At 46.1% G+C, this 1136211-nt stretch overlaps 10 protein-coding genes, 2 non-coding genes and 1 pseudogene across 36 annotated transcripts; 9 read left to right on the forward strand and 4 right to left on the reverse strand.

The window, feature by feature from the left end:
- Positions 1-16908: 16908 nt before the first annotated feature.
- BBS9 (Bardet-Biedl syndrome 9) lies at positions 16909-401172 on the reverse strand. 2 transcript variants are annotated; one of them, XM_066354391.1, is made up of 24 exons: positions 400863-401172; positions 398643-398876; positions 368205-368327; positions 364164-364314; positions 359649-359713; positions 354991-355104; positions 297031-297205; positions 288958-289042; positions 282282-282465; positions 281532-281661; positions 237774-237955; positions 232145-232221; positions 228349-228402; positions 223337-223439; positions 220984-221088; positions 218580-218594; positions 212945-213085; positions 208425-208520; positions 202345-202517; positions 198320-198472; positions 94410-94592; positions 79049-79271; positions 17549-17662; positions 16909-17343 (listed from the first exon to the last, which is right to left on the reverse strand). In XM_066354391.1, the coding sequence occupies exons 2-24, from the start codon at positions 398713-398715 to the stop codon at positions 17312-17314; spliced, it is 2751 nt and encodes a 916-aa protein (XP_066210488.1). In that variant the 5' UTR covers positions 398716-398876; positions 400863-401172; the 3' UTR covers positions 16909-17311. The 2 variants fall into 2 exon arrangements, with proteins under 2 accessions (XP_066210488.1, XP_066210489.1); XM_066354392.1 differs by lacking the exons at positions 398643-398876; positions 400863-401172 and adding an exon at positions 379462-380196.
- On the forward strand, positions 286613-287817 carry LOC136384150 (protein C1orf43 homolog pseudogene; annotated as a pseudogene).
- On the forward strand, positions 309341-309416 carry TRNAS-GGA (transfer RNA serine (anticodon GGA)). The gene has a single exon. It is a non-coding gene; the product is annotated as a tRNA-Ser (tRNA).
- Positions 382156-398646, forward strand: RP9 (RP9 pre-mRNA splicing factor). Its single transcript, XM_066354416.1, has 6 exons — positions 382156-382456; positions 391389-391419; positions 392851-392980; positions 394159-394250; positions 397442-397503; positions 398305-398646. The coding sequence occupies exons 1-6, from the start codon at positions 382305-382307 to the stop codon at positions 398501-398503; spliced, it is 666 nt and encodes a 221-aa protein (XP_066210513.1). The 5' UTR covers positions 382156-382304; the 3' UTR covers positions 398504-398646.
- A 111-nt stretch (positions 401173-401283) lies between the features above and the next one.
- Positions 401284-455416, forward strand: NT5C3A (5'-nucleotidase, cytosolic IIIA). 7 transcript variants are annotated; one of them, XM_066354410.1, is made up of 10 exons: positions 401381-401518; positions 438431-438485; positions 443706-443804; positions 444924-444993; positions 446309-446355; positions 447060-447145; positions 450313-450402; positions 452526-452688; positions 453383-453583; positions 454781-455416. In XM_066354410.1, the coding sequence occupies exons 2-10, from the start codon at positions 438450-438452 to the stop codon at positions 454880-454882; spliced, it is 894 nt and encodes a 297-aa protein (XP_066210507.1). In that variant the 5' UTR covers positions 401381-401518; positions 438431-438449; the 3' UTR covers positions 454883-455416. The 7 variants fall into 7 exon arrangements, with proteins under 7 accessions (XP_066210506.1, XP_066210507.1, XP_066210509.1 ...); XM_066354412.1 differs by having other exon boundaries at positions 401392-401518; positions 438434-438485; XM_066354415.1 differs by lacking the exon at positions 401381-401518 and adding an exon at positions 432471-432554 and having other exon boundaries at positions 438434-438485.
- LOC136384326 (U6 spliceosomal RNA) lies at positions 413009-413113 on the forward strand. Its single transcript, XR_010747599.1, has one exon. It is a non-coding gene; the product is annotated as a U6 spliceosomal RNA (small nuclear RNA).
- A 5664-nt stretch (positions 455417-461080) lies between the features above and the next one.
- Positions 461081-495721, reverse strand: FKBP9 (FKBP prolyl isomerase 9). 2 transcript variants are annotated; one of them, XM_066354006.1, is made up of 10 exons: positions 495320-495721; positions 485835-485980; positions 485220-485409; positions 484417-484562; positions 482029-482218; positions 475196-475341; positions 471126-471312; positions 466876-467021; positions 465318-465481; positions 461081-462421 (listed from the first exon to the last, which is right to left on the reverse strand). In XM_066354006.1, the coding sequence occupies exons 1-10, from the start codon at positions 495550-495552 to the stop codon at positions 462245-462247; spliced, it is 1725 nt and encodes a 574-aa protein (XP_066210103.1). In that variant the 5' UTR covers positions 495553-495721; the 3' UTR covers positions 461081-462244. The 2 variants fall into 2 exon arrangements, with proteins under 2 accessions (XP_066210103.1, XP_066210104.1); XM_066354007.1 differs by lacking the exon at positions 495320-495721 and adding an exon at positions 495016-495148.
- A 4004-nt stretch (positions 495722-499725) lies between these two features.
- On the forward strand, positions 499726-522515 carry LOC136384107 (retinitis pigmentosa 9 protein). The gene is made up of 6 exons (XM_066354180.1): positions 499726-499990; positions 506214-506244; positions 509517-509646; positions 518613-518704; positions 520889-520950; positions 521908-522515. Exons 1-6 carry the CDS (start codon positions 499839-499841, stop codon positions 522104-522106), a joined length of 666 nt encoding a protein of 221 aa, XP_066210277.1. The 5' UTR covers positions 499726-499838; the 3' UTR covers positions 522107-522515.
- Positions 522516-532640: 10125 nt separating this feature from the next.
- On the forward strand, positions 532641-555333 carry KBTBD2 (kelch repeat and BTB domain containing 2). Of its 5 annotated transcripts, XM_066353817.1 has the most exons (5): positions 532641-533144; positions 536529-536568; positions 545052-545550; positions 550742-550907; positions 552642-555333. In XM_066353817.1, exons 3-5 carry the CDS (start codon positions 545381-545383, stop codon positions 554175-554177), a joined length of 1872 nt encoding a protein of 623 aa, XP_066209914.1. In that variant the 5' UTR covers positions 532641-533144; positions 536529-536568; positions 545052-545380; the 3' UTR covers positions 554178-555333. The 5 variants fall into 5 exon arrangements, with proteins under 5 accessions (XP_066209914.1, XP_066209913.1, XP_066209915.1 ...); XM_066353816.1 differs by lacking the exon at positions 536529-536568; XM_066353818.1 differs by lacking the exons at positions 532641-533144; positions 536529-536568 and adding an exon at positions 533547-533716.
- A 10424-nt stretch (positions 555334-565757) lies between these two features.
- AVL9 (AVL9 cell migration associated) lies at positions 565758-609520 on the reverse strand. The gene is made up of 16 exons (XM_066354407.1): positions 609213-609520; positions 603469-603589; positions 601173-601258; positions 598955-599026; positions 596317-596406; positions 595432-595498; positions 593844-593884; positions 593089-593127; positions 590066-590135; positions 589233-589768; positions 582816-582954; positions 581501-581716; positions 578324-578441; positions 574846-574899; positions 574279-574367; positions 565758-571002 (listed from the first exon to the last, which is right to left on the reverse strand). Exons 1-16 carry the CDS (start codon positions 609303-609305, stop codon positions 570887-570889), a joined length of 1947 nt encoding a protein of 648 aa, XP_066210504.1. The 5' UTR covers positions 609306-609520; the 3' UTR covers positions 565758-570886.
- Positions 609521-617220: 7700 nt separating this feature from the next.
- Positions 617221-620935, forward strand: LSM5 (LSM5 homolog, U6 small nuclear RNA and mRNA degradation associated). Its single transcript, XM_066354205.1, has 5 exons — positions 617221-617313; positions 618779-618874; positions 619500-619527; positions 620265-620337; positions 620697-620935. The coding sequence occupies exons 1-5, from the start codon at positions 617268-617270 to the stop codon at positions 620727-620729; spliced, it is 276 nt and encodes a 91-aa protein (XP_066210302.1). The 5' UTR covers positions 617221-617267; the 3' UTR covers positions 620730-620935.
- A 32408-nt stretch (positions 620936-653343) lies between these two features.
- Positions 653344-1089972, forward strand: PDE1C (phosphodiesterase 1C). 13 transcript variants are annotated; one of them, XM_066354399.1, is made up of 22 exons: positions 653345-653870; positions 704236-704322; positions 789997-790047; positions 812478-812649; positions 896699-896725; positions 1001451-1001564; positions 1003220-1003402; positions 1004613-1004679; positions 1010499-1010615; positions 1012321-1012461; positions 1018266-1018366; positions 1021199-1021327; positions 1022902-1023003; positions 1023539-1023659; positions 1030871-1030952; positions 1032630-1032750; positions 1034949-1035124; positions 1042463-1042681; positions 1048883-1048960; positions 1075128-1075196; positions 1081024-1081084; positions 1089539-1089616. In XM_066354399.1, the coding sequence occupies exons 1-21, from the start codon at positions 653471-653473 to the stop codon at positions 1081035-1081037; spliced, it is 2571 nt and encodes an 856-aa protein (XP_066210496.1). In that variant the 5' UTR covers positions 653345-653470; the 3' UTR covers positions 1081038-1081084; positions 1089539-1089616. The 13 variants fall into 13 exon arrangements, with proteins under 13 accessions (XP_066210491.1, XP_066210496.1, XP_066210495.1 ...); XM_066354394.1 differs by lacking the exon at positions 1081024-1081084 and having other exon boundaries at positions 653344-653870; positions 1089539-1089972; XM_066354398.1 differs by lacking the exon at positions 1089539-1089616 and having other exon boundaries at positions 1081024-1081271.
- Positions 1089973-1106549: 16577 nt separating this feature from the next.
- PPP1R17 (protein phosphatase 1 regulatory subunit 17) lies at positions 1106550-1123696 on the reverse strand. The gene is made up of 5 exons (XM_066353933.1): positions 1123618-1123696; positions 1117554-1117669; positions 1114474-1114632; positions 1112385-1112537; positions 1106550-1107406 (listed from the first exon to the last, which is right to left on the reverse strand). Exons 2-5 carry the CDS (start codon positions 1117633-1117635, stop codon positions 1107327-1107329), a joined length of 474 nt encoding a protein of 157 aa, XP_066210030.1. The 5' UTR covers positions 1117636-1117669; positions 1123618-1123696; the 3' UTR covers positions 1106550-1107326.
- Between the last annotated feature and the right edge of the window lie 12515 nt (positions 1123697-1136211).

A 1136211-nucleotide genomic window follows, 5' to 3' on the forward strand; every position in this document is an offset into this window, starting at 1 on the left:
GGATTGGGGAATTAAATACTGTTAAAAATGAGCAAAACTGAATAGACCTGTGATGACAACTCTGTAAAAGTACGTATGGACAAAGGATGGAAAAGGGGGGGGAAATGTCAAAAGGAAATACATATTCTATATTCTGTGTATCTCCATAAATATTCCAGAAAACCACACAGATCAACGAGATGAGCACCTAAAGCCACCGGAATCTATGCCTGTAGCTCAGCTATGAGACGGAGGATAGTACACACTTCTCACTACGTCCACGTAGGTACATAGACGGCCCAGCTTGGGAGAGCCGGGTCAGAAAGGAGGGAAGGAAACCAGGGGTGGGAAAACAGATACAACAACCCCCAGGAGAATGTCTCCCCAAATAGGAAAATACTGAACACAGGTAGGAGTTGTGGTAGATAAAGCACTGTGACTGACCGATTGAAAAAAAAGGAGTTTGAAAGTCTGCAAAACAGAGGCGGGAATCTTGGGAAAGTCCTGGTTCTGAAGGAGAAGAGGCCACTTAAAAAAGACAGCCTTCAGATTTAGTCTTGAAGAAAAAAATAGGAAAAGAACTTCAAATTAAGAATACTTCAAAAACAAAAAGAAAATCATGACATCAGAAGATACATCACCACCATCCCCCCAAAGGGAGGACTTTTTAAGAAACCGTACTTCATAAACAAACAGAAGAGGAAGCTCTTGAATTAACCTAAACCTTCGCTTCCTTCTCTGTCTACCTGTGACAGTTATTGTTAGTTCAAGAAAAAAAAAACACCTCAAAATGAAGAGTCAACATCACGATACCCATACAAATGTCCTCTCTGAAGACTATAGAACATAAATATCAAAACCTTTTAGTTGTATAATAGCAACAGCAAAAAATAATATCCTTTGGAATAAACTTAAAAAGAAATGTGCAAAAGCTACATGAGAAAAACTTCTAAAGCACTCTTAGAATATGCAAAAATATTCTTGAATAAATGGGAAGATGTCTCATGCCAGAAAGGTGTTCAAAAACTGCTGGGACCTCAAAAGGACTCATGGGCTCATGGGAAGGGACTGTCACTTGCCAAATTTGGGGGCCTCAAAACAAATAATGGTGACAAGTATAAAACACTGGAATAAAAAAAAAGAATGAAAGAGTCCATGGTGAAATTAAGAAGAGAAGACAGAGGAATGGAAAAGTTCTTTACAAAAGAACGCTAGCTAATCAATGTAGAAGGAGTAACAGGATTATAAATATTGCCATTTTGCAACCAGTAATGTAATAATTTATTGAGCCCAAGATCATCCCATTAAGTAAAATTTCAAGAGGAACAAGGACATTCACACAGCCCCAAAATATCACCCACAGCATATACATAAATTATTCAGGGGCAAGATGTCTTTGTGATGAAGGGCAGACACCTCAACCAAGTCATCGGATTTAGCGCCCTCAGTAAGGTGACAAACTGGCATCTGACTCTTAACTGATCTGTCTATAAAAAGTATTTTTTTAAAGGCTATAGTCATCAGGCTAAGGAGATTTTGTTTTTGTTTCGTTTGTTGTGTGTTTTTTTGGTTATTTTATTTCCCTTTTTTTTTCAATATTTTAGTTAAATGATTAATCATTCAAATGCTTATAAATAAAATTTTAAAGTTTACCTCTTCCTTTTTCTTCTTTAGGGCGGCAGAAGAGTATGAATAATCTAAGGCATAACAAGGTACCCAGGTATTAATTCTTGTCATTCGGGGAGGGGTCGACCTAGGCACTTCTCACATGGAAAGTCATGCCACTTATGTGCACCCTTTGTCCATCAGTCCATTAGGGGGCTAGAACAGAATCCAGCCACAACTACTTACTTCTCATCATTCTGAAGGCCGGAAGTCCAAGGCCACGCCAGCCAATCTCGTGTCCGGGGAGATCCTGGCTCCTGGTTCCTGGGTGGCCTCTTCAGGCTGTGGCCTCACGCAACAGAAGGGGCAAGGGAACTTCCTTGGGCACTAATCCCATTTGTGGGGCTTTGGCCTCATGCCCTAGTCACCTCCCAAGGGCTCTACCTCCTATGACCATTAAACCCCACTTTGGGGATTAGGGTTTCAACGTATGAATTCAGGGGGACACAAACATTCGATCCATCGCACCTTGTGACAACAAGACTGGTTTGTGTTCTAAATATTTGTGATTAAACAACTTAACTGAAAAATCATTTTGAATGTTTGGCCGAAGCAATCAGGGCATGTGAGTGCTTTTCCACCAGCTGTCTGTCACGTCTCAGGTTGGTAAAGCCCTGCCGGGCCCAGGAATCGGTGGACAAGGGGCCCCTGGGTCAGCGCCAGCGCCAGGACCTGCTGCTCTTCCTTCCAAACTTGAGGCAAAATTATTTGCAATACTGACCAGGTGGTGGCGCAGTGGATGGAGCGTCGGACTGGGATGCGGAGGACCCAGGTTCGAAACCCTGAGGTCGCCAGCTTGAGCGCGGGCTCGCCTAGTTTGAAAATTATTTGCAATATTTATTTGTAATGATATGTCTGTATCCTATGTTCATCCATTTCAGAACTGACCTTGTAATCCCACACTGTGGGTTTTGTTTGTGATCTATTCAATACTTTTTCATATATCTGCAGGACAAATTAGGTGAGAAAGTGAGTAAAAACAGCATTTCTAAGCAGGCATGTCCGTCTACAGTGTCAATATTTTAAAGGAAAGAAATGCCAACTTTATTCATTTATTTTTAAAGATCCGAACCTACACACTGACTTAAGAGATCTGATAAGGGGGAAATGGTTCACCTGCTTATAACGGAGAATGAAGAGCCAAACTTGGGCCACGCCCTTGGACTGCAGAGATGAGAGATGAGCAGACCCAGATAACTCATTCTCAGCATCCTCTCGAGCTCCCTGGGCGTTCTTCCGCCTCTGAACACATTTTCATAAACTTGTAAACTTCCCTATTTTTCAAAACTTTGTTAAATTAAAAGCATTTTAATCTTTTGAGGAATGAAACAAAGGACGATTAAGAAGAGGATGATGCGCTTCCTAATGGATGCAACTTGAAACCCTGGCAAGCCTTTCCCATGTAAACATTCCTCGGCTCTGAGCTCAGTGGGTCCAGGGGTGAAGCCGGGGGACACTCAGACTCCACGGGGAGGGCGGGTCTCTGCTGATGGCGGCCACACCAGCGTGGCTCTTGCCAAAGCCTAGAGTTCCATCGCGAGGCAGCTCCGAACCTGGGAGAAGGAGCCCCAAACTATTCCAAACAAGGCACTGGCTGCCCGTTGACTTCTGGTTCTGCAGACAGCGGAGAAAAATAGTGGTGAGGACATGGGAGGGGAAGCTTCCAGAACGCATCTGATGAAGGATACCGGCTGGAACAAGTACCGCCAGTCTTTGGCTTTGCCCTTGTGAGGGAGAGGAAGCAGGCAATGACTCCATCCCTGGGGACACTCTTACCTCCAAGGGAGGGTGGCAAATTAGACACTACCTCCCTCTTCCAGCAGAGCGTCACTTCCCTTAAAAGAACACAGTCCTGATGCCCTCAATGGAAATGGAAAGAAATGCTCAGCCAAACGTCGAAATGGAAGAAAACCCTCTTTAAAAAATCACTTTGTTCATTCTTTGCCGCTGGTGACAATCCAACCGGACATCTCAAAGTTAGCACGTATAGCCTCAAGCTTAAAACATCCGTATTAGGAAATGAGTTTCTCCTTGTCCACAAAGTTCTAAGAATGAAAGAAAGGTATTTTTTTTCTTTCGAAGCAAACTGAGTTTTTGTCGGTTCTTGACAGAAATGGAGGAAGCTTCTTATAATGTTCTGAACGTTCATCCTCCGTACATTAGAGCTGTCAAATTCCAGCTCAGATGAACCTTCTTCAGGATGGACCGTCTTCACTCCTTCGTCATTGCCTTATGCATTCTGCATTTCATCGTGTGAAGATGTGTTTCTCAATGTACAGAGCATCCGTGCATTGCAAAGCCCCAGCTCACAACCCACACAAAATTCATTTAAATAAACATGTCACCAATTTAGGAGTGGGAATGATAGTTACGCTTGAGGGTGGGTGGCTGGCAGGGTGCGAAGATGCTGACACGGGCTAATTGACCTGGGAACCGTTTACATGAGTGTAGTCTCTTTGTAACCATTCGCCGTGCCATGATGTCATGGTTTTTCTGTGGGTTTTTGGATATTTTTTTTTTGCACTTCTCTGTGTGTGTGTGTGTTACCACAGTAATAAACTGTTGACAAAATGTTTGCAAAATACCAACGAAACAAATCATGTCGCCAACTGACAAGCAGGTTAACCACCATGAGTTCCTCGTGTCTCAGACCCATGTCCAACCCTCTCTCCTATCTCTCAGGGCTGTTGTGAAAAAGAATGAAGACAGTATTGGGAGGGGGCTTTGTAAAACGTGAGATAATCTATAAACGTGAGTATTGTTCTTGGTGCTGAGCTCACAGACGATGGGTTTCCCAAAGGGCTATGCTCTCAACTCCGCGGGACCAGTATGTCCATGAAATCTATTTACAGCTGTCCATGTGGACAGAGACAGAAGGAACACATGATTTACACGTTGTTATACCACAGTTAGAACTCCTATTGCCCAACCTTTCTCTAGCCCACAGTCCCAAGATAGATTATTTTGCAACTAATTACTTGCAGATGTGAAATCATTTGAAGTGTTATGAAAATAGCCGAATAGATCCTGGACGGGCCAGAGCCAAGGACGGAGTGGACGGGGTAACACAATCGTTGTTCTTCTCGGCGCGAGGCCGTCCTCTGAGGCTCTCAGCTCTGTCTCCGTTTGGGATTCTACCAGGGAGGAAGTCGAAACTGTATCTATCTCATTAAAAAACAAAATCCAGCTGGTGTTTCTCTTTCAGTTATTCGCATTCTCGACACTGAAGATATAACTTTAACCCTTCCGTTGTTCTCCAATCATTATTAGCTTTAGTCATCTGAGAAGATGACAGATTCTTCAAGAACAGTGAGACAGAGGGAGGTATAAAGTTACTTCAAACTAGAGGGAAGCAGGGGAAATAACGTAGCCCCTTCGAAACAACGAGTGGGAAGAGGGGAATTCTGACGGGAGGAGCTCACGGCATGGGCTTTTTCCTCTCTCTCTCTCTCTCTCTCTCTTTCGGCAAAATATTTAGCCAGAGTTAGCAACCGCTCAAACAGAAGGCGCGGTTATTGCTTTAAGTGATCATCAAGAAAGAAAGGAAATTTCTTTTGAATTTCAAGGGTGAAGGACAGAGCTTGAAAAACACATCCTCACACGTGAAAAAAGAACAAACTAGAAGGAAAACATTTTGCTTGAGACATCATGGGGCCAGGCGCGCCCTGCCGGGGCATAATCTAAGGACAAATAACCCATGCAGAGGCCTGACTCAGGGGCGTCGGACTCAGCGAGGGAGAAGGGGATAGGTCGTGAATAACCCGATTGCCCATTAATTCCTGACCAGGTGGCTCGTGTTCATCTTCCAGTAAATATGTATTTAAAAGCAGATATAGAGGGACCATAAATTTCTGAGCTCTAGCTACCGGAAAACATCTCTCTGTTGCTTTATTATGTTGCAGATAACTTTGCTTATAAATAAATTATTGGACACTCCAAAATAAAACAAACAAAAAAATCCCTTTGCCTATAACAGAAGAAAAAGACAAAAACAAACAAACAAAAATAGTAACTCCAAAATTCAGAGGAAAAATGTATTGAACTGCAATTCTACTAATGGAGAAAATGTTATTCAATGAAAATATATCAGTCAAGAGCACTTTCTGGAAGAATTATTAGAGGATATCTTTTAGAAAAGTAAAAAACAAATCTAAAACACAAATCTAAGACAAGAGGAAAATAGGGGGTATGAGAAAAAGCAACAAAGAAATTAGAAAAACTAATTGGTGAACTTAAAAAACAACTCGAATGAAAATATTAGACATGACAATGGTAGAAACCTTTTAATAAATCTTTTTTTTTTTTTTTCATTTTTCTGAAGCTGGAAACAGGGAGAGACAGTCAGACAGACTCCCGCATGCGCCCGACCGGGATCCACCCGGCACGCCCACCAGGGGAGAAGCTCTGCCCACCAGGGGGCGATGCTCTGCCCATCCTGGGCGTCGCCATGTTGCGACCAGAGCCACTCTAGCGCCTGAGGCAGAGGCCACAGAGCCATCCCCAGCACCCGGGCCATCTTTGCTCCATTGGAGCCTTGGCTGCGGGAGGGGACGAGAGAGACAGAAAGGAAAGCGCGGCGGAGGGGTGGAGAAGCAGATGGGCGCTTCTCCTGTGTGCCCTGGCCGGGAATCGAACCCGGGTCCTCCGCACGCTAGGCCGACGCTCTACCGCTGAGCCAACCGGCCAGGGCTTAATAAATCTTTATTGTAGCATCGGGATAGTAACTTGAAACCCTCCAATAATCACGGCCGACCCACTGAGCCTCAGACTCTTTCTGATTCCAATTTTCCAAGCCATCTTCATTTTCTGTCAAGAATTGTCATGTGAGATGATGACCCCTGTGTTTCCACCCTGTTGCACACCTGTGGAGCATCTGCAAACTCCTGTCCCTCGTAGAAGCACTCTGCTCTGTTCCTGCCCCGACCGGGGCCATTGCCACACTTTGACCCGGCTCCTTTCCAGCTGACTTTCCTTGCCACGGCCCCTCCCCTTTAGAAAGCGACCTTTCCCCCGACCCAATAAAGGTGTAGCTCAGAGGTAAGATAACACTGAGTGTTGTTTTGTTTTGTTTTAATGCTCCGGCAGCCCTTTTGGATACCCTCAGTGCCCCTAACTTGGGTGGGTTGTGACCGAGAGCTGGGACCCCAATAATCGGCCTTTCATTTAGGGTGGGTTTCCAGGCATCTACCTGTCGACTCCAATGCAGTCTGGATTGATCTTAAATTAAATTACATCATTGTCTTTGCTCTTTTTAAAAAAAAGTCTTTATCATAGCTTTCTATTCCACTACATATACTTTGAGCATTTTAGACCAAAAAACAATATATGCCGGGTCAGGCTCGTTCTGGGTTGGGGTCCTCGACCAGGGAGAACATTGAACGTCACCCACTCCCCACTGTTCCCCAGTCAGCTCTGCCCCCAAACCCATCAGTGGAGAACAGCCAACCGCACACACCTGTACTTCTGTTTCCGGCATGACCAATGAGTAGGTAAGTGGCCACTGTGCCACCTCTAAGCCAGCGCTCAGGACCACGCCTGCAGCTGTAGAACTTCCCTTGACACCATTCTTTTTTTTTTTTTTTTTCTGAAGCTGGAAACAGGGAGAGACAGTCAGACAGACTCCCGCATGCGCCTGACCAGGATCCTCCCGGCATGCCCATCAGGGGCGAGGCTCTGCCCACCAGGGGGCGATGCTCTGCCCATCCTGGGCGTCGCCATGTTGCGACCAGAGCCACTCTAGCGCCTGAGGCAGAGGCCACAGAGCCATCCCCAGCGCCCGGGCCATCTTTGCTCCAATGGAGCCTTGGCTGCGGGAGGGGAAGAGAGAGACAGAGAGGAAGGCGCGGCGGAGGGGTGGAGAAGCAAATGGGCGCGTCTCCTGTGTGCCCTGGCCGGGAATCGAACCGGGTCCTCCGCACGCTAGGCCGACGCTCTACCACTGAGCCAACCGGCCAGGGCCGACACCATTCTTTAACCAGACCATACGGCCCGATCACCCAGCCTTCACCCGACAGGCTTGGAATTCTGAGCTTTTATTCGCAGCCTGTCCCAGAAGCACACCTACCGGGCGCTTACACATCAGAGTCAACCCTGAGCCTCTCCGACGGTGCTTTCAGAATGCCTCTGAGCTGTCACCTGCGAACACGCACTGAATGTTTTACCCGACACCACCTCGGGTTGGACAGACACGCACAGCTGGGGCCACGGCACCAACATGAGCTACGGTGGCCCGTGTGGGCACCTGACAGGTGTCAGTGGAAAAGCCTGGAAGTTCTCTTTTGTGAAACCTAACAGGTCAAGAAGTACGCAAAGTATTTTAGAGCCATGATGCAATTCTGTCCTCACAGCCACCGTGTGAGCCTCGCTTCACAGATAAGGAAAGCGAGGCTCAGAGATGAATAGAGTGATGGGTGAGCTGGAATCCTGACCCCAGGCCGCCCCGCTGCAGAGCCCAAGCGAGATCCCCCTCCTAACCCCCCCTCCACCTCCCCTCCTCACTCATCACGTGACTGAAGCGTGAGCCCGCACTGCCACCTCCTGACTGACAGCCAGGTGCGTCTGGGCAGGGGGAACTGGGGACAGCAGGGGCCCCGTCGGCCTTCCTTAGTGGACCTGGGGCCCAGGGTCTGGTGGGGCGGCGTCCCAGGTGGGGTGGCCGGGCACCTGGGGACCAGAGGAAGCTGTGTACTGCCTGTGTCTGTCTGTGTTCACTCCCAGACGGTCCTCGGGACTGGACCTGGGCCGTGAGGAGCAGGCCGGGGCGACAGGTGAGCAGAGGGTGGCGAGGGCTGGGCAGGGACCAGCTCTGACACCTGAGTCACAAAGCCTGCCTCACACGGGGAAAAGGTGGTCTCCGGGCAAGAAGTCTCCCTTCTCCTGACCTCAAAACCGCATTTTCCAAGATAATGATATGAAGACAGTTTTTACTAGAGGAAAAGAAATCATTTTCCCTTAGCACAGCAGTTAAACTTGGAGGGTCCACGCCGAGGAACAGCACAGTATTATTCCTTTATTACCTGACGAGGAAGCTGCACCAGGGACCTGGGGAAGGCACGAGGAAAACCCGTAAAAACGGCAAGATAAATACAGTTGGGTTTTTACCTGGTAAAGAGCTCCCCGTTTAGCCCCATCTCAATATTTTTTAAACCTGAAAAAAAAAATAAAGTTCACTTACCAGCTTTACCATGCAAAACAATCGTTCCCATGGTTCATGAAATCTGTTGGCTGAGTAACACGGTTTTTCCTAAGAAACATTTCCAAAATGCATTCCCTAAAATATACTGCTCAGAAAAATTAGGAGATATTTCAAAATAAATATGAAGTGATTAAAAGAAAAAAAGCATTTGCGTTTTTTTTTTTTTATTAAACAAAAACATCAGAAAAGCCAACGACAAGTCAAAAGGAGTTGTTCAGTTATGCAAATGAGATGCAAAACCAACTTTATTTCATTGGTGAAAATGCACCGTACAAAAGGCTGACAGTATGGGAGCATCTGCACGGTCCCTGATCCCCTAATTTTTGTGAGCAGTAGATATCTGACAGTTTTCTCGAAAGGAAAGGCAATCAAATGAAAAAAAAACTTTTAAAGTATTTTAAAGTCTTTTTCAAAACACAAGAAATCGATATAAAAGTGCCCTCTGGTATAATAGTCAGTGACGATGACTGTGCACTGCCCCGTGGGAAAACAGGCCAATCACATCCGCAGTGACAGTTGACGGACAGTGGGGTTTCACCAGGCCCCGCCCCCGTGGGGGAGGGGCGCAGTACTCGGACAAGGGGCCTCCCTCCGCCGCCACCTTAATCCGCGGGCCTTGTTTGGTTGGGTTAATCCCACGCTGGGCCGCCCGCCCTCTGGGTCGCACAAGTGCTTTAGAACGGCCGACCGTGCCCCCAGCTGAAGGGCTCCCCTGATCCCTTGTCACCAACCAAAGAAATCCTTCCTAAATGAAAATGAAAACATTGCTGCCACAGCCACCAGGGCTTCCCACCCGCTCGAATTCACCCCAAAAGAAACTACAAATCAGTTCAACGCGCTCACTGACACCTGTCTGCATTTGCACTGTTTTGTTTTTAAATAAAGACTACGTGTGTGTGGAAGGTGTGGCCTTGTTAGAAGCTGTATATGTTAAAGGCAACACAGGAGGGACCCTAGTGATCATGCTCCTTTCTTGTTGCGGACGGATGGCAGCGATGGGAGAGGAAGCGTGGTGGCCTGGAGTCCGGGGACGGGCAGTGGCAGTTCTGAAGCCCAACACTTAAGCCCAAACGGGTCATTCAGAGATTTAAAAAAAAAAAAAAGGCCCTGGCCGGTTGGCTCAGTGGTAGAGCATTGGCCTGGCGTGCGGGGGACCTGGGTTCGATTCCCGGCCAGGGCACATAGGAGAAGCGCCCATTTGCTTTTCCACCCCGCCCCCCTCCTTCCTCTCTGTTTCTCTCTTCCCCTCCCGCAGCCAAGGCTCCATTGGAGCAAAGATGGCCCGGGCGCTGGGGATGGCTCCTTGGCCTCTGCCCCAGGTGCTAGAGTGGCTCTGGTCGCGGCAGAGCGACGCCCCAGAGGGGCAGAGCATCGCCCCCTGGTGGGCAAAGCGTGGCCCCTGGTGGACGTGCCGGGTGGATCCCGGTCGGGCACATGCGGGAGTCTGTCTGACTGTCTCTCCCCGTTTCCAGCTTCAGAAAAATACAAAAAAAAAACAACAAACAAACAAACAAAAAAACCCCAAGCACAGGCAGATCCGGAGAGAGGACAAGGCAGAGAGGCACGAAAAGCCAGAACAAATGACAAGCCATGGCGGCACCCAGGGGTGGGAGCGGTTACTCTGGGGCAGGGGGCTGCAGGGGACCACGGGCTTGCAGGCACTGAGACCTGTACCCGGCAGGGCGGCGCCTGAGCCTCGGCCTCGGGATCTGTCTGACCCCGCTGCTCATCTACAAGCAGAAAATAATGCTCACTCAACCTAGCCACTCGCGTTCCGATTCTGAATCCATGGAGAGAAGCTTCCCCTCTCTGCGCCATGCGGTGGGCAACGCGGTGAATGGGGACACTGCTCAGTGACGGTCCTCAGGGCACTTGCTGCTGCTTTCTGGGTGCAACCGCTGAGCAGAGGGCTGAACCGTCACTCGGGCGTGGAAATCTAGGGAGTGCCAAGGGACAGCAGTGACAGGAAGGAGGGACTCAACCTTCCAGAGGACGGCACAGGAAACACTGAGCAAACCCACTTTCTGGTTTGAGCACACGCCCCCTTCTCCCCCCGTCACATCTCGTTAGCGTCCGGCACACAAGTCTGGCCCGCAAACCATTTCTTCTCTACAGTTTGCAGCCTAATTTGTAGGCAAATCTCTCCTTTCCCCCAACATGAAATGTAATACTTCTCTGTGACGAGGGCAATTTGTTCCATCTCTGCCCCAATTAGCAGCTGTGCTTCCCTACCCTGGTCGCCCCCTTGTTCGCTGGAACATCCCCACAAGGGAACAGCGCCTCTCCCCCGGAGCCCTCTCATAATCCCCATCATTGGAGCAGCAGGCCGGGCACGCTGACGAGAATCAGGATGGCACCCGTGGTATGGAGCGAGTCATGGTTGAGTTCTTCTCTGCAAATCACACGCTTCCACCTCCTACCCGGCGTTTCCTTACTGTCTGAAATTACATCAAGCTGGGCTTTGGTTTGAATTAGAAGGGAGGGGGCTCTTAGAGAGAAGGGGCTTCTGAACTGGTGCTGGAAGAGTCAGGAGTCAGGGCCACCCTCTGGGAGAAACTGGACTCCAAGGCCAAGTTGCGGGTCTCCATGTTCAATGTGCGAACACAGCCGCCCACTCCCACGGAGCGCCGCTTCCCTGGTGGCCAGTCCTCCACAGCACCCATCGCGCCTCCTCTGTGTCCGAGCTGTGAGAGGTGCATGCGCGATCAACAGGCCACAGGTCCACAGGGAGGACGCTTGGCCCTTCGGAGAGAGCGGGGCCACCAGTGGCTTCCCCGAGAACGGACGCTCAAGCTGAGCCCCAAGAGATGGAAGAAGTGTGTGGGAGGAGAGTCCAGACGGAAGGTGGAGCCCACTGAACGACCCAACTTTCAGTCCTTAGGGGACTGGGAGCCCCAGTGGGCTGTCTGTCTCCATCCGATAAGTCTAGCCTCACTGCCTTCCTCCTCGCTGGGCGCCAGCGACACGCACCTTCTCTCCTGTCTTCTAACCCTCGGACCCCACTACTCTCACTCTCGCCCCTGGTGTTCCGTCTTCGCCCAGGAACGGGGGCTCTGGCACAGTGACTTCTTCAGGGGAGCGTTCCCAACTTTCCACTCAGATCACGTCCCTGTACTTATGAACAGGGGCTCTGTCACCCACGCGTTTCACCTCAGCACCACCCATCAGTCATCATTCCATAGTTGCCTTTGAGATTCTTCAACCAAAGCCTATTCCCCCACCGACTGTAACCCCATGAGGGCAGCGACGGGGTTTCTTTCTGGTTTCTGATGTATTCCTACCACTAAGCAGAGTGCCCGTCATATTTGTGGGATGAATGAATGAATAACTACATGATTGAATGAATACATGTGGAGGAGGGGATGTTGGGACTGAAGCTAGAGAAAAGTCATGAAGAAACTTGGATGCACCAAGGATGTGAACTTGAATTTGATACTGAAAGCTGCGGAGTCCATGAGAAACAGGCGAGGAGTAGCTGCCCACACAAGATCCACATGAGACCTCCAGTGCGCGTGCGCATTCGGGCCCATAGCGGGCCAGCGAGCCGAGATTCCTCACTGACACGGGGGTGGGAAGCACTGTGGTTTAGTAAACCCAATCGAGTTTGCTCAACAGGCAGTAAATACAATTTTCTGTGAACCATAATTATATATGAGTTTTATTTTTTTACTCTAAAGATTTCCCCCGGAAAAATAAATTATGCTCTGATTTTAAAAAAATAAAAAAACAACAAGCAAACAAAACCAAAAAACAGCATTTGACTCACACTTTGAAGTTCCCTTCACCTACCTTTCTCACCTTGTCTTCTGTCCTCTTTCGATTTGAATTAAACCCTCCACACATGTAAACATTAAATGGATTTACTTTCGTTACGCGGCTTGGAGCGGTTCTCACATACGTCTGCTTTGCTTCGCTTACGACTCCGCCATTCTGTTTCTGTGGGTTTTAATCACTGTTTGGCAAGGGATTTTTCAGATGTAATTAAAAGCAGCTAATCACATCAAAAATTTAAATGGAAAGTTTTCTAAACCTGTGGCACATGACAAAAATAAAATAAAATGTAAATAGTATCAATGTGAGAACCGCTAAGTTTCACAAAAGAGAACACGCACGGTGTAAAAGGTCCGGAAATATAAACTGTTGGATGGAGAAGGCCCAAATCTGAAACTGGCCTTTTAAAGTCTTCTAAATATTTACACAGCAATAAAATACAGAGGGGGTTTGGAGGAACTCGGAGGTAAGCACAGTAGCAAGTGTAACTGTTGAAGTGTAATTTGCTGATAATGGAAGAAAAGTTACTTATTTAAGGGAGATTCGATTGAAGACACGGCTTCACAGAAATGTAACTTTAACATTAAATAAGGATGCGTCACCATAATATGTCACCTGTGAGGCTTAAGTATCTTGTTTCTGATGAAGTTTGAAGGCAATGTTGTAAAATACATGAAAGGGAAAGGAGCAGAATGGGACCACCGGGGCCCCCCATGCATGGCCAGCACCCTACAGTGGCTTTCTGTCTGTGGGTTCAGCCCAGCCAGCACAGCGGCCTTCGCGAGGGGCTTCTCACTCTTTCTGCACATGCTGGGGGCCGAGGGTCAGACAGAGTAGCCCTCTGGCTCAGGTCTCACAGAAGCCGGTGGCAGAGCCGGGAAAAAACAACAAAGAAAACGAAGATCGGTTCTGGAATCATTCCCTGAATGAGAGCTTACGTGTGAAGATCTTAGCGCCAGCCGACGGGGGTCCATACGCAGGATTGAAGGGTCGTTGTGGAAACCATGTTCTCCGGCTCTGGAAGCACACGCCCTGCCTCACACAAAACGCAAGGTCTCCTGGTAGGTGTTTCTGCCCCTTTAATACACGTAAGTCTTAGAGGTCGGCGTTTGTGCCGCTGGTCGGGCACAGACTGTGTTCGACAGGTTGCACGAAGGCAAGGACTTGGCTAAGAACAATCACCCAGTTAAACGGGAGCCCACCAACTCTCCGTCCTTGACCCCAGCCCCACCTCCAGCCCTGGCAGAGGGCAGACCCCCGCCTGCCTGCCCGCCTGGGTGCTCTGGGCACAGGCTACAAACACGTGTGACAGCGCATTCCACTTGGCCACCTGCTTCCCCCCCGTTCTGAGGGCAGGCAAGAGGACTTGCTTCTCATTTCATGTTCCGCTGTTGGCTGCTTAGGTATAGTAACGTTAGTAGTAGTACTGATTCTTTACATTCACCTTGTGTCCTGTAACTGTTCAATTCCCTTATCCTAGTAGCATCTTCTGAAGATTATATTGTCTTGTGAGTAAAAAGCTTTATGTACTTTTAGGTATGAGTCATCTCACAAATTTTGATATGTCATATATTCTTTATCATCGAACGTAAATCATTTTCTAAGTTCTCTTGTGATTTCTTCTTGAACTCATGGGTTACTTAGAAGTCTGTTGTTCAATACAAATCTTAAATATATAGAATTTTCCAATTATCTTTTTATATTTCCTATTTAACTCTGTTGTCATCAGAGAACACATTCTGATTGAGTTCAATACTTTCAAATTTGCTGAAACTTGTTTTATGGCCAAGTATATGGTCTAACTAGGTGACTATTCCATGGGTGGTTAAAATAATGTATGTTCTGTCATTGTTAGATGTCGGTGTTCTATGGATGTTAATTGGGCTGATGGCGAGGTTGTTCATATCTTCTATCTTCTTATTAATTTTCAGTTTGTTCTTAGGTCCGTTATTGAGAGGATTGTTAAAATTTCTACATTTTAATTGTAGATGTCTATTTTTCTTTCAGTTCTTTCAGGTTTTGCCTCATTAGTTTTGAAGTTTCATTACTAGGTTCATAGACATTTAAGAAGCTTATGTCTTCTTAATGTATTGGCCTTTTGTTATTATTAAATATTCATCTTTATTTCAGCTAATATTCTTTGTTTTGAAGCCTACTTTGCCTGACATTAATTTAGCCCTTCCAGCTTATATATTATTAATGCTTACACAGTATATCTTTTTCTTCCTTTACCTTTTAACCTAAGCATGGCTTTATATTAAAATTTTGTATCTTGTAGATAGTATTTCATTAGAACTTGCTTTATTATTCAGTCTGAAAAAATGTCACAATGAATATAATTACCAATATGATTGGGTGTAAATCTACCAACTTTCTATTCGTTTCCTATTTATCCTATATTTTCTTTGATTCTTTAATGTTTCTTTCCTTGCCCTTTGAATTAGTTGAGTATTTCTTAGTACTCTAGTTTATGTCCTATATTGCCTTCTATACCTATTTGGTGTTTTTTAGTGCTTGCTCTTGGGTTTAATATATATATTAAATTATATAAATATATATATATAATATATCATTATATATCTTAAACACATTACAATCCACCTTCAAATATTATATCACTTTATTTATAATGTAAGAAGTTTACAACCACATATTTTCAATTTTTTCTCTATCCTTGGTACTAAAATATGTTGTGATTTGTGCTACAAATATCCACTTTTCTTTCAAATAAAAAATGAAAAAGAGTTTTTTTATATTTATCCACACTGGCACTCTTCATTTCTGTCTGGAATCATTTTTCTCTCAGCCTGAAGAACTTTAAATATAGTTATTGTAATACCAACCTGCTGACAAAGAACTATGAACTCGAGGTTTGTTGGTCTGAAAATGACTTTATTTTGACTTGATTTTTGAGCCATATTTTCCCTGGATGTAAAATTCTCAGTTGACAGTTTGTTCTTTTAGCACATAAAAAGTGATGTTCCATTGTCTTTCTGCTTGCATTGTTTCTTTTTTTTTATTTGTTTGTTCATTTTAGAGAGGTGAGGGGAGAGAGAGAAAGAGAGAGAGAGAGAGAGAGAGTGAGAGAAAGCGGGGAAGAGCAGGAAGCATCAACTCCCATATGTGCCTTGACCAGGCAAGCCCAGGGTGTCCGACCAGCGACCTCAGGGTTCTAGGTCGACACTCTCTCCACTGCGCCACCACAGGCCCGGCTGGCACTGTTCCAGGTGAGGAGTCAGTCATCAACTCTCTTTTCTCTCTATCACTGTTTTTCAGCAAGCTGATTATGATATATCCTGGTATGATCTTATTTATTTTTCTTGGTGTTCACTGAGCTTCTTGGACTTGACCCCTTTTTTCTTTTTTTTTAAGATTTTATTTATTCATTATAGAGAGAGGAGAGAGAGAGAGAGAGGGAGAGGGAGAAGGGAGGAGGAGCAGAAAGCATCAACTCCCATATGTGCCTTGACCAAGCAAGCCCAGGGTTTTGAACCGGCAACCTCAGCGTTTCCAGGTTGACGCTTTATCCACTGCGCCACCACAAGTCAGGCTTGTCCCCTTTTTTCAATGAAACTGCAACAAATGGTCAGAAGTGTTGTGTGTCTGCAACTACGGGCAGTCAGGCAGCCACGACACCTGTTACTGTTCCCCATAGGCTGCATAGTACTAACCCAGTGGTGGATTCTGGACTAAGGTCTAGAAGTTGTCCGCTCCCACCCGTGACAATTAAAAATATTACATATTTGGCTGCACATCCTAAAAAAGAAGGCTAAAAATAATAAATAAGACACCCTCTGCAGTTTACGACATTTCACAAAAGAAAAACTATGTACCAATTCCCCTTGTCCTGACTGACAGGCACTCCGAAACTGGCATATACACACTTCTGTTTAAATAAATCAGCCTTGCAACTGTGATTTTAACTGAAATTGGCACAATCTCTTTTATTTATTGCATACAACAACCTTACATTTTAATTGTAATAAAGGGCAAATCCCTTTTTAACCTGGATTTTGAAAAGGTGTCATTATGAGGTAATGAAGACGATCTCCACAGACTAGCTTCCTTGAAAATATTTTAACATATAACAGCAGAAAACTTACCTTCTTCTACTTTTGGCCCGAGAGAGTAAAGCATAGGAGAGCTCTGGGCTTTCTTTCACTTATAAAACAGTCCCATTTGAGTCTTATTGTGGAATAGTAAAGCCTTCCGTTCCTTCTTGTTGCTTTCCTTTGAAGAAATTATGTAGAGAAATCACCTATATAAACCTCTGATTACAAATCAAATCCAAGATATCGTTTGACAATGAGATGTTTTATTAAACTTGAAACACGTGCTATATAAGGATTCTGTGAAAAATAAGGGGTACCAAACTATTTTGCATCTAGGTCTCTGCATTATAAAATCTGTCCCAGAAAGATGTCATCTCACTGTATCCTGTGGCCACAAACATCTGGATGACCATAAAAAGCAGCGACGTGCTCTTCTGGTAAGATAAGTTTCAATGGACTTGCCCATTGTAGAACAAGTCCTCCTAGCGAAATATAAAGTCCCAGTCCCCATCTCCACATAGTGGCATCTCCAGACAGGCGAGCTAGATGAAGCGCCCTGGCCAGCCCTACGTCTGTGCCCGGCGCGAGGTCCAAACAGGATCAGCCCTGCGAGAGCCATCTTCCCCTCCACTGGACAACTCTACTTGGACTATTCCGAGACTCCTTGGAGGGGTGAGACTTCTAGAAAAAAGAGAGTGAGAGAGAAGAAAAGGTCTGAATAGTGAAAGGAATATACAATTGAGCAAATTGAGCTGCACCAGAGCTGAGGGGAAGTAGGAAGAAGCTGGGAAACCAAGCAGCTTTGCAACACGTTCTCTGGAGTAACGACACCAACCGTCATCACTGGACCTGACGTGTTCTCTGTGAAAGCCACCCGTTCTCTTACCGGGCCTGGGCGGCTCCGCAGTGAGGTGCTTGTGGCTGGTGAACAGTTCAGCGGACTCTTCTTGTTCTACCGATCTCTCCTCTAGGTCTGACTCTGGGATCGGAGTGCAGCCACCTAGTCGAAACAAAACGATGACAATATTTGAGGCAATGTGTCAGCAAATCTGCCTCTTCACACTGCAGTCACAGCTTTAAAAAAAAAGAAGGACCAATCCTAAAGATAATAAATGATGCGACGACAGTCTTCAGGAGCTGCCTGAAAAGAATAATCTTCAATGTCTGTCTTTGGTGAAAATAAAGGGAATGAGTTATTGCCCCCAAAGACATATTATACCGACGATCGATCACTTAGCAACAGCGGCGGCGGCGTTGTCTATAAGCTTTTTAATGCAGGAGCATCAGAAACTATTAAAAAAAAAAAAGCGCATTGATTGCAAGGGAAATAAACCTTCCCTGGGCAGAGAGGAAGCCGCTGGTGCCCTGAGACAGGGACCGTGGGGGAATATTTCTCTGGAATTCAATTCTATCCCTGAATCCCAACATTTATGGCACAGATACGAACACCTCGCGATTCAACGGCAAAGCCGCACACTGTCCTGGGGATGCTTTCCACGCCAAGTCAACTCCCGGCGACTTGAGGATGGGCGGCTCCACGGCTCTTGTGAAATATTGGGTGAAAGTCCCCAGATCCTACCCACCAAACTCTTATGTGGGACACTCGTGTGTGGATTTCCTGACTATATCGACAACCTGACCAATTGGCCATCATTTTCTGGACACATCCTAACATGCTGTGTACTGTATATATGTTTTTCCAATGCCATCCTTCTTGTTAATAAAGTGTGACCCCCCCTTTTGTTTTCTGAGATTTCTCACAGATTGAATCCTAAGCCTCCATACTCAAGTTGGGTTTTATGGGGGAGGGAATCTTTAAAGAAAGAGAGGGGACACCGGCAGCACTGGTCTGTAAACCGTGTCACCCAAATGAGAGGGAAGTGGAGAGACCGCGGGGCCGAAGGAAAATACACCTCGCCATTCATTCCTCTGCATCAACTCTGAAGAAGAAACTGACCTCGAGGAAAACGTGAAAGAAGAGCATTCCCACACTCTTAAATAAGTCTCAGTGGCAGCCTCAGAGGTTCCTTGACAGGAAATGTTAGAATTATCCATCAGTGCAATGGAACCAGCCCAGCTCTATCTGAAAGTGGCCAGGGCCCCATCCTGAAGAACCGGGCTGATTTTTTTTTAATTGAATTTATTGGGGTGACATTTGTTCACAAGAACCATACAGGTTCTACCAGGCTTATTTTTTCATCTCTTTCCCAAGCCTGCAGACCAGGGTAACAATAACCATCATTATCAAGAACTTTCTAAATGCTAGAAACTCTGCCCATATTATCTGATTTAGTTCCTACAAACCACAGCAAAAAAACAGATATTGTTCTTCTCAGTTTACAGAGAATAGAAGTAAGCGCTCACAAGATTTGGGGACGGGCCGAGGTCACACATTGCTGCGGACTAAGACAGAACTCGCACTCGAGCCCGACAGTGCCTCAAGCCCATGCTGTCTAACCACTCACTACATGGCTCCTGGCTGCCACATCAGCCAAAGAGGCCTCGGGCGTTAGAGGGCTGTGTTTACCTGGGGACCACTGAGGACGGCTGCCGGGGGCACCGCTTCGAGTTCTGTGAAGGCCCAGGCAGTCTCTGAGGGACCAGGGCCTTTGGACAAGCCAAGAAATAGCACCCGTCTCCTCCGGGACCCTCACCCAACTGATGAAAAAGAAATAGGGCGCATGGGGGTGGGGGACAGGAGTGTCTGTGAGACTAACGGCGGAGAGGAAGAGAAAGAAGGTGCTCCCTGCAGAACAGAGCCCTGATCCCAAGAGAACAAGTCAGAGAACAGCTTGGTTTCTCATTCCAAACTCACACTTTGGATGAAGTCACTTCTGCGTTCCCGGGGTGGAGAAAGGAAGGAAGCAGGTGAGGCCAGGAATACTGTGCTCACGCAGCTACCTTTTGCACACAAGGAAACTTGCGGCATGGGGAAGGAGTGTCATCAGCCAACAGACGGAAAGAGCGCAGAAAACCACAGCCGCATGATATCACCTGAACACACGGTGTGTAGCACACACGAGCCAACTGGCAACAAGCGAGAACTGGGCACCTCCTGACCTGGAACTCGTAGAATGTGGACCTACTGTGTGCTGGTTATTCAGCTTTGAATTCTTAATGGGTTCACTCACCCAGTCCTCGAACAGCCCTGTAAAGAAGGGTTCATTGGCCCCATTTTATAATTGTAAAAGTATTGATGTTAATTTGTAGCTTTTTCTTCTGCTGTCCCTCCCTCATACCCTCTTGCCCCAAAGTTTCCCTGGGCCATTTTGTGCTTCCTTGCCTCAGAAATCCGCAATGGGCTCAAATCTAAAGTAGCCTGAAAATCCTTTCCTTTCTGGCCCCTGGTGTTTGTAGCCTTGAGCTCCCTGAAGAAGAGAACTATCTCTGGGAGTTAGGTAAGCACCGGTATGCTAGCAGATGTGGAACCAGCTGGTTTTCAAGGGGAAAAAAAAAGAAAAGCGAAGTGCTAATCTGTAGTGTATACCCATTTCTGTGGTGTAAATACTCCCATCCTGGCCAATTTCAAGCGACCACTGTGACTCTACCCAAAGGAGATGTGCAGGAACACCCCCTCAAGTGCATTCTATAAACATAAGTAAGAGTAAAATGTAGTAAAATAATTAGCGAAGAGTTTTGAGGTGTATTACCTTTGCTTTTGTGGTTATAAGTTTACATAATTTAATATTTAATCATGGCTGAATTTATCAACTGGCTCACAGAATTCCTAAGATGCATGAGCTAGCGTGAGCCAACTCCGGCTCTGACGGTGGGCGTGGTGTAGGGGCTTAATGTCATGTTTCCAGGCCTCAATTTTAACTGTGGCTCAGCGTTTACAAGACGAGTGACCCTCTGGAGCAAGTCATTTCACTTCAATGAGACCCGCATTTCTTATCTACAAAATAGAGGGTATGGCAAAGCCCTACTTCATAAGGGAGAAAAGGATGAGTGTCTATACATGCCCATCACACTGAAAAACTCACCAAGTTCTGACTCTTTTCTGGTCAAAGTTAGGGACACTGAAAGCAGAAGAGAGGAAGTAGGTCAAGATAGAAGTCCCTGAAGGTGGCACTCTGACGGGGAAGGGTTCATACAAGCAGGTAATTCCCATGGGGCCACAGACACAGCTCTGCAGCAAAGACAGGAAGTGCCTGAACACCGGAAACACGTGGGGCCTCTGAGGTGGACCGCTCCGGGTGACTCACACCCTGCACCTTGGCCTTCCTGCTACGTGGTCTGCGGAATTCTAATATTTTACTCTACTCCAGGCGAATCCCGGTGGTCCAGCTTACCTGCCTCACCTTCTACCTTGTAACCCAGGGTGGGCCAGATGGTAAAGATGTTTTTTATGTTCTGCAGACCACCTGGTCTCTGTGGCAACTACTCATTTTTGCCACTCTAGTGCAAAAGCAGCCATAAACAACATGCGAACACGAAAGGGCATTAGCTGTGTTCCAATAAAATTTTATTTACTAAAACAGTGAGTTGACAAGTAGTTAGTCCCCTGGCCTAACTCAAGGCTCACAGAAAGCTACTCGTCACACAGTATCCTAATTCTAAAGGCCCTACAGGCATCTAACACTGCCAGATCATCTTGTAGTAGAATGAGGAGGAGGAGGAGGAAGAGGAGGAAGAGGAGAACTCGTTTAAAAGCCTACTGTTTGCCCTCATGCTACAAATGCTCTTTCTGTTTGGACAGTGATAAACTTTTAAAAATAGAGTTTACCTCCGAGAACAGTTTTAGATGCACAGGAAAATTTAGCAGATAGTACACAGAATTCCCATTCATCCTCTACACAGGGGCCCTATTGTTAACATCTTGCATTAGTGTGGTACATTTGTTATGATCAACAATACAATACGGATACATTAGTATTAACTAAAGTCCATAATCTATTCCGATTTCCTGAGTTTCACCTAAATCCCTCTCTGTCCCAGGACTCCATCTGGAATATCACGTGACATTAGTTGCCAAGTCCTCCCTGGCTCTTCTTGGTTGGGACAGTGTCTCAGACTTCCCTTGCTCCTTACGGCCTGGGCAGTGTTGATATCGGTCAGGCATTCTGCAGAATGCTCTTCTACTGAAATTTGTCTGATGATTTTTCTCCTGATTAGACGGGGGGAAAGTTTGTAAGGTTTCTTTTCATAAAGGCTTAGGGTTTACAGTATCTTAGGACAGTCTCCAGGTGTTCCTCTTCCTCCATCCAAAGGGAAAGCCAAGTGGAGAGGCCGTTGCAGGGAAAGAGGACACGGCGAGGCTCCGCTGGACTGTGACGCTCCCAGGAGCGGACCAGGCTGGATCTAGATCTAACTGTAGGACCGAGGGCAGGTTATCAGCCACTCCATCTGTAAAAAGAGGGTCTTACTCAGAGGCCTTTCGGGGGATTACGAGACGATGGACAATCGGCACAGTGCTTGGCACACAGCGCGTTGGATCATCTCTGCCTTGTATTAATTTCCTTGGCACAGCTGCGCTTCCTACGCCATTTCTGTGGAACCAGAGAACTGGAGCTTTAAGTTTAACCACCTTCATTCAGTAGCTACCAGAACAGAGGCTCAGGATAGGGCAGCTGATGCCCCTAGTACCCTTGAGCTCGGTCCTGGTTCTCCTGCTCCCCGAACCATTACAGCTTTCTCAGCACCTCTTTTTCCAGAAAAATCTCCATAGATGTGCTTGCGCTTGTACTGGCTGACCCTTCTTTCGATGAGACAGGAGATCTAGAGGGTTCACAAGCCACTCTTTGGGTAGGTTTTAGAACTTTGCTGACTTATTGTCTTGTAATAAGTGACCTCTGCAATTAATTGGGTGCATTCGGGGAGGAGAAAGTCTTTTCTTCTCTTTTCTTCATCCATTTAAGAGGAATGAACACGGAGACACCGAGAGTCACAAACGACCGCAGAGTCCAAGAACCTTCTGCTCGCATGCCTGAATGCCACGAAGAATTGAAAACAGCGGAAACCTCAAAATATTCACCAGCGACATTTTTCTCTTAATCGAGATTTACTTGACGGATAAAGTGTTTTTTGAGGTTAGCTTTCAGATTTCATTTCAAAGGTTTCTGATTCACGGCCAGTGTGGGGATGGGGAGCTTTAAAAAGAATATTTCGCTATCTTAAATGTGAAGAAATTCCCCGAGAGACTACACGTAGTTTAAAAATGCCCTGTACATATATTCAATGGAAAAGTTTTATTGTTGCTATTCCCGCCCCCATGACTATGCGCGCACACGCACACGCACATGCACACGCACACGCACACAGACCTGTACGGAGTTCTCCTGATAATTCTCCTCTAGTCTGTTCATTTTTCTAGCTTTTTCTTTTAATATATATTTTTTAGCTCAAGGAGAGAGAAGCTCTGAAAAGCCAAGCACCTGGCAAAATGGAGGAATGGAAGGAAGGGGAGTGGGCAGCAGTCAGGGGACGACAGAAGATGGGGGAGGAGGTGATGAATCATCGACACACTCTACTTTCTGTGCACACGCTCCACGTAAAACATTTGGGGTGACTGCAGGTGTAGATGATAACATATTAAGGTATAAAAATGCTAGCGGTTTGAAAAATGCTGACATGTTCCAGTATGTTCGTACCTCCTAATGCAGATCAGGAGGGACAGCCAGGAAGAATTGAGGGTAAAACACAGATAGGGACTTAAAATCGCAAAAGGGCCGGAGGAAGAGTGGGCTGTGCTCCCGGGTCAGTCCTGCACTGACCTCTCCTTCCAAACGGGACCTCAGACCTGAGGGCCCCGTCCGCCCCAAAACTCAGACGGCATGTTTCCTTAAGAGCATGCCAGAATTTGGAAAGCTATGCTTGTTGGAACTTTTTTAGTGTGTGTGTGTGTCTGTCTGTCTGTCTATCTGTCTGTCTGTTTTGACCTTAAGGGCCATTTTGGAGAGCCAACACTTATGTGAAATTGGGTTTACGAAGGTGCTGACTGACAGACGCTTTTCAGAAAAAAACATATACACAAGATTGTTAATAAATACACCAGGCACAGACCTCATCAAAGGAGGTAAAGCCCTCGGGAATAGAACGTATCGGGGACTGTGTTCTCACCACAGCACGGCAAATCAGGCTGATATCATATGACCACAGCACGACCCTCACGGAAGGACAGGAGGGCGCGTGTCCAGACCTTCTCCTCCCCACGTCCACTCTGCCCCCGGCTTTGCCGTGAGGTGGAGGCGCGCCGCCCTCAACCCGGCCGTTCCACAGCCCCAGTCTCAGCAAGGCCGGCGGAAACGCCTCTCCGAGCAGTCTCTGGTGTCCAGTTCCGACCTACCACACTGGTTTCTCCACATCCTCTTTAGATCCAGTCTGGAGCTTTGCCTTCTTCCTGCATTTGCAGAGGCGACGCTGGCCACACTGACAGGAGCTTGTCCACGAGTGACAGAGACAACACTGCTTAACCACCAAGAGGCAGGCGGAGGGCGCCCCGTGGAGCGCGTGAGACTTCAGTTCCGCCACCTAATAACAAACTCCAATCTCCCCCCCACACACACACACACGGCGAGAACTTAAAATGTGTTCAAGACTATGCATGTACCTATGTTTGAAAATATTTCCACTTCACACCTCGCAGCAGAGACCAAGTGTGTAAATAAAAGGGAGTCTAATATATTTTAAGAGGTCTAGCATGTGTCTCAACAAGTTTTAAAATCCCCATAAAGGCTGGATACTAAGTCCCTTGGGGTATACGGGCTCCAGTCAGAGGCGGGATTTAAGAGCAGGGTGCCCCTGGCATGAAGATGTTTCCGCCACTCGAATAATGGTAGGTGTCCAAGTATTCTTTTAACTGGACCACTTGGTTCAGAGGATTAAGAAATACAGGAACATAGCTGTTTTCATCCAATGATAATTATGTAAACACAATGTACCAAACAGAAAAAGAGCCCTATTTACAAAAAAAAAGCGAGTGCAGTCCATAAATCCAACAGATTGGAATGGGTCCAGGGTAACAATCTGTCCAGATGTCAGTCTGTAAACAGGGCTTCATAAAGCGAATTCCCCAATTAATTGTTGGCGAGAGTGATCTCTACACGACGTTAGTGCATTGTGACCCCCCCCCCCCACCAGATGTAGGTGGATTGTTGTCTGGCCCCTAAGCACGTGAATCACTTCTGATACAACGGAACTGGGGGGAGGGGCGCTGGGGTCCGCACCGCTTCTTTTGATATGGAGAGAAGGTGCTGTAAAATTACTGCTTGGGAACATGGGAGATTTGCTCCCTGAAGGAAACGAGAGCTATCTGATTTATTTGCCTTCCATCTGTTTTTCTAACACATTTAGTTCTTAACCTGGAGCACTTGGAAAGGCACACACCCAGTAAGAATAGAAACATGGAACTTAAAAAAAAACAACTACTAGTCACTGTGTTGTTCAAGTCTCCCATCACAGTGTTCCCACATGTTAACAAGGCCGTGAAGTCCTCCAGACAGAAACACAAGAGGATTGCCAGCCATTGTGAGAAGGTGGGGAGGCAGAGAAAGTTGGGGTCTGCTTTTCCTTGCCAACTGGTCAACATCTGGAGCACCCTACAACAAAAATGCCAGATCTACTGCCTTTCCGCGAGGTCTGGGCTGATAAGCACAGGGTTTTCTTGTTCAGAGAGAAGGTGGGGTGGTTTTTATTTTCCATTTTGTTTCTAAATCTTAAGGGAATCCACGGTACAACTGGAAAGAGACATCATTTTAAGACATTTCCATTTCAAATACTTTCCTAACTCCCTCTTCAGAGACCAACTCTCTCTCAAAAGTACACACATACAAATAAAACATTACAGCTACAGTTGAGAAAGAAAAGAAGCCAATGGCTCTGCAATAATAATTTCTAAAAAAAAAAAAAAAAAAGAAATAGTAAGAGCATACAGAACTCCACTTCGCCCGGACACCACGAAAGAGAGCCAGCGTTTGTCACGGCCTTCCTCATGCCTCGAATGACTACTGTTACTTCCCCAATGATCCCAGCAACAGTTCTTCCACTTGAGTTTCTTCCCATGACCCAATTAAAAGCCATAATCTTCACCGAACTGTGCTGCTTTTAGTAAGGACAGGGCCTAGGTGGTGATTATGACCTGGGAGTTCAGCTGGGTAACCCTGGTTATACACACGTTGGGGGAAAAGAGAGAATACAACTTCTCTTGCATGTGATGAAGGACCTAAAAAGATAACCAGGACTCATTTTAAAGCAACTCTTGGATTATCTAATGATATATTTCTAGAATAGCCCATCGAACAAGGTCATGTTTTGCAGAAAAGGGAGCTGTACACAAGGTGATAAACTAGCCCGTTGATCACGGGACATCCTGAAAGGTAGGGGACGTCGCAAGTGACACTGTGTCTTAAGCAAAGCCACAAAAGTCTGGGCCTTGGTTTCCTTTCCTCTGCAATGCAGAAAATGTAGCATTTACTTTATGAGAGATGAGGGTGAAATTAGTGAATGGTAACAATATGGTTATCACAGAGCCTGGCACTGGGAAAGCCCTCAATAAATTTTAGCTATTATTTTCAGTACCGACCCCCAACATGCAGTAGTCATTACACTTATGGCCAATTACACATGAAACAGCAAGTCATGAGGACAGAATAAATTTACATTTGACACCTTAAAAAATGCTCGGGTGGAAACTGAGGACCAGTGGGAGAATGCTTCCAGCTGGCCCAGTGGCCGAAGCCAAAGCTGTCCACAGGGCGTTAAAACAACTCGCTTGAAAACAGTGCACACATTCATTTTAAGATGCAATCACGCCCTGGCCGGTTGGCTCAGCGGTAGAGCATCGGCCCAGCATGTGGAAGTCCCAGGTTTGATTCCCGGTCAGGGCACACAGGAGAAGCGCCCATCTGCTTCTCCACCCTTCCCCCTCTCCTTTCTCTCTGTCTCTCTCTTCCCCTCCTGCAGCCAAGGCTCCACTGGAGCAAAGTTGGCCTGGGCACTGAGGACAGCTCCATGGCCTACACCTCAGGCGCTAGACTCCAGTTGCAATGGAGCAACACCCCAGATGGGTAGAGCATCGCCCCCTAGTGGACATGCCAGGTGGATCCCAGTCAGGTGCATGTCTCTCTGCCTCCCTGCTTCTCACCTCAGAAAAATAAAATAAAAAAAAAAATAAATAAATAAAGCAATCACTGACGATCTATTAGCATCGATAACTGCTCTTCCGAGATCTCAGTGGGAATTTCTGTAAGGGCCACGATGGCGGTGACGGTGAGCAGCGCTGCGCAGTCACACACACACTGTGTGCTGTTTACCAGCATGGCCGCTCCTACTGAGAAACGCCAGCCCACACAACGATATGACATAAACGGACAGAGCATTAAGATAAAAGGGCAAGAACAGGGGTAGCTCTGCTTTCTCGTGGGAAATTGGAGCGGCCAGCAGATGAACCTTAAAGAGGAAGTGTGCTGGCCCACTGTTACTAAACATAGGAGGCGGCCAGGGGGCGGGCGGCGGGGGCTGGAGCAATGTATTTAAATGTATGCCTTGGATGAAGCAAACACCAATTATTTTTATATGACTTTAATTCACCCAGTGAACACTTTATGGGTGTTGGCAAGTCCTTCTGGAAAAGGAAGGGGTTGTTAGCGCAGAAGGAGTGGGTGGCACCGCTCGCCAGCGCTCTGAGAATGAACGCTTCACAGAGAGTCCTTGCGTTCAGACCTCAGCTCTAACGATAGGGAAATGTTAAGGATCCTTTAAAAATTCTCAAGTATGACGGTCACGTATATAGTCCTCTCTATGTTAGTTTCCAGATGGTCCGACAGCCTGCACGATAAACAAATAAGCTTCCCACAGCAAAATAAACTCAAAAAGGGAAGCAGTTAATTTCTTTTCCCCTTACACAAAGAGTAGGCGCTTAATATATACTTGTTGACTTGAAAAGGAATTCATGAAACTTGAGGAAATACAGCCTTTAAAAATGTTGTCTTTGAAGAATGTTCTACCACGGCACTCCAGGATTGGGGGGCTACGGCCTGCTCAGGTCCCAGCCGGTAGACCGGGCAGTGCTGGTCAGTTCCTGTGTGCCACCCTGCTTCTCAGAGAACGTGCCTCCTCCACCCCAGCACATTCTCGTACGATGCGAAATGAAACCTCTCTAGCTCACACCTCGCTCTTAAAATCCTCCAGAGGCTTCTAGAACGTGCACTCTGGAGCTAGACTCCCAGCCCCACCATTATTAGTCTTTTTTTTAAAAAAAAGAACTAATTACTTAATGCTTCTCTGCCCCAATTTAATTATTTGTAAAATGCAGATAATAATCGCACTCAGCTCACAGGGCAATTATAAAGACTTAAATGGATTAATTTATGCAAAGCATTTCTAATAGCGCCTGCAGTAGGAGTTACATGTGTCAGAATACTAAGTATTACTATCATCGTCGTCACCCTCACGGAGGCTGAAGGAAAGGAGAATGGTGACTGTCAAGAGCACAGAGCACAGCAGCTAGAGCCACCTGACCTCCAAGAAAATGAGCTACGTGTGAGTTAAGGAACACCTCACTTAGTTCTCCGGTCTGGCAAAACACAGGGCCCTGCAGGTAATACAAGCCTGGCAAAGAAAGAACAAAGGATCAGCCAAGATCTGGAAACAGCCCAAGGGTCCGTCAGTGGATGAGTGGATTAAAAAGCCGTGGTACCTATACACAATGAAATACTACGCGGCCATGAAGAAGAAGGAAATCTTACCTTTTGCGACAACAAGGATAGACCTGGAAACTATCATGCTAAGTGAAATAGGCCAGGCAGAGGAAGAAAAATATCATATGACCTCACTCATTTGAGGAATCCGATGAACAATGTGAACTGAGCAATGAAACAGAGGCAGAGGTGGGATCAAAGGGACCAGAGGGGAAGCAGTCAGAGGGAAAGGGGAGGAGAGGATGGGACCAGAAAAGGGAAAGAGATTGGTGAAATTATATATAAATAACACAGCGTTATAGAAAGCAGGACAGCAAATCCTGGAGGGAAGGGGGATGTTGAGGGGAACACGGGGGTGGGGGGATGTACTTGGTGGGACACTTGAATCTATGTAAACACAATAAATTAAAATAAATAAATAAATAAGGAAACTGCAAAAAATAAAAATAAAAAAGAACAAAGACTGTAGTCTGTATAAATAACAGAGGAAAACAATCGGCATCCGATCAGGAATAATCTACTATCTTTCCACCCACCTTCCCGCATCTCCCTTCATTTCCTTGCTCCTCTTGGACAGCAAAACTTCTCCCAAGGCTTGTCTGTATTTAATGTTATAAAATCTTTGCTTTTCCTCTCTCGTACATCCCCCAGGGCAGCCCTCACCTCGGCCACTCTGGGGAAGTTGCTTCGGTTAAGGTCACTAATGACCTCCGTGTGGCTACGTCAACTGGCTGTTCTCAGCCCTAACTCAGCCGACCCAGTCGCAGCATCTGACAAGGCCGGTCATCACCTCTGAAACCCATTCTTCACTGGACTTCTGGGAGACCCGGCTGCTGATGTCTCTTACCTCCCCGCATGCCCCTTCCTAGTGTCCTTGGCTGGTTCCTCATGTCCCCAAACCACCTACAAGTACACAAGTTCAGATGGCCATCTCTCAGTCTTGACCCTCACCGCTTTTTTTTTTTTTTTTTTAATTTTATTTTTCCAAAGAGAGAAGCAGGTGGAAGGCAGATAGACTCCCGCACGTGCCCGATCAGGATCCACCTGGCATGCCCACTAAGGGGCGATGCTCTGCCCATCTGGGGTGTTGCTCCACTGCAATTGGAGCCATTCTAGAGCCTGAGGTGGAGGCCATGGAGCCATCCTCGGCACCCGGGCCAACTTTGCTCCTATGGAGCCTTGGCTGTGGGAGGGGAAGAGAGAGATAGAGAGAAAGGAGGGGAGAAGGGTGGAGAAGCAGATGGGCACTTCTCCTGTGTGCCCTGGCTGGCAAATTGAACCTGGGACTTCCACATGCCGGGGTGACGCTCTACTGCTGAGCCAACCAGCCAGGTTCCTCACCACTTTTCTTAACTCAATCCCTTGGTGACCTTATCTGGCCTCAGGGCTTGAATAACATTTTCAGGCTGACAACCCCTAATTCCACAGCTCCAGCCTGGCTTTCTGTCCTGCACTTCAGACTCACATATCCAAACACATACTTACTCAGTATCTCCACTTGGACATCCCAGAGCACCTCGAACTCAGCACGTCCCAACCCACACCTCTGACCTTCCCCGCCTGCTTCACTCCCGGCCCTTGTCACATCAGCTGCACCCCTCCATGGGTCTGGCCCAACACTCTTCAGGTCTTTCCCGCCTCCCTTCTTCTTCCTCTCACACATCAAGGCCACTGTGTTAGGAAAAGTCCACTGTTTCTACTTTTGAAATATACCCAGAGCAGGACCATTTCTCACCACGCTCACCACCACTACTACTCTGTACAATCCACCATCACTTCTTACCTGAATTGTTACTAAATTACTCACCTGAGTAACCTACAACTTCCCACTTCTACCTTTGACCTCCCTCCCCCCACAAGACTACTTTCAAAACAATAGCCAAGGATCCTTTGGAAATGTAAGAGCATCGCATTCCTCTGTTCAAAACGGCCCTGCCCACATTGCTGGGAGAATCAACCCCCGTCTGGCAGAAGGCGGAGCAGGACCTGACCCCTCTGCCTCTGCCTCACTGGCCTCCTCGCTGTGCCCGGGACACTCCGGGCCACCCTCTGCCCGAACACTCATGCTTCCCATCTCTGCACCGATAAACCCCTCCCTTTCTTCAAGTCTTTGCTCAGAAGTTGCCTTTCAACAACTCAATTTAAAATTTTCAATTGGTGACTGCCCCTTTTCCAACAGTCCTTTCTTTTCCCGTAGTATTTATCACCTTTTAACACAAACACGTATTATTTTCTAACATTCTGGGTCGTTTAACTATCATGCTTGCTTCCTGACTCCCCCTGCTAGAATAAAAGCTCCAAATTCACCACGGTATCCCAAGCCCTCGAATAGTGCCCAGCGCGCAGTAATCCCGTGCTGACTTGAATGAATGAAGTGAGGGAAAGAGATTAGGTAGGAGGCAATGGAAACCAAATTCCCTTGTATTTCCCACACCCTTCCATCGGCTTTTCTGCGGGAGGCTGGAAAGCAATGACAGCAGAACGTGGTACAGAACCTCTTGGTCCTACCCCCCAGCTCGGCCGGCTGCTCTGGGAACCGAAAAGGGTTCTTGGAAAGTTCCTTGCCTGAGCCGATACTCATCTTGAAGAAATGAATGCTACTGGGTGATAAGGTGCGGAGAATCTGCGAGACCGGATAGGGGCGGCGTGAGAGGGCCCGCCCAGGAGAGAAATCAGATCCCAGCAGCGGTTTCTGTGAGGGCTGAAGTTGAAAAGAACTCACAGAGCACTTGTAACTCTAGTTCTTGATAAAGTTATTTGTGGAGGAGGGAACTGCGAGGGAAGGCACAGAGACATCTGTCCGCTTGGGAAACGTCTCAGAACGGGTGAAAAAGGATCCACCTTATTTCCACGGGGGCATCAAGTTATGGCCTGGAACGGCTTATTTTTCCCAGGCTACTTCAAATCGAGACGTGTTTTTAAAAGCAGGCCCAATGAAAGATTAGATAAACAACTGGACAATGTTTTTTACACTCTGGTAACATAAACATTTCAAATTCCTCCCTCACTCCTTACCAGCATAAATCTCTAATTCCAGAGAAGGCCAGCTATCCTCAAAGTTTAACATTACTCGGAATTATTCACATTTTACCTCCATTTCCATATTATACTTTTTTTTTTTTTTTTTTTTTGGCAAGGAAAAGCCAGGTTTCATCCAAACCCTGGTGCTATGACCGTCTCTTCCAGTTGCGAAACCACCCGGACCAGCCTGCGCTGCCCCTTGGAGGCGGAACCCAGCAAATCCCCCCCAACGGGTCTCTTTCCTCTTCCTTCTTCTCTCTCATACATTGTGAGCTTCCCCTTGTCCAGTCCAAGACTTTATAAACACAGTGGGGAAACCTGAAGCGGTCTGCATACAATGAAGCTACAAAAGCAATGTTAAAATGGTGTCGAACACACAAACAAGATAAGCGGAAATAGTTGGTGAGGTGAGAAGATGCCAGGGAGGAGAGCTCGGTGGACCAGGAGGCTCCCGGCTAAGACCTCACCGGGACAGGCCGCTCTGCGGGAATGCCACGGAGAAAGAAAGGAATGAAGGGAGGGCACGGGCGAGAGTGAAAAGCATGAAAACACAAGAGGGCACAAGGACAGCCTGCCCACAGTGCAACCCACGTGGCGGAAGGCTTGGGAATGGCAGGAAGTGGCGAGGGGAGAGGAGGAAGGACGAGGCTGATGGAGCCATTCCACTTGCATCCTGCTCCACAGTTTAACAGTCCCACTTGACCTGGGTCCTCACGACAACTCTGAGTGGTCAGGTGGGTCAAATCCGCACCCCACATCCCAGGGAAGCCACCCACCATTTATCACTACTATTATTTCATGTTGTTCTAGAAACTAAAAGCAATGTAGTAGGAAAAAGAAAGAAATGCATGCATTAGAAAAAGATTAAATGACCATAATTTCCAGGTAATAAAAATACATACCTAAAGAAATTAAGAATATGAAATAAACTATTCAAATAGATGCGATATTAAAATATATAATATATAGGCCTGACCTGTGGTGGCGCAGTGGATAAAGCATCAACCTGGAAATGCTGAGGTCGCCGGTTCGAAACCCTGGGCTTGCCTGATCAAGACACATATGGGAGTTGATGCTTCCAGCTCCTCCCCCCTTTCTCTCTCTCTCTCTCTCTCTGTCTCTCCCTCTCCTCTCTAAAATGAATAAATTAAAAAATTAATATATATAATATAAATATAAAAAATTGATGATTTCCCTCTATATTAACAATATCCAGTTAGAATATATAATGGAAGAATTATTATATTCAAAAGGATACCAACTAAATTTTTTGTTAAAAACAGTAAAAATAACTAAAAAGGAAACGCCAAGGCCTACAGGTAGAGAACTAAATGTTTATGGATGAACATAAAAGATTTAAATACATGGACAAAATGAAGTACAATTCAATAGAAAAAGATATCAACTGTCCACGAAGTGACTTCAAACCTTAATGCAATTCTGCTCTAAGTCTCTAAAGAGTTTTTAATTTGAGAGTATGACACTACCGTTCATAACAAAGAATAAATGGTTGAGCAGAACCAAGAAATAGTAAATAAAACAATGAGGGGTATTTGTTCTGCCAGTTTTAAAGTCTATTACACAGTTATGACAATTATAGCAGCATCACCATCAATGGCAGAACAGATGGAGAGAAAAATGATCCAGCGCAGAAATACTAGAGACAGTCCCATTTATATAAAAACATTTAGTATATTTTATAAGTGTATTTCAAATTAGTGAGAAATCATGTATTATCTAAAAAATTGTGCTGAAATTTTGAGTAAAATATTTCAAAATAACTAACGTTAGGTTATAGCAAATAAATTTCAGATGACTACTGAAATGTAAAACTATAAGAAGAAACAAACATCTGAAATCAATAGAGAAAAGATGAATATATTTGACTACCAAAAGGAAGTCATTTAAAAATAAATCCAAACAGACAAATTACCTTAAGCGAAATTAAAAACAAAACAAAACTTCAGAAAAAATATTTGCAATATGTACTAACTAACGATAATGAGTTAATTTCCTTTAGAAACAAAGTGCTCTTTGAAACAATAATAAAAGGTGATATTCTGGCATAAACATGGAAAAGCATGAAGAAGTAATTCACAGAAGGAAAAATATAAAAGGCTAGTAAAAACTAAGAATGTAAATTACAAAATTTCAAAAACCGCCATGACAAATCACTAAAATATTTTTAAAGGCAACCTTAATAGTCACCACAGATTCAAAATCAAAATTCCTGTTTCCACTTTTGATATCAACGATGAAAAAGAATCAGTTTAAAGAATACAGTATCTATGATAAGCATAGAAATAATAACTACAGCAATAGCTAACATTAATCAAGAACTTCTAGGAAGCATGTGTTATTCTAAGTTACATATGATAACATTTAATACAAGGTAATGGTAATGCTTTTATTATTTCTATTTCACAGAGGCACACAGAGGTTAAATCACTTATCCATGGTCACACAGCCAGTTAGTGCTGGAGACATAATATAAACCCAAGCAAAAATATGGCTCGGTCCAACTTCTTAGTATTCGGCCTCCCCAGACATCTCTTCTTATAAAATTTCCTCCTGCCCCAAGCCCGGAGCCAGGCTCCAGCTCTCAAACCCCTAACTGTCCCCTGTCTGTTCCCTTTGAGAGCTCTTCACATGCAGTCTGGCACCTTTATTTGTGCATCTCCTCTACCACAGTCTGAGGATTTTATCTTACCTTGGTTTATGTCTCCCATGATTAAGCACAATCAGCAGAACGGCAAGAGTTTTCAGTACATGTTCTACCCAATAAGTAAATATACATAAAATATATGCATAAGGAAATTAAAGAAACTGACTATCAAAGATCAAAGGAAAGAACTCATATAGAAAGGGAGTCAAGGACCAAGGATGGACAGATGGATGGATGGATGGATGGATGGATGGATGGATGGATGGATGGATGAGTGGATGGGTTATCCATTCATCCATCCATCCATCCATTCGCCTAACTACCTACCTATCAGATATGGACTAATACCACAGTATTAGCCAAAAGACCAAAATCAAAACAAAAATAAAAACAGGAGTGAGGAAGAAAAAAAGAAGTCAATACTGGACTCTGCCACTTGTGAGACACTGTGTTAAATACTTTCATATAAGGTATGTCACTTAAGGAGCCAATGAGGATATTCCCATATTGGTGGGTTGAAAGGTTCCCTTTGAGTCCTACAAAGCCGGTGACGCTAGTTTGAGGAAAAACAGATTTCCTTTTCACTGGCATGAAGGGCCAAACTGTAGATACCAGCATAATGATACAAGAAGGTATATCTAAGAGGACCTAAAATCATATAAATAAGGAGGTAGAAGGGGCAGGCCAACGTATTACCAAGCCTTGGTCCCGGAGTCTTGTCCCAGAGGTGGGCCCGTACAGCAGCAGGCAGGAGCAGGTGAGGGATGGAGCTCCCACCAACAAGACAGACGGCACCCGGGGGTCACATCAGGAACCTTCTACAAGGCAACGCAAGAACTGGGAATGGGATGAGGCTTACTACGTTTCATTTTAGAAACATCATTGACAACCAAAGCCCCACGTTCTCTTCAAGTCCCTGTAAATATATAGTGTCCAGTTCAGCCCCTGAAGGCCTCCCGATATCCCGTATTGCATGTCTGCCGAACTGAATGAAATTGAAACAAGCCGCATGTCAAGAGAGGAGAGATACAACCTACAGGGACAGAGGTGCCCAGAAGCACTGGCCACCTAAGCTTGACCTTGTAATCATCAGACTCATTAAAAAAAAAAAAAAAAAAGTCTGCAACAGCTCCACTTAGCTTTCCAGGGTGAAGTCCAAAATCCTCACACTCTGGCCCTGTCTGGCCTCCACACCGGCCTCATGCCAGCCTCCCCGCCCGGGCACCACCTCCCGCCAGAGCCCCACTGGTCCACGCAGGTTCCTGAAACTCATCCTGCCATCCTGCACCTCCGTGCCCTTGTGATGGGAACATCTCTCCCTCCATCCTGGCCTAAACTCCTGCTTATTTTTCCCCAACCTGCTCAAGTATCTGAGACGTCTCCTTTGATCCCTGACCCTGACTATGCTCGACTCAAAGACTTTGGGTCCCTATTTGGTGTGAGGTAAATAGAGGTGGGAGATGGGTGGGAAAACCAAGGACACAAAAGGGTAAGTCACAATTTTACATCAAATCTTATGAAAAAGAAAAGCACAAGAACAAAGAATCACAATGTGCCCCAAAGGCTCTCTGGGAGGCTCACTGTAAATATTGTGTAAAATATTGGAAGGAAAATTGCCCAGAGAATAACAAAAAGAAGAAAATATGAAAGAGAAAAGAAGAGTATATTAATCTGTTAAGAAAGTGATAGGGGGTATTTCTGGAAATCGGGCTATGTGTGTGTGTGTGTGTGTGTGTGAGTGTGAGTGTGTGTTTAAATTCAAAGTGAAACACTATATGCTATGTATTTTATGGCTTTTATTTTGAAAAAAATAAAACCCTGTAAGGATAGGATGAGATCATATCGATGATTCTGGAAAGGTTAGAATATCATATAAATGTTAGTGACTGTCATCATTCTAGAACCAGTAAAGGCTCCCCCCCAAAAAAAACCCAAGATAAACCCTCCTGGCAGGTGATACTTCTAACTTTCACAAAAACAAAACCAGTCATTTATCAGCCGGGCCCTGTTTGTTACCAGCGAGGGCTGTTGGGTAAGAAGATCTAGCCAAAGTCTCAGAGTCGGCAGGAACAATTGGTTCTTTATTTGATATCTATTTGTCAAGCAGAGATACAACTAGACAGGCCATAAAACAAACCTCTGTTTTTACAGAAGGGAAGGCTGAGGTAAAGTGGCTTTTTATGTACATGAAAATGGGCTTAATGTACCAGGGCCATGATGTTTGTAGAAATAAATTAAAGACTCGGGACATGGAGGAACCTGCCATTTTGCCAGTGAGAACTTACTCTACTATCATCTCAATCTACCAGAGAAACTAGAGTCTTTCCCCCAAAACAAGTACAAAATATCCTGGCCCCAAGTGGTCCGTTTAGAACTGAAGAGACGTTCCCTGTCACACACACAACTTTCCGCCACTGGCCGGCAGACGTTTTCTGGGAAGGCTGTGGCCAGCGCCTGCTTGTGGGAGACAATTTGGAATGGCCACTTGCCAGGGTTACAAACAATCTTTCCTTTCCCCAAAGCTTCTGCTCTGAGAGGCCTGGTTCACCACGCAGGGGGTGAAGCCTCCAGCCCTCGGAGTTACTGAATCACATGGCGCAGGGATTGTCATGGAAACCCTCAGCTTATAAAACTTAAAAAGTCCCAAATTACCTTAGCGTCCTGGCTGGATATGTCCCTCTGTAAACATCTGAACTGGCATGATTTCTGCTACACCCCTTCATCTCTTTCTAGAAGATGCAAATGACTGAACCCCATCTGCCAGTTTTATCTGTAAAAAATGTTCCCCTTGGTAAAATGATCCTTCCACAACCTCCCTGGACACTCTGGTTTAGGCTCTCGCAGGGTTCTTTGATGTGTCCGCTGGTCCTATGAGCAGCATATGGGTATCCACCACTTAAAGAAAAACAGACTCATCTGGGGACATAGTGAGCAGCAATCATTTTGCATACATAATAAAATAAGCAATCTTACTTCCTGATCACTACCCAACTTCTTTTCTACCTAACTTCCACGGACTGACTTCTCAAGTGTCTACAGTCACGTCCTGTGGAGGCTCAACAATACACATTTAAAAACCATCAGCTCCTTCCACTGTCCCCTGCTGGGCAGTGCAATGCCACGTGGTTAGCTTTCTGTTCACAAGTGATCACCTAGTAGACCCATCATGAACTGACCACGTTACCTGGGTGAGCCGAGCTTAGTAACAGAAAGCCGTCTGCGTGCTGATGGAGCACACACTGCAGTTAAGACTCGCGGGGCTCCGTTCCAGCCCACTGACGCACGGTCTGGGGCAAGGCTGTGGAAGCCTCTGTTCCGCCATCTTTAAAGCAGAGGAGTAACAGGACCTTGCTTATGGACTTTTGAAAAGATTGAAGGAGACAATCTACCTACGAATATGCCAGGGATACAAATATGTTACAAAAATGGATGATGAATGTTAGCAACTGTTCTTCTCGTCATGAATAAATTAGTTAAAAAACAGATGACAACTGAATAAACCTTTTTGTTGCATTAACAATCCAATTGCGAGTACAAACACACCAACAAATGTTCTTCAGTAAGAACATATCGGCTATAAAGCAAACACTACGGCCCGAACTTTTCCGGCTGCTGTTCTGTCCCAGATGAATGAAATCCATCCAGTTGAACATAAACTGCTTAGTTTTTAAAATTTTTCAACAAACATTTGCCTTAGACTTTGAGTGAAGAGACTCAGGGAATTGGGTAATTCTCTAATCTGTCTTGAAAAACTTGGCTGACATTTTATTTACTTGTTTTTTTTTTAAACCACCATCAAGGGTATTGGGCAGCTCAGTCACACTCTCTTGAAACGGCTTCCGAAGACTGCTTGTTGTCCAGCCTATCTCGTAATGTAACTTCTCTTCATCTGATCATTAAAATGACAGTTAATCTCCCAGCCACTGTTGAAACTCTTTTATATTTGAGGCTCACATTGATGAAAAACAAACCTCAGGACAAGGCTGGGCCCAAACATTCCAAGGAGTGATAGTAAGTATATTGAAACTCTTAACAATTTAGAAAACAGATTTCCCTTCTGTGATACGAATAAATAAGACCAACTTGAGAGGGTGAACGGCCTGGTGGCCCTGAGACCTGGCCCTCTTGGGAACCAGACGAACAAACATGCTCTCATCTACCGTCTCAGACAGAAGAGGGTCTCGTGTCCTGGCCCTTTGACAGCTCCCAACGAAGTGTTTCAGAGGACGGAGCGGTTAGTCTTTGGAGGCCCCTGAAGGGTAGAATGAGTTCCAAACAAAACACTGAAAAGGATAGCCCCTCAAAAGTCTCCCGCTTTTATTAGGGATTTCACATAGGAATACCCAACACTAAGATTTTCAAGCTGTTAGGACGTAGGGCAAAAAGGAGCGAGCTTTAGGGCCTTCTGGACAGAGAGATCAGACAGCCCTGCAGACTGGCAGGGAAACAACGGAGCTCGCAAAAGTCAGCCGCCGCGAGCCAGGCTGAATTCCCTCCTTTGAACACTGAGGATTTTCACGTTCTGGTGCTTTTAATGCAGACTTCCTTCAGGCTTTAATCCAGTGCTTCATACTAGTTTTTGCATATGCTTTTTCTTTGCTAAGTGTATTCTGAATCCAGATGGAAGACTACAGCATTCCCCTTTGTCCCAGATGTAGGAAATATGAAAGCTTATATTCTGATATGGGACAGATTTTAACAGCTCATGAATCTCAGAACATGGCTGAGATGAATCCTTCCTAAAAGGCAATGTAACATAAAGAACAGAAATTTCTACCTGCAACCCTGTTAGTATTTTGTTGCAGGCTGTGGCACAAGACCATGTGCAGGGTAAGTGGCAACACGCTCTACTTCTTATGTGATTTCTGGTTCATCTTCCAGGACTTGCCAAGACTAGGCTTCCATTTTTTAGCAGAAACATGCAGAGAAAAAAGATGATCTTAAAGGGCCAGCACAAGCAAATGACTGCTTTAAAGGACAGAAGCAATCCTGACGCCATCTTGCTCCATCCCAGGCCACAGCTGAACAATTATTGCTATTTCGGGGATCCAGCAGGTGTTCTGTTTGGGAGCCGTCCTGCACGGTGGGGTAGAATGAGCACCACAGCCAGGAGGTCAGCCTCCTCGCCTCCCACCAGCTCCACTTAGCACTGGCTCTGCCACCTGGACAAATTGCTTAAAATCTCTAAGCCTGTTTTCTCTATACTTTGGTGGTAATATCTTCCCTCCGCATTTTAGGGTTGACGTAGAAATCAAACATGGTAACTTATGTGAAAGTACTGTAATAGCACAAGATAATTACAAATAAACAGAGCCCTAGGGTAACAATACATCAGAATCAAGCTTTCAGCCTTCTTGAAAAGGGGACATTTCTCCAAGGCTTTTGACGCCCCGAGGAAACGTTTCTTGCACAGTGATGGAGTCCAGGCAAGTTACCGCTCTTAGTCACATTCTCGAAAACTGCAGGAAACCCTGAGCCGACAGAGTGCGTACCATCAATTCTTCTCTGGCCTCCTCTACTCAGGAGAGCTGGGGATATTTATCCTTTTATTCATTTCATTTAAAAAATATATATATATTTACCAGCCTGAAGGCCTGGAGTTCAGAGGAGTTAATCATTCTACCGCCTGCCCTGTTCAAGTTAGATAAGATTATCGAACAGGAGAAGCCAGAGAAGTCCCTGCCCACCCTTCACCTAGGTAACAGCTTCTATAACCATAGCACACCGATCAACCCCTTCTCCAAGGAGCTTCAGCTGCTTTCTCTGTTTGTTCAAGTTTTAAAATTTTGTATTTTTTGTCTTATATATAAAAGGACTGTTACTGTTAACCTTTAATGCAAAAATATCTTGCATTCACATATGCTTTTAATCTTGAGAAATGCTTTTTCACACATAGGGCGATACTTATGGTAGAGAAAGTAAAAACAAATTTAAAAGCAGAATATAAAGCTATGTTTTAAGATAAGTATGTATTGGCTATATGATTAGCCTTACTCCTTTCATTAGAGATGATATTTAGAAACCAAAATCCAGGCACCAGGAATGCTCAGTCCTGCTGGTATGTCCTTGATTCTAGGTCTTTTCAGCAGACAGACCAAGGGACTTTTACATATACTGACCTTGGCCCATGCACACACACATCTGTTTTACTTCTGTATCTACATATCTGTATATACAGACATTTATATCAAAATCCACGAGTTCATGCTACTGTCTGGTATTTCAGTCCAATGCTATAGGGTTCCCCTTCCATCATTCTAACCTCTTCATTGAATATTAGTACACACATAAAGCAGTTTCAGAATTGACAACCCATACCTCCATGAGAAAGAAGTTCATCAACTTGAGCACAGGCTTTGTGTGCAGTTCTTTTTGCCCTTGGCCTCACAGTATCCAGTGAAAACACTGCTTTCCAAAATTACTCAGGTCGGTGTTTTTCCTTCCACTCCCTTCAGTGGGGGTGTGTTATTAATTCACAATAGAGTGAGGCTCACCTGTTACATTTGGCATTACATTTTGAGTCCCCCCCCCCCAATCCTGGTCTTATTTATCTGCTTCCAGAGTGGGGAGGAGGGAAAGGCAATGGGTTGCTATGGTTCCCTCCTGCCCCTGCTCGCCAGCTCCCAGCTCCCCGGGCTCGACCTCTTCACCTTCCAGTCTCTGCTTTCTCCTTCCTATGCGTCTTTTGCACAAGTGAGCAGACGTGCGTGTATTTTCTTATATTCCTCCTCCTTCCTTGAAGGGATGATTACCACAATACTATGCAGTACAGTATTTTGCTTTGTTGCCTAACAGTACCTACTGTTCAAAGTGTTTTAGAGTTAAGCTCTCATATGAAATCAGGAAAGAGATTCTGAAACTGAGGGAAGACGGGATATGTGATGACAATGGCAACACAGCCACGGACCTGTGAGGGAACAGTCACAGGGATTCCCTTACACGCTCAGTTCAAGAAATGCCTCTCCAGCATACACTATATTCCAGGAACTATGAACAAGCTTCAACATATTTAACCTTAAGGGACTTGAAGGAACTGTACAGCCTAGAGTGGAGGGTGTTGAGTAGAAAGGCAAGGAGTGTACGGGGGTAAGTGCTGTGATAGGTGTGGGGCTACAAGGACAAACACAGACCGTGGCTGGTCAGTGGGAGGGAGCACGTGGGGACCTCAGCATGAGCTTCTAGAGGTGACACCAAATGCAAACACCAATAAGAAGGGGGGTAAGGAAGTGGACACGTAAGTGCCTTCCAGGTAAGGCAGGAAGAGGCAGGTGGCCCAAAGAGGGAGCCATGCCCAAATATGTCGAGCACAAGGAAATTCAGCTTGTTCGTGTCATGGAGTGAGAGGCCCGCAGGGAGCAGTGAGAGGCAAGGCTAGAGGAGAAGGCCATGATGAGACAGGAGGTCACTAAGGGCCATGATTGTGGCGAGGAATTCAGATGTGATCCTGTAGACAACGGGAGCCACTGAAGTAAGAGTTTTCTAAGATGCAGAAAAGTGTATTGAAGGAGAAAGACTGGGGAAAAGAGAGCAGGCAGCTGTAACAGGCAAAGCTGGCCACAGTGGTGGCCTGGAGTCCACGGTGGGGATAGAGATGGTTCAAGACAAGAGCCGGAGGCATCCATCCAATATGTGGCAGGAAGTTCCAGTCCGGAGACAGGACATACAAAGAAGAGTAGGCTAGTGGTGGGGCGGGATGTGGACGAAGACTTCAGTTTCTGAAAATGTTGAGCTTAAGGTACATATGTCACATTTCAGTGAGAAGTGAGAAGGCCAATTCGTGGTTGGGCATACGGATCTAGGGCTTGGGAGAGACTGTGGTGAGGATACAAATCTGGAAGTCATCAGCATACAGAAAGTCACTAACGGCAGTTAAAATCAGCCAGTAAGTGAGAAGAGAGCCAAGGACTGAACCTGAGGAATATCAACTCCTCAGGCTCAGCAAAGACACAGAGGCCCACAAAGGGAGCTGAGAAGGGGCAGCCAACGAGAAAACCAGGGGAGAGGGGCCTCATGGACCAGGATAAGAAGACTGTGTCAACGTGGAAGCAAGGGCCAGCAGCACCAAATGTTGCTCAAGGTCCAGAAAGATGGCAAGGCATGCTTTCAGAGGACTTTGAAAGGAGAAAAAAAAAATGGTGATAGTTACTAAGAGTTTTGGGATCCAGGGACATACATGTGATATTAAACGTCCATACTTGTAACAAAGAAGGGAAAGACTCAGCTGAGGGTGGATGCAGCTGGAGAATGAATGAATTTACATATTTTCAGGTCACCTAAAGAGCACTGTATCATCAGATGGAAAGAAAAACCATAAAGACAACATCTCGGGTAGGTTCGCCTATGAATTTAACAGAGAACAGACCAAATCTGACTGAGGGACCCCTTAAGTCACAAACATCTAATTAAATCTATTCCAACATAACGTCAAGCCTCCATTCCGAAGGGGAGCAGAACTTAGTATCACTCCTGTCTCCTTTCCCTTTCATAGTCCTCACTTTCCTACCGAATCACCACCTGGAGGGAACTTACAACCTGGAGAGATTTAGTTCCTCATATGGTTATTTCTCTTATGTTCTTAAATTGCAGGTTCTTATACTCTTGATATCAAGAATTTAGTATTTGTTTTGATCATTTTCTTTAGAAAAATATGTCTCTAATTTGTCAAATGTACATTCTTCTTCAATGAAATTTTAAGCCAATTTAGAATATTTCATTTGAAAATTTTGTCTTTATATGAATAACACATGTATTTTATAACTTTTTGGCAAAAATGTACTGTACACATATAGTAATGACTCACTAATTCACCTTGTCAAAAAAGAAAAGAAAAGGATAGGACCTCGATAATAACCAGAGCTATAAAAATAGCAAACAAGTGTTTGAATTTGAAAAACTCTAAATCTTTTCTCTCTGCCTTCCAAATCACAGACACTACTTTGAAATACCAAAGAAAACAATAGAGGAGCTCCTCTTTAATTGTTAGTTCAGAAGGTCCTTATTAGTAATGTTTGGTTCTCTTCGTTAAATGGGAACTTCAAGGTTGATGTTACTTTCAAAATTTCTCTCTTCCAGAATTAAAACATATATACATGCATAGATCATAAATATGGAATATGTATATGGAGACAAACACATACATGTCATCACATGTATATATGTGTGTGTGTGTATATATATATATAGCAACCTAAGATCTTTCAAAATTCACAAAAGTGCAGACATCTTTTTCAAAACAACTCTGCTGCTAACCTGTAGCATTTCTTGATCACCAACCTAACATTATACGAACATCTTAACAACGATGAGAACCAAACTTTCTCACTGGCAATATCAATGTGACCTCCATATATATATACAGGAATGTGGCATGCATAAAGTGCCGTCTGTCACCCACAAGGCAGAAATGAGCAGAATCTATGTCTAAAGGAAACAAATCTAAGCAGATATTTGGAGATAAAACTGGTCTAGATGTTATCTGCAGACCACACTCCCTGTGCTTTTTTCCCCAGTGATGAATCATCAGATCTTGGGACACAGTTCCTTCTACTTCCCACCTGGTACCTATATAAACAGATACTCCATAACTGCTAAGAAGTGCTCTGATTTTCCTCTGGCTATATTTTAAAGTCATCTTTACAATAGACACTTCATCCAAGGAGCTGGGAGCCTTACTGTTTTGTATTGACCTCGCTCTGCCTCCGACTCTGCTTGGACGCTAGCTGCTACGCGTGTCTACCAGTCAGCCCTGAAGATGGGCTGTGGAAACTCAAGTGATGACATGCGTGTCATATGCCCTCACTGGCCAGAGAATACCCACAACCTGGCAGCTCTGAACTCAATACAGAATTTAAAACCATCCCTGCTATCTTCATGTATTGTGAGGAAAAAAGAGAAGGGGTTCAGAGAAAGAACGGAAGAAAAGGAAACCATAGGATAACATTTTGTTGACTGTGATTGGTGGACAGTAAGGAGGAAGTCGTTGGTTGCCACCAACGCATCTTCCACCAGCTCACAAATGCTTTAGTTGGTAAACAGGTTCTATCTCATTTCTTTCTCAGTTCCAGTTTCCCAAAACTCTACTAAGCAAGTTGTGTGACAAGACCAGGCTTCCTCATAGCGAGCAGGCGAACGTGATCATGGGTCAGAAATGAAAGCTCAAAGTCAGAGAGCCTGCAAAGCAGGGTTAGTTGATAGGAAAGAGGCAGTTCCACATGGAAACACTTCCTGTGTGACAGGAAGACCAGAGGACAAGAACATTCACTCAGTATCTACTGTGAGCCAGACACTAGGGTAGGGGACGTTGTGTATGTTATCTTTCTTGGTATTTCCACAGCCTTCTGAATTAGATTTATAGCCATCCTTTTAGAAATGACACTGGAACAAATGATATGCAATTGCCAGGTGAAGTCTGGATTTAAACAGGTTCACCCAATACCAAACGTAAGCTATTTCTATTTCCCCGATAGCCTCGGCTATCATACTAGGCAAATATTTCCTTCTGGCGTTATAATCTATACTGCAGTTCTACAGCCAGAGGTTCTTAAATGTTAGCTCCAAAAATTAGTACAGATCTTTTCCTTTTTTACATCAAAAAGAAGGATTATCTTCCAGCACTGTGTTCAGTTTGGAGAAATGGACCAGATCTGCTTTCCATCTCAAATGCCTGATAAGGCAACATAGAAATACTTGTGAGTTTGCTGTTCTGATCATGTAATTAGCACACATTACATTCCACCTCCTTTCCAGAAGAAACTGATCAGGGTTTCAAAGTAACAGCCAAGAATTTCTTTGTGTAATCTTCCACGGCACTTTCAGAACATCTGACGTAAAAGGAATAAATCGTTCTCAGTCATAATAATTTCTTTTTTTAAAAAAAAAGTCATCATGAATTGAGCATTTCCCACAGGCCAGGTCCTGTGCTGTCTTCCATGCATTATATCAAATGGCTCTCACAATGCTACTATTGTGCCAGCTGAGGAGACAGAGGCTCAGATGGGTTAAGTTACTTGCTCAAAATCACATGTCAAGTAAGTGGTGGATTAGAATGCAAATCCTTGTCACCTGCCTTGATGCGTCATGCTCCAAAACCACAACACATAACTTCTAACTAATTAATGTTGCTTGCCTTATGCTAAAATGCCTTCTGATATTAAAATACAAGAGGTATTACAGGTAAGAGTTACAAATATGATAATAGAGGGGTACAGGGTGAATAGTATAAGAATAGATCCAATAGCTTAAATGCAAGACACCTAGAAAAAAGTACAGGCAGTAAACTGTCTGACACTGAGCTTAGTAATATTGTTTTCTGATATATATCTCCTTAGGTAAGGGAAACATAAGAAAAAATAAATAAACGGGACAAAATCAAGCTATAAAGTTTTTGTACAGCAAAGAAAACCATCAACAAAATGAAAAGACAACACACTGATTGGAAGAAGATATTTGCCAATAATACATCCAATAAGGGCTTAATATCCAAAACTTATAAAGAGCATCTTAACACCAAAAACACAAACCATCTGATCAAAAATGGGCAGTGGATCTGAATAGTCATTTCTCCAAAGAGGACACACGGGTGGCCAATAGACATGTGAAAAGATGCTCAACATCACTAATCATCAGAGAGATACAAATTAAAACCACAATGAGATATCACCTCACACCTGTCAGAATGGCGCTCATCAGTAAATCAACAAACAGTAAGTACTGGCGAGGCTGTGAAGAAAGAGACACCCTGTGCATTGGTAGTGGGACTGTGAACTGGTGCAGCCACTACGGAAAACAGTATGGAGGTCCCTCAAAAAGTTAAAAATAGAACTACCTCACGATTCAGCAAATCTACTTCTGGGTTATTTATCCAAAGAAACCCAAACCACGAATTCAAGGAGACAGATGCACCCCTATATCCACTGCAGCATTATTTACAATAGCCAAGGTATGGGAGCGACCTAAGTTGACGACTGGATAAAAAAGGTGTGCTACATGTATGTGATGGAATACTACTCAGCCATAAAAAAGAACGCAGTCTTACCATTTGAGGGTGTGGAGTGAAACAAGACGCACAGAGAAAAATGAATGCCGTATGATTTCACTTATATCAGGGATTTAATAAAACAATATAACTGAACACACAAAACAGAAGCAGACTCCTAGATTCGAAGAACGAACTGATAGTGGCCAGAGGGGAGGGGGTCAGGGGGACTGGGTGACAGAGGTGAAGGGAGCAAGAAGTACAAACGGGTAGTTACAAAACAGTCAGGGGGATGCAGAGTACAGCGTAGGGAATACAGTCAATAACTTTGTAATAACTGTGTATGGTGCCAGGTGGGTGCTGAACTGAACGGGGGAATTATGTGTTATATAAATGTCTAAATGTCAATAAATTATATCAACATCTAACCAGTATGCTATGTACCTGAAATGAATATAAAATGAGAATACACTGTAACTGAAAAAGAAAAGATTATACTGTAACCAAAATGCAAATCAAATAAAGCGACTTCTCTCTCTTTCTCTCTCTCTCTCTTCCTCTCTCTCTCTCTCTCTCTCTCTCTCTCTCCTTTGCTGGTTGAACAAACAGGGGAAGAGCAGCATAAAAGGAGAGAATCTTTATCTTCACAGCAAGACACAGTAACATAATGAAATATATAGTTTTTAAATTGATGAATTCCAGGCACAATTTCTTTTTCAACCTTTCAAAGCTAAAATGAACACAGCGTCAGTTCCAGTAAGTATTCAGTCTTACTGGCAGCAACAGAGGGAGATGCGAGGTGTTAAACTGGCTTCCTGGTCAGACACTCCAGCCCCGCGAGAGGGCCGGCCGTCGACATTGTTCAAAGAGGCTCTCCCTGCGCACCTCCTGACTCGCGCGGAGCGCGCAGATCGGCACAGGCGCCGTATCGCGCTACGACCAGACATCCCTTCCCTTCTCCGGCACGTCCAGTCCACACTGCAGCTAAGCCGCCGTCCACGTGCAGCTCGGTAGGCACGGAGGCGGGAGTTCTTCAGAGAAGAATCCATTCTTACACTAGGCTAACATAAGAAGTTGCTTTTGTGCAGAGAAACAGGCCACATATACACACCATTTGTGTGGCGGCAAAAGCACCACGCCGTCTCCTCTTTAAGGCAGAGGGTAGCTATAAAATGCGCCGTAAAAAAAAGAGAAAGAAAGAAAGAAAGAAAGAAAGAAAGAAAGAAAGAAAGAAAGAAAGAAAGAAAGAAAGAAAGAAAGGTGATCAAAATGCAATTTTGTAATCAATATCTTGATTTCTGATAGGAATGATATTAGAAGTGGCTCAAAATAGAATGTCTTTTTCCCCACACACGTGATAACTCCAGTGTTCGTGGGGATGGTCAATTCGTTTAAAAGCAGTTTCTGAGGATGATGTCGCCAAAGGGTGACAATAAATTAAAATGAAATGATTGTTACGAACCCTAAGACTAAATCCATTTTTAGATCTCAGGTTTCCATGGTCTTGACCTTGGTTGAAAGTTGATGTGAAATATGGAAATGTCTTAAAATCTGGGAGCCTACCTCTAGGTAAGTGCTGCCTACATACATATATTATAGTCTTGCACATGATTTTTTTTTTTTTTTAATTTCTCTGAACTTGCCAATTTGACACCAGAGATGACACGACACACTGGAGGACAGTTCTGACAGGGCTCCTGATTTACACCCCTTGGACCCAATACAACTGCCCAGGCCTTCGCAACATCAATCAATACACCCCATAATAGTAATTACGCTTTGTTCATGCTCTGTACTGCATCATTATGTCATCAAAAGGCACTTAACTTTTTTTTTTTTTTTTGGTTGTGGAAAAAATATTAAGAATGTCTCCTTTCCCTTTTCTATGGCTCCCATCACTAAGTTTCCAAGATGTCAGGCTTTCAAGGTTTTTGACGCTTCAAGTTTAGTGTAGAAGTCAGTCTGTACCATCCAACAGGAGGAGGGGAAGACAATTATTAGTCATAACTTCTGGGAGGATTCCTTCAGGAGAGAGTTCTTTCCAAAATGCATGTCTGTTATCTAGAGCGACTTGTAATTAATGAGCTACTCAAAAGGAAATTAAACATCCCTTTCTTTTCTTTCTCCGAAGAGGTATCATTTGACCAAAGGTTCAGTCTGCACACAGGACAGAATGCCGCCTCCCCCAAATGGAATGAGCTGCCTGCCACTAAATCAAGGTTGTGCTCTATCAGAATTACAGTCTCCTTAGTCGAATCTCCAGTTAGAAGAAGAAAACGTAACACTAGCTATATAGTCCTAGTTGGAATTTGATGTTATTTTGAAGTCACACGAATTTCAATGGCAACTTTATTTATAGTCAAGGGTTATCCCTGAAGGGTCAAGACTGTATAGAATTGCTAAGGGGTCAAATTAATAGCACCCACCCTTTAATAGAGCAGAGACAGTTCCTGGCAACATGGCTATGAGGAGTCACTGAACAGGCCACACAGCCATCAACAGAGAACCTTGTCGTATTTGTATTATCAGTCTGAGTCCTTGTTCTTACCCTAGAATGTTATGCTTGCTTATTTTTTAACTTTACTGAGAGATCGTACTGTGATATTTTCCTACATGGAGATCACAGACTAAAGCATTTTTTTCTACTTCTTCATACTTGATCACATCTTGTTTTCTTCCTGCCCTGCTTCTTTGTTGTACTGCTTATGTCAGCTTCGTCCTCGCTCACACCTACCCTCATCACCTTTCTAATTTTTAGGGAGAAGTTTCTATCTTTAGGTGGTGGGCTCAAGTTGTATTTTTATTCTCCAGCTCATCTTCCTGTTATATTATTCCTAAGTTCTTCTCTCAGATTCCCCGAACGATCAGTGTTCTGTGAGCTGAGAGCGTGTGGCTTCCACTCACTCCGTGGCCCTTGCCCCGGGGGTCCGGGAAAGGCAAGGGGAACAGTGAATACTGCCCCATTTCCTTCTCCTTCCATCCCCTAAGCCATCTTGGTGGAACAGTGAGCAGACGTAGGACTCAGAAACGCTGTCCTTGTGACCACGTGAGACTCATGCATGAAGAAGCAAGAAGTAAGACAGGAGAGACATCCCACCCATCAGCACGGGCATGGGGCGAGGGGGCCTGCACGGGATGGGGGGGGGCATGGGGAGAGGAACCCCACAACCATGAAGCATTTACAGGGGTGTCGTCGGTTCCTCCTCAGTGTCGCAGGGGCTCACTAAGGCCACACAGACTGGCGAGACTGAAAAAACAAGACGCAGGATTAAAGGACAGAACTGAAATGTATGTTGCCTGGTATTTGCTGCAATAGAAGTCTTCAGAGGAAGAGTTCCCAGAAAACGGCGGGAGGAGAAAAAAGCCAAAGGGAGGAGAAAAAAGCCAAGCGGGGTCCATTTAGCACGAGAAAGAAAAAGACACCTGGGGGGCGTCAGACCCCCCCCCCCCCCCCCCCCCGCGGAGCAGTGATGGGCCGGTGCTGGTGAGTTACCGGGTGTTTATTCCCACTGAGGCCGGGACCAATGGAAATGCACTTAAATTGCAACAGGAGAGATTCAAGTTAGACATTAAGGGAGAAGGCCTTTCTGAGGAGCAGGCTGGTGAGATAATGGAACGCGTAATTGAGGACGGTGGGAGCCTCCCCCGAGAGAGGCTGAAAAAAAGAAACATCTATCTCTCCGCGGTGGTTTTAGGTACAGAAGGGCCAGGAGTATCAGATTTATCTCCCAGTCCTAAAATACTAGCACTTGATTTGATGCGGCAGACTGAACCACGGCGAGCAGGAAGGGGGCGGGAGAGTGAGGCAGCAGCCCCGTTTATCTGGCCTCGGTCGGTCGGATGAACGCAGTTCTCGGAGCGCCTGAACCAAGCCTTCCCCCAGGTGTGCCTCCTTTCATAATAGGTCACGAATGAGTCTTGTGAGGCTTTTGCAGAGTTACAACAAGTTTGGACCATGCTCCTTCGTTCGGGAAGTACAGAGATTGTAGAAATGTCTTCATTCCAGAAAGGCAGCCGTCAGATTGCGATGTGGAGACTGAAGTCGGTGTGTTATAGTGTTAGCACCAAGAGTAATCCAGTCTGACAGCTGGGCTGCTGTGGAGACAATCCACTCCTCTGTGTCATCTCAGAGCCAAGAGAGACACACACCCATCAATCCAGGCGGCCCTGAGCAGGTGCCGCGTGCAGACTCCATGCTAACAGCCGGGGCGCCGAACACAGACTGTAATCCTCAAGGAGCCCGCAGCACAATGGGTTAGCAAATGCTGATCTCTGTAACACACTGCAACCCATGCAGGGTGTGAAGGACACAAGGGGGTGGGGGAAGGGGTGCAACTCAGGGAGAGAGGCAGGAAAGGCCTCAGACCCTATTCGAGTGGCAAAGGACCACAGGAGTCACTCAGCTGGGGCAGGCAATGGGAATCCTAGGCAGAGGAGCTAGCTACAGGCCAGGGGACAAGGACCGAGGACAAGGCAGGTGTGAGGACAAGGGGGAGCATGCCTCCTTCTTCTGGGAGCTGCAACTAAGACAGAATGGTAGAAGCATAAGTCACCGGTGACAAGTGACAGTAAAAGGTCTGGACACACAGAAGCCAGGTCATGAAGGGACTCATGAGCCATGACAGGTAACCAACCAGGAATTTATTCTGAAGGCCATTGGAACTCCAAGCTCTGAAGGGACAGGGCCAGACCACGTGTCTGGATGGCCTGCACCGTGACACGAGGACACTCTGCTGGTGGCACGTCGGGCCGCTGCGCCTCAGTATCTGGAGGGTGTTTGGGTCAGCTGAGCATTCAAGTCATTACCAGGCTGGTGAGCCTTCTACTCCAAAGCCACAATCCTGTTTTTATTGGGTTAAGCTGCCGTCTGCAGCTTCGGGCAGGCAAGCCGGCTGGCTCATCCTGCCTCTATGCCCGACAGCTAAGTGATGAGGTCATAATACTGTGGGCAACTCTTGGCATACACTCCTTAAAGGGAAAAAAAAATAATCAAGGTTGGCTAACTCCATTCTTAAAGAGCAGCTCATATCACTTGTACCCTCCTGGCACCAGGGAGGAAGAAAGAAAATGTCAAGAGGAACAGCGTTCTACTTTATCATCATCAAACGTCTTGCGGTTTCAGAGCAATTATCATTGTGCTTTACCCATCAGCTGCACAGTGTTTATGCCCGGTCTCCCTTGGACACAGAAATGTTTAGGAAATCAACTACGAAGATAAGTGTGGCCATTGGGGACAATTCTCTGGCTGACAATCATTTTCACCAAAAGCAAGGAGCCGGGTTATGAATCATCTGTGACCACTTACACTTAAGCTGCATACATTAAAATTTAATGGTTTCGACGCAAGAAGCCGGTCATAAGTCAGCACATCAAGGCACTAATGTGTCGGGCCTAATTGTGCTTAGATGAAGTGAGTCAGGAAGGTGGGCCCGCCAACTGTACTTTGCTATAAAATGAAAATTACGAATCTCTAATCACAAGTGAGGATTCTTTTTTCTTTTTCTTTTTTTACAATTCATAATTCATGATTTCATTAGCTTTAAATTATTCATTTTCTCAAATGTTATTGCTGCAGCCTTTTAAACTTTTCCACTCCTCTGCTTTCAAGTGATAAATGGCTGGGAGCTGAGCAGTCTTGGGCCTCTGAACACAATAAAGTGCTTTTTCAACACGCTGCTGGCTTCTGCTCCCCGCGACTCCGGATGACGAATGCAGGTTGGCTGGTCAAGGTTGGGGCTGCCATCTTTCATTTGGTCTAAGAGATAACGGGCTCATAAAAAAATGTCCTACTTCAAGAATCATCATTTTGAATAAAACCTGAACTTTGAAACAAGGGCTCCTCTGTGATCTGCCCGCTCAACCAACCCCATCTCCTGTCGTCCCCCAAGTCGCCGTGGCCTCTTTCTGCCTCCTGTGAGCCCTCTGCATTTCCTGTTCCCCATCTCGGGGACGATGGCAGCCTCGCTGCTCTGCCTGCTCGTCTGCATGGAGCAGCTCCGAGGCTGACCTCGGGTGACCTCTCTTCAGAAAGGCTTTCTTCCCCGAGTCCCCTCCCCCCGCCGGTTCCCCTGCTCCTGCATTCCCACTAGCGACCACAGTCTGCACTCCTGGCTGCTGGGGTGTGTGCCCTGTCCTCCTCCCCACGAGGACAGATGCTTTGTTATGGCACTGTCTTCTTTGCGGGTCACCACAGCATACCCAGACTCCAGCACGTAAAAGGCACATGGTAGGTACTTCAGAAAGACCTGATAATGAATTTTTACTACCAAGAGATAATGAAAGTATCTTTAACTTGAAATCCCTTCCTCAGTTCAAGAAGCCCAGTTTGTCCCCTGGTCGCCTCCCATCTCATCACAGACTGACTTCACGAGCCATCAAAGGGCGGTGTGTACGCAGTCGGCAGGGCCACACAAGCCGTAGCCTGGAACCGGGGGCTACGGTGGGGACAAGGGTCCACCACAGACTCTTACGGAGAGAAGGATCCTGAGACCCTAACAGTGAGAGGTAAAGAAGAGGACACTGGGGTTCAGAGAGGTCGGGTAAAACTGTCGGCCTGTCTGTCAGCACCCTGCACTGCACAGAGGAGGCCCCGCTGACCGCGGCATCTTCACGAACAAGAGAGCTGGGTAGCAGCCCGGAGCACAGTGCCCTGGACGGAGTCCTTAGAAATGCCACAGACAGGCCCCTCCTCTAGGGTGGAGCAAGAGGGCACACCGCGCAGGACCGCCCACCTCCGCCCAGGAACGCCCACCGCCACCCAGGACCGCCCACCGCCACCCAGGACCACCCACCACCGCCCACCGCCACCCAGGACCGCCCACCGCCGCCCAGGACCACCCACCGCCGCTGCCCTCCTGGCTCCAGTCTCCTCAGAACAAATCGGTAACCAGATCACTCCGTGCAAAGGACGGATGCTAAATGCAAAAGGAAAGGAGCTGAACAGGTCAGATCAACAGAGGGCAAGTCTGTGAGTTACTGAAATAAACTTTCACAATGAAAATCAAAGTCTGACTGGCACCTCCGAGCATTTTCGCTTCCTCAAATTAAGTGAGGTACTGTATCTGGTTAGCCTGCAGTGTGTTACCACCACAGGGAAACCTTAGGTTCGGGTATTTAATATGAATTAATGGTGATGGCCTTTTAAGTAATTCAAAAAGCTACTCAAATGGAAACTGAGTGCATAATGACTAGACATTCTTGGCAAATGCAAATGAGAAAAAGTAAAAGATCCTCAGATAAGCGGTCCAATTAGGCACCTTGGGATTCTTGTGAGATGATTTTGCAAGAACTCCAGACAGGGTTATCATAGTTTTTTGTTTGTTTGTTTTGTTTGTTTTTTTGAATACCAATATGCATTTCATAACAGCTCTTTGGAATACTATTATTGGCATTTATAAGACTTGGAGCCAGGAAGAGGAAAGGTAACTAGTCTTAGTATAAAATTTCATGCCTAAAACGATACAGTCAGAAAGAGGGGCTTAAGTAAATATCTGTGAAATAACTGATGAGCAGGAAAAAGACCGGAGGACAGAAAAGCTTAAATTTCAACTCCCAGTCCCATTACAATCCTTTCGACGAGGCTGGTCTTCTCTTAGACAGGCTTGTACTTCTCATTACTTACTAAAACAAGATTCTGGAATGCCTAGTGAAGTCATTCAAACTGCCCTTTTGTACCTTAGGTGGCTAACGTGGCAGGATAATTTACAGAGGATACATTATGTTAGACCTTACAACAGTTCTGTGATGTTCTCGGATGCCTGCTAAGGACTCCGGCAAATTGACACCTCTAAAGTCATTTTCCTGGCACCCCAACATGAAGTTAGTGCCAGTTTTCTGAATGTGAATAGCTCATATGTCATCCCATTATGCCACCTGGCCTCGGACCAGCACACCTTTAAAATAGATTTATTTAGGCTATAAACTTACAGGACAGTGCCTCTGTCTTCAAATATATTACATTGAAACAGCTGGGAAAATAAAACCACAATTTTCCAATGCCGAAATCGCTGAGGCCAATTGGAAGTATGTAGAGGGCTATCAAATTCTATTACAGATGCAAATTTAAACGATATTTTGTAATGTTTTAAAGAAAAAAACTCACAAGAAGCCAAATTTAAGACTAGGAAAATTCTTAAGGGTTTGTTGTCCTGTGCTTCACCTGGAAGGTCAGTTAAATATTATTCAGTTCGGTATGCAGTAGGGGTTCCATGACTTTGATTAGAAAGGAGTTTCAGAGAGGCAACATATTAATCACGTTCTGTCAATTAACTCATTCATCCCTGTTACCCTGGAAGACACTTGTTACCTATTGAATCTCTGTAGATTGTTAATGAACTCATAAGAAACTAGGCTGTGTCTCAAAAAAAGAATTCCTAGTGACACTAGGAATCCAAATGTGTACTATGATATAACATCATCCTGGGACATGTGTTACCAGTTGTATAACCAAAACAGTGGTCACACATTTTGTGTCCACATGGGTTTATGTTCTAACTTAGGACGCGCACACTGCAATGAGAACCAGAGAGAGGAACGTGAAGTGTCGATGGAAGTTACTGACAGTATTAGGATGAAGCGTATGAAATTGCTAATATTTAATCCATATGAGTCAGAACAATTAGCAAAGGGTAGAATATTCAGGGAAGGCTTCCTGCAGGAAAAGCAGGCATGAGATAAGCATTCAAATTCCACATGGACAGAACTGACCCATGCCTCCCTCAAGCCTTGCTTTCTGCCCAGGATGCCTTCTCGATGAGGGGTCCAGCGGCCAAGGCGAGCGAGCAACCCAGGAGCCCTCCGCAATACCTCTCGCTCCCGCTCCACCCTTGTCTCCAGCCCGTCCCCAAATCCTGCCGACTTCCTCTCCTGAAAGAGGTCCCGTTTCTCCCGGCCCCTCCGGTCTCCACTGCACCTTCCCAAGCCGCAGCCTCTCTCGTCTCTTGCCTCCGTAGTATTGGCCTCGTTTTGTCACTGAACATACCTGTATGACTGCACTAACTGAGAAAATAGGCTCCCTTGTGGTACAGACCATGTCGGTTTTGCCTGCAACAGTACCAGGAATGTGAGGAGGAATAAGGGGAGAAACTGACCTAAACGGAGCTAAGGGTTCAAGACGAAGAGGAGTGGGGGGAAGAAGGAACGACTCGGCCAGATTATGAAGGGACTAGACCTAGAACAGAAAGCTTGGCATTGTTCTAAATAGGAGTGGGCTGACGTGTGACCCTCTAAAGCAGCGGTTCTCAAAGTGTGTGCCAGGGCACACTGGTGTGCCCTAGAAGATTTCCAGGTGCGTCCTATGGTATTCCAGAGAAATATGTGCCTGTTGGGGACCAAATAATGAACAGGGTTTTTGGAGTTTAGATTTTTGGGGGACAGAGGTGTGGGGAATTGGCTATAAGCTGACAGTCTGCCCAACTCCCTACCTCACTTACCTGATTAGGTTGCAAAAGGCTGTTAAGCTGTGGTGCTGGATTGTTTACACTACCCCCCATGTTCCCCAGAAAGACTGGAGGCAAGTTTCTTCTATCCTTTGTTTGGTGTAAAGTTAAGATGATATGTATGGTGGGGGTTTTCTGCACACAACGCAATTAAGAGTAAAAAGAGAGGAATTTTTCAATGTATTGATGAGGAAATGAGAGTTTGCCTTTCAAATATATGCCCAAACATTGAAGAAATCGCTAGGACACATAAGGCTCATGTTTCTCATAAAAACAAGAATGAAAAAACTCATTCATGCCAGGACCTGCCGAATTTACTAAATCTTACTAAGAATGTATCTATATATATATAAAAAGATAATTTTTGTCAGTTTTTTATTTTTTTAACCCTTCTTTTTTACAAATTCTAAAAAGCGTAACAAAAAATGTAACATAAAATTTTTTTAATGTCAGAATAAATTTAATTTTGTCATATTTATTTCATTTAATTACCATAAAACATGCTTGGACTTTATATTTTTTCTTTAATATTTGACTTATTATAACATATTTCTCAGAAATTTATATATACTGCACCTATAATTATTTATAGGATTTTAAATGTGCCCCAACTTCAAAAACTTTGAGAACCACTGCTCTAAAGAGGCCCTGGCTGGCTGGTTCAGTGGTAGAGCATTGGCCTGACATGCAGGAGTCCTGGGTTCGATTCCCGACCAGGGCACACAGGAAAGGTGCCCATCTGCTTCTCCACCCCTCCCCCTCTCCTTCCTCGCTGTCTCTCTCTTCCCCTCCCACAGCCAAGGCTCCATTGGAGCAAAGTTGGCCTGGGCGCTGGGGATGGCTGTATGGCCTCTGCCTCAGGCGCTAGAATGGCTCTGGTTGCAACAGAGCAACGACCCAGATGGGCAGAGCATCGCCCCCTGGTGGACATGCCAGGTGGATCCCGGTCGGGCGCATGTGGGAGTCTGTCTGACTGCCTCCCTGTTTCCAACTTCAGAAAAATACCAAAAAAAAAAAAAGAAAGAAAGAAATAACAGGGTGGGCAGAAAGTAATGGTTTGTTCAAGACAGTGCTTATATGTGCTATGTCTATAGATGGAAGAAAAAGGTTGAAAAACCCATAATGCTTTATTTCCATCAATGACGAGGAATAAATACGTGAAAGAGGAAATGTTACAGAATGTATAAGACCCTCAGACAGACATCCGCTCCCCCTCCATCCTCACGTGCAGCCCTCAGCAGCGCACGACCCCGCTGACCTCGGAAACCTGCCCCTCCCGGCAGCCACGGGGCTACCTCCCCACCTTCCTCTTACTCATCCCCTGGCTTCTTCCCCCCCGTTTCCTGCGTCGGAGCTTCCTGACCTCCGGACGCTGGAAGGCCTCAAGGTTTAGATGAGAACCCCTCTTTCCTCTCTCCATATCAGTGAGCCCATCCCGCTCCGAATGCCGACAGTCTCTCTGCAGTCCGGGGCCCCCCGCCCCCGCCTCCGAGCCCCAGGCCACTCCACGTGGACAGGTGGATGCCCTGTCGGCCTCTCAGGTGAAACAGATCCGAACCGGTCCCCTCCCCCGCCCGCCCGCACACTGCTCCCCCTCCCTCGCCTCCCCTCACCTGTGCTGCTACCTCCTCCTCGGTACTAAAGCCAGCATTCCAGGGGCCGTCCTCGCTTGCTTCCTCCCTCGCCGCAGCCCCGACACGCGCCCCATCACCGGGGTCCGTGGTTGCTGGCTTCTACAAATCCTTACACCTTTCCGATTCCACCCCGTTGCCACAGCCCGTCACTGGCATTGCCGTCTCTCACCTACACTTTGACAGCAGTCCCTCTTCCTGTCCCCCGGTGCCTAGTCCAGCCGTTTTCCAGATCACCGCCCACCCGCCGCAGTAGCCACAGCAATTCTTTAAAACCCACATTGGGTCACGTCGTTTCCCTGTTGGAAGCCATTCGATGGTTTCCCACCACTCCCAGGACACGCTCTAACCCCCTCGCCGAGGCAGGCAGGGCGCACTGCATGAGGGCGTGGCACTCCCTGCCAAGCCTGCCCATTCACATCCAGCCAGGGGGGCTATGTATCTTCCCAATACACCAAGCCCCTTGTCCCCTCGGGGCCTTTACCCACCCACCCCGGCTTTATTAAGGTGCAATCGACAAGTAAAATTCCTAGATACCTCAAGTTTGCAACGTGAGGAGCTGACCTATGAACACACTGTGAAAGGATTCCCCGTTGAGTGAGCGAACAGGTACGTCATCCCTAGTTTCCCTTTGTGTGTATGTGAATATGTGAGTTCTACTCTCTGAGCAGATCTGGCCCTTACCCCCTAGTCCTCCAGCGGAGGTCTTCCCCACGTCCTGGCCCCTCGCCTCCCAGAAGCCTTCCCCAGTCACGTGCCTACAGCAGCTCCACCCAACTCCCAGCCTCCTGCTTGGTTCACGGCAGGGCACGCACTAAACCTGAGGTCCCTGCAGAGCTGTGCACCTGTGTGTCATCTGGCTCTGCCTCCAGCACGTGGGCTCCACAAGGACAGGGCCGCTGTCCCCCGTCTTAATCAGCATAGCCTAATGTCCAGAATGGTGCCTGGAGTATGGTGCTATACTTTTTTTAAAAGTATCTGTCAAATGAACAACAAAACCAGTGCTACATCACGGACAAAACACCGTTACCCCCTTTTTTAAGAACTTCGCATGGGTTCATTAAGCTCCCAGCATTGCTCCTGGGGCCAAAAGATGAATTGTTTACAGATGCTGCCGTTCAGCATCATCCCAAATTTGTAGTTAAGAGACCACAGCGCCATCAGTGTCGTTTCTAAGTCTGGCGGGGAAGGAAAACAAGGCGGTCTGATATCAGGAAACCAAGGAGAACCGGGCAGAGTCGAACGACGGGCAGGAGGCGGCAGCGACCACCAAAAAAGTAGAAGGTGCGGTTGAGATGCTTCTGAGGCTACAAGGTCCCTCGGGAAAGAGGGATGCAAGAGAGGGTGCAATCCACGATCAGCTGTCTTTGGGACACCCGTGACACGGCAGGCGCGAAGCCGAGGGTACGGCTGTGGGTGTCACAGACCCGGCCCCTGTCCTCACGAGGCTTCCAGTCCGGTGGGAGGACCATGGAAGACGCCCACAACAAAGATGTCATTGTGCACGGTGCTTCGTGCTGTGCAGAAGAGTCAAAGAGGCCAGGAGCAAGGATAAGAGGGGTCACAGAAGACCTCTTCCAGGACAGTGACCTCTGACTTGAGGCCTGAGGACACATGTCAGTTAGCCGGTGAGCACGGGTCCCAGCGGCAGGGGGGATGTCTAGGGGTGGATAGAGCACAGGGGCCACGGCAAAGGGAATCGGACGCACAGACCAGAGGCGGGAAAGCGCCTGAGGAGGGGACCCGGGTGGCAGAGGCCGAGAGGGCACAGGGGACCGTGCAGAACTGCCGGAGAGAAAGGGATGCAGGGAGAAGCAGCAGAGTCCTGGAGGTCAAGGGCGCAAGTCTGAGTCTGTCCTCAAAGCAGGCGTGTCTTCTTCTGAGAAAGAGCCGAAAGACAAACGATGAGTGAAAGTAAAAAGGATTTTTTAACTAAACCGGGAAGCAGGGGAGCAGAGGTTGCCCTGGACCAGACTCGTGCTGACCTGCGCGGCCCAGCAGGAGCGCCACCTTCGGCCCAGTTTGAGGGGAGAAGAGGTCAGGACTTGAGTGAAATCGCAAGAACTAACTGTTGCGAAGGAGTTAGGAAATCAACCAAAAGCAAGTAAATAAAACCAGAATGAGCGGAGGAAGGGCAGCGTGAAAGGAGAAACACCAAAGTCGGGGTAGTTTGATGATTAATTCTAGCAACAGTTTCTAGTTCCATTGTATCAATAGATCCGAGAAAAGCCAGAGACTGACTTACTCAGGGCTGGAAACTGACAAGGGGCTGAGGGTAGAAACCCACAGGGCTGCCAACGGGGGAACAAAAGGGCGAGTGGGAGGCAGATCCAGGTGGAGTGGGTATACAGAAGTGGGGGAGCAGAGAGGCAGGGAACCCAGGGACAGGAAACTGGGAACAGGAGGAGACGTCTGCATTGATCCAAATCAATGTCACAACCATGTGTTGAACATCCTCGTGTTCCAATTCTCTTAGACTCTAGGGATGCGGAAATGAATGACAAGCCTCTGCTCTCAGAGATGTCACAGGCTAGTAGAGTCACAGGCTAGTAGATGTCACAGAGAGTAGAGTCTATTCAAGAGAGCAGACATTTAATAATGGTTGATGATGTAACACAAAAATAAGAATCAACTCAAAGATACACTGAAAATAATACAGAAACTTCTTCTGGTATAAAATGTTTTTAATGATCACTATAGATTGTCATCAACTTTATTTATTAGGAAAACTTCTCAAAAGTGACTTGGGCTTTTTTCCTAAAACTGAAACATGTTTTTCATTTGAAAACTGTAACACCTAAATAATAGTAATAGTAATAAACTAAATTATATTATGTAACCAAACAATTATTTTACCTACTCAAACAAGGAATCGGTCTCAAATAATAAAACATACTATCTTTCCGCTTCACTATATGGAAAAAAGAGATTTTAGTCATAACGAAAGCACAGGCACTCTCTCCCTGTCCCCTGACTGATTTTCCTGCACTGCGTTACTGGTGTCTGAAATCCATTTCCTTGGGACTGCCCCTACCAGAATGTCTGCCTCACGAGGGCAGGGCTGTGTTTATCCTGGTTACCATGGTGCCCCTAGGACAGGGGTCGGGAACCCATGGCTCACAAGCCAGATGTGGTTCTTTTGATGGCTGCATCTGGCTCACAGACAAATCTTTAATAAAAAAAATAATGTTAAAAATATAAAACATTCTATGTATTACAATCCATTCATTTTCTACCACTCATGTTCATGGTTGCAGGTGGCTGGAGCAAATCACAGCTATCCTCCAGGACAACACCAAATTTTTATTGGATAATGTGTAACATACACAGGTCATTGTGAGGTCAGGAAGTAAACTTCCCTCCTTTTAATCAAGTAGTCAGCTAGCTAATTGCAGAAACCCTTTTGACAAAGAAGATGGCTAAAAGAAAAAAAGATGAGGAATATCATACTTTTTAGCAGGAATGGGCAGAGGAATTCACTTTTGTAGACAGAGCAGGATCTGCAGTGTGTCTAATATGCAATGATAAACTTGCATCGATGAAATGGTCAAATATAAAGCAGCACTTCAACACATGCCATACTACATTTGCATCGAAATATCTAGTGGGGGACAGCAGGAAGAAAGCATGTCAAGAGCTACTATGCAGAGTGCAAGCTAGTCAGCAGCAACTCCGTGTTTGGACCCAACAAGGTGACTGGAATTCAGCTAGCTTTGCTGGTGCTTTAGCAATTGTGAGAAACGGAAAGCCATTCACAGATGGGGAGTATGCCAAAACATTCATGCTTGATGTTGCCAATAAAATTTTTGACGACTTTTCAGATAAAGACAAGATAATCAAATGAATAAAAGACATGCCTCTGTCGGCAAGAACTGTTCACAATTGTACCATCGTGATGGCAGATCAAATTGAGGCAACACAAGTGAAGGACATAAATGCAGCACCATTCTTTTCTCTCGCTTTGGATGAGTCAATACACATAAGCCGTTTATCCCAGTTCAGCGTGATTGCAAGGTATGCTGTCGGTGACACACTACGTGAGGAAAGTCTTGCTGTTTTGCCTATGAAAGAGACAACAAGAGGAGAGGATTTATTCAAGTCTTTCACTGAGTTTGCTAAAGAAAAAATCTACTGATAGATAAACTTATTTCGGTGTGTACTGATGGTGCTCTGTGCATGGTGGGGAAAAACAGAGGATTTGTAGCGCTTCTTCATGAACATGAAGAGACACCCATCCTAACTTTTCACTGCATCCTACATCAGGAGGCGCTTTGTGCTCAGATGTGTGGTGAGTAGCTTGGTGAGGTGATGTCACTGGTCATTCGGGTGGTCAACTTTATTGTTGCCCGAGCTTTAAATGATCGCCAATTTAAAACACTGCTGGATGAAGTTGGGAATAATTATCCTGGTCTGCTTCTGCACAGCAATGTGCGTTGGTTGTCAAGAGGGAAGGTGCTCAGCCATTTTGCGGCTTGTCTGAGCGAAATCCGAACTTTTCTTGAAATGAAAAACGTCGAGCATCCTGAGTTAGCTAACACTGAGTGGCTCCACTGAGTGGCTCCTGAAGTTCTACTATCTCGTGAACATGACTGAACATATGAACCAGCTCAATATGAAAATGCAAGGCATTGGAAATACAGCCTTATCCCTTCAACAAGCAGTGTTTGCATTTGAAAACAAGCTGGAACTCTTCATTGCCGACATTGAAACAGGTCGTTTACTACACTCTGAAAAACTGGGAGAGTTTAAAGATGCATGCACAGCAAGTGACCCTGCTCAACATCTTGATCTCCAGCAGCTAGCGGGCTTCACATCTAATCTCCTGTAGTCATTCAAAGCGCGCTTTGGAGAATTTCATGAGCACACTCGTCTTTTTAAGTTCATCACCCATCCACAAGGGTGTGCAGTGGACAGCGCCGACCTGAGTTACATCCCCGGTGTCTCCGTCAGAGATTTTGAGCTACAAGCTGCTGATCTGAAGGCTTCAGACATGTGGGTGAATAAGTTCAAGTCACTGAATGAAGATTTGGAAAGACTTGCACAACGGCAAGCAGAGCTGGCAAGCAAACACAAGTGGGGAGAAATGGAAAAACTTCAACCCACGGACCAGCTGATTGTCAAAACTTGGAACATGCTTCCCGTCACATACCACACACTGCAGCATGTGAGTATTGCTGTACTGACAATGTTTGGCTCTACGTATGCATGTGAGCAGTCTTTATCACATCTAAAGAATGTTAAGACCAACCTACGATCACGAAGGGATGGGAAGTCTCAATGCCTGCATGAAGCTTAACCTCACCATGTATCAACCAGACTACAAAGCCATCAGCAAAACCATGCAACACCAGAAGTCACATTAATGGTAAGAAGTACTTTATTCATCATTGGTTAGCAACAGCATAACAACGTTATTAAAAAGAATTCAGAGACTTATTGTACTTTAAAAGTGTTAGTCTTACATAAAATGCACACATTTACTTGTATTTAGTGTTAAACATATTGTATGGCTCTCACAGAATTACATTTTAAAATATCTGGCATTCATGGCTCTCTCAGCCAAAATGGTTCCAGACCCCTGCCCTAGGACCTAGAACAGTGTCTGGAACTTAGTAAGTACTCAGCAAATCTCACCTTGGCTTGGTACATGGTGCATTTTTTCGATAGAAATAATGCATAAAGTGTGTAATTTATGAATGTATAAAGTGCATGCATCACAAATGATTTTTCTGAGAGTTGAACATGTTAGGTTTAGAAAATTACCATGGTAATTTTGATAGAAACGATTTTTTTTACCTTTTAAAAAATCAAAATGTCACATTAGGTCACTTATTTGCAAAAGTAAGTACATATACATGTACTGTCTGAATGTCCATTCCACTGACGCAGGATGCTGCATCAAACTTCATTTTTTCACTGAAGTCCACCCAACTCTGACACCCGAGTCCTTAACATCTGCCATTGTATTTGCTCAGAACGCGGTGCCAGCAAGCTGGAGTGCTGAGCCCCTGCCCTGGGCTCACCAGGGCTGTACATTTACCCTTGTTTTATGGTTGCAGTCATTTCCAAGCCTATTTTTAACAAATGCAAAAAAAAAAAAAATCTAAAGCAACTGACATGCAAACACCTGTACTAAATAAAAATCATCCTATCGGTATTAGCATAAATCACGGCTTCTGAAAGCTAGTGGGTGACATCAGTTTATTTGTGGGTAACATTTTCCATATGACACTGCAGTAGGGCTCAGAAAGCAGTCTTGAGAGAAACACAAAAATTCTAGCTACCAAGACATTTATCTTTAAGTAAGAAATTAAACATTTTAAAAACAAAAAGCTCCATTTGTAAAAAAAAAAAAAAGCATACACAGTTGAGACATAGGGCACAGAGGAACACAGGTAAAAGGGTTTGACTTCTTAAAATTTGATATTCATCATTTTGAGAGCAACCTGGATCAAGAGGACAGTGTTTCATTGTAAATTTTAATTGTTTAAGAAATACTGGTCCTGGCCAGTTGGCTCAGTGGTAGAGCATCAGCCTGGCATGTGGATGTCTTGGGTTCGATTCCTGGTCAGGGCACACAGGAGAGGTGACCATCTGCTTCTCTACCCTTCCCCCTACTCTCTCTCTCTCTCTCTCTCTCCTGCAGCCATGGCTCTATTGATTTGAATGCATAGGTCCCAGGCACTGAGGATGGCATCCTGGAGCCTCTACCTCAGGTGCTAAAAATAGCTCAGTTGTGAGCATAGCCCCAGATGGGGGTTGCTGGGTGGATCCTAGTCAGGGTACATGCGGGAATCTGTCTCTCTATCTCCCCTCCTCTCACTTAGAAAAGAAAGAGGAGGAGGAGGAGGAGGAGGAGGAGGAGGAGGAGGAGGAAGAAGAAGAAGAGGAAGAGGAAGAGGAAGAGGAAGAAAAGAACTATCTATATTACACATAAATCAGAAGGGTTGACTATTCCAACAACTCATTTGAATAAACACACTAAAAATGGTGGGGGGTTTTGTTTTGTGTTTTTAAACTTTGGTATGAAAAGACTGTTTTAAAGGTTGGCAGCAGGGGCCCAGCTTCATTCAGCCTGACGGTTCAGAATGGAGGGGCCTGGTCTTTACTGGTCGGGGCTGGGCAGTGGCACAGGCAGCGAGTTCGTCCCATTTCAGGCCAAATCCATTGGTCAGAATTAAAAATGACTGAGCCATGGGCACAGGCCAGTGGTTGGGTCTGCCCCATCTACAGGTCAATATTCTCATTATACATAGCTCTTCAGTGCTTTCAACGAAAACAATGTAATATAATAAAATAAATTTTAATGACTCTCATGTAGGTAACTGATTGATGAATTGCTTTTTAGTACCCAAAGTGCTTTACCCAGGCACCCTAAAATCTCAAGGAGAATAAAAACAGTAAGTACAACTGAAATAATATTCATGAAGTTACACTGAGAGCAGACAAACTTCCTTACTGTTAGAGGTGGAATTCGCTGTCACGGGCCCCAACCGACAGCTGAGGGAGGGAGACGGGCGGCGTGTTTATCACAGTTTTGAGAGCGGGTCACACCTACGTGGCACACAGAGCCCCCCGCAGTGGCAGGAGGTGGGGGTGCGAAGGAAACCAGGAGGAAAGCTGGGACACGTGTATGCTGACTCTGTAGAAATCCCTTCGGACCAGCAGCCGCTGGGAACAAGTACCTTTTCTGTTTATCCTCAGATTTGACGATCACACAGCCCAAATGTCCACAGTATGCGAGAAAAGTTGTTTTTGATAGACTACACAGCCTCAGAGACCCTACCTTCCTCCGGCTGCTCCAGGGTACTGAGAGAGAACTCCTTTGGCCGACTTACGCAATTGTTAGGGGTATTGAAAAAAAAATTACACAGTTCGGGGTCCCACTGCAATGTTTCACGTGACGCTAGTCCCAAGAAAAGGCAGCTCACTTCACAGCTGGGTGAGGGTGGAAAAGGAGCACACTACAGGTCTGTCCACACGACACGATGAGAGAAACAGAAATAGTGATGTCCTTTAAAGCTATCTAACACAGGGGTCCCCAAACTACGGCCCGCGGGCCACATGCGGCCCCCTGAGGCCATTTATCCGGCCCCCCGCTGCACTTCCGGAAGGGGCACCTCTTTCATTGGTGGTCAGTGAGAGGAGCATAGTTCCCATTGAAATACTGGTCAGTTTGTTGATTTAAATTTACTTGTTCTTTATTTTAAATATTGTATTTGTTCCCTTTTTGTTTTTTTACTTTAAAATAAGATATGTGCAGTGTGCATAGGGATTTGTTCATAGTTTTTTTTATAGTCTGGCCCTCCAATGGTCTGAGGGACAGTGAACTGGCCCCCTGTCTAAAAAGTTTGGGGACCCCTGATCTAACATATTCTCCTGCCTTCGGGCACGGGCTTCTCCCGGATTATCTTTAGACCGCTGAGCGTCCACATTGCTTTAAACATCTGCAGGGAAGGAGATTCCTCACACTCCCCTGCTCTTCTCTTCCTGTATGAGCCACCCTCCTTCCAAGAAACGGGCTTTGCGCATTGCATTGTAATTAGTTACCAGCAGCCTGTCCATCAACAAGTATTTGCTAAGTACACACAGGGAGAGTGTTCTTCTGTTAGGTCTTTGATGGCCGACCTTCCCCCAGAGTTACTCCTAATTGCTTCTCCTGTCAGATGCAGCTCTAATCCCGGATTCAGATCCTATTCCACTCGCCTTCCATTCAGCCCATTACGGACCCCCTAGTACAACGGGCAAGAACCTCTTAACAACTGAATACTTTCTTATGCAATCTAGTTTGATGTTTTGAAACAGCCTGTTGTTTCAAAGCAAGGAGGTACTATCGCAATATTTCCGGCTAGGAAACGGTGGCTCGGAGAGAGAAAGTAGCGGCTTGATTGCTAAACGGCTGAGTTGGCCTTGCTGCGGTGGCCGCTGCAGCTCCACCTCCACTGACCGCCTCACCCTTCACCCCCTCTGAACCCCCCACAGAGCATTAGGAAACTACTGCAAAGCTCATGTCGCTGGGCTTCATTAAATGTTCTTTTAAAAATAAAAATCTCCATTTATTCCCAACTTATATTCAGGTTGTAATTATTTCTCTTCTCAAATACTCCATCGACTCAGTTTACTTATAGTCTGGATTATTCCTCTACCTTCTCAGAGCTCCCCATTGACCATGAATGTGGAATTTAAGATTATCACCTTGGCACCACCCCCTACCTTCAACCCTCTCTGTGCATCTCTTTTAAAGAGAAGGAAAAGAAAAGACATGCAACCCTGACCATAGCCCACTCCTTCTTCCACCTGCCTCCCTGACGTGTTCCTTCCAGTTATCAAAGGCTCTCTTCTCGTCCTTCTACTGCCGGGGAGTCAACCTTTTTATACCGACCGCCCACTTCTGTATCTCTGTTAGTAGTAACATTTTCTAACCGCCCACCGGTTCCACAGTCATGGTGATTTATAAAGTAGGGCAGTAACTTTACTTTATAAAATTTATAAAGCAGAGTTACAGCATGTAATAATAATTACTTACTAAGTACTTTATGTCAGATTTTCGCTAAGTTTGGCAGAATAAATCTTTATAAAACAACTTACTATAGTTAAATCTATCTTTTTATTTATACTTTGGTTGCTCTGCTACCGCCCACCATGAAAGCTGGAACGCTCACTAGTGGGCGGTAGGGACCAGGTTGACTACCACTGCTCTACTGTCTCCGATAGTACTGAGAGCGCCTCTTCTGAGAACTCCTTGAACGTCACTCCTCCCACAGAATCCACTTGTCCTGGGCCTGTGGTTCTGCAGTGAAGCCCCAAACCCAGTGCTCCCCTCCCTGGGCCTTCACTCCCTCAGAGCTTTCCTCTGATTGCCAAGTACTGACCCCTGAACCGAGGGTACCAAATCCACTGTTCAGGCTTCCATCCTCCCCTTCAGCTGAAATTCCTCAGACCTGGCCGCTGACCCTGATCTCTCCCTGGATGCCCCTTCGTCATCGCAAGCTCACTCTGTTACACATGAAACATGCTCTCCATCACAAACGAAACTCAGCCCAGTTGATGGAGGACCTGTATTCTTCCCTATTTCCCCCCTCCCTCTATCCAGCATACAACCATGAGATTGGTATTCCTCAAACACTGCTTTTTATAAGTCAAGCGCAGCTTAAGAACCTGTAACAGCTCCCATTACATTCTCATCTGCTCAACCTCCTTTATGCAGCTTCCGAGTTCCCAGATGGGCTAGAGCTCACTGATCGGGCCACCTGAATATCTAACCTGAAACTTAACCAGTTTACTTACCCACATCTCCCTGTCATATCCCTAATTCTGTCTATAGTATCTGCCATGACCCTTTCTAAAAGTCCAAAATTTCAAGACTTATCCTCTCAATCAAAAGATCCACTGATTCATCCTAAAAATAGAAGGCAGGTAGCCTGACCAGGTGGTGGCACAATGAATAGAGCATCAGCCTGGGATGCTAACGACCCAGGTTCGAAACCCAAAGATGCTGGCTTGAGCATAGGATCATAGACATGACCCCATGGTCACTGGCTTGAAGCCCAAGGTCACTGGCTTCAGCCCAAGGTCATTGGCTTGAGCAAGGTTTGGTTAGAGCCCCCTGGTCAAGGCACATAGGAGACAGCAATCAATGAACAACTAAGGTGCCACAGCTACGAGTTGATGCTTCTCATCTCTCTCCCTTCCTGTCTGTCTGTCTGTCTCTCTCTCTCTCTCTCTCTCTCTCTCACTAAAGAAAAATAAAAATAAGAAATAAAAATAGAAGGCAGACCAATGCTGATTTCCTAGGTTTGATACTGTATGACAGTTACAGAAAATGTCACCATTGGTGAAAGCTGGCTGAAGCGTACCTGGGAGTCGTTGGAATGTTTCTGTATCTTCCTGTGAGTCTATATGGTGGTCATCAACTGTACACATGCCAGGCATAAGTGGGGTGCTGAGATCACAAAGAATATAATACATATTCTAACAAATATATCCACTTCCCCACACTACCCATCGCACCCCTAGCCCTGGGCAAACACTAATACAATCTGTCCCCACAGATTCACCTATTCTGGACATTTCATAGGAATTGAATCAAATAATATATGGCCTTCTGGGCTGGTTTCTTTTACTTAGCATGATATAGATATTTTCAAGGTTCACCTATGTTGTGGTTCTTTGGATTGCTAAAGAATATTCCTTCCACTGTAAGGATATGCTACATTTATTTATCCATCCATCACCGATGAATACAGTGGTACCTTGAGATACGAACATACCAACATACAATTTTTTAAGATACGAGCTGCAACTCGGTCTGTATTTTTGCTTGAGATTTGAGCGAAGTTCCAAGATATGAGTTATGATTTGGAAGCTGCCACTAGTTGGCGCGTTGGCGCATGGGTCCAGTATCGGCAGTTTGATATATGAGTTGACTGACTTACGAGCTCAGTTACAGAACAAATTAAATTCATATCTAAAGGTACCACTGTATTTGGATTTTTTCCCACTTTTTTGCTATAACTTTGCTAGGAACACTTATAACTTGTTTTTAATGATAGTACTAACAATTAAAGAGGAATGTTAATACAAGGAGACTATTGGTAGGTCGTTTTAATGGTCTGAGAGGAAAGAAGGGTGTTAAGCAGGTGCCAGCAGTGTGGGTAGTGAAAGAGATATATCTGGGAGATGCCATTGTCAGGTCTTGGTGACGAACTGAACACGGTGAGTAAAGGAAACAGAGAGCCAGGGTCGTCTCTGGGGTCCCTGGCCTGGGCACTGGGGAACATCCTCCCCTGAGACCAGACCCACAGGAGGAGAGGGGTTTCACTCATGCATATGGAACTGGAGAGGCCTGTGGGGTACTGAGCGAGACATGTGAACCCGGAAAGAGAGGCCAGACAGAAAGGTACAAACTCAGAAGCACGTGGAAGTCAGGTGGTAGTTTGATGAGGCTGCCCAGGAAAGCATGAAGTCAGAACACCAACAGCCAAGAGACAGAAAAAGGAACAAGAAGCCACAAGGCAGAGTGGAAAAGACAGGTCTGAGAGGACAGGGACCGTGTCCAATAGCAAAGGAGAAGCCAAAGATGAGAAGGCTCTAAGGAGGAAATGGTATCACTGTCCAACTCTGCAGAGCAGCCCAGCAGGCTGTAGGTAAAGGGGTCACCAGCTGTAGGTAGACGGGTCACCAGGTTTAGCAATTATGAAGTCACTCATGAAAAGGAGAGAAAATGACTCAGAGATCAATAACTTGCATGGTGTGGCCGCCTTTCAGAGAGGAGACACTGAGACGGACAGGGGGCAGGGTCCATAAACTAGCTGCACACATGTATGCAAAGAATCCTGTGAAGGACTTGAGTGTTCATCTATCTGAACTGAAATGCAAACAAGCCCCGTAAACACATGTTCATTGCCCTTGAGTAATTGGCTTCCTGTGGGAAATAAAGAGCCATTAATTTTCCTGATATATAGAATTGCCCTTGTGTTTGCCTGACCAGCATTTCTGATATAGTTATAGTTGTTTTTGTATCGGCATTTTCCATTACAGTCCCTTTTTTTTTTTTCTTTTTTTTTTTCTTTTTTTGGTATTTTTCTGAAGCTGGAAACGGGGAGAGACAGTCAGACAGACTCCCGCATGCGCCCGACCGGGATCCACCCGGCACGCCCACCAGGGGGCGATGCTCTGCCCCTCTGGGGCATCACTGTTGCGACCAGAGCCACTCCAGCGCCTGGGGCAGAGGCCAAGGAGCCATCCCCAGCACCCGGGCCATCTTTGCTCCAATGGAGCCTCGCTGCAGGAGAGGAAGAGAGAGACAGAGAGGAAGGAGAGGGGGAGGGGTGGAGAAGCATATGGGTGCTTCTCCTGTGTGCCCTGACCGGGAATCGAACCCGGGACTTCTGCACGCCAGGCCGATGCTCTACCACTGAGCCAACCGGCCAGGGCCCATTACAGTCCCTTTTGATAAATTACATACATTATTTGTAGGAAAGTATACAGAACAGATGGGAGAGGAGGAGGAGGAAGAAGACGCTCCCGTGCCACCTGAAACTCTGCCCCCAGGATCATTACCTCCAAACACACACGTGACGTGGTTTCTATGCTTCTGGTCAACTGACTTAGAACGGCCTGTCCTCTCGCCGTAGCTACGTATCCATCTCTTCTTACCTCCTGTGTTTTTGTGACTTCATTGTTTTATATTAAAATCTCTTCTTCAGCTGAAATGTATTGTGACACAAGGTATGTAGGCTAGGAAATCTGTTTTGTTTTGTTTTGTTTTGTTTTCCCTGCAAAATGGCTGGCCAGTTCCCAGTACCAGTTTGTCACTAATCCATCCTGTCTCTCCCCACTGCTTTGAAACACCACATGAGCACAAGGGGTCTGAGTTCAGGTTAGCCGGTTCCAAATGTTTACACATATAATTGGGGAAGGCGTGGATCCGTCCTACTTAGAGAAGTCTAATGATCCCAACTGTAGCCACAGAAGAGCCAAAGCCTAGCACAAAGACATTCGCTTGGAAAGGAACTGGCCACTTATACCATTGTCTCCACTCAAATCTGCTTCATAATTAACAGTAGATGAATTGCCCCTACGAAACATTTCATATTATTAGTTCATCTCTCATCGACTGGGATTGTTGCAAACAAACATCAATTGACTGCAGAGGGGAAACTGCAAATCTTGTGAATGATGCAAGGTTTAATGCAGTCACAGTGGTGCTGGAGACTGCCCTGGTCACGTGCAAGGACAGCGCGCAGTGACCGCCTGGCCGTCAGTCCAGGTAACTGTGAAGAGAAGAACACTGACAAGAAGACTGACGTGACAGATGTTTCTGAAGAAAATGATTTGCAAAGCAAATGATTCAGAAAGATCCCTAGGAAAATGGTTGGTGCACTGGAACACATTTTCCTAAAAAGGACACTCTCTGTAAAGGCGCCTGTCTGAGCACGTACGATCACGCCAGAAGCAAAGCAGAGCAGAAGCCCCACACGACTCTCCTGGCGCTGTCTACGAATTAGCACATGATTTTAGGCATGACGAGTTTTGGCAAATATATGATAAAGTACGCTTCCTGTTCTTTTTAACTTTACTCACTTTTCAAACAAATCTTTTGTTTTACCAATGAAAACAATGAAATGTTGGCCTCAAGTTCAGTTAGGCTTTTTCTGACACCAATTAGTCTCCAACTTGCCATCCTTTAGTCAATTTTGTACTTTTTAATTGGTGCATTAAACTTTCTTTTTTAATAATTGCAACATTGTCCTTTACTGTTACTGTATAACAAATATTCTGAAAAGGCAAATTTAACACTCTTCTTTTTGAAAATTTCCTGTCTGATCTTACATTTTTACTCTTCTAACTCTAGAATGCCTCTGTCAAGTCGCCACAGGTACCTTTGAGATTCTGCATCAGTATTTATAATTATTAACAGGGACTCATACGTAGTGAGAATTTGCTGTATGTCAGGCACCTATTCAGCATTTTCCAAGTGCTACTGTGTTTAATTTCCCCAACAACTCAATGGTAAAGTACTGTTACTATTATTCCTCTTTGTAGCTAAGAAAACCAAGACGTAGACAAGCTATAGGACTCATCCTACCCATACAGTTTGTAAAGAGCCAAGCCAGCTCCGGAACCCATGGACTTCTTATGTCAAAGTCCACTTCAGAACAGTATTTGCCCATTTTGAACCTGGCTCCTTTAAAAAAAAAATAGACGCAGTATCATACTCTCTGTCAAAGAAACCGATTCAGAAGGCACTTAGTAATTTTTCCTGTGGTTTTTCCTATATTAAATTCATCTAAATTTTCTTAACAAAAGATTTCAAACTTATAAAAATTCAAATAAAGCCTGACGAGGTGGTGACACAGTGGATAGAGCGTTGGACTGGGACACAGAGGACTCAGGTTTGAAACCTCAAGGTCGCCGCCTTGGGCATGGGCTCACTGGCTTGAGCAAGGGGTCACTGGCTTGAAGCCCAAGGTCGCTGGCTTGAGCAAGTGGTCACTGACTCTGCTGTAGCCCCTAGGTCAAGGCACATATGAGAAAGCAATCAATGAACAAATAAGGCGCTTCTCATCTCTCTCCCATCCTGTCTGTCTGTCCCTATCTGTCCCTCTCTGTGCGTCTCTCTCTGTCTGTCACACAGACAAAAATTCAATTAAAGTATAAACCCCAAAGCTAAACCATACTGACAACCCCAAATGTCTTATCCAGCATCAAAGAACTAAATTTAAATTTTGTTGAAATGAGCCGTTTGGAAGGAGCCTCAAAATAGCATCTAATCCTTGAAGCAACAGGTCATTGATTCATTTTAAAACATTAGACAATGGAAATTTTAAATATTTCTCCCAAAAGGACAGAATAGATACCTTATTCAGATTCATACTCTTTTGTTCTCCTACCTACTCAAGACAGTAGAGATGCACAAAATACTAATTATTGGGTGGTCCACACCACATCTCAAAATAAGTCTTCTAACCCATGTCCACAAAAAGGCTCACCTTACTTATTAAAGCTTCTCTGCTCCCCTTGCCCCCCTCCTGGCCCAGGAATCCGGTAGCACCGAAGAAAATACAGGGGAAGCTATGGTCCACTATGACTTCCGGCTCATTTGATCACTTTAAGAAAATATCCGCTTGAGACGTGTGAGCCTGGATTATCTTTAAACCTTTCTCCTGGCCCAGCCTGCTCTGCCCACCCTGCTGTGGGGCCCACACCGTTTGCTCTCCAAGCTTCCATCCGATGGGCCGTCACTAATTCACACCAGCTCTTGGTGAGCAAAGCATCATCACCTAGACGACGTAAAGTGTGAAACCCATACAGAGACGGGAGAAGCTCTAGTGTTCACGAGGTTAGAACGTTAGTCTCCAAATATCATGAGTTAGGCCCACCCGGACACGCGGGAGGTTTTGCCTATGTCCTTGACAGCTTCAAGTCTTCGCTGTACTTGGGGCCACTGAAATACTGTCCTAGACACTGAGGTCACAAAAGGAAGTCTCAGCCCCAACACCTGCATGGACGAAGCAGGTAAGCACATATGTATGAGGCCGGCTAGGCCACTGCCAAAGGCACTCACATTCAGATTTTTAAAAACATGACCCTACGGCAGGGGTCCCCAAACTACGGCCCGCGGGCCACATGCGGCCCCCTGAGGCCATTTATCCGGCCCTCGCCGCACTTCCGGAAGGGGCACCTCTTTCATTGGTGGTCAGTGAGAGGAGCATAGTTCCCATTAAAATACTGGTCAGTTTGTTGATTTAAATTTACTTGTTCTTTATTTTAAATATTGTATTTGTTCCTGTTTTGTTTTTTTACTTTAAAATAAGATATGTGCAGTGTGCATAGGGATTTGTTCCTAGTTTTTTTTATAGTCCGGCCCTCCAACGGTCTGAGGGACAGTGAACTGGCCCCCTGTGTAAAAAGTTTGGGGCCCCCTGCCCTACAGTCCTCTGGGACTCTTGCTCTACTAGAGTCCAAGGGAAAAATGCATCCTGCTGAGATGAGGAAAGAGACACGGAATGGAAGTGTGACACTCCAGCACGGATGAAGCACCTGAGCTGCAGATGAGAGCCATGCAGCAAGAAGAATTCATCCAGAAAAGGCGAGGCTACATCTGGAGAGGGACCCCGAAGGCCGGTCAAGGCTGGCAGGAGAAACATCAGGCTGAGAAGCCCATAAGGTCATTCCGAGTGGGGAAGGTTTTCAAACTCAGGACGCCAGGGAGGACGCTGACATCACGGCCTTTACCAAGAAAGTCACATCCACGGTGCTGGGCTCATAAAGTCATGAGGCTCGAAACCCCAAAGGGTTTTTATTCTGACATGTTTGCCCATCTGCAATTCAATAAGGAAACGCGGTAAAAATTACACACACTCCCGCCCTTTCTTACCAACCACGAGGTCACTGCACCTTCCCGTGCCTCGGTGACCTCAGCGGCTAAGTGAGGGAGGTGAACACGATGACTTCTGAGCTCCCGCTCAGCTATTAAACAAGCTCGTGTCTGTGAAAAGTACTTGTACGCTTACGTGTCCAGGAATCCAGCGCTTTCTAACACGCCGCTTCCCTGCATGTATTCTGAGACAACTCTGCTGGCTAAACTAACACTGTAAGTTGCACAATGACTGCCTTGAAGCAGAAATAATTCATTGTATTTGTTATCTCTGTGGTGATGGTATCGTGTCCCCCATGGAGAAAATAAAAATCAGGCATGAAACAAAGACACCTCTTTAATATATTCCTTCTAGCAAAGAAAAGAGACAGCGTGAAACTATTTCAGCCCCTCTTCTCCCCCGCTGCAAGGACAGTTTGAGGGGACAGGAGGCCACACCAGGAATAGCTCTCCCAGGAGGAAGCCGGGGCTGGAAATGCACGTGTCCTGTCACCGTCCGTGTGGTCAAGAAGCTGGGCTGGGGGGTACAGAAGGCTCGGACTCCAGACCCAGCCCTTCCGGTGGCCATGGAGGCCTGGGCAAGATTTTTAGCGTTTCCTAACTGTTTTCTGTTTGTAAAACAGCAGAATTTCTATGTTTCTCCTACCTTAAAAAAATGTGTGAAGTACAGAAATCAGTGTGTGAAAACGGAGGGTTCTAGGGCGGAAAGGCTGGATGGGTTGTGGCGCATGGCAACAACGGGTCACCAACAGTAAGAACCCTCCCTGTCATGATCAGATCAGGGCGCGTGGGAGAGTCGCTCAGAGTCCAAGAGCGGGTCATGGGCAAGTAAAAGTGAGAGGCTGGGGCCGTGACAGCGAGGCGCCTGTGCGCGCAGCCTCGGTCTCCCCAGGGGCAGGAACTAGGTCGGAATGGGCATGGAAGGCACAGGCCTGATGCGCAGACTCCCGGCTTGTGAACAAACACAACTCTCTTCCTTCGTTTCTCCCTTCCTTCCCTCCCCCCTCCTCTCCTCGGCCCCTCCCTTCCACACTGTCACAGTTCTGCACAGAGGCTTGCACAGAGGGAGCACCGTAATCAGTGCACGTGACTGAGGGAGGGGCACCACTGTCCCTGGGCGCGCACGGGACTGAGGGAGGAGCACCGCTGTCCCTGGGAAGCACGTGACTGAGGGAGGAGCACCACTGTCCCTGGGCGCGCACGTGACTGAGGGAGGAGCACCGCTGTCCCCGGGCGTGCACGTGACTGAGGGAGGAGCACCGCTGTCCCTGGGCGTGCACGTGACTGAGGGAGGAGCACGCTGTCCCCGGGCGCGCATGTGACTGAGGGAGGAGCACTGCTGTCCCCGGGTGCACACGTGACTGAAGGAGGAGCACACTGTCCCCAGGTGCACACGTGACTGAGGGAGGAGCACCGCTGTCCCCGGGCGCGCATGTGACTGAGGGAGGAGCACTGCTGTCCCCGGGTGCACACGTGACTGAAGGAGGAGCACACTGTCCCCAGGTGCACACGTGACTGAGGGAGGAGCACCGCTGTCCCCGGGCGTGCACGTGACTGAGGGAGGAGCACCGCTGTCCCTGGGCGTGCACGTGACTGAGGGAGGAGCACGCTGTCCCCGGGCGCGCATGTGACTGAGGGAGGAGCACTGCTGTCCCCGGGTGCACACGTGACTGAAGGAGGAGCACACTGTCCCCAGGTGCACACGTGACTGAGGGAGGAGCACGCTGTCCCGGGCGCGCATGTGACTGAGGGAGGAGCACTGCTGTCCCCGGGTGCACACGTGACTGAAGGAGGAGCACACTGTCCCCAGGTGCACACGTGACTGAGGGAGGAGCACCGCTGTCCCCGGGCGCGCATGTGACTGAGGGAGGAGCACACTGTCCCCAGGTGCACACGTGACTGAGGGAGGAGCACCGCTGTCCCCGGGCGCGCACGTGACTAAAGGAGGAGCACGCTGTCCCCGGGCGCGCACGTGACTGAGGGAGGAGCACCGCTGTCCCCGGGCGCGCATGTGACTGAGGGAGGAGCACACTGTCCCCAGGTGCACACGTGACTGAGGGAGGAGCACCGCTGTCCCCGGGCGCGCATGTGACTGAGGGAGGAGCACACTGTCCCCAGGTGCACACGTGACTGAGGGAGGAGCACCGCTGTCCCCGGGCGCGCATGTGACTGAGGGAGGAGCACACTGTCCCCAGGTGCACACGTGACTGAGGGAGGAGCACCTCTGTCCCCGGGCGCACGTGACTGAGGGAGGAGCACCGCTGTCCCTCCCTGGGCGCGCACGTGACTGAGGGAGGAGCACCTCTGTCCCCGGGTGCACACGTGACTGAGGGAGGAGCACCGCTGTCCCCAGGTGCACACGTGACTGAGGGAGGAGCACCGCTGTCCCTGGGCGCACACGTGACTGAGGGAGGAGCACCGCTGTCCCCGGGCGCACACGTGACTGAGGGAGGAGCACGCTGTCCCTGGGCGCGCACGTGACTGAGGGAGGAGCACGCTGTCCCCGGGCGCGCATGTGACTGAGGGAGGAGCACGCTGTCCCCGGGCGCGCATGTGACTAAGGGAGGAGCACCGCTGTCCCCAGGTGCACACGTGACTGAGGGAGGAGCACCGCTGTCCCTCCCGGGGTGCACACGTGACTGAGCGAGGAGCACCGCTGTCCCTCCCGGGGTGCACACGTGACTGAGGGAGGAGCACCGCTGTCCCTCCCGGGGTGCACACGTGACTGAGGGAGGAGCACCGCTGTCCCCAGGTGCACACATGACTGAGGGAGGAGCACCGCTGTCCCTCCCGGGGTGCACACGTGACTGAGCGAGGAGCACCGCTGTCCCTCCCGGGGTGCACACGTGACTGAGGGAGGAGCACCGCTGTCCCTCCCAGGGCGCACACGTGACTGAGGGAGGAGCACCGCTGTCCCTCCCAGGGCGCACACGTGACTGAGGGAGGAGCACCGCTGTCCCTCCCTGGGCGTGCACGTGACTGAGCGAGGAGCACCGCTGTCCCTCCCAGGGCGCACACGTGACTGAGCGAGGAGCACCGCTGTCCCTCCCGGGGCGCGCACGTGACTGAGGGAGGAGCACCGCTGTCCCTCCCTGGGCGTGCACGTGACTGAGGGAGGAGCACCGCTGTCCCTCCCCGGGCGCCCGGGGCCTCTGCCCAAGGCGCTGCCACTGGGCCCCGCTGGACGGGGACATGGAGAAGAGAAGGCAGACGTACCAGCCAACCCAGGGCGGAGTCTGTCTCTTGTTAAGGTCTCCCTTTTTTTTTTTTTTTTTTTTTTTTTTTTTTTTTTTTTCATTTTTCTGAAGCTGGAAACAGGGAGAGACAGTCAGACAGACTCCCGCATGCGCCCGACCGGGATCCACCCGGCACGCCCACCATGGGGCGGTGCTCTGCCCCCCAGGGGGCCGATGCTCTGCCCATCCTGGGCGTCGCCATATTGCGACCAGAGCCACTCTAGCGCCTGAGGCAGAGGCCACAGAGCCATCCCCAGCGCCCGGGCCATCTTTGCTCCAGTGGAGCCTTGGCTGCGGGAGGGGAAGAGAGAGACAGAGAGGAAAGCGCGGCGGAGGGGTGGAGAAGCAAATGGGCGCTTCTCCTGTGTGCCCTGGCCGGGAATCGAACCCGGGTCCTCCGCACGCTAGGCCGACGCTCTACCGCTGAGCCAACCGGCCAGGGCAAGGTCTCCCTTTTATATATGTCTCCTCCCTCAAGCCTGTGTTTTTCCGATTGGCAAGGGAGGGGGAGCCATAGACTGAGTGCTGATGACAGCGGATATTTCTCATTTACTGCCTCATTGGGCCTAAACATTTATTTCTTAGGAAAACGATCCTGCAAAAGTGGGCAGAATATGGACAGAGGCCGAAGGACCAGTCGGAGGATGTTAACAAGGGCAGGATGAAGAGGACCTAAATTGTGACACGCTGTCCCCACTGTTTCTAGGCAGGAGAGCGTTTCTATTCTGCAATGCCATATCAGAAATACTCTTTTGGAATAAAGGGTTCTATCTGCGTATGATTAAGGTAAAAAGAAGTATAAAGACCATAGAACACAGAACCCTATGACCCTAAACCTGCTATCCCCACCCCCACCCCACCCCACCCCAGATTCAGAGGCCGAATCACACCTGTAACAGCGGTAAGAACTACAGTGTGAATTTTCAAAGTGTGTCTGTTCCGAGCACTGTCCTGGATGCTACACAAACATCTGAGGCCCTGGGGACAAGGGGGGATTCTTGTATCAGAAACAAAGACTCTGGGGAGTTCACTGACACACGCCAGGGTCACATACGTGCTGGGCACAGAGACAGGACCCAGACACTGGCTGGCCTGCGTCCGGAGCCTGTGCGTTTCAGACCAGGCTAGGCTGGCTCCCTGTCTTGTCTTTTCGGGTTTCTGCTTGCATTCCTTCGTACTTCTAGAAATGCTGATTGAGGGGGAAAGGCCGCAACAGGAAGAGCGGCAGTGTGGGCAGGAGGGGGGGGCCCACACCACTTCCCATCCGATGGTTTCCAGAGGACCGAGGTGCTACAGCTGCTGCGTTTAATACACCCACTTACTTGACACTGAGAAGAGGGAGAGAGGGCGGGGCTGCTGCCTCTAAGGGGCCATCTGTCCTTGCTGCCCGTGGTCATCACTGACTGCCCGCAGAGGGCACAGCTGGTCCCTCTCACCCTGGCCCGCTGGCGCCTCGCGTCCTGACCCCTGGTTATTTTCTTCGTCTCTCCCTCCTTATTCTGATGACCGCAGGCCAAGCTGAAGGGGCGGGACTCATCTGGATAACATCCGCGGCTTGCATTATGCTATTTTCATCTAAGAAATATGGTATCGCGAGATCACATTTAGTTTTCTTCTCTAATCCACTTTTTATTGGTTAGAAGCAAGAAAGATGGATCATCTATTTAAAAGCAGAGAAAAGAAGGGGGGAAAAGCATGCTACTCTAGAAATGTCTAACACACAAATATTCCAAAATTATTTATCTAAGTTGGTTACCCTGGGATATCTGAGGGGAGACATGAGAGAGTTTTTCTTTGCTATCATCACTTTATATGAACTGTAGACCCCCAAATACAACCGCAGACACATCCCTTTAATCTGGGGCAAGCGTGGTGGTCCTCAGGCGCAGGGGCAGGGCTCTTACCTGGCATGACCATGGTCGGCGAGGCCGCGGCGTCGGTGCTGAGGCAGAGACGCCCCCCTTTGGCTAATCTGTCACAGAGCAAGGTGATGTGTTTCTTCAGTCGGCTTGTGTCTTTGGGTTTGCTCAGCTGGCAGCTGAGGCTCAAAGCCTGCTCCTTGGAACTCTTCGATAGGCAGGTCTTCAAGAGATGTGAGACAGCAGCATCCACCGTTTCTTCCCAGCCCTGGAGGCAAAAGCCAGTTTTGAATATACGCAAAGATGGTAAGTGAGCCAAGTAGGCACTTAACGGTTAACTGAGTTGTGAGATGATTGCTGTTTGGAATACTCCAGACCAGTCTGGTTTTGAAGTCTAGCTCTGCATGCTGTTTGGCCTTGAGCAAGCTACTAAATTCTTCTTAGCCTCAATCTGATCTACAAATGAGGATATGGACAGTCCGCGCCTCCAAGGGTTGGGGTGACTTGAGAGATGGTATATGAGAAGCTTTAGCCCTGTGCCCGGCATGAGCCACCGGTAGCAACAACGACCATCTCAAGTGCAGGTGTGTCGGGGGACCTGGAGGTTGGAGCTGTCAGGATTACAGGTCATTTTGCCTGATCTTCCTGCTGAAGGGTCTGGAACTAGTTGGCGCAGGGAGAACCTCTGGATATCACGGGAGAAAGTTGAATGACGGGGAAACCCTGATGTCGCACTCAGCTCTTGGTCCCATGGTCTCGGGGTCACAGGCAGAGGCCAGAGGACCTTATTTCAAGATGGTTTTTATGAGACACAAGCCTGTCCAGTCTTCACTGTGTCACTTCACTATGACAAAATGTGACACAAAGAAAGGAGCGTCCACTGATCCCACTTTAGCTGCGAACAACGTGGCTGTTGGGCAGGGACCTCAGGGAGGCTGGTATTGCCGTCAGGTATTGTCACCAATGTGACTCCGTCTGTACCCAGGGTCTGGTAAACTTAGAGCTCCTGACAACCAAAGTGGACATGTAAAGGAGGACAGTGGATGAATGGATTCCCACAGAGCAGTGCAGAATTGTCCTAGCCCCTCCTACAGAGCTGAGCCTGCGGCTCGGAAAGAGAGAGCCCTGGGAGACTTCGCTGCTCTTCCCACTTCAGCCTCAGCCCCATCAGCGGCGCCACCAGCTGCTTTTGAACACGCACATCGGGTCAGGTTACTCCTACACGTCAACTCCTAAACCCAGGTGCCGGTGGAGCATACGCAGCACCTGCTGCCCCTGGGCCTGCTCATTCAGTTCTCATTCAGTTCTCCTCCTCCCCCTTGCGCCCCCACCTGCACCCCCCACCGGGCCCCTGCACCGGCTCTCCCACGGCCACGCTGCTCCACGCTGTATCTGGCTGACTCCCGCTGACAGCCCAGCTCGGGCACCACCTTCCAGGGTCACATCTGTGGGCCCCTTTCAGGGCTCTGAGACCCCACACATCCCGTTCCGTCACAGCACTCCTCCCCCGGGCTGTGGTCACGACCTACATGTCTGCTTCCCCCGACAGTGCAGATCCCCGCACCCGGGCACTGTGCTGAGCGAACAGAGGGCCGTCAAGACACGTTCGCGGGACCGAGATGGTGAGCGTTGAGACGGATCTTACACTTGGGAAGACCTCTTGAAGATCTCCAGTCAAAGCATGTGCGATTTGACCAGGCTCTCGTATACAACAATAGCAGTCATCCATCGAGGTGGGGCTGCCTTCACACCCGAAGTTACTACTTTGGGAGGCAGGTCATTACTTACAGGATGTGTGTAACTAGCAAAAAGCTATCCCTACCCTGAGCCAAGATCAGCCCCACTCTGGCCTTTACCCTCCAGAGCCACACAGAATAAATCTAACCTCCCTTCTGTATGACAGCCCTCTATATCTGTGAAGACAGCGACCCGGTACCCTCTTTTCCAGAATAAACATCCCCAGTTCCTCAGCTCTCCCTTATATAAACATAGTTTCAACTTTTCTCTCTATCCTAACCATTCGCCTCTGAGTGAGCGCCAATTTCAAACACTTAAAAATTTATACAGCTAACTAGAGAATACCAAACTGACCCCAAGATACCAGGCTGGCGATGAAACTGCGTGCGGGGAGGGACACGGCTGTCCTGCTGTTCCCCGGGAACTCTCCCAGCCAGCCTGGCCTCCGGTCGCCTCGGCTCTCTGGGCACCCACACCGGACGCTCTCGATCCACAATGAACGGACAGATCACTGACCCCGGGCCAAGCTCTCCTCTCTCACCACACTGTTTGCTTCTGGGCTTAGGCATAGCTTTTTAGACCCAAGTGTACTCTATGTATCTACTCAAGAACTTCCAACTGCTTTCTAAAATCAAGCTTTTTTTTTTTTTTTTTTTTTTACCCTATGGTCCCATGACAGGTACTACTGGGCAAACTAAGAAATAAATTAATTATTTTACGTTGGTCTTCAAAATCTTTTCAAGAAGAGTTGAAGACCATAAAAAACAGCTTGCTACCCCAAACCATTAGAGAACCACTAGTTACTACAAAGACATCTCTATGCAACTAAACTAGATAAAAATCTAAACTAGATAAATACCTACAATTGAATTTGCATTTCAGTAACAATGGGAAGATATAAATTAAGACAAAATGGCAGCCCTGATGTCATGAGAGAGAACATATTTTCGAGTTGACTTTGGAGCAACTGACAAAGACCTCTGGAGTATACATATGAACAATCCTTTATGTATAATTTGGCATTTGTGTGCTCTGTGGTCATTTCAGCATTAAAACAGTTCCTACTATTTTATAGACTATTCATCTAAGCATACTACTGTTTTCAGAAGGAGGTCACAGTAGCCTGTTGGATCATTTAAGTAGATATGGTATTAGTTAATATAGAGGTACTACAGTTTCCTTCCCTACTGCCAACTTGCAGATCAAGTAGAAAACCGTGTCATGTTTAGGGATTTGGCACGGATATTTCTTTACTCTAATGAGGCATGATGTCAATACTTCAGAAAGGTTGCTACTAAAATACAGGGTTCTTATTTGGAGGGCCTGAACTGCTACATAAACTCAAATATGGTAATGAAAAGGAATGTTTACGAGACAAAAAAAAAAAAAAAAAGAGCTTTTGTAACAAGAGTTTCGTTACATAAAAACGCAACGTGATAATTCACTGATGAAGCACGGAGCATACTACCTGATGAAATGCGAAACCAAACTGTGGGAATGTAGAATCTCAAGGGTGAAAGGCACCTGGAAGGTGGGGTACTACTGTAACCACCCCACGCCTCTGACACACAGAGCACAGCGGCAACGCCAGCAGCAAGCACAAGGGTGCTTCAAACCGGCGGACTCTCACCCTCTCTCTCTAAGCTAATGTTCTGCATTTGACCCGGACTCCCGCTCTGACCTTGATGCCTTAGACAGCGGAACACAAGGTAGATGGCCTGAATTATCATGAAGCTTGATCTAGGGGAGCCATATTCAGTTTTAAAACAAAACGTTGGTGATGTCCCACACAGCCGATCCCCTTGACAGAGCAGTACAGGTGGCTTCAGGCATGAGCATGACTCGGTAGCAACTTACAAAAAAATCAAGACTGAAAAATCAGATTGATCATAAAGATTCCAGATGAAAGCTGGGGATGGTAAATTGGATCATTTGAACCAGTCATCCCACTGAGATTAACTAGGAAAATTCATAAAAATAATCTCTTTGGAGCTCCAGGAAAGCTAACAAGATAGTCATTACCAGGTCAAGATTGTGATAACGCTGTGTTCTTAACAATCTCAAAGATCAAAGGATGAACTCAGTAAAAAAATGTCTACCAATACAAGAATTCATGGATTTAAGTGAAGTAGTAAAGCAAACATTCATGACAAGAAAATGACTGCAAGACCATACTTTCTTCACGTGATCTTAGCCAAAAGGCCGAGAAGCGACGGGGACCATACTTTCTTGCAAAGCAAAAAGCTAAAGGCTTTCCAGGATGTAAGACAAGAAGCTACAGATAGAAGAAGTGTGTTATATTTTGTTACTGAGATACAAGCACACAGATTACTACCTTATGCCAAGCAATACAACTGAAGCAGGAAAAAATTGCCAAATCCCTGGAATAGATTTGGTTGATTAATTAATGTATCACACGGGACTATTAGTAGAGCAGTAAACATCAATTAGCCTAAAATTTTCTGCTAACTCTGAACAGAAGCTGCTGAACTTCCAACAACATGTGATTCAGCTGGGGGCAGCGGCGGAGGGGAGTGGCAGGGGACAGAAGGGAGCTCCCCGCGACTCAAAAAGGGACATTTTTAGAACGGGTGTTTTTCGGAAGAAAATTCATGAAAGCAGCGGTGGCGTCCTCCTAAAGGCTGCGTCAGCAACGCCCTTCACGGCACACGGGCGGTGCTGCGTGGAGAAACACGGACCGTGGTGGGTTGGCCTCGAAAGAATCAAACCTTGAATGTGAAGAAGTGTCAGGAACACGTTAACTAATTTATGTGGTTCTTATCTGTCTGCTTTATTCAGACACGAGAGTAACTTATGAACTCTATGACTAAGTAGGTCTAAGAGAGCGCTTTCGATCATTACTAAAAACTTTAAGTGATTGAAAAAAACAAAACACTACATCATAGTTGAATCGGTCGTGTTTTCTTTTTCCTAAGTGGTCCATGAACTAATGCTGTAACTCACAAGAGATGGCATCTTGCTGTTGAAATACAGCAGGGACGCAGGAAGAGCCCCGAGTTCTTAGCTGACTCATGCTCGCGCCCAGCATCCCATCAGCACTCTATGTACAACCAATCGCCACGAGAATCTGAAGATACGCCAGGTGCCCTCATCCCAGCTGCACACCTGTGACGAGTCATTTCCGAATGCCCAACGCCGCACGCGCAGTGCAACTCCCTCAGGTATGGTTTAGCACCTCTGTTGTTAGGATCCTAGGAGTACTTACAGTAGTGTTTCGACCTTGCAGATGGCAAAGATAACCAAACATCAAAACCCTGAGTCTAAAAATGATGGTGAAGACGCCCAGGAGAGGCTCTGGCTTATTGAGACCAAATAGGCAATGTAATTTTCAGTTACTCTGGGTAAGAAGTAGAATTTGGATATGTCTTATTGAAGAACAAAAACCTTAGGATATACCTTATTAAATATTTTTTTTTCATTCCAGTTTATGATGTTTCAGTAAATCATTTATAGTAAACCATAGCTACCTAATGAAGTCCAGGTTATGTAGTAAGAAAAAATAGAGAGAGTGAAAGATACACCTGAAAAGTAAGAAGAAATTCCATGCATCACAGCTGCTCAGATGCAGACACGGCCCTTCTCTCAGCCTAACACGTGTGGGAGGCAGGGGGCCTCTGGTTCTGAGGCCTCTGAGCTGTCAGATTCCTCAGTGCACAAACCGTGTTTCCAGCAAATTCCGGGCATGCCTTCACGAGCAAGGCACTGCAGGGCCAAGTCCACTCACTTTCTTAATCTCCTGCTCTTCCTCCGCAGCCCGTGTGTACTGGTTCAGGAGCGACAGAATGCGAACACAAGCCGAAAGCAAATCTGAACGGCCACTCTCGCCTCTCTTCAAAGAGGATCCAAAGCTCAGAGAGTTCCATAATCTGCCTAAGGATGCAGAGCTCAGAAAAGTATTTGCTCAGAAAGGGGGTTATTTCACCCCCAGCCTGACATAATATTCTATTCGACTGACACGCCACAATTTGCATTTTCCAAGTATTAGCATTTTAGGTTGCTTTCAGGAGTTCCTAATTACAGACGTAAACATCATGGTACCAAACGGGCTTGACTGAACTACTTTGAGTGCATTGGCTTAGATTACGAGAGGCAAGTGTTGGGTTCGTTTTGTGACCCACATTTTCCCAGAAGACCGTCCGGAAAGAGTGTTTATCAGAAATAGGCAGGTCTGTCTATGTCACTATATATCTGTCAGCAGCAGCACTATTACCTAATTTGGCTAAATCAATTCAGGTGAAGTATACCTAATAGTCATTTTCACTTTAGTACATTCATCATCAATAGAACTGAAAATGTGTGTGTTTACAGATTTGAATTACAGGGTGTGAACTAACGTATGTATAAATATGTGCGTGTGGTGGTCTGACTGTCGCAGGGGTCCCCAAACTTTTTACATAAGGGGCCAATTCACTGTCCCTCAGACGGTTGGAGGGCCGCCACATACAGTGCTCCTCTCACTGACCACCAATGAAAGAGGTGCCCCTTCTGGAAGTGCGGCGGGGGGCCGGATAAATGGCCTCAGGGGGCCACATGCATTCGTCATCCACACGGGAGAAATCAGGTTTTGCTCTTAGAGAACCCGAAATGTTCGCGGTTGCTCACAAGGAGCAGTGCAAAATCAAAGTAGAATGCTTCCTTTAAAAAATGATTTAAAATATATAAGTTGTTGAAGGAGGATCTGTCATTATATGAAGCGTTATAAAAATACATGGGGTATCAAGCAATCCCCAGAGACCTCTATCTGACTCTCTGCTCAGTTTAAGCTTTAATTCCGTGGGGAGATAGGAGAATCTAACCTTATGAGAAGACCAGACAAGCACAGGGACCATTTTAGAGTATAGAATGAGGGTTAGATTATGTCATACTCACAAGTGAAATTCACAAGAGAATGAGAGCCAGAATAAATAGGGAGGAAGTGAAAACCGATCTGCCTCTTAAAGAGGGTGGTGGAGAGGTAAACAGAGGACACTGTTCGAGGTGAAGAAGAAAGCGCTCTTAGCCCCAGCCTCACGGAAAGTTGTGTGCCCATGGAAAGTCGGCTTTCCCAGAACGACGTGGGGGGGCTGGGGAGTCGCAGAAAATCACTTTTAGGAAGAAAGTCTGGTGGAGCCAAGTGACTGGAAGTCCTGACAGCCTGGCACTGGAGTCCGAGCTGAACCAGGGTCAGGGAGCCACAGAAAATGCCTGAGCACACGTGTGACCAGAGACCAGTGGGCGGGGCCCGGCAGTGACGCGCAGGGCACGCCAGGGAAGAGACATGCGCAGAAAGGCTCACTCAAAGGCCACGGGAAGCCAGGCAGAGTGGCACGGGTGTGAGCCAAGGGGGGTTCACAGAAACATCTCCAAATGTGTAACAGGCCCAGCGACTGATGAGACCATGAGGTGCAGCTGTGCGTGTTGTGGCAGACAGAGCTCTGGTTTCAGGGGACCGCGTCACCAGTACCCGTGAGTGCATTTCTAAAAGAATGCAAGGTCCCAGAAATGTCAAAATCTGCTCTTCATGATTAAGAGTCTCAAACTAGGTTGTGGAAAGGTATTTTAAGGAAGTTGAACTGATACAGGATACATACACTTGCAGTGTGGAATCCAATCGGTAAGCAGTAGGAGGGTGATGAGGGTCACTGTTTTCTTCACTCTGGCTGTATCAATTTTACTTATTTAGCTATTCATCTTTATTTCAAAAAGGATTTGAGCTAGCATACAGGAGAATGACGCTCCAATTAATCAATTGTTCTTTTTTATTGATTTTTTAAAATTATTTTTATTTGTTTATTCATTTTATAGGAGAGAGAGAGAGAAAGAGAGAGAGAGAGAGAAGGAGGGAGGAGCAGGAAGCATCAACTCCCATATGTGTCTTGACCAGGCAAACCCAGGGTTTTGAACCGGCGACTTCAGCATTCCAGGTCGACACTTGATCCACTGCGCCACCACAGGTCAGACACTTTTTTATTGATTTTAATTTATTGTGTTTACATAGATTCTAGCGTTCATTTCTTCAGTCTCCTATCCTTTAACGCATAAAGGATATTAAATGTGCCCGTATTTGATCTACACGAGCCAAGTTTAAGAACTTACACATCGTCGCTTATACACTGGATCCTACTCGGTTCCAGTTCTGATGGACTTCGACCATTTCCATTTTAAAACAGCAAGCGAGTCATCGGGCAGGCTCTGGGATCTGTTACACAAAGTCTGACAAAGCAAAAAGGGTTGCGCCTAACCAGCAACCACACGGCGGAGAGGGTCGCCATTATGAACATAAACCTCATTCTTTTCTTGTTTATTTTGCTGGGCTAAGATCATGGGAATTACCAAAATATTCACTTTCTGCACTCTGTTCCCACAGACGGTTACGATTGTGATGCTACTTGAACACTCACAACAGGCAGGCTTCATACTGACACCAGACTTCCTCCTTTTGTTTGCCTTTTAAGAAGAGGTCATTAATAACAGTAATGATTAGCCATCTCCGTCATCACTCACTCCAGACAGGCAGCACAATGGCCCTTACATCAAATCTGACCTGTGACGCAGAAGTCTTTAAACCTTGTAAGTGAGCCTTGATAAGTCTCTCCACACAATAGGACTTCCTATTATAAACATCTGTTTTCTCACATGAGCCATGTTGAACAGGTTAAAAGTAAGTTTCCCTTTCCCTATCAGTTTGCAAAAGAAATAATCAATCAAAAAGTAAGGCTGAAGGTTCAAATCTCCATCTTTACTTTCCCAGGGGGGTTTTTAACATTCAATACTAGAGAAGGCAACTATGAAACCCTTAAGAATGCAATATGTCTTTTCTGCTTAAAATAGTACATAATATCTACTGAAGATATTACACGCATATTGAGAGAAAAGACCAAATCAGGCAAAATGCTGTGCAATGTGCCAATATTCCTTCCAGCTCTAGGACTGTATGTCATCGGGTTCCCAGACCAGTGCACTGTTGCTCTCTTGTCATTAGAGAGTCCTCTGGAGACACGTGGAACACAAATGAACGTTCGGAGCAGAAGTCTGAAATAGCCCATTTGGAAATACCAACACTGCTCCTCCTGGCTGTCTTGCCATCTGCTGGACTTCATGTCAAAGAATCTTAGTCATCTAAGCTGTTTACTAGGAAAATGAGAAGCAGATCCACACAGAAACCAGGAAGGGCAGAGAGGAGTCATCCACATACCAACGCCAAGGGATAGCGACTTCCTCCAAGGCTGCATTCAGGAGGATTAGGAGGCCATGTGCGGGCTCAACAGGAAAGAATCCGTGACAACTGCAAGGCCCACCGAGGCCGTATGAAGACGGAGCAGCAGCACTCTTGCCAGCTTCTTGCCTCCCCTTTACATATAGATGCACACCTCCCCCTAGAGAAGCTTCTTGCTCCTGGGAGAATGTCTGGTTCTTGTGCATATGACCAGGCTGGTCTCAGAACACCAGAAGGAAGGGCTTCTGATGCAAACACCACGGGGTCACGTCATGCCAGTTCCTGCGCTACTTCAGTAACTTGTTAAAATATGCTGGAGGTGGTGTTCACCCCACTGACCAGACCCTTTCCCTCTTGACGACTGAGAGTATGCAATAGAATTTTCTACAATGATGAAAACGTTCTGTATCTGCCTTGCTCAATGTGGCAGCCACTCACCACATGTGGCCGTTGAGTAATTCAAATATAGCTTTTGAGAGCGAGGAGCTGAAATTTTATCCCATTTTAATTTATTTAAATTTCAACTTAAATAGTCACATGGGGCAAGTGGCTACCATATTAGAGGGCAAGTACTATGTGTCGACAGCTGAGTGTGAGTAGGAGCTGTCTGCTTGCAATGTTGAAGTAAACTCACACAGGCTGGGGTGTGTTTTGTGTACTGAGGACGCTAAGTGCCTAGAACAGTGCCTGAAACATGGTAGGTAATGTATATTTGTTGAATGCATAAATGACTGGATAAAAGACCTGTCCCATTAATGAGGCCAGTCCTGAGGTATAGTCTTACAGCTTTGGGCTTCTGCATCATAGGAAGGGAGGTGGATAATAATCTCAATTAAATACTCTCTCAGACTCAAACCAGTAACATAGCCCTCACTGATCTAAGAAGAGACAGTGTTTTCCGGAGAGCTTCTGTAGCCAGTGTGTCAGGAAAGGCTGGTTTCAACTCTGCCTTGAGAATTCAAATACTCTGAAACACCTACAGTCCCTGACCTGAAAATAAGAAAATAAGTTGTCTTAGAATTGCCCTATCAAGTACTCTGAGAGAACATTATTTTGGCCAAAACTTCCTCATCACAGGAAGACGGTAGAGACAAGATCATATTATCGAATCCACTGTGGAACTGAGAGGTTCAGAGCTCTTTTTTGAGATGCCAAATAGAACATTTACTGTTTTTCTTAATGCAAAAGGGAATATGCCTACTAAAACACACTTGGCATATATAACTTTCAGCACCTTAAAAAAATCACATATAATAGTTTGCAACAGCAACAGTTATTTGCTCCCAAAATAGTATTAAGAAGTGGCAACAATGGAGAAGCATTACTAAAGACACAGATCAAAGAAAACGATGGTATATCCCAGGGGTCCCCGAACTATGGCCTGTGGGCCACATGCGGCCCCCTGAGGCCATTTATCTGCCCCTGCCGCACTTCAGGAAGGGACCTCTTTCATTGGTGGTCAGTGAGAGGAGCACATTGACCATCTCATTAGCCAAAAGCAGGCCCAGAGTTCCCATTGAAATACTGGTCAGTTTGTTGATTTAAATTTACTTGTTCTTTATTTTAAATATTGTATTTGTTCCCGTTTTGTTTTTTTACTTTAAAATAAGATATGTGCAGCGTGCATAGGGATTTGTTCATAGCTTTTTTTATAGTCCGGCCCTCCAACAGTCGGAGGGACAGTGAACTGGCCCCCTGTGTAAAAAGTTTGGGGACCCCTGGTATATCCTGTTCCATTGGGATGGTACTTAAAATATCTGATGGCCAGGTGACTCAGTGGATAAGGCGTTGTCCCGGCGCAGCGAGGTCCCTCCCAGGTTTGATGACCAGTCAGGGCACATATGGGAAGCAATCAATGAGTGCACAATGAAATGGAACAACTAGGTCAGCAAGTTAATGCTCCTTCCCTGCCCCCCTCTTCCTTTCTCTCTCTCAAATCATTGGCCAAAAAAAAGTAAAATACTTTAAAAACAAAAAAAATGAATAAAAAATAAATAAAATAAATACTGATAATATAGCGCGAAGAACATGACTTTCATTAGCAATGATAAGGTCTAGATATTTTTGTTTTGTGAACCTAACGTCATTAAGAAAAAAATACTCCAGAGTTGACTACGGCAATAAAATACAGCAAACCATCACGTGGTGCCGTTTAAAACGTAAATTCAACATCTGAGCACTTTCTTCTCCCCCTCCACACTTCTGGGGACATCTGACGTTGAACGGAGAGTCTCTGCTGAAAATGTTGTCCACATGTCAGAAGTTCTCCCCTCCCACGTGCTCTCTGCCATCCACCCTCAACCAAACCGTCTAAATTACATTCAGATTTTTGTGGTATCATAATAACTTCAATATGGGATATATTTTCAACATTCTGGTCAGAGACTCCTTTCTTCCCCGCCTCGCCCTCCTTCCAAGTTATTTCAGGCTTGCATATTTCATTTTCACATCTCGGTGGGATCCCCATCACATAACATTTATTTGTGAGGTCTAAAGGCATAATGTGGAGGATTGTGAACTAGCATGTCAAAACCACATACTGCAAGCGTATGTCTCCAAGAATGAAAAAAGGATTCCTTTTTTCTCGAGATATAGAAGCTGTCTCAACAGTCTAAGTCCAACGTGAATACCGCAACCTAATTAAAGATGAAGAGCGTAACAAGCGGTATTAAAACGTCCTTTTCGATTCATTCTTCTCCAGGTTATGTTTTTATCAAATGCCCTGTCTCATTAATGACTTCAATAGACATAATGAGTACACACACCTTCTAATCGCACCAAATTCAGACAAGCGTTGCAAGAATTCCCCCTACATGTTTTGGGAGGTATAACAGCAGGAACACAGAGGCAGAATAAGACAGGAGTTTTGAGAAGATGCTAATTCCATTCACCTGCCTAGAGGGATGGATGTATTTATATGTTCCAGAAAAATGAGGCTATTTTCAAAGACCTCTAATGTGGGAAGAAGTCTCTCTCGGGATGCAATTCCTATATTTGAGAAGGCTGACTTCTAGGAAAGTCTTCCTCTGGGTCTACCATGCTTCAGGAGCATGTGAACTGTCCAGTCACCTGGGGACCCTGCTTAGAAGGGCCCTGCACTTGCTTTAATGCTTGTTGTCACCATCTTGAAATTCCTAATAATTTTCTCTTTGAACTTGAGCTTTATATGTGGAGCCCGACGGGACAGCGAAGCGTGTGTGGGAAGGAAAGGCATGCATAAAAAACTGCCTGCGTCCTCCTCCTTCCCGCCCAGGGCCCCACACAGCCCCACACGCTCCGGGTTCCCAGGGTCCCATGCTGGACGGGAGACTCAAAGCAAGTATGAGGAAGGCATGACGCATCTGGACTGGTGAAGCAGGGGCACTGACAGCCCGGGGCCCTCCCCTTCGAACCGGAACTTGTTTTGAATGAAGACAGGAGGCAAGGGATTCAAACAGAAATGGCTACGGAAGCCCAGGACAGACCCGTTCCTGCCCTGTGTTATCCAACCACTACCCTGGAAGAGGTCCCGCCGCAGGCAAGGGGCAGGGTGAGGCGGAGCCCCTCGGCCTCGGGGCCCTTCCGCGCTCACCAGTAATCGGAAGGAGAAAGTGTGGGCCAGGCACGCATGTCGCTGAAAGTGAAACATCGACAGGGAGGTTTTGTGCAGATCCCACAGCTCTGTGAGAACGAAGGACACACGCGTGCGTGGGCTATAAAACAGGAATTGCGTCATTGTGATGATTCCGCATATGAGTTTAATGTTCTTCTATCTGTATTAAAACTGGCATTGCCCGTTATAAAGATTAATGGTAAATGCATGCTAACAGTTTAAAGTTTTCATCTTTCTATATTTGGAAAAACATAAAATAGCAAATAACACCATGATGAGAGAAAGACCGCGGAGAGTAAAAAGCTCTGTTTTCCAGTGCCTGTTTAGCCCTTTTCCTACTTTTTTTTTTCGACAAGGGAGTTGCATTTCCATTTTGCACAGGGCCCTGAAATTACACACTGGGCCCTGCCCTGCTTCTAATGCGCTGTAACATCCACTGCATCCACCTACAGTCACGTCTCGGTCGGTAGCTTCCCCCCCCTTTTCTCCATTCATTCACCCGACAAACACTGACTGCACTGGGGTGAGGCGTCATGCCAGACACTGAAAATACGAAAATGAGTGAGATAGCATTCCCATCCTCAAGTGCAGCTGAGGGGACAAATGGCCATGGAAAGGTAGTAGTAATGCCTTCCTTGCATGACTTTTAGTATGAACTATAAAAAATACACGTAAACTGTACGAACCACTTCCAACAATGGTTAGCACTCTATTCAATGACTTCATTAGGTCTTATCACTTACTGGGTAGGTCCTGTTAACGTTTGCATCTTACAGCTTCAGAAGCGGGGACTTAGATCAGTTGAGAGACTGGGCCTAAGGAGTTTTGTCACGGAGGGCTGGAGCCAGGCACTAAGGCCACCACTTTCTGGCGACTACATCTAAGCTCACAAGTGGTAGTTATCCTTCTTGTTAATATAATCCTAACCACTGTATTCTCTATTTTTTTTATTGCTACACGGTCTACATTTCCCCTTCTCAGAGGTCCATTCTAGCTGTAATTTTATCTATCTAAAGAAAAGTGTACTCTTAGTTTTTTTTTTCCAAATTACTTATTAGTATTTCGTTTAGGATATAAAATATACCTTGATTTTTTTAAAAAGTTATGACAATCTTTTGACCCAGATGTAGAAAATTAGATTCAACTGACAAAGCTTGTTATTTTCCAAATCACATTTATGATTGTTTGCTAAAATACCGCATTACTGGTTAAAAGCTGGTTAAAGACTTTGAAAGCAAACAGAACTGGGTCCAAAGCCGGGCTCCACCCCACTAGTTTCGGAAAAGGACTTAATTCTCAAAGCTGCTAAATTTTCCCATACATGAAATGGGGATGAAAATAGTAACTTAACTACCTTACGGAGCCATGTGTATATAAATTTAAATAAGATAATCCTTCTGAAACATTTAAAATAATACCTGGTGCCTAACTAGCATTTTAAAATGTTATTTTTATAATGATTATTTTTAGTGCCATGTTCTCATACCTATGTAAAATAAATTTGAAATGGCTTTTTTCTTGAAATGGTTTCCTCCAATACAGTAAGTTCAAAGTTCTCTCATTTCCAAGAGGTATATTATTTGTTTCTAATAAAATCATACAAAGGGTTCCTCCCAAATGGCAGCTGATAAGTCATAGATACTGCTATACTCCAACGGATCTGAGATGTTTTTACTTAAATAATCCTTTACCAGAAAACTCCAAATACGAATCCCCATTTTCTCCCTTTCACTGTAAGCTGCCTATTCAAAGGGTCAAGGGTGAAAGAGTTTATAAACTATATATAAAGAACTATATAGTGGTAATGAAATATTCCTGTCATTGAACACGACAATCTCAGTAGTCTCTGAATCAGGGGCCGGGAACCTGTTTGGCTGAGAGAGCCCTGAATGTCACATATTTTAAAATGTAATTCCGTGAGAGCCATACAACGACCCGTGTATGTTACGCATTATCCAGTAAAAATTTGGTGTTGTCCCAGAGGACAGCTGTGATTGGCTCTAGCCACCTGCAACCATGAACATGAGCGGTAGGAAATGAATGGATTATAATACATGAGAATGTTTTATATTTTTAACGTTATTATTCTTTTTTATTAAGGATTTGTCTGCGAGCCAGGTGCAGCCATCAAAAGAGCCAGTTATGGCTCGCGAGCCATAGGTTCCCGACCCCTGCTCTAAACCTTGAAGTGACGCTTACATTTAAGAACACTGAGCAAATTAAAATGGCTGAACTGTTGTCACTGGCGGAAAAGGCTGGGGTCAGCCACCCTGAAGCTTTGCTGCCGTCACCCTGGCCGTCGGGAGACCGTTCCCCGGTTCTCAGCAGTTGAAAAGCACGTGAAAAGGTGACTGGACAGCACATAAAAATGGATGCTAGACCTACTTTTACAACAGCCCTAGAAAAATAAAAAGCTTTTACGGTATTTGATATTTTTATAATGATTAAAAAAAAAAATGAAGGAGCCCTGGCTGGGTGGTTCAGTGGATAGAGTGTCATCCCAACACACCAAGGTGGCGGGTTCAATCCCTGGTCAGGGCATGTATGAGAAGCAACCAGTGAATACACAGCCACATGGAACAACTAAGTGGAACAGCGAGTTGATACTTCTTTCTTTCTCTCTCTCTCTTGCTCTCTCTGTCTCTCTCTCTCTCTCTCTCTCCCCCATTTTCTCTCTCTCTCCATCAATGGAAAAATAAAAATAAATAAATAAATAAAAAGGAAACAGAATTTGGCTTAAAATAAAAAAATAAAGCCATCGTTTGACACCTGACAGAACACGATGGCCGTGTGCTATCTTCCTAACACCATGATCTTTTCAGTCACCATGCTGTCACCGCCGCCCACTCGTGGGTCCTTACCAATTCTTGCGTGTCCTGCTGCAGAGGCAGAAAGGCCGCCTCCAGCACGGCCGTCTGGTCAGCGCTGAGCTTCTGCCAGAGTCCCAGCAGCAGAAGCACCAGGCGGGAGGCGCTCTGCAGCCGGGTGAATGCCTGGCGCAGGCTGCCCTGTGTCTCCTCCACGGCGTCTGCCAGAGCGATCACCTGCGGAAAGCACAGGCTTCGGTTAGGGCTCGTCTCACCATCCTTGGGCCCTCCACAAATTACATTTGACATGCTCTTGCTTTCCTTTCTAACAGCCTGATGAGCTTTTGTCTCCCAAACACTAATGTCAAGTAATAAAAGAGTTACCATTCATCTGTTCACTGCCTTCTTTTTTTTTTTCTTTTTTTCTTTTTTTTCTGAAGCTGGAAGCAGAGAGGCAGTCAGACAGACTCCCGCATGCGCCCAGCCGGGATCCACCCGGCAAGCCCACCAGGGGGCGATGCTCTGCCCCTCCGGGGCGTCGCTCTGTCGTGACCAGAGCCACTCTAGCACCTGGGGCAGAGGCCAAGGAGCCATCCCCAGCGCCCGGGCCAACCTTGCTCCAATGGAGCCTCGGCTGCCGGAGGGGAAGTGAGAGACAGAGAGGAAGGAGAGGGGGAAGGGTGGAGAAGCAGATGGGTGCCTCTCCTGTGTGCCCTGGCCGGAAATCGAACCCGGGACTTCCGCACGCCAGGCCGATGCTCTACCACTGAACCAACTGGCCAGGGCCACACTGCCTTTAAAAAAAAAAAAAAGGCCACACTGCCTTCTTTAAAAAAAAAAAAAAAAAAAAAAAAAAAAGGCCCTGGCCGGTTGGCTCAGCGGTAGAACGTCGGCCTGGCGTGCGGGGGACCTGGGTTCGATTCCCAGCCAGGGCACATAGGAGAGGCGCCCATTTGCTTCTCCACCCCCACCCCCTCCTTCCTCTCTGTCTCTCTCTTCCCCTCCCGCAGCCAAGGCTCCACTGGAGCAAAGATGGCCCGGGCGCTGGGGATGGCTCCTTGGCCTCTGCCCCAGGCTCTAGAGTGGCTCTGGTCGCTGCAGAGCGACACCCCAGAGGGGCAGAGCATCGCCCCCTGGTGGGCAGAGCGTTGCCCCTGGTGGGCGTGCTGGGTAGATCCCGGTCGGGCGCATGCGGGAGTCTGTCTGACTGTCTCTCCCCGTTTCCAGCTTCAGAAAAATACAAAAAAAAAAAAAAAGGCCATACTGCCTTCTTTAAAAAAAAAAAAGGCCCTGGCCATTTGGCTCAGTGGTAGAGCATCGGCCTGGCGTGCGGAAGTCCTGGGTTCGATTCCCGGCCAGGGCCCACAGGAGAGGCACCCATCTGCTTCTCTACCCCTCCCCCTCTCCTTCCTCTCTGTCTCTCTCTTCCCCTCCTGCAGCCGAGGCTCCATTGGAGCAAGGTTGGCCCGGGTGCTGGGGATGGCTCCTTGGCCTCTGCCCCAGGCGACAGAGCGATGCCCCGGAGGGGCAGAGCATCGCCCCCTGGTGGGCAGAGCGTCGCCCCCTGGTGGGCGTGCCGGGTGGATCCCCGTCGGGAGCATGCAGGAGTCTGTCTATCTTTCCCCATTTCCAGCTTCAGAAAAATACTAAATAAATAAATAAATAAATAAATAAATAAATAAATAAATAAAAATAAATGCCCACAGTAACTCCAAATCCATATGGCTGGGAGATAAAAAATACCCACGAAATCGGCTGACTGGGGACGTTGTTCAGCGTCTGCTTCACCATCGGGTGACCTTCTACAGTGTGTGATGATATAAGTAACCTCTGGTACAGTTAGTACAGTCTTTAACACTAGCCACAGAGATGGATCGATTGTAAAAATTCTTATAAAAATAACTGCATTTTCCTTACAATTTAAAATGGTAACTTCATTATACCCTTTTCAGAAAATAACTATCATCCTCTGATTATTATTCTTTCTATGTTTCATGGTTAGAATAGCAATATTTCTTTATTATAGCCAAAAGGTAGATAATGTTCAAACATCTAGCCAGTCAAGGAATGTGTCTGTCGTTTTTAACACAAATCTCAGGCACCCGCCCACAGGGACCTGAAAGAAAAAAAAAAAAATGTTCGGGGTGTGTTAGTTTTACAATGCCAAATCTACTTAGGATAAAATTGGCAGGAGTGAGTAGAATTGGCTTTATTTTTTATCCTTTTGAATAATCCGGTGGAAAAAAGAACTAAAGCAACAATTACATGGAACATCCAAGACTGCCTATTGGTGTTTTATTTTATTTTAATGTCTTGGTGGATTTTGTGCTCATTAAAAGTAATGAACTGACTGGCCCAAAGACTCCCGGCGTCTGACAGCCCCCAAGACGGGCACAGCACAAGCCAGTGTGAGCTCCTCTCTACGAGCTGAGGAACTGGGGCTAGGAAGAAAGAGTTTCACAAGTCTAGCAGATGGTCCGTTCGGTGGTATTTCATGGACTATTGACACTGACCCAAAGGGCTTGTTAAAAAAAAAAAAAAAAATCATCATCATTCCAACAAGAAAACTCTATAGCTGTGTGGTCTCCAAAGTTCCACAGAGGGAGAGGTGCTGTAAGGGAGACAGTCCTCAGACTGTCCGGGAGACACTGGGATAGACATGTCGGCTCGAGACAGACAGAGCAACGGAAGGGCCTTGCCCGACCACGCCAGGCAGCCCGGGACTCCCTGCCGCCGGATCAGGGTTGGCGGGAGTTGTAAAAGGTGATTGCGGTTCACACTCAGCCCCCCTGGGAGGATGGACCGAGGTCAGCTGTCCAATCGAGTACCTTGCTTACTACGTGCCTAGTACGGTGCTGCTTGCCGCTGTGTTCCAAAGACGGGCATGTATCTTACAGCCCAGGAGGATCTCATAATGTGCTGGACAGGCAACCTATGTACCCAACTGATCAGTGGAAAGAAACGTTACTGTAACAATGTCCTAACTGTGCGGAACAAAAAGTGAGTGTGAAAGGAGTTACAAAAGGGACAAATGGTTGTGGGCCAGAGTTAATATCCCTGGGGCCTTTTTCTGCTGGAATGAGGCTTGGAACTCATCCCTCCCCCATGACTGCAAGCAGTCCCCTCGAAGAGACAGAAAGAGGCCACTTTCCTTAAACCAAAACACCTGGAGTCGTCTGCCTCCCCCAACCGCACCCTGATTACAACTGACTCCCGGTGAAGTCTCAGTTTATATATATTTTTTTCTTCCTGTGAATGTTACCAATTAAGCCTCAGCGTGGGGGTCATGATATTATGGCACAGATACTTGTTGTCACTAAGAGCAAGGTCATCCACACCTCCTGAGGGCCAGGTATGTGCCAAACCTGCAGGAAGTACTACAGGGCAGTGGTCCCCAACCCCTGGGCCGCAGACTGGTACCGGTCCGTGGGCCATTTGGTACCGGTCTGCAGAGAAAAAAATAAATAATTTACATTATTTCCGTTTTATTTATATTTAAGTTTGAATGATGTTTTATTTTTTAAAAATGACCAGATTCCCTCTGTTACATCCGTCTAAGACTCACTCTTAACACTTGTCTCGTAAGTTCGACAATTATATTTAAAAATACCACAGTTTTTACGCCGGTCACATAATTTTATTTTATTTATCTGTCCCACCCTAAAGGCTGGTCCGTGAAAATATTTTCTGACATTAAACCAGTCTGTGGCCCAAAAAAGGTTGGGGACCACTGCTACAGGGCCTTCCATGGTAATAGAGCTCATCTCTACCTTCAAAGAGTTTATAATGGAGAAAGGAAAATCGGTCCAGGAGGCAAATGCTCACCATGCAGGGAAGACCCTATAGACTCGAAAAAAGAATGCCATCAACATTAGGATTAGGATTATTCACGATTCTATAAGCAGAGGGTTATTAATCGTATGTTCACAGGATTGTTATTCACTGGACAGATTATTATGAATAATAATGAATTGAGCGGAGACTGCACACCATGAACCCCGCTCCGTGCCCTACAGGTGTCAGGCCTGCGGTCATCACCCCCCCCCCACTGTGACGTGGTTGGTGTGATCTCGACTTGACAAGTGAGGCCTCGGAGGCTTGGCAGGTGTGATCCGCCAGCGCTACACACCGGGTGTGCAAACCGTGCCCTGGCGGAGGGAGAGGGGCTCCGGCCTGCATTCGTGCCCCGCTGTCTCCGTCCTGAAATTCCTAACAATTTTATTTTTGAATTCGTGTGTTGTCAGTGGGACACTGGAGCACGCGCACGAGCAGAGGAGACATGATGTTCATTAAAGCTTCGAGTGACCTGCTCTTGGATTAGCATTTGAGATGGGCATCACATAACATAGAGAATAATGGTCAAATTCGTGCTAACAATTTAAAATTTTAATTTTTCCTTACTTGGAATGACATTAGCTAGAAAGTAAAAGCTAGCACCGGAAGGTGTGAAAGGGAGACCGCTGAAGAAAGGAAAAGGCTTTCTATTTTAGTCGCTGTTTTAACAGCACTCTCTTCCTGCCTTTTCACAAGGGCCCTAAACGTTCATCTGACACTAGGAATGGCAAGTTAAGTAGAGGCAGCTTGAGCATGAGCTAGTGAACGAGAGGCCAGGACCCGGACCTTGGAGGCTCTCACTCCAAAGCCCGTGTGAGCCCCGAGGTCCTCACGGTTCAGGGAAGGGCCCAGGGGCCTCGCTACGACTGCGTGCAGGGCCAGCGGCTCAGGATAAAGAACCAGCTCTTCAAATTTCGGGAGTGTTGTGAGCCAGCTGTCACATAACCATTACAAAATAATAATAATAATAAATTACATAAACTTGAAATTAAATAAATTACATTAAAAGAGAGGCAATATGTACTCCAGACTGCCTCCTAATGATTTTACTATTGTCTAGGCCCCTGACATTTATTTATGACTATTGTCCCTGCAGGTTGGAAACAGAAATGGCTGCCGCCCATTTCTTCCCAAGTTCTCGCTCTGTGACCTCGTGCCGGTCGCCAAAACCAGCCATGGTGGACGTATTTACAACATGGAGGTGAACAAATGGACAAAGCCAGCCTTCCCACCCACCCCGTCCTCCCCACAGACCCCGTGGTTCATTACTTGCCAGCACGCCACTTAGAAGCGGCACCTGAAATCTGTCCTCAAGCATAGATACTGGAAGTGGGGGCTTTAAAAGTGATGGAGACAAGTTCACCAAATGCATTAGAGCAGAAAAGTAGAGGCTGCTTATTCAGAGAAGAACAAATACTGCAGTGTGGGAAGAGAGTTCAATGAGACAAATCAAGAAGGTAACGTAGGAACTGCTGTCAAAGAACCCCAGTGTCAAGAGGAAGAACACGCGCTTCACGCCGTAGGTACCGGGGAGCCACGCAGTGTTCTGAGTGTGGGCACGACCGGATGGAGGTGACACTCTAAGCAACTGTTGGATCATACTAGACATTGACTGGGACTTAAGAGAGGCTCTTCTGCACACTCCTCACTACAAAAGGCAAGTTCTTCCCAAGTGTAACAGCATGTCGGTCCGTGGACCCGCCCAGCTTGCTAAACACAGCTGCGGTGCAAGAACAGCTCAGAGAGACAGCAGCCCGAGCCACCAGATCTTTCCTGAGCAGGGCCCAGAACACATCAATCGGGAGAGGCACCTCTTCTCCGAGCCTGGGTCTCTCCCTGCACGAAGTTCTGGGCTGCGGTGGAAAGAGTCTGCTATCCCCAAATGGTCACAGAAAACTGGGAAGGAGAGGGATAAACAATTCCTTATGTAAATTACCCCCAAGGAAAATCTTCCTGACCCACTGGCCAGCATGAAATACTAAACAGATCTCCATGTTCTCAATTTGATTTTCCACGTAACAGCCAAGTTTACTCTGTCCTGCACGAGAGCCAAATGAACGCAGCAGAATTAACACAGTAGAAGGGGCCGGGGACACTGGACGCATCAGGGCTCAGACCTGACCGAGGCCTAGAGGCTTTGGCCGCTCACCTGGCACGGGGGAGGCGAGGCCAACCAGCTATGGGACTTGAGTCTGAGGGAGGGGGACCATTCGGGGCTCGTCACTGACTGAGCGGGACGGGTGTCCCCCGGGGTTCCTCGGAACACAGTGAGGGAAGGGCGGGGGAAACGATACATGCTAACGACGTCAAGCACAATGTGTTGATGGCCTTTGTTTTGCTTTTTCAAATTGAAGGTTTCCAAATAAAATGGGGACCCCCAAGGACATCCCTGTCCCACTGCCATATCAGTTGATGCCAAAGTAATGAGGCCAAGGCCCAGGGAGCTGCTTGCAGGAAAAGGCTCAGCTCATAAAGTGAGTGTGAAATTAATCCCAAATACTTCCAGCTGCCAAGATAGGCTCTGAAATTGGTTACAGGAAAGCAGCAGCAGCAGCAACAACGGCAGAGTAGACATGAATCATGCTAGGTGAACACAGACATGTCCAATTTCTTCACCTAAACTCACCAGCAAGCCCACCTCCCACTCTCCCGCGTGGCACACCAAGCCCGCCGCTCTGCTCTCTGGCTGCCGTGGGCTGCACTCCTGCTGCCACGCCCAGATGCGCACCGGGGCCCTCATGACCACCCTCTGTTGACCCCCTCCCTTGGCAGCGGCGACATTCTGATGAGGAACCAGAAGCTGACATCTCTGATGAGCTTGCAGCTCCTGTCAACACACCGTCCGTGGTCATGAACTAGGGACAGGGGCGGGGACTCCATTCCTGTCTTCCGATTCCCCGCCGGGTGCTCTTTCTTCTGCAATGACACGGTAAATGTACAGAGGTGGCCCTAAAATAATCCAGTCGGATTTTATCTGGATAATCAGAGATACTAAGGAAAAGTTTACCACTAACGCATCAGATCCGTCACAGGCTTACATGCACCAGTTAAGGGTTCCCATTGTGGGGGCTTCTAACACGAGGTCAGCGCAAGCTGAAAACTCCAGGTCGGCTTCTGTCCGAAGTTACGACATAAAGGACATCAGTTCGTCATTTGTAAAGGATGGGAAGTTAATGTAGTAAGTTTTCTTTCTCTTAACAAAGGGGATTTTCTTATGTTCCGGACAGCTCAGAACCATGATGCCTCTAGGAAACAGCCATTTTCTAGGCCTGCTCCTTCCGGGAGACTGCTTTTATTAAAGGGACGATTTGTTTATTTTCTGTAACTCTCAGGTTTCAGTGTTTCCTAGCTGTCGGAGCTGGAGGCTGTTCTCTCATAATAACTTGTCAGCAGTTACCAAGGGCTTCCTAGGACCCCGGCGCTGTGCTAACCTCTCGACGGGGATTACCTCCTTCCGTTCTCCAAACAGTTTCACGGGGTAGATACCATCATTGTCCCCCCCCCCCCTTTAAAAATAAGGAAGCAATTGCAGGAAGGGTCATGCAGTTAGTTAGCTAGTAAGCAGCAGGGCCGGGGTTCATCCCCAAGCAACCTGACCTAAGACACGTCGCCACGTCACGTGGCCGTCATTAATCTTCAGCCCGCACGTTGGTTTCAACACTGGCGACACGAGGAAAAAATGCCACCAGGAGCTTCCCAATGGGAGGTCTCAGCTTTGCTGACCTTCCGATACCCCACGTGAAGTAAGATAAGTTTATTTTATACAAGGCCGGCACGGGTGAACAAGTTAAGAAAAGGGAGCCCCTGTGAGGAGGATAAGCTTACAACCCCCCCCCGGGGGGGCGAGTGCCATCGGCTACGCTGGGGTGGGCGATGGTGTGTGGCTTGAGGAGACGGAGCCTCTGGTCCCGGCTTCCCTCCCAGGTAGCTTCAGTTCACTGCCCTTTCCTAGGCTCTAGTTTTATCAGCTTTCTAATGTCGAGGTGGGAAATGCGATCTCTAACATCCGATGTAGCTATATAAGGGGCCACACGCAAAGACTTTTCTGCTGCTTTCGGATGATTGGCTGTTTCGAACTATTCGTGACACTTCTTGGCCTCTATTTTTTTTTTTTTTCTGAAGCTGGAAACGGGGAGAGACAGACAGACTCCCACATGTGCCAGACCGGGATCCACCCGGCACGCCCACCAGGGCGACGCTCTGCCCACCAGAGGGCGATGCTCTGCCCCTCCAGGCGTTGCTCTGCGGTGACCAGAGCCACTCTAGAGCCTGGGGCAGAGGCCAAGGAGCCATCCCCAGCGCCCGGGCCATCTTTGCTCCAATGGAGCCTTGGCTGCGGGAGGGGAAGAGAGAGACAGAGAGGAAGAAAGGGGGGGTGGAGAAGCAAATGGGCACTTCTCCTATGTGCCCTAGCCGGGAATCGAACCCGGGTCCCCCGCACGCCAGGCCGATGCTCTACCGCTGAGCCAACCAGCCAGGGCTCTTGGCCTCTATTGACACACAGAGTGGGCTTCTTATTGAATGTTTGCTGATTTGATACATACAGTAACAGTAGGGACAGTTTTCTGTGGCTAATACACAGACTTATATGAAACAAACGAGCGAAGCAAAAAGATGGACAATACCAAGTGTTGGCAAGAACATGGAGAAGTCGGAACCCTCGTCCATGGAGGGCTGGAATGCAACCGGGTGCGGGTGCTGGGAAACAGTCTGGCGGCTCCTCAAAAAGTTAAGCACCGAGTCACCGATTCCACTTCAAGGTTTATGCCCAGAAGAAATGAAAATGTACGTCCACTCAAAAACGTGTTCACAAATGTTTAGAGTAGCAATATTCTCTGAAATAGCCTGAAAGTAGAAATAACTCAAAATGTCCATCAACTGACAAACAGATTAATTAAATGTGGCCTATAATGGAATATTATTGAGCCATAAAAACAAAGGAAGTACTTGTCCATGCTACTATGTGGATGAGCCTTTAAAAATTATGCTAAAGAAGCCAGTCACAAAGGACTGCATCTTGTGTTATTTATTTATATGAAATGTCCAGAAGAAGCAAATCTATCAATGCAGTAGGTGGACGGGCAGTTGCTTAGGGCTGGGGCTGAGGGTTGGAGAAGTGGAAACAGGAAGTAGCTGCTGATCCCTGTGGAGTCTCCTTTAAGGGGGATAAAAAATGGTCTAGAGTTAGGCTATGGCAATTGTTGCGCAGCCCTGTGAGTACGCGAAACATCATCAAGTCGTACACTATCGATCGGTCAATGGTAACTATAGACACTGTATCACAGCAAAGCTGTTAAAAGTAATAAAAGAAGTCAAAGTACCGTGAAAGTATAATTCATGTCAGGTAGATAAAGAAATACAAATATAATGTCTACCGGAAAGTTCTGTTCGTTTCTATCACAAGTTTCGACATGTAAGCACATGTTTATTTGGCGTATGTGTGCCTCTCTATTTTTATCACTTAATGTATACATACTGACGTAGCAAATTAACTAAAACAAAGTTGATTCACATTAGTCTTATGTGTGAAGCAATAGTGTACCCATGGCTACTGATAAAGTTCATTTACGCCACTGTAATTTTTACAAATTTCAACAAGGAAGAAATGCTACAGAAGCATGTCTGTCGCATCCACCATATTCCCCGGACTTAGCACCCTCAGACTATCACTTGTTTTTGTCCTTACAGAATTTTTTGAAGGGCAAAAAATTCAAAAATGAAGAAGATTATCAAACAAGCACTGGTTCAATTTTTCGCATCAAAAGATAAAACATTTTTCAAAAATGGGATATACAAATTGCCCTCACGCTGGCAAAAAATCATTAATAATAATGGCAATTATATTATTTAATAAAGTTTACTGACGGTAAGAAAAATTTGTATTTTATTCCAAAAACAGACAGAACTTTCCGGTAGACCTTATAAAAGGCACCGCCACTTACGCGATAGTTTTGATCCATGAGCGCTGGCTGTAGCTTAGGATGACGGCACATGGGGCTAGCATCATTTTGAATGATAAAATATTCATGTCACTTTGGAGTCAATTAGCTCCAAGTATGAATAGGGGGTAACGCTACTTGCTAGCTACACAGGCTTTGGAGACCTCTTGCCTTTAAGAGAATACTCAGCAAAAGCTTGTGAACAATCCCTTCTATTCATTTTCCTGTTCGATGAACCAGGACACTGACAAAGGAGGACCTTCCTCCTGGTCCTTGAGGCACACGACCAACCGCCTCCTCTGCAGGGGAGGCTGACTCCTCTGCACTGGTCTTTTGCCCTCTGTACAATCACCTAATGGGACAGGGCTCACTGAGTAGCCAAGGGTAACCAGGTTGCAAGGTAAAACGTCATGAGACCCTGTATCAAAGATATTACTACTAAGAGCTATGTAAGTTACGTATCGGGCTCCCTATTTTACTCCTTTGTAATTTCTATTCAAACGTGCGCAGCGCAGACACACAACTTGGCCTGCTGCGACCTGTTCTCTAGAAACCCTCTGAGGCTTGTCAATCAGGGAGCTAGACGTTGTTTAATTTTCTTTTGTACCTTATTGAAAATACTAGAAAACTTGGGTGATCTGAATAAAAAAGTTTATAAAGTACACAATGAGAAGAAAGAAAGAAAAATAAACTCATACCGAGCCCAGAAAATTTCAGTGTAAAAACAGCAACTGATTAAGTTCCCAACGTGCCCTCGGTTTTCCAGGACTTGGTACGCAGTGAGGATCCCTTAAATGCTGGCTGAACTGGTGAACCTCAAGATCAGTCCACCTAAAAATCCAGCCCAACGAGGAGACACAGTGAACTGTCTCTTAAATCCCAGACACACTCAATCAGGCACTGTCAGGCTCCCAACTTGAATGGAACCCAAGTGATGTCACTTGGAAACAACAGACCTACCTCAATATATCTGTCATCTACTTAAAAAAAAAAAAAAAAATCTCTCCACTTCGCCTTTAGCTACAGCTGCCTAACACCAAGCTACAGACAGCTCTAATGACGGCCGCAATGAATGTGTTCTTCACATGACTGCCCTCTGGTTAGAAAGACACACTTTTAGCCTAGGAGAGATCTGGAAGCAGGCAGGAAAGAGGGCGCGCTTCCCATTCAAGGATGTTATTTGTGAAGGCATTTGCTGCAGACTCCAACATGGCAAAAGCCGTGCAATGAGGAAGAAGAAAAAATTTCCTGGGTCTCAACTTTGACTTTGGCTGAAAAGATGCAACTTTTATCCAAAAGAATCGTTCTTTTCTCCAACAACAATGAAACAGGCTTCAAAACGAAGAGAGAAAGGGCATGGGGATGATTAAAACGCCAGATGAGCAGGGAAGAAGTGTTTCATTATCTACGTGCAGAACCCAGAGGGAGATAAAAGGGAACCCTGAGTTTTTACTTCAAAGGCCTAACGAGAATCTGATTCTTAACTACTTTTGCTACTATGTTATTTTGTATAAATAGGACGGGGGACTGGGTTGCTGTTCTACTGCAACTCACACGAAGTAGAAACCTAAAGTTCCCCTGTAACCTGCATTTAGCTGACATTCCTCAACCCAGCCCAGGATTAGAATACATTTGAAACCATGCTACCATTTTGGGTAGCTATTAAAACAACAGGAAAAGTGTACCCATTCAGTCCAAAAAAAAAAAAAAAAATCAGTCACACAAGTTATTTGTCTTCATAAAACGAGACCTGCCAATTGGCTTAACCGCCTGATGCTTTGGTGGAACACCAGGGTATGAACGTTGTGACTCTTAGAAGTCGTAATGGCTTTCCTGGCCTTGGATTCTAATTTTCCTTGACACCAATCTACGCTTGCGGAACGCCTTGAGAATTCATATAAAACTGGATTTAGGAAAACAAATTATTCCTGAGAAATTTCTTTATACTATATACTGCAGGACCTTTTTTTTTTTTTTTCTTTTTTAATGTTCTGCCCAGAAGAATATAAAAGGTAGGCAGTGCTGGAATATAGACTTTGGCTGGGACTTTTAAATATATATATATATATATACCATTGATACATAAAAATGTTAAATGAGAAAGACAATAAATCATTTACAAGTGACACAGAGACAAATTTTGCTATTTCTGCAAAGTTTATTCACCAAATAGACATGTAACTTAAATCAGCTGGAAGGAAACAAACCCCACTGCTTGGTTAACAGAATATGAAAAATACATCTGATCGCAAACCTGATTACTGTTTTTACACCCCCGTCACCCCCGCTGACCAAATTTTTACCCCTTCCCATAAAATGATCTACCTATAGCCAAGTGAAACCCCAATTTAAAAAAATAATAAATTAATGGAATCAGGTTGTAAAAAGAAGAACGAACGTTCTCTGGGCCACGGTTACTCGCTGAACAGATCCCTGTTCGAGCTGTAACCTACGGCTGGCAATGGCGGAGCTCGTTTTACCAACCCCAGAGAATGCCACAGTTATCACCATCCAAAAACAACACGCACGGGTCTGATCTGAACCGTTTCTAAGTTTAGACTGGTTCGGGCCACATTCCCGCATGAAGACATGGCAGTGATTACGCAGCACCCACACAGCCTGGAGCGCCGTGTCCAACCCTCGGAGGGAAAGGGTGGGTGTTCGGAGAGTATTCCTTCAGCTAAGACACATGGTCACACGTGATTGGCTCAGGCATGCTATGGCCCACGCCAAAAAAAAAAAAAAAGGCGCCAAGAGAGACTGGAGACCCCAACAGCGCCAACGATGTTATTGATCATTGCCTTGGCTCCAGAGTTTAAGAGGTAGATGTGACCTTCTCACAGTAAAGTCAATCTGTCAATCGGTAGAGTTTTCCTTTCTATGAATCTTCTTTTTCAGAGAGTCTGTTTCTCTTGAACACCAGTGGGTTTTACTAATTTTGCTTTTTTTTTTTTTTTTTTTTGGATAAAATATATAGTTACACCATTGCTCTCTGGTAGTACTTTGGCAAGACATCTATAGGCCTGTGTGGCTCAGACCAGATGGAAATAACACAAAAATCAAAGAATGGACTGCCTGGTTTCATATGGAGTGAAAGTAGGGTAAACTGTGGGTATTTCTATAGTCACAGGCTATTGGGACATTATTATCATTGGGAGTGGCCTTGCTGAAGAGACAGTGTGCCTGGTGTCCACTGTGAGGTCAACGCCTCCAGGCCAGGGACTGTGTCATTGCTTGCTCTGCCCCTCCCAGAGTCTCATGTGTCCAAGGACTGTTGTACTGAAGCCAATGGAAAAGCCTGATAGGTCAGCAGCCCAGAGGGTCCATTAAGATGGCAATTCAGAGGAGCACTTACTTGGGCAACGGAAGTCCATCCTTACCTTCCAGGTGAACAAGACCAAGGGCCACCATTTTGGAAAAGTGTGTCCAGGCTATGTTATTTATTGGGTCTACCATAGGTAGTAAATAACTAGGATCTAAATTCATACCTTCTGTATATATTACATTACAATGAATCCCTACATTCATTCAAGTCTTTATCGCTAAGTTTATGTAGCGAGTGTTTTACAGTCTGTAGTTTAATATTAAAACACATTATCATAGACAAGGTCATATGATGTGAGCATGTGAGTCATTCATCTTGAGCTTCCCTCTAGAGCAGTTTCTCAACCTCTTGGTTAATGGCATTTTGGACCAGATAATTTTTTTTGTTGGGGGCAGGGGTGGAGGGAAGAAGCACGTCATGGGTGCTGTTGGAAGTTGGGGAGCATCCCCTCCCCACAGTTGTGACACCCAAAAAAATGCCTCCAGACATTACCAACCGTCTCCTTGGGGGCAAAATCACTCTGGTTGAAAATCGTGGCTCTACAGTCCGAGTCTGTGCTCAAAACAGCTATCCTTCTGATCAGAAACAAAGCCCACAGGCTCACAAGCACTCAGGCTGCACGCCCTGACTGTCCCCTGTGGGACACGCTCTCGTAGTTCACAAAGGTGCCCTCACCCCTGTCAGCACTTCCTCGTGGGCCCAAGCCTGAGTCCCTTCGTAGGGTCTCCATTACAAAATGGCATGAATGGCGATGGAAGGAGTTGACTTCGGATGGAGAACACACACTATAACCTATAACATAGAGACGATGTATTCTAGAATTGTACGCCTGGAACCTATATAACTTTATTAACCAATGTCACCCAAATACATTCAGTAAAAATTAAACAAAAACACGCAGCCAGATTCAAACACAGGCCCTTCTTGGCCACAGCCCTGTCCCTCGTCCCTTAACTGCACGCACGGTTTCTATAAAGCCATGGCTCTCTGCAGCTAGAAAATTCACTTCTGCAAATTTTTCACTTCTTTTTTTTTCATTTAATTCTGCCTTTTTTTATTATTTCAGTGAAAAAAAATATACATTCTGGAAAGGTAATAAAATATTTTTCTTATGAATAGAAGGCTAAGATTGAATTACCCTAATACAAATAAAAAATATTTTTCTTCAATTTTTTTTTGACAAACATCAGTTGAGCACTGACTAGGAGGTAGGAGCCATACAGACTGCAATGCAGGATAAAGTGTGTCTCTTTGGGGGTCCGAAGTTGGGGGGGGCACGTTCATATACATTTGTGAGATGGTGACATTTTTCATAATTATAAAAGTAATTTTAATGACTATTTTCAAAGTGATCTTGAGCTGTAAAACTAGCCAAAAGATATTAAATGTCTATGTACATTTCTAATACACACTAGAATTAAATAAAAAGGAAAAAAATGATGATGGTTTTAGTCCTGGGATCAATATTCTAGGACTCTGTTAAAACAAAACATACAAATAAAAACAAAAACAACAGAAAGAAAAACAAAAGAGAAACATTAAAATTTTGCCTTAGCAAAAAAAAAAAAAAAAAAGAATTAAAAAAACTACAAGCAGAAGCAAGCCAATGTGGTATATATTAAAATGAGATCTCTTCTTGAAACGTCCAACTTTGGATTTCATTGAATGAGAGGTCCCTCTAAACCCAATACATATTTTTTTCCTTCGTTCGAAGTGACTGAAATAGACTATACAAAGAAGATAGTATCTGATGACAGAGGTATGACTTATAAGCTAGTTTTAAAAATAACTCACTTTCCAGTGTACTTAACTAAATTAAAGAGGTGGCACAGTTTAAACCACAATCCTCCAATAGAGTCCAGTTACCAGAAACCTGAGTCCATTTTCAGAGAATAACAACAACCAAAAGGAAAAAAAAAAAAAAAGATTATCCTCACACCAATAACTGATTCACACGGCCCCTTTCTGTTTAAGTTCTCGATATTGATATGCAAAAATGTGGTAAAGAGCCAAATTTGGATAAAATAAAGGTATCACATGGATCATCCAGAGAAGACACTTTCAATCCCGGGACAGAATGTCATCTTGGCACCTGCGGGTGTGGGGGAGTGACGAGAAAGACTTCAGTTTAGCTTGTGAACCCTCGGGAAACAATTCCTTGTCTCAGCTCTCCAGTTTTATGTGCACTATCAGTTTCATGCTCCCAGGGACACCGTGGAAAAGTAGGTTGTAGCCATCTTCAGATCAGTTATGACTGGATGGTTAAAACACAATATTCTGAAAGTTTATACACAATTTTGGGGGCCCTGTTCAGCGTAAAACTTCCAGGACAACAGATACCCTTTCTGGCGAGAATCTGAGAATGAGAGACTGACCAGTCGCACTTAGTTTATCCACACTCAGGCCTGCGAGATCGTTTCTCTGGGTCAGTAACAGCCATTGACTGACTAGAGCAATAGGAAGGTCTAGTCATCAACCCTATTTTGATAAGGTGTTAAATATCCAAGTTTTCCTTCCACTTACTGAAGAAAAAAATAGTCCATTTCAGCAGCAAAGACTCAGCATCAGATTCATTCAAAAGGGGGGTGGAGTGGGGTGGAAGGATACAAATATCTAGGCCAATCTTCTATCAGTTGACCCTTCACTCAAACAATTTTAATTTCTTTCAAGAAGACAAATTTTAACTAGGAATATCCACTGATAAAGTTTTCCAAAATGTTCTAGACCAAGGGTTTTTCAATAGTCTGTCATTACGGGAATGTCAGGTGGTTATTTTGACTTAAAGAAGTCTATCCCCAATGCTAGCTGGGATCTCAGATATATTCATCACTCATATATTTATCAACCAGTAGTAATTAATGTTCCACTAAAAATCAAGCAAACTTCATATCCTAATTTGAAAACTAGTCTCTAGAGGTCTGATAAATTCCTTTCCTCCGGGGAGAAAGAAACTCTAAAATCAAAGAGACTGAGAGGAAAAGACTTGAGCAAACATAGAATCAGAACTCTAGGACAAGATCCTAAGACACCCCATCACACAACAGTGATTTACTTACAAGCGTCTCCATTCCCTCGATTACCTGTCCTCTGAAAACAGGGACAATGTCCTTATTTACAGTTCACACTGGTCAGTACATTCATCTGAATTCAACTAGTCGGATTTGAAAAGACCTTCAAAATCATTTGTCTAAGGCCCAGAGAAGTTCGGCGAGTTGACTAAAATCACACAGGAGGTTAGAAATAGAACCAGGGCACACACACAGCCGGCTTTCAGAATTTACCTACACTGCCTCATTAACTACTCGCAACAACCTTGTGAGTCACGTGGGGCAAGCACCTATGTTCTCATTCTATGAAGAAAACAATGCAGATTCCCCAGGTCACAGAACAGGTTTAAAAGGGTATTCAGTTTGGAACATCCAGGCCTGAGCTTTGGTCCTGGCAGCCCAGGGGACGTCGGGCGTGCCACCCCTTGCCTGCAAGGCGCACGTGTTCCGGAAGACGGGAAGGCACCGAAGGAAGGGGGACAGAGGAGGCATGGAAAGTGACTGGCATGGGGCACAGGCGCAGGTGGCCAGAGGGAGGAGGCGAACCTGCTGACAGTAAGTCTCTCACAAAATGGGGTCACCGTCTGGCTTTGATTTGCTTTTCAATTTTCTTAGACACTTGGTAATTTTCATCGCTGCCAGGGTTTTATACTCTATACAGCTGATTTCATGTACCGTTTATAGACGATCACATCTCTGACACTGATGTTGACTTTCCCTGTGATCACTAGGCTCTGCTATTGAACATTACGTTGAGATGGTTTCCTTACCTTAAAAGGGACAAGCGGAGGCAAGTGAAAGGAGAGCCCTGAGCCCCCACCCGGATCCTTTCCCGGGGTGGGCGCCTGGGGCTCCCTGGTGGTTGAGAACAACACAACTCACAGAGCGGAGAGGCCCAGACGCAGCAACTGGCCATTCTGGCTGGAGCTACTGGGATGAGAGGGACCAAAATGTAGGCAGGGGGTGGAAAGGAGAAAGAAGCGGCCCGGGCCACTTCCTCCACCGGCAAAAACCGGCCTAAAAATCACCTGCGGTTTTAGGACGCAGGCCGTGGGCTTAGCAGGCTGAACCCCAGTCTGGCTGCGTAGCTCAGCAAGTCATTCCGCTTTTCTAGGCGACTCTTGTTGATCTGACGTAAAAAAGAAGCAAAGTGGCCCTGGCCGGTTGGCTCAGCAGTAGAGTGTCGGCCTGGTGTGCGGGGGACCCGGGTTCGATTCCCGGCCAGGGCACATAGGAGAAGCGCCCATTTGCTTCTCCACCACCCCCTCCTTCCTCTCTGTCTCTCTCTTCCCCTCCCGCAGCCAAGGCTCCATTGGAGCAAAGATGGCCCGGGCAGTGGGGATGGCTCCTTGGCCTCTGCCCCAGGCGCTAGAGTGGCTCTGGTCGCGGCAGAGCGACGCCCCGGAGGGGCAGAGCATCGCCCCCTGGTGGGCAGAGCATTGCCCCTGGTGGGCGTGCCAGGTGGATCCCGGTCAGGCGCATGCGGGAGTCTGTCTGGCTGTCTCTCCCCGTTTCCAGCTTCAGAAGAATACCAAAAAATAAAAATAAAAATAAAAAAGAAGCAAAGTAATACTAGCTTGCCTCATGGAGTTATTACAGGGGCCAATAAAAAGAACGAGTGTAATAGTTTTTAGTAAACTGTGAGATGCAATATAAATGTTAGCCATCATTATACTACAGGAATAAAGAACATCTCCAAATAGTCTTAATGCTCCAAACTGAGGCCCGCTACTCAATTAATTCACAAGGAAAGAATATAAAATCAGTAGCTTCTCTGGGGGGGGGAATAACATCTGAAACAAATTACTGTTTAAGAAACGGGGATACCAATGTATTACGACGTTGGCCTATGTCCTTATCCAAGGAATCCTATTTAAGAGTAAAGATTTGCTAGATTATACAGGAGTAGAGGGGACACTCAGTCAGTAGTCACAAGGTGAGAATCAAAGGATTTTCAATATTAAATAATTTTATTGAAAGAACGCTGCTGTCTGTCACACTGGTGTTGAATTTCAATTTCTAAAATAATGCACAGTCATTGGCTTTGGACACGCACACAATGGGAGACATGGGGTAAAGCCACTACCCACCAAATCACAAACTCAACTTGTTCTCAACACAAGCCATTACTGACTGGCTCAGACAACGAAGCATGTTTTCTTGGCTGGTGAGAGCAGCTGTGAGTATTGGCTCTGGTCTTAAGCAACTGGAGAGAATTAGGGGGGGAATAAAGGCTTCTCATGAGAATTCCCTTTTTCATCTAAACAGCTCCAGGGGACTACCTCTGAAGAGGCAGCAGGCTTGCTGAACAGACTGAGAAGATACTGGAAGGGAACTTGGGGCTCTTCTTTGGCATCTACGAAAATAACAGGAACAAGAAGAAGCGGGCTTCTGCTTGAGGGGAGGGAAGAGCAGGACCTTCACACTGTCTCCCAAAGCTCATGGTTCTGAAACAAACCGACGCCTTACAGCCCTCACTTCCAAGAGTCGGGCCAGGAGCCGTGGGTATGTAAAAATACGAAATGACACAACCTCGGAGGAGTTTAGTCTAGCTTTAAAGAGTGATTTTTAACAGAATCCCTTTTGTGGTCAGCGACTCCCTAAGTGCACTAAAAATAGCATTTGATTTGAACCAATTTCGTTTCTTTAGAGCGTTACTCTCAGGAGCACGCCTGTGCAGCCGCATTGGAGCATCCCGCCTGCTGGCCTGTCCCCACCTCGACCCTTCCTCCCCAGGGACACACTCTGGGGCTGTCCCTCGCCCACGCATCCACGAGGACACCGCTGACAGCCCACGGGAATATTATGAACGTAAGGTGCTGTGACAGTCCCTTCATTCCAAGATTGCTCCTGATCATAAACTGGCCAGCGAGTTAGCCTATCCTGATTCAGACGGAGGGAGGAGACCCTGGCCCCACCTCAACTCTGGCAGGCAGTCTCGGACGGCGAGGCTAAATTATGTCCCTGAACTGCGGAGAGGACAGGGACCGCTTTGGTTGTCCGCCCTCAGCACACACCACCACCCCCTGAAAGAGCATCAAACAGATGAATTTCCAGAGTTGGGAAATCAGGCTTCAACCCACCCTTATGCGGTCATAAGAATTACACCCCGCCGCTCGTGAGTCATAGGGCACTGGTTTCAATCAGCGAGCGAATCCGTCCCCTCCCAGCGCCCAGCGCCCCTGCAGCAAAGAACCTGCAAAGACCAACAAGCTGCACAGAGCGAGCCCGTCCGTCGCCTTCTTACGGTTCGCACCCTGATCAGCCCCTGGGCTTTCGGTTTGAACGTATCAACTCATTTAACCAGGTCTTCCCACTCCTGTTGAAGTTCTTCTTCACGACATCATACCACGTCCACCCTATACAGACCCAGGGAGAAAACTCCCCTCGGACCTCAGTGTGAGTGAAGCCGCTCTTCTATTGATTGAATAAACCACACAACAACAACAAAACCCCAGCAAACAAAAAACAAAGCAAACGAAAACAAGACGAAAAGTATCCCCCGTTTCTTTAAAACATTAAGAATCTTTTCAACGGCTGTGATTTCAACTGTGCATTGATTAGAAAGAAGTCAGATGGGCTGGCCATGCCTAGCGACAGAGGACTTTTTATATATTTCTATCCAGACTCCTTGAGGCTTGTTGAGAAAATCTGCTTTGATTTAACCTACTTTTCTCTAGACTGCCAGGGTACTACTAAGCTGACTCTACTGATTAGGAAGTATGATTCCTGGCTGAATTTGATTTAAGCGGCTCATGCCAGGTTGGGCGTAATAAAAGGAGTCTTGATTCAGCTCAATTAATATCAGCAGGTATTTAGGCCTCAGTCCAATAAGTCTCATTTCATAACTTTCCATATAACCGTAACACGAATGCCAATGACTTGTTGATCATTTACTATGTGCCTGACACTTCGACTCAAAAAGAAGGTTCCTGTCTTTGAAAGCTTCAAGGCGACACTCCGTAAAAGCCTGTTAAGTTGACATCAAACTAGCATCTATGAGACCAAGGAAAATATCACCTGGTACTGAACCCGGTGGTAAACTTTAGAGTGTTTCCTATAAATGACCTTGATGAGCGTAATAAATGAAGGCTGGAGTTGTTCGGAAAGACTCGTTGGAGATCGGAGAACCTAAATTAGTTCTGTCCAAAAAGACTGAAGTGGATTCCAGGCAAAGTCTACATGCCAGGGAGAGCTGAGGCTCTGTGTTTTCATGGGCCAGTGACACCACGTTTTCATAAACCACTACAGAGAGCCATGTGAAAAGGCAAAAAGTTATAAAAAGTTTAGAAAAATTCAATTATGGAAGGGCACCATGAATCAGATCAAAGATCTGAGCTTGTTGATTCTGAAGCCCAAGAAGGGAGCCCCGCCTTCCCATCCTGGGCCAGGTCAGTATAGAGGGTATGACTCTCTACACAGTATGGGGATTTTCTGCTCAGGGTCAAGAGCCAAATGATTTTAAGCCAGGGTACCAATTATCAAACATCCCAGTCTATGGTGAAGCTATTTCCCTGAAAAAAATAAATAAATAAAGATGTTTATTCTTCATTTGGAATTTGTGACTTACTCAAGCCATGACACTGAAATGTAAAACTGCCCCTTTTCTTGATCTCCCTCCAGAATCTGGCTGGGCTTCCTATCAAGATGGCGGAGCGGGGAAATGCTGTGCTCACCTCCGCCCAGGACCACATCGAAATTACAGCTAAATTACAGAACGACCGTCATTGAGAACCACCTTGAAGGCTAGCTGAACAGAACTCCTCTAACTGAAGGTATAAAGAAGAAGCCACGTCGGAACTGGCAGGAAGGGCGGGGCTGCAGAACGGGGCAGGTCCCGCCCCCAGCCACGTGTGGTGGCCAAGATTCCGGACGGATATCTCTGTGCAGAGGTCTCCTCCCTGGGGGAGCCAGGAGTCCCAGCCCCGCACAGAGCACCCTCAGTGCCAGGAAGACAGGTCCCCAGAGCATCCGGCCGTGAAAAGCAGCCTGGACTGCTGAGTGAGAGGGAGGCTACCGAAGTCCCAGACACGCTCTCCAGGGGCCACGCCCAGACTCACTCGCTCACGGACGCTCCAAACTCCAACGCTGCTCAAACAGTGCCAGGGACCCACAGGGAGGGACTGAATTGACCGGCTGCAGGTGAGGGCAGGAGGGGCAGGGGTCAGGGCAGCTCTGGGGGGGGGTTGGGGCTGAATGACATCATTTGTTCCTGGTTGAGCCCTCCCCCACCCAGATGGCATCCCAGGCAGACGTGCTGGCAGGTGCCACTGGTCCTTCGTGACTCCTCCCCTCACTCAGCGGGCACAGTCCGGCACCACTGCTGAGTCTCCATTAACTTGGCTCACACCGCTCCCCCCACGCTGGTGATCCCCCGAAACCCCACTCCACCCTCCTGGAGTGCCAGGCCCGAGCTCGTCCCGGGCTTTTCCACCCAAGCAGTCTTCGTGGGTTCACACCGTGTACTTTCCTGGAATCGCTCAAGGTCTACCCCAAAAGGCCGTGGCTGGCCTCCGCGTGCCCTGTACCCCGAGCCCCCAGCCCTCGGCAGCGGCAGCCAACCTCAGTTGGCACCTCCAAGCCCAGCAGAGGCAGCTACCAACCACAGATCGCTGTGTAGCTCCTACCAGGTGGCCCCTGCTGGGCACAGGCAGTGGCTGACTTTGGCCTGAACCAGCGCCCCTCCCAAACGGTTCCAGAACCAACACACTCGGTGGCTGGCTTCAGACCACACAAGAGCACCACCCAACCAGCTCCACAAATGACATGGGGCAGACTCGGCAGGCCCCCGAGCCCTGCTGGGGGGCGAATCCTGCTCTGCGGGGTCAGCCCCCGAACAACGGCTCTCTGCTGTAGTCACGGCCAGTCCTCACCGTCAGCCTCCCTGAGGGTCAGTCCCACCCGAGACACGCCGACAGCAGGAGGGCACATACAAGGGACACTCCCGGAACACCCAGCTCAAGTGACAAGGGACACTGCACCTCTGGGACCCACGGGACACCTACTGCAGAAGGTCATTCTGCCAAGACTGGGAGACGCAGCAGATCTACTTAATACATAGACACAAACACAGGGAGACTGCCAGAATGGGGCAACAAAGAAACAGGTCCCAAATGGAAGAAGAGGAGAGAGCTCCAGAAAAAGTACTAAACAAAATGGGGACAGAATTCAGTTTACTAATCTACCCTTAAAATGGGAACGAATAACACACTTTTATCCTAAGGAAATACATAAACCCCATTTCCATTCCCGAACGTCCCGGAACAGAAATGGTGAAGTGCGTACGGCCCCAACAACAGGGAGGTCTTAACCTCTGCGAGCCACTGAGGCACTGATGATGCCTTCAGTCCCGAGGTATCTACTGAAGTCGACAGAACCTGCAGAGATAGGGGTTTAATACCATGTCATTTCAACCCAACTGGAAACAATGTGGTTTCTAACATAGTTTCGGCAGACAAATTTAAGGCTGACTAACTCCTAAATTGAAAGAAACATTTTCTAAAATTAGTAATTAGGGGAGGGAAAAGACCAGTATAATTAGAAGCTCTAAAACTTACTACTAAACATAATATTACTTCCAGGATATCCCTTTTTGTCTCAATTATACAACTGGATTTTCTATTTTGAGCCATCCTTCATGGCATCTCCTCTATGTTATTAGTTAAACTTAAAAAATAGGCCACCACGGCTTTTGGCAACAGAGTCTTTTTAAAAAAAAAAAAATCTGGCCTGACCAGGCGGTGGCACAGTGGATAGAGCGTCCGACTGGGATGCAGAGGACCCAGGTTCGAGACCCCGAGGTCGCCAGCTTGAGCACCAGCTCATCTGGTTTGAGCAAAAAGCCCACCAGCTTGAACCCAAGGTCGCTGGCTCCAGCAAGGGGTTACTCGGTCTGCTGAAGGCCCGCGGTCAAGGCACATATGGGAAAGCAATCAATGAACAACTAAGGTGTCGCAAAGTTCAATGAAAAACTAATGTTTGATGCTTCTCATCTCTCCGTTCCTGTCTGTCTGTCCCTGTCTATCCCTCTCTCTGACTCTCTCTCTGTCTCTGTAAAAAAAAAAAAAAAAAAAAAATCTGGGTTAAAAAAAGGAGAGAGAGCCTGACCAGGTGGTGGCACAGTGGATAGAGCGTCGGACTGGGATGCGGAAGGACCCAGGTTCGCCAGCTTGAGCGCAGGCTCATCTGGTTTGAGCAAAAAGCTCACCAGCTTGGACCCAAGGTCTCTGGCTCGAGCAAGGGGTTACTCGGTCTGCTGAAGGCCCGCAGTCAAGGCACATATGAGAAAGCAATCAATGAACTAAGGTGTCGCAACAAAAAACTGATGGTTGATGCTTCTCATCTCTCTCCGTCCCTGTCTGTCTGTCCCTGTCTATCCCTCTCTCTGACTCTCTCTCTATTCCTATAAAAAATAAAAAAAAAAGAAAAGGAGAGAGAATTACAAGCAAAGACACGTCATGCTGAGCCTATGCGAGCATCACCGATGAGTTTCTGCTCCCGTTCAAGGCGACACGGGAGGGGCCGGCAGGGAGACACCCCCCTTCTGCCACCCAGCACCTGAACATACTGGGGGTGTCTCCGTTTCCCCAACTCTCACGTTTCAGTCTCTGAAATGAGAACAACCTGCCCTGTCCAGTCTCTTCAAGAATATATGAGAACTGAGAAGACATTTGTTTTTTCAAGAACTTTGAGGTCTGTGATAGGAAAACTAGTCAAGATCTAGTGCCAGCCTCTGCTCACCGCATTCTCTGCTCTACCTGCTCCGGCTGATGCTTTCAGTGGTCGTCAACCTGGTCCCTACCGCCCACTAGTGGGCATTCCAGCTTTCATAGTGGGCGGTAATGGAGCAACCAAAGTATAAATAAAAATATAGATTTAACTATAGTAAGTTGTTTTAGAAAGATTTATTCTGCCAAACTTAACAAAAATCTGACATAAAGTACTTGGCAAGTAATTATTATTATATGCTTTAACTTGCTGTGACTCTGCTTTAAAAATTTTATAAAGTAAATTTACTTCCTTACTTTATAAATCACCATTACTGTGGAACCAGTGGGCGGTTAGAAAATGTTACTACTAACAGAGATACAAAAGTGGGCGCTAGGTATAAAAAGGTTGACTACTCCTGCTTTAGATAATGACATAATACTTCAAGACAGGGACACGAACAAGCCGATCTCTTAACAAAAAGGGCGCTAACCTGTGGATGCACTACCCTCCCAAATCTGCCATTAACAAGGCCAGTGGGTCCAAAACCTCGACATCTTATTTAACTCAGAGCTCCTCTTTTAGCCCCTGCATGAAGTAAGACACCCAAGTATTTTCAATTCTGCCTTCGAAATTTCTCCCCAGAGTTATTTCTCCCTCTCCACTCCAACCACCACTATTCTCCGCAAATCACCTCGTGGCTACTGAGGCAGACTTCATCTGAACTGAACAGCAGGGGTGGGGGGATGGGGGGGTTGAGCACCCGATTCCGCCACCTGGAGGGAGCCGTGATCAGAAAGCTCTTCCTCAGCTTAGCTACATATATATATAGATAGGTATGTACGCACGTTTACATGAATGGAAACAATGTTTTAGATGCTTTGTGTATTTTACGCAACTCTGTACAACAAATATCAATCACACCACATGATCTGCTTCTAAAATATCATTTTCTGTCCCTGCACTTCCTGCTTCTCTCTGCTGACTGTTTCGCAGGCATGTCAAGACTGTCGAAATGAAAGCTGGCAGTCATAACAGCAAAGCATCTAGCTCTAATGAATCATGTTATGATTGGTGCAGAATGAAAAAATAAACACAAAAAAACCAGAATCGTTGCTCAAGTAAAAAAATAATAATAATACAAATAACTTAACATCTTACTGAGACTGTACCTAAGTCAAAGCTTCCAATGAGAACACTTTTTATTGTGAGATAAAACTGCATTTAATGTATTATTTTTTTTTTATATTTCCCTTGATGGATATTTGAAAGACTTACTTTTCCAGCTAAAATAGTTTTAACTCTATTGTGCTTTGCATCAGCTGCGATATTCTATGCAATAGAGTTCTGTGGGCATTCTATAAGAAATGTATAAAAATTACTATGGCCTTGCCAATGCCCCAATAGGGGAAACAACAATGGCTCCCGATTGCTTCCTGAATGAAGAATAACATTTGAAAACTGGTATGCTCCTGAAAACCCTGGCTTTTCCTTTCGCCTGCTGGTTGGGGCTTCCAGGGTCAGGAAGTCCCCTGAAACTGAAAGCAACGTCTTGGGTGTTGCGTGTGTTTTTCTGGAGGAAAGAGGCCAAAGCTCTCAGAGACCCACGGGAGTCTCTGCCCTCGGCAAAGGTTCACAGGCGCGATGTGAACCTTCCCCTTTCACCACCGCCCTCAGATTTAATGGCCCGCATCCATAATTATTTCCCAGAACTGGAATTTCCAGCAGGCTCAGGAAAACCTACCTTGCTGCTTGAAGCAAGGGACACACAATTCCCTTCACTTGAAACGCTGGCCCCTCACCGAGCTTGCTGTGAGAGCCCCACCGTGGCCACTCCCTCCTGCCGGGTCTCACCCACTCCTTCTCGTCTCCCGGTTATATCCAGGTTCCCAACCTTCAACTCGAGAGATGACTCGGCTAACTGGTTGAGGACGGAGCCAGTCCCCTTGACCTCCTAATGTGGGCAAATGTATTCACCGGGGTTTTCTGTTACACATTCCCCAGGGAACCATGCTACAAGGACTTTCCACGACAAGTACTCGGCTAAAACAGGTAACTTTACGGGAAAGCAACTGTGAGCGTTCAAGCTAGGTGTTTGCAGGCAGAGGAGAACGTACACCTCCCCCTCACCCTTTCTGTCACACCGTGTCATCATCCGGCTCTGCTCTGACGGGACGATCTTCATCTCGTACAAGAATAAAATGAATCCCGATAACAATGTCTTTCCGTTTGCCCGTCAGTGACTCATGTTAAAGTTCATAAATAAAAAGAGCGATCTTAAATGCATGAAGCCGATGTTGCTTCTCTTCCTTCGTCGTTACTTCCATTTCACTGCGTGGCACGCTATTTGAGAAATCTAACAGGCAGCCCAAGCTATTTTTAGGAGCTTAGCAGGATATAAGTGACAAATTTCCACATCTTGCACCAAATGTTTCCGACTTCTCCATCTCTTCTGAGAAACAGAGTGGGCCGATGAGTGAACTGACGGCCTGGCCCAGAGAACAGGCGAAATGTTAAACAAAAGACCTTTTGTGTTTTTTAGCAACTGTTTTAACAAGTAATAAGTCCTGTTTACCATTTCCTGGCTTTTTTCATCTCTCAGAAGACTTCTCTCCTCTTCCCCAAAACAGACAAACAGAAAACACAACACGACGCACCCTGTGAAGGTTGGGACTGCCGCCCCCTCCCCGTGCCCGGCATCTGCTCCTGTGTTTGCACAACTCACAGCCAGCACCGCCTTTTAGTGAATTAGCGAATGCTTCGCTGGAAGCCCCCTGCTTACATACAGGCCATGATTAAAATGCCCCGAGTCAGCAGCAAATCTATGGTGAACAGGCTAACGCTGTCCTTGCTCAGTCACGGTGCTTCCCGGCTGCAGGACGCTGTGAATAACACAACTGGCAGCCTGCCATTGGCCAATTAAAGCCCCGCCCTCAGGAGAAACTTTCCTACTCTTCTTAAAATGGAAGACCTGCCATTCATGAAAACTTTTTTTTTAAGAGCAGTCATCTCTATTACGAGATAGTAAGGTTATGGTTGGTGCCTATATATGTGTGAGTATGTGTGTTAATTTCTGCCTGTTTCAAAGCAATCAGTTCACAGTACAAACTAGCAAGAATAAGGAGGTATTTTAGGAAGCGTACATTCAAAGGGGCTTTTCTTTGACACACACTTTCCAAGTAGAAACTTACTTTTAGGGCCTATGGTTCTCCACAGTGACAGGTTGATTCAATCAGTTGTGGCTGGGACAATTTCACAACCACAGTGACGATGAAGGTTAACATTTATTGGGTGTTCATTATAGGCCAAGCCCTTCCCAAAGTGTTTTTGGTGTATTACTCACTTAATCCTTCCAACAGTCCCCTTGAGACCTAATGTGTACTATTATTATCACCAATTGATGGAGGAGAAAGCTGAGATACTGAGAAGTGAGATCATACGCCGAAAGCCACGGCGCTGGTCCGTGGAAGGGCCCACTTGAACCTGGGCAGCTCAACTCCAGAACTCGTGTTCTTTGTCTCGAAGCCATAACGGGTCCTCATGGAAAATAACTTGCCAACTTTCAATCTCTCTATTTATAAGAATCTAAAACGAACAGCTATCAAGACTAAACATCAGTATATGAGTTTTTATTGACAATTCCAGTAGATACTCGAGTCGTACTTTATTCGAAAACTAACAAAATCTCCTGATGAGATATAACTTGTTTAGGTTTGAATGACAAGACCCTTGGGGTTGGGCTTTGTATTAGCATGGGCTTAATCAAGAAAACATAAACCACTTTGAAATCGCAAGTCAGGGGGTTTTGACGCAGGGTCCCTCGGGGACAGAGGAGCTGAGAAGCGAGGCAGGGCGTGGGTGGTAGGTAACCTAGAGATTAGCCACAACAGGAAGACACTACCGCCTCCCAGGCTGGAGGGATGAAATGACAAGAGACAGACAGACTACGCAAGCTTTTTCCAGAGGGAGCTGGAGCCCCGGGGGAAATGCAGCCACTAATGAGATGCTGCCCCAAACAGGGGAGAGAGGGGAGGGACGCTGACCCGAACATTCCTGCCCCCTCTGGTCTCCTCCCAGCGCCTCCCAGCTGACCGGGATGCTGAGAGGTGCAGCCGGCGCCCTCTGACACAGCAGAGCCAGGGAAGTGGCTCGGTCACCACCCCGGTTGCCACTGTCACCGACATACACAAAGTCTAGTCCACGTAGTATCCAAGAGTGAAGACTTCCTGAGCAAAAGGCCCGTCAATGCATCAAAAACAGATTTCTCACATTTTAACTGTATTAAAGAGAAAACAAAGTAATGGCTGTTCATGTTCTTTTTGAAAGGCCAACAAAATTTTATAAACCTAACATTAACTCTTTTATAGACGTTGCATGAAAAGCATCCTATTATAAGAACCAACTATAGATGCCACCCTTAACTAGGGCTTTCCTTAACAGAATGCTTTGCTTACTAGCGCCCACCTCTCTGTCTGTAGTGTCAGACTCTCCGGAGAGTTCCTTCGGTTACAGAACTAGACTCTGTGCTCAAGAAGATCTTAGAAAATGGGTATTCCAATTTCTGGAAAATTTTGGCCAGTGAGGTCTTTCTTTTTTCTCAGGGGTTACAATGTGATCAGCGGTAGACATCGATGCTGGCCTATACAACAATCATGCCAAAATAGTGACCCGCCTTGCAGAATAGTGACCTGCCTCCCCAGCTGTTACAAAGAAGCATGAACCTATTCCCAGATCCAAGGGATAGAGTGGAATGTTCTAAGTCTAAGCAGGAAGGAGAACCAGAGATTTTTCCCCCACCCTGGGAACGTTTGGCAATGCTCTGGTCATCAGGCTAGAAGAGGGGTACAGAGATTGCTGGTACCCACATAGTAAAGGCTAGGGATACTTTTACTAAACATCCCACGGTGCACAGGGCAGCCCCCACACACAAGATACAGTATCTGGAAACCATGGGCTAGGATTGTTCTGAAAGTGACCTTGAATCAGCAACAACTTGACCTTGAACCCAGTATCAAGTAGGAACTTGTAAGAAATGCAAATTCTCTGGCTCCACCCCAAATCCGCTGAATCAGATATTCTGGGTGTGGAACCTCACATTTAACAAACTCCTCATGATCCTGACACATGCAATCATTTCAGAGTCACTGTTCGAAGGCCCAGGGAGTTGGCCATCTTGGCCCAGGGGCCTGCCACCTGTCTCTATAAATTAAGTCTTCTTGAAACACAGCCACCATTTACACTTCGACTATTGTTGCTACGGCAGCAAAGTTGAATAATTGCAACAGAGACCAGATGGGCTGCAAAGCCGAAAATATTCTCCAGCGCTTTACAAAATAGTCTGCCAGCCCCTGAAGCCAGTCATGGTAATTTTACTATTCGTTCCAGTTATTGGCTTCAGAATGGACTGCTCAGGGAGGCATGAGATCATTAGAATCGACAGGATTAGAGAGGAATATTGCTGGTCGTGAAGGTGGAGCTCTGGGAAAGCATTCTGTATTCCTAAGCGAAAGAGACAGAAGGGGACATCCTCATTTTTACTCTATCATATTGTCTGGACGTGATGGCTGGAACTGCAGCAGCCATCTTGCAACCAAGAGGAAAACCAGACAAAGGGCGGGGACAATACTCCAAAGACAGAAGAGGTGAGAGATGAAAAGAACCTGGTTTCATATGTTAATTTTTTCTCCCCCTCTCCCCCCTTCCCCAGTGGGTCTGCATTACATGAATAATAAGGAAAAAATATATAAAAATGAGAGGCAAAAAGACTGGATAACACCTCTAAATAAATAAATAAAAGGCTGAACTCAAACAACCGTAGGAATTTTTAATTACCTTAAGTCTATCTTTTAGTGCATATATGTTTGGATCCATAATCCATGCAAATTTTAAAGCGAAAACAATTCTGGTTTGAAACAAATTAAACTTCCTCCACAACAATAGTGAAGAGTAACTGTTTCCTTTTCCACTGCAACCAGAGCAATTTAAACTAACAGGCCACATTTGCAGAAACATAATCAAAGGTTCACCGCAGGGAGCGCACACACACACACACACACACACACACACACACACACACACACAGCCCATTCGGCTGGAAGTCATTTTCCCCCAGAAATTGACAGCAACTGAAGAGACCACAGTTTGGGTTTCAATCAATTCAGATCTGTGATTCACCAAATCCAAATGCATATTCAAAATCTTCAAAGTGTAAAGAACTTCATCTTCCACACGATACGGACTAGTCCTGCACCTGTTTAGATAGTATACAGGGGGTCCTCAAGTTACAACAAAGTTCCGTTCCTGCGACAGTGACGTAACCTGAATATTGGTGTTAAGTCGAAACACACCCAAGCCTAACATAAACAGAACACATGTGCTTTTAACAGTCCAAAAGGGCGTGGGCGAGTGTCCTGGGGGACTCCGACCGGACTTCCTCGCTCACAAGCCGCGATACTGCGTGTTCTTCCACTGTGCTCAGCCGAACTGGTCCACCCACGGAGTCCATAAGTACGACGCTAATGGCGTAAGCCAAAACTCTCATGTCTCAATTTTTTAAAGTTTTTATGGGAGTGAACCTCGTAAATTCAAGGTGTCATATGTTGAGACTGTCGTAACCCGAGGACCTCCTGTATTATAATGGGCCTGGCATTGTGCTTGTGTCTGGAGACCCGAAAACAAGTAAGACACAATCCCCTGACTTCAAGGAGCTTTCCATCTGGTGGGGAAAATGATAAAAGACACACAGGGAACAATAAGACAAGGAGTCGTGGTATAGAAGTGTGCAGAAGGTTATAGAAACACTGAGGAGGGACAGACGTTCTGATCAGTGTCAAAGTCATGAGTGAGAAAAAGAATTACGGAAACTAGTAAATACCATGATTTTGGAAAACTAGTATTATTATTAAGTGTTGCCTACAGGAGACTGTGAAGCTTGTATCACAAATTAACTTAAATGTAATTATTTAAAGCACATTCTTCTGGGGGCAAAGTTTTTGATTTGCAAAACATGCTCTTCCTCAAAGGTCACGGCACTTGGAGGTTACCCTGTTTAGTTTCTCAACATACACCTTCAGGGGGAAGGCATCATCTATCAAGACTGACAGGAACGGTCCCCGGTTCACCAATGACGAAGTCTTCCCAAGTATGGAGAAGACTCCATCCCAAAGCCAGAGCTCAGCAGGGCCTCGCAGGGGCCACAGGCCAAAACCAGAGCCTGGGGTTAGACCGAGTCCAAAACCCGGCAGAATCGAGAACTATAGGAACACCCAGTTAGGGCCCCATGAGGAAGAGATGTGGGATGAATCATTTCATTACACGTTTGGGCAACTGGAAAAGACATTTGCTGTGTGGTTACGGTCACCGACACCGTTGACAATGTCTACCATGTGGTGAGATCTACAGGCAGTAAAGTTTCTATGTTCAGCAGAGGAGAAAAGTAAGGGTGGTTAGGAGGGTGGGACTAAAGCTACTGTAGGGGAGGACCCAGGTTGAGAAGAAGCCATTCGACCCAAACAGCTCACACGACGAACTATGCCATGAACTTCAACTGTGAACTCTGCTTGTCCGTGTGTCCTGCAATTACCCTCTCTACTCAAGGACCTCTCAAACAGTTAACTAATCCCAGGCTGGCGAGGGCGGGTCTGTCTGTAAACCCGAGCCAACCCACGTTCCGGGGGCATCATGCCTTCACCTTACATGTGCGAGGTCACCCAGCTCCACGCTCACTTATTGCACTTGGCCTGTTTATTAGAATTAGATCCAGAGTCTGCTCTGAGAGATGTTTTCTAAAGTATTGTGTAAGAAATCGGCGCTACATTTTTTTTTTTTTCCTTTCTGGAAAACGGTTCTCCTTATGAATTCTGCTTCGCTATTATCCACTCTAAATATCAAAAAGTAAATAAAACTTCCCCGTGATCAAGGACTAGGCCTTCATCCAAGATTCTCATCTGCTCCTCATCTACTCCTTTGCTCTCAAAAACTTAATAAACTCACCTGGACGTCTTCACAGTGTTTTAGATGTGCCTGTGGCATCTGAAGAAATGAAAACATCATTTCCCTGCACGGCCATTATTTATCTTTGAGCCGTCCCCCCCCCCCCTGCACCTTCTCACTTTCTTCACTCACTCACCCTCGGAGCCCCCAGAGAGAGGAGAGGGATGTGTCTCTCTCTAGAAGTGGCTGAATGAGTCGAAAGGCCTTGGGGAGAAAGCGGGTGCTGTCCTCAGAAACGGGCGGAGAGCAGCCCTGGGGAGTGGGGAGTGGAGATGTTGGGACCTGTGGTCAGAGGCCACCCAGACGGAAACCCTCTGCCGGGACACCATCTCCAGTCCGCGCAGAGCCCTGCCGGCCCATGAAATCAACGTCACCGGCAGGGTGGCAACGCGTGGTGTTTGAAAACTCCACTTAAACTGCAAGTTTTCTAAAACGGTTCAGTAGCTCTGGTTTGTTGACAACCAACATTTTGCAAATTTGGCAAGAAAACCCCTCTCACCCCAGCTGCCTCCGAGTTCCTGTCCCTGGGCACCGTCTCCGGCTTGGCTGGGGGGCCCTCCGCAGTGAGCACTGCCGTGGCCTCGGGCCGTGTGGGCTGGTGGCGACCACAGTGGATGGAAAGGTCAGGAGACCAGGGACCACTCCTGCTTCTGATACTAATGAGAACACTCTTTCAATCTTCTACACACCGACTTCCACTTCTCTAAGCTTCCCTCTAGCTCCAGTCGGGCAGCTGCTCCAAGCAGTTCTGAGCACCTGTTAGGGGTCAGCTGAGCCACAGGGGATGCAGGTCACAGGCCCCACGCTCCAGGAGTTCACAGTCTAACCATTCTCTGACTCTATACACAGCCAACTTGCCACCTTTTAACTAAATAAATAAATACTGCTGAAAAATCCAAAATCAATTCCAACATCTCATTTTGGCCAGCTCTTTGAAAACTTCTTTTCCACCAACTTCCAAACAAGCGAAGTGGTAACATCTTTAGAATAAATGCAAGACCACCACACCCCTCTTTCTACCCTTGTCCCACAAGGGCCGTCTCTTTATAAACCAAGTGAAAAAGAGGCTGGAACAGGAGAAACAACTTGGATAAAAGTCAATTTGACGATCAGCCACTGCAGCAACAAAGAGTGGCTTTGAATTGGCGCTAATGAAAAACACACTTTTTAGTGATACCAGCTAAAAATTATAGATGATTCCTCATGGGAAGAGGTCGCATTGTTAAATGATTAATGGCTAACACACAGGACGACAGCCTATACCAGCGTGTGGCACGACATGACAGGCTCTTCTAAGAACGTCATCAGCTACCTCCCAGCTGCCGCCTGTTCATCCCTTCTTTTCAAAAGCCTATGCCGAACACCTCCCCCCGCCCCACGCCCCCCAGGACTGGTTGCCTACGATAGTTCCATCGAGCTGCCCAGCCCCCCACCGGAACGCAGCTGACCCAAGAGTTCTCTCGGAGCCTTCCTGCGTTGCCCTGTGAGCTGGTGCGTGACTTCTCCTCCGCAGCAGATTTTAAATTCTTTGGGGGTAGAATCTTACCACAGTCCGGGGTGGGTCCACACCCACCGCTGTTTCCTGCCTCCCTGGCGTCCATCCTCCAATTCCTGTTGTGCTAAAATACAAGTCCCAAACCACTGCGAAAGGAGGGAATCGTGAGTCAGCGTAGACATCACACGCATCGACATCGACGGAGGACAGCAACGGACAGCAGGGGTCCAAAGCCAAGGGCGAGAGGGGGAACTTCCTTTGGGAGATCAGGAGAGAGCCCGGACGGCAACAGGAAAGACTCGCTTTTAGAAGGTCTGGGATGATTTAAAAACAAATACACTTAGGTTCTAATTGTTTTCACTCTAGAAAAAATTAGTTGAATGACCTGTATCAAAATCACTTATTTGAGAAAAAAGGATGCTGGTATTATTCACTGTTTACAAAAATCTAGAAAGCTCATAGTAAAATAAATGTGAAATTCTAGGGAGGAAAGTAATCTTGTCATCCTTTATTGTTATGACAGAGCAGACTGGTGCCACCGTGCGGGTTAGTGAGACAAGTCTTTCTCGAGGACATCCACGGCCCCCGGGCACCGCACAGGTCGGAAGAGGAAGGAGACACAGCCTCTGCCCTGAGCGGCTTACATTCCAGTTCCAAGCTCAGCAGATGTTCTCTCAGAACTAACGCGATCTCACACACCAACATCTGCCAGTCACGGTAATGAAAGCAGGCCCCCGAAGTGTGCTCACACACCTGGAGGAAAAGAAGATGCTATTGTAAGAAAGTCAGGACAGCACAGCCAGCCGGTTTGTCCAAGGACACGCTGAGGAAAAGCGCTCTCTGAGTTACAAACCAGGGGGGCGTGCTCCCTGGAACCACAAAGGGTCAAGCAGCTTTTCCTTTCTTTATTCTTTTCTAACAGCTGGGAAGGTTGTTCGGGAAGGTGCCTGGTTCCAAAAAAAAAAAAAAAGTTACCCTTGGGCTTTACTTAATTTCGCGAAAGGAAAAAGCGGTTCAGATGAGACTTCACATTTGTACAGCTCGTGTAAATCGCCTGATATTTTCCCAATTTGGTCAACCACTGCATTTTGCATCCTAGTTGAGGAAATGCCCCCCTCCCTTATCAACTTCTCTATTGTTGCCCATTTAATTTGGTAACGATATCCCTTCTGTCTGTAAAGAGATAGGACTTTGTGAAAAAAATACCATATTTCCCCATGTATAAGAAGCACTCTTCTTCGAAAAATACGGGGTCTATAAACTGAGTGTGTCTTATACAGTGGTTGTAGTTTTTTTTTTTACTTGCATTTCCCACTTTTTCTCATGGATGAAGAGTTGTATGAATTTTATGATGAATAAAAACTTGAGTTCAATAACTTTATGTAATACTTTTTTTTTTTTTCAAATTTTGGGCCCCAAAATTAAGGTGTGTCTTATATGTGGAAGCCTCTTATACATGGGGAAATACAAAAGATTATTTACCCAAATAAAACTGATGTTGATTGGAAAAGCAGATTTTAAAATAAAACCCACCCTGACCAGGTAGCTTGGTTAGTTAGAGCATCCTTCCAATATGCAAAGGTCGCTGATTCGACCCCTGGTCACAGGGCACATACAGAAACAGATCAATGTTCCTGTCTCTCTTGCTCTCTCACTCTCTCCTCCTCCTCTTCTTCTCTAACTCAAATCAATTAAAATATATATAATAATATAAATAATTAAATGAAGAAAGAAAGCCCGAGGTCCTATTATCCAGAATGTACAGGGATGTCTGCACACACTGAATCCAGCGACCGCCCCACGTCCGCACCAGAGGGACACAACTCACACGCCAGCCCTCTCCGGGGCTGCCATCGGCTGTGGCTCACACTGCGTTTTCCTGCCCACGTGGGGGGAGAGGCCTGCGCTGAGACATTCTGAAACCCTGTTGTCACCAGTCCCTCCCTTCTGCCTCAGCTCCCACCAGTGGACCACTGGCAGGGTGATGGCCAGCCTGACACGACTGACCACAGCACAGTCACTCTATCCGACTGGGTCGGTGGTTATCCGTGCCACCTCCAGCGTTGTCTGAACTCAGGTCATGAACGATTCCAGCACCTGTCACGGTTTCCTGGGGTCAGCCTTCGCAGCGAAAGGAACCGACTAGTCCGGTTCCCACAAAGCGCAGGCAAGTCCCTGGGCGTGGGACACCCTGAGCCGGCTCACCGTGGGCACACTGCCCCCAGTCTCCCTGACCTTCCCCTTCTCTTCTCCCTCCTCCACTACTTGCCATAATATCCGGGGAAAGAACACGTCTATCATCCTATAACTACGTGTTTCCCCTAAAAGTGAGTAACACAACCAGTGGTGCATTCAGACTGCAGAGCATCGTGTCTGAGGTCTGACCGCTTATCAGCAAAGGAAGGGGCAAAATCTTTTTCGAGGCGGCCGTCTCACTGCTTAGGGAGGTTGCAGGCTCGGGACTGGTTTGCCTTCCCTGTCACTGGCTCCCCCCACCCATTAATGGGAGCTGGGACGTTGCCTCTTCGCCGCTGTTTCGCCCGGGTGCCCTGACTTCTCCGAACTGCTAGCGTTTCTGCACATGAGAAGAGGCACACCACCTATTCTCTCTCGGCACAAGAAACAGCTGGTTATTCATTCCCTGCTGGTTCTCTTCTTCAATTTCTTTTCTATACGTTAAGGCTGATACAATGCGGCGTGCAATTTAAAAAAATAAAACCGAAATTGAAGTCCAGCTTAGTAACCTGAGCAAATTAAATTCAGCATCTCCTGGATTTTATACTATTGACTGAATTATACGTCGTTGCTAAAATGGCAGACAGGGTGGGCAGAGAAAGCCGTGGGCGGAAAGAATGTGTTTCTGAGCCTCAGTTCCCTCTCCTGATAATAGTACAGAAGGGGCTCATTCTGAGAATTAAACAAAACTAAACAAGAACTGGTGCACGTGCTTCATCATAGTAAATGTTAATGAAATCTATCCTATAAAAACTGAGAGTGGATCTGTGGTGGCGCAGTGGATAAAGCCTCCACCTGGAATGCTGAGGTTGCTGGTTCAAAACCCTGGGCTTGCCCGGTCAAGGCACATATGGGAGTTGAAGCTTCCTGCTCTTCCCCCACTTCGCGCGCATGCGCTCTCTCTCTCCTCTAAAATGAATAAATAAATAAAAACAAAACTGAGAGTGACATCACTAGCTCTCCACATTTATAACCTATCAGAACAATCTGAAAAATATTCATCTATCCTCCCGTGTCCCAGTGCGAACAAATGATCGAACGGATGGGACCGAATTTTCAGCTGGATTGCTTTAGAAGTGCTGGTGGGAAACGAAAGCTTAAGAAAACTATTCCTCAAATGATAAAGAAGTTTTCAGTTCCATAGCCATTACAGATACAGTATTCTCACTCTTATCTAGTAGAAAGGAAATGTGCTACTACTGCTGTTTTACAGAAGAGGCTGAGTCAGGGAGAGAGTAGAAAGTTAACGTTCTGACCTACACCTCTAGCCCTTTCACATGACCCCGGACTGTCTGAGAGAGCCCCGTCGTTTTCGTGGGGCTCGTGCCTGTCTTCACCTCCTTTTCCTCATAATGATGTCTCACTCGAGTTACACAAAGTTAAAGTCATGTTTTTCAAGTATTTTAGGTGTTAAAGTAATTCCGTTCCAAAGCAGGTGGCTGAATTTATAAAAAGGAGTCCCATCAGACATTATATAAACTTGGGTATGTTATAATATAATAATATATAGATATAATTTTAATCAACAAAACAAGAATCGTGGCTTAAAAGCATGAAGCGTGTTTAAAAATCAGCACGTCTAAAAATACTTAAGGATATTATTTATACCATAAGATTTGTCAAACTCAGAAAACAATGAGCAAAAAATCCATGTAGAAAAATACTGTGTGTTTGAAAACAAGTTTTTGTACAGCCACATAAACTATAAATGTCAACTCCGCATTTCAGAGAGGGCAGGGTCTATAGGGAAGTCACATTTTAAATTTTAAGTTGACTCTCTTCATAAGTGACCTGGGCATCTTTACAGCTGTACAGCATTTAATGTGCCGCCTTCTATAAATTAGGCTCTACTGCTTTGGCTTTAAAGCCTAAAATTCTTGAAAACCATTATTGTAACATTGTTTACATCTGGTTGCGATAGCCCTATTTCGCTAGCTGAGGCTTGTTCCAGTATAGAGAAATTCGATTAACTTTATTTCAAACAAAAGTAAAAGATTAAAGGCAACGGTTAGAACACATCATGGCTCCCGGAGAGGCTGTGTAAACTCGCAGTCTAGAATCTCAGAGTTTTTAGGAGCGGAAGGGATCGCTGTAACAAGGAAATACTTTGGAACCCATTTCGCTCAGTGCTCCAAACAATACAACTGTTTGGTTTTGTTTTTTTTTTCTTTCACAAGGTCCTTAACTAGAACTGGGTCTACAGAGCCAGGTACAGGCACACATAAACTTCCTTTGCTATCTCACGCTGGAATATACAACGCCAGCACAACTGGTTACACGGGGCAAAGCTAAACCTTTGGACAGCTGTGTTTTGGTCTCTACGACTCCAAGCAACCCGGTTGGTTTAGTTTCGTTAATTAATTGATCGCTTGTTCGTAGGCTCGATCCTCCAGGCAGTGACGACCAATACAAGGGGGGCCTAGACACGACCACTCCCTTTAAGAAAGCTCAGGACCCCCCCACCCCCCCCACAACAAATCTGTTCCTCCTCACGCCGACCCTGCGGCTCCCCAGGTGGGGCGTTGGCCCAGGTCTGGCATCTGCCCATCACACACAGCACGCACCCTTCTATCACCCCTGCTCTCCTGGCTCGTCCCTGCAGTTCTAAATCCTAAAACAGCTTAGCATGCAAATTAACTCTGCTGTGGACCTGCTCGTTCAGACGTTCCTTAAATGTCTCCTAATAAAAACTAAATTTTTTACAATTTTTTAAAAAGTGGACAGAACCTGGGCTTCCCGGGTGTCTCCTGAAGCAAACCCAGAGGGAGATTCCACGGTGCAAGAGAAGCTTCCGCGTGGACCTGCCTTCCGCCTTTCTCGGGAACCGCCTTCTGACCTGTTCCAGGTCATGTCCTCATTTGTATGGCTCGGGATGGGAGGAACCCACTCAGCATCTTTTCATGTTTCCCCATAAATCTGTATCTAAGCACAGATCTTCTTTTAAAGTGGAAAGGAACTCAGAGCTCATCATCACTCTGTCACTGCCAGAAACCGTGTGAACAAGTCTTCAACATTCACAGGTTCAAATTGAGCTCCGGCGACTTTCTAAGTCAATGTACCGTCACCATCTCTACTTTGGCCCTCGGAGTTTTTAGACGCATGGAGCTCTAGTCATCCATAGAAGAATATTTCTGTATCCATAATTGCGGCAACTTACGAGTTAAACTTACTGTGTGCCATCTTCCAATGCCAAGCCCCACGGGGGACTCTATGACTTCACTTCCGACAATGACATTATATTTCTTGCCAAAAAAAACTTTACATATTTCCTTAACCAAGGAAATGATTGCAAGGAAAGCTTTGATTGACTTCAAATGCAGATGCAAAACACATCTGGGCTGCCAAAGACAGCCAGGATTATGGATACAAATTTGGAATATTTTCTATATTTAATAGCATGGAAGCATTTCACAATAGAAGAGGCAAATAAGCAAGTATTTTCCCAACAAAATGTTTAAACTACTACAGTTTAAGTTTTTAAATTTAAATGGACTCATTATTTAACAGTCAACCTAGTGTACCTACCCCAAGGAAAATCTACACATTCTCATGTTTGAGTTTAATAAAGATGCCATAGTGAAAAATGAAATTACAATGACCTTTGTTGCAGAAAGAATCTGCTTCAGAAAACTGCCCTGTACCAGCACTCAGGAAATATTTACGTGGTGGGCTCTCTCGGGAGGATGCCCACGCCTTCCTCCCCCCTCAGGGGGGCATCTTTACTCTTCTCTCCTAAACTGTAGGGGTCCCCAGGAGACCTGCAACCAGGGGAGCGGTGGGCAGCGGCAGCTCGTCCCGTCCCAGGCTGACCCCCTGAACCTGTCCCCGAGGCCCCCTTTTCTCTGCCTCCCCAGGGAGCCGACAGCAGCCCACCCTGGCTCACTGCTTTCCCGTGACGTTCCTAGGAGCCAGGCAGCCCCGCCCCGGCTCTCTCCTGCTGCTGCTTCTACCCTGAGCCCTCCCTTCATTGCACTGACGCAGCTTTTCTTAACGTACTCTCAGAATCACCTGGGTTCATGTTGTGAAATCTTTTCGCACAAAGTCAAGAACCGACGCTCTACCGGCGGCCCAAGGCAGACCTACCCCAGTCCGTGTTGTATCCAGTGACAACACCACAGACATGCAGAGGAATATAATAGACTACTATAAACTATTACACACCAATAAATGAGAAAATTTAGAAAAAAAATGGATAAGCTACCAAAAACATACAAGCTTTAAAGACTAAATCATGAAGAAATAGAATATCCGGAGAGGCTGGTGACAAGTAATGAAATTGAATCAGTAATTAGAAAACTCCCCCAAAACAAAAAGTTCAGGACCAGATGGCTTCATAGGTGAGTTCTACTATATACCTTTAAATAAGAGTTAATACTAATGCTTCTCAAATTATTTTTAAAAGCTGAAGAGGAAGGAATGCTTCCAAAGTCGTTCTACAAGGCCAACATTACCCTGATAACAAAATTCAGACAAAGACACCACAAAGAAAGAAAATGACTGGCCACTATCCCTGATGAACATAGATGCAAAAACTCTCAACAAAATATTAGCAAACAATACATTATAAGGATCATACATAATGATCAAGTGGCATTTATTCCAGGGATGCAAGGATGGTTCAACATTCATAAATCAATCAACATGAAAGACCACATTAATGCAATGAAGGATCAAAGTCACATGATTATTTCAATACATGCAGAAAAACCATTTGACAACATTCATCAACACTTTATAATAAAAAAAACTTTCAACAAAGTGGGTATAGAAAGAACATGCATTATTGTAATAAAAAAATATTTATGTTAAACATTAGAGTTCATTTGTTCATTCTTTCAATAAGTATTTATCACGTGAAAAAGACAGTGTGAGGTGCTGGCGACACTCACATGAACTAGAGAGATATGCTTCCTGCATTCATGAAGTCTTCTGTCTGAAGCATTTACCATTAATTCATTTAAACAAGTATTGGCCAAGCATCTATGATAAACTTGGTACTGTGTTGATTCATTTAAAGATATAAGAAAGCTAACATAGTATCCCTGCCTCTCTTTCTGTGGGATTGGAAATTAAAAGCTCGTATCAATGAAGTTCTCAGAAAATACAAACTTATTTCACCAACAGTAAATACCACAGAATGTATACACTATTTCTGAATCCTCTTGGTAACAACATATGTTATATGAAGTTATATGAAGTTAAAAAGCAAAACAATAGCTTTTTAGGCAAATCTTTAAAACTCCAGCATCATGGCAAAGAAGAAAAAGAAATTAGCATTCTATTTCATGGGTACATGTCACAATGCTGATCTCATTTTTTCCTATTTAGAGGAAACAAAATAATGATTATCTCCTTAAATATATAAAAGATTATTAAATACTAGTGTAACTTTTGTTTGTTTTTCTTTTCTTTTTTTAAATCAGATCATATGGAAAACAGATTCTGTGTCGAAACGTTTAAATTGGCTTATGCTAAGCTCAGGGGAGAAGTAGTTAATTGTCTTAGAGCAGAAGACTAGAAAGTATAAGACTTGAACATTTTTCTGAGAGTCTTACAGACCCTCCTGAGAGGAACACGGAAATTATCTGAAGGGTTTTCTTTGTTTTGTTTTGTTTTTTTTACAGAGACAGAGAGAGAGAGTCAGAGAGAGGGATAGACAGGGACAGACAGACAGGAACAGAGAGATGAGAAGCATCAATCATTAGTTTTTCGTTGCGCACTGCAACACCTTAGCTGTTCATTGATTGCTTTCTCATATGTGCCTTGACCGCGGGCCTTCAGTGGACCCGAGTAACCCCTTGCTCGAGCCAGCAACCTTGGATCCAAGCTGGTGAGCTTTTTGCTCAAACCAGATGAGCCCACACTCAAGATGGCGACCTCGGGGTCTCGAACCTGGGTCCTTGGCATCCCAGTCTGACGCTCTATCCACTGCGCCACCACCTGGTCAGGCTCTGAAGGGTGGTTTTTTTGAAGGATTTTTTTAAATAACAAAAAGCATCAGAGACCTATGCTTCCAAATTGAGTATTTTGATTTAAATAACAGATATAAAGTTAAGAATAATTTTTAAAAATCGCTCCACTGCTGTGGAAAACTGTTTGATGATTCCTTTAAAAGTTAAATATAGAATTATCACGTGACTCTAAACCGCGCTCCTAGGAATATGCCCAAAAGAACTGAAAACAGGTACTCCGACAAGCTCATATATACATGTGTTCATATCAGCACTAGACACAACAGCCACAAAGGCGGAAACAACCCCACTGTCCGTCAACAAATAAATGGATCAACAAATTGATACAGTTGTGGCGGAAACCTGAGACGCTCAAAGCAGAGCAAACCCGAAAACGGCTCATAGGCTTCACTCGCTGGAGCAGGACAGGCTGAGTATCTGCTTACACACACTGGCCACAGGCCAGTTCTTTTCAAAGCCTTTTGATTTCTTCATCGCTGAGTTTCTCGACGTCGGCACTACTAACGTCTCTGGTGACGCTTGAGTGGTGGCTGTCCTTGTCACTGCGGGACATCCCCGGCTTCTACCCACAGGTGCCAACAGCATCCTCCTCCCCCCCAGCTGAGACGAGGGATTGAAAATGTTCCCAGACAGGGCTAAATGCCGGGGCTGGCGGCCAAAATCCCCTCCCTCAGGGAGAACCACTGCCCTCGAGAAACTTCCAGAAGGATGCACTAGATAAAACTTAAGCGAACAGACCGAGGGAACAATGCCGCCAGGCTGCGGCTGGGGCGAAGGGCGGCCGCTACGGCTAAGGGCAGGGGGATCTCCAGGAGGGGCTGGGTTCCTTTCTGGAACGCTTTTCTCTTCTTGCCTCCTCAGCTGTCAGCAACGGGCCTTCGCAATGACCGTTTTAGTGCCGGACTCCTGATCTCCCAACTCCACTCCCGCTGCTGCTAAAAAGCCTGTTAAATTTCATTTTCTAAATAAAAAAAAAATTTTTTTTTTTTTTAAATAAAAAGACTGTTGCAGAAATGAGGAAAGCCCTGACACCTGGCACTCTTCACCAAAGCCGTCTTTCCCAGACACTGGGCCGAGGAGCAGTTGAATTAAGGACAGGGACAGCAACCTTCCAGTAAAACTCCCAAGCCCCAAATAAGGAGGGTGCCGCCGGTCAGGCTTCTGCTGTGAGTAAAAGCTCGCTGGGCCCGGAGCACCAAAGAGAACTGCCGTCACATACTCAGGCTGTGAGACTGAGACCTGTCTGCCTACCCCAGGGACTCCCTCTCCCAGAACGTTTGCACAGAAGTGCAAGTCTATTCCCCCTGGGCAAACACCTGTTTGGGAACAAGAACATGTCATTAACAGAGACCTGTTTCTTGACGCCCTGCGCCAAATTCAGTGTCACCCTTTTGGTTTCTGTCAGAACTCTGTTTCTGCGTCCCAGACAATTAGCTATAATCCTGAGCTTCTTGTTACTCATTTCAGCCTAAAAGCAGAGAAGCGTTTTTCACAAAGGGAAATGGATACGGAACAGTTCATATAAACACCTCTCAAAAATGGCAAGCTAATTCTACAAATCCTTCGACTGGACTAAAATTCTAAATGCGGGTTGCATCGTATACTGGCATTAGATGCTCTCGAGGAAGAAACTCCTGGATCAAACAAATAAACAAACATACAGGTACAACAGCACAGCCTTCCAAGAGTGGTGTTTTTAAAGGTAAAGGAGCTTGTTCCATCGTTCGCTTTTTTCTCTCATTCTGAAAATCAACTGTACAGATGTGTTCCATTTACCTTTTCTTCAACTGAGTTTTACATTCCTTCCTAGATAAAGAGTGACATAAACAGTTTAAGCCAAAACCAGACATTTTCTATAACAAGTCCTATTCAAAAGGGAGAGAGAGAGAGAAAATATTCATCCAGGCCAGACAACTGTCCCTTTTACAAAGTGCACCTGGAATCTCCATTTAAACTGTCTCAGGCTGAGCTCAGAGGAGAACCAGCAAATTGTCTGAGAGTGAAAGACTAGAAATTAAAAGCCTCCCATCCTCTGATTCTGCCACTTGCTATGTTATTTTGACAAGTCACTTAACCTCTTTGGACTTTTATTGATCTATAAACGGCAAGTGTCTGGCAAATGATAGGGTAATTTATGTGAAGGACACTTTAAGAGCCTTGGCTGAAAGTTGTCAAATAAAAGTTAAATTGTATTTTTAAACTCTAAATAGAGATATTGGGGGGTCTTTAAATTTTCAGACACAATGTTGTTCGAGTTTTTCCATGTGTAAATCTTTCGTGTTTCCAAACAAATTAATCTTAAGTTCAGAATAATCACTGTCTAAGGAAAATACAGAATAATAGCCTAAGATGCATGCTCTCCATATTTTCTGTGAAACATTTAATTACAGAAATTATATCTTATTCCATCAACAAATAGGTTTCTTAAGGCACCTGATCTCATAATGAATAGAAATTAGTACGGTGACACTTCTCATCAATTAACTATACTGGAAAGGCTTATCGAAACAATAATGTTAGCCAAGATTCATGAATCCTGATTCTTTGGTCTAAAGAAAGTCTTAAAATCTTGCCCTCAGGGCAAGCAGAAGACAGACTCCCCCCCCAGTCTGTCCCACCCCATTTCTCAAAGTGTATCAATAAGAGACCAGTTTTGTAGCGTAAAACTCCTCTGAACAAGCGTAAGCTAATTTATTTCATTCTTGGCATTCCTCTTGTACCTTAGGAACATGCGTGGCCTCTTGCCAATAACTCTCAGTATTACAAAGCTAATTGCTTCTGTGACTCATTAATCAGTGTGTCCCATGGATTTTCCAGAAAGATGACCCTCTGTGTAAACAATGTCTGAAGAGGCCCACAGAAGCCAGAGAAGAGGGTGTAGGGATATATCCTAATCTATCTCTCAAAAGACTAGCTTTAAAATACTTCTGGAGTACGCCTAGGGCGCCCCTGGAGAGGCTGGATACGCATTCTCCACCAGGCACCATGGAGACCAAGGCTCTGCCCTTGTACTCACTAGTCACCCTGCTAATTAACAGGATGACTTGTTCGTTCCACAACATATTAAGAAAAATCACATCATGATCAAATCACTTTTAAGGATAATTGGTAATCCTTCTATTTATGTCCTAGTAGTTTTGTTTAAAAACTTGAACTGTTTGGATGACGTTACACCTTGCCACTTTTTATCAAACCATCTGACACTAGAAAATGCAGGGGCATGATTTCAACGCCTTAGTTGTTCATTGATTGCTTTCTCATATGAAGGGCATGATTTCACGTATTCCTACATTCACGGTTTTGTCACCCGCGATAGCAATCCTGAACTTTCCGTGCTATCTGGAAGAGACATGTATTTACCCATATTTAAGACGCAGAAAACAAATATTTCAGGCGAGAGGGGGGAAAGAAACAAGGGAAGTCCTCGTTCTGGCTCAAGTTTTGCTTTTGTAACTCTAAAACCCAGGATGATTAAACCCATCTCCTACAAAGTAAAAGTCTCCCAAACGCAGCATAGAAATGACTCTTTTAGACTAACGTCCAGCAGCACAGGCACAGGCTGAGGAGGAAAGATTCCGAGTGAGGACACCATCTCCTTTCTTTTGTTAGGCACTTTCTTTCCATTCCTAATTACAGCAATCTAGCCGCCACTGTGAAAATGATGTTTCCTTAATTGAATGCATATTTTTTCCCTTTAATATGGAATTAATTCCAGTACCTATGATGGAACTCAAAAGCCGGTCGGAAATTTGAAGTTACCTAATAAGTTTAAACTATTTCAACTTAGAACTTAACAGTTTTAAAGTACTCAACCATCTCTAAATCAGCTCCAAGATAACTTAACTTAGCTGCTCTCCCCTCTGGGCACAATAACTCAAAATATTTATCTCTATGATAAACAAAAATTGTTTACCAGAGAACACGGATATTAATTACATAAACACTCACCACGTCTTGGATTAATGGGCTGTTTGTGTGCGTGTTTGACCCCGTGCTTCTGCTCTGATGGAGAATTGTTCCTCAGCACAAAAATTTCATTATCTCCACATATTCCAAATACTTCTGAAATTGGTTGCTATTAAGTCTATTAAAGGCAGACACATTGTCTTACTCAATAGTACTAATTAAATAAATGATTTCCTCTTTCTTAATATTGTAACAAAATATGCTGAGCCAGATAAGCAACCACTTATCACTAACGGCTCTGTGAAAACAGAACGCTGAAGAGGTCAGCCTGGATTGTTGGGTTTTTTCTTTTTTTCTTTGTCTCTCTCTCTTTTTCTTTCTTTCTCTTTTTTTTTTTTGTCTTTTTTTTTTTCTCTTTCTTTCTTTCTTCACAAAGTAAGTCAAATTTTCTTTGCTTCTTCCACTGCGCACTTCATTTGGAAACAGGACTCTTACATTTCATGCATGAAATTCAGAGAAAAAAGTTAAAGTGACTTGAGGTGACGTACCTGGAAGCTACTTCTAAATAAAACTTAGGTCAAGGTAAGGACTCAGAGTCCCATATCAGCAGCCTAACAAAAATAGATTTGAAGACAGGATGATACAGTAAATCCTCAGAAATATGCAAGAATCTGGCAACTCTGGTGGCTGGACAGTTGGTCAGGCTCTCAGCTGTGAAAACATTCTAGCAGGACTTGAGAAGCAGACCTGACTCTCCCATCCGAAGTGCAATAACTATACTGGATAAGTAATGCATCGATAAGATGCATTTGCTGAGGCATCTTATCGGTGGGGTTTATAATCTATTGTCCTGTTCTTCACACAGTGCTCGCCCTTTCTCCTGAACACCTTAACCCTATTCCCATAGACTTACTGAAATACTTGATCTCCATGGCTGTCCCCTCTATAAGGTTCTAAGGTCCCAAACAACAATGACCATACATTATTAGTTATCATTATAACAGCTACTGCTGAGCATCTGATAACTTCGTATCATGTCATTTTAATTACAGGCTGTTTATAAGCTGCTCTCACAGCTCTTTATACACCTATTGTCTAATTTTTATAGCTCCATGGGGGAGAGCCTGTTAATTATCCCTACGGGGATAATTTTGCTGAAACAAAATCTAGGAAAAACAAGACTAACTTTGTCAGACCACCTTGAGTAGAGGTGGGACGTGAAGGTAATACTCTGAAGTAGAAAAACAAAAAAAGGAAAAGGGATAATGTGTCAGAATGATCTTTCTGGAGTTTTTTCCCTCTTTCTTTCTGACTTTGTTTGAAGTGTGAACAAATGAGCTGGTCGATTCCACCGGGAAACTGAGGGAGGGCAGCCGTGGTTCGGAAGCTCTTCCTCACCGCGTCAGTCAGAGACACGGGGTTACCATGGCAACGGCCAGCCGCAGAGGCCACCACGCTGTGCGCTTTTCTCTTCCCTCCCATCATATCCACCAGCGGCTCCCAATCGGGCATCGCCACGCATATTTTAGAGAGGAGAGGCTGTTCGAGAGGGTGACGCAACTTGCCCCACGTCCTCTCACCACGAGCATGGCAGCCAGGCCACGTCTGTACATCGGGTACCGCGGGTCACCAACGGCAGCTGGCACGGCGTGAGCACCCTGCATTCCTTGTCCCACTTCCCCTTCACAGCCTGAGGGGCCCGAGATGATCGGTATTGTCCCCACTATCAGAAGAAAACTGAATCTCAGGGGAACTGTCACTTGCCTGTGGTCCTGCAGCTCACCAGAACTGCCCTGACACCAGGAAGATGAGCCTTCATGCTGGGTCCTGAGTTGTGAAAGGCCAGAGGGGGCCCTCCTGTGTGTATTCCTCCCCACGGGTACAACAGTCTAGAAGGCCAAGGGGTTGCATCAACCAATAGCCCTGAGTTACACCTGACCAGGCGGTGGCCCAGTGGATAGAGAGTCGGACTGGGATGTGGAGGACCCAGGTTTGAAACCCTGAGGCCGCCAGCTTGACCGCGGGCTCGTCTGGTTTGAGCAAGGTTCACCAGCTTGAGCTCAAGGTTGCTGGCTCGAGCAAGGGGTCACACGGTCTGCTGTAACCCCCCAGTCGGGGCACATATGAGAAAGCAATCAATGAACAACTAGGGTGCCTCAACGAAGAATTGATGCTTCTCAACTCTCTTTTTCCTGTGTGTCTGTCCCTATCTGTCCCTCTATCTCTCTCTGTCACACACGCACACACAAACACACACACACACACACAGTCCTGAGTTCCACTTCTAGCCGTGGTCTCATTAGCTCAGAATGTCCTGCCCAGGCTGCCCCAAGGTCAGCTCTAGGGCCTCTGTAGGCCTCATCTCCAGACCCTTCCCCAGAGCTGACTACATAGCAGGTGTCACACACTCATATACTTAGGCCCAATGTGTGGACAAGGGGTGGTTCTCTGGGTGGGAGAGAGAGAGCCTGGACTGGTGGGCTGGCCTATGAACACCTGGCATTGTGGGATGGGGCAGCCTGCAGACCTGGGGTATAGTATATAACCATGAACAGCCATGCTCTAGGGCAGAACTCCAAAGTGTCCAAGAATCCAAAGCCAAACACGACCTTCCAGATCATTATACAGGTGTATCTGTCAAGTAGGAGAAACTGGCTTGATTTATGGCTTTGAAGAATGTTTCAGCACAGGGTATGTGGTCATCATTTGTGTCCCTCCCTCCGGCCCCACACTGTTAGGCTGGGCTGTAGCTAGGCAACAGCAGCACTGACGCTTGAGAACCAGCCCGTCGTCCCGGACACCTTTCCCCGGTGGCTCGGAGAAGTCCCTGTTGCGGGCCCCGGTGCTGGCTTCGGCTGTCCCAGGATCAGCTGGGAGGTACTCTGGAGAGGCGGAAGCTTTTCTCATCCCACGTGACATGGCTGTGACGACTGCACAATTGTTCTCGTATCTAATTGCGTAGCTTCTGTCCTCTCTCTTCCTATTATGCAATCCATTGTGCCTACTCTTGCTAGAGCGTCTTCCTATCGTAATGCTCCTACTTCATACATTATTATGTTTATTCTACTGTGTTTTGAAATACATTTTAATAATATTTAATAAATATCATTTACTGAGCACTTACTATGCTCTATAGATTGCATTCGGAGTTTTGTGTCCATTATTTCACTTAACAGTCCAACAACCTCATAAGGAAGGTATTGCCCCCCACGGGAGAAATGAGAACACTGGGGCGCCCGTGAGCCCGGGATCCTTCCCCATCTCAGACAGTGGTTAAGGGCCAAGTCCACAGTGAGGGCGCCCAGGTTCCTACGAGCGAACCGTAAGGGCTCTGTGCGCATTATGTGGATCGTTCAAAGGACTGTGGGTCTGGGTGACGGAGCAGAAGAGCTAAATGCAGAAAAACAGCATTCTGGTGGAAGGAGACACTTGGAAATAAACTCAGTTCCATACACTAGCGTGTAAGAAAGAGGGGCTTCTGTTACCGGCCAAACGGGGTCCAATTTGAGTTCTCGGTCCCCGCCGCAGAAAGGGGGCGGGCGGAGCACAGGCAGTGGGGCGGGTCTGCTTCCTGCATTAAAATGCTTCTTTCCAGAGTCTGCGTGAAGGTCCTGAAAACCATCTTTGCCTTCTAACACAGACGCATTCCGTGCCTCCCTGCTGACTCGCATCCCTGAGCCCGCTGCCCACCCGGCGCCGAGGCCCCTCTGGGACTCTGGGCCCTACGACTATCCCAGCTGCTCGGCTGGGCCCAGGAGGTATTTCTGGGTGAAGCATGCTGAGTTTCAAGCAGAAATTACCCGTATCAGCAAACCGAGCGGCCGGCATACTGGAGACTGCCCGCGGCACTCCTCTGCTAGTGACCTATTTGCTGTGGGTGGTGATCATGTCCACCCTCATTTACCGCTGACCTCAGAGAAGCCCCAGGGCAGGGAATAAACAGTGTGTCACAGTCCTCCCCGAAGCCACCATTCAGGGCTGACGGCCCCTCCTGCTCAAGTGGGGGCGAAACCCAGTGGACAGCGCCAACCACCACAATCAACTCAGGAAAAGCGGAGTCGAGGTTCAGGCATTCCTCCTTTTCTCACCCCCTCCTTCCCTCAGGCACCGCACAAGTGTTTACTGAATGGCAGTGGAACAAGGGGACCTGACTGTGGCCACCTGCTTGGCCACCTGAGATCTGTGTGACCTTGAGCTAACTACTTAAATTCTCCAGATGTGAATTTATCTCCAAAATGGGGGCAGTAATAATCCCAGCCCCATTGCTCTGTGGAAGGAGATGAGATTTATTAAAATACAGAAAGCACTTCAAACAGATGGATATAAATTACTTGTTCACTGACTGTTAGCTATTTCTCTTATGACGCCATGCCAGGCCCGCTGTCAGATACGCGGGAGGGAGGGAGCAGGGAATGAGGCGCAGGCGGGTCCCGCCCCCTGGAGCCCTCAGACCTGCGGATCTGGTCCCAGTCCTGAGGCTGCACGATCAAACCGCCTCACATGCCTACTCTTCAGAAGAAATGACTCTATTCAGTGCCCATTTCTGGTTTTCCATAACAATCGTGGTTATCATACAAAATCATTCCAACTTGACTGAGTGCTTGCCACAAGCCCAGACTTTAGGCCAAATGCCTCACCAGTATTACCTCACTGAATCCCGAGAACAATACCATGAGCCTGGGACCAGCATCCCCGTTTTACAGCTCAGGAAACTGAGGCATGGGGAGAGGAAGCAACGCCCAGTATTCAAATTCTGACCTGATTCTAGAGCCGCTGTTCTGAAGCCCGGCCCCACCCTGCCTCCAGGACAGCCGCTGTGAGATGACCCGCGAGCCCCTGAAGCGGGAACTGCTGAGGAAAAGCGCCCTTGGACTCCACCCCAGTCCCATAAGCCAGGCCAGCCGCAGAGAGCGCACAGGACACCAGGAAGGTCCCACAGCCACGGAGGGAGAGGGGCCGGAGCTGGGAAGTGGCTGGTAGTCTGAGCAGAGCTGAGCTCAGGGTGTTTGGGGGCCAAGGGAACAGTCTGGCTGTGGCACAAACGCCCAGCCGAGCAAGGCCAGTTTTCCCATATGGCGGGCAACACAGCAGCTATCGGGCCAACAGAGGCCAGAAATCTGGCAGCCAGGAGTCGCAGTGATGGAACATCAAAGAAAGCAGGAGGCCTTCCACATCCAGCCCGCTGGCCAGGACTGCGGGACATGTCCACTCGGCGCTGAAAGGGAGCCAGCCCAGAAGAAGGAGGGTGTTTAACTGGGTACCAGAAAGAACTTGGCCGCCCACCCCTTTCCCCACACCACATTAAAATGGGGGTTCTTCAGCCCTGGCCAGTTGGCTCAGCGGTAGAGCGTCGGCCTAGCCTGTGGAGGACCTGGGTTCGATTCCCGGCCAGGGCACACAGGAGAAGCGCCCATTTGCTTCTCCACCCCTCCGCCGCGCCTTCCTCTCTGTCTCTCTCTTCCCCTCCCGCAGCCAAGGCTCCATTGGAGCAAAGATGGCCCGGGCGCTGGGGATGGCTCTGTGGCCTCTGCCTCAGGCACTAGAGTGGCTCTGGTCGCAACATGGCGACGCCCAGGATGGGCAGAGCATCGCCCCCTGGTGGGCAGAGCGTCGCCCCTGGTGGGCGTGCCGGGTGGATCCCGGTCGGGCGCATGTGGGAGTCTGTCTGACTGTCTCTCCCTGTTTCCAGCTTCAGAAAAATGCAAAAAAAAAAAAAAAAAAAATGGGGTGGTTCTACTGAGAAGAGACGCTGGACACCACGTAGGCGACACAAGTCCGGCAACCACGCGTAGCCACTTGTCCTTCTTCATGACAATCAGCTCAGACTCTTCAACCTCTTTGGGAAACTCCCAAAAGTAAGGTCTCTATTGTGACTAGGGCAAAAGCTATCGAAAGTCAGCATTGGATTAAAGATCACAGTTCTCTAGCGCAGTGGTCCCCAACCCTTTTTGGGCCACGGACCAGTTTAATGCCAGAAAGTATTTTTACGGACAGGCCCTTAGGGTGGGACAGATAAATGTATCACGTGACCGAGACAGGCGTCAAGAGTGAGTCTTAGACGGATGTAACAGAGGGAATCTGGTCATTTTTAAAAAATAAAACATCGTTCAGACTTAAATATAAATAAAACGGAAATAATGTAAGTTATTTACTCTTTCTCTGCAGACAGGTACCAAATGGCCCACGGACCGGTACTGGTCCGCGGCCCAGGGGTTGGGGACCACTGTTCTAGTAGACACACTACCCAAAGCAGCCATCTAAGATCACCAGCCTACATATCTTACAGATATCAAAGAAATATTTAACAGATCAGTGGTAAACTGCAAAAAAAAATAAAATAAAAAATACTGTCAATATATCTAGCAGCAAATTAAGGAAGATATTTAGGGGAGAAGTCATTTTGGAAACGATCAGTTGACGAACCTTCTAACAAGTATCCAAACCAGATCTAAATTTCCTGTATGTAAATTACTTCAGGGCAATACTGAAAAGTCAATTCAAGTCATGACCACTGAAAATGGAGATTTGACTTGTTATTATGATTTAATTTATCAAGTATTGCCAGTGCTAAGTATAGCGAAGTCTGTCCTCTGAAATGCCGGCTCTGAAAGGCCGTCCTTCCCTGGACGTCGGCTGCGTTGTGAGGGGTCCACCCTGCCGGCCGCTTCAGGAATGAATGGTGGCTCTCGGGCCTCTCGTTACAGTATCAGTCCGCGGCCATCTGGCCTAGAAGTGACAGGAGAGGGCTGCCAACTAGGAACACAGTGGAATATTCTGGTCTGTCTCTTCTTACACATCTTTAGCAAGCTTTGTTTTCCTGTTTCTCCCTCCTTGATAATGTGTAAGAAACACAACCCTAAAAATATCTGCACGGCCTTTTGGACGGATGCTTCCAAGGTTTGGCCGGGCACTGTGATAACGGGACACGCTTCCTGGCTTATCTTACAAACTGGTCAGTGTCTCCACCGCCCACGTCTGCTTTGTCCTCCTCCCTCAGCTAGTCGGCGACCGTCCCTTGGAGACAGGGCTCGCCCCCTTTGGCCCCACACAGGGTGACGTGAGCCTCGCAGTCGGCTCCGGCTAAATGTGTTCCCCACATGCGCGGGCCTCGTGCAGACGCCAGCTGGAAGGCCGTGGCGTCCTCGACACCGGATCCGAGCTGGGGACTGGTGCGCCTGCCGCACGCCCGGGAGCGGGGAGGCCAGCGGCCCAGGGCTCCTCGCTCGCCCTGCTCACCGCTGGCCCCGGGAGCACGGCAGGAAGCAGCCGGCCCTGAAAACACCGGGATCGCCTGTCCGGTGGCCCAGAAAAAATGCACATGGACAAGGAAGAAGGCAGAGGTTGAGCCGCTCTCCTGTTTAATCGTCTCCTCCCTCTTCCTGGTCAAACACTGGGTTCCCAAGAACACCTGGCTGCCTGTCAGACGGGAGCCTGGGGCCGCGCAGGGCCCCACGCAGGGCCCCACGCAGGGCCCCACTCAGGACCCAACGTTTCTCGGCCTGCAGACATGCTCGCGGTTACGACGCCTAATGCCACGAGGGAATTTTCTCTTTCAAGAAAATAGCTTCAATATTTAACTTTACTATTAATATTTAGTTATATATTAAAACCTAATATTAGTTTAATATTTAATATCAATGTATTAACCAATTCTGTAGACTCAGAACTGTACCCTGGTTTTACAGGAAGGAACACACGAACCTTTAGGCTCATGTGACTTACTCTTTGCTCACAAGGACCGCCTTCCAGGCGTCCTTTACTCAGGGACTGTGACTTTGTCTCTATTATAAAAGGCTTTGCTGTTGCTTTTGTTCTTCTTGCTTCTTTAATCGCAAGCAACCATATTTTAGAAGTCCCACTTTCATCTCAAAATAATTTAAAGATGAGGTTTTAGGTCTTCATATATTATTTAAAGAATGAAGATACAATTATACATTATCTGCTTCAAAATATATATTAATACCATGTAGATGAGTTTAAATAACTTCAACAAAATAATGAGCAATTCGATAGGATCTTCCAACGACATGAGAACCACCTAAATACCTTGCACCTACCTCGCCTTCCTTCTCGGTCTGGTCACAGACACCTTGTAACAGAATTTTTAACTTTACTTTTTTTTTTTTTTTTTTTTTTTTTTTTTTCTGAAGCTGTAAACGGGGATAGACAGTCAGACAGACTCCCGCATGCGCCCGACCGGGATCCACCCGGCACGCCCACCAGGGGCGGTGCTCTGCCCCCCAGGGGGCGATGCTCTGCCCATCCTGGGCGTCGCCATATTGCGACCAGAGCCACTCTAGCGCCTGAGGCAGAGGCCACAGAGCCATGCCCAGCGCCCGGGCCATCTTTGCTCCAATGGAGCCCCGGCTGCGGGAGGGGAAGAGAGAGACAGAGAGGAAAGCGCGGCGGAGGGGTGGAGAAGCAAATGGGCGCTTCTCCTATGTGCCCTGGCCGGGAATCGAACCCGGGTCCTCCGCACGCTAGGCCGACGCTCTACCGCTGAGCCAACCGGCCAGGGCGAATTTTTAACTTTAAACATCAACATGCGAGTAATTTACTAAGTGGATATGTACCATTTCTGGTATCAATGCAATATATGTGCTTTCACAAAACTTCCCATTCTGCACAATTGCCTCCTGAAAATAACAGGGCTTACGGGGAAAGCACTCAAAACTTAGGGAACTCAGTAATCAGAGCACTAACTGAAACAATAACCAGTTGTTAGTTTGGGGGGGGAGGGGGTTGGAAGTACATTTATTAAAGCTGGGGACGGTGAAACGAGGAAGGGCTTAGGGCAGAGGAAGCCACAGGAGAGAGCCGAGAGAGGGCTGCCCTCAGTTCGCTGGAAAGTCAGGGAAAGGGGGGGTCTTGGAGACAGGTTAGCCTGGGACAAGCCACCGCGGCCCACTGTCCCCTGGTTGCAGGTCTGGTGGGGACCCTTTGAGTCTGCGAGATGCACACCTGTGGGGACAGGAGAGGAGAAGGACAGGTACAGGCTGCTCCAAGGAGGGAGAGCACCGAAATCATGACCAGTGACCGTTCTAAAGGCAACATCAGCACAGCTTGAGTGCCAAGGGCGTTTATGTCAGCCGTGGGTCGGTGGAGGCTTTACAGCCTCATCCTTCCCCGACAGGATGCAGGTCCTTACCCGGATTCAGTCCCAACAGAGACCAGATTCACCGCAATGCAGACTCTGCCCTAGGGACCCAGCCCAGCATACAGCCTCCTCCCTCCGCTCCCTCCTTTCACTCCCTTCCCTCCAAAACACACACACTTCTTTTAAAACATGGGGAAAGATGGACGATATAATCACCGCTTCCCCAGAGAACTAAATATGGTGGGAATGCAACAGTTCTTAAAATAACTAGACCAGCCACTACTTGCTCTAAAAGTAAGACTCTTCTGCAAGACTTTCTACTTATATCTTGAAGGCTTCATGTACTGATAAGGCTTTGTCTATAGCTGGAAGAAAGCTGAAAGTATGTTGTAAGAGAAGAGGCTGCACTGGGAATCTATGTTCCACCAGTGACAGACTCCAAAACATAGACGAGAACTCCTGTAATAAAAAGGCATTTGGCTTGACCTCCCATCCTGCGATGTTCTGGGCTCTTACTTAAGATCACTAAGCCTCGACCCTGGCATAAATCCAAGCCAGCACTCATTAAATACACATGTTCTTAGAGCCAAGACATCTGTGTGTTATAATGACACACAAGTTACAAAGGAGTGTTTACATCTCACTTTAGTATAATGTGAACATTTAGCTTTTGCAAATCAGCTTGCTACAATGACTAGTCCTTATTTAAAAGATTTATTCTATTTCCTATTAAAGTCCTTAGCAGCGTGCAACAAATTTATATGACCTGATTCAACTGTTCATTACTGCAACTCCAAACGTGCTATGAAGATAAGACAGTAGCTAAACATGTTGAAAAGCAGAAACTTACATAATCCATATCATATAAAATAACCGCATTCATATTAAACCACTTTCAAGTAACTTACTTTATTTTTATCTCCTTGAATAAAAGAAGAATAGAGTTACTGTTCTCCAAAACTGACAGTTAAAAACAAAACAGTCTCAGAGTAGACTAGAATGATCTCCCTGCTGTAAGGAGCTATCGAGGTGCACGCTGGTTTGGATTTGGGGGGTCACCTCCCCCACCCCCAATCCACAGACAGCCACAGGGGTAGCCAGATCTGTTCAGTGGTCCTGGTGAAACACAGCTGTGCAAGGTCCTATCCTGACCCAATGTACTGCAGCACGGTATCACCCTTCAAAGGCAGGAGCTGACGTCCTGGCCAGGGTTGCCTGAGGGGGAACGAAGAGGAGAGTAATTATCCTTCAGACCTGAGGAGTAATTATCCTTCAGTCACTGCAGAGGTCAGAGAACCAATCCAAACAGCTCATCCGTTCAGACACCTTCTCTAATTTTTTAACTACTTCTATTTGTGATGAGCACAGTTTGAACTCTTTATTTTGGTAACTCATGAACGTCCTGCTGATGATGTCTCTTCTCAGGCATTCACTTTATTGCCCTAAACCTGTCTCAAGTAAAGCTTCTTTGAAAAAGTGATAGACCACGTTCACACGGAAGGGGTCTGGTGTCGTAGACCCCATTTGGGCTTGATCAAAGGTCAGTGCTTGCTAACAGGACTATAAGAAAATGCCTCTCATATGGACTCCTTGAAGGTCTAAATGGAGTATCAACGAGTTATTTTCAGGATGTTTTAAATGATGGAACATGTATGTTTAAGTATAATATGGCTTCCAAAGTCACATGTTAAGTCTCTTTGTAGCAATATCGATTATTTCACACTGAACAGAAACCTTTATATGTAGCTCTGGGTGGTATTAATAAAAACATGTCAAAACGGTATAAGATCCTTGAAGACACACAATATTTAAAGCCTGGAGTCCACAGGGAAGGATGATACAGGGGATCCTCTTCCGTTCCTATGACAGCGACGTAACCTGAATTTTGGTGTAAGTCGAAACATGCCCGAGCCTAACACAAACGGAACACTTGCACTTTTAACAGTCCAAAATGGGGTAGGTGAGTGTACAAGGGGTCACACCAACCCCCCGACTCATGCACTGCATTACCGCGTGTTCTTCCGCCGCGATCAGCCGAACTAGTTCACCCACACAGTCCAGAAGTAGGATGCTAATGGCGTGAGCCGAAACACTCACCTCTCAATTCTTTTCAACTCAAAATATCATGTGTCAAGACTGCTGTAACCCCAGGGCTCCTGTATACGAGCTCCCAGAACAGGAGCAAGGGGAATGGAAGACAGGAGACCAGGATTTGAGGGAATCCCAGAGACAAAACTAGTCCTCCCCCAGCCAGGCTTCCGAAGACGCAGGGACGCAGTTTCCGTTTTACGAGCCAGCGGACATAACGACCGGCAAGTCTCCTTTCCTGTCTCCATCTTTTGATCGAAGCCAAATCAAGTAACCCTGGGGAACAGCTACAGATTGAAAGACTTGGTGTTCAAGGCATGTGGCTTAAGAAAAAGTCCATTTTTCTCAAAAACAACCTCCAATTCATAAACTCTTGATGATATTGCCAGTTCTACTACAAAGTAGTCACAATTTTTCACAAAAAAAAGCAGATGATCTACCCATTTACCGCATACAAGGTGTGACAGGAGATTAATAAAACCAGGCCCCTAGGCCAGTCACGCATTAACTTTTCATACTGACAGGTTAGATGCTAAAAATCCTTTATGTTTCCAATAGACTTCCATAGTTTTCGAAGCGATTTCTCAGAAGTTTTTTTTTTTTAATTTTTTTAATTCATTTTAGAGAGGAGAGAGAAAGGGAGAGAGAGAGAGAGACAGAGAGGGAGAGAGAGAGGAGAGAGAGACAGAGAGAGAAGGTGGGGAGGAGCTGGAAGCATCAACTCCCATATGTGCCTTGACCAGGCAAGCCCAGGGTTTTGAACCGGTGACCTCAGCATTTCCAGGTTGACGCTTTATGCACTACGCCACCACAGGTCAGGCGAGAAGTACTTTTTTTATTTTATTGCTGCCTATATCTACATAGTATGAAAACGGAACAGGACCAATCCAGGTGAAAGAGACTATCACTCTAACCAGACCTCAGTTAACTATAGAAATCTGATAAATATCAAGCTAATGAGACAAATATACATGATCATGTCATCTTTAATGTATACCTTCTTTTAGGGACAATAATCCTCAAATTTGGTGTATTTACAGTAGAGCTTTACACCACTGCTGTTGATTTTAAGGTGCTAAATAATTTTTCTTTCCCCATCAAAAGAAAGTAATAATTTTTTCAGATAAAAAGGACTTGCTTCCATTTTAATCAATTGTAATACGTTAGCTCGTGACTTTAAAAAAAAACTTTCTAAAGACAATCAGGTTATCAATTTTCACTGCTTCTCATTCCATGACAAACACAATAACTTGATGAGGTTTCCAAAGTACTTCAAACACATGGCACTGACGCTTCCCTGAGAACATTTCAATTTTTAAAAGGTCATACTTATATTCCACATACAGCTTACACGCCACAAACCACACGGCTCCCCTTCTGTGCTTGATATACAACCTGGATAATGCAAACCACTGTTATCTTAATCTCTTTCCTGTTCTTTGATGAACATAATACAATAATTAGTATTAAAAGCTTTTAGAGCAAGAGTTCACAGACTCAACTGCCAAGGTGACTGAATGTGGAAATTTCTCAGACTGTGTATGTCGGCGACAGTTGAAAAGATTCCCTACCACTGCTGGGCAATTTCTGTGGGTTGAGTTGAGACAACCTAGAATGCCTTTTAACACATCTTAAACTCTCTGAGCTCCTCAAAAAATGGAGCGAAGTCCCCATAATGGGATCTTAGGAAACAAAACAAATCGAAAGGTAATGAGATAAAACAGAAGTCACCCAAGCACACACAAGCTCCAACTACAAGGGGTGATAAACCCAGGAATACTAACCTCCCGGTACTAGCGCAGATGCCAGAGCTATACATGCAAAGCAGCGGGTGTTCAAGCGTCAGGCTTTACTAACAAGAATACTCAAGCTCTCACAAAGAACCAATCTAAAGAAATACAAGTATATTATGTGGTAACAATCCAAAATTTCATTAAGTTAATTCCTGCATTTCCAGAAGCTCTTATGGGGACTCTCATGTATGAACAGGCACAAAGCATTGCCCCACCATCATAACTTCACTGAAAATCTACCTGCTGTCCTACCTTAGTGTGCGCCACACTCCCATGCACCCTTGCGCCGACAGGCTTCGGGATTGAAGAGAGCTTTTCCTTCTCTTTGGTGACTAACAGTTCCTTCTGTTCTCATCCTTGGTTGCTGACCTACCAAAGCACTACAGAGTGCTCAATACCCTCTGAGCACCTACCAATGGCATGGACGAAGGTCTCAACATTGTCTTTTGGAGATAGTTTTCAGTATTGATATACGTAACCCTAGTTAATTCATTTTAAATGCTCCCCAAATATCATTCCGGTTTCTACTCTTACAAGCAGCCGACGGGAAGTTTTCAGGGCTCCATATGCTTACTAGATACTTCTTCCTATCAGACCTTTTAATTTTTCTCAGTTTGACATGTGTGAAATATAATTTCACTGTGGTTTTAATTTACATTTCTTGCATTGCTACCAATGAACTACGTTTATCACCAAGTATCTTTTTATGTGTTTTTGGCTACTTACATTTCCTCTTTGGGACTTTCCTTCACATATCTGTTCCCCATTTTTCTCCTGGCTTTGTTTTCCTTATTTATATACAGTTCTTGACATACTCCTTTGTTGGTAGAATGGACCAAAAACATTTTGTCTAAATTCTGTTCATAGTTTCCCTCGTTGTACAAAAGTTTTATAGTTTAATGTAGCCAAATTTGTCAACCTTTCCTTTTGAGGACGAGCAGCGCTTTTTATAGCTCCTGTAAGGAGATCCTTCCCAACCCTGAGGTTAGAAAGATATGTTTCTCTCTTGTAAAAAAGCTCTACCTTTCACATTTAGGTATTTAATTCAATTTAATTTTTGTTGTTTTATGGTGTGAAGTGAGGAACTAAGTGTCATTTTTACATAGGGATAGACAATTAGTTTAGTGCTATGGTACTTTAAAGAATGAAACAACACAAAACTTTTATTGTGGGCCTTGTCACAAGGCATTGCAATGTATTTTTTTTTTTTGTATTTTTCTGAAGTTGGAAACGGGGAGGCAGTCAGACAGACTCCCGCATGCGCCCGACCGGGATCCACCCCGCACGCCCACCAGGGGGTGATGCTCTGCCCATCTGGGGCGTTGCTCTGTTGTGACCAGAGCCATTCTAGTGCCTGAGGCAGAGGGCATGGAGCCATCGGCCATGGAGCCAACCTCAGCGCCTGGGCCAACTTTGCTCCAATGGAGCCTTGGCTGCGGGAGGGGAAGAGAGAGACAGAGAGGAAGGAGAGGGGGAGGGTGCAATGTACTTTTTATGTGTGCGTTTTTTATAGTAGATTGGGATAGCTAAAGAGAGCCAATGTCTTTTTCATCTCTATATTTCAAAACCTAATACCACACTCTGCAAAACTACTGAACATACTGTGAAAGTTCAAGAGCTCTTCGTAGAGAGACTCTGAAAATATATGAACACTGTTACCTAAGGTGCTTTCACTTCTCTTTTTATCTTTTTAAAAATAGTTTTCACTCTTCAATTACAGTGGACGTTGCATCTTAATTTTAGTTTGGTTTCCAGTGAGCAGCCGAGCGGTCAGACACTGACATAAGAAGCACTCGTTCCTTGTGTGTAGTAAGCCTCCATATAAACCAATCCCCTTCTCTAGCTAAAGAATTCATATGAAATTCAAAAGAATTTTCCTAAAAGAAATCGGGGTAAGTCTTGTAGGTACCACTCCGGTATTTTTCTGAAATTCAGCAATTAAAACGAATGGTTTGACAAACATTCAGGCACATCCACTTAGAAATACTCTGGAGCTAACCTGACACCACACTGGGCTCTGCTCAGGGAGCCCTGTCGGCCACTGTTTGGAAGAAGAGCAGTGTGGGAGCTGAGAGGTCAGCTGCCGGCCTCTCACCACACGCCAGCCTCACCCTGACACCCCCGGGGGCAATGCCAAGGCAAATTTCAGTTAGTCCTAACTCAATGTACCTTAACAAAAATGGCATTGAATTAGGTGGTTTCTAATTATCCTGCAAGAAAAGGAGCAAATGTTTGAGATGGGCCTGAAGCAGAGACAAGATTGTGATGGACAGACACGAATCCCACAAGGCTGGTCCTATCGACCACTTAAAATCCGCAGACTGTTTCTTTGTTCTTTATCTGATTCCTGATGTTTTTGGATCATCTATTAAAACTTTCCTCACTTATGGTCAAACATCACCACTAAATTCATGTTCAATAAATCCTGTCACAGTCATAAGTCAAGTTACACAAAAATGACCTGGGACCGGGACCACTAATGCCTTAGAACTTCAGTGTTTGCCTGGCATTCCAGGACTAAGTCATTTCCGGGTCATCTGGAAAACACTTATCTGCCACTTTGTAACAACGGGGTACTTACTAACATGGATATCTGTGAAGAACACAGTCTGCATCCCTTTAAACAGCTCACCACTTGGTTAACAAATCAGATGTGTAAGCAAATGATTGCAACACAGTGTCACAAATGTTCGAGTCAAAGTGGCTCTAAAAATCTGTGATGGCAAATTGGGAGTTAAGGGTGGATGAGAGTCTTAAATGGATACATCTTAAATAATGGTAGCAGATCTAATGCCTGTGGTTTAGACTAAAAACCAAATGACTTTATTATTTCTAATATGATAGTTTGACATTGTAAAATTATGTAACTGTAAGTGTCCATTATACAATCCTCAAGAAACTAACCTTCTGAGCAATGACCATCTGAAGTTAGGTGTTAGGTGGTTCAAAGTTGATACACTGACCAAAGGACCATTACATCAGCCATTAGTAATAACAAAGTAAAAATTTTAACCAATAGGCATCTTTCTCTAAGTACACTACTCCATACCTGCAAAAATATGATCTTGGTTCATAGCAATAATGACAGCAGTGGCCATATTGTCTTGTTACAAGGTTGCCACAGGAAAGAGTTGAGTAGCAGAAAGACAGTAGGTGATGGCAAATCAACAATTCTTGCTTATATCAGGTAGCCCCAAATTTCAGTGGCTCCGGGTTCAGAGTTACAATCTACTTGGCAGTTAGGAGACAAACTCTGAAGAGGCACTTGCGTGGCACTTCTATAGAAGACTGAAAAGATGCCTTTTTTCCCTGTAAAGGAATTGAGGAAGGAGGCTGAAGGTCACAGGAGGTCTAGAGCCACCTCTCCCAAGTGAACCCTCGGTACCACCTCTGACCCCAGAGAATGCCCTGATAACTCTTCACAGGACCTTCGCTTCCATGTGATGAATGGCCAAATCACACTGACAGTTCTGAGCACTTGGGTTGCCACACATCGGAAACAGAAGGGACAAAAAACTCGGTGCAACAAAAGAACACACGAAATCCTCTTGGAACCAACGGAATGACTTTGATGGAAAATATGACTCCATAATGAACATGCACTGCTATTTTGTGAAGGACATATTTACGATTATGATTGCTAAAAATCGGGCTAACTGGCTCCAACAGTTGCAAACACAGGATGTTGTCAACGTACTAAGCTTGGCTTTTAATTCAGTATGCTGAAGCATCTGCATTGCAGGGGATGAACACAGACTCTTTGAAGGTATTACTCTTTTGAGAGCTGTGTGATACGTGCTTAATGGTCTGGTTCCTTTCAACAGAGTCCTCAATCTAACCCTCTCCCTCCACATATTTTACATAAAGGACAAGAATAGGGGCAGACTTTTATTAAGGCTCTTTCTACAAACAGCGTGTTCCACTCATTATTCCTTTAAATCTTTGTATATACTAACACCATCCCTCATTAACGGATGAGAAACCGGGCCGTAGCAAGTATCAAGAAGTTGACAAAGTCGCCTGACCAGGCAGTGGCGCAGTGGAGCAGAGGACCCAGGTTCAAGACCCCAAGGTCACCAGCTTGAGCGCGGATTCACCTGGTTTAAGCAAAATCCCACCAGCTTGAACCCAAGGTCGCTGGCTCCAGCAAGGGGTCACTTGGTCTGCTGAAGGCCCGCGGTCAAGGCACATATGAAAAAGCAATCAATGAACAACTAAGGTGTTGCAACGCGCAATGAAAAACTAATGATTGATGCTTCTCATCTCTCTCCGTTCCTGTCTGTCTGTCCCTGTCTATCCCTCTCTCTGACTCACTCTCTGTCTCTGTAAAAAATAAATAAATTAATTAAATTAAAAAAAAAAAAAGAAGTTGACAGAGTCATATAGCCAGAAAATGTGAAAGACAGAAGGTTTGAATGAGTCCGAGCATCTGATAATTCCAGGGCTTCCTCCCCTTCACTGGCTATCAGAAGGCCCTCAAGAAAGATGTGCAAGTGCAAAGAACACCAACGATGACCTTCCGAAAATGCGGTATTTATATTATGCCCAGGTTTTAGGGTTGTCTTATAACGCAATAAAACAGCGTGCCCGCCAACGTGGACAGAGGAACAGAAGTGGGTATTCGTTTCACGTGGTCTTTACACAGGATGTGACATTTCCTAATAGTCCTTGAAATGGCTTGTGATCGAGGCTAAAAGGAAGTCACAAAGCCACAACACTCTAATTAAAACATTTCCTTTGAACTTAGTATTTTCTGCATATTTCATGAGGTCAAACCCACAATATTACTTTAAATTCATATAATATTATGTCATGACCATCACTGTACATTTTCGACTCCATTACTTAGGAGCCAATGAGTCAATGAACAGCTGTGTCGTTTCAGATGAAACCTGGTTTGATTAGATTACCTGGATTTTCTACTGGTTTTTGGCGTATTTATAAACGAGTAAATAAATCAACTAGGTTGCTAGATGGGTCTATAAACTAGATAAAAACACAGGTGAAACAATAAAATCTCAGTTATTATTCATGAAGCATTAAAAAGCGGCTCTCGTTGACTCCGCAGCAGACTGGCAGAACGGTTGCTATCCGTCTGAGAGCTCGGACCCACGCCACGGTTCATACTCTTAGCTACAGGATCTAGTCATTTAAGTCATAAAAATTACATGCTAAGAAAGGATGGCCCACCAAACTGTCAGGTAGCTTTTAGCACTAGGAAGCTATCCATCAAGTTGTTCTAACGATTTTAGCAATCTAATAGTATCCTAGTTATTTTAGCAATTCAATAGTATCCTAATTTGTCTACCTTAGTGAATATATTACTGAAAAGACAGAAATATATGCCAAAAATAACTACAGCAACATAATAAGTTTAAAAAGAAAGATTGCAATTCAAAAAAAAAATTTTTTTTTTTAAAGGAGAGGTAGAAGAATGTGGAGCTGTTCCGATATGTGCCCTGACCAAGGATCGAACCAGCAGCCTCTGCGTTTCGGGATGACACTCCCACCAACCAAGCTATCGAGACAGGGCTTCATTTTTATTGATTTTTAGAGAGACAGAGAGAGGAAGGGAGAGAGTGGGGAGGAAGGAAGGAGGCATGTATTTGTTATTCCACTCAGATGGGCATTCATTGGTTGCTTCCCCTGTGTGCCCTGACCAGGGATCGAACCAGCAACCTTGTTGCTTCAGGATGGCACTCTAAACCACGGAGCTGACTGGCCAAGGCCAGAATACTGCAATTTTTTTGACCAAACAGGAGATAGCGAATCATATTTGGCAATATGTATCAAGAGCTTTTTAAATGTTTACATTCCTTGGCTCAATAATTTCACTTCTAGAAATTTATTCTAAGGAAATAGCAAAGATGTGATCAAAGGTATATGAATAAGAATGTATGCTACTATTGATAAAAATAAAACCATGAAAAATATAAATGTTTATAGATTTAAAATGTTTGAAAATGATACAGTATGAACAATTATTATAAATACATTAAAAATCATGTTTTATTATTACATATGATGCTTAAAAATCAGTATTCAAAGCTATCGATACATATACAATATGAATTTGTTTATTTTCTTTTAATAATTTTTTTAAGACTAGAAGGCAAGGCATTGGATCAACTTTTTGAATAGAGGATAAAATTATGGATGATTTGATTTTCCTCCTTATATGTTTCCAAACTTTCCAAATTTGATACGATGATTATTTGTAAACTAAAATAGTATTTAAGAGACTACATTTACATCAGCCTCCTATTAGCTTCTTATGTCATTACAGTTGGCAGCAACGAGAGAAAAACATCTACTATACAAAAGAAGTCTCTTCTATGAATGCGAAACAGTTGTCAAACAGGGCAAGTTGATCTAGAGAGCTCTTGACATAATTGTACCTCTTTAGGCTGCACACTAATGCTCGGAGCACTAATGGAACGAAACCAGAATGGCATGAATAATACATTACGTGCTCCAATCAATGTTACAATGCTACAAGCTGATGGAATATAAATACTCAGAGTAAAACAAGAAGAAGAAATTTCAAATGCAAGTACAGGACAACAATCCAGCTGACATCTCTACTGCATCAGGGTTCAGGCAAATTATAGCAACTCTGCCCCCCAAAAAGGCAAAAATCGATAACAACTGTTGCTTTGTCCCTGCCACACTGTGTTCTACCAAAGATGTATCAGAGCAAGACATTCTACAGATAAAGGTCAATTATCGATTAAACACATTTATTTTCCCATGCGATGCATAACCCTTCACAAAAGACTTGCTACGGTGCCAGGAAACGCAGAATTTTAATTGCCCGTCTCTGCAATTCGTATCAAATCAGATGCCGTGTCTGTTAAAACCAGGAGCAGAACTGAAACAGATATGGAAGAGCTCATGGTGGCGCACATCAGCCGTCTCCCTGAGTCAGGGGTCTTCCAGCGAGTCACCCTGGAGGACGTGATTCACAGCTTCCAGTCTCCGGCCCAAGCGGCTGGGTGACTGGTGAAACAGCTTCAAGCAACTCATGAGCCCTGTCTTACTCACGACAAGTCAGTTCCTCTTCAGCTGAGGGTCTGAACTACAGAACAGATCAGTGCCTGACGAGGGAGTAAGGAGAGAGGATACGAGAAGGTAAATGACTCCTTAGCGCCAAAATCACGCTTAAGGCAATGTGTTCCACATAGGTTACAAATGGGGGGAGGGGTGGAAAAACACGCTCATCGTGCCTAGGTTTCCATGGAACACCGCAGGTTTATCATAAAGGAAACAGAAGATAGGAAATCACAGCACCATGGAATTACACAGCAAAATGAAGAATTCTGAGAAGAATTTAAGAAAAAAAAAATTTCTGACACAAGTACTGGACAAACTGGAACGATTTTCTTGGGGACACTAGAAACCGTTTTTCCTTTGGTGATTTTACAAGAACAAATACAACATAAGGGGCGCTCCGGTTGACACGGTAGCTAGCAAGCACTGCTTGATTTGGTCTTGTCTCCCATTTCGATGTCAGTCCTCTTGAAAGCGTACAAAACGATGCCCAGTTTCAAAGCGGTGCAAAGGACGAGCGTTCACCAACTACCCACCGCACGTCAGGAGTCATTCCCACCAGACATGCGGCTCTGACTTTGAATGGGAAAGCCACATTAAACAGAGAGAGCTGGACCTTCAGAAAGATTTCCGACAAAATCCAAATCTATCCCTTGTCTTTGCAGGTGTAGCTATGTGAAATTTTAAAGACCATATGCTCTGGTCAACTTACAAACCAACTAAAAATTATTAAAATTATATATACATTTTAAACTGTATGCTTTCAAATCTTTCAAATAAATGTTTTATTTGGCAAGTAAAATCACTCCCCTAAACAGCTACTGTACAACTACTATGTTAAAGGAGAATCAAAATAGAAAGTGTAAAGTATTTGTAAATTTATAAAAAATAATAAAGGCAGGCACCTACTGGCCAACAGTCTACCTTCCTGGTACTTCGTTATAAACTCTACAGACAAAATTTAATCGCATTTTTTTATCCTGAAAAGTAAGTATTAATAGTCCCATTTTACTTTAGCAAAAACTGGGGCTCAAGGTCATAAAAACAAGTGGCAGGATCCTAATAGAAAGTCCCACGGCTGCCTCCTAAGCCTATGCTATTTTCATCAGCCAAACTGCATCATCATAACACTTAAGTGTGTACGTAGGCAAAGCTGTACTCAAAGACAAATTCATAGCCTTCTGTGCTTGCAGCGTTCTGGAAGAATAAAAATAAGTTATGCAAACATTCAAGTAAAATGTATGAAAAAAAGAGCAAAGCAAACCACAGCAGGCAAGAAAAAGGAGAACAATGGAGTCAGAGATAATAAAGCAGAGGATAGTCAATAAATAATAACAGTTCTGGTTGAGTTCCTTTAAGTCCCAAGTCACACTACTTCTAAAATATAAAGTGGAGAAATGAGGGCAACACAAAATTAGGAGTGATAAGAAGATACAACAAATAAGTGTGGCATTTTTTAGAAATGGAGACCTACACAGATGCTGATGTATTTGCAGAGTCTGCCTGTAGTTCTACAGAAAGCTAATAAATGCTCTGCAGAGAAGGAAAAAAAAAAAAAAGGAATGAAAAACATCTAAGGAAAAAAAGTGAGCATCTAAATATGAGAAATGCAGGGCTACCCAAAGTGAATAGGTTATTTCCAGCATGTCTCCTAGTCTTAAATGCTCCAAAAGAAGCATTATTTGATAGTGGGATCATTTCAAAAATATACTCTTTAAAAATATTTCAGTATAGCCTGACCAGGCGGTGGCGCAGTGGATAGAGCGTCGGACTGGGATGCGGAAGGACCCAGGTTCGAGACCCCGAGGTCGCCAGCTTGAGCGCGGGCTCAAGTGGTTTGAGCAAAGCTCGAGCAAGGGGTTTCTTGGTCTGCTGAAGGCCCACGGTCAAGGAACATATGAGAAAGCAATCAATGAACAACTAAGGTGTCGTAATGCACAACGAAAAACTAATGATTGATGCTTCTCATCTCTCCGTTCCCGTCTGTCTGTCCCTGTCTATCCCTCTCTCTCTCTGTCTCTGTAAAAAAATAAATAAATAAAATTTAGTATAGAAAAACTGCACAAAATGTACTTACAAAGCTAACAATGATATAAAAAAAACCCAGCAAGTAATGCAACAGAGAAAAATCTATTGAAAACCACGATAAGACCCTGTAGAGAGTAATTAAACAACTGTGTACCAACCACAACAAGAAAACGACCACAGTTACCATAGATCTGTACCTTGAGTGTTTTTCTTTTTTGGTATTCACTCCCACTGAAAATGGTACCACGGAAAGCAGAGGTTTAAGTAGTTCACCCTTCCTCAGTTGACACTGGAAGACAAGATAGTGTTGCAATTTTCCATCCTCAGCTGGGTTTCATTTGCATGAGGAATGCGGACCCTATAAAGCCAAGTCAATCATGCTCCCCCATTTGAGGGGGTGGAGGAATAGAGAAGCTAATTCTCTCCTGTTTTGCTTTTTTTTAAAAAGTGTCTTAACTACTCCCTTTACTTTGGGCTGCAAGAAATTCTGGAACCCCATAAAAGACTGAGGTGCGCGAAGAGGACGAGGTGTGAGGAGAGGACGGGGGTGGCCCATTTTATCTGCCCTGGAACTGTCAACCAGGGTGGGTCTCCCTCGGCATGCAAACACGTTTAAAGCACAATAACATGTTTAAAAAATAGCTGAGTTCATGTGGACTCAGTAGGAGATAATACCCCAGAACCACAGGTGTCAGAAATCAGTAATGCGCATATGCCTGCAATCGAGCCCAGTATTGTGTCTAATCTGTGCGTGGGAGTGTCTGCACACCCTGCTTTTCCATGACAGTCTGGGGTTGTACCTGCTGTCTTGGTGCAATTGTTAATATCGCCCTCTTTCCTCTCCAAAATGTCCAGTTTGGACCATCACTACATAGTCACTCTAAGTGCATACCAAATAGCACCATTATCTGTATAAAGCCTCAAGGGTTGTTTTTTTTTGGGGGGGGAGGGGGGGCTGATGGGGTGGTTTGGAGAAGAGACCTGATACCAAAGCCACACATACACCCCTACCTCCAAACCACAGCTCTGCTAATTATGTGACCTGGGAGAGGTCTCTTCCTCCCTCATCCTCAGTTTCCTCCTGCATAAACAGGATAATAATCGTAACTACATCAGGGTCATTATGAGAATTAAATAAGAAAATATCCTACACTTAGCATAGTAGCTGGTGTTTAGTAAGCACTCTATAATATGAATACTATAATAAATCATGATAATGTGACTATTTTAACAACTGTCTCACAAAGTCCCAAGTTTCTTCACATATAAATTGAGAATAACAATATCAAAATACTGAGTGAGATGAAAAATTACATTAGAAAACCCATGAAGTGTGCCTAGCACGGTGCCAGGTACACAATACACACTCAATAAACGTGCATCCCTTCCAGTCCCTAGATCCACCACAGCTAGCTGCAGTGCTAATGGCCCACCACCACTCTGCTAACGGCCCTCCCACCCTAGCCCACTCAGCCAGGGGTAGATACATCTAACCTAAAGACATGCCCCATTTATCTCTAAGGATACACTGTAGAATTTCCCAACTGTCAAGAATTGTCACAGGTCTAGGATTTTACCCTGTTGCAAACTAACACATTGTTCTGCCATAGTTTCACGGATGCTTGCAGAAGATTCAAGACTCTTGGGTCAGAGGCAAAGGATTTTATTACTGACAGCAAGAGAGGAGCCAGAATGCCAGCGTGTATACTACTTCCCCGGGCCCGGATTCCCACAGGCGATGTGAAATGCACCAAGTGGCAATGGCATCTACATAGGCAATGGGCTGGGTTACAGGGGAAGAACCCAGAGCTTGGGGAACCTAAATGTTTTTTAGCAGTCAGTAAGGAAGGAACAATTACCTTTACTGTACTGGACAACAAACAACCTACCCTTGGCTCCAGAGGGAGCTATTACCCCTATCATCCAAGGCCATTACCTGTAAAAAAAAAAATATCCATGAGAGGAGAGCCCAGACCAAAGGCAGGAACACCTCTGCTCGCAAGATACGCAGAAACACGTGACACCGTGCCGAACTGTCTCCCAACACCAACCATGCACGCGTGGAATGTGCCCCCCTCTGCACACACACACACAGTGTTCTGTGCTTCTTTGCTTCTTAAAAGCTTCTTTAGAGAAGAACTTCTCAGAGCCTTTAATAACCCAGCGTGGCTCAGTGGATCTTCAACTCAAGGAGGATACTGAACACAGTGTTTTAAAACTCATGTTTCACAAAACACCTATTACGATCTCCCAGGAGAATGCTCCTTGAATCACAGACTGGGAAAGTCTGGGGAGGGTGTATTTCATGTCCCCGATCTCATCCTTCTCTCTCGTACATGGTTAGCTCATATTTTCCCGTTTGTTTCCTAAAACCTCAAATCCACAGGGAACTGTTTACATAAAGAAATGCCTTTAAAAAAAAAAAAAAAAAAAGTATTCAGTTATGGAAAGCAAAAAAAAGTACTGCAGGGCTCCCCTGTGCCAGGGAACGCTGAAGAATAACTGTGATAATGGAGGAGAAGAGCTCGTCACTGGCAGGCACACGCAGCCAGTGCTCCGAACATAGCCGCTATTATACACGTTGGCCACTTTTATCACGGTGCGTGTGTACAGACCCCTCTTTGTTGTCGCACACTGGAATCCTGCTCCGAGCGGGCTGGTGTGACTGCAGTAACATCGGGTCATGACTAGTGATTTTTCCTTCTCTAATTCTACTACCGTACATTTTCCTACATGCGATGTTTCCATTCTCCTCGTGCCAATATTTTACTCCACAAACTGGCCCTCGTGCGCCCCGAGGTTTATTTTCATCTAAGATTTGATAAATGTTACTCGGAGCCGGTCCTCATTTTTGTTTTCTCTTCATGTAAAAAGTTAGTTCCCCATTTGTTTGGAAGAACTAATTCAAAGTCTCTGTGTTTGTGTTTTCTTCTTTAGTTTAGCTTTGTTTTGGGGGGGGGTTTTTTCCTCCCTGAACAGGATTGCCACCGGAAGGTCAAGCTGGATCTCATGAGCAAGTGCCCACAGACCTTGGTTTAATTATCTGAAGGTCGACATCAAAAATAAAATCTGAGGTCCCCTTGGTAATTCAAAGCAAGGGCAATGTCAAGTTAGCCTGAGTAGGTTCCCAAAAGAGGTTTCTTAATTCCCTGCTTCTTCCAGCTTCTCCTCCCGCTCCCCGGGGGAAAAAGACCTGGCAGGCAGGCAGGCTGACAGTCATGTCTACAAGACAGCCATCTCTTCGTCACCCTGCTCCCGAGAGTGTGCTGTTTGTGTTATCATCATGCTTTGGATTCAACTAATGACCAACCACTGGACACAGAGACGTCCAGGAGGAAAGCCTGGACAGCTGGAGCAGTAAGCAGTCTCTAATTTTCGGCACGGGGTAGGGAAGGGAGACGCACTTCTCCAGCTGTACCAGAGGGGTGGGCGAGAAAATGACACGGAAGTCAACGTCATCTCGTGTTCTTCCGTGAGCCTATGCTAGCAGGTTAGGCTGTCCCTAGTACATGTTTGAGCCCCACCCCCATCGCTCAGCTTCTTGTCTGTAAGTAGAATGCAATCCCCCCAACCCCGTATTTCGTAGTTTAGAGAAACTAATGAACACTTATAAAATATTAACTTTATACCAAATAAGTCATGGGACTTTTTTTTCTATAACATAATGATGAATATCCACCTTCACATCTATTACTCTTACAGTGACCAAATCTCTAAGTCAAGCTATAAAAAAAAAGTAAATAAGTAAAAATAAAAACACTTCAACTACTCTGGCATTCTAGATCTTTCTTGAATAGCAGCAAAGCAAGAAAGTACATTTCCATTCCAAAACTTAAAAAAAACAAATCTTAGCCATCACTGTGAAGAAAGAAACCCCCAAATAAGAAACTTCCTTAAAATGTGGTCTGCACACTGAAATTTTCTACAAAATTGTGTTCAAAACCTCTGCTCAAAACATTATTACATGTACTAGTTGTAGATACTTTTAAATACCTGTTTCCAATAATACAAACTTTTTTAAAAGTCAGTCCTGAGGAGCCGTCTCACTAGCATAGTCCTCCCAAGTTACAGGAGAGAGAAAGTTGCCAGGCAGTTTCCTGGACTTTGCATCAGAATCACCAGGGAAACTTTAAAAGAAAAAAAAGTGCCTTCACCCTTGACGTTCAGTGGATCTAGGGTGGGGCTCGGGAGTCCGTATTCTTAAATGCTCCCTTCTAGATGCAACAACCCCAGGAAAGATTCAGAACTGCTCGCGGGCGAAGGTCGTGTTTGCTGGTACGTTCCAACAGCGCCAAGCCGCAGCAGAAAACCGTGCCTTGGAAAAGGGCGGCTCTCTCTGTTGTGAGAGCAAGGAGCAGTTTTCTCTCCCTTCTTTCGAAACGACGAGGCACTCACTCCGTTTGAGTGTTCTTCCGCCCCTCCACCGAGTACCTTTCTGTGCCCACGTGTTCTTGAAGCACAGAATCGTAAAATAAATCGGATTTAAAAGTAAAAAAAGCATACATGTGCACGGCATATGTGTGTGTTTCTCCAGCTACAAGGTGATGAGAAAAACAAAGGTGATGAGTAGGTCAAGTCAGACCAAGACTGTGCTGCTGGAGGCTGAAGCCGAAACCCAAACCAAAACGAAACAAACAAACAAACAAAAATGCCACTTAGTAGCTGAAAAGTTAAAGAATGCATCTGTTAAACCAAATCAAGAAATTTTGTCAATTTTACTGAACTTACTTAGCTTTACTTGCTTTATTTCAAAAAAAGGAATAAAAGTACTTTTAATGTTCACCAAAGAAAACACTTTGGTCCCAGGTGTGTTTTTAACCATGTCATGGCTGCCCCCTGGTGGCTGCTTACCCCAATTACAAGCTTTCTAAAGGGAGGCTTACATTGTCTTGAAAGAGTAATACTTCCAAGTTTCATCTTTGAAGTAAGACCAGAAACTAAAAGTTGGTTTCTAAATGTCCTCATTCTTGTAAAGTGAATAGAGCCAGCCCTTTAATTTATTTCCTGGGACACCTTCAATTTTTGAAATGTACTGACTTTGAACCGTGTTGCTTAAACCATGTGAGATATTTTTATGCTTCTCTTGTTTTTCTGTGTTTGTACATCCTTTACACACCGTATAAAAGATCCCCTTAGCTCCTGCGAGCCACCAGCAGCAGGGCGTGCCCACCGTGGGCCCTGACCCTGCGTGCCTCCCCGACTGGGTCCTTTACACACCGTATAAAAGATCCCCTTAGCTCCTGCGAGCCACCAGCAGCAGGGCGTGCCCACCGTGGGCCCTGACTCTGCGTGCCTCCCCGACTGGGTCCCGTCCCCCCAGGCCCAGGGCTGCTCCAGCCCCAGTGGCAGATGTCTTGGCTGTGGACCCTGGTCCACGCCTGTCACTCTGCAGCCGGACTTACCCTACAGCCAGGCCTGCCACGTCCTCAACCCCTCGGCAGGTAGCATCCCTCGTCGCTCTAACCTCGCTGTGGTTTCCTGCCTTCTAATCTCCTTGCTCCTGAATCGACAAGGTCTGGATTTCAGGCCCGCATCCAGACAACCGCCCTCCCCTTCTGGGCACGTGGCCCTCGCTTCTGACGGAAGGGTCCTTGAGTTGATCACCCTAAGTCCTTTCCCAGTCAGGATTCCTTCGGGAATATCCATACGCCAGACTTAATTCCCATGGATGTGCTCGTATACAAAGTGAATAGTTACATTTATTAATAACGTTTTAAAAATAAAACTTGATAGCTCTTTTCTCTGGTAATCAGCTCCTATTTTCTCTGTGGGATGCCGAATATAACCTTTCATGCTTCTTTTCTTAAATTATCATATTGTAAGCATAGGGAATTCTTATTTCTTTCAAAGTAGAAATTTAAGTCAGACACTCAGAAGTAATAGAATTTCGGTGGACCGAAAACAAGAAGAGTTGGGTATCTATTTTCCTACTTAAGCAAATACTTTTAAAATAACCAAGTGAAAGTTTTCATCATTGTGTGTGATCACATTCTAGTAAAAAAAAAAAAAATACCACTCTCTCCAAAAGTGGGCTACAAGTTAGAAAGAGACGCTTCTTAAAGTAAATCACCAACAGAAAGAAAAATCAGCTAATCTGCAATAGTAAATATTTATTCCTTGTGGTACACATCAAATACACAGTGGTCTGCATCGGAATAATATTTATTCACAGAGTGAGATGAATGACTTACGTGTTACTGCCAAGCAGTGTGCCCCATTTTTTTCCGAGAGGCAGAAACTCAGCATACAAACGTTACTGGGGCCACGAGCCCCTAAAGGAACTGTATTTATGAAAAGCTAGAGTAGCTTCAACTACATATAATGACATAAAACACGTTCATGATATTTTTTCTTTGTACATAGAAAAAAGAACTTTCCAAAGAATACAGACCTTATGACCTCCTTTAAGAATGTTTCTATTTTTTATTTATACTTCCACACAATACAACACATTCACAAATCTGGAAGGAGAGATGCTAAATTTAAAATACGACTTCTTTCTGGATGGTGGGGATTAGGGTAATTTTAATTTTTATTTCCTCCTCTTGACTTACCTATACTTTCTGGTACGTAGTACTTACGGATTTTTTTTAAAAAAAGTTTTATTTCAATGGAAATAAAGTAAAAATATGCCACGCTAACCTGTCAGTGTCATTCTGGGCTACCACCTGTCCCTTTTTCAAGAAAGGTCAGTATTGCTGAGTAACTAGAGAAAGTGTTTCTGGCGTCAGCCGCTCCCCCCCCCCCCCCCCCCGTAGGACCCGGAAGCCTGGTTCCAGGCCCCCTATTGCTTGTTTTCATTGTTTTTTGAATCTGAAATTCCTCTGTGTCTCCACATTCTAGACTGACTCAGGAAAGACAAGAGTCTATTTTGCAACAACTGGCTTTTGCTGCACTCTGCTGGAACATTCTCTGGTGTTCTGCACAAAATGATCAATAAAGAGACTTAAGTCTCTGCTCCATCTGGTTACAATGTTCTCATGGAGGTTTACACTTTCCTGTGGATACGTGAGTATGTTCTTTATCTACTGAAAGAGATACTGTTCACAGACAAACAGGCCAGGGATCACTGTGCCCACGTGGTAATAAATAGAAATGCATGCAATGGTTGATTACGGTAGTTGGAGGTCATATTTTTAAATGTGTATTTTGTACCTCCTAAGAGACAGAAGTTCTTCTCGTCTCTTCTAAACAAATTCAGAGATCTATCTTTAATTGTATAAATTCCCCGGCTGCACCCAAACTGGACTCGCATTTTGTAGGATCATTAGTTACCTTAAAAAATGAAAATAAGAACCCTTACCAAATGAGGGCAGTTTTCCGGTGTGTCGGGAAATGGTAAAAGGACTACCGCCTGCTTTGTCTAAGGACCAGTGCCTCCGGTTTTAACCTTGACCCCTTACCCCACCCCCGCCCCCAACACACACCTGCTCCGTCAGCACTTAGCATGAAGCTCTCTCGGTGGAAAGTAAATCCGTTTGTGCAGCTCGCACTGCAGGACGCGGTGTTGAGAGGGGCCTCGGTGACACAGACACAAAGGGACAGCGCTGTGGCCGCGTGTCCCAATGCTCTCCCGGGGGCAGCGAGGACCGCTTCCATCTCAGCCCCGTCCTGGGAGCTGCACACACCGGTGTTGGCAAGAGTCCCGGCATCCACAAAACACCCCCCCCCCCCCGATTTTTACTAATACCTGCTAAAATCATGTGTTGGCCTCTGTGCCTGGAAAGAAAAGTCTGGAATGGCCCCATCTCTTGACTTCATAATCTGTGTTAATCTCTTGAAGAGGGTTCACAGGGAAAGTTTACGTCAAACATATTTCTTTGGCCAAAAAAAAAAAAAAAAAAGCGGCGGCCTCCTCAGCACCGTGTCCCTCTCAGTGGGGCTCCCTGCCGCACTGTCACATGGGGGCCACGGCCAGGGGACAGAGGGGCGAAGGCCTCCACGTGGACGCCTGCCAGAACCTTGCAACAGCACCATCGGAAGTCCAGCCGCACACGACTGCCTCCACGCGCCTGGCGCTGGGCCGGCAGCAAGCCCAGGACTCCTGGACAAGATGCTCGGGGTCCTGGTCTCCACAGATGACCTGCTACAGGACAACTGTGTATTGTGTGAGAAAACAGAACATTGGGCCTGAAGAGGGAAAGGAGTCCACAGCGACGAAGCACTCAGAAGAGCCAGGCCCTGCACTGGCCCTTCCACCCCCTTCTCTCGTGCAATCACTCGATGCCCGTGAACAGAAAACCATCCCCATTTCACAGAAGAGGAAACCGAGGCTTAGAAAGCTTCAATCACGTGCCCCTGTTAACAGAGAAGTTGGCACTGAAACCCACATCTGTCTGACCCCCAAAATCTCTTTCAAGTCCAGCAACCTGCCATAGAGCGGCCAGGTCTGGTCCCCAGCACGGCTCCTCACCGTCGGGGGGCTCTGGGCAGGTCCGTGAACCTTGGGGGCTTCTCTGCCTTCTCCTGTAAAGCAAGGGAACGAAACCAAGTTTCTAAGACTCCCTTCAACTCCTAAATCCATTACGCTCTCTGCTACAAGTGTCAGTGTATTCTCTCTGCCCCTGGTCGTGTTTAATGATAGATGCCAGTTATCAAATAAAAGGCGGCCAAATAACAAACTGCTATGAAACTATTTGGCAGGGCCTCAAAAACTTTGATCCTTAATATTATTTATCATTTATCCACAAGTTTGCCAAAGATCAAAAACAAACAAAAGGAAATCTCTAACGTAACGTGTGAATTCGAATCACGAAGAGTGTGTCCCTGTCACCGCACCGTCAGGACCGGCTTCCCATTTTGTTGCTGCCTTGTACCCTCTAAGCTCCTTTACACAAGGTGACCGTGCGTTTCGCTGGAAAATGATTACACAGAAAAAGCGAACGTTTTGCTACTTAAAACGGAAATGAGCTCCTCATTCCCACAGTCCTTCACTCGCTCGTCTAGGCTTGAACCACAGCATGGTCACTCAACAAGCAGGCAACAGCCTGGAGATCTGTTTTCCTCCATAAAAGGTACATCTCGTTTCACCGTTGATGGACGATTTCCACTAAAACTCCACATCCACAGTTAACATTTTAAATCACAGATATCTTCATTAACTAACAATGAACAGGGGGGGGGGGCCTGTTGCCCCCCCCCCATCCTCCTGAAATAATGTGTGTGATCCAGAAGAAGTAAAGCAGCAAGGGGCAAAGGGTTACTTAAGACTTGACTGCAGCGTGAGCTTAAATTATAGGTTTTAAACAAGATGTGAGGACCAGTGCACATGAAAAAAAAAACAAAAAAAAAAAAACAAACACCAGTGCAATTTTAATGGAATGCAGAACAAATTAACTTTTTAACATTTAATAATACCCAATTGCATAATGGGATTTTGCTAAGTGCTGGGGGGCGGGGGGTGGGGAGCAGAAAATAAAAGTAACACTGCAAAGCCTGCTTGTTAACTAGTTTGAGCTAAAGGCATTATTAGCCTACTAAAAGCTGCAGTAAATGGGCACTTTGTGACATGAAAGACTCGGGACTCTGCCATCTGATTGGCATGTTTTGTTTGTTGTTTCTTTTTAAAAGAGGGGAAAAGATTAAAACCCTTTCAGGAGTTTTGTGAGTGTGTTCCCAGAATTCCTTGTCCACGCTTCCCCGGGCTGGGAACGGCTTCTCCCGCGACGCTGCCTTCCGCCCTGTTAAGTCAACCAGAAAGGTGGCTACAGGGTGCTTTAACCCCAGCAGCGCCGCCATGGCATGCCCGCCCAGAGCCCAGAACCCGGGAGCCTACAGTTCAACCTGGCCTCGTGCTCGTAAAGCAATAACCACAGGGCATGGGGCCAGCCTTTGTGTTCATCCAATTAATTGAGCGAGAATGGTTTCCACTGTGAAAAGACCCCCATGACCTGGCTCTCGGGCTTGACAGAAGACGAATGGAACACACGCCCAACCTTCAGAATCGCCTGGCAAGAAGATCGTGCCACACTGGCCACGCCCTCTGCCTTCCAGCGGGGAGGGTCGGTGATGTGGTCTGTTCTTGTTCCTCGTCCTGGTGCTGACCCCGTTTGTAATCAAAACCCCGCTGAAGCCTCCAGAGGAACCAATACTGTGTAACTTTCAAAAACACTACGAGCTAATCTTAAATTTCCTCCGAAGATGCCAGGGGCTGTATTAAGTCATCCATCCGCTCTGTAAACTCTGAGGCGCCCACCATATGCCAGGCAATGTGCCTGACAGACAGAACGAGACAGGCAGGGTCCGCCCCGCCCAGGACCTGGGACCTGGTTTGGGACCTGGTTGCTGCACCCTGTCCTGTAGGCTCAACCAACCGGGCTTCACCCTCGGTGAGGGGGCAAGTGCCCAAACTCAACACAGGAACACAGCAGGCCAGTGGAAAACACCGCTTCTGTCCGTCTTCATTATGTGCTCTCTTTCCTGCGCCTTAATCCTTTGGTGGAATTCCCAGAACTTGGCTGAACGAACAACTGGCCATTACGAAGAGAAAATGGTGCTAAGACTTCTAAAGGTTGATGGTGAAAACCCACTCTGATTCGCCAGAAAACCTCCTTTCTCACAGTGAGGCATTTCCCCACACATTCTTAATTCCCGTGGTCTGGGAAGACGCTCAATGGTTCTGCACACCTTTGCCTTCGAGGCCAAATAAGACCTCCGACAGGCGGCCACAAGCAGTTGTCGAGGACGGGCTCGGGAGAGGAGGCCTGCGTGGGGCTGCGATCTGAGACTGCTTTAAAAGAAGAGCTTCCACATCCAACAGAGGGTTGGACTAGATGACTCGGTGGCAATGCCTTAAACCTAGAAGCATGGAATTCTAAAAGTGGGGAGTATCCAACCTGAATTCATTACAACATCCCCAAGTGTGTTTATTTGTAGGGTTTTTAAACCCCGAGAAGAAATCCCCCCCCCAGTGAGACAATACTATAAATTGTGATTATTTCACAAATCAGTCCTCAAAAGACTCTTTTAGCCCCATTATATGCCAAAATGGAACTGAACCAGTATATGTTTAAAGTGAAAAACGAGTAGAAAATAATTGACTTATGAGGGGTTAGCACACTATTCACCATAGAAGTTTAACACAGCTGAGTGGACTAGACCCAAGATCTCACAACTTAGGCTGTTCAGATGCGTGTCTATCGCAGCTGCCGGGGTACACGTATCTCCCCAGCTAGCCTGGGAGCATCCTGGGGAGAGCAACCATTTCTAACACACTTTGCAGCCCTCCCAACAACCCCACCCAGCATCCCTCAGGAACATTTCACAAAAATAGAGAAATGACAGATTTTCCTAGGAGGAAGCCTGGAAGCATCAGGGAAACAAATGCCCCCACTCTTTCTGACCCACGAGAGGAAAAGGGGCCCGTGGGGTCTCCATGTCATTTACTTTTCACTGAAAGGAGACAGCTGACTACCTCCCTCACTCCCTCCTCCATGTAACTAAGAATGGCCATTTCGCCTGACCAGGCGGTGGTGCAGTGGATAGAGCGTCAGACTGGGATGTAGAGGACACAGGCTCGAGACCCCGAGGTCGCCAGCTTGAACGTGGGCTCATCTGGTTTGAGCAAAAGCTCACCAGCTTGGACCCAAGGTCGCTGGCTCGAGCAAGGGGTTACTCGGTCTGCTGAAGGCCCGCGGTCAAGGCACATATGAGAAAGCAATCAATGAACTAAGGTGTTGCAACAAAAAACTAATGATTGATGCTTCTCATCTCTCTTCATTCCTGTCTGTCTGTTCCTATCTATCCTTCTCTCTGACTCTCGCTGTCTCTGTAAAAAAAAAAAAAAAAAAGGCCATTTTCACCTGTAAGATGTTCACAAGTTTTTATAAATAGGAAAGAAACCCCACTCCAGTTTAAACTCTGGAATGATGGGGACGATGACTGGCCTGTGAACTGCCGAGGCCTTGGTGACTTGCTCAGTGATTTGGTACACAGCAGGCACTCAGTATTTGTTGAACGGATGAAAGACTAGTGTGTCCAAGCAATAGCTTTGCACAAGCCCCCCGGGATCTTTACCAGTCAGTATCGTATTCAGAACCCTAAAGTGACTATAACTTCTCTGCTATCATTCATTTTTCTAATTTTTTATAAATGTGGGTAAAAAAAAAACCACTCCCTTGCCCTTGCTGGGTAACTCAGTTGGTTCGAGTGTTGACCCAAAATGCCAAGATTGTGGGTTTGATTGATCCCCAGCCAGGGCATGTACAAGAATCAACCAACGATGCATTAATAAGTGGAACAAGAAACCAATATCTCTCTCTCTTCCTCTCTCTCTCTCTTCCTGCCTCTCTAAACCAATAATAATAAATGATTAAAAAAACAACTTCCCTTCTGAACTTTATGATATGAACAAAAAGGCAGCACTAACTTGATGACAAATGGTGCCAGGAGACAGCAGCCGCGGAGGTTACGAGCAGCAGGCAGGACCCCCAGGACGGGAACAGCACTGGACACCACAGGGACATGCAGGTCTGGTGTGGCTGGGGCTTCTGGTCGTTCTCTTTTTTCCCAAGAGTCAAATTTTTAAATGTCGAGTGTCCTGGTTTTTAATTTGGGCAACTAATAGATGTTCTCCTAAAAACACTGTGTCAGCCAGTTCTGACGTCTGATCAAAGGTGAAGACGATTTATTCCTAGCCTGTTTCCCCGAAAATAACACCTCCCCCCGAAAATAAGAACTAGTGCAACTTTTTTCAAGCTTAGGAATATAAGGCCTCCCCTGAAAATAAGACCTAGCGCGTCTTTCAGAGCAAAAATTAATGTAACACTGTCTTATTTTCGGGGAAACAGGGTTATAGATTGTTGTCCATGGAAATAGAGTCACAAGAAATTCTTGATGGAATTCGGAGTTTGGCTGGTTATGCTGATGCTTGTGATGACGTGACTACAGTATATTAATAAATGTTGATTTTTTTTTTTTTTTTTTTTTTGGTCAACAATAAATGTGAATTCTCGTTCATGGAAAAATCAGACATCCCCTGAAAATAAGACCTAGCGCGTCTTTAGGAGCAAAAATTAATATAAGACACTTGTCTTATTTTCAGGGAAACACGGTAGTTCTTGCTCAAGACAAAGGGAGAGGGCGGAGGAGACCGCAGGCAGCCTCCTCCTCCGAGAGCTGGGGCGGGGCTAGGCCGCCAGGCGGGGGCGGGGCTAGGCCGCCAGGCAGGGGCGGGGCAGGCAGGGGGCGTGGCAGGCAGCCTCCAAGGCCCCTCCCCCGCGAGGAACGAGGGCAATCCATACGCTTTCCAAACACTGAACTCTTCAGTGAAGCAATACCTGGAAGGATAGTGTCGGGCCCGGCGGGGGAAGGCTGACGTCAGCCTCTTGCTCCCACAGCCCCGGGACTCCCCGCAGCCACTCTCGAAACCAATGACCGTGGGGTGGACTTCTTGGGGTGAAAGGGAAGGAGACGACATCTATAGAAGGCAAATCCCAGAAGGAAATGGACTCAGAGTCACAATTTAAGTAAAAATATGTTTTGTCAAATGTTCCACTGTCGAGCACCGTGGGTCAGAGCCAAAGGCAGGAGGACACCTATTAGTCACACGAGCGGAGACGACAGTTCTGCCCGGACTCCCCACGTTCAGAAAGCACAGGTCAGAGAGCGGGCGCAGCAGGAGGCCCAGTGACAAACTAGATGAAACACCACGTAGAAACTGCAAATCAGGTGGGGGTTCTGTGCTTGAGTCTGCCATCAGCGTCAGAGCTGAGAAAGACGGACTCATCCCAAAGGGTGGCAGAGAGCAGGACCACACGACAAACCCACACTGAGAAGCGGACTCTCCCACACACTGCGGGAGGGAGAAGAAGCCACCACAGCCTTCCGGCAGGGAAAGGGGGACTGGGAGCCTTCACAAATACACAGGGACCCCGGCTCCTCAACTCCACGCATGCAACTGATCCTGAGGAAACGGTCGTGAAGGAGCCACCTTCTTCCTCCAAAGATGTTCACTGCAGCATTCATTATAGGAATCAGGGCATCAAAGCACCCAACTTACCCCACACGAGGAAATTGGGTAAGTTGATTTTGACAGAGGCACACTGTACCATTCTGATAATATTTATAATGACACAGAAAACATGCCTGAGATGAAACTCAGAGGAAAAAGAGGACTATAAGACACATCTTGTAGATAATGATCCCAAGAGAGAAAGAGGAAGAGGAACGCTCTCAGGGGGGATTATGGGTGCTTTTTGCTTTTGTGTTTTGCATTTTTTAATGCAAATTTTCTACCATAACAGTATTTCATATAATTCTTAATTTTTTTTAAAGGTACAGAAAATAAAAGCATTTATGACTGTTCTTTTTTTTTTTATAATTTTATTTTTTTAATGGAGCGACAACAATAAATCAGGATACATATATTCAAAGATAACAAGTAGTCCAGGTTATCTTGTCGTTCAATTATGTTGCATACCCATCACCCAAAGTCAGATTGTCCTCTGTCACCTTCTATCTAGTTTTCTTTGTGCCCCTTCCCCTCCCCCTTTCCCTCTCCCTTTCCCCCCTCCCCCCGTAACCACCACACTCTTATCAATGTCTCTTAGTTTCACTTTTACGTCCCACCTACATATGGAATAATGCAGTTACTGGTTTTTTCTGATTTACTTATTTCACTTCGTATAATGTTATCAAGATCCCACCCTTTTGCTGTAAATGATCCGATGTCATCATTTCTTATGGCTGAGTAGTATTCCATAGTGTATATGTGCCACATCTTCTTTATCCAGTCATCTATTGACGGGCTTTTTGGTTGTTTCCATGTCCTGGCCACTGTGAACAATGCTGCAATGAACATGGGGCTGCATGTGTCTTTACATATCAATGTTTCTGAGTTTTGGGGGTATATACCCAGTAGAGGGATTGCTGGGTCATAAGGTAGTTCTATTTTCAGTTTTTTGAGGAACCACCATACTTTCTTCCATAATAGTTGGACTACTTTACATTCCCACCAACAGTGTATGAGGGTTCCTTTATCTCCACAGCCTCTCCAACATTTGCTATTACCTGTCTTGATAATAAGAGCTAATCTAACAGGTGTAAGGTGGTATCTCATTGCAGTTTTGATTTGCATTTCTCTAATAACTAAAGAAGATGAGCATCTTTTCATATATCTGTTGGCCATTTGTATTTCTTCCTGGGAGAAGTGTCTGTTCATGTATGACTGTTCTGAAATAGGTTTCTGTAAAAAAATTTCCATGTGGGTATTATTTATTTAATTGTGTTTACATAGATTTTTAGGGTCACCCCGAATGCCTCCCCCTCCCCTCATTCCCCTCCACATCTCCCTTGCCCCCCTCCCTAGCGCCCTCCCCCTTCCCTTCAGGTTTATCCCATCCTATCATCCCCTTTTCCTCTGGTCCCTTTGATCCCTCCTCTGTCTCAATTCCGTTCCTCAGTTCTCATTATTCCTTGGATTCCTCAAATGAGTGAGGTCATATGATATTTTTCTTTCTCTGCCTGGCTTATTTCACTCAACATAATAGTTTCCAGGTCCCTCCATATTGTTGCAAAGGGTAATATTTCCTTCTTTTTCGTGGCCCCATAGTATTCCATAGTACAATATATATGTACCACAGCTTTTTAATCCACTCGTCCACTGACAGACACATGGGCTGTTTCCAGAGCTTCACTATTGTGAACAATGCTGCCATAAACACGGGGGTGCATTTCTTTTTTCTTCAGTCGGTGATCATGTGGGCATCATTTAAACGCATTTCGCTATATAACCCAATCAAAAGTCAGCCATTCCTTCTCCCTCTGTGGTCCTCTCCCCTCTCCCGTGTCTCCCAGCAAGCGCAGACATCTGCAGGCCTGAAGCAGGCAGAGAAATGGCTACTAACGGACCTAAATCTCCAAACAAGCTTAGACGGCCGGGCCGCTCACTTCGGCCACCTCCTGAGTCCGCTCTGGGAAGGTGGGTGTTTGCTTGGTTTGGATTTAACTCACCATCAGTACGGGGGCAATGGCGGTCCCCATCTTTAGCTATTCGTGCCAGTATTCTGTTTGTTTACATGCAAATCTTTGCTCTTTCCAATTGGGCTGGGGTGGTCCTCTGAGGCAGGACTGTGTAGATACAGTTTGGGGGTGATTCCTTGTAAGGCGCTCTGCAAACAGGGATGCCGACGGATTTCACGAGTGAAGATGCTGTTCGGGAGTTATTAAAGGGTCGCCCTTGTACTTTCTGGGCTGGGGTGGCATTAGCAACTCAGAAAATTAGCAATAATCTGGTCATTTGGATTAAAGCCTTCAAAATGTTCTTCTTCATTGCCTTGGTAATTACTATACATATTATGAAAGTCTATTTTAAGGATCTGTGATTTAAGGGGGGACATTGAAAAATGACGTTCAAAACAAAAATTGGACTCAACCGAAGTCTCGCTAAGGGAATGGCTGAGTAAATCATCATTCATGGCCCCAAAGGCGCCTCTACCTTGACAAAGCCGGAAGTCAGAAGAGCCGAGGGAGACGGTCCCTCAGGCACTGAGTGCGGGAGGGCCCCCTGGCTGCCTACATAGCTGCTACTGAAACGTATTTTATCTGCACCAGTACCTGGTCGGAGGCTAGAGGAACTGCCATCTGACTCATCACCTGGTGTTCAATATGAGGAATTCAGAAAAACTAACGCATTGCAAAAAATGGGCTGACTGCTTTTCTAGGTCCTGGGTATCCGATTATTGCTGAACATTCCCTATTAAACTATATCAAATACTGCAGTCGCCAGCTTTACATTTTATAGAAAACAAATTTTATTTTAAGAAGAAAAGCCAAACTCAAGGAGACCGCTGTCAAACCAAAAACGAAAATGTGGAAAGATGAAGTACCTCATCTGAACCTGTGACTCAGCTCATGAAAAGCGCATAAAAAAAGAAAAAAAGAACAATCAACCTAACTGGAATGTAAAAAATAAGTTACCTCAAATGATACACAGCATAAACCGTTCAAACTCTTGCAACTTAAACCAGAGAGATGATGACGTCTATCCTTGTTCCAAGATGATAATTGCTTTTTAAGCACAAAGGGATTAATAATAAAAATTCCGCAGTGACAAAGCAGAGAGTGACGAAACCACCCCGTCGTTACAACCCGATCCCGGCAGAGGAGGGCCAGCGCGCTGCCCACAGGACCGACCGCAAGGACGGCTCACCCCCAGGAGCGGGGATGAGACACGGGGGTTGAAACATGCAGGCGGCACAGTGCGTATCTCATTAGCAAAATAATGTCCTGGTTCCAGAGGGGAGTGTTGGCAGCAACAGAAAGTATGCCTTCAGGGGATCCCTAAAACATGCCAACTCTCCTGTGGCAGAGCCACCGTGCCCAGCAAATGCGCACTGAGCACCTCATCTGTGCCACACCGGGCTCCCTGCTCGGCCCAGTGGTGAACCATGTTTGGTCTGGCAGTTAATTCCACCCTGGAGACAGATTGAAAACAGACTGAAAATCCACTTTGGCTAAAATGTACATTACTTATCTGCTATAAAAGTTTGGTGTCCTGGAAGAAAAATGACGTGGAAGCCGGTTATAAGTTTTGGGTTTTTTTTCCAACAAGGAGGGTTCTAGTACAAAAAATACATTAGAATAATCCATTCTTGAGCTATCCAGCTCCTATCAGTCACTGTTACCATCAATTAAAACGATGTTCTTCTGATAATACATTTCAAAATTAATGTCTGATATATCTGCTCATATTTTACTGCAGAAGCTCCATTCTCAAATAGTTAAGTGATCGTCCTCAATGGCAAAAGACTAAACTAAAAGGTAATATTCACCTATCCTCCTAATTATTGTCAGTATGAGAAAGTCATGGCTCATTAGGCTATAAACCATGTCACAGATACCTTTATGTGCCTCTTTCAATCACAAAGCTTATACATAGTAGTCACTCAATAAATATTTGATAGAATGATCCCTTAACCTGAATCTCTTCATCTCTGAATCTCAACGACCAAATACCGTATTCTTTCTAACAAGCTTTCTTAATTATTTCCAAATATTTTGACACCTCACATTAAACATTTGTGGACTGAATAACATTTTCAAGACTCAAGAACTGCCACAAGATACACTTTCTAGACTAAACTTACCGGAGGTAAATTAAGCACACATATAAGTTTATATAAAAAGCAATAAAACTACCTCACTTTTGTGCTGTTTCTTGAAACCTGATCAAAATCTGAGGAGAAAAAAAAAGAATAAATGGATTTACTTCAGATAGCTTTACAAAGTTATAAAGCTAGTTCCACAGAACCAAGATTTCATCTGTCGTTAGTGAACCTAACAATAAGGTTTATGGACCAGCAACAGTGTTGAAATCTTGTCAAGAAATATTTTACATATTAAAAAACGATGTCAACCCTTGTTCTGCTCATGACTAAACTTGATACAATCAAGAAAAATTAGTTTCGGATGTGGGATACTTTGGGGATTTGAAGTAGTTTGCTAACTAGGAAGCTAAATCCAATTACTTTCCTGAAGATTTGGCATCTTCAACTGAAAACCAATATTCCAATTAACATTAGACAAATATCCAAGCTTATCCACATGTTCCAGGCATCCTTTCTGGCCAACAAGTAGGCTGCATTTCTGTATTTAATTATTCCCTTATGTATACATAGGGCCTGCATTATACTAGAAGTACATAAGGCCAAAAAAAAAAAAGGGAAACTTTTCAATTCTCCTGTGGTCCGCTCCTCCATGTGCATGATCCAAATTTTATATATAATTCTGTCTTCTCTTCTAAGGTAAAAATTTGCCAATACCAGTTTTTATTAAAGAAAAATGTGATATTTCAAACTACGTAAATGGAATTAATATCGAAGTCACTCCCTAAGTCACTTCCCTGTACCCAAACATTACAGATAAACAGAAAACGGCTTCATCATCAAACACGGCCTTTAGCTTGCCTGAAGTTTAAAAGCAATTCAGGATATTCTGAGCTAGATTAAGGGTCCCTTATCTTGCCAGGAGCAGGGCAGGCGGGGGTGGGAGGGGGTGCATGGGGAATCGCTAGGCAGTGGGAACAGAGTTTCAGTCCTGCAAAAGGGAAAAGTTCTAGAGATCGGCTGTATAATAACAGTGTGCATGCAGGTAACAAAACTACGCAGCACACTTAAAATCTTGTGAATAGGGTTCATCTTATGTAGTTTGTTTGTTTAAGTGGCTGGAGTAATAAAATGGGAGGTGAGAGAGTAGGGAAAATACAAGTAGTTCTCATGAGACAGGTGTGTGTACCGAGAAGAAAGGATGGGTCACATCTAAAAGGGAAACAGAACCCAGCCCTGGCCGGTTGGGTCAGAGGTAGAGGGTCGGCGTGCGGATGTCCAGGGTTTGATTCCCAGTCAGGGCACACAAGGGAAGTGACCATCGGTTTCTTCTCCACCCCTCCCCCCTCTTTCTTTCTCTCCCTCTCTCTCTCTCTCTCCCCTCCTCACCTCCCACAGCCAACACTCCATTAGAGCGAGTTGGCCCTGGGTACTGAGGATGGCTCCGAGGCCTCTGCCTCCAGGCCTAAAAATAAAAATGGCTCTGGTTGCAACAGAGCAATGCCCCAGATGGGCAGAGCATTGCCCCCTGATGGGCGTGCCAGGTGGATCCCTGTCAGGGCACATGCAGGAGTCTGTCTCTGCCTCCCCACCCCTCACAATAACTAAATAAATAAATTAAATAAAAGGGAAACACAAAGGGTCCGGGATAAACTGCAGTATAAATGGCAGGGAAGAAACAGAGAAAGGAAGAGATAAAAAATGTAAGAGCCAGAATAAATGGCTAATTAATTAGTATTCCAGAAGCTAGTGGAAGGTCAAAAGGGTCAAGTGAAGACCTAATCTTAAAAAGAGGAAGGAAACTTTATCCTCTGAGACAGGAAGACAGGAAAGGCTTGGTGACACAATGACAGAGACATGTGGGGAGGTTGGGACCTTTGACAAAATAGGATTCCGGTTGATTCCTGGGAGTAAGAGGGCGGGTGGGCAGTGACTCAAGCAGACTGCTGACTGGCTCCGAGAAGGAGGAGAGGTGACTGACCAAGGTGAAGCCAGACTTTCAGGCAAATGGATTTGGAAGCATGTTTCCATGAGGTGGCTTCCCAAAGGAAAGGAAAGACAAGAACAAGAGACTCACGGCTATGTCAGTTGAAAAGACTGGTACTAGAATCCATGCCCCAAAGTAGTGGTTCTCAAGGTTTATGCCAGGGCACACTGGTGCACCCTAGAAGATTTCCATGTACACCCTATGGTATTCTAGAGAAATATGTGCCTGTTGGGGACCAAAAAATGAACAGGGTTTTTGGAGGTTAGATTTTGGGGGGACAGAGGTGTGGGAAATTGGCTGTAAACTGACAATCTGCCCAACCCCCCACCTTACTTGCCTGATTAGGTTGCAAAAGGCTGTTAAGCTGTGGTGCTGGATTGTTTACACTACCCCCCATGTTCCCCGGAAAGACTGGAGGCAAGTTTCTTCTATCCTTTGTTTGGTGTCAAGTTATGATTTGCTAGTGGCCCACTCTGCCCTATAAATAAGTCAAGATGGGTTTTGGGGCACACTTTGTTCTTGCCAGCAGCAACTACAGGGCCCTCCCGACCCCGTATTTTCTTAATTCCATGTATTTTCTTAATTCTGTACCATTCCCACTCGGGATCTGGAATTACTAGCTGCGCTGGTTCGCAGCATGTGCCAAGATATAAAAATAAATATAGTTACTCTATTATACTATTTCGTTACAGAAATATCGCTCTTTTTATTAACACATTATATTATTTTTTAGATAAATACACCCAAATAAAATGAATAGATTTCTCAAAAAGAAGTATGATATTAAAGAATCTGATTCTGGAAGTGAGCAAAAGTTAAGTGTAAATAAACTAGGACTTGAAGGCTGATGGGCAGAATTTAATTTATAGCATTTTCCATCACTTAACACTGAACAATACGATTGGATTAGAAACCCATTCATGGGAGCTTCAAGTGATTTTGGTTTAACATTAACAGAAGAAGAAGAACTGGCAGCTATATCCATTGATCGTGGATTGATGACTAAACAAAAAATTGTCTCTTGAAGCCTTTTGGATTTCTATAAAAGAATATGTGGCAATATCTAAAAAAGCTTTGAACATTTTACTACAATTTTCAACATCCTATTTATGTGAATTAGGATTTTCTACACTCAACACAAGAGTAAAAAGAGAGGAATTCTTCAATGTATTGACGAGGAAATGAGAGTTGGCCTTTCAAATATATGCCCAAACATTGAAGAAATTGCTGGGACACATCAGGCTCATATTTCTCATAAACACAAGAATGAAAAGCTTAACACATTTGCACCAGGATCTGCCAAATTTATTAAATCTTACTAAGAATGTATCTGTATATATAAAAAGATAACTTTTTTGTCGTTTTTTAATTTTTTAACCCCTCTTTTTACAAATTCTAAAATGCATTACTCAAAAACATGTAACATAAAAATGTTTTTTAATGTCAGAATAAATTTAATTGTCGTATTTATGTCGTTTAATTACCATAAAACCACGCTTGGGCTTTATATTTTTTCTTTAATATTTGACTTAATTATTATAAGATATTTCTCAGAAATTTGTATATAATGCGCCTACAATTATCTGTAGAATTTTAAATGTGCCCTGACTTCAAAAAGTTTGAGAGGTTGCCTGACCTGTGGTGGTGCAGTGGATAAAGCGTCGACCTGGAAATGCTGAGGTCACTGGTTTGAAACCCTGGGCTTGCCTGGTCAAGGCACATATGGGACTTGATGCTTCCAGCTCCTCCCCCCCCTTCTGTCTGTCTCTCTCTTTCTCCTCTCTAAAATGAATAAATAAAATAAAAAAAATTTAATTTAATTTAAAAAGTTTGAGAACCGCTGCCCTAAAAGAAGCAAGGGGCAGGAAAATAACAAGCCCAGCCCTGACAGAGTGAGAGGGTGCTTTCTGCTGCCGCCAATGCGAGCTGAGCGAACCCACTCGCCTGGCCGCCCTTGCTGTTCATGGATGACGCCTTCTCTTCTTTCACACACTCCTTTCCCCGCACCTGTCTGGAAAACAGTCACGGGGTCTTTCTCCCCCCCCTCCCCCCCCGCTTATCACTGCTCTGTGCACTGATGAACGAGCAAAGAAACAGTCCCAGCTGCCCATCACCCGAGAGCTGACAGGTCACCAGGAGAAAAGAGGCAAGTACTCAAGTAACGATAACGTCAGGCAGAATAATACAAGTCAACACCACACCAGAGGCTTAATCTCAGGGCTCCTCAGGCAGAAAGCAGAGAGAGTACAGATAACTGGGAGGGGCGCAGGAAATAAAGAAAGGCTTCAAAAAGGGGGTGGACTCTGTAGGAAGCTTCCAGAAGGGACATTGGGGGGTAGGGGACGGCGAGGTTCAGGCAGTGAGACGGAAATAAACAAAGGCATGATAAAAAATAATGCATGGGATAATTTTGATCAAAAAAGAATAGTCTAATAGGAAAATAAAAAGATGCTCAACATCATTAGTCATTAGGAAAAATGCATTCAAAACATAATGAGATATCCACCAGAATGGCTATAATTTAAAAAACAGGGACAAGTGACGGGGATGACGGGAAGAAACGGGAACCCTCATCATACATCGCTGGCGGGAATGTAAAACGAGGCCACACTGAGAAAAACAGCTCGTCAGCTTCATAAAAACTTAAACATAAACTTACCATCCGACCCAGCAATTCTGCTCCTAACAATCTACCAAGAGAAAAGAAAACATAGGTCCCCAGAGAGACATTTACATGAATATTTGTAACAGTATCATTCGTTTATTGGTCAAAACTGGAAACAACCCAAATGTCTATCGGCTGACGAAAACCAACGTGGTGTGTTCACACAGTGGAATACCATTCAGCAACAAAAAGGAGCATACGCCTGACACGCTACAACACGGATGAACATCTAGGTAAACGGACCCGAATCCAAAAAGCTACTTATTGTATGATTCTATTTATAAAAATACCAGAAAAGGACCCTGGCCGGTTGGCTCAGTGGTAGAGCGTCAGCCTGGCATGCAGGAGTCCTGGGTTCGATTCCCGGTCAGGGCACACAGGAGAAGCGCCCATCTGCTTCTCCACCCCTCCCCCTCTCCTTCCTCTCTGTCTCTCTCTTCCCCTCCCGCAGCCAAGGCTCCAACTGGAGCAAAGTTGACCCAGGCACTGAGGATGGCTCTATGGCCTCTGCGTCAGGTGCTAGAATGGCTCTGGTTGCAACAGAGCAATGCCCCAGATGGGCAGAACATCGCCCCCTGGTGGGCATGCCAGGTGGATCCTGGTCAGGCACATGTGGGAGTCTATCTGACTGCCTCCCTGTTTCCAACTTCAGAAAAACACACACACACACACACACACAAAAATACCGGAAAAGGCCAACCCAAAGAGACAGAAAGTGGATGAAGTAATAGTCTCTTGGTGTCAGGGGTGGGAGAGGGGACTCCGTGTAAGTGGGCACAAGGGAGCTCTTGGGGGCAATGGTACCGTTCTAAAACTGGATTGTGGTGGTGGTCGCACAGTTCTGTAAGTTTACTAAAAATCATTAAAGGGTACATTTACAGTTGGTGAATTTTGCAGTATGCAAATGATACATCAATAAAGCTTTTTTGGCGGGGACAGAGTATAGGCTACTGTGACTGGCATGTAGGTTTAGCAGAAGTAAGAGTTAAGATTAGAAGGAGGAGGGCTCCAGTCTTCAGAAATCTTTGAATGCCAGTGTGCGAAGTCTCCACTCACTCCGACAGACAACAGGGACTCCTGAAGGTCTTGGAATTGGATAGGACAAGAACAAGTGAATAAAAGTACAGACGATTCCACTGAGATTAGTCTTATCTGATGTGTCAGACAAGGAGTTGACACATTAGATCTTCAGGCCAGGACCTGTGAGCTTCCGTGAGCTCACGGCCTCAGTTTAGTAGGGGCCAATCCTCTCACACGTCTCCACCTCGAATCCCAGAGGTGGGACCAAAGATGGAGGGCGGACATAACCCAGTGAACATCTGTCGCCTCCCTGGGACAAACGCCTCCAAGAACATATGGCCGCTGAGCCTATCATTCTAACTGGTGAGTCAACTGAACAAGAATATTAAGTACTGGCCAGAAGCCTGTCCTAGATGGGGGGAGAGAGAGGCAGAGCATCAGTATTTGGGTGGGAAGAGATGGCTGCATCTGCCTGAAATCTAATATCCTGCTATAAGAGATTTGGAAATCACATAAAAAGAAACTGAAAAATAGAGGGTGATCCATCAGGGAAAACAGCAAAGTCAAATACCTGCTTATTTCGCTGCACAACATTCTATTAATGATTCCCAGATAGAGTGACAATGTATTTAAATCCACTTCAAGTCCATCGGTCAAAGTTCATTTCTTTTAATTAAATTAAATTGCTCTTTACCTACCATGACCTTGTTCCTGGATATACAGTTGGGTCTCACAAAAATATCTTTTTAAAAAGATATCACCTGGATTTGTCCTTGGTCACACTTGGCACTTACACACAACACTCAGGACACGACTGGCCCCCTGTTTATTAATATGCGGAGAAACGCAGAGCAGGGCTGATCAAACTGCGCAGCTGCTCACAGATACTCATATAAAGACTTGCGATTTGTTTTCCTTTTCATCTCTCTAGGCCTTTCTAGGAAACTGGCTCGGTTTCCCTTTATTTAAAGACAGAGAGGAAGGGGGAGGGAAGGACGGGGGAGAGGAGAGATGTGAGGATGGTGATCATTGTTAATTCACAATTCAAACCATTCAGAACCCCATTTACAGAACACTAATACAAAAGGAATAATTGTGCTGGATGGGAGTAAGCAGGAAGGCAGATAACGCGAATGAAAGAAAACCTCATACAATTACAGATAATTGGGGGCCACTTATATATTTTTCTCTCATCACTGACACAAAAAGATAAGATTTTCATTTCCTTATAATGGGCCCATAAATAGCTTTATTGTAATATTAGAAACATCTTGTTTCGGAGTGTATCTCTCAAAAGACTAATTTTTTTAAAAAGGATCAAACAACAAATAGAATGAAATTTTAGCAGAAGAGTATAGCCCCCTGATTACTTTGGCTTAGAATGCCTTATATCAGCCAGATGATCAAATTTCTGAAGCTGATAAATTCACCAAAGCAAAACTCTAACATTGAGTTTACAGTCTAGGGACCTGTTCAAACGAACACTAGCAAGCAGAAAACTTAAAACTGATTGAGGAACATGCAGATAAAGAAATATGCATTCAATTTGTAAAAAAAAAAAAAAAAAAAAATTAAAATAACCACATATGCCCCAGGGAAGTAAAGCATACCAGATGGATATTAAAAGTAGAATGTTTTTTTATACACTAATAGGTCTGTTCTCCCTTTGATTTATGTACAACACCCATTAATGTCAATTAGCATTACCTACTTAAATCCAGGGAAGCATAACTCCGATGTTATAATAATACTTTGCACTTACACATTTTGTTTGAAACTAATTCAGTTGCACAACGCCCTGTAAAGTAGATCACTATCATTAGAGCCCAGCAAACAAATGTTGACTGGTCAACAACCACACCCCAGTCTCGTGCTAACACTAGAAGGCTCCATTTGCTCCTGAAATTCTGAACTGCCAGAAATGTAAGATTCTAAGTCCCTTGCCCTAGCTCTTATGAAGATCCAACAAATTACGTATGGAGAATTTTACTAGAAGATAAGAGCCATGTCGGACGGTTCCCAGAGAGGTCCTAAGGGGTCCAAAGGTGGAAACTGAGGAAGAGACGCTGACGCCCAGAGCGGGTAAGTGACACGCCCAAAGTCAGAGAGCCAGGGGGAGCTGGGCCTAGGACCCCGGTCGGCTCACACAAACTCGATGCGCTCTCTTTTTACTTTTTTACAATACCTGAAGACACGGTTTCTGTGAGGAAAGGCTTCTGGGAGTCCCCTCACCATCTAAGAGAGCTTCCCACTTGCTTGCTACGCACATCCAGCGAGCGCAAGTCATTGGGGCAGTGACAGTCTTATCGTAACCAAGAATTTTTAAAAAACTAAAATAAAGAAAATAATCAAGAAAAGAGGCGTTACAAGAAACAGTATGAGCTGACAATGCTCTGTAGCTAGAACTGTACTGTCCACGAAGGCAGTCACGAGCCACGTGCAGGTCCTCAGCACCTGACATGTGTCGCGAGTGTAAAATAAACCATGTTGTCAAGACTTACTATGAAAAAACATAGACTATGACATTAATAATGTTTATCTGATTACCTACTGAAATGATCATGTTAATTTCACCCGTCCCATCTTACTTTGCTAATGGGGCTACCAGAAAACTCAAACTCACATCCAGGGCTCACCCTTGTGGCTTCACGTCCACTTCTGTCAGGCTAGACCGTAGGGCCACACACACTGATGCACGCTGAATCCATCCGTGACGTGCGTGGAACAAACATAGTTTGGAGTTACATTCCAGGTTGCGCTCTGACCTGGATGAAGAAAAATCTTGAGAGAACTTTGTACGCGTCTCTCGTTTGGCTAACGGGACCAGTGAGATTAAGGGCCAGCAAGACCATGCCCACCCTTCTGCTTATATTCATTCAAGAACACGCTGCACTTATCTAATTGCTCTCTTTTGAGTGAACAGAAGTAAACTAACTCAAATATGGGATGATAAGCCCAAGTTCTAAGCATTCGGAGAGCAGAGAAATGAGCTTCCGTGGTCTACCCAGGGGAGAAGAGAAAGTGCTGTCTTTGGAAAATACCGATGAAGACCAGGTGTTTGGGGCCATACCCCTGTTTTCAAAAAGTTGCAATTTCCTTCAATTGTAGTCAAACACAAAAACTATAAAATTGGTTATCTTAACTATGTATTTTCAAGTGTACAGTTCAGTACTGCTAAGTACATTCCCGTATCGTAAGAAAGATTATTTTTGTGCTTATCAAATTATGAGAATAACAACATTAAAGGAACCTGTTTAGGAATATAAAGGCATCTAAACCAAATGGACACCATTTTCAATTTCTGTGTTCCTTCCAAACCTCTGCACACCTACCTGTTTTAGATCCATCTGCTTCATTATTTGTTACAACCTGTCTGCTTCTGTCAATTACTAGAAATGTTTTATATTGTTCCAGTTTTTTAAATCATGACATGAAATGCTATTATATCAAATGGCAGTACTATAATAACCTAATCATTTTCCAGCTATGAAAGGCTGGTCCCTAATTTCTTGCAAAGGTGATTAATATTATAAATAAACAACACGATGACGGTTCTCTCTTTCCCTTGTGAACTGTTTTCTTAGAAAAATATCCAGGAGTAGAATTACGGGGTAAAAGCATACCCGCTTCTTTTTTTTCCTACCCATCCTTTCTTATTTATTTGTCTATTTATTATTTTGGCCATCCCATCCTCTTTTTTTTTTCTTTTTTATAACTTACATCTCCCATTCATCACCAAACATGTGGTTGCAAATTCCGCGCCCCCCCCCCATTTCTGACCTGTTTATTCTCTCCTTCAGAGAAAGAACTTCTCTTTAGCTCTTAAGTGGGTACAAGAAAAACAAATGCGCCGACATCCCACAGCCCTGCGCCCTCCTTCCCAGTCTGTTAGCAGCTTGTTTCCCGAGCCATGGCAGAGAGGGAGGCAGGCCTCCCAAAGGTTTCATCACAGATTCCTTTGTGTTATCAGCCAAAATCATGCTCATTTTAAAAAGTCATGGACCAAAAAGCTCTCAGACTTCTGCGTGATTTAAAATGATTTTTATATATCAATTCCATACAAATAAACAGAGTGGAAGGAAGTTTTAAGTACAGAAAAAGTAACAAATAGCAAGTCCAAACCACAGGACCTCTGTTTAAAATTATGCCTGATACAGCCTCTGTTTTGCACAAGAGAAACTTCAGCCAAGTGCCTTTCTAGAACATTAATGACTATCAGTCATTACATCACACATATGTCATCTGACACAACTAAACTTTCAGATTAGTAAACATTTTTCCTCTCCTACAACAGAGGCTTACTGTTCAAGTGGAGAGGAAAAAAAAAATCTCAGTACACATAAAAGCATCACAACACAAGCCAAACCGTAGGGTAAGGCTAAATTTCCCCAATGTCAGTTCACCCAATCAGTCCTGCTTTGACCAACAAATGTACGTGAAATTTTTACAACATGAAGAGAACTTATTTTCCAAAGCTCTTCTGCCAACTGCAATAAGCATTAGCATATGATGGCAAGAAAATAAAAAAGAAAGAAAGAATAAGAAAAGAAAACCTGAACTTCAGTATAAGTTAACAAATTAACAAAGTCGCCTCTTCCTCTGATACTCAAGTTTCAGACGTAATAGATGCTTACATGCTTTGGGGGACACCCCAGAAGATGGTGTTACCTTTCTGATAGGGGTAAACACAATAAATATTCGATGATTATAAATATATACCTTGCATATATACAAAGACTTTGCATGAATCTTCTTTTTCTTTAACCTGACTGGTTTTGCTAGAGAAAACCTAGGATGTCCGTGCTCCACCTGGAAGTGATTAAAATACAAGTGCTCCCTGAGTCAGGAAGGCTTGGACTTCAGAAGAGATCACTTCATATCTGTAACGCTGAGCGAGCACTTCTCTCCACGCAGTCTCGAGGTCTTCGTTCATAAAATCGGAACGATAACGCCACCCTCGCAAAGGGATTGTATCAAATAAAGTAATAAATAAAATTTACCTCAGACTCAGTAGGTGCTCAACAAATATGAATTTCCCTTCTCTTCCCTTACTTCCTTTCTCAGATCCTCCAAAAATATATTCAGATGGCTGACAAGGCAGTACTCCAATTAAACAAAATGAGAAAATTTGGTTTTGTCACCGCTGGGAAAAAGGAATTCTTTTTTTTTTTTTTTTTTTTTGTATTTTTCTGAAGCTGGAAACGGGGAGAGACAGTCAGACAGACTCCTGCATGCGCCCGACCAGGATCCACCCGGCACGCCCACCAGGGGGCGACGCTCTGCCCACCAGGGGGCGATGCTCTGCCCCTCCAGGGTGTCGCTCTGCCGCGACCAGAGCCACTCTAGCGCCTGGGGCAGAGGCCAAGGAGCCATCTCCAGCGCCCGGGCCATCTTTGCTCCAATGGAGCCTTGGCTGCGGGAGGGGAAGAGAGAGACAGAGAGGAAGGAGGGGGGGGGGGGGGTGGAGAAGCAAATGGGTGCTTCTCCTATGTGCCCTGGCCGGGAATCGAACCCGGGTCCCCCGCACGCCAGGCCGACGCTCTACTGCTGAGCCAACCGGCCAGGGCCAGGAAAAAGGAATTCTTGACACGCTTACTTTCTTTTCACATTATGCCTCTAAAGCTAGAAGGTGAACGTTCTTTCAAAAAGGAAGCCTTTTCTTTTCCCAAAATTATAGCATAAATTATTGAAATTGCGGCGAGCAACGGGAAATCTACATTCGCTGTGGGTCAGATCCTCCCCAAGTTAAGAACGAAAAACAGCTTTTCCCAGAGTGACCACGCTGGTCCCCTCTCCCTGCGTCAGCTGGGGACTGACCCCAGTCAGGGTGCTTGGGAGATGCCACCAGGGGAGCGTGAAGGGACAGCAGGTGGACACTACCTGACAGACAAGCGCAGAGGAGTTAGTGACAGTGTGGGATGTGGGTGTCAGGCCCCTGCCCATCTAAGATACAGGATTTAGGACGTGAGTTGCCGTGAGACGCGGGTGGCTGACCCCTTGTGTACCAAAACGCGTAACGATTGATGGTGGGTCCTGACGCCAAGCACCCACCTGCTGGAAGTCTGAACAGAGGCTGCACCCCACATCATGCCCAGAGACTACTAACTGCAGGATGGTGTCCCTAAATGAGATCACCCTTGTCACTCACAGTCAGTGAACCGAGATGCCTTTCCCAGAAAGCCGCCTTGGAGCTGTGCAGGGGCCGGCACTGGGGGGGGGGGGGGGGGGGGGGGAGGGGGACTGCCACGCCCCCTTTCCTTCGCTCCGCGGAAACTTACAGGTGGTGTGGGGGCAGGGCTAGGAGAGCCATCCTGTCTTCAAACTCTGTTCTGTCTCTGAACTCTGTTCCGTATCGAAACCCTCCACCACACTGTCCTACTCGTCAGAAATCAGTGTCCTGACAGAGCAAGGACCACCTACATTGTTTGCGGTGTCCGCAGCCAAATGAAAAGATGGGGCCTCCTGCTGGAGAAGTATTAAGAATTTCAAGATGGCTACCCCAGAGCACGGAACCAAACCCAGGGCTCTCGGGCCAGCACGGGCCGCACACCGGCGACACCACCCGCGCAGGGATGAGGTGCGGATCCACCAGGCGGCTGGGGAGCAGGTTCCTTCTCCGAAACGGCTGGCAGACTAAGCCAGGAGCGAGTATGCAGGCAGTCCCGTTCGCCGCAAGACATCACGGACGCTCTGTTCGCTTTAAACTTCACCTGACAAACCTAACTAATTATGAAGTCCATAGACCACACCTGATTATAAATGACTAAGGTTTTAATGACAACAAAAATTCAGGTTTGTAAGTCAAAAGTACAGAACACCTAAGTTCAAAGGTTAGGTAAAGTAGTAAAATAATCTCTTTAAACATTTCGCTGATTTAGTAGCGAACTGAATTTTTGCAAACTAAGAGCAGCAGGCCAGACTGAGAAATGCCCTCAATTCTCCACTCCCCCAACAGAGAGGCACGGCTCTCTCCCCACCGCTCTGATCCAGGCCGGTGAAAACCGACGGAGAATGAGGAGACACGGCGAAGGCAGAGGCTGGGAGAACACGGTGTGTTAGCACCAGAAGCCCCCATGGGAATAAGGCCAGGCCAGCGTGCTGGGCCAGGGGAGACAACTGGCCCCACCATCCCACCTAACTGTCAGCCAACTGCCAACGAGCAAGCGCATCCTCGGTCATCCGGTCCCCAGCTGAGCCACCAGCGGACCAGAGATACAGGCATGAGGCAGGTCACAATCAGCCCAGCTTGGCCCAGATGATTCTAACTGCCCAGGTGACCCCAGAGACTCATGAACAGTAAGGAACTGCTGTTGTTTCAAGCCCCTAGGGCTTGGGGTGGTTTGCCACACAGTAAAGCTGTTCGATGATACAGGGAGTTTTCTCATCCAGAAGGAGAAAAATGGATTATGCAATAAGCAGGGGCCGAGACAACTCGCTCACCATTTTTGGTGAGGAGATTAGATTCCCAGTAAATTGCATAATGCATTCCATGTGGGTTTAAAAATGTATGTCAAGAATGAAAGCAGGAAAATGTTAGGATAAATTATGGGTCACATTCATGGACTCTGGGCACAGGAAGGCTTTCCTGGACAGAGACACCTGAAGAAAAAGATAAAGTAACACAAAGTAACAAGAAAAAAGCTGAGCTGCCCCACAGAGAGGGCACACAGATGTAAATCACGCAAAAAATACAAATTCTCATTTTTTAAACGCTCAACCTCACTGGTAAGCAAACAAAGAGAGAGTGAAAGAACAATCGCACTACCTTTCAGTTAAAAACTGCAAAGATCAAAACAATAATACAAAAAAAAAAAATCTCCTTATACTGCTGATGGAACTCGGGTGCACTTCTGCAAGGCAGCGTGCGTGTGTGTGCTTGTGTAGTATTTCTGATGAAGCAACTCCTAGGAATACATCCAGATGAAACAATCAGGGATTCAGGGAATATGGCCACTTGCCCTCATATGATGCCCCTCCCTTTTGGGGATCCCCTGTGGAACCAAACATTTCCCAAGACAGACAGGTGAGCTAAAGGAGTTTGGGGACCCCTCTGAGGATACAGGATCTTCTCGATTCTCAGCTGAGGTCTAGATTTGTGAGGCTACCGGAGAGCAGAGGTTTAGAATGATGATGTATAATGATAACCTCTTCTGTCTGACCAATGAATAGCACCACTTCTGAGTGGGCAGACCTTTTTAGTCAAATAAACATGAAGAATAGTCCCCAGAACTGTAGTTACATTTGTTGAGAGCTTATCGTGTACCAAGCACCATTCTAGGCAATTTATGTGTTTACACATTATAATACTCACAACCACCCCAGGAAGGGGACACCATGCTACAGGTGGGAAGGTTTTGTTCTATTTGTTTAAGGAACTTGCCCAAGGCCCCAGAGCCAGGAGTGGAATTCATGCAAGCTGACTCCACATCCAAAGTTCCTAATCACCATAGTAGGACACGTCAGATATGCCACTTCAAACCCTGGAGCATTTATTAGCATGTATTTAAAGATGTAATATCGGATATCTTACTGTACCTTTAGAAGCAATGGCTTTTTCTTTTTTTTTTTTTTTTTTTTTTTTTTCTTCTTTTCATTTTTCTGAAGCTGGAAACAGGGAGAGACAGTCAGACAGACTCCCGCATGAGCCCGACCGGGATCCACCCGGCACGCCCACCAGGGGCGATGCTCTGCCCACCAGGGGGCGATGCTCTGCCCATCCTGGGTGTCGCCATGTTGCGACCAGAGCCACTCTAGCGCCTGAGGCAGAGGCCACAGAGCCATGCCCAGCGCCCGGGCCATCTTTGCTCCAATGGAGCCTTGGCTGCGGGAGGGGAAGAGAGAGACAGAGAGGAAAGCGCGGCGGAGGGGTGGAGAAGCAAATGGGCGCTTCTCCTGTGTGCCCTGGCCGGGAATCGAACCCGGGTCCTCCGCACGCTAGGCCGACGCTCTACTGCTGAGCCAATCGGCCAGGGCGCAATGGCTTTTTCTAATGGGCTCCAGTCAAAGGCACCGTCACCTGCCTCCTAGGTCACTGGAGGAGCAGAGGCCCACTCCACAGGCTCACTGCTTAAGCTACTAGCACCCCGAGTTTCTCCTAAACACCGAGGACGCAGGACTCACAGTGCCTGCCCTGCCTGGCTTTACCCAGTTCTGTATCTGGTAAACTGACCCTGGGGAGACCAAATGTGAATGAGAGCCGCTCTCACTGGGTGCAGGGGTAGGAAGCCAAACGTTGACCTCAGACCCTACCTACAAGGGCACCTTCGCTAACTCCGTTATGAATGAGCAGACCACACAACCAGCTCGCGTTCCCGCCCACTCAGCAATGCCCGATCATTCGTGTATGAAGCGCCTTGGGCTTCCCTTTCAGTCTGTCTTAAGAACTTTATTGGATTTCACTGTAGTTCCGGGACCATCAATCACCAATACGACCCCCAAACCTCCTCCAGTTCTACATGTCTATATCCTAGACTAGCTGCTAATCGGGGATATGATATGACTAAAAGTTTTGCCTTCCACGAGGAAGAATGCAACAATTATATAAACAGGAAATGAGGAGACTGACTTCTCATGCTTCTGGGTGTGTATTAATACCGGAAAAGCCCAATTAATTCTCATCTCACTGAAAATATGAAGGGGGTTGCCCTCAACAGCATCCTATGTGTACAGATGTATGTCAACAGATGATTATATCCAGTTTCACTATGGCACACACATTCTCACACACACACAGGAAAGATTTCCTCAGTCAAGAATTTGCAGCTATAAAACCTTCCTGGCTATGACAGTTTACCTTATTATTTAGGAAAGAGAAGAGAGTTTCCATGTTATAGTGGCTTTTGAGGGTTTTAGAATAAACCATCCTGAACTGGAAGAATTCTCTGCTGCTCTGTTCTCTGTAGAGCTACCCTGTCACAGACATTCAATTGCAAGAGATTATCAGTGGCAATAAAGCATTCATTCATAGGACAAATATTTATTAAGCACCTATAATGAGGCAAGAAATATTGTGCTAAGGATGTGGTGGTGAATAAGACAAAACAAAAGGTCCCCGCCTTCAGAGTTTACACATTAGCTTCAAGATGTTGGTACCACTTCCCTTTTCACATAAGCCCGTTTTCTCTGCTCCAGTGGATGGTGACATTATTGCATCTAGCAGATGCCTGCTGATACACGGGGCAGGATGTCAATCTCACTGCTCAGCTCACAGTGCTTGTCTTACTGCACCTGGGGGACTAATGTGGCCCTAAGCTCTGCAGAAGGACGAAGAGGAAAGTTAAAAGCTCCTGCACTTGAGAAAACAAGGACTCTGTAGAGGTGGCAGGTTTAATCTTAAACCAGTACATTGGAAAAACACTTTTCCAAATCTAGTGACAGGCACGCAACGGAGTGACGCCTTGGAGAGTCCAGCCGGGCTCTGGCACGGCTCATCATTCCATGGGCTGGGCTAACCCAAGTAACCCAGTAAACCATGCCCACTACCCACGCAAAGTGTACAGGTAAGAGAAATGTACACTAAACAGAAGGTATGGGTTAGCGACGCATGTCACAGGTCTGTTTGGTCCCAACAGAGCGGCCTACAAGGGATTTTTCTCAGTGTTACACTCAACATTAAAACTAGTATTAAGAGTTATCCTTTAGAACCCTCATCCACTGTTGGTGGGAATGTAAAGTAATATAACCATTATGAAAGAAATTATGGTGGTTCCTCAAAAAACTAAAACTAGAACTACCATATGACCTAGCAATCCCTCTACTGGGTATATACCCCCAAAACTCAAAAACATTGGTATGTAAAGACACATGCAGCCCCATGTTCATTGCAGCATTGTTCACAGTGGCCAAGACATGGAAACAACCAAAAAGCCCTTCAATAGATGACTGGATAAAGAAGATGTGGTACATATATACTATGCAATACTACTCAGCCATAAGAAATGATGACATCAGATCATTTACAACAAAATGGATGGATCTTGATAACATTATACAGAGTGAAATAAGTAAAGCAGAAAAAACTAAGAACTGCATGATTCCATACATAGGTGGGACATAAAAACGAGACTAAGAGACATGGACAAGAGTGTGGTGGTTACAGGAAGGGGGGGAGGAGAAGGAGGAAGAGAGGGGAGGGGAGGGGCACAAAGAAAACCAGATAGAAGGTGACAGAGGAAAATATGACTTTGGGTGACGGGTATGCAACATAATTGAATGACAAGATAACCTGGAGATGTTTTCTTTGAACATATGTACCCTGATTTACTAATGTCACCCCATTAAAATTAATAATAAAAGAGTTATCCTTTAACAAACTGTGATTTGTCCATACTACAGAATATCTATGTTAGTGAATACTATGCAACCATTACAAACAGAAAAGGGTATCTACACATTAATATGGAAACAGCCCCAGTACATTCTGTTAAGAAAAAGGAAAAAAGAGGTAGACCAATACATACAACTTATTACTATTTATGGATTATTTTAGTCTCACAAAAGAATATTTCATTTGTAAATGCAAAAAAAGAAGTCTGGGAAGACACAGAAACACAGAAAAGTGATTACATTACCAAGGAGATTATGAAGAACCAAGCTGGAGAATTTAGCTTTGTGTATAGTCTTGTAATTTTCATTGGAAAGTTATGTTTGGGTATTAACAATGTCATTAAAAATTGACTAAAACAAATTTTAAAAAGGGAACAATATTGCACCATAATTTTGATGTGAATATTTATTATAAAAATGAAACTTAGTCAAATTTCATATAGTATTCATATCTTTCTTTCAAAAACTTGTTCATTCTCTTTTTTAAGCTAAAAAGAATGGAGACTTTAAAATATAGATTCAGGTAGAAACCCATGGTTTTGATCATCTTTTCTGTAATAGTATATTGCATGGGAAAAACGCTACCCTGAGGCTAAGCAGAAAAGATTTAAAAAAAAAAACCCAGCACTTTAAATGTATAAAGACAAAGGAAGCCTCATGATATAGAAAATATGGGAAGCATTAAATCAAGCATCCTCGTCAAATCCCTTCAAACACCCTCTGCCACTGTGTCCACCAAGAGTTCCAGCCTCATTAAAGACAAGTCTCAGAGTAGCTGTAGCCCCAGGTTGGGGAGATATCTACCCAGGAGGTCTGGCAATGAGGTAGACCAGTCAACAAAGAGATACAGAAGAGTAAAGAGGGAAAGAAGAAAATAATGAAAAACAAAATGTACTGAGGACAGAAAAGTAAGGGACGGAACACGCATTGTGCCTGCTGGGAGTCGCACAGCTGCTCCTGCACGAAGAACTAGCTGTCTGTACTTACAGAGCAACTGACCAACACTCCCACACACATCGTGGAACAGGATCTTTATAAAAACATGGTGACTATTTTCCCCACTTTATGGAAAGAAACTGAAGTTCTTAGAGGGTCAGGGAGTTACCAAAAGCCACACAGCTAATAAGTGACAGAACTGGGGACTGCGCACTCCAAGTCCAATGCTCTTCCCAGAGTGCCTACGGCAGCTATAGACCGTCCCTCAAAACGCTGATTTTTTTCCAAATAACCATGAAAAATGTCAAGAAGCAAATGTATTATCAATATAGTTATTGATGTTTACATACTAAGATATTTTTCTTCCTCTAGGGAAGTCAACTCAAAAAAATAAATAAATAAATAAATAAATAAAACCTGATTTGTCCATGCAAAATCAACAGAACGTGGCAGAGGAAAACTCTCGCTGTTACACTTGCCTGTTTGTACGTCCCGTCTAGCAAGCTGTCCAGATGCTGGAGGGGGGCAGGTGTCTTATCCTTGAATCTTGTTAAGAGCCGGCGCTGGATGGCCCGAAACTGCACTGCTCTTTCAGCTAAGAGTTCTTCTAAGTTCTCACCGTTGACCCGTAGCTACGACGAACAATTTCTTAAATTCAGGTTAAATGTGCAAAACAAAACATACTGAACGTAAAAATACAGAAAATGCCAATAAAAGAATAATGAAAAACTTGAAACGTATCATAGAGTTAAAAGAATTAAAAGAGTGGTATTTGGTACATGAATATATAGCCAATACAGTATAATAGGTCAAATGAAAATTTAGTAATGACGCCCATTATCACTGGGGAAAAGATATATTAGTTAATAAATGTCTTGTGAAACTAATTAAACACATGAGGGGGAAAAGTAGGAATTTCTCCCCTAGTATTTACTGCAAAATCAGTTACAGAAAAATCAAGAGCCTAGACACAATCAAAGTATCACAAAAATTAGAATTTTTAAAAAATTTCAGCATGAGAAAGAGCCTTATCAGTATACTCAAAAGCCAAAAGCCACACACACACACACACACACACACACACACACGAGATAAATAACTAAAAAAATTAATTCTATATAGTTAAAAAAAAAAAGAAAAGCATTATAAGTAAAGTGGTAGGACAGAAAGCAAACTGCAAAAAAACAGCCATAACCACGTCAACAAAAAGTCATGCCCCTAATATCTAGAGAGCAGCTACAAATCAATGAGAAAAAGACAAAAGCTCAATACAAATCATTAAGAAAAAGAACAGGCCCTGGCCAGATGGCTCCGTGGTAGAGCATCGGCCTGGCGTGCGAAGTCCCGGGTTCGATTCCCGGCCAGGGCACACAGGAGAAGCGCCCATCTGCTTCTCCACCCCTCCCCCTCTCCTTCCTCTCTCTCTCTTCCCCTCCCGCAGCCGAGGCTCCATTGGAGCAAGGATGGCCTGGGTGCTGGGGATGGCTCTGTGGCCTCTGCCTCAGGCGCTAGACTGGCTCTGGTCTCAACAGAGCGACGCCCCAAATGGGCAGAACATCACCCCCTGATGGGCGTGCCGGGTGGATCCCGGTCGGGTGCATGAGGGAGTCTGTCTGACTGCCTCCCCGTTTCCAGCTTCAGAAAAATACAAAAAAAAAAAAAAAGAAAGAAAGAAAAAGAACAACAATCCAATAGAAATATGGGCAAAATTTACAGAAAAGTTAACACAAATAACCTTTCAGGCACACAGCCTATGACCTTCCAATTCAACTTCAAAGAATTTGTCTTATGGGCATGCTTGCAAAAGCTAAGGTCCATACAAGAATATCCATTATAGTATAGTTTGTTCTGTTGTTATCATACTAAGATATCATTAAAAAATCAAAATACTCATCGATAGAGGAACAGGGTAAATAAGTAAAGAAGACTACTTTCCAGGACTACTAGGTAGATATGCAGGCTATCCAAAATGTGCTGAATGAAACAAAGCAAAAAATATACAATAATACAGAATAGTATGTATGATGTGCTAGCGATCATGTATACCAGGGGTTGGGAACCTATGGCTCACAAGCCAGATGTGGCTCTTTTGATGGCTACATCTGGCTCGCAGACAAATCTTTAATAAAAAAAAAAATAGTAACATTAAAAATATAAAACATTCTCATGTATTACAATCCATTCATTTCCTACCGCTCATGTTCATGGTTGCAGATGGCTGGAGCCAATCACAGCTGTCCTCCAAGACAACACCAAATTTTTATTGGATAATACATAACGTACATGGGTCGTTGTATGGCTCTCACAGAATTACATTTTAAAATATGTGGCGTTCATGGCTCTCTCAGCCAAAAAGGTTCCCGACCCCTGATGTATACTTTGTAAAAGTCATAAACTAGTTCTGAAATGATATATTCAAAATGTTCAGAAATCAAACATATTGTACTTTACATTTCTGATATCAAACCAAACTTCCTTATCTTTTCAATATATGTTTTTGCTGATATATGATTTTTTTTTATTAGGGAGAGGCGGGGAGGAAGAGAGACAGGCTCCCACATGTGCCCCGACCTGGATCCACCCAGCAAGTGCCCTACTGGGCAATGCTCTGACCATGTGCGACCCCTGCTCCGTTGCTCAGCAGCTGAGTTATTTTAGTACCTGAGGTGAGGCCGTGGAGCCATCCTTAGCGCTCAGGACCAACTTGCTCAAACCATTTGAGCCATGGCTGCAGAGAGGAGGAGGGAGGAAGAGAGGGAGGGAGGGAGGTAGAGAGAGAGAGAGAGAAAGAGAGAGAGAGAGAGAGAGAGAGAAATAAGGGGGAAGGATGGAGAAGCAGATGGTCACTTCTCCTGTGTGCCCTGACCAGGAATCGAACCCAGGACTTCCACACTCCGGGTCAATCCTCTACCACTGAGCCAACCGGCCAGGGCTTTCTTGACTTCTTTGGAGACTTGCAAGGTGTACAACTCTCTCGAGTTGTCGAGTTGGCCCACGTCCACTCAGACACATACCTTCTGCTTTTTTCACAGCCACCCTGGCCTCTTTCCTTTTCTCTACCTGAATTAAACTTGCTTTATTTTCACTCCAATTCATCCTTGAAATCTTTCCTGAGTGAGTCCAGGACCTGGAGGTCGCCTGACAAGCAAAGGTCCCGGAACATGCCAGGGCAGGGACAGCCCCCAGCATAGAAGTGGCCCCGTCACAATTAATACAGTCCTGTGGACACTCTTCCCTAAACGACTAGACCCCAGTTTTTCCCAGGGAAGGAGGACTTTCTTAAAATATATCCTAGAGAATGGCAAAAGTAATCAGTCCTTAAAATTCCTAAATATATTCCCCAAATGATCCATTTTGGTGCCACATTTGGTCAAAATACTGTCCTATAACATATCAGCATATATAAAGGAAACCCAAATTAAGTTCAACTTTATTTGATAATGACATGTTATTTTTAATTGGCTTATATGCATTGAATTTTCCCCTTTATGTTTACACTGCACTAAAAGAAGTCTTTATAGCTTGAAGTCAATGTCTTCAGAATGTTGAAAGGGACTGAAATTAGGTAGAACAGTCATGTGACTGGCAAGTTACATGACATATTCCGTCTCACACACCACAGTTTATAAACTGAAATGCAAAACCCTATCAGTACCTTAAAAAGTAGTCATTCTAGGAATCAATGCGTCCTTGAATGATGTTCAAAATTCTTTTGAAATTCCCCCCTTTGTAATTGCCTATAAAGTCTATTTATAGGCAAATAAGTAAGTAGAGCCAGGTGAATTTTTTTTAATACATGGAACTTTTTAAAACAGTGTCATTGTTCAATTCATTCACAAATCATGGCTCTAAACTATTCCCAAATATCAAATCAATCTTCAGAGGGTGAAGATTTGACAACATCAAGATACTCAAGAGAATCTAAAACAGGCCCTGAAAGTACCCCCCAAAAAAGAAATACAAAAATATTCAGGCAACAAAGTCGCTGTCAGACCTCATTTACTTAGACATTCGGTCACTGAGCATTTAATAAGCGCCCGCTGTGCCAGATACTGGATAATATTTTATGTGGTTAACCTTCGTTCAGATGCAAAAGTTCTGGTAGGCTTATTAAAAAAAAAAGGAAAAATCACTTGACTTTATAATCACACCTCGTTTATGGCTTGCTAGAATTAGTTAGCCAAATGGCTGCCGATAAGCTCCAACAGTTTCAGCACCGGGTTACTGGGGTCAAAGGTTAAGTGCCCATGTGGAAGAACTCAAATCAGCTCTGCTCTGAGGCCAGATCACATGCTTAGCTGCAGGGGGCCAGTCTTCAGGGTCTGCAACCAATCACACACTGGGCAAGCGGGCAGGGACAGACTCAAGAAATCCACCAACCGCCAGAGAAGAGCCACCTGACACGTGGACTACCAGCATGCACCTTACAGTTCTTACCTCTGCAGCGCCTCTTTCTTTCCTGTACTGAAGAATTATAAACAGCGTGGCTTCTAATCATACACACCTCAAAATGATGATCGATCAACTCAAAATATTCTTGAAGGGGCATGGGTCCAGAAAAAGAACACGCGAAATCTTTGATTCCCTGCTTTTCAAAATGTTCTTGAAGGCGGATAATAAGCTCATTTGTTATGAGCCAGAGGTCTTCAAATTGTTCACTCTGAATGCGGTATCGTTCTAAGAGAGAAAAGAAATGAAGAAAAATGCTTGGACCTTAAGAACGGGCAGTATAGTCTCACTACAAGGAATGGCAAGCTCCAAGACCTCAGGGCAGAGAAAGGTCAGACAGACACCAGGAACTAAGAAAAGTCAGACATGGACCAGAGTGAGAAAGAAAGTACCCTAGGGTGGGGCTGAATGCTAGGCAGAGGCCCGAACACACGGGGAGACCCACAAGGGTGGTGTTGTTATAAACATAAAAACCTGAGGCTGGAGAGTGGCATGACATCAGTTATGATTGTTTGTTTCTTTGTTTTGATTTCAAGAGCTGCCGAGTAGAAAATGCACTGGGAAAGGGCAGGCAGAGACTGACAGGACATTATAACCATAATCCAGGTGACAGAGGGGGGTAGATGTAGCAATTAAGGGCAGGACAATAGGGCGGGGAACCATTTCTCAAGTCTTCTCCTCTTAACAAACTTTAAAATCTAGTAAATTTTTAAATCTGTGCCTTCAGTACAAAGGACTTTATCCCATCCTCAATGTCATCCTCTACACAAAGGGAAAAGTGAAACATCGCTTACAAGGTTGGCATGGAGACAGAACATAAGCTGTATGGGAAAAGACGTGTACAGATGCAACTTATCTTTGAATTATAAAATTTAAATCAAGCACAATTAGATGTTCAAAAACTATTGGTCGAATAAAAGTGAGACTAAGAGACATTGATAAGAGTGTGGTGGTTACGGGGGGGGAGGGGGGAGAGGGAGAGGGAAAGGGGGAGGGGGAGGGGCACAAAGAAAACTAGATAGAAGGTGACAGGACAATCTGACTTTGGGTGATGGGTATACAACATAATTGAACAAGATAACCTGGACATGTTATCTTTGAATATATGTATCCTGATTTATTGGTGTCACCCCATTAAAAAAATAAAATTATTAAAATTAAAAAAAAACTATTGGTTGAAAAATTAAAACTGATACAAAAAGTATGGATTGAAACAAGTAAAAAAAAATCTAAAGCTCAATGAATAATCCAAATAGAAATAAAATTCTAGATACCCAGCAGCTACTTGCTGTAGACTGAATGTGTCCATCTCCCACGTGTTAAACCCTAATGCCCAATGTGGTGGTGTTTGGAGGTAAAGCCTTTGGGAGGTGATTAGGTCATGCCGGTGAAGCCCTCATGAATGAAGTTAGTGCCCTTATAAAAGAGAGCCCGGTGAGCTCGCTTGCCCCTTTGCTAGATGAGAACACAGCAAACAGACATCTCTGAACCTGAAGCAGCCCTCGCCAGATACCAGCTGCACCAGAGCCTTGAGCTGGGACTGCCCGGCCACCAGAACTGTGAGAAACAAACTTCTTTCAAACAAAAGCCACCCAGTCTACGGTATTCTGTTATAGCAGCCAAATGGGCTAAGATAATACACTACTGTGACCAAGTCTAATGCATGAATGTCACCAAATAATAGAACTGTAAAAATAATAAACATTTAAATAGATGTAATATTTTCTGTAACTCTTTTGGCTTCAATTATTCTTATTTCCATCAATACATGCAGGGAAAAAAAATAGAACTAATTTTTTTTTTGCAAGAAAAAGTTTATAATTATACTTGGGATTCAGAAATAGAAACATAATTATTTTTAAGTTGATTTTTTTTTTCAGATTACCACAAATCAACAAGAATGAATGAGTCAAAGATTTATAAGGCATTATTTTGATTATTAAGCATTTTCTCAGTATTTGTGTTCCAAAATGGTTAACATTGTCCTGGACACTTTCCAGAGTATACATTTCATGGAAAGGAGAAAGAAAAACCTATTTATAATATAACATGAAAGAAGAAAGCTGTATTTTGAAATACACCCTTACAATACTGGTAATTAAAACAGCTGCCAAAATGAACATTGAATTTTCTTTTTTATCTCTTTTCTTTTGCATCTTGTAATAGCAGCTCAGTGGAAATAATCATTCCAGCCTCCAAATGAAATAAATTTGGATGATTGGAGCCCGGTCAACTGCCATTCCACGCTACTACAAATGGAGAAAATAATGGATTTAACTAAGCAGGGCACAAGAATGCATCACGTCAGTGTCTATTCATGTCAGAACATCTGAAGTTCATCAATATAAATAATGTTTGTATTCATGTCATAAACAAAGCATCAGTATAATTTATGCTATTTGGAAATTTTAAATTGTGAGATGGAAAGGCAAGATGAATGCTTTTTAAACCAAAAAGTTTGAGAAAATACTATAAACAATTTCAGTAGATATTAGTAAAATATTCTAAATATACAACCTGAGAAACTATAGATGAGTTTCTCTAAGTTTACTTTTCAAAAGGCTTTTTCCAAGCTGAATTGATATCATTTAACCATTGTCTATTGATAATGTAGCTAAGAAAGTCTAAGGTAAGTACCCAACAGTGATATATTGGTGGATCACTGCACATATGAAAGTGTTCACAGGGGCTTGGGTGGGTTTCAGGTGACTTAGGATTTGATCATTATACTTATCCCTAAATTTTTTGGCTGCACTGAAAAACTATCACAAAGCCCCTACTATAGAAAATTCCCAGCACAGAATAAAATTGACTGATTTCTAAAACCCCACGCTCTCCCAAGCATCTGAAGACACCTTTTCCTCTTTGTGGAATGCCCTCCACCTAACGATCTAGTCACCCTTCAAGATCCTTCACAAATAAAACCTCTCAGGGAACCGCATTCCTCTGGGCTTCAACAGCACCTAAAGTGGGCTCTGTAAGCACCACACACTATATTACAGATTCTCTGCCTGTCTGTCTGTCCATCGGTCCAGGAGTGCCACGGAGCCAGAGGGGTTTTTATATCAGGTACGTGTGAAATGAACAGAGATGAAGTCAAGCCTCTCCCAGTCTTTGTTCTGAAGATATTTAGTTAACATGTCTCAAAATGACCTATGCTGTGGAACAGAAAACAGAAAGCAGCAAACAAACTCATGGACACAGACAAGAGTGTGGTGGTTACCAGAGGGGTGGGCCAGTCGGGGGAGGGCGAAGGGGGCAAAGAAAGCCGACTATGTGGTGACAGAAAGAGACCAGACTCTGGCTGGCGGGCCCCCCACAATTCAATATACAGATAACTGATTACAGAATTGTGCACCTGAAACATATACAGGGGTTGGCAAACGCAGGTTTACAGTTGTGAGTATGTGAAACAGTTTAGTCTTGTATTTATTATGGTATTATTTTCCATATGAACAACCATAAACATTCTGCCCACCCCTGGAATGTATTAACCAATGTCACCCCAATAAATTTAATTTAAATAAATATATAAGTTTTAAAAAAAGATAGCATATACTTTTGACAGATAGAAAGAAAGAAAGAAAGAAAGAAAAAGAAAGAAAGAAAGAAAGAAAGAAAGCCACCTCTCGTGGCCCATCCCTTATTCCCGCACATGACTGCAGTGTTTTCAGCACACCTGAAATCAGAATAATCAAGAGACAAGCAAAGGATGTTTAAACTCGACCTTAGCTCCATCACTCTCTAGCAGCTCCATCACCCTCTAGCAGCTCCATCACTCTCTAGCAGCTCCATCACTCTCTAGCAGCTCCATCACTCTCTAGCAGCTCCATCACTCTCTAGCAGCTCCATCACTCTCTAGCAGCTCCATCACTCTCTAGCATATAGAAATCGTTCAGGCTAATCTTTCAGTATGTTAGTTATCTCTCCATTTCAAAGGTCTACTTGAAGCTACATAAATTCTCTGTTTGAACTGTTTACCCCTGCTTGTGACGCTGAGAATATGTATTTACTCAGCACTCGCTGCTAATGACCAGTTTAGCAGGGTACAGAAATCTACGTTGAAAATCATCTCTCTAGAAGGTGACAGAGGACAATCTGACTTTGGGTGATGGGTATGCAACATAAGTGAATGACAAGATAACCTGGACTTGTTATCTTTGAATATATGTACCCTGATTTATTAATGTCGCCCCATTAAAAATAAAATTATTAAAAAATAAATAAAAATTAAAAAAAGAAAAAGAAAATCATCTCTCTCAAATCTTGTAGAAAATTCTTCCACTGACTTCTAGCATCCACTGATTTTTTTTTAACTTAATTTCGTTGGAGTGACATTGGTTAACATAATTATACAGGTTTCAGGCGCCCAATTCTATCTACAGCATCTCTCTGTGCATGGAAGTGCGTGTCCACCCTCACTGCCACAAGTCTCCTTCCATCACCTCTCCCCCCATTCCCTTCCTCCTCCCCCATCCTGCCCCCGGCAATCACCACACCATTGTCTGTGTCCCTGAGATTGTTTTCTTTCCTTTGTTGCTCTATCCTTCTACCTCTCTCACCCAATACCCACCACCCAGCCCCTCCCTGCTTTAATGAAACTTAAATGTTTTCTTGATTCCTGTTCCTTGAATAGCTTGCTTTTTTCCTTTTTAACTCTGAGAATATGTTCCTGATCATTAGTGCTCTAAGATTTCACAACAATGGTCTGGATGAGTATATTTTTCTCATTCATTGTGCTAACATCAAACAGGCTCTGTCGATATCCACAGGTGTGACAGCTCATTTCCTTGGAATCCCTGTTCTTCTCCCCACCTCACAAGCCTCTCCCCCAAAGTCAGACCTTTCCTGATGAGCTTGTCATCAATGAATCTGTAGTCCCTCTGAACTCTTGACTTCAACATCTCATTCATTCTCTGACCACCACCTTATGGTCTTCTGATTTACTCACTCTATGATTTCTATTTCACCTCTTAATCTCATTGAGACTTATGATACATTGATTCCATTAATTTTCCACCATGTATCACTTTTCTCTAATCTTTATTCCTCTTCTTATCATCTTAGATTTGGTAGCCCATTATTATAAATATTCTGAGTTTTTCTTTGAGCAGTTTCAACTATTATTCTCATATGAAGTAAACAAATCAATAAAGTATATTTAAATCTGAAATTCAAACTTGAGTATATAATTACTACTTTTCATACTACTGAGATTAGTCTCAGCACATGTCATTCATTCTCACCTTTTCTTTTGGACCTGCCAATGTCCAAAAGAAAAATGTAAGAATATATACACACAAAAAAAATTAGTTCCATGACTTATACACATAGATAAAAGTGAAGTGGTTACCAGGGGGACAGAAATGTGGGGGAGGGGGAAGGGGAGTTGAGTGAGTGTGAAGGGGGGTAAAGAGTGTAAAGAGGAACAAACATAAGGTGACAGAAAATAATTTGACTTTGAGTGATGGGTACACAACATAATCAACAGTTCAAATGTTATAGAGATGTTCACCTGAAACGTATGTACTCTTATTGATCAATGTCACCCTATTAAAGTTAATTTTCTAAATAAACTTTAAAAGTTAAAAAAAAATTAGTTCCAAGCCTGACCTGTGGTGGCGCAGTGGATAAAGCGTCAACCTGGAAACACTGAGGTTGCCAGTTCAAAACCCTGGCTTGCCTGGTCAAGGCACATATGGGAGTTGATGCTTCTTGCTCCTCCCCCTTTCTCTCTCTCTCTCTCTCTCTCTCTCTCTCTCTCCCCCTCCTCTCTAAAAAATGAATAAATTAAAAAAAAATTTAAAAAAAAAAAAAAAAAAAGAAAAAAGAAAAAAAAAATTAGTTCCAGTTTCCAGTAGTCCCCAAAACCTCGTTCACATGTATCTATCTCAAAAACATTGTTCAATTTTTTAAATTCCTCTCTCAAACTCTCCTCATCCCCAAAGGTATTTATTTATCTCTAATGAAATAGGATCCTATCTTTATAACTTTTATTATGTCCTATGTACGTAATACCATGGCTCTTAGTTTTCAATGTTTAGTTGAACTACATCACCCTTTGCAGAAATCTTTGATAATGATGAGTGTACTTGACGGAAATTTTCAAAGTCACAACACCATGGTCTTACTCACGCGAGGTTTTGGAAGCCAGAAGAGTAACCTGGGAACCTCCTAGGAACTGAAAGCCCATTATATTCACCTGGTCGTCTTCTGAGGGACTGGCAAAACCTACAAAAAGAAAAAAAATCACCTCGCAGAACCATAAGGCAAAGCACTTAATGTTTGAAATAGGAAGCTTAGTTCATGACAAGTGTTTTTAATGTCACTAGTTATGTTGGAAGCCCATGTATGAACTATATTAACTGATTTCCATACTAGCTTCCAGTGGTTACAAGTTCTGCCTCACAAGAACACTCTGAAATCATCTCATTTCCCTCCTCCTACTGGTTCATTCTAGGTCTAAGGCAGGAAATGCCCACGATGACATCAGAGCAAAAGCAGGGACACTTAGTGACGAGCAGAGTTGTATGAAAAGGATGTCAGAACCAATTTAAAGAGACAACCATTGGCCAAAGATGAAAATATTTAAGTATCAAAAAAGATAGTAACTGCAATGAAGTAAAACACATCAAATATAATTAAAGGCATGTGTTTATAGAGATACTAAAAAAAAAAAAAAGCCAAGTGCTCAGTCTTAGAGGATCCTGAAGAATCAACTCATTATTTTTAGAATCAGTAATAAACACAGCAAATCAAGCATTTAGACTGATGATCCTTCTCAAAATCAAGAACAACAATGACTCCCAACAAACAAGAAAAAATAAGCTGAGCCCTCTGGTTGCCCCAGCCTACTACTGCCTAGAGAAAAATCTCTGGGCCGCTACACAGGAAGGGGGAACCGAGGTGCGAGCCAGCAGTCTCCCCAAACAGGGGAGACAGAGATGGGCGTCCGGAAGGGCCAAAGCTGCAGCAGTTCACAGGGCGGGGCATCAGAGAAAAGAGAGCTACAGGAAGAAATCGCCAGAGATGGGCAGAGTGCCCCTTGAGTACACATCAGAATGCTAGTCAGTCTGTGCCTGCAAGGAACCTCTGCAAGGCCAGGGGGCAGGGGAACCGCCCAGAAAGATTACAGGAAAGGGCATTCATGACTCCACGCAGAGCCAGGAATAACCCGTTCTCACTGCCAGAACATAAACCAGCCCAACTCACTGGCATCACGAAGAATCCATAGAAGGGTCTGGCCTCCGTAGAAGGTGAAATCTGCCCTAGAATAAAATGTTGCTCGCATCCTACCTAACAGAGCTTAAACGCAACGCCTGAAACAATCAAACTTTCTCAAGTGACTTAGATGTGTCTCAGAAAAAAAAAAAGCTCAAGACCATTTAGAGAAAAACGACAATACTCAACACACACCCGGATAACATTCCGAAGTTCTATTCTTCATTCAAAAAAGACTGGACATGCGAAGAAGGAAGAAATTACAACCCGTACATAGCAAGGAGCAAATCAATCCGAACTAACTCAGAAAGGACACATGACAGAATCAGGAGGCAAGGGCATTTAAACAGTCATCAAATTGTCATATGTATATGTTCAAAGAAGTTACATTAGAGACATGGAAGGTATCTTTAAAAGGAGAAAATGACCTATTTCAAACTTTGAGAGATGACAACTACACTGTCTAAGATGAAAACTACACTGGGTGGGATTCCCGGCCCATGACACACTGCATGAGAAAATAACTTGAATGTAGAGCAATAGGAACTACCCAAAATATAGCGCAAGGGGGGAAAGAGATCGAAAACACAGAGCATCACTCAACTCCGGGACTCAGTGACAAATATGTAAAATTTTCCCTCAGGATCCATTGGTTTTGTGCATTTACTTTTCACAAGTACTTCTCACTCTTGGTTTACATAGGACTTCTATATATTGATGTCAAATAAAATTGGGTCAAACTTGGCTCAGCGGTAGAGCGGCGGCCTAGCGTGCGGAGGACCCGGGTTCGATTCCCGGCCAGGGCACACAGGAGAAGCGCCCATTTGCTTCTCCACCCCTCCGCCGCACTTTCCTCTCTGTCTCTCTCTTCCCCTCCCGCAGCCAAGGCTCCATTGGAGCAAAGATGGCCCGGGCGCTGGGGATGGCTCTGTGGCCTCTGCCCCAGGCGCTAGAGTGGCTCTGGTCGCAATATGGCGACGCCCAGGATGGGCAGAGCATCGCCCCCTGGTGGGCAGAGCGTCGCCCCATGGTGGGCGTGCCGGGTGGATCCCGGTCGGGCGCATGCGGGAGTCTGTCTGACTGTCTCTCCCCGTTTCCAGCTTCAGAAAAATGAAAAAAAAAAAAAAAAAATTGGGTCAAACTTATAGGGGTTTTCTTTGTTTCTTTTTGGTTATCCATTTCTAAATTTCACATTTCTTTTACAACAAGAAAAATTAAGTTATTGAAATTATACCTGTTTCTGTTCACAAAAAAAAGAACTGACGTAAACTAATAGGAACAGATGTAGATTAAAAGTAGATTTATTTCTCCTCTATGAAGCTCATTAATTTTATCTCCGTTAAAAAGTAGATTTTCAATAGCAACTTTGCCACTTATATATATGAAGAGTGAAAAGTACTCAGTGAAAAGTGAAAAAGTACGCAGAGTATTTATTTTAAACAGTCACAGGCTTCTAGCATGTTCAACGTGAACATAAGTCTGGGAACTCCAAAAAGAACATCCTGTACCACATAATTGGATCTTGAGGGAAACTGTTAAAAATCTGTCATTGAGTCCCATTCCTAAAGTGAGGGAGAATCAAATATATGCTGATAAGACACCTACGATCTCAAAACAATTGAGCCCCAAATCAGGAGACAAATGGATGAGTTATCTAAGGTTTCCCTAGCTTACAGAGATGGTGTCTGACCAGAAGCATGCATTTTTATTCTATCTCTCTGGGTTCCAGCCATCTACAGTAAATATCAACCACTCAAAAGCCAGGGTCTTAAAATTTTTTTAAAGGCACCAATAAATAAGGTGTGTGACACAGAATTTCCTACTAAATTTCCAGGATAGTATAGAAGATCCAAAGAATTAATACATTTACATACGATGTTATAAAGGTAGTGACTCTTTTCTGTCTTTTTGATAATCCAAATTTGTTATAATAAAATTGATTAAGAAAGAAAGGAAGGGAAAAAACAAAAGGTACAAACTATTTGCTAAACACACACATACATACACACACACACACACACACACGTATACCCACACTCAATTCAAACTAAAGAATAGATCGATTGTAATAAAAAGCATTCCATTTTGAAGGCTTTTCATAGAGTTATACATAAATAAAGCTTTTTAAACACTTCAAATTAATGAAAAATAAGTTCTAAGCACTTTAAGTAGTTAATAGCACAAAATTTGACTTATCATAAATTGCTAACCTTGCGGCAAATGCTCTTTGTGTTCTAAATCCTACCCACTAAAGTGAGGGTGAGAGTGCGTCTAACAGTCAACAGGGACCATTTTTAATGAGAGATTTAAAAGGGTTGATTTAATTCCCAGATTTGTTTTTTTTTTTTAATTCCACCCCATCACCAAGAATGTGAATCGATGGGCCACATTAGAAACCCTGGCTACAAAAGATGCTTTATCCAATCAATGCCTCTCTCTCTCTCTTTTTTTTTTTTTTTTTTTTTTTTTTTTTTTTTTTTTTTTTTTTTTTGCATTTTTCTGAAGCTGGAAACAGGGAGAGACAGTCAGACAGACTCCCGCATGCGCCCGACCGGGATCCACCCGGCACGCCCACCATGGGGCGATGCTCTGCCCATCCTGGGCGTCGCCATGTTGCAACCAGAGCCACTCTAGCGCCTGAGGCAGAGGCCACAGAGCCATCCCCAGCGCCCGGGCCATCTTTGCTCCAATGGAGCCTTGGCTGCGGGAGGGGAAGAGAGAGACAGAGAGGAAGGTGCGGCGGAGGGGTGGAGAAGCAAATGGGCGCTTCTCCTGTGTGCCCTGGCCGGGAATCGAACCCGGGTCCTCCGCACGCTAGGCCGACGCTCTACCGCTCTCTCTCTTTTTTTTTTTTTTTTCCTACGCTACTCAGGAAGAAAAACTGACACCTGGAGAAGGTCACACCTTCACAAATGACCCCCAATGTCCCTGGGATACTGAAAGCTCTCTATACGAAGCCCCTTCTAGACAATCAGAGTCAGAGACTGAACACGCGCCCCCTCCGGCTGCTGACGGCAGTGGAACCATAAAGAGCACCCGCTTATGAGATTACTTTTCCAGGGCATAGGACTATACTTTTTAAAAGGTACCTAGCCAAAAACCTGCTATGAAAATGAATAATAAATATTTACATTCCAAGCCAAAAAAAAAAATTCCACAGTCAAAAAAGAAACATTTGATGTTTTCATTTCTGAACACTGAAGCAAAAATAATGATTATAACTAATTTTAATCAAACTTAAAAGGCACACCTTATTACCCTGTTGATATAAGCTATTCGCCTTTGAACAGGCAAGGAGAAAATCCTGGAGGCATTTTTATATTCGGACTTAACAATTATCTGATAATTACCCCATCATTACCTGCTGGTAAAGGATTCCATTCTGAATTCTTAACATTTCTGATATTACAGGCATGTTACTTCAAAAGTCCTACCTGGAAAGAGACTAAGGAGGCTCACTGGAGGTTTGTTGGTATCAATAGTTAGTTTGTGGCTTGCAATTTTTGAAGGCTGACCTGGTAGGCAGATTAATTTCAGGGGAAGTCTAAATTTACTTTGGATCACTCGAGGAATGCCTGAAATAAAAAGGGAGGGATGTAGAGTCACAGATTTGACAAGTAATTGGGCAAAGAAAAAGAAAACCTAGGCCGCTAACAGTCTGAGCAGCGACATCTCTTAGGTTCAAAGCGCGCTGCCCGCCTGTTTCATTCAGCCAGCATCACCGAGATCACGGCGCGTTGTTATCGTAATTCACGCATGGGCGTTATTATCAAAGAGGGCAAAGCAGAGCCAGGGGATCGCTCTGTGAGGGACAGAAATGTCTAACCACGAGGCAGTACACCTGAAACCAATATAATTTCGAATGTCAACTGTAACTTAAAAATTTTAAGCATGCAGAATTTTTTTAAGTGCAAGACAAAAATAAAATCTTAAGGAACACAGGCATAAAGTCTGCCTTTAATAGTAATGTTATTTTAAATATCATCACAGTTCAACACTATTATACACACACACACACACACACACACACATATATATACCCACAAACATATATATAGAGCAATACACTATATAGTTATATACATATAGTGTATATATATACAATAGCATATATAGTGTATATATAGTATATATAGTGTGTATATATATAAATAATATACTGGGGCAAAAGTAGTTTTAGAGTTGTTTGTATGGAAAATAATACAATAATTAACGAATAATAATGGAAGAATAAGCTCTGGGGTTTGTGTACTTACAACTGTAAACCTTCTTTTGCTTCACCCTGTATAGTTATACAGTTATAGTCAATTACTGAGCTATCTTTAAACTAAGACCTTCAAAGCACTAGCCCTAATTTAAGACTAGCAGCTAAAATGAGTAATGAATATGAGCTTTAACACCAGGAAGACACTATATAACTATATCTACTAATTTCTCTACCCCTCCCCCAACTTTTTTAAGCTTTAGCTTTTTTTACTTATTGAAAATTCAAATTACAATGAATAATTTACAGTCAGTTCTGAGCAGGAAAGCAGAATGTGCTCTATTGAAGTGGTACTGAAGCTTATGAGATTTTATGCATTAATATTAAAAACATTACTTTCATAGAATTAGATTTTTCTCAATCCATTTAACTTTACTAAGTGACATTTTGAAAGGCTTCCTTAGTCACTCAATTGTCCAATTTTTTCATTATGTACACAGGCATATTGAAATACGTAACTTAACAATAAATAATAACAAAAAGTTTAATCAGCATTAAAAGTTTTTTAAAAATCAATTCCTTTCAATATTTTTACAGTGAATGAAACTGAAACCAGAGCAAATTAGGTGCTCTTACTTGTAAATCTAGAGAAGCAATCCTACAACTTTAGTTTTCTGCCCTTTTAGTCAACGAGTCTATTTTTTATCGGGTGAGATAAAAATAACATACAGAAACCTATATGTCCGTGTACTGCTGGACTCTACTTGGCAGGTCCACACATCAATTCCGTTATTTCTTTACAGTGCAGTCAAGGAGCACCTCAAAATTAGCAAAGTAAGAGCAGTTCAAGTATGGGGACATGAGCCCAAAGTAAGATTCCCTACAATTAGCGATAGATTTTGTTAAAGCCAACTGGAGTTGAGTGGCTTGCTCTATATCCAAGCTGGGAGTATACTTTTCAGTATTATTTATTCACTGGGATAGTGAGAGATCATCAGCAAGGGAGACATGTTGATATATGAGGTCAATTAAATATTTTTTCAGAGCATGTGGACCGTATTTGTCATTCTCTTCAACATAATCTATTATCCATCATATTTTACATAGCTCAATTTTTTGCTCATAACCAACAGATGTTAAGTTCACTCGTCCTGGAATCCTAGATGCAAATTATAACTGGTGGCTCTTCCGAAAAGTCCCAGGGTATTATTTCCGGACAGTCTGTGAGATTTTAAAGGCATGTGTATTTGTGCTTTACAATGATGAAATATTTTGACTCAAAATATTTTAGCAGTATGATCTAAGCTACTGCTCAAACCACAACTATGAATATCACCACAAAAAATAATATTATGAAGGGTTATTTTTTTCCAACTTCATATGATATATTCCATATATCCCCAAATTGTAGAAATATACCTACTAATATGATTCCTCTACAATATATAAATTATAGCCTCAAATAATGGATGCAGACTGGAAAGAACAAAGAAACTGAAACTATTTTATTTCCTTCATTTTTAATGAACAGAATAATGGGAAAACATATTTCAGCTTCTGAGAATTCTGATATGCCCAGAAACAAGCTATCTTTATTTACCTTGAACAAAAGTCTGAGCTAATTGTTTAAACAAAATTTGGCTGTAATGGTTCTTCTAAACCTATACTTCTAAAACTGTGGCTTTATTTCACTTGAATTGGGTACTGATTGGAAAAAAAAAAAGCATGATCAATATTAGCCTTACATTACTGAGTCTATATCTGAACATTGCTACTAAATCTTCAAGAACCCAGAGCTAAGGACACTGGTGTGTGTGTGTGTGTGTGTGGGTGGGTGTGTGTGCATGCACGCGCGCATCTGTGTTTCAAAAATTGAAATAAATAGACTGCAAGCACTAATAAGCCCAAGAAGGGAAATACATTATAACTCCATTCACAGTTTAGTTAGGTCAGTTAATATCACACATTAGGGCAATGGTGTGCAATTGCTAAGGTCTGCAGAACCCCTCCAAAAGTTCTTTTTCTCCAGGAATTATGAACCTGTTTCACAGGACATTTGGAAAACATTATTTTGAAAAATGATGACACTCATACTTAATAAAATGATGATGGCCATTTTTTAAATGCTGGCAGCTTGAAAAGTTTTACCATTGTGGGGGGGGAGGGAGAGGAGTGTGAAACCTTTAGAAACCAGTTTGAAGAAACCGTATCTTGAAAAGAATAAATCACAATGCCAGTATTTTATATTACTTCCCGTCAAATTAAAACCCAAGCACTTCAAACCACGAGCTCTAGTATTTAGTCGTGGGGTTCATCAGAGGCACACTTCTATTGAGATTTACGTTTCCTTGAGAGTCTGTCAATCTGGCTCCCAATTACTCTTCAGACTACGACTGTATCCGAGCACTCGAAGCCAGAGACACGGGAGTGTGTGTGGGTGCGTGCACGTGAGTGTCTGTAACAAGGAAGGTAAGAGAGAATTACACATAAAGACTTTCCAACTGGCTTTCAACTCAGCTGAAGGAGCCTAATTGGTCCTAACTTCGCCTACCATCAGTGATATTTTCTCTGTGTAGTTGGCAAACAGGCTTATTCAACTCTGAATGTTATGCTGAGAGAAAAGAAAAAGGTTGGTCATTTATAACATCCAAATATTGGCCTACTCATTCATTCATCAGACTGGCTCTGCACTGCAGTTTTCACCAAACATAATCACCTCCTCTTCAAACACTTCCCTTCCTAGCCTACCAGAGGAAATGGAGAGTTGCAACCACTACGGTGCAATTAATCACAAAATTATTTAACACTTAGAGAGAAAAGTCACATCGAAACCACTCCTGACAGACCAATTTATCCAGGATAGAGAATTCTAATTACACCTGGCACACCCAAGAGCCCAGTATCACTGTCAAGAGGGAAGCCAAAATGTGCTTTAAAAAGTGAGAGAGTGAAAAGAACATATATATCAGAGTGGAAGGACTAAATCAATGAATCACACTTCTACGGAACGCCTGTAGCGCTCTTTCCAGGGGCCTGCTAGAGTCATTTCATACTGAAAACAAGGAACCCCAAAGCAGTGGTGATGTCTGGTAGCCAGAACTTCCTCGACCCCTTCCTGTTATGTCTGGCTGCGTCCTGTGCTCCATCTGTAATCATGTTTTACACTGTCCGTGTCATGTAACCTTAATGCAGAAATAACGGAGACTCACTCTTATGGGACAACAGAAAGCCTCGCCTGCTCCTCTCTCTGCCCGTGTAAAAACAAGACTGCTTATCGGCCTCGCAGCCTGAACGGATCGGGCCGATACAATGGACCGGCCTTTGAACTGCGAAGCCTTGTGTGTAAAGTGAGAGTGAAGTGGTAACACGTTGTTTTCCTGCCTACTAGCTGAAGCTGAGTATTTCAACTCCACTCCCTAAAACTTAATTATAATTTTAGATCATAAGACATTATTAAAACCAGCTTTAGCTTTGCATTGAAATACTAAAATTTCCATATATTGTGATTTTTTTTCTCCCCTAATGGTTGGGAACTAAATTTAGAGTTAGAGGGAATAAGTTACTTTCAATAATAACCTTTTGCTGATTTTTTTTAAAACTTAAAAACAAACCATTTAAATAATAATAATATAGTATTTTACAAAAGTCAGCACAAATCTTATCAGTTATATGCAATCTTGAAAAGTAAAATATAAATATTCATTATTAATAATGGGTTCTTTACATTTGTTCTGAAGACATTGCTTTAAAAAAAGACACTGCCTTAGGCAGGGTTTCCTGTGTGAAATACAGATTTGGGATTAGGGGAACTGAGATCTACATATTAAAATTCTTCTACTATTATTAATAATAATAATAATAATAATGGGTTCTTTAATAACCCAAATTCTAACTTGACAAGTTTATGTTAGTAAGCTAATCACATACTTCTATTAAAATATTTCTCATATCAGTACATTTCCACCTCCCAAATGCTAAGCAACTCAAGTTGTGATCCCCAAAATTGTACGAGTAAATATTGCCATTAATTTAAAAGTATTTTATATATTTAATACTAAGTGATTAATATTATCTAATATTTATTTTTAAATATCTAATACTAAGACAAACCACCAAATAAAGTCAGTGCCTAGGAGAAAAAATAATCAAAGCAGAAGATTCAAAGAATAGTAGTCATTTATCCTATTATTGCATACTTCACATGTGAGTGCTTGAGCCCCGCTCTCGAAGAGCTCATAATCTGCTAGGGAAACCGACGAAACAAACTTAATGAGATTCATACTTTGATAATTAGAGTCATAAACAAAGGTTTCAGGGAGTGCAAAATGGGTAACAATTAACACTGACCCAGGCAAGTTCAGGGGGTCAGATTCTTGATGACATTCCCTCATAAATTCTAAACAAGACAAGGAATAGGGCCACAGAATGAGTACTCATGGCATTCTGACCAGAGGCAGAGGTGGGTCTGTTGGGGCATATAAAAAAGACAATTTAGAATTCAGTGGCAAACACCTTCTGTTCCTTACCATTTCTTTATTTCAGTAAAATAAGATAACAGAGCATACAGGTAAATCACCAGTGACTTTACTGAAATAACTTGTCAATGACATATGACTTAAAAAAAAATAGTCACGGAGCCTCACTCTCATCATTCTGAAACAATCAAGACTGAGTGGAAGTCTCTAAGAGACGAAACATCTAGTATTGTCTCCATAGCCAAATCAAGAAATTCAATCATCCCTAAAGAGATTTCTATAATTAAAATAGCATTCCGTAAAAAGAGTTCACTCATGGCCATAATACCAATTCAATTTGTTGACCACATTTCAGTTCAGTATTCATTTTGTTCTAAATTATCATCTTACCTTCAGGATTTCGCTCTATCCATCAGAGGCAACGCAAAAAAGGGTTAGGGGAAAAAAGAATGCAACAAATTACTGGTGGTGAAATTACAACATAAATTTAATACATTTCTGCTTAAAAATATAAATTAAAATCTTTAAGATTTTCACTGATGATTTCAATGGCTCTCTGGTAAAAATGCGTTGTTGATCCACAACTGGAGAGTAAAACATGAATAAATGAAATCTAATCATAGATCTGTAATTCCATTCTCAGAAGTCCACGGGAGTGTGTTATTCCAGTGTAAATGTGGCAAAAAGAGGTAAAGATACATGACCCAGCCAAATAGCAAACCAAACTCAGTATGTAAATGGCATCAAGAGCATTAAATGAATTGCTGGAAAAAAAGTTGAGTGAAAGGCCAAATACGTAATAATAATTTTTCCAGTTAGTCTTGCTTATATGATCATTTCAGTCAGTAGATACTGCTATGAGTGGGGAAGGGTGGGCCCTGTCTTGGTATTCTTTTATTTTCATAGACCTTTTTTTTTTTTACTGTAATTTCAAATTAACTTTCAACCAATTTAGCAATAATTTATGATCTTTTAAATTCTGACTATAGAAAAGTGTAATAGCTAACAATGGTATGTTCAACAATAAGCTCACAAACTTATTTTACAACTTTGTAATGCATTCTTAAGCATTTTGTCCACTTTACTAAGTTACCCATCTCTCTGACTTTCAAACAGCATCATGACTTTCCCTTGAGAACGAATGAAATAACTACTTGAATTGAGGCATCAACGTCTCTACAGCTGCATATTCAAAGTATAATAGGGTAAACGGTATAATAATGCCTACGATTATTGAGATGCTCAATTAATGATAAATAATCTAGAGACTGTAGCCAAATATTTCTTACTCTCAGTTCATGGTTCAGAGTCACAGTGAATATTTCAATGTTCTTTCAGAAACATCCCACTAAAAAGTCCATCATTCTTTGATCCCTTAAAGTTTTGTATTTCTTTCTGAAGCCGGACTCCTCAAAGCCATTGAAACATAAAATAGTATGTAACCTCAAATTTTGAAAATATACATAAATGGTTAAAATGGTCACTTCTGACTAAAAATAATATTTTTCAAAAATTTAAAGCAAAGTAACTTACAAATCAGAAGAAATAGATTTTGAAAACGTACTAAAGTTATAAAACCATCTCAGTACACAGAATTAACACATAAGCCCAAAAATTCACTTAGACAAAACAAAAATTATAATGATAAAAAACATTGCTAAAATAAGCAAAGTGGGCATTAATCGAGGGAAAACTGTATGCAAATGTTTTTTAAAAAGAAATGCAACACTGCTGAAATACCTTACTGTCAGTTACACTGAATTTAAACATTATTTTTAAAAGCACTGATGAATTATTCTTACTCTACCCATTAACTAATTGTCAAACTGTTACTATAAAAAAGCACCATACAGGAAAAAACATAAAATTAACCCAATTAAGTTGAAACTTATAATAACTGAATCTCAACGGGACTAAAGACAGCCTTTTCCCACTATTTTCCCAGCTTTATTGAGGTACTACTGACATATATGTAAGTTTAAGCTATACAACGTGATAATTTATACAGGTATATATTGCAAACAGATTACCACAGTAAGGCTTGTTAACATCTTCATCTCACGTAATTACTATTTTTTTTGTGTGGTGAAAACATTTGAGATCCACTCTCTTAACAACTTTCAAGTATATAATATATGTAGTATTGTTAATTGCAGTCACCATGTTACACATTAGACCCCCATAACTTATTCTTAGAACTGGAAGTGTGTACTCTTTCACCAACATCTTTTTATTTTACACACCTCCCTTGATCCCTGGCAACCATCATTTTATTAAAGATAACTTTTTTAATCTAAAAAGAGTTTCTTAAAAAAAAAATAGATCAAATTTTAGTAGATCTGTTCTTAAATATTTTAACATGTAAGATACTAAAGAGTATTAGTCACTAAAATAATATCTAATACTCTGAATACTGCCCTAATGTTAGAGTAATCCATAACAGTCCTTTTCATTAATTCAGACGAGGCTTTTCTCATTAGTTCAAATAGATAAAGTCTGACTAGAAACCCTTCTCTTAGGGAGAATAAAAATATATCATATTTACTATTAATTGAAAAGATAGAACCAAACATACGTACAGAAATCAGCTAAACAGACTTATCGTTATTCATAACACACAAATCTAATTTGGACATACAATTTTATTTAACACTAGAAAAGAATATTTTTTCACTTAATAACATTTTACCATGTGTTTTTCCAGCTTATCACTTAAACATTTAACTCATAACTCCCACAAGTGCAAAGGAGTGATTAGTCTTGTAAATTCCCGAACAACTGTACGTTTGTTTACCTGTTGGTCTGGAATAGGAAACAACGGCATTTCCTTCCAGTTCAGGCGGCGCATAACCTCCTTTCAGACAGACGGAAAAGGCTACTGTTCTCGTCATCTCTGGTTCTATAAGCAACGTGAAATGTACGTTAAATCATCTGGACAACTGTTAACAACAATTAAAATTAGACGTATATCGCACGCCGGCTAAGTAAACACTTTGCATGGATCAAGTCACTGAACCGTCACAACAAACTTATAAGGTGGTGGTATTACTGCCCCCTCCCCTTTCTTTTGCAGGAGGACACTGGCTGCAGGGAGATGATGAGGCTGGCCCAAGGTCAGATAGCTAACGCTCGGCTGGAAACATGGCGTGCCACACCACGGCTTCTCTTTACTGAGAAGAACAGCGAGCAAGGTACGCAAAGGGGCAAGAGACTGTGGAGTGGGGGCCAGCACTCGACTGTGGACAGCACGCAGACCACAGAAGTGGGGGGTGGACATGGACATCGCTACAACCGCGGACTCCGCAGACTGCACAGCCATCTACACTCAGGTATCTGACCTCCAGTCTGCATGAGAGAGCCACAAGAGGTTTGTCACTGGAAAAAGAAATTGTTCAGAATGTGTTTTAAAAACATAAATTAGCCTGACCAGGCAGTGGCGCAGTGGATAGAGCGTTGGACTGGGATGTGGAAGGACCCAGGTTCGAGACCCCGAGGTAGCCAGCTTGAGCGTGGGCTGCTCATCTGGCTTGAGCAAAAAGCTCACCAGCTTGGACCCAGGGTCGCTGGCTCCAGCAAGAGGTTACTCGGTCTGCTGAAGGCCCGCAGTCAAGGCACATATGATAAAGCAATCAATGAAAAACTAAGAAGTCGCAATGCGCAACGAAAAACTAATGATTGATGCTTCTCATCTGTCTCCATTCCTGTCTGTCTGTCCCTGTCTATCCCTCTGACTCTCTATCTGTCTCTGTAAAAAATAATAATAAAAAAAAATAAAAAATAAAAAAAATAAAAAATAAAACATAAATTAGAAGTATTGTGAAAAAATAGGAAATAAAGTGAGAAACCGATGGTTGGACATCACCTACAAGGTTACTTCAACCAATCAACCGTTCCTTCAACTCACTCAATGAATACTGAGTGTCCGCCGTCTGCCAGGCACTCAGGTAAGGGTTGGTTATACAAAGGCAAAAAAGAGAGAGATGTTCTTGACTTCCAGAATAAGACAAAGATTCCCCAGCTCAACAGTGGCAGTAAACAAAAAAAGAAAAAGACTCAAAAGATAATTCAGAAATCACTTTAACACAACTAATGACAACTTAGATGTAAGTGGTAGGGGATAAGAGATCCTAGACAAAGAATAAGAGTTGTCATTTACGACCTGTCTGCTATTTCAGGCATTATTGCAGATATCGTACACAGATTTATTTTTTTAATTAGATCTTCAAAACAGCCCTACAAGAAAGACATCATTCTCCCCTTTCTGCAGATTAAAAACACTGAGGCTACCAGTAATTACTAAGGTAGTTTGCCCAGCGTTACACGCAGAGCGCGAGTCCGGGCCAGGATTCCAACTCAGGCCAGACTCCAAAGTCAATATTCTTTCCTCAAACATTACTGATTCAATAAATAGCTCACAAGAGAAACACCAATAAAGAAAGCCTTCCAAATTATAGTGTTTAAGTACAATTACAGGTCCACCTAGTGAAGGGAAGCGCTTGGAAATCTGTAATTACTTCAGAACCAACAACCATTCATTGAATGTCCATGCCTGATGCTTAATAGGGAAAACACCATAAGCAAAATAACACAAGCATGAATCTCAGGAAGACACCAATCTCTCGATTCAGACAAGAAATATATTCATGAAATAAACACACATAAAATGTTTAATTAAAAAGAAATCTTGGCCTTGGCCGGTTGGCTCAGTGGTAGAGCGTCGGCCTGGCGTACAGAAGTCCCGGGTTCGATTCCCAGCCAGGGCACATAGGAGAAGCGCCCATCTGCTTCTCCACCCCTCCCCCTCTCCTTCCTCTCTGTCTCTCTCTTCCCCTCCCGCAGCCAAGGCTCCATTGGAGCAAAGATGGCCCGGGCACTGGGGATGGCTCCTTGGCCTCTGCCCCAGGCACTGGAGTGGCTCTGGTCGCAACAGAGCGACGCCCCGGAGGGGCAGAGCATCGCCCCCTGGTGGGCAGAGCGTCGCCCCCTGGTGGGCGTGCCAAGTGGATCCCGGTCGGGCGCATGCAGGAGTCTGTCTGACTGTCTCTCCCCGTTACCAGCTTCAGAAAAATACAAAAAAAAAAAAAGAAATCTTCACACCACGATAGACTTTAAGCTAAAACAAAGCACGTCCCCAACAAAACACTCACCCATCAATTCAAAAGTGAATTGGGCACTCGACAACATTAATGGCGGCTGCACATAGACCGATAGTCTGGCTCTCTGCAATGCCACTCGGTTCTGCAGTGTGACCTAAGGAAGTAGAAATTGGTATTAGTTGAAAATTACATTCTATCCGTATTAATAAAATACCACAACTACTTAAAAAAATTACCACAAATAATTAGGAAACATCGTCTGAGAAAAAAATATGAGTAGCCACAAAACATAACATGTAACATAAGGAGTGTATGTGTGTGTGTGTGTGTGTGTGTGTGTGTGTGTGTGTGTGTGTATTAAAATGTCCTACCCTCCACAAAGAAGTGAAACAGATTTTTCTCTAAAGAAGATATAGGAAAGTCCAAAAGCACATGAAAAGATGCTCAATATCTTTAATCACTAAGGAATACAAATTAAAGCCGCAATGAGATACCACTACCCAGCTACCAAAATGTTATAAACAAAACAACAAACAGAAATAAATGTTAGAAAGCAGATGGAGAAACTAGAACCCTCATATACTGCTGATGCAAATGTAAAATCATAAATAAGTAAGTAAACAAAATACAGTCTTTCCATACAATGAGATTCTACTCAGTAATACAAAGAAACGAAGTACTGGTCCACGTTACAATGTGGACAAACCTTAAAAGTAGTGTGCTAAGTGAAAGAAGCTAGTCACAAAGAAACACACTTTGTATGATTCCATTTCCATGAAAGGCCAGAATGCCTAAATCCAAAAGGACAGAAGACAGACTTGCAGATGGAGGAGGGTATGAGGTAGGGAGTGGGGGGGATGGAAGGGAGCAGGAAGTGACAGCTAATGGATATGGGGCTGTTTTTATAGTGGATGAAAATGTTCTAAAATTAAATTGTGGTGATGATTCCAACTCTGCAAATATGCTAAAACTCATTGAATTATACACTTTAAATGAATAAATTGTATGGTATAAGAATTATATCTCAATAAAGCTATTTAAAATGTTCCATCACTGCCTGACCTGTGGTGGCGCAATGCATCAAGTGTTGACCTGGAATGCTGAGGTCGCCAGTTCAAAACCCTGGGTTTGCCTGGTCAAGGCGCATATGACAAACAATCAATGAACAACTAAAGTGAAGCAATTTTGAGTTGCTACTTCCCGCTCTCTCCCTCCCTCCTCTCTGTGTAAAATCAACAAATAAAATCTTTTAAAATGTTCAATCACTACTGCATATCTAAGCTGGGTAGATTACCAAACTAGTGCTCTTGCTTGATGATGCCAAGAAAAACCTTCGCACTCCGATGAGAATCAACAGGAAAGAACTCAGGTTTGCCTGGGAAGCAGGCTGGGGATTGGGGGAGAAGGCCAGCACCTCTCTCTGTCCCTTGTGAAGGAGATTCTATAGAAACCATCAGGCCTCATTATCAGGGGCATCATTTTCAGGCTAGCAAAGAAAAGGTTTAACCATCTGGACAAGCTCTCTTTGGGTTTTGTTTCCTAAATGTCCCAGGTTCTCTGAAGAGTCTCCTTTGCATGAGTCCATGCGCCTGGTGGGGTAAGCCAGACCTACCACAGCAGACCTGGGTATTGCTAATGCTCTTATAGCTCTTCAGGTCTGATAACCAGAGTTGAGAAGCACTCTCTACCTGGCACTTTTGCTGTGAAACAGTTCAATCTAGTTGCTAGACTCTAGTATACAATACAGATGCAATTCATCACAAACTGACATAATGCAAGGGCATACTAATTTTTAAGAAAAGTAGTTTTGAATTTTCTCTTTAAGTAAAAGGCATGTATCACTTATTCCTTAATTTTATACACACACACACATTATAGAGAGAGAAACCATATATAGCAATATACTTTGGATACTGCATGAACTGACCCACAAATACCACACACATGCAATTACATTCAGTAAATGTCTTATATTAATTTTAAATAACATGAGTATGCTGTATAACTTTAAGATAAGATAAAAATGAAAATTTTGACTTGTAAAGTAAAATTTTTAAAAGACAACTACTGATGCAAATGAATACAAAAAGCACAACAAATGAACAATTAATCCTCAATTGTTATTTTATAAGCCCTGGTAATACATGTGGACTCTGCATCCCACAAACAAAGCCTCTTTGCTGATGTCTGACCATTATAAACACAATACCTTTTTAGTAAAACCCTATGCATGTGCCACAGACAACATAGTCCACTGAATAAACAGAACACATTTTAAATATTTTCTATTAATACTATTATAATGATAGCCTATACATGTATTTTACATTAAATTAACCTTACTAATCATAACCATTAGCAGCTTTCTCTATTCACAGAACCACATTAATGAATTATTTATGTGCATTATCTCATTTAATATTTACAGCATGGTAAAACAGCTACTATTACGATATACTATTTTGACAGAAGACAAGATGGCGATGGAGTAGGCGGACATACCAACTTCCACCTCCCAAAACCAAAGAGGATTACTATATACTATTTTATAGAAAAGAAAACTGTGGCTCAGAGAAGCTAAATATATATATTTGCCCAGGGCCATTGTGTTTATAAGTGGAGGAACCACAGTTTAACTTCTGTCCACCCAAATCCAGAGCCTACACTCCATCAGCCGTGCTTAAGTCTCAAAACAACTCTGCAAATAAAAAAGTATCCCCACTTTACAGTTTATTAAAACCAGAGGTTCAGAGAAGCTAAATCACTGCCCAAGACCATCCAGCCAGTATGTGCGAGAGAGTTGAAAACTTAGTTTAAAGGTGAAAATGAAAAACCCTCCGAGTCGGAACAAGCCATTTGTGAGAGAACAGGTACCCTGACTCTGCCTGGCCTAATCTGTGTGTATCAGACAAAGGTCACACAAGTCGGCATCGTCGCAGAAGTGTTCGCGTTCGGTTTGGAGGCTCTATGATGACAGCTCTCATGCACGGGTTTCCTGAACCCCAACAACGGGCCAGGCACTTTCAAAAGTGAATCAAGGAGATGTGTGACGAAAATAACTACAGTAACAAAGAAGAGTTGTGTGCGAGCCAAAAAAAGAGTGAAAGACTTGGCTAGATCATAAACCTCGTATTTTAGGAGCAAAATAATTATAGAATATTAAGGGAAAAATATAAAACATTAATACAAGAATTTTCCATGCTATTTTCTGCTTCTAACAAAATGAAATAGGATCCCTAGGAAATATAATTCCGAGTTCTTATCCTAGATCTAGAACTGCGACTCCAGAGGCCGGCTCCGAACACCCCCCCCTCTCCGAGCTGCCTGGAAGAGGAGGTCGTGTGTCATGCGCACATACTCAAGGTAGCCACATCTTCGCTCCCTTGGAACCTATGGAAACATTTTCTCAATTAACAGGATTTATGATGATGGAAACTTGCACGGTTATATATCTTGGCGGCTGCTGTTATAAAAAGCTGTAAGGAGCGATTTATAGCAGAAATTTGTATCAAAACTGTCAGACAGAACCAGGAAGTCATTGTGCCTGCTGGGTGAGTCCAGCGGATTGCCTGCCACCTTTGTGTGTTGTCTCCTTTGCCACGCTCTTAGAATGGCCACAGGGAAGTCCTTCTCACATACGGTAAATTCCACTAATGAGGGAAGATTTTCCAGGAGCGTCACGCTATCCTTTTCAGGTGGCTGCCACACAGGAAAGCCCAGGCTCCACGGGAGGGGGAGAAAGGTAGGTTTTACCCGCAGCAGCGCGTAGAAGCTGGCGGGAAATGAACATGAGCAATGCTATCTGGTTTGGAAACAAGACATTTTCGCAATTTACAGCGTGTGCCTGAATGATTATGTGTATGTGTCTGAACAATATCAGTAGATAGATATAAAAAGGGTTTCCCCACAAAAATAGTCTATAGATCATTCCTGGAACTCGGCAGGGTTTTTTGGTGTGTGTGGTTTTTTTTTTCCTTAAGTGTTTGATTTCTTGCCACTAATGCTTTTCCAGACTCCAAAGTATTAATGAGATAGAGCCTTTGATTGAATAGGGGAGAAGCAGGCTGGGGAAAGACCACCCTTGTTTCCAGTGGCAAGAATCCAAAAAAATTAGCTTAGGAAACTGTTAAAAGATTGGGCTCCCTTCAACTTCTACCCAAGATCCCCACACGAGGGCCACCCGCTGGGTCCAGTGTAAGCGAACACAATTGGTAAAGCCTGGGTACCCTGTCAAGCTCCTCCAAGGACAGCAACCCATAATCTAAGAAAATATAAAGCCCTGTCCAAGTTTTGACTAAGCGAATCGCCAAGATCCACAACTTTCCCTGGCTCCAAGCTCCGGGCAGTGATAAATATTTTCAACTTAATAATGTGCTGACTGATGACCACACTTTCATCTAAAGGCCTTAAGAGGGTTCTACATTTGAGTTCTAGTCTAAAACTCTACAATGACAGGACTAAACATTTTAACCAAAACCACATCCTTCATATTCTATTTTTTTAGGACTATCAATTTGTCACTACTCTACTTTGTGGCTTCTTCCTTTAATATTTTCTTGCTATAAATACACCTCTTTAAAGCTAATATTATGGCAGATGGATGACTGGGAATTCTTTTCAAACACATATATAATCATACATGGAAGAAAGATATTATTATCACTCATATAATTCCCAAGCATATATATGATGCTTCAATCAACCAGTTGGTCTAATGATGACAATGGTTGGTCTATGGTGATGACATAATTCCTTTAGCATATTTAAAATGTTATCTTTGTTTCTAGAAAAAAAGACCATGGATCATACAACACATTTAAATAATGGTAGAAATAAGTCATAATAACTGTTTATATTATGTACATATTGCTGTGAATACAGTTATCTGTTTTATGTTCGTAGAAAGCAATGAAGGTTATCGATTCACCACCCTGAGGAAATTATACAAATTTCAGGTGTGTGTTTGACATTTCCATAGGCAATTTTCAGAGTGAGAACAGTGACAAGTGTGATGAAATGTGTAAGGTTGTTTGCACATTACAGTCTAGAGCTCGGTACAATACCTTCACTGTGGCGGAAGGGACAGGGTCAGCTCCCACTTCAGCGTCAGGAGCTTGCTGTGAACACACAGGAGAAAGGAAGAAAACAATGGTCTCAATATCACATTCGATGAGCGACTACATGGCAACAGATACACTCCCCGCCCAAATCGGGAGCTGGCTGTGAAGGGCTTACCACTCTCACGACAGACTGAGAGAGCCCACGTCCTTCTCCGAAGTCTTCACCCGGAAAGTCATGAGTTAATATTCATAAACCCACCTCCTCCTCCACGTAGTCTATTATCAAGCTATTCTATTGCCAAAATTATTTAAATGCTGAAACTAATTCTATTAACTCATTCTTTATAGTACATGGAAGAAGGCCTTCTTCACGTCTCAGTTGAACATTATGCCACTCTTTTAAGCCCTTTTATTTCTAACATGCCGAAGGTATGTTTTCTTCTTATTAATCATATGAAACCATATCTAAGACACGTAACTGATAACATAAAGACAGAGTGGTTTTACACCTAGAAAGTGAAAGTAAAAGTATGATTTTTTTTTTCCTTCACTAGCTCATATTATAAACTCATTCACTTTTTGAGCATCAGCCCAGGTCACCTGCTACTACCTCTTAAAGAGTTCAGAGTACAATATAATGGAGCAGACATCTCCTTATAATTTATAACTTATTTTTCAGAGTGGCAGAATAAAACAAAGGGGCAGCACATTTTCCAGTAATGCCCATGTGAATTCCTGGGGAACAATGAAGGTCCTAAAATCTCCATCCAACCAATGAATAGATCCACTGTACTTGAACTTAACCTATTTGAAATGTTTTAACTAAAAAAAGTTAAGCCATGTCGAAGCAATGGAGATTGCTATGATATAATGGGCATCAACATAATTAAGAGTTGGGAGGTTCAGATGCTGTTTACGACTCCACGGGAAACCACATGTGAACACGAATCCGACTTCTCCATCAAGAAGATAGGCTAGCCAAGCTTGCCCCTCTATAAAAGACCCCATTCTAATATAAATTACATTATTTCTTAGATGCCTGCTTTCATATTAATGATTCAAAATAAAACATTAAGCCAGGCTTTTTGCTCTAGTATTACTTAAAATCCAGGAAATGTTTTACATTTACCTGTCCAAAGACCTAGAAAAGAAACAAACAGCTCCTGTTTCCTGCTCTTTCCAATCCATTGTCTAAACACCTAGGTACTCCGAGGGCAGCAGTCCTTTGGGAAATAAAATTATAGCCAGAGAGAAATGGCCATACAAAGACACCATGGCACCGGAGCCACATAAATCACTGGACTAATGTTTTCCAATGGAATGAATACGATACTCTCAAGAATCTCTTAAGAAGGAAAAAATAGCGAGACAGGGAAAATGAAGCTGGAAAGAGACACCTACTTAAAAGGAAATGGCACTCCAGGTTGCCAACAGGGAACTATACATTACAATCTAGCGCTATTACATAAGGCCTTTTCCTACAAGGATCAAAAGTTGCTAAAGAACAGAAAGGGAATTCCTCATTCTGAAGAGCTTATGTTTAAGAGAACCTAAGAAAAAAAAATTTATATAAGTTGCCCAAAGGAAAAAAGGAATCATTCCCAAGGCCAGAGAACGTGTGTACATTTGTCAGCTAACTAAGCAGAAATGTTCCGCTCAGACTACACCCTTCAGGTAGAGTGAGAAATGGTGTGTGCTGAATGGCCAATGTTTAAAACAGTGCCTCTACTATGCGACCAGCTGGGTGAATGTTTCTTTCATATGTGGTCCTATTTTTTTTAAGTGTACCCAACTTACTATACGATGGCAATGTTAACGTGATTTTTATCATGACTTGGGTTGGCCATTAATACTGAAATTAATCTGTGAAAACTTATGACAACTACTTACTATATTATGCTCTGATTCTCAGATATTAAAATCACTTCCTAGACAAAATGATATGATGTGAACTCCAAATACAGTAAAACCAGTGGATTCGATCATTTGTCTAAACTGACCAATTTTTGGTATAAACACAGATAAAATTAACAGATTTTTCCCAAAAAGCAGGTAGTGAGGCATAACCAATCATAATCTAACAAATGCCTACAGAAGATTAAACAGGGAGATAGGGTTATATAACCAAGGATAGTCCCCCTTTCATCCTCCTTGATTCTCAGTTTTGTTCACTCACTTATAGAACAAGTAGATATTGAGCACCTATATGTGACAGGTTCTAAGATATGGCAGGAAATGACACAAGTAATGAAATATAGATGGTGGTGGTGGTGGTGATGGTGGCGGTGGTGACGGTGATGGTGGTGGTGGTGATGGTGGTGTTGGTGGTGGTGACGGTGATGGAGATTGTGGTGGTCATGATGGTGGTGTTGGTGGTGGTGATGGTGGTGGAGATTGTGGTGGTGATGGTGATGGTGGTGGTGGTGGTGATGGTGATGATGGTGGTTGTGGTAGTGATGGTGGTGGCGGTGGTGATGGTGATGATGGTGGTTGTGGTAGTGATGGTGGTGGCGGTGGTGACGGTGGTGGTGATGGTGGTGGAGATTGTGGTGGTGATGGTGATGGTGGTGGTGGTGGTGGTGGTGATGGTGATGATGGTGGTTGTGGTAGTGATGGTGGTGGCGGTGGTGATGGTGATGATGGTGGTTGTGGTAGTGATGGTGGTGGCGGTGGTGACGGTGGTGGTAGTGATGGTGGTGGCGGTGGTGACGATGGTGGTGGTGGTGATGACGGTGATGGTGATGGTGATAGTGGTGGTGATGGTAGTGGTGGTGATTATGGTGGTGATGGTGGTGGTGATGGTAATGGTAATGGTGATGGTGGTGGTGATGGTAGTGGTGGTGATGGTGATGGTGATGGTGGTGGTGATGGTAGTGGTGGTGATGGTGATGGTGATGCTAGTGGTGGTGATGGTGGTGATGGTGGTGGTGATGGTCATGATGGTGGTGGTAGTAATGGTGGTGGTGATGGTGGTGGTGATAGTGGTGATGATGGTGGTGATGGTGATGGTGATGATAATGTTGGAAGAATTAAAATGTAATTTTATGATGATGATGCTGGTTAATTATCACAACAATTCAACAAAGGAGATTATATTATTACTCTCATTTTACAGATGAGAAAATTCAGACTAAGAAAACTAAATACCTTGTCCTGTACACACCATCACCCTCACCATCACCACCAATACCATCACCACCACCATCACCATCACCATCACCACCACCACCATCACCACCACCATCATCACCACCACTACCATCACCACCATCATCACCACCACTACCATCACCACCACCATCACCAGGACAGAGATGGAGGAAGAGGAGGTAAGAATTCCTGGCCCAACTGTTTACTCTTAAATAAGCACCCTCATCACAGCAACATAATGTATTAAAGTCTGTAAATTATCAAACCCTGCACTAGGCCTTTCATAAACATTATCACATTGATCCGTCAAAATATTTTTGTGGGGTCAAGATGTATTATTCATTTGAATTAAAATGATCTCAATACTCTGGTACTGAAAAGGTAAACTTTAAAAAAAGTTAGATCAGAATGATGATGAGAACCCCTTCTACTGCCCCCCTCCCTTTTTTTAGACAGAAGTCTTCCTAAGGAACTCCTTACTACACTAAGAGAGTAGAAATGTTTATTTCTAGAAAGTAACAAAGATTAAAAGTTGTTATCTCCTTAAAGCTTCTATCTGAAGACCCATAATTTAAATCAGTCATTTTGACCACAGCTCATAAGTCTATCACCATCAAAAACCCTTCCCATGTCTGCAAAAAACACTTACAGGGACAGAATCTAAGGTCGGAGAAACCATGACAGAAACTTTCAAGTCATCTTCTCTCTCAGTCATGGGCCAAACACCTGTAATTTGGAAAAGGAAAAAGAAAGAAAAAAGATTTAATCATAAAGTAAAACATGCTGTATAAATTGTTAAGGGTATCTATACCATATCATGTATCAAAAAGCATCTCCATAAACATATAAGCTGAAGAGCCTGACCAGGCAGTGGCGCAGTGAATAGAGTGTCGGACTGGGATGCGGAGGACCCGGGTTCAAGACCCCGAGGTCACCAGCTTGAGCACGGGCTCATCTGGTTTGAGCAAAGCTCACCAGCTTGGACCCAAGGTCGCTGACTTGAGCAAGGGGTTACTTGGTCTGCTGTAACCCCATGGTCAAGGCACATATGAGAAAGCAATCAATGAACAACTAAGGTGTCCCAACGAAAAACTGATGATTGATTGATGCTTCTTATCTCTCTCTGCTCCTGTCTGTCTGTCCCTATCTATCCCTCTTTCTGACTCTCTCTGTCTCAAAAAATATATATATAAGCTGAAGAAACTAATGCATTACAGAATTACAAGACTAACGCTAATTCTTCCCGTGCTACAATATTTTAAAGAAAAATTTTCTCTTTCTCCAAAGATATTAACTAGGATGTGACCCACTGACAGACCAGCACTGGGAATTTCACTGCCTGCCCCTTAACTCCTGGTGGAAGCCCAAATTGGTACAACCCTTTCCAGTGGTAAGTCGTTTTGAAGTTATTACTTCTGAAGGCTAGTAATTCTGCTTGGGGCTGGTCTGTTAAGTCACAGGATATGTACACCTTACACTTTGATAGCTGTAGCCAACTCACAGACATACCCAAGGAGGTTCTTTGCGGCTGGCATTTATTTATTTATTTATTTATTTATTATTATTATTTTTTTTTGTATTTCTCTGAAGCTGGAAACGGGGAGAGACACTCAGACAGACTCCTGCATGCGCCCGACCGGGATCCACCAGGCACGCCCACCAGGGGGCAATGCTCTGCCCCTCCGGGGCGTCGCTCTGTCGCGACCAGAGCCACTCCAGCGCCTGGGGCAGAGGCCAAGGAGCCATCCCCAGCGCCCAGGCCATCTTTGCTCCAATGGAGCCTCGGCTGCGGGAGGGGAAGAGAGAGACAGAGAGGAAGGAGAGGGGGTGGGGTGGAGAAGCAGATGGGGGCTTCTCCTGTGTGCCCTGGCCGGGAATCGAACCCGGGACCTCTGCACGCCAGGCTGACGGCTCTACCACTGAGCCAACCGGCCAGGGCCGAGGCTGGCATTTATTAAAAACAAAAATCAAACAACCTAAATCTCTACATTTCGATTAAAAGGGAAATGGTTAACTAAATTATGGTATCTCCATGCTGTGCAACTGGTCTAAAACCCGAAGTTATAAATAAGACTGCTGTCCATCTTTATATACGGATAAGAAAAAACTCCAAGATATGCTTATTAATATAAAAGCAAGACGTACCACAATGTGTTTAATATGCACATATTTGTATAAAAATAATGACAGAGACATGACAATTTTCTTAAAGAATGTACAAGCACTCTTGATAAAGGTAACCTTTAAACAGCCTAGTGGCACAGCATCTGGAGTTTACCCTGTTAGCACTGCTTGAATTCTTTTCGCCATATTCATGTTATTTCTACAACTTAAATATCACAATTAAAAAAAAATGGTTATAGTGCATAATAAGATATGATGAACAAGTGACAGAGACCCTAAATTAGAAACATAAATAATACTTATGCAATGCATGTGTGCACGCATGCACACATGCTCATATATATGTGACAGACCGCCAGCTGCACCCCTAAGTCCACCTTCACTCTCCCTCATGTGCCAGAGACCTAATTCTGCTGAGACAGTCACCTCTACCGCAGTCATTGGGTTGGTCAAATCCAATCATGCTGACCTCGCTCCCCTGACCATTGGTTTTAGGCATGGGCATGGGGCTTAATCCTGGCAGAGATGAGGTAAGAAAAGTTGGGGGGGGTGCTACACATGCTTCTGGGAAAGCTATTCCTCCTTCATAAAAGGGGAGACTCAGGAGAAATAGCTCTCTTCTTCCCTGTAAATCGTATCTGCTCATAACGCCCAGGACTGCAGAAATCACCCCTGACCCCGAGAGGAAGCAGCCCCACGCGCTGAGGGTAACCGACACGGCAGATGGAAAGCCCTGGACGAAGCCGCATGAACAAGCAGGTGTCTCACAAAGCGAAGACCTGCCTGCACATGCCATCAGGAATTCCCACCAACATGCGGAATTTGGAATAGGAATTTCGAGAACTTACTTAGCAAGGGTACAGAAGGCTGCTCAGCGCCCACCCAAAAACCATCCTTCAGCCCTTTTTTTACTAAAAGGAGCCCAAGTTTATTCTAAGCAACAAAGCGCTCAGCTAAAATACTCAATTTCCCAGGCTCTCTGCTCCTGCAGCGGCCAGGGAGATGCGGGCAGAAGCTGCTCAGGGTGTGGCTTCCAGGAAGGATTCTGACTCAGCTGCAGATGTGAGGGCAGGAGTTCCAGAAGCCACCCTGCACCAGCAGACGACCCTGGGAGAGAAGGAGTCAGAGTCCCAGATGACAGTGGGCCTGCCAAACCAACCCTGGTCGGCCCACCGCTGGACTTCTTTTCCACAGGAAAGAAAGAAACCCCAGCCTGCTTAAGCCGCTTTATCTGGGCATTCTGGTATATGCAGCCACACATCGCCCGGAACAACCCATCTGCCGACAAGGTCGCCAAGTGCCAATGTTTCCCGTGCCCGGTGGTACTGGCAGCTCGGCTATCCTGGACATGTTTCCCACAGGCCGCGGGCTTTTCCTTATACCAGGGGTCTCAAACTCAACTCAGCATGTGGGCCGCAGAGCAAGATCACAGCCCTTCGGCGGGCCGCACTAGGTCTACAAAAGGCAACTGTTACGCAACACTTTTCTCACTGCAGTTGAAAACAAAAAAAAAATTAGTACAACAAGCACAATCGTACATGCAGTTTACTCAGTGTCACAAAACGACCAGAAACTGTAGTTCGCATCACAACTGCTGTTAACTAAGCTAATATCTAGCTAGGATGCTAGAGAAATGAAAAATACAAGTAGGCCCCTAGGCTTACTTAATTTTATCCAAAATATTTTGAACTTCGTGGATTAGTCTGCGGGCCGCACAAAATTGTTCGGCGGGCCGCATGCGGCCCGCGGGCCGCGAGTTTGAGACCCCTGCCTTATACTCTATGGTGCTGCTCTCTTTCCCTTCCTGAAGGCACCGCTGTGCGGGGAGTCTGTCTCAATATCGTGCCCACTCCCCAGACTCACCCCAAGTAGAGGATGTGACCAACCGTCTAAATCATTAGGAAACTTCCATCTTTGAAAGCGCCTACTGACAGATGTTCTGGACTACTGGTAACATAAATGCTTCGCAGGATTCCCACTAATGGGTCGAGTAGGAAAACTTTCAAAATCCATGAGCCATACAGAAATTATTACTATAACTTCATGCTTACAACATACATTCCTCATAGAACTTACACACATAAAGTCAGGTTCAAAAACCCTTTTATTACAGTAGATAATGTACACCACGTGTACAATGAAACGTACTCTTTAAATTGGCTTTAAATTTTGCTGCAACTCTTGCTTTGAAGAAATAAAAAAAAAAAAAAAGCTGTAAGTGCTGAATATAACCCGCCAAGGCTGTGAAATTTTTTGCAAGTTCAAGTCACTATAAGTGAAATAAGTGGCATTTAAATGAATAATGAGGTCACCAAAAAGTTCAGAGTCTTAACTTCTCATAATCTTCTATATTGAAACGATTGGTGCTTTTACATAATTACAGGCATTTTATTAAAGAAATATAACGCAGTTTTAGAAGGGTACAGGATACTAATTTTTTTTTCCATATCTAGAAATAAAGTATTTTAAAAGTCTCTTTTTAAAAAAGTTTCCCAGTGTTTCTTGTTCAGAAATAAAACCAAATGATGGTGGGGAAAGGGCAGAGAACTTCAAATGTCAACTAAAACTGGAGGTTATGTACATAATGAACTTTTGCACCAAGTCCGTGAGTACATCCCTAACTTAATTAGCAGTTATTTTAAATTACACAGAAGGATCAAGGTACTGACAAGTGGAACAGCCTAACCCTTCTCACCCAAGGGCATCACTATGGTCACCAAAAAAATCACTTCGAGCTGTAACGGATTTTTCTGAGTAACGTTTCACACAATTAAGTGTTAATCAAAATATCATTAGCACATTGTTTATGGAAAGAGCAAAATCTCAAGGCACAAACTTTGGAGTCAAAAGCCACATTCAATTCATTTAATGAACTCTAGAAATTTCATGTTTCATATATATATATATATATATATATACACATATGCCACTCTCCCCCAATTAAGTTTTTGAACGACAAAATGAGACTTCTAATTCCATTAATCCCAAAACACCAGTATCATAAATGGGAGAAAAATTGTATATTGCACTATGACACATCCAATTTTAACCGTTTTCTGTTTGACTGGGAGGGGGCGGTAGGGAGGGGTGCGGATAATGAGTAGGTTTTTAACTAATTGGAAGGCACTTAAAAGACCTAAGTTTCACTGGTTTACTTTCAAAACTTTCTAAGAGAAAGTGCAAAGCCAAAAGAATAATTATTTTATTTTAATATTCATAATTTTAAAATATATTCTCGAAATCCCTCTGAATCGGTCTTGGTAATAGAGGCTCAAAAATACATAAATCTCATCAGAGCGACTGGCCCAGGATGAAGACTGGCCCCGTTGTTTGGGTTGGCTTCTGATGCCCTGCTTCTTTTATTATTCCGACTTGTTTTAACATCTCCTTTATGTGAAAGTAGTCCGTATTTTTTCTCATTAAAACAATACTTTTACCTGACCCTGAGAAGGGAACTCAAAAGTAATGCTTTTCACATGTCCAACTCAAACTGCAGCATTGGTGTTTTGTTTCTCCTTTCAATTTACAATAAAATTATACCCCTGTGAATCCCAAAGTAAGATAATATTGAGTTATTCAAAACTCAGGAACTGAAAATACCATCAGCCTCTGTCTGAGTCATTAGAAATCAGCGGACCACAGGCTACACTCCATTTGGACGGCTAATTAACTACAAACATAAATTATGTTACTAAGCTGCAAATGACTGCATTTTTTAGTAACAACGTGGTAACTCGTGGACTGCTTTGGTTTCTTTTAAAAGAAGCAACTAACATGTAATTCAGGGGTATCAGAAGTTAATAAATGACCACTCTAAACCTTAATGATCTTCTCAAGGCCTGAAACCACTACCCAAAGAAGGACTTGTTTCTTTTTTAGAGTTTAAGGAAAAAGACTAGATAGGCACTGTCCCTGGAAAGGGGGCACAAGTAAAAGTGTCACCTTAAATAGGACACATTTTTCAGAAGCTACAAAACACAGATGAAGCACAAAGACCTTGTGTACTAAAGGGCAACACAGTTTTTACAAATATGACTTTAAGCTGGGGAGGGAGGGGAGATTAACTAGTGTACAAAATTATCTATATACAAAGTAATAATATAAATTGTACAGTGAACAGTAAAATCAAATAATAAAACCCTTAAAGGAGATACCTTGTGATTTGTTAGCATCTTTGATGATGTTCTGAAGTTCTTTCAACTCTGCATCAAGCGCGTCATAGTTCAATTCCCTAGCTTCAACTTTCGGAGCTTGGAACAAAGAAGGATCTGTCCCCAGGTAGGAACACTGCAAGCGACCGTCATCGCTCAGGGTGACTATCGCTCCCTTTAAGCCACTACAACAAAGAAGAGAAAAATAAGACAAACCGAAGTTTTGCAGTGGATATGGCCTTGACCGACTCCATTTTTATTCAAATAAGCTTCAATATCCCTGTAAGAAAATGACGATATCTATTTCTCAAGGTTTACATCAAAGGCTCAATTCAAATGTTTCTAACCTGATTTATATGTACGAAACTATTCCCAATGTTCTGATTTGGTACAGGAGGGAAGAAAAAAAAAAAACAACCCCCACGCTAACAACTACAATGGCCGCCATTTGGAGGAAGCTGACGACATGGCAAACCCCGCTTTAAGAGTTGTTCAAGCGCCTGTCTTCTAACCCTCACGCCGGCTCCCACGCGGCTGAGAACAGCACCTGCGGAGCCACAGTGGACCGAGAGCGGGGCCGCTGGCCGGGGGCTGGCTGAAGCCATGGGTTGAGGCACAGGGGCAAAAGCCGGGCAATCCGGGGGAACGGCGAAGAGTCTGGTGGCCTTGGAAAGCGACATGCCCGTGCTCTTCTGCTTTTTGTTCTCTTTGCCCTTGGGACTCGCGCTCGCCGGCTCCCCGGGGCCACCATCCGTGACTTCCTTCGCGCATGCGCCTTCCCCTCCCTCTCAGATGGAAGTTCCCCCTTTTCTCCTTCCGTAGCTCTTTCTCCATCACCCTGCTCGTCCCGATGACCTTTCTGCCCCGTCCTTTCACCCTACCTCCTCTTGGACTCCCTGACCTCTGTTCGACTCTAACAGCTAGCCAGAATACAGAAATCACCATTTTAGCCTACCATTAAAAAAATAAAATAAAAGTTGTAAGTTTCTCTGATCTTGCTGAAATGAACACTATTTGCTTCTTCCATCGTTTGCCCAGAAGAAAAAAGAAAATTCAACATGAGAAGTCATTTTCGGCTGGTACATAATGAATTTGTTGGTGTTGATTTTTGTGACGTTTCTGTGATGTCAGCGATTTAAAAAAAAAAAAGTTACCAACCCTGTTCTAAAGGTTAAATGTTAATCAAAAATCATATAATTCTTAAGAGAAAAAGAACTTAGAAAAAAAAATGTTTTTATTCACTTGAAGAAAAGGATAAGGTATATAAGGGTCCAGGCCTTATTCAGAATAAATAAGTATTCTCAGAACACCCCAACATTGAGTCATGGCAAGTGGCCAGCTCATTCACTAAACAGCTCAACTTGATTGAAAGAAGATACATCACTGCTCAGTCCTTCCCATAAGATGGGCCAGCACCCACTTCCCCACCTGCCTTCAACACAACATTCCTGCGCACACCTTCTCCAGGGCTTAGGCGCAGCCGGTGCCACAAAACCCTGCGGCGCACCTTCAGAGGGATGAAGAATAGAGTTACATCACTGATTCAACAGCTAAAGACCTAGAGGAGCAGGTGGATACGGGCCTGGGGGCCTGGCTCGGGCTCTGCCACTATCTAGCTGGATCAACCCGGAGAAGTCTTCTTAAATGCTCTCTCTCTGTCCAACATGACAAGGTGAGGCTAGATGACCCTCAAAGGTCTTTAAGTTTTATGAATTTGTTCTGTCACTCTCTCTCAGAAAATAAATATTCACAAAATAAAGTTATTTTCTTAAAGTGTGAAAAGCAACGCCACAGAACCTCTGGGCTGGATCCTTTCTTTGCGGGCAACTGAAGCCACCTAGTGGCCAGGGAGATGCGAACCTCCAGTTCTGGCAAGCCCATTTCAAGAGGGCTAACCCGCTGCCCCTGAGCTGTCACTGCCTCTGGGCCCATTCCACACAGCCCCACGAAGGTCAGGAACCCGATCAATCCTCAGCAAGGGCAGCTCTCTGGTTGGCTTCTCAGAGAATGTGAGGAACATCAGTCCTTTGAATCTAGAAAGGTTTTTCCATTTCATGTTCACTCTTTTAGTGCTCCATAGCATATGAAACCTAGCATGGCCTAATTAATACAAGTATCCCCCACTATGAAAATTTATTTTGTCTCTCGAGTTGGATAGCTAATAATTGAATCAGTTTTGTCCCACTGTTTTAGTTAGCAAATAGCAACAATTCAGACACAAAAAAGATTTATCTAAAAATTTATCTAAACCTATTAAATTTCTGAGTTCAGATAGGACGAGTTTGAATCGTATTGCATACATGTATGTCTTCCAAATCTCAAAAATACATTCTTTGCTGGCATTTGGGATGTCCGAATGGAAAAGGGAGGGGCTGGAGTTTCCCTTACCAGAAGAACTCACCAGACGTCATCAGAATGTCTTGACAGTAAATTACAAAACTTGAGAGCAAATTTACTTTTTTCTCATCAATGACATCAAAACCACTGCATATAATTTAAATCAAATGACAGAAATTTAGACTACAGGTGAATTTATTTAACCTTGTCCATTTTATTCCACAGTAACACCAAGACAAGCTATAAAAACTCTAGACTACATCAGTGGAATTTCTGTCTAAAACACCTGTGAAGGGACAGGCACTTTAACTCAGGCCCTATAGCACTACTTAATAAATAAGTCAGGCCATCTCCTGGTTTCTTGTGCAAAATGACAAATTGTAAGATGGAGATATCATTCCTACAGTTGAGCCCAATTTAAGTAATATAAAGAGGGAAAGGAAAACATAATCAAGATTTCCTGAAGTCTTTCCACATAAAGAACATTTTATTTAGCAATATTGTCCATATGAGCTAATGTGGTAGGTTCCACGAATGACAGAATTTTATGCTGGAGGAAGCCATCAAGTAAATCAAGTACTGTGTGCCACACTACTTCTATCTTATATCTTTAAAGTAGAGTGAAGATTGCCAAGATTACGGTCTCTGGATTATTACTGATCCTGGAAGCACACTGGCTCACCAAAGGCACCAGTATTTTATAAAAAAATCAAGGTCAAGGGTGTTCTATGTACAGAACACATAATACTTCTGTGATTTTTAGCAATGGGGCATGACATGAAACAATAGAGTTCGTTCAGGAATCTGAAAGTAATTGTTTCATCACTCAGTAAACAGATCCCTGCCTTAATAATACATTCAAACAGAATTCCAGATGGATTTTAAAAGTTAAATTTAAAATATGAAACTGCAAAAATATTTATCTGCCCTTGGGATGGAAGGAACTCTTGCGGCAGGAAAGCTACAGAGGAAACTACAAAGGAAACGACCTCTAAATCAAACCGCAAAAGCAATCTAAACTTGTTATATGCTTTAAAAAACAACATGGTATAAAAGAACAAAAGACAGCCGGGGCGGAGTAGCTCAGGAGGTTAGAGCATTGACCTGATACAATGAGGTTGTGGGTTCGGTCCCTGGTCAGGGCACATGCAAGCACCAACCAATGAATGTATAGATGAGTGAACAACAAATCGATGTTTCTTTCTCTCTCTCTCTCTCTCTAAAATCAATCAATAAAAAAATTTTTTTTTTTAAAGAACACAAGACAAACTGGGAAAAACGTTGACAACCAACATAAAACACATAATTTAAGCTAAACGATATAAAGCTGAGAATATTCGACTGTTTTTGAACTATAAAATCAGTTTTATGCGTTTCAGCTAATATATAAAGAACTCTTAACAAATAAATGAAAATAAGAGTATATCCAAAATTAACAGGTCAAAAGAAATGTATATAAAAATAACAGTCAATAAATAGATAAAAGACATACCAAAATCAACTCTATGTATATATTTTTAAAAGCTACATTTGATTATTTAATACCTCAAAACTAGCAAATGTGTATTTAAAAATCAGTCCTGCTGTTAGAGAAGGTGTGTGGAGAGAGACATGCTCACACACTTTCCATGGGAATGTACTTAGAGGAAACGTATTGCCTCCACTGTACAAAAAGAAGAATGAACCCAGAGAAGAGAAGGAACAGACTGTGGTTACCAGGAATTAATAAGCAAAGCTGGCCCTGGCCGGTTGGCTCAGTGGTAGAGCGTCGGCCTGGCGTGCAGGAGTCCCGGGTTTGATTCCCGGCCAAAGGCACACAGGAGAGGCGCCCATTTGCTTCTCCACCCCTACCCCTCTTCTTTCTCTCTGTCTCTCTCTTCCCCTCCCACAGCGAGGCTCCATTGGAGCAAAGATGGCCCGGGTGCTGGGGATGGCTCTGTGGCCTCTGCCTCAGGCGCTAGAATGGCTCTGGTCGCAACAGAGCGACACCCCAGAGGGGCAAAGCATCGCCCCCTGGTGGGCATGCCGGGTGGATCCCGGTCGGGCGCATGCGGGAGTCTGTCTGACTGCCTCCCCATTTCCAGCTTCGGAAAATAAAAAAAAATAAAAAACAAAGCTACAGAAGGCTACAGGCTTCCTGGCTTCAGACTCGCACCTTTCCATTATCACACAGCTGCCCTCAGAAAGCAGCAAATGACTCTTCATACAAAATTATTATTTTTTTAGCGTAGACTATATATTCGACAAATATCAACTGCTCTCGTAGAATGATTTTACATTTAACTAAACTGTATTTTAAATAAACTATAGAAGACATTTTTTCATTATTTTTCTAAGCACAATGCCTAAGTATTCAAGAATCAAATACAAAAAATAAGGTAGAAATAGAAAGAGACCGATGCTATATAAAATGCCATGTGAATGTCTGCCTTTCATCTACAAACTTAATAACAAAATGATTATGGTTATTTCCTATTTCCTCCTGTTGAGATGAAATTAGCTGACACACCTGTTTGGAATTCAGTGGTAAAGGCGTATCTGACAGCCATTTGGAAGTTGCTACTGTCAGCAGGTTCCAACTTTTGATGAGAGCTATCAATTGTTAAAATTATCTGCATTAAAAGGCAGATTAATGAACTATCTACAGAATCAAGCAGGGGTATGGCTTTCTGGCAAGTTCTTGTGAAGACAAGTATTCTCAAACAAAAGAGAAATAATTTTCATATTATAAGAACCTCAAGTCCTAACTGCGCTTATGGTTAAACCAGCTTTGGGCTCCTCCGTACCTTTACCGAACCGACACTGAGACAGAAAACCTAAAGGGGGGTGCATGGTCTTGTTCTAGGCTCTTCTTTATTTATTAGTTATCTCTCATTTCCCCACTGCGTTTCACTGACTCATCACTCACTCACTCATTTCATTCGTTCGTCAAATATTTGCAAACACCTGTGAGATGCAGGATACCATCTGAAGCGCTACAGAGCCTACACAGGCGATGCGTTTGGGAAGCATCTCAAAGAGACTGCAATCCCATAAAAGAATGAGAGAAGTGTAGCATGGGGTAGAAGACATAAGTACCATAAGGCAAGTATACTGTACTTGAATGTCATTTCCAGGCAGGGGGGTTGGGGAAATTTTAATGGTGGAAATGAAAGATTCAGCTGGACCCTGATTCAGTCCGGTCTTCAGTGACTGGTGCTGAAAGCTGGATGAACGTATACACGATTCGTATGTAAGGAACTGATGTTGACAGAACTTTGAAGCTGGTTCATGCTCAGTTTTCCCCAACACCTCAACGTTCTGAACCTCTAAGTAGCAGCAGGAGAACACAGCACATGATGGCATACACCATTATTCCGTGGCTCTTCGTGGCTCCATCTGCAGGGTGGCCCGGGCTGACAGGGTTTCTTCACAGCTCTCCCGATCAGCACGTGTTGTGCTCGTCTCTCCCACCTGCCTACATAAAAGTACAGTCCTATCTCATTCTGATCTTCATTGGGGTTTGCACCCAACCAGGATCCACCCAGCATGCCCACCAGGGGGTGGTGCTCTGCCCATCTGGGGAGTAGCTCTGTTGCAACCAGAGCCATTCTAGTGCCTGAGGCAGAGGCCATGGAGCCATCCTCAGTGCCCGGGCCAACTTTGCTCCAGTGGAGCCTTGGCTGCAGGAGGGGAAGAGAGAGATAGAAAGGGGAGGAGGAGGAGGAGGGGTAGAGAAGCAGTTGTTGGGCAGTTCTCCTGTGTGCCCTGACTGGGGAATTGGACCTGGGACTTCTACATGCCAGCAGACTTCCACACACCAGCCCGATGCTCTACCGCAGAGACAACCAGCCAGGGCCTTTATTCTGTTTCGTTTGGTGATTTTTGTTTCATTTTGCTATTTTTTTTTCAGCCGTTTTGTCTTGCTTATTTTTAACTTTATATAACTACAAAGTTAAATAAATGTTAAGTGATCTGCCCCATGACAATTTGCTTTCCAAAACCTTCTCACCATTAATTTGTAACTTACTGCCGTATAACATAAACATCTGTAACAGCTGAGGTGCGGAGGTCGGGAGAGTTGGTGGGAAGAACACTGAGTATGAAGGACAAGAGAGACACAGCAAGGGAGAGCCGGTCGGACTCTCTAGGAGGAAGAACAAGCAGCCGGGTCCACAATGCGGGGGACAGAACATAAAACAGGAAAGAGACTGTTGGGAATACGGCCATAATTGTGATAGTGGTGAATGGAGGCTTTTTAAGCTGGTGAGTGACATGAGCAAAAAACACGCTTACAAATATTTACCCTAAAAGACTCAATATTGTTCAAAATGTCAATTCTCACCAAAACGATCTATAGATGGAACGCAATCCAAATGAAAGTCCCAGAAGGCTTTTTCACCCGCACAAAGTGACAAGCTGATTTCACATTTCTACGGAAATGCCAAAGCAACAAACAACCTAGAATCGCAAAACAATCTTGAAAAAAGATTAGAGATAGAGGGCATTCATACACTGACTTCAAGACACACTCTGAATCTATAAAATCAAGACAGTGTGGGCCTGACCTGTGGTGGCGCAGCGGATAAAGCGTCAACCTGGAATGCTGAGTCGCCAGTTCGAAACCCTGGGCTTGCCTGGTCAAGGCCCATATGGGAGTTGATGCTTCCTGCTCCTCCCCCTTCCTCTCTCTCTTAGTCTTTCTCTCTCTCTCTCTCCCCCCCCTCCTCTCTTTAAAATGAATAAAAATTTTCTTTTATAGAAAGACAGTGTGGTGTTGGCAGGAGGGTAAATAGATGAATGGAATAGAACAGACACTCCTGAAACAAACCTGTACTCACTCAGTCCATTCTCAGCAAAGAGTTCAAGGCAATTCAGTAGGGGAAAGAAAAGTCTTTTAATTTTTTCATATAATTTTATTTAGAAAATTAAATTTAATGGAGAAGAAAGTCTTTTTTTTTAATGAAAGGTATTTGAACAAACTGGATCTGCCTATGGAAAAAGAAATAAAACACAGTATACACAAAAATTAATTTGAGAGGAATCACTGACCTAAACATAACAGCTAAACCTAGAAAGCTTTTTAAAAAAAAAAAGACAATTTCTTCATCAGCTGGTGTAGACAAAGATTTCTTAGTATGTGGAAGCAAAAAAAAAAACAAAACCCAAAAAACAAAAATAAATAAAAGGTAAATTAGACTTCTTCATACCTCAAAGCTTTTCATTAAAAGACTACTGAGAAAATATTGAATAGGCCGCCAAAAACTGGGAGAGAATACTCACCAAATAAATTTCAGACAAAGAACTTGCATCTCTGCATATAAAAACGACTGTAAGAAAAGATACAATGACCAAAATAAAAGTTTAACTGAGCAAAAGACTTGAATAGACATTTCATAGAGTCAGGTATAAAAATGGCTGGTGAGCCAAGGGAAAAAAAATGTTCAACATCATTAGTCACCAGGGAAATGCAAACTAAAGTCATAATGAGAGACCACCACATACAAATTAGAATATTTAAATTAACCTGATCGACAACACTAAATGCGGGATGGGTGTGGAGGCACCAGAGCTCTCGGACATCGCTGGCGGAATTCGGACATCGCTAGTGGAATTCAGACATCGCTGGCGGAATCTAAAATGGGGCATCTACTTCCCAAAAAGGGTTGGCAGTCGCTAATAAGAGTAAGCATATATCAACTCCCAGGATCTTAACTTCAATAAATAGTTGTTTTAAGCTACTAAGTTTTGAGACGGTTTGTCACATAGCAAAACTAATTAACACAATTGACCTACAAATACCCATTCCTCCTTTAAAATGATCTCTCCCAGAGCCGATCATATTACCTTCAAATAACATAAACCATCTCACTATACCCTCTAAATAATACTTCTATAATAGCACATATAAAATATTATGGCACTTTTAAAAATTTTTCGCATGTTTCTCATTTTTGACGAGGCTGTAAACTCTCTCAGGCCAGGGATTACACAACATTGAATTTGTATCCCTCAATGCCAGACACAATGACTTCATCTACATAAAATGTTCCAAAAGATTCCATTCTAAATTCATCTTCATCTAATATAATGCCTACTTATAAACAGATAGAAAAACACCACCACATTCCACACACCAATCAATAATTACAAGTCAATGAGGAAAACCTCTGTAATTGCCTACAACACTTCAAATGGAACCCTTGAGATTAATGAAAAATATATACCCAACTTTATTTATAGTTATCTAATATTCCCAATCATCAAATATAAATAATAAGGCAATGATAACAGCCATGGGAGGGCTGAGTATACAGGTGGTGGCTCTGACCTGGCACTGTGCCTTGAATGTAAAAAATGCCAAGAAAGTTAGTATGCAAATACATTCTCCCCCAAAGAAAAGAAGAGAGTTCTTCTAATGTAGAAGTTTAAGGTAATGAGTCTTTTCATAGAGGTTGGAATCCTTCCCTGATTCATGAAAGAAGACACAGTTGTATGCCCTAATTTTCTAATGAATTAAACCCTTACCAGAATTAAGTTAGGCATTAAGCAAACCACCTATATATATGTGTTGAGGAGCTATTTTTGCAATTTTTAAAGATAATTATGCCTTAAGCAAGGAGCTACAGCCAAGACTACCCAGCAAGGCTATCATTTAAAATTGAAGGTAGGGCCCTGACCGGTTGGCTCAGTGGTAGAGCGTTGGCCTGGCGTGCAGGGGTCCCGGGTTCGATTCCCGGCCAGGGCACACAAGAGAAGCGCCCATTTGCTTCTCCACCCCTCCCCCTCTCCTTCCTCTCTGTCTCTCTCTTCCCCTCCCGCAGCCGAGGCTCCACTGGAGCAAAAATGGCCCGGGCGCTGGGATGGCTCCTTGGCCACTGCCCCAGGCGCTAGAGTGGCTCTGGTCACAACAGAGCGACGCCCCGGAGGGGCAGAGCATCGCCCCCTGGTGGGCAGAGCGTCGCCCCCTGGTGGGCGTGCCGGGTGGATCCTGGTTGGGCGCATGCGGGAGTCTGTCTGACTGTCCCCGTTTCCAGCTTCAGAAAAATAAAAAAATAAATAAATAAATAAATAAATAAAACCTCTGGGCACCAGGAAGGATCAACTATAAAGAATCTAAGTTTCCTGCTGCACAGTCATTTCTTGCCCTGCCTTCCATACAAACTTCCCCCAAATCAAGAATTTAAAACCATATTCTAAGTTGCAATTTGAGGTTTGTGTGAATGGTTTTCAGTTATTACTGCTATCCACAATTAGCCTCGATAATCAAGAGCTGGATTATTTAATGAGAGAGACATGGAAATGAGAATGCCCAAGGAGAGGACAGGTAAAACAGGGGAGCCAAGTCCAGCTGCCAAAGGCGTCCAAGTCAGTGAAACTCTAAGAAGGACAATGTCACAGCAGATTGCAAAAATTACAGAGCTTGTAGTGGGGAGACTGAACAAAATATCTCTTGCAGTAAAGAAATTTCTAAGCATCCAGAACTCAGAAGTTAGCCTGTTCTTTCAAAACTCATACACACTTAGTAGAAAGTCACCACAGGCTACTAAATCTGACTGGTTACGCTTACAGACTAAACTAGTAAACTGCTAACCAGGAAAAAAACAAAAGATGTAATTTCTAGAAGTACCTCTTTTGTCCTGGGGAAGCAAAATATGTTTGTAAGGATCTGACTCGACTCTAAATTCTTTTGTTACTGAAAAAATATATATATATATTGGCCCTGGCCGGTTGGCTCAGTGGTAGAGCGTCGGCCTGGTGTGTGGAAGTCCTGGGTTTGATTCCCGGTCAGGGCACACAGGAGAAGCACCCATCACTTCTCCACCCTTTTCCCTCTCATTCCTCTCTCTCTCTCCCCCCCCCTTCCTCCTCTCCTCCCACAGCCATGGCTAGATTAGAGCAACTCGGCCCTGGACGCTGAGGATGGCTCCATGGCTTCCACCTCAGGCACTAAAAAATGGCTCAGGCACCAGATAGGCAGAGCATCGTCCCCTAATGGGCTTGCTGGGTGGATCCTGGCCCAGGCACATGCAGGAGTCTGCCTCTGTCTCTGCCTCCCCTCCTCTCACTAAAAAAAAAAAAAAAAAAAATCAAGAAAAAGAAAAAAATACATATTTCTTTATTACCCACTATATTCAGTCACCATTCTAGATGTTAGAAACAAATAGGCAGGTGACAGTGGTCATTTTCCTCAAAGGACTTAAAGTCCAGTGGGCAATACAGATACGTAAGTCAAACAGAAATGCACGAGGCGTGCGCTGATAGATGGACATCGCCAGGGAGCCAAAAGAAAGCGAAAGAAATCCAGATCAGACAGAGAACGCTGCAAGGCTCGAGTTCCCACCTCCCAGGGCTGAGAATCCCGGGACAGTCCTCACACGTCTCTTGTTCCCATTCTCTGCTAACCCTCTGAGAAGTCAACATTTGTTAGCGATTACATCTGTGCTGACAAGGGCCAGCCTCCCTCCCGGCCCGCGAGCTCAAATGTCGCGTGGCCGGCTCGTTTCCACTTGAGTTATATTAATTTACACGTGGACGAGTCTTTCCCATTTTAAAGTGGCTTCTGCACACATTTCATCTGTGTTCCTCCGTCACCTTAAACGGCATGCTGAAAACCAAACTTTTCTTTCTCATAAACCTGTTCTCTTTACAAAGCTTCCCATCGCTTTCAATATCACAGTTAACCTTATCACCATGTTCCAAAGAACAACCATAACGCTTTCTCGGCTTCATGCCTCTACATTAAACGTCACCGACTCATATTACTTACTTGCTTCTGAGTTTCCTTATTTAACTGCAAAATGAAGCAGCTAAGCCAGATGACCCAATGTCCTCCTAACTCAACTGTTATGATTTTAAGTCTTCGAACTTTCTCAGATTCATTCACCACGACCTTAGTCCGGGCTAGTGATTCTCGACCCCAGCAGTACGTGAGAATCTCCTGGAAATATAAAAAACCGCCTATGCCTGGTCCTTCCGGGGTCCAGACAGGAGAGTTATTTAAAGACCCCCCTCTGATGTTGCTAAAACTAAGAATCACAAGTCTAAGCCCTCATTATTGTCACCTACAATTTGCAGAGGGGAAATTTGAGGCTCAGAGAAGTGACCAGGCTAGCCCTCTCTGATTCCAAAGCTCATTACTTTCCACTGTGCCCAAGATCCACTGGTACTTAAACTTCTCGTCTATGCCAACTGATGGAATGCTTGCCTTCATGTCGCTTTAAAAATGTTTTCTTTTTCCCGCATATGTGTATAATTGGTGTTTCCTCAAAGGCCAGAGGCCAGAATTGGAATCTTCTCATTTCCCTCATAGAAACCATGTCAGGATTGAGGACAAGAAGTACAGTATGCTTTTAAAACATCTCTCATAAAGTAGTGATTTGGGTTTGCATTTTCAAAAATACCCAAAAGAGATCTAATCAACTCTTGAAAACTGCCACAATAATTTGGGGACACTGTCAACTGATTGAGACAGAGACTCAGTATGGCACAAACTTCAGGAGAGAAGGAAAATTCCTAAATTCAGGATTGATGGATGGTGTTTTCCTATAGACCAGGCGTCCCCAAACTACGGCCCGCGGGCTGCAATGCGACCCCCTGAGGCCATTTATCCGCCCCCACTGCACTTCTGGAAGGGGCACCTCTTTCATTGGTGGTCAGTGAGAGGACCACTGTATTTGGCAGCCCTCCAATGGTCTGAGGGACAGTGAACTGGCCCCCTGTGTAAAAAGTTTGGAGACCCCTGCTATAGACTCAAGCTACCGAACTTCAGACCTTTGGTGAATAGCCAAACCTTATGATTAGATACCCTATGGGTGACCATTCTTCAGTACAAACCAGTTAAAACAAAGAACTTCAAAGCAACTAACTGACAGCTTCTTTCCTACCTAATTTATTCCTGCCTGAAAGCTAAAGCTAATCTTGACAAAGAAACTTAAATTTGGCCCTGGCCGGTTGGCTCAGCGGTAGAGCGTCGGCCTGGTGTGCGGGGGACCCGGGTTCGATTCCCGGCCAGGGCACATAGGAGAAGCGCCCATTTGCTTCTCCACCCCCACCCCTCCTTCCTCTCTGTCTCTCTCTTCCCCTCCCGCAGCCAAGGCTCCATTGGAGCGGGGATGGCCCAGGAGCTGGGGATGGCTCCTTGGCCTCTGCCCCAGGCGCTAGAGTGGCTCTGGTCACAGCAGAGCGATGCCCCAGAGGGGCAGAGCATCGCCCCCTGGTGGGCAGAGCTTCGCCCCTGGTGGACATGCCAGGTGGATCCCGGTCGGGCGCATGCGGGAGTCTGACTGTCTCTCCCCATTTCCAGCTTCAGAAAAATACAAAAAAAAAAAAAAAACACCTAAATTTGTTTTCACAGTTCTTCCTGAGCAGCTAATCCCTTGATTTGGGCCTTCCTTTTTCTCTAAGGAGGGCACAAGGTTCTATGATGAGCTGTAGCCTCTAGCTTCAATCCTTCCCAACTTGATTCCATGTTTCTCAGCAGAAGCTGAATGTGGTCCTGTGGCCCTCATGGCCAAAGTGGTCTTTGTGGGGTATACAGTCAACTAGCTGCTAAGCTACTAAGAGCAACCGAGCAACAACATCCTGCCTACCTCCTTTTACCAGTCAGAGGATGAAATTTATTCCCTCGTTCATCCTCAATTCCACCTTTCTACACACATGCTCCAGTGAGCGCGTGTTACTTTATTGCCACCTGGCTTTTAACTGTTTCTTCATTCAGCGATGGAGGCCGTTTTGCAGACCTGTTAACAATGATTATCAATTGGTCTGTTTAGAACTTCATTGTGGTAAGAGTATACAAGTGATAACACTGCAACAAAATACAATGTAAATGAAATAGCTTCAAATGGTTTTATTACAGCCCAAGTCTATCTCCTTTATATGGGCCTACGGAACTTGCTTCTTTGCAGTCACATTTAGCAGTAAACATGTCATTTAATCTTATTGGAACTCAGTCCAAGTTAGTGACATCTTTAAGTTATAAAAGTATCTAAAATTGAGGAATCATTAGTAACAACTATACCCAAAATTGCAATACATAAGACAAAGACTATACTCCTAACCTGGACAGTCAATTTTTAAAACACATTTAATATTAATAAGAAAATTTTTTAAAATTCCAGATGGTCTTTGATAAGCCATCAATAGTAACAGACCACGCATGGCACCTGCCCTTTCAAGTGGGAAGTGAGAATGATCCTATCATTACTGAGAATGTCTGCTCCTACTAGTGAGAATGATCCTTATCATTACTGAGAATGTCTGCTCCTACTAGAGAGAATGATCCTTATCATTACTGAGAACGTCTGCTCCTACTAGCACTATAGACTCTGAATTCCTTTGCCATCACTTAAAATCCAATAAACCCAGACCACAAGAAGAAGGAAAAACATCCTAATTTTGCTACAGCACATACACAACTAAGTGATATTTTAAAAGCAAATATATATTACAAGCTGAAAATCATACTATATTGTGGGAACCAATGAATTGCTTGTCATTCACTCAGATTGCTTTGTGTTCTTGCTCTTTTTAATTATGTTATTTACGGATATAACTCTTGAATTTACTCGCATTTCGGGAAGACTCCTCACAGACACTGCACTCATATGATGTCCCTGCAAATATCACTGCATTCAACAGATTACCCATAGAATTTGCTATTTCAATTACTTGTTGAAATATTTTATTTTGTGCTATTTCTATTACATATCATGCTAGAGTCGCAGGAATTCTGAATTTGAAGGAGCATTTCAGTGCTAAAAATATGAAACAAATTACTCTGGCATCTAAGAAACCTAACTGAAAGCAACTCCTACACACATGTGGAATTAATTTGCAAAAGCTATTCTTTTATTGGATTGTAGGTAATAACAATGGCATATGCTCTTTGTACGTCTACTCTTACAAAACAAATTTTTCACAACATAACCTTTCAAGAAATCAAAATGCTTCAGATATTTTCCATCATACAATGTCAATCCAGTAACTCAAATACCTGGCTCACAGGATTTCGTGCACAAACTACTTCAGATAACTATCAAAAGAAAAGCATTTCATCATTTTTACTCCCAGTTTAGTGACTGTAAAAGGGCTTTTACATTTCAAGTTATAAAAGTCCTTGCTTTCCTTTTTCTACATTTTCTTGCCCTAACAAGACTTAGTACAGAAGACTTCACGGATGCTAAAGAAAAATAAATTTGGTGTATGGAAGAAAAAAAAATGCTTCTATAGCATGTGGCCTTCACTTTAGATTGACATTTATTAGATAAAATAATTTGTCTTTTACAATAAACAATCTTCTACCATTTTCAAGATCCTTCACTTTGTATAATACTTCTGAATTAATATAACGCTTTTTATTAGAAAGCATTTGTCCCTTCAAAATGCATTATTTCATCATGAAGTGACGAAGTCTAATGAGAATGCTAACAAGTTGATACTACACTGTATTAAGCAATAAGATACCTAAAAACCACCCACTTCTCTTCTCTCTTCTTTCCTGGTATTCTATCTAAAGGGGGGGAGGAGTCTAACCTTTTCTTCTCGTCTATTTTTCTAATGTTAGATCAAGAAAAGAGATAACCTTGTTAGATTCTTTTTTAACTTTTCTGACTTCTTGCGTTACCATCATTCTTCTGGTAAAAAGCAATATTAACATATCCACATACACACACACATACACACACAGATGTGCTAATTAACCTGATTATAGTAATCACATATATATTAAACCATTGCATTGTATACCTCAAATATATGCTATTTTATTTGTCAATTTTAACTCAGTAAACTGGTTGGGGGGAGTAATGTTGGGGTGGTAAACACACAATACAGTGTACAGATGTGCTGTAGAATTATGCACCTGAAACCTGTATAATTTTGTTAACCAGTCACTCTAATACACTCAATGAAAAGAAAAAAAAAGAAGGAATATGTAAAAGTACCTAAAAATAGAACCTGTGAACATACCTACACCAACCGTCATTATGTACTGGTTTCTTTTATCAATTTTCTTTTTTAAAAAGAAAAATTAAGTAACACCCCAGCATTTTATGTCTCCTTGAAATAAGTTGTTTAGAAAGAAGCAAGTTGTAAATAAATTAATAACTTTAAGCCTAACATAGTAAAATTACTAAAAATCAAAAAAAAAAAAATCTGAAAAGCAGCCAGGAAAGAACAGATTGCTTCAAAGAAATAATAATTAGAATAACAAAGCTAACTTCTCAATAGTAACATAAAAGCCAGATGACCACCGGACTTATATTTCCAAAGTGCTGAGAGAAAACAACTTGCTAATCTAGAATTCTATACCCAGCAAAAATATCCTTCAAAATTGAACATAACGAAATTTTTTCAGACAAATTAAAAAATTGAAAGATTTACTTCCTGGCAGATCATACCCCCAAAAAATTACTAAAAGGTATTTTTTAAGCAGAGGTAAAATAATCCCAGATAGAAGTTTAAAATTTTAGGAATAAAGAACACAGATGAAAAGGTAAAAATGTAGATGTATTTATATGTTGCTAAATGTCCTAAATTCATTACTATTTCATGAATTCTTATTTTATCTACTTAGAATAGGAATAGTATTGATGTTGTATTCCTATCTTAAAAAAGAAAAAACAACATGGAGAGGCATATCCAAAGTTCATTTGCCTGAAATCCTAAAGGTTATCCTAGCAATTGCAAGAAAAAAATCTTAGTCTACATCCTCCCTACCAACCCATACTGTTTCTGGAATCTATAATTAAGAAGACAAAATAGAAAGTAAAATGAAAAAGAAGCAGTTTAAATAATTAGAGACAGAAGGAGGAAATCCTGGCTTCGCCGATGCTCTGACTTTGAGAAGCTATTTTCCTGGTAGTGCATCTGGGAACTGGACATTTTCCATTTGCCCGGCAAACTTTCCATCTGTTTGCGATTTGCTCCGTGCCAGAAGCAGCTGACCACTGCATCAAAGGCTCCCTTTTCCTCTGGCTTCCAGCTGAGTTTGGCCAATGAGAATCACTGGCAAGAGGCTGGAGAGAGGCAGGAAATTGGGGTCAGGGTACTGACTTCCTCAGCATTTCCCTGCTAGGTCACCACGGCTGGTGGTGACCCTCAGTCTAGGGCAAAAACCCTGCCAAATGGCTACAGCTATACTCTTCAGGATCCAGTAACGGGTCCCTTCATACACAGATGATAACAGTTCCCTCTGTGGCTAGCTTCACCACTCCTTGTTCACAACTACTTTCTCAAATACCCCGTTTGAGCATGCTATATGCATCTGCCGCCAAAGAACCGGGTCGATACAATCATGCCTATTGGTAACATGAAAAGTTGCAAAAACAGAAAAGACACTAACAGCTCAGACTCTTAAATTGAGAAACACCAGGAATTGGACCCTGGCTCCAAAACTGTGACCTTGAAAGAGCATGCTAATATCTCTAAGTCTCTCTGATCTCATCTGTAAAAATAATAATAATCCTAGTACCTGCTTCAAAAATTGTTGAGTAATATTGATTATTTAATGTAAAGAAAGAGCTTAGCCCAGTGCCTGTTACAAAAAAAAAAGGGCTTAATAAATATGAAACGATTATTACTGTCATATCATTGACTACTGTTTGCTTCACAGGTACGGTGCAAACTGGACCATACGACTGTAACTATGAAGTACATAGATCCATTCCACTCCAGCTTTTTGATTAATATTTAATACATCATGTTTCATACCAGAAAACATGTCAAGAGGCAGACTATGGCTTTTACAATACTTTACTTTGCCAACCACAAGATTAAAACACAACTAGATGCATAATTTTTCTGTCTATATAAATAAGCATGTGTACATTTTAGGAAATAGCATTAGCACAATAAGCAGTTCCGCTCCAGTTCAACATCATCGGGGAAAAAACATAGTGGCATAAACCAGCTCAATCTCATTTCAGCTGGCACAAGGCTATGGTCACATCTGGTTGGGTCAAGTCAAAGCAAACCATGTTAGTACAATACATCATACGCTTACATAACCGCTCCGAACAAAAAGAAAATGCACATATTAGACAGATACTGACTGTACCCTTGTGATCAGAATTGCCCAAAAATAACCTCAGTAACTTAAGAACGAAGACCAGGAATGATGAAAGAGCAGATAAAGGCCATCAGAACACAGCACCCATCCGGCCATTTCAATCTGGTGACTTAAAAGTGTTAGTCAGCATGTGGGCCCCTGTGAATACAAGGCCACGGGCGGCCAGCCAAGCCAAAGCCGAGGCCGCGGTGCGAGACTGGGCTGCGTGTCCTCCGGAGGCAGCTTCCGCTGCTCCGAGCAGGGTCCACGCAACAGCAAAGCATCTGGCGGCATTCAACAGGTAACTATCTTCCCGATTTTCTCTAAGTGAGAAACGGTATCAACAACAATAAAAGCCTGCGGACTGTTATGTGATCCATGAACCAGTTTTTCTTCCCCAGGTTGGTTATGGTAGTGGTTCAACAGATAGAAAAACAAGGGTACGCCTTGTTCCTTTGTGCTGGGTGGAGGGACCGGTTCGGCTTGGCTGCCACGTGGACCGCAGTTCCAGTCCATGATCTCAGACACCGTAACTCGGGCCTTCCGGAACCAAAGCACTCTGTGAAACACAACTTCCGAATCCCTCAGACTTGAACTGTTTAAACATGATGCGATCGGGCAAATGGAGGAACTTAAATCAAAACTCTGTACACACAGGCATTAAATGCCGTTGCTAACAGTTATAGAATGTTTGCCAGAAAATACCTTTGCCAGGCTTTCCTATCTTGGGCTCAAACTTCTTAAAGGGATCTAATTCAGAGATGAGTGTATTTCTGCAAGGAATTTAATTCAGTAACTACAGTTACAGGCTCTCTAAGTAAAATAATTATCAAAGTGAAGAAATTGGCAAATGCACCAAATCTAATAATAATGCTGGCTAAAACCTATATACTGCTATTTCCAGGCATTATTCTAAGTGCTACTGCTAACTTACTGAATCCTCATAACAACCCCATGTGGTAGATACTATTACTAGCCCAATGGCACAGAAAAGCTGGGGCACAGAGAATTTAAATATCTTGCCCAAGTTCTCAGAGCTATTGAGTAAGTAAGTGAGCATGTGGTCAGTCCTCTGCTTTCACCATCACGATATCCTAACAGGAAAAACAAGGCTTTAAAAAACATTCCTGGACCATGGCATTACTGAACTAAGACTCTTCTACAGCTCCAGTCTCTCTTAGTTCTTTCATTTATCATCAATTATTAACAATTCAAAGTCTAGATTCACAAATAAGTAAGAAAACTGAGCAAATCTTCCCTAAAGGAGAGAAGGCTATAATAAAATTTCTATCCAGTGAAACAGCAGAACATTGATAAAATGTCTTCGATAACTATTTAGAAGGCACCTGATTATTCAAGAAGTTTTCAGTAACGTAATGGCATTCGTATGTAACCAGGTTGATTCAGCCGTGTGTTTATTATTTTTTTTATTTTATTTTTTTTACAGAGAGAGGGATAGACAGGGACAGACAGACAGGAACGAAGAGATGAGAAGCATCAATCATTAGTTTTTCGTTGCACGTTGCAACACCTTAGTTGTTCATTGATTGCTTTCTCATACGTGCCTTGACCGCGGGCCTTCGGCAGACCGAGTAACCCCTTGCTTGAGCCAGCAAGCTTGGGCTCAAGCTGGTGAGCTTTTTGCTCAAACCAGATGAGCCCGTGCCTAAGCTGGTGACCTCGGGGTCTCGAACCTGGGTTTTCCGCATCCCAATCTGATGCTCTATCCACTGCGCCACCGCCTAGTCAGGCCGTGTGTTTAATATTTAAAGAAAAGCACCCTTTCATGATTTTGCTCAACTTATCAAATACATTGTCAAACCCAGTATGAGCGGCTTCTGTTACGGGACAGAATATAATCAACTAATCTCCAGGAGTCAGCTGCCTTGGTAGCGTTGTGTGTTGTGAAATGTATCTTTTGTTGTCCCTTTATTTTGCAAGAAGATGGAAAAGTATGTACAGAAGAAGGGATCTAGTCCTTCCTGCTTTTCTGCTTTCTGACTCCTCTGTTGATTCCAGATTCCCGTACTCCATGCCAGAGCACCTAACTGTAATTGGGAGAATGTATCCACTACTTACTTTTATATTCTCAACTCTACAAGCCAAGTCACCTCCACAAAAGACAAATCAATAGTTACAATGTCTTCAAGAAATGCTTCCTTGCATTCTTTATTGGCTTGTAGATTTTAGGATAAAACGTACTCTGTTATTTACAGTACATCCTTTACAATATGTTTTCTGTATTCAGAACAGTGGTATCCGTCAGTGATTTTTCGCTCTAAAAACAAAGCTCCTCAGTAAGGTAAGTTCATAGGCGCAGGCTCTAGAGAAAAACCAACCATCTGAGATAGCCAATGAATTCTGAAATAATTCACAACAGGTCATCTCCTGGAGTCATAAGCTGTTTCATTTCTACATGATTTTGTTTTGGTTTTTTTTTTTTTACTCTGGCTTGTTTTCTAAGTCTTACATCCCAAAAAATCGGAATGTTTTCCCTTTCATGTCCACAATGACTCTTTTAAAAGTCTTTTCTTTATCAGAACCAGAAATGTATTTCCAGTGAAATTTTATTTTTTACTCTGCAACTCTTGAAGATAACCAGGCTCAGAAAGACAGAACCTTTTCTTTGAAGAGTAAATGTTACTGGCAATTGAATTGGTCTTTTTTTCCCCCCTTGTTGTTTGTAACAAAAGTACTAAACCCTAAGATTCAAGATAAACTATTGAATTCTATCTGGTTTCCTATCCTAAACAAACCACAATAGGAGGTGCTGGATTAATTCCAAAACGAATGTGCTCCAGGGTACCTGCAGGGACCCTCCTTTTTAACCTTCGCATACCAGGAGTGTTTCCCCACCCCTGTGGGAAAGAGACGCAGGTCTGGGAAGTCAACGGCTAGTCAGTCACTGGAGGAGAAAGCCGGGTAGACTCTCTCCGGATGATGGAAGAACAGAAGAACGTCATGGGCCCTGCAGTGTTTTCCCTGAGGGGGCAGCCCAGTGAATGCCGGGGTTGGGGCAGAGATCTAATGGAAGCAGGACCCCCCCACACTCCATCTTGCTCCTTTAGATTACCACAGTCTCAGCGAGCAGGTGACCATTCCCTGACTTCAGAAAATTTCCAAATTATAGACCCAAAGTGAAAGTATGCCAAATAATGCAATTTGTGAATATTAAATAATTGCTTTCAACTAACTGGGTGTCAAGTTTGTTTATAATCTCGACAGAAATGTATCAAAATAGAATCAAATTATCACTTAGTCACAAATTAAATTATAATGATATAGTATTTTAATGTGGTATATAATATTTTCCACAGATTTATAATTTAAAAATACTAACCAATTCCAAGATATGTTCAGAAAACTACTATCGAGAGTCACTAGTGAACAAAAATAAATTCAGTTACAATATAAATATTTCCTGGGCTATTTTGTCAACAATCTGAACTAAAACAGTCATTGCTGTAGTGATTAGGTTACACTGCAATGTATTTTTGAAAAATTGTTCTTGATTCCTCTGCCTACTGTAGTCATGTTGTAAATTCTCACATCTGTTCTTTAACTTCAATGTTTTCTGAAATAGAAAGTTGTTCTAAACCAGTATTATCTGGGACTATGTTTTCTCTAATTTTATAAACTAAAATAATAATAGATTAATTTTTTAAAAATTTAGAGGTGCGAAGAGTAGTAGACTAAAAATTCAAAGAGTGAGGGAAAAGTTATGACTAATTAAGAAGTAAAAGCAAAACTGAAGCTTAAAATTTAGGTCTCACATAAAATTTTGAGGGGACAAATATATGGTGACAGAAAATGAGTTGACTTTGGGTGATGAGCACATAACGCATTTAATGGTTCAAATGCTATAGAGATGTTCACCTGAAACCTATGTACTTTTTTTTTTTTTTTTTGTATTTTTCTGAAGCTGGAAACGGGGAGAGACAGTCAGACAGACTCCCGCATGTGCCCAACCGAGATCCACCCGGCACGCCCACCAGGGGGCGATGCTCTGTCCACCAGGGGGCGACGCTCTGCCTCTCCAGGGCGTTGCTCTGCCGCAACCAGAGACACTCTAGCGCCTGGGGCAGAGGCCAAGGAGCCATCCCCAGCGCCCAGGCCATCCTTGCTCCAATGGAGCCTCGGCTGCGGGAGGGGAAGAGAGAGACAGAGAGGAAGGAGAGGGGGAGGGGTGGAGAAGCAGATGGGCACTCCTCCTGTGTGCCCTGGCCGGGAATCGAACCCGGGACCCCTGCACGCCAGGCCGACGCTCTACCACTGAGCCAACCGGCCAGGGCCCCTATGTACTCTTAATTGATCAATGTCACCCCATTAAATTTAATTTCTAAATAAAAAAAAAATTTGGTTCCTTTAAAAATATATTTCTTAATTTTGTCCACTTTATTGCTTTTTCAAATAATTAAAATCTTAACTAGATCGTCAAACTTTTGGGACTCCATTTTCAAATGTTTTTTGGCAATTTCCCTTTTCAAATATAAAATTAAATGCCAAAAACTGTGCATGAATAACATTAAGAGAATGATATGGGGAGAAAACTATCAGGAGATTCTCCATTCTGGATAAGAGTTTGACTCTTAACCCTCAACGGCAGTTCAGCTCTTCCTCTAACACTGTAAACTGGTGAGAACCGAATCTCTCTGACTTTCTTCCCCTTCTGATCCAATTTTAGAACCAACATCATTTAAGTACAAAGTCCAGCATGATGTGCTTTATAGGTAGAAATCGGTTACACGATGCCTCTGTATATCCTTTAATCTACAACTAAATAAAAAATCTAAATAAAAGACTAGGTGGAAGATTATATTGGACTCATTCTAACAGTAAACATATTATTATTAAGTTATGTCCAACCACAGCAAGTTCTGCTTGGGCAAGAGGACTATTTAAAAAAGCATTAGGCAAATTTATCATCAAGAAAAAGCACTTGCACCGAAGCACGGCTATCACAGCTTAGCTTACTGTTCTGACTTTGTCGGTTTACACAGACGAGCACTAAAAGCAACCATTTGAATTTCTAGATGAATGGGTCATTACCTAGAAAATCAAATTTGGCTTCATGAATATAAATTCATTCTTAATGTTTATCATGTTTAGACATTTTAAAATACAAGCATAGGATGACTGCGTAAAAGCTTCTAAATGTGATTTATTGAGTAAGAACATAACTCTAAGGTATCACATTAAAGTCGCCACTTTCAGCTCAGGCCTCCAGCAGCTAAGAGTCTAGCAGCATTACCAACAATAGCGACAAGGCAACTGCTCACGGCCCTAAATCAACAGCAGCCCAGCCAGGCCTCCTTCCTTCTCCCTCTCCAGAACGCCGCCCACATCCCATCACTGTGAATGGGAGGAAGGAGAATTATGGAAATGCATACATACATACATACATACATACATATACATACTTGGAAAGTTTTTTTTTGGGGGGGGGGGAGGGGTTGCTGCTGCCAATAGCAGTCAACAACTCCAAAAGGAAAGATATTCAGAAATAATCTTACTGTTACGGCGTCACATAATACAGAATAAATTACACACATGTAGTGGCTTCTAAGAAAATATATATTAAACTAAGATTCACAGTTCTCTGTTTCTGGTTTTCAGTTGAGAAGTTCTCGGCCACTCTGAGAAAGGGAGACGATGTCTGTAAGACGCCCCCATGCCAGGGCAACGGAACTCGTGCTCCACTGGGAAATGAAGTGGCATGAAAACATTTCTAGCAGTTACATTAGAGCCGCTGTAGAATTTTGTTTAAATCTCGTCATACAGGAGTAAAAAGTAAGTCTCCCAGAAGCAGGGGGTGATGCAATAAAGAGGTATGCAATGGAGAATAAAAGATACGGTGGGAGGACCTGGCCAGTTGGCTCAGCAGTAGAGCATGAGCCCGGCATGTGGAAGTCTCAGGTTCGATTCCCAGCCAGGGCACACAGGAGAAGCGTCTATCTGCTTCTGCACCCTTCCCCCTCTACTTTCTCTCTGTCTCTCTCTTCCCTTCCCACAGCAAAGCTGGCCCGAGCACTGAGGAAGGCTCCATGGTCTCCGCCTCAGGCGCTAGAATGGCTCCGGCAGCAGCAGAGCAACGCCCCAGATGGGCAGAGCATCGCCCCCTAGTGGGCATGCCAGGTGGATCCCGGTTGGGCAAATGCAAGAGTCTGTCTGACTGCCTCCCCGCTTCTAACTTCAGAAAAATACAAAAAAAAAATAAATAAATAAAAAGATACTGTGGGAAAATAAAATCTAACTATATAACAAGTGCAGAAATTGAAAATATATGAATCACTATGACCCAATGGTTTATAGATATAACTTCTTATCTGTTGATTAATCAAGACATGTTATTATTTACACACATAGAAAAAGGAAGAAATCATAGACAATATAAAAAGAAAGGACAGACAATACTCTGCACAAAGTCTTATCTATCCAAAAATATGCTTAATGTTATTATAAATTTTCTTAACTTACACTGTCTCTAAGGATGTTATAAGACCTCCGGAAACAGTATTTCAATAGAAACAACAGAAGTTTGCATTATAAGGAGTGAAACTGTTCAGTGCCTAGGTAGAAATCTACATGTAGGTTGATGTATACTGACTCAGCTCCTCTATTGTGACAAATTACAGATCCTTTTTCTTTTGCCTCGGAGTCTTCTACTTATCTATGTCATCATTAAAAAGTCTGGTGTTGCCCTGGCCGGTTGGCTCAGCGGTAGAGCGTCGGCCTGGCGTGCGGAGGACCCGGGTTCGATTCCCGGCCAGGGCACACAGGAGAAGCGCCCATTTGCTTCTCCACCCCTCCGCCGCGCTTTCCTCTCCGTCTCTCTCTTCCCCTCCCGCAGCCAAGGCTCCATTGGAGCAAAGATGGCCCGGGCGCTGGGGATGGCTCTGTGGCCTCTGCCTCAGGCGCTAGAGTGGCTCTGGTCGCAACATGGCGACGCCCAGGATGGGCAGAGCATCGCCCCCTGGTGGGCAGAGTGTTGCCCCTGGTGGGCGTGCCGGGTGGATCCCGGTCGGGCGCATGCGGGAGTCTGTCTGACTGTCTCTCCCTGTTTCCATCTTCAGAAAAATGAAAATAAATAAATAAATAAATAAGTCTGGTGTTTTTTCCAAAGACCATTCAGGTATTGTGTACTTCTGATTACCAATTCTTTTTTGCTAAACCCCTTCCATCTCGCTTTTTCATAACTATACATTTTAATTGGTCAGTGCTAACATATATGGATACAAGTTTGAGAAGCCTATAAAATATCTTCATGCCAATTTATATAAGTGAAAGAAATTCTGACAAAGTCCACTACAAGATAATCTGAGAAGCTTTCTATAATATGGTATGAGACATTTTGTACATAAAAATACTTTAACTTATGACTGCTGACATCAAATCAGTGCCAATAAAAATATCTCTTAAAATTTCTTTTCCACAATCTAAAGTAACAGCATGGACATGCTCATTAACATACTAAATAATTATGCATACAAGAAATTCAAATTGCAACCCTGCCCTTTATGGCAGATGGATCTAAGACTCTTCATAAGGTATTCATTCTGGGTCTGACAGAATAAAAAAAGGTTAGCAAAAGGTTTGACCTAAACAAACACATAAATATCCCACAGACAAATCCCCATCGGGCACAGAATAGAAGACAGGATTACCAAGACTAAATTTAAATTCCCACAAAATTGGACCCTGGCCAGTTGGCTCAGTGGTAGAGCGTCAGCCTGGCGTGCAGGAGTCCCGGGTTCGATTCCTGGCCAGTGCACACAGGAGAAGCGCCCATCTGCTTCTCCACCCCTCCCCCTCTCCGTCCTCTCTGTCTCTCTCTTCCCTTCCCACAGCCAAGGCTCCATTGGAGCAAAGTTGGCCCGGGCGCTGGGGATGGCTCTATGGCCTCTGCCTCAGGCGCTAGAGTGGCTCTGGTTGCAACAGAGCGACACCCCAGATGGGCAGAGCATCGACCCCTGGTGGGCATGCCGGGTGGATCCTGGTCGGGTGCATGAGGGAGTCTGTCTGACTACCTCCCCGTTTCCAACTTCAGAAAAAAAAATACCAAAAAAAATTTAAAAATAAAAATAAATAAATAAAAAATTTCCACAAAATTGAAAATCCTTGTTGTACGCCATAGTTTTAACCTACTCCTATAACAAATGCATTATGGTAAAAAAAAAAAAAAAAAGAAAGAAAGAAAAAATATATATATTTTTTTAAGTAGCCAAACTAAATGTTCTTTTAATTTTGCATAGGCAAAGCATTCAGGCTCCGAAGCAGTACGCTTTTGATCCTTCTTCTAACAGTCACTTGTTTTCAGCCCGTTCCTTCACCAATCCCTTCAGTCAGCCAGTCAGTCAGTCAGTCAACCACCGCTCACTGAAGACGAAACCACTGCCAAGCATAAAGGAACTGAATAACGGTGGCCCCGATGTAAAAATAAGAAGTGTCTCATCTTTGTTTTTCAGCTTTTCTGAGGTATAGCTGACATGATTTCACATACATACACCTTGTGAAATGATTATCACAACCAGGTTAATTAACACATCCATCACTCACACAGTTGTCATTTGTTTTTCTTTTGGGGTGAGGATGCTTAAGGTCTCCCTCCTCTTTTAGCAAATTTCAGGCACAGAACTCAGTATTATGAACTATGGCCATCGTGGTGTTCATCAGATCCCCAGCGCTGACTCATTTTACAGCCGAAGGCTCGTGCCCTTTGACCGGCACTCTCCATCTCCCCGCCCCAGTAACCTGCAGTCTGCGCTCAGAGAAGTGCCCATTCCAGAAGCCGGTTCCCTGGAAAAACCTCAGCTGGAGAAGGTAGTCTCCCCAGAAGTGAAACTAGAGTGGCCCTGAAGGCTACAATGCTGGCCACAGAAAGAGGCTAGACTGGGGAACTAAGACCTATTAGAATGCACACTAGGGCCCTGGCCTGTGGCTCAGTGGATAGAGCATCAGCCCAGTGTATGGACATTCCAGTATGGATTACTGGTCAGGGCACACAGTAGAGCAACCATCTGTTTCTCCCCCACTCCGTCTCCCCCTTCTCTCCCTCTTCCCCTCCCACAGCCAGTAGCTCAATTGGTTTGAGAATGGCCCCAGGCACTGAGGATAGCTCCCTTGGAGTGCATCGGCCTCAGGCCGTAAAAATAGCTCAGTACTTGAGCATCAGTCCCAGGTGGGGTTGCCAGGTAGATCCCGGTGGGGGTACATGTGGGAGTCTAACATTGCTATTCATCAGTTTCTCTTTAAGAAAGCACTATAGACCCTGGCCGGTTGGCTCAGCGGTAGAGCGTCGGCCTGGCATGAGGGGGACCCGGGTTCGATTCCCAGCCAGGGCACATAGGAGAAGCACCCATTTGCTTCTCCATTCCCCCCCCCTCCTTCCTCTCTGTCTCTCTCTTCCCCTCCCACAGCCAAAGCTCCATTGGAACAAAGATGGCCCGGGCGCTGGGGATGGCTCCTTGGCCTCTGCCCCAGGCGCTAGAGTGGCTCTGGTCATGGCAGAGCAACGCCCCGGAAGGGCAGAGCATCACCCCCTGGTGGGCAGAGCATCGCCCCTGGTGGGCGTGCCGGATGGATCCCGGTCGGGCGCATGCGGGAGTCTGTCTGTCTCTCCCCGTTTCCAGCTTCAGAAAAATACAAAAAAAAAAAAAAGAAAGAAAAGAAAGCACTATAGAACCCACTGAGCTTCTACGGGCTAGCCAATTTCACTACATATCTGAATGTCACTTGGATGGTTCAAACAGCTTTAAAATGAGGTTTGCCAAACTTCCAGGTACTATATTGATTCATTTTTCATATCCTTACAGATAAATTACTACTTCCAATCTCAACTGCATTTCCTAAACTCAAATGTGATCTATTTTGAAAGACTTTTTCAACATAAAAATGAATTTTCACGAAATAGGTACAAGCTGGAAGAAAGATATGTATTTGAGGAAAATAATACAAGAAAGATAACAACAGTCACCCTAAAAGCAAAACATAACAATTGCTTGATTTTTCTAAAGTTTTTTTTTTAATTATAGCCCTTAAAATGGGCAAAAGTAACTTGGGCAAGAATTATTCTGATTTTAATGACTTTATTCAATTTGCTTTAAAAACCAATTTTTAGACACTAATTAAGTAATAGAAAAGAAAAGGAGTTAAAATTAATAATCAATCCAAAATTACCCTCAGGATTGTTACTTCATTAAGAGTAAAGAATTCACTATCTAAATTCTGTGCTAGAAAACACAAGCTCTATTTAATAAAAGAGCCAAAACATCAATAACTAAAGTTTATAAGATCTGCTTTTAGGCAGGTAAGATAAAATGATTTTATAACATTTCATATTATTTAAAGAGAAATTTATTTTTGCTTACCACCCAATTTTAAATTTTTTTAGAACTACAACAACAGTATATTTGCTGAACTGAAATTGGCACAAATCACTTATTATAACTATTTCCTCTGAAGTAATTTTTGTGTAGAAAACAGTGATACACATTTCCATTTCTGGCACAAAAATATATATAGTCTGGGGGGAAAAGGAACAATAAAATAAATGTATGGGTTTTAGTGGATCATGTCTACTATTTCCTTTATTAAAAAGTAATTCATTTTAATGTAAGAAAGAAAAGTCTCTAGTTTAATTCTGAGTCATGAGAAACTTGCTACACCGATTCAGACGAAGGGAAGTCTGTTCTGATCTTGGAGAACGTCATTCCCGGGCATTAGTTCTATCGCAACACCGCGCCACACACACCGAAAACAGAAATTAGAAGAGCAAATATTTTAACAGACAATAACTTTGACTCTTGTGATCCTCTTTCCATAAAACTATGTAATAAGTTCTGGATTTTGCCATTTTTACATGCTGATGCTTGAATGGTGGCAGTGGCCGCGGTGACGTCAGTCACAGTAACCGGCAGCAGATGGGCTGGAAGGGCGAACAGAGCGTTTGCTACCATCTGGAAGCCTGCGGAAACTGCAAGAGCAGGGAGATAACTTTCTTTTTCTTTTTTTTCTTTTTTTTGTATTTTTCTGAAGCTGGAAATGGGGAGAGACAGTCAGACAGACTCCCGCGGGGATCCACCTGGCACGCCCACCAGGGGGTGAAGCTCTGCCCACCAGGGGGCGATGCTCTGCCCCTCCGGGGCGTCGCTCTGTCGCAACCAGAGCCACTCTAGCGCCTGGGGCAGAGGCCAAGGAGCCATCCCCAGCGCCCGGGCCATCCTTGCTCCAATGGAGCCTCGGCTGCGGGAGGGGAAGAGAGAGACAGAGAGGAAGGAGGGGGGGGGGTGGAGAAGCAGATGGGTGCTTCTCCTGTGTGCCCTGGCCGGGAATTGAACCTGGGACTTCCTCACGCCAGGCCAAAGCTCTACCACTGAGCCAACCAGCCAGGGCCGGGAGATAACTTTCTTACCTCCATTTCTCCATTCCTCCCAAAATGACTGTGTTTTAACTTTTCATATATTTCCACTAAACTTGAAACACTCTGGGTACTGTTTCCATACAAACTGCCCCTGCGGCTGGCACACTCGCCCACTGTCCCCCTGCTTGTTCACCCAACACGGGCAGGGCTGAGACTTTGGAGAGGAGAACACGTTTCTTTTCTCCCAACTGCAGAACTTGACAGATGCCGTATCTGCCCGCTCCATCACTAACAACGTGTTTTTTTTTTATCAATATAAAAGAGAAATGCGTATCTGGACTCTTCCACGCCCTCGGTCCCACACTCCAAAAGTAATTGTTTTTGTTTTAGGCTTCTGCTTTTCAGTTTTTTCATATGTTTACCATTATAACCCCAAACAACAGACTTCTCATTAAATTGAATATGAGGCAATGCTAATCTAAAAGGGAAGCAATTATTTTAGAAAAAGAAAAGATATGAAAGGTTTTCAGTAGAAACAGAGGTGGGTGTCTACGTCCAGCACTGTGGTGGGCTAAATACTCTGAAGGGCCCTATCACTTTCTGTATATCTCTGTTATTACACTAACTCACAGATGTGTCATTAGTTGTTCACATGTTTGATTATGAGCTCAGGTATGTTTCTTGATCTTTCTATGACTCAGTTTCATTGTCTTTGAAATAGGGATGTAATCATAGTTAGAGTAGTAAATGTTCTTGAAGAGTTAAATAAATTAGTCTGTGCAAAGCCCTCGGGATATGCCTGGTGCTTAGCAAGTTAAACAAATAGCAGCTATTACTATTAGTTAGACTCTTGGAACATTGTTACAGAGAAAGAACACAAAAGTAATTAGACAATGTATACTCTAAACATCATAATATGTAATGCACGCTATCTACACACATTAAAATACTCTCAATCTAAAGACGTTTGGAAATTAAAGAAGATTGTTTTGTGAACTACAAGAAAAAATGATAATAAATCTTTCTGTATATGCAAAATTTGAACGTAAGTTCTAATTAGAATATAGGTGCTATGTTAATGAATTAACAATAATGTCATTCTGTCATCTTCTACTTAATTTTAAAAAAAAACACTTTAACATTGAACTAGTACAGTTTTCCTCTGTGATTTTTAAATATCTACACAAAACAAAGTATACGGGTATCTGCCTCTTTGTTTAGCACATCAAAAAAGCTTATTTTAAACAGTAAACTTATTTTAAATAGTAAACTGTAGTTCAGTGAACAAAAATCAGTAGATTCTCTTTATCTACAGACAAGAAAACCACTGAATACAGATCTCCACTCCAGAATGCATGGAACCTTCTTGTCTGGTCAGGAGCAGATTCTGTGGAGCACAGGGGTCAGATAACTGAGTTAAAGCCCTATGTTACTAGGTGAGAATGTTACAAGTTTCAAGTTAAAGTTACAAAGAGGACTTAAATGATGACATGATTATTGACTATACTATATTTCCAACCCAGTTTCAGTAATTTTAATTAATATTCTCTTCTCTTAAAATGAAGAAATGCAGCATCATTCTCCCAAATCTATTTTTTAAAGATGTAGGGAGTTAGTGACGGGTTCTATTAAACCTGATACTTAAACACTTCAAAATTTTGAACAAGCTACTAATGTAGTTCTTAACTAGGATGAAAGAGACTACTGGGGCAACGATGTCAATGCACACAGCAGGCAGTAAATATGGCTGTAGTCCTGGCGTTTCCTTTCAGGTAACAACTGAGTCTAATTTTAAGTCATCCAACTTAGCCTGCACAGTAAGATTTACATATTTACAAACACTTGTTTTTACTTCGGCGGTAATCCAGATTTGCCTTCCAAAGCTAGTTCTAAAACACAGGCCATTACTGGTGAACGGAGTAAAAGAACAGAGTCCACCTTAAGTTCCAAAGTTCTTAGCAGCATATAAACTTAATGTTGCCCCCCCCAAATCACTTTGTTTCATGTTTATATTCTCCAAAAGCAACTTAAAAAATGTAAGCTTTTTCTTCTAGAACACCAAGACATTAAAATTTAATTAATTAATTAATTTTTAGAAATATCTCTTCTATCTTTGAAACCAGAGTATTTACAATGAGAAGAAAAGATGTTCAATGGCCTGTATTTCCAAGAAAGATGAAAGCAGGCCACCGACCTGATATAAATGATCGCTAGAACACAAGAGTCAGGGAAGCGTGTGCCACTACCAACAGGTAAAACCCACCCGAACTAGTGGAAGAGAAGCTACTTTCCTGCTACAATTCGACTGAACAACTATCTCCCCCATCCATCTGCACCCCCACCTCACATCCACCATCAAAACAACTCTCCTCTGCGTTAATGGCTACAGTTTCAAACCCAAAACACAAAGGTACTCTTCCATCTAGACTGAGAGCTTCATTTTCTAATAGAAGTTCGCAGTCTCAGTGACAATATGTCTAAAGAAACTTCTCAGTGGAAATACATGGTAATAACAATTCTACCATTAAAACATTTAATTTACAAAACAGAGAAGTATAAAACCAAAGAGCATTCTAAGTGCAACTCCTTATCCTTGGCTATACAATTTTTCTAAACCCTCTGGCAGGCAGATTAAACAGATTTACTATGGAATGCTACAAAGGCAAGCAATCTGGAACTGTAATTACTAATAAATTTTTCATGAGAATGGAAGATACTGTGTTTTACATTATTACATAAAAAAATAAGATGACAACAAAAACATGAGCCCGAGCAGATTTCTAACTTTCATAAAGAGAGTTTTTCTGAGGGTTGTAACTCCAACTGACAAATAACAATAAAGATATGGTTTCCTGATGTATTTATAACATTACCACAAGTCTTTTTCAAGGGAATAAAGCTACCAAAGTAGTAATAATGAAGTGTATAATAGTAGCTTCCCAAATGTAGCTGGCTTAGCCACGTGGCTATAAGGATATTACAAGCACAATTCTTGCTCAGTCGATAGCAAATTCAGTAATATAAACTCTAGAGGTCGCCTCATTAAAGACCTTGACCTCGCAAGAACGGAACGTGCATGCAAGTAATGATGGTCATCTAAATTACTACAACTCACTCTACCCCCAAAATGCTTCAACAGAATTGACACAAACAATTCATCCAAATGACAGTTACTGAGCGACTAAGTTAACAATGAAAGAAAGACAGAAAGAAAAAGACCAAATGGGACGGATTCTGTTCTCCATCCACCCACAACTCCTTGTACTAACTTGTAATATACTGTATTTGCCCCCACTCCCAATAGGGGCTCTCTCACCTCACTTTAACATTTCTCGTTTAAATCCTAATTACATTCTTATGCCATTTAAGTCACAGTGGGTTTCTTTAAAACAGATTCATCACTATTCATACAGAAAAAAAAAGACATTTTTTTTTTTTTTTTTTTTACTTCTCAAATAGAATGAAGAAGCAAAATACAAAACAAAAAATGGGGGCAGGAGCTGAACTTCTCAGGAAAAGAATAATGATGAAAACACTGAAACTGTAAACTTAAACACATAAAAATGAGCTAAATATAAATATAACTTGATTTAATTACAATGCCAAAAGCTTTATTTCAACCGAAAACACAATTTCTAAAACTCACCAAAAGAATATAAATACTACATTATAATGGGAAGAAGGGAAAGTTAGGAAAATAATCATACTAATGTCAAACGCATTGTGTCAAATTTCGTGAAGGTATGCAAATTCTCTCACTAAACTAGAATTTACCATATTTTTTGCTCCACAAGACACACTTCTTTTCCCCAAAAAAGTGAAGGGGAAAAATGCCTGTGCATCTTATGGAGTGAAAAATATGGTATTTTCTTAAATATTTTAACATACCATTTGGTTCAGAATATTTTTTCCTTATTTTCCTCCTTAAAACCCTAGGTGTGTCATATGGTCAGGTGCGTCCTATGGAGCAAAAAATACAGTAACTATAGTGAGCACTGGACGAAACAAGACCAACTATTAACTAGGCAAGAAGGACAGTGGAACATATCACATCACTAAAGACAGTAATATTTTCTGTGTTAAATCAAGAGCCCAGCCACCTTTCGATGACCATATCTTCTAAAAAGGTTAATGCTTTACGTATTTTTTCCAGAAAAAAATAATCCTATTATACTCTGCTCAATTTTTACCTTGAACAGAAATTACTTTTATAAATTAAAAGATACTGATAATGAGAGGGGGAATCCAATTAAAAGGTAGTTATAACTGGGGGGAGCCAATTTCTCCAAAATAATCCCTAAATTCAGTCCTATTCCAGTCTAAATCTCAACTAGTTTTTTTTCTCATCTTAATAATATGATCTTAAGGCTCTTCTGAAAAATTCAATTCAATATGGCAACAGCCCTCAATGCAGTCTCTCCAATAGCCCAGTCTCTCCAATAGCTAACTAAAGTAGCCATGCAAGAACTGAAAACAGACCCAGACAGAGGTACAACAGTCACTGGAAACGGGGGGAGGAGAGGGAAACAACCCCATGATTTGTTCACCTAGAACAGGGGTCCCCAAACTACGGCCCGCGGGCCGCATGTGGCCCCCTAAGGCCATTTATCCAGCCCCCGCCGCACTTCCCGAAGGGGCACCTCTTTCATTGGTGGTCAGTGAGAGGACGCAAAGCGCAGCGTTGCTCACATACAGTACTACTTCCGGTGACGCGGGATGCACGCTTCACGGCTCCAGAAGCACGTCATATCACTTGTTACATCTGGCAGTGACAAATATGGAACTGGCCATTGACCATCTCATTAGCCAAAAGCAGGCCCATAGTTTTCATTGAAATACTAGTCAGTTTGTTGATTTAAATTTACTTGTTCTTTATTTTAAATATTGTATTTGTTCCTGTTTTGTTTTTTTACTTTAAAATAAGCTATGTGCAGTGTGCATAGGGATTTGTTCATAGTTTTTTTTTATAGTCCGGCCCTCCAACGGTCTGAGGGACAGTGAACTGGCCCCCTGTGTGAAAAGTTTGGGGACCCCTGACCTAGAACCTAAAAGGGGCTCAAACTAACTACGAGGGAGGCAAAGCCACAGCTACCGCTTGAGCTCACAGCACCCCCAGCTTCACTTTACAGAGACCACCTGAGGAAGGCAGAGGCCGCTCCCTTCTTCTGCCCTAAGTCTAACTCCACCCCAATCGGGTGCAGAAACCAGGCTCTACATGAACCATAAAACTTGGCCGTCGCTTCCGGCTACTCAAATCTGACCTCTGACAGAGGCAACAAGTTCTGTCGCTTCCCATCTGCACCTTTCTCACGGCCACCACTGCCCTCAGCCCTTCCGACTCTGTCTGTATCCATACAGAGGTAACAAATTCTGTAAAACACCTGGCCAAACAAAGAACAGAAATTAATAGTAGCACATTATAAGTTCACAGACAAGAGTCCCAAAATAAACACTATAAAATGTTGCAAGTTAAGATGTACTTGGCACAAGTGTATCATGGAAAGGGTAGTCAGCCATGTACCGCGCTGGTTAATACAGGAGGTGGGCGGCACGTGGGCCGTAGAAAGATCACACCTCAGGAGACTAAATAAAACCTCCACTGGCAGACACAGAAAAGAGCAAAACAAGTGATGCGGAAGCTCAAACCAGTGATACAGAGCACTCGCCCAGAAAATGACAAAGAAATGAAAATCATGAGAAAAAAGATAACAGATACGGGGGAACCGAAAATAAATAGCCAACCAAAAGATCCCAGCTTCCCCGAAGGATGCACTGTATCAAACAGCACTGAAGGAATGATCACACATCTAACATAAGGAAGCTTTCTTCAGCAGCCAAACAAATGGCATAAGCAGATGAAATTCACTACACTGCCAACTATACCGAGGAAAACAATATGGTGACAAATGTGGCATTTACATAGAAAATGAAAAACATTCTACAAGCAACCAGACCTTAGGAACTAGTTACAACAGAACAAAACTCAAGTTGCCCATAATTCTCTCTCCGGCAACATGTAAACACCAGCTGATAAAGAAATGACTTCCAGTCAAATATGTCACAGTAAGACTTCTCAAAAGTCACCAAAACAGCAGAAAGTACAACAATAACAACCACCACCGCTCCCGCCTGTAAAAGGGAAATTGAACAAGGAAATGACTATAATCATAATCAACAATCCCTGGGCACATTTTCCTACCACACGTTTTAAATTCGTGACCACAGTGAGATAGGACGCCGAGAGCTGCAACACGCTTCCTCAGACCTCGCGCGACACAGAGTCAGGTCACAAACTGGCACAAGGAGATCTAAGGGCACAGGTGGGGTACAGGAGACACAGCCTCAGAAAACAGCAGTGGACGCAAAAGATGCATTTGTTAATCAGTTAGCTTCCTCCCCAACGAAGACACCAGGACAGGTAGCAGTCACTGATTCTCAGCACCAAGGGCCTGGGACTGGGGAGACGGGGACCTCGGTTACACTTACCAAACTCCCGGACCCTGAAAACTGAGGGAGATGGGACCCCAGGACAGAGGAGAAAATACACCCAGGGAGGTGGTAAGAAGACTCAGGTGATTTGAGCCCGTTACTCTCTCCCTCACCTTCCACACAATTCTTGAGCAAATTGCTATGACCATTTTGAATATGAGCAGTAACTGCAAAGTAATTAACAGAGGATCTACGTGTAGAAATTGCAAACAGAGTAAGAGGTAGAGATGAGGTAGACATAGGAACATAAACAAAGGCAGAAAAGATCCGTAGCAAGAACTCTCCAAGGAAACCAAAGAAGAAATCAGGCAAACAAAATTGCATCAGTGAGATGACAGAAGCCACTTTTCCTTTGTTTGGAAAGCTCAAACTAAAGTTACAGGGATGAAAGCTACATGAGGAACAATAACAAGAGAAAAAAAAACAAAATTAACTAAAGACAAACTGAAGAACGTGGTAGACAGACATGGGAAAAAATCACACGAATCAGAACAGAAAAAAGTATATACAAATAATTAATGAGCAGGTGCTAGAATTGGAAGACAAGGTAGAGGTAATATATTTATATATAATAACAATATTAACTAAGAACACCAAACTAGTTGGGCAGTACCAAAATTCAAAGCAATAATGAAAAAATATCTTCTTGAAATGAATAAAACCTGAATCTTTCAAATCTCACCTTGTCCCAAACTAATACAGAATTAATCAATTGTTAGATAATTCTAGTGAATTTGCAGTTTTTAAGAGTTTACAAAGTAAGTCAGATATGAGCATCAAGACCAAAAAGGCAATTCACTCAAAGAGATATTTACAAAGGAAAATTAAGCCAGCCTCAGACTTTTACACAGCAACTATCAATACCGAGTGGAATGAACACATTTCTGAGGGAAGCTAAGATAACCTTCAAGTCTATAAAGCAATAAACAGTTCTCAAGAATGCAAGACTTACAAGGCTTTCCTCAAAAACTACCAGATGACTGAATACAACTGCCACGAAGTAAATCGAGACAATTCAGGACTAGTGAAAGAATTGGTGGTGAGTCCTTTCAGATATATGGATAGGTTGAAAGGGCCGTGAAAACTGTGATAACTAAATTGTATGCAAACATTTAAGCTCTGACAAAATAAATCCTAGTAAGATACCAACAATATCAGAACAAGGCAAGAAGAGAGGAAGTAGGGAGCCCAGGATACTGCTTGCCGTGCCTTCATTAAAGGGAGTCATTGGGCATTACCAAAAATTGAAAGGCTACTTTAAAATTAATCAACAGTTGACTTTTTCTCCTTCTTGTTTAAAGGGGTCTTTTAGAAACAAAAATATATTGTTGTGAATATAAACATCTATGCAAAATTCATTTATCCCTTCCATTTCATCTATTCCTTTTACAAGTTAGAATATAATAAAACAAATTTATATTTTAAAAGTATATAATTCTGCTTTGTAACTTTTATTCTATGCCTGAATGTGCAGAGGTGTAGAAAACAATATCTGGGATATTTACCAGGTGCTAGCAAATGTTAATTCTCCATGGTAAGAGTGTTACTTTGGTGGAAGAGTAGTTAGTTTTATTTTTTTTTTTGTTTTCATACCTGTCAATAATGCTGGAGTTTTAAACAGTTCTATGTATTTTACAAAAATCCCAAAGATATTCTTTTCCACAAAAGTTATTCTCAAAACTATAAAGGAGCAACATCGATAAAGTTTGAGGGGGAAATAAGAAAACACAGTTTTACCATACAGTATAATACCCCCCCTAGACCATTCCTGGGAACATTAAATCAGCCTATTGAGAGATGAAGCAAAATAAGTTAAAAACTGCAATTCGTGATATAAAAAGATTCACAATCTTTGATACAGGGAAAACCCAAAATTACTTTAAATCTAGATAAAAAGTGAATACAAATTTTAAAACATTCTTGAAAAAAGCATTAGAATAGTTCAACAATAAATTGTAGCTAAAACCTTATATTAAAGTAGGAAAAAAAATGAACAGTAGTGAAGCGTGTGTGGGGGTGTGGGAGTGGCATGTGTGAGAACAAGCACACGTATACACACCAGGTCTGTGTAAGTGGTGGTGGAGGAAGTACAGGCAGAAAAGGAGAAAAATGCATTGAATGCTTTGTCTATCATGGCAAGATTCATTTCATTTTAGGGTTATGGCAAAAAAAATTTAAAAATTGATAATAATTTAAAGTGTGTGTGTGTGTGTGTGTGTGTGTGTATACCATCCAATACATGGGAGAATCTAAGTAGGAAGAAACCCGAACTCATGTACAAGAGATAGAAACCAAAGAAAATAGTATAAAAAGTATCATACAAGATGAAAAATTATCAAATATGTTGATTATAACAACTGTAAATGGGTTAATTAAAGTGTCCATCGATCGATGAATGGACAAAGGAGAAGTGGTGCACAGACACAATGGACTATGGCTCAGACATAAAACGGAATGAAATCCTGCCACCTGCAGCAACATGGGTGGGCCTGGAGGGTATTGTGCTGAGTGAAACAAGTCAGACAGAGAAAGACAAACAGCAGACAATTTCACTTGTACATATGTGGAATCTAAAAAGCAAAATAAACAAAAGAAGCAGAACAGATAAGAGATATAGATACACAGGGACATTTTGACAGTTGCCAAAGGGGAGGGAGGTTGGAGGCTGGATGGAAAAGGTGAAGGTATTAAGAAGCACAAATTGGTAGAGACGTAACAGTCATGGCGATGTAAAGTCCAGCACAGGGAATGTAGTCAGTAATACTGTAACAACTATGTATGGTGTCAGATGGGTGCTAGCGTTATCCCAGCAACCACTTCATAGTAAGTTATGTGGATGTCTAATCGCTGGGTTGCAGACGTGAAACTAATTTAATATTGTACCTCAACTGTAAATTAAAAAGAATTTTTTTAATTATTTAAGAATACAAAACAATGTTAAATGAGAACACAGAAAAGGTAATTTTATATTGGTAAATTTTAAAAACTCACCGAAAAAATAAAATAACTACCATAACATAAGCTGAGTACAGAGAACTAGAATATATAAACTAAAGATGCTTAGATATTCAACAAAAAAGTTGACAGAACAATATAGTAATGAGAAACTGACATGCCACTCCTGAGCCACAGCCAATGAACAGAAGAAGAAAGGATCAGTAAGAATGCAGAAGCTCTGCTTTCCTTTTGGCCAGAACCTCCAACTTCCAGTAATTCACCAAAAAAAACTAACACAAGAGAACGAGGAGAAGCACTCACTATACGTTCTCTAGCCTTTTAGAAAACACGTTATTGTTCCTTCGGCCACATTCATTCCAATCCACAAGAAGGGTGAGGTTGTAGACATCCAGAAAATAGGTCCCACAGAAGGAACACCCCACAAATGTTAGTTAGCACGGCAAAGCTAGACGCGTCTATAGTGTTACCCCGGATGTTATCAGCATTGTTGTAAACAAACAACTTGAGGTCAAAATTCTTGCCAACAGAATTAATGTGCATACCGAATGTATTAAGTGCTTTAAGAGCCGAGGTAGCTTCCTGACAACGTCTGAAGGAAAACAACCAGAAAAAGAAGAAAAGCAGAGAGAAAGGAAACTTAGGGAAGCTCCATGAGAACCCACAGGAGGGGCCACAGCTGCTGGAACCCAGAACCACTCCCTATGAATTCGTGACATTACAGGTGTAAAAAAAAAAGGCCTCTGGATGGCTTTTAACAAAAAAAAAAAAGAAGAAGAAGAAGAATGCAGAACTCTGAAAACAGAATTTATGTTCTCTTCTAATTCCAGGAATATTTACAAATTTTATGATGTGGAGTATTAAACTTCAAAGGAAATCCTTAAAATTAGGACATAGCAAAAAGTATATATATCTATATAGGCCTCCTTCTACAAAGCCCACAAAGAAGATGACAATTAACAGCACAGGTTAAACTGGGGGGAAAAAAAGAAAAAGAAAAAGTCACTTTAAAATTAAAAGACTATCTTAACCAACTTGTTTTCAAAGAAATAATATCCTCCCCTCCTTGAGTCTCGATTTCCATATGTAAAAAGAGCTCTTCAACTTAAAGCTCTTATAAGGTCTAACTACCCCTCCCCCCACTACACACAAACAACAGTGACGTTTATGTATTTACTGAGCATATACCATGTGTTCAGCTTTCTGATTATTCAGTGATGTGCAAAAGTAGAAAAGGGCCCTACATTCAAGGAATGTATGATCGAGTTGGGAGGTTAGGAAAATCAAACAGCAGTCACTAACATAATATAAATATTATAGAAATTCAGAAGATACCAGTGTAGATAGGGAAGGCTTATTTATATGACTTGAATTAAGACTCGAAGACAGAATAAATTTGAAAATCCAGAGAAGAAACGGGGAAAACATTCTGGTCAAAGAGACTATCGTTGACGGCTGCAACGTATAAAGGTAATAAAACACTGACACAGGTTACCACTGTGGATATAGCCTAGAAAGAAAAACACCAAGGTACAAAACCAAACTGTTTATGCTGTAAAATGAGCTGCAACAAGATTGTAAAGCACAATGGCTCTGGCTGGCAGCTAACGTTTGGAAAGGTTACCATCACTCTGAATGTTCACTCAAATACATTTCCACTCTTAGGTATAGTTCATATCTCCAGAGAGAATACGTTACTGATAAATGGTGATCTTTATTTGCCATTCCGGAAACTGACCCCAGCAGAGAGGTAAGATACTCGGCCAAGCTCCCATATAGATGGAAAACAGTAAGAGCTAAAAGTTTAAAGAGCATTATCACATTCGGAATCTTCTGACTCTGCAAACTGGATGCTGATTTCACGTTCCCATAGTCTAACCCACGAAAATCAAATAATTAAACTACAAGAACTCTACCTAATCAAGAATGCCGTTTACCCTAAAAGGAAAGAAGGAAACATAGACGGATGGAGAACTGGTTTATAATAAACAAGGTGGAGAGGGCTAGGACTGCCAAGTAGGTGGGAGTGGGAGGAAATAAAGCATCTTAGTTTCTGAGCAAAATGCTGTTATTAAGTATAATTGCATCAACTTGGTCCAAATCCAATATTTCTTATTCACTAAGAAGAAACATATTAAAATAGCAGCAATTTCCTTTACAAATAAACACTTTCAGCCAAGGAAGCTTCTACCAAAAAAGTTTAACCCTAAAGGTAATTAAAAGCAGGAGCAAAATTATTTCAGTGTTTCTAATTTCAAATAATAACTTCTAAATATAAGTAGTCTACCGCTAAGTCAGTAATAACTGCTTTTAAACTTTTTTCAAAAAAATTACAATGAAATTCTTTCCATCTAATCCTATATACTTTTCTGTTAAAGGATACAAAAATAAGAAAGACTGTCCAGGCCCTGGCCGGTTGGCTCAGCGGTAGAGCGTCGGCCTGGCATGCGGGGAACCTAGGTTCGATTCCCGGTCAGGGCACATAGGAGAAGCGCCCGTTTGCTTCTCCACCCCCCTCCCTCCTTCCTCTCTGTCTCTCTCTTCCCCTCCCGCAGCCAAGGCTCCATTGGAGCAAAGATGGCCCGGGCGCTGGGGATGGCTCCTTGGCCTCTGCCCCAGGCGCTAGAGTGGCTCTGGTCGCGGCAGAGCGACGCCCCAGAGGGGCAGAGCATCGCCCCTGGTGGGTGTGATGGGTGGATCCTGGTCGGGCGCATGCGGGAGTCTGTCTGACTGTCTCTCCCCGTTTCCAGCTTCAGAAAAAATACAAAAAAAAAAATAATAAAGAAAGAAAGAAAGAAAAAAAGAAAAAAAAAAAGAAAGACTGTCCAGTGGGTTATTGTTATGTATTAACTGTGGAAATCATAAATGGCAATATTTATACTGAATTGTTTAAAATTATAATACTGAAAAAGCTATGAGAAATAGAGGCTTCCCTCACAAGGACCGAAGTTTAGATGTGACAAGCTATTTTTGAATATAAGCATCTTGATACACAGCATAAGGAAATTTGTTTTTTTACTCATAATAATTTCAGCTACTTTTGGACCCTTGACTTGTTCGTGGTATCTGGGCCAGAAACTACAAATTAATCATAAATATCTGCTGAGAAGCCGTATCTTTGAGCTTCTGAGTACAGTGAGTCTTAACATAGGCATTATCCCTTGTAAATAAGTATTTCAACTAAATGGTCTCTATAAAGTCTTTCTGGACCTCACTGTCCCATACTCCACAAACATGCGAAAACCACAGTGACATTTTAGTATTTAGGATGTTGGCTCCTGAGAGGCCTGGAGGCTCCAAGCCGTTCCCACCAGCATGGATCTGTCTCCCTGCACCTGAGCTGTCACTCGGGGAGCCAAAGAGAAGAACTCTTGGACGGATGTATGTGCGGCTGCGAAGATTGCTCTCCCAGAAGAGACATACTTGACATTGCCCTGCTGGCAAGATGTTTTTCCTGTTCGAAATCCTTCTAAGTAACTCTGATATGAGGTGTCTGGTGAGTCGGAGTGTTTGGTTGACCTTAAAAGACCATTTCGGGGACACTGCAAACGCCAATCTCAAAATTTCAAAATTTTCTTCAGACACAAAATAACTATAATTTGTGTTAACTGCATAGCAGTTATAATTATATGATGGTATCTTCCCCAAAAATATGAGACAGCAACTCCTTTGAAAATATTCAGTGTTTTCATAAGTTTCCAGTTCTTCAATATGCAGGCTTCTGATTAATCATTAGAATAAATATGAATGCCCTAAATTGAGCTTCAACAATAATCCAGTTATATGTCACTTCATGATGGGGATGCATTCTGAGTCCTTAGGCAATGTCATCATTATGTGCAGATTATAGAGCGCTCTTACACCAGCCTAGATGGTACAGCCTACTACACACCCAGGCTATAAGGCAGAGCCTATTGTTCTTAGGCTACAAACCAGTACAGCGTGTTGCAGTGCTGAATACTGTAGGTAATTATACACAATCGTAACTATTTGTGTATCTAAACATAAAGAAAGGTACAGTAAAAATACTGTATAAAAGATAAAAAATGGCCTGACCAGGCGGTGCCGCAGTGGATAGATCATCAGACTGGGATGCCAAGGACCCAGGTTCAAGACCCCGAGGTCGCCAGCTTAAGCGTGGGCTCATCTGGTTTGAGCAAAAGCTCACCAGCTTTGACCCAAGGTCTCTGGCTCGAGCAAGGGGTTACTCGGTCTGCTGAAGGCCCGCGGTCAAGGCACACATGAGAAAGCAATCAATGAACAACTAAGGTGTTGCAATGTGCAATGAAAAACTAATGATTGATGCGTCTCATCTCTCCGTTCCTGTCTGTCTGTCCCTGTCTATCCCTCTCTCTGACTCTTTCTCTGTCTCTGTAAAAAAAAAAAAAAAAAAGAGTTCTAGCAGGTTGGCTCAGTGGTAGAGCATCAGTCTGGCGTGTGAAAGTCCTGGGTTCAATTTCTAGCCAGGGCACACAGGAAAAGCGCCCATCTGCTTCTCCACCCTTCCCCCTCTCCTTTCTTTCTAGTTCTCTCTTCCCCTCCCGCAGCGAAGGCTCCACTGGAGCAAAGTTGGCCCAGGTGCTGAGGATGGTTCCATGGCCTCAGCCTCAGGTGCTAGAATGGCTCCGGTCGCAGCGGAGCAATGCCCCAGTTGGGCAGAGCATCGTTCCCTAGTGGAATTGCTGGGGGAATCCCAGTCGGGCGCATGTGGGAGTCTGTCTCTCTGTCTCCTCGCTTCTAACTTCAGAAAAATACAAAAAATAAAAAAATAGAAAGAAAGATTAAAAAAAATGGCACACCTGGATAGGGTACCTCTTAATTTGGGGAAATTGGTCATACTGATCAGATACTGGGGATGTCACTGAGGAAATCTACCTATGGTTTTAAAATGTTCAATAAAATGATATAATACGCAGAACCGAATAGATCTGGGAACCCATAACACTGTAGAAAGTGTTACCAAGATTTTGATTCCTAAATATAACCTGAGATCTTGCCTTTTATAAGGAGATTCTAAAAAAGTTACACACTTAGATATCTCTTTTCTTTCATTTTTCATAAATTCTGTGAACTTTACATTAAGATACAAATTTTGTCTTTCATTTTAAATGCAAAGTGGCCCTATTTAAAATCTAAACTGTCTTAAACACATATTAGCAATTCTGCACCGCTGGGCATAAGGTCTGAAACAAGTTTTGAGTATAATATTCTCACAGTCTGACAATAAATGATCTCTAAATGAAACCCACCAAAATGCTTGAAGAAACCCTTTTCTATTTGAAAAAAAATAATAATCTATCAGGCAAACCATTTTCTTGAAATCTTTAAATTAAAAAGGACATCTCACTAGCGATACCAAGTAAAAATAATTAATAGTTTGAATTAAGGATTTTTATAGCCTTCTTTTCCAATAAAAGTTCTATCTTAAATCATTTCCATTGTTGTCATTCGTACTACAATATCACTTTTTTAGTAATATTCTTTTTTTTTTTTTTTTAGTAAACTCACTTGCCATTGTTTCATAAAACTTCTGGAGAATTCCTTGACCAAGATTCTCTTTAAAAACAACAACAACAGATTAATCACTTACTGTAGAGAGCCCACTCTTACTGCCACGGGAACGTGGGGAAGCTGGGTGGCCCACTTCAGCGTCACATCCTGATAAACATACAACGTGCTGTCATGGCTTCCAACCAGAGTATTCACTGTCCCTTCGGAAACTGTAGGTTGAAGACAGACAAGGAGGATGAGGATAATAGTCATTTGCAACAGTGGAGTATATCCTTTCTAGGGGATTTATGATGCAAACTAATTATAATATCGTGAGATTAATGCATACAGATTTTAAGTAATAAAACATTTTTCAAACTACCAATACCAAAAAAATAAATTATAGACTTGGTAACTATAACCAGATAGTGGCCAACTTTTTTGCATTTCATCTAGAAAGTATGAATTTCATTACTATTTAGCACATTGAAGCTAATGATTTACTGGGCGTTTGCTACAGAGAAGTCATTCTATTAGGCTTATAAAAAGAGTCTGATGTTCTCTTGGAAGCACCTTGAACAGCCACATTTTGGAAAGTATTAATGCATGCCATGCCTGAGGCCAATTCTACAAATCATTTTGTACAAAGTAAAACGACTGACAGACCCAACAGTGTGCTTTATATCAAACTTCTATTCAAACTTTAAAAGCTAAAATTTCCATTACATGGTCAGTATAAAATTATTTTCCTAGATGTGTAAAATATGTGTGTGTGAGTTTGCCTTTTTCCGATGTATATAGAACACAGCTTTGACACGTGGGAAAGATAAAAGAAGATCTTTGTACACACCTGAGCAGTATGGCAGAAAGGAGCTGGGGCTACAGTCTAGTTTCTTCATGAACTGAATTTGTCCGTTATCCTTCAAGCAGAAAAAGTTCCTTTCACCAAGAACAAAAACAGAGGATGCCGACTGACTGAAGGACCTAATACATATATCAAGGGCTTGCTCTCCGATATTTAGAGTCCAATCTACCTGCAAACGTAAAACTGAGATCAATTGTATTGCTAAGAACAGAACATTTTAGTTACTTTCATATCAATATAATTAAGATATTTCTGTACAACAAAGCAGACATCAAGATTGACTCATCTCCATTCACTTTTTTTTTATAGACTCTGGTAGTTTTTGCCCCATCTTTTACCAGACGATCTTAGCTATTCAGTGGTTCAAAAAGTCTCATATAAATTTAACCAAGGAGGTAAAAGGTATGTACATTGAAAAACATAAAATACTGATGGAATGATTTGAAGAACACAAATAAATAGAAAGATATGCAGTGTTCATGGATTACTCAAATTATTATTATTAAAACATCCATACTACCCAAAGTGCTCTATAGATTCAAATGCCTGTCAAAATTCTACTGGCATTTTTCACAGAAATAGAAAAAAAAAACATTCTAAATTTCTGACAGAGCTGGAAAAGACTCCAAAGAGCCAGAGTAATCTTGAGCAAAGAGAACAAAGCTGAAGGCATCATACTACCTGATTTCAAAATACACTACAAAGCGACCCAAAGCTGCCCGGTGCTGGCACAAAGAACCGACATCTAGAACGGTGGAGCAGAAGAGAGAGCCCAGAGATAAATCCACGAATTTATAATCAGTTAGTCTCCACAAAGTGATCAAGAATACACAATGGCTCTCTCCTCCTCTCTTTCTCCTTTCCTCTTTCTCTCTCTAAAAATAAATAAATAGATAATAAAAAATATCCAACAGAAAAAAGAAAGTCTCTTCAATAAATGGTTTGGAAAAAACCCTGAAATCCATATGCAAAGGAATAAAGCCAAACCCCTATATCTCACACCATATAGAAAAATCAACTCCAAACGAACTGAACACTTAAACATGAGGACTGAAACTATAAAACTATTAGAAGAAAACAGAGGGAAAAGTTTCCTGACACTGGTCTGAATGATGATTTTCTGGATATGACCCCAAAAAGGTAAGATACAGAGATTACATCAAACTAAAATGCTCCTGCACAGCAAAGGAAACAATCAACAGGATGAAGAGACTACCCATGGGGTGGGAGGAAATACTGCAAACCATATATTCAATAAGTGGGTAATATCCAAATATGCATAAGAAACGCAGACAACTCAACAACAAGAAAAAAATAATAACAACCTGAATTAAAAAGGATTCAACACCAAGAAATCATGTGATTACCATTTGGTCACAAGTGTAGCTTACCATACATATGAAAAGCTTCCACTGGACACACAACATGACTGTCGGTCACAAGGCAGCTACATTTCTCATTACATTTTAAAAGACTGCCATTCAAACATTATGTATCAGTGTCTATAACTCAGGGTGATGTGTCCTTGGCTTGGAGGGAAGACGATTTACTCAGAGCTGGCAGGCAAATCAGGTTCCTGAGGCTGCAGGTGGAGATACAGCCATTACATACTTTCAATTCACAGCCCTGGGTGGGTGGCTCAATGGATAGAGCATCGTCCTGCTCCACCAAGGCTGCAGGTTCAATCCCTGGTCAGGGCTCATATGAAAAGCAATCAATGAGTGCAGAACTAAACAGAACAACGAAGTAGAACTGCAAGTGGATGCTTCTCTCTCCCTTCCCCTCCGTATCTCAAATCAAAGGAAGAAGATTTTTTTAAATACTTTCAATTCACTACTGACTGTCACTCTCTGCGCCCTCCCCTTAGGAAAACACACCACATTCTAAATTAATAAGACTCAGAAAAACACAGAGGTTTACTAAGAGCAATAATTTTTAAATTCTTCTACTTCCAACCAACATGGAATAAATGGGGGGAGGGTCCCCCCCATTTGAAACAACCACAAAATGGACAAAATATATGAAACAACAGTTTGCAAAGCACTGGCTCTGAGACAACAAAGGACAGCAAGGCCTTAATGACAGAAAACAGATAAGGTAAGCAATAGGATCGCTCCAAGTATGAGAGAGGCTCCAGGCCAGGGATGGGAGGGAGGACTCGGGCAAGGCCCAGCAGACCCTCAGCCGAGGAGGAGAAGACTGAGTGTTCAGAGAAACCAGACAGCTGGAGTTCGCAAGACAGCACGTCAAAGAGGAGAGAGGGTCCTTCCAACATCCAGCTAAGCACTTATCAGCACATTCACACAAGGAAACTAGCCACGGCCAGGGAATAACCACCAAGGAGGATTACAGCACCGAGAACACCGCCAATGCCCACAGCCAGATTGGCACGGCTCGCAGTTCAGTGGGGCTGGGAGGACCTCGCTGCAGGACTGCGGGATGAGTAGCCCCAAACGAGCACCGCTCTGGTCCATCTAATGACTTAAAAGCAGGACTCAAAAGGATCCAGGTGCTTCCGAGTAAGTGAACTAAGTTTCCCAGGCATGAGCTCAAGAACAGTTATAGGGATAAAAAAAATATCTAGCACACAAAAACATAAAAATGATGGTATCTGGCATCTAAAACAAACCAACAAACAAACAAACAAAAAACCCTGGAATTTAAAGAAACAGGAAAATGTGACCCACAATGAGAAGATAAAAATCAAGTAAAATTGACTCAAAACTGATACAGAGCCTGAACAGGTGGTGGCGCAGTGGATAGAGCATCGGACTGGGATGCAGAGGACCTAGGTTCAAGACCCCGAGGTCACCAGCTTGAGCGCAGGCTCATCTGGTTTGAGCAAAAGCCCACCAACTTGAACCCAAGGTCGCTGGCTCCAGCAAGGGGTTACTCGGTCTGCTGAAGGCCCACGGTCAAGGCACATATGAGAAAGCAATCAATGAACCACTAAGGTGTTGCAACGTGCAATGAAAAACTAATGATTCATGCTTCTCATCTCTCTCCATTCCTGTCTGTTCCTGTCTATCCCTCTCTCTGACTCACTCTCTGTCTCTGTAAAAAATAAATAAATAAATAAAATTTTTTAAAAAAAACTAATATAGATGTTAGAATTAGAAAACAAGGACATTAAAACAATTATTATAACTGTATTTTGTATCTTCAAAAAAGTTAAAGTGGAGACATAGACGATACATAAAAACACCCAACCTGAACGTGTAGAAACGAAAACCATAGCAGATGGGAAGGAATACCAGATTAGACATGGTAGAAAAATATTAGTGACCTCAAAATCATTGCAGTAGAAATTACCTAACATGAAATAAAGAGAAAAAGGAACTTTTATTAAATTAAATCTGTGAGCTCTGACAACTTTAAGTAGATTACATGTATGTGTAATCAGTCCCCAAGGAAAGAAGAAAATGGAAGACAAAAAAATATATAAGAATTAATAGCAAAAAGTGTTTTAAATTCACAGATATAAGAAGCTCAACAAATCCTAAGTCCCCCCACCAAAGGAAAGAAAACTACACAAAGCACAAGAGAAACTAATTGCTCAAACAAATGACTATAGAAAAAGAATTTTATATACAAAAGATAAGAAAAAAGCAGATTTCTCACGAAAAGTAATGCCAGCAAGGAGACAGTGGAACAACTTCTTAAAGTACAGGCAAGAAAAAAAATCTGTCAAACTGAAATTTTACACCCAGAGAATATATTTCCAAATGCAAGGGCAAAAATACTTTATCGTACATACAGGAACTAAAATAATTCATCACCAGTGGACCCATGCTGAAAGACATGTGAAAGGAAGCCCTTCAGCAGGAAGGAAACTGACAGCAGATGGAAATACAGAGTCACACAAATTACTGAAGAGCACCAGAAATGGGAACAACATGGGTAAATATCATATATGGTGTTTTTCTTATAATTTATATTTCAATAAAAGATACTGACTATTTAAACAAAAATAATAACAATGGAATGTGGAGTTGACAGTGTATGTAAAATTAAAATTTATAGGAGGAGCACAAAGGCTGGAAGAAACAGAAGTATCGTTCTTATTCTACACGTGAAGTAGTATATCATCTGCAAGTAGATGGTGACAAGTTAAAGGTACACACTGGACACGCTAACAACAAAACAGAGACTTATGGCTAATAAGCCAAAGAAGATAAAATGACATCATAAAAAAATATTGAATAACTCCAAAAGAAAGCAGAAAAAAATATTGAATAACTCCAAAAGAAACAGAAAAATAGAAGAAGAAAAAAAGCACAAAGAACAGATGGGAAGAATAGAAATCAAATGACCAGATGACAGACTTAAATCTACCCATATTAACTGCCTTCCCAAACTACTTCATTAAAAGCACTCCACCGGACAAATTCCGGTCCTCTGCAATAGATTTCTCGGTGTTCCCTGGCACCAGACGCCGGCCAGGTGACCACGTGTAAAGGAAGGAAGTTTTACTCCTACATTTCTTACTCTGTTTATTAACTGAGAATAGAAAAACCACTCAACTCTAAGTTCCTCAGAATACATGTTTAGTGTAAGTTGCAGAGTAGTATCAATAAATACCTGTGAAAAAGTTAGTAAAAGATATACCAAACCGGAAAAAAAAAAACAAAAAAAAAAACTATATGCAGAAACTTAGAATCAGGAAGAATGTGGACTATCTGGAACAACTAGAAGCCCCACGTGGCAGGGCTGCAGAACACGGAAGGAGACTGCTCCTGGGAGGGGGCGAAGCACAGTTTGACCACCACTATCGTGATCATCATCGTCCTGACATTTTGCTAAGTGCTTTATATATATTTCTAATTGTAAAAATAGGTATTATCACCATTTTGCAACTGAGAAAACTGGGACTAAGCAAATCATCCATTTGCAATGAAATCCCAAAGGGGACCTCAGGCCCCCGCGGGACACATGCCCCCAAGGACTTAAAACAGGAGAGTGGTTTTTGACTCTCCAGGGTTCGGGGTGTCGGCTCCTCGCGGATGATGATTAAGACAGCTACCGCTGGCAGCCCAGGGAAACCAGAACTGCTACAACTCCGCACACAAGATGCGAGCTCGGATGCCACGCCCCTGACATCCCACTTCAGGTGAATGGACAAGAACTTCCGCTCCTACCTGCTAGATCTTCGAAACACTCGCACTCCATTCAAGGCTGCGGGCAAGGCCCTCACTGAGGCCCTGCTGGACGGCTGTGCGGCAGCCCGCTACGGGACAGGGGCCTTTGGCCAGAATGAGTACCAGTGCTGTCAGGTGGCCAGAGCGAGCTGGCCACAGTGGTTGAAGCTCAAAGGAGGAGCTCTCAGCAACAACACCAGTCAGCAGCCAGAGACCTAACCCAGCCTCTGAAGTCCCCCCAACAAACATCTGGGGACACACCTCCCCTCCAGTAAGAAGAGTAACCGTGCAGAGCACTTCCTCAAATTGAAGGCTTTAAGGACAACTATGATGCACTGGGGAGCCCCGCCCCCCGGGAGGGAGCTGAGCAATCCTGCTGCTGACAGAGCCAGACAGACAGCAGGGCGCCTGCCTGTGCCCCTCGGCAGCTGCACTTCTGGGCATTTATCTGAAGAAATCCAAAACGCTAATTCAAAGAGACATGCTGCCCACGTTCATTCCAGAATCATTTACAATAGCCAAGATGTGGAAGCAATCCACATGCCCATCGGTAGGCGACTGGAGAAAGATGTGGTTCATATATACAATGGAATATCACTCAGCCATGAAAAAGAATGAAATCTTACCATTTGCAACAACCTGAGTGGACCTAGAGGGTATAATGCTAAGTGAAATATGAAATAAGACAGACGGAGAAAAACAAATACCATATGATTTCACTTGTATCTGGAATCTAAAGAATAAAATAAACAAGTAAATAAAACAGACTCGTAGAGGCCTTGGCCAGTTGCCTGAGCGGCAGAGCATCAGCCCCACATGTGAATGTCCCAGGTTCGATTCCCAGTCAGGGCACACAGGAGAAGCACCCATCTGCTTCTCCACCCCTCCCCTTCTCTCTCCTCTCCTCTTCTCTCTCTCTCTCTCTCTCTCTCTCTCTCTCTCTCTCTCTCTTCTCCTCCCCTCCTGCAGCCATGGCTCCACTGGAGCAAGTTGGTCCCGGGAACTGAGGGTGGCTCCATGGCCTCTGCCTCAGGCACTAAAAAATGGCTCCGGTTGCAATGGAGCAAGGGCCCCAGTGGGCTATCCAGTTTGGATCCCGATCAGGGCACATGCAGGAGTCTGTCTCTGCCTCCCCTCCTCTCACTTAAAATAAAAACAGACTCTCAGATACGGATGGCTGTCAGATGCAGGGAGGTGGGTGGGATTAAGAACTACTACAACTTGGTAGTTACAAAATATTCACAGGAATGTAAAGTAGAGCATAGGGAATAGAGTCGGTAATATTGTAATAACCATATATGATTCCAGGTGGCTACTAGACTTATCGGGGAATCACTCTGTAAATTACATAAATGTCTAACCACTATGCTGCATACCTGAAACTAATATTAAATAATATTGAATGTCAACTGTAATTTAAAAAATAGAAAACAAGTTTTTAATTAAAAAAAAAATAAATCAATAAATCAAAAACAAAGCAAATATAACATTACTGAAGTTTTTATATTAAAAAATGGCCTTACAACAAGTCTTTTTCCAGAACCAAGTTTTTGCTGTTCAGTCTCCTGTCTTTTATCTGCATCCGTTGCAAAAGCAAGTACTTGATACCTGTTTGAAAGACACAAATTATAGTGACTTCATAGTTAAAAGTGTAAATGATCTTAACCGTTAAAAGCACATAATCTCAATAAAGCTGATCAAAAATAAATAAATTAAGCACATCATCTATAAACCTTATGAACCACTTTTAGCTTGGTTTTAAAAACTGTAAAATTTAAGGTTGAATTCTTACTGAATGATATTGTGACATAAGAATATGTAAAACCGTCATGATCATGAATGATAACCATATGTCCCCAAATTCAATATTGGGGAAACAGCTCTGCCAACTATCCAAGCTATTCCATTAAAATGTTATGTGACAAATAACAATACTCAAGAAAGATCTAGCACCAACATACCAATAGAAAAAAAATGGAAATCATGCAAAGCAGGCAGATGCAGCAGACACCATTAATACATAATCTACGAAAACCAGAAGCCTTGAGTTTAAGCGTCAGCTAAATCACTTACGAGCTGAGTGAATTTTGGCAAACTAAACACCCTGTATCTTATCTTCCCCATGTATAAAATGAGAATAATAAACTCTAACTCACACATTGTTAAAGGAATTTAAAAATAATGTAGTGTCTAGTACGGTATCTGGTCTATATTAGGTGCTCAAACATTCATTGCTAGATTAACAGACAGCGTAAGGTTTATATAAGAAGAGTGCTCACTAACCTAGTGGTGTATCTGGTGTGCAGTAAGTTCTCAATAATGAACATTATTACTTTCTGTAACTATTTTACAGCTTTTATGTCAATAATAACATTTAGCTCACATCATTCTTTAAAATAACTTGTGTATATTTCAATCTAGAAATGAGGAATTTTAGCCAAGAAAGTTTAAATTTGCTTGTTCCCCAATAATTAATGGTATATTATAGTAATAATCCCACTCTAAACGAAGAAACTTCAGGCTCATATATTCCTTTCCCTCCTGTTGAATGAAAACTCCTTGCATTGTTCTTCCATCCCTAAGAGACAAATCAGTAAAAGATATGTTCAGACACCTCATGTTGTCTAAGATAAAGATGTCTGATTGTGTAAATATCTGAGACCTGAAGGAAGGCAAGATGGGAGACCTAAATAAGCAAAAAAAAAAAAAATGTACCCTGGTATTCAAATATCACATACCAGCTCCAAAACCATTGTTTCTCAATCAGGATGCTTCATTTGTAAAAAGCCTCCAATGCAAATGCCTATGCAGTAAGGTAGATTTTGCAAGGCATTCGTAAAGATCAATCTTACAGTTCATGTGAAAGCTTAACGTACGTGGAATCCATTCATTCAGTAAACACATAGCAGGGGTGTCATATATGCACTGACAATGGGAAAAAAACGACAACATGGCCTATATCCAACAGGGGCCCCCAAAGTAGTAGAGATTCATACACAAATGTGTAAGAGTAATTTAGAACACCTTATGCTAACAGAAGGAACGCACACATTACCGAGGGAACATGGTGGCAGAAACAGATACTGAAGTGGAAGAGTATATGTTCTTGGATAGGTTCAGGAGGAGAGAGCTCCATTTTAAAGAATGAGGGGAAACTCACGCTGGTAGAGAGGTGAAGGCACTGTGGCCCAGCAAACAGCACATGCAAAGGCATGCAGCAGTAAAAGACACATGAAAGGCCTTGACAGGGGTTTAGGAGAGGTGCACGGTGGGGGAGACTGAGTCATAAAGTGAGACAAAGTAGGTAGGAGGGTGAAGACTGCAGCCTTGTAAAACCATGCTAAAAAGATTCCATAGGCAGCTGCAGCAAGTGTATCCATACCAAATCAAACTGACTTTCAGAATGCCTGTCTCGAAAATGCCAAATAATTAGACTTCACATTCCAAAGAAGACTGATTTACTCTTCCTAGTTCATGGTAACAGTAACAGTCTGCCCTGGCGACTAGATCATGATGAGCTCAGAGCAGGTCCTGCTATGGATCTAACCGTAGGCAATTAATTACATAGGTGGTTATTTCCTGCAGACACCAACCTACCAGAAGGATGATATGGATATTAATGAGATCACTGCAAACATCCAAAGCTTCTAAGCTGTTTGAAGCTTCAAAGAGTTATTATTTCATCTGAAAAATGAGTGAGTCCCTAAAGTGGCCTCATTAACATCAAAACATCAGACAGAGACACAGCCAAAATTGACTCCTGATTTCCAAATCCAGATCATTTCTGTTCCCGGAAGACGACTGAGAAGAGTATTTCATTACTAAACACAGCTAACAATAAATTTAGACGACAGACTCACAACAGCATCTATTTTATGGTTCTTCCTTAAATCCTCTTAACTGTGACCAATAATGTACAGAGAAATCTATTTCCAAAACTAAAGAATTCCAGGCAGATGTGGAAATTCTGAAATGAAGAAAATACTTGAAAATTTTTTTCTTACCATTCAAGTGTTCAGTGATATAACCTAAAAAAAAAATAAGATTAACTTGCTGAGACTGCTGAAGAATAATCTGGTCCAATGCAATAAGATTTCGTGAAAGGGTGTCATTCACGTTTCTCAGAACAGAGAGGAAGTAATCACAATATAGCAGATCCAGGGGAACGGTGGTGCTTTTTGGCCCGATAACTACAAATGCTTAATGTGTCCTGTGGAGCATCAATGACAAACTCAACCACATAATTTAGTGCTCTTCTGTATCACATTGTAAAAACAGCCACAGCAGCTAAAATATGAATTGAGGTGTCACAGAGTACAAAAAAGTAAACCCTCCCAAATCATTTATTTTCAAATGAAACATAGTTGGCACCTCAAAGGAATAACAGGAAATTTTGGAATTTTGATATTGAACTCGGGGCACTCTACTAGAAATGGAAGCTCTGGATACAGAGTCTTATTTAGTTCCCTTCCAGCTATAGCTAAAACATTCTTAATTGTGCCAGAGAGAATCATTTTCATTGAAAGAAGCCAGTAACAAAATAAAAAACATTCCCTATAAACTAGTCACTCCTTCATCAAGTTCTTTTTAAACACCTACTTTTAACAAGGTATGATGCTGGATACTTCAGGGGATACAAAGTCCCTGCCATCAAGGATCATTTAGCTCAGTCAGGAAGAAAAACAAACGAACATGTAATATCAACGAAAGCATGAACAGCACTTGTGGGAAACAGTGAAAAACTACTCTGAATTGAGAAGGGGATGTTATTTATAGCCAGCTCCTAAAAGAAATGAAGGGGAGCCCAGAGGCTCCCAGACATGGTTCTTCTATGCAGAGAAGGAAGGAAGAGCATTTCAGACAGAGTACAGCATGAGCAAGAGAGGAGACAGAGGAAAAGCCCTGGACAGATATGAAGAACCCCAAATATTTCAATTTGACAAGAGCATAAGACTTGTGAAGAATACAATCTTCTTTTTAAAATAGTGTCAATTAAATTCATCAAATGTATTTTAAAATATAAATTTAAAGCCTATTATCTACTTACAATGTACTAAGAGCCACTGCAGGGGTGCAAGGAAAGTGTAGAGCATAGAGGAGAGAAAAATAAAACTCAGAGCAAACACATATACTTCTTCAGGGAGTCTCCCTACATTCAACTCTTATTTAAAGGTCTCACTTGTAGACCTCCGCAGTATCCCGTGTAGAGTTCTGTTATAGCCCATATCACAATAAACTGAAACAGTCAATTGATTTGCTATCTCCCCCACCTGCTTACATATCACTTAAGGACAAGAAATAGTTCTTATTTGACTTTTTTTTTTTTTTTTACAGAGACAGAGAGTCAGAGAGAGAGAGAGATAGAAACAGACAGACAGGAACAGAGAGAGATGAGAAGCATCAATCATTAGTTTTTTGTTGCGACACCTTAGTTGTCCATTGATTGCTTTCTCATATGTGCCTTGATTGTGGGGCTACAGCAGACCAAGTAACCCCTTGCTCGAGCCAGCAACCTTGGGTTCAAGCTGGTGAGCTTTTTGCTCAAACCAGATGAGCCCTTGCTCAAGCTGGTGACCTCGGGGTCTTGAACCTGGGTCTTCTGCATCCCAGTCCGACGCTCTATCCACTGCGCCACCGCCCAGTCAGGCAGTTCTTATTTGACTTTGCATTTCCTGTCATTTGTACAGTATGTGGCACATAGAAATCTCTTGAAAAATGTTTTCGGAATGAATGATTGAACAAATAAATTGAATTATTCCATCAGTGAGCCGATATTTAAGACAAATTCTGCTCTCAGGAACCTGATAATGTAAGACATCTTCTGGAACATTACAGCACAATAAAAGAAGGCAAGATATAATATTAGGCAAAATTAAGTGTTTTAGGCAAAACTACATCTAGATGGGCCTGACCAGTGGTGGCACAGTGACCAGAGCATCAACCTGGGATGCTGAGGTCCCAGTCTCTAAACTCCAAGGTCACTGGCTTGAGTGCGGGCTCATCAAGCCTGAGCGCAGGCTCACCAGTTTAAGCGCAGGGTCACCAGCTTAAGCATGGGATCATCGGCACGATCTCGTGGTCACTGGCTTGAGCCCAAAGGTTGCTGGCTTGAAGCTCAAGGTCGCTGGCTTGAGCCCAAGATTGCTGGCTTGAGCAAGGGGTCACTTGCTCTGCTGGAGCCCCCCAATCAAGGCACATATGAGAAAGCAATCAATGAACAACTAAGGTGCCACAACCACAAGTTGATGTTTCTCATCTCTCTCCCTTCCTGGCTCTCTCTCTGTCTCTGTCTCTGTCTCTATCTCACGCGCACTTAAAAAACAAAACAAAAAAACAACTGTACCTAGGAGGTAAAAAGGAAGACAGTTGAACCTGTTAACTTTAAAAATCTCATCCAAATCTGAAAATCGGCTTAATAGACATAAAATGGGACTGGATTATAAAGAGCAATAAATGTCAATATAATAAAGGTTGGATTTTTTTTTAATGGAAAACAAAAATTCTGGATTAAAGAGTTGTTTTAATGTGGGAGGTGGGGGGTTGAGTGGGACACGTGAAACCTTGTCAACACAATAAATTAAAGATAAGAAAAAAAGGAGGTTTAAAAGACAGCAATAAGAAGGACCCTAAGAGCCTGGCCAGGCGGTGACGCAGTGGATGGAGCGTCGGACTGGGATGCGGAAGACCCAGGTTCGAGACCCCGAGGTTGCCAGTTTGAGTGCAGGCTCATCTGGCTTGAGCAAAAAGCTCACCAGCTTGGACCCAGGGTCGCTGGCTCGAGCAAGGGGTTATTCGGTCTGCTGAAGGCCCACGGTCAGGGCACATGTGAGAGAGCAGTCAATGAACAACTAAGATGTCACAATGCGCAACAAAAAGCTAATGATTGATGCTTCTCATCTCTCCGTTCCTGTCTGTCTGTCCCTGTCTATCCCTCTCTCTGACTCTCTCTCTGTCTCTGTAAAAAAAAAAAAAAAAGGTAGCTTTAAAGAAGGACCGTAAGAGCTAGAGGTAAGAGAACCGGAAATCCCAGTGCAAAGATAAAGCCTCAGTGCCACGGGAACGGGAGCACGGGCTGGATATGAGAGGAAGAACGGCAGACGTGTCAGGCTGTACCGACTAAGTAACTCTGACAAGAAAGGAAAGAAAAAGAGTAAAAAATAACTCCCAGTTCTGATAAATACGGCCAAGAGAACGGTGGTGCCTGAGCTCTCCAAAAACGGCCATTCTCTCACTTCAAAAGAAACACAGTGCTCAGCATGTGTCCCTGAACCAGGGTCCTATCCAGAGTGTGCGTCTGCAGTGACCATTCCTGAGACATTTCCCAAAATTACTAACTGACGATCTAGAGTACTGGCGATTGGGAACCTGTAAATATACATTTTATAGCAGGCTTCCCAGGGCATTCTCGGGCACGCTGAAGTTTGAGACCCACAGCCTTCCCTAGTTCCAATGTGAACATAACTGAGCTTGCTTTCAAGTAATTAAACATCAGTATCAAAACTGAAAATGAAATCTGTCTTAAAAGCCTTTTACACTAACTGATTATATTCTATTAACTGGTTATAAATATATTTAGTGAGGCCTCAAAAGAGCCTACGGTTTTCATGCTTTCTCCCGTTCCCACATTGCACCTGTGATTATCATTTTACTTTACCTATTAAACTTGAAAGCATATATATAAATACAGCATACTATTTAATGTTATAAGCCCTCTTGATTGTCATCCTTTCACAATAATCATGTATCCCATGCATTTTGATCATTATAAAAAACCCACATAATTGATAAAGAGTGTATTTTTAGCTCTAGATGGAGATGAATTTAATAGATTGGTATGTTGAATCACCACAGTTAAAAGAGTGTGAACTGCTGTGGGATTAAATTTACACATTAAGAAAACCTACACATTGCTTCCTCATCTAATCACTCCTGGAGTTATTACCAAATTAATTCCCATGCACATATTTCAAAGGGTAAGTCATGGAGCATTCAAATCTCTAACTAAATTGTGTCCCCTGTTCAGCACTGCCAGTCTCACCATTTGGCAAGAGTTGAGACACAGAACTGAGTGGAAAGCTGAAAAGCAGATCTCCTCAATATTGCTTAAGTTTTGACAGGCTTGGATGTATTATACAGATACTTTTCTCAACCACTCAAGATAACTATAATATTTTATTTATTACCAGTAGCAATGCCACAATTCATTCATCTCCTTTGGAAGAGCCACGGGAATTATAGAAGGAATGCGACACAATGATCCACTGCCTCCATCGGTTACCTTCTCCTTAGTCACAATCATTTGCCTATTTTCAGAGTTTTGAATCTTAGATGCCTTGACCATAATTCACAAAAGGGAGATTGCCACTTCTGAAGGGAAAACTGAATTACCTTGCTATGCACACAATATTGAAATTGAAGACAAAAATTCACAGCTGTTGCCTGATGAATTTATAGATATTTCCTACCTGCCTTGGGAAAAACATGCAGCCAAAAATAACACCAGAAAGCTATAACGAAGTGTTGCATCAAGGATTAAAGTTGTAACTGTTGCCATGAGTATGATAGTAACAAAAAAGTTACTGAAGATACTGTAAGTCTCCAAGTGTATTTACTTCCCCAGCATGGATTTCTTTCTTTTCCCCATTTCAACAGAAAGCACACCCTCCAAACACTCAAAATCTTAATTTTTATTGAAATGCAGCTGACGGAGGAGAGAACAAGGTCTTCCTCTAAACACAAGTCACCAAAACCAATGAGAGTATCTTGCGAAAAGTATAAACTGCTTTCAGAGGTCATTTTCTTCCTTCACTTCTATTATGAATCATTCATTTATAAACATCCATAACAACACGTGGATGTCTTGCCAGCATTCTTCCTATGTACACATATCTTTTTTGTTATAAAGTAATTCCATACATGCATCTTCATATCTGGATTTTTTCACTGACACTGTGTTTAATGTTTTATAATTCAGGGAACAGTCCAATAATTTTATAATTCAGGGAACAGGCCAATAAGTATTGAGCATTTCCTACAAGGTGGCTACTTGACACACATTTAATCCTTGTGAAAAGCTTGTCAGCCCTGTCTGGGTAGCTCAGTTGGCTAGGGCATTGGCCTAAGACGCCAAGGTTGCAGACTGGATCCCCAGTCGGGGACACAACAAGAATCAACCAATGAATGCACAGATAAGTGGAACAATACATTGCCCTCTCTCTCTTTCTCTTTCTCTCTCTAATCAATCAATCAATCAATATATATTTTTTTAAAGCTTGTCAAATAGCCATTATTATCCCCTTTATAGCCAGGACAAAGACACTGACCATCAAATAGCTGTGAGTAGCAAAATCATGATTCCAGTCCTGGTCTCTGCAAACCCCTCCTCTCAACCTCTGCACTTAGACTGCCTTTCAAATATTTTACCATATGTAAATGATAATGATAGCTCTAAGTCACCATAATTACATTTTTTTAAAAAAAAAAAAAAAAAAGCTCATCTTCATATGTGATATTCAAGCTCTTTGTGGAAGAGAACTAATCAGCAACAACACACACACCAAAAACCACAATTTCAAAGACTGGACATGCAAACTTACCTGTAACTTTCCACCTGTCGGCAGGAGGAGACAGTGATGAAGGAGTCTGTTCGGGGACTGTACGCCAGTGGGCCAGGCAACAGAAAACCGGGGAGAAACCGCCCGAAAGCATAGCGTTCCTGCTCAAACACCATCAGCATCCCATCCATAGACTGGATACAAATGAAATCTCGACCTAAAGAAGAATTAGAGGAAATCAGGTGACCTAGTCTTAAATGTAACGGTCGTGATTTATCTCCATTCACAACATATATCATAGTTCATTTTCCCCCCCACAGGGCAAAATGAGAAATCTAAACTTTAAATTACAAAATAATGAAGCTATCAGATTATTGTGTATCAGTGTGTATACATACATTTCCCAGTTTTTAAAGGATTCAGAAGATGTCTATAATTTCAAAAGCATTTATTTTTACTTACTATATGCTAAAAACCTCCAGCTCAAGACAGAAGAAATTCAATCAATGAAACACTTATGCAACGACCATGACATTTGGGGGAGGACATTACTAAAACCAAACATACTCTTGATACTTGTATCATTAAAGAATGTGAGGGAAGAGCATGTGTATTTCCAAGCAGCATTTCAATATGCTGAATATCGGTGAGCCACAAATCTTCAGTCTCCCAAAGAGCTCAAACAAGTGGTCTTCAAAGCATGGCTCCCAGACCACCAGCATCAGCTTGGTTTAGAAACTTTTTTGAAATGCAAACTCTAGAATCCCACTAAGATTTACTGAATCAGAAAACCCGGCGTTAGGACCCAGCAGTCGCAGGTTTGAACAAGCCTTAGAGGCTCTCTGATGCCTGCTGAGGGCTGAGAACCAATGCCTCCGCACGGTGTGACAGAGTTAGAGCTTCTGGAAAACTTGAGCCCCGGAGAAAACTCGCTCCTTAGCATGACATGCCTTATTTCTGAAACTACCAGTAGAGAGAGTACTTCACAGACTGTCGTGTCCTTGTGGGCTGCTCCCAGAGTCAGATAATCAGATAATCTGGGGTTGAGTCCAGCTCCTCCAATTATTAACTGTGAGCTTGGGCTCACATTTCTTCACCTACAAGATGGCAGACCTACCTTGGTTGCTGTGAGGACTAAATGAAATAATCTATGGACACTAGATCCAACAGGCATTAAATATACCATCACATTACTATTTAAATTATTTTTATTTTTTTAATTTATTTATTCATTTTAGAGAAGAGAGACAGACAGAGAGAGAGAGAGAGAGAGAAGGGGGAGGAGCAGGAAGTATCAACTCCCATATGTGCCTTGACCGTGCAAGCCCAGGGTTTTGAACCGGCAACCTCAGCGTTCCAGGTCGACGCTTTATCCACTGCGCCACCACAGTTCAGGCACCACATTACTGTTTTATAACGACTTTCGAAGTCTCATATTACATGTTGAATCAATGTTTAACTGCTTGCTGTTTCCCACACACACTGTGATGGTGCGTACTTCCTTGCTTTTGCTTATATTATCACCTTTCCCCCAAAGGACTCTTCCGTGTTTCTTCCTCTCGTCTGGTAAACATTTGCTGCCTGTTTCTAGGTCATCCGTTCCCTTCCCCTCTCCACTCATCTTTAGCCATAGGGTTTGAATGAGGCCGCCTTCATTCTAAGCTTGAAGGTAGGCCCTGACTTACGTAAACCAAGCAGTATCCCAATGGTACAGTGATTGGTTCCGGGACAGGTACAATTTATAGCCGATAAAAGGAACTAAATCCATAGGTTGAGCTGGAATGAGAGAAAACCTGACTCTTCCCCCCGGGGGGAGAACTGTGTGAGGAGGACCAGGTGTGGAATCGCAGAAGCCATTTGACTTTCACAAGGACATGGCTAAAAGAAGGCCATGGAAGACACTATTTGATCCAGTGTGTCAAGCCTCACTTGTCATCCTACCTGTGAGCTTTGCAGGCAATAAAGTCCCATAGATATTGAAGCCTCTTGGACTTGGGTCTCTGTCCCTAAATCAAGTGGGTCATCTCATGTTGTCTTCTGAGGGATATCACAGGCCAAGGTTCATGTCCTCCTAGCCGTCTTCTCTTTCCCCCTCCGACACCCTCCATCTGCGACCCCACAGATCCCCGTCCTTACCTCCACCTTACAACTAATTATCAGTTGAAATGATCAGCGCTTAGGTCTCTCACTCACCCTAGACTAAAACTCAAAAGCAGAAGGCCAGTCTTACTCGTCGTGGTAAATCCAGCAACTATAAAATGCCTGGCACGGAGGAGATACACTAATAAATGCCTGTTGAGCTGAAGTCAGTTAGGCAAAATAATTTATTCACATGTAGCTCGGCGGCTGAGATTTTATTCTATGTGTTTCCCATACTGCATTTGAAGTAAGTGAAAAATGCTTTATTTATTACAATCCTGGCTGCTGACGTCTAGAAAAATGTAGGGATCAATCCAAAACATTACTCAAAAATAAATAAATAAATCCTTCAAATCACCGTTTTGGAAGCCACTTCAAAATACATACCAGAGGCTCCCCTTACAGATAATGGGAACAGAAAGAACAGTCCAGAGAAGCCCTTGAAGGTTTTGTAGTTCTGATAGAACAGAGCCAACAGGAAGCCTTCATAAAAGTGATGGGATTTCAGGAGCTATTTAGGTGACCTCGCCGTGAACCATACTCAACCATACCTCCCCACATGCTCAGCTGAGTATTATATTAGGAGCTTTAAGAAATAGAGAACAACAGCAATAATAACTATTACGGCCATCTACTCAGCACCTGTTCTATTCCTGCCATTGAGCTACACATTTATCCAGCCTACTAGCTATATAATCTTCAATAACTCTGACAGGAGGACAATGGTCCCATTTCACTCATAAGGAGACTTACACCCACCAAGCTTAAATAATTTGCCTAATGCCAAGAAGTCAGAAAATGACAGCGCCAGTACTCAAGTTGGAATCTGTCTGGCTTCACCGTACCATGCGTGTTCCCTGGGAGGCGTCATTATACCACACTAAATCCATTTTTTAAAGTAACAAGTTAACATAGATGATCTACATGAAGTGAAACAGACTAAGTCCTACAGAAAAGCAAAGATTTCAATGGCAGTGAACTTCCTGGGAAAGGTTTCACGATAGAGGTAGGATATATCCTAGACTGAGAAGGGTAGGTAGAATGAATAGGGGTCAAAGGTAAAAGTGGAGGAATTTTCTGGGAGAAGAAAAGAGCATATTAGAAAAGCATGCACCGGCCAGGGCACACAGGAGAAGCGCCCATTTGCTTCTCCACCCCTCCGCCGCGCTTTCCTCTCTGTCTCTCTCTTCCCCTCCCGCAGCCAAGGCTCCATTGGAGCAAAGATGGCCCGGGCGCTGGGGATGGCTCTGTGGCCTCTGCCCCAGGCGCTAGAGTGGCTCTGGTCGCAACATGGCGACGCCCAGGATGGGCAGAGCATCGCCCCCTGGTGGGCAGAGCGTCGCCCCTGGTAGGCGTGCCGGGTGGATCCCGGTCGGGCGCATGTGGGAGTCTGTCAGACTGTCTCTCCCTGTTTCCAGCTTCAGAAAAATGAAAAAAAAAAAAAAAAAAAGAAAAGAAAAGAAAAGAAAAGCATGCAGAAGCTGTTAGACTTGATCCAGTGAATGGATCAAGTTTTACCAACAGGGCATGAAATGTAACAGCAACTGGTTGAAAAGATGACACTTCCCCAAAAAGTATGCCTGAACTATACACAGAAAAATATCTTTTAGTATTGAAATAATTAGGAAGGTTAGAGAGTTCAGCATAATTTTAAATCTAGATGTTTATCGCATTGGTTAAAACCACAATGAGAGAAAAATAACAGTTTTGATTTGCAAGATCTAGGAACAATTTGAGAAAGGCCCTACCAAAACCGTTTTGAGAGGATTATAGAAATCAGTATTTGTCATTCTCAAAGGCAAAGAAAAATGTTTGTGCCTGTAGGGCTGGGGGGTGGGGGGTGGGGAGAGGATGAAGGCAAGAAAGTTCCATTATGGCAGCCTCGTGAAATGAATATTTATTAAACAGTGTGTCTCATTTCCTGGTGTTAAAACATCATGTAGTCAAGGCTTTAACACGATGCATAAATTTGCAATCAATTACATATTGAACTGACTGCTAGATTAACAGTTTTCTCTACAAAATGATATTTATTCACTAAAACGGCGTGTAGCAATGTGTCTGTGTGTGTGTGTGTGTGTACGTGCACACGTGTATTCATGCCCAGAAGGGCTTTCTCCCATGCGTGATCCAGAGCATTTTCCATCATTCATGATTATAGCAACAAGGGCCTCATGGAGGGTCAGCCCCGAATACCATTTCCTCCATTTCTCTGCTGTCTCCTTTTTCCTGCGGAATCGATGCAGCAGAGAAAGCGGAGTGGCAGACAGAAAGGGCGACTACCATTACTCAGCACGCTGCATGTTCCCTGCCTCTCTCCACGCTCATATTTCTTTTACACAATGAGTAAAAATATAAGTGAAGAAATGCAAACGTGACCTGTGGCCAAGCATATATTGCAGTTCAGCGTGCAGCTGTCAAAAGTACTTGGACTTTCTCCAGGTCTGAAAAACACATGAAAAACAGCTGTACAGGTAGTCCAAAAGGCAGACAGGAAACATGGAGAGACTGATACATAAGAACAGAAGAGTCCAAAAGTCTGTGGAACTTCCGCTGGTTTTACACACGCTCAGAACAATTTGTGTTGTTGTTGTTGTTACATAAAAACTGAAATACTAACTCATTAATCTTTATTGCAAACCTAACTCAAAAGTGATACAACATGTTTGCTATGAGCAAGGACATAAAAATGTTCAGAGAAGGATTTCAACACATACTTAAAAACAAATGGTAGATGAATTTCTAGAGCCTGCAGGATTGCAAATTTGCTACTAAATATCACTTTTGCACTTTTTCACTCATATTGTCATACAAATAAAACTAGCACCACTGTTTTGGGATTCATGCTGCAATTCCGCTATGCTTAATAATTTGTAATTGGTAATTAATTGAATTTAAAATAGCTAGCTTCTTTCTTATGATTCTCTTACTCATATTCTATTTTATTTGATCATTCTAAAAATAAGTAGTGACTGATAATAATGCAATATTCAAGTAGACTCTAAGCTTGAAAACTTAGTTATAAATAAATAAATTTTAAAGCCCTAAGCAAACAGAGTAAATCAATAAATAGAATACATGTGTTGAGCTAAATAGGTAATTTTTTAAAATATTACCGGGAAAAAATTACACAAATTTTCAACCATTATTCAAGTGTTACCCCAATAAATAACTTCATGAAACTAATTACTTTAAGACTCAAGAAAATAAAAATTGGGTCTACCTACCAACCCTTCCTATGAACTTGCCTTTTGACATTTTAATGTGTCTCATTTCATAGGAACTTTAATAGCCTCACAAAGGCCGCTAGTGTGTGTTCCACCAAGCTATTTATCACAATTTTCCCTCCTAAACTGTGAACATGGTTAATAACATAAAGAAATTACAACCATTCATTAAATCAGCATTAAATGTGATGGATTCAATATGAATGCAAGGTTGAGTTTAAAAGAAGTCCCTGAACATTATATTATCACTTGCAACCACAAAATATTGAATAGATTACTTTGTCAGATGTCACTATCATGAAAGGCTTGATAACATTCTCTGGATCTCCCTTCAGCGAATCCCACAAACATTCTCTGTAGGCCCCATGTGAGCTAGGAGAGACAGAGTCACTACCCTCGGAACTCCCAGTGGCTACGGGATTCAATCCGTCCAACACTGCAACAATGTAAGAACAGGGGCATATTAAAATAATTTAAAAGGTTATGGGAGCACGATGCACAGTGTCTGTCCAGAGGAATCAAGAATCAAGAACACAGATGTAAGTGCTGGGTCTGGCAGACAGAGAGTTGGCCAATCAGAGAGAAGCAGAGGGCACACTGTGTACGGAGACATGGATGACAGGAGCTGTGTTCAGACAGGAGTGAGGTCCGTGAGCTCTGGGGGAGCTGGTGGGAGAGGGAGACACTGCTGATGAGGAGGGAGCCATGCTCCTTTGGTCCAGAGACACCACTTGAGACCAGATTGGCTGCACTTCTGCTTTAGCGTGAAAGCGCTATCGGTTTCCTCATCCGTAAAGCAGCGGTTTGAGGAGTGTACATGATGCCGCCATGATAAAATCCCATAAAAACCCTGCACGCTGCCTGGTCCCTGGTCAGCATTCAGTAAGTGATAAGTAAATGACATTACTACTGGATTGCCCTACTCCCGACATACCAGTTGCATAAAAAACAAAAACAAACCAAAAAAAAAAACCTTAAAATAGAGGGAGGAAACCTTTCCAAGCAAAAAAAGAAAAAATTGAATGTGAGAAGAAGCACATACACTATCAGAAAGTCACTGTTTTGTCAAAGTGAAGAGTTTTTAAGATGTTAAGAACTATTTATCTATTATATGTTACCTTGATAACATTATACTGAATAAAATAAGTAAATCAGAAAAAACTAAGAACTATATGATTCCATACATACATGGGACATAAAAATGAGACTCAGGGACATGGACAAGAGTGTGGGGGTTACGGAGGAGGGGGAGGAAAGAGGGAGGGGGTTGGAGGAGGGGAGGGGCACAAAGAAAACCAGTTAGAAGGTGATAGGAGACAATTTGACTTTGGGTGATGGCTATGCAACATAATCAAATATCAAAATAACCTGGAGATGTTTTCTCTGAACCTATGTACCCTGACTGATCAATGTCACCCCATTAAAATTAATAAAAAAAAATTTTTTAAAAAGACTCACATACAAGAGGTAAATATAACACTAAAGAAACAGTCCTAGAGCAAGCAACTCAGGTGGCCTGGAGGTTAGTAACACTAAGCCTATCTTTTCATAATACAAATATTGATCAACTTACGACCTATGCAACTTATGATCATTCGGCTTTACGACCACAATACTGCTCCGCATCTGGCAGCGCAAGCGTTGTCCAGCTGGGCGTACAACAGTGCGGACCAGCTTCCGGCAGCACTACTATCTCCACGTGCACCATTTCAACTGTTATCCCAGACTCAGTACAGTAATTTGTGTTTTGTGTCTTGGATGTTTTTCATCAAACCCCTCCCAAGATGTCTACCAAGAGGAAATTGTCTTTGCAAATATTAAACCAGTTGTACTGGTAATGCAGTGTTTTACTTAAACCTGACGAATGTAAAAATAAGAAACAAAATGGTGTAGAGGTGATACAAACGGCATAAAATGAACAAAGAAAATTATGATATATAACAATAATGAAAGAAAATTGTGATAAAATATGACTTAAAGATTTTTATGCCCTGGCCGGTTGGCTCAGCGGTAGAGTGTCGGCCTAGCGTGCGGAGGACCCGGGTTCGATTCCCGGCCAGGGCACATAGGAGAAGCGCCCATTTGCTTCTCCACCCCTCCGCCGCGCTTTCCTCTCTGTCTCTCTCTTCCCCTCCCGCAGCCGAGGCTCCATTGGAGCAAAGATGGCCCGGGCGCTGGGCATGGCTCTGTGGCCTCTGCCTCAGGCGCTAGAGTGGCTCTGGTCGCAATATGGCGACGCCCAGGATGGGCAGAGCATCGCCCCCTGGGGGGCAGAGCACCGCCCCTGGTGGGCGTGCCGGGTGGATCCCGGTCGGGCGCATGCGGGAGTCTGTCTGACTGTCTCTCCCTGTTTCCAGCTTCAGAAAAATGGGAGAAAAAAAAAAAAAAAAGATTTTTATAACATCATTTCACAGTACTATACATATAGCCTACTCAACTTACGACCAAATTGTGTTACAACGGGTCTGTCAGAACCAATCGTGGTCATAAGTCGAGCACTAGCTGTAATGCTACAACAAATTTGGGAGTCAGAGAAGAACTACCTATATACAGACAGAATGGGCAGACAAATAAATATGACCTAAATGAACCAACAAGAGAAATCCCCAAAAAAAGAATTAAATGAAATGGAAGTCACCTAACTACCAAGCACAGAGTTTAAAATAATAGTTATTAGGATGTTCAAAGATCTTAGAGTAAAAATGGATGAACAAAGTGAGAATTTAGTAAGCATTTAAAAGGACAGTGAAAGTATAAAACAATCCATGTCAGAAATGGCAAATACAATATCTTTTTTTCTGTGTGTCTGACAGAGACAGAGAGAGGGACAGATAGGGACAGATAAGGACAGACAAGGGTGAGAGATGAGAAGCATCAATTCTTCGTTGCGACACCTTGGTTGTTCACTGATTGCTTTCTCATATATGCCTTGACTGGGGGCTATAGCAGACCTAGTGACCCATTGCTCAAGCCAGCGACCTTGGGCTCAAAAAAAAGAAAAAAAAGAACTATTTATCAAAAGTCTCTCTAAATGTAGGTCTGTGTGAACTGCTGGCTACTGCAGATGATTTTCTGCCTATCTGAAGTTCGCGTTCCTCAAAACAACAATTCCCCGCACGTGATCACTGCTGAACTCCCGAAAGGAGTCATGAGGAGAGCAAGGGCACCAGAAAGCCCTCCCAGGAACGGGCTGTCTCTGCCTCCGCACCTTTCCCGGCGCGCACACAAATCCACATTCGTTCCCCCCCATCCTCGCTTCCATTGATGCTTTTTGCAGGATGGCCCTGAGTGACATAAGAAAGACAAAACAGATGATGTCATACTGAAGAGTCCATTACTGACTAGCATTCCTTTCTATCTCATCCAAAAGAAAAAGTCTTCAAGGGTGAATATAATGTTGGGGGGTATAATTTTGTTTTTAAATAACTCGTTTCAAAGTGAGGTAAACTTCTCAACATAATAACCAGTTGTGATGAGAAACCCAGACAGTCCTGAACGGAGTCTCAGTTGGTTAGAGCGTTGATCTGGTGCACCAGGCTGCAGGTCTGATCTCTAGTCAAGGCACATGCAGGGGTCAACCAAGGAATGCAAAAATGAATGGAGCGGCAAGTCAATGTTTCTCTCTGTCTCTCTCTCCTTCCCCTCTCTCTAAAATCAATACATAAATTTTAAAAACTTTTTAACACAGCAACCCAGACAAACCCCCCAAGAAATATTAAAAAAAAAAAAAAACAGAAAAATGCTTAAATACCTCTTGACTGTGTACAAATATTCCTCATTTGCAATATTATCAGTCTCATAAAGCAAGAACTCCAAACGCTAAATATTTGCTTTTTCTGCACTGTTCTATCTCCTAATCCTAAAATCATCAGTTTGTCAAAAGAAGGAACCAGAACACTGAACTCACTATAACCAATTAAGTTAAGTTGTAAAAAAATAACTAAAGTCAGGAAATCCGCAGCTGAGGTTCAACTTTATCTAAACTCGTACAATTTTAAAAGGCAAATCAAAATGAGTTAAGGACAATGACAAAGGTGGCTTTAACCTTCCTCACCTGTCAATTCTTATCACAAAGTTCAATCTGCCATCTAACCATTGTTTGGTCTATTAAATTTCCTTGTATTCTTCTGAAAGAAGCAGTTAAAATACCAAAGCTTTAATAAAAGTCACAGAAACAAATATAACAAAATAAACATCTTCTAGATAGATGCAATCATGGTTATCAACACAATCAAAAACTTCACAGGCACTCCAGTGTCTCCAGAAATAAGAAGTAGGAAATTAAGAAGCTGGGTATGCCAAGGATTCTTCAGTGTGTCAGCTAAATGAACTCTGACTACTGCCTCTCATCTGGTCCCAAACACCACATGTGCCAGGTAAAAGCAGTCCTAAGTGCCCTTCTGCGTTGGTCAGTCTCGTTCGGTTCATCTCAGGTACCATTCCCCCTCTTAGCCTCACAAATCCTTCCATATCCTCAACGCCCAGGGCCCATCCCCACCGCTCCCCAGCCTTCTCCAATCGCTCTGAGACATAAACAACCCACTCTCCCTCTGTCCTTTCTTACTACATCCTGCATCATTCTCCATTAGTTCTGACAATATTTTCCCTAGAAATACAGCAAAAGGCGGCCATATCCCTCTCCCCGCCCCAACATCCATAATTGAAGCATAAATTCCTGGAAGATAAGTTTATTTTCTTTTCATTGTCTGGCTTGCAGCCTTGAGCACAGTTCCTGACATGTTGGGGCTCCAAAAATATCTGTTTAAGTCAACTGAACCCTCATAAAAGCAAAAAAAACCCCACGTCAAACTGTAGTACTAAAACACCAATAATCATCAAGTGGGCCAAGATATTTGACAATATCACCATATTCACACAGAAACCCTTTGTGATCTGGCAATATGCTTTATTCACCACACCTCCACCCCTGCAACAGTCCCTAGGATATAGTAGAGATCAATAAATACTTGTTGAATGAATGAATGAATGAATGAATGAATAGCATCAAAGTAAAAGTGGTATGGTAAAGGCCCTGAAATAAATTAGTTTTCAATATGTGACACTTAAGAAACTGGAATTCTAAATTATTGGAGGGCTTAGTACTATGACAGAACACAAAGTTCTCATTATATGCCCAACGTTAGCTACATTGAGAAATACCAAGAAGAGAGGGGAAAGTTAAGGGTAACTCTGCTCTTACGAAAAATAAAGCCTAACGGAAAGACACAGGAAATAAAGGTACGAGGCAGAAAAGAAAAATACATAAAGGAGTGGAAACCACTCAACCATTTAGAATAAACTGTGGAAGCCTGAAGAAAATACCAGAAGAACAGAATCACCTTTAGATATAGCAGTACTACACAAAACTCTACCTTTAGAAACATACACAGAATAAACTGTAAGGCTTTAGTAATTATTAGAGCTCTGACTACAAAGTCTTTTTCTGGGTGATATGAAACAAGGAATTACTACCAGCAGGAAAAGTGCCCCAAAAAGGATACTGCATCGGCTCTTCTCTGGCTGCTCCCTGTTCCCAGAGCCAGATGCTCTATCATAAAAGAACACACTGAGCAAGCACGGGAAAGTAGCAAATGGAGATGAAAGTAGTGACATGTAGTGGAAACAGAAGAGCAAAGATTTTGAGTAGAAAGACAAGTTGATAAGGTTTTGGATCCTGGCTCTGACACACCCGAGGTGTGTGACTTTGCGTAATGTTGTTCAGTCTGTTTCTTCAACTGCAGATAAAACTGTCAACAGCCTCTCTACCCCACTGGGTTTCTGTGAAGATTAAAGAATGGAACTCATGCAAACTACCACGTGTAGTACTTGGAACACGACAGAAATGTGCCTTGACCGTGGGGCTACAGCAGACCGAGTAACCCCTTAGTCGAGCCAGTGACCTTGGGTCCAAGCTGGTGAGCTTTTGCTCAAACCAGATGAGCCCATGCTCAAGCTGGCGACCTCGGGGTCTCGAACCTGGGTCTTCCGTATCCCAGTGCGACGCTTTATCCACTGCGCCGCCGCCTGGTCAGGCGATGTATGCCAATCTTAACCCAAATTGAGCACGTTTAAGAAAAACAATTAGCCCTGGCCGGTTGGCTCAACGGTAGAGCATCAGCCTAGCGTGCGGAGGACCCGGGTTCGATTCCCGGCCAGGGCACACAGGAGAAGCGCCCATTTGCTTCTCCACCCCTCCGCCGCGCCTTCCTCTCTGTCTCTCTCTTCCCCTCCCGCAGCCGAGGCTCCATCGGAGCAAAGATGGCCCGGGCGCTGGGGATGGCTCCTTGGCCTCTGCCCCAGGCGCTAAAGTGGCTCTGGTCGCAACATGGCGATGCCCAGGATGGGCAGAGCATCGCCCCCTGGTGGGCAGAGCGTCGCCCCTGGTGGGCGTGCCGGGTGGATCCCGGTCCAGCGCATGCGGGAGTCTGTCTGACTGTCTCTCCCTGTTTCCAGCTTCAGAAAAATGCAAAAGGGAAAAAAAAAAAAAAACAATTAGATCAACTTTCCCTAGTATCTACATTTATCTGTAACTTGGATATCAGATCATTTAGCCATTAAATTGCACTCCTTACATATAATAAGGTAGAAAACACCTCAGGGGAAAGTTAGGACAAAAAAAAAAAAAAAAAAAACCAGAAAGTTAGAAATGGTTCAGTTTAGAAATTCCAATCTTTATTTGCTCAAGTACATGCTAGAGCAATGATTTCCAGGCTCTTGAATTTCACTGATCTATAAAATTTCAGAAATTCTTGGGGAACATCACAGGGCTGTCAACCTTCTGAACTGCCCACTCAGAAATACTTTTAAAAATACAAGAGACTATCATCACCGACATTTTCTGCAAAGACAATATAACACACACAAGCTGAAAATGTTAGCACTAAGTACAACCCTTTAATTGAACAAAATTTAGCTTCACGAAAAATTCTGTATGTTAGCCAATTTTATTTTCATTACCTTAACACCATTCAAAACTTGAACAGGGGGCCCTGGCCGGTTGGCTCAGTGGTAGAGCGTCGGCCTGGAGTGCAGAAGTCCCGGGTTCGATTCCCGGCCAGGGCACAGAGGAGAAGTGCCCGTATGCTTCTCCACCCCTCCCCCTCTCCTTCCTCTCTGTCTCTCTCTTCCCCTCCTGCAGCTGAGGCTCCATTGGAGCAAAGATGGCCCGGGCGCTGGGGATGGTTCCTTGGCCTCTGCCCCAGGCGCTAGAGTGGCTCTGGTCGCAGCAGAGGACGCCCCGGAGGGGCAGAGCATCGCCCCCTGGTGGGCAGAGCATCGCCCCCTGGTGGGCGTGCCGGGTGGATCCCGGTCGGGCGCATGCGGGAGTTTGTCTGACTGTCTCTCCCGGTTTCCAGCTTCATAAAAATACAAAAAAAAAAAAAAAAAAAAAAAAAAACTTGAACAGGGGACAGCATTTGAGAACCATTACTTTTATCCCAGCACTAATCACTTTTAAAGAACTCCCCAAGCAGCACAGAAGAACCACTATTATAGGAACAAAGGAAAAACTGCTTCCAAAATGTTTCGGGCTTCGGTGAGCAAACTGGCATTTTCCATCACGATTTTGGCCCTTTACAAACTCACCACTGACAGACTTCTCAAACCAAAAGGTGAGGCGAAAGCTCCCTCTGCTGACAAGTAGACAGACTCTAATCCTATCAAGAGGCTTTTAGAAAGTTCTCACAATGCAGGCTGGATATTGCAAGTGCTCTTACTGTTCTCTGTCCAAGGCTCGATTCCTTTTGAGCCCGCCAGCACGGGAATAGAGCCCCATCTGATCCTGTACAAAGGACCTGGATAGCCCGGTCTCACGCCTCGTAAAATTCAATCAATCTTTCTAAACCAGCTTTCAAATGTCTTGGTTTCTGCTCTGAGCTCTGAAGGTTAATTGAGTTACAATGTCATACACAGAGGAAATGAAAGAAGACTAAAAAACTGAGGTAGGTGTCAAGAGGTTCTGGAGAACCAAGGTAGCAATCAATGAAGGCACGGATGAGCCCTCTCGGAAGTCCCACGAGATTCACAGAAGCCAATGACAGACTTCAAAACTAACAATCATAGTTGTCCAGCACTGGCCCATTCAGTATTAACACATCGGGACAACTATTCTGTAACTTGGAAAGGTCAGGAACTATTGTTCTGATTCAAATGTGGAGAGACCGAAGGCTTGGGAAAGTCGATGATTTCATAAGGACACAGGACTGGTCAGCAGGAGGGCCAGATCTCAACCCTTCTAGGCTGCAGGCTGTTTCTGCAACTGGGGCGTACACATAAAGCAGGTACCCTACCGCACACGCTCTAAATCCCTTTCTGATTTCTAGTTCAGCACAGCCTTCCATCACAGCTGCACTTTCTGTGTTTACAAGGAACACCAGATTGAAATATAGGATGTTACATATTTCACTTTAGCAGGAAAAGAAAAACAAAACTTTAGATAGCTGCTTGCTGAATTCTTTGTTAAATTTTCTTTTTTGGTTCTTATTTCCAAAAGACTTGCTTACAAAGATAAATAAATTTGAACACATTATAAAATAAGTGGATGAGAATAGCAAATAAAACTCTAATTCTCTCACTAAAATGATCAAGCATAGTATTGGTTAAAAGGCAGAATGTTTAAGTACATCAAAATTCTGTCCAAAAAGAAAAAAGGAGGAAATAAAGTTCGGAAGCCAAACACTAAGTGACAATGGGAACCCGCACAGGTGAACAGAGCCCCTGGGGCACCTTCCCACACCAGGTACCTCCAGCTTCAGTTGTCAAGGTCCCCAGTGGCCTACGGTAAATAAAACCTGGGGCCGCCTGACCAGGCGGTGGCGCAGTGGGTAGAGCGTCAGGGTGGGACGCGGAGGACCCAGGTTTGAAACTGTGAGGTCGCCGAGCACAGGGTCACTGGCTTGAGCATGGGAACATAGACATGACCCCACGGTCGCTGGCTTGAACAAGGGGTCACTCACTCTGTTGGAGCCCCCCCGCCCCCCCCTGTAGGCACATATGAGAAAGCAATCAGCTTACAACTAAGGAGCTAAAACGAAGAATTGATGCTTCTCATCTCTCTCCTTCCTGTCTGTCTGTCCCTACCTGTCCCTCTGTCTCTCACACAAACTCACACAAAGAAAATCTGGGGCCCGCCTGACCAGGCGGTGGCACAGTGGATAGAGCGTTGGACTGGGATGCAGAAGGACCGAGGTTCGAGACCCCAAGGTCGCCAGCTTGAGCGCGGGCTCATCTGGTTTGAGTAAAAGCTCACCAGCTAAAGCCCTGGCCGATTGGCTCAGCGGTAGAGCGTCAGCCTGGTGTGTGGGGGACCCAGGTTCGATTCCCGGCCAGGGCACATAGGAGAAGCACCCATTTGCTTCTCCACCCCACCCCCCTTCCTTCCTCTCTGTCTCTCTCTTCTCCTCCCGCAGCCAAGGCTCCATTGGAGCAAAGATAGCCCGGGCGCTGGGGATGGCTCCTTGGCCTCTGCCCCAGGCGCTAGAGTGGCTCTGGTCGCGGCAGAGCGACCCCCCGGAGGGGCAGAGCATCGCCCCCTGGTGGGCAGAGCTTTGCCCCTGGTGGGCGTGCCGGGTGGATCCCGGTCGGGCACATGCGGGAGTCTGTCTGACTGTCTCTCCCCATTTCCAGCTTCAGAAAAATACAAAAATAAAAACTCACCAGCGTGGACCCAAGGTCACTGGCTTGAGCAAGGGGTTACTCGGTCTGCTGAAGGCTTGCGGTTCAAGGCACATATGAGAAAGCAATCAATGAACAACTACGGTGTCACCACGAAAAACTGATGATTGATGCTTCTCATCTCTCTCTGTCTGTCCCTATCTATCCCTCTCTCTGATTCTCTCTCTCTCTCTCTCTCTCTCTGTTAAAAAAAAAAAAAGAAAAGAAAATCTGGGGCCCACTCTGTGTGGGGGATCTAATTGATCCTATACATTCCCGTCTCCTCCCCCCCCACCCACAACGGGCTCCATGCACCCTGAAAAGGGGCACTTAGAAATAGCATCCCCTCAGGTCCAAGAGAAAGCAAAGTAAAGTGCACATCTCAAAACCTGGAGTCAGATGAAGGAAAAATATCTCTCCGAAGCACCCCTAAACCCTAAGCTGATCTTCACATGGGTTTTCAGATGTAGTTCACGCTATCGGCCTGCCTAAGAAGTCTGTGTATTTATTTTAAGGAGATTCTGGGTTAGAAGCACCTGCGAAAGGAAAACACAGACGATTGAAGGAACACACTAGTCATCCCATGGAGAAAGTTTCAAGAATAAAGGTCTCAGGCAAAATCACAAAAGATAAGGAATTAAAGGCAGTACGGGCAAAAATAATAGAGAGCAGACAGAACTGCAAAGACTCCAAATACTAAAACTATGAACAGAGAATACAAAAGTACTAACTACATTTGTGTTTAAAGAAGTAAAAACAGGTATTAAAAATATGATCAAGAGACTTCATCAGTGACCAAGCAGATTTTTTTAAGGACCAAATAAACTTTGAAACAATAAAAATATAATAATTAGACTTGACGAAATTAACAAAACTCCAAGAGCAGTTTCAACATAAATTAGTCTGTAAGTAGCAGTGACTTAGAAAACGGAAACTAAATCTAAGGAAACAATCTAGAATGCATTAACAAGAAACATAAAGATAGAAAAGAAAATACAAGTGAAGTTAAGAGGCATGAATAATAGGCAAGATGGCCTAACGCCCTGGTCAGCAAACTGCGGCTTGTGAGCCACATGCGGCTCTTTGGCCCCTTGAGTGTGGCTCTTCCACAAAACACCACGTGCAGGCGCTACCTCGATAAAGAATGTACCTACCTATATAGTTTAAGTTTAAAAAATTTCGCTCTCAAAAGAAATTTCAATAGTTGTACTGTTGATATTTGGCTCTGTTGACTAATGAGTTTGCCGACCACTGGATCTAACTGGATTTTCATTAGGAGATAATGAAGAGAATATGGAAGAGGGGATATTCAAAGAAATAAGGCTGAATATTTTCCAGAATTATTGAATGGTTCCAATTCTGAGATACAATTTTAAGCCAAATAAATTCCAAGTAGGATAATAAATCCTCTCTTAGATACCCAGTAGAGAAACCACAGGACACCAAAGAATCTCTTAAAAGCAACAGAGGGAGCCTGACCAGGTGGTGGCGCAGTGGATAGAGCGTTGGACTGGGACTCAGAGGACCCAGGTTTGAAACACCGAGGTCGCCGGCTAGAGCCCAAGGTCACTCTCTTGAGCAAGGGGTCACTAGCTCTACTGCAGCCCCCCCTGGTCAAGGCACATAAGAGAATGCAATCAATGAACAACTAAGGTGCCACAACGAAGAATTGATGCTTCTCATCTCTCTTCCTGTCTGTCTGTGTCACAAAAAAAAAAAAAAAAAAAGCAATAGAGGGAAAAAACATATGAACTTGCAAAAGAAGAACAGCTAGACTGCAAGCTGACACCTTAACACCAATGGGAGCAGAACATTATCTTTTGTGCAGCAGGAAAAACAACTGTCCATGTAGCATTGTATACCATCCTCCCTCCCATCCTCCCAAAAATCATTTTAATGTAAGAAAACAAAGATTGCATTCATAATAGCAACCAGAACAGTTAGGTTTCTAACACACCGACTCTAACTCAACTTTCAGATCTTTTCTTCCTTAGGAAGGCCAAATTAAGTCAAGCCAAATTAAGCAATATAGCCCTAAAAGAGGCAGTCATTAATATGGCACTTTTTCCTTGAGAGCACTTGTGACTTTATACCTATTTCTATTACCTACTTAATATTCATCTCTCTCTCCCACCTAGAAGGCTGCAGACTTCTGTCTTTGGCTCACTGCTGTACCCACAGGGTCCACCATGATACCTCGGACATAAGTGAAAGAAATGAAGTGAAGGGGGGAGAGAAAGAGGCAGGGAAGACCATTCAACAAATAAACAACTAATAGAGATAAAAAGTAAAATGTTTACTAAAAGACATTAAAGGACAGCTAAATACATAGTAAGACATTGCTCATCCTCGAGCAGAATCAATATGCACTAAAATAATCTACAGCTTTACGGCAATGCCAAACAAAATCCTAGCGTGACTTTTTTCATGGAACTCAAACTATTTTTTAAATTTGAAGGAGAAGTGACAAAGAGCAAAAATAAACCGTAAGTTTTAATTTTTTTCATTGCTTGATTTTAGGGAGACAGAGGGAGGGAGAGAGAGAGAGGGAAGCATTCATTAGTCGTTCCACTTAGTTGTAGGTTCACTGGTTGCTTCCCATATGTGTCCTGACTGGGGATCGAACCTGCAACCCTGGTGTTTTGGGATAATGCTCTAACCAACTGAGCTCACTGGTTTAAAAACCGTAAATTTTTAAAAACAATAACAATAAAGAATAATTAGTCCTCCTACATATCAATACATACTTTATATTAAATTTTTAAGTATGGTATTGACATTATTTATAGGTATACTTTTTAGACAAATAAATGAAGGGAAATGATAAATTTCCCATTCTTTTGCATGTGGCAATCCAGTTTTTCCAATACCATTTATTGAAAAGGCTATTTTTTCCCCATTCTATATTCTTGGCTGCCTGGTCATGAATTAATTTCTGGGCTCTCTATTCTGTTTCATTGATCTATGTGCCTGTTTTTATGCCAATACCATATTGTTTTTACTACTGTAAATATACACTGCTCACAAAAATTAGGGGATATTTCAAAATGAATATGAAGCAATAAAAAAAGAAACATTTGATATTTTTTATTAAACAAGAACATCAGAAAAAGCAAACAAGTCAAAGAAAGTTGTTGAATTATGCAAATGAGATGCAAAAGCAACTTGTATTTCATTGGTGACAATGCACCGTATACAAAAGGCTGAAAGTACTGGAGTATCTGCACGTTCCCTGATCCCCTCATTTTTGTGAGCAGTGTAGCTGGAAATCATGAAGTGTGAAGCCTCGAGTCACATAAAGTAAGTAAAAAATATAACAAATTCTTTATATAGTATATATACAGGGTTTGGCAAAAGTAGGTTTAGAGTTGTGAGTGTGCAAGTTTATTCTTGTATTATTATTTTTTTAATTTATTATTGTGTTATGTAAACCTCCTTTTGCCCACCCATGTATGTATATATATGTGTATATGTGTGTGTGTGTATACCTACATATATATATGGCAGGGGTCCCCAAACTTTTTACACAGGGGACCAGTTCACTGTCCCTCAGACCATTGGAGGGCCACCACATACAGTGCTCCTCTCACTGACCACCAATGAAAGAGGTGCCCCTTCTGGAAGTGTGGTGGGGGGCCGGATAAATGGCCTCAGGGGGCCGCATGTGGCCCGCGGGCCGTAGTTTGGAGAAGCCTGATATATGGAAAGAGAAAATGGCAAAGTATTTCAGGTAAAGGTCACTGAGTCTGAATTACCCACTTCACTTCCTGCATGTGCACACACACCCTCGATTACTCTGTATATGTCAGAGCACAAATGTTTCCATCTTCAGTCATGTGAGTAACTTTACAAGTCCAGTCAACTTGGTCAAGGACAAAGAAGTTGCCAGTAAAAGCCAAGAACTTAATTTAACATCATTCTAACAGAAGCTGCTGCATTTAATGCACCTTTTATAAAAACCCATAAAGCAAGCCTTATAATGAAAGAGAATGCCACAGAACTATTTAAAATGATGACTTTTAACCTCTTTAATGCACAATGGGCAGTCCACAGGTTTTTTAAATCCTGAGGCCCAAATGCACTATAAGATTTATAAGAGAAAACTCCACTCCCGAGTTCAAAATTCTCGTTGCTACAAAGTCATAATAAATTCCCTAGTGAAACACTGAGTTCTGCTTTTAATTAGAAGTATATGTGCTAAGATTGCCACCTCCTGCTAAAGAGAAAGTCAAGTTCTTTATGACCTGCCTCAAGTGGATTTTCAAAAGACCGTGGCTCTGAATCCTGTCTCACTTAAAGAAAGAAAGAGGACAGGGGAATAGAAAAAATACATACTCTCGGTGGAAGGTCAGTGAGGCCACTTAAACTCCTCGTGCTACCAAGTGCAAAATTCTCAACCCCTGAAAAAGAAAACCGTGCTGTTCTTTGGAGCCACAAGTCCAAGGTAACTAGTCACATCCCTTACTTGATGGTATTCCTCTAACAAAATATTAAAATATACTTGTCACATGTCAAACGCTGAAGCAGAATATGTCAGCAATGACAATTTTAAGAAGAAAAAAATGAGAGTACTTTATAAAACAACTTTTATTATCATCCATTGAAATTCCTCTCATGATACAATCAATGTTACAAAAAAAAGTCAGTAGTTTCCAAGAACTTTATTTTTTTCTGTTCCCTTGAGATTGCCATTATGATATTTAAACCTTGAAATTTTCCAATCTTTTAATATCTGTGTGTGTTTATATATTTGTGTATGTATATACACACACATATATACACAAATATGTACCGTATTTTTTGCTCCATAAGACGCACCTTTTCCCCCAAAAGTGGAAGGGAAAATGCCCGTGTGTCTTATGCAGCGAATGTTCTTTTTTTTTTTAGCTGCTGCGGGTTCCCAGACTAGAAGAGTGTTTGAACATTAAAGTCTCTTCTCATTTGTTAATAACAGTGCTAATGCTTGTTAATACTGCTGCTGAGTTTACACTGTTGAAATATTATTGTGATTATTGTAGTATACTTTATTAAATATTTTAACACACCATTTGATTCAGAATATTTTTTTCTTATTTTCCTCCTTAAAACCCTAGGTGCGTCTTATGGAGCTAAAAATACGGTAACTGTAGAGACGTCTGACTGGGCCAAGTTCCTCATCTGTAGGATGGAAACAGTGTCGACTTCACAACTTGTTTCAAGGATTGAACAGAACCATGTGACGGCACCTGGGCCAGTACAAGACACAGAACCATAACATGCAGTCCAGAAAAATGTTCGCTTTTCTTAGCCTTTAGAAAGACAATAGAATGTCCACACTAACAGCCTTCATTAAAAGATATCCCTGGCCCTGGCCAGTTGGCTCAGCGGTAGAGCGTCGGCCTGGCGTGCAGGAGTCCGGGGTTCGATTCCCGGCTAGGGCACACAGGAGAGGCGCCCATTTGCTTCTCCACCCATCCCCTTCTCCTTCCTCTCTGTCTCTCTCTTCCCCTCCCGCAGCCAAGGCTCCATTGGAGCAAAGATGGCCCGGGCACTGGGGATGGCTCTGTGGCCTCTGTCTCAGGCACTAGAATGGCTCTGATTACAGCAGAGCGATGCCCCAAGATGGGCAGAGCATCGCCCCCTGGTGGGCATGCCAGGTGGATCCCGGTCGGGCACATGCAGGAGTCTGTCTGACTGCCTCCCCGTTTCCAGCTTCGGAAAAATACAAAAAAAAAAAAAAAAAAAAAAAAGATATCCCTATCCCTAACACAAGAAAAAAAAGTAACACCTGCAGCTGTCTTGTTTTTCCTTCTTAAATCAAATATACTCTCCACCTAAGATATTTTAATAGTTCTTTATTAACTTTACATTTGGAGATGCCAGTTATATAATATCAATAGTTTTCATTTAAAAAAGAAAAGTGATTGGTCTAACAAAAATATAAATTAATGTATGAAATTCAAGGTTGTTCCTCCTCAAAGAAAGCCCCTATCTTTGCCTGACCTGTGGTGGCACAGTGCATAAAGTGTTGACCTGGCATGCTGAGGTTGCCCGTTCGAAACTCTGGGTTTGCCTGGTCAAGGTCACCTACGACAAGCAATCACTGAACAACTGAAGTGAAGCAACTATGTGTTGACATTTCTAGCTACCTAAACTAATAAATCTAAGATTCAGATTTAATCTATAAAATGATTTCAGTTTTCCAGAAAATATCTCATTTCTCACTCCCCATTATTTCTCCAGTAGACACGGCATGCATCTCTGGGAAATTTCTCATTGTTAAATTCTGTTAAAAGCTGAAGTCAATGAAACAAATGCTTCTCATTACAAAATTCAATAATTGTAATAGAATTACGGATTTAACATGTAAAGTCCTGAAAGCATTTTCTAAACACATGAATTGTCTGAGAGTTACTACTTTCCTTACATTCGCCTACATGTGTTTTCAATTATATCGCAAAGACTACGGCTTCTGTTCAATCCTGGATTTTATTGTTTATAAAATTAGAAACAGATACAAATATACATAAATATATGTACACACATATACACCTAGGCTATATATTATATATGAACAGTTGCACGGTTTCACATGTTATGTAAGATGGTACTTTACACACATATGAGGAAATTAATGTTAACCTTTCAAATGGATAATTCACTCATAAACAAACCTCTTTTAATATCACAGATATCCTTGTAGATGCTATCACTTGATTTACATAAGTCCATCAAAATTAGGTGAAAATACTGATAAGCTCTAGTACCTTTATCTTTTTTTAAATAAGAATTCTTTGTAAGTAAGTATTGTTTGCCATTTTTCACCCTGAAATGGAAGATTCTACTTGAACCTAGAGGGTTTCTAAATGCTCACCACAGTTCCATGGCTTTTTATTTTATTTTATTTTTTTATTCATTTTAGAGAAGAGAGAGAGAGAGAAATAAAGGGGGGGAGGAGCAGGAAGCATCAACTCCCACATATGCCTTGACCGGGCAGGCCCAGGGTTTTGAACCGGCAACCTTAGCGTTTCCAGGTCGACGCTTTATCCACTGCACCACCACAGGTCAGGCAGACTTTTTAATCAATACTTAATTTACAAGTACATGTAATTATTGTTTATGTTTAAATTTTAGGATTAAAGGTGATTTTAATTTTCTTCTTAATAACTTTCTGTATTCTTCCAAATTTTTCTGCAAAGTATATATGGCCTTGGTAATTATAAAAAGAATTGATTTTAAAAGCAATAATTAAAACATCTGAGTATAAAAGGAAAATCAGAAAGCTTTGCACTGGTCACTCCCTCCCCCCCCCAAAAAAGTGTATAGTACCAAAGGGCTAATCTATGAATTTATGACTTCTCACGGTTTGGTCACAAGGGACATATATTAAATTCTAATTCAGATCTAACAGTTGTAATGGAAGGAAAAAAGAAAAAGTTATAAGTTATTCCCAAAATGCACTCCTGGGCTTTTGTTAATATTAACCCTGTAATTGAGAGCAGTGGGGGTGACCGTGTCCCCAGTGGGGGTTTCCGAAACATATCTGAGCACTTGCTTAAACCTTACAGCTGACACCATCTAACAGTTAAAAATTCAAAGATAAAAGTGCAGTGGTTACCAGGGGGAGGGGAGCGTGGGGACGTGGGGGAGGAAATGGAGGGAAGGGAGTCAAGAGGGACAAATATTAGGTGTCAGAAAATGATCTGACTTTGGGTGATGGGTATACAACATAATCAACTGTTCAGATGCCATAGAAACGTTGCCTGAAACCTATGTACTCTTATTGATCAATGTCACCCTGTTAAATTTAATTTTCTAAATATAATTTTAAAAAAATAAAATAAAATGTTAAAAAAAAAATTATCTTCCATCCCAACATGCAAAATTCTCATTAAAAAAACAAAAACAAAAAAAAAACACCTATTTTGGAGAGCGCAGGACAAATTTACTTCCTCTGGGTTATAAATTCTCAAGAGGTGGAGTGTAAGGATAGCTTCTTCAAACTGCACTGCCTTTGCCTGTCATTGTGAATCTATAGCTTCTCCTTCCATCTCTTTTTTCCCTCCTTCAGGGAGAATCCTCGCCACCAAGCCATTATCACTAAAGGTGGGAGCTGCAGCTTTAGTATATTTGGGGAAAGAAAACAAGTCTGCAGCCAACAACCAGAACAGTGTTTCCCGAAGTGGTCTAGAACACACACGCGCGTGTGTAAGATCAATGAGGAAGTAAAAGTGCTGTAGTTCTGAATATGAATTAGAAGAATGACCGGTACGAACCCATAATATATTTTATCTTTAAAAGTTATTCCTGTATATTTCTTCCCTCTACCCACCACAAAGGTTCAGACACAACAACCAACCAGGAGCAATCAGCACTGCTAGCACCCGGATTATAAATGTCATTACCCACCAAAAAAGAAACAGGCTCCTTTAAAAAAATGACTGATTGCAGATCTTGGCTATTGTGAACAATGCTGCCATAAATATGGGGATGCATTTCTTCTTTTGAATCAGTGATCTGGTGTTCTTAGGATATATTCCTAAAAGTGGGATAGCTGGGTCAAAAGGCAGTTCCATTTTTAATTTCTTGAGGAATCTCCATACTGTTTTCCACAGTGGCTGCACCAGTCTGCATTCCCACCAGCAGTGCAGGAGGGTTCCCTTTTCTCCACATCCTCGCCAGCACTTATTCTGTGTTGTTTTGTTAATGAGCACCATTCTGACTGGTGTGAGGTGGTATCTCATTGTGGTTTTAATTTGCATTTCTCTAATGATTAATGATGTTGAGCATTTTTTCATCTGCCTATTGGTCTTCTGTATGTCCTCATGGCCAAGATCTGGAAACAGCCCAAGTGTCCGTCAGTGGATGAGTGGATTAAAAAGCTGTGGTACATATATACAATGGAATGCTATGGGGCCATGAAAAAGAATGAAATCTTACCTTTTGCGACAACATGGATGGACCTGGAAACTATTATGTTAGGTGAAGTAAGCCAGACAGAGTAAGAAAAATATCATGTGACCTCACTCATTTGAGGAATCCAATGAACAACGAGAACAGAGGAACAAATAGAGGCAGAGGCGGGGTCAAAGGGACCAGAGGGGAAGGGGATGAGCGGATGGGATCAGAGAAGGAAAAGAGATTGGTGAAATTATATGTATATATGACACAGCGTTACAGAGAGCAGAAAAGCAAATCCTGGAGAGAAGGGGGGAGGGTGTGGGGGGAGAGGGGCAAGGGGGACGTTGAGGGGAACACGGGGATGGGGGGATGTACTCGGTGGGACACTTGAATCTATGTAAACACAATAAATTAAAATCAATAAAAAAAATGACTGATTCTAGTTCTAGAAGAGGAAATACACAAGATGGGTCGGGAACACCTCAAAATAAAAAGCAGGCCCTGGCCGGTTAGCTCAGTGGTGGAGCGTCGGCCTGGTGTGCAGGAGTCCCGGGTTCAATTCCCGGCCAGGGCACACAGGAGAGGCGCCCATCTGTTTCTCCACCCCTCCCCCCCTCCTTCCTCTCTGTCTCTCTCTTCCCCTCCCGCAGCCGAGGCTCCATTGGAGCAAAGATGGCCCGGGCGCTGGGGATGGCTCTGTGGCCTCTGCCTCAGGCGCTAGGGTGGCTCTGATTGTGGCAGAGCGATGCCCCAAGATGGGCAGAGCATCGCCCCCTGGTGGGCATGCTGGGTGGATTCTGGTGGGGCGCATGCAGGAGTCTGTCTGACTGCCTCCCCGTTTCCAGCTTCAGAAAAATACAGAAAAATAAAATAAAATAAATAAATAAATAAATAGCAAGAAAGCTGACAAGGACTTCTGGAATTATGGCAAAAGGGCTCAGGAGCCAACTTCAAAAACCATCTTTGCCAAAGATGGGGTAACTTTTAGCATTAACAGAAACAATAACTTTAATAAATTTAAATGTGTCAAATGTTTAAATCCATGATATGCAAAATGTTTGTAATGATATGCAAACAACAAGAACAACTGATCTGTCACCTTTAAATTTTTTTTTTTTAATTTATTCATTTTAGAGAGGGGGGGAGATAGAGAGAGAGAGAGAGAGAGAGAGAAGGGGGAGGAGCAGGAAGCATCAACTCCCATATGTGCCTTGACCAGGCAAGCCAGGGTTTTAAACCAGCAACCTCAGTGTTTCCAGGTCGACGCTTTATCCACTGCGCCACCACAATGGTCAGGCAGATCTGTCACCTTTAGAGGACGCCAGGGAACCAACTCTCTATTTTGAAAACAAAAGAGGGAACCACACATTTATCCTGCCTTTCCTATATGAAATGTGCCTCTGGATAACTAAAAAGTTGGTGATTTGTTCAAGATTTATTCTTTTCACACAGTTTAGGTGATACTTAATAAAGGAAAGATAAGATCAGACTAGAACCATTTTGAATCCCTAATAAAGCAATGAGCTGGGCAATGGTCATCAACAGCTCTGGGCAGCATAGAAGAGAGACGACAAGGTGTCACGCACCTCCTCAGAGAAGTGCACATTACCAGCTGTGAAGTCGGCTGCCCAAACAACACCGACCCAGAACTGAGAAACGTTCTACATCTAACTACAAATATAAGAACAGAAGAACACATCTACAAGACACCATGGAGATGCAATGAGCAAAATACAGGCTGTGGGAAAAGAACAAACAATTCAATCTACTCAACAAATAAGTTACAGAAGAGAAAGAGAGAGAGAGGGAGAATCTAGTTTTAACCTACTAACATATTTTAAAGCAATGAAAAATTCCCTCTAGTATATGGAACAGTATAAAACCTTAATCTGCAGTTACCTAAAATGCATGAAGCACTCCAAATTTATTCCAAAATTACAATGCTCTACAATTTCTGTCTAGCAACAAAGTAGGTAATCTGAAGGCAAGGGAATTATTTAATCAAGGGCATAACCTCTCACAGTAGAAAGCAGTTTCCCTAATTTTTTTTCTTCTTGTTAAAATGAAATGACGAAAAGAAGGCATTTTAATTCCAAACCAAATTCTTTTAAAATAAATACTGTTCGCATGGAGTTCACTTTACTTGATTTCAATCTTATACATATTTTTTAAATCAAAATATAATTAGCATACTCATTTATTCCAGACATTAATTACTTGCTGTATGTTTGGAATTGGGCTACATAGTGAAAATTAAAAACATGGATAAAAATATAGTCCTTGATCTCAAGAAAGAAATCTTGGGGTCAAGAAATACTAAAGCTGCCTGACCTGTGGTGGCGCAGTGGATAAAGCGTCGACCTGGAAATGCTGAGGTCGCCGGTTCGAAACCCTGGGCTTGCCTGGTCAAGGCACATATGGGAGTTGATGCTTCCAGCTCCTCCCCCCTTCTCTCTCTCTGTCTCTCCTCTCTTTCTCTCTCTCCCTCCCCTCTCTAAAAAATGAATAAATAAATTAATTAATTAAAAAAAATAAATAAATACTAAAGCAAATTAATTATTATTAATATATACAATAATAAAGGTAATGTATAAACAAACTGTAGAAATAAGCCAGCAGATGCAACCAAACCAGTAGGCCAGGCCAGGAGGACTTCCTGGAGAAAGTGGCACCAGTAGAGCAGGACATCTGAGCAGGTGCTGGCTGCTGTTGATGAGCCATCGGCAGGTAAGTGCAGTCAGGACAGGAGAGACTGCATGTGCAGGAGGCACTGCTAAACTTGGAAGAAGTTTTAGATTTTGTCCTTCCTTTTTAGAAAAGGTACATGGCTTTAATTTTTTAGGTGTAAAACCAATTTCTTATTGTAAACCAAAACCAAGAAAGATACTTTCTTTCCCCTTATCCTTATCCAAGTGAAACTGTATAAGTTGCATTTAAAAGGTGGGTTTGGAGTGTTTAATTTTATTGTTATTATTCCATGCTAATTTCAGAATTAAGAAGGGCATCGTTTAGTTCTAGTAGGTACAAGGTTGAATGTAAATTAGTAAACGTGAACGGGTAACTTAGCAATCAGCAGACAACACATGCGCAAAAGAAGGTGTCACTAGAACTCATCCCTTTACTAATAAAATCACAGTGTGTTGTTCTGAGAAACAACGCTCTTCACTTTTCATCAACATGATCGTGCTCAAAACTGCTTAAATCTAGCCTTGATGTTTATGGGCACAACTCTGTACAAGGTAGTTTTACGTAGAATAGGAATCACCACAATGGTGAAGATTCAGTCTAACTGTGACAGGACTCCGGCAAATCCCAAGTGCAGGTCAACTGGGAATAGCCCCACCATCCCAACCCCAGAGAGCTTCCCCCATTTGGCAACAGAGGGTCAATCACGAAGTATCAGCAGCATCCGCTCTGATCATCCCTCCACACGGAAATACGTCTTTTATTTTCATGTTTTAAGACCTAATTTAAAAACTCTTCTCATCTGAAAATATGCTGCCCCAACTGTGAAGCAATATGGGTGTGAGATGTTGTTCACTCAGCTACCTATCAGCTATGCGCCCTTAGGCAATTTCTTAAACCTTAGTTTCCCCATCTGTAAAACAAACTCAGTTATACAACTTTCGGCAAAGCGCCTGGCACATAGTAAGTACTCAATAAACGCCTTCCAATGATAAGAGATGAATACATGAGATCTGTCAATCACCAGCAAAGTACTTAACACAAGTCAGCAAATACTTCACACCTTGCTTTCTTCTACTGGTTTCTTTCCTTTCTTAGGCTTGGGACACTGTATTTATTTGTCTTGTAACTCTAACAGTATCTGCAGATACTTTGTATCTTCACAAAGAAGCCCATGGTAAATCCTGACTAACTATAAAAAGGCTGTGTAACTATTTCGGCAAACTCACTCAATTTCTCAGAGCTCCATGTGGTTCATAAGCTTCACCAGTTCAGTTACTGTTACACACTGTAAATATAATACCCTGAATTGACAAAAATGGCTTTCTTCCTAGGAGCTTAAGCCACTTCTAAGTAACAGTTCATTACTAACAATGACAGGATCAGGCAAATATACAACCATATTTTGAGGGAAACCCAAGGCTAAAAGAGGATGTGTTTTCCACCACAAAGTCAGTCAATGGCAAACAAGGACTCAAACTCAGACATTTTTTGCCTGGAGTTGAGAGGTTGTTTTTTTTCCCAGCCCAGATTGCATTTCCTTAAAGTACAAAAGTCCATTGATTCACACCAATTTCCCAAGTCCTCACTCAGTAAGTATGAAATCTGTATACAGTTGTGATTAAACATTTAGAAAGGGACCAATATCAAAATCTTTTCTTTATTAAGCTATACCAATGTAATCTTCCCCAAAATGCCTGAGGTTGATTCTAAATCCTTCTTACTTTTTTTGGGAGGTTGGTTTATTATATTAAGCATAATTATTTTTAAACCTACTACAAATCAAATAAATTAAAATTGTACACAAAATTTAATGTTTTCATCCTATGAACTTTTTTTTATAGTTCATCTTGTTTCCTTTGGCCATTGGCTTTTAATGTGCAACCAGTGAATAGTGAGGGCGTTTTTTATGTTTCACATTTTTTTAAAAAATGCAGTCTTCCAAAAACTCAGCCAGAAATGTCCATTTCAGAAAGCTTAGCGCAGCCAGTTGGCTTCATCAGTGACACAGGCGCGCAGTGAAAATGTAACCCATAGTGATTTTCCGCAGGTCAGATGGAACCACTTAGCATACCCAACGTGGTTTCCAGTCCGGGCCTCCAGAGGGATGCCCTTCAGCTAGCAAGTGTTTCCTCCAAACATCAGACCGGCTACTGTTGTCTGAACACTGGGGTTATGGAGATCCACACAGTTAAAGCATATACGCAGTCTGAGATTTATAAATGCTATTCTGTGTCAAACTATGATTAGAATATATTCAATATAAAATTTAAGTAACCAGCAGATAGTGTTTGGGGAGCTAAACATTTTTTTAATTTTAATCATTTCTTCTGTTTTCAAAGTTGCTTCAAGCCCCAAACACTTCACAAATATACTAATGGCTCACGTAAGCAGAAATGCTAAATGTCACAAAAAGCATCGTTGGTATTCTGACATTAGGAACTGCAAAAATCTTAAGTGCGCTAGTTTCTGTCACATAACAAATGACGATTAACTTACAGCCTTGCTAGTAAAAAAAACTACCATAAATACATCAGTGTAGGAGGAAATTTCAGTTATTAAAAATGAAGTGTCAAATTTCACCAAATACATTCATTATTTTTCCAAAGGTTGCATTTTTAGTTGGTTAACTATTTAAAAAAAAAAAAAACAAAAAAAAAACAAAAAGATGATCCCAATTTTACAAAATAATCGATAAAATAAGTTTGGTTCATCCAAGAGACCATTACCCTCATCCAATATCAATAAGCTTGATAAACGCATGCATCTAGGACATCAAATAAGGTCAACATCCTCCCACAGGCTGTGACTGTGGGGAGAAGCCAAGCACAGTCAACTTCTTCCAGATACTAACACTGATTGTCAACAGGTTTATTACCTGATGGCCTTTACACTCCCCATAGATACCTTTTTTTCCAAAAGATCAGGAATTGTGTTCATTATTATAAAGCCATTCTTTTTCACTCCAGTGGTTTGTTGCCTTGAATGGAACATACTACTCAAATATACAACCCACCCTTGTATGGAAAATACTTTTCTTTGCACAGAGGGACACTAATCTCTTTCCTTGGTAAACAGAAAGCATAAAATGCAGCTTCATTGCTTGCAAGCATAGGGTGGAGGCCTAGGCTTGGGAACCAAAATATTACGTCAACCATCAGTGAAGAACTTGCACTACTGGGGCCTGGCCATGTAGCTCAGCGGATAAAGCACTGTCCCAGTGAACTGAGGTTCTGGGGCTTGATCCCCGGTCAGAGCCTGTAAGAGAAGCAATCAATGAGTACACAACTGAATGGAATAACTAAGTAGAGCAACGAATTGATGCTTCTCTCTCTCCCTCTCTTCCTCTCTCTATCAATGAAAAAATTATATTAAAAAAAAAAAAAAGAACTTCTGCTACTATTGGAAGACCCATTCTGTTTTTAATGGCAGTATACAGAAACGGGATTATTCTTCCTCTTATTAAAAGCAGAAATGTCGATGTCATTATACTAGCCAAAAGAACAGTGTGTATATTATGACATCGTGTATTTAGCAAGAACACAGAAGGCCTGGTAGCCTAGTGTCAGAAGAATGTGCTCTCTTGTATGGGATCAGGGTTTAGTGACATTAAACAATACCCTTGATCCTCAAATGGGCAAGAATGAAGGAACTAATAAGAATAAATGACAGATAGTAATAACCCTTTCTCTGTCTGACGTAGGAATCAGCATTCGGGTCTTTCCCATTTTGTTAGTTTCCTAAAACATGAAAATTCAAGAAAAAAAGGACAGGATGCAAATCAAAGAGAAACCAGTTTATATTTTTATATATTTGAGCTAATGATAAGATGGTTCTAGAGCCTCTCTCCTCACCCAGCTTCTCCTGTTTCTACTGGTTCACCACGTTGGCTCCAGCATATACCATAAAATATGCCAAGTTAATCTCAAAGATGTTTTTATCTGTTTCCTGAAATCTTAAGAGCTAGAGACTATCAGAAGTCTAAATGAATGTTAGAATTCGTTTGTTTTTCTTCCAAATAAAAACACTATAAAGAGAACAAAATGAAAAAATGTAAGGCACGCCTATTATTTACATAGAGTACATAAACACGTAATTAGTCCTGAGATTAGGAACCCGGGTCTTCTTAGGGGCAATTAATATTTGTTCTCAACTCGAGAGAGGTAGGCAAGCACTGAGTTACAGAAGCATTTATCTTACAATATATAGAGGTCTTTATTTATATCAGTGCTTCCAATTAGCAATTTAAGAAAACCTAGGAAAACAATGTATCATCTCTCTTCCCATCAGAAACTTGGCTCTCTAATGCTGTATGTTTGAGCTCCAGGAATTCCCCAAGTAAGAATTTAGAATACACTTCTTCATAGAAACCATGGTATCAACATTAGTTATATATACATAGAATAGTGATATATGCTGAGTCCATTGTAGATTAAATGAGCTTCTGTGGGACATAATCACCATTAATAGCACAATGTCTATGGGAAATGCATCCAAGTACAAAAAAAAAACAAAAAAAACAAGAAATAAATTTTTGGCCTGACCAGGCGGTAGCGCAGTAAATAGAGCGTTAGACTGGGATGCGGAAGACCGAGGTTGCCAGCTTGAGCGCAGGCTCATCTGGTCTGAGCAGGGCTCAGCAGCTTGAGCCGAAGGTCGCTGGCTCAAGCAAGGAATCACTCGGTCTGCTGTAGCCCCCCACCCCACCCCCATCAAGGCACATGTGAGAAAACAATCAATGAACAACTAAGGGGACACAACAAAGAATTGATGCTTCTCATCTCTCTCCCTTCCTGTCTAAAAGTCTGTCCCTATCTGTCCCTCTGTCTGACTCTGTCACAAAAATAAATAAATAAAATAAATAAATTTCTGGATACAACAACAACTCCATCATCATTAAGGAGTTACCATGGATATAGAAACCTATGGAGTCTAACATCTTTATTCACATACTCTTGGTCAGTACATCATATGTTTTCATTTTAATTAACAAGTAGGTTACTTCTTGGTAGGTGACTAGCTGAGTAAGATTATGTAAAGTCCGATACTCTGGACAGCAAAATATTTCAATTAGTATCATTTGTCCATTGCTAAAGCTATGTAATACTCAGAGACATAATACTGTGTGTATCAAAGGCTAGCTCAAATCCACCTCTGAAATTAAAGCAGCTCGTCATACAACATTTGAGGGACTGGGGGGGTGCTATTCTCTGGCATTTACTCACCTTGATAAACTTAATTTTTAACAATTTTAAATTATAAAACTCTTAAGATTGAACAGTCAGAATAGCAAATGAAAAGGTAAAGTCTCCTCCCTTACTGAACTCGAGCAACAGAGTACAAGCAGACAATTGTATCCTTATCGCTGTCCCTTTAAACCGACTCTGGGGAACCCCTCTCCCCTGCTCCTGGGTGAAATCAAAGGCAGAGCTTACAGCTCCTCTGTTCTCTCTCAGGAAATCAGGAATAATCTTGCTTTCCAAGTATTCAGAAAATTTTGATGAAAAGCAGAATATCTGCCCTATTTACTGGTAGCCAAAGGGAAAACAGTAATTGCACGGTGGAGACGTCAGGCGATGCCTTGACCAGCAGATGAAAATCAGTCACTGGTGAAGATGGCCCTGTACGATACCGGGAGAAGAAGGCGGTATCACCTATTCCTGGCAGCACTGTGGCAGAGTGCCACCATCACAGACTCCAAAGACACACGATGATGGATCCTCATTCAATATCCTGTTTGGCCGACGAAAGAGCCAAATGGCTGTTGGATAAGGACTGGGGATTATCACAAACTCAGCCAGGAGAGATTCCAACCACAGCTACTCTTGAAAAAGAAGGTATATTGAGTGGAAAAGGTCAACGCATCCCATGAAGCCTGGTGCAAATATTAACCTATTGTGTTGTTTTAATCCAAATGAGCGAAGACAATCGCAAGCAGTTCCCTCTGCCTGTCGGAGACGGCAGAGTGGACCCTGGCCGTGGTCAGTCGGCCACAGGGCGCTTGGCAGCCGCGGCAGGCAGAGAAGCCAGCCACCGAGGAGGTGCCCCACAGCCACCAGCAGAAGAACGGAGGCTGAGCAGCCAGAGAAGCTCAGGCTGCACACGAACAGCACCACCTGCCGGGGGGGAAGGGTTTAACCACCTGCCGAGGGGAAGGGTTTAACCACCTGCAGGGGGGAAGGGTTTAACCACCTGCGGAGGGGAAGGGTTTAAGGTCCGGGGTGCCTCCGCTCTGCGGTCCCGGGGCAGCTGCCGCCGTGAGGCGGAGGAGACCCAGGAAATGAGGAAATAAATGACCGTCCTCCAGACCCGCTGCTGGCAAAACTGGGGTGAAGTCCTGGATAATCGCTTGGCCTTCGTCTGCGACTTGCAGCCAGAAACACACAAAAGCTGCCGCATAAATGGCCCGGGGAAAGAGAAACGCTTGTTCCGTGGACCAGCAACTTAGCTGCTCCATGGAATACGAGGCTGTGGTAACGCTCGAGTTATGTTCTCGTGAGAAAGCACTAAATTATTTCTGTATAATATATAGTAGGTTCCTTCACTTTTTTGAGAATAGTAAATCAGGCTTCTTTGTACGAACTTACAGCTTAGCCAAAGATTTCATCTTCTCACCTTGTACTTCTTAGAAATTGAATGGGTATACATTGTTGCCCGATAGCTGTTAGCCCAAGCGACATTTATAGCAACACTGGCTTTCTCTTTCTCGAATACAGGTTTTAAGAAAGTTTATTTTGAGGAAAGATGGGGGTTAATTTTTTTTCCCTAATGCTTTATTGACAATCAGAGACTATCCATGTAAAGGTAGTAAATAGTTACGTGTAACCTGTGTGAAGCAGCCGCTGACCTTACTACAGTCCTTTCTGACTAAGGGTGAGAGCAATGATTACGTAGTATAATTGTCTGGGCTGCTTTTAGTTCCTCTCAATTAAAACTACTAGATTACAGAATTGAAGAACTCGTTACAAATTATCACTCGGTGTACTATAACCATTTAAAAGTAAAGACTCTCTTGCCTCACCTGTGGTGGTGCAGTGGATAAAGCGTCGACCTGGAAATGCTGAGGTCGCCAGTTCGAAACCCTGGGCCAGCTCCTCCCCCCTTCTCTTTCTCTGTCTCTCTCTCCTCTCTCTCCCTCTCTCCTCTCTAAAAATGAATAAATAAAATAAAAATAAATTTAAAAACAGTTGAAAAAAAATAAATAAAAGTAAAGACTGTTAGTAATGGAAAAAAATAAAAACAGGAAAGGATATCTTCACTCTCACTTCTGGGCTATTTCAGTTCTCCTGATCTTTGTTATGAGACTGTCCTCATCCCGAGATCCCAAGGAACATAATGCTAGTTCAGTCCATCGATGACATTACCATGGACGGGGTAAGCAGGAAGTGGCAAGTACCCCATAAAAACTCAACAGCCTGCCACAGTGAGGTTTCTAGGCAAGTCTGGGGCACGTTAGGATATGCCCTCTAAAAAAAACTCTTGCACTGGCTTCTAAGAAAACCACAGGACCTGGAGAGTCTCTTTGAATTCTAGAAGCGAGACAGAGCACGCTCAAGCAGAGTGGCTTCTCTTCAGAAGGGCCCAGAGCAAGAGAGGGCAGTGCAGCTGACACAGGCTGCGACGTGAGCCCTGCCGGGGGCCCAGCAGGCCCAGCGGTGGGCGCTACGTACGGCAGAGGGGTCTGTGTACAAAGCCCCGCAAGGGGAGTCGCGGCACAGACCCCAGCGTCTCTGCCACCAATTACTCTCCACCGAGAAACAGCTCCGTTCTCCCGGGCTGTGGCACAGATTAGCATCTAGCTACAGGACAAGTGACTTCATGGCCCGTGACCGGAGCTGCCCGTCACGACGTGGGTTACCCCATCTACTAGCTCCTGAAACTGAGTACATGAAGCAGTACAGTAACTAGAAATGAAAAAATATAGGAAAGAAAGTATAAACTGAATGAGCGCGCGGCTCAGATTCCCTCAGGACCTGCGTCTGCGGCTCCCCTGCCTCCTCCATGGCCGCGTGGGGAGGGGGTCCCTTGGACCACTGAGGGGAAGAGGAAAAGACACTCAGATGTGGTGGATGGATGCGTCACCCCGACTCCAGCGAGCAGCTGTAAGCTCAGCCTCCCACTCCGGCTGATCCCTGATGGATGCGTCACCCCAACACCAGCGAGCAGCTGTAAGCTCAGCCTCCCACTCCGGCCGATCCCTGCAGAAGCAGCAACTCTCCGAAGGAAAGGCTTCCCAGAGGGTTCAATTTGGCGCAGCATTTCCGGCCACCACTGCACCTGAACTGTGACGTGGCCCGAGATTCATGTCTACGCTAACACGTATGTACAGACGGAGATTTAAAAAGCAGTTTTCCAATTTAGTAAAAATAAATAAGAATGGTTACCTTATAACCTCTCACTGTAGGGTCTGTGGACCGCCTGTGGCCCCTGAGTAAGAATCAGTGTGTGGGCCTGACCTGTGGTGGCGCAGTGGATCAAGCGCCGACCTGGAAATGCTGAGGTTGCCGGTTCAAAACCCTGGGCTTGCCCGGTCAAGGCACATATGGGAATGGATGCTTCCTGCTCCTCCTCCCTTCTCTCTCTCTCTCTCTTTCTCTATCCCTATCTTTATCTCTCACTCTGTTTCTCTTCTCTAAAATGAATAAATTTAAAAAAAAAAAGAATTAGTGGGGGGGAGGGAGAGATAGTTAAAATGCAGATTCCTAGGCTCCACCCCAAACTTCTCAAATCTGAATTTCTGGAAGTGAGGCCTTAGAAGTAACACTTCTAGTAAGCCCTCCCTGAAAATTCTTTACACACTAAAGTTTATGAACCACAGTTCAAAAGAAGTGCTTCTCAAAGTGTGGTTCCACAGACCAGCACTGTCCGCACCACCTGGGAACCTGTCAGAACTGCCGACCGTGGGCCCCACTCAGTCCTACCGAGGCCGAAGTCTGAGAGAGGCCCCGCAGCCTGTGTTTCATTCAATAAGCCTTCGAGGTGATCCCAGTGGACATTAAGGTTTGACAGCCACTACTCTAGACTTTTGTCTTTTCTCTGCATGGTAAACATATGGCATCTGTTCCCAAATAGGACTGTGTGACCCAAATAGGACTAACTACCTTACCAACCCATATCCTGCCAAAGAGCAGAGACCTTAACCCAGACCTGCCCACAAGGGCAGCCCATCCTCTGACTTCAGTGGAGGGCTCAGGAGTGAGCACGTGCTCTTACCCGAGCCACTCGAGGTCCTGGGCAGGCCCCTGCTGGTTAGAATCAGTCGGAGCGACTCTGATATTCTCCAGCAGAGGCTGACAGTGGGTAAAGGGACCAAAGCACAGGACTGAATGCTTCCGGGCCATTATCTCAGACACCGACACTTTTCCAGACCCGCCCAGTGTTGGCGACAGTGGGAGGCCTGTGTGAAAGGACTTACCGTATTTTTCGCTCTGTAAGACGCACCTGACCATAAGACACACCTAGGGTTTTAAGGAGGAAAATTAAAAAAAAAAAATTCTGAATCAAATGGTGTGTTAAAATATTTAATAAAATGCTGTACTTTTCGCTCTATAAGATGCACGGGCATTTTTTCCCCTCCACTTTTTTGGGGGGAAAGTGCTGTTATACAATAGAACCAGGTTTCTGGCTGGAAATGAAAAATTGGAGCCTGGGATTGGTAGACTCTCTAACAAACACTGTGTTAAAACGCTCCGATAGTAGATCGTGCTAACACAGTGCTCATCTCCTCTCCCTCTAGAAACCGTGTTAGAAGGATAGTAAGCCTCGCGCCCGCCAGAGTGGCCCCCATCCTCTGAGCAAAGCTAATCCCACCGACAGCAATGAAAATGAAACCGCTGGAAACGAAGAGACAGAGCCCTATCAAATGTTTACGGACCCTTTACGTCCCCCATTAGTCATCACGCCAAGTACCCAGATATGACTTGCCCTGCTGCCAGCCATGTGCCTAAAGGTGGGATTACTCAACTGTCTGAACATTCACTGGTCCCAGAGGTAAAATAAACTAACTCAACTCTGGGGGCAGACGACCAAGCTTTCCGCCCGTGACTTACAGCCAGGCTTCCGTAGTCGCGACCTGGCAACCGTTCTGACCCCCTTTAATGTACTCAGGGCGGAAATTAAGAGCCTGTGGAGACGGCATCTCACATTTTCTTTTACCTGACTGGTGACTCGGAGGACAAGTTTCTCCCCAATATTTTATAGAAGGATTACATCAAAAGAGCAAGTATGGCTTTGTATTTTAAGATAGTGAATTAAAGACTCTTATGTCGCCTTCTCCACTGGAAAAATAAATAAGCAAGACATAAGCTCCTTCACAGAAATCAGAAGACCTGCAGTAAACCCAACCACAGTTGGTGGAAATGAAATGGGAACAAACAGTGCAGAAGGGCAGGCCAAGGTCAAATCTAAATGCCTAGAGGAAATGAATCATTCACCCATCCAGTTCTGAAAAGGCTGGGACCACGAAAGCACCAGGGACCACAGAAAATGGGGAGAGGCGAGATCTGAAGACAAGAGAGTCATTAAAAGCCTGTGTGAGTAACGGGTCCCCAGACCTCCAAAGGAAACAGGAAGTATAATCTTCGGAGAAGTGGAATTAAACAAGGGACTCCAGGTTAGGATGATGCCAGGTGTGGAACAGAGCATGTGGACAGGGCAAAGTTCTGAAAACGCACGGATGAAGAAAAAGTCGACATCCTGGACAGTCAATTCTCTAACTCCCTTCACCATCCAGCCCCAGAGTACGTGAGACCAGGCTCATGCTCCCCAGACAGGAGTTAAAGAAATCTCTAGAGGAAAAGAAAAACACACCTCAAGTGAAATGACCTACAGCTACAGATACTGGAGTCCCAGATAAAACAGCCAGGTAGTTCCCGAACTTCCCAAAGGGAAGCCCACCAGTGGACAAGCCCTGGCCCCTGGGACACACAGCCTGTAGTCAGCCTTTGCTGCTTATCTGTTAAACATAAATGAGTAGCCAACAGTAAATGAAAAGAGGTCCAACATCATTAACCAACACAGAAATGCAGATCAAAACCACAGTGAGATCCTACCACCGACCCCTCGGGTTGCTATAATCAAGAAGACCGTCAAGAACAAGCGTCACCAGGGCTGGGGAGAGCTACGTCCTCGGAAGGGACCCTGCGCCTGGCTGGTGGGAACTAGAACCAGTGCAGAAGCTTTGGGAGACAATCTGGCAATTCCTCAAAAGGTTACACATAGAATTAGTGTAAGACCCAGCAATTCTCCTCCTAGGTATATGCCCAAGAGAAATGAAAATTTACGTCCACACAAAAACTTGTACGTGAATGTTCATAACAGCATTATTCACCATGGCTATAAAATAGAAAATCTAAATAGCCATCCACTGATGAACAGATAAGTGTAATGTGGTCTATCCATACAATGAAATACTAATCTGCAATCAAATAAATGAAGTACTGATACATGCTACAGCACAGATAAACCATGAAGCCATTGTGATAAGTGAAAAAAAAAAAAACCAGCAGAAAAGATCTCATCATATTGTAAGACTGCATTTATGTGAAATGCCCAGAGTATGCAAATCTAGACACAGAGAGTGAATTAGTAGTTGCCTAGGGACTGGGGGGCTTAGATGGAAATGGGGAAACAGTTCATAGGTACGATATTGTGATTTATAAGAAAAATACAGGTGGTCATTCAACTGACCAAAATATGCTTCTCACATATATTTGGTCTTGGTCCACAGTAGCTGAAGTACAGCTCCCAAACCCTGGGCACCTACTAAACGTTGAGAGAGATAAGGGTGTTTTGTTATGTTAATGAGGTGACTTTTGAACCTCATCTGAAGATAGGGCGAACCAACCATGTGATCAGAGGTTTGGAACTTTCGATCCCACCTTCTGACCTCTGGAGAGGAAAGAGGGGCTAGCTCACCAATAGCTCACCCATGGTCAAAAAGATAATCAGTCATGCTTATGCAATGAAGCTTCCATAGCCGCCCAGGAGAACGAGGCGAAGTTCCGAGGGCTTCTGGGTTGGTAAACGCTGGGGGCTACAGGGAGGCTGGTTTGCTACGGGAGGGTGTGGAGGGCGTGGAGGCCGCCCCCGCCCCCATCCTGCCCTGCACGTCTCTTCCTTCCACCCGGATGTTCCGTTCCAGAGCTGCACCCTTCCCAGTAAACCAGTGAGCCAGGGACACTCTGGTTTCCAAGTCCTGCGAGCCACTCTGGCAGATGAACTGAAACCAGGAGCCCCGCTGGTCACTCAGAATGACTTGGGGCTGTGTCAGAAACCACACCCCCTCCAGTGTGTGGAACACAGGAAACTGAGGCTCCAGACTATCTGAAGGGGTAACGAGCTTATTCTGGAGTGGTGCAAATGTTCTAAAATTTATGTGGGAGCTGCACCGCTCTCGGTGTACTAAAAACCACTGACGTGTGCGCTTTACGCAGGGGGACTTTCTACGTGACATGCTCAATTAAAATGCTATGAAAGAAAGGTTAGACAGACAAATATGTAGATATATAGATGATACATAAATATTTTATAGATAATAGATGATAGATAGATAGATAGATGATAGATAGATAGATAGATAGATAGATAGATAGATAGATGATAGACAGATAGATAGACAGACAGATAGCAAAGACGGACGGACAGCCAGCTGCCCACTTTTCCTCCCTTCCCATCTGTCAGATATGAAGCGGCCAGATCTGTACTCCCTCACGTCCGAAACAGAAAGAGAAAAGGGGGGAAGAGGATGAAGAGTCCTCGCTTTCAAAAGGACGGTGACCTGTCTAGGAAGAACACCAGTGACTGGCACAGACGCCTGTGCCTGTGACCTGCAGCCCCCCCCCCCCCACTCTGACACTTGGAGGCCCTCCAGGGACGCTCCCTCCCCATCCACTCGCTTTAAAGCCAGGCCAGCTGGTCAGAAGCCCAGCCCACTGCCCCAGCACTTAGGCTATTGATTCTTCCTCAAATAAAAACTGACAACCAGACATTTGAGGAAAGCCTGAAATAACAATAAAGCCCAAGAAAAACAAAAGAACAAAAACAAAAAAGACTCCAGGAAAAAAAAAATGAGATAATTCAAAAAATAGACAATTAGGTGGGAAAAATTTCAGACCTCCATGATGACAGAAAGGTAGGTCTGCAGGAAGTCGAGGGGACGGACAGATTCTGCAGCAGGACGACTTTCCCTGCAGCTCCTGACCAGGTGCTCCCCCCTTCGGAGGAAGCTGAGGCCACGTCGGGGTGCAGGGAGGCCCTCAATTCATCTGGCTCATGGCCCATCGCAGAGCTCACCTGCATCTACTTGGCCCGGGTCCTGCGCAGCAACGAGGCGATGGTGGGGGACAAGGTCAGTGCCCTCATTAAAGCGGCTGGTGTAAATGTTGAACCTTTCTGGCCGGGCTTGTTTGCAAAGCCATGGCCAGTGTCAACATCAGGAGACTCATCTGCAATGAAGGGGTCAGTGGACCTGCCCGGCAGCCAGTCTGGTCCCTCCACCACTGCTGGCCAGCGGAGGGGAAGGAAGGGAAGCAAAGACACAGGAATCTGAGGAGTCTGGTCACAACACAGGCTTTGGTCTTGGTGACGAAACCTTTCTTGTGACACGTTCAATAAAAAGCTTAACTCTTTTTTTTTTTTTTTTTTGTATTTTTCTGAAGTTGGAAACAGGGAGGCAGTCAGACAGACTCCCGCATGCGCCCGACCGGGATCCACCCGGCATGCCCACCAGGGGGCGACGCTCTGCCCATCTGGGGCGTTGCTCTGTTGCAACCAGATCCATTCTAGCGCCTGAGGTGGAGGCCATGGAGCCATCCTCAGTGCCCGGGCCAACTTTGCTCCAGTGGAGCCTCGCCTGTGGGAGAGGAAGAGAGAGACAGAGAGGAAGGAGAGGGGGAAGGGTGTAGAAGCAGATGGGTACTTCTCCTGTGTCCCCTGGCCGGGAATCAAACCGGGGACTTCCACATGCCAGGCCGACGCTCTACCACTGAGCCAGCTGGCCAGGTCAGAAAGCTTAACTCTTAAAAAAAAAAGTATGCCTGACTTATGGTGGCACAGTGGATAAAGTGTTGACCTGGGAATGCTGAGGTCACCGGTTCAAAACCCTGGGCTTGCCTGGCCAAGGTATATATGAGAGTTGATGCTTTCTGCTCCTCTCCCTCTCTCTCTCTCTCTCTCTCTCTCTGTGTGTGTGTGTGTGTTTGTGTGTGTGTCTAAAAAAAAAAACTGAATAAAGTTAAAAATAAATTTTTTTTTTTTTTTAAAGTATGACAGAAAGCCTAGAAAGCCTTGAGGAACTGTAAGGCTACATAAAGAAATGTTTGTTTTAAAATAATTCCAGAGGAACATTTTCCTTTGAGTAGCACAGGGCACCATGCTCATGAGGAAGGAAACGGGACCCCGGGACACTCTAGTGAACAGTATGTACATCATTCAAACAAAGCGTGCAGTGACTTCGGGACGTCCACGGAGGAGGCGCGGAAGACGCAGTTAGTGTCACAGACCAGTATGCAAATATCATCAATCTGGACAAAGCAAGAGCAGAGGTGGAGTTGCCGGAAGGTAAGGAGCTCTGAGGGAGGAAGAAATAAAGGTCAAGATGAAACGGTTAATGCGCTCGTTTCACAAAGTATGGAATCGAGGGGCTGAAAGTTAATGGAACAAGAAATAGAAGCTTAGGTGTCTTGTCTGCAGGTGCAGAAGCAAGCGGCAGCAGAAATGAGAACAGGGCTATAACTGGAAAAAGGATAAGGAAAAGAAATGCCATTAATCAAAACCTTTATCACGGCGGCACATCAACAGACAAAATCTAAACATGCTGGATCCCCAAACAGTGGTGCAATCGTATTATTTAGGAAAGGAGTTAACCATCATAAAAAAATAATAATAAAGGCAGAGATGAATTATGCTGGAACGGGAGAGCAAGGGGAGGAACGGATGCCTTCAGCAGCTTGTCTGTACTATCGGACTTGTTTTTTCTGAAATTAACTGCATAGAGTTAAAAGTTATTTTGCATGCTCCTGTGGTCTTGCAAGGTGTAGAGTAAAAGGTCTGTGTTTAAAGATGTGGCAGTATTGTATACCTGGGTAACATACTACTACCACTGCATCCCTGATTTTCTAACAGCCCTGCAGTGGACTGAATCATATTAAAAGGCATCACTACATTCCCCCCCCCCCGCCTCCCATTTAAAATAGTATATAGCCTGACTAGGCGGTGGTGCAGTGGATAGAGCGTCACACTGGGATGCAGAAGGACCCAGGTTCGAGACCCAGAGGTCGCCAGCTTGAGTGCGGGTTCATCTGGTTTAAGCAAAGTTCACCACCAGCTTGGACCCAAGATCGCTGGCTCAAGCAAGGGTTACTCGGTCTGCTGAAGGCCCACGGTCAAGGCACATATGAGAAAGCAATCAATGAACAACTAAGAAGTCGCAACAAAAAACTGATGATTGATGCTTCTCATCTCTCTCTGTTCCTGTCTGTCTGTCCCTATCTATCCCTCTCTCTGACTCGCTCTCTGTCTCTGTAAAAAAAAAAAAAAAAAAAAAAAAGTATATAAATGAGCTTGGTGTGCAATAATTTTTTTTAATTTTTTTATTTATTCATTTTTAGAGAGGAGAGAGAGAGAAGGGGGGAGGAGCTGGAAGCATCAACTCCCACATGTGCCTTGACCAGGCAAGCCCAGGGCTCCGAACCGGCGACCTCAGCATTTCCAGGTCAATGCTTTATCCACTGCGCCACCACAGGTCAGGCGGTATGCAATCATTTTTAAGGGAGAGAGGGTAGGAATAATAATTTTAAAAATAGATTATTGAAAAGCCAAAAGGTAGCAGACTGACTTCTACACTTCTTCCAGCTCACTTTAATAATTTTGTGATAAACACAAAGAGCTCAACTAGTCCATAATAAGCACCATATAAATCTAAAACTCTGCCATAACATATTAGCCTGTAAGAGTCAGAAAAACATAGCGACTGCCAGTTAATCTCAAAACTGGGAAGAAATCTACAAGAAATAGGGTTCAGTCATATTAGAGATCCCTAATTTGAGTGTCCTCAATTAACCGAATAACCTATTAAGCCCAACGCCCACTAAACTGTATCATTTGTCCAGTTTCCATTTATTCACATACAATTAATACACGCTGAATCCCCAACAGATAATCTGTTCTTCATATTGATATCAAAACAATATGGTTTTCAGGAAGTTGGGCAGCAGAAGCAAAGAAAGAGTAAGGGATGAGTGATGGAGCCAATTTCCCAAGTTTCAAAAGAATTTGTCACCATCTTTCAAAAAGAAAAGAACCATTGATTGGGTTCCCAAATTATATTATGTGCTGATCAATTCAAGAACAGCCTAATACTGCTGAGAAAAACCACAGAGTAACAGGATTTTGAATAATCTTTCATTGAAAGGCAAAAGTTAAACATCATATTCCTTAAGAGAACCAGCAACAGTAGACATATTAACAGTGCCAGGCACTGTTCCTAATATATCAGGACCCACATTAAAACCACTGCTGAAGTCTAGAAATGGTCATAACAAATCTTTCAACCTTACAACATAAAAGTCAGTTGATAATTTCTTTGTCTAACACCTAATAAAACTCATTCTTCCAAAATTGTGGAAAAGCTAAGCACAGTCCTCCCTTATTATAAAGTTTCCTGTTACAAAGTTGCATGGTTTACACATATGTTATACTTTATTATTGAGGGAAAAAAAAAGTCCTCCTTATAACACCCTCTTTGTTGTAATACTCAACATACTTTGCCTCCAGGCTAGATATATAATGAAAGCAAAATGAATTCAGACAGATTGTTGAGGGGAAAAGCTAGTTTCTTTTTAGTAGTCTTTCTAAAGTCTTTTTTTCTTTCCTTGTAGCTTTTCATCATCTCAACGTTTTGTTCCCACTGAACATTTTCCTTTTCTTTTCACATATTTCCTTTGGTAAATGAAAGATGATAGATTGTTAAATCCAGTTTGTACTACCCTGGAAACAAGCACTTTTAACATACGGCTCCGGCCTTCCTAAACCTTGCACAAATTTCATCTACAGAACAATGAACTGTATAGGACTTAATCAACCAGCTGCAAAAAGCCATATGAAATCTTAATTTTCCATTCACACATTTTATGTTCACAGTCCCCTAAAATCATGAATGTAACTTTCCAAATTAGATTTAGGAATACTTCTCAGTTATTGTTTCCATATTAACTAGTACTGTCTTATTTGAGCAAAGATCTAGAAATGCTGCTTTGAAATGTTCTTATTCACAAATTTTGATACAAAGAAATTCAGGTTTAAAATCCTACTTGTTTTTAGCTTAGGCAGAAATACAGTTCAAATATTACTATAATATGGGGAGACTTATTCTGATATTCCATTTATCATTTCTAATATTCTAAATTGGCCAGAAGTGACTTAAATTATATACTATGTGATATCCTGAAGATGCCAATTGTAACTCTACTCTTGATAATCCTGAGTGTCTTAAAATGTTATAATAGTGAAAAGAATTGGAAATATTTTTAGCAGTATAATTTCAGGAGGCATCCCACATTTGTATGACACATTTTTGTACTGGCCACATAAAGAATCACATACCATGTTCATAACAGCTTTATTCACATTAGTCAAAAACTGGAAACCACCCAAATGTTCATCAAAAAGAATAATCTAGCCTGACCTGTGGTGGCGCAGTGGATAAAGTGTTGACCTAGAAATGCTGAGGTCGCCGGTTCGAAACCCTGGGCTTGCCTTGTCAAGGCACATATGGGAGTTGATGCTTCCAGCTCCTCCCCCCTTCTCTCTCTCTGTCTCTCTCTCCTCTCTCTCTCTCTACTCTCTAAAAATGAATAAATAAAATTAAAATAAAAAAGTGAAAAAAGAATAATCTACTATATATATGTAGATATTCTATTATAAAACATAGAAGTCTTCCTGAAGTCTTTTTAGCCTAAAGTCATGTAGTAATACCTGAAGTATTGCTAATGTACTTTTAAAATACCTTTAACATGACAGTACTCAATACAAACACTCGTTTTCAGATTAAGCATTAGCATACATCTCTCCCTTGTGTTTTAGAATTTAAATCTGCACATGACCTGTGGTGGCACACTGGATAAAGTGTCGACCTGGAATGCTGAGGTCGCTGGTTTGAAACCCCAGGTTTGCCCGGTCAAGGCACATATGGGAGTTGATGTTTCTTGCTCCTCCCCTCTTCTCTCTCTCTCTCTCTTTCTCTTTCTCTCTCTCACTCCTCTCTCTATAAAAATGAATAACCAGAAGATAGCTGGTCTGTGACATACCTCTTTCTTGAACCAGATACCCTTTTCTCCCCCCCACTTCTTTTCCTTTTTATCATACCACAGAGTTGAGAAATGATAGATATATAAATTTACCAAAACTTGTAATTGCCCTTTGTTTGTTCTGCCTGGCTGCCTGACCTCACCCTTACTTACTGGACAATCGCCCCTGAGGCAGGAGTGTTCCCGGATGCTGGCCAACTGCCTCAAGGAGGAGCATTCCACAAATCCAAAACTGTAAAACTGCAGAAGGGATCATACCAGAACTTCTGACTCAGTACTTGCTCAAGGCTCTCCCAAACCCAATAAAATTTGCCTCATAGTCTGGTACCAGTGCCCTTCTCCCCAGAAAAGTGCCTGGAAGGATTCCTTTCTTCCCTTCAATAAAGCCTGTTACTCAGGTCTTTTTGAACTTCAAAAAAAAAAAAGAATAAATAAAATCTAAAAAAAAAATGATATTAAAAAAAGAATTTAAATCTGCAAGCAAGAGTTTCTGTGTCAAATGTAAAAGGGTTACTGAATCAACTCAATTCAGAGAGACCGGGGAGGGGAAATTGTTCATTTCCCACGGCACTGCGCTTTGTAGGTCAATTTTGAAACTATTGGAAACCTTCATATCGCAGTGTCATTTGAGTAAAGTAGTTTTATGGTAATCATTTTCTTTCTCAATTGAGTATAATATGTAATCGCTCAGTCGGTCCATTGCTACGAAGGGGACCATGATGTATATAATCAGAATTGGGTGTCAGCTCCTATCAAGACCTCCACATTTAACCATCCTCCTGTCAAAAGCAGCCCTGACCACAGATGGTCCCAGAACACTTTTCCACGCTTGGCATTCAGCCACCATGAAAGAAACTATTACCTTTTTCAAACAGCAGCAAGAAACTTCAAACATTCTTTTTAGCCTTTCCCCAATCTTAGCCATAGTAAGCACCATAAAATTTCTATGGTGTATGTATAGAAGGAATCAGAACTCACTTTTCAGGAAAAGTAACTTTTTTTTTTTTTACTTGGTTGTAGGGAGAGAGGAAAGAAAAGAGAGAGAAAAAAAATCTATTCATTGTTCCACTCATTTGTGCATTCATTGGATGACTCTCACATGTGCCTTCACCTGGGATCAAACCTGCAACCTTGGCCTATCTGGACGATGCTCTAACCAACTGAATTACCTGGTCAGGGCCAGTACCAACTTGAAGTGATCACATAAAAAACGAATCTGAAGACGACAGGGAGCCCTCTTTAGAACCGTCTCCCAGGAACTTAAGGGTTCATACAACATAACATACAGGGAGATGCCATTTGCAAGTAGCATTGTTTTATGGGTCTTGGACCCGAGAGTTTATAAATGAGAACCATACATATGAGACAGACCAGCACAGGATGACAATCAGTCCCATTACCCCCCTGACCTTCCGACTTGTCACTGTGGATTCATAAACGATCTTAAAAGCAAACAAGCCGTGTTCCCATAGGACACAGCACCTCCGGCTCCGAGCCTGGGCAGGGGGCAGAAGTCCGCACACCGCGGGCTGCTGCTCGGACCTTAATCCCCAGCCTTTCAACCCGGTCTGCCCGAACACAGGCCCGTGCGGTGAGATAAGGGCTATCAAAGCACTATCTGTCGGTTCCCCATGGAAACCTGCGTCCACCTTTCAGTAGCGCTAACATCCCCCTGCGGAGGAGCACGGCCGTGCTCTGCCCGGTGCTCTGCCCGGTGCTCCGCCCGCTTGGCCAGCGGGGCCTGGTGGCTCACACTCCGGATGGGACAGCGGCCAGGCGGCCCTGCGGAGGCTCACGCTCCGGATGGCACAGCGGCCAGGCGGCCCTGCGGAGGCACAGCGGTCAGACGGCCCTGCAGAGGCTCACGCTCCGGATGGCCAGGGCTCACGCTCCGGATGGCACAGCGGCCAGGCGGCCCTGCGGAGGCTCACGCTCCGGATGGCACAGCGGCCAGGCGGCCCTGCGGAGGCTCACGCTCCGGATGGCACAGCGGCCAGGCGGCCCTGCGGAGGCTCACGCTCCGGATGGCACAGCGGCCAGGCGGCCCTGCGGAGGCTCACGCTCCGGATGGCACAGCGGTCAGGCGGCCGTGGGAAGCGGGGCCCGTCGGCAGCTGCACGTGGCCTCTCACACGTTTCCTTGGCAGACGAGAAAAAAGCTTCAGTGCAAACAATTAGAAGTTATTTGAAGGCTGAGGAGCTGATTATCTGGGGTCGCCTTCTCCAGAGGAGCCAAAAGCCAACTCGCTGATTCCTTAATTCACTATTTGCTTTGGCAGGCTTTTTATTCCGAGGAATTCATGAATTCTTACACTTGATCTCGGCCAAAAGGCTGAAAAGCGATTCATGATTTTTATTTATGTGACAATATAATCCCATACAAGCTCATAGACGTCATTCTGTAATTTAAAAAATATTCTACCATACTCATATATATTATTAGTAAGATCTGTTCACCTCCTTTACTGACAATTATATTCCAAACATACTGAACCTCTTAAATACAGTCTTTTCTTTCCCTCTCAGTCACAAATGTGGGACTACTGTGTTGTCAGACCTTTATAATCGGTACCATGCCCATATTAACTCCTCACTCTTACGTTAAATTTTCTTGATAAAAATTCTACTTTTCTGAAGTTACATTAGACTGAAAAAAAACATCAAAACAGAATAAAAGAACTGGGAGAGTTCAAGGAAAATGAGCTCTCACAAGGCACAAAAAGGAGAGAAAGGCTTAAAAAGAAGAAGAAATGTCTTCTATACTAAAAAATTTTTAATTTTTAATTTTTTAAAAATTAAAACTTTTTGATTTGTGAATGTTATCACAAATACTCAGTAATTCCTAAAATGAGGGCAAAAAACTAATATCTGTTTCTGAAAAAGTAATCTGAATGCCTAATGGGGTAACCTCAGTCTGTCCAATCACATGGCTATGTGTTTCATTTTGTTTTTTGTTTCTAAGAGAGAGGAAGAGAGAGAGAGAGAGAGAGAAACATCTATTTGTTATTTCACTTACATACGCATCCATTGGTTGCTACTTATGTACCTTGACTGGGAATTGAGCCCACAACCTTGGCACGTCAAGTCAACACTAACCAACTGAGCTATGCGGCCAGGACTAACTAATCACATGCTCCTTTGGTTCATTCACTCAACACATCCTGATTTAGCTCCTACTATGTGTCAAGGACTGTGCAAGACATCGGACACAGTGGTGAACAAAGGACTTGGCCTCAGCCCTCTCTGAGGCGACAGAAATGCCACCCTGTCCTTCCTCTCAGAGCTCACATATACGCTCTCTCTAACTAGCCAGGGAACTGAGTAAGAGGGAATGTGCTAGAAAGAACATGGACTGGGGAACCAGACAGCCCTGGACTCATCCCTCCCTATGCCCAGGAATGAGCCGCAGCATGGTCCTTATCTTCTCGGAGCTTGGGATCCACTCTGCGAAGTGATGGTTTAGTTATTACTCTCTTACAGGGTTAAATGCAATAGCACAATGTACAAGACATCATAAATATTAGCTCTCTCTCCACGGAGTCTTCTCTATAAATACGTAATATGAAAATTCCTACTAGAAAATCAAACTACAGAAGACAGAAATCTCAAAACTGCACAAGAGAGAACTTTCTAAGCTTAGAAGAAATAGAATACATTGGACAGGGAAGGAACTATTTAACCACAGTAACAAACACACACAATTCCAAAGCCAAGACTAATCTGGCAAAAAGACATTCACCTCAAATACAAAGAAATTAATCTATACTAAATAAATATATAATAGAAATTTTTTTTTTAAAGATAATCCATCCAAGAGTCCACCAGAATCATCCAAACAACTAAACTGTTGAATCTACAGTATTTTTCTGAACATCTATTTTTCAAATCGGGCAGTCCAAACACTACTTTCAAAACACCCTTCTACCATGTAATACTGTGTATTAAACAAACCAATAAATAAGTGAATGACAAATTAATAAACACACTTCAGCAGCAGTGAAACAAAGGAAAGAACCCAACTTCGTGCCATAATGTTCAAAAAATGGTAACCATCAAGAAGCGGAGCCATTTCCCAGAATGCTCAGGGCTGGCCTGAGTGCCGGTGGAGGTGGGAAACACTGCACGGGAGGAGGGGCGGTGGCCAGGTTGTGAACAGACAAAACGGACCTTATAGAACCCCTCAAGTCGGAGAAAGACAGACCCAGAGGGGACGGAGAAGGCCTGGAGAAATGACCATGCCCAGAGTAACACCTCCTTTCTCTCAGACAAGAAAAGCAAAGTTTACCCTTGTTCATGATTTTCTGCAAAAAGAAAGAACAATGACAGCCATAAACCATAAAAACAGCAGCCAGGTTACACAACCCGGGCAACGGGAAGAGTATGGAAAGTGGGAGACGGGGCAGGAGGAACAGCCTTGTCTAATCTCACAGGCACCCACCCACCAAGGGCCCGGAGGACAGTGGGGGGAGTGGGGGGAGTGGGGGGCGGGGAATGCAAATAGACTCTGGCCGGGTCCAGTCAAACAGGGGAAGGGACAAGAGGGCTGACTCTGAGAAAACCTGGGAGGGGGTCGGCACAGGAAAATCCGAAGTCTGAGAACACCCTCCCCCCCCCCAAGACAACAAGAGCATCAGGGAGGAAAACAAACCCAACAGTGATGGACGACCAGGACAAAGCCACAGAAGGCAGGACAGGGGCCGGATCCTGGCTGGGCTGCCACAGCCGCAGACACCCTGTCCACCTGCCCCTCCGGGCCTACGCACAGACCAGGGACAGGTGGAGACCCTGAGCCACGCCCAGCCTCAGAGCAGTGTGTGGGGAAGCAAGGCACAGCCCTCCCTGAGGACAGGTCACCCGCAGTGAGAAGGCACGCGAGCCCAGGGGAGCCGGCCAGGCTGAGGCTGAGCCAGAGGAAAGGGACCCTCCCTGAGGACAGGTCACCCGCAGTGAGAAGGCACGCGAGCCCAGGGGAGCCGGCCAGGCTGAGGCTGAGCCAGAGGAAAGGGACCCTCCCTGAGGACAGGTCACCTGCAGTGAGAAGGCACGCTAGCCCAGGGGAGCCGGCCAGGCTGAGGCTGAGCCAGAGGAAAGGGACCCTCCCTGAGGACAGGTCGCCCGCAGTGAGAAGGCACGCTAGCCCAGGGGAGCCGGCCAGGCTGAGGCTGAGCCAGAGGAAAGGGACCCTCCCTGAGGACAGGTCACCCGCAGTGAGAAGGCACGCTAGCCCAGGGGAGCCGGCCAGGCTGAGGCTGAGCCAGAGGAAAGGGACCCTCCCTGAGGACAGGTCACCCGCAGTGAGAAGGCACACTAGCCCAGGGGAGCCGGCCAGGCTGAGGCTGAGGCTGAGCCAGAGGAAAGGGACCCTCCCTGAGGACAGGTCACCCGCAGTGAGAAGGCACACTAGCCCAGGGGAGCCGGCCAGGCTGAGGCTGAGCCAGAGGAAAGAGACCCTCCCTGAGGACAGGTCGCCCGCAGTGAGAAGGCACGCGAGCCCAGGGGAGCCGGCCAGGCTGAGGCTGAGGCTGAGGAAAGAGACCGGCCTGACAAAGCCACAGCTGCAGCAGGGCAGGGACGAGGGGGCGGAGACAGCAGGCACCGGTGGGGAAACAGAACCAGTGTCAGGAGGAAGCTCTTTGAAAACATTCTGCACTACTGAGATTTTGGTTTTTGATGGCAATAGTCCTTCTAGAGTTGGATGTTACCAGGTAAACTCAAAATATAAATTTCCTCATGTAGAACAAAAATTTATGATAAAAAAAAAACTAATTTTAAAAATTACAGCAGGCCCTGGCTGGTTGGCTCAGTGGTAGAGCGTCGGCTCAGCATGTGGAAGTCCCGTGTTTGATTCCTGGTCAGGTCACACAAGAGAAGTGCCCATCTGCTTCTCCACCTCTCCCCCTCTTGCTTCTCTCTCTCTCTCTCTCTCTCTCTCCCCCTCCTGCAGCCGTGGCCTGATTGGAGCGAGTTGGCCCAGGCGCTGAGGATGGCTGCCTGGCCTCCTCCTCAAGCCTAGGAAGAGCTCAGTTGCTGAGCAACAGAGCCACGCCCCAGATGGGCAGAGCATTTGCCCCCTGGTGGGCTTGCCAGGTGGATCCTGGTTGGGAGTCATACAGAAGTCTGTTTCTGCCTCCCCTCCTCTCATTGAATAAAAATGTTTAAAAAAAATTAGAGCAGCCTATAGATAACAATAGTGTATTACCCTTTAAAATCTGTTTAGAGGGTAGATCTCATGTTAACTGTTCTTACCATAGCGAAATTATAGTAGACAGACAGATAATATATAGAAGGATAGATGGATTGAATTAATAAAACAAAGCTAAGCAAAAAATGTTGGAGATGGACAAAGAAAGAACCATACGATGGCAATAATCTCTAATGAAAGATTTAAAAGCCTTTTTCCATAAACCATAAATTCATTATGAAAAGAAGACAATTCAAACATGACTACAAAAGACAAATTATGTGATAAAATAAGAAATGAAATCTTAGGAACAAAATTGACCTTTCATAATCCAAACAGCACAATTTTTCAAATAAAAACATATTCAAGTTCATCTTTTCAACAAAATACTACGGAAGGCCTTTTGCCCACTGGACCAAGATGATGTCACCCTGTGTCCTCAAAGACTTCTCCCTCCTCAAGAAACCTGTGCCCCCCCCACCCGCTGTGGCCTCACCTTTCTCTCGCCCTCATGGCCAGACCTCTTCACAAAACAACTTTCCTTTGGCATTTCCATTTCTTGTCCATGGAGTCCTCAGTCTGGGCAACTGGGCTGATACTCCTATCTTTCTGTTAAAGCTGCTCTTCCGTGATCACCAATGACCACCAGATGGCAAACCCCAATGTTCCCGTCAGTACTCCCGCGGCCTGGCCTCTGACACTCCCAACTCCTTCTCTACCTCTGCAAACTCTCCTCCCTCCTCTTCTCCTCTCTCCACTTTTCTCTCTTAATTTATATCTCTAGAGTTGGTTCCTTTTCCTGTCCCTGCCCTTACGGTTGTCATTCCCAACAACATAGTCACTGCACTCTACCTACAGAATACTGTCTCCTTCTCCGGTAGTTAAGGAGATAGTTTTAAGCCACAATTTAAGCTGTAAGTAAAGAAATCAATTTAGCAGCCTGAAAATACCAAGGTTTTTGAAGCAATGTAAAATCTTAAAAGTGCTCCAAAGTCTGGAAAGTAAACTTACCAAGAGAAACAAAGTATCCCAGAAGAAATTTGAGTGGCTCACCCAATGGGAACTAAACGCTGTACACCAAAGACCATAAAGTTGCTCATTTACAAGAAACAAGGATAAGTCACTTCCAGATTAAAGTGTATAAAAAATGAAGAGCTGGAATTAGAAAAGGTAACAGCACACTCTCCAACCCTCATGTACCCAACCACCACCACCACCACCACACACACACACACTCAGCCTGAGGGAACTGCCTATCCTCGGGGCTCCAGCATAACTTTGTAATGTCCATCTGAATTATGACTTACCTCATTATATTATAGTTAGTTCTCAGTCTTTATTTCCCCCAGGCTGTAAGCCTCTTGAGAACATAACGTGTCTTTTATTCATCGTTTTACTCCAAGAAACTAGTACAGTGCCGGGACAAGACTTTCAGTACATGTGCACTAGACAGATGGATGCAGGAGGGAAGAGAAGAGAAAAGGGGGGGGGGGAAGAAGGGGAGGGAAGGGAAGGGGAAGGGAAGGGAAGGGAAGGGGAAGGGAAGGGAGGGGAGGGGAGGAAGGGAAGGGAGGGAGAGAGGAAGGAAGGAGGAAGGAAGGAAGGAAGGAAGGAAGGAAGGAAGGAAGGAAGGAAGGAAGGAAGGAAGGAAGGAAGGAAGGAAGGAAGAGAGGGAGGGAGGGAGGGAGGGAGGGAGGGAGGGAGGGAGGGAGGAAGGACACAGACAGAGGGGGAGATGATACAAGAGAGGACTAACACTAGACTTGCTTCAGTCCTTAAAAATTCCCCTCCATCTCCAACAAATCAACAATTTCACCTCCTTGTCCCTGTCGCACACTTGAAAGATTCCTATACATTATAAGGTTCATCACACTGTCACAGTCCTACAGGGCAAATTTTGTGTAACTGAGGATGTAACTAACTGTAGGGTCTCAAAATCAGATCAGGAGCAAAGGAAATTCTACCTCAATAGTCTTGACAGAAGCAAGATACATGACATAGACACATAAAGTATCTTATTTTACCAAGCCATGTATAGGCAGTTGTGACCTTAAAACAATTCCACCACTGGCTTTCTGTCAGTCAACACCAGTATCCTCCCTTCCCAAACACTGTTTTAAAATGGCAAGCTTACCTTCACTGGGTAAAGCACCACGTCCACAACCACTGGAAGTTCTAGTGACACAACGAAGCAAAATCAGAGAAATCTGGCAGAAATATCATTTGCTCCTTTTTTCAAAACCAAGTCGAATTCAAATTACCAAACCAAAGAAATTCCACCAGTTTTACTAACATATTTTAAAATCAATTCAAATCCACCATTTCAAAACTGATTTCATATATTTCCTAACTGTAATGTGATTGTCCATGCCTTTGCCACCCATGAGATTTTATAAGCATTAATTTGTTGATAGCATGAGCAGCAAAGATAAACATTTTTATAAAAACCCAGAGGGATGTGTTCCTTTAAAAAAGTAGCTTAGATTTAAGAAACTGTATTTTTTGCCCTGGCTGGTTGGCTCAGTGGTAGAGTGTCGGCCTGGTGTGCAGGAGTCCCGGGTTCGATTCCCGGCCAGGGCACACAGGAGAAGCGCCCATCTGCTTCTCCACCCCTCCCCCTCTCCTTCCTTTCTGTCTCTCTCTTCCCCTCCTGCAGCCAAGACTCCATTGGAGCAAAGTTGGTCTGGGCGCTGAGGATGGCTCTGTGGCCTCTGCCTCAGGTGCTAGAATGGCTCTGGTTGCAACAGAGCAACATCCCAGAGGGGCAGAGCATCGCCCCCTGGTGGGCGTGCCGGGTGGATCCCAGTCGGGCACATGCGGGAGTCTGTCTGACTGCCTCCCAGTTTCCAACTTCAGAAAAATACAAAAAAAAAAGAAAGAAAGAAACTATATTTTTTAACTTCAGTATAACCCCTTCACCCCCTCTGTAATATTTTTTTTAAAAAACATTGATATTGCATATTTCAGTTATTTCCCTCTAAAAAGTATAATATGGAAAATGTTATCATTTAAATTCCATAATGGTAGGTATAGTCTGAATCATAGATGATATTAGGCAAATATTCTTCAACTAGTTCCTTAACCTAGACTTCCTATTTCGTTACCACTTCATTCCCATGAATAAACATTGCATGTGGCTGGAGGTAACACCAAACCTTACTGCATCCAACGAATCTACCTCTGAGTTACTATAAATGTATAAAAGGTGCTTTCAAAAGATTTTTCCTAACAGACAAGCAAACCAAAAAAAAGGTTAAAAAAAACAGCATTACTCATTTAAAATCCTCTATTACTCTACCACACATGATCTGATTGTTGGAAGTGGATACTTTCCTTATAACACAAAAGTCCAACCAAAAAAAGGAAACTGAAACAGAAAACTTCTAACCTAGAAGACACATTCGACAGACACATTCTGCATTATCTACGAGGAAGCAAAGTTAGGCAACTGTGGCCAAACCGAAGCGCACTCCTTTCGAATAGGAAAGTCTTTTGTTTTCTGAATTAGGAGGAAGGTGAACTGACTCACAGCCCAGTTAGATAAATAGTTGAGTATGATTGACAGCACACGCTTTTGGAAGCAGAGTCTGGGTTCGAAACCCGCCGCTCCCTCTAACTAAGTATTGATATATCTTGGGTCAGTTACTCAACCCGTAAAGCACGTGGAAGACAGCGGGTCCAGGGAAGCACTTGGTGGATGCAGGGCGGCGGCAGCCGAGGTCGCTGCCGCTTGGCATCATGGGAGACTGTCAGAAGTTCGGACTCTGGTGCAATCCCAGACTTACAGAATCGGAACCTGCATTTTGATCATGATCCCATGATGATTCAAATGCAACTTAAAATTTGAAAAGCACAGCTAACATGCCTTTTTACATTACATTCAGAGACACTGCCTATTATAATTAATTTTTTCTAAAACCACTCTGTTACTCTTCTGCAACTTGGATAAGCCGAATTTATTTTTGGTCAAAGGCCAAGTATTAGTTGGGATCAAAATTGCTCCCTTTTTATTTCTTACCATACTTCACTCAAAAGTATCCTAGTACCAACTAAGGCCCAAGGTGGTAGAGGACTGCCACCTAGTGGTAGTTCATTGTGATGCACATACCAAAGAAACGCCACTGCCTTCCTGTATTTTAAAAACATTTGTTTAAAATATGGCCAGGTTTTCTTTTTGCTTAATTTCTTTCTTAAAGACTACTAACATAGTTACCCAACCTAATAATTCCACAAGAAGGCATCATAAATACCAATGGGGTAAAAGACAAGGATATTTTAATGTCTTTTTTTAAACTCCTATCAAGTTTAGGGAAGTTTTCAAATTAAAAGATTGATCTACTCACACCTAGAAAGGAACACTAGAAAATGAACTTTCTTCTGGCATATGCATATCTTGGGGTGACTTTTATTTTCTTCTAAATTCTGTACTTTTTACAATTTATCTATATAGTATTTGGGGTGGGAAACTTTCAAATTAAGGGAAAAAACATCTTATAACTGTCTGCCTCATTAAGTTTACTCCTACATTCTATCTTAAGAAAATAATCAAAAATGTAGACCAGGGGTGTCCAAACTATGGCCCGCGGGCCACATGCAGCCCCCTGAGGCCATTTATCCGCCCCCACCGCACTTTGGGAAGGGGCACCTCTTTCATTGGTGGTCAGTGAGAGGAGCATAGTTCCCATTGAAATACTGGTCAGTTTATTGATTTAAATTTACTTGTTCTTTATTTTAAATATTGTATTTGTTCCCGTTTTGTTTTTTTACTTTAAAATAAGATATGTGCAGTGTGCATAGGGATTTGTTCATAGTATTTTTTAAAGTCTGGCCCTCCAACGGTCTGAGGGACAGTGAACTGGCCCCCTGTGTAGAAAGTTTGGGGACCCCTGATGTAGACAAAGGTTAACCTTTGAGTAGTACGAACATTCATGTACGTCCTCACTCAAAGGGTTAACAAAAACTCACTACTCAAAGCGTTAAGTTCACAGATGTTCATTCCAGCAAACAAAACTTAACAGCTTCATAATACTCCGCTGAATCCCTGCATAAAAATTTAGTCATTCCCCTCTATTACTCATCTCAATCACTTATAATTTTTTATATTACAAATAAATACACATATGTATATACAAATGGAAGAGAAGACAGAAAGAAGGAAGAATAAATTAGTAAATAGCAACTTGATATGACTTTTCCATATTTTGGATCATTTCCTAACATACATACATTCCCATAAAGTCACACTTCAGCATCTAAGAACATTTTCATGGTTCTTAATAACCAACCTGCCTTACAAGAGGGCTGTGTCGTTTTATTTCACAGGGTCACGAGCAATGTCGGATATGGAGACTATCATCACCTCTCCAGCATTAGCTTTTATCCCTGGCTAACTTGTTGTTGTTGTTGTTTTATTGAGATATAATGTACACACTACCCTTTTAAGCAACTTCCCAAAGAAGTCATTTTCTCCCTGTCGCCAAAGGAAAAGCTAACATAAGTCGGCTCCTTTTTCAGACAATGGGCTCAACGACTCACAGAAACATGAGCCCGAGTCATGTGTTCTGCAGGCGCCACCGGCTCACACACGCAGACACAAAATCACACAAGTGTGTGTCACCGCCTGGCCTCCAGTCCCCCGCTGAGCACCGGCAGCCTCTCTAACCCACCCAGCATGGTGGAGTGACAGGGGATGGCTTCTACTTAAAAACCCTCCCGGCCCTGGCCGGTTGGCTCAGCGGTGGAGCGTCGGCCTGGCGTGCGGGGTACCCGGGTTCGATTCCCGGCCAGGGCACATGGGAGAGGCGCCCATTTGCTTCTCCACCCCCCCGCCTCCTTCCGCTCTGTCTCTCTCTTCCCCTCCCGCAGCCAAGGCTCCATTGGAGCAAAGATGGCCCGGGCGCTGGGGATGGCTCCTTGGCCTCTGCCCCAGGCGCTAGAGTGGCTCTGGTCGCGGCGGAGCGACGCTCCGGAGGGGCAGAGCGTTGCCCCCTGGTGGGCAGAGCGTTGCCCCTGGTGGGCGTGCCGGGTGGATCCCGGTCGGGCGTATGCAGGAGTCTGTCTGACTGTCTCTCCCCGTTTCCAGCTTCAGAAAAAAAAAAAAACCCTCCCACGCCAAAAGCCACAGTGCACACACGCCATTGCCACACCCCGGGCTCTGGAGGCCCTAGGGCTAAAGAGAAAAAGGGACCCGCAAAGTGAGAGGAAGCCAAGCGCAGTGAGCTGGCATGGGTAAAGGGGACGCCTTCGCGACACTCGGGAAAGGCACCCTTCCTCTGGGGGTTACGCCAGGCCAGGGCCTCCGGCCTGACGGGCAGGACCAGGCCTGCATTTCTGTCTCCACGTGTCCCGGTCAGGCGCCCTCGTGCAGGTGGCCTCGGAGATGGGTGGGTGCACAGAGGGGTCTGCAGCTTCGCCCTGACGCCCCCTTTTCCGCGGAGAGGCAGGCACAGGGCCCCACCACACAAAAACTGCTCAATTTCAGTCAGCTCGGGTATGGAAGACAAAACTCGAAGGCAAGAGAGTTTTAGACATGTCTCTGTGGACCCCGTACAAGTGCTGGTTATATGAAAATAAAACATTTTAATGTCTAAAGTGTTCCTTTCTTGTTGTTTTTGCTTGAGTATTTGAATATAAAGCTTTTGGTAAAATATGTTTCATTCTCTCTGAGTTTCATATCACATAATCGTCCATTTTAATATGGCCAAGTAGGTCCTCACTTACCATCACAGATAGGTTCCTCAACTTTAAGAAAATGGACATCTAATGAAACCTACTTTAACAGAGGCTACAGAATATTAACAAAAGTTAAGTGTCTGCGACACCCCATCAGCGTTCTAGTGAAAGGACACTGAGCACAATGACAGTATTTGAGGACCTGCTGCATTATTGTAAACCTGGCACTTGCAATGACACATTCTCGGATAGACGCAGATTACCTTTCACCCCGCCGAACTGTCCGTAAGTCATGTTGCAGGCTGTTCTCTGAAGGGTATGCTCATACACCAGTTTGACCTGATACTGATTCCCATGTTCCACATTACCCAGGGTTCCTAGAAGGAAAAAAACAGTCCTTTTATTGCTTTGTATTTGTTTACATTAAGAAACATTAATTCCTTCTCCTCCTCTACACCAATTCAAAGTAATTCAATTTCAGTAAAATTTAAAGTGACAAAGCACAGAAACGTCGTGTGTTATGAACAATTAGCATGGCGGTGACACCGAGTGCCGACGCAGCTAGAACAATTCAGCCTCGGCTAGATTACACCATTAGAGGAAACACTACCCTGGGTGACACTTTGTAATCCATTTTCATTATGTCTGAGTAAAGTGTAATTATTTAAATAACAACAAAACCCTCCGAGTGCAGTTCTGAAAGAAATGAGATTAGGTTGCTTGCACTTACAAACAATAACAGCACAAAGACATGACTCAACGTGTCTAGGAAAACAATTCCCCGCACTTTTGAGCAATTCAATTTTCTGTCCCAGTCCTCAAAATACCGAGCCCTAACACATTATATTCTCATTTCATGGAGAGCTCTTCTAACGCTTTCCTCAGCAAGTAAACAGGATAATGATGTTTCATTTGAAGTCTGCCACGAAGAATCTCCTTGGAAACAAAAAGACTTTCTCTGAATTTAACAAATCATATGTGCTATAATCACTTTCTAGTTCTTTCCAAATGGGAAACGATCATCAGCCCGGATTTTATTCTCTGCTTGTTAAGTTTTCCAGAGTACTTACGGTTGAAGCTATATCCCAGTGGTCAGACAAGAAGAGCATTAAGATTGAAAGAGGTGTTCAAAAGGAAAAGGATTAAGAACACAACTTTTTCCATAAAGAAGCATCTCTGTCATTCACTCAAAAATGCAAAAGTTAAAGAAAAAGTTAAAATATTATAAAGCCAATAAAAGCCCCCAAACTGTATAGTATTAGAATCTTTAGAACATTCTAAATATAGATGCACATATGTATACACATACAGACAGATATATCTGTATACATGAGCATTTATTTGTTTTTTTGTCCAGAAGGATTTACCAGTGTACACTGAGGTTGTAAGAATAAAAGTATTTCTATTTCCACTTTAGGACTGAGGCACCTTATATTCAAGAAAAATGTAAAAAAAACTTCCTCCCAAATCACACGGCAGGTAAAGGACAGAGGACTCAGACGAGGTCTTTAGATCCGGGGCTCTACCTCCAGTCCCTGCTGTCCACCCCTAAACAACTCTCAGAGGACGTGCCGAGCCAATGACAATTCCCCAAAAGAGGGCAGCGCTGGGAATACGTCCCTTCCACCGCCACCTGTCAGCCTGGCCTTCTCGTGCTCGTTCGGAAGGTCGAGGGTTGAAAGATGGGCTCGCTTCAGGTCAGCAAGAGTCTGCTGTTTTTCTCTGGAATGCCGGTGGCTGAGGCCGGGCAGGTCCACATTGGATTCGGGTAGACGGCAGAGAAATTGCAGAGTCGGAAAGCATTGGGCTGTTCCTTTTAATAGAGTTTTCCAGCGGCAGAGAAGCAAACCAGCAGGGGAAAACCGCTCCTCATGGCAGCAGGCAAAGCAACAGCCAACCGGCCCCTCACAGTGGGGGGCATCCGCAATCCACCTAAGCAGCCGTTGCCTTACACAGGCTACACACATGTGGCCCTGCCATGGTCTTGCTGTAAAGCCAGCAGCCGTGGCCACCATCACAGCCACCTGGCCCAAGCAGGTTCGCATTTGATTCGGACAGACGATAATCAAACAATGGAGCCAAGAACTGGTGGGCCGTTACCTTTAATCCTAGCTCGCACCAGCAGGTGAGAAATACACACAGTGGGAAAACATTTCCCTTTCCATTCAGGATCCCAAAGCCACTGACTTATCCGAGTTTCCTAGAATCAAAGGCCCCAGCAGCCTTATTCACCTCTGTTCCCCATCTCCTTCTCTCTGCACAAACTGCACAAACTGGCTTCTCCTTCAGCACTCCACCATTCTGGGCTGCCTCTTCTCTGCAATGCTGATGGCAGGAACCACGTGAGAAAGTCCCTGGTCTGCCTCAGTTTATAGTGTAGAAATTAAAGCCTTTAAGCCAATATACAAATAAGAAAGTCTCAGGTACAAAGCCACTTATCTGAGGCATAAACAGGATTCCTCATAAGAGTGCACCAACCCACATCATGCAACAGTCAAGGGTGTGGGGAAAAGCTTAGTTTTGAGAAGATCTCAGTATTGGAAGGATGTTAAAAAGATCTTAGTATTAAAAGGGTGAGAAAGGCTTAGTCTTAACACTAAGCCTTAGGCTATAAGGATCCTGCCTGCTTACAGCCTATCTCCCACACCCAATGCAAACTATAAGTGAGCAAACATATACACCATATTTACAAACTTATTTGACCAACACTTACATACTAATCATGCAAAGTGCAAATGAGCAAGCCTAATACAGCGGTTTCCCAATACTCTACAAGAAGCATACTTGTGATGACATATCACCCACCAGAGAGAAGTCAACCCCGGGGCCCCTGACTATGAGGAGTGTTTGATGTCCAGGAGATCTCCTTTAGATTGCCTCAAATCTTTTTTAGCCACACCCTGTGTATAAGAAAATAATAATAATAATAATAATAATAATAATAATTGGGGAGTGGGTGGTTAGGGGTGAGGATGTCAAGTTCAGCAGCACTTCCATCTGTGGCTTTCCTGGCCCTAGAAAACGTTTATGCTTCCCCTGTTACGGGAAAATGCTGGGTGAAAGTTCAGGCAGGAACCTCAAAAAACATTTTCAAGAGAACAAAAACGTGAACTGCCCTGCTTTTGAACTGCCCTGCTTTTCAACTGAAGCCGAGCCCCGGGAAATATACACATCGTCAGCCTACGGCCGCTGGGAGAGGCTGCAGAAAGGGGAGTCAGGGAAGCGAGGTGCGGCCACCGGCCCACAGACCCCCCGCCTTTGCAGCACCCAGAAAACCACTGCCGGGGGTTGCTATCCGTAAAAAGAAGTCTCACAACTTGCACTAAGATTTGTCTAATAACTGAAACAAAAATTTTTAAGATACCTTTTAAATTGAATTAAGGGCCAAAAATGCTGAAACGGCGCCACATGTCCCCATCATACTGGTCCCCTGAGAACGGTGTCAGGAAGGAAACCCGATTAAGCCTCAAGTAAGTACCTTGAGGTCTGGTTGACGGAAGACAACCAAAGGCCAAGAAATTAGAACTCTAAAGAAAAAACTCTGAGGTTCACCAAAGAAAATGTACTTTAAACCACTATGACTCAGTGTCTAATGAATTTTGTTATTGCCATTGAATATTTCTTAAGACTCGAGTGTCCTAAGTACCCAGAATTGGCCTCTATTAGGTCAATATTATCCTAGGCAATCCTGGACACAGTTCCTGAGAGGAAAGAGATTACAAAGAACCCTCTACTAGAAATCTAAGTGTACATGGATATAGCAGACCAAGAATATATATATATTTTTATATTTTTCCGAAGCTGGAAATGGGGAGGCAGTCAGACAGACTCTCGCATGCGCCCAACCGGGATCCACCCGGCATTCCCACCAGGGGGCGATGCTCTGCCCATCTTGGGGCGTCGCTTTGTTGCAATCAGAGCCATTCTAGTGCCTGAGGCAGAAGCCACAGAGCCATCCTCAGCGCCTGGGCAAACTTTGCTTCAGTGGAGCCTTGGCTGCAGGAGGGGAAGAGAAAGACAGAGAGGAAGGAGAGGGGGAAGGGTGGAGAAGCAGATGGACGCTTCTTCTGTGTGCCCTGGCCGGGAATCGAACCCGGGACTCCTGCACGCCAGGCCGACACTCTACCACTGAGCCAACTGGCCAGGGTCACAGACCAAGAATATTTAACAGCCTAAGTCCCTGAAAGAATAAATGAGACCTGGCCAGGTAGCTCAATTGGTTAGAGTATTGTCCCAACACACTAAGGTTACAGGTTCAATCCCCAGTCAGGACAAATATAAGAATCAACCAGTGAATGCATAAATAAGTGGGCAAACAAATGTTTTTCTTTAAAATCAAGAAATACAAATTTGAAAAAAAATAAGTAGCCCTGGCCGGTTGGCTCAGCGGTAGAGCATTGGCCTAGCGTGCGGAGGACCCGGGTTCGATTCCCGGCCAGGGCACACAGGAGAAGCGCCCATTTGCTTCTCCACCCCTCCGTCGCGCTTTCCTCTCTGTCTCTCTCTTCCCCTCCCGCAGCCAAGGCTCCATTGGAGCAAAGATGGCCCGGGCGCTGGGGATGGCTCTGTGGCCTCTGCCTCAGGCGCTAGAGTGGCTCTGGTCGCAACATGGCGACGCCCAGGATGGGCAGAGCATCGTCCCCTGGTGGGCAGAGCGTCGCCCCTGGTGGGCGTGCCGGGTGGATCCCGGTCGGGCGCATGCGGGAGTCTGTCTAACTGTCTCTCCCTGTTTCCAGCTTCAGAAAAATGAAAAAATAAATAAATAAATAAGTAACCAAAAATTCTAATCAAGATAAGAAAACGTTCAACCAAATGTTTTGTGTTCCCTCCCATGTCAACATTAGAAAATATCTATTCTTTCATACTATTAAAAAGCCCAGTTTTTCATACAAATTCTACATTAGAAAAAAACGTTTCTTACCTGAGACAGAGTAGACACAAAGTTTTCTAGAATGCAACACAGCCAAATAAAGCATTTCAGTGCCTCTGAAAAACGGGGAAAGTTTGAAAGGTTTAAATATTAGTTTCAGATGTAACCAAAAAATTTTACAACAATTTTTAAATGCAATTATAACCACAGTCTACCATGAGTAAATGGAACAATTCACTAGATGAGTGGTCCCCATCCCAACCCCCGGGCCACGGACCGGGACCGGTCTGTGGGTCATTTGGTACTGGTCCACAGAGAAAGAATAAATAACTTACATTATTTCCATTTTATTTATATTTAAGTCTGAACGATGTTTTATTTTTTAAAAATGACCAGATTCCCTCTGTTACATCCGTCTAAGACTCACTCTTGATGCTTGTCTTGGTCACGTGATACATTTATCCGTCTCACCCTAAAGGCCGGTCCGTGAAAATATTTTCTGACATTAAACCGGTCCATGGCCCAAAAAAGGTTGGGGACCACTGCACTAGATAACATCCTAAGACGAGAAACAAAGGTAATGAACAGCCAATGTGACCATCCCAGAGGCTCAGGGGCTGGGATTGAAGCCTCGGGAGCTTCCCCGAGATTCATTCATACGAAAGGCCCCTTCAGGGGTGCTCTCTCATCGTCAAGACATCCAAGGCAGGTCCTGGCTCTCTGGCTCATCAGCCTGTGTCCTCGGGCAAGTCACTTCATCTCCCTGAGCCTGTTTCCCCTTCCAGAAAATAAGAAGTTTCCATTGCAGGAAGTAAAATCTTGCGAAAGCCCCTTGTATAGTATGAAGCACCAACAGAATGCTCATCACTCGTAAGGACGGTGATGACTGTAAATGGTATGTGTCACTCCCAGCTCTGAAATAGCATGAAAGGCGCTGAAGGCATCTCAGTTTGGCCACCGTCACCGCTTCACTGCCCAGCTCCTATCATGTGGTTTCCAGCGACCAGGAAGGTGCAGTCTAGAAATCCAAAATTCAGAGTCCTCAGGGTCAGGCCAGTGGGTGTGAGTGAGGAAAGAGTGTCAATGGCTGCGATGCCTGGAGACCGGGGCCAGGCGAAGGGAGGCCACTACTGCTCGGTTCTGGGCTGGTGGCCAGACCTCCACACTTTTTTCAAGAAAAGCCAGAAGGCAGGGGTTTTCTGTGACATCTCCTGATTTTTTTTTTCATGGAGATTTTATTTGAGCCAAACTGACATCATACACTGCTGATCTCTTCCTGGTGCTTTTTTTTTTTTTTTAAGATTTTATTGATTTTAGAGAGAGGCGAGAGAGAGCGAAAGAGAAGGCAGGGGGAAGGGAGGAGCAGGAAGTATCAATTCGCAGTTGCTTCTTGTATGTGCCTTGACTGAGCAAGCCTGGGGTTTCGAACCAGCAACCTACACCTTCCAGGTCGACGTCCTTACCCACTGCACCACCAGAGGTCAGGCTCCTGGTTCTTAAATGTAGGCAAGTGTTGGTCAAATAAGTTTGCAATATGAGGTATATGTTTGCTCGCTTATAGTTTGCATTGGGTGTGGGGGACAGGCTGTAAGCAGTCTGGGTTGTTATAGCCTAAGGCTTAGTTTTAAGACTAAGCTTTTCCCCACACCCTTGACTGATTGCATGATGTGGGTGGTGCACTCTCATGAGGAATCCCATTATGCCTCATATAAGTGATTTTGTATCAGAGACTTCCTTGTTTGTATATTGGATTAAAGGTTTTGATTTCTACACTATAAAATGGGGCAGAGGAGCCCATGCTGGAGAAGAGCAGAGAAAGGCCACGTGGAGGAGAGGAGAAGCAGCCAAGATGACAGAGTGCTGAAGGAGAAGCCAGTTTGTGCAGAGAGAAGGAGATGGGGAACAGAGGTGAATAAGGTTGGTGAGCTAGAAACCTTTGATTCTAGGAAACTCGGATAAGTCAGTGGCTTTGGGAGCCCTGAATGGAAAGGGAAGTGCTTTTCCACTATGTGTACTATTTCTTGCCCGACGGGTGCAAGCTAGGATTAAAGCTAATGGCCCACCAGTTCTCCGCTCCGTTGTTTCATTACCATCCGAATCTAATGCGAACCTGCATGGGCCAGGCAGCTGTAATGGTGGCTGTGGCTACTGGCTTTACAACAAGTCTTTTCCATTTCAGACACACCTGCAAGCAGGCCTCCAGCTTATGACCTGTGCTTAATAGTTTAACTGTCACTGAAATCTGAAGACTGGGGTTAGGGGTCTTGACTCTGCACCTTGATATTTGTATGATCACTCAATCCTCCAGAGGGTTAGCTGCTCATTTAGAAAATAAGAATGACATTAGGTAATACCTTCAAAACTCCATTACCATGAATATATACTCACCACTTACTCTACTACCAGAAAATGTAAATATACACAACAATCACATAATCGATATTGCCTTCAGAAAATTTTTACATGTGCCCTGAACTCTCAAAACAATTTTTGCATCACGCTCAGAAAGAGAGGTCATGAAAAACAGACCTGGCTGCGAATCCTGGCTGGGTGGCCTAAAGCTCTGAGCTCCAGCTAGTTTCCTATAGATAAGAGTAATGAGATAGTGCTAGTCAATTACTTCTAGTACAGTGTCCTCCTACAAGCCAGCCTACAGATGAAAGCCACACATAGGACTCCTAGACAGAAGGACTGTCACCGCATTCGACTTTATAAAAAATCAAAAAGGTAAACGTGCTTTTTAGAGGCAAAGAACCGCTTCATCGCCTCACTTTATAAACCCATCACGTATGATGTGTGCTAAGTGCACATGGGGTAGATATCTGCCAACCAGGCCCGTCAGTCTCCCCGGTCCACCCTGTCACAGTGCTCAAGAGCCCTGGCCGGCAGCGGCCAAGAAGCGGTGTCCCAGAAGAAGGACACGTCTCAGGAGAAGGGCGTGGTGGTGGGGGCAGTTGTTCAGGCTTTTCTAGCAGGACTCAGGGTCTGAATAAAGGGAAGCTGGGCCGATAGATTACGTACTATGAGCAAATGCAGCTCAACTCCAGGGCTCTGGCCGCTCCCAGACTGGAGGAGGAAGGAAGGGGTCAAAAGGAAGAGGCAGGGGGAGATAAGACCACCTCCGTCTACATAACCTTCCACGATGGATACTTTTATGAGTGATTAAGAAAAAAGAGGTTTAAGGATAAAATCCTGCCACATGGAGGGATCTTGAGAGCATCATGCTAAGCAAAACAAGTCAGACGGAAAAGGACAAGCACCATAACGTTCCCCTCACATGTGAGATATCAACGAACGAACAAACAAAACAAACTGGTAGACACAAACAACAGTATGGTGGTTAGCAGAGGGACAGGGGACACACAGATGGTGACAGAAGGGGGCCGGGCTCTGGGTGGTGGGCACACACGCAACGTACAGATGCTGTGGCACAGAATTGCACACTAGAAATTTTTTTTGTAATTTTATATCATGTTATTAACCAATGTCAAGAAATTTTAAGAAAATGTACATATGAAAATAAGATAAAACCAGCAATATCATCAGTAAATAAAAAGCAGATATATTAAATAAAAGGCAAGCTAATAAATAGTTTTCTAAAATAAATTAGATTTAAAAATATAAAGTCCTCTGAAACAAAGCTCTTATAAGGGAAGACAACCCTGTGGGTTGATCTGGCTTCTCTTAAGAAATTAAGGCCCTCTCTACCCCCAAAGACATAATTCATTTTAAAGCTTCAAAGTTATATGCCAAATAGCGTAACTGCTACTTTGTCTAATTATATATAAAGAGATGTCTATATAAGCTGGACACATTCAATGTTTTAAGTTAGGCGAATACTTTCAATGTCTTTATTTGGTCATTTTCAGAAGCTTACCTCTTTTCCTTTAAGTTTCTGATCTATCATCATCTTAGGTCTATTACTATAAAAAAAGAAGTCCTAAGTGATTTGATACTAAATTATATAAGCTTCCATACTATAAAAAATAAAAAATAAAAAAAAATACATGAGGAACACCCAGGTAACATACCCAGAACATATACCAAATTCACAGATAGTGTTTTTTCCTTTGAAAAATCCACAAATGTGACCGAGGAAGGGACTGATACAGTCCAAGTAAAATAAAACAGCAGCATCTGCGGCCCTGGCCGGTTGGCTCAGTGGTACAGCGTCGGCCTGGTGTGCGGAAGTCCCAGGTTCGATTCCTGGCCAGGGTACACAGAAGCGCCCATCTGCTTCTCCACCCCTCCCCCTCTCCTTCCTCTCTGTCTCTCTTCCACTCCCGCAGCCGAGGCTCCATCGGAGCAAAAGTTGGCCCAGGCACTAGGGATGGCTTTGTGGCCTCTGCCCCAGGTGCTAGGGTGGCTCTGTTCGCAACAGAGCAACACACCAGAGGGGCAGAGTATCGCCCCCTGGTGGGCAGAGCATCGCCCCCTGGTGGGCGTGCCGGGTGAAACCCGTTCGGGCGCATGCGGGAGTCTGTCTGACTGCTTCCCCGTTTCCAGCTTCAGAAAAATATTAAAAAAAAAAAAAAAAAACCAGCAGCATCTGCGGGCTGTACTTACGAAACAAACTTCCCCGCCTCCACCTGCAGTACTGGGTCTTGGAGGTGAACTTCTAGAAGCAAATCTTCAGGCTGAGCTCCATCTCCTATTTTTACAGGACGGGGGTTAAAGATTCGCAGGTATCCCATAAAGCTACCCACAATTATTTTATCTGCAGAGAGATTAAAAAAAAAGAAATAGGAAGAAACAAACAAACAAAATTTATTCGGAAATAAACTTTCCAATGTCTACAACAGAAATCTAAAAATTAAAAGAACTGAGTCTTGCTTCATATACAAGGCCCAGTCTGCCAACAGATGTAATTAAAGTGATCTTACTTTAATAACATGTAGCTTTTCAAAAACGGCTTTACATTGACCGACAGTCAAATGTACTAACATAGTAGATTTTGTCCTATGCCTCGGTTTGGTTATCAGTAGTCATAATTTAACCCAATCAAAGCAAGTCATTTTATCAAAGAACTAGTATAAGGTCACAAACGGATTTAACCGCAGTGGCACCTCTACAGTTGGTTATGGCTGCCAATAACACTGTATTAAAGAGGTTCTGAAGATTTATTAGATAAAATCCTCCAATTAACAATGTCTAGTCTTGGGTACAAGAGGAGAAATGGTTAGATAGGTGTTGTAGGTTGAATTATGTCCCCAAAAAGATATGTTGAAGTCCTAACCCCAAGTACCTGTGACTTTATATGGAAATAGGGTCTTTGCAGATGTAATCAAGTTAAGGTGAGGTCACAGTCGATCAAATGTGACCTTCTGTTAGTATCCTTATAGAAGAGAAAATGGAGACAGAGGGAGGAGCGTGCCCCATGAGGACAAAGACATCCAAGAAGACCACGTGACAATGGAGGCAGAGATGGGAATGAAACGTCTACAAGCAGAGAAGGCCTGGAGAAACTAGAAAAGGCCAAGAAGGATCCTAGAAGCTTCACAGGGAGCCTGGGCCTGCCAACACTAACCACACAGAAGGCTAGTCAAGGTTGAAAACTATATTTATCAGTATGGTTACACTGCCTGGTGACCAGCTGCAAAACAGAAGGAAGCCCCCAACATGACTTCTTCAGGTTACCATGCAATTTTTCCTCCTCCATTCTAATTTCTTCTAAGTGTTTCCTTCTCTTCTTCTTTACAGGCTGTGAACACAGACTGTACCACTTAGTCTAGAGGCAGCAGAGTATCGGATCGTGCTCATGACTGAATGACAACAGACAGGGATCACCCAGAGGGCCTGGTCTTGAGGAGCCAGGGCTCCCCGGAAGGGCCTCTGAAGCAGTGGGTGCACGTCATCTCCCCTGCAGACATGCACGTGCAGTTGTACAGGGGCAACGGCCCCATGGGAGCTATACATGCTGAGCAGCTGAAAGACAAACTTAGGAGCCATTTTTCATTGAGCCTTATGTGTTTTCTACTGATCCTTGTAATAAGCTCTCCCTCTGGGCCACAGCTTGGCATGTAATCTCAGCTGGACCAGTCAGATTCTCTCTCACGCCCACTCTCATTATTCCTCTCAAGAGTCTGAATCTGAACTGAGAAGAGCAGGGGAGTAGGTACCACTTTGAACACACAGGGTCTTATTTCAACAGGGACCTCAAGATGACCAAGGGCCTGACCAGGCGGTGGCGAAGTGGATAGAGCATCGGACTGGGACACGGAGGACCCAGGTTCGAGACCCTGAGGTTGCCAGCTTGAGCATGGGCTCATCTGGTTTGAGCAAAGCTCACCAGCTTGAGCCCAAGGTCACTGGCTTGAACAAGGGTCACTCAGTCTGCTATAGTCCCCCAGTCAAGGCACATATGAGAAAGCAATCAATGAAGAACTAAGGTGCCGCAACAAAGAATTGATGCTTCTCATCACTCTCTCTCTCTTCCTGTCTGTCCCTATCTGTCCCTCTTTCTGTCTCTCTCTCTGTATCACAAAAAAAAAAAAAAAAGATGAGCAAGGAATTCTTTTTCTATGTATTGAGTCAACCTCACCTAAAACAGTTTCAAGATGCCTAAAATCATCCTTTCACTCTGTGTTCACTTCCAAGAAAGTAGGGGTCAACTGGCTTTCCTGCCTCAACTTCCCAACCCGACCTGCAAACTTCTCTTTGTCCGTTTCCGTTCTTACCTTCTTGCCTTCTGCCGCAGTGAGAATATCTCTCATGCTGTCTAAAGTCAGCCCTTCCATCCGCACACCTGTCCCATCTCTGACTGTCTCCTCTGGATCCCCAGTCTATCAATTATATTCTCTGTGCAACACACTGAATTTCTCCAACTTTCTTTACCCTACAATGACCCCAGTCATCATCCGCCCTTCTTCCCTTCACAGCTAAATTTCTTTAAAGAGCTATAAATACTCAGTGAAAATCTAGATTTTGTTACCTTTGTGCCCACTCATCCACCCTCACCGAGAACACTAATGAACTGCTTGCTGCTAAAAGGCGTGGAACCTTTTTCGTCTTCATGTCACTGAACCTCGTCTGTCAGGCAGCAGTCCCACTACACCCGTCCCTGAATCCGTTACTGACCACACTTCCCGAGCCTCCGCCTTTAATACGCATATCGTCCAGGTTATGGTCCTGAGGTCCCATCCCTCTTACTCCACCTCTGCTCCCTGTTCATTCCACCCATTCTCAGGACTTCAAATACAACCAGCTACTGCTCACTCCAAAATCTCTACTTCTATTCCGCCTACTACACATTTCTATCTCAAAGAGAGCATGGCCCAAACTTCTCTCATTAACCTTCCTCTCCATAAGATCAACAGTAATTCGTAAACCATTCAAACCATTAGCACGTCACCATTCAACTTTGGAGCTTGTCAAAAATCCAGATACTGGCCCTGGCCAGTTGGCTCAGTGGTAGAGCGTCGGCCTGGCGTGCAGGAGTCCCGGGTTCAATTCCCGGCCCGGGCACACAGGAAAAGCGCCCATCTGCTTCTCCACCCCTCCTCCTCTCCTTCCTCTCTCTCTGTCTCTTCCCTGTCCGCAGCCAAGGCTCCATTGGAGCAAAGTTGGCCTGGGCACTGAGGATGGCTCTGTGGCCTCTGCCTCAGGCACTAGAATGGCTCTGGTTACAACAGAGCGGCGCCCCAGATGGGCAGAGTATCGCCCCCTGGTGGGCATGCCGGGTGGATCCCGTGGGGCACATGCAGAAGTCTGTCTGACTGCCTCCCCACTTCTAACTTCAGAAAAATACAATTAAAAAAAAGAGAGAGAGGCCCTGGCCAGTTGGCTCAGTGGTAGAGCGTCGGCCTGGCGTGCAGAAGTCCCGGGTTCGATTCCCAGCCAGGGCACACAGGAGAAGCGCCCATCTGCTTCTTCATCCCTCCCCCTCTCCTTCCTCTCTGTCTCTCTCTTCCCCTCCCGCAGCCAAGGCTCCATTGGAGCAAAGATGGCCCGGGTGCTGGGGATGGCTCCATGGCCTCTGCCTCAGGCGCTAGAGTGGCTCTGGTCACAACAGAGCAACGCCCCAGATGGGCAGAGCATCGCCCCCTGGTGGGCGTGCGGGTGGATCCCGGTCGGGCGCATGCGGGAGTCTGTCTGCCTGCCTCCCCGTTTCCAACTTCAGGAAAAATACCAAAAAAAAAAAAAAGAAAATGAGAGAGAGAGAAAGGGCCAAGTGATCTAGTTCTAAGTTTCATATTTTGTTTTATTAGGTGACAATAAGATCTTGAGAATAAAAATAAACAGATGAACAATAAAAATAATGTAATCTTTCAAATAATTTCTAAAAGAGAAAATTTTCCAAAATTCAAAATATCTTACTAGTTTTACTAATTTTGCAACAAATGAAAACAAATTAAGTGATGCCTTATAATACTTACTTACAGAATCAACACAACCAGAAAAACGCAAACAACTAAGCCAAAGTAAGAATTGTACTTATCATCCTGCTACCCAAATATAGTTTCCAAGGAAAAATACCTTCAAAATTAGGGCATCATTATGACAGTTCACTTAAGTTCTATAATATAAAGCACACATTTTAAAAGGAAGTAGCTTTGAGTTCATCTCTGTAATGCTTTGTTTCAAGATGCATGGTCGTAAGTTACTTACCTTGTCCATTTCCACTATTATCAACATCAGCCAAACACAAACAGCCTTGATCAAATTCCTCTTTGTCTCCCAGAACAGTAGACCACCAATCACGGGCTTTAAATAAAGACATTTTCGTCCACTCTAGAAAGAAAGCATGTATTTATAATAAAAATCCACTTCACACACACACACACACACACACACACACACACACACACACACATCCTCCTCACAACATGAATTATGAATTATCTCTTAAGGCATAGCAAATTAAACTTGGACAACTTTGAGAAAAACATTTCTGTATTAACTTTAATTTTTTGGATTTTGTGGATATCAGTGAAACCACAAATTCAAATGGGTCGAAGCATTAAGCAGATATTCTGCAAGAACACTGGAAAGTCAGGCTAAGAATTATACATTTATGTATAATTCCAGTTATCTTTCCTGGACGATTTAGTAGACAACTACACGAAGTAACAAAAAAATCTATATTCTTTGAAGGGTCAAGAGTGAAATTCTAGCATCACTAGTTAGCACATACTTCCTTAGCAAAATGCCCCCTTTCCCTTCAGTGTCGTCGCTGGAAAGATTGCAGCGTCCCCTGTCACAGCGAGCGGCTGAGAAGACGAATGTGATCAAACACCTCAAATGGCTAACACCAGAATCTGTACAATCCAGTACTCAGAAAAGCATCCAGTCCCTCTCCCCACTCTAACTGTAGAAAGGCAACGTGGAAAAGGGAAATTCCCACCAAAAAAAAGGAGCAGGGAAACTGGGCTGTAGGTCCATCTGTACCACTACTACGTGGGTTGCGGTGTGGGTTTGGTGTGGGTTGCGGCTGTTGTGTCTGCCGCAACCCACACCAGCTCTCTGTGCTTTGATTCCTCATCTAGAGTGAGGCTAGAGCAGCCACACCAACCACGGAGTTACTGGTACGGTTGATGTGAAAGCCCTTCGGACCTTCTGAATCACAACGCAAACATCCATACCCCGGGATTCTATTGTAGAAGAGTAAGTGGAACATAAATGAGACTTTCCCTCACGCTACATTGATTTCAATGATAATAGGAAACGCTGTCAATTCTCCTGATTCAAAGAACTGTGTTCCATAAGGTCACAGCAAAAACTGAATTAGCAAGTACTGAGCCACTGGTTCCAGGGGAAATAGAGTTAGGTTGCTATGAGCCTCCAGTCACAACATTTCTGTCAACCAGTCAGTACAGAACTTTGTGTGTGTGTGTGTGTGTGTGTGTGTGTTTCTGATTAAAGATACTTTATTGTTTCATTAATTGTTCATTGAAATCAACAGCCAACAACACTAAAACTCATATGTGAATGAAGCGTACATGTATTTTCTCCATAAGGTACAGCACAGCTTTTTACTCTTAGGAATATTAGACAGTACTTCAGCATTACATTTTGTTTTGAATAGCAAAATTACCAAAAGCAATACAAAGAAACAAAAACGTGGCACTAACTAGACCACGCGAAGGCTACGCGCCTACAGTGTGGGGGCCGAAACCAGAAGACGGCGCTGCAGGGAAAATGCGCATCAGGCATGTTCATGTGCCTGACCATGAATGACCCTACAAAGCACCATAAGCATTGATTTTGAAATCACAAATAAATTTGAGAGAGTGAGCAAACCCCTCACAAATACACAAATATGGTATCTGCAAATAACGAGGATCAACTGCACTTAAAGTCGGCCTTCCACGTAGGCTAATCGCAGAAACCAAGGCCATCTGTTTTCTCAAAGCGGGCCAAGTTCACAGCAGCATTATTCACAGTAACCAGACGGCAGCAGCAACCCAAGCGTCCACGGACAAGTAAATAAACAAAATGCGGCATGCACCTACAACGGAATATTATCGGCCGTAAAAAGGAAGGAAACTCCACCACATGCTACAGCATGGATGAGCCCTGAGAACGTTATGTGTAGTGAATAAAGCCAGTCACAAGCACAATCACTGCATGATCCCATTCACAGGAGACGCTGAGAGTACAATGGCAGTTGCCAGAGTTGGGAGCACAAGGAAATGGGGAATTGTTGTCTAATGCAGTGGTCCCCAACCCTGGAGCCGCGGACCGGTACCGGTCTGTGGGCCATTTGGTACCGGTCCGCAGAGAAAGAATAAATACCTTACATTATTTCCATTTTATTTATATCAATATTTAAGTCTGAACGAGGTTTGTTTGTTTTTTTGTTGTTTGTTTTTTTTGTATTTTTGTATTTTTCTGAAGCTGGAAACGGGGAGAGACAGTCAGACAGACTCCCGCATGCACCAGACCGGGATCCACCCAGCGCGCCCACCAGGGGCGATGCTCTGCCCACCAGGGGGCGATGCTCTGCCCCTCCGGAGCATGGCTCTGCTGCGACTAGAGCCACTCTAGCGCCTGGGGCAGAGGCCAAGCAGCCATCCCCAGCGCCCGGGCCATCTTTGCTCCAATGGAGCCTCTGCTGCAGGAGGGGAAGAGAGAGACAGAGAGGAAGGGGGGGGGGTGGAGAAGCAAATGGGCGCTTCTCCTATGTGCCCTGGCCGGGAATCGAACCCGGGTCCCCCGCACACCAGGCCGACGCTCTACCGCTGAGCCAACCGGCCAGGGCCTTGTTTGTTTTTTAAATGACCAGATTCCCTCTGTTACATCCGTCTAAGACTCACTCTTGACGCTTGTCTCGGTCACGTGATACATTTATCCACCCCACCCTAAAGGCCGGTCTGTGAAAATATTTTCTGACATTAAACCGGTCCGTGGCCCAGGGGATTGAGGACCACTGGTCTAATGGGTATCAGGGGTCTCCAAACTTTTTACACAGGGGGCCAGTTCACTGTCCCTCAGACCATTGGAGGGCTGCCAAATACAGTGGTCCTCTCACTGACCACCAGTGAAAGAGGTGCCCCTTCCAGAAGTGTAGTGGGGGATGGATAAATGGCCTCAGGGGGCCGCATTGCGGCCCGCGGGCCATAGTTTGGGGACGCCTGGGCCAGAGTTTCAGCTTTGCAAGGTGAAAAATTTTAGAGATTGATTGCACAAAAATGTGAATGTACTTAACACTACTGAACTGTATACTTAAAAATGGTTAAGATGGCAAATTTTATGAACATTTTACCACAATTAAAAATAAAAACTTTTAGTTGGAAAAAAAGGAATATAGCAGTATTAGCACAATACTTGGCATGTAATAAGCACTTAGTAAACGTTCGCCATTGCTGTTTTATGATTTTTTTTTAAACCTACATTCCTACCATGGAATAAAACTCTGCAATTTTTTAAAAACAAAGTAACAACAACTTGGATGAATCAAAAGGGCATTATTTTGGATGAAAAAAACACACCCAACCCCAAAAGGTCACATATTCAATCATTCCATTTTCAAAATTAAACTGATGAAGAACAGGTGCTCTGTTTATGCTAAAAAAGAAATGAGTCAGCCTGTCTGTGGTGGGGTGGTGGATAAACCATTGGCCTGGAATGCTGAGGTCATCGGTTCGAAACTCCAAGCAAACCGGTCAAGGCACATAAGAGAAACAATTACTACAAGCTGATGCTTCCTGCTTCTCCTCCCCCTCTTTGTCTCTCTCTCACTCCTTTCTCTAAAAATCAGTAAATAAAATCTTTAAAAAAAGAGAAATGAATCGAATGAAAGACAATGTTGCTGAAAGTCAAAGAAAAATACATAGCAGGTGAGTTTAATGAGTTTTAATATACATGGGAGGGTTTCTGAAAAACATTTGCCTTACTCTTGATTACTAATGGCACTAAATAACCATACAAGTTGCCAGATGACTAACCTTCAAATCTGGCAACAAGCATTCAAAAAATGTAATAAACATTTTTACTACACTTTTATTGGAGTTTTTTATTTGAGAGGGAAGTAACAGTATTTAATAAACACCATATATTCTCAGATACATTGTAAAAGTGTAATATGCCATGCTCATTGGACTACCAAGACGAAGCTACGTCATTCTCTTGCAGCCCAGAGCAGAACAGGACTCAAATTCAATGCCGCTCAGTGGTTCACTAGAAGGACTCAAGCACCAAGTATACAGTCGGCATTGTGGCCATGACGTCAGAGAAAGGATACAAGCGTAACCAGGAAAGGAAAAAGATGCGTGGAGTGGGGCGGAGGGAGAGGGCTGGAGTAAAACAGCCACAAGCTTCCCAGGCAGAAGGAGCAGGCTCTGGGGGAGAAGAGGAACCTGCCAGAAAACGGAACAGGGGCGTCCAATTAGATCAAAGGCAAAGCAGAATCGTTATCTGAAAGGAAGTGAAGAAAGTGTATCTAGAAAGAGAAGTGACCGGCAATATGAAATGCTGTTCACGTGTCATAAAGAATGAAGACCTGGGCCCTGGCCGGTTGGCTCAGTGGTAGAGCGTCGGCCTGGCGTGCAGAAGTCCCGTGTTCGATTTCCGGCCAGGGTACACAGGAGAGGTGCCCATCTGCTTCTCCACCCCTCCCCCTCTCCTTCCTCTCTGTCTCTCTCTTCCCCTCCCGCAGCCAAGGCTTCATTGGAGCAAACATGGCCCGGGCGCTGGGGATGGCTCCTTGGCCTCTGCCCCAGGCGCTAGAGTGGCTCTGGTTGTGGCAGAGTGACGCCCCGGAGGGGCAGAGCATCGCCCCCTGGTGGGCAGAGCATCGCCTCCTGGTGGGCAGAGCATCGCCCCCTGGTGGGCAGAGCATCGCCTCCTGGTGGGCAGAGTGACGCCCCGGAGGGGCAGAGCATCGCCCCCTGGTGGGCAGAGCATCGCCCCTGGTGGGCGTGCCGGGTAGATCCCGGTCGGGCACATGCGGGAGTCTGTCTGACTGTCTCTCCCCATTTCTAGCTTCAGAAAAATACAAAAAAAAAAAAGAATGAAGACCTGGCCTGACCAGGCGGTGGCACAGTGGATAGAGTGTCAGACTGGGATGCAGAAGGACCCAGGTTCGAGACCCCGAGGTTGCCAGCTTGAGCGCGGGTTCATCTGGTTTGAGCAAAGCTCACCAGCTTGGACCCAAGGTCACTGGCTCAAGCAAGGGGTCACGCGGTCTGCTGAAGGCCCGCGGTCAAGGCACATGAGAAAGCAATCAATGAACAACTAAGGTGTCACAACGAAAAACTGATGATTGATGTTTCTCATCTCTCTCCGTTCCTGTCTGTCCCTGTCTATCCCTCTCTCTGACTCTCTCTCTGTCTCTGTAAAAAAAAAGAAAAAGTAAAAAAAAAAAGAATGAAGACCTGGGGACACGAGTTCCATTCGGAGGCACAGCGAAGGACAGACAGCAGTAGGCTAACCTACAAGGAGGCGACCCTATGCACCCGTGCTCTGCCAGCTAGTCTCAACGGGGTCTCGAGGAGAGAGAATAGAAGGCAGGGCCGGTCAAGATCCAAGGGGGGCTCACTTCTGTCGCATGCAGCAGAAGAGAAAACTCCCTGGGGCCTGCCTCAAGAACACACTCAGTGCCCGAGTAAGGGTGAAAGGGAAGAGCTGTTTCCTTCGATGCTATTGAATGCACATAAAAAATCTAAATGCTTAGATGAGGGACCACAAGAGATATACAGTAACTGCAGCTGGAATATAAACACACATAACTCTCTCAGCGAAAAGAGCTATTATGTGAAAATGACCTTGAAAACCTTTGTTAGCGAACAAATTGTTTTAGCTTCCTAGAATAAAGGGGGAACATATCTCCAATGTAAAAATACTAACTCTCCAACACTGTCTGTAAATGGACACGATCTAAATCAAGCGCTAATTTCTCATGGTCTTCTATCCTAACATTAAAGATCTATTCTTGCTGAAAAAAAAAAGAACACAGGCAACATGAAGTTCCTTCCTGTTTCCCCTGCTCTGTTCCTTTCTCTTCCATCACCCTTCCTTAGCTTCCAAAAGTCCTCCTTTCTTAGGTGGTTCAGCTCCTTGCAGTCCCTGGACCAGCCTGTTGGCGCTACAGGACCTCAGGGCTACCCCACACAACCTCCCATTCACGAGCACCTTCACGTGTGAAAAGCACTGGTTGAACTGGTACCTGGTAGCATCCGTGGGCGTTCCTTCCAGTATGTGGCTCTGCCTTCCCCTCTTTCTCTTTTCCCTGGGACATCTGCCTGACACCAGTTACCTTTCCAAAGCTTAGAAAAGAGACTGATTTTTTTCAACTCACAAAGCTTTAACACACGTGTACACGAGCGCGCGTGCGCACACACAAACACACACACACACACACACACACAACAAGCTTTAACAGCCTGAAGGTACCCATCAACCAGAGGGTCCTCGCCTGTAGGAGAGACCGAGAGACGTTCGTTATAGGACTCGCCTAAATCACACAACTAACGGCAGAAACTTACCTCCGCATACCCCTTCCTGGTCCCTAGGTCTTGTCTTTTGTGTGTGTGTGTGTGTGTGTGTGTGTGTGTGTGTGTGTAGTTATACACCCATTATTTTTAACTGAATTTATTGGGGTGACCTGGGTTAACATAATTATACAGGTTTCAGGTGTCCAATTCTACAGCACATCTCTGTACACCGTATTGTGTGTTCACCCTGACTTTTGTCCTGGTAGGCTACCACTTCTTGCAATTTATTTTAAAAAGCACAGGTCAGTAGAATTTCTTTGTTTTGCTTTATGTTAAAAAAAATTTTTTTTCTGAGAAAAAAAGTGGGGGGAGAGAGAGAGAGAGAAAGAGAGAGAGAGAGAGAGAGATGCATCAATTCTTTGATCCGCTTAGTTGTGCACCCACTGATTGCTTCTCATAGATGCCCTGACCAGGCTCAAACCAGCGACCTCCGCCCTCCGGGAAGACACTCTATCCACTGCACCGCTGGCCAGGGCCGCTCTATGTTAATATTTGGAAAGACATGAGGACAGTGCTAACTGAAATCTAGGTCCAACAAATGCGTCTTCCTCACAAGAACACAGCTACCTTATTTCAGACTAACTGACTTTTACCCCAGGGAAGAGCATAGTTAACACATAGCAAAATAGCTGACCGGGTGGTGGCGCAGTGGATAGAGTGACAGCCTGAGATGCGGAGGACTCAGGTTTGAGACCCCGAGGTCACCAGTGTCACCAGCTTGAGGGCAGGCTCATCTGGTTTGAGCAAAATCTCACCAGCTTGGACCCAAGGTCACTGGCTCGAGCAGGGGGTTACTCGGTCTGCTGAAGGCCCACGGTTAAGGCACATATGAGAAAGCAATCAATGAACAACTAAGGTGTCGCACCGAAAAACTAATGATTGATGCTTCTCATCTCTCTCCGTTCCTGTCTGTCTGTCCCTGTCTATCCCTCTCTCTGACTCTCTCTGTCTCTATAATAAAACAAAACAACAACAACAAAAAAAAACATTAAAAAAACACACATAGCAAAATGGTACGAATTCCATTACCTCCAAATCCTTCATATCGGTTCCCCCACATCCCAGGAGGTATGGTGGACCATTGTAGACAATAATTTATTAAATAAGAACAAACATCTTTACAAAGTTAATGAACAAAAGGGAAACCAACATTTGGGCTGATGGTCAGTGCCCAGTTCTTGGCCCCCAAGTGCCTCTCTCTGATTTCAAAGGAGAAGCAAAGGGAGGCGCCCTGCCGCTCTGGAGACATAGAGAAACCACAGACGTTCATCTGTGCGAAGCGGGCGTACCATTAACTTCCTTTCCAGCAACTGGGGAATTTTATTTATTTTTTTTTTTTTAAGTATGAGTTAATATTTTTATTTTTTTTATTCATTCATTTTTAGAGAGGAGAGAGAGAGGGAGAGAGAAGAGATAGAGAGGAAGGAGGGGGGAGGAGCTGGAAGCATCAACTCCCATTTGTGCCTTCACCAGGCAAGCCCAGGGTTTCGAACCGGTGACCTCAGCATTTCCAGGTCGACGCTTTATCCACTGCGCCACCACAGGTCAGGTGCAACTGGGGAATTTTAAAAGGACAGTTCGCTGCGAGATAATAGATTTCAAAGGGGGAGTTCCTTTCCACTTTGGCCTCAAACATGGGTTTGATAGCAAATCTTAACAACTAAGGTTGCCAGATAGCCCTGTTTGCATGACGACAACATGGATGGACCTTGAAAACATTATACTAAGAGAAAGAAGCCAGTCACAAAAGACCACAGATTTTATGATTCCACTTATGTAAAGTGTACAGAACAGGCAAATCTATAGAGACAGAAAGTATAAATTAGTGGTTGCTGAGGTCTGATAGGGATGAGAGCACAGGAGAGTTATAGGTGAAGGGTGAAAGCTTCCTTTTTGAGTGATAAAAAACATTCAAAACCTGTGGAGCAACCGATGACTGCCCATAGCTGTGAACATACAGAAAACAACACTGATTTGCACATATCAACTGGAGGAAGTGTATGATCTGTGAATTACATTTCAATAAGGCTGTTATTTTTAAAAGAGTAAATGGTGTTGGATACAGGAGGGGTTGTTTTACTATTCTTTATGCTTTGGTTTATGTTTAATAGTTCCCACACTAAAAATGATAAAATAAAGTTTCGCTTTTTTTAAAGTAGGACACTCCTATATTTTCATTTCCAACTCTATCGGAAGAACAATAAGTCAGCACATTAAATTCGGAAGGTTAGCAAAATAAATTACTTTTCCTCCTGAAAGCTAACTACCTGGCCAGGGCCTTTTCTGGAGATTGAATTTATTGGGGTGACATTGATTAATAAAATTATATAGGTTTCAGGTGTACAACTTTATAATACATTATTTGTATATTGAATTGTGTGTTCACCCCCTCCTCATGCAAATATTCTATTGTAATCTTCAAAACAGAACTCCAAAGTCATTCCTAGGTAGACTTATTCAGGTATCCCTGAATACACAGGCAATTGGAAACAACTAATAAGTGGTGGAAGTGGCACCCATAACCAGGCAGTCTGCTCCCAAACCGAGACCTGTGAAGCCACTCCACAATACCAAAGAGTGGTGCCTCTGTCCACAGTCATTCTGAAAGTTCAAACTGTGGGAAAGCATTTTATACACTTAGTTAAATTGTTAAAGGATGATTAGAAAACAATTTGAAGGGTTTAACAGGTGCATAGCTATAAATAGCTACAAATGATTGATTTTGTGTGCCTTATTAGAATACATAAAAGATAATCTCTTTATCCCTTAAGCTCCAGAAACTCTCTTCCATACTCATCACTTGACACTTTTGTTTTTGTTTTTAATACCTATTTATATACATATTATCTTCCACACCAAGTTTATGGAGATGGAGTTTGCATTGCAGATATGCATGTTTTAACACCCCATTGGCCTGGCCCTACAATACGGAAGGGAGACTAGAGAAATGGCTGTGACAATGGTCAAGCCCCAAGAATCCTGGGGAAGGGATGCGTAGCTAGGGTGGCAGATTCTGAATGAGCAGGCCAAGACCCTAACACTGTCCTGGTTCATACTTGGAGCTTTGTTTTCTCCAGGTCATGCTAGTGCCGCCTCAAATTTTGTAAAATACGAATCAGTTCTTCCAGTCCAAGATGACAGGTGCGCCCAGAGATAGAAGAATGTCGCATTCGAAGACAATACGGTAATGGCTCAGTGTCGCAACGTTCAGGAAAAAACACAGGCCCTGGCCGGTTGGCTCAGCGGTAGAGCGTTGGCCTGGCGTGCAGGGGACCCGGGTTCGATTCCCGGCCAGGGCACATAGGAGAAGCACCCATTTGCTTCTCCACCCCCCCCTCCTTCCTCTCTGTCTCTCTCTTCCCCTCCCGCAGCCAAGGCTCCATTGGAGCAAAGATGGCCCGGGCGCTGGGGATGGCTCCTTGGCCTCTGCCCCAGGCGTAGAGTGGCTCTGGTCGCGGCAGAGCGACGCCCCGGAGGGGCAGAGTGTGGCCCCTGGTGGGCGTGCCGGGTGGATCCCGGTCGGGCGCATGTGGGAGTCTGTCTGACTGTCTCTCCCCGTTTCCAGCTTCAGAAAAATAAAGAAAGAAAAAAAAAGAAAAAACACAAAAGAGAAAGAGGACAAGAGAGGGAGTCTTGGGTTTCCTTTCTGACCCCACCTGCCAGCAATGTGACCTTAGACAAGTGCCCCTCCTCCAGTCTCCCAGTTGCTCTGGGGTGGGCAGACAAGATGCTGTCTGCTTAGCCCAACACCCAGCCCATAGGATGCACTCAATAAATGTCAGATAAATGTCGGTAGTAACCTAGAAGAAGTAATGGGGGTGTGTGTTCTAAACAAAACAAAATTATAAATGCCAATCTGACCCTCTGGACTGAAGTTTAAATGGGACAGTCAAAAGATTGATAGTTAAAAAAGAGGGAGACATAGTAATCTTTGATAGAAATGTTAATCAGCAGAGATTTTTTATAACTTCTTACATTTCAGGACTTTTTGAGAAATATTTGACAGTCCTAATTCTAAGGGATAAAACTGGCTTACATATATCAAAAGGTATAAAACTTTAAATATTGCTATATATTATTGATATTGAATCTTTCTTCCCTTCAGTGAATGTTTCCATCAATCAGTTGCACCATAAACATAACTGCAGTTATAATGTAAAGACAACAATTACACAAAATGAAAAGTTATTTAAGCTCTCATAAATAGCTTGTAAATTATTTGTAAATTTTTTCAAAGTTTTCTTTTAATTCTTCTAAATAATGGTTCAATCTACTCACCAAAAAATCCAACTACTCTTTACATGTTTCTAATAAGTTAGAAAATCTCTCCCTCTCTGAATGCTGGCAGACTTTAGCTAAGACCCATAGCTTCACATTGTGCCTGTGTGTGATGTGGTTTCATTATTGTTTTTGAAAAAATATATGGCTTCATTTTTAAAGTAAAAGTGAAATAACACTTTTTCCTTTGATTGGTAAAGGAAGATACTGATAAAATCAGGTCAGTTCATTCAAACTGCTGTGGTCTGCAATGTAAAGAGAAAAGGCGAAGCAATAATCCTATTGCAAGAAGGAATTAGGGGGTATTAGTACATGCATCCCGCTTCAGTCATAGACTGAGAACTGCTTTGACCATTTATACACAAGACCTGTTGAAGTGTCACTAGAGGAGGATGCTCGTGTGCCACATGACATTCGTGAATGTAATCTTTAAAAAATTCTTTCCACCCTTTCTCAAAAATGTTCATAGCATTTCACACACATTGTGCTCGTACTTTTGTTTTGTTTTCAACGCAAACATCCTTCGTAAGAAACCTATCACCCTATGTCCCCCAAAACCATTGCATGGCATCAGAGGATCAATCTTGCCCACAAAATGAAACTAGAAAGGGAATTCATGCACCCGATGGTTAGTGTCAGACACACTTTCTTACCTGATGCCGAATCAGGTGGGTCCTGCCCCACCTTTCTTCAACTCCCTTTCCCCAGATTTCCCTTTAAGAACGCCTGCCAGGGTCCCCGGGCTGGAACGGCGAGAGCAAGAGCGGAGGGTGCAGAGAAAAGCAGCCTAACTTCACGACTCCCTCTCGTCCTCCTGCTCCAACTTGTTCCACGTCCCAGGCAAAGAGAGGGCTTCACCAGGTAGCACCACCAGCCCCGGGGAGTTGGAGGGATCACCCCAAGGAGCTCCTCTGCATCCCTTCTCTGTCACCCCCAGAGCCAGGCAGGAAAAACGGCATCAATCCTTTGGCAGACACCAGGCAGGCAAGAACAACGGCAAGTCCCGATGCTCACAAAGAGAAGGAACTGATGAAGGTGGCAATGAGTGAGATGCACCAGAAAAAGGACAGCAGCGGCGGAAGGGACACCACCCCACTCCAGCCTAACTCCATGCCATCTTCGCCCTGTTGTCATAGCACTTTACAACGAACGATACTGCGCAAGTCAGGTGAGCCCCTATGCCTTCTGGGGGTTGTAGTCCAGAATAGCCAAAGAGGACAAAAATAGAAATATTTTTCTGAGTCGGCGGTGCTTGGAAGCAGATTTCTACTGGGCGGGGCTGGAATGAACGACTTCCTGGTACCATTAGCAGAGAAAGCTAATTACTGAAATTCTGTTTTCCAGTCCTTGGACAGTTTCTGGATCTACGCTCTGAAATAGACCCGCCATCTGCCTACGCCCAGGACTCAGGCTCTGTTTTCCCGCTCCTCCTCTGTCCCCGCCCCTCAGCACTCATGGGTGGGGCTTCCTGCGGGGGCGGGGCGTCTGGGCTTTTCCGCGGGATCAGGGTTGGGGGGACCGAAACGTGTGGAAAAGGCCTCCTTTTCTAGTGGTTGGACCACGAGGGTGGAAATGTTCAACTTTAAAATTGAACATATGACAATGTCAATTTTTCAAACTTTTTTTTTTTAATCTGCCAACAGATTGTCACTCATGCCAATCCAACACCAAGAGGAATCTCCAAGTTGGAGTGCAGCAAAGCAGAAAACTTGATTCGGGGCAAACAGCTCAACTGTGATACAGCACAACCAATGTTGTTACACCCCAATTATGAAGTGGCACAGAGGCAGTCTGGGTAAATGATCCAACAAAATGTCTTCAGCTCCAGCAGGAGAAACACAGCCTTCAGTGGAAAGGGAGAGTTTTCAGAGGAGAAGCAGACTTAATTAGAAGTCCCGCTCCTGATCCCTGATTCGTCTATCCTCATGCAAATGAGGGATTGATCAAAATGGAGCTCTGATAGGACAGGGGAAAATCTCAGTAATATTGGTTGAATTAAGATTTCAGAAACTCCTTTATGATGACAGGCTCAGATGGCTAGAAGGCAGTGCAGGAGGAAAGTTCAGTGCAGGCTTCTTCCTGAAGCTGGCTTGCTTGAGAAGCCCCTGTTTAGAAATAGCTGCTAGACTCTGTTTTTGTTATTTTTGTTTAATTTGAACCCGGTTAGCCAGCAGCCCTTTCTGAGTAGGTGTCTCTTTCTCCGGGTCCACACATCTTTGCTTTCAAATTCAGTGTAGGGTATACACCCTATCAGTAACCAGACTTGAAAGTCTTCTTGCTTTTTTCATTGGTTTTTAGTTTACATTTTAAAGTTCCTGTTTTTCACCACCAATTCACATTAGCACTAGAAAATGTAATTCTAAATTATTACTTATCTTAAATGTAAAACAATTTCATGAAAAACATAAATTTTTCATCTTTTGATATAATTAAATCATGACATTGAATATAAAAAGTAAAAATGTAAATTACTTGGATTGCCAATAATAAAAGCTTAGGCAAACTATAATAAAATACTATTCCCCCATTAAAATTCAAATGATTGAAATATTTCAACTTGAAAAAGGTTCATAATATCGGTGAGAAAAAGTTTTAAAAAACATATTATTTGATTTTTTTTTTCAACAGAGAAAGAGAGAAACAGGGAAGATAGGAAGGGAGAGAGATGAGAAGCATCAACCCCTAGTTGCCACACCTTAGCTGTTCATTGACTGCTTTCTCACATGTGCCTTGGGGGGTAGGGGGGCGCTCCAGCTCAGCCAGTGACCTCTTGCTCAAGCCAGCAACCTTGTGCTTCAAGCCAGCGACCGCGGGGCTCTGAACCTGGGTCCTCAAGGTTTCAGGTGGACACTCTAGCCACTGTGCCACCACCTGGTTAGGCCCATTTGATATTTTTATAAAGAAAAAATACGGAAAAATACTCAGTAATTTTCACACACACAAGAAAATTTATTTTAGAGAAAGGGGAAAAGAGGAAGAAAGAAACAGCAATCTTTTCTGAATGTGCCCCCACCTGGGACCCAACAGCCACCTCTGCAAATCAGGATGATGCTCCAACCAACCGAGTTATCCAGCCAGAGCACAAAAATATTTATAGTGGCCATTATTAAGTTCGCCTTTTTCTACTTGACTATAAAGATAGTATGGTTAACCAATGTCAACCCAATAAATTCGATTTTTTAAAAACTTTTTAAATCCCTGGCCTCCAGGGACTGACACTGGAGGGGAGGCACCGGCCCAGGACACCCAGGGTCCCATCGAGGGCGTTCTCCGTCCTCCGCCCTCCGCTGTCGCCAGGGGGCGCGCTCCAATTTCCGGCACCAACCGGCCAGGCGGCGGGGCTCGGCGCTCTGAGCTAGGACTTACGGCCTCTCCGCGGTGCGGGGTGGCGGGTAGACCGACTGGGACGGCGGCGGGAGGGGACGCTGCGGTGGCCCGGCGGGCGCGGCGCGGAGGAAGCGCGCGCTCGGCCGCCGCCTGAGCCGCGCGGGCCGCGATGGCGTCCCGATCGGGACGCGCCGACCCGGGAGCCGAGGGTGCGCGGCGGGCGCGGGAGCCGCCGGAGCAGGAGCTGCAGCGGCGCCGGGAGCAGAAGCGACGGCGACAGGACGCGCAGCAGCTGCAGCAGCTCAAGCACCTGGAGTCGTTGTGAGTCCCGCCCGCCCCGGGGCTCCAGAGAGGGATGTGCGCGCGTGGGCACGTTCGGCGGGGCCCGCGGAGCCCCGCGAGTGGGCAAGCGGCCCCGCGCGGTCACCGAGCCCGTGCGCGCGCACTCGCCTCGCAGCCGCCCTCCGCCCCGGCGGGAGGGCAGGTCGGTGCGGGCGCCGGAGCCGCCGGGCCGGGAGGGGGCGCAGGCCCCGCCCCCAGGCTCGGGCCCCCGCGGGGCGGGGAGAGGGGTCTTCTGCGCGGGAGCCGCCGCAGTGTCCACGTGGGGTGGGGCTGTGTCACGTGCTCTCTCGGGCCATGGGGACTGCATACTCGGGAAGTGCGCTTTGACCCCTGCCCTTTCGCGGTGTTCAGGTGACAGGGCCCACTATGAGCCCGATAAAGAAGTCTTTCCATTTTGTGTTACTAAGGGAAGAGGCAACGCAGCCCCGTATCGTTAGTTTGGTAGGAAAGAGAATCAACAGTGGGGTGAGGGACTTGTCCCTAACCACTGCAAAGGCGGCTCTCAGGTAGAAGAGAGGGGACACTTGTCCTCTAGTCCTGAGGATGTTTACCAGGATTAAGGCTGGAAGCTGCGTAGAGGCCGAGTCCAGCTCAACAAAAAGAATTAGGACCAGAGTGTATTCCTGCAGGTGGCCTAATTTAGGCAGCACTGTGCTCCACAGCTCCAGGGGGTTCAAGGAGAGTCAGGGTGACCACTGGGAGGAGGGTAGGTTGTAAAGGAGATGGAAACATCCAGTTGGAAGTTGGATTAATGACCTTCCAGTTCTCCTGTTATCCTGCCATTCTGTAAGTATTTGTAGAAGTCAGTTTTCTTGAGCTTTGATACAAAATACATTGCTTTGCTGGAACCTGGCCTGCTCCATTCAGCTGAATGTCACCTCAGTGGGGTGGTGGTTGAGGGCTGGGGGGCTTGCATTGCTGGCATGCACAGCCCTGGCCTCTTCAGGGCACTCTGTGTGGTGCTCATTGTCAGCTCAGTAAAGCAGATCCTCAAAAATCTTGCCTAGATTAAGCTCAAGCAGCGCCTAGGGCGGCCCAGCCCTCAGAGTCACTAACTATAGGATACCAGACTGTGGTTAGTACTACATATTTATTTTGTAACACAGAAACATCAGAGATTATAACCTCATTTTTGCAGATAAGAAAATGCAGGTCCAGCAGTTAAGTAACCTAATCAAGGAATCATCCACTTGTAAACAGCAAAACTAAAGAGGTCCTCAGATGTCTGATTCCTAGACCAGCAAGATTTTTCCATTTCAGAGACTTAAAATTTTCTGGTTGTTGACATATTTGGGTTGGCCAGTTCCAAACCCAAACTGTTTGCATTTGAATAAAATTTTATATCTTCAGAGTCATGCAGTTTGTTTGTTGTTGTTTTTCAGAGTAATGTGATTTAAACATCAAATACTCCTAACAGGCTAATTAAAGGAAAACAAAAGTAGTTCTGTATTTCCACTCTTCATTTACCCCAGACTCCCTGCACTTCGCCCTCTAACCAAGGCCTCAATGAGGAAGCTTTTAGTTTTTTCTACTGGGACTTAACTACTTATTTCTAAATTACATTTATACTGCTTTTTTTTATTGGGATTTAACTACTTCTAAATAACATTTATACTGCTTTTTTTATTGAACAATAGACATTGCTTTTTAACCTCTTGTCATAGAAGATGAGGCTTTAGTTCTTTTTCCCTGACTTTCCTGTCTACACCCTTCCAACTATAATTCTGTTAAATCAAGTTATTATTGACATTAGAACTATGCATTATTGTTCACTTTTTTCTTCTTCTTCTTTTTTTTTCTTTTTTTCTTCTTTTTCTTTTTTTTTTTTCATTTTTCTCATTATTGTTCACTTTTGAGCCAAATGGTGTTCTGTGATTTCTTCTGCTTTCTGGAACAAGTGCTGTTTGTTTTTTTATAAGTGTTGCTTTTCAGGTATTAATAAGAGCCCCAGTTGTTTTTCATCTGCTTAATTTCCTACTATCCAACTGCTGATTTTATTCCAGAGGCTCTAAAAGCTGAGAGCACTTTTTTCACATATCAGATCATCTAGCAGTTCTTTATTTTTACACCTCGAGTCTTCTTTCTGTTCTCTGGTTACTCTCTAGACCTGGCGTACGGCTGTCATCCTGGGACTCCCTTGGCCACTCTCCTGTCTTGGATTCAATTCCTGGGTCCTCTGTCTTCTTCCTTCTGTCTTGCCCTCATTCTGCTGAAGCACATTCAGTGCCTTCCTATAAAAAAGTGCATTCAGGGTAAATTTGTGGACATCTGAAAATGTCTTTGTTCTTCCCTCAAACATGAGAAGAGTCTGGCAAGGTCTAGAGTTCTAGGTTAGAAATTATTTTCACTCAACTTCAAAGGTGGTGTGCCACCATTTTGAGTTCCCGGTATTGCTGAGAAATCGGATGCCACTGTGATTCCCTTTCTCTTACGGTGACAGGCAGGTAGACAAGAGGAGGGCAGGGAACATGGGCCAGGTACAGAAGGTCACCAGGGAGGAAAGCCTCTGGTGCACAGCAGTGGGCAACACTGGGAAAACAAGGACTTGGCCCCTGGGGAGCCTTTCCACCCCTAGCGTACTGCTGGTCATCAAATTAGACCCCTGTGCCTGACTCGGCGGTGGCGCAGTGGATAGAGCATCGGACTGGGACACAGAGGACCCCGGTTTGAAACCCCGAGGTCACTGACTTGAGTACGGGCTCACAGAAATGACCCCATGGCCACTGGCTTAAACTTGAAAAGGTCGCTGGTTTGAGTCTCACTCTGCTAGAGTCCCCTGCTGCCTCTTGAGACACATACGAGAAAGCAATCAATGAACAACTAAGGTGCAGCAACCAAGACTTGATGCTTCTACTATCTCTGTCTTGTCTGTCTGTCCCGAATTGATGTTTTTCATCTTTCTCTCTTCCTGTCTGTCCATCTCTCTCTCTCTCTCTAATAAAATGAATAAACTTTCTCTTATAGTTTGAGTCTTGCCTCTGAATTCTTTCTTAGCCAGAATTCAACTACCAAGTTCGCTGAACCCAGGTCAACACCTGGTAGCATTTTCACCACCACCAACAATACAACTTACTTGTTCCGCCTCACCCACCTTTGAAAGCTTTATTTATTTATTTATTTATTTATTTGGTTTTTTTGTTGTTGTGGTTTTTTTGTTTTCGTTTTTATTTTTGTTTTGTTTTTCTTGTATTTTTCTGAAGCTGGAAACGGGGAGAGACAGTCAGACAGACTCCCGCATGCACCCGACCAGGATCCACCCGGCACGCCCACCAGGGGCGATGCTCTGCCCCTCCGGGGCATCGCTCTGCCGCGACCAGAGCCACTCTAGCGCTTGGGGCAGAGGCCAAGGAGCCATCCCCAGCGCCCGGGCCATCTATGCTCCAATGGAGCCTTGGCTGCGGGAGGGGAAGAGACAGAGAGGAAGGAGGGGGGTGGGGGTAGAGAAGCAAATGGGCGCTTCTCCTATGTGCCCTGGCCGGGAATCGAACCCGGGTCCCCCGCACGCCAGGCCTACGCTCTACCGCTAAGCCAACCTGCCAGGGCCTTGTTGTTGTGGGTTTTTTACAGAGACAGAGAGTCAGAGAGAGGGATAGATAGGGACAGACAGACAGGAACTGAGAGATGAGAAGCATCAATCATTAGTTTTTCATTGCGCATTGCGACACCTTAGTTGTTCATTGATTGCTTTCTCATATGTGCCTTGACCGCGGGCCTTCAGCAGACCGAGTAACTCCTTGCTTGAGCCAGTGACATTGGGTCCAAGTTGGTGAGCTTTTGCTCAAACCAGATGAGCCCGTGCTCAAGCTGGCGACCTTGGGGTCTCAAACCTGGGTCCTCTGCATCCCAGTCCGACACTCTATCCACTGCGCCACCACCTGGTTAGGCTGGAAGCTTTATTTATTTGTGTGTGTGAGTGTGTGTGTGTTTCTTTTTTTGTTTGTTTTTTTGTGGAATAGCAAAAGCTTTATTTAGTATAGCGCTTCCCAGACAATGTTCTCTGGTCTGGGGGACAGGAGCCAGAGAAGTTGCCTGGAAGCTTTAAATAAGAATTCTTCATTCCTAGTATTTTGTAGTTTCATAATAATGTGAACTTTCTTACTGGATTTTCTCCCCCCCCCTCACTGAATTTCAATTTTTTTTTAATTTTCTTGATATTTCATGGCTATTTAATATTCAGACATGGTTTGTGTTTTAATTTTCTTCCCTCCATTTTTTTCTTAGATTATTTTGATTCCCTGTCTTTTCTCTCTTATTTTATTTTGTCTTCTCATTCTTTCTGTAAGGTTTATCTTCCAATACTTCCATCATTGTACTTTTTAAAGTTTCAATTATATTTTTAATTTTCAGGAGCTATCCTTGTTCTGAGAATTTTTTTTTCACAGAATCCTGTTGTTGTTGATTTCATCAATAACATATCATCTCTCATCTTTGAGGATATCCAACTTTTTTATTTTCTAAGGATTAACTACAAAGATAATGCAGAGGATTGAACTGTGACAGGGCAAAGCCAAGTGTATTGTAAACATACTCCGTTTCCCACTTGTAAATCTGTTCTTTTTTTAATAGTTAAATATCACCTTAATATTTGAGAAACATCTTTTTTAACACGCTACCTAGACTAAGGAATTGTTTAACCCTAGGAAGAAACACCTAGGGTTTAAATTTGTGGAAACTGTTAAAAAGTGAACTTTTTAGCCTGACCAGGCAGTGGCGCAGTGGATAGAGCGTCTTACTGGGATGCAGAGGACCTAGGTTCGAGACCCCGAGGTCCCAGCTTGAGTGCGGGCGCATCTAGTTTGAGCAAAAGCTCACCAGCTTGGACCCAAGGTCGCTGGCTCGAGCAAGGGGTTACTCAATCTGCTGAAGGCCCGCGGTCAAGACACATATGAGAAAGCAATTAATGAACAACTAAGGTGTCACAACGAAAAACTGATGATCGATGCTTCTCATCTCTCTCCCTTCCTGTCTGTCTGTCCGTCCCTATCTATCCCTCTCTCTGACTCTCTCTGTCACTGTAAAACAAAAAAACAAAAAAGTGAACTTTTTAGGGAAGGCAGTTGCTAACAATAATAGATTTAAGAATAGGATGTGAGGGCGATCTGGCTGCGACAGCTGTCACCCCATTGATCACCAGGGTTGATTCGGCTGATCTGGCTGGCTAGGCGGGTGTCCCCTTCCTCCCTCACCGCTCCATGTGCGTCCCTCCCGAAGCTGCGCGCTCGGTCGAAGAGGACGACTTTCCCCGCTAGAGGAGAGGACCGTTCTTCGGTCAAGGGTATACGAGTAGCTGCGCTCCCCTGCTAGAACCTCCAAAAACAAGTCTCAAGCTCCATTTGTAGGAGAACGTAGGGTAGTCAAGCTTCCAAGACTCCAGACACATCCAAGTGAGGCGCTGCATGTGGCAGTCTGCCTTTAAAAAAAAAAAAAAAAAAAAAAAAAAGAATAGGCGGTCCTATCCCATTCCTTTTCCTTCTAGGAAAAAACATTGACATGCTGTTGAGGAACCTGGATCTGAGCTTGTTGCCCATATGTTACTTGTGCAGCTCCTATGGCAGCAAAAAAGTACTGTTGGTGTCAACTAAAAATATCAACTAGGGGTTCCATCACCAAAAAGGGAGTCACCCGGGGGAAAGGAGAGGGTGGCAACCTGGCGTGGGCAGACGGGGCAAGCCATGTGCACACTGTGGCCTCCTGCCAGGACGGGAGAGTCCTTACAGAAGAGAAAATGGAAGGGAAGGGAGAAGGAAGTTAGAACCATAGAGCGTTATTATAAACATAGTCTCTGGGGTTCTCACATGTAAAGTCCTTGAGATTTCGAAGACGAAGAGCGCCAGACCCTCACAAACCCTAGCCCTCCCCGTAGCCACCCCGCCCCCTGATTGTGTTTGCTGCGTTTCCCTTAGTCTTATCACTGGGTTACAGGATGTTTCACAGGCTTCTCCACTTCCCTTCCAGACTCCCTTGCATGAAGCACCGCATCATCATTTCTAGTGACTGGCTGCTGGTGAAGTGTATCACCTTCCCAACCTGTGCGAACCGTTGTTGCTCATAGAAGCTTATGCCTAAGGCATGCCACAGCTTCCCACTGGAAAATACTTTTCCGGGATTTGCTTTCGAAACAGGATACCTAAAAAGCTAACTCCGTGTATACCGAGTTGTTTACTATGTGGTCTTTAGGGAATAATTCCTCCTCTGTCCCTTCAGAAACGTTCTAGATCGGTGTTGGTGACAAAGCTCAGAGGCGCCTCCATCACAGTCGTGTTTGGAAGGGTCCAGAGAGGAAGCCGAAGGGAGGTTTTTCTTGCTGTGGCTGCACACGGCATTTCTCATCCATCATCCACTGTAAAGGAAGAAACACTCCTCCGTTTCTCTTCTCTGTGCTCAGACCACAGTTAAATTCTATTCTATCCTCAGTTGTGTGGGGGTCTTCGGCACCTCCCAGCAATGCTCTCAGAGGATACGCGGTCGATTTCTTACACATTTTCCTTAGTTCTGACCCTGTCTGTCTGGAGATAACATCAGAACCCACAGGTTGAGGAATCAGTCCTACAAGACTGCCTGCGCACACATGTTAGGTGCTGACCGCCAAATCCAGGTCGTCACCTCTGTTTCTGACTGATCGGCTGTGAATGGGAGGTTCCTACAACCTCCTCCATTTCGGTTAGTTGGCTAGAATGGCCCATAGAACTCAGGAAAACATTTCAGTTACTGGATTACTGGTTTATTATAGAAGGAGGTAACTCAGGAGAAGCCAGAGGGAAGAGAAGCACAGGGGGGCATGGTCTGTGGGAAGGGGTGTGGAACTTGCCTCCATGCCCTCTTTAGGGGCGCCACACCTCCACGTGTTCACAAACCCTGAGGCTCTCTGAATCCGATCCTTGGAGATTTTTTTTTTTTTTTTTTGGTATTTTTCTGAAGCTGGAAACGGGGAGAGACAGTCAGACAGACTCCCGCATGCGCCCGACCGGGATCCACCTGGCACGCCCACCAGGGGCCACGCTCTGCCCACCAGGGGGCGATGCTCTGCCCCTCCGGGGCGTCGCTCTGCCGCGACCAGAGCCACTCTAGCGCCTGGGGCAGAGGCCAAGGAGCCATTCCCAGCGCCCGGGCCATCTTTGCTCCAATGGAGCCTTGGCTGCGGGAGGGGAAGAGAGAGACAGAGAGGAAGGAGGGGGGGTGAAGAAGCAAATGGGTGCTTCTCCTATGTGCCCTGGCCAAGAATCGAACCCGGGTCCCCCGCACGCCAGGCCGATGCTCTACCACTGAGCCAACCGGCCAGGGCCCCGATCCTTGGAGATTTTATAGTCCTCATTACGTCGGCATGATTGGTTAATCTTTGGCATTGGTGATTAACCCAGTGTCCCAAGAGATAGGACTGAAAGTCCAATCCTCTAATTCCTCGGACAACCAGCCCCCCCATCCTTAGGGGATTTCCAAAAGGCTCCTCATTAACATAAACTCAGGCTCCTTGAAAGGGGGCTTGTTATAAACTCTTTTCCTCTTTTTAGCTCTGTAGCTATTTCAAGAATTGGGAACAAAACTCAGTACTAAGGCAAAAGACGCCCATATGGCTCTTAAATAAGAGAAAGTAGCAGGGTTTTAGGAGCTCTGTGCCAGGAACAGTGGGTGAAGACCAAATATGCATTTCTTACAGAAATCACAGTGTCACATCCCCGGAGTTGTTCTCCTTGTTATCGTAGAGGACGGAAGCATTTCACCTTCCACCCCTCGGTTCTTGCTAATCACTGCACTCCCCATATTTACTCTCTTTTCAATGGTCTTTAAAGTTGGTGCATAAGAGAACGGTCAGGCTGAGGAAAACATTAAATCATTATGTCACAAGGGTTTTAGGAGCTACCAAGCAAAAGTTAGGCCAGGTAAACAGCTGGACGTCTATAATGACAGTTTGAAACCATAATTAGCTCATGGATCTTCTTAACCTCACATTTTCCCTGTAATCACTTGCTCTCCCTTCTTCAAAAAATAAAATCAGGCCCTGGCCGGTTGGCTCAGCGGTAGAGCGTCAGCCTGGCGTGCGGGGAATCCGGGTTCGTTTCTCGGCCAGGGCACATAGGAGAGGCGCCCATTTGCTTCTCCACCCTCCCCCTCCTTCCTCTCTGTCTCTCTCTTCCTCTCCCGCAGCCAAGGCTCCATTGGAGCAAAGATGGCCCAGGTGCTGGGAATGGCTCCTTGGCCTCTGCCCCAGGCGCTAGAGTGGCTCTAGTCGCAGCAGAGCGACACCCCGGAGGGGCAGAGCATCGCCCCCTGGTGGGCAGAGCGTCGCCCCTGGTGGGCGTGCCAGGTGGATCCCGGTAGGGCGCATGCAGGAGTCTGTCTGACTGTCTCTCCCCGTTTCCAGCTTTGGAAAAATACAAAAAATAAATAAATAAATAAATAAATAAATAAATAAATAAATAAATAAATAAAATCATTGTGCTGCTAAGTCAGTTACAGTTTCAGTGAATTTAAATTGTAGATCTCAGGAGGATGTGGTATAGCATCAGTTTATTTGTATGTGACCTCTTCAGGGCGGGGCTTATTATATTAACTGTTTTAGATGTAATGTACTTTTAAGTTTTTATTTAAAGTATCCTTTTTATTTTAAACTACAGTTGCTATTGCTCATTAAAATGTGTTATGTACCTGACCTGTGGTGGCGCAGTGGATAAAGCATCGACCTGGAACACGGAGGTCACCGGTTCGAAACCCTGGGCTTGCCTGGTCAAGGCACATATGGAAGTTCATGCTTCCTGCTCCTCCCCCCCATCTCTTTCCCTTCTCCCTTCTCTGTCTTTCTCTCTCTCTTCTCTAAAATGAATAAATAAAAATATTAAATAAATATATAAATAAAATGTGTTACGTTGCTGTTAACGTGGTTAGTGATGGTTTTTTTCTTTTTCTTTCTTTCTAGTTATGAAAAACCTCCTCCCGGGCTAATCAAGGTCAGTGTGAAGTTTGTCCTGTGGGTTCTTCTTTTAGACTGAATCAGTGCAAAGACTCAGTCAACTTGTTATGAAAACAGCTACATAAGGTTTTGAGCCTCCTGTTTCTTCCCCGCAGGTGCCAGTCACACACTTTGGGCTTTGCCGCAAGCCTGTGTCTTTGTAGAAACTCAATGAGCCACCTGTCTGTTCCCTGAGAACCTGAGGCAGGCCCACGTGGGTTTCAGCCACCACCACCCCCAGCTCTGCCGCCCTGGTGCCGAGTCTGACTGGCCTGGTGCTGGTGGCTTGATGTCAGCAGCTCAGAGAACAGTGGTCTCGGGGAGACTTGCGGCTCCTCCAGCCCCGGGTCCCCTGAAGCAGGAGCCTTGTCCAGCACCCTGGCCAGTGTCAGAGCCTCTGGGGGCATGAGAGTCAGGAGTAGTTAAAGGTCAAAGCAACCTTTCCTCTTTAAAGATTTAACTTTTGATTTAAAAAATATATATATATATAAAGCCACTTTTCTTCATAAATATAATATAATATTCATGGAAACTTTAATAAAATCAGAAGTTAAAAAAACAGCACCTTAATTGTGTAATGCAGTTATCTGGTGGTGAAAATACATTGCATAAATACAGCATGTATGAGACTATAAAACATGAGAGTGGCCTCCAGGTATAATCCATTTTAACTTAACCGTGTGATTGCTGTTATACCGGGAAACCATACTTGTTGAATCCTATCGTTTGCCTCATTCCACAAAGCTTTTACATTAGCAGAAAACTTGCTGTAATCTTCCAATCAGAAATTGGAGCTCACAGCCCTGGCCGGTTTGCTCAGTGGTAGAGCGTCAGCCCTGCATGTGGAAGTCCCAGGTTCAATTCCTGGCTAGGACACAGGAGCAGCACCCATCTGCATCTCCACCCTTCCCCTTCTCCTTCCTCTCTATCTCTCTCTTCCCCTCCAGCAGCCAAGGCTCCATTGGAGCAAAGTTGGCCTGGGCGCTGAGGACGGCTCCATGGCCTCCACTTCAGGTGCTAGAATGGCTCCAATTGCAACAGAGCAACACCCATCGACCCCTGGAGGGCATGCTGGGTGGATCCCCGGTCAGGCACACGCGGGAGTCTGTCTGACTGCCTCTGGGCTTCTAACTTGAGAAAAATACAAAAAGAAAAAAAAAAAAAGAAATTGGAGCTCACTAATCCTTTCTGTGTATACAACACAGTAACATTTCTCTAAAAAGACCTACTTCATTTTCATGATGTAATTCTTCTGGTACATTCCATTTTTCTTCAGGTCTCATTTGTCTTTCCAGTTCTTGAGAGGGTAAGCAGTGGTGACCGTGGAGCCCCGCCCCACGGGAAAGCCGGGCGGTGCTGAGCTCCGAGGCAGGTGGGAGAGAGTGCCGGTGCTCTCTGCCCTGTTGTTCACACGGGTTTCCTTTCTCAGGAAGATGAGACGAAGCCAGAAGACTGTATACCGGATGTACCGGGCAATGAACACGCCAGGGAGTTTCTGGCTCACGCGCCCACCAAGGGACTCTGGATGCCACTGGGGAAGGAAGTCAAAGTTATGCAGTGTGAGTGTGCAAGTGTGTCAGGTACTCCCAAGTGCGCGCAACTCAGATACCACGGTTCCCAGAGCCTGTTTATCGTGAACCCCCTCGCCTGTGTCAGTGAGTGGTCCCAGGTAAGAGGTGGAGCAGACATGTGACTCCAGGGCTCCTGACTCCGAGAGCAGGGGCCTTTCCCAGGACAGCAGCTGCCTTTGGTGTACACACTCTGACATCCCTGCAGCCACAAGGGTGTTCCGTGGTAGAAGGGCCATGGAGGACGAGGGATGGAGGTACCGTCCACCGAGGGGGGTGTGGGACAGTGGGGCTCTGCGTGCACCCCCACACCAGAGCAGCAACACCTCTGGGCAGCACAAGGTGGCATTTGAAGAAAGGGCGCTGCAGCCTTTTAAAGACATTTGTTTGTACAGGTTCTTCATGCACTGATTAAAATAGCTGTTTCCAGTCTCTCTCCCTCCATTTCCACTTGATGCCCTTTGGGTTGGTTATTTTGATATTTATCTTCTTATGTCTAAAGACTATGCTTGTATTGTATTGATTTTTCAGGTCTAGGCATTTTCTGTTGACACTGTTCCCTGGAAGAGGAGAATTTAGCTCTCTCCTGCCCTCACCGCACACGTACCCTGATTATACCTCCTTTTCCCGAGAATAGTTTTATCACAGTTTTGGACTGATAATTCCTTGGTATTTGTTTTCTTATAATTATATTCAGAGCTGAGTCTGGGTTCAGCAAGGTTGGTTTCTTCTGAGAGCCTCTGGAGACCCTGTCTTCCAATAAAGGCATATTCTGAAGTGCATTCCACAGGGGGAGGGGGCTAGAGGGGTGACACAGTTCAACCCATAATACACGGCTCTGTTTTGTTTTGTTTTGATCTTTTTGTGTGTTCTTTTTTTTTTTTTTTTACACACAGTTTAAAAATGAAATAAAGTGATACTTTGTGGTTTGCATGGGATTGCTTAGTAAGTATTTGGTTCATTTCTAAAACTCAGATGAAAGGATGATTGTGGGAGCAAGTAGTTTCCCTCCATTTCCTGGGATCCTACATGTTTCCTCCAGATTGCATTTGCTTTTAAGATTTGATTCTAATTAAAGAATATCTTAATATGACCTACTAATACTTTATATTGATTAAGTAAAAATATGTTATCTTACAGAATTATGTCCCCTTTTTCTTTGTTTTTAGGTTGGCGTTGTAAACGGTATGGTCACCGAACGGGCGACAAAGAATGCCCTTTCTTTATCAAAGGCAACCAAAAGTTAGAACAGTTCAGAGTAGTAAGTAGAACCACAGAATGTCAATTTGTGTTTCCCAAAGATGGTGAATATCCTTGAATCAGGCAGTCACCAGAAAATAGAAGGTCCACAGAAAACATATTCCTTTTGGCCAGAGTATCTGGTGTTAAGTACATCTCTGTTAAACTGAATCTATGTGACAGATTAGTTACATTCACAAAAACTAACTTCTTATTAAAGTTATTTGCTTATGCCTTGGGAACACTGATTCTTTCTCTGAAGTAAAGAATCAGTTATCCATTTCTAACTTATTATATAAAAAAAAATAATCATGTTTCATAACAAAATTCAGGGTTCTAGTTTCCTAGTCCTTTATCCTTATTAGATATTATTCTATTATAAACTAGAAATGTGCATAAATATCCTCATTAGGGAACAGTAAAATAGATCTCTCAATTCATACTTTTTTTTTTTTCCATTTCTCCGAAGCTGGAAACGGGGAGAAAGACAGACTCCCACATGCGCCCGACCGGGATCCACCCGGCATGCCCACCAGGGGGCGATGCTTTGCCCCTCTGGGGCATCGCTCTGTTGAGTACAGAACCATTCTAGCACCTGAGGCAGAGGCCACAGAGCCGTCCCCAGCGCCCGGGCCATCTTTGCTCCAGTGGAGCCTTGGCTGCAGGAGGGGAAGAGAGAGACAGAGGAAGGAGAGGGGGAGGGGTGGAGAAGCAAATGGGCGCCTCTCCTGTGTGCCCTGGCCGGGAATCAAACCCGGGCCTCCCGCACGCCGGGCCGACGCTCTACCGCTGAGTCAACTGGCCAGGGCCTGTCATTTCATACTTTATTTTAAGAGTCACCCGCAGGGGTGTTAATTCACCATTTAGTAACTGCGATTCACTGTTCAGTAACTGTTTCAGTCAGTTTTACCATGTTTATCAGGTATATTTGGGATTATCAGCGAAGATCAAACTGAGGTCCACAAACATTCTCCCGGGATTTTGAGACATTGAAAATATTGTGCTTTCATTTTAATGTTTTGTAGAAGATATTCTGGATAAATCATTGATAGTTGGAATATCAATTTTTATAGCTCATCTAATAGATAATTTGGTGATAAATATAAAAAACTGAAACATACTCATTATTTTTTAAATTCAGAAACCTAAATTCTAAGAGTTAATTCTGAGGATATAACAAAACATCAGTATACACAAATTTTTATGAATGTAAAAGGATAATTTTCAGAATTATTTATATGGTTAAAAAACAGAAACTAATAAATTCACAACTTCAATGGCCAACATACCAATGTAAATTTCTTTTTGTGTATGTGTGTGTGTATTTTTCTGAAGTGAGAAGCGGGAAGGCAGAGAGACAGACTCCTGCATGTGCCCAACCGGGATCCACCCGGCATGCCCACCAGGGGGCAATGCTCTGCCTATATGGGGCGCTGCTCCATTGCAACCAGAGCCATTCTAGCTCCTGAGGCGGAGGCCATGGAGCCATCCTCAGTGCCCAGGCCAACTTTGCTCCAGTGGAGCCTTGGCTGCAGGAGGGGAAGAGAGAGACAGAGAGGAAGGAGAGGGGTAGGGGTGGAGAAGCAGATGGGCGCGTCTCCTGTGTGCTCTGGCCGGGAATCGAACCCAGGACTTCTACACACTGGGCCGACACTCTAACACTGAGCCAACCGGCCAGAGCCCAACATAAATTTCTTTTTTTTAAGTCAGAGGAGGGGAAATAATAAGACAGACTCCTGCATGTACCCAGACCAGGATCTACCCGACAACCCTCATCTGGGGCCGAGCTGTTTTTTAGTACCTGAGGCTGACCCGCTTGGACCAACCAAGCTATCCACAGTGGCTAGGGTTAAGGCTCAAACCAATAGAGCCATTGGCTGCGGGAGGGGAAGAGAGAGGGGAAAGGGAGGAATAGAAAAGCAGATGTGGTCGCTTATCTTGTGTGCCCTGACCAGGAAGTGAACCCAGGACATCCATACACCAGGCTGACACTCTATCTACTGAACCAACCGCCAGGACCTATAAATTTCTACATAGAAATCATATAGCTTTTAAGAATTATGTTTTAGAAAAAGATGTGATGTCATGGGGAAATTTTCATGAAAGCATGAGTCAAAAAGAGACTAGAGGATCATTTATAATATGGAAGAACCACACTAAAATGTTCGCAATGGATCCCTGGGTGACAAGATAATAGATAATTTTAACTTGAGTTTTTAATTTAATGCATAAAATTTTTACAACATACTTTTTGGAGAGAGGGTGAGAAACATTAACTCACAGTTGCTTTCACTTCGTAGTATTTCGTTTGCTTCCGAGGGAGGGAGGAGAGAGAGTGAGAAGCATCAACTCGCAGTTGATTTCACTTTCGTTGTGCATTAAGCTTCTCATATGTGCCTGACCAGGACCATGCAGGGTCCCCTTGCTCAAGCCAGTGACCTTGCTGGTGAGCTTCGTGACCCTGTGGACAACCCCCCACTCAAGCCAACAACCCTGTGCTGAGGAGTCCATGCTCAGAGCTAGCGATCTTTGAACCAGTGACCTCAGTGTTCTGGGTTGACAATTTATTCACTGCCCCACCACACCACCATCAGTCTACAACAACATATTTTTAAAGATGACTCACATACCATAAAATGCACTCTGAAAATTCATAGTATAATTAGAGAATAATTAGAACACAGATATTACAAGAATACTTCTGCCTTATTTTAACAAAATGAAAACATTACACTAACGTTTTCCAAAACTGATTTTTGAAGTCCAGTCTTGCCTCGCCCCAAAGGGAATTTACAGTAAGTAGCTTGATGAATAGACTTCCAGACATGTTTTCAGGCACATGATGTGGACCTATAAATGAATCATTCTCACATGCCATTTTCCCACTCGTTTTGTCTCTTGATCATGTATCCACATAGAACAAAAAGAATTACCTCAATGTTCCTAACCTTGAATAGTATTTACTGATGATTCTGCCATAGTTTATTTCCTTATAAAGGATATATAAAGTCTTATATTTGTGTCATGAGAAAACCGTTTTTATAGCCTCCGTGAGTTTGAAGTAATGGTGACCTCAGAAGAATTAGAACATGTAGTACACAAAATTACACCAAACGGGGGTGGCAGGGGGCTGATTTCAGCGAAACAGGAATTTAATTTTAATTTAACAATGGATTAAGCCTAACCCAACCTTAACCCTCTCTAACCCCCAAGGCGCATGAAGATCCCATGTATGACATCATACGAGAAAATAAAAGGCATGAGAAGGATATGAGGTGAGGTGGCCCTGACGATAACAGTACTATCTTAAAGTTTTAAGTTATATTAAGTTGGAAACAAGCTATCCAGTATAACAGGAGGAGTTTACTAAAGTGTGGAGCTCGCACTGTGAAACACTAGGAGGGCAAGAGTAATCGCTGCCCGTGCGGGTGTGCAGGGAATACTGGTTCTCTCTCATTTAGTTTCTCTGCACTGTCTTCAGGGATCTGAGCTACTGCTGAAAATTATTCTTAGGTAAGAAAAAAGATAGGGTGGAAAAAGAGGAGGTTGTTGCCATGGCTGAATAGCTTGGTCGGGGTTAGAGCATTGTCCCCAAGCACAGAGGCTGCGGCTTTGATTCCCAGTCAGGGCACATATAGGAACAGATGGATGTTCCTGTCTCTCTCTCCCTGCCTTTCTCACTAAAATCAATAAAAATTAAATTAAAATGTATTTTTGATTGATTGATTGATTGATTGACTAAAATTGGCGTTCTTGAGTTACAGTTGTTAGGAAGGTGTATGACCTGGCACGACCTTGAGCAGTGGGGGTGACTTTGGAGAGTATGTCTATTAGAACGAGTAATGGTAGGGACCATGGCAACGGGCAGAAATATTTAGGACGATGAAGAATACAGACCGCTTGTACACTAGTTACAGTCCTGTACAAACAGGCATGATGTGGACAAGAATGGAGAGAACATGCAGAAATATAGGTACTGTGCTTACGGAGGTGATTGTGACTTCTTTACCATCGCTGCTAAGCTAGTATTTTTAAGCTGAGCGGTTTCTGGTTCCTGACCGACCCCGTCTGTTTAGGATCCAGCAGTTAAAGCAGTTGCTGGAAGACTCCACCTCGGAGGACGACGGGAGCAGCTCCAGTTCCTCCGAAGGTAAGGAGAGACACAAGAAGAGGAAGAAGAAAGAAAAGCATAAGAAAAAGAAGAAAGAGAAGAAAAAGAAGAAGAAACGAAAGCATAAGTCTTCCAGGTCCAATGAGAGCTCGGACTCGGACTGACGGGGGCTCGGCCTGTTCCAGTTCTCGGCTCAGAAATCCAACACTGTGGCCGAGGAACAGAGGACGGCGGCGGCGGAGAGGCCTGGAGAGAGGACACCGGGGAGGGTATCTGGTGTCACACGTGGGGCTTCCCACCTACCTTCCAGTGCAGGCGTGGCCACCAGAGAGTGAGCTGCATGTTCCCAGGTGCTGGCTCTGGCCAGCGGCGACATCCGACAGGAACACTCTGTCCGGCGCCCGCCCTTCCGATGGCTGTGGCTGGTGGCTCCTGAGCAGTGTCAGGGTGGCCGGACTCGGGGACGCTGAGGACACCCTTCCGGTGCTGCCGCCATCACAGGGAGGCCACTTCCCAGACTTCAGGCTTGACTTTTCTCTGTGGTGAAGATAATAAAGGGCTATTATTTATTTTTCAAATACTCTTTTATTTCTGAGTAATACATGCCCGTGTTCACCCTGACCGGGTTGCTCAGTTGGTTAGAGCGTCATCCGTAACTTACAGAAGTTACAGGTTGGATCCCTGGGCAGAACACATAAAAGAATCAACCAATGAATGCATAAATACGTGGGATAACGCAGTATTTACTTGTCCTTTTGTGACTTGCTTATTTCACTCAGCACGATGTTCTCATTGTCAGACACTTAGGTTTTTATTTATTGGTTTTAGCGAGAGAGGAAGGGAGAGAGAGACAGAAACATTGATCTGTTACTGTATGCTCCCTGACCGGGGATGGAACCGGCAACCTCCACTCTTCCCGAGGATGTTGTAACCAATGGAGCCATCCAGCCAGGGCAAACACTCTTCTTTGTAAAGGCTGAATAGTATTCCATTTGAAGCATAAGCCCCATTCTCTTCACTCATCTGTTGTTGGACATTTAGGTTGTTTGCACATCTTTGCTCTTACGAACTGCGCTGCAGTGAACGCAAAAATGCTGACGCTGAGTGCGGGTCCTCCGTTCCTTTGGGTCGAGCCCGGAGCGGGCTTGCTGGGGTCTCTCGTAGTTCTGTTTGTGAGCTTTTGAGGGACGTTTCACAGTGGCTGCACCAAGTCACATTCCTACAGCAGTGAACAAGTTTCCTGTTCCTCCACGTCCTCGCCAACACTTGTTATTTTCCATTATTGTGTTTTGGCAGAGGCAGATTTAACAGCGGGCACACCAGGTGGGCACACCAGGCATGCACCCTGGGCCTCGACTTCTGAAGGGCCCTGCAAAACCCCAACTTTACACTTTTCTAGTGACACCAAATTTGGTTGCACATGTGCAATTTTAACATCAATAGTATATAACATTTTTTATTTATTTAAAAATATGGTTGACATGTATTTTTATTTTCCCTCTCTTTTTTTTTTTTTTTGTATTTTTCTGAAGCTGGAAACTGGGAGGCAGTCAGACAGACTCCCGCATGCGCCCGACCGGGATCCACCCGGCACGCCCACCAGGGGTGATGCTCTGCCCATCCGGGGCGTCACTCTGCCGCGACCAGAGCCACTCTAGCGCCTGGGGCAGAGGCCAAGGAGCCATCCCCAGCGCCCGGGCCATCTTTTGCTCCAGTGGAGCCTCGGCTGCGGGAGAGAAAGAGAGAGACAGAGAGGAAGGAGGGGGGCGTGGAGAAGCAGATGGGCGCTTCTCCTGTGTGCCCTGGCCGGGAATCGAACCCGGGACTCCTGCACACCAGGCCGACGCTCTACCACTGAGCCAACCGGCCAAGGCCTTCCCTCTCTTTTTTTTTTTTTTTTTTTTTTTTAATATTTTTTTTTTAATATTTTTTATTTTATTTATTCATTTTTTAGAGAGGAGAGAGACAGAGAGGGAGAGAGAGGAGAGAGAGACAGAGAGAGAGAAGGGGGGAGGAGCTGGAAGCATCAATGTGCCTTGACCAGGTAAGCCCAGGGTTTCGAACCGGGGACCTCAGCATTTCCAGGTCGATGCTTTATCCACTGCGCCACCACAGGTCAGGCTCCCTCTCTTTTTTTAAGGGGCCCAATATGTTCTGCGCCCAAGCCCTCAACCGACCTTAATCCGCCTGTTTTCTGGGTTTTTAAATACATACATATACATACTGCTTGCAACAATTAGGGATATTTTATCGCTTCATATTCACTTTGAAATATCCCCTAATTGTTGTGAACAGTATATATTGGTCTTCCTAACTGTGTGAAGTGATACCTCAGGACTTTGATTTGCATTTTCCTGATTTTTTAATGTTGAGCATCTTTTAATGTGATGTTGAGCATCTTTTATAAAATTGTTGGCCATTGCCCATTTTTTAACTGGGTTACTTGTTTTTGTTGTTGAGTTATTCATACTCTTGATATGAACCCTTATCAGATATATGGCTTGAAAGTATTTCCTCACATACCCTGGGCCTCCTTTTCGCTCCGCTGTTTTGCCAGCTGCGCACCGAGTGTCAGGACGCTCTGCTGCCAGCACCACTGCGCCTGTTGGCGGGCTGCGCCGCGGCGCCTTCTGGGCGTTGTAGTCCAGAGCCGCCGAGGTGGATGCAAGTTGGAGGTTATTTTTCTGAATGGGCCCAGGTTGGAATCGTTTTTCTATTGGGCGTGGCTAGAATGAACCACTGCCTGGTCCTCATTAGCAGAGAAATAGAATTCACACAATTCCCTTTTCAGTGCTTGGCCAGTTCCGGCTCGTAGGCTCTGGGGGAGGCCCACCTGCCCTCCTCGGCTCCCGACGCAGGCCACGCCCTCCCGCCATTCCCCTGTCCCCGCCCTTCGACGCCCGTGGGTGGGACTTTTCATCGAAGGCGGGGCTTGCGCCAGGGGCGGGGCGTCCAGGCTCTTCGCGGGCTCGCGTTTCTCAGGCCCCCAGCGGCCCGGCGTCCTGTTCTTTTCCGCTTGGGAGGCGCACGAGGCTGTGTCCATGGACCCGGCGGCCGTGGCGCGGGTGGGCGCGGTAGCAAGCGCCAGCGTGTGCGCCCTGGTGGCGGGGGTGGTGCTGGCCCAGTACATATTCACCCTGAAGAGGAAGACGGGGCGGAAGACCAAGATCATCGAGATGGTGAGTACGGGGACTGGGCGCGCCGGGGCGCGGGAGGGCCCGCGGGGCGCCCCGGCCGCTGCTGGGACGCCCGGAGCGCCCAGGGGACCCGTCTAGACCCTCGACGGCAGCAGTAGGGGCCTTTGTTCCATCTCCTTTTGAAACAGAAGGGCAGCGAATAGGTGATAAGGAAACCGGCAACCTCCTGCTGTCCAGCGCGTTTCTCAGGAGAGAAACTGACGTCGGGACCGGCTGCCTCCTCCCGCCCGCGTCCCCCGCACAGCCTTGCAACAAATCCAGCTCCAGCAAAGGGCTTGTTTCTGCACCGGGGCCAGGATGAGCTAGATCCCGAATAGGCGTATCTTCTCAGTGGTTAAAATAAGGCCATTAAACCCGTTGGAGTTCAGGCATTATTTATTCTGTATTTGAATATGGTTTCTTCTTGTCTTAAACCACCAAAAAGTGTCTTTGTGGTCATTTTTCTCCCAAACCTAACACTTTAGAAATCTATTCACAATTTTATTTTTATTTTTATTTTTTTGGTAATAGAGTGTTTAAAGAATTCTATTTGAGGTACATTATAAGCAGTATTTGCTGCAAAGTTGGGGACTTTTCATTTTTTTAAAAGTCCATTCATCCCGATAGGTTACATTTTGATGTGCTTACTGAGGGGAGTGTATATACTCCAGATATCCTCCGGACCCATGTGCTACACACGTGAACTTCTGGGGCCAAATATCTATGACAAATTAGTTGACAATCTATGATTCTAACTAAATACTAATCATTTTAGGTCCATGTGCTACAAAGAATAATTCAGCTTCAATGATATGTTCTGATGGATCAAAGAAACTATTTCGATGCTATTGAATGCAGAAGTATTTTATATATACTAAAAGTTAATACAAATGTTAACTCCTATATGTCTCATGCACCTATAATTTCTAGGCTTTGTTTATTGCGAGAATTAAATTATTCTGAGCTTGTTATTTCTTTTCTCCACCTGTATACCCACAGCAGCAAGTTTTTTTTTTTTTTAATTTATTCATTTTAGAGAGGAGAGAGAGAGAGAGACAGAGAGAGAGAAGGGGGGGAGGAGCTGGAAGCATCAACTCCCATATGTGCCTTGACCAGGCAAGCCCAGGGTTTCGAACCAGCGACCTCAGCATTTCCAGGTCAACGCTTTATCCACTGCGCCACCACAGGTCAGGCCATAAACTTTTTTTTTTATTTATTTTAGAGAGGAGAGAGAGACAGAGAGGGAGAAAGAGAAAGAGAGGAGAGACAGAGAGAGAAGGTGGGGAGGAGCTGGAAGCATCAACTCCCATATGTGCCTTGACCAGGCAAGCCCAGGGTTTCGAACCAGCGACCTCAACATTTCCAGGTCAACGCTTTATCCACTGCGCCACCACAGGTCAGGCTGCAGCAAGTTTTTATCTCAGACATTTCACTTTGTTCCTGGTGCTGTCTGTCCTGCTTAGAGAGCTTTGGTGGCTTCTTTTTGTACCAAACCAAAAATTTGTTCCTGAATATCTTTATATGGCTCATAAAAGAATTTTCTGTTTAAAAACTTATAATACGGCCCTGGCCGGTTGGCTCAGCTGTAGAGCATCGGCCCAGCGTGTGGAAGTCCCGGGTTTGATTCCTGGTCAGGGCATTCAGGGGAATCGTCTCTCTGCTTCTTCACCCTTGCAGCGAAGGGTTAAGAGTGTCTCTTGTCTGCTAATGAGGTAGACTTTGCCATCAGATGCCTTCCAGGTGCAGGATATGGGCTGGTCTCCATAAAGATCAAGGCATGATTACAGGATTGGAACAATCAGCCAGCCCCTCCTCTCCCCTTCTGTGGAGGAGAAAAGGGCTGGAGTTTGGGCTGATCACCTCTGGCCAGTGAATTAGTCCATCTTGCCTCCATAACAGCCCCCATAAAAACCCTTCAAGGAGAGCTTCCGGTTGGGTGACCTAAGGTGCTGGCAGGGTGGTGTGCTTGGACAGCCCCTTATCCCATACCTTACCCTTTGCTTCTACAGCTTCCATTTGGCTCTTCTGAGTTGCATTCTTTGTAATAAACCTGTAGCCATAAGTACAGCACTCTTGTGAGTTGTGTGCAATTTATGGGATCTGACGGAGGGGATTTGTAGGAACCCTCAAATTTATACTCAACCAGACATATGGGTGCCATCTGAAGTAGAGAGCAGATTTATGGAACTGAACCCTTAACTTATGGAATCAGACACTCGCTATAGATTGTATCAAAATTGAACTGGTCGGAGAGTTGAATTGGTTGGTGTGAAGAAAAATACCCACAGATTTGTTGCCAGAAGTGTTGTGTATAAAAACAGTTCAGTGTAAGACACAGTAACTTAAAAATATTTTCATTTATTGAATTTTAGAGAGAGTGGAAGGAGGAGAGAGAGAAACATCAATTTGTTGTTCCATTCATGCCATCATTGGCTGATTCTTGTATGTGCCAGGACCAGGGATTGAACTCACAACCCTGCTTTTCAGGACGATGCTCTAACCAACTGAGCTAGCCAGCCAGGGCTACAATCACTTTTTAATTTTTTTTTTAATTATTGATTGTTTTTAGAGAGAGAGGAAGGGAGAGAGGGAAACATCAATTTGTTGTCCCACTTATGCATTTCTTGGTTGATTCTTGTAATGTACTCTTTTTTTTTTCAATGTGAAATTTTTTTTTTTTTTTTTTTTTTTTTTTTTACAGAGGCAGAGATAGACAGGGACAGACAGACAGGAACGGAGAGAGATGAGAAGCATCAATCATCAGTTTCTCGTTGCGCGTTGCGACTTCTTAGTTGTTCATTGATTGCTTTCTCACATGTGCCTTGACCGTGGGCCTTCAGCAGACTGAGTAACCCCCTGCTGGAGCCAGGGGCCTTGGGTCCAAGCTGGCGAGCTCTTTGCTCAAGCCAGATGAGCCTGTGCTCAAGCTGGCGACCTCGGGGTCTCGAACCTGGGTCCTTCCGCATCCCAGTCCGACGCTCTATCCACTGCGCCACCACCTGGTCAGGCTGTAATGTACTCTTGAGTGGGGATCAAACCCACAATCTTGGCATATTGGGACTATAACTCTAACTACCCAGCCAGGGCAAGATGCAACCACTTTTAATAGGAAACGATTTTAAAGTAAAACATGTATTTTAAATGTGTGTGTGTGTGTGTGTGTGTTTATACACATATGTGCTATTTGTAAGAACTCTTTATTCTTTCTGGATTATGGTGGTAAAAAATCTTACAAGGGTCTTTACCAGATTTTTTTTTATTATTGATTTTTAGAGAGAGGGGAAAGAGAGAGAGAAGGGAGAGGAGCAGGAAGCATCAACTCCCATATGTGCCTTGACCAGGCAAGCCCAAGGTTTCAAACCGGCAACCTCAGTGTTCCAGGTCGACGCTTTATCCCACTGTGTCACCACAGGCCAGGCCTTTACCAGATATTTGTGATGAAAAAATGGTATCTTTCCTGTCCCACAGTTATCCTCCACAATCTGTCTACAACTTCAAGACTCTCAGACTCTGCCACTTACTTTGGTCATTATTCTTGTTGGACAGGTTATACAGAAGTATGGGTTTCATTTGTTTTTATAAAATTCTGCATTTGGATACCCAAATCTAGCTTGAGCTCTCAGTAAAATAACTTGGAATTTAGTGTCCTACTGTATTAATTCCAGAGGCTGATCTGGAAATTGTAGTGTCATTTTGGACAGAAAATGTAATGCCCTTAATATAGCAATAGCAAATTTACCAACTTTCCCTGTTATTTTAAATTCCACATGCTTTATTTGTGTTTCTGAAGTTGTTTTTGAAAGCTGAGGCCCTGGCTGGTTTGCTCAGTGGTAGAGCATCAGCCTGGCGTGTGGATGGTTCCAGGTTCAATTCCCTGTCAAAGCACACAGGAGAAGCCACCATCTGCTTCTCCACCCCTCCCCCTTCTTTCACTCTCTCTCTTTCTCTCTCTTCCCCTCCCACAGCCATGACTCCATTGGTTTGAGCACATCGCCCTGGGTGCTGAGGATGGCTCCTTGAAGTCTCCGCCTCAGGCCCTAAAAATAGCTCAAATGTAACCTTGGCCCCCGATGGGCAGAGCATCGGTCCTAGACAGGTGTCGCCAGCTGGATCCCGGTTGGCACACACATGGGAATCTGTCTCACTATCTCCCCTCCTCTCACTTGGAAAAAAAAAAAAAGCTGAGAAAAATTTCTTTAGTCCCATGGATGTTAAAAGAAATCTCTCAATCTGACTTTTAAATTTAAAGCCCATCTGAATATCTCGTTCTTCTGATTGTTGTTAAAGGAAATTGTATACAGACCTTTCCCTATGGGAGTTTAAAAGCTCAGATACATAAGGGATTTCAAACTAAATTACATTCATGGAAAAGAATGGCTTCATTTGACAGACTGTTTGGTAAACAGAAAGAGCTAGCTGATGAGAACAAACATTTCCAACCTCTTTTATTGGAGGGAAATTGAATTATAATCTTTAAACTAGAGAAATTAAAGGTTTTATTATTTTTTAAAAATGGAATTAAATTAGATGATCTCTAAGAGCTCTTCTAAAGATGTGAGCTACATGTTGAATAGCAAGGGATGTAAATTAAATACAACTTTATTTTGTATTTTTTTTAATTTAAAATCTTTTTTCTTTTTATTTTTAATTTTTTTTTAATTTTTTTTTATTTTACAGAGACACAGAGAGAGAGTCAGAGAGAGGGATAGATAGGGATAGACAGACAGGAACCGAGAGATGAGAAGCATCAATCATTAGTTTTTCGTTGCGCATTGCAACACCTTAGTTGTTCATTGATTGCTTTCTCATATGTGCCTTGACCGCGGGCCTTCAGCAGACTGAGTACCCCTTGCTTGAGCCAGCGACCTTGGGCTCAAGCTGGTGAGCCTTGCTCAAACCAGATGAGCCCGCGCTCAAGCTGGCGACCTCGGGGTCTCGAACCTGGGTCCTCCTCATCCCAGTCCGCAGCTCTATCCACTGCGCCACCGCCTGATCAGGCTAAAATCATTTTTTTATTCATTGATTTTGTTGATTCTTGAGTGTGACCTGACTGGGAATCAAACCCACCACCTTGGCGTATTGGAACGTCCCTCTATCTAACCAACTGAGCTACCTAGCAAGAACACACAAATTTATTTTGCTCTCTTGCGGTCCCTTTCAAGTTTATTCAGTGGTAGTTATCTTTCTCCCTCCTGCTAAAAACTGATAGGCCCGCGACTTTTTGCTCACTCACAGTGTATTTTAAGATCACAAAAATTCAGTCTCATTTCTGTCAATAAATAAGTCCAATCTTATATTTTATATATAAGATGATTTCCTATGAATATCAGGTGAGACTTTAGTAAGGCTCACCAGTATTTTTAGTTCTTTTCACCTCCTTGCAGTTGGGCAAGCTTTTGCTTGCCCATAAAATGTGGTCACTTCTGAGCCAGTAGTTATGAAGGCCCCTCTTGCTAGCCCGGTGAGAAGGTCACCTTCACGAACCACCCCCTTGAACAGCTGTTTACATAGACTTTCTTCACGTTTTTTACCATTGCTCCATTTCCTTACTAAATGGTATGCTTGGGGGGTTCTTCCCCTTGCCATTAAGTGTGATACCTGCCATCCTGGTTCCTGGATTGAACCTAAACAGGAAGATTCCGTTAACATCCTCTTGCAGTCTAATATTCCATTTAATGTTTCCTGGATGTGACCCTTTGTTAGGGGCTGGATTTTGTCCCCCAAAATTCAAATGTCGAAGTCCCAACCACTACCTCAGAATGTAACCCCATTTAGAGGTAAGGTCTTTAAAGAGGTGGTGAATTTAGAATGAGGTTGTTAGGGAGGGCCCTGATCCGATATTACTGTGTCCTTATAAGAAAGGGAAGAAAAAGCAGAGGCATCTGTGCACAGAAGGACGGACTCCTGAGCAAGGCAGCAAGAGGTGGCCATCTGCAAGCCCAGGAGAGAGGCCTCAGAGGAACCCGTCCCTGCCAACATCTAACCTTGGACCTCCAGCTTCCAGAACTGACCAAATAAATTGGGGTTGCTTAGGCCACCTGGGCTGATATTTGGTTATGACAGCTCTAGCAAAATGCACACTGTTTGTTTGTTTATTCATTTAGAGAGATTTGCAACTAGATTACATTTTGTTTTGTTGTTTGATGAGCATATTATCTCTTTTTCTGTCTTTTTTTTTCCTCAAAAGTTATTCCTGCCCACAGTCAATGTTTAGCACTCTAATAAAGAGAAATCACTCAACCTTCAGAAAGCTAGATGTTTTATCTGTAATAAGAAACGGAGTCCCACCTCAAAGAAAATGAAAGCTATAAAGTATTACATTTTCTGCAAACCCTGTATGTCGGTGAATCTCAAAAAAAAATGAGTGTGAAATCACTTGAGTTTATTTTAAGATATACATGTCAGATTCTCGTGTGCAGTGGTGTGTGTGAGGACAGCTGTGCTGTGCTGTAGAGGAAGATGGGATCGCTCCTGCCTTCTGAGATGTGACAAAAGTGATCATTAATAACAAAAATGGAGCTGAGCATTTGAGATCTTGCCGCCCAACATGTCAGCAGCTTGGCGGAAATAAACTCGCATAAAAATCCTCCCCCCAAAAAAAATGGAAAGAGAGACCAAAAATATATATACATACTTGAAAACAAAGACAGTGTAATTGTCTACCTTGAAAATCCTGATGAACCAAGTGAAAACCTGTTAGAATGAATGAGTTCAGTAAGGTGAACGGAAACAAGATTGAAGTACAAAAATACTTTAACATTCTGATATGCCAGCAAAAACAAATTGTTTTCTAAATAAACCTTCTCTTACAGTTTGAGCCTTGCCTCTGAGTTCTTTCTGAGCCGGAACTCAGGTATTGAGGTTGCTGAACCCAGGGTCCCGTCTGACTCTGCTGGTCTAACACCTGGAGGCGTGTTCACCACCACCAAAGGCACTTCTGTGTGTCTGGCCCCAGGGTGCAGAGATCCACGCCCATGGCCACCCTACCTCCCCTCCAAGACCAGCTTTCTGGGGCCCCCTAATGTGGCTATTCCTCCTGGGCTTTGGGGAAGGTGAGAAAACCCTGAGGTTTTGCTTCACTGTAGGGAAGTCTGGGGGCAGGACAGGAGGAGCCCGACCTAGTTCATAAGCCTCAGGGGGCTGCAGGCTGGCTCCTAGAACTGTCACTCACACACTCTCTCACACACACACACACACACACACACACACACACACATTATCTAGAACTTTCCGCATAATGCTTCTAGCGTCATTTATGATCATTTTTCCCTAGTGGGTTTTTGCTATGAATGAATTGAAGTACTCTCATGGTACTTGAGATGGCAGTGGTGTTTTGGGAAGAGCTTCTGTATAGTTTCAGAAGTGGCCAGAAAAAACTTGAGATTTGGCATATTCACGTTTTCGCTTCATATTACAGAAAGAGAACAACCAGATTGTGACATCAAGATATTGATCAAGGGGCCTGACCAGGTGATGGCATAGTGGATAGAACGTTAACCTAGGACACTGAGGACCCAGGTTCGAACCCCGGAGGTTGCCAGCTTGAGTGTAGGATCACCAGCTTGAGTGTGGGATGATGGACATGATCCCATGGTCACTGGCTTGAGCAAGGGGCCACTGGCTCAACTGGAGCCTCCCAGCCAAGGCACAAATGAGAAAGTAATCAGTGAACAACTAAAGTGCCACAAAGACGGGTTGATCCTTCTCGTCTCTCTCTCTCTCTCCTTTCCTGTCTGTCCCTGTCTGCCTGCTCTCATTAAATAAAAAAAGAAGAAATTGACCAACGGGATGGATGTGCTTTCTTATCCATGTTAGAGCAAGAATTGTGCCATTTAAGGGGTGCTCAGTAGGAAAACAGCCGTCAGAGGTGCAGTAACAGGAAATGTTTCCAAAAATAGGAACAGAATCAGCAGTATCAGACTGCAGAGGTCACAAGTTGGACTGAAAGGCTATTGTGGCTGGAGCAGCCACTGGCAAAACAATGAATAAAACCAGAAAGTGATTGTGGACTGAGAAACACTTGTGCCGGGGGCGTGTGTTTTGTTTTGTTTTGTTTTGTTCTGGAATGGTTGGCACAAAGTCTGTTGGGAGGCAGCAGGACGGTGAAAAGCAAGTGATTAAAGATGGAAGAGAAGAGGGAACAGCGGTGACGATGAGGTGCAGAGGAGGTGGGAAGGCAGGCGATAGGGACACAGGTGCACGGACGCCGTTTCATCAGGTGTATTCTCATTGACTGACAGCTGCTGATTTCTGCATATTCTTGTTTACATTATATCTTACCATTTCCAGCCTTACGTCACCTGCCTCTACCTACTTCATTGTGTATTGCTGTCCAGTTCATCTAATTTCTCCAATTATTGAATTAAATGGAATTAACTGCTCCTTTCCTCTAATTTTACATACCAACTGCTTTCCTAAGGTAGGGAGGAAGAAACTTCCCTCTACCCTCAAAGTTCTTCCGGCTGTTCTGATAATCAAACAGACAGGAGAAGATTGCAAGAGAAAATGACATTGAACCCTTTGAGCAGTACGAACGTTCATGTACGTCCTCATGCCTCCTGACCATCCAGGGTACGATTGTACACATGTAAGGCAACATTATGAAAAGGCAAATGTGTGTTCTTCTTGTTTCCATAGATTGGTTATCAAACAAACATGATTTTAAGTTAATGAAACTGGAACTGGACCTAATTTCATTTTTGGGGGGGAAAAAATTCACTTCCAGGGGCCAGCAAGCATGAAAAACACCGGCTGCTCAAAGGGTTAATACATACATGTGGACGGGAAGCCCACATCCGTGAGACAGCCAAGAGACCCCGTGTGCAGGTCCAGAGACAGAAATGGAAAGAGGTGTATGGACATTCTGAGCGAGGGATAGTTCAGGTGCCCTGGAGACTTCATTGCAGGATAGTCAAAGAGGTTTCTAACTCTCTTTTCTAAGGGGCGAGGCCCCTGATGCAAGTTCACTTAGGTAGTTAAGGGGGGCAAAAGTTTCTCTTCATCCCTCTGGCTAAAGTCGCCCAGTCTGCACACCACAGAGGCACATCTTGGGGTGACTCATTCTGAAGCCCCACACTAACGTCTGCATTACTAGAAAATACCCTAATTCTTTTTTTTACCTTCAAATTATGTATTTTTCTGTAATAGGAAACTAATCTTTAAAAAAAAAAGATGAGATGGTATAATCATTCAATTCATCTCACATCCTTTATTAAATTCTCCCAAAGGAAAAGCATCTATCCAATGAAATAACAAGCAAGCACAAAACCACCACTAATGTATATATAGCCTTGACGTTATCCCCTAAAGAGCAGCGAGGAAAGTGGGCATTATTTGGGCAGCAGGACAGAGGAGATGGAACTGTCTCTAGAAGCTCTCCAGCCTGTTAAAATTGTCCTTTCTAATTTAAACACGTTTCAGCTATTTATGGCTTCCTTGTGAAACCGAGGGCTACTTCTTAAATAGCTGGTGCTGGTTTTGAAACTTCAGTGTGTTTCCTTCCTGGAGATGGACTTCTAACAAAAACTTCCTCCTTTCGTCTATCCTAAGATAGTATCAGATGTTTTCTGGACACTGTCACTGAGTAAGTGTGAAGTAGTGAGTTTATACTTAGAAAAGGGAGGAGGCGAAACCAAGACTAACAACTGCTTCAGTGGGTTAATAGTATCACTGTCACTTAGGTCAGGGGTCGGGAACCTTCTTAGCTGAGAGAGCCATGAACGCCACATATTTTAAAATGTAATTCTGTGAGAGCCATACAACCACACGTGTACGTTAGGCATTACCCAATAAAAATTTGGTGTTGTCCCGGAGGACAGCTGTGATGGGCTCCAGCCACCCGCAACCATGAACATGAGTGGTAGGAAATGAATGGACTGTAATACATGAGAATGTTTTATATTTTTAACGTTATTTTTTTATTATTAAAGATTTGTCTGCGAGCCAGATGCATCCAACAAAAGTGCCACATCTGGCTCACGAGCCATAGGTTCCCGACCCCTGAGTTAGGCTTTTGAAATATTTCTATAGCTTAACTTTTGTGTAATTTATATCAGTACTCAAATGTCTGAGCTTTTAGGACTGGTGCTAAATTCTCGATTTGTTTTACAAAGCATATTCCCTGAACTCCTGTGGTATTTCCTGATGATTCCTCAAAATGTATCAGTTTATGCACTGCTGTGTATTGTTTACCGTTGTATGTGTTCTTAAGAGACTGGAGTGGTGTGTATTTCTTGATTTTTCTGTTTTATTAATTGCATTTGACCCAAAACAGTGGCTCCAATATATAATACAGATTTTATTTTTGCAGTTGAACAAGAAACCCATAAAATAGGTAGTTGGTGTAAAGGATGTCTTTGAAATTTCTTGGCTTTTCTTACGGTCATGAGATAGCTGTTGAAGTCCTAGCCAGCATACCTATTTTTGAGGCAGCAGAAAGGGAACAGGAAGGAGGAAACCTATTTCAAGTAAAGCAGAACTTTCTCCGTACATGTCATTGGAGAGAACAGTGTCACATGGCCACCCCAACTGTAAAGGAGACAGATTTTTTTTTTTTGGTTGAGCAAATTGCTTCCCCTGATAAAATTGAGTAAGAAAGAAGGGAGAGTGTGCGTTAATTAGGCAATTAGCAGTCTGCCACAAAACACCATAGCACCTGTTCTTTTTCTGTATCAGTTGCCATTCAGTAAATAGTGACTTAATATTTGATCAGAGGAAAACACATGTATGTGTATATAATCAAGTATTCCTGGGGGTCAGTTGTCTGGTAGAAACGGAGCAGTCCAGCTAAGCCAAGTACTTGGTACTCCAGCCATAAAGAACACAAACTCAGAATAGCTTTGCGCTTCCAGGCACCCCAAGAGTAAAAATTTTTCCATTCACACCTCAAATGTCTAGATCTTAAATAGTTCTTGAGACATAACCACTGCTTTCATACATGCTAATGAGATGATTGTTGCGACTAGCTTAACAGTACTTTTAGAATGACTGAATATAAATATGAGATATCAATAAAAGGCTACGTGGATTTCAAAGGAATAGGGGATGACATTTGGTAATAGCTGATGGATGTGGTGGCATTTGAACGGTAACAATCACAAAATCGGTTCAGTTTGAATAAAGTGTTTTGGAAAATAAGAGAAATATGTTAAATTCTTATCATGGGCAAAGAATATATCCAAGATCATCTTGAATCCCCAGATTTGCCAGTATGAAAATGTTTATATATACCAGGCATATGACTTTGTCCTTTGAAGTCACACTTGTCATGTTTCCTTTTTATTATCCTCATACAACAAGTTAACCACGTGAAAAGTTTGGTTTCCTAATCTAATAAGCCATTTTTAGGTTAGCTGGAACAGTTTTAGATAAGTTAACACAAAACTAAAAGGCCAAAATAAGGGGCAAGGAGCATTTTTGTGAGCCGTAAAAGAGCTTTTCCGGACAGAAGCCCAAGTACTGTTATGGTTAGAAAATAGGGCGAAAGTTTTTTATGTGCCGGCTTCGGCAGCACATATACTAACATTGGGATAGTACGGAGGATTAGCATGGCCCCTGCGCAAGGATGACATGAAAATTTGTGAAGCATTTTGTGTTAAAATAAAAAATAGAGGTATTTATGAGAAAGGGAGGGAGATGAATTACATCAATAAAAGAAAGACTTTTCTATCTGTGTAGTCAGAGGGACACTAATTCTAAACAATGTTTTTATTTTTCAGTTCTGTGATCATCAGCTAGTCATAATATCTGCTTTCTGGTTATCTTTGCTAATAGTGCTTTGGGGTGCAGTATTGCTTTAGGCCCAGTCCAATGATCATTTTGCCCTGTTTTAACATTTCAGAGAAGTCGTACTTGAACTGGACACTAGTATTTTTTTTTTATTTTTCTTTTATTAATTTTTTAGAGAGAGAGAGAGAGAAGGGGGAGGGAGGAGCAGGAAACATCAACTCCCATATGTGCCTTGAGCAGGCAAGCCCAGGGTTTTGAACCGGCGACCTCAGCGTTCCAGGTCGACGCTTTATCCACTGCGCCACCACAGGTCAGGCGACACTGGTATTTTTAATTTATCCAAAAAAATCTTACGGCTGGCCACAAACCTGAATATCCTTACATCCTTCTACTTTCTGTATTGCATTAGCAGCAGTAGCCATTGAGTCCAGGGGATGCGCAGTACCCCCCCACACACACACACACACACACACAATGGGGCGATGTTTTTTACAGTTTCTGTAAGTGCTAACTTTGTAAACTGTGACGAGGATGGGCAAACTGTATATTTTGAGTGTAAGATCCCATGTGCCAGCACTGAAATACACCAGTGGTTCTGAGTGCTCCCGGACCAGCATCAGCAGCTTGTAGGGAACTGTAAGATACGCAGATTCTCTAGCTCCACGCAGGATTATGTGGTTTTTTGACCTGGCCGAATAGCTCCGTGACTTTGAGCATCATCCTGAAGCACAGTGGTTGCTGGTTCAATCCCTGATCAAGGCACATACAGGAACAGCTCAATGTGCCTGTCTCTCTCTCTCTTTCTCGCTCACTCTCTGAAATCAGTAAATAAAATTTAAAAAATAAATAAATAGATAAATAAAATAAATAAGCCTGACCAGGTGGTGGCACAATGGATAGAGTGTCAGAATGGGATGCAGAGGACCCAGGTTCAAAACCCTGAGGTCTCCGGCTTGAGCATGGGCTCACTGGCTTGAGCATAGGGTTGTTGGCTTGAGTGTGGGATCATAGACATGACCCCATGGTCGCTGACTTGAGCCCAAGGTTGCTGGCTTGAGCAAGGGGTCACTTGGCCTGCTGTAGCCCCCTGGTCAAGGCACATAAGAGAAAGCAATCAATGAACAACTAAAGTGTCCCAACAAAGACTTGATGCTTCTCATCTCTCTCCCTTCCTGTCTGTCCCTATCTGTTCTCTCAGTCTCTATCTCTGTTGCAAAAAAAAAAAAAGATTGTGTGCTTTCTTGAGGGTGCTTATGCTTTCCAAAGGTGTGTTAACCTAGATAAAGAAGAACAATGCACAGGGTTTGCTTAAGCAAAGATAAAACTTACTAGAGAAGTTGCAGACCTGGGCGTGACTGCTCACTATCTGCCCCATCGGGAATTTGTAACCAGATCACCCTGTGAGGTTACTTTCTACAGAACCCCACCCCATGTTCACATAGACATGGGAGGTACCTCTGCGGAAGTGAACAACTCTTCCGTGGCTTAGAGTTGTACCATGGACAGTGAGACAAAAGAGAGAGAGGCTTGGGGGAGGTCTGTTCAGAGTAGGAAGGAAAACACTGCGAAGTGAGTGTGTGCTCCTGTCCAGATTTGAGTCAGTGCTTTGCCACTGATAAGGAGGTGAGACTTTCCTGTGATTTCATCTCCCTTCTCTTCCGGGTACATAGTAGAAGACACTCTTACACATGGAGATTTCCTTTATAAATGGACACTTCTTTAACAAAAGGTTCACATCTGTGTTTGCTCAGCCTCTCCTATGTCTGCTGTTTCTGTGATCTCCTTACGGTTAGGCCTATTAGGCATTCGCTGAGGGGGGGGGGGGGTGTATACTGTGCTGCCCTTGAGGAGCGGAATTACAGTAATCCTGGATGAAAGAGAAAGAAGTCCTAGACTGCTGTGGAGGCAGCAGAGAGGGGAGAGAAAAGAGATGAACTGCCAGGCTGAAACCTGCAGGCCTTCATCATTTTTGCAGTGTTTTAGAGTCTCCTTTAGTTCTCATAGCAGCAGAGGCAGATGTAACGGTGGGCACACCAGGCGCATGCGCTGGGCCCCGACGTCTGACGGGCCCCACAAAACCCCAACTTGACACTTTTTTCTGATGACACCAAGTTTGGTTTCATATGTGCAATTTTAACATTAATAGTACATAATATTTTTTATTTATTTAAAAATATGGTTAACATGTATTTTTATTTTCTCTTCTTTTTTTGTGTGTGTGTACTTTTCCGAATTTAGAAGCGGAGAGGCAGTCAGACAGACTCCCGCATGCAACTGACCAAGATCCACCCAGCAGGCCCACCAGGGGGCGATGCTCTGCCCATCTGGGGCGATGCTTCTCTGCTGCCAGAGCCATTCTAATGCCTCAGGGGGAGGCCATGGAGCCATCCTCAGCACGGGGGCCAGGCCAATGGAGCCTTGGCTGTGGGAGGAGAAGAGAGAGTCAGAGAGAAAGGAGAGGGGGAAGGGTGGAGAAGCAGATGGGCGCTTCTCCTGTGTGCCTTGGCCGGGAATCGAACCCAGGACTTCCACACCCCCGGCCCACGCTCTACCGCTGAGCCAACCGGTCAGGGCCTTCCCTTTTTTTAGGGGGCCCAATATTTTCTTCTGCGCCGGGGTCCTCAGCCGACCTTGATCCACCTGTGCGTACCAGTTTGGGTGTTCCCTATAGTTTATATTGAATCATTTCCATATCACCCTTTGTTCGTTTGTTTTTAAAATAATCCAGGCATCACAACGTGTAGAGGCATATAACACATCTCGCATCATATTTTAACCCTTATTCTCTTTTAAGAGTTTGTAATTTATATCTTTGGTGTAATAATGTGAAATCTAGTATGGTGAACCCTACCATGTTACAATAGATATCCAGCCCCGCCCTCACCCCTCGTGAGACGGCAGTCAGGGAAATCTGTACAGTTCTGACCTTTGTCAGCAGGTGGCGGACTTCTCTCTTTGCTCTGACAGTGCTGCACTTCTAAACCACCTTCCTTGTTTATGCACTTCTGTTTACTCTCCTGGTGTTGCTTAAACCCAGCTATCCCGTTTAAACCACCTGACAAGGAGGCAGTTCCACGATGCCCTAAATGAAATCACAGCCGGTGAGGGGGTGGGAGGAAGCCGCAGGGAGGAGTTATCAGCTAACAACATCAGGGCAAAACCAACAAAAGACTGCCCACACTCCTGAGTGTCAGCTGAAACTTTGGATTAATGCAGGTGGCTGTTTCCACGATTATCTAAAAGAGAAAATAGCCAGGTGCTATCAAACCCCGAGAGCCTCTGCTTCTTGAATTTTTTGGTCCGCTGCCCACAGCTCATCCAAAGGCGCAAAGACTTCCTTACGAATGAATGCGCCTCTCCCAGGACCTGGCGATGCTGTGCTCGCTTCTCCCACCCCTCTTGTCTGTAGTGACTGGAAGTTCTTTCAGAACAGCTTACGTGTTGTATAAAAAGTTGCTAACTCCAGGGTGGTGGGCACGCGTGGCTTTCCCACCTGGCCGTGCTGCGGGCGGTTTAGACCCCAGGCCCCAAGAACGGGCTTCTTTCTCTTGCTATAAACAGCCTAAAAAACCCTTCCTCTTAAAAAAGATGTTCAGCTGTGGACGTTAAAATTTTTTTTAATTAAATTTATTTATTTTAAATTGATTTTAGCAAGAGAAGAAGGGAGAGAGAGACAGGAACATCGATCTGTTCTTGTAGGTGCCCTGACAGGGGATCAAGCTACTAGCAACCTCTGCATTTCAGGATAATGCTCAAACTGTTAAGCCTAATCCGGAGGGACCCAAAACATTGAAGACACGAACAAAGTCCGTTGATTACACATCAAAGCTTTGTTGTCTAGCTTGGCCAAGCGGCGGCAACTCCAACAGAGGTCTGAGGGAGAGCGCGCTGGCCCTTTGTTTTACCTAGTTTTTATAGTTTTGTAAGTGGGAAGTACAGACGCAAAAATTGTAATTAGGAGCCCCTTACCACTATTGGTTATAGTCATATGTCCTTTAACATGATAGGACCACGTTCAATTTGCAAGCCATACATCATTTTGGAGAAAACAAAATTTACAAATCAACACAATGGTAGGAAGATGTCTCTTTACATATTAAAAGGCATTCCTATATTTTCTAGTGTTCATCCACCATCTCTCTGTCCAGAGTCGCACATATTAACCACATTCATTTACATAAGAGAGGTAGTTGCCATGGGGATAAATGCCCGCAAATGGCTCATTGCTATAAGAAAAGGTTTATTTTGGCTTTTCTCTCCCGGCACCTGGCTAGCCGTTCACCCCTTGCCCCACAGGCGTGGTGGAATGTCTGGGGATCCATGTTTTCCTCCCCTTTGCATTCACAATACAATGCCAAGGGCCATCCTGGTCATGCCAATCACACAGTACAGAGACTATTTCTCACTATTTCTCTGCACACCTTAACCCAAATTAATAAAATGTTCTTCAAGCCTCCCCAAATATTAATATTAATTCTGTAGCTTTTGGTACTTTACAACACCTGCGGGTGAAGTGGCGCAGTGGCTCCTCAAAACCAACTGAGCTATCCAGCCAGGGCTGGAAGTTAAAATTTTTGTTGAATGCACGTGTGACAGTCTGCCAGTGTAGATGTAAATGCTGTCTATTTTTTCTTTCATACATGTTGTTTGTCTCCCTCATTTTCAAGGTGTTAGGAGATGACAAAATTGTTTAGTAATTGATTGGAGACTTGCTCAAATTGTTTGGCAAGTTCCTGCTTCTAGGTGGGTGGAAGTCGATAGAGGCAATGTGTGGGTTTCTGCCAGCTCCTTCCTGCCCCCGTTTATCTGCCCTGCAGACTGGTCATGGCACAGCCCTCGCGTTTCCCTCCCCCTAAATGTCCCACGCAGGGTCTGGATTCAGAGTATTGTCATAAAAGTAAAACCATCATGTTCTTATACGGTGTTCCCCTATGAACAATTTGTCAGTTAATGTAGGTTTCTCTGTCAAACCATTAGGTTCTAAGAGGGTGAGACCCTGGATTGATTCTGATGGGGGGAGACAGGAAAAGTTTGAGAACCTAACCATTATAGAATAATAAAATGTTATAAAATAGAAATCCACTGAGTTATCTCAAGAAAAAACTGAGTCATACTGGGATTAGGACTAGAAAACACTTAGAAATGGATTCCCATTTGGGTTAATTTGGCCATGTCCTGTTATCCTATAACCAGGAAGAAGGGACTAAAAATTTGGGCCATCTATACCCTCTGTGTTTACCTTATTTAATCCTTAAAACACAGCCCAGCTGGTAGTTACTGTAATCTTTTTTCAGCTTTCTTAAAAATTGAATTTATTGGGGTGACACTGGTTAACAAATTATGTGAGTTTCAGTACGCAGTTCCATGTAATTGTCTATTAATGGTCAGCGCAGAGCCAGCATTCAGTCTGATTGTAGCTTTCTGGTGAAGCATACTTCCCAGTTGGGATGAGACTTACTTCTTCAGTAAGGTTGTACTCTGTTGCTGATCTCTAGAAAAATAGCTCAGATGGTTAGAGCATCATCCCAATATGCAAAGTTTGCCGGTGTGATCCCTGGTCAGGACACATACAGAAACAGATCGATGTTTCTGTCTCATTCTCCCTTCCTCTCTCTCTAAAATCAACCTATAAATTTATTTATTTATTTATTTTATTATTTTTTTTTTCATTTTTCTGAAGCTGGAAACAGGGAGAGACAGTCAGACAGACTCCCGCATGCGCCCGACCGGGATCCACCCGGCACGCCCACCATGGGGCGGCGCTCTGCCCACCAGGGGGCGATGCTCTGCCCATCCTGGGCGTCGCCATATTGCGACCAGAGCCACTCTAGCGCCTGGGGCAGAGGCCGAGGAGCCATCCCCAGCGCCCGGGCCATCTTTGCTCCAATGGAGCCTTGGCTGCGGGAGGGGAAGAGAGAGACAGAGAGGAAAGCGCGGCGGAGGGGTGGAGAAGCAAATGGGCGCTTCTCCTGTGTGCCCTGGCCGGGAATCGAACCCGGGTCCTCCGCACGCTAGGCCGACGCTCTACCGCTGAGGCCAGGGCCTCAACCTATAAATTTAAAAAATAATAATAAAGTTTTTAAAAATGCTATGTCTTTCCAGGCTAATTAAATACTTTATTATTTTTGTCTTTTGTGCATACCGTGTATTACATAAATGATTTTGTTACATCTGTTCCTAGTTTTGGTAGGATCTAGTGGTCTATAATGATTGTCCTATTATTCTTAAGTATTGTGGTTTATCCAGTAAAGATACACAATATTTTCTTTCTTTAATAAGTCATGTGATCTGTGGTTTGAACACTGGACATCTTGTAAGGGAATAAGGTTGTGTAATAAATACATCACATTCAGGAGTTCAGTATGTATCTGGTTTATATCTCAGTGCTGCCACTTTTTTTTTTTTTTTTTTTTTTGTATTTTTCTGAAGTGAGAAGCAGGGAGGCAGAGAGACAGACTATCGCATACGCCTGACTGGAATCCACCCACCATAACCACTAGGGGGCGATGTTCTGCCCATCTGAGGCCTTGCGCCATTGTAACTGGAGCCATTTTAGCGCCTGAGGCAGAGGCCATGGACCCATCCTCAGCAACCGGGCCAACTTTGCTCCAGTGGAGCCTTGGCTGCAGAAGGGGAAGAGAGAAATAGAGAGAGGAAGGTGAAGAGTAGAGAAGCAGATGGGCGCTTCTCCTGTGTGCCCTGGCCGGAATTGAACCCAGGACTTCCACATGCCGGGCCAACGCTGCTCCACCGCTGAGCCAACCAATCAGGGCTGCTGCCACATTTTAATCATGGTTTAGCCTCAGACAAGTTCCTTCACTCTGTTATGCCTCTATTTTCAATTCTCTAGAATGGAGGGGGTTCACCTAAAAACTCTCCTGCCCCCTTGCTTCCTCAGGGTATTATAGTAAGACTATGTTCTGTCTTTGCTTGAATTTCTATGGCACGTGGTCCTGTAAATACTTACTCTTTGGAACAATTTCAGCAGTGCATTCTTCTCAATATCTGTGTGGGTTGTTGTTAAGTATTAGAGAGGTGATATACATGGAATGCCAAACAGAGCTTACCACTGCTTAGTGATTCAGTAAATGTGAATTCTCTTATCTCCTCCCTTCTGCTACTAAATCAAGCTATTCTTTTCCCAACTTTCTTTCAGACATGTTTTCTTATCGTAGGGTCAAATTAAGTAATGCACTTAAAAATGATCTCTATAAACAGTACTCTCTTTGAGCCTTCAGATTTGCAGATAAACGCAGAATGTTTATAGTTATAGCCTAATTCCTAAATTTTAAGAGATTAGGAATGGGAAGATGTCCAGCATGATGTGAAATGTTGAGCAACAATTTTAACCTGAGCATCCACTCGAGAAAACAGGGCCTAATTCCTGCATTCCTGCTGTCCGCATGCAGAGGGATGAACTGACTCAGGTGGGCGGCGCTCTTGGCACCTTGGCATGTATAATTATATTGTTTTCAGTCACTGGAATTTAATTTCGCTAAAATTATGAAAAACATCGGTTACTGTAAAGGATAAAGAATCCATATGTATGTGTTTGACTCCCTTTTGAATCTCCTCTAATACACTTACAACAAAAACAGATCCTGCGATTCATGTAGATTTCCAAAAAATAACTCGGGGTCTACACATGGATTTCCAGTGCTGCGAGTCAGCTGTAGGGAAGTTTTAATAAGTAAGGCCTCATGAGTACCTGAATTAAGATGCAGCTTTTATGTAAGGGATTTGTCCGTTTTAATTATTTATGTATTTTAAGCTCCATCTCCCCCTTGATTCTCTTTAATCTAGATAAGAAAAAAGAAGCAATCTGCAATTCTCACCGCCAAAAAAAAACCCCGTATTTTAAGAAGCATACTCCTTTCTTTCTCTATTCATATAAATATGAAGTATCATTTTTCCCAAAATGAGATCATACTGTAGCATTGTTTTTAACAAGATTACTCACTTTTAAATTGATTTCTTAATAATAAACTCCTACTTATTTTAATAACTATATCACATTACTTTGTTATGATACCACATATATGGATATCATAACTGATGTAGCGAGTTCTCAGTTGTTGAACATTTAGAGTTCCCAGTTTTTCATTATGGTAAATCCGTGAACAGTCGTGTCCATGGTCTAAGTGGAATGGCCAGATCAAGGACATGCACAAATCTAAGGCTGGTGAGCAGCCTTCCAGAAGGGCTGTACCATTTCCACGAGCAGTATGTTCAAGTCCCAAGCTCTCTGGTTTTCCTGGGAATAGGGATCATTTTTTTCTCATCTTTCCAAATGAGAGTTATCTTTAAGTATTTCTATTACTTTTTAAGTTGAACTTTGCAAAATAATTGGCCATTTATTTTCTTCACTTCTGAATCATATAAGTTCTTCTTCTTGATTTGCAACAGCTCTTTATAAAATGATTTTAACCATGAGAGTATGTCACAAATGTGTTTTTCCAAGTGTTTTTTGTTTTCCATTTTGAGCAATCTCCTTTCCAAACCTTTACATGGTGTCTTTAAACCAACGTACTAATTCTTTGAATGTTTACAGAGCTTAATTGGCACTTGCCTCCTCACTTACACATTATGACTTCATCCTATAGCCAGAATGGAAGGAGGATCAGCGTGTTGTTTGAATAGTTTGTATATGTTACTCATCAGCTTACCCTCCCAGGCACAGAATGAGGAAGGCTGCTATTGAAAAAAAAATAGGTATGGTTTTGCCCCAATGAGTAATTTTTACTTTACCTTCATGAGCATGACTTAGCATATGCCATGTTCATTTCTTCCAAAGGTGTAGTAACATTATATACTTTCACTTTCTTGTATTTTGAAACATGTAACTTTAATTTAAAAAATATATATTTGTTTTCTTCTGGGTGTATGATATATTCATTACAGAAAATTTAGAAAATATCGAAAAATATGAAGAAGTAAATGCTATCACCTGTGATCCTATCATTCCTCTATGATGACTGTTGATTCTTAGTATATTTGGTTCAGTCATGTTAGAGGATTATTATACTAGTGAATTTTGTTTGTTACTGGTTTATTATTTAAGACTCTTGTATCTATATTCATGAGTGAAGTTAGGCATGTTTTCTCTCTTGTGCTATTTTTGACAAGGTTTTGTTTCAGGATTTCATGCTAACTAGTTTCATGAAAAGAATTGGAAAGCTTAATGTCTTCTCATGTAAAACAGTTTATCTAGCATAGGACGCATCTGTTTTTTAAAAGTTTGAAAGAGCTCACCAGTATAAAATGTGACCATAAAGCTTTGTGAAGGCTGTTAAGTTCTATTCTGATGGCATATATTGTATGGTTGAATATAATGTTATCAAAACTTTTCTAAGATTAAATTAAGTACTTTGGTTTACTACATTAGATTGTTAATTTTCAAGGAAGTTTTGAAAGAGCTATATTTTGTATTTTGTTGTTTCTTCTACTTAGATACTTTTTTGTTAATATTAAATAATTACTTATTTTTTAAAAATACTTGAACAAACAAAAAGAATGCAAATAAATTCATCTATTTTTGCCACATTTTATTATGAAAAATTTCAAATATATACAAAAGTTGAAAGAGAGAAATCCACCTTAACCCCTAGAAATGTAAAATAGTGTATTTTAAAATATTGTTCTGGCCTGACCTGTGGTGGCGCAGTGGATAAAGTGTCGACCTGGAAATGCTGAGGTCGCCAGTTCGAAACCCTGGGCTTGCCTGGTCAAGGCACATATGGGAGTTGATGCTTCCAGCTCCTCCCCCCTTCTCTCTCTCTGTCTCTCCTCTCTGTCTCTCCCTCTCCTCTCTAAAAAATGAATAAATAAATTTAAAAAATAAAATAAAATATTGTTCTGATATTTTTTACTGATTGATTTCAGAGAGGAGGGAAAGGGAGAGAGCAACAGAAACATCGATCTTTTTCTGTATGTGCCCTGACCAGGGATTGAGCCAGCAAACTTTACATGTCAGGATGACGCTCTAACTCAGTGGTTCTCAAATTTTTGAAGCCGGGGCACATTTAAAATCCTTCAAATAATTGTAAGTGCACTATATACAAATTTCTGAGAAATATGTATGTTATAATAATTAAGTCAGATATTAAAGAAAAAATATAAAGTCCAAGTGTGCTTTTATGGTAATTAAACAAAATAAATACGACAAAATTAAATTTATTCTGACATTAAAAAAATACTTTTATGTTACACTTTTGCATTATGTTTTTTAGATTTTATAAAAAAGAAGGGTTAAAAAATTAAAAAAAAAACCAAAAAGTTATCTTTTTATAAATATAGATATATTCTTAGTAAGATTTAGTAATTTCAGCAGGTCCAAGTGCAAATGTGTTTTTTCATTCTTATGTTTATGAGAAATATGAGCCTGATGTGTCCTAGCGATTTCTTCAATGTTTGGGGATATATTTGAAAGGCAAACTCTCAATTCCTCATCAATACATTGAAGAATTCCTCTTTTTTACTCTTAATTGTATTGAGGGTAGAAAATTTTAATTCACATAAATAGGATGTTGAAAATTGTAGTAAAATGTGCAAAGCTTTTTTAGATATTGCTATGTAGTCTTCTTTTATAGAAATCCAAAAGACTTCAAGAGACAATTCCTTATGTTTAATCATTAATCCACGATCAGTGGATATAGCTGCCAGTTCTTCTTCTTCTGTTAATGTTAAACCAAAATCACTTGAAGCTTCCATGAATGGTTTTCTAATCCAATCATGTTGTTCAGTGTTAAGTGATGGAAAATGCTATAAATTAAATTCTGCCTGTCAGCCTTCAAGTCCTATTTTATTTTCTCTTAACTTTTGCTCACTTCCAGAATCGGATTCTTCAATATCACGCTTCTTTTTCAGAAATCTATTGATTTTATTTGGGTGTATATTTATCCAAAAACTAATATAATGATGTGTTAATAATAAATATAATAATGATGTGTTAACAAAAAGAGTGGCATTTCCATAATGAAATGGCATAATATAGTAACTATATTTATTTTTCTATCTAGGCACATGCCACGAACCAGCGCAGCTAGTAATTCCAGGTCCCGAGTGCAGAATTAAGAAAATACGGGGTCGGGAGGGCCCTGTAATTGCTGCTGGCAAGAACAAAGGGTGCCCAAAAACCACATCTTGCTTTATTTATAGGGCAAAGTGAGGCCATTAGCAAATCAGCATATCATCTTACTTTACACCAACCAAAGGATAGAAGAAACTTGCCTCTAGTCTTTCCGGGGAACATGGGGGGTAGTGTAAACAATCTAGCACCACAGCTTTAACAGCCTTCTGCAGCCTAATCAAGCAAGGTGGGTTATTGGGCAGACTGTCAGCCAATTCCCATACCTCTGTCCCCCTAAAAATCTAAACTCCCAAAACCCTGTTGGTTTTTTGGACCCCAAAAGGCACATATTTCTCTGGAATACCATAGGGCACACCTGGACATCTTCCAGGGTGCACCAGTGTGCCCTGGCGCACACTTTGAGAACCACTGCTCTAACCAATGGAGCTATCGGCTAGTATGTATATTTTTTACATTCTTTTCAAACCTCTGAGCATTCATCACAGTACACCAAGGTTGCGGGTTGGATCCCTGGTCAGGGCACATACAAGAATTAACCAACGAATGAGTGGAACAACAACAGATCGTTTCTCTCTCTCTAAAATCAATAAATGGTTTTTTTAACAGCATTTTCAAAACCTTATATACTTTTATTATTTAAAGATTTTCTTTATTGATTTTAGAGAAAGGAGATAGAGAGAGAAAGGTGGCGAGGGGAGGAGCAGGAAGCATCAACTTGTAGTAGTTACTTCTCGTATGTGCCTTGACCAGGCAAGGTTAGGGTTTCGAACCAGCAACCTCTGCATTCCAGGTCGATACTTTATCCACTAAACCACCACAGGTCAAATTAAAACCTTATATACTTTTGCCTGACCAGGCGGTGGCGCCAGGGATAGAATGTCGGACTGGGATGCGGAGGACCCGGGTTCGAAACCCTGAGGTCACCTGCTTGAGTGTGGGCTTGAGCTCTGGTTCACTATCTTGAACGCAGGGTCGCTGGCTTGAGTGCGGGATCATAGACATGAACCCATGGTCGCTGGTTTGAGCAAGGGGTCATTCACTCTGCTGTAGCTCCGTGACCCCCCGCCCCCACAGTCAAGACACTTGAGAAAGCAATCAATGAACAACTAAGGCACCACAGGAAGAATTGATGCTTCTCATCTCTCCCCACCGCTGTCTCTGTCAAAAAAAAACAAAACACCTTACATATTTTTAAAACTCAAGTTATCACCCACTGCTCTTTGATATAATTTTTAAAAATTCTTTATTTTTTTCCCATTATATTATTTTTTAAATGAGTTTATCTGGCACAGCAAAAATGGGGTAGTAAGTGAAGTCTTTGTACTCTCTATTTAAATGTATTGGATATAATACACCAATCATAAAAGCTTAACTAGAAAAACCTTTTTGCCATTTTTAATATAACCTATGCCAAAAACAGCAATCCTAAACAATACTGTTCCTTTTCAACAGACAGAATACCAACTGTGTGATGTGGAAAGAGTCCAAAATTAAAACAAAGTTTTTCATCTTGTTCCATTTCAGGCACAGGGCTTCAGATATAAAATGGAAACAATTTCAGTACTGAGCATCTTGACGTTTTAGAACAGGGCGAATCTGAAAAGGGGAGCTAAGAAAGACTCCCTTCATTTTTGAAACTGTCCTACCTCCCGTTTCCCTGAACTTGACCTACCTATTGCAACAATGTCATTTCTTCTGGAGTTTAAACTACAGAATTTATTACTTTAAAATGAAAAAGTAAAGATGAAGTAGACCGTTGTTTTTCAACTGCCAGTCCTTGGACTGGTCAACGAGAAATTTCAAGTCGATCCCCGATATTGTATGAATGTTTTAATACCCAATGGTCTTAGCCAAATTTGCTTATGCTAGGTGATTTCTGCCTTAATGATCCCCAAAATAATTCTCCCATTTTCACTGGTCCCCAAGTGTAAAAAAGTTGAAAGCCACTGATAGAGACTATGACCAAGAACTTTGAGTTCCTGAAAGTTACTAAGTTACTCAATCTTAGAGTTTTGCATAGAATTGTTAAATGCATTTGAGATTAGAACTGTAAGTTTTCCTCAGTTTGCATAGATGTCTGTAAGTTCATAAATGCAGTGACCACCGTTACCAGCAGTCACCTAAGCAGAGTAAGTTTTGGGTATGACTTGCAATGAGAAAAACTTATGAGAAAATTTTGACTTGCTGATGATTTCCCCAAAATGTAATCATTTATTGTTTCATCTTTGTCTTTGCTCCTTAAACATTTTAAACCATATTCATATAAACATGTATAGCGCCTTATCTTAGTTTTGTCTTGAATAGTGTTGAAGTTATATAATTGTCTGTTGTTCCCAGAAGAGTTTTAAGAGAAGTCAAATACCTATACTGATGTTTTGCATGTTTAAAAAATAATCACCTTTCTGTGTACACTGTGCAGCAATTAGCAGAAACCGGTTTTGCAAGAGTCCATATACAGAGTAGTGCATCTCCTCTCTGACTGAATTGTCTTCCTCATACAGCTTCTGTTGTTCTCTTTGGAATAGCTTCCTAGGGTGTCAGTCAAGTTGATATTGAAGGTTAAATGGTGGAATGGTAATTGGATTATGGTAAACTGTGAGTTAGTAATTAAATCTTAGATCATATTATTGAGAAATAGAACAGGTTTTATGTGGGATTATGAAGTGATTTCTTTCACATACATCTATGTATTAATTCATATACCTTTATTCTCTTTACTTCCCTACCCCAAGATTAAAGGCAAAATGAGTCAATCAATTAATAAGCAATTAAGGTTTAAATGGATACATTTTATTTTCTATGGGTTTTTTTGTTGTTTCATAACCAGAATTTTCATAAAAATTTTGTGGCAAAATACGAAGTGATTATTTATAGCTTTTAAAGTTAATTGAAGAATTGACAATATCTAAAAAGTTGTAACCAGTTACTCAGAAGTACAAATGGATATCCCTTTCTCCATTGATAAAAGTCAGCCAGTTCATTTTTTTTTTTTTACAGGGACAGAGAGTCAGAGAGAGGGATAGACAGGGACAGAGAGATGAGAAGCGTCAATCATTAGTTTTTCGTTGCACATTGCAACACCTTAATTCAGGGGTCGGGAATCTTTTTGGCTGAGAGAGCCATGAACATCACATATTTTAAAATGTAATTTCTGTGAGAGCCATACAACGACCTGTGTACTTTTACACATTATCCAATAAAAATTTGGTGTTGTCCTGGAGGACAGCTGTGATTGGCTCCAGCCACCCGCAACCATGACCATGAGCGGTAGGAAATGAATGGACTGTAATACATGAGAATGTTTTATTTTTTTTATTTTTTATTTTTTTTTTACAGAGACAGAGAGTGAGTCAGAGAGAGGGACAGACAGACAGGAATGGAGAGAGATGAGAAGCATCAATCATTAGTTTTTCATTGCACGCTGCAACACCTTAGTTGTTCATTGATTGCTTTCTCATATGTGCCTTGACCGCGGGCCTTTGGCAGACCGAGTAACCCCTTGTTGGAGCCAGCGACCTTGAGTTCAAGCTGGTGAGCTTTTGCTCAAACCAGATGAGCCCGTGCTCAAGCTGGTGACCTCGGGGTCTCGAACCTGGGTCTTCCGCATCCCAGTCTGACGCTCTATCCACTGTGCCACCACCTGGTCAGGCTGTTTTATATTTTTAACATTATTTTTTATTATTAAAGATTTGTCTGTGAGCCAGATGCAGCCATCAAAAGAGCCACATCTGGCTCACGAGCCATAGGTTCCCGCCTTAGTTGTTCATTGATTGCTTTCTCATACGTGCCTTGACTGGGCCTTCAGCAGACCCAGTAACCCCTTGCTCGAGCCAGCGACCTTGGGCTCAAGCTGGTGAGCTTTTGCTCAAACCAGATGAGCCCGCACTCAGCCAGTTCAGTTTTATAAGGGGAGAAACATCTTCCAAAAGTTTGAGTCCTGCATAAAAAATTCTTTACTCTGTGGCATACTGTGTTAGGCCTAGAGTTTGCATTAGGGGTAATATACGAGTTGTTTCTGTTTTATGACAATGAGTAAAGAATCTCCAAGGCAACAGGGCCCAGTCATTGTATCCAGAGATGAAAGTCCATGTTGCTGCTGAAGAGACTGCTTTTAGTGGGTTTTTTTTTAAGTATCCTACAGCTATTTGAAACAAAATTCCGTTTTCTTTTGTGTGTGTGTGTGTGTTTTGCTTGTATCCTGTTTCCCTTTCTGTGGCAACTGTGCATTCTTATTCGTAGCCATCTCCACCCTCTCATGAATTGCTGTGATGTGTCTGTCATAGCCTAGAAACCGCATGGTCGAGTATGGAGACAAGTGCCACAGCCCTTGTCCATAAGTTACACAAGCAATAAGTGACTTAACCTCTCCAAACCGTAAATCCCTTATCTATCAAAAGAGGGGAATTACTGTCTTTCTCTCAAAGCTGTACTTACTAGAATAAATTAGTATGCACATAAAGGGCAGTTGCGTGCTCCTGGGACTCCAACACACAGGAAGCAGTCCAGGAATGTGAGTCCCTTGCGGAGGGACACTCCACCAGACGCTCCATCCCACCCCCACCACACATGGACTTACTGGGTGGGACGCAGACGGAAGCCCCCGTTAGGCGGGAAGCAACTCCCAGGTCCTCTGTTCTCTACTCTCCTTTGATGAGCGGAGCAGAACACCAGCGATCCAAAGATACATATCTTCTACCCTTAGAGACCAAAACACTCCCCTGTGAAGGTATTAGCCATCTTTCTTTTCAGGCTATAAAGTTCTTTGTTTTGTACTTTAGAAACAGTTTCAAATAATTCATTTATATGATGTTTTCTGGTCTGCAAGTTTGTTTCTTTTAACTTTTTTTTTTTTATGGATCATGTTTGGTGCTACCCCTGTAACATTTTTTTTAAAAGATTTTATTGATTGATTTTATGGGGCGGATGGGGTGGAGAAGGAGAAGTAGTTGCTTCACCCCAGCTATTCATTGGTTGCTTGTCACATGAGCCTTGACTGGGCAAGCCCAGTCCTTGGTTCGAACCAGCGACCTCAGCATTCCAGGTCCCACAGGCCAGGTTCCTGTAACTTTTTGTTTTTGTTTTGTTGTTGTCTGAGAGAGAGACAGGCAGGAGGAGAGATGAGAAGCATCAGCTCATAGTTGTATCACTTTAGTTATTCCTTGATTGCTTCTCATATATGACTTTATGGGGAGGGGGCTCCAGCAGAGCCAGTGACCCCTTGCTCAACCCAGAGACCTTGGGCTCAAGCCAGCGACCTTGGGCTTCAAGCCAGCGACCTTTGGGCTCAAGCTAGCAACCATAGGATCATGTAAATAATCCTACACTCAAACTGGCCACTCCACACTCAAGCTGGTGAGACTGCACTCAAGTCAGACAAGCCCTAACTCAAGCCGCGGCAACCTTGGGGTTTTGAACCTGGGACCTCAGCATCCCAGGTCAATGTTCTATCCTTCACCACCACTAGTCAGGCTCCTGTAATATTTTTAATAAGCATTTTATATTTATCCAGGAACTCGTTTATTTTATAAATCTTAGAAAAAAGAAAAAGGCCTCTTAATAACCCATCATTGATACTGTTTTTGTTTTTTTTTTAGAGAGAGAGTGAGAGAGACAGGAAAGGAGAGATGAGAAGCATCATCTCGTAATTTGGCACTTTAGTTGTTCATGCATTGCTTCTCATTCATGGCTTGGGGCTCAAGCCTAGCCAGCGACCATGAGATAATTTCGATGATCCCACACTCAAGCTGGCGAGCCTGTGCTCGAGCCAGATGAGCCTTCCAACCTGGGACCTCAGCTTCCCAGGTTGACACTCTATCCAGTGCACCACCACCGGTCAGGTACTTTCTTATATATTCTATTTTAGACTTCCTAAGCTTATAAAAAGATTTATCCCCAAAATTGGACTCTGGTTGTAAATACTTGTAACTTTTTCCACTAACAGGCGATCGCATGAACCTCAGTGCAGCTGTAATCGTTTTCACATAACAGTGCCATCCAGGGATTTACAGGCGCAAGTTCTGAAGTCAGAGTGATCTAAGATGAGGTCGGGCACGTTCAAGGTGGTATGGCCGTAGACTACAAGTTCGGATTTATTATTATTTTAGAGAGATAAGGAAGAGAGAGAGAAAAAAAATAGAAACATCAGTCTGTTTCTGTATGTACCCTGACCAGGGACCAAACCCCCCACCTCTGCATATCAGGATGATGCTCTAACCAACTGAGCTATCCTGTCCAGCCTAGGCCAGAGTAACCTAAGTTTGAATCTATTTCTGCCACTTGCCAGCTACAAGCCTTAATTTATTCACCTGTAATATCAGGATAATAATAGCACATTCCTTCTGGGGTTATGATATCGCATGAGACAAGGAATGTCCAGTGCTTCGAAGTGTCTGGCACATCTTAAATGTACAATAAATTTTAGCTATTGATAATAATTATTTTTAAGAACTGTATAATTTTACATTTTGTGTGTATAACACAATTTATTCATCTCTCCTGTATTAATGAACTTTTAGGTCATTTAGGTGTTTACAGTTTCCCGGTATTATAAAACAACTCTGTAGTAGACATCTTTCCAACTAAGTATTTGTGTATTCTGCCTTACTTCTGTAGGATACAAAACCACTGTGTGCAAGGAAAAGAAATATATATTTTTAAAGCTTTTGACAGTATTTCTAAATAGCCCTCCAAAAAAGTTGTGGAACTCTCAACTCCAGCATTCTTTGTTATTGTTGTTGTAGATGATTTATCTTGTCATCTTTCAAACTGACGTCTTTAACATTCTTACAATTGCCAACTGTGTTATATGACAGGAGAGTGAAGTCATCATATTCATCCCTCAATGCAGAAGTGTTTTCAAAATGAATCACCTCGTTGCCCGTGAGGCCCCCCCCCCCCCCGACTTAAGTATAAAAGATTTCCTCTTAGAGGAATGTGTTGTTGTGAACCTTCTCACTTTATTAAAATAAGGCAGCAGTGCCAAGCTTTTAATGTTTGGTAGAGACCAAGTTTGGATAATTGGTTAGTAGCCTTTCTTTTTATTTTTTCCAGTAATTTTTAAGTGTTGGGGGCTTGTTTTTAACAGAATACTACTTCACAAAGTTTGATTGCTGAAATGCTGTGTTCTCTTAAGCACGGAAGAGAGAAGACTGATACAGAAATTTATTTACATAAGGGTAGCTCAGCCCTGCACCTAATGATAAAGCCACCCAGGGCCCATGCGTCATTTATCAGGTCCCGACACATGGTGCTAGCTAGCACAGCCTTGCGCTCCCACGGCTCCGGTTAAAAGCAGGGCTGCTTCTCGCTCAAGCGTAAAAATTCACTGAAAAATAAAAGTTAAAATGTTCCTTCACAACAATGTGACTGCTTTTATTAACAGCAACAAAAGAACTTTTTTTGCTTTTTTTTTTTTTTTAAGGAAATCCCGTGCATGGTCTTGTTAAGTATTTCAAACAATGCAGGAAAACGTGAAGAAAAACATAAAAAATCACCTTCAATCCCACTGCTTGTAATAAAGGCTCTCAGTATTCTGTTGACCATACCTACAGGCCCCATGTCTTTTTTCCCCCATGTTTTAAATGAGCTGATCTTTTAAAACTTGTAAAACACGGACCGATTACACTAGGTTTAAGTGCCGTGGCTTCACGTCCGTTTGCACAGTTGTGCAACCATCGGCACGGTCCCCTCCAGAAGTCCCGTCACCCCCCTCGTGGAAACTCGGTACCCAGGAGCAATGCCCACCGCCCCGTCCCCAGCTGGTCCACCATAACCTCCTCTTTTTCACTTTGCACTGAAATACAGTATTCACACTGGGGGGAAAAAAACAAACAAACAACCCCCCCCCCCCCCACATACCACGAGTACACTAACAACCATAAAAGAAAACCACCAGGAGGAAGGAAGTAGTTAAGCATTTGCGCTCATGCTGAAGTTCCCTTTTTCTTCTGCACAGCAAGGGGCCAATGCTCTAATCCTGCAGATTGACCCTCTCTTAACTGACACGTTTCTTTCTGCGGACCGTGGTCTGCAGACTGGCCGGTGACTGGCTCCGAGCTCGCAGGCCTGTCCCTGGGCAGCGAGACGTCACGAGCCTGTTTTTGCATAGGGCTTAGCCGAGGCTCTTGGGACCGCCCCCGGGTCCACCTCGTGCTATATTAGTACTCCTCCGACAGGAAGAATTTTCTTTCGCTGGCGTAGCTGGTCCGGTTCCCTTCAGGGTAAGTGTGCACAGTTCGTGTGAACAAATGAGCTTCTCCCGTTTTCACCTGATCCGATTCTTACTTGGTTTCGTATCTAGTTGGAATTTTTAGGCATTATAAAACATAAATTAAGGAACTGAAAACTGAGTGATCCAGTAGAATGCAAAACTGGAATTTGTAAAGACCTGAATGTGTGGCGCTTTGCAGTGTCCTGGGTCTCAGAAGTTTCTAGGATCTAATCTTAAGAGCTTCTTGTTTGACATACAGGTGTTAAGAAAAACCGAAGTACCCTCAGAAATCTCTTTTTAAGGGAAAAAACATTGTAAGACCCGGTTTTCTTGTTCATTCAGTTGCTGTGTGACTCGGTTCTGCTGATTGTCACATGCTTTGTGTCTCTAGGATTAGGAACTATTTATTATGGCTAGTAATAACGATAATTCGTTTTTATTTGGTGCCTCTGAGCCTTATCCAGGATATCACGGAACAGGATTATACTGGTGTGTTTTATGCGTTGACAGAAGCTGGATTACTGTCTCTGAGGCTTATAACAAATTGTATATTGTAAATTAAGACTCAAACATCTATATTACCATATATGACTAAGTCAGATTTAAATAATTGAATTTACTTTATTTCTTATAGCTGTTTTTAAATCAAGAAAATGAGATAATGCAGCAGACTATTTCCTAAAGCAGCTTACTTGGTTTCTGTTGGCAGCCTCTATCCAAGCATCTCTGGATACTGCTTACCACCTGTGCAGTCTAGGACAGACTCAAGGACAGAAGAACTCAGAGTACCTTAAGGGTAATCAGTATAAGTTACTTAATTTCTATGTGCTTCAATTTAACTCATCTTGAAAAATACTAGCAGATATTAGGGCAGTGCAGGTGGGGAGGATAGATGAATAAATTGTAAGCTCTGAAATTAATGTATTTTCATAAGTATCCACTAAATTCTGACCAAGGGCCCAAGTTTTGCTATTTAGGAGAATTAGTTATCAATTGCCAATTTTTAAATAACTAGCCTTTGAAATGTTTCCTCTTTCCTTCTGCCTCTTTCTCTTCTCCCATTATTTAAAAATTGATTTGAGAGAGAGAGGAGAGTGGAATGGGGGCAGAAAGAAATATCGATTCATTGTTGCACTTATTTATGCGTTCATTCCTTGATTCCTGTATGTTCCCTGACCAGGGATCGAACCTTCAACCTTGGCTTATCTGGAGGATGCTCTAACCAACTCCAGGCTCCTCCCACCTTTTGTTCTTTGGTTTCATTTTTGTTTCATATCTGCATTGAGAAAGTTTCACTTCCCAGTTTGTGTATTTTTTTTTTTACTACTGCCTTGAAAATTTAATTGGGGAGAATTATTTAAATGCCTCAAGAAACTGATTTATAATGCTATGGAAATAATGAATTTACAGTTTAATTATTTTTCCCCCCATTTGGTAATTACCCCAGGAAACTTATTAAATGCCCAAGCTTAGGACAAGTAATGCAGGTTGCTGGGAAGAACAGTAAAATGGATTCATTGTGGCAGTTTAGTCCTGTTACCAGTACTCTGTATTATGGTAATACATGCCTTTTATGTAAGTGGTCTACAGTTTGTCCTTCAGAATTTCATGACCTTATTGGTATATAGTTTAAATGAGTCTTCAGGTATCAAAATTAAAGCAGAAGCATAACTTTTTGAGCTAAATAATATATATTAAGGAATCTATTCTTTTTCATTTTCCCTTAAGACAGAATCCCATGAGCCTTTAAAAGTACCCAATTTTCATTTAGATACTTTAAAACTTGTATACAAACAAGTAAATGTTTTTCACGTAGATGTATAACTTATCAGTCATTGATTTGTACACATATGTTTAAAGTAAAGTTAATCATTTAAAGTAAAGAATAAAGACCACAATAGCTAAAACTTTCAGTTCCCAAGTGTTCCAGTGAAGCTCTTACCTCTGGTTTCAGGCTTGAGCCTTGTCCTACATGTTCCTTGTAATGAACCCTGTGACAGTGTTACAGAGACCTTAGCATCCCCCGGAAAGCACACAGAGCAGTTCCGTTCCACCTGCCATGTTATTCAGTCCAAGTTGAAAGATTCCGAAGACTTAAACCCTCAAAACTTCCTTTGAAGAGAGTTCATAGTTCAAGGGTGGTAGTTTCTATTTTTGAACGTGTCTTCTACGCTTGATGTGTTTTTTCCAACAACTCTTCTCCTGAAGCATCTGCGACAGATGACTGTTGGCAAAGTAAGCCAGAACTTTATATACCAAGTATAGGTTTACAAGCCTATTGGTTTAAAAATACCCTGCCCTCATTTTCTATGTCTTCCTTAGCGTTGTGCCAGAATGCTGACATTTATGCCAGTCTTTTCACGTTTATAACGATAGTGACCTCGGGCTGATTTTTGTATTAGGACTACAGTATCACTTTGTGTGAGATTGTTATGGAACAAGGATAAGTTTTGGTCAAATTGCCGGGGAGGATTGGGAAGCACAAAAAGTCTGCAGTTAAAATTTTCATGGTGTCCAGATTATCAAAAGTGATTTCCCAGTTCTTGATAATTCCTAAAGTTTGAAATCTAGCACTTTCTGATCACCCTTTGTTTTTGTGTGCATTTTGCTTAAGTAAAATTTGAAGAGATCATGACAAAGATGATTATTATTTTACCTATTAACACTGCCTTTTTTTTCCTTTTTTAACTAAGCATGAACACTTATTACTTGGGGTTTAGGGGGTGGGGAGAGATTGGGCTGCTTGGTCATGTGTAACAAAAAGAGCTTAGATTCCCAGATATTAAAATGTATTCTTCACTGCTGGAAATCTGTTTTCATTGGGCTTTTCCAGTGTTCCACAGAGTGTGTGGTATTTCTGTAAACTCTATTGTACTTTTCCACATTCTCCTTCCTCTTTTTCAAGCTAATAAAATGGTTTTGTTTAAATAGTACCTTCTGAGAAATCCAGGCTCCATTTCAGCTACTAGACATCAAGGAAAAACCTTAAGCATTTAATATTCTACACTCTGGTTTATAAATAAAGAAATAGACTTGTAGGCGGCTTCTCTGACATTTCTGTTTAAGCTAGATGACTCTGATACAAAGAAGTTAGACCAGAGGTTACTTAAATTTGACTCTTTGTTTGACTATATCTACAGTCATAGAAGTTAGGCCAAAGGTTGCTTAAATTTGACTCTGTGTTTAATTGTATCTACAGTCATAGAAGTTAGACTAAAGGTTACCTAAATTTGACTCTTGCCTGACCTGTGGTGGCACAGTGGGTAAAGCATCGATCTTGAATGCGGAGATCGTCAGTTTGAAACCCTGGGTTTGGCCCTGGCCGGTTGGCTCAGTGGTAGAGCGTCAGCCTGGCGTGCAGAAGTCCCGGGTTTGATTCCCGGCCAGGGCACACAGGAGAGGCGCCCATCTGCTTCTCCACCCCTCCCCCTCTCCTTCCTCTCTGTCTCTCTCTTCCCCTCCCGCAGCGAGGCTCCATTGGAGCAAAGATGGCCCAGGCACTGGGGATGGCTCCTTGGCCTCTGCCCCAGGCGCTAGAGTGGCTCTGGTCGCGACAGAGCGATGCCCCAGAGGGGCAGAGCGTCGCCCCCTGGTGGGCATGCCGGGTGGATCCCGGTCGGGCGCATGCGGGAGTCTGTCTGACTGTCTATCCCCATTTCCAGCTTCAGAAAAATACAAAAAAAAAAAAGAAGAAACCTTGGGTTTGCCCAGTCAAGGCACATACAAGAAGCAACTATTATGAGTTGATGCTTCCTGCTCCTCCCCGCCTTTCTCTTTCTCTCTCTCTAAACTCAAAAATAATTTTTTTTTTAATTTGACTCTTATGTTTAACATCTACAGTCATCTAAAGACTACTAACCCCCAAACTACAATTATAATGACATTTTTGGGTGTGATCAAATGTTTTATGAATTATATAGAGTATATGTATATATATACAGATGGATAACAGGTACTACATTATTTTTTCACATGTGAAAAATTAGAGATATCTTATTATTTGGAAATACTTTTTAGTCAACTCTAAGATGGCAGTAATTATAAGATCATCAGTTTATTAATAACCTTTTTGAGAAAGAACCATTGGGGGAAAATACTTTCTTTTTTTTTTTTTTTTTTTTGTATTTTTCCGAAGCTGGAAACGGGGAGGCAGTCAGACAGACTCCCGCATGCGCCCAACCAGGATCCACCAGGGAGCGATGCTCTGCCCATCTTGGGGCGTTGCTCTGCCGCAATCAGAGCCATTCTAGCGTCTGAGGCAGAGGCCACAGAGCCATCCTCAGCGCCCAGGCAAACTTTGCTCCAGTGGAGCCTTGGCTGCGGGAGGGGAACAGAGAGACAGAGAGGAAGGAGAGGGGGAGGGGTGGAGAAGCAGATGGGCGCTTCTCCTGTGTGCCCTGGCTGGGAATCGAACCCGGGACTCCTGCACGCCAGGCAGACGCTCTACCACTGAGCCAACCAGCCACGGCTTGGAAAATACTTTCTTTATAAGACCTTTTTCCAGTTTTATGCATTTAAAATGGAAGGTGGGCCTGACCTGTGGTGGCGCAGTGGATAAAGCGTCGACCTGGAAATGCTGAGGTTGCCGGTTTGAAACCCTGGGCTTGCCTGGTCAAGGCACATATGGGAGTTGATGCTTCCAGCTCCTCCCCCCTTCTCTCTCTCTCTGTCTCTCTCTCTCCTCTCTAAATGAATAAATAAAATAATAATAATAAATTTTTTAAAAAAATGTCATTTCATAAAAAAAATTTAAAAAAATAAAAATAAAATAAAATGGAAGGTGGGGGATGGATTTAAGAATTAAAAGAGTTTTAAAAACTTTTTTTCAATGTTTATTTTACTGATTGTAGAGCGAGGAAGGGAGAGAACAGGAGCGAGACAGGAATATCTGTTCCTGTATGTCCCCTGACCAGGGATCGAACTGGCAACCTCTCTACTTCTGGACGAAGCTCCAACCAACCGGGCTATCCAGCCTGGGTTAGAGTTTTTATATATCTGCTACAACACATATTAATTATCAAGAACACAGAGCTAAGGTCCAACTTCTGTTAACTAAAGTTTAAGAAAAAGTCTTATTTTTTTTTTATCTTACTACTGATTTGCCCTTTTTAAATAGTGCTTTTATTATAAAATTTTACTTATCTAGAATAAAGTAAAAGTAAAATCATTGAGCACCAAAAAGTAAATAAGTAATTTTTTTTTTCATTTTTATACTGCAAAAATGAAAAAAAATTTACCATAATGAGATATTTTAAAAACTGCTCGTTTTGTTTTAAACACTGGACGTATATAAATTTTACTTAAACCCCTAAAATGATTATTCAGTTAACAAACACTGTCACATGTCTGTTTTGTGCTAGATACTTTGCTAGAGTCAAACACAATTCTGATCTTCATTAGTTCATATAATTAAAGATTTTAATATGAGAAAATTAAAGAACACATTTGTGTATTATGTTTCTCCTTACATTCTTTTTATATATTCCTTCATTGCTTTAGTAATAGTTGTGCATAATTTTCCCACAAACATCATCCTTACATGTAGAGAAATGTTGATAAAATAGTCTTGTAATAAAGCATTTTCTTGCAAATATCTACTTCACCTTAACAGTATTCAGATCTTCTTAACATCATAGAAATTCTTAGAGGAAAGCTGCAGATGGTCCATGTAAAATTTTCAACCTCCAACTTTGTGCAATAGAGGAGAATCTTGCCTGTGCTTCTTAGGAAAGAAAAAAGACGCCTTCAGTAACTTAGTGTTTAAACCAATCCAAAAACATCCCACCTCGGTATGTCATTAACATACAGGGAGAGCCTGAAATGTATGTGTGTCACGTGTGCCTTTTTTTTTTTTCTCTCTTTTACTGTGACATCACCTGGGAAAATCCAGAAGATTGGATAACCAAGATATGACTAATCAAGATTCTGCTGTACATGTGAACATGGTGGGTATTTAAATGTTTCCAATTCCGTTTATTAACGGTCACCCTTCACCACTTGTACCTCTGCCTCTAACCAGGTAACTAACTAATCCTGGGACTGTGTGACTTTATGCAGATCTTGCTTCACAATGTTTGACACCCAGTAGAACCTCAAATATCTGTTGAATTGAATTTTAACTTACCTTTGAAGTTCTACTCTTTCAGCACATTTCAATTATACGAAAATATAAATTTCAACTCTATATAATATAGTTTTAAACTGTAGTTACCATAATATACTTTAGTTTCTCAGACCTTACTCATAACTGGAATGTTCTTAATTATACTTAGTGTTAAAGTATGTAAAGTGCCTACTAGCATGTAGTAAGCACTCTAAATGTTAATCTCCTGTATTATGTTAGTGTTTTAACTATGTATGTAGCATGTTTACTTGTACATGTAGAAAAAAATATCCGTTCTCCGTCTTCATTCACACTTACAAAGTCCTAAAAATCACAGTTTCCCCGTTATCTCTCTGTTATTTTCTCTTTCTGGTTTTTTCCTGTTCTTCCTCTTCTCTGCTTTTCTTCCTGCGTCTTTCTGGCTTTCCTTTTCTGGTTTGAACCTCTGAACCGGAGCCTGACTTAGCATGCAGACAGCTTTGTGTGACAGTTAATAAATCTCCTGTTCAGATGAACTTTCCATCCAGTGTATGACGGGAGGGAAGGCGGACTCGAAGCACTGGTTAAGCTGTCCTCAGCATGGTTGCTGCTGTTAGGAGGAATCATAGGAAATTGCTGTTTTTAATGCATCAAATATAGTCCAGTACTGGCAATCTCATATGATCCAACCTATCATATGGATGTGAACTTTGTCTCTATCGTGTGATTAGTATTTGATTCATTGGTATTGAGCTTGGATCTGATATATGGAATTAAATCAGTATAAAGTTATTTTCTTGCTTGAGTCTTACTTATTTTTTTAACCAAAATGAATACAAGTGATACAGGAATGGCCTACCATATAATTTTGTATTACTTGGGTCCAGAACCTAACATGTATCTCTTTTTTTTTTTCCTTAGTGAGAGAGAGAGACAGACAGGTTCAGACAGACAGAAAGGGAGGGACATGAGAAGCATCAACTTGTTGCGGCACCTTAGTTGTCCATTGATTGCTTTCTCATATGTGCCTTGACCAGGGGGCTCCAAGCGAGCTAGTGACCTCTTGCTCAAGCCTGCGACCTTTAGACTCAAGCCAGCGACCATGGGGTCTTGTCTGTGATCCCACACTCACGCCAGTGACCTCGCGGTTTCAAACCTGGGTCGTCTGCATCCCGGGTCGACACTCTATCCACTGCGCCACTGCCTGGTCAAGCTAACATGCCTCCTTTTGAAGCAAGTAGCCTTGTAGTCAATCCACAAAAAGGCTATGGAAGGAAAAAAAGCCAAAGATGATGTATTAATATATTTACTTAAAGTTTTTGGCTTGGATTTTCTTTTCTAAAAATGTTGATACAGCTTGTAGGTTAAAAGCTCCTTAGGATGTTAGCCTTTTCTTTTCATGGTCTGGCTCCAAATCTCACCTTCTAGACTTTACACATTTCCCCTCTCTCTCTCTCTCTCTCTCTCTCTCTCTCCCTCCCTCCCTCTCTCTCTCTCTCTCTCTCTCTCTCCCTCTCCCTCCCTCCCTCTCTCTCTCTCTCTCTCCTCTTTCTCTCTCTCCTCCTCTCTCTCTCCTTTCTCTCTCTTCCTCTCTCTCTCCTTCTCTCTCTCTCTCTCTCCTCTCTCTCTCTCTCCCTCTCTCTCTCTCTCTTCCTCTCTCCCTCCCTCCCTCCCTCCCTCTCTCTCCCTCCCTCCCTCTCTCTCTCTCTGTCTCTCTCTCTCTCCTTCCCACATTCACTGAGATTTCAGACAAACCAAGCTGTTTGTCTTTCTCCCACATTAGACCCTGAACTTTGATTCCTTCCCCATCTTGACCTATCCAAATCCTGCTCCTCTTTGAAAGTCTAGCTCAGGTAGCTTTTCCTCCTCTGGCCCCAGCCTAAATGATCTCAGTTTCTTCTGTTCCGTTTGCATTTTATCCAGATGTCTTAGCAAAGTAGTTATTTGGGTACCTGTATTATATCATATAATCCATGTTATAGACTATATATCTTCAGTGTAAGAAGTCCATCTTACTAAAAGTTTTATCACTTCCGGCCCTGCTTAACATAGTGCCTTATGTTTAAGACTATATGGTGAATGAATGAAGGAATGATTTTGGCCTACGTGACCTTAGCGTGGAGACAGGACAGATATGTGAGAGGCAGGGGGAGACAGCTATCACTAAAATTTAGTAATGCATGATCTTCCCATAAATCAGAATCATCTGTGAATGTGAGTAAATGTACCAATCTGAATAGGTGTCTTTAAATCTATATTTTTTATATAGTTACATAAAAATTGTAGTGCCCACTCCCTCCTACCAGTGCAGTGATAAAACCTTTTGCTTGTACCAAATATTAACATTAGAGAAAAAAATACATCCCCTGAGAGCTTGGGGCAGAAATTATTAAGTAATTTAAACTAATTTTTATGTAGGCTATTTTCAGAAAAATATAAGTAAACATCACTAGGACAATTCTGTGACTATACCATGGAACTACTCAATTATATCTCATCATTTGTATCTTAATACATGTATCTGTAAAATAATACCAAATAATCTAATATTGCTATAGAGTTTTGAATAAACCTATGTATCTTTGAAATCAACTTCTGTAGAAATCACCGCTTTTCTAGACCAGTAGGAGTTTGTTTTATCTATACAAACACACTATTTTAAAGATCAGCCAGAATGGATGTGTTGGGTTTTTCTTAGTCATCTTTAGTGTTGATTCAGATGAGGGTCCAGTCAGCCAACATCCCCTGATTCTTGTCAGGAAAGCTTTGCTCCTCACCGGCATTTTGTACCCTGGCCTTAGAAAAGAGTTCACTTTCTTCTGTTCACGGTGAAGGACATTTTTAGCCTCCTACTTATTTTCCATAAAGTTGTATCCTATTCAAATTGAGAAGCCTTTGCGTAATTCACAGTAATTTGACCTTCAGATTTGAAGTACTGTATCGTGATTTTACGGGCCAATAAACAGGTGTATTTTTTTGTCCGAGAAGAACATGGGAGAAGGGATTTGAGGAAATAACAGAAAGTCGGATGAATGCACACTCTTACCGTGTGCTTCTTCATGTTCTGATACTATTTTTCGTTTTCTCACACCGGTGTCCTCCACCCTATTGTGCTTTCTGGAGAAAGCAGGTGTTTTTTCATCTGTTTCTATCAATGTCATCGCCCTCCAGTGATACCTGGGTACTCACTACTCCTGTATCTGAAAATGAATGGTTGGTTGTTGTGCAGAAGCAGGGACACGAATGCCACTGGCCACGAGTTCTCTTCCAGACCCCCATTATTTAGAATAAGCCGATCTAGATGTTGTTAGCCTAGCAGAAACCAGGCTCCGTAGTAGGCTCAGTGCTGTTATCTTATCCATTATCTGAAACACGAGGATGTGATTTGCACGAGGTCAGGTGTCTTCCTCAGAAAGGATGCCCTGAAATAAAATGTTTAATATTCTTGGTGACACGCCCTGGCCCGATAGCTCAGTTAGTTAGAGCATCGTCCTGACATGCAAAGGTGGTTGATTTGATTACTGGTCAGGGCTCATCTGGAACAGGTTGATGTCTCTGTCTCTCTCTCTCTCATCAGTAAATAAATTGAAAATCTATCCATATATAGATAGGAGAGACATGTAGATATCTGTATTGTTGCTTCCCACACTGAGTGAGTTACTGAAGCAGCCTATGCTTGTCACTGTGCATTTGTCACACAAGGCAGAGAGGTAACAGCAGAACTTGGTTGTTAAGGAGATGAACTTACTAGCTGGAAATGTTAATGTTAGCATTTCTCTTTCCTAGATACTTCTGCACCCACCTGTCCATCTTTGGAAAACATTTCAGCCTTCTTCCAAACTTTGTCCATTGTGTAGAGACGGCATAGGATCCGATAGACTTACCCGGTCAGATTCTCTTGTAGCAAAGATACAAGCTCTAGAGAATTTTTTATAACTGTGCCCATTACACAGGTGAAATATGCTAATATTGGTAAGAACATACCCAGAATATGAAATAAATAAAGATGGTCGGGTACAAACCAGTATAGAACCTTGATAATTTGGTTCTGTGATCGTCTTTTTTTTATGCTGTGGAGCCAACTACTAAGTGGTCCATAATTGCCTCCTCCCTATCTACTTGTGCATGTGACCTAAGGCCCCCGGGCTTGTGCTGAATTCACTCTGATCCACTTCATTCTGTCTGCAGTAGGGAAGGAGGAAACGTTACATTGTTTATGAAGGCTTTAGAAAAAGCCTGCATCAACCATGCTTATAGCAGCCTAATCCCAGTTGGTCTCATGCTTTTTAGTAGTTGTTCTGACTTGCAATAAATCTGTTGTAAAATTTATGCCTAAAACAATGAAGTCACTTGGGATATTATTACAATAAAGGAGAAGCATCTTGAAGCAACTTTTCCAAATTCAATATATTTGAATTATCGGTACAAAGGTAAATTTGAGGGGAATAATCATCTAATATTTGTTTCCATTCTAAGAAATTTTTGAAAATGTAAATATGAATAAAAATTAATACTTAAACAGAAAGGTTCTTACAAGAAAGCTCTTTATCAACAAGTTCAAACAGTCTTCATTCAATTCTCGCATTCCATTTCAGTTAATGAATTCTGTTAGAAATACTTTCTTATAATTATCTATGTAATATTAATTTCAGAAAGCCAAAGTACATTATGAAAAACAATATAAACTGTGCATATACATGCATGTTTGTAATCAGAGAAATGAAACTAATGACAAATAAAATGGTTCTTTATTTTTGGGTGATAGAATTCCAGGCAATTTTTTTCTGTAATTTCTGTAATAAGCATGCATGACTTCTATAATTGGAAAAATTACACGCTCTAATAATGTATTCATTACAAATGCAGTTTTGTCTTAATCTTCTAGATGGAAACTACTAATGAGCTTTTAAATTTTTTGTGTATAAATGGTAATCTGATACTTATTATTATTTAAAAGTTTTAAAATATTGAGGTTTTATATAAGGCCTCAATATTTTAAAACTTTTAAATAATAATAAGCTTCTGCTTGGTATCAAAGTAACCTGAGAAAAGAGGAATTAAAAATAGATAATTTCCTTTTTAGATGCCAGAATTCCAAAAAAGTACTGTTCGCATCAAGAACCCTACAAGAGTAGAAGAAATTATCTGTGGTCTGATCAAAGGAGGAGCTGTCAAACTTCAGGTGACTGAGTATCAAGAAGCCTTTATTTGATAAACGTTTATTTCTAATGTTCATGTAGATACATTTATCTCAGGGTTTGCTGTAATCTGAGCAATGAAAGTTTGGATAGAAGTTCTAACGCCTGCCCTTTTAGAATGTAAAAGCTGAAAGATAAATCTAGAATTGGCCAAAAATGCATAGAATAGCCTGTTGGAAACAAAAATAAAGAGCCTTGGAATGAATTTAGCTTTTCTTTAATATTAAGTACTAAGTTAAAGTACGGTGCTTAAGTATTAAACTATTTTAAGAGTATTAAATATGGAGAGTTTCAAGTTGCTCTTCTATCTTTTATTTTTAATTTTTTATTGGCTTTATGGGGGTGACATTGGTTAATAAAACTGTACAGGTGTCAGGGGAACAGTTCTGAACTACATCATCTGTATATTGCATTATGTGTTCACCACCCTACGTGCTCTTCCATCTTGTAATGAAATAAATCACAGTAATTCAAATTACCATGTCACTATTAAGGATAATTCGTTTTATAAAAAATAATTTTAAATGGATATTTAAAATTTAAACTACATCAAAAATCTGGATTTTCAGTAAAAATAAGTTCTTTCTTTCTTAAAACATTTTTGGGAAACAATTTGGGAAACTTATTAGTCCCCTAAGTTGGAAGAGCTGGCAGACTGTTACCATGGACATTCATTGACAGATGTAGTTTATTTACCCATATGGACAAGTTACATCTAGAATGTAAGTGTCAATAACTTAAGAGCCTCATATAGTTTAATTGCTTTCACTCCACCCACATTGATCAAGGGGGTTGAAATTGTGCGATGTTTTGTCTCTATGTATAACTATAACCGTATTACACCTGCACTTGCAAATTCCTCTACTGATTAATCAGATTTTTTGTGGTAACACCACTCGGGCGTGTAAGGTCTTGATTCCCTTGTCCTTACGGTGATTCTCCAGGCTTTGTAGTGAACTGCATTAGGAAACTCAGTGTAGAGGGAGTCACTTACGGGAGGGGCCGGGTCCCCAGCACAGTCCCTGCTTCTGGGAAGTCCGCTGGCAGTACCTGTGTTCCCTTGTGGCTCTGTTCTCATAATGCCTTTTCCCCTTTTCTTCCAGATAATAACAGACTTTGATATGACCCTGAGTAGATTTTCCTATGAAGGGAAAAGATGTCCAACATGTCATAGTAAGTGTGGCACTCATAACAAATTCATGAAAGGATTCATTATTTTAAGATCCTTTTCTAGCTCCCGTATTGTCTATAAGATTGGGATTATTTTTATTTTCTTTGGACATTGAAAGTGAGGGCACCTGCCTTATGTTACTAAGTTTTGAGGATTGATTTTCCCCTCTCATGTTATATTGATATAAATGGCTGTTTTCTGTACGGTTTCGGTTGTAAGAAGCATAACGACTTCTGAAATGTTTCTCTCCAAATGTGGTGTATTCAAGAAATTATCCAAGAAATATTGAAATGGACTTGAAATTGTGGAGTAACCTAAGAAACAGCATTTACCAATAAGGAACATTTTCTGGAAATGTGACTAAATTTTTGTCATTTATATGTAAATTAAGTTAAAGAATTAGTAAAAAAAAAAAAAAAAGATCAAGTTAAAATGTGTTGCTAAAATAAGACACATTTTTTTATTTCCCAAACTTAGCAGTAAGTTTTTAAAAATAATACTCTTCAACCTGGCAGAGAAGCTGTGGTGCCCGCCTTCTCATTGACTATTGATGCATGCATAATTGGAGACATCATCTTGATAAATTACATAAAAACCTCAAAGTCATACCCTTTGGCCCAGTTATTCCTCTGTGGAAAGTTTCTAATCAAGTAATCCTAAAAGTAGGTACTAAAACTGTGTTCACAGAAATAGTGGTAACTGAGTTCAACATAAAATTATTTATAATAAGCAAAAGCTTGGAAACAAGCTAAGAATTTGAACACTGTAGAAATAGTACCAATGCTGCCATGCCTATATAGCAGAGGATATATAGCCATCAGGTGATATTCACGGAGAGCTTTAAATCATATGAAGAAATACAGGCTGCCTTGTGAAGTGAAAAAAAACAGAATTCAAAAATAGAGATCTGGTTTCATCTCTTTTCTAACTGATAAGGCATAAAACTTTTAAGACTGAAAGGAAATACACCAAAATTTTATTCACATTATTTATTAACATTTTATTAAGAAAAAAAGGTATATTTCAACATGTATTCCTTGTTTCTGTTTAATTAAGAAGGAGAGTGTGAAAGGGACCGTTCAGTAGACAATTCAGTGTTTCAAGACTGAATTATCTGCCCAGTGGTATAAATAAGGAATCACGAAATCATGGATTTCTAAACCATTGTATTCTCTAGCAATGCCATGTGGGTTATAGCACTACACCAGCTGTTGTAATAACCATACTTCTTGACTTCATGTTTAAACGTAAGGGAAAAGTAATGTTGCTCATCCTGGTAGTATTTATCTTCACATCTGGTTTGCTTTCTCTCTTTAGATGTCATTGACAACTGTAAGCTGGTTTCAGATGAATGTCGGAAAAAGGTAAAAGCACTAACAGTAATCCAGTTACTGAAAGACTTCATTATCCTTTTTGCCTGAGAATTTCTTCAGATTCATTCATACGGACAAGAATGAATGCAAAGTGCCTGTAGCCATACCTGGTGCAGAGGAAACACTCAAGAAATGTTAGCTTTAGTCTGTGGATTTAGCACTCAACATATTTTAGAGAAAAAATTACAACAAAACGTACATGAGAAACTTTTAAATGATTACGAAAATATTCTGATGTCTTAAACTGGAAAATTAAAAGTACTTGGTTTCATGTAGGTTTTCCTCCTTTAAATTGATCGGGAAATTGCCTTCGTCCTCAGCTCTTTTTTTGAGTAGGTGTCTGTCGTGTCTATCTTAACAAAATAAGACTCCAAAGGTGAATCAAACTTTCACATGAAAATAAAAAAATTCTTGTAGTGGTAGTTTGTCGGTTTCACTGAATTGCTGACCTGAAAGTACTTAGAAAAAAAAAAAGGTAGCTTTTTGCCAAGTATATTTAGTCACATGTAAACCAAAATCAACAGAAATCTTTTCATTTGCTACATGTACTAGGGACTCATGACTCATGATCTCATCTCTACCGTTTGAAGCAGTGTATGGAAAACACTTGTTCACCTTGTTTTGCTTTCTATAAAACTAAGCAGCTTATTGAGGGCTCTTCAGTCTTCATGATGACAGTGTTTGTTTATTTCTAGTTGCTGCAACTAAAGGAAAAATATTATGCTATTGAAATTGATCCTGTTCTTACTGTTGAAGAGAAATACCCTTATATGGTAGAATGGTAAGTGTGTATTGGGAATTGGGACAGTTAAAATATAATACAATGATAATACAGTTACAACTAACGGTTTATTTTCCCCCTGCACCATGTATAAATAGATGGATAACTTGCCCAATGAGTTAGAGCAGTGACTAAACCTAACAAAACAGACACTAATTCTCTAATCACTCTCACAGTCCTCATAGTCTAGAATTACTTGTGTTCTGTTCTGTTTTTTTGTTTTTTTGGGTTTTTCTCACCAGATGTGCAGGCTTTATTAGAGGAGAAAGACCTGCCGGGCACTCCTCCAGGAGAAGAGCACCGGGTTACAGACTAGGGGCGAGTTATTTAGTGTTTGGGAGAGCCTGAGGGGATACTGAGGCAAAAGTCCTGGTGTGTCTGGAATGCTCCTCCTTGGGGGGCTTCGAGCATGTGGGTGTTGAATCAAAAGTCCTGGTGTGTCCCGAGCCCCTCCTTGGGGCGGCTTGTCAGCTTTTTGGAATTCTTCTGTCTCAGGGGCGATAGTCCAGTAAGGGTGAGGTCTGACAGAGAAGCGGAACATCCAGAGGGCAGTTTGGAATTCACGTATCTATCATTTCTCAGCTCTGTGGTGACATATAAAAGAAAGGCAGTTATTTTATAATATATGGTGAGTGAGGGTGATGAGGAGAAAAAAATTGGAAAATTATTGCTTCTTCTGGAGAGAACTCAAGAAGGGAACCTTGCCAAGCCAGGTCCCTCATTCAGTTAAGGAGGTCGTCAATATCCATGCTGTAAGGTCTGAACCAGGCAATGTCTCCGAAAACCTGAGTGAGGAAGCAAAAAAAAATTTTGCGAGGTAATAATTGTTAGTTGCTTGTTGCGAGTGCCAAGTGGACAGAGTGACATGGTGATGCATGGTCTCCTGGATGAGCCTCATGAGACGTGCTGGACTGGTTCCTCTCGAATAGGAGGACATGTGGAGATTTGTAGAAACAGGGAACCTCTTGGTGTAAGTTTTTGGAAGGACTGAATATTAAAAGGAAGGAGGTTTGGAGAACATTCAGGAGGGAACTTCTTGGGCTGAGGGGTGGCTTCTTCCTGCTGTCATCCCTACCTATTTGATATTTCCCTCGTGGAGTTCTCCTTGGGGTATTGGGGAATAGGAGTGTAGGAGCATTTGACTGTAGGTAATCCTAGAGATTTCTCTCATCCGGGCCTGTAGGAATTTGATTTTAAAAAAAAGAAGAGACAAGTATTTGGAGATTAGGAATGCAGACAAAAGGAGGGTTGTATAGCGGGGGTGAAAGTTCTTCCATGGTAAAGTTAGAGATATTTTTCCCTGGCAGTCCTGGAGAGAGCAGTTAGCTTGAGCTAAAAGAAATGTTTCATGTCCGTTTGTAAGGTCTTCTTCAGCCAGGAAGACCCAGCGATCTTGTCCCCTTACTATGTGAAGGGTAAAAAGACTGAGAAGCGTTAAGAGATGATTGTTATTCATTCTCAGGGAGATATTCATTCTCAGGGATACGGGAGAGCTTTAGGGTTAGGGGACCTGTAAGGGATTGAAAGATAAGATTTCGGAGGCTTGCTGATATAGGGTTTCAGATTTTTCTGTTTTGTGAGGGCAGGTTTCAGGGTTGGTGTGTAGGGTTAGGTAGATTTTTCCAATTTTCTGATTCCCGAAGGTCTGCATGCGGTTCTGTAAGAAACTTTCTGGTCCAGCAGGGGTTCAGGACAGGGTTAGACACTGCCGGCCAATCGACCTACAATTACACGTCCAAACAGAATCAGGGAGTAAGCCCGGGACGAGCTGCCGCTGCCCATTGCTTCCCTGGTTGTAAGTTTGGACAGCAAAGAGGGATCGTCCAGGCAGTTTGTACCCTGTCCCAGATTTTGGCACCAGATATAAGAATGAGATGGCACTCGATCACCAGATGTGCAGGCTTTATTCAAGGAGAAAGACCTGCCAGGGCACTCCTCCGGGAGAAGTGCCTGTTATTTTTTTTTAAGATGAAGATCAGTAGGAATGAATTTAAAATTCTGCACTTAAACCATAAACTCAAAACAAGACTTTTTATCCTTTGAAGTATATGGACAGGATGTGGCTCAGCCTAAAAGGACAAGCTATTAGGATTTAGATGGCCCCTGAACTGCGCTGGAGCCATCAGGTGACAGCTCATGAGAAATGGCCCTTCATTGCTGGTCGCGTTAATTGGAGTGCGCCGTTCAAAGCAGGCCGCACGGGAAGCCCTGCGTTGGATCCTAAGAGGATGTTGTCAGAGGAGTCCACTAAGATAATCCCAGGAACGGAGCCATTCTGTTTGAGGAAGATTTCAAGGAGTAGAGAATTTTGACTTGAGAAGCAACACTGGGTGATTTTAGATATCTTAAAGAGAGCAGAAATGCTGTTACTCATGTTCCTTATCCTATCACCTGAGTACCTTGGACACGTATCTGTGTTAATGGAGTGAAATATTGAAAAGAGGTTAGGCTTCCTCAGCCTGCGGAATTGCAACCAGACTTGGAAGGCTTTAGGATACGGGCTTCGGCATGATGTAAAGACTGTCTAGCAGTTCGAATTTTCTAGAGCAGTGGTATTAGCTTCCCTGGGAGAAGGGCTCACTAACAGGATGAGAGCCAACCAAAGAGGGGGTTTCACTGAGGATTAATATGGGGGTGGCATCTGGGTGTCAGGTGGAGAGGTTCTGAAGGCTGGTTCCACTGAGATGGTGTGATTATAGGTGCTTTTATGTAAGTATAAAAACTCCCCACAGCAGGGACCTTCTTTCTTGTTCACTGGTCAGCATGGTCAGTACTTAGGCGTCTCCTGAAATTTCAGACTACGGGCAGGAGAAAAGCAGGCCTTGCTCCCGTTGTTGCTGCGGTCAGAGCGGTGACCGGGCCTCCCGAGGCTGGAGCTCTTATCTGCAGCCGGAGCAAAGGTTCACACCTGGCGTCCTCCCACTGTCGTGTCAGCACGCTGACCGGAGGCCAGAGCACTGGGAAGTGCGGGACGAGCCTGTGCAGCACCTTTCAGACACGAGGGCTACGTACCCGTTAGGGACGAGCTTAAAGGCCTGAAATGTAAACCCATACTCTCACGACTTGAAAATACTGCATGTTCTCATACTGGAGGGGGCTTTGTAAGAAGGTAGTAGCTCTCTCGTTTGCTTTCATTGCTGTTCTTTTTCTGTGATCATCAACTTCAGGTACACGAAATCACATGGTCTGCTGGTGGAACAGGCTTTACCGAGAGCTAGAATTCATGAAATCGTGGCAGAGTCTGATGTGAAGCTCAAGTAAGTCTCTTGGGTGTTTGTTGTTGTTATGAATGGTCTGTAGACTTGGACTGTTGTTATGTATGTACTCAAGTGTGTTTTTATTAACAGAGTCTCTAAGAACATCCCATCTAAAAATACTTCAAGAATGTGCCCCCCATCACATAATAAAAGCGAGGAGACGGGGAATTTAGAACGACATGGTAGATAGGGAAAGCTTTAAGAGCTGGAAGTACTAATTTTCATCTCCTCTCTCCAAATTAAAAATTTCAAGACTTAACAAAGTTCTGAAACCAAAACCATTTTGAAATTCCTTTAGCAAAATATTTTTCAAAGACATGAAATGTGAAAAGAATGTCTTTCAAATTGAAAAGTATTTAGTACCCAGTTTTGTTTTGTTTTTATTGATTGGTTTTCTATAGAGATAGAGGAAGGAGAATGAGAGAGTGAAAAAGAAAAATCAATTTGTTGTTCCGCTTACTTATGCATCCATTGGTTGATTCTTATATGTGCCCTGACTGGGGATTGAACCCGCAACTTTAGTTTATCGGGATGATGCTCCAACCAGCTGAGCTACCAGCCAGGGTGGGCGGTACCCTGTTTTTAAATTAATATGAATCTACTTTCTGAATTCTCCAAGTCCCTTGAAAACTATCTCTAGGAAAGGTGAATATGCTTTATAGCAAATAATAAAAATATTTCTTATACAGGAATTATAAGATACTAACATTTTAAAGCTTATTTTTAATTCTGTTTACTGCCTCCCGAGCTCTTCAGCTAGCAAGGCAAATATGATGCTGTTTCTTCTCTTTCCTTTTCTTTTTTTGATGATGCTAAATTTTAAGGCAATCTTCTTCTAAGGAAGAAAACATTACCTTGTTAGGGTGTGAGGACACATAGTGTTTCATTCCTTCGTTAGGCAGCTTATCCCACCGCCCAGGAAGAGTAAAAGGAGAAGCGAGGAGTTTAAGATGAAAACCCTACCAATAGCTGCAGACCTCAGGCAGGAGAGATGCCAGAGCAGGCGAGCACAGGAACAAGCAGGGCTCTCCAGCTCTCCCTGAAGGGGGTTTCAAGGTACGGCTTAACTAATTGCCGTTAACGGTATAAATTCTGAACTGTAGGCTTATCCATATTCAATATGAGTGTAAAATTATCTAGTTTTAGCCCTGGCCTGGTAGCTCAGTTGGTTATGGCACGTCCCAGTACACTAAGGTTGTGGGTTTGATCCCTGGCCAGGGCACATACAAGAATCAACCAGTAGCCCCTGGGTGAGGGTGCAATGGATAGAGCACCACCCCAGAGCACCAGGGTCGCTGGCTTGACCCCCAGGGTCGCTTGTTCCAACCCTGGTCAGGGCACATGAAGAGCAATCAGTGGCACAACTAAATGGAACAACAACTTGATGCCTCTCTCTCTCTCTTTCAAAAGGAAATAAAATCATCCAATGAAAGCATAAATAAGTAGAACAACAAATCGATGTTTCTTTTATTTCTCTGTCCCTCCCCTCCTTTTTCTCTAAAATCAATCAATAAATTTTTTAAAAGATCAATTTTTACTATTAGAATTTCTTAAAAGGAGGGTAAAAAGTTAACTGTTGTTTGAAAATGTATTGCTAGTGTCAGACATCAGTAACGCCCCATTGGGCAATATTTAGAAATGAGAATTAAGTGAGCCATAGAATTAGGGAAAAATATGTAGTTGGTTGTTTTTTTTTAATTCAGAGAGGAGGGGAGGCAGTCAGACAGACTCCCGCATACACCCAACTGGGATCCACCTGACAAGCCCACTAGGGGGTGATGCTCTGCCCATCTCGGGCATTGCTCCATTGCTCAAACTAAGCTTTTCTTAGCACCTCAGGCAGAGTTCATGGAGCCATCCTCAGCGCCAGGGGCCAACTCGCTCTAAGGGAGCCTTGGCTGCAGGAGGAGGAGAGAGAAGTGAGAGGGGAAGAGTTGGAAAAGCAGATGGGCGCTTCTCTTATGTTCCCTGACCGGGAATCAAACCTGGGTGGGACTTCCACATGCGGGGCTGATGCTCTACCACTGAGCCAACCAGCCAGGACCAGATTCTTTTTCTATATATCTAGGTGAAAAGAGAATATATCTTCACTTTAACAGTCATATCGTCCCTCCGTCCTGCAGGGAAGGATATGAAAATTTCTTCTATAAGCTCCAACAACACGGTATCCCCGTGTTCATCTTTTCGGCCGGCATCGGGGACGTCCTGGAGGAGATTATCCGTCAAGCTGGCGTCTATTATCCAAATGTCAAAGTCGTGTCCAACTTCATGGATTTTGATGATAATGTAAGAATATCAAGTCATTCTTCATAATTACTTTTAAAACCTGAAAATATTTTAATCATGTAAATGCATTTGTTATTTATTAGTTCACGCATACTCGTTAAGTTAGGCCAAATTAGTCGGCCTGCGATGGAATTTGTCACCTTTCCTAGTGTTGTTTCCATATCCATGTTTTAAAAACAGCTCTCCAGCCTGACCGGTGGGGGCGCAGTGGGATAAAAGCATTGACCTGAAACGCTGAGGTTGCCAGGTCGAAACCCTGGGCTTGCCTGGTCAAGGCACATGTGGGAGTTGGTGCTTCCTGCTCCTCCCCCATTCTTACTCTCTCTCTCCCCTCTCTAAAATGAATAAATTTTAAAAATTAAAAAGACTCATCAAAGAAAAGATTATCAGTAGTAATAACGCTTTTGTTCCTCAAGCTATAGACTAATATTAAAATTAGGATAGAAAAAAGAAGCAAATTAAAACTGATGTGATTTGATCAAGTTCTTCTAATCAAGACAATATAAGATACATAAAATGGGACCTTTGAGTTAGGAACTAAATGAAAAGTAAAAATTGGACTTTCAACTCATGTTAATATTTAAAGTATCTCTAGAAAGTCATTTACTTCTCAGAGTCCTTACCTGTCATGAAGGTAATCAATTTTGTAAAAATCCTGTTATTTCAAAGGATTTGTATAATATGTTTTTAATAGGGGGTGCTCAAAGGATTTAAAGGAGATCTAATTCATGTATTCAACAAACATGACGGTGCCTTGAAGAACACAGAGTATTTCAATCAACTAAAAGACAACAGCAACATAATTCTGCTGGGAGACTCCCAGGGAGACTTAAGAATGGCAGACGGAGTAGCCAATGTTGAACACATCTTGAAAATTGGATATCTAAACGACAGAGTAAGTATACAAGTTTGTCATTTAATTCCCTTCTAAGAAAATACTAAGGTGCCTGAACAGGTGATGATGCAGTGGTTAGAGTGTCGGACTAGGATGCAGAGGACCCAGGTTCAAAACCCCGAGGTTGCTGGCCTGAGCGCGGGCTCATCCAGCTTGAGTGTGGGGTCGCTGGCTTGAACCCTAAGGTCGCTGGCTTGAGCAAGGGGTCACTCGCTCTGCTGCAGCCCTGTTCCCCCAACCCCCAGTCAAGGCACTTAATGAAAACGAAGGGGCTGCAATGAAGAATTGATGCTTCTCATCGCTCTCCCTGCCTGTCTGTCCCTATCTGTCCCTCTCTCTGTCTCTCTCTCTCTCTATGTCTCTATTACAAAAAAAGAAGAAGAAACTAGGATGAAACTGGATAGTAATTGTTACCCTAGCTTCCTTAGCAGCTATTTCATAAGTAAATCAGAAAACGCTAAGAAGGATATGATTTCACACACAGGTGGGATATAAAACCAAGACTCGCAGGCATAGATCAAAGCGAAGTGGTTGCCAGGGGAGGAGGGTAAGAGGGAAGGGAGCAGAGGCGGACAGACATACGGAAAATATTTGACTTTGGGTGATGGGCACACAACACAATCAACAGCTCAAAAGCTATAGAGATGTTTACCTGAAACCGGTGTACTCTTACGCATTCATGGCACCCCAGCAAACCTGATTTCTAAATTAAATAGAGAAAAGCAGTTATGCCGGAGCCATCGGGGCTGTCCTCTCCCCCTCCCTGTGGCAGTGAGCGAAGGCGCTGGCACGCACAGGAGCACGTTGTTGGTGTTGGGGAGAGAGGGAGGGCGGGCGTTATAAAGGACCTCTCTTCTCTGGTCTCTCCACATTGGATAGCAATAGCAGTCTCCGGTCACGAGAATAAAAAAAAAAACGGGGATACCACATCCCCCCATTCGTGAACCACTGGACTAGAGAGATTCATTCATCCTGGGAGAAAATCCCCCCATGTGGGAAATTTTCTATCCATGAGCCATAAAAAATTTTTGAATACTTAAAAGTATTACTTCATTCCAGATGTTTTATGAGAGTGAATTTAATTGGCCACATTTTGCCCAGCAGAGCTAACATAACATTGAGGTTCGTACTGGAATTATCTGCGTCTTCTCCCCGTATCCTAATCCCTCTGGGTTTTTTGTTGTTGTTGCGGATTAGGTGGACGAGCTTTTAGACAAGTACATGGACGCTTACGATATTGTTCTAGTAAAAGATGAATCCTTGGACGTAGCCAACTCGATCTTACAGAAGATTCTGTGAGCCGGCGATCTCTAGGAGGACGTCTCTCGAGCGGGGGCGTGGGACTGACTGCTCACGCGTTCATCGTGCTGGAAGACTTTTATTTATAACATATCCTTGCTCTCGAAGTGTTTTCAGACATCCCGAATCCATCAACTGGAAGCTCCTTTTCTCCACCTCTCTCAACACACTCCTCACCGTATCTTTTGGCATAAAAAAGGAAAAAAATCTTGAAGTCAAAATTTGAAAAATAACTGCCTACATTTCCAGAGCGAATTTTTGTGGCTGAACGTCGCCACGCGTTCGAGGAGCCTCTTCACGCCTGCGTGACTTGCAGCACTGCCCTGTTTGTCATCTGAGGACATCACGCCTATGGCATCACCCTCTCCTGAAATTGTGCTCGTTACTTCGTTTGGGGGGGGATTGAAATTTACCAGAACTAGCACTTGGCATTTGAAAAAACCTTGCTGTCCATCCATGTGTCACTAATGATTTTAAATGTTTCGTATTGATGCACTGTTAATAAACACGAAATGAAAAGCTTTTTTAATTCTATTGGCAAGACTGTCACTGACTCATTCAGTCAACACATATTTTCTAGGCACCTGCTGGGCTCATCTTGCATGTGTGATGTATGAATCCTGATGATGTTGTCATAGTGGCGCTCAGGAAACAACACGTAGCTGGGTCTCAGAGGGACCGGAACTGGGTGCTCCGAGGTCAGGAACCAACGTTACTCCCTGTAGTCTGGCTTCCCATTCCAAACGTCTGCCGCCCCTAAGTGCCTCGTGCAGGCTTAGATCTGCCATCGTGATAAATCTGACCCTGGTTCTAACGCTGGAGCGCCAGAGTCTGCAAGAAGCTATCAATTTTCTTCAAGCATCTGAACTGTGATACGCAGAAAGCATGATCCGACTGGTTCCGGACACCCAGTGTGAGCAGCAGTCTGTAGCCCAGTCGGATGTGGCAGGGAGGCAAGGGCCCGGTGGTGAAAACCTTTCTCCCAAGGCACGCCACCCTTACCCTCCAGCACGATGTCTCGCTTCCGTAATACACCGTGAAACTGTGTGCTGGCAGAGAGGGGACTGTTACTCCCAGCGTAGCTACGTCCAAAGTCAAACCCAACACCAGTTTTCCTGCGTCAAAGCAGATAACATAGTGTGGGAGTATCAGAATTACCTGGCAGACTTTCACGTAGAAAAATGTTGGGCATCTCTGATCTCATGATAGCTGGTTACCCCTGTAAAAAAATAAATAGCTATTTGGAGCTATTTCCAGGGGAGTTTGTCGTATGCTTCCACAAAAACATGTTGCGTCGCGTGAGAGTCAAGAATACTGCAGTTATGACCTGTATTCAACTCACGCCTCTGCCCTTTCCTAATAGGGCGAGGTCAGTCACCTCCCTGCAGAATGAAGGGCTAGCCACTTCCACAATAATACGATTATTGGGCCAAGGCCCCTGCCTCTTCCACTCCATGCCTGTGACCCTATCACCTCTCACAGCCCCTGAGGCTACTGATGTTAAAAATACAGTCATCCTTCGCCATATCACAGTTCGCTTTTTGTGGTCTCACTGTATCGCAGATTTTTAAATCGTATATATCTAATTTTGTATCATGGATTTTTCATTATATCACAGGATCTTGCGGTATATAGGTATTTTTATATATTCATTATTTTAATTATGTTTGCGGTAAAATAAGCAAAATAAGTGTGGGAAAGGTTTATAAGAGTGTGGAGAGGGTTTATAAAGCCTTAAAATATATATAAATAATAAATATAAGGTTGCTACTTCACGGGCTTTTACCTGTCGCAGGTGGTTCTGGGACCTAACCCCTGTGATAGATAAGGGACCACTGTACTTGTTTTCCGGTTCCGTTTTCAGAGGTGTGTGATGTAGCCATTAGGAAACAGGCTGTTGAGTCAGGCTGCCTGGATTTGAGTCCTCTTCCCACCACTCAGTAGGTGCAAGGCCAGTGTACTCATCTGTGCGGTGGGGTAATGATGTGTCCTCTAGATTGGTGAGGATGAGGAAAGCTCTGGGGCCGTGGAGCTGAAGAGCAGTTGACCATTTCCAGTAACTGGATTTAGAAATGACATCTATGTGGGCATTTACATTTTATATTTGCATTTAGAATAGCTTAGCACAAGCATTCAACATTGTTAACTATTACCCATCCACAAGCTGTTACACCCCCAGCATAGTCTGGGTGAGTTGATCAAGTGGAAATGTCTTTTGCAGCTCTGGTGAACATTGGTAGTGTATGGTAACTATCGTATCTCTAAAGAATAGCATTAGTTGCCTGACCAGGTGGTGGCACAGTCGATAGAGCATTGGCCTGGGGTGCTAAGGACCCAGGTTTGAAACCCCGAGGTTGCGCTGGCTTGAGCACTCACCAGCTTGAGCACGGGGTCGCCAGCTCGAGAGTATGAGAGTGGGATCATAGACATGGTTGCTGGCTTGAGCCCAAAGGTCATTAGCTTGAAGGCCAAGGTCACTGGCTTGAGCAAGGGGTCACGGTCTTGGCTGGAGTCCCTGTCCTCGGTCAAGGCACAAAGGAGAAGCAATCAATGAACAACCAAGGTGCCACCATGAAGAATTGATGCTTCTGATCTCTCTTCCTTACTGTCTGTCTGTCCCTGTCTGTTCTTCTCCCTCCCTCCCTACCTCTAAAACAAAACAAAACAAAAAAAACATTAGCTGGTAGTTTTTCTTTCAATTTCAAGTTTTACTTTTTGAGGTAAAGCAGTTTTTAGTGCTAAGATGAACAATTTTGACGAAACTGGAAAACAAACCCTGTGAGAGATACTAGCTCATTCCAGAGTGATTTCACAAGGTAGCTATACCTTCCATGCCGTAACAGACACCAGAGTTGAGCAGGTAGGTTAGATTACTGGAAGTTCTATCCAGAGTTCACGTTCAGAGTTTCTTCTCTTTGGTATACCCTATGGAGGAGAATCAGGAAGGAAAAGGTACATGTGATCTCGCATGACTAATCCTACAACTTCGCAAGGTCGCCCCAGGACTTAACAATCAAACTGCGTGTTGTGCCGAGTCTGGTTATTTCAGCCCAAGTTAAGAGAGAAGGTAAACGATGCCACAACGTGAGGGGCGCAGGCGTAGGAGTGAGTCATACGTGGGATCTGAGGCTACGATGTTGTGACGTAGAGGAAGCTGCTGACTTTTCTAACCCTCGGTCTTCACCTCTGTAAAGTGAGGTAAGGGGTTAACAGGTCCTCACTGTGTGCTGGGCCCCAGAGAGACAGTCCTTAACAAATCAGACCTGCCTCCTGCCTGCGTGGGTCTTCCACCCTGGAAGATGGGACGGAAAAACAGAAGTGCTAAGCGGTCAGCAATGAGGTGAGGGTTAAAGGACAGCCGGTGTGAACTGGAAGGCATGCCCTGACCTGAAGTGCCAACCATTAGGACAAAGGCCACACCGAATCAAACAGTATTTTAATAAGCTTTCACGTTTTCTATCTGCAACCAGCAATGAGTAACTGGGTAGCAGTATTCTTTCAGAAGAAGTCCCCAGAACCCTAAGTGAGCCAGAAAGGCTTCAAAGAAGGCAACGTTTTCCCTGGAAACCTAAGTAATCAGTGTGCTTACATATAACCTTGCGGTCAGGCCAACGTCCCAGCCAAAATGAAAAGAAAAAACAAAATTCTGTCTTAATACTTTTGAAAAGCAGCATAATTTCCTGAGTCATCAGAGATCAACACTCCCTGGGTTTTAACAAAATAGTGCAGACTGCTTACGCTCGAGAAGTAGCCTTGTGGTGTCCAAGCACATGTGTCCCTCAGATATCTTGTTCTCTCATCCCCCCACGAGGCATAAATGACTCGGTTCACCGTTTGGGCCCCAATTTACAATCTGTGTCCTCACGTAGAAACCGGACATGTGTTCTGTCAGGAGGCCCCAGCTGCCCTCAGCGGCGACGCAGAACTTGAATGTCAAACTGACTGAAGGAAAAGGCTGGCTGGCGGCCCTGCCCTCCCTTTGGCCCCGAAGGGGCGCTCGCAGCCCTCCCGCAGAGCTGCGGCCATCGGAACGCAGGCACAAGCCGGGGCTGCAGCAGCGGCGCCAAGCGAGGCCAGCCGAGCTGCCCACCCTCGCGGAGGGATTCAAGCCCACGCGCGGCACAGCCACAGATAATGCACGCCCTCCTTAGCAAGAAGACAGGCGTGCCCAGGCAGCACTCAACAATGAGCCAAGAGCCTTCGAAAGATAAATGAACCCACATGGTATCACTTATGTGTGGAATTTTAAAAATAAAAAAAGCTGCAGTCAAAAAAAAAAAAAAAAAAAAAAAAAACCCAGTAAAAGAGTCGCTTGGGCTGGGGAAGGAGGGAGAGGTTGGTAACGGATACAAACTTTCCGTTTTAGGCCTGAGCATCTAAAGTATAATGAGGTGACAACGCTTGATGACACTATTCTAGACAGTTGAAATTTGCTAAGAGAGAACTTGAGAATGTTCTCACCAAACAAGGGGAAAAGATGAACACGTGAGGTGACGGATGTGTTCATGAACTAGAAGGGGTGGGAGGCTCCTTTCACAATATACGTCCAATCGTCCATGCCTCGTGGGGAGTGGACTGTCTCAGAGATCAGAGAACATGACATCTGAGCACGCCCGGGGTCTGTGTGCTTGGACCAGAGGCCACTGTGGAGGAGTAAGCAGTCTGCACTAGTTTGTATATCCTTTCATATACCCTTTACATAATCTTAACAATTTTACTTGTTAATTATACCTCGATCAATCTGGGAAAAAAGAGGGAAAAACAAAGAAAGCCGACAGGTGGAAACCCGAGATTTCGGGTCTGAGTCTGAGGCCCGGGAAGGACCATGCCGTCAGGCAGGCAGAGTTTTAGAAACAAAAGCAAGCGCAAGGTTCCCCTCGTCTTGCGCAGTCCTCAGTCTCCCCAGAGAAACTTGCATTTCGTTCAGCCAAACGGTCTCCAGCGGTGAAGTAACTCAAGCAGGACCAGCTAAAACCCAGGGGTGGCGTTGATCCCCACGGAGAGGCAGAGGCGTACCTGATGAGGACGTGGGCGGTCCTACGCGTTTCGCGGGCGTTTCCACGTAGTGCCCTTACCAGCCTGTCTAGGGCATAGCAGGGATTCTGTTGAAGGAAAACTGAGTGACTCTGTACCGGCAAGGAGAGGGTTAAGGAACGTTAGTGACATTGGTGGCAGCAGCCTGGAAGGCCATGGGCATCTCCTTTGCCTCCCCAAAAGCACACGGACTCCGTATTGTTTACTTTTAGTAAACAATAATATTTGCTTTTGAAAACCATAGATACATTACATACTTCCCCCATACCTGTGCCAATGATTCTCCATCTCCTCCCAGCCTGCTCCCTCCTCAATTCGTTCTCCGCTTCTCTCCGCTCCCCAGGGGGCTGGCCAGTCTCGCCAGCCCCAGAGCTCCTTTTCTCCTGGTGCCGCCTGGGATCAGCCACCGGGCGCTCCCCGCAGACCAGACACTCCTTCCTGTCCCGTTCCGGGACTGGAGCAGGCCCCCCATGACTCCCACTAGATCAGGGGTCCCCAAACTTTTTACACAGGGGGCCAGTTCACTGTCCCTCAGACCGTTGGAGGGCCGGACTATAAAAAAAAAAAACTAGGAACAAATCCCTATGCACACTGCACATATCTTATTTTAAAGTAAAAAACCAAAACGGGAACAAATACAATATTTAAAATAAAGAACAAGTAAATTTAAATCAACAAACTGACCAGTATTTCAATGGGAAATATGCTCCTCTCACTGACCACCAATGAAAGAGGTGCCTCTTCCGGAAGTGTGGCAGGGGCCGGATAAATGGCCTCAGGGGGCCGCATGTGGCCCTCAGGCCGTAGTTTGGGGACCCCTGCACTAGATGGACCTGCCTGTGCTCCCCTCCACCCTTCAGGCCCAGGGAGGCACAGCCGCTTCCTGCTGTTGCTGGCCACCAGCCGTCCTGGGTCCCCTGACATTCTTCCTGGGTCCCCAAGTCCTATCCACACCTCTGCACACAGTCCTTTCATTAGCTTTCCTGCAGGAGTCCCCGGGAGGGTGTTTCCTGCCCGGACCCTGACCCTTCCCACACCCTATACTTCACTGTTCAGCACTCTCCCAACTCAACACAGCCCCCGCTGCACAGCGGATTCCGGCTGCATGGAACATTTCCCTGGGGATCCTCTCAGCTTCAAATAAAACACCACAGAGCCTGATGATAGAATTCAACATTTTATATACGAAAAGATCGGTTTTCCAACATTCAATTGAACGAGTGCACAGCATTCTCATGGACTACCTCAGAGCTACGTCAGTACAAAAAAAAAACAAACCAGTTTAAATTAGTAAAATGAAGCAGTTTCAGAAGGAAAATCATGGGTTACTTCAGGGTGAGTGCCACCACCAGTGGAGAAGAGAGGACATAAAGCAGCCAGGTGGTCACTGCGTAACGTGGAGGCAGGGACAGTGTCCTTGTTTTCCTCTGCAGAGCAAGGCCCCAGGCTTTCGGGCACCTCCCTCTCCGGGACACAGATGAGCAGCAGAAATATGTCACCTCATTGATGCTCACCTGCTGGGATGGCATAGCCACCCGAGCCACGGAGAGATGTTCTGGAGCTCGGCGTAGCCAGCAGCCCTGCACGTATCTATCTGATCAAAGGATCCAGTGCACTAGGGATCGGGTGATGGGAACAAAGAAGAGGGAAGCAGATCATCTCATGTGGCAAACGCAACTTCTCTACCTGTGGTCCTGGATGCCTTTTGTTTGGTCCGCTGACTTTCTTTTTAGCCTCCAAGTTACCCAATCGGAGGACCACAACGGCGTGAGGCATGATTTAACTAGAAAAGTGTGCGCGCGCGCATGTGTGTGTGTGTGTGTGTGTGTGTGAGAGAGAGAGAGAGAGAGAGAGAGAGAGAGAGAGAATGTGTAGGGGAAGGTGGAGGCTTTCTGGGAATCCTGCTGGGATATACCCCTTGTTTTTTCACAATGCTTGTAGAACACCAACAAGTTAAAAAAAATTTTCTTAACCCTCTTTACATAGGTACTTTTTCTTCTGTTCCCTCCAAGATGGTTATAACCTCTGTGTGACACTATTTTCCTCTAATAACAAAACTACTCAGAAGGCCCACGGAGCCACGGTTGGCCGTGAGACCTCTTCAATACCCTACACAGCCCATGCTAAGGCACCCCGCGCTGGTTTTGTTTAACATCACTGGCATTCGGCCTAAAATTTCTCACCACGTGCGTCGACCCACCCTTGATGTGTGACCCACTACCACTCGCTGACAATTTCACCTTCCGAGAGACCCTCACGCCCTCACGGCACGATCTGCCACCATGGGGGAGGGGGGGCTCGGTGTCGCACAAGCGGCTGGCGTCGGCGTTAGAGTTCATCGTGTTTGGCCTCCTGGTCTTTGAGTTTGAACTCCTCTGCCGTCACCTTGCCGTCTCCGTTCCGGTCCTGGTTGGTGAACATGTTCTTCATAATCAGCTCGGCGTCAAAGCCAGGAGCGAGCTTCCCTTTGCCCGAGGCCACCTGGGCATGAATGTACTCTGAGAACTGCAGAGGGGACAGGGCAGACCTTGAGATACAGCGGCCGAGAGCACCCAGCCCAGGCCCGAGGAGAAGGGGATTTCAGTCTGAGCTACCAAAACAGACAACCTCTCGTGAGCTGCGCGGCCTGGGATTTTCTCTCCCCATGAGATGAGTCCAGGAGCCCTCGGGTTCCAGGCAGGCACTAGCAGTGGCTCCGGAGCTATCCCCTCCTCCCTGTCTCTTTCTTCTCCAAAGGCTTAGGCCTGCCCTCCCTGCCCTCTGGGAACACCGCTGTCTAGCTGTCTACGTTCGTATGTTCGTTCATTCATTCAAGAAACACCCCCAAGGCCCTGGCCGGTTGGCTCAGCGGTGGAGCGTCGGCCTGGCGTGCAGAGGACCCGGGTTCGATTCCCAGCTAGAGCACACAGGAGAAGCGCCCATTTGCTTCTCCACCACCCCCCCTCCTTCCTCTCTGTCTCTCTCTTCCCCTCCCGCAGCCAAGGCTCCATTGGAGCAAAGATGGCCCGGGCGCTGGGAATGGCTCCTTGGCCTCTGCCCCAGGCGCTAGAGTGGCTCTGGTCGCAGCAGAGCGACGCCCCAGAGGGGCAGAGCATCGCCCCCTGGTGGGCGTGCCGGGTGGATCCCGGTCGGGCACATGCGGAGTCTGTCTGACTGTCTCTCCCTGTTTCCAGCTTCAGAAAAATATTAAAAAAAAAAAAAGAAACACCCCCAAAACTCAAAAACACTGGTACGTAAAGACACATGCAGCCCCATGTTCATTGCAGCATTGTTCATAGTGGCTAAGACATGGAAACAACCAAAAAGCCCTTCAATAGAAGATTGGATAAAGAAGATGTGGTACATATATACTATGGAATACTACTCAGCCATAAGAAATGATGACATCAGATCATTTACAACAACATGGATGGACCTTGATAACATTATACTGAGTGAAATAAGTAAATCAGAAAAAACTAAGAACTATATGACTCCATACATAGGTGGGACATACAAATAAGACTTAGGGACATGGACAAGAGTGTGGTGGTTACCCGGGATGTGGGGGCAGAGAGGGAGGTGGGAAGGGAGGGGCGGGGCACAAAGAAAACCAGATAGAAGGTGATGGAAGACAATTTGACTTTGGGTGATGGGTATGAAACATAATCAAATGTCAAAATAACCTGGAGATGTCTTCTCTGAACCTATGTACCCTGACTGATCAATGTCACCCTATTAAAATTAATAATAAAAAAAGTATCATTCACTGTGTAAGGAGCACCATCCTAGAGCAACATCAATAAACAAACAAAACATCTGCACATTCCAGTAGAAAAGACACACAGTTAAAAACGAACAGCAAAAATAAGTTATATATTCAGTTAGAAAACGAAGAGCTCTAAGGGATATTAAAAGTACAAGTGGGGCCCTGGCCAGTTGGCTCAGTGGTAGAGTGTCGGCCTGGCGTGCAGAAGTCCCGGGTTCGATTCCCAGCTAGAGCACACAGGAGAAGCGCCCATCTGCTTCTCCACCCCTACCCCTCTCCTTCCTCTCTGTCTCTCTCTTCCTCTCCTGCAGCCAAGGCTCCATTGGAGCAAAGATGGCCCAGGCGCTGGGGATGGCTCCTTGGCCTCTGCCCCAGGCGCTAGAGTGGCTCTGGTTGCGACAGAGCGACGCCCCGGAGAGGCAGAGCACCGCCTCCTGGTGGGCAGAGCGTCGCCCCCTGGTGGGCGTGCCGGGTGGATCCCGGTCAGGCGCATGCGGGAGTCTGTCTGACTGGCTCTCCCCGTTTCCAGCTTCGGAAAAATACAAAAAAAAAAAAAAGTGCAAGTGGGTGAGGGGTCGAGGACCAACGCTGTGGTCAGGGTTAGACCCCAGGGGAAAAGGGAGACTTAGCCAAAGGCTTGAAGGAAGTGAGGGAAGGAGCCAGTTATCTCAGGCAAGAGTCCCCTGGGCAGACCGGAGAGCTGGTGCAAAGGCCCAGGGGCTGCATGCCAGTGTGGGTACAGAACAGACCAGCAAGAGGGGAACAGTGGGAGAGGAGGTCACAGTGAGCAGGGTGTGGAAGGCCTGGCAGAGCCTTTACAAGCCACTGTAAGGACTTCAGGGATAGGGGGACCTCTTCAGAGCTCTGCGTCACAGCAGGCCTTAATCCGAGTCATGGGTAAGGCTGAAGGAGCTCTGGGAAAGCGAGGTATTCCGGAAGCTGGGGAAAGAAGGTGCCGTGCAAAGGAGTCCGCTGTGTTGACATAAGAGCGTGAGGACAGACCACGGGACTCAGCAATATGAAAGGCACCCCTTGGCAGGAGGAGGGGCAGTGCTCATGCGAGCCCTCCAGCAGCCGGGGAAATGCTGACGGTGTGAGGGAAAGGGGGAAGGCTGGGGCGATGTCCTTGAATGAGCAGGCGAGGACTTCACCAGGGTTGTGACAGGACAGGGGACTCCACTTCCCCACTCCAGGAAAAAGGACACAGGATCTGGGCGCTCAAACAGGGGTGTGGATCCTGGCTCAAACCCTGGGGAGCTGTGTGACCCTCGGGCAAGTCATTTACCTCCTCTGTGCACAGCTGCTTTTTCTGAAAACTGGGGACCATTCCATGGCCGTGGTGAGGGCCAGGCAAGATGACAGATGTGAAAGCACTGAGCACTGGGCAGGTGTGCAGCGAGCAGCTCACGCTGATCCACATCTGTGAGCCCTGGAATCAGTCCCTGCACCTCTCGGGGCCCGGTTTCTTCAAAGAGCTGCAACTTAGCCAGTGTGAACGTGCTAGGTACGTGAGCGTGAAGGCTGTCATTACCACAGGAGATAAGCCCAGGTGTCCTCCTGGCTCCGAGAAGGCTTCCCATTCGGAATGGGTCCCCCGGCCCAATAAGGCTCCCTGAGCTCATCTAGTCCCCACTGCCCTCAAAGGTCAGCTACCTCTTCCAGGACGACTTCTCCATCGCCATCCTTGTCGATTTCTTCAAAGAGGTTGGGTGACACCTCGCCGTTCCATATGAACATGTACCCCTCCGGCAGGCCGGCCACCAGCTCCAGCAGCTCGATGTCGAACACCAGCACGGCGCTGCCAGGCACTTCTCCATCTGCCTCGGCGACAGGGAGGGGGCGGGGTTGGCGCCAGGGAGGGGGCGGGGTTAGCGCCGACAGGGAGGGGGCGGGGTTGGCGCCGACAGGGAGGGGGCGGGGTTAGCGCCGACAGGGAGGGGGCGGGGTTGGCGCCAGGGAGGGGGCGGGGTTGGCGCCAGGGAGAGGGCGGGGTTAGCGCCGAGGGTCCGTCGCCCGGCCTCTCGACACACACCCCCCACCCTTCCTGCACGCCAGCTGCCTCCTGGAGGGCAGGCAGTTCTGGTGAAAGCCAAGTTCACCATCAGCATGTGGCTTTGCCAAACTGCAGGTGGTGACTGTGAATGAGTCATCAAATCCGTTAGAGGATGGTGACCAGCATTCTTTTGGTTTTTTTTTAAATGAACGAACAAGATAAAACAGATCAGGACGGGCCGCCCATAGAAAGGATAGGTATCATTTTATGAAGCGTGAGTTTCAACCTTTTATATAAAACTAAATGTACACGTATATGTGTATAAATTGTGTATGTACTTCTTACTGTGTGTCTCGGTGAGAAAAGTTTGAAAGCCACCAGGAGAGACTACATAATGGGAGAACTTTTGAATAAATCTAATGGCGGAACTGTAAGAATAATAAAGTATGCCTTAGAAATCATGACCTAAGGCATGACTGTGAACTCAAATTCACGAGCAGTACTGTGTCTACAGTAGGGGCCCCAAAGAAGCATGTGAATGTAGATGCATATATAATATGTACTGTTTAAAGTTACTATCACAGAGTATGATATAGTTACTTAATATATAATCACGGGAAACAGTTTCCTGTCCCAGGAAACAGTTCCAGGAGGAAGCACCGGCCTGCCTGCAAGAAATTGCCTGGGTTCAAAATGGAGGGAGCAGGGTTGGGGGACCGGGTAAAAAAGGTGAATGGAAGAGCAGTGCAGATAGGTAGTCACAGCGCGGGCGGTCGTGGGGACGCGGCGTGCAGCACGGGGAACGTCATCATCTATAATGCAGGGGTGGGCCAGCGTAGGTTGACCGGTGTGAGTACACAGAACAGTTTACTTTTTTATTATTATTTAGTTAATTATTGTATTATTTTCCATTCGGACGTCAATGTCAATCTACGCTGGCCCACCCCTGGATTGCGATTACTACGTACGGTGCCAGGCGGGCACTGGAAATATCAGGGGGAACTTTGTAAAGGATAGGACTGTCTAACCACTGGGCCGTAAACCTGAAACTAACACGAAATAATAACAAAAGCAAATTCTAATGGAAACATAAATATAAAATGCAAAAAAAAAAAAAAAATGGAAGCAGCACAGTGTGAGTCTAAATATGGTACCCCAAAAAGCACAGAATTTGGAATGGTGACCATGCCCCAAACACCCTCTAATACTGGCACTCACCCACACCAGCCTCCCCGTAGCCCAGGTGGGGTGGAATGACCACTGTCCGCTTCTCTCCGACGCACATCTCTCGGAGACCCATGTCCATCCCCAACACGACTTGTCCGGATCCCAAGACGATATTGTACGTTTTGCCTAAATTCCACCTGAAAACGAAACAGAAAAGGCCCCGGTGAGGTCATCGACCCACTGGTACCTGCGAGCGTTCTCAGGTGGAGAACACATCGCTGCTCCGGCCCCTCCCGTCACTGCCTCGGATACAGAAGTCCCGTCTCCTCGTGGGAAACAGACACACCCACGCCGATGGGCACTGTGAATAAACAAACAAGCTGTGATCTTCAAAAAAACGTCAAGATGAAAACCAGAGGAAGACTGAGAGCCTATTCCCTGGCAGAATATATTGGAATGGGGTCCTTCGGCTATTAAAGACCTTATGGGAACAATTAGCAAAACTTAAGTGGGGTTTGAAAGTTAAAAGGTAGTGATGTATCACCCTGGCCGGTTGGCTCAGTGGTAGAGTGTCGGCCTGGCATGCAGAAGTCCTGGGTTCGATTCCTGGCCAGGGCACACAGGAGAAGCGCCCATTTGCTTCTCCACCCCTCCCCCTCTCCTTCCTCTCTGTCTCTCTCTTCCCCTCCCGCAGCCGAGGCTCCATTGGAGCAAAGATGGCCCGGGCACTGGGGATGGCTCCTTGGCCTCTGCCCCAGGCGATAGAGTGGCTCTGGTCGCAACAGAGCGACACCCCGGAGGGGCAGAGCATCGCCCCCTGTTGGGCGTGCCGGGTAGATCCCGGTCGGGCGCATGCGGGAGTCTGTCTGACTGTCTCTCCCCGTTTCCAGCTTCAGAAAAATACAAAAACAAACAAACATACAAACAAACAAAAAAAGGTAGTGATGTATCAATGCTCACTTCCTGATTTTAATGTATGTACTGAGTTATGCAGGAGACGGTCCGTGGTTTTAGGGAAAGCCCATTAAAGTGTTCAGGGGGAAAAGTTCTTTGTACTCTCTTACAAATTTTTATTTTCAGCCAATGTCCTAGTCAGAAATCTCCATGGGAATTTAAAAAAATAGATAATGTAGCCCTGGCCGGATGGCTCAGTTGGTTAAAGCGTCATCCAGATGCACAAAGGTTGCGGGTTTGATCCCTGGTCAGGGCACATTCAGGAAGAGGTTACTGTTCCTGTCTCACTCTCTCCCTCCCTTCCTCTCTCTCTAAAGTCTCGAAATCCTGTAACTTCCTAAGAGCAAACAGTGGGAACGTTCTTCACTGCCAAAGGGAAGAGCCTCCCCACTCTCACAGAGGCCCCTCGGTGCCCGGAAGGGTCAGCCCCTTTGGGTCACATCCCCCACGCAGGCTTCCAGCCTCCCACTGTCACAGAGGCCCTTTGGTGCCCGGAAGGGTCAGCCCCTTTGGGTCACACCCCCCACTCAGGCTTCCAGCCTCCCCACTGTCACAGAGGCCCCTTTGGGTCACATCCCCCACTCAGGCTTCCAGCCTCCCCACTGTCACAGAGGCCCCTCGGTGCACGGAAGGGTCAGCCCCTTTGGGTCACTTCCCCCACTCAGGCTTCCAGCCTCCCCACTGTCACAGAGGCCCCTCGGTGCACGGAAGGGTCAGCCCCTTTGGGTCACATCCCCCACTCAGGCTTCCAGCCTCCCCACTGTCACAGAGGCCCCTCGGTGCACGGAAGGGTCAGCCCCTGTGGGTCACACCCCCCACTCAGGCTTCCAGCCTCCCCACTGTCACAGAGGCCCCTTGGTGCCCGGAAGGGTCAGCCCCTGTGGGTCACACCCCCCACTCAGGCTTCCAGCCTCCCCCGGGCACAGGGCTGTGGTTCTCTCCCTCCTCAGCCTGGACCCCAGGGCCCAGCTGGTTCTCTGGGGCCAGGAAACCAAAGCAGGGTGTGCATCTGCCTACCTGGCAGGGAGCAGAAAGCAGAAAGCAAGCCCAAGGCCTGGGCGGAGCTGCACACACACAATCCCGCCTTTGTCGGCAGCACAGAGGAGCCTTATCCGGCTTTCCTCCAGGGACCCTCGCAGCCTCCAGGGACGACAGGGTTTCCGGGCCTGACAGAGCCGTCAGCAACTCACTGAGTTATCAGATAGCGAATCTTCCTTCTTCCTCTCCCAGGCCAGTTTCAACACACATTAAGAAAACCCTCCAAGCAAGCAATCTGTTTTCATGTGTCATCATCTGAAAAGCCCACTCATTCTCTTCCCTCGGGTCATCCTTTCAGCTCGGCCTGTATTTTCCACCAGCGTTTCTCCGGGACATTCTCCTCATTCCTCCTGTGCTTACAAAGCTTCCTGCCCCCTGCCTGCGGCCGCCCTCCCGGGCTCCCCACCGGCATTCCCCTGTCCTGTCCACAGCCCACTGCCTCTTCGGTTTATAGAGTCCTCACGGGGCAGGGGGCACGGGCGGCCCAGGCCCCAGTTTCCGAGGGGCTCCTCTTCCTCACACAGGTGGGCAGACACCGGCCAGCCTTCCCACTATCCCCTTATCCTGAAGCCTACACCCAGGAGAGCCCACCAAGGACACCGCCCTTCTTGGTAGATGCCCGTATCACACAGGTGACCCCTCATGGTACAGAATGGAGTCTCTGACAAGAGGAAGGAGCGGCCGGTGCCTCCCAGATGCTCTGGAAGAAGGTTGTGAACCCACAGACACACACGAGAAGCACATGCTAACCCCACGGGAACTGAATTCCTCCGCTCATTTTCCACCCCTAGGACCCGTTCCACGGCCTTAGGAGCACGAGACAAAAACATGAACACTAGCAAGAGCGCGGCAGCGACAGCACGCCACTGACCTTGTGGACTGTTCTAACCTTGTGGACCGTGTTCCCAGGCACGAGATCACTTCCTCCCAAAACAACCACAAGCCACGCTCCCCCCCACACACACACACACCCACTGCCCTCGCGGGCTTGTAGCCTCAGTGCAGGGAGGTCTGCTTTAAGTCAGGTCCATGCCAATCAGTCCTCGCCCCCGGAAGCTAGTACCTATTTCATTAATTCTGTAATGCGCATCTGTTCACATTTTTACTTTCTCAGCAAGATTCATCAAATGATGCCTCTAGTAATCGACACATTTTGGACGTGATAAAATGCACTCAATGCTAATGTACGCAGGACCTCATAGCAGCTGAGAGACTCGTCTGGACAGTATGTCTCTGGGGCTCTCTCTCCAGGCCTGGCTGTCCCCAGCCACACTCCGTCACCTGAAGCTGGAAGGCAGAGGAACTTGTGGGGGGCAGACTCCCCATCTAGAGTAAGTGCAGCACCTACGACTCCTACGAAGCCCAAGGCCAAACGGGAATCTCAGCTGGTACAGAAATGGATGTACTTACACAGAGATACAAAGAAGGGCTGCAGATGTCCCTTTGCCAAAGAACAGAATGCTGCACCAACTCCCAGATACGTCTGAAGATTCAGCCTCACCACAAGCAAAGCCCCTCTAAGCCTCCCTGATACTGGTTTATACTGTTGGTCCCTTTAATATGTCTTCAGAGTCACCTCCATCAATTGACATTTACAAAAGGCTCCCTCCTGCCCTGCCGTACGGTGCTCTGGGCAAGGTGTAAGGAATGGAAATAAGAAGGAACACCTTGGGCGACCCTAAGGTATTCAGACCAGCAGCCAAGATAGAAATGAAAATAAAAGGCAGCTGCCCTGGCCGGTTGGCTCAGTGGTAGAGCGTTGGCCTGGCGTGCAGAAGTCCCGGGTTCGATTCCCAGCTAGAGCACACAGGAGAAGCGCCCATCTGCTTCTCCACCCCTCCCCCTCTCCTTCCTCTCTGTCTCTCTCTTCCCCTCCCGCAGCCAAGGCTCCATTGGAGCAAAGATGGCCTGGGCGCTGGGGATGGCTCCTTGGCCTCTGCCCCAGGCGCTAGAGTGGCTCTGGTCGCGACAGAGCATCGCCCCCTGGTGGGCAGAGCGTCACCCCCTGGTGGGCGTGCCGGGTGGATCCCGGTCAGGCGCATGCGGGAGTCTGTTTGACTGTCTCTCCCCGTTTCTAGCTTCAGAAAAATACAAAAAAAAAAAAAAAAGGAAAATAAAAGGCAGCTAACGCATAAAACATTATGAGCAGTGAGTGACACAGGTCTGAGCCATGCGGCAAGGGGGCCGGGGGGGACCACGGAGAGGAAAGTTCTCAACCGGTATCTTATGAAAAGAAGAGTCCTGCCTGGGAATGCAGGACTGTTCTCGGGTAGGCTCCCCCCACCCCCGCCATTCCCGGCGGCCCTTACGTGGAATCCAGCAGGGTCCCGTCCAGAAGCGAGGCGTTGTAGTGATACTTGAGGTAATCCCCCTTCTTACTCAGCACCGAGCAGTCGGGGGGCTTGTAGTGGGAGGTGATGCTGATGGAGTCTGCCGGGTTGTGGAAGTCGATCACATGGATGTCAAACACCAGCACGGCCGAGCCGGGGATGTTCCCTGAGGGACAGACACGGGGAATGAACGAGGACACTCTCCAAGCAGCAGGACACGTGCCGCCCCGTGTGTCCTCACAGGCGTCCCGTCGGGAAGGAGCCCAGGGACTCGGGTGTGAGATCCTAGAGATTACCGGAAGAATAAAGCTGGAAGGTCCATTCCAAGTAAACTAACCCTCGCTTTATCGATGGGGAAACTGAGGCACGAATTTCCGCCAGGTCACACGGCCAGTTAGGAGCACAGTTTGGGACTACAATTCAAGGTGATGAGCGAGCAACTGCCCCACGGAATCGCCGAGGAGCCTGAAAAATTTATGCTGAGTTCACCCAGAGGAGGACCCCGAAGCTCAGACGTGGTGAGGCTCACCCGTCGAGTAAAAGTCACTGCCCAGGAGGAAGAAAACCAACCGAACGTTCTCGGGGAAGAACCCCCAGCCGCGACGGCCCACGTGCACCCCTTAGGACGCAGTGCACCCAACATTCCCGAAGGGCCTCGACAACACCGCCTGTCTGCTTCTTAATCACACAATCATTAATACAGCGTTCTCTTCTGCCTGCTCCACTTGTGAAAACACGACCCCTGAACAATGCTTCCATTTACAAAAGCATCTTTCACATACATTCTCTCGTTCAATCTGCCACCACGGGGCGGGGGAAACGGCTACAACCAAAGGCAGCAGTGCACAGAATGGAGCCAGTGAACCCCATGGAGAGCCCACCCTTGCATTCATTCCACACACCTTTACTGAACGTTCCCTATGTTTCTGGCCCTGTGGTAGGCGGCAAGGAAACCACCAACGTCCTCTGGGTCCTGACACCCGTCTGAGGTCAGTCCTATCACACCCCACCAAGAAGGCATGGGTGCCAATAAAGAGAACAGAGGTGAGCCCGGAACAGAGGCACCTGGGTGTTACACGACCGGGCGCCCCTCCCCACGGCAGCATATGACTCAGGATGAGGCAGCCTCACGCCCAGAACATGTATGAGCCTTCGGACACTTCCCAGAACCTCATATAATTCTCTGCAGAGCTCTGTCTCATAGTTGATAGAAAGCCAAAAGGAGAAAAATCATTTAAGCAAGTGTTTCCCATCAATATGTTCCTCTTAGAGAAAAGGAGGGATTAGTCCTGAGGGCATCATTACACAACATCAATACTCAGGGAGCAGTCTGCTATTTCTGCACGGGTTTGGCTAGAAGCCGGCGTTTACACGACACAAAACAACAAAGCATCAGGGCACCAGACAAACAGGGCAGGAAGCAAGGCCTGCTGAGTGAGTCTGAATCTGTCATCTACCGGGGCTTTATAAATCATCAGAAATTTAAGACGGAGGAAAAAAAGATATGTTTCTCCACAGCACAAGCAACCTGATGTTTTCTTAGATACTCTGGACAAACCCTCCTGGGAAAATTCCAAAGATCCCTATGACATATCAGTAGTCATCAGCCTAGCAGGCCAGCCAGAATCCCATCAGCAAAAAAGAAAACAAATTCCTAAGCCAGCTGGCAAAAAAAAAAAAAAGGAATATAAGAAAAAAACAGCCTGACCAGGTGGTGGCGCAGTAGATAGAGCATCGGACTGGGATGCAGAGGACCCAGGTTCGAGACCCCAAGGTCGCCAGCTTGAGTGCAGGCTCATCTGGTTTGAGCAAAGCTCACCAGCTTGGACCCAAGGTCGCTGGCTTGAGCAAGGGGTTACTCAGTCTGCTGTAGCCCCATGGTCAAGGCACATATGAGAAAGCAATCAATGAACAACTAAAGTGCCACAACGAAAAACTGCAGATTGATGCTTCTCATCTCTCTGCATTCCTGTCTGTCTATCCCTCTCTGACTCTCGCTCTGTCTCTGTAAAAAAAAAAAAAGGAAATAAGGCATGGAATACTATGCAACCATTAAAAATTCCTGTTGGCATTGAGAGTAGTCCACAACAACTTTGGTGGAGAGAAAAATTACAAAGTTATGTGCACAGGTCCCATTTTTGTCAGTATTCACATAGGTGGACGTGTGTCTCCTGTTATCTACAGATCACATATGCTCACAAGCATAGAAGAACATTCACCCCGTGGTCATATTAGTTCCCTATTGCTGTTTAGTTCCCTAAACCTGGGGGCATTACACAATGCTCACTTATTCTCATAACTCTGGGGGTTTGAAGTCTGATTTCAAGGTGTTGACTGGGCGTTCCTCATGGAGGCTTCAGGGGAGACGCTGTGTCCTTGCCTTCTCCAGCTTCTCGGGGCCACCCTCATTCCTTGGCCCGCGGCCCCCTCCCTCGTCTAAGTCAGCAGCTTAGCGTTTCCTCCTCTCTCTGAGCTCCTGCTTCCCTCTGACAAAGACTTCTTTTTTTGTTTGTTTTTTCGGGGTTTTTTTTTGTATTTTTCCAAAGTTAGAAGTGGGGAAGCAGTCAGAGAGATACCCGCATGTGCCCGACCGGGATCCACCCAGCATGCACACCAGGAGGCGATGCTCTGCCCTTCTGGGGCATTGCTCCACTGCAACCGGAGCCATTCTAGCGCCTGAGGTGGAGACCATGGAGCCATCCTCAGCGCCCAGGCCAACTTTGCTCCAGTGGAGCCTTGGCTGAGGGAGGGAAAGAGAGAGTTAGAGAGAAAGAAGAGAGGGAAGGGTAGAAAAGCAGATGGGCACTTCTCCTGTGTGCCCTGACTGGGAATCGAACCCAGGACTTCCACACACCGGGCTGACGCTCTACTGCTGAGCCGACCGGCCAGGGCCAAAGACTTCTTTCTTTTTGAAGACAAAGACTCTTGTAAGTACTTCAAGGCTACCTGGATGATCCAGGATAATCTTCCATTTCAAGATCTTTACCTTAATTACATCTGCCAAGTCCCCTTTGCCATGGAAGGTAACATACTCTCAAAATCTGGGGACCGAGGCCCTGGCTGGTTTGCTTAGTGGTAGAGCGTTGGCCTGGCGTGTAGGAGTCTCGGGTTCGATTCCTGGCCAGGGCACACAGGAGAAGCACCCATCTGCTTCTCCACCCCTCCCCCTCTCCTTCCTCTCTGTCTCTCTCTTCCCCTCCCGCAGCCAAGGCTCCATTGGAGCAAAGTTGGTCCGGGCACTGAGGATGGCTCCATGGCCTCTGCCTCAGGCGCTAGAATGGCTCTGGTTGCAACAGAGCAATGCCCCAGATGGGCAGAGCATTGCCCCCTGGCGGGCATGCCGGGTGGATCCCGGTCAGGCGCATGCGGGAGTCTGTCTGACTGCCTCCCTAGTCTGTCTGAAGTTTCCAATTTCAGAAAAAAAAAAATCTGGGGACCGAACATGGACATCTTTTGGGGTTGCTCTTTCGCTTACCACATTACAATGCTTGTTCCTGGGGGGGGGGGTGGAATGATGGGAGAGTTCTGTGTTTTTATCTCTATTTTCTTTTTCTAAAGTCAACATATATTATCTGTGTAAGAGGCGTCTGTGCTTAGGGTGACAGAAACTGTTCTAAAACTATATTTGGGGGTCGTACAACTCCCTACATTTACTGAAAGTCATTGAGTTGTATACTTAAAGTGGGTGAATTTTTAGAGTGTATAAATTATTCCTCCAATAAAGCTGTTAAAAAGCAAAAGGTGGGTTTGGCAATCTTTCAAATGGCTCGACAGCAACAAAGCCCGTCACGTGTAGAGGCGCTCACGATACAGTTCTTCCAACTGTGGTGTAGGTTGAAGACTTTTCAAAGGGAAAAGGAAAATGGGCAGGGAGGACAAGGGGAAACAACAGAGAGAGCATCTCTAGACACTAAAGCGATTCGGGCACTCGGGCCTTCAGCTGGGCTTGACTTTCAACATTTTGGTCAAGAAGCCCTGGTTGCTTGGAACTAGCCTGCAGCAGCCAGCCGGCATCACCTCGTTAGACCCGGAGAAGACAGCACACTCACCTCTCCCTTCCTCCCCGTACCCCAGGTGAGGGGGGACCACGATCCTCCGCTTCTCCCCGATGCAAACTCCGAGGAGACCTTCATCTATCCCAGCAATCACGTAGCCCTGCCCAATGTACGTGTCAAAGGTGCGGTTCCGTGAGTAGCTAGAAAAGAAGAAAAGAAAGGGGTTCCTCACAAGGGACAGACACCACAGGGGCTGTGACATTAGCACCGTAAGGCAACAGGACACAGAGGCCACCAGCCCCCAGAACAGAGTGAACCTGGGAATCTGACAACACAACCAGAAAACAGGCTCCTCTGTCCGCACACAGCGCAGAGGTGGCCATCGACAGAGGCACCCCCAGAAATAAGCCCTCCAACCTGCCGATCAAGTTATGAAAGGGACACAGTGACCAGGAGCAGCCACAGAAATGTAGCGAATGTAATTTGGACTGTACACTTGGCAACCATTTCAAGTTAATGAAGAAAGCATCAAGGGGACCCTTTATCTGAAACCAAGACTGTTTCCAAGGACAATGTCTCCAGCAGCTAAAGATGAGAACATCTGTAAATGCGGGACAAGAATATTCAAATTGCCAGAAAAGTAGCGTGTGTACTGAGAGCAGCTGAGCTCTGCAGGCTCCACCACAGCCTGGGCGAGTTCTCCTTGCTGTAATCCCCGCTCGCCACGCTACCTTCTGGTGAGGACTTGGGTTTCCCAAGTGCCACTGGCTGGCGGCCCACGCATTCCGCTCGGTGGTGAGGTCCAGCCCCGGTGTGAGCTGCCAGCTAAGTTCAAGTATTACGAGTTTGGTGAGAACAAGAGTCGATTCCCCAAAGCCCGACGATTCCAGAATAAAATAGTAAAACTTCCTCTGCCACGTCTACCACCCAACTCTGAACCACAGCAGGCTGTACCCACGACCCAGCCCACCTGGCGCAGACGTGGCAGAAAGCCTGTCCTGAAAGAGACGGTCAGTCTCGCCATCACCTCATCCAACACAGCCAAAGGGGGGCGGCCTTCAAACTGGGGGAGACAGGGGAGTCTTCCTTCTCAACACCCCTCAGAAACCACAAAGCCAAGGGGCAAGAAGAAATGGTAGCCATGTGAATCCCTTCACCCCAGGGGAAGCGCATCTACCTGCACAGCCCGCCCGGGAGGAGGCTGCAGAGACGGAGACGGAGACGGAGACGGAGCCCGAGGGGCCCAGCCCTGCTGTCCTCACTGGGGCCAGGAAGGCCAGGATGGCACACAGCCGCACAGGGGGGACAGGATGGCACACAGCCGCACAGGGGGGACAGGATGGCACACAGCCGCACAGGGGGGACAGGATGGCACACAGCCGCGCGGGGGGGGGGGACAGGATGGCACACAGCCGCACAGGGGGGACAGGATGGCACACAGCCGCACGGGGGGGGGACAGGATGGCACACAGCCGCACAGGAGACAGGATGGCACACAGCCGCACGGGGGACAGGACGGCACACAGCCGCACAGGGGACAGGACGGCACACAGCCGCACAGGGGGGGACAGGACGGCACACAGCCGCACAGGGGACAGGATGGCACACAGCCGCACAGGGGGGGACAGGATGGCACACAGCCGCACGGGGGACAGGATGGCACACAGCCGCACGGAAGACAGGACGGCACACAGCCGCACAGGGGACAGGACGGCACACAGCCGCACAGGGGGGGACAGGACGGCACACAGCCGCACAGGGGACAGGACGGCACACAGCCGCACAGGGGACAGGATGGCACACAGCCGCACAGGGGGGGACAGGATGGCACACAGCCGCACAGGGGGGACAGGACGGCACACAGCCGCACAGGGGACAGGATGGCACACAGCCGCACAAGGGGGGACAGGACGGCACACAGCCGCACAGGGGACAGGATGGCACACAGCCGCACAGGGGGGACAGGACGGCACAGGGGGCGACAGGATGGCACACAGCCACACGGAGGGACAGGATGGCACACAGCCGCACAGGGGGACAGGATGGCACACAGCCGCACGGGGGGGGGACAGGATGGCACACAGCCGCACAGGGGCCAGGATGGCACACAGCCGCACGGGGGGGGGGACAGGATGGCACACAGCCGCACGGGGGGGGGGACAGGATGGCACACAGCCGCACGGGGGGGACAGGATGGCACACAGCCGCACAGGGGGGGACAGGATGGCACACAGCCGCACAGGAGGGGACAGGATGGCACACAGCCGCACAGGGGACAGGACGGCACACAGCCGCACGGGGGTACAGGATGGCACACAGCCGCACAGGGGGTACAGGATGGCACACAGCCGCACAGGAGGGGACAGGATGGCACACAGCCGCGCGGGGGGACAGGATGGCACACAGCCGCACAGGGGGACAGAATGGCACACAGCCGCACGGGGGGGACAGGATGGCACACAGCCGCACGGGGGGGGGGGACAGGATGGCACACAGCTGCACAGGGGGTACAGGATGGCACACAGCCGCACAGGAGGGGACAGGATGGCACACAGCCGCGCGGGGGGGACAGGATGGCACACAGCCGCACAGGGGGGACAGGATGGCACACAGCTGCACAGGGGGGTGGGCTCAGCCCTCTGCCCCGTCACCCCCCCCGGGTGTCAACCTCTGCAGCAGCTGTTGGGTCACCAGCAAAGAGCTGCGTACTGCCAGCCAGTCAGGAAAGGGGGTCACTGATGAGATGCAGTCCCTCATAAAGAAATAAGACACCTGGCGGTGGCAGAGGTGGCAGGTGCCTCAGAGCAGGGGAAGCCAGCACCTGGCAGCGTCAGCAGAGGTTGCATGGGGCTGGGGAAGATGACGGACACAGGGATACGGGATTGGCTCATGGGTCACAGGGCGGCCAAGGCCCAGAGGCTGAGAGAGCTTGGGGGGGGGGGGCTTGAAGTGTAGAAGAGTTTCAAACAACTTTAAAAGAAGACTGAAGTCAATGATGGAAAACCACCAGGCTCCCCAACGACCAAGCTGAGACTGTTATCAATGCTCCCCAAACTAATTGATGAATTTTTTTTTTTTTTTCATTTTTCTGAAGCTGGAAACAGGGAGAGACAGTCAGACAGACTCCCGCATGCACCCCACCGGGATCCACCCGGCACGCCCACCAGGGGGCGATGCTCTGCCCATCCTGGGCGTCGCCATGTTGCGACCAGAGCCACTCTAGCGCCTGGGGCAGAGGCCAAGGAGCCATCCCCAGTGCCCGGGCCATCTTTGCTCCAATGGAGCCTTGGCTGCGGGAGGGGAAGAGAGAGACAGAGAGGAAAGCGCAGCGGAGGGGTGGAGAAGCAAATGGGCGCTTCTCCTGTGTGCCCTGGCCGGGAATCGAACCCGGGTCCTCCGCACGCTAGGCTGACGCTCTACCGCTGAGCCAACCGGCCAGGGCTAATTGATGAATTTTAAAATGATTCCAATCAAAATCTGAGCGAGGCCCTGGCCGGTTGGCTCAGTGGTGGAGCATCGGCCTGGCGTGCGGGGGACCTGGGTTTGATTCCCGGCCAGGGCACACAGGAGAGGCGCCCATCTGCTTCTCCACCCCACCCCCTCTCTTTCCTCTCTGTCTCTCTCTTCCCCTCCCGCAGCCAAGGCTCCATTGGAGCAAAGATGGCCCGGGCGCTGGGGATGGCTCCTTGGCCTCTGCCCCAGGCGCTAGAGTGGCTCTGGTCGCAGCAGAGCGACGCCCCGGAGGGGCAGAGCATCGCCCCCTGGTGAGCAGAGCTTCACCCCTGGTGAGCTTGCCGGGTGGATCCCGGTCGGGCGCATGCGGGAGTCTGTCTGACTGTCTCTCCCGGTTTCCAGCTTCAGAAAAATACAAAAAAAAAAAAAAAATCTGAGCGAAATGCCAGGGGAATAAAAGTCACTCTGGGGGTGGGGTCCCACCTTAAAACTGGGGAACAGAAGTCGCTCTGAGGGGCCACCCTAAACTGCCCATTGCTAAACTGACCCTCTGCACCTGGCCTCTCATCCTTGCTCTGCTCAGGCCTAACTAACTGCTCGCTACATTACGTCTGCTACGTATTCTGCGCCTTGCTTTTATTCGCCTTGGGATTTTTCCATATTAATACGTTGAGAGAAATCATTTATTTTCCCCGTCTCCCTAGTGTTTCGTTGGGTGAATGTACATATTTATTTAACCAATTCTCCTATTGATGAATATTTGATTGTTGTTGTTTTTTCTATCACAGAAAAACCTCCAGTTTGTGTGTGTCTGTTATTACTTGTCACAGATGAGCTTGGTTCTCTGTCTTTCAGTCCCTGGAATTAGATTTTAATTGAAAGACCATTTTTCTCTTAGAGGATATAAATATTTGCTTGCCGCATTTTCCTCAGGCCCTTTTAATGGTTTTATTTTCTTATCCTGTAAAATAGTCTTTATTAGAATTTTTATTTTATAAAGTATTATGCCCTTATTGTATAAGTAAAACAATGCAAAGATATACAATAAAATGTAATGATTTCCCATCAACCCCTGCTGTCCTCATTACCAGAGTAAATATTAATAACCTCCCACAGTTTCTCTCCATGCTTATAAATGCTTTCACGTCTAAATCTTCAGTCCATCTGGAATTTGTTGTGGTATTCAGTGTGACGGTAAGGATCTAACTATTTTTTTCCAGATGGTTAGCTAGTGTTTCCTACACCCTTTATTTAATAACTGTTTTTTTCCCTCACTCATCAAAATATAATCTGACTTTTATGATGTACCACATTCTTAAATATGCTTTTGAGTCTCTGGCTAGAATTTTTACCCTTTTCCATGGTCTAACTCCTCCTGGGCCAGTGTCACACCTTTAACTATTATAGCTTTTTAATTTGTATGATAGAAAATATTCTTTTAAAAAAAACATTATTATTTTCTACTAAGTGATACATTGGCATGGTTCAAAATCCTCAAAGTCTGAGTACACAATGAAGAATTTTCCTCCTCTCCTTGTCCCTCAGTCACCCAGTCCCCCTCTTCACAGGGAAGCAGGACGTGAATGTCATCGGTCTTTCATATACAGTCAGTGATATATAGTCCCCCACTTCCCGTCCCACCAGGAACGAGAGTGTGCTATGCCCTGCACCTCCAAAGCAGTGCCTTTTTTTAAAAGATTTTATTTCATTTTAGAGAAGGAGGAAGAGAGAGAGAGAGAGAGAGAGAGAAGGAAGTGGGGAGGAGCAGGAAGCATCAACTTCCATATGTGCCTGGACCAGGCAAGCCCAGGGCTTTGAACCAGCGACCTCAGCATTCCAGGTTGATGCTTTATACACTGCGCCACCACAGGTCAGGCCCAAAGCAATACTCTTGATTATCTCTTTTTCCAAATGAATTTGAGGGTCCCCTTCTTCCCCCGACACACACCACTCGAGTACCAAGGATGCTGAACCGAGCTCCAGTGGCCAGTAACATTCCAGTGTCACTTTGACACTAACAATACTATATATCACATTCTACATGCTATGCCCCATAAAGGGAGAAAACAGGATAGCATTTGTATTTACTTACATCTGCACTAGGAAAACACCCACACGCTAGAAGAATAACAAGGAACTCAGTAATAAAAGTGGCTAACTTGTAGTCGCTACAGGAGAGGAGAACGGGAGGTAGGCAGGGACCAGTGGGACAATGTATCGGTGCATACTGGGCTTTCATTTTGAACCATGACTATTATTTTTTCAAAAACAAAAAAAATCAGAAGAAAAGATCTTAGGAGTAGGAAAAATGATTCAAATAAAATGAGACTATACAAAACTTCTTCTGTAATGTCTCTGGACAACTAAAAGAATTTGAAGTTTACTATCGCAGAGGGACAGCTAGCTTGCTGTCATAACTTGTTAGCTTGACAGGAGTGGTTTGCAAACAACACATGCCACTTGAAGAAGTAAGACACATGGAACAGCTGGTATATCCCAGCCATCTGCACACCTGCAGGCTGAGCCTTACAAATAGCACAACTTTGAATAACAACAGAGGCTCCGTAATTAGCCTTTTCCACAGCAGGAAGGAAGCTGAATGCATCCAACCAGTCTCCTGCAGTAAAAAAGCCTGTCAAGCCTGACCAGGTGGTGGCGCAGTGGATAGAGCGATAGACTGGAATGCAGAGGACCCTGGTTCAAAACCCCTAGGTTGCCAGCTTGAGCGCAGGCTAATCTGGTTTGAGCAAGGCTCACCAGCTTGGGCCCAAGGTCGCTGGCTTGAACAAAGGGTCACTCAGTCTGCTGTAGTCCCCCAGTCAAGGCACATATGAGAATTCAATCAATGAACAACTAAGGTGCCACAACGAAAAATTGATGCTTCTCATCTCTCTCCCTTCCTGTCCGTCTGTCCCTATCTGTCTCTCTCTCTGTCTCTCTCTCTGTCACAAAATAAATAAAATTAAAATATCTATGTTAAAAAAAAGACTTTCAAGTTTGCAAAGCACTTTCACCCTTATCTCTTACCATCTCTTTGAGAAAGGTGCTAATAACAGGTAAAAAACTAAAGCTTAGAGATGTCAGATGCTGTTCACTCACACAGCCAGTGCACCGTACACTGGGACTGGAACCCAGGTCTCCGGCACCAAGTTTGTTCTCTTCCCATCCTACCGCCTGGATCTCCCCTCTGGCCACTCCCCACCGTGGACCCCAGAGTTGGGATTGTACTCGGATAGCTGAGCACAGTAGAGAGGGATGGTGGGCGTCTGGAGTGAGCCTCTCCTGTTTCCCTGCATTCATCTACCGCACGCTCCAAAGAGACAGTTCTAACAGATTCTGAAGGAACTAAGTACCAGAAAATGAGACCCCGTATTGGAGATGGAAAGACTAATTCCAAGTCCACAGGGACGGAGTATTGAGATCCTGGTCCTCACCTGGAATCAAAGAAGGTGCCGTCCAGAAGCGTGCCGTTGTAATGATACCTGAGAAAGTCCCCGCTCTGACTCCGTCGCTCACAGTTCTTGGGGACTACCTTGTTCTCAACGGAAATGCCATCCTTGGGGTTGTGGAGGTCCAATAATGCAACATCAAACACCAGAGATGCCTGCCCAGGAATGTCCTTCCCTAGAGTGGAATGGAGGAAGGTGACGAAATCAGGACACAAGATTTGGGAGGCACTTTGACTGCAACTCAATGCCCTCCGTTTTAGTGTCACTCATTGCTTGAAGTTTTCAAGCCAAGGAAATAAATGCTCTTCCTCTTCGTGGGTGGTCTCCCCGGTGTCTCACACTGGGCTCGCAGGTATAATTTGAAGCCTGAGTTCCTCAGAAAAGGATATTAATGACATGAAAAACGACATTGACCATATTTTCTATGCTTGTGCTGGCAAATCAAGGCTGTAGGTGGGCACACCCACATGCTAACCCCAGGACATACCTCTGGGGGTTTCTGTTTGTGTACAAATGCAAATCACAGACGTTCAAAGGCACAGATTCCAAAGCTCAGCTCTGGTTCTGCAGAACAACACTGAGGTTTGGTCTTTGGAATCCATAGCCAATGTTTAAAAGACAGTATGCAAAATTCAATCCTCTACATACCTCCAAAACAAGATATAAATAAAGTGAGCTGAGTTAAAAGAAAAAGGAGGCAACCACAGCCTAAAATATGACCAGTCCTCAGGTCATTTCTATGTCACTTCTGGGGTACTGCCTCTCCTGGATCTTCCTAACACAAGGGTTCACTGAATATCACCCACGTGATGATCCACATGGCGAGATTATCGGGCACTAGCTCTCCTGCAAAGATCCAGCATCAACCAATAAAGATCTCTAAATCCAGTACTCTGGGGTAAAAGGAGGTTAAAGAACAAACCACTGCCTGACTAGGCGGTGGCGCAGTGGATAGAGCGTCGGACCGGGATGCAGAGGACCCAGGTTCGAGACCCTGAGGTCGCCAGCTTGAGCACGGGCTCATCTGGTTTGAGCAAGGCTCACCAGCTTGGACCCAAGGTCGCTGGCTCGAGCAAGGGGTGGGTCCCCAGCACGCCCCGACATGGTCTGCTGAAGGCCCACGGTCAAGGCACATATGAGAAAGCAATCAATGAACAATTAAAGTGTTGCAATGCGCAATGAAAAACTAATGATTGATGCTTCTCATCTCTCCGTCCCTGTCTGTCTATCCCTCTCTCTGACTCTCTCTCTGACTCTGTTAAAAAAAAAAAAAAAGAACAAACCACTGACCTCAACCCTCTTACTTGCCATTGTTGCACCAGGCAAAGGAGTAGGCCTGGGCAAGTGAACCACACGACAAGCCAAGCCTGGGCTCCAAGGTGAACTTTTAAAAAATCAGCTTAGCCTGACCAGGCAGTGGTGCAGTGGATAGAGCATCGGACTGGGATGTGGAGGACCCAAGTTTGAGACCTCAAGGTCGCCAGCTTGAGCGCGGGCTTATCTGGTTTGAGCAAGGCTCACCAGCTTGAGCCCAAGGCCACTGGCTCGAGCAAGGGGTCACTTGGTCTGCTGTAGCCCCCCGGTCAAGGCACATATGAGAAATCAATCAATGAACAACTAAGGAACCGCAACGAAGAACTGATGTTTCTCATCTCTCCCCTTCCTGTCTGTCTGTCCCTATCTGTCCCTCTCTCTGACTCTCTCTGTCTCTGCCACACACACAAAAAAAAGTCAATCAGTTTAGCCCTAGCTGGGTAGCGCCAAGGTTGTGTGTTCAAGCCCTGGTCGAGGCACATACAAGAATCAGTTAATGAATGCATAAATAAGTGGAATAGCAAAACCCATGTTTCTCTCTCTCTCTCTCTCACTTCCTCTCTCTCTAAAATCAATAAATAAAATTGTTTTAAAATCAGCTTATGCTTGTATGTAAGGATTGTTGGTACTAAGACTTAACCAGTCAGATTCAACCTTATTATTATGCAACATGACCAATAAGATGCAGTTCTATGACATGACCCATATATTCATGGTTCCAGACAGGGCATTCACGCTGGACGGCTACTGTTGTGTTGGCTGTTGTCATTTTTAAATCTGACAATCTAAGGGAAAAGAGGTCAGGCCCCTGACTCAATAGTCCGGTAGTGCATTGTGTGGCTGGCATTAAGTATATTGAGTTGAACACTTGAAACCTGTACGGTTTGGCCAACCATGTCAACCCAGTACATTTATTTTTTAATTTCATGTGGCACGCTGGTTGAAAATCGGTGCTCTCGATCCAAAGATCTGGGGAGCTTCGAGTAGCAAGTTGCATTAATCGCTGCAATAGAAATAAGGACCGATGGGAGTGAGTGGCCAGAGGGGGGCGGGACTCACCGTCCCCGTCTTCCCCATAGGCCAGGAAAGGGGGGATCGTGATGACGCGCTTCTCCCCCACGCACATTCCCAGCAGCCCCTTGTCCATTCCGGGGATCAGCCAGCCGATTCCCACGTAGGTGTCGTACGTTTTCATGCGATTGTGACTGGAAACCAACGAGAAAAGGGGAAAGAAAAGTTCCACGCCCATCAGGACGCTTCTAACTGGTCCCTCCGCAGTGGTTTTGTCACCCACGTCTCAGCGGAACAGTGAACCCACCCCCCTCCCTGGAGACAACCTTCTACGGATCTCTGTTCCCCATCACAGAGCAGACGTCCTCAAATTGATAAAAATCCACGTAACTGGGCCACAGCGCTTCACAAAAACAGCCCCGTCCTTCCACCTAACCAAACAGACGAGAACGGGAGGAAAGGGTTCCCTGTCCCCAGCCTAGCACCTCACGCCCACCCTTCTCTAGAGCTTCACATATACACTCAGCCTTCCCCTCCTCCTTCCATGGGAAAACGACAGAAATGAACCAACACTTGCATGAACTGTTTGGTAATAGGGCCCTTCACTCAATGAGATCTGAAAATACGATTAATTTAGAGAAACACTGCTCTTCGATGTTCCTGAGAAGTATTACAACTTGAGTTGGGCTGTCCGGAGCATCAAATAGAACCCCAAAGCCTGAAGTGAGGAAGCTGATGCTGGTGAAGGCTGGGAAGAGTCCGTTTTCTGGTTTCTCCACAGACACAAAAAGCGGGCGAGACAGAGGAATTCCGGGGCATCTCGCTGACAGTGGCATGAACGTGGGACTTACCTCGAATCGAAGAGCGTCCCGTCCAAGAACGTCCCGTTGTAGTGGTACCGGACAAAATCAGACACCTGGATGGTCCGAGGGCAGCTGGGGGGCTTGAAGTAAGTGTGAACCTGGACCTGATCCTCAGAATTCCAGATATCCATCAGGAGGACATCAAAGTGAAGCACTGAATTGGGGGGGATCACACCCGCTAGAAATCAAAGAGAGTTCCTGCTGAGAAGCTGCCGCCTCTCGGGCCAGATTCAACACCTCGCGGGCTGCCAAGGGCTCAAGGGCACACAGGCATCCACTTCCCATAGGAGCCAAGTGAAATTGAAAGAAAAGAGAAAAACCACGAAATTTTCCTCTCGACAAGGGTAACATCCAATACACCCGTGATAATAACAACTTCTTTCCTATCTAGAAGGAATGAGCCCAAGGCAGACGTTTTAGCTCTGTTATGTGAGTGTGTGTGTGTGTGTGTGTGTGTGTGTGTGTGTGTGTCACTGCTTCTTATTTTCCCCAATCTAAAGCTTCCAAAGATTCTCCTCCGGTGGGCCTGACTGAACAGCCTGCAAATTGCAAATGTTCTGGCTGTTTCTGCAGATGCGTTCACAAACACATGACGAAACTTACAAACGCCTTCGCTCCCGTAGGCGAGCTTTGGGGGGATCTTCACGAAACGCCTCTCGTTGACGCACATGCCGACCAGAGCTTGGTCCATCCCTGCGATCAGTTGTCCTTTTCCCACAAACACGTTGAAAGTGGAGTCTCTGTCATAGCTGATGACCCAAAAGGTAGGGAGAAAGAGAAAGAAAAGCATGAGTCATCTTTCCCTTAGTGAAACCGACCTGTGAAAAGGCACCCAGGGCCAGAGAGAGGTCACTGCAAAGCAAAAGCCCGGCGAGGAGCTACTGATACAGGAACGGTTCTTGCAGAGCTGGAGTTTGTCAATGACTGTGACTGCTGCCAGCAAATCTAGTTAGAGAGGCCCTGGCCGGTTGGCTCAGCAGTAGAGCGTCGGCCTGGCGTGCGGGGGACCTGGGTTCGATTCCCGGCCAGGGCACATAGGAGAAGCGCCCATTTGCTTCTCCACCCCCACCCCCTCCTTCCTCTCTGTCCCTCTCTTCCCTTCCCGCAGCCGAGGCTCCATTGGAGCAAGGATGGCCCGGGTACTGGGGATGGCTCCTTGGCCTCTGCCCCAGGCGCTAGAGTGGCTCTGGTCCAGGCAAAGCGACGCCCCGAGGGGCAGAGCATCGCCCCTGGTGGGCGTGCCGGGTGGATCCCGGTCGGGCGCATGCGGGAGTCTGTCTGACTGTCTCTCCCCATTTCCAGCTTCAGAAAAATAAAAAAATTAAAAAAAATCTAGTTAGAGAGCATCAGCATGACTCTTCCCCTCCCCCCCAAAAAAATATGTATTAAGTTTATCTTGCAAAACAGCTACCAATTACTGTACTTAAATACAGTTTACTCCATCTTTGTGTGATTGGTACCTAAAAGCAACACCATAGATACTAATGCCCGAGTTAAGATATGTCTCTTTTCTTTTAAGTCAGTAACTTAAAGAGGCAGCCTGGTGTAGCATAAAAGGTACCTAAACTCTCTTAACCTCAGTTTCTTCCACTGCAAAACAGCAACGATAATAGTGGCCATCCCAAGATCTGCACGACCAAACAACGCGAGAAGGGCTCTGAAAACCTAAGGGCCAGGCCAGTGTTCCTAGAACTGTCACAGGGAATAGAAAGTCCGACGTAGTCTTTTCTTTCTTTCAAATTGTAAGAGAAAGTGTATTTAGAGGTTGCAGAAGTACTAGAAGTGAGCCAGCTCTGGGCTGTGTAGGCTCAGGAACACAGGTCACCGAAGGAAAGGAAGAGCTCTTGGAGCTGAGGAGAGAGAAAGGTAAAGGTACCACGTCTGGGGTGAGGGGGAGGAAAGGGGGGAGGGGGAGGGGGAGGGGCTGGGTGCTCCCAAGAGGGAGGGCGCCTGATGAAGTCTTGACATCACTAGCACGTGTGTTTTAAAGGCCGACAGGTAATGGCATTAGATGGGAAGTTAAATAATGGAATCATAGTTATACAACCCACGCTGTCATCCTCTTCAATGTCAAATTCAACAACCAACTAGGGTTTGCCTATCAGGAAGCTGTGCTGGGTGCTTTGGTGGGGGGGATATTAAAAAAGTGCAAGGCATGGACTTTGGCTATTAAAAAAAAAAAACTGGCAGAGCCTGATCAGGCGGTGGCACAGTGGATAGAGCATTGGACTGGGATGAGGAAGGACCCAGGTTTGAGACCCTGAGGTCACCAGCTTGAGCACGGGCTCATCTGGTTTGAGCAAAGCTCACCAGCTTGGACCCAAGGTCACTGGCTCGAGCAAGGGGTTACTTGGTCTGCTGTAGCCCCATGGTCAAGGCACATATCAGAAAGCAATCAATGAACAACTAAGGTGTCAAAACGAAAAACTAATTATTGATGCTTCTCATCTCTCTCCATTCCTGTCTGTCTGGCCCTATCTATCCCTCTTTCTGACTCTCTCTGTCTCTATAAAAAAAAATAAAAAAACTGGCAGAGACACCAACAGAGTCTCAGACACTAAGCAAACGACTGCAGGCTTGGCTTATAATAAAGAAACACTGGAAAAAATTTAGAAGTTCAAGGGTATGGCACTGGTTGCATTTAAAGCAAGGACATACAATAAAGGCTGCATGGCCATTTAAAAATAACAGATTTCTGTGATGAGGATGCAATGTACAGTCTGGGGTTTATTTACAGTTAATCATTTGCACATTATATTCCATATTTGTAAGTTGCTAAGAGAGTAGATCTTAAAAATTCCCTTCACAAGAAAAAGGGTTTTGTAACTATGTATGGTGACAGATGTTGACTACACTTACAGTGGCGATCATTTTGTAATATATACAAATATCAAATCACTATGTTGTATACCCAAAACTAATATGTCATATGTCAATTAAACCTCAATTAAAATTTTGAAAAAAAAAATGGATTTCTATTCACTGGCACAGAAGGATATACTTATTAAAAGAAAAATGCATGTTACAGAGCCACAGTGTAAAATAATCCCATTTTGGATTTACTTATATAGATGCACATGAAAAAATCTATAAGGTGATACATGAAAATATTATCAATAATGATCTACAGGTAGGCAATTTCAGGTGACTTAATTTATTTTCTCTTTAATTCTTGTTATTTTTAAAGATTTTATTCATTTTTAGAAAGGAGAGAAAGAGAGAGAAAGGGGAGAGGAACAGGAGGCATCAACTCCCATATGTGCCTTGACTGGGCAAACCCAGGGTTTTGAACCGGGGACCTCAGCGTTCCAGGTCAACACTTGATCCACTGTGCCACCGCAGGTCAGGCCTTCTCTTTAATTCTTAATTTTCAAAATAATCATGTAATATTTGTGTAATAAAATATTTTTAAATTTTTACTTATTGATTTTAGAGAGAGAGAAAGAAGCATTGATCTGTTGTTCCACTTATTTATGCATTCACTGGTTGATTCTTGTAAATGACAGGGGCCCAAACCTATATATGGGAACCACGCTCTAACCAACTGCACTACCGGGCCAGGGCTAAGATATTAAGAGCTGTTGGAATTTACCTCATTAGGATGCACTGCCCTTCATTAGTAAATTACTTCTATCTTTTCATTTTCTCAAAAAAAAAAAAAAAAAAAGCAAAGCTTGGGAAACAGCACAGTCATCCTCACCACGGGCCAGGGCAGCTTCCTCAGACCCAACCCCCCCCCCCTTCCCTTTCTCCTCCCAGTTTTACGGCCCATTTTAATCGCCTTCCTTTCTCCAAGGTCAGTGAACGGAAAGCAAGATTCCAAGTTCAAGCCAACAAACCAGAGGACAAAAAAAAATATGGTCAGCTTTGGCCCTAGACGGCTTTACACCTCCAGCCTCAATCTCCGGAGGACCAACTCCCACCCCTTCGAATGCCAGCTCTTGAATTTCAGGTGGCCGGTCGCCATGCCCTGAACCACCACCAAACTGGCGGGTTCCTAATGAACCAGAACTCGAGGCTTGAACGACTCCCGGGGCACCAAACATGCGCACAAGGCAACAAGTGCACAGCCTGAAAACTACTTTATAACTACGTTTTTCATCCACAGCACCTGAATATACTTCCCCAACTTAATGAGAATTTTTAATAACAACTACTATTTAGGGAGCGTTTAGAGAGGCACAGAGGCAAACTACACCTTTCCATGGACTATATCTCATTGGCTCGTCCCTCATCCAACCCCTGAAGGTGGGTGCTCCTCCTCGGGCTCCTTGGAGGTGAAAAAAATGTCCCAGGCTCACATGGTTAGCCAAGTGGGGAAAAAAGAAGCTAGAACTCAGGATGGTTCACATCTCACCACCCTGGCACAGGGTCTCCCTAGGTGATGGATAAGAGCTGTTAGCTCGCAGAATGTATTCCTTTCTTCATTTGACGACTCCCTAAGCAAAGTGCTGAAAACAAAAAGGCGCCCTTCTAAAAGAAAATGTATGATTTACGTATGTGAGAAACCAACAATGCAAGACCAGTCTTATCTACCGCGGAAAACTCTGACCATCTGGAAAAATAAAGTTGTTCTGGGCAAAGCTGTGCCGCTCAGGACAACTGGCATACCTTCACCAGCAACGTCAAGCCCGGAGCGGGTCAGGAAAACGAAGCTCAGGAATGAGCAGTTATACAACCTGTCCCAGTATCTGGCGGACTGATACCTTTTGCAGACATCCCAGGCCGGGTCCCGCAGGAAACAGATGATACGCCTAAACTAGGCAGTTCCAGGAAAGTTCAATAAAAGGGGCTGTGTGCAAAAAGTGTGTGTGCAGGGTGCAGAGAAAAGACAGGGGCATGACGTACCTCTGGGGACTAGTAGGGGGCGCTCTAGTCACAGCTGGGTCTAAAGGATCCAAGGACAGAAAGGGTAGCTCAGGGCATCTGACAGAAGCTAAAAAATTAGGACCTTTGCTCTAGGGGACACCACCACCCATGGTGACTCTACAGACAGGGAGCCCGGGGAATAAATATCTCCACTTTCTCCCTCCGTTCTTCTGATGCCCCATTGGCTGAACCCAACCAGAAGCCAGATGACAAGGGAGTCACTGATGTAACCCCTTTGAATCATCAGAACAGGGGAAAGTGGATCTAGAAAGGCAAGTGGAGATCCTCCAGCACCCCCAACAGTCCCCTTTCCTCTCCACCAGCTTATTTTTCTCCCCTGCTTCTCTGCTGCAGACCTTTCCATTGCTGCGCCTGACACCTTCCCCTGCCCCAGGGGATGATGGGAGGTGGCTGCGGTAACCTCCAATGACACTCTTTTTTTTTTTAATTTTTTTTTTATTTTAGAGAGGAGGGGGGAGGGAGAGAGAGAGAGAGAGAGAGAGAAGGGGGAGGAACAGAGAGAGAGAGAGAGAGAAGGGGGAGGAGCAGGAAGCATCAACTCCCATATGTGCCTTGACCAGGCAAGCCAGGGTTTTGAACCGGCAACCTCAGTGTTTCCAGGTTGACGCTTATCCACTGCGCCACCACAGGTCAGGCTACACTCTTCAAGATTATCAGCCCCAAACCCACTAGGACTGGAGACATCATGTAAAGCCACCATATTCATCTCACTAAACTGTCTACACACAAGCACACATCACCTTGCAGCATATTCCTCGGGATAAATGCCTACCCCGGGGCTGTATTCTTTTTTTTTTTTTTTTGTATTTTTCTAAAGTTGGAAACGGGGAGGCAGTCAGACAGACTCCCGCATGCGCCCAACCAGGATCCACCCGGCATGCCCACCAGGGGCGATGCTCTGCCCATCTGGGGCGTCGCTCTGCCGCAATCAGAGCCATTCTAGCACCCGAGGCAGAGACCACAGAGCCATCCTCAGTGCCCGGGCCAACTTTGCTCCAATGGAGCCTTGGCTGCAGGAGGGGAAGAGAGAGACAGAGAGGAAGGAGAGGGGGAGGGGTGGAGAAGCAGATGGGCACCTCTCCTGTGTGCCCTGGCCAGGAATCGAACCCGGGACACCTGCATGCCAGGCCGACGCTCTACCACTAAGCCAACCGGCCAGGGCTCGGGGCTGTATTCTTAAAGCATAAATACCATGGCTCTTTTTTCTCAGTGTAAGTTTCAATCTGCAACGAGCACGAACTTTTAGACGAACATATGGCAAATCGAACATACTCCCTCTCTCAGGTCTCCAAAGCCCATTCCTTCCCCAGGCTCCTAAACTCTCTTTCAACAAGGAGTTAGAAAACCAGAAAGGAGCCCTGGCCGGGTAGTTCAGTTGGTTAGAGCATCGACCCCATATGCCAAGGTTGTGAATTTGATCCTCCGTCAGGGCACATACAAGAATCAACCAATGAGGGCATAAATAAGCAGAACATTAAGTCGATATTTCTCTCTCTCTCTCTCTCTCTCTCTCTAAAATCAATCAATAAAAATTTTTTTAAAAGAAAGAAAACCAGGAAGGATGCTGTCAAGAAACAGCAACAGTATTTTGGAAGGTGGGAAGGGAATGGAGGAGCAGGAACTCACCTAGCAGGGAAGAAACAATCTCGATGCATGCCAAGGGGACAGGGCCAAGGGTGGGGGCCCTGGTGTCCCAGAGCCTCTGGGGTGGAAGGCGGCAGGGCAGGAGGAAGGCCGCAGCTTGAAAGTCTGCATTCAGAACAGCTGCACCCACCCCGGAGCCCCCGCCCCACTCCTAGCAGCTTGGTGACTATAATGTTAAGCCGTATGGAATGATTTAACTGGTTTTTAATCACCGTATGTATTACTTTTCAAAACTACCAATAAATTCATTTTAAAGCTTTTTGCAAATGTACTGACATACATGTACACTACTTGTGGCTGAGATCATTGTGCTCTCAGACCAGAAACAAGGGGACAACGGTCGTGGCACAGGGGAGAAAACTTCCCTGCAGTGAGAGCTGAAGCCTTGGTCGGTTCTGAAAGGAAAAGCCAGCTCACTCTAAATGCCAGTTTGCGATTCAGTTTAGATCAATAAAAACTGAATACATTACTCCCCCATCTTTACTGAGGTATAATTGACAAAAATTATATATCTGTAAGATGTACAGTGTGATGGGTTTTTTTGTTTTGTTTTGTGTGGTTTTTTTTACAGAGACAGAGGGAGAGTCAGAGAGAGGGATAGAGATAGGGACAGACAGACAGGAACAGAGAGATGAGAAGATTCAATCATTAGTTTTGCGTTGTGACACCTTAGTTGTTCATTGATTGCTTTCTCATATGTGCCTTGACCGTGGGGCTACAGCAGACCGAGTAACCCCTTGCTCAAGCCAGCGACCTTGGGTCCAAGCTGGTGAGCTTTGCTCAAACCAGATGAGCCCGCGCTCAAGCTGGCAACCTTGGGGTCTCAAACCTGGGTCCGACGCTCTATCCCAGGGGTCCCCAAACTTTTTACACAGGGGGCCAGTTCACTGTCCCTCAGACCGTTGGAGGGCCGGACAATAAAAAAAAAACTATGAACAAATCCCTATGCACACTGCACATATCTTATTTTAAAGTAAAAAACCAAAATGGGAACAAATACAATATTTAAAATAAAGAATAAGTAAATTTAAATCAACAAACTGACCAGTATTTCCATGGGAACTAGGCTCCTCTCATTGACCACCAATGAAAGAGGTGCCCCTTCCGGAAGTGCGGCGGGGGGCCGGATAAATGGCCTCAGGGGGCCGCATGTGGCCCGCGGGCCGTAGTTTGGGGACCCCTGCTCTATCCACTGCACCACCGCCTGTTCAGCAATGTGATGTTTTGATATATGTCTACAGTGTGAGATTATTGCCACAATCAAGCTATTTAACATGTCCAGCACATCACATAATGACCATTTTCTTTCTTTCTTTGTGGTGAGAACACGTAAAACTTACCCTGTCACCATTTAACCCCTCCAGTCCACCCTGACACCATCCTGGGTGCCGCCTTGCCCACTGGCGCTCCTCTGAGACCCTGTTCTGCAGAAGTGGTGAGATTTAACACCCCTTCACTTAACACAAACCAAGGTGGGCACCTGACCCACACAGGACCAATCAGATTCTCTCCTGAGAGGGTAGCCTTGAAACAGACTCCAGTTAGCGTAGGTGGCCTGGACGTTCGCAGGAGCTCTCCCTTCAGAGAGGAGAAGAAGGGAGATCCCCTGAATCCACTTGGGGAGACGCAGGGCGTCACCTCAGGGCAAGACCCTGGCCCCTCAGGAGGAATCAGTGATCCTTCCAATAAATTCCTTCTCTTCCTGCTAAAGCCAATTGTAATGGGTTTCTGTGTCCTCTCCCTTCCCAAATTAAGAGCAAGGACTTTATTTTAGACAGTCTTTATTTTTTAAAGAAGTTTTAGGTTTACAGCAAATCTCTCCTTTGCCCCAGCTCCTCTACATGCATAGCTTGCCCCATTATCAACATCACACACCACAGCGGTCCATTTGTTACAATGACCTACACAGATAAAACCTTGTTCACGAATGTCCACGTCCTTATTTGTAATAGCCAAAAAGTGTTATCAGCCCAAATGCCCATCCACTGATAAATCAGTAAACAAAATGTGGTATAGCCATACAATGAAATATGATACAGCCATAAAAACGAATGGAGTGCTAATATACACTACGGCATGGGTAAACCCTGAAAACATGAAGTGAAAGAAGCCAGAAACATAGCACCACAAATTGTATGATTCCATTAAGAGACAGGGAGTAACTTAATGGTTACCTAGGGCTGGGGGGGGGGAGGGAGTGGGGTGGAGTAGGGAGGGATTTGGGACAGGATCGATCGCTAATGAGTCCAGCTTCTCTTTTTTGTAGTGATGAAAATGTTCTGGAATTAGATAGTTGTGATGGTTGCACAACTGTGTGAATATACTAAAAACTAGTGAACTGTACACTTTAAATGGGTGAAGTATATAGCTCGAAAGAAAAGAAGGAAGGGAGGGAGAGAGGGAGGAAGAAAGTAAAGAAAAGAAAAGAGAAAGAAGAAAAAGAAAAAGAGGGATTGACACGATAGTAAGCATGAGCATTTCTAAGCACTTGCTACGTGCCCCAGAGTATGCCAAACAGCTTTTGTCCATTCACGAATTGTCTGTAATTTCAAGAAAGGCAAGAGAAGGTGAGATGACTTCAGTAAGGAGCCTAGCCCAGCCTAGGGCACAGAGCAGATGCTGAGCAGTTCTTTGCCTAGCCTGGTGATTCACTGAGATGTGTCCGCACAGACCTGGGTTGGTAACAAAGCCTCGAGGAGGGCCTGGCGCTGGAGGAGAGGCCTGTTAACCCTAAAGCTACACTGGAGTAAAGTGGGCAGAGAGGCTGTGATCTTGGGGCAGAGTTAAGGGAAGGAACCCTGGACACAGTGCAGGGCCCCATGGGAAAGCTGAGAGACTTGCTCTGCACGACCTCCCACCCACGGGAGGTTTTCTGTAAGGTCCGAAGGGAGGGCAGTGGTAGTTAAGTTACCAGCACTGACTATGTCCTTAGATTGTCTGGGTTTCGATCTGATTCCACTTAAACAAGTTTCTTGGCCTCCACGGCTTCAAGTGACCTCACTGGCCAAGTGAGGGTAATAACAATACCAACCTCAGAGAATATTTGTGAGAATTAAATGAGTTCACTATCTGGAAAGCACTTAGAACTACTGTGGCACGTTGTAATATCTCCATAAACGTTACCGGCCGCCGCCACCAACCTGAGCATCATCGCATAGGTTACGGGCCTGCGGGACGGAACAGTGAAGGGGAGCGGCAAGCGCACATCCACATTCACCCCGCGGGTCGCCCCGCGGACTGCCCGTCTTACCTAGATTCCGCGTGTGCAAGTAACCGCGCTGGGCGGAGAGGGAGGGCGTGACTGTCCCATCTCCGCCGCGCAGTCTTCTCCACGACTCCATCTAGCCCTGGGTGAGAGGACCAGGAGCGCACGCGGGCCGGGAGGCTCGCCCCCCGGGCTGAGGGATTTAGGGTCGCGGAGCTCCGGGGTAGGAGGCGGGAGAGGGAGGAGCTCGGGGGGTCGCGGGGCGGAGCTGGGGGAGGTCCGTCGGGAGGGAAAGGCCTGTCCGGAGAGAGGGGAGCGGGAGAGTCCGCTGGGCGCTCGGGCGCGGTACCTGGAGTCGAACTTCTGGCCGTCGGGGAATGTCCCCACGTAGTGGTAGCGCACGAAGTCACCGCTGCGCGCCGTCCGCGGGCACTCGTCGGGCACGAAGCGCCGTTCGATCTGCAGCTCCGTGTCGGAGCCCAGGCCCAGGCCGGCCACGGGCGCAGCCTGCCCGGTCACCCAGAGCAGCAGCAGGAGCAGCGGCGGCGGCGGGGACCGCCAGCCCCGGGCCCTGAACGCCATCGGGGGCGGCGAGGAGAGGAGCAGGGGACGGGCGCGGAGCCGGCGGGGGCGCGCGGAGCTCGGGCGGCGTGCGGGTTGGGCCTAGGAACAGCGGCGTTTGCAAACGTGGAAAAGACTCCCGGCCCTCCCTGGGCCGCAGCCACCACCCCCTCGCCCTCGTCCCCCGCCCCCGGCCACATCCGAGCGAGGGGAGGAGCTGCGGCCCGGTGCGAGGCGGCTCCGTGCTCCCTGCGCCTCCGCCTGGCCCGGCCCTCCGACCCTGGTGGCCCGCCCCGGGAAGAGAGCTGGCAGCAACTGAGGAGACCCATCCCGAGGGAGAAATCGTGCACTCCCCGGGACTGGGCTTTGGCCCAGAGTTGGTGGAGAAACGCGTTTACTGCCTAAGCAGACCCGCTGGTCTCTGCCTGTCCCTGGAGACTCTGGATTTAGAATCAGGAGAGGCTCCAACGTGGCCCCGGACTCGATTACTCCTTGCAACTTCGGGGAGAGAGAGAAACTTAGATTTTTTTTTTTTTAATTTACTTACAAGGACGGATTCTACAATGAAAAAGACTGAAACCATTCTTCAAGATGTTTTTCAGGAATCTCTTTTAATACTTAGAGAAAGAGAGAGGCACGTGTGGCCAGACTCCTTTGACAGTAGTACAGACGAAAGTTTTAAGTTAACTGGGAGTGTTCCCCAAGCCATCAGGATGTACTGTGAGCTGGCTTAATGGCAAACATCCCACACGTCTCTCACACGTGACTAAGCCTGGTAGGACTTAACAATAGAGACTCAGATGCCTCAAGAACTTTATTGGAGTAGTTAAATACATTTAACTTAGACTCCTCTGTCCTTGTTGATTAAAACTTGGCACTAATGAAAGCAAACCACAAAAGCTTCTCAGGTCGTTTTCGCAGCGTCTATCGGTGCTTGTTAGCCCCCACAGGAATCCCCCATTTGAAGTACAGTGTAAAAGGACACGTTATTCGGCGACACTGCTCATTTATGATACAGCTTGGCCCTTGGAACAGCACAACCATGTTACAGCTCAATTATGACATGGCGTGGCTGTGGAAGAGCATAACTGTGGGACACCTTCCTGGTGGTGAGGCCCCTCTCCAGCTAGAGGACAGCCCTGCTCCTGTCCCCTTCACTCTGCCCTGCTCAGCTTTGCTCTGTCTGGGACCGTGCTCCAGTAGCAGGAACACGCACGAGGCAGGCAAGCAGTTCCGTTCAGGCCTCTCCCAGACGTTCAGTTTGTGTGAGAGGCCCTTGTGTAAAAGCAGCTGTTTGTTTGTTTGTTTTAGTTATTTATTTATTTAGGCACTTAAAAAATTTTGGCACTGAAAAAATATTTTTTTATTGATTTTTAGAGAAAGAAAGGAAGGGAGACAGAGAAAAACAATGGTTTGTTGTTCCACTTATTCTTGCCATCACTGGCTGATTCTTGTGTGTGCCCTGACAAGGGATGGAGCCGCTATCTCCGCAGGTGGGGAGGACTTGATTGAATCACCCAGCTATCCAACCTGGGCAGGCACGTTGTTTCTACTTTGAGTTCAGTTAGCCACCAGGAGCCCTACTTTGTAGGTTTCTTCTTTCCCAGGGTGCACAGAAGCAAACAATCCTGATACTAAAATGTGGCAAAGATAGCAAGATAGAAACTAGGCACCAATTTAATGTATAAATATATATTATATATGCAAAAATACTAAATAATACATGAGCAAATTGAATTCAACAATTTATCAAAGGAATAATACATATAGCATATGGACTACCTAAGTGACCTTCAGCAAGTTAAATAGCAAGGTCCTCTGTAAGATGAAGATAAAACAGGATAATTACAAAATTATTATAGGTCTTATTAGAGACCAGGATCTAATGAGAAACTTCATGTTTATTGTTCCTATTAGGGCTTATTCTGTTGAAATAGAAAACCTATTAGTATGATTCATCCTATTAACATTGTTAGTCTATATGGCTTGGGTAGTTGATCCTACCCTTGGGAATTAGCATACTGATCACAGTGATGGTTTCCATGACAACTACATTACCCTCACTATACCAAGTATGATACATGGAAGTTTTATTAGAACTGAGAAAGGTTTCTTCCACCTGGGGCTGCTAATTTGTCGGCTGTCTTTGCCCCCACAACTAAAGAACCTTGCATGACAATGAAGCAGTACAAAGAAAAAGGAAGCTGAGAGAAAGAGAAATTGCTGACTAACATTTCAGCACCTAGATCCAGCCATTCCTGGAGTTCTATCCCCAAAGACATTTTTATCGTTGTTTGTTTTCCAGGGCTTGTTCATGTAGTTGCTCTCCATGAGTTAGTCTGGGCCTCCTCACTGTGTGGTGGCCTTAGGACACTTGAACCATTTATATCTCTGAAGGTTTCAGGAGGGAATTCAAAAGAACCAAGTGGAAGCCAAATGACTTTTTCTGACTTAATTTCAAAAGTGCTGCGGCATCCCTTTCACTACTATCTACTGGTTACAGTGTTATCATTAAGGTTGGTCTAGACTAGATTCAAAGCAAGAGGTATAGACCTCACCTCTCCGTGGAAGCAGTGTCAAAGTCATTTGTAGAAAACAAGTGAGATGGAAGAGATTACTGCAGCCAACTTGTATAATACAATTTGCTACAACAACCAGTCATAAGACATTAACGTTTAAATTGCAATGTCAGGTTTGTGATTTACAGTAGGAGACATATCTTTGCACTGACTCCAATACTCAGATCTGATTCCTTATCCTTCTCATATGAGGATCTGGTACACACCAGTGTTGCTGGGTGAGTACAGAACCAGCACAGGGGGCTTGGCTGTTTGGAAGGCTGTTTCCTTTCAGATGGGACCAAGTTTTATCAATTTTGCACCTTATTCCTAATGGTGCATATTTTTCTGTAGTCACCAGAACACTCCTGTGTGTTTAGAGTCGGTATTTTTAAAGGGCAGTGCTGAATTAATGCTGCCCAATTGCTTTTCCTTGGTCCTCCCATTCCAAATTCTGTAGACCCCTTTCCTTTGTTAAGTTACATTTTCTTTGCGTATCATCTTCCTGAGGCTAGTGTTCTTGACTGAATGAAAATATCTTGTATGGTATTTAAAGATTTTATTTATCGATTTTTTTAGAGAAAGACAGAGGAGCACCAACTCTTAGCTGCTTCACTTGAGCCGTTCTCCTAGTGCCATGAGCAGAGCCAGGGGCCTCAGATCTGTGACCTCGGCGTTCCAGGTGGCAGCTCTATCCACTGCGCCACCGTAGGTCAGGCTTGCAAGGTATTTATCTTACTGGCTCAGGTAACTTGAATAAACAACTGGATTGGTCCCTGTACTATCTGTCACTTCTCAAAGGCAGACGTGATTTCCAAGTTCTGGGACATAATTATTATAACTTCACATATTGTATAACATTTTAAAAATACAATCTAGCCTGACCAGGTGGTGGCACAGTGGATAGAGCATCAGACTGGGATGCAGAGGACCCAGGTTCGAAACCCTGAGATCGCCAGCTTGAGCGCAGGCTCATCTGGTTTGAGCAAGGCTCACCCGCTTGAGCCCAAGGTTGCTGGCTTGAGCAAGGGATCACTCCCTCTGCTCAAGGCACAGACGAGAAAGCAATCAATGAATAACTAAGGTGCTGCAACAAAGAATTGATGCTTCTCATCTTTCTCCCTTCCTGTCTGTCTGTCCTTATCTGTCCCTCTCTGTCTCTGTCACACACACACACAAAAAAAATAATAATAAAAAATACAATCTGTAGTAGGTCAACACCTAATACTTTGGCATCCTGGCTCCACAGTTTACTAGTTCTGCATCCTTCAGCATGTCACTTAAACCCTCTGGGCCTCCTCCTTATCTATAAAATTAAGAGTAATAATGAAGGGTAGTAACAGAATTTAAGTTTTTAAAGATTAAATCAGATCTTATAAAGGGCTTAGCTCCATGACCAGCACATAAAAGCACTCAGTATATATCAGGTTTTCATTTTCAGCACCCAAACCTTGTCTAAATTTAATATGTACAGTTTTAACCAGGGATCGCACGCTTAGAGGTCCCCGGACAGCGGGAAACGGCTCCCAACCGCCGGCAGCCGCAACCCTCCGGTCGCCCGCAGGGGGCGCGCTCGGAGCAGGCACAGAAGGCCGCGCGGCGGGGAGGCGGGGACCCGCGGCCTCGGCGGAGACACCGGGCTCAGGCGGAGGAAGGCGGCCGGCGGCCGTAGGGGGCGCTGCGGTGGCCCGGCGGGCGCGGCGCGGAGGAAGCGCCGTCTCGGCCACCGCCTGAGCCGCGCGGGCCGCGATGGCGTCCCGATCGGGACGCGCCGATCCGGGGGCCGAGGGTGCGCGGCGGGCGCGGGAGCCGCCGGAGCAGGAGCTGCAGCGGCGCCGGGAGCAGAAGCGACGGCGACAGGACGCGCAGCAGCTGCAGCAGCTCAAGCACCTGGAGTCGTTGTGAGTCCCGCCCGCCCCGGGGCTCCAGAGAGGGATGGGCGCGCGTGGGCACGTTCGGCGGGGCCCGCGGAGCCCCGCGAGTGGGCAAGCGGCCCCGCGCGGTCACCGAGCCCGTGCGCGCGCACTCGCCTCGCAGCCGCCCTCCGCCCCGGCGGGAGGGCAGGTCGGTGCAGGCGCCGGAGCCGCCGGGCCGGGAGGGGGCGCAGGCCCCGCCCCCAGGCTCGGGCCCCCGCGGGGCGGGGAGAGGGGTCTTCTGCGCGGGAGCCGCCGCGGTGTCCACGTGCGCGGGGTCGGAGCTTGGGTGGGGCTGTGTCACGTGCTCTCTCGGGCTATGGGGACTGCATACTCGGGAAGTGCGCTTTGGCCCCTGCCCTTTCGCAGTGTTCAGGTGACAGGGCCCACTATGAACTCGATAAAATCTTTCCATTTTGTGTTACTAAGGGAAGAGGAAACGTTAGTTTGGTAGGAAAGAGAATCAACAGTGGGGTGAGGGACTTGTCCCTAATTACTGCAAAGGCGGCTGTCAGAAGAGAGGGGACACTTGTCCTCTAGTCCTGAGGATGTTTACCAGGATTAAGGCTGGAAGCTGCGTAGAGGCCGATTCCAGCTCAACAAAAAGAATTAGGACCAGAGTGTATTCCTGCAGGTGGCCTAATTTAGGCAGCACTGTGCTCCACAGCTCCAGGGGGTTCAAGGAGAGTCCAGGCGACAGGAGAAGCGACTTCTCCACCCGCCTCCCTCTCTTCCTGTCTCGCAGCCATGGCTGGTTTGAGCGAGTTGGCCCTGGTGCTGAGGAGACCCCCTGAGCTAAGGACGGATCCATGGCCTTGTCTCCCTTGCTAAAACAGCTTGGTTGCCGAGCAATGGAGCAGTGGATTCAGATGAGCAGAGCATCCCTGGGCAGGGGGCTTGACGGTGGATACTGGTCCGGGCACATGTGGGAGTCTGTCTCTGCCTCCCTATCTCTTAATTAAAAAAAAAAAAAAGTTTGGTGTTTACTGAGTTATTTATTTATTTTAAAGATTATTTTTTATTGATTTGAGAGAGAGAGAGAGAAAAGCGAGGATGGGGGGATAGAGTGGGAAGCATCAGCTGGCAGTTGCTTCTCATATGTGCCTTGGCAGGGCAAGCCCTGAGCTTGGAACTAGTGACCTCAGCATTCCAGGTTGTGGCCTTATCCACTGTGCCAACACAGGTCAGGCTACTGAGTTATTTAATAAACTGTTTCTGTTTCAGGTGCTAAGACAATCATGTAAGGAAAGTTCTTCAAACATTTAAAATGCTTCATAATTAACCTTCTGGGAGCTTTGGTAAAAATTCATTCTTTCTTGGAATCTGGCCTGCTCTTTTCAGTGTGGCCCTGGAACAATGTCACCTCAGTGGGGCGGTGGTTGAGGGCGAGGGGCCTTGCATTGCTGGCATGCACAGCCCTGGCCCCTTCAGGGCACTCTCTGTGGTGCTGCTGTTTGCCAACCTAAAGATTTCTTGCCCTGTACACTATTGGAAAGATTGTTTCCCCTCTTAACATAAATTTAGTCTTCTTACTACACAGTAAGTTCTTACAGTCTGAATGAATTAACAGCTTCTCAGATGGTACAAAATAACAGGCCTTCATCAACATTTTTTTTAAAGATTTTTTTTTATTTTAAAGAGAGGAGAAAAAGAGAAGGAGAGGGAAAGAAGGGGGGAGGAGCGGGAAGCATCAGATGTAGTAAGTTGTTTGTCTTATGTGCTTTGACCGGACAAGCCCACGGTTTTGAACCTCTGACCTAAGCATTCCAGGTCTACACTCTTATCTACTGCGTCATCATAGGTCAGGCAACTTTTTTTAATATCAAGAATTAACTGCAAAGATACATGTAGATTACTCAACTCTCAGAGTGCAGAAGCCAAACCGTGTATTAACATACTCCCATTTCCAAGTCTTTTATATTTAGAAATTCAATATTACTTTAAACTTTGAGAATTCTCTTTAATATGTTAAATTCATAGTTGTTTAGCCCTAGGAAAAAACATCAACTATGTTCCTTTAATCTTGCGAAAACAGTTGTGAAATAAACTTTTTAGGCAATGCCGTTGCTAACAATAGATTTCAAAATGTGTAGTTCCATCACACATTTTTCCATCTTGGCAACAACAGTTACATATTTTTCAGGAATTTGGATTTCAGTTTGATTGGCCATATGTTGTTGTTTGTACAACTCCTGTGCCTCAAAAGATAGATTATTGGATTTATAGACGGTACTACCAAACTCCCTTCACTCTCTATGCATAAGGCGTACGTACCATTCATGCTTCTAATGAATGGTTGTGGGCGAACTGTTAATAAATCATTTTCCCGATTTATGCAGACTTCCAGTGTTATTGCTGTTATAGCTATGTCATGCCACCACTTTGTGTTGGACAACTTTTTTAAGCATTCACTTTGGGAAAAGCGCTGTACCACACCTAAGAAGCCGAGTTTATGCGTGCCCACTTGTTCGCTGTGGAAAACCCATGGCGCAGACCCTGCTCGCTCAGCTCAGAAGAGCTGGGGTGTTTGTCGTGGCCCATACATACATACATCGAGCTGTTTTCTCCCACCGCTGTTGGATCCAGGTCTTGGCCTTTGTGGTGCGAGTGATCCAGCCTTGAGCTGCCTCCTGAGGCCTCTGAGAACATCAGCTTGTCCTCAGCAGAAGGAGCCCAAGCCAGCATGCGGAGTGCTTCTCCCATGTGAGCTGTGACATACCCCTGAGGAAATCGAGGCTCTGCGGGATTAGGTAACATGCCCAAAGTACACGGCAGTGAGAACGAGTCAGAACTCAACCAAGAGTTTTTTGTTTTTTTTTCTGAAGTTGGAAACGGAGATAGACAGTCAGACAGACTCCCGCATGCATCCGACCGGGATCCACCCCACCCGGCACGCCCACCAGGAGGCAATGCTCTGCCCACCAGGGGGCGATGCTCTGCCCCTCCGGGGCGTCGCTCTGCAGCGACCAGAGCCACTCTAGCGCCTGGGGCAGAGGCCAAGGAGCCATCCCCAGCGCCCGGGCCATCTCTGCTCCAATGGAGCCTTGGCTGCGGGAGGGGAAGGGAGAGACAGAGAGAAAGGAGGGGGTGGTGGAGAAGCAAATGGGCGCTTCTCCTATGTGCCCTGGCTGGGAATCGAACCGGGGTCCTCCGCACGCCACGCCGACGCTCTACCACTGAGCCAACCGGCCAGGGCAAGAGTTTTTATCCCCAAAGCCCGTGGACTTGCTCTGCATTCTACCTCGCTTCCCGCTACCGCTACCGGAGTCACATTCATCCCGATTTAGGGCTGGTAGATACTGGGGGGGAGGGGGGGGGCTCCTTTACTCCAAGAAAACAGAACATCTCCTTTTATTGGGACAGTTATAATGTTACATTGTCACTTCTGAGAGCAGTTTTCATTTTCTCCTTTTTAAAAGAACCTTTAATGGACATTGTCCCATATCACCATCTAATTCACTCTTTTATTATTAATGTTTGCTGGTGATAAAAGTAATACATGTCATTATAGAAAATCCGTCAGCCCTGCTCTCACCATGGAGGTGCTGCGGTGTTTCCATGTCTCCGGAGTCAAGGACACAACTTTTTTTTTTTTTTTTTAATTTATATTATCTTTATTTATTTTTTAATGGGGTGACATCAGTAAATCAAGATACATATATTCAAAGACAACATGTCCAGGTTATCTTAAAGTTCAATTATGTTGCATACCCATCACCCAAAGTCAGATTGACCTGTCACCCTCTATCTAGTTCTCTCTGTGCCCCTCCCCCTCCCCCTTCCCTCTCCCTCTCCTCCCTCCCCCCCGTAACCACCACACTCTTATCAATGTCTCTTGGTTTCACTTTTATGTCCCATCTATGTATGGAAAAATGCAGTTCCTGGTTTTTTCTGATTTACTTATTTCACTCCGTATAATGTTGTCAAGGTCCCACCATTTTGCTATAAATGATCCGATGTCATCATTTCTTATGGCTGAGTAGTATTCCATGGTGTATATGTGCCACATCTTCTTTATCCAGTCATCAATTGATGGGCTTTTTGGTTGTTTCCATGTCCTGGCCACTGTGAACAATGCTGCAATGAACATGGGGCTGCATGTGTCTTTACAAGTCGATGTTTCTGAGTTTTTGGGGTTGTACTACTTTACATTCCCACCAACAGTGGATGAGGGTTCCTTTTTCTCCACAACCTCTCCAACATTTGCTATTACCTGTCTTGTTAATAATAGCTAATCTAACAGGTGTGAGGTGGTATCTCATTGCAGTTTTGATTTGCATTTCTCTAATAACTAAAGAAGATGAGCATCTTTTCATATATCTGTTGGCCATCTGTATTTCTTCCTGGGAGAAGTGTCTGTTCATATCCTCTTCCCATTTTTTTATTGGATTGTTTGTTTGTTTGTCGTTGAGTTTTATGAGTTCTTTGTATATTTTGGATATTAGGCCCTTATCTGAGCAGGTGCTTAAAAATATCATTTCCCAATTAGTTGGCTGTCTGTTTATCTTGTTATCAATTTCTCTTGCTGAACAAAAACTTCTTAGTCTGATGTAGTCCCATTCATTAATTTTTGTTTTCACTTCTCTTGCCTGTGGAGTCAAATTCATAAAATGCTCTTTAAAGCCCAGGTCCATGAGTTTGGTACCTATGTCTTCTTCTATGTACTTTATTGTTTCAGGTCTTATGTTTAGATCTTTGAAAGGACACAACTTTAATCCGGCCGCAGCGGCCAGACAACCTCAGTAAAATCTTTCTTGTTGGAGGCACTGAGAAGGCCCGGGATGTTTGGTTTCCTGTGTCTTTCTTTCATTCTTAAATAAATATTGGTTTGGTCCCTTAGATATTCACAATTAAAGCCAAACACCCATGCCGTGTGTTTAGTAGGCAGTAGTGAGTAAATACTTAACACTGAACGTAAGCATTCAGGGCAGATGTTCCAGACGTGGAATCCTGAAGGCTCTTCCAACAGCTCCCTCAGAGTTAGGGAAGGGTCACGTGTGTGGGGAGCAGAGGCGTGACTCGTGTCCTCGGGGCACTGGAGTCTGGGTGGGCGAAAGGGAACGTGTGTTCCCACACAGTCACTCCGGCACTTCATCCGGCAGCTCTGTGTAGAGTGCTGCCTTTTGTACAGGCATCGTGCAAGGTCCCGCCCCCGGAATCCGGTGAGGTCAGTGGGGCATGGCAGGCTGGCCGGGCAGTCAGAGCTGAGGAGAGGCGGCTGGGGGCTGGGGGCTGGGGCAGGGTGGCATCACTCTGGGTGCGGGGTGGGGGGAGGTAGGAGGATCTGGAATTGGGACTTACAGGGAAATGGGAAGGGGAACCTCTGGGACAAATCACCCCTCCTTCGCGGAGGATAGGCCCTTCCTTCCAGCCGTGCTCCTCCCCCTGTGCTGACCCCAGCCAAGTCAGAGCGGATCACTCAGCCTGTCCCCCCATGAGCTTCTTCAACCTTAAGTGGAAGTTGTGCCAGGTAACCAACCTGACGACTAGAGTGACAGTCGGAACCACAATTAACTTACAGGTCTTTCCCTGTAACCTCTTGCTCTCCCTTCTCCTAAAAATAAAATCGTTGTGCTTAGACACCAAGTTGGTTACTATTTCAGTGAATTAAGTTCTAGATCTCAGCAGGATGTGGGATAGCATCATTTTATTTATATGTGATCTCGTGGGTGCTGGACATATCTTTTTTTTTTTTTTTGGATTTTTCCGAAGTGAGAAGGAGGGGCAGACAGACAGACCCCCACATGCACCTTACCGGGATCCACCCGGCATGCCCACCAGTGAGCGCTGCCATCTGGGGCGTTGCTCCTCTGCTGCCAGAGCCAATCTAGCGCCTGAGGCAGAGGCCACAGAGCCATCCCCAGCACCCGGGCCAACTTTGCTCCAATGGAGCTTCGGCTGCGGGAGGGGAAGAGAGAGACAGAGAAGGAGAGGGGGAGGGGTGGAGAAGCAGATGGGTGCTTCTCCTGTGTGCCCTGGCCGGGAATTGAACTTGGGACTTCCACACATTTGGCCGATGCTCTACCACTGGCCAACCTGCCAGGGCCTGGACATATCTTATTAACTGTTTAGCATATAATGTAGTTTTAGGTTTTTATTAGAAATATCCTTTTTATTTTAGCCTACAGTTAGTTGCTTTTTGCTTATTGAAATGTGTTGCGTTCCTGTTAATGTGGTTGGTGATGGTTTTTTTCTTTTTCTTTCTTTCTAGTTATGAAAAACCTCCTCCCGGGCTAATCAAGGTCAGTGTGAAGTTTGTCCTGTGGGTTCTTCTTTTAGACTGAATCAGTGCATAGACTCAGTCACTTGTTATGAAAACAGCTGCATAAGGTTTTTAAAATTTTTTTACTTCTTTATTTTTTTTAAGATTTTTAAAAATTTATTCATTTTAGAGAGGGGAGAGAGAGAGAGAGAGAGAGAGAGAGAGAGAGAGAAGAGGGAGGAGCAGAAAGCATCAACTCCCATATGTGCCTTGACCAGGCAAGCCCAGGGTTTTGAACTGGCAACCTCAGTGTTTCCAGGTTGACGCTTTATCTACTGCACCACCACAGGTCAGACCAATTTTTTTACTTCTTGATTTGTTTTGTTTTTTTTTTTTAGAGAGAGAGAGAGAGGAAGGGAAGAGGGAGAGAGAGAAACATGGATATGTTGTTCCACTTATTTATGCATTCATTGGTTCATTCTTCTCTATGCCCTGACCAGGGATTGAACCCACAACCTTGTCGTATCGGGATGACACTCGAACGCACTGAGCTGCCTGGGCAGGGCTGGATAAGGTTTTGAACCTCCTTTCGTGATAACCCTGTTTCTTCCCCGCAGGTGCCAGTCACACACTTTGGGCTTTGCCGCAAGCCTGTGTCTTTGTAGAAACTTACTCAGCCGCCTGTCTGTTCCCTGAGAACCCGAGGCAGGCCCACGTGGGTTTCAGCCACCCCACCCCCCCAGCTCTGCCGCCCTGGTGCCGAGTCTGACTGGCCTGGTGCTGGTGGCTTGATGTCAGCAGCTCAGAGAACAGTGGACTCGGGGAGACTTGCGGCTCCTCCAGCCCCGGGTCCCCTGGAGCACGAGCCCTCGTCCAGCACCCTGGCCAGTGTCACAGCCTCTGGGAGCATGAGAGTCAGGAGTGGTTAAAGGCCAAAACAACCTTTTCTGTTTAAAGATTTAACTTTCAATTTTTAAAAGATTAAAAATTTTTTTCATTATAAATTTAATATTCAGGGAAACTGGGGGGGGGGAGCTCCTTAATTATAACTAGTGCCTGACCAGGCAGTGGCACAGTAGATAAAAAATTGGACTGGGATGCAGAGGATGCAGGTTCGAAACCCCGAGGTCTCCGGCTTGAACACGGGCTCACCAGCTTGAGTGCAGGTCGCTGACTTGAGCATGGGATCATAGATGTGACCCAGTGTCACTGGCTTGAGCTAAAGTTCACTCACTCTGCTGGAGCCCCCCGGTCAAGACACATATGAGAAGCAATCAATGAACAACTAAGGTGCCGCAACGAAGAATTAATGCTTCTCATCTCTCTTCCTTCCTGTCTGTCTGTCCCTATCTGCTCCTCTCTCTGTCTCTCTGTCTCTTACTAAAAATATATATATGTGTGTGTGTGTGTGTGTGTGTGTGTGTGTATATATATATATATATATATATATATATATATATATATAGTCAGTGGTGAAATTGCATATCAGAGATGTAGCATGTGGGTTCCTAGAGAACATGACACAGTAGCCTTTAAGGTATAATTATTTTTATGCATAATGCCATTTTTATTATTCCAGATAGCCTTCTTTCATTCTTTTTATCAAAAAAAATTTTTTTTTCATAAATCTGAGAGAAAGGAAGGAAGGGAGAAAGAGAAAGAGAGAGAGAGATGCATCAACTCATTGTTTCACTTAGTTGTACTTATTGATTGCTTCTTTTGTGTTCCCTGAACGGGAGTCGAACCCGTGACCTCTGGCACGCCAGGACAATGCTTTATCCACTGAGCTACCTAGCCAGGGCCTATGTTGAATTCTTCTATCTTGCCTCATTCCACAAAGAGTCTGAGGTAGTGGGCGGCTGTCTCTATGGAGCACGCCTGCGCCTCTTCCTACCCTCCTTCCCAAGGCGTTTTCCTTGCCTCTCTCTCTCTCTCTCTCTCTCCTGAGCTCCAGGGCCCTTCTTTTGCCTCTGTAACTTGTTACCTGGTTTTTGTCTTCTACAGCTCACTTTTTCTACCTCAGTGACTTTTTAATTTATTAATTTAAAAAAAAATTTTTTTTAGAGAGAGGAAGGAGGAGAGAGGCAGAGAGACAGACAGGAAGGGGGAGAGGGCGAGAGATGAGAAGCATCAACTCATAGTTGCATCACTTTAGTTGTTCATTGATTACTTCTCATATGTGCCTTGACCAGGGGGTCAAACTGAACTAGTGACCCCTTGCTCAAGCCAGCAACCTTGGGCTCAAGTCATGTTGATGATCCTACACTCAACTGGTGACCTTGGTTTTTGAACCTGGGACTTCAGTTTCCCAGAACAACGCTCTATCCACTGCTACACCACCAGTGAGGCAATTGGTTGACTCTTATATGTTCCCAGACGGGGGATAGAACCTGCAACCTTGGCCTGTCAGGATGTCACTGTAACCAGCTGAGCCTGGCCTGGTCCAAGTGACTTTCTAAATAAATTTTCTCTTATTAAAAAATAAAGAAAAGAAAAGAGGCCTGACCTGTAGTGGCACAGTGTGTAGAGTATTGACCTGGAACACTGAGGTTGCCAGTTCAGAACCCTGGTCAAGGCACATATGAGAGTTGATGCTTCCTTCTCTTCCTCCTTCTCTTTCTCTCTCTCTCCTCTCTGAAATGAATAAATAAAATCTTTTAAAAGAAAAGAGCTTGGCCTGACCAGGTGGTGGCGCAGTGGATAGAGCGTCAGACTGGGATGCGGAGAACCCAGGTTCGAGACCCTGAGGTTGCCAGCTTGAGCACGGGCTCATCTGGTTTGAGCAAAAGCTCACCAGCTTGGACCCAACGTTGCTGGCTGGAGCAAGGGGTCACTCGGTCTGCTGAAGGCCCACGGTCAATGAACAACTAAGGTGTCCCAACGAAAAACTGATGATTGATGCTTCTCATCTCTCTCCATTCCTGTCTGTCTGTCTTTATCTCTCTCTCTAACTCTTGCTCTCTCTGTAAAAAAACAAAAAACAAAACTTGAAGTAAAACATTTTTTTGATGTCTAATATACATTAAACTTAGATAGAAGTCACAGACCATTCTCATATGAAGGATAGATTTCTCTTCTGCTTCATTAGTAACTGTTCTCCAAGAACAGCTACTTTGTTTTCGTGATGTAATTCTTCTGGTACATTCCATTTTTTGTCAGGTCTCATTTGTCTTTCCAGTTCTTGAGAGGGTAAGCAGTGGTGACCGTGGAGCCCCGCCCCACGGGAAAGCCGGGCGGTGCTGAGCTCCGAGGCAGGTGGGAGAGAGTGCCGGTGCTCTCTGCCCTGTTGTTCACACGGGTTTCCTTTCTCAGGAAGATGAGACGAAGCCAGAGGACTGTATACCGGATGTACCGGGCAATGAACACGCCAGGGAATTTCTGGCTCACGCGCCCACCAAGGGACTCTGGATGCCACTGGGGAAGGAAGTCAAAGTTATGCAGTGTGAGTGTGCCAGTGTGTCAGGTACTCCCAAGTGCGAGCAACTCAGATACCACGGTTCCCAGAGCCTGTTTATCGTGAACCCCCTCGCCTGTGTCAGTGAGTGGTCCCAGGTAAGAGGTGGAGCAGACATGTGACTCCAGGGCTCCTGACTCCGAGAGCAGGGGCCTTTCCCAGGACAGCAGCTGCCTTTGGTGTACACACTCTGACATCCCTGCAGCCACAAGGGTGTTCCGTGGTAGAAGGGCCATGGAGGACGAGAGATGGAGGTACCGTCCACCGAGGGGGGTGTGGGACAGTGGGGCTCTGCGTGCACCCCCACACCAGAGCAGCAACGCCTCTGGGCAGCACAAGGTGGCATTTGAAGAAAGGGCGCTGCAGCCTTTTAAAGACATTTGTTTGTACAGGTTCTTCATGCACTGATTAAAATAGCTGTTTCCAGTCTCTCTCCCTCCATTTCCACTTGATGCCCTTTGGGTTGGTTATTTTGATATTTATCTTCTTATGTCTAAAGACTATGCTTGTATTGTATTGATTTTTCAGGTCTAGGCATTCTCTGTTGACACTGTTCCCTGGAAGAGGAGAATTTAGCTCTCTCCTGCCCTCACCACACACGTACCCTGATTATACCTCCTTTTCCCGAGAATAGTTTTATCACAGTTTTGGTTTGATAAGTCTTTGGTATTGATTTTCTTATAATTATATTAGAGCTGAATCTTATAGTAAACTGATTTTTTTCCTTTCATGCATCTTGAATAATGCTCTCACTTCCCTCAGAATTAATGGTTATCTTGATTATTTTGTTCTTGTTTGGGGGGGGGGTTTGTTTTATGTTTTTTGTTTGTGTGCATTGTTTATTTGTTATTGTTATTGTTTTTTTATTTCCATGCACTGATTTCTAATTCATCCCGGAATTATTTCCAAGCTTAAATCTTTTTTTTTTTTTTTTTTTTTAAGTAGAATAGAGGTTACCAGAAGTTGAGGGTGGGCAGTGAGTAGAGGGAGTTATTTATTTTATTTTATTTTTATTTTTTTGAATTTTATTTATTCATTTTAGAGAGGAGAGAGAAAGGGAGAGGGAGAGAGAGAGGAGAGAGAGAGACAGAGAGATGGTAGGGAGGAGCTGGAAGCATCAACGCCCATATGTGCCTTGACTAGGCAAGCCCAGGGTTTTGAACCGGCGACCTCAGCATTTTCAGGTCGACGCTTTATCCACTGCGCCACCACAGGTCAGGCCCCAAGCTTAAATCTTAAGACCTTCAAATGCTTGAATTATTCTGTCAGTTTTATCTTCCTGAAATGGTTACTCCCATGCTGATCATCCAGTGTTCTCCCTTCCCCATGTGTTATGAATTGAATGGTTATGTTCCCCCCTAGTTCATATGTTGAAGCCCTAACTCCCAGTGGGGTGGTAATTGGAGATGGGGTCTTTGGGACATAATTAGGATTAGATGAAGTAATGAGGGATGGCTCTCCGGATGTGATTGATTAGTTTCTTTAAAAAGAAGCAAAGCCAGAGAGCTTATTTTCTCTCCACAATGTGAGGACACAGCTGTCTGGAAGCTAGGAAGAGACACTCCTCAGAAACTAACCGTGCTGCCACCCAGATCTTCGACTTCCCGTCTCCTGCACTGTGGGCCTGAGCTGGCTCTGGGACCCCACCCTTCCGCCGCGCCCCAGCCTCTTCCTGTGTCGGAGCTCCTGTCCCCTGGATCTTAGGTCATCGTCTTTGTTGTGAAATGCGCTTGTTATGGTGGAGTGCACCCTCCCACAGCTTCCTTTGAAATAGGTTTATAGGAGATACCTTCATTGTCAAGGCCTTGGTTTACTGGAAAAAAACTTCATTTTCCAGATTTTTAAAATTTGCCAAGCTATAGAATGCTAGGTTAAAAATCAGTTTTCCGCCTGACCAGGCGGTGGTGCAGTGGATAGAGCGTTGGACTGGGATGCAGAGGACCCATGTTCGAGATCCCGAGATCGCCAGATTGAGCACGGGCTCATCTGCTTTGAGCAAAAAGCCCACCAGCTTGAACCCAAGGTTGCTGGCTCCAGCAAGGGGTTACTCGGTCTGCTGAAGGCCCGCGGTCAAGGCACATATGAGAAAGCAATCAATGAACAACTAGGGTGTTGCAACGTGCAATGAAAAACTAATGATTGGCCTGACCTGTGGTGGCGCAGTGGATAAAGCGTCGACCTGGAAATGCTGAGGTCGCCAGTTCGAAACTCTGGGCTTGCCTGGGCAAGGCACATATGGGAGTTGATGCTTCCAGCTCCCCCCGTCCCTCTCTCCTCTCTGTCTCTCTCTGTCTCTCTCTCTTTCCTCTCTAAAATGAATAAATAAAAAAGAAAAAAATTAAAAAAAAAAAGCTAATGATTGATGCTTCTCATCTCTCTCTGTTTTGTCTGTCTGTCCCTGTCTATCCCTCTCTCTCTCTCTGAAAAAAAAAAAAAGAATCAGTTTTCCTGGTATGATTTTATATGTAGAAAAACCTAATGATGCTACTGAAAAAAACCTTTTGGAACTAATAAATGAATTTGATAAAGTAGCAGGATTCAATATCAACATGCAGAAGTCAGTTTCATTTCTATACACTGACAATGAACAGTCTGAAAATGAACTTACAAAAATGATTGTTTAAAAAAAGGAATTAATCAGGAAGATGAAAGACTTATACAGTGAAAACTAGAAAACACTGCTGTAATTAATTAAAGACAACATAAATAGATGGCACCACATCCCATGTTCATGGATTGGACAACTTAATATTGTTAAGATGTCAGTATTACCCAGAGTGACCTCCAGATGCAACACAATTACTATGAAAATCCCAGTGTCATTTTTTGCAGAAATGGACAAACCCACCCTAAAATTCATATGCAACGTCAGGGACCCCAGATAGCCAGGAGAATCTTGGGAGAAAAAAAAGAAAACCAAGCTGGAGGACTGATACTTTCTGATTTCAAAACTTACCACAAAATTACAGCGATCAAAACAGTGTGGCGGCCTGACCTGTGGTGGCGCAGTGGATAAAGCGTCAACCTGGAAATGCTGAGGTTGCCGGTTCGAAACCCTGGGCTTGCCTGGTCAAGGCACATATGGGAGTTGATGCTTCCAGCTCCTCCCCCCTTCTCTCTCTCTGTCTCTCCTCTCTCTCTCTCTGTCTCTCCCTCTCCTCTCTAAAATGAATTAAAAACAAAAAACAGTGTGGTGCTGGTATAAAGACAAACATGCAGACCTATGGAATAAAGTAGAGAGCACAGACAGAAAGCTCTACTTATATGGTCAAATGAGGTTTCACAGGCGGGCCAAGACCATTCAATGGGGACAGCACAGTCTTTTCAACAAATGGTGCAGGGAAAACTGGATATCCACGTGCAAAAGAATAAAGTTGGACCCTTATCTAATAATTCAAAAAATTAACTAAATGGATAAGAGACTTAAATGTAAGACCTAAAACTATAAAACTCTTGGAAGAAAACGTAGAGCAAGCTGCACAAAATTGGATTTGGCAATGATTTCTTGAATAAAACATCAAAGGCACGGGAGCCAAAAGGAAAAATCGGCCTGACCTGTGGTGGCGCAGTGGATAAAGTGTCGACCTAGAAATGCTGAGGTTGCCGGTTCGAAACCCTGGGCTTGCCTGGTCAAGGCACATATGGGAGTTGATGCTTCCAGCTCCTCCCCCCTTCTCTCTGTCTCTCCTCTCTCTCTCTGTCTCTCCCTCTCCTCTCTAAAAAAAAATGAATAAATGAATAAAAAAACTAAGCTTAAAAAAAAAAAAGAAAAATCAACAAATTTGACTTGATGAAAAATTAAAACCTCTGTGAATAAAAGATATTATCAGTAGCATAAAAGGGCAACGAACAGAATGGGAGAAAATATTTGCAAGTCATACAGCTGATAAAGGACTATACACAGAATATATAGAGAACGCCTAACTTAACAACAACAAAACTCGATTAGCCTGACCAGGCAGTGACACAGTGGATAGAGCACCAGCCTGGAACTCTGAGGTCGCGTGTTCAAAACCTTTGCTTTGCCAGTGCAAGGCACATACAACAAGCAGCCGATGAAAAGCCTGAATGAAGCAACTACTTCTCGTACCCACCCCCCTGTAAAATCAATAAATAACACTTTTTTTTTTTTTTTTTGTATTTTTCTGAAGCGAAACAGGGAGAGACAGTCAGACAGACTCCCACATGCGCCCAACCGGGATCCACCCGGCACGCCCACCAGGGGCGACGCTCTGCCCACCAGGGGGCATCGCTCTCCCGCAACCAGAGCCACTCTAGCGCCTGGGGCAAAGGCCAAGGAGCCATCCCCAGCGCCCGGGCCATCTTTGCTCCAATGGAGCCTTGGCTGCGGGAGGGGAAGAGAGAGACAGAGAGGAAGGAGGGGGGGTGAAGAAGCAAATGGGCACCTCTCCTATGTGCCCTGGCCGGGAATCGAACCCGGGTCCCCCGCATGCCAGGCCGACGCTCTACTGCTGAGCCAACCGGCCAGGGCAATAAATAACACCTTTTTAAAAAATGAAGATAAAATTACCATGTGATCCAGCAATTTCACTTCTGGGTATATTCCCAAAAGAATTGAGAAAGTACAGTCTTGATGAGCTAGTTTGACACCCATGTCCATAGCGGCATTATTCATAAATAGCCAAAGGGCGGAAGCAGCCTGTGTCTATCAATGAGTGCATGGATAAACCAAACATGGTATGTACGTACAGTGAACTATTCTTCAGCCTTTAAAAGGAAGGAAATTCTGACACATGCTACAACATGGATGAACTTTGAGGGCAGGATGCTAAGTGGCATAAGCCAGACAGAAAAAGACGCTGTGTGAGTCACTTCCGTGAGGTACTTGGAGGAATCGCAGTCAGAGACAAAGCAGATTAGTGATGGTTGCCTGTTCACTGGGGTTGGGTTGGAAATAGGGAGTCATTGTTTAATGGGAACAGAGTTTCAGTTTTACAAGAGAAAAGGGTCATGGAGATGGATGATGGTGACGGCAGATTTTACGTGTAGGGGTACACCTCGTTTTATTGCGCTGTACAAATACTGCTTTATTGACATATTGCAGGCTAGACCTTCCACCAGCAAAAAGATTGAGACTCGCTTTATCGCAGAACTCACTTTATTGTGATGGTATGGAACCAAACCCACCTCCAATGTCTGCACATTTACCAGAACGTTTGTTTCTGTTTTTTTCTGGCAGTGACAGAGACAGAGGGACAAATAGGGACAGACAGGAAGGGAGAGAGATAAAAATCAGTTATTCTTTGCGGCATTTTAGTTGTTCATTGATTGCTTTCTTTTTTTTTAATTTTTTTTTTTTTTTACAGAGACAGAGAGAGTCAGAGAGAGGGATAGACAGGGGCAGAGAGATGAGAAGCATCAATCATTAGTTTTTCCTTGCGCCTTGCAACACCTTAATTGTTCATTGATTTTGTTCTCATACGTGCCTTGACCGCAGGCCTTCAGCAGACTGAGTAACCCCTTGCTCCAGCCAGCGACCTTGGGCTCAAGCTGGTGAGCTTTTGCTCAAACCAGATGAGCCCTCGCTCAAGCTGGGAGCTCGGGGTCTTGAACCTGAGTCTTTCGCATCCCAGTCCAATGCTCTATCCATTGCGCCAGGCCCGGTCAGGCTGATTGCTTTCTTGTATGTGCCTTGAGCGGGGGCCACAGCAGAGCAAGTGACCCCTTGCTTAAGCCAGCGACCTTTGGGCTCAAGCCAGCAACCATGGGGTCATGTCTATGATCCCACATTCAAGCCAGTGACCCTGCGCTCAAGCCAGATAAGCCCACACTCAAGCCCGCAACCTCGGGGTTTCAAACCTGGATCCTCTGCATCCCAGTCTGACGCTCTATCCACTGTGCACCGCCTGGTCAGGCTACAACTTTTTTTAAAAATTAGAATTGTTCTGGCCCTGGCCGGTTGGCTCAGTGGTAGAGCATCAGCCTGGCGTGCGGGAGTCCCGGGTTTGATTCCTGGCCAGGGCACACAGGAGAAGCGCCCATCTGCTTCTCCACCCCCACCCTCCTTCTTCTCTGTCTCTCTCTTCCCCTCCCGCAGCCGAGGCTCCATTGGAGCAAAAAGATGGCCCGGGCGCTGGGGATGGCTCCTTTGCCTCTGCCCCAGGTGCTAGAGTGGCTCTGGTCGCGACAGAGCGATGCCCCGGATGGGCAGAGCATCGCCCCCTGGTGGGCGTGCCGGGTGGATCCCGGTTGGGCGCATGCGGGAGTCTGTCTGACTGCCTCCCCGTTTCCAGCTTCGGAAAAGTAAAAAAAATAAAAATAAAAATAAAAATTAGAATTGTTCAGAGTTGTGAGTGGAATCCCAATGCAGGTTAGAACTGCCTGGATCCACCTCTATGCAGATTTCTTTTCGGTAAGTATTGCAAATGTATATTCCTTATGACTTTCTTAATAACATTTTATTTTTTCTTCTAATGCTTCCTTTATTCTAAGAATACGGTACATAATACATGTAACATATACAATATGTATTAATCTGTTATTTATATTCTCGGTAAGGCTTTCAGCCAACCGTAGGCTATTAAGTTTGGGGGGAGTCTGCAGTTATGCGTGGATTTTCAGCTGGGGTCTGGCTTTCTGAGGTTGTCAGGAACCAGGTCTTGTCCCTCCTGTGGGGGCGAGGCTGCTGCCTGTCACGGACGCCGGGGCTGTGATGCTGCTTGGTTTCAAGACCTGTAGAAAGGGTGAGAGAGGGTTGGGAGTAGGTCCAGTTAAAATGCCAGCCATCCTGCTGTTCTTGCCAGGGTTCACTAATTTTTCTTGAGGTAACGCTCCTCAGATTGTGGCCAGCCAATGGTTAACTCCCAGGGTGTCACGGCAGTTGATTTGGGCAAATTTGCAGCTGCTGTCCATGCTTTTATGGATGGAGATTTATCGATATTGTCTCTTGGCTATTCTTTTTAATTGAATTTATTGGGATGACACTGGTTTGCAAAACCACCCAAGTTTCAAGTATAAAACTCAATGAAACACCATTTGCCCACCGCACCGTGCACCTTCCGCCCCACGCAGAGTCTCCTTTTGTCCCTGACTCCCCTCCGTGGCCCGCACCCCCCCCCCGCCCCTCCCCTCCGTGGCCCGCACCCCCCGCCCCTCCCCTCCGTGGCCGCACACACACACACCCGCCCCTCCCCTCCGTGGCCCGCACCCCCCTGCCCCTCCCCTCCCCTCCGTGGCCCGCACCCCTGCCCCTCCCCTCCCCTCCGTGGCCCGCACACACCCCCGCCCCTCCCCTCCGTGGCCCGTACCCCCTACCCCTCCCCTCCGTGGCCCGCACCCCCCTGCCCCTTCCCTCTGGCCACCACCACACTGTGGTCTGTGGGTTACGTACATGTCTTCTGGATGATCCCTTCCCCTTCTCTCACCCAGTCCCCCTCCTTTCATCCCTCTGGCAGCCGTCAGTCTGTTCCATGTGCCCATGCCTCTGTTTCTACTTCGTTCATCAGGTCACTTGGCCCTTCTTTTTTTTTTTAAGTATTTTTTTTAAGACTTTATTTATTCATTTTAGAGAAGAGACAGAGTGAAAGAGAAAGAGAGAAGGAGGGAGGATCAGGAAGCATCAACTCCCATTTGTGCCTTGACCGGGAGAGCCCAGGGTTTTGAACCGGGGACCTCAGCGTTCCAGGTCGACGCTTTATCCACTGCGCCACCGCAGGCCAGGCACTTGGCCCTTCTTGATGTACTTCTTGGGTTATTCCTTTTGAAAAGAATTCTCTTCACTGTCATTTATATGACTTTCAGGAAGAGGTCAAAGCAGATAAATGTGTTTAGTCTGTCATCTTTACCCAGAAGTCTGTAGTTTTTCTTTTCTTCTTTAAGTTTGAAAATCACTACTCTTTAATGAGGTGGCCAGTTGCATTTCACTTACCATCTTAGAGTTATTTGATTGACTTGGAAAATGAGTAGGTTGGGACCAGAGCCAGTTTTACCAAGAAGGAAATGAAGTTTAATCTTGAGAGCACCTCAGTTGTGCCTTTCAAAGGCCTGCAGGGACCCCATCGATATGTTGATATGGTCAAATGATTTTGTAAAGATTTTTTTTTTTTCCTGAAGAGCACCCCCGCCTCAGCCTCCCAGGCCCCACAAAACTTGGACTCATCTCAGACATGATAAAAGACACGTATACTGTACATACTGTACATACCTTCATTCATTTTTTTAATCTTATTTTTATTAAATTTAGTGCAGTGACATTGATAAATCAGGGTACATATGTTCCAAGAAAACATCTCCAGATTATTTTGACATTTGATTATGCTGCGTACCCCTCACCCAAAGTCAAATTGTCTTCTGTCACCTTCTATCTGGTTTTCTTTGTGCCCCTCCCCTCCCCCCACTCCCTTTCTCTCCTTCCTCACCCCCTCCCCACCCCCGTTACTATCACACCCTTGTCCATGTCTCTGAGTCTCATTTTTATGCCCCATCTATGTATGGATTCATATAGCTCCCTTCATTCATTTTTATTGGCTGTAGTGTTATCTGGAACGGTGGTTCTTAAACTTGACTATGTCTACAAATCACCAATAAATCTTTTGAAATTCAAGTATGTGTCAGTATTTCTGGGGTGGGCCTGCTACACTGCATTTCTAACAATCTCACGTGTTGCCAGTTTTCTAGGATCTTACATGGTTTGTTCACTGGTTGCATTTGCTTTTAGAATTGGAGTTTAAGGAAGAAAAAATTTAATGTGATCTGATTCTTTATTTCCTTTTTAAAATTTTTAAAATTGAGAGAGGGGGGGAAGTGGGTGGAGAGAAAGAGACAGAAACATTGCTCTATTTTTGTATGTGCCCTGACCTGGAATCGGACCAGCAACCTTTGCATACTGGGACAACATTCTAAACCAAGCTGTCTGGCCAGGGCCTTCTTTATCTGCATGAAATGAAATTGTGTTATCTTACGGAAATATTTCTTTTCTTTCCCTTTGTTTTTAGGTTGGCGCTGTAAACGGTATGGCCACCGAACAGGCGACAAAGAATGCCCTTTCTTTATCAAAGGCAACCAAAAGTTAGAACAGTTCAGAGTAGTAAGTAGAACCACACCATGTGAATTTCCATTTATTAGAGATAGTAAATATCTGCGAATCAGGCTGTAGTCGGTAAACTGGAGTTTCACATAAGATACATTCCCAGTAGCATTGCGGCCCGAGTACCTGGTGTTAACTGCATCTCTCTTAAATTACATTTGTGTGACAGATTAGTTCATTCACAAAAAACTAACTTCTTATTAAAGTGGCACTTCCTTACACATTGGGAGTAGGGCTGCCTTTTTTTGTGTGTGTGTGTTATTTAATCATTCTTTAAATTCTACATTTAAAAAAATCATGATTCATAACAAAAATGAGGGTTTTAGGTTGCCAGTCCTTATTACAGATTAGATGTCTTTAAATTATAAGCTAGAAGTGTGTATATCGATTATATCTGCTCGTTAGATGCCAGTAAAAGAAATCTGCCATTTCCTCACTTTAATTTAACAGTCACCGCCCAGAGGTGTTATTTCAGCATTCAGTAACTGCTTCCGCCCAGTGAAATATGCTGTTGTCTGGATGTACTGAGGTTATCAGCCAATGTCGAAACACACGGTCTCTGAAGTGTTTCAGACATTTAAAGTATTGCTTTAATTTTTTAATAATAAATGACATTTTTTTATAATCATTTCACTTCTAGGTGGAATATCAGGTTTATATTTCTTTTTTAAAAGATTTTATTTCTTGATTTTACAGAGAGAGGAGGAGGGAGGAAGATTGGAAGTGTCATAGTTGCCTCACTTTTGGTGTTCGCTGATTGCTTGTCATACGTGCCTTGACCGGACAAGCCCAGGGTTTTGAACTGACAACCTCAGCATTCTAGGTTGATGCTCTGTCTACTGCATCACCACAGGCCAGGCTGAAACGTCAATTTTTATTGACACTATAAATACTATAAAACACAGAATGGTGATAAACCTCAGAAACTTTAAACGTAACTTTTTTTTTGGACTCAGAAATATCACTTCTAAGAATCTACCGTAAGGACGTAAGAGAACATCAGTATACACAGAGCTGCTTATGTATGTTTCAGGAGAACTTCCACAGTTCACTTTGTGATTGAATAAAACGGAAGCAAAGGAAAAGTAGGAAACAACTTAATAGTCCCACATGGCAACATAAAATACTGTAACAAAAATTATTTAGCGATTAGGAATTATGTCTCTTTAATTTAAAAAATTATTATTGACTTTAAAAAGAGGAAGAGAGACAGAAGGAGAAACATCAATTTGTCGTTCCACTTATTTATGCGTTCCTTGGTTGATTCTTGAATGTGCCCTGATCAGGGATCAAACCCACAACTTTGGCACATTGGGACAACGTTCCAACCAACTGAACTACCCAGCCAGGGCTAGGAATTATGTTTTAGAAGAATGTATAATGTCATAGGAAAATGTTCATGACGAGTGAAAAGCAGTAGAGTTGTATATGTTGTATATATAAAATAATTATAATTTTTCATAAGTTATGAATAATGATTGAAGGAAAGAGACCAAGTATTTATAGTAATTATCCCTTAGGTAGTAAGGTAATAGTTTTCTTTTAACTGAATTTTTTATAACATCTATAATTCCTACAGTAAACATTACTTCTTTTTTTAAGTTGAAGTAATTCACATACTATAACATTTCCCATAAGTGTATTCTTATTTTTAACTAATTCTAGTTATTTTAAATTATCTGTACTTCCTGTACACTTCCAGACTTTATTTAGAGTACTTAATGCATATTTTTGTGTACCTATAAATGTTTCATTCTTATATATTATCTCTTTTAATTCACTTGTTTTTCTTTTTTAAATACTATCTCCTGGTCATCTATCCATGTAGAACAAAGAGATTTACCATCTATCCATATAGAACAAGGTAGAATATTTCTACCTTCTACCTTGAATAGAATTTCATGATTCTTCCAGGGTTTATTTCCTTATAAAGGATATTTAAATTACATCCTATTTATATATATATATTATTTTAATCCTACATTTTTCAAATTACACAATCCTCTGTACAGCCTCAGTGAGTTTGCAGTGATGGTGATCCTTAGGAAGAATAAGAACACGTTAAACAAAATACTATACCAAACTGGGGGAAAAATTAGTGGCTTTAGTAACGTACGGATTTAATGTTTATTTAACTAAAGGTCCATGAGCCCTAACCCAACCTTAACCCTCTCTAACCCCCAGGCCCATGAAGATCCCATGTATGACATCATACGAGAGAATAAAAGGCATGAGAAGGATATGAGGTGAGGTGGCCCTGACGATAACAGTACTATCTTAAAGTTTTAAGTTATGTTAAGTTGGAAACAAGCTATCCAGTATAATAGGAGGAGTTTACTCAGGGGTCCCCAAACTTTTTACACAGGGGGCCAGTTCACTGTCCCTCAGACCGTTGGAGGGCCGGGCTATAAAAAAACTATGAACAAATCCCTATGCACACTGCACATATCTTATTTTAAAGTAAAAAAACAAAATGGGAACGAATACAATATTTAAAATAGAGAACAAGTACATTTAAATCAACAAACTGACCAGTATTTCAATGGGAACTATGCTCCTCTCACTGACCACCAATGAAAGAGGTGCCCCTTCCGGAAGTGCAGCGGGTGCCGGATAAATGGCCTCAGGGGGCCGCATGCGGCCCGCGGGCCGTAGTTTGGGGACCCCTGAGTTTACTAAATGTGGAGCTCGCACTGTGAAACGCTTGGAGGGCAGGAGTAATCGCTGCCTGAGCCGGTGTGCCGGGAATATTGGTTCTCTCTCATTTAGTTTCTCTTCATTATCTGCAGGGATCTGAGCTACTGCTGAAAATTATTCTTAGACAAGAAAAAAGATAGGGTGGAAAGCAGGAGATTTTGTTGTTTTTCCAAATTGGCGTTCTTGAGTTATAGTTGTTGGGAAGGTGTATGACCTGGCACGACCTTGAGCAGTGGGGGTGACTTTGGAGAGTATGTCTATTAGAACGAGTAATGGTAGGGACCATGGCAATGGGCAGAAATATTTAGGACAGTGAAGAGTACAGACCGCTTGTACACTAGTTACAGTCCTGTATAAGCAGGCATGATGTGGACAAGAATGGGGAGAACATGCAGAAATATAGGTACTGTGCTTACGGAGGTGATTGTGACTTCTTGACCGTCGCTGCTAAGCTAGTATTTTTAAGCTGAGCAGCTTCTGGTTCCTGACCGACCCCGTCTGTTTAGGATCCAGCAGTTAAAGCAGTTGCTGGAAGACTCCACCTCGGAGGACGACGGGAGCAGCTCCAGTTCCTCCGAAGGTAAGGAGAGACACAAGAAGAGGAAGAAGAAAGAAAAGCATAAGAAAAAGAAGAAAGAGAAGAAAAAGAAGAAGAAACGAAAGCATAAGTCTTCCAGGTCCAATGAGAGCTCGGACTCGGACTGACGGGGGCTCGGCCTGTTCCAGTTCTCGGCTCAGAAATCCAACACTGTGGCCGAGGAACAGAGGACGGCGGCGGCGGAGAGGCCTGGAGAGAGGACACCAGGGAGGGTATCTGGTGTCACACGTGGGGCTTCCCACCTACCTTCCAGCGCAGGCGTGGCCACCAGAGAGTGAGCTGCATCTTCCTGGTGCTGGCTCTGGCCAGCGGCGACATCTGGCAGGAACACTCTGCCCGGTGCCCGCCCCCTGCCGATGGCTGTGGCTGGTGGCTCCTGAGCAGTGTCAGGGTGGCCGGACTCAGGGGGACGCTGAGGACACCCGGTGCTGCCGCCGTCACAGGGAAGCCACTTCCTTCCCAGACTTCAGGCTTGACTTTTCTCTGTGGTGAAGATAATAAAAGGCCATTATTTATTTTTCAAATATATTTCTTTTTATTTCTGAGTAATGCATGCATGATTTCATCTTGACCAGATGGCTCAGTCGGTTCAAGTGTCCTCCTGCTATACACCAAGGTTGCAGGTGGGATCCCCAGTCAAGGCATACACAAGAAACCAACCAGTGAGTGCATAAATAAGAGGAACAACGAACTGAATCAGTGTTTCTCTCTTTCTCTCTCTCTCCCTTCTCTATAAGCAATCAATCAAGAAAAAATTTTAAAATCCCTTTGTTTGCCTAACACTTCCCGTAGGAGCGTACACTGGTTGGAAGAATATATGGAACTAGGACCCAGCCTTGGGCACATCTATCCATGTTATCATCAGGGACCTCCCATGCACCTGGTCTCTCGGTCTATAAAAATGAGCAGGGCCTAGTCTCTGTTTTCAGGGTGGGTCCTGTTTATGGAGAACCCTTCATTGTTTCTCTTGTCCTCAGATCCACAGTCCTTTTCACCTTATTATCTTATTTTTTTATTTTTTTTAATTTTCTGAAGCTGGAAACGGGGAGAGACAGTCAGACAGACTCCCCCATGCGCCCGACCGAGATCCACCCGGCACGCCCACCAGGGGACGAAGCTCTGCCCACCAGGGGGCGATGCTCTGCCCACCAGGGGGCGATGCTCTGCCCACCAGGGGGCGATGCTCTGCCCCTCCGGGGCGTCGCTCTGCTGCGACCAGAGCCACTCTAGCGCCTGTGGCAGAGGCCAAGGAGCCATCCCCAGCACCCAGGCCATCTTTGCTCCAATGGAGTCTTGGCTGCGGGAGGGGAAGAGAGAGACAGAGAGGAAGGGGTGGGGTGGAGAAGCAAATGGGCGCCTCTCCTATGTGCCCTGGCCGGGAATCGAACCCGGATCCCCCGCACGCCAGGCCGATGCTCTACCGCTGAGCCAACCGGCCAGGGCCTCACCTTATTATCTTAAGCTCCCTGGAGATGATAAGACTGGCTACAAGGAGGAAGTATATACAAATTACCAATCCTGTAGATGGTGTGATTAGTGATGTGGCCATTGGGGAAAGGAAAGGAAAGGTTTAAGGATTGCACTCATATACAATTCAATTTATTTATTGTTTTGCAACTTATTCCTAAGGCTTTACAGTGTCATAATTTCTTAACTTGGTTGTTGGTACCATAGCTTTATTAGTTCAAATCAGGTGAGATATCAGTGTTCTAAGCCACACATTATGCTCTTGCAATATTTAGTTATTTTTTGTAGCTGGAACTCAGAAATTAGTTTCCTATGAGCCAATGATGGAATAGTACATCTCCTTAAATAGGTTGTATAAGAAATTCTAGGTATCTTATATAGAGAATCATTACCAGTATCTTGAGTTTTCATTTTAGGGTAAAGTTAAAGGTCTTTTTACATTTTTTAAAAAAAATTTTTTTTTCAGAGACAGAGAGTCAGAGAGAGGGATAGATAGGGACAGACAGACAGGAATGGAGAGAGATGAGAAGCATCAATCATCAGTTTTTTGTTGTGACACCTTAGTTGTTCATTGATTGCTTTCTTGTATGTGCCTTGACCGTGGGCCTTCAGCAGACTGAGTAACCCCTTGCTCAAGCCAGTGACCTTGGGTCCAAGCTGGTGAGCTTTGCTCAAACCAGATGAGCCTGTGCTCAAGCTGGCAACCTCGGGGTCTCGAACCTGGGTTCTCCACATCTCAGTCCGACGCTCTATCCACTGCGCCACCGCCTGGTCAGGCTATATATATATTCTTTATACACACACACACAAACACATATATTGATTTTAGAGTAAGAGGAAGGGAGAGAGAAACATTGATTTGTTACACTTATTTATGCATTAATTGCTTGATTCTTGTACATTCCCTGACCAGGGACTGAACCCACAGCCTTGCTATATCAGGCTGATTCTCTAACCAATTGAGCTACCTGGCCAGAGCTAAAGCTAAAGGTTGTAACTTTTCCTTTGTTCCTTTTCTACTCCCTTATGATGAGGAATGGAGTGCCTCTCCAGCTCTGCATCCCGCCACCAGCTCATACCACACTGCATGGCCTCATCAACGCTTTTAGACTGGGTCAACCAGGCGGCAGAGAGAACGGGTCCCAGGGAGCAGCTGTTCTTCCCTCCCAGTTCCCTCCATACATGCAAGGGATCAATCTTCAACCTCATGAGGGTTACCGAGAACACCCCGGCTTCCACACGAGCTCTGAAATCCCACATCATCTGGCGTGGCTTTACCATGAACCAGGTCATACAAATGCATTGTTTCTTTCTAAGTCTTCCAGAACTGTATTAACTGTATTCCATGGGATCCTTTGCTCTCTTCCATCCTCATTCTCTTTCTCAAATGCACAAGTTCCTTAAGGTGTGTTTCCATATATAGAGAATGTCCTTACAAGACCCCTAACTTAGCATGTAGCTCCCTCTTCTGGGCAACAGAAGACAAAGCCCCATCTGTTTCTGCGGGACTGTTGTCAGTTTCTATGTCAAAATCAGGGCCTGTGGCGCAGCCGTTGCCTTCTGAGTCTCTGTTGTTTTTCACTCATGTTCTCAACCTGCTGAAGGTCAGTTTGAGTCTCTCCATTTTTTTTTTTTTTTACCGTAGCCACGACAGTGCCAGACGTGTGCCTGATTATAACACAGAGGGAATATAGGTCTGTTAGAGGTTAAGTGTAGCAGTGGGGACAGGTATGAGGAAGCCAGATACTCATTGAGTGCCACTGAATATGGAAAATACAGATTTCCATTTCTGAAACCTAGGGAGGAATAAGGCAGTGATCCCTTTGTCTCCCACAGCTAGTCACAACATGCAGACAGTACGTACCAGTATGACGCACCATGGACTTGTTAACTTACGGCTTCCATTTCCACCCTGGGTATCCCAGGTTTCAACAAATAAAGGGAAAACTAGTGGACTAGAGGGGCCCACAAAACCATTCTTCAGCACTAGAGTGGATTTCTGTTCTGACTGGTAGGTCCCCAGGCCACGTCGTTTAGCCTGCACATGGAGTATCACCTGTACTTAATGAGTCTTTTTTTTTAAAAAAGAGACCAAGTACACACGCATATTATGGACTGCCATGGCTTCACAAAGAAAAATTTCGTGTCAGGCCTTACAAAGTGAAAAGGAACACACGTTCTTTGGATTGCAAAGCCTTGCTAAACCTACTTATTCAGTGCCATTCATACACATGCTCACACACACATGTACACACACATACACACACACACATTTCCACTCTTCAGCGGTAACCACTGCACTGGCGTCCGTTAATATCAGACACATTTTTCTCATACAAATACTTTCCTGGCAAAGGCTTTGAATTTGCAAGACCGATTTATATAATTGACAAATGAAGTTAAAACTAAGTATAGAAAGTGTTCGTGAGGCTGATTTAGTCAACATTGTGAGGCTGATTTATAAACGCAATTTCATTGTTGAGGAATGTACCAAACTGCCTCTTGTACCTGGCGGAATGTACTTCCAACAAGCATGTGTGGCTTTTTTTTTTTCCTTTATTGAAAGAAAGGAATGAAGTCTCAGCTTGGGGTTTAACACCATCTGTAAGGAGTTGGGTATGGCCAGTAGCCACAGCCACCATCTGTGGAGAGATGGTGAGCCACCATCTCTGTGGCCAGCCACAGCCGCCTGGCCCTTGCAGGTTCGCATTTGATTCGGACAGACGGTAATGAAACAACGGACTCAAGAGCTGGTGGGCCATTACCTTTAATCCTAGCTTGTACCTGGCAGGCAAGAAATACACACAGTGGGAAAGCACTTCCCTTTCCATTCAGGGCTCCCAAAGCCACTGACGCATCCGAGTTTCCTAGAATCAAAGGTTTCTAGCTCACCAGCCTTATTCACCTCTGTTCCCCATCTCCTCTCTGCACAAACTGGCTTCTCCTTCAGCACTCCGCCACCTTGGCTGCTTCTCCTCTCCTCCACATGGCCTTTCTCTGCTCTTTTCTCTGCTCTCTCCTCTAATGCTAATCTCAGGAACTGAGAGAGCAAGCTCCTGGTTTGCTCCTTTTTATAGTATAGAAATCAAAACCTTTAATCCAGCCTGACCAGGCGGTTGCACAGTGGATAGAGCGTCGGACTGGGATATGGAGGACCCAGGTTCAAGACCCCGAAGTCACCAGCTTGAGCGTGGGCTCATCTGGTTTGAGCAAAAGCTCACAGGCTTGGACCCAAGGTCACTGGCTTGAGCAAGGGGTCACTAGGTCTACTGTAGCCCTAGTGAGGCACATATGAGAAAGCAATCAATGAACAACTAAGGTGTTGCAACAAAAAAACTAATGATTGATGCTTCTCATCTCTCTTTGTTCCTGTCTCTCTGTCCCATATATCCCTCTCTCTGACTCTCTCTCTGTCTCTGTAAAAACAACAACAACAACAACAACAACCCCCAAAAAAAACCCGTTAATCCAATATACAAACAAGGAAGTCTGATACAGTCACTTAGGGTGGGAAAGGCTTAGTCTTAAAACTAAGCCTTAGACTATAACGACCCTGCCTGCTTACAGCCTGTCCCCTACACCCAATGCAAACTATAAGCGAGCAAACATATATATCATATTTACAAACTTATTTGACCAACAAGTTGAAAGCCAACAGAATGGTGTTCATGTAACTACAAAGACAGATAATTTCCTCGATAAAAATCTGTCCATACACCTTGTACTGTATAAGAAACTACAACAAAATACTGTAATAGCATGTCCCTGCCACTAGAAACCACCACGAGACCACTATGCAGTCACCCATAGGAGAAACATAGGTGTTATTAAAGTTATCTTTTCTCCTTCAATAATTACCCAAAGCTATTAGTCTACTCTTTATTTTAAATTATTGATTGATTTTAGAAAGACAGAAAAACATGGATTTGTTGTTCCACTTATTTATTCATTCACTGTTGATTCTTGTGATATGCCCTGACCCGGGATTGAACCCACAACCTTGCTGTGTTGAGACAACACTCGAACCAACTGAGATACCTGGCCAGGAGGACTTAGATTTCTACTACCCAGCTGAAGTCAGTAACTGAAGAACTTAAAAACACTCCTTGACATGGAAAAAATTGCATAATGTATATAACATGCCTTATCTACAACAGGGGACACAAAAGAGGAAGTTTCAGGCCCCTGTCCCACCTTACTTAAATCCCCTTTCCATTAAACCACTGTAATGAACAAAATCCTAGATATCTACACTCCCAACATTTTTAAGTCTTGCTTGTCATTCTTCCCCCAGAACACTTTTTTTTTTTAATTTTATTTATTTTTAAAAACAAAATGAGGCAGGGAGGCAGAGACAGACTCCCACATGCACCCCGACCAAGATCCACCTGGCAACCCTCGTCTGGGGCTGATGTTCTGCCCATCTCCCAGATGCTCTGTTGCTCGGCAACTGAGCTATTTTAGCACCTGAGGCAAGGCCGTGGAGCCATCCTCAGCACCCCACCCAATGCTCAGTTGCTCAGTTGAGCAATGGCTGCAGGAGGGGGAGAGAGAGAGAAGGAGGAGAGGTAGGGGTGGAGAAGCAGATGGTTGCTTCTCTTGTGTGCCCTAATTGGGAATCAAACCCGGGACTTCCACATGCTGGGCCGATGCTCTACCACTGAGCCAACTGGCCAGGGCCCCCAGAATACTCTTTTGAGTTCCACATAATAACTTTTACAATCTGTAGGCCAGCTACCCAAGGCAGCTGTCCTTGGCAGTGTCCTTGGGAGGGAACACATCAAGGACTATTCAGGGAATAGGTTGACGGACATAGTGTCTCATTTGTAGCCAAACAGGGCTCCCCAGTGGCACAGGTGAGGGGGTTGGTTGGTAAGACCACCAGGGAGCAGGAGTGGAATGAGAGTGTCCAGAAATGCCACCTAACCGTGGTTTGAGCTGAAGGCAGCGCTGGAAGACGGCAAGGCTGAAACAGAGTGGTGCTGCCTGGTCTGCAGATCCCAACTCGACCTCGTATGTAAGAAGGTCTTGTGCTGACTCCAGCATTTTGTGTGCAGTGGGGTATCTGATGTTAGGGTGGTTGCTATTTAGGTGTTAAGGTCCAGTTAGTGAACTATGTGTTCTCTCTTCAGGATTCCAAATGGGTATCATCTCATCTCATCTCATCATCATCATCTCTATTTTAAGATAAGGACACCTGAGATTCAGGGAGGTTAAGTAACCTGCCCATATATGTGAGGTTGCAGTCAATTTCTAAAGGAAGTGGGCTGAGATCTTCGGGTTTTCAGGCTGTGCCTTTCCTAGGGCTCGACGGTCAGTTTCCTCCTCATTTTGACAATTTGACAGTGTGTGTCTCTCATTAAAGCAGAGTGATTTCAATTTTCCCCTCAGTTGACACACTGATTACACATTGAAATTTTAAACACCAGTGTCATGACAGTCTTATGTTCCCACACCTTGAGCCTCACCTTGACCATACTAGTCAGCAATGAACACGCCAAGGATGCCCGGCCTCCCTAGTAACCCATCATTCATTCATTTCCTCCACAAATATTTGAGTCCCTACAATGGGACCAGCACAATTTGAGCCCCAAGGAAACAGCAGGGAAGAAAAACAAAATGATAATTCATAGGGAACCTACATTTTGTGGCATCTGCAATGAGATGCCATTTGGAACTGTCAGACCGATTGTAACTATCAGTCTGACAACACCAAGAGTGGAGTGACAAGAATATGTATACACTGCTGGTGAGAGTGTAAATTGGTAAAAATCACGTGAGCAAAGTTGACAGTATTTTTTTTTTTAATTTTTATTTATTTTTTACAGAGACAGAGAGTGAGTCAGAGAGAGGGATAGACAGGAACGGAGAGAGATGAGAAGCATCAATCATTAGTTTTTCATTGCGCGTTGCAACACCTTAGTTGTTCATTGATTGCTTTCTCATATGTGCCTTGACCACGGGCCTTCAGCAGACCAAGTAACCCCTTGCTGGAGCCAGGGACCTTGGGTTCAAGCTGGTGGACTTTTCCTCAAACCAGATGAGCCCGCACTCAAGCTGGCGACCTCAGGGTCTCGAACCCGGGTCCTCTGCATCCCAGTCTGACACTCTATCCACTGCGCCACCGCCTGGTCAGGCAAGTTGACAGTATTTTAAAAAGTTAAAATATGTGGCCCTGGCCGGTTGGCTCAGTGGTAGAGCGTCGGCCTGGCGTGCAGAAGTCCCGGGTTCGATTCCCGGCCAGGGCACACAGGAGAGGCGCCCATCTGCTTCTCCACCCCACCCCCTCTCCTTCCTCTCTGTCTCTCTCTTCCCCTCCCGCAGCGAGGCTCCATTGGAGCAAAGATGGCCCGGGCGCTGGGGATGGCTCCTTGGCCTCTGCCCCAGGCGCTAGAGTGGCTCTGGTCGCAACATTGCGATGCCCCGGAGGGGCAGAGCATCGCCCCCTGGTGGGCAGAGCGTCGCCCCCTGGTGGGCGTGCCGGGAGGATCCCGGACGGGCGCGTGCGGGAGTCTGACTGTCTCTCCTCGTTTCCAGCTTCAGAAAAATACAAAAAAAAAAAAAAAAAAGAAAAGAAAGAAGTCGAAATATGTGTCAGTTGACCTGTGGTGGCGCAGTGGATAAAGCATCGACCTGGAATGCTGAGGTCACTGGTTCAAAACCCTGGGCTTGCCAGGTCCAGGCACATATAGGAGTTGATGGTTCCCGCTCCTCCCCACTTCCTTCTCTCTCTCTCTCTCTCTCAGGAAATGAATAAAAATAATAAAAAAAAAACATTTACTTTCCTGAAAAAAATAAACCTAGGTGGCTGAAGCCACTCCTTTCTCCATCTTCATGTGTGAAGATTAAAACTGCTGCAAACATCTTGCAACCACGAGGGTAATGTCACGAGGGTAATGTCGAGAAAATCACAAAAGTCGTGGCTCTGTTCTTAAGCTGTTGAACTGACAAGGGAGGGTAACTGCCTAACTGCAGACTGGTTATGAGACCAAATGGACCCTTATTTGTTTTTTGTTTTGTTTTGTTTTTTAAATTATTTTTATTTATTTACTCATTTTAGAGAAGAGAGAGAGAGAGAGAAAGGGGGGAGGAGCAGGAAGCGTCAACTCCCATATGTGCCTTGACCAGGCAAGCCCAGGGTTTTGAACCCACAACCTCAGCATTCCAGGTCAACGCTTGATCCACTGCGCCACCACAGGTCAGGCTGTTTGCTTATAGTTGCAGCCAAATGCTTCCTAACTATACAGCTATTAAAATGGTTTTAGTCCTCTCTCATCCTCACAATTAGCTTCTGTTTATATTGTTACTGATATTACTACCTAATCACTATTTCCTCTTGTTTATTATATCTAGCTAGTTTCAAATCCATCCTTCACAATCTTCACTGCCACTCAATGAATTTGGACTTTCCATTACCTGTCTGGACTTTTTTTTTTTTTCTGTCTGGACTATTTTAGTCTCCTAATTAGTATTCCAACTTTTGGTGGGAAACGACCACACTTCATAATTATTTCTCTAAAGTCTTATCAAGATAGTCTCCTCCTTATAAACAAATGGTTCTACAGGACAAAACACACTCTTATCATAGTATTTGATTCTGTCTTCCATTTTAGACATTGCATCTCCAGGATCCAGTCTGGCACAAAAAACGTTCAGAAAACGTTAAATGACTGAATATTTTGCATGTCTTGTTTTTTAGCGGGGGAACATAGGGGATTTATTTTGACAGTACGTTTATTAAAGCTGGGGACAGTGAAACAACGAAGGGCTTAGGATAGAAGCAAAAGGAGAGAGGTAGAGATTCTTTGGCTCTCTAGAAATGTATTAGGGAAGCAATGAGCCCAGGTGGGGTGCTGCAGCTGCCAGGAAGCCAGAGAAAAGGGGCCTTGGAGACGGACTCAGGGGGTCAGTCTAGGAGTGCCACTGCTCATTGTAACCCTCCTTGCAAGTCTTACGGGGACCCTTAGAATTTAGGAGATGAGATGCCAGAGAAGGAAGAAAGGCATGGACATGCTCCTGAGAGGGAAAGCGCCCCTTTTACGTGGCCTCTTTGTTGACTAGTATCAAAACACTTAAACATTTAATCAGACTAAGTAGAGTGACAGCATATTGGACGCTTAATAAGGACTTACTGAGTCGATCTAGTTTCTAAATCCTACCGAAAAGTCCTTTCTCAGTAGTCCCCAAAACACACATCTTCCTGCGCATTCAGTTGGTCGAGCCTAAACTGGAGGGGAAGTGGCTCTTCAGTAACATACAGCTTTCAGTTTTTAATTAATCCTGGACGTTGTGCAGATTGGGTTTGTGCCAGGAGTGAAGTTACCAAGGTAGGTGACGGCTGTGTGGGCATTTCTGACCATCTCCGATCCACAAATAACTTTGTTCAAATGAGAGCGCAACTGTGCCAAGTTAACCAAACCAGGGAGGGCCACAGCCATTAGCTGCCGCTAAGGTTTGGCTTCGAGAAGCTGAAATGAAGGTGCTCTTCTGGAACTTGCTGGGGACGCGGGGTGCAGGGAGCAGCCCGCACTGCGGCACAGAACTATCTGAAAGCTCCCCACGCAGAGGCTCCCCGCCGCACCCTGGCGGTTCCTCCCCAACGCGGGCCCTTTCACTGCTGCCTTGACTTGTGCCTTGGCCTGGAGAGCCCGGGACAGGGGACCTTTCTGGATGAGATCGGGATAACCGGACGTGCTCTGGAAGACGGAGGGCGTGTTTTGGCGAGAAGGGGCTGAACGGACAAAGCCCACGGACCCAGCTGCCCAGCGTCTCCCCTTATTCCCCCAGGTCTGTTGTTGTCTGGCCCCCATTCCCACTCCCTGACTGCTCTGCAAATTTTTATACTTCCAGGCGGAGAAAACAGCCTACGGCATAAACCCCGGTGCCTTGCTTCCCAGATTTCCTAGCAGGAAAATTCCCGGTCTCTCCTTGCACCGGAGTCAAAACCTGCACCGCCCGCCGCCCCAATCCGCGGGCTCCGCCGCGCACGCGCCCTCCGCTGACCTTCCCCGGGAAACCCCTTCAATAGCGTTTCCCTGTCACCTCGCGGCGCCCCCGCCCTTCTTGCTATTTCCGCTTCCTTTTTCGCGCCTGCGCGGACCCGATTGTTTTGGTTTTCCGGAAGGCTCCAGCCTAGGAAGAGGGGGGGCCGGGGGAAGGCGGGGTGGGGGGCGGCGGGAGAACCCGGGAAACTGCAAAACTGCCGCTTGGGCCGCTAGGCGCGCGCAGCCGTCCGACGGCAACGCTGGCCAGGCCTGGCCCGCGGCCCGCACGTTCCCGGGCGGCGCAGGGGCCCGCGAGGGGGCCGCCGAGGAGGCGAGAGCGCGCCGCAGGGGCGGGGCGGGAGCGGCGAGCCGGGCGTCTGGCGGCCCCGGGCTGACGAGGCGGCGCGGCTCCCGGGGGGAGGAGCCTGGCGGCGGCCGGGCCCCGAGGAGCGCGCGGCGGCGCCCGCAGAGGACGCTGATTTCCGCGCAGGACCGGCCGAGCGAGGGGCAGCCGGAAGGAAGAGGCGGCGGCGGCCCCAGCCTTCCTCGGCCGGAGGCGCAGGCGAGACCCCGGCCTGGGCCGCGCGGGGCGGGAGGGCCACGCCCCCGCCGCCGCCGCCGCCGCGCCCTAGGGGCCCAGTGTCCCCGGGCCGCCGGCCGCGCCGATTCCAGCCGTCGGGACCGACGGACGCGGGTGAGTAGGCGTCTCCGGTGCCGGGAGAGGGGGGTCGGGCCGGGGCGTCCGCGACGACGCGCGGAGGACTCGGGAGGAGGGACGGCGGCGCGAGGGCGCGAGGGGGCTCGGCCCTTTGTGGCTGGGCGGGCGGCGGACGGCGGCGGCATCTTTCAAACCGGAGACGTTTCCGCCGCGGGCGGGGGAGGGCGAGGGGCCCCGCACCCCGCGCCCGGCTTCGCGCTCCCCGCCGCGGCCCCTGTGCTGCTGGGCGCCCGGCGTGGGCGCCGCGTGCGGGGGCGTTTCCGGCCGCGGGGCCCCGGGGCGGCGCCCGCCTCCGCCGAAACCGCCGCTTCCCGGACGACTCGTGCGTGGGCCGGAGGAGCGCCAGCCCTTCCTGCAGTTTTTCTTCCGCGGCGCGTCCGGAGCGGCGGCCGAGAGATGCCTGGGCTAACAGAGGCCCCATTGTGAGCGGCGGGTGGTTTTTAGAGAGAGCCGAGGCTGCCCTCGGACACGGGGTCGGCCGGCGTCTGAAGCCGCTAACTTAGTGGAACTCGACCACCGCCGGGCACTAGAGCATCCTTTAGTTTGAGGTGAAGTAGTTATTTTCAGTTAGTGTCTTTTTTTTTTTTTTTTTTTTTTCTGGTTTAGCAATCCAAGATTTCTTTTCATAGCTTCTCAAGGGGAGAGGAATAGACACATTCCTTGGGTTACAGATGTCTGTCTAGGATTGTCCGCTGCCTCGATGGCCCCTTCAAGGGAAAATAGAAAGAGAGTCCAAAATGTAGAACTAACTCTGAAAGGGTATGTTAGTGTGGAATGCCCGTCGTCTGTGTCACTTGGCCGGATGCGAACGGAGGGTACAGGACTGGTCGGTCACGTGTTGCTTGTATCTGTTTGTCTGGCTCAGCCAGCATTGAAGCATTCGGAAACAAAACCATATCGGCAGTGTCGTCTGACCAAAATGACATTTTCTTTTTTCTTTTTGGCCTGAGGAGTGTGGCTACGACTCTCCCGCCATTGTGACTTACTTTCGTTAACCTTTGGTAAGCACTTCCCCCCGCTCCCCGACATTTTTTTCAAAGGGACTTTTCCTCTGACCTAAAGTAAATTGGAAAGTAAAACCAGGCCGTTGTTTTCCAGTCTTGATGATGTAGAATTTGTTATTCTTTCCATCCGGCCGCTAACGAATGTGGAGCTGACTCCTTCCCTTTGATCTTTTGTTGGTCTAGTGCGCATTTGAAGGCTTTTTCCGGTGGGGCCCTGAGATCCTCAAGGGCTTTATCCCTGGTGAACTCTGCAGGGCTGTGGCAGTGTTGTTGAGTGTGCTTTATAGTCCACGCTTAGCCCATATAGTGCTGTGTTCTCTACACACAGCTTTGTAGGACACAGTTGGACAAGGTATAATTCTTCTCCCTTTTTTCCTCCCATAAGAAGCATTACCATGTAATATAATGTTCACTTGAGTTCCTTGCCAGGCCTGGAAGGAGATGGGTGGGAACAGGGGTTTCATGGTGTTTAAGCCTACATTCTTCCGTAGGTTTTCCTTCTCCTGGTTAATGGAAATAATAAGATATTTCATACGATCCAAACATTGAATGCATTTAAGGTCAGTTCCTGGAAACTTGATTGGAACTTTAAAAGGCAAAAGATATTTTGGTTTTCCCAAGAAATTCACACATTTAGCGAAGAGTTGTTTTTCTCCTTGCCCATATTCTTTTGTTTGTTTTTTTTATTTTATTTTATTTTATTATTATTTTTTTTTTTTTCATTTTTCTGAAGCTGGAAACAGGGAGAGACAGACAGACTCCCGCATGCCCCCGACCGGGATCCACCCGGCACGCCCACCAGGGGCGGTGCTCTGCCCATCCTGGGCGTCGCCATATTGCAACCAGAGCCACTCTAGCGCCTGAGGCAGAGGCCACAGAGCCATGCCCAATGCCCGGGCCATCTTTGCTCCAATGGAGCCTTGGCTGCGGGAGGGGAAGAGAGAGACAGAGAGGAAAGCGCGGCGGAGGGGTGGAGAAGCAAATGGGCGCTTCTCCTATGTGCCCTGGCCGGGAATCGAACCCAGGTCCTCCGCACGCTAGGCCGACACTCTACCGCTGAGCCAACCTGCCAGGGCCTTATTTTATTTTTTTACAGAGACAGAGTCAGAGTGAGGGATAGACTGGGATACACAGACAGGAACGGAGAGATGAAAAGCATCAATCATTAGTTTTTTGTTGCGCATTGCGACACCTTAGTTGTTCATTGATTGATTTCTCATATGTGCCTTGACCATGGGCCTTCAGCAGGCCGAGTAACCCCTTGCTCAAGCCAGTGACCTTGGGTCCAAGCTGGTGAGCTTTGTTCAAACCAGGTGAGCCCGCGCTCAAGCTGGCAACCTCAGGGTCTTGAACCTGGGTCTTCCGCATCCCAGTCTGACGCTCTATCCACTGCGCCACCGCCTGGTCAGGCTCCTTGCCCATATTCTTAAGACCAGGAAAAAGGTTTGGCCCTGCTGCCCTAAAAATATATGAATGAAAATGTCAATCCTTCTTATATCTCAGTTGTGTTGATTTCAGTTTTTTGGCATTTAAATAGAGCAACTGGTTGGAATAACTCAGAATATTAGAAAGGACAGGTTGATTTCAGTTAAAAAATTGTTTTATTGATTTTAGAGAAACATCTGTTTTTCATTTATTTATGCATTCATAGGTTGATTCTTGTTTGTGCCCTGACTGGAGCTTGAACCCCTAACCTTAGGCTAGGGTATTAGGACAACACTCTAACCAACTGAGCTACCCTGCTACGGCCAAGTACCTTAAGTATATGAAGGTTATTTCTGGTTCCTCCAGAAATTTGCAGTGCCTAGATACCTCTTAAGTGTTAGCAGAATGGATTATTGTAGATTGGAGAAAAGGGAATAATTTATTTTATTTTATTTTATTTTTTATTTTTCTGAAGCTGGAAACGGGGAGAGACAGTCAGACAGACTCCCGCATGCGCCCGACCGGGATCCACCCGGCACGCCCACCAGGGGGCGTCGCTCTGTTGTGACCAGAGCCACTCTAGTGCCTGGGGCAGAGGCCAAGGAGCCATCCCCAGCTCCCGGGCCATCTTTGCTCCGATAGAGCCTCGCTGCGGGAGGGGAAGAGAGAGACAGAGAGGGGGAGGGGTGGAGAAGCAAATGGGCGCTTCTCCTGTGTGCCCTGGCCGGGAATCAAACCCGGGACCTCTGCACGCCAGGCCGACGCTCTACCACTGAGCAAACCGGCCAGGGCGAAAAGGGAATAATTTGATAAGTGCTTTAAACTTTTTCCTTCTCTGCTCCCCTCCCATGCCTCTAACAGGTGGTGGCTTCTTCCATGGTAGGCAGAATATTCTAAGTGTTCCTTTTACCTTTTATTTTACTTTTTACAGAAACTGAGAAACGTCAGTGGTTCTGATCATTCACAGTTAAGTAAGTAGCTGTGCCCTTAATCACCTTGTATGTATGAATGTCTGGGAACTGTTTTCTGTGATTGTGATTGCAAAAATCATTTGACTTGGAAAATGAAATCCCAGTGAACAAATTAGGGTCCACTTTCTTTGCTCTTGTGAAATTTAGCTACAGCGTTCTTTAGTCACTGCAGAGCTGGGAGGAAAAAAGTGATATCCAAAATAAGAGGCCATACTAGTAATTGTTCTGTCACAAATGGCATCTCCTTTATGTTTACATTTCTTTTTTTTTTTTTTTAAATATTTTATTTATTGATTTTTAGAGAGAGAGGAGTGAGAGAGAGAGAAAGAGAGAGAGAGAGAGAGAAGGGGGAGGAGCAGGAAGCATCAACTCCCATATGTGCCTTGACCAGGCAAGCCCAAGGTTTCGAACCGGCAACCTCAGTGTTCCAGGTCGACGCTTTATCCCACTGCGCCACCACAGGTCAGGCTATGTTTACATTTCTTAAAAGTGAGGCTACTTATTAGTGTAATACAGAAGCTTACGTTGCGACCTGAATTTAGTTAAGGTACTGAGCATAAATTACTTGGTAGAGCTCTATAGTCTTCTCAGTGTGGTTGGGAAGGAGGGAGAGTAGACCTAAACTCGAAGTTTGATTGGAGGAGGGGATACTACTGAAACTGATTAAACTTGATAAATTCTTCAAAAGTCGAGGTGTTTTTCAATTGATATTTGTCACAACTTTAAATAAATTCTGATTGTGTAATGGTTGACAGCCTAAAAACTAAGTCTTCCTAACATTCTCAACTGTGGGGGTTGTTTTGATAAGGTGAAACTATCAAACTGTGTCTGGCACCAGGCTTTTGTTCTCCTGGAGAAGTCTAGCTGCTCCCTGAAACCAAGGAAGGCTTGTTTATGACTGTGCCTTCCTGGCCTGCCTGTGTCTTCCTGTGCTGGCGTCCTTCCGCCTTCTCAAGATTAGTCTTTGTTGAATTAGTTTGTTTCATGATTTATTTGTACCATCAAAATACTCCCAATAATCTTGGAATACATTTCTCTTACCTAAATTCCATTCACCCAGGGTAGTGGGGGGAGTGGAGGAGGGTAAAGAGGACTAAATGGTGATGGAAGGAGACTTGACTTGGGGTGGTGAGCACACAGTACACTATACGGATGATGTATTATGCAATGTTACACCCCAGTGTCACCCCAATAAATTTAATTTAAAAAATAAAATACCATTCACCCAAGGTGAAAAGAGCACTGTGTTTAAGTGCCGAGACCTTGTAATTGGGACCCCTAGACCTGGTACAGGTGTTGAGATTCAGGAGTTTGGAAAGGGCTACAAAAAGCTTCACCAGTGATGCATCAGTAAAAGTATTTGCACATATTTATATAGTAGTGCTGTGTGTCAGGCACTCTTCCAAGCACTTTTTAAAACTCATTTAATCCTTAATCCATTGAGAAGAGTTTATTTTCATACCCCATTTTACAGCACAGAATGTAAGTAACTTGAAAAAGGTCACATAACTAGTAAGTTGCAAATTGAGCTTTCAGCCCAAGTAATTTGGCTCCACAGTTCATGCTCTTAGTTTTTGGCAATATTTAACATTCAGAAAGCCTTGGAGCCTTTCCAGCGAAAGTTTTCAATCTTCTGTGTTGACATTGGTAGCATTAGAAGTGGCAGCACCACCTAAGTTGGAAATACACAACTTGAAGATGCTTCATACAGATGATGACTTATTCTCTTACTATTTTATCCCTGCTGTGTACAGTAATTTTTATGAAATCCTTGTTTGCAGCCTTCTCATCTTTTTATCCTTTCTTTTAAACAGTTCAGTGAACTGCTGATCAGCCTCATCGGTTAAGGGAGGAAAACCGGTTGCAATAATTTTCCATAAGAATTGTTTCAGGCCCTGGCCGGTTGGCTCAGTGGTAGAGCGTCGGCCTGGCGTGCAGAAGTCCCGGATTCGATTCCCGGCCAGGGCACACCGGAGAAGCGCCCACCTGCTTCTCCACCCCTCCCCCTCTCCTTCCTCTCTGTCTCTCTCTTCCCCTCCCGCAGCTGAAGCTCCATTGGAGCAAAGATGGCCCGGGTGTTGGGGATGGCTCCTTGGCCTCTGCCCCAGACACTAGAGTGGCTCTGGTCGCGGCAGAGTGACACCCCGGAGGGGCAGTGCGTCGCCCCCTGGTGGGCATGCCGGGTGGAACCCAGTCGGTCGGGCGCATGCAGGAGTCTGATGGTCTCTCCCCGTTTCTAGCTTCAGAAAAATACAAAAAAAAAAGAATTGTTTCAGATTTTTAAGTAGAATTATATATATTACTATGAATTTCTGATTGATTTAATTGTAATGATCATTTAATAACAATGTTTTGGAATTATTTTGTGTAGTGGAATTCACTTATTAGAACCTTGGAGGCTTGGGTGATATTCTAGACAAAAATATTAGAACCCAAATTTTATGTCAAAGTACACTGTACTGTATAATATTCTGAGTTTTATTATGTCGTGACTGTATGACTTCTGTTATTCTAGTTGGCATTTTTACTGTGTTCTGTAAACTATGTCCTAATGGTGTGCTTTAAAATATAGGACTTTCCTGTTACTCTTGAAGTACCTGGTCCCAGGAATTGTAGCATGTAACAGTGATTTCCCAATATTGGGCCCCTTGGTTCATCTAATCAATCTATGTATCCACTACATGTCTTTTGCAAGCATTGTTTTATATACAGTGTGTCTGTCAAGTCATGGTGCACTTTTAACTGGTCACAGGAAAGCAACAAAAGACGATAGAAATGTGAAATCTGCACCAAATAAAAGGAAACCCTCCCAGTTTCTGTAGGATGATGTGGCAGCATGTGCACATGTGCAGATGATGACATAACACCGTGTATACAGCGGAGCAACCCACGGCCATGCCAGTCGAGATGTGGATGGTACAGAGGAAAGTTTAGTGTGTTCTGTGGCTTGCTAAATTCGAATCCGTGACCAAAGTGCAACGTGAATATCGGCGCATTTATAATGAAGCGCCACCACATAGGAATAACATTACTCAGTGGGATAAGCAGTTGAAGGAAACCGGCAGTTTGGTGGAGAAACCCCGTTCTGGTAGGCCATCAGTCAGTGACGAGTCTGTAGAGGCTATACGGGATAGCTACCTAAGGAGCCCTAAAAAAAATCTGTGCGTGAGCACACATCGAACTGCACTGAATAGGTATGAAACTGGGAGAGTTTTCCTTTTATTTGGTGCAGATTTCACATTTCTATCATCTTTTGTTGCTTTCCTGTGACCGGTCAGAAGTGCACCATGACTTTACGGACATACTGTACATCTTCTCTTTTTTAAATGTATGTAGATATTGTAGTTGATAAAATAAATGTTTTTTATTATAATAGTTCTTTATTATTGTGGGGTTTTTCAACAGATTACGATGTGGAAGAATGACCCTTTTTTTAAGCTTTTAACAAAGGGTACTACTCATACTTGATAAAGAAAGTGTTTCACTTTCCACTGAACCTGCAGTAGTGGGGGAAGCAGTAGTGTGATTAGGTATGAGATGTAAAATACTTAAATCGAAAAAAGGTTATATAGGTTAGATGAATTATATTTAATTCAACTTTCAAGCATTTAAGTTTTGTGCTTTTTCCTTGTTTTGTGATCTGAAGGGAAAACATTCAAGAAGAACAAGTTATATATATTATTTGCTGATTCCTTTTTTCTTTTACATAATTTTTTTCTAATTTTTGTTACTTTTTCCATAATATAGTGGTAGTGTCGAAAATAAAAATACAACTACAAAGGATGTATTCCATTTAATATAATATGTATGAGCATGTGTGACGTCGTGGGTGTGGCAGTATTGACAACAGGAACAGACCTACCTAAGCAATGGACAAAATAGAAGGCAGATAACTGGTTCTCTCTGATTTATTATTATTTTTTTGTATTTTTCTGAAGTTGGAAACGGGGAGGCAGTCAGTCAGACTCCCACATGCACCTGACCAGGATCCACCCTGCATGCCCATCAGGGGGCGATGCTCTGCCCATCTGGGGCGCCGCTCTGCTGCAACCAGAGCCATTCTAGTGCCTGAGGCAGAGGCCATGGAGCCATCCTCAGCGCCCTGGCCAACTCTGCTCCAGTGGAGCCTCGGCTGCGAGAGAGACAGAGAGGAAGGAGAGGGGGAGGGGCAGAGAAGCAGATGGGCGCTTCTCCTGTGTACCCTGGCCAGGAATTGAACCCGGGACTCCTGCACACCAGGCCGATGCTCCACCACTGAGCCAACCAGCCAGGGCCTGATTATTTTTTTAGAGAGGGAGAGAAAGGAGAAGGAGGCGGGGGAAAGAGAGAGAAGCATCAACTTCCTGTTTCACCTAGTTGTGCCATTGATTGACCAGGGCTCCAACCTACAATCTAAGGGTGGGAGAGTATGGAGCCAGGGCCCTCTGGATGGATCCCTGGGGGTGGAGCTGGCACTCTTGAGATCCACTGGGTGACCCCACAATCAAACTGGAGACCTCGGCTCTCCAGGGCGATGCTTATCTACTGGGCCACCAGCCAGGGCACTACCTGATTCTTAATATTTGATCAAGAAGCAGTCTGACCAGAGATTGGTGCATATGGCCTGCAAGCTGTTATTATAAATAAAGTTTTATTGAAACGGTCTTGTCCATTTGTTTACATAATGTTTTTTGCTGCTTGCAAACACCGGTAACAAGTATTTGGGACAGAGAGTTTATGATTTACAAAGCCTGAAATATTTTTGTCTTTGTGATGAGAAGAGAGAGTAAGTAGTACATCTTTTGAAAGTTTGTGGGTTTTTTAAATTAGATAATCATTGCATATATTAATAAACTCAGTAGATCTTCAAAAGTTTTTTCTTACTCTGCAGTGTGAACCACTGTTAGCAGTGGGTGCAGGTGCCAACTACTTTCTTGACTCCGTATTACTTGTGGTATCAAAAGTTTGGAAATGGAAATATCAAGACGCCTGGATTTCAAGGAAACTGTGTCTTATACCCAGTTGCTTCGCTTACTTGCCAACCTCTTTTTTGGTTATTGAATTTGTCTAGATTGGTTTTGGAAATTGATTTTTGAGAGAGAGAAATCAATTTGTTGTTCCACTTGTTTGCATTCATTGGTTGGTTGATTATTTATTTTCAAGAGAAGAGACAGATAGGGACAGAGAGACAGGAAGTGAGAGATGATAAGCATCAAGTCTTGCCTGACCAGGCGGTGGCACAGTGGATAGAACGTTGGACTGGGATGTGGAAGGACCCAGGGTCAAGACCTTGTGGTCGCCAGCTTGAGTGCAAGCTCAACTGGTTTGAGCAAAAGCTCACCAGCTTGGACCAAAGGTCGCTGGCTCAAGCAAGGGGTTACTTGGTTTGTTGAAGGCCTGCTGTCAAGGCGCATATGAGAAAGCAATCAATGAACAGCTAAGGTGTTGCAATGCCCAACGAGAAACTAATAATTGATGCTTCTCATCTCTCCGTTCCTGTCAGTCCCTGTCTATCCCTCTCTCTCTCTCTCTCTGTAAAAAAAAAAAAAAAGAAAGCATCAAGTTTTCGTTGAGGCACCTTAATTATTCATTGATTGCTTTCTCTTATGTGCCTTGACCTGGGGGCTACAACAAAGTGAGTGACCCTTAGCGCAAGCCAGTGACCTTGGGCTTCAAGCCAATGACCCCAAGCTCAAGCTGGACGAGCCCGTGCTAAAGCTGGCTACCTCGGGGTTTCGAACCTGGATCCTCTGCGTTCCAGTCTGATGCTCTATCCACTGCGCCACTGCCTGGTCAGGGTAGGCTTTGCTGCATTCTTTTTTTTTTTTTTTTTGTATTTTTCTGAAGCTGGAAACGGGGAGAGACAGTCAGACTCCCGCATGCACCCGACCGGGATCCACTTGGCACGCCCACCAGGGGGCTGCGCTCTGCCCACCAGGGGGCGATGCTCTGCCCCTCCGGGGCATCGCTCTGTTGTGACCAGAGCCACTCTAGCACCTGGGGCAGAGGCCAAGGAGCCATCCCCAGCGCCTCGCTGCATTCTTAATGTGAAAATAGCCAGTGATTTTAGTTATTATCTATTCGTCTTAGAGGTTGTAGTAAATACACTGCTCACAAAAATTAGGGGATATTTCAAGAATATGAAGCGATAAAAAAAAGCATTTGATTTTTTTTATTAAACAAGAACATTAGAAAGGCAAACAGCCCTGGCTGGTTGGCTCAGTGGTAGAGCGTCGGCCATGGTGTACAGGAATCCTGGGTTTGATTCCCATCCAGGGCACACAGGAGAAGCGCCCATCTGCTTCTACACCCCTCCCCCCCTCCTTCCTCTCTGTCTCTCTCTTCCCCTCCCGCAGCCAAGGCTCCATTGGAGCAAAGTTGGCCTGGGCGCTGAGAATGGCTCTATGGCCTCTGCCTCAGGCGCTAGAATGGCTCTGGTTGCAACAGAGCAGCGCCCCAGATGGGCCGAGCATCGCCCCCTGGTGGGCATGCCGGGTGGATCCTGGTCGGGTGACTGCCTCCCCGTTTCCAACGTCAGAAAAATACAAAAAGGAAAAAAAAAAAAAGGCAAACAACAAGTCAGTGTTTGATTATGCAAATGAGATGCAAAACCAACTTGTATTTCATTGGTGAAAATGCACCGTATACAAAAGGCTGAAAGGACTGGAGTATCTGCACGTTCCCTGATCCCCTCATTTTTGTGAGCAGTGTAGTAGAACTTAGATTTACAGTGTAATTTTCACAACTGGAAGAGCAAAGTCATTACCTTAACTGACCCAAATTACCTTAACTGACCCAACGCCACACACTGCATCTGTTTTAGTTAACTTCCATAGTTACCTTGGCTGGATACTTGACAGATTATATCAAGTTAGCTGTTCCTTGAATAGTATACTCGGGCAGGAAGTACTGATCTTTTTGACATACGGATCATATCTTGTGAAAAGATATGTTGGTGGTTCCAGTGATGATCATATTTATAGGTTTTGTTTGAACCCCACTTGACTTTATGATTATGGGAACTAAGAGTCATCACATTAGAAAAGAGATGGTAGTTTTTTACTGTTACTAGCTTATTATGTGAATTTTCCTTTCTCTTATTTGTAATTTCTTTGCTGTAGTTGTAAATAATGATTTACAAATAAAGTTAAATTTTAATTCAGCTGGACTTTCTTTTGATGAGTGGTATGCAGTCTAACTGAAACCAAGGTTTTGTTTCCTTGGGTGAGTGGCCAGTGGTTCCAAGATTGTTGCTGAAATAAGCCCCTGTTCCTAATTTGAAGTAAGTCCTGAGGACAAACTTGCCCCCCCCCCCCCCATATTTTGGCAACTTTTGTGCATTCTTTCAGGTGAGTCCTCTGCAAATAGAATTTTGATTGGATTTGTATTAAATTTGCACATTAAATTGGAGAACATTTATATTTATATGATATGGAGTCTCCCATAAGAATACATGTCTATTTTGTCTTGTTTGTGTTTTTTATTTTTTTCTCCCAATAAAATTGTATGCTCTTAAAAAGATTTATAGGAAGGAAACACTGTGTGAAGATTAATATTACATATACTTCCCTTGTAGAATTGAACTGCAGATATAAAAAAAAAGTTTATATTTTGCAAATAAATTGAGTCCATTTACCATATAGTTTAATAATGTAAATTAAATATAAAGCTTTTGTGAATACATTTAAAATATATCTCCAAAATGAGATTCTCTGCCAGAAAAAGGGTATTTTTCTCTTAAGTTACGGTCATAGACTGCCACTCAAATATGTAGGGGAGATGGTTTTATGATTTAAATTTTTTATTTTTAAAGAACTTTAAAAATGTATACTTATGTGCTTATTTTCTACAATGTTTAATATTTTGTATAGAAGACAAAATTAACTTAAAATTATGAATGTTAATTATTTTGTCTTTAAATTTTATTTTATTTATTTATTTATTTTTTATTATATTATTTCTGAAGCTGGAAACGGGGAGAGACAGTCAGACAGACTCCCGCATGCGCCCGACCGGGGATCCACCCCGCACGCCCACCAGGGGCGATGCTCTGCCCACCAGGGGGCGATGCTCTGCCCCTCCGGGGCGTCGCTCTGCCGCGACCAGAGCCACTCTAGCGCCTGGGGCAGAGGCCAAGGAGCCATCCCCAGCGCCCGGGCCATCTTTGCTCCAATGGAGCCTTGGCTGCGGGAGGGGAAGAGAGAGACAGAGAGGAAGGAGGGGGTGGGGGTGGAGAAGCAAATGGGCGCTTCTCCTATGTGCCCTGGCTGGGAATCGAACCCGGGTCCCCCGCACGCCAGGCCAACGCTCTACCGCTGAGCCAAACGGCCAGGGCCTTGTCTTTAAATTTTAAATGTAATAGACTTTTAAAAACATTCCTTCTCATGTTTCATTTTTATGGTAAAATCTAAAGTTGAACTTCAAATATAATTTTTATTTGAAATGTATTCTGAAATATTCTGGCCTATATACTGTAACTGAACTTTTCTTTTTACTTATTCCAGAAGAGCCATAGAACTAGGATGCTGCCACGAAACCTACCTCGGGTGTTCCTGTCTTTCCCTCATGAGCTGTACAGCAATTGCAGATTTGAGGAAGATGTCGCAGACTGTTGAGAACCTCTGAAGCACCTCATTACCACAGGATGGCCTAGGAGTGCTTCTGGGTCTATAACAAGACACTGTTCCATAGTGAATGTGTCAGTCTGGATTCTGAATGCTGCAGATAAAAGCAAGCAGAGTTTCTTCCTTTAGTTCTGAAACATTCACTTGACCTTCCACCAGTAAGGCTGACTTTCCTTATCTGCTCTGGGGGATATTAATGGAATACAGTCATGTCCACTCAAGACGAGAGGCAGATCAATACTGAGTATGCTGTGTCCTTGTTGGAACAGTTAAAACTGTTTTATGAACAGCAGTTGTTTACTGACATAGTGTTAATTGTTGAGGGCACTGAATTCCCTTGTCACAAGATGGTTCTTGCAACATGTAGCTCTTATTTTAGGTAAGTATGGTAATCTTGGTTAGTTTCTCATTTCAAATGCAGAATTTTAGCTTATTTTAATAGGAATTCTTTTAAACATTTACATTTAAAAAATAGATGTCTTAATGTTTTGTTCAAATTTTCTATTCAGAGGATATAGTGCTTTATGGTCATTTCCTTGCCTGTATAAGGGACAAGTGAAGGAAATTTTTATTACAAAGGTTTAACTACAAAAATGGTGAAATTAAGGAAAAGATGGGGAGGCAAAAAGATTCAGAATGTTGTTTTCCCATTAAAAAAGAAAAACAAAAAGTCTTTTTTTTTTTGGTATTTTTTCTGAAGTGAGAAGCGGGGAGGCAGAGAGACAAGACTCCCACATGCACCCAACCGGGATCCACCCGGCATGTCCACTAGGGGGCAATGTTCTGTCCATCTAGGCCATTGCTCCATTGCAACTGGAACCATTCTAGCACCTGAGGTGGAGGCCATGGAGCCATCCTCAGTGCCTGGCAAACTTTGCTCCAATGGCTGCAGGAGGGAAAGAGAGAGAGAGGAAGGAGGGGGAAGGGAGGAGAAGCAGATGGGTGCTTCTGTGTGCCCTGGCCGGGAATTGAACCTGGGACATCTACACACCAGCTGACACTCTGCTACTGAGCCAACTAACCAGGGCCTACTTTTTTTTTTTTTTAATTGAGAGGCAGAGAGACAGTCTCCCACATGAGCCCTGATCAGGATCCACCTGGCAAGCGCCCTACTGGGAGATGCTCTGTCCATCTTGGGCTGCTGCTTTGTTATTTGGCATCTGAACTATTTCAGCAGCCGGGGGCGGGGGGCGGGGACGGGGTGATGGAGCCATCCTCAGTGCCCTGGGCCAACTTGCTTAACCATTTTGAGCCATGGCTGCATCAGGGGGAGAGACGGAGAGGAGGGGAAGTGGAGGGGTGAGGAAGGAAATGTCACTTCTGTGTGCCCTGATTGGGAATCAAACCCAGGACTTCCACACACTGCCAGTGCTCTACCACTGAGCCAACTGGTCAGGGGAAAAGTCTTTGTACTTAAAGATAATACAGTATGAAAAGAAATAAAAATGAATGGGGTAATTTTCATTTATTTTTGAGATTTTTAAATATCAGGTCTATTGGAAAGTTCTGTCCGTTTCTATCACAAGTTTCAACACGTAAGCACGTTTATTTGGCGCATGTGTGCCTCTCTGTTTTTATCACTTAATGTATACATACTGTCGTAGCAAATTAAAACAAAGTTGATTCACGTTAGTCTTATGTGTGAAGCGATAGTGTACCCATGGCTACTGATAAAGTTCATTTATGCCACTGTAATTTTTACGAATTTCAACAAGGAAGAAATGCTTCAGAAGCATGTAGAAATTTATTGAAAGTGTTTGGTGAAGGTACAGTTTCTGATAGGACATGCAGAAGATGGTTAGAAAAATTCGAAACAGGTGATTTCGACCTTTCTAATAAGCCATGTTCTGGGCGACCATCTTTTTTTAAAGGATTTTTTTTTTTTTTTTTTTTTTTTTTTACAGAGGCAGAGAGTGAGTCAGAGAGAGGGATAGACAGGGACAGACAGGAACGGAGAGAGATGAGAAGCATCAATCATTAGTTTTTTGTTGCGCGTTGCAACACCTTAGTAGTTCATTGATTGCTTTCTCATATGTGCCTTGACCGCGGGCCTTCAGCAGACCGAGTAACCCCTTATTGGACCCAGTGACCTTGGGTTCAAGCTGGTAGGCTTTTGCTCAAACCAGATGAGCCCGTGCTCGAGCTGGCGACCTCGAGGTCTCGAACCTGGGTCCTCTGCATCCCAGTCCGACGCTCTATCCACTGTGCCACTGCCTGGTCAGGCTTGGGCGACCATCTTTGATCGATGACGATGTTGTTAAGACCATGCTGGAGCAAGATCTTTTTCTGACAACACCGGAGATCACAGAAAGGCTTAATTCAGCTCAGCAAACCATTTTGGACCATATTCGGAAGATAGGATTGATGTGGAAATATTCAAGATAGGTGCCACATGAATTAAGTCAGGAGAATTTGGATGATCGAGTTGTCATATGCACATCTCTGCTCGGAACAAAATCGAGCCCTTCTTGAACCGGATGATAACGGGATGAAAAGTGGATTACCTATGAAAACATCGTAAGGAAAAGGGCATATTGTGAACCCGGAAAACCTAGCCCTTCCACCTCTAAACCAGATTTGTCTCTGAATAAGAGAATGTTGTGTATATGGTGGGACATTCGAGGACTAATACATTATGAGCTTTTAAAACCGAATGAAAAGCTCAATTCAGAGAAGTATCATCAGCAACTGGATAATTTAAAGACAGCAGTACAAGAAAAGAGGCCGGCGATGTTCAATAGAAAACATCATACTGCATCATGATAATGCCAGGTCACATGCTGCTTTGGGGACTCGTCAAAAAATTGCAGAACTAGGCTGGGAAATTGTCGCATCCACCATATTCCCCATACTTGGCACCCTCCGACTATCACTTGTTTTTGTCCTTACAAAATTTTTGAAGGGCAAAAAATTAAAAAATGAAGAAGATATTAAACAAGCACTGGTTCAATTTTTCTCATAAAAAGATAAAACATTTTTCAAAAATAGGTTATACAAATTGCCCTCACGCTGGCAAGAAATCATTAATAATGCAATTATATTATTTAATTAAGTTTATTGACAGTAAAAAATTTGTATTTTGTTTTATTCCAAAAACGGACAGAACTTTCCGGTAGACCGTATAAATTTAAAAAGTAGTAAGTCATTGTTTATTAAAGAGCACAATACTTTTAGAGGATAATTGGCACTATTTAGACATCTCAAGGACCTGTATTTTCTTTGTGATATCCTAGGCTAACCAGACTCTTTGCCAGATTTAAATATTTAATAATTAATAATATTGTTGGTATTCTCTATGCCTCACAGTTTAGAAGTTGATTTAGTTATTTGTTTGCTAATTACAAATAAGTAAAGCTTAACTTTACATTTTTATGACATTTTGTAACTTTTAACCTTTTAAAAGTGGGTTACTCTTTGTTAAGTGTTTCATGAGAGGAATAGAAGCTAAGGCATCACAATGCCTTTATTTTCTGCCCTTTGGTTGAATTGTTAATGTTTGAAAGGGACAGGGTGAATCAAGATTAATTAAATGGGAACCACTACATTTCTACTACAGATATTAGCAGTCATAAGTGGAGATCAACAATGAATGTTAATTTCTGCTGCTCTTTAGTGGCAGCTGTGGACAGGACAGGTGTAGTTTGACCTTCATGTAAATGTACATGGAAAAGATGTAGAATCTTCACCTTCCTCATGTAACACATTTCATAACGATTACAGAAACTGAGGTCCAGGTGCCGACTGGCTTTGCTGTGTCTGCAGTTGTTTCAGCTTAAGCTGGATTTTCCATGTAATTTCAGACACATTTTCTTACCTTAGAAAGCTTTGAAAACGGTGTTTCTAAAACCTGGTTGATCATCAGACTCTTGTTGGGTGCTTTCACAAATAGAAATTCTTGGATTTCAAACCTAGAAATTCTAATTCAGTGGTCTAAGTTACAATTTCAGAATTTATATATTTAAGAGTATTCCAAATTATTGTGATGGTTATATTTTTCTCTAGGCTTTGTCAGATGGTATTAGAAATTTGAGGTTACAAAATCAGTACCTGGGCCCTGTTTGCTTTCCCTTTTAAATGACCATTAACTGTAAATTGATTATCCATTATTAGAAAGAGCTTTTATACCTTAGTTGTGGAATTTCAGATTGACATTTGTAATCAGACTAGAATCTTTTGTGGTAGTACTTAGCAGTCATCTAGTTGAACCTTAAAGCTATGCAGAAATTCTCTCTAATATTTTTATCTTATCTTTAATCAGGAAGTAACATGGGTTTATTTAGATGTCTTTGTTTTCTTCCTCTTTTAGTTTGTGGTGATATAGATAACACTATTTAACTTCTCTAGTCATGAGGCTATTAATCATTAACTGATTGTGTTGGAATTGGTTTTCCTGAAGACCAAGAAATTTACATCTTCCATTAATGTTACAGGCTTAAAGACAACAGTCTTTTTAGGGCTGCTGCTGTTTCCTTATCACTAGCTAGCTCCCTTCTTTAGTGTCCTTGGTCTTCTGAGAGACTACTTACCCTAGCCTAGAGCAAATCAGATAATAAGGAGAAATAGTAATAAGTCCAATACTTGCTGAAATTAAAGCCACTCATCTACAATACCACACTCATATTAATCTTTTTCTGCCCTGGTCAGATAGCTCAGTTGTTGAGAGCATCGTTCCAATACGTAAAGGTGGCCAGTTTGACCTGGCACTTGTGTGTCCCTTTCAGTCTGGTTTGTTCCACTGAGCATAATGTTTCTGAGGTTCATCTGTGTTGTAATACATTCAATACTTAGTTCCTTTTATTGCCAAATAGTATTCCAGTGTATGAATGTGAGGAGGACATGCAAACCTCGGAGATACTGTGGGTTTAGTTCCAGACCACTGCAGTAAAGCAAGGACTATAATAAAATGAGTCACAACTTTTTTGGTTTCCCAGTGCATATAAAAGTTATATTTATACCATAGTCTATTAAATGTACGACAGCATTATGTCTAAAAAAATAATGTGCATACCTTAATGTAAAAACTATTGCTAAAAACGCTGACCATCATCTGAGCCTTCAGTGAATTGTAATCTTTTTTTTTTAAAGACTTTATTTATTTTAGAGAGGAGAGAGAGAGAGGGAGAGGGAAGGGGGGGAGGAGCAGCAGGAAGCATCAACTCCCATATGTGCCTTGACCAAGCAAGGCCTGGGTTTCGAACCAGCAACCTCAGCGTTGCAGGTCGACGCTTTATCCACTGTGAATGAATTGTAATCTTGATGCTGATGGAGGATCTTACCTCCAATTTGTAAAATAAAATGCAGTATCTACAAAGTGTCATAGGCAGAGTGCAATAAAACAAGGTTTGCCTGTAAATGAATTTTGATATTGCCACGCAGAATGGTGTGAGGAATAGTCTGATGTGTCTTTAGCACTGGACTGTAGTTTTCTGCTGTCTCCCTCAAGAGTTTTCCCAGTAAGTTGTCCATCAGCAAATCCCCTAAAGAAACATCCATGTTATGTAGTTTTGTCTTTTTAGCTCTATGTTTGTATTACACTGAACCCAAAGGTTTGTTTTTCCTCTCTTTTTTAGGGCCATGTTCATGAGCGGACTGAGTGAGAGCAAACAGACACACGTACACCTGAGGAATGTGGACGCAGCCACCTTACAGATAATTATAACCTACGCGTACACGGGTAACTTGGCAATAAGCGACGGCACTGTAGAACAGCTGTATGAAACGGCTTGCTTCCTGCAGGTCAGCGGCTTTCTGTTGTGTACAGTAACTGTGCTTTATGTTTTCAAGAAACATGGTTTCATCAGTAATAGATCTATGTAGTTTTCTTGTTGCAGATTTTAGAAGGTACAAGTTTTCTTACAACATGTAAAGGAAAAACAGAATAGCATTTGATCAGCCAGTAAACTAGTTTTATGATGGGATTTAATTAAAAAGAGAAGTGAAAAACTTATACTTGTGCCTAATGTATCATTGTTTAGATTACAAGTAAAAGTAATTTTTAACAGTGGTTAAGTGCTTCAGTCTTTTTTTTTTTTTTCTGAAGAGAAGTCCTAATTTTTTACGGTATTACTACTTCACAGAAAATTTTAAGATTCTCATGGAAATGATCAAACTTTAAATATGTAGAACAGCCATTTGACCATATTGAGATCTTAAGAAGTATATAAACTAAAATACTGTACCTATAGTAGGTACCTATTCTATCTATTGGGGAAACTGAAGCCAAAGACATTCACATCCCGAATCCAAATTTGAAATGGGGAAGTGCTATCTTTCTACATCTTACAAATTTCTGTCAGCTTTTTTTAAGCCAGGACTAAAAGCAGGTGTTTTATTAAATTGCTAAAAACTTAGGAATTTTAAGAAATTAGATTCCAGAGCACTATGTTGCTGTAAGTAGTGACACTTGCCTTACCATATTTTTCTGTTGTATTAATGAAGTTCATATTCCTCTGCTTGCCCAAATGCAAATTGAGACTCTGCCTCTTGGACTAGGTTACCCTGGCAACCTGGGATCAGTCATTTATGACTTTCACTATTAACCACATGAAACGATGATGTTTCCATATGCCCGGTACTATACTATGCTTTATATAGGTTCTCATCCAGTTCTTACAATAATTGTTTGTGAGGACATCCCCGTTTTATACAAGAGGTAATTGGGACTTGGAGAAATAGCATTTGTCTAATAAGGTAGTGCAAGCCCTGGCTGGCCAGTGTGAGTGAGATCCAAGCCGCCCTGCCTCTATCAGTTGTTTCTAAGTAACCGCTGTGGATTTGCTGCTGCTTTTTTTTCTATTTAACCACTGTGATGTCAAGTAAGTATAGTAGGGGGCACTTCTCGTTCATCTGGAACTGCTTTTTCTTCTTAAGAAAAGACATATCTAGAAAACTTAGAGTTGCTAAGCTAGGTCATCCAAATGTAGATAGTCTATAACTACACAGAATGTATTTGTTGTTCCTTTGCTTGGTTATTTTTTAGCCCTCTAGGTAAGAAAGACATGTATAACTATTCTTAGTCATTGTGCATAATTATCTGGTTTTATTTGGCTATCTTGTCTCTGTTGATAAAACCAAATTCCAGCTACTCAACGATATAGAATCATTTTCTGTACTATGATTTATTTACATTATTTTCATTTGTTTCTCTCAGTTATTTATTTTAAAGCCTAGAAAAGTGTATAGCTTATACACCAACCTCCTTACCTTTCCCTTTAGTTTGTTAAAAGCCTACTTAGTGTTACACTGCCAGCTCCTAAATAGGGCAGTTAAGTAGGCCACTGGACAGGTAGAACAAACACAAAGCTATATACAGAGTTATTTGATTTTATCATTACAGAAAATATCTCCTAGCCCAAAATATGTATCTAAAAATAAAAACTACAGCATTAGGGGTCTGCTTAATATACCTGTGTCTACATAAAAATAAAATTTGTCTATTCTGCCTTTATCAACTTTCTTTTTACATTTTAGGTAGAAGGTGTGTTACAACGGTGTCGAGAATATTTAATTAAAAAAATAAATGCAGAGAATTGTGTGCGATTGTTTAGTTTTGCTGACCTGTTCAGTTGTGAGGAACTGAAACAAAGCGCTAAAAGAATGGTGGAGCACAAGTTCACTGCTGTGTGTCACCAGGAGGCCTTCATGCAGCTGTCCCATGACCTGCTCATCGACATTCTCAGTAGCGACAACTTGAACGTGGAAAAGGAGGAGACGGTGCGCGAGGCCGCCATGCTGTGGCTGGAGTACAACACGGAGTCCCGCTCCCAGTATCTGTCCTCGGTTCTGAGCCAGATCAGGATCGACGCCCTGTCAGAAGTCACGCAGAGAGCCTGGTTCCAAGGCCTGCCACCCAATGACAAGTCCGTAGTGGTTCAGGGTCTGTATAAATCCATGCCCAAGTTTTTCAAACCGAGACTTGGGATGACGAAAGAGGAGATGATGATTTTCATTGAAGCATCTTCAGAAAATTCTTGTGGACTTTACTCTTCTGTCTGTTATAGTCCCCAAGCAGAAAAAGTTTACAAGCTGTGCAGCCCACCAGCTGATTTGCATAAAGTTGGGACCGTTGTAACTCCTGATAACGACATCTATATAGCAGGTGGTCAGATTCCTTTGAAAAACACGAAAACGTATCACAGTAAGACCAGCAAGCTTCAGACTGCCTTCAGAACTGTGAATTGCTTTTACTGGTTTGATGCACAGCAAAATACCTGGTTTCCAAAGACCCCGATGCTCTTTGTCCGCATAAAGCCGTCCTTGGTGTGCTGTGAGGGCTACATCTATGCCATTGGAGGAGACAGCGTAGGGGGAGAACTGAACCGGAGGACCGTGGAGAGATACGACACGGAGAAGGATGAGTGGACAATGGTCAGCCCGCTGCCCTGTGCTTGGCAGTGGAGCGCAGCAGTGGTGGTTCATGACTGCATTTATGTAATGACACTGAACCTCATGTACTGTTACTTCCCAAGGTCTGACTCGTGGGTAGAAATGGCCATGAGACAGACCAGCAGGTCTTTTGCTTCAGCCGCGGCTTTTGGTGATAAAATTTTCTATATTGGAGGGTTACACATTGCTACCAATTCTGGCATAAGACTCCCCTCCGGCACTGTCGATGGGTCTTCAGTAACTGTGGAAATTTATGATGTGAATAAAAACGAGTGGAAAATGGCAGCCAACATCCCTGCTAAGAGGTACTCAGACCCCTGTGTTCGAGCTGTTGTAATCTCAAATTCTCTTTGTGTGTTTATGCGAGAAACTCATTTAAATGAAAGAGCGAAATATGTCACTTACCAGTATGATCTGGAACTCGACCGGTGGTCTCTGCGGCAGCACATATCTGAACGTGTACTGTGGGACTTAGGGAGAGACTTCCGATGCACTGTGGGGAAACTGTACCCATCCTGCCTGGAAGAGTCTCCGTGGAAACCACCCACCTATCTGTTTTCACCGGATGGGACAGAGGAGTTTGAACTGGACGGAGAAATGGTCGCGCTGCCGCCTGTATAGTTGGGAGTTCAGGAAGTGCACGCCTGATTTATGTGCTTTTTCATTTTCTTTGCTAAGCAAGAGGCTATGAAAGGACAAAATATGAGTACATAAAAGTCTATCTTTGATAAATTTTATTTTTATGCCCTACTTAATATTTGCATCAGTATAATATATATCAGTGAATCTTGCAGAAAGATGTGCTTCCATAATATGAAATAGATTATCCAATAATTGAGAAACCTTTATGTGTAACACGAGAGCATAGAATCTGGATTATCTAACATCGGTAGCCCTGTGTGTGTACAGCTCTAAAGCTCACTTATTAAACTAGCTTCCTGTTCCTAGCGTGGTAGATCACAGGCTGTGCTGAGGTTACTTTAGCATATGTATTTCATTCCTGTGCTTCTGTTCTGAAGTCTCAGAGTACAGTTTTTATCAGTGTAATTAGTTCAGCTGCGCTTAACACTAACGTCCGTGTTGGATTAGAAATGTCTAAATCCTATACTATATAGTTGAGGACGATCTTCCATTTCATGGTATTGCACAGGGAAAGCTGTGACTGCAGGATCAGTCTAACTATACTATGAGGTGCATGTGTTCTCCTTTCACTAACTTATACTTGTCTCTAGAATACAGGTCTTCCAATCAGCTGGCCATTTACCAGGTATGGACTTAAGTTGCTGGGCTTGCAATAAAAATTGCTGGTCCCTCATTGTGCGGGTCTGGGTGGAGCTTTCATCAGTGACTGCCTCCACTTTCTGTATTACATTAACATTGGCTCATGCGTATAACTACCTGCTGCTGTCGTAGTTCTCCATCTTAAAGACTTAGAGTGGGTCAACCAGGTGATTACATCTTAATTTAATAACAAGTATTACTGTAGAGTGATTGTGTAGTATGCGTTAGCCGTCAGGGTGTGTTTCTTTAACCTGTTGTGTGCGTGTGGGGTAGGGTTAGGAAGGCGAACCATTCAGGCATTCTCTGCACCAGCGGTGCGGACGGCAGGTCACGAGGGCCGCTCAGGCATTCATCCCAGGAACCACTAGCAGTAGCGGCGCCGCCATCGGACATGAGCACAGGTGCTTCACGACAAACATTACTAGCATGTTCAACTGCATAATGTTCTGGCACTGTATTTTGAATGATATTAATTTATTAAATAAATTGTATATATTCAGTATTTGTTTTTCTTTGGTGCTGGGAATGGTATACTTTTAGTTTTAATTGTACTGGGTCAGGTTAGCTTCTTACATGTGATTTCTTCAGAATTTTGGGTTACATTTATCTTGTGATTTGACCCTTGCTGGACCAGTCCACACTGTAGATCAAAAACAATGCCTTTGGCCTGACCTGTGGTGGCGCAGTGGATGAAGCATTGACCTGGAAATGCTGAGGTCGCCGGTTTGAAACCCTGGGCTTGCCTGGTCAAGGCACATATGGGAGTTGATGCTTTCAGCTCCTCCCCCCTTCTCTCTCTCTGTCTCTTTCTCTCTCCTCTCTCTTCTCTCTAAAATGAATAAAAAAAACCCCACAAAACAAAACAATGCCTTTCACCCCTGATTGCATATTAGACTCATCTGAGGTGCTCTTTTAAAGCTTTGGATGGTGCCGGAACTTCATCCCAAACCAGTGAGCTGCAGTCTCTGGTGGGTGGCCCTAGCAGCAGTGTCTTTGAAAGCACGACAGGTGATTCTTACAGGCAGGTCCCTTGAGAATTATTGGGTTAGGTTTTCAATACAGGCACTCCTGAGAGATCATGTGCGCTCAGTTCCGGGCCACGGCGCTGTGGCGAGTGGGCCCGTTTCTGCTGGTGGAGGGCTTTCTGTTTGTACAATGCAGCCTCGGGGAAGGCAGTGAAGCGAGCTGAGCCTGTACCAGGTGGATGCGAGCTCACCCGTCTCCTTCATCGCTGCCTCCGCCACTACTGAAGAAAAGAAGTCCATGGCCAAATGTGCTTTTTTTTGTATTTAACATTTTATTCAAGAAAATTTTTTTTAAAGATTTATTGATTTTACAGAGAGGTGGGGTTGGGGAGCGAGAAGTTTCAACTCATAGTTGCTTCACTTGAGTTGTTCATTGCTTGTTGTGAATGCCTTGACTGGGCAAGCCCAGTGACCTCAGCATTCCGGGTCGATGCTCTATCCACTACACCACCACAGGCCAGGCAAATAAATTATAATCCATGGTAACACAGTTTTCTGTTTTCTTTATTTTTCTGAACCGAGAAATGGGAAGGCAGACAGACAAGACTCCTGCATACGCCTGACCGGGATCCACCCGGCACGCCCATCAGGGGACTATGCTCTGCCCATCTGGGGCATTGCTCCATTGTGGCCAGAGCCACTCTAGCGCTTGAGGCTGAGGCCATGGAGCCATCCTCAGTGCCTGGGCCAACTTTGCTCCAGTGGAGCCTTGGCTGCGGGAGGGGAAGAGAGAGAAAAAAAGGAGAAGGGGAAGGGTGGAGAAGCAGATGGGCGCTTCTCCTGTGTGCCCTGGCCAGGAATCCAATCTGGGACTTACACACCGTGCCGACACTGGGCCAGTGCTCTACTGCTGAGCCCACAGTTGTTTGGTTTTTTTCCAGTTACCAATCTATAAAGGTGATTTTAAATTGAAAGACCATTTCATAAGTAAACGTAGTTTTCTATTTGAGAGAAATTATTCTGCCAGACTTCATCAGAAATTGAGGGAGCTTCAGTCCACACTGGCACATAGTCCATTGACTTATTAAAGAAGAGAAGGTCAGAGAAGCACCATTTTGATCCTTAGGAGTGATCACATTTTCTGATAGCATAAAAGGAAGCAGAGAACTTAGAAAACGGGACCTTTGTCTTAACTATAAAGGGAAGCAAGAGAATTAAACATTGGGAATAAGTTTAAATCATTTGAGGATGAATCCTTGGATCATAAGAGCATTTGGTCCTGGCCAGGTAGCTCAGTCGCTTAGTGATGTCCTGATACGCCAAGGTTGCGGGTTTGATCCCTGGCCAGGGCACATACAAGAATCAACCAACGAATGCATAAATATCTAGAATAAATCGATGTCTCACCCTTCCTCTCAAATCAGTGAAAATTAAGCATCATTTTATGGATAAATACCATTAGTGTTCTTTTATGTAAGAGAGTTTATTATAGCCCTGGCAAGATAATTCAGAGCATCATCCTAAAGCGCAGGGGTTTCCAGTTTGGTTCTTTGGTCGGGGCACATACAGGAACAGAATAATGTTCCTGTCTCTCTTTCTGTCTTACTAAATTAAAAAAAAAATTAAGTTTATCATAAGTCTCTGGAGGCTAGCAATGTGAAATAAAGGTGCTGGCAGGTGTAGTTTCTCGTAAGGGTTATGAGGAGCTGTTCCAGGCCTTGCTCCTTGGCTTGTACATGGCTGTGTGCTTGTTCACTTGGTGATTTGTTTTTTCTGTATCATCTCTGCCAGGAACCAAATCTGCCAGCATCTTGATCTCTGACTTCCTAGCCTCCAGAAAGTTCTGGAGCCTAGAAGTTCCAAACCAAAGTCCATGAGAGTTAGTTTCTGCCAACACTGTCTTCCTGGCTCGCAGATGCCAACCACCTTCTCGTCGTGTCCTCACAGGGTGGAGGGTTCTTCAGCACATTTAAGGCTCTCTTGAAATTGGCTTTAAGTGACCTCCACAGCCTTATCTTAGATTGTTGACCCACGACCCTTGACTTGCTATGCTTCCCGCCTTTGCCCGTGCCACTTGCTCCACTCAGTGGCCGTCCCATCCCAAACCTGCCTATGGCTGTCTGTACTACCCAGGATCTGTTTAAGAGAGGGCTTCCCTGACAACCACCTCTACCTTGTGCTGCAGAGTGGCCCTTCACATCCCTAATGCTGCGTACCTTGATCGATTCATCATCCTGATCATTTATGGAGTATTCTTACTGGTCTGAATACTTTTCTACAAAGTGATCCATGTTTTTGACAGTAAAGACTTTCTGATTCAGGGCTGCATTGCCCTACCCTGTAGCATAGTTGGTAATAAAAAAAGCACCCCATCCTAATACAACAAATTCTTCCTTCTCAATAGAAGTTTCATTAGTCACTTTTTAAAAAAACTTATTTGTTATCTTAATGCTTCCACTCTTGGCAATATCCTAAATTCCTTGGCCTTTTTTAATAAGTGTGGCAAAACCTTCATCTTAGATGAGTATGAATGGTCTTGACAGGTTCATAACTGCTAAGCTGCAGTTTCATTTCAATAGAATTCTTTCATGTGCAGTGCTCCTCATGTGACGACATTATTTCTATTGGAGGGATTTGATAATAGAAACCTTGTTTTAGGCCTTGGATGCAGGGTGAGCATGGGGAGAAGTGATCGAGGTTGGTCAAGTTCATGGGAAAAAGCACAGGAGCCTGGTTTCTCTTCAGTAACAAAGTCCTCTTTGAGGCCTGAGAATTGTTACTTTCTCACATTTGATTTTCCCCACACACCCCAGAGCGATGGCCCTTCTTCCCTCTATCCTAAAGGGTGACATCATTATGCAGATCAGCACCGTGGGCCGTTGACCCGTGGATCGTCCTCTGACTGCTGGATTTCCACATGAGAACTGTTTATTCTGGATCAGACTTAATTTGGTCAGCTGAACTCTCTTGTGTGTGGAGTTTTTCTTACCCTTGGCCTACTTTTTGTGGTACTAAATATCCATTTACAGTTTCACCCTGCACATAGTAAAACAAATAGTTGAAAGCACTGCTTTCTTTTACTGTTCTCAGTGCGTCAGCCCCGCCGTGCTCAGAAAGCCATCAGCTCAGAGCCTCGTGTTGGAAAAGGAACGTTTTGTTTGTGTCACAGTATCCATCAGGTGCCTACTGTGCCAGCCTCCCTGTCCTCACAGCTCAGAACCAGATGGTGACCCCCAGAACAGTAAGGTGGGTAATGGAGATTGCTCCCAATTTTTCAGTATCCAGCGTAATGAAAACTGCCATGACAAAGAACGCGGTGCACATAGCCTTTCCTTCCTTTTTGGAGTCTTTTCTTGATAGTAATTCTAAGGCGTGGAATGACGGTCAGGCCCAGGATGGGATTAATCCCATTTAAGATGACTTAGGTGCTCCTGATTTAAGGGCCCCGAAAATAGTCATGCCTGCTTTACTGAGCATGCTTCTTAAAAGCACATCTCAAAGCAACGAAAAAGGTGTTCGTTAGCTCAACATTCAAACACACAAGAAAGAATGGAGGGTGGGTGCTTGATACTGTACAGCAGTGGTCCCCAATCCCCGGACTGCGGACCGGTGTCGGTCCGTGGGCCATTTGGTCCTGGTCCACAGAGAAAGAATAAATAACTTACATTATTTCCGTTTTATTTATATTTAAGTCTGAACAATGTTTTATTTTTAAAAAAATGACCAGATTCCCTCTGTTACATCCGTCTAAGAATCACTCTTGACGCTTGTCTCGGTCACATGATACATTTATCTGTCCCACCCTAAAGGCCGGTCCGTGAAAATATTTTCTGACATTAAACTGGTCCGTGGCCCAAAAAAGGTTGGGGACCACTGCCGTACAAGAAGCGGAGTCATGGAGACCTACACAAGGAAGGAGCCAGTCAGCGCACAGGGGAGTGGGGAGGTGTCCTCTTCATCAGGGAAGCCTTACTCACCTGGGACGGATGTGTTTAAGCCGTTTCCCATCCAAGAGTGCCCTTGAGAACCTCTAATCGACCTTCCCCTATTTTATTCAGAACATAGGTTTAGAGAAGTCTTTTCTTTAACTTGCTCAAGGTCACACGGCGTTCAAGGACTACTGTGCCTTCACCTTTTGGAGCTCTTTGTATATGGACTCTCCTAGTCAAAGAGGGAAACTGAGGTAGGGAGCCCAAGGGGGGAGCCCGATAGGCACTCTGCGTGTCGTCTCCTCTTCCTGTCCCTTTTCTAACTCAGAGGGCTGAGACACACCATTGGGTGGTGAGTGCTCATTTTATTCTTCATTGCCTACACACATGATAAAAATCTGTTTGACTCTCTTCAATGGTTAATTCAAAGAATTAAAAGTAACAGTGATAGCAAATATGTATTCAGAGTTAAGCATATGTCAGATATGCCATTTGGAGTATGCATAGTAAGTTCAACATTTCCTCTATGTCCGCTTTTGTCAATCGTTTCTGGTACCCCATCCTCAGCGCCAGGAACTCACACCACTCTTCATTCTGTGTTTTGCCTGTGCATTGTGACCCTTGGCCTTCCAGTTACATAAAACTTCTCCTTTCTCCCCCGTTACAGATCAGAACTGTCTGTCCATTCATCCAGTGTTTACTGAGTGCTTACTGTGTGCCAAACACATTCCTTATCCCTGATGAGATAGCAGGGAGTAAATCAGACAAAGATCCCTTCTCCCATCCTGGGGGAAGATGGCCAGTGAACGAAAACAAATGGATCTGCATGTTCATGGTAACCTGTTGCACCCAAGGGAAGCCCAGGTTCAGAGAGGGTAGGTGTCGAGTAAGTGGGTGCCTGCCTCCCATTTACGGGGCCCGGAGCAAATGCAAAGGTCTTCCTTGTTACTGCCAAAGTCTAGCGAGATGAAAACGCAGGCACCTTTTTGTAACTTTTCACTGGTCAGAGATACCAGCCTTCTGGGGTTTGCCTTTTTCTTGAAAAACATAAACCGTAGTTTTTCCACTGACCGTGTCTACCTAACAGCACTGTTTGGCCTTAAGTCTGTCAGCTTGAAAGTGTTAAAACTTTACCTGGGAATTTCCATTCTGCAAGCATGGGTGAGTGAATGACCCATTGAGGGCACAGAGGCCTCCGTGTCTCCTGGATGATCTTGGACAAAGAAGCGATTCAGGGTGCCTGCTGCCCAGGGCGGCGGCGGTTCCTCCCGTCTCCGTGGTTTCTAGGAAGTGCTGCGGAGGGACTGTTTTCTAGGGCACGGCAGGAGGGGCAGCTGGAATGGGGACTTCAAATTCTCCCCTGGCCTACTTGGACCCAGTCATTCCCCTGAGCTAACAGCACATGGTTCCTCTGGTCCAGTTTATCAGAAAAAACCCCCACCAATTAGAGCAGATGTAAATGAAAATCCGGACATCAGCTGCTGGTGGATTTTTTGAATATGCAGATTACTGGCTTCATGTAGTTTACTGCTGGTAAAGCACTTGCAGAAAAAGTGTTGCCCAAGTTTAAACATATCAACACAGCCTTGGTGGCACATGTGGCTTGGGTCTCCACTTTGCCAGGTTAGATTATAACACGTTCCCTGGGCTATCCCCAGCATGGTCCCTGGTCATGTCATAGTTGTTACGTGGACCACCCCCCAACCCCCCAGTCTAACCTCTGGCGAAATCATGTTCTCATGGTAGCTGGTTTTGACTGAGGGTTGAGTTTTGTTTGAAGCAGATGTGATTTAGTGGAAAGCTGTGAGATGGGGCCCTTGAGGGAGGGAGAAGGGTCGCTTGTTGGGTTCAGAGAAACGTCACTGAATTTGCAGTGAGGATGGCGCCGATGCTGTCCCAGCCCAGAACCAACTACAGTGTAGCACCCACCGGCCGCTTGCCTGCAGGGAGGCCTGCAAGGGCTTCTCTTGCCTTTTAGATCAAGCCTGCGCCCCCCGTCCAGGCCGACAGGGACCCCATCCTCACTTGGCCTTCTATTCTAGCCTCATCTCTGGCCACACCAGAGAACAGCTTCCAAGTCTTGGCCGATGCTGCTCTCCTAGGCCCTGAAGACCGTCGTATCTCACAACCTCTCCCCCATCCTACTTCTCCCTTGAAACTCAGACTTTTGGGCTCCCAGGGGGAGAGACATCTATTCATCCCTGTCAAAAAGAAGTTGACCACAATGATGTACTTGAACACATCCTGGCTTACCCTTGACCTGGCCCATTCCATCCTCTGTGGTGACTGTCCGTCCCTTCCTGCTGAACAGCAGCCACTAGGAACTGTGGGCATGCGTACTCTGCGTGTGCATGGTAGGCCGAGTGCTCGGGCAGAAGGCAGGCCTTAAGCGCACTGTGAGGGACCTGGGTCTGTCTTAAGGGTGACTTCCCAGGGGAAATAGCCAAAGAGGTAAAACTCTTGGGTCACACTTGGAGACCAGTGTGAGTCTTTGGTGCAGTATTAAAAGTCCTTAGGGTTTGTGACTGTCCGGGACAGTTCTTGAGACACTGGGCATTTATGTGATTGTCAGACTTGGGGAACATCAGCCCCTTCATCCACCTCCATGGACTGGTGCTGCAGCGCTTTGCACAGGACCTATAACAAGATGAGAAAGATACGGACTAACTATAAACGGGTACAATTCAATTATTTGATTGAAAGGCTTTCCCCATATTTTCATGCTAAAATGCCTTTGTATGAAGTGCCCAAACTTTCTGGCCATATTGCAGGGGTGGCTGGATAGGGAATAGAAATTTGACTCATCACACACCGCTCTATATATTCCAGGCCCTGGCTGGTTGGCTCAGCAGTAGAGCATCAGCCTGACGTGTGGAAGTCCCAGGTTCAATTCCCTGCCAGGGCACACAGAAGCAGCACCCATCTGCTTCTCCCCCCTCCTCCCTCTCCTTTCTCTCTACCTCTCTCTTCCCCTCCCGCAGCCAAGGCTCCACTGGAGCAAAGTTGGCCCCGGGTGCTGAGGACGGCTCCATGGCCTCTGCCTCAGGCACTAGAATGGCTCCAGTTGTAACAGAGCAACGCCCCAGATGGGCAGAGCATTGCCCCCTGCTGGGCATGCCGGGTGGATGGATCTCAGTCAGGTGCATGCGGAGTCTCTCTGCCTTCCCGCTTCTCACTTCAGAAAAATAAAAAATAAAAAAAAGATATTCCAGGTAGATAAAGTTCTAAATGTAAAAGGCAAAGAAAAAATTCTCAAAGATTATAGAGCATATCCTCATGACCTTGAAGTAGAAGACGGTTTCTTAAATAAGACACACAGATACAATTTCTTCTAACCATAAGAGGAAAGATAAATTTGACATTTAGAAGTCTATTCATCAAGACACTATGAAGAATGAAGATAAGTCACAGAATGCTATATTTGCAACACATTTGACAAAGTATCCAGAAAACGCACATCTGTATATACACATACATACTCATACAATAAAACAAGCCAAGAAGCAGACAGCCCAATAGAAAAATGGGTGGGAGACTTGGAATAGGCATTTCACAAAAGTGGGAATCTAAATGGTCAATACATGAAGAAGGCCTGACCTGTGGTGGCGCAGTGGATAAAGCATCGACCTGGAAATGCTGAGGTTGCCGGTTCGAAACCCTGGGCTTGCCTGGTCAAGGCACATATGGGAATTGATGCTTCCAGCTCCTACCCCCCTTCTCTCCCTCTGTCTCTCCTCTCTCTCTTTCTCTCCCTCTCTAAAATGAATAAATTAAAAAAAAAATTAAAAATAAATAAATAAATGAAGAAGTACTCAACCTTCTTGGTACTCGGAGAAATACAAGTTAAAACCCACTAAGATACCATTTCACACCCACCAGTTCAGCAAAAATTTAAATTGCTGGTGGCACCAAATCATAGGTGACAGTGTGGAACAGTGACACTCTGATGTGATGCTGGTGGGAGGGCACAATGGCAGCACACCAAAACAAAAAGGTCGGAGAGGTCCATAGTCCCACGTGTACACCCTGGGGGGACGTGCACAGGTGACTGGGATAAGCACTAGCGTGGTCAGAGCAGTGCCGCTCTGCATGTTAGCCCCAAACCAGAAACGGCCAGGGTCCACCTCTGGCAGACGGGGTGCATTACGGTAGAGTGCAGCGTGGAATAGGATTGCGGAGCAATGAAAGAGAACAGTCTCCTAAAAACTCAAATTAACCAGAAGAGACAATACAAGTGGTGTGATTCTGTTTATACAAGTTCAAAAGCAGACAGAAAATCAACTCTGCTCTTTGGACTACAAACAGGAGGAAGGAGGTAAACATACAAAGAAATTATTATCTCAAAAGAATATCAAATACCTCTGGAAGAGGAACAGTTATGTTCTGGGAGAGACACAGGGACGAGGCTCATTAGGGGCTGGCAATATGCCATTTCTTACCTGGGTTGTGATTGCATGAAGGTTACTTGATGTTCACTTTTTTATTTTTATTTTATTTTTATTTTTCTGAAGCTGGAAACGGGGAGAGACAGTCAGACAGACTCCCGCATGCGCCCGACCAGGATCTACCCGGCACGCCCACCAGGGGGCGACGCTCTGCCCACCAGGGGGCGATGCTCTGCCCCATCCGGGGCGTCACTCTGTTGTGACCAGAGCCACTCTAGCGCCTGGGGCAGAGACCAAGGAACCATCCCCAGCGCCCGGGCCATCTTTGCTCCAATGGAGCCTCGGCTGGGGGAGGGAAAGAGAGAGACAGAGAGGAAGGAGAGGGGGAGGGGTGGAGAAGCAGATGGGTGCTTCTCCTGTGTGCCCTGACCGGGAATCGAACCCGGGGCTTCTGCACGCCAGGCCGACGCTCTACCACTGAGCCAACCGACCAGGGCCTTGATGTTCATTTTAATGTACATTTCCTGCTTTTATCTGTATTTTTCACACTTAAGTTGCCCCATCCTCTTTCTTTTTTACTAACTGCAAACCTCCAAGGCTGGGAAGCCCGTGTCTGGAGCACTCAATCAGCGCTTCACTGAAGCGCTTTAGAAAGGACTGGAAGTTAGCCCTGGGGAGACCCGAGGAAGAGAAGGTGGAGCTGGGCCTCTGATTAGCGTCTGTTCTGGGTTCTCTTAATGATTGTCCAGCAAGCAGGAGGTGGGAAGGCCTGGCCACAGCAAAGGTCACAGGTGGCCAGGGGGCTTGTGGAGGCCAGCCGCCCGCAGAGCAGCTCACAGGAGACGGGTTACTATGTGGGGACCCAAGGGCCTGATTTGGGAAGCTGTGTTTAATCCTGTAGACAACTGTCGACACTGAGGGTTACCATGCAGTGAGGTGACCGTGAAGAATACCCCCGTGTTTCAGGGAGATGAACCTGGGTGTAGCGGGCAGGCTGGACGCAGGTAGCAAACACCAGGAACAAGGGAAGTGAGGCTGCAGGGCGCAGCCCTGAGACACGTCACCAACAAGCAGAGAGAAGTGGGGAGATGCCCGCGGTGCGACCTCTTCCGTCTCCCAGTCACCTCCTGTCACCACCTCAGCTCCAGGACGTGGACAGTCCAGGTCAGAGAACACTGGTGCCTTCACCTTAACCCTGTGCTCCAGGAAGCACACCTTCCCAGGGGACAGACACCTGCCTGCTTGTGCGGAACACCTGGTCTGTAGACAAGCACAGTCCATGGACACGTGCACGACAAGGTGAGGGCTGCCTGTGCTGGCGCCTGTCCCCTGGGGCTCTTTGGTGAGCAGCTCTGCGGCATTCTCGCACAACCACCCTGCCTGCCCTCCGCAGGCCCCTGCTCTCAGCAGTCCACAAAAACGGGGGGGGGTGGGCTGTCCCTGCGGGCTCACCAGCTTAAACACTGAAGGCGCTGCCACGAGCAGAGTGGAAGTGAAAGGCTGATCAGCCGTGGGTCCTCTATTGCATCCCCTGCGCCACCTTTCTGGGGAGCGGGCACTGCTATCCAACTGGGAAGCGGGTCAGAAGCCACCCGGCAACATGGCAGGGACCCCTAGAAAGACAGGTCAGGTACGACTGTATTCAGGACAAACAGAAGTTTATTCTCATTTTTCTTTAAAATAAAGATACAGTAGGAGTTTTACAATTCAGTATGATTGGACGTGATTTATAATTTTAACATTCTTTTGAAACAAATGACAACAAAAACAAACTAGTACAAATGATAAAACTCACTGGAGCAAAGAGAAACGAACTTTCTCATCAAAACACATGCCCCAGCTAAACTTCCTTAGAAAACTGTCTGAGATTTCTAAGCTAAACTTCCCTAGGAAGAGTTTCCCTAGTGGAAAGCCTTCAATCTCAAATATTTAAATTAGTTTTGTAACCACTAAATGCCTTTACCAAGCAATTGTTAAATGTTTCCTAAATTTAGGAACTAATGACTAAGTGCCCTGAAACAAAGTCTTGATCCTATTTTTCCATTGATAAATTATTAATGTTTCAAGAAAACAAAGTATTTTCTAAGGACAGAAGCTTTCTAAGACTTCAATTACCTTTCCTGGCTCAGTACCTGGCTGAAATGTTTAAATGTATATACTGAGCGTGCACGCACACATACATACACCACACACACACACACACACACACACACACATTTGAGCAGCATACTATGTGTGTGAAAGAAGCTAATGAAAAGATTGGAAAAAACCCCTACATTATGTCCCATTTACATGATTTAAATATATAGTTTCTCTATCTTTAATATAAGTAAAAAGGTAAACTTTAGAACAGCACAGAAATACAAATGCATTAGTTTTACAAAATATATTCAACCCCTCATACGTGCACAATCCTATAATTTTGGAGTTAGCATACAAGGGAGCTGGTTTCTTTCCTGTGAAAGCAGGAAGTCATGTGGACAAAGTAACTTCCATGAAAAGAATAAAGAGCCACATTCCTTTGCTTTGTCCTTGACAACTATTTATGGAATGTTGGCGAGTATGAGAAGAATTCCAATGTTAGGAAGTTCAAAGATCTGGAATGAGAAGAATCCTAGTGGCACACTGCACTAGGGGAAATGACGAGCATCTTCTAGACGCATCTTCTAGAACCTTCTAGAACTGGGGGCTGCGCCCTCTCTCTTGTTGAAAGGCCACCCAGAACTGGGTAGAAAGGCCAAGGGCACTGAGCCACCTCTGGTCGAAGAATCAGAGCATGCAAATGTTGATGCCATTTCAGTAGTCCAAACCAAATCCCCAATAAAATAGCAAGAGACATGTAGCAGCTGCCGGCTCCTTTCCCAGACTGCCGAAGCAGATACAAGTTCATGAGCTTCGGGATCTGTCCCCCGGCCTCTTCCAGAGCCAAGGGCTCCCTAACTCATCACCCACCGCAGGGAAAAGGATCACTAACTTCCACAAAACACAAAATGAAGACACCACCTGCCTGCCAGGAAGATCACCTTACAGCTTCCTTTTAAACTTGTAACTAGCAGATAAGAGGGTCAGCTTCTTTGTAAAAGGAGTCTTATAACCTTTAGCATATTAAATACTGCTCCTGAAATACTTCCAGTGAGATTTTTAAGAACCTTACTCCTCAGCCTTGCAGGCACTGCTCACTTCTCCTCCCTCTTCCTAATTTGCTTCTCCTTGCCTTCCCAAACTGTATTATTCTCAGAAAAATCTAATGCCTAATAGAGATCCCAGGATGCAAGATTAGGTTGCGGAAATCACACCATATGGTCTGGTTGGTGCCCAAAGACATTGCTGCTGTTTCTTAAAAAGGACATCAGTGGGGATTATTTTAAAGCATGGGGTCTAATAAATGACTGATGGGTTTGGGGACAGACTATACTGGTTATATGCACCAAAGGCAGATGCAGAATAACTCTAAGCCTTGTCTTGATATGCATGCAACCTTTTCTATTCACCTCGTCCAAGACACAGCAGCTTTAACTCTTTTTTTCCTTACCTATGTCACTGTCATTACTGTATGCCAGGGATTTTTTCCAAACACTACTTCTTTTCTAAAAAAAAAATTTTTAAATCATTTTAGAGAGGAAGGCAGCGAGAGAGACAGGACCATCAATCTGTCCTTGTATGTGGAACGATGATCCCACATCCTGGGTGTATCCAGACAACGCTCTAACCAACCGAGCGATCTGGCCAGGGCTCCACACACTACTTTTTTTTAATTATTTTATTTTATTTTATTTATTTATTTTTAGAGAGGAGAGAGAAACAGAGAGGGAGACAGAGAGAGAGAAGAGGGGAGGAGCAGGAAGCATCAACTCCCATATGTGTCTTGACCAGGCAAGCCCAGGGTTTCGAACTGGTGACCTCAGCATTTCCAGGTCGACGCTTTATCCACTGCGCCACCACAGGTCAGGCTCCACACACTACTTTTAAGTCACTAGACAAACAGTGAGGCCACCACCAAGCTGCAGATGCGGTCAGTGTGTTTGACACACCTTGAAAAGGTCTGGCTGACCCTGGTTCCCTCAGGCCTACTGACAGACACTCAGTACTTAGAAATAAAAGCATCGAGCAAGTGTGGCCAACCAAAGGTGGTAAGCACCTTTACCAGCGACGTGCCTGAGAGGGCCCCGTGTCGGCTCCTGTGGCCCACAGAGCCAGTGGCTGAAGAGAGAGCCACTGTTTCAGCCTGGAGGCCCAGCCCAAGCACACAGGCTCCCAGGATGAGCAGCCAGGCTCCTGCCTTCAGCGGTGCTGGCTATCCGGGGCTCCTGCCAACCACATCCTGAAGACCTCTGTCCCTGAAAACCCTCACACGTCCGCAACCTGAAGGAAAGAGAGTTACGGTCTTGTGACCACTTCTTTGACAAAAGTACTATGTTCTGCCTGGCCTGTGGAGGCACAGTGGATAGTGCCGACCTGGAACACTGAGGTCACTGGTTAGAAACCCTGGGCTTGCCCGGTCAAGGCAGCTATGACAAGCACTGAGCAATTGAAGTGAAGCAACTATGCACTGATTGATACCTCTCACTCCCTGCTCCTCTCTCTGTAAAATCAGTAAATATAATCTTAAAAAAAAAAAGTGCTGCCTTCTGAAATACTCATTTTATGTTAAAAGCCAGTTAAATGACTACTTTGAGCTCTTAACTAGAAACATTAAGAGAAAGTTCATTTAGGGTGGATATTAAAAAGGGGAACATGTGATACTAAGGCAAAGTTAGATTTCACATAGCTTTTTACTTCGGTGGGATTCCAAAGTATGGATGACCCAATTACACAAGCCACACAGATTGAACGATGGCCCAGTAGCTGCTGGCCAACCCCTTGCAGAGCTACACTGTGACTATCTGGCCGTTGACAGGTAACAGTCTCACACTAATACACTGTCACTCCAACCAATGATGTGGCCTCATGAAACAAGAAGTTAGAAGGGATGTTTTGTAGTCTCAGTGCGACACTGATTAATACCTTGTAAGGGTCTGTTTGGTATTACTTCTCTTAAAGTAGTATTTCCTGAGGTTAACTTTCCTAGCAGAAGTGGAATTAATGGAGTAAGCCCTTTAGTTTATTATCACTGAATTATTTTTTTTATATAATGAAACGCTGTTTATATTTATTTTTAATTTTTAAAATTTTATTGAATTTATTGGGGTGACACTGATAAAATATAGGTTTCAGGTATACAATCTATACTACTTCGTCTGCATGTTGTCTTGTGTGTCCACCTTTAGATTTGTTGGACTTGTGTTGAAACATAAGCTGGAAAATTTAGGGATGTTTAGATTATGTCTCTGACCATTTCACTTGCCTTAGAAGGATGTAGGTCACATTAACGTTTCCTAAGGGATGAGTCAAATATAACAAAGTGTCATCCTCCTTTTCCCAACGCTCTTTACATCATCAGTAGATTATACTCACTACGTATCTTCCAAGTATCCTTTGTTACTGAACAAGCAGTGGCTTCCCTGTGAAGACTCCCTGCGCACACCCATCCAATGTCCCCATGAAAAGCGAACAAGAGCTGAGTGTGCAGACATTGGGGTCTGTCTGTGGCAAAGTCTTCGGTAGAGAGCACAGGCGTGCACACGTCTAAGACGAAAGCAGATGTCCCTGATGAAACACGACTGGTGTCCCGCAGTTCCCTTGTCCTGCTCCTCGCTTCCTCACGTGAGCTAAGATGAGATTTCTATTTAATATTTACAGATGGTCTTGCTTTCCTTTGAAAATTACTTTTGGGCGGGACTGACTAAAGGAGGGTTTTCCATCAGGGAAGGAGCAAAGCCCAAGTGCCTAGAGAAGCTTTATGAAGAGTAAGACTAAGAAAACACCTGTGGTCCGTAAACACCCAATGGAAAACTGTTCAAAAGAAGAAACAGAAGGCACAAACTGTGGGTTTAAAATGGTTGTAAAAGATTGCAGAGTCGACAGAACTAACCAACCTGATCTTTTAAAATCTTGCCCTAAATATGTATGTTCAACCGCTCCAACACAGCGGTACCTGTCACTATGCTATTTCTCTGCACAGCTACTTGAACAATTAGAAGAGAAGGAAAAAGCACAGCGACACTCCTTGATGCTTCGCAGCAAATGCTTAGGATTGGAAACGAATAAATTAAACAGGAAACAAAACACTCCATCCATCCTCAGATCTACCACCTGGGACTTCCACGTCAACAGGAGGAAGGCAACTAATAGTTTGTCGGTAGAAAACCAACCAATCTACAACAAAAATCATCATATAACTCAGCAAAATAATAACCAAGGGCTGGACTATATGGCCCCTTAACTTTATAAGCACATGTAGGCCAACTTTAGAGAAATTAAAATTCTAATATAACAATTTTAGCCCTAATACATTACAGTGACCATCCAGCTATTCAAACGGAAAAACAGAACAAAATTTTCATAAGTAAAAACTTTCCTAAAGTAAACAAGTATATAACTATCAGAACTCGAAAAATCATTAGAAGGGACGCTGTGTGTTTCAATCAGGCTCAGACTGAAATAAAAGTAGTCAATTTAAACCCCAACCTGGACGCCATCCCTGCTACGGTTGTGAGTTCATCTTTTCAGCATCCTGTGACATTCATTTAGACAGAGGTGACCGTCCATGTAAACAGTTCGACGCATCGGTCCCCTGCTGTGGACCTGTGGCCGATGAGGAGGAACAGTCTGGAGCAGCAGTCAGGGAACACTTAAACCTAAGAAAGCAGCAGCAGCCTGTGGCCGGCCACTCAGGGCTTCCCGCTGGGCGGCTCGGGGAGACTCTGAGGGCTGGGACCGGTGAAAGTGGACAGCCACGAGGACATGGCTGTCTTCGCGCTGGAAAGAGCTCCCCCGACGGACTGCCCTGGAAGGAAGGAGGGAAAACAAAAGGAAAACCGCCTTCACTCGTGTTAAGAGACCAAGAAAAACCAATGCTGATTGAATACATGGTAATTTACAGTAACACACTGATATGTTAATAGTTATTAAAATGCCATTTAAATTTCTAGTTTCAAAACAATCCTTCTCCATGAGATAGTCTGATAGGAAATGGGATGATTTCTGGGTCATCCAGCCAACCAGCTCCTAAGCATCCTGGAGGTACTCAGCAAATTCCCTCCTCAATACCCACATGCTTGGCCCAGTGTCCAGTGCGGTTGTGCATTAGAACCACGCGGAGAGCTGAACACGTCCATGTGCTCTTTGTACTCTAAACCGGAGCTGATTACTGATAACCACATACCTAGGCAAGAGTGGATGGGCTGCTTTAGGGAAATTTGCTTGCGAACAATGTTGCATTATATGAAGACCTGCATATAATGGTAAAAGACCATGTATTCAGGTCTGTTTTGTTTTAAAGAACATTATTTCAAAAGTTGACACTAAAGTGAAATTATTTACGTTGTATTACATACTCCCTCTATTCTTGGAGAGGGGAGTGTAGAAGAGCAGAACTGACCTTAGAATTTACTTATCAGCCGCAGCATCATTGAAAATTAAGTGACAACTGAATCATACATACACCTATGATGAAGTAGAATTTTTCTATTAAAAACTAAGAATTACAAATAAGTCAAATGCATAATGTTGCATGGAAGAAAATGATAAGTCAAATGATTAATGTTGCATGGAATAAAATGTTAAATCAAATCCCATTCCTTTGTAACAAAATGAACCAAGTGATAGGGGCTATGTGCTCCCTGTTTGTCTTCTAAGACGAGTCTGTAGACTGGTTCTCTCACCCTGCCTATCTCCAGGTATTTAGACAGTAAAGCTATGAGGACCCCTGCAGAGAGATCACCCAGTCCGGGGCTCCTGAACTGTGTTCAGTATGGGTGAGTCAGCTTCTATCAGGAGCTAAGTCCTATTGTTACATATTGATGTGACAAAGCAAATGTAAATACTTGGTAAATCCTGAGATAATTGGGGATTCCTGTAAACCAGGCGTCCCCAAACTACGGCCCCGCGGGCTGCATGTGGCCCCCTGAGGCCATTTATCCGGCCCCCCGCCGCACTCCCGGAAGGGGCACCTCTTTCATTGGTGGTCAGTGAGAGGAGCACTGTATGTGGCAGCCCTCCAACGGTCTGAGGGACAGTGAACTGGCCCCCTGTGTAAAACGTTTGGGGACCTCTGCTGTAAACTGTTGTACCATTTCTTTAAGTTTTAAATTATATATTAAAAATAAGAAGACAGCCTTGGCTGGATAGCTCGGTTGGTTAGAGCAGTGGTTCCCAACCTTTTTTGGGCTACGGACTGGTTTATTGTCAGAAAATATTTTCACGACCAGCCTTTAGAGTGGGACGGATAAATGCACAAAATAAAATTATGCGACTGGCATAAAAACTGTGATATTTTTAAATATAATTGTCGAACTTATGAGACAAGTGTCAAGAGTGAGTCTTAGACGGATGTAACAGAGGGAATCTGGTCATTTTTAAAAAATAAAACATCGTTCAGACTTAAATATAAATAAAACGGAAATAATGTAAGTTATTTATTCTTTCTCTGTGGACCAGTACCAAATGGCCCACGGACCATTACCAGTCCACAGCCCGAGGGTTGGGGACCACTGGGTTAGAGCATTGTTCCAAAACAGAGGTTGCTGGTTCCATCACTGGTCAGGGCATATACAGAAACAGATCTATGTTCCTCTCTGTCTCTGTCTTTCTGTCTCTCTCCCCCTTCCTTTCTTGCTAAAATCAATAAACATTTTTTTAAAAATAAGAAGGTAAATATATAGAAAAGGAGGAACAAGAAATTTCTCCAGAACGGACATGAAACTATCCTAAAAATTTTTAAGTAAAAAAAGGAAAGTGCAGAAGAGTATATATAGCATGCCATTTGTGGCTTTGGTAGCAGGGAATACTGGCATCACTGATGAGTTAGGGAATATTCCCTTATCCACCACTTTTTCAAAGAGTTTGTATAAAGTTACTATAAACCCTTAAATGTTTGATAAAATTCGCCTGACCAGGCGGTGACGCAGTGGATAGAGCGTTGGACTGGGTTGCCGAGGACCCAGGTTCAAGACCCCGAGGTCGCCAGCTTGAGTGTGGGCTCATCTGGTTTGAGCAAAGCTCACCAGCTTGAACCCAAAGTCGCTCGGTCTGCTGAAGGCCCACGGTCAAGGCACATATGAGAAAGCAATCAATCAACAACTAAGGCAGGGGTAGTCAACCTTTTTATACCTACCACCCACTTTTGTATCTCTGTTAGTAGTAAAATTTTCTAACCGCCCACCGGTTCCACAGTAATGGTGATTTATAAAGTAGGGAAGTAACTTTACTTTATAAAATTTATAAAGCAGAGTTACAGCAAGTTAAAGCATATAATAATAATTACTTATCAAGCAAGTACTTTATGTTGGATTTTCGCTAAGTTTGGCAGAATAAATCTTTATAAAACAACTTACTATAGTTAAATCTATCTTTTTATTTATACTTTGGTTGCTCCGCTACCGCCCACCATGAAAGCTGGAACGCCCACTAGTGGGCAGTATGGACCAGGTTGACTACCACTGAACTAAGGTGTCACAACAAAAAACTGATGAGTGATGCTTCTCATCTCTCTCCGTTCCTATCTGTCTGTCCCTATCTATCCCTCTCTCTGTCTCTGTAAAAAAAAAAAAAAAAAAAATCATATGGAAAGCCATTTGGGACCAGGTTAAATTAAAAACTTTGCCACAAGGTTTTTAAATATTTAATTCTATTTATTAAATAGATAATAGGGCTATTCAGATTTTCTATTTCTTATTGAGTCAGTTTTGAAAACTGAGTCTGTCATAGAACTTGTATATTTCATCTAAGTTGAACTATGAGCAGCTAATGGAGGGAAACTCCAGTGAAGCCTGAATCCTGGTAATGGAACAGTGAACTCATCAAAAATTCTGTCACCCCTACATTAGATGTGGCAAAAATTTGCTCAACTTCGATATTGTCTCGTGCCACACTTTTTTTTTTAAACAAATAAGACAAAAATTAAAAACAAAACAAAAACTTCTGTATTCCACTATGGGAATCACCTTGTATTATTACGTGATACCCAATCTCTACAACTTTACATTTTTATCAATGACATATTGAGAACACAGAAGAGAGGTGTTAGGATTCCAATCCGTTCTTAGCTAAATGTATGCCTTACCAACAGCTTTTCCTGTTTGTACAACATTCCGGCTGGTTGTGACCATGACACTGCCAATTTTCTTGCCACGTTCACTGTTTTGAACAGAACTGAGTAAAGGAAAGAAGTGTTAAACACAATTTAAAAATAATATCTCTCTCACACACACCACCATCCCCCAAATGAGAATTACTGAGAAAAGAAAAATTATTCATTATTATGTCTTAATCTGCCAACATTTTAAGCATGCAAATTTTCAGAAAATACTGAACAAAAATACAGATGAACTAGAAAGTGGTAAGGACGTAGGGTGTGTGGTTAACTCTCCCAACAGTCATGAGTTGCCGACGCTATTGCACCAGCATAAAAGCAGCGAACGCTGGGATTAGTTCACACTGCTCCTCAGGGAACAGCAGTGTTTTCACTCTGACACAGACACCGCTGAGCTGGGGACTGTTATGAGCATGTTTGGTTACTATTTGAAGCTCAAGTCTATCAAGTGGAGAAAAACAATTCCCAATTAGCAATGCGACACATGGCATCAATTCAGACGTAAGAATTTTCCTAGTGCGTTCTCGAAATACTCACTGTGAGAATCTTAACTTCATGTCTGACACGGAGTACTGCCCTTGGAAGGGATGGCTGTAAAACAAAGTTGAGTTTGGACTGTGAGTGTTTTACCAATAAAACTGCGAAACAGAGTTGTCACAGGGAGCATCAGTGAGCCTTGTGGGGCGACCCTGCACCTGTCACCCACGGGCTTGACCACAGCTCTCTGCCCAGAGCCCCAGGGGCCTCTGAGCGGGTCTCCTCCCTCGTGAAATAGGGTGTTTTTCTGCGGGTGTGTGTGTGTGTGTGTGTGTGTGTGTGTGTGTTAGTGATGGTGATTTATTTGGCTGGGGGGCTCAATTATCAACATTTTTTAGAACGCTCCCTCCCTAGGACAGTCAGGGTTAAAGTCTGGGACTGAGGCCATGGCCGTGGACCACAGCCTGATTCTGGCCATCTTACAAACGTGTGCCATTGGTCACGCAAAGGCTGTGGACAGATGTGTAAAATCTGTACTTTCTATTAGAAAAACAACTCCAAAGGCAGGGCTTAAAATATATTTAAAAGGCAAAAAGTGTGTGTACATATATATGCACACACACACACATATATAGATATATATATAAACAGGCATCTTTAACTGAAGTTACATTATGAAAGGAGTCAATAAATATCCAAATTCTTATCTCATACTTAGGGGGGTCTCCCTGTCAATGTCTAACAAAGAAAGTGACCCTTGTGAAATCTGTAGCGTATTATAAAAACATCAAAATGTTATTTTATAGCTTTTCAAATGACAAATCTCTTTATTGTCCATACAACGTATGTTAATAATCTTCCCCCCCCTGGATTCCTGAATCACAGGCTGAAAAAAATGGAAAGATTACGTAATCATTCTTGATATTCTGGGAAAGGATGGCGTATACCTGCCGCTTATGAAGGGAGGTCAGCAGACTGTCTTCTCTGATCTCGCGTGGAGAAAGGGAGCCACAGCACTCACGTCTTACAGTTAGTGTGGAGCATTTCTCAGTTATGCCCCCGATAACCGGAGACTGCATGCTTTGTTTGAATTTGGGGAGCTCTGCTGATCGTCATACCTGCACAACTTCCTAGATACATATTTCAGGTCCTTCTGCAGCTTCTTCTTTAATCTAAATAACCTCACTTATTTATACTTTTCTTTAAACTATTTTTTTAAAGATTTTATTTATTGATTTTAGAAAGAGAGAAAGGTGGGGTGGGGGAGGAGTGGGAAGCATCAAATCGTCGCTCCTCGTGTGTGCCCTGACCCCGCAAGCCCAGGGACTTGAACCGGCGACCTCGGCATTCCCAGTTGACGCTTTATCCACTGTGCCACCACAGGTCAGGCTTATTTACACGTTTTCAAAGTACTGTTTTACATTCTTTAAAAACCTATGCCAGCTCAGCCTCTTATGGATTTGCAATAAAATCTATAGAGCTGGTTCAAGTTAAAGGCACTCTAGCAGATGTGTGAGTGGATAGAGATCTGAATGGGTTATCAGGGCCACGGGAGAAGATGTGGGACCCCCCCCCCCCATGCTGTGCTGTGGACGATCCAGGCAGACTCCACCCCCAGCCCAGCACTGCCACAGCACTGCCAGGGGCTGACCAACCCACATCTGCTTCCACTCATCGCTCTTTAGAACACAGGCCTTGTGGTTAGCGACGGAGAACACGCCAAGGTCTCAGCCCTTTCATTTAATACTATTAACATTTTTGCCTTGTAATTCTCTGTTTTCACCACATTCAAATGACAACATAGGTTTCTGCTATTGCTCAGTATGATGACTAAATTCACCAAAATTGGTGCTGAACCTAGTCATTTTTCTTTTTTTTTAGGGGCCTAGGACAGGAGAAGCAGCAGGAGAGAGCCAGGCGGGGCTGCCTGGCTCCTAGGAACGTCACGGGGAAGAGTGAGCCAGGGGCTGCTGTCGGCTCCCTGGGGAGGCGGAGAAAAGGGGCCTTGGGACGGGTTCAGGGGTCAGCCTGGGACAGACGAGCTGCCGCTGCCCGCCGCTCCCCTGGCTGCAGGTCTCCTGGGGACCCCTACAGTTTAGGAGATGCATGCCTGTGGGGGAAGCAGAGGGGGCAGGAAAGGCATGGGCGTGCTCCCAGTGGGGAGAGCACGCCCCATTCCTGACATATAAAATTTAATAGACATGTTCTCTAGAACCCTGCTATGCTACCTTATTCTTTTTGTTTCTTTAAAGATTTTATTTATTAATTTCAGAGGTATGAGAGAAAGAGAGAGAGAGGTAGAGCAATGGGGGTGGGGGTGGGAAGCATCAATCTATAGCAAGCCCGGGGTTTTGAACTGGGGACCTCGGTGTTCCCAGTGGACACTTTATCCACTGCGCCACCACAGGCCAGGTGACACCATCTCATTTTTGTCGATGCTCCCCAAGTTCCTATGACACAAACATCTGGATTTTTCTGTGTGGGAAGGAATATCCCTTCTAGCATCACTGATACCATACCTGCAGGCAGCTAAGTCCCTAGCTTCCAAATAATATGGTAGTCAGTACAAAATTGATTTTTGTTCGATTCCCACCAAGTAAAAGTTTAAAATACAAAGGAAAACATTCAGTGTATGCTTGTATCATAAAAAAAAACCCAAACCAAACCAAAACAAAAAAACTCCAACATGTAAAACTTCTAATTTGGAAAAAAATAAGGTCCTAGCCTGTAACACACTGTATCAATTGATCTCCTTAGGCTCGAGCCTGTTCCCTCCACACAAAGAGGACATTATTTCATAACAGCCCCCTCCACAGCATGTTCAAATGTCTTTCAGGCCAAAGTCTGTCTAGTCAACATTCAATATTGTGACAGGAATTAAATTTTGTTGAATTTTAGCATCTGATATGGAAGCTAGTTTTGACCACATATCTAGGTGCTCAAATATCAACTTTAGTTTTTCATACTTCATGTTTTAAAATAACCTCAGTTTAAAAAAAAAAAAGGTAGAATAACCTTTCAGTTTAACCAGTGGTTATTTCCATCTTGTTTGACCATCTGATGAAGCACAGGTCCAGCCCTGGCCGGGCAGCTCAGTTGGTTAGACTTAGAGCATCCACCGACTCACCAAGGTTGCAGGTTCAATCCCCAATCAGGGCACATAGATGCATAAATAAGTAAAACAACAAATTGATATCTCTCTCTCTCAAATCAATAAATAAAAATTAAAAAGATTTCTAAAGTACAGGTCCGGGGGAGGGGGAGGAGACCCATATGTACTGAGCATCGCTATGGACCAGCACTTCCTGTCTGAATTACCAGAGGGCTGGGGCAAGCGTCCGGACTTCCAAAACGCTTTGTGCTTTCTGAGTAACAAGTGTGAATACGAAACTGTTTCCAGCTGCTTTTCTGGACCTGGGAGCCTTTATAATCTACTTCAGGAGAGTCCTAAAGACAAGTTAGGACAGCATTTTCACTAGAGGGGGCACAGGAGACCAGGTACTGTGTGCTCTGTCTGCCCGTCTGGAGATGTGCTTACTGAGGGTTTATTTCCGCGAGGGCCGGGTGCTTGTTGCTGTTCCACACTCTGTAGTTGTGAGTGTTCTTCCACGCGGTGACAAAGGTCGTCCCGTAGTCCGACAGTATCTTTTCATTATCTGTCAAGTAAATATTTGAAAGTTGAGCTGGACTGTAGCCAGTCAGGGATGTGAAGATGAGCAACCAGAAAGGGTAAAGGAATAGTTTGTCCCCCGTCGCGCCCCTGGTTTTGGGGGAGGGAGTCTACCAGGTGTCAGGAGACTTGGGTCTACTAGCTCCAAGTGTCCTGTTAAGAAGAAGAAGCTGTGTGGCCTTTGGCAAGTCACTTGAATCGCTCAGAACTTCCTTTTCCCAACCGGAAAAGAGGGTGGACCCAGACTGTCCAAGGCTCCTGCAACTCCAAAGTATGTCCACATCCTCCTTCCCGAGGTTAGGAGGCACAGTACTGTTTACTAAACAGAACGACAGCCTGGACACTGAGCACACACACTCGCGTTTACATAGGGAGTGGGCAAGTAGGGTACCTTTCTAGCTTCTCACAGATGCCGTATGTCCTAAGAAAAGCACTGGAATGAACATCATTTGGTTCTTTCAGCCACTATTTTCTCTTCTTTAGCCTCTGTCTCACTATCTGGTGGAGGTCATTCTATAGTTTCCGTGTGTTTCGCTGTCAAAATACTTCAGACAAGGGAATTTCTGTATTTAACGTCGGAAACTTTGTGGCGTTCTCCGTATCATGGGGAAATGTCAATGCGGAGCACTTCTTCTACTTGGAAGAAGAGAAAAGGGTTGGAGAACTGATTCCAATGGCTAGTGCTGCATATTCTAACTGCAAGTTGCTCGCATTGAAGGCGAAGCATGACGTTTGTTCCTGGGAAAGAGAAGGATCCACTTGGTTCCAAGCGTAGCACAAGGAAGTTCTTTTAAGAACTTATTCTTTAAACAGGGCATTGGGCTGAACTTCCGCTAACAGCATGGAACTGAGCCAGACTACAAGGGCTTAAATACCAGCTCCGTCTCTTACCAGGAGGAGGAGTAAGCCATTTAAATAACCTTCCTGTGCCTCATATACTCTCTTCTGTAAAATGAGGGTGACAAGGAGTCTACCTCTAGGATTGTTGTGAAGATGGCGTGAGTTAGTAGATGTGACCTCAACACAGGTTCCCGCACAGACTAAATGGGCCCCTCTCCCCAATAAGAAGCTAGCTGCTCTTTTCTTTTCTTTTGTATTTTTTGAAGCTGGAAACGGGGATAGACAGTCAGACAGAGTCCCGCATGCGCCCGACCGGGATCCACCCGGCACGCCCACCAGGGGCGATGCTCTGCTGCTCTGCCCACCAGGGGGCGATGCTCTGCCCCTCCGGGGCATCGCTCTGCCGCGACCAGAGCCACTCTAGCACCTGGGGCAGAGGCCAAGGAGCCATCCCCAGTGCCCGGGCCATCTTTGCTCCAATGGAGCCTTGGCTGCGGGAGGGGAAGAGAGAGACAGAGAGGAAGGAGGGGGGGTGGTGGAGAAGCAAATGGGCGCTTCTCCTATGTGCCCTGGCCGGGAATCAAACCCGGGTCCCCCGCACACCAGGCCGACGCTCTACCACTGAGCCAACCGGCCAGGGCCAAAGCTAGCTGCTCTTATTCAGTTCTTACAGCTACCTGGGCCAATATTTTTTCAAAGGTCAATTAATTACACGAAGACACATGCCTGGTGGAGACTGGAGTTTCTTACTAGATAACCACACGACTTTGGGTTACAGGATTGGATTGGGGTGTCTCAGCTGCTCTATTTGCAGAAGAAACAGATGTTTAAAAATATCCCATTAACAAATAAGACCTTGCTCTGTAGCTTTCCTTCCCCCATGAAGAACATGCCTGAAGCCTGGGTTTAAACTCTCTGTGTACTGTGTGAAGATAGGTGGGAGGTGGCAGTGGTGGGTTGGTTTAGAAACCCCACTGACACAGCCATGGGAAAGTCCCCAGTGCCACTGTGGAGCTACACACTTAGAAATGGTTAAGATGGTAAGTTTTAGGTTATGTGTATTTTACAATTAAAACAAACAAAAAACAGTAGTAGAGATCATTGAAAAAAAAGGAAAAAAGAAAACCTCAACACTCTTTTAACAATGACAACAATGAATCCTTGACTGCCTGCTGAATGTCTGGACCGTAGGTGTCCGTGAAACAAGCTCATCACGGAGCCTCACTGTGTCTCCTTATGTTTCTTTTCCTGTGGGAACTGAGATAGTTCTTATACAGGAGTGAGTCTGTGTTTACCTGCTCCATTCTAACCATTGAAAAGGAATAATATTTCTTAGAATGGGAATAAATTTGAAGGACTAATAATCACTCAGGTGATTTTTTCACTTTTTTGTATTTCTCTCTTGTCCCTTCGCACAGCTTAAAAGCATATAAGCAGTGTTTATGAGTAGCCCCCAAATACTGGTCTGTCTTTCCATATGGCGAAACACTAAGCAGTAAAAGTGGCAACTGTCCTTATATATACATTTGTTTCTGTTGCACAGAAAAACAAAGCTTTAAAACCATGTATAATAGGATCCTTTTTTTTTTTTTTTTTGTATTTTTCTGAAGCTGGAAACAGGGAGAGACAGTCAGACAGACTCCCGCATGCGCCCGACCGGGATCCACCCGGCACGCCCACCAGGGGCGACGCTCTGCCCACCAGGGGGCGATGCTCTGCCCCTCCGGGGTGTCGCTCTGCCGCGACCAGAGCCACTTTAGCGCCTGGGGCAGAGGCCAAGGAGCCATCCCCAGCTCCTGGGCCATCTTTGCTCCAATGGAGCCTTGGCTGTGGGAGGGGAAGAGAGAGACAGAGAGGAAGGAGAGGGGGAGGGGTGGAGAAGCAGATGGGCACTTCTCCTGTGTGCCCTGGCCGGGAATTGAACCCGGGACCCCTGCACACCAGGCTGACGCTCTACCACTGAGCCAACCGGCCAGGGCCGAATAGGATCCTTTTTTTAAAAAAGCACCACAAATACCACGAAACTAAAATCCAAAACAGGTGCATAGAAAAGGTCTGGAAGGATGTAAGGTACTCAAAATGCTAAGAGTAGTTACCTCTGTACCAGGGAATTACAGGTAGTTTTTCTATAATGAACATGTATCTCTTATGTAATTCAAACACTGCAATTGCTACAAAATGACAAGGTGGCAGTGTGCTCCTTACCTAACTGCAGCGTGGCTGCCAGCAGTGCGTGGATGTACACTGCAAACTGGGCTCGGATCCACTCGTCCCCGCCCTCCCAGCCGGTGCCGTCCAGAAACACGTCGTCCCGGTTCTCGGTCACGTGCCTCACCAGGTAATCTGCGAACCTGAGGTCCGCGGTGGTGGGGTTCAGCAGCTTCCTGAGTTCTGGGTCGTGGATCTGGACCAGGGCTTCTTCTACCTAGGGGGGACCCAGGCACAGGTCAGAGCCGGGCATTCACGCTGACATCATGCCACACTTTCAAGAGGAACTGCTGGGGAGTTGGAGCGGGAAATGAAAAATACGAGCAACAGCATTCTCAAAAGGCGAGCCTAAGAAAGAGGTGTTTACACTCAAGTGTTTTTCTTTCTACATTTAAAAAAAGACTTATTTCCTATGTTCAGAAAATATATGCATATTTAATTTCAAATTACAAAAGTAATTCATATTTAAAAAAATATAGAAATGTATAGTATCACCTTTATCACACAACCAGAAATGAATATAATTAAGTAGAATTCCTCAAAATTTTTCCTTTGAGTGCACAGATATTCTGGATTACTTTTATTGTGTAATATTTGAAATGTAAATAAGTATGTGTAACTTACAGGTTAGTTTTAAAGTATAATAAACCAAATACCCATGAATCCGCCCGCCAACTTCAGAACTAGAATGTGACCAGTACTGCTGAGGAAGCCCTGTGGGCCTCCCATCTGCCTTGGAAGATGTGTATATATTTTTCTTCCTCAAAACACCTAAAGCTTTGAACCCCAATTTTTCACTTATATATTATAAACATTTCCCCAGGAAGCACGTCTCTCTCTCCTTTCTAAAAACCTTAGGGTAGCTTAAATCCTCCTCCCCTGCTTAAAAAATTACTTCAACTGTAAAGTTGAACAAATGATTTAAATTTCTTATCTATTGATAAGAGGTCAAACATCTCTAGCTTCTTGCTCTTGATAGCGGACGAGCATTAAACAGGCTAGCAGTATTTAAATTATTTAAATAATAAACACGTTTTAATTGTAAGGCTGCAGTGGGACCACACTGCCCGGGTTGGGACCCTGGCTCACCCACACTTGCTGTTTGATCTCTCTGTTGTTTTGCTCCCACGGGTATCAAACGGGCAGGAATAATACCTATTGTAGAGGCTGTTGTGAGAATTAGATCAGCGAATATACAGGTGGCGCGGGGGACGCCTGGCACAGGGAGCAGTTATTACCACGATGAGTGTTACCCCTGTGCCCTCATGATTCCATGTAAGAAACGAAAACAGGGACAGGAGGGTACAGACACCTACTTCCACAATGGCGTCACTGAGGTGTTTCTGTTGTCGGAAAAGGATGTTCGTCGCTCCAGCAACAAATCCCCGGACGGTGACATCAGAGAGGAGGTGATGCTGCTGCAGGGCCATGTAAGGCAAGCACAGATACCCCTACGAGCGAGCGCAGGGGTGACACGGAGTTAGAGAAGCCGGCAGTGCGGTGACCACCTCTCTCTGAGCGCCCAGCGAGCTAGTGGTGGGAAGAGAAACCCCCAGCCTTCTCCCGCTGTCACCCCGTCCCCAAGGCAGCTGACCTTGGACTCACTACAGAGACGTTCCTGAGGACCCTCAGCTTGCGACTGCATGGAGACCACCTGCTAAGGTCGTCCAGGAAGGGTCAACCTCAGCAAAGTAGTCTAACGTGAAGGTTGTCTCACTTGGGCACTCTGTTTCTCGGTTCAAATTAAAAGCCTCCCCACTAACTATTCAAATTAAAAGCCTCCCCAGTAACTAGCAAAAATAAATCCAAGTCTGTGAATTAGCGATACTCACTCAGTAAGGTACTTCTGAACCCGTACTCTCCGCTGACTAAAGGCTGGAAGGACCCCGGCACCTCATTCAGAATAATGCACATGGCTGGTCCAGGGTGCAGGGTTCACGCTTTACTTTATGTGATACATATTTTAAAACAATAAACTGCCCCTCCCATCTGCTAACTCCCTGTTTATAAACATAAACATTACAATAATGAATGCACTTTCAAACAGAATACTCACTCCCCCAGCTAGAATCCTTGATAAAGGCACTCTCAGAATTGCTAATTATTAGAGATTTATATTGCAAAACAGTAATAAAAGAATTTTTTTTTCCCAGAATGTTATATAGTTGGAATCATATAGTATGTAGCCTTTCTGACTGGCCTCTTAGACTAAGCAGTATACATTTAAAGTTAGTCATGTCTTTTTTTAATGGCTTGATAGCTCATTTCTTTTTTTTTCTTTTTCTTTTTCTTTTTTTTAACAGGGACAGAGAGTCAGAGAGAGGGATAGACAGGGACAGACAGGAACGGAGAGAGATGAGAAGCATCAATCATCAGTTTTTCGTTGTAACACCTTAGTTGTTCATTGATTGCTTTCTCATATGTGCCTTGACCGCGTAATAAAAGAATTTAATTGCTCATAGTATTACATTCATAATTTATACTGTAAGAGAACACAGGTCTATTGTCAACAGTGGAATCTTGGCTAAGTCTATAACATCATGAAAACTCAGAAGTATGTGTTTTAAAAATCAACAGTTCAAAGCCTTTTAAGAATATAAAAAAATCCTTTCCTTAAAAATACGTATTCATACTCTTTGACCCAGCATTCTATTTCTTCTAATTTATCCTACAGATACACCTGCTCATGTGTGAGATTTGTAAGAAGTTATTTAGGCCCTGGCCGGTTGGCTCAGCGGTAGAGCGTCGGCCTAGCGTGCGGAGGACCCGGGTTCGATTCCCGGCCAGGGCACACAGGAGAAGCGCCCATTTGCTTCTCCACCCCTCCGCCGCGCTTTCCTCTCTGTCTCTCTCTTCCCCTTCCGCAGCCAAGGCTCCATTGGAGCAAAGATGGCCCGGGCGCTGGGGATGGCTCTGTGGCCTCTGCCTCAGGCGCTAGAGTGGCTCTGGTCGCAACATGGCGACGCCCAGGATGGGCAGAGCGTCGCCCCATGGTGGGCGTGCCGGGTGGATCCCGGTCGGGCGCATGCGGGAGTCTGTCTGACTGTCTCTCCCTGTTTCCAGCTTCAGAAAAAAGAAAAAAAAAAAAAAAAAAAAAAAAAAAAAAAAGAAGTTATTTATCGCATCATTGTTTATTATAGCATAAGACTGCAATCCTCCCTGACTGGGTAGGTCCCAATAAAGCAAGGTTGCCAGTTCAATCCCCGGTCAGGGCACACACAAAAATCAACCAATGTGCCTGCCCTGTGGTGGCGCAGTGGATCAAGTGTCGACCTGGACCCAAACCCCGAGACTGCCTGGTCAAGGTGGTTACAAGAAACAACTTCCAGTCAATGCTTCCTGCTCTCCCCCCAAACCTTTCTTTTTCTTTTCTTTTCTTTTTTTTTTTTCCTTTTCTGAAGCTGGAAATGGGGAGAGACAGAAAGACAGACAGACTCCCGCATGCGCCCGACCGGGATCCACCCGGCATGCCCACCAGGGGCGATGCTCTGCCCCTCCGGGGCGTCGCTCTGCCGCGACCAGAGCCACTCCAGCGCCTGGGGCAGAGGCCAAGGAGCCATCCCCAGCGCCCAGGCCATCTCTGCTCCAATGGAGCCCTGGCTGTGGGAGGGGAAGAGAGAGACAGAGAGGAAGGAGGGGGGGGTGGAGTAGCAAATGGGCGCTTCTCCTATGTGCCCTGGCCGGGAATCGAGCCCGGGTCCCCTGCACGCCAGGCCGACGCTCTACCGCTGAGCCAACCGGCCAGGGCCCCCCCAAACCTTTCTTTATCTCTCTCTAAAAATCAATAAATAAAATCTTTAAAACAGAAAGTCAACCAATGAATGCATAAAATGGAACAATAAACGGATGTTTCTCTCTTTCCCTTTCTCTCAATAAATTAAAAAAAATTTTAAAAGACCAAAATCCTAATTATTCAAAAAAGAGTAAGAGGCATAAAAATAGGGAAACCACCTATGCATTTATTTATACATAAAATACCCCTAGAGGGAAACAGAAGACAGGGACAATGTTGGTGGCCACAGGAGAGGGCGGATGAGCAGCAGGTGAATGACAGGGAGACTTACTGCAGATGCTTTGGAACAAAGTGAATATTGACCATGTAAATTTATTACATATTTATAAAATTATTTAAAATAATTCAAAATACCTTTAACATTTTATCATCGTTACTTTTTTTTGGTGATCAAATGAACCTAAACCTTTCTCTTTTTTTTTTAACATCGATTTGTTGTTCCACTTTATTTATGCATTCACTGGTTGATTCCTGTATGTGCCTTGACCGGGACGCGGACCCACCACTTTGGCGTATTAAGTCTTTAACATACAGTGGCATTGAGAACTTGGGTCCTTCCACATAAAGCAGCCTCTATACCTAAGCCTTCCCCACCCCCTTTTTCCTAGGGTACTTTAGCTTTCATGTTTGGAGCCGCAGTATAAAATGGTAAAAAGAACATTGAAAAGATGTTGGCTGAACCCACGTTCACAGCAGCATTCTTCACAATAGCCAAGCCCGGAAGCAAGCTCAGTGTCCATTGAAGGATAAATGGCTAAACAAAACGTGCGATATACACACAATGGAATATGATGTTGCCATCAAAAGAGGGGAATTAAGGCAGTCACAGAAAGGTAAGTTTCCTATGATTCCACCTATCTAAGGCATGGAAAGTGGTCAAATTCATAGAAACAGAAGGAACGGTGGCTGCCAGGGCTGGGTGAGGCGAGAACAGGGAGTTGGTGTTTGATGGGTATAACTCCCCCTCTGGCAGGGTGAAAAGGTTCTGCAGATCTGTAACCACAGTGGGACTATAACTTTACCAAACGAGACACTAAAAATGGTAAAGACAGCTAATTTTGTTTTTTACCATAATTAAAAAACAAGCACGCCCCTCCCCTCACACCTCTCAGCTTGGTACACCTGGTAGAACTCCTGAGAGCTGATCTATCTGCTGAAGAGCAGCAGAAAGCTCACCGCGGCGTCCCTCTGACGACTTGGAAAGGGCTACACCGTGACCAGGACTGACCGCCGTGGCTCATGTCACCTCTGGTCAGAGAAGCAAGCTCAGGGAATGAAAGCTTCCATGTCACGGGGACGCCGGTGCTCTCCAAAAGTTACCTAGAGCTTAAAGGTAATCCCTATCCAAATCTCTACCTGTGTAGGTGAGAACTTAAGTTGACCCTAAAATTGACGTGGAAATACAAAGAGCTAAGGAACTTTTTATTATTACCATCCAAAGCCTATAACCATTTATCCCGCCCTTCCTGCCTCCTACCCCCCACAACCCTTTTCCCTCTAAGAGTCACCTAGCTGTTGTCTGTGTTTATGACTTTCTTCTTTGCTAATCCCTTCACCTTTTCCACCCAGCCCCCCAAACCTCCTCTGCTGACAGCTGTCAGCCTGTTCTCTGTATGGAGGAGTCTGTTTGTGAAAGTCAAAAACTATAATTTAGGATTGTTTGTTTGACCTTGAGGTAGGAGAGGATTTCTTAAATAAGACCCCAAAGCACTAACCATAAAATAAAGAATTGATGAACAGAAAAAGTGTCTAGAATATATGAAGTCCCACAAATCAGTGACAACAAGGGAGAGAATCAGAGCTGTGAACAAGTATTCCAGAGGGGACTCCACGTGGCCAACCAAAACAGAAGATGCTTGCTCCCGACAGTGATTCCTGAAAAAAAAGCGAACCAAGGGCTACAGACACCACTAGATTGGCTAAACATGAAGAAGTCTGACCATGTGAGTGTTGGTGAGAATGTGGAGCGACAGGAAGTCCTACCCACGGCGGTGGGAATGGAAACTGTGGGGCCACTCAAACCCTGAAAGCCGCTCCAGTCCCATCTCCTCGCCCTCAACACCCGCTTCTTCCCTACACTTTCCTAAATTCGCTCTCAGGAAGGGCTCCGGCATATTACAGAATCTGCTGTTTGCACTCCCACAGTAAGCCTGGTCTCTAAGACTGACATGAGGGAGCATCCTCAGGCACGTCAAGCACCAGAGAGAACCATGGACCAGACAGAGCCGTTTTACGCTGTAGACATCTGTATCCATCTGCTCAGGTGCTGAGTCAGGGGGCCAGTCAGCTGTTATTCTCTTCCAAGCTCACTGCCCCACGTCAGCAACATTCTCCCGGCATCCGAGTCTCTCTCTGGCTATTTTTGGAATTACTTTTCAAGATGTTTCACTAACTTAATTCCTTCTGTACAAGCATTTTAAGATCTCCAAGAGAAAAAGAGCCCAAGGACAACTCACTTTTAAGAATATTTCGGCCCTGGCCGGTTGGCTCAGTGGTAGAGCGTCGGCCTGGCGTGCAGAAGTCCCGGGTTCGATTCCCAGCCAGGGCACACAGGAGAAGTGCCCATCTGCTTCTCCACCCCTCCCCCTCTCCTTCCTCTTTGTCTCTCTCTTCCCCTCCCGCAGCCGAGGCTCCATTGGAGCAAAGATGGCCCGGGCGCTGGGGATGGCTCCTTGGCCTCTGTCCCAGGCGCTAGAGTGGCTCTGGTCGCAACAGAGCAACGCCCCGGAGGGGCAGAGCATCACCCCCTGGTGGGCAGAGCGTCGCCCCCTGGTGGGCGTGCCGGGTGGATCCCGGTTGGGTGCATGCGGGAGTCTGTCTGACTGTCTCTCCCCGTTTCCAGCTTCAGGGGAAAAAAAAAAAAAAAAAAGAATATTTCACATTCCAAAGATACCGATATGAGAGAATCAGCATTTGTATTTAAAAATGGGATTCAACAGCAGATTTGATTTTAATCAGTACATAATAAAACGTAAAACCAAAATTAAAAATGCTCTATTTACCATAATGAGAGTGGCAAGCCCGTCCTATATTCAGCACTGGTCTAATGTACACAAATCTATAGAATATGCAGTAAGCACGATTCATTACGGCACACAAGATGTATGTTTACAAAGCTGTGCTTGACTCTGCAACCTCACAGACCAAAACAAAATCCTTCTGGTCACTCTCCCTCTTGATATCTCCACAATGATGACATTTAGAAGTGGTGGGTACAGCCGCAAAACAAGGGCTCCAAAAATATAGGCAGTCGTAACACCCACAGGTATGTTCAGAGAACCCACAGTTTGTAGCTACTGGACTACACTTAGTCGTTTTAGTCCAATTATGAAACCAATCAGGACAGTTTCTGAGTCTGCCCACAGGTGTGACATGGACCAAGATAGCATTCTCTGTTAACTATTCAGCAAGACTGACTCGGGCAAGCACCCAATTGTAAAGCTGGATAAACCCAGAAGGCATTACGGTAGAGTATGGCAGAGCAGAAATACACGTTCAAGTCTATACTATCATCCTTCCTTTCTCTCTAGTTACTGGAAGGATGTATCTGCCCTTTAGGGTAGCCCGCACGACCACGGATGCAAGCATTTAGATCCTGGGATGGTGCCTGGCACAGGGACAGCAATACATCTTATTGGCTAAGGAATACAATGGAATTTCTTTTTTTTCTGCTCCATTTGGAAAAATAATTCAAGAATGGCAATAAAATAGTTCTTCCTGAATAAGATGGGGAAAAAACCTCCAAAAATCCGCATGGAGGTTCCAGAATCTTCCTGTCTCACCGCCGTGAGCACTATGGTCCCAGAGCCAGAGCACGACACATCTGGGCTGTATTTCAGTTTTCAAGGCAAACTTTCAGAGCTGAAAATGTGTTCAACACTAAGAGTTACGTTTGAAAAGGATTCCGTCAGATTATTTATGGACATTAAACTTTACCTTTGTGAAGATGGCCAGGGGCATGCCATACTGGTCCTCTTCCAAACCGGAAATCAGCCCTGGTATCAGGACCACCTGGCCCGTGTTCGCTTGAGGCTGTACAGTAATTGGAGGACTGTCTGAGGGCACTGATCCCTTTGGAAATGAGTCTGTCTGTTCTGACGCCCCCGGCTCCCTTTCTTTCGAGGTGGGGTCCTCTAAGACACTAGGATCCAGGGTCTCCCAGTCACTCTCTGAAGACTCAGGAGACGGGCGGGAAGGAGGTCTCAGATATTGATTGCTGTCACCGAGTTCCTGTCCTCTGCTGCTGTCCTCTTCTTGGAACAAAGGTTCTTCAGTCTTGATGGCTTCATCTCCCCCATGGTTTCTGGTCATGATTTTCTTGACAGCTTCCAAGTTGGTATTTGAAATGTTAGGAGCAGACACAGAAATAAAGTCATCTGCAGGGGGGTTACTTTCCTGCAGTCCAGCATCCTCAGATAAACTCTTTCGAGGTCTGTACTGAGAACAGTCACTGAGACCATGTTCAATCATGCCTACAACACAGAATATCAAAGAACAGCTTGGCTAAAATGAGGTGAAAGAAAATGAGAGTTGTATATGCTGTTCTAAATAGCTGAACTCTCATATAAAATTTTTAATAAGCTATACTTGCAAACCTTCCAGTAAAAAATAATGAAATTTCAAACAAAACAAAACAAAAAACTCTTGTCAAAAAGAATGTCATATTAAAATAGAAACGTTAACTCTTAATGAATTTATCCTTGGCCAGCATTATTATCGAAAGTTCCAGTGCAACTGGAAAGAAAGAGTATATACTGCTACCCTCTTACCTGGAAAAAGGGATAACACAGTCATCAGAGCACCCACCAATTTATTTACTGGAGAAATATAGAAGAGAACCTGAAATGGATCCAATAAAAATTAAATGAGAAAATCTGAGTCCACAATGATACAAAAAAGAGAGTTGAAAGAGAGAGAGAGGGGGAAATTCTTTATGGAAGAATAACAGCTAGTATGTATAGACTTAATGATAGAATTAGCACCCATCATAATTCAGGTAAAAATTACCAACAAATGCTAAAACTATTGTTGGGCAACGGGATATTCATAGACTCAAATTTACCATCCCATAGACAACCTATTAATTACAAAGGGAAAACCAAGTACCTTAATATGAAGAAATCTGGCAACTGCCACCTTAATCAAATGACTGGACTTCACATCATCCCTGGCAGTACAGTTATGGACTTCTTGATGTGGTGCCCTGAGGACACACCACCAACTTGGTTCCCAGATTTAAAGATACCAAACAGCCTGACCAGGCAGTAGCGCAGTGGATAGAGTGTCAGACTTGGATGTAGAGGACCCAGGTTTGAGACCCCAAGGTCGCCAGCTTGACTGCGGGTTCATCTGGCTTGAGCAAAGCTCACCAGCTTGGACCTTAGGTCTCTGGCTCAAGCAAGGGGTTACTCGGTCTGCTGTAGCCCCACGGTCAAGGCACATATGAGAAAGCAATCAATGAACAACTGTGTTGCAATGAAAAACTAATGATTGATGCTTTTCATCTCTCTCCATTCCTGTCTGTCCCTATCTATCCCTCTCTCTGACTCTCTCTCTCTGTAAAAAAAAAAAAAAGAAAAAAGAAAGATACCAACCAGTTTATAGGACATTATTATGATATATGGGGCAATTTAAAAACGGACTTCAATATTAGGTATCATTTATTATTAATGTTAAATTTCTTGACTGTGAAAACGGCATTTGGTGAAGTAGGCATATACTCTTAAGAAATATATCCTAAAGTATTCAAGGATAAAGTGCCATGATGACTACAAATTACTTTAAAGTGATTATGATTCCGGGGGAAAATGAACACATATAAAAGCGATATAATGCCAAACTGCCAAAGTGTTAACTGGCAGATACAGATGAAGGGTGTACAAGTGTTCATTTTATTCGTCTATCAAGTTATTGACATTTTTCAGACTCAAACTTGAGGAGAAAAATCTAAAACAGGACTCAGTTAGATACTGTATTAAAACTAACACTGGTAATAAAGTAGCTGGAAAAAAAACAAGCAAAGATTTGCTTGAGTTTTTTTTCTCTCTTGAACAATTAAATTAGTGACACTAACGTGCTATTTCACAAAGCACAGCACCCACAATCGTGCCCTCCTTACCCACTGCTCTTATTTATGGAGTAGCTTGCACGTAAGAAACCAGATGTGGCATTAAAGGATGTCCTTACGTTATCAAGTCAATATAAAAAGAGTGTACCTGTGATTTGCCCCATCAGATAAAGTTTACTTGATCATAAATGCCACTGGATGTAACTAGGCTAAGAATGATTTTATAAAACTTTTAATTCAGATATGGATATCCATGCGTGTTCTAGGTTACAACGTAAAACTTTTTCTTTTTCTTATGGATTACAATAAAAAGTTTGAAACTTACAACTTGACAACAAAAACATCACCAACCTGATTAAAAAATAGGCAAAGGATTTAACAGACATTTCTCCGGGAAAGATATATTTATACAAATGGCCAACAACCACAAGGCACGGTGCTCAGTTGTACTAATCATTAGGGAACTGCAAGTCAAAACTAGGAGATACTGCCTCGCCCGTGAGGAGGATCACTATCAAAACCAGAAAATAACAAGTACGGGTGGAGATGTGGAGAAACTGGAACCCTGTGCTCTTGGTCAGAATGTAAACTGGTGCAGCTCTTTTTTTTTTTTTTTTTAATTTTTTTTTAAATTTATTTTTAATTTTTATTTTTCTGAAGCTGGAAACGGGGAGGCAGTCAGACAGACTCCCGCATGCGTCCCACCGGGATCCACCCGGCATGCCCACCAGGGGGGATGCTCTGCCCATCCTGGGCGTTGCTCTGTCGCGACCAGAGCCACTCTAGCGCCTGGGGCAGAGGCCAAGGAGCCATCCCCAGCGCCTGGGGCCATCTTTTTGCTCCAATGGAGCCTTGGCTGCGGGAGGGGAAGAGAGAGACAGAGAGGAGGGAGAGGGGGAGGGGTGGAGAAGCAGAGGGGCGCTTCTCCTGTGTGCCCTGGCCGGGAATCGAACCCGGGACTTCTGCACGCCAGGCTGACGCTCTACCACTGGGCCAACCGGCCAGGGCCTGGTGCAGCTCTTATGGAAACAGTGCGATGTTTCTTCAAATGTGAAACGACTATCACATGACCCAGCAATGCCCACCAGCTCTACACCCAGGTCTGAAAGCAGAATGGTGCTGTCGGGCTGTCCCCGGAAAGGGTGCGGGAATTATACCTCTACAGTAGCAAGCGGGGCTTCAACTCACCACAATCTGATAGGCAAAGAAGTTCATTTACACTTTATCATGAGGGTTTTTTTTTTTTTAAAGATTTTATTTATTTATTTTAGAGAAGGGGGGAGAGAGGGAGGGGAGGAGCAGGAAGCTTCAACTCCCATATGTGCCTTGACTGGGCAAGCCCAGGGTTTTGAACCGGCGACCTCAGTGTTCCAGGTCGACGCTTTATCCACTGCGCCACCACAGGTCAGGCCATGAGGGTTTTTTTTTTTTAAATTTTTTTTAATTTTATTCATTTTACAGAGGAGAGGGAGAGACAGAGAGAGAGAGAGAGAGAGAGAGAGGAAAGACAGAGAGAGAGAAGGGGGGGAGGAGCTGGAAGCATCAACTCCCATATGTGCCTTGACCAGGCAAGCCCAGGGTTTCGAACCGGTGACCTCAGCATTTCCAGGTCGACGCTTTATCCACTGCGCCACCACAGGTCAGGCTTTATCATGAGTTTTAATTTTAGGTAGTAGTGAAGAAATGTCAGTAAATGTTAAGTAATTCCATCCCTTCAGATCTCACCTTTTTTTCAAGAAGAATTAATTTAAACAGAATTAAGACCTAAACAAAAAAAGAAACACTGTATTAGAATAAGAAATGCAAGCCTATTATTTATTGGCCTTTTCCCCTCCTCAAACATACCATGTATCATTTAATCAATAATACTTAATCATTAAGTGCTTTAAAAAATACATGGGAAATTATGAACTTATATGAAGAAATTGAAATATTATCTGTGTCCTCTAAACGAATGTGAGAACCACTTAAATCTCTAACAAACTATGCTTTCTGGAAGGAGTTGTGCCATTTTTGCTGGAAATATTGCAAGCTCCTTAAAGGGCAGGACCTAGTCATTTATTTCTGCATATGTCCAATGACTGACAGATGTGTGCATGCCCAGTCAACACCTGCTTTAGTTCTCAAGATCAGAAGGAGTTAAGTACAGATATTTATTGGAAAATGGTTTACTCTTAAGGCAACATATAAAATATTCGGCAAGATTAAAACATGTTTCTTCCTACTCTAATTTCATGATATATGCAATTGCAAAGACAATAGAAAAAAGTATCCCATCCTGCATTAAAATAAACAGAGGGTATTTGTGTATGTTGAGAAATTTCTCCGTCTATCAGCACTTTCAGCTGTGTGTCACTATGAGATATTATGCCACAACGGCATTTGACTACGCGGCACACAGAATCTGCCCAGTTAAATGAACACAATTTTGGTGCATCGTAAGGTAAATAAAGCATTGTAAGGTAAATAAAGTATCATACCTTGTGTCGAAAATGAAGCACAAGATCTCGAGGAGACAGACCTACAATGTTAACAAAAAAGCTAATCTGTAACTACAACCTACTGTTCTTCTCAGAGAAAGTTTGTTTCCCCTCAAAAGAAAGGCAGCTAAAAAAATAAAGTAGGAATATGCAAATATGAAAATATTATGTAGTATTCGATTACATACACATTTACTCAGAATTGACCAAATTATTACCGCTAGTCAAACAGAGCAGTGCAATGATGACAATGTAGAAGTTCTGCAATGGTAGCAATGTCCTAAATGTGGGCTGCTCGATACAGTGGCCACTGAGCTGTTCAAATATGGCAAGTGTGACTGACAAACTGACTTTTTAATTTAATTTGTCTTTATTAATGCAAATCTAAATGTAAGCAGTCACATGTCACTAGTGGCCACTGTTGTGGACAATGCAGCTGTAACTCTCCACATGATACAGACATTTTACAAATTATCCAAGTTTAGACATTATGAAGCTTATACCATGGAGGCCGGCAATCATTTAAACATGGTTTTGGTCACAACACCCCATAGGCTCTTATTTCTGAATCACAGTCTTCTCTGATCATTTGCCTTAGGACAAGAGAAAATAATTTAAAGAAAAATGTCTCAGACTAGGAGTTTTATAAGTACCTTACGTTACATACAGGATTGCAAAAGTGACTACCTGCTTGGCTACTTCCTGCTGAACTAGGAATTGAGTGGGCATAAATCAGTATGTGATTAAAACTTTTGTTTTCATCATGTAAAGGAAATTTACCGAGTGCCTAGTGAGTACCTTGGACACCACTGGACATTCTGGGTTGTCAAATGCTATAAACAAAACCCCCAAGCCCTGGCCGGATAGCTCTGTTGGTTGAGCATCGTCCTGATATGCAAAGGTTGCCTGGTTAGGGCACCTACAGGAACAGATAGATCTTTCTGTTTGTCTGTGTCTCTCCCCCTTCTTCTCTCTCTAAAAATTAATAAATAAATTGAAGAAAATACTCAACTTGAAAAATCTTAAAATAGGAAAGAGCTAAGCAGATCTCTCTCTTTTCCTCCCTCTCTTATTATGACAGGTAATTGACCTGCTCAGCATTAATGTAAGGGAAAGAAAAAACCTTCCATTTTTATTCTGAAAAGCAGAAATTTGCCTTATACAATAGTTGTGAATATTGATACAAGTATGTTATAACCTTTGTCAATAAAATACTGGCTAAGAAAAAACATTTAAGGAATAAACAGCATTGAACATTGAAGAATTTAAATCCCACACAGAAACGTAATTCTGGCCTGACCTGTGGTGGCGCAGTGGATAAAGCATCAACCTGGAAACACTGAGGTTGCCGGTTCAAAACCCTGGGCTTGCCTGGTCAAGGCACATATGGGAGTTGACGCTTCCTGCTCCTCCCCCTTCTCTCTCTCTCTCTCTCTCTCTCTCTCCCCCCCCCTCCTCTCCAAAATGAATAAATAACAAAACAAAAAAAAACGTAATTCTGATCTTGAAGTTTTACACACAACTATCTCGGTGCGCCAATTAAAAGGAACTGAGGGTATTTCTCCTGACTTGTAGAAAAGCTACTTACCAAGATATACTTGGGACCCTTCCAATGACGTTCCTCCCAAGGAACTGTTCATATGTTCATAGAGTTCCTAAAAGTACAGATTCAGTTTAGACTTTTTACTATCATTTTGGACACTGAATTAGAAATACGATGGTCAGGAAGAAAGTCGGCTCTCTGACTGAGGCAGGCTGTTTGACCAGGCCCTAAAGTGAGAGACAATCAAGGTCTCCGAAAATGTGCCACTTGCCAGCACCCTTTCCGTTTCCTCCTCCACAGTTTAGACCTCGATTCATCCACGTGGTGTGTGGATTCCTGGGATAAGTTCCCTCCACTTCCTTGCTGAACACCTAACTGACCCACTCATGAGAGATCCAGGAGAGATCCACGTTCTGTATACTCACGGCAGCCTTGAGAAAAACATGTTACCCATTTCAGTAAAATAGTTATGTAGTTTTTCTGGATTTTGCCGTGGGGGTGAGGAACGGGAAGCTGACACACAAACATACTGAGCAGTGCAACAATGTAAGTACATTTGGAGAAGCAATGCCATAACCAAAGGGCTATTACCCTTTCATTAATAGAAATATTTGTGTTGGTTATAGTCATTTGCATTATTTCCTAATACAAGATAGTTGGTTAAATGTATTAAGTATGAACTGTACATTTTGGGTAGATCCCTGCCCTCCTCCAATGTTATTTTCAAAGAATTTTCTTTCTTTCTTTCTCTCTCTCTCTCTTTTTCTTTCTCTCTCTCTCCTTCCCTCCCTTCCTCCTTTTTTCTTTCATCCTTAAGAATGTCTTTCTCAAGGTAATAAGTGATTATCTTTCACAATATTACTGAGAAAATTCACTTGATTCATGTCTCAGTCTTCAGCCAAACATACGTATAGAGGGGCATAAAGTTACCTTCAGAATGGAAATTTGGGAAAAATCCTTCTCTTCAAAATATGCATGTGTAATGAGCTGAAGTTTTGCCTGAAGTAAGCCATAGAGAGGCTAAAAGAAAAAAGAGAAAATTGATTACTCAGTAAGCTTTTCAACATGTTGCATTTGCTTTAATATCGAGTACTCCTATGCTTTCTTTTCTTTAGGCATCTGGCCCAATGTAAAAAAAGCAACTCGCTGATTTATATTTTTTAGCCACCCTTCTAGATTAGCAACCTACCAATTACCTGACATTGGGATGTTTTACAACCATTCCTTCACTAAGAGACTATTCTTGCCCTATTTCTGTCTTAGGAGAAATAGTCCGATCCTTAAAATCTTATTATTAAGGTTCACAGTATTAAATTATTATTATTCAGAGATTTTCTTTATTATTATTATTATTATTATTACTTTTTTTTTTTTTTTTTTACAGGGACAGAGTCAGAGAGAGGGATAGACAGACAGGAATGGAGAGAGATGAGAAGTATCAATCATCAGTTTTTTGTTGTGACACCTTAGTTGTTCATTGACTGCTTTCTCATATGTGCCTTGACCGTGGGCCTTCAGCAGAACGAGTAACCCCTTGTTCAAGCCAGCGACTTTGGGTCTAAGCTGGTGAGCTTTGCTCAAACCAGATGAGCCCGCACTCAAGCTGGAGACCTCGGGGTCTCAAACCTGGGTCCTTTTGCATCTCAGTCTGACGCTCTATCCACTGCGCCACCACCTGGTCAGGCTTCTTTATTATTTTTTTAACTTAGTAATGAAAGCCCAAATAAATTCTCTCTTGCGAAAGTCAACTTATATTAAGCAAACTACATTTAAATTGTCTGTGGATATAAAAAATTGGATACTTACAGAAGAAATAATTAAACAAAATCTACATATATTTGCTGACTAGGCTAAGAAAATATTCTCAATTTTGGTTTAGGTCAACTGCAGAAACATCTGTATTTGTAATCACATAGAGCTAAGGTAATTAACATGATAGAGATCTGAAGTTTTCCCCACAAAGGGAATCTAGGGTACAAAAATCTACATGGAGAAGTAGGTATTTACTGTTATTGGGGAAGATGTTATTATCCTATTAGTAATAGAAGTGGAACATCATGAATGATTTAACGAAGAGAGCTATGAAAAATAAGAAAGATTATATATTCCTTCTAAAAAATAAAATTAAAGTGACTATACACTTGTATCTGATCAACTTGTTCACAGAACACAATTTAAAGTAGTGTTATAGTGCAGCTGATTATGTCACACCTTCCTCCAACATTTTCAGTTTTTAAAGAGCAAGTGAAGCTTGATCAGGCAGGCGGTGCAGTGGATAGAGCATTGGACTGGGCTGCAGAGGAGCCAGGTTCGAAACCCCAGGTCACTGGCTTGAGCGCGGGGTCACTGGCTTAAACATGGGGTCATGGACATAACCCCATGGTCGCTGCCTTGAGCAAAGGGTCACTTACTCTGCTGTAGACCCCCAGTCAAGGCACATATAAGAAAGCAATCAATGAACAACTAAGGAGCCACAGTGAAGAATTGATGCTGCTCATCTCTCTCCCTTCCTGTGTGTCCATATCTGTCCCTCTGTCACAAAAAAAAAAATTTTTTTTTTTAATTTTTTTAAAATTCATTTTAGAGAGGAGAGAGAAAGACAGAGAGGGAGAGAGAAAGGAGAGAGAGAGACAGAGAGAGAAGGTGGGGAGGAGCTGGAAGCATCAACTACCATATGTGCCTTGACCAGGCAAGCCCAGGGTTTCAAACCGGCGACCTCAGCATTTCCAGGTCGACGCTTTATCCACTGCACCACCACAGGTCAGGCCACAATTTTTTTCATTGTAAAAGAGTCATGCACTTCTAGTATCAATGAAATCTGAGTATAATGATAGTATTTTGAATTTTAGTAAAATATTATTTATTCAAAGTCTTGAGAACAAAATGAAAACAGGTACACAAAAAAGAACAACTACCTCCTTTTGGTCAAGTGTCAACTTCCTTCCTCAAAACCTGTCTAATGGATCTGCTTCTCCGATCTCATTTGGGTGAGGGGCAAAGAGAGTGAAACAGGTGAAAGGCAGGAAGGGAAGCTGGGAGAACATGGCTAGTGAGCCACTGGTGAACTGTAACACATCCCTGTTTTCCTGCATCTCTCCTATTGTGACAGTGCCTGACCTCAGACAAAAATCTTCCATGGGCCCTGGCCGGTTTGCTCAGTGGTAGAGCGTCGGCCTGGCGTGCGGGAGTCCCGGGTTCAATTCCCGGCCGGGGCACACAGGAGAAGTGCCCATCTACTTCTTCACCCCTCCCCCTCTCCTTCCTCTCTGTCTCTCTCTTCCCCTCCCGCAGCCAAGGCTCCATTGGAGCAAAGATGGCCCAGGCGCTGGGGATGGCTCTGTGGCCTCTGCCTCAGGCACTGGAATGGCTCTGATTGCAGCAGAGCAACGCCCCAAGATGGGCAGAGCATCGCCCCCTGGTGGGTGTGCCGGGTGGATCCTGGTCGGGCGCATGCGGGAGTCTGTCTGACTGCCTCCCCGCTTCCAACTTCAGAGAAATACAAAAAAGAAAAAAAAATCTGCCATGGTGTTCAGCAAACATATCAACAGTGAGCACTCCGGTCTCTTACCAGCCGGCTGAGGACACAGACGCTTTTCTGCACTGTCTCTCTGGTGACATCCGCTTGCCGTACTTTCAGTGCCTGTTACAAACAGTCATCATTAGAACTAGTTCACAGAAATACTTAAACATCATTATTTTTCAACATAAAAACAGCAGTTATAAAACACTTCTTTCATTTGGTTCATTAAATTCAAAAAGTATTTATTGAGAATCTCAGGGCCTGGCTGGTTGGCTCAGTGGTAGAGTGTTGGCCTGGCGTGTAGATGTCCTGGGTTCAATTTTTGGTCAGGGCACACAGGAGAGGTGACCATCTGCTTCTCTACCCCCCTCCTTTCTTCTGCAGCCATGGAAGCCATGGCTCAATTGGTTCCAGCGCATTGGTCTGGATGGCTCAGTGGAGACTACCTCAGGTGCTAAAAATAGCTTGGTTGTGAGCATGTCCCTAGTTGGGCAGAGCACTGGCCCCAGAGGGGGTGTGCCGGGTGAATCCCAGTCGGGCACATATGGGAGTCTGTTTCTCTATCTCTCCTCCTCTCACTTGGAAAATGAAAAAAAAAAGAATCTCAGAAAATATTTATTGACTGAGTAAGTGTTGGCCAGGGCAGAACATGTGGGAACCTAGGCGGCGAAGGGAACAGAACAGTGGGAGACGATGTCTACTATCAAAGATTTTACACTTGACAGAGAATACTTGACGTGTAAGTTGCTACTCATAACACAAATCAACCATTGTTGGTTCTGGTTGTAAAGCGGGCCACGCTTTTAGAGACCACTGTTTCCAGTGAGGAGGAGATAGATTAAGAGAAGACCAAAAGCAGCCTGTTCCCCCAGAGGTGGGGAGCTGGGGGCAGCTTTGTTACGGGGCTGTTCTACAGACCAGCAGTCGCTCTGGCAGGCCTGCCGTGCAGCCCAGCTCTGAGCTGGATGCCTCCAGGGTTCTCAGGAGGACTGTGGGAGATTTCTGCTGCCCTCTGCTAGCAGAAAGGGAGCCGTGATCAGACCAGCCTCAGATAAGGCTGAGAGGGAAGTCGGCAGGACTCTTCCCTCTCTGTAGGGTCCTGCCTGACACCTCCCTGGATCGGTCCTGAGGACCTAGCCGCCTCAGTGTCTACAGCTGACCCCTGACTAGTGGGTAAATTCGGTCAAGAGTAGAGCCCTGCCTCAGTCTGTTTCCACTTCTCTACTTTGCTGGGACTCAGTCCTCAGGTTCCGACTTTGTTCGAAGGGAATTCAAGTCTTTGTCTTGGGCTCTAGGTCCCTCTGATTCTAGGTTATCTGTCCGTCATCAGATGCGGCTAGAAGAACTTGGAGAAAAGGGCAACTCCAATACACCCTGGGGTGGGTCCGCCCCGGGCTAAGGGAGACAGGCCGTGGGAAATGCCATTTATGGGCTATGCAGAGCGTGAGAACTGCCCTTACTGCCAACAACTTTGCAGAGTTAATTTTACTAGTGCTTCCCTAACCTGTAGGGGCTAAGAGGTAGTGAAAGGAACGACTTTCAAGAAATTTACTACCACAAAGCAGCTCAATTCATCCCACATAAAAGCATGAAAAGGTGACAGTATATGAAGAAATCAAATGCACACAGCTACCATACAGAGAATCTCCACCACACACATACAAGAAAACAGTGCTTCTCAGAAGCAAACCATGAAAGGGGGAGCTACCCACCTTGGTTAATTTGAATTCATTAATTAGACCTATTATCATAAGTCAGGCATTAAGCTGGCCGGTAGTTTAAGAATGATCAAAATCTTAGTTATAGATAATTTAGATAACTTGCAAGTACTTTGAAGCTACTATAAGTACTTTTGTTGCTTAGAAAAATAAAAATAACCATTAACACTCCATTTTTCTAAGTTATATAACCAAATACTAGAAATAGAAAATTCAAGGACACCATGAAATTTAAATACATTATTATCAAGACAAACGGATGTTTGGTATCACCATCTGAAAATAATGTACAAAATATTACATGACACAAATATAACTATAATCACCAATATCCACTTACAAAAACATTCACGTGAATAAATTGTTACTATTGGGCAAACAGATATATATATACTGTTTATAAAAATTTAAAACAATATCACAAGGCACCACATTAAAAACAATAAAAAAAGACTTTGTATGATATTTCCCCAAATTTTACATTTTAAAGTGGTCAGTACCTAAGAATTTTCAAGTGCTTTTTTTGTTGTTCATTTTAACTATCATACCTTGGCTTCAATTTGTCGATAGCAAGAGATACCATATATGGTGGCTCCGTTTCCGTTTCTGGGTGGCAAGTGAAAAAACACGGTATCTAAGAAATACACAGAGAAAGGTAAATACTGAGTGAATTACCCTCATTAAAAAATAATGACAATTGAACATGTGAAGTTACTGTAAATACAGTCATTAAAAACAAGAATATAGCCCTGGCCTGTTGGTTCAGTGGTACAGCGTCGGCCTGGCGTGCAGGAGTCCCGGGTTCAATTCCCGGCCAGGGCACACAGGAGAGGCGCCCATCTGCTTCTCCACCCCTTCCCCCCCTCCTTCCTCTCTGTCTCTCTCTTCCCCTCCCACAGCCAAGGCTCCACTGGAGCAAAGTTTGCCCGGGCGCTGAGGATGGCTCTGTGACCTCTGCCTCAGGCGCTAGAATGGCTCTGATTGCAGCAGAGCGACACCCCAGATGGGCAGAGCATGTCCCCTAGTGGGCATGCCGGGTGGATCCCAGTCAGGTGCATGCGGGAGTCTGTCTGACTGCCTCCCCATTTCCAACTTCGGAAAAATACAAAAAAAAAAAAAAAACCCAAAAAACAAGAATGTAATAATAAAACAAAAACAAGAATGTAGCGAGGAGCCCACACCACACTCACTTCTAGCATCGCAACCACTGGTTTTTTAGAATTCCACTCACGACCTTAAGGATACACTCATCACGAAAGCACAAAGGGCTGAATCCTAACAGGTCAAATTGAGACTACCATCACTTACCTCTGAAAATACTTTAACTATGCAAGATTATTCTAGATTAACACAAGCTAGAGACTCAAAGAGGCAATATATGAATCTTGAACAGATCCAAGAAATTCTTGGATGACTGGGGAAATGTGAACACAGACTGAGCATTAGGCAATACTAAGGAACAACCGACAAATCTTTCAGCGGTGACGACGATAATGAAAGTTATCCTGGCCCTGGCCGGTTGGCTCAGTGGTAAAGCGTTGGCCTGGCGTGCAGGAGTCCCGGGTTCGATTCCTGGCCGGGGCACACAGGAGAGGCACCCATTTGCTTCTCCACCCCTCCCCCTTTCCTTCCTCTCTGTCTCTCTCTTCCCCTCCCGCAGCGAGGCTCCACTGGAGCAAAGATGGCCCGGGCGCTGGGGATGGCTCTGTGGCCTCTGCCTCAGGCGCTAGAATGGCTCTGGATGCAACAGAGCGACGCCCCAGAGGGGCAAAGCATCGCCCCCTGGTGAGCATGCCGGGTGGATCCCGGTCGGGCGCATGTGGGAGTCTGTCCGACTGCCTCCCCGTTTCCAGCTTCGGAAAAATGAAAAAAATAAAAAATAAATTAAAAAAATGAAAGTTATCCTGGGAATGATCTTATTCTTAGGAGATGCATGAAGAAGTAAGTAATAAGAGCTAAAGTACCCTGGTATTGACAACTGACTTTCAAATAATACAGGCAAACCTGTGCACAAGCACAAGTACAAAGAACATTTGTGGAATATTCACTCTTCTATTCTTTCAACTTTTCTGTACATTTAAAAGTGTTCATAGTGAAAAATTAGTATGAAAACATTTGTGGGATTAAAATATTATAATTAAATTTTGTTACCCTGCATAGTAATGTTTGTTTCATTTCATCATAAATTATTAAATATTAGAAACACAGGTAATCCAACCAAGTTCAACCTACTATTTCAGTAGAACCTCTAATAATGCCATGATAAACGTAGTCTTTCTTTAAGCCAGTCAAAGAACTCATTTATAGGGCGGTAGGAGACTCCGTACTAACTTCACAGCATTGCTTCCATTGGGGGTGTTAGCATGGTCTGCACGCATGCAAGCAAACTTTGAAGCAGAGCACTGTGATAACAACAGCCCCAGGGTTAAGAAGCAATACCAACTGTTCCCAGGTGGGCACCCGAGTACCAACCTTATAAGTTTGCAGGCAGAGCCCCAACCAGTCTGCAGCTGGTGCAGGGAAGCCCTTGAGTTTGCCTCTGAGAGGAACCAGAAGTGTAAATGCAGGAAGTGCTCCTAACAGCGAAAGTCCTAATCTCGCAAATCACTTACTTTGGCTAGGTTCCTGGCAAGAGTGCCAAGATTCACCAGCCATTACCAATATAAGTCTGGCACTCTACGGGACAGCCTCTAGTGACTAGTCCTCTCCAAACAAACAGTTAGATATTTTATAAATAGTCACAATTTACCAAAGGCCTTTCCTGTACAAAGTCCTTAGGATCTAAGATGTCTTGTCAAGTGAAACAATGTTACTCACTGATTGTCCTGCTATCTGTTTACATACCTTCCTGGTAGTTGTGTGCGCCATCCGGTAAGGCAAGGAAGGGCAGGTACTTCCATTCTTCAGGTAAAGTGTGACTGTCGTGTCCATCTCCTGGAATCAGGGGTGGGTAAGAGAATTCGACCTAAAACAGTAAGGAGTCATTAGTCTTAAATGTGTTAATCAAAGGGAGAATTTTAGCTTAAAAGGCAAAAATGCTGCTCAAACTCTGAAAGACAGTCGAAAGGGTAAGCCACGCTTGTTGATGTCACTTGACATGATCAGCAAACCTATAGGATAGAAGGGGAAAAGGAAAAAAAGAGTAAAAGGAAGAGGATTTGTTAGCCTTTCCCCCTCTCTGATTTATTGGGTTGCTACATTTTAATGTGCAGGAGAGGGTAGTGGGTAGTGGTGCTAGTGGCCGGACTGGAGATTTACATTTGGGAGCTGTCCTCAAGTAAAGGGTGACTGAAGCCAGGGAGCTGTGAGCCCCGAGGAAACCCGGCATCCTGTTGAACTGAGTGGAAGAGGTCCAGCAGAGGAGCCGGAGGAGCTGAGCCAACATCTAGGTTTGCTTCCCGTCAACTGGCTCCCTTGTTCCCAATACTTGGAGCTTTGAGTTTACAGTTGTTGTGGGTTTTTTTTGTATTTTTCTGAAGCTGGAAACGGGGAGAGACAGACAGACTCCCGCATGCCCCCGACCGGGATCCACCCAGCACGCCCACCAGGGGGCGACGCTCTGTCCACCAGGGGGCGATGCTCTGCCCCTCCGGGCGTCGCTCTGCCGCGACCAGAGCCACTCTAGCACCTGGGGCAGAGGCCAAGGAGCCATCCCCAGCGCCCGGGTCATCTCTGCTCTAATGGAGCCTTGGCTGTGGGAGGGGAAGAGAGAGACAGAGAGGAAGGAGAGGGGGAGGGGTGGAGAAGCAAATGGGCGCTTCTCCTATGTGCCCTGGCCGGGAATCGAACCCGGGACCCCTGCACGCCAGGCTGACGCTCTACTGCTGAGCCAACCGGCCAGGGCCGAGTTTACAGTTTTGATGGGGGTGGGGGGTGGCGGGGCGTGAGGGGATATTAAGCAACATTTCAGGTTATTGTTATTTTTCATGATTGAGAATTGATCAATGAAAGTTCAACAAAGTCTCTCCAATACTGTGACTTGTGGAAAGAACGAAGTATATGCTTCCAGTTTCTGTCACCCTCCAGGTTTATTAGCATTTTTTCTCTGAGCTTCTATTACTTTTTGTTATTTCCATGAGACTTTTGAAGTGGCAGGTAGAACCAAATACATGGACTTGGGTTATCACGTGACTTTGAAGTTCTAGGTGACTTATGTTTCACTTTCTTTCAAAAACATATCTAACACAGGAATGTACATTGTATTAGTAATACGTACACTCAAGTTGGAACAACATAGGAATAAGAATCACTTATAGATCCCACCTCTAACATGGAAAGGTCTAATGGCTCCTCTTCCCACTTCTCAATGAAATCAAGCTGCCACTTGAATCTCATGAGTCTGTTGTAAAAGGGCTTTAAAAATGATTATTTTTAATAGGTGAGCTACTTCCATATTTAAGATGTATAGAGATACCAAAAGGGCTACACAGTAAAGAGTCTCACTCCCACCACTGACGCTACCACTGGCAACGTCAGTCATTTTCCTGCCCCACCTCCAAAAGCAGTCAAAGTTTTCAGTTTGAAAGGATTTTTAAAACTTTTCTCTCAGAGATCAGTCATTTCAGATCAATTAACTGGAGGCTGGGCATAAATAGTCTCAAACTGCACTTCACATTGCTCTGTGCATCTTCTCTACAAATCTATCAGACATGTTTTATATGCTGACTATTCTTTCAAGTGTGAGGAAAGGCAGGATGTAACAGACAAGTAATAGAGACACATAATTTCAAAGGGAAACCCATTTCAAAGTTCTGACCTCCAAAATGCTCCAATAAATTTGTGTTGTCTTCAGTCACTAAGTTCGTGATAAAATTTGTTACAGCCGCAATAGAAAACTAATAAATACTGTTAAAAAACCACAAACAGAACAATATCGGAACAGTGGTCAAAAATCAAGTAAGAATTCCAATGTCTTATGACATCACTTTGGAAAATAATTATTCTCCACTAATTTCAGTGTTTAAAAAAAGTTCCAATAAAAAAAAAAAAGTTCCAATCTATGGAAGAACCAAAAAGTTTAACTGATATACATTTGATTATATTATTTTGCCAAAAATTGCACTGATATGACAAATACAGTTTATATACTTACTACCACAAAGCAAATAAGGATCCAACAAAACTCTGGAACATACAATCTATAACAGGTAAACTACAATAAAGTAGGTACTCATAATTATCTTGTGTCAAAGAATCTAATTGTAGCCTGACCAGGCGGTGACACAGTGGATAGAGCGTCGGACTGGGATGCGGATGACCCAGGTTCGAGACCCTAAGGTTGCCAGCTTGAGCGCGGGCTCATCTGGTTTGAGCAAAGCTCAAGCGACCCAAGGTCACTGGCCTGAGCAAGGGGTTACTTGGTCTGCTGAAGGCCCACAGTCAAGGCACATATGAGAAAGCAGTCAATGAACAACTAAGGAACTGCAACAAAGATTTGATGTTTCTCATCTCTCTCCCTTCCTGTCTATCTGTCCCTATCTGTCCTTCTCTCTGACTCTCTGTCTCTGCCACAAAAAAATGTTAGAAACGAACATGTTATCTACACAACAGTTCATTACCACAAATTACCCCAATAAACTGAAAAAATGACCAAGTGCTTAAATTATTACATATTTATTTTTAATTTAAATGAAGGAATTTTTCATTAAAATACAGCTGAAGGCCTCAAAGGTGAAAAAAAATGTGGTAAACAAGATGATGGACCATCTACATGCCCAGTTTGGGGATCTTCAATGCAGCTGTATTAGAAGACGGCTTTAACCTTGTGGTCCACGTGCATCCACCTGACTTCTTTATCAGAGCAGTAACCACAGAACAGCTTTATAACAGAAGAGTCTATGAAGATGTAGTACATTCCCCTACGCAAAATCAGCATGCTTAACCCTGTGGACTGCTGTAATGCATTCCTTCAAAACAAAGGTTTTACTTCAGTTCCTGAATCTAAAAATGACAGCCGACAACCCAAGTGTGGGGATTTCCGCTCTGAATGATCTCAGCGCATGGAAAGAACTGGTGATCTCCCCCACCACCCACGGCATCTAGAACATGATTTGGAAGACCAGTCTAACGGAGCACCCTCACGCAATCTGAAAGATCTGAAGTCAGAGTCACAATTCAAAGAGCCATGCACTCTCTGTCCTTCACTCCTGGAAGGCAAATCTTAAAATGGAGAATTAGGCAGTTGATAAATACATCCCAAGGAAATCTTACATGATTTAGACCCAGTGACCCCAAACTACACCCCCTGAAGCCATTTATCCGGCCCCTGCTGCACTTCCAGAAGGGCACCTCTTTCATTGGTGGTCAGTGAGAGGAGCACTGATGTGACGGCCCTCCAACAGTATGAGGGACAGTGAACTGGCCCCCTGTGTAAAAAGTTTGGGGACCCCTGATTTAGACTCTCTGAAACACCTGATATACTGATTTTGTCTCTGCGCTAATTTGAGTAAGAATCCTGTTAGGTTTAGCCAGAAACCCCCTTTCCTCCTGATGTGGTAACTTACCATTCGCTGACCCCCACTCTGCTCCGTGGCCAGAAACTCACGCTTTTCCTGGCTGTATTCAGAACAGAGCCCAGTTCTATACCGAGGTCCCTTCTTCCCTACTGCGATAGCTTTTCTGAGTAAGATCTGGTTTTACCGCTCTAACTACTGATCAGCTCTGGTTTTCCTGATAATAACAAATTAGCTGTAAGAAGGCTTAAGTCACTCAGCCTTTCTGGGTTTCAATGTCCGCATCTGTCAATTTAAGAGGAATGGAGTAGATGATCTCTAAGGATTTCTGCCAGGTCTAAAATTCTCAGGAAGAAGTAAGGTACAGAAAAATTAAACAATTCGGACTTGCTTAAGGTCTGGGAGCTGTGAGGCCAGGACGTCTCCAGGTCTCCGGGCTCCCAGCATAGCGTTCATTGTACAAAACCAGTCACCAGAAACCAGACAAATCCAGGGAAATGCCAGAGTTCTCCTTCAGTCCAAAGTGCCTCTTATGTCTTACAATCTGTTGTTTAGTATTCTTTCATCTCTAAGCACATTACATTTTGTTTCCTAAATAATTTTTGCTCTCTGGAAATAAAAATTATATTACTTTTGACAAAAAACATAATAATCAATCTTGGCTACTTCCTTCTTCTAATTCTTTTTTTTCTTTAACAGTTCAGTTTAGAGGTAGGCCCTCACTTCTCACTTTACCCTAAAAGTCTCCTAAAAGCCACGTGGCCCTGCAGATTGAAAACAGGCGGTGCCAGAGTGATTCTGTCCGACTCCTGTGCTGTTTTGTAGTGTGACCTCAGTGAGAGCATTTTACTTCCTCCAAGCTTCAGTTACTTCACCCATGGCCAAAGGAAGTTATAAAGTCACCATTAAGGTTAAAGGTGTGAAGTTTTAAAGTATTAAAACTCTAACGATGATGAACACTTTGTTTGCATGCCATGATACAAACTCCGATATCTATTCTCTCACCTGTAAATATATATAAGGCCACTTTTAAAAACCTTATAATCAACAGGCTGCTTGGGATTTTTTACGCACCACCCAGCACAATGCCACTTCCTCCCTGAAATCTTTCAATGCCGTTTCTACCTGGGGGACAAGAACTAGCAAGCACAAACAGAAAACAGATGGTAACCTCACTTCATCACTTTTCTGTTATCATCCTCTTACCAATTTAAATTTTGCCAATACACGTCTTCTAAAATGTCACATTCCTATGAAGTACAAACAACAAAACGCTACATTACCTAGTGGTAGCAATCGGTATTTTTAATGTTTTAAACATTTCAATTTCCTGTTCACTAGCACATTATGACATCACCGCCTTCCAGTGTTTGTGCTCATTAAATAATCCTGCCTGTTTTGTTCCCCAGCCTTCCATACACGGACTGCCAACGTGCCATTGTTCCCTTTACCGTTTCAGTGAAGAAGCTTAAAAATGACTTTGTATTTGTGCACATTTCTTTGCTCGGTAAAGACACTATCTATTACTGCATTTGTGCTGGAGAGGTCAATCTCTCACGAGAAGGTAAGATCTGGACGCGATCAAATAGCCAAACCAAGGCCCAGTGGGAAGGGGGCGGAGTCAGTACATCACCCCAAGGCGACCCATTCCAGGGCTTCCAAAGATAAACAAAGGGAGTTGATTTTTGCCACCGCACCCCATGTGCTTAAACCCGAGGCATTGCCGCGGAAGCCCACTGAGCTCAGCACCTTCCGGACGTGGTCCAGGCGCTGAATGTTTGTAAAGGCTCCCGTCGTAGGTGGGCGCCCGGAGTCCACGGTGACAGATGGACCCGGGAAGACAGTGGGGCGGGCCTTCGATTCCTTCCTCCCACTCCATCGGGGAACCCAAGCACCTACCGACCCCAACACACCAACACGGGACTGACTCTGCTGCTGAATGCAATTTTCGGGGGCAGGAGAAAGAAGGGAGCGTGGGATGGGCTGCAGGTGGGGCGCGCGGGAGGAGCTGGGGAGAGGGGACCAGCTCAAGTGCAGGGCGGAGCGCGCCGTAGCGAGCACCCCGCGCAGGGGAGCAGGCGCTGCCGGCGAGAGGACCCCCGCATGGCCCGGGGCGGGACCCGGCCCCCTCCTCACCTGGCAGCCCTTCTTGTGATGAAAGCCGACCACCACGATGTGCAGGACGGGCCCCCGCGGGGCGCCATCGCAGCCCCGCCCGGTGTTCTCCATGGGCAGCGGCTGCGGGCCCGCACGACCACGACTTCAACCGCCAAGGGCGGCGGGCCGGGCGACCCGGCGAGCCCCGGGAGGACGGCGATCGCGGATTTCAGGTGTCAGCTGGGGCGCCGCATGAGAGCCGCGCGGGGGCCCTGGACGCGGCCGAGGCTCCTGCAGCTCCGCCCCGCCCCGCCCCCCCGGGCCGCCGGCGCGCTTCGCTCATCCGTTTCGGCTGCTTCCGGGCTGTCACCTGATGCGGCGGCCGGGGGCGGGGCCTCGGGATAGGGGCGGGGCCCGAAGAGATGGACTATAGGAGGGGCGGGGCGGGACCCAGCGGTGACTTCCTTCACACCTGTCCCCTGCTCTGCTGTCCACCCGTTCCTTCCCCCTACCTCTCTTCTTCCTCCTTCAAATCATCTCCCCTTCCCTCCTCTTATCCTCAGCTTTATTTTATTTTTTTTTAAATGTCTTTTACATCCTTTTCTTGAACTCTGGCTTAGCGTCTCTATGCCCTTTATTTTTTTCTACGGCTTTGCCCCTTAAATATTAGATGACAAGGAGGCACGTTGATGCAACTCTGTGTACTCAATATTTAAATGCGTGCCCTGCGTTTCCTTTTGCCTCGTTCTATATTTTTATTTTTCTTCTGTAAACATTGTCATAGGAAGTTGGATCCGTGAAGCACAACATCCTTGACCATAAAGGAAGTTTACAGGGAGACCTATAAAATGATTATTCTAGTCCTATTTTTTAAAACATTATTTTCATTCTATCTTTTTTTCTGGGTTTAGTACTCCTGTCGGCACAAAACATATGGGATTTTTGCCGCCAGGGTTTTTAATTTCCTTGCTGTTGTACTATTTGTTTCTTTTAAAGCACTGAATCTCATCCTATGTCGATTAAAGGGAATAATGGACCTACTAGCAGATATAACAAGTCCTATCCAGAGCAGTGTGGGGGTAAACCAAAGGGTAGGTGCCTGCTTCAAGTAGAATTCGAGATTGTTACAGTAATTAGCTGTGTAATTATTGTTTACATTATAGTCGCACACCTTAACTTTAGCAGTTGATACTTTTCACTCTTGGCCTTGACATTTAAGAATCTTCATTCTTTTTAATTTTATGTATTGATAGATTTTAGAGAGAGAGAGAGAGGAAGGGTGAGAGAAAGAAAAAAACATCGATTTGTTGTTTCACTTATTAATGCATTTATTGGTTGATTCCTGTCTTGGCATATCTGGACTCTGATTTAACCAACCGAGGTACGGGGCCAGGATGGGAATCTGTAAGTTTAGCCCAGAAAAACAGTAGGCGTCCCATAATCAAGTTTAGTTTCTATGATTCAGTAGAACTGTTTTGATGCTTTAAAAATACCATAGAAAAATTTCAAGATGTTGCTATCATTTTTTTTTTCTATAAAATTCTTGCTGCTGGCTCAGAACTGTGCGAAACTGTAGTAGATTATTCCCTGTATGCAGAATAAGTTACTGCTCTCTCCCATCTGACTTGATATTTTCCGCAATTGGAATAGCTGAAATTAAAGTCTAATGGAACATCTTTTTAAAAAGATGTATGGCTAGGATATTTTAGAACTCTATGTCGGCAGTGAGTGCCAGCTGTTTAATTCATTATACAGGGGACCCAGTAATGGCTTTATAAAAATCTGTGTCATTTTGCATCTTAGGGCTTTCAACTAAGATTAAATCATTCATTCATAACTATTCTATTGCTTAGATGTTTAAAAACTATGTCATTTAATATATGCTATAAACAAGATACATTACAGGGGAAATTGGGAGAGAAAGTAAGCAAAGGAATGACCAGAACTCTTTCCATCTCTAAATATACAGGCTGGCCCATTTCATAGTTTAGAATAACAAATTTTACATTAATTTTTTTTTTTACAGGGACAGAGATAGAGAGTCAGAGAGAGGGATAGATAGGGACAGACAGACAGGAACGGAGAGAGATGAGAAGCATCAATCATCAGTTTTTTGTTGCGATACCTTAGTTGTTCATTGATTGCTTTCTCATATGTGCCTTGACAGCGGGCCTTCAGCAGACCGAGTAAGCCCTTGCTCAAGCCAGCGACCTTGGGTCCAAGCTGGTGAGCTTTTTACTCAAGCCGGATGAACCTGCGCTCAAGCTGGCACCTTGGTGTCTCGAACCTGGGTTCTCGGCATCCCAGTCTGATGCTCTATCCACTGCGCCACCGCCTGGTCAGGCTGCATTAATTTTTTATTAATTGTATTAATACAATAAGTTCATTAACGAGATGTCATTAAGGAAACAACAGGAATTTCTCCTCTTATAGAAAGTGCCAGAAAGAGGTATCAAGATTGGAAATAACAGCCTAACCAGGCAGTGGCGCAGTGGATAGAGTGTTGGACTGGGATGCTGAGGACCCAGGTTGGAGATCCCGAGGTCACCATCTTGAGCGCGGGCTCATCTGGTTTGACCAGGGCTCACCAGCTTAGGCCCAAGGTCGCTTGGCTTGATCAAGGGATTACTCAGTCTGCTGTAGCCCCACAGTCAAGGCACATATGAGAAGGCAGTCAATGAACAACTAAGGTGTCGCAATGAAAAACTAATGATTGATGCTTCTCGTCTCTCTCTGTGTCTGTCTGTCTGTCCCTATCTCTCTCTCTCTCTCTGTAAAAAAAAAAAAAAGATTGGAAATAACAATTTGAGATAATGGAATACTTTCTGAACATTATTTGAAAAGAAACTTTTGCTTGTTTATTTATGATATTTATCTTCAGGGAAGAAGTTGGAAATGCTTTCCTGAAAACACAATACATTGAAGAGCCCTTTCTAGTCACATACATTTTTAGGATGGATATAAATTCTACTTGATGACTGCTCTGTAAGAGCTAAAAACAAACCTTGGAGACACTGAGTTAGGACATGTTTTCAGGTTTGTTAAAAATGAACTCTGGGAGCATCTAAGATCTTGCTCTGAAAAAGAGAAAGAGAATAAAAGAACTCTCTATCAGGAATTAGCCTGTTGTTTCTTTTTGTATCTTGCTTCAGGAAACAACATGATAAAATAAAATCACCCCTTCCTGCAATCTCCATTAACTCTACTGTATAAATTAACTCTTATCTCCTTTTTTTCAGATTATAGTAGTCCCCCATTATCTTCAGGGGAGAGTTCCAACACCCCCAATGGATGCCTGAAACCTCTGATAGTATTGAACCCTATGTGTAATGTGTATTTTTCTTTTCTTTTTTTTTTTCTTTGCATTTCTCTGAAGCTGGAAACGGGGAGAGACAGACAGACTCCCGCATGCACCCGACCGGGATCCACCCGGCACGCCCACCAGGGGCGATGCTCTGCCCACCAGGGGGCGATGCTCTGTCCCTCCTGGGCATCGCTCTGCCGCGACCAGAGCCACTCTAGCGCCTGGGGCAGAGGCCAAGGAGCCATCCCCAGCGCCCGGCCATCTTTGCTCCAATGGAGCCCCGGCTGCGGGAGGGGAAGAGAGAGACAGAGAGGAAGGAGGGGGGGGGGTGGAGAAGCAGATGGGCGCTTCTCCTATGTGCCCCGGCCGGGAATCGAACCCTGGTCCCCCGCACGCCCGGCCGACGCTCTACCGCTGAGCCAACCAGCCAGGGCCTTTCTTTCCTTATTGAGAACTCTCACCTTTTCACGTAAAGGAAGCACTCTGCAGCTTCTCTCTGGCATATCTGAATTGCCAGCATCCCTACCCTTGTGCTTTGGGGTGGGTATTAAGTGAATATACAGGGTTATGTGAGCACTGAGATACAATAGACAATCTGATTACCAAGAAGGCTACTAAGTGACTAATGGGGGGTGGGGGGAGTATGTACAGCCTAGAGTCCTGGGCAAAGGGAAGAATCACTTCTGGAGCAGATGAGAGGGAAGATCAGATTTCATCATGCTACCCAGAGCAGCAGCGTGCACCTTCAAAGTTATGAGTTGTTTATTTCTGGAATTTTCCATTTGATATTTTCAGACCATGATTGCCCAGGTATAACTGAAACCACAGAAAGCAAACAGCAGATAAGTAAGTACCGCTGTAGAAAGAGAATTTATTTATTCTTCATCAACGGTATTGAAAATTGCTAATGGTCATTTTACTACTGTGACAGAAAACAACGAGTTCTGACAGCATGTTTTTCTGAATTTTAAACTCTATCAAGTGACAATGACTTAAATTTGGTCTCTGCTCTCATTATGGTATGGTGAAAATATAACAGGAATAAAGATAGAAAAGAAAAACCGGGAAAAATGAAGGGTTTCACAAACAAAGTTGACATTACTTTGTCTTTTGAATCTCATGAAAATCTAGGAGTCTATTGATGGCTTTGACTGAAATAACAAGAATCAATTTAATGAATATTCATTAGACCGTAAAGTACACCTAGAAGTGTGTGTAGTAAGTAGTGCATTAAAAAAAAAAGGGGGGGGGGGCTGACCAGGCAGTGGCGCAGTGGATAGAGCATCAGACTGGGATGCGGAAGGACCCAGGTTCAAGACCCTGAGGTCGCCAGCTTGAGCGCGGGCTCAACTGGCTTGAGAAAAAAGAAAAGCTCACCAGCTTGGACCCAAGGTCCCTGGCTCAAGCAAGGGGTAACTCGGTTTGCTGAAGGCCCGCGGTCAAGGCACATATGAGAAAGCAATCAATGAACAACTAAGGTGTCACAATGAAAAACTGATGATTGATGCTTCTCATCTCTCTCTGTTCTGCCTTTCTATCCCTCTCTCTGACTCTCTCTCTCTCTGTCCCTGTAAAAAAAAAAAAGAAAAGAAAAGAAAAAGAAAAGGAATTGCTACCTTCGTGTGGCTTCTGTTTTTTTCCAATGGCCAAATTGAGACTTACAAAGGTTGAGTAACTTGCCCAAGGCCAAATAACTAGAAGGAATTGTGGCAGAGAGAAGAACCAAAGATTTGAACCAAAGTAATTTAACTTCAGAACCAATGGATTTAGTCACCAGATTGCTTCCCAAAACTCTTGACGTTGAGGAACTCACAGTTTTTTGTGGGGGTGGTACCCCCTTCAATAGATAATTACAAGAGAAATCATTGAGAGCATGTTGAGAGCTATTAAGATTGTTGCAGGATAATGAAGAGCCCAGCAAGCCTGCAAGTCCGAGAAGCTTCCCAGAGTCGTATTTGAGCAGGGCCCGGAGGGATGAACAGGATTTCTCAGAGCTTTGGGGCAGAGCATCCTCAGTGCAATATCCTAAATTCACTAGGGACTGGAATGACTGAGGGGGACATTTGGGAAGGGAAGGGTTTAATGCCAAACTTAGAGGAAGTATGTTAAGATATAAAGTGCAGCAAGAGATGTGTGGAGGTGGGCACATGCCAGCTGCACACGGTCTTCTTTCTACTTGGAATGCTCCTTCTGCCCCTTTTCTGCCTCTCCAGTTCTTAGTCATCCTCCATGACTAGACTTCTGTCAACTCCTCCGAAGCTTCCCAAGCAATCTATGTGGCCAGTGGTCAAATTAAACCTCTCTGAGAATGAGGAACTTCAACTTAACACCTGTCTCAAAGGCACATAGTAGTTCCCTGGACCATAGTAAATGCTTAATATTGATGAAATGCAAAAAAAAAAAAAAAAAAAGCTATTATTTGTCTTGGGATATCGAAGGTGGATGAATCCTATGGACTTTGAATTCAAGGGCCCTTTTGTAAAAACTTCTGAACCTCCTCACTGACATTTCCCTCATACTGTTGTAAGGTACCAAAAAGCTGCAAAATTAATATTGATATTCTGGGAGGAAAAGTCAGGCTTTCCTGTCCTGTCCTTCCTATGGGGAAGGGAGGGAGGAGAATGTAGCAGTTTCTAGCTTGCAAGAACAATGGGTCATTTAGTTTTAAATCTAAAATAAAGGTTAACGAGAAACTCTTTCTCTTTCTTTTTTAAAATTTTATTTATTTATTTATTTGGTATTTTTCTGAAGCTGGAAACGGAGAGAGACAGTCAGACAGACTCCCACATGCGCCCGACCGGGATCCACCTGGCACGCCCACCAGGGGGCGATGCTCTGCCCCTCCGGGGCGTTGCTCTGCCGCGACCAGAGCCACTCTAGCGCCTGGGGCAGAGGCCAAGCGCCCGGGCCATCTTTGCTCCAATGGCTGCGGGAGGGGAAGAGAGAGACAGAGAGGAAGGGGGGGGGTGGAGAAGCAAATGGGCGCTTCTCCTATGTGCCCTGGCCGGGAATCGAACCCGGGTCCCCTGCACGCCAGGCCAACGCTCTACCACTGAGCCAACCGGCCAGGGCCTCTTTCTCTTTCAATAGGAGACAGAATTTACATACCACCTTGCATTGATTGTAGTTCCTCCCCTTCCTGGAATCTTGAGAGTAAAATACCTCTAGGCTAGTGAGGGAAGATGAACCCTGAAAAGATCTGTAAACATCTTTAATTGTGTTACCTTAAAAATCTTAATGTTTCTGTGTAGCCCCTAAACAAATGTCAGCTTGTGCCATAATGTCATGCTCTCCCCAGCCTGTGTGTGATCAAGGGTATATAAGCAGCCCCTGAACTATTTTGGGGGACTGCACGATTTGGGTCTGCTGCCCCGTGTCAGCCATATGCGGCTGGCATATTTAATAAATCTCCTCCTGTAATAAAACTCTTCAAAATTCAGCTGGACTGGGTGTCTCTACGTAAACCCGATGAAGTGAGGTACGGTGCCTTTCAGAATCTGGGGTGCGGTACTTTTAGAACAATACCCACTTCTTTAGAAATCTTGAAGCTAAAAGATTTTGCTTTATATATTAAATGTCATGTGCCTTGTACATGTTTGTTAGTTGTCTTTCTCCCCCATACACCCTTTAGCTCTTACAAGGGCAGAAGACCTTGTAGTGTCTGTTCTGTACGCTGTTTTATACTCAACAAAACGCCGGACAAGTAGTGTGCAACTAAGACATATTTGTTCAATGAATAAATGATGGGTGCTTTACAACCATTTGTTGTATAAATGAATAATATTTTTCTGGCCCCTCTTGTTTAGACTCTAGCTTAAAGTTCCTAGGATAGGCCCTGGCCGGTTGGCTCAGTGGTGGAGTGTCGGCCTGGCTTGCGGGAGTCCCGGGTTCGATTCCCAAACCAGGGCACACAGGAGAAGCGCCCATCTGCTTCTCCACCCCTCCCCCTCTCCTTCCTCTCTGTCTCTCTCTTCCCCTCCCGCAGCCAAGGCTCTATTGGAGCAAAGTTGGCCCGGGCGCTGAGGATGGCTCTGTGGCCATGCCTCAGGCGCAGAATGGCTCTGATTGCAGCAGAGCCATGGGCAGAGCATTGCTCCCTGGTGGGCATGCCGGGTGGATCCCGGTCGGGCGCATGCGGGAGTCTGTCTGACTGCCTCCCCGTTTTCAACTTAAGAAAAATACAAAAAAAAAAAAAAAAAAGAAAGTTCCTAGGATATATGTGTGTATATATAAGATCGACTAAGGCAAATTACTTTCTATTCAAAACAGAAGTGCAAAAGCATTGAGCGATGACGTTAACATAGAGTGCCATCTGGTGGTTGCCCGTTAGACAAAGCGTTTTAAAAAAAGTGAATATAAATAAAAATCTTTAAAAAACAATACTCGATACAAGGTAAAGAACCATGAGTTAGACACAGTAGAAAAACATTTTAATCCACACCCTAAAAATGTTTAAGTTTACAAAGAATGCTGGCTGACCGTGGGTTTTCTTCATGAAACTTCAATGAATTTATTCACGAGGTAGGATATTTTAAACGTCTCTCATAAACTTAGAGGGGAGAATGGGTTACCCGTCAAGATCGCAGAATGCCCAGTATACAAAAACACTTCCCGGGATCTGACTGTCCGGGAAAGAAGGGACCCAGCGCGATCCTCGTGCAGTGGCCCGGTCGCACGCTCGGCCTTCGATTGGTCGAGCCTGTCCCGGCTGCGGTGGGAAAAAGCGGAAGCGCGCTCTTTCAAACTCGCCGTCCGGACGTCGCTGGAAGCAGACCACTTCCGGTATCGCCATGGCGGCAAACGCTACCACCAACCCGTCGCAGCTGCTGCCCCTAGGTAATGTTGGAAACGGGGGCCCAGGGCCTGGGGGCCAAGTGTTGGGAAACTGCACCGGACCAACTGCTCCCCCCACCCCGCGGCGTCTCTCTGGGCTCCAGGTCTGCGGTCCCAGGCCGCCCCCGTCTCCAGCGTGCGTGCTAGGCGTCCTTTAGGCAGGGGCTGGCGACCCCCGGAACTCAGGCGTCCCCGAGCTGGGCCGCACTGCGCGCATGCGTCGCCAGCCTCTGAGCAGCCCACCCTTCAGCCCGGCGTCTAAGCCCCCCGGAGTGGACCCTGCCGCGTAGCTGGCCGGTTACCGAGAGAAGGAATCGGCGGGGTCCGAAAGGAGCCTTACAAGGGGCATCTGGAAACGAGCTCTGTCACTCATTCATTCCACAAGCGGTTTTGAGCTCACGCGCGCCACCCCGTGGCTGGGCGCGATCCGACAACTTGAAATCACGGCCCTTGCCTTCCAGTAGCGCGCAAACCAGCGGAGGAGACGGGACACTGGACAAGTAGACGTCGTAACGGGCAGCGCGGAGCCGGCCGAAGAGGTGTCCTGGCCGCTGTCGGAGGGCAGAGGGGGAGGGGGCAAGAGGGAATCTCGGATGCGGACATTTCCGCCTCTCGCCCTGACACTTTGTAGCTGCAGAGTGATTGAGTTACTGGATTGGGGCTGTGATTGACGTTTTTTCCTTTGTCTGAAAAGCTTTTTAAAAAAGTTTTGTTTTTAAATGACATACTCTTTGGGAATACCCTGCAGATGCCAGGCACTGCCCACTGGGGACACAGTGATAACAAAACACAACCAGTTTCTGCTCTTGCGGGGAGCCGAGAGCCTAGAGGGGGTTTCATATTGTTAACTAAACAATCTAATGTAAAACCACAAGCGTGATAAATTGCAGCGTAGGAAAGGTGAATGAGGCCCTGGCCGGTTGGCTCAGTGGTAGAGCATCGGCCTGGCGTGCGGAAGTCCCGGGTTCAATTCCCGGCCAGGGCACACAGGAGAAGCGCCCATCTGCTTCTCCACCCCTCCCCCTCTCCTTCCTCTCTGTCTCTCTCTGTCTCTCTCTTCCCCTCCTGCAGCGGAGGCTCCATTGGAGCAAAAAGATGGCCCAGGCGCTGGGGATGGCTCCTTGGCCTCTGCCCCAGGCGACAGAGCAACGCCCCCTGGTGGGCGTGCCGGGTGGATCCCGGTAGGGCGCATGAGGGAGTCTGTCTCCCCGTTTCCAGCTTCAGAAAAATACAAAAAAACAGAAAAAAAAAAGGAAAGGTGAATGGAGAGCAGGGAAGACTTTTCCTGTTCATGTAGTGATTGAAGAGAGATATGTGGTAATAAATCTAAAGTGTCTGAATGAATACTTTTCCTTGCTTACCTTTCACCATCTGCAAGTAATAAGCGCGAATAGGCAGGTAAATGTTTGTTGAAGTAATGAACTGCTAAAATAATCTTTTCCCCTCTCCCTTTAAAAAAAACATACAGAGCTTGTGGACAAGTGCATCGGATCAAGAATTCACATCGTGATGAAGAGTGATAAGGAAATTGTTGGCACACTTCTAGGGTTTGATGACTTTGTCAGTATCCTTCTAAAAGGTGGTGGTGGTATGGGTATTTCTTCAGTGTTTAAGAAGGGAAGTTAAGAACTATAGACAGTTTACTTAACTGCTAATTATAATAAAATCGAGGTATTCTCAGGAAGTATTTTATTTTATTTTTTTTTTCACAGAGACAGTCAGAGAGAGGGACAGATAGGGACAGACAGCCAGGAACAAAGAGAGATGAGAAGCATCAATCATCAGTTTTTCGTTGCAACACCTTAGTTGTTCATTGATTGCTTTCTCATATGTGCCTTGACCGTGGGACTTCAGCAGACCGAGTAACCCCTTGCTCAAGCCAGCGACCTTGGGTCCAAGCTGATGAGCTTTGCTCAAGCCAGATGAGCCCGTGCTCAAACTGGCAACCTCAAGGTCTCGAACCTGGGTCCTCCTCATCCCAGGTCGACGCTCTATCCACTGCACCACCGACTGGTCAGGCCTCAGGAAGTATTTTAAGTGAATGTGTAACTAAAAGAGGATCATGTTCCTACCAATCACAAGCCTTTTGAATTCGAGCCATGGTGTTAAGTGTTAAAATTGCAACTGAAGAAAGGCAGAAAACCGGAGTAACAGCCTGATAAATTTATTTTCTTAACACCAAATTTCAGATATGGTACTGGAAGATGTCACTGAGTTGTGAGTAGTGTTAAAAATTAAGGAATTGTGGGGTGGGGTGGGAATCTCTTTTTAACTTAAGGCAGTTTTAGTACTGTTGTCATTAAAATGATGTATGAGAAAACATCTGTTGGAATTACCTTAAGAGTAGACATTTTATTAACTGACATTCTGCTAGTAAAATTGGATCTGAGGGTTATTACCTTAATGCAGTATTACCATATTGCTAGGAAATTAGTGGAGACAAAATTTTAAGGTAAAAGATACTAAAAACAGGGCTCAAGTCAAATTAAGGAATTGATAGTAAGAGCATTTAGTGCTCTTAAGTAAATTAATTGCGCTGTAATTCGTGTGTAAGATAAAATGTAAGTGGCGGGTCAGTTATAAAGGTTGCAGCCAGTATCTCTGCTTCCAGAATCGGATTGATTGCAGCCTGGTTTAATGGGTAGGAATCAGTAGTAAGTCACAGTAAAACCGTTGAGGATACTAAATGTTTTACTTCATACTTGATCTCCGTGGCAAGTTTCAGCTACTTTTATAAAGATCAGCCCTATTAGCTGTGGGTCTTAGGCTAGTCAGTCCCCTCTGTTTCCTTTGGGAGAGAAGGTGCATCACCCAGTGGATAACTTTTGTCTCTGAAAACTCGGGATATAATTGTCGACCTCATTTATGTCCAGTGCTAACCTTTTCAGGGATCAGAGTGTTGGCTTTGATTGTCTCTGTTTATCTTGACTTTTTTTTTTAACGTATTCATTTAGTGAAATCACACCAGAAGGAAGAAGGATTACTAAATTAGACCAGATTTTGCTAAATGGAAATAATATAACAATGGTAAGGCACTAAAGTTGTTTTATGTTGGTGCTAGAACATTTTTGTGGGAAGGATTACAGAACCAACCTGTGGTGCTTTAGATGGGAGGGGGTGCTTTGGGGGCGGGGCTCGGAAGCTGAGCGATTGAAGATTCCATTTGGCCGGAAGGTAAATTTGCTTGTACTTCCTAATCTTTTATTTTGCTAAGGATTATTGTAGAGACACTAGCTCTGAGTTAGTTGATGGCAGAGTTGTGATGGATGCTGGAGAAAGTGGGAGGAGCAGAGAAGCGGGAGGGGCCTTGGTCAATGAGCAGCGTCCAGCAGGCACTCTTAGGTGATGTGGCGGGGGGTGTCACTAAACTTGCTCCTCCTCTGCAGCTGGTTCCTGGAGGAGAAGGACCTGAAGTATGACCGGGTTCCCCTGACTTACGCCAGATTCTGCTTTGTCTTAACAATGACAACAAAATACTTTTTTTTTAAAAGATTCTCTGAAGTTTCCCATTAAAGGGGAATGTTTTGAAGAGGCATTGTAAATGCTGTTTTTAAGTTAATCGTGCTTATCTTGGAAAAAATTAACAGCTTGTTTTTTGGAGACTAAAATAAAGGTCTGTTTAGTTAATTGTCATTTTATTTATTATACTGTAACAGCCATTGGAACAAGGTTTGTTGCTATTTTGTCAATTGCTCTCTTGCTATCTTATGTCTGTTTGCTTCCTTGTTTACATGACCACTTGATTTTTTAAAATTGTTGCAAACAAAATGATGAACTTTGATTTATAACAGGCGCATTTAAGAAAACCTGAAATGATTCCATTCATTTCAAACTGTGATGCTTTGAAATTAGGGTTTTCTACTGAACTCAAATTCTTAATTCTTATTAAAAACAAACAAGGAAAAATAAACTGGCAATATATGTATGTTGTAGAAATGCGATGAATAAAAAGGGAAATATTCACTATGCTTTGCTGTCTATTTTCTTAAACTTTCTTGGAATACGTTTTATATTTACCAAAATTTGTTCACCCTGATTACACTGTTCTGTAGCCTCCATTTAAAACTTTTTTTTTTTTTTTTTTGTGACAGAGAGAGAAACAGACAGGAAGGGAGAGAGATGAGAAGCATCAGTTCCTCCTTGCGGCACCTTAGTTGTTCATTGACTGCTTTTTCATATGTGCCTTGACCGTGGGGCTATAGCAGACTGAGTAACCCCTTGTTCGAGCCAGCAACCTTGGGTCCAAGCTGGTGAGCTTTGCTCAAACCAGATGAGCCTGCGCTCAAGCAGGCGACCTCGGGGTCTCGAACCTGGGTCTTCTATGTCCCAGTCTGATGCTCTATCCACTGTGCCACCGCCCGGTCAGGCCATTTAAGACTTTTTAAAAATTTAAATGGTGAATATTTTCCCATGTCAGATATTTATTTCAGCAATACTAATACTAATACGTGCACATTAGTTCATTAAATGGACTTAGCATAATTTATTTAGTCTATTATTATTGGCCAGAGTAGTCTAACTAAATCTTTACACATTTTTATTTTTCTTAGAAGGAATTCAGATATGTGTAAGGTCAAAGGGTATATTACCATTTCGCCAACGCAAAGCTCATCAGTTTTTCATTGTGTCCTTTACACACTTAACCACCATTGGCTGTGTTCTCTCTTCTCGGGTCTGTTATTGTGATAGGCAAAACCTGGTGTGTTTCCATTTTTCTTTGTTAATTTTGTATTTTATGAGTTACTTCTATGAGGCTTTTGCCAGGGAGATATTTGTCTTATTTCTTACTAATTTGTAAGAATTCTTAATAGGTTACTCTTAGTCATGTATTTTGCAGATAAATTCCCCTCTTTGTAGTTTTCCTGTTAGTGGTACATTTTTTTAATGCAAATAAAAGATATTTTTCTGTAGTCATGTCGGTCTTGTCCTTTGTGGTTTCCGTCTGTGGTACACGCGGGCTAAAGACCTTTGCGCCGATATTATGGGGTTTTTGGTCTTTTATTTTTATTTGTTTCATGTAAGTCTTAAATTCATCTATAGCCTTAGTGTTTCCACATGAGAAAAGGTTCCAACTTGGTTTTTCTGAAAACGGAGCACTGATTTGTGGCCCTCTTTGATCACCATGGTGTGACTCCTACCTCGCTGACGGCGAGCTGCCGGGGCCTGAACGCGGTTCACAGCGACCCGAAGTCTAGCAGTTGTTTCCTCTGGAGCCGCTGCTTCTGCCCTCGCCTGGGGAACGCTTCCCTCCTGTTGTCTCCTTTCGGAGGGAGGTTGAAGGATGTGACACCATGCTCTCACCACCCTCCCCTCTCCATCCTACGCGGGGTCACACTCAGCTCCCGCTTTCTCCTGCTGGGAATTCGTGGCCGACGGGAGCACGTGCTTCCAGTTCCGTCCCGCTCTGAGCGTTGGAGGACCCTGACCTCCCGTAGGGAGGCCTGCGCTCCTCTCCTCTGGGGCCAGGTGGCTGAGTGCACTTCCAGGCTCAGTAATAGGAACTGCCTGGAGATAAGCTGTCTGTTAATCTGGTCTTTAACAGTAATAAAAATGAGGGTGTGGGTCTCCCGTCCACGTGCACTTTTTTCTCCCATCAACATTCATTTAAAGAGGTACAGCTACCTAAGGGCTTCTTACCCTCGCCACTGTTGGCACTTGTGTCTGGACAATTCTCAGTTGTGTGGCTGTCCTGTGCGTAGCAGGACTTGGGCAGCGTCCCTGGCTTCTGCCCACTAGAGGCCAGTAGCACCTTCCTCTCTTCCCTGCTCCCCGGTATTGGTGGGTATTTGCAAGTGACTTTATGATAGACTTGCTCTGGTTCACGGTTTTAACGCTGAAGGCCAGTGGGTGGGAAGGACGAAAAGAATGGGACTGTAAGGGAGGAGTGCTTTCCCACTTCTGGGGCTTCTTTCTCACGGAGTAAGAGTGAGTCGTGCGATAATGCTCCTGGCTTCTTTCTGTCCCTTTGTTCTCTGCCGGAGAGATGTGGAGTGACTTATGTGATTTAATATGTGAGGAGGAAACTGCGTGTTTGCCTCAACTCCTTTTTCCTCCTGGGGTTGAGTTGCCTTCAGGGAGCCTATGTCATGCTCTGCTTTTAGCTGTGACTTTTATTGGGGTCTGCATGGAGAAGTCTGGGGCGGTCCAGCATGCCTCTGGTTTTGTGGGTACATCTGAATAATTTGGGAATTCCATACTGGGATGTTAACGACAGTTCACAGATGTAAGCTACATCATCTAGTATCTGTCAGTAATAAAAATATTTTGACCCATCTGTTTACCATTTTGCCTTTTTTCTCAGTTGGCTTAGAGCTCAGTCATGGAAGAGGGGTGCTGATTGGGCCTCTCAAAGTCTCCAGCAGCTCATAAGTCTCTGCTGTACTAATACAGCCTCCTTTCTCTTCCTGACTGCCTCTTGTGACCCAGGCACCCCTGTTCTCCGCAGCCATTGGAACTGGTTTATTTAAAATGCAGACTATGGTCATGTGACCCTTTGGCTTTCAACCTGTCAGTAACTTACCCTCTGTGCAACAGAAGCTGAGGTTTCTTAACAAGAGACCATGAGGGACACCCGTTGACCTTGTCAACCACATGTGGGTCTGGCCTTAGTAAACCAGATTTGTAATGCTGACTGTTCCCTCTGGACTTTCGGCTTTACTCATGTTGGGTCCCCGTGAGAATACCCTTGTGTTTTGTTTTGAGTGTGTGTGTGTGTGTGTGTGTGTGTGTGTGTGTGTGTCAGAGAAAGAGAGAGACAGAGAGAGGGACAGATAGGGATAGACCAGGGGTCCCCAAACTACGGCCCGCGGGCCGCATGCAGCCCCCTGAGGCCATTTATCCGGTCCCCGCTGCACTTTCAGAAGGAGCACTTCTTTCATTGGTGGTCAGTGAGAGGAGCATAGTTCCCAATGAAATACTGGTCAGTTTGTTGATTTAAATTTACTTGTTCTTTATTTTAAATATTGTATTTGTTCCCATTTTGTTTTTTTACTTTAAAATAAGATATATGCAGTGTGCATAGGGATTTGTTCATAGTTTTTTTTATAGTCCGGCCCTCCAGTGGTCTGAGGGACAGTGAACTGGCCCCCTGTGTAAAAAGTTTGGGGACCCCTGGGATAGACGGACAGGAAGGGAGAGAGATGAGAAGCATCAATTCTTCATTGCAGCTCCTTAGTTCATTGATTGCTTTCTCATATGTGCCTTAACCGGGGGTCTACAGCAGAGCAAGTGACCCCTTGCTCAAGCCAGCGACCTTGGGCTCAAGCCAGTGACCTTGGGCTTCAAACCAGCGACCTTGGGCTCAAGACAGTGATCATGGGGTCATGTCTATGATCCCACGCTCAAGTCAGCAACCCCGCACTCAAGCTGGTGAGCTCATGCTTGAGCTGGATGAGCCCACACTCAAGCCAGCAACCTAGGTTTCGAATCTGGGTCCTCTGCGTCCCAATCTGATGCTCTATCCACTGCGCCACCACCTGGTCAGGCAAGAGGAATACCCTTGTCTTTAAACTTCTTTATTTGGTTTACTTCTCAAGTCTCACTTCCTCCAGAAAGCCCTATAAGATTCCTCACCCTTCTGACTTCTCAATGCTTATATGTGATGGGTCATGGAGACTTCAAAGTGATTTTACATTATACAGTACTGTCTTGAACAGTGTTTTCAAACACTTCATGCCATACTAAGTTCTGGTTTCAAGGGAAATAAATCTTGATACACTGTTGGACCAGAAATTACAGAGTCTGGTCTGCTACTAACTACCGGTACCACCGTTGTCTAAATATCTCAGAAAAACATTTCTCTTTTAATTCTGTAGAGTGACAGTAGGGGTATTCAAGGATCTTACTGAGGTTTGTGAACCACATATCTATCAATGAGTTAAAGATTTACTCGATACAAATGTAGAAATGAACACAAAAAAAGAGACCCAAATGTGGACCAATGGGGAAGACTGGTGGCGAATGAAAGTCCATGTCTGAAACTCTGTGGTCCTATGTGGAACTTTATTAGTCTGGTTCCTCCATTGAAACTGTTTCTACAGAGAGATGTTAGGGATAAACAAAGATCATATTCTGGCCCTGGCCGGTTGGCTCAGCGGTAGAGCGTCGGCCTAGCATGCAGAGGACCCGGATTCGATTCCCGGCCAGGGCACATAGGAGAAGCGCCCATTTGCTTCTCCACCCCTCCGCCGCGCTTTCCTCTCTGTCTCTCTCTTCCCCTCCCGCAGCCAACGCTCCATTGGAGCAAAGATGGCCCGGGCGCTGGGGATGGCTCTGTGGCCTCTGCCTCAGGCGCTAGAGTGGCTCTGGTCGCAATATGGCGACGCCCAGGATGGGCAGAGCATCGCCCCCTGGGGGGCAGAGCGTCGTCCCTGGTGGGCGTGCCAGGTGGATCTCGGTCGGGCGCATGCGGGAGTCTGTCTGACTGTCTCTCCCTGTTTCCAGCTTCAGAAAAATTAAAAAAAAAAAAAAAAAAGATCATATTCTTATGTGGATTTTATAGATGTTATTGGTGGAATGATGATAGAACCATTAAATATAAACATATAAAGAACAGTGAGGCGTTGTCCAACTGTGAACGTGTGTGCTGAGAGGCAAATAGGCATTGGAAACGCTGATGTCCGTCAGGAAGTAAATGGAGAAAAGTTTTACCTTTGACTAAGGTCGTGAAGAGCTGATAAAGAATTTTATTGTTCTGCGTCAGCCTCAAGATTGAGTTTTTTCTTTAAGATAAATATTATATTTACTAATGGAGAAAAAAACCCCTAAAATACTGAATGATCTGTAGAAAGCAAGGATTCACGGTGATTATCTGAATACCTGAAGAGTTTGGCTGACTTTGCCGACTGACCCTCAGTGAAGTGGTAACACTGGACTCCGGCTGGTGATTGGGACGGTTAGAGGCAGCCCCTGCGGGAGCTCCAGTGGAGTCTGGTGCTCTGAGTCCCACTCTGACGTCGCCAAGTGTGTAGCTAGCACTTGATCTCAGCCCAGCCTGATCCCCAAATCCATGCTCTGTCTGCTCCAGTCATGAGGAGTGTCAGGTCATCAGGCTCGAGGCTGGAGCAGAGAAGGGCCTGAAAACAGACAATCTACTTCATCCAAATTTGACCCTGGCTGAATCTTTGGTTATTAGATGTTTTCTTCTTGGATTAAGAAAAATCATGTATGACCTCATCTGGTCACTAGAGGGAGCTGTACTCAAACACCTGGTACTGGTATAAGAACAGGCTTATAGATCAATGGAACAGAACAGAGAACCCAGAAATAAACCCACACCTTTATGGACAACTGATATTTGACAAAGGAGGTAAGAGAATACAATGGAGTAAAGACAACTTCTTCAACAAATGGTGTTGGGAAAACTGGACAGCTACCTGCAAAAAAATGAAACTAGACCACCAACTTACACCATTCACAAAAATAAATTCAAAATGGATAAAAGACTTAAATGTAAGCTGTAAAACCATAAGCATCTTAGGCAGTAAGCTCTCTGACATCTCTCGCAGCAATATATTTGCCGATTTATCTCCATAGGCAAGTGAAATAAAAGACAGGATAAACAAATGGGACTATATCAAACTAAAAAGCTTTTGCGCAGCTCAAGACAATAAGAACAGGATAAAAAGACAAACTACACAATGGGAGAACATATTTGACAATACGTCTGATAAGGGGTTAATAACCAAAATTTATAAAGAACTTGCAAAGCTCAATACCAGGAAGACAAACAATCCAATCAAAAAATGGGCGAAAGAAATGAATATACACTTCTCCAAAGAGGACATACAGATGGCCAATAGGCATATGAAAAAATGCTCCGCATCACTAATCATTAGAGAAATGCAAATTAAAACCACAATGAGATATCACCTCACACCAGTCAGAATGGCTCTCATCAACAAAACAACACAGAATAAGTGCTGTTAAGGATGTGGAGAAAAGGGAACCCTCCTGCACTGCTGGTGGGAATGCAGACTGGTGCAGCCACTGTGGAAAACAGTATGGAGATTCCTCAAAAAATTGAAAATCGAACTGCCTTTTGACCCAGCTATCCCACTTTTAGGAATATACCCCAAGAACATCATAGCACTGTTTCAAAAGAAGAAATGCACCCCCATGTTTATGGCAGCATTGTTCACAATAGCGAAGATCTGGAAACAGCCCAAGTGTCCGTCAGTGGACGAGTGGATTAAAAAGCTTTGGTACACATATACTATGGAATACTACTCAGCCGTAAGAAATGATGACATCAGATCATTTACAACAACATGGATGGACCTTGATAACATTATACTGAGTGAAATAAGTAAATCAAATCAGAAAAAACTAAGAACTACATGATTCCATACATAGGTGGGACATAAAAACGAGACTCAGAGACATGGACAAGAGTGTGGGGGTTACGTGTTGGGGTTACGTGTTGGGAGGGGAGAAGAGGGAGGGTTGGGGGAGGGGAGGGGCACAAAGAAAACCAGTTAGAAGGTGACGGAAGACAATTGGACTTCAGGTGATGGAAATGCAGCATAATCAAATGTCAAAATAACCTGGAGATGTTTTCTCTGAACATATGTACCCTGATTTATTGTCACCCCATTAAAATTAATTTTTTTTAAAAGGGTAAAAAAAAAAAAGTCTTCCTGAAAAAAAAAAAAAAGAAAAATCATGTATGACCTCATCTGGTCGCTAGAGAGCGCTGTGGCAAGGCAGCCAGTTGCTAAAGCCAAGGCTTGAGTTGTCCTCAGAACTTTGTTGGCTGAGTTCAAGACGGTGGTGAGGGCTGGTGGATGGGAGAGCTGGACCTGAGCAGTTGGAGGTTCCTCTCCCCATCCCCTTGAAGTGTTCCTTCTGCCCACCACAGGCGCGCAGTAGGAACTGTTTCAAGGATGCAGCCTTGAGAGTAAGGTGTTGCAGAGACCAAGCCAGGTAAGGACTCTATGTAAACGTTTCAGATGCAGGCAGTAGGCACGGATCTACTTGTTTTGAGGTCGTCCAAGACAAGCCTCACAAGTTAGTTTTCTTGCTTATTAAACCTGCCACCAGCTAACCTGAAGTGCTCTGCCTCTGTCTCTAGTCTCCCCTTGTCCTCTGTATATGGGGCCATTTCACACTGCACCCAGCAAGTGCCTGGCTTCTATTCTGAAGCAACAGCCTGCATTTGAACTCAGGTTCCTGGGCTTCCTCTCTGTGTGCTATGGGATCACACCGCAAGGGCAGTGTTGGGAAAACAGCTGTGTCAGCCTTGCTCGCTTGTACTTTGCATGATTGCGTGCGTGCGCACATGGCAGCACCACGTGTGGATAGTCTATGTAACGCTACGGGGGGCTTGCGCTCAGGGCGATGGCGGATTGCCTGCCCGCCACTGCCAGGGGCCATTTTGCTGGCTGTTGGTTCGTGAAGTGGTTTCCCTGCCTGTTTGCTCATCCGCCGCCGTTGTGAGATTCCATTAACCAGAACGGCCCACCGCTTTCTGGCTCCGCAGTTCCTCTACCATCTGCTCAAATCCAACGTGGACTTGCCTGGTCTCAGCCTCCGGCATTTCAGACAGGTAAAGCCTTAACTCTATGCTATTTTACACTGCTTTTTGAAAAAGGAGTATTTTTTCATATTTTCTATACAAGGTGCCTTTTCTATTGCAAAATACTGTCTTACATGTCAGGTAGATGAAAACATGGGCTTTAGGGTCAGACTTTTTTTTAATTTATTTTTTATTAATTTTTAATTTATTGTGTTTACATGGATTCAAGTGTCCCACTGACTATACCTCCCTCACCCCCCACCCTTGTGTCCCTATTTATACCCCCTTTGCCCTCCTTCCCCTAGCTCCCTCCCCCCTCCCTCTAGGGTTTACTGTCCTGTTATCTGTATCTTTGTGTTATGTATATATAGTTTCACTAATTAGGGTCAGACTTACGTGGACTCCTGTCCCAGTCAGTCATTTATTTGTTGTGAGTGTCGGTGGCTATTTAATGTCTCTGGCTTCCATTCTCTCATTTGTAAATTGGGGGAAATAACCAGCTTCAGGATTGTAAAAATGAACAAAGAGCATATAGATGGAGCTTCCAGTATAGTTTCAGCCATAGTAACTGCTCGATAAATAAATGGTGATAATTATTGCTGTTATTTAAAGAGCCTCCAGATCAACTTACTTTTTTTTTTATTATTATTATTTTATTTTTCTGAAGCTGGAAACGGGGAGAGACAATCAGACAGACTCCCGCATGCGCCCGACTGGGATCCACCGGGCACGCCCACCAGGGGCGACGCTCTGCCCACCAGGGGGCGATGCTCTGCCCCTCCGGGGCATCGCTCTGCCGCGACAGAGCCACTCAAGCGCCTGGGGCAGAGGCCAAGGAGCCATCCCCAGCGCCTGGGCCATCCTTTACTCCAGTGGAGCCTTGGCTGTGGGAGGGGAAGAGAGAGACAGAGAAGAAGGAGGGGGGGGGTGGAGAAGCAAATGGGCGCTTCTCCTATGTGCCCTGGCCGGGAATCAAACCCGGGTCCCCCGCATGCCAGGCCAACGCTCTACCACTGAGCCAACCGGCCAGGGCCCAGATCAACTTACTTTTATGGTTTTTCTCTGACAGCAACTCCATTTCAACAGATTCAAGCTACCTGCCACTTAGTCCTGAGAATTGAGGCCCTAGTCATCTGAGTCTTCTATCACAAAGCACACGCTAGGGCACGAGCTCCAATGACATTTGTTGAATTAAGTGGTGACAGTAGAGCAGGAAGTTATCTTTTGTCCCATAATTGCTGCCCTTGGGAGGTGGGCCCCATTCACACTTCCTCATAGCAACCCTGGTATTTCTCATGGGTGTTCGCCAGCTTCAAGCTTACTGTCCCACGAGAGTGGTAAGACATGGAAAGGACCTTATTTTTCCCTCTACTGACTCACCTGGAGGGTGTCTCTCGGTGATTGCAGCTGGAAGTGTGACCTTTAATTAGTGGGGAAAATTGAGCCGGGCTGGGGGCGCCCGTGCGGAGCCTGCAGGAGGGCAGGCGGGGCTGGGGAGGGAACGCCCGGCCCAGTGGGGCGGTTTGGGCCAGCTTTCCTCCTAGGTCCCAATCGGGTGCTCACACCCACAGGGGTTTGCAGTAGCTTAAGGAGTGGGAACACAAACGAGTGTGCATGGACACTTAGTGTCTTCTGTTCCACCTGACGTTTATTTAGGAAGATAAATGATGAGCTCCCGAGAGGCGAGGCCCTCATCCAATGAAGCCTGGCCTCCTGCCGGCCCAGTGACAGGTGCTGAGGATGACACAAGCTTGCGCTGAGACCTGTGGCCTCTGACGCCACAGCACCCAGGGTGTGCTGAGTGGGAGAGGAGCTTAGGGCACCGCTAGGCCCAGCCCTGCTCTGTACAGATGAGGATCCCTAGGTCCAGAGGGGCCGTGACCGAGGGAGGCAGGAGCTGATCGGGAGGAGTTCTCAGGTCACTGGGACCTGGTTCAGAGATCCAGCCTGGGCTACTTTGCATTGGTGACAGGGTAGTGATGGTTGGATTAGCAGAGCGGATTGAAATCGCTGCACTTCCCCCTGTGCATCCTAGACCTGTGTTTGCCCAGTCTATTTTCAAAAGACCGTCTTTTCCATAAGGGTTCAGCGCTATTGGAATGAGGCCTCATCCGGCTCTGGGCCTCTTCCACCTTGAGAAAGGCTGACAATCAGCAGCAGGAGGAGGAGGGGCCCGGGGCCAGGAGGAGGGGCCTCACCGGGCCAGGAGGAGGGGCTTCGCCGGGCCAGGAGGAGGGGCCGGGAGGAATGTAAAGGAGGCGTGGCGGTGGGCGGATCTGGCTTCCGATACCTGCTCTGTCTCTTCCAAGTGGTGCGACCTTGGAGAAGTCCCTTAACTCTCACCCTTAGCCCCCTCTCTGGTACTGGGAATGATGATGGTACTTCTGGGTAGCGTGAGAAGTGCACGACCGAGTGCAGATGATGAGTGCAGGTTACGTTACATGCACTGTACGGGGCAACATGAAACATGAACCCCGAGGGCACCCCAGTGCTGACATGGAATGGGCGCTGTCAGTCAGGGCTTCCTTAGTCCCGCCTGCAAACTGCAGCACTTGAAAACAAGCATGTTTTCACCTGACCAGGTGGTGGCGCAGTGGATAGAGCGTCAGACTGGGACGCAGAGGACCCAGGTTTAAAACCCCAAGGTTACCAGCTTGAGCACGGACTCATCAGGTTTGAACAAGGCTCACCAGCTTGAGCCCAAGGTCGCTGGCTTGAACCCAAGGTCACTGCCCTGAGCAAGGGGTCACTTGGTCTGCTGGAGCCCCTCCGTCAAGGCACATATGAGAAATCAATCAATGAACAACTAAGGTGCAGCAAAAAAAGAATTGATGCTTCTCATCTCTCTCCCTTCCTGTCTGTCCCTCTCTCTGTTTGTCTCTGTCACACACACACACACACACACACACACACACACACACAGCATATTTTCTTATAGAACAATAATACTGTTAGCACACCAAATCAACTTAGAAACAACCCAGTAATACTACCTAACGCTCAGATGTAGTCGGTTATATTTACTCTGCCACTTCACGGTGGCTTGTCTGAATTGGGTTCTAAACCAGGTCCACCCACTGCACTTGATTGCTGCCCAACACGCTTGACCAGAGCGGCTGCAGCCGCAGGAGCCGAAGGGCATGGCTTCAGAGGGAGGCGATGGACAGGGCACAGGCCTGGAAGTCAGCTAGCCCGCAGGCTGCCTGCCGCAGGTGCTGAGCACCAGTCATGTCCGCTATCAGGTCCGGTACGTGCTGGGTGCAGTACAGCGGTACAAAGACTTAAGAAAAGCTAGCGAAGAAGCTCTTAATTCGATGGAGGAGACTGGTGAGCTGTCAGCTGTGGGTACCGCCCAGAGAAGCAGAAAGGGGGCTGTGAGTGCACAGCGGGAAGGGGGCGATCACCTCCCTGGGGGTGGTCAGGAGGCCTTCCCAAAGCGGTGGTCCCTGAGTCGGGGAGCGTTCCAGGTGCTGGGGACAGACTCTGCCCAGGCACCTGAAATGATGCCAGGATCTAGAGCAGGGGTCTCAAACTCGTGGCTCGCGGGCCGCATGCGGCCCGCCAAACAATTTTGTGAGGCCTGCAGACTAATCCACGAAGTTCAAAATATTTTGGATAAAATTAAGTAAGCCTAGGGGCCTACTTGTATTTTTCATTTCTCTAGCATCCTAGCTAGATATTAGCTTAGTTAACAGCAGTTGTGATGCGAACTACAGTTTCTGGTCGTTTTGTGACACTGAGTAAACTGCATGTACGATTGTGCTTGTTGTACTGATTTTTTTTTGTTTTCAACTGCAGTGAGAAAAGTATTGCGTAACAGTTGCCTTTTGTAGACCTAGTGCGGCCCGCCAAACGGCTGTGATCTTGCTCTGCGGCCCACATGCTGAGTTGAGTTTGAGACCCCTGCTCTAGAGCGTCCGTGTTTGAAAGGTCATGGGTGGACCTTTGCCCTATAGAAACAGTCCCATGGCCTCCAGATTTCAAAAAGGATTGAAAATATGCTTTAGAACAAAAATTTGGACAGTATCTTTTGAAAATCTACTGGACTGTGCACCGTCCACCCCTGTCCTGCCTCTCGTCCTTTCCTAGACCAAACTGACAGCATTTGTTTTTTGGAAAAATAAAAAATTCCATTTCTTTCTTAGGCCCACTTTACAATTTCTTTATCTCTTTTCTTGGGCTGACCATGATAAAACCAAAATATAATGCTATTAATAAAAACATTCCCATTCTTAAAAGAAAAAAAAAATACAAACCCCTAATAAAATGCTTTTTACCTGTATGGTTTTGATTATTTGTCATGGGTGAACTCCCTACCTGTGACAAAAAGTCAGATCCGGGTTACAGCTCTGAAGAGATTCTGAGGGGACCGCCCCAATAACCCCAGTGCCCTTAGGGAGCAGTGAGACAGTCCGGTTCTGGCCAGGGTCTCCGGCACTGGAGCAGTGGGACCCAGCCCTGTGTGAATCAGCTGACAGCGTGGGTGGTCCGGAGTGTGCAGGCGGGGTGGGGACGGGCTCACATTCACCCTGTAGCTCTGAAGGGCGGGATGATTGGCACAACTCTGCAGTGGGCAGAGGAAGTGCCGGGCATGGTGTAAAAGTCCTGCACTTGGGCACTCAGCCAAGGTCATAGCCACCAGCTGCGTGGCCGCGAGCAGGTGACATTTAGTGCGCTCTTTCCCTTGTGTCGGGACTGGTCTAAGCAAGCTACTCCTCACAACAATTCCGTGAGGTGGGATGTAACCCTGTCCCCGTGTCGGTCAGGATTCTTTTGAGAAATTGGACTATCGCAGGTGCCTCTCTCTGTGTCTATCACCTACCTATCTACCTACCCCCTCTCTAGTTCCAGAGCCTGGCTTACACAGCTGTGTGGCTGGCAAGTCCCAGGTCTGGGGGCCAAGCCAGCAGGTTTGGGCCGGAGCTGACGTTGCTGGAGGCAGAATTTCTTCTTGCTCTGGGAACCTGTGTTGGTTCCTAAGGCCTTTCACCGGAACTGGATCGCACCCGCTCACACTGTGGAGGGCAGTCTCCCTTGTTCAGAGCCAACTGATGGTAGCTATTAACCACAGCTTCGAATCTTCTCCATAGCAACACCTAGATGAGCGTTTCAATAGCTGAGTACTATAGCCTAGCCCAGTTGACACGTAAAACTAACCATCACACCCACCTCTACAGATGAGGAAACTGAGGCAGGGAGTTAAGAAATGCCCAAGGTGTGGGCTGGGGTGTGGCGGCACAGAGCCCTCCCCCGGCCATGCTGCTCCGGGCCCTGCCTGGCCACAGCGTCCCCGGCCCAGACGAGGCTGACGCTGCCTGCCTCTCTCTCAGGAGTCCCACGCTTGCTCACATGCTTTTCTCCTGTCCCAGTGCGGGCTGGGTTCGCGGAGGCTCTGAGAAATCAAACAAGTCTGGCCAAAGTGTCTTGAAGACTATTAATAAAGTGGAGGAAAAGGAAGCCAACATTGGCAGACACTGTGCCAGCATCCGCACGTTTGTTGTCTAACTCAACACGCACAAAAAGCAAACCCCCCCGGCACTCACTCCTATTAGCTTCCCTGACACTTTCCTCAGGGCCGGGAGTAGGTGTAGACACCCGTTAAATGCCTAGGGTCCGTGGAATTAGTGCCCAGTGGGTGTAACACGGAACCAAGGTGGTCGTTGGTAACAACAGCTTCTGGGGCGGGCCAGAGGATGTTCTGTGGGACCCAGGATCTCCCAGGGGAAGAGAAACTTTGTCTTCTCCAGAGACTCGCTGGGGAAATCATGGGCAGGTGAACTTGCTAAAATCACCCAGTCCTTGTGTGCGGCACACTGCCCGGGCTGGAAAACACGGTCGCTGAGGTCACCTGGACTCTGAAGCTTGCTCCTCCCTAGGCAATGTCTCCCCACCTAACAGGCCCTGACTTCCTGTAACCCAGCCCGGGAAGTGTCTCCTGGAGCGAGGTACGTGTGTGCATAGGTTTCTGTCGTTGGTTTGTTCCACATCCATCTCTTGTACAAACTCAAAGCAGCAAAAATAGTGGCCCAAGAGGCTCTCTCTCTGGAGCACGCGGGCACCAACCCTGCCCCCCCAGGGCGTCTCCCTTGCCTCTCTCTCTCTCTTTCTCTCTCCCTCTCTCTCCCCTGAGCTCCAAGGGCCCTTCTTTTGCCTCTGTCACTTGTTTCCTGAGCCCCTTCCTTCTATGCTCACTTCTTCTACCTCTATGACTTTCTTTATAAATTTATATAAATAGTTTGGGTCTTACCTCTGAATTCTCTCTTAGCCAGAACTCAAGTACTGAGGTTGTGGGTCCGAGGTCCAGTTTGACTCCCGTTGGTCTGACACCTGGCGCCTCCTCCAGCTCCACCAAGCTCAGCCGTGCCCCAAATGCTGCTGTTCTGTCTCACGCCAGGACCTGTCCCCAAAAGTGAGGGACGGATCTGGGCTGGAGCTGGACAATGGTGGCTAGTAAGTTCAGCAACCAGGAGCCAGCAAAGCGATGCGTGACCGCTGTGGGAAGATGAATGACCTCGATGAACTTCTCGTTGTGATCACGGTGCAAAGCCACGTAGTCCTCCAGAGCAAAGGTTGTGCTGCCACGTGTCCCGTCCGCCCGACAAGATACAAAGGGTGGGAGTCATGCTCCAGCTGCTGAATAACGTGTAGCCAGTCTGCCTGTGGGAGCTGGGGCAGGGCCCGTCGTTACTGTGGGTCCGCACGCTGCCCCGATGCACGGCTCCTGCCACGTCCCTGCGGGGGACTTATGCGCAGGACGCGCAGCCCTGCAGTGAGGGGCTCCCGGAGGACAGTGCGGGCTGGGGGACCGTGCCGTGGCTTCCCCAGAAGCAGGGGACTGCGTCACTGACAGACAGACGGAGCGTGGAGTTCGCGTCTCCTGGCTTCGGTGAGGGAAGGAGAGCCATGACGTGGACAGGGCGGTTCTGGCTGGTGGTGTTAATGATCGGGTGGCCGTCCCCCTGGATGACATAGTGAGGCATGTGGCTGCACCTGCGCTATGCCATGCCATGCCATGCTGGAGCCACCAAAGTTTATGCCATTCCCACTCACGGAGTCTCCGCTAGGGCAGCTCTTTCCAGAACCAACACCGCTGCCTCTGAGGCCGTCGACGTCACAAACGCCGCTTCCCAGGAGGACAAGGTGAGACCCCGCTGTAAGCCCCCAGTCGCTGGTGTTGCAGTGACTTGGGCCAAGGCAACCCAAAGAGCACAGAGTGGCAAATCTGTCCCTTACTTGTTCAGCCGTGACCCTCTCCAGCTCCAGAACATTATGATGTCAAACGTTATATTTTGGATTAAAAAAAAACCTCAATAAAATATAGACTGATGAGCCCTGGCCGGTTGGCTTAGCGGTAGAGCGTCGGCCTGGCGTGCAGGGGACCCGGGTTCGATTCCCGGCCAGGGCACATAGGAGAAGCGCCCATTTGTTTCTCCACACCCCGCCCCTGCCTCTCTGTCTCTCTCTTCCCCTCCCGCAGCCAAGGCTCCATTGGAGCAAAGATGGCCCGGGTGCTGGGGATGGCTCCTTGGCCTTTGCCCCAGGCGCTAGAGTGGCTCTGGTCGTGGCAGAGCGACGCCCCGGAGGGGCAGAGCATCGCCCCCTGGTGGGCAGAGCGTTGCCCCTGGTGGGCATGCCGGGTGGATCCCGGTCGGGCGCATGCGGGAGTCTGTCTGACTGTCTCTCCCTGTTTCCAGCTTCAGAAAAATACAAAAAAAAAAAAAAAAAAAAAAAAAAAAAATATATATATATATATATATAGATATATAGATATAGACTGATGATTATGAAAGCATCAGGTCTCTGTTTTAAACGTTGGCACGTACCTTTGGCATTAGGAGACAGTGGACAGCCATGGAGGACGGTTTGCTTTTGTTTTTAATTGAACTTGCCTTGAATGGCGTGTGTGCGTCATGTTGCCTTGTTGTAACAGGTGACTTTTACCATTGCTCTTAAAGTACTTTGAGGCCACAGTCATGTGATTTCCTTATGTAATATAACCCCCTTGTGGGAATTCATAGTTTATATTTTTCTGAGGTTGTCAGAGATAACTTCCTATTAAAGCACTTGTGTATCTATCGTTTTACGTATCATAATATACGATGAGCATTTATTTGGGTACAGCTGGTGGTTGTATGACATTGTGACCATACTAAATACCCTTGAGTTGTACACTTAAAATGGATGGTTGTTGTGTGAATTTCACTTCAATTAAAAACAAACAAACAACCAGCTGGGAAGTTTTAAAAATATCTGAGCCCCTGCCATTCCCAAACCCACATTCTGATTTGCCTCTTACGAACTGTATTCACGTGTGATAAGGGATGTGAGGTGACTCCCTGGCTCAGGGTGACTCATCTTCATTTATTAAGCAACCTGGAGGCTTGAGAGCAGTGCATTTCGGGCAATTTGCTGATTCCTTTAGGCAATCTTCATGCTGAGCCCCGTGGGCAGCAAGAAATAGCATATGATTAGAGCAGAAGCAATTACTCTTAGAAAAGCACCATTAATTTCAAAAGCTCTTGTCCTGAGCTTTGTGGCGAAGTGGAGACAAACCAGGATGCTGTCCAGAGAAGAACAAGCAGAGTTGTTTTTCCCTCTTTGGGACGGAAAGGACACCTGAACTCATCTGTCCCAAGTGGTCGGGTCTTCCTGCGGGGGTGGGCGTGGTAGCGGGCGTAGGAGAGGCCAGCTGGTGGCAGGTTAGCCTTAGGAGGCCCGGCGTCTGCATTAGTTCTCCCGGAAGCTGTGGCCCTTTGCCGCTCTGTCTCCTCGGAGATGAGAAGGAGCTGGTCACCTTTCCCGTCTGTCTCCATCCTAGCATCTTCCTGGGGTCTGATGAGTAAGGAGGAAAGGGCCCATGCTCAGGAGGCCTAGTGTCTAGATTCTGTTCTAGGATCTCTTTTTGGGGGGCCTTGCTCTCAGTAACATCAATCGGAGCAGAGCAGAGAGGGCTCCCCTCCCAGGTCCTTACCAGAAACACATCCTGACACGTGAACTCACACCAGGCCGGCGTGGGAAGCATCTGGGCAGAGGGAACTTGTACTCCTTCCTCACTGCTGAGACCCCGCCCACAGGATGTCAAAACAAAAACGAAACTGAACAAACACCTCAGTGAATGTCATTTCAACCAATGTCTCCTGCCTCTCCCGACTCCTGCTTTCAGCTCTGGTCTCAGTCCTGACCACAGAGTTTACTTAAAGAACAAGTCGCTTCACAGTTCTGCGTCTTGCTTTCCACATTGCTAGATAATGAGGCAGATACTTAATTGTTACCGTGGAGACCCGAGGGAGCGGAAACGCCGCTTCTTCAGCTTTGACCACCTGTTCAGATGAGGTTGTCATTGGGCTCCTAGTTAGTTGCTGGGACACAGAGCCCCCTTCTCATAACCCACAGCTGGTGACCGGGTCTGTGGTTTTCAGGCCATAGCGTGATGATCTGTCGTGACCCTCATTCCATTTCTAATAAATGGCCCTTTAGACAAACTGGCAAAAGGGTTCTTTAAAAGTTAAAAAGTAGAGCCCTGGCCGGTTGGCTCAGTGGTAGAGCATTGGCCCAGTGTGTGGAAGTCTTGGGTTCAATTCCTGGCCAGGGCACACAGGAGAAGCGCCCATCTGCTTCTCCACTCTTCCTCCTCTCCTTTCTCTCTCTCTCTTCCCCTCCCGCAACCAAGGATTCATTGGAGCAAAGTTGGCCCAGATGCTGAGGATGGCTCCATGGCCTCCACCTCAGGTGCTAGAATGGCTCTGGCCGCAACGGAGCAACGGCCCAGATGGGCAGATCATCGCCCCCTGGTGGGCATGTGGGGGTGGATCCCCATCGGGCACATGCGGGAGTCTGTCTGACTGCCTCCCTGCTTCTAACTTCGGAAAAATACAAAAAGAAAAAAGTTAAAAAGTAGAATAAATGCACACGGATCCAAAACAACCCTGTCATTGTCAAATGCCGCAGGTTTGATAAATGGTGGGAGTTTGGCATAACACGGTGGTTAAGAACATGCGTGGGTCTGAGTCAGAAAGACCTAGATTTGAATCTGTATAAACTTGGACAGGTAGCTTAAGCTCCCCAAACCCGTTTCCTTGTCTGTAAAACGGGATGAATCCCTGCACTGACCTCGCTGTGTTGTGGTGAGGACATGAGATGCGGGGTGCTAACGTATTAACACCACTAAGGGCCAGCGTTTTAAGTGGAGATTTCAATGGCAATCTTTTTACTTTCCCCCGTTTCACAGAAGGGGAACCTGTAGGATAGAGAGGGGAGACAGTCCCCGGGTATCACGCAGCTAGTCAGTTTGTGGAGCTGGGCTTTGAATCCAGAATATCTCTCACCTGAAACCCTGCTCTAAACAATAAGCTATGCTACATCTAACTTCCCCCCGGCACATAGGAAGTGCTTTAGGAAGACCCCCCCGTCAGTGATTATTGTTTATAAGGAAACATTCAGTGGGACGTATCTTTAGATGAGTTGTTTAACATTCCTTAAAATGTTCCAAAGTATGACAAAATAGCGATATGAGCTAGCCGATGCAAAGGCAGAGAAGTGTTAAAAAGTAGTTTTAGTTTATCACATAACTTGTAATCATTTATAAATTATTTCAGACACACTGAGAAGAGCCCTGCCTGCTTATCCTGGGGTATGTCGCCTTCTTACAGCCTCCCGGTCACCATTCCTGCCTTCCTGCTGGGCCCCAGTCAAACAGGCCCAGGGCAATAGGCCCCTCTGTCTGGCTGCTCTCTCCCAGGGCTGGTCATTGGGCCACCCCCACCCCCCCGGACATGTGCCATGACCCTCCTGGTTTTGTTTGTTCCCCTCACTGCGTTTCTGTTCGGTGCACACGTACACAAACCTTCATTGGAGGTGTTGGTAGCCAGTCTCTGATAAGTGAGTTTATTATGCGGAATTGTTAACTACTTCCCAGGCATTAACCCATTTACTCTCCACAACAAGGTAGATACTATTATTCATTCTAACCTTAATATAGACCTTCAAACTCTGTTTAAGTTTTTTTTTTTTTTAAACTAGCTAGAGTCATAGGTTTTATTTTAGCTTGTGCAGGTGGGAGAAAAAGAAAATGTCATTAACCTTTTCCTGGCTTATAGAAAATTTACAGGCTGGGCCAGGCTGCTGTGGTACCTGTGGCTGGAGTAGGGGGTCTCTGTCCCAAGGGAGGACTTTGACCACCACCCAGGACTGGTGATGGCTGTAAAGGCCACAAGACGAAACAGAAGAGTCTTAAGATGCACACCACCTGGATCCTTGAGTCACCCCATGGAGGAGAGGAAAGTTCCCTGATTTGTATTCATCTTTACACGAGCAAGAAATAAATGTTTGTTGCGTTAAGCCACTAAAAGCTGTCTTTGTTACTGAAGCATATAGCCTAGTTGAACCTGACAAATATATACAGGTAGAAAGTGTAGGAAGGAGAATTGATTAGAAACCTCAGGAAATGATCAGCATAATTAGACCTCGAGTGAAGCACATTCCCCTCCATAATGTGGGTGGGCCTCCTTAATTAGCTGAAGGCCGTAAGAGAAGAGTCGGAAGTCTCCAAAGAAAGAACTCTGTTTCCAGATTGCCTTTGGATCCAAGCCTGTAATGTTGTCTCTTCTCTGGGGCTCCAGTGTGCTGACCAACCCGGCAGATTCTGGACTTCCCAGCCCCCACCTGGTGTGAGCCATATCCTTAAAATACAGCTCTCTTCCTGTGAGTAAAAAGAGAGAGAGAGAGAAAATTTACAAATATTTATACCTTCCAGAAAACAAAGATCTTACCAGGGCAATACAATATTAAGAAAGAAGACCAAGAAGAATTATCGACTTTAAGACATAAAAGCTTACTTTCACAGTCTGGCTGTTTAAGAAGACTCCTTTGTAGAAGCACCCATTTGCTTCTCCACCCCCCCTCCTTCCTCTCTGTCTCTCTCTTCCCCTCCCGCAGAGCGTTGCCCCTGGTGGGCGTGCCAGGTGGATCCCGGTCGGGTGCATGCGGGAGTCTGTCTGACTGTCTCTCCCCGTTTTCAGCTTCAGAAAAATACAAAAAAAAAAAAAAAAAAAAAAAAAAAATTCTCTTGCCTGACCTGTGGTGGCGCAGTGGATAAAGCATCGACCTGGAAATGCTGAGGTCGCCGGTTCAAAAACCCTGGGCTTGCCTGGTCAAGGCACATATGGGAGTTGATGCTTCCAGCTCCTCCCCCCTTCTCTCTCTCTGTTTCTCTCTCTCCCTCTCTCTCTCCTCTCTAAAAATGAATAAATAAAATTTAAAAAATAACATAAAAAAAAAAAGACTAAGAAGACTCCTTTGTTAGAAAAACCGTTTGCAAGGACGACTTTATGACATAGACACGTCATTGCTTTCCTACAGTTAGGGGTGGGGAGGATCTTGTGGGGGTTTCTTCTCACCAGCTGGTGGGGGGCACCTGTTTTCTGGGTCATGGCTATTTTTCATGAGTTAGCACTAAGAGAAATGAAGGCTGGCCCGAGACTTTCAGAACCTATAATGAGGAGAGGAAAAGGGGGGAACAGGATCACTACCAAAGGGACGTGGGCTCCGTGCTGGAGTCTCTCCCTTTGCCCCTCAGACCCCCCTCCAGCCCTCCCTTCTTCTCCCTGCTCTGCGCCCTGGGATGTCGGTCCCTTCTTCTCCCTGCTCTGCGCCCTGGGATGTCGGTCCCTTCTTCTCCCTGCTCTGCGCCCTGGGATGTCGGTCCCTTCTTCTCCCTGCTCTGCGCCCGGGGATGTCAGTCCCTTCTTCTCCCTGCTCTGTGCCCTGGGATGTCGGTCCCTTCTTCTCCCTGCTCTGTGCCCTGGGATGTCGGTCCCTTCTTCTCCCTGCTCTGCGCCCTGGGATGTCGGTCCCTTCTTCTCCCTGCTCTGCGCCCTGGGATGTCGGTCCCTTCTCCCTGCTCTGCGCCCTGGGATGTCGGTCCCTTCTCCCTGCTCTGCGCCCTGGGATGTCGGTCCCTTCTTCTCCCTGCTCTGCGCCCTGGGATGTCGGTCCCTTCTCCCTGCTCTGCGCCCTGGGATGTCGGTCCCTTCTCCCTGCTCTGCGCCCTGGGATGTCGGTCCCTTCTCCCTGCTCTGCGCCCTGGGATGTCGGTCCCTTCTTCTCCCTGCTCTGCGCCCTGGGATGTCGGTCCCTTCTTCTCCCTGCTCTGCGCCCTGGGATGTCGGTCCCTTCTTCTCCCTGCTCTGCGCCCTGGGATGTCGGTCCCTTCTTCTCCCTGCTCTGCGCCCTGGGATGTCGGTCCCTTCTTCTCCCTGCTCTGCGCCCTGGGATGTCGGTCCCTTCTTCTCCCTGCTCTGCGCCCTGGGATGTCGGGTTGCCAGAGGAGAGGCAGGAGGCCCAGTTACATTGGAATGTCAGCAAACACATACTTGGTTAGTATGTGTCTCAAGTGACGTTTGGGACATATTTATACTACAAAAGCATTGGCTGTTTATGTTAGCTTTAGATTCATCTGGGCTCCAGTATTTTATCTCCTAAGTCTGGCGGTCCTGCCTGGGAGGCTGGCCTGTCTTTGCAGCATCAACAGGCTCCTGTCCTCCGGCTTCCTGCTGGGTTTGACCAATGGGAGGGTCAATGGGAGGAGAGAGGGGGCAGGAAGAGCAGAAAGGTAAGGTATTATTCTCTCACGGCTTGGCTCGCTGCCTCCTCGTCCCTTGCTAACCTGGGGACATCGCTCTGTCCCTGTGTGTTTTCCCTAAACTCAGCCCACACCTTTATAGGTGAGCCCCTTCATGAAACTCCCGTCAAATTGTCTAGTTGAAGGGCGCCATCTGCCTCTCCCTGAGCCCTAACCAATAAAGGCGTGTAATGTTTCACATCTAAAGAAGATTCTGCTATTATCTCTATTTTGCTGAGGAAACCAATGTGGGTCAGAGAAAGGGTAGGTCACTTGCCTAAGGTTTCAATAATGTAAACGGTGAAAACCAGGTAATAAACCTACATCTGTCCATCCCGACACTACTCAGTTTGCAGCTTACGCTCTGCTGTGCTTTATTAACAAGCCCGGGGAGACGTAAGGGGAGAGCTGCAGGGTGGGTTGCGTGAGCTTCAGTGTCCAGCTTCAGAAAAATACAAACAAAAAAAAAAAAAGACCAAATCTGAAAGGAACCTTCCCAGGTCCTTCCACCCTTCTTCTCGGGATCAATTTTAACACGTGGGCTTTTGTTAGATCAAGATGGAGAAAAATACATGGGACACGGCAAACCAGCGCCAGTGAGTGTGCCTGTGCACTGTGTGCACTGTGTCCACAGGGATGTGGGGCCACATCCCCTCCCCCCCGAGACAGAGAGGCAGGCTGGGCCCCTGGCCCCGAGTCTCACTCCTCGCTCTGTCCCCACCTCCCTGCCCTCTTGACTCAGGTTTGGCCACGTGATTTGCTTTGGTCCATAGAATGAGTCAGAAGCGATGGATGCCATTGCTACACCTCAGTGGTTCCAGCGGAACTTGTAAGATCCAAGAAGGATAGATGAGTGGAGCAAGCCGAAGTGTGGTGAGGAGTGAGAGCCAGGGCCAGGTGGCCAGTGAGGGGGTCTGGCTAGTCGGATTGGGCCAGAGGGGGTCACGATGTCTGGGGTATAACAATTACTGACTGGCTAGTGCCGCTCAATATTCAGAAATACTATGTTTCTAAGAAATCAACACACCGGTCGTGGGAAGCTGTCGCACCTTTGTGTAGTCTAATTTTTATAGAGTTTTCATTGTTCCGGTTTGTAAGAGTGGGAGCAACAGTGAATGAAAGAAAGTCCTATTGTCAGAACTTAAATTAAAAAAAAAAAAGTTAAGTAATGAAATTTCATGGATTTATCACTTTGCTGGGTGGGCTTTGAGAACATTGTCTTAACCGTCAGTAGGAAAGATATAAAACATTTCTAGATCTAAGGGCTTAGCGTCCCCTTTGAAGACAGTGGCAGCTCTTTTGGAGGATTGTGAGTCAACAGCTCTTTCTAGAGAAGCTGTAATTCCATCTCCACAAGAGATAAGGGAGAGGCTGCCCCCCCCCAGGCTCTCTGTGTGCCCCCCTCACCCACAATGTGGGGTGGTGGTGATGTCGTACGCATCTCTTTATTCCTAGCATGTGATGCAGTTCCTGGCATGTAGCTAGTGCTTGTAGAACTGTGGAATCGAGGTGAATTTTAGCCTTTCGCGTTTGAGAGACTGATATACAGACAGACAACTCGGGGCCAGCTAGCTGCAGCGACCCGTCCAGAGAGCCGAACAACTCCTAGAGCAATGGGCCCCGGGTGGCCAAGACGTGATCGATGGTAACAGTTCCCCTAATTCTGCCCCCTACTTTCAACTTGAGACCAACTGGAGAGAGCCAAATATGCCGCCCTAACCAATCCCATAGGTAACCCCACTTCTGGGAGCCCCCCTCCGGCTTCCCCAGGCCCACGGCCTCCAATCAGAGCATACTGGGAGCCTTTTCTTCTCATACTAGAAAACCTCCCCACCCCTCTGCCTGCCATTGAGTCTCTGCCACAACCTAAGAGGCGGTGGCTGACCCCCTTGCTATACATCAGTGGTCCCCAACCCCTGGGCCGCGGACCGGTACTGGTCCGTGGGCCATTTGGTACTGGTCCGCAGAGAAAGAATAAATAACTTACATTATTTCTGTTTTATTTATATTTGTCTGAACGATGTTTTGTCTCGGTCACGTGATACATTTATCTGTCCCACCCTAAAGACCAGTCTGTGAAAATATTTTCTGACATTAAACCAGTCCGTGGCCCAAAAAAGGTTGGAGACCACTGCTGCACATCACGCCTTTGCTTGTTCTCATTTGGGTGGTCATTTATTTCCACACTTGCAGTGTAACTGCTTTGTTTAATGAATTGAAATAGGAAGAGTTAAACTATTTTACCTAAATGTAACATTTATCGCAGGCCCAATATTTGCCAGGTGCCTGGCTGTTTGCTGTTTCCTTCTGGAAGGAAGGAAGGAAGGAAGGAAGGAAGGAAGGAAGGAAGGAAGGGAAGGGAAGGAAAGGAAGGAAGGAAGGAAGGAAGGAAGGAAGGAAGGAAGGAAGGAAGGGAAGGAAGGAAGGAAGGAAGGAAGGAAGGAAGGAGCCCAATATTTGCCAGGTGCATGGCTGTTTGCTGTTTCCTACAGAAAGGAAGGGAGGGAGGGAGGGAGGGAGGGAGGAAGGAAGGAAGGAAGGAAGGAAGGAAGGAAGGAAGGAAGGAAGGAAGGAAGGAAGAGCAGGGAGCCCAATATTTGCCAGGTGCCTGGCTGTTTGCTGTTTCCTACTGAAAGAAAAGAAAGAAAGAAAGAAAGAAAGAAAGAAAGAAAAAGAAAGGGCAGGGAGGGAGGATGGGAGGGAGGGAGGAAGGAAAGAAAGAAAATGGCTATTGTAATACTTTTTACTGAATGATTTCTAAAGTTTGAAATTTAAAAAATTATAATTAAAAATGTGAAAATATTAATCATTTTTATTACAATAACCATTTTGTATTTTGTTTCTTTGTTAAAAATCCAGACTGATCTACAATTTATTAAAATACTTTATATTAAGATCTACTTTAATAAAAGTACATGGATGAAAACAAACCCCAAGTCACTGGAAATCCTACTGGTTTTTGTTTTTTTTTTGATTTACTGAGAGGAGGGGAGGCAGAGACAGACTCCAGCATGCACCTCGACCCAGGATCCCTCCCCCTCCCCCGCCCCACATCTGGAGCTGATGTTCTGCCCTTCTGGGGTGTTGCTCGTTGCTCAGCAACTGTGCTCTTAGTGCCTGAGGTGGAGGCCATGGAGCCGTCCTCAGCACTCAGGCCAACTTTGCTCCAATGGAGCCTCGGCTGCGGGAGGGGAAGAGAGAGACAGAGAGGAAGGAGAGGGGGAGGGGTGGAGAAGCAGATGGGCACTTCTCCTGTGTGCCCTGGCTAGGAATCGAACCCAGGACTTCCACACACCTGGCCCATGTTCTACCACTGAGCCAACTGGCCAGGGCCAATCTTACTGGCTTTTGAATCCAAAGCGGAGGTTGCAATGCTGAATTTGGGAAAGAAACTATGTTTTGGACACGATCGTGGTCACCATTCCTTAGAAGTCTTACTGTAAACTTTTCTGTGAATGGCAGATAGTGGATATTTTTGGCTTTGTGGGCCAGGCAGTCTTTGTTGAAATGAATCAACTCTGCCGTGACAGTGCAGAAGCAACTACGGATAATATGTAATGAAGGTGTATTTTTTTTCCCCAATAAAACTATATATGGAGCCTGAAGTTGGAATTTTATATACTTGCACATCCCATGAAATAATCTTTTAATTTTTTTCCCAACCATTTAAAAACCATAAAAGAGCATTCTTAGCTCACAGGCCACATAACAGGCGACAGGCAGCTTTGGCTGTGCGTCATTGTTTGCCTTATAACATAAAAACACATTGAATTTCTTTTAATTTAACAGCTGGGAGTAGAGAAGATACTGAGATTAATCACTACTTTCCCTATGTATGTTATATCTTTATATATGGCATACGGTCTGAGGTATATGTCTTTCTATCTTGGTAGGGATTGATTTATACACACAGTCCCATACTACATGTCATATAAAATTAATGAATACTTCCACATACATATGTTTTATATAATATCATGTATAATTAAAAATGACTCTGTAATGTCTTCTACCCTTTGGTTTCCTTGAGCATTATGTTCTCTGTTTCTGGCTGAGACTCGCTCAGAACTGGGTGGGCGAGGAGGAGAGAGAGTGGCCGGCCCAGTGCATGCCGATGTCCTTCAAGGTCTGAGGGAATCACCAACATTAGGTTTCCTTTTCTGGCTTTATTTCCTTCTACAGGGTAAGGACAAGTAAGAGCAATTGGAGCGCTGCTGCTAAGAGCCTTCAGATTTCAGTCAGAGGACCTTTGGCAGGAATTGAGCCGCAGTAAAACCCACGGGGCCCTGCTGGCAAGTCTGGTATACTCGCCCCTCTCTGCTCACCCCTGTCTCTGACAGACATCATCAATCTATCACCGCCGTCTCCCCCTGCTCTGCCTGGGTGTGGCCCCACATCCCTGCTGGACCCAGTGCGGCAGGCAGCGCCTACCAATCCAGTGCAGGCACGCTCACTGGCGCTGGTTTGTCATGTCCCGTGTATTTTTCTCCGTCTTGATCTAACAAAAGCTCACGTGTTAAAATTGATCCCAAGAAGAAAGATGGAAGGACCTGGGAAGGGTCCTTTCAGATTTGGTCTTTTTTTTTTTTTTTTTTAGACCATGAAATCTAGTGATTTTTTCATCTTTGATTCTTGGAAGTGATTTAATTTTATTTAATTAACACAGGTGAGACACAACCTGAAATGAAGTAGAATAGGGATATTAAAAATTCTGCATTTAGGTTCAATAGCTCGTATACCAAGTGGGGGAAGCATCTTCCACAAAGCGGGCCTGGGGTTTTAACTGACATTCTCAGAACGCATTGCTGGGGTCCCGGGTCTGCAATATCACAGGGAGGGACAGTTACAAAGTATTCTATCCCAGTTAGACCACATCTGGATCATGGTCTTTGGTCTGGGAATTCGTTTATTTTTTTTTTTTTTGAGGGAGAACCTTTATTTATTTTTATTTAATTTATTCATTATAGAGAGGAGAGAGAGAGACAGAGAGAGAGAAGGGGGGGAGGAGCTGGAAGCATCAACTCCCATATGTGCCTTGACCAGGCAAGCCCAGGGTTTTGAACCGGCGACCTCAGCATTTCCAGGTCGACGCTTTATCCACTGCGCCACCACAGGTCAGGCAAGGGAGAACCTTTATTAAAGCTGGGGATGGTGAAACAAGGAAGGGCCTAGAAGAGAAGAAGCCACAGGAGAGAGACAGGGCGGGGCAGCTTGGCTCGCTGGGAAGTCAGAGGAAAGGGGGCCTCGGGGACGGTGACGGGTTCAGGGGGGCAGCCCAGGACGGGACGAGCTATTGCTGCCCACCGCTCCCCTGGTGGCATTCTCGTGGGGACCCTTACAGTTTAGGAGACGCACGTCTGAGAGGGACAAAGGCCTGGGTGTGCTCCTGGGAGCATGCCGGGAATTCAATTTTAAGAAAAACATTAAACAAAAACAACAACTAGAGAGTATCAAGGGGCACAGTGGAGGACAGAGGGTCTGGACAGCCTGTCACGTGGGGCAGAGCTGAGGAGGATTGGACAGGAAAGGCAGATGGGCGCACTGTGGCCGTCTGTGCGTGGTTACGGTTTTATCACCTGGAAGAAGACACGGGCTGACTCGGGCTTGCGCTAACAAGTCTTCGTTTCTTTCTTTTCAATAATTGGGTAAAATAACACTATAGCATAAAATTTACTATCTTAATCATTTCTAAGAGAGCAGTTCAGTGACGTTTAATATATTCACATTGTTGTGCAACCAATCTCCAGAACTGCCCACTATTCAAAAGTCTGCACCCAGTGAACAATTCCTTGTATCTCCCCTGCCCCCAGTCCCTGGCAACACCACCGTCCATTCTGTTCGGTTGAGCTTGACTGGGTCCCTCATATAAGTGAGGCCACACAGGCCTGGTCCTTTTGTGACTGACTTGTTTCACTTAGCATGATGTTTTAAAGATTCTTCCATATTATAGCATGTATCAGAATTTCCTTCCTTTTAAGGCTCAATAATAATATCCCATCGTATGTGTATAGCATATTTTCTTTATTTGTTCATCTTTTTATGGACATTTGGGGACACTGGGATTGAGTGGTTTAAATTTTATTCTTTATGCTTTTATGTTGTTTCCAAGTTAGTGATACCCTAAAATGTGTATCACTTAAATCATCTGAAAAAGAATGTATTATAAAGAATAATGAAGTCGCTATTACTAAGGCATGAATTAGGGGCTATAAGCTTTAGTTTTACTATTTTGTGTGTGTGTTAGTGCCCTGTAGAAGGACGTTTTTCATTATACAGCAAATTGGAATAGATATATGGCCCAGAGATCCAACTTCACTTTTTCCTTTGATTTTTACGGTAGACAGAAAAGTGGTCGGAACCTAAGACCCGAGAACTTGGACTGGATTTGATCTCTTCTTACCCACCACTTATGTTCGGGCAGCCTGTTTTTAGCCTTTGTTTTGTTTGCACATAGAAGGAGGGTGAATAACACCTTTAACCTTTCTAATTCATCAGGATACTGCCAAGACAAACGAAACGATGGAACATTTAGCAGGAAAACATCCTGTGTGTCACCGTTTTTAAGAGCAGTAATTTATTCCTGTACCATACCCAGAGGCTTAGCAGTGACGTCAGGACACCAGGGCTCCGTCCCAGCCCTCTCTGACTTTCAGAGTCCCCCGGAGCAGGTCATCCCTGACCTTTCAAGGCTGAGCGACAGGCATTTTTCCATTTATTTGCCAATGCCTCGGGTGCAGCTCAGGAGCCAGGCATTGTATTATGTTATATTATATTGTATTACATTCCCTTCCTGGACTCCCCACTGGCCAGGAGCCTTGTCTAATTCTGTGTTTAGTTGACCATAAAAAGCTGTTGATACCCAGCTGATGTTAAAGGAGCCCAGCTAAGTTGGCTCTCTGCTCCTGTGCGTGGTGATTTGACTTGAAATCATCTGCTGACGTGAGTTCAGAGCCTTCTCCAGAGCCCTCTGCACTTTCTTGGGAATTGTGAAGACCTCTTCAGCACGGAGCAGTTAGCATAGGCCGGCGACGAGGCAGAGCAGCGAGGCTGGTGAACACTGTGACAGTGTTTGCTGTGATTGAGCTGGAGATGGTGATCAGGGGAGCAAGGGTCGGACCCCACTCCTGGCTCTGCAGCCACTAACATGCTGGTTGAGTCTAGTTTCTCCAGCATGACCAAGGAGGAGGCTGGATTCTGAGATCTTTTTTCTTTTTTTTTTTTTTTGTATTTTTCTGAAGCTGGAAACGGGAAGAGACAGACTCCGCATGCGCCCGACCGGGATTCACCCGGCACGTCCCCCAGGGGGCGACGTTCTGCCCCTCCGGGTTGTCGCTCTGCTGCGACCAGAGCCACTCTAGCGCCTGGGGCAGAGGCCAAGGAGCCATCCCCAGCACCCGGACCATCTTTGCTCCAATGGAGCCTTGGCCGCGGGAGGGGAAGAGAGAGACAGAGAGGAAGGAGGAGGGGGGTGGAGAAGCAAATGGGTGCTTCTCCTATGTGCCCTGCCGGGAATCAAACCCGGGTCCCCCGCACGCCAGGCCGACGCTCTACCGCTGAGCCAACCGGCCAGGGTGATTCTGAGATCTTTAGGGTTCCTTTGGGGACGATCGTCTGTATAGAACCTGGTTCCGAGTTAATGACCCGGGTTCCAGTCTGGCCTCTGTGGGGTCTTAAGGAAATCATTTCACATCTCTGAGCCTCCATGTTCTCATCTGTAAAAGAAGATTAATATTTACATTGTAAGATTGTCAGAAGGATTATATAAGATAGAGTATATGTAATACCCAGGGCTGTGTCAAGTGCTCAATAAGCTCTCAAAGTACTCTTGCCTGCCTCCCTTCGCCCCCCCGCCTTTATTCAAACAGGGATAAATTAATCTCTAAATACTTGCTAACCAAAGCTTAGAGCATCCTGTCAGGGATACTTACGTTCTACAAGGGGACTCTTAAAGATAATGCCAAATAAAACAAATCCAGACTTAGTACTGAAGGACTCGATTCAGCAGGACTACTGCAGAGGGGGAAAGGGAGTATAGTGCAGCTGGGAGAACGCAAGTGCCTAAGGAGAACGTTGGGGAGAGTGGTTTTCCGTTCCGGAGAGGGGCGAGCAGGGCGGGGAGGGCCTGAGATGCAAGGGTGGCGTGACTGAACAGGAGAGAGACCATTTTACCCCGAAGTCACTCTGTTCTCAGCGGGGGCTGTCTGCCGGCTCAGGCTGAGTGGGCCAAGTTCAGAGGCCGGAAGGAAGGAGAAGAGCTTAACCGAAGTTTGGTTAACAAACGTTCTGTCCGATTGATCAGTGAGGATAAAATAGTTCAGCTCGTTTACAAGGAACAGCATAGGACTTTGGAGGGTCAATGTCTAGGTCAGTGTTAGTCAACCTGGTCCCTACTGTCCACTAGGGGGCGCTCCAGCTTTCATGGTGGGCGGTCGCAGAGCAACCAAAGTATAAATAAAAAAGATAAATTTAACTATAGTAAGTTGTTTTATAAAGATTTCTTCTGCCAAAGTTAGCAAAAATCCGACATAAAGTACTTGGTAATTATTATTATACGCTTTAACTTGCTGTAACTCTGCTTTATCAATTTTATAAAGTAAAGTTACTTCCCTACTTTATAAATCACCATTACTGTGGAACCAGTGGGTGGTTAAAAATTTTTACTACTAACAGAGATACAAAAGTAGGCGGTAGGTATAAAAAGGTTGACTACCCCTGGTCTAGGTCATAGTCAGGTCACAGGCATCCTTGGGTCTTATCTAAGTCCTTTGGTCTTTTCTGTTTGTTTTATTTTTGTTTCTTGGTAGTAAGTTGTTTTCTGGGACATGAAGTGTGTGGGCACCACAGTTTTTCATTTGCATAGAGCTCAGGGAAAATTCAACATTCTCAATGGTAAAACTTTCAGCATCCAAAGGCACTCCATTGGTGACATCCTCACAGGATGCTGATGGGTCAGTCACTATCTTTCCAATGGCCCTCAGTGCAGATGCCGCTGAGCACCCACGGGTGGCGGTCTGGAGGGAGCTCTCCTGTCCTTGATGAATGAGGTCAGAGGCCTGGACAGGGACAGGCAAGAGCAGGAGACCACCCACAGCTGGTACGTCTCTAACAGCTTCCCCTAACCGAGCTCCAGCTGACCGGACACAACCCCATTTAACAACGTGTGAGTGGAGAAGGAGACAGGGAGGACTTCAGCTTTGCAGGCCCATCTCTTCCCGGCAGGAGGGGAGCAGGGAGGGTACTGTCAGCCGCAGTGTCCTCTCTGCGCCCAGGCTCTTAGTTGGAGCCTCCGTCCTACAGGAGCGTGTGTGTCTCCTGTGTGGTGAGGGGACTCTGGGGGCTTAAGGTATCAACTCTTTACCATTCAGGAGCATTACTTTATGTATCTTCCCAGTAGGTAGAGCCAAGTAGAATATGCCACTTAGGTTAGATCCAGAATGTCTCACCTTCCGTGCCCACCTTTGTGTTATTGCTGACGATGCCACGGTCAGGTCGGCTGGAAAACCAAGTCAAGGTGCGAGAACAGGAGCTGCTGAGGGGGATCCTTTCCTAGAAGCTTTGCCGTGAATGAGGAGTTTCTTTTTTAACCTGCATATCCATCGGGTGAGCACAGAAAGAATAAAAAAATGATTATAATCATTAAAAAATTAATACAGCCACGCAGACCCTGTTCATTCCTTTTGCCTGCCCTGAAAAGATGGGTGTGTGAGGACACTCCCTGGGGCGTCTGCGTGGTGTGGGGGTTGTCAGGTGTGTTCTCCTATATGGTGGCGAGTCCTTTGTGTAACGTTAGCCCAGGGCCCAGGATGTCAGCTTCTGCCGCCTGCAGGAAACGATGTCAAGGACCGGGGGCTGTATGGGGTCACAACTGTCTTCTCCCAGTTAACCCTCCGACTTGTCTCTACTTTAAATACCAGGGTGCTGGGTGCTGAGTGAGGAGGAGGGGAAGTTGGGTCCCAGGTCAGCTGAGAAATCCCTGTCACATCTCCCAACCTTACTTAGATTTGCTTTGTCTTGCACAGTTGTCTCTCTTCATAACTCAATGCCTGAAAACCTTTGGAATGGGGAGCAGTGTGGCAAGGACATTAGACCTGGAGAGAGGAGTTCCAGGCACAAGATCCAGCCTCAGTACTAACTAGGGGGCCGTGTGTGACATCCCGCGAGACCTGTCTGAGTAAGGGACTGAAGCTGGGACAAAACCCCAGGCAGCGCCTCTGCTTCTGGCCCCGCACGCGGCGTCACCACCTTTCCCCGGGCAGTCAGAGAAGGGATGGGGTGGCAAGGGCAGGCCTAAGAATAGGGACCCTGGCTGCTCAGGCTTCCTGCCAGGGGAGCTCCGGGACCCAGTGGCGCCTGCAGCCCGGCTTTTCTGTAGAGAACCAGCCAGGCTGGCTCCTCTCGCACCTCCGTGCCCCCCCCCCCCCCCCCCCCCCCCGCCTCAACCCACACAGGAGGGCGGGCAGCCTTGGTCCCCACAAAGGGGAGGCGCCCAGGGTGAGGGGCGTGGAGGAAGGCTCTCAGGGGAGGGGATTGCCAAACCTCCCCTGCGGGCAGTGGCGAGCAGGGCTCCGCAGGACGCACAGCGTGGAAGAGTAGCGATATTGGCTCTATCCAAAGAGAGTAACTGAGACGGAAACAAATGCAGGCTCCTCCCCCCACCGCCCCTGCTTGCTAAGCTCTCCATCCTCTCTGGGGACAGAGGCTTCCCAGCTGTGTCAGGAGGAGCTGGAAAGATGAGCGGACCTGGCGCCCCAGGTGAATCAAGTGCACAAACTAGAGAAAAAAAAGTGTCCCTTACTTAATGCCACGTCCCTTCCTCTCTCCACACCCCCAGTGAAGTCCCGGACAACCTGTGCGCACGGATCTATCCAGCAGTCCCCGGCCAGCCCCGGCTGTCAGGCGTGATCACCGCCTCGGCTGTCCTGGGTCCGCCCGGGGTGGGCGCGCCGCCCGCCCTCCCGGCAGCTTCGCCAGGGAGGGGCTGCACCCCGCGGGGTCAGAGGCGGAGCAGAGACTCGGGGCGCACTGGGATGCGGAGGGAGGCAGCTTTCGGCAGGCACGGTGTGTGGGTCCCAAGGGGAGCCGCGGCCGCTCACCTGGGCCCAGACGGGTCCGCGGAGATGGGCTCGGTCTCCTCGGCGCTGGCGCGGTCCCGCAACACCGTGGAGCAGTCGGGCTCGTCGCCGCCGCAGACCGAGGCACCGTCGGCTGCTCCCGGGGCTCGCAGAGACCCATTCGCGCTCCCCAAGCCCCGGAGGCTCGGACCGCGGCGGGGGCAGACGTCCGCCCCGCCCGCAGCCTGGGAGGCTCAGCCGGCGGCCGGGGTCGGGGAAGGGCGCGCGAAGTTGGCGAGTCCGGAGCTGTCCCCGGTGCTGAAGCGAGCGGAGAGCATGTCCCGGCCGGCCTCGCCCGGCAGCGGCTGCGCCTCGGGTGAGTCCCTTTATCCCGCGTAAGGACCGCGGGTAGCTGCTGCCGGGGGACCTGGGGTCGGGGGTCGGCGCCGCTTCTTGCCTTAGGGGAGAAAGTAAGCCTCTGTCTCCCAGCGGGACCTTGCTTTTCTTATTCTCTTGCGCGCAACTTTCATAAATTAAAACTCATTTCTGGTTCAATAGCGGCTTATGCCCGAAGGACGGACCATCGTTCCCAAGGTTTAACCTGTAGCCGGCAAGGCAGCCTGGGATCCCTGTCCCCAGCCCCCAGCTGGCACCACGGGAAGGAGGTTTCCCTGTTGTCTTGGAAAGACAAGGATAAAGGAAGCGCCCTTTCCTCTCACTTCCCAGGGGAACTGGAAAGAGGGCTGGAGATTCCTTCTCGTCCAAAAGACTTAGTGCCATGAGTGAAGAAGGAAACCGGTGTTTGAACTAGTCTTTTCCGAGCGGCCTTGGGGGTGGGTGGCTGGGGAGGACATTTTTAGGGTAGGTAACAAGGAAGAAGGGGAAACACAAGCTTTGGAGTCAGAGGTGGATCTGAGTCTCCATCTTTCCCTGGGATCTTGGACAGGATAATCTCCTAGTGCCGCAGTTGTGTCTTTGACACGGTGGATGATAAGAGTATCTCACTAGGTAGCTGGGAAATGTAACCACCCACAGTGTATGGAGCACTCTGAAACCGTCGTGGGCTACTGAAGGTCTCTGAGCCTCTTCAGCTGAAACTGAAGGGAATAGTGAAAACTTTTCCATTTTTAGTTTGATGTATTTGAAGGCTCCATTTCATGGGAGCAGGTCCTGGTTTGTGTAAGTTGATACCTGTAATTTTTAAAAAATCTCTCACATTAGCCCTCCGGCCTCATCTGTAGAACCCTACTTTATCCCAAGCCAGGCTGTGATGCTCAGTGCTGTTATCTATTATTGCGTTTTCAAGGATCCAGTAGATTTAGTGGGCAAAGCTGGCTCCCCCAAAGAGAGGTTAGTGGAAAGGGGCATTGGCTCACACTTCGACTCAGGAGAGATCATTCCCTTAAGATTTATCCTTGTTCCCTTGAGAATTTTCTTTTAAAAAATATTGTGTTTATCAAGTTTTGTTCAAACAGTCTTTTAAAACAAAAATTAAAAGATATATATGCACATTGTCCTTGCGTTGGGGGATTTATCATTGGTAAATAAGTAGTTTTTTTTTTTTTTTTTCCCCGTTCGGTCATGTCTTTTGGGTATTAATGGAAAGAGAACCAGATTTGAAGTCAGGTTATCTGGTTCTACTAAGCTCTGCATCCGAGGGCAGGAGACCTATATTTCCTAAGCCTGTACCCTCTGCTCTTTTAAAATGAGCACAAATAGAGTTGCACTGTCTCTTATGCCATAATTGTCAAAGGACATCATGGAGATACAAGTGGTTTTTTAACTAGTTACTGTGTAACTGTAAGGCATTATTAAGTACTTACCTGGAGGTTTAATAGATAACAGTGTGTAGGTGCAAAGTTAGGTTTTCTATAATCTTATCCTGGTCTGTCAGTGTTACAGCGGATGAAACATGGACTTCTTTTGTGAAATTTTTCAATACTAATTCATGTGCATGAGAGAGTGAGAGCGAGAGATCAGTTGAATTACACTATACTTGATCTTAGCTAAAAGGCCACGAAGTGATTGAATTATAGTTATATGTATCTCTGGAAGACTATCTCCATATTTTTTTTCTCACGCTTTTGGTGATGTGGATGGAAGATTTGGGTATTGCAATTCACACATTTATAATGTCCGAAAGCCAATGTCTAGGAATTTGCATAGAAATCACTTCTGTTCTGGATTTGATGACTACACCTTGGAAATACTATGAACTTTAACGTGTTGATTGTACAAGAATTAATTCTTTCTATTCTTGTTCCATCTCTTGTTAGGGGAACCAAGGAAAAGTGCATTAGTCATCAGAAGGAGGTGTCAGAATATGAAGGAAGAAACAGTCACCTTGGCTATTACTGTGCTGGTAATTAAAGCCAGAGAACTTTAAGGAGAAAGTAAAACCCAGGGTGCAGAGTCAGAGCGGTGAAACCAGTTGTCTCCTCACCTCAGTTTGAATGTTTGAGCCTCTGGGATTTGTTGTATTAAGGATGGTGATGGTTTCCTACTCCTCTCTCATCATATATTTTTTTTGTTTTTGTTTTTGTATTTTTCTGAAGCTGGAAATGGGGAGAGACAGTCAGACAGATACCCGCATGCGCCAGACCGAGATCCACCCGGCACGCCCACCAGGGGTGATGCTCTGCCCACCAGGGGGCGATGCTCTGCCCCTCTGGGGCGTCGCTCTGCTGCGACCAGAGCCACTCTAGCGCCTGGGGCAGAGGCCAAGGAGCCATCCCCAGCGCCCGGGCCATCTTTGCTCCAATGGAGCCTTGGCTGCGGGAGGGGAAGAGAGAGACAGAGAGGAAGGAGGGGAGGGGGTGGAGAAGCAAATGGGCGCTTCTCCTATGTGCCCTGTCCGGGAATCGAACCCGGGTCCCCCGCACGCCAGGCCGATGCTCTACCGCTGAGCCAACCGGCCAGGGCCCTCTCTCATCATATTGTGAAGATCAAATGAGATGTGGTGTTGAACCCAAGTGGGGACCTGCCATATATTAACCATGGTTTCAGGGCTGCGTTCACTTACTTACCCATCTTTCTCTCTGCTTCACCTGCCCAGCCCCTGGGGACCACTTTTTTTTTTGGACAATTTCTAAAATGTCAGGGTAATTACGATGCGTTACCAGTGATGCTTTCATTTGGGATTATATTCTCTGGAAATTTTTGGCTGAATGAAAGGATGATTGATGTGAAAATACAGCTCTCATCATTTGAAAGATGGGAGGGTGGATGGGCGCAGTGGTGATGTCACTAGGGCCTTAGTCTTCAGCACCCAGACAGCTCCTTGTTCCGAGTTAATTTAACCGGACACTAGCAGCCTTCTAAAAGCTTAGATTAGTGACAGGCAATACTGATGAGACCAGACACGTGACAGGCAAGTGCTAGCCCCCTGTGTACTTGGCATTAGCTCCAGGAACTGATGCCTCCCTCTCACCCCGACCCCCTGCCTTCCTCCTGGGGGGCCAGCCAGGCTCCCAGTGTTTTATGGAGACTGAGAAGTCTCTGAACCACCTCCCCTTTGTTCTCTTCCCTGGCAGTTGCTGGAGTCGTTGCTTCCAAAGGCAGTCTCCATGCAGGGCAGGGACCACAAGGCCCTAACGAGTGTCAGGTTATAGGGCTCTGCTCCTACTGGTGTTTGCATTTTATTAGAGGCCCAGAGCTGTGGTCCTTTGGAACTTTCAGGCCATGTCAGCCTGCCCTGACGGAGGCAGCAGCATTTAAAAATACTGTGATCTCCTGAGCCTGGGCAAGCGGGTCAGGTGGTAGAGCAAGGCGTGGGTGGGTGTGTAGGGCTAGCTCCATCAGGGGCTGTCCTCTGGGCCTCTGTAGACGCACACAGGTGGCAGTGGCCCCTCAGCCTCACCCAGGTCACTGCCAACACAGCTCACATCGGGTCACTCATGTTCTGCCCTAGGAACCAGCCCCCGCCCAACGCAGGGGAAAACTGGTCCATAGGGGTTGTCACCCTTGCCAGCAAGGGTTTTTGCTTTTCCATTCTGTCACTTTTTCCAGGCCAGGCTAACTGCGGCTCCCCAGGGAGAAGGCAGGGAGGCTGTGCTCTGTGCCCTCCGACTCTGCTTCCGCAGCCTCCTGTCCTGGGCCAGTGAGGCTAGTAATTCTGGGTCCTGAGAGAGAACGGTGCGGAATTAAGAAGATAGACTCAGAGAAAAGAGGATGGGATTGGGAGGCCTCTGCAATGCTGATGGCAAGATCAGAGAGAGCGAGCCCCCGATCTTTGCTTTATTATTTATATATAGCATAGACAATTAAAGCCTTTAATCCAATATACACATAGGGAAGTCTCTGATACAAAGCCACTCATCTGAGGCATAAATTGGATTCCTCATAACAGTGCACCACCCTACATCATGCAACAGTCAAGGGTGTGGAGAAAAGCTTAGTGTTGAAAAGATCTTAGTATTAAGAGAGTGGGAAAGGCTCAATCCCAAACCAAGCCTTAGGCTACAACGACCCGCCAGCCTACAGCCCGTCTCCCATGGCCTCCAGCCTTTGCTTTGCTGTCCTCAGTCCTGGAGACCCCTCCCCACCAGACAGGAAGGGGGAGGGGAGAGTGCCAAGTGAGGAGCCCCACCCAGACCTCTGCCCACACCCCACACACTTCTCCAGCTGTCCTGTAAGGGAGTGACCCCCCAGTCCAAGGCGAGTCCTAATTTCCCCTTTGAGAAAAGTCCTCAAAAAATTATTTTAATGGCCTGCTTGAACCTACAACTTTTGAAGGGACTAGAAAAAAAAACAAACCCCACATGTATAATTTTAATACTTATTTTGGTTTTTTTTTTGTTACATCTATTTAAAAATCTGAAGTTGTAGAGAATACATTAATTTAGAATGTTCCTTTTTTCCACTCTCACGTTTCATAAAACAATTTTGTTTAATCCTTTTACGTGCATTTTTGTCACTACTGTCATTGTCTTCACTAACACCATTTTGGGGTCATCAGATGGTGTTCGGGAGCATGCCATTTGCACGTAAGTTGTCTGAAGGGCAGTGCTTTTTGGATCTGTGAATAATGTCGTCCCTGGAAATTTCCCAAGGCAAGTGTTGACGGAGGCCTGGGTCTCAGCCATTCAGATTCCTTTCTTCTCCCCTTTTTGTGAAGCCCGAGTTCTAATCTGCTAGAAAGGAGACTACAGAGCCGTCCTTTGTGTGTCTGAATACCTTAGGCACCACATGTCAGTGAAATTGTATGGTATTTTTTTTTTTGTGACTGGCTTATTTCACTTAGCATAGTATCTTCAAGGTTCATCCATACTGTAGCATGCCTCAGAATTCTATTTTTCTTCTTTTATTAAGTGAGAGGTGGGAAGGCAGAGAGACAGACTCCTGCCTGCGCCCCACTGGGATCCACCTGGCAAACCCCTACCGGGTGATGCTCTGCCCATCTGGTGCACTGCTCTGTTGCTTGGCAACTGAGCTATTTTAGCACCTGAGGCAAGGCACTAAAACCATCCTCAGCACCTGGGGCCAACTTGCTCCAACCATTCAAGCCATGGCTGCAGGAGAGAAGAGAGAGAGAGAAGGGGAAGGGGTAGGGTGAAGAAGCAGATGGTTGCAGAGGTCTCAAACTCGCGGCCCGCCGAACAATTTTGTGTGGCCCGCAGACTAATCCACGAACTACAGTTTCTGGTCGTTTTGTGACACTGAAAAGTGTTGCGTAACAGTTGCCTTTTGTAGACCTAGTGAGGCCCGCCGAAAGGCTGTGATCTTGCTCTGCGGTCCACATGCTGAGTTGAGTTTGAGACCCCTGGAGGGCAAGACCTTTCACCAGCAAAAAGATTACAACTTGCTGAAGGCTCTGATGAGTGTAGCTTTTTCTTAAACAGTAAAGTAATTTTTAATTAAGGTATGTATGTATTTTTCAGTTCTAATGCTATCACATACTTAATAGACTACAGTATAGTGTAAGTATGACTTTTAAATGTACTGGGAAATAAAAAATTTTTGTGTGACTCATTCTATTGTGATACTGACTTTATTGGGGAAAATTTGGGTTGAACTTGCAACACCTCCAAGGTTTGCCTGTAATTCGTCCCTATGCATTGCTGAGTGACATTATATTGTGTGACTGTGCTACAGCTTATATACTTGAAGCTTTTTATGGTTTTATTTTGTTTTTGTTCAATTTGATTTGGAGTTATCTTAGTGTATATATAAATCTACTTTATTTATTTTTTTGTGGCAGAGACAGGGAGAGTCAGAGAGAGGGACAGATAGGGACAGACAGACAGGAAGGGAGAGAGATGAGAAACATCAATTCTTCGTTGCGGTTTCTTAGTTGTGCATTGATTGATTTCTCATATGTGCCTTGACTGTGGGGCTACAGCAGACTGAGTAACCCGTTGCTCGAGCCAGCAACCTTGGGCTCAAGCTGGCGAGCCTTGCTCAAACCCAATGAGCCTGTGCTCAAGCTGGCGACCTTGGGGTCTCAAACCTGGGTCCTCCACATCCCAGTCCGACGCTCTATCCACTGTGCCACTGCCTGGTCAGGCTATATAAATCTACTTTATAAATATAAATATATTTTCTATTTTTCCAGATGGCTATCCATCTGTCTCAACAATATTTATTAAAATGTCCATAATTACTGCATTGATTTGGGACGGTTAACTTTATCACACACTAAATTCCCTGAGTACCTTCAAATCACTCTGAATTGTCTATTCTGTTTCATTAATCTATCTATAGGTCAAGATCCTGGTAGGAAATGGAATTCCACTCAAGTAGTTTAAATGAAAGGACTTTAAACAGAGGCATGGCCAGGGTTCAGCGAACCTACAAGGAATGTCGAGGCATCCAGAGACTAGCAAGGGTGGGCAGCCATTGCACGCAGGCTGAGGGAGCAGGAAGAGGAAACTGTCAGGTCCTGTGGGAGCCCAGCCACGCAGGAGGGAGCATAGTATTCAGGGAGCAGAGCCACTGCCTGTATCAGGGAGCGGGGGAGGAGCACCCCACCTCCCTCTGTTCTCACCCTCTGATCTCTTAGCATGGCATCTGAATTCACAGGAAGCCAGAGGGCAGGTCAACCCATGATGTCCCTAGGACACAGGGCAGGGAAGAGAAGGATGGACAATGAGGCGTGGGTAATAACAAGTAAGAAGCAGCACCACAGTGCCCCCTGGCTGTTCCATGCCTGTACCACACTGTTCTAATTACTGGGGTTAGTAAAACTAGTTCCAGCTCATTGCTATCCCTCCTCAGAGATTTTCTGGCTGTACTTGCTTGTTAATTTTCCATATGAATAATTAGAACCCATTTGTCTAGTTAAAAATGAAACAGAGATAAAGCCCAGTTTGTTGATACATTTGTTTGGATTAAAACAGATTCGTATATGAACCCAGAAGAAAATTGGTATCTTGATGGTTCCCAAGTATCCTTTCTATGGACATCCTTTACATTTGTTCAAGTATTTTTCATGTGTGTGTGTGCGCATGTGCACACTTCCGTAGTGTTTATAGTTTTCTACACATAGGTCCTATATATATATATCTTTTTAAGTTTATGCTTTGGCGTTTGTTATGGCTGCTGTTTGAATGGCATCTTTCCTTCTTCTACATCATGTAACTGGTTTTAGCTGGAAAAAAAATTGTTGGATTTTAAAAACTACTTTATATGGATTTTGTACTTCTGCATCTTACTGAATTTTCCTACTGTTTGTAGTAGCTTATTGGTCAGTTCTCTTGGAGTTTCCAGATATAGAACCATGTTATAGGAATAGTTTTATTACTTCCACTATTTATGCTTCTCATTTTTTTCTCTTATCTAATGATGGTCATAGTTACTTTTATATTACCTCCAGGACCAGGTGAAATGATAATAGTGAGAGTGGGCCCTATTATTTCTGACTTTATTAGAATGTTCTCTTTAACATAAGTGTGTATCTATATACATATTATACATATATATGGAAAAAATACACATTAAGGAACATAATATCATGTTAAACATATATGTCTACGTACATATATATCATATATATTTGTACATATATGTATATATGCACAAAAAATTAAAGATTTCTATTTATCTGAAAAATAAAAAAAAAATCAAGAATAGGGCTTGAGGTTTGTCAAATGCCCTCTTAGTCCATAAGGACTTGGTATGGCTTTTCTCCCTAGATCAATAAATATGAATAATCAATAGCTTTTCTAATATTGACCTGCCCTGCTTTCCTAGAATTGGCTTTGCATGCATCTGACATACTGTTGTAATGTGCTATTGCATTCTGTTGGTTAATGTTTTATTTAGGGCTTTTACATTGGCATTAAGTGAGATTTGTCTTTAGTTTTAACTGTGTATGAAATATTTATCAGGTTTTGCCATCAACGTAATACTTCTCTTTACCAAAATAACTTAGAAGTTTTTCTTTCTATGTTCTAGACAAGTTTAAATATCATTGAAATGACCTGCTCTTTCAAAGTTTATATACAGTGTGTCCGTAAAGTCATGGTGCACTTTTGACCGGTCACAGGAAAACAACAAAACACGATAGAAATGTGAAATCTACACCAAATAAAAGGAAAACTCTCCCAGTTTCATACCTACTCAGTGCAGTTCGATGTGGGCTCCATTTCTTGCCCTACACACATCCAAACGATAGTGAAGTTCTTGCCACACACGGGTAAGGACGTCTGGTGTAACAGAGTGAATAACGCCTGTGATTCTGTTTTAAGTGATTAATGTCGTGGCGCTTCGTTATAAACGCGCCGATATTCACATTGCACTTTGGTCACGGATTCGAATTTAGTGAGCCACAGAACACACTGAACTTTCCTCTGTACCGTCCACATCTCAACTGGCATGGCCATGGGCTGCTCCGCTGTATACACGGTGTTACATCATCATCTGCGCATGCGCACATGCTGCCACATCATCCTACAGAAACTGGGAGGGTTTTCCTTTTATTTGGTGCAGATTTCACATTTTTATCATCTTTTGTTGCTTTCCTGTGACTGGTCAAAAGTGCACCATGACTTTATGGACACACTGTACTTCTTTTGGGAAACCTTGGACCTGGTGCTTGTTGGGAGGGGGCAGTTTTTTTTGACATCTTTTTCTTCTCTAGATAATGAGACCCCTTACATTTTTTTATTTCTTCGGAGGAATCTTTAGGCCAAATCTATTTTTCTGGAAAATTATTTATTTCATTCAGGATTAAACAAAGAAACCGTATAGATGCAGACAACAGTGTGGGGATTCCAGGAGGGAAGGGGGGTGAGAGAAGGGGGAGGAGGGGGGAGGGGGTACATGGTGAAGGAGGGAGACTTAACTTGGGGAGGGGAACACACACACACACATACAGATGATGTGTTGTAGAACGGTGCGCCTGAAACCTGTGTAATTTAATAACCAATGTCACCCTAATATTTGGGATTGAGTAGTCTCTTACGGCTCTTTGCGTTTTCTTTAATGTTTAAGCAGAACAGGCTCCCCTACCAGTGAGTGGGCTCCGCACATTCCTCCCAGCCACCCCAAGTTTCTGACTTCTAGGTTCTGGGGTGTCGTCCGTGTCTTCCCTCCTGTCGCTTACACATCACCTCCTGCAGCTACACTGGATTCTCCCTGAGTCCGTTCCTCCCCAAAGTACCTCTGACCGGAGATCGTGGCTGGAGCAGTCTATGGAAGTTTCAGGGGCGGAGGGGACAGGTAGCTCTGAGCCCAGCCCAGCACACAGCTGTAGTCAGACTCCACTGCTCCTCCCCTCCCATCGTGTGTGGCCCACCTCTTGTTGCTGTGCTCTCCTCTCTGTCCTGCCTAGTCTGCTCCCCTGCCCCTCCCAATTCCTCCTGCTCACTGCGGCCAGCCGGCTTTGTGGTTCTCTTCATCTTCCTTTTCCTGCAGTCCGAAGGCTGGGGCTTATCTTTTCACACGAAATCCAGCAGTAATGGCTCCCTGGGAGGATGAAATTTGGATATAAAACAACTGACAAATTCAACTCTCCTCTGTCTGTCCAGCTAGATTTTATTTTTAATGAAAAAAAATTTAATTGACTTTTAAGAGAGAAAGGGAGAGAGAGAGAGACAAACATCGATCTGTTGTTCCACCCATTTATGCGTTCATTGGTTGATTCTTGTATGTGCCCTGACTCAGGATTGAACCCACAGCCTTGACATACTGGGACAATGCTCTAACCAACTGAGCTCCTCACCCAGCTAGATTATACATTCCAGTCAGTTGTGAGGGTGGGAGTGTGGTGGGTGAGGAAGTGACTCTTCTGAGATCTTGGGCACTGTCCTCAGTTCAATGGAAAGCATTCTTTTCTCTCTCTCTCTTTTCTCTTTTTTTTTTTTATTTTTCTGAAGCTGGAAACGAGGAGGCAGTCAGACAGACTCCCACATGCGCCCGACCGGGATCCACCAGGGGGCAATGCTCTGCCCATCCGGGGCGTCGCTCTGTCATGACCAGAGCCACTCTAGCGCCTGGGGCAGAGGCCAAGGAGCCATCCCCAGCGCCCGGGGCATCTTTTGCTCCAATGGAGCCTCGGCTGCGGGACGGGAAGAAAGAGACAGAGAGGAAGGAGGGGGGAAGGGGTGGAGAAGCAGATGGGCGCCGCTCCTGTGTGCCCTGGCCGGGAATCGAACCCGGGACTTCCGCACGCCAGGCTGACGCTCTACCACTGAGTCAACCGGCCAGGGCCTGGAAAGCATTCTTGACTCCCACCAGGACTCCCTGTCTTCTGGGGAGAGGGCCACAGCCCTGACCACCAGCCGGTGAGGTGTAGAGTCAGCCCTGTGCAGTCCTCCTCTTTCCCTCTCCTCTTCCAACCCAGATTACACCCACCTGTGCAGGGTTTGACTGGAGGGCGTGTCTCCCTGTCCCGGCCAAGGAAAACTAAACGGCTCCAAGGAGCACGCCCACAGTCCCACATGCGTGCACACTGCACAGTAACTGGAAACCCTTCTGAAAAGCACTGCTTTTCATTAACCTTGCAAAAATGCAACTTCAGCGTTTCATACAGTTGGGGTTTTGGGATTCTACTTTTTTGCATGATGGGCAGGTTTTCTTGTAAACATCAGTACGTCCTGCTGAAAGAGCCAGTCTGCAGCAAGCTTTGCACAGCACGCCTTCTCCCTCACGTACTGGACGTAGAGGCCACCAGAGGCGCCTGGACACCTGCGGCGTTCTCCTCCTACTGTTCTCCCCGCAGTTTGCACCTGAGAGGATTGCATTTGAGCGTTTTACTTACTTTCCCCGGCTGGCCCAAGAACCCCTGGGAAGAGCTTTCTTCCCTCTGTTTTTAAATCCCAGTGTCCGACGCTGGCTCACGCAGCTGAAGAAGTGTGGTGGACAAGTCACAGGAGAGGCCGGGGAAGGAATCAGTGTATTGCTCTGACAGGCGCCTGCTGGTGCAGGGGAAGCCAGGGGCTGAGGCCAGGAAGCTACTTCTTGGTCTTGCCTCCAATTTGCATTTGGCCTCGGTGGGGTAAGAGACTCAGCTTCTCTGGGCCTCTATTCCTTTTTTTTTTTTTTTGGATAAAATGAAGGTAATGATACTTGTACTCTCTACCTCATGGGGCCGATGAGTTTATCAAAGAATATAATTGACACTTTGAAAAATAGATGGAGCTGCACAGTGTGATGACATTGATCTGGTGCCCGGGGGACAGGTGTGCATCTAACGGATACACAGCTATCCTATCAGGCTCCTGACTTCCCTCCGATCTTTACAGCAGAGCGCATATCCCGAAAAACTCTTCCTACAGATTCGTAGAGTGATTGATCTACTGCAGCAAACATCTTTTTAAATGCAGAACTGAGCTTGCAGGAAATCAAAGGAAACTCTTGGGAATTGGAACCAAAACCTTTGCATGAAACTAGGACTCTTGCGAATGAATGAATGAGCTAAAAGAAATTTTGCCTGTCAACAAAAAGGAAAAAATAACGATAGGTTATTTATCTATTTTATCTTGGGTTTAGGTGGAGAAAAAAAATAGTTTCTTTTAGGCTTTTATCTCAATATGTATAATGTACGAACATATGCATTTGGGTAATATACACTAACGCACAACATAACGGAGACGAAGGTGGGTGATGTCCTGCGTTCCGGGCAAAGGAAATGTGAACACCTGCTGGAGAGACAGGTCCTCCACCTGTCGCACAGGGTCCCACGGACAGTTTTGTTGAAATAAACTCCCCGTCTAAAGTTGCAGCTACACACTGACGGAGAATGAGTCACCTTCAGATGAGCATTCTAAAGAAAAGCAAGAGGCATAGACATGGACTGTGGTGCAATCCCATTTCTAAGAGAATAAATGCTCGTCTCTCAGGCATGTACTCACACGCGCCCCTCCATAAGCTTGCATCAGATGAGATGAACATCAGCAAAGTGCAGGATGTACATCGGTTCACCGAACACAGGCAATCTGGAGGGGGACAGGACAGAAAGAGGGACAAGGGGGCGAGCCAATCTGGAAAAGAAGTGTCCCCAACCCTGGCTTCTCCCTCCTCCTACCCACCCACGCCACACAATACCACCCTGTGCTGCAGGGGTCCCCAAACTTTTTACACAGGGGGCCAGTTCACTGTCCCTCAGACCGTTGGAGGGCCAGACTATAAAAAAAAAAACTATGAACAAGTCCCTATGCACACTGCACATATTTTATTTTAAAGTAAAAAAACAAAACGGGAACAAATACAATATTTACAATAAAGAACAAGTAAATTTAAATCAACAAACTGACTAGTATTTCAATGGGAACTATGGGTCTGCTTTTGGCTAATGAGATGGTCAATGTCCGGTTCCATATTTGTCCCTGCTAGCCGTAACAAGTGATATGACGTGCTTCCGGAGCCGTGAGATGTGCATCCCGCGTCACCAGAAGTAGTACTGTACGTGAGCGACGCTGCGCTTTGCTGCGCGGCCACATACAGTACTCCAGAAGCACAGGACGTGGATGCATCCTGTGCTCCTCTCACTGACCACCAATGAAAGAGGTGCCCCTTCTGAAGTGCAGTGGAGAGGAAAATGGCCTCAGGGGGCCGCATGCAGCCTGCAGGCCCTGTAGTTTGGGGACCCCTGCTGTGCAGGGACCTCACTGGAGGGTGTGTCCCCCTGCTTCCCTGTCTTAGCCATTCAGCTCCAAGGAGCACCCTCGGCCCCTGCATATGGAGCTCCCAGTCTCCTGCATAGGAGCACATGGGCACAAGCATGCGGAGCACGCAGTACCCTGCATACGGAGCACGTGGGCACAAGCGTATGGAGCACCCGGTCCCTGCATACGGAGCACATGGGCACAAGCGTATGGAGCACCCGGTCCCTGCATACGGAGCACATGGGCACGAGCATGCGGAGCACGCGGTACCCTGCATACAGAGCACGTGGGCACAAGCGTATGTGGAGTCATCAGTGGCAGTGAAGACATAAACAACAGCTATTGCCAATTATGTTAAACACTAGTGTGGAGGCCGTGATTAGCAGCCCCGCCCCCGTTACAGACTGCCTGCTCCATCCGTGGCAGGCACTTTCTAACTGCTCTCCGTGCATAACTCACTCCCCCGGCCCTCATGACAACCCTCTGAGGAGGGACGCCATGGTCATTCCCATGTAACCCACGAGAAATGGGAGGCACAGAGAGTCCGGAGAACTCGTCCGAGGTCTCAGGCCCACCTCCCCGGCCGCAGGGCCAGGATTCGGGCCAGCTGTTCACCCCCCAGAGCAGGCGTGGCTTAGTCCCGAGGCCAATCTGGGTGTGTACACACAGGCTCTGCTGCAACCGTGATCATTCTGGGTACGGAGAATCGACGTGGGTAAGTTTTGAATTATTTATCGTGATTTCGTCTTACCTTAAATTAACCTTTCAACCTTAAAATGAAAATAAGAGAAGGGGACGAAGGGGCGGCTCTCACCTCTTGCAGCGCTCTCCCCGCCCCCAGTGTCTCACGGACACACTGAGCCGCCTAAATTCTGTAATTCACGCTGCTGATTGTTATTGTCGTGTTTCCAGCTCTGCCACACTTTGAGTGTTTATAGGTTTCTTTTCCCCCGAGGACACTGGAAATTTCCACTGTGCCGTGCATGAGAGAGAAAACTGTAGCCTTTGAGGAAGACGCGGCAGTGTTTGCTCCCCGTTTATGACATTTCTGAGAGAAAGCATCCAGTGAGAGCCAAGGGCAGCCAAGGGCCAGGATCAGAGTGGAGATGAATTTCCCAGACCTGTGAGGGACGTCAGTGCTTGTCACATTCAAATCTATCTATCTATCTATTTATTTTTAATGAGGGCTCAGTGAGGAGAAGGCACTCATAGAAAGCCACCAAGCTAATAATCAGGGGAGCCAGGGCAATGCCCCTTTACTGTCCAGACACGATGCTTTTCCTACCTTCACCCGGAGTGAAACGTGATGGCCTTAGTTGGGCCTTGACTCTGCGGACAGACAGCCACGCGAGGAATCGTTCCTGGCATTTCCTGGGTTTGCTTTTGTGCAGCGTAGAATGACATTGGGAGGACCAGGAAGATGTTGCCCACAGAGCAAGAGGGAAGAAGGAGGGGGCTCCCAGAGGGCGCACCCCTCTTCTTTGCCAGGAGGGACTTCATGCCACAGGGAAGGGTGGGGAGGTTGCCTTTATTAAACCACCTGGTGGGTGTAGAAGGTCACGTATTCCATCATTTTCTTTCCATTGTTATGAGGGAAGTCAGCTGTCAGTTTAGTGGTTGTTTGACGATCTTTTTATTTTATTTGCTTTTTTTCTTTAAAGATTTATTGATTTTACTTAGAGAGGCGAGAGAGAGGAGGGAGAGCAAAAAGTATCAACTCATAGTTGTTTCACTTTCGTTGTTCATTGATTGCCTGTTGTATGCGCCTTGACCGGGCAAGCCCAGGGCTTTGAACCGGTGACCTCAGCGTTTCAGATCGATACTCTATCCACTGCGCCAGCACAGGTCAGGCTCGTTTTATTTGCTTTTTATTATTTTCTCTTTATATTTAATGCTTTACAGTTTGAATACAATGTATTTGGTATGATTATCCTTTTTCTCATCCTGCCAGGAATTTACTGGTCAACCTGGGGCCACTTTAAACTGAATGTCTGACCTGGGGTTTTTCTGTCCCCACAGGCGGTAGAGATTCCACCTCTGGACCCTGTGAGTAACGCCTTGTGATTAAGACTCCCCCAGGGAGATCCCTCCCCAGCACCCCCTGCCCCCGCCACGTGGTTTTCATACTCTACCCAGAGTCACAGTCAGTGCACTCAGGGTCTCACTGTTTGTCCATATTGTGGGGAAGTTGTTTTTTGTTCTTTTAAATCTAGGACATAGCATTGAGGATGGTGCTGTTTCAGAGGTTCTAGTTTTTGATGATTTTTTTTTTTTTTTTTTTTTTTTTTTGTATTTTTCTGAAGCCAGAAACGGGGAGAGACAGTCAGACAGACTCTCGCATGCGCCCGACCGGGATCCACCCGGCACGCCCACCAGGGGCGATGCTCTGCCCACCAGGGGGCGATGCTCTGCCCCTCCTGGGCGTCGCTCTGCCGCGACCAGAGCCACTCTAGCGCCTGGGGCAGAGGCCAAGGAGCCATCCCCAGTGCCCGGGCCATCTTTGCTCCAATGGAGCCTTGGCTGCGGGAGGGGAAGAGAGAGACAGAGAGGAAGGAGGGGGGGGTGGAGAAGCAAATGGGCGCTTCTCCTGTGTGCCCTGGCCGGGAATCGAACCCGGGTCCCCCGCACGCCAGGCCAACGCTCTACCGCTGAGCCAACCAGCCAGGGCTGATGAATTTTTAAATTCAGCTTCCAAGCCCCTCTGGTTCCAGGCTCTATTTCCTGTCCCCGTGCTCTGAGGCTCATTTAAAGCAGTCCTACCCTCCTTGGGGTCAGCAGATACCTGTGGAGAGAATTCCAGTTTCGGTTCTTGCTGCCCTCTCTGGATGCATGGCTTCTCACCGTTCCTCACCGTCTTCACCTCTGGGCGTTTCTTTTCCTCTCGGGCCAGCTCAGCTACGTACGTGCAGAGAGATTTAAAAACTGTTTTACTAGTATTTTAGGCATCCTGGGCCAGGAGTCTTTTCCCTTGGCCACCGAGTCCGTCCTGTTGCTGAAAATGAAAGTCTGTTCGTTGAGCACGTGAGTCTGGCTACTACAACTGGACGTGATGTGGACATCACACCAACGTGAACTACCCTCTGTTGCAGGAGGTGGACAGTAAGCCATCACACACAATGAACTGATGTGCAGGAGATGCCGGTCCTGTAGGGGTAACGGGGACACAGAGGAGGAGTGGCCGGTCCAGGGAAGTCTCTGGGTAACGCTGACTTGAGCTGGGCTTTGGAAGGAAAGGGTGAGAGCAGGGGTCCCCAAACTACAGCCCGAGGGCCGCATGCGGCCCCCTGAGGCCATTTATCCGGCCCCCGCCGCACTTCTGGAAGGGGCACCTCTTTCATTGGTGGTCAGTGAGAGGAGCATAGTTCCCATTGAAATACTGGTCAGTTTGTTGATTTAAATGTACTTGTTCTTTATTTTAAATATTGTATTTATTTCAGTTTTGTCTTTTTACTTTAAAATAAGATATGTGCAGTGTGCATAGGGATTTGTTCATTTTTTTTTTATAGTCTGGCCCTCCAACGGTCTGAGGCACAGTGAACTGGCCCCCTGTGAAAAAAGTTTGGGGACCCCTGGGTGAGAGAGACAAAGGGAACTGAGAGAGCGGGGTCTGTAGAGGCAGGAGGTGTGAGACAGCCTCTCTCCAGCCCCATGGCCAGAGCTGCTTGGCCACGCCAGGCTCTGGGACTGGTCCCAGTCCTGGTCTTGGGGTTTTAAGGAGCCCTGGGCAAGTAGCTTGGTGAGCCAGGAAGCAGCAACTTCATATCTGATTTCCATAATTAGTCTGATGCAGAAGGCCAGTTTTCTCCTATATTAATTTTTTATCTTATTTTAAATCGAGATATAATTGACATGTAACTTTGCTTAAGTTTAAGGTGTACAAGGTGTTGGTTTGATCACATTGTCACATGATTTCCATTGTAGCATTAGCTAACACCTCTACCATGTCACATAATTATTTTCTTTTTTGTAGTGAGAACAATTAAAATCCAGTCTCTTGGTAACTTTGAAGTTTATAACACAGTATTGTGGACTGTAATCACTATGCTGGGCATTAAAGCTCCTTGACTTATTTCCTAGTTTCTAGTTTACCCCAATTCCCCCAACCCCAGCCCCTGGTACCATCATTCTGCTGGTTTTAAGAATTCAGTTTTTTTTAATTCCACATATAAATGATAACATATAGTATTTTTCTTTTTCTGTCTCACTTGTCCTACTTAGCATAATACCCTCAAAGTTCATCCATGTTATTGAAAATGGCAGGATTTCCTTTTTTTTTTTTTTTAAATTTTTATTTATTTATTTATTCATTTTAGAGGGGGGGAGAGAGAGAAAGAGAGAGAGAGAGAAGGAGGAGGATCAGGAAGCATCAACTCCCATATGTGCCTTGACCAGGCAAGCCAGGGTTTTGAACCAGCAACCTCAGTGTTTCCAGGTTGATGCCTTATCCACTGCGCCACCACAGGTCAGGCGGATTTCCATATTTCTTATGGCTGAAGAGTATTCCATTGTATAGATATTACACCACTTCTTTATCTATTCATTCATTGATGGACACTTGGGTAGTTTCCATATCTTGGCTATTGTGAGTAATGCTACAATAAGCATGGCAAGGTAAACATCTTTCTGAGAAACCTCCATACTGTTTTCCTTCGTGGCTGAAGCAATTTACGTTCCCATCAGCATTACATAAAGGTTCCCCTTGACTTTTTTTTTTTTTTTTCATTTTTCTGAAGCTGGAAACGGGGAGAGACAGTCAGACAGACTCCCGCATGCGCCCGACCGGGATCCACCCGGCACGCCCACCATGGGGCGACGCTCTGCCCACCAGGGGGCGATGCTCTGCCCATCCTGGGCGTCGCCATGTTGCGACCAGAGCCACTCTAGCGCCTGGGGCAGAGGCCACAGAGCCATCCCCAGCGCCCGGGCCATCTTTGCTCCAATGGAGCCTTGGCTGCGGGAGGGGAAGAGAGAGACAGAGAGGAAAGTGCGGCGGAGGGGTGGAGAAGCAAATGGGCGCTTCTCCTGTGTGCCCTGGCCGGGAATCGAACCCGGGTCCTCCGCACGCTAGGCCGACGCTCTACCGCTGAGCCCCTTGACTTCTTGAGGATAACCAGGCTGACAGGGCGGAGGTGCTGCTCGCTGTGGTTCTGATTCGCATTTCCCCAATGATTAATGATGTGGAGCATCTTTTCATGTACCTGTTGGCTGTTTGGAAAAATGTCTATTTAGCTCCTCTGGCCATTTTTAATTGGACTGTTATGTTCTTATCGAATTGTATGAGTTCCTCTATTTTGGGTATTAACCCCTCATCCAGTCTATGGTTTGCAAAACTTTTCTTCCGTTTTGTAAGTTGCCTTTTCATTTCGTTGATTGTTTCCTTTGCTGTGCAGAGGCTGTTTAGTGTTATGTGGTTTGTTGATTTTTGGTTTTGTCGCTATGCTTTAACTATCTTATTTAAAAAAAAAAATCACTGCCAAGGCCAATGCCAAGGAGCTTCTTCTCTACGTTTTCTTTCAGGAATTTTATGGTATCAGGTCTGCGTTTAAGTCTCTCCTCCATTTCAGGTTAATTGTTCAGAGCCGTGTAAGAGGAGGTCCAATTTCATTTTCCTGCCATTTTCCCAGCACCGTTGTTGAGGAGACTGTTCTTTCCCCGTTGAGTGTTCTTGGCTTCCTTGTCAAAGGTTTCTGTTTTGATTCCATTGGCTGTTTCCTCAGCCCGCATCCTCGCTGTCACTCCTCCGGCCGGCGTCCCTGCCTCCTAGGTCCTGCTCTCTCGGCCCATCCGTTCTCCGAAACTGGCGAGAGTACCCCTCCAAAATCTTGGTACTCAAAGTGTGGTCCACGGGCCAGCGTCCTTGGCATCGCCTGGCTGGGAGCTCGTTAGAAATGCAGTGAATGGATTAAGCAAAAAACAAAATAATAAAACAAAACAGTGCCCCCCAAACCGCAAAACCCCTCATAGACACTGACAGGTGTATGGTGATGACCAGAGAGGAGGAGCACTTTGGGGGGGGGTAGGAGAGGGTGTAGGAGGGATAAATGGGGACCGAGGGACACTTACTTGACTTGGGGTCGTCCACACACAATGCAATAGACAGATGATGTATTATAGAAACCTGTATAACTTTTTTTAACTGATGTGGCCACAGTAAGTCCAATAAAAAAGTTAAAAAAATGCAGAACCCTTGGCCCCACCCCAGACCCACTGAATCAGAATCCACATTGAGCAGAAACCTCAGGTAATTCCTAAGCGCAGTAAGATTTGAGAAGCGTGGCTCTAAGATAAATGTCTAATGCTGCCTCTGCCTTTTCAAAGCCCTGGAAGGCTTCCCACTGCCCTCAGGGAAGTCAGCGCTCCTTAAATAGCCACCAAATGCCCTGTAAGACCTACTCCCCGTGACCTGCGGGAATTGTCTCTTCCGCAGCTGCCTGTGACCTCTGAGCCCGGTCCCTGAACCGCGCTCAGTCCTGCGACAGACAGAGCTCTGCGTCTTTCCTCCAGGATTGCGTGTGACTGTCCCTCTGCCTGGAACATTCTTTCTCTGAAACATTCCTACTTCAAGGCAGCCCTGCGACCTGCGCCTCTGGTTTCCCTTCTGTGTGCTCCCATGGTGCTCTGGGGTGTCCTTATCTTGCTAATTAATTCCTTTTTTAAATTTTGCTTTCTCGGGTAATATTTATGTAGCACTTGTCTGCTTTGTGGATGGAATCCATGTTTACTTATCCACTTGCTGGTCTTCAGACCCAGCCTAGCACACCACTCGGCACAGAGCGGCACTCAGTGCAAGCTTGGTCAGTGGACGGGGGGCTCCCGCCGTACCACTGATGAGTGGGGGGTGGGGGAGGTCCATGTGGTCAGCCAAGGGGCTCACGCTGGCTTAGGAGCAGTCCTGTCCCTGTACACGCTTCTCGGGGTGGGTGGGTGACAAATACAGCTCTACTTCCTTTCATCTGGAAGTGCTCCAGCAGGCCTCTTCTCAGTACTCTGGGGCCCAGGAAAGGCTGGCGTGGGGACTAGTATCTCATGCTAAAGATGCAGAAACTGGGATTCAGAGACATTAAACAACTGCCCAACAGTTAGACTGATTGTAGGAGTTGGAGCCAGACTTCAACCCAGGAGTGCCTGACTCCAAGCTGACGACTTTCCAGAGTCAGGACCTGGGTAAAGGCCAGGTTGTTTATTTCTGACCTCAGTGAATGAATGAATGAATAAATGAATGAATGAATGAGTACACACAGCACCATCCATCATTCTGACAGTTACTTTAGTATATTAGGCATTCCACATTCAACAGAACAGCCACCTCTTACACAGACCGGTCCTCCCTGGCCTATTCCGTGGAGACGCTGACTCCCCGGAGAGACTTTCCTTTGGCTCCTGCTCTGTGGGGCCTGAAGCCTCTGCCTCTCTACAGAGTGCCAACTCCAGAAGAGACCTCCCTAGAGGAGCATGGGTTCCACTGTCTCTTTTGACCAGGGCTCAGAGACACAGAGAGACTTCCCCAAGGTCACACAGCAAATAAAGGGCAGAGCCGAGGCCCAAACCTGGACCTCTGAGTGGTCTCACCTGAGCTCTATCCCCTGGACTTGCCTACCTCATACGCAGCAGGTACTGAAGAGGCACTGGCCGCTGGCTGCTGGCCGCTGGCCGCTGGCCATGGGATTGCCGCTCCCCGGGAGCTCCTGGCGTGTAGGCAACGACTCAGGCCCCCAGTCACGGGCAAGGCCCTTGTGATTTTTGGTAAGCAAAGGAGAAGTTCATGACTTGAGCTGTGATTATCTGTTCAAATTCCTGCAATTAGTGTCAGAGATAATGACTTGATGGTTATTATTAAATGTAAACGTGGATGGTCCTGAGATGCCCCAATGCAGCTGTCTGTTCATGTGAACAGAGGCGTAGCTGCTGGCGGAGGCCTTGCCTATGGTTTTCTGTGTGTGTGTGTGTGTGTGTGTGTGTGTGTGTGTGTGTACCACTCAGACAGCCAGGACGATGTGTTTCAGAATTTTCTGCCCCCTGTTGTCTTGGAGACGGGTGAGGAGTAAACAGATGGGCCTGCAGACTGGGTGAGGTCCGCCCTGCGACAGTGAGGGGGGGGTGGGGGAGGAGAAGGGGGAGGGGGCAGGAGGGGGAGGGGGCAGGAGGGGTGCACAGGCGCTGCAGTCAGATAGCCTGGGTCTGTGTTCCCACCTTGACCTTGGGCAAGTTCCTGAAGTTTTTAAACCCGTCAAGGGGTCTGATAACACCTGCCTCACAGGGTTCTGTAGGAGAAGGTGTGGAGAGTGCTGCACAAGCACTGGGCCCGTTGTATGGGCCCTGGGGCAAGAGAGGAGCTGCGGACTAACAGGTGAGGTCCCCTGCCTGGGCTCGTGGACAGGACTGGGGTGAGGTCCCCTGCCAGGGCTCGTGGACAGGACTGGGGTGAGGTCCCCTGCCAGGGCTCGTGGACAGGACTGGGGTGAGGTCCCCTGCCAGGGCTCATGGACAGGACTGGGGTGAGGTCCCCTGCCAGGGCTCGTGGACAGGACTGGGGTGAGGTCCCCTGCCAGGCCTCGTGGACAGGACTGGGGTGAGGTCCCCTGCCAGGGCTCGTGGACAGGACTGGGGTGAGGTCCCCTGCCAGGGCTCGTGGACAGGACTGGGGTGAGGTCCCCTGCCAGGGCTCGTGGACAGGACTGGGGTGAGGTCCCCTGCCAGGGCTCGTGGACAGGACTGGGGTGAGGTCCCCTGCCAGGGCTCGTGGACAGGCTGCTGCCTGCGGCCCAGTCCGGAGGCGGTGTCCGGCTGCCAGCCACACCCCGAGGGGAGAGCCCAGAAGGAAGCTCCCGGCTAGCTTCTGTCCAGACCGCTGCACGGTCAGCACCTCGGCCTCCCAGCCTTCTTGTCTCTGGGGAGGGCTGTGGCGGAACCCGGGTCTGGGGGCAGGGAGTCTGAGGAGTAGGCCAAGACAGAGACCCAGCACTCCTTTACCAAAGAGCAAAACAGGGACGGAGCTGCTGGGATCAGGACCCAGCTGGGGTCCAGCCTCAGGCAGAGCCCTGTGAGCACCGCTGAGGCCGAGCTCGGAGCCCGGGCGCTGGACGGCAAGTCCAGGCAGGATGGAGCCTCACAAATTGCTGCAGATTAGAGGCCACGCTGCTTAGGGAAGGTGCATCGTGGTGGTAGGAGAGCAGGTGCTGGGCTCAGACTGCCTGGGCTCAAAGCTGGTGCTGCCACCCAGCAGCTGTGCAACTTTGGACAAGACGCAGCACCTCTCTGTGCTTCACCTTCTGTGAGATGGGAATGCTAGTGACAGCCTTTCCTTAAGTCGCTCTGGAGGGTTAAATGGGTTCATTTGTGTGAAATACTCCAATCACTGCTTGGCACACGGCAGCACTTAGTAGAGACTGAGAGGGTCTTCTATGTGCCAAGGGTCATGTCCCCCTGGGTCTGTGGAAGACACGGGGAGGGGGCCGTGTTGAGGGGTAACATTCTGCTTTGGATGTGTGAAGCTTGAGGTGCCTGGTGACCTCGGAGGTTGCCGGGAGGCTGCTCAGGGGAGAGATGGAACTGGAGGTGCAGAACGGGATGTCATTAGAATTCGTGGGCAAGGTCACCTGGGGAGTGAGAATAGATAGAGGAGATTTCCAGGGACTCAGCCCTGGGGCACCCTAAAGTTGGAGGGAAGAAAGATGGGGACCGTCCTCAAAGGTGGCTGGGAAGGAATGGCCAGGGAGGCGGGTGGTGGGGGGTAGAATCCAGGTGCTGTGTCCGGCCAGTGTGGTGCGTGTTTCCAGAGTGACCGAATGTGTTGCAGGCGGCCAGAGGCTCAGGAGGTGAGGACTGAAGTTGACTGCTGTTTCAGGAAGAGTCATAGTTGAACTTGATCAGGGTTCCTTGGGTGGAGCTGTGGGGGAAAGCCCAGTTGGGCAGGTTCAAGAGCGAGAAGGGGAGGGGAGAGGAGGGGAGGGGAAAGGAGGAGGGGAGAGGAGGGGAGAGGAGGGAAAGGAAGGGGAGGGGAGGGGAGAGGAAGGGAGGAGGGGAGAGGAGGGAAGGGGAGGGGAGGGGAGAGGAAGGGAGGAGGGGAGGGGGGAGGAGGGGAGAGGAGGGAAAGGAAGGGGAGGGGAGGGGAGAGGAAGGGAGGAGGGGAGGGGAGGGGAGGAGAGCGGAGACAATAATTTCAGATATACCTTTTCAGGAGTTTTGTTACAAAGGGGAGCATTGCAATCACTGAAAGAGGTGGGGTTTTTTGAAGAAGAAGAAATTTAAAAAATGAGTGTGCTGCCTGACCAGGCGGTGCCGCAGTGGATAGAGCGTCGGACTGGATGCGGAACACCCAGGTTCGAGACCCTGAGGTCACCAGCTTGAGCAAGGGCTCAGCTGGTTTGAGCAAAAGCTCAGCAGCTTGAGCCCAAGGTCGCTGGCTCCAGCAAGGGGTTACTCAGTCTGCTGAAGGCCCACGGTCAAGGCACATATGAGAAAGCAATCAACGAACAACTAAGGTGTTGCAATGTGCAATGAAAAACTAATGATTGATTCTTCTCATCTCTCTCCGTTCCTGTCTGTCTGTCCCTGTCTATCCCTCTCTCTGACTCTCTCTCTCTCTGTAAAAAATAAAATAAAAATAATGAGTGTGCTGATGAGAACCAGACAGTAAAGAGGACGCTGGTAATGCAGGAGCTGAGTCCTTGAGTGACATCAGGGACGGGCCTGTGTGTCCTTGGACAGCAGCTCACAGCCTACCGGAGCCCTGGGCACCGCCGGGGCAGCCCGGCACAGTGAGTCCCCCAAGAGGAGTGAGGGCCCCGTTCCAGGGACCAGCGCTAGGCTGCTTTTCTAGCTTCAGGTCTCTGGTCTTAGACGTGCAGCGAACTTGAGGAACGTATCACCCAGCATCCAGAATTCTCCCCTTGCAGAGGATGCTGCTGCCCATCCACGGCTCGGTCATAAAGCTCTCGGGCAGCGGCTGGCAGCTGTGTTTGCACGGACAAGGGCCAGAGAGAGACCCATTAGGGACACTAATGAGATGGAAGTCCACCCGGGGCTTATTTTTAGATAGAATATTCACTCCGGATGGAATGGAATGTTGGGCTGGTTTATGTTAGCCTCACTGGAAATCGACAATCTGAGAGAGGGGATGACCCTCCAAATAACAGAGAGCTTCCTGTGGCTCGTGGGCAACGGCTTTCTTTCTTTTCTTTCTTTCCTTCCTTCCTTCCTTCCTTCCTTCCTTCCTTCCTTCCTTCCTTCCTTCCTTCCTTCCTTCCTTCCTTCCTTCCTTCCTTCCTTCCTTCCTTCCTTCCTTCCTTCCTTCCTTCCTTCCTTCCTTCCTTCCTTCCTTCCTTCCTTCCTTCCTTCCTTCCTTCCTTCCTTCCTTCCTTCCTTCCTTCCTTCCTTCCTTCCTTCCTTCCTTCCTTCCTTCCTTCCTTCCTTCCTTCCTTCCTTCCTTCCTTCCTTCCTTCCTTCCTTCCTTCCTTCCTTCCTTCCTTCCTTCCTTCCTTCCTTCCTTCCTTCCTTCCTTTCCTTCCTTTCTTTCTTTCTTTCTTTCTTTTTCTTTCTTTCTTTCTTTCTTTCTCTCTCTCTTTCTCTCTTTCTCTCTTTCTCTCTTTCTCTCTTTCTTTCCTTTCTTTCTTTCCTTTCTTTCTTTCTTTCTTTCTTTCTTTCTTTCTCTTTTCTTTCTTTTCTTTCTTTTCTTTCTTTCTTTTCTTTCTTTCTTTCTTTCTTTTTTTTAAAGATTTTATTTATTCATTATAGAGAGGGGAGAGAGAGAGAGAAGGGGGAGAAGCAGGAAGCATCAACTCCCATATATGCCTTGACCAGGCAAGCCCAGGGTTTTGAACCGGCAACCTCAGCGTTTCCAGGTTGACACTTTATCCACTGCGCCACCACAGGTCAGACATGGCTTGCTTTTTTATCCCAAATCATAGCTTTTTTTTTTTCCCCCCTTCAGGAATCTTGAGTTGTAGGAAGTTTCTGATGGACAGCCCCGACGTCTGGTTTGTAACCTTGCAAACCGGCTGAGATAGCTCAGAGCATCTGGGGACTGCGTGCTCTGCGGCAGAGAGCGTCCTGTCCTTGTTCCTGACGTTGTTTCTGTTTTTCTTTCCTGTTGAAAGCCCAGCCTCCCCTCTTTGTCCCTCTGGTTTGCAGCTCAAGTGCTTGCCTTGGCTGGTGTCTCTGATCCTTGGGTCCTTGGCTCAAATGGCCTCCACCTGTGGTGTTCTAAGCTGTGTCTTGCTGGGGCCTCTGGCTCTCCCACCTGCACGTCTTGCCACGCACGCACGCACGCACGCACGCACGCACGCACACACGTACGGCTGTCGAGTTTCTGGCTGCCAACCCCATGACGTGATTGGCGGGGGTGGGGTGGGGGTGGGGTGGGGTGGGGGGGCGGTGCCCCAGGCCCCATGGGAATGAGCGCCACCTGGCTGTCCGGACCAGCTCCTTCCTAGACTGATACTCTATGCCGGGCCAGACCTGCGCTGGGGGTGGGCGCTCAGGGGTGAATGGGACTTGCCCTCAAGGGGCTGACAGTACAGGGGGCGGCCAGCCCCCTGGCGGAGGAGAGAGAACACGCTGTCTCTCAGGGCCCTGCAAGGCCCCCGGGAGGCTCGGGCTGGAGCTGGGAGGCAGGCAGGCTGCAGTTTGGACTTCATACTGAGGGCAGTGAGGAGCCACGGAAGGTTTAAGAAGGTGAGTGACATGTCATATTTGCACTTGGGATTTGCAGGCAAGAATCTCTCTGGCTTCTGCTGCTGCTTTGAGGAGCGTGCAGCGGAGGGGCCCGGAAGAGAGGCGAGGAGGCTTCGTTCGTCACTGCAGCTGCCTGAGCCAGGGGGGCGGCCGGGGGTGTGGGGGCCGTCGTCTGTCAAAGAGAATAAATGCACGCAGCTGGCAGGACTCCCAGCTCAGCTGTAGGACACGAAGCCACGGAAATAACTCGCACGAACCCCGATTTCTTTCCGTCTTCGCGCGAACTGTTCACTCTCCCAACCGTGTGCGGACTTCAGATGCCGCCTTCCCTCCCAGGAACATTGTGTGTCCGTAGAAATGGGGGGAAGGGCTGCCCCTCTTCGTGGATTCTTGTGCACCAGAAATCACAACCCAGCCTACGGAAGAGGAAACACGAGGTCTCAGCTTTCCTTCCCCGAGGCTGCTGGCTTTTGGTGGGAGAGAGGCAGCCGGTACCGGTACCTGGTAGGAGAGCGCGTTTGGTAACTGGACTGCCTGGGTTAGGGTCCCAGCTCCACCGGGCACTAGTGACTCTGGGCACACATCCCCATCTCTAAAGCGAGGGTAATAATAGTAACCTACCGTATAATGTTCTTGAGAAAATGAAATGAAACAATACTGGTAAAAAAGCACTTAGAACAGGACTTAGCGATTATCATCGGCGACTTGAAACATTGGAGGGCGGAGGGCTAGAACTGAACGCTTCCCATGGCTGAACCACGATGAAGAGACCCACCAGAGAGTCCTCCCCCTGGCGTCCCAAAGAGGCAGGGATGGGCCCATAGGTGACTCAGAAATAGCCAACAGAGTGCACAGCGATTTAAGGCAAGTGTCAGGCTGTATTACGACGCACTGTGGCTGTCAGGACGGTGTGAACACGGTGCCTCGGGAAGACTTTGGGGGGAGGCGTGAGTGCCACCGGGGGGGGGGGGGGGGGGGGGAGGAGGTTTATCGGGCTCTTAACCCCTTCCCGGAGACCCACCTTGCACACGTGTGACTAGCCAGACCACCTCCGGGGGACCTCCACTGTGCCCAGCCATCGAATGTCCTGGACTCATTGTCTAATCCAGGGGTTCCCAAACTACAGCCCACGGGCTGCATGCGGCCCCCTGAGGCCATTTATCCGGCCCCCGCCGCACTTCCAGAAGGGGCACCTCTTTCATTGGTGGTCAGTGAGAGGAGCATAGTTCCTGTTGAAATACTGGTCAGTTTGTTGATTTAAATTTACTTGTTCTTGCCTGACTAGGCAGTGGCGCAGTGGATAGAGTGTCGGACTGGGATGCGGAAGACCCAGGTTTGAGACCCCGAGGTTGCAAGCTTGAGCGCGGGCTCATCTGGTTTGAGCCCAAGGTCGCTGGCTCGAGCAAGGGGTCACTCGGTCTGCTGCAGCCCCACGGTCAAGGCACATATGAGAAAGCAATCAATGAACAACTAAGGTGTCACAACGAAAAACTAATAATTGATGCTTCTCACCTCTCTCCATTCCTGTCTGTCCCTATCTATCCCTCTCTCTGACTCTCTCTCTGTCTCTGTAAAATATAAATAAATAAATAAATTTATTTGTTCTTTATTTTAAATATTGTATTTGTTCCTGTTTTGTTTTTTTACTTTAAAATAAGATATGTGCAGTGTGCATAGGGATTTGTTCATAGTTTTTTTATAGTCCGGCCCTCCAATGGTCTGAGGGACAATGAACTGGCCCCCTGTGTAAAAAGTTTGGGTACCCCTGGTCTAATCCTTCCCGCTTCATTCTGTAGATTGACCGGGGAGTGGAGAGGCAGGGGTACTGCGGGCTGCGGCAGGGACAAGGGATTTCTTCCCCGGGCGCACGAGGAGGTGCCCGCACTGGGTGAAGGACTCACAGGACCTTTGGAAAGGGGAGGCCGTCACGTTTTGATGTTTATACAAAGAGACATGGGCTTAGGAAACTGGAGCGAGTGCTGGTTTAGTCCGCCGATTAGCCGCCACGGAGGATGCCCCGTGGAAAAGAGAGGCCCCAAGGTCAGGGAGAGAGAAAGGACAGAGAAGGCCTGGTGGACCCACCAAGTGCAACGTCCATGCCTCTGGGGGTGCAGAGCTCTGTGGCTAACGACCTCGCCTGACGCACCCCGCCAGCAACCCCAGCGGGCAGGGGCGGGCAGCTGCAGAGCCATTGCATTTTATGAGAATTTGGAAAAGCATAATGTAAAACATCAGGAAGATCTTACTTTATGCATGCAGTTAACGCGGTTCTTCCAAGGGTGAGAATCCACCCGGAGTCACAGGATTGCAAAGCCGGCTGGCAGATGGAATTACAGACAGTGTTTATGCCAACGCCGCAGGGCCGCGTGGGTTCAGCTGGCAAATGGAACTGCCCGCCTCGACGTGAGGCGTGGTTCTGAGCTATTCAAGGAGTAAGTTGTATCAGGCCTTCAAGATTGCAGGCTTTACATGAAAAGCAGAGGTTCAATATGATCATGGTCCCAAATTTGACGGGTGTGAAAGAGACCCAGGAAGTTGTGTCACCGGCCCAGGACGTAAAGATGTTGACAAGCAGAGACTGGAAGCCAGGTTGCACGACCCCCACCCCAGGGCCTTTTCGAGTACGCCCTGTCGCAGTGTTTCTCGGCCTGCGCACTGTTGCTGTTTGGGGTTGGACTCTTCGTGGTGGGAGCTCTCCGGGGCATTGCAGGAAGTTTAGCAACATTTTTGGTCTCTACTCACTGGATGCTCTCAGCACCCCCTCCTTGGCCCCCCTGGTCCCTTTGAGTCATCCTCAGATTATCCTTTTCTGTGATCTGTTCCTGACAGGACTCAGGAGAGGCAAGGAAGCTAGGCAGCCTGGTTCCTGGGAATTCAGGGGTGCTCGTTCAGTACCTGGGGCGACGTTGGTCCCAGCTAAGGGGGTTTGTTTGCCTGTGCGCGCGAAAGCCTGATGAAACGCAAGCAGGGGTTTGCAGCAAAGAAAGTCGAGGTCTGAAAGGAGGTTACAGACTCTAAGCAGGAGCACCTAACGTAGTCTAGAATGTCAGGGAAAGCTTCAGGGAGAGAGGAACAAACGAGGCGAGTCCTAAAGGGTGCGTTCTCAAGAGCTGCTCAGAAAAAGAAGACGAGGGAGAGGTTTGCAGGCAGGAGAATGACCAGCCCATGTGAAGCCCAAGACCACAGGTGAGGGAGAGTCTGAAAGAAAGACTGAGGATAGAGGCAGGTATATGACCCATGTAGACAGAAATAAAGGAGGAGCTGCCCAACTAAATAATAAATAATATTTATTAAGAAAAAAAAAAAAAAGAAAATAAAGGTCTGTGTTTAAGGAAATGATGCCAAGCCTGGAGTCACAGGTGAGCTGCTACTTTAATACCTGGCTCCCTGATGCCTTTTAGGGGATGGGTAATATAGGAAAAAATGATCGATCATGGTGGAGTTAGGGGTGTGGTCTCTATTGATTGGTTGGCAGTAGGAGTAGTTGATCATTGCATCTGGTCCTGATGTCAGCCCTGGCCTCATTCAGTCTGGTTTCACAAAGGTGTGGTCCCCTTGGGGTCATCCTGCTTTTCTGGGTCTGGAGCTGAATATGTTATCTTTAGTTTGACTAAAACTGTCTAAGTGGTCAACAGACCTGTGGCTTCTACGTGAGGCGTGGAATAATCTTATATAATAATATAATATATAATATTATAATTATTAGTTAATTAAGATTATTATAATTATTAATTAATTAATTTACTTGTTTTTAGGTGAAAAAAGGGGAAATAGTAAGGCAGACTCTCACATGTGCCCTGACCAAGATCCACCTGGCAAACACACCTGGGGCCGATGCTCAGGTACCAAGCTATTTTTAGCACCTGAGACTGATGTGCTTCAATGGAACTATCCTCAGCACCCAGGGCTTTGCTTGAACCAATTGAGCCACTGTCTGTGGGAGGGAAAGAGGGAGAAAAGAGGGAGAGGAAGAGGGAAGGGAGAAGCAGATGGTCGCTTCTCTTGTGTACCCTGACTGGGGATTGAACCTGGGATGTCCATATGCTGGGTCAACGCTCTATCCACTGAGCCACTGGCCAGGGCCCCTAAGATTATTTGATGCTAATTAGAACCACATTGTCCTGAGGGCTTAATAATTGAGTGAGTAGTCATGTAAGGGAAAAGAAGGCAGGTGAGTCAGGGTGCTCCTAGGTTGGACGAGGCCAGTTTGAATGAAAAGAAAAGAAGGCGAGAAGGTCAGATTAAAGAAATGGAGTTTCTGTGCAGTTACAGTGTGTGACTCACAGTTTTGTTTTGAGCCCAGATGGAGCTGGGCATCGTAAACACAAGGTTGGCTCTCTTACTGCTTCCTGTTTAAGTCAACTCAGATCGCCCTGGTTTTCAAAACCAGACCTGCACATTTGAGGAAGAGGTGGGAAAAGTGATACTGCATTTAATGCCATGTGTTGTCCTCACAAACCCATTGGAAACGTCGTCTTCACTGCCTTTGATAATGGTCACCATAGCAACAAGTAAGGGTGGATAGTTTGCTGCGGACCTCTCATCTTACTAATCGTACTCTATGCCCAGACACCTTACAGCTCACAGATAAAATGAATACTTAGCAGCAGACATTCCAGATAAATCAGTGCCCACGTGCCACTGCTGCTGGACCAGGGGGGCGAGCTGAGCAGTTGCTCTCTCCCCTATATAAGGAGGTCACGGCACATATTACAGGCTTCAGAGTCAGAGAAGACATGGTCCTTGTCCTCCCCTTCCCTGCTTCCTAATAATGCCATCACTAAGGGGACTCTATTGGAAACAATTAAATACCAAATTACGCCTCTCTGTACTTCCAGAAGAATCTGGAAGAGAGAGGGATGTGCGTGGGCCAGAGGGTTGGAGGAGACTTCGTGGACTGAGTGGGGTTTGAGTTGACTCTGAAGGATGGATAGGCTTCGATGGGTGCCGGGGAGGAAGGCAGGCACTGCGGGTAGAGGGGACAGCATTGGCCAAGGCCACAGTGAGAATGACACAGTTATGCTGGTGACAGCGAGGAAATGGAGCTCAATGGAGCAGAATGGAACACAACGATTTGGGTTAAAAATAAAACATTTAAGAACAATTCCTTACATTTATACAGTTTACATTTGAAAAGAACAGCCATTCGTAGAGAGGCAGTGTAACACAGTGGTTAAGAGTGCAAGCACTGGGGCTTCATTCATTCATTCCTTCAGTGCATGCCACCTGAGGGCTCAGCACGTGCTAGGCACCGGGACAGGCACGACGGTAGAAAGGAAATGAAACAGGCAGAAGTTCCTGCCCTCATGGGATTTCTGTTCTAGTGGGAGAGGGGGGACAAAGGATGTCCTGTGCCGTGGTCTGTCCCTCTGGCCTCGTCCTGCTCCCTGTCCCCAAGCCACAGCCCAAGGCCTGGAGCACTGTGGGGCTTCATAGAAATGAAATGACAGAATGGAATAATATTTGGTCCAGCCTGTGAACTTGCTGCCATATCTAGAGAACTCCTGGGAGGCCACCGGTCATCTTTTTGTTTTGTTTTTCATTTTTATTTATTTTTTTTCTTTTTATTTTATTTGAGTCTCAAATTATTTAAAAATAAAATGTTGTTTTTAAATTTTTATTAATTTTCATTTATTGTGTTGACATGGATTCAAGTGTCCCACCGACTATAACTCCCTCTCCCCCTCCCCGTGTCCCCCTTTATACCCCTCAGTTCATCTTGAGGGCTGCCTCTGTGGAGGGACTTGGAAAGAGACTTAGACATTTGAGAATGATTTGAAGTGATTCCCTTCAGGGAACAGTTTATAATCATCTTTTCTTTTTATAGCACAGCACCCCCTGGTGGTTCTGTTAGAATAGCTTCTTCAAGGAGCTGTCTTTTTTTTTTTTTTAACTTTTGTAAGCCTTTATTCATTTTTAGGGAGAGGAGAGAGAGAAAGGGGGAGGAGCAGAAAGCATCAACTCCCACATGTGCCTTGACCAGGCAAGCCCAGGGTTTTGAACCGGTGACCTCAGTGTTTCCAGGTTGACGCTTTATCCACTGCGCCACCACAGGTCAAGCAAGGAGCTGTCTTATTCATAGGTTTGGGTGTGCGGTAGAAGAGGATTGAGCTTCCTTTTGTACCGTGAGTGTAAGCTGCAAGGGGCAGCTCTTGGTCACTCACTGCTCCTCAGGACAGGGGTGGCCCGAATGGGTGTGCTCACCGGCATGTGACAGGGCACACTCAGTGGTGCAAAAGCGGTGGCCATAGACCCTCTGTAATAAGAGCTGCAGAGAATCACCATGTAGTTTCATGTTTTTCATCATTAGCTTGTGAGAAGCTTCCTTTGGGCACATCTTTTCCTTCCTCGTGGGTGGATACTTGGGAGTGTAATTTCTGGGTCTTATAGTAAGTGTGTGACTTTTTAAGAAACTGTCAAACTGTTTTCCAAAGTGGCTGTACTATTTTACATTTCCACTAGCAGTGTTGAAGGGTTTCTTCACATCCTCACCAAAACTTACGATCTGCTTTTCTGATGAAGCTATTCTGCAGGGTGTGTATGTGGTGGTATCGCATATGGATTGGCTCTGCATATTTTAATGACCAGAAATATGCAGTATCTTTTCATGTGTTTATTTATTAAGCATATATATATTTTCTTTGGTGAAGTACCTATTTAAATCTTTGGCCCACTTGTTTATAAACTGGGTTATTTGTCTTATTATTGGCAAACAGTTATTACTGTAAGACTTAAAATATGTTGTTGGATACAAGTCATTTCTGTTGTGTGATCTGCAAATATTTTCTCCTCTGCTGTAACTTGTCTTTTCAGTTTCTTTCTTTCTTTCTTTTTTTTTTTTTTGCATTCTTCCTAAGCTGGAAATGGGGAGGCAGCCAGACAGACTCCTGCATGCGCCCGACTGGGATCCACCCGGCATGCCCACCAGGGGGCGATGCTCTGCCCATCTTGGGGCGTCGCTCTGCAGCAATCAGAGCCATTCTAGTGCCTGAGGCAGAGGCCACAGAGCCATCCCCAGCGCCCGGGCCAACTTTGCTCCAATGGAGCCTTGGCTGTGGGAGGGGAAGAGAGAGAGACAGAGAGGAAGGAGAGGGGGAGGGGTGGAGAAGCAGATGGGCGCTTCTCCTGTGTGCCCTGGCCGGGAATCGAACCCGGGTCCTCCGCACGCTAGGCCGACGCTGTACCACTGAGCCAACCGGCCAAGGCCCTTTTCAGTTTCTTTAAAAAAATTTTTTTCGCCCTGGCCGGTTGGCTCAGCGGTAGAGCGTTGGCCTAGCGTGAGGAGGACCCGGGTTCGATTCCCGGCCAGGGCACACAGGAGAAGCGCCCATTTGCTTCTCCACCCCTCCGCCGCGCTTCCCTCTCTGTCTCTCTCTTCCCCTTCCGCAGCCAAGGCTCCATTGGAGCAAAGATGGCCCAGGCGCTGGGGATGGCTCTGTGGCCTCTGCCTCAGGCGCTAGAGTGGCTCTGGTCGCAACATGGCGACGCCCAGGATAGGCAGAGCATCGCCTCCTGGTGGGCAGAGCGTCGCCCCTGGTGGGCGTGCCGGGTGGATCCCGGTCGGGAGCATGCGGGAGTCTGTCTGACTGTCTCTCCCTGTTTCCAGCTTCAGAAAAATGAAAAAAAAAATTTTTTTTCCCATTGATTTGAGAGATAGTGAGAGAGAGAGAGAGAGAGAGAGAGAGAGAGAGAGAGAGAAAGAAAGAAGCATCAACTTCTTGTTTCACTTAGTGGTCACTCACTGTTTGCTCAGAGACACTGAAAGAGAATGGGGAACAGACAGGGAGGCTTCAGAGACTGCTGAGACCGGAGCTCTCGCAGAGAGTCATCTAGAACAAATTTTGTGCAGCTGTAATATCTAAATTTCTATTCCATCCAGGTGTATAGTAGGTACACTTTTCTCAGAAGATTTTCTGAACAATGTAAGGAATTCAGTGTGTAGTTGAATAATAGTTCATTTTAAAGAAAATGTCTAGTGATGTGATACTGTGTGAATAAGAAAAGACGACACACGAATCTAAACTGTGATTGCAGAGCTGCTGAAAAGATGCAAACACTGGCCTAGGTACAAACAAACACAACCTAAATACAAAAAGTCTGTTTTCTTCGAAACAAGTTTTAAATGGCTTAATTACAGATTAGAGACTGTGGGAAATTACAAGAGACACTTTATCACAAAGCAGGCTGTACGTGAGGAACTACCACGAAGGCAGAGACCGAAGGAGTGACTCACTGGTTTAGCAGTTACTCGATACAAGTCAGATGTGCATCTAATGATATCTATGCACATGTCTGAGCAATACGGAGTAATGTGGACAGTAGACAGACAGAGTGTCCCCCTGGGTGCTGGGGGGAGGAAGGGCAGACTGAACACAGACCCTCCTTCTGGAGTGGGCTGGGCCCACCGCTTGGTGGTTCTGAACCCAGCTCAGACATCTATGAGGATGTAAGAGATTTGCAGCAAGTTCTACAAGTCCAGTGGCAATATGAGCCTTAGAAAAAGGCGCTGGGTATGGGGCTTAAAACTTAAACAAAATATTATCGATCACTTAAATCAGAAAGTTCTCCAAGCCAGGGGGTCTTACATTGCTGAAATGGAACCTTTACACGTGAAGAAAAAAATACTGCTTCAGTCAGATTGGGGCAGACCCAGAAATTCTCCTGATGTATCAATAAATGGACCCAATTCCGCTGTCCTGACCTTCACCTTTGCACAGCTTAGCCAGACACCTGTTGTTGGCGCCCTCTGGTGGCCGGTTCAAGCAGCCGACTGGCGATTGGCAAACATCCTGGAGCTCACATTTCTTAACAGCCCTCACGGAATGCGATGTTCCTGTACCAACATGCCTCGTGGAACACCTAGCATTCCCCTTTGCTACTGATGCATATTTCAGAATTTAATAAAATTACTTGAACGCTAAGTTTGGCTTAAAAATAAGCACAAAACAAGTGCAAAACAGTTCTGCAATATAATAGTAGCTAATACTGTTAGGGTAAAAGATCACGAAGTGGGGGCGGGGGCGGGGAGAAGGGTGAAGAACTGTGAAAGCCAAGTCCACGGAGTAGGAATGTCGGGGGATGGGGAAGGAGGGCTGGAACGTGGCCCGGGAGCTGACCCGTGGAGAAAGCATGCTTCAGTGTGGTGGCTGCGGCCTTGTCCAATCATGCTGGCCAGAGCTGTTTGTTTAATACATAGAGGTTAGCGGAACACTGTCGGCAAAGGACTGTATCAGGCCGTTCCCTGCTTTCCTGTGCGGAACTTTCTCTTTCCTATAGAAAGTTTCCTATGGGCAGTTCCTGAGAAAGTGCGCAAGTGTCCCACGTAGGAAAGTCGTGTAAGATATTTGGATGTTGTAAGGGGAGCTACTCTCTGAGAGCTCACCTGCATTTTCAGATCCCAAGTTACATCTCGTCTTATAGGCCCAATCTTTCATCGGGTTTGGGAACTTAGTCTTTTTTTCCCCTTTTTCCTTCACAGATGTATGCAAGGCAGCTTTTAAGTTCAGTAAGCTCCCCGCTGGGGGAGTCTCTGGTTCAAGCCCACATCATAACTTCCATTTTTGTGCCAATTGTAGTCAGGTTATGAGACTTACGTTGCTAATCACTCATTCCTGCCTGTCATTTCCCCATTTCCTACACATTTTTTTTTGGCATAATAAGGGAAAAAGGCAGCGAGATATTCAAATAAGTGCATAAACAACCTCTCTTTAATGGCTGGGAGTAGGGGGCCGCCGCCCACAGGCAGGGAGCTGGGAGCCGGCAGCCTGCAGGGGGCGTGGGAGTGCGAACATTTCCTCCTGGGATGACGTCAGACAGGTCTCCCACTCGGAGGTCTCCTGGGCCCATCAAGAAAATGGAACTTGACTTATGTTTGGGGAAATTTGCAGGTAGGTCCACACATATCTTTAATTGGACGCTCCTGCTTCTCTCAGAGCCGTTCCTTCCGCTCACTGTGTTCATTCGTTGATAGGAACTTGTTAGGAGCTGATTTGTGTTCTCTCCTCCCTCCCTCCCTCCCGGAATTCATACGTTGAGTCCCAATTCCTTGGACCTCACAGCGGGACTGTATTTGGAGCCTAGGCCTTTAGAAAGGTAATTAAGGTAGAATGAGGTCCTACGAATGGGCCCCAATCCAACAGGAGTCATAAGAAGAGGAGAGTAGGACACAGACAAGGACAGAGGGAAGACCATGGAGGACCGTCTACCAGTCAGGGAGAGGCCTCCCTGGCTGACACCGTGACCTAGGTCTTCTCACATCCAGAACAGTGACAAAATACATTTCAGTGTTTCAGCCAGTTGTGGGACTTTGTTACGGCCACCCTGGCAAAGAAATACAGAACTCTTGACCAAACGCCACCAGCCTCCTTGAGACCCTTTGGACACCCTCTCAGCCTCGCTGGGTCTCTGGACCGGCCGTCCAGGTGGAGAGGCTGTCCCCTGAGGGCCCCAGTGAGGAGCAGAGCTTGAGAGGGGTGGGTGACTCGTCCAGGGTCGCACGCCCGGGGAGAGGCCAGACGGCAGCCTCGAGGTCACTGTGTTACCACCGAGTCCTTTTCAGGGATTCGGATGTGTATATTTTCTTACTCTATTTGAGTAAAATATTTAGGCTGTTCAAGGCCTAAAATCTTGCATACAGCCTGTAATTGCATGCAGACAGATGCTTGTTCTTTAGAGATTGCACTCGCATGACCACAGGTGCGCGGGCAGAGCAGTGATAGCGGAGGGGAGACTCTACAAACAGGCACAGACTTCTGCCAAGATGTTGAAAACATTGACAAAGTGAAAGTCAATTACAGATAATTTTTAAAAAGAATACGTTCTTACCTCATTATAAAGGTAATACATGTTTATGGTGTAAAAGTGTACATATCACACAAGTGTAGTTACACTGTAGCCATGCTATTCCACAGCCTCTGTTTTTGCCATTTTGAAATATTTCTTGGATATTTCCCCAAATCATCAAGTAATCTTTAAAAGTACAACTTTTATGGTTACATTTTAATGTCTATTACATAAATTTTCCATGCTTTATTTAATTAATACCCAGGCTCATTTTCTGATAAGAAACGTGGACAGAATGTCAGTGGAATTCTGTTAAAAAAAATACAGTGCTCTTTTTTTAAAAGAGCATATGGGCCCTGGCTGGTTGGCTCAGTGGTAGAGCATCGGCCTGGTGTGCGGGAGTCCCGAGTTCGATTTCTGGCCAGGGCACACAGGAGAAGCGCCCATCTGCTTCTCTACCCCTCCCCCCCTCCTTCCTCTATTTCTCTCTCTTCCCCTCCCGCAGCCAAGGCTCCATTGGAGCAAAGTTGGCCCGGGCGCTGAGGATGGCTCTGTGGCCTCTGCCTCAGGCACTAGAGTGGCTCTGGTCGCAACAGAGCGATGCCCCAGGTGGGCAGAGCATCGCCCCCTGGTGGGCATGCTGGGTGGATCCCTGGTCGGGCACATGCGGGAGTCTGTCTGACTGCCTCCCTGTTTCCAACTTCAGAAAAATACAAAAATTAAAAAATAAAATAAAATAAAAGAGCATATGGTTTAATTACCAAAATATTGAGGATTTTTGTTTAGACAATTGCAATTGGCATTATTCTTTCTTAGTAATTATGTATTATTACTGAAGACAGTGAAAGAAATTTGATTAAAATATGAAATTCAATAAAGTAAATGTATTTTTATGACTTTTTTTTTACTTTCTTTCACTGAATCATTAATTCATGGTTCATTTTATCTTTGCTATTTTATTTTATTTTATTTTATTTTCAGAGACAGAGAGAGAGAGTCAGAGAGAGGGATAGACAGGGACAGACAGACAAGAACGGAGAGAGATGAGAAGCATCAATCATTAGTTTTTCATTGCACGTTGCAACACCTTAGTTGTTCATTGATTGCTTTCTCATATGTGCCTTGACCGCGGGCCTTCAGCAGACTGAGTAACCCCTTGCTGGAGCCAGCGACCTTGGGTTCAAGCTGGTGGGCTTTTGCTCAAACCAGATGAGCCCGTGCTCAAGCTGGCAACCTCGGTCTCGAACCTGGGTCCTCTGCATCTCAGTCCGACGGTCTATCTACTGCTCCACCGCCTGGTCAGGCTTATTTTCACTTTTAGTGTGTGTACTTGAAAGGCTGTCTGTCCCATGCATTCAAATGGATGGTTCCAATTCCCTCCCTCCTTATCTTTGTCGGCTTTGCTTTTTGGAAAGACAGGGCCTGGCATATTTTACAACACCATCTGAAAATGTCCAATCTATGAAGCAAGTTCCAAAGGACTGAGCCTTTGCCCTTAAATTATGGAGCAAATAAAGAACGTTAACGTGTTTGCTTTAAAATGGGTAGAGGCCCTGGCTGGTTGGCTCAGCGGTAGAGCGTCGGCCTGGCGTGCGGGGGACCCGGGTTCGATTCCCGGCCAGGGCACATAGGAGAGGTGCCCATTTGCTTCTCCACCCCCACCCCCTCCTTCCTCTCTGTCTCTCTCTTCCCCTCCCGCAGCCAGGGCTCCATTGGAGCGGGGATGGCCCGGCGCTGGGGATGGCTCCTTGGCCTCTGCCCCAGGTGCTAGAGTGGCTCTGGTCGCGGCAGAGCGACGCCCCGGAGGGGCAGAGCATCGCCCCCTGGTGGGCAGAGCGTCGCCCCTGGTGGGCGTGCCGGGTGGATCCTGGTCGGGCGCATGTGGGAGTCTGACGTCTCTCCCTGTTTCCAGCTTCGGAAAAATACAAAAAAAAAAAAAAAAGGTAAAAAAATAAAAAATAAAATGGGTAGAATCGCAAGACAAAACGCCTGCTACGTGTTACGTGTTACGGCTGTTTAGCCAATTAAAAGGCTTAGTGTGTGCAGGGAAACTGTCCTGTCCGTGGTGTGATTTCACTTTCACTCTAGTCCCACAGTCGAAGAGTGTTTCCTCCCTTTCGCAGGAGCAGAAACCGAGTGAAAGAGATGGACTCACTTGTCCAGGGGCCACCGACGGCAAGAGGTGGGCTCTGAAGCATGCGCTTTGCATTCTACAGCATGGGTCTTTGCTGACCAGGACAGCTCTGCAGATAGTTTCTGGGTTTTTTTTTAATGAGCACTCAGTGGCCAGGAGCACGCACACAGAGACCAGGTGTGATGATAACAGACTGATCCGGTGGGTGGTTACGGGATCATTCTTGTTTTCTAGTCACATCCTTGTATTATGTACAGTACATATCCTTGTGGGTGGATGGGTGTGTTCATATACACACGTAAAAAGACTACGGTGAAAGGGGTACAAATAATACCTTTGTAAACCTCCAAAACGGAGCCAGATCCTACAGCCAGAAAAGAAATGGGCTGCCAAATGTTGTAATAATAATAGGTCAAGGCCAAAAACTTGAAAAAATGCTCAGAAAATGAATATTTGAAAATGCAACAATTTGACTATTATTATTATTATTATTGTGTGTGTGTGTGTGTGTGTGTGTGACAGAGACAGAGAGAGGGACAGATAGGGAGACAGGAAGGGAGAGAGAGATGAGAAGCATCAATTCTTTGTTGTGGCACCTTAGTTGTTCATTGATTGCTTTCTCATATGTGCCTGGGGGGGGGGGCTACAGCAGAGTGAATGACCCCTTGCTCAAGCTAGTGACCTTGGGCTCAAGCCAGAGACCTTGTGCTCAAGACAGCAACCTTGTGCTCAAGACAGTGACCTTTGGTCTCAAGTCAGCAACCATGGGTTCATGTCTATGATCCCACGCTCAAGCCAGCGACCCCGTGCTTAAGCTGGTGAGCCTGCGCTCAAGCCAGTGACCTCAGGGTTTCAAACCTGGGTCCTCTGCATCCCAGTTCGAGGCTCTATCCACAGTGCCACCGCCTGGTCAGGCCACTATTTATTATTATTTTTTAAGCCTCACTCCTTTAACTTGATGCTTGGCACGGCTTCGCTCTGTCCTGGGTTCACCTTGACGTCATTCTGGTCATTCATTGCAGCTGTGTTGCCTCTGGTGGCCACAGGCCAGTGCTCTTCTAGATGTTTCCAGAGCACATTGCTATTGACATGTAACAGGTATGTTTAAATGTAGACAAACCACAAGGTACAGGTGGCTGCATTTTCGGGAAATGAACTCACCTGTGTAGCTGGCACCCAGATTAAGAAAAAAACAAAACAAAACATTACCAGCCTGGGAGAAATCTGCCCATACCCAGTCTTAGTCACCATTGCTTCCTCCCCAAAGGTGCCCACTTCCCTGATTTTTATCACTGTAGGTTAGTTTTGCCTGTTTTTGAACTTCATGTAAATTGCATCAGAAAATATACTACTTTGCATTTGGCTTCATTTTTTAACATTGTGTTTGTGAGGGTCACCCGTGTTCTTGCATATGGCATTCACTTATTCACTTTCATTTACATGTAATGTTTCTTTGTACGAATGAATCGCAGTTATTTTATCCATTCTCTTGTGGATGGATGTGGGGGAAACAGCTGTGTTAGGCTTGCTCGCTGGTTTACCGGCTGCAAGCACTTTGCCTGGTTCGTGCGTGAGCACGTGGCAGCACCAAGTGTGTATAGTCTGTGGAAGGGTACGGTGCTTTCCCTCAGGGGCGATTCTCCCAGATCGCTGTCCCCCACTGCGAGGTGCGGTTTTCCCAATCTCTCGCCCTTCATTGTGAAAGGCAGGTTTTCCTTTGCTTATTTGCTCGCCTCTCTTTGCGAGCCTCCAATAAACAGGTGTGGCCTGACGCTTTCTAGCTCCGCAGTTCCTCTGCCCAAATTCACTGTGAACCTGCCTGGCCTCGGCCACCGGCATTACAATAAATGTTTGCGTTGCCCCAAGTTTTGAGAGTTCTGAATAGTGAGTCTCATATATATATCGCCTGACACAAATACGTACATATTTCTGTTGAATAAATGTGTAGGAGTGGGTTCTCGGGTCACTGACTGTCTATGTGTTCAGCTTTAGTAGATAACTGTTAAACACTTTTTTAAAAGAAGCTGTAGCCGTTTCAGTTGCCATACATAATATCTGAGAGGTTTAGTTGCTCTGTATCTTTGTCAACACTTGGTATTGTCAGTCCTTTCCCTTTAGCCACTCGGCGGGTCTGCAGTGGTAGCTGGTGATGCTTTTGTTTTGTGTGTTTCTAATGGCTAGTGAGGTGGAGCGAGCATTTTCGTATGTCTACTGGTGATCTGGATATCCTCTTTTGGGAAATGCCTGTTTAGATCATTTGCCTGTTTTCTGATGGTTGTCTGTGTTTTTCTTCTTGGTTGTGGGGGTTCTTTCCACAGATGTAGGTGCCGGATAGTGTAGCGGTGGAGGCATGAGGGTCCTGGGATTCGGGAAGGGGTGACACGGAGGGAGGAAGGACAGAAAGGGGGGCCGGGGGCCATTCTCCGTACAGCCCTGACGTGGGAAGGAGCTAGGTAGTGAGGGCTGTAGTGTCCCTGGTGGGTTAGTGCTTCTCTAAGGGGTAGGCTGGCCTGTTGACCTGGGTTTTGAAGCCCCATAGTCTGGGGACCTCTACAGTATTATAATTCACAATTTCAGATAATCTTGTCCCAAACTTGGGATTCATCTCCTTTCCCTCCCCTGTCCTCCAAGTCCTCACCTCTCCTGTCCCACCAGGTCCCGTCAAGTTTATGTCCAAGAGATGCATCCAGTTGGGTCACTCGCCCCGCCTCCGCCGCCCGCACGGGGCCCCAGGCCCCTCAGTGCTTCCCCAGGCCAATGGGACGGCTTCCAAACGGGCCTCCACCCACCACAGTGGGCTGGGTTTTTTTTTGTTTTGTTTTTTTGTATTTTTCAGAAGTTGGAAACGAGGAGGCAGTCAGACAGACTCCCGCATGCGCCTGACCGGGATCCACCCGGCATGCCCACCAGGGGGCGATGCTCTGCCCATCTTGGGGCATCACTCTGCTGCAACCAGAGCCATTCTAGCGCCTGAGGCAGAGGCCACAGAGCTGTCCTCAGTGCCTGGGCAAACTTTGCTACATTGGAGCCTTGGCTGCGGGAGGGGAAGAGAGAGAGAGAGAGGAAGGAGAGGGGGAGGGGTGGAGAAGCAGATGGGCACTTCTCCTATGTGCCCTGGCCGGGAATCGAACCTGGGACTCCTGCACGCCAGGCCGATGCTCTGCCACTGAGCCAACCGGCGAGGGCCACAGTGGACTGTTTTAACTTAAACTTGAATGCCTTCTTCCAGTTCTCCACTCTCCCTGTCGTTATCCCTCATAACCCCCATTCTTTCCTTCGTAGCACGAATCACAGTGGGCCGTGACCTGTGTCTTTCTGCCTCTACTTTCATGTCCGTCTTCTCCGCTGACCGGTCCATTTCACAAAGGGGTCAGGACAAGCTTGTGCACCAGTGCGGCTCAATAAACAGTTGTCGAGTTTGAGCAAGTGATTGAATTAACGCCTCCTGCCCGTCCGAATCCAGCCCCTGTCAAGTGGTCATCCATCCATCCTTTGCGGGATATTTCGAGGGATGGAGCTCACACTAGCCTCGAGGCCACCTGACCTGGTTTTGAAAGGAAAACAGCGCACGCAACTTCAGCGTTCAAAAGAGGAGGCAAAGCGTGTGAGCGGCAGGAAGGGGCGGGGATCCCAGCCAGACTGGAAGCAGCACCGTCCTCCCGGGGCGCCGAGGTCCTGGCCTGAGGTTTTAGTTGGGAAACTCCCCTGGGTTAGCAGGTGCGGTTCTTGGTTCTCTGGTCTTAACCTCCCTCCCGCCCAGAGCATTTCTACGGAACTCTGGGCACTGCTGTTCTGGGGACGAAACAAGGTTGGGGTCAGTCCTGTTCCTATGCCCCGCCCCTCACCTCTCCTGCCAGCACTGAGGTCCACAGTGGATTGAGTCTTGGCCTGGGGAAGTCTGGAGCTGGTCTCCCCCCTCTCTCAGCAACCCAGCGCCTTCCCCAAGTGTGGGTTATTTAACACACAGGCACCCAAGGTGGCGGCCTGCAGCTTGACATCCCGAACGATGTCACCCCCGGAAAGAGAAGACAGCGCTTTGCGATGCCGGCTGTATTGAGGCCGCGTCCCCCGTGTCCTGCTAGTCTATTAAGTAGTGATCTAACCCTGTGATGATCTCAGTTAATGGGACGATTTCCCCAGTCCCCGTCAGGCAGTCTGCGCAGCACTGTGGGTTCACGAGCAAGTTTGTTTGTTTTTTTCTGAAGCTGGAAACGGGGAGAGACAGTCAGACAGACTCCCGCATGCGCCCGACCGGGATCCACCCGGCACGCCCACCAGGGGCAATGCTCTGCCCACCAGGGGGCGATGCTCTGCCCCTCCGGGCGTCGCTCTGCCGCGACCAGAGCCACTCTAGCGCCTGGGGCAGAGGCCAAGGAGCCATCCCCAGCGCCTGGGTCATCTTTGCTCCAATGGAGCCTTGGCTGTGGGAGGGGAAGAGAGAGACAGAGAGGAAGGGGGGGGGTGGAGAAGCAAATGGGCGCTTCTCCTGTGTGCCCTGGCCGGGAATCGAACCCGGGTCCCCCGCACGCCAGGCCGACGCTCTACCGCTGAGCCAACCGGCCAGGGCCACGAGCAAGTTTCAGTCCAGCCCAGGAAGGTCCTCGGTTCTTCCTCTTTGGATTCCCACTGTTCACGGCCAGGGTGATGTCCGCAGTGCCGCTGAAGAAGGCCATGGAGCCAGAGGCATCTGGGTTCCAGCTCGATCCAGCCACTTACTGAATGGGACCCTGGACAGTTCACTTACATCACTGAGCCTCAACGTCCTCAAGTGCAAATGGCGATAATTCTTACCTCTAGGGGCGCTGTGAAGACGAAGGAAGTTGTAGAAGGCGTCCAGCTCTGGGTGGTCCTGTACGGAGGGCTCTTTGTCCAGTCTCCCGTCTTCTGAGAAAAAACAGCTTCTGAACTCATGGGTTGTTCTGGGAGATACGAGGCAGTGTTTGCAGAGTTCCTATAGGAACTGCCAAGCTCCTCCGTGTCCCGGATGGGGAGACAGAGGCCAGGTGTGGAAGGTGATTTGAACAAGTGACCTGGAAACAGGTCCAAACCCTGGAGCTCTTAATAATCCATCTCCAATCCATTCCTAACCCATAAGTACCACTTATAGCCTGAATAATGAGAATCCCCCAAATGCCTGACTTTATAACTGCAGACACGTCCTCTCCTGGGCCTTTTGAACGACTCGGACAATAAAGGAGCGAATGAGGGTGAAGGCTTGGAGGAGAGCCCTCGGTATTTCTGGGCCGTAGAATTAGGGGTGGTTGTTATTTTCCCCTTATCAAGTCCCACATTTGTAAGTGATAATTTAGTAGCATTATGATCAGAATCTCCCCACCCCCAACTTTCTGAATGAAAACACCGGGCAGGTTTATTTCCATGGTGCCGCACCTCTGAAGTCAAGAGGAACCTATGGAAAGTGGTCAGAAGCAGGCAGGGGGCGGCTCGTCGGCCACTGAGAGGAGACGCTGATGTGGTGTCTGTCACAGGGTGTGTGGGGCTCACCCCCTCCGTAGCAGGTGCTCAGTAAACAATGGCTGATGAACCGTCAGCAAGTGATGCTGCTTCTCTGAACAGCTCAGAACATTTTGCTTTATTTTCCTCAGTGAGAAAGGGCTGCTCAGCTTAGACCTCCCCAGACAGGGATACTGTTTACTAAATCAATCAGCTGAGAGGAATGTATTGAGCTCCCACAATGTGCCAGGTACTGGGCATGCCATAGAGACCGAGCGAGCCGTGTGCTTGCCCTCCAGGCTCTGGATGGATAAGGGAGGATGTGAACAAGTGAATAAGAAACAGGATATGGGGCCCGACCAGACGGTGGCGCAGTGGATAGAGCGTTGGACTGGGACGCGGAGGACCCAGGTTTGAAATGCCGAGGCTGCCGACTTGAGCACAGCTCACCATCTTGAGCCCAAAGGTCACTGGCTTGAGCAAGTGGTCACTTGGTCTGCTGTAGCCCCCCCCCCCCCCGTCAAGGCACATATGAGAAAGCAATCAATGAACAACGAAGATGCCGCAATGAAGAATTGATGCTTCTCATCTCTCCCTTTCTTTCTGCCTGTCCTTATCTGTCCCTCTTTCTGACTCTCTCTCTCTCTATATATAAAAAAGATATGTGGGGATGGGTAGGTGCTGCAGATGAGATAAACTCTGGATAGGGAGGTCAGGTAAGAGTTCTCACCTGAGAAGGTGATTTGTAAGTTGGGTCCTGAAGGATTAATAGCGGTTAGGCATGCAAGAAGTCGGGGTGGGGATGAGGAGTGGGGCTGGGCTTGCTCCAGGGAGAGACCCCTGGGTGGGAGGGCACTGGGCTTGCTCCAGGGAGAGACCTCCCGGGTGGGAGGGCACTGGGCTTGCTCCAGGGAGAGACCCCCGGGTGGGAGGGCACTGGGCTTGCTCCAGGGAGAGACCCCCGGGTGGGAGGGCACTGGGCTTGCTCCAGGGAGAGACCCCCGGGTGGGAGGGCACTGGGCTTGCTCCAGGGAGAGACCCCCAGGTGGGAGGGCACTGGGCTTGCTCCAGGGAGAGACCCCCAGGTGGGAGGGCACTGGGCTTGCTCCAGGGAGAGACCCCCGGGTGGGAGGGCACTGGGCTTGCTCCAGGGAGAGACCCCCGGGTGGGAGGGCACTGGGCTTGCTCCAGGAAGAGACCCCCGGGTGGGAGGGCACTGGGCTTGCTCCAGGGAGAGACCCCCGGGTGGGAGGGCACTGGGCTTGCTCCAGGGAGAGACCCCCGGGTGGGAGGGCACTGGGCTTGCTCCAGGGAGAGACCCCCGGGTGGGAGGGCACTGGGCTTGCTCCAGGGAGAGACCCCCGGGTGGGAGGGCACTGGGCTTGCTCCAGGGAGAGATCCCCAGGTGAGAGGGCACTGGGCTTGCTCCAGGGAGAGACCTCCCGGGTGGGAGGGCACTGGGCTTGCTCCAGGGAGAGATCCCCGGGTGGGAGGGCACTGGGCTTGCTCCAGGGAGAGACCCCCAGGTGGGAGGGCACTGGGCTTGCTCCAGGGAGAGATCCCCAGGTGGGAGGGCACTGGGCTTGCTCCAGGGAGAGACCCCCAGGTGGGAGGGCACTGGGCTTGCTCCAGGGAGAGAAGGGAGGCGGGTGTACCTGGGCGCACAGTGGGGTGGGTGTGAGATGAAGCTGGATGGGTGGGTAGAAGCCTGGTCGTGCCACGACTTGGAGGCTGAGACAGATTTGAGCTCATCCCCAGTGCGGTGGGAGCCACTGGATGCTGTAAGAAGGGGAGTGGATGCTCTGGTTTGTGCCTGAAAACATTTTTCTGGTTTTAATTTGGAGGGGGGCAGAAGGGGAAGCAGGGAGACTAATTAAAAGGCTCTTTATCTAGAACCACAATGAGATAGCACCACACGCCACCGGAACGGCTAACAGGAGAAAAGCATAGTATCAAGTGTTGGCAAGGAAGTGAGCAAGGGGACCCTCGTCTGCTGAGATGAGAGTGTGGAAGGATAGAAGCGTTTTTGGAAAGCCATTTGGCAGTGTCTGCCGAAGCTGGTTGCATGCATACAGCACGTATGGACCAGCCATTCCACTCCCGAGCATACGCTGAGCAGAAATGCCCACATATGTGCTCCAAGAGGTGTGAAGGCAAATGCTCTCGACAGACTGTTCCCAATAGAGACTGTTCCCAATAGCCTCAAACTGGAAACCACTTGCCCGTTTATTAACCATAGAATGGATAGTTTGTGGCATATTCGTCCAAAGGAATACAACACAGCAAAGAGAAAGGATGAACTACATATTTCTACATGTAAACAGCATGGACGAATCTCATGAATAGGATTGTGAGTGAAATAAATACAAAAAGCTACCCTGTATGAGTCCATTTGTGTACATTTAAAAATAGACAAAACTAATTAATTGATGGTGATGGAAGTACAGACTGTGGGGTGGTGGTCAGTGCCCGGGGAGCAGCTGGGAGAGACTTCTGGGGACGCTGATGGGTCCTGTTTCTTGCTCTAGGTCAGGCGTCCCCAAACTACGGCCCATGGGCTGCATGCGGCCCCCTGAGGCCATTTATCCGCCCCCCCCCCCCCCCCGCCGTACTTCCGGAAGGGGCATCTCTTTCATTGGTGGTCAGTGAGAGGAGCACTGTGTGTGACGGCCCTCCAACGGTCTGAGGGACAGTGAACTGGCTCCCTGTGTAAAAAGTTTGGGGACCCCTGCTAGGTTACGCTTGAGACAGGTGTGTTCACTTTGTGGAAATTGATTGAGCAGTGTACTTATGATTTGGGTACTTTTCTTTTTTTAATTTTTATTTTATTTTTGTATTTTTCCAAAGTGAGAAGTGTGGGGGACGGCAGACAGGGACTCCTGTATGCTCAGAAGGGGAAGCAGGGAGACTAATTAAAAGGCTTTTTATCTAGAACCACAATGAGATAGCACCACACGCCACCGGAACGGCTAACAGGAGAAGAGCATAGTATCAAGTGTTGGCAAGGAAGTGAGCAAGGGATCCACCTGGCATGCCCACTAGAGGGCGATGCTCTGCCCATCTGGAGTGTCACTCCATTGCAGCCGGAGCCATTCTAGCACCTGAGGCAGAGGCCATGGAGTCATCCTCAGTGCCCTGGCCAACTTTGCTCCAATGGAGCATTGGCTGTGGGAGGGGAAGAGAGAGAGAGAGAAAGGAGAGGGGGAAGGGTGGAGAAGCAGATGGGTGCTTCTCCTGTGTGCCCCAGTTGGTAATCAAACCTGGGACTTCCGCATGCCGGCCTGACACTCTACCGCTGAGCCAACCGGCCAGGGCCATGGGTACTTTTCTATATGCGTGTTATACTTTAATCAAAAGTTTCCCTTGAAAATAGAAAGGGCAAGGAACTATTGTGTAGCCCATAGAGAAATAAATAAATTTGCCTCGGGTTAGGACGATAGTAGTGGAGGCGGTCAGAAATGGTTAGATTTTGGCTGAATGACCAATGGAGATCATTGCTAGGTTACGGGCGTGTGTGTGTGTGCGCGCGCGCGCGTGTGCGCGCGTGTTGTGGGTGGGAGAGGTTAGGTAAATAGGGAACAAGGTTGACACCTAGGTGTTTTGCCCATGCTATTAGGTGGACTGCGGTGCCATTTGTGGGGCGTGCACTTTTGTACTAGATTCTAATCCCAGTTGTCAGGAGCATCTCTCTGGGAACTCTTCCTTTCCACTCTCTGCGTCATTCATTTCCCCCTTGAGACCGAATCGTCCTCGTCTGCCTGTAAACATGCTGTTATTCTGTCACCTTAAACAATGTTTCCTCCGTGCCTTGTACCCACCAGCTGCTGCTCCTTTGCTCTGCATCAGTGGGCAACAAAACATCTCCAAACAATTCTCTGTCTATATAATTTCTTCCCCTTCCTTTCCTTTTAAACCCACTCTGACAAAGGTTTTGCCTCTGTCCTCCCTGAAACTGCTCTAGTTAAGGTGCAACCACTGACTTGAACATTGCTAATAAATCCAATAGTCAATTATGAGTCCTTCTCTTTATTTGACCTGTCATAGGTGTTGGGCTTGGTTGACCACTTGCTCCTTCTCTACTTGGTTTTTAGGCTGCCACATTCTCTTGTTTCTTCTCTGGCTGATCTTTTAAAGTCTCCTTAAGTGATGTCTAGCTGGTAGCTGAAATCTGCCTTGATGGAAGTATTTATACCACAGAAATTGGCAATGGACATCTGCAACTACAAATCAAGTCTCTTTAACCCCCCCCCCCCCCATGGCTTATTCAGCCCTGGGAAACTGGATTACCAGCACAACAACATTCATTACAAGCCCAGGCCAAGTAAATTTTTAGAGTATAACCCAACCCTACTCATTGATTATTCCTCCCCTACTCATTGATTTATAGAATGGTAGAGCGAGGAGAAGTTTGGAGTTAGATATAATGTTGATTACTAAACTGTCAAAATTGCTGGAGCATCTCCTCACATCAATACCTTCCTGGTGAATTCCTACTAAGCTCTCTGAGTCGGTGTTAGTCACCCATCCTCAGTGTGCTCAACTGCATCACACTTTTGTGTCATCTTCTGTCTTTTATTCAATGATGAGCTCCTTGATTCTGGTTCTATCACTTATGATCTGCATAACCCTGAGCAAATGACTAAGTGACTCCGTTTACTTTGTCTGTAGAATTGGGGAAATAGCAGGACATTTCTCATAGAGTGCAAGGGTGAAATAATTTAATATACACAAACCCACCTAGACCGGCACCTGCCCTTAGTAAGCACTCAGTGGATTCAGCTATTACCAGTATGTATTTTGTCTTCAATCACCATCAGATTGTCTGGCACATGTCATGTGGGAGGTATTTAATACATTTGATATGTATATGAAGTGCTAATCACATGAGCAAAAGTGTCAATGGAGGTAGAGAAAGGACCAGTCCTGTGGGCTGGAGTCAGGCTTTCGCCACAGCTGGGACTTGAATAGGGCCGGCAGGGTTGGCAGAGTGTGGCTAGACGGGGAAGGTTAACGGTTACTTCGGCAGGCGTTCATAGAAAGAACCCCGCTCTCCAAATTTAGGCCACTTGGTAAACATAGAAACTGAATTTGACAAATAATTAGCATTAATCCGATTTCATGTCAAGTTAGTAGCAGCCCTGCTATCAGAATTCTCTCTCTTTCCTCCCTGGTGTCTGCTGGAGTGTTCCTCAGTGTTTTACTTTAGGAATCGACTTGGGTGACTGAATGATGCAGGACAACATCAGGAAGGGTCTGGGACTCTGGAGCAGCTAGTGTGTGCATTCCGGAGAAACTCACATGACACGGCGACAGTCCCACAGCCATCCAAAAGTAATGTGACAATGACAGGGATTGTGATCCCTCAGTCTTCCCTCTCCCACTTCCACGGTCACCCTGCCTCTTGTGAGTTCTTGTTCCTTTCGGAATTCACCTGTGGCAAGTCACAGACAGTCCCGTCCCGCCCAGAGGCTCACCTCCTGTGATTGTGCTCAGAGACAGGCTGCTTCACAAAAGAAGGTGAAAATGCATTGGACAAGGAAAAAAAAAGCCATTCTATTCTTATACAATCTTTAATATACACGATAAACACAATACTTGAAATTCACAAAATTCATAAGCAGTTGTCATTCTCAAAATACACGGTACGTTGGGGTGGTCCTAGTGAAACCCAAACTGTTGTGAACTCTACAGAATGTTTGGTGAGTGAATAATCTGTCAACTTGTAGGAGGAAGAGTCCCTGTTTGGCAAATAAACACTCTTTCAATGGGCCTACAATCACCTCGGCTCACCCCTCCCCAGCTCAGCGGGTTGTGCGCAGGCAAACTGCGCTCTGTGTCCAAGCCCATGGCGTCCTGGTGGGTCTTTTATCTACCCTGTTTGTTTTGGATTTTGGGATAATAAAACGTGTATTCGTATTTTATTTAACTAACTATGCTCAGGAGGCATACAAACTGTGCCAAAGTAGGTGCAGTTAAACACCACCTGAAGAAAAATTTATGTAGGAGAGTATTTCCACTTTCTAATGGACTAAACTTTTCGGCCTTCACACCCCCCCCCCCCGGGGGGGCGGTCTGTGGGGAGGAAAAAAGTGCACTGGGCCTGCTGAGGACCCATGTTCAAATCCTGACTCTACCACTTAGGAGCTCCACGACCTTGGGCGTATGATTTCACCTCTCTGAGTTTATCTTTCCATTTGGAAAACGGGAGCCCAAACTATGCAGAGTTGTGGCAGATGACATCCTATAGCAGTTTGGCCTACGTTTCCATTCCTGCCTCCTCTGGACCAGACGTATTTGCCACTGGGCATCATCCCTGAGGTCTGGAGGAAGCCCCTTACACTTCTCCAGCTGGTCCTTTTCTCAGGGATGGCCTGCCAACTGCCCAGAAGACTCAATCCCTTCACGTGCTGGCTGGAGACACAGGAGTCAGCAGTGCCCAGGGGGACGGAGGCTACTGGGCGGGGAAGAGGGGCCTATAACAAAACCTGTGGGAACACCAGTGTTTACAGGGCAAGGGGAGGGGCGGACAGCTAGAGTCAAAAGTCAGGACAGGAACTAGTCACCTGCATTAGATACCCCAGCAGGGAACCGGGGACAAGTTCCTCCGGTGATCTTCCCGTGCCTGACGGGCCACGTTTCTTTCTTCTTGGGGACAGAGGCAGGAGCCAGGAGGACCGAGGCTGCAGAGGGGTCAGACAGCCCAGGGGAAGCCGCGGGGACACTCCGGGGTGCAGGAGAGCAAGGTAAGCCCCACTGTGCACAACCAACAGGGTTCGACATCCTCCAAACAATCTCTGTCCTCGGCTCCCGCGACAGCGGAAGCAAGCACAGGCACTGTGCATCCCACCGACGCGACGGAAACACCGGACTCGGCGCCCACGCTTCTCCCAGCCCTAGCGGGGGGCTGCGGCTTGAGTCTAGTGAGCCGCAATCCCGAGCCCTTCGCCCGCCCGGGACCGGCCTTGTCTCCCGGGGAGTTCCCCAGGGGTTTCCAATCCCAGAGCTGCAGGTGTCTGGGCCACCTGGAGGCCTCGCTGCAGGACCCCGCGCGGTCTCAGTGGGGGCGTATCCGGGCAGTGTGGTCCATCTCAACGTCCTCGTGGCTTCTCATTTCATGCTCTCTTGCCTGAATTGCTATTGCGCTCACTGTCCTCCACCCTGGTCACTTCTGCCAGTTAGGGCGTGGGACCTGGAGGAAACAGACCACCGGGCAGGGCATCTGAAGAAGGCCCCGGGGAGACCTCCCAGCGCAGGGCGCCCCTAGCGGTGCTGGCGGTAAGCGCGGCCGGGTGGACCGCAGCGACCTCCCAGCGCAGGGCGCCCCTAGCGGTGCTGGCGGTAAGCACGGCTGGGTGGACCGCAGCGACCTCCCAGCGCAGGGCGCCCCTAGCGGTGCTGGCGGTAAGCACCGCGGGTGGACCGCAGCCTGTGGCCCTAGCTGCAGCGGAGAGAGCCCGTCTTCCACGTGAGGTTCCAGGTGCTGCGGCTGCGGCCGTTTGGGGACTGTGGGACAGAGGAACCCTGGAAGACTTTGGAGTGTGAAGGGTCTTTGTTTTTTTTTAAATCATACTCAGGAGGAGACTCCGTTGGGATTCTAAGTGTCCCCAAGTTAACCCTCCCCATCCTCTGTTCCGTCACTTCACCTCCTAGCGCCATTTCCCTCCTTGTTTCTGTGAAAGGGGTTTTGGGGCCAGCAAGGCTTTGAAGAAACTTTCTTTAGAGTTCAGGGTTTTAAAACAACTTTATAAAGTGCCGTGAAGCATTGGGGATAACACGGGCAGTCAGAACGGCACTGACTAGCTGCTCGGGTGGTCTGTCCCCCTCTCTGACCCTGTCCCTTACCTGTGACCCCCCCCCCCCCCAGTTACTGTGTCAAAGGTGCACCGACATGCGTAAGGTGTGGAAACAATGCCGGCAATAACAGCAGTTAATAGATACTGTTACCGTGCCGGACACTGCTCTCAGCTCTGTTCACGCTCTAGGTCATTTAGTCCGCACACAGCCATATGGGGAAACTGAGGCAGAGCCCAAGGGCATCCAGCCAGTAAGAGCTGGACCAGGATTTGACCCTGGCTGCTGGTAACGTCTGTGTAGGATAGAAAGGATGTGAGTTCGGTTCGGATGAAAATAACACTAGTAATGTAAAAAAAAAACAACACATGAAAAACCCTATCACTTTTGTTCATGCCTTTTTTTTTATCACTTTTATCTCAAAAAAAGAGACTAGTGTTAATGTTATCTCCTGCAGGAAGCTGTGGGCTGGACTTCGGCCCCCATGCTGGGCCCTCCTCACCTCCTGTCTGTTAACACCTCTTTAGATGATCATCTGCTCACTGTGAGCTGCCCAAAGGCAGGGAGAGTGTCCCAGAGCCTGGCCCCGGTGGGGTGGCCGTGGAGCTTGGACGCTGGGCCTCTGGGGACTCTCGGCATGGTCTCCTTCCTCTCCCCCCTCCTGCTCCTTCAAGGCAGCCGGACCCCTTCCCATCCTCCCGGGAGATCTCAACCTCCTCTCCTGAGAGCTTTCCAGGGTCCATCTGAGTACCAGGGACGCAGGGCCGCAGTCCTCTGAGGGGCGGCTGACGTTGGCGTGGGTCATCGTCATGACACTTGGGTTTTCTCATTTCCCGTTGCGCAGCAGGAGGCCGAAGTGGCCGGTGCTGGGGGCCTGTGCCAATGCTGTGGAGGGAACCAAGCCCACAGGGTCCTTGGGGAGCGGGGTTGGGGGAGAAGATTGGGGGTCCCTCCCCAGGACGGGAACCTCTAGGGCAGGTCAAGGGCAGTAAACATCGGGGCACAGTTCTGTATTCCAGGGGTGGGGGTGGGAAGGGAATAGGGCCTGCCCACCTGTGGGCTCTAACTGGCACCCATCTCCTCCTGCTTATTAACTGCTGTGGACTTGATTTAAAAAGAAAGAGGTTGGAACAGCAAGAGTGGGCACCAGAGAGAGACTGTATCTCTTTGGGAGGATGAGGAGAGGCAGCCTGGTATGGTAGGTGGAGGCCCTGAGAGGAGTCAGACGAACCCCATTTACATCTCATGCCCCCCTTGCTGAAGCCCACCTCCGTTTCTTCCCGTGGGTATCGGGGATCGAGGTGAGGGCTCCAGGTGGTACTGTGGCCAGGAAGGTCCGGCAGGGCCCTGGACCACAGCGCGGAGCTCAACACACACGAGTGAGAAATGGAGAAAACTCCCGGAGGGACCCAATGACTTTTCCCTCACTTCTTCCAGTTTGATCAGTGAATTAACACCGCACTCATGCCCTTTTCCACGTATTATTGTCACACGGCAGCGCTTCAGTGTTCCTAGTGATTTGCTTCAGTTGTCACGCACTTTGAGCGGATCCCGACAGCGTCTGCTGGGTGCGGGCCACCTGCCGACGGCCGACGCTCTGTGGTTTGAAGGATCACTCCAAAATCAGAGGGACAGTTCATTCAGCTAAGAGGCTGGTGGAGAGAGGGAACCAGATCGCCTCCGTGTTTCCCGAATGCCCTTTGTGGGTTCGAGAGGCATTTTGTTAAAAACTCGGTTGCCAAATGTACGCGCAAGAATATATCACAATGAAAAAAAAAAAATAAGTCCAAAAACCCTTTGGCAACTAAAATACCTGACAAAAGCATTTCAGCATGAAATCATTAGTCCTCCCACACGCTGCCAACTATAACTGCTTTCTTTTATCATGATAATGCAGTCTGTCTGATTCTCCGGTGGAGTTTTTTGGGCAGCAATGTAACAATCAACATCGGCTTTGCGGTTCTGAGATTTCAGTCACCCTGTCAGCGCAGAGGCTGTGTTCCCCCCACCAGGGGGAATTTATAGAAGTTACGACCGCCACCGAAGACTCCAGCCACACGAGTCCGTCGTCTGTGTCTTTGGGCGTCAGCTCACCTTGCGTGGTGAACGTGCCCAATGTTCGATAAAGTGTCACTCGATAAGGAGTCACATTACTGATGCTGGGGGGGAACAGGACTTCCCCGCGAGGTCCCGGTTTGATGGGGGGGATGACATCCCTTCTGAAAAGAGGGGCCAGGGGGTTTGCAGGCAACGGATATGAATTCTTTTCCACTCAATCAGTGCTGGAGACGGACCATGGCACCCTGACTCCTGGGGCATGATGAGAGCACGTCCCTGACTTAGAAGGCTGGCACGTTCGTTTCCATATTTTTTTCTCAAAGCTCCTGTCAGAACCAGAATATCCATGTATTCATTCAACCCCTGCCTGCTCGGGGCTAGGCATGGCTCTAGGTACTGGGAATATATGGGTGAACAAAAGACATAGTAGCCCCCCCCCCCCCCCCCCCCCCCGGGAAGCCTGCAGTCTAGGGACGGGCCACTGATCTGGCTCAGGATCACTCATTTTAACCTGTATTTTAAATGACAAAATGTTGCACACATGAAAAATACAGGAAGTAATTCCGATGCCCATGTCTGTATGAACAACTGACTTTTAAAATATTCATTTATTGCCTGACCTGTGGTGGCACGGTGGAATAAAGCGTTGACCTGGAACACTGAGGTTGCTGGTTCGAAACCCTAGGCTTGCCTGGTCAAGGCACATATGGGAGTTGATGCTACCTGCTCCTCCCCCCCTTCTCTCTCCCTCTCTCTCTCTCTTCTCTCTAAAAATTGAATAAATAAACTCTTTAAAAAATTATAAAAAAATAGATCTTAAAAAATAAAATAAAATATTCATTTATTTATTTATTTAAAAAAAATGAAAGGCAGAGTAGAAAATGTGGAGGACACGTAAAGGAAGGAACTAAATTCTCCCGAGGTCCCCGGGCGGGAGGCTACCAGGTGCCGCCAGCCTGTGTCCACAGGGGACAGGACCAGCTGATCTCGCTGGCTCTGGGAATGCAAGTAAGTCCCCTCTGCTCCCAGCACTGAGTGTAATCACTGTTACCATTTTGCAGATTTCCTTCCTGTCTTTCTGAAGTCCCTATTTTACATAATCGCCACGTACTGTCTCCTGCTCTGTAATTCGCTCCCCCCCACCCCCAGAAATACAGTTTATCTTTACTCTCACTAACGGTGTTTTTTCTGTGACATTTTCTCCAAAACTCCAGCATCCTTATCATTATCATCAAGAGCAGAGGACAGACACATCTAGGATACAAAGGTGGTGTGTGTGTGTGTGTGTGTGTGTGTGTGTGTGTGTGTGGCTAGCTGTGTGTATCTGTGTAGGTGTGTGCTGGCAGATGATAAGGAACATGTTTACTGTCTTTGTTTGAAGCGCATCGGTGAGCTGGGAGTGAGTCCTGGATGAATGGAGCTGCCCGCGGACCCCAGACATAGGAGAATCTTCCTGGTGCCAGTCATTCCGCCAAACAGTTGCATGCACGCTGGCGTCAGAAACCCCCTTGGGCTGCCTGTCCATTCTCTTTGGTTCCAGCATTCTTGGTGCTCTTGATAATTCTGTTGCCAAGGTTGCCACTGAGAGCGGTTACTTTCTCCAGGGATTTCAGATCTGCAGTAAGAAAATCCATCAACATAGCTGTATTCTTTGTTACTTCTTAGAGGGGTTGAAATGAGACAGGTGCATCTGTGAAATACTGAGCACAGTGCCTGGCGCATGGTGGCCCCAGCAATGTTAGACCCGGAGCTCCCTTTCCCAAGCCCAAGTGCAGGCGTGTGCTGGTTCTACCCATAAAGGACTATCCACCTGGGACCTGTTGCCAGGCAGACTGTAACCTTGGATGCTCTTGTATTTATCCCAATCCCCCGGCCCCTGGATCCCCGTCAGGCCTCTCTGCTGTGGCAAGTTTTGCTGGCCTGAAAAGATTATTCACTTCTCTCAGCTATTTCCCCTGTCTTTTAACATACTGGAATTTTTTGTATTTCTCTATGTTTATGTTTTTTAGCTACAGAAAGAAAAAAAATACATATGTCACACGGTGACGTAATTTCCAATTACTAAATGAATTATTCTTTTGGTTTGCTTTCTAAAGCCAGAGCTATAACACACTATTAGAATTGTTCATACCCTTAAACCTTCCGTAAGTGGTAACAGCAACATCAGCCCTCAGGACAACGAGGTATTCCTTCCTGGGCAAAGCTTTCCCCTGTGGCCTGGCGGTGGGTGTAGGTGCTGTGATTGAGTGAGCCTGGACTTAGGATGGCCGGTTACCGCTCTGGTCCTGGACAGATTTGTTTGCCTCGGCTCTTGGCACACAGGTGTAAATGTGTCTGCACCTGGTGACCTGGAGGTCATATTGGGCCCAAACAGTGGAGACAATACGGTTTCAAAGGAGCTGTATTTGCCAAACTCTTTTCTTTTCTCATTTTACTTCTCAGACCCCCTCTTGCCATTTGGTGGGGCTTGCTGGCTAGTTTCTGGCCAAAGGAATTGTAGAGAAGGGATAGGCATTTCTTCTAGGCCTGGTCCATAAAATCCTTCTTCGTGGCCCTTCGCCTTTCTCCTCTTCCTTCATGTCCCACCTAGATGCAGAGTGTCCCGTGGTGGACACTGGCGACCTAGAGGATGTTGGAGAAACTAAATGGAAGAGGCCTGGGTCCCCAAATAAGGCTGCAGAAGAAAAGCCAACCCCCAATTTATACTGGGCTTTGTAATGAACAAGAAATAAACCTTTACTGTGGTGTCAGGCCACCGAGACCGATTTTTGTTACAGAGGTTGGTTATGCAAACTAATAAAGATTTGGCACGTAATAGGTGTTCAATAAATGTGTGTATTCTTTTTCTTTCTGGTCCCCAGGAAGCACAGAAATGAGAAGAGTCGATAGGGTATGTCTGAGAGGAGCCCTTGAGAGAAAGCCTGGAATCGAGCAGGGCAGCTGCATACGTTGCCGATGGTGCCCGGCGGGGTTTGCAGCAGACCCGGCCGGGAGTCAGGAGCCACAGCGAACCTCTTGATGGAAAGGGGCTGGCTAGAGCAGGAGTGTGTGGGATCAATGTCACAAAGTCCTTGCAGTTGTTCTCTTCCCTGGTTTCTCACTAAAATCATCAGGTGAGCTTTCAAAAAAAATGCCAATGCTTAATTAACACTCCCTCCCCCATCCACTTGAGACCAGTGATCGGAATCTATTTTGGTAAGTCTGATGTCTGCATGATTGACAGGTTCATAAAGTTTCAATGTGTCTCATGACATGTTCTTTTTTTTTTTTTTTTGTATTTTTCTGAAGTGAGAAGTGGGGAGGCAGAGACAGATTCCTGCATGCGCCCCTACCAGGATCCACGCAGCAAGCCCACCAGGGGTGATGCTCTGCCCCTCTGGGCCATTGCTCTGTTACAACTGGAGCCATTCTAGTGCCTGAGGCGGAGGCCGTGGAGCCGTCCTCAGCGCCCGGGCCAACTTTGCTCCAATGGAGCCTTGGCTGTGGGAGGGGAAGAGAGAGATAGAGAGAAAGGAGAGGAGGAAGAGTGGAGAAGCGGATGGGCCCTTCTCCTGTGTGCCCTGGCCGGGAATCGAACCTGGGACTTTCACGCACCAGGCTGATGCTCTATAACTGAGACAACTGGCCAGGGCCTGACATGTTCTTCTTTTGAAAAAAATGTTTTCAAACATTTAAAAATGTAAAACCCATGCTCAGATCAAAGACTCTCCAGAAGCAGGTGATGGGCTGGATCTGACCTGCGGGCACTAACTGGCTGACCCCTGCTCTCACCACTAGGCTGTCTTGGTTTAGTTCCCGTACTTCATGGGCATTCTTGGGAGCACTTCTGAGAGAGCAACGCTTCCTTTGCTCTCAGTCTTGAACTCGTTTTTTCTTGGTTTATGTAATGTTAGCGTTCCCCTTCACTTGGTTCGGTGTAAGAGCCCCACGCGGAAGAAGGCTGCTTTAAGACTCTGCACTCGCAGCAATGCAGTGAGTGGTTCTGTGGGTGTGCCATCTCTCCATCCAGGAGGGAGAGAATGATTCTGGGGAGAAGTGGTTTAAAAAACAGTTCTAATTGTTCAGGCAAGTTATTTTTACCAGTCTTCAGGGAACAGATAAATGATCACATTGTTGTTATTTTTACGGATTATATTTCAAAAAGTTTTTTTGCTAAGAGTGGTTAAATGCCAAATTTTAATTTCGCTCATTCAAGGAAAAATTTCCATTGCATTAGGATATTTCCCACCCCGATAATTTACTATAGGAGACTATAACTTGAAACTTTCAGGCTCCCCATAGTACAAAAGGAGGCGAGGGCTTCTGCTCAAGGTTTGGGCAAGTGGGAGGAATACAGGGAGCGGGAACTAGAAGAAACTCTTGGTGGTTACTATATTAAAAATATATAATAAGATATGTAATATAGTATATATGAATTTTTAAAAGTAAAATTAATGGTGACAGCAAGTAGAATAGATTGTCAGGGAGAAGAATTTCCCACAGTGTCTCCATAAAGAAATTGGGAGTCACCTTAGGACTGCCGTACCTGAGTACCTAGGGCACACCTGGGCTCCACCCATTTCCTCTCCATCCTCAGTGTGAGATGAGGGAAGCAAGAAGCAGGCATGTCTAGCTCCTTGCTCAAGGTCAGAGAACGGATTGGGGCAGAGCCAGATTACAGGTTTGTCTGTCCATAGAGCGCTAGCCAAGCTTCTGCAATGTCACCATTTCTGGTCTCAAGGAGCACCTCGGGGTCTGAGCAGCCCCCGACTCCCAAGCTGAGAGGTGCCATGGGGTGCATGATTCCCATTGCCTTTGGGTCAATTAATTTTGTTTTTTTTGTTTTGTTTTGTTTTGTTTCTTCTTGAAGCTGGAAACGGGGAGAGACAGTCAGACAGACTCCCGCATGCGCCCGACCGGGATCCACCCGGCACGCCCACCAGGGGTGACGCTCTGCCCACCAGGGGGCGATGCTCTGCCAATCCGGGGTGTTGCTCTGTTGCGACCAGAGCCATTCTAGCGCCTGGGGCAGAGGCCAAGGAGCCATCCCCAGGGCCTGGGCCATCTTTGCTCCAATGGAGCCTCTGCTGCGGGAGGGGAAGAGAGAGACAGAGAGGAAGGAGATGGGGAGGGGTGGAGAAGCAGATGGGCGCTTCTCCTGTGTGCCCTGGCCGGGAATCGAACCCAGGACTTCTGCACGCCAGGCCGATGCTCTACCACTGAGCCAACTGGCCAGGGTGGATCGATTAATTTTGCCATCAACCTAAGCAAACTATACTGCTCACAAAAATTAGGGGACCAGAAAAAGTGCAGACACTCTAGTACTTTCAGCCTTTTGTATGGTGCATTTTCACCAATGAAATAAAAGTTGGTTTTGCATCTCATTTGCATAATCTACCAACTTTCTTTGACGTGTCGTTTGCTTTTCTGATGTACTTGTTTAATAAAAAAAAAATCAAATGTTTTTTTTTATCGCTTCATTTTCATTTTGAAATATTCCTTAATTTTTGTGAGCAGTATATTAACATGACTGTGGTTCTAGGTCTTCCTGAATTTATAACTAAAGTTCCAACTACATTAAAAAATAGTTATTTCTCTAAAAGTACATGGTCAACTGAAGAAGATTCAATTCCTGAGGCATTCATTAACCTGGGTTCCAGGGGACATGAGGGTTTACGGGTCCCCTGAAATTTTATGTAGACTACTGCCCATGTGTGTACATGGAAGGTTTCTAATTTTAGCTGGATTCTGGACCTACTCTTCCCTAAACTCAATTGGAACCAGTTAGAAATACACCTAATTAACTCCCTTAATATTGACAAGTGTTTGTTGTGTCAAATTCCATCACAACAAATGAGGTTAAATTAGCTGTAGTCCCGCAATAGCCTGAGCAGAGATAGTACTGCCACTCCACATGTGACCCTGGGTGGACTCCGCCAAGGGATTCGCTGGACTCTGGTTTCTTCACGAGTTTCCAGCCCCGACACAGAACAATGCAATTGTAGATGTGTAAGGGATGATTTCCCTGCCTAAATCTTGTCTGACGCAGTCATTTCAGGTACTGGAAGGACCAATAATTGGTGTCAAAAAATGAAACACTTATGCCAAAACGCCACCACTTTCTAGCTGTCGGACCTTAAGTCAAGGCTCTCTTGGCCTCAGTTCCCTCTTCTGTAACAACAGCAGGGTTAGCTGTGGGATTGGTAAAAACCTCTCTCACCTCTTCAGTTCCGGGAGCCTCGTATTTGGCGAAACCAAGCTGGAAAGAGCCATTGGAACGGGCTAGAACTTGGCTGTCAATTGCACAACGTAGAGGCTCTGTGTGAACACGCCTGGTGACAAATATGGGTTAATTTGATAGTTATCTCCTGGCCAGGGTCTGTTGAGAAGTAATCTTATCGGGGCTCCAGGCTAGTTAAGGGGACAGCTGCTGGGAGGAAGTGGGCGTGGCGATTTTTCCCGACTTCCTTGTTTGGAGTAAACTTTGGCAGCATCTGTCCAGCTTGGATGTTTGCTTTTCCATCTGTTGATGTGCTTTTTGGGAGCTCTTCCGCCTGCCAGAGAAAACATCTAGAAGCACGGCGCCAAATCCGAGTCCGTCCCTTGAGTCCCCAAACCCCGCCAGCCCCCAGAGAGGGGCAGGCGAGGCGGAGAGAGAAAACAGACGCGCCGCAGCGCGCGGGTTCCAGCGGCTCTGGGGACGCGGGGAGGGGAGGGGAGGGACGGGGTTTCGGCTCCCACCCACCGGCCCAGACACACGCCCAGGCGTGCGCCTCCCTGTCTCAGCATCTGGAAGTTGGCACTGGAGATGGGGCAGTAGCCACGCTGCCCGACTCCGTCATGTGCCTAGCGCATTAGCGGACGCTGCGGTTCCCGCGCCAGCAGCCGGCGCGCTCGGCTCCCAGCCGGCGGCGGACCTGCAGGCACTGCGCGCAGCGCGGCCGGGGGGGAGGGGACGCGGCCGAGCGCGGGGCGTGGGCGCGGGGCTGCGTGCTTCGCCACCGGGAGACCCCAGACGCGGTCGGCCGAGCCATGACGGACGCCAGCAACCGGAAAGAGGGCTTCAAAAAGTGCCGGAGCGCCACTTTCAGCATCGATGGCTACAGCTTCACCATCGGTGAGAACTTTCCGCCCCCGTCCGACCTGTGGCTTGGGCAAGCACCCTTTCCGGTGGCGGCGAGGGCAGGGGGTGGCCGGGGTCAGGCTGGGCCTCGGGGCGCTTGCCAGGCAGGAGCCCGGGAGCGGCGACCGGGCCGGGAAGTCGCGCGTGTGCCCGGGTCGCGGCGACTCCCGCCGCTCTAACCCAGCATCCTGCAGAAGCCGTTTCAGGATCACACCTCTCTGCAGGGCTCGGTTTCCTTGCAGCGTTTTAGTAACTCAGCTCCGGAGAGGAGGGATAGAGGCAGGGATGGAGGCGGAGAGATGGAGGTAGAAATAGCAAGAGGCAGGTTAGCAACAGAAAGACGTGGACATGCTGGACACTAAGAGACACAGCGAGACAGAATGACAGAGCTATCTAGACACAGAGTCATTCGTGGAAACACCAAGACACCAGGTCAGAAATACAAATAGATGCCAAGGCAGAGGCTAATAGAGGGCATGACCGAGATGGTGGACAGTGATAGAAACAAGATAGATGCAGAGGAAGAGAGACAGACAATAGAAATAGAGTCAGAGAGAGAGAGAGAGAGAGAGAGAGAGAGAGAGAGAGACTGGATGATAGTTTCCGCAGAAGTTGAAAGAAAGAGAGAGAATGCAGGCAGGGAGGGGTGTACCATGGTACTGAAGTATTTGCGAATAACCTGTCTCCTGTCCGCTGGGCTCCCAGGGGCTCCCTGTTTTCCTTCCTAAACTCTTTACCAGCAGAGGCACCAGAGGGGGCTGGAGGCATCATCATGGCTGTTGGGGGGCTGGGGGCGGACCAGAGGCTGACCCTCTGGAGGCCGAACTTGAGGAGATCAGTTCTTGCAGCTTGTAGTACTTGGTCCCACGCAGTGCACTGTTTTGAAAGCACTGGTCCAGGGCTCGCCTCTTCACCTTCGCAGGAGGAGGGCAGAGCCCGAGAGGCTGGGGAACCTGGGATGTCAGTTTGGAGAAAGGCAGGGCCGAGCCCAGTGCTGAGTAGCATTTCTACTTCTGAGTGGGCTCAGGTCACCATGGCTTTGAATCTGAACTTAACCCCCAAGCCTTTGAAAGTGAGGGGTATGTGAATTCACTTTTTGGTCGGTGGCACCTGCTTGCATGTGGAGCAGGAAATTGCCAGGGGCAAGAAGAGACCAAGGAAGAGGAGCTCACCTCTAGCCCTCCTTTGATTCTTATAATGAAGTGACCCCAAGGTTTTGGGGGGCATGGACTGAACACATTATTACTTCCAGAATTTGGTCTCAACTTGAAATGAAGTCTAATTTTCTTAAACAGAATGTAATCATCATGTGCGGTGCTCTGTTAGTTGATACCTTATTAGATTTGTTTCTGCTGTATGTAGAATACTTCAGCAGTCTCCTAGTGTTGGCTGTCTAGGTTGCTTTGACTTTTTGTCATCATAAACAATGAAAAACGCCTGACCTGGGGTGGCGCAGTGGATAAAGCGTTGACCTGGAATGCTGAGGTTGCCGGTTCAAAACCCTGGGCTTGCACGGTCAAGGCACATATGGGAGTTGAAGCTTCCTGCTCCTCCCCCCCTTCTGTCTCTCCCTCTCTCTCCCTCTCTCTCTCTCTCTCTCTCTCTCTCTCTCAAGCTCTCTCCTCTAAAAGGAATAAATAAATAAAAATAATTTTAAAAAAAGTTCTTAAAAAAAAATGAAAAACGACAAAGTCTTTGAGCCACTTCCATGAATGCTTTTTTCAGGAGAGATTTTCTAGAAGTACAATTGCTTGGTCCCAAAGTCTGTATATTTTTAGGGATTTTAAAATATACGGCTTAACTACCCTCTGGAAATACCAGTTCATACTCCCACCACAATCCACCCAGCCACTCATATGCTCTCATGGTTACCCAACACTATAATTTTATAAAAGTTGCTGGTCTGATCTCAGTGCTACATGCATTCCATTTCTTGTGTAAAATTGCCTTTTAATGTCCTTGGCCTGTATGTTTTTCTTCTGGGGAAGTTTTATCATTTATTAATTTGCAAGTATTCTTCATGGATATTTTAGATATTAACTATACATGTAGTCAATCTATTAATGATATGGTATGTAATTATATTTCCTAGATATTAATTACTCTGCTATATTATATAGTTAATATAGATTAGTATATGGATTACATCCACACCGTTACCTATGTCTTTGCGTGTACCTGTTCCTGTTAAGTGCTGCCTGTCATGTATATTGCGGATATTGCTGCCAAGGTGGAGGACTTCCTGTAGCCCTCGCGGGCCCTGGTGGTCAGGACTGGCTTTGAGAACACACCGATATCTTGTAGCCCACACCTATGACAGCCAGCTTGTCACATGGTTTCAGCAGGGACAGTTCCCCTCCTCCAGCGTGAGGAAGAAACCGGATGCGATCCCCGTGGTCCCCAGGTCTGTCCTTCCCTCAGGTGTGTGACACTGTCGTTAGGAATCCCTCCCTCTTCTGATCTGTTAATGACGCAGCTTTTCTGGGTCAGAGCACTTGACTGAGGAATTCATGTGATGGTTCTGGCAGCTTCAGAGATTCTTATGGGGGGGGAGGGATGAGAACAGTGAGGGTTTGGGGGCCCTGCAGGAATGGAAGTGTGACCCACTCCTGTGGCAAGGTCAAGAAGGAACTTTCCTTGGGGTTCTCCTGATATCCCTCTCCGAGAGTGGACATTTCTGGGCCAAGAGAAGGTACCCACTTCTGGTTCAGCCTGGGCAGGAGAAGGCTTCAGCTGCGGTTCTCCAGCGGGGGTGATAATCCCAGGGCTGCACTGTACGGGGCACTGTGGCACTCGCCATGCTGGGGCGCTGGGGACAGTCTCTGCAGTGAGCTGGGGACAGTCTCTGCAGTGAGCTGGGGACAGTCTCTGCAGTGAGCTGGGGACAGTCTACAGTGAGCTGGGGACAGTCTCTGCAGTGAGCTGGGGACAGTCTCTGCAGTGAGCTGGGGACAGTCTACAGTGAGCTGGGGACAGTCTCTGCAGTGAGCTGGGGACAGTCTCTGCAGTGAGCTGGGGACAGTCTACAGTGAGCTGGGGACAGTCTCTACAGTGAGCTGGGGACAGTCTACAGTGAGCTGGGGACAGTCTCTGCAGTGAGCTGGGGACAGTCTCTACAGTGAGCTGGGGACAGTCTCTGCAGTGAGCTGGGGACAGTCTACAGTGAGCTGGGGACAGTCTCTGCAGTGAGCTGGGGACAGTCTCTGCAGTGAGCTGGGGACAGTCTCTGCAGTGAGCTGGGGACAGTCTACAGTGAGCTGGGGACAGTCTACAGTGAGCTGGGGACAGTCTCTGCAGTGAGCTGGGGACAGTCTCTGCAGTGAGCTGGGGACAGTCTCTACAGTGAGCTGGGGACAGTCTCTGCAGTGAGCTGGGGACAGTCTCTGCAGTGAGCTGGGGACAGTCTCTGCAGTGAGCTGGGGACAGTCTCTACAGTGAGCTGGGGACAGTCTACAGTGAGCTGGGGACAGTCTACAGTGAGCTGGGGACAGTCTCTGCAGTGAGCTGGGGACAGTCTCTGCAGTGAGCTGGGGACAGTCTCTACAGTGAGCTGGGGACAGTCTCTGCAGTGAGCTGGGGACAGTCTCTGCAGTGAGCTGGGGACAGTCTACAGTGAGCTGGGGACAGTCTACAGTGAGCTGGGGACAGTCTCTGCAGTGAGCTGGGGACAGTCTACAGTGAGCTGGGGACAGTCTCTGCAGTGAGCTGGGGACAGTCTCTACAGTGAGCTGGGGACAGTCTACAGTGAGCTGGGGACAGTCTCTGCAGTGAGCTGGGGACAGTCTCTGCAGTGAGCTGGGGACAGTCTCTACAGTGAGCTGGGGACAGTCTACAGTGAGCTGGGGACAGTCTCTGCAGTGAGCTGGGGACAGTCTCTGCAGTGAGCTGGGGACAGTCTACAGTGAGCTGGGGACAGTCTCTGCAGTGAGCTGGGGACAGTCTCTACAGTGAGCTGGGGACAGTCTACAGTGAGCTGGGGACAGTCTCTGCAGTGAGCTGGGGACAGTCTCTGCAGTGAGCTGGGGACAGTCTACAGTGAGCTGGGGACAGTCTCTGCAGTGAGCTGGGGACAGTCTCTGCAGTGAGCTGGGGACAGTCTACAGTGAGCTGGGGACAGTCTCTACAGTGAGCTGGGGACAGTCTACAGTGAGCTGGGGACAGTCTCTGCAGTGAGCTGGGGACAGTCTACAGTGAGCTGGGGGACAGTCTCTGCAGTGAGCTGGGGACAGTCTCTGCAGTGAGCTGGGGACAGTCTACAGTGAGCTGGGGACAGTCTCTGCAGTGAGCTGGGGACAGTCTCTGCAGTGAGCTGGGGACAGTCTACAGTGAGCTGGGGACAGTCTCTGCAGTGAGCTGGGGACAGTCTCTACAGTGAGCTGGGGACAGTCTACAGTGAGCTGGGGACAGTCTCTGCAGTGAGCTGGGGACAGTCTCTGCAGTGAGCTGGGGACAGTCTCCACAGTGAGCTGGGGACAGTCTCCGCAGTGAGCTGGGGACAGTCTACAGTGAGCTGGGGACAGTCTCTACAGTGAGCTGGGGACAGTCTCTACAGTGAGCTGGGGACAGTCTCTGCAGTGAGCTGGGGACAGTCTCTGCAGTGAGCTGGGGACAGTCTCTACAGTGAGCTGGGGACAGTCTCTGCAGTGAGCTGGGGACAGTCTCTGCAGTGAGCTGGGGACAGTCTGCAGTGAGCTGGGGACAGTCTCTACAGTGAGCTGGGGACAGTCTCTGCAGTGAGCTGGGGACAGTCTCTGCAGTGAGCTGGGGACAGTCTCTACAGTGAGCTGGGGACAGTCTCTGCAGTGAGCTGGGGACAGTCTCTGCAGTGAGCTGGGGACAGTCTGCAGTGAGCTGGGGACAGTCTCTACAGTGAGCTGGGGACAGTCTCTGCAGTGAGCTGGGGACAGTCTCTGCAGTGAGCTGGGGACAGTCTCCGCAGTGAGCTGGGGACAGTCTCTGCAGTGAGCTGGGGACAGTCTCTGCAGTGAGCTGGGGACAGTCTGCAGTGAGCTGGGGACAGTCTCTACAGTGAGCTGGGGACAGTCTCTGCAGTGAGCTGGGGACAGTCTCTACAGTGAGCTGGGGACAGTCTCTGCAGTGAGCTGGGGACAGTCTCTGCAGTGAGCTGGGGACAGTCTGCAGTGAGCTGGGGACAGTCTCTGCAGTGAGCTGGGGACAGTCTCTGCAGTGAGCTGGGGACAGTCTGCAGTGAGCTGGGGACAGTCTCTACAGTGAGCTGGGGACAGTCTCTGCAGTGAGCTGGGGACAGTCTCTGCAGTGAGCTGGGGACAGTCTCCGCAGTGAGCTGGGGACAGTCTCTGCAGTGAGCTGGGGACAGTCTCTACAGTGAGCTGGGGACAGTCTACAGTGAGCTGGGGACAGTCTCTGCAGTGAGCTGGGGACAGTCTCTGCAGTGAGCTGGGGACAGTCTCTGCAGTGAGCTGGGGACAGTCTACAGTGAGCTGGGGACAGTCTGCAGTGAGCTGGGGACAGTCTCTACAGTGAGCTGGGGACAGTCTCTGCAGTGAGCTGGGGACAGTCTCTACAGTGAGCTGGGGACAGTCTCCACAGTGAGCAGAGGGTTGTGTAGTGCAGGTGTCCCACACCGGCCACACCCCCACGGAGAAGTGCTGTGGAGTCCCTCTGGCACGCAGGCCTGGGGCTCCTGAGCTGCAGGGACTCTGGGGCACTGCCGGTGACAGTCCTGAAAGGTCACTGTCATGGCTGCATTCTAGGAGAGAAACGCCTGAGACCCCCAGAGGAAGCAGTCTGCTGAAAGTCCCACCGACTGCCCTGACTCAGCCCGGGCTCTGCCCCAGCCCGTGCTGCCTCCCGCACTGGACTTTATTTCTGTCTGAGCCCCGGGGCCAGCCCGTTGTCCCCATGGACAGATGTGGGAATTTCTGCTAAGCCAGCGCCGGCTGGGGCAGAGCCAGGAGGAGCCGACCACTGCCACAGGTGGGCGGGGCTGCTTCCTGGCCCATGGGGTTGAAGAGATAGTTTGTTACTCTGCTTCTCATGCTTCTCAGTCCCCCCCCTCCGCCCCCGGGGTCTCACATCCTCTTTATGTCATTTTCTCAGGTCATGCACTCTGCACTCAGGTATGTGGTGAGGAGGTCTGGGAAACTCGGCTGTAAGGCTGTGTGTGTGCCACATACGTGCAGTGTTGACTGCCCCCATGATTTGACAGTTCCTCCCTAGCAAATCTTTGAGCTTTGATTGTAACAAATGGTTATAACCAAAGTGAATGCCAGGGTGGGAGAAGAGAGTTGTTGTATCAGTTTTCCGTAATGTTCCTTGTCTTCTGGGGTTTGGATGCCTGTTTGGGTTTGTATTCAGTTATTTGTAGACTTCCTATTTCTCCGGGAGGCTGCCGAGATTACAAACACACACTCTCCCTGCAGAAGTGAAATATTTCTGCAAAACACAAAATCACTGTTTAAAACCACCTGAGTGGGCCTCCCTTGATCTCTGTTGGCTCTCATTTTACAGACGAGAAAGTGGGGCTTAGGAGGACGCCCCCTCCACTCTCCCTGCAGTGATGAGGAGGACGTGGGGGAAGCCACAGCTAGGACGATGGGGGGGGGGGGGAAGCACAGAACAAGGAAGCTGAGCCTTCAAGAATGAAACTGGTGGCATTGTGGAAAATTCTAGGCCTGTACTGAAGAGGAGTTGCTAAGAGACATGTGTTTCCTGTAGCAACTGCCACTGTCTCCCTTGCCCTTGTGTTTTTCTCTGTGAGCCTGTCCCAGAGGAGGAAAGAGAAGGGGCCCTGGACAGCAGTCGGGGGCCCGAGGGGCTGGGGTAAGGGTTCCCTGTCCTGCCCTCGGTCAGCCGGGAGCTGGGACCCACTCTGCGAGGAGGTGGGCTGTTGGTGGATACTCCTCCCAGAGGAGTTCAGGTGGGCCAGGCTCCATGGGTGGTCCAGGCCAGAGTGACTTGGCTGCATGCAGTGGAGTGTGCCCCCCTCCCCCAGCCCAGGCACAGAGAACCTGGCCTCCCTTGGGGCATATGGTTGAGGACTTTCTCAGCCCACTCTGGTCTTGGTGCTCTCTCTTGGCCAAGTGTTTGCCTGTGCAGGTGGGGCAGACCTTTGGGCACTGGGCACCTGACGGTGATGGTCGGAGCAAAAAAACCACTTAAGCATCTAAGGTGAAATTGTCTAGAGCCGCTGTCAGTCCCAGGTGCCCTGACTGCCCCGCCCCCTACACCTCCCGGCAGACTGGAGTGGAGTGGGCTGGAGCTGTGTGCAGAGTTGAGGGGCTGTCAGACCGGCCCTGCTCTGGCTCTCACCTCCGCCTTCTAGTCCCCATTCTGCATCTCGGGCAAGTCACCTTCCCTCTCGGGGCCTCTGTTTCCTTACACATGAAATGGGGAGCATGAGCCTTAGTTATAGCGCTCTGGTGAGGATCAAGCGCTGTGTAGGAAAATGGCTTTGTTCCGTGGTGAATGCCTTTTAAATGCTTTTTGTCACGAGGAACACTTCACACGTGTTAGACGTGTGTGCTGCTCTTCGTGGCATCTGCCCTTCCGCAAAGGGAAGCCGTGTCTTCAGCCTGAGGGATGAGGCTGTCACAGTGGGGTGTGGGCGTCAGCCACCTGTCGAGTGCACAGCTGTAGGGTGCGTCTCAGCTGAGAGGTCGCATGTAGTAGGGAACTCGGGGCTTTGGAGTCACACACAGACTTACTGCGGTGGCCATATCAGTTGTTTAACTACTCTGAGCCTCAGTTTCTCTTTCAAAGTAAATGGCACTGGTGACACCTTCCTATTGGGTGAACCGTGGTTGGGGGTGGCCATGCACAGCGCCTGGCTGTCCCATTGTGTGTGTTTGCTCCATGTCCTTTCTCTTGACCTGAACTCGTACTGCGACTAGAGCTGGCTCTGGTGAGAGCGGGTGAGGGTCGTGGTGTGACCCTGGGGGTTTGTGGGTGCGCTCTGGCGCAGGCTCACAGGTGGGTCAGTGTTGGCCTGTGCCCCCTGGACCGCCATACTGGCCCCTGGCACCAGATGGGAACAGGAGCAAAGTGCACTGGGCACCCTGCTGCTCTCCAGGGGCTGATGTGCCTCCCTGGGCGCACGGTGTGCCCGTCCTGTCTCCCCAGCCTCCGCGAACCCAGGCGGAGTGATGGGCGGAGCCCGCCTGCGGCCATGGTGAGTTGGGGGTGGCAGGAGCGTGGTGTCACGGGAGGGACTGTCTGATCCCGGCTGGGGGGTCTGGCCTGGGACCCAGCAGGACGAGGAACCAGGATGCTATAGTTGGACTTAGTTGTGTCCAGAACATAACAAGCTCAGGAGTTAGACACTTGGGGTTCAGTATTTGAACCCCAAATCTTCTGTTGTGATCTTGGACAATAGGTATCACATGGCTAAAGTTTAGCTTCTTAAGCTGTGAAGTGGATTTGAACCTACTACCTTGCCGGGTTTGGAAATTACATGAGATAATGCAAGTTGAATCCTGGCAAGACTGACTTATTTGCTGGGGACAGTAGAAGCCCATGAAAATATTTTAATTTCTTTAAAAATCAATAAAAATGGATCGAATAATATAGATTGAATAAAATGTTTTAATTTATAATATTAATATTCTTTATATCAGTGCAGTCCTATAATTTATTTAAAAAACCTTTTTAGCCTTGGCTGGATGGCTCAGTTGGTTAGAACATCGTCCCAAAGCGCAGAGGTTTCTGGTTTAATCCCTGGTCAGGGCACATCATGGAGGAACAGATGGATGTTCCTGTCTGTCTGTCTGTTTCTCTCACCCCCGTTCCTCTCTAGTTAAAATTATTAAAATAAAAACATTAAAATATTTTTAAAAACATAAAAAAAAATTATTTTATGGAGGAAAGGGCCCACAAAGACAACAGCGACTCAGAGCCCACAGAAGTCACCGTGTGGCTCAAGCTTCAAGTACAAGTCCTGACACGTGCTCGCTGTTTGTCTTCGTCTGCCCGGCTGCTCTGACAGCAGTGGCCTGGACTGGGTGGCTTGTCCACGGCAGAAGCTTGCTTCCGTCAGTCCTGGAGGCTGGACGCCCCAGGCCGGGGCGCCGGCAGACTCAGCATCTGGTGCAAGTCAGCTTCCTGGTTCGCAGACGGTCATCTTCTGTCTGTGTCTTCACCGGTGGAGGGGCAAGGGGTCTCTCTGGAGCCTCCATTGTAGGGGCACTAACCCTGTTCATGAGAACTCCACCCTCGTGACCTAATTCCTTCCCAAAGACCCCACCTCCTAATACCATTACATCGGGCATTCAGTGTTAACCCGTGAATTTTGTGTGTGTGTGTGGGGGGGGACAGACATCCTGTCCACAGCACTGTTGTTACTGGGAGTCGAACATTTGCTGAACAGACGCGTCGGAAAGGCAGGGAAAACCACGGAGGGAAGACGCACGGTGTATGGGAAACACAAGTGGAGTCAAAATCAGGAGACGGGGTTAGTTCCTTATTAATTGATCTGTAATCCTGAGCAAGTCACTTATCATGGGCCTCAGTTTCTCCATCTGTAAATGAACAGGTCGGGTAAGGAACTCTCGGTAGCTCCCGCCATTCCCGGGAGGTGGGTGAGCTCTTTGTCCCGAAGGCCGAAGGCTGCGGTAGCTTTCCCAGGGTGGGCAGGTGCAGGGGGGGGTGGCCGGGTCAGGTGCACTGGGGTTTCTGACGGGAGGTGCTGTGCAGAGTTCAGAGCAAAGTGGAGGCCAATTGGACGTAGGACGAGTGGAGCACTCAGAGTTCAAATTGTTCTTGACGTGGACTAGATTTTGTGTATACAGCTTTATACGGTAGTTCTTGCTCTCGGGAGCATAACATCACATAATAGAAAAAATATATATATATATATATACTGTACTGGCCTCTGCCCCCGGTTGCTGACACAGAGCTCCTAAAACACTTGTGGTTTCCTAAGTGATCAGAGCGCTGGGAGCATCTTTGGTTCTCATGACGGGCTCCTGGCTGGGCTCCTGCTGGCTCCTGGCTGGCTCCTGGCTGACTCCTGGCTGGCTCCTGGCTGGCTCCTGGGTGGGCTCCTGGGTGGCTCCTGGGTGGGCTCCTGGCTGGCTCCTGGCTGGCTCCTGGCTGGCTCCTGGGTGGGCTCCTGGCTGGCTCCTGGCTGGCTCCTGGGTGGGCTCCTGGGTGGCTCCTGGGTGGCTCCTGCTGGCTCCTGGCTGGCTCCTGGGTGGGCTCCTGGGTGGGCTCCTGGCTGGTTCCTGGCTGGCTCCTGGATGGCTCCTGGCTGGCTCCTGGCTGGCTCCTGGGCCGCAGCCGGGCACCGGAAAGACCTGGCTGGAATTAGAACCGTGGCATTTTCCGTCGGTACCCCCCCCCCCTTCTCCAGAGAAGGGAGAGGGGCCGGAAATGAAGGCTCCCTAAAAGTCCCCAAAGTCAGGGGTTTGGGGAGCTTCCAGGTTGGTGAGCACATCCGTGTACAGCAGGGTGACCCACCCCAGCTCCACGGGGACAGAGCTCCTGTGCTCGGGACCCTCCCAGAGCTCGCCCTGTGTTCCGCTGGCTGTTCATCTGTGTCCTTCCTCCTCTCCTTGAATAAACTGGTAAATGCACGTGTTCCCTCGGGTTCCGTGAGCTGTTTGTTCGGGGAAATGATTGAACCCAAGGGGGCGGAGGTCACAGGAGCCTCCGATGGGGAGCCACGTCGGACAGCGGCTGTGGGAAGCTGGGGACCTGCTGCTTGCAGGCGGATATGGAGCAGGGGTGGAGGGGGATGGGTGAGGCTGGGGTGGGGCAGGCTTTCACGTGACCGAACCCTTCGCCTGTGGCTCTGGTGCTGTCTCCAGGAATGTAGTGTTTGAACTGAGTTAAAATGTAGGACACCCAGCTGCTGTCACAGAACTTCTTGGTGGAGAGAAACCCCCCCAGGGGTGGTGACCAGAAGTGAAGTGCTCTGGGTGAGGAATACAGGAGGGAAGCCTGGAGTCTCCTAATGCAGATAATCGCTGAACTAGACTCGAGGAAGGACCCGGAAAGTGTAGCTGCCTGGGCCCCCCCGCCATGTCTCTATGATGACATCAGATTCCAGTGGGACATGGGGGAGTGGTGGAGATGCCCACGTGTCACTGCCTGCCTGCAGGGCCAGCTCTGGTTCCATCCTGATGTGGTACGAAGCCTTTGTGACTTTAACTCACATCACTAGGTTTGTTTGTCATGAATAACAAATGTGAGTATAGATAATAGAAACGGTCCTGCTGGATTTGAGAGACAGTATGTGTAGAGGTGAAGTGCATGAATTCTGGAGCTTGATTTCCTTGGTTTGAATTTTGTCTTCTCAGTTTATTTGCTGTGTGGTCTTGGACAGGTTACTTAACCTCTCTGTATTTCAACGTGCTCATCTGTTAAGGGAAGATAATTATGTTACCTGTCTCCTAGGGTTTTGGAGGATGAAGGGAGTCAATGTACCTCAAGCACTTGGAACAGCACCTGGTATTTAGTTCTAGATGTTTGTTATTATATTATTTCCATAGTAGTGGTGATATTATTATATATATATATATATAGCCATTAGTATAGGCCCATAATAGTATATTTCCACAATATTATTAACATGAAAATATCTAATAATAATAACCGACTCTGATTCTTGCTGGATCAAACATGCATACGTACTGTTTCTTGCAAAGCTTTGAGGATGATGACCCTGGTCTTCACCTTTCAGTTGTTCAAGATTTGCTTTTCCCGATGAAAGGCGTTCATGCTTTTGGTTGGCTGTCAGTGCCCGAGGCTATAGAGTTATTATTTTTTAAAAATTTTATTTATTTATTTTATTATTATTATTTTTTTTCTTTTTTCCGAAGCTGGAAATGGGGAGGCAGTCAGACAGACTCCCGCATGTGCCAAACTGGGATCCACCCGGCATGCCCACCAGGGGGCGATGCTCTGCCCCTCTGGGGCGTCGCTCTGTTGCATCCAGAGCCATCCTAGCACCTGAGGCAGAGGCCACAGAGCCATCCTCAGTGCCCGGGCCATCTTTGCTCCAATGGAGCCTTGGCTGCAGGAGGGGAAGAGAGAAGGAGAGGGGGAGGGGTGGAGAAGCAGATGGGCGCTTCTCCTGTGTGCCCTGGCCGGGAATCAAACCCGGGACTTCTGCACGCCAGGCCGACGCTCTACCACTGAGCCAACTGGCCAGGACCTATAGAGTTATTTTTGATGAAGCCACGGTGGACCTCCAGATGTCCCCATATCCTCAACCAGGTGATCATCTTTTAGGATTTAGTGTGTCACTTGTGAGTCCGCGTTCAGATGCTCAGCGCTCCTACGCCAGGATGCGAGGTGGAGAGGAAAGGGAGGCAGGAGACCTGGGCTCTGGACCCAGTTCCGCTGTCCCTGTCCCTGTGCTCGTGGAAAGGTCGTTTGTCTCCTTGAGCCTCAGGTCCCTCGTTTGTCGACGGGAACCACCCTTCTCCTTTGTTGTGTTGTTGGAGAGTTCGTGGGAGCCCGGCACACTCCAGGTGCCCAACAACTGGTAGCTGTTGGTTGTGATGATGGAGAGGCTCCGAAATCAAGGGAGTGGGCCAGGCTCCCAGACACACAGCTGCTTCCCTGGGTGGTGCTCACCAGCCTGCCTCCCGGCTGCCTCCCGCAACCCCCGTGCCACTCATGTCAAGTGCCAGCCCGCTCGAGTCTGTCTTTGTTTTGCTGTAGGATTTCGGATCAGGCCGGGGATCTGGGGCTCCTGCCCCACCCCCACCCTTCCAGCTGGGTCTGGGTAATTGGTGCCAGCTGCTCTGGGAAGAGTTGGTTGGCACTTCCTGTGCCGGTTGGCAGGCAGGCTCCGGAGTGTGGTGGGAGCTTGGCCTTGGCCTTCTCCAGGAAGCCCTGGGTGGTCTTGGCAGCAGAATTGTTGGCAGTTGGTTTTTACTTGTTGGAGGGCAGTATCTGCTGGTCAGAAGTCCAGACCACTCAAGACTACGTCCATGAGTATCGGTCCACAGATGCTGCCGCATGCTGCCACCGAGATGTGGTTCTTGAGACGCAGTCGCACGGTTGCTTTGACAACCCCTGCCTTCTCTTGCTTCTGGTGCGGATACCCGGGCTCTCTCTCCTCTTGATAACAGCACCAAGTAGCTCAGGTGTGGTTCCCTGAGCGGGGAAAGAGGATTAGAGGAGGATCAGTTATCTTGGACTTTCCTCACGGATGACTACTCCGATCGGTTTAGCCTTAAAGAAGGAGCTTTTTATAGCTGGTCCAACTCAGCTTTTACAGGTGAGATCGCGAGGGAGGAGTGACTGGCGAGTGAGGGTTTCACAGTAGATCTCAGAGCCCCGGCCCAGAGCTCTTCCATTGTTTTTGCTCTTTATTTGTTTTTTAATGCGGGATGCTATGTTGGACCTGCTGACTTGTGCATTTGATTTGTCGGACAGCTTGACTCTTGGAGATCTTCTCAAAGAACTATTGTGGTGCATGTGCCGGAGAGACTGCTCCCTCTGCCTCTCCGAATCTTCTTCCTGACCCTTGTGAAGGAGGAGTAATAACGTCTGTATGTGACATGACACACGTTAAGTGCTGGTTCATCAGTCTTAGTTCCCGCCCCTTCCCTGCTCCCCGTCCCCACTTCCTGCCAGCCCCGGCGGTGTTCCGGCTGGCTTCCATGTTGACCTCCATGCTGGCCCTGGAATAACAAGCGGGGGACTCCCCCAGCCCTTGGGAAGCTTCATCTCTCGGAGAGGGCCCAGAAGAAAGCTGGCATTGTTTTCCCCTGACTCTTGGGCACCGGAAGCCCAAATTAGCACAATAGGATTTAAGCAGAGAGTGGGAAAATGGATGGGTTTCTATTTTAAATTCGTTCCTTTACAGTTTCCAAGAAAGACTCATTGTGTCTAGTGACTCATCTTTCTTGAGACATTAGGTTGTTCAATTTTGTCGAGTCAGTGCGTTTTGAAGGGGAACCCGGCATCCCTGAAAGAGGGGACCAGCAGGAAGGACTCTGAGCGGAACCAGACCCTGACCATCTGCTGGGCCCTGGGGAAACACAGCTCTCTAACAAGATACGTTTTCTTCCTTCCTCATCTGGGTCATTCTTGGGGCCAGCTCGTGAATGTGAAGAGTTTTAAAGACGCGGACTTTAGGCCAGCTGTGTACAACTGTAAGTCTTCTCTTAAGTGACTGTTTGAAGCAGGCTGTTTTCGCTATTATGCAGGCTCTTCCCCCATGTTGATGATGATGATGATGATGTTGATGATGATGATGACAACTATAATTATAATAAGGCTTTCCCATTTGGGAAACGCTTCCCTTAACATCAGCTCATGTGATTCTACCAATAGCCCCGCAGGAGACCTGTGAGCAGCTCCACTGGACAGGTGCAGGGACAGGGGCTCCAGGAAGTCAGACGGACCCGTTGCAGAACCGGGACTCACGTCACTTCCAGTTTCTCCACCGCGGAACGCGCAGGCATCTGGGCAGGAACTCCGGGAGCCGCCCTGGATTCTGTTTTCCTGTGTCCCCAGCCCACCTCATCTCAGTCATTGAGTGCTCTAGACTTTCTTCTCCAAAAACTTCCCTGTTCACTCTTTCCCCTCCATCTCAGCTGCCTCAGTTTAGACTCCCTCTTCTCTCACTGAGTCTGTTGCAGTCTTTCCGAATGGTCTCACTACCTCTCTCTCAACTTGCCTTCCCTCTAAACTCCTCCCAATATGACAGCTAGAAGTTTCTCTGGAAACATACACTGACCCTGCTGCGCTCCAGTTTAGAACCGTGCAGTAGCTTCCCCGTGCTGGTGGAATCAAGCCTACATTCCTAACCAGGGCTCACAGGCCTTCAGTGATCTCGTCTTTGCTTGCTCTAGGCTCATACTTTGTAGGGTTCTTGTTTGCCCATGATTGTAATCAGTCACTGAGCCTTTCTTTATGGAGTGCCCACCACATGACAGCCACTGTGTTAATAATGTGAGTAGCACTGACTAGTAGCCCAGCAGAGCCCATAGACATTAGTGGCGTAGCTGGGCTACATCCTCTGATGGAATGGCCAGGGTGCTGTGTAAGTGCCAGATAGTGGGATGGAACCCAGTCTGTGGGATTGGGGTGGACTTCCCTGATGAAGGGGACGAGGGAGCATCCAGGTGGAGCAGACAGCCTGTGCAAAGGTCCTGTGGCTGGAGGGAGGGTAGAGGAGGGACATGGATCAAGAAGAGGCCAGAGAGGGAGGCAGAAGTTCTTGTAGGCCAGCTAAAGGGTTTCGGTAATTTTCTCAAGAGCAGTGGAAGGCAGCTAACGGTTTTAAACAAAAAGGATACCACCAGCTTTGTGTTTTCAAAAGCACTTTCTTGTTATTCTGTGGGCAATCAGTTGGGAGCATGTTGACTGCTCCTAATATTGTACCTGGGCCTTAAGGTATCTGGAGTATCCGTGCTCTCCTTGAAACAAACCAGACAAACTTCTAGGTGGTCAGAGGCAGGTGGTCCGTGGGGGCTGAGGGCTCTCTTCATAGTCCTGATTACTTCATTTTGTAATAAAGAAAATGAAGATGGGCTTATTAATCCTATTGGCCTATAAAATGATCCATGTTCATTTGAGGGACTCAGAAAAGGAAACCTCATTTTTCAGAGATGACCTCTGTTACTATTTGGGTGACTCTGTTTACTATGTCTCTTTATCCTAGGCTCACACAGTAGTCTGCTGCAGTTAGATATTTAAATGGGATGTGTACACGTTGTTCCATCACCTGCTTTTTAAAACTGAATTCTCTGTCTGGGCATTTACGGGTGCTCAGCTCGCTCTCACTCAGTGCCTCGCCCTCTTCTGTGCTTGTCTTGGATTCCCTAATCCTGAACCCCACGGACCAGGTGGGGCTTCCCTGAGCATTTCACAGCACTGTGTGTGCGGCGCTGTCCTGCCAAACACAGACACACACACGCACACGCATTTTATATACAAACGTAAGCCCCACCCCATGTATACTTTCTTTCCCTCCGCTTTGGACATTAAAAAGGTTCTGTGTGAGCCTGACAAGGCATGGGAGATGTCAGGGAAGGGCTCTTCTCCACACCTGTGGGACATGCCTTTGGTAAAAATTCAGAGCACTTGTGGGACGGCCGGCATCTCCTCTTAGCTTCCCAATGACAGGGTTTATGAACTCACACAAGGGAGGCAAACTGGGTATTAAGCTCTTAGGACCCAGCATTTCCTATAGTTTATTCCAACTGAAAGCTTACTTGGTCACTCACTCCTTCATTTGTTCTCTCTCTCTCTCTTCTTTTATTCAGTGACAGAAGGGGAGGCAGAGAGACAGACTCCCGCATGCACCCTGTTGGGATCCACCTGGCAAGCCCACTAGGGGGTGATGCTCTGCCCACCTGGGGTGTTGCTCCGTTGCTCAACAACCAAGCTCTTCTTAGCGTGGATGCCATGGAGCCATCCTCAGCACCTGGGGCCAACTCGCTCCAGTTGAGCCATGGTTGCAGGAGGGGAAGAGGGAGAGAGAGAGAAGTGAGAGGGGGAGGGGTGGAGAAGCAAGTGGTCGCTTCTCCTGAGTGCCCTGACAAGGAATTGAACCCAGGACATCCACACGCCAGGCCAACGCTTTATCACTGAGCCAACCGGCCAGGGCATTCGTTTTCTTACAAATATCTGCTAGGTGCTCATTGACTGCCCTGCAAATCTAAGGAGACATTAGACAGTTTTCTCATTCTGGACAAGTGTGTGGGCTTGTGGGGAGACTGGTATTAAGTAATAACATCCCTGGCCACCCAGGATTTGAAGGATTTATAAAGGATGAGGGTGACAGAGGCCAGAAAGACCTCACTGACTGCAGGAGTTGGTGAAGCCAGGGACTCCGGTTTTCCTGCCTTTCTTCTCTCCTCCCCACTTCCATTCTCTTCACTCAGTTTTATTGAGGTGTAATTTATACACCGTGAAATTCACCCGTTTCACAAGCACAGTTTACGATTTTTAGTAAATTTTCAAGAGTTTATGTAATCACCATCTATAACCACTTCCTTGTTTTATTTTGAATAGCGTCCGTTCTGTTGATAAATATGTTTGTTTATCCATTCACCAGTTGATGGACACAGGTTGTTTCGACTTCTGGGGTATTATGAATAATGCTGCCATAAACATTCACGTACAATCTTTGCGTGTGCATATGTTTGCATTCTCTTGGGTAGATTCTCAGGAGTGGGATTGCTGCTGGGTTGTCTGGTGAATTTGTGTTAAACTTTTTTTTTTTTTTTTGTATTTTTCTGAAGTTAGAAGCGGGGAGGCAGTCAGACAGACCTCCCGCATCCGCCCGACCGGGATCCACCCGGCATGCCCACCAGGAGGCGATGCTCTGCCCATCTCGGGAGTTGCTATATTGCTGCCGGAGCCATTCTCAGCACCCGGGCCAGCTTTGCTCCCATGGAACCTTGGCTGCAGGAGGGGAAGAGAGAGATAGAGAGAAAGGAGAGGGGGAAGAGAGGAGAAGCAGATGGGTGCTTCTCCTGTGTGCCCTAGCCGGGAATCGAACCCGGGAGTTCCTCACGCTGGGCCGACGCTCTACCGCTGAGCCAACTGACCAGCGCTTGTGTTAAGCTTTTAAGTAATTGCCAAAACTGTTTTCCAAAGTGACTGCACCGGCAACATACAGGAGTCTTTGAATGGAGTTGAAAAGAATGAGCTAGATGAGTGGTTCTCAGGTACTTCCAGGGCAGGGCTGGCTGCGTGAGCACCAGATGGACACCTCGTGAAAGATGTCTGAGCCTCCTGCTCTGATTCTGTAGACATGGGATGGGGCCCAGGCGGGTGCCCTTTCAGAAAATTCTTAGTAACTGTGATGTGTGGCTCTGTTTGGGGATCGCTGAACTGGGTGGGATGGGCAGGGGAGACACTTGGAGAACATTCTAGGCAGAGAAAACGGCATGCGTAAGAACACCAGAACGGGGTCTTGTTGCGACTGGCGGGAGGAGTGGCTGGAGAGGGGGCAGCTTTGCGTTGGTCCCGTGGAGACCTAAGGAGGGACCAGTTAATTCACTGACCGACCCGTCTAGTTTCTGTGAACATTTTATTATTATTATTTTTAGAGGAACTAATTTTTTCTTTGCGTATCAGAGCTTTACTCATTATTGTTCTCAGTTGACGGCCGAGGAACTTGAGGCTCAGGAGACTGGGTGACGGGACTGGACTTGAAACCAGGTCTGGCTGGTTCTCTCCATCAGAGCCGCTGCCCCACCCCTGCGCGGAGCACTGGGCCACACGGTCTGGGGTTTCACGTTCCTTGTCGGAGAAGTTGTCACACATTCAAATATTGCAGTTGCCCTGGCCGGTTGGCTCAGCGGTAGAGCGTCGGCCTGGCATGCAGGGGACTCGGGTTCGATTCCCGGCCAGGGCACATAGGAGAAGCGCCCATCTGCTTCTCCACACCCCCCCCCTCCTTCCTCTCTCTCTCTCTCTCTCTTCCCCTCCCGCAGCCGAGGCTCCATTGGAGCAAAGATGGCCCGGGCGCTGGGGATGGCTCCTTGGCCTCTGCCTCAGGTGCTAGAATGGCTCTGGTTGCGACAGAGCAACACCCCAGATGGGCGGAGCATCGCCCCCTGGTGGGCGTGCCGGGTGGATCCCGGTCGGGCGTATGCGGGAGTCTGTCTGACTGTCTCCCCGTTTCCAGCTTCAAAAAAACCCCAAAAAACAAAAAAAAAATATCGCAGTCGATGGCTTGGCTTGCAGTGCAGTTATTGCTATTTGCTCTTCTTTTCCAGGGGTCAGAGGTGTATTAGGTTTTCACGGATAGAAATGAGAATCTTAAGCATTTGTAGGGAGTCGCAACGTCAGAGCCCTTGGTCGAACGCCTTGAAGCTTGTCTGGGACAGGGAGTCCTCTGGCCTTTCTTCCCTCCTGGCCCCTGTTGGTCGTGTCTGCATTTACCAGGCAGCGCAGACACTTGACGCTGGGTCTCTGTGGGCTGTCGGTCCGAGCTCTACAGAAGTGGGGGCGCGGGCTCTCTGCGCATCGGGAGCTGGAGTCTGCGGTCTCAGGCCGCCCTTTGGCGTTGGATGCATGATGAGGGCGAACTTGTCGTTAATTACCGAACAGATGCCCTTAATGAGGCCTCCGCCGCATTTCCAGCCGGCCGCGCGGGCTCTGCGTGGGGATGGGAACATTGCAGTCACTGGGTCATTAGGTGACGTCACATCCTCCCCTTGTTGTCATAGCAGCTGTAATCACGCCCACCGAAAGTGTCCCTCAGGGTGATGGCAAGCCACATCTTTTCCTATTAATGGGAATCCATGGTGCTTTCATGCTAAGGAGAAAATGAAATTCGTTTATTAATGCCTCTGCAAGGAGAAAAAGCGTTAACAGTTGTCAGCATGATATTACTGCTGTCTGTATTGCTTTAATAATTATTATGCAAGTTGTCCATGCTGATTGTGGAAAAATTTATGAAAGAAAGATTGGAAAAGAGAGCACAAAATCCTACTTGTACTATTGACATGTACAGAGAATCACTATTAACATTTCGATAAATATGTGTTTCCATTTGAGTTTTAACATATATATACATTCATTATTATTTTTTCAAATATGGGACCATTACTGTGTTGTTGTCTACTTTTCCTCCCTACCTAACAATGTATAATTAATATCATTTCATACCAATAGTTTTTTTCAACAGTGTTTAAGGTGTCATGCTTCGTTTAACTGGTTTCCGCTGTCGGATATTTAAGTTCTTTTTGCGTTCTTGCTGTCCCAAAAAACACTCAGTGACTCTCACGGCTTCTTTTTTTTTTTTAAGGGAGGCTTTTCTTCCCCCCTTAAGATTTTTAAAAATTTATTCGTTTTAGAAAGGAGAGAGAAAAGGGAGGAGGAGCAGGAAGCACCAATTCCCATATGTGCCTTGAGTGGGCAAGCCCAGGGTTTTGAACCAGCGACCTCAGTGTTCCAGCTTTATCTACTACACCACCACAGGTCAGGCTCATTGTTTCTATAGCTTTATAAATCCCTTTTGCTTTAGGATAAATTTGTAGAAGTAATATTGTCAGGTAGAAAGAGTTGGATATTTTTGAAGCATTTAAAAAATATATTTTAACTTCCCCGTGTTGAACCAGTTTATAGTTCCACACATAAAGTATGGGGTTGCCCGTTGACCGTTAATTATATTGGATCTCAAACTTTAAAAAAGTGGTAATTTTATATGTCGAAAATGGCATATCTGTCTTTTTGATTATTTGTGAGTTTTAACCTCTTTTTTCTCATGTGTTATTTCTTCTATAAATAGCATCAGTATTTCTTTTAAAAATAATATATGCATTTGTCTATTGGGGTGTTCTTCATTTGATAGGAACTTTATGCATTAAGACTATTAAACTTTGGTGATTTTGCTGAAAGCAATTTTTACCATTTGTCAGTATACCTTTTAACTTTAACTTTTAAAATGAACCAATCAGTTTTTTCATTTATGGTTTATATTTAGAATGGTTATGGGGGTGGGGTGGGGAGAAAGGAGAGGGGAGGGGCACAAAGAAAACCAGATAGAAGGTGACAGAAGACAATTTGACTTTGGGTGAGGGGTATGCAACATAATCAAATGTCAAAATAACCTGGAGATGTTTTCTCTGAATATATGTACCCTGATTTATAAATGTCACCCCATTAAAACTAATAAAAAAATTAATGTTATAACTCTGAAAAAAAAGAAAAACCGACACTGAAGAGATTATGAAAATTGTATCACTGTTTTCTTCTAACCCTATATAGTTTTATTTTTATAAAACATTTAATTGAAAGTTTTCAATTCCCCTAAAATTTGTTCTATGATGAGATGGAGATTTAATTTTGTTTTCTCTCTAAAAGTATCTATTTTTCTCTGCACTGACTTAACACGTTAGTTTCATTATGTGATACTGTTGCACATACATACATACACGTGGGTCTTACTTTGGTATTTCTATTTTATTCTTAGGTTATTCATGTGCTAGTGTGATGCGATTTAGTTGTTGCTTTGTGATACATTTTAGTATCATCTATACTTGTTCATCTTCTTGGTTATTCTTGCTCATTTTTCTTCTTGATAGACTTTAAATTTGCTAGTTTGCATTCAGAAGTCTTTAGGATTTTTGATAGGGTCGTAGTTAAGAGCACGGCTTAGCAACTTCTTAGGTGGTCTTGTTCTACATCAACTTGGAAAAATGTTCCATGGGCACTAAAGATGGAGAAAATTTTCTGTTTCTTTGATGCCATTCAATTTATTTATTAATTTAATTATGCTGTAGTTACATAATCCGGATGGGTTTTCCAGTCAGTAATTGATTAAAGCCATTATTCAGATCCTCCCATGGCTTTTTGGCTGCTTGACCTGGTGAGGACTACTTGTTTATCAAGGCCACGTTATTATTAGATTAGATTATACACAGATAATATTTTCTTCATATTTTAGCTTTAACTTTATATCTATTTTGCATGCTGTAACTTACTCTGTAGAATTTGTGAGAATTATATATTCGCTGTCAATTTTACTGTTTTTCAATAGAAATGATTCCCTGGATACATACCACTAAGTGGTGTTTACCATTTTCTTTCTTTCTTCAAACTTACAATGTGTGCGCGTGTGAATATATTTTCATTTTTAAAAACCCAAGTTACTCCGACCACCTCCCCACCTTTTACAAAAACATTTAACACTCCCAAAATCAACTTCTGACATCTTGGTGGACACCCTCTGTTTACTCTGTTGAGTGTGTGCTCACCTGAACACACGTATTCACAGCGTGCCATGGGATCATTCTGTCCATGTGTAAGGAGCTGTACATTTTTTCCACTTAAAAATATCATGGTCATCTTTCTGTTGTAATAAACATAAAAAAATAACCATTTAAAATAAGTTACTTGGTTCAAAATATTTATATTTTTTCATCAGATCAAGAAATTGGGTTTTTTATTTTCTTTCTTCGTCCTGATGCTGTTTGCTTTCCTGTGCTTTAGGTATGCTATTTTATCTTTTGCTTCCACTTGATAGTTTTAATATTTTAATGGGGAGAGTAACATGATTAGCTTATAATGGTTAGACTGTTCTTTGTGACACAAAAGTGTTTTCTACTAGTGGTAGAGCGTCGGCCTGGCGTGCGGGAGTCCCAGGTTCAATTCCCGGCCAGGGCACACAGGAGAGGCGCCCATCTGCTTCTCCACCCCTCCCCCTCTCCTTCCTCTCTGTCTCTCTCTTCCCCTCCCGCAGCTGAGGCTCCGTTGGAGCAAAGGATGGCCCGGGCGCTGGGGATGGCTCCGTGGCCTCTGCCCCAGGCACTAGAGTGGCTCTGGTCGCACGCAACAGAGCGACGCCCCGGAGGGGCAGAGCATCGCCCCCTGGTGGGCAGAGCGTCGCCCCCTGGTGGGCGTGCCGGGTGGATCCCAGTCGGGCGCATGCGGGAGTCTGTCTGACTGTCTCTCCCCGTTTCTAGCTTCAGAAAAATAAAAAAAATTAAAAAAATAAAGTTTTCTACTGAAAAAAGCTGCATTTCTCTTTCCTTTCTTTTGTTATTTATTGGTATGTGGTCTGTGTTTTCTTTTAAAAAATTTTTAATTTAGAAATTAAATTTCATGGGATGATATTGATCAATAAGAGTAACTAGGTTTCAAGTGAACATATCTATAGCATTTGGACTGTCGATTGCATTGTGTGCCCATCACCCAATGTCAAATCATTTTCTGTCACCATATGTTTGTCCCTCTTTGCTCTCTTCCCTCCCCCCCTCCCCCGGGGAACCAATTCACTCTCGTCTGTGTCCATGAGTCTCAGTCTTATAGCCCACCTGTCTTTACCTTTTCCAGTGTTTGGATGGCATAGTTATAGACATTCCACTTAAAAAAAAAAGATTTTATTTGTTGATATTTAGAGAGAGGAGGAAGAGAGAGAGAGAGAGAGAGAGAAAGGCGAGGGGGCAGCGGGAAGCATCAACTTGTAGTTGCTCCTCCTCTGTGTCCTGAGCAGGCAATCCTGGGGTTTTGAACCGGCGACTTCAGCATTCCAGGTTGACGCTTTATCCACTGCGCCATTGCTGTCCAGGCCTACCTTCTATTTTTTTTTTTTTTTTTTGTATTTTTCTGAAGCTGGAAACGGGGAGAGACAGTCAGACAGACTCCTGCATGCGCCTGACTAGGATCCACCCGGCACGCCCACCAGGGGGCGATGCTGTTCCCACCAGGGGGCGATGCTCTGCCCCTCCGGGGCGTCGCTCTGTTGCGACCAGAGCCACTCCAGCACCTGGGGCAGAGGCCAAGGAGCCATCCCCAGCGCCCTGGCCATCTTTGCTCCAATGGAGCCTCGCTGCGGGAGGGGAAAAGAGACAGAGAGGAAGGAGAGGGGGAGGGGTGGAGAAGCAGATGGCGCTTCTCCTGTGTGCCTGGCCGGGAATCGAACCCGGGACCTCTACACGCCAGGCCGACGCTCTACCACTGAGCCAACTGGCCAGGGCCTACCTTCTATTTTTCAAAAGCTTCTTTGATCAGCTTTTTCAGATAGTCAGAGTCAAGTGTGAAGTAACAGCACCTTTGTTGACAACGTGTATATATATATATATATATATACACACACTTTTGCTTGTCTTTCCTGCTTCTCAGGCTATGTTGCTATGTTGATATCATCTTGTGTTTAAAATCTAGATTGGTTTTATATCATTATAGAGTTTTCTTTTTGGATGAGTTGATTATTGTTTTTCTTAAAGCAATGTGATGGTTAATTTCACTGTCAACTTGACTAGGCTAAGGGATGCCCAGAAAACTGGGAAAACATGATTTCTGGGTATGTTTGTGAGGTGTTTATGGAGGAAATGAGCACTTGCATCAGTACACTGAGTATAGATCACCCTCACCAGTGCCACCCGTGGGCCTCATCCAATTTGTTGAAGGACCATGAGGAACAAATTGGCAGTTACGGAATAGTCACGGCGCTGTCAAGCACAGCGTAGGGAGTGTAGTCAATAATACTGTAATAACTCTGGGTGGTGCCAGGTGGGCACTAGGCTGACCAGAGGGATCACTTCGTGAGTTATGTAAATGTCTAACCACTGCGCACATACCTAAAACTAATATAATATGGAAAATCAGCTAAAACTGAAAAACTAAAAAAAAAAAGATCACGAGACCTCTCACTTTTATAACTGTGTAAGTCAATTCCTATAATATATCTTCTCATTTATTTCTCTTTATATTTTATTAGTTCTGTTTCTCTAGGAAACGCTGGCTAATAAAATAGCTTTGGCCCTGGCTGGTTGGCTCAGTGGTGGAGCGTTGTCCCAGTGTGTGTGGAAGTCTTGGGTTTGATTCCCGTCCAGGGCACACAGGAGAAGTGCCCATCTGCTTCTCCACCCTCCTCCCTCTTTTTTCTCTCTGTCTCTCTCTTCTCCTCCAGCAGCCAAGGCTCCATTGGAGCAAAGTTGGTCTGAGCACTGAGGACGGCTCCATGGCCTCTGCCTCAGGTGCTAGAATGGCTCCAGTTGCAACATGGCAAAGCCCCAGATGGGCCGAGCATCGCCCCCTGGTGGGCATGCCGGTAGATACCGGTGGGGTGCATGCAAGAGACTGTTTCTCTGCCTCCCTGCTTCTCACTTCAGAAAAATACAAAAAAAACAACAACCAAAAACAGTTTTATTGGAGTGTGAATTACTGTAAAATTAACCTATGTAAGTATACAATTAAATGATCTTTAGTATGGTTACAGAATTTTGCCCCCGACACACCACCACACAATTTTAAACGTTTCCGTTGCCCCCAAAGAATCCCGTGCACCTTCTCAGTTCCGTGACACAGTTTCACCACAGACTTTCTGCTGGTTGTTTATCTCTTTTAACTATATAGGCTGCCCCCCCCCCCCCCCTGCCAGTCCCTTTTGTGCCTTCCTGGAATGCTTATCTCAATCTTTAGATTGTTGGATTACAAATACATAGAAGCTTCCTTAAAGCTTCTATGTATTTTAAGAGCTCATGTATCTGAAAATCCCTTCCTTACGTGGCAGATAGATTGATGGCATAAAATACCTAGAGGGTAACTCTTTCTTCTTCAACATTCTATAGGTGTTGACGTAGTAGCGCATTGGATTTCAGCCTCGTTTGCATACTTTCCAGGCAATCTGGTTACTCTGCCTGGGTGCTTATATATGTGTGTTTTGTTTTTTTTTTTGTTTTTTTTTTACAGAGACAGAGAAAGAGTCAGAGAGAGGGATAGATAGGGACAGACAGACAGGAACGGAGAGATGAGAAGCATCAATCGTTAGTTTTTCGTTGTGCAATGTAACACCTTAGTTGTTCATTGATTGCTTTCCTGTATGTGTCTTGACCGTGGGCCTTCAGCAGACTGAGTGACCCCTTGCTCGAGCCAATGACCTTGGGTCCAAGCCAGTGAGCTTTTTTTTTTTTTTTTTTTTTTTTTTTTTTGTATTTTTCTGAAGCTAGAAATGGGGAGAGACAGTCAGACAGACTCCCGCATGCACCCGACCGGGATCCACCTGGCATGCCCACCAGGGGGTAATGCTCTGCCCCTCCGGGGCATCGCTCTGCCGCAACCAGAGCCTCTCTAGCGCCTGGGGCAGAGGCCAAGGAGCCATCCCCAGCGCCCGGGCCATCTTTGCTCCAGTGGAGCCTTGGCTGCAGGAGGGGAAGAGAGAGACAGAGAGGAAGGAGAGGGGGAGGGGTGGAGAAGCAGATGGGCGCTTCTCCTGTGTGCCCTGGCCGGGAATCACACCCGGGACTTCTGCACGCCAGGCTGACGCTTGTGTGTTTTAATTAAAGACAGTTTATTGTTACGGTTAAACATTTTGCAAGCATGAGGTAGGCCTTGTTTAATTAACTCTTAAAGAAAGCCAAAGGCCCATTGGATCTGCTCATGCAGTTATCTCTGACATTCACTTCTTCTCTATTTGTTCTGAATTCGCCCTCATGAAGGAACGCCCATTCTCCCTATGGTGACTCTTCATTCTGTTTCCCACAACTAGACCCCTGTTAATTCCCAAGCTCTTTCTCTCTGGCTCTCCACTGAAGTGGGCACCAAACGCGTGTCCTGCTGCACCAACCCAGTTCTTTAACTGTTTCCACTGTGCGCGTTACTTCTCCTGTTGCGTTTTTATTTTCTCGGGACCTTTCCTTCTCTCTGGCATGTGTTTTCTTTCCAACTTTAATTGCATTTTAATTTCTATCTGCTACTTTTTTCCTGTGTGCCGTGGGTCCGATTCCCTTACCGTGCTTGGGGCGTGTGGGTGTGCATTTATCCCAGTCTGTTTCCTGTCTCCGTTAGGCCGTTACTTGCTGAGCTGTGTTCTCCTGAAGTGGCATCTTCCGTCTCCGCCCATGGCCACATTAGATTCCCTGGCACGCTGAGCGTCAAGAAGCCAGTGACCAGTATGCATTGCTGTACCCGGTGGGATAGTGCCTTCATTTAAGAGGAATGTCCTGGGCTGCCACTGAAGTCTCCTCTCACGTTAATGTCGTAGTTTCTAGAATTTGTGGTTTCTGCTTCTGTTTGGAAGAGAGGGGGGTGGAGCTGGGGATGAGGATAAGGGAATAGAGCCTGAGGTTGCGAGGTATAACGGGAAGTTTGAAGTATCTCTCCCTCTCCCTCTTTCTCCGTCTCATTCATCAAAGCCAGCCCATGTCCAGAGCTGAAGTCTCCGCAGCTGTTGTTCTAATCCAGCGCCATCTACTCTATAATCCTCATCAGTTGCTCCCAGCTTCTGGTATTTGGCTGTGGTCCGTTTTAGTTTTGTTATGATGTTTTATCTTTTTCTGTGTCTTCTTTGCTGTTAACAAGAACCCAGGAGTGTCTGCACTGGGGACTAATGTCTGCATTGGGGACTGATGTCTGCACTGGGGACTGATGTCTGCATTGGGTAGCTAATATGATGCTTCTGGTGCATCTTGAACTGTACTTTGAGCAATAGTTGCCCCAATCTGGGTTTACCATCTTCATTAACAAATTCAGAGAATTTAATCTGATCAGTGGTTTTCAAATGGTTCTGTAGAATCCTGGGGCTTCACAGAAGTGCTTTAGGAACAGGGCAAATGTTAGATACAAACATCTGTTGTAAAATACATATTTAATTTTTTTAATTATTAAAGACCAAATTTATTACTGAGATCTTTATGGATCAAATATTTGAAATTTTAAAGGTGTCACATACGTGCCCCATTAAAAAAATTACTTTTCAATTACAGTTTATGTTCAATATTATTTTGTTTTAGTTTCAGGAGTGCAGATACAGTTAGAACAGTCATCTATTGATACATTACAAAGTATCCCCCCACCCCGGTAGTTCAAGTCCCCACCTGGCTCCGTATGATGTAGTTGTCACTGTATTACCAACTAGATTCCCTGGGCTGAACTTGACAACCCTGTGACTGTTCTGTAACTGCCACTTTGTACTTCTCACTCCCTTCACCTGTGTCACCCAGCCCCTCTCCCTTCTGGCTACCACCAGTCTGTTCTGTGTATCTGTGTGTCTCTTTTCTGTTTTGTTTGTCCATTCTGTTCTCTGATTCCACATATGAGTGAAATCATACGGTATGTGTCTTCCTCTGACTGTCTTATTTCACTCAGCATAATATCCTCTAGGTCCCTCCATGCTGTTACAAATGGTAAGGTTTCATTCTTTTTTTTGGCTGAGGAATATTTGATTGTATATCTTTTTATCCACTGTTTTTAACTTTTTTTTTTTTTTTTTTTTTACAGAGACAGAGAGTCAGAGTGAGGGATAGACAGGGACAGACAGACAGGAATGGAGAGATGAGAAGCATCAATCATTAGATTTTCATTGCGCATTGCGACACCTTAGTTGTTCATTGATTGCTTTCTCATATGTGCCTTGACTGCGGGCCTTCAGCAGACCGAGTAACCCCTTGCTTGAGCCAGCGACCTTGGGTCCAAGCTGGTGAATTTTTGCTCAAACCAGATGAGCCCGTGCTCAAGCTGGCGACCTCGGGGTCTCGAATCTGGGTCTTCCACATCCCAGTCTGATGCTCTATCCACTGCGCCACCGCCTGGTCAGGCTGTTTTTTAACTTTTAAAAAGTCATTACATATGTTCACTTGTATTATCAAATATACCACTTTCTTGAACACAGCAGCAATTGTAAACATGTTAATTGATGTAGCAAGGTTAGCTATTTTGCTAGTGGGACTTGGATAAAGCTTCTATTATTTTGATTTAGTTGAAAAGCACCCTGAGATTGCAGGGTGAGGAGCAGAGCTCATCCAGGTGGCCCCTGCGTATCAGTACTGATCAGAATTTTATTTGATCTTGTGTAACCGATACATGATCGAGAAACACATTGGGTGGTGAAGCTGAAACAATGCACAACAGTCATCCTCAGCCCCCAGTTTGGAATTTTCACACCTAACGAAATGGCATGTGATTGATCTCATTGGCTCACTTTAACCTAAATACGAAAGTTTTCATTTTTAAGTGAAATTATGATAATTAAAAACCTTTCTAGGCCCTGGCCAGTTGGCTCAGCGGTAGAGTGTCGGCCTGGTGTGCGGGGGACCCGGGTTCGATTCTCGGCCAGGGCACACAGGAGAAGTGCCCATTTGCTTCTCCACCCCCCCCCTTCCTCTCTGTCTCTCTCTTCCCCTCCCACAGCCAAGGCTCCATTGGAGCAAAGATGGCCCGGGCGCTGGGGATGGCTCCTTGGCCTCTGCCCCAGGCACTGGAGTGGCTCTGGTCGTGGCAGAGCGACGCCCCGGAAGGTCAGAGCATCACCCCCTGGTGGGCAGAGCGTCGCCCCTGGTGGGCGTGCCGGGTGGATCCCGGTCGGGCTCATGCGGGAGTCTGTCTGACTGTCTCTCCCTGTTTCCAGCTTCAGAAAAATACAAAAAAACCAAAAAACAAAAACCTTTCTATCCACATTGGGGTCCTGTGTAAAACTCCATTTGAACAAGAGTACGTTTACTGCTAAAAATGTTTGAGCGATTGTTCTAGATATTTCTAAGTATTTTCCTATTCTTTTTTTTATTTTTTTGTGACAAAGACGGAGAGAGGCAGAGAGAGGGACACATAGGGACAGACAGAGAGGAAGAAAGAGAGATGAGAAGCATCAATTCTTTATTGCGGCACCTTAGTTGTTCATTGATTGCTTTCTTGTATGTGCCTTGACCTGGGGGGGTGCACAGCAGACCGAGTAACCCCTTCCTCGAGCCAGCGACCTTGGGTCCAAGCTGGTGAACTTGACTCAAACCAGATGAGCCTGCACTCAAGCTGTTGACCTCGGGGTCTCGAACCTGGGTCTTCCGCATCCCAATCTGACACCCTATCCACTGCATCTCTTCCTGGTCAGGCATGTCCTTCTATTCTAAAATCTTCTTAAGATACAGTTTTATTTGAAGTCTTCCTGTTGTCCTTCGGTGTCTGTTCCTTACTACACAATGCTCCGGACCCCTCTTCTGGAAAGAGAGCGGTGCTCACGTCGTGTTTTGGGATGTCTAGTAGAGAGGCAGCAGTGTGCACTGATGTTCTAAGTACATTATTCTCCTCTGGAACCCAACAAGGTGGAGTGACGAGGCACCAGTGTTGCTAGATGTGGTTTCTATGAACTAGGCTGTCTCCAGAATTATTTTTGTTAACAAATCAGTGGGCTTCATGCTGACGGTAGACACAACTAGACCTGCAGCGACCCCTCCCCCAGTCAGTTGTGCTAGTCTTCGAAGGCAAAGTTCGGACCTCACCCTCGAGTGCTCAAGAATGTCCTCCTCTGACCGTCACCACCGTGCTCGTCCATCCTGCCGACTGAGCCCCGAACTGGATGCCGTCTCACTAGTAGACCAATGCAAGGGCCCACCAGGGAAATCCGCTGGGTTCTGCAGTTGAGTTCCCGCTGTCACCCTGATAACTCTGTGTCCCCTCTGGCTAAGGAAATAGTTGTAGGGTGACCTATGTCCTTTGGTGTAGCCCCAACGTACTTTCGAAAGTACTGTGGTTCCAGGAAGTTCTTGGTTTATGTTTATACTTTGGCTCAAAGCATAGGACTGAGACTTTACCAATTAATTTTTACGGACGGCTTTGCTTTCCTCTAATATGTTTTGCAAAATGCTGGCTGCCTGCTTCCCTGGTTCATAAGATGTCTGTGACAGGCTGTATAATGTCAGTCTCCAGCTGGGCACCCTCTGCCCCATGTCTATCATTGCTCCTCCTGCAACTACTGGTTTTTTTTGCAACTAATGTTCTTTGAGTGCTGTGCTAGAAGACTGACTTCCTTGGCATGCTCCATGCTGACGCAGATTTCTCCATTGCTGGGTGTTGGCTCAATTCCTGTTTAATAACCTGAAACATCCCTACCCCATCTCCATCTTGAAACATGCTACGGAGGTGACATGAATTATTCCATACCTAATATCAAAGGGCTAACTAAGTGTATGGTAGAAGTGTAATAAATGTGTCAAAACTTTAGCATGAGGCCCTGGCCGGTTGGCTCAGCGGTAGAGCGTAGGCCTGGCGTGCGGGGGACCCGGGTTCGATTCCCGGCCAGGGCACATGGGAGAGGCGCCCATTTGCTTCTCCACCCTCCCCTTCCTTTCTGTCTCTCTCTTCCCCTCCCGCAGCCGGGACTCCATTGGAGCGGGGATGGCCCAGGCGCTGGGGATGGCTCCTTGGCCTCTGCCCCAGGCGCTAGAGTGGCTCTGGTCGCGGCAGAGCGACGCCCCGGAGGGGCAGAGCGTCGCCCCCTGGTGGGCAGAGCGTCGCCCCTGGTGGGTGTGCCGGGTGGATCCCGGTCGGGCGCATGCGGGAGTCTGTCTGGCTGTCTCTCCCCGTTTCCAGCTTCAGAAAAAAATAAATAAATAAAAACAAACAAACAAAAAAAAAACTTTAGCACGGGCCTGTCCCCTTTTGCCCAATATATTCTCTTATGTTGTGCCATTTGACGTGTATGCCCAAACAAAATAGCTTTGTAGTTCTCAGCTTCTGTTCTCCAGCTCGTCACTTAGTGGTGGCCATATGGATGCCTCAGCAGTAATCCCCTTAAATCTCATTGGCTAGAACTGAATCGTGTGCACATTGTTAGACCAATCACTAGCTTTATAGAAGGGGTGTGTCCTTGACTTAGACCAATCGTGAGCCCTTCCATAGACTGACTCTGGTATTACCCTGCCTCCTTTAGCCTCAGGATGGTCTAGGCCACCTCCACTCAGCCTCTCCATCGTCCCTCTTCCACTCAGGTCAGACCCTTGCGTTGTGGTCAGAAGGCTCTTCCAGCCTCTCCAGCTCCCTCCCTACTTTCACTCACAGACATCTCACTTCCTTGCCTATTCAATCTTATCTTGGCACCTGAGGACCAGGCTAACCATTCTGTGGGCTCATTCGTACCTCAGGGCCTTTGCACTTGTAGTTTGCTCTGCCTTGAATGTTCATCCTCGTGGCCAGCCCCATCCCAACATTCAGGTCTGTGCTCACATGCTCTGTCTCAGAGAGCCTGCCCTGATGGTTCGGCCTCTCATCCCTGGCCCTGTACCTTATCCGACACATCATGGATTATAATTCCTTCAAAGCCGCCTGAATTCTTTCTCTTTGCCAAACTTGGGTTCTCGTTGTGTATGCCTGTCTCTCACTTGTCAGTTAGAATGTAAAGCTCTACAGGGACAGGGATTTTGTTTCTGTTCTCACCCGGATCCCAGAGTAAGGAACAGTGCCTGGCTGTGTGCGGCAGGCCCTCGGAAGCAGTTTCTTGACTTGATTAATTTGATTTTCTGCAAGTCTCTCTTCTGCTTCTGCCCACGGTGCCACTTGCGCTCCCGACTCTTCACCTTATTTGGAACATTGGTATTCATCCTTGAATCTTCTTTGGTAGGTTTTCTTTCTTACATTTGTCCAAATCCACCCCTCTCTCCATTTCTACAGCCTCTTTCCTATCTGGCTTTCTTATCAAGGTCATGGCTGTAGCCTCCTAATTTACTTATCTTTAGCAGATTTATTGCTTGTAAATTTTTGAGAGGGATCTTTTAAAAATGTAAAATCTGACTGTTCAAACTCTCTGGTGCCTGACTTGGATCCTGGTTTGAACACCATTAATTTGTAAAGACACTGTGAATACAACAATTGAGGACAGACTAGGTATTAGATAATATTGAGAAATTGTTATGTTTGTTGGCTGTAATAATGGACCTGTGGTTTTATTGAAGTCTTTATCTATTAGAGATAAATACTGAAGTTTTTATTGGTGAAGTGATATCTGGAAATTGCTTAAAAATACTGTTTGCCTTTGTTTCTCTTACACTTTTGGCTTGGTACTGCCCACCTTTTCTTCTCACTACATCCTTCCCCTGAAGAGGAGGTCACCAAGATGTATCCATTAGGAACTTGCTCAAGTGCCACCTCTTTCATGCAGCCTTCCCTGATTGCTCCATTGGTGAACACACATAACACCACGTGTTCTTCATTTCTGACAGGACCATTCTGATTCATTTCACTGTCACTTGGATATGTCTGTCTCTATTAGACAGGCTTCCTTTGGTTTTAAGTGACAAAGACTCAACTGAATTGACATCAGTGAAGAACCTTACACATTGACTCACAAAACAGAAAAAATCCCCAAAGACTAACCTAGCTCTAGGCATCCCTGGGTTTAGTGAGTGGCTGACATATGTCATCAGGTTAATTCTTTGTCTCTTTCTGTCTCTTGGATCTACATTCCTATGTGTTGGCTTCACTTTCAGTCAAACTTGATCTGATGGTGACTTCCAGAAACATTATCCTTAAAATAAAGGAGAAAGAACTGCCTGCTCTTTCCCTGATATTTCAGCATAAAGTCTCTGATAGTCTTGTTGGCCTGGATTGGATCGTGTGCCCATCCCTGAAGCCACCACGATGTCTGGGGGATAGTTGGATGTCTGGGGGATAGTTGGCCAGGCTTAACTGGGTGACCAACCTCAGAGCTGAAGGTCGCGGCCAACCTGGCTCAGACCTCATTCTGTTAGCTGAGAGGGGTCAGTGTGTCCTGCCTGGCACTGCTCATTAACCGTTAGCAGCAAAGTGATTGTTCGGGCTGCAGGGTGGAGAGACAGCTTCAGGTGCTGGGGAAAGGATGTCTCTTCTCTCTTACATCTCTCCTGCTCATCTTGCCCTCTCTGGAGTGGCGTGCCTTTTCTGTTTTGTGACCTTCTTAATCACATTACTGCTCAAACATTAAAAAAAAAAAATTGACCTAGCGTGCGGAGGACCCGGGTTCGATTCCCGGCCAGGGCACACAGGAGAAGCGCCCATTTGCTTCTCCACCCCTCCGCCGCGCTTTCCCTCTCTGTCTCTCTCTTCCCCTCCCGCAGCCAAGGCTCCATTGGAGCAAAGATGGCCCGGGCGCTGGGGATGGCTCTGTGGCCTCTGCCCCAGGCGCTAGAGTGGCTCTGGTCGCAACATGGCGACGCCCAGGATAGGCAGAGCATCGCCCCCTGGAGGGCAGAGCGTCGCCCCTGGTGGGCGTGCCAGGTGGATCCCGGTCGGGTGCATGCGGGAGTCTGTCTGACTGTCTCTCCCTGTTTCCAGCTTCAGAAAAATGAAAAAAAAAAACCAAAAAAAAAAAAAAATTGATGTAACGTATCAGCTGCAGACATACATCATTTATTACTGTTATGTACCTGAACGAGTCTCATCACAAACCGGACTGTCACCCTTTGTTTCTTGGCAAAGCCAGCCCGGATTCCAAAGGGAAATGTAATTTTGGTTAAAGGACAATAGGGGACATTGTAGTGTGAAACTGGAGGAACAAAAAAGCATCTGTTTGGGCATTTCGGGAAAACCTGCTTTGAAAGGGACGGGGGTGGGGGGGTGGAGGGCAGAGGCTTCTAGGTCGAGCTGTGCTTAGGGCTGTGTCGTCGGTTGTTTTCCGGTCCCGTGGTGGGCCCGGAGCATGCAGGGCACGGAGCCCTCTGACTCATCAGCTGTGGGACAGAGCTGCTCCCGCGGGAGAGAGGGAGAGGGATTCTCAGGTTCCACACCTGAGCACTGCGATGGTGCACTCTGCCTGTGATAAGTACTTCTGACAGAATCATTCTGTACAATGTGTTCTTTACCCTTTGTCTGTCTTTAGGACAAAGTATCCAGGGTAAACATTTTAAAAAAGCCATGTGAGAGAAAGCAAAAATACCTTTTCAGATGCTCTTTTTAAATTCTCTAAATAGCAGTATTTAAATCACGTAGCTATATATATATTTTTATTTTATTTATTCATTTTTAGAGAGGAGAGAGAGAGAGAGAAGGAGAGAGAGGAGAGAGAGACAGAGAGAGAGAAGGGGGGAGGAGCTAGAAGCATCAACTCCCATATGTGCCTTGACCAGGCAAGCCCAGGGTTTCGAACCGGCGACCTCAGCATTTCCAGGTCAACACTTTATCCACCGCGCCACCACAGGTCAGGCAGTAGCTATACTGACAACTATTTTGTTTTTACCTATGATAAGTGCGATTTCACGATCATTTGAACCCATTATACATTTAGTTATAGATTTATTTAATCATGCATGCAAATAACATCTTGTCTGTTTTTAATCCTTAAAAAAAAAAAAAAGGAAAAATACACAAAGTAGTGATATTGAGCTGATGCTCAGGGAATAAATGATGTCAAAATAGTGGGTACTTAAAACCACCCACGTGTCTTTCTTGCTTTGCTGGTCTTTGTTGTTGAGCTGTCACATTAATAAGCACTTCTGGGCAGGTTCAATGTAAAAGTCAAAGTTGACTTAATTCCTGGCTTCAGACCCAAGAGGCCAACAGCGAACTCACAGAGCAGGGATGGGAACTTTCTGGCTCTATCAGTCCCCTGGGGTTGAGGAAGATGTGATCTTTCCAAAGTAGAAACCCACAGAGGGTTGCCCTCCACAGACGGACCCCTCTGCTCGGGAAACCGAGGGTTGGGGTGGGTGGAATCTGAGGGAAGAGTGACTCATGTTTCCCTGGGACTTTCTGTGTGCCAGATGTTTTACACACACGCCAGCCCATAATACTTAAGGCGGCCTTGCCACGTGCAGATAATGACACATCCCCATTTTGCAAATGGGAACACTGAGGCCCAGGAAGGTTGCATAACTTTTCCAAGGTCATGGAGCTAAGGAGGGTTGGAGCCAGGCTTCCCGACCTTCCCCACTGCTGACTGGTTTGTTCTCTCATGTTTGGTGAGGCTGTGTTTAGTCACTGTCCCCTCCCCAACCTGGACTCTGGTTTTTATAGACTTCCTGCTTTGGGTCCGATTGGCAGTCTGGCCACCTCAGTCCCCTGCAGCCCGGTGACCCTCCTCGGCGAGGCTGGGCACAGGAAGCTCCACAGAGCAGCTCTCTGGAGGCTGGCTGGGGCCAGTCCTCAGGGTCTGATGACACTTCTGTGTGTAGGTGGGGCAAGGGAATTCTGGGCGCCCGTCCATGGCGAGGTGAAAGGAAGGACACGGTGCAGGTCTGTGTCGTGCCCAGTGACCCTGATCGATGCGTGCAGCGGAAGTTGTTGAGAAGGGACATGCAGAATGAATTGACTCCCCCTCTGCTTGGAGGCCTGAGAGGCTTGTGGGGGTGACAGGTGGCTTCTGGTAAGTGTTCTCCTTCTCTAGATCGATTGGGCCACTTCAGCTGCCACAGCGACGTCCTGGGGTGGAGATATGGCGGTGTTTGCTCAAGGAATTTCCCTGAGCGTGGATGAGAAAACACACACGGTCCCTCCTCCAGAGCAGTGCTTTCTGTTGCTGCTTTCTGGTTTTCTTTGCTTTTTAAAATGTTAGCCCAGTGCGGCGAGAAAGCCACGAAATTTTAGATCAGATCCAGATGTAAGTCTTAGCAATGTGTCATCCTCCTCAGAGGACACAGAGAGGCTTGGGAACTTCCTGAGGTCCCCCAGCTGCTGAGAGGTGGGGCCCACATCGAGTCCAGTTGTCCTGGGTTCACGGCAGCGTCCTGTCTAGAGCAGAGACTTCTCCCAGGCCCTGAGCACAAGAGGCGTCTGTCCTGAGCCTTCGGGGCTCCTGTCCAGCCACGCCTCCCCGTGCTAGCGCACAGGTCGAGTCTGGTGAAGTGCTGGCCGAGGGAGGGAGGAGGCAGAAGGCCGGAGAGGGAGAGGGAGAGGGAGAGGGAACGCCCCGAGTGGGGTCTTGGTGCTGCCGCTCCAGCCCTGGTCCTCATTTCTGTCCTGTTTAGAATGTGGGAAGTGGTTTATCAGGACTTCTCTTGGGTAGGAGAGAAACACAGACAACATCTGGGGGGAGAAGGGGAAACAGGCACCATATGGCACGTTTAAAAATCAGGACTGTAAAAACACCCTTCCCATTTGACAAACCTTTCCTGAGTGCACACCTTCTGCCATGCTGTCCGCCTTGTCTGAACCGTGGTGAACTGGGGGGGGGCCCTGCTGAGGACCCCCACCCCGCCCCCGGCCCGGTGACTGGTGCACCCCAGACGCTACCTTTTCCAGTCCTCAGAGTTGCATCCGAGAGGTAGCTCCTGTTGTTTCCATTTCACGGATGAGAAGACTGAGGCTCCGAGGCCTGGGTCTGGTTGGCTTCCTGAGAGCCAGCGCTGCCCGTGAGGGAGGGAGCTGAGCCTTTGGAAGGGTTCCGTGAGGGCAGCGGAACCATGTTCTTTGGCCTGAGTGACGAATCCCAGAAGGTCGCCAGCTTGTCCAAAATAGCGTTCCAGGAAGTCGGCTGCCTTGCCCCCTGGGTTTCCCGGAGATTCCGTGTCTGAGGCAGGCCCTTCGTCGAGGCACTTAGGTTCCCTGGCCGGCCTGTTTTTCCTTTCACAGGCTGGGCTATTTTTTCCTCCCAGTGGCTAGGCTTTTTTTTTTTGAACATGATCATTCCTCAGGGACCTCAAAGTCTTGAATTCCCTCGGCTGGCACAGGGTGTGCTGGGCGTGCGTACAGCTTGTTAACTGAGAATTCGCAGGGGGTATGCCCTTGCCCCTCTGCACGCCAGCTGTGCCCCCAGGTCCTGCCACGGGCAGGGGCCCGGCTCTCAAGGGGCGGAAGGGAAGCCCGTGGAGAACTGAGTGGGGAGCGTCACCGTCAGGCGCCTGTGTCCTGAAGAGGCAGGTGAACCCCAGCTCCGGCCCAGCTCCAGCCAAGCTCCAGCCCAGCTCCGGCCCAGCCGCCGTTTCACTGCGCGGTCTGGGGTGCCTGCGCTGGGGCAGACCTCGCGCTAGGATATGGTTCAAGTCCTAGAAGTAGGTTTCATTATTCCCGTTACATAGATGAGGACGCAGATGCCAAGAGGCTGGGGAACTTGCCCACGGCCCCGCAGCGGTTGGGAGGCAGAGCCTGAAATCAATCCAGAGGCCTTTGTCCTGTCCCTTTGGGTGCCCGTCTGTCTCTCTGGAGATTCTCTGCCTTGCCCGAGCTGGCGGATGGGGCGGCGAGCACGGAACCTTCCGCCCCCGTCTCCTGGGCTGCGACAGCCCTCTGAGAGCTGGCCTGGGTCCCTTTAAGTCCAGGTGCTCGGGTCCCGGGCGGTGTATCCTTGTGCGAATCTTGCCTTACGTGAAGTGGCGAGACACGAAACACGTTTGAAGCTGGTTAGGGCGATTCTCGGGAAGCGTGTTTTGATTTCGATCCCTTCTCTCCTTCCCCGTGCCGGCACCCTGGGCCAGGCGTTTGCCTCGCGCTGTATCCGGAATGCGAGTGTGATGCACATCAGAGCAAACAGACAGACAAACACACAGCAAACCCCAGTCACTGCTCCGCTCCGGTGTTCAGGGTGTGCCCACTACCCTCAGGAAGAGTCTCCCCTGGCCTGTGGGCCCTTCGTAGCCCTCACTAGCCTCTGTCTGTCCTGTTCATATGTCCATGCACACATCCGTGCACACGTCCATGCACACGACCATACAGGCCCCCCACCCCCACTCCCGCCCCAGCCTGCCGCCGATGGCCCCGCCTCGGTGCTCCCGTGGCCGCCTGGAGTGCCCCACTCCTCTGTGTCCTGCCAGGCCCACTGCCAATGCCCCAGCTCGGGGAAGCTGTTCACATTCTCTGCTTCCTTGCGTGCAGGATGGATATCCTTTCCTCTGCGGTTTCCATAGCGTTTCGTATTTTTAGTGTTAATGTGCAGAATAATACATTTCAGTCGTTCGCTTGTGTGTGGCTCCATGGTTTTCTCAGGTGCAGCCAAGGGGGCCTGTCCAGCCCAGTTCCCAGGGCCCAGCTCGGATGGGGGCCCCGTCTCATGACTGCTTCGTGACTCAGCGACAGTGAGGCCGGATGCCAGTGGGCGGTCCCCTGAAGCTGCGTTCTCCTTCCTTCTCAAGAGCGAGTAAACCTCCAGGAACCCAGAGAGCTGACAGTATTTTAGTGAGCGAAGGCATGTGTGCATTGCTTTCTTTCTGAGATTTGCCCTTTGAGGCCCCGCGATTCTGTGTTGGAAACTCCTGGTTCTCTTGACACTAAACTCATTCTATTTTCAAAGACCTCTCATGTGCCAGTCACTGAAAAAACAAGTTCTCTCCTGCACGGCCCATGGTGACCCTAGGAGTCAGATACCTCATGCTCATTCAACAGATGTGGAAACTGCAGCCCAGGGAAGTTAGGTGACTGCAAAGGCCACCGAGGTAGTCAGGGGCAGCCCTGGGCTGCTCAGAATGTGGCCCTCAGGCCGGCTGCATTGGCCTACACTGCCAGCTCGGGCAGAAGGCCAGTTCTCAGGCCTGCGCCAGCCTCAGCAAGTCAGAACCCAGGAGCGAGGCCCGGGAGTCTGTGCTGGAACTCGATTCCCAGGTGCTGCTGACGCACACTCACGGGCAGGGAGTCCTGACCACGGCCTGGCTCCCGTCACACTGAGGCCTGGGCACCCGGAGCTGAGGCTCGCTCTGCTGCCCTCTCCGTGTGACGGGGGAGGCACGTGGGGCAGGACGGCTCTGGCACAGGACTAAATTGGGCCGTTTATCTTGGCGTCTTTCCTCTGAGTGGCCTTGAGTCCCATGAACTCGTTAATCTCTTAACGACTTTGCCAGGTGACGTCAGCCGCCCGGGTTCACGCTCTGGGCTCCCGTCAGGCTCTGTTATCGTTGTGGGTGATTAGAAAGGCAGCTGCTGGGGTCCCACACTCCCCTGGGAAAGGGCTGGCGGGGGGGTGAGGGGGTCCAGTGTTTCAGCTTCTTTAGATGGCTGCTTTTGGGAGACTCCTGAGAAGACTGGAAAGATTTTTTTAAAATATATTTTTGCAAGCTAGATTAAGAATGTGCATTTGCCTTTCTGGGGCAGCCATGGTCTCCTGTGAGAATGTCACCGGCTGGGAAGCGCTTGTTGGAAATGTGGAGTTGATGCTAATGTCTCAGACCCCCCTCTAGGCCAGCCCTTCTTGGAGGTAGACAGCTCCCAGCAGGGGTCTCTGAGATCTTCGCTGCCTTCCACTTGCTCACATGTGCTTATGAACACACATGCATGCACTCATGCTCACAGGTGCACACATGCACACACATGTACACGCATGCATGCATGTGTGCACAGGCACGCACAGCACACACAGACCCAAACACAGCACTCATTTCCCTATTTCTGGGTGGATTGGTTCTGTCTCTGATGAATAGTGCAGAAAAAGGATCTTTCTTTACTCGGTTGCCAAGAAAATAGCATTTATTTACTGCTTTTGGAAAATGGTGAGACCCGTGAAGGAAGCCGTCGGGTTTTCTGGCTTCATTTTTGAGTGGGGGGAGGGAGAGGGTTCCCCCCCCCCCTCTCAGGTCTGGTGGAGACACATTGTTCCTTTCTGCCTTGACCAGCACCTTCTCGCGAACGCGCAGAGGATCTGAGTGTCCGGACCTGTCAGTCCGAGTGAGGTCCAGCGGCAAGTCAGAGGTCCCCGGTGTTTGTCCTCACCTGCGTCCTCGGGACTTGCAGCACCTCCGAGTCTCCCTGTCGTTTCCCAAGGAGTCTTCGAAGGGCTGTCACGTGGACACAGCCACTTTATTCTCACTCCACTGCAACAACCACGACCCACGTGCAGACGCACTCTCAGAGTCCAGTCCGGGGCAGGGCAGGTCCGCACACGTGCTCCGTGCCGTCTCATTTCATTGTCTCACTGGGGCACGAGCCCCTCGTGACTCCCCTGTCCCGTCCTGCCTCCTTCCTTTCCCCGTTCCCGTATGCGATCTCAGTAGCGAGCTGCCCGTGGCATCCAAGTGCGTCGTGCTGATCTGGCCCCTCTCCCTAAGGTGGTGTTCCTCGGCTCTGGGGACACTGCTCTGTGGCTTTAACAGCCCAGCCACCACCTCCTGCGGGAGCCCCGCCCTGCCCCCTGTCCCCCTGCCCTCGGAGGGGACACCGCTCTCCCCGGTGGTGCGCCTGTGTGTACCTCTGTGTTCCATTCGGCATGCAGCATTGCCCTTGGTTTTGTACCTCGTCCCCCCATGTCTGTGACCTCAGTGTCCGGCTCCATGCCTGCCGCACTGCTTGTGCCACAGAAATGTGTGCTTGAGTGACACTGAAACCCTCTCTGTGTCAGCCGTGCGGAGGATCCAGAGCAGAGCTTCTCGGCCCCATGTTGCAGACGAGGAAACCGAGGCTCAGAAAGGCTGTGCGATGGGCGCCGGGCCTCCCGGCAGAGGCGTGACGGCGGCAGGTCACAGGTAGCCTCCGTCTCTGGAGGCGACGGTGTCTGCTCTTGCTCTGGAGCTGAGCCACCTCCCGGCCTTCCCTGAACCTTCCCTGCCCCAGCTGCATCAACTCAGTCATCTTTGAAAAGTTTTTGGAAATCCATCACTTTAAGAGAGATGAGAAAATAGTGGGAAGAACAGTTCATTTTAAGCAGACTGTCTTTCTACCTCTGGGGTTTCATTCATCGCAAGGCATTTGCATGAAGCGTGGCAGCTGTGTTCTCTGGAAGGCTGGGTAATGCTGAGGGACCGTGGTGGGCTTTCGGTAAAGGCCGGCTGGGCTGCAGATGGCGTGGAAGGGCTGTTTACAGAAGCTGTGACAAGGATCATGTTATAAGGTCACCAACGGGGTGGCCCTGAGGACTGCATTTAAATAAGGCCTTCGGGTAGTCAGGATTTACTAGGTTTTTGGAAATGTGAATTCTATTTCCAGAGGTGATCTTATATATCTCACTTAATACTGGATGTTAATGACTGCTCCGTAGGTTGTTGCAAACATTAAATATCATTTCCTTGAAGGGATACATTTTTCACCATCATGCTTGCAATAGCTCAGTTGACCTTTCAACCCCAAACCTATTCCCACACGACAGACAGCCACGGTGATCTCTGGAAAACGCCATTCTGAATCCACCTTACCCAAGCTTCCAGTCCTTCGATGGCTGCTCATCCTCCCTGCTGCTCAAAGCCTGGACCCTGGACCGGTACGGGTTTGCTATCCATAGGCCCCAACAAAGGATACGAATCAAGAGCAGGCATTTGGAAACTTTTATAGAAACTGGTAGGATATTTTTATGTCTGTTAAATCTTGTACTAAAAGAAGGTGGGCTTGTCTTTTTAATTTTTTATATTTTTTTTTACAGAGACAGAGAGAGAGTCAGAGAGAGGGATAGATAGGGACAGACAGACTGGAACGGAGACAGATGAGAAGCATCAATCATTCGTTTTTCGTTGCGACACCTTAGTTGTTCATTGATTGCTTTCTCATATGTGCCTTGACTGTGGGGCTACAGCAGACCGAGTGACCCCTTGCTCAAGCCAGCGACCTTGGGTCCAAGCTGGTGAGCTTTGTTCAAACCAGATGAGCCCGCGCTCAAGCTGGCGACCTCAGGGTCTCGAATCTGGATCCTCCGCATCCCAGTCCAACACTCGATCCACTGCGCCACCGCCTGGTCAGGCTGTCTTTTTAATTTTATAGGAATCCATTTTTATTGTGTTTTACAGAAGTGTCAGTGCATACCACACACCGGAAGTCAACAGTTTGAGCAGCACCGGCCGCCAGGCCTGAGGCTGGCCCTGCCTCCCTCGACATTTTCCCCGCCGCCCTCCCCTGCGTCCTCCTCCCTCGTGAGGCTTTGCAGACGTGATTCCCTCTGCCTGCGGTGTCCCCCTCCCTGCCCGTCCTCCCCGTGAGTGACGTTCCCGCGAGTCCCTCAGCGGTCAGCGCACACATCAGTTTCCCAGTGAAGTCTTCCTCCCTCCCCCCCCCCCCCCCAGACTAGCTAGGTATGTGCTCTTGTGGGCCCTGCTTCTCCTTTGTCGGACTCGACAAAACCGTTATCAGATAATGCATTGTCTGATTTGTTGTTGAAAGCCCAGTTCCCCACCAGAATACACGTTCTGTGAGCATCTGCCAGGTGCCTGCCTTGTGTTCGTGCCCTGTGACCCTGGCATCCGGCACAGTGCCAGGCGCAAGGTAGCTGCTCGGGAGACCGTCAATGAGTGTGTGAAGAATCATTTGAAAGGTGTGCTTGTTACATTTGTTTATATGATTATTCGAGCTATACTTTTAAAACAAAAGAGCAGTTGCCTAAGAGGTAAGTGACAGAGTGGGGGACACAGGTGATCTGGAGAACACACAATTAGATCATTGCCCCGAATCATTGGAATTTGCCTAAAACACTCATAATCCCAAAGTACCCTGTTCCAGAGGGAAATGCAGAACGGACCCCTTCTCGACGACGTTTTCTGTCCATTGGGGGGGGGGGGGCGCGATCTGGTTGAAACAGTCAGTTCAGATGAGATCTCAGCTCAAAGCCCTTCACTCTGGCTGGAATGCAGAGTGGTTTGAGGGGGGGAGCAGATGACAGACTTGGAGAGACGGCTCTGGCCAGGCTTTGCCAAGAGTTTGGAGTTCCTCTTAAGAGCGAGGAGGAGCCGCCAAAATTTCCGGGGTGTGGGGTCAAGAGTGGCGAAGGGGGACAGGGCAGGCAGTTATGAATATGTTCATCAGGTTTTTATTATTCACGGCGGCTGGTTTAGCGTGTACGTTGCGCGGCTCTGAGCCAGGCACCTCCTCTGCGCAGGCGCACGTGGAAGGAAGGGTCCCGAGGCAGGAGAGCAGTGCGAGACTGCAGCAGGGGTCCCAGATGGAGCCTGGTGGTGGCACGGGGTACCGGGGACATCCTGGCGCGGGGTCTGGAGAGAGGAGGACGGGCTGGAGTCGGGGTTCACAGGAGTTGGTGGTGGAGTGGATGTGGAAAGCGAGGGGAAAGGAAAGGAGGATGTTGGGTGCCCAGTGCCTGGTCTGGCAGACTGGGTCGATGGTGGTACCTCCCCCTGCCAGCTCAGGCTTCGGATGGCTCGTGCTGTGTTTAGACTAGGCACCCTGCTTCCGGTGTGCAGGCACTGGTGGGGGGTGGGCTGGAAGAGGGCCTGAGGGGCTTCGTCCTGGGCTGCCTGACCAAGGCCTAGGTCTGCCCAGACTGTGGAGGTGGGTGAATGCACAGGTATGTGCAGCTGGGAGGGGCAAAGGGCTGCTGAGGCTGGGGCATGGGGCTAAGCTGCTGGGAACCCCAGCCAGTGTAAGGACTTGAGCATTAGCTGCGTGTGTGCATGTGTGTGCATGTGTGTGTGTGTGTGTGTGTGTGTGTGTAATCCGTCATTTTCTTTGTCTGCATCATGCCTCACTAAAAGCTCTTGACTTAATCCGGCTTGACTTGTACAAATGTCACCATCTGGCATTCGATCATGTGCCTTTTCAATCAAAAGGAGCGCAGCGGTTCCATTCAGAAGGCAGGTCCGTGGCGGGGTGCCTCTGGGTGCGTTACAGCCCCCCCGGAGCCTGTAATCACGCCTTTAGAACCTCTTTTAAGTAAAAGCCTTCTTCGGATTCACTGTGAAACAGATTTCATGCAGGCCAGGAGCTCACCACTGCAGGGGCCCGACTGTGCCCCGAGTCACGAGAGCAAACCCCAGGGGCTGGCTGCGCTTCGGGGGGACCTGGGACGTGTTGCTTCAGAGACGAGTGGGAAGAGGATGTGGCCGTGGCCTTATCCGTCATCATCATCAGCGGTTTATTAATAGCCCTCCCAGCACCCTGCAGACAGCACGGACACGCGGTTTAGCAGCAAGTGCCCTGCAGGGAGCGAGAGCCCGCAGCCCGCTTTCTCAGAGTGTGGTCTGCGGTCGCTCAGCGTCGGAATCAGCTGGATGACCCAGGATCCTGAGTCAGTTAGTGTGAGATGGACCTGGGAAATGGCCCGCTTTTAACACCTGGTTTGAGACTCGCTCCTGGAAGCCCGTGTTTTCGAGTCAGACAGACCTCTGGCTCCGTTCCACCCGCTCTGCCACGGACCAGGTGCTGTGGCCCAGGGTCGCCCCTCCCTCTGGGCCTCAGACGTGTCGTCTAGAACAGTGGTCCCCAACCCCCAGGCCACGGACTGGTAGTGGTCCGTGGGCCATTTGGTACCGGTCCACAGAGAAAGAATAAGTAACTTACATTATTTCCGTTTTATTTATATTTAAGTCTGTACGATGTTTTATATATATATATATTTTTTTTTTTCTTTTTTTTTTAAATTTATTTTATTTTATTTATTTATTTTTAGAGAGGAGAGAGAGAGGGAGGGGGGGGGGAGGAGCTGGAAGCATCAACTCCCATATGTACCTTGACCAGGCAAGCCCAGGGTTTCGAACCAGTGACCTCAGCATTTCCAGGTCGATGATTTATCCACTGCACCACCACAGGTCAGGCCATCTTTTCTTTTTTTTTAATGTGCCTTGACCGCGGGCCTTCAGCAGACCAAGTAACCCCTTGCTTGAGCCAGCGACGTTGGGCTCAAGCTGATGAGCTTTTTGCTCGAACCAGATGAGCCCTCGCTCAAGCTGGCAACCTCGGGGTCTCGAACCTGGGTCTTCCGCATCCCAGTCCGACGTTCTATCCACTGCGCCACCGCCTGGTCAGGCGATGTTTTATTTTTAAAAAATGACCAGATTCCTTCTGTTACATTCGACTCACTCTTGACACTTGTCTTGGTCACGTGATACATTTATCTGTCCCACCCTAAAGGCTGGTCTGTGAAGAATATTTTCTGACATTAAACCGGTCCGTGGCCCAAAAAAGGTTGGGGACCACTGATGTAGAAAGTGGGGAGAGGAGTGGTGTCTGCCCCACGGGTGGGTGGGTGAGAGGGTCCGATGAAGTGCTCAGCACAGGGCTGGAGGCAGTAAGTGCTCTGTAAATTGGAGATTGTCATTATCCGGCTTCTGCCGGGCCAGCGGAGCCGGGGAGCTCATCCGTCTTAATGCAAAGCTGTAGTCTCGCACGCCGCGCCTGTGGCGGACGGCTGCCCACGTGCGCGCTTGGCATATGGAAACTTAACTCTCTGCCCTCCTTTTCCTCTTTTATATAGTGTAAAATCCTCCAGACTTACACGTTACATGTATAGTTCTCATTAAAACATCCTGCCTTATTGCGTGCGTTTGTCTTGGGCTCCGTGTAGGATGTAGACCAGGGGTCCCCAAACTACGGCCCGCGGGCCACATGCGGCCCCCTGAGGCCATTTATCCGCCCCCGCCGCACTTCCGGAAGGGGCATCTCTTTCATTGGTGGTCAGTGAGAGGAGCACATTGACCATCTCATTAGCCAAAAGCAGGCCCATAGTTCCCATTGAAATACTGGTCAGTTTGTTGATTTAAATTTACTTGATTTTTTATTTTAAATATTGTATTTGTTCCCGTTTTGTTTTTTTACTTTAAAATAAGATATGTGCAGTGTGCATAGGGATTTGTTCATAGTTTTTTTTATAGTCCGGCCCTCCAACGGTCTGAGGGACAGTGAACTGGCCCCCTGTGTAAAAAGTTTGGGGACCCCTGATGTAGACTAAGACCAGAGAGACCATACGTTGCAGCTGATTAGGGATCTCGAAGGCAGTCTGTGAGCATGTGGGAGTTTTGCCTTCTCTGTATTTCAGATCCTCCCCCCCCCCCCCCCCCCGCAGGAGGTGTGACTCCACGGTGCTGAAGAAGACACAATGATGGACTTACTTGTAGGCCTTCATTTTTTTTTTTTCTTTTTAATCTGAAAAATTGAAATAATCTCATGGGCTATTGGGTAGATCTGTGAGATGGCAGTTGTAGAAAGTACTTCAATTTTTAAAAAAGAGTTTTAAAGATGTCCAAAGTAGAATTGAGAGCAGTGGTCACCAGTGTGATGGATGGCCCTGGCGGTGACCCCCAGGACCGGTCTGGGCATCAGCTGTCCTCGCCCCACAGCCGTGAACAGCATTCTTTTATCAGGCTGTGTATGAGGGACAGCCGTGAACAGCATTCTTTTATCAGGCTGGTGTATGAGGGACAGCATTCTTTTATCAGGCTGTGTATGAGGGACAGCCGTGAACAGCATTCTTTTATCAGGCTGTGTATGAGGGACAGCCGTGAACAGCATTCTTTTATCAGACTGTGTATGAGGGACAGCCGTGCACAGCATTCTTTTATCAGGCTGGTGTATGAGGGACAGCCGTGCACAGCATTCTTTTATCAGGCTGTGTATGAGGGACAGCCGTGAACAGCATTCTTTTATCAGGCTGTGTATGAGGGACAGCCGTGAACAGCATTCTTTTATCAGACTGTGTATGAGGGACAGCCGTGCACAGCATTCTTTTATCAGGCTGTGTATGAGGGACAGCCGTGAACAGCATTCTTTTATCAGGCTGGTGTATGAGGGACAGCCGTGCACAGCATTCTTCTCTCAGGCTGGTGTATGAGGGGCCCTCTCTGCTTTCTCCCAGCATCCCCTGTGGCCACGGACGGGACACCCTTGCTCACAGTGTGGGCGCCGTTTCCCACGGTCCGGGGAAGGCTTGGACTTTCTAGCTGAACAGAGCCTCTGACGTGCCATTTGTACAAGTTGGAGGCCTGCTTCTGGGGGCTTGCACTGCCCCGCGTCAGAGAAGGGGACGCCCCCCAGCAGAGGTTCTCCCGGCTGCATCTGGTCGCCTTCAGCAGCTCCCCCTTCAGTGCAGTGGTCTAGACTCTTTGTTAAGCACCAGAGAACCCGAGACTCTAGGAGGAGTTCGTTCCCTGTGCCGCTGGTGAGTCTGCCCCATCGTACCCCCGAGACGAGGTCGTCCAGACCCTGCTTGGACAACCTCAGGGGACTGGTCATCTCCGAAGGCAGCCGCTCCCTTCTGGGAAGCTTTGACTCCGGGACATCTTCATAATGTCACGTGAAACCTTGGACTCCCAAGAGCTCCCACCCGTTGGCGCCTGACAGCGGACGGCCAGTCCTCTTATGGGTGATAGATGGCCCTTCGTGTTTTTGAAGATACAGATCCTTCCCTCCCTTCTTGTAAACAGTTCTGCCGAGACTCCCACCCAGCGTCTCACGCCTGATCTTCCCATGCGTTGACTACACTGCACAGACCCAAAAGGAAGCTGGTCACTAAGTCTTTTCTCTCCAGATGTTTCATTTTCCAAATGCTGGTGTCGTTTCGCCCATGGGTGTGGTTAGAAGTTCGTTATGGGGCAGCAGCTGGGCCAGAGTGTGTTTGCGGCCGCGGGGGGTCCTGGCCTGTCTGTTCCACGAGAGGGAGTCATGGGTATTTGCAGAGGTTGTATCTTTCCCTTTGTAACTCCTACCTGTCCGCTGCGGATCTCACTGCCTCCGGAGGGCTTCTGTCACTCTGCCTTGCTCCCCGGCTTTGCTTCTGTGCAGTTCACTGCACAGGGTTTCTGATCTGCTGTTTCAGTGTCACAGGCTGTCTTCATTCTCCCTCTGCTCCGCCCCTGTCCCCCCTGCTGGATGATGACGTCTCAGGCCAGGACCCCGGCTGGTATCTGTGCAGTTCACTGCATAGGGTTTCTTTCTGATCCGCTGTTTCAGTGTCACAGGCTGTTTCCATTCTCCCTCTGCTCCGCCCCTGTCCCCCCTGCTGGATGATGACGTCTCAGGCCAGGACTCCGGCCGGTACATTCTAATATTTCCAGTCCAGCGGTCCTCCCACTCTTGGTGTTCAGTGACTGTGGTACCGACTCGAAGAGGATTTGGTCTTCTCTTCAGTTCTAAATTCTTTCCCTTGGGAGCCTCAGCCATCGTCGTGGTTTCTGTATGGGGTCCTTGATCATCTGTATCAAATTCCAGGCCCTTATTGTATGCTTTGAATGGCTCCTCTTGTCAAGTTGTGACCAGCTGAGGCGCTCACGTCCGCCCAGGGGGCACCCTGCCAGCCGGACGGGAAGAGTCCTGGCTCTCATCAGGGAAGCTTCTGCAACAGGGTCAACGTTCTGGCTGTGACAGACACAGCCCTTTCCTTGGGCTTCCTTTCTTCTTAGTCACCGTGACCTCGGTGCCGTCGGTTTCCGCTCGTGGTTTCTTCGAGTCCAAGAGCCTTCTTTTGTGGATTCTTAATAGTTTGGGGGGCCTGGGGTTCAGTGTGGTTTTCAGACACAAACATGGATCCGAATGGTGTGGGGAAGCCTGTTTAAAATGCAGGTTCCTGGGGGACCCTCCTGGCCCGCAGGAATTCTGACCCAGCAGGTCTGGGCGGATCTGGACGCGGTCATTTTCGCCAGCTCCCTGGGTGATGCCAGCGCAGGAGGCAGGATGGTGGCGTGCTGAGAGGTATGTGCCTACGCCCGCTCACGTTTTTACCTGCAGTCTCACACTCTACATCGTGTTTCTCTGTCCACGGAGTTAGGCAAACAAATGTTCGTCTTGAGGAACCAGGGATAAAGTACCTGTCCCACAGTGAGGTCTGAAATCATCTCCAGGTGTGGCTTGGTTAATGGTCCTAGATGGCTGGGTGGCAATCCGAGAGAAACCTTAAAATTGCAATGGCCGGTCCTGGCCGGTTAGCTTAGCGGTTGAGCGTTGGCCCGGCGTGTGGAAGTCTCAGGTTCAATTCTCGGCCAGGGCACACAGGAGAAGCGCCCATCTGCTTCTCCACCCCTCCCCCTCTCCTTCCTCTCTGTCTCTCTCTTCCCCTCCTTCAGTCAAAGCTCCATTGGAGCAAAGATGGCCCGGGCGCTGAGGATGGCTCCATGGCCTCCGCCTCAAGTGCTAGAATGACTCCAGTTACAACAGAGCAACGCCCCAGATGGGCAGAGCATCGCCCCCTGGTGGGCGTGCCCGGTGGATTTCAGTCGGGCACACGCAGAAGTCTGTCTGACTGCCTCCCGGCTTCTAACATCAGAAAATACAAAAAAAAAAAAAAAAAAAAAAAATTGTGATGGCCTTTACAATGTCCCCTATGTTCTAGGTTCAGCAAAATTGTCAACCTCCCCCTCCTCTGAAGTCCTACAGCACCTTCTCTGGACTTCTTTCATGATGTCAACATTTTTTGAAAATCTTTGTGTCCTCCATGTTTATTCATGGGATGAAAGAATGCGGTCTCCCCCTTTAGCTGAGGTCGGTGTAGTGGGTGACTGGGAGATGAGACCGTCCAAGCCCCACCTTTGAGCAGTCCCGGGGGACAGCCCTTCCAGGGGGACAGCCCTTCCAGGATGGACGGAGCAGCTGTTTAGTCCCTGTGTTAGAAACACTGTAGTCATCAGGTTTCTCGATGGCGGAACATCACGAGCCTTCACCGTGCCAGCGTGCCCTGCGTGTCTCTGGGGTGGGGAGGTGGTTTGGAGGGCTCCCCAGACTTCCGATGAGGTCCCCTTCCACGTGGACTGCCTGGCGGAGCTGGTCTTCCACGGGATGCTCACTGGAGAAACAGCGTCCTGGGCCGCGGGGGCCGGGATTAGCTGGGGATCGTCAACACTCCCAGAGGAAGAAGTTACAGACGTGGATTCCATTTCCCACGTTCAGTGTCGGGGCTCACAGACAGCTGCTCTCACACGCAGACAGCTGCTCTCACACGCTGTGTCCGTGCAGGCCGGCCCTGGGATACTGAGCATGCCCGGCAGGCCAGTTCTCGTTCTCACGTGCGACTGGCCGCCCTGCCTTTGGGCGTGCCGAAGGCTTTCACAACCAGCCTGGGCTCTTGCTGTTTTTCACCTAGTATTCCTACTTGTCCCAAGCCCAGGGACCAGGTCCATCCTTGGGTCGGTCAGTCTGGTCACAGGAGACCCGTGCTCCATCCCCGGGTCTCCTGTGTCCACTCTTACATGTCCTTTTCCTCGCTCTCTCCCCATCTCTGCATGCATGAAGGCGAAGCGCAGCGTTCATTCATGCATTCTTTCCGCAGGTCGGGTGCGGAGGATGCCGCCTCCCTATCCTGCTCTCCGGCTTCTTTCTCCGACCTGTCCATCATTTGTCAGAGCGCAGAAGGGGCGTGATGTTATCTGTCTTCGCAGAGGGCGGGTATCTTGTTATCTTGTCTCTGTAGAGTGAGTGTAACTCATAGTAGCTTTTGTAAAATCGGTCTCCTTGGAAACCCACTGACACATAAACCCTCATCTCAAAAGGCTTTTGTGAAACGCTTCATTCTACAGCCAGTTCCGAAACTCTCTTGCTGAAGTGTCCTTCTGGATCCAGAGTGCCGGGACTTTCTTGTCCTCCTACTCATTGTCTGCGTGTCCCAGATACCAGTGTTTCTCTCCGGGAAGAAAGGTGATAAAAGAAACTAGCACTGATTTAGCACTAACAGCTCAGGACTTTGCTCTTCACAGCTGCTCTCAAATGCAGGTATCAGCACCCCCCATGTTTAAATGCAGAGGAACGAAGACTTGGTTAAATGACTTCCCCCCAGGGAAGAGATGGGATGTGAACCCTGGTCTGCTGATTCTTACTGCCTGGTCTTTGAATGACTCTTCCAGCCCCACTCTTACCACCTCCCACCCCAACGTCAATGTTTGTTTGTTTTTGCAAGAGAACAAATTCATTTTCACTTATTTACTTTCCAATGAGTTTAAATTCTTGAGGGCTACAGCCTGACATGACTTCTGTGTCCAGTGGCCTGGGCTGGAAGGTGCTCTGGGTTTGGCACAGACCGTGCCCTGTTTCCGGGAGCCCGAGTTTCTGCCCCGGACGGCTCTGGTTTTGATTTTTGCCACCAGGAGTCGCTGGGTTGTTCTTTGCTTTGTACACACAAGCACGTCGCTTGCCTAGAGAGAGTTCAGTTTCATCTCGAGCAAAAACACCTTCAGTGTAAAGGCGAGTTCTGTGCTCCGTCTGGTTCTGGAGACCCAGCAAAAATGGCCTTGGACCACAGCCTGCCAGACATATCTGTCCTTCTAGAAGTCCCGTGCCCAGCGGGCCCCCCCAGGCTCCGAGATGGTGGAAGGAGCCCGGCAGCAGTGTTCTTGAAGACCTGACTTTCCTGCAGCTCTGTGTGCTGGAGGAGAGGACTTTGTTTTGCTCTTTCTGCTGTGCAGTTGAACCATCTTAAGCCAGTTCCCATGACAGGTCAAGGAAAGTGTGAATCATCGAAAACCACAGAGAATTTCCACATCCCATTTTCAGCTAGTGCTACCAGCTTCCTCCTGCTCAAAAACTTCCGTCTACGCCGCTCATCTCGGAGGGCTCGGGGGACTGATTGGAGCCTTCCCCGGCTCCTCTGCCTGTGAACAGTGTGTGTGTGTGTGTGTGTGTGTGTGTGTGTGTGTGTGTGTCAACCCAGGAAGACAGGCCCCGCCTGTGTGTGCAGCCTCCTCTTACAGTGCTCACTTGTAAAAAAGCTCTTTGTCTCGGAAGGATCGGTCTAGAAAAATACATCATGCATATTCATTGTGCAAGAGCGTGGTGCTTGTGTGATCCAGCAAGACACACTGTTCCCCCTCTTAACTGCCACCCGGGAATCACTGATGTGTGTCAGGCACTCCGGAAGCCAGAGCCTAGCTTATGTCCTTCAATGCCACCTCTCGGCGCTTGTCCCTGAATCCTGTAATCGGACTTACTGCCTCTGTTCCCCTGACCCTTCCACAGGGCCCTGTGGCCCTTCTTATTTCCCTGAGAAATCAGAAGGAATCAGAAGAGGACGCCCACGTGTCCCCAGCGGCCCAGCCTCCACCTTCCCTGCGTCCGTGCTTGCGGACACTGCGCTCGTCCCCGGCACTGCCCGTCCCTCCCTGTACACCCACCCTGTCCTGGTGCAGCGGATAGACCGCGTCAGAGGCCGACATCTCCCCGGCGGCAGTGGACCCGGTCCCCCTTGAACCTCCCATCATCGTTCCCTCTCCATCGCGCCGTTCTTGCCAGCACGTGCACGGGCTCTAGTGGCATCCCTCTTGATAAAGGGAGGAAGAGATCCCGTGTGGACATGAACGCCTCCCCCGACGACCGCCCGTTTTGTAGATCTCCATCGTGGAGAGGTTTCTCGGCACCGTGTCCGCAGATGCTGACACAGGCCCCCCCCCCCCCCCCCCGTCAGCCCGTCCGTCCCTGGCCCGGTCCAGCTCTGGTGGCCATGCTTTCACCGGGCTCACCCCCGACACCCACGCTGGCCCAGGTCGGCGGCCATCCTCTTTGACCCCTGACAGCGTTTGACACAATTACCCTCTCCCTCCTCAAAACCTTCCTGCCCTTGGCTTTGAGATACTAGGCTTCCTTCTCCTTCAGGGGAGCTTTCTCCCGAGGTTGGGGTGCCACCTCCAGGCCGGGCCTCTGGTTTTTCTCTCTGCCTGTGTCAGCCTTGTAAGTGAGCGTAGTCAGTCCCTGACTTCAAGTACCCGCTACGTGCTGACCACTGCGGTTTGAAGTTCTCCCCTTAGGTCTGGACTCGCCTACCTAACTGCCTATTTGATATCACTGCCTGGCTTCTCACTGGCCTCTTGGGAAGGAAGAGTGTAGCCCAAACTGATGTGGTCCTCTCTCTTCAGCCTCCTCTCCCTCGTCTTTTCTACTCAGTTGATGACATCTTCGTTCTTGCATTTCTTTGGACCAAATGCTTAGAGCAGTGGTTCCCAACCCTCAGGCCATGGACCGGTACCGGTCCGTGGGCCATTTGGTACTGGTCGCAGAGAAAGAATAAATAACTTACATTATTTCCGTTTTATTTATCTTTAAGTCTGAATGATGTTTTATTTTTAAAAAATGACCAGATTCCCTCTGTTACATCCGTCTAAGAAGACTCACTCTTGACGCTTGTCTCGGTCACATGATACATTTATCTGTCCCACCCTAAAGGCCGGTCCGTGAAAATATTTTCTGTAATTAAACCGGTCCATGGCCCCAAAAAAAAGTTGGGGACCACTGCTTTATAGTCATTTTTGACCTGTCTCTTTCCCTTATATTACACATCCCCATCCGCCACCAAATTCTGTCATCCTCTGGAACTGCTGATCTGGTCCCTGTCCTTATGATGCTGTGCGGATGGAATTAGGCAGTATGTCACCTTCTGAGAATGGCTTCTTTCACTCAGCATAATGCCTCTGAGATGCATTCAAGTTGCATGCATCTGGCATTGAGGCTAGGCCAGGGCATAGGAGAGGAAAAAAACAGATAATTTACCATTGTTCTGGTGGTACTTTGAATTCTTGCCTTTTCTCTTAATCTGCCCGAGACCAGTTTCAGGGTCCTCAAAAAGATGCTCCATGCCTTCTACTCAAGTTTTGTAGCCACATTCAGTGGGAGAGGTAGGGTGGCGTGTGTTTACTCCAGCTGACTTGGAACCAGACCTCATTCTTTCTGTTTTCTTTATTTTAATCAGAAGTAAGTCTTGAGCTTTTTCTATGGACTCTTCCTATATTCAGATGATATTTTTGTTTCCTTCTTTAAAAATTTTTAAAAAATTTTTCTTAAATGAGAAATGGGGAGGCAGAGAGACAGACTCCCACATGTGCCTGACTGGGATCCACACAGCATGCTCACTAGGGGGCGATGCTCTGCACATCTGGGGTGTTGCTCCATTGCAACTGGAGCCATTCTAGCACCTGAGGTGGAGGCCATGGAGCCATTCTCAGTGCCCGGGCCAACTTTGCTCCAATGGAGCCTTGGTTGTGGGAGAAGAGAGAGAGACAGAGAGAGAAGTGAGAGGGGGAAGGGGTGGAGAAGCAAATGGGTGCTTCTCCTGTGTGCCTTGACCAGGAGTCGAACCTGGGACATCCATAAATTGGACTGATACTCTACCACTGAGCCAACCGACCAGGGCGTCCTTCTTTAATTTCTTAAGATGCTAAATTATATTACAAAGTTAATAGGTTCTCTGATATTATTCTTATAGTTCTGTAATAAACATGATTTGTTTAAGCTGCGTAGTAAAAATACCTTTTTGCTGTCAGTTTGCTAACTGGTGTTTATTTACTCTTATGGCACCTATGTCCGTGTTCATATTAGTAACGTCATAAAAATGTTAAACTTTTTCATGCTCTCTTTTAGTGTCTTTCTCTTCTAAGTCCTTATCCCCGCGGGCTGACATTAAGATTTGCTTAGCTCCTCTGGGGCGGTCGGCTGGTCTTCCTCCCTGGTAAAAACTGGGCGCTGTGTGTCATGGAAAAATGCTCCGTGGTGTCTAGAGAGATCCGGTCGTGGTCACTAGGGGCTTCTTCCAGGAGGTACGTGAGCTTCCTCCAGCATCAGTTTGCAGGTGACTCAGTGGTCTGTTCTCTCCTGGGCCGTGCGCAGTGTGGAACCTGGGAGTCCTGCTCCTGCCTGAGTCCTACCCAGCTGTGTGCAGGGGCAGGGGCAGCGGGCCAGGTTCATGTAAGGTGGGAGGGATCATTTCTGGTGATGTCCCAGCTGTCCTCTCGTGAACGCTGTTGAGCCAGGAAGGACCAGCTGAGGGATTCTGGGAAGGTGACCTTGCCTCTCTGCACTGCGGTGTCCGGGTCTAGGGGTCTCTAAGGCCGTCACGCCTTCTAGCCTAACTTGGGCGTGCTTGGGCTCCGAGGTCCGGAAGGGAAGCCGGGTGGGCCTGGCGGGTCTGGCCGGAGCTGCTGACGGAGCCGGGCTGCGCTGCAGGCTCAGAGGGTGAAGCGTTTTGTTATCTTCCACAGAACAGCAATTAAGTGCTTGGATTTCCTCCCCGGGTTCTTTTTCCCTTGGGTCCCGTCACCCCGGCTGGTGCCCAGACAGAACTGAGCTGCCGCTTGGGGACTGTCGCCATGGTTTCCAGGGGCTCCCAGCGAGGCCTGTGCAGAATCTGCGTCCTTCCATCAAGGTGAACGATGGCTGTCTTGAGAGCCACCAGGGAGGGCCTCGAAACCTCCGCTTAGCAACGGTTTCCCCCCGTTGCTTCCAGAGGAATGGACTTCTCACCTGTTCTGGAGAAGCTTCGGAGCTGTGGCCCCTCCCGCGCCCCCTTCCCTCCGACTCCCTTTGTCGTTAAGCTTGAACTCCATGGAGGTGTCCGTGAGGGACTCTGCCTGGGGACCCTTCACTCACTGCCCTCCCTTCCAGTTGAGAAAGTGAGGCCTGTGCAGAAGGCGGCTGACACGACTCGCCGCGGTGATCCAGTTCTGACCCTCTGGGGTTGCGCTGAGAAGGACTGTCAGGGCCAGACCTGCCTTCGCTCGTTCCGGAAGCAGGTCCCAGCTGCGCCTTGCCCAGCTGTGTGGTCCCGGCTGCCTGCTCCCCCTCTCTGGGCCTTGCCTCCTTCTGGTTCAGAGGGGAGGGGGATTGTGGGTTGGCAACATCTTTTCCAGCTGAGGTGATCTAGAGCAGTGGTCTCCAACCCCTGGGCCATGGACTGGTACCGGTCCGTGGGCCATTTGGTACTGGTCCGCAGAGAAAGAATAAATAACTTACATTATTTCTGTTTTATTTATATTTAAGTCTGAATGATGTTTTATTTTTAAAAAATGACCAGATTTCCTCTGTTACATCCATCTAAGGCTCACTCTTGACGCTTGTCTCGGTCACGTGATACGTTGCCGCTAAAATTAAACCCATAAACTAGCAAAATGAGTGAAAAACAAAATTCCATCGAAAGTTTTTTTGCGAAGTGGAAAAGGGCCTGTGAGGAGACAGAAGAAGAACCTATGACCTTGAAGAAAAAGAAGGCTTCATTTAACAGTCAATACCAGGAGTCCTACTTGAAGTATGGATTTATCACAACTGGTGATTCTCACACACCAAGGCTGCTCTGCATAGTATGTGGCGACTAAGTAATGAGGCAATGAAGCCTTCAAAACTGCTTCACCACTTGGAGACCAAGCACCCTACTTTAAAAGACAAGCCTTCTGAGTATTTCAAAAGAAAAAAGCATGAACAAGAAGGATAGAAACAATTACTGGTGGCCACTACATCAATAAATGCGAGTGCACTGAGAGCATCATACTTGATGGCTAATCGTATTGCTAAGGCTAAGAAGCCATTCACCATTGGTGAAGAATTGATCCTTCCAGCCACTAAAGACATTTGTCGTGAACTTCTAGGAGAGGCTGCGGTTAAAAAGATAGCACAGATGCCTCTTTCGGCTACCACTGTCACTCGGCGCATTGAGGAAATAGCAGAGGACATTGAATCACAATTGTTGGAAAGGATTAATAAATCACCGTGGTACACTCTCCAGGTTGACGAATCTACAGATATTGACAACAAGGCAATGCTACTTGTTTACGTGCGTTATCTTTATCAAGAGGATGTGCATGAGGATATGTTATGTGCACTATCATTGCCAACCAAAACCACAGCCGCAGAACTATTTAAATCGCTGGATGACTATATATCAGGGAAACTGAAATGGTCTTTTTGTTTTGGCATATGCACAGATGGAGCTGCTGCCATGACTGGAAGGATGTCTGGTTTAACTACTCGGATTAAGGAGGATGCACCTGATTGCAAGTCTACACATTGTGTCATTCACAGGGAAATGCTGGCTAGCCGAAATATACCACCGGAACTTAACAGTGTATCGAATGATGTTGATAAAGTTATTAACCACATCAAAGCACACGCCCTTCACTCGCGCCTGTTCGAGCAGCTTTGTGAGGAAATGAACGCGGAGCACAGACACCTTCTCTTATACACAGAAATAAGATGGTTATCCCGAGGGAGGTCCCTGGCCAAAGTGTTTGAATTACGAGAGCCGCTGCAGAGATTTCTCTCAGAAAAAAAGTCACCGCTAGCAGCACATTTCAGTGACGAGGAATGGGTCGCAAAACTCGCTTACTTGTGCGACATATTTAACCTCCTCAATGAACTCAATCGGTCACTTCAGGGGAAAATGACAACTGTCTTCAAGTTGGCAGATAAAGTAGATGCATTTAAAGCCAAACAGGATTTGTGGGGACGATGCATGAACAAGGGTATATTTGACATGTTTCAAAAATTCGTGGGAATTTTGGAAGAGACTGAGCCCAAGCTTTCATTGTCCCAGCTGGTGCACGATCACCTGTATTTGCTTTTTTTTTTTTTTTTTTCCCTGAAGTTGGAAATGGGGAGAGACAGTCAGACAGACTCCCGCATGCGCCCCACCGGGATCCACCCGGCACGCCCACCAGGGGCGACGCTCTGCCCACCAGGGGGCGATGCTCTGCCCCTCCGGGGGGGGGGGGGGTCGCTCTGCCGCGACCAGAGCCACTTCAGCGCCTGGGGCAGAGGCCAAGGAGCCATCCCCAGCGCCCGGGCCATCTTTGCTCCAATGGAGCCTTGGCTGCGGGAGGGGAAGAGAGAGACAGAGAGGAAGGAGGGGGTGGGGGTGGAGAAGCAAATGGGCGCTTCTCCTATGTGCCCTGGCCGGGAATCGAACCCGGGTCCCCCGCATGCCAGGCCGACGCTCTACCGCTGAGCCAACCGGCCAGGGCCTGTATTTGCTTTTAAGAGAGTTTGAACGCTACTTCCCAACCACAAAACACCCACAAATTGCCAAGGAATGGATCCGCGATCCATTTGTCAACAAACCAGGTGAATCCAGCATGTCTATGCAAGAAGAGGATCAACTACTGGAGATCGCAAATGACGGCGGCCTTAAAAATATGTTCGAGACTACAACTCTGCCAGTGTTCTGGATTCAAGTCATGGCAGGATACCCCGAGATCACCACAAAAGCACTAAAAGCCCTGTTGCCATTTCCGACATCCTATCTGTGTGAAGCGGGATTTTCTGCAGTGACAGTAACCAAAACAAAATTACGGAATAGACTGGACATAAACAACACACTTCGGGTGTCATTGTCTCCTATTACCCCTAGATGGGACCGTCTCATTGCAGAGAAACAAGCTCAGGGCTCCCACTGATTTAGCGTTATGGTTGTTGAGAGATAGGCTACTATCTCTCATTCTATATAAACATTATAATAAATAACCCTTAACTTACAATATTCATAACAATGGTGAGTTGTATTTTTCATGCACTTTATATTTGTTTTTGTGTTGTATCTTATTTTTAAGCCATGTTTAAACGTTACCATAGTAATGTTAAACACTGGAAAGGGTTTCGAGGCAGAGAGGATGTTACTCATGTTATGTTGTTGGTGCGATGTTAAGAGGACGCTTCTAATAAAGTTGCATACGAGTACACAGTGGATTCATGTTTATTTTTATTGTCGTAGGTTCATGATTGGTAGCGAGCCTGAACCTATCATGTTACATATTGATGTCAGACATGAAACGTTGTCAGAATAACAAATTTAAATACAGCCTGAATAATGAGGACATGCTCGTTCCTCCTTTAACTTAGCCCAATAAATATCATAAGTTCGACAATTATATTTAAAAATACCACAGTTTTTATGCCGGTCGCATAATTTTATTTTGTGCATTTATCCGTCCCACCCTAAAGGCCGGTCCGTGAAAATATTTTCTGACATTAAACCGTTCCATGGCCCAAAAAAGGTTGGGAACCACTGATCTAGAGGTCTGTGACTCGATGTCTGCCAGCTGAAGCATGGGGACTTGGTGCGGGATGGCTTGAAGTTTTCCCACGGAGGGTTCAGTGGTCCGGGAGAAAGAGCCAGGGCTTTGGAGTTGGACAGACACAGTCAGATCACCACTGGCCGGCGGGGCGGGGGTTATCTAGTGGAAACATTGCTGACTCAGAGGTGCCTTTGTGCAGACGAGAAAAGGATGCCCCTTTCTGAAGTTACGTTTTGCTGGAAAAGTCTTCTGACACGTCCGTGGTGACTAGGATGTGACTTGTGCTCCCTGGAACTGTGCAGTGTACAGCCTGCCCACCTGTCCACGACAGCTGTCTGTGTCCTTGGGCAAGTTGTCAGCCTCCTTGGACTTCCGTTTACCCGTCTGGAAAAGGAGGATAGTGACGTGTATCTCCCCGGGTAGTGGTGAGGACAGAGATGTGTGTCCGAAGTCCGGGCTTATACAGACTAGTTGCTCTGAAAGGGTGAATTTCTCTTTTCTTTTTATGGGAACACTCTTCCTGGGATGGTTTCTTCAGGGTCCAAAGCACCTCCCCCTTTCCAAAAGAGCAGCGGGTGTTGGCCTGGTGTTTCCAAGGTGGGTTTGGAGCGTGGAGTCCCAGCCTGTCGGCTGGCCTCAGCTTCCCCTGCTGTCTCGGGAGGTCATCCCAACGTGCCGCGGAATGCTGCCTCTGTCTGCTCCTCAGGAGGGCAGGCAACCCCCCAGGGGGAGGGGGATCCCCGGGGGCACAGAGTGGCGTCACCGTCACTGTTCAGAGGCGGTGAGGAGGCTCAGGAGAGCCAGGGCCAGAAGGGAAGGAAGGAGCTCTTGTCTGGATGGGGTGACCCTGGAGAGACCTCCATGGGGGGGGGAGCAGAGACACACGGGCTGCTCATGCCTGGTCCTGCTCCACCCGGGGTCAGGGCACGCGTGCTGGTCACCCACGGCATCAGGGGCCATTGCATTTGGACCCTGATATAGGAGCGGACATTTATTAGTTGGAAAAAGGGGAGAAGGATGTGAAATCAAGGCAAGGGCGTGAATAGAGGGTTGGGGTAGAGTGCCCAGAGGGGACCCACAGGTAGAGAGCTCAGGATGGCTGGTGTGCAGGGGTGTGGAGGGAAGGGGGAGGGGCCGGAGAGAGGACTGGGGCCACTTCCTGTGGGCCGGCCTCGGGGAGCCTGCAGATATTATAAGACAGGACAGGCTGGATGGTTGACAACTCAATTGCCGTTAGGGGCCAGTCACCAAAACCAGGGAGTGGGTCAGTTACTATTTGTCGAGGGGCCTGTGGACCAGCGTTATTCTGAGTTCTGGGGTACAGAGATGAGACTGCTGGGCGCCGCCTTCACGGGGCTTACACTCGGTGACTCGGCGGCTGCTGGTGATGGGGAGACTGACAGCTGCTGTGGTGGTCGGGAAAGCCTCTGGGGCGTGCCATTGGGTTTAGACCTGCAAGGTGAGGAGGCCGCTGTGCGAGGGATGAGCGCTGTAAGAGGCAGGGTAGTGTAGTGGTTAAGAGCGACGTTCTGGAACTAGACTGCCTACTTTTGAATCTGGCTCTGCCATTGACAAGCTGTGTGACCCTGGGTGGGTCCCCTAACCCGTGTGTGCCTCTGGTACCTCATCTGTGAAGAGGGGATAACACTAGCTCCCCCCACCCACCCAGGGGTATTAAGAGGGCTGCATGAGCTAGCACAGGCAAAGTGCTTAGACTGGCACCTGGCAGGTGGAGGGCCCCCGGGCACCGCTGCTGCTGGAACCCTCCGTAGCAGGAGCGCAGCTGCCAAGCAGGAAGAGCAACTGGAAGGCGCTGACGTGGGAACGCTGGTGGCTTTAAGAGAGAAGAAGGGGCCAGGGTAGCTCGAGCTTAGCCAGCCCGCAGAAGAGATGAGGAGGTGTGGTCAGATCAGGGAGGGATGTGGTGTGAGCACAAGTGAGAGGTCCTGGAGGGTTTTGAGCGGGTAAGTGATGTGGTCTGACGGTGGTGGCTGTGCGTACAGGGGCGAGGATGGCGCGGGGGCTCTGGGAGGATTTTGGGGTCCTCTAAGCGAGGGGCCCTGGTTGCTCAGTCCAGAGTGTTTGAAGAGGAGCAAGAAGGAGACATAGGAATTAGCCTGTGCTGTAGAGGTGAAGCCCACAGGATTTACAGCTGGAAGGACTATGGGTAGGAAGGAAAGAATGGAAGTAAGGGAAACGGAGCATTTTTGTCCTGATCAACTGTACTGGGGAGAAGGGGGCAGGAGAAGGTTGTGTTTGTCCCCAGATGGGAAGCCAGGGTTAGGCAAGCGTCTGGGAGATGGACAGGTCTGCTTTGGCGTGTTCTGTGTGAGCACCCCACGCACGCCCTGTCTCAGGTAGGCGTCTGGGACGAAGCAGGCCCCTTGCGAGCACCAGGGACCCAGGCAACTGTGCCAAGCTGTTCCCAAGGGAATTTAGATCATTTACTTTTAAACACTGCTCCTGCCAAGTCCCAGACACCTGCCTCCAATTTGTGACTCCTGTTAGTCCCCGAACTTCCATCCGGCTGAGAAGATGAATTGCTAGGCTAAGAGCGAGCCTTTCCCTGGTGACGCGGCTCTTTGCTTCCAGACGGAGGAGGAGGAAGGTTCCTAGTGGCGTGGACAGGCTCCGTCCCAGGGCCGCTGTGGCTGCTCGACCAGCTCTGGCTTCCCCCACGCATGCATCAGCCTTCAGCTCGCAGCCGCGTGTGCCAGGCCCCATGCTGGGCCCGAGGGCATCAGCGTGAGAAGACATGAGCTCTGCTGTGAGGAGCTCAGGCCAGTGGGCATCTGAGTTCTTGCCCAAGGACATGGTATCCTGTGCCTAGTTTTATTTATTTGATCTGTTCAGCCTGCAGCCGGTTGCTAACGATGCAGTGATTTATGCTGTTGGATATAATAGTACCGGCGGCACATGCCAGAGCCACGAATGGGAGGCATGTGTGTGTGCGTGTCTGTGTGTGTGCGTGTGTGTGAGTGTGTGCGTGTGTGTGTGTGTGCGTGTCTGTGTGTCTGTGTGCACACATGCTGGCTCTCATGAGCTCAAGGTACGGCGAGGAGCTTGGATTAAAAATGGAGCCACTCTCCTTAGTTCTGTGAGGTTGACGTCTCACCTTGGATCTGAGGAGCTCGGGTTGTTTGGGCTTTACGCCCTGCTGGCAGCGTGTCCAGGGTGTCCTGACCCTCCTGGTCAGCTCTGTGCTGGGTCCTGCCTGGCGGGGGGGGGGGAGGGTGGGTGTGTGTTTCCCTCCCCTTCTCTGCTTGGACCCTCTTCCTCACATGCACACGCTCTGAGCATCTTTCCTTTAAGTAGATTTCAAAGTCGTGCTGTTAACAGTTTTTTTTTTTTTTTTGCACAAAATTGTTAAAAGAAACAAGGGAATTGGACATGAAGATCCCTAAGGGGGCACATTCAGAACCACCCAGTGGCTTGCCAGCGGCGGCTTAGACGACATGCTCACCGGCCCTCTTCCGAGCGGTGCTGTCCTGGGCCACCTTGTTTCTCAGAGTGTGGTCCCTGGGCCGCGCCCAGGTCCACTGGCATCGCCCGGGAGCTGGTTTGGAAGGCAGAGTCCCAGGTCCCACCCAGTCCATCTGAACTAGAGCCCGCATTTTCGCAGTATCCTCCCGTGACTGCCGGGCAAGTCTGAGAGGCAGGGCTTCTGATGGCAGCAGCGCAGAGCACAGAGGCAGCGCTCGGGCGTCCTTTACGTCACCTGAGAACCGTCACCTGAGAACCGAGGATAGTCTTGCCTGAGAAGGTGGAGGTTTGGCCCAGCCCGGGGAGCACTGTGGAAAGGAATGTCGTTAAGCAGCTGCTTGCTGGGGCTTATTTAAAATAAAACATACTTTCTCTCTTTTTTTGGCCGTGATTTGGTGGATTTTACTCTTGTGGGTCAAAGCCTAGGGGTATTTTTATCAAATGAGGAGGGAACTGGGCCGGTCAGCCTGGAGAAGAGAGGGCCGAGGGGCGGAGACCTGGCAGCTGTCATCGAAGGTTGGAAGGGCCACAGGAGGACGGACACAGCCCCGTTCCGTGAGCGGCAGAAGGAGGACCTTCAGACAGATGTCGCCCTCATGAAGAAGAGCTCCCTGAGGTCGGGCAGGCAGGCAGGAGCCGGCCACCTGCTCGTCTGGGATGTTGTCAGGGATCCAGCAGGACACATGGAGTTGAACCAGACATCTTTATTTTCATTTTAAAAAAAACTTCAATTATAGTTGACATATTACATGAGTTTCGCGGGTACTGCCTCTTGGTGAGACATTCAAATGACTTGTGAAGTGCTTCCCCTACAAGTCCAGCATCTATCTGACATGACATGTAGTTATTACAATAGTCCTGTGTTCCGTATGCTGCACTTATGTCCCCGTGGCTGTTTTTATACCTGGCAGTGTGTGCTTCCTAATAGCTTCACCTCTTTCACCCAGTCCCCCAACCCCCTTCCATCGGTGACCTTCAATTTGTTGGACAGACAGCTTTTTTTTTTTTTTTGGTCTTTTCCAAAGTTAGAAGCGGGAGGCAGTCAGACAAACTTCCGCATGCGCCCGACCGGGATCCACCCCGCATGCCCACCAGGGGACAATGCTCTGCCCATCTGGGGCGTTGCTCTGTTGCAACCGGAGCCATTCTAGCGCCTGAGGTGGAGGCCACAGTGCCATCCTCAGCGCCCGGGCCAACTTTGCTCCAATGGAGCCTTGGCTGCGGGAGGGGAAGAGAGAGACAGAGAGGAAGGACTGGGGGAGGGGTGGAGAAGCAGATGGGTGCTTCTCCTGTGTGCCCTGGCCGGGAATCAAACCCAGGACTTCCACACACCGGGCCGATGCTCTACCACTGAGCCAACTGGCCAGGGCTGGACAGACAGCTTTTAATGTGCTTTCCAGCCATATGAACCCGAGAGAAGAGAAGGTCTCACAAAGTGGGGTTTCAGCTGCAATCTCATTTCCTAGCCCTGATTGGGGCAGGTGACTTAACTTTTCTGCACCTCAGTTTCCTCACCTGAAAATAGGAATAGTAATACTCACCACATCGGATGGTGTGAACATTGACGGAGGCTTCCGGGTGTGGTGTCCCTGCCATGCCTGGTGAGCAGTGGGGGCTCGTACAGGTTAGTGTCCCGCCCCCTCCCCACATGCTCCTTTCCTCAGCGCCTGTCTGGGGTGGGCTGCAGTTATCTAGTTCACAGATTGAGCAGCCAGTTCGATGTTGGGTTTTCATCTCATACACTTCTGGTCCCTTTAACTGCTGGTGATTCGTCTTGGGCTGGTTCACTCCACTGGGGTTAATGAGGCCTGGGTAGTAGGGGACCCTGTAATGGGCACCGCTTTGGTCTGTTGAGCGGCACCCCTGCTGTGAGCCTGCAGCCCGATGTCCAGGGTGGTGTCAACCCGGCGGGTTGGAAAGAGCCTCACCGGCTGTCACCGTCAGAAAGAACTTGGGTCCACGGCGGTGGCAGTGCTGTGGCATGACTGCTGACCCTGGGCCGGGGTTCCAGCCCCTGAATCTAGAACATCTTAGATACCTGCTCTCAGACAAGTTCACGTGACCATCTGCAGAGGCGACCTGTTTGCAGGCAGGAGTAGGATAGAGGGTGGAGTGGCAGCCAGAGGCCTTTTCATCGCTATCCAGATATACTGCTGTCCTTGGGCGGCTTGCTGCTGCGCCCTTTCTCAACAGGAAGCTTCTCTTGCCCGTGAAAGGAGAGATATACGGTGTAGCTGGTGCATCTCGCCTGCTCCCAGGATCTGAAAGGTACCACACTCTCCTTCCTCCGCCCTGGGGCGGCTTCGCCACCCTCTCCACCTCACTGGCTCTGACCCAGGTGTCCAGAAGCCCTGTTGCTGCTCCTCAGTCAGGGTCACCGTGACCTCTCTGTTCTGTGAACAGAGACCCTCTTATTCCAGCAGCTGACAGAGTCTGGGCCGTGCCATGTGTTAGTTCTGTGCTTCCCCAGGGAGGTTCCCGAGGGCAGGGCTGCTGGCTCGGCCAGGTGATTGCCACCGGACTGCCAGGGACTGTGATCAGTTCGTATGGCAACAACGCCAGCGATCCGTGTCAGGAGGCTCGGTAACAGGGCCCCAGTCTCGGGTGGGCTCCTGGCCATCCAAGGACCAGTTACACCCGTCCTCGAATCCAGCCCGGTGACAGGAAGGAGGAGGCTCACGGGCACTCATTAGAGGTTAATAGACTTTAATCTGAGCAGCAGGAAGCCGTGAAGGTCGGCCACTTGGAAAGGGGGTCAGGGAAAAGGAGGCAAGGAGTGATCAAAATAAATGCATCCCCTCCCCTTTTTTTTTTGTTTTTTTCTGAAGCTGGAAACGAGGAGAGACAGTCAGAGAGACTCCTGCATGCGCCCGACCGGGATCCACCCGGCACGCCCACCAGAGGGCGACGCTCTGCCCACCAGGGGGCGATGCTCTGCCCCTCGGGGGGGGGGGGGGGTCGCTCTGTTGCGACCAGAGCCACTCTAGCGCCTGGGGCAGAGGCCAAGGAGCCATCCCCAGCGCCCGGGCCATCTTTGCTCCAATGGAGCCTTGGCTGCGGGAGGGGAAGAGAGAGACAGAGAGGAAGGAGAGGGGGAGGGGTGAAGAAGCAGATGGGCCCTTCTCCTATGTGCCCTGGCCGGGAACCGAACCCGGGTCCCCTGCACGCCAGGCCGACTCTCTACCACTGAGCCAACCGGCCAGGGCCGCATTTCATTTTTTATGGACATCCCACTTGGTTCTGTAAAGGACTGGTGCAGCGAGACAAGAAGAAATAAAATACGTTTGTGGACTGGAGTAGGATACAGCTTAATAAAAAAATGTTTCAAGTCACGACCAGATAAGAAAGACATGTATTATATGAGCCTTTGCTATCTGACCCATATTCCTCTAAATTGAAAAAGAAAAAAAAAAAAGTAAAGGAAACACGGTTCCGGAAGCTGCCTTCTCTGGTTGGCGAGGCTTATCTGATTTTTCTTCGGTCTGTGTTTCTGGACGCTCCGGGCTCAGGGAGCCGGGGCCTCTCCGCCGTCCAGCGGGCAGCGTGCAGCTCCGCAGGGTTTGCCCATTTCTAGAGGTGGGCAGGGCCTGAGAGGTGCCACTCTCAACTGTCAGCCCCGATGGGTCGTCGCCACAAATTGATTTTTATTTTCTTTTGTGTGAGAGCCTGATTCAGAGTCGACTAGACAGCCAGGTTGGCCCGGGAGGTGTAATGAGGCCGTGCCAGGCGTGTCTGGTGGGAGGAGGAGGGAAGGACGCAGGCTGAGGGCGGCCGATGCCTCTTCTGTTGCTGGGCTCACGGTCCAGCCGGACAGCCGAGCTCTGTTCCCCGGGGAGCCCAGTGCAGCGTGTTTCTCTGCCCAGCTTCTGACCGGGCTGAGTGCGGGGGCTGAGTGCGGGGGGGGGGGGGGGGGGGGGGGGGGGGGGGGGGGGGGGGGCGGGGGGGGGGGTGCGGGGCGGGGGGGGGGGGGGCGAGTGCGGGGGAGGGGCTGAATGTAGGGGGCTGAGTGTGTGTGGGGGGGTGGGCTGAGTGTGTGGGGGGGCTGAGTGCGGGGGGGGCGGGCTGAGTGCGGGGACTGAGTGGGGGGGGGCTGAGTGCGGGGACTGAGTGGGGGGGGCTGAGTGCGGGGGGGGGGGGGGCTAAGTGCGGGGGGGGGCTAAGTGCGGCTAAGTGCCGGGGCTGAGTGTGTGGGGGGGGCTGAGTGCGGGGGGGGGGCTGAGTGCGGGGGGGGCTGAGTGCCGGGGCTGAGTGCGGGGGGGGGGGGGGGGGGCTGGGTGCGGGGGCTGAGTGCGGGGGGGGGGGCGGGCTGAGTGCGGGGGCTGAGTGCGGGGGAGCCCGGGCCTCTCCGGCCGCTCTTGGCAGCAGTGCTCACACGTAGTACAGACTTTCGGGGGTGGAATGTGGGATGGGGGGCACCGGGGTCCAAAGCACTGGCCCCGTTTCCAGATGTGCCACTTGCTAGACGCTTCATCTCAGGCAATTTATTTTCGTTCTCAAAGACTCGGTTTCCACATCTGGAAAATGGGGAAATCATAGCAGTATCCTCCAGAGGTGCTATGAAGATAAACTTAGGTAGTGAATGTGACGTTCTTAGTCTGCTTTTCAAATATTATATGGTGTTGCTCACTTTAAGCAACTCCAAAAGCATATTTTATGTACTATTTGAACGAACTCGGTTATCCTTGTGAAGTATCCATTTGTGGGCCTGTCCTTTTATGTTCCCTGCCACCTGGCGGGTGGGTTTTCCTATCTACCTGTCCTACCTTCCCCTCCCTTGCCCGCCCTGCCTCGGCAGGCTTTGGTCAGGAGTCACAGACGCATCTTGCTAAGCTTAGTCTCAGCATCAGAAAAGCCTTCTCAACACAACACCTGATTTGGCCATCGCCAATCACAGTTATACGCTCTGATGCTTAAAACGGGTTCCGGGGGTTGCATGCATTAATACTTATTTAACCAAATGGGAACAGAGGAAGCCAAACCCTTTCCTTCACCCTTGACGAGTCACTGCGTGGGAGTCAGGGGCAGGCTGGATCCCCTTCTCTGAGAATGCTGGGCCGGGAGCTGGAGGAAATGGGTGACGTTTCCAGCTCCGCTTCCTGACCTTGGACCCCGGTCTGACCTTGGACAAGCCACTGGATCTCTCGGGATGTCAGTTTCCTCGCCTGTGAAAGCGAGTAGGTTTTGCCTCCTAGGGGCTGTGTGTACGACTCGGACTGCTTTTCATGCTGAGATGAATTTGATTCTTGTTTCTATTCCCTTGTTCTATTTTCTACCTGGGGGAGGTTTCATGGGGTTTGGGGAGACACCTGGTAGCTGGGACTCTTGCATGAACGTGGCAAGGAAGCTCTTCCCTTTGTAATTAGCTCCTCCCTCTTCAGGGTCCCAGTGCTGTGGGTACTGGTCCCCTGTGCCCACCTTACAAAAAGGCCTCTCTCGACTGACAGTCTCCGGGGCTTGTGTGGGATACGAGACCCCAGGCAGGTGACCTTCCCCGACCTCTGAAGGCTGGTACATGGCCCTTACTGCGGTGAGAGGCATGGGGACAAAGTCCGTCTTCAGTGACACTTTCCTTTAAGGGTGGCCTTCTCTGGGGCACAGCTCCTGTCTTGGAAGGCTGAATCCTGCATGGAAAGGACTTGGGCACTGGGGCCACGTACACCTGGGTTTGGACTGGAGTTCTGCCTCACAGCTGTGTGGTCTTGGAGAAGCCGCCCGACCTTTCTGAGCTCTGGGGTCCCGTCTGTCTGTCAGACGGCAGTGACATCTCACTCAGTGTGAAGGCAGGGCTGTGACCGGTTGTCCGCAGCTTCCCCTGGTAGCTGCAGTCCGGTCAGTTTTCGACAGCTGTTTCTGAAGGGCCGAGCGGGCACTCACAACACGCGGAAGTGCTCGGTGCGTGTTAATACTCTGGCTCCTTTCTCCTCTGGTGTTTCCAACTCTTGGCCCGTTGCACTCTGCCTGGTGGGTCGGTGGACAGCTGGCCACTATCCGTACAGTAAATACTGTGTGCCGGGCATTTAGGACCTGGCGATATAGTGGGTTTTACCCTGGCAGACAGTCTGTGCTTGTGGGGAAGGAGAAAGGCAGCAAGCCTGTCACTGGGTATGGAGACTAGGAGACAAGGGAGGTGGGGGCTGGGGCAGAGGGGGGGTATGGAGACTAGTGACACAGGGAGGTGGGGGCTGGGGCAGAGGAGGGGGTATGGAGACTAGGAGACAAGGGAGGTGGGGGCTGGGGCAGAGGGGGGGTATGGAGACTAGGAGACAAGGGAGGGGGGGCTGGGGCAGAGGAGGGGGTATGGAGACTAGGAGACAAGGGAGGTGGGGGCTGGGGCAGAGGGGGGGTATGGAGACTAGGAGACAAGGGAGGTGGGGGCTGGGGCAGAGGGGGGGTATGGAGACTAGGAGACAAGGGAGGTGGGGGCTGGGGCAGAGGGGGGGTATGGAGACTAGGAGACAAGGGAGGTGGGGGCTGGGGCAGAGGGGGGGTATGGAGACTAGGAGACAAGGGAGGTGGGAGCTGGGGCAGAGGGGGGGTATGGAGACTAGGAGACAAGGGAGGTGGGGGCTGGGGCAGAGGAGGGGGGTATGGAGACTAGGAGGCAAGGGAGGTGGGGGCTGGGGCAGAGGAGGGGGGTATGGAGACTAGGAGACAAGGGAGGTGGGGGCTGGGGCAGAGGGGGGGTATGGAGACTAGTGACACAGGGAGGTGGGGGCTGGGGCAGAGGAGGGGGTATGGAGACTTGGAGGAGACAAGGGAGGTGGGGGCTGGGGCAGAGGGGGGTATGGAGACTAGGAGGAGACAAGGGAGGTGGGGGCTGGGGCAGAGGGGGGTATGGAGACTAGGAGACAAGGGAGGTGGGGCTGGGGCAGAGGAGGGGGGTATGGAGACTAGGAGGAGACAAGGGAGGTGGGGGCTGGGGCAGAGGGGGGGGTATGGAGACTAGGAGACAAGGGAGGTGGCGCTGGGGCAGAGGAGGGGGAGTTGGGAGCCGTGACCTTAATAAGAGACTCATAGAAGGTGTTCCTTAGAAGGTGACAGCTAGGCACGGGAGCTGAGGGTGACCTGGGACCAAGTCTCTTTCTCCCCAGTGTCCCATCCAGTTCTCTTGGCTGTTGCTCAGGACTTTGCAGGTGGAAGGCAGGGTGCGGTGAGGCCAGACACCTGCTAGCACTCCTGAGTTTCACCCCTCCTAGTAACTGGAAGGTGCCTGGGACCTCATCCCAGGTCTGTGTTCTTCCCTGGGAGTCCCCTGTGCCTGGCTTCCCAGCCACCAGACCTCACAAAGGGTCTCCCTGGGCGGGGTCCCCGAGCCTGAGATGAAGCCGCAGGCAGTGCGGGGCAGGCTGCCCTGCGGGGAGCCAGGCTCTGCCCCACCCCGCCCGCCCCGCCCCTGCCCCACCCTGGCATGCCGGTGGTATGTTTCCCCTGGCACCCAGCACCCAGCTGCGTTTACGCTTGCCCAGGTGCCAGGGCTTACAAAACAAGGGTGGCAGTGTTTTTGGTGCCAGTTTTGGTTACAAAACAGTGTGCACCTGCTCAGGCCACCGCCACAACTGTTTGGACTGCCCTGCCCTGTCCTGTTCCAATGGCCTGGAGTGTCGGTGGCCTGGAGTGTCAGCTGGGACATCAGAGCCACCTTCTTTGCCCCGGGCCACTGCTTTGCGCTAACTTCCTGTCTCACCTGCTGTCCTCCCTCTCATCGCCGTGGGGAGCTCTGGTTTCCAGATTTGTTTCCGGCCATTTTTTGGGGGGGTGCGGGGGGCAGGGGACATACAGCACACACACCAGGGGAACACTTCCCTCAGGGTGCCGCTTTGCCGATACGAATGCAGCTTCTGAGGCAGGTGATTAATCCTAGGATCCTGTCCCCGCTTACAAGGGTTCTGATTCAGTGGATCTGGGGTGGGACCAAGGACTCGGCATTATCTTCATCCCTGTCTTCACCATCACCACCATCACCGCCATCTGAAAGCTAGCGCCCTAGCGGGTCCCACGTGGGCGAACCCGAGCTGAGAGGCACCGCTTGCCTCCCTGGCCTGCTCGCCTCTCAGCGCGGAGCGAAGCCCGCCGTGGGCGTGCTGCTCAGAGTCCAGCCAGGCCCCGAGCCTCGTGCTGGCACCCTCTCCACACATGACGGGGCGGGGACTGCTTTTATAAAGAGCCCTTCAGCAGGCGGCGAGCGGCCCACTGATCGATCCCCGCACTTATATATGTTGGCGGTCTTCACGGTCGAGTGTTTCTTGGAGCCGTGTCTGTGCAGGTCGTAGTGACAAAACAGCAGCAGCCTGAAAAGAACTGAGCTGGGGTAAGTATTCCTGAAGGACCCCGCGCCTCCGCTTCCTCCCCGGATATTGCTTGGATAAAGGTATTCGAAGTTACGCCATTTATTGGTGCCTCGGAGCCATGGCTGCCCTTCGGAATCGCCCAGGAGACGGACTCGTCCTGACGCTTGGGTCTCCTCTTCCGTCCCCGGACCCGTCTGCTCGGCCTGGGGTGTGGCCCGGGCTCCAGGACTTCTCAAGTCCCCTAGGCGATCCTGATGTGTGGCCAGGGCTGCCGACCACCGTGGGACCTCACGGAGAGGGGGTGGGCGAGTCCTTTCTCGAGTTTTATAGGCGTCTCCTTGCACCAGAGCCGGAAAGTCCCCGGAGTCTGTGACCCAAGACTGCTCTAAAACCTGAGTCTGGAACATATTTTATATAAATAAGCAAACAAACGTACATAGACAGTATCCAAAATTATATAAATAAAATACTAGTTGGTTGTTTTCGATTTCTTTAATAATTTATTTTCTAATTATTAGGACGGTAATGCTTATCGTGAACCATTGAGTTTATATAGAAAAGCGCGTGCGCACACACACACACACACACGCACACAGGCTGAAAATCTCTCCGAAGGCCAGCACACAGGAGGTATATCTGTTACTGTGTCGGGTGCATGCGTACCTTCCCGCCCATTTCTCTGTGCCTCTGTGTACATGTAGCCTCGACATAGAATTCTGCATCAACGAAATCAACGAAATCAGCAACGCATACCGGTCTGTGTGCTTTGCCCAACAGTATGACGTGGATAATTTTCCTTAAATCTGCACCATCATTTTTATGTTCTAGTAGTACCTGGTAGACGGGACATCTGCTTGACTGTTAAAGTGTGCTGCGCTTTTCTAAAATAAAAGGCAAACAGCCCTGTGGGAAGACCCCCCTGCGGGTCAGGGGCCCTGGCACGCACGCAGTCTGTGGGGCACGTCTGGGCAGCGTGTGGCGGGGGTCCAAGGGGCTTGGCAAGCCTGGCCCACAACCCCTTTTCCTAGGGCTGGTCTCTGTTGAGGTTTAGTTTCATTCTTTTATTTTCATTCTCTAAGAGCTCCTGTTTTTACTTGCCTTCTGGACCATACCGAGAGTGTAGAAAGCCCAGCAACGTCCGGCCCAGAGCTGCCCCCTGAACATGCAGGAAGGCGGAACCACCTGCAGGGGGCGTCTTGCTGGCGCCCCATTGCTGGCCTGTGGACTGGACAGTGCCCGGTCATTGAGAAAGGCCGACACTCTGCATTTATATTTGCAATCTCCTTGATTTTTTTTTTTTAAATGTAGGAAACTAATTGTTTACAAATGAAGGACCGTGAGACGAAACAAAACACAGGTGGGATTTTTACAGCCCTCTGGAAGTCCGTCTGAGGTCTGGATCTACTCAGCCATCTGTGGCCATTGGTTTGGACTCTGTCTCCCTCATTCAGTTCTAAAAACACGGACTGAACGCATTATTCTGTGTGCCAGCTACTGTTCACAAGACCGGAAGTACAAAGGTGAAAAGTTATGGCCCTCACCTTGGGGGGGGGGGGTAGTTGAGAGCAGTTGTTCTCATGATAGGATCCCCAACCAGCATCCTCAGTAGGTCACCTGGGAACCTGGTAGAGATGCAAATTCTCCGGCCTCACCCTGCACCCACTGGGTCAGAACCTGCATCTTAATGAACCTGCCAGCTGTTTGAACAACCTTCCTGGTGGTTAATGCCCGAAGTTTGAGAAGCACTGGCTGGAAGGGGAGTCAGAACTGAGGGCATAGATGTGTGAGATGGAGAAGGTGTGGCGGGCACCAGGGAAGCTTTTAGGAAATGGATGGCTCCCCCGATCTGAAAGGATGTGGTGTAGTAGCCGGCAGGTGGAACAGCAGTAGCCAGCAGGTGGAGCAGCAGGTGGAGCAGCAGTAGCGGCAGGTGGAACAGCAGTAGCCAGCAGGTGGAACAGCAGGTGGAACAGCAGGTGGAGCAGCAGGTGGAGCAGCAGTAGCGGCAGGTGGAACAGCAGTAGCCAGCAGGTGGAACAGCAGGTGGAGCAGCAGTAGCGGCAGGTGGAACAGCAGTAGCCAGCAGGTGGAACAGCAGGTGGAGCAGCAGTAGCGGCAGGTGAAACAGCAGGTGGAGCAGCAGTAGCCGGGCAGGTGGAGCAGCAGCAGCAGGGCAGGTGGAGCAGCAGTAGCCGGGCAGGTGGAACAGCAGGTGGAGCAGCAGTAGCCGGGCAGGTGGAACAGCAGCAGTAGCTGGGCAGGTGGAGCAGCAGCAGCTGGGCAGGTGGAACAGCAGCAGCAGCCGGGCAGGTGGAGCAGCAGCAGCTGGGCAGGTGGAGCAGCAGCAGCTGGGCAGGTGGAACAGCAGCAGTAGCCGGGCAGGTGGAGCAGCAGCAGTAGCCAGGCAGGTGGAGCAGCAGCAGCCGGGCAGGTGGAACAGCAGCAGCTGGGCAGGTGGAGCAGCAGCAGTAGCCGGGCAGGTGGAGCAGCAGCAGCTGGGCAGGTGGAGCAGCAGCAGCTGGGCAGGTGGAACAGCAGCAGCAGCCGGGCAGGTGGAACAGCAGCAGCAGCCGGGCAGGTGGAACAGCAGCAGCAGCCGGGCAGGTGGAACAGCAGCAGTAGCCGGGCAGGTGGAGCAGCAGTAGCCGGGCAGGTGGAACAGCAGCAGTAGCCGGGCAGGTGGAGCAGCAGCAGTAGCCGGGCAGGTGGAGCAGCAGCAGTAGCCGGGCAGGTGGAGCAGCAGCAGTAGCCGGGCAGGTGGAGCAGCAGTAGCCGGGCAGGTGGAACAGCAGGTGGAGCAGCAGTAGCCGGCAGGTGCAGTAGGGAGGGTGTCCCGAGGAGGGGCAGCAGGAGCGAAGTGTAGGGCGTGTTTGGGTTCTCAGCTCAGAGCCCACGACCAGGATGCTTTAGGCCAGGGGTCCCCAAACTATGGCCCGCGGGCCGCATGCGGCCCCCTGAGGCCATTTATCCGGCCCCCGCCACACTTCCGGAAGGGGCACCTCTTTCATTGGTGGTCAGTGAGAGGAGCATAGTTCCCGTTGAAATACTGGTCAGTTTGTTGATTTAAATTTACTTGTTCTTTATTTTAAATATTGTATTTGTTCCCGTTTTGTTTTTTTACTTTAAAATAAGATATGTGTAGTGTGCATAGGGATTTGTTCATAGTTTTTTTTTTATAGTCCGGTCCTCCAACGGTCTGAGGGACAGTGAACTGGCCCCCTGTGTAAAAAGTTTGGGGACCCCTGCATTAGGCAATACAGTGAGCCGAGAAGCATAGGTGCGGCCAGGTGTTCCATACCTGGCCAAGGTAGCTGGGTCGCGGGTTAACATCACTTAACAGGGAGTGTGGCATTGGGTCTGCGTCTAGGAGAATAATGCTGAGAGCAGGCTCCAGGGTCCTTCTGGGCAGAGACAGCTCTCCCGGTGCTCCACTGACCTGGATCGGATCCCAGCCTCCCCTGCCGTGAGGCAGATCTGGGCCAGCAGTTCCCACCCCAGGAGAGGGTGGGGGGAGAGGAGTGCATTGGCAGCCGCTGCCTGTCATAGCGACTGTGGTACCCCCACCCCCCCTCCCCACGGGGAAAGCAGGGCTCTCCATGCTGAAGGTGTTAGTGGGCGCCGGTGTTCTCTGCGGCTGCACGCTCTTTGTAATCCTACTTTAAAAGTAGCCCATCAGCTTCTATGGTGAATATTTTGGAAAAGAAAAATCCTTGCTTTATTTTCCAAAGAAGACAGACTTTGGACTCGAGGACAGGGAAACGCCTCTCTATACCTAACTAGGGCTCGTTCCCCTGTACCCTCCTCCTGTCTGTCTGTCTGTCTGTCCCTTTCCTTCTGAATTGCTGGGTGGAGAGATCCCGGGAGCAGGATGCAATGTCACCTCCCCCTGCTGGTCATTTTGCATAACGTCTGGTTTGTAACTCACAGAATCCAGGAGACCTGGGGGCCAGGCCCGTGGCAGAAACACGGTAGATGGCCATTGAACCCTTTCCTGTAAAAAACTGCCCACGTGGAGCAAATTAAAAAATGTTTACCTTTGTGAGAGGGTGAAGTGAAAGAAATCTTTTGAACTCCTTCCATTCTTTGCAAAATGATGGCTCTATTTATGGAGCAGTCATTCCTTTGGTCCTGCTGCTGAAAGCTCTCCTACCTTCAACGGTTACATTGGCAACCCTCTTTGTTCCGCCTCTGTGTCAAAGGTTCTCTTTCTTTTCTTTTTTTTTTTTTTTTTTTTTTTGTATTTTTCTGAAGCTGGAAATGGGGAGAGACAGTCAGACAGACTCCCGCATGCACCCGACCGGGATCCACACGGCACGCCCACCAGGGGGCGATGCTCTGCCCCTCCAGGGCGTCGCTCTGCTGCGACCAGAGCCATTCGAGTGCCTGGGGCAGAGGCCAAGGAGCCATCCCCAGCACCCGGGCCATCTTTGCTCCAATGGAGCCTTGGCTGCGGGAGGGGAAGAGAGAGACAGAGAGGAAGGGGGGGGGTGGAGAAGCAGATGGGCGCTTCTCCTATGTGCCCTGGCCGGGAATCGAACCCGGGTCCCCCGCACGCCAGGCCGACGCTCTACCGCTGAGCCAACCGGCCAGGGCAAAGGTTCTCTTTCTAAACGAAAATGAACAGGTTTTCCTGCTGGACTGCTCTGGCTCTTCATTCAGGGGGACCACAGATACCCACGCCTGTGGACTGTGTACGTGTGAAACGCCCGTGGTGGTGTTTATAATATATAATGGAGGGGGTATGGATAATGACTCCAGGGACATGACAAAGTTTGTACATGTGGAAGCCCCCTGTTGGTTAGTGCCTAAATTTAAATATCCTTCTTAATAACGTCCAACCTTGTTATCTCCTGACACCCCTGCCTCCTCCGCGTCCCCATTCCTCCTCTGAGCTGATCGGACTTACGGCAGGTGGTTGGGGGACAGCGTGATGAGAGGCAGCCTGGGCCAGAAGGACAGACAGACGTGCCCGGGCTCGGAAGCCAGGGCCGCGTGACTCTTACAACGCGGACACGAGCCGGTTCGTTCCTGCAGGCCCGGAGAGCTCAACACCGGTTAGGTCTCCTCCAGCTTCGTTCCCGTGTCCTAATCAAAGGGATCGAGACCCCTGACCTCGCTTAGGCGCCGAGAGCAGAGCTGGAGAGACAGGGAGCGCAGAAGCGCGGTGGTTTCTGTTGTCTTACAAAGGCTCTCGGGCAGAGCTTGCTGTCAGACCACCCGGGGCGTTAGCGGCAGGCTGGCCTGTTCTGTTTACACACCTGTGCCTTGTTCTTAAGTGCATCCTCCCAACTTTTGTTTTTCCAGTTGCCAACGAAGCTGGAGACAAGGCTGCCAGACCACTCGCCCGCTTCTCCCGTGAGTAAACCTTTCACTCCTTTCCTGGGCTCCCTCAGGGGCCCTTCTGCCCACTCAGCTCGCCCTCGTCATCCTGCCGAGTGCCTGTAAAACACTGCCAACAACGAGTTCTATAAGATGTCCTCCCCGCGTCCGTATTCCCCGCGAGCCCCATCCTGGCCGAGCTAGTCCTTGCTGTTGTCTGTCTAATCCCGAGAACTGCTGGTCTGTCTAACCGTCCCAGGCCTCGCTGTTCCAGGTGGGGTCCGGGGAGCAGAACAGACATTGCCCCGGGGGGTTGGGAGGAATGCAGAGCCCCAGGCTCACCCCGACCTGCTGAGCAGAGCCTGCGTGGTTACAGGTCCTGGGGTGACTTCTGTGCGTGTCTGAGTCTGAGAGGCGCTGCTTGGGGAGCCCTCCGAGTGCCCTGTGTGTGGGGGGGAGGGCTTTTCGTGAAGACAGAGAGAGGAGTGTGGGAACGTTTGCAGGCGGCAAGGCCCACACGCTGTGAAAGCGTCATGGCCGCCCGAGGTGGACCGGGCGCCAGCTCCACGGACTTGACCTGAGTTCGCTGACATTCTGAAGCTGGACGGGTGGAATGGTTTTTCTTGGCACAGGACTTAGGGTCTCAGGCTGGGTGGGCTGGGTGCCCAGAGGTGGCTGTTGGTCCTGATCATCTGGGATAAAGACTGTGAAGCACACGGCCTGCCCGAGGGCTCCGGCGGTGTGGGGGGTTGTCGTGACGTTATACTATTTCCCTGAGTCACCTCCTCCCTCTCCTTCCCGCCCTCCCTTCCACGTATATTTGGAAGATGTTTCTGTGCCCAGCCCTGGAGACACAGATGAGTAAGTTTTGTCTTCAAAGAGCTCACAGTCTAATCAGAGAGGTGGAGAGGTGAATGGCTATAACTCAGAGTGTGGAGGGGAATTCTGGCGAGGGCGGCAGGTGAGTGAGGGCTCCTCTGACCTGTGCTGGGAGTGGCTTCAAGGGAGACCTGGTGGGGGACAAGCGTGAGCAGAGGCCTGGAAAGTGAGCAGGGCCGGGGGAGGGTTAACATAGAGAGAAGGAAACATCTTTTATTTATTTATTTTTTAAGGTGAGAGGAAGGGAGATAGGGAGGCAGACTCCTGCATGCGCCCTGACCAGGATCTACCCAGCAACCCCATCTGGGGTTGATGCTCGAGTATCAAGCTCCTTTTAGCACCTGAGGCAGACACGCTCAGACCAACCTAGCTGTCCTTAGAGCTTGGAGCCATGGCCACAGGAAGGAAAGAGGGAGAGAAGCAGATGGTCACTTCTCCTGTGTGCCCTGCCCGGGAATCAAACCTGGGATGCCCATATGCTGGACTGACACTCTATCCATTGAGCCACTGGCCAGGACCGAGAAGGAAACTTCTAATCTTAGCAAAATGCCAAAGCCCTCAAGGTCCACCCATGTTCATTATGCTGAGTGAAGTAAGTCAGACAGAGAAAGACAAAAACTGCAATCTTATATGTGGAATCTAAAGAAGCGAAAACCGAAGTCATGAAATATGAAGTGAGTACAGTGTGGTCGTCGTAGTTAATAACATATTATATATTTGCAGTGGCTAAGAGACGTAGATCTAGAAAGTTCTTATCACAAGAAAAAAAAGTGTCACTGTGTGTGGTGATGGATGTTAACTAGACTTATTGTGATCTTCACTCTGAATTATTTCAAAATGTATACAAGCGTGAAAGCATTATGTTGTAAAACTGAAACTAATAGAATGTTATATGTCAGTTACATCTCAACCCCCCCCCCCCAACCCCCCCCCCCCCCCTTACCATAAAACCAAAAAACAAAACCCCAAACCAAACCGGTATAACTTCTCAAGGCACAGAGGCCTTGCAGTGCTCAGACATGGCCACCAGGCGGCAGGAGAAGCCCAGGGTTTGATGTGCGTCTCTGTTCCGGGAGCCTCCACAGAGGCTCCACTCTGCGACAGAGAAGCCTTTGTGGAGAGCCGAGGGCATTGGGACAGCTTGTGTGGGGATGGGGGCCACGCGGGGAGGGCATCGACCCAGAAGCTTGTGAGCCGGGCAGCTCCATTCTGGGGTTGTGATTGCTTCCCGCACTGAGGGGAGAAGAATTTCTCCTCCCGAGATGAGCCGTGGTCGAAAAGAAAATAATGGTATCCGAAGCAGTAAGAAAAGGCAGCCAAATCTGGCCTCTTTTGCTTTGGGATGTAAAAATCTGGATAGCGGGAAAAACAGGTTATTCTGCGGAGCAGCTGCAGGAGGAGGACTTTGCGGGGATGCGTGATAAAGCCCAGGGCGGTCACCTCGTGTTTGGGTGTTTGGTCCCGGCTGGGTGAACGGTCCTCCCGGGCAGAGAGGAATGGCGGTGAGGGTGAACCCTGGCATTGGGCTAAGGGGTGTGCCAGCACCTGTTACATGGTGATGCCCGGGACAGACCCCAGATCGTGTCCGACGGAGTGCCGGAGTCCAGCCAGAGCACTCCCCCACCCCGCTCGTCCCAGCCGGAGGGCCTGGGGCAGCAGCGGCGGCTGGAGGTGGCGGTGGGTGCGCTGTGGAGCCAGGATGCTGAGAGCAAGCCGAGGGTCCCTCGGGGGCGGCGCGGGCTGAGAAATGCTGTGAGCGGCGGCCGGGCTGGCGGCTGGGAATTCCGTGTTCTCAGGGCATGTCCTCCGTGGACTGGGCCCAGGACAGGGCAGGGACCAGGTCTGGAGGTTCTCGGATTTGTTTTAAAGAGCTCCACCCCTTCCTAAGAAGTCCAGACCCTGTGTGAGGCTCTCGACTCCACCACGACGGTATTCAAGGCCTGAGCGTCTCCGCTCCCCGCCCGTTCCAGCAGGAGGTGGTCCTCCCACGTGGCGGCTCCAGGTTTCCCGGTAGGAAGGGCTGAGGACTTCGTTGAAAGGCTCGTGTTAGGGGCAGAGTCTAGCTCCGTGGTCCTCAGAGTGGGGTCCCTGGGAGCTGGTCAGAAATACAAGAACGCGGGTCCTTTACCAGATCTGCTGAGTCAGAAACCTCTGGGGTGGCTCCCCGTGTTGGAGCCGATTCTGTCAATGGCCTGGTGCACGCCCAAGCCCGGAACCACTGGTTCCACGGTGGTGCTGACGGATGGAGAGGCAGAAGCCAGGGGGCAGAGCAGTACGGTGTTTGTATTTACTTTATATATCACAGAATAATACAGTTAGCAGGTTGTTTTTTTTATAGCCATTTGTAGTGACATATAAAGAAGACAGAGCAAGTATCAACTGTCCTTATTAGCGAATGGTATGTTGTTACTTCTATTGGAGGCGCTTGGGGCGCTGATGGCGATAAGGAGGAGATGGCTGGGTGATCTCCCCACACGGATCTTGGAACCGACGCTGTTCTGCATCATCACTTGAATAGAATCCTTCCTCCTCCTAAGATCCTGGCCGTCTCCCTCCACCCCAAGCTTTTATTAGGAGAGCTCCTTGGCTGGCCCCTCCAACCTCTGCCACAAACATGTGCCACCATCTTCAAACTCTAGTTTTTTTTTTTGTGTGTGTATTTTTCTGAAGCTGGAAATGGGGAGAGACAGTCAGACAGACTCCCGCATGTGCCCGACCGGGATCCACCCAGCACGCCCACCAGGGGCGAAGCTCTGCCCGCCAGGGGGCGATGCTCTGCCCATCTGGGGCATCGCTGTGTTGCGACCAGAGCCACTCTAGCGCCTGGGGCAGAGGCCAAGGAGCCATCCCCAGCGCCCGGGCCATCTTTGCTCCAATGGAGCCTTGGCTGCGGGAGGGGAAGAGAGAGACAGAGAGGAAGGAGGGGGGGTGGAGAAGCAAATGGGCGCGTCTCCTATGTGCCCTGGCCGGGAATCGAACCCGGGTCCCCCTCACGCCAGGCCGACGCTCTACCGCTGAGCCAACCGGCCAGGGCCAAACTCTAGTTTTTGTCGTCACATATTCGTGCTTCAGAAGCACAGTTACTGCCCAGCCTGTGTCCCCCCAGGATGTTTGCCTGACCACCAGGGCTCCCCGCTTGATCTTACTGCTGTCTCCGTCCTTCTGTCACAGGCTGTCGTTACCAGCCTGGCAGCTGCTTGGCTCGGCAAACAGAAATATCAAGCCATCGCTGTGGATTTGAAACATGTCCAGAGTGCACACCCCCCACACCCCCCGGGAAAACTTGAATCTTCTCTGTGGCATCCGTGTCAGGGGTCAGGAGCTCTGGCAGGAGCCCGGTCAGTGCGGACACTCTCCTTGGCCCGGAAGAGTGTTGATTGTCACAGGGAAGGACCGGAGAGAGTAACAGAGAGGGAAACAGAGAGAGAGAGAGAGAGGGAGGGAGAGAGAGAGAGAGGAGAGAGTTTGGAGACTGAGACCCCCTTCACTTTTCTCCTTTTGAATGTATGTGATCGAGCGTTTGAATATGTACACTACGTTACTTGGTCCTTAGTTATGTTAGCCACCGGCTCACCAGCGGGGACTGTCTGATGATATTCTAAGTAGCTTTTAGGGTCTGTGGATGATCTGTGACCCAGATGTCAGTTGGGGAGCTCCTGGTGCATTGGATCCGGGCAGGCGGGCTCCACTCACTGTTGTGTGCCCTTTGGAAGGTTAGAGCAGTGCCCACTGTTTTCCACGAACACCTGGGCTGACCCAGTGTTCTCCGTGCCCTGGTATCCACTGCCGTTCGCTGCTTCCCTCTGCCTGCTTCTGACTGTTGTCACATCCGTCCTGAAATAGACTCAGATGTGGGACAAAGCCCCGTCCTTTTTCTCCTCTTTGGGAATAAACGGAGGCTGTTGGTCAAAGCAGAATTTGACTGAAGATTAGGGACCCACGAGAGAGATCCCGGTATGCCGTAGCATGCTGACCATTCAAACTCATAGTTCTGTTCTCCGCAGCCCTTCATGGATCCCAACACCAGTACTTAGAAATAAACATTTTCTATATCCATGTCCATGCAATACTTTCTTTAAAGGCCACTTTACCTGTGCAGCTGCTGGCCTACCACCCCTGGCTCCTTCTCTCTCCTCCTCCTCCTCCTCCTCCTCCTCCTCCTCCTTTATGAAGGCCATTTCCCTCCTAGGAATAAGAAGACACCCCTTCCGGGCTAGGCAAGCAGACTCAGGTGTTGCAGTGGTGTCGCTGTGCTTTCGGCCTGGCTGAGCCTTGGGCTGAAGCCCAGGGCGGACTTCAGTGGTGCCGTCTGGTCAGCTGTGCAGTGCGCACCTCAAGGGGACAGCATCCAGACTAAGCTACGGACAGCCCCTCCCCCGGAAGTGGTGCAGATTCTGTTGAAAGTCTCACATTCGCACCTGCAATTCTCGGAACGTTTGGAAGAATTGCTTGGTTTGCAATTGGTGTGTGTTTCCCTAGTCAAGAGGGCGAGATAGGAAGGGAGATCAAGATGTGAAGCCAGCCCTGGCCGGTTGGCTCAGCGGTAGAGCATCGGCCTGGAGTGCGGGGGACCCGGGTTCGATTCCCGGCCAGGGCACATAGGAGAAGCGCCCATTTGCTTCTCCACCCCCACCCCCTCTTTCCTCTCTGTCTCTCTATTCCCCTCCCGCAGCCAAGGCTCCATTGGAGCAAAGATGGCCCGGGCGCTGGGGATGGCTCCTTGGCCTCTGCCCCAGGCGCTAGAGTGGCTCTGGTCGCTGCAGAGCGATGCCCCGGAGGGGCAGAGCATCGCCCCCTGGTGGGCAGAGCATCGCCCCTGGTGGGCGTGCCGGGTGGATCCCGGTTGGGTGCATGCGGGAGTCTGTCTGACTGTCTCTCCCCGTTTCCAGCTTCAGAAAAATAAAAAAAAAAAAAAAAAAAAAAAAAAGATGTGAAGCCAGTTGGGTGAGACGGTGAAGAAAACCCATCACGCACGTCCCAGTTGAAGCGCAAGGAAGGAAGAAAAGACCGATTAGAAATGTAGTCAAGTGTTTCACGTGGTTTCTACCAACTCAAGCAGATGGTTTAGAAAAGTTGACCATGCAAAGGGCACTTTGGGTGCAGGAGTATAAAAATACAGTAAGTCACAGTTCTTTATTTCAAGGAGTGTACCACCAACAGATGATCATTGTCTTTATTTTGTTACCCGCAATGGTTAGTTTGAGCTCAGATGGAAGAGAGATCTTCTCTGTGTGAGATAATACCCCAAAGCCTCTCCTTTTCTGCAGCTCTTGATGAAAACTCCAAATCTCTAGGCAATCAATCACTTTAACACTTTTACTCTCGCTCACAGCACACCGACCGTCACAACGTGTCCAGGCTGGGCATGGCACGTTCCTCCAAGCTCTCCGAGCTCGTTCGTACCTACTGTATCACTGAATTCATTCCCACCCAGCTTTTATAATGAGGTGGAAAAATCAGTCCTGGAACTTCCCAGAGGACTAGGAGGCAGATTTACAAATGAATCATGTAGCAGATGGCGAGACTCAGAATTTCTGCATGCTTTGCAGACATTAGCATACTTCAGGGTAGTGATGCGTTGGAAAAAATTTTCACTTAATTATGGGGGAAGTGGCGTCTGAATTAGTGAAAGTCTGAATTATGAAAAACTTAAAAAAAAAAGAAATGCCGTCTTCTAACGCTCAAGTACCCGAGTTACACGAGCCGTTAACAAAGTGTTTGTCAAGTACATTTCACTCGTAATAGGTAGGCTTCTTTTTCTTTTTGATTAGTATACCGAATGAATGCTGTTCAAGTTCTTGAGAACAGTCTTCCTTTAATCTTGCCGACATCATTACTCTGCCGAACAGACGCGTTCTTTTGATGTATGACAAAGTCATTGAGACCTTTCCTCTTGGAATTGATGGGCTCGCTGTAGAGCGATCCACAGCACCAGATGAATCCCTAAACAGACTTTGAACATCAGGTAGGAGCTGAGCCGCGCCCGTCCATCGGTAAGACAGATGCAAGGCTTGACCCTGGACGCAGGTTGGGCACCATTCCTCCTGCTCACGCTGTTTAGGCTTGCGTTAGGTACTGCTCGGTGTGATAACTCGCTGTTGGGGTGTACATGTCAGTCTTAAGCTGGGTTCTTTGTGCTGAATTCATCTGGCAGCCCAAGGAGACATTGAGTGAAACCTGGAGCGACCTATATACCTTGCCTTGTGGGAAACAAGCTCTGTGTGGGTCTTTTTTTTTTTTTTTGCATTCCAGAGTGGTTAAATTAGGGTCAAAGCCAAAATAAAATCCCCCACCAAATCTGAAACGAAACACCATCCTAAAGACATAGGGGGAGAGTAGCCCTTTGAGAAATGATTTCACATAGAAACCAGAAGAAGAAAATGTAAATTAAATGCTCCTTTGCATTCTCTATATGCGTTCTCATATCCCATGTGAGGCAGAAGGAGGGAGCCCCAAGAAGAAAAACAGGTTGCTTTTGAGTTAGGATGCACAAGGAAGTAGTAATGCAAAGAAAGGAAGTAAACAACACAGGAAATAAAATCCACACTGAATATAGAAATGGCATGGAAAAAAAATGTAATTAATGATTGGAAGAGAAACTTGAGAAACAGTGTCTTTAGACTGTAGATGGAAATAAAGACTTGAGCATGACGAGGAGAGGTAACAGGAGGCCAGAGAACAAACCAGCCTAAATAAATGACTCATACGTATTCTGTGACTAAAACCAAACAATCGGAACAGAAGCCGTAATCAAAGATAAAGTTGGAGACAGTATATCTGAACAGAAGAAACTAAGGCTAGAGTTTGCATGTTGAAAGGGCTCATTGTGTTCCAGAAAAATAAATTTAAGAATCGGTAAAAAATAACCCACGATTATATACATATATGGCTAACATAATTTTTGAAATACAAAGATAAAGAAAAATGTTTGCCTTACAAAGGAGAAAAAAACTACCAGACTTTGTTCCTGATTCTGTTTTACAGCATGTAAATAGCAGACGATAATTAAAAAATATGTTCGGAGTTTAATGTAAATTCAGTCAGTCTGTACCTAAGTTGTTGTTCATTTGTATTTCATTAACCAACATGTCATCCTTGAGAAGAATTATTCAAGGATGTACTTCAGCCAGTTGAAACATGAATCAAAACAAATTCTGTAGAGCTGTGCTCAGCCTTGAAATGTGGCTAGTGATAACTGACACGTGCCGTAAGTGCAAGATGCACACTGAGTTTTGCAAAAAAGAAGACTATAACAATCTCAATAGTGTTTTGTATATTACCTGTATAAATGATATTTTAGATTTGTTGACTTAAAGAAAACATAGGAGTATGCATACTTTTTTGAATTACTGGTTTTGTTTTGTATAAAAACCCAGAAGTGGCATTGATCGGTTATATTGGTAACTCTATTTTTAATTTTTTTTTGTACATTTTCTTTTTTTTTTTTTTCTTTCATTTTTCCGAAGCTGGAAATGGGGAGGCAGTCAGACAGACTCCCGCATGCTCCCAAACGGGATCCACCCGGCATGGCCACCAGGGGGCGATGCTTTGCCCCTCTGGGGCATCGCTCTGTTGCAACCAGAGCCATTCCAGCACCTGAGGCAGAGGCCACAGAGCCATCCCTAGCACCCGGGCCATCTTTGCTCCAATGGAGCCTCGCTGCGGGAGGGGAAGAGAGAGACAGAGAGGAAGGAGAGGGGGAGGGGTGGAGAAGCAAATGGGTGCCTCTCCTGTGTGCCCTGGCCGGGAATCGAACCCGGGACTCCTGCACGCCGGGCTGACGCTCTACCGCTGAGCCAACCGGCCAGGGCCTTTTGTATATTTTCAAATTAGAAGCAGGGAGGCAGTCAGAAAGACTCCTGCATGTGCCGGACTGGGATCCACCCAGCATGCCCACAAGGGGGTGATGCTCTTCCCATCTGGGGCATTGCTCCACTGTGGCTTGAGCCATTCCGATTGAGGTGGAAGGCCATGGAGCCGTCCTCAGTGCCCGGGCCAACTTTGCTCCAGTGGAGCCTTGGCTGTGGGAGGGGAAGAGAGAGATAGAGAGGAAGGAGAGGGGGAAGGGTGGAGAAGCAGATGGGCGCTTCTCCTGTGTGTTCTGGCCGGGAATCAAACCCGGGACTTCCACAAGCTGGGCCGATGTTCTACCGCTGAGCCAACCAGCCAGGGCCTCTATTTTTAATTTTAATTTTCTCATTGATTTGGGGGGGGTAGAGAGAAAGAGAGAGAGAGAGAGAGATGTAGAGAGAGAGAGAGAGAGAGAAAGAGAGAGAGGGTAATGGAGAGAGAGAGAGAGAGAGAGAAATAGAAGTATCAACTCGTTTCACTTAGTTCCATTGTTAGCTGTGCACTCATTGATTGCTTCTCGTACGTGGCCTGGGGATGAACCTGCAACCTCTGGCGTGCTGGGTTGACACTTTTGCCACTGACCCATCCAGTCAGAGCCTCTACTTTTAGTTTTTTGAGGAACCCTCATTCTGTTTTCCATAGCAGCTGTACCAGTTTACATTCCCACCAACAGCACACAAGGCTTTGCTTTGCTCTCCATCCCTCTCAACACAGTGTTTCTTATCTTTTTGATATCAGCCATTCTAGCAGGTGTGATCTGATATCTCACTGTGGGTTTGAGTAGCATTTTCCTGATGACAGGTGATCTTGAGCGTATCTTCAGACACCTGTTGGCCATCTGTATGTCTTTTTCTTTTACTGATTGATTCTAAATTTAAATCGCCACATAGACTAATGGCTACCAGATTGAATGGCACAGCTCTAGAACGTAATCTGAGAAGACAATAAATATATGAATATGTACTCAAGACTATTAATATATAGATGAAGATTAAATTAGAAAATGCACAGAAATCCATGCTGGTAAATTTTAATATCTCTTTACAAGATGGCAGTTTCTAATGGAAAAGACTGACTCTGAAAGAACTCAATAGCCTGATTACAGCAATAACAGAAGGTGACATTGAAAAAATTTGTGAAATAATTAGTTTGCTAAAAATATTTTAGATCCCAAGAGTTTTATAGGCAATTATATTCAAATATTAGGGAATAGATTATTCCTGTGATGACGACTACATCAAAGAAGAAACTAAAGGCTTGTCTCCTTTATGAATATAAATGCTAAAAACCTTACATAGAATCCCAGCAGTGTGAATATGTAAGTATACTACAATAAATATACAGCGTGACTGTAGAGAACTTATTTAGGGAATGTGAGATGGCTTTACTACCGTGAGGTGTTTTAATGTGTAATCCAGATGTCATAAAGACATATCTTTTAAGATCTACACATGACTTGTCTCAAACCCCATCTCAAATCCAGTTTTAATCCCTCAAATTCAATCAGTGAGTTTTTCAGGGTCTCCCTGTGCATTTTTAAATTTCGTTACTTCTGGCCACCGTGTCCTGAGTTCAGTTTTCTCCTGTACCTCGTGTCTTACAGATGTTAATTTTTTTCAAGACAACAATGAAAATATGAAACATAGCCCATTCTTCACAATTTTTGAGTCCTCTCCCTGATACCACTCTCATAAAGCAGCAATGACTTTTATGTGTATGACTCTTACTGTTCTGGGGAGGTGATTATCTTGAAGTTTCAAACAGTGTTTAACTTAAATGTGGATATCAGGCTTGCAAGTGGTTTTTGAAATTTCTTCACTTATTTCTGTCAAGTGTGGTTCCAGCTTGGAGCTGTATAGCACAACCTTCTCTCTCTACCTTCCTTTTTTTTCCCTCTCCTCTTCTCTTGCCCACTTTTAAACTAATTTTATTTTGTATGCAGAATAGTTTAACTCTTTCTTTGTTGTTTTTTTGAGTCTAAACCTTTGGGGCTCTGCACCTTCTCTCTTACCATCCCATCTTATCAAATTATTTTCCCAAAAAATTCTTTAGAGGAAATTTTATTCCATTGGGAGTATAAATCCCCCCCAGCACCACCATTTTGCTACTAATATAACACATCCATAGGTCAAAAAGAGGGAGAGAGAAAAGGGGGGGCATATGATCATCTCAGTAGAGGGTAAAGCCATTATCACTGAATTTTTTTTATTTCTTAGAACAGAGAATCACTGTAACTAGATTATAAAAGGTAAATTTATAATAACGCTACAACAGACAATTTCATAGGCATTTCATATAGAAAATAATGTGAAACTAGCAAAATGATAAGGTTGCTTACTATTGTCAGTATGGCTTAAAGTTCTGGAAGTTTTAGCCAGTGCAATAAGACATGAAACAGAAATATGAGGTATAACTATTAGAAAAGAGAAGGAAAGTTTATTGTGGATGGTGTATATGCTTAGAAAAACAAAAATAAGCAAATCCTTTAGAAAAAAGTTAAGAAATTGTTAAGGGGACAGACTATTAAGTAAATATACTAAGTGAGTTGCTATCTTATATTTCAACAATAGCAATTTAGAAAATATAATTTTAAAATGTACTCTTATTAATAAGAGAGGACAAACATATAAAATATCTAGAAAACTTACTAAGAATTTCCAGGACAAAAGAAAATTAAAACTTGACTGAAGGAAATGAAAGTCTTGAATACACCAGAAGCCCCTTTGGTTGGCAAATGACAGAAACCCAACACCAGCTATCTTAAGCTCTACGGGGATTTGCTGGAAGGACACTATAGTAATTCACAGGTCTATGACAGAGTTGTCTGTCTGGGGGTCTGAGAGATTAAAACCAGGGCATGCCATGCTCAGGACTCCTCTTTTCTGTTGCCCGTTGGACACCAGCTTTGTTTTCTCAGGCTCCTTCGTGTGTTGGGACGCGGTTGCTAGCACTAACAGTCTAATAGGGAAGAAGGGGCTCTTTCATTTGGTTTCCTCAGGGGAGAATTGTGATTATCCATGCTTGGGTCATATACTTACTCTTTAACTTGATCACCGAGGCCAGGGCCCTAGGGTAACACAGCCGAAAGCCTATCAGACCCACATGGACTGGGTAATGGAGGAAGAGTTGTTCTCAAAATAAAGCGAGAGGGTGCCTTTATAAGTATGAAGGGACAGGTATTTGGGTTAATAAATACAGTAGATGTTTCATACAGAAAGGACCAATCACATCCCTAGATGAGAGAGCATGATATATTGCTAAGATGAACATTTTTTTTTTTTTTGCTAAAGGAATTAAACAGTTATTCATACTTTCTTAAGTACCATCTTAATATAAATTCAAAAAGGAGATTTCTCTTTGGAAATCAACAAAGTGATTTTAACGGAAGTTTTCTTAGAGATGCAAGGAAGTGCGATTAGGGTGAGAAGGGAGGAGGCCTCGCACTGTCAGAAGATGTCACTGGATGTTATAAAGTCATAAGTAGAGGAATGTAATCCAGTAATTAAAAAAATACCAGTTTTTGAAATTGGAGAGACAGAATTTCTGAAAACTTTCTAAAACCAAGAATTAGAATATTAAAAGAACAGAACAGGGCTATGTGACTGATTTAAAAATATTCAAATCCTTATTGATACTTTTTTTTAATTTTTTAAAATTTTTCTGAAGCTGGAAACGGGGAGGCAGTCAAACAGACTCCCGCATGCGCCCGACCGGGATCCACCCGGCACGCCCACCAGGGGGCAATGCTCTGCCCATCCGGGGCATCGCTCTATTGCGACCAGAGCCATTCCAGCCCCTGGGGCAGAGGCCATGGAGCCATCCTCAGCACCCGGGCCATTTATTTGCTCCAATGGAGCCTCGGCCGCGGGAGGGGAAGAGAGAGACAGAGAGGAAGGAGAGGGGGAGGGGTGGAGAAGCAGATGGGCGCCTCTCCTGTGTGCCCTGGCTGGGAATCGAACCCGGGACTTCTGCACGCCAGGCCAATGCTCTACCACTGAGCCAACCGGCCAGGGCCGATACTTTTTTTTTTGTTTCTTTTACTACCATTGTTGTTTAATTTTAGTGAGCATACCACTCTTCATCTGGGTTTTACTAGGTTCATTCCTGACCTCTGCATCCCAGCCAGTTTTCTTACCTGCTGGGAATTTTAGGAGCCTTAGCCTCCTACCAGGAGAGGTTACCTATAAACCCATGTCACAGCTATTTTGAGAATCACTGAAGCTTTCCAAGAATTTTTATTAACCTTTATGGAAAATTAAATCTCTTCTTTTCTCTGGGCTTTACAGGAGTTTACCTTCTCAGCCTTCGGCCAGGATAATCTTTGTGTGTGTATATATACAGTGGTACCTTGAGATACGAACAGACCAACATACAAATATTTATTTATTTATTTATTTATTTATTTATTTATTTAAGATATGAGCTGCAACTCGGTCCATATTTTTGTCCAAGATCTGAGCGAAATTCCAAGATAGAAGTCGTGATTCAGGAAGCTGCCGCTAGTTGGTGCGTTGGCGCACGGGTCCAGTATCGGCAGTTTGATATACGAGTTGACTGACTTATGACCTTGGTTACAGAACAAATTAAATTTGTATCTCAAGGTACCACTGTATATTTAAATCAGGAATCAAGCTGATGGGACACTTGTCCGAGGTCACTGGGATTGCCACCTCACCTTCGGCTCCTCCTGCCAGCAGTTTATCAGGGGCTGCCTCCATCAGACACATTTCACAGTGACTCTGTGGTTATTTCTGATTCTCATTTTCTTCATCTCATTGTCTTGCTCTCTTGTCTTTTCTCAACCCATCAAACTCACCTTGTATTCTTCATCGTCTCCCCCTGCAGCCTGAACTTCCCTCTTTAACGGAAGTGGCAGATTGCTTTCATGCCAGAGGACTGAGCAAAGTGAAGGTTCTTCCTAGGAGCAGACAGGATGTATCTTATTTCTTATGTAAAAGATGCATGTTTTGAAAAAAGTGCAGAACATTTTGCTTGATCTGTACACCGTATACGTTTATTTGCTCATAAATAAAGTACGGACAGTGTGATGTATCACCCTGTGTCTTGGATCAGGAGAATGAGAATTTAGGGGCAAAGCAATCTATTGTTTTCTAACTCTATGATCTAGATTATCTGATTTCTGGGAGCCTTAATGTCCTAGTGCTCAATAATGTGTCCATAAAACTTACTTCAAAGAGTTGATTTATGATTAAATAAGCTAAAACAGGTGAAGGCACGACATTTCCGGCACATCGCAAGTACTGAACAAAATGTTTGTTCCCTCTGAATCGGAGCACTTGTTCTCTTGATAAGTTCAGTGGTGTGGATGCTGCCACTGGGGTTTATGATTCTGGAAGATCTATAACCAATCTAGAGGGCTCACGGGGTCCATGGAAAGTTGTCTTTGTGAAGGGAGGGGAGAGGATTTATGGCAGGAGCAGCGGGGAGATAACAGGACAGGAGAATATATTAGGCATTGAGTGGGGATCAGAAAGTAATCAAAGGAGAGACGGAGGCGGGCTGGGAGGGGCGGAGCGGGTTGAATGGAGCTGCTCGCCTCCTGCACCTGAGCCGTGTTATTTTTGCTATTAGTTTAGTTTATCTCTGGTCCCCCTCCTGGGCTTTTGGATATTATTGAGAAGGACCTGTGTGACTCACTCTGTTTCCATGTTTTTGATTCTATTTCATCAGAAACATTTCATGCTTTCAAAATCAGCTGAAAATAAACCAGAGCAGGGAAGGTTCTTATTTTTTTGTTTCGTCCGAGCAGACCATTCCAGTGTCCCTGGAGAATGCCCTGCCCACATGGTTGGAGAATCAGAGGAAGAGTTTTTTCCCCCACCGCTCTCTCTCCGAGTTCAAAGACGAGAGTGCTCCAAAGGGCTCATGTCAGAATGAACCACAGTGGGGCCGCTGTGACCCTCCTAAGGCAGGAATGAGCAGCAGCGGGGATTCTGGTTGTAATTTCTAGGATTCAGACACTGTGGGAACTCTGTGGATTGGGTACATTTTGAGCCCAGCTTTGCATCCTCGTGGCCCATCTTTAAAGCTCTAGGTGTACTGTTTTCTCTTGATTTCTGTCCTGGGGGGGGGGGCTGTGCAGATGGAGTAATTTCCCCACAGCCATTCCTAGTAGATCCAGAAGGGCTAGGGGATTAATATACCCTGAGGGGTTACCCTTGTCTGGGGGAGCAGACCCTGCTGTTAATGCTCCCTCTTCCATTCCTCCAGAGGATAATTCTGAGTGTCACCCACAGATCCTCTGAAGGTCTCTGACGGCACTGACGCAGGAACGGGAGGGAGGAATTAGGATTATTTTGTGGTTATAAGGCGGTCACACTACCTCTAAAGTGGTACAGTGTTATTTGAAGGTGGCTTTGGATTAGCTGCAGTAAGTATATAGTGTGTACTCTAGGGCAGTGGTCCCCAACCTTTTTTGGGCCACGGACCGGTTTAATGTCAGAAAATATTTTCACGAACCGACCTTTAGGGTGGGATGGATAAATGTATCACGTGACCGAGACAGACGTCAAGAGTGAGTCTTAGACGGAAGTAACAGAGGGAATCTGGTCATTTTTAAAAAATAAAACGTTCAGACTTAAATACAAATAAAACAGAAATAATGTAAGTTATTTATTCTTTCTCTGCGGACCGGTACCAAATGGCCCACGGACCGATACCAGTCTGCAGCCTGGGGGTTGGGGACCACTGCTCTAGGGAACCACTTAAAAAAAAGAACTAGAACAAGTATGCCTAGAAAAAGAGAAAATAGTACCATATAAGATACTTAATTAAAACCACAAAAGGCAAAAAAGAGTGGAACACACAAATTGGAACAAAAAACAAGGGCAGCCAATGGAAAATAGTAATAAATGTGGTAGCTATTAATTCAATTATATAGGTAATTATTTGAATGTTAATGGTTCTAAAGGAACCCATTAAAAGACAGAGATTGTGAGAATGGGTCAGAAAACCAGATCCCACTGTAGTTACCTACCAGACACTTTTAAAGATAAAGGCTCATGTAGATTAAAAGTAAATTGATGGAGAGAAACATACAATGCTAACACTAATCAGAAGACAGCAGGAATAGCTCTAATTTTAAACAGAGACAACTTCAAAGCCAGGAAAGATATCAGGGATAAAGAAAGCCGTTACATAATGCACTAGGTTAGCCTGATTGTAGGAGAATTTCTCAAGGGGACGCAGTAAATGTTGGTTGTAGGCAGCGTGAGGACTTGGATAGTGCTAATGGGTTATTCTTACAAAGTCATCCAAATACAGAATGAGCATGTGTCAAAGAACTTATTTAACTCCTCAATTGATGAAGAAACCACTAAGATGTTAGAGCTAGTCCGAGGGAGAATCTAATGAGCAGAGAAATATACAAGTCCGCCCGGAACGCTGACTTGAGTTTGCTCAGTAACTGGAAACTTTAGGCAACACTCATCTTTACCAACAGGGCAACAATGAATTGCTTCCCATGGAGCACAGTTTATGTTTCTAGAAACGAGAATCATTTGCATTCCTCTCAGCTTTCACCAGTTTACAGAACTGTAAACTAGCTCCAAGATAATGAAAAACGGAGGTAACCAAGGTGGGTGACTAGACAGGAAACCCACTAACCGTTTTGGCCCATTTCAAAGTCTTGAAGCATTTTTCTTGACAATGTTTGTGGAGAGAATGGGGGTGAGCGGAAGGGGGAAATCAGTTATTTTCCAAAGACCGGCTCTAGTCTGGACCAGGAGTAGTTGCCTCGTGTTTTTCTGCCTCTCTAAAGCTTCCTGAGGGCAGGAATGGTGCAGTAAGCGTTTCCATATCCAGCCCAGAACTCTGAAGTGTCCAACACCGTGCTTGAGAAGGACACAAACGTTAAGTGTCCTTCTGTGGGTGGTTGACATGTATCGGTGGGCTCAGCCTCCGGGCGTACCCAGTATTCCTAGGTCTCTCTATTGTGCGTTGTGCTGTTCACCTAAAGCAGACTATTGTGAATAATTTATCCCCTGAAGTAGATTAAAACAGAAATCAGTAAAACTCTCCTCACTTTGCCCCATGTCAGACAGGCTTCCTGGATCTCTCTGGGGCCAGTGCCTTCGGACCAGGTTATAGGTCAGACGGCACCTCTGAGCTGTTACAGTTAGATCCTTGTGGCTGGAGCCAAGTCCTACCTAAGGACAGCTTTTATCAAGTCAGATAACGGGTTGGGACACTCTAGGACTGGGCTAGGGCTTTGATGGCCCTTCGATCAAATATTTCTTATTAGAGAAGAATATTGAGGGAAAGTGGACAGGGACTCAGATATCAGGGACAACGTGAAAGATTCCATCTGGGCGTATCTAAGCACTCGGGGGGAAGTGGATGTCTCCCTGCCTCCATTAGCAGAAACCTGCCAGCACGGCCAGCGATTCCCAGATGTCTTCTACCAAAATTCCTTCACCCTTTTCTGGTTTTCTTCTTTCCTTAGAAATGAAAAATCATAAGGTATTAACACATTAATTATTATTTTAGTTTTCTTATTATCATTTGGGTTCGGTAAGAAAGGTACTCTATTTCCCTTTATCGTGCTGTGAAAATTTTTGTCTTAGTCATGATATGGAGTGCATACTGAAATAGAGTTGTGTCATTTGAATCACGGACGCGTCAACTGCATGCTTCCTGTTCATGAATATGGAGAGGATCTTTGCCTGTATTTTCCGTCTTGAAAGGCAACTTTTCAGAACATGGCTCAGCTGCGGGTCCACAGGCTGCTCTGCCTCCAGCATTTCCTGATGGCATCAACGTCTACCTGACCGCCTAACGGCAACCTTAACCCGTCCTGACAGTCCTTTCTTCTCTATCCTCTGCACCCAGTCAGTTCAAGTCCGGTGGATTCTACTTGCTTATCTCCCAAAACCACCCTTTCCTCTGTGTCTTCGTCAACACCAGGCTTTTCCAGACCCCTCATTTTCTCGTGGCTGATTGGCCCTCTTCTCCAGTTCTAGGCTCACACACGCCTCTCAGCGGCAGCACAGGTAACGGTATTGCTGGTTCCCAACATTTTCTTGAGCAAAGACCCCCCCCCCCCCCCTGCCTCCGTCCCTTAAAGTTAAAAAGATGAAACAAAACAAAAAACAACAAAACCACGGGCCATCCCATGAGATGAACTGTTTTTTGGGCTCCTGAGGGTTAAGAGAAACACAGGCTATTTCCATTTCTTGAGTTTCCCAGAATATTTAAAAAAAAAAAAAAAAAAAAAAAAAAAAAAAGCAAAGACATGCCAAAATAGCTTATAAAAATTGTGGTGTGTTTTAACTGTTCACATTTAACAAATTAATAATTTTAACACGAGAGGAGTATGCAGAGTGACTATGTCTTTCACTAGATAATTGGAGGACTTATTAAGATCCAGTTCCTAGTACTTTATAGATGGTACTGTTTGGATATGGGGAACACCTTTATATTATGTGATGAGCATCCATGTGACATTTTGGAAGGTATTTGGCGACCAACAAAGACCTGAGAATGTAAAAGGAAGGTATTTATATGTCTCACAGGAAGAAATCAGGAGATGGGGTGTGGGGGGGGACCAGGGACGCTGTTCAGCTGTGCTGTCAGGGACCCAGGCTTCCCCACCTTGTCACTTTTCTATATGCAAGATGTCTGTTTTTGTCACATGTCCATTCGGGACCCTTAATAGAGAGATAGTTTAGGTCACACGAGCCTTCTGATTCACTGAGAAAATGGTAAAAAAGCTATTATGTGCTTTACATGAGTTTGCAGCTTATTTATGACATCTGTGTAAGACTTGGTTATTTCGTCTGCAGACAGAGTGGGGCTGTGGACCCTTCAGATGCCCTGCCGGTCCTTGTGGGGTGTGCTCCTCTGCAGTGTGCCAGTTTCTGTTCTGAAGCACAGACAGGGTGGCGTCAGCTCAACCTTGCTTAGAATTCTTTAGTGCTTTTTTTTTTTTTTTTTTTTGCCTACAGAAGACATTCTAAAATAATTATCATTTTACTCAAGGCACTTTACAGTTGGCCCAACCCTCCGTTGGCCCCGTCCCTGGTCACTGCCCCCTCTCTCTCTGCTCTGCTTTAACGAAGGAGCTGCTTTGATAGGCTTCTGAGCCTTTGCCCAGTGGTGTTTGCATGGGCTGTCGGCTGTCTTTTCCCAACCTGCTAAAGAACTGTTCCTGCTTCAGTCGCCTGAAGACCTGCTTCAGACCCATGGCAGATGTCATGTTGTGCGCGTAGTGTTCCCCGGGGCCCCGGAGGTGGTGCAGGCGGGACCTGCCCTGCCTCCTGATGCTCTTGATTTGCTCCTTAGTGATGGTGTATTGCCCATTTATTGTGATTGCTTCAGAGTCGACTAGTTCCCAAAGCAAACATTCTCATTTATCTTCCTATTTCTAGAGCCCGGAATGGAACCTGGCATGCGAGGGAATTACTATGTCTGTACTGAATGATTAATAAAAGATCAAAGGGAAATAGGCAGGGAGTTTACTGTAAGGTCTCCGCTTAGTAGAACCAGACCTTCATGAATAGGACCAGATTTTATTCAGATAGATTTCTAGGACTTTTATAAAGCTGTCTTGCATTTCAGGAGTTGGAGGGGTCTATTTCCTGTCACTAATGTGCTTTACTTTTTCTCGTGATTGATACTAAAACCATGTGGATGTGGGACATCCCAGGGGGGTCATTCATGACCATGGTGACTGTAAGAGTTGTTTGCTGACTTAGGGGTGTCCTCAGTGAAAGGTCATGGGTCTTAGTGAGGTGGTCCCCTTTCTGTGTGAAGGTCTTTTTTTATTTTTTGAAGTGAGAAGCAGGGTGGCAGAGACAGAGTCCTGCATGCGCCCGACCGGGATCCACCTGGCATGCTCTGCCCACCAGGGGGCGATGCTCTGCCCATCCTGGGCGTCGCCATGTTGCGACCAGAGCCACTCTAGTGCCTGGGGCAGAGGCCAAGGAGCCATCCCCAGCGCCCGGGCCATCTTTGCTCTAATGGAGCCTTGGCTGCGGGAGGGGAAGAGAGAGACAGAGAGGAAAGCGCGGCGGAGGGGTGGAGAAGCAAATGGGCGCTTCTCCTGTGTGCCCTGGCCGGGAATCGAACCCGGGTCCTCCGCACACTAGGCCGACGCTCTACCGCTGAGCCAACCGGCCAGGGCCCCCAGAGCTGTTCTTTAGGCACAACAAACCACGGCGATTTCTCCTGCTGTGAGCTGCGGGTGGCTGGTGAGGGTCTTGGGGAGGCATTCCCTGTCTGCAAGTCTGTTTGCCACCCACCTGCCACGTGCATGTCCATTACCCTTCGGTGCACACTCTCTCATGCTCCGTAGTGCGTCAGGGTGTGACTTAGTAAAAGGCACGCCCTCTGCACGGAAGGGGGGCGGACACAGCTCTCTAGTAGGGGCATGGCTTGGAGACCTGACAGTATTTTTGTGCAAGGATAAAGGCTTTTATTCTTTCCTCTGGGAAGAGTGTGACCAGCACTAGCCAGTGGTAATGGGGTAAGGGTTGTGGCCGTGCCCTCAGGCTCGACACTTAAAATAAAATTTGCTCATAGACCTCTTTTATGATAACTGTTTACTTATTTATTTTATTATTTATTTACTTGTATTTTTATAATAACTTCTAATTTAAGAACAGTTTTAAAACTTGGCAAAAATTTGCAAAATTGGTACGAAGAGTTCCCCTGGACCCCATACCCAGTTTCCCCTCTTATATTGACAGGGTACACTTGTCACAATTCCTGAACCAATGTCGATACATTATTATTCACTGAAGGACACAGTACATTTAAATTTCCCTAGCTTTAAAAAAAAATTTTTTTTAATTCATTTTAGAAAGGAGAGAGAGAGGGGAAGAGAGAGAGAGGAGAGAGAGAAGGGGGGAGGAGCAGGAAGCATCAACTCCCATATGTGCCTTGACCAGGCAAGCCCAGGGTTTCGAACCGGCGACCTCAGCATTTCCAGGTCTACGCTTTATCCACTGCGCCACCACAGGTCAGGCCTCCCTAGCTTTTTTTTTTTTTTTTGTATTTTTCTGAAGCTGGAAACGGGGAGAGACAGTCAGACAGACTCCCGCATGCGCCCGACCGGGATCCACCCGGCACGCCCACCAGGGGCGACGCTCTGCCCACCAGGGGGCGATGCTCTGCCCCTCCAGGGCGTCGCTCTGCCGCGACCAGAGCCACTCTAGCGCCTGAGGCAGAGGCCAAGGAGCCATCCCCAGCGCCCGGGCCATCTTTGCTCCAATGGAGCCTTGGCTGCGGGAGGGGAAGAGAGAGACAGAGAGGAAGGAGGGGGTGGGGGTGGAGAAGCAAATGGGCGCTTCTCCTATGTGCCCTGGCCAGGAATTGAACCCGGGTCCCCCGCATGCCAGGCTGACGCTCTACCGCTGAGCCAACCGGCCAGGGCCCTCCCTAGCTTTTTACATGATGTCGTTTCTAGATTGTGGGACCCCATCGTCGTCTTGGACTCCTCTAGGCTGTGATCGTTTTGAAGAGTGCTGGTCAGGGGTCTGGCTGGGTGGATTATATGAGGTAGGGGGTTAGGGGGCTGCGAGTAGAGTCTTTACCAAGGTTCCTGCAGGAAGGGTCGGCAGGGCGGGGTCCGCAGGCGAAGGATCTGCCAGTTTGAATAATCGCAGTGGCTCCGAAGCACAGAGGCTGTCCCTGGTTGTCCGGTACCTGCCCTGGGGTGATCGGAGCAGGTGGAGAGTGGCCAGGAATGTGAAGGTGCAGTAAGCGAGGAGTGGGAGGTGTGGGCTCTGAGTTGGTTGGTTTGTATTTGTAAAGCACTTCTCCCGGAGGAAGACTCATCCTGAGAGTTGAGAGGAGGGAGGAGGTGGTTGATGAGGGAGGGAGGCAGGAGCCCAAAGCGAGGTGACTCAGGCGCGTTACTGGGTCCTCGGGAACAAGGCACGTTGGAGATGCGCATGTGTGGCTGATGTTAAAGCCTCGGGTTTACGGAAGCTAGAAACATGCTTAGTACACAGAGGTCATGTGATTTAGGGGAGGTACAGAGAGGTAAAGAGACGTTTTCATCATATCACGTCAAAGGTTCATAGTAGCGATGTCAGTTATCACTGATGATGGTGACCTCGATTCCCTGGCTGATCAAGCCCTGTTTTGTGGCATCGTATCCATTTCCTGTCTGCCGTTACCATTCATCTTGTATGTTGGAAGCGTGTGGAGGTAGGCCATCAGGTGTAATTTTCCCTGGGTCTTGATCTTCCAGAAGAATGAACCTGTCTACAGAGATTTCTAGTTCTTAGGGGTGGAGCCCTCCCCGGGGTGGGTGTGTCCATAGAAAGAAGTCTTGACACCCGAGCCTTAGGCAAGCTGAGTTTCCTAAAACAGAGGAGACTCATGTCTGAACATCCGTACTGTCCTCTAAAACAGCAGTCCGTTGTATGCTTTCCAATTGCTGAATCAATATGTAAGTGAATACCTCCGGCTCTCAGGAGTTGGAGTTGATCACCACAGAAATAAGACAATATATAATATCCGCTACGCTAACTGTGAGTCAAAATATTCAACATGTTGGCCTATTTTCTGTGTATAAATAAAAAAAGAAATTACTTTGTACCCCCTAAGTGGCCTGACCGGTGCCCTTTGGAGCCAGCCCTCTGATGTTGGTGGCGAGCATGAGAAACATGCAGCGTGCTCTGCTTTTGCAAATCCTGCGCTGGGCAGGGCCAGACGTGGAGTTGGTTGGTGATTCACCTGCACCCCCTTTCTCCCCCCCCATGCTGCAGGGTCTAAGTCGCAGAGCTGCCTGTGGAACTCCCTCATCGACGGGCTCACGGGCAACGTCAGGGAGAAGCCGCGGCCAACGATTGTGCACGACCCGCGGCCGCCGGAGGAAATCCTGGCGGACGAGCTGCCTCAGCTGGACAGCCCGGAGGCCTTGGTGAAGACGTCCTTCAGGTTGGGTGGAGCGCAGCTCCGTCTGCTTCCTTCCTTGCTTGCCGAGTTATTTCAGTCCCGGTGGACACATTGTCGGCGTGGCCAGAAGACCTCCTTCCTTCCTTCCTTCCTTCCTTCCTTCCTTCCTTCCTTCCTTCCTTCCTTCCTTCCTTCCTTCCTTCCTTCCTTCCTTCCTTCCTTCCTTCCTTCCTTCCTTCCTCCCTCCCTCCCTCCCTCCCTCCCTCCCTCCCTCCCTCCCTCCCTCCCTCCCTCCCTCCCTCCCTCCCTCCTTTCCTCCCTCCTTTCCTCCCTCCCCTCCCCTCCTCCCTCCCCTCCCTCCCCTCTTCTTCCCTCCCTCCCTCCCTCCCCCCTCTCCATCCCTCCTTCCCTCTCTCCCCCTCCATCCCTCCCTCCCCCTTTCTCCCTCCCTCCCTCCCTTCTCCCCCTCCTCTCTCTTTTTTTCTTTCTCTCCACTGAGTAAAAAATTAGAATTGGCGCAGGAGATTTGGAACTCCTGCTCGCTGGACTTCGGGCTGGGTTTCCTGAATGCAGTGGGGAACCAGCTGGTAGTTAACCTTGCTGCCGGTGTCTAATTGGTATTGGCATTTAAATGTTGTGGCCAAGGCTTTGCCGAAGCTGGCACTCTGAATCGGATTAATGAGTCCTTTGCTCCAAAGGAGGGTGACGCCTGGAGATAAGTGGTCAGAGCTGAAGCATGTGGTGGGACTTAATTCAGCCCGGGGCCTTTGGAGTCTTTCGCTGGGGACGTTCCCTGTTGTCAGAGGTGGGAGAGCTGCTGCCCCTCTCCCCAAGGAAGCGAGGATCTTCCCGTGTGGTTTCCAGGGGCTGTTGACCGCGCTCTTGTTCTGCCCTTCGCCGTGGGTCCTCCTGCAGAGGCCTCTGCTATTTTCTTTCTGGCTCGTAGTCCGGCTTCACTGTGACTCTGCCCCTGACCTTCTCACCGTACCCAATAAACACCAGCCTGGCTGCGGATGAGGTGTATAGCCACGATTTCTTTTTTATTTTCCGAATGGGTCTTTTCACACTTGCTTTGAAAGACACTGTCGTCCTGATATCAGAAGTTAAGATTGAATGATTTTTTCCAGCCTGCCTTCCCCCCCTCCTTCCTCCCTGTGGCCCTAGTTTGACTTCTTTTCATCAGCTGTGCTGTCACGCTCCCCAGAAGGCGGGTAGTGCACACAGCGCTTGCTCTCCCCCCCAACCCCCCAAACAGGGCAGACAGCCCTCGGAGTCAGTGAAATACGCCAGAAGAGGGCTCTCCGGTTCGCCTCCGGGCGATGTGCACCATCGCTCAGGAAAGGCCGTTTCATTGTGTGCAGGTTCCTCGTGGAGGCTGAATTATAGATGAGTTCCGAAAAGGAGCGATGGATGGATAGGGCTTTGGGCTTCCTCATATCATGGGGCCGAGGCAGTGGCGGAACAAGAATTGCAAGGCAGATGCTTTTATTATCTCTAGGATGGGTTTGGTTACTTATGCCGTGAGGTTTTAAACAAAATAAAGCCCACTCACGTGGAGAGAAGTACAGTCTATGAGCCTGCGATTCTCGGCGAGGGGCTGTGGGGGAGGGGAGGGTGGGTGGCTTCCCGGGTCCCTGTCTTGGAGCGCCTGTGGTGGAGTCGACCCCTTCACGTACAGCCTTCTTGTAGTTACTCCTTCCTCCCCAGACCAGGCTCACCGTCTTCTTCAGTGAACAGCTAAAGCATCACTCTCTTTGCAAACGACATCTTGTCTGCTAGCCCAAGGCCATTACCATAAGCCCTCCTCTTTGCGTCCCCTCAGCGCTCTTTAATACGGAACGTGCATTGATGACCATGAACTTCATTTGCTCCGCTAGCTGTAGGACGTGTCAGTGTCTAGGTTGCAGAAATAGATTCAGTCGTAAGTGTTAAGGTCAGGACTTTCATCTGGTTCCTTGTAACACAGGGTGCATTAGGACAAGCAGCGTGTATAAATATGCCGCCCCTTGGGCAACGGAAGCTAGATCTAACAGCCGTTGGCTGTTCATTTATTAGGCTACTTACTGCGACTGTATGCTGTTCTGAAATCATTCTTTCTTCCGGAGAAGATAGTTGATTTCAAAGGCACTGTCAGAGGGTGAATATTCTCTAATGCAGTCTTCCCCTAACTGTGGAAGTCACCTCAGGGGTGAGATTTGTGGTGTGTAAATGATTACAAGCAAAGTACGAAGATGTGGGAAGAGTTTACTTCTCAAGAAATAAATTAGAGCAGGACCCAGGTTCCCTTTGTTGAAATGCCACCGTTTTCTGTATGCCTTTTGGAGGGCAAAGAAAGGAATGAGCTGTGGGCGGATTTTCAGTAACGCCGATGGGACTACCTCACTCGGGGGTTCTCCTCCCATTTCACTCACGGTGGGAAAAACCCTGAGAGTGGATGATTCCCCGTGTTAGCGACTCAGGGAAATCTAGAGAACAGTGCCTTGTAACCCTTCATTCGTAAACCTCAGAGGTGCATCAGGGATCAATGCTTTTGGTCGCTAAGACAGGTGAGGTGTTGGGTTCTTTTCTGACTCTGAGATTGAGAGCTTCTCAGCCACCACGTTGTGTGTGTGTGTGTGTGTGTGTGTGTGTGTGTGTGTGTGTTGTGTCTGTAGAACACATTTATACACACTCCCAAATACACGAAGGGATCTGACTGTGTGGACGTTAGTGTCCTTGCCCTTCTCAGATCTTGTTTGCTGAGGAGGAGCACCTCGCTCTCAGGAATTGGCTTCGTCATTCCCTGTAGCCCCCCTGTGGGGCTGTCACCCCCCGAGCCGGATGAGATGAGTGATAATGTTGGTTACTTCCTTTTTCTTTCTTCCTGTTCACGCTTGGAGGCTACTTGGAATCTGGGGCCACAGAATAGGATCATCAGCTTTTATTATCACATAAGATCTGGCCCTGACCGGCACCTCATTTGATAGAGCATTGGTCTGGCATATGGACATCCTGGGTTCAATTCCTGGTCAGGGCACACAGGAGAAGTGACCATCTGTTTCTCCTCCCCCCTTCCCTCTCCCCTCACTCTCCCTCTTCCCCTCCTGCAGCCAGTGGCTCGATTGGTTTGAGCGTCAGCTCCAGGTGCTGAGGATAGCTTGGCTAGTTGGAGCATTGGCTTCAGGCAGTAAACATAGCTTAGTACTCAAGCATCAGCCCCAGACAGGTTGCTGGGTGGATCCCAGTCAAGGCGCACGTGGGTGTCTGTCTCACTATCTCCCCTCCTCTCACCTGAAAAAAAAAAATCCAAATTGCCATGGCAATAAGCCCAATGTGCCCCAATATTAGGAAGTTCGGTCTTTTCTTGGAGCCCTTCTCTCTAACTGTTCCCAAGGACCCCAGGCTTATTCAAAGTGGTTTAAGAGTCAACCCTGATCCTGCTCTACCTTGTGCCACCAGGGAAGTGGGGCGTCATGTTGCAGGTGGACTTTACAAATGATAGGTGTTTGTTTTTTTTTTCAAAAAACTTACAAAGCTCGTATGTTTGAGTCTCTCCCAGGTTCCCCGTTACAAGAACAATGGTAGGTATTCCTATATGGCCGGGCATGTCCATGTTAGAGATGAGCAAACTGGTTCCCCGAAGTAGAGCCTACTGTTCAGAGTGAATTCAAACAGCAGTTAACAAGGACGATGGCTTGTAAATTGGTGGTCAGCAACGGCAGGAGCGAGGGGCAGCTTGTGTAGACTGTAGGTCCTACGCAATCTGTATTGGCCCCCAGAATCCCACCCCAGATGGACATGTCATCTTTAAACTCACCTAAAAAGCATACCTTCGATGCAGATGCCGCTTCAGGACAACAGCTGTTCCGACCACGTGCCGTTGGTGGCCAGCCCTGTTTGTTTGCGTCGGTTAGCTCTAATGCCAGAGGGTGTATAGCAGGAAGTGAGAGTTTGACACACAGATTTAGAAATGAGAAACCTGTGTAATCTTACTGCCCAGTGTCACCCCATTAAATTTAATTTCTAAATAAAAAAGTGAAAAGTGAGTGTTTTGGAAAACGATAGCCCCCCCCCCCCCCAAACCTTATTATAAGTTGGTAGCGGAGGTGTGTACAAACGCCATCTCAGCTCTGACATGGTCCCTGACGCTCTTCCCTCTAGTCCTCTCTGCTGGGCAGTGGTGACGAGGCAGACGCTCAGTGTCTGGGAGCAGACAGCTCAGCAGAGTTTCAGGGAAGGCTCTCCTCATTCCCGTCCTGTTTCAGATCCCAGCCAAAATCGCTGCGAAGTTACACAGTTTTGTGCTCCATTGTACTGTGGACTTCAGCCTTTCCTCTTTGTCAAAGGGACATTCTGAGCTGCCCAGGGAGGAAAATTCGACTCCTGGATGTGGTCGTACTGGTTTTTACACTCCGTTCTGTTGCTTCATCTCTTTGAACCTCTATTTTCTTTTCTTTTTTTTAGACAGAGACAGAGAGAGAGGGACAGATAGGGACAGACAGGAAGGCAGAGGGATAAGAAGCATCAATTCTTCATTGCGGCACCTTAGTTGTTCATTGATTGATTTCTCATATGTGCCTTGACTGGGGGGCTGCAGCAGACTGAGTAACCCCTTGCTCGAGCCAGTGACCTTGGGCTCAAGCTGGTGAGCCTTGCTCAAACCAGATGAGCCCGTGCTCAAGCTGGCGACCTCGGGGTTTCTCGAACCTGGGTCCTCTGCGTCCCAGTCCAATGCTCTATTCACTGTGCCACTACCTGGTCAGGCGAACCTCTGTTTTCTTACCTGTCACATCTGAGCATTGCACTAGGACAGTGGTCCTCAAACTCGTGTGCACCACAGTTACCTAGAGGGCTGTGGCCTGGTTGAACGGCTCACCTCCTGGTCGAGGTGGGGCCCTGGGATGTGCCTTTCAAACAAGCTTCCGGTGGCGGTGCTGCCGGCCCAGGGACCGCACCTGGGGATCTACTGGACTCAGTGGCATTTAATGACCCCTTGGGCTCTCACATATTTTGCTGGGTTAACTTGCGCAGGTCCCTTATCTAACTTGGCCTTGGTTTTTTCATCTGTGAGGTAGGGATAAGGGTGCCCACCTCTCAGGCTTGTTGGGAGGATTTAAAATAGATAATAGTACATGTGAAAGAGGCAAGCTCCGTGTTTGACACCCACAGTGTGCTCTCATTTCCTGGTCTGACGCAGGCCTCGCCTGCCTTTGACCGTGTGCCTGCCGAGGAAGTAAGCTCGGACTGGGGTTTGGTGGCTCCAGGTGCAGGGACCGTGGGCTCTGGAAGCCCACTAAGCCTCTGGCGTGAGAAGTCTGCTTTCGAAACCCGAGACTTTTGAAAGGCAGGAAGTGGGAACCGTACTAAGTAAAAGGCTCCGGTTTCCGGCAAGTAGACCCTCCTTCTGGAGGCCTGCCTTCCTTGTTCCGTGCCACCTGCCCCTTGGAACCTGCTGTGTGGCTCAGGTGGTTCTTAAAAGGGGTGAAAATAAGCTGCAGCTGGAACTTAAGGAAGACAGACGCATCCAATCGGCCCAGGGACAGGAGTCTCAGTATCTGCCACTAGGGGACCCAGGAGGACAGGGGAGAGCTCTCTGCTGACAGCCATCTCTCTCCCCAGCCGCCAGTGTGCACTCCTGGCTTACTGAATCTCCCCCAAGCCCTGGCGAGGTGATTGAGGTTATCCCGCTTGTACAGGTCAGGAAACTGAGGCTCCGAGAGACCAAGCAAACTACGCAAAGTCAGCCAGGCAGAGCTGGAAGTTTTAACCCACCTGGCCCCAAAGGTAGGGCCTCTCCACCGACTGTGTTGGACACCTTGGCTTTTATGCTTCTGGGTTTGTGGTTGGAGAGACAAGATAGCGTGATGGGTGCTACTGATGTGGATGCGCGATTAGGATATAGGCCGTTTCCTGCTTCTCCTCTGAGCCGGGCCCTGCTCTGTTATGCTAAATCCTCTTTCTAGTCTAAACTTGTGTTTTTTAATGCACCCACACCTTTTGGGTAGGAACCCTTTAAGGCGGCACATCTCAAACTTTATGTTTAACAAATTCCTCGGGGGATCCCATTAAACACAGATCCAGATTCATCCGGTCTGGCTTGCAGCCTGTGAATCTGCATTTCTAACAAGCTCTTACCTGATGTGATGGTCCGAGGACCGCCCTCTGAGTAGAGAGGCGTGGGCTTTGGGATACCACGGGTGTGAGTTTGCAAACAGTCCCCTAAACTATGTGATCTGAGTCATGGTTGTGAGTCTCAGTTTCCTTATTTTATAAACAGAGACGGTGAAGTGTGACAGAGGCCTTGGGGACTGTTGCTGGGATCAGATGGGCAAATGAATGTGACAGCCCCAAATTCTCTCTCTCTCCAAGACCAGGATCTACCTGGTAAACCCATCTTGGGCTGATGCTCGAGTACTGAGCTATTTTTAGTGCCTGAGGCTGATGCACTCCAATGGCACTATCCTCAGCGTCTGGGGCCATGCTTGAACCAATAGAGCCACTGGTTGTGGGAGGAGGAGAGGGAGAGATGGGGCAGAGAGGGTGGAGAAGCAGATGGTTGAGTTTCTTGTGTGCTGGGCTGAAACTCTAGCACTGAGCCACTGGCCAGGGATTCTCCCAGTTTTCAAAACCATGTTTAAGAGTGATTGATCCTCCATGTCTTAATACCCCCCCCTTCTGTGACTGGGTTGTACAGTGAGCCCCAGGCTGCAAATATCAGCCCTGTGGATGCTTTATGAGCAAGGTTGGCTACTGGCCTGACCTTCTTGGACAGCAGTGGGCACTTTGAAGCCATCTGGGGCATCGTCCATTTCCGCTACCTCCCTTGAACTGTGTGACTCCAGCCAGGTTTTGATAATGTTGCATTTGGAAGAAGAGCAGCACGCTCACTCCCTAGAGAGTCACAGGGGGGCTGGGAGGGGGGACTTGATGAGCTTCTCTTTTCGCGTCAAATGGACTTATTTGGGCTTTGGCAAGAGCGTCCCTGGTTCTATACATAGCTTCCCAAGAATATGCTGCAGAGAGCAGAGCTGCGAGGAGCCAACACCCTCGGCTACGGATGAGATTAAGGCCTTGTCAGATCCCATTTAATGGATTGTGTTTTCTGTGCAGAATTAAATCATGGAACCCATCCTCATTTTGGCTTTTGGCAGTCATTTTCCCACCAGGGGCCTGCTGCCAAGAAGCTGGTTTCTGACTTGATTACTTTCAGGAAATGTGCAATCTGGCCGAGGAGATGGCGTGGCTTGGGGCGGTGTCCCCTGTAGCTTTGGACCCCACCCTGGGATGAGTCATAGGTTAAAATTCCCAATTAGCTCATGGGAAGTCTGGTCACAGGTCTTCCTCTGTCACTGGATGTTGGTCCCCCATTGGGAGCTTTGGGACACCTATTTCTCTGACTTAGGGCTGCCTCCTGGAGTTGGCATTTTCTTCCTCTGTCTTGTCTTTGCTAATCCACATCCGTGGGGTCTTCCCTAAGTTTGCGAGGGGGAAAATGAAAGAATGAATTTTGAAGGTTTTTTTTTTTTTTTAAAAGCTCAGAGGTGTTTCTGTTACAATGTTGGTTTCCCATAAGGGAAATATTTAGGCTTCTCTTTGTAAGTAAATTTTCACGGGCAGCTGTTGGGAATTGACAAAGCATGTATTGGGAAGACGCCATTCCTCTTGCATTCTTCCTGGTCCTTTCAGAGTATTCTGGAAAAGAGGGGGTTTGTTTCTGTGATGGCCGGTGAGCGCATCTTTCACATCTTCAACCACAGGCAGTGAGCGTGTCTGACCCATCAGCCCAGCTTCTGTGCAGGGAAGTCTGTCCCTGGGATGGCCGATGCAGTGTTTCCCAAGGGTGTGCTCAGCCAATGACTGAGAGTGTCAGGGATGCTGAGGCTAGCCCAGGAGTGGGGCTCATCTACCGCACCCTCCACCGCTCAGTGTACACCCTGCAGAGTAACTGCCAGCAGCACATTTAACGAAGGTTAAGTGATCATCCCCCCGGGGAGGAGCGGGAGCTTCAGGACTGTCAGGCAGGGGGAGGTGGGTCTGGAGCCTCCCTCTGATCCCCGGCCAGTGTCAGGTGTGCACCCACACCCTCAGGCTTCCTGATTAGCCACAGGAACTTCTGCCCTAGGCCACGCAGAGACCTGACCTGTGCAGGGGATCCCTGAAGTTTTTTCTCTAAACGAAGGAAAACCTCCTCACTCGTACCTGCTTTGCAGGGCTTTGGATCCCATTGAGGTCTGTTGTGATTCTCAGATGGTCCTGGATCAGGAGATGCAGCCTTTAAGCCTTTGGCTACTTGGTCAACCTCATTGGCCAACTCCTCAGTCACCATCCCAGATAATTTCTGAGGTCCGGCTTCAGGAGCTTGTGGGACCGTCTGAGGCCCATCCAAACCACACGGAACCTAAGAGACAACTTGAGAAAGCTACAACCCAGCCTCCTTCTGCCTGACTTTACTGGCCACTGAGTTTACTTGGACGTGGACCCTCCTGTTTGTGGGCGGATGTCCCCAGCACAGGAAAGCGGGCCCTGCGGCTTCCCTCCTGTCCTGCCTTACAGCCCCCCTCTCCCAGTACCAGGCCTCGGCTAAGATACTGGTGGGTGGGGGAGAGAGACACACGGGCTTAGTGATGTGGAACCCTACGCTGGGAGAGAGCTCGGAAGGCCCGTATGTTATCCCTTATAAACTTTTGGTGATAAATGACTTTACCGATTTTTTCTTTTTTGGAGTAAAATTAAGGTACCCTAAATAAAAATGCAGCAAACGCCTTTAAACTGTGCCCTGTGGGTATTCCTTGATTGTTGATTGGGCCCTGTCCTCAGCAGCCGATCCCTGGTTTGTTACTCACCTCATGGTAACATGACCCTGTGTTTTCACTCTGGAGACAGTTTTGTTCCCACTTACGGCATCAGGGCAGCGGTTCCGCCTTGGCTGGCAGGAAAGGAGCGGCTTCCTTTTTATTAGAATCTTTTAAGTACGGATCTCCCTTCCTATGCAAGTGCACATTCTGCAGTCACATCCTGTGCCTGGTGCTGGAGCCACGCGGGAGGAACTGGACCAGCTCGTGCCCCGGCCCCTGGACCTCACGGAGGTCCATGAGTATGAACGGCACGCGCGTCACGGTGAAGCTGGCCCCGGGGATCCCGGAGTGCGGCCAGGTCGGGGGCGGGCAGGCAGGACGCATGCGGAGGGATCTGCTGGGTCTGTGTCTGAGGCCGGGGAAAGGAGGCGAAACCGGAAACGTCAAGTGGGGACCAAACGCGGTCGGAGCTTGTTCACCACGGGAAGATGGTTTAGTTTTCCTTCCACAGGGTGAAGACCTCTTTGGAACTCTTGGGTATCTTTGGGGAAGCAGAAAGATGACTGCCTATTTTTCCATTAAGTTACAGAATTAAGAATAGTATTTTTACGGCTCGGGCCCCAACACACGGAGCATCAAAGTAAAGGTTTCCTGGACTGCGGCAGAGATGGCACAATGGAGCCGGAGAACAGCACGGGCTCTCAACACCCACGGTGCCCGGGGAAGTACCCAGGCAACTTGCGGGGAAAAACTTGTGAAAAAATATGTTTTTCTGCCTGGATTGGAACAGAGGCACCCCCCCCCCCTCTTTTTTTTTTGCTTCCAAACGCAGTTGTAGTTAAGGTTATTGAATAGACAGCCCTCATTTATTGATTAGCATTACATGCAGCCAGAAGTAAATTTGCTAGGATGGATTACCTCTGGATCCTGGGGGTCGGCGTAGTCGGGGAAGGATTGTTATTTGAGTGGGAGCCGCAGACATGCCTGTCCTTGTTTGAAAGAGGTCATGGTTTTGGCTCAGGTGAATGGGACTCCAGGACTTGGCGCAGGCACATTGCAACCTGCCCCAGAGCCTGGCTCCTGCACTCTGCAAAGCCAGAAACCGGGGATGGGGCTGGGGGTTAAGGGGCGTCAATAAAGAGCAGGCTCGGGGTATGGATCCGAACCTTTGATTTGTTCATTATTTTCATTCCCTGAAAACGGTCCAGAGCTGGAATCAGAAAAGGGCATTTGAAGGGAGGGTGAATTATTTATTTATTTTAAAATGTTTATTATTGATGTTAGGGAGAGGGAGAGAGAAACATCGATTCGTTGTTCCAATTATGCATTCTTTGGTTGATTCCTGTATGTGTCCTGACATGAGATCAACCCCCAACTGTGGGGTATCAGGATGATGCTCTAACCCAGGGGTTGGGAACCTATGGCTCACGAGCCAGATGTGGCTCTTTTGATGGCTGCATCTGGCTCGCAGACAAATCTTTAATAAAAAAAAATAACATTAAAAATATCAATATAAAACATTCTCATGTATTACAATCCATTCATTTCCTACCACTCATGTTCATGGTTGCGGGTGGCTGGAGCCAATCACAGCTGTCCTCCGGGACAACACCAAATTTTTATCGGATAATGCGTAACGTACACGGGTGGTTGTAGGGCTCTTATGGAATTACATTTTAAAATATGTGGCATTCATGGCTCTCTCAGCCAGAAAGATTCCCGACCCCTGCTCTAACCAACCGAGCTACCCGGCCAGGGTCTAAAGTATATTTATAAATTATGTGTTTCTTCAATGCTTGGCTGATTATTCTATTCTTCATTATGTCTGGCTGGGAGAGAGGGAGGGAAAGAGAGAGAGAGGGAGAGAGAGAAAGAGAGATCCACTTAAGAGAAAGTAGACTCAATAAATTCTAAAATTATTTTCCTTTCTAACATCCTGGTCAATGCCAGTGGTCTCCTGGTTGCAGACCTTGCATCTGACGACACTCAGTGGTCTCTGTTCTCTTCGGATTTATTATCCACCTTCTGTGCCAGTGGTTGTTAATTCAGGCGGCACACTGTGCTCAGGAGCATTTAAACCAGTGTCCCCTGGGCGCTGCCCAGGCAGCTGCCGGTTTTAACAGCTCCTTTGGTTCTGCCGAGTCCAGCAGTCCTGGGGGCACCATGGGCGTCCCTCTGGTCTCCCCTTCCTTCCCTCCACCTCCCACACTCACATTCCCTTGGCGTCTGCCACTGCCTCGGGGTGCCACATTTCTAATGACCATGGCGCCTTTCCTGGCAGAATTACCCAATACAGACTTCACTCTCTTCCTGTATTTATCTGGACCGGGTGTCTCGAGTTTTGCAGTGATCACAGAATGAGCTCTCCCAGCCAGCAAGATGCCATATGTCCACGCCATTTAAGATAGCTGAGGTGTCACCAACTGTCCCTTATGTTGTCTTCCTCCAAAAGCCAATTCAACAGAATGTAAGCGAATTGCATGTTTTCTTTGGGGAGTGTGAGCCGTGGAAGTTTTCAGACGCCTGCAAGGCACTGGGTATTTTTACTGTCTCTGGGACTGACATGTTTCTACCACCTTCTGGATAAACTGACTGTAACTAACCGGTCCTCTTCTCTTCCTCTTGTTCAAAATGGAATTCTTGTCATAAAGATGATACACTTACCTTGTAGAACATTGGATAAATGATCCAATTAAAAAGTCCCGAATATAATCCGTACTATCATTTTGACATCCTTCCTGAAGTTTTTCTCTCTATGCTTTGTTTTTATAGTTATAATTGTGGCATGGATACAGTTTTGCATCCTACTTATTTTTTAATTGAACATTTTATCTTAAGCATTGTTTTATGTTGCGACATGTGTGTGTGTGTGTGTGTGTGTGTGTGTGTGTGTGACATTTAGGTTGTATCAGCTTTTTACTCTTTAAAGGAATGCTATAATAAAAATCCTCGGGCACCTAGATATTGCCATATCTTAAGCTGCATCCTGCAGGTAGATAACTAGAAGCGGAAACCCTGGTTCAAAGGGCATCTTTTCTCTTGATAAACTACATTGCAAGAAGGGCCCTGAATAGTCCCTTTCAAAGGGGCTTCTTGCAGCAGTTCCACTTCGCATCGAACCCCTTAGGTTGAGTGTAATGGTGCTTTTTTCTCATAGCTTTGAATTGGCTGCTGTTATTACTTTTTCAAGGTAGCCTGCCCCTTCATTAAAGTCAAGTAGCGCCTGTGCTGCTGGTTTCCCTGTCCTTTACTGATATATATTCTACTCCTGGGAGTAATCGAGACGCTTTTTATTCTGCTCCTGGTAGGTGTCAGTATCATGCTTCTTTTTCTTTTGATGTTAGGAAAATCTTTACTTCTTCCAAGGGGAGGAATTTACATATTTTGAATTAGAATACACACAATTGAACATGAAGTTTTTCCTGGGGTATCATGGTTCTTTTCCTTATTAGTATTAGCACAGCAAGGTTCAGAAAAGTTAAAGTGACTTGCCTAAGGGCACGCAGGGGAGAAACAGCAAAGCCAAGAGTAAATTTGCATCCTTTCGGATCTAAAGCCTTCGTGCTTTCCACTTCCCTGAAACGGGAACACAGAGAAAGGAGTCATAAATTGTTCCTGGGGTGGGGAGGTGGGGGGCAAAGGGGAGGAGAAAACAGGTGCCCAGGAAAGACTTCATGAAGGTTCTTGCCCTCAAGGAACTTAGAGTTTAGTGGAAGAAATAGAAAAGTAAATCAACTAGTACTAGATGGTATAGTAGCATTTGTTTTACTTATTAAATATTAACTACTTTATATAATATTAAAATATAACTGAAATATAATTCTAGTATAGGGATAAACAGAGAAGAACATTTTTACAAACATTTTTATTAAGATATAATTGATATAGAAAAGACTGCACATACTCAAATACAAATGTCAAACTTATCCATATGAATGTACACCTGTGAAACCATTACTATAATCAAGGTAGTGCACATACCCATCACTTGAAATTCCCTAGGTTAGTTTGCATTTTCTAGATATTTATATAAACATAATCATATGGTATGTATCCTTTAAAAAAATCTGGCATATTTCATTTAGTATAGCTATTTTAAGAGTCATCTATGTTGTCCCATGTGTCAATAGATTATTCCTTTTAATTGTTGAATAGTATTCTATCATGTGGCTATCCCATGGTTTGTCCATTCAGCTGTTGATGGACAATGGCATTTGCCAATTTCTGTAGTGTAAATATTCCCACTATGGCCGATTGCAAGTTACCAACATGGAGTCACAGAATACAAGAGACTGGGAAAAGATATGAGAGACAATTTTCTTCATATATGCTAAGAAATTTGTTCTGGGCAATAAATACAGGTTGGGCCAAAAGTAGGCTTATAGGTGAAAGAGAGTTTATTCTTGCATTATTATTTATTAATTATTGTATTATTTCCCATATGAACAACTGTAAACCTACTTTTGCCCCATCCTGTACATATGGGGCGGAGGGGATTGGAGCATCTCATGGGAACATTTGGTAAGTGGGACACCTACCAAAAGTAAGATATCTCATTAAAAATTTTAATGTTAATTCTATGTTAAAATATTGAATTGGATGTGTTCAGTTGAATGAAGTGTATTAGTTCACCTTTTTTCTTTTCCTTTCTTAAACGCGTCTGCTGGACAATGAGACACGCGGCTTGCCCGCTGTTTCTGTCGGTAGCGCTGATAGGAGTGAAGAGGCGCGTGATTGACAGCATGAGGTCTAGTCCGTGTGCGCGGAGGAGCAAAACGCTCTAGGAATTCAGGACTGGGGATTCAGCAACGCTTCTCAGAATGATGTCATATGATTGAGCCTTAAAGGCAAGATAGGTGGCTACTTTTATGATTAGGTTTTGCGAGGGGAGAGAAAGTTCCAGTGATAGAAAGTAGCTTTTGCAAAAGCACAGTGGTCAGAAACTCTGAGGCCTGTTATTAGAAAGCATAGTGGCTTAAATTATAAAAAAAAAAAAATGCCATTGACTGGATTTCTGACCTTATCTGAAGTCTCAGGAACTCAAAGTCTTCTGCTACCCGAGCTCTGCCCAGGTATCCTGTAGTATCCCCCCAACCCCCCAGAGGGCGATAGAGAGCCCGTGTGGGAATTGCGTCTGTCACACTGCCTGGAGGTGGGGGCCGGGGGAAGATTTTAACATCCGGAAAGACAAATCGAACACAAGGGAAAGTTGTTCTGCCCAGACGCCAGCAGCATCCCCATGGAGAACCTCCTGATACAAGGAACCGAATTGCCCTGGGAGCTTTTCCTGCTTCCCCCACACTACCCTCATCTTCTTCCTCCCCATTTGTTTCTCCTTGGGAAAAGGCCAGTCGATGAAACTCGGAAAGCTAGATGACAAACCACTTCTCAGACTGGGGACAGTTTGTATTTGTTTTTTGTTTGTTTGTTTGTTTGTTTTTTACTGCAAACAGAGAGTACCAAAACGCAGTGGAGAGCTCCTGGTCCCAGGGGTCAGAAATCGGCGGTTTCAGCCCACCTCTCTCACCCGTCTGTAGCTCTGCTTTCTGGCGAGTTGCTCATCGTCATAGTTTGTGAAGTGAGATCAATGATACCTGCTTCAGAATTATTGTGAAAATAATAAAATGGAGATAAAGGAAGGTATGAAGAGGTCAAGTACTGTAAAACGTAAGGCCTTATTTTGAACAGTAACTACTACTCATAATTTTGCAGTAATTAACCATTACAACTATAGATATTATTATCAATGCCCACATGAGCATTAATAATCACATAAAAAACACCAAGAATGATTATTATAAATTATTATTTTATTAGAGTTTAAAGAACAAATAATAAGCAGTTATGAAGAAAAAACACTCCTTTGAACCCGAGAGTGGGACCGTGGCTGCGGCTGGAACCCCCCTGTCCGGCTCCTGTCACTTACTTTTTCCAGGGTGTGACTGGTAGGTAGCTGGTAGGCAATTGGGAGAGTTAATGGGATGAGGGTGGTGGTGGTTTGGAAGTTGTCAGCTAAAGCCGAAGCATCACTCTGTTGTTGTCCAGTCAATAAGTACTTACACCCCGCGCACTCTCTCTGTAATTATTTCCTCCTTTTCCATTCTCTCCAGCTATGAGTTTGGCTCACGTCCTTGGCACCTCTCACCTCTCCACTGTAATAGCCTCCCAGCGGGCCTCTCTGCCCTCAGAACCCCCTCGTCCAATCCATTCTACATCTGAAACCTTGAGTGTCTCCCGTTGCCTGTATACAACCTCTGTGTGCTCAGCCCAGGCAATGGGAGACTTTGTTGAATCAAAGCAATTTGTTACCGCTGGTAATTAGAGAGCAGGAGCCTGTGAATAATTTATTCTCTTTTTGTTTTACTCTTTAGAAACCAATTAGAGCAAGATTCAGTGTATCACTGCCAGTCTAGCGTGGGAGAGGAGGGGTGGAATTAGAGCTAATGCGTGGCGAGATCGTGAACAATGCCCGGATGTGCCCGCAGACCGTGTCGTTCATCGTGTGTCTTGTGGGAGAAAATAGCTGAGAACCAGTAGCCTGAAGAATGAAATCCCCGTGCCTTTGCACATCCTAAGCAGGGTCCGTGATACGGTCCTTACTTTGTTTCGATCCTTTCCTCCTTCCGCCTCAGCCCTCCTGCCATCTGCACCCCCTGTGCGCTTCCCCCAGCCACACCAGTTGTAGTGACATTTGATGGCTTGGGTGGGCTGTCCCCACCTCATGTTTCCCATGTTGAGCCCTGCACTCATGCCTGGCGGTACAAGAAGTACAAGATTCTTTCAACGGTCGGGATTGGTTGGAGATGGGCAGGTACCTCTAGCTGGGCTGATAAGAACCAACCTGTGGATTTGCAGGAGTTATTGGAGAGTGGTGCCCAGCTGGTAGTCTGTGTGTCCAGGCCTGTCAGCAGCCATGTCCCCACCATGGAGAAGAGCCTAGGTGACTGTGAACTCAGGAAGAGGGGTGCTAGAGACAGGGGGATACAGAGTCATGGCGGCACTGTGGGAGCCCCTGAATACACCTGAAGCCTGTTTGTTTTTTTTTGTTTGTTTGTTTTTGTATTTTTCTGAAGCTGGAAACAGGGAGAGACAGTCAGACAGACTCCCGCATGCGCCCAACCGGGATCCACCCAGCACGCCCACCAGGGGCGACACTCTGCCCACCAGGGGGCGATGCTCTGCCCCTCCGGGGCAGTTGCTCTGTTGCGACCAGAGCCACTCCAGCACCTGGGGCAGAGGCCAAGGAGCCATCCCCAGCGCCCGGGCCATCTTTGCTCCAATGGAGCCTCGCTGCGGGAGGGGAAGATAGAGACAGAGAGGAAGGAGAGGGGGAGGGGTGGAGAAGCAGATGGGCACTTCTCCTGTGTGCCCTGGCCGGGAATCGAACCCAGGACTTCTGCACGCCAGGCCGACACTCTACCACTGAGCCAACCGGCCAGGGCCCTGAAGCCTGGTTTTATGAGCCAGTGTGTTGTCTGTCAGTCTGTCTTTCTTGTTTAAGTCAGTTTGAGTTCAGTTTCTGTCACCTCAAACTAAGTGTCCTGACCAGTATACTGGACTCCTTACCGTTCTAAACCTTGGCCGTGATGTGTTTTTTTTGCTCATGGCCTTGAATGCCCCTCCCACTTCTCAGCCCAGCAGTGGTCTGTGTGTCTGTCCAGGCCCAGGTTTATCCCCACCGCCTCTCCGTTTGACCTGGGCAGAACGAGTCTGGTCTCCGTGACCCTGTAGCCCAGAGACACCCACGTCGGTGCACCTTGTCGCACAGTTAGCTGCATCTGCACCGCCAGTTCTGACTCCTTCCTCAGGAGAAGACTTAACTTCATACACTTTCTTATTTCAGTTTATATCCCTGACAGTTTGCACAGCTGCTGTGAAGAGGCAACAAGTATTTGTTGACCTGCATGTAGAAGGGAAAGAGAAATAACGAGAGGGAGAAATGAAGGAAGGGTAGGGAAGAAGCATTACACTTTGTCCTGTAAATTGCGAGTCTCGGACTTGGCCTGTGGGTACAGGAAGATGGGAACAACTTGTTGGATAAGACGTTAAACCTTTCTAATCGCTTTTCCTGGGAACTGTTTGTTCTTCGCAGCTGCAGATACACGCAGCCCCAGTCGGGAGGGACGGAGCACTGCACGTGGGAGTGGCAGGGGGAGGGGCTGAAGCAATGCTAAGTGACAGGAAGTCATGGCCAGTGACATTGTGTCCCGCGCAGCTGAAAGACTCCTACCAGCTGGTGGGATGTCAGCCCCGGCACTGTCTCTCCCTGCTCGCCATTCTTTCGTGGGCTGTCCCCACTCGGCTACTGCAGGAGTCCTACCTACCACAGGGCTCCGAGCCTGCCTTCCTGCACACACGCTTCACACTGTGAGCTGGGTCAGAATGAGGCTGGAGCTCTGCTCCTGTCACACCCTTGCTTACAAACCGTAAGCACCTGAGTTATTGCTTTAAAACATCCCTTAGGACTTGCTATGGTATGGCCCGGACTTTCCTCTGCGGCCTCATTTCCCTGTATTCCCTTCCCTCCCTGCAGTGTTTCAGCTAAAATGAACCACACGCCAGTAGTCCCCACGCTTGACTGTGCTCTGCTGGTGACTGCGTCGGTAGTCCTGCCGGGTAGATCTCTCCACCGGGAATACTCAGGCCCCAACTCTGCCAGACCGAAAGCTTCATCCTTCGAGGCCACGGACTAATGCCACCTCCTCTGCCTTCCACACTGGGAACTGCCCTAGAATGGTTTGGTCGTTAGTTATTTGTGTATAATATCCTGTATTAGGATAGGCTAGCTGCTGTAACATACAAGCCTCAAATCTCAATGGCTCACCACAGTCAAACTTCATTTCTTTCTTGGCCACCATCCTCGGCAACTCGAACCTCTCTTCCGTCTGGGCACCTTCTGTGACGTGGCTTTACTGTCTGAGGCCTTCGCTTCTGGTCGCCTGTCTGTGAGCAGGAGAGAGGGAGACTGAGGGTTGTGGATGGTGTGAGATGTTGTAGAGGCTGGGGAAGGGGGCACGTCATTTCCACTGACACACCGCTGGCCAGAACTGGGTCGCACGGCACCGATCCGAAAGCAAGGCTGGCTGGGACATGCAGCTTTCTTGGGGGCCCTGGAAGAGGGAAAGGGATTGGTGAGCCCGGGCCGGTCACCTCTACCTCCGTGCTGCAGAAGTCAGTGTTTCTGCACGCTTTGGCATTTCTGAACAAAATACCCAAATGTGTCAGGCTGCAGTGACATCGCCACTCCCAAGGACCTGGGCGTGGACAGCCCTGCTCACTGTCTTTTGCTACTTTAGTCTTGTTTCCTTGCTCCTGAGCAGGGACCAAACCCTGAGTGCATTCACCATTATACCTTCCTCTCCCCGCTTCTGCCCCCTTCTCCCTTCCTCCCCTTCTCCCCTCCTCCTCTCCTCTCCTCCTCCCCCTCCTCCTGTCTCCTCTACACCTTTCCTCCTCCTCGTGGGAATGTTTCCTATTCTTTTAGCCTACTGTAATCCCCCCCCCCCCCGCCCCCCAGCCCAGTCACACAGGCTTGCGGGTGGATGTGTGTGTGTGTTTTGGGGAAGGTGGAAAAGAGGGCAGTCATTCCTCTTCTTAAATACACTGTTCATTTGGGAACGATTTTGGATTTACAGAGAAGTGGCACAGCTGATGCAGACAGTCTCTGTGCCCCATTCACCCGGTTTCCGTGCCTGGTGACATCTTACTTCTCTGTGGCACTTGCATCAAAGCAAAGAAAGTTCGTGCACTTGACCTTGGTACATTGCTGTTCACTGAACTCCAAACTTGATTTGAGTTTTGCCAAGTTCGCCAACCCCGCCCGCCTCCTGCTCCAGGCCCCCCTCCGGGACACCGCACCGCATGCGGTCTTCTGTCTCATTCCGTCTCCAGTGGGCTGTAACCGTATCTCAGCCTTTCATTGTTTCGAATGACCTTGACCGTTTTGAGGAGTACTGGTCAGACATTGTGGAGAATGTCTCTCAGTTTGGGTTTATTAGATATTTTCCTTTTATTTTTTTTTAATTAAAATATTTTTTTTAGTCTTTTTGATGTTTTTCGTAGGATTAGTAAGAAGTTATGGGTTTTTGGGAAGGAAGACTGCATTATATCAGGGACTGCGTGACTTCCCCGTGGTATCGCTCGTTATGATTGACTTGATCTCTTGTGCAAGGCGGGGTCCGGTTCGCCAGATTTCTCCAAATTACTGTTTTCTCCTTTCCGTACTCTTAGTCGTTGGAGACCAGGTGCTAAATCCAGCCCACACTCAAGGCGGACGGGATTAAGCTCCGCTTCCTGGGTGGGAGAGTATCTACTTAATATTATTTAAAGCTCCGGATTCCTTATGCATCCCCACTTTTAAATGCTTTCAAAGTCTCTAAACAGATCTGAGCCTCAACCACGGACATAAATCAAGGCCTCACAAGCCATCTCCCTGACAACTAAATGAAAAGCCTTGAAGATGTTTTTTCCACTGGTCGGGAAAAGAGTCCATCTGGAGGCATCAAAACAAAGAGAGCAAATGCACCTATTAGCATATAATCGCTCTGGGAGGTAGCACACCGCGGGCTGGGCTAATAACCGCAGACCCGGACTGCTGCTCGCTGCTGCTGCTGCTGCTGCTGTTGCTGCTGCTGCCGCTGCTGCTGGTGCTGCTGCTTCGTCCAGGGTTCAGGAACGCATATCCCCACTCGGGTGGAGTCGAGAGGCTCCTAGGCTTTTCCCGTGACTCCCAGTGTTTGTGGCAGGCCAGGCCGCTGCCGTGCTCGGTGGGTTGGGAGGGGAAGAGGGCAGGAGGGTGCATTTCGCAGCTGCAGTAGCCGCACAGCCCCCTGCCTAGCCAGCTAAGAGCATCAGGCGTGGCAGAGAGGAGACTGCAGGAAGTCTGATGAGAGGTGGGGTTTACGCCTTCAGAGCCGGCTTTCTCGCCCAAAGAAAAAGGGCGAAGGATATGCTTTGGAGAAAAAAGTGGAAATGAGTCACAGCTCTAATTTAATTGTTTTTCATTTATAACCTAGGTGTGTGAGGTCACCTAGGCAGGCCACCTTACTCTCTACGTGAGGATCCACAGAGGGCGGGAAGAGTGAAGTGGCCACGGCCACGCTAGACTTCCTGCTAACCCTGTGTGCCCCCTGGGACGTGGTGCTGAGAGGCAGGAGCTGGGGGACTTTGGCGTCAGGCTCACCTGACTTTCTATCTTGACGCAGCCACTGATGAGTCAGGTGACCTTGGCAACTTCATCTCTCATGGGTCTCAGACTTCACAGCTGCCGGATAGAATTGATGACACTTTCTGCAGATAGTTGTTAGAAGACTAAGATATTAGTGCCTGTTAAGTACCTACCTGGTAGTTAATAGAGGACTGTTGCATCAGAATGCTTTTGGTGGAAGCAAGAGAATCCAACCCAAAGTGGCCAAAAAATAAAAAAATCCAAGGAATATATGTTATTTCACATAAATGGAAAAGCAGTAGGATTACTCTGGGAGTGGTTGGTTCGGAGCTCACCAGTGTCATCAGAAGCCTAGTTCTTCCCATCTTTCTGCTCTGTCATCCTCAGCAGGGTGGCCAGTCCGCAGGGTGGCTCTCCTCACAGTCAGAAAATGGCTGCGGGAGTCCCAGGCATCAGGTTTATAGACAACAAGCTCCAGAGGCAAACGAGGTCTTAAGAGTGAGGAGACCATGTTCTAACGCGACCTCACTCTACCCTTCCTTCGCCAGTTGACGCCGCTCCATGTCTCACTGACCACAATTATTACATCAGAGACTCGTGTCTGAATCATGGGCTGCCCTGTTTGGTTTAGACCAATCAGGGGCTGCTCCTGGGCTGCTGCTATCAATGGTTTAGACCAATCAGGATCCATTCCTGAGGCAAAGGCTGGTCCAGTTTCCCTGATGCCATGGCCACTCTGTTACCTGAAAAAAAAAAGTCTGGGTTCAGTTAGAAAGAAGGAGCATCTGAATATACCAAACTTTCGCAGCTGCGTGGTATAAGGGTGCTGAGATAATTCATGACATGAGGCTGGTCACTGATTAAAACGTAGATATCTCTTCCTCTCCTTTAAATTGGTCATTTGGCTCATTCTTTAATATAGTAGAATCTCAGAGTTTGAAGGAATCCTTCCAAAGCAAGTCTAAAGGATGACTATTTTTTCTCTTCTTGAATTCCCACCAGTACACAGGAGTCTGTCCCTGAAGCGTGACTGAATGACTTTCCGCAGAGCAACCCTGGGGTTGTAGGTGAGGTGATTGTTTACACCAAAATTAACTGAAATTAAATAAAATGACAAATTCAGTTTCTCAGTTGCACCAGAAATATTTTCAGTGTTCACTGGGCCACAGGTAGCTATGGGGTAACAAATCATATGACACTTGTGTCATCGCAGAGAGTTCTGCTGGGCATTACTGCTATTGATTATTATTTTTTTTTCTTTTTACAGAGACAGAGAGAGAGTCAGAGAGAGGGATAGATAGGGGCAGATAGACAGGAATGGAGAGAGATGAGAAGCATCATTAGTTTTTCATTGCGACACCTTAGTTGTTCATTGATTGCTTTCTCATATGTGCCTTGACCGTGGGCCTTCAGCAGACCGAGTAACCCCTTGCTCAAGCCAGCGACCTTGGGTCCAAGCTGGTGAGCTTTGCTCAAACTAGATGAGCCCACACTCAAGCTGGCGACCTTGGGGTCTCGAACCTGGGTCCTCCGCATCCCAGTCTGACTATCCACTGCGCCGCCACCTGGTCAGGCTGCTATTGATTATCTCCCAGACCTTTCCATGTTTGAAATTCTGAAGGAGCAAGAGACTGTCTTGAGAAAGTAATTTCTATGTATGGATTTAATAATTTGATTGGTTGAAAAAATAACAAATAAAAAGGATTTATGAGTCAACATGTAGAAATTCTTTCCAGAAGTTATTTGTCAGTTCAGCTATATCAACTAGAATGAATGAGGCTCAATGTGTCTACATTTGCAACCTGAGTTTTATTTAATTAGTAATTCAATTTATTTTGTGCCTACTCATTTATGCCCATAAACCACAACTCTTCTGTATTCTGAGAGTGATAATCTCTGAAATTATTTTTTCTCTTCTCTCGGTCAGCCCGGTCTCTGCATTTCCCAGTTGTTACCACCTTCATTTTCTGCAAGAGGGGGAAAGGAGAGCTTTACTAAATCTAAATAGTGAAGAACGACAGCTTGTCAGTGTCTCAGGTGAAGGTATCGTCAGAGAACATTGGTTCAAATGAGGAGTTTGGACCATCTATTGATTGAATTATCTACTGATATTATTAACAACGGTACCTTTTATTGCAACATCTCTTTTACATGTGTTATTCCATTTAATCTTCACAGCAGACCTGTGAGTTATTGTATTATTTTCACATGAAAAGACATGAGGTTACTACATTGTAATGTGATACATTAGTTATGCTTTTGAATGAAAGAAGAATTTGGTTCTATCACTGAACACACACAGGATGTGTTTCAAAAGATTATAAGACTAGAATTTGAACCCAGAACTCCTGATTCAGAATTCAGTGCTATTCATATTATTCCTGGCTACCATTCTTTGTTCTTGACTACATCTTTATGTCTTTCCATTTGCCGGTGATATTTAACAAAGGGCCGCAATAAGCTCTCATAGGAAGTTGTGAAATATGTACAAAATAAATGGACTCAACTCACAAGAGATCATGGAAGAGTTTGGAGATCGCTGACATAAAAAATGTGTTGAATTATAATTATATAAAGGTATATAAATTATAATAGAATGCTCTTCTTCAATCAGGAATGAAAACACACGGATTGATGCAAGCCTCTTGTTTACTCTAGGTAACCATTTTCATGCATGTGCTGGGACGATGTCAAAGAAAGGGCGGGCAGGAGTAGATGAGTCTAATGGACAGACACGTTTCTTTTCCCTCATGTGTTATTCTCTGTTAATATTGTATCTGCAAAGGAAGCGCCCTTCCAACTGATGTATACAAAACTTGGATAATAGGTCAAGTGAATCAGATAACAAATATGGAAGTGGAAAATGAGTTTTGGCTCTTTTTATTATTTAATCTGATGATGATCATTCTTGGTCACCTCCCCGTTTGCTGCTTCTCCAGGGGACAGAGGAGTTCATCCTCTGGCAATGAGTTCATCTCTCACCTGGTCGATTATTCAATTTTAAGGTCTTTTTTAAATTGTGATTGCTAATCAGCTCTCTTCCAAGCCGTTTCCACATTGGTTTTTAATAATGGTGACACCCACGCAAAGCATATGACAGGGATTAATTTGATTGTGCTGTCCAGAAAATGGAGCGTGGGCTCAAAGGGTGCTGCAGTCGCACAGCCCTTGAAGAGCCAGGTGATGCTGACGTTTTTCCTAGTGGAGAGTGAAGATGAAAAGGGCCGGAGGTGGACCTTGGTCTATTTTTAGATCGCTGTGGTTGCTTGTTGTACATCTTGACTTGCAGCATGAAAGCCGGTTTCTGGAAGAAACTTCACTTCACAATACATATTGCGTTCAGTACTTTGTGTCTTTATTGACTCAGACTACTACTTCATTAAAACACTGTAATAGTCCCATGGGATAAAATGAATGAATGGATGGATGGATGGATGGATGAGTGAATGAATGAATGAATGAATACATGACTCTGTGAGTAAGGGTGAACTCATGAAGAAAATACAACGCTAGGTTTAAAAAGAGTCTCCTGGGTGTACTTTCTTCTTTTCTATTATAGACTACTAAATAGACAACACCAAAGGACTTCCAGTTAAACGGGTGAAGTCAGCATGTCTTTTCATATAAGCACAACTTTTCGGAAGAAGAGGCAGACACTTCCTCTGTTTATGGTGCAGTGTAGATTTATCCTGAGAGCAGAGAGCTGAGCTAAAGCTACCTCAACACCGATCAGTGTTTCAGCAACTTTGACATCGCTGTTATTGCTAGACACCCGTGTTGGCCTCTCTTTCTTTTTGTAACTAAATGTGCATTTTTTTTTTTGTATTTTTCTGAAGTTGGAAATGGGAAGGCAGTCAGACAGACACCCTCATGCGCCTGACTGGGATCCACCTGGCATGCCCACTAGGGGGCGATGCTCTGCCCATCTGGGGCGTGGCTCTGTTGCGACCAGAGCCATTCTAGCACCTGAGGCAGAGGCCATGGAGCCATCCTCCGTGCCCCGGCCAACTTTGCTCCAATGGAGCCTTGGCTGCGGGAGGGGAAGAGAGAGACAGAGAGGAAGGAGAGGGAGAGAGGTGGAGAAGCAGATGGGTGCTTCTCCTGTGTGCCCTGGCCGGGAATCGAACCCCGGGGATTTTTGTAATTTTAAATTAGAATTTAAAGTTAAACTATTAATTATAATTTTAAATTCATTTTAATTTAAAATATAAAGCAAGTTATAATTTGCTCTTTGCATGAACAATGTATCTGGAATGTTTTGCTGTGGAAGTAAGTGTGCATCCTCAGTGCAATAGTGTTAACTATTATGTAACACCAACATAATCAAGGATTAACCACCATCTTGATAGTGTTATTCTGCGTCAACTCTTCTTTTTAAGGGACAAGGAGATGGGGCAGAGAAGAGGGAAGAGGGATGGTCAGTTTATGTTGATAAAAAAATCCATGTGACGGATACTCATCTGCAACATCACTTTTAATGACTGTATAAATTATACTGTTTTAAAAAAATTTTCTAACTGTTGGGTTATTTAGGTTCTCATTTTTAACCATAATGTATAATATTGTGATAAACATTTTGTTTTATAGCAAGTACCCCCACCCCCCATATGTGATCATTTTCTAACAATAAATTACTAGATATAGAATTACTCTATCAAAGAGATTTTCCTGCACTAGCAATAATTTAGGCCATTGCCAAATTGTTCCCAGAAATGTCATGCCAATTGACACTGTTGCTGATAGTTTATGGGATTGTCCATGGTCTACCATTTAGGCCGAGATCATTTAAAAAAATCAATGCCAATTTGATGGTAGAGAAACATTATCATTGTTTTATTTACAGTTTAAGACTTAATAATGAAGTGGACATTTTTTATAGTCTTATAAACCACTTGTACTTTTTTTATGTGTCTGTTAATAATATATATTTATTTTATTGAATTGGAAGAATTATGACAGCACTTTACTTGTATGCCATTACATGTTGTGATTTCCCCCTCATATGTTGTTTACTTTTATATTGTGTGTTGATATATTATATAAGAATTCCTGCAAAGTAAAAAATTTCAATCCTTTTATTTTTCATGCTTAGAAATATAAATTTTCTAAATGAAATTTCTAAATAAATGTTCCACTTTCATGTCATGTTAACAACTCCTTGAGCTACAATTTAGCATTCTTGTGGTTCTTTTTTCATTTATATCTTTAATTCATTTTTGTTTATTTTGTTGTCTTGCATAAGGTAGGCACTAAATTAATTTTTAACCAAATTGCTATATAGTTAATATAATACCAAGTCTTAAAATTCTAACTCCATTAATATTAAATGCTTCATTTTCATATGCTAACTTCTGAAGTTAAGTGCAGTTCTTTCTTGACTTCCAGTTCTAAGCCATTAATTTGACTTCTGTCTTCTGTATTGGCTCCACATTGTTCTGTTTACTATAACTTTATAAAATATCTAGTAGTATCTGGTTGGGTGAGTCTCCTCTCATTACTGTTCCTTCTTCTTTTTTTTTTTTTTTTTTTTGCCATTATTATTTTTTTTTTATTAAATTTAATGCAGTGACATTGATAAATCAGGGTACATATGTTGAGAGAAAATATCTCTAGATTATTTTGACATTTGATTGTGCTGTATACCCCTCCCGCAAAGTTAAATTGTCTTCTGTCACCTTCTATCTGCTTTTCTTTGTGCCCCTCCCCTCCCCTAACCCCTCTCTCCTTCTTCACCCCATCCCCCCTCCCCCAACCCCCCGCCCCTGTTGCCATCACATTCTTGTTCATGTCTCTGAGTCTCATTTTTATGTCCCTTCTATGTATGGATTCATTGCAGTTTTTTTTCTGATTTACTTATTTCACTCCGTATAATGTTATCAAGGTCCATCCATGTTATTGTAAATGATCCGATGTCATCATTTCTTATGGCTGAGTAGTATTCCATAGTATATATGTACCAAAGTTTTTTAATCCACTCATCCTCTGACGGACACTTGGGCTGTTTCCAGATCTTCGCTATTGTGAACAATGCTGCCACAAACATGCGGGTGCATTTCTCCTTTTCGAGCCGTTCTATGGTGTCCTTGGGGTATATTCCTAAAAGTGGGATAGGTGGGTCAAAAGGCAGTTCGATTTTCAGTTTTTTGAGGAATCTCCATACTGTTTTCCACAGTGGCTGCACCAGTCTGCATTCCCACCTGTTCCTTCTTTTTTGCAGAAACATCTTAATCAGTGTATATATTTAATCTTCCAGGAACAATTTAGAGTATCGTTGACATACATCCCCCAAATCCCATTGAAATGGCATTAAATGTATAGATTATTTTAGGGATAATTTATATTTTTACAATATTGACTCAGTTCAGGAATCTACTCATTATATTCCTCTTTTGTGTTCATTAAGAAGGGTTTATCAGTTTTTTGATATGGTTCTTGTTATGCTTATTTTCAGATATTTTATATTTATTGTTACTATTAGAAGATCCCCAGCTTCCACATTATGTTGTCTTGATTACTGTTAGTATATAGGAAAATTATTTTTTTTAAATAATATATTTTGATATTTTTCTTTCTGAGTTTTCCTGGTAGACGATCAGCATTTGTAGATCAACCTAGAAAAGTTTTCTTCTGTTATGTCTTTGATTGCTACTCTCGTTTCCTTGGTTCTGCTCTTTCATTGGGAGTGCCTGTTAAGTTAAAGTACTCTCTCTTTTTATCCTTTGCATTCTGAGGAGCTGTTAAATTGGTCTTCCGCGTTAATTCCTGTATTATTAGGGTTCTCCAGAGATACAGAACCAATAGGATGTATGTATAGATAGAGATTTATTATAAGGAATTGGTTTATGCAACTATGGAGGTTCTCAAGTTCAAAGACCTGCAGTTGGCAAGTCAGTGACCCCTGAGAGTCAGTAGTGTGGTTCCAGTTGAGTGCCAGCAGGCTTGAGACCCAGAAAGAGCAGTTCGAGATGGGGGGCAGTGAAGAACCAATGTCACAGCTCCAGGTCGTCAGGTGGGAGGAGTTCCCTCTTACCAGCAGGTGGGTCTGTTTTAGACTGTTATGCAAACTTGAGCATTTCTCATTAAACCATTGTTTTTCTGGGATTCCCCCTAGTATTTCCCAGTAGGTGCCTTGAGTGAGGCAAGCTGGGGGCTGTAGTGCAGACTTTGTCCTAACCTGGGGCTTTTCAGCGTCATTCTGTATGTTTCTAACTGGCAGTTTCGGCTTAGTCGCTTGAGTGTTTGCAGTCTCCCTTAATTTCTTCCAGTTTCCTGAGAATGCTTTCCAGTTTTCTGTAGACTTGGAATTTTAGTATAAACAGAAGCTGTCCAAGTCTGTCCATGATCAGTGTGGAAGGCAGGGACTCAGTGGGGGAGGCAGAGAAGGGAAAATAACAACTCACTTTCAACTTGCCATCGAAGCTGGTACCTTTCCGCTCCCCAGACCCCATGCCTGGGATACCCTCTTACACATTATCCAGCTTAGCGTTTGGTACTAGTCCCCATCCTGGAGGCGTCCTCCTGTGAGTTCAGGGCAGGATCGGAGGTCATTTGTATCACCACAGTGTCTGTCACAGACAGCAAGCATAGAGCAAGTGCAAAATGCTTTGACCTGGAGGTACAAGCAATGCCATGTTTTATTTTTATTTTTCTAAATGAAACCCAAACTGACTTTAAACTCCACTAGCTGTGGTTGGGGATGAAGTCTGATGTTCATTTTTATTGGTCTTTCTTCTCTAGGGAATCACGCAAGGACTTCAGCATTTGTGTTGTGTGTGTCTTAGGAAATGAAGAAAGGACTTGACATGAAGTCCATGGTCGTCACCATTGTTGGTATCCTTCCATCTGTTCCTAGATGCTCCAGTTGAGACTTCTTCATGTCTGTCGGACTCTGCTTCTGTGCCTGTCTGTGGTGGTGCCCGTCAGATCCCTCCTCAATGACTGCAGACTTGACCGTGGTGATGCTATGCAACTTTCTACTTCTCCCTGCTACCTCTTACTTTCCCAGCCATACTCACGTGCCTTCTTGGGTTCTGGGAACCCGGTCCTCAGGGAAAAACAAACCCCTTCTCCTTTTGTTGCACCAGGACAGTGTCTCCAGAGGTGTCATCCTGTTACCTCTTCCTGAGGGTAACGGGAACCAATGCTTAAGGACACAGAGCCCAGCTCCCTCCTGAGAGGGGAAAGGGAGAAGAGCTTTAGCTTTTTGATTCATGAGTTTACAAAAACGTCTCGCCCTCATAAATTAAAAGCATGCTACCAATTTCACTTTTTAATAACTCACTCTCTTCCAGAATTTTTTTTTTTTTGTCATGTAGGGGGAAAAAGTGAACAACAGATTTTGAACACTTTTGACCACATCCTACCATAAGAAACAGACCTCTAGCCAGACTGATCAAGGAAATAAGAGAGGGCCCTGGCTGGTTGGCTCAGTGGTAGAGTGTCGGCCTGGTGTGCGGAAGTCCCAGGTTCGATTCCCAGCCAGGGCACACAGGAGAGGCGTCCATCTGCTTCTCCACCCCTCCCCCTCTCCTTCCTCTCTGTCTCTCTCTTCCCCTCCCACAGCTAAAGCTCCATTGGAGCAAAGATGGCCTGGGCGCTGGGGATGACTCCTTGGCCTCTGCCTCAGGTGCTAGAATGGCTCTGGTTGCAACAGAGTGATGCCCCGGATGGGCAGAGCATCGCCCCCTGGTGGGCGTGCCAGGTGGATCCCGGTTGGGCACATGCAGGAGTCTGACTGCCTCCCCGTTTCCAGCTTCAGAGGAAAAAAAAAAAAAAAAAAGAAATAAGAGAGAAGGCAAATGACCAATATTAGGAAGGAAGGAGGGGACATCACTATAGATCCTGGTACACGTGTATTTAGTGCCCACATGTGTGGTAAACTGACCAGTTGTTACAAGTTTGAACGACTCAAAGACACCAAGAGATGGAGGAATACTATCCTGGACTTAGAAGGCTTAGGTTCCAGTTATAGTTCTAATGATATTTTTGAGCAAGTCTTGCAACTGCTATGGGCCTCAGTTTCGTTATCTATAAAAGACTATAATAAACCTGCATCTCTAGGCCCTGAGGCCCAAAAGGAATTATGTACAAACATGAAATCACTGTACAGACTATATAAAGTCCTGTTTAGATAAGAGATAGTTTCTTTGTTTAATATATAGTTGTTAATATTATTAGCAGAGTTTGGTCAAATAGCTCTTGGTCAAGTAGTTTGGAAAGCTGAGTCAAACTGCTTGAGATCCGTGTTATTCTCTTGAGCTTTTAGACAAAGTCTTTGAGGGGCTGGATAGAAAGAAAAGTTGGTCATGCCAGGGGAAGGGGAGATTTCAAGGATGTTTTCCCCCTGGTGGGCTTCCAGATGCCCGCTACGTGAAGGTGTTGATTTCTATATTTTGCATCTGCACATTCCCAGGAGCAGAGAAACGGAAGTTTCACTTGCGTATGTATGTGAGTAATAAGCTGCAAATAAGAATGATTTTCCCATAAGGCCCAGAAACTCAGTGAGATGAGAATGTGGGTGTTCCACTTTGACGCCTAGTTGATTGCCATGAAAGGGGCTATCAGGTGCTGTTGATGAACTTGCCCAGAGATGCGACCGAAGCGAAGCTCTTGGGAGAAATAACGATGTGGTTATGGCAGGTCATGCATTTGGTCATTCTATAGTTTGGCAGTCCAGAGCAATCAGAGAAGAGGCTGCAAACCACCTACCAGGGCTGGTGGACTCCACAGGCTTTCGGACGGGCCCCTCTCGTCTGGCTTCTTCTTCTCCTTCCCTGGCTCACCGCTCCCTGGGCTCCCGCCTTCCAGGGTTACTGCACCTCTGGTGCTGCCAACAGCTGTCAGTCCTCTCACCCCAGGTGGTGGGATCAGGAAAGGAAAATACAGGTGGCAGAAAAATTCTGGCACCCGTCCCTTTTGACTGTTTTACATATGTATGTGCCTATTATGAGCAGCCCCCTGCCATGTGGGGAGGTCATTAAAGTGTTTACTTGGAATAAATCTGACAAACCCCTGCCTGCCTCTTGCTCATTATGATGCATCAGCTTGAGTCAGAAGCTTCGAGGACACGCTCCTCCCCTCCCCTGAGAAGAGCAGGTGCATTATCTTACGGGGTGTGCTGAGCACGTTAGGAGTGCCCTTTGGCAACCAGGCAGGTACAGGTCTGTGGTGGGAGGAAGAGAAGTATGACAAGTCTTCCGGAAACTGAGCAGCGTGCAAGCTCAGTTTCCGGACCCTACATCGGGCCTAGGTGCAGAAATACAAGGGGCGATGGGTTGACTCAGGTGAGGTTTCAGAGCACCCTGTAGTTTCATCCCAGGGAAATGTCCCATTTAAGGCCAAGGCTTCCCTGACTCAAACTTCTCTAATGTTTTAGGGGATTTTAAGGGCTTGGTCTGCCCTGACCGGAGAGCTTGGTTGGTTAGAGCATCATCCCGGTGCACAGAGGTTGACTGAGGGTCCGGTCAGGGCACATACAGAAACCGGTCAATGTTCTAATCTCTCTCTCTGTCCCTTCCTTTCTCTCTAAAATCAATCAGTAATAATAATAATAAAAACCCCTTCTTCTTTCTCTTTAGGGCCCCAGTCTCTTGGGATTTTCTCACACTGTTACTTGACCTTGCTCATCCATGCCATTATCCCCCCCTCCCCCATCTCAGCCCTTTGGTCATGTGCAGCTTTGCCTGATTGGCTTCTGACAAGTCACATCTTTCCCTTGGTGCAAAGCCTTCTGGGAGGTGTAGTTCTTCCTCCAATGGCTATTTTCTTGGGAATCTATCCATGCAGTTTTCATCTTCTGTCCTCAGAGGGCTGGGGACAAAGAAGAAGCCATCCTTGCCTGTCACCTCACTCTACCTCTACTCCCTTTTCATGATGGGGGAGGGCTTCCAGCAAATTTAGTATAAGCAGCACGCCTCCCCTACACACACACACACACACACACACACACACACACACACACACACACACACACAATTTTGTGTCTCTAGAATGCTCTTGATGGGGCAATAATCTTGAGAAGGTTTCAGGATCTAGAACAAACCTACTATCTCACTGTCTCAGAAACATATTTATCATCACTTCACACTTGCTCATCTGATCAACTAGTGATACGTAATTTTTTGTACTTTTCGGACTTCATTGGCTTACATTTTTCTTTCTTTTTTTTTTTTTTGTATTTTTCTGAAGCCGGAAACGGGGAGAGACAGTCAGAGAGACTCCCGCATGCGCCCGACAGGGATCCACCCCGCACGCCCACCAGGGGCGAAGCTCTGCCCACCAGGGGGCGATGCTCTGCCCCTCTGGGGCGTCGCTCTGCCGTGACCAGAGCCACTCTAGCACCTGGGGCAGAGGCCAAAGTGGCTTACATTTTTCCAGACTTCTAAGAGATTTCCTCCTTGTGGGCCTGATTCAAAGCCCTGGGCTGCCGTCTGGTGACAGCCCTTCCCCTGCTGGGGTGCGGTGCAAGCCCTCTCTGGGACTGTAATTTGCATCATCCACTGCCTCCCCACCCCCTCCCAGCGGGCCTCCCAGCTTTGTTGTTTAATGAGAGTATGTTGGATGTGAGAGGCTTTATTTGTAGCGGATGTGTAGCTGCAGAGCGTTTCTGAACTCTCTCCGGGGAGTTTAAGGTGATTTTTAGTTTCCTCTCAGGCAGTTGAAGTCATCTCCTAATAAGTTCAGTGTTACTTTCCCCACCCTTCTGAGATCTTAGACTCAGTTGTTCGGAAAACGACACCCATCTATGGAGTTTAGTCAGCGGGCAGTCTCTGAGAGGCGGCTGGGTTGGTGCCAGGGGCACCATCCGGCGGGACCAAGACTTATCAGCATCACCGTTATGGTGGCGTATAGAGCGAGGTTAGTCTTTTGCTTCAAATAGGTCAGAGAGCGAGGGAAGGGGTGGGACAGGAGAAAGATGGTGACGGGAAGGATCAAGGGAGTGGCACGTGGTGGGACTCATGTGGAACTACATTCTTCCTCTGGTCAGTCATGGGAGAGACCCATTCTTCCCTAGTTGCCATGGTTTCTTTATGCAAGGCCGCAGGACTTTGTAATGAAAATGATGCTGATATGTTTCTTAACCATGTGCTAGGCATGGTTTGAACTCTTCATACTAGATCTCATTCAGTAGAAAGTTCTTGGGCTTTGAAGACACACCAGATCTATCACTTTTGTGTTGTAATCCTGGCTGAGTGCCTTTTTAAAATTTTTTATATTTTTTCGAAGTGAGAAGCAGAGGGGAGGCAGACAAACAGACTTTCGCATGTGCCCTACTGGGATCCACCCAGCATGCCCACCAGGGGGCGATGCTCTGCCCATCTAGGGTGTTGCTCCTTTGCAATCAGGGCCATTCTAGCACCTGAGGCAGAGGCCATGGAGCCGTCCTCAGTGCCTGGGCCAACTTTGCTCCCATAGAGCGAGAGGAAGAGAAAGACAGAGAGGAAGGAGAGGGGAAAGGGTGGAGAAGCAGATGGGTGCTTCTCCTTTGTGCCCTGGCCGGGAACTGAACTCGGGACTTACACGTGCTGGGCCAATGCTCTACCACTGAGCCAACCGGCCAGGGGTGAGTGCCTTTTTTTTAAGCCTCAGTCTCTTCATCTACAACCTTACTCTGAAAGGTAGGAGAGGAACCTGCGATTACACAGACATGTGGCAGGCCTTCCTTGGAGGTTTTGTTTTGTGATCTTTCATTGATTCTTCTTGACCTGGGCATGACACACCCCATCTCAGCTGCAAACATGACCTTATCTTGTCCCTGTAAGTTGGATTTGCCATCACAGCCTGTGATCTGAACCTGTTTGCTCCCCTTTCATGTGATGGTTTAGTGATTCTGTTTGGCTGCCCGGTGTCCAGCGCGTAGTCACGTGTCCGTCCTGAAATGCTAGCCCTGCAGAGGGCAGCAGCCTCCGCCACTCCCCCTCTGCAGGGCTGGCCGGCGGCCAGGCAGTGACAGAGACCGTGGCTGTGCTTTGATGGCTGTGGAGGTGGTGGGTGAGAATGCACACGCACGGCCCGGCCAGAACTGGCTCTCTGTCGGGTGCCTCAGGAGAGCTCATTCGTGCACGTGTCCGAGTACATCGGGTTGAGCATGTGTGCCCATGGTGGTGAATCTGCATGCTTGAGACTCGGGGATGTATGTATAATGGGCCGGTGCCAGGCTGCTGCCCTGTGCACTGGGCATGGCTGTGAATGAAACAGACCGGGGTCCCTGCTCGTAACGAGTAGTAGATCAGTGCAACATATAGAGTGTCACATGAGACAGGGTAGTGGGAGAAAAGTCAGCCGGGGAGGGGCATGGGTGGGCAGTGCCCACGTGGAGAGAGGGGTCAAACTTCAACGAGGCCTCCCTGAGGTGGTGGATTTGCGCAGAGACCTGAATGAGGCAAGAGAGTGTCATGCAGACTCGGATGAGGGAATCTCGGGCCCAGGGAAGGGCATGTGCAAAGGCCCAGGGAGGGAGTTGCTAGAACGCCATCAAGGAGGACAGCGGGCTGGAGTCCCGTGGGGTGGGTGGTGGTGGGGAGAGTGCAGAGGGCAGGTTGGGCAGAGGCTGTAGAGCTCCGGGGGGCCGGAGATCGTGCAGGGCTTTGCTAGTGCTATAAGGAGTTTGGCTCCTACTTCCTGAGAGATGGATGATTTTTGAGCAGAGAAGGGACATGACGTGACTTATATTTGGAAAGGATCGTGTTGACAGCTCTTCTGAGGAAAGACTGAGGAGGGATGAAGGCAGAAGCAGGGAGAGGGTAGGAGATCTCGCGAGAGTTGGGGTGCGAGGTGGTAGAGGTGTGAGATGTGGTCAGTTCTAGATACATTCCCAGGTGGGAGCCAGTGAGGTCTGCGGGCAAACAGGGCCCCAGCTGAGGCCCGAGGTCCGAGAGGAGAGGCCCAAGGTCCGAGAGGAGAGGCCGGTGTCAGGGAGGAGGTATTGGAGAACTCCCTCTGTAAAGGGTCAGATGGCGCGGGTTTTATATGGGCCATATGGTCCCCGTGGCCACTGCTTCATTCTGCCAGTGAGGTGGGAGAGTTGGCATGGGCAGTACCTATGGCCAGGTTCCAAAAAGTATATTCCCAGAAACAGGTGCAGGTGGGTTAGGTTCACACCTGCATTTTGCTGTTATTCCTCCAATTAAAAGATTATTGTGGGTATATGTAAGTTCAAGCATTGAAGGTATACGCACAGAAACAGTTCATTTCATTTTGGGTTTATTAAGATGGTCCAGTCACTACGGTGAGTTCTTTGTTTCAACTTGACTATGCAGTATTTAAAAAAATATTAATAACTCCTCAGGAAATACATGTTCATGCTATAAAATCAGAAGACATCTCAGAGGGCCCTTTTCTTCGAAAGGGAAGAAAAACAAATTGCCTGCTATTCCACTAAGAAGAGACAACCATGGTACAGATTTGCTGAACGGAAAATACCGATGTCTCTACTGTGTGTCCTTCCAGACTTCTTCTTCATTTAGGCCGGTGACTCTCCACTGGGGACATGTTTAGCGCACAGGTACATTTGGCAATGTCTGGAGCCGTATGGGGTTGTCACAACTGGGAAGAGGCTATTGGCACCGAGAGAGTAGAGGTCAGGGAACCTGTTAAACGTTCTACAATGCACAGGACAAGTGCCCCACCAGACTTACCCGGTCCAAACATCAGTAGTGCCGGGGCTGACAAGCCCTGATTTAGACCTATTAGATGTGCAATATGTACTTAAAAAAAAAGGGAATCAAAAGTAGACACTATTCTGTACTCTTTTCTCCTAGTTAGTGATAAACACCAATCCACGCATATAACTTATCTCTGTTATTATGCAGGGGTCCCCAAACTTTTTACACAGGGGGCCAGTTCACTGTCCCTCAGACCGTTGGAGGGCTGCTACATACAGTGCTCCTCTCACTGGCCACCAATGAAAGAGGTGCCCCTTCTGGAAGTGTGGCAGGGGGCCGGATAAACGGCCTCAGGGGGCCGCATGCGGCCCGTGGGCTGTAGTTTGGGGATGCCTGTTATAAAGCCTGTGGGGATGTATTGTGATTTCAATAACTTTCTTTTCAGATATTTAGTTATTTCCAGGTGCATTTGTGTGTGTGTGTGTGTGTGTGTGTGTGTGTGTGTGTGTGTGTGTGTTTGGGGAGAAATGTTGTACAGAAATATTTCTGCGTTTGTTGAATTGGTGTCCTCGTGACTCACCCTGTGCCCAGGGTAGAGTCGGCACTTGATGAACATACCCCGAGGCGGAGCTTCCATTTCCCTCTCATGCCTCTGCGCGGGCAGTATTTGTGGCCAATCCCCTGTCTGTTCCTTTGGCCAAGGGCCCTTATTTTACCTCAGGTCCTGGAGCGAGGACCAGATGAATCAGAATGTGTGTGTGCCAGGAGTGAGGCTGAGCCTGAGGGAAGGCACGACTGTTGGCGCCGAAGCGTGTGGTAGCCGGCAGGTTGCGCCCAGTGACTCAGATCCCGTTTGAGATCTCCACGCGCTGGCACAGGGTAAAGGTCTGGTTCTGCAGGCACAGGTCAGCCCAGAGGGGACCAGGGTTGATCTCTGACAGGGTGGGGTGCAGGAAGAAACCATGGCCAGGTTTTCTAAATCATGAGCACTTACGCTGTGCATCCTATATACTTATTAGAACAAGGGAGGGGGCAATTTGATACAGGCTTTGAACCAGATGTTGGTGATTGTCCCGGCACTGAGAACATAATAAGTGCACAGTAAACGCTTAGGGAAGGATTAAGGTTATATATCTTGCCTCTCTGTCATTTTCTTCTGGAATCGTGGCCTAGACAAACCTTTCATCCTCCACTGTCTCTTGGATTGCTCCTGTGCATTTTTTTTTAATGTTCTCTATGTCTGTTCCTGTGGGGTTTTTTTTTCCTTCTTCTTTTTCTTGCTCTACTTTGTGAAAGAGTTCTTAAACCTATATTGCAGGGGTCCCCAAACTACGGCGCGTGGACCGCATGCGGCCCCCTGAGGCCATTTATCCAGCGCCCTCCGCACTTCCGGAAGGGGCACCTCTTTCATTGGTGGTCAGTGAGAGGAGCATAGTTTCCATTGAAATACTGGTCAGTTTGTTGATTTAAATTTACTTGTTTTTTATTTTAAATATTGTATTTGCTCCCGTTTTTTTTTTTTTTTTTTACTTTAAAATAAGATATGTGTAGTGTGCATAGGGATTTGTTCATAGTTTTTTTTTTATAGTCCGGCCCTCCAACGGTCTGAGGGACAGTGAACTGGCCCCCTGTGTAAAAAGTCTGGGGACCCCTGCTATATTGTGATGCTTTGATTGAAGTTTTGTTGTTGTTGTTGGGTCTTTTAAAAAATCTCTGCTACTGTCTCTATCTTTTAGTTGGTTTATTTAGACCATTCATACTTAAAGTAATTATTGCTATAGTTTGATTAATGTCTGCCATGCTTACAACTATTTTCTATTTGTTGCTCTTATTCTTTGTTTCTTTGGACTTCTTCTCTTTCTCTACTTTCTCCAATTTTAATTGAGCTTCGTATATGATTCCATTTTCTCTTTTAGTATATCAGTATTTCAAAAAAGTTCTTAGTGATTACTCTAGTTTGCAATATCCATTTACAACGAATCTAACTCCACTTTCCGATAGCACTACACTGCTTCACAGGTAGTGCTGGCAACTTGTAACAAAGAATTCCCAATTTCTCCATCCCATCCTTGAGAACATTGCTGTCATTCATTTTCATGTACCTATAAGCTTTAATTATTGCATACCTGATTGCTGTTACTTTATACAAACTGTTATCTGTTAGCTCAACTCAGAATAAGAAAAGTGTTTCATTTATTTATTCCCCAATCTGTTCTTCCTTTCTTTATGTGTTTTTGAGCTACATCATTTTCCTTCTCTCTAAATAACTTATTTTTTAACATTTTTTTTTTGCAAGTTATGTATCTGCTGGTGACTGATGCCCTCAGTTATTTTTCTTTGTCTCAGAAAGCCTATTTCTTCTTCACCATTGAGGGATAATTTTGCTGGATACAGAATTCTAGGATGATTTTTTTTTCATTCAGTGCTTAAAAATTTTCACTTTACTCTCTTTTTGCTTACATGGTTTTTGAAGAGAAAACCAGTCTAATTCCTGTTATTGTTCCTGTGCAGGTAAGGTGGGACTTCCAACCCCCTTTGGCTTCTCTCAAGATTTTCTCTGTATTTTATTTTCTGCAGTTTGAATATGAGATACTTAGCTGTGGATTTTTGGAATTTATAATACATAGTGTTCTCTGGGCTTCCTGGACCTGTGGTTTGTCATTAATTTTGTAAAGTCCTCAACATTATTTTTTTATTTTTTATTTATTTTTCTGAAGCTGGAAACGGGGAGGCAGTCAGACTCCCGCATGCGCCCGACCAGGATCCACCCGGCACGCCCACCAGGGGGCGACACTCTGCCCATCTGGGGTGTTGCTCTGTTGCAACCAGAGCCATTCTAGTGCCTGAGGCAGAGGCCATGGAGCCATCCCCAGCGCCCGGGCCAACTTTGCTCCAATGGAGCCTTGGCTGCGGGAGGGGAAGAGAGAGACAGAGAGGAAGGAAAGGGGGAGGGGAAGAGAAGCAGATGGGCGCCTCTCCTGTGTGCCCTGGCTGGGAATCGAACCCGGGACTCCTAAAGTCCTCAACATTAATATTTCAAATATTTTTCTGTTGCTTTCTCTATTTTCCTTCTGATAATCCCAGCATGTATATGTCAAACCTTTTGTAATTGTCCCTCAGTTCTTAGATATTTCTGTCCTGTCTCTTTTATTCCTTTTTTTTCTCTTTGCATTTCAGTTTGGAGGTTTCTATCGACAGACATATTCAAGCCTCACTTAGTCTCTCCTCAGCCATTTCCAGTCTACTGACAAACCCATTAACGGCATTTTTAAATTTCTGTCACGGTGTTTTTAATTTCCCTTACTTCCTTTCGCTATCTCAGTTTACATTATCGATTTGTTCTTTTACGCTGTTGGCTTTTGCCATTAGAGCCCTTAGCATATTAATGATAGCTGTTTAAAATTTCCTGTCTGATGTGTGACAGAGACATCTCCCCACATATCACACACACAAACACTTTTACCTAGAGACATACCATGCATGCCGTTTTATTCCTGGCTTTTCTGTAATGAAAAATACGTCACGGACCAAAAAAATATTTCCCGTGAGATAATTCTGAAATCTGTGCCATATCTAAGTCTGGTTCTAATGTTTACTATGTCTCTTTCAGACTATTTAATTTAATTTATTTATTTGCGTTTTAGTATGACTTGTCATTTCTGGTTGAAAGCCGCATATTATGTATCAGGGAAAAGGAAGTGAGAGAGATAAGCCTAATTCTTTAGGAGTTAGGTTGTGTTTACTGCAGCTGTGGCGTCAGAAGCTCAAATTTCCTCGGTGCCCTTGTTTTAATTTCTCCTGTTGTCTTTGGGGTTTCCCTAGACCAGGCGTCCCCAAACTACGGCCCGTGGGCCGCATGTGGCCCCCTGAGGCCATTTATCCAGCCCCCCGCCACACTCCCGGAAGGGGCACCTCTTTCATTGGTGGTCAGTGAGAGGAGCACTGTATGTGGCGGCCCTCCAACGGTCTGAGGGACAGTGAACTGGCCCCCTGTGTAAAAAGTTTGGGGATCTCTGCAGACATTCCTTCGATGGGATCTGAGGCTTGCACTTCTAGATTTAATCCCCTCTTGTTATACAGGAGCCCTGATGACGTGATGGGAAGGTGTGGGAGGCGACATCTTATCCTTCGGCTCCACCGTGAATATTTAGTGTTTGTATTATCTTGACATGGGACCTGAGAAACAGGAAACCCAGCTCCAGAGAGAAGTCACATTGAACCCTGTGTCCTCCGTCGCTGCATGTGTGCACCCAGTTTTCCAACCAAACTGGAGCAAAAACATCGTCTTCCTTTTATTTTCTTTAATTCAGTCGAGATTGGCAGCTCAAAGCATCTGGCGTGAGTGTATAATTTAAAGGAGCGTAGATGAATATGCCACAGGCAGGGGTTTAATTTATGACACGGGCTGACTATTGGGAGCGACCGGGACTATAGATTTATTTCTCTATCAAACACAGCAGGGTTTATACCACTCCTTTCCTCAAATAAGAAATTCTTCCTTAGGAATGTCATCGTGAAACAGCCTGAAGTTTGATACACTGAAATGTTGCCTCCTTCCCTCCCTCCCTCCCTTTCTCCTTCCTTTTCTCCTTCTCTCCCCCTTCTCCTTTTCTTTCTTCCTTCCTTTCATTCTGTCCACAAAAACCGAGGGGTAGCCATGTGCCACCTGCTCTGCTTGGCACCTAGGAGTGGACTGGTGTCTAAGGAGCTGTTCCCTGACACCGACTCACTGACCAAGGAGATGTGTGTCTGTGTGTGTGTGTGTGTATGTGTATGTATATATATATTTAAGTGCTTTGTTAGTACAGTGGATTGTGGGTTGTAGAGAATGAGGGTGCCCGCTGGTAACTGAACACGTTGTGGTAATCATCTCACAACATATACATCTATCAGATCATTCTGCTATAACCTCAAATGACATGCTAATTATGTTTCAGTTAAAACAATAAGACAACACAAACAACCGCAACAACAAAAATCCCCAAACACACAGGAAAACGAGGAGGCAGCAGATAGAACAACTACTTCCGTGGTGGTGGTGAGGCTGCCGGGGGCCGGGCGGGGAAGGTCTGGGACGACCTTGCTGGTGAGGTGATGGTTGGATTGGGTTAAAGCAGGGGTCTCAAACTCAACTCAGCATGTGGGCCGCAGAGCAAGATCACAGCCGTTTGGCGGGCCGCACTAGGTCTACAAAAGGCAACTGTTACGCAACACTTTTCTCACTGCAGTTGAAAACAAAAAAAAAATCAGTACAAATTGTTCGGCGGGCTGCAAGTTTGAGACCCCTGGGTTAAAGGGAGGGTCAGAATGAAGGGGGGGGCGTACCCAGGGGGAGGGTGGGAGGAGAGGGGGAGGGAGAGGGCAGAGCAGGGACCTCTGGCCAGCGGAGCAGCACACTGGAGGGTATACTGGTGACAAGGCGAATGACGACAGCTCACAGGGAAGGTGTGAGTCCTGGCCACGAGGACTCATTTGTCATGCTCAGGAGCTCAGACCAGGTTTTGCAGGTAAGAGGGATCGGCAGACGCTTTTTTATTTTTATTTATTTATTTATTTATTTTGTGGCACAGACAGAGAGAGGGACAGACAGGGACAGACAGGAAGGGAGAGAGATGGGAAGCATCAATTCTTCATTGCGACACCTTAGTTGTCCATTGATTGCTTTCTCATATGTGCCTTGACCAGGGGTTTACAGCAGATCGAGTGACCTCTTGCTGAAGACGGCAACCTTGGGTCCAAGCTGGTGAGCCTTGCTCAAACCAGATGAGCCCGTGCTCAAACTGGCAACCTCAGGGTTATGAACCTGGGTCCTCTGTGTCCCAGTCTGATGCTCTATCCATTGCGCCACCGCCTGGTCAGGCTTTTTTTTTTGTGGTGGTGGTTTTAGTCAATCAATGTAGAACTTATTTAATCGTCTAATGCACAAAGACTCATATAAACTACGCAAAAGACTCCACGATCTGTAAACTGTTAGTGTTGAAGGGGACCTGACGGGTGGCTGAACGCAGTGTGTTCCTCCCGGACTGGCCTGATGTCACCCCCCCCCCTCCATTACGGGTGGACTCCCCCTTTCTGCCCACCCCCCCCCACCTCCCCCTCCCCAGCGAAGGTCTGCATCTCTTCCTACCGATTTATTGTCCTTACTCCTTTAAAGACACTCTGCCCCCCTATACTAAATAAACTATTCGATGGCAAGGATGGGGCTCATTTCTCCTGTAGAATGTACAGGAGATGTTGACTAAATACTTGCCGGAATCCTTTCATTATTTCATTAGGAAAAACAACCTCAGGGCTCAGAAAGACTTTCGCGTGCTCAGCTTGCCCGGAGACCGAACGTCTCTGTGGAAAAGAACCCAGGCAGGGGCGCCTTTCCTGATGAGGCTGTAAGGCAGACAGCAGTCAAAGGCTGTGCTCCCGAGACAGGCCCGTCCGGCGTCCCTCTCTGGGCACGCCCAGTCCCACTCTGGGCACGCCCAGTCCCTCTCTGGGCACGCCCAGTCCCACTCTGGGCACGCCCAGTCCCTCTCTGGGCACGCCCAGTCCCACTCTGGGCACGCCCAGTCCCTCTCTGGGCACGCCCAGTCCCACTCTGGGCACGCCCAGTCCCTCTCTGGGCACGCCCAGTCCCACTCTGGGCACGCCCAGTCCCACTCTGGGCACGCCCAGTCCCTCTCTGGGCACGCCCAGTCCCACTCTGGGCACGCCCAGTCCCACTCTGGGCACGCCCAGTCCCACCTGCACCTTCAGAGTCTTTGCCAGGCAGCGGCGGCTGGGATATGTCTCTCCCAGCAGCCTCCCGAGGTCTGTCCTTTGCCGCCGGGTCACGGCGAGCAGCTGCAGAGGTTACGCGGTTTGGCCAGAGGCACGTTGGTGTTGACCTGGGCCAGGGATCCCAGGTGAGACACATGTGTTTGTTCTCACGGTTCCGCAGCCGTCTCTGGGCCCCTGGCGCCGCGCGGCTTTGCTCCGTCCTAACACATCCATCCAGCGTGCTGGTTCTGGCACAGATGTTCTTCGTCAACTCCGCTTGCAGAATCAGATGATGCTTCTGGGGAAGCCGCTCTTTCCTCTTCTTGATCTTGAGAAAACAGGGTGCGTCAGACGTTGACCGTCCTTATGCGGCTGTGGGTCTATCCCTCAGGCCTTCACCCCGAGTGAGACCTGAACAAACCAGGCTGCCAGGAACGTGCCTACAGAACAGCTCCATACAAGGTCCCTGACACCAGGCCCGTCCCCCAGCCTTCCCAGGTACCAGGTCCGGACATCTATCCTGTGTCTATTTCAGTGTCTTTCCCCTGACACTAGCTTTCTGGGTCAGCGTGATAGATACACTCACCTTCCTCTCCATGCGGGCGTCATCCCTGAGATGAGGAGGTAAGCCGGAAGACTGTGCCTCGCTGTGCCCCCAGCTGTGCCCCCAGCCTGTGGAGAGAGATGTGTGCAAGCACTTGTCTGCCCCTTGGGTTCAACCTTGTCAACTGTCTCCAAAGCACGAAAGCTTGTGTGCAGGGCCCCTCACCCCAGGCACTGCTGGGCTGGCTGCTTAGAGCCCGCAGGGCCCAGAGCAACCCCTCCCTAGTTTGGGCTTATTTTCAGCCCTTCAGCATCTTTGGTCAAGTCACTGGATGATAAAGAGAAGGGTGACATCTTCTGTGTCGCCTGCCACAGTCTAGATTCCCAGGGCACCATACCAGTTCTCGGCGAATTGACCACTTTCAGGATGACAGCAGGCCTAGGCGGGGCCCTAAATTGCCATCAGTGTTTGCGGAATGAAGGAGGGAGCAAATGGGGTGACCCGGGCTCTGGAGAAGCCCGCCACCCCTCTGAGCAGCTAGCTGAGTCTTATCCCAAGCAGCTAAACTCATTGACGTCCCCTCGGCAAGATGCTGGGCCAGAGTCCTGGGGCAGATTAGTCAGGGGGATAAATCAGAGCGCCCAGAGCAAGCGCCGCCGTTTGACGTTCTGCAGAAAACAGATGCAAAAGGCAGCCGGCTTTGGGCAAGCTCCCTGGTGGCGCCCTGGCATTGGAGTCAGCTGGCGGGCCCGACAGGGGCGTGGGCTGGAGGTGTGGGAAACTGGAGAGGAGCTTCCTGCCGCCCGCCGACTCTCACCGAGGCCTCACGCGTGATTGCGGAAGACCGGGCATCCACGGGCTGGGAAAGAAACCTGGCCGCCTTTAGGTGAACCCCGAGGAGCCCATGTCTGCCTCTTTCTCAGGGTGTGCACTTGTCATTGTCTCCGTGATGTTTTAAAAGCCTTTGGTTATTCTACTGGATTTCCTAGGATTTCTTGAAATGATCGCCTTTTATTTTTTCTGTGCGTGTTTTCATTTCGGGAGGAAGCTAGAGCCCCAGCAGGCCCGAGACAAGACCTTCCTGCATGTAAAGAGGAACAGCCTGCACCCCAGGCACCTGCTCAGTCCCAGGCACAGGGGGTCGGCCGATCAATCCTAGAGGCAGCTGTGGTGACAGCTGTCACTTGAAGTCAGACATCTGTGCCAGCTCGCTGGATCGCTCAGGGCAAGTTGCCTCACACTCTCAACTTTCCTTCTAGAACAATGGAGAAAACAGTGCTGACTTCCAAGGCTGTGCTGTAGATTCCGTAAGACAACAGCGCCAGGCTCATAGAAGATGTGCGGTTACATATTTCCTTAAAAAATAGTTTTCCTGTTGTCTTGGCCTTTTCATTTTATTTATTTATTTATTTGTTTATATTTGTATTTTTCTGAAGCTAGAAACGGGGAGAGATAGTCAGACTCCTGCATGCGCCTGACCGGGATCCACCCGGCACGCCCACCAGGGGGAGACGCTCTGCCCACCAGGGGGCGATGCTCTGCCCCTCCAGGGCGTCGCTCTGCCACGACCAGAGCCACTCTAGCGCCTGGGGCAGAGGCCAAGGAGCCATCCCCAGCGCCCGGGCCATCTTTGCTCCAATGGAGCCTTGGCTGCAGGAGGGGAAGAGAGAGACAGAGAGGAAGGAGAGGGGGAGATGTGGAGAAGCAGATGGGTGCCTCTCCTGTGTGCCCTGGCTGGGAATCGAACCTGGGACTTCTGTACCCCAGGCCGACGCTCTATCACTGAGCCAATCGGCCAGGGCCCTTTTTTTTTTTTTAAAGCAAACCTGCAAAGGAAGTAAGTGGGAGACTGACCTTCTGCAAACCCTGTGGCACTTTTCTGCTGTAACCTCCTGTCAGCTGTGTCCTGGGCTGAGCAGTGAGAACCCAGAGTGAGCTAGCTCTGTGCCCACAGCTGAGGGCTGGGCGTTCGCCGGGCGGCCCTGGCTAACCAGGAACGTCTGGGCTTCTCATGGGGGTCGGGGGGGGCAGGAGCGAGGGGACAGCCTGGCTTCTCACTCTCGGTGTCATATTCGGGCCACCTGGAAAGCGGGGTCTGCCTAGAGCAGGGGTCTCAAACTCAACTCAGCATGTGGGCCGCAGAGCAAGATCACAGCCATTCGGCAGGCCGCACTAGGTCTACAAAAGGCAACTGTTACGCAACACTTTTCAGTGTCACAAAACGACCAGAAACTGTAGTTCGCATCACAACTGCTGTTAACTAAGCTAATATCTAGCTAGGATGCTAGAGAAATGAAAAATACAAGTAGGCCCGTAGGCTTACTTAATTTTATCCAAAATATTTTGAACTTTGTGGATTAGTCTGCAGGCCGCACAAAATTGTTCGGCAGGCCGCGAGTTTGAGACCCCTGGCCTAGAGCTTTCGGTTTCCGAAAGCTGTTTGAAAACAGTGTTTCGTGACAGGCAGGGGTGTGTCCAGCACTGCCCAGCAGAGCAGGACAGGAGGCCGGGCAGCCTCAGCCATGGGGCGGGGGGGGGGGGGGGTAAGAGAATGAACATACTTTCCAGAGCTTGCTCCCCAAAATGTGAATCGAGAGATAAACATGCCCCTTTTCAGGAATTCCTTCCTTGTTCTTGTTTCACAAGGCTTACACAGAGTAGTAACACCTCTCTCATGCAAACAGGAAACATCTTTGGGAACTATAAACATATTATTTCTCTCAGATTGGCTTTGAGGCCTTGAGAATAAGACAGCAGGCTTTTAATAAAGGCCTGTCCTCGCAGAGGGGGTAGGGAGTGAGCCCGAACAGGTGTCAGTTTTGTTCCTGGGGCCAAAAAGCTTGGAGTCATTCTTTTTATTTTTTTTAATTTATTTTTTGTATTTTTTCTGAAGCTGGAAACGGGGAGAGACAGTCAGACAGACTCCCGCATGCGCCCGACTGGGATCCACCCGGCACACCCACCAGGGGCGACGCTCTGCCCCTCTGGGGCGTCGCTGTGTTGCGACCAGAGCCACTCTAGCACCTGGGGCAGAGGCCAAGGAGCTATCCCCAGCGCCCGGGCCATCTTTGCTCCAATGGAGCCTTGGCTGCGGGAGGGGAAGAGAGAGACAGAGAGGAAGGGGGTGGTGGAGAAGCAAATGGGCGCTTCTCCTATGTGCCCTGGCCGGGAATCGAACCTGGGTCCCCCACACGCCAGGCTGACGCTCTACCGCTGAGCCAACTGGCCAGGGCCGCTTGGAGTCATTCTTAACTCGTCTCTTCCCTCACCCATCCAGAACGTGCTTCTGCCCGCCTCCCCTGCGACCACCCTGGCCACGCCCCTGTCATCTTGTACCTGAATCCTGGGTGTGGCATCCCCCACCCCTGCCCTGCCTACCTGCCTAGTCCCCACCATACTCCGACCTCCTGCGGGCAGCCAGAGTGGTGCTCTGAGCCACAGGTCTGCTTCTGCGTGACGCCCTGGCCCTGGCCCTTGTCCCTCCTCTGCCCAGCTTGCCTGCCTGCCCTCTCCTTCAGGGCTTTGCTCTGGTCTCACCCTGCTCAGTTCTGCAACTGCCCCCCTCTTCCCCGTACACCCGGCCCCCGACTTGACTTTTTCTGTTCCCCACATGAATCCTTGCCCCTAACAGAGCGCATGGTTTATTTATGATGTTTTTATGTCTTTGCTATAGTCTCAGAGGAGATCATAGCAAATGTTCCTCAGGGCACAGGGAAAAGGGGACAGGCAGATCTGAGTTCAAATCCATCCTTTACCGGTTATTCCCTGTTTGATTTGCATAAATTACTTAACCCCTCGGAAGCCCAATTTCGTCATCTATGAAATAGCAGCAATTCATTCACTGGGCGGCAAGCACTCATTAAGCACTGGCACTGAGAGGCGTTGGGGTGGGGAGAGGAATAGTATAGACTCTGTCCTTGTTGTTATTTATGAGACTGTAAAGAGGAATAAATGCACGTATGTGTATCTTAGACCTGATGGAGGACTCGGTATATATTTGGTGCTCATTAAATACAGTTTCGGCCTGACCTGTGGTGGCGCGGTGGATAAAGCATCAACCTGGAACACTGAGGTTGCCCGTTTGAAACCCTGCACTTGTCTGGTCAAGGCACATATGGGAGTTGATGCTTCCTGCTCCTCCCACACACCTCTCTCTCTCTCTCTCTCTCTCTCTCTCTCTCTCTCTCTCTCTCTCTCTCCTCTCTAAAGTGAATAAATATAAATAAATACAGTTTCTTTTTTGAAGAACTTAAATACATATTTTATTATCTTCTCCTTTTAGTTCATGCCATATTCTCTTACTGCTAAGAAGAGTGAACTATATTAAACACACACCACACACACACCACACATTTTTGAGTCATAGCAGGAGTTTTGGGAAAGGGGGCTGGATGAGTCCCAGAGCCTCCTACAAATACATTCAAATCATAGTGTACACATGTGATTTAAATAGGTAGAGAGGGGAAGTCTGCCGCTTTTATCAGATTCTCAAAGAGTGCCCTTGATCCATAAAAGTTTAAAAACATTTCCAAAGCCCCATGATTGGTCCATCATGCCAGGTTCCTCCAAACGAGGATCTGTAATGAAAACTCTGAGGTGGTGATTCGTTCCAGGGTGAAGGTGGGCTTTCTGTGTGGCGTTGGTGCTGAGCCCCCGGCTTCCGGGGTGGCGAGAGGAAAGCCTGTGTCCGTCAAGGTCATTGCTTCTTGAATCCCCTGGTGCCCACGGGAATTCAGAGGCTCGCCCCCTCGCGGATGGAGCCAGCCCGAGGTGGCGGGGACGGCAGCACAGATGTGTGTGCGCGCGGATGCTGTGAGAGCTTCATTAACCACCGGGCGCGGCCCGGTCACGGTGGGCGGGGCCCCTCCGGCCTCTGCCTGATTCTGTGTTCTGATTTGGGAAGCCTGGGAAGAGGACTGTCTTAAAGGGTGACTAATGCAGAAGTGTGATATTACTGTTATTATTATTATTTTTGTATTTTTATATTTTTCTGAAGCTGGAAACGGGGGAGAGACAGTCAGACAGACTCCCGCATGCGCCCGACCGGGATCCACCCGGCACGCCCACCAGGGGGCAATGCTCTGCCCCTCCGGGGCGTCGCTCTGCCGCGACCAGAGCCACTCTAGCGCCTGGGGCAGAGGCCAAGGAGCCATCCCCAGCGCCCGGGCCATCTTTGCTCCAATGGAGCCTTGGCTGCGGGAGGGGAAGAGAGAGACAGAGAGGAAGGAGGGGGGGGGGTGGAGAAGCAAATGGGCGCTTCTCCTATGTGCCCTGCCCGGGAATCGAACCCGGGTCCCCCGCACGCCAGGCCGACGCTCTACCACTGAGCCAACCGGCCAGGGCACTATTATTATTATTGACGTTATGACCGCAGGCCGCGGGCTCGCGTAGCTCCGCGCGTTCTTCTCAGCTCTGTAGCGGTTAATCCCAGCCCCATCGTTCAGCCTTCGCGCTCCTGGATCAGCCCGGGAGGATGTTTTCTTTCCATTTCTTCTTGCAAGAGAAAAAATGAGATGGATGGAATGAGAGGTGTTTCAAAGTCAAGAAAACGGTACCAGCGGACTACTCTGTCTTGTCTCAGGTGCCGGAGCAAGGCCGCGTTGTGCTGTGCCCTCCTCGCCTCTTGGACAGGCAGAACAGGGGTGCATCCGGGGGCTGCAGTGTCCCTACATCTGGCCCCCAGGCCACCACCACTCACCAGGCTTTGATAGGCCCTTTGTGTCTTTCGAAATTCTCGGGCACAGAGCCCGCCTCCCTGTGGAACCTGTGTAGGACACGCCCACAGAGCCCCGCCTCCCTGTGGAACCTGTGTAGGACACGCCCACAGAGCCCGCCTCCCTGTGGAACCTGTGTAGGACACGCCCCCTGGGGACTCAGCGCAGAGGTGCTGTGGCTTTTAGAGGCTGATCTCCTTTTGGAAGACCCTCAAATGAACGCTCAAAGCAGTTTCCATCATGATAATTGCAGACTCCCCCCCACCCCCACCCCAGTCTTACTGAGGTATGATTGGCAAATAAAAATTGTATATATTTAAAGAGCACACACCAGGAGATGTTTTGCTACGTGTGTGCATTGTGAAATGATCACAACAGTCAGGCTAACATATCCAGCACCTCTCATAGTTACCTTTCGTACGTGTGTGTGCTGAGAACACTGAGACTTACTCTCTTAGCAACCAGACTCAGAGGAGCAGAGGGTAGAAGGGTGGTTGTCGGGGTGGGGGGTGGGGGGCAGCAGGAAAGGGGGAGACGCTGCTCAAAGAGGACAAAGTTCCTCGTATGCAGGATGAACCCGTTCCGGAGATCTACTATTCAGCATGGCGACTAGAGTTAATACTGTATCATAGATGTGAAATCCGCTTAGAGCAGCGGTTCTCAACCTGTGGGTCGCGACACTGGTGGGGTTGCCTAAAGCCATCGCAAAATACATAATGCATATCAGGTATTTACATTCCGAATCATAACTGTAGCAAAATTACAGTTATGAAGTAGCCACCAAAATTATTTTTTGGTTTGGGGTCACCGCAACATGAGGAACTGTATTGCGGGGTCACAGCATTAGAAAGGTTGAGAACCACCGGCTTAGAGAGTGGCTCCCGAGGGTTCTCACGGCGGCGGCTCCTCTATATTGTAGTGTAGTGGATGTCTGCAGGTGCGGCCTTGGGCCAGTGGTCTCCTCTCTGCTTTCTCTTCTTGGCCTTATTTGTAAAGCTACTTAACGATGGATTGAGGTGGTCTGTGATTGCAAAGCCAGCATATCCTCATCAGAGGGCTTCGGGTGAGAGGGCTGTTCATTGACCAGACACATAGAGTAAGCCTCCCAACTCAACACACAAGAAATACCCGCTTCCGAGAGACACCATTGTAGGTCAGGGGCAGAATTCAGTTCAAGTCCAGCTCTGCCATTGACTGTGTGAGCTCAGGCAAGTGAAGTTTCAGTGTGAGGGTTCCATGGGACACCATACCTGCAGACGGTGGTAACACACCATACCACGAATAGTAGCTATTTTTATTATCCCTATACTAAGGCTATTATTACTACTGCTCACGTTGGTAGCGATATTTATGTTGGGGGGAGGGAAGAGATTGGCAATGTCCTTGGATATGACTCAAGGTGAAACCTGCCCTTTTTAGTAGGCGGGGGCGGCGGCTCTGTCCGCACATTTTGACAACTCCTCAGTTACCAAGAGAGCTGAAAATATATCAGCCCTGGGTCCTGATGCATTATTGATGCTGTTCCTTTTCTTCCGGCTGCATTGCACGGTCCTTGCAGGCCCAGAGCAGGAAGGGTAGGAGGGGTATTCTCTCTCTCTCTCTCTCTCTCTCTATCTCTCTCTCTCATTCTCTCTCATCCCTTGGAGACAGGCCAGAGAGGAATCGTGCTCCAAAATGTTACTTCCCTTCTAAGGTGAAGAGCATGAGTTGCATCTGGTTGTCCCGGTGGGTTATTTCCACGCAGCAGCTGCAGCAGCTCCCTCCGCGCGGCTTCGCCCCTGCACCATGTCACAGGTGATTAAAGACAGGCAAGCAAGCCTGCTGGGCTGGAGTGAGGTCAGAGCCCTCCGGGGCAGTGCAAAGAGGGATTTTCCTTGGTGTTGCAAACACTGATGGAGGACGTCACAGAGCCCCGGGAGTGCTCTGTACGGGCTGTGAAAGCGCCTCCGGCGGGGTATTGATTTGGCAAGTTGGTTAGCAGCAGCTGGGACAAATGAGGCCGCCTGGCCGCTGAGGGGTGGGGTGGAGGGGCTGGGGTGGGGGGCCCAGCCGCTGGGAGATCCGCCCACAAGACTAGCGTGGCCCGAATGTTTGCAAATGCCAGGTGACATGGGCTCAGCCAGGGCACAAAATGACGCAGCACCGGCCGCTGCCAAGATGCCCAGAATAAAGCTTGGCATGGACTTTTGAAGAGCAAATTCTGATAAGCTCTCAAATTTAAGCACCTGCTTAACTGGTTTAAAAAAAAGAGAGAGAAAGGGAAGTACCTACAATCACTGCATTTTCAGAAACATCTTTTGGCCTTGAACCATGCTGCCGCCTTCTTAGGAAGAGTTTCCTTTTCTTCCTTTTTCTCCGTCTCGTCTCCTTTCTTGTACGTTTGAAACGTGCACTCACTAATCGTGGCTTCCAGGGCTGGCTGGTAATTGGGGGAGGCAGGCCGTCGCTGAATTCTAATCACATTTATGATCTAATTGAATGAGGTAAGCCTCCCTGCCCATCTCTCCACATACGCACATTTTCCTTTGATGAGAGTGTTGTTTCTAAAAGCCACAGTTATCATCAAATAAAGTTCCAAAGCACCAGGAGTGACTGATCCATAAATCCTTGACCGAGTTTGACTTTGAAAAGGTGGCGCATTGAAATGTCCTCTCTGACCAGCTGGTTGCAGCCTGCCGTGAGAGACAGCTAAACCCTGCGATACATCAATAAAGAGGGACAGTGGTCAGACGTGCCAGGTCCTGGCTGCATCTTTAGGAATTGCTTGGAATTGATCTGGCAGAAATGGTTGGTTTCTTTCTTTTTTTTTAAATTGAATTTATCGGGGTGACACTGATTAACATCATGGTACAGGTACAAGGTGTGCGATTCTACAACACAGTTCTATACACTGTATTGTGTGTTCAAGTCTTCATCCGTGACCATTTCCCCCCATACCCTCCTCTGCCTCCCCTGCCCCCAGTAATCACCACATGTTGTTTGTGTCCATGAGTTTTTTTGTCCTTTTTTTTTGCTCAATTCCTCCACCCCCTCACCCATCCCCTTCCCACAGCTGTTAGCCTGCTCTGTATGTATGAGCCTGTCTCTGTTTTACTTGTTAGCTCATTTTGTTAATTAGAGTCCATATACAAGTGAGATCATATGGTACTTGTCTTTTTCTGACCGGTTTATTTCACTGAGCCTAATGCTCTCCGGGTCCATCCATGCTGTCGAAAAAAAAAGGGTAAGAATTCCTTTTTTATGGCTGTGTAGTATTCCACTGTGTAGAGATAAATGCTATGGTACATTTACACAATGGTTGGCTTCTGATAGATTGAATCATATATAAAACAAGAGTATGCAGGAAATTATTAATCTGATAAGTAAGATTTGCATCTCCAGACACATGAGACTGATTTTGGTACAGGGCGCAGAGGATGCTTCTGCTCTGTTAGTGGATTGTGAGGTGGGGGCTGATTTCATAAGTGTTCTTTGAGCTGGGGCCAGAGAGGGGAAATAGCAAGTGGAATCTTTCTTATTTAGAGACTGATTGATTCAGAAGGCTCTGTTTGGTTGGCCCATAGTGAAAGCCCAATGGCTTCTAATAGGATTTTTTTTTTTTTTTTCCTGAAGGGAGAAGTGGGGAGGCAGACAGACAGACTTCTGCATGCACTCTGCTGGATCCACCCGGCATGCTCACCAGTGGGTGATGCTTGGCCCATCTGGGGTGTTGCTCCGATGCTACTGGAGCCATTCTAGCACCTGAGGCAGAGGCCATGGAGCTGTCCTCAGCGCCTAAGCCAACTTTGCTCCAATGGAGCCTTGGCTGCAGGAGGGGAAGAGAGAGATAGAGAGAAAGGAGAGGGGGAAGGGTAGAAAAGCAGATGGGCACTTCCCCTGTGTGCCCTGGCCGGGAATTGAACCTGGGACTTTCACACGCCGGGCCGATGCTCTACTGCTGAGCCAACCGGCCAGGGTAAGAGGATCTTTATTGACTTGATTGGAGCTGTTTCCAAGGACTCAGCACTCTCTCCTTTCAATGCTTTGGTTAAAATCCTCCTAACTGCTTCCTAAACTCCACCGAGGAGCATAATGCTCATTTCTTCCTTTGCATCTAGCCAGGCAGTGGGGAAGCCACACAACTGCAGTCTGCACACTAGTGTCTACCTGGTTCCGTGGAGATTTGGGCAGCATAGAGGCGCTTACTTTCAGAGTCTCTTGCTAAGATGTGCCCTGCATGCTAATTACTTTTAAATTGTGTCTCTACATATCCCTTCCCCTCCATAAATCAAGCTCCACTCCCTGCTTATTCGAGTCTGTTTATATCTCAGGTGTAGAAATATAAGCATATTTCAACCTCTGATGAGTCTGTCCGTCTGTGTGTGTAAAGGATTATGGACCAAATCAAGGTGCCTTCAGGGTCTTTTTTATTAGCCCGGATGTGTCAGAGGCGTGTGGGTGGAAGGCATCCATGGAAATGGATTCTCTTACTCTCCTGTCTTAGAACTCCGATCACTTCTGAGAATCAGAGGAACTCGAATGGGCCGTTGAGTTGTCCCCAAGGACAATTTTGAAAATACTGTCAGGAATAGTTTATTCTCCTTCATTCCCCTTGGGTGTTGACTCACTCAAAAAAGTAAGATTTCACTTATCTGCAGGGACTGAGGGCAGCTGCCAGATAATGGAAAGTTAACCCTTTAGACACCAAGAGCTAAGCCAGCACCTCCCACGTGAGCTTTGAGTCCAGGTGAGGATTCCTCTGTTTCTATGCCCCAGGCTTGCTCTTCAATAGCGTTTACTTGACAGGAACCGCCTTGGGCCATAAATGAAATACATGTCACAGTCCTTCTCAGAGCAGCTCAGTTGGTCTGTTGGTCTGTGATGCACGGAGGCGGGGGCGGGGGGTGGGGGGAAGGACAGTGACGGACGAGATGTCTGTGGTCTCTGCCCTCCAGGACACTAGTCTCGTGGACGCTATGGCAATACCATCAGCAGCAGGGAAATGAGCTCCTCATCACTGATGGATCTGTTCAGCATTGTCACAGATTTATGCTGGAGCTAGAGTCTCTCCTCAGTTCAGGTCACTTTTTGAGGTCACTTAGCATCTCTCATTAAGCCAGGGGACGTGCTTGCTCCTTTCCAACCATTCTTCACATAGCAACCAGAGTAGTCTTTTATAAACATGCATCCTCTGTTGAAATCCGTCCATGATTACCTATTGTACCTCAAATGAAAGCCAGACCTTCCATGTGGCCCCAGGGCTCAGCTACAGCCCCTACCTACCCACCTCCCCCACCTCCTCTCAGGCCACTCTTCCCTTGGCCACCTCACCCCAGCACAACTTACCTCCTTCCGATTGCTTGACCACATCCTTCCCGCTCAGAGTCTTTGCACATGCTGTTCCTTCTTGTCAGAACTGTTTTTCCTCCTACTTGTTACTTGAATGACTACTTTTCCTTCTTCGGGTCTTGGCTCAGATGCCACCTGCTCATGAAGGCTATCCCTGACCACCTGTGTGGATTAAGGATGGCTATAAAATTTGTCACTATCCCCTCCCCCAGTGGAAGGTGGAGTCTATTTCTCTTGCCCTTGATTCAGGGCTGTACCCAACCAAATGCGGCAGAAGTGAGACTGGTCCAGCTCTGGGCCTGTCCTTCTTAGAACACTGGCTCTCACAATCCCGCTGCCACCTAAAGATGTCTAAGCTAGCCACCTGGAGAGACCACGTGGAGAGAGCGAGGGAGAGGTCCCTGCCTTCCAGCTGTTTCTGGGAGGGCCCCAGACATGTGAGTGAGACCGTGTTGGATAGTCTAGCTTTAATTGTGTAAAGCCAGTAGTCAGGGCAAGGGCCACCATCACGGCAGCCGCCTGGCTCATGCAGGTTCGCATTGGATTCGGACAGTCGGTAAAGAAACAACGGAGCCACAAACTGGTGGGCCATAGTCTTTAATCCTAGCTTGCACACGGCGGGCAAGTAAAAACACACACTGGGCTCCAAAACCCAGTCACATTCAGTGCTCACAAAGCCACTGACTTATCCGAGTTTCCTAGAATCAAAGGTTTCTAGCTCACCAGCCTTATTCTCCTCAGTTCCCCATCTCCTTCCTTATCCCAGATACAAACTCTGTACAAACTGGCATCTCACTCAGCACTCCGCCATCTTGGCTGCTTTTCCTGGCCTCCTCCACGTGGCCTCCTTCTGCTGCTGGCTCTACTCTCTCTGCTCTCTCATGCTAATCCCAGGAACCAAGAGGGCAAGTTCCCGTTCTACCCCTATTTTATAGTGTAGCTTCACAACCTCTAATCCAATATACAAAATAGGGAAGTCTCTAATACTAAGTCACTTCTCTGAGGCATGATTGGATTGTACCACCCCACATCAAAAAGGGTGGGAAAGGCTTAATCCCAAAACCAAGCCCCAGGCTACAATGATCCTGCCTGCCCCCAACACACATTAATATCACCTGGGCAACGGCATCTTTAACAAAGTGAGCATAATACATTTTATCCGCCCAACAAATTGTCATCCGACTGCAGCTGCACAAGCGACCCCAAACAAGACCAGCAGGAGAACTGGAGACCACGGCATCATGAGAGAGAAAAATGATTGCTGTGGTCCTGAGCCACTAAATTATGGGGGGTGGTTTGTTACACAGCAATAGCTGACTGAAGTGCTAATCTGTTTATAAATAGGTCCCACCCCCACTGTCCTCCATCCTGGACTCACTTTTACAGTGATGTATTTGTTATTTGATAATCTGTTCAGGATGGTTTCTGCAGTTAGACTGGCACTCCATGGCACACCACTGGATTTTTTTATTGATCACTGCACACCTACTGTCACATACGCCTGCCTGGCACAGAGTAAGGGCTCAGCAGTGTTTGTTGAATGAATGAATGAACGAGTTCAGAAGGTCCCAGTATTAATTTGTTTGGGAGGCTCTCTCCCCCTCAACCCCCACGTCTGATAACACAGACATGAATCTTTAAATCTTCTTCTGTGGTTGCAGTTCAGAAACCATTTTTTTTTTTTTTTATCTTTCTGAAGCTGGAAATGGGGAGGAAGTCAGATAGACTCCCGTATGCCCCGATCGGGACCCACCCAGCACGCCCACCAGGGGCGACGCTCTGCCCACCAGGGGGTGATGCTCTGCCCATCCGGGGCATCGCTCTGTTGCAACCAGAGCCACTCTAGCGCCTGAGGCAGAGGCCATGGAGCCATCCCCAGCGCCCGGGCCATCTTTGCTCCAATGGAGCCTTGGCTGCGGGAGGGGAAGAGAGAGACAGAGAGGAAGGAGAGGGGGAGTGGGGGAGAAGCAGATGGGCGCTTCTCCTGTGTGCCCTGGCTGGGAATCGAACCTGGGACTTCAGCACGCCAGGCTGATGCTCTACCACTGAGCCAACCGGCCAGGGCCCAGAAACCATTTTTGAAAAAATATTTTGTCCTTCTTTATTAATCGTACTTACTGAATCTCAATTCTCTTTGTATCTCCGACATACCCGCTCAACAGAGTTTCATGGTTACCTCCTAGGAACTCTCACATGGGAGCAGGCCCATCGCAGTCTGTGTGTCTAGCCTCTGCCATTGTCCCTTTCTTGACCCCCTCACACCCATCACACCAGGTGCCCTTGGACCAGATTCTGGAGTGGAAGTGGGAGTCATTCTCGAGACTGGGAAGGAAGTTCAGAGATAATGGTGTGCTGGGCTGTCTAGGGACACCACTTCTGGTTCCAGCTCTGTCACCACCAGGAGCTGGGCCCTGGGAACAGTTACTGCACTGGGTGCTGCTCCTTGCTCTCAGTATCGTAGGACCTTGGGCAGTGGGATCGCTAAGGTCCCTTTCAACGCTTAGGGGTTCCCCGCATTCAAATCTGCTTTATAGGCTTAGGAAGAACAACCAACCTGCTAATTTATGTGCATTTGGGTCAGAATTTGGCTGACTGTTGCCTCAGCAGTTTTACACGAACAAAAATTTCAATTTCATTAGCACAGCCAAGTTGCTTCTGCTGGGTTGGCAGTGTGTCCTGAGAGGCAGAGTGACCAGCGGGGGCCAGGAGTCAGGCAGCCTCGCCCTGTCATGCTGCCTGGGCGCCAGCTGGGAGGGAGACCGGGCACAGGGAAGCTGGCGGGCCTCTCAGACCTTGTCCACTTCGTTTCTGAGCTGCGGATGGTAATAATATCTGTCTCACTCATTTCAGGGTTGTTTCGAGGGGCTAGCATGTGTAATGGGGCATGCCTTGATATGTCATTGTCATGACGTTGTTGAAACAAAATTATTATTATTATTATTATTATTATTATTAATTAAATTTTTTTTTTGGTATTTTTCTGAAGCTGGAAACGGGGAGAGACAGTCAGACAGACTCCCGCATGCGCCTGACCGTGATCCACCTGGCACGCCCACCAGGGGCCACGCTCTGCCCACCAGGGGGTGATGCTCTGCCCCTCTGGGGGGTCGCTCTGCCGCGACCAGAGCCACTCTAGCACCTGGGGCAGCGGCCAAGGAGCCATCCCCAGTGCCTGGGCCATCTTTGCTCCAATGGAGCCTTGGCTGCGGGAGGGGAAGAGAGAGACAGAGAGGAAGGAGGGGGGGTGGAGAAGCAAATGGGCGCTTTTCCTATGTGCCCTGGCCGGGAATCGAACCCCGGTCCCCCGCACGCCAGGCCGACGCTCTACCGCTGAGCCAACTGGCCAGGGCCGAAACAAAATTATTAACATATCTATTTATCAAGACAATGAAGCCTCCTTATATTTACCCTGGGTGCTCTGCCCACTGCAAGGTTCCTGTACCATTTTCCAGTTTTCTTCCCTTATTTTCCTGTTGGATGGATGAGGTAGAGGAGGAGTGCCTCTAATAGTGAAGGACCTAGCCATGCTTTGCTGTTTGTTTTTTTTAACTCCTTATAGTGACCCTCTAAAACAGGAGTTGTATTAGGATTCTTTTATTTGGAAATTTGATTCAGCCTAATGTAAGTGAAAAAAAAAATGGGAGGAGAGAGCATTATTTGGATCCTATAACTTAAAAGGCCATGGGTAGCTCGGCTTCAGGCATGGCAGGATCAAGGGGCTCAAAAGATCCCTTCACACTATTTTCTTTGTCTTTTTAGTTCCTATTTTTCTCTGCGTTGGTGTCTTTTTTCTGTTATGCTTTCTTCACGTGGTAAAAAGATAACCCCAGAGCCAAGAGAACCTCAAGCCTTATACCTTCTTATCTCAAAGAAAAGAGAAATAAACCCCCTTATTCTTTCCCGTTGGCCACGTCAAATCTCCCATAAGGAAGCAGGACTGGAGCTGCTTTAGTCACGTGTCACCTTCAGACCAATCACTTTGTTTGAGACCTGGGTGGAAATCTCTGATTGGCCAGGCAATGTCTGTTATAGACACATCTATGTCAAATCTAGACTCAGGTTTCCCTATAGCTTTTTTGGACCCTTGAAAAGCCGGTTAGCCTAGACCAGGCGGTGGGTTTCTAAACAGGTTGTACGAGAGCTGGACAGGGATCCAAAGGTCACTGAGCCCCAGCCAGCCAGGGCTGAAGAAGAAAAGTGTCTTATTCTAGGTCACTTGTGATTCAGTGCCAGTCCAAGCCCTTTTCGTTTGCTGATTCCACCTGCTCTGGAGGGTTCCATGAACTTCTTCTGGCAGAGCCACTGAAGGGTCCTGCTAGAGAGAGGGGCCAAACCTGTGGGTCACAGGCAGATGACGTCAGACCACTCCCAAGCTGGGACTGCATCCTGTCTCTGCTCCCACCTCCTCTTCCCGCCTCTCTGGGCCACTCTCTGGGTAGTTGAGATGTTGGCTACTCGGAGCCCCATTCCAGATGGGTTTAGCCAGGCAGTGAACTGGGTTTAGCCAGTTCACTGCCTCTTCCTGCCCCTTGTTTCTCTAGTGGAGCTGGCTCCTGGGACAAAGTCTGCCCCAAATCATAAAACCAAACAGAAAAGACGACAAAGGGAAAAGCAGCGTAGTTGTCACCAAGGAGACCTCTTGTTAGAAAGGAAAGCCAGTGGCAAGAGGAGCCTCTGTGGGCAGCATGTATGGGGCAGTATCTGGTGTGGTTCTGTGCCCAGTGGTGTGACTTCCAAGATTCCAGATGCTTCTCCATAATTTCCCCCTTCATAGACTCTCTCACGGATGCCATTGCCAAGTTCTGAAGAATGTAGCAGGGCGCTGGCTGGCTTCACGGAGGTCAAAGCCAGGAGTATAATCTTGTAGAGGGAGGAGAGGTGCTCATGGGAGATAACGCTGTGCTTTTTCTGACTTGGCTGCTTTTCTTTGTCCTGTTTTTCCCTCTTTGTAACCCGAAGAGCTTGTTTGCATTGGGTAGCCAGACTCCTCTTCTGTGCCCTAGTTAGTAGCCTTCGCCCCAAGGTCATTGCACACAGGTTCCCAGAGAGCTGACCTGGGTGCATGATGAATGTACATTCAGGACAGCGAGTCCCCTCCACGTGTGACCACGCCTCCCCCTGCTTAGAACCACTGCGGCTCCCGGTCATCTGAAGGAGAGAGCCCAGGCTTCTGCCATGGCCCCAGGATCTGGCTGACCCTTCCAGCAGTTTCTCTTGCTCTCTGTAGTCATGCACTTCCGCACATGGATCGTGGACACCCCATGCCTGCTCATGCCTCTGTGTGACTTTTCATGCAGTGCCCTCCTTCTGGGGCCACCTGCCTCCACTCAACCAAGTCACAGCTCCTCACCCACCTTCAAGAGTCCATTCAAACGTCACTGCCACTATCTCGGTAGCCTTCCTAATTTCCCCCTAATTAGTGAGCCCTCCACCTGTGCCCCTGCAGCCCCACCCTCTCTGTCATACGCCCTTCTACTTGTCTTCAGATGTCTGCAGGGAGGGGATGCACCAGAGGGAAAAGACATGAGCTTTGTACTCTGGTCTGCTTTTAAAATCTGGCTCTGTCACTCGTGAACTGGATGTCTTTGCAAAAGTGACCTGACCTTTGGGAGCCTCTTCTGTCTTCACGTATAAATGGGAAGAGTGAACTACTCTGAAGCGTTTTGTTGTCGATGCAGTAAACCAACTTGCGATGTGCTGAGCGTGGCGCTTGACACGTGGTGGTCCTCAAGAACTGGTAAGGGTAGTAGTTGTCATTATTGTGGTTACTATTCAATCATGAAATCTTAAGGCAGAAGGGCTCTCTGGGGTCATTCTCATGCCTAGAAAGCCTGATTCCTTCTCCCTTGTCAGTCATCCAGCTTCTCTTTGAACTCTGCCAGGAGCACGGAGCTCACTTTCTCTCTGACCGTATGGTACTTAATGCTGACGATGCAGAGGCAGGCTAGTACTGAGGCTAAGTTATCCTATGTCTACTTGGGGACTATTTTGTTTTATTTTTCAGAGAGAGAGAGAGAGAGAGAGAGAGAGAGGAACAGGAAGGGAGAGAGAGGGGGGGATGAGAGAGATGAGAAACATCAACTTATAGCTGCTTCACTTTAGTTTTTTATTGATTGCTTCTCATACTTGCCTTGAGTGGGGGGCTCAAGCTGAGCCAATGACCCCTTGCTCAAGCAGCGACCTTGAGCTCAAGCCAGTGACCTTTGGGCTCAACCCAGTGACCATGGATCATGTTGGTGATCCCATGCGCAAGCTGGCGACTTGGAGAACTATTGTAAATTCACAGTTGTATGTATGTATGTATGTATGTATGCATGCATGTCGCTATATAGTTAGTGATGTTTGACCACATAAGAGTTCCTAAAAAGTTGGGTTAGGAAATCACAGTGCAGATAAACCTGCAAAGCGAAGTTGTGAGTGGCTTTGCATTTTCCTAGACCTTTTGTTTCTTGGTGGATTTGCATCTGTTTTTTGCTCGCCTCTGAGCAGAGCTCCAGGAGAAATTGTGGCTTGTCATGTTGCTGCAACTATCAGGCATACGCTATCTGTGACAGATAAAGAGAGAACAAAAGCGGAGTGACATAATAACGTGGTACATCGACAAGTGGTGACATTTTGTTGGCAGGGACAAGACAAGCTTTTCCTAATGTGGTTTAAAAAGAACCCTGGATTAGGGGCAAGGAATCCTGAATATTTGGTAGTGCTTTGGCCTCAGTCCTCATCTGGGAAGTGGGAGCATTGGTCCCCCCAGAGATGAGATAAGAAGGTAGAGGTGGACTTTGTCCCTGAAAACGAACTGCTCCCCTCCCCCATTCAGTGCAGCACTGCCTTTACTTCTGAAATCGGTGGTAGGCCCTGGCATCCCTTAGAAGACATTCTTTGACATATAATACTCTGTTGCCTAAAAAATTTTGAAAACTTCTAATCTGCCTTATTTTTAAGGTCCCTCCAGCTCCAAAAACCACTATGGCCCCAAAAGAAAGCCAAGTTCTATCCTTATGGACTTTCTAATACATGTTTAATTTGTAGTTTTTTTTTCTAAAATGAAACAAAAGCATGTTTGAGAAACTTTTAAAGAATATATTTTGTCTTCTCTTTCTGATGAGCTTAGTGGCATTAGAAGGCTATTCTTTCCCATTTTCTTCCAAAACATGTTTTTCTCTGAATCAGAAGTCTCACCGACAGTAGGAAGAAGTCATCGGTGTGGGTTGGGGCAGGAAGACCAGGGTGGTCCTTTGGCATTCACTCTGTCCTTTCCCGGGGTAAGGGGTGCACTCAGCAGTAAGCACTGCCCCGTCCAGCAGAGCCTTTCGCCACGTCTCCCCGGGTGACCTCGGAGGATCATAAAGGTGGGACAGACGTAAAAAAGCTTTTTGCCTAAATTCTTCACTTTAATGATGCAGAAAATGGGACCCCTGTGAGGGGGACCTATTTGTATTGGTGTAGGTCAGGAACTGTCACTCAAACTGTGATCTTTCCGAGTTTCATTCCCATGCTGGTGGCTAGGTGACCTCCCCATGCTTCAGTTTTCTTATATTGTGAATTGGGATGATGATGGTGATAGTCTTTGTCTCATAGTGTTGTTGCTATGTGTGTATGGAACCCTTAGGGCAGCGCTTGGACCATAGGAAGTTCGGATATGCACTTGCTATCATCATTACTGCACCTCTGTGTTTTGACAGCTGGTTGCCCAAGATGTACAATCTGATGGAAACCCCATTTGGGGACTGTGACCCTGTCTTGCACCCCCAAAACAAGTTGCTAAAATAATCTCTTCTTTTAACATCCTATCTATTCCCCCTCCCCCTCCATCAGGTGACTATTCCCTGCTGGGTGATATTGGGTGGGTGGACAATTGGTTTTATTCAGGTAAATGAATTTCATGTAAATATGTTTGGCTTCTTAATGCCCGGTAGGGATGCCTAAACTCAGTGAAATGTGTGTGCTTCCAGAAAACCTCTGTCTTCACTTATAAATGGGACTGGCTTTAATAAGGCAACTTCAGCTTGTGTGTCCGGTGTGCGTGCAGGTCCTTTCCAATCGGACAGGTCTGCTGCCTCCCCTTGAGGCCGGGGCCTTCTCCGCTGCACTGGACAGAGCCAGCCACGCCGGCCTCGGCACTCTCACCTCTCAGTTCTGGAGAGTCAGTGGCAGCTACCAAACGGGGGAGCATTTAGGATTTAGACACTCTGATTTTATTCTTTTATCAAGGTCCCACGCATGGAATGTGACTTGAGTCCTCATCTTTACGTTGACCTCACTTTTGGGACACAGGAAAATATCTGACAGAAAAAGGATGCTGGGAGGTGACCCAAAGAACCCTTCCCTGCCACTGAGTCATCTGGCAAGCTGCACCCTGACTCTCAGGAGCCCGGAGACCCCGGGTTGAAATGGCCCCTGGGAGGTGATGGTGACTTGCCTGACTTCATTTACAAGGGAGTTTGACTGCCGGTTCATCCTGTGATGTCAGGGCTGTGATCAGCTTGAGCACCAATTGGTCCTTTCTTTTTGTGCCTCTGGTCCCTCTGTTAATCCCCGTCCCAACTCCACACCCGGTCCCACTCTGCCAGAGCAGTTTGCGTTTCTGACATTGCGAATGACCCAGGGGGACAACGACAGTGGGTAGCAGCTTTGTGGAGCTGAAACCCTCCCTAGTCTCAGCACCACCTGGCCCCCATCAGCCCCTCGGGTTGTGTGACATTGATCAGTAGACACTCCTACCTACCTCTCCTCTTCACTGTTGGTAATCCCCACCTGGGTGGAGAGAGGGGGGAGGGGACTTTGTGAGTGTGATGTGTGGTTACTTTTCTCCCCATCAGTTGCTTTGATATTTCAAAATGGACCCGGCTCCCCCCAGCGATGGGGGGCGGGGAGCGCCAGCGCTGTGAATGAGAGAGAGCTCGGGCACTCACTCCGCGGAACCTCGCTGCTGCCGCGAGCCCCGCCGGGCGCCCAGGGAATCTCTCAGATTTCCGCGTGGTGCCGTGTTACTCACGGGCTTCAGCAGCCGTGGACACACCCGGGCGGGGGCGCCTGGCACGTGTGGGTGCCCGGGTGCGAGGCTGGAGCCCCGCGAGCGTGTGCCCTGCAGACGGCGGCGCCCGGCGCGCCCCTCCCTCCGCGCCCGCCCGGGGTGCCAGACCAGACGCCAGCCCCCGTGCGCTGACAGACGACTTTTCTCAGTTGTCAGTTTTCTCGCTTGTCAGCAGAGCTGCTGTTGGTAAGTGAAAGGAAACAGGGGGCTCGAAGGCAGCCGGGCAGGGGAGCGGGGAGGAGGAGCCGTGGGCGTCCCAACGCGGGGGGCGCTGCCTCGGGTCAGACCATGGGCCCTGTGCCAGGGCGCTGGCGCATCTCACTCATTCCCCACCTTGCTCTCCCCCTTCTCACTTTCTCCGTCCTCGCTGCCTCTCCCCTCCCCACCCTCTCCCTCTTTCCTCCAAATCCTTTAGTTGCCATACTGATCGCTTCTGTGGCTTTGTTAAAACAACAACAACAAAAACCAACATATCCAAATAGATCCGAGGTGCTTTCTTCCTGAATAGGAGCTCAATCCTTATCCCCGGACATTAGCCCGGGACATGGCTGGTTACGGTAGCTGCCTCCTGGGGGCCCCACGGCCCGGAGTGGTCCGCAGTCCCAGCCCGCTTTAAGCCCAGAGTTGGGGGGTGCAGACAGGGGAGCGCACCGGGAAAGTGACAGGGGAGGAGGCAGAGAGGGGACAGCCCAAGCTCACAGCCTCACTCCCGGTGATAACCTGCAGCTATGGAGTCGCCGACCAAGGAGATTGAAGAATTTGAGAGCAACTCGCTGAAATACTTGCAGCCCGAACAGATCGAGAAAATCTGGCTTCGGCTCCGAGGGCTGTAAGTAAATATTTACTTCTCTTGCCCCTTCTCCCTCTCCCATCAATACTTGACTACACAGCCATGGTCATGTCAACTCACCCTGATCGTGCATTTAAAGGGCATCCTGGCCCTTTAAACAGAGCCCAGAAGTTCCACAACTGCTTCTCTGTTAATTACAGTCACTGCTACCTTCCTTCCTACAGAGAGACTTGTCTTTCTGATTTAGAATGCCTTGCTGTTTCTAAGTTACGCTTTCTTTAGGGGAAGGAGACAGGTCTTTAGATGTCAGTTGTAGTAGCTCAATGCCCACAGAGCTGTTTGTGGTCCTTTTTGTCCAGGGAGAAAAGTTTGGGGACTGAGGTCACAGGCTTCTAATCACAGGAAGAATTCCCTCTGCAAAGAGCTTGCAAACACCGTGGCAGGTAGTCCAAAGAACTTACACATGCATTCTGGCTGGAAAATCCTCTTCTCCCTCTTCCCAGCCTAGTTCCACTTCTGAGATTGTCTTAGGCTACTTTCTAGCAGGGAAATGGTTATTGAAAGAAAGGGCTCTTTTGGAGAAAGTGGATGTGTGTGTGTGTGTGTGTGTGTGTGTGTGTGTGTGTGTGTGTGGTGGGCAGCAGCATTCTGGGATTTCCTAGTAATCCTTGAACAGTGAAGTAGGGTATTTGCTTTCAGCACAGTGGCCAGAATTCTTGTTGGACGGTGGACAATGGCCTCTGAATTTCATTCACTTCATTGGGTTGCATCTGATTTTGGGTACCGAGGTGAGGTGACCTGAAAATACAGGGTATCTTCTATAAAGCAATTTCATGGCAGTAGTTGGTGGTGGCTCTGTGTCTACAGTTTGCTTCCCAGCTGACCCGGCAGGTCCCAGTGACACCTACCATTGTGAGCAGAAACACATTTCATCAGGTATTGGGCGTCAGATATCTGGTGCTGTTTAAAAGAGCAAGTTTTCCTCCCTGTGGATCCTCTCGACATCCTGTGATGGGACCCTGGCACTTAGTTTGGCTTGCTGCATCTCATTGCTTTTGAAAGCACGAGCAGAACCCCAGACAAAACAAACAGAAGAGGTGCTCAGCTCAGTTCACTCCGTCTCAGGGGAGTTCACATCCCAGCTGGATGTTCTAAAGCGAAGCCTAGGTAGTCTATGTTTTTTTTTAAGGGGTCCCTGTTTCAAGTGCGATGTATAAAAAACCCTCCTTCTTCCATCAGTGGTCTTAATGAGTGGCACTGCTATCAATCTAAATAGGAAACCAGGCCAAGTAATAGGACCTTTGGAGTGTCCGGCTGCTGCAGGCAGAGGCTGTAACTTATTTGGAAATTTTGTCTTTCTGGCTGGCAGGCTGTCCTTACCGTGGAGGCACAGGCCACAGCGCCCGGTTATGAGCTGTGTTTACAGTAAGCCTGTGTCATGGGCAATACACGGGACATCTGATTTTATTTTCGGAGCACACAGAAAGTCTGTTGCATCCACAAGCCTGAGTCCAAGATAGACAGTGTCCGAGTGTGGTCAGGCTGGGTCTCCTTGCCTTCTGGCCAGAGGGACTCACGGACACACGCTCAGGAACTGCCTCCCTCTGGCTGCTTTACAATTCAAACCAGCTCCACTCCACACAGCAGGCAGGCTAGAAAGGAGTGTTTGGGCAGATCAGCAAGGCTGGTGTGTGTGTGTGTGTGTGTGTGTGTGTGTGTGTGTGTGAGTGTGAGTGTGTGAGTGAGATAAAGCACTTAGCGGTTACAGCTCATGTGCAGCTTTCTCTGACGTCGGTTATGCTGCTCTCTCCCTAAGGTATTGGGTTATGATGTGTCCACATTTTTTTTCTGGTCTCTTGTAGCTACTCAGCCACTAGCTCCTTTAAACATAAAGGGTGTGGATTGATTGATTCCTCCAATGTGTGGTTTTGAATCTCTCTCTTTGCTTTCCCTACAGAAATGCCCAGCAACCCTAGGATCAGTAGCTTCACCTTCTACTTGTAAAAAGGACATGTGACTATCTTTATGATGGCGTGTATATATGTTTACTACGGTTATGGTTCTATGACTTTATTTATTTACTTATTTTAACATAACAGTAGTGCTATATAATAAGATGCCAAAGACTCCGCAAACCAAAACACATGCTTATTTATACAACATGGAATAACACTTCTGCAGTTCACAGAACAGAAACCCCTTAGGGGATGGAAATACTATATGTACTCGTCCACACAACAGACTCTCAGGAAGAGAAAGCAAGCGATCCTTTCAGTGTTTTAGAAAGGCCCACTCGGCACAATCGGATTTTCCTATCAGTTTATTACCATGACACCCTTCTGGAACGGGCTTTGTAGGTGACCACAGTCTGGATTCAGTTAAGCTTGTTTGCAGACAGTCAAGTTCAGGACTTGATCATGTCCTGCACGGACTGTTCAGTGGTATCTGTCCCTTCTTGTCAGTATCTGCCCATTTAATCTGTTGCTGAATTGTTCATCTCCTCCGTTATATAAGTTTCTCAAGGACAGAAACACCTGTGTGTCTTGCTCACTGCTGTGCCTCCAGTGCCTAGAACAGGATTTGGCGCATTGTAGATGCTCAACTAATAGGTGATGACAGAAGCACGAAGACCAAAGTGTGAACTTTTTAATATTCAAAATGAAGATAGATGTCTACTTGTGTTCGCTTATAGGCCAGGTGTGACCTAGCAACCCAGCGTTCTAGGAGCTACTGGGGAGGCGGTTTTTATTGACGTCATTACGGAGGTTGGGCCCAGAAACCTGAACTGAGGCAGGACAGGGAAAGATGTGGCAAAGCCATGACCCAGCGCTGAACCCCACTCTTGTGCGTACCAGGTTCTGTCTCTTCGTCCTCTTTATCTCTCTCCTTTGCTGCCCTGGCCGGGCATGGTCCAGTCGCAAGGGCATTGCTGAGGTTGTCATCTGCCAGAATGCACCGTGTAGGAGAACACAGGAGAGGAGCCTTTATACGTTACAGCCTTCCCCATCCCTCTTCTGTATCTTCTTTTTTATTTCCCTTTTCATTTTCTTCTCACCATCTGAAAACTATGCATTTTATTTATTTTGTTTACTAGCTTTCTCCTCTGACTAGAATATAAACTCCCTGGGGACAGAGGGCTTTCTGGTCTGTTTTGGTCACTGGTGCATCCCTCGTGCCTTTGCCTGTGCTACTCACCTGGTCCGCACTAAGTTGTCGATTAAATGTGGGTGAAACCTGGGCTAGTTCACGTGTTTCTCTAGGAAAGGATTAGAAAAAAGCTCTTAACCTAGCGTTGTAGCATCATCAGCTTACTAAGAGTGCACTGAGTATTGGAAACGGGAATTTTAAACTCTCTCTGCCTCGGCTGAGATGACAGAACCCTGCCAGCTTAGGTGTCTACTCTCATGACGATCGGCACTTCCCTGCGCGGGGATGCCATGACCTCCCGGCTGCGACTCCGGGCCTCTCGTGTTCCCCAGCCTCACTCCGCAGCCCGACACCCGCCCACACACATGTTCGCACGTCTCTCTCACGTGTTCGCACGTCTCTCTCACGTGTTCGCACATCTCTCTCACGTGTTCGCATGTCACTCTCACGTGTTCGCACCTCTCTAATGAGAAGGAAGCAGCCCGCACCCCTGAGCTCCCTTCGTTGCATCTCTCAGAGGGATGCGCTCTCTGACATTTCTGGGAGGGAGGGGCCTTTTTTTCCTGTAAGCCTCAGTTGTAGGAGTGGGTGGAGTTTCCACAAGCCCCGCCCAATAGCTGTTTTGTCCGACTGTCTTCCAGGCGGGGAGAATAGGGTAATGGCTGTGCTTGAGTCCTCTGATTGGGGTGGGGAGAGCCCCGCGGCTGCATGGGTTTGAATCATGACTTGTACTTTGGGTCCTGACCAAGACCTTTTCTTTCGCCAGCCTGCTGTAGATTGGCAAAAAGATATTTCTGGGCTTTAAAAAAAAGTTGAAAGCGGCCCTGGCCGGTTGGCTTAGTGGTAGAGCATCGGCCTGGCGTGCGGAAGTCCCGGGTTCGATTCCCGGCCAGGGCACACAGGAGAGGCACCCATCTGCTTCTCCACCCCTCCCCCTCTCCTTCCTCTCTGTCTCTCTCTTCCCCTCCCGCAGCCAAGGCTCCATTGGAGCAAAGATGGCCTGGGCGCTGGGGATGGCTCCTTGGCCTCTGCCCCAGGTGCTAGAGTGGCTCTGGTCGCGACAGAGCGACGCCCCGGAGGGGCAGAGCATCGCCCCCTGGTGGGCATGCCGGGTGGATCCCAGTCGGGCGCATGCGGGAGTCTGTCTGACTGCCTCACCGTTTCCAGCTTCAGAAAAATACAAAAAAAAAAAAAAAAAGTTGAAAGCAAAACTTATTCGTTGGCATTTATTGTCACAATTGCAATTAAGCTATCATGGATTCATTTTGCCCAACTATGGGGTAGTAGTGTAATGCATTCTATGTTTAGGCAACACTCTCTCTCAAGAGGATGATGCTTTTCCCCCTCAGTACCTAAAATAGTATTATGAATAAAAAGGGAGGTATTGGTGATTAGGGTAACAGATAGGGACTATTGGTTTGGTCTAACCAGCAAGCTGTCCCACCTGCCTTACTATGGTAGCAGACCCTGTCCCCACGCCACCCCCTGCTCCCCGCCGGAGGGAGGGGGTCAGGATCCAGGATGGCCAGGCATGCAGTTTCACTTTGCTGGGAACAGTGGTCAGCTTCCGCGGGCACAGAAGCCAGGCAGGAACGGGAGACTTCCCCAGGGAGGTTTCTCTGTCGGCTGTGGGGGAGGCGCTGCTCTCCCTTCTGGGCTTTCCTGGTGGCTGCCGCTGGCTCCATTTCCCAGTTCCTGGAGAAGACCTTTCTGTGAGAGGACCCAGCGAGACCGGCGCTGAAAGAGAAGCAGAAGGGAGAAGATGGAGTGGAGACCCAGGCTCCAGATGCCTAGTTGCTGCCGTTGTCTCTTTGATTCTGTCAGTTGTTCCAGCTCCGCCAGCCCAGCAGGGGGCTGCTGTGAGTGTGTGTGTGTGTGGGGGTCTCTGGGAGAGTCCTCGTGCCCTTCTCTGGGCTCACCTCTCGTTGATAATTCCCAACAGAGAGGGAGCGGTTGGGTCTCTCTGCTGTCCTTCCGCATGGAGATGTAGGACAAGACTCTGCCAGGTTACTGCAGAAGGACTTGGCCCTGGATTGGTCCCTGGTCTATCAGCTGTTCAAGAAACAGGGTTATTTCCCTTATAAATCAATGCCCAAGAGCCTTAGTACTTTCCTTAAAGGGCAGCTATGTGGGCTCCTCTCGCAGCCACCCAGCGCAGTGCGAAAGGACCAGTGGGAGTTCCTGTATGGAGGGAGCAGTGTGTTGGGGACCCTGGGACACTGGGGCGGAGTGAGCGAGGAGAATGTTGGAAAGGGAAGCACGGGCCAGGAAGTGATTCGTGAAATTTAAAGTATATTTGTTTTACTCAAAATTATACATGCTTGTGGTTTAAGAAGTTGGGTGTTTGAACACATTTTACTACATTACACAAAAGAGTGTGTTCATCCCCACTCACATCATTCAGAGATTTTTTTTTTTTTTGGATACATTAATTTCGGAGAGTTTGCATTTTATTTCTTTAAAAAAAATTATTGAGTGATTTTAGAAAGAGATAGGGGTGGGGAGAGACGTTGATTTGTTGTTCCACTGGTTTATGCATTCACTGGTTGATTCTTGTACGTGCCCTGACTGGGAATCGAACCCACAACTTTGATGTATCGGGACGATGCTCTAACCAAGTGAGCTACCTGGCCAAGGCTGCATTTTATTTCTTAATTTATAAGGGACTGTTAAAAGACTTTTAAGTTGGAGAGTAACGAAATTAGGGATGGTTATTCTGGAAGAAGTGTGGAGGTCAGAGATCGGAGATGCTACTTGAGGCCTGGAGACCAGGTGGAGAAACGGCTTGAATTGGGGTAGTGCCACTGAGGATGAGAGAAGGGGCATATTTGACATGAGAATCGACAGAACTTAGTTTTGGAGCAGAGAGAGCTGAGAGAGAGAGAGAGAGAGAGAGAGAGAGAGAGAGAAGGAGAAGTTTGTTTTGACTTGGATGCCTTAGCGAGTCTGGTGCCGTTTGCCTAGCTAGGAACATTTGCTGGAGAGAAGAGCAGGCCTGGGTAAAGCAGACTGATAAACTTGGGTTTAGACATGTGGACTTGGAGTGGCCTCTGGAACGTCCAAGTCCCTGCTGGTGATAGTGGTCTGGGACTATGGAGAGACCTTCCGCCTGGGGTGGTGGGTCACGGCGCTGAGTTTAAAGCCTGTGAGTACGTGCCCTAGGGAACAGGGGCTCAAGCTGACTCTCGTGAATAAAGCAATTCCAAAAGCATAATTTAAAACTTATTATTTCTCCCAGGCTACATATTTTAATGTATTAATCAGTCCTTCTGCTATCCCGTTTTGTTGGAAATATCAGATGGTTCAGCATGTTTTAATTGGGTTCCTATTATGCACCAGATAGTAGGAACTTCAGAAGAGATACGAAATACCAGAGAGGGGAAAGCCCTGCTTTCGGGAAACTTTGAATCTAGGTAGGGAGACAAGATAATTCTATATACATGTGAAAAAACTAAAAAAATCAACAAAAGGCCGATGATAATTGCTACGTAAGTGATATACTAACACTATATCCCAGGGTTCAGAGGAGGTGGACATTTTTGTTTGAGGGATTATTTTTGAGTCTGTCTTTTCCTAAGGAAGATCAATGAAGTATCCCTGAAATCTTTTCTTAATGTATATTAGAGGGGAGAGAGGTGAATGTTAAAAAGGGCAGGTTCTTACGTGCAGAATGAAATTTTCCTCACTTGAATGCATGCAGTACATTAATATGTCATTACTTGCTCATCATAATTTGGTCACGCCAACTTATTAGATAATTATAACTCAGTGTTTGGTAGCCAAGTGTTTTGTCATTTTGACCAAGCTTTACAGCCTCTGTGGGCTGGGAAGCAGCCCTAGGCAGAGAGATTTCTGCATTTTCAGCTCAAGTTTTCTATCTTGCATTTTCTTTGGCCCATCGCACAAGTCCCCATATGGAGGGAAAGTGCTTCCATGACCTACCTGGTGGCTTTTTGAGACACGACTGAGAAAAATAACGGTAATCTACGAGGCACATAAAATGGGCTCTAACAGCTTTGAGACTGACCATCACGATTTCCCATGAGTAATGAAAAATGAACTCTACCGCGAATAAAACACTCTATTTCTGGAGAAAGTATACTAAATCCATGTAGAGAATTGGTATTCTTCAGGTGTTTCAAATGTATTCTTTATTTTGAGACCTTTTCACAACGTTTATTAAACAAAATAAACGAGTCCTCAGGAGTGTAAGAAAAACCTAAACGTTCCGAGGTTATAAAATTATGAAAAGGCTTAAGTGCATCAAAAGCCATAATTTATCATTCTAGATGAGGTTTTTATTTATGTATTAGAATAAATGCACAGACACACCCCTGCAGGGGACCGTTCACCACCCATGCACTCAGCAAACATTTCTCTGGCACTTACCATGTGCCAGGCACCATACTAGGCTCCGGGGATGCAGTGGGAAACAAGGCCGGGGCCCCTTCCCTCAGGGAGCGCCCAGTCTATGGGTAGTGACAGATATTAGACATACACACGTCGTCGTTCATTGTGATGATGCCGCAGAGAAGCCCCGGGTGCTGTGCAGACATGTGAGAGGCCCCTTCCCTAAGGGAGCGCTCAGTCTACGGGTAGTGACAGATACTAGACATACAATCGCACACGTCATCGTTCATTGTGATGATGCCGCAGAGAAGCCCTGGGTGCTGTGCAGACATGTGAGAGGCCCCTTCCCTCAGGGAGCGCCCAGTCTACGGGTAGTGACAGATACTAGACATACAATCGCACATGTCGTCGATCACTGTGATGATGCCGCAGAGAAGCCCCGGGTGCTGTGCAGACATGTGAGAGGCCCCTTCCCTCAGGGAGCGCCCAGTCTACGGGTAGTGACAGATACTAGACATACAATCGCACACGTGACAGATACTAGACATACAATCGCACATGTCATCGATCACTGTGATGATGCCGCAGAGAAGCCCCGGGTGCTGTGCAGACATGTAAGAGGCCCCTTCCCTCAGGGAGCGCCCAGTCTACGGGTAGTGACAGATACTAGACATACAATCGCACACGTGACAGATACTAGACATACAATCGCACATGTCGTCATTCACTGTGATGATGCCGCAGAGAAGCCCCGGGTGCTGTGCAGACATGTAAGAGGGCCCCGAACCTGGCCCGCCAATCAGGGAAGGCTTCTCCGAGGCAGTGAGCTGTGAGCTGAGATAGGGAGAAACAAGCAGGTATTGGGAGACTATAGAGAGCCGAGGAAGCGTGTTCTGAGGTGTTCAGGACCCGGGCAAAGAGCATGTGCACTGAGCCAAGGAAGCAGGGCACCTCCCAGCAAACAAAGGAAGGTCAAGGGGCTGCAGTGTAGACAGTGTGGAGACCGGAGGCCCGAGACACGGCCAGGGAGGGACAGATCGCGCCTCCTCTTTTAGGCCGGGGGCCGTCGCAATGGGGAGCCATGGAAGGCCTGCAGGGACAGACTGGGGAGCTAAGCGGGAGGCAGACTCAGCAGGACTCGGACACGGGGAGTGAGGGGGAAGTGGAATCTGGGGTAGCTTCCAGGTCTTCAGCTGGAGTCCCCAGGTGCCATTTCCTTTGATCGGGATCCCTCAGCGGGGGCAGTTTGCAGCGTGTGGCTGGGAGCAGAATGAGTGGAGAGGGGAGGCCATGACTTCAGTTTCGAGCACACTGACTACAAGGGGTCTCCAAGATGTCCTGGGGGGGGGGAGCGGTACAGGTCTGAGCAGTTGAATACGCGGGTCTGGAGATTATCGGAAAGGTCCGGATTAGAGGTGCAATGTATAGTCCGACAAAGTACGAAACAGAAAAAATCATATATACAGGGTAGGGCAGAAGTAGATTTATACTGTGAATATGCAAAACAGTGTATTCTTGTATCATTGTTTATGAATTACTGTATTATTTTCCATATGAACAACTGTAAACCTACTTTTGCCCCACCCTGAACACAGTGATGTGTGCATATATGTATATGAGTGTGTACATATGTGTCTGAATGATGCTAAATTAATAGTCCTATAAATTTTACAAGTAGAGAAAGCATAGTTTAGTGTAACTGCCTAAACAGTCTGACAGAAGGTGCAGGAGACCCAAGTTCACATTTTTTTTACTTTTCCCATGAATATAGAATATACAAGTTCACGTATATTTCTCATTGGCATTTACTTCAGTTAACATACGGGCAAGGCCAGCTAGCACCCAGTGTCTATTGCTTTGCTTGGAACTTAGGTTGACTGCTGGATGTCATGCCCACAGACACGCCTTTGGAGCAGAAACAGAAACCTGGAGGTGGGCAGGGTCATTTCCAGTTTTCCAGGGGCAGAAAGAGACCTTGACCCAAGAGGCCAAGCAGAACCAGGCTCTCCTCCGGGACCTTCTGGGGACTGCTGGACACAAGTCGGGCGGTGAGACGCCAAGGCGGGAGCCGCCACGGAGGGGCCTGGTGAACGCGGCCGGTGGGAGGCTCCCCAGACGCTGCAGGAAGCTGTGCTGCTGTCCTGGCTCGGCCCGTGGGCACGGCCTCCTGCTGCTGCTCCGCAGGCCCCCTCTGCGGATGGACCCCCGGCGTCTGTCTCTGGGGACAGTCCACAGCCCTGCCTCAGTGCTCGCCCTCCACAGTACCTCTGCCTCTGTCAAGCCCTGGTCCGGCTCTTTAAGGCCTTCTGGAAGTGGTCCTTCTTCCTTGCATTTCCTCTCTCTTCTTAGGGCCTATGGCAAGGACCCAAGAGTCAACATTCTGCCCCCTTCCTCCCCTCAGGGGCTCCAGAAGAGTGAAACTGTAGACAGTCCCCATAAGACTGCTCAGTGTTTTAGCTCGGAGTCACTATTGGCCACCCAAAGACCATTTTATTCTGTCTACCCAGAGCCCAAGCAACCCAAATGCTTAAATAACCGAGACTCTGCCCACACTAGAGACACGCCGAGTCTATCGGGCAGTGAAAGAGGAATTCTTGAGAGCTACTACGTCCAGGTGTGTTTTGGGAATAGTTCAAGTTCGGGCTGATCTCCCCCCTCCCCCCCGACTCTTCTGTCTCTCTCTGACCCATGTCTCAGGATGACTCTGAGGGGTCTTACACTGCCTTTCAATGACCTCCCACTCCAGGTATGTCCCATTTAGTTTCTTATTCCAGGTGGTGGTTACTTGGAAACCCTGTGTGCTGTGAGGAACTGAATAGGGGCCTGTGTAGGTCATTTGTGAAATATAAGCATTAATTATCATAAATCAAGCTTTATAAATGTTGTTTAGAACTGCCATTCTGTCTATAAAACCACCGACTGGAATGAGTCATTGCTAAAAAAAAAAAAAAAAAAAAAGAAACAATTGTTCAAAGCACCCATCCTGGGCATCTTGGCATGGTTTTGTGAAGGTCACTGTGCCCAAGGAGAATTCGGTTCCAATGCACCGCTGGGTTCAGTTGACAGTAGAGCACGCCACATGGTCCCAAGAAGTTTGTCTGCTAATTGTGTTTTTGCTGTTCTTTTTGTTACCTGTTTTGGATTTATGGCCTCGTTTTTCTTATATTTAAATTGTTAAAATTTACAGCTTCTGTGTCCAGATGATGTTACTGGGAGAGAAGGCTTCAGGGGAACTAGGAAGGACTTCTCTCCCAAGGGGCTCTTTGTTGTATGGACTTAAATTCACCAGGAGTGGTAAATTGCCAATAACTACAGTGTGTCCGTCAAGTCATGGTGCACTTTTGACCGGTCACAGGAAAGCAACAAAAGATGATAGATATGTGAAATCACCAAATAAAAGGAAAACTCTCCCAGTTTCATACCTATCAGTCAGTGCAGTTTGATGTGGGCTCACGCACAGATTTTTTAGGGCTCCTTAGGTAGCTATCCCGTATAGCCTCTACAGACTCGTCACTGACTGATGGCCTACCAGAACGGGGTTTCTCCACCAAACTGCCGGTTTCCTTCAACTGCTTTTCCCACCGAGTAATGTTATTCCTATGTGGTGGCGCTTTGTTATAAACGCGCCGATATTCACGTTGCACTTTGGTCACGGATTCTAATTTAGCGAGCCACAGAACACACTGAACTTTCCTCTGTACCGTCCACATCTCGACTGGCATGGCCGTGGGCTGCTCCGCTGTATACACGGTGTTACGTCATCATCTGCGCATGCGCACATGCTGCCACATCATCCTACAGAAACTGGGAGGGTTTTCCTTTTATTTGGTGCAGATTTCACATTTCTGTCGTCTTTTGCTGCTTTCCTGTGACCAGTCAAAAGTGGACCATGACTTTATGGACACACTGTACTTTCTGCTAGGAGTAGGTTTTTTATTTTTAAATAAAACTTATTGAGGTAACATTGGTTAATACCATCATATACGTTTCAGATATACAACTTTATAACACAACATCTGTATGTCCCATTATGTGCCCACCACCCAGAGTCTAGTCTCCTCTGTCCCTATGTATTTGACCCCTTTTACCCCCTTCCCCTTTTGTTTGTGTCTAGGAGTTTGTGTATTTGTTGCTTTTTGTTTTATAGACCACATCTGAGTGGAATCATATGATTCTTGGTAAGGATTGGGAGGAAGGGCATAGGGAAGGAGAGAGGGGATGGGATACTATGGAGTAGAGAGAAAAGCCTTAGAAAATTAGACCAGTTGCTGAAGTTCAAGTTGGTATAAGATACCATTTTTTGGTATTTTACCGAAGTGAGAAGGGGTGGGTGGGTGGGGGGGACGGCAGACAGACAGACTCCCGCATGCGCCCGACCGGGATCCACCCGGCATGCCCACCAGGGAGTGATGCTCTGCCCATCTGGGGCGTCGCTCTGTTGCAGCTGGAGCCATTCTAGTGCCTGAGGCAGAGGCCATGGAGCCATCCTCAGCGCCCGGGCCAACTTTGCTCCAATGGAGCCTCGGCTGCGGGAAGGGAAGAGAGAGACAGAGAGGAAGGAGAGGGGGAGGGGTGGAGAAGCAGATGGGCGCTTCTCCTGTGTGCCCTGGCCGGGAATCGAACCCGGGTCTTCCACACTTGGGGCCGACGCTCTACCGCTGCGCCGACTGGACAGGGCCAAAGATACCATTTTTGTTCTGGTGAAATCTACACGGGGAAAAACAAAGTGGAGAATTTACAGTAGCAACTCTTTGGATAAATCAATTTTAAAAACCCTACCCGTGCCCTCACTCCAGGACTAAATCTGCAAAGAGGGAGATTTTTGGCTTCCTCCTGTGGGCCTTTCTCCACGCTGGCAGGGTTGTCACCGATGGGAAGAAACATGTTTGTTTTCAGCCTTTCTCACTGATGTTTATCTAACTAGGAGCCAGGCTCCTGGGAAGGAGGTCACGCAAAGCCTCTTCCATTTCCGCCCACACACGTTTGCTGTGCTTATAACACAGCAAGTGGTTGTAAATATGTGACTAGAGGGACACATCATTTATGCAAAAAAGTACTACTTGGACTTCTACAAGCGTGACCTTTAGTTTCTATTTTCTTTCTCTGAAAACCTTTCCCTGTCTTCTCGCTGGTGCCACCGATTAGCCCCCTGCCCGGTTTTCAGCAGTGGAGTCTTAGCAAGAGGGAAATGAAGTGCTGGGTCTGCTGAAAATTCCTGGCTTTCCAGAGGAAGCTTTAGCTTTCTTCGGGGAGGGGTCCCAGCCGGGGCTGTTAGACTGTAATCCGAGCCCTGAGCGAGCAGGAGATTGGGGTTTCCGTGTCTGGCCAGCTGTCTGCAGACAGATGGGGGTGCGGGGGCAGGGGAGCTGGGAAGAGACAGGCCTGTGGGGAGGGTGCCCGTTGGCAGTCCCCGGGCAGCTTCCGGTGGGGTTGTTTCGTTTGGACTGAACCTTCTCCTCAGAGGTGTCTGTCTCCTCTGTCCGCTGCCCGGCCAGCACCAGACAGAAACACGTTTGCTTCCAGGAGTGAGTTAAAAATTGATCATCTGGCCCTGGCTGGTTGGCTCAGCGGTAGAGCGTTGGCCTGGCGTGCGGGGGACCCGGGTTCGATTCCTGGCCAGGGCACATAGGAGAAGCACCCATTTGCTTCTCCACCCCGCACCCTCCGCCTTCCTCTCTGTCTCTCTCTTCCCCTCCCGCAGCCGAGGCTCCATTGGAGCAAAGATGGCCCGGGTGCTGGGGATGGCTCCTTGGCCTCTGCCCCAGGCTCTAGAGTGGCTCTGGTCGCAACAGAGCGATGCCCCGGAGGGGCAGAGCGTCGCCCCTGGTGGGCGTGCTGGGTGGATCCCAGTCGGGCGCATGCGGGAGTCTGTCTGACTGTCTCTCCCCGTTTCCAGCTTCAGAAAAAAAAACAAACAAAAAAAAACCAACTGATCATCTGACTCACAGCTCTGTTCCAGATTAGTGTCCTCTCATTCTTCGGATCCGCTGTCCTCACTCCCAGACCCCACCGCCAGAGGGTCCCCCTTTCATTTCTGTTTCCCTTCGTCCCTTCCGGTCAAGCGTATTGGAGTTCTGTACTTAGGGAGCTGCTGTCCCCTTTGGTAAAGGGGCAAAACGAAAGGTTGTGAGTCTGTAAGGACACATTCTCCCAATACAAAACCGAGCAGAAAAATCTCTTCAGGAAACGTAACCCCAAACAGCTCTGTCGTAACTGTTGATTGGGTTATTCTAGGGGACGGTGAGCTTGCGCCCTTGCGTTATTTATTTATTTATTTTTATCTTTTGTGTTCTCGTCTTGGATCTGGGGCCAAGCGCGAAGGTGTAATAATCGTGACCCACCTGGAGCTCTATTCTGTAGCTCATCAGTTAAAAAAATATTAGAATGAGTAAGAGAAGATCGGCTCTCGCTTTCTCCCTTACTTTCTTTCTTCCCCCCTACTACCTAGTCTGCTGGAGGGTATCAGGAGACCGCAATTTATCTATATTGACTCGTTGGCATTTACTTGGTTCAGAATATGGGAAAGGCCATTGAGCAATCAATACACAGAGCTCAGCGAATCTAGGTTTTAACGTACGTGTCACGGAAATGAAACCACCAGCAGGAGTGAAAGAAATGTGCAAAGGCCTTCCATTCTCAGCGCCACGTAGAGCCGTTCACACAGTCCTGACTTAAGGCGGATGCAGTAGTGGTCTCCAGGGATAGCCCGCGTCCCACAGGCCCATGAAATACAAAACCAGAGGATCAGACGATCCTTCCACCCCGCTGTCACTTCATGGGTGCGTGTGGCGTGTTGTCTCAGTGCGCCTTCCCACGAGCGAGTCGCACGTGACCTGAACTCCTGCGACCGTGTCGTGGAGCCCCCGAGTCCGGCTGTGCTCTTTGCTTTGCGGAGTCTGCCCTCCAGTTTCCTCTCCCTCGAGGGCACCGAAGGCCGAGAAGCAGGATTCCCGAGGCTGTCTGGGCCTCTGCGGCAGTGGGGACCTCAGAGAGGCCGGATGGAGACGGATTCCCGAGGCTGTCTGGGCCTCTGCGGCAGTGGGGACCTCAGAGAGGCCGGATGGAGACGGGGTCCGATGGGATCTGGACCAGCGTGAGTCATCCCTGCGCAGAAACCCTGGAGGGGTTCCAGTCGAGGCAGAACTGGATTTCTCACGGTGTAGTTGTTACATATTCAGCTGTGTGTAGTTGTTACATATTCAGCTTCCCATACCAGGAAACCTTCTTGTGCCCGACTTGGGAGGTAGCTTGCTGTCAGCTTGGAAACAGAAGACAAGTTTTGGTTTCTCTAAGCCAGCTTGTTTGAATATTAAGCCTATTTATAAACCTCATGATCGCAGCACCCATATGGCTCTTACGCAAAGATACTCACTTTTAAAAAGTGGAAGACTGCCAGGTGCGTCGTAATTTCCCGTTAATGCTTAATTGACTCTCACTTGTCCAGGCGACCAGGAACGATGCCCAAATCATCTGCTGGACTTGGGAGTATGTGAAACTGCCATTGGAGTGTGGGTGTGCCCGGTTCTTTGAGAAACCCTAGCCACCAGCGAGCTAGTAAAGCCCCTCAAAAGCATCCTTGCTCCCACCTCTCTGCTGTTTCTTGCCGTCTCTACTCTGCCCCCCCCCAGGCAGGTCCAAGTATACTGTGCACGGACTCATCTCTGATTCTGCCTTAGTTTCATCCCTTTTTCCCTGAATCAAGGGGCAGGAGAGGTGAAGTGTAGTTCAGGGTCTAGAAGCTTCTCCTGGATGACACAGCCATGGAGATCTTTGGGGAACCTTTTAAAATAGGGGGAGGTCAGTGCTCTCTGTCCTTCGATGCTGTTCCCATCTCAGCATCCACCTGTCAGAATGCAATCAGCTGGTGTCGATGGACTGAAGCCTGTGGGGGCGGATGTTCGAGCTCATCACTTCCCCTGTTCTGTACGTGAGCCTGCCAACGTGCGTGTACACACACACACACACACACACACACACACACACACACACGCACACACACCCACACACGTGCGCGCACACACACACCACATTTGATAGTTCTTGGGCAATCTACGGTTCTTAGACACAGTCCAGACTTGAACAGACATTGATTTTCAGTGAAGACCAGCAGTCTTTTAATTTGCTTATGAGGTAAATAGACACGGGTCAATCAATAATTCTTGTTACAGCATCTGTTATCTCCGCATGGAATTACGACTTTTGGAGGATGCTTAGGGATTCTGTGTAAGCAGCCCCCGGCTCCCTGGGTTTCAGTTTTTAGGGATTGATTGATAAAAAGGATCTTTTGTGGAAAGACCATTTTTTATCTTTCTAGGGATTAGTATAATGTCTGGTTTTTAAATACCCGGTTTCACTTTCCTTCTCCCTGCCATCCGAGGGATGGGCCACCTTGTCAGATTAGGGGGAAATGTCCAATTAGAGGGAAGTGTGAGGTTCTGCTAAGCTACCTGGGACCACTGGCGGGTGAGTGTCTTAGGGCAGTGGTCCCCAACCTTTTTTTGGGCCACGGACCGGTTTAATGTCAGAAAATATTTTCACGGACTGGGTTTTAGGGTGGGATGGATAAATGCACAAAATAAAATTATGCGGCCGGCATAAAAACTGTGGTATTTTTAAATATAATTGTCAAACTTACAAGACAAGCGTCAAGAGTGAGTCTTAGACGGATGTAACAGAGGGAATCTGGTCATTTTTTAAAAATAAAACATCGTTCAGACTTAAATATAAATAAAATGGAAATAATGTAAGTTATTTATTCTTTCTCTGCGGACCAGTACCAAATGGCCCACGGACCGGTACTGGTCTGCGGCCTGGGGGTTGGAGACCACTGTCTTAGGGTACAGCCTGCAGGGTCTCGTGGGCATGGGGGAGCAGGGGAAGGCTCGTGGGGTTTCAGCTCCTCTCTTAGCAAGAATGAGATTAGCACCCACTTTCTTCAGGGTCCAAGTATTCTAAGGAGGGAGAATTGGGAGTATTCAATGTTACACTTTAGAAACCAATTTTCAACCTTTTCTCTTTAATTTTTTTTTAATCAACCAAAGATTTTTTTTTCTTCCTAAAACAAAATTTAGAAACCTATTGAATGACGATACCATTATTATTTATTACAACACTGTCATTATTAATACAATAGCTGACTCTCTCTTGGATAAGAGCTAAACACCAGCACCGTGCTAGCCGTAGATCAATCAGATTCATTTCCCCACGTAGCTTGCACCTCACCTGTGAAGCAGGTATTGTTGCCACCCACATTTTACGGAGGAGGAGACTGGTGGTTGGGAACAGGAAGAAAGTGGCCGAAATTCACATGGTCTATTGGACACAATAAATGGGAGAAGGGGCTGGACTCAGGCAGATGATCCTTAGGATCGTGCTGTGATGCTTTTCCTTAAAACAAAACGAGCAATTCTGTGTGTGTGTGTGTGTGTGTGTGTGTGTGTGTGTGTGTGTGTGTGTGAAGGCGCAGAGCCTGCGGGGGAACGGTTTGAAAGGCATTGCTCTGGGCCCGCATGGATGCCGGTGTTTCAGCTGGCCCCACGAGGAAGACCTGCCCACCACCCGGTCCTGGCTCCAAGCTCCCCAATGCCTGCGTCACCAGCTTTGCCAGATCCCAGAGCACAACAGCTCCAGGTCATTCTCTGCTTCCTACATCAGCTCCAACCAGCCCCACGAAGTCTTGAGATACGTGATGGATTGTCTCAAGTTTCAGAAAAATTGTACATCAAAAGTAAGTGCGAAACACCCAGACAGACCATTTGGAAACATTCCCTTGGTCTCTCAGGGTATATGGATCAAGAGTAAATTCTGTTGACATTTTTAAAAACAAAAGGCCCAAAATAATCTGGGTTCTTTGCCAGCTCATTTCCTGTGTTTGGATGGAAGGAACCCTGGTATGTTCTAGTATTGTTGTGGGTTCTGTATGTGTGTCGAGGGCCTGAGTTTCCTCCTGGCATCCTTTGACTTCTTGGCCTGATCTGCCCAATGTTCTTTGATGGCTTCAGAATCTGCTTTTGGACTCTCACCACTGAGGTCCTGTGTCCTTACCTAACTTCTCCGAGCCTCACCTCTGTCCTGCGTAAAGGGAGGGGAGCCTCGCAGCGTCCGTAGGAGGTCAGAGTGAGTCAGTGACATAGCAGACAGGGCACAGAGCAGGTGCTCAGCCATTGGGGGGCCCCCAGCGTCCTCTCATGGCATTCTTCCTGCGTGTAGAAAACCATGGTTGGGGGAGACCTCCTCCCTGCTCGTAGCAAATCATCAGCAAACAGAGGGGACGTGAGTAGAAAGAAAGCATTTTGGGGGATCGGTTTCTTGATCGATTCATTCATTCCGCAACACTATTAATGAACAGCCGGCATTTTCCATCGTTCCTGCCCCCAGCACAGCAGCTTCTCACCTTCCACAGCGATAAATGCGGTGGCACAGGGAAGGGGCGTCCCCGAGTTTGGGGACGCCCTGGGAGGTTTTCAGGAGGAAGTGGTGTCACGGCTGAGAACTGAGAGCTGAGTAGGGCCCAGTCGGGTCTCACCGGACTTGCCCAGTCACTGTGATCTGTGAGCTGGGTCAGCATGAGGGCGAGTTCCACGGATCTGTGTTTTCTCCTGTGCTTTAAGTGCTGACCTTCCAACTGCGGCATAAGATGACACTGTTTGCGTTGGGTCTGTCTTGATTTGGGGGCTCTCTGTGTCAAAATGGGACGAGATGGGGAGGGCTAACTTCAGGACTTGTGAGGACAAGAATGTATCAGTGAAGGTGGGGAGCGAGGGTCAGGAAAGTGAGCTGGACTGAAAATCAGGTTTTTGGTCTCTCTTTCTTTGGGTCTGCCAAATGCACAACCATATTTTGATAAGTGTGAGTGGCAGGTGCAAAGAATTCATTTATCTGGCCAACAAGCATTTGTGGTATGCCGATGACCACGTGCAAGCCCGTGGGATAGATAGAGACCCATCCCGTAGGACCCCTGACCTCAAAGAGGCTCAAAACCAGGGGCAGAGGGGCCTGACCTTTTTAGAATGCGGCCTGTATGGCATGCATGGTACCTGCAAATTTGCCGCCTTCTGTCCTCTGTGACAATCCCTTCCACATTCTAGATGTGGAAAAGGAAGCTTGTTTTGCATAGAGCAGCTTGCCTGAGATCCCATAGCGAGAGAGGAGGGGAAGTTGGGGTTTGAGCCAGCGCTGCCACATTCCAGAGCCCTGGTGTCTTTCCCCGTGACGGAAGATGAGACACGACAATGCGAGAGGGTACCCCTTCCCCCAGGTATTATTTTCTTTTTAAGAAATAAGTATGCATGTTATTCCTTTAGAAAACGTTGTCCTCAGCACTTTGCAGCCTTCGTACTGCCCTTTCCCTCCGCATCTGGCTGCGCTGGGCTGGGCTGGGCTGGGGTGTGCCTTCCCTACCTGCTTGCCTCATGCTGACGTATTTCCCCTTGTTGACAACCCAACCCATCAATCACGACTACCTCTTTCATAAAGCGTTTTTAGCCACCCCTCATATTGTTACTATAATAAAATAACACTTTAAAAAACAAAAAGGAGTACAGGTATTTATTTATTTTCCTTTTTGTTGAATGTATTGGGTAATAAAACAACACTTCAGGCACACGTCTGTATTCCCTTCCTTTTTTAGAATTCAGGTTCTTTCGGAGAGCGGATCTCAGAGTTATTAGAGGATTCGCGCTGCATGTCCAGCGCCTGTTCCTGGTAGGGGCCGACGGCAGCGGAAGCCCTTCTTAGGTATTTTTGTTCATCTTCAATTTTCTTGGCGCCCCCAGCGGTGCCTTTGTGTGGTCCTGGGTGAATGCTGGGAGAATTCTGTGGAAGCTGAGGGCAAAAGTTGTCTTCTTCTGGCCTCCGAAGAGACAGCGTCTGCTGAGAGAACGAGTTGGGTCTCAGGCTCGAAGCCCGGGGGCATCCGTCGGGCCCCCCTGCCCCCTTCCCTTTGGTCCTTGCACTCTCCGTGGGTTATCTTCTGGTCCTGCTGGGGACTTCTTAGCCCAATTCCTCTGACAGCAGTGCTCACAAAGGCTGGGGTCACGGGTACCCCACAGCTCGCTGTGCTCTGTGCCCGCTGATGGAAGCTCTGTCCCCGGCTGCTGCCTGGGGGGTCTGAGTTGTCCCTGGTGATAGGGTCCACGTGGGAGAGAGCGGACGGTCCGTGCACGATCATCACAGCCTTGGGGGGGGGGGTGTGTGTGCAGGGCACAGCTGTCGGCACTGGTATGTAGTGGGGAAGCTTACGAAGAACTTGCCTTTGGGGAGCCAACATTCTGGGACCATCTCATTTCTTTCTCCTCATCAGCTCGTGAGAGAGGCGCTCTGATTATTCCCACTTCATAGCTATTTAGTACGGTTAGCTGGTATAATTCATACATGTATCAATCGCAATCTCTGTATCTCCATACAGTCCTGTATGTGTGTGTATAACTATATATGTAACTATATATATATGTATATATATATACATGTATTTATATTTTATGTTTTTTCTAATGATATTCATAATGCTGATTCTAAAAAGCAAATTTGAAAAACCATGGGAGTGAAAACAAAAGAAGCGACCCGTTAACTTGTTACCCTGGAGTCAGAGTCGTCATTCAGGTGTGTTTCCTTTCAGACTGGTGGGCATCGGTGCCTATCTGGTCGGGGTCACACCGTGTTCTGCATTGCATGCTGCTTTCTGCACTTAACAACTAGCCCTTCCACGCACGTTTTCCTCTGAACTGAGCAGTGACCAGTCATAGGGGTCCTGAGTTGAAACAGCCGCGCTACTTTTGTTTTTAAACATGCGACGTCCAGCCAGCTCTATGAGTGCATCGGCGGCTTGGCTTCCGGGGTGCAGTGACTGCAGTGGGAAAGCGGGTGTGGAACTAAGGGCCTCTGGGAAGCGTTGCCTTTCCGGGCGATCCCTCCATCCCCTCCAGTGAGGAGCCTGTTAAACCTCTTCTGAGGGTCCTCGGGGTCCGCAAGAAAACGACCCAGACGTGAACACCCCTGGATACTGGGAAGATGAACATTATGCCCGTGTTCCCCTTGAACGGCCCTCTCACCTCGGTGAGGAGGCTGGGTGGGTGTTATCCATGGAGGGGCCTGGAGCCCAGCACAGTGGCCCGGGACGGAAAGAACTCTATAAATAGGAGAGGTGGGCAGGCTCAGCCACTCCTGCTTCCTGGGCAGGTGCGAAGGTCCGTGCCTGGTCCGGGCTGAGTGAAGGGGAGGTGTCCTTCCAGGCCGAGCCCGCCGTGGGGCCGCGACCTTGTTCCTAATGCTGTCCTCGCCGCTTCCGCTTCTAGACTTCCCTGTTGTCCCCTTCCTCCCTTCTTCCTTCTCTGGAGACCTCTGGTCCGAGCTCACGGGGTAGCTGCATGATCGTACATTTACATTTTAAAAGGCACATCTCTCCAGAGAGAGACTTCAGTGCTAGACAATGGGGGTGATAGTAGCCATAGTGACAGCACAAATAGCTGGTAGTCACTGACCGTTGAATATGTGCCAGCCAAGGAAGTGCCTTATAAGCCTCTGGCCATTGACTCCTCAACAACCCCAGGGATCTGGTAAATGGAAGGGCTGAGATTTGAACCTGGATCTTGCTGTCTTTCAAGCTTGACCTCAGCCAAGAGGCTACAGTGCCCACAGAGGGGAAAGGGAACAACACAGGGGCAGAGCTGTAGAGCTCTTCGGGCGGCTCTTCGTAACTGTTAAGACTATGGTGATATGCATCTGACCACCGAATAACACCGTAATCCAAAACTCATCTGGGCTGGGACCCTGAGTCTCACAGAGAGCACCTCCTGCAGAGTGTCTCCTCCATGGCCGCCCCCACCCGTGCTGTCTTTTTCTAACCTGTGCCAAACCCTGTCCTGATATGTGTTTATGCTTCTTTTCCTACAGGAGGAAATATAAGAAAACGTCCCAGAGGTAAGAGGCTCTCTCTGAGGAAGGGCAGCGGGTTGGTCGACAAGTTTGGCTCCTGGTGGACGTTCATGTGTAATAAACAGTCTCTCGGTTCCTTCCCAGTGAGTTGCCTGCTTTATTGTCGGACTGCTGCTGCTGTTGTAATTAAAAATTGATTGTAGGCATTCAGTGCGGCACAGTAAGTGTCTGCCTTCACATTGAGTGGACCTGGTGGATTAAAAAGCTAGTTACTGTTGAACTGTCTAGTGATTTAACTAAAACATTGGCCAGAGAGGGGCTGGTCTGCGGTGGGGGCGGTGGGCTGAAGGTGTATGTATGGGGACACAGAAGGGTCTCTAACCACACTATTTAGTGTTTGCGTTCTCCTTTGCCTGAAATTCTCCCTTGCCTGGTTCGCTGACAAAGTGCTGTTGAGCTCAAAGCCAACGGACAAATTCTTTGAAGGGCAGTGATCGTCTTTTCGATTTCACTGTGGAAAGGATGATTTAAAGAAGAGTGTCAGCCGTCACCACCCTCCAGTACCCTTGTTTTATTGAGAAAAGTTTGGGAAGCAGATGGCAAAGAAACAGAGTCGCCTTAGACCATTTGTTCACCAAGCAGTCAGAGCCCACACTGGAGTTGAAAAGGCTTTGTGTCTGCTTTTCATGGATTGTGTTGGACTTTGTTTTTTATACCTTTAACAGATTACTTTCAGATCCAGCATCACAGGTGCAGATAGAATGCCAATAGGTTTCAACAGTGGTACTTTCCCAATGACCTCTTTAACGTTACCTTTTCTAATGAGTCAAGTTTGAAAGGACCATGTCAGTTATTTTTGAAAGCATATATTTTGCATATCATTCCCCAGCGGAGACTCCTATGTCCCCGTGGTTTCCAAATAAAGTCCGTCGTTCAAAGTAGCGGTGGGATCATTTGATAGGCATCACAGGGGTGCACAAATCATTGAGAGAACATGAACTAAAATGTGAAAGCTTCCTAGGGGTTGCTGTGCTTTTCTAAATATAGTGAGCTTATACAGATGGCTAAATAAATTTGTCTTGTTCGGGTTCATCGGGCTCATGGTAGTAATTGGATAGGAATCACTGAGCTGGATGTAAATTAATCACTCAAGTTAGAGGGCATAATCGCCTTCAGTAGTAAAAGGTAATTTATCACTTTCAACCTGTACTTTAACCTGGGGGATGAGATGCTTCGAAGTTGCTTCAGTTTTATTTTAAGGAGAGATGAATGGACAGGTAAGACGGAGTCTCACAGGAATGCTGCTCAGAGCCAGCAAGTTTCAGGTTACTTTGTCGATTATTTTCGAAAGCATGTTTTTGCATACTTGATGTGACCGCTGTTGCGTTTGTTATGTCAGTGAAAAAGAGAAACAGACTCTCTTGTACCAGCTTCACTGAAGTCACGTAAAATGCAAATTAGTAGAGGATTGATTTGAACTCTATATTTTTAGCCACCCACATATTTTCATATGAGATAGATCCATGTCTACTCATCTATCCCCGAGTGACACAAATCACCCCTAAACTTATGGCTTAAAAACAACTGTTTTTATTTGCTCATGATTTTATGGGTCAGGAATTCAGGAAGGACATGGCTGCGTGGTTTGACTCTGACCCACCAGCTGTTAGCTTGGGCTGCTGCAGACGGAGGGGCCAGCTTTTAAGACGGCTTCTTCATTCACGTGTGGGGAGCTGTGGTGTCCCTTGTTTCTCTCTCTTTCTCTACACAGCTTCCATCCTCCAGGGTGTCGGCATGGAGCTGGGGCTTCTTACTGCAAGGTGATCTCAGAGGAGCTGCACTCTTAGCTGGCTTCCGAGCTCACGTGCTCCAAGAGATGAGGAGTGGATGCTGCCAGTTACTTCTGTTCCTTACTGGCCAGGGTATCCCAGAACCCACCCTGATTCAAGAGGAGGGGGCAGAGATTATATCTAGGGCATTACAGAATTTGAGGCTTTCTTCATATACCAAACGCCCAGCTTTTTCCACAGTGGTCTTGCTTGAGACCTTCTGCAGCAATCTGTAAATTTGGAATATGTGGAGACCTCATTTGGTGAATAGTAGACACTTTGAAGTATATCTTGATCCCTCAGATGCTGGTTGGTTTGTATGCTTGTCTATTTGATGATTCATTTGGATTGGGAGTAATTGTGTGTGTGTGTGTGTGTGTGTGTGTGTGTGTGTTTTCATATTAGGGACAAGCATACTAGTGTGAACTCAACTGTTTAATTGAATTCTAAATGTAGCTATAGAGCTTCAGTTAATAATTAGTAAAAAAAAAAAAAAAGCTGGTGGCTTCAGGAAGGAAAATGAAATAATATAAATGTTATATTAAAAACTTGAGATCTCTTAAGTTTGCTTTGGACATCAGGGGAAAGACAGCCCAGAATACAGAAATAATCTACCTTTGTTTAAACTTTTTCTTTTTTTCTTGCTATGTTTCATTTTATTTCATTATTTATTTATTCACCTTTCAAGGTCATGTGGAAGAAAAAAAATCCACTAGCCTTCCAAGTCATTATCATCCTACTAACTCAACCAAGCTAGGTAGCTTTCTTTAAGTATCTCGTGGAGTACTCGGCAGATATTAGTAGCCCAAGAGAATGTTTTGGTGACAGTGAGTCTCACTTTCGGCATTAAGGGAAATGTACTCATCTCTTCCAAGACCAGAATTTCAACCAATAGAATGATAAGTACTCTTTAAAACAAAATTTTTTTTTTAATTTAGATGATTAAATTTAACAGGGTGACATTGGTCAACTAGAGTACATAGATTTTTTTTTTTTTTTTGTATTTTTCTGAAGCTGGAAATGGGGAAAGACAGTCAGACAGACTCCTGCATGCGCCCGACCAGGATCCACCCGGCACGCCCACCAGGGGCGACGCTCTGCCCACCAGGGGGCGATGCTTTGCCCCTCCGGGGCGTCGCTCTGCCGCGACCAGAGCCACTCTAGCGCCTGGGGCAGAGGCCAAGGAGCCATTCCCAGTGCCCGGGCCATCTTTGCTCCAATGGAGCCTTGGCTGTAGGAGGGGAAGAGCGAGACAGAGAGGAAGGGGGGGGGGTGGAGAAGCAAATGGGCGCTTCTCCTATGTGCCCTGGCGGGAATTGAACCCGGGTCCCCCGCATACCAGGCCGATGCTCTACCGCTGAGCCAACCGGCCAGGGCTAGAGTACATAGATTTTGAGCAAACATCTCCACATCATTTGAACAGTCGATTATATTGTATACCCATCACCCAAAGTCAGATCATCCTTCGTCACCTTATATTTGTCCCTCTTTATGTCCTTCCCCCTCCCTCTCCCATCCTTTCTCCCCCTATCCTCCTGCCTCTGTTAACCACTGCACTCCTCTTTATGTCCATGAGTCTCAATTTTGTGTCTCACCTATGTAGACAGTCATACAGTTCTTAGCTTTTTCTGATTTGTTTATTTCACTCAGTATAATGTTGTCAAGGTCCATTCCTGTTGTAAATGATCCTGTGTCATCATTTCTTATGGCTGAGTAGTATTCTATTGTATATATGTACCACATCTTCTTTAGAATGATAAGTACTCTTCACTGGGCTAGCCAGGGCACTGGTAAGGAAAGCCTTCTTGGATTGGCTCTACGTCCACACAATTGAGAGGAGCCTCCCTTTTGCCTCAAGACCGACTCTTGTCAACAGGAAGCAGTTGCTCCAGGAGATTTGCGGAAGTGGAGAAAGGGTAATAATTTGCCAGCTAGAGAGGATTACACAGGAAACCCACTGCTCCGTAAAATTCTCATCAGGTAGTTTTTCCTACAGCTGCTGCTTCCAAGTTGTCTGGCTCGGCTTTAAGAAGTTGATATCCTTGAGAAAGCGTGCCAGACCGTGTACAAAATGATAACAAATACCCAGAAATAATCTACTCGCTCTGGGCTGCTACCGGAGGAGGAAGGAATTGCTGTCAGAGATGACATTATAAGCTGAATATGTGTTAGAAGTGTTTTTGACACAGGCACCCGTGCGGGTACACAAGCACACACGCATACGCCCATTTCAGTATGCTGGTGAACGCTGTGATTGATTGGTCAGCACCATCAGAGGCAGAGGTACGGATAAAGGCAGACCCACAAACCTGAGGGACCAGTTTTCATCATCTGTCTGGGTTGTGGGCGTCCTTTGGTCAGGATGATCAGGAGCTGGAGTTTGAAGCCACACCAAATACCAGAACCCTCATTAGCATGAAGGTTTCTGTCGATTTGTTTGATATTAATCTTCGCTCTATTTAGATCGTTTAAGTACAAGTTCTGGTTCTGATTCTATCTGATTTACTCATTCTCTGTGAACAGTTAAATTTAGCCAAAGGAGTCTCTCATCCTTTCAATAAGCATGTTATAGTCATGGGCATAGTACTTTACAAAAATCTTTCAATTGAACAGAAGTTTACTTAGTACCTGCTGTTGCCATACACTTGTTGGAAACGAGACCTGGAAGAAATAGCCTCTGTGAAGAGGTGCACAGGCTTCTAGGTTAGACACATAAGCAGAACAGTTGTAATAGAAGATGGTGAGTCCTACGATAGATATCAGTGTTGAAGGTCATCGGGAGCAGTGTCTGTTGGGAGGAAAAGAACATTGTGTACTCACTGTTCTCGCTAGATCACTAAGCTAGCCAGCAGTGTTGCTTATTGCTCATGGTGCTTGAAAGTATGGACCATTAAAATCTAGAACAGTGGACCCCAACCTTTTTTGGGCAACGGACCGGTTTAAAGTCAGAAAATATTTTCACGGACCGGCCTTTAGGGTGGGATGGATAAATGTATCACATGACCGAGACAAGCGTCAAGAGTGAGTCTTAGACGGATGTAACAGAGGGAATCTGGTCATTTTTAAAAAATAAAACATCGTTCAGACTTAAAAATAAATAAAACGGAAATAATGTAAGTTATTCCACGGCCTGAGAGTTGGGGACCACTGATCTAGCAGAATAGTCCAGAATCTTTTTGTTTTCTTCATGTTTTTAATTTTTTTTTTTTTAAATGGCTGTCTTGCTAATTCTTTAGACTTTTTCTCAAAGGTGCAAATGGCTTAAAAATATTCTGGACATTAGGAGGAAGGCAGTGCAGGAAACATACATATGTGTACATAACCGATAAAGTGATTATCACACATGTAGATAATAGAATGACTTCTCTCAGTTGCAAGGTCAATGAGGAGTTATTTTTTCCCCCAAGTATCTAATGCCTTCTTTCACTTGGGTTTTTTTTTTTACATTTTTTTATTATTAATTTTAATGCAATGACATTGATAAATCAGGGTACATATGTTCAGAGAAAACATCTCCAGATTATTTTGACATTTGATGATGTTGCATACCCCTCACTCAAAGTCAAATTGTCTTCCATCACCTTCTGTCTGGTTTTCTCTGTGCCCCTCCCCTCCCCCATCCCCCTTCCTCGCCCCCCCCAACCATCACATTCTTGTCCATGTCTCTGAGTCTCATTTTTATGTCCCATCTATGTATGGATTCATATAGTTCTTAGTTTCGATCCCCTTAGTCAAGACTGCCTCACAGATCGGCATGCTTCTGAGCCATCCACAGCATGGCCACCTTTGCTGTTAATAATAGATTGTTGTGTGCGGGGGGTGGAAGGCGAGTGGATCTTACCCTTTGGGAAGATTGAGTTCTAAGCAGTTGCATCATTGTGTTGGCAGGTGCATCTTCTGCTGAATTGTGCCCCCGTTTCATTCCTGGGACATATTAAGGGTCGTAAATTCCGAAGCTCTTGCAGCATCATTGACAGATGGGGTGGGCCGTTGTCTTCTACCTTGGCAGTGAAGAGTGACCACTGAATAACTTGTTGGGAAAGTTCAAGGGGTGGTGAGTTAAATCAGGGCACCTGGTTTTATAGACAGATGGCTAACCCATCCTGTATGCTACTACTTCCTCAGCAGTATCGATACTTAGAGCTTAAGGATTAGTGATGCAGTCAGAGATGAGAGAATCTTTTAAACCATAAAGTCCTTTGAAAAGTATGTTCCTACACTTGTGAGGGCTAATGAATTGTCAGAGGAGTAAGAACACGTGCATCAGCTATGTGAACAGGGCCATTTTACATCGCAAGATTGCCGATGACGTTGGGGTGATTTCGCAGAGAGTTGGAGCATGTCAGGGAAGACCAGGAGAAGGGGCCACGTGGTCTGGTTAGAACACAGATCACAGATGGACACGTTACCCCACAAGGAAGAATGCCCAAGGCAGCTAATGTGGAATTATAAGGGGTTATAAACACTATCGTTTCAGGTGAAACATAGCCAGGGGAGAAAGGAGGTGTGAGAGAGGTCCCCGTAGAGTTTGGTCCTAGTTCAGACTATCAGGCAACCATCACTCCTGCCGCGCTCGGTCACTCTGCTGCCGTATCAGCAGGAGTCCGGGGAGCAGGTGTGGGGAGAGAGACCCAGAACGGCCGGCCGTGTGGCAGGAGCTGGGAATGAGATGTGGTGAGTGAGGGCACTGAGCTGTAGTGAGTGACTCGAGAGTGGGGTCCGGCATTGAGCTCTCATTTTCTGAGTCAAGAGGGATCATCCGGGTACACGGTTCAGCCTTCCTTTCTCTTCCACCGTCAGGTCTGATCGTTGCTGCTATTCTCCCACTCGCCCGGGATCCAGACTTTGGAATCATTTTGTCTGTTTTTCTGTTGTGTCTGTTTCTTCAACTATAACTTTTTCTTCTCCCCTTTCACCCGTGATAAACGAGTCTCTTACAGAGCTTTTCCTTCTCCTTGCTTTTAGTCCCCTGGTCTTGGTCCAGTCTCATTACCTGTCTCAGCCCTCTGAATAGCCTCCCAACCACTCTCTTGACTCTGGGGTCTTCATCTTCTTTGTTCTGCCCACTGACGTCTGGTGGCTTTGTCCACAGTGTCTCTGCTTGTGCTATGTGTGTTTAAAAACCAACAGCAACAAACCTCCACAGGCTTTCTTTCGGCTCATAAAGATCTATCTTCATGTCTAGGTTTTTTTGTTTTTTTTTTTTGTATTTTTCCGAAGCCAGAAACGGGAAGGCAGTCAGACAGACGTCCCGCATGCGCCCAACCGAGATCCACCAAGCATGCCCACCAGGGGGCGATGCTCTGCCCATCCGGGGCGTTGCTCTGTTGCAACCAGAGCTACTCTAGCGCCTGAGGCAGAAGCCACAGAGCCATCCTCAGTGCCGGGGCCAACTTTGCTCCAATGGAGCCTCAGCTGCGGAAGGGGAAGAGAGAGACAGAGAGGAAGGAGAGGGGAAGGGGTGGAGAAGCAGATGGGTGCTTCTCCTGTGTGCCCTGGCCGGGAATCGAACCCAGGACTCCTGCATGCCAGGCCGACGCTCTACCACTGAGCCAACTGGCCAGGGCCTTCATGTCTAGGATTTTAAGGATGTCTACATCTGTCTCCCTGTCCACGTTCCTGCTTTGTCCCTGTAGCTACGTCCCATGCACCCCACGTCCCCGTCACGTGGAATGCCTCACTGACTGTCCTACCAGCTGTGCCTCGTGTTTCCTGTCACCCCTTATTCATGAACAGTCTTTCTAGTATTTTGGATGTTCTCATTTTTACCTGCTGAAATCCCTTGTTTTCTTCACGGTCCAATTCCCATGCCATGTTTAGTTCCCTGGAGCCTTCTTGATCTGTCCACCTGAGAGAGATCTTGCTCTTCCGGTTACCGCTGCACGGAGTCTGTGTTCAAGAGTTAGCTGGGTGCATTGGACTCTTCTTGGCATCATTGTGATTTTATCGAGTGGGGACTATGCTCTCCAAACGCATGGCACCCGGGACATAATTATTAAATCTGGGTTTAGTTTATGAGTGGGTCAGACTGGGGTGCCCCAGCTATCTCTAGCATGGGTCAGAATTGCCAGGTGGAACTGTGGGTAAATAAGCTCACATGGATACATGACTCGCGAGCGGTTTTGCAGATCACCATGTGCTCCCGCGTTCAGGCTCAGTTTGGCCCTCACTCTGGCCAGGGTGAAGTCCTCTGAGGTCAGTAAGCCAGATGGCATGCCTGGGCAAGCACCATAAAGTACTTAATTGCTTGGATCGTTGACTCTGATTTTCTTTTCTATTGAATTTCTTCCACCATGGAACTCTAGCTTTGGGTGGAAACTCGGAGAGTGTTTTTGTTCTCTGTCAGTGGTTCAGTTCCCGTCCTTCCGTTCTGACTGTGAACCCCAGCGGCAGTCAGTGCAGTGTCAGATGGATCTGAGGTGTCTTCTTGTCTGAATATCGGGTAGCTTCATGGTGTACATCATCTGGCCATTCTCCGGTGTTTCGCCAAGACAGTTTGAGAGCCATTTTCTTGGATTGCCTAATAAAGCCTCCATGTGCCTTTAAGATTTCAGTGGCTCTCCTGCTGGGCATATCACTGTTCTTCAGAAGTTGAGCCCAGACTTTAAGTTGCCTGAGTAGGCAAGTCTCTAAATCCCTCCTAATCCCTCAATACTGAAGAGGCAGAATTGACTTGGTTGATTCAGTCATTGATGAGAGCCTCCAAATCAGGGCCACGTCCGACTTCCAACCACAGCAGCTTGAGAGACAGCTGTTGGAGTCCTTGAGGCATTGGGTCCAACAGTGTAGGTCCGGGTTTGTTAACCTCGGCGCTATTGCTGTTTTCCTTGTGAGGGTTGTCGTGGGCATAGTGAGGTGTTCAGGAGCATCCTGGCTTTTACACACTAGGTGCCAGGAGCAGCCCTCCTTACCCTAGTCCTCATCTGTGAAGAGATGAAGTTAAACGTGAGGATTCCCCCAGTTCCTTTGGCCTCATAAATGATACCCTCTGATTGTCATTACTGAGGTCCTCCTGCAAGAAAGCCCGGCCACTGACCAGCATTCACTGCGATGGCAAACGCCCTGTGCCCTGTTCCTGAATCACCAGCAGGAAGCAACGTGGCCAATGAACACAGAGGTCCCTGGGTGGGTGACAGAGTCTGGCCCCTTAGTGACGGTCCTTTGGCCACCAGCTAGCTCACCCTTGGCTTAGACGATTTCACCTAAATAGTGTGAGCTAATCATGAGAAGGACATTAAAGGAACAACGGTCAAAACACAAACTTGGGCCAAAGCACAGACCTGTCTGAAGGATACCCCGTGGATGGAATTTTTCGTGTCTGCGGTGCGCGAGGTGGTACATGCATTATCTTAGTCTTCACAGCGGTCCTGTTCTCCAGATGAGGAACTCGGGGACAGGCAGGAACGTGACTGAGGTCACAGAGCAGAGGAGTGGCTGGGGTAGGACGGAAAGGCAGGTCTTTGCGAAGCCAGAGGCGTCTGGCGTTCTTTCCGCCTTCGTGGGTTCACAATTCTTTACAGCTGGAGAACCTCTCCACCCCCAAGAAGCCGCTCGAAGTCGAAGAAAATCAAAGGGTCAGAGAGACACACCTTTTGGAGTTCATGTCCCCACTCTGTCAGTTCTTTTTCTTTCTCATCAGGACATTTTCTATTTGAAAAATTTTCAAATTTGGCATGAACCCAAAAGTTAAAGCTCTCAGGAAAGTTTAGTGAAGATTTAAGAAAAGAACAAGAACCCTAAAAAAACAAACCAACAAGCCTTGTTTAAGTAATGTGACTGAATGGGGAGAAAGAAGCCCTTCACCTCCACCACCAGGTTCTTTGTTCAAAACCGTCTGAGTGCTTAACAGCTTTAAGTGCGTTGGAACGGTGTGATCAGTCATACATGAATACATAACTTTTTATGCGTAAAAACTAAATAAAAACGGTATCAGATAAAAGAAAACCTGTTCTGTATCTTTCTATCGTCTGATTAGATATGATCATACCTTTCCCAAGTTCCGGGGGTCATTGCCTGAACTTTTCCCTCCGCCTTTGCACAGGTGAGGTCACACCCAGCTCTGGATCGTTTATTCCTGTAAACTTAGGGATGCCAGGCAGGGGATTGGACTGAACGTTTCTAAGCCAACTGGAGGGAACAGACCAAGCTGAGGACATGCTTTAGAAGAGGCATGTCTGTAGTCTTTGCTCATCCACGAACTGAGAAGGGTACAGGGTTGGGTGAAGAATAGCAGTTTGGAGTCACCCATACTTAGGTTGAAGTCTGAGTCTTGGCACAAATCCTGTGCAGTGCTTTTGGGGGGGGGGTTCCTCTGCTTAACAGAACCTCAGTTTCCTCTTGCTCAAGTGGAAATATCGATAATAGTATGTGCTTCTTAGGTTTCTCTGGTGCTCGGGATGAAATCGTGTATGTGAAGCACACGGGAAGCCTTTGTCACCTGGGAAGAACTGGAATTCAGTGGCCACTGTGCAAAGGGCATGGACTTGGAGACAGTCCAGGGCATCCAAGGGAACTGATAGGAAGCAGATTGGCCATGTTCTTTAGGGGCTCCGTGAGGGCAGGAACGCTGTCTTAGTTACTGAAGGGTGGAATCAGCCTTAGCAAGTGATGGGTGACTGTCCTTTGGGACACATGTAATAGGACATAAAGAAGGCTGGGTGGGTGAGGCAAGACAGCAAGCTATGCCAAGGACATTAGCTACTGGGACATGGGCCTTAATTAGGACCCCAAGGGGGAAGGGCCAGTTTGGTGTGGTCATGGAAGACCTTTCCGCAGGAAGGCATACATTGTTCATCTTTGTTTTCAGTTTTCTATGTTGAGAGAAAAATTATGTTCTCCAAACTGTAACCGAGTGACTAGCGCTATATATACTTCATCGGTCAGTAGAATGCATCCTAGAGTCAAGCATGCCTGGCTTCTAAGTCCTGCTCTGCCATTTCCTACATCCATGATCCTCAGTCAATCACTTAGTTTCTCTCAGCCAGTGGTTCTCAAGTGGGAGTGATTTTGCCACAGAGGGACATTTGGCAGTGTCTGAGGACAATTGTGGTTGTCGCCTCTGGGACTGGTGTATCCTACTGATATCTAGATAGAGGTCAAGGATGCTGCTAAACATCCTACAAAGCACAGAATATCTCCACCATGACAAAGAATTATCTGGTCCAAAATGCCTCGGTAGTGTCGAGGTAGAGAGAACGTGCTTTAAGCCTCACTTTCTTCATCTGTACAAAAGCGAATAATAATAGTACTGACCTCATAGGGTTGTTGTTGGGGTTAAAATGAGATAAAGATGGAAAGCATTCTGTGTACTTCCTGGATTTTAGTGAATGTACAGAATATTTTAGCTATTATTTTAACACTGCTATTTTGACCCCTGACTCATTGTTCAGGAATTTTGTTACATAGCGTATGTAGCTGACATATAAGATTTTATAGGTATATTAGATGCATTTAAATTTTATGAGGAAAAAATTTTAAAATACTTTTAATCATCCACTGAATGAGATTTTGAATTTGCCTTCAAGGGATAATATTGTTTGGTTGATGTAAATACAGAACATTCCACATTGAATCAGGTCAGAAACCATAAATCTCCGTGCCGTTATATTCTATTACCCGTGAAAGAGCATACATTCACAGATCTCAAAAGAAACATTTTGATATTATTGCATATTGCTACACAGGAGGCAATAAAGCAAAAACAAATTTACTGGTACATGAAGTCCCATCCCTCACATGTGGGAGTGCAGGAAATAAATTATCATAGGAATTTCAGTGAAAACTAGTAGTTATGTAGTGAGTCCCAGAATGGATTAGAATGGAATCCTACTTAATACTCCAGACAACAGAAATGTCCTTTGAAATCATGCAAGTCCAGTGGCCGGTGCAGTACCTCTGAAAGCACGGCTCCGTCTGGAGTCCGAGGGCAGGGTCCTCCTGCGCTGAGTTTGTGAATTGCGGTGCTTTGCCACCTGGGGATAGGATGTCCCCCGTTGTCTTGTTGCCCTCTGGGGTAAATGCACATGGAGGGGTTGTGGGTTGATTTTTCTATAATCAGTTCCATAATCTTTCATTTGTATTTAATCATTTAGATCATAATCAAGGGTTTCTTAGCATTAGCACAGCAATTAAATAGCTTAGGAACCCTCTCTGTGCAATATGGACTGCGAGGCGTGTACCATCCTGTGGTTATGTCCAATTCAAAAAGTTTGCCGTGGTTTTGCGATAATTTTACTAATTCTAATGTCCTGTGTAGTTAGTAATAGTAATACAGTTACCAGTCACCACTGCGTACTCATCACCCATTGTCAAGAGAGAAAAGTAGATAAAGAACCCTTTTCATGATACAAACTGTGACTGCTACATGGGTAAACAAGATGCCTCATTCCTTCAGAGGACATAATAATGAAGATACTTAATAATGACAATACCAGTGATGGTGATGGTGGTGGTGATAGCGATGATGATGCCGGTGATGGTGATGATAACGGCGGTGATGGTAATGGTGACAGTGGTGATGGTGATGATGGTGGTGGTGTCATGATGGTGATGATAATGACAGCTGTGATGATGATGATGGTGGTGGTGATGATGGCAGTGATGGTGGTGATGGTGATGATGATGGTGATGATGGCAGTGATGGTGGTGATGGTGATGATGATGGTGATGATGATGGCAGTGATGGTGATGATGGTGATGGTGGTGGTGATGATGATGATAGCAGTGATGGTGATGGTGACGATGATGATGGTAGTAATGGTGATGATGATAGCAGTGATGGTGATGGTAACGATGATGGTGGTGGTAATGGTGATGATGATAGCAGTGATGGTGATGGTGATGATGATAATGGCGGTAATGGTGATGATGATGATGATGCCGGTGATGGTGATGATAACGGCGGTGATGGTAATGGTGACAGTGGTGATGGTGATGATGACGGTGGTGTCATGATGGTGATAACGACAGCTGTGATGATGATGATGGTGGTGGTGATGGTGATAATGATGATGGCAGTGACAGTGATGATGATGATGGTGGTGGTGGTGATGGTGATGATGATGGTGATGATGGCAGTGATGGTGATGATGGTGATGGTGGTGGTGATGATGATGATAGCAGTGATGGTGATGGTGACGATGATGATGGTAGTAATGGTGATGATGATAGCAGTGATGGTGATGGTGACGATGATGGTGGTGGTAATGGTGATGATGATAGCAGTGATGGTGATGGTGACGATGATGATGGTAGTAATGGTGATGATGATAGCAGTGATGGTGATGGTGATGATGATGATGGCGGTAATGGTGATGATGATGATGAGGATGGTGTTGGTGGTGGCCATGAGCACAGCTGTTCATTAAGACTCTGGTTTATGCTCGTTAGATCACACTGACTTCATACTTTTCACCTGTTTGCTTTCCATCTGCATCTCTCTCCCCTGCTGATTTCTCTGTATTGAGAAATGTGTTCTGGGAGCAAATTTGGAGACTTGATGGATGAGGCTCTGATGAAGCCATTGTAAAGCTTAAATCACTTTCCATTTAGCATCATTCTTTTGAATAGAAAGAAATTTTCCCTAAATCAGTCTCTTGTGTGGAATGTGAATCATGTTTAAAGGTTACTTTTGATTTAGATTGGTGGAGTGAATGGTTTTCCTCCTCGATATCAATGACTTGCTGCTGCTGTTGGTTTGTGTGGGACACTGTAGGGGCATGATTATACCAGAAGTCTACAAACAAGGCAATAATGGTGTTGGCATGCTGAGTGTGGATTTTGGGGTCTGGGAGGCCCTTATTTACATCTCACTTCCACTCCTTTTTAACCCTGTGATTTTTCAGCCAGGTAAGCTCATATATTTTCAGGGTACTAATAATAGTGTCTAACTCACAGAGTTGTTGATAAGGATTAAATAAGACAATGTATCTGTGGTATAAGACTCAGTTCTTGGTATATAGCAAGTGCTTAATAAATATATATTAGCTGTTAATATAAATGCCCTCCCTCCCAATCAAAGTTAATGGCCACAGAATGCCATTCTTTATTGTAATTAAGCGTGAGACCTTGCAAACGCTCTGCAAACCTTGGCCTCCCTCAAGGACTTACTCTGCTTGTACAGGGAATGGATTCTTCAGGATCTCACATCAGGAGGGTAGTCACAGTGGAGCCAGCAAATTATGGGCAGAGGTGGGAGAGGCTGCCCCCTTGTGCTTCAGGCTAATCCACAAAGCTGTGAAGACCAGGTACAGGTCTGCAGAAAGATCCTCAAAAAAGGAATCCAGGTGTTTCAGCAGGGACCTACCATACCCAGCAGCAATTTAAAAGGGGAAGGTCCAATTTGCAAAATGAAAGCCAGTCCACATGGTTTGCATTAATGATACTACTGAGAGGTTGAACAAAGAGCCAAATTCAAAGTATTTAGTTAAAAAAAAAAAACGAGTTCTACCAAAAGCATTGAGTAAAATAAAGTTAAACATATTTTATTTATGGATGTAGATTTGGCTGGTCTGACTTCACTCCCAGACTCTTCATTTCACTTTATGTTTGCTGAATATCAACTATGTGACAGTCAAGCACTGTGAGACATTAAGAAAAAAAAAAAAAAAGAACAAGGAACGGTTTCTACCCTCAAGGAGCTACAGGCAGAGTGGGAGAGAGGTAGAGGCCCAGGCAGGTAATTGCAATATCAGTTTTGTGATAGAGGTGCAGAGGCATAGAGGAGGTATACTCTGCTCAGTTTGGGGTTTAGGAAAGGCTTGCTGGAGATGATTCCTGATCTGAAACTGAGGGATAAATAAGAAAATAGAACCAGACGTATAAAGGTGGTATTGGTATTTATTTAGAGGAAATGACATGAACGGATAGATGACTTTCATCAGCACTTTTTTTTGTGTATTTTTCTGAAGCTGGAAACGGGGAGAGACAGTCAGACAGACTCCCGCATGCGCCCGACCAGGATCCACCCGGCACGCCCACCAGGGGGTGATGCCCTGCCCATCTGGGGCGTCGCTCTGTTGCATCCAGAGCCATTCTAGCGCCTGAGGCAGAGGCCACAGAGCCATCCCCAGCACCCGGGCCAACTTTGCTCCAGTGGAGCCTCGGCTGGGGGAGGGGAAGAGAGAGACAGAGAGGAAGGAGAGGGGGAGGGGTGGAGAAGCAGATGGGTGCTTCTCCTGTGTGCCCTGGCTGGGAATCGAACCTGGGACTCCCGCACACCAGGCCGACGCTCTACCACTGAGCCAACCGGCCAGGGCTCATCAGCACTTTTGTTACTGAGTCCCAGTTCCTGCTGTGGTGTGAGTGGGGTTTGGGATGCGAGGGCAGGATCTCTGTGCTGTGGTTCCCCTGACAGGTGCGCGGTGAGCCTTCGCTCGTTACCTCATGGAGAAGTAGGTGATCACTCCTCTAAGAGTGTCAAGCAAAGGAGAGAGGACAAGTAATGGAGACGTTTCCCTACTGGAGGGCACGCAGTGTGGCCACCTGCACACTGTGGACCACTTGTGTGTTAAAACAACTCATCCCAAAGAAATGAGGAATCACTTCAGAATAAGAATCAGAGGTTAGATAAAAAGAGTCTCCCACATCTTCTGTAAGAGAGTAGAATTTAAAAGTAGTCGTGAGGAGTGTTGTCTCTGCCTCCATTTTCTCAAAGAGTTTTTGTAGGCTGACATTTATTTATGTTTGATAGAATTTAGAAGTGAAACCATGTGGGCTTGGGTTTCTTATAGGAAGACATTATTCAAAGAGTTCTTAAATGATACCAGAATCACTAAGAAGGTTATACAGTTGACCCTTGAACAACTTCACATCGACCCCTGAACGTTTGAAAATTCACACATAACTTTGACTCCCCCAAAACTTAAATATCTGCTGTTGACCAGAAGGCTTACCAATAACACAGTTGAGTAACATAAACCTTGGATGTTATATGTATTATATGCCACATTTTTTACAGTAAAGTAAGCCAGAGAAGTGAAAATATTATTAAGAAAACCATAAGGAGGAGAAAATACATTTCAAATATTTATTGAAAAAAATTTGCATATAAGTGGACCCCTGCAGTTTAAACCCATGTTGTTCAAGTGTCAAGTTTACAACTTGCTGACTCTACCCTTCCCCCTGCCCCCAAATTTTGATTCTGTATATCTGGGGTGGGGCCTGATGTTTTGCATTTTATAAGGTTCCTAGGTGCTGCTGTCTGGGGAACCATGTTTGGATAGCCACTGCCTTACTAGGCTAGGCATAGGGCTATTCTGATTTTCTATTTCTTCTTGTGTCATTCTTGGTAAGTTGTGTTTATTCAGAAATTTGTTCATTTCATCTATGTGATATTCATTGGTATCATGTTACCATTTTTTTAAGGTCTGCGAGATCACAGTGATATCCCTTCCTTCCATTCCTGATATTGGTAGTTTGCGCCTTTCTCTCATTATTGATCAGCCTTGCTACTTGTTTATCAGTTTTATTCATGTTTTTTAAAAATATAACTTTTGTCTTTGTTAACTTTTTCCATTGATTTGTTTCATTTTTTTTCTGTTCTTTACTCTTTCTTCTCCTTACTTTGGGTTTAAACTTCTAACTTCTTAAGAGGAAACTTAGAGATTGATTTCACAGCTTTCACCTTTTCTAATATAACCATCTAAGTGAAGCGATACAGTTCTCTCTTAAGCACTGTGGACCTACCTTGTCTGTTTTGCGATCCTGGCTTTGGCAGGGGAATAATGCTCCTAGGGAACAGCCTCACTGCTCCCTAGGATAATAGTTTGTCACCACAAGAACTTCTTCACTCCCACTGAGTTTGCTTCAGAAATGACTTTTCTTCCTAGGAACGGTGTTCATTTGTCTAAGAACCACAGCAAGAAATAAGGGCACAGAAGGAGGCGTCTAAGCCACCAGGTCAGTGCACTCACTCACCTGTCTGTTCCAACATACTCATCCAGTGCGTTTGCTTGGGACACAGAAATGAGGAAGAGGGGCTTTTCTATGACGTTGCATATGGGATGGTTGGGAGACAAACAGATAAGGATTAAGTGTGACAAGTGTAACACTACAGGTATGGATGTGGCGCCAGGAATTATTCTGTGTTACCAGTTATCCACAACTGACATATAGAGTGAGCCTCTTGTGAGGAGGATAGAGGCAAGAGAAGATCAAGTCAACCGAAGGAGGAGCTGTCAGTCAGTCACGTGCGATCTCCACCCAGCATACCCTCCAGCGTATGTCTTTATTTTCGTTTCATTTTGCAATATCACCAGGACCCCGATCAATACACAGATAAGCACGGGCTTACTGGTGTGTTCAGTCTTCTCAGAGAAGACCTGCAGAGATCTGATTTTTTTTAACAGTAAGCAACTCAAAGGAACCCCTTCTCTGTCTGTATTCGGGGAAACACCTACATGTTGAAGTGCACACGGCTGATATGGCGGGAGAAGCTTTATTCTTCGATCAGCACAAACGTGTGTGTGTTCTGTTTCAGTGTCTTCAATTTTGGTTTGGGATACACACATCTGAGAGTGTGTTGTTGTTTTAAAATTATTATTTTTTCTCTACAAGTAGAATATGGATATATTCTCTCTATGAAAAATTAGAACATTACTGAGAAGGCTGAAGTGCCCAGTCTGCATGACCCCTCCACCCTTCGTCCCCTCAGCCGTCTTGATCCCAGGCTCCTCCTTAGATGCTATAACTGTTATCAGCGTGTGTGTGCGCACGTGCGCGTGGGCACGAGCAAGTGTGTGCGCGCGTATTTTTATAATATGTATTTTTCTGCAACTTGTGTTTTCACTCAGTCATATCTTGGAGATTTTTTTATGTCACTCATAAAAACTTTTTTAAAAAATGTATAGCGTTGGCTGCATCATCCAGAACTGGAATGTTCTCCTACTGAGAGGCATTGGGGTTGTCTGGTTTTTTGCTGTGGTAAGTTATGCCTCCGTGAAAACAGGAAGGCCCGTGACTGCGCTTATTACGGACAGCCTTCAAAATGCACAAATACAATGGCTGTCCTCTGTGTGGCCTCGCCTTTCAGATGTTTTGGTGCATGTAATCAATGTTCGCTGCTTTGAAAGATCCCTGCTCTAACATTTTCACCATTTTTTAAACCTAGGCTGCATTGCCTGTTTGGGTGAAAGTCATTAAATGGGAAAATTCTGCTCTTCAAGTCTCGATTCCTGGAGTGTATGCCTGTGACACCCTGAAATGTCTATCCCTGCCCCTTTCTCTTCTCCTTCCATCTTTCCTCTCCTCCCTCCGTCTTCCCTCTCCTCCCTCCGTCTTTCCTCTCCTCCCTCCGTCTTTCCTCTCCTCCCTCCGTCTTTCCTCTCCTCCCTCCGTCTCCCCTCTCCTCCCTCCGTCTTCCCTCTCCTCCCTCCGTCTTTCCTCTCCTCCCTCCGTCTTTCCTCTCCTCCAACCCTCCCCACACTGACCCCGCTTTGTTTCTGCAGGCCCCCAGCAACACTGCCCATAGTATCTCTTGGGTTATTCTTTTTCTTTCAAGTCTGTAGATTATTGTTAGAAATAGAACCATGGACAACATCACTTTGAATCACAAAGGTAAACTTGAGATGAGAACGTCTTTGCTTTTCCAAAGAACATGGGAAGGATAAAAACTGGAAATAAAATAATTAATAATAATAATATAATCTGAAGTTGAGCTGGTTTTCACATTAGCATAGATCTTTATTATGGTTTAAACAGATTGAAATGGTTACTCAGGTGCTGTGACTGCTTATTGTGGTGAACTTCTAGTAGTAAGAATTACAAATGTACGAAAGGATTTAATACGTGTGTTTGAATGGATAACCATTTGAGAGGGGAAAGCTTTGGAACCTTTTAGATTTACACTGCACGTTTGGATCTGTGCTGTTGAGCCCTTGAAATGTGGCTACTACTGGCACATGTTAAATGGTAAACATCTGGATACAGTGAGTTAAAGAAAACATACCATTCCTATTAATTTCACCTGCCTAGTATTAAAAATGTAGCTACTAGAGAATTTCACGTGCCGTGTGTGACTCGCAGTACCTTGCTATTGGCCAGCGCTGCTCTGGCTGTAACGGTCAGTGGTGAGGGCTGGCCCTGAGCCAGGGATGCTTCCCCTGTCTAGGTTAAGAGCATCCTGACGTTCTGATCCCTCCATTAGTCAAAGGAAATCCAAGCTGTCGCCCTTGATGGTGGCGTATTTGGAGCCACATTTCCCACATCCGTAAAGTCAGCGTTCTTCTAGGCTGCCTTAACTTGGTATCAGTCGCAATGCACAATACAACCATTGCGTGCACACATACAGTACAACCGCTAATTTTGCATGTCAATAATTGTGGTTTGGCTTTTGTCGCTCTCTGAGGATTTCTTTTTGCAAATCAATCAATGTGCTTTACCTTTTAGAGCAGTTTTAAAGTTCACAGCAAAACGGGGTGGAAAGCCCAGGTCATTCCCATAGAGTTCTGTCCCCCCACGTAAACAGCCACCTCCACTCTCAACATCTTGAACTGGAGAGGTACCTTTGTCGCATTGATGAGCCTACACGGACGCATCATTATCACCCAATTCCGTAGTTTTCCTTAAGGTTCACTCTTGGGTTTGGAAATACATAGGGAGCCGCATCCATTATTATGGTGTCCTATAGGATCATTTTACTGCCCTAAAAATCTCTGTGCACCGTCTGCTTATCCCTTTCTCTCTCCCCCCCCCCCCCCCCCCCCCCGGCCTCTGGGAGCCACTGACCTTATTATTGTCTCCAAAGTGCTTTCTTTTCCAGAATGGCCTATCATTGGAATTATTCAGTCTGGATAGCCTTTTCAAGTAGGCTTCTTTCACTTAGTCATAGGCACTGAAGTTTCCTCCAAGTCTTTTTTATGACTCGATAGCTCATTGCTTTTTTAGCACCGAGTAATAAATACTTCGTTATCTAGATGTGCGGCAATGTATTTATCCATTCGCCTACTGAAGGACCCGGTGGCTGCTTCCGTGTTTGGCAGTCATGAGTAAAAGCCGCTGTCCACATCTGTGTGTAGGCTTTTGCATGGGCATAAGTTTTTAATCCATTTGGGTAAATACCAAGGATTGTGATGGTTGGATCATAAGGCAAGAGTGCGTCTAGCTTTGTAAGATGCCTCCAGACTGCCTTCCAAAGGGGCTTGCACCATTTGGCGTTCCCGCCCATCAGGGACACGAGCTCCTGTTTCTCTGCATCCTCACCAGCACTCGGTGGCGTCACTGTTGTGGATGTCGGCCAGCCTTGCTAATGGTTGTGCTGTGGTGATGCCTTACCATGCCCAGGTCCGCGAGTGGTGGGTTCACTTGGAATTCTCTTTTACCAGTAGAATGCTGTTCTGAGAGGACTGAGGTCTGTCCTTGATGCTCGGAGATGACAGCCAGTCCCTTCTGCGTTGTGGCTATCAAGGGATAAAGGAACATGGCAGACCAGAGGACGGAGCACCAAGATTGTACTAAACCTGCAGGTTGTGGCCGGCTCTGCTCTGTGGCTGAGATTACCTATCGGTCGTGGGCTTGGTGGAGGGGAAGGTGGGCATGGGGAGTCTAAGCCGAGGCTGCCTTCGTTCCACGTGGTGCCAGATGTATCCATGTTTCTGAATGGCATTGGGGAGAGTGCGTACACGCGTGTGCACGTGTGTGCGCGTGTGCATGTGTGTGTAATTCCGGTTACCTCAACATGCAGCTTTTGTTTTCTGAGGGCAGCTTGTATGACCGGCCATCAGATGGAGGGCCGTCGTTCGCAGACCAAAACCCGGGAGGGTATTACGAGGTAGCAGAAGCTGCCGGAGCTTGGTTGGTCTGAGAAGACACAGCTACGTCGGTGTTCTGACCCTCCTCCTTATGATCGGAAAGAGAACGTGCTCCTTCTGGGCAGAGCGGTGGAGCGGAGGCTGCATCCTGACCTGGTGACCTCTGGCCATAAGTGTGGGCTGGAGACAGCACCCACAGCATGGGTGCTGAATGGGTCACTATGGGCAGGCTAGTCTGAGACCGCGCCCACAGCATGGGTGCTGAATGGGTCACTATGGGCAGGCTAGTCTGAGACCGCGCCCACAGCATGGGTGCTGAATGGGTCACTATGGGCAGGCTAGTCTGAGACCGCGCCCACAGCATGGGTGCTGAATGGGTCACTATGGGCAGGCTAGTCTGAGACCGCGCCCACAGCATGGGTGCTGAATGGGTCACTATGGGCAGGCTAGTCTGAGCCGGCCAGTAATCCACCTTAACTGGCCTCTTTCCGCTGCGGTGAAATCTCTCCCCCTCCCACGGAGAACCGAGGTCATGGCTCTGCCCCCTTCCTGGTGCTGTTGTTAGAGTGGACTTTCTCTGGCACTGCCCACTTCTGCCGGGCCCCCCTGGTTGTCTCTGTTTTGGGAGCCTCGGCCAGCCTCACCAGACCAGCTTTTCTGTTCTGAGTGTCGCAGGCGGCTGACTCAGTGAGGCCTTCACGCCGAGAATACGTACAGGCTCTGAATCACTGTCTTCATGCCCCTTTGCCCGCTGGTTTCCTGTGGACTCTTCCCACCTCCCACGGCCTCCCACGGTCTCCCACCTTCACCTCTGCTCCCCCCACCCCCACCTGGACCCTGACCTTGGTTTTCAGGCTGACCTTGTGCTTGACCTCTCTCTTGCACTATCTTTGTGAAGCCTGGCATACAAATCAAAGTAAAGGAGTTAGGCACAGTTAGAGAAAGGAACGTGTTCTCTGAAAAGAGGCTAATTCATTATGAAGGTGACGTTTAGCGTGCTGCCCTGGAGGTCACCGAGAACTCATTGCATTCTGGGATGTCTGCCTCTCTGTCCGCTGATTCAGGGACTGTTTTCTGCTTGGCTGGTCCTTGGCCGGCGTGACTGCTCCGGGTTAAGCCTCCTGGATGGATTCCCTCACTGGGCTGGTACTTGAAGACATCGCTTTGCTGGTGTTCTGCATGCCATCTGTCCAGGCCCTGACAATGCACTGGAAGAAATGAAAAGAGAGGGTTATATTCACCGAGAGAAGTGAAATTGCAGTTACCTTGGGAAGGGACAGAAGTAGAGAGCTTGGGGGTCAAATGATCAAAGCGTGGCTCTTGTTAACCTGGCACAACGTTTCAGCCTCGTGGCTGAACTGTGTATGGAGCCCTGGGCTCTGGGCACTCACAGGACTGTGACCCGCGGCTCCAAGGTAAGCAGGCTCATGCTCAACAGATGTGCCTCCGTAAGACAAGCCTGACTGTGTTTCCCCTGCTATCTTGACGATTGGGACAGTTATTTTATCAAGAAGTAAGATCTGGTCCTGGCCGGTTGGCTCAGCGGTAGAGCGTCAGCCTGGCGTGTGGGAGTCCCGTGTTTGATTCCCGGCCAGGGCACACAGGAGAGGCGCCCATCTGCTTCTCCACCCCTCCCCCTCTCCTTCCTCTCTGTCTCTCTCTTCCCCTCCCACAGCCAAGGTTCCACTGGAGCAAAGTTTGCCCGGGCGCTGAGGATGGCTCTGTGGCCTCTGCCTCAGACACTAGAGTGGCTCTGGATGTGACAGAGCGACGCCCCGGAGGGGCAGAGCATCGCCCCCTGGTGGGCGTGCTGGGTGGATCCCGGTCGAGGGCATGCGGGAGTCTGTCTGACTGCCTCCCCGTTTCCAGCTTTGGAAAAATGAAAAAAAAAAAAAAAAAAAAAAAGAAGTAAGATCATTCAGAAAGGAAATAAGGAGAGAAGAATACAATGATTGAGAACTTTTTTATTAATCTTATTGGAGGAGAATATGTTTTGAGCCCCTTACTAAATGCATATATAAGGTCTACCGGAAAGTTCTGTCCGCTTTTGGAATAAAACAAAATACAAATTTTTCTTACCGTCAATAAACTTTATTAAATAATATACTTGCCATTATTATTAATGATTTCTTGCCAGCGTGAGGGCAATTTGTATATCCCCTTTTTGAAAGATGTTTTATCTTTTGATGCGAAAAATCGAACCAGTGCTTGTTTGATATCTTCTTCATTTTTGAATTTTTTGCCCTTCAAAAAATTTTGTAAGGACAAAAACAAGTGATAGTTGGAGGGTGTTAAGTCCGGGGAATATGGTGGATGCAACAGACATGCTTCTGTAGCATTTCTTCCTTGTTGAAATTTGTAAAAATTACAGTGGCGTAAGTGAACTTTATCAGTAGCCATGGGTACACTATCGCTTCACACATAAGACTAACGTGAATCAACTTTGTTTTAGTTAATTTGCTACGTCAGTGTGTATACATTAAATGATAAAAATAGAGAGGCACACATGTGCCAAATAAACATGTGCTTACATGTCGAAACGTGATAGAAACGGATAGAACTTTCCGGTAGACCTTATATAATTCTTTAATTTGCACAACTCCTTACAGTGTACTCATTGTACAGAGGTATATTGAAAATGTAAGACAACATTTATACCTTGTTCCCCCAATCAGACTTTTCATCAATTTTAGATCTGCTAGGGATGATTGGACATCTTCCCTTTTTCATCCCTCCCTTCTTTTCTTCCAAAAAGCATTTATTTTTGGTACTTTATCCTGCACTCAGGACTGTATACTCTTTGTCTTAGTAGAGAGAAATCTCATGACACATCCTGATACGAATTGCTGTGTATTTTAGAACCTTTTTTATTTTTAAAGAACGATAGATTCCTGGGAGGTTCCAGGTCTGTGCACCACTTGCAGCCTCCCTCAGTGCTAATGAACACCCACGTGACTACAGTATCCTGGCAAGACCAAGAAATATATACTGGTGTGATCCATAGAGCTTGTTCAGAGTTCATTAGTTATGCACACACTCTTTCACACGTGTGTGTAGCCTTATGTGATTTTGTCGCATGTGTAACCTTGTGTAATGACCCTCACAGTCAAAAGACTCTGCTGTACCATCGCTGTGAGCCTCCTTCGTGATATTCCCTCTCCTCCCTCCCTAACCCCTGGCCACTGCTGACTTGTTCTTCATCTCTCTCATGTTGTTATTTTGTAGATGTTTCATAAATGGAATCAGACAGTATGTATCTTTTTTTTTCTTCTTTTTTTTCTTTATTCAACTTCTGAAGCTGGAAACAGGGAGAGACAGTCAGACAGACTCCCGCATGTGCCCAACAGGGATCCACCCAGCACGCCCACCAGGGACGACGCTCTGCCCACCAGGGAGTGACGCTCTGCTCCTCTGGGGCGTCGCTCTGCCACGACCAGAGCCACTCTAGCGCCTGGGGCAGAGGCCAAGGAGCCATCCCCAGCGCCCGGGCCATCTTTGCTCCAATGGAGCCTTGGCTGCGGGAGGGGAAGAGAGAGACAGAGAGGAAGGAGAGGGAGAGGGGTGGAGAAGCAGATGGGCGCTTCTCCTATGTGCCCTGGCCTGGAATCGAACCCGGGTCCCCCGCACGCCAGGCCGACGCTCTACCGCTGAGCCAACCGGCCAGGGCCCAGTTTGTATCTTTTTAAAGACTGACTTTCTCTTCGCTCAGGGTAGTTTCCTCCAGGTCCATCCAAATTGTTGTTCATAGAAATACTTTTGTTTTACTGCTGAGTAGTAGTTCGTGGGATGGATGCAGCCCAGTGTTTAAACAGGGACTCACTGAAGGACGTTAGGGTAGTTCCCAGTTTAGGGCTATTCCAGATAGAGATGTTACGTATCTTTGTGGTCAGGTTCTTGCGTGGGAGAGATGAAGTTCTCCTGAAGTGTTTTAAAAGGTCACTTGAGCGTAAGCACGAGAAAAGTCATTACATTGCATAGGAAGTTTGACAGCTACAGGGCGAAACTCAATTAGACCTAATGACAGTGGCTGAGGTTGTTTGCCAGCGAATACCATTTTTTACAAACTCATGGGTCAGAAGGGATTTCAACCGTTGCCATCCATATGCTGAAGCTTTCACTAATCCCACTGGCTTTTGTACTGACTTCGTTTTATCCATCTTATTCTAGGGTTAATGTTTCTGCCCAGACCAGTTGTGCCGCCGAATGCCCTATTTCTTAGTTCTTTAATAGAAATAACTCAGCCGTGAAAGCCAGCAGGAGAGTCCTTCATTGACAGATTGGTTGGCCAGTCTTTAAGTGTCTGTGTATTAAATGGTGGGGGGAAACAGGTTTTTAAACGTGAAAAAAATATCAGAAATAAAAGGAAAGGCAAGAAAAGCAAACTCATCCTGGATCGCTTTGTTGGTAATAGGAAAATAACGATACATCTCCTGTTGATATCCCATATCCCTGGGGATTAAAGGAAAATGACAAGCAAACACGATGAAATAATTAAAAATCTGTCATTCATATTTTTAATTTGAGTAGATCTAATTTGACAGAAGAAGGCTTTCTCATAACATTTTTTTTTTCAGTGACAACATCTCCAGATTATTTTGACATTTGATTATGTTGCATACCCATCACCCAAAGTCATATTGTCTTCCGTCACCTTCTATCTGGTTTTCTTTGTGCCCCTCTCCCCCCTCTCCTCCCTCACCCCTAACCACCACCCTCTTGTCCATGTCTCTGAGTCTCATTTTTTTTTTTTTTTTATAAATAAATTTTTATTTTAATGGGGTGACATCAATAAATCAGGGTACATACATTCAAAGAAAACATTTCCAGGTTATCTTGTCATTTAGTTCTGTTGCATACCCCTCACCCGAAGAGAGATCTTCCTCCGCCACCCTCCATCCAGTTCTCTCTGTACCCCTCCCCCTCCCCCTCTCCCTCCCTCCCTCCCCCCACCCCCCATAGCCACCACACTCTTGTTCATGCCTCCCAGTCTCGCCTTTATGTCCCACCAATGTATGGAATCCTGAAGTTCCTGTTATTTTCTGATTCGCTTATTTCACCCCGCACAATGCTACCAAGACTCCACCATTACGCTATAAGTGATCCGATGTCACCATTTCTCCTAGCTGAATAATATACCATGGTGTATATGTGCCCCATCTTCTTCATCCAGTCCTCTATTTTTTTTACAGTGATTAAAAGCCTTTAAGCAAACTCTTGGCCAATACAGCAAGAATCCATAAATGAGTAGTGTCCTTAACATGTTCCCCAAGTCCAAGTTGGCCCCATCACCATGCCAAATCCCTGAACAATGCAACTCAACCACAGTTCAGTCTGTTAGGAGCTGTCACAGGGAGCAGGAGTCCAGGAAAGTTCCCCACAGGGAAAGTCCGCATGGCACTGGAATTGTTGTCACCATTCTATACTTTGCAGCTCATGTCCAAATCCCAATGACCGCTGCTTCTAGCTGGTAATGATACAGGTAGACTGGAAAAAGCCATTTGCAGCATGCGTGGATATGGAGCTTCTGTTCTCCTCTGCCTGGAGAGTTGAGACCAGGTTGCCTTTCCCTGGAGCTCTGAGTCTCATTTTTATGTTCCACCTATGTATAGAATCATATAGTTCTTAGTTTTTTTCTGATTTACTTATTTTACTCAGTATAATGTTACCAGGATCCATCCATGTTCTCATAACATTCTCTACAGAGAGAGAGGGGGGGGGGAGTGTAATTTGCAATTGACATCAGCAGATGGATTAGAGGAACCATAGTCATATTCTTCTTTTATCTTTAAAATGCCAGGCCTATGCTAATTCGTTGGTTTGTTCATCGATTTACGCACTTACTCATTCAGATGCTCTCTTAAATCATTAGTAATACTTCCGCCGGGTCACTCTAGAAACCTGGGTACTAAGACCATACCGTGGGTTAAGCTCCCCTTCAAACCACTGGATTTCCCACCGCCCCATGGCTTCTCACATTCATGACTTTTCCTTGGAAAGAACACATGTGGCCCTGGTGATCCCTTGTCTGAACTCTGCTTGTTTTTCAAGGCCGACCTCAAGCACCTCCTCTGTTGATGTGCTCTTTCCTTCCCTCTCTCTCTCCAGTCATTATTCTTCTCCCTTCTGTGTATTCATTACATATTTGCTGGTCCCCTACTATGTGCCACACACTGTAATAGGAGTTTTGGGTAGAGAGCATTAAAATGCACAGTAGGCTTTTGGAGCAACTTCATTATTTAAGTCAAATATTAGGAATTTTAGAAGTCTCCCTTTGGTAGATTGGGATGCCGGGGACATCCTAAGCATGAGAGAGTATTAAATATTTCTTTTCAGAAAACTTAAAAGAAGGTAAAGTTCTCTTTTCCTGAGACAGGGATGTTGTAAAGATAGTCTTTCTTAATGCCAAGGAGGCTGGCTGAATGAGACCTATTTCATTTCCAGATCCAGGATTCTGTGAGTTTAAGAAAAAGTATTGTGTCCCTAAGTTTTGTTGACAGACATCAGCTGAATGTCAGCTGATGCAATAAACTGCAAATGTCAAATAAGCCGAGGCTGGAATCCAAATTATGTGTTCAGATAACTTTTATTGGCACATGGACTGCTTCAGCCAAGCATTTTGGAAGCTCTGAAAATATAAGAAAGATAAGCGAAAGTGGAGAATGAGGTATTCGGTTTGCTTATCACTTACCTGTATGGTATCTCATTTTGCGTCTGGTCCCATGACGGAGCGAGTGTCATGATAAATGGCAAACAGGAATTGTGTCCATGAAAGGCAGGCAGCGTTTTCCTCACACCAACCCCTAACTCTTCGCCGCCTTTCTCCCTTCTCAATAAGAGTTACTGTGGAAAGAACATACTCAAAGCTGGAACTCCCCATGCGCGTCGTTTGTTCAAAGAGAAGTCAGCGAAGGAGGGATTTGTTGGGAAGCGTCCGCAAGGCCGTCTTTGTTAGAACTGCTTGGCTCTGTGGGGTGGCATGGAAGGAGCCATGTCCTAGCTCCCACAGACGCACCGACATTGCTTAGACGTGCATCAGGTGGGATTCTCTGCAGGTCTCTGCTGTTTTCTTGTTGTGCATCTTCTTTCTCAGGGAGATGGTCCTGCAAATTCTAGCTGCCTTGGTCTCCCTGGAATCTTCTAGCTCAGAGAGTCCGTTGGGCTGCACCTGAGTCACCCCTCCCTATACCCATGTCATCCCTCCCTATACCCCGGTTACCACTCACTATACCCACATCACCCCTCCCTATACCCGAGTCACCCCTCCCTATACCCGCGTCACCCCTCCCTATACCCGCGTGGCCCCTCCCTATACCCAAGTCGCCCCTCCTTATACCCGTGTCGCCCCTCCCTATACCAGGGTCACCCCTCCTTATACCCACGTCACCCCTCCCTATACCCGAGTCGCCCCTCCTTATACCCGGGTCGCCCCTCCCTATACCCGCGTCGCCCCTCCCTATACCCGATTCGCCCCTCCTTATACCCGGTCGCCCCTCCCTATACCCGAATCGCCCCTCCTTATACCCAGGTCGCCCCTCCTTATACCCGGGTCGCCCCTCCTTATACCCAGGTCGCCCCTCCCTATACCCGTGTCGCCCCTCCCTATACCCACGTTGCCCCTCCCTATACCCGAGTAGCCCCTCCTTATACCCAGGTTGCCCCTCCTTATACCCAGGTCGCTCCTCCCTATACCCGCGTCGCCCCTCCCTATATCCACGTCGCCCCTCCCTATACCCGGGTCGCCCCTCCTTATACCCACGTCGCCCCTCCCTATACCCGAGTAGCCCCTCCTTATACCCGGGTAGCCCCTTCCTATACCCGCATCGCCCCTCCCTATACCCGCGTCGCGTCGCCCCTCCTTATACCCACGTCGCCCCTCCTTATACCCAGGTCGCCCCTCCCTATACCCGGGTCGCCCCTCCTTATACCAAGGAAACAAGACTAAAAGACATACTTGAATCGCTGTATGAAACAAGACTAAAAGACATACTTGAATAGCTCTCAGAAGATTTTGTTCATAAAAAATGTGTTCTTCCCATTTGTCTAGGATGTTCCTCAGAAACCTATAATTTCATATTTTCAAGTTATATTAGCTTTTACTTTTCATGACATTCTTTTTAGAAAGGGGATCTCAATGAAATATTAGATCTGACCGTTCATTCAATAAATAACTATGGGACCATGCCCTGTGCCAGACCTGATTTAGGCGTTAAGGGTACAGAAGTCAAAACAAGCCCATTGATGGTTTCTTTAAGCCTCTATTCTAGTAGCGGAAAACACGAAATAGAGTGAGTAAGTGAATTCTATGGACTCACCCATTCAATGGGTAAAAGTCACGCTGTTGGGACTGGTGACAATGGTGCTGGTAGTGTGGTCAGGGGGGGTCAGTGTACAGGTAAAAACAATAAGTAGGTCGAGGAAAGGCAGACCTGAAGTAGGTGATCATTATTTATAGAATGAGCCACTTGGATGATCTTCTGGCAAACCTCTGTAATATTTTAAAGAGAACAATTAAAGCCGTTTTATAAGTTTAGTTCCCTTCAGCGGCCTCCTTGACTCATTCCCGATCTCAGCCAAGAGAACTGGCGATATGATTGATCTGGTTGACAGGATTCCCAGGGCCAGCAGACCGAGGCTTTGGTAGAAGCCAAGCAGAATTCGTGTCTAGTCTGATAGGCGTGTTGAGGTGGCTCTTTGGGCGAAAAGAGTTTTTTTAGTGGGGAATTTGTGAGGGTCAAGTTTGTTTCTTGGGACACGAAGCCTGTGTTCAGGCAGACGTGTTGAACAGACAATAGCATACAATTCATACTGACACAATTAGGTTAAGTTCTATTTTTAAGACCTCTCTGCCTCTTAATTTAGTTAATTAGGCCAACTTAATGAAAAATAAGGTGCTTACGGGACTGTACATTCTGTACTCATTATTTTGGTCATGGTACATGCACTCGACTATCATCACAAATAAGGGAAGGCTTGGCAGACGTGGGCTTTGATCCCACTATGGACCGTCACAGAAAGCGAGTGGAGTGGGGTGGGGGGGGGGAGAGGGAGACCACGCCCACTGTGCCAGGCGCTCGGACTCTATGTCTCTGTCCTGCGATGTGGCAGCCAAGCTGGGCACTGGCAGGGCTGGGGTGGAGACCTACCCCGGCTGACTGCGTAGACAGGGCGCTTGGTAGCACGGCTGCGGCTCAGAGGGCCAGTGTCTTCCTTTCTCGTGTCTGTTGGCCATAAGTACATCTCATTGCCCATCTCAACCCCATTTCTCTTCCAGATCCGGTTTAGCCATTTATGGAATTTCATCATGTTTTTGTTTCCTGCTGGGCCTGTGAGGAGAAGGAAAACATTCCAGCATGGAGCTCTCATCCTCCTACGGAAAGCGGCCCCCATCTGTCCTGTTCCACCAGCAGAGGCTGTAAAGGCGGGGGGTGGGGGAAGCTGGCAGGAGGTCCCTTCTCTGAGCACAGGGCTGCTGGTCCAGGACACGCGCCCACTGGTGGTGTCTGGAGGGCCTGGGACCTAAGCTGTCGTTTATTTCCCCTGTGAGCACCCACCACGGTAGAGGCATTTCTTTTACTCACACGTCTCCCACCCTCTCGAATTGTTTGGTGTGGGAGAGAGTTTTGTATTTTAAGGTGAATAAGACAGTTTTTTTCCCCTACATTGATCAGTCAGTGCAGACAGTTCTAATTCTTCTGAGAGCATTGTTCTTACAGAGTGAAACTGCTTCACCAATTCATCGTGCTCGGAGAGTTAGAAGAGGATCATTTCAGGCAAAGAAGTAGAAATCAGCTACCTCTAAACATTAAAAAAAAAATCTTTTTAGGTGATTTTGTTTCTAAATTAAACAAATAAAACCCCTGTGCCTATTCTTACCTGATTTGCTTCACTCAGAGCCAGTGGAACTGAGAAAGGGACAATAGTCTTTATTAGTGATCTGCAGAAAGAAGGATGTCACTCAAGAAAGTCATTAATGACAGTTTGAAGAAGTGACTTAAAATTTGTCTCTACAGATATGTTAAGCTGTCTCCTACTGTTGCACTGAAAAAGTGATTTCATCCTGGCTTGTATATTTCAGTGCGTTGGCAGGTCCTAATTGAGTTTGTGCAAACTCTCTTTAAATTGACCGCGTTCACAGTTGCCAAATCAGCAATGGACTGGAAGCATTCCCCTGAACTCCGGCTCTGTGCTGAGTGGAGAAGCATCTGTTCTGACTTACACTTTCGGATACACCAGCTGGTTCACTGTGGTTCCCTCGCTGGTGTGATCAGAAGAACTTCTTCGTATATACTCTTGTGAATAGGCCCAGGTAGGGGCATGGGGATAACACAGTTAAAATTCAGAACCTGGTGCTCATCAATTGTGAGGCGTGGGTAATTTATCGGACTCTCACCCTGCTTGTCTGGTTCTGAAGATGAAGTGAGGTGCTGTGAGTCGGATGATGGGCACTAGATACGAAGGGCCCCGTACGGGACAATGAGGAGAAGTCATAAACCAAGGATTGTGATTAATCCGGTCTGATTCTGTATGTCTGAGCAGTGTTCCGAAAGTGCTTTATAACCTAGAAAGCTCTATGGATTAGTAATGCATTAGTAATAGTGGTAGATTGTAGGATATGGATTTTGAAGCCAGGGAAACAATAGTTTATACATTTTCATCCTCCATTGGAGCTGGCCCCAATATGAATGCCTAATATGCGCCAAATAAAGAGTTATTGATTAAAGCCCTGGCCGGGTAGCTCAGTTGGTTAGAGCATCATCCCGATACTCCAAAGTTGTGGGTTCAATCCTTGGTCAGGGCACGTACAGGAATCAACTGATAAATGCATATGTAAGTGGAACAACAAATTGATGTTTATCCTCCCCCTTTTTCTCACTCCCTAAGATCAATGAACAAATTTTAAAAATTAAAAGAATTCTTGATTGCCCTGGCCGGATAGCTCAGTTGCCTAGAACATCGTCCGGAAGCGTAGATAGAGGTTGCTGGTTCAGTCCCTGGTCAGGGCACAGACAGGAACCGATCAATGTTCCTGTCTGTCTCTCTTTCTCTCTCCTTCCTTCTCTTACTAAAATCAATAATAAAATAAAATAAAAAGAATGATTGATTAGTGGAAATCAGAAGAGACCTCTTTTTTTAGAATAACAATCTAGAATTCTCTACAAGTGGTCCTTCAGATGTAGTGAGAAGTGTATGTTTTAAAAAATATTTGTTTTATTGATTTGAGAGAGAGAGAGATTCCACTGTCCGTTTGGTCAGTTCCTCTGCACATGCCTCTGGCTTTTCCCACCGACACCGTGAGGAGGAGAACTGGTCCCAGCGACGGCACTTGTTCCGAGGGGCCTGCATTCCCCCCTTCCATAGAGAGCCCGTGGATCAGATCTCGGCAAGAGCTGCGGCAGGCTGGGCTCCTTGACGAATTGGATTCATTTGGTCCAATGCGTTGCCTTAAACTCTGCAGAAATGAAGTTGAATGAGCATCAGGAGAAGCGGCCGGACAGATGATTTAGCCCGTCCGTGGACCTCCGAGTCCACGTCGGCTGTATTTATAGATACTGCTTTCATGGTGAACTACTTTAAAAAAGACATCAACCAAATGAAAAGAAACTGCCTTGCAATTTTCAGAATATTGCCTGCAGTGATCACTTCATGAGTCTAAATGACTCAAAAATTTTCATTCCATTTTGACATTTTTCACAGAAAGTATGAGTGCTTTCCAAGTACGAAGCGTTGAAGATAGAAAATGAAAAAGAGGACATCTCTTTGGGTTTCAGAACACATCCAGTCTGGAAGGGAGAGACAGCTCTGTCCCCGCATAATTTTAGTATTGATAAGTAGTACAGTAGGGGTCTGTGCAGAATACCATAGGAGGTGGAGAGTAATACTTCTTGGGGTGTTGCATATGTGTGAGTGTGTAGTGTGTGTGGGGTTTACTTTTTTGGCCATGGCTTTTTATCTCTAATGATGGAAACTAAACAGTCCTTTGTATATCAGGCACTGTTGTAACAATGTCCTGACTATTTTTTTATTTGATCCTTATAGTAGATGCTATGGCAGGGGTCCCCAAACTTTTTACACAGAGGGCTAGTTCACTGTCCCTCAAACCGTTGGAGGGCCGGACTATAAAAAAACTATGAACAAATCCCTATGCACACTGCACATATCTTATTTTAAAGTAAAAAAACAAAACGGGAGCAAATACAATATTTAAAATAAAGAACAAGTAAATTTAAATCAACAAACTGACCAGTATTTCAATGGAACTATGGGCCTGCTTTTGGCTAATGAGATGGTCAATGTGCTCCTCTCCTCTCACTGACCACCAATGAAAGAGGTGCCCCTTCCGGAAGTCGGGGGGGGGGGGCGGATAAATGGCCTCAGGGGGCCACATGCGGCCCGCGGGCCGTAGTTTGGGGACCCCTGTGCTATGGGGTGGGTCTCTAGATGGTCCTCATTTTACAAATGAGGAAACTGAGGCTCACAGGGTCTCAGTAACTTGCCCAAGGTCATGTGGCCGAGCCTGTGTTCAGCGAGGTGACTGCTGTCAGCTGTGGCCACCCTGCACCTCTGGGCTTCCAGCTTCACGCTGGTCGGCAGGACTGAACTACAAGTGCCCCCCGTGGGTTTCTGGGGGCTTGTTTCTTACGGCTTACTCTCTTCCTGCTTGGAATCCATGTACACGTGTGTGCCTCTGAGGTGACTTCACTAGTCTGATGGTTGATTTTGTGTGTCAACTTGATGCCCGAGATGAAACGTTGTTTCTGGGTGTGTCAGTGAAGGTGATTCTGGGTGAGATTAGCATTTGGATCCGTGGACTCGGTAAAGTAGGTTGCCCACCCCAAGGTAGGTGGGCGTCTTCCAGTCCACCGAGGGCCTGACTAGAACAGAAGGGGGAGGGAAGAGGAATTTGCCCCCTTCCCTGCTTGAGCTGGGACATATCATCTCATCTTCTCCTGCCTTTGGACTGGGGTTTGCATCTTTGGCTCCCCTGGTTTTTAAGCCTTGGGACTTAGACTCTCTCACACCCCTGGCTTTCCTCGGTCTCTAGCTTGCTGGCGCAGATGGTAGGACTTCTCAGCCTCCAATGGCATGAAAATAAATTCCCTCGGATAAATCTGTGCATGTGCGCACACACGCACACGTGCATATATGCACATACATACACATATGTCTGTCTGGTTGTGGTTTGATTTCTCTGCAGAACCCTGACTGAGACAGCCCGTAGCCAGGGTTACAACTTACTGCATATGTGTACAATGAAATGACATTTGTGGGTCTGCTTTAGAAAATCCACTTAGTGGTTCCAGCTGTGGTTCTCACCGGGCTCCCAGTGTTGGTCTCCAGCCCCGAGTCTGACCTGTTGTGATTCAAGGCTCCTGCTGCCGCCGATGGAGAGTTCTGATGGGAGGAAGCTTGTCTGAGCAGCTCACCTAACCTTTTGACTTTTAGCCTCTCACCTGACCCTTCTGGACACCTCAGTTTCCAAATCTGCAAGAATGCATTTGCGCCCTCGCCACCCCCCCACGCAGTCGTTGGGCGGGGTGCTTATTTCTGTGTGTCCTGCTTCCGCCGGTCAGCCTGTGATAACGATCTGCTCTGCTGTCGGAAGCTGGTTGCGGGATTGCCTTGGGACCAGAGTGGGACAGAAGCAGCGATGACAGGGACCACGGAGGACCAGGGAGGGACCAGGGAGGACCAGGGCTGCCAGCTCCAGCTCCAGGCCTCCCAGGTCACGTTCCTGGTCTGTGTTTTTAGCCACTGGCTGCGTTTCCACTCCTCCTCTGCCTCCTATGCTCACACCGTCCTTCCTGGTGGAGCCCTGTCGTTCCTTCAGAACCGCCCCCAGTACCCCCTGCGGCTCCCTCCCGCGGTGTCAGGAGTAGAGCAGCCATAAGAGCAACCTGGCTCGAGTTCTCACTACGCTTCAGAGATCTCTGCGCTCTCTGCACGAGTCTACTCATCGAATTCTCGGTGCCACCCTAACTAGAGGCCATTTCTAACCCCCTTTTACAGGTGAGGTAGCCCGAGGCACAGAAAGTTCGCACTTGTAGTGAGTAAAGCCCAGTTTCAAGTTACAGCAGTCTGATTGAACTGTCTGACACAATAACCATAATTGCTATCATTTGGCTCTCACAGTGACCACGAGGTAGATGTGGTCATCTCCATTATGACGGATGAGGGCATGGGAGCTCAGCGCCGCTAAGCCACTTGCCAAAGCCGTGCAGTCGTGAGCCACAGACCTGGGTTTTCCGTCTGAGCCTCAGGCTCGCTCCCCCTCACGTGCTGCCTCTGCACACACACCTTTGGCCGTAGAGGGTCTTGTGCCCAATCTACCCACTGCAACCGGGGTCTCCTTTTCTTCCCCAACAACAACAACCATGCTTGGCATTGCAGCTGGCAGAACGCGGGCACTCCCGAAATGACTGTCCCGGGTCCGGTCTCTTTCCTGACTGCTCTCTATGTGAGGGTGCCTTACCTCACTTGAACTTACCGTGCCTCACTGTTAGTCATTCTGAAATTATATGTGGGAAAGTCTCAACCCCTGTGATGTCACCTTGAGACCTGTTCTTGCCCAAAGGTGTTTTTCTATCCAGGCAGGAGCGCATGCCCTCCGTGCTCTGGACCCGCGTGAGGTCAGCAGGTTTAACAGCTTACAGATGTCAGTGGGGACTTTTCCTGAGCTGGGGGTGGGGTGGCTGCCGGGTCCCAGGGCTGGGGAGTCGCGAGGATTCCTGGTGCTTCTTTAAGGTTCTGTTGCGCTTTACGCAGCATGCTGTGCACAGTCCCCTCAGCAGACCCGTGCTGGCTTTGTGGACCCTGGGATGGACGTTAGGGTGGAGTGACCTCAGATAGATCAGTTGACCTTGGACCCCTCCCCCAAGTGCAGTTTGAGCACAGTGAGTAGACAGTGCCCCCCCCCCCCCAAGGGCGTGTTTGCATATTAATGTGCCTGTATTTCATCCTAAACCCTTTACTTCCAGGACTGTGCCCCTGAAGGCTGTGCTTAGGTCTGAGCCTGCAAGTCCTAGCAAGGCCATGCCTGTGTCTGATGTCATTCTGTTCACCCCCCTCCCCCCCCACACACACCAGTGCCTAGCACAGTGCTTGGCACGCAGTGAGCCAGCGGAAGTATGGAGAGAATGAGGGTGTGTCTTCAGGGAGGTAAGAAAGGTTCTGGGGAGGAAAGGTCTTCTGCAAATGCTGCGAGTGTGTTGGCGCCTCTGTCACTGGAACCGGCCTTTCCTTCGTGTTTTAGTCCTTGCGGATGATTTGTGGAGTTTCTGACAGCACAGCCCTTAGGAGATGGCACAGTGACCTTGGCTGTGACCGTCTTGGTTTCCGTGGCTTTCGCACAGAGCGTTGCTAAAATTACACTGTTGCTTTGGCTTAGTGCTTGTTGACCCGCTTTCATCATTCGAGAAAATGTGCAGACGTTGGAGAATGTGCCAGGGGCTGGAATTAGGCTGTGGAGTTTGAGTTTTGGTTAATCCCGCCTTCAGATAAAGAATGTATGGCGCTAGCATTTACGGGTGTTAACCAAATTGTTAATGAAGCTCAAAGCAATGTACATGGTGATTACATTACCATAATCTTGCTACTGATGGTCATTTTCTGCTTCAGTCCCTTTAACTGTATTGTGGATCATATACATGATCATGTAGCTTTCTTCACTTTAGCAGTTCTCTTATGGATCACTAGTCGAAACTCATTGTTGTACCTGGATGTGGACAAGCGTAATTGATGATGATAATCCAAGATACCACCTTTGTTTCCTGTTGCTGGCGCTAATTGAAAGGAAATGTGTGCGAAAGGCCCAGCACAGAGTCAGACATATGGTGGAGGATAGCTAAGTATTCAGTCATCCATCCAATATGCGTACAAACATTTTTCCATCTGGTGACACTGCTATTAGAAATACGATTTTTTTAAAGCAGCTGTACAGAGATATTTTATTTTTTTAGTGGTTTTTAAGTTGGTGGCTTTTACTCTTACGCAGTCCAAGTTCAAATGCTCCAGAGCTCTGCCACCCGGAGTCTTTCAGGCTCTGAATTCCTCTTCTAGTGCGGGGTCTGCACGAGCGGGATGGGAAACGGTTTTTTCTCCTAGACAGGGATGAACGAGTCCATGGGGGAGGCGCGGTGGTTCTTCACAGCGTGACCCTGCAGCCTCTCCCGTGAGGCAGTCATTTCATCCTGCCTACTGCCCTCTCCTCCTTGGGGGACACAGGCAGTCAATGCAGGAAGGGTGTGTGTGTGTGTGTGTGTGTGTGTGTGTGTGTGTGTGTGTGTCTGTGTGTCTGTGTGTGTGTGTGTGTGTGTCTGTGTGTCCCAAAGCACAAAGAGGCAGATGGTTTTGAAGGCTGGCATCGACTGGGAGCTTCCGGCTGAACAGATGTCCCTCTTGGGGTATTTGCCTGCTGCCCGATAAACCTATGCTTTCCGGCACCTGCACCCATAGCCGAGGGTCCTTCTACCGTATGAATAGGCGAGCTGCACCTCTGGTAGACAGAGGGACGTGGGCCAGCTGGAAACCACGGGCAAATACAAGGGCCTTTGTTTGGCCTGGATGCTGGTGACGGTGCAGAACCGATGCCTATCGTTTGCTTGTTTTGGTCCTCAGCTGCGACACCTTTTGCTAGGAGATCCGTCCGCCCATCAGCTCTCAGCAGCTCTAACTCTGTGTCGATATCGGCCTCTGTGAGGTCCTTTGGGGAATTTCCGAATTGGGTAGAAAATCTGGTCTTACTCATAAGAAACTGACGATCCGATCAGTTTTTGCACTGCCAAAAGTTATAGGGCATGCGGATTTAAAAAATATTAGGAATATGATAATTATGTTACAATTTTGAACATTAAAAAAAAAATGGCTTACATAGACTTAGAAGCGTGGAAACATGAAAGAAGTTGGGGAAGTAGACTGTCTTGTAGGAGAGGGCTTCTGGGCATTGGGGGTGTGGCGGAGAACGGGCTATTGCAGATGGGTGTGTTAGTTGGTATCTCTGGTCCTCAAAACTTACCGAAGAGTCTTTCTCGTCCAGTGACTATTTTACAGAGTAGTTCCTGTGACCAAGAGGGGCTGGCTCTCTTCTTTCCTTCTCTCTAGTTGCTATCATTTTTTGGAGGCCCTGAACCATCAGGGGAAAGAATGAACTGCCTTTCTGAATGAGAAAAGATATACAAGACAGCATCTGGAAGCACAGGTATCCATGCAAAGAGCAGGGTCAGCTGTGATTCTTTGGGCTTGTTTGGGATACAGGACAGGAAACCTTTTTAGAGAGCATGATCATGGCCCAGTCGGTCCCGACAACGCGGGTTTTGTTTCATGGGTGAAGACCCGAATCGTCACCGACTGGCTCTTGCTGTATTTGGAGTGGGACCAGGGATTTTACTACGATGAGCCTCCTGGTGAACAGGCATTACACTGCAGAACAAAATTTTCGTTGCATCCACAAAAACACTTGTTCTTAACCTAACTCGAGTGTGCTGATCTCAAACCTGACATTAGTTTTTCTCTGTAAGCTACAGTTTTTTTGCAACTCAAGGTTTTAGGTTTTCATCTTATTATAAAATTTTCAACATTTAGTTTAACATAATGAAGTAGAATGTCTTCTTGGGCATCATCTTTGTGAAAATGTAATTTATATAATACAATAAATACACTAGTACACTAAAAGATATGATTGCATCAGATTTTGTATACAATTTCAAAATAGAACATATTAAAACACTTATTTTAATCATAAAATTTGCGTAAAACTTATTTAAACTCTATCCAGGCAAAAAATTTGAGTTTGTAGCTCTTGCGTTTGTGTACTTGTTGAGGACAATCTCGTTTGATGCTCCAGCAGTCGTCTGCTCCTCACTAACAGCTCCAGGATTTTCAGAAAACTTATCAAAGTGACTGTTCAGGAAGTGAATCTTAACGTTCATATTACATCCAATGTTGCGGAAAGCCAACAGCATCCTTTGAACCAGAAGTTCATAGTTTTCTGCTTTTTTGTTGCCAAGGAAGTTCTTTGTAACTGCCACAAAAGACTGCCATGCTACTTTCTCCTCCTGATTCATCTTCCTGGAAAATTCTTCATCACATATGAGGGTTCAAATTTGAGGTCCATGGAATATACCTGCTTTTATCTCCTCGAAAGACAAGGCAGGAAAAGCAGAAATAGTATTCGAAAGCATTCACTTTCTCTATTCAAAACCTGAACAAACTGCTTCATTAAGCCAAGTTTGATGTGAAGTGGGGGAAAAATGATCCTGTCTCGATTAACTACAGGTTCATTCACAATATTTTGCATCCCTACTTCCAGAGCTTCATGTTTCGGCCACTCCTTCTGTGTCTAGTATTTTTCCCGAGCTCGGCTGTCCCACAAACACAGAAAGAAAGGATACTTTGTGAAACCTCTCTGTTGTCCTAGCGGGAAATTTACCATTTTAAGATCCACACAAATGATCCAGCTATGCTCCTCATACTTCAGAAAGTCGAGGACAATTTTTATGTCATTCTTACTAAGTCATTCAATTCGGGTTGGCTAAACTGCTGAGGGGTTAATGACTGCTTGGCATCAGAAGAAGACCCTTCAGATTCTATAACCATTTCCTCATGCATCTTATCAAAATACACTTGATCACTATGTTCATTTTCTTCATCCTTAGAAGAAACAAAACCATTGAAAACGAACCGGGAGTGTCTCAGAGTGTGGGATAGGTCGTATTGCTGAAGGAATGTTAGGATATGCAATCATATGCCGTTTTTGTTTTTTTTTTTGTTTTTTTTGCTAATGCCCTTTGTATGGATCAGACAGAAATAACAGTCACTGTTGTGGTCCTTAGGTTCACGCCAAACCATGGGAGTACTAAAAGGCATTCCTTTGCATTTTCCTTTTGTCCAGTCACGAAGCATTTCCTCACAATTATGACATACAATATGAGGAGCCCAATTCTTGTCTTGATCGCCAAGGGGAACTTGAAAATAGGCAATATATGCACGTGTCACAAATGATGAAATATTGCACCTTTGACGTTGAAGTGTGTAACAGCCACATATATAACAGAAGGTGTCAGGACTATTCTTACATTTACGCCTACTCGAAGAAGCCATGATTCAATCTTAAACAAAATAAGAGGGTGTTTTTTTTTTGTTTGTTTTTTAAAGCTTAGTTGTTTTTTTTTTAAGATTTTTTTTAAAAAATATTTTTTATTCATTTTAGAGAGGAGAGAGAAAGGGAGAGAGAGAGACAGAGAGGGAGAGAGAGAGAGGAGAGAGAGACAGAGAGAGAAGGTGGGGAGGAGCTGGAAGCATCAACTCCCATATGAGCCTTGACCAGGCAAGCCCAGGGTTTCGAACCGGCGACCTCAGCATTTCCAGGTCGACGCTTTATCTACTGCGCCACCACAGGTCAGGCGAGGGTGTTTTTATCAGATAATAATTTTTTACATTTAAAAACAACTACAATGATGTAAAAGTGATGTTTGTAAAACATTAATTGCCTTGTGGTTATGTTCAATCCAAGAGTCATTGCCTTTAACTCCAATTTAAAAACCAATGCATGCCATTAACTGTAACAAAAAGAAATTAAAACTGCATAAAAACTAGAGCATGGACCAAAAAACGAATTTCATATTTGGAATCAGCAATGCAGAAAGATATAGAAACAGTTCTAAAACCTCATGCAACAGAAAATGAAAAAAAAAAAATCTTCCCCAGTGCGTTCCTGCTGCTTTTGTTTTGCACGCCCGTTAAGGATGAGGACTAAACGGGGTCTGGCCTGTAATTATCCATTACTCTTCTTGGATCTGTATGAAGCTGTGGAGCTCAGGTTGAATTGACTTCTTTTGTAGATGCCTTTGCGTGTTCTGGGGGCCCCAGGGTTCCATGGCCGACAGTTGCTACTGGATCTGTGAAACTTAGTGGAGAGTGAGGAAATGGTCACAGTGGCTTCCGACTGTGACAAGGCTCCCAAGAAGTCCCTTATTATATAGCCCGCTTCCAGTTCAAGGGATGCCATGTGTTGGATCATCGTCGTTGAATATATTTTTTTAAATGTTATTTTTATGAGGAAGATAGTTTAGAGGTAGGGCGTCAGAAGAATTGGAGTGCTTTACTGCCAAACACTGGGATCGTGGTCAGCCTTTGTATCCGGCTTCCTCCGGCTCAGAGCGCTTGTGCTCCTGCTTAGGACCCCAGATAAATACAGGAAATGGGATTTGGCCATCTGACACCAACCATGACTCAGCAGCAATCATGGAATTTCCACTCTCCAGTTCTTCCTTGGAAGCCAGTGATTTTGCCCGTCTTCCACATAGAGCCATCGAGAAAGCACGCTGATAAGTGGGCTGTGTGCTTCTTAGCATCAGTATTGTCCAAAAGGAGAAAGCTCAGGACTATTGCATCCAGCTAGTTATAAAAGTGGTTTTGTTCTCTAAAGAGATAGCTTTGGACCATCCTTTTTAAGACGTTGGTGTAAACTTTAAGACTAGGACTCTGGCTTCTCATTGTGTGTGCCGTTCACTGTTTACTCTAGTATATCTTTTATGTTTGTTGGGATTCAAACCATTTGCTCTTTAATAATGTTTCCTATTGTTTTGTAAGATTTGATGAGACTTCCCACTCCAAAATTTTTCCCTTTCATTTCCCATATCCAAAGCTTTTATATTGATGACCAATTATTACATTATGCAGTGGGAAGACACTTAGACTTACAGAGGATAGCCATCCATCCTCCTGCTGTGTAGTTGATCACTTAGGAGATTGGAAAATACATGTCCCAGGTCCCTGTGTCTCCCTTTCTTGTTTCTCCTAAATTTCAGTTCTCACTACCCACCAACCAGCCCTTCCCGCCCTTTGTGTTTGACAACTCTTCCTCCGTCTAGCTCAGAATGATCCTTTGTCTATTCCAGAATGCTTTGCGTACCCCAGAATATCCTTGAATCAGCCAACTCAGGTGTTTGCCTGAAAAACAGCAATTATCTGTTGGGCTAACCATTCATATTGAATGTGTAGGAATGATCATATCATATAGTTCAGATAGAGTCACATCTACTCTCTGTTTTAGGCACAGCTGAGACATACAGCATTGTTTTAAACGATCTCAGTGTGAAACCATGTACATAGTCACAACTGATTGGCATGTATTGGAAGACACCAAAAGCATTATTATTAGGTAAGAAAAGCCCCTAACAGAAATGTTCCCAGAGCAAATTGTCATAAACTAATCAGAGTTTAACTATTATAGACCGTACACCAAGTAGGTTCTGATTGTATGGTGTGAGGATTAGAGATCACAACTTTGTTCCATTATGTATAAAATGGCACTGCAGAATGGAAAACAGTAAGACTTTAACTGGTTATAATTCATGTTTATACAGTGTCTTCCAGGCCATCATTATTTGTCATCTCTGTGCCACAATGAACAATAGTTTAGCATATGTTTGCGTTTAAAAGAGTCACGCTTTTTAATATCGGTGCCATAATATTTAGAAACTATATTATTGCACAGCTATAATGCAACTGTGTATTATGTTCTGCTGCCAAGCCGTTGAACTTAGCTTCCTCCAAGGACTGCAGGTGCACCTGGCAGGAGAAGAGAGGAGGGGCTAGAGGAGCCCAGCTGGGTGGGGTGTGGGTGTGGGTGTGGGTTCCTGAACTTGCTGGGAAGAAACTCTCTGAATTGCACATCTTATTTGCATCTGTTTACTCTTCTTAATCCCCTGGAAAATCCTTGGCTGGTCAAGGACTGGTTGTTTCTTTAGCGGGGATTTCCTGATAAACATTGGAGAGATTCCTCTTTTGGAAAAAAAAAAAATGAACACAATATAAATACCCGAATAAATAAGAAAACAAATGAATGGATAGATAAAGGAAATATCTAGTTGCTTAATCCTGGTCAATCCAGCAATGTGTCCTTCCACACGGCTGTTTAAGGCACAGATTCAACAAATTTTAGATGGTTCTGACTCTTATAATCCTTTGATTCAACCAGTGTTGATATTAAATAACAGAAGTTGGGATTTTGTCTTGAAACAGATGGCTTTCTTCCTATCTAGTTTTCTTTCTTCGTTCCTTGTTTTTTTCTCTTCCTACGTAGCTTTCTCTCTCTTTTCCCCTCCCACTAAAATCAATCAATATATATATATAAATATATATATATTTATGTATATATTAAAAAGCACTGTTACATAAATAAGCTTCTTACTGGGTCCTTGTTGGGCAAATAAGTTTGTAAAATATGATTTTTGAGTTTGCTCACTTCTATTGTTAAAAATGGCACTGGTCTGTGAAATCGCTAATTAACTTCATGCTTGGGAAGGGCCATTGTTATGCTAATGTTTGCTGGAGGAGGGGTTTCAAGCCAAAAGGAGAAGAAGAAGGAAGGATGCCAGTTATTTTGCAGAGTGAGGAAGGAGGAGAGAAGCCAAGATGGCAGGGTGCTGAAGGAGAAGCCAGTTTGTGCAGAGAGGAGAAGGGAGAAGGTGTGCAGATGGGGAACCAGAGGTGACCAAGACTGGTGGGGGCCTTTGATTCTAGGAAAATCCAGAGAAGATTCTCAGGGTTGTGGAGCCGGAGAATGTGTCAGGGTTTTGGAGCCCTGTGTGTGTGTGTGTGTGTGTTTGCTCGTCAGCCAGTACGAGAGTAGAATAAAGGGACGGCCCACCAGGTTTTGGCTCCACTGTTTCTTTACCATCTGCCCGAACCTAGTGGGAACCTGCATGTGAATGGCCATGATGGCGCGGCTACTAACCGTACAGTCCTTAAGACAGCCTCCCTGTGAGGAAGGCTGCCCAGTGGTTATGCTAAGGGGAGGTGCAGAGCAGGGATGGGAGTTTTTTATTTTATCTTATGAAGTGAAGTTCTGAAGTCTTTATTTATTTATTTCTGGGAGATAAGACTTCTTAAGTTGTCTGAGAAACCATTTCTCTGAGGTCAATCATAAAGTTAATTTCTCCAATTACATAAATAGCCCTGCTCTTTGAAAAATGTGACCTGGGACCCTTTTGCGCGTTAGCGGAATAAAGGCAAACCCTGGGAAAGCTCAACCCGCCCCCGCGAGGGGCTGGTCTCTTCCATTATTCTGGGACCCATCTGGTTCCGATCCACTAGTTGGCCCACAGTCCTGGACCGGGACTGAAAAAGCTTTCCTCAAGAGAGAAAGCGGGCACCCATGGTTTGACGGTGCTTCACCAGCAGTCTCCCGTGTTGTTTTTTTTATGCATTGACTTTTGATCATCATTTCCACACATTTCTCCTCTGGTGGTTTGAAGTGAGGGTCGCCTTTCTCTCAGCGGAGCTGGGCACTGGCCCCGGGGTAGGAAGTTGAACAAAGAGCTGATCTGAAAGAAGACATCTTGTTACCTCCCTGGGTTTCCCATCTGCAGCTTCCATATTGCAATTTGTGGATTTACTAGAATTTCTCAGAGAGACAAAGACCTTGTATTCCTCTATGACAAGATCCATTTATGTCAACATTTCATTTAACAGTCAGTGTTTTTATAAATCGAGGTTATAGATACTCTGCAAACTGAGTCAGGTTCTAAAAGATCATTGCACCAGAGGGGACCTTCCTGAGGAATTACTTTCCAGAACTCTCCATCTAGACCAGTGAATCCCTATACCTTCTCAGTAGGACCAGCTACATAATTTGTGGGACCCAGTGCAGAAGGAAAACATGGCGAGCACACAACACAATCAGCAGTTCAAATGCTATAGAAATGTTTACCTGAAACCTGTCTACCCTTATTGATCAATGTCACCTCATTAAATTTAATATTCTAAATAAATTAAAAAAAAAAAGAATACATGGGTCCCTTGGCTCACACATTATTAAGAATTTTAAGATGGTGACGTCAGAGTATTAAGTCAAGTGGAAGGAGCCAGTGAATCTGGCCCTGCCTCTAGGACAATGACATGACCCAGGATGAAGGCTTCTCAGAGGAACAAGTGAAGACTGAGGTGAAAAACAAAACAAAACACCCCAACCAACCAATTAACCAGCCAACCAAACAAAAAACATAGGCAAATAAAGGGTGGGGAAACAGTGCAAAGAGCAGGAGAAGGAAGAGAAACTGAAGGCAAGTCTGGGGGAGGAGAGGCGGGGGGAGGGCTAGACCCTCTGGGTGCAGTTTGCCCCCCTGTTGCCTCAACATTGTTGCCCCAACATTGTTGCCCTTGTTGCTCTTTCCCTGGGATCCTCCTACCGTTTCCGAACCTCAGTGTCATTTTCTCCTCCTTGAATGCTCCGTGCAGGGTTCCCCTCCTCATGGAGACCTTCCTGAATTCCCAGGCTTGAGTGTGGGAGAGCAAAGCGCTTCCAGGCATTGCAGATCGTTCAGTCTTGGCACTCTGACTTTCCTTTGTGCCTGCTCTTGGCAAGGGCCTGTGTTCTTCCCCACGCCCCCGCCCCCTCATACTTGTCGCATCCTGAGTGCTTGTCTGCTGGAAGGCTTAGTGCTTCTCCAGCCTGGAAGGCCGGTTCTGGAGAACTGACGTTGGAGGGAGGTCATTCCTTTCTTTCCATAGCCCCCGCCCCCTCATACTTGTCGCATCCTGAGTGCTTGTCTGCTGGAAGGCTTAGTGCTTCTCCAGCCTGGAAGGCCGGTTCTGGAGAACTGACGTTGGAGGGAGGTCATTCCTTTCTTTCCATAGCAACCAGGACTGACTTTGGTTGGAGTCCTTATCCATTGACTTCACACCCTATCTGGTCAGGACATGTGTCCATGTTTTCCATTGCATTCTCTCTCTCCTCCTCTCTCTCTCTCTCTCTCTCTCTCTTTCCAGTGCCTACATTGTGCTGGGGACGTGGTAGGCATTCAACTGAATGACTGTTTGATGTATGATTGAGCACTCCAGGTTATTATTGTTGGCTTATTCATATATTTACACTTTCAACTTTTGAGTTTTATGCTGTTGTGGTGACTGTATCTTATTTCTCTCCAAATTTCCAGTGAATGAATGAATTGATTAAAAAATTGATAAGGGCCTCCAGAATGTGGGAGAGAAACAGTCCACGTGCGTGGAAGACGTGCCCTTGCCTGTCCCGAGTGAGAGCACTGCCCTTCAGAGATACCGTGCAGGGCGGAAGGTGTGGAGGGGAAGTGCTTCTAGAACAGGGATTCCCAACCTTGGCTACACACTGGGGTCCCCGAGGGAGCTTTCACAAATCCCAATGGCCAGGCCACATCCAAGGACTCTTGAATAAGAATTTCAGGTATCAGGATTTTGTAAGACTCCCCAGGTGATTCAAACAGGAAGTGAAATTTGGGAACCCCTGATGTTGACAAGGACTTGGATCTGTCCTGGGAGGAAGAGGCGGAAACTTCCTCCGACCACGGTTTTGTAAAGGTTGCAGGAGATCACATTTGCAAAACACTTTTTGCAACGCCTGACATTCAGTAACTCACCTACACATTGTTTTTATTTTTACTACGAGCGCTTTTATGTGTGCCCGCACATTTCCTCTCGTGCTGTTAGACAGATGTTATCTCCTCCGTACAGGTGAAACAACAAAGCTCAGAAGGGTTTTCCAACTGGGTGGTGGCCCAGTTGTGTCTATTCCAGAGTCACTGGTCTTTCTATAAGGACTGCCGTTCCCAAACTGGTCATCCTCGAGTCATGTTTCCACAGAGGGCTTCAGGTTACTTAGTTCTTAAAGCCTAGTACCCGCACTGGATACCCTCTTCGATTAAACTCGGTTGGGTTAGCCACTAATGAAGAATCGAGCGCATCTTGAAGGTTTGTTTACAAAGGATAAGCAAGCCTCTCTTTATTCTTTCTGTATAGTTTGGTTACCATTTTTATGCAGTTTGGTCAATAGTTTCTTTTTCTTTTATTTTTTTAAATATTTTTTCTAAAATAGAAGTTTTGGAGTCCAGGTCTCAAGTGTACAACTCAATGAAACATCGTGTCACACTGCATCATGTACCCGTCGCCCCGAGCAAGGTCTCTTTCTGTCCCCATTCCCCACCCTGTGCCCCCCTCCACCTAGCCCCCCACCCCCTTTCCCCTTGGCTGTCCCCACACTTGTCTGTGTCTGTGTTTTATATAGATACGTGTGTGTGTGAGTGTCTGTGTGTGAGTGTGTGTTTGCATAATCCCTCACCTTCTCTCATCCAGCCCCCCCCCCGCCCCCCCCACACTCATTTCTAACACAGATTTCTGTGTGGTGCAGTCACACATTCCTGCCAGTGTTATTCTGTTGGAAGCGACTACAGCCAGCCGGAATGGCCATGTGCTAGGGGCTGAAGGTCGCCTAAAAGAAAGCAGGCAGAATAAAAGGATGAAAATGAAAAAGAGCTCTTGGACCAGGGGGTTGCTGAAGCAGCCAGATGTGGTGGAGGTGCATCTGGGAGGCGGGATGGGGGAGAGGATGGGGAGGGGGGTTGGAGGACATGAGCAGTGTGGAGAAGGAAGCTTGTCGCCCATGGTGACCGGGACTTCTTCGCACTCTGCCACGAGTTGCCCCCCCCCCCCTTTTTATTGCTTAGTTGGTTTTACAAGCAAAATAAACCAGGTGCTGGGATTATACATCAGGGGGCTCTCGAGTTGAAATGGACTCGAGTTCAGGGGAAGGAAAGAGGGGGCGTTGCCGGTGCTTTGGGACGGGGAAGTTCCGAGCAGCTGAGCTCCTCCGCCCTGGAGACCATGCCTGCTTTCTCTCCGGTTTCTGTTTCTCAGGAGCTCTGTTCACTTTCTAGCAACAACCAAGAGCCCTGGGCTCCCGCCGCGATAGTAAACGGGATTCGTGTTTCCGGGCGTCTGCTTTGGTACCGGACCGTTCGGGGTGCGTTAGGGAGTCGTCCGCGAACTGGTCTGAAGTGCGGACTCCCTCTGGGTCGGCCTGCCCCTGGGCGCCCCCACCCTGGCTCTCCTTCTCTTGCTTCTGTGTAGACACTTCCATAAGACTCTCGGATCATTCCTCATCTGGGGGACTTCAAATTCACCGGCGAGTGTGTAGACGTCCGAACGTTCATGGCTCCCGTCTTCGAGCCTGTGTAACCGGGAGCAGTCGGGAGACGTTTCTCTCATTGCTTACTTAGCCCCTGGGCAATTTGTACTCCCGATTTAAAGACAGTGTGACAAGGACAGTTACACGAAGAGGGGATGGGTTTAGAATAGCTTACTTGCTTTTCTGGTACACGCCATTACTAGCACATGATGTGCAGAAGGAAGATTCTCCAGAGGCGTGAACTCCAGCCCCAGTCGCATTTCGTTCATTCAGAAAAGGTACGAAGCCTCCTCTGGAGACCCCCAGGTGGATGATGTGAACATGCCCTCTGAGGGGCAGGATCTCGTTCCTTTCTCCCGGTGATTTGTGGTGAAGAGTGGCATTCTAGGACCATCTCAACTTCCCCAGGATCTGGTTAATGGTTCAGAAAACATTCCAGATTTTTTTTTTTTTTTTTTTGTATTTTTCTGAAGTTGGAAACGGGGAGGCAGTCAGTCAGACTCCCGCATGCGCCCGACCGGGATCCACCCGGCATGCCCACCAGGGGGCTACGCTCTGCCCATCTGGGGCCTCGCTCTGTTGCGGCCAGAGCCACTCTAGCGCCTGGGGCAGAGGCCAAGGAGCCATCCCCAGCGCCCGGGCCATCTTTGCTCCAATGGAACCTTGGCTGCGGGAGGGGAAGAGAGAGACAGAAAGGAAGGAGAGGGGGAAGGGTGGAGAAGCAGATGGGCGCCTCTCCTGTGTGCCCTGGCCGGAATCAATCCCAGGACTCCTGCACACCAGGCCAACGCTCTACCACTGAGCCAATTGGCCAGGGTCTTTTTTTTTTTTTTTGAGGTTAAATATTTCATTGTATGTCTACCACATTGTGTGTCTACCACATTTTCTTAACCCATTCATCCATGGATGGATATTTAGGGGACTGCCACACCTTGGCTTTGGGGACGAATGCTGCAGTAAATATCGGAGTGCTTGTATCTCTTCAAGATCCCGATTCCAGTTCTTCTGGATGAATACCCAGACGTGGACTTGCTGGATCACAGGGTGGCTCTGTTTTTCATTTCTGAGGAACCTCCACACTGTTTTCCACAGCGGCTGCCCCAGTGTGCCTTCCCGCCAGCAGGGCGCACAAGGTTTCCAATCAGTCATGCCGATGAGAAAGTTCTGGAGAGAGCCGGGCAACATCGTGCTTACAGCTCACAGTAACGCACTGTACACTGGGAAATGTGTAAAGAGGGTATAAATCTCGTGTGTGTGTGTTTGTTTTCTTAACCCAATAAAAAAAAGAAAAGAAAACCACTAGATTGTCCTGCATGTCAGTGCCGAATCTGCAAGCTGCTGGCAGGTCCTGGGAGGAGAACCCACCGTCCTCCCACCCCCTCGGAAAGCCTTCGTCGCACTTCACCAGCCCCGAGGTTCAGGCCTCTTGCTCTGTCTGTCCCCCCTGCAAAGCGGGGAAGCTGGGCTCCCCTCGCTGGGGTCAGAGGTGGAGGGCCGCCTCCGAGGCACCTGCCTACCTAGCAGGTGCACGTTCCTCCCGGCCTGCCCCAGCTTCCCGGAAAGACCAGCCGGGTCTGCCTTACTGTCTGCTTAGTCTTCCTGATGTCAAACACCGATCATCTGAACCTCTGTATTCAGCGGGTCTTCTGAAATGTGTGTTCTCTAAGTGCCCGCCGTTCACACCGGTAATTTTGTGAGGCTGGGATGACAGAAGGGGCTACCTGTTTGTCCGGCTCCCACCTGGGGCAGATCTGACTTGGGAAGACTGCTCACGGGGGGCCTCCCTGCAGGGAGATTCCTAAAACCCCGGGGACGCCGTTTCCCCGCAGAGACGGGAGAGGTGATGGCGCAGGGGATGGACTCTGGACTTGGGCAGCCTGGCTTTGAACCCCGGTTCTGTAAATACCGGCTCTGTAGTTTCAGGCAATTTATATAGCTTCTGTGCCTCTCAGTGTCTCCTCCTCTAGAGCGGGGATGGTGGGACTCCTCCCTCACTGAGCTCTGGGGAGAGTCAAAGGAGAAAACACCAGAAAAGATTTAACCTAGAGGCGGGCTCAGAATACGCAGGCAGTGGCGTTCCTTCCGGGATCCTTGGTAAAAGAGGGTCCACCTGCAGGTCACAAGTCACCGGCCCCCTTCTAGACTGGTTCTTTCATCTTGTCGTCATTCACCATTTGTCCAACAAAAGCTTGAATGGTTGTTGAATGAATAAATTTCGCTTTCCTTATTGGATTGCAAACACGGGCCCCCATAATAATTCTTCTGCTAGGGGAGTGTGCAATGAATTATATAAATTATTCAATTCCCCAGATTGTATGTTAATTAATGCTATGCTAAAATGTTTATTTTTCCTTTAATAGAAACCTGCCTATTGTCCATGTACAAGGGCGGGACAAAAGTCGGTTTACAGTTGTTTATATGGAAAATAATACAGTAATTAATAAATAATAATCCAAGAATAAACCCTGTGTTTCATGTACTCACAACTGTGAACCTAACTTACCCCCCTCACCCCCTGTCTGTTTCCCTGCTTTCTCAGTGTTCTAAGCGGAGTTTGGTATTTTCTTGATGGCTTTTGGCATGACAGCAAACACCATTTGATGCATGGTGTTATAAGCAGATGGAGATGCTATGGACCGTGAGACTCTAGAGCCAGGCTGCCTGAGTTTGAATCCCGGGCTCTGCCCCTCACTAGCTGTGTGACTCTGGGAAACTGAGTGATGATAATAACGCTTACCTAATAAGATTGTTTTGAGAATTGATTGTGTTGATATTTTTCCAACATTGTAAAAGTTGTTATATTTGTTTATCTTTATATTTATATATCGATTTGGCAGAAATCTATTTGCACTTTTAGTATGCAAACGCTTTCCCATGCATATTATCAAACCTTGACTTTTCTTATTATTAACCCTATTACTTTTTTTTTGTCATTAGTTTTCAGATGTTTCATTATGATGTGTCTTAGCGTGGATTCCTTTGATTTGTCCTCTTTGGGATTCTCTCAGCTTCTTGAATCTGTAGGTAGACAGAAGGCAAGTGGAGCAGAGGGTCAGAGGGCTGGGGAACACGGCTGGTATAAAAGATAAGAAATTTGGCCCTGGCCGGTTGGCTCAGTGGTAGAGCATAGGCCTGGTGTTTAGGAGTCCCGGGTTTGATTCCCGGCCAGGGCACACAGGAGAAGTGCCCATCTGCTTCTCCACCTTTCCCTTCCCCCTCTCCTTCCTCTCTGTCTCTCTCTTCCCTTCCCGCAGCCGAGGCTCCATTGGAGCAAAGTTTGCTCGGGCGCTGAGGATGGCTTTGTGGCCTCTGCCTCAGGTGCTAGAATGGCTCTGATTGTGGCAGAGCAACGCCCCAGATGGGCACAGCATCGCCCCCTGATGGGCATGCCGGGTGGATCCCGGTCGGGCGCATGTGGGAATCTGTCTGACTGCCTCCCCGTTCCCAACTTCAGAAAAAAAAAAAAAAAGATAAGAAATTAGATAAGCAGGAGCCTGAGCATTAAGGATTGGACATGCTTTCGTGAACTTGGCTTTATGACGCAATGGGGAGATTTTTAGGAAACGGCTTTATTTAGGTGTGATTTCCATGTCATAAAATTCACCTCAGTGTACAATGCAATAATTTTTTTTAGTAAATTTACAGAGTTGTGTAACCATCTCTCCAACAGTTTTAGAAAATTTCCACCACCCCACAGAGATCGTTCATGCCCACTTACAGCTAATTTCCACTCTGCTGATTTCCTAAGGCATTGCTTTTTAATTTCATTCAAGGACTCTAGGAGTGACTGGAGATTTGGGCGAGGTAAGCCCAGCGTCTCCCTCCCTCCCCTCCTTCCTTTTATCTCTGAAGCTTATATTTATTGAACCCTTAGTTTGTCCCACTGTGTCCCAGGGGGACTCTTCCAGTCCCAGAGTGAATGTCACTTATAAACAATGCTGTCATCTACTGTGAGCATTAGTGTAGTGTGACAGAACACTTCCCTTTCCTTTTAGTCTACAGGAAACCACATTTCTGGAAGTGGTTACCTCTTAGAACAAGAAGATAATACTGGCCTGGCAGTCCTAAAAAGGACAATTTAATCTTAAGACCTGTGCCATTCTCAAATCTGACAAAAGATTTTCATTGTTCTGTGTGCCTGAATTGTTTAGCTGTGCATCTTTTTGGTCTTCCCCTTTTAATTAACAGAACAGTGAAGAGGTCTGCTTTTCATATTGGATCGTTTATCTAAATAGAAACTATTTAGGAGGCTAGTATGTGGAAAAAGACATTAGCCTTGATATTTAATGAAAGCATTAAGCCGAGAAGACTACTGCTTAATTGCAACTTAAAAAAAAATCACAGATGTCTTTTACTACTAGATAACTTTGGCAAAAAAACAAACAAACAAAAAAAACCCCCCAAAAAACATTGTTCTTACCAAGTGTGGCTTCAGTTTAGAATCAGTTCTGAACAACGCAAATTATTGCTGTTCAGGCCTAAGTAAGCCATAATGTCCGACTCTAACATATTTTAAGGAAAAACTGTCCTGCATTATTCCACTGTCTCATGTCTAGTTCATATAGACTTTGTCTTTTCTGGCTACTGATTACAATACTGCTTGCATGCTTAGAGATTAAGGGTACAAACTCTAGAGCCAGGCTGCGTGAGTTTGAAGCCCGGGCTCTGCCCCTCACTAGCTGTGTGACTCTGGGTAACTGAATGAGGATAATAACGCTTACCTAATAGGATTGTTTTGAGAATTGATTGTGTTAATATTTTTCCAACATTGTAAAAGTTATTATATTATATTTATGTTTATATCTATCTATCTATCTATCTATCTATCATCTATATTTATATATTGATTTGGCAGAAACCTACTTGCACTTTTAGTATGCAAAGGCTTTCCCGTGCATGTCATCAAATCTTGACTTTTCTTATATTAACCCTATTACTTTTTTTTTTTTTGTCATTAATTTTCAGACGTTTCATTATGATGTGTCTTAGTGTGGATTCCTTTGATCTGTCCTCTTTGGGATTCTCTCAGCTTCTTGAATCTGTAGGTTTGTTTTTCACCAGATTTGGGACGTTTTCATTAATTATTTCTTTAAGTGTGTTTTTGGCCCCTCTCTTCATTCCACGTGGAATCCAGTGATATGACTGTTAAATCTTTTGATGTTGCCACACAGGTGTCTCTTTCTATTGTTCTATCTTTAAGATGACTTATTTTTTCTTCTGTCTTCCTCATTCTGCTACCAAGCCCTTCCAGTGAATTTTTAATTAGTCATTGCATTTTAAAGTTCTATAATTTTCATTTGGTTCTTTTATATACCTTTTTATTTTCTGAGACTTTCTATGTTTCATTTGTTTCAAAGGCATCTGTAATTCTTTTATCATAAATGAAAAAAAAGAAGCATTTTCTATGATGACTACTTTAGAAACTTTGTCAGGTAATTCTAACATTGGATTCATCTCGGTGTTGGCCTCTGTTGATTACCTTTTCTCTCTCAAGTTGTGATTGTCCTGCTTTCTGGTATAAATCAGTGGTTTTTAAAATTGCGTTTGGAAAATATGGTAGGAGCCTCTGGATCCTGTTTTTTCTTCTATTCAGATAGCTAGCCTGTTCAGATTTAGCATACAGGTCCTAGCCTACTTTTGTGGACTGTAGTCTCAATAATTTAGTTTTCAGAGCCTTGAGACTTTGCAGTGCTATTCTGGCTAGTTCCGTTAGCAGGATGCTGCTGGGGCTTCTGCTCAATCCCTTCTGATGTCACCTCTGGAGGTAGAAGGCACTTCCTGGGGTCCACTTTGGACCACCTGGTGGGGATGGGAGATGCCAGGCCTGCAAGAGTGGAAACCTCTTTCTTGAGCCCAAGCTGCTTAGTACTCACAGAGCTCTCACTCAGTACTTGCCTGTGTGGCTCACAGGGGCAGGAGGTGCTTCCCTGGGTCTTCCTGGCCCTACCATATTGGGGAGTGGGAGATGCTCTACACATGGTGCCTGAGTGCTTCCTCTGGCTATGCTCAGTTCCTGCTGGGCTCCTACTCAGGGTTTGCTGGTACTTCCTACAGGGGAGGCTAATCCTGCCTGGGCTGTATTCTACCTCTGGACCTGGGTTTGGTACCATGACTTAAAAATATTGGCTACTCTTCCCAAAATGTCAGTGACTCCTGTGTAAAAGATATGGGTAAAAGTTGAAAGGCACATTTTAAGTCACTAATGTAGCACTCAGATCAAGATCAAGGTATAACATTTACTAAATTGTTCATACTGACAATAGTGGGCATTTATTGAGCAATTACTACATATATGCCAGGTGTAGTTCTTCCTGCATGGCTGATGGCAGTGGGTCTGGCATGGGTAGCACAAAGGGAGACCGGAAGGGGATCTCTGTAAGAACAAGGTAGAGTCCCATGGTGCGCCTTTTTGAATGAATCAATAGGAAACTGATGTAGCAGCTGGTGTAGGGACCAGGCAGGGGCCAAGCTCGTTGCTCTGGCTGTAGCAGCAGGGATGCCAAGTGGAGCCGGAGGCTGAGTTCTCCGAGTGAGCACAAACCAGGCAGGGTCTGAGGGCTGTAGGACACCTCGGACCTTTGGTGTGGAACACTAAGAACAGCTATTAATATAGGTGACAAACTGAGCTATGTTTTGAGACAGTCAGGTGGACTCATTCATTCATATACCCTTCTACCGATTTACCTACCTGTTTATCCGGTATTTATTCTTGCCTACTACATGTTAGGCAGTAGCCCAGGAACTAAGCAGGAGTGGACAACTGAAAGGGTGAGTGCACATCCAGAGCCATCCCAACAGAAAGGATGCCCAGGTCTGGATGAGTGGAGTGTGCATGTGAGGAGGCTGAAATGGAAAGGAAGTGTGGCCAAGGCGGCCTCTTCCTTCATGGACTCCCAAATACCGTTAAGGCGCTTGTATAAGCCATCACTTCATCCACAGCGGAATGCCCTCGCACGTGGGGCACAACCCCGCAGCTGCGTGCTGTGTGGTGCGGCGTCCGGGGCAGGAAGTAGGTACAAGTCTTGTATCCAGCTGACATTGCAGCAGGGAATTCCGATTGGCTGAGTGTAATTACTGGCTGTGGCCAGCCGCCAGTTTCTCCGAGCTCACGCTCTGTGCCTGCCTTGCCAGCTTGAAGCTTGTTGATGACCAGCAATTAAGACCACTGTTTTTTATTGCTAAATGGGAAATTTGCAATGATTCACTAATAATGTGGGGCCACGGATGAAATTGCTTCAAATCATCAAAGCTGATTACAGCCGTGTGAAACACTGTGGCGCATTACTCTGAACGTTTCCTCTAATGCGCCTAAGCGCCTCAGCGTCACACAGCAAAACTGTGCACCAAAACAAAAGCTATAAAAAGATCCGCAGAAACAGCAAAAAGGAAACACTGAAGCAAACAAATTTGAGTCTTTGAAAACATACAGTATGCCTCTTTTGGATATTGTATCCAACATCCCTTGAGCTTGAAGGGTACAAAGAAATGCCCATATAGTTACTTTTTAACTGAGTAATTACATGCTTATTCCTGCCCCATGGATTGGTTGGCAATTTTACACTTGAAATTGCTAGGGAGAAAAATGGGACCTGCTACAGTGGCTCCTACAAGTCCTAACCGAACGTGGTTGAAAATAATGGTGTGTGACATGGTTCGTGTAGTGTTTTGATAATGGTGGTTTCCAAAGTTGGAGTTTGTGATAAACAGTTTTCAGAAGGACCAAGAAAAACTGCTCTGGCTATCGTTTGAGAGTTTTCTCCAAGATTCTTTGAAGAATCTTGGTCTTGCCTTTTCTCAGAATAAAGTCAGATGGACAATTTCTCAGGAAGCAAGTTGGGTTTACTTTGGTGCAATGTGCTTTGGACCAGCCTGTATAACCAACCGGGCTGGGGTTTCTGGGAAGAGATGGAGACTGTTTTCAATATTGTCAAAAGAAATCCCCAAGTACGTTTTTTGGTAATTGCCAGGTATACTTGAACAATCTTCTGAGAATGGTTATTTAATAATAGTTGGTCATAAACCTCTGCTCTAGTTTGAATTACCGTTGGCAAGTGAGTGTTTTGTCAAGCACTGGCCAAGTCGTCACCGCCCTTTGTTCTGAAGACACGAGGGGGAGGGCTTAGCATCACAGGAAGCCAGTGAGTGTGGGAGCTGGGGATGATGGGTGTCCTGACAGGCACTAGAGGGAACTCAGATGTCAAACTCGAAAGTGGGGGAGCTGAAATTTCTGGCCAAAGCCAATCCTAGGGAGACACACGGGGTGTCTGGAGCCCCCACGTTAGCTCGCTGACCTCCCTTGCCTATTACATTTCTTTTGGCCATCTGCCCCTTTATGTCCTGTTGAAAATAACCATGTTATCTCTTTCTTCTGTCTCCTGCTGAAGCCTTCCTTAGATTTCCTGACCAGAGAATTGTAAGGTTGCATGGCTTAATTCCCTTTTTCTCTGACCCCCTCCAGCCCAGCCCCACCCCTTCTCTAGCCCTTTGGGAATAGCAATGGAAGCAGAAGTGAATCACTTCTCTTTTGGTGACAAATGTGTCTGGTTAAGCCTGCCCACTGCAGGATTTATTTTTCTTAGACAGAACTGTCTCAAACTAGAAAGCTCTGGTTTTCTACTGTTGCAAATAGCCCCAAAGGACCCACTTCTCTGTGCAGACTCTTGGGGGTTGTTGGCATTTGCCCAATGAGATGAACTTGCTTTGAAAGATGTTTGACTTGATGGCTTCCAAAGTAAAGAGATTTTTAGGAGTAGCAACACTGTAGAAATATTATCTGGGCTCCTCTAGTTAGAATTGGTTTGCTTTCAGTAAAGGGCCCAGGAGGTCAACAGGAAACTAAGTGCTTCTATATTTTTGTGCTATTTTTGATGAAAAAGTGTGGGAAGGTTTGTGAACATATAGAAGCCAGAGTTTGACTTTGAATTATGAAACTCCAGGCATTATAGACAGGTAGATAGTACATCTGGAATTTCCTTTAGGCATTTATTCTAGATTTTCCCGGGTTTGCTGGCTATGTTTCTGAGAAATTTGAACTCTCTGTGACTTAAGCTGTCTGAAGCAGGATTTGTCTTTGTAAACACCCACTTTCTTCTCACCACATGTTCATTACCTCTTTCTTTTATTGATAAAGGTGAAAAGAGAGAAAATGGATCCTGGAGGTAATTTTATTGGTGTTGGTTTTTGCCTGAATTTGGGTGAATTGATATATGTTTAATATATACTTGTGTATATATGTTCATGTACATGTGCACTATTATGCAACATACATGTATGTGTATATGCAGATATGTTTATCTGTGGGAAAAATTTGAGCAGATCTCATTTTAATCTACTATGGACCTATATTAAGTGACCAGACTCTCTACCTATGATTTTATATAGTACAAGTCCCTTGTCCCATTTTGCCTTAATGTTCTTGTCTGTCAAATGGGATTATTTGCTATTTTCTTCTGAAGAATGGACTGGGGACAAATGAGAGCATGGATCCCATATACTCTGAGACCATGTATAAAATAAATAATATGAAATATGCATTTAAAGCCATTTTGTTCCTTGTAAAGAGAAATTTTAATATTATATCTTATATATTTTACCAAATATATACAGAGTAATTTTATTTGTATAGATCTAAATTCAGTGTTATATGCAAGTTTGTATATATTGTGTATAATATATACAATACATGAAATATCATTTATAGGCTGTAGATAAAAGTACTTTAATGGTAGTGAAGAGTTTTAGCTACATTTTGTTTTCCATTGGAAGACTTTTCGTTTTTCTCCATATGCTGACAGTGTAAACTCAGCTAGATTAATTGTAAATCTTTCAGCTTTAAAGCTAATTAATTCATTGCTTCTCTAGGCAAAGCAGTTTATGCTTATGGAATAGTGGCACTTTCTTGACTGTTTCTTCGGAGGGTGGCAGACAGAGGGTGTCAATCTGTTAGACAAAATTGAGAAAGGAGATGACACAACTGAACACATCTTGTCGCTGGGAAATGCGTGAACAGGAGGAGCCCAGAGGAGCAGAACCTGTATGATTGACAAGGATCCAGGGGAGGAAAAGAAATTCAGCAATTCAGAATTTGCAGAATTTTGTGACACTTGGACTGATACACCCGCGAAGATTTTGGAAAAATTGTGTTGTCACTTCCGTATTTTAATTTGACACGTGGACTTGACTTACTTTTTTACTTCGAAATCGTTGCAGACACTCAAGAGAATGGCGGGGCTAGTACAGAGAACTCCCCTCCACCCTTTATCAGACTCATTAATCATTAATATTGGCAGTATTTTGCCAGTGTCCCTTCATCATTCATTATCAGTCTGTCTGAGACTCTATCTATCTTTCCAATCTGTCTACTTTTTCTCTCTGAATCATGGAAGAGTTAAGGACTCTCTTACCCTTACATGCTTCAGTGCACATTGCCAAAGAACGACATGTTTTAATATAATCACAATACAATCATCAACTCAGGAAGTTAAGCTGATAAAATGTTACTATCTTATGGCTTCGTATTCCACTCTCATCACTGTGGGCGTGGCATCTGTTTTCTCCAGCGCAGGATCCCCTGCGGCATGAATCAGGGGCAGCTCCTCCATCTTCCTTTGCTTTCATGACCTTGATGTTTGTTTTGAAGAGTCAGGACTAGTTGTTTTGTTGACTGGCCCTCAGTATGGGTTTGTCAGAAATGTCCCCGTGATTTGATTCAGGTTGTGCGTTGTTGGCGGGAATATCCCAGAAGTGATGTGTGTCCTCACAGTGACACATAAGGACGCCTGGGACACAGGTTGCCCCATTGTTTGTTAAATTTGATGTCTTGGTGAAATGAGTGCCTACCAGGTTTCTCCACTCTAAAGTTACTAATTTAATTTTAGTAAGTTGAAAATTTTATTATATTTGGTGTATTGTAAATATGCATGATTGAAAGTGAAGCTCTTATATCACTCCTTAATGCGACTGCAACAGAAATTATTTATCTTTAAAAGAATAGCAGAAGTAAGTTCTTCGGTGGTTGGGAACTCAGTTTTTATTCCACTTCTTATAGAGGACATTATTTGTGTTTGATGTTTAAATATCTCTTCTTGACCACCAAATCATGGTGCCCTAAAAAAAAAAAAAAAAAAAAAAGAAACCACTATTAATTGAACTGTATTTATTTTTAGTTTCCTGTGACTGTAAGTCTCCAAGTGTTTGATTTTTTTCCCCCTTGGATTGGGTTATCTTTATAATTATTTTTCAGTATTATACAGTTGTACAATAAAATTGATAAAAGCTACTTGAATGAATGACGATTTTTAAATACCATATTTTTTGCTACATAAGACGCACCTGACCCTAAGATGCACCTAGGGTTTTAAGGAGGAAAATAAGAAAAAAAATTCTGAACCAATATTTAATAAAATATACCACAACAATATTTTAACAATGTAAACTCAACAGCAGTATTAACAACCATTAGCACTGTTATTAACAAATGAGAAGAGACTTTAATGTTCAAATACTCTTCTAGTTGTCCGGGAACCTGCAGCAGCTGAAAAAAAAAAAAAAGAGCATTCGCTTCTAAGATGCACGGGCATTTTTCCTTCCGCTTTTGGGGAAAAAGAAGTGTGTCTTATGGAGCGAAAAATACTGTAAATAATTGTTGTGTATAAATAGTACAGCTAGCAGTATATCTTTCAACAAAACAGATGGAGGTGGTTTTGGTGCCTTGATAAAACTAGGTGTTGAGGACACCTGTTCTGTCCTGTGCTTCACCTGTCACCGCTAAGGTTTGTCCGTGGGGAGAAGGAGGGGTGGGAAGGAGAGGTGGCCGGGAGCTTTGGCCGCAGGATGGTCAGTGCTGGGAAAAGCTACCCAGGGAGATCTGGAAATTGATTTCCCAGGTGAATACCTCTATGCTGCTTAACTCAACCCAAAGATTTCTCTAGAATTCAAAAATTCCCTAGAGTCATCTAATATCTCAGAGAGAACTAATGTCCCCAAATTACTGCAAGGTCATAAAATGGGTCTGGGTACACAAGGATAGACGGTAATATATATATTTTGTGGGTTTTCTGAAACCGCAGCAAGGCCATTAAACCAGAAAGAACATTTATTGAGTGACTACTGTTTGCCAGGAGCTGTGGTAGGCGCTTTTTCGATACTCTTGACATAGGAAGATTGGGAATTAGGGAATAGATAGATCAGGGATGGCTGTTGAGATTGTAGAAGGGAGCTTTGCAAAAGAAATTCATCTCGGAGTTTCAGCAAATAATCAGTACTTTCCATCACACTTTTAGACTGCTCAGTGTGCGGGGGAAAAGAAAAAAGATTTACAGACAGTTCCTTAGGAACATTTTGACCATGTACATCAGGTTTATCTCTGTGCCTGAAGCATGTGTTTACAAAAAGCTAAGACGTGGTTTTAAATGTGATTGTAATTTTCAAAGGAAGTAATTACAGATGTTGGTTGGAGCCTTATTAGGGTGAATTGATGAGACCTGGAAAAATGCGTGATCCTGAATGGGGAAACTGAATGGGGACGTCAAGCCTTTCTTGTCTGAGCCACTTGGCGTGGCTCCCATGTGAATTCAAGGTAATTCACCCTGCAGATGTTTGGAGAAGAAAACACCGTGCAGCGTTAACTTTAAAACAATGTGCAAATCAGAAAAGGCATTTAATCTAATCACTGCAGTGCCGGCAAGGTTTAGGACTCCTCAGTGGGTGGCCAGCCAATAACCCACTGGCATGCACAGCATCCCACAGCCAGAGTGGAGATCAGTGACTGGACACTGTGCTTTTAATAAAACCCAGTTGGTTTTCAGAGTCATTTAGCATTTGGATGGCAATTTGTTAATAAAAATATAAAGTGCATCAGGTCGCGGTTACTGCTCAGTGGTTTTGCTGGGATGATGTTTTCGACCTGCCCTGCCCTCCACCCCACTGCCACCCGCCGTCCCAGAGCCACACCTGGGAAGTGAACTGCTGAGGAAGTGCTTCTGCCTGAGCTGCTCAGCAGGGGATGCCGGCGTATGTCATGCGGCATGAGAACTGTGCCCATGTGGCCCATGGTTCCCGTTTATTAAAACGACAGAACTAACAGGAAAAGGAAGAATTCTCTGTTATATCTTACGGAAAAGCAGTTTAAACGCCAGGGATGGCACAGTCCCCTAATGCTGAGTCACTTCCTGTTGTCCCCCTGCTCTGCACTGGGACCGTGAGGACACTTCTGAGGCCCCCTTCAGTGCCAGCTTCCCTACCGCCAGCCCTGGCCGTGGGAGCTGGTGCTCACCCCGTTTTACTGCTAAGAAACTGAACCCCAGAGAGGAGAGAGTGACTGCACGTGGTCCTCCAGCTCAGACCTGCTCTGTGTGTCCCTGAGGGGCTTAGTGCAGCTGCATCGTCCCCCACGGAGGACAAGGAAGGCAGAAAAAGGAGCTCTGCGGTGAGCTTCTGACCCCGAGTGACAGGGGTCAGACCCCAGGGGACGCAGGCGATGTTGTGTGCAAAGTGAGTACACTTCTCAGGGACCACCGGAAGTCGCTTCACCTCCTGGGACCTCATTTCTTGACTTTTAGAATAAGACAGAGGGACAGGATGCTGTATGGAGCTGGCAGTGTTCTTCAAGTGCCCAAATAGGTTCTTCCATAACTTAAATGTCCAGCCCGGGGCACTGCAGGTATTTATTGGGAATGGGGGATTTTTTTGATTTGAAGGCGATGGATCGTTATTCATGCTGACCCACCCTGTTTGGGGCACTGGGACATTTGTGACTTCCACCCTGCCCTCTGGGAATTGACTGCTGAAGACCAAGCTTTTTTGACTTCTTTGTTCGGTCAGCTCCTGTTGAACTGATGGTTCGGCATTTTGTTTTGATCTGAGGGTTTCGGCATTTTGTTTTGATCTGAGGGAGAGAAGCTTTGCCAGTGAGGGTAAAACCTTCGCCCTGTTTCCTGAACATCTGGAATGAGGAGGAGCAGAGCGAGCGAGGGGCCCAGCGGTTCTGTTTCGGCGGGAAGGGTTTAACGCAGTGGGCACAGGGGGTAGCTGTTTGGTAAATCATTAAGTGACAAATGAGCAGCCACATTCAGTCGTATGCAACATTCATCTAAATTGGGGGCAGGGAGGGTTGTCAAGAGGAACTGTCCTGCCTCGGGTCACATGGTCGCTGCTGCCAGAGGCCCTTCTTATCTGTTAGGTAAGAAGATATTCTCAGCACCAGGGCTGTTGCCAGGGCAGTTGAGGTAGTGCGCAGGGAGATACATACGAACTGTTTGGGACCGTGTGACAAGTTATCTCTTCACATTTTGAGATAAGAGCATGAAATGTCAGAGTGGAGGGAAAATGTATCGTTGTCCTTTGACAAAGGAGGAAACCGAGGCTCGGTGAAAGTCAGTAATTTCCCTGGGGTTACCCAGAATTGACATTCAAACTTACATCTCTCTATACACCACACCACAGCTCCATCCGAATCACGTCTATGCTGCCACCGATACCGGAGAAAACAATAGAGAGAGAACGATTTCAGCCAGCCTGAGGGCCAGACCCCTCGCAGTCTTCACAGCACAGAGAAGCCAGGAACAGATCAGAGAATCCAGCTGTTAGTTATTGACCAGGAGACCCATTCCACCAGTGGTCCCCAACCCCCGGGCCGCAGACCGGTACCGGTCCATGGGCCATTTGGTACCGGTCCGCAGAGAAAGAATAAATAACTTACACTATTTTCATTTTATTTATATTTAAGTCTGAACAATGTTTTATTTTAAAAAAATGACCAGATTCCCTCTGTTACATCCGTCTAAGACTCACTCTTGACACTTGTCTTGGTCACGTGATACATTTATCTGTCCCACCCTAAAGGCCGGTGTCCGTGAAAATATTTTCTGACATTAAACCGGTCCGTGGCCCGAAAAATGTTGGGGACCACTGCATTCCACGACACATCAAAATGAAAAGCTGAATAGCGAAAAACGAAGCCAGCCGAGTGGATGAGTGAGGGTAGACACTAGCTGCTGCAGCAAACACCAGACTCCTACTGACTTAGCGTTCCGGAGATGTACGTCTTGCTGTCATGTTCCTGGTCAGGTGGGTGACCAGCCTTCCAGTGGGTGACTTGGGTCAACAGGAGACTGGGGAAAACAAGTGAGGAAGGGACAGTTGCTACTTGAGGTTCTTGGTCCTGAAGTATCACCTGTCACTTCCCCTCCAGAGCTGGTGCTGTGGCCCCTTCAACGTGCAAGGAGATTGGGAAATGGAACCGTTGGCTGTGTATCTACTTCCCAGTGACAACCCTGCACTGTGGAGGTGGGGGGGGGGAGCCACTGGCATGCACACATAGGACCTTCATTAGCCTTCTAGGCCTCGTATTCATATGCGTTGCTCGCTTATCACAGCAGAGGATTGAGTTGGAGGACACATCTGGAGTTAGGTGAGTGTAGAAGAATGCATCGTTTCAATAGAATGCAGTTCAGCTATCATTTTAAATAACTGTTTTAAACTTTAGGTGATATTTTCTTCAGACAACATCTAAACTGTTGATTAAAGGGAAACTGAACCGTACTTGTGCAGAGTTGAATCGTCTCCAACTCCTTTTCCTGGTTGCCAGTCAGCTAAGGTATCTGTTTACCAAGTACGAGAGTTCCTATTGGCCAGCTCCGAAGTACACATAATTGTCTCCATGAGGGAGGAACTGTCAAATGAGTCATTGAAACTGGCATCCCTAGAGAAATTGGAATGTATTTTTACATCAGCGTTTGATAAGATGTCAAGTTGTTGCCTGGTGAGCTGGGTTGTTAAAAGGTTCCAGAGGGAAGTCGTGGTTGAGGACCAGCAATGTCCCAGGAGCACTGCCAGTGGGTGGGACCTCATGGCTGATTTGCTCAGCATGGGATTTAGTCCGTCAGTCTTAGATGGGATCCTGAAAACAGAGGTAAATCTCTCAACACTCCCCATCACATTTTCCACCATCACCTGGACGTCTTCCTGCATCTTCTTCAGACTGCCAATAGAGCTAGAGGGGAGCTTTCCAGGGAAATATACCTAGTAGCTGGACTTGACCTTCTTGTAAGAATGTATATTGAACCGATGTGATGTATCTCGTCTCTGCAATTACATTTAAAGCTCCTTGAGGTATTTACTACTGTGTAGCTCCTGCAATGACTTGATTGCAGTAGATGTTCAATCGATATTTTGAGTAAGTGCTGAATTAAATTTCTAAATGCTGCTTCAGGACAGGAACGGTGAGACTGTTTGCCATGGGAGATCCTATGTATGTGGAGAATACCGACACTGCTCAGTCAAATGTGGAACTGGAATTCTCTGCTGAGCAGCAGTGATTGACCGGGCGCTTCCCTGTGGTGAATGGGGTCCTGGGAGGAGCTGGCTGACTTTGGAGGGGTGCAGTGATGCCTTTGGAAATGAAAAAAGGCCCAGCCTAAGTTGGCTTCAAAGCCCTGCCAGTTCTTAAAGGTTACTTTAAAAAACAAATAAACAAAAAACAGAGGTAAACCGTAAGTGTCATTCAAGTATAACATCAACGCGTACTGGGGTGGTTAATTTTATGGGTCAACTTGGCGAGGCCATGAAACCCAGATATTTGGTCAAATGTTGTTTGATGTAAAGCAGATTACCTTTTATACTACGGGTGAACCTCATCTGATCAGTTGCTCCAATCAGTTCTAAAGGTCTTAATAGAAAAAAATACCAACTTCCCTGGAGGAAAAGGTAATTCTGCCAGCAGACTGACCTTGGCCTGGAGCTACAACATGAGCTCTTCCCTGGTGTCCGGCCTGCTGTCCTACCCGGCACATTTTGGACTTGCCAGAGTCTACAGTGAAATGAGCCAATTTCTTAAAATTACTCTTTGTATATAGCTCTATCTCTCTATTTATATAGATACAGATAAATCTACACACATTTCTCTCTATATAAATACATTTTCCCTATATGTCTCATACATGGTGGGTGTATACACACACACACACACACACACACACACACACACACAGAGAATCAATAATCAATATAGCTTTTTGTTGAGCAAGACTTCCTTTGGAAACGTGTCCCTGAAGGCTTTTGGCCTCCAGTGTCTGGTGAGCAGCAATGCAGGGCAGAGGTCACATCCTGTGTCCTGCGCCTCACTGGGTTAGACCCCATTTGTCCTTTTGATGTTGGGAGACAGGTCATAGGCATTTAGCTCTTAATCCGGGAGCATTTTTTCCCTGTGTTTATATAGCTGTTTCACATACATCCTGAACCCTGAAGCTCAAAGGTTTGCAAACTGCTGAAGGACAGGGTCTTTTTCAGGGGTGGCCCGAGCAGGGCTCACACCTGGCATAGTAGTCAGCATGTGCTCCGGCATTGGGGGTTTCCTTTATATGGGGTGGCCTGGTCTTGGCCCGTTTCAGTGGCTACAGCTGTCCCTTCTCCTCCAGTCGTGGTCATGTGTATGTTTGAACAGCATTGATACCTTGTTCTTGTAATAGTCTACATCAGGGGTCCCCAAACTACGGCCCGCGGGCTGCATGCGGCCCCCTGAGGCCATTTATCCGCCCCCGCCGCACTTCCGGAAGGGGCACCTCTTTCATTGGTGGTCAGTGAGAGAAGCATAGTTCCCATTGAAATACTGGTCAGTTTGTTGATTTAAATTTACTTGTTCTTTATTTTAAATACTGTATTTGTTCCCCTTTTGTTTTTTTACTTTAAAATAAGATATGTGCAGTGTGCATGGGGATTTGCTCATAGTTTTTTTTATAGTCCGGCCCTCCAATGGTCTGAGGGACAGTGAACTGGCTCTCTGTGTAAAAAGTTTGGGGACCCCTGGTCTACATACAGGGTGCTATTGTTTTATTTTATACATGTGCCTTTATTTTACTTTTTTATAATGGTTTTATTGAGATATGCTTTCATGGGCTTATGCATATGTCTAAACTCACCCAATTGTATACATTAAAAATATGAAGTTTTTTGCATTTCAACAATAAACAACAATAACAAAAATGATAGTATTTTTAAATAGCTTTTTTTTTGGTGTATGTACAGGAAAAGACTCTCTTGGTAAATAAAGAGATGTTTATTGTCACATAAAATTTAAATGGGGACAGTACAGCAGTACAGGATGTGTTACTTTCCACACTTGGACATGTCCTGAGGATAAAGTTGGCCATCACGAGATTAAATCGAGGCAAGACCACGTGTTCTTATTCCCGCCTCTAGACAGTAGCTGTCATCCGCTTCTCCAAACGAATGGCTTCCGAGAAGAATGATCAGCAGTTACTATCTCTGATTTTTCTAATAGTTTGCATCACTACCTACTAGTATAGCATCATTTCTTACCTGTGAGAAAAGGGCAATAATACACCTTCAATCAGTTTCAGCACACGCCATTTCTGGGGTGTGTCCCTCTTCTGGGAATTCAAATGGCTTTGGCATCATTCTGCCAAGTTCATAAATTATTGAGTCATTAACAATTTTTTTTTAAAAAAATACACTCTTTTCCAGGGCAACTGCGGGCGGCATGAGGGAAATGGGCTTTGAGAAAAGGCTAGTTTCGGGAGATAAGTTGGGAGCTAGCGACCCTGAAACCGACACTGTTCCCGGAGGAGTTTGGATGGGTGGTGATTCGGATCGGCCTAAAACACACAATGCTTGATACAGCTGATGTGTTCCCTCCTGACCTTTCAGACGAGGTATCCAAGACTTCAGCGGAGCCTGTGTCACACGCAGGGCTCCTAGCGTGGTGGCTTCAGGCTGCTCTTGAAGGGAGAAAGGGGCTTGTTCTTTTCTTCCTCCTCTGGGAAAGGTTTAGCTGTCTTTAGAGGTGCGTGCAAAAAGAAAACCCAGAAGGGTTCTCTCGCTCCCTTCCACGTTCACGGGACGGATATCTGTTTCCCAGTGGTGCTGAAAGTGTATTTCTTTGCTTTGCCCATCTCTGCTTCATTTGTTTTCAACATCAGCGGTACTTATTGCATGATTCATCAAACAGAATCACTCAAAATACCACCAAATTATGATGAACAGTTTGCAAAGCACTTTCATACATCATCTTATTTTACCCATGTAGGAACTCTGAGCAGCTCACATTCATCATCAGAAGATCACAAGTGACACACTCCGTGGCCTCAGAGCGTGAGCGGGGTGCCCAGGTCACTCACTGGGTGAAAGGACCGTAGAGATAAAATTAGAAGTCAGATTTCTTGACAACTTTAGTCCAGTGTTTTCCCCCCAGAATGTCTGAAGACTTCAATTAAGAATGATAACGGGAGGGGGATGTTGGGAGCAAGGCAAGATATCCTTGAGATTTACATGTGAATTTACAGTACAGACTGTTATTCCGTAGTTCTTCCCTGGAAGTGTCAAAGACCTCAGGAGCAAATACACTCTTTAATTCACATCTGGGAGGAAGAAATGAATGTAGTTGGGAGGGCAAGAGTGACTACAGAGGAAGCTTCCAAGGAAAAGATAGCTTCCCTTTCTGGACCGTGCAAAGAAATCCTGTCTGTGGCTTCAGCTAAAAGATTGTCTCTGTCTTCCTTGAGCCCAGCCTTCTGCGGACTCTGTGCTATTGGAATGTGTACTGGTATCTTTGGCAGGAAGATGAGCTGCTTCTGGAGGTAATGGACTTGAGTCTAGGCTGGAGACAGTGCTGGTGGGCAGGTCTTCTCCATCCCTCAGCTCCTCCAAGTCCGGGGCTGCCAGCCCCCCAGCGGAGGAGGCTCCTCCTGGCTGCCATCTTTGCTGGCTCACTGTTGCTTGCTTTTTAGAGTGGTACTCAGTGTGTTTAGAGTTCCATGCTGGACCTCGTTTCAGATTGCCAGAGTTCAGATCGCCTTTGCTCCACTGTAGAATATTCTGGAAATCTTGTGCCTTGGGGCACTGCTCCGTGCTTGGGTGGGCATCTTAGGTGGTGACTTCTTAATGTTTTGAATATCCCTATTTCCACTTAGAAGATTGGTATTTTTGCTTATTACCTGTCATTTGCATTCATGGGGAGTGTGCTGAAAATTATATCCTACTTGAGATTAATCCTGAATTTGTGTGTGGATGTGTGCAGAGGCTATTCTAGCACCCGGAGTGAGGACGTGGAGCCATCCTCAGCACCAGGGGCCAACTTGTTCGAGCCATTTGAGCCATGGCTGCAGGAGAAGAAGAGAGAGAGAGAGAGAGAGGGAAAGAGAGAGAGAGAGAGGGAAAGAGAGAGAGAGAGAGAGAGAGAAGGGAGAGGGGTGGAGAAGCAGATGGTCATTTCTCCTGTGTGCCCTGACCAGGAATTGAATCCAGGACTTCCACACGCCAAGCCCAAACTCTACCGCTGAGCCAACCAGCCAGGGCTGAACATTTCTTTTTCACTGGCTACATCAGTGTGAAATCTCATTAGAGTCAGAGGCTTATCAGGGCAGAGAGAGCAAACTCTTTTGTGATGGGTAGCGGTAGAGGGTCCCCTGAAGTGCCAGGTAGGTGTCTGATGGCAACACTCCTCAGTCTTACTCTTAGTACAGGGGTCAGCAAACACTTTCTGTAAAGGGCCAGACAGCAAATGTTTTAGGCTTTATGAGTCATACAGTTTCTATTACAGTTACTCTCCTGTTGTTGTGTGGCAGCCTCCGCTGACAGTAGACAGATGAGTCAGTGTGGCCCTGTTAAAATGAATCTGATTTTCAAAAACAGCCCAGTGGGCTAGATTTGACTTGAGCCATGGTTTGCTGACTCCTGCTCTAGGGTGACCTTGCTGATGTAAGTTGGGGTCTAGAGATTTTAGAATAGCAAACATTTCTACCGACCAGGATGTTATGAGAAAGCGGGTCCATCCGGTAGATCCCATGTGTAGAGTTTCACTACCAACATAATATTAAAAATGTCATTTATCTCTTTTGTTTGTGCCTTGACTTATTTTCAAAGTCAAACATTATGGGAGTGCTTAGAAGAGATCGTAGCCTGGGCCGTATCTGAGCATTGGATGATTTTCTGATGAAGAATTTATAGACGTTAGGGGAAGCCCTCTCGTGAGCACTTGGTTATGAGTTTCTGAAATGAAGAAGGGAGAGCCTTCCTCACATCCCGTGAATAATCTCGGTGCAGAGAACAGAGCGGGTCTCAGCTGCTGTTGAGGCAGACGTGACAGTGAGGTGAATCTAATGATAAACGAAGAAAGAGTCTCTGGCAGCAACAATGAAGAGGAGGAGAAATCACTTTGGAGGGAGCTGTGTTAGCAAGAAAATGACCTCTCTACCCTGCAGAAGAGTGTGTGTGGCTTCCTGGCTCTTAATGTGACCACTGCAGTGTGGAGGCCTCGCCCGGGGGCTGTAGAGGAATCGGGACTCCCCGTGAGGCCTCTGGCTTCCCAGTGTGTTGCCTGTTCCATGACATATACAATCAATAGGGCCAAAGCGATATGCTCAACAGATGTCAGAACATTGTCGGAGAAGGTGACTTCCGGTCTCGATTTGGCTGTGCTTTCTTCTCTATCAAACAATTGGAATGAAAATCATGGTTCTCCATTCTGACTGTGTGTTAGAATCACCCGGATGACTTTACAATAATTTCTATACACAGATCCAACCGGAATCCGATGAATCAGTCTCGTCAGGTGGGGCCGGGCGCTGGGATTTGTTTGTTTTTTTTGAGTTGCGCAGGTGATTTGAATGCACACCCAGAGCTGGACACCATTGGTCTGACGTCTTTCCCATTTGCAGCCCCCAGTCCAGGGGAAATCTCCTGCTTTCACGGTTCCTATGCTGCACATCTCTGTGTGCTGATAGGCGACGCGTCCTTCCCCCAAGCTGTGTGGACAGCCGCACGTGCGTCCTCTCTGTGAGTCTCAGCTGGACCCGAGTGGACCGTTTGGGAGTTGCCAATACTTCTTTATTTTTCTAGGTGACTTCTTTTTATTGTGTATCGACCTACGTCGTCACATGGCTCTCCTGGGTTTTACCTTCTTCTTCGTTTGTATTATTTTGATCGGATTCAGTCATATTTCGTTAGTCCACTTGGTAGAGAAGAGATCACTGCCATTTTCAGGCCTGATGAGTCACGCAGAGTGAGAACTGTTCTTGCGTGCTCTGAAGCTGCTCTTTGAAACCTTTATTTACACTCTTCCCTTCTCCCGCCAGCTCTTTTCCCTTGAAATTTTTTTTGTGTTTCTCAGCTCAGATTTACTTATCTGTCTCGTATCCGGTGCCTGTCAATGTTTCTTCTGTGTTTTCCGGCATTATGGCGATACAGTGATCACATTACAACTAAAGAAGACCGTATCATGACGTGTTTAAGAACAAAGCAAGTTTAACACTTGTTTCCCTTTATGTTTCTTTTTAACTCTTGTCAGCTGTCAACTTTGTGACTATCAACCTTGAAAACTCTGTGACGATGCTTCCTCACTGTCTAATCACGTCCGTTACGCATAACTTAATACGTATGTACAGTCCCATGCCACGTAATGGTGTCTCGGTCCGTGACGGACCACCTGTACGGTGGCAGTATACCATGTCACTTAGGTGTGTGTAAGCCGGCTGGACCATCTAGGTCTGTGTAAGTGCACGCTGTGATGTTCGCACAACAACAGAATCGCCTAATGACGCGTTCCTCAGAATATCTCCCCGTCACTGCATGGGCGCGTGACTGCGGATGATTTAGCCACTTTCTTTACCGCGTGTGTGTGCCTTGACAACATAAAAAGTAGTCTAGTTGCCTAAATAGTTTTGTCCCCAAACTCTAGAGTAATTGTTTTTGTTTGTTTTGTTTTGTTTTTTGTTTTTTGTTTGTTTGTTTTTTTGTATTTTTCTGAAGCTGGAAACGGGGAGAGACAGTCAGACAGACTCCCACATGTGCCCGACCGGGATCCACCCGGCACGTCCACCAGGGGCGACGCTCTGCCCACCAGGGGGCGATGCTCTGCCCCTCCCGGGTGTCGCTCTGCCGCGACCAGAGCCACTCTAGCGCCTGGGGCAGAGGCCAAGGAGCCATCCCCAGCGCCCGGGCCATCTTTGCTCCAATGGAGCCTCGGCTGCGGGAGGGGAAGAGAGAGACAGAGAGGAAGGAGGGGGTGGGGGTGGAGAAGCAAATGGGCACTTCTCCTGTGTGCCCTGGCCGGGAATTGAACCTGGGTCCCCCACAAGCCAGGCCGACGCTCTACCGCTGAGCCAACCGGCCAGGGCCTGCTAGACTAATTGTTTTAAATTAAAAGCTGTGCCGGTGCTTGGGCTCTTTATTTTGGACTGTCTTAAAGGACTTGAAATACGCATCTGACTTGTTCTGCGCAATACCCACAACATGCCGCTTGGAGCTAAAAATGTTTTGCTGCTGTGAAGGCTGGAGTTGTTGAGGCCTCGTTGCTGATGCTGTACCCACAATGCACCGTGACTATACGTTTGGAAATATCCTATTTCTCGTTGTGTCACAGAGACCTATAAAATAAGCCGTTCGTCCAGTTATTCATTCAACGAAAAATTTTAAATTATTGAATACTTATATGTGCTAGGAGCTAATTGTGATGTATGAAGATGACCCAAAGTAGATTTTTATAAAACTTTATGGTAAACCTTTGTTAATGTTTTGGCATTAGTGAGGTAGAGGCAGTACTATAATTATAGCACTGAACATATTAAAAAAGAAAGTATTCTAAGAATAAGTATCATATGAGGCATAATTGATTCTGGCTTTAAGTTATTTGGTCTGTTGACCCTCACTTTATCTAAATGGCTTGCTTTTTTTTTTTTTTGAGATGTGTAACAAGACAAAAGCCACGGAGTAACTATTTGGAATTACCAAAATTAGTGAACAGTTTTGGAAACTACACATTATAGGACCTCTACACGCTAATTTTAAATGTGTTAGAGGCCTGCTGATTTTGTTCTGGGATACTAGATTAATAACCACTATTGAATCAAAAATGAATCCATCTTCCAAAATGACGTTCTTATAAGAATTTCAAAATTGCTCGCAAGTCCTATAATAGGTGTTAGATTGTTCTGCACGATGTGAAGTGTGTGATGAGTAAGAAGCCAGAGGACTGAATCAATATAGATCTCCAGTCTGGATGAGTAAGGACAAAGAAGGGCTTCTCTTCAGCAGAAAGGGGTTTATTTGAAATGAGTACAAAACAGCTCTATAAATAAAGCAGTTTTTTTTTTTTTGAGGCAAAAGAGATAAACACTCTATCTGGCGTTGTCTGGGAACGGGGTGCCTCGTATTCATGACTGTAACGAACACCTGAAATTTGCTACTGCAAAAGCCACTTGCTAGAACTGTTCTGTGTTGGACAGTCTTGAAAGTGCATGTTTCATGTCCGTTCTTCAGTATAATATGCTGAACTAAGTTTCAGTTTCCTAACGGTCAGTATCATTAGCACTGGCAAACAGCAGTAAGCATAACCGGTGTGTATAAAAATTTATAAGGACAATCAATGACTCTGGATGTCTTTGCAAAAAGATTTTTAATTATAGTCAAAACCACATAATGAATTTTACCATTTCAACCATTATTAAGTGTTTAGCTCAGTAGTGCTACCTATATTCACATTGTGGTGCAACAAATCTCTAAAACCTTTCCACCTTTGAAAACTGAAACTCTGGACCATTCAACAAGAATCCTCACTTTCACACTCTCCCCCCCATACCTGCCTGGACAGCCATTGCTGCCTTTATGACATGGAAAATATTCTCTTCTCTGTTCCCTCTAGGACGTGGAGTAAAGTCCCCTCCTTGCTATCAAAATGTAGGAAGTGAGGGTCATAGGCCTTGTCCCCTTCTCTCACCAACCTGTGCTCAGTGTAATGAGCATTGTGGAAAAATCCAATCTTTTTTTTTTTTTTTAAATTGGCGTAACTCTCACAGCAGAGATAGGCGTCAAAGATAGCATCTTTTTTTCACACCCTGTACAGCTATTCTTAAATCGGGGGAGTCCTACATTTGATGGTTCTCAGCGTTTGGGCAGCTGGAAGAAAGAAGGACACGGAGTCTCCCGGGAGGCACCCGGGAGGCAGAACTTAACCTTGAAGCTGAGGAAAAGCATCAAATGGAACCGTCGCATGTTCGAGTGTCTTGAAAAAGTAAAAGCCATTTAACTGTCATTCTAAAACTGCTGTATACTTAAAAAAATATTTTCCTGTTGATTTGAGAGAGAGAGGGTGGAAGGGAGCAAGAAGTTGGTAGGAGAGAGAGGGAGGGAAGGGGAGAGAGAAGCATCCACTCACCGTTGCCCTTGGTTGTTCCATTTAGTTGTGCGCTCATTGAGTGCTTCTCACGTGCGCCCTGACCAGGGGTCGAATCTTGACCTCGGTGCACTGGGACCACGCTCTGTTCATTGAGCCACCTGGCTAAGGCTCACATTTTTTTTTTTCTTTTTAACGTAATGGGCTCTATTGGCTGTCCTTGGCAGAAACACCCTGTTATTTAGGTAGAAAGTTTAAAAAAAATATATGATAATTGGTGTTGAAAAGCCCAAGTTCTCTTCCATTCTGGAAAATCAGTTAATTTAAGGAGCTGTTGTTCAACGTCAACATTTACTATAGCAACACTTCTAGAAATAAAAACTTGGCATTTACCCCATCCACGTTTTAATCTATTCAAAGCACTGTGTTGGTAGAGTGATGTATTTACTGTTTCATCGAATAAAAGGGCAAAACCTCTTAGTGAACTATTCAGATTTTTTAGCCTTCTAACACGACTCTGTCTTCTAGAGGTTATTTTCTAAAATGTTCACAGGTTTGCATTTATATTCGACATATGTAGTCAACACCTTTGTGTTCCACAAACATTCGTTAAGGGGCAGCTTTGTGCGAAGACCTAAGCCCAGGCTCTTACATGCTTCAGTGTGTCTTAATTCTCAAGACAGTGCCATATGTAGGCTGGAACATTAGCATTATACATGTCCGAGTAGGAAAACACTGTACCTCGTGAGCCAGAAAAACCATTTGAGGACATGCAGTTGAAAAATACACGAACGTCAGACTGTATCAGTGTGTGTGATTATGTGTGTGTATGTAGGCACGGGCATGTGTGTAGGGTACACATAACGAATTCTGGTCACCCGTCATGAGTATGAAACAATATTCTGTTTACAGCCTGCAGTGTGTAGTAAATTACATGTATACTTGCATCTTACGTTATAACCAGTGGGAAGAGAGTGGCAGCCTCGTAAGGGGGTGGCTGGGGTGGGCAGCAGGGAGAGGTTTAAAACAGAGGCAGTCTACACAAACCCATGTGTGGGAATCGGCGGTGGGGTGCTGACGGATACAACTGGCACGCTTGCCAAACCTCAAATCGTTGTATAAATACTAATTTTACTTGAAAGTTTACAGCCCTAACTTGTTGCCCATGAGGTAAAATGATAAGGAGTGATGGTTCTTTATAATCACTTTTATTATTTTTAGTGAAAATGATCTGTCTATGCTAAAAAAAAAATGGTGCCTGGTGAGTTAAACTTATTTTTAATTTTGAAATACAAAACACAGATGGGCCTGGTAAAGAAACTGCAGACAGTATAATGGAAATTTAGTTTTCTTCCCACCCCCAAGTCACCCCAGAGATTGTCAGTGGATTGTGTACCAAAAGCTGTCTGTGTGATTATGTGCACGTTCAAATATAAATATTTTTTCAAATGCATCTGAAACATACTCTACACACGGTTATTTTTCTTGCTTTTAATTTTCTTTTAGAGTTTTCCTCAAGCATGCTGTACAGATTTTTCTCATATATTTTTTTAGCTTGCATGAAATTTTATCATACGGATGACCCAGTGTTTTAACTGGTGCTTCACACATGGTAGACAGTTAATAAATATTTGTTGACTATTTAATAAATTAAATAATTTTTTTTTTTTTGCATTTTTCTGAAGCTGGAAACAGGGAGAGACAGTCAGACAGACTCCCGCATGCGCCCGACCGGGATCCACCCGGCACGCCCACCATGGGGTGACGCTCTGCCCACCAGGGGGCGATGCTTTGCCCATCCTGGGCGTCGCCATGTTGCGACCAGAGCCACTCTAGCGCCTGGGGCAGAGGCCACAGAGCCATCCCCAGCGCCCGGGCCATCTTTGCTCCAATGGAGCCTTGGCTGCAGGAGGGGAAGAGAGAGACAGAGAGGAAGGCGCGGCGGAGGGGTGGAGAAGCAAATGGGCGCTTCTCCATTGTGCCCTGGCCGGGAATCAAACCCGGGTCCTCTGCACGCTAGGACCCTGAGCCAACCAGCCAGGGCTAAATAATTTCTTTAACTAGTTCTCCCACTGGTGGCCAGGGACATCCGACTGATAACAGACATTTTAGGGGAGAAAAGAAACTACTACTGAGGTTCAAGTCAAGACTATGAACATTTATCTGTTGCAGTTCACTGAGTGGTGGGATTCTGCTCAGGGAAATTTTTCAGCGCTGATCTCGAAGTAGTAAGTCACACATGGACACACACAAAGAACTGTCTGTTCTTAGAGAGCTGCTTTAAGCCTATGGAATAAATGTTCTTTCTACCAGGTAATTTGTGTAAATACGGCTCATTGAGCCATACATGCGGGAGCTGTACGTTGATGTCTAAATTAGGACTGCCTTCTGCTCCGGCACGAAAGCTCTTCGCTTCGTAGTTTGGTTGGAGCTGATTGAACACTGAGGTTCCTTCCATCTTCTTTCTGTGTCTGAAGCTGGAAACGGGGAGAGACAGTCAGACAGACTCCCGCATGCGCCCGACTGGGATCCACCCGGCACGCCCACCAGGGGCAGATGCTCTGCCCACCAGGGGGCGATGCTCTGCCCCTCTGGGGCGTCGCTTTGCTGCGACCAGAGCCACTCTAGCGCCTGGGGCAGAGGCCAAGGAGCCATCCCCAGTGCCCAGGCCATCTTTGCTCCAATGGAGCCTCCGCTGTGGGAGGGGAAGAGAGAGACAGAGAGGAAGGGGGGGGGGTGGAGAAGCAAATGGGCGCTTCTCCTATGTGCCCTGGCCGGGAATGGAACCCGGGTCCCCCGCACGCCAGGCCGACGCTCTACCGCTGAGCCAACTGGCCAGGACCACAAAGGTATGGTTCTTACTTAGATTCATGATCTAAATCTATCACCTTTTCACTCATTCGTCTCTCGTATTCAGTATTTTGGCATCAGGTGGGGTGTATATATAGCCAGCCGCTCATTGGGCAAAAGTAATTTCAGTACATTTCAAAAAGTGTACCATTGGGATACGATATATGTATAGTTATAGGAGTCTAAGACTCTCATTTCTTGTGGATGGTCCTGTGCTTAAACTCCATTCCTTTGCATTCTTTTGGATCCTAAAATTATTTTAACGACAGGAACATGTTGTCTTTCTAGGTGCCCACATTTCCCGCCCCTGGGGAAATCGCAATGCTTTGAACGTTCTAGTTGAGTCCAGTAGCGGCACAGAGTGTGCACCACGGCCCGTGTTCTTGAACGGGAGAGCCATCAGCATACACACTGTGGCAGGGCCCCCTTCTGAGTCCTGCCTGCACATAAACGTGCATCCCCAAAAGAAGGAGCAGCTGCTGGGTTGGTGGCGGAAGCGAGAAGGCTCTTCCACAAACCAGGTGCCCATGGCTGTCACTGATTTGTTGATCAGAGCTGCCTGCAATGCTGGGAGGCAGGGGTTTTTCAGCACCAGTCATATGCCTGCAGGTGACAGGAGAGTCCCTTCTGTTCCTTAGGTTGCAATGGGAGCCGCTTGCATGGGAGGAATGGGAAATGCTTGCGCGCTCAGAGGAAATGGTTACTCAGCTTTGTTGCAATTAAAATGAGTCTGTTTACTTGTGGGAACACTCTATATTACCTTCCTCTGCTGAAAGTACCCAGAACAAATAGTGCTAGCCAAGAGGAAAGAAACGGTCGCACTCAGAGTTTAACACTCAGGTTTCTTCCTACTGGCTTCAAATCAGAACCATATATTGAGAGTAATGCCCCCCCCCCCCCGAAGATAGTTCGCTTTGGGATGTCAGGACTATTACACCTCCTGCTAGAGATGCCCTTAGTGTGAACGTTGGACTTGGGTGAGCCTCACCTTGGCCAAATCCCACTGATCTCCTGCTGGTTTCTAACTTTTCAGTGTCTAAGCTTCTTGCAAGTAGATTTGTAGTGCACAGATTTAGACAGCTGATACAAAATACTTCCAGTTATTTATAGGCAAAGTGTCTGTAACACCAGCTGACGTCTTCTATACTATTCAGGAGGGAATCATTGACCATTCTTAAATAAATTCTGGCTGCCGCTCATCCTGAACCAGTGACTCTCAACTCTGGCTCCTCCTTAGAACTACCTGGTGCCTTGGGGCCACTTGTCCACCTCCCTGTCCCTCACTCCCATAGATTGCAATTTGATTCATCTGGGTTGGGATGTGGGCACTCATAGTCTGTTAGAGTCCTCCAAATGATGCTAATGTACTTCCACTATGCCTGAGTTGTGCTGTGTGGTTCAAGTGAGAAGCGGCTCAGTCCAAATTCAGAAGGGCTGTTCAGAGCATCTGTCACTAGAATTACGGGTTTGGGGTTCCCAGTAGGATCTCTGCAGGTTTTCCCTTTGTTGAGATTCCTAGAGCATATTGCAGGGAGCTAGCTCCCTACAGGGCTTTAGCGTTATCGGCTTCTAGTTACGACCCCTCTCCCCTCCCAGGTCAGTTCAGCATATGTCATTGGTCTGTGTTTCGTCATAGCTTCCCAAATTTGATGAAAACGCACCCACGCCAACAGAAACGTTTTTATAGAGAAAGACACAAACGCAGAAAGAGAGGAAGACAGAGGTTTCCAGGTCAGGAACAGAGGACGCGCCTTTCCAACAGTCATTATAAATTGTGTTGTTCTTTGCTATTCCTTCAAGGACTTTTGTAATTAATTTTCCTTTTCTTTTTCTTTTGTAAAACACTCTTGACTTCCTCGCTTTTATCCCGAAGATGAACAGCCTTTTCCCTCTTTTGTTTATAAACCATGGGATGAATAATTTTATTTGCTTCTATAACTGTTTCTCTGAGCATAGCCATCAGCCTACACAGCTGTGAAAATGTCCCATCAACCGGAGAGAGCTCATACATTTCGTCCGCCCAGACCACTTTGTTATATCCTCATTTGCTTCAGATACCCCGATGTAATTTTGTTAACTGTAAGAGAATGATATTCCAGGGAAGTTTTATGACAGCCTGTGTGTAGATTAAAGCCTTTGGAATACATTTTACCTCTAAAATATGCTGCTTAAAGAAAATAAACATTTAGATCTATTTAGGAAAAAATGGGCCTACAGAAAAGTTAGTAGGATTACAGCCTCCAGATTGGCATTTTTAGAATATAAATTCAGAATTAAAACTCTATTAAAGCTGTATCACTATGCAAATGATGGGGCGGGGGGGGGGGAGACCATGAAATTATAAGCAAAATCTGGCTCTAATTTCAGAGAAGAATTCTTGCTCTGGGCAATGAGATTTTATATTTTAAAAGATCCATTCCAATGGTGTTTCCAGAGCCTTTTCCTAAGATTGTGAGATAGAGCCTACCCAGAATAATCAGAAGGGTTTCTAAAAGGGGCCAAGGATATCACATAAGGAGGTATTTAAAGAAAAGAGAAATATTATCAATACAGACTTCTCTTCCATTCGTTATGCCACGGGATTTCATAGGCACGTTACGGTAGTATGATAAAGAGGGTAAGAGGTGAAGTTTTGAGGCTGACAGGGCTCAGCTGTGTGACTTTCGCAAATTATTTCACTTCTCCTAATTTCAATTTTCTCACCTATACAATGAGTATAATGTGTCTCATTGGGTGTGAGGATGCGATGACTGAATATAGATCAAACCCTTGGCATAGTGCCTGATACAAAGAAACACTCGACAAGGAGTTATTTAAATAGTTACATAATAAAATTATTAATAGTAGAAACAGTATTACTTCTGTTGACTCCATTGAGGAATGAGGAGAATGACCTTTTGCTAGAAAAAAAATCAAACTCAAGTCTCCAGACCAAGATGGCCACCTAGGAGGCTCCTGAAGTTTCCTCCTCCCAAGAGACACTGAATATACACTAGACGTGAGGTGGATTGTCCCTGAGAGAATTCCAGAAACTAGCGGGGTCACTGCTGCACAGGAGATGACTGGAAGATCCCCACTGTGAGTCGAGTAGTAAAGGCTGGGGACACTCTCGTTAAACCCCCCCCCCAACACACACACACACCAGCACAGCACCATATATTCAAGAGGGAACCCCCAGGCTCCCAGCATCCCGCTGAGGAGGGAAGGGTTAGATAGACCATGCCTCCAGCACCCCAGGATTCAAGGCTAATACCAGAGGGACAGGTGCCCTGATCGCCTAGCTCTGAAAGCCAAAGGGGCTTGCGCCAGGCAGGTAGGCAGGCCCCCAGGACTAGAGCAAACAAAGAAGCAGTTGTTAACTGGATGCCTGGCAAGCTCCCCGCTCCCCCGGGCTCAGTGCAGAGGTTGCAGACTAAACACCCAGCTCCTGGTCTTTCCCTGGAAGGAATTTCCCTGCGTGCTTTATGAGCTGCTGCCTGAACTTCTTTTTTTTTATTATTATTATTGATTTTAATGGGGTGACATTGATCAGTCAGGGTACATAGGTTCAGAGAAAACATCTCCAGGTTATTTTGACATTTGATTATGTTGCATACCCATCACCTAAAGGTAAATTGTCTTCCGTCACCTTCTATCTGATTTTTTGTGCCCCGCCCCTCTCCTCCACCCCAACTCCCTCTCCGCCCCCCCCAACCCCCGTAACCACCACACTCTTGTCCATGTCCCTGAGTCTCATTTTTATGTCCCACCTGTGTATGGAATCATATAGTTTGTAGTTTTTTCTGATTTACTTATTTCACTCAGTATAATGTTATCTAGCATGCATCTAGGGAGCTGCTGAGCGCTTGCCCGGGGCCCAAAAGAGCTGGTGGGCACTTCCATCCCTTCCCCATCTTGCTCCCTCCAACAATAAATTGCCCAGTGCCCATTTCCCAGGCTTTCTCTGGAGGCGTTTGACTGTATAGTTTTGCAGCTGCTGCCTGAGGTTCTGGCTTCTGACCAGCCTGTATATAAGTACTGACTGTCATCCTCCCCTTGGGGACACTTGAGTCTCGGCACACCCTCCCGGGGGCCACTAAGACCGAAGGCCACTAAGACCGAAGGCGAAGGCTTGAGCGGTCACAATGAAGAGGCCAGGAGGCACTCAAACTGGGCTGATTGGTGAGGTTCACCTCCCCGACGAGACTGTTCTGTCTGGTCTGGCAGAGGGGGCCGTGGGATGGAACGCTCAGAAGCCAACACAGAGGCAAGGAAAATGAAGAAAGAAGGGAATGCGTTCCAAACGGAAGAATGAGGTCAACCTCCAGACGCCTCGCTTTAGGAAGCAGAGATAAATGACTTACAGAAGAAAGAGTTCAAAATAACGGTAATAGAGCTGCTTGCTGAGGTCAGGAAGCAATGCACAAACAAGGTGAGAAATGCAACAAAGAAACAAAATATATTAAAAAAAAACAACAACCCTGAACAGAAATTAAAGCAATGAAGAATACTGTAATTAAACTGAGTCATGGAATAGAGGGACCCAACAGCATACTAGGGCATACTAGGGCAAGAGGAAGAGAGGAAATGGTGTTCTGTATCATGGAATCTTGACCCCATCAACCTCACTCTTTTTATCTGCACGTGACCATAGTGTGTATTCAGGGTGTTCATGTCATGCCCTGATGTCATGACTCAACTATTCCTGTTGTTGTGAGTGTTGCTTCCTATTTTGAATATCTTAATAAGATAGTAAGTTTTAAACCAGAAAGCTCAGATTTGGACTTTGGGATTCATCTGTAGGCCCCAGCCTCATATGATCTATCCATAGCAGCATGGCTGCTGAGGATTATTTGCATATATCCTGATCCCCGGAAACAAGAAAGAAGTAAAGGAATGCCATTCACTTCCATTTATGTCAGTCTATCCTGCCTGAAAAATTAGCCATCTTGGGTCAAATAGGTTGAGACTGGAGGGGCGTGCTGTCGTAAAGTGGGGACTTCTGGCTCCATATGGCGGATGAAACCCAGGGGTTTACCTCAGCTCCTTCTGAAAACTCTTCCCTGGAACAGCAAAGCGAGGGAGAAGGCGCAGATATGCAAGAACAAAAGGGGAGAGGAAACGACAGCTGGAAAGAGATGTTAACAGGAGTTCGAAAGCTAGAAATTTCATGAGCTCATGCTGTCATACTGGACTGGAGGTGGCAGAAAAGGAAAGCCTTCTGCGAGGGAAGGTGGCTGGGGCCAAGCTCACTGGGCTGCAGAGACACTCGGGACCCGGGGGTGGGGCGAGCTCCGAAGGAGTGCCTCACAGCCTTCACGGGACAGATGCAGCTGGGGTTCCTCCTGCAGTGTGCACAGCTAAGCCCCTCTCTCTCTCTCTCTCTCCCTCCCTCCCTCCCTCCATCCTCCCTCCCTCCCTCCTATCCTCTCTCCCTCCTGCCCCCTCGCTGGGATGAAGCAGACATCACTTAAGTTCTCATGGGTCTACAGAGCTGGTCTGGACATAGGCACATGATACATACTTATACCCAAATGAATCATATTTTGCCTCTGAGTTGACAGTTTGGTGTAAATTTTGTTTAATGAGGGGTATTTGGTTTCCAAAACTCCCAAGCCAGAACAGGATACAATTTTATGACAGGAAATGTTCCTGTCTTGCTTAACTTGAGCCCAGGACACTGAAACTGCAGGTGAGATGAGGAATTCTGCTTAATATTGAATTGATATTCATCACTGAAATAGAAAATGAATATGTAAGGAAAAAATCAGTAGCTACTCATGGATCTGTTTGATACAATAAATCAATATATGAATTTACATTCTAATTAAGGACGTCTAGCCACCTTGGCCTCTTGTAAATCTCCCAGGGTTTAGTATTGGCAAGACCTTCAATACTAAGTATCTTTGATGGTCTTTGATGTATGGGGTTGTCAGTAGCACTCGATATTATTTACTATAATATTATTATTCCCACAGTGTTTAAATTAGGGCAGTGATTTGAATCTAAACTATTCAATATATCATTTCTAACAGAGACTTCCCCAGTGTAGAAGTATAGATATTTTTCACAGGTCATTTGACAAACATCATGATTGAAGAGCATTACCTCACTTTGAGAATTATGAAGAGTGGATCAATAGCTTGCTAGATCCTTACTGAAGATTTAATATTTTTGGGGGGGGAGGGAGAAGAACATATTGATTGATTTCTATGGTTTTCTTTCTTGTTAGTTCTTTTTTTCATTGAGTTGCTAAATGAAAAGGTAACTTATCAAACCTAATATCAAGACAATTAATGTCATTCAGTAAAATATTTCTGCAACAGACTTATCCACAGAGCTAGAAAATTAAAACTACTCTGCAAAGGTTTGGCTTTGGCAGCGTACTGAGCCATAATGCTGGGAGACTCATCGGTCTGACTCATTTATACTTAGGTTGACGTTAATTTGCTTTAGAGAGTGATACCCATCTGTGATTGTTGCATTGGTAAAAGGTCGTGAAATCTTGAAGGTGCCTCCAAATAAAATGAAATTGATGACTACAAAAATCTTTTTTTTGTAAAATAATCTCTGGGATCTTAGAAAACCTAATTTAATATACTATATCTTCTATCTATAAAAAGAAAATTTTCGGCCCTGGCCAGTTGGCTCAGTGGTAGAGAGTCAGTTTGGTGTGCAGAAGTCCTGGGTTCGATTCCCGGCCAGGGCACACAGGAGAAGTGCCCATCTGCTTCTCCACCCCTCCCCCTCTCCTTCCTCTCTGTCTCTCTCTTTCCTCCTGCAGCCGAGGCTCCATTGGAGCAAAGTTGGCCCGGGCGCTGAGGATGGCTCCTTGGCCTCTGCCTCAGGCGCTAGAGTGGCTCTGGTTGTAACAGAGCAACGCCCCAGATGGGCAGAGCATCACCCCCTGGTGGGTATGTTGGGTGGATCCCGGTCGGGCACATGCGGGAGTCTGTCTGCTTCCCCATTTCCAACTTCAGAAAAATACCAAAAAAAAAAAAAAAAAAAAAAAGAGAGAGAGAGAGAATTCTCACTACCAAAGCGAGCTCTCTGTTTGTCTTGTGGTTATAATTGAGGAGGAACCCGGGTCAGGAGCGGGGCCATTTCCTTCTCTACCTGCGGCTGAATGGAGGCAATGCCTTCTCCGTCCAGAACTGCTGCCTGTCTTTGATCTGCGGAGCCTTGCCAGGGCCATTTAAGTTTCTGTCCACATCCAGTGGGGGGGATTCCTCCCACGGCAGGCTGTGAACTATACACTTTTGTCATGGGGACTGGCAACGGAATAACCATGTCCCATTCCTCTCCGCATCCATCAACAGTACATTGCCCTTCACCAGCCAAGTGTGGGAGAAAACTGGTCCAGCAGGAGCTAGAAGGGAGACGAGTCAATGGGCAGGGGCTTCTGCTGTCGCCGTGGGTGACAGAACGAGCTGACTCTCCGTGGGCTTCTCACATCACAGGCTAATATAAAATAATGTTTTATTTATTGTCTGCAACTCCCCTTCATAAATAAACACATACACACACACACACACACACACACACACACACACACACACACAAACAACAAATGAATAAATGTAAGCTCTGTGAAGCAATGCTTTTCATCTGTTTGGCTTACTATCTTTACACCCCAAACAGCGTCTGTTACAGGGCAGCTTCATAAATATATGAATGAGAAAACAGTGTGTGAGCTACCCGGTGCCCTGCCCTTGGCCAAGAAGAAGAAGTAAATTTACATAAACACGAGGTCGGAGTAAATGCATTGATTCTCCTATCAGGAAACCAGTATGGCGTGAAGACAGTGCTTATGGGCATATGACTATCTTGCACTCCTGGCTCTTTTAGTGACTTGACTTCCTTACATAGGCAATTTGATGTCTGTAGTCCTTCTTTCTTCAGTTAAATAAGAGATATTTAAGATTTCTATATATCTTTGTCAAGTACTCAGTAACTCAATTTTATTTGACGATTACAATTATCACCTGAGCTATGCAAATCTCCCTGTAAGTCTGAGGCTTTGTCAGGAGGAAGGAGGCCGTCTCCACTGTCCGCAGTGCCTCTGGGCGCTCATACTAACCATGGCCCTGACAGAGCGTGTGTTACCTGCCAGGCACTGTTGTACGTGTCTAAGTTTTATATAGTTGCAAAACTTACAAAACATACGTTTTATATGCTTGTATATAATTTAGTCTTCATAGAAGTGTTCTCTGTGGTGGATACTAACATTATTCCCCTTTTACAAATAAGAAAACCAAGACAGAGAAGTTTGTAGAGACATTTAGGGCTAAGCAAGCCCAACGAAAAAATAATTTGGATTCAGTGACATGCGAGGGCTCTGTGGATATTATTAACTCTTAAAGTGCGTAAGTAGCATCAGTCTAGACCAGTGTTGTCACTGTCAAGACTGGGGGTTGGGCAGATTTCCACAGCAGCAGGAAGCAGGTTTGGTGGACAGGTAGGGATTTGTAGGGAGCTATGGCAATATCCAGCCCGGGTGGAAGGATAGTAACTCAGCAGATGAACCTTGAACGTTGGAATCCCTGGAGAGCAAGGCCAAGCCTGGCCCTGGGGCTGCTGGTGAGCGTGTAGGGTGGGCTGTAACGACAGATGTTGGGACCTGAAGCCATAACTCTCATTGGGTAAGGCAGGATCTTATTAAAGGAACAGACTCCGAGCCCACAGATCAGAGTCTACACAGCAATAAGGTTGGCTGGCTTTTGAATAGATTCTTGGGGAACCTTAAATCCTATCCTGGGTAGTAAATGGATTTGTTCCAGAAGGATAATGGAATGAGTGAATACATGGATGGATGAATGAATGAATGAATGAATCAGTGAGCAGCATCTTGGTGAGGCTGATTAAGTAGAACTAAGTCAATCAGGGCTATTTAGAGGCAGACAGACAGCACCGTCATGTAAGTGTTTCTTCTGTGATAATAAATTTATTCTTGAGCAGACCCTCTCATTACTTCAGAGCAATAGTGACTGTCTTTCATAATTAAACTGGGTTTTGCCTTTCAAACTCTTTTCAGCTGGGCAGCAATTTTGGCTAGTATAGATGCTAAAAGCCACTACTTACAACAGAAGAAAAAACTTGAGATAGCTATAAATTGTATTTGTCTCTGTGGCATGAACACCTTGGATCAAAGTTGTTTTTTGAGGCAGTGTCTTTTGATGTAGTTGGTAGCTTAAGTATTTAACCATCGTGATGGTTGAGGAAGAGAGATGCTATTGGAGGGAAAAAGAACCAGTTTACTTAATCCACTTACCCTTGCCTTGAAAACATGTATTTAGGGAGTTGACCACAGTTAAAGTGACACGTATAATGGTAGGTCTGTTATTTGCTTTTACCAGATTCCTCTTATTATCAGAGCCAGTGTAAGCATCTCTTTTTGATACCCAAATAGAAAAACCAAGGTATTTATGGACGTTTGAGTGCAGATGGATCAATGCGGGTGTAGGATTGCTAAACTCTTCCCTGAACTTGTCATAAAGCTTCCACTGGCAGTCTGGTTACACATATAGCCAAACTCTTTTGTTTGTCCTGATGTGACAGAGTTTTCCAGTGATAATCTCTGTCTTCTCTAAAGTAAACTGTATTTTAATGAAGATCCTGGCCTTGGACTGTTCTCGTTGTTTTGGAAATGTTTGTGTAATTGATTCATACTTGGTGTAGAACCAACTTTGAATCTGACCTGTCTATCAGATCGGAGCTGCTTAAATATCATCCGAATGATCTTGAGCCAATCTGAGTGATGCTTATGTGAATTTATTTTAACTAGTATATGCTTCTTAAATTTTGCTTTTTTTTTTTGCCTTGGACCTAAACCAGACTAACTCTATGGTGTATCAGTGAGAAAGAATGAGGATAATGGCTGGTTTAAAAATATAACTGTTGTGGATTTCTCTGGCATACAACCCCGAGATGTAGGCGGAAGGTAGCAAGCTGGAGGGAGATTAATGGAGTGGACTGTGCAGGTTCTCTTTTAAGAAACTTGGCTCTTTGTGCTCATGAACCGAGATGGAAAACCGGCCCTGAAATACTGCTCGACAGCCCCTGCTGACCTGGTTTCATGGGGCTGGGGCTGGAGACTCGTTGTAAGGACGAATGCCTTCAAAAGCAGTGCCGTGCCACCGGTTGAAATTACTCTGGACCAGCGATTTTCAACCGGTGTGCCCCAAGAATTTTTACAGCATGCCAATACCAGACTAGTCAGGGGCACTGACCTCTTTTCCCGTAGAGTGTCAAATAAAAAGATGACAACAGCCAACACAACAATAGCCCTCTAGAGTGAATATGTCAAAATGATACCTAATTTTTTTTTTTTTTGTCAGATCGGCAGAAAATATATATATATATTTATTTTTTTTTTTCTTACAGAGGCAGAGATAGACAGGGACAGACAGACAGGAACGGAGAGAGATGAGAAGCATCAATCATCAGTTTCTTGTTGCGCGTTGCGACTTCTTAGTTGTTCATTGATTGCTTTCTCACATGTGCCTTGACCGCGGGCCTTCAGCAGACCGAGTAACCCCCTGCTGGAGCCAGCGACCTTGGGTCCAAGCTAGTGAGCTCTTTGCTCAAGCCAGATGAGCCCGCGCTCAAGCTGGAGACCTCGGGGTCTCGAACCTGGGTCCTCTGCGTCCCAGTCCGACGCTCTATCCACTGCGCCACCACCTGGTCAGGCAGAAAATATATTTTTTTGATGTGCTGCAGAACTTTTGTAGTAATTCATTTATGTGTGTCTTGAGATGAAAGTTTGAAAATCGCTGCTCTAGACCATTTTTTTGGTCTTGATGCCAGACTACAAGTCCCCAGACTTGATTCTATCACTTGGGTTGCCTTTAAACTTCAGATCGCCCTACTGCTGACCCTGTTCGAATTCTGGCATCTCTGGTCTGTGATCCCCTGGTTCCTCCATGGCCACATCTCTGGTTTGACGCCTGCTGCATAACTGCTGCCCTTCTGGTCTGGGCTTTGTCTCTGTGGCTCAGTGCTGATTAGCCTCTCTCCTGCTACATGACCCAGCTTGGCCACAACTTACTGTTTACGATGTCCCTCCCCTAAGCCCGTTCACTTCCTAATAAAATAGAGCCAGGCTCAACTGTTGCAAAGCACTGGCTTGTACCCTGGGGATTGCTTTTCCTTTAAACAGTATCAAAGTTCCCCTAAAATTGTTTTCATCGAAAATTCATGTGATTAGCTGTGTACCACATACAGCGCTAAAATGAATGTTGAAAATAGGGTTTGTGAGTTATAAATAGTGTGGGTCAAAGCGCAGCCCCAAATGTATGCACCCTTTAATTGGGATGATAATAATGAACCTTTACCATTGCCTTTTTTCAGGGGAGAAAGCGGAAGTCCAGTATGTCTTTGTCCTCAGATTTAAAGTAAATTTAAATCAAGAAACTGACCAGTATTTCAATGGGAACTATGCTTCTCTCACTGACCACCAATGAAAGAGGTGCCCCTTCCGGAAGTGCGGCGGGGGCCAGATAAGTGGCCTCAGGGGGCTGCATGTGTCCCGCGGGCCGTAGTTTGGGGACCCCTGGTTTATGGGATCTAATTTTGACTTGAGAAATTTAGATACTCAAATTTAAACATATTCTATCTCAAAGCAACTTGAGAGGCTGAATGGGAATATGATTATGGTATTTAATCCATTGTGTAGTGTATTTTATTTATTTGTTTAATCATGTGTCAAATCACCCAATCTGTACTATGTATTTACTGAATAGAATAATGGTTAAAAAATCAGGCTCTGGAGCCAAATGCCAACACATTCTAGGTGTGTGACCCTGGAAAAGTCACAGAAATTTGTACCATTTTTATTGTAAAATAGGAATAATATTGACTACTTTATAGGTCCGTTTTGAGTGCTCAGTGAGATTATCCTGTGACATCAGAATAGTTACTCCTTGAGGTCATAGACCTGACTTTCAGTCTCTGTCTGTCTCGGCACAGGTACCGACAGAGGCATACAACCTGATGATAGTAACACACCGTGATGTGCACATTCGTGGTGGGTGTGCAGAGTGTGGCGGAGGCCCACAGGAGTGGCACACCTGCTTTGTTCTTACAGTGGAGGGGCATCTTGGCCCACACAGATAGGGAACCTTAGCACCACCATCAAAACTTGGCATTCAGATTCATGACACAATAAAAGAGGAATTGTTCCGTCAAGAAGCAACAATTAGCCTGACCAGGCGTTGTGCAGTGGATAGAGCGTCAGACTAGGATGTGGAGGACCCAGGTTGAGACCCTGAGGTCGCCAGCTTGAGCGCAGGCTCATCTGGCTTGAGCAAAAAGCTCACCAGCTTGGACCCAAGGTCGCTGGCTCCAGCAAGGGGTCACTCGGTCTGCTGAAGCCCCGCGGTCAAAGCACATATGAGGAAGCAATCAATGAACAACTAAGGTGTCGCAACGAAAAACTGACGATTGATGCTTCTCATCTCTCTCCGTTGCTGTCTGACTGTCCCTATCTATCCCTCTCTCTTTCTCTCTGTCCCTGTAAAAAAAAAAAGAAAAAAAAAGAAGCAACAATTAAAGAAAGAAAACTTTACTGAATCTTTCCATGGAAGGTCAGGTTCATGACATCAGGAAGTAAATTTAAAGACCCAAAAGCAATTTCTAGGTTATAGGGCAATATTATTAAATGATTGAATATCCGTTTGCTAGAGATTTACCTACTGAGAATTGTCAAATGAAGTCAGGATGACAGGTGTCCTATAATAAAGTTATGGTGTAGTTACTGGGTCTCTTTTTAACTTTGTCTTTAAGTTTGTATTTTCCATCTTTCTCTTTTCTTTGCCTCCTTTATTTTCAGTGCACTCAGCTATGTCTCCCATAAGGCTTTATTTTGCTCTGGTTATTTGGCTACATATAAATACTTCTTGACTTGTAGGCGTAAGTTTTACCTGTTCCTGGGTGATTTCTGACACTGAAAGTAAATGACTTTGTCAAGTATATTTCCAAAGAACTGTGCACTTTATAAATGCCTTCATCTACGTGATGTATGTTCTAGCTATGTATAATAAATCTGCTTATAGCTTTGGGTTATTTTTATACATTCACAAATTTTTGTCTTTTATTAGGTTTCTTTTCACCCTACCATAAATTGCCTGTCAATGAGTTACAATACATTAACTTTCAGTGAAGAATAAAATGAAAGGGAAGAATATAAAATTATAAGTAGGCGTGTAAATGGCATTATCCTAACAATAGGCGACTTATCACAGTCTAGCTTGTGGGGCATGTGATTGTATTTCCATCATTGTTCACGGGCAGAACAACCTCACACTAGTTCATATAAGCCCCTTTTTTCTTTTTTTAAGTGAGAGGAGGGAAGACAGAGAGACAGACTCCTTCATGTGCCCCAGCCAGGATCCACCTGGCAGCCCCTCTCTGGGGCTGATGCTTGAATCAACCAAGCTATCCTCAGTGCCTAAGGCTGATGCTTCGACCAACCAAGTCACTGGCTGTGGGAAGGGAAGAGAGAGAATGGGGAGAGAGAGGGTAAGCGAAGCAGATGGTTGCTCCTCATGTGTGCCCTGATCGGGGATCGAACCTGGGATGTCTGCGTGTCAGGCTGACACATCTATTGAACCAACCAGCTAGTGCCACATTTCTTAAGTTGAGATGGAGGGAGCCTCTCCAGTTAAAGGGGATCATCTTACCTCAAGCAGTTTGTTGCCCTCCTTCCATAATTCCCATTGGAAATCTGAGCAGTACAAAAAGAAGACAAAATATGCCTCTATGCAGATATAGTTCCATTGTCTTTCAAACAGTTTTCACAGGTCTTTGGGACGATCTGGAGCAGGGGGCATGCCCCTGTTCTGTTGGTGGAAGAGAAGAAATTGCTAACAATTTTTTTTAGTGGGAAATTTAGCAATCCATGGTGGAAAGTTTAGAAATATTTCTTTTCTAAAAGACATTGGACTTCTAAATTTTGCTTCAATAGAAGGCAACACATAAAAATATAATGATAAAAATTTCATTTAAATAGAGTTCCTAATAGCAAAAATTAGAAACAACGTAAATGTTCTACATTTATGGACTAATCATATGAATTATGATGTATATTTGGTTGAAAACTATGTTGTTATTAAAATTTTGTTAGAAAAATATTTGATAACATTGGAAGATATTGGCAATATATTACATATAAAAGCATTCTACTAAATATTGATAACTTGTGTGGGCCTGTGGTGGCATGGTGGATAAAGTCTTAACCTGGAATGCTGAGGTCGCTGGTTTGAAACCCTGGGCTTGCCTGGTCAAGGCACATATAGGAGTTGATGCTTCCTGCTCCTCCCTCCCTTCTCTCTCTCTCTCTCTCTTTCCTCTCTAAAATGGATAAACAAAAACAAAAATTTAAATAAATAAATAAATAACTCGTGTGGGAAAGTTTTTTTAAAAAAATCATTATTTAAACAAATCTACCCATGGATCATAATTTTTATCTCTAGGTGGTACAACTTGATGTGATTTTAATTTTACTCTTATTTTTTTAATGGATATTTTATACATTTTCTACAATGACCAAGTATTCTTTTTGGAATACAAATGGAACAAAGGTTTTTAAAATTGAAGAAACTCTAGTGGGGAACTACAAAGGGCAATGCCAATAGAAGTATGTTTATCATTTGTGAAATACTCCTTTTAGAATTTCCTCTGACATTTTAAAAAGAATACAAACTAAAGAAAACTTACTTTCAGCTCACATTTTTACATGTGTTATAGTAAAAAAAAATCCTGTTACTTACATGTTAAGAAACATGTTTAATAAAACCTGAGAAGAAGGCCACACCTGCGTTTTAAAGTTGAGGACGGTCTCTGGCAGGTCAACACCTTCTTTTGGTTTTCTGACTAGTGGAAGGGAAGACTTGAAAAATTAATACACCTCAGGTTAGTTGTAGTCTTGCCCAGAGACCCTTTTAAAATTCTTCTAAACGAAGCAGGTGAGTGTAGAAGAATTTGTAGGTTGTGGTGGTCCGGTGCTTAATTCAGGGGCAATATTTCAAACGTGGAACAGTTCATTTGAAAATTGGTAATCATAACATTTTGCCCATTTTTCCTTGTAAATGGTTTTAACTGGTCGTCAGAGAGTATCTGAAGAGAGAAAGAAAAAATATTAGAGAAAAGTCATGTTCAGAGACAAAGGGAAAGAATTAAAAAAGATTCTTTCATCACTGCAGAGGTAAAAAAAAAAAACCACATCGATGTATCTCAAGTCACTTCTCTTTTAACGTATGAGATCACTGGTTAACCATGTAATAATGCCACCAAATTGAAAAAGAGAGAATACCGGAGTGGATGAAATACTGGTAAAGTCGACAACTGGTTTCTGTAACAGTTGCACGGTGGTGGTTCAGTTATTTTGTTTTCGCAGATGTATATTCTTAAATGAGTTTTGCTCCTTGCCTTTTTTTTTAATCTCCATATGGAATAGAACACTTTCGGTGCATAAAATGGTCTCGTCTTAAATTTACAGTCGTCATTTCATCTCAGGGTTTCCGGGTGCCTTGTCTTGAATGCACCTGCACATCCAGGGACGGAGGACTTGGTGGCAGCACTCCATGGCTTTCCAAATCCCAAGCAACAGAACACTTGAGTCCTGGGGGATCCACAAAGAAGAACACCGGACTCCTTTGTCAGCTGTCGCGCGGAAATGCTGTACACACAGCGTTACTCGGGAGAGTCTGAGCACCCACCCCCGCGGAAAAGCTCTGAGCAGGCAAAGAGCGAACAGAGTTGGCTTAACTCTGTTTACTCTGGATTTCCAGAACATTCTCACTCGGAGAACTTTTCCTTAGCGATGCCTGGTAACACTATTGTGTGCCAGTTGTTCTGTGGAAGACAGGGTAGGCGGCACTGGTCCAGAGTATTCAAACCGTAACGGGGCTGTTTAATTATTCACGTTATTTGTCTGAAAGTGTTACCCCGCCTGCAAGGTCAGGATTATCGGCGTGGTTATGTCACCTCACACGCGATCTGAAGTCTGGCCTGGGTTTCTATGTTTTGAAAAGCTTCTTGGACATTGAAATGCAGTGCTGGCTTGGGGAATCATTGAACCAGAATCAGATTAGTATAATGCTAATACTATTACCAGTATCAGTATTACTATAGTACTATGGTACTACTATTAGTATTACTACAGTACTATAAGTATTCCTATTAGTGCTGCAGCAATTTACATTCTATTACTATTGCTATCACTATGCAGTATTACTATAGTAACAGTATTACAATAACACAGTCGCTGTATCACTATTGCTATAGTAATATTACTATTGTGATCATTACTATAGTAATAGTACTATTACTATTACTTCTTCAGAACTCTCTTTCCCCTCTTATCTCATTATCAAGGCCCGCTGACTAGCTGCTAGGGGGCAGATGTACCACAAACACGTGCAGGAAAGCATCCCATACCTTATATTCCACAAGGCCCAGTGGGCGGCTCTCATTGGCAAACAACAGTGGCGGAAAGAAATCCTTGCCAAGTAGATCGAAAGAGCTAGTGAGAGCTTGCAGAAACACAGGGATGCCTCTACGAATAAGGAAACGGTATTTCTGGTACTAAAATCAGGTAGTTTGGTGATTGATCCAGCTTGCCTTGCCTCAGCTTGCAGCGTTCCTGTGACTGGTCTAACATCTCCCCACTGCCGGACTTCGGACGAGGACACTGCTCACTTCAGAGACTCCCTCTTTACCAAGACTCTTCTTTCCAGCGCTCGCTGGGGGCGTGTCCTGGTGGTGGTGGCGGGGTGACACACAAAACCCCCTTTCCTGTAAACTACCAGGGAACTCAGGTGGGGGGCCTCCCTGCACTAGGAGGAGCTGGGTTTTAGGTGAGGAAAGACTAATACAGCAGGTCATTAGGACACGGGTTTGGCTTTCCACTTCCGATCCCAATAGCATCTTTGTTCAGGGAACTGTGAGCATGTCAGGGCTGAGAGGAAACAGGAAGGCAGGAATCCATGTTGCCTCTGCAGTGAGCCTGGTGAAGAGCCCAGGGCCAAAGGCACACACAGATGTGGCCTGGGCTGTCCCTCGAACCACACATCTGAGGACTATCAACCTGAAAGACCAGTCCCAGCGCTAGAAACTAGGCTCCTGTTGTCCTGGTCTCATAGCAACGCTGCCCAAGCCCAGCCCCTCCTCTGCAGGAAGATCTGTGATCAGCCATCACACCTGCTCCGGTTGGCCTGTGGCTGGTCTGGGTTGTGGACAGAGCAGGTCTCCCCTCTGCGGCGAGACTGGGCAGGGTCCTCACTAAGCCCTGGCTGTTTGGGTTTGTGGCCCGGCGGGGGTGGGGGAGGGGGGAACGGAAATCTTCCTCTCTAGACACATTCAGTAGTGGTGGTGTGAACACACCGCTCCCTCCTCCGGGTTTTACAGTTCTCACGTACGCTTCCAGAGTCGGTGTGTGTGTGGAGCAGTCTGTGGTTCCATCGGTTTCTCTTTTCCCTTTAATAGAGAATCATTTAATGGAATTATCCCTTCCTCTTTCCAGTCCCCGAGCTAGACACTAAAGCTCAACAAATCTCTTCTGGAAAAAAGTTCTTCTTTTTTACTTTCAGTAATAGAACATATTACGACACCACGTAGGATCAAGTGTCATTAAAAAAAAAAAAAGTCTTACAGCCGATGTGTCAGGATGTAGGAGGTTTGAAAAATTCTAAATGAGGAAGCTAGCGAAGTGGAGGCTCACACTGCTCACGAGGGGAAAATGCCAAAGCACCAGGTAATAATTTTAAACCACACAAGTGACCGTCGTCCACGATGAGGACTAATTGACTTGGGGGCGGTGGAGTGCTTTCTCCTTATTGATCCACCAGTATTGGGCAGGATTACTGCTAATTCCTTTGTAAGTCAACTCTCCTTGTAAATCCTGACGGAAAATAGCTAACCGGGGATGACTTTTCTTCCTAAATAGTTACGGGAATTGGGTCCTGTCTTAGTTGTTACCTTGTTTAGCTACCTGAGCTGTAACAAGCTTGTGTTTCTAACCAGAGCAGGGGAAGGGGGTCGCTATTCTAATAGAAGGAACAATGAATGGAGTCCCAGTCCCCACCCACAAAGAGAGGGAGGGAATGCTAGTGGGTGAGACGGTGACACTTGAATGAATAAAGATTATTTCAACTCGTCTTTTTCTACTAATATATAGCCCCCCCCCAAAAGGAAGAGCTTTTGATTTTGACACATTCAGTTGTTAGAATGTGCTAGCGCAGACAGACAATAAATCATAATGCACTACAGGTCCAGATCTCTACCCTCTCTACCCCCTGCCCCCCTAAAAAGAACTATTTCCAAAATGATTGGTGGTAGGAAGGAAATTGAATGGTAATTATGTTGAAAACAAACCTCAACTGTGAATAAGATGCACATTGTTTTCCTACTCGGTAGGAAAGGACCACACAGTGCAGCACAATGACGTGACAGGCTGTCACCACCCCCTTCCTTGCCCGCCCCGCCAGCCTCAGACCTCGCTCTGTGTCTCCTTCCTTACAGACCCTTCCCGGCCAGCCTGCCGGGGTGAAGTCACCTTCACGGTGACGCACACTTCTGGAAAGGGACCGTGACTGTGCAGGAGGGAAAGTGTCTCAGCCCTCAGAGATCCCAGAGGGTCATGGCCAGTCGAGGTGGACTTGGGCACCCTTTAGTAAAGGCTCTGGGTTCTTCTTCCCTCATCTTGTTAGTGTGGTGGCCACTGGCTGGCATCTCAGTCTCTTCCGTTGGTCCTGAGAGCCCCCAGCATGAAACGACCTTGAGTCTTTCTCTGGTTCTCACCAAGCTCCCAATGTCGTCGGCTGTGTGCCCTGCTGGCTCCTCTCCGGAACCTTCAGGCACGGTTAATAGCTTACCTGCGAACATTTTTTCCTTCCTCCCTACTTGCTCGAGCACGTTAGCTAGTTTTTCCCAATGCAGGTATCTCGCAAAACTATGGAACGACCAGGATATGGACATTAATATAACCCACCTGTCGTCTTCAGATTTCCCCAGTTTCATTGTGCTCGCATGCGTGCCTGTGTTTCGTTCTGGGCAGCTTTATTACGGATGTCGGTTTACGCAACTGTTACCACAGTCAAGGTGCAGAATGCTGTCCTTCTCGTGGGCTTCCTTTTCCACACCTGTCTTCACCCCACTCTCCTCTTCCTCTGACCCTTGACAACCACTGATCTGTTCTTTACGTCATCTCAGAAACGTGGCACAAATGGAACACGATAGCATGTACTCTTTCGGGATTGGTTTTATTCACTCGGGAGAATTCCCTTGAAAACGATCTCATTTGTATCCTAAGGTGTGTGTGTGTGTGTGTGTGTGTGTGGGGGGGTGATCTCACAATCAGGATGATCATGTCTCTCCATTTAATAGGATTATACAGTTAACAAGCTGCTTTCATAGACAATATTCATTTGATGCCCTCACCGGAGTAGAAACACAAGGCTTGAAAGAAAAAACAAGCGTGAATGACGTGGTTCCACTCTCCAGCTGCAGCAGAGATCGGCTGGCCCTTCCTCCAGGGCACACAACTGGACTCCCATCTTCCAGCTTCACGCTTACAAGGGTGGCCACGTGGCTGGATTCTGGACAATGGGAAGTGACCAGAGACGATGCCTTCCCATGCCAGCCTGGTTCATAAACACCTCCCACACGTGTCCCTCCACATTCTGTTCCCTTCTCTGGCCATCTCGGGAACCTTAGAGGAACCATAAGGTGGGACACACAACCCTGATGAAACTCTCTGGGATCTCTTGACCTTTCGAGTTGTGGGTCACCAGAGGCGTGGGGGCAGCCACTGGGCATCTGGAAGTGGCGAAGGGCGGGGCACAATAGAAGCCTGTAGAATTTGCTTCCCTGTCATGTCCAGCCCAGGTCTGTCCGAGACCCAGGATGCGCACGGCACTGCCCTCACATGTTCAGGGCGAGTCACCTGAGGGGTTTCCCGGTTCTCTTGGAGTTTTGTTGTTTTGTTCTATAATCCTTCCGGAGTTCATCATTAGGAAGGGAGGTGTGCTAGTTCAGCATCTCATCAGCCATTCTTTGCAGGTTTGTGTCCGTGAATTAATTTTATCTCTGTTATTTATTTATTTATTTATTTTAAAAAGTGGAGGAAAAAGGTAATCTTGGATTTATCTTGCTATAACATACGACGTTTCTAGTATGGTAGAATTCCCGTGGTTTTGTTGGGTGAGTGAGTGTTAGCATCTGGATCGTTCTACCCACACAAGGTAATTCCAGTTAGATAAGGGACTGAATTCAGGAAATAAAATTGAGGGAGCTCTAAGATGTAGAGAGTCATGTCTGTGCGTGGTTCCAACCTCCCGAAATCTTCCTGCGAGCTTTCTTCTCCTTTCTGCTCATCTTCCTTTTCTCATTACCACCATTCAAAGATGTTTTTAGTTCTCATTTCTTTGGTCCATTGAAATGGATGTTTTTGAAGTGATGTGTTTATCAGCAGGGAAAAGTGATGGTGATTTCTTTCCACATGAATAGCTGCAAATGAAAAGTGGCTTCTGGAACTTACCTTTTTGGCAGCCTGGCAGGATTCCAGCTGCTCCCCCCTGCACAGCCCCCCCCCCCCCCAGCGTGCGTGTGGTGGATTCTGAATGATGCTCTGACGTTGCTCTGCGTTTTTGTTTCCATTGTTTTCATTCCTTTGTCCTGAAGAACGATGGCCAATAAAACGTGTTCTTCTCTAAGCGTTTTTTCCCCCCGATAAGCTCTCCCCCTCACACCCACAAACAGGCGCCACGAAACCTTGACTGTGTAGGGCAGGAGTCGGGAACCTTTTTGGCTGAGGGAGCCATGAACGCCACATATTTTAAAATGTAATTCTGAGAGAGCCATACAACGACCTGTGTACACTATGCGTTATCCAATAAAAATTTGGTTTGGTCCCAGAGGACAGCTGTGATTGGCTCCATCCACCTGCAACCATGAACATGAGCGGTAGGAGATGAATGGATTGTAATACATGAGACTGTTATATATATATATATATATATATATATATATATATATATATATATATATATATATATTTTTTTTTTTCCATTTTTCCGAAGCTGGAAACAGGGAGGCAGTTAGACTCCGCATGTGCCCGACCGGGATCCACCCGGCATACCCACCAGGGGGCGATGCTCTGCCCCTCTGGGGCGTCGCTCTGTTGCATCCAGAGCCATTCTAGCGCCTGAGGCAGAGGCCACAGAGCCATCCCCAGCGCCCGGGCCATCTTTGCTCCAATGGAGCCTCGGCTGCAGGAGGGGAAGAGAGAGACAGAGAGGAAGGAGAGGGGGTGGAGTGGAGAAGCAGATAGGCGCTTCTCCTGTGTGCCCTGGCCAGGAATTGAACCCGGGACTCCTGCACACCAGGCCGATGCTCTACCGCTGAGCCAACCGGCCAGGGCCGAGAATATTTTATATTTTTAACGTTATTATTATTTTTATTAAATATTTGTCTGCGAGCCAGATGCAGCTATCAAAAGAGCCACATTCTGGCTCGCGAGCCATAGGTTCCCGATCCCCTGGGGAAGGGGCTGGCTTCTGCCTTCTTCCGCAGCTTGGTCTCCTTCCATACCCCTGAGTGGCAGCCTGCCGTGGAGCTTCCGGGAGGGACCGCCGCCCTTAGGCTGTTTTCTCGGTCCAGAGCCCCCCATTTCTGCATCTCATCTTGCTTGCCTGGCGGATGCCTGGCGGATGCCTGGCTGGCCTCCAGACAGCTCTGACGCCACGTCCTCTGAGGGGGGCTTGTTGCTTGGAGATTCCCCTCCTCTCTGCTGTCTCCGCCCCCTGCAGCACCTCTGCCGTCCTGCTTGCTGTACTGCGTGGAGGGCGTGAGGTAGCTGTCCGCCTATCCTAACTGCGGGAAGACACTGCGTTTCCCCGCTTTGTAGGTCTAGAGCAGGGGTCCCCAAACTTTTTAGGTCTAGAGCAGGGGTCTTCCAAACAGGAGGCCAGTTCACTGTCCCTCAGACCAGTAGAGGGCCGCCATATACCGTGCTCCTCTCACTGACCACCAATGAAAGAGATGCCCCTTTCAGAAGTGCGGCAGGGGCCGGATAAATGGCCTCAGGGGGCTGCATGTGGCCTGCGGGCCGTAGTTTGGGGACACCTGGTCTAGAGCCTATCGTGGCGCCCACATGCAGAAACCCCAGTGCATGTTGAATGAGTGTTTCAAGTGCAGCCATCTTAATCCATTATAGAAACAAACACCTCACTAGAAGAATACGTAGTTGGCATTACGGATGATATTCAAGCCGAAGCCTGAAAGTCACTTTGGGCATTTCACGGCGGGGGCGGGTGGTGGGCAGGTGTTGTGGAGCTGTTTTAATTTACTTTCCGTGGCATTTAGGTAAGTGGCAGGGGATGGGGCTGACGTGGAGGAGGCAGGTGTGTGAAGAGGACGCAGCAGCGCCTTTGGCCAACAAACCCCCCGTACGGAAGGGACCTAAACGGTGATTGTTTCATTCCGATGAATTTTTAGGACTCATTATTCACTGGGGCACGGAAGGGAAGTACTGTGAGAGATCCCGTTCCCTTTCACATTCTTTCAAACTGAACAACGCCCGTCTGAGACAGTGGCCGCCGTTGGCTCACCCATTCTCAGAGGGCATAACCTCGGGCCGAACGGACAGATAGATGGAGGAGAGAGTGCTTCATGGCTTTTTATTCCAGTTTACGTTTTCTTGTGCTTGTCTGGTGATTTCATTCTAGTGATGTCTAAAGCTCAACAAATACATGTTTTCAAGTCATAGTATTGCAGGGTTTGGGGGGCCTCACTTGGGTAGGAATAGTGCCTCGGCCACGGCAGGGCTTTCTAAGTTACAAAGTTGAGGCAAAACGTTGCTTCTTAATAAAGCCCACCCCCTGGGTCCTGGATATTATTTTTGTGTGTGTGTGTGTGTGGGGGGAATATGAAGGCTTTCTTCTAGTCTGACAGCCTTTCAGATTTCAAACTACAACGTTCAGGCCTTTCCTCACTGAATTCCTTCCTCTCTTCTAACGCTTTTCTGCACCCCACAGCCTGGCATGGTGCCGAGGGGAGGCAGGGTCCGGGGCTTGTTCTAGACGTAGGGCACAGAGAACTGAACGTTTCAGCCTACGCCCTGGAGCGGAGAGGCGTGTGTGGAGCAAAGCGGGTCCGTGGAGAAACGAGACTCGTGTGAAGGTGCAGGGGCTCGTCCACAACGAAACAGCACACGAGCTGCACAGAAAGGCGCCTTGCCAACGCTGGGAAGCAGGAGCCACTCCTAAAATGGTGCGGCACTTCTACCCTGGAGCCGATACTTGGCAGCCGTGGTGACAGAAATGGATGGAGTGCTGGAAACTAGGAACGTTCACTCAGAAGAGAAACTTGATAGTTGTCTGTTTTCTCGTTCCCTCCCTCTCTTTCTCACTGTCTCCCTTCCTTGAGGCGCGCAGACTAAAAATCATTCTGAGTAGTATTAAAAAAAAAAAAACACAAACAAAACAAAACTAGATGCATGGATTAGAGCAGGGGTCCCCAAACTTTTTACACTGGGGGCCAGTTTACTGTCCCTCAGACCGTTGGAGGGCCAGACTATAAAAAAAATTATGAACAAATCCCTATGCACACTGCACATACTTTATTTTAAAGTAAAAAAAAAAAAAAAAAAAAAACAGGAACAAATAAAATATTTAAAATAAAGAACAAGTAAATTTAAATCAACAAACTGACCAGTATTTTAATGGGAACTATGCTCCTCTCACTGACCACCAATGAAAGAGGTGCCCCTTCCGGAAGTGCAGTGGGGGCTGGATAAATGGCCTCAGGGGGCCACATGTGGCCCGCGGGCCATAGTTTGGGGATCCCTGGATTAGAGCTTGCCACAGGAGCTGTCCTGGGCATGGACACTGGCCTTTAGGTAAAATGAGTTCACCTGGAAAAACATCCAGGCTTGCGCTGCCCCGTGTTAGCGCATCTTCTCCAAGTTGAACAGAATACCTTTCAATTAGAGGCATTGAAAGATCTTGGCTACTTTTAGACAACATTTCTTATGACGGACTCAGAACTGGGGAAAACCTGCATTCTCTAACAGAACACAGGGAGGGCACCTCCTCGTTCTCAAAAACTTTTAGGGAAGTTTTGCAGTCTTAGTTGGTGTCCAGTGGTAAAAGAACTACCTTGCACCTGCCTTGCCCAGAAAGTGGTCATTTCCCCCAGAGGTAGGTGGTGGGTAGGGCAGGGCAGGGCAGGGCAGGGCAGGGTGTGGCGAGAAGGGTAAAAGGTCTGTGGGAAAGGACAAGCTAAGAGGCTTCTCGAGCATCGCCCGCCCAAATGCCGTCCTGCAGTTGAACAATATTTGAAAACAGGGACATCTGGAACTTCCGAGGGTTTGTGTGGCAGATGCGAGAGTAGCAAGCCGGCAGCTGTGGGAGCAGGGACATCCGCAGCTGGTACGTGATGGGTGTCAGTCCAAACAGGGGCTGGCTGTGTCGGAAGCTGGTTACCGTTTCCTTTTTTTTTTTTTTTTAAGTTCATATAGTCTTGACATTGCTATGTTGTTGTTTTTTTAAATGTATTCTTTCTCAATATGTTTACTTTTTATTACTCTATGATTCTAGCTTTCACTTTTGTGCCGCAAACCTGTTTTCTTGAATTTCATTGAACAAAGGCAGACAGAGGCTCCCTCAAATTTGTTTCCTTGAGTGAATTTTCTTTTCGAAAGTGAGTCTTTTCCCCGCATTATAAGCGTTGTACTCTCTGCTTCCTCATTGCTAAATCTTTCAACAATTTTTTTTTCCTGATTAGTCGTCGTCGGATAAGGCGACGTGCATGTCGGCTGGGGGTCGTCCAGGGTGCCCTGCACTGTCCGCTGGGATGCTGGTGGACCCTTCCACTCATCTCCTCAGCTAGAAGGATGGGCATAGCCTGGAATTTCTGGTGCCAAGTGTGCACCCAGAGGTGCCTTATTCTGTGTCATTTCTTCCCTGGGTTTGTTGAAGCTGCTGGCGAAGTGTTTGCTCTGGGTCAGACCCACACTCTGAATATACACACGGGACTGTGCTTGCATGTCTAGCTCTATTGGTGACCGCATCGGGGGAAGGCCCACAGCGCTGATTTTCTGGTTATTGTGGCACAAAGTATTGGACTTTCTGGGGGGAGAGGATCTTCAGGGCTGCTGATCTGACGTGCTGAGCGGAGTTTGGGGTGATGCTTTCCCTGGGGGCACCTTGCTTGCTCTGGCCTGGGGTCCTGGCAGCCAGATTACAAGAGCCGTGAGGGCTCTTCCTGACTTGATGTCCCCTCCACCGTGCTTTCCCAGGAGTGGGAACTGTTAACAATGGCAGATGCTAAGTGATACTCCATATAGTTCTTAATAATTTTTTTTTTTTGTATTTTTCTGAAGCTAGAAACTGGGAGAGACAGTCAGACAGACCCCCGCATGCGCCCGACCGGGATCCACCCGGCACGCCCACCAGGGGGCGATGCTCTGCCCACCAGGGGGCAATGCTCTGCCCCTCCGGGGCATCGCTCTGCCGCGACCAGAGCCACTCTAGCGCCTGGGGCAGAGGTCAAGGAGCCATCCCCAGCGCCCGGGCCATCCTTGCTCCAATGGAGCCTCGGCTGCGGGAGGGGAAGAGAGAGACAGAGAGGAAGGAGAGGGGGAGGGGTGGAGAAGCAGATGGGCGCTTCTCCTATGTGCCCTGGCCAGGAATTGAACCCAGGACTTCCACACGCCAGGCTGACGCTCTACCACTGAGCTAACCGGCCAGGGCAGTTCTTAATAATTTTAATTATAGTCAGACCGATTGTGGTGAGTTTTAAGTAGCGTTCTTTTGGCCTATCGAATAGAGTCAAGAGTCCGGATTTGAAGTGACTCTTTCGGAAATGAATGGCCCAGTACTGTGGTGCTGACCCTCTCATTCCTGTGAGTGTGTCCCTGCGGACTCCTGGGCATGCCCAGGTGCTCAGCATGTGGCAGGTGTGTTAGCCTGGGGTCGTGCCCTGGCCCTGCAAGCGGACTCCACGGGCCTTTGGTGCCACGGGGCTTCCTTTTGTCTGTCCACTCCATGCAGGGGGGAGAAATCTAAGTTCTGAAGCACTTTGGTGAAGTACAGTGAAGCGAGACTTTGGAGGAGGACGCTTTGGTGTCTGCTGTCGCAAATATGTGGCATTTACAAACAATAAGTACTTTTTAATGGTTTTAACTCATCCTCATAATAAAAAAAACACCTTGTCTTAGGAAAAGAAGTGTCAATCATTTCCACGCTCGCTTGTCCTTGTAGAATATTATTCATCTGCCTCTTCTTTTTAATCTTTTTTAAACTACATGTCTGTGTTGTGCCTGAAAGTTTTTCTGTTCTGAAAAGCACTTTCATAATGAAATTTTAGATGTGTTCACGCCTGAGAATATATCTGTTGGTTTCACATATACATATATCTGTGAAATGCAGATAACAGATATCTTGAATTATACCATATTATTTTCAAAAATTGCTCTTGTGGTTAAATTGCTTTCTGATATTTGGCAGGGATAGACGTCTATGGCCAGCTTGAAATTTTCGTTACTTTGTAAGCAAATGCATTTTATTTTGTCAAAGATTTTCACGTTCTTTATTCCTTGAAATAAAAAAAAAAAATTACAATGACCTACATTAGATGTTTTCATTTATTTTTTTTTTCCCCTTGGTTTTATTTGATCCCTTTTCATCTGCTTATAAAGGTTCTTCTTCAGTCTAGGAGGACACGCTCGATTACAGCTCCTTGGGTGTGTTTATTTCTTACGGGAGCCGCTTCACAAGTAGATGGGGCCGCCTGGTTCTTCTGTCAGCCTGCTGGTTTCCCTCGTCGTTTTTGATGTTTTGTCCTTCTTTTAGGCTTTGAGAATGGAGATGGGCCTTGTTAGAGATTCACAGCAATTCCTGGTGGGAACTTTAAGCCCCAGATGAAGGGAGAAATAAAAATGTTTAAACTCTCCCCTATTTTACTTTGTCAGTTGCCAGTCCGAACCACCCGGAGGGTCGGTGGGCCCCTGGAGGTGAGAGTGAGAATGAGAGGCAGACTCAGCCAGGAATGTGTTTGCTGAAGAGCTTCCATTCCTTTTTTGGAACAGCTCTCAGACGCTCCCCTGCTTTGGCAAAGCGGGCTGTCTCCGGTGTGTGAGTGACTGGACCCGTCTGTGCCAACTCCCTGTCCCTCGCTGCCCCTGAAACCCAGAGTGCTTCTTAATGCTGCTAATGGAAGCCACGGGGCCCACCTCACCCCACCCCCCGGGGGGGCAGGGGCCTCTGCCGATGTGCTTTGTATAAATTCCCTTTGCACGTTTGAGATTCACAAGTCAGGTGGTGACTCAAACCGAATTTCCTCTGTATTTTATTTACTGATACATGATTCAAATTCCCTGGAAATTTCTTTTGTAATGGCTGACCTTCTTGTGTACTTTATAAGGTTGATCTAGAGTTTTTCTTTCTTTTTTTTTTATTTTTTTTTATTGCTGATTATTTTCAAATGGATCTGGAAGAGAATACCTTACATATTGCCAAGAAGTCAAACTGTTCTGTTTTGTGAGTGCAAGTTAGGAAGGTAGATCAGATCAGCCTTGGCAAATGGAGACTTGATAAAAATCTTTTTTTTTTTTTTTAATTTACTGAGAGGATGGGAGGCGGAGACAGACTCCCACATGCGCCCCGACTGGGATCCACCCAGCAAGCCCACTAGGGGGCAATGCTCTGCCCATCTGGGGCCCTTGCTCTGTTGCAACCAGAGCCATTTTTTTTTAGCGCCTGAGGTGGAGACCATGGAGCCATCCTCAGCACCCAGGGCCAACTTGCTTGAACCACTAGAGCCATGGCTGCATGAAGGGAAGAGAGAGAAAGAGAGGGACAGAGAGAGAGAGAAAGGAGGCAGGGGTAAAGAAGCAGATGGTCACTTCTGTCTGCCCTGACTGGGAATCAAACCCAGGACTTCCACATGCTAGGCCAATGCTCTACTCCTGAGCCAGCTGGCCAGGGCTGAGAGTAAATCTTAAATGTTCTCACCACATGCAAAAATTGGCAATTAGGTGAGGTGATGGATGTGTTATCTAACCATATTGTGATAATCATTTCCCAATATTTACATGTCTTAAATCATCACATTGGACACCTTAGACTTCTACAATGTGCTATGTCAACCATATCTCAGTAAAGGTGGAAAATAAACAATGCCGGGTCACACGGTTGACATGACTACATCAATATCAATTTGCTTTAACATTTAGAGCAGCCTAGGAAATTGGGTGGTTGGATCTCCATTTTATAGCTGACACTCATAGAAATGAAATAACTTGCCTGATACTACACAGCCAATACATTGGGAAGTGTCCTCAAAATTTCTGCTCTTATTTATTTATTTATTGCTGTCTGATTGTCTGGAGTGTCCTCATGTCTCCGAATCTCTGTGGTATTTGGTGTTCCCCGTTACTGAAGGTTGATCACCTGCTGGCGTTCATGGCTCTGTGTACCAAGTCCTCTTCTGAGGAGAGTGTGTGTGCTGTATCAGATCTCTTATACTCTCTGGGACTGTTGACTAACAGTAGAGACTAACGGTAGAGAGGGTCTTCTCCTCAGCACCTTGGTTTGTCATCCAGGCTCATATATATATATATATATATATATATATATATATATATATATATATATATATATATATTTTTTTTTTTTTTTTAACTAGGGTATTTTATTTATCTGCCCCTAGGCTCTCTCATATATATACATTTTAACTAGGGTATTTTATTTATCTGCCCCTAGAGCAATTCTTCCTTTCCAGTGAAAAGGTTTGCCTTCATGCGTACCTTTGGAGCTCTCTAAGATTACTCGGGTGGTTTAGATCTGCTCACCTGCCTTGGAACACCTGTGGTCCAGGGGGCTGCTCCTCTCCATGGTCACTGTGAACCAAGTACTGTCAACAGAGCAGAATCTCAACTTGATGATGTTGTGGCTGGTCCTGCTGCCCTGCATCCCGTTAGGCCAATCAGAGAAGCGGCAAAACCGCTGATCATGTAGGGAACTCTTGAGAAAGATAAAAGGTAGCTAGAAAGTGTTGGGGGTGACCAGTGCCCGGCAGATGAGAACATTTTTGTTCTTGCTTCATAAAAAACATGTGCCTTTATTTTATAACTTGCTTCTTGAGAAATACTGGTCAGCTTCATCATTAGATTTATATTTTCCTTTTTGATATATCGGAATAAAGAAAAATATTTAATGGCTGTAAAATGTGTCGCTATAATTGTAGGATTATTCTTTGTTTCCTCTATTCTAATTGAATTATGTCTTTTTTTTTTTTTCCTCCCTAGGTTACGGTCTTTGGTCAAACAGTTAGAGAGAGGGGAGGCTTCCGTGGTAGATCTTAAGAAGAATTTGGAATATGCAGCCACTGTGCTTGAATCTGTATACATTGATGAAACCAGGTAAGCTAAACATGACAAGAAGTCATGAAGTGAGACCATGTTAAAGGGGAAAAGGTCATTGTAAAAATTCCAGTAAGATTTTTAAACAATCAAATGTAGGACTCGACTATGATTATTGCAGATTGTTAGGCTCCGTCTAAATATTATAGTCCTGCTTTAATTGACAGGATCTGTCTGTTAGTGGAGGGTCTGGAGGTGATGAAGAAGTATTTGTTCTCTTAAGCAACAGTATTTCTCCTCCAGTTTTAACTATATGTTACTGTTTTTCTTAGCAGACTCTTTGCACTTGGATTATCCAAAGCATTAAAGTACTTCCAGGTACTAAATACATTTGAAAATAACAATATTGCTTTTCTTTAGAAAAATGTTGAAATGATGAATATGAAAGGCTTTTTATTCTTTTTAAAATTCTTTTTCCTTTTTAAATCCAGAGGGCTCCTTTGTCAGTATTTGTGCTATCTTACATTTCTGCCATTTTCCAACCTGGGAGGATTTCCCAGTAATCTAAGAATTGTGGGGTTTAGTTTTTGGTAACATGCTTGGTTTCTAATTTAAGGAAATTGGACATCATAGTTTCTTCCCCAAATGTTACACTTTCTCCCCTTCACCTAACTGTTGTGTCTAAAGGGGGAAAAATAACCTTTCGTTGATACTTGGTTTTACTCTTTTTTTTTTTTTTGGTAGGGCTTAATCTAAGTATAAAATACAGTTTTAAGTTTTATTGTGATTTAGTACCATTTGTGCTCTGTTCTAGTGGTCTGACCTACAAACGGGGTTGAAAAATCAGCTGAGCACACCTGACAGATGACTTAAATCTCTTTGTGCTCAAATAAAGAACTGTTGAATTTTGGAAATTTTGCTTAACTTTAGACACTTAGATTTCTGTGATGTCCTATCAAACCAGAGAGAAAATCAGTTGACATTGTTTGGGTTGATGTGATTTGGATAATACTTTGTAATTTCTTTTTCTTTTTCTTTTTTTAAAAATTACTGTTATTGAGATATAATTGGCATATGACATTGTGTAAAGTTCAAGGAGTACAACGTGTTGACTTGATACATTTAAATGTTGCAATTGATGACCCCAGAGCATTAGCTAACACCACTATCACATCACATAATTATATTTTTGTGGTGGGAACAATTAAGATCTGGTCGCTTAGCAACTTTAAAGTTCTTAATACAGGATTGTTGTCTATAGCAAAGTCTTTAAATGTTAATTAAAAAAACAACAACAATACCACATGGTCCATCTGTGAAATAAACCTCCCTGTGGATGCATTTTTAAAAGGAAGCTTTAGATTCCATTCAAATTCCACAAACTTAGGGATAACAATACTATATGCCCCAGAGTACAATGGGTCTGAGACCCAGAGGGCTTGAGACGGACTGCATTTGGCTTTCTCTGACTCCGTTCCTTTGTCCAGTCTGGTAAACAGAGTCGTCCTGAATCATAAGTTGTAGACAAGACAGTCTTGGAAGACAAATGGTGAGCTTTCACAAGCCTCACCGAAAAGGTGCTGTATTTTATTGTGGCCAATTTAACTTGGTTTCTTTGCACCGGTGGGGTGGCGTGAAGGAGCAGCTGGTTCTGAATGGAGAGCTCCAACTTCAGGGTTCACCTCCGTGTTCCTGGTTGTGTTTCTCCTATTCAGGCGCCTGCTGGACACGGAGGATGAGCTCAGCGACATTCAGTCCGATGCCGTGCCCTCTGAGGTCCGGGACTGGCTGGCCTCCACCTTCACGCGGCAGATGGGGTTGATGCTCCGGAGGGGCGAGGAGAAGCCGCGGTTCAAGAGCATCGTGCACGCGGTGCAGGCCGGGATATTCGTGGAGAGGTGAGGACCGGCGCCCTTCCACACGCCGAGCAGCAACCCGGGTCTCTGAAACCTGGAAGCTTCATTTCCTTTGATATCGTTTTGGTATCTTTATGAATACTGAAAATTCTGGGTGGAAACCGTCCTGAATGAGAGATGGCAAAAGCATAGATAGCTATTTGAATCTCTGCAGCAATCATGAGAACAAGCTTTCTGCCCTTGCTCCAATTCTTTTAGTTATCTAGAGAAGATTTAGTTTGAGCTCAGTCTCTCATTTTTTTTTTTTAAAGGAGACATCATCTGATCCATCATCTCTGACATACCTAGATGATATCTACCTTTGAAACAGTTCAGGGAGAGCTTGTTGACCCAGAGAGGGCAGTTCATTGAAAGGGTTTGAGTGCCTCATGGAAGTTTCCAGTTTTGTTAACCATTTTGTTCTTTGAAATTGAACCACCCCCTCCCCTTCGCTTTAGAGTCCAGAAATTGATTTATTCTTCCTATAGTCCTTATTACACAAATGGATTTACTTTTTCTGTAATTCTTATTGTACAGTTGCAGCTTTCAGAAATGCCACAGTTCACCTGGGACATTTTCCTGCTTGTTTTCGGCAGTGCTAAAAAAAACAACAGCAGCTCTTCTAAAAGGGTTGCCCGCAGGGTTCTCTGTCCAGGTTAAAGTTTGCATTGCATGCTCTCTGTGATGAACTATCATCCACTTCTGGCAGAAGAGGGGACCCGTTTTAATAATTTAATTTTCAATCTGAGCCACATAGATTAATTTTTTGTTTTGTTGTTTTTCCAGTAGTTCATGTGTTTGGGATTGCATTAATTTCTTTCGAATTTTACACTTAGGCAACTTGAGTGACTAGGAAGGTTATAAAAAAAATTTAGGTTCCGCCTGACCTGTGGTGGCGCAGTGGATAAAGCGTCGACCTGGAATGCTGAGGTCGCCGGTTCAAAACCCTGGGCTTGCCTGGTCAAGGCACATATGGGAGTTGATGCTTTCAGCTCCTCCCCCTGTTCTCTCTCTTTCTCTCTCTCTCTCTCCCTTCTCTCTCTCTTCTCTCTCTAATAAAAATGAATAAATAAAATCTAAAAAAACATTAGGTTCCTTGGGTGGTCAGATGACATGACTTGTCATTATTTGTAAATACTTGGTATAAGTCTGCGGCCTGCTAATTCTTCTTCATAAGATATAATACTGCATTTTCTCCCTCTCTGACTGCCAGAATGTATAGACGGACATCGAACATGGTTGGACTGAGCTACCCGCCAGCAGTTATAGAAGCATTAAAGGTAATACCAATAACAATGTCTTACAGTGTACATGGTACCCTTTAAAAAGTATAGTTACATTTTTCATTAAAAAGGAAGAGGCTTTTATTTATACAATAGTTCATTACAGATTTTCCATTCATTCCTGATATTTTACTTTTACTATTTTTTTTACTTATCTGTTTTAATGGTATCATTATCTTTTCTGCCTTCATCTTGATAATTTTTTTTTTATTAAATCAAACTCTGTGGATTTCCTTGAAGTTATTTAGTGATAAGGCAATATGGGGCTCAGGCTGACTTTGGCCAAAGAAGATCTAACTTGATCTGGTTATAGATATTCAACATAGGAGGATCCTTGGTCATAATCGTACCGTTATATGATTTACTTCCTCTAAGTCCATTTTATAGATGAATAAACTCAGACTCAGTGAGATTTTATTTATTTTTTTTTATTTTATTTTTTCCTTTTTCTGAAGCTGGAAACGGGGAGAGACAGTCAGACAGACTCCCGCATGCGCCCGACCAGGATCCACCCGGCACGCCCACCAGGGGCGACGCTCTGCCCACCAGGGGGCGATGCTCTGCCCATCCTGGGCGTCGCCATATTGCGACCAGAGCCACTCTAGCGCCTGAGGCAGAGGCCACAGAGCCATCCCCAGCGCCCGGGCCATCTTTGCTCCAATGGAGCCTTGGCTGCGGGAGGGGAAGAGAGAGACAGAGAGGAAAGCGCGGCAGAGGGGTGGAGAAGCAAATGGGCGCTTCTCCTGTGTGCCCTGGCCGGGAATCGAACCCGGGTCCTCTGCACGCTAGGCCGACGCTCTACCGCTGAGCCAACCGGCCAGGGCAGATTTTATTTTTTAAAGCCACGGTTAATAAGGACAGAACTAAAATTTGAAACCGGAGTTCCAGGCACCCAGTAAGCTCTCAGTAATATTTTATGGCATGAATGTACGATCCAGAGCCTTTGGCATCTCCATATACCCTACTGTTTTCCCAAGACTCTCACCCCCAAAAGTTCCACTTGAAGTCATGCAGCTGTTTGAGTTTAAATGGCCAGATCCTGCCAAACTACTCCCAGTCAGACAAGCTCTTGGAATTATATAGGCTATCTCTAAGAGTCCTCGAGCAGGTATATTCCTCTAGGTTTGTGTTGATTCCCATCCACTAGTCTGAGGGTCTCCCAGCTGTGTTGAAGCTGATTTGCTTCTGGATTTGAGGATGGGGCTGCACTGAGGCCCAGGATCACTGGGCTGGTTGACATTGCATGGTGTCTGCACACGAAGTTGCGTCCACTTACTCAGGGACGTCCCAGGATTCTGACCGTGGCTAAAGCTATTGTTGTCTTTCTCTGAAACTTGAACATTACTTCAATTATCTATTTATGGACTAAGGCAGTGGTCCCCAACCCCCGGGCCATGGACCGGTACTGGTCTGTGGGCCATTTGGTACCGGCCTGCAGAGAAAGAATAAATAACTTACATTATTTCCGTTTTATTTATATTTAAGTCTGAATGATGTTTTATTTTTAAAAAATGACCAAATTCCCTCTGTTACATCCATCTAAGACTCACTGTTGACCCTTGTCTTGGTCACGTGATACATTTATTCATCCCACCCTAAAAGCCGGTCCGGAATATGAAAATATTTTCTGACATCAAACTGGTCCGTGGCCCAAAATAGGTTGGGGACCACTGGACTAGGGGATGGGAGTGCTTCTTGATCAACTCAATGTCAAGAAAAAGTCTTTTAGTGCCATTTTGATTTTGCCTTTCAGAGTTCTTGTTTCTTGTCTCAGAGACATTCACTAGCTAGATTTGTGAGACACTGTTTGTTGAGATTCTCAGTTCCCCACTTTCTGTCTCTCTTTTTTTTTAATTTTATTGAATTTATTGAGGTGACATGGCTGAATGAAATTGTATAGGTTTCAAGTGCACAATTCTACGATACAGCATCTGCATACCCCATGTATGTTCACCACCTGAAGTTCGGTCTCCTTCCGGCACCATATAGACTGCTCACAAAAATGAGGGGATATTTCAAAATGAATATGAAGCGATTAAAAAAATGAAGCACTTGATTTTTTTTTATTAAACAAGAACATCAGAAAAGCAAACAACAAGTCAAAGAAAGTTGTTTGATTATGCAAATGAGATGCAAAACCAACTTGTATTTCATTGGTGAAAATGCACCGTATACAAAAGGCTGAAAGGACTGGAGTATCTGCACGTTCCCTGATCCCCTCATTTTTGTGAGCCGTGTATTTCATCCCCGTTAACCTTTTTATCTCCTCCGTGGCCACTTCCCTCTGGTAACCTCCATACTGTTGCCTTTGTCTTTGAGTTGTTTATTTGTCTTATTTGTTGCTTTATATCCTACATATGAGTGAAATCAAATGGTTCTTGACTTTTCCATCTGTCTTATCGCCCTTAGCATGATATTCTTAAAACCCATTTATGTTGTTGCAAATGGCAGTATTTCATCTTTTCTTGTGGCTGAGTAGTATTCCATTGTATATATACATGTACCACAGCTTTGTTACCCAGTCATCCATTGAAAGACACTTTGGTTGTTTCCATGTGCTAGCTAGCCTCCGCAGATGATGCTACAGTGAACACGGGGCATATGTATATCTTTATGAATAAATGTTTTCAGGTTATTTGGTAGATACCTGGAAGAGGGCTTGCTGGGTCAGATGGTAACTCTATTCTTAGCTTTTGTGAAGAAACCTCCATACTGTTTTCCATAGTGGCTGCACCAATATACATTCCCACCAGCAGCGTAGGAGGGTTCCTTTTTCTCCACAATCTCTCCAACACCTATTACATGTCTTGTTGATAATAGCCATTCAAATAGGTGAATTGCTACTAGGCCTTTTGGCTAAGATCCAGTGTAATGTCTGTCTTTATCAACTTAATGTCGCTTCTTAACTCATCTTAAGAATAAGAAGGATACTGGAGAAGGATCCAGCAAGGAGATGCGTGTTTTCTCTCACTCCTCTGCAGTCGCCACTTTAACGCTCAATATATCACTGTGATTTATTATTTACATCAGTGACATTTCCCATTTAATCAGTGAGATCACTTCATATAAGATTTGATGTTTCATAACACCCGCTATAAAGTTGCATTGATTTTCATAATTGAACCTGAAACATTCAGTGAAAAGTATTAGCAACATTAAAAGCGTCTTTTATTTTTAATCCCTCCCTTTATTGTGCACATAAATACAGGTGATTGCACAGGTACGACAAAGTTCACATTGGAGCCTCTTTTCTCTGCAGAATAATTGAAGAAAAGATGGAACCACCTGTGATGTGCATGAATTGTCATCTAGTGCTTCAGGGAATCTGCTTCTCAAACGCACACATGTCGTTTAGATGATTCAGGCAAAGATTAAGTGCTCACTCTCTGAATTGCTACCCTTGTCCACAAGTATCGCTGATACGTGGACAAGGCTATAAAATGGCTCTTTCTCCTGGTCTTGTCCACTGTTCACTGGGGAACTTGAAGGTCTTTTACGATGTAATATTCTTCTGCTTCCTTGGACTTGGGTTTTATTTGCAGTGGATTGGAGGTGACTTGGAGAGATCACACTGATAGAAACTTTTTCCTTTTTTTTTTTTTTTTTTTAATGTAGTGCCTGTTAGAAAAAGGTTATTTCTGCTTCACTGCCAGCAGTTCAGATGGGATCACTATTGTTTTCTTCCAGCACAGAAAATTTCCCCAAGGACTGAGGGGATACGGTTCAATAGAACAGCCAGCTGGCTACTCTCATGTTAACCTTTGTGATGAGTGTAAGAACATGGCATAGAACAACGTTTAAGTAAGAGAATAATGAACCGCTGCCAGTCTCTAAATTTGAAATGTGTGGCATTCTGAGTCTTTCTATTTTTTCCATTTAAAATAGATACTAGCTTCTGATTTGGGGCGTTTCGTTGCTACCCTTCTGAGGTGGGGTTGTTGGGAATGTGGAGGTATTCTGTTCTTTAGGAGGACCTGTTTGTGTGACTTCAGGAGTCACCCTGGATGGAGGCCAGGTTTGAAGTGGGAGGAAGTGAGCAGGTCCCGGCTTCCTGTATGTTAGAGTGACAGGAAGTTCGTGCAGTTTCTCCATGGGAATGGCCCTCGGGCCAAGGGCGGGAAGAGAGGGAGATTGTTTAAACCAGTTAAACGAGGTGCTTGTTAAATGCAGATTCTAGGCCCCACACCAGGATTTTGCTGAGTCCCCCACCCAAAATCAGCATTTTTCCTGAGCACCCCAGCTGGTTCCGAAGATTAAACTTGGAGAATCGTGGCTCAGGCCTTCTGACAGTGAAGGGCGGGAGAGGACATCCGTCTCGCTCTCTGTTTACTTGTCCTCCCTTTTCTCTAAATATTAATATTCAGGATAAATCTTGACTTCTTACTATGCTAATCTCTTTCTTTCTAGTAATAGCCTTTCTTTCTCTCTTTTTTTAATTTTCATTCTGGAGAATAAGACTAAAAATTATCAGATGTGACAAAGTGTTGTCCCACCTACTGAGTTGTCAGAGAACTTTCTTTAGGACTAATGGCCAGAGAATAGATGTCACAACAATACCAATTATAGTAATCAAGGTGAAGCTTCTGGTCTTGGGTTAATCTTAAATGGCCCCACAGTCTGTGGCCTGGGCCCTATTGGGGTATTTAGGGCATAAGGCCTGGCTCACAGCATATTTTCATGGAGTTTATAATGTCATCTACTGGCAATGATGTCACTAGGTGGTGTCACTGTAGTTACTACCTAGTTCTGCTACTGAATGGCATTAGATACATTATCTCTCTGAGGTTGCCATTTGTAAATCTGGGGAAAGGAACACCTATTTCTAGAATTGTGACAATTTATACATGTATATAAGTACCTTATCCTGTGCCTGGCACACACAAAATATATGTTCAATACTTGTCACTATTTCTTTAGTTATTATAATGGAGGAGAAATTATGGAAAACTGAGGTGAGTTTATCGTTGGTGTGAACTGAAGCCATTCAGTTTGAGACCCTTTTGGAGGAGTTTGGCTTTCCCTACACACGGTTCTGTTTTTCTGTGCCGGGGAATCCATGAGCTAGACCCCGGATGACCTTGGGATGATCTTGACGGTTGGGATGTATGGAGAGGGACAGGATTGGAATGATGGATGAAGCTGGGATACAGCCAGGCTGAAGGGGTAACTACTCAGCCGGTTCCTGACAGCCAAGGTCTCTTTCCAGGGCACCACCTGATACCTTGCCTGGGCTCAGTGTGGTCTCACATGGGTCCTTGTGGTCAGGCTCACAGCAGTACATTCTTTACGGAAAGTGACACTCTGTCACAATGAGAAACAATGATGTCACTTTCACTATTGTTTAAACACGTTTGTTTCTCAATAGCTGGTTGTAAGTCAAAGATTCATCAGATAGTGTTTACATATATTTTGGAGTAGCAATTGATAAATGAAAAAGGCTTTGAACTTCAAAAACAATATATGAGGTATGTGTTTGGTTTTGCTTAGTCTTACTATTTTCAGTAAAGTGACGTATAGATTTGAGGACCAGGTCCCCAGATCAGTGACTCTGGAAGCAGTGACATCTTTCTGACCCATGAAATGAAGGCTTTCTCCTTGGGTTCAGCTCAGCAGTTTGGGCAGAAGCGACACTATTTTGTGTTCTATGTCGTGTGTGTTTCTGCCAGATTGGAAAAAGTTTGCGGGTGGAAAGGGCATTAGAGTCTTGGGCTGTGTAATCCCGGGTCAGGGCTGCGGGCTGACTCCCCAGGGAGAGATCAGTAGTAGTGTAAGCAGCTGTGGGCTAATGTGTTCTTTCTCCCTGCTCGGTCCTGCAGGATGTGGACAAGTGGTCCTTTGATGTCTTTTCCCTCAATGAAGCCAGCGGGGACCATGCACTGAAATTCATTTTCTATGAATTACTCACGCGCTATGATCTGATCAGCCGTTTCAAGGTCAGTGCCTAATTAAAAACAAAACAAAACAAAACGAAACATTGATCTATCCTTGCATGACTCGGCAGCTAAGGGCAAGAGAATCGCTTTACTATAGACCCTAAACTGCTCTGGGTGACTTGGGAGGCTTCGTCCAGACCGTCGCTGCCATGAACTCCTCTATGACGGGAACTTTTCCTTAGTCCCCGGCCTGGGGGAGGGGAGGCAGGAGCCATGCATTTAGATCCCGCTCTTCCTAGAAGCATTACCCAGATCCTGAACAAGCAGAGCTCCCCGTGGCTCTGCCCACTGATCACGTTTCAGCCTGATTCATGTGCGATCTCCTACCATCAGCACGGAGACAGTGATGGAGTCAGCAATGGAGACAGTGATGGAGACAGTGATGGAGTCAGCAATGGAGTCAGCGACAGAGACAGTGATGGAGACAGTGATGGAGACAGTGATGGAGACAGCAATGGAGACAGTGATGGAGTCAGCGACAGAGACAGTGATGGAGACAGTGATGGAGTCAGCGATGGAGACAGCGATGGAGACAGAATGTGTGGCTGTCTCTGCAAACTCTTTCTCCCACCACTTGACTCTAGTGCAGCCAGACACTCTCACTTATCATCTGTGACAGATCGTCGGTATTGCCCAGCCATTCATGCTTCAGATGAGTTCTTCAGCTCCCAGTAAAGAGCATGAGTTGTTCTCAGTGTTGGAGGTCAGGCTGGGTGCTGCAGGTCGCCTGGTGGAGGTGTGTTTCTTACCTAGTCACGAATACTTCATGGCAGTGGTCCTTAAGTTCTTCTGCACCAGAAGCCTGTTGGAAAAGCCCGGCAAATGCCTGAGACACTTTCTCAGAGCAAAGCTCTGTGCACGCCCCGAACTTCACCTGGCTTTTCAGGGGTTCAGAGATCTCTCACCAACAGCCCCAAGCACCTGGGATTCTTGGAGCTTCATTATCAAAATGGAAGATTTAGGTCTGACATTGAAATGCCAACATTTAACATTTTAAAGTCGAAGACTGAAAGACTGTTCACCAGGAAGAGCATGTCATGGACTCCCACCAAGCATCGCAGAGTGTTTTCCTTATTTCTTCTTACTAACGTGATCTTTCGTCTCCTGGAGCACACACACCTTCCTTTCCCCCAGCCTTGAACTTGATAATGTACCCCAGACCAAGGCATTGGTCCAGAAAACTGGACACACATGATTGTTTTAAGGGTTCTCTTATTTTCTACAGACACTTTGTAATTGTCCTTCTCTGTCTGCGACACAGAAAAAGAATGTTATATGTATTCAAGACAGAAAAGCAATTAGGCTAATCGAAAATACTATTCCAAATTGCAAGACACCTACAATAAATTGTCTGGTAATAGACACAAGAGCACAGGTTGTTTCTGATCTCATATATGACAGACGATGGCAGGTTTTTGTGGGTCCTAAGTACATACGATCACTTTTCCTAAAGGACACATTTTTCTAGGAGGTGGCAGCCTGTGTTTTGCAATCATTTAACAACTTAGGATCTCATCGTACTTGATACTTTGTCACAAATAAATGAGATGCACTGCACAGCTCGTGCTCATTTGTTTCTCAAGGAATAAAAGACTGGATCCTTTGCTTGAGAAATACAGGCACACACACCCTTCTGCCCTTTGGGATACCCCTGAGGTGATCCTGTGAAAATGGCCAGCCCGTTAACCTTGCTCTTCTGTTTCAGATTCCCATCTCTGCTCTCGTCTCATTTGTGGAGGCCCTGGAAGTGGGGTACAGCAAGCATAAAAATCCTTACCACAATTTAATGCACGCTGCTGACGTCACACAGACGGTGCATTACCTCCTCTACAAGACAGGGGTCGCGGTGAGTGCGGGTGGGCGCTCTAGCATTACACAGACAGCTAGGTCTCTATGGTCGGTCTCTATGACCTTTCACTTTGAAATCTTCAGAATTGGCATCAGGATTGAGACAGTCCTTGGGTGTGGTTATTCACTATCCCCATGCTCTGTTCACATTCATTATCTTTGCAGCGGGGGGCATGTTGAACGAAGTGGCCTAATATCTCACTGAATTAAAAATGGGGTAGAGTGGAAGGAGGGTGGGCTTTGAAGCTAGATGTAGTTGGATAGAAGTCCCAGTTTAATTACTTATGAGATTCTGTGACCTATGATACATTGCTTGAGTCTCTGAGTCAGGATTTCCTCATTTCCAGAATGGTGAAAAATAGTCTATCTTATCGAAGTACTGGGACAGGAAGAAAGTATGAAAAGTGTGAAGTGCTCTGTCTGCCTCATAAAGAAAGCTCAACAGTTACGAGTTGTTGTTAACCCTTTGCAAGATTTCCCCTAAACCTCTCACCATCCTTCAGTTCTTTTTTTATTGTAAAGCTGTTTCTTTAAAAAAAAAAAAAATTTATTTATTTTAGAGAGGGGGGAGAGAGAGAGAGAGAGAAAGAGAGAAAAGGGGAGGAACAGGAAGCATCAACTCCCACATGTGCCTTGACCAGGCTAGTCCAGGGTTTCAAATCAGCGACCTCTGCGTTCCAGGTAGATGCTTTATCCACTGCCCCACCACAGGTCAGGCACAGAGCTGATTTCTTGAAAGTATTATTTAAATAACTATAGAAGCACCACGAAGGGAACCTGTTTAATGTGATAAAGGGTTTCTGCCAGAAACAGAGCGAATGTCATAGTTAGTGGTGGTTCCTAACCCAGTATGACCGGTGTCCTTATAAAAAGAGGAGGTGAGGACACAGACACGTGCGTGCACGGGGCAGACCACGTGGAGGTGGCCATCTGCGAGCTGGAAAGGCCGCTCTGTCCGCAGACCAGCCCTGCCCACACCTTGGCCTTGCACTTCCAGCCTCCGGAACTGTGAGAGAATAAAATGTCTGTGGGTTAAACCTCCTCATCGGTGGCATTTCGTCATGGCGGCACCAACAAAGACAGACAGTGAGTGGCAGAGCCAGGATTCGGTCCCAGGTCTGACTTCTAACGCCGTGCACTTAAATATTTCACCATGCTTCTCCAATGCCTGTGGCAAAGAAGCCCCTGGTATTCTTACACCGCAGTAACCTCCTGGGATATACTTCGGAGTATTGCGGTGAGGCTCAAAGCAGATGTGAACGTGTACTTTGGACTTATCCGTCCAACATATATTTAGTGAGTGCCTACTGTGTCGTGTGCTATGGAGATAGAACGGTGGATTATATACACAGCCTTTCTTTCTTTCTTTTTTTTTTTTTCTTTAGCCCTCAAGAAAAACTCCCAAGCATTTATGCTAATGCAAGTTATCATTAACGTAAATGTTATATCCCAGCAGCCAGTGATCGTGATGGTGTACTGCATGCTGTTCTTAAGTGAGCTTATTTGCCATTGAATTTTCATGATCAATTCAGGCTGGATTCAGAATAAGCCTTAAATATAGAAACTGCTTCCCACCCTCCCCCCTCGGAAATGCAATTCAAAACAAACTTCTTTTGCTGCAAGCTTATAGAAGCGGAGGGGAGCGGTCTGATGAATGGAGAGAGTGTATTGTAACTCGAACCTTTCATTACAAACCCGGAGGGGGGAAGTGCTTGAAATCACTTCTGTCTTATAAACTGTATAAGACACGTAGGGAATCAGAGCATCCCGTCGGCACGGTGATGCCTGGACCCCTGTGGCAACTCACCGTCGTCTGTGTGCGTTCCTCACGACTGCTTAACCCAGGTGCCTGGAAGATGCTGAGTCCTCTCAGATGTGTTCCGCTCACTTCTGAGGGACAATCCTTGAACAGAAGTGATTGAAGGGTTGTTGATTGCATCGGTGGGAATCACGCTCCAACCTCCTGTCTGCTTTGGATTTAGGTCAGACGAGTCCAAACTCTGAAGCTCTCCCCTTAGCCCCTTGTGTTGGTCTTTTCAGCCAAGGTGCCGTTCCTGTTCTTTCACTTTTTTTTTTTTAGGGAAGAAAAGCTGTGCATCTTGTTCTTTTGATCATAAATGACATCATCATGTAAGGAAAAACGCTCAGGACGTCTCTAAATGGTGTCCTTTTTAAAGAGTGCTGATTTTATTATGGTTTTCAAGCCGAATTTGGGCCCCACGACGTTTGGCTTCTTATGAATTGTTGCACTTGTTAATATGTTACATTAGATGGCAAAGGGGATTCCGCAGATACGGTGAAGGTTACTAATCAGAGAAGCTTAACTTAGGGAGAGTAGCCTGGATTCTCCAGGTGGGCCCATGTAGTCCTTAAAGGACAACAGGTGTGGCAGAAACAGTGTGAGAAGAATGCCACCATCCCTTGCTAGGTTCCAGAGGGAGACAGCCACGTGGAATGCATGAGAAGGAAGTGAATTTTGCTAATGCTTGCCTGCCCTCCTTCCCTCCCTCCCTCATTTCCTCCCTCCCTCCCTCCTTCCCTCTCTCCCTCCCTCCCCTCCTCCCTCCCTCCCTCCCTCCCTCCCTCCCTCCCTCCCTCCCTCCCTCCTTTCCTCCCTCCCTTCCTCCCTTCCTTCCTTCTCTCCCTCTACTACTCTTCTTCTTCTGCCAGATACCATCTCTCCTTTCTCTTATCCCTAAACAGCAGGACTGATTCTAGGCAGTCACAGGGTTTGTTGAAAGGCCGGGGTGTTACGGTGACATTTAAAGGCCATGGTTTTATTCTTCTGCGGAATGCTTGTTTATAATCATTTGTTGTTTTGGGTGCCTACTAGAAGAAGGTTACACCTAAGAGAGGATCTTAGTATATCTGGACAAGGGAGGGATATTTATTTACTGATATTTGTGATGTGAGAACTGTAATTATGTAGTTATTCAGACATCCTTGGGCTGGGCTGACGCTCTGGGCTTCAGATTTGTTTAGCTGGTACACTGTCTCCCATTCATAACCTTATTTTAAAGTGTTAAATTCACGTTGCAGGAGCTCGGAGAGGAGATGTATGGGGGTGGGGGTAGGGAGTGGGAGTCAGGGCAGACGAGTGAGGACGGGTGTAGGGAAGGAGATATGAAAAAAAATGTATGTATGGAAGATATCAAGAAAATGAGTGAGCCTGACCTGTGGTGGCGCAGTGGATAAAGCATCGACCTGGAAATGCTGAGGTCGCTGGTTCGAAACCCTAGGCTTGCCTGGTCAAGGCACGTGTGGGAGTTGATGCTTCCAGCTCTTCCCCCCTATCTCTCTCTCCTTTCTCTCTCTCTCTCTCTCCTCTCTAAAATGAATAAAAAATAAATAAATAAATAAATAAAAGAAAATGAGTGATACAAGGTTAACCCTATATCGTTTTATGCAAAGCTGAGTAGACACGCACACCAAGAGGAAACGTGGCTTAGAGAACAGGAGCAGGAACTCTGGAGTGACAGCGTGTGGCTCGTCAGACCACCAGCTGTGGGGCCTTGGGGAAGTCACCGCACCTCTCCAGCCTCAGCGACCTCACCTACACAAAGCTCACGGTGCCACCTGATGGGGTTGTGTGGACCGCATGGGTTTTTATGAGTAAATAGGCCTAACACAAAGTGAGACCCGAAGAGGGGCCCATGGCTGCTTTCAGGGTACGGTTAGCAGCTTCAGTTTTCTGAACCCCCCCCCCCAAATGACCTGCTCATCTTTTAAATCACATTAAATAAATATATATTTTTACTAATCCTTAATTCAGACCCCAAGCTGCTTTCTGAATTCTGCTGGTTTGGGTTCTCAGCTGTGTCTTGCATTAAACCTGCCCCTGAGGTTTCTATATAGTTTCATTGCTTTCAAGTGAAATAGGAACTGAGACACTCGTGAAGTAAACTCGAGTGTGGAATCTCTCTGAATGTTTATAATTGTTTTCCACTCTCTCCAAGTTGTCGTCCCTATTTTGACAGCAGTGTTTTAGTGACTGACTATAGCATTTGCACTTCGGTTCTATGGACACAACAACTCCATTTTTGTTCATATTTTATTGGCTTGGGTCATTTTTAATTGCATGATTATGATAACAGTGCAGTTGGCCCAAACCGGATTTGGGATGAACTGCACTGACACTTAGAAGCATCAGCTGCATTAGTAACAAAAGTGAGCAGAGGGGCCCTGGCCGGTTGGCTCAGCGGTAGAGCGTCGGCCTAGTGTGCGGAGGACCCGGGTTCGATTCCCGGCCAGGGCACACAGGAGAAGCGCCCATTTGCTTCTCCACCCCTCCGCCGCGCTTTCCTCTCTGTCTCTCTCTTCCCCTCCCGCAGCCAAGGCTCCTTTGGAGCAAAGATGGCCCGGGCGCTGGGGATGGCTCCTTGGCCTCTGCCCCAGGCGCTAGAGTGGCTCTGGTCGCAACATGGCGACGCCCCGGAGGGGCAGAGCATCGCCCCCTGGTGGGCAGAGCATCGCCCCTGGTGGGCAGAGCATCGCCCCTGGTGGGTGTGCCGGGTGGATCCCGGTCGGGCGCATGCGGGAGTCTGTCTGACTGTCTCTCCCTGTTTCCAGCTTCAGAAAAAAAAAATAAAAAAATAAAAATAAAAAAAGTGAGCAGAGGGTGCCTGAGGGGTCGCTCAGAGCCATGGACGGTCTGTCACGTGGACACTGGGCAGCATGGTGTACAGAGGGACGGGGAAGCTTCCGTGACTCCTGGGGTCTCTTAGACGGAAGTCAGTCGGGGCAGCTCCAAGCCCAGCGTGGCTCTCGGACTCGAGCACGCATCCGAGGTATCTGGGTGGCTTGTAGCCCTGGTGATGCTCACATGACTGGTCCCGGGAGCACGCTCTGAGGACCACTGGACTGCAGCCCGTTTGGGTGGCGTAGATGGGGCGAGTCTCCAAACTCGAGCAAGTACAACGTGGGAGGCCAGGTGTTACCCTTCTGTCTCTCTCTCTACCTGTCCACATCAGGTTTTCTGTTACACTTAGGTCTTGGTATTGTATTGAAGTTTTTTTTTTGTTTTTTTTTTTTTGTTTGTTTGTTTTTTTCATTTTTCTGAAGCTGGAAACAGGGAGAGATAGTCAGACAGACTCCCGCATGCGCCCGACCGGGATCCACCCGGCACGCCCACCATGGGGCGACGCTCTGCCCACCAGGGGGCGATGCTCTGCCCATCCTGGGCGTCGCCATGTTGCGACCAGAGCCACTCTAGCGCCTGGGGCAGAGGCCACAGAGCCATCCCCAGCGCCCGGGCCATCTTTGCTCCAATGGAGCCTTGGCTGCGGGAGGGGAAGAGAGAGACAGAGAGGGAAAGCGCGGCGGAGGGGTGGAGAAGCAAATGGGCGCTTCTCCTGTGTGCCCTGGCCGGGAATCGAACCCGGGTCCTCCGCACACTAGGCCGACGCTCTACCGCTGAGCCAACCGGCCAGGGCTGTATTGAAGTTTTAAATCTTTTTTTCCCCATGTCTACGTAGGAACTTCATTTGGAATTTGAGAGAGAACTCAACGAGGGCTTTTAATGCCTGCATATTCATTGTTTTGTGTGTGTGTGTGTGTGTGTGTTCTTGAGAAAAGATAAAACTACTGTTTAGCTTTTCCAGCCTCGCTGGCCATGCCATGTTCAGATCTCGTATCCCCGGGTCTCCTTTCAGAAGAGGAAAACCATTTCTGTCCACACGAAAACATGTCTCGCAGTCGCTCGCCAGCTGCAGGGCTGGGAGGCGGTGACGTGGGTGTGTCGTCAGCAAGCGGAAGACAGGGGAAGGGACAGATTATCTAACTGCTCCGTAATCTCCCTTTCAGAACTGGCTGACGGAGCTGGAGATTTTTGCTATAATCTTCTCAGCTGCCATCCACGACTACGAGCACACCGGAACCACCAACAATTTCCACATTCAGACCCGGTGAGGACGCTGACGTGTTTGCGGAAGAGACGAGAGGGGGCAGGGAGAGAGTTTTATGAGCCAGGAAGGCGTGGCCGCCTTTCTTTTGCGTGGTGGCTCTATTCTGAGTTACCGGAAAAATGAAATTTTAAACCAGAGATCAGCCTGGTCCGCGTCGATCGAGACTTGGAGGGTCAGAAGCCCTCTGCTCCGAACTCTTGTGTTTTATTCACACCTGATACGGAGATCCTTGTTCTCTCTTTTCCAATGCTAGCTGGCTGTCATTTATATATGTACTGTGCACGCTCTGTTTGTCATAGGAGATGGGACACTGTACAGCGAGGCACAGATGCCCTGTGGACTCAGTCAGTGGGAGGGGGGGCAGGGCTGGGAGTGTTTTTGTTGACATAAGTGATAACCGAGCCTCCTCACCCTCTGATGTCTGGGGCTCACTCAGGTGGCACTCCTCCCAGTCTTCCTGGCTTTGTCTCTGCTCCGCTCAGTGGCTCGGGGCGTGGGGAGCTAGGATGTCTCGTGTCGGCCATTCTCCATGGGCAACCTAATCGCCCTCCCTCACATACTGCACAGGTCAATGCAGACCTCGGGGGGGGGTATTAAATACGGGTCCCAGAGATCCACCCTGAACCTCTGACTGCCACGGACATCACTAATCAATTCTGAGTATTTCTTTTTCTTACTAGCTGCAGATTTACCCTTAGTATTCCCCTCAGCACGGAACCCCAGGCAGGCCGTACCAGCCGTGGTCGTTTGCGTTTAGGGTGAAACCTCATCTCCCCTCTCCGGGACTCAGAACTTGCCTTCTCTTCAGACAGAGATGCGGAACTGGGGAGGATCTGACCGGAGGGTTCGCTGGGCCTGACGCGGGAACAGCAGGAAGCTAGAATCTGGGGAGAGGTGACAAGACAAAGAGAAAGAACTTAGTGGGGAGGGGCGAGTTTAACGCCTAATAAACTGTTGCTGATTTCACTTGAACGAGCAGGTGCACAGTTCAGATAGACTGCGTTCATAAATCAATCGACGTGTCCTTAATGAACCCAACGCTTAATTGTGGGGCACACAGAAGACGATGGTGTCCTCTGATCTGTGTTCGGAAGGGGGGCTTGGACAGAATGGAAGCGGCCAAAGACACTTAAGCCATTTGCTTCGTTTTCTACCTCCCTCCTCCTCCTCCTCACGTAGAACAGTCTCAGCTGCTGCGAAGCAGCCGCTTGTGGTTGGGTTGCAAGGTCTTTAAACACGGGAATTCCACAGAGCACCCGTTTAGTGGAACCTTTGCTCTGAGGGCAGAGAGTAGCACCTACTGAGAGAAGAGAGGCGGGGAGAAGAATTGTACCTGGATCTTTGGCTGCAGAGCAATGTCAAAACCAGTCACAAGGCCGAGCAAAACTTATTATAGGAGTTGTAACATAGCTTAATGTTACAACACACACGTCAGTCAGTACCAGATAGATCAGCCCAGGGGCCCCCAAACTACGGCCCGCGGGCCACATGCGGCCCCCTGAGGCCACTTATCCGGCCCCCGCTGCACTTCCGGAAGGGGCACCTCTTTCATTGGTGGTCAATGAAAGGAGCACATTGACCATCTCATTAGCCAAAAGCAGGCCCATAGTTCCCATTGAAATACTGGTCAGTTTCTTGATTTAAATTTATTTGTTTTTTATTTTAAATATTGTATTTGTTCCCGTTTTGTTTTTTTACTTTAAAATATGTGCAGTGTGCATAGGGATTTGTTCATAGTTTTTTTTATAGTCCGGCCCTCCAACAGTCTGAGGGACAGTGAACTGGCCCCCTGTGTAAAAAGTTTGGGGACCCCTGGATCAGCCCGTTCACCTCAGGGTCTGCACGTCCTGTGCTGCATCTCCGTAGGAGTGGGGGGACTCCGGTGTGTTCAGTGAGGCGCGGTTCGGGATGAAGTTTAGGTGCTAGCCTTCTCTATCAGAACTTTATCTAAAGCACTTCAGCCTGTGTACCCCTTGTTCAGAAATTCAAGACGGTGACCGGCTTCTTTGTCCTTGGATGGTGTGTTAAGTCTAATGCTTTGAAGGTATGCTAGATGTGTTTCCAAGCTGGGTCAATGACAGGCGGAAGTTATCTTGGGGAGGCAATGGCCCAGCTGTCAGAGATCTTGCCTTTGTCTCAAACCAGAGTCTTGGCCACTGTAGGGCTCTGTGAAGTCACTTTACATCTCTGGGACTCAGAGTCCTTGACGAGAAACAGATAGACTGTCATAGGCTAAGGTTTCGTTAAGAATATTGGAAGAGTGTACAGCTCTGTGCTGTGGTCAGTCGGCTGCGGAATGGTCTTTGAGAAAGTGAACAACAGTGATCGGAGAACCTTTACATTCTTCACTCTCAATTTTCCACGTGTGGGTTCTCCGTGTGGTGAAATTTTACGATCAGTTACTCACAGAGGGACTTGTGAACCATAGCTTCCAGGTGTTCAGAGAATTATATGTAAATTAAATTCTTTTATTTAATAAAAAAATTAATCTAGAAAACATAAGGAAGTTTGCCTTGACTCACATTTTTCAAAGTCCCCTTTGACGCTGCTAGCAAAGATAACTGAGGTCTGGGTATGGACCAGCTTTCGGAGAGCGCTCAGATAGGATAGCATGTGTTTTATATCCACAGACTGCTGTTAAAATGTCCTGCGTACGTTGATGCAAAATTTATAGTGTTAGGTTTACCTTTTTTTGTTAATATAAATGGCCGTGGGAGCAAAGGTAATTGCTAAACATAGGAAAAAGAGATGGTGTATTCTAGCTTGAAAGAGTTACCCCCAAAATCTCAACTGTTGAACACCCCTCAATCATCTCTCCGGCTTTCTTTGCAGGTCTGACCCAGCTATTCTGTACAATGATAGGTCTGTGTTGGAAAATCACCATTTAAGTGCAACTTACCGCCTTCTTCAAGAGGATGAGGAGATGAATATTCTGGTCAACCTCTCCAAGGATGACTGGAGGTAAGACTGGGACACGGGAGAGGTGTGGAGCCAGGAAGATGCGAAGGAGAGATTGGAGTGTGCCGCTCAGAAGAAATCCATGAACCGAAAGATAACATGTTTAGTATTTAGTATCCCAGGTCTTTGTAGGAAAGCACTCTTAATATCTGGTAAATGTGTTTGGACACATCAGTGCATTTGACTTTCTTAGGACCTTTGTGAATAAAGGAATGCATCAGCAGGCATGGACTGCATTTCAGAGTGGAATAACATGGCATTCCACTCCCAGCAGGCCAGATGGCTGCTGAGAGCCAGCCCTCCCGCAGATAACAGCTACAAACTGTGAACAAACACAAACAAACAAGCACAGCCCCATTGACTTGAGGGCTCTAGAGAGTGAACAAACATAGGCAAGTTTTTTATTTTTATTTTTATTTTTTTGTATTTCTTTAAAGTTGGAAACGGGGAGGCAGTCAGACAGACTCCCGCATGCGCCCAACCGGGATCCACCCGGCATGCCCACCAGGGGGCGATGCTCTGCCTAGCTTGGGGTGTCGCTCTGCCACAATCAGAGCCATTCTAGCGCCTGAGGCAGAGGCCACGGAGCCATCCTCAGCGCCCGGGCAAATGCTGCTCCAATGGAGCCTTGGCTGCGGGAGGGGAAGAGAGAGAGAGGAAGGAGAGGGGGAGGGGTGGAGAAGCAGATGGGCGCTTCTCCTGTGTGCCCTGGCCGGGAATCAAACCTGGGACTCCTGCACGCCAGGCTGACGCTCTACCACTGAGCCAACCGGCCAGGGCCAAACATAGGCAAGTTTTGAAGGGGTGTCTGTATTTGGAGAATATGACAGCATGAAGTGAGGGTGACATTATGTGACCTTACCTCTGCGGGCAGTCTCAGCCAAGGCAACAACACTAGTTGGCCCATACTATGTTTGCACAAACACCTTCACTACTTTTCTGGTTAGAGAGACCAGGGTGGGGACAGCCAGGGCTGATAGCCAGAGAGCTAGAACCCCAGAAAGGAGAGCGCCAAGTAAGGGGAGACCCAAATTCTGGGGCAATCTAAATGCTATATGAAGAGAAGGAAATGTGACTTATTTGTAAGGGAAAGGATAGTCAATAGATGCAGTCTCCAAGGTGAACTATTGTTGGAATTATCAGACAAGGACTTTTAAAGCGGTTACTATATTTATGCTCAGTGAGGTAAGGGAAAATATGTTTCTGATAAAATACAGTAACATTTAACCAGCGAAATGAAAATATAAAAGAAAGCAAACAAATTTTAGAACCGAAAATTTAAATTAAAAAAAAATTGACTACTCTGGCTTAACAGCAGGTTGGAGAGGACAGAGGAAAGAATCCGTGAACTTGAAAAGATCAATCAATATGACCTAGTTTGAAGAAATAGAAGGAAAAAAAAATGATTTCAAAAAATGAGCAGGTTAAGGACCTGTGAGACAGTTTCAGGTTCAAGTTAGATTAGAAATGTCACAACTAATGAACTGATTTTGGCTAGCTCTATGGCAAAAGAAACTAATTTTTACTTTCCATTTTTTACTTTTCGTCTTTCTTCCTCCGTGGGGCGTCCCCGAAAGGGAATTTCGGACCTTGGTAATTGAGATGGTGATGGCTACGGATATGTCCTGTCATTTCCAACAAATCAAAGCGATGAAGACCGCCCTGCAGCAGCCCGAAGCGTGAGTGGGCCCGTGACACTGTGTCCCTATCGGTGTTTGAGCTGGAACTTGTCCGTGTCATTAAACCTTTCAAGTGTGCCTCCTGATTCAGAGAACTTTGTTGAATGGTCTCATAAAGTGGACATGTTTGGAGGAGAGAGCATGAGAATTGGACCTATCACACATAGAGTCTTATCGGGGTGGAAATAAATAAAAGGGCGGGTTATAGTTTTCCCTAATTAAAATTTAAAAGAAAGGTTGACTCAGTGCAGAGGCAACACATAAGAGTCAATGAGTGACTCTTGGATTTTTGTCTTTTTGAATGAGGTTGTCATTCTGGAAATAGTTACGAATAGCTTTTGAAGTGCCCAGCTCGACAGACATGGAGACCTGGCTAGTGTCTGAACATTCCTGTCATTGAAGACATGACGCTTTCCCGCCCAAGTTCAGCTGGACTGGGGGTTGAGACGGGGAGAATGAATGCTTTTAAAAAATTAACTGCTATTGAGGTCCTGAGAGTTTGATCATCACGTGTTTGCGTCATTTGGGTTTACAGAATTGAAAAGCCAAAAGCCTTGTCCCTGATGTTGCACACAGCTGACATTAGCCATCCCGCCAAGGCGTGGGACCTCCATCACCGCTGGACCATGTCACTCCTGGAGGAATTCTTCAGACAGGTACCGGGACGTCGTGCTGCCCCTCAAGGCTTTCAACCCTGGACATTTTCTGATTTTTCTATTTCGGCAATGTTGCAATGAGGACTATGGAGGTCACAATAATTTTCTTTGGGGAGGAAGGGTTTGCAGATGTTTCCTTTTTGCCTCTGGGTCATGTGTGAGTTGAATCGTCCTTATATTCCGAGTCTCAGTGTAGTATGGTATTTCCATCCTATGAGTTTCTATTTGGAAAGAAAGCGTTTCCTTGGGGCTGTTTTATCTAGGTTTTTTTTGTTGTTGTTTATCTGTTTTTCTTTTTTTTTTTTTTTTCTGAAGCTGGAAACGGGGAGAGACAGTCAGACAGACTCCTGCATGCGCCCGACCGGGATCCACCCGGCATGCCCACCAGGGGCGACGCTCTGCCCACCAGGGGGCGATGCTCTGCCCCTCCGGGGCGTCGCTCTGCCACGACCAGAGCCACTCTAGCGCCTGGGGCAGAGGCCAAGGAGCCATCCCCAGTGCCCGGGCCATCTTTGCTCCAAAGGAGCCTTGGCTGCGGGAGGGGAAGAGAGAGACAGAGAGGAAGGAGGGGGGGGGGTGGAGGAGCAAATGGGTGCTTCTCCTATGTGCCCTGGCCGGGAATCGAACCCAGGTCCCCTGCATGCCAGGCCGACGCTCTACCGCTGAGCCAACCGGCCAGGGCCATTTATCTGTTTTTCTAATGGGTTAGCCGCATGGTGACCCGTTTGACGTTGCCCCTTAGGATTAAGATGTTAATCTTGAACTATTTTAATTGGTTGGGTTGTTTTCTTTCCTTTCCAGCTGACAAGCCATGTTGTCAAAGTCCAAAGACAGGGATGGTAATATGGGGTCAGGAAATCCTGAGAAGCCACTGTTCTGATTATTTATATTTAAATCGATTGCATCTAATTATATTTAAATGTATTAATAAATAGGTTTATTTATCACAGAGCTGTGTGTTCTGCAAGGACAGCTGGAGTCTTTTGTTGGTATCATTTGCCTTAGATTTTTTTTCAAAGGTGCACAGAAGTAGAGAAATAGGAAGCAAAATAAATGTGCGGCACTAAGATTGATGTCTTCGGAAAGCGTTTGCATGAATACATCTGCTTCAAGCTGTGCAGTCCTGAGGTTAAAGGCGGTGATGTCATAAACACTCAAACCTGTAGAGAATGTTTATAAGAGAGTCCTTGAGCCAAACTGGTAACAGTTGCCAGGAGCAAGATCTCAAGTGCTCCAGAGAAGGACAGTTTTGCGGTTTCTTCTATACATTTAGAATTGAGGAGGGAAGGTAAAGATGACATGAAGCCAGGAGAAAGCGAGGAGGGGGTTGGATTACAGGACAGTTACCAAGGTTCTGTGTTCTCTTGAGGGTGGCGTCACTTCTGCAGGGTCCGCAAATGAGGCATTTCAAAGGCGATAGCCTAGAGGCACAGAAGCGATGGACAGGGCTTGATTATGGTAGATTACTAAAGAAGTTACATGCGTGGGGTGTGACTGCCCACCATGACCTGCCCAGTTAGGAATTTATGCTCAGGTAACCCTGCACGGCCATATTGAGTTTGATTTATTATAGCACCTTTTTTTTTTTTTTTTTTTTTTTGTCCACAAAGGCAATGTGTTATATAGATTGTGGGACCTAAATTACAGTTAATTCAAGTTAATGCTATTCATTTGGTTAATTCTTGTTAATTCACAAAGGGAGATTCACATCGTGGATTCAGAGACCTCTGAGAGTCTGTAAAACGCTGCTTATTATAACACTGGTCTCAACTTGGTCTCCTAGTCTAACGGGAGGTATGCTCTTTCATTGGTTACTCAGATGTTTGGAAGGGAATCTCTCTTATTCTTATGATTCTAGTTTGAATAGAGAAATTGCAGAAGGCATCTATGTGGTTTCTTTTCTTTTGAAGTTGTGCACAATATCCGGTAATGAGGTGGGACTAGGGTTAATGGCATATTATTAAAGTTCAGAAAGCCTTTTATTAGAGTTTTCGTTCCAACTGGTTTGTGGTCTGGGACTAAACACATCATTCCTCTAGTTCTTAATGGTCTTATCTGTAATTTGGTTTTTTTGGGGACGGGGTGGGAGTGAGAGGGGGGTTGGTAGAACTTAAAGGAAGGTTGAACTCGATATTTTCTTAGGGTTCTTCCAGCATTAAATGCTCTACATTGCTCTCCGTTTTGTCCGGGGTGCATATCAACACACACACATGTACCCCAGACTGTGCTGTGAACACAGCAGCAGGCGCCCTCGTCAGTATGTGGCTGTCTCCCCTTTGCAGAGCCATTGTTTGGCCTCACGCAGTAGTTCTCAGGGAGGACCCAGTGGTGTGGGAGGGACTAGAAAAGCCCAGATGTGTCTCTGTTACACACACAAGAATGACTCTGCAATTCCACCCTTAACCGAGGGCTAACTTTGAGCTATTCTTCCAGAAGAGATTTTTCTAATATCAGTGAGAATATCTTCCCCACATGTCCACTCCCCTTATCCTAGGCTTTCCTTGACGCTGCTTTTGCAATGACACTTCCATCGCTCCGAGTAGGCGACCTGCAGCCAGTTAGATCGTCGCCAACTCGTATAAGTTTGAGCTAGTGAAGTGATTTCTTTTTTTAATTGTGAGAGAGTGAATATGAAAAATTACTTAAATATGGGAACATTTTTTCCCCATAAAGGAAACCTTGTTTGCATACACATATGCTTGAATGGAATGAAAATGTGCCAGAGGCAATGAGGAAAGAACCATATTGAATTTCTTGCCTGTTGGGAATGGAGTGTTAGCTCACTGGACTGGCACTATTTTTTTTTTTTTTTTTTTAGTAATTATGATTCAGTAAATTATTTTTATTGACTTAATATTTTAACTCAGATGTTATAAGCCATTGTAAGTGACCCATGTAGGAGAAATGTTGCCTCACTCTTAACTGTAGATTTTTAAATTGGGCAGTTCAAATGGGAAATCTCAGTGGAACTTAGAATCTTTGAAAAAATTATATTTGGGAGTTGGGTTATAATTCAGAATAAGGGCATAGCTTCAGTGCTGATAAAAAAGAACTTCCAGGCTTTTCTGAAGGAGTAAGTCACATCTTGAAATTTATAACCATATTTTACAAAATCCAAGCCACTGCCTCAGGGTGCTTTTCAATGAAATATTGATTTTAAAGAAGTGTAAGTTTGCCTTTTTGGTAAATACATGTTGTAAAAGTCTTGAGGTTTATTTTTTCTGTATTGTCATAGGTTTTCATATTTTGTAAACGTCTCCTATAATTCTTTGAATTTCCTGTGTCTGTGGTTATATTCCCATTTTCATTTCTCATTTCATATATTAGGTGTTTTTTCCCTTTCTTCTCCATGAAATTAGCCAACTGTTTTATTTATTTTTTGTAATGCCTTAATTGGTGCTTTCATTTTTATTAATTTATTCTTCTGCCTGAGCTTATTTTTTTCTTTTGATAAGTCCCTAAGTTGGATGCTCAATTCATTTCTTTATATTCTACCTGTTTAATACTAGGAAGTAAAAGGCTAGGAGTTTGTATTTTTCTTCTCATGAATCTCAGAGGTTCTGATATGCAGTATGTTCATACTCATTCTTTCCCAAATACTCTGTAATTTTGATTTATATGTTTTCTTTTTTTAGCCAAGAGTTGCTTCAGATAGAGGTGTTTGTTGGTATAATTTTCCAGTGGTAGGGTCTTTTGCTTTCTGGTTTTATAACTAGTTTATGTCTTATTGAAATTTGATTAAAGATTTTTTCCATTGTTTGGATTTTATTGCGAGATTAGTTTGTTACCTACTGTGTAATCAATGTTTGTGAATGTTCCTGGCTCTTGAAAAGTAGATTTATTTCTTACTTGTGGGGTATTGACTTCAGAGAAACCAGGAATATTTTACTTAGCTATTTTACGAATCAGTTTAAAAAATTGATCTGTCCTGGGTTGAAAGCATTGGTCTCTTTAGTAAAGAGGGAAGTGTACGAGTCATTCCACCGGGGCCAGTTGTGATAGAGCCAGAAAATTCTGTGTCAATCAAATTGGACTTACCTGTAGAAGTACATTTTCTTGTATTACTTTCTACATTTTTTTTTTTTTTACAGAGACAGAGAGAGAGTCAGAGGGATAGACAGGGACAGACAGACAGGAACGGAGAGATGAGAAGTATCAATTATTAGTTTTTTGTTGTGCATTGCGACACCTTAGTTGTTCATTGATTGCTTTCTCATATGTGCCTTGACCGCAGGTCTTCAGTGGACTGAGTAACCCCTTGCTCGAGCCAGCGACCTTGGGTCCAAGCTGGTGAGCTTTTGCTCAAACCAGATGAGCCCGCGCTCAAGCTGGCAACCTCAGGGTTTTGAACCTGGGTGCTTGGCATCCCAGTCTGATGCTCTATCCACTGTGCCACTACCTGGTCAGGCCACGTATTTTTTTTTATCTAATTCATAAATGTATCTGTCCTCCAAAGGGAATTCAATGACCACTACTTTAAAGTAGGCTTTTAATAGTCAAGTGTACTCAGCTTAATTAAATCCCAAAGATGTATGTGTTGTGTAGATATGGGCGTAGGCAAATTCATGGGATAAGCTGTTTAACATGTACTTTTTCAGTAATAAAATCCAAATTAATGCTAGAATGGAAAGGGGGTGGGGAGGGAGTAGAGGATAAAGGGGGAGAAACACCAATGGAAGGAGACCTGACTTGGGGTGATGACTTCACAATACAGTGTACAGACGATGTATTATAGAATTGTACACCTGAAACCTATATAATTTTATTAATCAATGTCATCTCAATAAATTCAATAAAAGTTAAAAAAAGGAACACAGCTCACACTAAAACAAAAAGCTTCCATCTTAATTAATAGTCAGGGGGTCATTGTTCACTGCCACTTCTTCTAAACCACCCCCAGTAAAATGTACCGACCAAACAACTCGCGTCCTTGCTCTGTAGGGAGTAAGAGTGGGTTTTATTTGTTTCAGCTGGGCTGTGCCGCTGAACCATCTGCAGAGCCACAGTGTATGTTATAAATATTCTTCTTTCTGTTCATACTGCTCAAGCAGAAAGAGCTGGGGAGTGAGTGACTTTTATCACGCCGCTAGAGAGAGAGAGAGAGAGAGAGAGAGAGAGAGAGAGAGAGCGCGCGCAGCCTTCAGGCAGGCATACTTGGAAACAGAGGAGCCATTGTGTCCGTGGGATGTCTCTACCAGCAAGAGTGCAGAGGGGACCGAGCCACCTCAGGACTGTTCCTGAGACCCTTGGATGTCTCCAGTGCTCATTGTGGCCCCACCGTTCAACTTCCTCATTCCTGTTCCTCCCTTTCAATAGAAACCTGCCTTAGAAAGAGAAAGCATTGTTTTGAACCGGGTTGCTATTACTCTTTATTTACTATTAATATTTATATATTGGTGGTACTGAATATAATCAGGGTGTATTGGCTGTCACAGATTCCCTCAATGTTTCTCAAATCTTAACTATTAGAGATACCCATGGAGAAACGATCATAGTTTTGTTTTTGTTTTTTTCTTATTTGCCTACATTGTCTCATTTAATCCTTTTCATAACCCATGAGGCAGGGATGATTATCCCACATTTTATAGATTATCAAACTGAAATGTAGAGAAAGAAAGTAAACTTTATTTGATCGCACAGTTAGTGTGAGGAAGGCCACTTTCAAGCCGAAGTCAGTGGCCATTAATCTGAGAATTCTTTTGTAATAAAACAAATCAACACAACATCACAGCTGTCAGATTGGGACGTGTGTTCCCTTTCTGCAGGTGTGTGTGACTTCCAGTTCAGGTTCTTTTTTTTTTTTTTTTTTTCCTTCTTTTATTTTTCTGAAGCTGGAAACGGGGAGAGACAGTCAGACAGACTCCCGCATGCGCCCGATCGGGATCCACCCGGCACGCCCACCAGGGGCAACGCTCTGCTCACCAGGGGGCATGCTCTGCCCCTCCGGGGCGTCGCTCTGCCATGACCAGAGCCACTCTAGCACCTGGGGCAGAGGCCAAGGAGCCATCCCCAGCGCCCGGGCCATCTTTGCTCCAATGGAGCCTCGGCTGCGGGAGGGGAAGAGAGAGACAGAGAGGAAGGGGGGGGGGTGGAGAAGCAAATGGGCACTTCTCCTATGTGCCCTGGCCGGGAATCGAACCCGGGTCCCCCGCACACCAGGCCGACGCTCTACCGCTGAGCCAACCGGCCAGGGCCCAGTTCAGGTTCTTAAAATCCATCTCCACCATTGCTTAGACCAGGGGTCCCCAAACTTTTTACACAGGGGGCCAGTTCACTGTTCCTCAGACCATTGGAGGGCCAGACTATAAAAAAAACTATGAACACTGCACAGATCTTATTTTAAAGTAAAAAAAAACAAAACGGGAACAAATACAATATTTAAAATAAAGAACAAGTAAATTTAAATCAACCAACTGACCAGTATTTCAATGGGAACTATGCTCCTCTCACTGACCACCAATGAAAGAGGTGCCCCTTCCGGAAGTGCGGCGGGGGCCGGATAAATGGCCTCAGGGGGCCGCATGTGGCCCACGGGCCGTAGTTTGGGGACCCCTGGCTTAGACTTTCCATAGCATGTGCTTATTACAGCGATGCTTTTTGGTGAGATTGCAAATCACACTTGATCATCGTCTAGCTCAAGCAAGGGTAACACACGCAAGGGTTACCACTCTGCATTTCTGGTCCGCTTTTCATTGTGGTCTGAGCCCTGAGGTTGAGAACCCGGAAGCACATATGCCAGATGCATATGGCTTTAGGTAGCACGAGGAGGAGAAATTTAAATCAGTGTGAGTTTGTGTCCTGAGCACTGCCCACACCTGGGCGGGGGGCTCACCGGCTCAGGAAGAGGTGAGCCACAGGCCTCAAGACAAGACGCCTGGGACGCACACAGGAATTCTGACTGGGGTGCTGGCTCGAGGCCACAGGACGTGTAGCTTTTCTTCCTTCCCCTGGGGGATGTGTCGCTGCCTGGTGACGCTTTCTCCCCCTCAACCTTTTAGCTTTGCAGTCGGATGAAGGATGGAACCCCAGAGGGCTTCGGATGTTCACTGTCTTCTATGCCAAGAAGCAGGCCCCGTGGGGACTTAGTACAGGGTGTGATTGCAATAATTAAACTAAAGGCCGCTGGCCTTCAAGGCAGCTGACGTTGCTGAATGATATCTGGGTGGCTGGGCCTTCTGTCCTTGAGTCACCATGGCCTCCTGTTTTTCTAGGGTGACAGGGAAGCAGAGCTGGGGCTGCCCTTTTCTCCTCTGTGTGACCGGAAGTCGACCATGGTGGCTCAGTCGCAAGTAGGTACGTATCTGCCAGGCTGTGGGTAGAAGGGGAAGGCAGAGAGGGCTGTCGGGACGTAAGGTCAGTTGTCTCCCGTGGTTCTCTGGCTGGGACTGGGCTCCGTCCTGCTGCGCTCCTGGCCCTGGCTGGGGGGCGGGGGTGGATGGAGCTGCTGTCCCCGTCCTCTGTACTGGGTGGCGGGCGATGTGTTAGGAAAACAAAATCTATTAGTGTGTTAAGGTAGAGTTTTGTACATTGTATAACTGGGTACGAAACAGAGTGTGTGAACCATTAGCCCCAGAAAGACTTGTTGACGGGTAATATTTGAGGTGAGTCCGAAGAGGTAAGTAGGCAGTGGCTGAGCAAATGGAAATGTGCATTAGGGATGTGTCCGCGGCAGCTGGAAGGGCGTTTCAGACAAAGGATGAGCATATGCTCAGCAGGGAAATGTAAGGCCGTCTAGTACAGCCAGGGGATTCCAAACAGTTCCACGTGGCCGGAGTAGTGGGCAGAGACTAGAATGAAGGGTAGGATGTGTTTCGAGAGGAAATCAGGCCCAGGTTACAGACTACGTAAGGAACAGCATATGCTTTCTATTTCCCTATAGGAAGTGAGGGCATAGCTAACACATTTTAAGTAAGGCTAGAAAATATATATAAATCAGTGGGCTAAATCTGGCCCATTGCTTGGTCTTGCAAATAAAGTTTTATTTATAACACAGTGAAGCTTGTTCATTTGTCTATTGTTGATGCCTGCTTTTGGATGACAGGGGCAGAGATAAGGAGTGGTCATAGAAATGGTTCGTAAAACCTAAAACATGTACTCTCTAGCCCTTTATAGAAGAAGCTTGCCAACCCCTGTGTTAGAAAGGTTTCTTTATCCGTAGCGTGGAGGATTAATTGGAGGGTTCTGTGTAAGACCAGAGGCAGGGAGCCCAGCTGGGTGCCTCCTGTAGGGTTACTGGGAAGAGATGAGTGTGGGAACAGAGATAGTGCAAGGACTCTCCAGCAGAGAGATGGCGTACAAGGTCAGGATTCGGCTGTATGCAAAGCCGAGCTAAAGGCACTCCAAAGGGATCCGAAAGCCCCAGTCATTCCTCAGACACATCTTGCACTTGTCTCTGTCCTTGTCATTTCATTTCACCCTCTTCCCTTCCCGGAGAGTGAATAGCCTTAGGGCTCTGCTCAAACATCACAACCTCCATAAAGCTGTTTGCAGCCCTCTCAGTGGGAAGGAAAATATTCTCCCTCCCTTACCTTCCCAGGGACCTTTACTTGGGCTTCTCCTTTGTTATTTTTTTCTGCATACTTCCTCTAGGGGTCACTCTTGTGCTCCTTTGGCCTCTCCTGTGAACAGAGGGCAGGCTGGTTATGTTATATACATCTTCGTCTTTTATGCAGTGCCTATCCCGACATTTGTTGCATAGTGGATGTTGAATTCATATTTTTGAAGCACTTTATTGAACTATCTATTAAAAAGTCAATAGAAAAATTCTGCAGGAGAAATGGAGATGACTCACGATACTCAAAGGAAGGAATAGATCGAGTGACTTAAGACCAACCCACTCTCTGCTCTGATCCGGAGTCCCTGGGTCGATGAGCTTTAAAAGATGCCCCAGGTGCCCTGAGGACCCGTGGGGAGAGGCCCAGGTCCACAGGTAGCACCTTTACGACATGGAGCTCTGCTGTCCCCCCGCAGGTTTCATCGATTTCATCGTGGAACCCACCTTCACTGTGCTCACGGACATGACTGAGAAGATCGTGAGTCCCTTCGTTGATGACACCTCCCCAGCTGGTGGGGCAGGACAGAGGCGGTCAAGGTCAGTGGGGAAGCCTGAAGGCGGGGGGGGGGGGGAGGGGGACAGGCTGGCCTGTTTGTGAGGAGAGGATTTTTCTTTTGGAAAAGGTGGGGGTGTATTTCATAATGATGCTTGTCCTGCCTCCTTCTTATGAGAGAGCTGTCTGCCTCTTCCTTTTCTCAGAGGAGTTGAAGTTGTACTATCGGTACTCTCCCGGCTGGCCTGTCCGGGGTGACCGTGGTCTAACTTGTGATTGGCAGGTACTCAGTGTAGCAACTTCCCCCGACCCCCAACCTTCTCTCTTTCGGTGCCTTCGCTTGTGGCAGGTGTGAACATCCTGATCCCATTACTCATTAGCGGTGCAATCTCAGGCAAGTTGCCTTAGTTTCCTCGTCTGAAAAAATGTGGGTTATGCCCTGGCTGGTTGGCTCAGCGGTAGAGCGTCGGCCTGGCGTGTGAGGGACCCGGGTTCGATTCCCGGCCAGGGCACATAGGAGACGCGCCCATTTGCTTCTCCACCCCCCACCCCCTCCTTCCTCTCTGTCTCTCTCTTCCCCTCCCGCAGTCAAGGCTCCATTGGAGCAAAGATGGCCCGGGCGCTGGGGATGGCTTCTTGGCCTCTGCCCCAGGCGCTAGAGTGGCTCTGGTCACGGCAGAGCGACGCCCGGAGGGGCAGAGCATCGCCCCCTGGTGGGCAGAGCATCGCCCCCTGGTGGGCAGAGCATCGCCCCCTGGTGGGCAGAGTGTCGCCCCTGGTGGGCGTGCCGGGTGGATCCCGGTCGGGCGCATGCGGGAGTCTGTCTTACTGCCTCCCCATTTCCAACTTCAGAAAAATACAAAAAAAGAAAAAAGAAAAACGATAAGAAAAGAGAAAGAGGTGGAGTAAATAGGGAGACAGGAAGGCAAGAGGAATGTTAGGACAGTGGGACCCCAGGGACACTCTGGGTGGATGACCGTGTCAGGGCTGGGGAGGACGGAAGCCCCTGTCTGCGTCCCCCACCTGCAGCTCTGCAAGCACTGGGCTGGAGAGGACTCTGCTTCTCCAGGCCACCAATGACAAAGTCATTGTCATTCAGTGACTTTGCATTCCTGTCAGTCACTGCTTTAGCCACCTAGAAGGTGTGATACTTTTCTTTCAAGTTACCCAGAAGGATGGCACTTTCTAAATTTGCAAAGTTGCCCTGTTTAAAGTGTAAAGCAATACTGATGTTAAAACAAAGGTCTCTTGCATGACTGGTCTCCAGACTGTCTCTGCCTCTTCCACCTTCCCCCGGGAACAAAAGGAAACCACCTTACCCTGGCCTTGGGCAGCCTGGGGTCAGAGGCACCCAGGGACAGGGGGAGGCAGGGCTGGAGGGGGCTAGGACCAAGTGGCTGAGTAACTTGGGATAGAAGTCGGTGCAGAAGCAGGTGGATGAACTGTGGAACCAAGTTGAAGTTTACATTCAAATTAGTTAATTGCAGAAAAGTGAGAACAACAACAACAACAAAAAAACCACAAAGGGAATTCTAGTCATATTGAAAAAGAGTATACTAATCAACAAATAGAGATAGATAGATAGATCGAGATATGAGAAATATTGATACTCAGGAGGCTGAAATGTTGATTTTCTTTTTCTCCTGAAAAAAAAAAAAAAAGACAATTTTCTACCCATCATATATGGAAACTAAGAATTATAGCCCTGGCTGGTTGGCTCAGTGGTAGAGCATAAGCCCAGCATGTGATATCCCAGGTTAGATTTCTAGTCAGGGCACACAGGAGAGGCGACCAACTGCTTCTTCACCCCTCCCCTCTCCCCTCTCTCCCTCTTTCTCTTCGCCTTCTACAGCCTTGGCTTGATTGGTTTGAGTGTATTGGCCTTGGGCACTGAGGACAGCTCTGTGGAGCCTCTGCCTCAGGTGCTAAAAATAGCTCAGTTGTGAGCATGGTCCCAGATGGGCAGGGCATCAGACCCAGACAGGGGTTGCTGGGTGGATCCTAGTTGGGGCACATGCAGGAGTCTATCTCCCCTCCTCTCACTTGGAAAAAAAGAAGAAGAAAAATAAGAATTATAAACCTCAGGACCCAGAAACTTCACAGCCGCAGCTTGACGGGTGCTCACCACTCTCGTCGGGGCTTGCTTGCGGCATACATTCTCCAAACACTAACTCTCCTCTTCCAGCCCATCTCGCCAGGTTTAAGGTTGCGTGTAAATTTTTTTTTTCTTTTTGTCTTCCAGTTTGAACAGCCTCAGTTTGGCAGATGCAAAGCGGTCCGGTGTCAAGAGCGCCGGCTCAGAAGGAAGTGCCCCAGTCAACAATTCCGTCATTCCCGTCGACTACAAGAATTTTAAAACCACGTGGACCGAGGTCGTGCACGTCAACCGGGAGCGGTGGAGGGCCAAGGTGCCCAAAGGTAGGGTGCCGGGGGGGGGGGGGGATCTTCCCGGAGACCTGTCCAAACCACTCCGTTCCTACTCATAAAACAAGGCATTGCCGCCCTCGATTCGTAGGTGTCGCAGATGAAGTAGCATTTCAGGGTCGAGATTCAGCTTGCTGAATGTTCAGCATCGATCCTCTTTAAAAAATTTTTATTTTTCGGCTCTGGCTGGTTGGCTCAGCGGTAGAGCATCGGCCTGGCGTGCGGGGGACCCGGGTTCGATTCCCGGCCAGGGCACATAGGAGAAGCGCCCATTTGCTTCTCCACCCCCACCCCCACCCCTCCTCTCTGTCTCTCTCTTCCCCTCCCGCAGCCAAGGCTCCATTGGAGCAAAGATGGCCCGGGTGCTGGGGATGGCTCCTTGGCCTCTGCCCCAGGTGCTAGAGTGGCTCTGGTTGCGGCAGAGCGACGCCCCGGAGGGGCAGAGCATCGCCCTCTGGTGGGCAGAGCGTCGCCCCTGGTGGGTGTGCCGGGTGGATCCTGGTCGGGCACATGCGGGAGTCTGTCTGACTGTCTCTCCCGTTTCCACCTTCAGAAAAATACAAAAAAAAAAAAGAAAAAAAAATTTTTATTTTTCAATTACAGTTGACATTACATATAATTTTCTATTAGTTTCAGGTGTACAGCATACCAGTTAGACAATTATATTATTTACACAGGGAGCCCCCTGGTAAATCTAGTACCCACCTGGCACCATACATAGTTATTATAGTATTACTGACCGTTTCCCCTAATGCTGAACTTTATGTCCCTGTGACTGAGCTGTGACTACCAGTTTGTGAAGAAGCATCTACCCTCTGTTGGTCCTCATTATATCTAAAGGTCGATGCAGGACAGAATGGCACAGGCCTCTGAGCCTCCTGCCAGCACGACCTGTGTGCTTATAGGGTGAGACCGCTTTTCTCGGCCTGACGAGTCCACAGAGATGGGTGTTGTTATGGTTTGTTTTCTGCTAGCACGTGACGTCATTCTTGTTTCGTGTCATACGGCACAGTGATGAAGCTTTTTAGTCTTTTATCTGGGCAAAGCCTGTCCAGTAGCTGCCCCAGCCATTGCGTTGGGACAGCAGTTGCAATTTTCCTACGTGCATTTGTATCTTCCTTTCAGGTCCACACTGTCCCTTTAGTCATCCCTCTTAGGCTGATCTTCCGAGATGAAGGTCACTCGCATGTAGACAGGCGTCGGCTGAAGTTAAATGTCAGCAAAACTCAGATCAGAAATGTTGTGACTGTTGGTGCTATGCGCCAAAGGAATGACTGACAGCTGTGTTTCTTGAGAGCTGAAATGTATTTGCTGACAGGTGCACCTGTGTTTGTGGAGCCCGCACCCCACGGGCGGCACGTGCTGTAGACTCATTCCATGGTCTAGGTGAGGGCGCAGTCCCGAGGTGAGGTGTACGAAGCCGTGAGCCTGATTCCGGGGACACGGATGGCTCTTGGTGCTCAGGGAAGGGCCGATCCCAGTGGGTTTGTGGAGGCCAGCCTTCAGCGGCACTCAGCTTTTGCTAACATCTGTCGAGTGCCTACTGTGTGCCAGGTTCTGTACCCAGGGTGCAGTGATGAGTCATCAAAGCTCACAGTCCCCTGGGGTAGGGGAGGGAGGGAGGTGACATCACAACAGAGTCTCTTTCAAAGGAAGAGTGGGGGTTCAGTGAAAGGCCTGGCACATGTCACCCGCACCCAGCAGCCCTGAGCGACCCCCATGGCAGGCAAGGAGGCTTCATCCCCAGACACGGGCTCCATACTTCCATCCGTCCCCCCAGCGCCTGCACAAGGGGAGGAGAGTGGGGTGGCCGGGCAGAGCGGGTCCTGGCTGTCTGGGCCCCTCGTACGTGGCAGGGGGGGGTGTGTGCTACATTCAGTGTAGAAGAGAAGAGACCTCCCCTGGAGCTGGAGTTACTCAAAGGCCACCCACAGTGACTGATCCACAAAGTCCTATCCAGGTGGCTGCTCATTGCAGGTGGGGCGCTGGGTTTATATCTGTGGTGCTTCCAAAGGCATCACTGGGCCCTTTTCATTTCGGGACAAGGGTTGCACCCTGAGCCCTGGAAGGAGCCAGTGCCTCTTCCGTATTTTAAAAGTGGCCCCCTCACAGTCCACGCAGATGCCTTCGGGGTTTAAACCCTCCCTGTTGGCAGGTGTGGAAGGCAGCCGCTGCCTCGTCTCCAAGGGAACAGCCCCGCCCCCCCCACGCCTGTAATCACGCATTGCACTCGAAAACCCCATTCCTGACAACACCCAATTTAGAGGTACTTCAAAGCCATTTGTTTGCAATTATCTGGCTTACTAAAATTACCTGCTGAAACTAATCACCTGGAAGAGCATTAGAAAGTTTCTTTACCAGAAGGAAACCGGCCCTTTAAAAAGGACAGGTTCACAAACAGCTAATAATTGTTAAGTCTATCAGGTACGCTGAAAGAGAGAGTGCTGACATTATTTTGGAAGCATAAAAAGGCTTGTCCGTCATCATCCTGCTCGGGGTATTTGGAAAGGCCTCTCGTAGCCAGGACTTGCAGGGTGCCTGGGTTGGAGCCCGGAAGAAGGCTCTGTGTTTAGAAATAGAGAACAGCGAGAAAGGGAACAGGGCCCGGGTTATGTCTATTTTGTGGGAGGATCATTCAGTTATCAAAACAAGCTCCAGTTGGTGGGGTGAGGGAGAACTGAATCCCCCACTTGCCCTGTGCTCTTTGGCAATGCAGGTAAGATTCTTTGAGGAGATTATTCCATTGGGGGGGAGGGGGGGTTGCCCGTATGCGTTACAGAGCCGAAGCAAAGAGCAGAAATGTACGTGATGGACGGAAGACAGAGCCTACACGCAGCGAGGGCCTGTTACCTGCTGGCTGTCACATTTCAAAATTGGAAAGGAAAGTTGAATGCGACGTTAAGAAGATGGTGGTGGAACGCCCTCCTGTAACTAATATTGTATAACATCTTCAGCCTCCCAGTAATAATAGATGCTGCCGACTGTTGGCCGGTGTTAAGAAACGCCACTTTGCATCTGGTTTTTCCCTTCATGGTCAGTCTGAATTAGATGAGCCTAGGCCGTTTAGCCCATTGTGCTTTTTTAGAAAGCCGTGACTCCCAGGAAACCGCCCTGCACGGGCACCTGACAGATGTCATTAAACTGAGCAGAGACGGCCTTGGCTCTCATGTCTTGGTTTTTATTAACCAGACTGATTTGCAAAGCCGGGTAGACCAGAACCCAGAGTTGTTAGGAAAGATTAAATCCATATTATTTTTTTTTATAGCTCTTAGAGCTGAAAAATCATTATTCCCAAAGAAAGATGTATAGGTATAACAATTTATAGGTCTGATTAATGTTGATCAAGTTCCATTCATTATTTAATACTTTTTAAACCTTTTTTTAAATTTTCTGGTGTAAAAATCGTGCATGTTTAGGTTGTAATGCTGAGCTAGAAATTAAAAAAATATATATAGAAAGAAAATAAAAATCATTTATAGGCTCTCTAGCCAGATTAGAACTATGGTTGAGATTCTGATGTAATTCTTTTTTTATTTTACTTATATGCATTTATATAAGTTAAATATTCCCCATAAATTTGGATCAGAGTATATTGTTTTGTATTTTACTATTCTATTTCTATTTTGAGCATTTTTTTTCTGATACTGAATAGTCTTAGTGATTTCTGACCATTCTGTTTTTTATTCTTCATTATTATATATTACATCATTGTGAACATACAAGTTTAAAAATCTTTGAGCCTACCTCTGATTATTTGTCTAGGATAAATTTCTATATGTGGAATTCTTTTGTCAAAATAAATGAAAAAATTTAAAGCTCAATAACTATTAGCACATTTTTCTCAAAGTTTTTTTTTTAAACGTATGTTTCCTCCCAGTGGAAGTATACTGAGATACTCGCTTGAAGAGTGCCTCTTCATGTATCCTCCTAGGATTTTTATTTCTTTATTATTGATTCATAACTTTTCATTTATTAGGGATGGTAATTCTTCAGTTGGAAAAATATCTTGCAATATCTGCCATACCCATTTGTCATATATATAAATATATATTTTTTTACTTTATGAGTATTTAAAATACATCCTACTATTATTTTACTAGAGATTATCATTACTTTTTTATTGAATTATGTTTCTACCAATTTAAATACCATAGTATGTAGTGATACTCCTTTGCAAATGTTGAGAAATTTATTGAAATTTTACTTATTTTTTCCCTATTCACCAGAAATTTTCATTATGAGATTTTCAATCTCGGTGAATATAAATAAATGGTTATTTTATAATTAACTTATCCTTTATTATTATTTTTAATGTTTGCATCACAGTTATGTCTAGCTTGACAACATTATTTTTTATTTTTTATTTTTTTCTGAAGCTGGAAACAGGGAGGCAGTCAGACAGACTCCCGCATGTGCCCGACTGGGATCCACCCGGCACGCCCACCAGGGGGTGATGCTCTACCCATCCGGGGTGTCGCTCCATCGTGACCAGAGCCACTCTAGCACCTGGGGCAGAGGCCAAGGAGCCATCCCCAGCGCCCGGGCCAACTTTTGCTCCAATGGAGCCTCGGCTGCGGGAGGGGAAGAGAGAGACAGAGAGGAAGGAGAGGGGGAGCGGTGGAGAAGCAGATGGGCACTTCTCCTGTGTGCCCTGGCCGGGAATCAAACCCGGGACTTCCGCACGCCAGGCCGATGCTCTACCACTGAGCCAACCGGCCAGGGCCGACAACAGTTATTTTTAAATACTAAGATTTACTAGTTTTACTGAACAGCGTTAACATTTTTCTTGTTCGTTAATTTTTAATATTAACATTTTCGGTCAGCTGGAGCGCTTCTTTGGCCAAGACTGCTAGAAAGGACCCATGGGAACACCTTCTGAGTCCATAGATGTCTAGGAGTACCTTTCTGTTGCTATTGTCTAGAATTGAGAGTTAACTGTTCACAATTCATATAGTATTGATATTTTATTTTTTTTTTTAGTCGGTAGTTTCTTTCTCTCTCTCTCTCTGTTTGTAAGTAGTTTAAGTAGGCAGTTCAGAAAATTATATTAAGTGGTAACTAGCCCAATACTGTTTTAACCAAGCGCCTATAGTATCATTATTCGGAAAGGCAAATTCAATGGAGAAATCCATGTATTTCTCCAAAATTGCACAGACACTCAGTGTGGGGCAGAAGCAGCTCTCAGGGGGCTGTCATTTGTGGATCATGAGGGCTCTGCTCTATTTTCACCTTTTTGCTGCTTCATTTGGACATTTCATAACAAGTCACATCACAGACAGTCTCAAATGGGGTTTAATTTCTTTTTTTTTTCTCTTGCTGATGTGTTTGCTTGTTTTTGTCTACTTGTGTTGAGTAGAGTACCACTCTGGGTGCTGATGGTTGCTCACACTAATATCAGCAATTTCAGGAAGATGAGGATGAGTTGGAAGTGGAGAAGGGGAAGGGAAATGTAGCGCCACCATGTGGAGTGTGATCACCCAGGGGAAGGAACCCTAGTGGGTCCAGCTTGGGGTGGAATTGATTATGATGTCATAAGAGTTATCATTTGTTAACCTAAATATCAATTGCCTACTGTCAAATTGAGCAAAAACAGATTTGTTTCGGAAATGTACACCCTACCCAGTTTTCCTTCCCTTCCTTTTTTCCTTCCTTTCTTCCCTTCTCTTCCCTTCCCCCTTCCCCCTTCCCCTCCCTCCCTCCCTTCCTTCCTTCCATTCTTTTTTCATCTAGATTTCCCATAGAAAATTGGTCTGACTCAATTGTCAAATGAATTTTTCTTGTTCAGATATTTTATGCTCTTTTTTTTGTAGCAATCCAGACTTTAACACCTTCTGTTTTTAATCCAAATTATTTCAAACTTGGGGATGTTTTGATTGTTCAAAATTTGCCACAGATTCCTGTGGGGGTTCTGTGACGGGGTTTTAGATTATTTTTTCTGAAGCCTGAGTATGAATTAATTCTCTTCCCCCAGGCCTCAGTTTCCCTCTCTGCATAGTAAGAACAGTCTTTTTTTTTTTGCTCATCTGTGTTAGTGGTTAAGGAAACCATTTGTCACACGGCTCCCTCTTTCAGGGCGGGGCTTTGTGTTTATGTACTTTCTGCACTTGACACCAGTCTCGACTGCTGATGACAAGCTGGGCTCCTTGGCAGAGAGGGCGAGTCATGCCTGCTCTGTGCATTTCAGTGAGTCAACAAATACTCCACGAGCATCTGCTGAGTGCCAGGTGCTGGACCAAGCCCTGGGAATCAGGGGTGCAGGGGTGGGGATGACATTTGACCTTTGTCCTCGGGGCACTCCAGAAGGACAAGAGGAAGTCTGGAACATTCCGGCAGACCTCCGGTGGCCCTGAGGTCCACTGAGAAAGCCGTCTCACCATCTTCTTCTGCGAGGCTACTCTTACCCTGTAGTTGTATCTTTCTGCAGATGTCAGAAGACGTATTATATGGTCCACGCACATAATTATGCTGTTTTGTAAGGGAATCTTTAACTTTTCATTGTAAAGTATAAATACTTCCTGTTTGGAAAGTGGAATGTCCCAGAATATTGGATGGCAGTCACTTAAACTTTAAATCGGTGCTTGTAAACCCGGATGGTGGACTAGAACCATCGGGAATGCCTTTACCATGTCCCGCTCTGGCCCTTCTCCCTCCAGACTCTGATTTGTTTTGTCTGCGGTGGACAGTTTGCAGATAGTTTTTTGTTTGTTTTTTGGTTTTTTTGGATAATGTAATTTTCCTCTTCCTACTTTTAACTCGGCAGTGACCCGAACCTGTATTGTCCTAGTGGTGGTTGTTTTTTATGGTCTTTTTGTTTTATAATCAACTGCTTATGTTTAAACTCCAAGTCCTAAGCAAACCTACGTGAAACTCCAGGGCTCACCGTGACCGTGGGAGAGTTTGGTGGTCTCTGAGCCTCAATCCCACGCGCATAAAATAGAGTCACAGGAATAGTAGCCACCCCCCCAAGGCCGTTTTGAGAATGAAAGAAAATGATCCTTAAAAGCATTGAGTGTAACAACCTGGCATAGAGGACACGCTGATGAGAAGTGGTTGATGATAAAAATAATTAGTAATGCTAATGACAATATTGGTTTATTGATGACTATGATTGATTACTCATTTTAGAAATATTCGTCACGGCCCAATCTGATTTATTTCCTGAATTTAAATGCCAGTCTGACTAGAATGAACGGAAACACTCAGTAGCCCCAGAGGTCATGTTAGTGCATTATTACCAGGGCCGGTGAGTGGTTTTGGGGTGAAGCGGTGGTCCTTCTAACGGGGTTCCCTCTCTATCTTTCCAACGCCTTGCCTGACCTGCCGTGGACACAGAGGAGAAGGCCAAGAAGGAGGCGGAGGAGAGGGCGCGCCTGGACGCCGAGGAGAAGCAGAAGGAGGTGGAAGCCGCGCAGCCGGCCGAGGGAGGCCAGGCGGGGACAGCGACACCCGGGGAAGCTCAGAATCGGGTCAGCGGGACGCGGCCCAGCAAGAGCGACAAGCCTCGTGGGAAAAACGCCAAAGCCGAGAAGTCGGGAGAGAAGCAACAGAATGGTAAGTGGGATTGTCCTGGGCCAGGGCCCTTCTCGCCTGTCAGTGGCCTGATGAGTGGAGGCTGGTGGGCACCTGTGCGGATGAGGACAGCTGACGGCTGACAGGGCAGGGCTTCCCCGCCGTCTGGCTGCCGCTGGTTCCTTCCCTGGGCTGTGGATCCATCAGCTTCCCTTCAGTAGCAGCCGGAAGCTGGCCTGGACCATCCTCTCTGCGGGAGATGTTTTTCTTTGTGGCCCTTCCCCCTTGTCCCGGAGACTGACCAGTGCCTGCCCACCTTCTGGGAAAGTTACTGTGAACGATCCCAGCACATTACTGAGTGCTTATGGCCAAAATGGGTGACTAGGGAGTCAGTCTCCCACATCCACTGCCCCTGGAGGGTCGGCCCTCAGTCTGCCTATGGTGCATTCCTATAGTGTGTGTCCACATATCCACAGCTGATCAGTATATGCACTGGGGTAACCAGCCAGCCCGGTTTTCCTGGGACGGAGGGGTGTCCTGGGATGCAGGGATTTCAGATTTAAAACCAAAGCAGTTCTAGGTAAACCGGGATGGGCCAGTCACCGTAGTGTGCAATTAGTTACTGGTTTCTTATAGGGAATGCAACAAATATTTATCAATTAACAACTGTGTACCAAACACTGTGCTTGGCAGTGAGGATTTAGAAATGGAAAAGCCATCAGAAGTCCATGATTTCGTCGGGGATGTAAGATATCCTCAGAAGTAATTCTAGGACAATGTGAGCAAGTAACAGCAGTAGGGTCACTGATGAATGTCCAAGGGGCTTGTGCAAAGAAAGGGACATTGACTCGATTGGATTGGAAGATTGTGGGATGGGGTCAGTGTCAAGGAAGGCTGCAAAAGAAGGGAATGTCTGAGCTGTGTTTTAAGTCCAGGGACTGACTCCTCAGCCAGAGAACAGACGGGCTAAGACCCAGGGGCGTGGAACAGTTACCTCGTTGGGGGAAGGGCAGGAAGCTCAGTCTCTGGAACTTTCAGGTGCCAGGTTGGGGCAGTGGAGCTCAGCAGTCAGACACGCCTGGATTCAAGTCACAGCTGTGCCTCTCGCTTCTTGGTGGCCTTGGCCGGGTTCCTTTACCTTCCACTCTTTCTGTAAAATGTGTGTGGGCTACTCGAGAGCTTTCAATAATAATAAGAGCAAAAACGATGACAGTTGAACAAATGACATTTATTAACTCTACTCTAGCAGGTGTGGTGTTAGGTTCTGTCCTAACACGTTCATTCTCTCCCCTGCCAGGTAGGGCCAGGTGCTCTAGCTGTTATTTGTGCAGCCTGGGTAAATGATTAGTATGTGGAAAGCGCTGAGCACAGGTCTCTCCAATTATTTTTCAATTAACATATATATATATATATATATGTGTGTAATTGGAAAATAGTATTTTAATACATATGTTATTGATAATCTCTCATGTCCAGTTCCAAGAATGTGGCATAAATGGCCTCGGGCCTCACAGGAGTCAGGGAAGGCTGTCATTTCACATGTTCAGCGCCCCTCAGCAGCCTGGTCCCAGAAACTGCTTGTGACCACGTTGCTTTGTGTTTAAGTGCATCACAGGGCAGAAAACTGCCTTCACTTGAATAAGAATTTACGACGCACCGGTTGGAGGTTTAGAGAGCTGGGAGAAGACCCTTTTCTCGCCCCCCTGAGGCCAGAACCAGTCGCGGGAGAGATACCAGACTCAGAAAGTCAGTGATCAGACTGAGCTCCGCCACAACCGGAGCTGAACCAGAAAACGCGGACGTGGTCTGCTGAGCTCATGGGCTTCTGCGGACATGTGCCCCGAACTGAGCTTAGCCAGCCAGACCTGCCTGGCAGGGCAGGCGGGCTCAGGCCTCGCCCCACGCCACCCAGCACCCGCGCAGGTTGCTCTGGCGTGATCAGAGAGGGCGTGCGTCTCACGGACGACACACTGAAAGGGGACAGGAGCGGGACAAACGGGCCACTGGGCCGAGCTGTGCACGTCCACCTCCTCTAGCTGTTCCCACAGGAGTGCGAAGGGCTGGTGAGAGAGGCGAGGCGTGTTTCTTCCCTACTTTTTTTTTTTTTTTTTAACTTTTTAAAAAGAGTGGGTGAAATGTGTCTTTCCCTGAATAGAAACAGTCACTATACTACCACTAACATTTAATGAATGCTAACACGTGCCAGAGCCGGACATTGCTTGCGAGGTTTCACGTCCACGAAATCATTTAAAAACCCTAACGAGGCTGTGCCGTAGAGTCACGCGTCCCCGGTTCTTGCAGGGGAGGAAACGGAGATTCCGAGAGGAGGTTAGAGCGCTTGCTTAATTAAGGTCAGGCGACCACGAAGTCGAGATTCAAATTCAGGTCAAATCCGGGGCTGTGTGAGTCCAAATTCTACACGCCGCAGTCAGCATGTTCCTCCTGTATTTGCACATTCTGCCGCTCTCGGGGAGAGTAAGAAATAGAACGCCTGGCCCTGGCCGGTTGGCTCAGCGGTAGAGCGTCGGCCTAGCGTGCGGAGGACCCGGGTTCGATTCCCGGCCAGGGCACACAGGAGAAGCGCCCATTTGCTTCTCCACCCCTCCGCCGCACTTTCCTCTCTGTCTCTCTCTTCCCCTCCCGCAGCCAAGGCTCCATTGGAGCAAAGATGGCCCGGGCGCTGGGGATGGCTCTGTGGCCTCTGCCCCAGGCGCTAGAGTGGCTCTAGTCGCAATATGGCGACGCCCAGGATGGGCAGAGCATCGCCCCCTGGTGGGCAGAGTGTCGCCCCTGGTGGGCGTGCCGGGTGGATCCCGGTCGGGCGCATGCGGGAGTCTGTCTGACTGTCTCTCCCCGTTTCCAGCTTCAGAAAAATGAAAAAAAAAAAAAAAAAAAAATAATAAAAAAAAAAAAGAAATAGAACGCCTGAGACTCGGCCGCTGTTCACAAGAACTTCAGTCCCTGTTCATTCCAGGGCTGAGCCCTCGCTCTCTGTAAAGGGCCAGATCGGGATATTGGAGACTTGCAGGCCACCCAGCCTCCGCTGCAGCCACTCCGGGCTGTCGTCTCAGGACAGAAGCGACCACAGAGAGAGGGGACACACGTGGGCGTGTCCGTGCTCCCGTACAACTTTATGTATGAGCAGGGAAATGTGAATACTGTATTATTATTATTATTATTATTTTTTTTTCATTTTTCTGAAGCTGGAAACAGGGAGAGACAGTCAGACAGACTCCTGCATGCGCCCGACCGGGATCCACCCGGCACGCCCACCAGGGGGCGACGCTCTGCCCACCAGGGGGCGATGCTCTGCCCATCCTGGGCGTCGCCATGTTGCGACCAGAGCCACTCTAGCGCCTGGGGCAGAGGCCACAGAGCCATCCCCAGCGCCCGGGCCATCTTTGCTCCAATGGAGCCTCGGCTGCGGGAGGGGAAGAGAGAGACAGAGAGGAAAGCGCGGCGGAGGGGTGGAGAAGCAAATGGGCGCTTCTCCTATGTGCCCTGGCCGGGAATCGAACCCGGGTCCTCTGCACGCTAGGCCGATGCTCTACCGCTGAGCCAACCGGCCAGGGCAATACTGTATTATTTTTACCTGTCATGAAATAGTCTTCTTTCCCTCCCTTCACCATGTAAAAATGTAGAAACCATTCCTAGTTTGTGGGCCATATGAACGCAGGCCAGGTTGGGTCCACGGGCCGTGGTTTGCCAACCCCGGGTCTGATCAGAGAGGGAAACCAATGAACACAAACATGCTGGTTGCAGAGAGGGTTGTAAACTCCACAGTGGGGGGGGCAGGGTGTACAAACAAATCCCCGGGAAGGGCAGAAGGGGGCGCTAATTTATCCTGTGGATGGTTATGGGGAGCCTGAAAGAAATCAAGCAGGAGCCTGGGTTAATCTCCCAAAGCAAGCAGTAGTCTACCATTTCCCTTAAAAATTAGGTGTAAAATGGGAGGTGGGAAAAGAGATCAATTTGGAGCACTAATCAGAAAGGCTAATAGAGGTTCGGGACTGTGTCGCAGCAGCCTAATTAAAATGATTTATAACTGCCCAGAAAGGCTCTTTTGTTTCCCCTGCTTATTGAATAACGGCTCGTCTTGGCCATTACTCCGAATACAAACCGTGGGAAATGACCTAAATGGGTTCCGTTCAAGGAACATCATCAAGCAAGCGCGTGTCGCTTTCCCGGCCCCCTTTGCTGTGGCTGCCCGAGATATGTCCAGGCCGAGTGGGGCTCTGAGGGTTTGGGCCCCTGACAGCAATCAGGAGGTCTCCTGAGCTTTGATCTCCATCGGGGCTCTTCCCCGCTCAACCTCCCCAGCCCCGACCGAGGGGAAGGCAGGGCTGCCTTGGGCTGCCTGTGGGCATTGGGCTCGTGGAACCACCCCCGCTGGCTCCGGGAAGGCAGCCCGGTGGGCATTGGGCTCGTGGAACCACCCCTGCAGGCTCCAGGCTGGCAGCCTGGCCGGGCTGCAGCGGTGGGGAAAGCCCCAGGCCAGGGCAGCCCGGAAGGCCTCACCTCCAGTGCATGAGGGCCACGGAGGCCCATCTAGTCAAGGAAGGTCACTGTTCTGCCGGGAATCAGTTTGACAACAAGGCTCAATATCCCCGAGTCCGTTTTGCCATCCTTGAAACAGAGATGAGCCAGTGTGCGGACTGTTTCATGACCCCCTGGAGGAGTCCATCTACCTTGACCATTGGTGGTGGTCGAGGGTGATGACCACATTCTTTGCTTGAACTCCTCACACCTGCACCCTGGCGGGAGTCAACTGCCCGCCCCCTCCCCCCTCCCCCCCAGTACATCCCATTTCACAGTTCAGAATAAGAGGAAACTTGAAGAGTTTCTTGACTTCTCCCTAGGCTGAGGCTATGTCAAATTGCAGTACAAGTATTTACTATGTAGACTGTATCAGAACCAACAATCGGTCTTGAATTATTCTTAGATAATAACCATTTATAAATCGGAAGACCAGAGGCATTTAGAAACGACGGTATCAACTGCAGCTTGAAACCCGTGGCTTGCGCTTCCTAGGGAAGTTGCAGAATGCAGCAGTGGAGAGCCCAGCCTCTGGCGTCAGGCCCATCTGCGTCTGTGGTGGAAAATTCCTTTATTTATGCTTTAGGTTCCACAATCATAAAATGGAGATGATACGCGTTTTACATCTGTTCTTTACAAGTCGATTTAAGTAAAGTCACTTCGTAGGAAGATCTATTGGCCATTTGTTCAAAAACTGTCAGACAAATGGCGTACACCAGAGCTACGGTAGACAGGAGGAGAGTTTAGCTGCCAAGGGGAGCCCACGTGTCCGGTTAGGGGCAGAGCAGGGCTGGGGCAGTGTGCAGAGCACAGGGAGGGGGGCAGTCCCCGCCCTCAACACGGCGGACAGACCAACATGTGGCAGGGTGGCTCGGTGGAGGAGAAACTCAAACTTGGAAAACATCTTCAGTCATTTTTGGTGAGTTTATCATTCAGCAGATACATCATTTAGTGCAGATAAAAGTTAAAAAGCTATTAATTGATATAATTTAAATGTAACCCACACTCCGCAGCCTAAGAGTGAAGGGGAACTGCCTTCCTCGAGGATGAACGCCATGGACTTTTTTTTTTTGGTATTTTTCCGAAGCTGGAAACGGGGAGAGACAGTCAGACTCCCGCATGCGCCCGACTGGGATCCACCCGGCACGCCCACCAGGGGCGACGCTCTGCCCACCAGGGGGCGATGCTCTGCCCCTCCGGGGCGTCGCTCTGCCTTGACCAGAGCCACTCTAGCGCCTGGGGCAGAGGCCAAGGAGCCATCCCCAGCGCCCGGGCCATCTTTGCTCTAATGGAGCCTTGGCTGCGGGAAGGGAAGAGAGAGACAGAGAGGAAGGCGGGGGTGGAGAAGCAAATGGGCGCTTCTCCTATGTGCCCTGGCCGGGAATCGAACCTGGGTCCCCCGCACGCCAAGCCGACGCTCTACCGCTGAGCCAACCGGCCAGGACCGAATGCCATGGACTTAAGTACAGCCATGTTTAACAGGAACGCGCAGTCTTCATTTCCAGATCGTAAGCTCACACCCAGCGCCTGATCTGCAGCTGAAAGGATATTGACACCCAGACATGTACCCCCCTCGTGACTGAAATTATGCTGTTACCTTTTTTCTTTTTATTTATTTTTTTACCTTGACAGGTTTAAAGATATTTATAACCTCCTCCTCCTCAGGTGTCTACATATTCTGTTTTCTGTCGTGTTTATTACTTGCAGGTGACTTGGAAGATGGTAAAAATAAGACAGACAAGAAGGATCAATCCAATGTCAGAAACGACTCCAAGAAAACAGACGGTAAGGGCATAATTCCCATTACATTTTTTCCGTAAATGTGCCATTTAATGCCAGCTGGTTAGAATTTTACCTAAAAATGAAATTGTCATTGTTAATATATTCTTATGTCACACCCTGAAAAAAACACTTCAGTCCATTTAAGGAGTACTGTTACCCCCTTTCCAGTGACTTACAAATCATCGTTGCGTCTCTCTCCCTCCACCATGCTTTCTCCATCGCAAATGTATTCCACGGCCATTTTCACTGTAAGCTTTAGCAAACGTCAATTCTGGACTTGCTGATTGTCAAGGCATGGAACATGAGTCTTATTTTATTTTTATTTTTGACAGAGACAGAGAAAGAGTCAGAGAGAGAAATAGGGTCAGACAGGAAGGGTGAGAGATGAGAAGCATCAATTCTTTATTGCAGCACCTTAGTTGTTCATTGATTGCTTTCTCATATGTGCCGTGACCCAGGGCAGGGGCTCCAGCAGAGCGAATGACCCCTTGCTCAAGCCAGCGACTTTGGGCTCAAGTCAATGATCTTGGGCTTCAAGCCAGCAACCTTTGGGCTCAAGCTGGTGAGCCTGTGCTCAAACCAGGTGAGACCGCACTCAAGCTGGAGACCTTGGTGTTTCAAACGTGGGTTGTCTGTGTCCCAGTCTGATGCTCTATCCACTGCGCCACTGCTGGAATGTGAGGTGTTTTGTTTGTTTGTTTGTTTTGTTTTGTTTTTGTGACAGAGAGAGGGACAGATATGGACAGGCACAGACAGATAGAAAGTGAAGCATCAATTTTTCCTCGCGGCACCTTAGTTGTTTGTTGATTGCTTTCTCGTATGTGCCTTGACTGGGGGGCTACAGCAGACTGAGTAATGCCTTGCTCGAGCCAGCGACCTTGCTCAAACCAGATGAGCCCACACTCAAGCTGGCGACCTCGGGGTTTTGAACCTGGGTCTTCCGTGTCCCAGTCCAATGCTCTATCCATGACACCCCTGCCTCATCAGGTTAGAATGTGAGTCTTAATTGTGAAGTGTGAAGTAGAAATGGGAAATGTTCCATGTTTTCAGTTTTCACTTTTATTTTAACCTTTAATGAGTTATTATTACCTCTGGTAAAAAGAAGCACAGAAATGTGTTCAGTGGGATCATCTCATTCTTGCTAAACCCCGAGAGCTCAAATTATATTACCTTCCACACTTTGAACTATCAGATTGAGAAAGGTACTCTCGCTTTTTACATAAACCTTCTGTTTCTATTGTAGCACAAGCTTACTCCTAGTTCCTCCCTTACACATGTACATGATATTAAAATAAAAATGCAAGTTGAAATTCATGGAGTGGATTACAGTTCGAGTCCCAGACTCTTTGAATCATCCCTCCTGGAGACGCTGTACTGGATGCTAAGCTCTTCTTTGAATAGTTTGGTTACAGCGCCATTGACGAACCAATGCTGGGTAGCCCAGTTGAGGAGTAAGAGGACACTTGAGTACAGCTGCCCATATACGCTCACATGCAGGAAATCAGTCTCAAAAATTTACTCTAAGATCATTCAAATAATTCACTTCTGGTGTCTTGTCATAGAATATCTGGAGAGCACACATGTGCAATTTTTTTGCCAAATTGTGCACATGTAAACCGCTTACCTATTAAACATTCTGTCCTTGAATGATTGTGGATATAATGCAGAGTTCAGATGACAGTCTCTTACCGGACTCTGGTAGGGGTAAAGTTGTTCACGTGCCAGAGGCTTTTTGCCAGATATCAGTAGATCCCAGTAAAGGTAACGCAAAGCAGAAAATGTATAGTAGAGGAGAATGGTGTTCACTCTAAACACATCTCCTGGAAAACCCGACTCATCCTGTTACCCGTGACGTGGCCCGTCCGAATTCCTACAGCATAAAGCCCAGAATAAACCAAATCTCAGGTCTTTAACATGGAGTCTTGAATTTTGTTACATTTTTATATTGTGCTATAAATATCTGCTATCTGTTGTCATGTGGGCATTGGAATCAAATTTTATTTTTTTATTTAGAAATTTAATTTTAACAGGGTGACATTAATCAATGGGATTGAATTTTATTATCTTTGTTTTACCCATGCCCCTTTTAACCAAATTGTCCCCAAGTATTTAAAATAATTACATAGGTTTTCTTTTCTTTTTTTTGTGGATAAGGATGATGAAATAGGTATTATGTTCCATTATACAAATAAGTATAAGGCTTAATTGTTTAATAAGCTGATTTTTGATTCCATGGGGCAATGAACAGTTGCAGTAAATAAACAAGAAACTTTCTAAAATCTGCCATCGTTTCCTTAATAATTTTAGTCTTCCACTGCTTCCAATGGCGTCTGCTTTGTTCATACACTTTCCAGTTTGCACACAGACTTGGGTAGGAACCACTTTGTATTTTAATTCCATTGATGGACTAACATGATATCACTGCTTTGGTATCATCAGTACTAAGACGATTAGACTTTAGTTACTTGTGCTGTCTTAGTCTTTAATAGGACTAAAGCTGATTCTTGGTGGTATGTAGTAGCAAAGAATTTGATCAGTCTCATGTACCTCTTCCCCTTTGGTCATCAAAGCTGTCTACTTTTTAATATTTTTAGTTAGTAGATATATTGATTTTTTTAAAAAAAATTATTTATTTTAGAGAGGGGAGAGAGAGAGAAGGAGGGGAGGAGCAGGAAGCATCAACTCTCATATTTGTCTAGACCGGGCAAGCCCAGGGTTTCAAACCAGCGACCTCAGCATTCTAGGTTGACACTTTATCCACTGCGCCACCACAGGTCAGGCAGAGAGATATTGATTTTTAAAAACTACCTAGTAACAACCAAATACATTTCTTACGTTCGTCATGAACTCTAGTGGATCCTATTACATGTGATGACCATGGGGGTCAATTTAACAGTGTTTACACCTTACCTCTGATCCAACCCCTGGGAACCAGTGGTGACCAGCTCTCTATAATTTTGTCAGAGGGTGTATCCAAGCACAGTTCAGTGCCCAGTGTGATCCAACCCGCTGGGGTTTGAAGTTCAACATAATAGGAATTTAGAAAGAAATTCAATGGAAAGTAGACCAGAGTTGGCTGTTCCCACACTCTGGTGAGCAGAGGCACACAGAGAGGGAAAGGGTGTGTACTGGAAGAGACAATCACATCCTGGCATAGTGAGCACATTGCAGTTGTGTATTTCTCTGTTGAGCTACTGAGGTACTATTTGGTGCTCTACGGCACCAGTTTTCTAACTGACTTCAACAAATGAATGATACATTGGGTAAAGGGGTTAATTTCTAAAATTTATAAAGAATTTATAAAACTCAACACCAAGAAAACCAACAGTCCAATTAAAAAATGGGCAAATGACCTGAATAGACACTTTGCCAAAGCAGACATGCCTATGGCCAACAGACATATAAAAAGCTGCTCAACATCATTAGTCATCAGAGAAATACAAATTAAAACCACAGTGAGTTATCACCTCACACCTGTCAGAATGACTATTATCAATAAATCAACAAACAACAAGTGCTGGCGAGGATGTGGAGGAGAGAGAACCCTGGGGCTCTGTTGGTGGGAATGCAGACTGGTGCAGCCACTGTGGAAAGCAGTATAGAGTTTCCTCAAAACAATAAAAATGAAACTGCCTTATGACCCAGCAGTTCCACTTCTGGGAATAGATCCAAAAAAGCCCTGAAACACTAATTTGAAAGAATACATGCACCCTTATGTTCACTGCAGCGTTGTTCACAATAGCCAAGATCTGGGAACAGCCCAAGTGCCCATCACTAGGTGAATGGGTAAAAAAGCTGTGGTACATTTACATAATGGAATAGTACTTGGCTGTAAAATGGAAGGAAGTCTTATCTTTTGTGACAGCATGGATGGACCTGGAGAGCATTCGGCTAAGAGAAGCCAGTCAGAGAAAGACAAATAGCATACGCTGTCACTTATATGTGGAACCTAATGAACAAAATAAACAAACAGAATAGAAACAGACTCATAGATACATAAAACAAACTGACAGCTATCAGAGGGGAGGGCGGCTTGGGGCCATCCCCAAGTCAAAAAGGTGAAGGGATTAAGCAAAAAAAAGAAAACCACAATAAAATGACACAGACAACAGTATGGTGATTACCAGGGGGAAAGGGGGAATAAATGGTGGCAGAAAGAGACTTGACCTTGGATGGTGAGGACACAATAGAGTATGCAAATGATGTGGTGGAGAGTTGTACACTTTACACCAGTATGGTTTTATTAACCCATGTCACCCCAGTAAATTCAGTTAAGAAAGAAGAATGGATACCCTTTGGAAATACCTTGCTCACTCTTAGGAATAAGTGTGCCCACACGGAGATCTGGGCTTCTGAGCCACGGTTCTCCTCTCCGAGACTCAACTTTTTTTTTTTTTTTTTTTCTGAAGCTGGAAACGGGGAGAGACAGTCAGACAGACTCCTGCATGCACCCGACCGGGATCCACCCGGCACGCCCACCAGGGGCGACGCTCTGCCCACCAGGGGGTGATGCTCTGCCCCTCCGGGGCGTCTCTCTGCAGCGACCAGAACCACTCTAGCGCCTGGGGCAGAGGCCAAGGAGCCATCCCCAGCGCCTGGGCCATCTTTGCTCCAATGGAGCCTTGGCTGCAGGAGGGGAAGAGAGAGACAGAGAGGAAGGGGGGGGGGTGGAGAAGCAAATGGGAGCTTCTCCTGTGTGCCCTGGCCGGGAATCGAACCCGGGTCCCCCGCACGCCAGGCCGACGCTCTACCGCTGAGCGAACCGGCCAGGGCCCGAGCCTCAACTTTTACAGTGTCACTGGGAGATTTGTGGGGACCGCAAGAGTGAATTCGTTTCAATGGGGTTCTTTTAGTCATATTTGAAACCGCCTAGCTTCTTAAACCTGGCAGAATTTGTATAGTTGCCCTGAAATATGGACTTACTCTTAACTTTGCTTGACTACATTAACAGGGATAGGAAGGAGACAACCACTGTTTGTGTCTCTTAAAGGATTGGTTAAATTCTCTTTAAATTGATCTAGAGATTCTATGTAATCCCAGCTAAAATCCTAGCAGGACTTTTTTTTAGTAGAAATGGACAAGCTGATTGTAAAAGTTATATGGAAATGCAAAGCACTCACCATAGACAAAGCATCTTGTAAGAAGAAGGGAAAAGTTGGCCAGATTTCAAGACTTATAAAGCTGTAGCAATCAAAAGAGACAGATGGGTCCATGGAGAGTCCAGGAGTAGATCCACATGTAAGTGCACATCTTATTTTTGACAAAGGACATTCTGTGGAGAAAGGAAAGTCACCAGCAAATGGCGATGGGACAACCGGATGTCCAGATGCAAAATGATGAACTATCTCTACTCATCATATACAAACATGAACTTAAAACTGATCATGCAATAGATTAAAACTGAAAATGATCATAAAATGGAACATCAACCCTAAATTTAAAATGTAAAATTATAAAACTTTTAGTTAAGAACACAGGATAAACTCTTTGTGGTCTCGGAGTAGGCAGGGACTTCCTTTGGGTGACAACAGAAATACCATTAAAGCATAAATTGATAAATAATGCTTTATAAAAATGGAAAACTTCTATAACTTTCAAAGCATATTTAAGAGAGTGAAAAAAACAAACAAACAAACCCACAGACGGAGGGAGAATAGTTTCAAAAGAACATTTGATTTCTTCTTATATTCAGGATACACATCAATCCCAGCCTTCCGTAATAAGAAAACCAACAACTCAAGTAAAAAGATGCAAGTGATTTAAACAATTATCTCACCAGAGAAAATACACAGCTAGCAAAAAAGCACATTAAAAGATCGTGGAAATCATTGGGGAAATGCAAATTAAAAGCCAAATTAAAAAACCATATGGAGAGAAAACAAAACAGAGCAAAGCTTACAGGCGGGAGAAGGTTTTACACTTGTACATGACATACACCTAATCCTCTCAGCGCCCGTCGGGACACAAGCTGGTCGGAGCCTGTCCTCAATCAGGAAATGGCTTTCCTTACAACCTCTGTTCCTGGATATTTCTGTTTGCTTCTGTTCTCCGCTTGAGGGTCTCAGTACAGGAAAAATGGAAGAGGCAGTAGAGCCAATGTCCTTGTTAGTCGGGGTAGAACAGCTAATTGTGATTTAAACGTTCGTTGTGTACATTAGAGGAGTTTGCCTGTGATCTGATTCTTCACAAGACTGATATAGCTCATGACGTTGATTGCTGCAGGGCTCACAAGAGTCACCGAAAGAAATGAATGTGTTTCCTGTGTTCCTTCTCTAGCCAATCCCCTCCCAGGTTAGTTTGAAATGGAATGAATAAATGGGGTGAATGACTTGGAGGGTTTTTTTTTTAGATGTCTTTCATTCTATATAATGACGTGACAAGTTGCTAATAAAAACCACAGTGGAAGGATGTGGTCTGCACCTTTATACTTGAGTTATAAAAGATAACATTCTTATTTTTAACTCAAACTGAGAAGGCTTTGTTGTTAGCCTCAGGGGCAGGACGTCAGGACTCACTCTGCAGTGGGTTTGGTGGTGAGAGGGAGATGGGGTGTGGAGGGTCCTGGAGGCTGGGGGGAAGCCCCCGAACAGCAGCTGCAGGACAACTGAGGCGCACATCTGTCTGTACAGTGGAGACCGTTCCTGACTTAGGTTCAGGTCCGGAGATGTGAGAAGCAGTGAACACACACTTTCCATTATTCAGGAGGCATGCATCTTTGAGGCCATCGCCAGTTTCCGTAGCTACATAGACACCTGTCTTCATACACGAGAATAAAGAACTGCCCAGTTCAGACCCATCAGAACCTTGGCTTGTAGTTGATGCCTCCTTTTATCACCTCACTGTTCCAATCGATGGTGTTTCTATCTCCAGGGTTTCTCGTTATCACTTGCAGCTGTTGCTGGCTGTGTATTGGTCCATGCGGAACCATAGAAACACTTGAACACACCCATTCATCTTCAACACATGCATATTTGAGCTAACCCTGTATAGACATGGAGATGTTACAGGGCATTCCTTATTCATTTAATATTTTCCCTCAATTTTTGAAAGATTGATTTAATTGTAACCAGCTGTCAATATGATTTTAGTCGGAACATACTGGGTTCACAAGTCTCAGAGGACAGCGGTCTTAATGACCGTCTTTGTTCAGACATGCACCCCAGCTGTTGTTGTAGAAGCTACCCATAAGTCAGGATGGGACTAGAAGAGGTAATGGTAGTCAACCTTTTTATACCGACCGCCCACTTTTGTATCTCTGTTAGTAGTAACATTTTCTAACTGCCCACCGGTTCCACAGTCATGGTGATTTATAAAGTAGGGAAGTCAGTTTACTTTATAAAATTTATAAAGCAGAGTTACAGCAAGTGAAAGCATATAATAATAATTACTTACCAAGTACTTTATGTCAGATTTTCACTAAGTTTGGCAGAACAAATCTTTATAAAACAACTTACTATAGTTAAATCTATCTTTTTATTTATACTTTGGTTGCTCTGCTACTACCCACCATGAAAACTGGAATGCCCACTATTGGGCAGTAGGGACCAGGTTGACTACCCCTGGGTTATAGAACCTTGAGAATTCTCGACAGGCATTTTGAGGTGAAATTCAACTTGTGGTTCTTTGTCTTGTTCTTCATCTGGGAGCATTCAGTACATATGTGATCATATATAGAGAGGTGGCTGATTAACCAGAAGGGCTCTCTACACACTGGCAGGCAGAGAAATTTCATATTGATGGTAAACAGAGACTTGATTATGTTGCAGAAAACTTGACATGAAAATGAATATTCATGACCAGTGCATGGCTGTGACCGCCCATTCACTGATGTACACTGTTGAAAGTCAACTGGCCAGTCAGTGGTTTCTTTCTCCTGAAGGAAAACCTACCTGGGAAGTCAAATCATATCAAGTCAAGGTTGCTTGGTGAGCGGAGAATGAAAGGGCAGTTAGTTGGTGAACTGTTCGTTAGAGGTAGAGTTATCCTGCTACATTCGTCTCTACTGCTGGGATAGACCTGCCAAGAAGGATGGATAGGAACTGTATACCCTCTGTTCTGAGTACAAGACGCCCTCTTCTGTGGCATCTCTCTTCCTGTCTCCTTTTGGGTCACACATTCCGCCATCAGATAACGTTCATATATTGCAGTGGATTATCATTCTTGTTCACTTTTCTTAGTCAACTTTGATTGCATTTCTGGGCTTGAACCTTGAAGAAACTTACTTGTTTTGAAGGCAGATGACCTCAAACTGTTCCTTTCTTGTGTCCCTCCCACCCCCCAGCCTACCTGATTTTCATAAGCTTGATGCCCCCCCCCCCCCCGAAGGGATATGCCCAGACTACGAACAGTGGAGAGCAAAATGGGCCGAGGGTAGAGAACACTGGGAACCCTGTTTCCCTGCTCCTGCCTCTCACACCCCAAACAGAGCTACTATAAAAATAACTCGAATCATTCCTAATTTACTTTAAAAACTAAATCTGTGAAACTTCAGTGCTTAACTGTGTACCTCTCCTTCATGTCCCTGAAGTCAACATCTGCTGCATTGAAGTAATTTCTACAGATAGTCAATCCCATCCTTTGGGTTTTGTTTTGTTTTGTTTTTATTTGTTTTCCTCCCAGAGGAAACATTATTTCTTAAGGTATCTAAGAAGATACCTTATTATAATCTTCTGTGTATCAATCAAAAGTAAGCCTATTTCCTTAATAGAGGAATTGTCCCTCAAGGTTAGAATCCAGCACCCTTTTGGGTTATTTCTACAAGTGATCAGGGACCAAACATCTGGAGTGCCCGGGGTCCCAATTAAGATAAGCCATCATGACCGCACATATTCTGGTTGATATCACAATTCCCTCATCTGTTTGTCCAGGCAAGCTCCTGTGACCCATTTACTTAACAAATCCATATGGAGCACAGACGACATGGTGGTTTAACAAGAAAAGTCATAAAATATTTGTTTTTCAAACATTTTACATTCTTATTTTCTCAAGTAGCTTGAAAGCCCAGGTGTCTAAATCTCCCATTGAATGCCTCTGTCAAAGGAAAACAGTGAACAGGAAATGGCCGAGAGAATTGCAGTATCCCTTTTAGATGTTCTGTGTTCTCGTGCGTCTGCGTAAGACCCCACTCACTAGATCCTAAAAGGTTTTGCTGCTTAAGAATTCTGGTTGACATACTTCAGTTTCATTTTCTAGATAATTTCAGAAGCTGTGCTGTTGGTTGACCCAACAGTCAGAGTTATTGTGAGTGCAGCTATGCTGAAGCCCGACAGAATGGTTTTTTGGGGGGATGGATTTGGGGGGAAATTTTAACCAATCCATGATATGTGGGTGTAAAATAATCAAATGCATGAACTCAAAAATATCTCCTTGTTCCTTTTGCCACAGGCCTATACTTTTGAGAGCATAGAAGTACAAATCCTGTTACTTACAAGTGGTTGTAGCATTTGTGAGTCACAGTGGATCAGAGCAGTTACAAACATCTTTGCGTTACAAACGTTTGTTTCAGACCAGTGCATCTTTTATGTAGGTTTAGGCTCAGTGCTTTTCAAGGAAGGTATATAATAGATGTCCTCATGGTGGATATTGAAGGAACAAGATGATATGCAACTTCTGTTATTCTCTTGTAGCTCTTTGTATCACTGAAATTCACATTTGTGGTATTAAAGCAGCAGCTGAAATTATATATACAAACACACACATATATAGACATATGTATGTGTGTATAGTACAGTGTAAGATTGGTGAGTTTTAAAAAGATTGAATTGTGTTATACTAAAGAAGACTTATAAAGTCTATTCTTGCTTTTTACAGAGCTGTTTAGACTCCAGTCTCTTACCAAATGACTACATAGAAGAAATGTCAAATAAAAGTATATTATCTACTCTTTCTTAATGACAAAATTAATCTCTTTAACTTTCCCTTCGCAATTACGGGTATATAGCTTTCATTGTTTCATTCAATCTTCTAGACATTTCGTTACACTCTTAATGTACCATGGTATTTTTAAAGGAACCAGTGTGACAGAGAGGATTACACTTTTGGAAAAACCGGGGAAAATTATTTCTTTTCCCTTAAAACTGATGTTCAGGATTAAAAGCAACTTCTTAGCAATTATGAGCTAAATGTTTCCCCCCTAGAAAAAAAATATTTTTGTCTGTTTTCCCCCTAGGAAAAAAATATATTTTTGTCATATTCTATGCAAGGGATCAGAGAAACACAAGTAACAAGACATTTATCGAAAGAAAAGTTATTATGAAAATTTCTTTAAAATAACAGCTGCCTTTGAAATATGTGCCAAAGCCAGGAGCTAGTGATGTCTCCCTTGTCAATGCTATTTGTCTTCTAGACACCCGTGTGCCAGTAGAGCTCTTAAAAATGCAACATCACGTAGAGGATGAGAAAACTTATTCTTTTTAATCAATCAATTAAAAAGTGCAGTAGCAAGCAAGTATCGAAGCTTCCTCACTGTATTAGCATTCTGCCTGGTCTTCGTGGGGTGACATCTGTATTTTATAAGTATCACTCCTCGGTGATGCATACCATTTTTATTCTCTACCCTAGAGCTGCAGTGAAAAACATGAGGAAATAAAAAATGTTTTTAATTTCATTCATTCTGAATCTTTTATTGCTTCTCCTGAACTAATAAAATTGAGTAAGTCATGAAGAGCGCAGTCAGAATGTTTCAAGTCTGAAATCCCAGCCTCACGTAACTTTCTCTGAAGGACTTCATGAGTCCTTGAGTCCCTGCGGTCTCTGGCTTCTCGTTGGCTCCCAAAATACCAGATTCAAAGGTTGACCAGAATCGAAACTCTTGTGTGGAGACAACTCTCCCTCACTTGAACCAGAGGAGGGGTAGGAGCTGACCTTGAAGGGGTGGCTTAGGCCTTGGGCGCGTGGAAAGTTGAGGGTTTCAGTTGTTTCCTTGGGTGTTAATGTACTTGGTGTTCAATACAGAGAGTAGTTGCACTAAAATAAATACCTTGGGTGGTGCAGGACAGAAGTATAGACACAGTTATTCACATATATTAATAAGTTAAAAAAATTTTTTTATTATAATTGATATACAATATTGTATTAGTTTTAGGTGTACAACCCAGGGATTAGACATTGAAATAACTTACAAAATGATCACCCCAATAAATCTAGTACCTGTCTAATACCATACTTACGATGTTATAGACCAGGGGTAATCAACCTTTTTATACCTACTGCCCACTTTTGTATCTCTGTTAGTAGTAAAATTTTCTAACCACCAACTGGTTCCACAGTAATGGTGATTTATAAAGTATGGAAGTAACTTGATAAAATTTATAAAGCAGAGTTATAGCAAGTTAAAGCATATAATAATAATTTCTTACCAAGTATTGTACTTTATGTTGGATTTTCGCTAAGTTTGGAAGAATAAATATTTATAAAACAACTTACTGTAGTTAAATCTATCTTTTTATTTATACTTTGGTTGCTCCGCTACCGCCCACCATGAAAGCTGGAATGTCCACTAGGGGGCGGTAGGGACCAGGTTGACTACCACTGTTATAGACTGTTTCCTTGGGCTGTACTTTGCATCCCCATGACTGCTCTGTAACTACCAATTTGTACTTCTTAATCCCTTCACCTTTTCCACCCAGCCCCCTAATCCTCCTCCTGTCTGACAACTGTCAAAATGTTCTCTTATCTGTGAATCTCTTTCTGTTCTGCTTACGTTTATTTTGTTTTGTTTTTTTAGATTCCACATATGTATAAGGGAAATCATCTGGCGTTTGTCTTCCTCTGTCTGACTTATTTCACTCAGCACAATACCCCCTAGCTCCATGCATGTTGCTGTAGATGGCAGCATTACATTCTTTGTTTATGGCTGTCTATACGCACTTCTTTATCCACTCATCTACTGATGAACACTTAGGTTGCTTCCATGTCTTGACTACTGTAAGCAACACTACAATGAACATATGGATATATGTCTTTTGATTTAGTGTTTTGGCTTTCTTCAGATCAGTTCCACTTCAGAAGTGGAATTGCTGGGTATTCACATATTTTAAGGTTAAAAAGAAAGACCATGCTATATAAAAGGAGAGAGAAGACAGAAAAATTAGAGAATATAAATTTGACATCATCATTATTCTCAGTGATACCACCTGTGCCATGAGTCAAAAGGAATGACAAAGAAAAGGCACAGGATTGGACCCGAGAACTGCCATCCTTTGTACTGTTCTCATTCTGCATGTTTGGATGAAATATGTAAATTTTAGGAGATGATGACAGGTAGGTTTCAAGAAGTTATAGTCCCATAAATTTTATCTATCTATCCCATCTATCCATCAATCCATCTTAGTAGGGCTGTGACATTTGTTAGAGGCAATGAGATTAACTGAGAATAATCCCACTATGTTCAGATCCTCTATTGTGTAGGGCAGGGAGAAAGCATGCAGTCATATCTTTGGGGGTTCGGTGATTGCCATTTAAAATAGCTATCTTGCGTTTATGACCTAGAACAGTGAAATCTGTGCCTGGATAAATCCTAACAACTATCTCTAAAATAATACGTGTGTGTTTGTATTTAGTGTTTCCTCATTATTAAAAACAGAACGAAACCAGGACCCACCTGTAAGCCCCACAGAAATTCTACTAGACATTTAAAACGGGGTTTGGTTTCCCCACATTTATTCTTCCCTGGTTTTCTCTCTCTTTCTCTGTTTGGCTTTTTGCCATTCTTTCTGTTGCTTTTACTGTGTAACTTTGTTGTTTTGGTAGAAAACTCTATAGGCAGGCAGCTGTGGTCGAGTTTCTGGGACTTGGCCAAGTCAGCTGACTTCTTGGAGCTTGAGTATTAGGCTGAAAAAAAAAAATCAAACATCACGTTGGTATTGAAATTGTGGGGGCTAGATGAATCTGATTTCTGACCTCTGGCACAAATGGACTAGGCTGTCACTGTCGTTCAATTGCAGAATAAAGTGTCTTCATATCTGTACCACATGAACCCGATGTTTGATGACCTAGAGTCAAGCCATTGTTAGGGTTTCAGATGTGGCCAGTGTTTAACCTCCTGCAGTGACACTCCCCCGTCATGAATAGAGTGATTGTGTTACGGGGAGACAGCCGTCACTAGTGCTAAAATGTTGACCGGATTCCCCCCCCCCCACCCCCTTTCTTTTACCCCTCAGATTTTCTTCTCCTCAGACCCAGAGGGTGGAGAGTGGGCGGGGGGAGAGGCAGCATTGACACTTTTCTTTTTCTTTTTCTTTTTTCAGATTCAGAAGAGTAAAAAAAAAAAACAAAACAAAACCAGACCTCAGAGACACTGAGAGAGGCTGCCAGTGTCTCCCGTCCTTTTAGCTGAGCTCCATTCTCCTTCTCCTCCTTCTTCTGCCAAGACCCACCCCTGGGGACGCTGTGCAGCCCTCAAACATGAGCCCCGCACGGGGGCTTCTCCCGTGCAGCTGCTCCCGGGAGAGGCGTCTGGGAGCTGCTTTGGGGTCTTAGAACTCGGCAAAACAACTTCAGGTTTTGCATAAACAGAACCCCAACACGAAGGGACTTCTTCCAAATCCTTTGCTAGTGCCCTGGCTTTCAAGGCACCTGTCCGGCCGGATGGGGATGGACATCCCGGATATGCTGAGAAAGGCCTGAATCAGCCACACATACACCGCGACGGCCAGTCTGTTACTGTCAACGCCGTTTCTTTCAGTGTCGTGAGTGTTGCTCGGGCAGCAGGTGGCCGAGACAGCGCATGCGCGGGCTCCTGTCCGTCAATGGTGGTTCATTCCCTGAGTCAGGGACGTGCTTTCTTCACCTGTTTCCCTTCAGACTTAAAACCTGTTCCGATGCTTTTCATTTGTATAATACAAAATTCTTTTTGTTTTATATATAAAAAAAAAGATTGTTTTTCTGTAGCAATCTTTATCGGATGCTTAGTGTATCTGCGCATTCATTCAGGTGAACGTGAATGTTGTCAGCTGGTGACCACGTTGCTCAGGCGGGAGACCCAGCGTTCTCACTGGGTGGCCTTGGGGGGCCCTCTTCTTTTAATATCTGTGCTCTGAGTTAAATCACTCTGCTTTCTGTTCCGGGAAGTGTTGGAGGGCGTGTGTATCAGGGAGATGTGGCAGGTAGTTCTTCTTATTTTAGTCATCATGGGAGACGACTGATAGCACAAATAAAAATAAGAATAGCAGGTGTAGCCCAGGAAAGAGACTAAAGATGCAGACCCTGGAAACCAGGTCAGAATGGAGACCCAGTGGAGTGCTAGTGAAGTAATTTTGTGGGTCTAAATGCTGTGTGACTTGGATGGAACTGATTCTTAAAACATGGTTGTGGTTCACACAGGATGTGTGAGTCCCTTCCCTGGGAGGCTCGCGAGGGGCGGGAGAGGAGCGGGATTAGGAGCAGGAAGAGAGAGCGCCATGGGAGACCTAAGTGTATCTCCCCCGCCCCAGCACATTTAATTTCTCCTTTTAAAAAGCACAAGAACAAACATTTAAAAATTCTTCTCATTACTCAGGCAAAATGTTGGTATTCTTTCCGACGGGAATAAGGAGTTTGTGGATGCCTTCTGCAGCGTCTCTGCGTGGCGGCGACGTTCCCCGGCAGAAAGATGGGAAGCGCTCTGGCGTTTAGAATGCTGCGCTGTTGGGGACGGACGTTGCAACAAGGCAGCTCTGCGTTTTGCCTGGGAGTCACGCACATTTTTCTGCAGTGTCCCCCTTGCCTTCTTAATAGTGAGCACGGCGGATAGTGCGGTCACAAATTCAAATCGGGCACAGCAGGTCAAGTCAACGAGCAGGGCAAGTCACAGCGATCAGAATTGTTGTGATAAAGCGCAGGCCAGCACGGGCCAGGCGTCAGGGAGGCAGTAAGGAACAGCAGGGCTGGTGAGGAATGAGAGGGCCCTATCTCCGGTGGGGGAGGGGCAGGTCAGCTACGGGATTAGTGCTGTGTAGGAAGTGGGGTCCTAGATTAATAACGAAGGTTTTATAAGAACCGTCTCCGAACTTCGAAAGATTGGCCACTGATTCAGAAATTTACGAACACTATGCCAGTCAAAGAAAACTTGCCTGTGAGGTGCATTCCAGCCATGGAACATCAGTTTGCAAACTGTGCTCTTGGAGGGGGTCTGGTGTGGCATAGAGATGGAATACGTCCCGTGTGTTCTTAACCTTGGAACCTGAACCTTGAACCTTATTTCTAGTCTGTATTTTTGTACGCAGGGCTTAGCAAAAGCCATTCAAAAGAGAGAGCCTATAGTTTCCCTTTTATACGCGAACAAGTAAGACTGAACATTATTTGTAAAAGAAAAAAAACAAGACACAGGAATATAGCCATCTTTTTCTAGCACCAATAAGAATGAAAATGTTTTCCATTTGCTTTACGTCCTGAATGAGCTGAAAAGGAGTGGGGACGGAAGTCCATTCGGAACGGAAAGAACTGCTTGAACTTCTCGGTGCGGAAAAACGAAAGCTCATGGAGCCTTTACTTTCAGATTCTTAAAAAAAAGTTTTGAAAGGACACTGAGTGAAAAAGCAAAAGGATCTATTTTTTAAAAACACAAAATTATGTGTTTTTATGCTATGAATTGATACTGGAGCTGATAAACATGAATTTTATGATTCTGAGTCAAATGTTGACTGGAGGAACAGTATTCCCAAAGCTCTAGCTCACTTTCTGTGGTCTTTGTGTTCTCTTGAAATGCCTTCCTCCAAGGTGAGCCGTGATATGGGACACACGTTCTCCCGTGGCTCGAGCTGTGGCCTATTATTCTGTGTCACACTGTCACAGAGAAGGCAGGGACTTACACCCTGGAATTAAGAAGTGCCTGGTGTGTGGGGAAGGCAATAGGGCAGTCCCACTACAGACAAACCCAGTCCTACACGTCCCTGGGTGGAGAGGGACAAGTGGAGTTTGGGTTCCCATTTCACCAAACAGCTCTACATTAAACTTTTGTCAGTGTGGTCTGTTTCAGGGATGTCATGACCCACCATGATGGCTGGCGGGGGTAGGGGTGGGGTTCATTCCATCTTCCCCCCCCTCCCACAACAACCTTCTTTGGGTTGTGAGCCCTACTAAATACCTTATCGACTCACTTCTTCTTTTTTTTTTTTTTTTTTTTGTATTTTTCTGAAGTTGGAAACGGGGAGTCAGTCAGACAGACTCCCGCATGCCCCCGACCGGGATCCACCCGGCACACCCACCAGGGGGCAATGCTCTGCCCATCTGGGGCGTCGCTCTGTCGCGACCAGAGCCATTCTAGCACCTGAGGCAGAGGCCATAGAGCCATCCCCAGCACCCGGGCCAACTTTGCTCCAATGGAGCCTTGGCTGCGGGAGGGGAAGAGAGAGACAGAGAGGAAGGAGAGGGGGAGGGGTGGAGAGCAGATGGGCATTTCTCCTGTGCGTCCTGGCCAGGAATCGAACCCTGGACTCTTGCACGCCAGGCCGACGCTCTACCACTGAGCCAACCGGCCAGGGCCTGTAGACTCATTTCTAACGCATTCAATTCTAACAGATTGTCATCCACCGTCCATCATTCTTGGAGCTTTTAAAGACTTATTTGAAAATATCTGACAGGATCCCAAGAAGGGCCTGGTATATACTTAAACAATAAAACGGTATCTAAAGATTGCTGAGCCAGAGAATCATCTAGTACACCTATTCACTTCATTTACAAAATTAAAGCCATGATACTGCATGTCCCACCTGGAGCCATGCGTTTAGTTAATGCGAGAAATAAAAAGTAAAGAGTGGATGAAGGGACGGAGACTAACTCAGTGATCCATATTTTGGGAGTAAAGACACTGGTCTTTTTGTATCACTTCTGCCGTGGATCACCTTTCTTTAGATAGATAATAAAATATATATTTTCTCCTATTCTTAACATTTGATCAGAGACCTACTTACATGATAAGAACTACTTCTTTTTTTTTTTTTTTTTTTTTTTCATTTTTCTGAAGCTGGAAACAGGGAGAGACAGTCAGACAGACTCCCGCATGCGCCCGACTGGGATCCACCCGGCACGCCCACCAGGGGGCGATGCTCTGCCCATCCTGGGCGTCGCCATGTTGCGACCAGAGCCACTCTAGCGCCTGAGGCAGAGGCCACAGAACCATCCCCAGCGCCCGGGCCATCTTTGCTCCAATGGAGCCTTGGCTGCGGGAAGGGAAGAGAGAGTCAGAGAGGAAAGCGCGGCGGAGGGGTGGAGAAGCAAATGGGTGCTTCTCCTGTGTGCCCTGGCCGGGAATCGAACCCGGGTCCCCCGCACGCCAGGCCGACGCTCTACCACTGAGCCAACCGGCCAGGGCTAAGAACTACTTCTTAACATTCCCCATGGAATATGGGGGAAAACAAAAGAAGTAGAAATATCTTTTTCTGATAGATAGAGAAGAGTCTGAGATTAAAGCCTATGTGTATAGTATTATGTCCCAATTAAAGGGACGTAGGGAATCCAGGAACATATTTTTTTTGCAATTGGAAACTTCATTCTAATCCCAAGATCCCCAGAGTTTCCACCAGGAACTGCCGTGGGTTCACCACAACGCCGGGCACCCAGCCTTCAGGGGGCGCATGGTCCAGCGGAATCCCACTGTCTACTTGTGAGCACAAACTAAGGCTACATAGACCTGAAAATGTATCCAGCATCTTCCGTCTGCCCGGCGTGTCACTCAACGCTTGTGTTCTCAGTCTGTGCGAATAGACCCTCGTGACACAAGTAGCTTTCTGTCCGGGGTGGAAAATTACAGGTCATTTGGGGAAAATTGTCAAGAGGCAAGTTTATGAAAAGATTTAAAAACACACACACACACACACACACACACACACACACACACACACACACACACAAAAACTGTTCCATGACCTTTGGATTTAAGAAAAACAACAAAATAAAACAGGATTTACCTGAAAATGCTCTTCCAAACCAGTGTTTCTGAAATACCAGAGGATTAATTATCATTCAGGTTGAAACATTTGAAAGCCCCAAATGGACTCTGTCGGAGCGAGGAGGAGATTCTCTCTGTGCAGCGTGGGGGACGCTGCTGCCCAGTTTTGCTTGGCCGGTGTCGTGGTCGGTCTAGCACTGAACCACGGCCAGGCTGGTCACTAAAGAACAGCATGTTGCAATTACGATGTGATATTGGATTTTACGTGTGAGTAAGTGGAAAGTAATGCTTGTCATTCATCAACACCGATGCATGATCCAAGTCCCTATTATCACTCAGAAAATGAACTTAATGGGAAAAATTGTACTGATCAGCACACTATTTCGGTGAACTGTTCCCTCGAGAACCAAGAGGCGCATGAGCTGCCAAGTTCAGGTTTCAGTCGCCCAGGTTTCTTCTCATCAGAGACGCTGATGGGCACAGAGGAGACTCTCGAATTAGGATGAAAACAGCCAGCTAGGACATTGGACGGAGTTCATCTGATAAGTGAATTCGGGTCCCGGGAGGTGAGAAAACTGAGAGTGCTCCTCCAGACATTCTCATTGGACATTTTTACAAGACCGGATGCGCTGCCTGGAAAGTCGGCAATGAGCAAGAATTGCTTTCTTTGAAAGAACGTACTGTTTTTACGTAAAACGAGTGGGGTGCCGTGGGAAGCCTGGACTGAAACGTTCATGAAAATAATTTAAACGCTATTAATTTCTGGTTATTTAATGAATGCTGTCCCCTACCCCCCAGCCTCGTTCGTTTTTCTTTAAAATATCAGCAGATGTGTTGGGAATGAATTTACATTTGTGTCTGGCGTCTGTGCCCAAGTGGAAATGAATTGAACACTAGCAAAGGCTGGCTTCCCTGGATGAACGTGGACCCAGCCTCGACGTCGGTCCTCGGAACCAGGAGAAGCAAAGGTCCCTTCTGCTCATTCAGAGCGCACTGACTCAGTCTCCCCAGGGGAGACCTCTCCGTCTCCGTGGGTAAATGCGGGCCGCAGCAGGCGGGCCAGCGTCCTTGTGGAGGCTCTCAGCCTTGTCAGCGTCAGCCAACCATTCCTGAACCTCACCCGTGTGTCTCCGTGGGAGCTGGCTTCTGCACCTGCAGGGGTGATTCTCGTTCATGTGGCGGTACAGGATGACGCATTTAAATAAAGCCCGTGAAAACCAACAGCTTTGCAGTGGCACATTGTTGTATAGTCTTTACTTCTCTGCCATGATCTGTCTTGGGGTAGGGATTCAGGTACTAGTGTCCTTGGCCTCTAGGTATATGTGTGATGGCTCAGACATGTAGTCACACACCGGAAGACATAGATCTATAGTAAAGACCACAGGTATTGACCAGTAACTGATTCTTGAGGTAGAACTGTAGAGTATACATTTTCCTTTTTTTTTTTTTCTGGCTTTGATGATATTTTTATAACGGTTTTATATGCTGTAAAAAAAAAAACATTTTTAAAAAATATTTGCTATTTTCATTTGTAGAGCTCGGTTAGGATTTTATCAGCTCAGGCGCCCCTTGGATAGCCAGATCGCTCCCCTCACCTAATTTAAGAGTCCTTTTTCTTTTTTTCATAGCCTTTCTTTCCTTTCTCCCTTCTTCTCTTCTCACGCTTCTACCTTTAGGCAGATCCCTTCTTTTGCCCTTGGCCAGGAAAGCCATTCTGCTTGCGGTATTGATTTGCACAGGGGAACACAAGGAGGTGGGGAAAGAAACAAACACATCTTGTTCGGTGTAATCCACATGAAGGCCCATTGGCTGACAAGGGGAGGGAGGAGTAGACCAGGAGGAGGGGACAGATGGGGAAAAGGAAGCAGGAAAAGGGGAAACCCCCACGGGAACTCGGTGGCCCAAAGCAAGGTGAGTCACTTCGAGGCTGATGTAACGTTATCTTCCTCTGTGGACAGCAAGGTTTTTTGCTGTTCCGGGGTTTTCTCCTCTCTGGGCTCTCAGCATCGGCGTGTACCCCCTCCTAACAAAGGCACTGGCCATCTGCGAGTGGGTGACTCAGCTCACCGCCTCAGCCTTGGGTTTTGCTGGCGTTCAGCTGGGTTTGTGGGAGCTGTCTGGATTTCGTATCAGAATGCTTAACAGGATCCAAAAGAGGGAGGCAGGCAGAAACAAAACCCCAGGCCTCCGTTCCAGCCGTGCCAAGTGGATAGCTCTTTGGAGGAAGAAGGAAGGGATTTCTGGATGCGTTCTCAGAATGCTCTTCCAAAAGGGAAGATGGTGACGTGGACTTCTCTCTATTTTACGGCAGTGAGGGAACACACTTCCGTGACGTGAAATATGTTCCAAGTAGTTAAAAGGCAGGTTGCAATTTGCATTTATATATTGAAGGGCAAGAGAGTGGCCATCCACTCTAAAGAAGAATGTTTTGTTCCCAAGGATGCTGGTTTGTAGTGAAACCAACTATTCAGATGCCATAGCATTACATCTCCAAATGCAAAAATAAATCATAGGGATTCGTGTAAAACAGAGCATGCTAAACAGCTCTCGATAAATGATGTGTTTCTTGTAAATCTTTATTGCACAGATGAGGCTGACAGGTCCTCGTTGTATAATTTCCCATCATCAACCAGTAATGAATAAGTACTTGTATGTTCTTCTGATTACCAAATAAAAACAATGAGTTAACCTCTCGACTGGAACTTGAAAAATGAAAAGGCTGCTTGTTGTTTTAATGTTTCTCATTGTTCTCTATGTCCCATCCCAGATATGGGGCTGTACAAACTTAATCCTTCTCATTCGTATTCCTCCAAACACTATGTAATACCCAGGTACCGAGGGCTCTGGTGCACACGCTGTGTATATATACACAGTGTATCGTGCATGTCTCATATGATCTTTTGTGAGGTGAGTGGGTTATCAGAAGCTCCTTAGAGGCATAAGAAATGTCAGCGTTCATGGAATTAGACTGGCTTCCATATGTTCACCTTTCTTCTGAGTGCCATGATATTATGATTTTATAGTTCTCCCATGCTAGTTTTTGAATTCTAGACATTTTTTTTTCTTGCTCCTTTTCTTGAAAAGTCTACCTGTGAAATAAGGAGTCTGAGTAGGGAAAGAACCTTACCTGTGCTTATGGGCACACAAGTGGTTTACAAACTGACCGGCTTGCCTCCTTCAGACCACCACTGATAGGGAGACCCCTAGTGGTGATGGTGTGTATTACACAAATACTACCCTCTCTGGGCGACATGGTGTTGACCCTGTTCACTGGATTGTTACTCTGACAAATGGGATTGTGATGTTCCCTCAAAGCAACTGTGCTTGCCATGCATTAAGATACATTTTTACAGTTTTTTGTTGCCTGACCTGTGGTGGTGCAGTGGATAAAGCGTCAACCTGGAATGCTGAGGTTGCCAGTCTGAAACCCTGGGCTTGTCTGGTCAAGGCACATGTGGGAGTTGATGCTTCCTGCTCCTCCACCTTCTCTCTCTCTCTCTCTCCCTTATCTAAAATGAATAAAAATATTTTCTTTCCAAAAGAAAAAACACTACTTGTTTTGAAAAATATCAAGAAGTATGATAAAATTAAAATCAGTTGTATTACCCCATCCAAAGCTAATTCACTGTCAGATCTTTACAGTATTTCCTTATGGTCTTTTGCTATGCAGTTTTACACAATCAAGCCCATACAGTACAGTATAGTTAATTTTGTATTATGATATTTTTCTCCATATAACATTAGCTTGTTAGCACTGTCTCATTAAAAAAAAACAAAAACAAACCTCTTTATTAATGTAATTTCAATAGCAACATAATATTTCGTTTTGTGACTCTAGCACAGTTTACTCAACCACCTCTCTTTTGGACAATTACGTTAGGCACTGTCATTTCTGACAATTGTAAATAGCGTGCGTCACAATGGAGCTCTTTGTACGTAAGGCTTTGTCGACTTTCTGAATATCTCCACTGGAAAAAAATTCTTAGATGTACCATTACTGGGTCAGAATTATACTGTGAATATTTTTTCAGACCTCTCCTTCTTATGCCCAATTCCAAAACACACTCCAATATCAGAACAGCCATCTTTAAGCCGCACACAATGTCGCACGTCTGAATAGCCCTTGTGGTTTTGACCCTTGTCCTCTGTGCTGATAGAGATCACGTCACACAAAAGCAAGGGTAGAACTGATGGTGGTTTAATCGTAGAGGAAAAGCACTCCTCACGACTGCCTATGCCATTCTGACTTGTGTACGGTTGGCAGACGGCTCTTCGGGAAGCACCAGCGGGTTGGAAGCCCTCCGCACTCGCAGCCATTCCACCACCCTAAGCAGACCGTGGTCTCTGGAGGCTGTTGTGTTGCGGCTGTAAAGGGTCAGAAATGACGACTTGTTCTGAGGCCGCAGGCAATGGCTTGATGATGTCCGCCACACCCCAAGTGGAAGGTAGACATGTTGGTAGATTGCTTAGCAGTAGTGATCAAAGCTGGTGAATATCACTCAGGCCGGCACTGTGATATGGATACAGGGAGGGGTTGAAGATGCCCTACGGTAGGCTGACAGACAATTTTCCTACTTTAGTCTTTCAGTAGCCATCTCTGCCAGTGGGTTCGGGGCCGTTATAACAACATTGCTGTTGTTGGGGTGTTACTAACAATGACGCATGGTCTCCAGGGCTCTTAAATCACACCCTTTCCCAGCAGGCTTGGGCTTGGCGGTGCAACCCCATTGGGCAAAAGGGAAATTACTTGAGGTTAAGCTGCAAATCACTGGCGTTTGTTGAGTGCTAACCGCACGTCCAGAGCCAGCCTTGCTTGTCATTCCCGTCACTGTCCTCTCTTCCAGAGCCCTGACGACTTGCATGTCATTCCCGTCACTGTCCTCTCTTCCAGAGCCCTGACGACTTGCATGTCATTCCCGTCACTGTCCTCTCTTCCAGAGCCCTGACAACTTGCATGTCATTCCCGTCACTGTCCTCTCTTCCAGAGCCCTGACGACTTGCATGTCATTCCCGTCACTGTCCTCCTTTCCAGAGCCCTGACGACTTGCATGTCATTCCCGTCACTGTCCTCTTTTCCAGAGCCCTGACGACTTGCTTGTCATTCCCGTCACTGTCCTCTTTTCCAGAGCCCTGACGACTTGCTTGTCATTCCCGTCACTGTCCTCTCTTCCAGAGCCCTGACGACTTGCATGTCATTCCCGTCACTGTCCTCTCTTCCAGAGCCCTGACGACTTGCATGTCATTCCCGTCACTGTCCTCTCTTCCAGAGCCCTGACGACTTGCATGTCATTCCCGTCACTGTCCTCTCTTCCAGGGCCCTGACGACTTGCATGTCATTCCCGTCACTGTCCTCTCTTCCAGAACCCTGACGACTTGCATGTCATTTCCGTCACTGTCCTCTCTTCCAGAGCCCTGACGACTTGCATGTCATTCCCGTCACTGTCCTCTCTTCCAGAGCCCTGACGACTTGCATGTCATTTCCGTCACTGTCCTCTCTTCCAGAGCCCTGACGACTTGCTTGTTATTTCCGTCACTGTCCTCTTTTCCAGAGCCCTGACGACTTGCTTGTTATTTCCGTCACTGTCCTCTCTTCCAGAACCCTGACGACTTGCATGTCATTCCCGTCACTGTCCTCTCTTCCAGAACCCTGACGACTTGCATGTCATTCCCGTCACTGTCCTCTCTTCCAGAGCCCTGACGACTTGCATGTCATTCCCGTCACTGTCCTCTCTTCCAGAGCCCTGACGACTTGCATGTCATTCCCGTCACTGTCCTCTCTTCCAGGGCCCTGACGACTTGCATGTCATTCCCGTCACTGTCCTCTCTTCCAGAGCCCTGACGACTTGCATGCATTGCCCTTTGGCCGAACCAGCCAAGGACATTCATTTGAAATATCTGAAAGCTATTCATCTGTCAAAAGATACTTCCGGTCCCACAAGCTGCGGTGATGACATTCCTGCCCCGAGCTGACTGGGTTGTTTACTCTTTGGACATTCATATGCCGTGGGTCAAGGACGATGTAATTCATGACCTTGAAATGCTTTTCTCCCAAAAATGACATATTAGATACACACCCCCCCACACACACACAATCTTTCTTTTGACTGTAAACTAAATAACAAACACTACATTGTACTGCACAGTTGGACAAGCATTTTCACATTGTGTACTTGACCCTCACAATTACATCCCAAAATTGATGTTTTTAGCTGACACACTGATGTAGTTGTTTATTCATTTTCATTTTACCGATCTCATTTGTAAAATGTTTCAGAATTTTAAGTCACTTATGTTGAACCAATTGAAAAATGTTACGGAAGCAGAATAAGGCCGCAGCCGCTGAGCGAGGGTGGACTGCGCAGCCCCGGGGCGCAGCCCTGGGCACATGTCTGTATGCCGTGGTGCAGGCTGGGAGGCCTCCCAGTTCCCAGCGTGAGGTCATAAATTAGATCCGAGTTTCCTGGAAACCCAAATAAAAATGAAAAGAAAGCATTTGCAGAATTCACATCACTCCATGAGGACAATGCTCACCAGTTGTTCAGAAGAAAGAACGCTTCCCTGACGCCCTGATCTGCCTTCTGAGTGTGGTGCTTTTTACCCAGGAACTTTTAAAATGCCCAAGCCTGGGCCCCTCCCCAACCAGTTAAAACAGCCTTTCTCGGGGGAGGTCCTGGGTATCAGCAGATTTTCTTTAAAACTCCCCTAGGTGCTTCTACTGTGTAGCCAGGATTGAAAAGCACTGACAGTGAGTTCCAAGTCAACTCACGGAGATCTACACTAAATCCCAGGGGGAGTTCTGGGTGTCCCGGGGCCAGGGCCGCCTGAAACAGCTGAGCCGGCTGGAAGCTGGTCTGGACATGCATCTTCCAGCTCCGGTTCTGATGTTTGCCTGGGGAATGGAGCAAGGACAGGCGGAGGGTTTTAGAAATGGGAACTGAGCTAAGGTGAGTGTTATTCTCAACGCGTGGAACTTTGAGTACCGTGGTTGGTAATTCAGTGGTTGCGGAGCGGAAAATGATTTCAAGAGCACAAGCTCAGTGATCTGGGAGCCGGTGGGACTCAGAACCTAATCACCCCCCCCCCCCCCCCCCCCGCCATGGTCCACGGTGCCTCTCCAGGGTCTGGAGAAATCATAGACAGGTTTACTTCTGCATCTCTGCCTGCTACCTGCCCATGACTCACGATTAGGAAAGGCGCTGATGGGCTCTCGCCTTTCCTGATATACTGGGCATGTCGTCAAGCATACAGAGAACATCACACCATTTCCAGAAGACTTGCTGGTCTATTTTTCCATGGATCCACCACCCTCAGAGCCTTCTGCTTCACTCAGTGTCTACGAAGAAGGTACCAAGAGGATAAAAAGCTGCCGCATGGAAAAGCCACCATGTATATCCATAGTAGGTGACTAAAAAAATTGCACCAAGCATTTCTATAAAAACAGGTGGTCACCCCGAAAGCATGTGGGCACTGGGTGATTTGCTCACACAGGCAATATTACATTTGACCTCCGCTTCCTGAGAGTGTTCCGCAAAGCAGGATGCCGTGTTTCCCCATAGTTAGACGAGGAGAAGGACATTTCTATCACACGAGGTTTTCCAAGCCTGCCTGAAGTCCAGAACCAGCTGAGACACTCGGGAAGCATCCCGGCTCCTCTGGCCCTTCCAGAAATGCTGGCTCATTGGTGCTTGGTTGGCATGATCATCTGGTTTGGTTTTCCTTTTTGTTAAAATAATTGCTCCATGGTTTTCTTAGCCTTGGTCCAATCTGGGATGACCAAGCTGGAAGAAAAACCTAGAAATCAAGTTAATGTACTTGATGTCCAATGGCGAGTAAAGGGACAAAGCAGAGATGAACCCATGATTCCTGGCTTGTAAAGTCAGAGCTCTCCCCTCCGCAGCAGGATTTTTTTGCCCTGGGGCCACGTTAAAATCCTCTAGCTGTAACAGGACCAATGCTGGAGCTCCACTTGGGTACTCTGAAAATGGAGGCACTCAGGCAACTGCATGTGGAGCGTTTCCCTGGAGATTCTAAGATGCAGCCCTGCTCAGTGCTGTGTTGGCCCCTGACATTTCAACCTGTCAACCAGGAGGCTGAGAATGACCTCGTGCACAGGTGTAAAGGCTGTTCTCCTGGATTTTCTGGACCATGGAATAAGTGTTGCTCTTACAACCTCACCCAATCTCCTTCTAAACGTTTCCAGACCCAACTTTTTGGATCATTTGATAACATCTCAGATAAGTATTCACCTGTCTGGAAGTCTGCCCACGGTCCTACTTTTGCTTACCCTCTTTTTCTTCTTTGCAGGTACGAAGAAGCATTCTCATGGCTCCCCTGGCCTCAGCACCAGCTCCACAAGTCGCCTCACCTTGCCAGGTGAGTAGATGGCATTGTGCCGTGGTTTTAGTGTGACCACAGACAACAGAGAGAACCTCTTCCTCAGGGGTTGCGTTTAACAGTTGATAAACTGGGAGCCTGGCCCCTTATTTCTCCAGTCTCCTCCCCGTGATTAGAGAGCCTCTGTCATCCATCTACATCTGTGAAGTTCCTACAGGAATGGCCATAATATATCCATCTGTGGTTCCCAGGCTCTTCTTGCCGATGGAAAGAATAGAATCTTGTTCTTCCTTAATGTTCATCTGGGCATGTTTTGGAAGTATTCCTTTGAGAGACAGATGGTGCAGGGAAATATGAGTATGAGCCTTTGGTGAGAGAGACTTGGGTTCAAATCCCACCTCAGCCATATTCCAATTGGGTAAGCTCACTATACTTACGTCGCTTCTTGCTTACGACTTAAGTATAGTTCTCATAGTGGGGGTGCTCACAGCTCACCTCTACCTTGGGAAATGTGGAAGTCATGCACAATCTATGTTGGGTCCCGTCTGATATTGGCAGGAAATTTTAAGCATTCATGATGATTCTGTATAACCACTATTTTATCAGCGGGACCCCTATTGGTCATTCTGTCTCTTTGCTGTGGCTTACGTTCTCTACCACAATTTGATTTTTACAAGTAGAGCTTGCAAAAACACGATTGTTTGGGGTAGGGGGGCAGGGGAAGAGAAGTTATAAAAGGCAAGGATAAATATAGTAGAAAAATAATAAATTATAAGGAAAAATGTTGCCAATGCTACCCCTCAGAGATAACCAAGGTTACCTTCCCTTCTGGTCTTTATTAGGTACTTTTTTCCTAGAGTGGGATTATACTCTACATGAAATTTTATTTCATCACTTTTAAAATTTACCATTACATTATGAGGTGTCCCCTCGTGCTATTAAATATTTTTAAAATATTTTAGTGCTTGACTAACATTTCATATGATTAATTTATACTACAGTTATATGCGGATTTTTGACTGTGTGGGAAGTGGGCGCCACTAACCCTGGTGTTGTTCAAGGGTTGACAGTATATCCATTGATATTTTGCCATTAGTGTAGCTTGCATTTTTGTTATTCTGAATAACTTCACAGTCTTGTGCATAAATCTTTCTATGGATTGAGGACAGATTCCTATATATAGGATTATTAGCTCAAAGAATATGTACATATTTAGGTTTCTAACACATGATAGTCAAAGGAATTTCCAGAAAGGTGGTATGATTTTATACTTTCAGTGATGAGCAGGGGTAGTCAACCTTTTTATACCTATCACCCACTTTTGTATCTCTCTGTTAGTAGTAAAATTTTTTAACCGCCCACTGGTTCCACAGTAATGGTGATTTATAAAGTAGGGAAGTCACTTTACTTTATAAAATTTATAAAGCAGAGTTACAGCAAGTTAAAGCATATAATAATAATTACTTACCAAGTACTTTATGTTGGATTTTCACTAAGTTTGGCAGAATTAATCTTTATAAAACAACTTACTATAGTTAAATCTATCTTTTTATTTATACTTTGGTTGCTCTGCTACTGCCCACCATGAAAGCTGGAACGCCCTCTAGTGGGCGGTAGGGACTAGGTTGACTACCACTAGTGATGAGTTTGCCATTTCGTTGTGTTCTTGCTAACACTAACATTAATACTTCATCAATTTGATGAGAAAAAAATTATTTCCATATTTGGTTTGTATTATTTTATCTTTTTAAAAAAATATTTTCTTTTTTGTGTGACAGAGATAGAGAGAGAGACAGAGAGAGGAACAGAAAGGGACAGACAGGAAGGGAGAGAAATGAGAAGCATCAATTCTTCATTGTGGTACTTAGTTGTTCATTGATTGCTTTCTCATATGTGCCTTGACAGGGATGGGGGGCTATAGCTGAGTGAATGACCCCTTATTCAAGCCAGTGACCTTGGGCTCAAGCCAGCAACCTTGGACTTCAAGCCAGTGACCTTTGGGCTCAAGCCAATGACCTGGCACTCAAGCTGGTGAGCCCATGCTCTAGCTGGATGAGCCCGTGCTCAAGTTGGCAACCCTGGGGTTTTGAACCTAGATCCTCTGCATCCCAGTCCGACACTCTATCCACTGTGCCACCGCCTAGTCAGGCAAGAAATTAATTTCTAATGTTATCTTTTGCATTTCTTCTTTGGGGAATATTTGATCCATTCTGAGAGGGACAGTGTCTTGCATTTTTGGCCCCTGAAATAGGAATATTTTGCGGTCAGTGGTGTGTTATAATATAATTAGCATTTTTTTCTTAGTTGTGCATGAAATAATAGTTTACTTTATAATCTTAGCTTTGATGAAATCTAATCTACATTTCTCTGACTTTTCAACCTCAACTTCTATTGCTTCCTCTCCCCAACAACCAGTCTCAGTGTCTACTGAGTAGGCCTTGGACTTGCTTGCCTCTGTCACTCTGCCTGAAACACTACTTAGCCTTCTCTCCCCTGGTTAATTTCTTTTCTTTCCAGTGCCACCAAATCATCTAGATTGAATTAATATTTACCTGTAATGATTTGTTTATAGGTCCCTTTACCTAGTGATAGGTGGCCTTTTCAGGGGCGGGGACTGTCTTACTCTTTGCCCCAGTGCCTGCCAAGGTGACAAGCTGTGTTGGGTGCTCACTGATGCTGACAAGGCTGGGTGCGTGCGGGTGTATGCATGGGCACTATTTTCATTTATGACTATATAGAAGACAGCCGTCCTCAGAAAGAAGGCTCATTGTCAAGGTTGAATTTGCACCAGCTTATACTAACTTGCTTTTTAGTGTCAAGTCAACCTTTCTCTGTAGTCTCTGGAGGCCCCTTTCATCCTGTCCCTGCATGTGGTTAATGTGCCCTTTCGACTGGAGCCATTAGGAGGAAAACAGTGCTACATCAAGTGACTCCAGTGTGGAGTGATGGTGTTTGCTCTTCTGTGGAAGGTCGTAACATTGCGAGGTCAGGCGGATCTCTGACATCATCCCGGGCCTCTGCAAGAAAAGGCAGAGCCGACCTGGCTCCTGTCGGCTGCCTGTTGGCCACGCTGGATTTCCAAGGCCTCTGAGTCGGAGTCTCAGCCGCCTGGTTGTTCCTTGGCTTTAGTCGGGCGGTCTAAACTGGCCCCAAATTGAGTGTCTTAGGTTCCAAGTTCTGACCACTCCGAAGCCTGCAGAGGTGGAGTGGGGAGGTCTCATGCCTGGTCCAGCAGTCGCCCTCCACCTCCTGTGTCACAATGGCCAGCTCTCTTGCTTCCTCCGGTCTCAGAAACACCACATGGTCTCTCCCTCTGACTCAGATGCCTCCACCTGTTTGTGCTGGCTCTCAGACAATTAAAAATACCCTGTTTAAAGATACTCAGAAAGCCAAATGGAGGAATAATAATCCTTAAAAAAAAAGAAAGTAAAATTGTGCAGAAACAATAGAGATATGCAAAACAAGCAATTCAAAATTTTTAACTTAAAAAATAAAACAAAATATATAACCACTGGAATTTTAAGAGAGAAAGAAAAACTCAAGGTGGACCATGGCTGAAAAGAGAATTAATGTTGGAAAAATGGTCCTTAGGACTTTATGCCAAACACATCATAGACAGGGACCATATCACAAATGAAAGAGCATATACCATAAAATAAGACATAGGGATCCATCTTCGTGACCTTGGATTAGGCAGTGATTTCTTAGATATGACAGACACTTAAGGCCCAAGCAATCAAAACAACAACAAAAATAGATAACACAACTTTATTAAAATTAAAAACATTTGTTCTTCAAAGGACACTACCAAGAAAGTGGAAAGAAAATCCACAGAAGGGAGGAAGATATTTGGAAATCATGAATTAGATAAGGATCTAGAATCGAGAATACAGAAAGAATTCTTACAACTCATTTAATAAAAGACAAATAACCCAATCAACAGAAGGAAGAAAGGAAGAAAAAGAAGCAAGGACTAAAGAATGATTACAAAATTAGTAAAATCAAGTTCAAAACAAAAATCAAATTAGATCATAGAGTCAATTCCAAAAATACTAGTTATAATAATCATTTCAAATGGCTTAAACTCTGGTATTAAAATGCAGAGATTATATGATTAGATGAAAAATCCAAAATCCAGCTCTATCCTGCTTTTCAGAGACACACTTAAAGACACACACACACACACACACACACACACACAGAAAATTTGCTGATGTATGGCAAAAAAAAGTCTGTGCAAAATATAAAGCTAGTTTTTGAGAAAAAGTTGTCTGTTTTAACATCTGTGTAACAGCCTATTATACTGATATGCCACAAGATACTTATAATCATTGATGGTTGTTTTCTATTTTTTTTTTTTTTTTTTGCTATTACAAACAATGCTTAACATAATGTTGAAGAAGAAAAGCGAGTTGCAACAAGATATATTCCATCTAGCACAATTTATATTATCTTTTTAAAAAAACCAAAAACATTAGCTATTTTAGGGATGCATACAAATGCAATAGTTGAATGAATATAGACCCAGAAACAATGAACACCAAATTGTGGATTATGTTTTGGGAGGCACTAAAGTAAAGAATCATGGAAGGGTATGCAACTCATTTTGTGATATTTAATCTCTTTAATTTTTTGAATATGCAAAATGTTAAGATTTGATTAAACTGTATTGAGAGTACATGGGTGTTATGTTATTTATTTACATTTTTGTGAAAGAGACAGAGAGAGACAAAGAGAAGGACAGATAGGGACAGACAGGAGGGGAGATAGATAAGAAGCATCAATTCTTCGTTGCGGCACCTTAGGCGTTCATTGATTGCTTTCTCATATGTGCCTTGACCGCGGGCCTTCAGCAGACCGAGTAACCCCTTGCTCAAGCCAGAAACCTTGGGTCCAAGCTGGTGAGCCTTGCTCAAACCAGATGAGCCCGTGCTCAAACTGGTGACCTTGGGGTTTCGAACCTAGGTCTTCTGCATCCCAGTCCAACACTATCCACTGCGCCACCGCCTGGTCAGGCTGTTATTGTTTGAACTTTTCTGTAGGCTCAAAATATATGTAATAAAGAATTTTTTTAAGCGAAAAATCTATGGCTGTCTAACAAGACAGCTTTGATTGGCTTGATCTATGTAGACATGATTTCAGAAAAATCGAATGCTCTTTCTAACCCATTGAGAGACATGAGTGTTGCGTATCCAGATATACAGACAGATCTGTAAATCACATGCTTCAAACCAGAAACTACCAGAGACCGCGTCATTAAAGAACAGCTTGTGTGTGGTTTCTAAAACGACCCCAGAGGTCCTCCCGGAGCTCCAGCCCCAGAAAACTGTTCCGGGGACAATCACCTTGCATCCTTGCGTGTCTTTGGCCAAGTGACTCTTGTATGATCAAGTCATAGCACCTGCAGCCAATCTTTTTCTAGCGCCAACTTCAGCTGTGCCCTATGAGGTTGGTGAACCCAATCACGCTCCACGCGGGGGCGTAGATGATGGCGAGCTGAGGAAGTGTTGTGTGGCTCTCGCTGGAGGAGCGGTCCCGAGCTTCCCCTCCACTTACAGTCGTGACGGCTACTGATGGAGACTAGTCAGTGACTTACTGCTGAGCAGAGTGCCCCGGGTGCCTCGGTCACGCCCCTTTCCTGAGGCGCCCCTTAGATGGCAAGGTACGCACCGCACCGCAGTCGCTGATGCAGATGTTCCCTCCCCGCTCTGCGCGCGCAGTGCTGGCATGCGCCCTAGTGTTGCAGTAGATGCGGCTCTGCTTCCAGTCTCCGCCGCCCCCCTCCCCCCCCCCCCAATGTAGAAAGCGTTTGTGTGGTGCGGGTGCCATCCGGCTTGCAATGACATTGTTGTGTGTCCTGTTCTAGGAGACTACGGCTAAAACGTCCATCGGGAGGATTCCTGAGAAGAGAACTGACCAGCTCTGAGGTCTGAAGACATTTTAGAAAGTTTATATTTTCCTTCACCAAAACTAAATATTGTGAGCATTGTAAGTTACTGGAGTGCTTAGCCTCAAAAATGGTAACTTCTGATCTCCCTAATACAGGTTTTATTTTCCTTTTCATAATAAATATGATATGTATTGCACAGCTATTAAATATCAGGGACAACACTAGATTCTTAACACGTATTATTTATTATCTCATTTTCATCATCACGGCTACTCTTAAGGAAGGTGCTACAATCTCCAGTTCCCAGACAAGGAAACTGAGACATACCGTATTTTTTGCTCCATGAGACGCATCCCCCTCCCCCTCATCCCTTCAAAAGTGGAGGGGAAAATGCCCATGCATCTTATGGAGGGAAAAATACGGTAATCAAATGCACAGCCTGCCCAACATTAGCAGCCTCTGCTCTGAGTTTCTTGGCCAGCAGGTAAAGGCTGATGTCAGATTGGCCACACTGTCTGTCTTTCACACTTGGACTCTGCCTTGGCATTCGATCAGTTACCCGTGGACCAATTTCAAGTACAGCTGCAGATGTGGAGGGCCCCGCGCAGTCTCTAAGTGAAGATTCCAATGAGCACTGTCTCTGTAATCGCCTTGTATCTTGAGTTGATGTTGACGGACGGCGGTTGTCATGTTGACCGTGGACGAGATGGAAGCTCATTTGCTATTTAGCACTTCCGGGACCTAGAACCCTGAAGCATGTTATCATCACAGGCTTTGTCTGGTCACTGTTGGTGTGAGTGAGGGACGCAGAGCTACGCCTTGTATTTGCCACCTTCATCTGTGTACGTGGAAAAAGTGCACACGGTGACGGGGAAAAGCCAGCAAATGACTTCGCTTGCGTGATCTCCACGATGCTTTCCCCCCCTTTGAAACGGCAGCGTATCGTGTCCTTGGTGCTCTCCTGGGCGAACACAATGAAAGCAAAAAAAAAAAAAAAACTTAATCAAGGTTAATCATCTTCTTGAAGGAGGCCTTTCTTATTCTTTTATTAGTGATTAAGATAATGATTTTATTAAATGAACTTATTAGTTATTAAATCACAGGGGCGCAGGGCCTTTAATAGGTAGCCGTTGTTCGGGTAAGAGGAGCCAGCCTTCCAGACTTTGCACCCCTTTGTGTGTGTGGGCGGGCGGGGGGAGGCTCGACAGCTGGGCCCTAGCGCCTCTCCATGTGGGGGGAGGACCTGCAGAAAGGGGCTGAGATGGTAGCATTTGTGTAAAACAAGGTACTCAGGCCTCAAACTTGAAATTCAAAGGCAAGGAACTTGCTGACATTCTTGAGCAAACACGGGCATCGAATCTAGGTCTTAAGGTGTTGCCCAACCAAGGGAGGAAAGTTGGGTTCTGTGGATTCCGGTCACCCTGGCCAGCTGGTGTGTATGCTCGGTGACTCATCTATTCTGTAGTGAATGGGGGTGTGTGTGTGTAGGTTACTGAGCGTGGTGTAGAGTAGTGTATTCATTACATTTTTCTCCACACCAAGTCTTAGCAGCATTGCGACTAAGCGACTGAGCTCTAGGGATGGAAATGTGCGTCGCACCCTGTGCCTGTCCTCATGAAGTTCAGAGCCAAGATTCATTACATACAGACACAAAGAAGAAGTATCTAAAAGACCAGGGAATCGGTTGCCAATGACAGTGACTCAAGGAATTACAGTGGCTCAGCAGATGCCCAGCCCCTATCAGCTGCCCCAAGCATCCCCTCGACATCGAAGTGTAAACTGACTTGTTTTGAAAACAAACTCGACACCTAAGCCAGTGGTTCTCAACCTGGCTACACGTTTTTCGAATCACTGGGCATTACAGACCCACAGATGCTTGGGCTCCACCTTAACATCACGGTTCCTTCAGAGACTCCTGTGGGGAGGGCTTGGGCATCAGTAAATCTTAAAGCTCCCCAGGTGATCGGATGTGCATCCAGGCTTGAGAACCGGGAGTGAAAGACCACAGCATCAGGAAGGTGAAGGGGGCTGCAAAGCGGTGCGGTTTATCCCCCCCCCCCCCGCCCCCCGGCCTGGAAATGCCGGTCGGCTCACCTTCCCTAGGAGGAGGTCCTGGTTTGGTTCAGCTGGTGCCCACTTTGCTCCTCCTCCGAGAGCCGGCTTCTCGTTCCGCCCGTGAGTTTAAAATATGGAACCGACCCGTGGATTATTTAGCATTCTCATTTTCTTGAGCTCCTGTCCTTCAAGAGCCAAAGTCTTTTAAAATGTAACTGATGGGGGCTTGTCATATGCCACCAGGGTTGAGAGTCACCCAGTTAAAAATTTTATCCTGGGTCCTGGCGCGCTCACCTGGCTTGGTTTGTGTGCAGTGGCCTCGTGTTTCTGAATACACACGCCTTCCAACCTGGCCTAGGTGTGGGAAGAGATAAGAGTGGGTATTTAAGAGACCTTTTAGCCAGAGCTGTTATCTAATTACCACCCAGACTGTAATGAGGAAGGGCCGTTTGCTTTTGCTTGAGGCGGGGGGGGTGGTGGTGGTGGTGGTGTTAAGATTAACGATTACTAATGAGGGTATTCAAGAATCCTGTCTATTCTACCACTATAGACTCAAATCTTGATAGGATCCACAAGGTACAATTTTACCTGGACTCTTTTAACTTATTTTGGTAGTTATTTAAACTCACTCTGAACTTTGGTCCAAAGTTATTTTGCGTTGGGGACTGGCGTCAAGACCGCTCGGATGTGGAGCAGGAGTCCAGACTTCCTGCGCGCCAGCTGCGTAGAAGTGGGCACCTTACTGTGGCTCTCGGCCTCGGTTTCCTCACCCAAACAGGCGGTACCAGTGCTCACCAGCTAGGATCGCAGTGAGGCTTAGAGGCCAGTTCAAGGTAAATGTTTCACATTGCGCCTAGTGCACAACACATGTCAGATATTACCATTTTTCTACCATGGCCGATCCTGACGCGAAATTCACAGGCTCAGTGCCCTGCTGTTTCCTCCCTGTGGAACTGGTGTTCACAGTCCTCTCCTTTACAGTTCAAAACTCATGGGTCATTTTTGTGCATTTTTATGAGGGCCCATTCCACAAGGAGACACTGATTTGAGAACTGGCATAAATGGCGGTGGGTTTTGTTCTTCAGGTAAAACACCTGAGAGGCGTTGAGTTTATCTTGTTAGGTTAGTGTGTGTGTGTGTGTGTGTGTGTGTTTTGTCAATTCAGACAGAAACTGTCTAGATGGAAGTCCAATATTACTTTTTTTTTTTTTTTGTATTTTTCTGAAGCTGGAAACGGGGAGAGACAGTCAGACAGACTCCCGCATGTGCCCGACTGGGATCCACCCGGCATGCCCACCAGGGGGCGATGCTCTGCCCACTAGGGGCATCGCTCTGTTGCGACCAGAGCCACTCCAGCGCCTGGGGCAGAGGCCAAGGAGCCATCCCCAGCGCCCGGGCCATCTTTGCTCCAATGGAGCCTCGCTGTGGGAGGGGAAAAGTGCCAATATTAGAATTTACTCAGAAGCTGAGAGTAAACCAGGTCACTACCCCGGGAGGAGGTGCCCTGCCATGGTCTAGAAATTCTCCATGTGACGTTGTCGTGGCCTCAGCGCGCTGGCTCAGAAGACCACGTTGCGATCGTAGGAGACTGGAGAGAAGTCTGAGTCAGACTGTGGTTTCACTCACGGGAATTACATGGGACGAGATTACACTGGGACGCGTGACCATTCTCTCTGGCCGGCTGTCACTCAGTGCCAAACACTGGGGTGCGCTGAATCAATGAGATCCATAGGCTATGGCAATGAATTGACCCAGTCTTTCTAAAAGTGTTTTCTGAAGAATTCTCTGTGAGTACTCCTGATGGGGTGGGGGTGGGGGTCCTTACCATGATAAAATCGAGGAAATCTACATGCTATCGGCTATTCTTCGTGATTCCTAATACACGTCTTCCCTATTTAGATCTCGGAGAAGCCTTGCTGTGAAAATGCTGGTTTAACTTCCACCCGGTTCAATTTGAGAAACTCCTCCCTCCCATATCTGTGACACTAACAACTTTATTGAAGGCACTTGGAGAAAGGGTAGACTAAACAAAGAATTTTGAAAACTTCATATTTCAAGACCTGAATCAACTTAACAGCCACCATTTTATATATGAATAAACCCCTATCTAGTTTCTGAAGGAGAATTCTATGTAGTAGTCTCTCCCTCTCAAACAATGTAGCCACCGCGCTCAGTGTTCTCAGAGAGAGAAAAGCAAAGGCAGGCTAGTGGAGGCAGCGGAAAGGGAGGAAGTCATAGACACCTGTGAGAGGAGTTGTGGTGTTTCTGAAAAAGATGAGATTCAAACAGACGAAGATGAAAACCCCTAAAAGAACATCTCTTTTATGAAAAACAAACATGGTGTGTAATTTTAAAATAAAGATGATGTTGTGTCTGTTTTTTATCTTGACCCGTTCTTTCCCTGCGCACGTGAGAAAGTCACAGCAATATTAATGATTTGGCCGACGGCAGGCTCTGCGCAGACATACGACTTGGTCGGAACTTCATTAGCTAGTTAGATCTTTTCCTCCAATTGCTCCAGGAGACGAGAGCAGAGTTTGTGAATGTGTCCCCAAGAGGAAAGGATGCCACTGGCTGATGATGACACATAGGGAGGGGAGGGGGTTTGATTCCCAGTTTGGGTCTTTCCAAAGGGTGGGGGGAGGATTGTAACGATGCCGCTGGCGTTCAGCTGTGGGATATGCCTAGTCTTTGAAGGCGAAGGGTCAGAACTCTTTCCAGAATGGTCTCGGGAAGGAAGGAGTCCTCGGGAGGCCATCCCAGCACCCCAGAGAGAGAAGTCCCCATGAAACTCAAGATGGCGCCCTCATCTCTGGCTTTTTCCCTGTGAGGGGGAAAAAAAATCACAGTCCCCTGCAGAGGGCAGAGACATTCAATGCATGCAAAACAGCACTTTTTGAATTTCCCCACATTTTGAGTGAGGGTGACATCAAGCACATAAGTATTTCCACAGTCTCGGCGGGGCGCCGATCGCTATCAGCGGGTTCAACTCTATTTGCGGTGACTCGGGGAGCAAGGAGAGCTTTTGTTCTGACAGTCAGAGTTCCAGCAAACGGTAAATGTTTCCCCATGCTGAGAGGTGGGAAATTCAATAATACTTTGGCTGGGTTCATGCTGAGTAGCAAAAATAAAACGAATGTGGAGAGGGCCTGGGATGCGGGTAGTACATCGGCTAGCCCAGGCATGGGCCACTGTCGGCTTTACTTGGGATGCCCTCTCCTGTCTCTGCCGCCGTCTCCGGGGTAACGGGACTGCTTTTACATGTGTGTTTTGCGCTGCAGTCCCTTGTTTACTCCAAGAAACAGAATTTAGCACTCTGAGATCTTCAAGACCTCTGTTCTTCTGCAGATACATACTTATGTCACAACCGGGCCATTTTGCTGAAGGTCCTGACCATGTATTAGCCTAACTCAAAAGGCAAAGTTGATGTAGGGGTATTGTGGGGCTTGTCGTAACAGAATCACTCATCATGCTTGGACACGTTTTCTTCTGTGTGCAAGTCGCAAGTTTCAGAGGGCGTTCCTAGAATGGACGCCCCTGGAGGGTAGGGATTTCTGTCTGTTTTGTTCATGGTCACGTTGGCAAGATACAGTAGGTGCTCTAAAAAGCCAGGGAACGGATCTCATGCTGCAGGCTGTCAGCTGTGCACTCAACCATGAGCCCTCTGAGGTGTCTAGGACTAAAGCCCAAAGTGAACTCAAGTCTTACTGGCTTTCTATTATGTGTGATTTTGTAGAATGGCTCTGATCTTTGATTCCCTAGAAGACGTTTTAGTAGTACGTTTCTTTGTAAAAAGTTGCGTCACTAAAACCTGATTGTTAGAAAGATTAGAAAGTGTGAACAACCAAAAAGAAATACAATAGCCATGTTTCTACTACTCAGAGATCATCACTGCCATGGTTGACATGTATGTTCTTATATGTTTTTCTAGTAATCAGGTTAGATCATCTGTATTGCTTTTTTCCTTTCACAATATTGCACAAACCTCTATTTTTATCGATAAGCATCTGCATTCTTTTCCATAGGATCACAGTAGTGTCTTTTAAGGTTGTCCTGGAACTTAGCCAATTTCCTGGGGTTGTACGTTGAAGTTGCTTCTAACCTTTGGTTTGGTCATAAGTGCCAGGCATTCTCCTGTTATTGGAAGAGATTGGCAAAGATGACTTTTCAAACAAAACCATCCCCCAGTCCCAGCCCTTCAAGCTCCCTGCGCCGCACACTCCTCTGCTGGCCCTTCAAGTGGGAGTTGGGCAGCTGCAGGGAGAGCAGGTGGTCAGACAGTGACTCAGCGTCAGTGACTCAGCATCGGTGACTCAGCACCCATCTTACCTTTCACCTAGTTATTTTAACCTCATCTGTTCCCGATGATCACTTACCTTGGTTTTTACCTCGGTTGCCCTTTCCATTGTCTCATTGACTAAACACGCTGCAGCTGCAGCCGGAAGCGGAAGAGGCGGGCTGGGGGCGGGCGCTGCAGCAGACGGGAGCGGAGGGAGGAAGAAGCGGTTGCCCTCCTCTGTGTGTGAGTCTGCAGGTTAGACGGTGGCCTTCGCTTATTATCTGAAGTCCCTACTTTATTCGGACTTCTTTGGCTGTTCCTGAGTGTCTTCTTTGATGGTTTTGAGGAATACCGGTCCCATGGTTTGTAGCACGTCCCTCAATTGTGACGCGGCTGATGCTTTTTTCATCGTTAGAACGGGGCGCTGCGTTGTTTGGGAGGAAGACCACGGAGGTAAAGTGTCATTTTCGTTCCAGAATGTCCATTTTCATCCTGTAGAAGCAAGGGTGTGTCCTTCCAACGTGACTTCGTGCTGTTGACGCTGACCTGGATCTCCCGGCCGGGGTGGTGTCTGTGGGACTTCTTCACTGTGAAGTGACTCTTCTGTCCCCTTTGTAGACTCCTCTCTGGAAGGATGCCACTAGGTCTGACACACACGCAAGTCTCCTCCTCCTTGAGGGAGATTTATCAATATATATTGTTTGGAATTTTGTTTTTGGCACTTTCTTATTTTTCTGAAACTAAAAGACGCCCCAGTTTCAGCTTGTATATTTCGCTCTGTCATCCTCGCATCGGCCCTTTCTGCAGGGAGCCCTGGTTTCCTTTATGGAAGAGGGGTTTGGGAAGCCAGGTTCTGGGTCCTAGTAATGCTTGTTGCCACCGAGGCTTGTAGGCTCTAAACTACTTCATTGCTTCTAGACCTTTTCAGCTAATAGAGCCAGGAAATGTGTGTGTGTGTGTCTCTCTCTGTGTGTATCCATCTATATCTACGCATCTATGTTAAATTAAACATGAATTCATTCCTGCCATTTGGGTCATTCTGGCCTCTGCCTTCAGCTTATTTACATATTCTTCTTCAGTAGTGAGAAAGCTGGCTCTTACCGCCGCCCACTCTTCCTGTCCCTAGTTGTTTAATTCTAGTAGTGGCCTAGGGCAGTGTTGTCATTGCTAACTAGCGCCCCCAAACAGCGCTGTCTGTACCAGCACTCAGTCCGTGCACAGCTCGGCTGGTCCTCAGTCCGCCAGAATGCAGAGTGCACCCACATCCTGTGCGATCAGGTCATTTCCTACATCTGTGCTGCAGCTGTTTTGTTACATTCTGCATTTCCTGCTGGGATCCCCAACCTCCTAAGTTATTTTTAAAATTTGCATACACTGAGGTTCAGTCTAGGTGCTGCAAACAAAGTTCTGTGGGTTTTGACAAATGCATGGCACACGTACCCACCCCTGCAGCACCGTGTGCAAACGTTTCACTGTCCTAAAGGTCCCTTGTGCCTCGCCTAGGTACCCCTCCCCCGCCCCTCCAACCCCTGGCTGTCACTGAACCTTTTATCACGTCTGCTGTTTTGCCCTTTCGGGAATGGGGTAGAAACAGAGTCCTGCAGTATGTAGCCTTCTCAGACCAGCTGCTTGCACTTAGCTACACGCATTTACGCTTCCTCCGCGTCTTTACGTGGCTTGACTGCTCTGTCCTTTTAACCACTGAGTAACAGTCCCCTGTATGAATGAATGTTCTGCAATGTGTTGTTTATCCGTGTAACTGGCGAGGGGCATCTCGTTTGCTTTCAGCCTTTGGCAGTTGTGAATAAACTTCTATATACCTCATGCAACCCTGAAAGCTTACGCCCTAAAGTGCTAAATATTGGTTGATGACACGGGTGGGCTCACCTCCTTACCCCCCCATCCGTCCCCTGGAAAAGGACTTGACATTCTGGGCTCATGACTGTCTAGCTCTAGGAGTTGCTCCTTCTTTAACGTCAACAGCCAAGGGGATGATGTGCTTATGGATCTATCTGCTTCACCTGTCTCACTGAGCTGCCCTGTGTGAGTTGCACTGTGTTTCCTGGTTTTGAAGAAAAGCCACAGGTGCAGGGGCTGAAGTTGTGCTGAGTCATTGCCCAGACTAATGGTTGTCTGTCTTCCTTTGCATGGCCCCAGTCATCAAGCCTCCTCTGCGTCCCTTTAAACGCCCTGCTTATGCGTCTAGCTCCTACGCACCGTCGGTCCCAAAGAAAATGGACGAGCACCCCGCAAGGTACAGGATGCTGGATCAGAGGATCAAGATGAAAAAGATTCAGAACATCTCACATAACTGGAACAGGAAATAGGTCGAGGGGAAGAGGGAGGGGGGAAGGGAGGCCCTGTCTCTGCCCCTCTCCCACACCCCTGTAGCTGGTGCAGCCCCGGGTCCAGCCCACCGGGGCAAAGTGAAGCCTGTCTGTGGTTTTCCCCTTTATCGTTCTATCGTAGACTCATCGGTCGCTGGGCTTGGGGGCTGATGCTGACCCCAGCAGCAAACCTGTAAGTGGGTTGTCTCATGCGGCTTTCATTGCTATCAATCTTGGCAAGTCTGAATCGGACCCAAATTAAAATAGTGCAACCTGTTCGGAAAAAATGAAACTCATTCCCCTTGATACTATTTTTATCCCGGGGAGTTGACTTGCTCCAGTAAGACTATTGGTTTAATAATCATTGCACTTTAAGAAATGCACTTTTTTTAAAATCATCTTTTCCAATTTTAAATGTAATACTTAATATGCAGAGAAGCGTCTACCTTTTAAAGCAAAGGCACTTGAAACAAAAGTGCTTCTGAATCTCAATGAAAGCAGTCTTAGAGGGGAGAAGCCGACAGGGTGGTGGTGGTGCTCATCGGTAGTTCTGAACGTGGGCTCCCCAAAGCTGATCCGAGGTCAGAGTCACGGCTCTTGCTTTGCTTCTGACTGCGTGCCTCCGGACCACTAGATGGCGTAAGGTCCTGTGCGTGTGTCTGCAGGGGACGCTCTTCGGCTGTGCTCCTCTAAGCCTAACTTTCACTCCCAATAGGCAGTACCAGAAACCAATGAGAAGCCCGTGGGTCCGAGATTGGAAGTTTGGGTTTATGGTCCTTTGGTCTTGTGGTCCTGGGATAGGAGGGGTGTGAAATGCTGGACCTCCTTGGAATTCCTCAATTGCAGATTTTTCTCCGTTAAGGTTGAAGGGGCCTTTAAGTGAAATTTCAGCTTCTCTTCCTGACGGACCACGTGTGCGAGGCCCCTTGGGGGCTTGACTGCTCTCACAGCTGTTGGTAGAACGGGAGTCTCCAGCCCACTTCTGTTCGCGGTGCTGTTTTTAGCCCGACGAGGTCTCTCCCAGAGTTTTTGCTTTGGGACTAAGTTCACAGAAATTGTCAGGCAAAGGCCAAGGCCAGAAATAGCTTTTGATCCCTGTGGGAAATGGTCTGATGCAGGGGAATTTGGGCAGTTCCGATCCCTGGTCCTGCCCTGCCCACAACGGTATAGTTTCAGGTCCTCAGTCTAATGGCATCATCATTGAAATAAGCTCAGTTTGCGTCAGTAGAAAGTGAGATTCCTAAAGCCCACTGTGCCTTTTGCAATGAAGATGAAGGATAAGGTGAATTCTGACTGCTGTAGCTGAGCCCAGACAGTAATAGGAGTCCGACAGGTGTAGTGATGCCGATTCCACGTCCTGGAGAAACTCTCCGGGACACCCCCCCCAACCCACTCATGTCCACCCCCACCCCCAGAAGAGGAGCTGTGCCCTGAGGCCACAGCCTTCGGGGCCTGATTGTAGAGGGTTTCTGTCCTTTATTCTCCCAGGTTTATTTCTAATCTACCCGTTAGTCACGTGAGGCAGCTGCAGAGTTTAGTGCCCATAATGCTGTTGAGCAGTTTATTTAAAGCAGGGGTCTCAAACTCGCGGCCCGCCCACCAATTTTGTGCGGCCCGCAGACTAATCAAACTTCGTGGATTAGTCTGCGGGCCGCACAAAATTGGTGGGCGGGCAGCATGCGGTGAGTTTGAGACCCCTGATTTAAAGTGTACTTTACAGCGGTATTTCAGGGAAACGTAATTGCTATGCGAAAAAAGAAAAGCTCTGTTAGGAAAGCAATTGGGATTCTCCGCTGCCTGCTCGGTGCCTGAGCAGGAGGGACCGTTCTGCGGGCCGGTGGTGCCTAGTGCACCTGAGTGAGGTGAACAGAACAGGTAACTTCTCCCTGTGCGTAGACAGATGCTTTAGTGCTTGCTGCCCAGAGCCACTTGGCCACACCGTGAACCCGCCTCTGGGGAGTGGCCTCCTTGCTACCCAATGGATTGTGGACAAAAGGGGGCGCTGTAATCTCACCGAAAGGAACCTCACAAGGTGATGTGAGCATGAACTCCTCACCTGGCAGGTCAGGGTGGGTAGCCACGCCCCAGGCCTACAGCTTCTTTAGGAGAAGGTTTGCCTGTGCCTTAAGCAAGCATTGTCACGGTCTCTGTGCATCTAGGTCAACACATCTTTGAAAGAAGCTGTAGCCATGCTCAAGAGAGCATGCCATCTTAACTGTCCCTGCCTGCGTCCTCCCTCCTCCACGCCATCATCCCTCTGTCCTCCCCTGATTCCAAATGCATAAACGAGGCTGCACCCTATCACTCTGGGGTGGGGAGCATTTTTCTCGGTCTGTTGGGGTCTTGCTCCCAGACATACCCTCTGTTTGGCTCAAATAAACTTACTTAAAAAAAAAATTTTTTTTTAAATGTCCACGTAAGAATGTCCAAACCTGCAGAAAATGTTTGAGTTCTTATATTCTCAACCTGCTACTAATGTCCCTCACCTGTCCTCAGTGCCTTCGGTCTCAGGGACTGAGGCCTCCATGGGGCTGTGCTCTCCCGACTGTGTTTCTTGACATTGGAAGCCATGACTCTGGGGAAGACCCTTAGCTCTTTTCTGCATTCTTTGGGTCTGTGATGTTCTTTTAACCTTTGCTAATGTTTTCACTGAGCAAATGCACAGATACTGAGATTCTGCAGTGCTTATAAAATGCTTACCATGTTGTTTGCATGATGGATTGTATAGAAATAAATGCCAAACTATATATTCTTATAGCAAATAAAAAAGATGCTTTTAAAGGACTTTCTTGTACGTGAGTCATCTTTTGCTTCTCCGGGATTCTGGGATTCATTTGAAGAGTGAAGAGTTCTCCTGTGCTCGGCAGTCTTCAGTCCCGAATGTCTTGTCAAGATGGACTGTATAACTTACCCTTCTCAATTTTCTTCCTGATTGTGCAGGCAAGAGCTTCAAAGAAAAACAAACAAGGTCCTCCTCTAGACCGCAAAGGCAATAAATTAACGTGTTAATATGAGTAACCTGTAATACTAGCTAGGTCACACGTAAGATACCCGTGTTATGAACTAAGTTTACCATTCCAGGTCCTGCTGTGCGTGGTGGGACTACTGGGGGAGAACTGGGAGTTCCGGGTTAGAAAAACCTGCCATTAAATGTTGGCCCTTGTCTTCTGTTTGCTTTGGGAGCTCTACCGGGTTTTGTGACCTCTCTGAACTTGAGTTTCCTCGGCTGCAACACGGGGATAATGGCAGCATCTGACTCGGCATTAGCACTGAGGGCTACGGACATCCTAAGGACTCGACAGATACTAGCGATTGTTTCTTGGAGTGTAGTATAAAGGGGTTAGGCTTTTAAGTCTGAGAGCCCATGCCCCTTACAAGTTCTGTGACCTCAGGTAAGTGGTTAATATCCTTCAACCTCAAGCAAAAAGAAGTTAATCACTTAATTATCTATTACCCACCGCGGAATGCCTGCCTGCCTCTTACATCCTACAGCTGCTGTCCTCCCTTCTGTTCTCATTCACCCCGTTTCCTGTCCCACACAGAAGGCCGTTGTTCTTCCAAAGTCCCACCCGTGCACCCTTTCCCCTTACTTTGCTTTCATTCTAAATTCTCTTCTGATTCAACATCTCTGCCTGTGTCAAAATCTCAGTCGATTCTAAGAAAGGAATATATGTGTAAAGACTGAAGTAGAATTATACTTCTCTTTTAAAAACGACCTTGCTGCTGCTCATCTGTGGCTGTTCCATCTTCAGATTCAACATTCCTAGAGAAGAAAGAGATACATTCAACCCGTAGAGCCTCACCCTTAAGAGTGGTGGTTCACCGAGGTCATTCTGTCCCACCAACATCTGCCCGTGGAGGTTCCATAGGACCAGGAATTTTGGAAACAAACACCCGGGTGTGGGCTCATCATTTTCTAAAATAGGGTGGAAATGCTTTGGGCGATGTTGCATTCCACAACGCAATTGAGTCTTCAGTCCACTGTCTCCCATCTGAAAGGAAGTTGCATGTTAATAAGCCCCACGAAATGTGTGTCACTAAAAGGACATCCCACTTAGCTTGTTTCTGGAAATGAGGTCGAAACCATGTTGAACTGGTGGCTCAAGGACGTGGGTAAGGATAAACATCCTTACAAACTGGGTTACTTTATTTGATAAGATCCAGCTACAGAGCCAAGCTGCACAGCTCACACTCGTTTCTTACGCTGCACTGCCCCCTGGTGTTTCTCCGAGGCATGCGCTGTTTGCCGAGTTCAGGGGATCTTGAAAGAAGATTGCTTTCAGCTGGGTGGGTGTTGAATTGTCTTAGCAAAGGGACAAGCAGCTGTGGAGAATATTATTTTCATCCAGATTATAGTGCTGCTACATTTCTGTATAGTTTATTCTGTTATCAAAACATATAAATATATAAAGAATGCTTAACCTATGGAAAATAAATATTTGAGGGATATGTTGGGAGACAAATTGTAGAAATCCTGGCAAATATAATTTAAAAATGTAAATAAAAGACAATATTGATGACATATTATAAATAACGATGTACTTGTAGCACCACTTAATTATATTAATTACCATTTAATTATAGCATCATTAATTTCTATTTGTTATCCCTAGTACGCTAACACGCTGACACAACCTCCATTTCTAAACCCTTTCCCCTCTTCCTCTCTCTTCCAGAGAAACTGTAAAAGTTAACATTCAATTGCCCAGTTTGCTTACATGTAGGGGCAGCCAGGTGACACGGTTTTGGCTAATGAGATATAAAGCCGCCTCTTCTGGTTTTTCCTGCCTGGAATACAGAATCAGCCCGGACGTGCAGCAGCTGTTTTGGGTCCATGAGGTCACAACAAACACGAAGATGAAATCCAGCATGCTGACTGTCTGGGCACAGAAAGAAAGAGCCTGTGTTCCGAACTATATCCCTGAGCCACCAGGCCACCCCTGGTCTGACCCCTTGGGACTTACTATTGATGGATATCTTTTTTTTTTTTTTTTTTTTTTTGTATTTTTCTGAAGCTGGAAACGGGGAGAGACAGTCAGACAGACTCCCTCATGCGCCCGACCGGGATCCACCCGGCACGCCCACCAGGGGCGATGCTCTGCCCACCAGGGGGCGACGCTCTGCTGAGACCAGAGCCACTCTAGCGCCTGGGGCAGAGGCCAAGGAGCCATCCCCAGCACCCAGGCCATCTTTGCTCCAATGGAGCCTTGGCTGCGGGAGGAGAAGAGAGAGACAGAGAGGAAGGGGGGGGGGGGTGGAGAAGCAAATGGGCGCTTCTCCTATGTGCCCTGGCTGGGAATTGAACCCGGGTCCCCTGCATGCCAGGCCGACGCTCTACCGCTGAGCCAACCGGCCAGGGCCGATGGCTATCTTTTTATTACGAGGTCAAGCCAGTCTCTTTCCCAGCTTAAACACTGTGTGATTCCCCACGGCTTTCAGAACACAGCCGAGGGGCCCTCTGTGAGCTCTGCCGTTTGTCCCCGCCTTCATTCCTTGCCCCTCCCACCCCTGCTCCATGAGCTCCAGCTGCTGCGAATACCAACAGTCCGGAAGTTCAAAGCCTTGCATGCCCTGTTTCCTCTGCTTGCTCTGGTCTGCTGGTGAACCAGGACTGGGGGCGCGGTGAGGGGCAGGAACCCAACAGTGTGGGCAGCATCTGGGCTATGGTCCTGGGTGGCCTGGGAAGAGACCTGCAGACGCTGTAAGTCAAGGTCACAATCCAAAAGGCCCAGCACCGCTGCTCAGTGGGCAGAGGGAGATGAGACCAGCCGGTGGGAGGGGTCAGGAGCCACCTGCACTGCGCGCGTGCTCGTGGGCGCCCCATCAGGCAGACTGCTGCCAGTGCCCTGGGCTTCCTAGCTGACCCAGCATCTTCGGACCCACTTCACAGCTCCGTGGCTTGCTAGCTGTACAACCTTGGACATGCGATGGAATCCTCTCAAGCAACCGCTTCCTTATCAATTAAGTGCACACAAGAGTAGCAGGAATGGCCTGACCTGTGGTGGCGCAGTGGATTAAGCATCAACCTGGAAACGCTGAGGTTGCCGGTTCAAAACCCTGGGCTTGCCTGGTCAAGGCACATATGGGAGTTGATGCTTCCACCTCCTTCCCCCTGTCTCTCTCTCTCTCTCTCTCTCTTCCCCCCCTTTCTATAATGAATAAATAAAATCTTTTAAAAAATGATTAAAAAAAAAAAGAGTAGCAGGAATTACGTTATAAAACGCATGTAAATTTACAGCACTGCCTGGGACACGACCAGTGCTTGATAAATGGTTATGTGCATTCCCACGGAGACCATGGAAATTCCTTGACAAGTGGAATAAGGGGAACTGAGGCAAAAATAATTAAACAAGGCCAAACCATTTGAGCAATTTACAGCCAGCTAATGAATCACAAGGTGTTATCTCCCCTAACCGAAGACACTTAGAAGCAAACGGTTCCCACGTTCCAGACCGTTCCAGATCGTCCTGGGCAGACCTGCCCCGGTCTGTGGAGGTCTCCCTTTGATGACCACCTTTAAAAATTAAACTAACCAGAACTTAACCCTGACACCTCTTTATGCATGCTTTGATGAATCAACACATTATAGGACACACCTGGAAAGCTAATAAATAGTCTGTTAAACCCTCCCCTCGGCTTCCCGCAGGCTAAAGAAAGAGGAGAAGCCTCAAGACAAGGGACCCAGAGGTGCTCTCTCTAGAACACGCCCATGCCCCTCTCCCTTAGGCGTGTATCTGCTCTCTTTCTCTAAGGGTCCCCATGAGACCTGCAACCAGGGGAGCGGTGGGCTGCGGCAGCTCGTCCCGTCCCGGGCTGACCCCCTGAACCCAAAGCCCCCTTTTCTCTGCCTCCCCAGGGAGCCGACAGCAGCCCGCCCCTGCTCACTGCTTTCCCGTAAGGTTTCTAGGAGTCAAACAGCCTCGCCCCGCTCTCTCCTGCTGCTGTTTCTACATTGAGCCCTCCCTTCGCTGCACTGACCCAGCTTTACTTAACAAACTCTCAGACTCACCTGGACTCATGTCGTGAAATCTTTCCACACAAAGTCAAGAACCCACACTCTACCAGCGGCCCGAGGCAGACCCACTCTGGGTCCGGGCGCCGCCCAGTAACTCAGATGGGGGCCCGGAAGAGAAACTCCACCCCAAAGAGAAAGCAAACAAATCTCTCTTGAACATCTCCTGTGTTTTCCAGGCTTTTCATGATCTTATTTAACCCCCAGGACAAGTCCTTTGAGGAAAGCAAGGCTTGAATCTGTTCAGTCCTCTCCTTATGAAAAAATGACCAGAAGTCGGAGTAGTTCAGAATGGTTATTGCAGGAGAAGTAGATTAGGGTTTAGGCTTTAGACTTACTGTACTGCCTCGTGATGTCTGTGGAGTGGGGATAATAGTTCGTATGTGATAGAATGAATTCAGACTACTGTTTTAGGGAGGTCAGTTTGAACTACTGACAAGTCAAATTTTAAATTCTAGGCTTCAAATGGATCATTTTATTGTATATGAAGACAAAAAGACCAAACTAGGTTGATGGTGGTAGTGTTCACTGATTTTTTTCCCCCTGAAGCTATGGTTAGAAGTAGAGAGGTTCTAAGGAACAGTCTAATGAGAACAACATGGACTGCATTCAGTAGCCACTTTTTTTTTTTTTTTTTAAGAGAGGCAAGGATTGAGACAGACAGGAACGCAAGCTGCTCCCGTACGTGCCCTGACCAGGGAATTCAACTGGCAACCTCCACACTCCAGGATGATGCTCCCATCATCTGAGCTATCCGGCCAGGGCTTTTTCTTTTTTCTTTTAATTGAGTGATTGACTTGTAGAGGCAGAGAGAACAAGGGAGAGAGAGGGGAGGGGGAAGGGAAGCATTCATTTGTTGTTCTACTCAGTGGTGCATTTATTGGTTGCTTCCTGTGTGTGCCCTGACCAGAGATGGAACCTGGAACCTGCAACCTTGTTGTTTCAGGACAACGCTCTTAACCGACTGAGCTAACTAACTGGCCAGGACCCAGAAGCCACTTCCCCCTCCCCCCAAAGTTAGAAGCAGGGAGGCAGTCAGACAGACTCCCACATGCACCCGACCGGGATCCATGCGGCATGTCCACCAGGGGGCGATGCTCTGCCTACCTGGGCTGTTGCTCCGTTTCTGCTGGAGCCATTCTAGCGCCTGAGGTAGAGGCCATGGAGCCATCCTCAGTGCCGGGCCAACTTTGCTCCAATGAAGCCCTGGCTGCGGGAGGGGAAGGGAGAGACAGAGAAGAAGGAGAGGGGGAGGGGTGGAGAAGCAGATGGGCACGTCTCCTGTGTGCCCTGGCTGGGAATCGAACCCGGGACTTCTGCACACCAGGCCGACGCTCTACTGCTGAGCCAACCAGCCAGGGCTAGAAGCCACTTCTAAAATGCCCCAAGTCTGGCCTGGCTCGGTCTGGCCTAAGTCTCCTGCAGTGTCACACTCTGCCACGTTCCATTTCTTCACAAAGCTGCCTTCCACACAGGCTCTTGCCATAATTTGGAATATCACCCTGGTTCTTTCTTACACACACACACACAGATTTTTGTGTACTCATAAGAAGGGATCACACAAACCTGAATATGTGGCCTCCACATCAATACCAAGTCTCAAAGGTACAGACGTTAGCCCGGCAACTGCAATGTGCAGTATGTCCAGAAGGTGGCGGTGGTGTGTAAGAAAAGCTACACACTAGGACAATGGTTCTAGGGATGGACACCAACCGGGGCTTGCTGGAGACCTTCCCTTTAAGTCAGCGAAGTGTGTATTGATCCCTTCTCACCTGCAGGCACCACCCTCATTGTGCATCGGATTCAACAGGAGCGCGGCAGGTTTTCCCAGCGTGGGGACCTGACAGTCTTAGGGGAGAATGAGTCCTAGTCTAGCAGGCAGGGTCCTTCATTCAAGCTGCTCTTGGAAAATAAACCCCACACCTTGTGCCCTGTGGGTGTGATGTAAAGTGGTCCAGCTACTGTGGGAAACAGTATGGTGGTCCCTCAAAAAACTAAAAATAGAGTTACCGTATGGTCCAGCAGGTCCAATTCTGGGAATAGACCTCTGGAAGAGGGATTTGTTCACCGTGTCATAACAGCATTAAGTACAATAGCTAAAACATGGAAGCAACCCAGGTGTCCATAGACAGACAAACATATAAGCAAACTGTGGTGTGTACATACACTGAACTATTACACAACCTTAAAAAGGAAGAAAAGTCTGACACATGCTACCACATGGATGAACCTCGAGGACATCATACTCAGTGAAAGAAGCCAGTCACGAAAGGGCAAATATTGTGTGAGTCCACTTATCTGTGGTACTTAGAGAACTTAAACTCAGAGAGACAAAGCAGAACGGCAGCTGCCAGGGGCTGGGAGTTACCGTTTAGCGGGTGCAGACTCTCAGTTTTACAAGATAAAAAGGAGTTATGAAGGTGGACGGTGGTGACGGTTGGACAACAAGTGGATGTAATACCATTGAACTAGATACACTTAAAAATGGTTTAGACCAGTGGTGGGATTCAGCCGGTTTGCACCGGTTTGGCAGAACCAATGCCTATTTTTTTGTTGAGTTCGGCGAACCGGTTGGTAAAATGGCACTTGAAATCAGAGTTCTCTCTAAGGTGGGCGCCATGGCAGCCGCCCAATATGGAAAGCACAAATTTACATGCCTTACTCTTCTCTAACAGCAGCATATTCTAAGTGCCCGTAATAATGTTCATTCCGCCCATAGGTAAAAAAAAATTGCAAGTGAGGACACCAATCAAGAAGCAATATGGAAATATCTTAAATAACACTTTTATTGGGTTTTTTTGTCAGGTATTAATAATTTTTCATTAATATTTTAAAACTCTTTCTTATAACATAATCTAGTTTTGTTACTCCTGTTATTTTTAAGTATTAAACACATGAAATAAACTACCTTTTGGTATATCTTTTCTTATACTTAAAACGGTCATTAGGGCAGAGAACCAGTTGTTAAATTGAATCCCACCAATGGTTAAAATGAAAATTTTAATGTTATGTGTATTTTACCACACAAATAAAAACCCTACATCAAGTTCTTTTTCTGGCCATGGGCTTGTCTGCAGTGTAGAGATGACAAAAACCCCTAAGGCAGTGGTCCCCAACCTTTTTTGGGCCACAGATCGGTTTAATGTCAGAAAAATATTTTCACGGACCGGCTTTTAGGGTGGGACGGATAAATACACAAAATAAAATTATGCAACCAGCGTAAAAACTGTGGTATTTTTAAATATAATTGTCGAACTTACGAGACAAGCGTCAAGAGTGAGTCTTAGACGGATTTAACAGAGGGAATCTGGTCATTTAAAAAAAATAAAACATCGTTCAGACTTAAATATAAATAGAACAGAAATAATGTAAGTTATTTATTATTGCTCTGCGGACCGGTACCAAATGGCCCGGGGAGATGGGGACCATTGCCCTAAGGCAAACCTACACACATTTGTGGGAAGAGCTCTCGGTTTGAGACCTGCACAGAGAGTGTGTGTTTGCATTTGCTTGGCTATTATAATAGGTGAGATTATCAATCCATTGATTGGACATGAAATTGGATTTCTCCTACCACCGAGACCTTTCCAAGGTGCAGAAAACAGAAGACAAATTACCCGCCCTGGAGCCACAGGAAGCAAAGAGAAACCATCGTTAACTGACCATCTCCTCCGGGCCAGGCATTCTGTTTGTAAGCATTATCTTATTTAACCTTCAGTACCACCTTAAAGATCAGCCATTGTTCTCACTTGACAGGGAAGGAAACTGAGGCTCTCAGTTGTCAACATTACCCAAGATCCATAGCTTGTGTCAGGGGCAGGATCTGATCTGGAACTCCAGTGGCCACGCGCGCTGTGTAGTGTGGCCTGACGAAGCTACAGCCGGTCCCTTATGACGTATAAAGACAGCGCTTGTAAAGGGTCAATCAAGTGTCTAAGGATCACCTGCTCCTATCGTAGACCATGACCCTTTTACTTGGCTTCGGCACGAGATTCTACAATTCTAATGAGCCCCCAGGTGGAGCTGGTTGTAGGAACCACCCTTTGAGCAGCAAGCCTTTACTTTAGTCTGCAGAGGATCTCAGACTTTCTCATGGCCTCGGTACCTCTTTTCTCAGGATTCTAGGATGAAAGAAACTCCTATTCCTTTTTTAAGTTGTTAGGTCGTAACAACCAGAAAACGAGTAAGGTTGAGGTGATGGGAACATGGTGAGGGCGGACATGTTGGTGAAAAGGGTACATCATCCCAAAGGCAGATGGCCTCGCAGCGAGCGCGCACTCCTGCAGACGTGGCCCCGCCCACTCAGGTGCTCCCCTCGCGGGGCAGGGGCAGGAGGCCCACGCGTGGGTGCTGGGGAGGAATGCCACTACTGCATTCTCCTCAGAGGGTTGCCTGGGAAAGTGCCCCGCCCACACCCCAAATCTTTCCTCTCACCGGGGTTCTTCACTTGAGGGGGATCTCAGCTGAGTGAGCGTCAACTGCTGCTCGCTGGGTTGGTGACGGGTGATGTGGGGAGGGTTTTTAGATGAGAGCTTTGCTCTGGATAAAGCCCATCTAGAAGGGGAGGAGGCTAGATCGAAGTGATGAATCAGCAGTCAGTCCTCCTGCTCCCGAATCACGGCTCAGCTTGTGACGAGAGGGAGCGAGGACAGGACGCTCTGCCTCGTGCCAAGCACCGAGTCCTTGCCAATGGCAAGGACTTTCCCACCAAGTGGGAAAGAACATTCGGGGTTGAGATCTGTATGTGCACGCTTAGACACATGCCAGCCTGCAACTGAGCATCCGGTGATGGAGCCTCTGTCTAGAAACCTCTTGTGACAAATCAGGATAATTTTTCTTTTTTTTTTTTTTTTAAATGAGTGCCTGTGGCTGATAGAAGTTTCGCTGAAGAGGCAAGTTTAGTAACACCGGGCATTGATACCCTGTAACTTCACAACTGAAAGTGACGCTTTCAAGAACCAAAGACTAGAAGAAACATTTGCACTGCTGGGAAACGTGGCCGCTCTTTCACCAAACACCCAAATGGAGGACGAAAATCAAAGCTCCTCCTCCTGTTCCGGGTCGTCAGCTCCGGGAGGGGTTTATCGCCGCAGTTACAAATCAGGGCTGTGCACTTGCTCCGGAACTACACCCTGTTGGTTTCTCTCTCGTGTCTTTAATTGCCGGCTTTCTGCTTGGCTCTCCGGGAGGGCGGCTGCGGCTGTGGCCGCTGCAGAAACTGAGAATCTCGGGGGACGTCGTTGCGATTCAGAAACGCGCGGGGTGTACGAGGGACAGCTCGCAGACGTGTATATTAAAACCCAAACGTCACCCACACAATGAAAACCTCACCGCACTCGACGCGGGGGCTGGGGGGGCGGGCTGTGAACCGAGGACTCGGAGGTTGGAAGCGGCTAAAGGAACACTTGGTGTCCCCCCCAGTTCCCGAGTTCCGAGTTCTCTGAACCTGCTCAGCAAAGTGCTAGGGTTTCCTTAAAGATCACCAGAGGGGGTGCTAGGAGGGTGGAGTGGGGGACACCTGAGGCTTCCCTTGTGCCACTGAGCACCTGGGTCCATGCGTTGCATGTATTAGACATCCCAGCGTGAGTGCCTCTCACACAAAAGGGGAACACCTGACAATGAACGCAAGAGGCTTTCCCCTGAGCTGAAGAGGCCGAGGAGGAGGAGGAGGAGGACTGGCTATGGAGCCATAACGGCAGCGGTATTGACCTTCAGATGCGTCATGGCCCATTTCAGGGAACGTGTGGAACCTCTTTTTGTCTTTCAGCGGCTGTGCAGTGGTCCAGGGATGGGAGAGCCGTGTGTGGTGGGGGAGGGGGGGGAGGGATACGCAAAGAAACCGCTGTGCCTCCCGGAACACGCGAGGACATGGCACCGGGCTAGTGTGACCCCTCCCTCCCCCACATACTAGGGCGGCAGAGGTGCTTCAGTCACTCAGCTCAGAAGACAAGCTCGTCTTCACTACGGGAATGGTGGGGAGAGGGGCTAAAATGTCCCGAAATGGGTCCTCTTGTCTCACTCATGGTCATATAGTAATTCCATCCATCTCACCTTACGGGAAGGACCTGCTAGCAACTCTATGTTGGGGGAATACCTTTCCTTTTCTTTCTGGGGAAGGTCAGCAGATAGCTTCGTTTTCCAGGGCAGAGCTCATGTCACATAGGGTAGTGTCTCCCCCATAAATATACTCACCTGTGCGGAGTTCCCTGCCCCAGTTTCTTGGGGGTCAGAAACTACGGTCGTTATCGTTTCCCGAACCGCTGTCGAGATGAGACTGGACAGCCCATTCAAAGCAGTCCGGTGCCCAGGCGCGGGAGGGGGGCGTCCTCGGTCAGGCCACCGGGTGCCTCTGTGCACGGCCATGGGGAATTTGCAGATCAACCCTTTCACACTCACAAGTTACAAGCGGCCAGGGAGCCTCGTTTACACAAGGTGACGGAGATGCCATGCAAGCCATTGTGTCACTGGCCCAGGGGTCCCCAAACTTTTTACACAGGGGGCCAGTTCACTGTCCCTCAGACCATTGGAGGGCCGGACTATAAGAAAAAAACTGAACAAATCCCTATGGACACTGCACATATCTTATTTTAAAGTAAAAAAACAAAACGGGAACAAATATTTGAAATAAAGAACAAGTAAATTTAAATCAACAAACTGACCAGTATTTCAACGGGAACTATGCTCCTCTCACTGACCACCAATGAAAGAGGTGCCCCTTCCAGAAGTGCGGTGGGGGCCGGATAAATGGCCTCAGGGGGCCGCATGTGGCCCGTGGGCCTTAGTTTGGGGACCCCTGCACTGGCCTCTCATCCTCAGCTAGAATTCACTTAACTGAATGTGAAAGGACACACTGCTCGAATCCTCTGCGGCCCCAGTTGGAGCCCTCCGCACCAACTCCAGCTTCCCAAGTGGCAACGGAGCCTGAGGAGTCCGCTGTGTGACCTCCCGCAGCAGCTCTGGAGGAGGGTCTGGGTGGAAAGGAAGCCACCAAGCCTGTGCGGGGCTTTCGGAAGGGCCCCGGGTGTCCCCGTTTCAGGGAGCCTGCGGTTGGGTAGAAGCCTTCAGAAGAAACATGGGCCCAACGCGCTGGCCAGGTCTGTTGGGTGGCCTTTAATCTGGGCCTTCTTTCGGAATGGCCTATATACCATGTGATTAATGCTCCCCTTTAACAGGGGTCTCAAACTCGCGGCCCGCCGAACAATTTTGTGCAGCCCGCAGACTAATCCACGAAGTTCAAAATATTTTGGATAAAATTAAGTAAGCCTAGGGGCCTTCTTGTATTTGCCGAACGGCTGTGATCTTGCTCTGCGGCCCACATGCTGAGTTGAGTTTGAGACCCCTGCCTTAAGAGGACTCTGGTGGGCTTGGAGATTAAGTCCTTTGCAATGAATGGAGTGCTATTTTAATCTGAATGTAACCTTCATCAGTAAACCTCGACTGTACCGGAAAAGGGCCTCGTGGGTTAAGGGAAAGGAGGTACAATCTGGCTTCCACCCACATCACCCCAGCGCTGTCCAGGGTCGGTTAGATGTCCTGACGGGCACTGTCCCTCACCATTCCGTGCGGGTCCTTTGACAAAGACCGTCTTTCCTGGTCTTTCCTTGTGCGACCTGCTTACTCGGAGCACTTCTCCAGAGGCTGCCATCGAAGTCCACATAATCGCTACCATCCCACACCCAGGCCAATACCAGGCCGTGGGGACCTGGCAATAGAAAAGGCACCGCCCATCCCCTGATAGCATCTTAAAATGATTCTATACTGGAGATAAAGAGGGCTTTTTAGCTTACCAAGCGCTTTTCCATACATGATCTCATTTGATTCTCAAACTATGAAGAAGACCAGGTAGGGATTACGACCCTCATTTTCAAGGTAGACAGACTCAAGAGAGTCCCTGGGACTTGCTCAGTGTGGCACCGAAGGCCTTTGTCTCTACGGCAGCCAGGCTGTTTCTCACCCCACGCCAGGGAGTTAGAAACACGGAGGGCTTTTTGGAGCCGACTGTCAGTGTACTGAGCACACCCTGTGGGCGTGGCAGCAGGCGTACCCTGAGCTCGTCCAGCCAGGCTGATGGGACCAGACGGGATCTTCGTTCTCCTAGTGAGAACCCCCTGGTAAAAACTGCTGCCGCTGGTGATAAACTCCGATTGGCCACATACTTGTCATTGCTATTTTGGCTTCTTAAAGGCTTTAGGGTGGCTTCACTACTTACACCTCAAATAGCAGCCTGGACACAATCTCACTCCCTTGTTCCCGAAGCTGTGACTGTGATCACCAGCAGGGGGAGCTGAGCTCCGGGGTCAGATCCGTGAGGGAGCATTAGGACCACAAGTGTAGCGGGTCTGCCCCAGGGGCTGCAGACCAGTGTGCGGGGCGGCGGGGGGGGGGGGGGGGGGGGGGGGGGGGGGGGGGGGGGGGTTGACGTCTGCGCGTGAACGTGCCAGGCGGAGCAGATGGCGAGGCGGAGAACCCACGTGCCTTCTGAAAGGGCGTTGGTACTCAGCGCCAGGCGAGGGAGGCCGCGCTTCTTCTAATCAGGCCCAGAGTCCCTGATCTTGAGGTGTTTTTCCAAGAGAACCTGGAAATCTAGAATTTTATATAAATTCTCCTTCTCAGATTATTAAATTTTAACGGCTTAGTCCAGGGGTCGGGAACCTTCTTGGCTGAGAGAGCCATGGATGCCACATATTTTAAAATGTAATTCCGTGAGAGCCATACAACGACCCGCGTACGTTACACATTATCCAATAAAAATCTGGTGCTGTCCCGGAGGACAGCTGTCTTTGGCTCCAGCCATCCGCAACCATGAACATGAGTGGTAGAAAATGAATGGATTGTAATACATGAGAATGTTTTATATTTTTAACGTTATTATTTTTTTTTATTAAAGATTTGTCTGCAAGTCAGATGCAGCCATCAAAAGAGCCACATCTGGCTCGCGAGCCATAGGTTCCCGACCCCTGGCTTAGTCAAACGTTTTGAAACCTCGGTGGGTCAAAAAAGAAACAAAAACAACAACTAGTCCTGTAAATCTCTTTTGCAACCTCTTCTCTTTAGCACGGTCAGGACATAGAGTGTTTTCAGGAGAAACGCACCAGGACATCGAGATGGGCGAGAAGCGTCTTTATTACCAGCAGGGACCTGCGTCTTGTCCACGTTTGCAAGAAGGACAGAGAGGCAGAAGGGATCACCACACTGTTGGGAGTCGGGGTGAATACACAACTTCCAAATGGTCACTTTTAGGCAGGATCTGTTCAAATACCCACCTTTGTACCCTTGACCAATGGCCTTTTCCCCTGCCTTTCACCTGGTGACCGGGCCCACGTGCGAGCCTCCCCTCCCCCCACTCAGCCCGCACGACACCCAGTGCGCGGAGCAGAGCGCCGCTCTACAGCTAACACTGCGTCTTTCCCTTCCATCCAAGAAAGCATGTGGGGTCCACGTAAGGAAGAATGAATGCTAAACATATAGGCATGACCTTCCTCTGTCCTTAACTTTTTTTTTCAGTGTAACTTGATCACAAGTGTTGGTATTTTACCTTAGTAACGGTTCACTTGTGACACAACTCACAAATCGTAGGAGGGCATGGTTAAGAGATGTTTTAAAAACTCAACACAAACAGGCTATATTGCGAAGCTTCCCAGATAGATCAGCACTCTCTTCCTCTAATCCAGGGGTCGGGAAACTTTTTGGCTGAGAGAGCCATGAACGCCACATATTTTAAAATGTAATTCCGTGAGGGCCATACAATGACCCGTGTATGTTACGCATTATCCAATAAAAATTTGATGTAGTCCCGGAGGACAGCTGTGATTGGCTCCAGCTACCTGCAACCATGACCATGAACGGTAGGAAATGAATGGATTGTAATACATGAAAATGTTTTATATTTTTAACATTATTTTTTTTTAATTAAAGATTTATCTGCGAGCCAGATGCAGCCATCAAAAGAGCCACATCTGGCTCACGAGCCATAGGTTCCCAATCCCTGCTCTAGTCTCTTCGTCCAAGACTGCTGGGGGGTTGGGAGGAATCCCCTAGATCACATAGGCACCTTTAGGGCATTGGTGACAAGGATCTTAGGAACAACACTTGGACTCTTAAGAAGAAATGAAGGAGATAAAAGACCTCGTTCTCCAAAGCAACCAGAGAGTGAGAACCCACAGTCTCCCCTCCCTACCTGGCACCGGAAGCCCCCGCCTGAGCCACGGACAACAGGAAGTCAAGTTCCTCCCAACAGCCTACGCCGGGAAATACCGGATCCCCATGTTCTCCACGTTCTGAGCTCCGGGAGCTGACCCAGAAGACACGGCCGCCGAGCGCTATAGCTGACCCCCCCATCACTGCCTAAATTAGAGGGAGGACCTGCTTCCTTTCCGCGGCACTCGGAAATGCAAACGCAAGAGGTGGGAAAAGAAACCAGATTCAGGAAAGAAGACAGAGGCAGAGAGGCGCCCGGCGGTCTGACCGAGCGCGTCCTGGGGTGCCGGCGTCTGGATCCCGGAGGCCAACTGTGAGAAAAGGGGAGCAGAGACAGTCTAGTAGTGTTTGCTAGGTCGCCGCCGGGCGCCGCTCTAAGCTAGTTACAGTGGTCTCAGGGGAGCTGCTTTTAAATGGCTATCTTGTCCCCGTCCTTCTCGTCATCTTCCATGATCACTTTGGATCTCTCCTCCCTGAGCAGTGTCAGACCTGCAAAGCAAAGCACAAGTGAGCTGGTGCAAAGCGAACAGTGTCACGAGAGAGAGAGGGAGAGCTAGGTGGCCCTACGGGGCCTCCCCAGAGGAGCTGAGGCTCAGCGAGGATGCCACACTCGGGTCAGAGGGGGGACACTGGCCCCGGGGGTCAGGGGCACCCTTCACCTCTTCTCCACACTCTGTGTTGGTGCTCATGGCACTGCAGGGAGGGAGGCACGTGGAGTTTGGAGTCCAAATGTTTTGGACTCCTCATTCCGCTACTCGATCTGTGTTGGGCCAGTTAACACCTTCACACCTCAGTTTTCTCTTATGGAAAAGAAGGGCCGTGAGACTTACATAAAGGGAGATTTTGACAATTAATTAAGAAGTAGGCAATGATACTCAGCACAGCGCCACACCCGTGAGCAACGCAAGGTCGGCTTTTCCTCTCCTTTACAACTTGCGAGTTTATTTTCCTTTTGTAAAGCACTGGGAAGCCTCATGAAGTCAAACTTAAACACACTCTACTAACATCTGGGGAAAATAATGAGCATAGGCTCTGAACATGCCATTTCTAAATGTCCGCTCTAGTGCTAATAAAGTTAACATAGTGCAGGGCAACATGAAAATATAAAGAATAACTAGTGAGTTTTTCATACAGCTATTGATATATGGCTACAATATATTTTAAAAACCTGTTTTTTGTTTTTTTTTTGTATTTTTCTGAAGCTGGAAACGGGGAAAGACAGTCAGACAGACTCCCGCATGCGCCTGACCAGGATCTACCCAGCACGCCCACCAGGGGGCGATGCTCTGCCCCTCCGGGGTGTCGCTCTGCCGCAACCAGAGCCACTCTAGCGCTTGGGGCAGAGGCCAAGGAGCCATCCCCAGCGCCCGGGCCATCTTTGCTCCAATGGAGCCTTGGCTGCGGGAGTGGAAGAGAGAGACAGAGAGGAAGGGGAGGTGGAGAAGCAAATGGGCGCTTCTCCTATGTGCCCTGGCCGGGAATCGAACCCAGGTCCCCTGCACGCCAGGCCGACGCTCTACCGCTGAGCCAACCGGCCAGGGCAAAAACCTGTTCTTTATATCAAGATGATTCTTTTTTTTTCCCTTTGGGGATTAAATTATCCTTTCCTCTATGAACTTTTAGTGAAAGTGAACCAGCATTGGTATTTGTATAGCTGAGCACTGACTTTAATATCTTATAATGGAAAAATATATGGTAGTTCATCACAAATCGTGATTTCAGGAATACCACGGCTTAGGATGAGGCATCTATCAGTAGCGCCTGCATCTGTATATAATCACGCCCTTCTTATTCTCAATGCTTACTACTGTTGGCTTTGGCGAGTTGAGAATGAACTGTCTGGTGGTTTAACCCAGTCCTGGTCCTCGTGCTGTCCTGTGGGAATGTCCCGGAGCCAGAAAGCTTTGCCTTTGGGGGTCATTCAACTTTGCGCAGGTCCCTTCACTTAGCTGAGCCTTGGTTTATTCATCTGTAACACTGGATATAAAAGAATCTGCAGCTCCCATAGGGGGTGATGCACCATCCAGGTTTAGGCACACATTCTCTCAGGCATCAACCACACCTGCCCTGAGGCTCTGTTAAAGCACTTCCACGCAGCGGGACCCCCCACTGCCTGGTGAGGTTCTCACAAGGTGTTGTACCACCCAGCCCAGGACCTGGGATACAGTGGGGATTTAGAAAAGGTCAGTTCCTCCCTTCCACACGCTATGTGGAAGAGCTTAGGACACCTGGTCGCGGGTTAGAGCTTGCTGTGCTTTTATGGTCCAGCTGTCAGTGCAAGGTCTCTAAGGGTCAGTTCGCCTAGCAGCAAGCTGACTTAGGCCACGATCCCTCCCACCCAGAGCACCGTCTAAAGCTGGTCACCTGCGCTGCAGACATGCCCCTCTGATGTAAGGGGAGCCAAGGCTAAGACTCTGCCTCTCCCGCTAAACCACACCAGAGAGGGCGCTCTGCTCCCAGCAGGACAGAGAGGGGTCACTTTCTGAGGATGTACCAGCCTTCTTTCTACAAGTACAGTATTGAGCTTTGGTCTGCAAATGTTCAGAGCTCAGGATCCACTTTTCCAGGAAGCTTCTTGTCAAGGATGCTAGCTAGCCTCTTTCGTCATGACTTTCCCTGGTTCCTTTTGCCAAAGACTTCAGTGAAAGACTTCATTTTCCTTAAGTAGATCTCAGCTACTCCGATTTGACCAATCACAACCCAGTGTGCTCCCTGCCACGCCGTCACCAAGAAGGGGGCCCTGGCAACTGTGGGCCAAGTTGGAAGCGAACCACGGGCTGGCGATAAAGCCCGAGGTTGACTCCTCACTAAGGAGTCGTCTGGCAATCGGAACCCATCAAATAAGCTCGTTAACCTAGAGGAATGAAGGTAGTTAGCCAGAGATTTAGAACGGAGCAAATCCTTGTCCAGTCCTCACTTGCCAAGGGCTAATGAGAGGAGACGCCTCCAGGGTGCATTTGTCTGTGAGTTCCTCTCAACACCCTATTAGAACCAACGTGAGTCTCCCCGAACATCTGCTGAGGGCTCTGTCTTTATCAGCTTAACCAGCATTTCGAGTCCTGCCAAATCTTTAGATACGAAAAGGCACTTCAAAAACGAAGTGCTTCAGCTAATATGCTAATAGAAGCTCGAGTCATAGAACGCCACCTAGAATCACAAATACAACACAGAGATGCGCTGATTCAAGGCGTTTCAGAATGTGTGCGGAGTCTATGGATATACAACCCCCTCTCCCCAGCTCTGTGTACTTTGTACTGTGTACTTTGAGAAACATTTCTTTACTCGTTCAGAAACTGCTCTCTTGTGGTGTAGATATTAGGAAGAAGGCAGCTTCCATTGCCAGATAAACAAAGCTCAGTGTTTTAGGAGGTTCTTTGAATCAGCGGGTTTATATGGAGAGGTAAAAAAATGGTGGCTAGGAACAGTCTCCCTTTTAGAAACTCTCCCCTTTATCTCAAAGACTGTAGGGTTGACTAGAGAACGAAGGGGAACTCACAGGAACTGTGCTAAGGGTTTCAGATACTTTATTTCATTGTCCCAACAATCCCAGGAGACAGGAGGTATGGTCCTCCTTTCAGAGATGGATGAAGCCTGGGAGGCTCTTATGGTTGGTGTCAGTGACCCAGGGTCATAAATGAGAATGCAGCAGAATCAGAGATTAAACCTAGATCTTTCTGACTCCAAAGCCCCATGCCCAACACTGTCTACTAAGGTGACCCATCGACCAAATCTTCCTCTAGAGGAGCCTCAATAAAAACAAACAGATGGGGAGAAAATAGTCAGTCTTCTAGTGGAGAACTTGGAACTGCAGAATTGTGATTTCCAAACAGAATATATTTTAAAAACCCAAATAATCATCGAACATCGCTATACTGAAGGGACTGGACTAGACACCCAGTTCAATACCAGCAACGAGGGCAATGCACAGACTGGTTCTCATGACTCCATCAAACTGATCATTGACGAAAGCTGATCTAAATAACAGCCACAACAACGGGAACAGGAAGAGGAAGAACAATACTAAAAGGGATGACAAAGTCTTGGTATTAGCATGCCCTTGTCTAACAGAGAGCTAGAATAGAGCTCAGAATAGAAAAGGCTCTTGTTTTGAGTTGGAGGGCTGTGTCAGTGGAGACCCTGAACTGGCTGAGCCTGGGGGGGGGGGATGGGGGATGGGGGGGTTGGAGGATCAGTGTAGGTAGGAATGCAGGGACTGTAACCTAGGACAAGCGTGGCTGAGGCAGCCTCAGACCCTCCCCATTGGTTGTTGGTCCATTTCTCTAGAGAAAGGCCTCTCCTGCTCCATGCCCCATTGCCTGGTCTGCTCCTTGGAAATCAGTGACCCTGTGTGCACCCCTGACAGCCTTGTTATGATGTCTTCTTCTTTGCTGTCTTTCAGTTTGTTTCTTTATCAAATGAAGTAATGGGGAAACATGGTTTTATAATAACAACCAAAGCTCATCGCCTCCCCAAAGGATCCCTTGTGGATTGCTATAATAAAAGTCTTGGTATTTGCCTGTCCATGTCTAATACAGAACTAGTTCAGATCGCTATAACAACACAGGACAATGCGAAACTGCCCACTGGTGAGACAGACCTGGGTCAGAACTCCCAGTGTTTGCTTCTGAGCACAATTTGATCCATTTCTCTGGCATCTAATCATCCCATCACCAGTGCAATCCATCCATCAGCCACCCATCCATCGACTTCATCCTCAGAAGACTTCAAAGTGGCTCAGTTATTTAAATTCTCCCTCAGTTTCTTTACCAGTAAAGGGAGATAGTAGCTACTTTATTGTGTCATTCAGCTGATTTTTAGAATTCCCTCCTCTACCACCCTGACCCACTATCTATGTAAAAAACACGCACACACACTGTCTTCTATTGTAATCATGTCTGATCCCCCAACCTGCACATGAAATCCTCAAGGACAAGACTGCACCTCCCACTGGCTGTCTGCTAGACCGGAGTTATGAACAATGTTCAGTAAGAGTCCTCGGCTGGATCTGACACATATGAAGAGAGCTATCATCATTTCTGCATCTCCCTTTCTCTCCCTCTCCCTCTCTCTTGTTCTGAGGATTTGGCCAATGTATCGGGTGTCCTGAGAGAATCAGCCATCAGCTGTAGGACGCACGATCCAGGGCAGTCTGGGGGGGGGAGGGCATTTCGACTCCCTTCTCAAGGACCCGCTGACATTTCTATTTCATTGGCTCAGTGGATTCGGCCAGTTCTGCTGAGGTGTGAGTAAGACTCTGACCCTCGCCCACCTCCGTGCCCGCCCTGGGGGAGCTGCCCAGGAGGGTAAAGCAGAGAGGCAGCAGTAAATGTCACTCCTCCCCAGAGCACCTCTGAGCGACACAGACTGCTGGGCAGGCCCGGGGCCGTGCCCGCGGCACCTCCAGATGGCCAGGCTCTTGACCTGCTCCCTTCACCACCTGCAAACGGCCTGCACCAGCTCTTTTTACCTGCTGCGAAGGGGGACGGGTGCGGGGCAGGCGTGTCTTTTCTCCTTGGCTTCTTCTGTTCCGGGTCAGCGTTGTGAAGAGTTGGGCTCGTTCTGGCCTTTGGGCGTCGCTCTTGGACCTCGTAGCGTTGAAGTAACTGTTCTGAAAGCACACCTGTGTCGTTCAGAGGACAGAGGGAGAAAGACGGTCAAATACACACCTCCTCATAGCCAAGGTCTCTGCATGCGTCTCTGCACACACACACCCAATAGTGGTTGTCACCGCATCTTTTCAAACTTATTTTAACAAAAGCACTTTCTAAAGCTTGGTATCTACTGAAGCTACACTGGAGAACATCTACGCGAAGGGTATTACATGCCTGATTGGAATATAATATGGCTCCCCCTGTCACACACCCACAGAGAGTGAGGCAAGGGGGCGGGCCCAGGGAGTGTAGCTCATGGGTGTCCGAGCCAGGACGCAAGCCCGGGTTTGTCTGCCTCCTCCGTCAGAGGTAGATTATTAGCTGTTCCCCAAGCCACATGCTCTATTTTCATGATGTAATCAGTTCTCTCCCTCCCTCTACCTGCCTCCTCACCTCTCTTCTACGTGGGAAATTTTCCTCCACCATTTATAAATCTGAAAACAGCCCCCTCTATAGCCTTGCCACCATTCCACTGCCCAGACCGGGCTCCCGGGGTCCTCCTCTAAGGACCTCCAGGATGATGTTACTTCTCACTGCACAGTTCAGCTATTTTGGTTCTGACCGTTGTTTAATTTATTCATTTGAAATAAAATGGAATCTAAAATGAAATGGATTGAGGTCACATCAATCCTTCCCAGAAGACTCTGTGTCCTATATAGCGTGTCCGTAAAGTCATGGTGTACTTTTGACCAGTCACAAGAAAGCAACAAAAGACAATAGAAATGTGAAATCTGCACCAAATAAAAGGAAAACCCTCCCGGTTTCTGTAGGATGATATGGCAGCATGTGCGCATGTGCAGATGATGACATAACACCACGTATACAGTGGAGCAGCCCACTGCGATGCCAGTCAAGATGTGGACCATACAGAGGAAAGTTCAGTGTGTTCTGTGGCTCGCTAAATTCGAATCCATGACCAAAGTGCAACGTGAATATCGGCGCGTTTATAACGAAGCGCCACCACATAGGAATAACATTACTTGGTGGGATAAGCAGTTGAAAGAAACCGGCAGTTTGGTGGAGAAACCCCATTCTGGTAGGCCATCAGTCAGTGACGAGTCTATAGAGACTATATGGGATAGCTACCTAAGGAGCCCTCAAAAATCTGTGCGTGAGCCCACATCGAACTGCACTGAATAGGTATGAAACTGGGAGGGTTTTCCTTTTATTTGGTGCAGATTTCACATTTCTATTGTCTTTTGTTGCTTTCCTGTGACCGGTCAAAAGTGCACCATGACTTTACGGACACACTGTATGTTTCATATCCTGCCGAGGAGGCTGTGAACAGGGAGGACCTTGAATAAGTGGCCTGGAGGCAGGGAGGAAAGGAAACAGGACAAAACAAAACATTTGGGAACAAGAGAGCATCACATGGCCCACACACGGCTGCTGTGGAAACACGTTAGCTGTTCACCAGACTGCATGCTTTGCTCCTGGGCACGGAGCTGGGCTACATTTCCCAGCCTCCCCTGCGGTCAGATGAGGCCTGTGATGGAAGGAAGTGAAAGAGCCCCTGCAGGCCTGTCCCTCCTCCACTCTGTCTCCCCCGTGCCTGCAGGATGGATGCTGATGTACACGGTGACGTTGGAAGCCGTGTGATACTGACGTCTCAAACTCCATCAGCCTAAATCCCCGAATGACCGTCTGGAGCAGAGCTTGCCTCCCCCCCCACCTCCAACTTGCACTATCAGTGAGTGAAACATAAACTTGTACTGCGTCATGTTAATATTTTGGAATGAATCTGTTATAGCAGCTGGCCGTACTATAACTAAGACAGATGGAGAAATTGTACCAATGATTAAAAAACACTCCAATTTTTAAGAAAGAAATAAATGGTAAGATGGATGTGATCTAGAGGCAAGCAGGTCCCTAGCCAGGTGTGCGCCCTGACCGCATGGACCTTACCTGGTATGAAAGGCGGGATGTGCACAGCCGGGGTATCTTTCCTCCGCGGCTTTTTCTGGTCTGCCTCAACGTTCAGGGAGACCTGCACATTCTTCCCCTTCCTTGGCTTCTTCTTGAGCTCGCAGTCCTGAATGAACTGGTCTGAAAGGTCATCTGGTTCTGACAGGATGCCAAGGAAAGAGAACGGGACAGGAGTCAGCCACTGGTGTGAAAGAGAAAAGCATTTCTTTCCTGCGGCCTCTTCTACGGAGAACGTTAGTAGCCTTGCATGAATATGTGGAATACAATGGAAGCCTGGACTTCTGTGAAAACTCCAAATGAAGAGAACTGAAATGGGACGAACAGTCAAGGCAAAGAGGGACTATAAAGTCTCTTTAGGCGACTTCTGATGGGAGAACAGTTCTCTGGGCTAAACGCCCCTTTTCAGTTTCCTTGCTTAAGGCTTGCTTTCTTTGGAGACCCCAGGGGACAGAAGGTGCCTTGTGCTCTCTGAGGTCTTATGATAGGGTGCTCAGTGCATTACACACCTCCACGCCTCTGAGTCACAGTTGGGCTTCAGGGTGGTCCTTCCACTGTGCTGGCTTTGCAATTCTCCTGTTTGCCCTTCTTAGAGATGAAAGATGTGTACCCTTTCTGTCATTTTATTCTCAATCACCTCTGCTTCCAATAAATGCATGTTGAATGCTGAGGAAGTGGAGTAGGATCTGAGTTCAAGTCCTGACTCTGTCACTTTGCTAGTTCTGAGAATCTGGGCCTTTCTAGAAACTTTAATATTCTCTTAGCTTTTAAAGTGAGGATAATATTAAGTCTTGGTGTGTGTGTGTGGACACGCGCATGCGTGTGTGTCTGCCTGTCTGTGAGGGAGAGAGAGAGAGGCAGAACTAGAGTTGATAATGGTGGTAAAGCCCTGATACAAAAGATCTATTTCAGATGCTCACAAATGTGGACTCCAGCTATCGCCATGATGAATTTGGGGAAATTAAGAGATTAACTGGACCTTTTCAACTTCCTTCCTCCTTCCCTCTCTCTCTCTCTCTCTCTCCCTCCATCTCTCCCTTCTGCCCTTCTTCTCTCTCTGTCTCTCTTTCTCTTCCTATTTTATGAAAATATTCAGGTCAGTTTCTTTCAGACACTGAAGATTAAATGTATCAAAACTTTGCCCTTCTAGCTTTGTCGATCTAGATGTCATATGTCATTATTTATTGACTGATCCAACAAATGTTGGTTCAGCAAGGCCAGGCTGGGAGCCAGCCCCTGGAACTACAAGGACAAGTAAAAAATGGCCCCTGATCTCAAGTTGCTTATGATCTATGGGGCTTTATATCTGTATGCTCATTTGTTTTGGAAAACTCAAATTATATATAAGGAACCTACCATCAGAAATATTTAATAACCACACATCATTACGGCTGCACCATCAAAAGCTCACAGTGAATAACCAAAAAGTCAAACAGCATCACTCTCTTTGGCCAATTTAATAGCAATACACATTTCCTTTCACCTAGAAAAATCATTTCAATTTAATAAAGATTAGCTGATGTTGTACTACACGTAAGGCAGGAGACGATATAATTTTAAGTTTACATACACACAAAAAAAAGGAGGTGAAAGGGGAACTTTATTGAGTACTACATAAGTACTAGGTGAGTTTAAATCATTCCAGTGTGTGGGATGGACCAGTACCTCTTCTGATCTCTCAGGGCCTGTGTTTGCCAGTCGTTAAATAGTGGGAGGAGCAAACAGAGGTTTAGACTGCCGATAAAAGGCTGCTGGTGGGTAAGGGCATTAGGGTTAAATCCAGGCTCTGGGGTCCATGATTGCTATTGCCTGGCTAAAAATGCAGTTTTAAAGATTTGTTACCGCCTGACCAGGCAGTGGCGCAGTGGATAGAGCGTCGGACTGGGATGCGGAGGACCAGGGTTCGAGACCCCAAGGTCGTCAGCCTGAGCGCGGGCTCATCGGGTTTGAGCAAAGCTCACCAGCTTGAGCCCAAGGTTGGTGGCTTGAGCAAGGGGTCACTCGGTCTGCTGTAGCTCCCCCCCCCCCCACCGTCAAGGCACATAGGAGAAATCAACCAATGGACAACTTAGGAACCGCAACAAAGACTTGATGTTTCTTATCTCTCTCCCTTCCTATCTGCCTGTCCTTATCTGTCCCTCTCTCTGACTCTGCCACAAAAAAAAAAAAAATAAAATAAAATAAAGATTTGTTACCACATGGCACAGTTCATTCCCTCCACTCTATACATTTGTTGAACAAATGAATGTTGCTCAGAATGGGTGTTGCCCGGCTGGGGTCTGTGGAGGAACAGGCTGGGCAGAGACTCGTCACGGGTCCTGTTCAACCCAGAAGGCGATGTGGCCCGTAGTACACAGACTAAGACATTTGCTTCAATTCTGACTTTCACTTCCATTACACATTTTTCCACTTTTGGAGAAATCTTGAACATAAAATACCCTGATAGCAAGTGGGGAAAGGTTTGGGCGTGGGGGAGGGGGAGCCATAATGGGGCGCGAGGCATAAACAAAGGCTATGAATATGCAAAAGGCCCATCATCCATCAAAAACTCGAGAGTGTCTCATTTTTAGAAATGGGTAGAGGCAGAAATGTTTCTTGTATTTTCATTACAAAGGTTATGCAAAAAGTCAGTTCTGGAAAGGAAACAGCTTGACAATAAAGCAGAAAAAGGCCATTTAGAATTCTGTCTTGATAGGCAAAGAGAGATATTTGCAATATTTTATCGGCACCACACGCTGGGTACGCGCGTGAGGGGGAAACATTGCAAACCGCCACATCCCGTTGTTGCCTCAACAATGCTCTGCCTGGAGCTCATCTCGACCCCAAAAAGGTGACAGTGCCTTCTCTCTCTCTCTCTCTCTTTTAAACTCTAAGGAACCCCTCTCGGTGCCTCAGCTAATACTGACATGGCAGACACCATGGACCCATGGCTGTCTGTCCATCTGTCACCAGAGGCACAGACTGTCAGGGTGGAGGGGGCCTCCCTCTGACTTGTTTGCAAACTAAACGGCAGAGCCCCGTCTTCTGGACCCCCACCAGGGACACCCCCCTGCAGCGTTTACCTAGGTGGCTGCGCCGAGGGTCGAGTGTGTCCAGTCTGTCTTCGGGGAGCTCCAGGGACTGCATCGGCTCGGTGGACATCATCAAAGGAGGGCGGGCGTCTGTTCCTTCCCCAGCACTGTGGATGATGGGACACAAGTCTGTCAGCCTGTCTGCTGTCCCTTCACTCACTTGTCAGATAAGTATATTTATTGAGCACTTATTACATTCCCAAGTCATCCCATTTTTACTCTTCTCAGCTCCTAGAATCCTCTTCTCCTTAGCTACTAGAAGCTCTAACGTAAGATTTAAGCTAAAATAAACAAATCTCTCACACACATGCACAGGGGTTTGTGGGTAGTTGTTGTATATCAGATATCTAGTATTTTCCCTCTCTCAGATGCACTGTGGGAGTCTCAGAATGAACACCTGTCAAGTCTGAACTGGAAATGAGTTAGCGAGAGTTACAGAAAATATTAAGACTTACTAAGGTGACCAATCATTCTCCTTTAGGGAGGACAGTCCTTCTTTTGTAAGTGCCGTCCTCCCTCGAAAAACGTCCTCTTACATGTCCTCCTTTTTGATATTGGAAGACTAATCTGTAAATGTTTGTATTTAATCAATGCAGAGTCGATACATTGCATGTGATGTGATGTATTTGTATCTAAATGAGTACTTTTTTCTTACAATTATTAAAAATTAATAGGCATGTAAGCATAATTACAATATACAATATTACAAGTGTTTTTATTATGCATTTATCATATTACAGTGTATTATTACAATGAATAAAATGTTTCTTTTATTTACGATATTGTTTTCTTCAATTTATTTTTGTCCTCCAGCCTGACCAGGCAGTGGCGCAGTGGATAGAGCATCGGACTGGAATGCGGAGGACCCAGGTTCGAGACCCCAAGGTTGCTAGCTTGAGTGCGGGCTCATCTGGTTTGAGCAAAAAAGCTCACCAGCTTGGACCCAAGGTCACTGGCTCGAGTAAGGGGTTACTCAGTCTGCTGAAGGCCCGCGGTCAAGGCACATATGAGAAAGCAATCAATGAACAACTAAGGTGTCGCAACGCGCAATGAAAAACTAATGATTGATGCTTCTCATCTCTCCGTTCCTGTCTGTCTGTCCCTGTCTATCTCTCTCTCTGACTCTCTCTCTCTGTCTCTGTAAAAAACAACAACAAACTGTCCTCCTTTTCATTGTAAAAAAGTTGGTCACCTTGGCCTTACCTATATTTTCTCTGTTTAGAACTGCAAAGTAAGATTATGCCTATTTCATAGATGGGGAAACTAAGGCTCAGAAAAGCTATTAATTAATTAACTAAATCAGACATATATTAAATAGCCACTCCTTCAGACTTTCCACTAGGCACTCACGTCTCTTATAAATCAAGTGAATATTTGGAGCCCTAACTGAACAAGGCTTCTGGGCTTTTCTGACCATTGCATCCTGTAACTATAAAATCCTGAGATTTCCTCCCTAGCCATGCTGTGATGGTGGTAGGGAAAAAAAAAATCTGTCTCGAAATACCCTTTATTTTTTTCTCCCTAGAGATTCCTGACATGAGAGTGAGTCTGTCTCTTCCCCCCCTCACCCCCTCGCTCCCCCCACACCCCTCCTCCATCACTCTGAGACCACAAATCCATTGAACTTTCCAGAGCTATTAGTTGTGGGCGCCGGCCAGGAGCAGTGGAAATCCAGAAGGAACATGTATTAGGCCTGAATGGGAAGTGCGTTGGTTGAAATGTATAGGAAATCCTCATTAGCGCCTACCTAGATTCTGTTTCTGGAATTTCTTTCAGACCACTGCTTCCTCATGTCCTACTGTAGCATGAGTGGTTGGAGAGGAATAAGAGGATTAAAACGACCCACTGGTCCTCTTGTCTTGAGATTCCTGTCTTCCCCGCAGGCACACGAACACACAGACCAGCTAGGTGAACATTTCAAGCTCCTAGAATTAGTGCAGTTCAGTGGTCTTAGGAGCAAGAAGCCAGCTCTCTCCCTTTCTCCCCGGGAAGCCCGGAGGCTTCTCCCCCTACAGGCTGAGATCACTGCCTAGCAGATGGGGCCGTTAATGGATTACTTGAGCCCGGCTTTTAGTGCCACTCGGAGCAGACTTATTGTACTGAGTGACCTCAGCAGACATCAATTTGTACCGTCTTTAGTGTTTGTGTGCAGACTTCCAACTCCCTGGGACCATAGGGAAGCCTGCTGTTAACTTGGGTGACCAGCCACCACCTGCCTGAGTGGAGAGGAAAGCCATGGGCCCATCTCTCAGGACGAGTGGACTCGGTGCTGAGGTCTAGAGGTAAAGTGACAGCCTCGAATGCGGTCTGTGTGTCTACTTAACCAATCTTCCTCTTCTTGGGGGGCTGAAAGTCATTAGCCTCGTCATAGACTTTGTGCTGAAAAATGACCCCATGGAGAGAACCTGGTCAAAATACTCATTCTCCAGAAGAAAAAACCTGAGGCTCAAAGAGGTTAAAATGACCTGACGCTAGTTACACCCTAGAGCAGGGGTCCCCAAACTTTTTACACAGGGGGCCAGTTCACTGTCCCTCAGACCGTTGGAGGGCCGGACTATAAAAAAACTATGAACAAATCCCTATGCACACTGCACACATCTTATTTTAAAGTAAAAAAAAAAAAAAAAAAAGGGAACAAATACAATATTTAAAATAAAGAACAAGTAAATTTAAATCAACAAACTGACTAGTATTTCAATGGGAACTATGCTCCTCTCACTGACCACCAATGAAAGAGGTGCCCCTTCTGGAAGTGCGGCGGGGGCCGGATAAATGGCCTCAGGCGGCCGCATGCGGCCCGTAGTTTGGGACCCCTGCCCTAGAGTCAGAGTCATCATTTGTAGTCAGGACTCCTACCTTCTACTCGGGGTCCTTGCTGACAACACCCCCCCCCCCTCCTCCATAGCCTAAGGTAGCTGTCCTTGGTACTTAAGTCATGTGATGGCTCCTATGTGCCTAGTAGTTGGTTATTTAATTTAAACCCGACCTTTCAGGTCAAATAGATCTACATGAAATCTCAGCTCTTTAACTCAAAAGCCATATATGACTGATGAAGTAGCTGAAACTCAATGACCTAGTGAGGGTCAGTGGGCAAGTGTGACATCACCATCTATGCCCTTTCTCCCGACGCTGCTATCATAGAACCTGCAAAGGCTAGCTAGCACCTCTGTAGCATGCCAACTGGCACCCAGGGGGCACACGTCCCCTACTAGCCCCCTCATTTTTACCCCGTTTTCTTATCTGTAAAGTAGAGATAATAATACCTGTCTTGTAGAGTTATTCTGAAGATTAAATAGGATAGCTTCATGCTTTGCAAATTAGAGGCACTTGAGTAAGTGGCAGCCATGGTTAAGAAATACACTGTCTACACCCAACTAAACAGCCAGCTCATGGAGACCAGGTGTGCTGCTGGAAAATTCTACGCACTTATCGAATCTTCCGCTTTCATCTGGATGCTGGACCATGGGACGACCAGCCTTCATCTGAGCAAAACCGTCATCACTGCTTTGAGTTTGAGAACTAGGAGCCCCTCCTGAGGGGATGAACAGTGTGAGCCTCGGAGGTCCCTGAGCAAGGCGCAGGTACACCGTGATCAGTCACAAAGCTGACACCTGCGTCCTTCCAGGACAGCTCCTGGTGTCTGTGGGGGAAACACCATTTCAGTCTGGGACTGAGCCATGGTGGTGAACTGGCAAGCCTCCGTTGGCTAGGGCGCTGAGAGATGATTTTCAGATTTGGGATTTTCCACAACAAAAGTACCCCTGAGCTGGGCAGGGACGTGTTTTGCTCATAGCATTAGAAGACACTTCTTTTTTTTTTTTTTTTAAATCAAGGATGATGTTATTATGATTTTCTTGGCAAAGAAACCATCACACGAAGGAGAGCCATACCTGGAGTTCAGCGTTGCCTTATTAAAAACCGGCATTGTACCTGTCTCCATCTCTGTCCTCACGAGAAGGGTGCGCTGTGGGACTGAGCGGCTGTAACACCTGAGCTGGTCTAATTCTCAAACGACGACATGGACTGTTTCTACTTCCTGTGCCTGGTCTGCAGCGCACGCCTCTCCCGAACAGCCCCCACCTCAAGCTGCTCCCATCCTGCTGCCCCAGAAGGCTCCGCCCCCCCTCCCCCCAACAGCAGCCTAGGGCAGCTGAAGAACATTCATAAGCCCCAGGTCTTCCTTTCAGACCTAAATACCTGCTCCCTGGGGTCTTCCGGTTCCAGCCGAAGGGCTAGGGCCCTAAGAGACGCTTCGGGGATGTTTCATAACTGTTCTCTAGCACAGAAATTTGTGATCCTTTCACATTCTCTTGTGACTCACTGGTTCAGTGTCCTCTCTGAATGTTAACACTCACACAGTGAGGACTGGAACTGCCACTGTGTCAACTTCTGCCCATGCCCCCTCCCCTGCAGCCTGGCCCACGTGCCGTGGACATCGGGAACTTTGTGTCACGGGACACCCAAGGAGGGGTCTCAGGAAGCAGCACAACCACAGGCGTTACTGCTGCAGGAACAATATGAATATCTGCACTAAATGACATGACCAAAGACTGTATCCGTCCAGGGCAGGTGCTGCTCCCAAGTGTGGAAGGGGACAGAGCAAAAAACAAACAAACAAAAAAAAACCTTTTGGTTTTCAGAGGGCTTCAGATTTCTCAATGAGGGAATAAAGAATTCTGGGTCGGCATTATTTGTGCCACTGTTGTTGTTTGAGAGAAGGTGAGAGGTCTGATGTAGCACGGGACCAAGTGACAGCATTTCAGCGGCTGAAGGGGGTTTTCAGGCCCCCCTGAGCTAAAGTCTTGCAATTTCCCTTTGCTAATCCTTATGCTTGCACACACACACACACAAAAACCCTTTTCCCCCACAGAGAGACACTTGTGAAGCAAATACCACTGAGAGAGGAGTTATATTAACTGATGCTGTATACAGAGGAGTTATTAATGACACAGGTCACCTTCTCTTTCAAGAACAGGAACTGTAAGGTCCAGGGTAGTGGGTACCGGGGAGGGAAGCCCACCCACTCAGTGGCAGAAGGACAGGCACACAGAGCAGGCTGCCCAGCCTTTTAATAAGGCTCCTGGAAACTTAGTTTCCACATCTGTAAAATGGGCACGATCGCGGCCCTCCTTCAGGGTGGAGAGGGTTAGCCGTGCTGGGTGTGTACAGCTCCCAGCCTGGATCCTGGCACACGCACTCACACTTTAAGAAGTGTGACTTGCCTTCTTCGCTCTTTCAGTCTCCTGTTGTGGTCACATCAGGTGTGTCTAAATTGAGCAACTGGAATCATCCCCTGGTCCCATCTCTGGCCTCTCTGAAGCTAATGATGAGGTAAGAACAACGCAAAGTACACACCACTTCAAGGTCCTGGGACCCTGATACTACTATTGCTCGGGAAGGAGCGAGCTGACACTTAGCTTAGCCGGGCCGCATTCTAAATAACTCCCCCAAAGTCATCGGGCTTGGATTAACTTGATGGAATAAAAAGTGAGGTTACGTCCGTCCACTGTCCAATGCAGTGTTTGGCGAAAGTACCCTCTGGTTATGTAAAATTCTTATCCTTTGTCATAACTCTTCATAACCTGAATTGGTTGAATTCAGGTCAGAAAGTTCCACGTTTTGAAATCAAGTTTGCTCCTTCAGAAGACCTACATTCGCCGTATCCCCAGAGGAGTGCCTCTTCCTGGAAGCAGGGCACGGAGAGGTTTTCTGATAAGCACACTCTCCCCAGGCTTGAACGACCAGCCTCCCCACGCGGCTGTGTGACTAGGCAGCTACACCTGTGTTCATCTTCAAACTTCCCCGTTTAATGAGCAAGGACCCTGGTTCTTACAGATCTCAGGACCCCACTTCCCTTGGAGAACGACGGGAAAGGGGTGACTTTCCCTGCTCCCCGCCTCGTCCCAGCTTCGCCTCGCTCCAGAAAGCATGCCCTCGCCCCAGCCACGTTCTGCAGCCTCTTCTGCCCCAGCAACAATGAAAACAAACTAACTTATTAGAAACTTGTTTTTCTCTCCCCCACAAAGTTCTCGGAGTGAAAACCCGAAGCACTTACCTAGCAGCGCAGGTGCTGGGATGAGAGGTCCGGAGGAGGTGGGGAGGACGTGCTTCCTCCCTGGAGCTGGGCTGGCTTCTCCTGGGCTGCCCAGCCCCGCTCCTCTTATCAAGGGACCAGCTGCCGCTGTTGCCATGGGGATGCTCTGTTTCTCAGGCGCCAGGGCAAGGGGGATGGAGCTGTTAGAGCTAATCTCACAGCCGCTGTTCCCAAATGCAATAACCGTCCATTACAAAAACGCAGCGCACGCAGTTGTGCTTTGAGTACCTCGTGCGCGAGACTGGAGAGATCCGTGCGCACGGGCCAGACCCCTCCGGCCCTAGGACGGCTCCCCGCGGCAGGTTTGGTTCTGTTTTGGTCTCACTTTGCAAATATGGAAACTGAGGCCTCCCAAAGGCAGCACAAGTTAATTCAAACCCCCACATCTACTTGCATTTAAATTCAAAGTCCTTTCACTCCCTTTGCTAATCCTTATGCTTGCACACATACACACACAAAAAACCCCTTTTCCCCCACAGAGAGACTGCTTCTCGGAGGGGTATCGTGGTGGGAAGAAGTAAAATAGTAGCAATCGTTGAAATGTACCTAAAGCTTCCCCTGTGCCCAGGCATTCTTCTCACATGTATGCTCCTTTTATCCTCACAACAGCCTTGTGAGGCGGGCTGGCATCGCCCCCAGGTCACCGATGGGAAAGCTGGGCATGGGGTCGGTCAGTCCTCTGCCCCGGGTCTCCCACTAGGGCAAGGGAAGGCTAAGGTTGGATGTGGGCCGTCGAATGCTAGAATCCATGCCCTTTAACCACTGTGCAGTACTGCTCACTGAAGAGAGCATTTCAGGGAGAAATAGCACAGCGAAAGAGCAGCCCTCACCACAAGGGTCGGGGAGTGTGAGGCCAGGGGTCATCTGCTCCTTTAAAGGAAGCAAACCAGCCGCTCCAATGTCAGGAAAGCGCATGCACTCCGGGAAAGGGTGTTAGCAACAGCCTTGCTGGCCAATGGGTTATTAGCATCTTCATTTCCAAACATTAAGTGGAAAAAAAGAATGTGCTTTCTTCCTAAACTCTTCAATTCTTTTGAAATGAAACCTTTTCTGAGATAATAGTAGATTCACTTGCAGTTGTAAGACATAATACAGAGGACGCTTCCATATCCTCTAAGCAATTTCCTGCAAAGGTACCATCTTGCAGAATCGATAGTACAATATCTCACCCAGCACACTGGTACTGATACAGTCAAGATATAGAACAGTTTCATTACCACAGGGACTCCTCATGGGAGCCACGCACTTGTACAGTTTTGTCATTTCAAAAATGTTATATAAATGGAAGCAAACCTTTGGGATTTGACTTTTTTTTCCCCTTTTATTTCACTCAGCATTATTCCTGAGGATTCATCCAGTTTCTTTCTTGTGCCAGCAATTTGTCTCTTTTTATTGCTAAGTAGTACTCCGTGGCTGTGTACCAAAGTTTCACCATTCCCTTGTTATAGGACATCTGGATTGTTCCTAGTGTTTGCCAATTTACAATAAAGCTGCTAGGAAAATTCACGTACAGGCTTTTGGTGCATACGTAAATATTCATTTCCCTGGAGAACTGCCCCAGAGGGCAGTGCCCGGCTCTCGGGGCAACTGCATGTTTAGTTTTATAAGAAACAATTGTGAAGGGTTTCCACCAGCTTTTTATGGATGATTTGGTTTCTCCACACATTTGCCAGCATTCCACATTGTTACAATTTTTTAAAAAACCATTCTCATGGATGTACTGTGATATCTCACTGTGGTTTTGATTTGCTTTCCCTGTGGCCTAACGATGCTGAAGACCTTTATGTACGCTTGTCATCTGTATGTTTCTTTGGGGAAATGTCTCTTCATGTCTTTCTGCCATTTTCTTTTCTGTTTTTTGTTTTTTACAGTTGAGTTTCGAAAATTCTTTATATATTCTAGATTTCAGCCCTTTATCAGAAATATCTCTTTGCCAATGTTTTCTCCCAGTGTATAGCTTGTCTTTTCAAACTATTAACAGAGTCTTTCATGGAGCAAAAGTTTTAAATTTTTATCAACCCCATTTATCACTACATTAATTCTAAAGCATATAAAGTTGAGATTCCTTCTGAGACTCTTCGGAGAAGCTGAACTGTACAAGGAATTTTAAAACACTCTTTTGTCACTTTATTTCCCAAGTTCAAAGAGAATATTTTCAAAGAGAGAAGAGCATGAATTCCTTATTTCCCCTTTGAATAGACATGTGTACATCTCTCAAGTTCAGGTTGTCAGTGGGGGTGGTTTATTCCAGGGTTTTCTAAGCACACTTTAATTGATTATGCCCAACCCCCCTTTAAAGACAGATGTAAACAGCAACTAGATGACAGATGGTAATGTAAATCTATACCTCAGAGAGTTCTAAATAACAGCCACATATGTGCAGTGCTGAAGTCATAGACCCTTGGCCTGCCGTGGTCCCAGTGTAAGTGCGAGGAGCCATGTGTCCATGACATGATTTGTAGGTCCAAGAGCCCTCTGATGTGTGGCTGACTGAATGGCTTCTGGCTTCACTCCTGATGGATGCCTAATGGTAACTAGCCTTAAATGACTATGTTTTTTATTTTAATCTCCAATATTCTATCTCAATGAATAAGAATGATCAAAGTGATGTACATTTCCAGATAATTTATTTTAGTCAATAGCCCATACAATGTGCACTTTAAATATCGAAGGACATTTCTGTGTTGATGGGTGAAGGGTTTCAGCTCCTCAGTGAGAGAGAGAGAGAGAGATCGCTGGATCTCTTCGGTTGTCTCCTTCAGCCCTTAGAGAGAAGTAACAGTTTCAGATCAATGTTTTCTGGTACGTGTCTATGTCTCTGCTCTGGGCAGTTTTAACCACACTTTTGTTCCTTATAAACAGAAGACTATGTGAGTGAGTTAGTAATCAAATTCTGATATCATTTACTCTCACCCAGTTGAAATAAAAATATAGAACACATTTGGTATTTCAGAAAGTTAACTGCCAACAACTTAACAAGTGCTTATCGAAATGAGAAATAATGTTAATTTATTTGAGGTACGTGTAGATTCACATGCAATGATAAGAAATAATACAGAGAAATAGATCCGTTCTCTGATATGCTCAGTTTCCCCCCGATGGTGAAATATTGTAAGATTATTGTACATCACAATGGGATATTGACCTCGATAAAATTCACCTGTCTTATTCCGATCTCTCCAGTGGTGTGTGTGCATGTGTGTGTGTGCATTCACTTCCACGCAGTTTTATCCCGTGTAGGTTCATGCATCCACCACCCCGTCTAGATACTTCCACCTCCGTGAGGATCCCGCACGTGTTTCTCCTATAAGCACGCCCACCTTCCACTCCTCTTTTCTCTGCATCCATCATAACCCCTGCTAACCACTAGCCTGTCCTCAATTCTTATAATTTTGTCCTTTCCAGAATGATGTATACATGGGATCATAGAGCATGTAACCTTTACTATTGGCTTTGTTCACTTAGCTTAATTCTCTGAAGAGTCATCCAGGTTGTTGCGTGTATCAAGAGTTAATTCTTTTTCTTTTTCTTTTTCTATTGCTGAGTACTCTGGTATGGATATACCACAGTCTGTTTAACCATTCCCTTGCTGAAGACTATTAGGGCAGATTCCAATGGTCACCTATCCCAGACAAAGCTGGTATATATATTTGTGGACAGGCGTTGCGTGAATGTGAGTCTTCATTTTTTTCTGGAATAAATACCGAGGAGTTCAATCGTTGTCCTGTACAACAGCTGCATGTTTATTTATTTTTCCATAGTATGTAAGTCTTTTATACATTGTTATATTTGGTTTGATAATATTTTGTTGAGAATTTTTGTATCCTAAATTCATGAGAGATATTGGGTGGTAATTTTCTTTTTTGTTCTGTCTTTTGTTATGAAATTAATACCAGCCTCCTAAAATGAGTTTGGAAGTAGTCCTTCCTCTTTCATTTTGTGGAAGAAACTCTACTAAACTGGTGTTATGTCTTATTTAAAGGTTTAGTAGATTCTCCATTGAAATAATCTGGGCCTAGAAATTTCTTTTCAGAGCTTTGAAATTACAAATTTGGTTTCTTTACTGGTTCTAGGGCAGGGGTCGGGAAACTTTTTGGCTGAGAGAGCCATGAATTACATATTTTAAAATGTAATTCCATGAGAGCCATACAACGACCCGTGTACATTACGCATTACCCAATAAAAATTTGGTGCTGTCCCGGAGGACAGCTGTGATTGGCTCCAGCCACCCGCAACCATGAACATGAGCGGTAGGAAATGAATGGATTGTAATACATGAGAATGTTTTATATTTTTAATGTTATTGTTATTTTTTATTAAAGATTTATCTGTGAGCCAGATGCAGCCATCAAAAGAGCCACATCTGGCTCACGAGCTATAGGTTCCCGATCCCTGTTCTAGGGGTATTCAGATGGCCTATTTGATCTGAAATTTTGGTAGTTAATGATGGTAGAGGATTGGTCTGTTTATTCTAAGTTATTAAATTTATGAGCACAAAGTTATTCCCTCATTATCTTTTCAATAATAATGATTTCTGCTCTTATCTGTATTAGTTTCTGTTTTTGAATTTTTTTTTTTTCCATGCTGTGGATTTATTGTGTCTTTCTTTCACTAGTTTTTCCTTGAGTTAGGGACTTAGGTTGATTAGAGACCTTCATTCATTTCCAGTGTAAACATTAATGATATAAACTTCCCTCTCTGCTTTACTTTAGCTGTATCCCACATATTTTATTTTATTTTATTTTTTTAATTTTTTTTTTTTTTTTGTATTTTTCTGAAGCTGGAAACGGGAAGAGACAGTCAGACTCCCGCATGCGCCTGACCGGGATCCACCTGGCATGCCCACCAGGGGGTGACGCTCTGCCCACCAGGGGGCGATGCTCTGCCCCTCCGGGGCGTCGCTCTGTTGCAACCAGAGCCACTCTAGTGCCTGGGGCAGAGGCCAAGGAGCCATCCCCAGCGCCTGGGCCATCCTTTCTCCAATGGAGCCTCGGCTGCAGGAGGGGAAGAGAGAGACAGAGAGGAAGGAGAGGGGGAGGGGTGGAGAAGCAGATGGGCGCTTCTCCTGTGTGCCCTGGCCGGGAATCGAACCCGGGACTTCTGCACGCCAGGCCGACGCTCTACCACTGAGCCAACCGGCCAGGGCTATCCCACATATTTTAATGTGTTGTACTTTATTTTATTTAATTCTAGCTATTTTAAATTCATTTTGACTTACAGGTTTAAAAGTGTGTTGTTTAGTTTCCACGTTTACAGATTTTATTCTGTTATTTACTTATTAATTTCTAGTTTGATTCCTTTGTGGTTGGAGAACGTACTTTAATTTTAATTTTTAAAATTTGTTAAGTTTGTTTTGTGGGTCAAGGCATTTATGTTGAATATTCCACAGTTGCTCAAAATAAAAGTCTGCTGCTGTTGAGCAGGGTGATATTTTGGCCTTAATGATAATATTACTCCAGAAATATGGGGTGAATTGCCTTTAAATGGTGTTTCTCCTATAAGCACGCTGGTTCCTTCTTTGTGATGCCTGTTGGTCCACATGAATGTGTCAGCAGATGCATTACTTACCTGTCAGGACCTGACACTGGAGCTCTCTGATGTTTGACTGGGTGTTTGCTCTGTGATACATCCCCAGTTCCCACACATCCCCATCTTTTATTTCACCTTTGTCTCTGCCGTGACTGTCTCTCATTTCCTGCAACTGATTCAGTTCCAGCGCTTGCCCGTCTTGGGTTCATTTCTATTTATTCTTCAGGTCCGGGACTATATTGGTTTGTCCTATCCAATGGAGATCAGAGCCACAAGGGCCTTGAGCATCATTCTAACTAAAGAAACCATAGTTCCATTAACCTTGAGCACCATTTTGACCCAATGGGTCGTAATTGCACTGACTGATCTTCTGCACCATTCTGATCCAAACGGCCATAGTCACTCTGACCTAGCTACCTTTCATTAAGTTCCCACTTCAATTGTCCAAGTATTTTCTAGATAATTCTCATCAAAACCCTATGAGGGATATGTTATGTTATTTTAAAGTTTAAAACGTGGTTTTTAGAGGTCACTTGTCAATGCTAAATGGCCACTAAAGAGCAAGGGAGTGTTTGAATCCAGGCCTCATGAGTCAGACAGAGTTCTTCCCTCATCACAGTCTTGAATGAGTGTGACACTTCCCCCAGCCACACTGGTGGCCTCTGCTTCACACTCTTCTATTCCCTGCATCAACAGAACGGACAGATCTGACCCATCATTGGCTCCTCCGTGAAAACCAAGCTGAGTTTATTCTTTTTCAGCGACATGCTCGCAAAGCTGGTCATCTGGCTATTGTACAAAATGGTGATCGGCAGAAAGCAAGGAGCCATGTGGCTTCATGTGGGTACTCATCCACAGCTTTGCTTGAATATTAATTCCATCGTGGCTTCTCTGGCGCTCCACTAAGTGGGTGTCCTAGAGACGGGAAACATGCTGAAATGACGCTGACTACCGCAGCCCTCAGTCATTAAGAAAACCCAACATGCACGTGAGAATAAACAGGCCCGTGGAGAAGGAATGCACTGTGCTTTCCCATGCCTGCTTCCTTGCAGCGAAGCTCTACCCATCTTCCCGATCTGAGACCTGCCCGGATTCTGAGGGGTCCCCACCCGAGAGGCAGCACCATAAAGAAACCGAGCCCGGTCCCCACTGCACCATCAAAGCCTGTCGGATGTGCCCGCGGGCAGTCGTCATATCAGGCTGCCTGGTCAGAGGACACCGGCGAGGGAACTGATGTCAGCCAGCAGATGGTAACGGCGGCAGACTTTGCACAGTTTATGGGAGCTTCTGCACACGGAGGGAGCAAAGCGCATCTATTTTCCCAAAGGGCACATAGAATTTTAAGGTATGTGCCATGTAGTTTAAAGCTTTTGTTGCTCAGAGGTAGTTAAATGAGGGGTTATCACGCTTGAATTGTGCTACAAAAATATTAATAAGTAAGTTAATTAACTCTCTATGAGCATAAGGAAAAGTGTTGAGTAAGGTTTTTACGGTGTGGAAAAAAATTTTTTTTTTCAAGTTTTAGGACTTTGCCTGTTTGGTTTCAACTACATGAAAAACGACACACAATTTAGGAATACGAGAAAGCAAATTTTAAACCCAGCATGTATTTTAAATAGCAGCTCTAAGTTCTGCACTTGATTCCAAGGAAATTGCATGCCTTATATCACAAGCCTCATAAAGCCCAGTGGGAAGCTCTCTTGCCTTTTGCCAGTGAGAAGGTCAGCTCCCCGGTTTCCGGCAGGGGCCTCCGTGCAGAGCTGTGGCCTCTGCTCCTGCTGCCCAGCCCGGCCCCGGCCTGACAGTGACCGCCCCACGCAGCGTGCCCACGCAGGAGCAGCGGCGGGCTGCACCCGGCCGGGAGGGGGCCGGAGGGGACCTGTCTCCACACTGCACCCGGCCGGGAGGGGACCGGAGGGGACCTGTCTCCACACTGCACCCGGCCGGGAGGGGACCGGAGGGGACCTGTCTCCACACTGCACCCGGCCGGGAGGGCCGCGGAGGGGACCTGTCTCCACACGGCACCGGCAAAGCAAGTGCGCGGTTATTACCAGACTGCGTGCTCGCTTGGGTTTGGCTTGGTGGTGCCCGCTACGGGGAAGGGAAATCAACCAGCCCTGTCTCTGCCAGTGTTCCAGAAAGACTTTTTGTTTTGTTTTTTTCTGAAGCTGGAAACGGGGAGAGACAGTCAGACAGACTCCCGCATGCGCCCGACCAGGATCCACCCGGTTCGCCCACCAGGGGACGCTCTGCCCACCAGGGGGTGATGCTCTGCCCCTTTGGGGCATCGCTCTGCCACGACTAGAGCCACTCTAGCGCCTGGGGCAGAGGCCAAGGAGCCATCCCCAGTGCCCGGGCCATCTTTGCTCCAATGGAGCCTTGGCTGCGGGAGGGGAAGAGAGAGACAGAGAGGAAGGAGGGGGGGGGTGGAGAAGCAAATGGGCGCTTCTCCTATGTGCCCTGGCCGGGAATCAAACCCAGGTGCCTCGCATGCCAGGCCGACGCTCTACTGCTGAGCCAACCGGCCAGGGCCCCAGAAAGACTTTTCTTAGATTCCCATCACCGTCCAGGAACCCGAAATGACATCAGTCACCTTCGAGGTCCATTTCAGACATCTACACCTAGAGTCAGGGCTCACTTGCTCGGACTCCATCCTGCCTCTCGGACCCGGTCCCCGACTACTGCCTCCCCCCTCTTCTTATCTCAAGTGTATAATATATGAAGACAGGAAGCACAAGACCTGAAAACATAGGGAACTGGGCTTAGACGTCGTTGGGTCTAGTCACACTCTGGGTGACCACAGACAATTTCACATCTGAGGTCTCACTGTCCTGTAAACACGGAGACAGTAATACCTGCTCACCAAAGCTGCGGTGAGTACTGGGAGAGAGGACAGAGTGAAGGTATGCGATATGGTGTTTGGCGTCCCCCAGGGACCAAAGAAACATCGCCGGGCCCTCTTTCCTTTGCCTCATCTTTTATTCTCAGATTCCTGTTAATGACAAAGTCAAGTTTGATTTTGTTCAACAGGAAGCTCCTGGATCGACTCAGACAAAATCTGTATTTGGTGGTTCAGTAGAACTTTGGAAATCACAGGTGAGAGCGCCTATTAAGAGGTTATAGCTCCACGACCCTTCAGAATTATGTTCAAAGACGGGAAGAGACTTCTGCTGCCAGTGAGGACACAGAGAACTACAAAATCCTGACACTGAGAGTGAGCAAGATAAGCAGCAAGAACCAGTGGTGTTTTTTTGAGTGTGTGTGGTTTTTTTTTTTGTTGTTGTTTTTTAAAGAAACCCATGAGAGAGTTGAGGATACCAAAAAAATTTAAATGAGCTAAAAATGAAGAGAATTGGTAACTTTTTAAAGAAAAACATAGATTTATGACTGTCCTTATTGCCAGGGAGGGGAGAGGAGGGGAGGGGAGGGGAGGGGAGGGGAGGATGCAGAATCCTTTGCAACAGAGAGAAAGAGAAATCTTAATGGCTGGGTTTGAGCCCGAGTGAGGGATTAGAATCCTGAATCCCTGGGCGGAGTAGGTCTGTGTGTCCGTGGCTATATGCGCGGGCGCAACAGAAACACAGCATGATGGACTTAGGTCGAGAGAGGGTCTAGACAGGGTCCCCTGATTCCCCACAGCCTGGGTCTGGTGTTGAGGAGAGTCAGGCATGCCAGTGTGGCCCAGGTCGGTGAGGCAGGGTGTGGTGTGGACTGGGGAATGCAGCAGCAGGTGGCAGACAACAGAGAGCCAGTGGATGTGTGAGGTCATCACCACGGCACAAGGCAACCCGGGGACCAGGGAGATACAACAGGGCCGAGTAACAGAGGTGGTAAACGTCGCAGTTCACGGACAGGGCTTGGGCCTGATGTTCTCGTGACCTGTAACGTGCTTTAAAGCCTAGCGTGATTTCTCTAGACTCCAAGCTGTCACGGTCAACAGTCACGAGATAGAGAGATGGATGGCACAACAAAGTTCACAGGGAGACGTGCAGGGTCACGAAGGAGAGGACCCGGAAGAAAACTGCCACGACGCAGGAGTAGGTATTACAGGACAAACAGGCTCGCCGAGAATCGTGACAATCGCCAGCGGGTAGGGCTCGGTTTCACGGAGAAGTGGGCATGTGGCGTATGAATGTTTGGAGCTGGCCGAAAGATGAGTCGTCAGATCACCCGCCCTTTCGAGGTTGATTGGCTCCTGACACAGAAATATCTGGGTCAACGGGAGAGAGAGCTTGGGACCTGTCGCGGGATGGGAGGAGGGCGATCGCAGTCCTAGATAAGAGGCAGGCATTCCAGAGCCAAGCACAGAACTCTGCTGAGCAAACTTCCTCTGTGAGATGAACCGACAAACTCCAAAAGATGGGGACCGGAGAAAAGAAGGGGCTCTTGTCATGTTTTATTTTACAACCCTATTCGATAATCAGACTGGGGCTGTCGGCGGCAGTTCCACCCTGGGGGAAGTGCCTATTGAAAAAAACGTGTTGAACAGCCAGACCTCAAATCTCACGACACGAGTAAGGGTTCTAACAAAGCCGGCCTGTTCTCTGCCCTCCGCTTGAGCTTGCTGGGTGGAAATAACCCTGCAGATGAGAAGTCTAACGCAAATGCTGTTGTTGTTGTTTTCTACAGACGCCTTATTGTTCCATTTCCAAATATAGCACCAAAGAGTGTAGATGGTTTGCCACGTAGGAAAATCATTCAGCTGCTGTGAGCTGGGAACCTGGCGTGTCATAGACAGATAGAGCGGTCCATGTTATACTTTGACAGTGCTATTTGGAGTGAAAAGCAGGTTTTGATGCTAAATTGGGATTAACGGTGTCTCTATAAGGGCTAATTATATAAGAGTAGTCTACATTTTTCATTATTAATAGATCGTTCTCTTGTGACTGGTGATGTAACACTCATTTGAGGTACTAAAAGGTTAACAGGGGTTCAAATATTTTGACTAGTGTCGTTTTCTGGGGCAATTCATGAGAAATGTTCTGCTAAATACAAAGTGACCTGGCTTTTTATTTATGATAAAAAGAAGAAGAGAGAAGAAAGGAAAAAGAGAATAAATCTACTACGATAGTTTTGAGTGTTGCCCAAATTACTATAGTAGGCTCCCTGAGTCAACAACACACAAAGCAGCCAGAATCATCTTACAGAATGTCAGTATCCTACTCCAAACCCTCCAAGGGCGTCTCACTACATTAAAAATAAAATGCCAGACCTGGCCATGGCTTACTAGACCCTCTCAGACCTGGTCCCTACCTACTTCTCCTTCCTCCACTGGTTCCAGCCTTATCTTCTCTCTGGGCAAAGTCGTTCCCAGCTCAGGTGGGGTACTGACCTTTCCCTCTCAGGAGACACTCTGCCTCAGGTGTTCGCTTGCTTGCCTTCTTATGTATATTTTTAATCACTTCACTGAGATATAATTTACATACAACACAATTAAAGCGAACAATGTAATGGGTTTTTTTTTTTTCGTATACTTTCAGAATTGCGCCATCACCACCATAATTTCCGGATATTTTCATCACTCCCAGAAGAAATCTTGTCCCATCGTGAGCAGTTGCATCCATTCCCCTGCCTCACTGTCAAGCCCTAGACCAGGGGTCCCCAAACTACGGCCCTGTGGGCCGCATGTGGCCCCCTGAGGCCATTTATCCTGCCCCCACTGCATTTCCGGAAGAGGTACCTCTTTCATTGGTGGTCAGTGAGAGGAGCACATTGACCATCTCATTAGCCAAAAGCAGGCCCATAGTTCCCATTGAGATACTGGTCAGTTTGTTGATTTAAATTTACTTCTTCTTTTTTTTTAAATATTGTATTTGTTCCCGTTTTGTTTTTTTATTTTAAAATAAGATATGTGCAGTGTGCATAGGGATTTGTTCATAGTTTTTTTTTATAGTCCGGCCCTCCAATGGTCTGAGGGACAGTGAACTGGCCCCCTGTGTAAAAAGTTTGGGGACCCCTGCCCTAGACAACCACCAATCTACGTTCTGTCGCTACGTATTTGATTACTCTGGATATTTCATATTAATGAGATCATAAAATATATGGTCTTTTTGGCTGGCTTTCTCTGAAAACCAGGAGAACCTCTCTGATTTCAGAGGATTTGTAACTGTGAAGCCAAAGCAGGAACACTAACGCTTGAGTTGCATTAACCTTATGAAAGATGGCCATGCTGTCCCAATAACTCTTTCCTACTGTCTCCACTCTGACCCCAGACTCAAACACCTTGCTGTTGAGGGCGAGTTTCTGAAAGGTATCGACAGTGAAATAACATGGGCAGATGATACGGTGACGGAAAATGATTTGACTTTGGGTGATGGGCACACAACGCAATCCAACAGTGCAAATGCTATAGAGATGTTTACCAGAAATCTAGGTACTCTTATTGATCAAGGTCACCGCATTAAATTTAACTTGTAAGTAGATAAAGTAAATAAAATACAAAAGAAAAAAAAATAAATGCACTGAAAAGTCATTGGAGATTTTCACACAGGAGAGCAATGTCTCTGACTTATGTTTTTTAAAGACCAAGAATGAAATATATGATTATGACGCTCCATTAAGAGCATGAATGTCTTGGTTAGGTGAGGTAGACTGAGTGTCACAATACACAGCACGGGGGAATATTCCATTCAGCCCTGTCTCTGGGATGCCGTCATGACCTAAAAGGACTCAATTAATCTCTCGGAAGGGGAAAGTCCTTTTGCGAGGCAATTCCTGTTGGATGATGTCCCACACAGTTGGCAAGAGTGTCTAAAACACTTTTCCTTCAAACCACCTCAGACATGGTAATCCTGGAGGATTCAGGCACTGCATCTTAATTGCTGTCACCGTAAACAGTTGCATCTGGCTGCTGGGAAGCCAGACACGTGAGTCCGTGTTCCATACCAATGGTAACTGGAACATCATTTTCCATTATGTTCTGACAGACAAATGATTAATTAGCACAATCAGCATCTCTCCTTGAAAATGGCCATGGATCAGTGTGTTCCTCTCCATCACGTAATTGAATCAGGGCCCACACACCTG

This window comes from Saccopteryx leptura, chromosome 12 (assembly GCF_036850995.1).
Source record: "Saccopteryx leptura isolate mSacLep1 chromosome 12, mSacLep1_pri_phased_curated, whole genome shotgun sequence".
NCBI classification, from domain to species: domain Eukaryota; kingdom Metazoa; phylum Chordata; class Mammalia; order Chiroptera; family Emballonuridae; genus Saccopteryx; species Saccopteryx leptura.

Bases quoted from the DNA above. Each gene is read 5' to 3' on its own strand.
- RP9 (XM_066354416.1), top strand. From the start codon at position 382,305: ATGGCGTCCCGATCGGGACGCGCCGACCCGGGAGCCGAGGGTGCGCGG. The intron at 382,457-391,388 runs GTGAGTCCCGCC...CTTTCTTTCTAG, and splicing joins CTCAAGCACCTGGAGTCGTT to TTATGAAAAACCTCCTCCCG. The intron at 391,420-392,850 runs GTCAGTGTGAAG...TTCCTTTCTCAG, and splicing joins CTCCTCCCGGGCTAATCAAG to GAAGATGAGACGAAGCCAGA.
- BBS9 (XM_066354391.1), bottom strand. From the start codon at position 398,715: ATGTCGCCGCTGGCCAGAGCCAGCACCTGGGAACATGCAGCTCACTCT. The intron at 282,466-288,957 runs GTAAGGCCATTT...TTACGTTTGCAG, and splicing joins GTTCTGGAAAAAGACTTGTT to GTAGATTGGACTCTAAATAT. The intron at 198,473-202,344 runs GTGTGTATGATT...TGTTCGTCGTAG, and splicing joins TGATCGATCATCATTTTGAG to CTACGGGTCAACGGTGAGAA.
- NT5C3A (XM_066354409.1), top strand. From the start codon at position 401,381: ATGGACCCGGCGGCCGTGGCGCGGGTGGGCGCGGTAGCAAGCGCCAGC. The intron at 401,519-443,705 runs GTGAGTACGGGG...TTTCCTTTTTAG, and splicing joins AGACCAAGATCATCGAGATG to ATGCCAGAATTCCAAAAAAG. The intron at 446,356-447,059 runs GTAAAAGCACTA...GTTTATTTCTAG, and splicing joins CAGATGAATGTCGGAAAAAG to TTGCTGCAACTAAAGGAAAA.
- FKBP9 (XM_066354006.1), bottom strand. From the start codon at position 495,552: ATGGCGTTCAGGGCCCGGGGCTGGCGGTCCCCGCCGCCGCCGCTGCTC. The intron at 471,313-475,195 runs GTGAGTGTGCTG...TCTGTCCCTCAG, and splicing joins GTACGGGGAGGAAGGGAGAG to GGAACATCCCCGGCTCGGCC. The intron at 465,482-466,875 runs GTGAGTGCCAGT...TCGCCGAGGCAG, and splicing joins CTACGGGGAGGCTGGTGTGG to ATGGAGAAGTGCCTGGCAGC.
- LOC136384107 (XM_066354180.1), top strand. From the start codon at position 499,839: ATGGCGTCCCGATCGGGACGCGCCGATCCGGGGGCCGAGGGTGCGCGG. The intron at 499,991-506,213 runs GTGAGTCCCGCC...CTTTCTTTCTAG, and splicing joins CTCAAGCACCTGGAGTCGTT to TTATGAAAAACCTCCTCCCG. The intron at 520,951-521,907 runs GTGAGGTGGCCC...CCGTCTGTTTAG, and splicing joins AGGCATGAGAAGGATATGAG to GATCCAGCAGTTAAAGCAGT.
- KBTBD2 (XM_066353817.1), top strand. From the start codon at position 545,381: ATGTCCACTCAAGACGAGAGGCAGATCAATACTGAGTATGCTGTGTCC. The intron at 545,551-550,741 runs GTAAGTATGGTA...TCTCTTTTTTAG, and splicing joins ACATGTAGCTCTTATTTTAG to GGCCATGTTCATGAGCGGAC. The intron at 550,908-552,641 runs GTCAGCGGCTTT...TTTACATTTTAG, and splicing joins AAACGGCTTGCTTCCTGCAG to GTAGAAGGTGTGTTACAACG.
- AVL9 (XM_066354407.1), bottom strand. From the start codon at position 609,305: ATGGAGAACACCGGGCGGGGCTGCGATGGCGCCCCGCGGGGGCCCGTC. The intron at 593,885-595,431 runs GTAAGTAGCTTT...TTAACATTGTAG, and splicing joins AGGGTCCCAAGTATATCTTG to GTCTGTCTCCTCGAGATCTT. The intron at 581,717-582,815 runs GTGTCTGTACCC...CCCCCTAGGTAG, and splicing joins TGACGCCATTGTGGAAGTAG to AAGAAGCCCTGGTCCAGATC.
- LSM5 (XM_066354205.1), top strand. From the start codon at position 617,268: ATGGCGGCAAACGCTACCACCAACCCGTCGCAGCTGCTGCCCCTAG. The intron at 618,875-619,499 runs GTATCCTTCTAA...ACCAAATTTCAG, and splicing joins AGGGTTTGATGACTTTGTCA to ATATGGTACTGGAAGATGTC. The intron at 619,528-620,264 runs GTGAGTAGTGTT...GTATTCATTTAG, and splicing joins CTGGAAGATGTCACTGAGTT to TGAAATCACACCAGAAGGAA.
- PDE1C (XM_066354394.1), top strand. From the start codon at position 653,471: ATGCGGAGGGAGGCAGCTTTCGGCAGGCACGGTGTGTGGGTCCCAAGG. The intron at 790,048-812,477 runs GTGAGTAAACCT...CCCATGCTGCAG, and splicing joins ACCACTCGCCCGCTTCTCCC to GGTCTAAGTCGCAGAGCTGC. The intron at 1,010,616-1,012,320 runs GTCAGTGCCTAA...CTTCTGTTTCAG, and splicing joins ATCTGATCAGCCGTTTCAAG to ATTCCCATCTCTGCTCTCGT.
- PPP1R17 (XM_066353933.1), bottom strand. From the start codon at position 1,117,635: ATGATGTCCACCGAGCCGATGCAGTCCCTGGAGCTCCCCGAAGACAGA. The intron at 1,112,538-1,114,473 runs GTAAGGTCCATG...TGAACGACACAG, and splicing joins CATCCCGCCTTTCATACCAG to GTGTGCTTTCAGAACAGTTA. The intron at 1,107,407-1,112,384 runs GTAAAAAGAGCT...TTTGCTTTGCAG, and splicing joins CCCGTCCCCCTTCGCAGCAG to GTCTGACACTGCTCAGGGAG.